The sequence below is a fragment of the Neofelis nebulosa genome, chromosome 3 (genome assembly GCF_028018385.1).
Source record: "Neofelis nebulosa isolate mNeoNeb1 chromosome 3, mNeoNeb1.pri, whole genome shotgun sequence".
Lineage (NCBI taxonomy): Eukaryota > Metazoa > Chordata > Mammalia > Carnivora > Felidae > Neofelis > Neofelis nebulosa.
In genome coordinates, this window is record NC_080784.1 from 21,104,729 (window position 1) to 22,225,822 (window position 1,121,094).

Consider the following 1,121,094-nt stretch of genomic DNA (forward strand, 5'->3'; position numbering starts at 1 on the left):
GCCTCAATTTCATACCTAACTTACATGATTGTCATAAGGGTTAAATTAGATAATGTTTGCACAGCATTCAGCCAGTGTAACCGAGCACTGAGGCTCCTGTAAATCGTTCTTATTAGAACTATATCTCCTTTCTAACATAAATTTTGTCCTCAAATATAGTACAATGCATTTAGAATGTTTACAGCCAGAAGAGAAACTTTCAAGGAAGAAGGCAGATCCCTTGTCTCAGAACTGAAGAGGAGTCAAAAGCCAAGATTTGACTATAGTTGGAAAGTTTTGCAGATCTCAAGTGAGGAGCACTTTCATCTAGTTCTTTTATTTCAGGGCACAGGAAATACCCTTACTGGAGTATTTTCAAGCTCTTTTTTTGCTGCCAAGAGGCAGAAACACAAACAATGAACTGCTTGTAATCCTTGCCTCAAGAGATCTGTGAACAAAATGAAGAAACAAAGAACTGGCAAGAAGGACTGTGCTGGACCAGTTCAATACTACACTTTTTTTGGACTGGGGAAAAAAAAGAGTAATTTCTTCCATGGGAACAGCCAGTGCATATTATTCTAGTGAAAGTACTTAAACACACAGAATAGAGACAGAACATAAAAAAAGAGCAAACTGTCTTAAGGAAAGAATGAACTCCTATGGGAAAAAGATGCCCTCATTTACTTTTCTACCAGGAGAGCAAAGATTAATGCTGAGAGAGAATCTCTAGCTCAGGGTCTGGCATGGAATAGGTAAGGAGGTCAATTAACATTTACTAGACGAGGAAGAGAAGAATCTTCTACACAACAACCGAACCTTCTTTCAGGAAAGACAAGTGTGTATTTGCTTTGATTTGCTCTTGGACGCATGACCCATTCAACTGCAGTCGCAAAGAGAGGAAGTTTGTTTATAGAAAGCTAATGCCAACATTTTAAACTATTTTCTCTATAAATATATATTTCAAAGCTTAAAATTTCATGGATAAGAAAATTATTTTCTCTTTTGAAATTACTCAACTTTGCATCTTTGCTGAATAATTCTTAAGACTGCTGATTATGTGAGAGATCAGCAGAGATGATGGTTACAAAGCGGATCAAATAGCTTTTGCTCCCTAAAACCAACCTAAACCTGGTGTTTGGGATGCATAACTGGCTCAGTAGGTTGAGCGTCAGACTCTTGATTTCGGCTCAGGTCATGATCCCAGGGTTATGGGATCAAGCCCCACATGGAGCCTGCTTAAGATTCTCTCTCTCCCTCTGCCCTTCTCCCCTGTTGATATGTGTGCTCTCTCTATCAAATCCAAAAAAAATTAAAAATTTAAAATTTAAACCTGGTGATAGTGATGGTCACTTTTATGTGTCATCCTGGCTACACAGTGGACCCAGATATTAGGTCAAACACCAGCCTGTCACTGTAAAGGTATTTTTTTAGATAAGATTAACATTAACATTAATCTGTAGACACTGAGCAACGCAGATTACGCTCCATAAATTTGGTGGGCATCAACCAATCAACTGAAGGCTGAAAAAAAAGACTGAGGCCTAAAGAAGAGGGAATTCTGCTTTTAGGCTACCTTTGCACTCAAGCTGTAACACGACTCTTCTCTGGGTCTCCAGCCTACCAGCCTATTCTTCAAATTTCAAACTTGCCACCCCCAATCACATAAGCCAATTACTTAAAATAAATAAATCCCTTTCTCTTTCATATATATATATATATGAAACAAATTATATAAAATTGAACAAATTACATATACATATATACATATCTACACACACATACATATACACGCACACATATAAATATACACATCCTATTGGTTCTGTTTCTCTTAAGAACCCTGACTTATACGACAACCTTGTGAGTTGGCTCTCTGAGCTACCTTCATCAGGGTAGCTCTGGCAATCTGGCCAGACATAGCTGATCTTGGCTGATCACTCACACAACTGCAGTCAGCTGAGTGGTTGGGTGGGGGCTGACTCAGGATGACTCATCTCTACTCCGCATGGGCTCTCATCCTCCAGCAGGCTACCTGGAGCTTATTCACATAGTGGCTGGGCAACCTTCCTAGAGAAAACAGAAGCATGCAAAGCCTCTGAAGGCCATAGCCTGGAACTTGCACAAGTCACTTCTGCTGCCTTGTGTTGTCCAAAGCGAATATAAGGTCAGACCAGATCCAGGAGCGAGCAAAGTATGCGCTACTTCCGGATGACAGGAAGTGGAAAGAGATCGTGGCAATTTGCAATCTACCACGCAGCTGAGTTGAAGCTCACAGAGTGTTAGTGGAGGGCAGACCACTGCTGCAGTGGTTAATTTGCCGGATAGAATATAAAAGGTGAATAAGATGTTATGCTTGACCTATCGGAGCTTACAATTAGTGAGAATGAGGGAGGGATAAGAATAACAACAATAATGGGAAACAGTGGTACATGCAATAAGTGAAGCCATGCAAGCCCTAAAATGGGAAATTCAAATTGGATCAAGTAGACAATAAGACTTCCTGGAAGACCTAACATTTGAAGGATTATAGTTAGAGAAGTCCATGATAAACTAATGTGTATGCCTGGAAGAATACCAAATTTTCATTTAGGTAATTAGGATACAAATACTTTTTTAAGATTATTTATTTTAAGAGACAGAGAGAGGGAGAGAGAGAGGGCCGGGGGGGGGGGGGGGGCGGGGGGAAAGAATCCCACGCAGGATCCCTACTGGCAGCACAGAGCCAGACACGGGGCTCAAACTCACAAACCGTGAGATCATGACCTGAGCCAAAGCCAAGAGTCGGATGCTTAACCCACTGAGCCAGCCAAGGTGGTGCCCCAGAAAATATTTTATTAGTAATTTTACATAGTGATGAATAGAGTTGGTCTTTGAGTTAAAAAGAACTCTGTTGGATGCTCGGCTTTGCCACTTACTAGCTAAGAGAAACTTGGGTAAATTATTTAACCTCTTCGTTACCTAAATTCTTATTGTAAGATGGAAACAAAAATAGTACCTGCGTATTAAGGTTGCTGTGTGTGTTAAGTGAAGTGTATGTAAAGTTTGACAACAGGGTCTGGAGCATAGTAAGTAAGCATGCAATATGTTATTGTTACACTTTTTCTTTTCAGCATTCATTATTGCTTATTTTGTTTTTTAAACTCCAAGAGAGATAATTATCAAAAACTCTTTTTAGTGTTAGAGTTACAAGAGTTAACTGCTTGAATAATTGTCTCTCTTGATCTTCAAAAACAAAAACAAAAACAAAACAAAAAACAAAAAACAAAAAAACAAAACAGAAAATCCTTTCTTGAAAGGAAGAGGTAGTCTATGGCTGCTGTCCAGGACAGCAGTGTTCAATGTGAGCTCCACCAGCCCGTGGATGTCCCCAGGATCCTTTCAGGGTTAAGCAAGTACTATTATTTCATACTTAGACATATTTGCTTTTTCCACTGTGTTGACACTTACACTGATGTTACAATAGTAATGACAGGTAAACTGCTGGGTAACTTAGCACAAATCAAGGCAGAGGCAGCAAACTCTGCTAATGATCACTGTATATTTCACCTGCAACCACTCATAATGGAAAATATGTTCAGTAGACTTAGGGATCACCTTAAAGCAGTAAGATACGTTATCGATTTCACCAGATTCTATCCTTGATGAAATGAGAAGCATACACAAAGCACTTTGGTTGTACGTTGAATTCAGATAGTTGCTTTGAAGAAAATTACTTGTGTGACTGTTTGAGTTGTGAACTTAGCTAGCCAGTTTTTTTCCAGGGAAACAATATTTGTAGTTGAAAGAATGGCAGACAAAGTGTGGTGGTTCAGACTTGGGCATTTCACATACATGTTCACAAAAATCCAATGAAGTGAGTCTGTAACTTCAAGGAAAGTGTTTATTGCCAACATTAAATTTCCAGTATGAAAACTTCCCAATACCTCAAGACTTTTTTTTTTTTTAATGTTTATTTACTTTTATTTTGAGAGAGAGAGAGAGAACAGGGGAAGGGGCAAAGAGAGAGGGAGACAGAATCCCAAGCAGGCTCCATACCATCCACACAGAGCCCAATGAAGGGCTTGAACCCAAAAACTGTGAGATCATGACCTTAGCCGAGACCAGGAGTTGGATGCTTAACCAACTGAGCCACCCAGGCACCCGCCCCTTGAGACTCTTCTAATGAGATAAGTGATGATAGAAATGAATATGATTTTGGAGTATTATATTTTAAAGTGGGACAATACTTGGGGGGTATGCATAAGTTATAAACCAATATTTTTGAGATGACCCATGTATAATATTACAAAATCATGCAAGTATGACAATTCCATTCAAAGTTCAAGCTAGAACGTAACAGCATGAAAGCTTATTGCTAAGTCTTCAGATTCCACATTGCAACTGACTTTTAAGAAGTTTCCACTAGCCAAGTTTTGGTAAACTATCAAAGAATAATGTCCAAAATTAGGTGAAAAGCTTATTGAACTACTCTTCTTTTTCTAATTGTATGTCTATATGTGGCCGAGTTTTCTCTCATACAACCAAAACCATTTATCACAACATACTGCATACAGAAACAGATAGGAGACCAGATGCCATCTGTTAATCAGACAGCAAAAAATTTTACAAAAATGTATAGAATAATTTCATTTTTCTCAATAATATTTTTTGTGTTTTGGAAAATATAGTTATTCTTATAAAAATATTATTTATTTCAAGGGTATTGGACTTACAACTTTTAATGAGTTATTAAATATTTTTAAAATTTCTCAGCCTAATTTCTAATATAGTGAATATAGATAGCTATAACCAATAAGTGCAAAAGCTCTTAAGGGTCCTCGACAATTTTAAGGTATGTAAAGGAATCCTGCAAACAACTTTGTCAACCATTGATTCACAAAACATGTCACTACCATCTAAAAGTAGTTACTATGGATTATAGCTTTCGTTGTCAGTCTCTGTCTACTAGAATACAAATTCTGTGAGGGCAAGGATTACTCTCTTTTGTATTGCAAACACCTAGAACGTTGTCCAACACATTGTAAGTGCTCCATGAACTCTTGATGAATATGTTAATTAATTAAGATGTCCATTGAGGTTTGTGTGCAAAGATATTTACTGCATTATTGCTTACAATAGCTTAAAACTGGGAAAATATAAGTATCTTTACCAATGGGAGACTGATTAATAAAATAAAGGTACCACAACACAATGGAAATTATGTGACCATTAGAATGTAAGTTATTCAGATAATCTAAGGCTATGAGAAAACATTCACAATATATTAAAAAGTTAAGAAAGTACCAGAAAAGTATATAGACAGTAACATGTTAACTTTATTAAGAAATAGTGATTATGTCCACCTAGTAAGGTTATAGTCATTTTTATTTTCTTCTCTATGTTTTCCACATTTTCTACAGGCATGTAAATAAAATTTTGAACTATCCACACACTCCCCAAACTTCTGAGTATTTTTCATCACACAGAATGAGGTAATAATAACATTTGGGCTAATAATGCGAGGTGATTTTATAAATATTAAATTGTACTCAATATCCTCTATTTATAAAGAAGGAAAATCTGTGTGATGGAAACATGGATTTGATTAGTCTTCATACTTTTCTGTACTTTTATCCCTAATTTCAGGAGGTGGGCAATGCAATTCTTAATGTTTTCCATTCAAACAAGTTAAAATTTTAAGAAGTTAAAGCTTTTTAAGGGGTAACTTTCAATTACCTGACAAAGTCATTTATATGTTCTTATATTGCTGGTTAAATGAAACATGATTGCACATATTACAGGGAGAAAGGGGTATTTATTTGACCTTTGGAAGTCTCACCAGTGCAATTTAACACTGTATGTTTCATACTGCTCAAGTTGATCATATAATTTAAAAAGCAGAACTATGAAAAATCAATCCTACCTTAGAATCAGTATATTGTATCAATTAGCATCAATGTATTATACATAATACCTAAAAGTTGTATGAGTATTTTAAGTCTTACAACAAGTTTCCAAAATACAGCATAAGGGAAACAGAGGCATGGAGAGTTTGCATGGCAGTTCAGGCTTACATAAGACAGCATGCCTAGGGTGACACATCCAACAGGAGACTTACAGAGATGGGGGTTGAGTCAAGGGTTCCTCTGAAGCCATTATGGCAGGTTCAGAACAATGTGACAACGTAATTAATTGTGTTTTTCTTCATCAATACGCTCTATCAACTACACTTTTTTAAACTTAGTGAGCAGTGACCAAATTTAAACTACCAGTTATAGGAATAGAAACAATATCCTCCCATTGATCCTCTAGTTTTCATTAAAGAAAGTTAACTTCATCTTGACTTCAGCATAGCTCTCATCAGACACATCTACCTCTGGGAGTTTTCTTGGGCTGCAGAGCCCAAATAGATATGCTCAGAAGCTTATCCCATAAATGGCACTAAACTCGAATGCGTACTGTTGATTTGATACGGTTGTTATATTCATTTTGACCGCCTGGCTCTTGTATCTCAGAGTCTGTGTGTCCTCGGGATATTATTCTATAAGGAAGTGCTTAAATTGAAGAAATACCAGGCTCATAATAAATAATCCAAAAAAAGTATGGCATGATGTTTATATTTGGCTCTGTCTGCTGAACATTAATTAATAGCCCTTTGGTCCTTTTGATTCATCACCTGAACATGTTTATTTAAATATAGTCCCTCCCCTCCTTCTTTCACCACCAGGAATCATTTCTTTCACTCTCTCCCACATGCATACTTTTATTCATTTTAATACAACAATTACAAAAAACTAGTCCTAACTCCTAGTCCATGCATGGTTATAGAAATACTAGATAGGCACACTGGTAAAATAGTAGATACAATATCTTTACATCTTTTTAAAGTACATTGATGAGCTGGCAAGAAAGTAAGAAATATTAAGAGTTATAAATCTAAGTCAAACCAGAGACCTGGAAAGTAAGCAGAGCACTACAACCAAGTTGTGACCATTGGACTTTTGCCAAACTCAATGAACCTTAGCTACAATTTTATAGCCTGGTAGGTAGTTGGGAAGAAAAAAAAAGACAAAGGCCAAGGCTGGCTCAAGAGCCCACCCAGCTGTTCAAAGAATAGGAATACTGAAGTTCAGAGAAAAGATTAATCAAAATAAGTGAAATGAAATGAAATGAAATAAAATAAAATAAAACAAAAACAGTGCCCCACATTTTCTATTTGGAACATTTCCCATTACGGAAGCCAAGGAAAAAACAGACATCTGACCTCTTTGCTCCCAGGAAGCTAGAGCAAAGGCATATAACCGAGGCTTGACCAATCAGAGCTCCTTCCCAGGTCTAGGATCTTAAGAAAGTGATATAAAGCTTGGACGATGGTAGAGATTCTGTCAAGCCATTGTAACAGCGACATTAAATAGAACAGCAGCATCAAGGAAGCAACTGTTCAGAGCTGCCTAGTTTCACTTGGTTTCTGCATATCTTGAGTATGGTTCTCAAGACTTGTAACTGATTCTTCTAAATATACTTCTAAAGAATATTACTTCTAATAAATTTATACTTAAATTTTTTTTCAACGTTTTTATTTATTTTTGGGACAGAGAGAGACAGAGCATGAACGGGGGAGGGGCAGAGAGAGAGGGAGACACAGAATCGGAAACAGGCTCCAGGCTCCGAGCCATCAGCCCAGAGCCTGACGCGGGGCTCGAACTCACGGACTGCGAGATCGTGACCTGGCTGAAGTCGGACGCTTAACCGACTGCGCCACCCAGGCGCCCCTAATAAATTTATACTTAAATTAGTCAGGCTTGATTTCTGACATTTGCAAATGAGCACTTCATTGAGACGTTCTTTGTCCAAACTCAGAAATTAATACCCAAGTCAGAGAATTCTATCTGGGTGAGAGGTCACTCAGGAAAGCCTAAATCTAAATGGAAGATGATAATCTGGAAGAAGGTTTTCTTCACAGTTACAGTTGCTGTAGATCAGAGATCTACCCAAGGTCCTCACTTCCATTATAACTCTATGACCTTGAAAGCTTTGGTTGTGATCCTAAACTTCCTGCTTTTTAGCTTCCTAAAGTCTCATCCATATGACTATGACTCATGACCATTCCAGTAAACTCTCTTGAATCTTCATGGTCCACTCACACCCTGACTAATTCACATCAAGAAGAATTATGACATTCATTTTACAAATCGTAAAACTCAAATTAGTTTAGTAGCTTGACAGAGTTATCAGTGAGGAACAAAAAGCCTGTATCCGAGTCTTTCACAGTGAGTGGTGCCTCATGATACTAATAGTCTGTTTCAATTTGTTTTCATAGAGGGGTTTTCATTCAGTTTTAAATACGTTCAGCACCTGTAATGATCCCAGCACTTTGCTATGTGTTCTAGTTAATATAAAGAAATGGTCTTCTATCAGGCAGGCCTGTATTAGGAATATCTTAATTTGAATGCTGTTTTATACAATCACTTTGTGTCAATTTGGACAGATTTCCTAACGCTTTAAGCCTCAATTCCCTTATCTACTGGGGGTGATATTCATTTGCCCTGTCTGCCTAATAGGGTTGCTATGAAGGTCAAATAGTAATTGCTGCCAATGAAACAATAAAATGTTCTTCTAAACACTTGGAAATGAGAAAATTAAGATCACTCTCCAAGAATATTGTATCCCTTATGTGTGGAATCTCACAAAGCTGAACTGGTAAAAACAGAGAATAAAATGGTGGTGACTGGGGGTGAGGGAATTGGAAAGATGTTGTTTATGGGTACAAACAGCCAGTAGATAGATGATAAATAAGTCCTGGAGTTCTCACATACAGCATATAAACTTCAAAGTTGGTATGACTTCATGGGTTTAGAGAGATTATTGATCTGGCAGTGATGGGAATAACCAAAGAGACCAGTGAAGAAATTGTTGTAAGAATCCAGTTGCAAAGTTATTCAGGACTTGACTAAAGCTGTTTGTTTTCTGCCCAGGGCTGCTTCTTTCTTCTGGGAATCAGGTATCACCTCATGTGGAGAACTATTTTTCCTGCCTCTCCATCCTGCACGCCTAGTCGAAGTTGTTTTAGTGGTACTCCATCCCTGGTTTCTGCCCATTGGTCAAGGGTTGGGCATATGATCCTGACCGAGGCATTCAGAGCCCGTCAGTGGGATTTTCCAAACGATTCCTACCTGAAAGTATAGCCAATCATCTTCTAGTATAGTGGAATGGGCAGCTTAATATATGGCAAAATGTTCTCAGTAATACTGCTGAATTCTAACCCTCCGTTATAAGAGCTGGGTTTGCTCCATTTGCTGTTTACTCCAGTTACTGTGCACATGATTACACAACTCCAACCTCCTTGCCTCATCCCAATGCAAGGAATACCAATAACTTCCAGTTCTCAACTGGCAGATCATAACTTGCAACCACTCATCCACACTCATTTGAGAGATCATAGTTCCAAATATTCCTTTCCAGTTTCAATTAAATCTACTACAAATTGATGTTTCATTATAAAATCTTTCCAGTGGCTAAATATTTTAATTATTACACCAAAGAAAAGTGAAGAGTAAGCCTGTTTTGACACCCTCAAATTCTTCCTTTTAATTCTATTTCTTACTTATTCACTACCACTCCCAAAGCCACAAACATCTTTCTTTGTATTCGTTCTAATGATGAGAGAAAGCTGTTCAGCAAATTTTCTCTTCCTGAACCACATTTGGAGAAAAACGTGGATAGAGATATTCCAAGGACTTTAAAATTCCAAGAGCCAGCATTCCACACAGGAAGTTCCTGAACCCGTTACAAGCTATGGCATGGATGCGTCTACTCATCACCTAGAAGAGTGTCTCACAAACATTTTGGACAAGAACACATTATACTCGAAAGTTAAGTACCTCAAAGAGATTTTGTTTACTTAATTTATACTTATTATATTTACCATATTAAAAATTAAAATTAAAAATTAAAGCTACGGGTGCCTGGATGGCTCAGTCAGTTGCGTGTTGGACTTTTGATTTCAGCTCAGGTCATGATAGTTGGGTCAAGCTCCATGTCCGTCCCCACAGTCACCATGGAGCCTGCGTAGGATCCTCTAACTCTCTCCCTTTGCCCCTCTTCCCTGCTTGTGCTCTCTCTCTCTCCAAAATAATAAAAATAAATAAATAAAACTAATAATTTTTGAAATATTTATTGTTTGTAACAATAATAAATTCATTACATATTAACATAACCAACATATTTTTATGAAAAATACCTTCCAAAACAAAAGGAGTGTAGTGAGAAGAGCCCATTATTTTCACATTTTTCACATTTTTAAATATCTTCCACAGCAGGAGACATCTAAACCCTCCTATCTGCTTCTCTATTCGGTCTGTTATAGTACCACTCCATTGTATACTTGGAAGAGAACCAGAGTAAAAAAGGCAAATAAACTTTATATATAATTGTGAAGATTTTGATTTGTTGGCTCCAATGAATGGGTCTCAAGAATTTCCAAGGTTCTTCAACTTTGAGAAGAGCCAACCAACAGTATGGGTGGACAACCCAAATGTCCCAGGCTTACAGCCTCTACTCAAGCATAACCAAATTCTAAAATAAGAAAGGTTTCCTTTCAGCTCAAATTCCTATCCATTACTTTAGCACTTCCAATACCGGGTATCCACCCGGTAGAAGATCCAAGGTCCTCATGCGATCTTCTGGTTGCCCAGAAATCCTTATCCCACTGTGACACCAAGGTGGGACTTCTCTTTCTGTAGCACCCCGTGTTCTTGACTTGCCAGTTTCTTGAAATCTAAATACATTCAATTCTCTGATTATTCCCTGAGGGTCCAAATAGGTAACATGCTAGTTTAATGAACCAAGTTGTTAATTAGTGGTAATCATATAAGGGCTTGGCCATCCTTCATACAAAACATAGTTAAACTCAGGGCTTCAGTGTCTTCAGCCAGAGAAGTTGCTTATATGTCAGTACATCTGGTGGGAGGGCTTTGGTGTCATTTTCCTCAGATTCCATCACCTCTTCTCCCTTTGCTTAGTACTGACCTTGCACACAAGTGTGCTATGAATATTGTCAGGTATATGTGTAAGGTATTTAAACAAATGCTTAGATTATTTTTGCATCCCTTTGTAAGTGCTCCTTTCAGTCATAGAAAGTAGACAAAACCTGGACAGAAAGCAAAAGATACCAGCTTTATAAAGCAGGAAACAACAAAAATACACATTCAGATGTAGGAAGAAACACTGCAGCTCTGACATATAGTGGCAAAGAATAAAAGTATCAGATACTTAAACACTTAGCAATTTTCAACTTAACCTTTTTTTTAAGAATAAAAATCAATAGCAGCTAAAAAAAAAATACTTACAATATAAGAGCTCTTAAGATTATAAGTAAGATACAACTACTGGTTTGGAGAATGTACCGCTCTGACATCTCATCTATCCAAAAAGAGGAGAAAATAGATCTGGGCTGGTTTCACTGAGTCACTTGAAACCCACAAAAAGATAAAATTGAGCTATTGACTTATGGTGTTAATGAGCATCAATTCACACATTGCCTCAAGATAATGAGACCACATTCTCAGGGTGTAGGATGGGTAATTAATGCTTCCAATTATCATGAATTTTCAGAGGAAACAGTGGTTAGGAACTGCCACAAGCTATTCTTTACAGTTTGGAGGAGCTGAGGGGGAAAACTTCTCAGAAAATTTTATATCACTTTCTATGCTGGAAGACACAAACCAAGCTATTCAGAAAGATATTTTTATTACCAGGAAAACAAAAATATTTTTTTCTAATGTACCAAACTCATAACATCTACTCAAGCATAACTAAAGGTTTCACAAACTCTCTAGTCCCACGTGGTGGGTCTGTTCTCCAGTAACTTGATCCATTTATATATAACTCCAGACTCTTTCCATGGATTGGCTTCTAATTTTGTAAAATCCAAATGTACAGCAATATGAAAATTCAGAACAGGCTCACAAGTTTTGCACTTCAGTTACTGAAAGGGATGTTGCCTTGTTAATCTCAAAGGATTGGCAGAGCAATTTTATCACATTTTCTGAAAAAATCTATACAGATTTAAGGTCGTGTTCTGGATTTAATTGAAGTAACCTTTTGTACAATCTAGCTTTAATGAAGTGCAATGAAGTTAAACTCCATGGGGGCCATTAATCTGAAACACTCCATTTAAAAACTACAAGGGGAGTTTTTAATAAACAGTGTGAACTAATGCCCATGTGGAAAGGTAATTGAGAGGGAACTGGTGTCTGGGCCAGATTGTTATTAAACCCTTATCACAGGTAAAGTTGAAACCCCCAATGGCAAGCTGCCCTGTGATTTATATTGCCCTTCTCATCCCAACTTTAAAGGAAAGGCTACGTTTAATAATGAAAAAATCCTGTGACTAAGCTATAAAATAACTGAGCAATTACTTAGAATAATTTATACAGTGCAATACACTGACCTTGCTTTAAGCATAAAATCTACAAAATAACTTTGGCAATAAAACTGTGAACTACTAAAAGGACTAAAGGTTTTAACCATTTTTATTGTGTGGCGCCTGGGGGGGAACATAAATACATATTACACTCTAATCACAGGGCTTAAGAAAATTCATAATTTTTTTCTCTTAAAACGGCTTTTCAGAGAAAAGTTTGCTCAATTTAGCCAATTGCAAATCAAGAATTCTGATGTCCTTGCTTTAAAAGGATTACATATAATTTCTATAATATTTTTTCTCCAGATGCGAATTCTGCTCAACTCTCTCTTTTAACTCCTAGCCATGATCCACGGAGGAAAACTGGCAATAGCTTTTCTGTATTACCTATTTAAATATTTACTCTTTCAAAATTAAAAAAAGAACACAACTGGGCTCTTTGCAATAGTAAGGATTGATGCGATCTCCCCATCCCATTGAAGCAAGGATGCTGCTATTTCTGGATAAAAAAATAATACTCCATCGCTTCTCGGCCTTTTGGCTAAGATCAAATGAAGAAAATAATACTCACCACTCAGCAATCCACAATGTTTCCACTCTCCACGGTGGCTTTCAACAACAAAGTTCAGCTTTTATTCCAAACTGGCATCAGAGCAGCACATAACCAACCATGACATATCACTCTACCTTCCTTCAATTTCTCAATCACTGTAGCTGAGCAAACACTTTTTCTTTGAATGCTTTGAATTCTTGAAATGATTCCATCTGATTGTCTTTCAATTGACTTCAAATTCCATGAAATCCAGTTGATTTCTGCAAGATTGGAATATTTGTACATCGAAACCCTCCAGAAACAAATTGTCCAAGCAGCATCTTCTTTTTGGAACACAAGAAGTCTGTATTCTTACCTTGTCTTACCCCCAGTAGAGTTAGCCAGTTTAGCTCCCAAATGAGAAAAAAGACACAATGTTTTCACTAGGGTGGCTTTATATAAACAGATGCTAACGAAAAAATCCTCCGTCAAAAATACTGCCTGAATATCCTACCTTTATTACCCCTTGAGCTACAGGTGTAAGACCACTAGTGCTTGAAAGCAAAAAGGCTTTAAGGTATAATGAATGCATTGAGCCATTTTTAGTTTTGGACAAACACCTAGTGAAGTAGTTAATCCATCATCTGGAGGGGCATTAAAAGAATGGGAAATATGATAGTGGCATAGGAAAATTTCTGAGAGTTCTAGCCCCAATGAGACCCTCCAGAAAATGAGTTCTGAGGACTCAGGGAGGCATGCACTCAACTCAGGTTATCTGAGATAGGGGACTAACTGGGGTTGCACATGGTCACAGAATAAAGGGTGGAATATTGAAAAAGAAAAAGAGAGAGAAGACAGTGCCAAGGTTCAGGGCAGGGTCCTGTTGTTGGAACCTTTGTCTTGTGCCCAGAAGGTAGGTTAAGCCTCAGTGAACAATACAGCTGTGAACAAATACCTGATTCTTCATGAACTGAAAGGCAGTGAAATCCTCAGATGAACCCCACATTCTCCAGGATAGAAAGGAGGCTTTCTGAGAGAAGATGTAGCCACCTCCTTTCAGGATTTGCAAACTGCCCTAGGAAAGAAACTAAGACTTCCACAGATCTAATTTCGTTCTCTTGCAAAACTCCACTAAAACATCACAACAGGGAATTTCCAGGGCTGAAACCTACAAGGATAGAGAGAATGGAAAAAGAAACCAGAGCTAGAAAGCAGAAAAACATGTGGTAATTGATTGGTGGACCAAAAAAGACAATTCCTCAGTAAGCAGTAAAAAAAAAAAAAAAAAAAAAAAAAAAAAAAAGCCAATAAACCATTTGATTAAAACTGCAATATCCTTGGGGCTCCTGGGTGGCTCAGTAAGTTAAGCACTCGACTTCAACTCAGGTCATGATTTCGTGGTTCATGGGTTCAAGCCCTGCATCAGGCTCTGTGCTGACAGCTCAGAGCCTGGAGCCTGCTTTAGATTCTCTGTCTCCCTCTCTCTCTCTGCCCCTCCCCCACTCTCTCTCTCTCTCTCAGTCTCTCTCTCTCAAAAATAAATATTTTTTTAAAAGGTTCTTAGCCTTAAAAAAAAGCTGCAATATTCTTAAAGTTCCAGGGAACCATATACCTCTGAAGTGGAGTGAAGGTGGAGGAAAGTTTGGAAGCCTATCTAAAAACAGACGGATGTCTACAGTCCCACTCATACAAGAAAATGGAAATTCAGTCTTTTGAGAAAACCAAATATACAAATGGGATAGTAGGGGGTTCAAGATGGCAGTATGGGAAGATCTTAAATTTACCTCCTCCCACAGACACAACAAATATATAGCTACATACAACAGTTTTCCTCTGAAAAGGACCTAAGAACTGGGTGAAAGTCCCTCCACAACAAAAGACAAAAGAGACTCATCAAGGAGGGTAGGAGAGGCAGAGATACAGCCTTGCCCAGGACTCTGCTCCAGATGTGGTGACCCCACAATTGGGAGGGATCTCAAAATACATAACTCTCCCTCAAGGAGCAAAGGGATTGTGCTCCAATAAGGCACCTCATGTTGGTGGCCAGCACTGAAAAGACAGGCACCCAATATCCCTGGTTTTGAAAAGCAGTGGGATTAAGACCAGGAGAATTACAGGGAATGAAGACCCCACTCTTAAAGGACTCAAGCACAAACCCATTCACCCTGAAATATAATGCAAAAACAACAGATTGAAAAGCACCCAGACCATAATCAAAGGAGACCCATTTACTTGTTTTAAAGTGGCTGCCAGAGGGAAGGGAACCTGCAGGGACTTTATATAGGGACAAAAATACTGGTAGACACCGTTTTTGCAATCTCATCCTAACTTGCTAGTGACAGAGCAAATGAGTGGCATTCTAGCAGGCTAGAGGGCAGGCATGCTCTGCACACCCCATACCATAACTGGGCTGGTTGAGCACTCTGCATTGTGCCAACCCTACATAGCACCCAAGCCACAGCCAGACCAGATGAGCACTCCAAGTCCCACCTACCCAGTATACTAGCTGCAGGGCTATCACAGCCTTGTGAACACATGAACCTAAAGGACTCTTATAGAATGCCTGGCTCTGGTGGCCAGGGATATTGTGCACACATAGAAGCTTCTACAGAAGACTGCTCCTTCAAGACTGAGGGAAGTAGCTGCTTCACCTAATACATTAGACAAACATAGAGAGACAGGCAAAATGAGGAGACAGAGGAATATGTTTCAAACCAAAGAATAGGCAAATCTCCAGAACACAAAACAAAACAAAAACCCTTAATGAAATGAGATAAGCAGCCAGCCAGCCTGATAAAGAGCTCAAAGTAATGGTCATAAAGATGTTCACTGATCTTGAAGAAGAATAGATGAACACAGCAAGAACTTCAACATAGGGGCAGGAAATATAACAAAGTACCAAACATAAATTATAATTGGACTGAAACATACACTAGAGGGGTTCAACAGCAGAATAGATGAATTAGAAGCACAAATCAGTGAGTTGGAAGACACAGCAATGGAAAACACTCAGAGTAGCAAAAGGAAAAAAAGAATTAAAAGAATTAAGAATACCTTAAGGGGCCTCTGGGACAAGCAAACTAACATTCACATTATAGTGGTCCTAAAAAGAGAGAGAGAGAGAGAGAGAGAGAGAGAGAAAGTCCAGAGAAGTTATTAGAAAAAAATAATGGCTAGTCCTTTCCCCAATCTGGAAAAGGAAACAAACATCTAGATCCAGGAATCCCAGAGAGTTCCACATAAGATGATCCCAAAGAGAAAGACACCGAAACACATTATAATTAAAATGGTAAGGGGCACCTGGGTGGCTCAGTCAGCTGAACGTCCAACTCTTGATTTTGGCTCAGGTCATGATCTCTGGGTCATGGGACCAAGCCCCAAATCATTCTCCACCGGGCATTGAGCCTGCTTAAGATTTTCTCTCTCTCCCTCTGCCCCTCTGCTCTGCTTCCTCTCTCTCTCTCTTTCTCTCTCTATCTCAAGTAAATAAATAAAACGGTAAATGTTAAAAATAAAATAAAATTATAGAAGTTAAAGGTAAAAAAAAATTTTAAGGCAGCAAGAGAAAAGCAACCTATTACATAAAAGGAAACCCTATGAGGCTATAGGCAGATTTCTCAGCAGAAACTTTACAGGCCAGAAAGGAGTGTCATGACTTATTTAAAGTGGTAAAAAACAAAACAAACAAACAAAAAAAACTATAAACCAAAGAATCTCTACTCAGCAAGGTTATCATTCATAATTGAAGTAGAGATTAAAAATTTTCCAGATAAGCAAAAGCTAAAATAGTTTATCACCGCTAAACCTAGAAATGTTAAAGGGACTTTTCTAAATTAAAAATAAAAGGTACTAACTAATAATAAGAAAACATATAAAAGTAAAAATCTCTCCAGAAAAGGTAGTAGATCAACAATTTAGCAAGCAAATATGGAAGGGTTAAAGACAAAAGTGGAAATTAATTAAAAATATAATAATTATAAAGGGATATATAAAATTAAAGGTGCAAACTGTGTCAGGGAGAAGTAAAAAATGTAAAGCTTTGGAATGTGTCCAAAATTAAGTTAATATCAAATTAAAAGAGACCATTGCATACATAAGATATTATATGTGAGCCTCATGGTAAGCACAAAAAAAAACACCTTATAGTAAATACACAAAAGAAAAATAAAAAGGAATCTAAAAGTAACACTAAAGAAAAAAACAATCAAACCACAAGGAAAGAGGCAAAGAGAGGAAGAAAGGAACAGAGAAGAACTACAAAATAGTCAGAAAACAATAAACAAAATGGCAGGAAGAACATATCTATCAAAAATTACTTTAAATGTAAATGTACTAAATGCTCCCATAAAAAGACATAGGATGGATGAATAGATTAAAAAAAAAAAAAACAAAACTGGGGCACCTGGGTGGCTCAGTCAGTTGAGTGTCCAACTTGGTTTTGGCTCAGGTCATAATCTCACAGTTCATGGGTTTAAGCCCTGCATACAGCTCTGCACTGTTGGTGCAGAGCCTGCTTTCTATTCTCTCTCTCTCTCTCTCTCTCTCTCTCTCTCTCTTCCCCACTCCCACTCATGCTCTGTCTCCCTCTCAAAATAAATACACTTTAAAAATAAATAAATAAATAAATAAATAAATAAATATTTTTTAAAAACTTACAATAGACTTACTTCAAACTTAAAGACATTCACAGACTGAATGTGAAGGAATGGAAAAGATATACAACACAAAGAAAAATGAAAATAAAGCTGGGATACCAATACTTATATCAAACACATTTTAAAACAAAAAATGTAACAGTGATAAAGGTGTCAATCCAACAAGTGGATATAACAATTGTAACATTTATGCATACAGCATGCAAGCAACTAAATATATAAAACAAATAATAAGAAAAATAAACAGAGAAATAGAAAGCAATACAATAATACTAGGGACTCCAATACCTGACTGACATCAATGGGTGGATCATCTAGAGAAAAATCAGTGAGGAAACATTGGCCTTAAAGAACACATTAAACCAATGGACTTAAGAGATACACACAGGACACTCCATCTGAAAACTGCAGAATACGTTCTTTTCAAGTGCACATGAAACATCCTCCAGGATAGATCATATGTTAGGCCACAAAACAGGTCTCAATAATTTAAAAATGATTGAAATCATATCAAGCATTTTTTCCACCCACAGTGATATGAAACTAAGAATAAACTACAAGAAGAAAACTGGAAAAAAATATCTGGAACAAACATCTGGAAACTAAACAACACATAATTAAATAACGAATGCATCAATGAAGAACTCAAAGAGAAAAACTAAAAAATACACTGAGACAAATGGAAATGGAAACAAAATGTTCCAAAATTGTTGCGATGCAGCAAAAACAGTTCTAAGAGCGAAGTTTATAGTAATAGAGGCTTACCTCAAGAAATAATACTGAATGGGAGATGATAGTTACAAATAATATATCTGATAAGGGATTGATATCCAATATATATAAAGAACTCAATAACACACACACACAAACAACCCAATTAAAAAGTGGGCAGAGGACATGAATAGACATTTTTCCAAAGAAAAGACATACAGATAGACAATAGGCACATGATACTCAACATCACTAATCATCAAGGAAATTCAAATTAAAACTGCAGTGCAATACTACCTCACGTCTGTCAGAATGACTAAAATGAAAGACAAGAAATAACAAGTCTTGATGAGGACACAGGGAAAAGGGAAACTTCACACACTGGTGGTAGAAATGTAAATTTGTACACCACTACGGAAAGCCTATGGAGATTCCTCAAAAATTAAAAAGAAGTACCGTACAATTGAGCAATTCCATTTCTGGGTATTTACCCAACAGAAAATGAAAACACTAATTCAAATAGTTATATGCACCCCTGTGTTTATCACAGCATTATCTTTAACAGCCAAGGTATGGAAGCAACCTAAGAATCTACTGACAGATGAATGGATAACAAAGATATTGTGTGTATGTATAGACAATGGAATATTACTCAGCCATAAAAAAGAACAAAATCTGGCTATTCACAACATGGATAGATCTATAGGGTATTACGCTAAGTGAAATAAGTCAGACAGAGAAAGACAAATACCATACCATTTCACTTATATGAGTAATCTAAAAAACAAAACAAACCAAAACAGAAACAGACTCAGCTAAGCTGGGTTCTCCTACACAAACCCAGTGTGTATGACTAAAATTCTTGGTCACCTAATCCTCTCCCTCACTTGTAGATACTCATTAACCTACCAACAAGGAGATCCACAGGACTTTGGACCTCAATTTATGAAGATGTCCTCATAATTTCATGCCACATTTCTCTATATTCAGTCCCCTCCCTCCTCTTGGACCAGCAGTTAGTTTTCGGCATTTTTCAGGGCCTTATTCTATTTAAGCACTTATAGTGAGCCTAGATTTTGAAGATACAAAGACATATGCTAATTGTTTAATTTGTACATTTGAACTACTCCAAGCTACGTTGACATACACTATGGAGAAAGAGCCCTCCTCACAGTCAGGATACATAATCATACTCAAGCCTGCAAGGAATCAGCACAGCTGTTCCCACCTTGTTCTATTATATAGGAACCCCACAGCAGGAGTAGTCTTTCAAATTCTATCTAATATTTTAATCCTCTGCCAGATTTTCAACCATGGGCATCTATTCATTTAACCCTTCTGGCAGAATCTCTTCCCCACCTCTCAAGATCTAGGTTGACAACTCATCAAAATATGAAGACAAAAACATGGTCCCAATCTAAGTAATTCCTCCATTACCACCCTATAATTTGTTTAATATGGCAACTGTAAAACATTAGAAAGGATATATTGTTTCAGTAGAACAATTAGAACTTAATACTTCCATGTTAAAGTTATTTATCACATAACACAACACCCAAGTCACATCACATAATTACAGCTCTTAGCAATACCGTGATTGATAGATCTCTCTCTTGTAGTCAACTTGAGAAAAATATGAGTAAATACAGGAAAATCTCTAAACATATCTTACAAGAGCTAAGAAAGTCCTCAGAGCCCAAGCTGATAAATGAAGAATCCTAGGAAAGTACTTGCATGTGGGGCATCAAATGAAACCATATAATTAATAGCTGTGCTCTTCCAGCTTTGGAAAATCAGACAAGATTGCCCTTTCCTTTATGCTTCTCTAGACTAAAATTAATGCTCAGATGTAGAAAACACAAACCACAACCAGTCAGTAGAAAGAGTGACATATAGGAAACTGGGTGCTAGCAAGATAGAAAGGAGAAGTGAGTTCAGCACTGAGTCTCCAGGAAGGACACCCAGAACACCCCTGCAGAGCTGGCCATCCACTGGGAGCAGCCCAATCAGGAAAGTTAGGGAATGAGGAAGCAAGTGCCATTCAATACTCATTGAAGCTAGTGATCAGACTCTCAAACACTGCTACAGAAAAACCTTCCCTCCACCACTGAGCTTCCCAGCAGGGTGACTATCTCCTTCCCATTCCTGCCTCCCAAACCTTACATGAGAAAACCCAATTGGCAAGGCCAATTTGCATCTAGGCTCCTAGGCAGAAAGACATCTGAAAAAAATGGAGTCTTGGGCTTTGCAGCTTCTGTAGTGCAGTAGAAGGAAGAAATGTGTGCTCAACCTTAATCTACCTCAGATTAGGTCATTAACCTAATCTATCTAATTTACCACATAGACCTGAAAACATTATTTTCCCAACAGCCTCAAAGTGTATTCAATACTCCACAAAGACTATCTTCCCTGTGCCAGCCTGAATGTAAAACTACACCCACAGCTGTAAACACAGCAAATATAAATAGCTAATACTAACATACACTTACTTCTGCTATTATTATTCCAATTTTAAAGTTGAAGAAACTAAGAAACAGAGAGGTGAAATAATGTGTCCCGGATGACACAGTTAGAAAGTTGTGGAGCACTTTGTCTCCACAATTTGTGATCTTAATCTCTATATACCATAAATGGAAACCACAGAAAAACCTTCACTCCAGACTTTCCGGACCAGAAGATGCATGAGGCAGGCCTAAGATGTTTACCCACAGCCAGGTATCCTCCCATTCAGATGTTCTGATAGCTCACTAAGCCCAGTACTTTAATCTCCTGCCTAAAGGGAACCTAGATAGAGGGAGAAGTAAGGGCTTCCTGCTACTGTCCTTCCTCCTGCTTCCCAGAAAGTGATGGACCACATAAAACAATGGGTTGCTAATAGAGAACATCAGTAGCTTGATGATCAGGGTGGACGGATTGCCAAAAGAGCACATGAGGACCTGGAGTATTAATTTCCTTGGAGGTATAGCCATCCACCATTGACCATCAGTGATCCACCATAAAGAAGGAGTCGGATACTTTTACAATGTTCAGATTCTGCTTTTATAAGACTGGCCCTTTAGGAAGCTCTACCATGAGGGATGGAGGAAGACATGAGCTGCCCATGTTTTGGGGGGCAACAAGAGCTCCAGTATGCCAGCAGAGAAAGATGCCTTACTTTTAGTCGACCTTGGACCTTACCATGACAGCCTGCCTCACAGCTGCACCAGCCTTAATCTCTGCCCATATTGGTCAGCCAAGGTCCCAAGCCCCTGGGCCACTCCTTAAATTTCTCTCCATCCAGCAATCTTGCCTTTCCAGATTCCTGCCATTATCAGACTCCACCTTGACAACAGTCTACTTAATTCATGTTCACCTTCTTGCCCTCCCAAACCTGCCACTGCCCCTCAAGGACAGGAAATAGATACATACTATAAAGTTTTCTCCTGCTTCACAATTTTTGGAGGATCCATCTCATGTAGCTTCCATAACACAAAGATAGGTATTGTACCTTTTTGTGAGCAAAGAAATAGAGTGCCCAAGAAAAATCTGGTCTTCCAGTGTTTGAGATAATTTTATTCAAAAAAATGTAACATTACAATTTCAGGATAAAAAGTGTTAAGACTTTTGAAAGGCTCATTGGCCATCAAATAGTCCTCATAAAACTGGCTATAGTATAAATTAATCAAAATTATATGTCTTTAATGTTCCTTAAAAATCCAGCATTTTACATTTTTTAGGGATCCATTGAAACTTCAGAGCCATCAGAGTCAGGGGAAGGAGAAATAACAAGGCAAAAGATGAAGGAGATAAGAATTTGGGGAGAAATGAAGGGTGTATTAGAAAAGGGGCAATTGATGGAGAGAGAATATAGGCAGAGAATGGAGCACGTGAAGGAGAAGATAAGAGGAAAATGGAAGAGAATATGAAGAGTCATGATGGTGGTAGAGGGCAATCAGAAGGGAATAAGCAACAAAAGACACTTGCTCACCAGCAAAACACATACACACATATGTTCACATACACACACACACACACACACACACACACACACACAAATACCATATTGCTCCTTTCCAAACTCATTTATGTGTTTCAGCCAGTGAATCATCATTGGGCAAATAAATATGATAGAAAAAACTAGCCTGGAATTCGGAAAACCACAATTCTAGCCTCGATTATGTGAATAGCTAGTTGTATGTGACTTTCAGCAACTTGCCTAATCTTTCTTCATTTAATCTCTATATGTAACGGTAGAGACCTAAACACTTCCAGACATGAGAGTACTGGGTCCCTGTGGAAAAAGAGAGCAAGAAAACACTGAAAGAGAAAAAATGAGAACCAAAGTATAAGAAATGAAGAATGGGGTTCATTTAATTGATTCAAAACCCTGGCCCAATGGAGCCCAATGGCTAGGGCATAAGAGATGTGGTCAACATTTCTGTTTCCATTGAGAGCAGTCAGGCTTGTGATCCAGGGAGATCAGCGTGAAAAGAGTACATGATACTCTTCCTCCAAAAGATGACTTCAAAAAAATTAAAGAAACAAGAGGTCGAGGACAGCCCTAAATACCTGTCTTTACCCCAAAGTCTTCTGAACAGCTTTCCTCATGCCCCTGAAGCCTTTTCTTCTGGCCTGCTAGCCAGGTTGGGCTGTTATTAGCAATTCCCTGCTATTATAGAGGTGATATTAGGTGATGATTGATGATTGTAATTATGATGGTGATGATTATGATAATAACGATGGCAATTATAACCAGTAACTATCATAAGTAGGAGAGAAAACAGAGTAAAAGTAAAGAGCATGAAAAGGAGAAAGTTGCAATGCACTAGTAGTTAGGCCAGTTGCCTTGTGTCTTGATTCTTTTAATAAATGTTTCTAGCATCCCTACCATCGACTGCGTTTGTATACAGTGCTATCAAGGCAAACATGATCTCCCTCCATCAGAGAGTTCACAGGGTAGGAATAATTACAAATAAGCTTGTGTCCTAATATATCACAATTAGTGCTATGATAAGGAAACACAAGTAGATAGACACAGCCAAATACAGATGGTCTGGAAGTCTTCACATTTGTATGTTGTAAATATAGGGAATATAGCGGTGGAGGTGGGATTCCCATTTACAGATTATCATGAAGAACAAGTCAGGAATGTTGACAGTACGGGCTCAGGTAGTGATGAACTGCCAAGGCTTAGTGGTTAATTAGGAGTGGAGAGCAAAGAGGAGGAAGAAATGAAGAATGAATTCCCAGACTATACACTGACCTACTGAGTGGATGGCAATTTCATTTACTGAGGTGGAGGACACAAGAAGCAGAACCAGTTTAGGATAATGAGTTCTACGTCACACGCCTGAGTTTTACATGCATATATGCCCCACCATAAATAAGCAGTGGGCAGGTGAAGATACAAGACACTGCAGGGGATGGGAAAAGAGATGCTTTTAGGAAAGTAGAGGATGTAGGGGCCACACTGAGGGCTCAGAAAAAAATCAGAGATCACGATAGTGGCCCCAATTGTTGCGGTGACACACATTATCTCTTCTAATACTTTTTCAAGTGTGTGTGGTATGTATCCTTATCCTCATTTTTCAGAGATGAAAAAGAAGGCTCTAAAATGTTATTTGCCTAAACTCTCAACTCTTGTCCAGGTTGACACTGAAACACCAATCTGAGTCCAAATCTTACATTCTGGCCATCACACAATGTTGTCCTCAGTAAAGTGTTCATTAAAAAAAATTTTAATGTTTATTTATTTTTGACAGAGAGAGTGGCGGGGAGAGGGGCAGAGAGAAAGGGAGACACAGAATTAAAGCAGGCTCCAGGATTCGAGCTATCAGCACAGAGATCGATGCAGGGCTTGAACCCACAAACCGCAAGATCATGACCTGAGCTGAAGTTGGATGCTTAATTGACTGAGCCACCCAGGCGCCCCAGTAAAGTCTTCATTTTTGTCCGTTCCCAGGGTAGTTGTTCTGAGTATACAAAAATAATGATCGTGAAATGTAGATCCCCCTCTCAAGAAAAATCAGGGTCTACTGGAAGGAGAGAGGCATAAAAGCCATTAAAATGGGATGTGCTAAAAATACAATATGATTAGTATAAACAGGGTAGATATAAAATCTACAGTAACACAGAGGAGGGGCAGTCAAGGGAGCAGAGAGAAAACTACACCTGCGTTGGAATATTTGAATTGACCTTAAAGAATGAATAATCCCCAAATACGGCTTGAATGATGATTTTTTTCCCCACATTTACAAATGAGGTGAAAAGGCTAAACTAATAAACCCTTGCCAACCAAACACATGTCTTTCCACTATAGTTCCCGATGCCTAATGTCAAGTGCAGTCCAGCTGGAGACCCATTTCAGTGCCTAACCCCATAGTTGTGGCTGCTTTGCTCATTTTGAGCAACATCATACACACATGTCATAAGTCAAACAGCTAATTTGCTAATGTCATTCTCTAACACTTCTGTTTATAACACATGCCTCTGTTAAAAAAAAAATTGTTGTTCTCCAGACAGTAGGAGCTATTCCTAGTAAGAACATCCTGATATCAATGGAACTTTTCCCCTGAACTTTCAATATCACCCTGTTAGAATAACCAGCTCTTGCTTCAGACTAAACTTCCCCCATGTTCCACATAAGTCTATTCATTACGTGTTAATGATTGTCGTTTATTATCCCTTTGTTCATTGCTAAAATTAGGAATAGCAAAGTAATAAGAATCTACTTGGAACATGCTCAAGAAATAAGTTCCACATCGTTTCAAGGTTCCTCTTCTGACTTTATTGTGCCTTTTAGGGATCATTTTTTTTCTTCTCTTTTATAGAAAAAGAAGTTGTCTCTGTGTTGACCAATCACTTACACACATGTATCCATCATTAAAATTTTTTTAATGTTTATTTATTTTTCAGAGACAGAAAGAGTGCAAGTGGGGAAAGGGAAGAGAGAGAGGGAGACACAGAATCTGAAGCAGCCCCCAGGCTCAGTGAGCTGTCAGCACAGAGCCTGAAGTAAGGCAGGAATCCACGAACTGTGAGATCATGACCTGAGCCGCAGTCAGGTGCTTAACCAACTGAGCCACCCAGGCGCCCCCCATCATATTAGATTAGAGAAGAATGACTGATTTAGAAGCATTTGTACTGTCAAATTCTATCGCTTTACAGTTTTGATGATAATTTGTGCATCACAGCCAGAATAATTTCCTATAGCACTATCTTCATATCACATTCCTGTTTAAGTGGTTCCCTATTCCTACCATATCTCATTGAAATTCTTCCCTGATTACTTTGATGGTACTATCCATCAATGTCTTGAACTTGTTTCTAATACACTTCACACAAACTCTCTGCTCCAAACAGTGGAATTTCCTTACTGAGCCCATCTTCTCTTCTTCACCTTACACCTGCACACACATGCCAAGCTCACTTCCAGCTCTCAACCTCATTCTTTCATGAAATCAGTGTTTATTAACTTTCTACTATGGGCCAGGCAAAGTGGAAGCCTTCCAGATAGAGGAGCCCTGCCCCTCAGTAGCTTACACTTCTAATAGAGGAGATGGGACATCCAGGTAAATAATTACCAGAGTACGACAGGCTCTCTAAAAAGGGTATAGGCAAAGCCTGTTTCAGGGTCCAAGTAGAGTTAATGCCTTGAATACCCTTCATCTTCCTGCCCCATTGCATTCCACTTTCAATATCTGGTTCAAGTTCTACCTCATTCATGAAGTTATCCTAAACCACATTTGTCTCCAGTATTCTCTCTCTTCTCCTAACTTAAATTATACTCCTAATCTACAATAAAGAAATCTAACTCTGAATGATAAAGTGTCTTACATTATCCTTATACTTTCATGTGAGTTGGCATCATCTCCCCCATTTATATTGTAAACTTCAAGGGCAAAGATAATGTCTTCCAGTTTCTTTGTTTATTTCACTATACCTAGTATAGCAGGTAATTATTAAAGACATTTATATTTTATTTAAGCTTGTAATATAATGCACTCATGTCATAAAGATTAGATTTCAATCATTTCTGGAAGAGTCATATGAAAACTTAATAAATGGACTGAAATAATATTTTAAACAGGAAAAAAAACTATAGTTCGCAGTCGGAAAATATAGGTCCTGTATGTGTGGTGAAAATAATCAATTGATTCGGTTATGATGTTTAAAGAATAATTATCTATGCCATTCATTCATTCAGTGATTGTGCACTGAGGACCTACTAAAGGCTAAATGCTGGTATTCCCTTCATGAAGTGAGTATGCTTTGAAGAGCTTCTGTTTGGGGAAGTGTCCGAGAGGGAGAAAATCCTGAACCTTGACTTTCAAGGGCTTCCTGATGCCATAGAACCATGGGATCACTCAGTTGGAGCCACAACCTGTAATAGGTCATTTTAAGAATTTCTAAATTAAGAGAAAGAGAGAGAGGGAGAGGGAGAGAGAGAGTGTGTGTGTGTGTGTGTAGTTCTGTGTAGTTTTGTCTCTGCTTGCTTACTAGGTCTTTGATATGTTCTGTAATGTGACTGCCTTCTGGTCAGCTGCAGCATGGACCAAAAATAGTAGGGTGGCTGCAGAAAGCACAAATTAAACCATGGTATATCACACGCTGTTACTGCCCAAGATTTTTCATGATTTTTCTCTAAAAAAAAAAAAATAATAAGACTTAGTGTTTCTGAACTACTTACGCCCATAGCATTTTATTCCAATTTGAGCATACAAATAGCTTATTGTGGTGCCTGCATTAGACAGCACCTCTTTAATAAGTAACACATAGCATTTCCAGATTAAGAATTGACACCTAAAACACCAAGAGAATGCACCAGACCCACCACCATGTTCTCTGTTTTCCTTTGACCTTTGAGGATTTATTTCTCTTGCAAGAAAGAAAGAAAGAAAGAAAGAAAGAAAGAAAGAAAGAAAGAAAGAAAGAAAGAAAGAAAGAAAGAAAGAAAGAAAGAAAGAAAGAAAGAAAGAAAGAAAAAATGATCTTTGTTTTCCACTTAATCCAAAATGCCAGAAAACTTCCAAGAAAAATTGCAAGGGAGGAAGGAAATTGGAGGTCTAGAGAGAAAGAACATAAACCTCCTTCCATCTTATAAAATCCCAGCACTCTGTTGCTCAAGAGAAAGTTGAAGCTAAAAAGCAATTGGAAAAAATTTGAAAATGACATAATTCCTTTATAGGCAGCCAGGTAAGATCTTACCCTAATACAGTCGCAGAGAATGCCATTGTTATTAAAGCAATACAAAAAAGTTTGACCCATGAAGTTCACTGTATGCAACATACTGCCAGCCAATGAGTGCTGGGCAGAACTTCCAGGTCCACACTGTCATGTTAACGGGTCAGATCTGCAGAGAAATCTTGACAAAGAATTTCATTGACCTCACAATACATTTTATGTTTCTCCTCCGAAATGTTTAATGTCTGCAATTACCTATCAGCCACCTGAGAGCTTCAGAACACTCTACAACTGCAGCCATCTGAAAAGGAAGAAAAGAAAACTGGGACTTTACTGTCCTCTGCTGGATACCTAGGCTAAGAATTATTTCTGCATTATCTTTAGAAGATTTTTGAGAAGTACTGTGAATAGTTCTATGTGGCTGGGGCACTTTCCTTAAAATGAGCAATCTTGAGCACACAATGCCTAATTCATGACATGTATGCATCACCCTTTTGACACATTGAATAATCCAGTGAACATTGAGCTACATCAAACCAAGTTACTGTTAAAATCAAGGAGTGGTTCTTAAAACATTTTAATTTTTCATCATAAGGAGTTCTTATATATTTAAGAAAATCTTTTGTCAAGGTGAAAGATGCCTATTGACATTTATTCACAGTATTGAATAATTACCACCACCATATGTCAAAAGGAATGGAAACACCAGCATGAACGCCAGGAATGTTAACACTTCTTTTTTACAGGTCAGCAACATTATACAAACCATTAAGGACATTTATGTATGTTTGTTGTTTACAGATTTAGGGCCGTTTTTGGTTTTGAAACTAAAACTTTCTTCAAATGTTGTCTTTATGCTTAAATTTCAATGGGGTTGAAAGACATTTCTGCAAAGAAGCCCTATAGAAGGCCAAGAGACACATGAAAAGATGCTCAATATCACTTATCAACAGGGAAACGCAAATCAAAACCACAATGAGAAAGCACCTCACATCTGGAAGAATGGCTAAAATCAAAAACACAAGAAACAGGGCCACCCGGGTGGTTCTGTCAGTTAAGTGTCTGATTCTTGAATTTGGTTTAAGTCATGATCTCAGGGTTCATGAGATCGAGCCCTGCGTCAGACTCTGTGCTGACAGGGTGGAATCTTCTTAGGATTCTCTCTCTCTCCCTCTCTCTCTCTCCACCCTTCCCCCACTAGCATGCATTCTTTCTCTCTCTCTCAAAATAACTAAAAAACTTGAAAGAGTCTCTTAAAACACACACACAAGAAACAGCAAGTCCTGGCGAGGATGTGGAGAAAAAGGAACCCTTATGCACCGTTGGTAGGAATGCAAACTAGTGCAGCCACTCTGGAAAATAGGATGGAGATTCCTGAAAATTTTCAAATAGAGTTACCACATGATTCAGCAATTCCACTACTGGGTATTTACTCAAAGCATATGAAAACACTAATTTGAATAGATACATGCACCCCTATGTTTATGCAGGATTTTTTACAATAGCTGAATTATTGGAGCAGCTCATATGCCATCAATAGATGAATGGCTAAAGAAGAAGTGATACAGATGTGGCATATATATATATATATATATATGAATATTATTCAGCCATAAAAAAGAATAATATCTTGCCATTTTCAGCAACACGGATGGAGCTAGAATCCATGTGACATAAGTGAAATAAGTCAATCAGAGAAAGACAAATACCATATGATTTCACTCATATGTGGAATTTAAGAAACAAAACAAATGAAGAAAAAAAGGGACAAACAAACAACAACAACAAAAAAGAACAACTCTTAACTATAGACTACTGATGATTACCTGAGGGGAGGGGGCAGGTGGGTGAAATAGAAGGAGATTAAGAGCACACTTACCATGATGAGGACTGAGCAATGTACAGAATTGCCAAATCACTATATTGTATACCTGAAACTAATATAACACTGTATGTTAAAAAAATTTTTTTTTAATTCAATGGGGTTAAATTATTTTGAAAACCATCTTGGGTCTGTGGTCATGGCTATACAATGACAATGGCCTAGACACCCAAAATGCAGCCCTGTGAAGACCTTCTATATTCAATAAACCGAAAAATCAGTGTATCCAATTTCCAGCCATAATAACATCACCATAAGGATGAGCCACTGATGTCTGTTTTCATCCAAGCCCAGCACATTTGGAAAATGAGGGAAACATTTACTGCGCCTCTTCTCTGCCCAAGTATTACCTCATGGAACCTCACAACAATACTATGAGGGGCACATTGCTGCACACATCTCGGAGCTGAGAGAATATCTCAAAGCACATATACAGAAAGGACTGTTGGCATTTGCCACTCTATCCTTCCAGATCAGGCTTCAGAGTCTGCCTTAGACCCTCTCTCAAAGAGACTTCTCTACACTCGGTGAAGAAAGGAAAGTCAAGGAGAAAATGTGCAGAGCTTCACCCTTGATGTTGCCACTGACTCACGCATAACCTGGAACAAATCATAACCTTTCCAGGCCTCAGTTTCTACACCTGTACAATGGAAACAGCCGCAGTCCCACACTTTTCTCACTTCACAGTCATCCACATGAAGTATTTTTACTAACAAATTTTTGGTACTCATAAGAATTTATTTCAATTAATATTTTCTTAAAGGGGCTGTTTAGGGCAAAGAGCTCTGATTCTGGAAGTAGACAGAGCTGGGGTATGTGTCCCTTGCCCACTAAATAACCCTGTGCAGCTCCAAGCCCCAGATTTCTGGGGCCAAAGAGAGCAGGACCCACCCTCTGCCGGTGTTGTTCTGAGGACCAAATTAGCGTGGTAAATGTTCAATAATTTCTATGTCCCCAGTCACCTTGAAATGTGATCAATGCTTCATCTATCTGAAATGCTTAAATTCAGGACTAGATTCTTCTCCGGGTCCCTTCCAGTCCTACACTTTTAAAACCATTTTTATGTAAACCTTTTCTAAGTGCTTAGGAAATGAGGGGAAATAAACAGGAGGCTACTTTCATGATCCCAGCATGGTTATAGGAGATGAAAGAAACTTTAAGAACACCTAGTTCAGTTTCCTTACTTTAGATATGAAAAGCCTCAGCCAAGTCTATTTGCCCCAAGAAAAAGCAAAGACTATAATCCCCAGGGGGCTCCAAAAGACATCATGAGGCTGCTCTCACCCAAACATGGCCAAATCTCTCAAGAGCACCCACTGCTGGACAGGCTGACTAATGACACAGGCTCGGTATATTGAGCCACCCCTCAAATCCCAAAAGGTAAGATGAAAATCAAGCACCAACTGATGAAAGAATTGCCTTAAATGGGCATCGTAAGAGATATATTTTTAACTGGATAGAAATAAGCCTGTGGTCTTAAACACAATTTTTTAAAAGCTTCAGGATTTATATTCTGTGTAAGGAATGTGAATACATTACCAAAAACTGTTGCCGAGCACATTAATGTAAAACTAACTAAATAAAACCATGAGGTCTGAAGGACAGAGAAGAATTGCCATTGGCACAAGTGAGAAAGTGATGATGTGTAACCACGAAATGCCCTGTCTCTTGGCTTATCCTTGGCTCTGTGTCCGCCATCTTTGGAATGCTGAAGTATTGTTCACCCAGTCACGTCATGCCTTGTAGAAGGCAGTCTCATTTTATTCTTTCCTGAATTCATTATAGTATTAAAAAATCCCTGCCTAAGATCTATAATGTAATATTACCACAGTTTAGTCCTTGCCAACATTCAGCATCTGAAGCACCCTGTCCCCCAGAATATATTACAAAGATATTTCACCGTAAACCTAGTTGTCTTTCAGAAACGAATACAAATAACACCTTGTTTGATCTAATTAGGCTGGAACGGAACTTTGATCTGTCTTCCATGTTTAATAATGGGTGACCTATTTTGTGTCGATTCTGCTTCCCTACCTTCTTCCCAGCAAACACCCCCTACTCCCCCAGATTTCACAGGCTTCCTCATTACTCTTTGTCGTGTGTGTGTTTGTTTTCTCAGGTGATTAGTTTAGTAGAATCCCTGCCTGGAGAATGATTTTGGATTTGCTAGTGCTGATTTATTTACTTGCCAATGCCACAGCAACAGCACCAGGCATTTGCATTAGCAAACAGAAATGATTACCATGACATCTTTGGTGTTGTACCTGCACATATATAAAATTATGAATGAAGACACATTGCCTTTCAAAGACTGAAAATATTTTTTTTTTTTTTGGAGCTTCTTGTGTCCATGTGCTCTTTTGAGCAAACGGTAATATAATATCTTTAGGAGTATTGACTTGTCAATATACCACTGTACAAACCCAGAATTTTCAAGTACTAACAAAACATATGTTAAAAAGAAATACTCTACCACAGAGAATAATACATAAACACAAATCTAAACTTTCCTTTTATCTACCTGAGTTAACATATATTTCAGGCATATCTCTTTTACATTATAAATCCAGAAGTCAATCCTGCTGGAGAAGTTCGTAAACATCCAGGGAACATTTCTGCATTACTTATAATTTAATAGCGTATGCATTTTTATATCTGTCTACATAGACAAAGGCTTATTTTCAAGCTTCTGGTAATTCCTAGAAGTAGGAAAATATGGGTGTGCCAATCCAGGACTTTTATAAAAAGAGACTTACAATGCCCCAGTGTCCTCAAGATCCACTCAAAAGACCACCTGAGAGAAGAGGTCCTTTTAATAAAATAGTCACTCAGCCCGTTGGATGGGATCCCAAGGAAGACCTTTCAAACATCAAATTACACTGTACAGCAAATTTGCAAAATTGGAATACATTTATATCTTGTATTCTCTCTTGGTAAAATAGAAAGGCAGGGAAATGGACTTTGACTACCCTTCAGTGGGAAAGAAAGCTATTCTTCTTCCTTCGCTTATTTTTAAATGCACTAAACTTTTACTGGTAATAGAAAACTGGAAATAGTCAGGGAAAGAAAGTCTAAAACGCAGAAGTGCATGAATCATTTTAAAATATTTTTTTCTGGAATTGTGAATGTTCCTTCCCTAAAAATTAAATTGAATTAACAAGGCACACTCTTTAAGGCTAATTAGACTCTGCTCTGTGTGTTTCTGAAACTCAGGTGGCTAGCACCAGCTGGGTAATTATGCTTTGGGTTATACAACAAGAGCCCAAAGATGTCTGCTTCGTAGGGTAAAGAGGAAACTTGAGAGATGAGCTGAAGCCTGAGAACCAGACATTTCCCTGAGGTTCAGCTCTAAAAACCAAGTTCTTTACCTGAAATATATCATATTGATTAACTGTTAACTGCTTTACAATTTTATATTATCTTAAAATAAATTATAATTTGAAAGATTTTCTTTTAGTTTAGTTAGCGATGGATACATATAGTTATTGGTCACCACTTATTCTCAACCCTAGTTTTGCTTCTCAGAATTTTCATAGCAATCTTTGGTATATTTAGTCATAATAAGCCACGTTGTCCTTTGATAGCAAATTAATCCCTGAAATCTCAGGGGCTTAACACAATAAAGATGTATTTCTCACTCAAGTTCAATATAGGTCGGTGGGACCTCTACTTGACCTAGTTAGGAAGCCAAGTGATAGACACTCACATCTCAACATGTGACCTCACTATCAAAACATGGGAAAAACAAACAAGAATCAGCCTATGCTTCATCTTGGAGCTCACATGAACAACTTGTACATTCAGCCTCAGCCAGTACAAATGACGTAGCTCCAATCTAACTAGAACAGAAGCGGTGAACTGTGAGTGAGAAAAAGGACATTCAAAGAGCTTTAAGTGTCTCTGGCATGCATGGAATCCTTTTCCCGAAGGTCAAAAACTCTCACACTATACTCACTCAAAATCAGGCTTGGTACACTCCAACTTTAGAGAGATCAGCCTCCCATGAAAACTCTTCATCCTTGTACCTGCCTCCTGGCTTTGCAATCAAAAGCCATTGATCAAATTGATTGTTGTTTTTCAAAGAACAGTCCAAAGTAACATTTGATTTCTCATTAAAGAGGCACTAATGAGAATAGAAAGAGCTCTTGCTTGGAATAAACAGAAGAATCTGAACCTAGCCTTAGCCTTTATTAGCTAAAATACTTCACCTTTCTGTACTTTTATTATTGCAGCTTGTTATGGGGATTGTCCCAACTAAATTATAACAAAATAAACATCCTAACCTATCTCAATACCTCCAATAACACCTAGCACAGCACCCTGCCCAGGTGTTCAGTTGATTTACAGCTACATCAGGAGTCCTTTTTTTCATGTTGGGTATATCACATATTCATTCTCATCAGGGAGAAAAGACCGCATCTGTCTGGCATTGACTTTCATATAAAACTGCAAGATGTAACCATATTTTTGACGTTGAGTTTCAGTATTTCTGATTCTGTCACGTGAACTTCTGGCTCAGGCAAACCCTGACTTAGATTAGGGCATGAGGCTTTGATTAGCATGTTGATCTGAAAGCTCTCCTACCTTAACACTCTCAGAGAATAACTTTGGGGTATTTGATCTTCTTCTTAAAAAGGAGACGGAGTGTTCCACTCATTTCACTTTACATATTCTCTCTTAAAAGCTAAACCAATCTTTATTTTCTTAGCTAATCACATCTAGCTTTCTCCATGTGGCTTTTAAACATGACTTAATCTGACCTCACCCTATTTCTCTAACCTCATGTGGAGTAAGGCTTGCAAAGACTACTATTAAGGAATAAAATGTTTTGGATTAAACATGCCTGTCCTCCAGAGGAAATAGTTTCAGGAAATTGTGAAGGTTTTAAAACATTGATGGGGCGCCTGGGTGGCTCAGTCGGTTAAGCGGCCGACTTCGGCTCAGGTCATGATCTCGCGGTCCGTGAGTTCAAGCCCCGCGTCGGGCTCTGTGCTGACAGCCCGGAGCCTGGAGCCTGTTTCAGATTCTGTGTCTCCCTCTCTCTGACCCTCCCCCGTTCATGCTCTGTCTCTCTCTGTCTCAAAAATAAAATAAATGTTAAAAAAAAAAATTTTTTTTAAACATTGATGACTTCACCCTCCTCCCCATCCAACCTTGAACCTGCATAGGTCTGTGACTCCTTAGACCAAAGGAGTATGGCAGAGGGACTCCGGATGGCTCTCAAGATGGATCATGAAAGGTAATGCAACTTCTGCTCATACACTGGAACATTCATGAGCCACCGTGGGAGAAGGGCAACTATCCTAAAGCCGTAAAGCTATATGGAAAGACCATATGGAGGAGGAAAACAAACCACATGGAAAGGCCACTTGCACAAGCTTCACTCAATAGCTCCAATCTTTGCATTGTCCCAGCCCTGGATCAGACGTGTGAATGAAGAAGTGTTCAGATGAGTCCATGCACCTGTCTTTTTAGTCTTCCCAGCTGAAGACCCATGTATCCTGAAATAGAGACAAGCTACCCTCACTCTCCAGTCTGAATGTTTAATCTAAGGAATCAATAAACATAATAAATGGTTACCTTAAGCCTCCAAGTTTGGAGATAATTTGTTATGCAGCACTAGTAACTAAATAAAGTCTATGCCTATAGCTCCTACATTAGTTTTCTAGGGATGCTGTAAAAAAACAGTACCACAAACTGGGTGGTTTAAATCCATGTCTCACAGTTCTAGAGGTTTAGAAGTCAAAGATCAAGGTATCAGCAGGGTTGTTTCCTTCTGAGTGTCAAGAAAGGATCTGTATCAGGCCTCTCACTTTGGCTTATAGCTGCCTGTCTCCTGCCTGTGCCTTTACATTATTCTTCCTCTGTGCCTGTCCTCACTCAAATCTTCCCTTTACATGAGGACATTAATCATATTGTGTTACGGTCCACCCTAATAAGCTCATCATAACATGATTACCTCTATAGACACCTGCCTCCAACTACAGTCACATTCTGAGGTAGAAGTTGAGATTTTAACTAATGAATTATTGAGATACATGATATTTCAACCCATGAGAGGCCCAAAGGCACGTTACATATGGCATTGTATATAAAGGCATCTACATACGGTATCTCTGAGGTAGTGAAAGAAATTACTTAAAAAGATCATTGGACAAAGTTCCTTCTTTTGATTATATATAAATATGGACATGCATATATAGTGTGTGTGTGTATAAGTGTTGAAACATGGATGCACCTTGAGGGCACAAAACTATGTAAAATAATGAGACAAAGAAAGAAAAATACTGTGCAATGTCACTTGTATGTGGAATATAATAAAGCCAAACTTACAGAGAAAGGGTAGAATGGTGGTTAGTAAAAGCTGAAAGGTAAGGGAAATGGGGAGATAGTGGTCAAAGGGTATACGCTTCCAGTTATAAGATTTATAAATTCTGGGGATCTAATGTACAGCAGGGTGACCATACGTAACAATAGTACATTGTATACTTGAAGTTTCTAAGAAAGTAGGTCTTAAATGTTCTTACAACACACACAGACACACACATACACACACAAACACAAATGGTAACTATGTGAGATGATAAAGGTGTTAACTAACCCTACTGTGGTAATCATTTCACAATATATACATGTATCAAATCATCACATTACACACCTTAAACTCAATGCTATATGTCAATTATATCTCAGGCAGTGGGGGGTGGGGGGAAAAGCAATCAAATTCAAACCCTAGAAATTAAAAACACAGGAATAAAGATGAGGAATACGTTGGACAGCTTTACCAAGACTCAACAAAAGGAAAAGGATCAGTGAACTTAAAGATAGGTCAACAGAAATTACCTAGGCCAAAACACAAAGAAAAAAAGAATGGGGACAGGTAGAGGAAGAAAAGAGCATCCAGCAACTGTGAGATATCAAATAATCTAATGTATGTACAACTGGAACCCCACAAGAAGAGAGAGAAAAAACAAGACAAAAGAAATATTTGAAAAAATGATAACCAAGAGTGTCACAAAATCACTGACAGCCCCTAACTCTCAGATCCAAGTAACTCAGAGAACACTAAGCAGGAATAAATAACAAAACACACACATGTGTTCGCACAAAGACATACACATCTAGGTGCTGCATATTCAAACTGCTAAAAACAAAACATGAATAGGAAATCCTCAAGACAGGAAAAAAAGGGAGAGATACTTTCTATTGGGAGACGACTCTCCATGTGTCTCTCACGTTTCTGAATGTCTCACAAAGGGAGGCACTGATTGCTTATTGTTACAGGCTATCTATACACATACAGTTGTGTATAAAACAGCTTAACAAGATAGAAGTACTGTCTCCCACCAGGTCAAAGAGCAGGTGTTCCTACAGTTGTAAAAGATACAGTGTCTCTCTCCAGGACAAAGGGCAGACATGCTTACTGCTCATTATAAAAGATTTGGTTCCCCTGCACTCAGGGTTCCTCTCCTATAACGCAATCTGGAACCATCTGCCTCCGCCTTGTAGGACTTGGGGGCAAGTGGAACTCATGCAAATATGCTGGTATTCATGCTGTTTTCTGTGCCATGAATAATAAAATTCTTTGTTTCTCACTCAGGAGTCTTTTATCTTCTGCCAGCTTCTATGAACATGTAGCAGGCTAAACTTTTAGCCTGCAAGTAGGGTAAAAACCTAGACCCTTTACAGTTCTCTATAGCAAGAAAAAATTATAGTAGACTTCCCATCAGAAAACATGCAACACAGAATACAATGGGGTAATATCTTAAAAGTACTGAAAGAAAAAGCTGTCAACCTAGTGCTCTGTTCTCTGTAAAGATGTCTTTCAAAAGATGAAGGAAAAATAAAGACTTTCTCAGACAAGCAAAAACTGAGAGAAGTCAATGCCAACAAATCTACACCATAAGAAATATTAAAAGTATTCTTCAGAAGGAAGGAATATGGTAGCAGACAGAAACTGTATTTACACAAAACCATACAGTATGTTCGAAATGGAATAAATAAATATTAGATCCCTTGGACACAGGTACTTGCCCAATCATCCTTAAATTTGCCATTTCCCTTGGAAAACTAAGTAGCCAATCACCCTAACGGGTATAGGGGGAAAGGATCAGTCCTACAATCATGTCAGGGAGCTCAGAAAAATGTACTCTAATGGTATTGAGGCCAACTGCATCCTACAACATTAGATGCCTTTACAATAGTACATGGAAGATTCAGAATTGAACTAATTCATATCTAGAGGTATTGACGAATACATCAGTTCCTGGGGCTACAGCTGCTGCATAAGGAATTCAGATTCTATCCGAGGACTTGAGCAACATTCCTCTGGCTGAAATATAGAAGAGGAGTAAAATGGGAAAGATAAAAAATTCATTTGGGGAACCTCAAATGCTTTATAGAAGCAAGAAGTGGACTTCACAAATGGGAAGTTTCACTTTGTTAGTTTGTATAGGTGGCAGCAACCTTGAGAGTTGAATATGTTCATTTGGACTGTGTACCATTGGGATTATGCTGATGTCTGGTGAGCTTGATTGGATATCACGTATATGGCTGCCATTTTGGAGTTCACCAATATCTAGTTCTACTTTTCTTTCTGGGCACATGGAAGACTATGTTTCCCAGACTCCTACAGTTACACAGAGTCACGCAGAACCTTCTAGCTAAAGAAATGGCAGCAGAAATGACATGTGTCACTTCCAGGCTGCAGCCATGAAAAACCTCTACATATCCCATTAGCTTCTTTTTGTCTCGATCCAAGAACGTGGCAGTCCTGTCTATGTGGCAGACAACAAGATTAAAGCAATCTGAGTTGCTGAGCCATCTCAAGGACCACAGCTGCCCTGGCAAGTTGCCTGGTCATATACATTTTTTGTGTGTCAATACACTGGGGAAAAAATAATATGGAAAATTAACAAATTTCTAAAATTTGCTTTTACCTGAACATCTCTCATATTTTCAGAATAGTTTCTTAGATGCAAAAGGAAAGAAAAGTAGAACGATTAAAAAAAAAAAACCTTGAGTAGAAATATTTTTGAATTCTTGTTCAGTTTTTTACTTCAAATATGTCAACAAGCATGAGGCCATCTTTGATTCTGATACAACTGGCACTGATAGCATTCATGAGTGTAGCTATGATACCAGGGACTAACCTGTATATCCTCCCTTGTTTTCCTGTGTCAGAACACAATACTGAAAGCAACATACCCAACATGATGAAAATTTCTCCAATTCACAATCAGTTGAAAATGCTATGGGCCCACTGCCAGATAGCATTCTTAAGCTGGATCTTTTTCTCAGCACCCTAAATTAACCAGCTGGAATTCGTTTTAAGTGCCAACCTACTCAGCCTTTCAAGAGGCAAAGTTTTTCTTTTAGTGGGAGATCTGCCTCTCATCATAGAGATGTAACAACACATTCCTGACTTCTCCCGAAAAGCAGACTTTTTTGAAACAATACGCTCAAAGGAAGGTAAAGACAGATCCCAGAGCACCTGTTTCAAGCAGGATATATGGACCCTGCACAGAGATCAAGGCAGGTTCCTGGAGCACTGACTGTCACCTCACGAAACTCTCAGCAGTAACAGCCAGGCCTGCCTGCCTCATAAGTAATTCTTCTGGGGCAAAATAAGTCAAGAGAGAAAGAGCTGTTGTGAATGAATAATTGAACTAATTAAATCTATTGATGAAGAAGCGCTCCCCGGTCCAGGAGCAAAACGCTTGGAACAATGTTTCAGAAATGAAGAAAGGCATATTCTTCCGATGTACCTCAAATTCTTATTTTGGAAAATACAATGCACTACTCTACAGGATTGTAATTCTGAAACACCCCACATTAAAAAGCAGGACAGAAGTCTCAAACACTTATTTCAAAAAGATTAAGTGATGTAAGCGAAGTTTTTCATTTATTTCTTCAAAAAACATTTACTGCACATCTATTTTATGCCACACTTTGAACTGAACTCATTTACACAGGGGATAATATTTTGAGATACCAATACTTTGTCCTCCCCGCCTTCTTCCCTTTCCCTCGTATAGCAGACTGAGTAACCCGTAGAATGTGGCTCCAGAGTCAAACTACCGTGGTGCATTCCATAGCTGTACCCTCACCAGCTCTGTGACTTCAACAAGTTAATCTCTTTGTGCCTAAATCTCCTCATCTATAAGCTGAGAGATGGCGAAAGAGTCAACACATGCAAAGTATTTAGAATAGTGTCCGTAGGATAATAGGGGCTCAGTATTACCCATTATTGTTGGCTATTTTTATTTCCTTACCCCAAATTCAAACTGGTAGCTATTCCTTGTCTCAGAAGTATATGGCAGAGAAGGTAGTATAAGGGTCCCAAAAAATCACCCTGAAGGCCCAAGCGGATCAGTGTCTCAGCATACCAGTGGGGAAGCTCTCCGTGCCTGGCTTGCTGGGTGGTCTGCCACCCTCCCGGGGGTGGTTTCTTCCCATAGCTCTGTCCCTGATCAGTACAGCAGCTCTAAACTTCTCTAGTGCAGCACGGCCTGCTCCTGATTTTTGTCAACCTGCTCTCAGAAAACCTTCCCTCGAGGGCACATCTTGTCATCTATGCCATCTCCTCTCTAGGCAACCAGAACCAGGACTCTAGTCCCCCTACGCTGTGAAGTGCTTGATGGCCTCAGATACTTCTGGTGTAGAGTAAGTCTTTGACCTGTTTCATAAAGAGTACAGTTTTGACCCATTTCCTGTAATGTCCCTGCAATGGACTAAATGTGTCTTCCCAAAATTCTTGTGTTGAAATCCTAACCCCCAAAGTGATACTAGGGGGTGGGGCCTTTGGGAGGTGATTAGGTCATGAGGGGGGAGCTGTAAGATGGGATTAGTGTCTTCATAAAAGAGATTCCAGAGGGCCCTTTCGCCCCTTCTGCCATGGGAGAACACAGTGAAAAGACTGCCTTCTATGAACCAGGAAGTGGGCCCTCACCCGACACTGGATCTGCTGTCACCTTGGTTTTGGACTTCCCAGTCTCCAGAACTGTGAAAAATAAATGTTTAAGCCACCCAGTCTCTAGTATTTTGTGATAGCATCCCGAGCAGACTAAGACACCAATATTAGCTTCTTTTCCATTAAAGGAAGTCCCTTCACCTCCCCGTAGTGTGCTAACGCCAGTTTGTACCGGCTGGGAGAGCAGACTGTGCTAATATCTTCCAAACTCTGTTTAGTAATGAGATGCTGGGAGCCTGGAAGTGGCCATAGTGGGCATACTTATTTAAACCTCAGAGATTATACAAATGCTGCACATCAGGACTTTTTCTTTTTCCAGACAGCTGGTTTACCAGCATACCACTGTCTTGCTCTCAGACCTACAGCCACAGAATTCCCCAGTCTTCCCTGCCTCACGTAGGCCTTAGTGTAGACCCTACCTGGGCCTCTTGTTTAGTAGGGAAGAAAGGTACAACAGTCTCCTCCTAAATTGGTCTCTCATGTAATTTCAGATTCTTCTCCGCACTGCTGCCAAAGTAATCTTTCTAAAACACAAATCTCATCTGATATGCAAAGTTTAAACTTTAACATGACATTCAAAGTCCTTCTAACCGGGCCCCAATTTTTCTTTTACCTGTCTTTATCTTAATATATATTCATGTCTCAGTTCCTTCCACTTTCCTCCGGATTCCAAATATCCTAAAGCACATATTATTCCGCAAAGGGTTCATGGACTTTTTGGCCCTCTATGTCTCTATCTATACTGTTGCCTTAGGCCAGAATATCCTCTTTGCTTGAATGCACCCTCTTCTCTGAAGCCTCCCTAGCAACAGTGGGCAGCATGATGATTTTGTGTGTTTTTTCTCATTCATTCCTGCTAAAGCCCTGGCTCTGTTCATTTTAGATGGCTGTACTTCTGTTTTAGTTTCCCTGCTAGATGTTGTGCTTCCAAAGGAGACAACTACGTGCCCCAAATTTGTATCTACTAGACAAAGAAAGTACCCAGCAAAATATTGGCTCAAAAATATTTTTGAATGAATTAATGAAGATCTAGAAGAGGCCCTGAAGGACAACAATGACAATAAAAGTTGATTGCCTTCTTCCCTTCCTGAACAATTCAGTCTAAAAGCCATTAGGTGGGGTTAGGCAAGAAAGGCCATTCATAAGGTGGGTGGGGATGCAGAGAAATGGCCCAGAGCAGCGTGCCAGAGGCAAGGGAAAGAGGGTATCCAGGAGTTAGGGCAGGGAAGGAAGCTGGTGCAGTGTTAGATTTCAAATGAGGTGAGAAGCAAGGGTATCCACACCGAGATGTGCTATAAGGCAAAAAGCCAACTTAACGGGGCTCCTCATAGGAGAAGCTAGGGGGAAAAAATGGAAAATCAAATAGATGACAGCAATAGATGATAGTCTGTTGAATAAAATAGAAAACTATAAATCCATACTGATATAAATAAATATATAAATTAATTGAAGTTCGATTAAGAATGTAATTGTTTTCACAGACTCAAAGTACCTCCCACAAAGTACTGGTTAATTACAAAGGAAAAATGAGTCACTTGAGGAGAAAAGACTAGCAGGCACTTATCTTAATCAAGTGCATAAACATTATCAGAAACATTACCAGAAATGGGACAAATGGAAATTGTGCACCATCTGATACAATGCAAAGAGAACAGTGTCCCTTGTGTGATATTTCTCCCAAAGATACATGTCTTGAATGTAATCATGGGGAAACATCACACAAATCTAAATTGATGGACATTCTACAAAATAACTGGCCTGTAATCTTCAAAGGTATCAATGATGAAGGTCAAGAAAAGAAGGCGGAACTTTTCCAGACTGAAAGAAGCAAAAAAACACGAGCACTAAAAATAACATGAGATTCTGAACTGGATCCTTTTCGTATAAAAAATAAGATTACCGGGACGATTAGCAAACTTAAATGGTGTCTGCGTGTTATATGGTAGTAATGTAGCCATGTTAATGTTCTGATTTTGATGGTTATATTGAGGACATGTAGGAAAATGCTCTTATTTTTTCCGAAATATACCATAGTGTGTTCAAAAGTGATAGGGCATCCAACCGGTAATTTACTCTCAAGAGAATCAGGAAAAAAAGTTCTTTGTATTGTGCTTGTAATTTTTCTGTAAGTTCTATAGTAAAAACAATAAAAACTGTGTTTATACATTCTTTCTTGCCGCTGACAATCCATCATTGCTAGAGAACCAGCCAGCCACATTGGTTGTGTGTGCACACTATGTGCACTGAGTATCAGAAAGAGGATGTTTTGATTTTCTTTCTCCTTTGGTATGATTGAAGTATATCATTAGCTGTAAAAATATATACATATACTTTTTATTTAATAGACACTTTTTAAATTTTTTTTAATGTTTCTTTATTTTTGAGAGAGAGAGAGAGAGAGAGAGACAGCACGAGGCGGGGGAGGGGCAGAGAGAAACGGAGACAGAGCCTAAAGCAGGCTCCAGGCTCTGAGCTGTTAGCACAGAGCCCAACATGGGGCTCGAACTCACGAACCATGAGACCATGACTTGAGCCAAAGTCAGCCGCTTAACTAAGACACCCAGGCACTCCAATGCTGTATTTTTTAAACTTTCTTACGCGAGTATTGAATTTTTCTAGTAAAGGAAAAAATAATTTGGTTTTGTTTCAGTGCTGTTTCTTCAAATACTGATGGTAGCTGTATTAAAGCCCTTGCTCTCTTGCTGTATCCTTATTTGCTTTCTGTGTTTTTGTACAACTGATAAAATTAGTTTAGTCGCTCTTGGCTTGTGTTGTTTTGAAATAGAAGTGGAATATATCAAAGCAGTCCACCACTAACATACACTCATACCCTCAGAGGGGTCAGATGCAGCTGAAATATCTGATGTTATCAGACATCAGGCAGGGACAGATGAGTTTTACCAGCTCGTTTGCCCAGCCAATCGCCTTCCTAGGAAACAACATGCCCACTTCTATTTTAATTGCTCTATTTCCTCGATTCTAAGATCATGGTTTTCTATTTTAACATTCTAAAATAAAGATTGATTTTGCAATCTATGTCCAAACAAATTTGCCATCTGCAAGGTACTAGTTATTGTTGTAACCAGTGTTATAACCAGTGTTGTAACTAGTGTTGTTAATTTATGTTGTAACTAGTGTTGCTAATTTGTTATGGTCTATATACATATGAACTTAGCCTGATCTCTTGGAATAGATGACAGAATTTTCAGAGCTAGGAAAAGTTATTGTGAATCCATGAAGGACTGCCTCTCAAAGTCTAAACATCTGCCAATCAGAAACATTGAGTTACTTACCTTTCAGAGACTTTTCAGAGACTCATAAATCAAATAAGGAAAAAGCAAAACAACAAATTTAGACATAGTATTCTTCAATGTGTCTCAAAGGTATAGTGGCAAGTCATTTCCCTCGTGCTAAGGAGGTCCAGAGCAGGAGTGTGGATTATAGGAAATCATCTGTCATTATTATATTATGCATCACTGTGGACACTAAAAATGATTCTGGAGAAACTTTAGACTTTGAATATGACAAAGGTTTAGAATCAAACTTCAGGGTACAAAATAAATTTGTATAAATAAACACATGTGATTGTCAGTTTTAAAAACTGTCTACATTTAATGCATTTTGATCTTATAAAAGCTGTATAGCTTATAAATGTTGGCGTCCTGGAACTGCTACAAAATAAAAACACCAGTTTGGTAGACAATTTCCACTGACTCAGTGACTACAGCAGCTAATTAATCGTTCTCTGTCTTGTATTGTGCGAATAGCTCAATGCAATCACTGGATGCATTTCTGTCAGTTCACACTTACCTTCTCTCTTCTGAATTTTTCTTTTCCACCTGTGGCAGCAGAAGACCAGGTAAGGTCCAAGAGCTAGTAATGCTCCGGACACAGACAGCACTCAATAAATATTTACTAATTATATGAATAAACAAGTTAACTGAGTTGAATCAGTTCATCCACATAAAAACAGAATGCACACTGATCCCTGAGAAAGTTAATACTAGCTCTGCCCTACGCTGCTTCTAACTTGAAAGATTTTCCAAGTCCCACTTTCATTTCTATTTATGTGACCTTTAAGCACCGTACTGTGGGACTTCTTGAAGCTCTTTGAAAAAAAAATGCATCTTACACATCCTATTCAACTACAAAAGAAACTTGCCAGTTAGAGGATTTTATTCTTCAAATAACAAAACACCTGTCTGTTTTGAAAGCTAACCTATAAACCTATTCCTTTTTAGATTATATTTCATTATACTGTTTTGATTAGAACTCTGTTTTACTATGCCCTAGGGTGCCAGTATGAAGAGTTAGGTTGAAATAAAATTCTGATTCATGTACTAATGAAAATCCTGACACTTCACTTCCAACATGACCTTTATCTTCACTCCAATGCTCTCATTCAAGGAGTTAAAAGCCATACCTCGCTCAGGGAATCCCTATGTTCCCTCTGTCTTCCCCCTTCTACTCTTCTTCAACAGCAAAGGTGCCCATGGCACACACTCACCACTTGCTAGTCTGCTTCTCCTGCTTTAGACTTCCTCTCTGACAAGTGTGACCAGCAGCTGAATCTAGCAAGAAAGGTTTAGGACTTTATTCGCTCCTGCTGATAAAATTGTATACACCTGAAAAAACAATGGTTTTGGACATGGTACACAAATGCAAAGTTCTTTAAAAAAAAACAACAACAAAAAAACTTCATTTGACCTGAGTCACTGGGCATTTTGAATACAGTCCTTGGGTTAGAAAAATACTAAGACCTAGACAGAACTCTTAGATGTTTATTTCATAGTAAAAATCATATAAAATCAATAAGCATTGAGAAACAATGGACTATCTAAAAAGGGGTTCATATCCAAAATATATAAAGAACCTACACAACTCAACACCAAAATAATAATAATAATAATAATAATAATAATAATCCAATTTAAAAATGGGCAGAGGGCCTGAATAGACATCTTTCCAAAGACATACATATGACAAATGGAAGCATGAAAAGATGCTCAACATCAATAATCATCAAAGAAATTCAAATCAAAACCACAATGAGATGTCACCTCATACTTGTCAGAATGGCTACAATCAAAAACACAAGAAATATGTGTTGGTAAGGAAGTGGAGTAAAAGGAACCCTCACAGACTATTGGGAGGAATGCAAAATTGGTGCAGCCACTGTGGAAAACAGTTTGAAGGCTCTTCAAAAAATTAAAAATAGAAATACCATATGATCCAGTAATTCCACCTCTGGGTATCTACCCAAAGAAAATAAAAAAAGACACTAATTCAAAAAGATTTATGCACTCCTATGTTTATTGTAGCATTATTTAAAATAGCCAAGCAACCCTAAGTGTCCACCGACAGAAAAATGGATAAAGAAGATGTGGTACACACACACACACACACACACACACACACACACACACACACTGGAATATTTCTCAACCAAAAAAAGAATGATATCTTGTCATTTGTGACAATATGGATGGGACTAGATGGTATGATGCTAAGTGAAATAAATTAGACAGAGAAAGACAGATACCATATGATTTCACTTACATGTGGAATCTGGAAAACAAAATAAATGAGTAAAAAAACAAACAAATAAAAAGCAGAAACAGACCCATAAATACACAAAACAAAATGCTGGTTGCCATCAGGGAGGCATGGAGGAGAGATAGGTAAAGAGGGTGAAGGGAGCTAAATGTCCATCAACTGATGAATGCATAAAGAAATTGTGGTTTATATACACAATGGAATACTACGTGGCAATGAGAAAGAATGAAATATGGCCTTTTGTAGCAACATGGATGGAACTGGAGACTGTTATGCTAAGTGAAATAAGTCACACAGAGAAAGACAGGCACCATATGTTTTCACTCTTATGTGGATCCTGAGAAACTTAACAGAAACCCATGGGGGAGGGGAAGGGAAAAAAGAAAGTTAGAGAGGGAGAGAGCCAAACCATAAGAGACTCTTAAAAACTGAGAACAAACTGAGGGTTGATGGGGTGTGGGAGGGAGGGGAAGGTGGGTGACAGCTATTGAGGAGGGCACCTTTTGGGATGAGCACTGGGTTTGTATGGAAACCAATCTGACAATAAATTTCATATTAAAAAGGGTGAAGGGAGGGAGGTACAGGTTTCCAGTTACATAATAACTTATGGGGATAAAAGCTACAGTATAAGGATTATAGTCAATGGTATTACAATAGCATTGTACATAGTATAATGTATAGACTTGTTAAATTACTGTGTTGTACACCTGAAACTGACATACAGTGTAACACTGTATGTCAACTATGTTTTACTTTAAAACAAAACATATCAGGGCACCTGGGTGGCTCAGTTGGGTAAGCGTCCAACTCTTGGTTTCTGCTTAGGTCATGATCTCGTGGTTCAAGCGTTCAAGCCCCACATTGCCCTGCATTGGGCTCCCTCTGACAATGTGGTGCCTGCTTAGGATTCTCTCTCTTTGCCCCTTGCCACTGCACACACACACATACTTCTCTCTCTTTCTCTCTGTCTCTCTCTCAAAATAAACTTAAAAAAAACACAAAATATGAGAAAGAAAAAGAATGTTAAATGAGCGAGGAAAAAAAAGAAACAAATTGAAACATCTATATTTTTATTTCAGTTTATTTTGGAGAGAGGGACAGAGGGAGAGACAGAGACAGAGAATCTTAAGCAGGTTCCACACTCAACATGGAGTCCAACTCAGGGCACGATCCCATGACCCTGGGATCATGACCTGAGCCAAAATCAAGAGTCAGACACCCAACCAAATGAGCCACCCAGGCGCCCCTAAGTACAATATTAAATTAAGAGGTGAAAAGAGCACAAGATATCTAATCAAAAGTTCTGTTCTTAAATTGCAGTAATGATTTCAGTTCAAGTTAACTAGCTGTGTACCTTTGGCAAGATATTTGATTTCTTAATCCATAAAATGGAGAAAATGTAATTATGTCTGTAATAATAATAACAATAATAACATAATTATTACACTTATCTTACAAAATTAAATGTTTGTGCAATAATTTGTAAATAAGTACTATATAAATGTTATTATCACGGTAACACTAAATAACACAATAAGAAATCATCATGTTTGCCAACCCCACAAATACACTGGTTTCTTCCCAGAATTCTACATACCAGGAAACTTTCCACAATATAATCTCCAGTGTCCACATTGCAGGATTATATTTCAGGGAATGCTTGTGGTCCAAGAAGAGATTCTCCTTAATAACAAATTAATCATTCTAGGAGGTAAGACACAGAGTACAACACAGTCATGTATAACACCATAATTAGGTTAGTTGAAACTGACCTATATCTAGTGCCATTACTTTGCTGGGTTGTGTTAGTATTGTCCCTAGTTCACTGTAAATTTTAAAACATGGGGAAGATAATACGCACGCACACAACTGTTGGGAGTTTAAACCAACAATATTGGCTATGAAGTGTGTTCTGATCCCCTCCATAGACCCAAAGGTAGACAGGAACACATACGTTTAATCCACATAATTTAAGACTAAGTTTGAGGGCTGTGTGGCCAAATTGTGAACTCCTAGTCCCCGGATGTGTTCAAGCAGAAACTGAATAATCCTCTGTAAGAAATATTATGGAAGAAGGTCCCATTTTCAGTCAGTCTCTATGAGTCAATGACTTAGCTGGTTTCATTGTTTTGTTTCACTATGCACTGTAACTAATAAATTGAGTAATAGCTATGTAAATTTAATTGAAAAATATTTCAAGATTCTTTCTCTCAGACCACATCTATTAGTATTTCCATCATCTAAATACAGGTTCTGCTTAAATATTCCCCCAAAAACAATAATTTTAAAATTTCATACCAAGCATTAAAATATGTAGGATGCAATCATTCTCATCCATTGCTAATAGAAATACTGTGGAGGGAAATTAGAAGCCCTAAAAAATAAGTATCCCTTTTGGCTCAGTAACTCCAGTAATTATTCTTCTAGAAATTTATTCTAGAAGTGGTCAAAGGCATGTACCAAGGTTCATATATAAATATACCTAATTAGAAGTTATAGATGCTAGTTAAAGAATTGAAATAACCTGGGGTGCCTGGGTGGCTCAGTCGGTTAAGTGTCAAATTCTTGATTTTGGTTCCAGTCATGATCTCATGGTCCTGAGATCCATGCTGGGTGTGGACCCTGCCTAAGATTCTCTCTCCCTCTGCCCTTTCCCTGCTGTCATTCGTGAGAGTTCTCTCTCTCTCTCTCTCAAAAAAAACAAATCATATTGTATTTTATAAAACCGTATTAATCAAAGGTAGTACTTATATTAAATTTTTAAAACAATTTTAAAATTAATATAGACAGTGCAATATTAAATGTATTTTATATAAATATATATATACATATATATATTTACATTTCTTTTTTTATGTGTATGCATACACATACACAGGCCAGAAGAAATATATCAAAATAAGAATGGTATTAGTTATCTCTGGGTAATAGAATTATGCATAATTTTTATTTTATTCCTCATGTTTCCTAGAGCTTTCCCATTCTTCTATAACAAACAAATAATACTCTGTAGTCAGGAAAATCATAAATTATATTTTCCTTTCAAAGTTCTTGGGGCGCCTGGGTGGCTCAGTCGGTTAAGCGTCCGACTTCGGCTCAGGTCACGATCTCGCGGTCCGTGAGTTCGAGCCCCGCGTCAGGCTCTGGGCTGATGGCTCAGAGCCTGGAGCCTGCTTCCGATTCTGTGTCTCCCTCTCTCTCTCTGCCCCTCCCCCGTTCATGCTCTGTCTCTCTCTGTCTCAAAAATAAATAAACGTTAAAAAAAAAATTTAAAAAAAAAACAAAAAAAAAAAAAACAAAGTTCTTTACATAAGCCCTTCTGAATCCCATAGCCATCATTCAATTCAATAAACATATTTTGAGGATGAAGTTGAGCTAGTTTTTAAAAGTATTCTTTTGCCATCTTGATCATTACCATCAAAAAAAGTTACAACTGATAATTTTTAAAACTTTTATTATATATTTTGATGAATGACTTAAAGGTAATTATTGCTAATGACAGTGTTGCTCTGTGTAATTTATACACACTCTTTAAAGATTCATGCCATATGACATAAAATAAGATATTTGATGTCTTGTTTCCCACTGTATTTTAGGTCTTATACATAATAGATACTCAGTATTAAAGAAAGAATGAAGGATGGGAGGGAGGGAGGAAGGAGTAAATGTCTTTCTTATTAAAATGGGTGTAATCCCCTCTTATACTATGTCTATGAAAAATTTCTTTTTGGCTTCTGTCATGTCAACTTATGTCATATTTTTCCAAAATGTAGCCCATAGAACAAGACAGAAACTGAGACTGGAATGGTCTTCTAAAGCCTCAGAATAAAGCAGTGACAGAGGAAGTTACCTCAAACACACTTGGCTCCATCACTAATCCTGTGTTAGATATGGAAATGGAGGCTATTTGTGGCATCCTGACTTTTCCCAGAACCATTTTGGGAAAAGGCAAGCACACAAGTAAGAATGTGGTTGAGTCCTTAGTTCTGAGGTTTCGTGTTGGGCGGCCCATTCTGTCCCACCGCCTGGCTTCCTGCATTTCTCCCGCTGTGTTCCTTGTCTCTATGTGCCAGGTGGCCTACCGCTGTTGCTGATGGAGTGGCAAGACTGGCAGTGTGTTCTGGAGAAACGAAATACCAAATCACACAGATTTAGTAAATATATGTGAAAGACCAAAGAAAAGTAGGGCAGAATTTGGTTTAGGCAGCCCTTTGTTAAATAAACTCAGTCAACTTTGTTTCAGACGATCACAAACAGAGTTGGAGGTTTTGGGGGAGTGAATACATTTTTTTTTTTTAAATCTCAGTAAAGTCATAAACTTTGTTGAAAAATTTAAGAAAGTAGGTGTTTTTTAAAATAACAATAGAATATCCATAAAAGTTCCATGACATTTCTTCAGAAATGCCCTATATTAAGTCTCACTACTGGGACCCAAGCTAAAAGCCATTGGCCAACCTCAATGGAAATAAAAGACTGACTCATAGTTTGGGGGAAATATACACCAGCAGTCAACACATTCTTCCCCAGTACGGTTTACCGGAGTGATCTGAACACTTTCTTTAAGAGGCAAGAAGGAACTTAGTACGTCATTCATTTTTTTAAGAAGAAGGGATGGTTTCTATCAGAGCTGATAGTAGTTAATGGGATGAATGAAGATAGCATAGAAAATAGGAAAAAACTGGCCTCCCAAATGCACCATTAAAAGTGAAAAGCCTCACTGTTATATACAATTGGTTTTGAAATTCTCATGACTGGAAGTCAGAAATGTTAGAAGTTAATATACCGTTCAGGGATAAAGTGCACTTCTGATGTTCAGAGAGGATGTTTTCAAGGTGAAACTGAAGCCTATAAACAAACAAAAAAGCCACATCAGCTGTATTAAAAATCTTATCCATATAAATTCTCCATTGCTCAAAATGTCAGACTGAAAGCAAAGCCACATGTTCCTTTGCTTCATTGCCTATAGTGGCAGCTTTTAAATCCCTGCCTTCCTAGGAAGTGACCTCATCAGAAAATCTTATAACACTGTCATGTGGGGAAATCCTCATAACATTTGGGTTAATGCGCTTACACTGTAGGAGAGGTATCCAAGAACATTTAATAATCACAAAGTCCTAAGGGGACTTGATGTTAGCTGGGTCATGGAAGGATTTCTCTCAGTGCACATCAGGGACATTTTGTGGCATAGTCCGTAGCAGGCCACGTGACTTCATAGTTAAAATATAGTGCTGAAAGTTACGAGAGTTTGGGGATCATATAGCAACTGAGCTATTGACCGACGAGCTGACCCTAGACAAGTCATGACCTTGTGGTACATCAGTCAGCTTAGCCGTAAAATTGGGCACAAAGGCTGGACTTTACCAAAACCAGATGTTGTTCTCCAGTTCTCTCTTCAAATAATATCTTTTTCTTCTAATGCGGCTGTCAAGTCTCAATTTTTTTCATATACGGAAAGGCAATGGTATATTATAGTCTACTCTCTCAGTAAGATTTGGACCAGACAGATAACGTCCAAGAATGATAGCTTGACCCAGTCCACACCCTAGTGCTCTCCTACCTGCCCAAGTTTATGTCTGTCAGAGAAGTTGCAATAGCCTGTACACACTCAGGACCTAGAGTCCTAAGTAAGTTATCATTAGAATCATTTCTTTGTATCCCTAAGAAAGTCCCTAGAAGGGATGTAAGTCACAGAAAAGCCACAAATGACAGTGTACAGACTTGCACTCCCCCTCCTTAGCTCACCACATAGATTCCAAGTTGTGGATCCATCACCAAGACAGGTGATAGATACCAGCTTCCTCCTCTTAAACACAACAGAACCTCTTTTGACTGACTTTCCTTTAATCCAACTCCCTTGATTAACCAATGTTTGCCATTTCCTCTGCAAAACGTGCTGAGCAATGCCAACTTCTGGTTACAGAAGTCTCTGGCATGCCTGTTCCCTTCCCCCATCCCAGATATTTTGGAGTTACCATGAGTCAGTTGAGTTTGTACCCAAACACTTTGTGCTAGCTGCAGGTACCTACAGTACCTGTTGAAATAGATCAGGACAAGAAATGCAAAAAGAGAATTATTGTTTCTATTAAAAATTGAGGTGACTGTTTTGGAATGGCTAAATAGGGATGAGACCATCCTAAATGCAATAAAGACCATCAGGATTCCAACCAGCCAATCAAACATTACAGAAAGGCCTTGGACCTACATCAAAAGATTGGCAAATATATGTGTATGCCTTTTAAGTGCAAATAATATATATGGGGGCGCCTGGGTGGCTCAGTCGGTTAAGCGTCCAACTCAGCTCAGGTCATGATCTCATGGTCCGTGAGTTCGAGCCCTGCATCAGGCTCTGTGCTGACAGCTCAGAGCCTGGAGCCTGCTTCAGATTCTGTGTCTCCCTCTCTCTCTGACCCTCCCCCGTTCATGCTCTGTCTCTCTCTGTCTCAAAAATAAATAAAACATTTAAAAAACATTTAAAAAACATTTAAAAAATATGTATGTATAGCATGTATTTATATGCATAAATATGTGTATGGAGATAGATACATTTTACGTCTCAAATAACTTTGACTATATTCATTAAGCAGTAAATGATCAATCCTAATCTTATCAGATAATTTCTGAAATGTTTTATTATTCTCCTGATTGGTATTGTCCAAACTGGTTGGAGGAGACGTCTGTTTTCTGACTTCCTTTCCATTCAAGTGTCACAAACGGCCAATGGCTCACGCAGATCTCATCTCGACGATGGAGTAAGCTTTTCAGGCATCAGAAGCACACCCCTCTTCACCAGAGCCAGATGGCAGGAAGACTTTCTGTGGGGCCCTACGCCAGGCAGAAGGCAACCCTACCATGGGGTGAAGCTTCATTTACTACAACAGCTCCCCTCTGCTCTACACTCATACTGCCCTGGCAAGTGGAAGCCAAACCCCAATCATGCCAGATTCCTGCTGCCGGGAAAGAAGTCACAGCGCATTCCAACTGGACCAACCACCCATAATCTCCCCTTCATAGACTCAAAGCAATCAAGGACCAACTGTAGCATTCAAAACTAGATAGCGGCGTCTCCTGTCCCTGGCAAATGGAACCATATATTTCATTAGAAAATGCACTTGATTCCAAAATCCAAGAGTTCTCCATCTGTACACTCCACCAGAAATATAAATAAACAAAAGAATCGTGCATTTTACTAATCTCTTTGAAAATTGTTGACTCTTGGCTACTGGTAGGTAAATGCTCCTTTTTTGTCAATAGTGGCAAAAAAAAAATAGTGGCAAAAAATGATGAGCAAAATTTTTGCACTGTAAAACTCAGACTGAACCATTTTTATTTTTTTTAATTTTTTTTCAACGTTTTTTATTTATTTTTGGGACAGAGAGAGACAGAGCATGAACGGGGGAGGGGCAGAGAGAGAGGGAGACACAGAATCGGAAGCAGGCTCCAGGCTTCGAGCCGTCAGCCCAGAGCCTGACGCGGGGCTCGAACTCACGGACAGCGAGATCGTGACCTGGCTGAAGTCGGACGCTTAACCGACTGCGCCACCCAGGCGCCCCTGAACCATTTTTAGAAAGAAAAAGATTGCCCGCTGATTCTGGTGATTCCTTGGGAACTTCTAAGGCAGTTAGACATGAGAAGTTAACAGTCACTCCCCACAGATGACCCAAGACAAAGGAATATTCTGGATAGCAACAAAAAACAAGGCACTTATGGGACAAAACTACACTGTTCATGGGCTCTTGCCACTGGCCTATAAAAATATAGAATGAGTGACAGCAGTACTGCCCTGATCTGACACTGTTATACTAGTTCCCGAGTGACATTAAAATGTCACTAAATGTGTTCCACTAAATGTGGAACTAAAGGAAAAAACACTTATTTGAAAAACATTGGCATTTACAGGTAGTAACATTTTTAGCAGCTCTTGGAGCACTTGATCGTGTGCCAGCTGCCTCAAGCAGCTTGCTGCACCATGGGAAAAACTAGACCCAGAGAGCCAAAGATACTGTAACAGAAGCCACAATGACATTACGGCTGAGATCCGCGGCAATACGGGGTGGTAGGAGTAATCCTACCTGAGAAACGACAGTCTCCTAGAAAATGCCTCATTTGTTTTTCTTTAGGCATCGTCACGGACTCTTTCTGGCTGTCTGAGGCGCAAATCTAGCCCAGGTCTTTCTTACGATGCAAGATCCTTTAACCAGAACCCACAGCAGTCACCCAGCAGACTTTTTCTCACAGTATGAAGCAATTAAAATGGACGTCAGCCATGTTCTTTACAGAGAAGAATTTGGTTTGATAAATTTGGCTATGTTCTGTATGAAATGAAGTACATCTTTTAAATTGTCTGGGAGTTTGATCTATTACAAATATGAGCAGGTTAAACTCTTTTGGCCTACAGTTAAAAAAGAAACAAAATAAAAAAACTCTCCAGAACTGGGATCTAGAGGTAGGGAATGTAAACTTCCTGCATAAATTGCATGGAGAGTTTGAGACTTCTGGGTCTCGAGTCTCAGCAAAAATAGTTCCACCAGGCTGAAATTCTGAATGCACCGAGATGCCTTATTCTAACACGGGCTGCCATTACAGTAGGTTAGTCAATATGCCTTAACCAGCCACCTTATCCCAAGAACCAATTCTATGTAGATTATCATTTGTACATTTGAAACCCCCAGGGATGGCTGGATAAGAGTACATCATTAGGCACTGCGCATACTAGTGAATATAGTTGGGACATTTGCTAAGCTTCTCAGCCTTGGTTTTCTCTATAGAACCAAAGAGCTTTGTTCTGTCAGAGAGCCTCACACTTTGCAGCGAATGAGAATCACCTGGCGAGTTTGATCTGCAGGCAGATGCAGTAGGTCTAGAATGAAACCCAGATCGCCTGTGCTTAACGAATCCTCCAGGGGGTTCTGACATTGATGGGCTGTAAACCACACCTGTTGAAACAGAACTAAAGGTTCCTGGGAACACCTGGGTTCTAAATAGCCACCATACTAGTCAGTCTCTAGCAAATGGAACAACTAAGGAAATATCTTCTTGCACCAGAGTAAACCAAGTTAAGGTGACAAATTTCCTCAAGAGTCCTTATTATCAGTGGTATCAATGTGATTATGGCATTATTCATTAAGCAGCTTCGGCACATTTGTACATGCAGACCATGAAGGTCACCTGGAACTACCCTTTAAATCTAGGGAAATAGAAGATACTTAGAGTCAATTATTTTCCAGAGCCAAATTTTATTAAAACAATTTATGGTACACACTTCACCCTCTATGTTTTATAAAATCCTTTCCATAGAAAAGATTAGGGACCAACCTACCACAGCATTGCCTACTGCCAGGAACTGCATTCTGTGCTATATTAAGTTCTACTCTTGATTGCCTCGTGCTATATTCAGCCACAAATTATATGTATATTATAGGACATTCAGATTGATATGAGCTCAGAAGGCACCTGTATGAAGCTATTCAAAAGAAGAAGAATAAGTTTTACTAGATGTGACAAACCTTATAAAAGTTAAATAATGTCACACTTTATAAGCATTTCTTTTAATACTTCTGAACACATGGAGGGCATTGAGGATGATATTTAATTTTTTCCATATGTGGATTTAATACCACACAAAAGTTTCAGTCCCAGATTGCTAATTTTCCACCATGTGGTAGCCATTTAGTTGAATTTTTTAAAACACTTACCAAATTACAGAGTAGAGTTTCAGAGGCAACAGCTATGAGTAGGTTTGGGGTATATGGTGTCCCTCTGGCTTAGTCCTGGGTCTCATGAAGAAGCAGTAAATCTTGACAGTATTTTTATGACAGCACTCACTGGTTTTTATAGGAATGAAATGTGAGTTTGCAAAACCACATGCTAATGTACTTCTAAAAATAGATTTGATTACTATGATTCCTTCCAATTCTGACCATTTTAGCCACCTACAGAAATATAGGCCAACATCTAAATTCAGCCCTTTTTGGAACATCAATGGATTACAAGGCCTTCAAAGAAATTCTTACCAGCAATTTGAAAGAGTGAGCTGAACCCACAGTCTTAATTGCTCATTCTTGAAAACTGACCTCATATATGTCATTTAACCTCTTCTGTTTTATGTATAAATATATATATATATATATATATATATGAACCTCTTCTATTATATATATATATATGAAGCAATATATATATCTGATATATATATATGAAGCAATATATATATATATCAGATATATATATATATATATATACTTAATCAAGATGATAATATTTTCCTTCATTTTAATGCCACAGAAAAGAGTTAGACAGTGAGGTTAAAGGAAAAACACCTCCCAATACCAGTCAAGGTTTATCTTCTATAACCAGAAACAGGGAACTTGGATCTTCTAGAGAAGGAAAGGCCAAGGGTCTATTTACTCATTTTTGTATTATTCTAAAACAGATTTGAGTAACTAAATCAACTTCATGAAGAAATTCCTAGAAAGAGACAAAACCCCAAAGCAGGGTGTGGAGGTCAGTAAGTGAAGACACAAATCATTCACTACCAGAGACACCATCTAATGTGATAAATGCACATGAAGGTACTGTGAAAACATTAAAGCTCCAGCCAAATGTTAGTGATTATGATTAACCCAGTGAGACTGACCAGAAACCTGGACCCACTAGTTAGAGCTTACATCTGGATTCTATGGTCAGAAACAAAGATACCACACTGTACTCCTATTTGATGATTCATGTCTATCTGGCCCAGAAGAAAAACTACCCTTTCAAAATCACCCACTCCTGGGGAAACATATTTTATCTCCCAGAACCAATTACAGTTAATTCTCCTGAGTTCAAATGGTTTGGGACCAAATCTATTTCACACATAAGTGAATACTCTGGACAACTTACCCAGGAAAACTCAAAATATATACTTGGGACTCTCTACGGAGCCTCATAACACAGCGTGGGCAACAGGCATAGCAATCCAATTTTCAGGCTTGCAAAATTAGTGAGAGCAGCCATAAGAGCAAGGTAAGGGGTGTAGAGGGGGTTGCCCAGTGAGAAAGCCTGCCTGCCAGGATTCTGGGATGATCTCAGTCACCCGTCCGCCACAGAGTATGTGATGGAATCAAACATCATATACTCTTCTGTTCAAAGAAAATGTAGCATCTCCATTCTCTATAACCAAGACTTTCTCTCAAACCTCCATTATACTAGGTTAGCAAACTCCTCGGTATTTCTCAAATTTCAATAAAGAATGCAGTCAAAATCTCATTAGCGCTTGGTAATATAGTTTGTGTTCTTAGAACACAGCAAATTTATTAATTATATCACATTTTTCACTGCAAGTGATAGTAATAAGAGACTGTACGGGAAAAAAAATAAAACCTCATCCTCAAGAGCAGATTTGGGGGGTTAATTATCTAGACAATGTCTTCAAATATGTACCTCATTAGGATACGGTCACCTCAATTTATGGATACTCTTGGTGTAACGCCGAAAATTAGTTATGTGTCTTTTGTAAACGTAGATAAACATCATTTTGGCCATAGCTCTTAACTAAAATTTGGAGTAAAAGGCCTTATAGTGGCGCCTGGGTGGCTCAGTCGGTTAAGCGTCCAACTCTTGATTTCAGCTCAGGTCATGATCTCATGGTTCATGAGTTCGAGCCCTGCAAGGGGCTCTGTGCTGAGTCTCTGTCTCTCTCTCTCTCCCTCTCTCTCTCAAAATAAATAAACTTAAAAAATAAATAATAATAAAAATAAATAAATCCAGTTTTATCCCACCAAAAATTACCCTCTTAACATACCTAGTGCTTATGTCTTTTTTATCTCTTACACCATTCCCCACTGAAAGAAACCAAGGCTCCTTAAAGAAATGGGTGATTTCAGAGCTAGAGTGGAGTGGATACAAGATGAGCCCAGAGCATCTTATTATGCAGGAAAGTAAGAAAGTGCTTTTAAAAAAATGATGGGGCCATCACAAGGACACAGGAAGCAGCTCCAGCAGGCCCAATCTGGGAACATTTACACACTAAAATAATCAAGGACAGTAATGAATTATAGACCATTGAAAACACAGAGTTAATGAGTCCAAACAAATAATAAAAAAATAAGTCAGTGGGGAGGAAACAGTGCTCTTGCTTATAGTAGAACGCTGAGTGTTGATTGGTAAATGTGGAGGAAGTGGTGAACATAGAAAATCATAATTTCACAGCCATCATATTAAGCTTTAGCTCAGACATACGTCACCGGTAGATGCTAAATCTCGGGGGAAAGTTTCATGAGCAATAGAATATTTTCTTGGTCTCCCCAGATAGCTTATTAGTTCCACATTGGGGCGGGGTGGGGGCAGTATGGGGATAAACAAAAGAATGCCTTGACCAGGTTATCAAAATTATCAATATCAAGGGTCAGATGGATATCCTGTGCCTCTGGAGAAGGGCACACATCACCTCTGGCCTGGAATTCATAACCTGAATGGAACCACGAGGAGCCATCAAACAAACCCAAAATGAGAAACATTCTCTTTTTTAAAAAAGGACTATATTCTTCAAAACGTCAATGTCATAACAGGCAAAAACAGGCTGTGGAAATGTTCCTCCCAGCTTAAAGGAGACTAAAGAGACATGACAATCTGTTCTTTTTTTTTTTTTTTTAATTTTTTTAACGTTTATTTTTGAGACAGAGAGAGACAGAGCATGAACGGGGGAGGGGCAGAGAGAGAGGGAGATGCAGAATCGGAAGCAGGCTCCAGGCTCTGAGCCATCAGCCCAGAGCCCGACGCGGGTCTCGGGCTCACGGACTGCTAGATCGTGACCTGAGCTGAAGTCGGAAGCTTAACAGACTGAGCCACCCAGGCGCCCCCGACAATCTGTTCTTAAATGGGATCCTGTACTGCAGGGGGAAGAGGGCTATGAAGGACATTACTGGGTCAACTGACAAAGTTGGAATATGAATAGCAGATTAGATAAAATTATTGTAGCACTATTAAATCTAGTAAAGTTGATAATTGTACTGTATTTAAAAGAATATCCTTATTCTTTAGAAGTACACACTGAAGATTTCAGGGCCATGATGCATGCAGTTTACTCTCAAATGGTATAACCCACACAAAAAAGAACTCTTTAAAAGGCCCACCTACACACAGAGAAGGGGGGAAGACAGAAAGCACATGGAACAAAATTAATAAAACAGGTAAATCTGGGTAAAGGGTATACTGCTGTCCTATTGACTATTCTTATTCTCCTCACATTGCTGTAGGTTTGAAAATTTTCAAATTAAAAGTTTTTAAAACTTCTCTCCTTCCTTTACATGGATTGTATACTCTGGTGGCTTTGTCATGACCTTCATTCTCAGGAAAAAAAAAAAAAAAATCAGACCACTTCATGGATAAAATAAACTTCATGATGTTTTTAGATAATCTTTAATAAGAAACAACAAAAACTAATAAAGTTACGGGAGGAATTAAACATTTGAAAAACCACAGATATACATCTAAACACAGGAGGCTTGATTTAATCATGGGTGGGGGGTGGGGGGTGGAAAAAAGCCAAAACATAATGGCAGAAGAGTTAAAACAACATAAACTTGGAAAACATAAAACTAATAGAACGCGTAAATGTGTAAATAGCTCTTGGACAAAGCTTGCATTTCTCTGCCATGTGGATTCGAACATAAAAGCACTGTATTCCTGCTTAATGATCAAGGTTCCTTTAGAAGTCTGTGACAAAATCCCATGAAGCTTTTTCAGATAAAAGTCAGCATTTCGCCCACTGTCACTGTCACAACCAAAATCATCTTCCAAGAACTGGGGAGGTGCCTCTCGCCAAGCAAAACTCTAACCCTATAACCTTACCCTCGAGGGCTTTCCCGGCACTGTATCTCCCATGAATTATCATCAGGCCAACTCACTCTAATCACCCATTAAAATGCAAAAATCTACTTTACTACAGTGTTAAGACTGTGGAGGCAGAAGTTCTCTGCAGGCAGGTCAACTGCAGATATACAGAATCCTTATCTGATCACATAACCTTTAATGGGATTCACTCTAACACTCAGGGCCATGCCCACCTACAGCAGCCCTTCTGAAAATGGAAGGTGCCCTTTGGGTAGAAGCAATGCTGCAGCACCCTTCACGATTCTGTAGGTTGTTGAGTTCGGCTGAGCGGTTTTTCCATTCCATGTGATAACAGCTGGGAGCCCCCTTGATCTGGGGCTCAGGGCTGGAATATTCAAAACGGCTCATTCGTATGGGTGGCGTTGGTACGGGCTACTGACTGTTGGCTCTTCTGGGGCATCTACCCCAGAGCATTTTATTTTCTTCCAAATGGCCTCTCCATACAGCTTGGGCTTCTCACAATATGGCAAGTGGTTTCCAAGAGTGAGAATTTCAAGAGCAAGCATGCTGTGGGTCAAAGTTTTTGCAAGGCCAGCTTGGCTTGAAGTGGAGGGGGGGAATACATTCTGCCTTCTGATGTGAAGAGTAGCGAGCACATCCAAAGGAAGGAGGAATGTCTCGGGACACGGGCCATCACACTGTCCAACCGATACCTGGCAGGCTGCCGACATCCGTTTCCTGGAATGCTCTGCCCCTTCTTGCTGGATTCACAGTGGAATCAGGTTCAGTCCAAACTCCAAATCACCTGATCCTTGAATTCATTTTTCTGGCGGTCCTGGAATTCTGCACCCGTAAATCCTGGAGAGTAGTGATGGTCTACTTAATCACATTTGAATACATGTTTTAAAAATAATTCTTTCCAGGGGCGCCCTGCTGGCTCAGTCGATAGAGCAGGCGACACTTGATCTTGGGGTCGTGAGTTGAAGCCTCGCGTTGGGCATGGAGGTTACTTGACAAATAAGTAAATAATTCTTTCTGAAAAGTGCTCTTTGAATCCATCACCCTTGCACAGTTTAGTTGTCCAAGTGCTAGTCTTAGCTTTCCCCTACGGTCGTCTCATCTGCCAGTCATTATAAATTAGCATGTCAAAAACTCACATTTATATGGCACAACATCACGTCCATAACATGATTTGTGCCTTCGGTGAAAGAGTTATACTTCAAAGGCAGACATCATTAGTAAATGGTGGAATTTCATTACACGGCTAAAAGTCCTTTTTGCCGGTAAAAATAAAACACTCACTAGCAATACTTCAGAGCTGGCCTTAACCTCTTATAAAATACAAACGATAAGGTAGAAAAGGAGGAAAATATGTTTCTAATCTGTGTTAAATCTATTCCCACTGTGAGTAAATCACTTTTCTTTAGATTTACAAGAGTTTCCCTATAAATGCATGACACTGCCTTTGAGTAATTGCCACCTAATAAATAGCTCTAACTTTCTCCATCCTTTATCAGTGAGGGACAAAACCTTCAGCAAAATGATTCATTTGTAGATGGTAGCCATTCTCAGCATGAATCTAGGAGGACACAGCTCGGTGCAAGGTCACAACTGAATCAGTGTGGCAGGGGCCCTACATAACAATGCTGTAAGAAAAAATGAAACCCTCTTATGAAGCAGTCTTTCCAGGAAAGGGGATTAGCTCCCACTATAGTCATGCCAGTCACTCAGAGTGCTCAGATGCTCCCAGAAAAAACTTGGTATCTAGGACTTTAAGCAACATCTGCTTGTGACCACCAGACACAACAAGCTGTAACAGATGATTTCAAAATTCTGGAGGTAAGAAGGTAATAGCAACTACAAATGGGATTTTTCTTGTCAAATGACTGAATGCAAAAAGTTACAGACAGTAATATTAGGGACAGGGAGAAATTAGAATTCATAGTTGCTCGAAGTTAGAAGACACAAGTGAAAGGATTGACATCGCTTTTCAGTTTTCAACAACATAACTGGACATTGCATATGTTACCATGTACTCTGTCTTGTTTAATTCTCGTGTTCTCACAGTCTTTCAAATAATACTGATGTTGGGTACTAATTTTGTTTTTAAAGCATTTTCACATTTTCCTCAAGCAGCCCTGAGGTGATATCAGGGAAGGGGTTATTCTTGTTGGAATCAGGCCTGCAACATTCCCTGACAGAACCACATCTAAGCAATTCAGCAACAAAGTGAATGATACACATACTGAGTTTGTTTTTCCACTGTTTAATTATACACAAACAATGCAAAACAAAACACAGTGCAAAAAAAAAAAACCATTTTGGAACAAATTAAAATATATTTGCTTCATGTGGACACTAAGAATCAGCCCCCCCTCCCATGTTGAAAGAAAATGTTTCCATTTAAGAATAGGTTTGAGGGGCACCTGGGTGGTTCAGTTGGTTAAGCACCTGACTTCAGGTCGTGATCTCGCAGTTTGTGGGTTCAAGCCCCGTGTCAGGCTCTGTGCAGACAGCTCAGAGCCTTGGGCCAGCTTCAGATTCTGTGTCTCCTTCTCTGTCTCTGCCCCTCCCCCACTCTCACTCTGTCTCTCTCTCTCTCAAAAATAAATAAACATTAAAAGAAAATTTAAGAATAGCTTTGATTTTTCTTTTTTTTTTTAAACTCTTTTTATTTTTTTTAACGTTTATTTTTGAGACAGAGAGAGACAGAGCATGAACGGGGGAGGGGCAGAGAGAGAGGGAGACACAGAATCAGAAGCAGGCTCTGGGCTCTGAGCCATCAGCCCAGAGCCCGACGCAGGGCTGGAACTCACGGAACGTGAGATCATGACCTGAGCTGAAGTTGGACGCTTAACCGACTGAGCCACCCAGGCGCCCCAGCTTTGATTTTTCAACAATGCAGGCGTTAGGGGTGCTGATCCCTGTGCAGTCAAAACTCTGAGTGTCACTTTTGTCTCCTCAGAACGTAACTACTAACGGCCTACTATGAGCGGAAGCTTACCGATAACATAAACAGTCACTTAACACATATTGTACATATTATATGTATTATATACTGTATTCTTACAATAAAGTAAGCTGGAGAAAAGAAAATGTTATTAAGAAAATCCTAAGGAAGAGAAAATACCTTTACAGTCTTATACTATGTTTCCTGAAAAAGGAGTCTACGTAAGTGCAGTTCAAACCCATGTTGTTCAAGAATCAACAGTAGTATCTTTTAAAATGAATATAACAATAATTGAAAGGTAAAAGATGTGATCATTACCGTTACAATCCTTTTGTGAGATAAAATGTCCTAATAGACATCAAGAAATAATTCATTGCCGGGGTGTCCGCCGTGTCTCAGTCATTTTATCAGCCGACTTTGGCTCAGGTCACGATCCCATGGTTCATGGGTTTGAGCCCCGCATCAGACTCTGTGCTGACAGTTCAGAACCTGGAGCCTGCTTCTGATTCTGTGTCTCCCTCTCTCTCTTCCCTCCCCCACTCACACTCTGTCTCTTTTTCAAAAATAAATAAACTTAAAAAAAAAAAAAAAAGGAAATAATTCATTGCCAAGAGAGAGACAAACCAAGAAACAGACTCTTAACTATAGACAACAAACGGATGGTTACCAGAGGGGAGGTAGGTGGAGGAAGGGTTAAATAGATGATGGGGATTCAGGAGTGCACTTGTGGTTGACGGGCAGCAGGTGATGTATGGAATTGTTGAAGCACTATATTGTACACCTGAAACTAATATAACACTGTTAACTATACTGGAATTAAAATTTTAAAAAAAGAAAGAATTCATTGCCCACCTCTCAGTGATAAGCAATTACATTTGGTGATAAGATTAAGTAAGGTGACTTAATCATTCATTTTATTAAAAATGCCAGCATCACAATCTGGATAATGTATTTTTAGAGGCAGATAATGCACTTTTAATTTCTTTTTTTTTTTTTTAACATTTATTTTTGAGAGAGAGACAGAGACAGAGACAGAGCATGAGCAGGGGGGGTGGGGGAAGAGAAAGAGGGAGACACAGAACCCAAAGCAGGCCCCAGGCTCCGAGTTGTCAGCACCAAACCCGACGCGGGGCTCGAACCCATGAGTCTTTGAACCCCGAGATCATGACCCGAGCCGAAGTCAGCCACTCAACTGACCGAGCCACCCCGATGCCCCTAATTTCTTTTTTTTTTTAATTTTTTTAAATGTTTTTATTTTTATTTTTGAGACAGAGAGAGACAGAGCATGAGCATGGGAGGGGCAGAGAGAGGGAGAGACACAGAATCCGAAGCAGGCTCCAGGCCCTGAGCTGTCAGCACTCAGCCCGACTTTGGGCTTGAAATCATGGACTGCGAGATGATGACCTGAGCTGAAGTCAGCCACTCAACTGACTGAGCCACCCAGATGCCCCTAATTTCTAATTTAATCTTTACAAAGAACACAGAGCCCTCTGGGGTGGGCAACTTGGATTTATACTAATGATCTGAAGAACAGCTGTCACCATCCAAATGAAGGCAAGCATAGAGAAGAAAAGGAGTCCAAGATTATCAGGAAAATGCATCTACAGGAGGCCAAAACTGATTGATTTTGCTTGAATCCAGGCAACCTAAATACACCAGCAGGATGCAAAACTGCTTTAAAATATGGTCTCGACGAAATGATCCAGGTTTGCCAGCAAGGTAGAAATGAATTCATCAGGTTTATGTTACACAAACCCCACAGTGTGAAAACAGAGCCAACCTTCTCCCGTTAACCTCCATAATTTCATGCACTTAACTTTGGTGTTTTCAAGCTCGACTTCTATAGCCTATAGCTAGGCATTTTACATTTTACTTGTCACTCCTTGTTCTTTAAAAGCAGGGAAGCAACTTTGCGAGAAATAGTAAAATTATGAGAATAAACTGGAAGAAATGTTTGGGATAAAATGCTGGTAACATTTAAAGCAAATTGCTCTGGTAGAAATTCAGCCCTGTAGCAGTGCCATCTCATAGATCACAGAGTAGATGGTCGGTGAAGTTGATGGGATATTGATTCCAACAGGAAAATAAAAGGCTATAAAACAAAAGATGATTAACGTGAAATCGTTGAGTGAAGGAAAGTCTTAATAGACTGGGAGTTGTTAAATAAAACAGAAGAGTGGGTAAAGGAACTGAGCTCTCAGATCACTTACAATGGAATTCCTTTTCATTACATATTAAAATTCTCCTGTGTGTTTTTACTTTCCTGGATATTATCAATCCATAGTCACCCAGTGAAAAACACCTGAAATTAACATGTGGAGGAAAAGTAACCAAATCTGGGACACATCATCAATCATAGAGAAGGCAATTGAGAAAGCAAAGGCAATTAGGGCCTTAAAAACCTATAAATGCTGTCAGAAAATAAAAGTTTTACTTTATTTCTTTCATTTCACAAAGTCCCACTAATGTTTAGCTCCTATACCATGTGCAACTTTTTTATAAGCATCGTTGCAATGCAGTTTTATGTGTTGATTTGTTGCTTAAAATATGCAGTACTCAGTGAACAGATATATTGCTAAAATATTCTTCAAGTATATTTCCAGAGCCAAGTAGTTTTTTCAGTCAAAGTCACACTACCAAGGAAACAAACTCCCCATTTCCTCTGCCTATCAAGACATACCACCACTGCAGTTCCTAAGATACAATTACCAAAGAAGCTTCCTTTGCTCAAAAAACTGGGCATCAGTGAAGCATTAATGCTTCTCTTCCATAAAAAAAGAGGTAGCTCTTCTGAATCAAAGTGAAAGGGATTAGGAAAGTAACTGGAGAATTTACTGTGTCCAGTCAACTACTGGGGATCAGTGGATAAAGGGGAAACTTTAGTTCTCCATGTGCCAACTTTCAAAAGCAGAAATGCTGATCTCCATTGAACAAATTCATATTCCTGCTTATGGGAGAACGCTTTCCAGAAGATCTCAAGGGCTCTGTGGTACATTCAGATAAAAAGTGAAAATATTAAAACAAGGTTTGCATCGAGGATTTTGCCTTGGTAGCTTCCACTGAACAATTGATAAAGGTTAACATAACCCCTGTAAAGCTTCTAACCATTTCCATACTTCACAAAATATCAATGACTGAAAACACTGTTTGATATGAGCGAGATTTGATGAAAAGCCTAATTATACAAGGCAAGTAGATCCAAGCACTCAGTACAAGTTGCCCCAAGGTTTCTCTTGTACCCATTTCATATGAGTTTCCCCTTGGCTACTGCGGAAATGGCTTGAGACAACAAACCCAACTCTTTGTACACAAAGAATTCGTTCTTCGTACACAAGTCTCTCTGATTTAATTTACAGCTCCCAGATTTAGCAAACAAAAATACAGGATGCCTGGATATATTTGAACCTTAAAAAATAAAGAATAATATTTGAGTATGAATATATCTCATGCAGCATTTGGTACATACTTATAAGTTTAAAAGTTATTCGTTGTTTACCTGATATTCAGATTTAACTGGGTGAATATTTTATCTAGAAAACTCATTCTATACTCTTTTACAATTGTATTTTACTGTATACATTGTATTTTAGAACATACACTGTCTTGAAAGGAAATAAGACAGCTGTCAGGGGTAGAAAAGTGGAAAACATCCCAATTTGTGAATGAGAAAATGTACATGAAAACCATCTATAAATTTATAAAGTGTAACACCGGTGGTTCTGAATGGGTATTGGCAGAGAAGAGAGAGGGAAGAATTAGAATCATTGGGTACTTCTCTCAGGTTGAAACCACAACACTGTATAATATTAGGTAGTACTTCCCCATTTTAAGTTTTAAATTAGAAGGCAGTGGTTATAAGTACACGCTCTGAGGTGAAAGTGACCTAAGTTTGAACCACAACTCTGCCACTTCCTCGATGTTTGATCTTAGACCAGATACAGAAACTCCCTAAGCCTCCCCTTTTTTATATTTAAAATGAAAGTGACAATACCCTCCTCATAAGGCAAGGGTAAGTATGAAAAGCAGTATAGCCTCTTTTTAAAGCGCTTAGAACATTACCTGACAGGCAGTAAGCCCTGTTAAGCGAACATTATTATTATTCTTATCATATTGTGCAAATTGTTTTTACCATACCCATTAGCCAAACATAAAGCTTCCTGGCAATAAGAGTCACAAAAGATCGCCTATACTGGGTCATCTGTGAATAGACTTTGCTGAGTTACCAATGAGAAGAGCCAGCAGTCACTTGTAATCTGCCGAGTATCTGCCTCTGTATGAGCTTTGAGTATGAAGGAAGTCAGGAGCCCAGGGAAAGTCAAGGTCCTCTTGAAACCATTTCGCCTTCTTTGCACTGACTCTTTTGAGAAGACCTCTGGGCTGAATTCGTTTCCCACTCCAATTCCTTTCCCACTCCAATGGACAATCCACTCTATGTGGTTTATATACACAATGGAATACTACTTGGCAATGAGAAAGAATGAAATCATGCCATTTGCAACAACATGGATGGCACTGGAGAGCATTATGCTGAGTGAAATAAGTCAGTCAGAGAAAGACAGATATCATATGTTTTCACTCATGTGGAATTTGAGAAGCTTAACAGAAGACCATAGAGGAAGGGAAGGGGAAAAAATAGTTTCAAATGGAGAGGGAAGCAAATCATAAGAGACTCTTAAAAACAGAGAACAAACTGAGGGTTGATGAGGGACCAGGGGAGAAGGTAAAACAGGTGATGGGCATTGAGGAGGGCACTCGTTGGGATGAGCACTGGGTGTTGTATGTAAGCAATGAGTCACAGGAATCTACTCCCGAAGCCAAGAGCACACTGTATACACTGTATGTTAGTTAACTTGACAATAAATGATATTTAAAAATTAATTAATGAATAAAGTAAAATAAAATTCCATTCTAGAATTTGCCCTGTGTGGTCAGAAATAAGGACTTCAGTGTGACATTCCTGCCGATTCGAAAATGGTTGCCTGCAGTCCGGTTCTGCTCTTGGAAGTCAACATTCCTCACACTTGATCTACCTGTCTCTTTTTCTCCACATAACAATAGAATTGGCCAAAGTGCCCTCCCTACCACAGCTCTGGAGCTGCATGATTGGGGAGAAGTCCCACTGCTCCAAGACATTCAGTCTGCACGGGCCAGCCTCTCTGATCATATACCCTGAAGGCTAACATTGCATTTTCAGGCTTATTGCCTTATTAGAAGAAACAGTACAGCTGCTTCCCTGAAAGAAATAATGGGAAAGCCCAATTTATAAAATGTGTTTCATTTCAAAGTCTGTGGCTTGTGGGCAACCAGGAGTTAGTAATAGCAGCTTGTAATGCAATTTCAAACTCACCCTGAATCTGGAGTCTCTCTTCAGGATTTCTACCTTTCTAGCATGCTTGAGGAAGTGAAGGACTGCCTGTAAAAGTCTTTGCTACCTACAGGGACAGCAGATGTCAGCACTGCTAGAATTGACACCTGCTGCGGGTGCTTTGCTCCCTGTTGCCCTGACACCACATGGATATTTTGCACCTGATCACTTTTAAACTTTTAATAGACACCTAGGATTACACTACTAAATAACAAGTAGATAAAGGTTCGGCCTCTTGAGTTTTCTTGCAGAAAGAGAAAATGATTTCCTAGGATTCAGGATTCTGTTTTTCAAAAGCACTCCCATCTGCCAAACTAATTAGCAGAGAACACCCCCATGTGGACCAGATGCACATCCTTTGTTTGCATAACATTCCTAAGATGTTCTTTCAGACAACGTGCTTTCCCCTGATGCTTGGCAGAGAAGGCAGTAAATAACTAGATGGTAGACAAGTCACATGCACAGCCAAGCGCCACGAGCCCTGTCATCCTACACGTTCCTCTTGAAAACACCCCCTCCCTACACCTTCCACTGGCCCCACATTCAATAGGGAAACAATGGAGATAGTAATTCTTTTTTTAAACTTCTCTAAAAAAATTTTTTCATGTTTATTATTTATTTTTGAGGGAGAGAGAGAGACAGAGCATGAGTGGGGGCGGGGCAGAGAGAGAACAGGAGACACAGAATCCGAAGCAGGCTCCAGGCTCGGAGCTGTCAGCACAGAGCCGGACATGGGGCTGGAACCCACGAACTGTGAGATCATGACCTGAGCCTAAGTCGGTCGCTTAGCTGACTGAGCCACCCAGGCGCCCCTGGAGATAGTAATTGTCATCCTCTCAATGATGTATATACCCTTGCCTTTACCCAGCAGCCCTGCACATAACATCTAGGGAACCAATCCATCCCTCCTCCAAGTACACAAAGTAAAAGGGGATAATAATGAATATATCCATTTTTAATTATTACTATTTAATAAATTTTGATGATATTCAAAATCAAGATAATGGCTCTGTCACACAAAAATAATTTCAGAATGTTCGGAGCACCTGGGTGGCTCAGTCAGTTAAGTGTCCAACTTTGGCTCAGGTCATGATCTCACAGTCTGTGAGTTCGAGCCCCGCATCGGGCTCTGGGCTGACAGCTCAGAGCCTGGAGCCTGCTTCGGATTCTGTGTCTCCCTCTCTCTCTGCCCCTCCCCTGCTCATCCTCTGTCCCTCTTTGTCTCACAATAAATAAAGACATTTAAAAAAATTAAAATAAAATAAAATAAAATAATTTCAGAATGCTGAGAAGCCAGTCAACAAATGTTGAGTTCCTAATCTCTGCCAGGCACAGTGGTAGGCAGTAGGTGTGAGCTATAAACAAGATGATCAGAATCCCTGCCCACATCAAGTGCACGGTCTACTTGTTGAGATTTCAGATTGTTTTAAAATGTGGAAACAAATTAGACTGCATGCAGGTTCCGTTATTTTTATGTAACTGAGATTCAAAACTGCATAATATATGAGAATATTTTCTTGTTATTTCCTTATATTTAGGTATTGTGCCTTTTAGATCCAGAACCAGAATATAAAACCACTTTTTCACCAGAGACGAGTAGTGAGCCACCCTAAATGTGACAGAATATCCCTGAAAATAAGCAGAGGTGACAAAGCAACTGTCCTTAATCTCTCTGATCAGAAATACAGGTCTGGCCAAAAAAAAAAAAAAAAAAAAAAGAAGAAGAAGTGATAGATTGTAAAATCTCCAGAAACAAAGTACACATCTAGGACAGCTTGTTAAAAATATAGACTTCGGAGTACTGTGATCTGTGATGTACTTTATGAGGCCAGCCCCAAAATAGAAATTTTAGACATGGCACAGATAGATATCATAGCTAACTATAATCATGTAACTACCAGTTCTTGGGGCTGTACATTTGATGGTATTAAAAGAAAAAAAAAAATATATATATATATATAGTCATCCAAAGACTATTGCAAAAAGGACGTTATCTGGAAGGTAGATACCTCAGAGCCTCCTCATAGCTGACTCATCTTCAAAGCCGATTGTCCATCCAGTTTACCAGCTTTTAGCACTGAAAGAAAGAAAGTGCTAACTGAAAGAAAGAAAGAAGGCTTCACCTGAGTTTATCAGTAATGAGCCGGTTATATCAGGCTATCAAAATGCAGGGATCTGGGTCACCACATTTAGCCTAGAAGAGAAAAGAGGGAACATGAGACCTAAAAGATAGACTTTGATTTTTATCCGACATTAACAACAATTAATCATTTATTCAGAAAAGATTTAAGCCCTGAGGACAGAGCACGCCCTGTGCTGGGCACTGGGAGAGCAGCCCCTGGCCGACCCAAGTGCTCAAGACCCCCGCCCTGCTCTGCACACCGACAACCACAGCAAGGGTTGGGATAGACAAGTATGAAAAAATCATAACTTGGTAGATCCAGTCAGTCAGAAAAATAGCTGTTCAGTATTGAGGCTGACTTAACACACCAGCACTGTGGGCAATTGCTAGATTCCTCCCTTCGCTGCTCACATGTTAGTGAGGGCCTACGAGGTGTCAGCCACATCCTAGATGGTATGATCTGAGGGGCGGCCTGAAACCGGTTAGCTTATAAATCCCAGGCCTAAGCCCGGTGCATGAAGGCATCTTGCCAAATTTCCTAACATTTGGCCTCCATTAGCCACCTCCAGCCACACACGCCAGCACTCATCCACCCAGCCACCTGCAAATCAGTAAAACGTTGTTCTCACTCAGTCCCCCTAAACCAGTTTAAAACCTTATACATTTGTCTCCAGCATCAGCCTTAATCAGATTGCCAAGTAGGCAACCTGGATTGTATTTTCCCCATATTTTCCTTTATCTGCTCACCTGCCCAGGCTCTGCCCCACCCTGCTGCTCCCATGCTGGCTGCCCAGGGCCTTGCGTGTCTACATTCCTTTTTTGGGAACCTCTTTCCCTCATTTCCCTTCCTCCTTTCATTCCGTCAGAAACCTGCCCAAGATAACACCTACTTCATGTAGATGAGATTAAAGAATTACGCTCAGCTTTTCCAGGTCCTGTATTTGCACTTGCCAAGCACGTTCTCAACGAGCAAACCTTATGCAGTGTTCTGTGGGGTGCTGCCTGCTTTAACACACCACAGGCAGGAAGAGTTTCCTTTGAGGACTAGAAAAGAAAGTAAGTTGGAACAGAGGCAGCAGGGTTAGCGGGGAGGGGCACTCATTCTGGAAGCAGGCGATTTGGGCCAGAATCTCTCCACCATTGCTTACTAATTTTGCCCGTTTAATTTTTCTTCTCTGTGAAGTGGTAACCATAACACCTAAGTCAGAAGGTTATCATAAATATTTAGCGAGCAAGTCAAAGACGAATACCTGTGATGTTACTTTTTTTTTCTAACATTTTTAAAGGTTTATTTATTTTTGAGAGAGAGAGAGCGTGAGTGGGGACAGGGAAGAGAGAGAGGGAGACCCAGAATCTGAAGCAGGGTCCAGGCTCTGAGCTGTCAGCACAGAACTCACCAACAGTGAGATCATGATGTGAGCCGAAGGTGGACGCTTAACCAACTGAGCCTCCCAGGCGCCCCATATGATTTTACTTTTATGTGAAATCTAAAAAACAAAACAAGCGAATGAAAAACAAAAGGCAGAATCAGATCTACAGATACTGAGAACCAGCTGATGATTGAGGGACATGCAGTGGGAAGCTGGGCAAAACGGGTGAGAGGGGGCGTGGGGGGCAGGCTTCTGGTTGTGAAATGAGCAAGGCACCGAGATGAAAAGCAGAGCGTAGGGAGTAAAGTCAGTGGTGTTGCAGTGGCACTGCATGGTGACAGATGGGAGCTATGCTTGTGGGGAGCACAGTATCACACACAGATGATCTGCAACTAGTCTAACACTGTGTCATCTATCCTCAAGTATAAGTAAATAAATATATAAATAAACGTGAGCAGATACGTATAAGATACGTATGCCTGGTGTGCAGGAAGAATGCAAGAAATGTCAGCTCTTATGCGACTATCAGCAAGATTCACTATATAATTTGTGGCACCCAGTGTAAATGAAAGTGCAGGGCCCTTGTTCAAAAATTAAAATTTCAACACATCGACAGCAAAACTTTAAATCAGGTGCGGAATCCTTCCAAGCATAGAACCCTTGCAAGTGGATAGGTCACACATCCACTAAGTCACTCCTGACTCTCGGGTCTAGGGCAAAACCGCATTGCTGATCCTTAGATCTAGGAACTTCTGTGGGTGACCATTGAGAAAAAACCCTAGAAACCCAAATTTCTTTGCCTTTGGGATAGGGGTTGCTGGCAAGAAAAATAGCTAGTACTCATCAAAAACACAAATAAAAGATCCTAATGCTAAAGAAAATTCCCCAAGTAGGTTTTGCAAATGGGAATCACTTGAACAACTTTATGATGAAAGATCTGGGACAAAAATATCTTCTGGGGGTGCCTGGGCAGCTCAGTCGGTTAAGCATCAGACTCTTGATTTAGGCTCAGGTCGTGATCTCACAGTTCGTGAACTAGAGCCCTGCATCAGGGATTCTCTCTCTTTCTCTCTCTCTTTCTCTCTCTGTCTCTCTCTCTCCCTCCCCAGATCACTCTTTGACAAAATAAATAAACTTAAACGAATCATAATCATTTCTTCTGATATTTCATGAAAGCGGTTGTTCAGTGGTAAAAATCCTATCATAAATCCAGATTGGTCATTCACTGTAAACCCCTGCAAACAAAAGTTTTGCTAAATACAAGGAACACTAGAACAACAAAGTTGGCTATAAGAAGTTTGAATTTCTTCGGAGAGTTTAAAAAACTGCAGCTCTTTAAATTCATTTATTTCTAAAGCCATATCCTTTGCTGTTTAATTTTGTGGTTTAAATTGCCTGTCAAACCATAAGAAAATAGGACCCGGATCCAGAGCTGAATAAACCAGTTTCAGTTTCACATGCAATTATAGTTTTTTAATCTTTTTCGCCAGTTCGTTTCCAACATCTTTTTACTTTATCACTTGTAATCAATTCTCCACAATTTACTACACAAATGTTATCAAACGCCTTCCATTTATTTTAAAGACCTAAATTCGAATGAAATAAGACTATACGATCCACGTAGATAGAACCCTTTACACACTCTCAGATCCATGGCCGTAAATCACAATATGACAGTATCTATCTGGGGGCTGACTCATTCTAACCAGTCCACTTTGTTTAGCACCAGATCGAAAAATCACCATAAATCGTATTCCTTTCTCCTTTTTTCTTCCACTTCACATCTCAGGGAAAACGTATTCATTTTCCAAACTCATCATTTCCAGCAGTGTTCATTTTCAACCTAATTTCCTGGCCAACCTATTCATTCAGATGCCTTTTCTGGAGGTGGTATTTGTCTGAATACCCTGCATTAGAGCCAGAAGTTTTTTTAGAGTTCTTCTCATCTGCTATATAACCTCTGAGAAAAGATTAATACATCCTTATATATTCCTAAATTCCAAATCTCTTTCTATTCCATAAGCTTAAAATCATATCAAAGTAATTTTAGATCACTGGAACTCTGGCTCTGTGCCATGCCCCATAACTCTCTCCTATTTTGGTTGACAATGACATATTAATTTTCAATCCCCAGAAATAAAAGTGGCATACTTAAAATTTTTTTTAATATGCCTTTTACAATTTCCAAAACTTCACTTTGAAAAATGTATTTCTGGAAAAAAATATATAAAATTTATATTTCAAAACAAACTCTTAATACAATTAGTACAAAACTTCAATGTCCCATGGTTTGGGAAAATCCTCCTAGCAAGCTACTTTTATCAGTAGACTATTTGAATTCATAATAGGAGGACCACACACACATTTAACTTCTTGGGAACTATTCCCTTGGATGTAGGAAAAGTAATAATTAGGAGACGGTTTTAAAATCTTCCACTGCAAAGTCCTTCTCTTTTCCACATAATTTTGAATGGTGGTGACAGAGGCGGGACTCTGGAGTCCATCAGGAGAATGGAGACTAGCCCATATTCATAATAATATCCGCTGCCTTCTTTCATGCAGTGGTATCACAATGGCTATGAGTGGATTTATATCCTTGATCTCCAGGCCACAACTCATGGCTGACTGAATGGTGGCCCAGAGCCAGGCAGCCACTGAAGAATACATAGCTTGGAGGAACACTGGCCAAGCAAGTCACTGAGGAACATTGACCCACAAATCTCCTCACTTTCCCAAATATACAACAGAAGAGAAAAGACAGTTTGGGGATTAGAGCTGGTGTATGAACATCTCCCACCACACCCTGGACTTTCTGTGAAAAGGGCTATGTCTGACTCACTCTTAGCTCCTAGCAGTTCCAGGCACGGGCTTTATCCCATAATGCAAGCTCCAGTGGATCAAAGTAGTCAAATAGGAAAAAGAATTGCTTCTAAAGTGACCAGTAGCTATGAAATGGTGGAGCATTCAAAGTTCAGACAGTTGTAGCCACAGGGGTGTTTAATCATCATATATGGGAAGTGCTGGAACATTTTCTGGTGGGGAAACCTTTTTTAGTTCAGCACTGACCTTGACCTCTGAACTTCTCCCTCTTATAAATAACCCATAGAGCTGTAGCAGACTCTCTCAGGCTGCTAGAGAGAACCAAGCAGACCCCCTTGGTCAAGATATTTTCAAGATAAAGTGGCCAGCTATATATTGTTTGACACATTAAGTGAAATCACCCTCCTTAGAAATATTTGATAAAATATACTGTGTATTGTTTTTACTTTTATGCTGAGCAAAAGAAACCTGACACAAATGAGTACTTAGTGCATGATTCTATTCATATGAAACTTGAGAACAAGTAGAGCTAATATATAGTGACAGAAGAATGACAGTGGTTGCCTGGGGCTGGGAGATGACTGGGGAGGGGACACACAGACAGGGGCTTAGAGGGAATTTTCTGGGGTAACAAAAGTCCTACATCTTGGTTATATTGCATACATTTATTGAAACACATCAAACTCTACCCCTAAAGTGTATGCCTTTCATTATATATAAATTACATCTTCATTAATTGATAAAAAGAAGCCATCTTTATTTAAATATGAACTCTGAGAGCTTTGAGAAAACCATCAAATCTCTACAATTGGTATCCAATGCTGGGAGACACATAGGTGAACAATCCTACATAGCTCCACAGGGCACAAACAGAGGTCATCCTATAACACATAATGTAGACAAACTCTCTTTGCCAGTTCTGGCTCTGATTTCCATGAATTTCAAAGACAGAGGAATTCAAAGTTACACCATATCTATAATGTAGAGTATATTTAGTTAGTTGATTTATTGGCTTATGTTTCCTATATATATATTTTTAAATATATATATATACAGTTTTCCTTATATATTTTAGGTTCATTTATTCTGGTTCAACTAATCCTTGTACTGCCTTTTAAAATATGGAGTAAGAACTTACTTTATGGATGTCAAGACTAGATGAACTCAACTGGCGATGGCAATAAGGCTCTGGCAGCCAGACTGCATAGATCTGACCATCAGGTTTCCTTAAACACTGGTGTCTCCAGAGGTCTTGCTCCTGTTGAGGGATGATGTACTTGACTTCCAGGACAAACCCAAAGTATCCTAAACCAAACTGCATGAACAGGACCCACTTGTCTGCAGGAAGAAAAAGGTTTTGTTTGTGGTTGTCTCTTTCTTTTAAATGGAACAAGTTAGTCCAAGCTACAGACCATTCTTCACTGATCATGGGGTACACGGCATCTTTCAGATGTAGCTCAGCGCAAAACCATTAAGCTGACTGATCATCCAAAGCCTTGGGTTCTAATGCTGGTGTCCCTTAACTAGAAGCATAGCTTCCAGCAAATCAAGGAACCTCTTTAGGCCTCATCTCTTAGATGAGGGGAAGGGATAAACAAAATATAAGCAAAGACCCATTCTAGCTCTAAAAGTCTGTGATTCTATATGTCAAAGCCACCAGAGCATTTCAGACATCATCTGGCCTCCTAAAGTTCTTACAGTTACAAAAAGGATCCAGTCCTGTTCAGGTCATATATGGACTCACAACAATGAAGTCCATATTCTTGAACCTCAACTGACCCCTGCATTAAGCAGGACACCTCTACAGAAAAAAACAACACACATCACACCTACCTAGATGGATAGGGATCTTCTGAATGGGTACCTTCCTCAACCATATACCACACTTATTAATAAACATTTGACATAAACCAGAAAAACGGGAGAGCTATATACCTCTACTGTTTTTCTATAGCACATTTTCACAATACAACCGAAACCATTGTCATCATTTCCACACTAAACGTAATTATCAATTGGGCTCAATGAAAATTTAGGTAACATTTCCAGAATTTGGAAAACATGTCATGCAACTGGACTACGCAGCCCCAGGTATAAGGGCCATCCACAATATTTCTTAAGAAATAGACCGAGGGGTCATTTCGTGAAGTGATATTTCTATACGTGGTGCGCCAATGCGGTTGCTGACAGAGTTTACTTATGAACTGAGGTTAGGGAGAGTAAGTTATAGTTGGAGCTCAGCGAAGTAGTTGTTACTTCAGTCATATTCCCTAAGAATTCCTTGGGTTCTAGGGCCACACCTAGAATATTTGTGACAAATTTTGTTTTATAGAATTGTGCCCTCCATAATTTAACTGTCTCAGGGCACAAGTACAGAGAAAACATGCAGGAAATATATATCATTTAAGAGGTGAGTTCACAGCCTGATCTAAGTAAGTTGGCCTTCTGCCAAAGCAAGGCAGGTGGAGAACTCCATGATGTGGGCCTCAGAGGCCACATTTCTACAAAGAATTTTGAGAATTTTTACCTAGAAAATCTTGAATCATCTTAAGTACTACCTGTAATTAAGCACACGTCTATATTGATTTTTTTAAAGAAAGTACATGTTTTATGCATCTTCAGTGATTGTTTCTGCTTAATACAGAACACTGAGTCTGAATACTGAACAACCTAGCTTACTTAGTACCCATGAGAAGCAGCTGGTAAAATACACTCATGGTAATAATATATGGCACTTCAAATATATTTCAAACTGTGAATTGAGTGAATAAAGAGTCGTTGCTCTTTTAATACTATGATATTTAAAATTAATCTGCCAGAATATCTACATAAGTAAAAATGATTGAAATAATTTGCCAAATACTCTGGTTTTAATAAAAAAAAATTGAAAAATGGGTATTTTTATCTTTGTGTCCATCCATTTAATTACAAGTCTTAAAATGTGCTTTCACTCATTCAAAAATATTTATTGCATATCCATCATTGTGCAGGTAGCTAGGGAAATAAAGAAGAGTAAAATGGATATGCTTGCTGCCTAATGGAGCATACACTCCAGTGGAGAAGACAGACATTTAAAAAAAACCTACAAATAGCATACACATTCTAGTCACAATCTGAGAAACACTGGGAAGAGAGGAAAGTGCATGAGAATATACAACTAAGAGACCTTAAGCAGATGGCTGATGGGGGGAAATATTATGGAAGGGGTCTTCAAGGAGTGACTTTTACCAGACATGAAGGATGAGTAGTAGTTACCCAAGCAAAACCTAGGTGAAAACAACTCCTGGGCGGAGAGATCAGCATATACAAAATCCCTGAGTCAGACAAGAGCTTGGCTTGTTCAAGGAACCATAACAAGGCCAGTGAAAGTAATGGAAGCAACGAGAAGCTGGAAAACTAAAGTGGGAAAGCTCACAAAGGTGTAACGGACCATATCAAGGATCTTTTATTTCACGCTAACTATAAGAGGAAGTATTTATTCTGCAATGTCAATGAGCCTGTGTCTAGGCCTTACCTCTGACAACACTTGTTTTCAGTTTTCTCTGCTGTACTAATTTTAACTGGTCCATCTGTTTACCAGTGTATTCGTTTCCCAGGGTGACCATAACTAACTACCATAGAGTGGGTTGTTTCACACAACAGAAATTTATTCTCTCACAGTTCTGGAAACCAGAAGTGTGAAATCAGGTTGACAGCATGGTTTGTTCCTAATGGGAGGCTCAAACAGAAAAACTGTTCTATGCCTTCTTCTAGCTTCTGGTGCTCCCCAGCAATCCTGGTCACTCCCTGGCTTGTGGCAACATAACCTCATTCATCACATGGCTGTTCCCTGGGCAGCTCTGTCTCTGTCTTCAAGTTTCCATCTTAGGAAGACACCAGTCTGTGGATGAGGAGGCACCTTAATCCAGTACGATCTCATTTTACTTTGTTGCATCTGCAAATTCACAGGGACCAGGGGATACAATCCAACCCACAACAGGAAGCTATTGAAGGATTTTTACTGGGGAAGTGACATGATCATATTTGCATGTTACCATCAACTTGCCCGCTGGAGGAAGAACGGATTGGAAAGAGGCTGTTGAAGGGAGAGACCAATTAAGAGGATATTGCATACTCCATTGTTGCTAATATAGTAGAAGAAATGTTCGGAAAATTTTATCATATAAACATATAGCAATACCAAAACAATAGTTAAAAATTATTTTAAATATATAACTGACATAGACATAATAATATAACTAACTTTAAAGGGAGGTAGGAATTTTTAGGGATCAAAAAAAAAAAAAGAAACAAGGACTGACATCCAGAGTGGTAAGCTGCCAGTACAGCAGTGGTGTGCTCAGGCTTTTGTGGCAACTCCTTGGCCTGGAGGGTTGAGCTTTATGTGCTGTATGGGGGTCAGGAGGCAAGGCTTGATGTCAACCTGAAGAGGGAGGTAAAATTAAGATCTATCAGTAAAGCCAGGGTCCACAGAGTTAATTTAAAAAACATGTCCCTCCACTGACAAAAAGAGATGATAAAGAAAAATGTCATTCTCAGTCTAGCATTAGGGAATGAATGAATGAATTAATTAATTAATTAATTAAAGTTTTCCATGACAATAACCACAAGGTTCCCATACTCAAAGTTTGGATCTAAAATGATACTACTTAGTAGGTCCAAGAAAACTCAAACAAGAAGCTATTTTTAGTTACCCTAGGTTGGTTATACCTTGGAAAGCCCAAGAGACACAAATACAAATTCTCTGCAGAAGGATGCACTTTCTTTTTTTTTTTTTTTTTTTTTTTTTAATTTTTTTTTTCAACGTTTTTTATTTTTATTTTTGGGACAGAGAGAGACATAGCATGAATGGGGGAGGGGCAGAGAGAGGGAGACACAGAATCGGAAACAGGCTCCAGGCTCTGAGCCATCAGCCCAGAGCCTGACGCTGGGCTCGAACTCACGGACCGCGAGATCGTGACCTGGCTGAAGTCGGACGCTTAACCGACTGCGCCACCCAGGCGCCCCAAGGATGCACTTTCAACATTAACTCATGCACCTCAATCTAAATGTCAAAAATTATATTTACGAGTTAGCAGAAACAACCAACAGCAGAATTAAACTACCCAGGACTTCAGTTATTAGAAATGTAGTATATAAAATAAATATTTTTAATTGTTCAAAAAAGACATTGAAATCATAAACTGGGAACAAAGTACTATTTTTAAAAAATCAAGATAATTTGAAAAAGAACCAAATAAAATCTCTCAAATGAAAAATGTAATCACTACAGTTAAGAATTCAGTAGATCAGAGGGGCGCCTGGGTGGCGCAGTCGGTTAAGCGGCCGACTTCAGCCAGGTCACGATCTCGCGGTCCGTGAGTTCCAGCCCCGCGTCGGGCTCTGTGCTGACAGCTCGGAGCCTGGAGCCTGTTTCCGATTCTGTGTCTCCCTCTCTCTCTGCCCCTCCCCCGTTCATGCTCTGTCTCTCTCTGTCCCAAAAATAAATTAAAAACGTTGAAAAAAAAAATTAAAAAAAAAAAAAAAGAATTCAGTAGATCAGATAAATAAACAATCATACAGAGCTGAGAACATAATGACTTTTAAAGCTGTTATTCAGAATAGAGCTCAGAGACATAATGAAATGCAAAATATGAAAGGGAAGTTAAATTACAAAAGAGCAACCTGCTAGGTATAACAAATGTCTGATTTATGACCCAAAGGGGGAGGAGTAGAGAAAATAAGACAAGCTAAACATTCCCAAGTAGAATAGGGAAAGAAAGAAAGAAAGAAAGAAAGAAAGAAAGAAAGAAAGAAAGAAAGAAAGAAAGAAAAATAAATCACATCTAGGCACACAGTGAAATTGCAAAGCACCAAAGAAAAGGAAAAATCTTAAAAATGGCCAGAGAAAACAGTTTACCCACAATGGAATAACAGTTATATGAAAAACAGATTTTTTCAAGAACAGCAGTGGATCTAGAACACAGTGGAACACTATTCTCAAATTGCTAAAAGCAAATAATGACCATCCCAAATTGTTTACTCAGCCAAATTATTGTTTTAACAATCAGGGCAAAACAAATGCATTTTGGGCAAACAAAAAAAATCTGTGCTTAACATAAGCAGACCCTCATTAAAGGAATTGCTAAAGAAAATACATTTGTAAGAAGTCAAAAAATTCCAGAGAAAAGGTCTGGGACGAAATAAGTGATGGTAAACAAAGGAACTGGTAAATATAAACAAACGTTGAATATATAAAATAATAATGGTGTAAATATATGAGAAAAGATGGAATCTATATAATGCACACAAATACTATGTAAAACAGTTGGAGGATGATCACAATTAGCATACTCCCATGCATTGCTAAGGAGAACAGAGATTAATTTCGGATTTTGTTAAGATTAAGAGCAACCATGCAATGAACAGAAAAGGGACCTATAGCTTCCAAATCAATTTAGGGAGAAGAAGATTTTTTTTTAAATCAAAATTCCATCCAAAAAAGTCAGAAAGAAAATAGTAAAACATAGTAAAAGAAGGAAAAATATAAAGCACAAAATCAGATGATGAAAATAAATCCAAGTATAAAAAAATCACATAAAACATAAATGGATTAAAATCACCAATTTAAAAACAGTATTTCAGATCTAATTTTTAATTCAGCTCTAAGTTACTTATAAAAGATGTATTTAAAACATACAAGTCCCTTCTCCCAAAAAAGCCACTAAATTAGATGGTGAAAGGCAGGAAAGGAAATGAGCTTTTGTCCAGTCCCTACCGTAACAGAGTGTCACATACATTTTTTGTCAGAGCGAGAATTTATTATTTCCATATTAGAGTGAGGAACTAGTGAAGTTAATTGACACACTTAGAGTCACACTTGACACTAGCTTGCAGAAAAAGAACTCTCAAACCCGATTCAGTCCATTAGCAAAGACTGGGCTCTAGCCAACACCAGCACTTTGCCATCTGAGATGAAAAGCTTTCTGACTTTCAGGTGGGGAAGGTGGTACTGGGCAAGTCCCCATGAAAAGCAAGTAACGGGCACCTGGGTGGCTCAGTCTGGTAAGTGGCGGACTTCAGCTCAGGTCATGATCTCAGGGTTTGTGAGTTTGAGCCCCTGCGTGAGGCTCTCCGCTGTCAGCACAGAGCCTGCTTTGGATCCTCTGTCCCCCTCTCACTCTTTCCTTCCCATGCCCTGTCAAAAATACATAAAACAAAGAAAGAAAGAAAGAAAGAAAGAAAGAAAGAAAGAAAGAAAGAAAGAAAGAAAGAAAGAAAGAAAGAAAGAAAGAAAGAAAGAAAGAAAGAAAGAAAGAAAGAAAGAAAGAAAGAAAGAGAAGTCCAGGAGTATGTCTTAAAAAAGAAGAAGACAAAGAAAATCAAGTAACAAGAGAAAAGAAAAGACAGCAAATCTCTACCAATTGTCCCATTAACTGGTTCTCAGGATATCTGGTTCTATCTTTGGGGCCATAAACCCACAGGCTACTGAATCCAGAAATTTTTTAACTGCAAATTCCTTTGTTTATTGTCCACCTATTCATTAATTATTGATTATTATAGTCTGTAATTTGAAGAATCTCAGATGTAATTTTTTTATCCTTTTTTTTTTTAGAAAGGTTTACATAAGAAGTCCAATGTGTTTGGTAAGAAATGGTCTAGCCCACTGGCTAGACCGGAATATAAAAACTAGACTGGAATATAAAAACTGTCCTGGAAAATTAGGAAGAAAGCACCTAATGCTTCTACAGAGAGCTCACCACGAAGGAGGAAAGGACACTTACCTCTCCCCCTCCCAATAAGCCATATTGTCTTTAATGGCCTTATATGTTAGCTACGTTTCTTCTAAAAATCACACACATGATGGGGCGGTAGGAACAAAGCCAGCAGGGAAAGAACCAGAACATAGCTTGATGCAGCTGGTATTCTAAATCTATAATATAAAAAGCTACACTCACATGCTGTTTCTGTTTCAGTAGGTGACACCTTGCATTTTTAACAAGGTTTAATTGGGGGGGGGGAATACAAATCATTAAGCTAATATAAATTTAATCTGTTATAAGAAAACATGTACAGTTTATTCCTGAATTTATAAAATTTTACCTTTTGTCTAAGTAGTTGGCTAGCTGTCCTTTGTCCTCTGTATATATGTATGTATATGTGTGCATGTGTCTGTGAGTATGTATATGAATAGAGAGAGATAGATATTTGGCATGATGTTCACCTTAAGATTATTATTTGGAAGTAGTAGGACTTTAGGTGAAAGTTGTTCTCTTCTGAACTTTTCTGTATTGCTTGAATTATTTGTTTACTTCTTTAATGTTTATTTATTATTTTTTTTAACGTTTATTTATTTTTGAGACAGAGAGAGACAGAGCATGAACGGGGGAGGGGCAGAGAGAGGGAGACACAGAATCGGAAGCAGGCTCCAGGCTCTGAGCCATCAGCCCAGAGCCTGACTCGGGGCTGGAACTCACAGACCGTGAGATCATGACCTGAGCCGAAGTCGGATGCTCAACCGACTGAGCCACCCAGGCGCCCCTATTTGTTTATTTTTGAGAGGGAGAAAAGAGAGCGTGAGCAGGGGAGGGACAGAGAGAGAGAGGGAGACACAGAATCCGAAGCAGTTTCCAAGCTGTCAACGCAGAGCCCAATGTGGGGCTTGAACCCATGGCAGTCAAGAGATCATGATCTGAACTAAGTCAGACACTAAACCGGCTGAGCCACCCAGGGGCCCCTGTATTGCTTGAAATCTTGCTAAAATCTTTTAAAAGTAATTCATGGCTATCGTAGAATATTTGGAAAATATTAAAAAGCATGAAAGAGAAAAATAAACAGCACTCCTAATTCTACCTCTGTTAACATTTGGTGTGTTTCCATCACAACTGATTTGAATATTTAATTTGGACTTCCGCTTTTTTACATGAAGTGTTTTTCTTGTGTTGTTAACTATTTTGGGGTGTTGAAGAGAGGATTCTATTCTGGTAGTTCATATTATAAAGAGATGATGGTCATCTGGACTGAGGTGATGAGCTGGAATGAAAATAAATGCAGAAATGTAAGAATTGTCTAGAAAAAAAAGTGACAGAACAAAGTGATGGATTTGGTGTGTAGTTTGAAACGACTTTCAAGTTCTGTGTTTTAGTTCCACGTACATCAAGGTCTCGCATAATTTTATGATAAATCAAGCAAAGAACACAAGTATAATAACAACATCAAAAGTACATGAAAATTTCTTACAAAGTCATAATTTGAAATGTTGAGCTCATGTGCCAGCATATTTACCTAACAAGTCAAAAGAGCAGGTTTATAGGAATTACACTTTCTAATAATTTTACCCAACAGTATGAATCGTTCCATTATGAGCATCAAGAGAAACAGTAGGATCAAAATGATACAAGAGAAAAAGTTTTGGCTCTTAACCAAAGAGTTCTATGTCATATTTCTCTCTTCAGTACATGACAGTGGAGTCTACTAAAAGTCTAAAACTAAAGCAAACTCCACTCCTCATGCTGCTTTCATAATTGTGTTTTGAGGGCCTTTGCTACATACTTGGAGTGCACCATATTTTCAAAGCTAACTGACTGATTTATGAAGAAACACACATGTGTTTTTTTGCTCCACAAAAGCAACCAAAAGCACATTTGGATAGTATTAAACTGGAAAGATAAAATATTGCACAGTTCTGAAGAATTAATTTTAAAATATTTCTTTAAGATAAACAGCATATCAACTCTATCTTAAATGTCATCACTTCGGATGACCAACTAAGCAGATTTACAGACAACTGCATGGCTGAAAAGGAATTATTTCAGTCTATCTGTCAAAAGCCATTATGTCGACACAAAGACATGAACATCATCTCCAGCCACTCTGTAGGCAGTGGAACCCCCACCAGTAACAGGGGAGAGGTACTCCATATCATGCAGAATTCTTCGATGTATTTTCTCATCTTAAAATTGGCTCAAAAATGACCTGTTACAGAGGGAAACAAAATCTTAATGATCACAAATAAGAAAGAAGGAACTGTCAGCATTTCATACTTCAGACTGTAATTCAGAGCTGTTATGCAATTCACATGTTGGTCTTACCAAAACTCTGCTCTTAGCTTTTCTTTACACATTTCAACATACCTTCACATAGTTTGAGTTTTTTATAATGAAATAAGAACTCTAAAATATAATCATTGGTTTCCATTAATATTTTATTGACCAACTCTACGGCATTCAAAAATTAATTTATGTAGGGGCGCGCCTGAGTGGCTCAGCTGGTTAAGCAGCTGACCTCGGCTCAGGTCATGATCTCAATGGTCAGTGAGTTCAAGCCCCTCGTCAGCCACTGTGCTGACAGCTCAGAGCCTGGAGCCTGCTTCGGATTCTGTCTCTTCTCTGCCCTTCCCCCACTCGCACTCTGTCTCTTTCTCTCTCAAAAATAAACAAACATTAAAAAAATAAAAAATAAAAAAAACAACAACTCTATGTAGGCATGCATGCAACGAGTCTGAGAAAACTTCTGCACCTGGCCAGCACTCTACCCAGCAAGCCCCGTGGCACTGTGCTGCCTGGCATTTCTCTGTAGGGTTGCTTCAGCCACTCCAAGACCTTTTGAATTCCCAGCTATGGCTCCTTGAAGAATTGCAGAGTTTGGCAATCTAGGCCACAGAGCTCTGCTCCCTTAGGTATGGAACCTGGAAGAAGGTGAGGCGAGCTGTCCTTAGGATGAGTGAATAAAGTCATCCTTGCAAACTCACTGACATTTTCTCCCCATGTAAAGGTCACTGGAGATCACGCTCCAAAAACCCCACATCCTACAGTTTTTCTTGAGGACTCATTCATTCATTCTACAAATATTTACTAAGGATCTGCTCTGCAGTACTAGGTATCAGGATAGAACAGTCAACTAAAGAACCCAAGATCCCTTTCCTCGTGGAAATCTACATTCCACATTTTGGAAGTCCTCTACAGCCAAAACGGATCCGTGCCTTCTTCTGCAGCATCCAAAGAGACACTTGCACCCTTTACAAGTGGTAGGCCCACAAGGGAAAACCAGAGCTCCTGGTCATAAATAATAACCAAAAACAAAGGCGAAAGCTGCTGAAAACTTAACTTCCTTCTCCAAAGCTAGATTTCTTTAGTTTTAGTACACATATAGGAGCACTTTTCTTAGGAAAACAAAAAAGATATCAGGGGAAGAATAATTTGAACCATTTGGAGCTAAGTGTAAACAATCTAGTACTTATGCTTAACTCTTCTGCTTCTTTTTTAAAAAAATTTTTTAACGTTCATTTTTGAGACAGAGAGACAGAGTGTGAACGGGGGAGGGGCAGAGAGAGAGGGAGACAGAATCCAAAGCAGGCTCCAGGTTCTGAGCCATCAGCACAGAGCCCAATGCAGGGCTCGAACTCACAATGTAGGGCTTGAACTCACAGACCGTGAGACCATGACCTGGTCCAAAGTCAGACGCTCAACCGACTGAGCCACCCAGGGGTCCCTTAATTCTTCTGCTTCTTAAGAGCAGTTACCTGTCTTCATTACCTTGGACAGAAAAAAAAAGAAAAAAGAAAAACGCTGCATCACAGATGTTGGGAAAATAAGTAATACAAGTAATAGAAAACCACAGTAATGTGAGGAATCGTTCTCAGAAAGACTTTAAATCCTCTCTCACCTTCCAGCACATGGGAGGCCTAGGGATCCTTAACAATATCTGAGAGAAGGATGGATAATATCTCTTAGCACCTTGACTCTCCCAGAAACTCAAGATAAAAGCTCCATGCTGGGGCTCCATCTTTCAGCGGTTTCTACTTATTTGTAAGAAAACAATGCATTCTTTCTCATGTAAAGAAAAAGCCTTGTATGCAAGATAAGTGAATTAATCTTGACATCTGATGAGGAATGGAAGCTTCAGAGGCAAATTTGAAAGAAAGAATATTTTATTTTATAAGCTTGATTTGAATCTAAGCCTTATATTCATGCTAAATCCAAGAATAAAGTTATTCAACCAAAACCTAGCAAGGGGGATCCCGATCAGTTTTGAGTTTTTTCCCAATTATAAGGCCCATCAGCAGAATAATAATAGGGGAAATTCTGTCATAGAACTGGATCTCACAAAACATAGAGATAAATACAAAAACTAAGAATTACAATTTATTCCAATTGTTTTTTTTAATCCCCTTCTCTTTTTTTAACACATCTAGCTGTCTATATTGTATATTCTCTCTCTCTAAAAGTGAGCCTTCCTTTTGTGATGTGATATCTGTAGCCCAAATATTTGTTATTTTTTTCTACACATGCAATGTATTATATATACTGTTTATTTTTGTTGTCCATAGACCTCAATAGGTCATTAAATTAAATTTTTAGATGACTCACTTGAGATTGCAGAGAAATCATTTTTCAATACAGAAGCAAGAAGGTTAAGGTCACTTTGCAATCTTGATCAAAAACAACATTCAGGACTGCCTGGGTGGCTTAGTCGGGTAAGTGTCTGACTCTTGGTTTCAGCCAAAACCATGATATCACGGTTTGGTTCCTGGGTTCGAGTCCTGCATCAGGTTCTGTGCTGACAGCATGGAGCCTGCCTGGGATTCTCTCTCTCTCCCTCTCTCTCTACCCCTGCCCCCCCAATAAATGAATAAATATTTTTTTAAAAGATATCAACATTCAGAAACAAGGTTGATTGAAGAAGCAACATGGATATTCAGTAACTTGACCATAACCCACAATCTGTGGGCCCAGACCAGAGCCTTTGGGTAATTTAAAGGGCCCTACGTAACTAGGATTTAATTCCTATTTGCCCAAGAGCCTAGAGGTTCATTCTCAAGAACGCATAACACCCTAAAGAATTCTCTGATTTCTGAACCTTGGCATTAAACTAAAAGTGAGCTGTGAGGAAGTACAGCATTTCTTGAGCACCCTGAGAGGAGAAATGGGAGAGCATAGCTTTCATATGCTAAAGGTCTCAGGAAGCACTTCTCAGCTCTTTCTGTGAACAAGGAAATCTCCCCAGAATGTCCAGCGCAAGAGTTCTCCCAAACTCTTTATCAACTCATTCTAGGAGTTCGCTGGATGCCTTCTGCTCAGTGTCATTAAGGCTTCCTCACACCTGGTGGCTCTGACCCACAAGGATTCAGGGTCACACACACCTACTAGATACTCCATTTGGGTGCACAGTCTAGGGTGCAGTCATCACCAGTCTCTCTCAATAAAATGGGTCAAGAGTAACAGATTTGTCCACCAGTAATTAAGTATAAGGAGCAAATAAAACATATGGAATAGAATCTTCTCATTGGGTTGAGAATACATATAATATTCCTTTTTAATCCCTTCATCATTGGAATATAGTAGGTATTCGGAAATATGTCCTGATTAACTGGTTGATAACCAGTGTATCAAATCATATGCATAACTGGCTTTTTGACAAACATAACCAAGTAAATGGGTATCATATATGCTTACCCCTTTGAGCTCTAAGCAGTTCTTGCTTTTTTTCAGAACCAATAAACGAACCACTCAAGAAAAGCAAATACATTGCTTTACAGCATTGTACAGAAAATACATTGCTTTACCCTTTGTTTTTGACCCAACAGAATATGATTTAATCTCATCTACCATTTTATTTACCAGATTTAACTTGATAGAGTTTGACTATTTTGCTAAAAACAAACACTTCCCTCCCTTGATGATATCCAAATCAATGTGCCATAGAGTCCAAAGACATTTTCAAAAGGAAAAATTTAGAGAACGCTTTGAGCTAAGAAAACATAGTTGGGTAAGTATGTGGCCCTCCAAGGTCACACGTGCGTGCACACACACACACACACACACACACATTCAAGTGGCAAACACCTAGAATGCTAAGATTAGTATTTGTACTATTTGACTTGTTACTTGATTTTATGTACTTAGGCTACATTCTGGATGTGTAGGGGAAGAACTCATCTTTTACATATTTTAAAACATACTGCATACAGATTCTGCTCTCTAAATAATCATGTAATTATGTCATAGTGCCTACTATTTCACAGTTTTCATTTAAAGTTTCACATATGAACATGCATATCCTTTAATTGGAACACCTGAGTGGCTCAGTCGATTGGGCGTCTGACTTCAGCTCAGGTCATTATTTTGCAGTTCATGGGTTCAAGCCCCGCATCGGGCTCTGTGCTGACAGCTCAGAGCCTAAAGCCTGCTTCGGATTCTGTGTTTTGCTCTCTCCCTGCCCCTCCCCTGCTCATGCTCTTTCTCTCTCTCTCACAAATAAATAAACATTAATTTTTTTTAAATTTATTGAAAGTACATCTTTATGCATTGTTTCCAAATAGCTTTTATTAATCTGAACCTTTTAAACTGAACTTCCTTTCAAGAAACTCTTGGGTTAAGATATCAATTTCCTTACAATCAAATTAGTTGGTTAAAATTTCCAGAGATGCTTTTCCTTTGCAACTATACTCTTATATCCTAATTTTTAAAGCAATTTGCTCTAATTTATTTTTGTTAGAAGCAAAAGTCATGATGATATAATATTGAGACCAGACAGACATTTCACTGCAAGTCTTTTTTAATTGAAAATTTTATTGAGATATTTATAGATTCATATGCATTTATAAGAAATAATAGAGATTCTTTGTATACTTTTCCCTATTTGTTCCAATAGCAACATTTTGCAAAATCACAAGACAATATCTCAACCAGTAAATTGACATTATATAATTATATAATTATATATAATTATATAATTCAATCATTTTATCCAGATTTTCCCATTATACATGTAGTCATTTGTGTATGTGCATTTATTTGATACAATTTTATCACTAGAGTAGGTTTACATACCCACCATCACAGTCTAGAAACTGAATAGTTTTACCACTATAAAAATTCCTTATAATTTATTATTTTTCATTTAGCAGGCAGCTACACTGTGGTGAAGTACACAATACACCAAAGTGTTGCCTGCCTTTCATGTGTTCAGTTATCACCCAAATGGGGTTTTTCACAATAAGTGTCCATTTTTCAATCCATTTCTCATGATCTGACATCTCAGAAGGATACAGATTACAACCGTAATTTTTTTTTAATCAAGACTTCTTCTCAGCAGACCATGCTGGCTGCACATCATTGTCAGAACAGAGAGAACAGGAACATTTTTTTAAACCTTATTTATTTATTTCGAGGGAGAGAGCAGAGGAAGGGCAGAGACAGAGGGGGGAGAGAGAGAGAGAGAGAGAGAGAGAGAGAGAGAGAGAGAGAGAGAGAGTCCCAAGCAGGCTCCAAGCTGCCAGCTCAGAGCCCGATGCGGGACTCAAACTTATGAACTTTCAGCCCATGACCTGAGCTGAGATCGAGGGTTGGTCGTTTAAACAACTGAGCCACCCAGGTGCCCCAAGAATAGGAACATTTCTAAGATGGCAAAAACCACCAAAGTCTCTTGACTGACGAATGTTAGAGTCCCCACAAAGTGGATTAACCACAATCCATACACTCTTTTGTTTTCTGCCCTGCTACCATGTCTCCTTCTCTTTGTTCTATACTCTGTGGTCTTCTATCCTGATCCTTATATTCTTTTAAGGAGATGTTGGCAAGTGAAAGAAGTCATTTTTTTTTTATTTTGAACTCCTAATATCAGAAGAATTTGAGGCCAACACCAGGAGTTGATACAGGGTAGAAGATACAGGTAACCCAAAAAAAAGAGTAGTAAAAAAGGAGAGTGGAAGGGGAATGCTGTCAGTAGCCATCCAAGTAATTGCACCTTCATGAAGCAAGGAATATTCTGGTAGAGCAGCAATTTTTAAAGAGAGAATATGCGGAAAATATCAGAACTGAGCATGTATATAAAATAAAACCTGAGACCACAAACAAGGATGTTCATGCACTGGTGCTAAGCAGAGTCTACATCTAAGATTCTCAAGCTAACACATCATAGACTGCTCCACTGCCACAGGCAAAGCTTGTCCAGAGAGCGAGCTGCATTGTCTCTGCACCAAGGGCATTCCTACAAGTTTAAAGGCCAGGATAGCCAGGTTGGATGGCTGCACCTCCTGGTTTATCTTAGCCAGTGCCCTTGGGAGGCAAAGCCATCTTTAAATGTTTCGTGATTGTATCACACTCCATTCCTGGGATCCACCAAAAGCACCAACCTAAAGGGCACTTCCTAAAATTCACTGGAGAGAGATACCCATTTCTCTGTAAGGGAAGGGGCTGGATGGCCACACCATAGAGTCTCTGACTTGGCCTCACAAGGGATGCAATGCTGGGACAGACAGCTCCTCTCTCTCAGTCATTAGAAACCACCCAAATGAAGTTTGCCCTCTGAAATATACATGGCTTAATTGCAATTTCAACTAATTATACCCCTCTGTATCTCCTTCATTCTGTTCACCAACTAGATAAATGTTACCAAGTACTTACAGTTGTGCTGTGAAGAGTAATCAATGGGTATTAGTCAATAGTATTCTTTCTATGGCTTCACATTGCCTTGCATTTATACATGCTTTTATCACATGTTTATGACAATTATATTGTGTACCATGTGTTTTCAGCACCCATTCTAAAAACTTCCCATGCTCTTCCTTTTCACTTTACAAATTAGGATTTTTTTTGTTTGTTTCTTGGGGTTTTTTTTTTGCCAAGAAATACAATTATTAGTCTATGCTAACTAACCCAAGTAAATTAGTACCCAATGCTGATTCACCCAACTTTTTTATTCCAGTTCCATAAGAACTGCTAACTGTTCCCCCCATAAAAATGTGTTTAGTATCAGTTCTCAAGAAGGTAGGTGGTTCTGCAATGAGCTCCTATGACACCTTGAACTTCCCAGATAATAGCGCTGATCATTCTGTACTGAAATCGTCTTTCCACTTGTCAGCTAACCCCAGTATAACATGTCTGCAGAGTGAGAAATGTGTCTATTTTATTCATCACTGCCATCCCACTGCTTAGAGTAAATATTCAGTTGTTCAATGAATGACCATACGGCCTTTATGCATGTCGTCTGGTTCAGACTACCGATACCAGTATGACTCGAACACAAAATTATCCCCCACCAGACTGTTGCAAAGGAGCTCACTAACCTAACACTTTCTGACCCATTTCAATATCCTTTTCCAGCTGCTGTTTTCTACTCCTTGGAAGCATAACAAATCAAAGGACCCCTCTTTTTCAGTAAATTCTAAAAACTAGTCACCTTACTAATCATGCCAGCTGAATCTTATTGAGCTCTTTGGATGTCGCTAATACTAATTCATAAAAGAAAAGGTCCCAAGTCCTGACTTTAACAAACAAAAGATCAAGGTCTTGTCTTTTTCAAATCACAAAATTGGGCTCCGTGTCTTCTGCCATGAGCATCTTGAAAGGGGTTCGAGGGGCTGAATGAAAGAAAACGAAAGGAAAGGTTAAGTAATGGCATAGTAAGTCTGTTTGGGGGTGGGGGAGAGTTTCTAATGCGGTAACACAGGGATTACTTTTGAACTGGCTTTCCCCATCCTAATTAATGGCTTCAGGGAGGAGAAACAAATAGCATCTTAATAACCTCGGCAGGCAAATGACAACATCCATCTGTGCGGCGGCGTTGTTAACATTCGGAGCTGAGAAATGAAACCAAGTAGTACAGTCAGATTAGAAATGGAGGTAGGCAATAAAAATAAGATCCAGCCTAGTAAGCTAATATCTCTGTAGGGAATCTTATAGAACACCTTTCTGTAATGGAAGGAAGGTCCTTGCAAAGGTATAATAGTAAAAGAGACACCGAACTGTTATAAGAAACTAAAACAAGATTTACTATGAGTGATGACAGCTTAGGAGAAAAAAAAAACAACACCAATGACTGAGGTGTGGGTAGTATAAACACAGGCATCTAGTCCCACTTAGCTAAAAGTGACATGATCATCTCAGAAAGGACCCAGTGAATCAGCATCACAGTACTATGCTGGTGAAAAAAGTCAGAAAAACTAAGTAAATTTAAGAGGGAGAAAATAATAGTTAAAAAACTCTAGGAATAATCTATATGAAAAGGTTTGAAAGGTCAGATCTGTGTTAAAGATCAGATTTCTCTCTCTGGAGAGATAGAACTATCTCCAGATGTCTATAGAGTGTACATATTTAAGAAAACATAAAAAAAACTTTTGGAATGCTATAGAAAATGTGAAAATAAAGAAATACAACGAAATTGAGGGAAAAATTATAATGTCTTTATTTGGATTTTATAGTAGTCTTTCAACAGACATCCAGCAAACTCCATCAGGGGCTATTGAGAGGATCATATGTTCTTGTCCTTTCTTTTATTGATGTGATGAATCACATTAATTGTTTTGCAGATATTGAACCAGCCCTGCATCCCAGGTATAAATCCCACTTGGTCGTGGTGAATAACTTTTTTAATGTATTGTTGGATCCAGTTGGCTAATATCTTGTTGAGGATTTTTGCATCCATGTTCATCAGGGAAATTGGTCTATAGTTCTCCTTTTTAGCGGGGTCTCTGTCTGGTTTTGGAATCAAGGTAATGCTGGCTTCATAGAAAAGAGTTTGAAAGTTTTCCTTCCATTTCTATTTTTTGGAACAACTTCAAGAAAATAGGTTGAACTCTTCCTTCAATGTTTGGTAGAATTCCCATGGAAAGCCATCTCTGGCCCTGGACTCTTGTTTTTTGGCAGATTTTTTATTACTAATTTGATTTCCTTACTAGTTATGGGTCTGTTCAAATTTTGTATTTCTTCCTGTTTCAGTTTTGGTAGTGTATATGTTTCTAGGAATTTGTCCATTTCTTCCAGCTTGCCCATTTCATTGGCATATAATTGCTCATAATATTCTCTTATTATTGTTTTTATTTCTGCTGTGTTGGTTGTGATCTCTCCTCTTTCATTCTTGATTTTATTTATTTGGGTCCTTTCCTTTTTCTTTTTGATCAAACTGGCTAGTGGTTTATCAATTTTGTTAATTCTTTCAAAGAACCAGCTTCTGGTTTCATTGACCTGTTCTACTGTTTTTTTGGTTTCAATGGCATTAATTTCTGCTCTGATCTTTATTATTTCCTGTCTTCTGCTGGTTTTGGGTTTTATTTGCTGTTCTTTTTCCAGCTCTTTCTGCCATAAGGTTAGGTTGTGTATCTGAGCTCTTTTTTCCTTCCTTAGGAAGGCCTGGATTGCTATATATTTTCTTCTTATGACCACCTTTGCTGCATCCCAGTGGTTTTGCGTTGTGGTGTTATCATTTTCATTGGCTTCCACATACTTTTTAATTTCCTCTTTAACTTCTTGGTTGGCCAATTCATTCTTCAGTAGGATGTTCTTTAGTCTCCAAGTATTTGTTACCTTTCCAATCTTTTTCATGTGGTTGATTTCGAGTTTCATAGCATTCTGGTCTGAAAATATACACGGTATGATCTTGATCTTTTTGTACTTGCTGAGGGCTGATTTTGTCCCAGAATGTGGTTTATTCTGGAGAATGTTCCATGTGCACTGGAGAAGAACATATATTCTGCTGCTTTAGGATGAAATGTTCTCAATATATCTGTTAAGTCCATCTAGTCCAGTGTGTCATTCAAAGCCATTGTTTCCTTGTTGATTTTTCAATTAGATGATCTGTCCATTGCTGTGAGTGGGGTGTTGAAGTCTCCTACTATTATGGTATTACTATCAATGAATTTCTTTATGTTTGTGATTAATTGATTTATATATTTGGGTGCTTCCACATTTGGCACATAAATGTTTACAATTGTTAGGTCTTCTTGATCTATAGACCACTTAATTATGATATAATGCCCTTCTTCATCTCTTGATACAGTCTTTATTTTAAAGTCTAGATTGTCTGATATAAGTATGGCTACTACGGCTTTCTTTTGTTGACCATTAGCATGATAGATGGTTCTCCATCCCCTTATTTTCAATCTGAAGGTGTCTTTAGGTCTAAAGTGGGTCTCTTGTAAACAGCATATAGATGGATTTTGTTTTATTATCCATTCTGTTACCCTATGTCTTTTGATTGGAGCATTGAGTCCATTGACCTTTAGAGTGAGTACTGAAAGATATGAATTTATTGTCATTATGTTGCTTGTAGAGTTGGAGTTTCTAGTGGTGTTCTCTGGTCCTTTCTAATCTTTGTTGCTTTTGGTATTTATTTATTGATTTTTCATCTTTTCTCCCCTCAGACAGTCCCCCTTAAAATTTCTTGCAGGGCTGGTTTAGTGGTCACAAACTCCTTTAATTTTTGTTTGTCTGGGAAACTTTTTATCTCTCCTTCTATTTTGAATGACAGCCTTGCTGGATAAAGAATTCTTGGCTGCATATTTTTCTGATTCAGCACATTGAACATGTCCTGCCACTCTTTTCTGGCCTGTGAAGTTTCTGTGGATAGGTCTGCTGCAAACCTGATTTGTCTTCCCTTGTAGGTTAAGGACTTTTTTTCCCTTGCTGCTTTCAAGATTCTCTCCTTGCCTGAGTATTTTGTGAATTTGACTATGATATGCCTTGTTGATGGTCAGTTTTTGTTGAATCTAATGGGGGTCCTCTGTGCTTCCTGGATTTTGATGTCTGTGTCTTTCCCCAGGTTAGGAAAGTTTTCCACTATGATTTGCTCACACAACCCTTCTACCCCTATTTCTCTTCCTCTTTGGGACCCCTATGATTCTGATGTTGCTCCTTTTTAATGAGTATGCTCTTTTGCCTTAATCTCCCTTTTTTTCTGCTTCATTATTCTCCATAAGTTTGTCCTCTGTATTGCTGATTCTCTGTTCTTCCCCTTCCATCCTTGCTGCCACAGCATCCATTTGAGATTGCAGCTCAGTTATAGCATGTTTTATTTCATTCTGACTAGCTTTTATTTCTTTACTTCTTTTATCTATGAAGAAAGGGATTCTAATCTATTTTCAACTCCAGCTAGTATTCTTATTATTTGATTCTAAATTCTGGTTCAGACATTTGTTTGTATCTGTGTTGGTTAAGTCCCTGGCTGTCGTTTCTTCCTGCTCTTTCTTTTGGAATGAATCCCTTTGTTTCACCATTTTGAAGGGAGAAAAGGAATTAATGAGGTAGAAAAAATTAAAATTAAAAAATATTAAAATTAAAAATATTAAAATTAAAAAATTAAAAACAAACACACACACACACACAAAATCGAATAAATGATGCTAGATCCTAGCATTTTGGTCTGGGTGTTGAAAGTGGCTTGATAGATTAGAGAAAAAAAGGGGAAAAAAAGAAAAAAAAAGAAACAAAGAAAAAGAAAAAGAAATCATTTGAAAATTTGAAAAAATGAATACACTGAAGTAGACTAAAATGAAATGATGGAAGTAAAATAGAATTTGAAATAATTTACATAAAAGTAAAAAAGATAGTAGAAAAAAGTAAAGAAAAATACTTTTAATAAAAATTGAAAGTAAAAATTAATTTTTTCTCTTTCTGTATTCAAGAAAAAGAAAAGAAATGAAAAAAAGAAAGAAAATTGAATAGCTGGGCCTATAGCTAACAGACTGAAATACAACTGAAATTACTTCGTTTTCCCCTAGAAGTCAAACTATAAAGTGCTTTATAGTCCATATACTAAGCAGGCGCTGAGACTTGTGTTCTTGAAGAGGGAGGTTGGCCCAGTTGGGCAGGGATTAGTCTAACGGCTCCATTCTCCACTAAATAGCGCTGCTACCCCACTGGGGTGGATTGTTGTGGCACTTGTAGGTGTGCATGCACAGGTGCGGGAGCAGTGAAAATGGCATCACCCAGCTACCCAGTCTCTAGTATCGGAAGTCTGTTCTCCCGGATCAACAATCGCACACCCATCCTTCGTCTTTGGCTCCCATCCACTCCCTGCTTCCGCACTGTCTGTGACCAAGCCCCAGGCAGCACCTCCCTCCAGAGTGTTGTCTCAGATGCTGCTGCCTTCCCCGGCACCCCACTTCTGAGGGACTGCGGCTTTGACCCACCCTGCCTCTCTGCAGAGGGTCTCACCAAGAAATGGCTGGGTGCCGGCCTCACCCAGGAATGTTTGCGGAATCGTGCTGCTGCCAATGCCCAGAGACTGTGGCCAGGTGCCAGCCCACTGCAAAAAAGTTCACGAGACAGCACAGCAGCAGCGCCTCAGGGTTTATGGAAAATCACAACACACGTCTGGCACCAGGCTTCACCCCCAATGACCTTGCTCCAGCATCAATGAATGTGGCCGTTCTCTGGGGTCTGCTGGGCCCAGGTGGCCTTACAGCCTCTACCAAACATCCTTCCAGCAGTGGAACTGCTTCTCCCCAGGTGGTCTGAGAAACTTCTGGACCCCACTCTGCTCCTAGGGATTTGCCTTTCCCACCAAAGCACCACCAGGTATCTAGCTACAGAGTTTCAGACTCTGCGCTCCCCCCGTTTACAGTCTTAATGGACTTTAAACCCTCTCCTTTCTCCTTTCTAGTTCCTTTCTAGCTCTCCTTTCTCCTTTTTAGTTCATTCCCTGTGGCTGTTTCCAATTTTCCACTTTCTCTCCAGCTGCTTTTGGGGAGGGGTGCTTTTCCCATATTCTCCCCCAAACCCCATCTCCATCCTCCCTCTGTACGCAAAAGCAGCTCCCTGCCCTCCACGGCTTCTCTAACCCCAAGTTCACCTCTCCACACTGCATACCTACTGAATTCTGTGGTTCACGATGTGCAGATCATTGTGTTAATCCTCAGATCAGTTTTCTAGGTGTGCAGGATGGTTTAGTGTTGGTCTGGCTATATTTCATGAATGAGAGACACACAAAAACCTTCCATGCTGTTCCACCATCTTGGCTCCTCCTCTCATCAGGAGCTAACTCTAAAATCTTGCATTACACATGATTTTGGGGTATTTTATGGCACAGAAGAAAGTTATGGATTTTTTTCTTCTTCATAAATAACTAAGGGAACCCACCCTTTCTTCTTGTACTAAACACCTGTGTTACACAACCTGTGTTGAAAGTGTTTAGAAAATACTTAAATTGCCATTCACACTCTTAAAATGGAATATAGAACACTTCTGTCCAAATATTTGTCACTTGGGACCTTTTCAAGTGAATACTTAGTTTGGTATTGATGTTAGGATATTCAACTTCCAGCAAGTCAGGGATTTGCTAAGTCAGATATAAAATATACTGTATAGAACAAATAAAACTCAGACTAGAGAAGCAAAGAGTACAGGTGATATGTTCCAGGTTTTTTCTTTAAATTATGCTTTACCCTAACTTTTTCAACGTTTTTTTTTTTTTTTTTTTTTTTTGGGACAGAGAGAGACAGAGCATGAACGGGGGAGGGGCAGAGAGAGAGGGAGACACAGAATCGGAAACAGGCTCCGAGCCATCAGCCCAGAGCCTGACACGGGGCTCGAACTCACGGACCGCGAGATCGTGACCTGGCTGAAGTCGGACGCTTAACCGACTGCGCCACCCAGGCGCCCCAACTTTTTAACCCAAAGCCATGTAATATGCAATATGGCCCTAATCTTTAATCACTTATATGCACTGAAGATATAACTAAAATCGATTCTACCAAACTAGGTTTAACTTATGTGTCAAAATCTCATTTTTGTATCTATTACAAGTATAGGATCTAGTCCCTACTGTGAAGACATTTGTAGTCTTCTGAGAAAGAGTGGACATGTACATAAAAATGAATCCACCAATATAAGGTAGAACACAATCATCAAATAATGGGTCAGAGACACAGTGAGTCATGAAGAGTCCAGAAACCAAGAGATGTGGGGGTATTAAGCTAGTCCAAAGATTGAGGGAAAACTTGCAGAAATGATTTGGGCCCCCTATTATTTGTTTGTTTCTCTTCTTTCAGAAATGAATATTCAGCACCTAGCCCACTAAAACAACCTTTAAAATAACTTAACTGGATGTGGTACATACACACACACACACACACACACACACATACATACACACAATGGAATATTACTTGGTGATCAAAAAGAATGAAATCTTGCCATTTGTAACAACATGGATGGAACTAGCATATATTATGCTAAGTGAAATAAGTCAGTCAGAGAAAGACAAATATCACATGATTTCACTCATATGCGGAATTTAAGAAACCAAACAGATGAACTTAAGGGAAGGGAAGCAAAAATAATATAAAAACAGAGAGGGAGAAAAACCATAAGAGACTCTTAAATACAAACATAGAGAACAAACTGAGGGTTGCTGGCGGGGTGCTGTGCAGGGGGAATGGACTAAATGTGTGATGAGCATTAAGGAGGACACTTGTTGGGATGAGCATTAGGTGTTATATGTAACTGATGAATCACTAAATTCTACTCCTGAAATCATTATTACACTATATGCTAACTAATTTGGATCTAAAATTTAAAAAAAAATAAAATAAGATAAAAATAAAATAAAATAAAAACTGTACCTCTGGAAAACACCTATCCATGCATCCAATACTTACCTTCATGCTTACTATATGCCAAGTACTATTTTTAAAACTGGAGATATGGCAATAAACAAAATTAAGTCCCTGATCTCATGGAGCTTACATAGGGGAGAGGTGAAGCAACCAGTGAGGAAGTTTTAAAATGTGCACAGAAAATAAGCTGGGTAGTAAGAATGCTATGAAGGAGAATAAAGTGATATAAGGGAATAGGTAATGATAGAAATGCCATTTTAAATGTAGTGGTCAGAAAGACTCCTCTATCATAGGGTAATATTAAGCAGCAGCTTGGATAAAGAGAGGAAGTAAGCCATGGTGATATCTCGTGGAAGAGCATTCCAGGCAAAGGGCACCACAAGTGCAAAGACCCTGAGGCAGAACACATATTCGTGGCATCTTTTAGGATGGCAATGAGAGAGGAGAACATGATTGGACTTGAGATCAAGGAAGTATCAGGGAACAAGATGATTGAAGGCCTAGCCAGCTGTGGCAAGACATTGGCTTTTACTTTGATCTGGAAAGCCACTGGAAGATTTTAAGCAGATGAGAAACATGATCTGTCTTATATTTTTAAAGGCTTTCTCTGGCTGCTCAGTAAAAAATAAAACACAGGGGGCGAGAATGATTAAATGAGAAACCAGTTAAGAAGCTGCTATAACAATCTAAGAAAACAATGATGTAAAATGCAGTACAGTGAACTCAATGAATGTGGTGAGAAGAAGATTCTGAATGTAGCTCAACAGTGTTTGTTGATTGGGGTGTAAGAAACAAAGAGGAGTCAGGGTGAATTTTCTGGCCTGGCAACAGGTACCCTGGAGCTGATATTTACTGAGTTGAGAAAGGTAGAGGGCAGAGCAGGTGCGGGGCCCAAGGTTAGGAGTGGAGGACCGAGAATTCTCTCATGGATATATGATGCCTGAGTTGTCTCTTAGTCTTCCAAGTGGTGATAATTAGCAGGCAGTTGGAGATATGAGTCTGGAGTTCATGGGAGCGGTCAGAGCTAGAGATCTCCATTTGTGAACCTCCAGCATAGAGACGATATAATGCCATTGGGCTGCATGATGGCAGCTAAGGGCTGAGACCTGTGATACTCCCATTCAAAGATGAATGAATTTTGAATCTATAGAAATGATGATATAGTAGTTAAACACTGAAACTCTGCTCTGTTCACAGTAAAACAAAATTGCTGTTTTACCAGGTCCCTGAATGGCATTTAAAGTTCAGAATTTTAGTGGGGATCATAAATATCCTAAGAAAGGTTAAAGCCTAAGCTTGCATTGCTGGCCAAGACTCTGCATTCCTTGACCCTCCCAATTAGGAAATAACAATAAAAATTTTAAAGAAAATTATTTATGGATCACTAAGTAATGTTGCAATACACTCAAAGGTAGTGCCTACTATATCACCATCATAAACCTAGAGCAACAAAATAGTTTGATTAGAAATACACTGTCACAGTGTGCTGTTTTGAAGGGGCACATGCACCCCAATGTTTATAGCAGCACTATTGACAACAAAGCATTGAAAGAGCCCAAATGTCCATCAATGGATGAATGGATAAAGAAGATGTGATATATATACATATATATACATACAATGGAGTACATATATATACATACATATATACATATACATACAATGGAGTATTACTCAGTAATCAGAAAGAATGAAATCTTGCCATTTGCAACTACATGAATGGAACTGGAGGGTATCATGCTAAGAAAATTAGTCAGTTAGAGAAAGACAAATATCATATAACTTCACTCATATGAGGAATTTAAGATACTAAACAGATGAACATAAGGGAAGGGAAGCAAAAATAATATAAAAACAGGGAGGGGGACAAAACATAAGAGACTCTTAAATATAGAGAATAAACAGAGGGTTGTGGGGTGGGGGGGTAGGCTGAATGGGTAAGGGACCTTAAGGAATCTACTCCTGAAACCATTGTTGCACTATATGCTAACTAACATGGATGTAAATTAAACAATTAATTAATTTAAAAATAAATAAATAAAATAAAATAAAAGAAATAAAAGAAATACACTGTCACTCTCAAGCCAAAAGCATTTTGTAGATACAGAGCCAGGAGCCTGGTCTGGGGAGGCTGAATAATAATTGAGAGTACAAGTAGATATGAAGCTTACAAACAACACAGCCAACCAGAATCAGGCAGGTAAGCCAGAGTCAGTACCAATGGCAGATCAAGCCAAGTAGACAAACAAAAGCCAGGAGTGTACAAATATCATAAAACACAACAGGTTTGGGGTCCAAAGTTCAACAAAACAACCAGGCACCAGTCAAACAATTAAAGTATAAACAAGGGGAAGTTGGTCAGGAGGTAGAGGGAAAGGCACAGAGGTCTGCAACAGGAAACAGGCTGGTGCAAGTTATTTGATTAGTTTGGAGAGTAAGGTGCTTTTCTGACGCTAAAATAATTGGGAGCCTAAACATGGAGGACTATCTAGATCATATTAAAAAGCTAGCATTTGAGGCATCTGGGTGGCTCAGTCAGTTAAGTGTCTCACTCTTGATTTCAGCTCAGGTCATGATCTCACGGTTCGTGAGATCAAATCCCGCATGAGGCTCTGCACTAATAGCATGGAGCCTGCTTGGAATTCTCTCTCCCTCCTTCTCTCTCTCTCTCTCTCTGCTCCTCCCTAGCTTGCTCTCTCTCTCTCTGTCTCTCTCAAATAAACTTAAAAAAAAAAACAACTAGCACTTGATTTTGTACGTGCTGGAGACCCATGCACAAGTTTCTTAGCAAGTGAGTGGCATCATCTGTCACATCACATTTCAGAAAAAATAAATATAAATTGGTGAGAGAGTCTCTCATAATAAATAATAAGGATCTAAATTACAGAGTGACCATAGATATGGAAAGAAAGTAGCCTTAAGAGAATTTTAGAAGGTGGAATAAACAGGAACTAGAAAGGAGAGATACAGGAGAGGAGATGGAGAACAGGAGACTTACAGCTTTCTGACCTGAACATCAAGGTGGAAATAGTAGGGACTATAGGGATAAAAGAAACTCTCTCAGGGGTGGGAGGAAGAAGGATGAATTGAGTTCCATTTTGGACAGACGGAGGAGGAGAAAATTCTGGTAATACATTTTGATTGTTTATACACACACACACAAAAAGAAAGAAAGAAAAGGGGAAAAATGAAGCTGAACATTATAGAAGTGACAAGAATATTTTATAATGTTGAGATATAGAAAACAGGCCCAAGAAGGATGCCTGGGTGGCTCAGTTGGTTGAGTGTCTGACTCTTGAGTTCAGCTCAGGTCATGGTCCCAGGGTCATGGGATCGAGCCCTGCACTGAGCATGGAACCTGCTTGAGGTTCTCTCTCTGTCTCTCTCTCTCTCAAATAAAAAATAATTTTAAAAAAATTTAAGAAAAGTAAAACAGGCCCAAAATAGCAAAACATTTCATGGTTCTCTTCTGGTTAACAAAAAAGAGTATTTTTCTGTTAAAGTTTGTGATACCCTATTGTTTCAATTAATAAAGGTAGGCAGGATGAATATGGATTTAAAAATACAAAAAAATTAAAAATTCAAAATAAATAAAAATACAAAAAAAAATTAGTTGCCTGTTTGGAAAAGGTGAGTCAGTATTTCCTATGTTCTTAAACCATCCTTCAAAATGATGGGCTATGACAGTAATGCAATCCTATTTATTTACACAGACTTTTCCTTGATAGAGTAAAAATTTACACAAAATCTTTTTTTTTAATTTTTTTTTCAACATTTTTTTATTTATTTTTGGGACAGAGAGAGACAGAGCATGAACGGGGGAGGGGCAGAGAGAGAGGGAGACACAGAATCGGAAACAGGCTCCAGGCTCCGAGCCATCAGCCCAGAGCCCGACGCGGGGCTCGAACTCACGGACCGCGAGATCGTGACCTGGCTGAAGTCGGACGCTTAACTGACTGCGCCACCCAGGCGCCCCAAAAAATTTACACAAAATCTTACATCACAAAGACACTAATACAGTCAATTGCTAATGTGCAGTATACTAAAAGTATAAATCAAGGGAATTTTTAAACTGGTCACGGTGTTTTAATGGAAAGGATTATTCCAAAATTCTTCTGCATGCTTTAGAATAATTTCACAATTAAAATCTCTGTACTTTCTAAAACCATCATCTAATATTTGATAAAGTATACCTATAATACTTACAATAACTTAACAGTTTGTAAAGCTTATAACAGTTTATAAAACACTTTCATTACTGTACCACATTTAAGAGAAGTCTGATTCATTCCACTCATGCATGTTAGAAAACAATAGCTTTGCAAGACTGTACTTGTTAGTGCAAATCACAAAGTTTAAACTATCCCTGACCCCTGCTGTAGGTGTCAGCCTGGGAATTGTTATTTGTTATCATTTGGTCTGTAAATAAATCACAGACGGCAGACCAGCGCCCCCAGGAAGCATTGGGGTAGCGTAAGGCTCCAATGCCAGAGGCGAACTGTTGTAACTTAGCTCAATCATGCATTTGTTATGAGGACTCTGACAAGCTTCAGCTCTACAAGTGAACTTGGCAACACAAAGAAATTCTGTGAAAAAATATTGCGCAATAAGGATCATTCCTCTCTTATTATCCTAAAAGAAAATGTGAGTTTCTTAAGAAATGATCTCTGAAGAGCAAATGAAATATAAATTCCAAACGATGGGAATGCAAGCTGGTGCAGCCACTCTGGAAAACAGTATGGAGGTTCCTCAAAAAACTAAAACTAGAACTACCCCACGACCCAGCAATTGCACTAGTAGGTATTTATCAAAGAGATACAGGTGTGCTGTTTCGAAGGGACACACGCACCCCCATGTTTATAGCACCACTATCAACAATAGCCAAAGTATGGAAAGAGCCCAAATGTCTGTCGATGGATGAATGGATAAAGAAGATGTGGTATATATAAACAATGGAGTATTACTCAGCAATCAAAAAGAATGAAATCTTGCCATTTGCAACTACGTGGATGGAACTGGAGGGTATTATGCTAAGTGAAATTAGTCAGTCAGAGAAAGACAAAAATCATATGGCCTCACTCATATGAGGACTTTAAGAGGCAAAACAGATGAACATAAGGGAAGGGAAACAAAAATAATATAAAAACAGGGAGGGGGACAAAACACAAGAGACTCATAAACATGGAGAACAAACTGAGGGTTGCTGGAGGGTGTGTGTGAGGGGGGATGGGCTAAATGGGTAAGGGGCATTAAGGAATCTACTCCTGAAATCATTGCTTCATTCTATGCTAACTAATTTGGATGTAAATTTAAAAAAATAAAAAATAAAATAAAAAAAAATCAAATGCACACACACACACACACACACACACACACACACACACACAAATTCCGAATGAGTGCCTAGGTAGAACACATAACTAACAAAATGCCTCATATAAAGGCCTCATAAAACCCGAGTTGAATTCTTCAGGCAAACTCGGATAGCACCTCCTCCATGACCCCTTCCCTGTTCCACCCACCAGGCACATTTGCTGACCATATCCCCTCTCCAGAGCACATGGTACTTTCTACATGGTATCTACACTTAGACTGTAACTGAATACCTACGGTCATGGACTTTACAACTCATTTTGTGACTCCCACTACAATTGTCCTGCATCAGGACACTAATAAATGTTGGTGGGACACTTTGAAGCCTCAGAAATCTAAGTAGTCATTCCAACATCACTAATCCTTTTTCAAAACATTTTGGAAGTTCTTTTGGAGCTATTTTTCATATTTTTAAAGTATTTCCAGTAATAGCATATCTTGCCCTTCAAGTTAGATCTTATTTTATTTTAGAAACTGTCAAAAGTCAAGCAAAATCAAGCCTGTAGCTCTATACTTTCTCTCTTCTTTCCTCCCTGATGCTAAAGAATGGTCCCTTTTCCTTCCCAGGGCAACCATTCCACAAATAAACGTGTTAAATGAATGAAAAAGTGAATAAGAGAAGTGGGAGATAAGAGTGCATAAGGGTATATTTGTTCAAAAGTCAGGGATGTGATTATCAAACTACTATAATCAGGTTCTATCCTAACCTTGGCAACCCACATCTTTGACAATGAAGAGGAAAGAGTACCAAGTCCCTACGTGCCCCCAGGTACACTAAAACTTTCCCATTTGCCCCAAGAAGATGCCTTTGCAGATGAGAAATGATGGTGCAGAGACCTGATCATAAATGTCAGAAAAACTTGAGTTGCCCATGAATTTGATCGAGACAGAAGAAATTAATCTAGGCTTAACAGGAAACAGAACTTACTGGACTCTTGACAAGCCAATAACTACCATCCATCTTTTATGTCTGCTACTACCTCAAGTTCCAAATAAGTCAGCACTAGAAACACCTTGAGCAAAGATCCCAGTCTAATGCTTAAGTGGCCTTCAAAAGAATCACTTCCCTGATCTGCCTCACTTCCCTCCTAGATTTCCAAGGGCCTCTGGCATCATGGATACCATTCCCTGGTTCCCTAACACCCATCTTGCTCATTATTTTCTAGTAAGCATCAAGCTTGATTGTGTGTCTAACCTTTGAGAGGTCAGACCTCATTGTAAGCCTTGATGAGAAATCAGGATCAGGGAAGAGAGAAGGAGGGATAGAATATACTACACTGGATTTATGTACATTAACACATGTAATCCACACAACAACCCTATAAAGTCTGTATTGTACCAGAAAACTCAGGCTTGGAGAGCTTAAATATCTTGTCTAAAACTTCACATCTCTACTGAGGGCAGAGCCTGTATTCTACACAGTTATGGGACTCTGAAGTCCATGTTAGTTCCACTATATGTGACCCTAAATGTAGCTTACACCAGTAAGATCAACTTCATCATAGGGCTTATCACTAGCTTTGAAGACCAATTCAGTAGAATTTTCAAAATGCTTTATGAGCAATTATAGTGTCATGAGAATAATTTGATAAATTTTCAGGGTCACTATTTGAGAGTCATTTGAGTTTCTTCTCTATATATGGAGTCTGAGTAAGGGAAAAAAAGATCTAAAAGGGTGGGGGCAGGGGTGCTAACAGGGCTGAACCTTACACATGTTGACCAGAACAGATAACGTTAGAATTTTATTTCTCTTTTTCCAGACAAATCCAATAAAGATGTCTGTATCTGTTATCTAAAATCACCTTGAAAGGTTTGCCCCCTCCCACCTTAAGTGACTTTGTACAGAGCACATAATTCAACTTTAGTTCTGACAGCAAAGTTATTTTCTTTCAATGTTTTTATAATATCATTCAAAGCAAGTTTTTTATTTTATCCTTGGCAACTATAAGCAGAATGTCAACAATGCTCAACGTATTAGCTATATTAAAGAGAAAACACAATGAAACTCTAAAGACCTTGATTATTGGGGCAATGAAAAATTCATGCCCTGCTCTAGTGGAGCAAAGCTTTGGCAGGGTTAGTAAGATGCCTTCAAAATATACCAATGAATTTTCCAACCTGCTGTTGCAGATAAATGTTTTTCATTTTTCTGTTTACCTGTGTTTGATAAGTTTACTGGATTGATTCCAGTTGTTTGCAACACCTTGAAGGCAAAGGGTGTTACAGCATCCAGGGTCCTCCTGACTCATTATTGCTTTTCTAAGGAAGGTTCTGGTCATAATACATCAGATAGCAACAGAAAATATCCCACTCTGTATCATATATTAACTCTGCTCTGGAATAAGTAAATATAACTACCAAAAATGCCCGATGAGAGAGGGGCCTGTGTGGCTCAGAGAGTTAAGCATCTGACTTTGGCTCAGGTCATGATCTCATGGTTCATGAGTTCAAGCCCCATGTCGGGTTCTGTGCTGACAGCTCAGAGCCAGGAGCCTGCTTCAGATTCTATGTCTCCCTCTCTCTCTCTGCCCCTTCCCTGCTCACACGCTGTCTCTCTTTCAAAAGTAAACATTTTTAAAAAAAATGAAAGGTATGAAATCAGAAAAGGAAATATGTGGCATTGGCATATTCAACAGCAAACACTAAGCAAACAGAGTAAAACAGTTACAGAACTATGAAGGGGGAAATGGTTCCTTTGCCTCAGGAGTTTAAAAACTAGAGTCAGAAACTAATATATAAATTCTGAGTGTATTCCAAATAAAGAGCAAAAACAAACATGAGAGAAAAGATGAGACACCAGAACTTGGAAAAATATTTCAAGGTGGACAAAGCAGTTCTGCCATGAGACATCTCTGGAGCTTTTCAGCTTCTTATACAGGCTCCAGTACATGGCCTTTTCCCCTCACTGGTGAGCCCTCCGTGTCATGTCATTTTCTTTTCCCAAACCCCTCCACCTAATTCATTCAAACAGAATATATAGAAAGCTCAATAGAATCCAGGTATTGTTTTAAGCAATGAAAATGCAGCAAAAATATAAAACAAAGTATTTAAGAATGTGTATAACAAAAATATTTACCCTCATTCAGATTACATTCTCATGGGGGAAGACAGACCATCAATAAAATAGCTATATAAACTATATCATATTCTAGAAGGTGGTAAGAGGTTTAGAGAAACAATAAGCTGGGAAGAAGGATAGGAAATGCTGGGAGTGAATAGGTACAAAGTCAAATAGAATGGTCAAGGAAGGTCAAGTAGGCAGAATGATGGCCCCGAAACATGGCTACATCCTTATATAACAAAAAGGGTGTTGCAGATGTGATTAACTTAAGGGTCGGGAGATGGGGAGATTATCATAGATTGTCTAGGTGGGTTCAGTTAAATCACAATGTCCTTATAAGGGAAAGAAATAGGTAGAAGATTCAGAGGCAGGAGATATGACACTAGAGGTTGGAGTGACAATTGCTGGCTAGAAGTGCCATGAGCCACGGAATATGAGCATCCTCTAGAAGCTGGAAAAGGTAAAGAAATGGATTCTCACTGAAAGAAAATGTGCGTTCTTTTAAGTCACTGAATTTGTGTTAACTGGTTAGAGCATTAATAAGAAACAAAAACAGAAAATCTCACTGAGAAGATGACTGAGGCAGACTCTGCAGATGTCTGGGGGAAGGAGGCAAACAGCAGAAAAATGCCCTCAGGAGAATCATGTCCAGCCATGTTCATGGAGCACAGCAACACTAGGAGTGGGGTGAACAGGAGGAGACAGGTCAAAGGGTGGGTTAGGTCAGCTCACTTAGGGCCTTATTGGCCAAAGCACTTGGGCTTATTCTGAGTGAGACAGGGAGTGTAGGGATGGCTATGAATATTTATAGAAATTCTGAATACTTACAAGAAGAATAAAAGTGACATGCTGGTAAACCAATGGGGGGGGGGGTGGATTTGTACAATTTGCTGACTCCTATGATGTAAATACTCTCACCATGCTTCTTTTCAAGCTACCAATAGTTATCAACTAGTAATCAAATATATAAGAAAGGACTCAATAAAAATCAGTGAGAAGATACCTGAGTTTGACAGATGCCAGATTCTAGACTCTAATTTTGCCTTACTTGCTCTGCCCAGTGATTAAATGATAATTTAAAAAGAAGCACTTGTACTCCCTTATCAGAACATTGCCACCAAATAAATAGAAGACATACTTTAACTATATATAGTCTTGTCTATTTTTCATTATGCTCAACAGAAACATTATCTGAGACTAGCTGCATGAAAGGAGATAGTGGGTAAAAAAAAGTTTAATATATATTGGATCAAAAGGAAAAAAGTAGAAGGAGAGGAAAGAAAGAAGGTTTGGCCAAGCCAATGAAGAAACTACACCTAGCAGGCCCCAGAGAAAAAGAAGTTCTGACATAAAAATATACAACCTTAGGGGCACCTGGGTGGCACAATCAATTGAGCATCCGACTCTTGATTTTGGCTCAGTTCCTGATCCCAGGGACAAGCCCCATGTTGGGCTCCATGCTGAGCATGGAACCTGCTTAGGATTCTCTCTCTGTCTCTTTGTCTCTCTCTCTCTCTCTCTCAAATAATAATTTTTAAAAGCATACAATCATAGTTTAAAGAGACTCCTTATTCTATGACTATATTTTACACAAGAGGAAAGTGGAATGTATGTCAAATGCTGTGGTGGCCTGAATAGAAATCATATGTAGGTTGTGTCCCAGGAAAACATGATCATGATGGCTCCTAGTGACATATTCATTATAGTCATCCTCCTTCTTTCTCTGGCATTGGGAGCCAATATGGTACAAATCATGATTCTTGAATTAATATAACTTAATACAGCTCAGCACCCTGACTTAAACCTTGCTTCTTCATTCAAGAGGTAGAAGGTAGATGATTAGAATTGAGGATAGCTCAGGACCCAGGACTTCAGGGGAAGCTGCAGGGGACAAAGGGGAGAATAGAAGCAATAAAGGAGAAGAAAGAACATAAAAACCATCAATTTCCCTCACTGCATCTGGCCCTTGGAGTTACGAGCCCAGAGGTCTTTTATAAGGTCTCGGAGTAGCTTCTGGCTCTCTTCATTACTCTTTCCCCACCATAGATTTAGTACAAATAAATAAATTTTTCACATACAGATGCATGAGTAGGTGGTAGGATTTTAGGGATCCTTCAACCAGTCTAAATTCTATTTTCTATGGAGTCATATGGATTAATAACCAGTGATCTTTGACATTTTTGGTAGCCTGCAGCAAAGTTTTAGTTACCTTGGTTTTCTCCTAGCTCCTAACTAAGGTTGAGTGTAGAGGGTTGAAGTGATAAAAGGAAGAAGCATTCCTGGATTTCATGTATGGACTTTTTAGGAGTTCTTCAGGCCTGAGTTGGGAACCAAGAGGGATCCTAGAATAGTGCTGAAAAGGACAGACTGAAAGCAGAGAGTGCCTGGGGAACACAAATGACCAGGCTCCACCCCAAATCAATCATTAAAGTGCATCTGATAGTGGAGCCCAAGCAATGTGTTTAACTGTATCACAAACAGCATAAAATTTACCATCTTAACCCTTTTTTAAGTGAACAACTCAGTGGCATAAGTACATTCACAATGCTGTGCAGCCATCACTGCCATCCAACTCTGGGACTTTTTTCCATCATCCCACACAGAAAAGTTCTGTACTGACTCAACAATAACTCCCCAGTCCCTCGTGACCTTTATCTTCTGTCTCTATGAATTTACCTATTATTGGCACTTCATGCAAGTGGAATCATATAATATTTGTCTTTTTGTGTCTGGCTTACATCACTTAGTACATATTGTCAAGGTTCATCTGTGTTGTAACAAGTATCAAAATATCATTCTTTTTGTGCATTCTCACCTCTGTTATTCAAGATAGTACTGGAAGTCCTACCAACAGCAATCAGAAAACAAAAAGAAGTGAAAGGCATCCAAATTGGCAAGGAAGAAGTAAAACTTTCGGTCTGTGCAGATGTCATGATATTCTCTACAGAAAACCTGAAAGACTCCACCAGAAAAATTACCAGAACTGATACACCAATTCAGTAAATTTGTGGGATACAAATTCAACATATAGAAATCTGTTTCATTTCTATACACCAGTAATGAAGCAGCAGAAAGAGAAATTAAGAATCGATCCCATTCACAAGTGCCCCCAAAACAATAAGATACATAGGAATAAACCTAACCCAAGAGGTGACAGACCTGTACTCTGAAAACTATAAAATACTGAGGAAAGGAACTGAAGACAACACAAAAAAATGGAAAGACACTTCATGCTGATGGGTTGGAAGAACAAGTTTGTTAAAATACTACCCGGGGCACCTCGGTGGCTCAGTCAATTGAGGGTTTGGCCCTTGATTTCTGCTCAGATCATGATCTCAAGGTTGTGGGATCGAATACCACATCAAGCTCTGTGCTGAGCATGGTACGAACTTGAGATTCTCTCTCTCTCTCCACCTACCCATCTCCCCTTCTCATGCTCTCTCTTCCTCTCTAAAATAAAATTTAAAAGAAATTAATGTCTACACTACCCAACGCAAACTACACATTTAATGCAACCCCTATCAAAATTAGCATTTTTCACCGAGCTAGAATAATCCTAAAATTCATATTGAACAACAAAAGACATTGAATTGCCAAAACAACCTTGAAAAAGAAAAGCAAAGATGGAGGCATCACAACTCTAGACTTCAAGTTATATTACAAAGCTGTAGTAACCAAGACAGTATGGTATGGCACAAAAATAGACACATAGATCAATAGAACAGAATAGAAAACCCAAAAATTAACCCACAACCAAATGGTTAATTAATCTTCAACAAAGCAGGAAAGAATATGCAATGAAAAAAAGAGTCTCTTCAAATGGTGTCGGGAAAACTGGTTAGCTACATGCAAAAGAATGAAATTGGACCACCTTCTTACACCATACATAAAAATAAATTCAAAATGGATGAAAGACCTAAATGTGAGACAGGAAATCATCAAAATACTAGATGAGAAGATAGTCACCTCTGCCGTAGGAACTTCTTTCTAGATATGTCTGCTGAGACAAGGGAAACAAAAAGAAAAATAAACTATTAGGACTATATCAAAATAAAAAGCTTCTGCACAGCAAAGGAAACAACTAAACTAAAAGGCAACCTATAGAATGGTAGAAGACACTTGCAAATGACATAGCTGATAAAGGGTTAATATCCAAAATACATAAAGAACTTGTAAAACTCAACACCCAAAGAATGAATAATCCAATTTAAAAATGGGCAGGACATGAATAAACATTTTTTTAACTTTTATTTATTTTTGAGAGAGACAGAGCATGAGCAAGGGAGGGGCAGAGAAAAAGGGAGACACAGAATCTGAAGCAGGCTCCAGGCTCTGAGCTGTCAGCGCAGAGCCCGATGCGGGGCTTGAACCCACAGACCGTGAGATCATGACCTGAGCCAAAGTCAGATGCTTAACCAACTGAACCACCCAGGCGCCCCATGAATAAATATTTTTATAAAGAATACATATGGATGGCCAACATACACATGAAAAGGTGCTCAACATCACTCAGCATCAGGGTAAGGCAAATCAAAACTACAATGAAGTATCACTTCACACATGTTAAAATGGCAAAAATCAACAACACAAGAAACGATAGGTATTGGTGAAGATGTGGAGAAAGGAGAACCCTGTTGCATTCTTGGTGGGAATGCAAACTGGTGCAGCCACTCTGGAAAACAGTATGGAGGTTCCTCAAAAAGTTAAAAATAGAACTACCCTACAACCCAGCAATTGCACTGCTAGGTATTTACTCAAAGAATAAAAATACTAATTCGGGGCGCCTGGGTGGCGCAGTCGGTTAAGCGTCCGACTTCAGCCAGGTCACGATCTCGCGGTCCGTGAGTTCGAGCCCCGCGTCAGGCTCTGGGCCGATGGCTCGGAGCCTGGAGCCTGTTTCCGATTCTGTGTCTCCCTCTCTCTCTGCCCCTCCCCCGTTCATGCTCTGTCTCTCTCTGTCCCAAAAATAAATAAAAAATGTTGAAAAAAAAAAAAAAAATTTAAAAAAAAAAAATACTAATTCAAAGGGATACATGCACCCTAATGTTTATAGCAGCAATATCTACAATAGCCAAAGTATGGAAACAGCCTAAGTCTACACTGACTGATAAATGGATAAAAAAGATGGTTTGTATAGAGAATGGAATATGACTCATCCATTAAAAAAAGAATGAAATCTTGCCATTTGCAACAACATGGATAGAACTAGAGAGTATAATGCTAAGTGAAATAAGTCAGTCAGAGAAAGACAAATGACATATGATTCCACTCATGTGGAATTTAAGAAACAAAACAAATCAGCAAAGGGATAAAAGAGAGAGAGAAGCAAGCCAAGAAGCAGACTCTTAACTCAGAGAACAAACTGATGGTTACCAGAGGGCAGGTAGGAGGGGATGGGTTAAATAGGTGATGGGGATTAAGCAGTGCACTTGTGATGAGCACCGGGTATTGTAGGAAAGTGTTGAAACACCATATTGTACACCTGAAACTAATATTACACTGTATCCTAACTGGAATTTAAATGAAAACTTAAAAAAAAGTTTCAGTCCTTTTTATGGGTGAATAATATTCCATTGTGTGTATACCATGTTTTGTTTATTCATCTATCCATCAATGGACTTTTGGGTTATTTCTACCTTTTGGCTATTGCGAATAACGCAGCTATGAACATGAGTATAAAGGTATTTGTTTGAATCCCTGCTTTCAATTCTTTTATGTATATATCCATTTATGAGTGGGATTGCTGAATCATATGGTAATTCTATGCTTAACTTTCTCAGTAACCAACATACTGTTTTCCACAGCCATTGCACCATTTTACATTCCCATCAGCCATGCACAAAGGTTCCAATTTCTCCACATCTTTGCTAACCCTTGTTGTTTTCCATTTTTTCAATGATAGCCATCCTAATGAGTATAAAATGTGTTTTTTAAATGCCACTACTGTGAGGCTAATGTGTAACCAAGGGGGGAAAAAAACATGGGTCTGAGACTCAATTTTTCATCTGCATAAAATGAAACAAACAAAATCCATCTTGAAGAGTTTATATGATGATTAAATGAGTGCCCAATAAAAGGCAAAGAACAAATGTTGTTCCCTCTCTCATCCCCTTAGATTTTTACTAAACTTCCTCCCTCAAAGTCCAGAAAAACTCTGTGAAGTTTTAAACCATGTAGATTTGACGTCGGGCTGATTTTAACCTCTGTTTACTTTATCTATAGATCTTGCAGCAGATGTCAAATGTGTCCTCTGTTACATCTAAATGGCACTACACCTGCACCCAGCTTCCCTCTCAAATTAAGTACTCATCAGCTCGATTATTAAATAAACAAGGAGCAGCTGTAATGCTCATGGAACCAGTGGGAATACACTTTAAAATTATAACTCTGCCATGAATGTGAGTTTACTGAATAACTCAAGTTGTCCAGCTAATTTAGTAGAATACTTTGGTACCGTAAAATCCCAACATACTTGGCAAATAGAGGCAAAAAAAATATTTGGCAAGTAAAGCCTATATGTATGACACCTTAGAAATACTTTCAGTGATAAGCGCTGAAGGTGTTTAAGAGTGTATTTTCTTTCATCTCTCAGTCACAACTGTGACTTAGTTCATTGGTTGCACATTCATTGCACATCCTCTGCAAAATGCTGAAGATCTGCAATAATGTTATGATTGGGCATCTGATAGAAAGCCTAGAGAACCACAAACCAGTCAGCTATTCAATATCCAAAATGTTTGCAACAAAACACTAGACAATTGACTTGCAACAAAGCTAAAATCAAACTACATTAAAGAATAGGTGTTCTAGCTGGACTTTCTACAATGCACTCCACAACCATGGGTCAATGAAATATTGGAAAACCCAAACCAATTGTGGCTCACCTGCTATGTGTTTATCCTATGATGTCACAATGTGGCAAACCAAAACAAAACAACTATATAAAGTGATTTTCGGGGTGAGGTCAAAAATTTGTTAACACAAAGAAAACCTCGTGCCATTTTCAATTTGCTCAAATTAAACAATTCACAGATTTTGCAGGCTCCTCTATATAAACCAAAACTTCCGTTAGGGTCAACCTTGGTAACGTTCAAAAGCAAACAGCTTCTGATCGGTACGCTTCACTTCCCTAGCCTCCCTCCCTTATCTTTCACTTCCTTTCCCTTCTGGGTGTCACAGACACTGTGAGTTAATACATTAGGTCACCTAATGTGTACTGGCCAGTTGGGGAAGTTCTCTCTAAGGAACTAACACTGGGGCACCTGGGTGGCTCAGTTGGTTAAGCATCTGACTCTTGATTTCAGCTCAGGTCATGATCTCATGGTTCAAGAGTTCGAGCCCCATGTCAGGCTCTGTGCTGACAGCGTGCAGCCTGCTTGAGATTCTCTCTCTCCCTCTCTCTCTGCCTCTCCCCTGCTCATGCTCGTTCTCTCTCAAAATAAAGAAGTAAATATTTAAGAAAGAACTAACACTTAGGGGGCTCCTGTGACTCAGTCAGTTAAGCATCTGACTCTGGATTTCAGCTCAGGTCATGATCTCACAGTCGTGAGATTGAACTCCACATCAGACTCTGTGCTGATAGCATGGAGCCTGCTTAGGATTCTCTCCCCCTCTCTCTGCCCCTCACCCATTCATGCTTTCTCTCTCTTTCAAAATAAATAAACATTAAAAAAAAAAAGCTAACACTTAGGCTGAAGTCTAAAGCAGAGCTTCTCAAACTTTACTGTGTATGTGAATCACCTGAGTACTATGTTTTAGTGCAGATTCTGATTCATCAGAGCTGGAGGGGGAGCCCGAGTCCTAACAAGCATCTCCATAGGGCCATGCTGCTGGCCTTGGACACCACTTAGGATATCAAGGACACAAGTAAATGCTAGCCAACGAAGGGAGAGTGAGTTTATCACAGCACAGGGAGCCCAGACAAGGCCAGCTCACGGATCTGAGAGCAATGTGACCGAGACAGACGAGCACTATTGTGAGAGGTGAGGCCGGTCAGTGTGTGAAGTGCCTACTGGGTACTAGGCACGGGGCTAGGCTCTGGGCAAACAGCAATAAATAAGGAAATCCTAGTCCCTGTACTGTTAGAGCTTGCAATCTAGCAGAATTACCTTGCGGGTGGGAAGCCACTAAAGATTTTTAAACAGAAGAGACATGATCTACTTGAAATCTTTAAGTGTCTGGATGCTCTGTGGGGAATGTAGTGGAGGGGCACAAAGCTGAAAAGAGGAGTTTATGTTTGCTGACCAAGTAGGAGGTGTCAACAGGGATGGCAGGAGATTACTTTAGGACGTGATTTTGAGGTAGAATAGCAAACAGTTATGGTGGAAGGGTGGCAGGAAGAAGGAAGCATCAAGGATTACTCCTCATTGCTGGCAGAAGCAGGTAGGTGATTTCTAGGAAGAATAAGACTGGAGAAGAAATAAACTAACAGGAAGGAATAGATACAGAAAGAGGCATAAGTTTGGGGGCAGAACTCAAGAGTTCTTAGTTATGAGATGCTTATAAAAATCCAAGTGGAAATTTTAAGAAAGGACTTGGACATAATGTTTGGCACTTAACCGGAGAGGTCTATAGGACAGATTTCTAATTCAGCATTTACAGTTTGGAGGCACAGAAGGAGGAGATGGGGGAAAGTCTGACTCAGCCAAAGAAAAGGAGCCAAGTATAGAGTAAAAAAGGCACCCCCCTCCCCAAAGAAGAGAGTTTAAAACTAGAAGACGACTGCTCTACTGAATGTTCCTGAGATCCCACAGAACTTAAAAACAGGAAGGCTATTGGTGACTTATGGACTCAATTGTGTTCCCCCAAAAATTCACATATTGATGTCCTAACCCCAGTACCAAAGAATGTGACTGTATTTCGAGACAGGGTCATTAAAGAGGTAATGAGGGTTAAATGAAGTCATGTAAATACATGAGAGACCCAACCTACAGACACCTTGATCTAGGACGTCTAGCCTCCAGAACTGTAAGAAAATAAATTTCTGTTGTTTAAGCCACCCAGTCTCTGGTATTTTGTTACAGCAGCCCAAGCAAACTAATTTAGTGACCTTAGCAAAAGTAGTTTGATGGACTTGGTGAAAGTGAAAGCCAAGTTGGTCTGGATAAAAGAGTGAAATGAAAATGAGGAAGGGGAGATAGCAAAAGTGGAATATTCTCGAGGAAACTTTGTCATAGAGGGAGAGGATAGATGGCTTGGCAGCTGGAAAGGCATGCAGAGTCGAAGGAAAGGTCTCTCTCCCAAGATAGAAGACACCATTTTTTAGATGAAGGATTTATCTACGACAGAAAACATGGGGACAGCAAAAGATTGAAGATGTGCACGAGAAGTGGAAAAGCAATGAGCAGAATCCCTGAAAAGCCAGGAAAAGAAGGCACCCAGAGATCTTCTAGAAAGCCTATAGAGGGATCTTTTACCTGACGAAGGATACTTTCTCCATGGCCCCAGGACTGCAGAAGCTTATAAATGGCAGGTGATGTTATATGTCATTACAGAGCTTTATGCCTTTCAATAAACTTGGCTGCATGTGATCTAAGACAGTCACTCTGTGAATTAAGTGGGGCAGACAAAGTTATCCACATCTTGCACATGAAGAAAGAAGGGGCAGAAAGAGGAAATGGCTCGCTTGAGGTCACACAGAGGGTTATTTACCCTGTCAGCTTTAGATCCCAGGGCTCCTGACATCATTTCATACCAGAAATGTAGACTGAATTAGAAACAATGTCAGTTATTATATTTTTAAATCTCAAAAATTAGAAAATTCTCGGTAAGATTTTTATTCATTAACAAAGTACAAATCAGGGGGTTAGCCCCTCAACATATTTTGTTACACAAATCACAAGACACAAGGGAGGTTCCCTTTTCCGCTTATTTGCAAGAATTGAATAGCTCTGGGTCAACCAGAGGAGACTCGAATAGAGGGAGATTATTTTGGAGGGAAGAAACTAAAGCTGGTGCAATAGGTGAGCAAAGTGCTAATTAAGTTAAAATGATGAAGTTAAAAATGAAAGGATTTCGTGTTCAGGAATTTGAGACCGGGGGGAGGGGGATACAAATGACACAGAATCAGAAGGAGGGGGGCAGGGAATATGGGAACCATCAATTAGAAAAGCTCTTCAAATTCAAATGGAGTATTAAAACCATGGAATCCCCAGGACTAAACCCCAACTGGGAAAAACTCTGAAGAAAATGATCTCCCACCCCCACGAGAGAGCAAACATGATTTAGGTAAAAAGCTTTGAGTTTTATGGCTGGGGAGGTAGCAATAAAGAAAATGAACTTCCTGCCAGCGATCCTTTTTCAAGCCCTGCCAACTCCTGTGTCTGGGGAAACTATAAAGAATATCCAGCCTCATGTTAAAAGAATTGCTGCAGATCTGCAGCTTACCTGCATTCAAGCGTCGGAACATCCGTGAGCCTCTTCCTAGCTCGGCCTGGAAGGGGTGGGCCCAGGAGACCCCGTGCTGTGCTTTACCTTCAGCTACACCGTCTATGTGTCAGCACAACCAGGGCCATGGGCAGTAGGTGCTAGAGAGATACAGATTGCTGAAGCAAACAGCTGATGAAAAGCAGAATCTTTTCTCTTTAGCACCAATACCAATGCCATGAAGCATGTTTCTTTTGGAGCTTTCCCAACCACTTCAAAAGCAAGCTTTCTTGTCTGGATCAAGAAAGCCAGGCAAATTGTCCCCAAGCACATAGCCACCAGCCAAGATATTGCTGAGGGAAGGCAGCTGGGGACCAAGACTCAGGCTACAGCGCAGTCCTTCTCAGTGCTCTGTTGAACTCCAACAGGCATGGGAAGCATTTGAAGAGAGCAGAGTTGATTTTTGTGATCTCTGGGTAACCCAAATGTGCCCCGTTCCCTAGACTTCTGGCACCACCCTTCCCCTGCCTGTGCCTGCTTCATGGGGGCCTGCCCGGCTCACCATCCCCAGATTTGTCTTTTTTCCCTGTCCCAACTGAACTGTGCCTGTTTCCCTTTGGACTTTACAACTAACTAACTGATCCGGTAAATCTGTTAAGTGAACTTTGGTTAGCTAGGATACAACAGGAAGTTACTCAAATAAGAGGGGTGAAAGCTATCAGCAGAAGGGAGAAGGGGAAGGGACAAAAGCAGGGAAGGAATGTGTTTTGTGTTGCAGAACCAACAGTTCTGGCCAAGGAAATGACCAGCTGGGTGTTTCACCTGATAGCCCCTTCTATGAGCCAGTTTGAGCTGGATGGGAGCTGACGACCTGCACAGAAGCCCCCCTGAATTGTCCTGAAGTTACCTTTAGCTCATTATAATACAAAGATCTCCTCCTATGGATGGGGTTTTCCATCATTTTTTGAGCATACTATGTATACACTGGCATGTTGACACACGAACATGCACAACTGAACCAGAAGTACCTAAATAACAGAGTATGTGTAAGTTCCTTAATGTATATGCAAGCTCCCTGCCTCCACCCCCTAATACACTGAATGAAAGCTTCCTGTACTGACCCCATGGGCACACCGTGCTTTGAAAGCTATCTTCCTGTCTCCTCAATTGTAACAAGTAATAAAAAGTCCTCCATCCAGCACTTCCTTGGGTTGTGTTCCAATGTGATGCACCCCAAGCAGCGAACCCACACCTTGAGTTCGGTTACACTCCTAATCATGGTTTCATGAACACTGAACATGGACAGGTTTGCTAACAATTACCAAACTCAACCCTGCCTTCTTCACATTGTACCAAGGCCTGTTTAGGTTGAACAAAACTCTGTTACCTAAGTATAAGACCTGAGTTGACTTTTTACCCCTCTCTTTCAGTCCTTTCTTTACTTTCTTTACTTTTTTTTTTTTAACTTTTCATAGAAATTATTTAATTTAACCCCCAAGGGAAACTTGTATGACATTTGAACTAATATGGAAAGTCAACAGGACAAAGAATTTGGAGACAGACTTTCAGGACCCCCCAAAGACATGAAATTTACCTACGAAACCCTCCCCTGTGCCTCTCGCAAGCTCCAAATCTCTAATTTCAGCCACCAAGTTTCACGTGGTAGTTCCTGTGAAATCTACAGTCGAAGATTAATTCCTGAAAACCAAGGGCTTTGAAGAATCAAAGAAAGAACTTTCTAGTGAAAAGATGGCATAAATATGGTGGTCCAGAGTTAGCCAGAAGTGCTGCAAACCTCAACACCATCTTTTGTTAGCTGCAGTGCTTAGTGTCTCTGAACCTAGATTTTGTCATCTCTAAAATGGATCTAGTAACATGTACCTCAGAGTATTATTGTGAGGGTCAAATGTAAACACACTCAAAATTACTTAATATGGCTAGCACTTAACATTCCATAAATATTAACAGGCTTCCAAGCTCCCATCTCCAAATAGTGGGATTTCTGGCAGACAAGAGAGGGTTCCCAGTGGTCCTCTAGGTGGTGGTCTAATTTACTGCTATCCAATCAGACCTAAACACCACTTTATGAAAGTCTAGAATTCGGTGGAAAGCAAAGGGGGAAATAATCAACATCCCTACAAGAAGATGGTAAAGGATTGACCTTCTTAATTCTTTCACCATACTTTTTTTCCTCAAACCTCCATTTAGATTTCAATTCCACCAAGGAAATGAAATTTGTTATCATGGAAGTGGTTAAGATGGCATTTGGCCAGGGAACAAATTTCCCCACCATGTCCCAAAGAAAGGTGTATAAATAACGCTTTATTACTCCCCAGAGACTTTCCCCAAACACAGAGAGAGGTCTAATGGGCTGAACTTAAGGCTGGAAGGACTCTGTTACTAACGTGGTCTAATGCCAAAATAGGCCAAAGACCTTCTCCCTCTACTCCTCCCCATGACCAAATGAACTCTTAGATCTGGCCACTCCACTCTGGTACAAGAAAGGACTAGAACACCTATCAGAGAGGAGGACAAGGAAGATGGCCACACAGAGACTGGTCTTGATAATGCCAGGGGAACCTGCCTAGGCTTTGGATTTTTGCTTGTTTGTTTGTTTGTTTGTTTGTTGTTTTCCTGGTTTTGATTGTGTGTTAGAAGGGAAAGCCTTCAGATGATGCTTTTGCATTGACAACCACAGAACTGGTTCTTCTCTCACCATGAATATTGAAGTTTGGAAAGACTTTCTTGTCTGCTTTATGGTGCCCTATTCACAGATTTAAAAAGCTGCTACCCAAAAAGACATAAGATTTCAAATGAAAAGATGTTAGCACTCTCAGGGACTTAAAAAGTATTGTAAGAGAATGGTAAGTAGGCTCTGGAATCAGACAGACTTGACTCAAATCCCAGCTATACCACTTATTAACTGTGCAAACTTGGGCAAGTCTCAAATTTAGTTCCTCTGCAGAAGTGGAACAGTGAGAGTGGCTGACAATAGGGTTTTGTGCAGCTCAAATTATATAATGTACATAAAGCACTTGGCATTAGCTTTGTTCATAAATTCGACTGTATGATTTCAAAGCACATGCTTTTACCAACAGTGTTATAAAGCCTCCTATAATAGATTAAGCTATTAGGAGGCTTGTGGATGTCATTCTGTAAAAATTCTGTGAATATAATAGGGTAAGAATAAACAAACCTTTAGAGGAAATAGTCCAGTGTGCCTTGTTTTTAACAAGTCCAGACAGACAATTTGGACAAGAACCAAGGCACAATTTTTTAAGTCTTTTTCTAGAAGCTAGGTTTTTATCCAAGGGACACTGGTTGTTACTAGATAAAGGTGCTAAGAACTGCATGTTTGCACCCTCCCCAGATTCATAGTGGGAAGCCCTATGGTGTTAGAGGCCATATTAGGAGGCTGGGCTTTGGGGAGGTAATTAGGTTTAGATGAGGTCCTGAGGTAGGGAATGTGTAGTGGGATTAGTGTTCTTATAGGAAAAGGAAGAGACCAGAGTCCTCTGAGCCAGGTGAGGACACAACAAGGTAGCTACCAGGAATCCTAGAAGCAAGTCTCACTAGATGCTGGATTTGCCTTGATCTTGGACTTCCCAGTCTCCAGGAATGACAGAAATACATGTTTATTGTTTAAGCCACTCAGTCCATGGTAATGCCCAAGGAGGCTAAGGTTTAAGGATTCTCTTTTTTTAGAAACCCAGTCTAGTGAGTCACCTGTCATCCTGATATGTGGTTTCCTCCCTCCTCTCTTGAAGTGGACACTCCAGAACTCTCATTCCACAGAGTCAAACCTCTAACCCACATCTGAAGAGTCTGTCTCTGCTCCTCTGGGGTGCTTCTGTCTAACATAGACAACCAAAGAATGTTTGTTAGGGAAAGGAAACATCTCCATGCTCCTCACCCCAGCATCCGTAGATAGCACCTCTAAGACTGCTTAACCACGCCCATCAGAATGAGATCGCAGAGTCACCAGAAAGTCCAGACTGTGGGTCAGCCCTGCCCTCAGGATGTACATAAGCACCGTGGTTAGCACTGAGCACTGAACATCTGGCCATAACCTCTGGCCAGTGAGTGGCCTCTCTCTTCCTGTTCTGATGCCAGTCAGCCTGATGCCCAGTCGGCCTTGGCCTTCACTGAGTTCCAGTCCTGCTGTGACTCCGTCAAAGTCAGAACATGATCTGCTAGCTCCCAATCCAGGGTTTCCCTTCAACTCCATCAGTACATATATTAAACAACTAGGCTTGCTTTATTTTCGTTTGCTCACTCTGCTACTTCTTAGAATTCTACATTTCGAGAACCCTGACCTCCCTACATTCCATAATCCTCTGGAAAGTGACACAGCAAACATGCTGCATTCACAGTGCAAACAGAAGCTGATTTCATTTTTCCATCATCTGAAAAGCACATAAGGTAATTTCTAAACCAGCAGTAAAATCTATTTATAAAGAAAGCTGATTTGTTTTCTGCACTTTCTAGCACAGAGGTTCAATTTATTTCCTTACCATAAAAAGAGCCATTACTTTTTTTAAACAATCATAGTTAGTGCATTTTAGAAATGTTTTAATTTCAAAAAAAAAAAATCAACTTGCAAATTACAGTGTAAATAGCTTTCTTAAAATGGTCCCATTTTAGACCCAGTTTGCTGATTGATGATTTTGCTATGCTTCAAGGCAGATGATTTCACAGTCATTGGGTATATAATATAATGATGTCTTTATAAGGCTGTTAGTATCACTAAAAACATAATAATTATAAATGAAATTATAAGGGAAAAAGGCATACCCTCACTCTAACAATGCTGAATTTGGGGCTAACTTATTGCTAAAATTTGTGTTTCTACAAGAAAAATCCTACACATTCTTTCTATGGGACAAACCTAATAGCACCCTGAAAACTAAATAACTATAAAACAGGAACTATGGCAATTTTTTAGAGTACCTTGGGTTCTTGGGATCTGCTGCCTTGTGTTACTGGAAAGGAAACAGCAGCCCCTTGTGGACAAATAAGAAAGTGAATACATTTTACTCCAGTAGTATCAGGTTGTATTTAAATTCCCATTTTTTACATGTGTGTAGTCCTTTCTCCAAGAGATGTAGGTCATATTTATATTTAAAGGGTAGCATAGCTTTGCTTATAGAGATTTATAAATGATCCTAAAATGTATCCAAGGGGACACATCACCTGAATGTAGCTACATGGACTGTCTAAATTCCAAATTTGGGAGGGGAAAAAACAATACAGATTTCTTTGAATATACCGAAACTTAGATGACAGGAAAGAAAGACTTTAATTACTCAGACTCAGTGATGCCTATTCCCACAATTCCTAGTTTATGGTAATATTATAATCTAAAAAGCAAATTCTAGCAACAACAGCACAAAAGGAAAGGGAAGGAAACGACAGCTGAAACTCCACCTGCACCCTCCTAAACGCCTCCTCCCCTCCCCCACCCCACAGTCAACAACAACAAAGCCCCCAACCTCCCCTTTACCCCTCATCTCCCCTCCCCTCTGTGCACATGCAGGCGGGGGAACACTGAGTGACTGGTCAGAACATTTGGAAGTTGCTTTCTAACCAAGGCATGAAAGAACGCTACCCTCCTGTCCAGTGGGAATTGCCCCTTACGTCATACCTTTAATAAGACATTCCCCTCAGCCTGACTAAACTTGAGACAGACTTCTTCCTGACACTAGGCCCCTGACCTCCCTTCTCTTAGAACGTTCACGTTAGAAAACTTGTCGCTATAAATTATTTCTGTCCTTTTGAGATATAAATCATTTTTAAAGCTTCCTGCCACTTTTACAACCCAGGAATGTCTTTCTCAAGGATCTGGGAGCCATTCCTTTGAAATCTAATCCTCACAGGAGTATTTCTATCTCCCAGTCTCTGTGGAGAGTATGAGTCTAACTTTGGAGGTGCCTTGATCCATGTTATAAAACTACCTCCTGTTATGGAGATACAAGAAAGCTTGTTTTTTCCTTTGGTTAAACTCAATTAGCAAACACAGATGGCCCATGATCTCCCTTGCACCCTACCTCTTAAAATCCCCCAAACCCTTTGTTCCAGTGAGATGGAATTCAGACTGGATTCTCATGTCTCTCCCTTACTGCAATAGCCTTGCATAAAGTCTTCCTTACTGGTTTAGCTTTGATGCCATATTTTCTTTGACACCTTCCACCCTCTCCAACTAAAATTTATAATCCAACCTTTATAGGATGCTATGCAACCAACCTTGACTCTTGAACATGCGAAAAGTATCTTTTAGGCTTTTAAAACCCAGATCAACCTCAGTAAGTTGTTTCTCAGAATTATCATCAGGTTATGGGTTTCAAGTTCTTATCTTGGAATTGATAAGAACACTGATTTTTAATAAGTTCCTACCTACTTTTAATTTCTGCTATCATACTCCTAATGCTTTCCATGGCAATGGATGCCTTTAGTTGAGCAACAGAAAAGTCAGAACAGAGCACAGAAAAAAATCTCACCAATATATTTCAAAAAGTTACCTTCATTTAATATGGAAAGCTTCACTTAACATTCTTAACATTCCTATGAGGTATATGCTATTATTATCCCTATTTTACAGGACGTTAAGATTTATAGTTTGTAAATAGCCAGGTTAAGGTCATGTAGCATGATACATATGGCAGGAACGCAAAGAAGCAGTTGCACTAGAAGTGGAGGAAGGAAAAGGGTTGATGGGATTTATCTAGGTTGGTTAGGAAAGGAAAAAAAAAACAAAACTAGGAGGAGCCATATTCTTGTTACAAAAAGGAACTGTCAGAATCCTGGGGACTCAAGAAGATAGAGGAGAAGGTGAATTGACAGTAAGAAAAGCAAGAGTGGAAAAGAACAGGGACATTAGAGACCTCAACATTGGAAGTAGGTTCCGGTTATAGAAGAGTTAAGTTTATAGCCAAGGGAGCGTGTGGTTCAATTGAAGAGGAAGTAAAAGTCAATGGAGGATTAAATTATAAAGCATAATACATTGCTCGACATATGGTAGATTCTCCAGAAATGTTAATAACCTTAAGAAAATCAGGAACTTCAAGTCTACTTACAGATAGTAAGCCATTTTCATCATATTCACATACATGGACATATTAGTATTCTAATGGGGGAAATCATTCAACAACTTTGATTACAGGCTATTAAAAGGATACCTCAGATCATGACTCGTTAACCACAATGTATTAGAATTGCCAGAGCAAAATATTATAGGGAAAAATTGTGAAAGATTTTCGAATGGACCAAAGAGATTAACCAGATGTCTTCGGGGGCAAACTCCACCTTGGATAGCAAAACCTTTAGGGCTGTCTGATTCTATGGGGTCCCTGAGCCTTTCTTGTGTTTGAGGTATTTGTAATTCTGTAAATTGCAGACCACTGATGGCAATATAAATGATTCTCTTTTTTTTAATGTCTATTTATTTATTTTCGAGAGAGAGAGAGAGAGAGTGAGAACACAGGCGAGGGAAGGGCAGAGAGAAAGAGGGAGACACAGAATCCAAAGCAGGCTATCATCTCTGAGCTATCAGCACAGAGCTTGATGTGGGCCTCGAACCCACAAACTGTGAGATCATGGCCTGAGGGAGAGTTGGACCCTCAACTGACTGAGCCACCCAGGTGTCCCGCAAGACAAATGATTCTTGTGTATAGACAAGAAAATGACTGACTTCTGATGGAAATATAATTACTTTTCTTCTTCCCTCCACCTTGCATCAGGAAGTCGGTTTTAACTCTATGGAAGCAAATCTATTTCAGTGTTCCTTACTGCATAGATATGTGTAGACTTTTGAATTCTCCATAGAACTCATTGTAACATCCTATTAGATTGTTCATTAATTACTGAGTTAAATAAAAACCTTTTACAAGTGTTGTTGTATGTATAAATATTTGTATACATAAATATACACAATTTTTATTATTCTTTTATTTTTTCTTTAGTATAAATGGCTGAATTTTATTTTTTTATTTTTTTAATATAATTTATTGTCAAATTGGTTTCCATACAACACCCAGTGCTCATTCCAACAAGTGCCCTCCTCAATGCCCATCACCCACTTTCCCCTCTCCCTCACCCCCATCAGTTTGTTCTCTGTATTTAAGAGTCTCTTATGGTTTGCCTCCCTCCCTCTCTGTTTGTAACTTTTTTTTGGCCCCTTCCCCTCCCCCATGGTCTTCTGTTAAGTTTCTCAAGATCCACATATGAGTGAAAACATATGACATCTGTCTTTCTCTGACTTATTTCACTTAGCATAATACCCTCCAGTTCCATCCACATTGCTGCTAATGGCCAGATTTCATTCCTTTTCATTGCCAAGTAGTATTTCATTGTATATATAAACCACATCTTCTTTTCCATTCGTCCGTTGATGGACATTTAGGCTCTTTCCATAATTTGCCTATTGTTGAAAGCACTGCTATAAACATTGAGGTGCATGTGCCCCTATTCATCAGCACTCCTGTATCCCTTGTATTACCCACTTTTAAACAATTGCTCTCATTTAAACAATGATTATCCTCTTTTAAACAACATTCCTTTAATGTTACTAAAAATGTAATTCCTGTTCCCCACTAGACCTATTGAATTAAAATCTCAGCCTTTAAACCCAAGAATGTGTATTGTTAGTAAGCTCTTCAAGAGATTTTAGGCATACTAAAGTTTGTTCACTGCTGAGGTCTATTAATATAATCCCTTAGGATCAAACAAATTTTATATTTATAAATCCATTCTCACTAAAGTAAATTTTTGGTGAGCAAAAAAATGGAAGAAACCCTTTTATTCAATAAGAGTGAGATCAGTAATGGGTAGCTTAATCAAACATTTCAGTTAAGAGGAGGAATCATTAAAAGTATTACATGTATACCTACAAAACTTATTTTTAACTTAAAAGCTACCTGTGTAAATAAATTTGCCAATATTTTGATACAGGTTCAAAGCTTTGTATAGATTCACTAGAGTTTCTTCTTCCAGAAACCATGCCAGTGATGCATTGTCCTTGCTTTCTAGCTTCACGTTCTATAAAGTGAAAACTGGGGCAAAGCAATCCAAGAACTGAGTCACAGATTTTACAGTTTTTTCCTATTTGTTTCCAGTTGTTTGCCTACAATTTAATCTAGCAGCAACTGTTTTATTGTCTCATCTTTCCAATGCATCCAGCTTATTTTTTAGAGAAACAACAGTACTCTTATTATATTCATTTTCTCACCTTATATACTATTTAATTAAATTATCTAATTATCTAATCATCTAATCATGGTAGCAGGAACAAATGACATAAATACATTTGCAACAAACACAACTGTGTTCTAGAAAATATACAAGGTGTATTATGGGAGCAGAAATATATGGGCATAAGAGATCAAAAAAATGAAGAGTACCTCAAGAGTTTTCAGCTTGCAGTGGACATTAGTTAGTACACTTTATAGGAATACCAGAGAACATTGGTTTGTTGGGTGAATCAGTTAGTGGAGCTCAACTAAAGGAGTACCTACTGTGTCCCAATTTTTGAAGGAGATACTCTAGGACAGGAAGTTGTTTGAAAATCTTTTTTAAAGAAAGCATATTTACTTAGTTACCTACTTTATTTTTAATTAATCAAAGATTTATAAGGCTATGCATTAGAGATTCTAATCAGTATGAGATAACCAACATTAATATACTCTGTTGACTTCATACTGAATAGAATTAAAGAAAATCATCCATATTTTAAAAATCTGTATAGCTTTATCTTTTATGAATGTATAATTTGTTGACATTCTAAAAATATTAAATACAACTTTTGGATATCGCCACACCTGACTTCCCATTCTTACATTAAAGGATTCCTTAGGAGTTTGGGAGATCATCCAGACAAACAATAAATATGGACACAATGGACTTGAACTACATTTCAGACCAACAGATATTCCATACATACTTTAGACTTAGTAGACATACACAGAACATCCATCCAACAGCAGCAGAATGTTTATTCTTTTCAAGCACACAGAACATTCTCCAGGACAGGTCAAAAGACAGCAAATTTTTTTTTCAACGTTTTTTATTTATTTTTGGGACAGAGAGAGACAGAGCATGAATGGGGGAGGGGCAGAGAGAGAGGGAGACACAGAATTGGAAACAGGCTCCAGGCTCCGAGCCATCAGCCCAGAGCCTGACGCGGGGCTCGAACTCATGGACCGTGAGATCGTGACCTGGCTGAAGTCGGACGCTTAACCGACTGTGCCACCCAGGCGCCCCAAGACATAGCAAATTTAAGAAGATTGAAATCAACTATCTTTTCTGACCAAAATGGTATTAAACTAGAAATAAATACAAGAAGAAATCTGAAAAATTCACAAACTTATGGAAATTAAGCAACACACTCTTAAATAACCAATGAGTCAAAGCAGAAATAAAAAGATAAATTGAAAATATCTTGAAGCAAACAAAAATGAAAATACAACATACCAAAACCTATGGAGGTAGCAAAAGCAGTTCTAAGAAGGAAGTTTATAGTGATAAACGCTTACATTAAGAAAAAAAGAAAAATCTCAAATAAAGATCCTAACTTTACATCTGAAGGAACTAGAAAAAGAAGAACAAATTAAGCCCAAAGTTTTCTGAAGGAAGAAAATTACAAAGATCAGACCAAAAATAAATGAAATACAGACCAGAGAAACATTAAAAAATAACAACAAAACTAAGATCTGGTTTTTTTTTAAAGATAAATAAAATTGACAAACCTTTAGACAGACTAATAAAGAGAAAGAGAAAATTCAAATAAATAAAATCATAAATTAAAGGGGAGACATTGCATCTGTTACCACAGAAACACAAAGGATCATAAAAATCACTGCAATTATATGCCAACAAATTGGATGACCTAGAAGAAATGACCAAATTCCCAAAAACATACAACCAACCAAGACTAAATCATGAAAAAATAGGAAACCTGAATAGTCCAATAATAAGATTCAATCAGTAATCAAAAATCTCCCAACAAAGAAAAGGCCAACACCAGATGGTTTCCCTGGTGAATTCTACCAGAAATTTAAATAACTAACACCAATCCTTGTCAAACTCTTACAAAGAAGAGGGGGGAATACTGCCAAAGTCATTTTGTGAGGCCACAATTACCCTGCATCAAAGTCAGATAAAGACACTACAAGAAAAGAAAACTATAGGCCAACATCTCTGATGAATACAGATACAAAATTCTTAACAAAATATTAGCAAACTGAATTCAACAATACATTAAGAGAATCATATGTCATGATCAAGTAAGATTTATCTCTGGCATGCAAGAATGTGTTAACATACACAAATCAATATATGTGATATACCACTTTAGTAGAATGAAAAATAAAAATCAAATAATCATGTAAGATGAAGAAAAAGCATTTGACAAAATACATCCTTTCATGACAAAAACTCTTGACAAATTAGCTATAGAAGGAATGTACCTCAGATAAATAAGCCCACAGTGAACATCAGTCACAAAGGTGAAGGTAGAGAGCTTTTCCTCTAAGACCAGGAACAAGATAAGGGCTCTCGCTCTTGCCACTGCTATTAAGCATACATAGTACTTGAAATCCTCACCAGAGCAATTAGACAAGAAAAAGAAATAAAAGGCATCTAAATCAGAAAGGAAGAAGGAAAACTGTCTTTGTTTGCAGATGACATCATCTTATATATAAAAAAGCCCTAAAGACTCCAGGTGGGGGAGTGGAAATGTTAGAATTAATCATTGAATCCAGTAAAGTTCCAGAATATAAAATCAACATACAGAAATCAGTTGCATTTCTATATACTAACAACAAAATACCTGAAAAAGAAATTTTTTAAAATCCCACTCACAATAGCATCAAAAACAATAAAATACTTTGGAATAAATTTAACCAAGGTGAAAGATCTATGTGTATACTGAAAACTACGAGACTTTGATGAAGGACATTGAAGAAGACACAAACAGGGGAGCCCGGGTGGCTCAGTTGGTTGATGATCCAACTCTTGATTTTGGCTCAGGTCATGATCTCATAGTAGTGGGATGGAGCCCTATGACAGACTCTGTGCTGAGTGTGGAGCCTGCTTGGGATTCTCTCTCTCTCTCTCTCTCTCTCTCTCTCTCTCTCTCTCTCTCCTTCTCTCTCTCTCTCTTTCTCAAAATAAATAAAAAAGCATTAAAAAAATTTTTTTTAATTTAAAAAGAAAACACAGGGCACTTGGGTGGCTCAGTCAGTTAAGTGCCTGACTCTTGATTTCAGCTCAGGTCATGATCTCATCGTTCATGAGATCAAGCCCCACGTCAAGCTCTGATCTGCACACTGATGATGCGGAGCCTGCTTAGGATCCTCTCGCTCCCTTTTTTTCTCTCTGTCTTTCCTCCTCTCACACTCTCTCTCTCAAAATAAATAAATAAACTTTTTAAATTAAAAAAAAATTTAATTAAAAAAAGAAGATACAAACAAATGGAAAGAAATCCTGTGTTCATGGAGCAGAAGAATTAATATTGTTAAATGTCTATACTACACCAAAGCCATCTATAGATTCCTTGCAATCTCTATCAAAATTCCAATAGCATTTTTCACAGAAATATTTTTAAAAATCCTAAAATTCATATGGAACAACAAAAGACCCCAAAGAGCCAAAGCAATCCTGAGAAAGGAATAAACCTGGAGATATCATACTTCTTCATTTCCAACTGTACTACAAAGCTATAGTAATCAAAACAATATGGTACTGGCATAAAAAAGATGTAGACCAATGGTACATAATTGAGAGCTCAGTAGGAAACCTTTGCATATACTATGGTCAACCAAAGTTTCGCAAGTGAGTCAAAAATATTCAGGATAAAAGGATAATCTCTCCAATTAATGATGCTGGGAAAACTGTATAATCAGATGCAGAAGAATGAAATTGGACCCCCATTTTATGTCATTCACAAAATCAACTTGAAAGAAATTAAAAAATTAAACATAAGACCCAAAGCCAAAAAACTTAGGGAAAACATAGTAAAAGCTCCTCAACATTGAGCTTGGTAATGACTTTTTGGATATGACATGACACCAAAAGCACAAGCAACAAAAGCAAAATAAATGGGTGAGATTATTTCAAACTAAACAGTTTGTGCACAGCAAAAGAAACAATCAACAAAATGAAAGGGCAATCTAAAGAGAGAAAGAAAAATATTTGTAAATTGTATATCTAATAAAAGGTTAATATCCAAATATATAAGGAACAAAATATATAAGGAACTCATAAAACTCAAAGCATGTAAAAAAATAAATAAAATCATATTAAGTGGGCAGAGAAACTAAATAGACATTTTTCCAAAGAAGACATACAGATGGCCAACCGGTACATGAAAAGATGCCCAACATGTCTAGCCATCAGGGAAATATAAATCGAAAGCATGAGATACCATTTCACACTTTTTAAATGGCTATTATCAAAAAGACAAAAAATAACAAGTGTTGGTGAGGAAGTAGAAGAAAGGAAACCCTTGTGCTCTGTTAGTGGGGATGTTTTCCACTATAGAAAACAGTATGGAAGTTCCTGAAAAAATTAAAAATAGAAGTACCATATGATCCAGCAATGCTGCTTCTGAGTATATATCCAAAGGCAATCAGTATCTCAGAGATATCTGCACTCCCATGATTCATAATAGCCGAGATATGGGAATAACCTAAGTGTCCATCTGTGGATGAATGGATAAATAAGATGTGATATATATACACACATACACAATGGAATATTTACACATACACAGTGGGATATTATTCAAGCCATGAGAAAGAAAGAAATCTCCCATCTCCAACAACATGGATGAGTCTTGAGGGCATTACGCTAAGTGAAGTAAGTTAGACAGAGAAGACAAATACTGTATCATCCAACTTATTTGTGTAATTTTTTTAAAAAAGCAAACTCGGGGCGCCTGGGTGGCTCAGTCGGTTAAGCGTCTGACTTCGGCTCAGGTCATGATCTCGCGGTCCGTGAGTTCAAGCCCCGCATCGGGCTCTGTGCTGACAGCTCGGAGCCTGGAGCCTGTTTCGGATTCTGTGTCTCCCTCTGACCCTGTCCCATTCATGCTCTGTCTCTCTCTGTCTCAAAAATAAATAAACGTTAAAAAAAATTTTTTTTTTAAATAAAAAAGCAAACTCATAGCAACAGCAGAATGGTGGTTATCAGGGGCTGGGAGAGTGAGGGAAATGGGGAGATGCTGGTCAAAGTGTACAAACTTCCAGTGATAAGATATTAATAAGTTCTGGGGATCTAATGTACGGCATGGTGATTATGGTCAACAATAGTGTATCATCTCCTTGCAAGTTACTAAGAAAGTATATCTTAAATGATCTCACTGCAAAAAACAAAAACAAAAAACGTAATTATGTGAGGTGTTGGAGGTCTTAACTAGTGATACTGTGGTAATAATTTATCAAAATATAAGTGTGTCAAACCAACAACTTAAACCTCTACAATGTTGTATGTCAACTGCATCTTAATAAAGTTGGATGGATAAATAAATAAATAAATAAATAAATAAATAGCAATGTTGCTGTGATGCTTTAATGAGAAACAAAAATAACAGAGACTTTGAGAATAGATTAACACCAACAAAAAAAGTCTTCAGGAGCCTCAGGATCTTAGATTGGAAGCCACTGCTCCATGTAAACAAATGAATAAACAGACAAATAAATGAAAGCCGGAGGGAAGAAGGATGAGCACATCTAAAAACTGTAAACTCATCAATGGAAGCATATCTTATTAAGCAATTTGTCAACTTTGGGGTGCCAGATCCAACAAGATACCAAAATGGATTCGTGGTGATACCACATTTAGTAAGATTTTATTATATCTCACTGACCATATTACCAACATCATCCTGAAATGTTCTGAAGGTCTGACTTAATTCTGTGAGCAATTCTCTTACCAGTCACCCTATACACTCCTTAATCTTAATAGAAGGAATGATGCTGGGAAGGAAAAAAATTACAGAAGAAAATTGTTTATTGTTGTTTTGGGCTCAGATGAGACAAAAGTAAACAATTATTTCTTAAAGGATTCTGAAAATCAGGATGTCAGAAAAAACTTAATATAACTACAGATGTAAATTGAATGGATGCTATTTCCTGGTAGCAGCAGGATGTATAACAACTATAGCTTTAATTTCATTAAATAGAGTGAAAAGTCACTATAGACTTGTAGCCATTATGGGCTACCTTCATGTAGTCTTTTTTTTCCTTCTCAGTAAAAAAACTTAGCTAATCCAATTTTAAAAACATAGTATTTTTTGTTTGGTTGGTTGGTTCTTTTTATCATTTTATTTACTTTTTAATTTACATCCAAGTTAGTTAGCATATACTGCAACAAGGATTTCAGGAGTATATTTCTTAATGCCCCTTACCCATTTAGCTCACCCCCCCCACAAGCCCTCCAGTAACCCTCAGTTTGTTCTCCATATTTATGAGTCTCTTCTGTTTTGTTCCCCTCCCTGTTTTTATATTATTTTTGCTTCCCTTCCCTTGTGTTCATCTGTTTTATATCTTAAAGTCCTCATATGAGTGAAGTCATACATTTGTCTTTCTCTGACTAATTTCACTTAGCATAATACCCTCTAGTTCCATCCACATAGTTGCAAATGGCAAGATTTCATTCTTCTTTGATTGCTGAGTAATACTCCACTGTGTGTGTGTATATGTGGGTGTGTTTATATATATATATATATATATATATATATATATATATATATATATATCCAAAGGCAAGGAAATTAGTATCTCAAAGAGATATCTGCACTCTCATGTCCATTGCAACATTATTCATAATAGCCAAGATATGGAAATAACCTAAGTGTCCATCTGTGGATGAATGGATAAATAAGATATATATACACACATACACAATGGAATATTTACACATACACAGTGGGATATTATTCAAGCCATGAGAAAGAAAGAAATCTCCCGTCTGCCGTCTGCAACAACATGGATGGGTCTTGAGGGCATATATATATACATATATGTATATATATATATATATATATGTCTATATATATATACATATATGTGTCTATATGTATATATGCCCATATATATATATACATATATATGTATATGTATATATATACATATATACATATACATACACACACATACATACCACATCTTCTTTATCCATCCATCCATCGATGGACATTTGGGCTCTTTCCATACTTTGGCTATTGTTGATAGTTTTAAAAACATAGTATTTGTAACAGTCCCATGGCTTTTGACATAATTAATGCCTATCAATTACAATAATCTCAGCTCTATTTCCTCCATTTTTCCTTCTGCATCATAAATACTTGCTGATTTTTTTTTGTATCAGATCTAAATGTTTCTCCTCTGGGCACCTGGTTAGCTGTCAGTTAAGCGCCGGACTCTCGGTTTTGGCTCAGGCCGTGACCTTGTGGTTTCATGAGTTCAAGCCCCACATTGGGCTCTTCACTGACAGTGAGAAGCCTGCTTGGGATTCTCTCTTTTTCCCTCTCTCTCTGCCCCTCTCCCACTTGTGCTGTCTCTCTCAAAAAACAATAAACTTAAAAAAATTTTTTTAATAAAAAATAAAAAATAAATGTTTCCCCTCTGTTTTTCTTTTAATCCAAACAACAGAACGGGATTTTAATGAAGTTAAAGGAACTGATCTGGACCCAATGCAGACTTTACTGCTCTCATGCCTATTTCACTATTAAATGTAATCTTTTGCCACCAGAAAACTGAGGAAGAAAGTACAGTATCCCTTGTCGAATGAATTGTTTTACCTTGCTTTTAAAAAATCAATGGAGTAGTTTATTCCTTCCAGAAAAATCAAGAGATAAAAACTTGGAAATGTGAAACATGTTGTTCGTTCTCTGCATAAGGACGCTAATAGAGCATAAATAACAACTTAAATTTTCATTTCAAATGAAAGATTGTTTTTAAGAGGAGAAGGGTTAGTAATTTGTTAAAAGCCTTCAATTTAAATTGCTGCAGCCACATACAAGGATTTTCATTCACTTAAAGCCTTTTACAAGAACACTTTAAAGCATAATTGGTTTCTCCCCTAAATCTAGTCCGAAGTCACCGTTTACAACTGAACATCAAAGAAGATTTCAGACATGATTCTGAAGCTCTTGCACTTTATAAAACGCTGTTTGCAACATTAGATTTCTAACATCTTGGCTTCCTGTTTTATCGCAGCAGTAGGCTGCATTTCTCTCCACCCCTACACACTCCTCTTCTCATTTAATATACAACTTGTCTGAGTATTCTTACCCATCTTTAATTATAAATATGACAGAAGTATAGAATACATATATGTATAGATATTTTATCTAGTCATATTTGCCTTTTAAAAAATATTTTATTTTTAGAAGGGATAGAAGTTTGGGAAACAGGCTTCTCCAGCTGCCAGCAATGAATACACAAAAGTAGGTCAGTGTTTCCCAATTTGCGTGACCATAAGAATCACTTTTGACATTTGTCAAAAAATAGGGGCGCCTGGGTGGCTCAGTCAACTGAATGTCCAACTTTGGCTCAGGTCATGATCTCACAGTTCATGAGTTTGAGCCCCGCGTCAGGCTCTGCGCTAACAGCCCAGAGCCTGGAGCCTGCTTTGGATTCTGTGTCTCCCTCTCTCTCTGCCCCTCTGCACTTGTGCTCTCTTTCTCTCTTAAATACTAAATAAACATAAAAAATAAATAAATATAAATACATGTTCCTGGATCCCAAGGGTGATCTTCTGAGTAAGAATCGCTAAGTGAAGGCCCTGGGAATCAGTATCTTAAACAAATATCTTCAGTGGTTCTTACCAGTGAAGTTTGGAAAATTGCACAAGGATCCCTGTCATTGAATAACCTTGAAAACCTGGAACTGGTACTGAAAAACACGTAAACAGAATTTCAAAATCCTCCCTGTGCTGAAAACAGTGTTTCTTCACACCTCCTCACCCTCCTCAACTCATCAAGAACCTAGAAGACTCACGTAACTCCTGAAAACCACTGACACCTGGGAGGAGCTGAAAATGACATTAATGAAGAAGAAAAGCAGCTGTTTAACTTAAAAACTGAGGATGAGAGTAGAAGAGTCATGAATTTATCTTGATTTTTGGGTAAAGTATTGTCTCAGGTTTCCACAAATGAAGTTGGTCTCATTTTCTTTTTCTGTAACTTTGTGCTGTACCTCTATGCATATATAGTGGCTGAGCAAGACCGAATGAAATCCAGAAGTGCAGAATGTACCATCCCTTACTTACCTCCTGTGCAGCCGAACAGTCAACAGCAAACTGCTCATACCTCCTCTCCACCTACTCTCTAGGTCAAGCCAACTTCCCTCTCCACTGCTCTGCTGAAAACGCTTCCCCACACATCACTTGTAGGTTAACTCAGGGGCCGTCCCTCCATCCTGCTCTCCTGAACAACTTCAATATTAAGTAATATTGTTCTTTCCGGAGTTTTTGATTTCTGTCATTTTACTGTAACCCTGTTATTTCCTTCTTTTTTATCTTCCTGTCTTCATTTTTCTTTCTCCCCCCTTGCTATATGGTTGTATGGCTCAGTTCCTGCTCTTCTGGTTTCTCCACGTTCATTCCCTCAGAACAGGCATCCATTCCATGCTCCCAACATTCCTGAGAATGCGATGACAACCACATAACAATAGCAGGCTGGTGACAGTCACAACTAGTATCTACTGAGTGCTTGTAACCACTCTACATGAATTACACCATCAAATCCTCATAACCTTCAGAGGTACTATTACTGACCCAAGTTTTAAGAGATGAGGAAATTGAGGTTTTGCCAAATGTCACTTAGAAAAGCCAACATGAGCACCCTCTTATCCTGTCTCTTCTGTTCATGGCTCTGGGAACTTTTTCATCACGACACAGATTGTTATGGTATAAGAAAAAGGGAAGTATTGTGAAAATATCGGAAAAGATGTGATAATAGTACATAAGGATACTAACCTACTACATTATTGGCTATGGTTTTGTTTTCTGAGTCAGGTAAGATGGACCCATCCTGAACCTATGGTGCCACCAGGAATCACGAGTTTAACTACGTCTCCTAAGATTTTGAAGCCAACTGGTGCCCTACATTATGTAAAGAGCCACAGCTCCAGTGAGAAGGGTTCGGTGTCACTTACACAACTCGTCACTGCTTTGAGCTGGTCTCAGCCTATCGACAACCAATGTTGTTTTGGAGCGGCCCTTGTGCTTTCTATTATGATTGCTAGATGCCCTTCAACAACAACAGGAAACTCTGAAAAAAAAAAAAAACTAGAAGTTTATTACTTATAAGACTGGAAATTACACAGCACATCTGGGGCCGCACATCTGGGGCCACACAGCGAGGTCCCACAGGGTAGGGGGAGTGGGGAAGGTGAGCACACACGTATGTGCAGGTCAAGGGATTCTGCTTTTATTGGACTCAGGGGTGGCAGGCTAGGGTTTTGTAGGCTCCCACTTTGTTGGAGAATTTAAAACCTAAGAGTTCAAATTTCAAGAGCAGGAAGAGAAAAGGCAAGTGGCCCAAGTGATCAGTTATTGAAATCAACCAAGATCACAAAGGAGTCTCAGTGGGGGGCTGTGGCATGGCTCTTTATCTGGTCTTGTGGCTGTCAATGTGTTTATGTGAGATAACTGTCTTTTCTCAGTTATTTGTATTACCAAAAAAAAAAAAAAAAAAAAAAAAGGCCAAGGCTCAGGGCTTGCACTACACATGCTGAGTGTTGCAGAATAACCATCCTGCGGTACTGCTCTATTCATCTCACCCCCTTTATTTAATCCCCCATGACTGCTTTCTGATTTCCTGCAAATTCTTTAGCTACAAAATGACCCCACTCTGCCCTCTCACTTCTGGCTCCCACCATGATACTCTGCAAGCCCCGTGCTCCGATCAACAAGGCCACTGACTGCTCCTTTCACAGCCCTGCACTATTCCAGCTCCATGCCTTTGTCCTTACTGTTGCCCCTATCAGACATGCCTATCCTCTCCCGTCTCCATCTGTTAAAATCTCACCCGCACTTCTCAGATGTCACTTTGACTATTAAGCTTCTTCTGATCCTTAGAACAAGATAGGAGCACCTAACTCCTGCAACATGTGGCCACTACATCCTGCTATAGTATTTTGTTTGTCTTTCTCAGGGCACTTGGATAGCTAATAATAGCTAACATTTGTGATGCATTTACTATTTTTATCTGGAACTTTGAAAAGGGTTTTACTGACTCTCTTAATCTTCATCATAATTCCAGCAGGTATCATCCCATTTTATAGCAGAAGAAATGGAGATATGTGGAAGTTAAATAACTTACCCAAAGTCTCATAGAAAGCCAGTTATGACTACCTGATCTGTCTGCCTCCAGAAGCTATACTACATGCTACACTGCTTCTTGTGGCATAGTATTTACTTCGATGAAGGCCCTGAAGATCAGGCCTTCCTCTGAAAGAAGGAAGAAATGCCTCAAATACACAGCCTAACCTTACAGGAAAAAGAACAGCAAATAAATCCCAAAACCAGCAGGAGAAGGGAAATAATAAAGATTAGAGCAGAAATCAATGATATTGAAATTAAAAAAAAAAAGAGTGATGAAACTAGGAGATGGTTTTTGAAAGAATTAACAAAATTGATAAACCCCTAGGCAGGTTTATCAAAAAGAAAAAGGAAAGGACCCAAATAAATAAAATCACGAATGAAAGAGGAGCGATCACGACAAACACTGCAGAAATACAAACACTATTAAGAGAATATTATGAGCAATGATATGCCAACAAACTGGGCAATCTAGAAGAAATGGATAAATTCCTAGAAACATATAAACCACCAAAACTGAAACGGAAAGAAATAGAAAATTTGAACACACCCATAACCAGTAAAGAAAATTGAATCAGTAATCAAAAGTCTCCCAACAAACACAAGTCCAGGGCCAGATGACCTCCCAGGGGAATTCTACTAAACATTTAAAAAAGAATTAACACATATTCTCTTGAAGCTGTTCCAAAAATTAGAAATGGAAGGAAAACTTCCAAACTCATTCTATGAGCCCAGTATTAGCTTGATTCCAAAACCAGACAAAGACCTTGCTAAAAAGGAGAACTACAGACCAATGTCCCTGATGAACATGGATGTAAAAATTCTCAAAATACTATCAAATCAAATCCCACCATACATTAAAAGAATTATTCACCACGATCAAGTGGGATTTATTCCTGGGATGCAGGGGTGCTTCAATAGCCGGAAATCAATCAACGTGACACATCACATTAATAAAAGAAAGTGTAAGAACCACATGATCCTCTCAACAGATGCAGAAAAAGCATTTGACAAAATACAGCATCTTTTCTTGATAAAAACCTTCAAGAAAGTAAGAACAGAAAGAGCAGACCTCGACATCATAAAGGCCATATATGAAACGCCCACAGCTAATATCATTCTCAATGGGAAAAAAACTGAGAACTTTACCGCTAAGGACAGGAACATGACAGAGATATTCACTTTCACCACTTTTGTTCAACATGGTACTGGAAGTTCTAGCCTCAGCAATCAGACAACACAAAGAAATAAAAGGCATCCAAATTGGCAAGGAAGAAGTCTTTGCAAACAACATGATACTCTACATGGAAAACCCAAAGGATTCCACCAAAAACCTACTAGAACTGATACATGAATTCAGCAAAGTCTCAGGATATAAAATCAGTGTACAGAAATCAGTTGCAATTTTACACACCGAAAATGAAGCAGAAGAAGGAGAGATCAAGGAATCGATCCCATTTACACTTGCACCAAAAACCATAAAATACCTAGGAATAAACCTAACCACAGAAGTAAAAGATCTGTAAACTGAAGACTATAGAAAGCAAATTAAACAAGTTGAAGAAGACTCAAAAAAATGGAAAAACATTCCATGCTCATGCATTGGAAGAACAAACGTTGTTAAAATGTCTATACTACCCAAAGCATTCTACATATTCAAAGCAATCCCTATCAAAATAATACCAGCATTCTTCCCAGAGCTAGAACAAACAATTCTAAAATTTGTATGGGATCCAGAAAAGACTCCCAAATATACAAAGTAGTGTTGAAAAAGAAAACCAAAGCTGAGGGATCACAATTATGGACTTCAAGATGTATTACAAAGCTGTAATCATCAAGACAGTCCAGTACTGGCACAAAAACACACATATAGGGGTGCCTGGGTAGTTCAGTCGGTTAACCATCAACGCTTGATTTCAGCTCAGGTCATGATCTCATGGTTCATGAGTTCAAGCCCCGTGTCAGGCTCCATGCTGAGACCACGGGGCCTGCTTGGGATTCTGTCTCCCTCTCACTCTTTGCCTCTCCCTCTCTCTCTCTCAAAATAAATAAACTTAAAAACAAACAAAGGAGGGGCGCCTGGGTGGGTCAGTCGGTTAAGCGACCGACTTTGGCTCAGGTCATGATCCCATGGTCCGTGGGTTTGAGCCCCACATCGGGCTCTGTGCTGACAGCTCAGAGCCTGGAGCCTGCTTCAGATTCTGTGTCTCCCTCTCTCTCTGACCGCCCCCCCCCCCGTTCATGCTCTGTCTCTCTCTGTCTCAAAAATAAATAAACATTAAAAAAAATTAAAAAAATAAAAAACAAACAAAGGAAAAAAAAAACCAGACACAGCGATCAATGGAAAAGATTAGACAACCCAGAATTAAACCCACAACTGTATGGTCAACTAATCTTTGACAAAACAGGAAAGAATATCCAATCTAAAACAGTCAGTCTCTCCAGCAAATGGTATTGGGAAAACTGGACAGCGACATGTAGAAGAATGAACCTGGACCACTTTCTTACACCATACACAAAAATAAACTCAAAATGGATGAAAGACCTAAATGTAAGACAGGAAGCCATCAAAATCCTAGAGAAGAGAACAGGCAACAACCTCTTTGAAAAAGCAAGCATGAACTATTGGGACCTCATCAAGGTAAAAAGCTTCTGCACAGCAAAGGAAACAATCAACAAAATTAAAAGGCAACTGATGGAATGGGAGAAGATATTTTCAAAGGATATATCGGATAAAGGGTTAGTATCCAAAATCTATAAAGAACCAAAAAACAAATAATCCAGTGAAGAAATGAGTAAAAGACATGGAAACTTCTCCAAAGACATCCAGGTGGCTAACACACACATGAAAAGATGCTCAACATCACTCATCATCAGGGGAATACAAATCAAAACCACAATGAGATATCACCTCACACCTGTCAGAATGGCTAAAATTAACAAACTCAGGAAACAACAAATGTTGGTGAGGACGCAGAGTAAAGGGAACACTTTGCACTGCTGGTGGGAAGGCAGACTGAAATGCAAACTGGTGTATCCATCTGGAAAACAGTTTGGAGGTGCCTCAAAACATTAAAATAGAGCTATCCTATGACCCGGCAATTGCACTATTAGGTATTTATCCAAAGCATACAAAAATGCTGACTCAAAGGGGCCCATGCACCCCAATATTTACAGCAGCACTATCAATAATAGCCAAATTATGGAAAAAGCCCAAATGTCCATCAATGGATGAATGGATAAAGAATATGTGGTATATATATATATATATATACAATGGAATATTACTCGGCAATCAGAAAGAATGAAGTCTTGCCTCTTGCAACAATGTGGCTAGAACTAGACTATATTATGCTACGCGAAATCAGTCAACCTAAGACAGATAAATATCATATATTTTTACTCATAGGTGGAATTTAAGAAACAAAGCAGATGAATATAGGGGAAGGGAAGGAAAAATAAGATAAAAACATAGAGGAAGGCAAACCATAAAAGTCTCTTAAATACAGTGAACAAACTGAGGGTTGCTGGAGGGGGTTTGGGTGGGGGGGGTGCTAAATGGGTGCTGGACATTAAGGAGGGCACTTGTTGGGATGAGCACTAGGTGTTATATATAAGTGATGAATCACTAAATTCTATTCCTGAAACCATGATTACGCTATATGTTAACTAACTTGGATTTAAATGTTAAAAAATCAAGTATGAATTATACATACTTAGATATATCACATAGACTATGATAACCCATAAGAATGTTGATATTTAGTCTAGTTATTAATCATCTTTAATAACTTGTTTAAGTGGGAAGTCGTTTCTGGCATATTGAAATTCAGTAACTCGATAAGAATTGTCTATCACATTTAGGTATACTGAGATAATTTTGCTAACTTCAGTTTATCACTATTTACTGATATAATTGAATAGTAAATAGTATCTAATTATGCATTTTTATAGGCACACTGTTTAAGTAATCTGTTACTAGCTAATAATTTTATTATGGAAACCAACTATCCAAACATTACAAACTATAAGATATAAAATTATAGATTTGACTTTGAAAAAAAAGATCAGGCCTTGAGTCGAAGCATCTTTTGTATTCTCTATCACCAAGCACACAGTGTCTTTGCATCGATGGCTGATATATAAATAAGAAATGGACCTCCAGTGGCCTCCATGATATGATATTCTTTACCCATCAAATTTTCTTCCTCCTGTTTTTCTACCACAACCCCTCCTGAGTAGTCAAGTCTAACTCCTAAATGCTCCACTCTCTTCATTATCCCACAGCTAAACTTCAGGCTTCAGAATCTTAACACGTTAACAGACATTTACACAGGGTCTACTCTGAAGCAGGCATTGGGAGGGGTATAGGTGAAACAAAGATGGATAAGCTACATATGTTCCTGCCCTGAAAAAGCATGCAATTAGCTTCAGAACGAGTAATGCAGGAGATCATTCAAAGATGGTTTTTGGGAGTGTTAATCTGAAAAGTAAAAGTGGATTTATTCAACAATAATTTATCCAAGAATTGTAATTTGGGGTACACAAGCTATGGCAAAACCATGGGCAAGTCCAACAAGCAGAGAAGAGGAACATTATTTTGTGCAGAAGGAGGAAGCTGGAAGGCATTGTTCTGAACAAAAGTCCATTGGGGGAAAAAAGCAGAAGTCCTGGTGATGATGGTTTCTAATGGGCTGAGTTGCAGGGATAGTGATATCTTGTAGGAGATGCAAAGTACATCTTTCCCTTGCTGGGGCCTATAAGTGGTGATCTTTCCTGCTGATGATTCTTCTTTTGGCTACTGTAATTGACAATTCTTCCTGTAATTGAAGTCGAGGGGTAAGGCTTCCCCTTCTAACTTGCTCTACTCTCCTCCTTTCTCCATTTTAGTGAGGCTTATCTTTATTAATATTCACAGGAACAAATAATGCCTGAGTTTGTCTTAAAGACTGAAAAACAAGGCCAAGGGAAGAGTGTGGGAAAAGAGGAAAGGGCAGCATTCGAAGCAAACAGAAGTAAACACAGAGCACTCAGACATTTCCAAGGATTTGCTGTAACCTGAACTAAAATGGCAAAAGGTTAAGTGGTGGGAAAAGAGGCCAGACTCAATAGTTTATTGAATGATTCCAGGATTTTCCCTCCCAAAGGTAATAGGCTGCCTTAAATAGATTTCAGATAGGAGAATAAGCAGCTTTTTCTCTAGAAAGATCATTCGGGTAGCATTATAGGAGATGGTTTGGAAGCGGGAGAAAATGCAATCAGAGAGGTGAACTATGGAACTGTCGAAGAGATTGGAGCAGGCAGGAGAACTAGTGACACTGAAAACATCTCAAAAGACCCACACTACACAGAAAGACTTCCCTGGTTCTGTTAGTTTTCAACGTCCACCTCCCACCCTACCTCCACCCACATTCCTACAGCGCTTGTGAAATCTGTGGCCCAAATTTATGTACGTGATTATCTTTTATTTTACTCCCTAGCTGTTTCCTGTACATTACTCAAGTCTCCCTAGTTAATACAAGAAGAGTTTATGGAATTGAAATGGCTTGTAAGTCGTCCAAGGCCCAATAATGCATTCTGCCGCGCCGGGTAGTCAGGCCCAGTTCATTGCTAGTAGAAGGAGGAGCACTGATTGAGTCATTTCACCCTCTTGCCCATCAAACTGTCGCCCACCCGGGTGACCTAGCAGGAGAAAACCACAAGAGGAGCTGAGGTGCCAACCACAGCTATTAGACCCTTTACGCCCACCAGAGGGCGCTCTCTCCTGGCGCTCTTGCTTCGAGAAGCCCCAAGCAAATGAACCCTGACGTATTTCGGCCCTCTGCTGTTGCCGTACTCCCAGAGAGTAAACAGGAAGTAGAATTCAATGGTCGGGTGAAAAACACCAAGGACCCAGAAGGGATTCACTCCCGCGGTAACTTGCGCTTTCCAGGGAGTCTGCCCTCTGTTTCTATTTTTGGCACTCCTGCGCGCGTGCCTACTCCAGTGGAGGTATTTTGTCCTGAGCCCGCTCTCACCTCTTTATACAGTGTCCCCAGAATCATGGCCGAATACTCCTATGTGAAGTCCACCAAACTTGTGCTCAAGGGAACCAAGGCTAAGAGGTAAGACCAAAGTTTGTGCGGGAGTTTGTGCGTACTCCGCCCTCCCCTCCCCCGCGAAGACTCTTGCGGAAGCCTTAAGAGAGCTGTTATTCATGCTCCCAGCCCCTGGGCCTGGCCCCTGGTGCCACATGGATTGATGCTGCGACTCCGTTCCTGGCACCTGGACGGACGCCGCCCCAGAGACGCGCCATGACTGTCGCGCCTTCAAAAGGGAGGAGACAGGAGAGCGAGACCCAGGAGCCACGAGTTTGGGTCCCTTGATAAGGTTCCCCTCCAGACCTCCGCATGATGGAGTCTTAGTCTTATGATGTAGGCCATAACAATGAATTCCTTTATTAAAAGCCATTATTTTCACTCTTGTCTTCCGCCTCCCCCAAAAGATTCTTAATTTTTTTTTAACGTTTATTTATCTTTGAGACAGAGAGAGACAGAGCATAAACAGGGGAGGGGCAGAGGGAGAGGGAGACACAGAATCCGAAACAGGCTCCAGGCTCTGAGCTATCAGCCCAGAGCCCGACGCAGGGCTCGAACTCACGGACCGTGAGATCGTCGCCCGGCGAAAAGTCGGCCGCCCAACCGACCAAGCCACCCAGGCGCCCAGATTCTTAATTAATTTAATACAATATGCAGATGTGCCTTTTGAGAGGGATATGGGCTCACATCTCGACTGCCACCAGTGGCGACTGCCACTGGTGACTGGCACCAGTTTTGCGATTTGTGGCAAGTTCGTTAACATTCTTGAACTTCCATTTACTCATTTATTAGGAAATATTAGTGGTACTATAAAAGAATTCTTAGGGTTAGATACCATGTACAGTAACTAGAGCCAAATGCAAGCAAAGGTTGTAGTGATTTATAATTAGTAGATTTTTAGGAAAAGGCATCTGCCCATTCCAATCTCCACCTCTCTTTATACCTGGCTGATTTGCTCAGGATTGATTATTCATACAAGCGTTAAGCATTTCATCCTGTCTCAGGGACAGTGTTTGGTACTTTTAGGTAAGATAAAAGTGTCAAGGAGCAAGCTGAAACCTCTGCCGTTGGGAACTCTGCCTCGGAGTCTGGAATCACAAAGAATTTATCCGGAATAAATCTGAAACTTGTACTCTCTGATTTTACAGGAGAGATGGGAGTTACCTTCTGAGAGTTTATGTTATGGTGAAAATACAAACAAGTGTATCTTATAATTATCACAACTCTATCTTAATTAACACACATACAGCACTTACTATGTGCCAAGAACTATTCTAAACACTTTGCTTATAACTTTTTTTTTAACCACCCCTGGATTTTTTTCTTTCTTATTACTGAGATATAATAGATATACCATAAAATTCACCTCTTAAAGTACAGTTTTGTGGTCTTCAGTGTGTTCACAAAGTTCACCACTATCAAGTCGCAGAACATTTTCATCATCTTAGAAGGAAACCCCATAATCACTAGCCGTCACTCTCCATTTCACTCTTCTCCTAATCTGCTTTCTGTCCATATCAGTTTGTCTGTTCAGAATATCTCATATAAATAGAGTCCTACAGTATGCGGCCTTTTGTATCTGACTTCATCCACATTGTAGCATGTATCACTACTCTTATTTTTATGGCTGAATAATATTCCACTGTATAGATACAACACATTTTGTTTATCTATTCAATAGTTGATGGACATTGGGTTGTTTCCACTTTTTGGCATTATGAATAATGCTGCTATGAATATTGTTATAAAATTTTCGTGTCGACATGTGTTTTCATTTCTCTTAGGTATATACCTAGGAGTAAATTGTTAGGTCATATGGTAACTCTGTATTTAACTTTTTGAAGAACCCCAAACTGTTTCCTAAAGTGGTTATACCATTTTACATTTTTACCAGCAATATATGAAGGTATGAGTTAACTCTCAGTCCTCACAGTAACCTTAAGAGCAGTTAAATTATTATCCTCATTTTATAGGTGAGAAACTGACAAGAGATTAAGTAGTTTTCCAAAAGTCAGAGAGCTCAGAAATGACAGTGTCAGGATTAAAAAGGCAGTCCGGCTCCAGAGTCTGTTCTCTTAACTATAACACAATACATACAGGATCAGAAGTGAGTTCTCAGGATTAGAAGTAAGAGGGTATATCAGTGTAGATAACTGTAAATCAATAACTCAAATCTATGGTCAGCTTAAAAGATTCCTCTAAGATTCCATTTTGTGATACTTAACATCAAATTCATATTTCTAAACTCATCTATATGAATTATCTCCTGCAGTAAGAAGAAAAAGAGCAAAGAGAAGAAGAGAAAAAGAGAAGAAGATGAAGAAACTCAGCTTGATATTGTTGGTAAGTTTACTTTTTAAAAATTTTTTACGTTTATATTTACTTTTGAGACAGAAAGAGACAGAGCATGAGTGGGGGAGGGGCAGAGAGAGGGAGACACAGAATCCCAAGCAGGCTCCAGGCTCTGAGCTACCAGCACAGAGCCTGACACGGGGCTTGAACCCATGACCACGAGATCATGACCTGAGCCGAAGACCGACGCTCAACTGACTGAGCCACCCAGGTCTCCCAGTTTTCTATACTTTACTCTGCAAAAAGTTAACACAGGTTGAGATGCCTTTAAAAATATTTTCTTAGGGACACCTGGGTGGCTCATTCAGTTGAGCATCCAACTCCGGCTCAGGTCACGATCTCTCAGTCTGGAAGTTCGAGCCCCGCATCGGGCTCTGTGCCGACAGCTCAGAGCCTGGAGCCTATTTCAGATGCTGTGTTGCCCTCTCTCTGACCCTCCCCCATTCATGCTCTGTCTCTCTCTCTGTCTCAACAAAATGGATAAACATTAAAAAAAAAAAAAAAAAAAATTTCTTAGTTAGGGATTAAATAGTATAAAGAAAGTCAAAAGAACTTATGACCTGTTTATAGTTTTCTTAAAGTGTTCAATATTATTTACAGTGTGGATCCCTTTTATTGTCTGCCACAGGAGATGTCACTGATCCCTTTTTTTCATCATCAGAACAAAACACAGAGAAAGGAAACGCAGCTCTCTGATTTAAAATACGATAATGCCATAATATCCTAGAGATTCTGAACATAATTTTAAAGACCTGCTATAAATATTATCTAATCAAATATATTTCACAAATTATTTTCTTTGAACGTCTATGCATTTTAATTGTAGAAGCCAGTGATATGCATGTCCCTAAAGGAACAGTAATGGATAGTAAAAGTGATTATTTTGTATACCCGGAAATGAATGAAAATCTTAATTGAACAGAACAGAGCATCTCAGTGGCCTGTAAATGGTACCAGAGATAGTAAATGGTACCAGAGATAAACTGACCCAAACACATTTAACCATCCTGTTTTCTATTCAGTCCTTCTATCCTTTCCACATCTATACTTTAAGGCAATTTTTTTCCTCTTTTAAAACTGGGCCAGTTGCATTTTGAAATTTCATAAATTATGGCTCCTTTACATTTTATATGAAATGGTATAAAGCTAATATTCTAGAAAATCTCACTTTATTTTGAAATAGCAAATCAACAATTCTCAAATTAGAGTAAATATTTTGGCTAGATATCTAGACATGGAGCTGCTATGTCAAAAGATAGGTGAATATTTAACTGTATAAGAAACCACCAAGAATTTCTGAAAGTGGTTGCACCATTTTATACCCCTCACCAAGAATTAATACAGTTCTGTTATCAGTCTTTGCTCCCAGTCTGTGGTTTGACTTTTAATTTGCTGAAATGGAATTTTTCTAAAAGCGAAAGTTAGAAATTTTTTTCAACTGTAATAAAATTCACACGTAACATTGTATTAGTGTTAGGTGTACAACATCATTATTTGATATATATATATACATATATATGTAAGTTTTTAGTTTTTATAAAACTTTATTACCTTTTATTTTTCTATTATGGCTACCACCTTATGTCTTCAGTCTAAGAAATTAACACTTACCCCAAAGTCATGAAGAAATTCTTATATATTTTCTTTAAAAATCTTCATAGTTTTAGCTTTTACATTAGATCTGTGATCTATTTCAAATTAACTTTTGGTATGGTGTAAGGAGTCAGGGTTCTTTTTTTTATGTTTGTTTATTTATTTTGAGGGGGGTGGTGCAGAGAGAGAGGAAGAGAAAGAAAATCCTAAGCAGGCTCCACACTCTCAGCACATTGCCAGACCTGGGGCTTGAACTCACAAACTGAGATCATGACCTGAGCTGAAATCAAGAATTGGATGCTGACTTAGCTGTGCCACCCAGGCACCCCAGAGGTTCTTTTTTCATTTTTTCATATTAATATCCAATTGTTCCAGCACCACTGTTGAACACTTTCCTTTTCCATTAAACTTCTTTGATATATTTGTCAAAAATCAGTTGACTTTATGTGTATTGACATATTTCTGTTCCATTGATTCGTCTGTTATTCTACTGCTACATTTGTCTTGATTACTGTCACTTCATAATGTTTTGAAATCAGGTGATGTCTTCAAGGTTTATCCGTATTGTAGCATGTGTCAGAATTTCCTTCATTTTTAAGAATGAATAATACTCCATTGTGCACATTGACCACATTTCGTTTATCCATTCATCTTTCAATGGACACATGGGTTGCTTCCACTTTTTGACTGTTGTGAATAATTCTGTGATGAATATGGCTGTACAGATACCTCTTCAAAGCAAAGCTTTCAATTCTTTTTTTTTTTTTTTTAATTTTTTTTTTTCAACGTTTTTTATTTATTTTTGGGACAGAGAGAGACAGAGCATGAACGGGGGAGGGGCAGAGAGAGAGAGGGAGACACAGAATCGGAAACAGGCTCCAGGCTCCGAGCCATCAGCCCAGAGCCTGACGCGGGGCTCGAACTCACGGACCGCGAGATCGTGACCTGGCTGAAGTCGGACGCTTAACCGACTGCGCCACCCAGGCGCCCCAAAAGCTTTCAATTCTTTTGGTCATATATCTGGAAGTGGAATTGCTGGATCATATGGTAGTTCCGTTTTCAGTTTTTTGAGGAAACTCCATACCGTTTGCATAGTGGTTGTACCATTTGACATTCCCACCGACAGTGCATGGGGGTTCCATTTTCTCCATATCCTCACCAACACTTATTATTTCTGGTTTCATGATAATACCCATCATAATGGGTATGAAATGGTATCTCATTATGGTTTCAGTTTGCATTTCCCTAGTGATTAGCAATATCAAGCAATTTTCATGTGCTCATTGGCCATTTGTATATCTTCTTTGGAGAAATATCTATTCAAGTCCTTTGCCCATTTTTTGAACTGAGTTTCAAGTGTTCTTTATATATTCTGGATATTAATCCCTTAATAGATATGTGATTTACAAATATTTTCTCCTATTCTGTGAGTTGTCTTTTTACTCTGTTGATAATGTCCTGTGGTGCACAAAAGATTTTCATTTTGATGAGTCTAATTTGTCTTTGTTTTCTTTTGTTGTTTGTGCCTTTGGTGTCCTATGAAAGAAATGATTGCCAAATCTAATATCATGAGGCTTCTACCATATGTTTTCTTTTAAGAGTTTTATAGTTTTAACTCATAAATTTAGGTCTTTGATCCATTTTGAATTAATTTGTATATATGACATTAGGTAAAGTCCAACTTCATATAAGTGAAAATTTTACTAATTTTTTATTGGTTACAAAAAGCCTTCCCTGTTTAGATGAATAGGAAATCTTGTGCAGTGTGATAAATTCAATTTTTAAAAACTTTGTTGTATGGAAATTTTCAAACTAATACGTAAGTAGAAAAAAATAATGAATTTCCCATGTGCCCATACCCCCGTCATTAGTAATGATCATTATTTTGACAGTCTTGTTTCATTTACATACTTTACCACTCTGAAATAATACCCTATACGCACTTCTTTCTGGAGAATTTTTATTTTATTTTATTTTGTTTTGTTTTGTTTTATTTTTTTAAATGTTTTATTTATTTATTTTGGGAGAGAGAGAGTACGCACGAGCAGAGGGAGGGGCAAAGAGAGGGAGAGAGTGAATCCCAAGCAGGCTGTACACTATCAGCGTGGAGCCTGACACAGGGCTCTGTCTCATGAACCATGAGATCATGACCTGAGCTGAAATTAAGAGTTGGACAACCAACTAACTAAACCATGCTGGCATCCCCTGGAGAATTTTAAAGTAAAACACAAGTATTATGTCATTCTATCCATGTATATACATAAATGTACATTGCTTATAAAGTCAGTCTCTCTCTTCTGTTTTGCTCTGCCTTTTAATACATAAGAGTATGTCATTATCAGACCTAACAAAATTAATAAGAATTCCTTAATGTCCATCTAATATCTTATTAATGACTGATACATTTCTTCTTTAGCTAAAGTACAATTTAGTTTCATACTCAACAGAGAAAATGTGAAAGCTTTTCCTCTAAGACCAGGGACAAGACAAGGATACCTACTCTTGCCGCTTGTATCCAACACAGTATTGGAAATCCTAGCCAAAGCAAGTAGGCAAAAAAGAAAAAAGAAAGAAAAAGCATCTAGATCAGAAAGGAAGAAATAAAACTGTCACTATAGACTGATGATATGATCTTATATATAGAAAACCCTAAAGACTCTACCAAAAAACTGTTAGAACTAATAAATGAATTCAGTAAAGTTGCAGGATACAAAATAAACATACAGAAATCTGTTGCATTTCTGTATGTTAATAATGAATTACCAGAAAGAGAAATTAATCCCATTTACAATTGCACCAAAAAGAATAAAATACCTAGGTATAAATTTAACCAAGGATGTGAAAGACCTGTACTTGAAAACTATGACAGTGATAAAAGAAATTGAAGAGAACAGATAAATGGAGAGATCCCATGCTCATGGATCGGAAGAATTAAACTGTTAAAAGCAATTACCCCAAGGCAATCTGCAAATTCACTGCAATCCCTATCAAATTTCCAGTGGCATTTTTCACAAATAATGAATAAACAATCCTAAAATTTGTATGAAACCACAAAGACCCCAGATAGCTAACAAGCTAGAGAAAGAATAAGGCTGGAGGAACCATACTTCCTGATTTCAAACTATTACAAAGCTGTACTAATCAAAAAGGTTGTGTATTAGCATAAAAACAGTACATAGATCAATAGAACAGAAAGAACAAAAAGCCCAGAAACAAACTCATACAATAAACATAGAAATGCATATATCTTTTTGAATTAGTGTTTTTGTTTTCTTTTTTCTTTTTTTTTTTTTTTCAACGTTTTTTATTTATTTTTGGGACAGAGAGAGACAGAGCATGAACGGGGGAGGGGCAGAGAGAGAGGGAGACACAGAATCGGAAGCAGGCTCCAGGCTCCGAGCCATCAGCCCAGAGCCCGACGCGGGGCTCGAACCCACGGACCGCGAGATCGTGACCTGGCCGAAGTCGGACGCTCAACCGACTGCGCCACCCAGGCGCCCCATGTTTTTGTTTTCTTTGAGTAAATACCCAGTAGTGGAATTCCTGGATGCCATGGTGATTGTATTTTTAAGTTTTTGAGGAAACCCCATACTCTTTTCCACAGTGGTTGCTCCACTTCGCATTCCCACCAACAATGCACAAGGGTTCATTTTTCTCCACGTCTTTGCCAACACTTGTTATTTCTCGTCTTTTTTAGTTTAGCCATTCTAACCAGTGTTAAAATCCTATCTCATTGTGGTTTTAATTTGCATTTCCCTCATGATTAGTGATGTTAAGCATTTTCTGCGTGTCTGTTGGCCATCTTTATGTCTTATTTGGAAAATTTTCTATTCAGGTCCTCTGCCTATTTTTTAATTGGATTATTTGGATTTTTTTGGTGTTCACTTGTGTAAGTTCTTTTTTTTTTTTTTAAATTTTTTTTTAAGGTTTATTTTTTATTTTTGAGACAGAGAGAGACAGAGCATGAACAGGGGAGGGTCAGAGAGAGAGGGAGACACAGAATCTGAAACAGGCTCCAGGCTCTGAGCCGTCAGCCCAGAGCCTGACGCGGGGCTAGAACTCACAGACCGCGAGATCATCACCTGAGCCGAAGTCAGATGCTTAACAGACTGAGCCACCCAGGTGCCCCCCCCCCTTTTTTTTTAAATCTTTTTAAGGTTTATTTTTTATTTTTTAGAGACAGAGCATGAATGGGGGAGGGTCAGAAAGAGAGGGAGACACAGAATCTGAAACAGGTTCCAGGCTCTGAGCTATCAGCACAGAGCCCGTTGTGTAAGTTCTTTATACAGTTTGGATATTAACCCCTTATTGGATGTATCACTTGCAACTAGCTTCCCCCATTGAGTAGATTGCCTTTTTTGTTTCATCGATGGTTTCCTTCACTGTGCAAAAGCTTTTCATTTTGGTGTAGTCTCAATAGTTTAATTGTGCTCTTGTTTCTTTTGCCAGAGGAGACATATCTAGAAAAATGTATCTATGACTGATGTCAAAGAATCGGGAGGGATGGATACTTGCCTATGTTTTCTTGTAGGAATTTTATGGATTCAGGTCTCACATTTAGGTCTTTATTTTGAATTTATTTTTGTATATGGTGTAAGAAAGAGGACCAGTTTCCCTAGTATCGTTTGTTGAAGGTTGTCTTCCCAATTCTATATTCTTGCCTTCTTTGTCATAAATTAATTTACCATAAGAGTGTGGCTTATTTCTGCACTCTATTTTGTTCCATTGATCTATGTGTCTGTTTTGATTCCAGTATCATGTTTTTATTACCACAGCTTTGTAATATATCTTAAAAGCTAGGAGTGTGATACCTCCAGCTTTGTTCTTCTTTTTCAAGATTGCTTTGGCTCTTCGGGATCTTTTGTGGTTCCATAAATTTTAGGATTATTCTAATTCTGTGAAAAATGTTAGTATTTTGATAGGGATTGCATTTATGTGCAGCATGGATAGGGGAATAGGTGAAAGAGAATTAAAAGTACACTTACCTTGGGGCACCTGGGTGGTTCAGTCGGTTGAGCGTCCAACTCTTGATTTCGGCTTAGGTCATGATCCCACAGTTTGTGAATTCGAGCCCCACGTTGGGCCTCTGTGTTGACGGTGTGGAGTCTGCTTTGGATTCTCTGCCTTCCTTTCTCTCTGCTCTCTCTCTCTCTGCTCATTTGTACTCTGTCTCTCAAAATAAATAAACATTAAAAAAATTTAAAAAAATAGTACACTTATCTTGAGCACTGAGAAATGTATAGAATTACTGAATTATTATAGTGTACATATGAAACTAATGTAACACTGTATATTAATTACACTTGAATTTTAAAATGAATAAAAAAAAGAAACCCATTTCTATTTGTATATCTAGTGTATATAGCTTCTCATTTTGTTTCTAATCTAAAATCTTGGTTAAGAATACTGTGCTAGACCATAAAAAAAAGAATGAAGTCTTGGCATTTGCAACGATGTGAATGGAGCTAGAGAGTATCATGTTAAGCCTAGTAAGTCAGAGAAAGACAGATACCATATGATTTCACTCATATGTGGAATTTAAGAAACAAAACAGATGAACACAGGGGAAAAAAGAGAAAGGGAGAAGCCAGAAAACAGACTCTTTAACTATAGAGGACAAACTGAGGGTTGCTGGAAGGGAGGTGGGTGGGGTCATGGTGACAGGTATTAAGGAGGGCAGTTGTTGTGATGAGCACTGGGTGTTGTATGTAAGTGATGAATCACTAATTTATACACCTGAAATGAAGATTACACTGTATGTTAACTAACTGGAATTTAAATAAAAACTTGAAAAAAAAAATACTGTGCTGGGAAGTCTTTCTGGAGGGTTACATAAGAAACAGGTTATAACAGTCATTGCCTCTGAAAAGTAATCATGGATGACTGGGGGATGGAATGAAAGAGACTGTTCTCTATCATTTTGTGTCTTCACATGCTCTGCTATTTTATGTTAGAAAAAAAATGTAATCTTCATTGTGGTGGTAGTCATATCTATACACATACATATATAAACACCCAGATGAGTATGTGTAAAACTGATGAAATCTGAATAAGGCTCATGGTTTGTATAAAGGGTAATCTCCTGGTTTTGATATTGTACTATATAGTCATGCAAGGTGTTACCACTGGGAGAATTGAATAAAGGGTATAGAGATTGTTCTGTATTGTTTCTTACAACTGCAAAGTCGAAAGTTTTAAAAAATAAGTTACAACAGCAAGAACAAATAACTTGTATCAAATCTAACAAATTTAAAATACTGATTTTACTTTTTAGGAATCTGGTGGACAGTAACAAACTTTGGTGAAATTTCAGGAACCATAGCAATTGAAATGGATAAAGGAACCTATATACACGCACTTGACAATGGACTTTTTACACTGGGAGCTCCACACAAAGAAGGTTTGTATCTGGTAGAAGCAATGAGAAGGAAAAGACCACTGACACTATATATTTTATGACATTCATTCACTTAGGCCAAATTCTAACTAATATCCAGTATATTCCAAAGAAACAAATCCATTGCATTTGACTTTTCACCTTTTTTCCTTCCTTAATATTTACCACATATTGACAGATCCTTCTTTTTTAGTTATAAGCATTTGAAAACATTCTATATGGTTCCAGAAGAGTATCTCTAGAAATTGAAAACAATATGAATAATTGAAATTGAAAGGGAAACCTGGTTGAGTCAAAGCTTTGATTCCTTTATTCTTTAGATCTCTTACCAAAACTAACCTGGAGCATTATTGACAACTTAAAGTTTTGTTATTCCTTCTAGCACATCAGAATAAGCACTAATGAGATATGAAGTAACTGAAGATAAAAAGCAGTATGTTTTGGTCTGAATGTCCATCCCTTGAATAAGTTAAAGCATTTACTTTTTTAAATATTAAGTGCTTATTTGTTTATGTACTGAGTGCATTTTATATATATATATATATTTTTTTAAGTTTATTTATTTTGAGAGAGAGAGAGAGAGAGCACACAAGCAGGGGAAGGGCAGAGAGAAAGAGAGACAGAATCCCAAGCAGGCTCCGCATCATCCACGCAGAGCCTGATGCGGGGCTCGAACTCACTAACTGCAAGATCATGACCTGAGCCGAGATCAAGAGCCAGACACTTTTTCTTTATTTATTTAGGAGCCAGACACTTAACCAACCATGCCACCCAGGCATCCCTGTACTGAGTGCATTTTAAAACACAAAAAGAAAATAACTTTTTTTAATGTTTATTTATTCTTAGAGAGAGCACGATGTGGGAGGTACAGAGAGAGAGGGAGACACAGAATCTGAAGCAGGCTCCAGGCTCTGAGCTGTCAGAGCCCAACACAGGGCTCAAACTCATGAACTGTGAGATTATGACCTGAACTGAAGTTGGATGCTTAACGCATTGAGCCACCCAGGTGCCCCAAAAAGAAAATATCTTATAAGCCTAAGCATCATGCTGACTTACCTATTCAGGATGTAAAACTAATATTGTAGTTATAAGGAGATAAAGTAGATCTTGATACTTTGAATTTGAATAGTATATTGTATCAAAATATCAAAATACTCTTAATTAATTTTAAGAGAAAATATTTTTTTTAAAGCTGAAGAATATCTTTACATGTATATTTGTAACAAATGTCAAATTATTTCAAAATGCTTTTTTCTCCATAGTTGATGAGGGCCCTAGTCCTCCAGAGCAGTTTACAGCTGTCAAATTATCTGATTCCAGGTAACTAAGTTGAACTATAATTAATAACCTTTTATTTTTTTCATTTTATTCACTGAAAAATTCCAATATATAGCTAATTAATTAAGTCAACTTAATTCCACAGAGTAATTTTGAGGTAAAAAACAAAACAATCTTTTTGAAGTGTATTTTGTGAAATTTTAAACTTAGAATATGTATATATCCCATATTTAGGTATTATTAAATTTCATTTGCAGTTACTGTGTCTTCGAAAGAGAATTAAAGCTCCAAATAAAAGCATACACGATGATTCCTAGCAATATATAATATTAGGCTAGAAAAAAATGAAGATTAATACTGTCACAGGCCAAATAAGATGTAGATTAGAAGAAAGATCATGTGAAGAAAACAGATATAAGACACAACGGAGTCTGATGTTGCTGTGATATGTAAACTCACTGGTCAGAAGTCAAAAGATAAACAGGAAGATAGAAGAAAGGAATATTGTTAAAACCAGTAGAGAATGTTACATAGTCATAAAGAGCAAAAGAATATTTTACACACTAGTTTTACAACCATTTAATAAGCTGACTTTTTATATTCTCACAGTGCAAAAGTACAGAATGATACTTTGGGTAGTACACGCAGAAATGCAATTTCAGTATTCTAATAATTAGCTGCATCAACATGATAATGATTCGTATTATATTAACTATAAGTGAATATAAAATCAATCCCTTGGCATCATAAAGGATTGGTAAACTAAGAAGTTAGAAACCATATTTTTTTCTTTAAAAAAATCACATTATTACTTCTATACTTTCTTTCAGTGGGAAATAAGTATGGTGGAAGAATAAAAGCAGAAGAATAATCAATAAACACTAACTTCTTTACAATTGGGGGAAAAAACATAAAAAGGGCAAACGAAAATATTTGCAATAACCTTAACAAGCAATGAATTTTTATTCTTCACATGTGTGTACAGGATTCATAATACTAAGGAAAAAAAATAGACCCCAACAGAAAAATGAACAAAAAGATAAAAACTAAAAAGGAAAGAAAAAGAAGTACAAATGTCACTTATAATGATTAAAATATAAAATAGGATACTATTTTTCCTATATCTTGTATTCCAGGTTTTTTAAAGTTATAACATTAAAAGATCTGTGGTAAAATAATACTCTCCTGTTTTGAGGTGAGAATGTTAAGTTGATAGAATTTTTTTTCTGGGAAGTGACTTGATAGCATGCAACGGGAGCTTTATAATTAGAATATAAAATTATGTCGAGAGAACTACACTCTCTGATATGGTAGTCACTAGGCACATATGCTTTTGATAATTTTCATTTTCAGATTTTTGGATTTTTCTGGAATTTTATTATACACACCCACATTTATTTTTATGTTCCATATTTAATTTTCTTTTTCTTAGTCTGTAACATTTCTTTTCTGTTAATCTAAAGAATTGCCCTGAAATCTGGCTATGGAAAATACCTTGGTATTAATTCAGATGGACTTGTTGTGGGGCGTTCGGATGCAATTGGACCAAGAGAACAATGGGAACCAGTCTTTCAAGATGTAAGTGCTATTGTTGTTTATAATAAAGCTTCTTGTCAAGGTAAGATACAGTCTTTAACAGTCAATGAGAGTATATATTCTAAAAAACAACAAAAAAAGAATAATAATATCATACATTAAATTGGAGAAAACCAATACGAACTCATAACCTTAAAAAGATGTCACAAAAAAAAAGATGTCAAAAATAGTACAACACAGCAAAAGAAATAATCAACAAAATGAAAAGACAACCTATAAAATGAGAAAATATATTTGCAAACTGTATTTCTGATAAGGGATTGATATCCAAAATATATTAAGAACTGATGTAACTCAATATCAAAAAAACAACCCAGTTTTAAAAAATAAGCAAAAGACCTGACTAGACTTTTTTTTCCCAAAAAAGAGATATGAAAAGCCAACAGGTATATGAAAAGATGCTCAACATCGCTAGTTGTTAGGGAAATGCGAACCAAAAGCACAGTAAGATGTCACTTCATGACCCTTAGCATGGCTATCTTCAAAAAGACGAGAGATAAACGCTTTTGAGGATGTGGAGAAAAGGGAACCTTTGTGCATTGTTGGTGGGATTGTAAACTAGTACAGCCAAATGGAAAACAGTGTGGAGGCTCCTCAAAAAATTAAAAATAGAATTACCACATGATCCAACAATCTCGTGTCTGAGAATATATCCAAAGGAAACAAAAAGACTAACTTGAAAAGGTATCTGCACCACCATGTTTATAGGGGTATTATTTACAAGAGCCAAGACATGGAGACAAGTTAGGCATCCACTGACAGATGAATGGATAAAGAAGTTGTGGTGTGTGTATATATATATATATATATATATATATATATATATATATATACATACATACATACATACACACACATATATACATACATATACACACAATGGAATAGTATTCAGCCATAAAAGATGAGTAAATCTTGCCATGTACAACAGCATGGGTGGACCTTGAGGACGTTATGCTAGGTGAAATAGACAGAGAAAGACAACTGTAGGATCTCCCTTACATGTGGGATCTTAATAATAATAATAATAATAATAATAAAATAAATAAATCACTTAAACTCAGAAAAAGACATTGGACTTGTGGTTACCAGAGTGAGAGGTGCTGGGAGCAAGAATTAGAGGAGGAAGGTGGCCAAAAGGTACAGACTTACAGTTAGAAGATAAATAAAATAAGTGCCAGGGATATAATGTGTAGCATGAGGACCACAGCTGACCTTGCTATATAATAAAGTGGAAAGTTAAGAGAGTAAATCCTGAGTTCTCATCATAAGGGGAAAAATTTTTTTTTCCATTTTATGCTTCCTTTTTATTGTAACTGCAGGAGATGATGGGTGGGTCTAACTAAACTTACTGAAATAATCATTTCACAATATGCGTAAGTCAAACCATTTTGCTGTGTACCTTAAACTTATACACAGTGATTTTGTCAGTTATATCTCAATAAAACTGGGGGGGAAATAGTGTAACGAAAATAGCAAAAATACTTTTGCCCACCATCATTTCTGTATACCCTTGGTGCCTGGATTCAGTTCTTATTTTTCATTAAAGATTCCGGATTTCTCAGAGGATAGCCCATTTTATGTCTTGGGGCAGGAAAATAGGATAGTTCAGGAATACCTTCTTAGGAGAAATTATGGATGCTTTCAAAAACATTAGAGACTGTGGTAAGAGAACAGTGGAGCAAGCTTATGGCCAGCTTGTGACAATCTGTGCATAAAATAGTAAATAGTGATAATAATGGTTCACTGAAATCAAATTAGTCTATAAACATCTGAGTTCATGGTAAAACTCAAAAGCAAATAGTGTACAAAAAGATAGTTTTAGTACAAAAGAAGGATGAAGATAATATATTAATTTTTATTGATCTTAGTAAATAGGCACTTAGCAGTGGAAGGATATTTTGTTAAGTCTATGTCTGTTTATTCAGAATACCTACGTTCCAAAGAAAAAAAATTATAAGTTCCTTTTCTGTTTGTGTAAGCAGTAAGGATTGAACAAAAATATACCAGAGCTAAAACAGTCTCCGAGCTAAAGGAGATACTGTATCAAGCTCTATACAGAGTTCTATATAGCTCTATATATTTAGATCCACACAGAGCTAAAAGGAGATACTGTATTGAGAAGACGAAGGATAGGTAGCCACCAGTAGAAGAGGAGTTTGGTAACTGCATAGAACCATTGGGAATAGACAATAACGAATTCAAAATAGGATCCCACGGTGTTTCTGTATGCCAAACATCCCCCCAAAAGAATTATTTAGACTCATTCCCTCATCCCGTAGGATAAAATCTCTGGGTCAGTAACTTTCAAACTTTCTTTGACCTCAGTCCAGTGAGAAAAACATTTTTACGTTGCAGCCCAGTACACACATTGTACTTAATGCCTATTTAATCTTCGTGTTGTGCACTTCAGTATTTTCTATTCTGTTGTACTTTTTTTGTGTCTTTTTTTTTTCTTTTTAAATACTGGGCAGGACCCACTAAATTGATTTCATGAACCACTTATGGGTTGCAACCCCTTCTAGGTGATCTTACCACTATAATAAGGTACTTTCAATACAAATTCTATCAACAGAAAAGACCAGTGTATCATCAGGCCAGCATGATGATAACCCAGATACTACCACTCATACAGAATGTTTGGGAAGTTCATTGCACTTTGTTTTGGGGAAAGACACTAACTTTTAATATTTAAATGAAAAAGACACATAAAAGTTCCTGATGGAACAAGGAAAACTTGATTGCTAAGAGGGATTCAGCTTTAAATTATGAGTTTAAATTACACTGGACGATACAGCCATACCCAGCACACCAAGCGTCGTCCAGACGGTAGAAAGCCCAGCCCTGGCCACCTTAATAAGAAAATCAATCACATCCACTGTTATTAGCCCTTTTGTAATTGAGTGTGATATAAAGTTATTCGTACATTTTGTAATGATTGTATTTGTAAATATTTTGTCCGTTTAAGGTACTCAAAGTTTTGCAAGTCATAATTAAGCCTTATATTTGTTAAGGAGATTTAATTAAATCTAGGTTTAGATACATGAGAAAATTCGTTTTCACATTTTGCCTTTTAGAATCTGTATAACACAGTGGGCATTGAACAACTGAAAAGAGTATGACAAGGCGCGTGGGTGGCTCAGTCGGTTAAGCGGCCAGCTTCGGCTTGGGTTATGATCTTGTATTTGAACCGCGCATGGGGCTGTCAGCACGGAGCCCACTTCAGATCCTCTGTCTTCTCTCTCTGCCCCTTTCCTGTTCATGCACTCCCTCTCTCTGTCTCTCTCAAAAATAAACATTAAAAAAAATAAAAAGAGTATGAATATTTCTGTCCACATAAAAAAAGTCCCTCAGACATTAATTCTTAACATTCTGAGCAGTAAATTCAAAGGCACCAAAAGTTAGCTTTTATTTTTATATTTTCTAATTATGAAGAAAATTTTACTTAAAACAGTACTATTTGAGTAAACTACTGTGAATTTTATAATTTGTATTGTTTTAAAAACTATTTTTCAAGCTGAACTAAATCATTTATATTCTCAATAGATCTTTGAGGCCAAAGGAAACAATTCTATTTCATCTTATTAACAGAATGAATATACTAAAAATGTTTATTGTGGTTATCTTTGAATAGTAAGATTATAGGTGATTTGGTTTTCTTTTCTGTATGTCTTTATTTTCTATGTTTTCTCCAAATTCTTTTTGCTGATTACTTTTAGACTTGGGGGTAAGAGTAGAATTTCATTCTCAAGATATAAGAATTATTTTGTAGGTATTCCTGTGACTTTTTTGTTTTGTTTTACAGGGGAAAATGGCCCTATTGGCCTCAAATAGCTGTTTTATTAGATGCAACGAAGCAGGTGATATAGAAGCGAAAAGTAAAACAGCAGGAGAAGAAGAAATGATAAAGGTAATCATGACTTTTTATACATTAATACATGTCACATATATATCTCTTTAAAATGTTGAATAGTCATTTGCCATCACTTTTATTTTTTTTTTTTTTTCAACGTTTTTTTATTTATTTTTGGGACAGAGAGAGACAGAGCATGAACGGGGGAGGGGCAGAGAGAGGGAGACACAGAATCGGAAACAGGCTCCAGGCTCCGAGCCATCAACCCAGAGCCTGACGCGGGGCTCGAACTCACAGACCGCGAGATCGTGACCTGGCTGAAGTCGGACGCTTAACCGACTGCGCCACCCAGGCGCCCCTTGCCATCACTTTTAAAGATGTAATGCATAGTTTTTTATACTATGATCCAAATAACCTTTATTTTTAATTACAAATCCCGTAACTGGTGGCTGGTTTGTACCATGTGGTAGAAAAATTACTCTGTATCTTACCCCCATGTATTAGTATTTTGCCACATGCTTTTTAGGCCTATATTTTCTTTTTAAAGCCTGAATTTTAAAATTTAGTTTTTTAAATAGGTACATTCACATGGTTCACAATTTTTATTTATTTTTTTTTTTAATTTTTTTTTAACGTTTATTTATTTCTGAGACAGAGAGACACAGAGCATGAACAGGGGAGGGTCAGAGAGAGGGAGACACAGAATCTGAAGCAGGCTCCAGGCTCTGAGCTGTCAGCGCAGAGCCCGACGCGGGGCTCGAACTCACGGACCGCGAGATCATGACCTGAGCCGAAGTCGGCCGCTTAACCGACTGAGCCACCCAGGCGCCCCTCACAATTTTTAAAATACAAACATATTAAGACATCACTGCTATCCGTCTGTACCTTCCAGAGTTTATAAAAATATGGATATGTTTATAATTTTCTACCTTTTTACACTAACGTTAGCCTCCAATACATACTCCTTTAGAACTTGAGTTTTTTCCTTAACATTGTCTCTTGCAAATTTTCCCTTATGATGTATAAAATTTTTTCTTGTTTTAAAAATTAATTAATTTTATTTATTATTATTGAGAAACAGAGTGTGAGTGGGGGAGGGGCAGAGAGCAAGGGAGACACAGAATCCAAAGCAGGCTCCAGAGCTCTGAGCTGTCAGCACAGAGCCCGACGCAGGGCTCAAACTCACAAACCATGAGCTCATGACTTGAGCTGAAGTCGGACGCTTAACTGACTGAGCCACCCAGGCACCCCTTCTCTTGCTTTTTTAACAACTACATGATATTCCATTTTAGGGATGTACCATAATTTATTTAATCAGTTCCTTATAAATGCAAATTTAGGTTCCCTCCAGTCTTTTGCTCCTTCACACAGTGCTGTAACACACATAACTTTGAATATTCATCCTTCTTTAGTTGTGCAAGTGTATCTGAGGACACATTCCCACAAGCAGAATTACAAGGTATATGAAAAGCGTTAGTCATAACACTTTGCAGTTACGTAAACAAAACAAAAACAAAGCAGAAGCAAGTAGCTGCAGGCACTCTGCTGAAGGTGGCACATGCATCATCTTGAATCTTCCTTGTGCTCCTGGGAGGTAGCTAGTCACCTTACCTCTGAGGGGATGGCCTGTAGCCCTCCTTATATCCTTACCTATTTTGATCAGTCACTTCATGAAAGTCACACAGCTAGCTACAATGAGACAGGATATGTACCCAGACCTAGCTGACTGGAAACTGACATTGCATACCACACCGCCTCTCCAGAAATAGGTCGTGAGAAAAATACTGGTGGATTTCTCACTTACCTAAAAGTATGATTTTTGAAGAGAAACGATGCAAATAAAATGCAGTAACTCTGCACTTCATGGAAAAAACAATACTGTGCCGTATTTGTCACTAATTACAACTGTTTCTAAATATCTAATTTTTTTTAGGTTTATTTTTGAGAGAGCATGAGTGGGGGAGGGGCAGAGAGAGCGGGAGACACAGAATGCAAAGCAGGTTCCAGGCTCTGAGCTGTCAGCACAGAGCCCACTGCGGGGTTTGAATTCACCAACTGTGGGATGATGACCTCATCCAAAGTCGTACACTTAACCAACTGAGCCACCCAGGAGCCCCAAAAACTGTTGTTAAATGAAGTACCTGTCATATTTCCCTGGGTTCATTTGGTTAGTCAAGTATCTAGAAGCCCTGAGCAGTGATAATCCAAAACTCTTCCCACCTTACATTTTATTTCGCAGGTTCTGCTAGTCTGTATCATCCATCCACCTTTGTAGCCTAACCTTATCGACCAGAGCACATTCCCTTCTGCCGAAAGTAGTATTGTAGTATTGTCACATGCACTGGCCAGTAATCTCCCCAGATCTGTAAAGACCCCACTAAGCAGACCTGTCACACACGTGGCATTGGTGCATGCTTTATTGGTCACTGCTTTCTAAGCAGTCTTGGAATTGGGCTCGGGGCCACAAAGCTCACTTCAGAGATGTAAATCCTTGGAGATAGAATCCCAGTCCTTCGGGTTGCAAATTGCCAATTCCAAGGGCCTGACTTCTGTCCCCTTCTTGCCCCATTCCGTAGATCCCACTTGCTGTATCAGTTTATGGCATGTGATAGTAAATATCTGTCACAATTGATGAGGACATAAGGAAGATTTAGAAGGAGTGTATTCCAATTAGGTAAAAATGAGTTGTGTAATGTTACAAATTTTAATGGATTTGTGAATAGCCTATGCAAAGTAAAGTAACTACTATCTTAAATTTTCAGTGTTATAAAATAAACACTACAGAATAATTTGAATATTTACTTTGGTGCCACCATTAAATTAAATTATTGCCTAAATGCTCAGCAGGATCTGATCTATAAAATGTTTTTCTAAATAAATTTCTCCGTGTCTGATGCAAGGGCTTTAGAGAAACATATAATAGCAATTATTTATATAAATCATATATATATATATATATATATATATATATATATATATATAAACATATATACAAACATATCTAGAACCTGTCTTTTTCTGAATCTAATTGCTAAGTTGATTGTTTTCTTCTTTTGCATAAAAAATCATCTAGAGGGTTCTTATGAAATAAGTGGGGAAGGGGAAGATCCATGTATAACCTGTTGAGTTCTCTCCATTGTCCAGATTAGATCCTGTGCTGAAAGAGAAACTAAGAAAAAAGATGATATTCCAGAAGAAGACAAAGGAAATGTTAAACAGTGTGAAATCAATTATGTGTACGTATTATTTTCCTTTTCGACCTTACAGATTAGACGGGTCCTTCTCAAGGCCTGAACGACACGAGGCATAACAGACTCTAGGACAAAGAACTAGGCTGAATGCTTTTCTTTTCTCAAAGCTTCAGTTTTCCTAATTATCCTGCTGGCTTTCAAAGCTAAAGTCACTTGGGTTAGTCTGTACTCCCTGTTCATTAACAGAATGACTATAGCTTATTAGTACATGATGCTGACCCAGTGTTCCAGAGCCAGCACTCGGGACCCCGGCCAACACCCCTCAGTGAAAGGGAGGCCTTGTAGTGCTGCGCAGGCCACTGCCCTCTGCGGGGAGGAGCGCTGAGGTCATCTCTGCAGCTGAAAAGCTGTATGTCATTAAAGAAATACAATTAATTTTTTTAAATAAATGAAAAACTTTTAAAATATTTGTAATTTCATGAGTAAACACATATGATCAAAGTTTGAGGTGATTTTCAAGAAAGGCATTTTCTTAACAGAAAGAAATTTCAGAGCTTCCAAGACCACAAACTTAAAATAAGTAAAGAAGACAGTAAAATTCTCAAAAAGGCCCGGAAGGATGGATTTTTACATGAAACACTTCTGGACAGGTAGGTATATTTTTACTTATTTCCAGCCATTTTCAGGATCCAGTAGAAATGGCTTATGTGTAACCAGTGTTCTTTTTCAGTTACTACAGTTCTTAAGTTTTCGTCTTTTAATTTGTGAACATGGTAATGTTACTTACAAAGGACATCATAAGTCTAGGAAAAGATTACCAATAAAGAATATCTAAAAATAGCCAGGTTTCAAAAACTTAACATATTTTGTGGTAAGAAATTCAGGTTTGACTGAAACTCCTTCATGAATTCATTTATCATCATCTTTTTATAACTATTAGAAAGAAGTAGTTAAATTTCAAAACTCAGTGGGTTCTAGTAGAGTAGTACAGCTTCCTAAAAATGAAGTAAAAATAAATCAGTTTAAAAATTATCAAGTATAAAATGAAATAAATGAAATGGAAGCACTTTTACCAAGTTGAATTTAGAAGTGTGCAGGATATTTATCAGAGCACATTATTAATATTTATCTATTGCTATTCCTTTTTAGGTAAGTAATATCCTAGATTTATAACATAAAAAAATGAGTAGAGAGGGTTGGCTGTACATTTAGAACTGTAAATCAAGTAAGCACCAGAAGGAAAGAGAATGTGGTAATCTGCCACTCCTTCAAGTCCTGTGTTGCAAAATTAGTCTTAAAACATCTCTTTACATTACTTGATAAAGATTTTGCTTCATCATATATTTCCTGTTAACTGAGTTGATCATGTTGTTATCTGAAGTTAGTAAGTGATGTAAGAATTTTTCCTGCTGAGAAAGCATGTATCTGGTTTTAAGAAATAAGAATAGGATGTAAAAAAACAATACCAGAATGTGGACACAAAAGACTTAAGGTCCGTGTGTTGTAACTTTTACCGCTTATGAAAATAGAAGATTGCCACCCTGTTAAATAGAAGTTTAGGGCATGCTTAAATTCAGAGGCAATTAAAATTCTATTATGGATTGAAAAAGCTCTTAGGCAACATTTCTTCAAGGTTAGGAAAGGCTTTCATAAGAACAGAATGCATTTAGTATGAAACCTAATATTGAAAAGTTAAATTTTAATTAAAATATTTTGATATAAGTGGGATGGTGATATAAAAACCAAATTGAGAACACAATTTGAGTTTGAGTATATATTTAGTAGCTGACTATATATGGAATGTTTTACATAATTTTTATCATTTGTCTTTGTTTAAACAGGAGAGCCAAATTGAAGGCTGATAGATACTGCAAATGACCAGAATTTTTGTTTCTGTCTCCCCCTATTGTTTTTTTCTGAATAAAATAATCAATGGAAGTGTTTTTACAGAGGTCTTGGGCTATTATGGAATTACTGCTGAAATCGTAGCTAGTTTAAATAAGATTAATCAAGTTTAATTGAGATCTTCATGGATGTACTTTTTAGTTAACTGCAGTGTTTCACGTGGAATTGAAACATTGAGTACATACTCAACATGCCACAGAATTTTTTTTCTTTTCTACATTTTCTGCCCTAAAGCATGAGGTGCTACTCTATGAACCTCATGTTTCCTGTGAAGCTTATGGAATGAATCTCTTACTGCTTTACAGTATTAGTTTATATTACTTACTTTCTACCACCAGTGCTTCATTGGTACCTTTAAAAGGAAGCTAGAAACTCCCAATCCAGTCAACAAGGCTTTGATTCTGCTTTCTAAATATTGCCCAAATCACACAAACCAAACAGATTATTAGACAGAGGAGTTGGGAAAAGAGAAAGAAATCAGGTATTAGGCAGTGAAATGGGAACAGGAAACATTACAAAAAAGCAAGTAGGCTCAGATTGGAGGATAAGAGTAAAATTGGGAAAATTCCCTACTTAGAACAGTTTACCCACAGTGCATCGGGTATTATGCTTGTGTCCTCACTTGTGGGATGGGATGGGATGGGAGCGGAGCTATTAAAGATATTCAGACACTACACATTGCTGATGTCTGCAGTGCTGAGACATCTTTATTCTTAGCCTCTTTCTGAATTCCTGAACACAGTATTCCAGATGTCCTCTAACTCTGTGAGTATTCCAAAATCCAGGTTGTGTATCAGATGCCTGGACTTCACCACTGGAAATTCTGCTTCAGAAGGACCAAGGTTGGCTGACGCATCTGTATGTTTTTAGGATTCCCCGTTGATAATACACAGCCAGGATTGAGACCTGACTTAAGCTGCCAAACCCTGTCTAGTTCTCAGCCTTTATCTTCCATCTGTCACCAGCTCTCGGGTAACACGGCTCCTCTACAGCAAGGAAGCTAAGCTACCAATATCAACCTTATAAAGGAGCTCTTGCTGTAGAACTAGCCCTAACTTGCCACTCCATTTCCAAGAGCTGGACATCCACCCATCTTGTGTTCTCCTTCTTCCTCTGATCTTTAGGTTGGGAACATCTCTTACTACTTGGGTCCCTCAAGGCAGTAGTTCTCAACAAGGGGTTATTTTGCCTCCCAGGGGACATTTTGCAGTGTCTGGAGACAATCTCAACTGAGAGAGGGGGTGCTACTGGCATCTAGAGGGCTAGAGACTAGGGATGCTGCTAACCATCTGACAATGAACAGGACAGCAGCCCCTACAACAAGGAATTTTCCAGCCAAGATGCTAACAGTGCCAGGGTTCTGACACCTGCCTCGGACTCAGTCTATTCCTTGCCTTTGCCAGCCCCCAACCCCTAGAAATAAGAATTGCATAGGGTACCTGCAGATTTCCAAGACCTACCCTTGCCTGCTTAGCAAGTCTAGAATTATATCCCAAAATTGACATTTTAACCAAAAGTCCAGGTAATTCTGAAGCAGGTGATCTGAACTACACTTTCAGAAACACTCACTCAAGAAATTAAAGTCTTGACTCCAATAGTGTCTTGGTACCTGAGACTGGATTCCCTGTCACCGTGCTCACCCTCATGCTTCCCCCAGTCCAGAGAGCAGAACCAGTTACAGGTCCTGGCAACTGGGAAGGAAGGTACAGGTTAAAAATATACACTGGCTGCCCTCATGGAGTTTATACGCTCCTGAAGGAGGACAGCGGTGATTCTCAGGCAACTGATACATGTTCTTTCCTATTTGTGTCATTGTATTATATTCATCTGCCCGTTACAGGGCTGAAGTCAATCTGGCAGAGTGGCAGGGGTCAAGAATAAATGCATCTAAATATTGTCATCTGCTCCACATTCAAAGTCAAGTGCACTGTAAAAATCAAGATGCGTTCTGGCCAAGCATTCCCCTGATTTATCAGCCTAGTAGCCTTATCAAAAAGGTTATATATAATAAAAAAATAAAAACATTGACCAAAGAAAAAGCTCCCCACATCCAATTTTTTTTTGACTGCTCACATTTAAGATTAGATTATTTCAATTTTTCTATCTTCAAGTTCACTGACTCACTTTTTTACCATCTCCAAATTGCTGTCACACACATCGGTTCAGGTCATGATCTCACTGTTCGTGGGTTCAAGCCCTGCATTGGGCTCTGTGCTTAATTCAGAAACTGGAGCCTACTTCGGATTTTGTGTCTCCCTTTCTCTCTGCCTCTCTCCTCTATCTCTCTCTATATATAAAATAAATAAAACATTTAAAAAATCCTTTTAAAAATATTTTTTCAGAGTGCATAGCCAGGACTTTTAAATTAAAATCTTCAGGTGTTCATTTCTCTTAGAGTGTTTCGCAAATCTAATGAGGTTTTGCAATCCTGTTCTGAGTGCTGCTAATAGAGCAAAAGGGGTGTAGCCCTACTTGTTAGTGTTTATTTTTCCATCATGCAATTTCCTAATTCTGGTCCTTAGATACTAAGTGGAACTGTAAGAAAAAAACAAAGCATACCTCTTTATTCCTTTAAAAAGTTGGAAACCTGAATAAAAGTAGATGCCATGGTAGGGAATCAAGTCATGACTTCTAACCTTAGTTCCCTAACTGCCACTGGACAAAATTAAGTTGTATGGCTACAGTCAATCACATAGGAGGGAAAAAAAAAAAAAAAAAAAAAAAAAAAGCAGTGCTTTAAGCTCCTAATGTCTTGTTTTTTCTTTTTCTGTATTATACTTTATGTTTGTATAAGTATTCATCCCTATTTTCTTATTCTGCTACTAAATATATCCCTCCAAGGGTTTTTTGTTCGTTTGCTTTTTAACTGATAGCAGAAAAACCCCAGGGATACACCTAGGTTCAGGAGAACTTAAAACTAAGGTAACAGTTTAGCAGCCAACCAGCATTCATTCAGTTTGGTTTCACCTGTATGTGTAAAATGACTTTCTGAAGTGTGGTGCTTATGTAGGAAAGACCAGTAGACTTGAGTCCAACCTAGGCTGTTCTACAGCACCTCGATCCTAAATGCTAGTTTAAATCAGCTTGCACACAGCAGTTTCATGTTGCTTAGGAAAATAATTTCCCCAACTGCCTACGCAAACAGAACATTCTGGCACGTTCCCTTGTTCTTCATTTTAAGTCCAGAAATCCTCTCCAGCAGGCCCTCTATGCATCCCAGCCCTGCTGCTTTTACCTCTCCACCTGTGACTACCAACTTTGTTTTCCCACATTCCTTTTACTCCGGTAGCTTCATTCCACACCATTGTGTGTGTCCTTTCCAGAATACAGGAAAATGGACAAAGACTTAAGCATTTAGTAGAAGGGTAAACCAAAGTTTCCACTTAATTCTCCCATGAAAATGCCCCTTCTGGTTTTTCCCAAGCTGAATTCAGCTTTCATTCCAGCGCACCCATAGTTGGAGAATCATATACCATGGCCCCAAGTATCAGTTTTGAAACTTCTCATTTCCCCACCATCAACTCAGGCTGTGAAGGGCTTACCATCCACACCCATTATCATTGCAGTTCCCCTCTGCTCTTAAGCGTCCGGACCCACCTGAAACCTGGCTCACAGTCTGTCTTCATGGGGTCTCCCATCTTGGTTTCACTGACTCCAGCATTCACGTTGCCACCTTTCTTTCATCTGCCTTAAAAATTCTGTCCTCTCGGCCCAGCTGATCTCTCACTCCACTTTAACTGCAGCCCAGCTGGGTTAAACATTGCGCTTTTGCTTCACTGTCTTCTGAGATTGGAAATCCTGATCTCTATCTCTGACCCTCCAAGAGCATCCCTTTACCCAGTGCACTTTTCATTTAAAATGTTTTGCAATATACTTTCTCAGTGCCATGCCCTCTGCTATTAATAGATTTAATTTTCTTTTCTTGAACTTAGTGTCTTATTTCTAAATCTAATTGTTTTCTTTTTAATACATTGTATTATTTAAGTTCCTGCATTCAAAGAACTATAAAGTGCCATTTTTCAACCCAATGCTAACATTTTTTTTTCTAACAAATATAATTATGTCTTAGAAATTTGAAATCTCGCCCAGTTCCTACTGTAATAAGGATCCAAAGTTTCCTCTTTAATATTAGAAAACTACTGACAAATTTGCCATATGGTGTAAATGCAATGAAAGATGAAACGTCCTCTTAACATGCCTACGAACACTCTCACTATTCTTTCTTCTCTTCCCCAGCCCCACTCTTGCAGCTCCTACCCAGGAGCCTAGGGGAGTGGTGCTCATCTACCTACCATTGAACTACACAGGGTCTGAAACTAATAAGTATTGAATGCACAGACTTCTTTCTTCCTTTCTCTTTCCCTTTCTCTTTCCTGGGATTTTTCATCTCCCTCATGTTAAACCCAAGAGAAGGGGAAGTGTTTCACCTTGATTTTACAAAACATGGGCTGCCACTTTCAGAAGTATGATAGCTGAGATACCATGAATGGCACTCCTTAGTAAAACAACTAATGCACTGGATAAAATATTTTTATGTATCTTTCTTTAAGTTTATATATTTTTGAGAGAGACCACAAGCAGAGGAGGGGCAGAGAGAGAGGGAGACACAGAATCCAAAGCAGGCTCCAGGCTCTGAGCTGTCAAGAAAGAGCCCAACGCAGGGTTCGAACCCACTAACTGTGAGATCATGACCTGAGCCGATGTTGGACACTCAACTGACTGAGCCACTCAGGGGCCGCTAAATATCTTTTTTTTTTTTAAACTTTTTTTTTTTAACGGTTATTTATTTTTGAGACAGAGAGAGAGAGACAGAGCATGAATGCGGGAGGGTCAGAGAGAGAGAGGGAGACACAGAATCTGAAACAGGCTCCAGGCTCTGAGCTGTCAGCACAGAGCCCGACGCGGGGCTCGAACTCACGGACGTGAGATCATGACCTGGGCCGAAGTCGGACGCTTGACCGACTGAGCCACCCAAGCTCCCCTAAATATCTTTTTAAACGTCACTCATCCATGTCAAAGAAAGGAATCTATAGATAATACCAAACAAAGAAAAAGCAGGAACATCAGAGAAGAATGTATACCAAGCCCACTCTGACCTGAAAGTTGTACCAATTCCTGGAGACGTTGAGCTTTTCCCTCGACAAGAGCCCAAGATATAGGATGTAGGTGCCTGTATTCATCCAAGAGGGAATCTATGACTACAAAGGACTGTACCTTCAAAGGTAACAGCCAATGAAAAATCTTATTGCACAAACAGGGGTACAAAGAAATGTTTTGTTTGGCACTGAGTAGAATGGAAGAAAAAGTGTCTTGAGATGTAACCATAAGCTGACTTCAGATGGGTCTGTGACTCTGAATCACACTACTACTTATTTTAAAAGAGAACAAAAGTCTCAAGGAGAGAATTCAATTTAAAATATTCAGTTGGTTCTGTTTTTCTGATCTTAAGTCGTACCAAAAAATTTTTTTCAAAGAAAATAAGCTCACAGTCAAAATTAAACATACACAGAGAAGCAAACTACCATTAGAGCCAAGAGAAACAAAAAGAACACTTAAAAATACCAAATGTAGAATATTAAATATACTTACATGTTTAAAAAAGTAAAACTCCCAAATATAAGTAGGAAATATGACATAATAAAAAGACTAAGCAGATATGAAAAAATAATAACATCAAAAAATAAAAAACAACTAAAAATTCAGCAATGCGTTAAACATCAAAGCCAGACAGAATCAACTAGGATATATCTGAATAATCGGCCCCAAGTACAGCTCACAGACAAGGACATGGCCTATATGATGAAGTAAAGATCAAGAGACACACAGAATATAATGAAAATGTCTAATATATGTCCAATTGAAGTATAAAAAGATGGTAACAGAATGGGAAAGAGGTAATAGAGATAATAACAGAATTTTCAGACACCAGATCTTGGAATCCCTGTGAATGATATTAACAAAGATACATGCTTAAACACATTGTGGTGAAACTGCAGAACTACACAGAAAAACGTTTTGTCTTAAAAACAGCTAGAAAGTAAGGAGTAATCACCCAAAAAGTATGGCCAATCAGCAGACTGCTGACTTCTCACCAGCAGATAGGAAGCCAAAAGACAGTGGAAGAGTATCTTCTGCTGAGACAAATAATTGTCAACCTAGAATGATATCCTTTATTAAATTATCTCAATAGTAAGGCTAAAAACCCTAAAGCAAAATAAAGACATTCTTGACATTCAAACAGAATTTATTACCAATAGATCACTATTAAAAGAAATTACAACAGAGAAAATCTAGGCATAAGAAAAATGATCCCAGAAGGAAGGTCAGAGATGTGAGACGAAATGATAAGCAAAGATATCAAAGATACGGGTGAGGCTAAGCAAAATGTATTAAAAACAATAATACTTAGAGACACCTGGATGGCACTCAGTCGGTTAAGCGTCCGACTCTTGATTTCAGTTCAGGTCATGGTCTTGATTTCGGCTAAGGGTGGTGAGATTGAGCCCAGTGTCAGTCTCATTAGTGCAGAGCCTGCTTGGGATTCTCTCTCTCTCTCTCTCTCTCTCTCTCTCTCTCTCTCTCTGCCCCTCCTTTGCTCTCCCTCTTTCAAAAATAAACATTTAAAAACATAATAATTTGTAGAAGGGATGTTAAAACTAAAAATTAGACAAAAATAGGATGTTATTGACAGGGAGGGGGGCACTGGACAAACTATTACAAGGTCTTAGATATGTTTAAGAGATGAAAAAAAAATGTTAACTTTATACTCTGTTAAGTAGGCAAATTAAAATACTTAGGGTCACCAGTGAAAGAAGAGGCAAAGAATATATATTCTCCAACAAAAAGGGGAAAAAATTAATCCAAAAGAAATTTAAAAAGGAAAAGAAGAATAGGAGAAATCACGTAATGTGTTACATTCACAATGAATGTAAATTTGCCAAGCACTCCAAAATTTTTCAAATGGATTTTTAAATGTCAAGCAAAAATTGCTTAAAGGGACATAAGAATTCATAAAATCAAATAATGGAAAAAAGATATTCTAACATTTTTGGCTGTGATAACTACAAATTCAAAAGAAATTACTATATAAATAAATCAGGTTACTATACAGTGATAAAGAGGCTTTTTACTTTGAAGATAAAATGGTTCTAAACTTATACACATCTAATAACAGCCTTAAAATCTATAAGCAAAACTTTGAGAACCACAAAGAGAAACTGGAAAATCTACTGTAGCATACCTCTCTAAATAATTAATAAATCAAGCAGACAAAACTCTGAGAATTGAATGGAATGATCATAAAGTGTGATCTATGGGATATGTAAATACCACTTTACATAACAGGATTCATACTCTTTCAGGGATTTAGAACATGCAAAAATTAGACTCATGCTTAGCCATAAAGTTGGCCTCCAAAAATAAAAAAAGGGGAACAAAGACCATATATTCTGTAAAATGCAGTGAATTATTTAGAACTACAACAAAAGATAATTTACAGAGTTAACTGATACCTAGTGAGGGATACCTCTTATCCACATGGAGTTGCCTCCGTTAGATTTTATAAGACTACTAATTTCTTTGCCATCTTCTAATACACTTACCATAAGAGAGATATATACCATACAGAGAAAAACAAAAAATGCAGAAACTATTCCTTCTTGGAATTTATTTCTAGAAATTAACACAGAGCTAAGGAAGATAGAATATTCAAGCACAAGTGGAGTGTTTTTAAAAGATAAATCTGGAAGCGCCAGGGTGGCTCAGCCAGTTAAACGTCCACCTTTGGCTCAGGTCATGATCTCATGGTTCATGAGGTCGAGCCCAGCATTGGGCTGTGTGCTGACAGCTCCAGAGCCTGGAGCCTGCTTTGAATTCTGTGTCTCCCTCTCTTTCTGACCCTGCCCTGCTAGTGCTCTGACTCTCTCTTGAAAATTAAAAAAAAAAAAAAAAAAAAAAAGAAAAGATCTAAGATTTTACATATTTGGAAAGTGTAAGACAATTCTTAGAAGGAGAAAATTGGTAATTTTGACCCAACATATAGATCTCGAACTTGGCTATACGGGTAGAAGTGGGCAGCATTAACTTATTTGTTTCCTATTTTACCACAAATGCATAAAAATCTCCTGACAATCTGGTACTTGTCTAGGGATCAATGTCTGGGAATTTCCAGTGTAGTACTCTTTTGAGGACTTTGACTACAAATGGAGGAGAGTGAGATTAGCACAGGATCCAAGGGAGACTTTATTCTTAACGTAGAGGAGATTTGAGTATGTTTAAATGCTAATGTCAAGAAGCCAAGAGAGAAGAAGTTGGAAATGCAAGAGAGAAGGCATAATTTATCGCATCATATTCCTAAAAAGGAAGTGAGAACTTAGAAGACAAGTAAAAAGATTGGACTTAAATAAGAGGGACAACCTTCCCACTGTGACAGAAGAGAAGCAGAAAGGTCGGGGATAGGTACAGACCTGTATGGAGATTTGGTGGCAGAGAAGTGAGGTCGTTCCCTTCTGAAATTTAGATTTTCATCATGAAGAAGATAAGGTAACCTAAGAATAATGGAAGAAATAGTAGATGATCAAAGTTTCAGGAAAAGGGTTTGAAAGAGTTGTTAAGGGAAAGATGAAGTACATGAGATCACAGACTTGCTATATAGCATTAGGGACTCAGAAGATTTGTATAGTGATTTTATAATGATACTTAATTGGTCAAGCAGAACTCAGCAGGCCTGGTGCGGATGCACAGCACAGATAGTTGTATTCATCCAGAGCTGGGGTTTTACGGGACAGGTAATGAAAGGACAAAAAGCAAAAACATCTCATATATTGGCAAGTGAGTAGTTGAAATGATGGACCATGGGCTCAAAGCTGGAGAGGATAGCAAGAAAGCAATAAGGCTGATGAAGGCAAAGACCATCAAGGAATGGGGGCAATTGAGTGAACCATCTAGAGAGCTGGGAGGTCAATCCAGGCTCTGGGTACAGCTGTTTGTGTATAAGATAAGTGTCTTCCATTGTAGTTCTTCCTTTTTATAGAATATATCAGAACTATGGGATGTACATATTGGTTTTGTGATCTGGCCTGGGAATTTAGTGTAGTGGTTAGGTGTACTTGGAATAGGAAAACCTAAGCACAGTTACTTATCCTAAGTCTCAGATTTCTCAACCATAAGATGGGAATAAATAATAACAGCACTTCCTTCATATCTGCATGGAAAATGCATATTGATTTCCAAATGCCCAACTTAAAAGCTTCTGGGGAAACAAATCCATTTGTAATTTGGTGATGCCTTACATTATTTTAGACACCACTTGGTATATGATATTAATGCAGTTCCTTTATTCAACAACTATTTGTTATAGAGTGTTATTATGTGTCAGACACTGTTCTAAGTGCTGAGACTAAGCAGTAAACAAAAGAAAATCCCTGCCCTCATGAGGCTTACATTCTGGCCAGGAGACAGAAACTAAACAAAAAGAAAATATGTGTAACAGCAGGTGGTGATGATGTTTGGAGTCAGGTTAAGTGGGAAAAAGGAGGGGGTGCCTGGTGGCTCAGTGGGTTAAGCATCGACTGGCTCAGGTCATGATCTCACAGTTAGTGAGTTCCAGCCCTGCGTCAGGCTCTGTGCTGTCAGCTCAGAGCCTGGAGCCTGCTTCAGATTCTGTCTCCCTCTCTCTCTGCCCTTCCCCTGCTCACACTCTGTCTCTCTCTCTCTCAAAATTAAATTTAAAAAAATTTAATTAAAAAAAAAGTGGGAAAAAGAATACCTGCGGATTCTTATACATGATGCTGTGGGAAGGCTTCCCTCATAAAGGACTATTTGAGCATTTGTGTGAACCACACAAGTATCTGGGAAAGAACACTCTACACAGAGGGAGAAGTTAGTACCAAGTTTCTCAAATGAAGCATACTTGACATGTTTAAAGTCTGTAAAGAAGACCAGTGTGGCTATAGCATCATGAGAAAAGGCAAAGCTGGAAGGACATGAGATCAGAGAAGTAGCAGGCTAGCCAGGGCCTAAGTGGCCTTGTGAGCCATGGTAAGAACACTGGCTGCCATTCTGAGTGAGGCAGGAAGTCACTGGAGGGTTTGGAGGAGAGGAGTGACACGATCTGATTCATGTGGAGATTACATGATGGGAAAAAGCGAACACTGATTACAAGGTTAAACGGTGATCCACACGAGAGTAACTAGGACCAAGACAGAAGTGGAACTGGTAAGAAGTGATCAGATTCTGCATATAATACATTTTGAAGGTAGACGCAATAGGATTCGCTGGTGTATGGGTGTATGGTAAGAAAGAGAAAAGTCAGGGGTGCCTGGGTGGCTCATTCGGTTGGGTGTCCAACTTTGGCTCAGGTCATGATCTCATGGTTCATGAGTTCAAGCCCTGCATCAGGCTCTCTGCTGTCAGCGCGGAACCCACTTCAGATCCTCTGTCTCCCTCTCTCTTCCCCTGCCCTGCTTGCACCGCGCACACTCTCTCTCTCTCAAACATTAAAAAAAAAGATTTTTTTTAAAGAGAAAAGTCAAAGGTTTGGTCCAGGCCAACTAGAAAATGGCATTGTCATTTACTGAGATAGGGACAGTGTGGATTAGGACAGAAAAAATAAAGAGTTCATTTTTTAAAAATATTTATTCATTTTTGAGAGAGGGGGAGTGTAAGCAGGGGAGGGGCAGAGAGAGAGGGAGACAGAGAATCCGAAGCAGACTCTGCGCTGTCATCCCAAAGCCTGACATGGGGCTCGAACCCACAAACCGTGAGATCATAACCTGAGCTGAAGTCTGATGTTCAACCGACTTAGCCACCAGGCACCCCACAAGTTCATTTTTAAACATGATAAGCTTAAGATACCTATTACATATACAAAGTAGATGATGTTGAAAAGACAGATGAGAGTTCATGGGATAGGTCTGAGCTTGTGATATAAATTAGAGAGTCATCAATAGAGAGAAGGCATCAATGTCATGAGATTGGATGAGATCATATAAAGAGTGAGCAGAGGAAAAGAAGGAAAGACATCTGAAGACAGCCCTGGGCCACCCCATATATAGAGGTCGAATGATGAGAAAAAACCAAGAGGATATTCAAGATCTTCTGAAGATCTTGTGCCAGTGAGGAAGAGTCAAAGACAGTGGTATTTTTAAGCAAAATGAAGTAAGTTTTCCAATGTCTCAGATACAAATGTGGAATTGGGTATCTGAGGTAAAATAGAGGTCAAGAACATTGCAAGGCAAGAGGTCAAGAAACCAGAATATTAAAAGAATTGTTTTTTGTGGATATTGCAGTCACTGAGAATATGGAAAATCAAATTAGAAAAAGTGACAGTGAGCCAGGTATGAAAAATCTCCAAGGGGTGAGGGGAAGCAGTGCCCACCAGAGGTCTACAGCTATCTAGTGTGATGGCACCAGCTTCCAAATCGAGTCAAATAATTGTGAGTATGTCGGGCGCTGGCAACATTAGCATGGCCATGTGAAAATGTTGACATTTAGCTACTTTTTAGCCTACAAAAATGGCAATTTCATACGGTTCAGTCTAGTAACTGAACATATATAAAATGTTTGAATTGTGGTTGGCTTCATAAGTTGATATGTATATATGTTAGTGCTATTTTCTTTTCCAGTTGTAGACCCCCTGAGATCAGGAATTTGTATTCTCCCACATAGCACTTAGGATTTGCTTGGTACTGTTAGTTGGTCATATAGTACATTTTATACGTAATTACTGTAATTGCTGTTGCTGACTCCTGTTGTCATTTCAGGGTGATGATCTTTCTCCTCACCTTCCAGGTGAAAATGTCTAGGAAATATACAAAGGCATTAAATGGAGATCAATATGAGCTTTATTGCTGAGTAAACTGGAATAGAGAAAACCCTTGGACCTAAGGCCGAGATGGGATCCCGAGTCTTTCTGTTCAGGAATGTATTTATGCACTCGGTCCCTGAACAGATGCAAACTGCTTCCCCAGTGGGTGCAGCCAGTTTCTACCATGAGGGGTGTAGACTGAAGGCAGCGAGAGGCTGGGCTGGGGGTAGCAGACACAAGGACTTGCAAAAGGCTCCAGTGCTTGACTACCTTCTCTCCACATCTCGCACAGCCAGCCCTTCATGATGCTTCCTTCAAAGTCTTCACAGCCATCATGTTAACACAGTATTTTTCACCTTTGCTGGACAAGTGCCAGTTCTGAAAGATGTGGTCAAAGGCAGCAACTAATTCCCCTCTACTCTTGTCCCCTGGGGCTTGCTGCAGTGAACGTACAGCTATGGGCAAGCAGATCCGAATGAGAGAGCCGGAGAGGCCAGGCCACATGTGCGCAGTGACCCTTCCAGCTCTTTACCCACTAGGTAAGCCACTCCTCTCTTAGGGAGATGTGCATGGAAGGAATTAGAGGGAAAGGTGGACATTTCCTCCCCAAAACATCTGATGGTACATCCAGGTGTTGTGAGGCCAGAGGTTATACAATTTGGATAATCCTCTTTAAGGAAAAGAATATAAAATTACAAGTGTGAAATTAAGTGAAAAGTCTGGAGGAGGACTGAACAAGTGAGTGAAGAAGGTCTTAAAACTTAAGCATTATATAGCTTTTACGATAAATCCTCCGCTCTTCAGAAGGTAGCAATACCGGGGCGCCTGGGTGGCTCAGTCGGTTAAGCGGCCGACTTCAGCTCAGGTCACGATCTCACGGTCCGTGAGTTCGAGCCCCGCGTTGGGCTCTGGGCTGATGGCTCAGAGCCTGGAGCCTGCTTCTGATTCTGTGTCTCCCTCTCTCTCTGCCCCTCCCCCGTTCATGCTCTGTCTCTCTCTGTCTCAAAAATAAATAAAACGTTAAAAAAAAAAAAAATTAAAAAAAAAAAAAGAAGGTAGCAATACCTATTTTAATATGTGCATCCATTAGGATGCTCTCAGATACAAACTCGCAAGCAAAACAACCTGAACTAGCTTAAATAATAAAGAAGAGTAGTGGCTCACATGAATGAAGAGTCCAGTTATTGTACAGGCTCCAAGGTTCGTTGATCTAGCAGCTTAGCAATGTCATCATGACCCAGTTTCTGTCCATCTCTCCTCTGTGCTGTCCACAGTATCTGTTCCTCCTTAGGCAGCTCCCTTGAAATGCACAGCATTTCAAAGGCATGCCAGTAGCAGTGAGGGCTACTAGCTTCCTTTTTCCTGTTAGAAGATAAAGGACAGTTGCCTCAATCATAGAGCAAAACCTTGAACTTCAAACCATGGCCTGTTGGATTCAAGAGTCTCCATGGTTAAAGCCAAAGCCAAGCACGGTGGCAAGAGAGACAGGGCAGGCAACCTCAATGTCAGGCCAACCAGGGGCCACCTCCAGGGAGTAGAAGGAGAAGGAGAAGGCTCATCCAAATCATGTGGCTGCTGCATCACGGAGGAGTGGAACTGAGGTCAGTGTAACATGTACAATACTAAACCAGAGATGAGTATGGAGAAATGATCTAAATGTACTGAAAGTTCTCCAGATACTCATTTGATTTACATTTTCCCCTCCATCATCATTTTTCCCTACCACAAGACTGAAAGCCCCAGGAAGGCAAGGGCTATTTTTTCACGAGTTATTCAGCACCTAGTGCTCAAAATGTATTGAGAGAATACATGAATTTACCACAAACCTAGGAGAAACAACATTTCTCCTAATGGCCAGAACATTAAATAGGTATCCATAAGGGTTTATGGCAAATGGAACTACATAAGAATATGAAGTCAGAACAAAAAAATGAGAGATTATTGGATTTGGGCTAAATTAAATACTTTTTGGGTCAGAATAATCAAAAAAAGTACAAATAGGACAAAAGGATTTTTTTAAAGTGGCTCTTCAAACTCTAACATGCCTGAGATATCAAAGATTCAATAAAATATAAAAAATATTTCCCAAACAGAAAGATAACTGCAAAGTGAAGGATAATTAAGATAATTATTTTATTTTGACACTATGTAAGTAAGGACAATTAGGTACAATGTGAGCACTGAATTCATGGTTGTGTAACACAATGCCTTAAGCTGAACGTAATGATTGAATATGTTTTCTTTTTTTTTTTTTATTTAAAAAAATTTTTTTGGGGGGCGCCTGGGTGGCTCAGTCGGTTAAGTGTCCGACTTCAGCTCAGGTCACGATCTCTTGGTCCGTGAGTAAATTTAAAAAAAAAATTTAAAAAAAAATTTTTTTTTTTTTAACGTTTATTTATTTTGGGGACAGAGACAGAGCATGAACGGGGGAGGAGCAGAGAGAGAGGGAGACACAGAATCGGAAGCAGGCTCCAGGCTCTGAGCCATCAGCCCAGAGCCCGACGCGGGGCTCGAACTCAAGGACCGCGAGATCGTGACCTGAGCTGAAGTCGGACGCTTAACCGACTGAGCCACCCAGGCGCCCCGAATATTTTTTCTATATACAAGTAAAACACAAAGCAAGTAGCTTTCTTGGTATGGTAAACCTACTGGAAGAGAAGAAATCAGGTAACAATTTTGCATGACCTCCGATTTTCCATTTTTTACATCTTTTATTCTCTAGAATCCTTCCTGAAAAGTAGACAGTAATCTAAGTTTGGAAACTCAGATTACCTTTTAAATATAGTAAGCCTTTTTTTTTTTTTTAATTAATTCAATGGTAAATACTTCTGGCAAGAGGTTTATTTTTCAAACTGAAACACTAGGCTAAGATAGACTTTAAATCAAGGCTCCACCTCAGAAACCTAGGAATGTTAGGAGGAGATTTGGAAAGGTCCACAGCTTGCCAAGTACTCATGCTATTCTGATAAACAATTTGATTACACTGACTCTTGCATACTAAACAGGTTATCCAAGTCTTAAATGTGATGCTTGTTGTGAAGACAGTATTTGAATCACTCTTCCCACTGACACACTTATTTGTACATTTAAATGTCATTTTCTGTGAATACATCAGTATGCTGCAAACCAAGGAAATTTTTTTCCTATGACTACACGCCTCACCTTGGCTTTTTGTATATTTATAGTACTTAAGAATGGAGTAGGAAAATATATATGCTGACACATAAATTGTGCTGACAGCTCAGAGCCTGAAGCCTGCTTCGGATTCTGTGTCTCCGTCTCTCTCTGCCCCTCCCCTGCTCACGCTCTCTCTCAAAAATAAACATTAAAAAAATTTTTTTTTTAAATGGAGGCACCTGGGTGGCTCAGTTGGTTAAGCAACTGACTCTTGATTCTGGCTCAGGTCATGATCTCATAGTTCATGAGATTGAGCCCCTCGTCAGGTAGGCTCTGTGTGACAGAGCGGAGCCTGCTTGGGATCCTCTCTCTCCCTCTCTCTCTCTGCCCTTTCCCCACTTGCATGTATGTATGCACTTTCTCTCTCTAAAATAAAAAATAAATGCATAAAATGGTATATTTTGGAAGAGTGAATTTAAATTTTTTAATTTGAAAACAATCAACAGTATATAAAAGCCCTTTGAAAGTTAAATGCAAAATTATACAAAAATTGTGCCTAAGAATATTATGCCAATTGACATATTTTTTTTTGCATAAAGAATCTGATTTTGCTAGACCACTTACCACCAATGAATATCCTCTCAGAGGAAAAAAATACATATCTGGTGACATGTTTAAAGTGCCCTCAGTGGCATTTAAAGTGAATGATCTTCAAACCAAATAGCTATTTATACACTAAAAGATGGGAATCCTCTCCTTCTACAGACTGATTTTAAGGTCCAAAATAATTCAATATATTTGAAGTCCTTTACAATGGCTGGTAACGGCCTGTGTAATCTGCCTTACTCTCCTTTTCAGAGATGTTATCTACTCTTTTCCCTCCCTTCCTTTTGCTCTAACTACACTGCCTTCCCTGCCTAGCCACAGATGCCAGGCATTCTCTTTTTAAGCCTTTGTCCCAGTTGCTCCCACTCTCTGGAAAATTCTTTCCTAGACATCCACCAGGATAACTCCCTCACCTCCAAATCTCTATTCAGACTTTACCTTCTCAATAATGCCTATTCTGTCCCTTTTATTTAACACTGATTCTTCCCACTTTTTTCTTTAATGTTTATTTATTTATTTTGAGGGGGGGAAGGCCACAGAGACAGGAGAGAGAATCCCAAGCAGGCACAGTGCTCCCAGCACCGAGCCTGATGTGGGGCTCGATCTCACAGACCATGAGATCATGACCTGAACCCAACCAAGAGTCAGACGCTTAACCAACTGAGCCACCCAGGTGCCCTTGACTCTCTTCACTCATGATCCCCCTTACTCTGCTTTTTCTCTACAACATTTATCACCTTCTAACATTCTATATGAACTTTCTTATGTATTGTATTTGTTGTCCATTTCTCATCTAGAATGTAAGCCTCATGAGGGAAGAACTTTCTTTTTTGTTACCTGCTTAACCCCAGTCAGTGTCTGGAGAAATGCTTGGTACATTGTAGGCTGATAGCAAATATTTCTTGAATTAACATTTCTATTATCTGCTTATTCACTGTTCAGTCAGGAACCCCTTTAATCATGTGATATGTTTCAAAAGTCAAACTTCCTCAAATGGAGTGTGAAAATGAACAAAGGAAATCTCACTTAAAATGGAGTTGGGAAGTCCTGAAGGGAGACTTCTCACACACTACCACTTCCCACCTTTTACAGACCCCAAGAGGAAAAAGCTTACCTGTACCTTCCACAATAGGAAGAAGCTTACTTTACTATCCCAGTAATAGAAAGGAAAATTTCTTACTATCCCCACAACTCAGACAATGAGTAGTGGCCACAACCGAACTCTTGCTCTCCTCCAATGGACTTTCGATTCAAATAGATTCCAACTGTCTCCTTTCCTCCATAAAAACAGTCCCCTCTTCTTTGTTCTCCCAACTTGCCTACGGTTTGCCATAGTTTCAGTGTCCCAAATTGCAATTACTCTGCCATTCCCAACAAACTTACTCTGCTGGTAAATTAACTGGGTATTTTAAGGCTGACAAGAAGATTCTCTACCCCAGCCCCCCGCCCCAAACATTAAATTCTCATTTCCCAATCTCCAAGTAAAAAGATTGATTTTTCTAAGGAAGGATTATAAATGGGTAAAATTATAATTTCTCACACACAAGAAAAAAATGAAGATTTTAGTGAAAGTATTCTAAGCTTCATTAAGCATTAAAACAATGCTAGTTAGGATATCCTAAAGACTCTACCAGAAAGTGCAATCCGGGTGGTAGGGGTTCCAGTCGCACTTTTTTTTTTTTTTTTTAATTTTTTTTTCAATGTTTTTTATTTATTTTTGGGACAGAGAGAGACAGAGCATGAACGGGGGAGGGGCAGAGAGAGAGGGAGACACAGAATCGGAAACAGGCTCCAGGCTCCGAGCCATCAGCCCGGAGCCCGACGCGGGGCTCGAACTCACGGACCGCGAGATCGTGACCTGGCTGAAGTCGGACGCTTAACCGACTGCGCCACCCAGGCGCACTTTTAAGTAACATCCAACAGGACAATCATGTCCATGGAAGGTATGAATGACAAGCAATTAACTGTTTTTCAGGTGCAGGCTAAACAACACGGAATACACCCCCTCCTCCCGGGTTTAGCTCAGTTCTGCCAGCCTAAAGGCTTTCACGAGTTAGATGAAAACTGCTGCTCAGTAGCTGAATACGTCAGTGAAGGAAGGTTTGCAATTCTACCTGATCATTCCACCTGTGTCTAAGCTCAAGTAACTGAAACCTAAATTCTGTGACTTGTCAGCTCTGCGGTGAAAGCTAAATGGGTAATTCCTAGTCCGGAGTGTCGGTGGGGATTAGACTCCCACCACCCCCCCTCCCTGCCCCTAACAACTGAGCCCGTCCAGTGACTCCACGGTCAGGATGAACAAACGCACTCACTTCGGGCCTGCTCTGCTCAGAGTGCAAAAATGAGTCGCAGTAGCGGGTTATGCCTCCGCGTTTTGAGACTCTTGTGAGTTGGGTCCGTTTCGTGAGCATTTGGTACCGGGTAGCCCGAATGAACAGCTCGTCCTGGGCCGTTTGGGGACATCGTACAGGTAGCACCAAGCTCGGAGTAGAGCGGGAGTTCCCGGCTTCTGTCGCCCCGCAGCCGGCAGCGGAGTGGGTCCCGAACTGCGCGCGGACCTCCATAGGGCGCGACCGGGTGAAAAGTTCCTGAGCCCCACCCACCGGGGGCGGGGCTCTGGCTGGGCCCAACCACTGCCCAGGAGACCGGGGGAGAGGCCCGACCAATATCGTGGTCCTCATGCGAGCTCTGACTCCCATCGCGAGGGCTCCCCGCTCCTCACTCCTTTCGGAAGGCTTCCTCTTCTTGCTACACCTGCCGCAACACAGAAAAGCCCCAGCCTCTCTTTTTGGCCCCATCTCGTCGCTCGCCGCGCCCCGTCTCGTTTGGTGCGGCCCCGTGCTCTGGTCACGCGGCGGCGGGGCGAGGTCTGCTTTCGAGTTCAGGTGGTACTTCTTGCAGCCTCGGCAGGCGTCTTTCAGAGCTGCCGGGACCATGCTGGGCTGGGGTCGCCTAACCTTCGTACTCTTGACCGTGGTTGCCACCTGCGCCGTGGCACAGAATGCGCCGCCGGTGAGTGAGCTCTAGGGGAGGGCGCGGAGAGGGGCATGCAGCGTGGAGGTGGCGCAGGTGCGGGTGTGGCTTGAGGAACACCTGGTGCGGGGCAGCATCTTTCCGGGGTCTACGGTATCCCGCTTGGCAGTGTGGGTGCAGAGTGGGCTGGTGAACCCTACCTCGGTTTGATTCCGTACAACTTTGGACAAGAAAACCTTTAAGGAAATCCTGGCCTCGGCGGAATGCTGGTTGTGATTTGCACGCCCCCCAAATTTGAGTGACTGCACTTGTTCTACCAGTTCCAGGCCTGCGCATCCTGCACTGCTAAGAGAAAAGTTCAGTCGACTTGTGTACATAACTCAATTAAGCGAGAGACTGCTTGATGACTGGGGCATTCTTTGCCAGGTGAAGAGGCGCTGAGGGAGAGATTGCCCCCGAGGCTCCTGAGATCCCTGGGAAAGGCCGAGGAGTCCACAATCAGGGCTGTGGGAGCTGCCCAGACTGGCCCCATGTGGCTGCTGTGGCCTTGACCCCCAGTCATGGGAACGCCTGTCCCGTGGCACTTTCCCCAGAAGGAAGTCAGGGGAACCCAGATTTGTTAACTGCAAGAGACACTGAGGGACCAGCCTGACTTACTTTACAGAGGAGGAAGTAAACCCAGTGGGAAAACGTTTAGCCAGAGGTTACACTATTGTTTAATGAAGTATGCCTAGATACTCAGGCCTCTTGACACCTAGTCTGGTGCTCTTTCATAATTCTCTTCTTTGGAAACAGTAAAACTCCATTTACAGAGTAAATGGACAGGCCAGCAGGTCAGATATAAAGGAACTTGGGTGCATCTGACCTGAGGTTAGATGAGGGTGGTCTTGAATAGCTTAGGATGTCAGCAGTGGGAACAAGATACGCATTCTCTCCTTTTACTCTTATTTTTCTGAGGAGAAATGATTTAAGAATAAAATCACGGTGGGATGTTATTCATTCATTAAAATTGATAGAACGTTAAGCAGAAGCAGAATAAAATAGTATGTCCAGTGATTTCAGTAACAGAAAAACACACAGTATATACATGTGGACAAGAACTGGAAGGGCATAAGAAGACATAAAATTAGGGTTGTTTTAGAGTGTGTAGGGAATTCCTTTGCTTTAAAGTGGTTGGGATTATGAGTATTTTAAAAGAGTTTAATACTTTGATACTCTTAAGTGCCTTCGGCTAAAGGCCAGCAGTAAACACATCTGTAGTTGAACAAATTAGGTTTATTACTCTTTACAGTGAAAAAGAACGCAAACTTTTGCCCTCTTGGTAGAAGGGCATTTGGCAAAACCTATTTCATAATCTGGACTTGGGTTGTGTAATTTGAGGGTGGGTCCAAGGAACAGGGGTTTGCTCTAGATCGGATATTTAAAAAAATTTTTTTTAATGTTTATTCATTGCTGAGAGAGAGAGAGAGAGAGAGAGACAGAGAGAGATCTTGAGTTGGGGAGGGGCTGAGAGAGAGGGAGACACAGAATCCAAAGTGGGCTCCAGGCTCTGAGCTGTCAGCACAGAGCCCTACGTAGGCCTGAACCTAGGAACCATGAGATCGTGACATGAGCCTAAGTCGGAAGCTCTTAACCAACTGAGCCACCCGGGCACTCCACGATTGGGTACTTTTAAAATTCTGTGACTGGGTAAAGAAGAAACTTTAATTTAGCAAGAGAAGGGGATGTTTGGTATTTTGTAGGTTGCACAATACCCTTGTTTTGTCTGTGCTTAAAACAGAAGTAGCCTTGCTTTGTTTCATTTTATCATGTCTCAGAGTAACCTTAACTGCAGTGGGTATTCCATGAGATTAGTTATATCCAACAGGCAAACAGAAGTGGCCTTCATGTAAGTACATACCAGTTTTTAATCATATTGGGGTCTAATTATGAACCTCTGAACAGTTTTAGATGTCAGGGGCTGCTTTTTCCCCCCTTTCAATACTTTATTTTTTTCAAGAAGGTTTTTATTTTATTTTAAAGTTTATGTGTTTATTTTTTAGTAATCTCCACATGCAATATGAGGCTCAAACTCATGATCCCGAGATCCAGGGTCGAATTTTGACTGAGCCAGCCAGGTGCCCCTCCAGCAAGAGCCTTGATGAAGCTGTCTTTAGAAGAATAGTAGTTCTTATCTAGGATAAGGGTTGTCAAAATCTTGTCTAGCTACTGATTTTAGTTTGGGAACCTGTTTTCACAAATCTTTAATGAAATGAGAAAAATGAGGGCATCAAACCAAAATTGTTCATTTAGAATGTTAGCTGCTATTCTGACTTTATGGCTTTTCAATTTTTGTTATTAGAGTGTTCTTTCTTCTGTGTGTGTGTGGGGGGGGGGGTTGTTTGTTTTTAACACCTCCACATAGAAGAATAAAAATTTGGACTCCCTTGTGCTGGGCCTCTCTTAATATTTTATTGATCTGAAAAATTCTGGCTGAAAGGACCTTTGGAACCTCATAGAAGTCTAGTGACCTCATTCCCTGATGAGAAGAAGCACTTTTTGAATCATACAATAAACTGTGCATAGCGACTTAGTAACAAAAGATATTTCAAAACTACTTTTGATAAATGTGAACAATGAAGACTGGCTTTAAGTTACAAACAAAATTATTGATTTGGAATGTCTGTGGGTTTTGTGTTTGAGGCTTTTCAGAGTATAGCATATTTTAAGGTCTTCCTGAGTCATTCTTAATTACTGACTTTATTAAAAGACCTACTAAAAGATGGTGGTGATGGGAATGGCACGAGAAATGTCTGAAGAGGGAGATGGAGACAGTGTCATTCAGGGCTCTGTGGCCTTGGGAAGAGTTTTTATTTTCTTTTTTTTTAAGTTTATTTATTGGGGGGGGGACTCAAGCGCTAGTGGGGGAGGGGCAGAGAGAGAAAGGGAGGGAGAGAGAGAGAATCCCAAGTAGGCTTCACGCTGTCAGTGCAGAGCCTGATGGGGGCTCAATCTCAGGAACTGTGATATCACCTGAGCTGATATCAAGAGCTAGTTGCTTAACCGACTGAGGCACCCAGGTGCCCCAAGTGTTTTCATTTTAAAAAGTCTGGGGGGGGGGGGCAGTGTGCCTGGGTGGCTCAGTCATTTGGGCATCCGACTCTTGATTTTGGCTCAAGTCATGATCTGAGTTGATGAAGTTCCTGGGATTGAGCCCAGAGTCAGGCTCTGTGCTGGCTGCTGGCAGCCTGCTTGGGAGTCTTGCTCTCCCTCTCTTTCTGCTCCTCCCCTGTTCTTATTCTCTCCCTCCCATTCTCTCTCTCTCTCTCTCCCTCTCTCTCTCTCTCTCTCTCTCTCTCTCTCAAAATAAATGAACTCTCAAAAAAATAAAAAGATAAGTCTGGGTTGGAAGTGAGCAGGGGTGGATATGAGGAGACTAGTCCAGGGGAGAACACAGGTGGAGGGTGACATACATGTGGAGGGTGGTGCAGTGGAGAGGGAGAGAAGTAGATGGTTCCAGAGAAAAGTAGGAGGTAGAATGAGCAGAAGGAATGATTGGATGAGGAGGAGGGACAAGCACGTTTCTCAAGTGCTCAATCGGCTGAATGGCGGCATCACTGCCAAGAAGCACAGGACGGGGAAAGCTGGGGTTGGAAGAATGAAGATTGGTTTTATTCTGGTTAGGTGGCATTTCCTGGGGCTCTAGGGTATCCAGCAGGCCTTTGGGACTGAAGCTCAGAAGAGGGAGATTGGGAGTCCCAGGCTTATCACTTGAAGCCTTAGGAGCAAGTGAATGTTGAGCAGAAAGGTGACACAGAAAAGAAGAGGACTAAGCAGGGGTCAGGGCACCTGCACACGTACATGTGTCAAGTAGAGAAGAGATGGCAAAGGTGAAGCAGCAGCCCCAGTGGGAAGATGAGTCTTGGGGAGGCTCAGAGGAGAGAGTGGATAGTGGTCTCCCTGTGCAGGATGCCACTGAGATGTCAGGTGTCCGTTATATTTGGCAGTTGGAGGACATTGGTCACTTGTCCTGAGCGGTGTTGGGAGCAGAAGATAGCTTGCCGTTGGGCTGAGGAGTGATGAGAAGGAAAGGAATCAGCATGGGAGAGATGACTGTTGTCAGTAATAAATGCGAGCAGATTCCGAAACTGTGTGAAAGTGAAACCCAATGGCCCAGTACTTAATTGCTGGATCAAATTTATTTATTTTTATTTTTTAATGTTTATTTATTTATTTTGAGAGAGAGAGAGAGGGAGAGGGAGAAGGAGAGGAAGGGACAGAGAGAGGTAGAGAGAGAGAATCGCAAACAGGCTCTGCACTGTGAGCATAGAGCCCAGTGTGGGACTCTATCCCACAAACTGTGAGATCATGACCTGAGCTAAATCAAGAGTCGGACCCTTAACCGACTGAGCCACCCAGGCGCCCCTAAATCAAGCTTCTTTTTATGCATGAACTTCTCGTATGATTAATAACATTGTTGACATGAGCTACTAGGTCAGCTTTTGGCAATGATTTTCACAAAGTTTCCACAAACCACATACACACCTTCTGGCCTGGCCAATATTACCGTACTGTGTCTGTGTTCCCCCAGTACGTCAAAGGAAGGAACACACAGGTGTAATCTGTTCCCTTAGCCAGCAAATACTGCATGCCTACTGTGTGCCAGATTCTGTTCCGGATGCTGGGAACGGGTTAATGATAGGTATAAGGATCCTAGCCCTCGTGGAAGGTTTATTCCCCTTCCTTTCACCTGAATATTCCTAGTTTAACAGAGTGCCATGCCATCAAAGGTGAGAAAACAAGTAAGTTTTGCTTGCCCATTTGAGTTTGTTACATATGCAAGAAGCATGCCTTACTCAGTAGGTAAGTGTCTGCTCTGTGGTACACAAGAGAACATTTTAAGAAACAAATCTTAGAAAATTGTTGTTGGTAAATTAAAGAATTAAAATTGTCTGGCTAGAATTGTTCGACTTCTTTTCTGATGGTGTGAACACTGGTGTGAGTTACATAATTTCTTCGAGTTACTCTTCATTGTCTTTTTCTGAGTATGTGAATAAGATATGTGCACGAGGACTTTCTGAACTTTTTTGTAGACTCTCAGAAGCACCCAGTTCGTGGACTGGTTCGTCTCGCTGATTCTGCAGGACTCAAATATTTTGAGGACCTGGATGAGTTAGGTCATTCCTTTTAGGCATGGAGCATTTGAGTTGCTAATGGAAGAATTTTCACTTTCTATGTTGTTTTCCTAAATAATAGTGTGTCCAGTAGCTCTGTAAGTTTTCTTTATGAGTGGGGAGGACATAAAGATTGTTTAATTTCAAAGAGGTTCAAGTTCCTATCAAATAACTAGAATAATCAGAGAATTCACTGACCCAGAAAGTGTTGACAAAACACTTTCCAGAGATTTCCACCATTTCCTCTGGTGCTGGGAAGCAAAAATGAGAGAGAGCAAGTGAGAGAGAGATTGAGATTCTAAGTTGGTTGTATTTTTTTCCCCTGTGGTAAAGTGCAGCACAATATGCCAGGCCAACCAAATAGCACCTCTACCTATCCCCTAGTTGTAATCTTTACCTGTCACCTATTTAAATATTTACCTACCTTGATAAGGATGTCTATTATTTAAACTATGTATAGTTAATTTTGGTGATAGTAAGAAACTTTATATAACAGATGAGATTATTGTAATTCCATTTCAAGTCTCTACATAGATTTTGAAGTGGTCTTTCCTTGTTGAAATCTCCCTTGAAGGTGAGGATACATCTGTCTCTACCCCCAAATCTAACCTTTTTGTTTAACATGACTTCGGTGTTAATACCTTCTGAGCACCTGAAATACTCTGGTCTTGAGCTGATGCGTTAAAAAATTTCATTCACATTTAACCTTACTCTTTCAGCCCGAGTTTATGTAGATGTCATGTCTGTACTTCATGTTTATTTTTTGCTGCCAGGATATCCTAATACAATGTTTTATTGGCCTCAAAGTCCCACATATATTATGGGGAGACTGCTCTCACCTCTGGGGCAGGTTGATTTCTCTCCTGGACTTGATAGAGCACTTTTAACTTTCCTCACATTGTCTCATAAGAAATATACCTTGTAGTTCGATTTTTTATATTGGCTTTTCCACCCAGCTCATGCAGATAGAATTATTAGGGAGAGATGAGCATTATTACATTGCACTACTTGCCGAGTTGATGCTAGTGATTGTTAAAAGCCCTGAAGGGAATTTAGATTGTTCACTATTAGGAATTAAATTGAGGCATTGGTTTTATTGCTATCTCTGTGGGAAACTATGTGAGAGAGAGCAGGGAGTGGGGGGCGGAAGCTGGGCCGGGGCTTTGGAGACTGGCTCTGTCTTCACCTGTGTAACCTTCCGTCACTGGTGGAGATGGGCCTTGCATCCAGAACATGAACCTAAAGTTCCTGATAACTTGAAATTCGGTAAAAGGGCTTACATTGGATTTTTATGAATCAAATCACATCTTAAACTAACCAAAAGTTGTGATATTTAGGAGAATCTTATGGTGAATAAGTTAGAATGAAGTAAGAGCTGCATTTCTAAAGTTAAGAATTACCCTTATGCAATGATATGTTTGGAAAATTCATAGTTGCACCTTAAGACTTTAGGTAGAGTGCTACTTTTTGGTGTCCTTTTCTGACTTTGCTAGAGAAGGACTGGTGAGTGACGTGCCCTCAGTGCAGTTATATATTGTTGTCATTGTTTGTAATTCCAGTTACTTAACACAGTATAATGTTAGTTTCAGGGTATAACACAGTGATTCAACACTTCCATACATCACCTGGTGCCCATCACGAGTGTCCTCCTTGATCCATCTCCCCTCCAGTAACCATCCATTTGCTCTCTATAACTAAGAATTTGTTTCTTGGTTTGACCCTTTCCCTTGTTTCTCCTTTGCTTGTTTGTTTTGTTCTTTAAATTCCACATATGAATGAAATCATATGGTATTTTGTTTTTCTCTGACTATGCTTAGCATTATACTCTAGCTTCCTTCATTCATGTCATTGCAAATGGCAAGAGTCTGTTCTTTTTATGGCTGAACAATATTCCATTACATATATATTACCACATCTTCATTTACCATTCATCTATTGATGGACCCTTGGGCTGCTTCCATGTCTTGGCTATTGTAAATAATGCTGCTGTAAACATTGGGGTGCATGTATCCCTTTGATTTAGTATTTTTGTTATCTGTGGGTAAATACCCAGTAGTGGAATTACTGGAGCATAGGGTAGTTCTATTTTCAACTTCTTGAGGAATCTCCATATTGTTTTCCAGAGTGGCTGCACCAGTATGCATTCCCACCAACAGTGCAGGAGAGTTCTTTTTTCTCTGCATCCTTGCCAGCACCGGTTGTTTCTTTGTTGTTGATTTTAACCATTCTGACAGGTGTGAGGTGATACCTCATTGTGGTTTTGATTTGCATTTCCCTGTTGATGAGTTATGTTGAACTTCTTGTCATGTATCTATTGGCCGTCTGGATATCATCTTAGAAGTGTCTGTTGACTTCTTCTGACCATCTCTTAATTAGATTATTTGTTTTTGGGTATTGAGTTGTATAAGCTATTTTTTGCATATGTCATTTGAAAATACTCCTATTCCAAAGGTTGCCTTTTAGTTTTGCTGATTGTTTCCTTCACTGTACAGACGCTTTTTATCTTGACGAGGTCCCAGTAGTTCATTTTTGTTTCCCTTGCCTCAGGAGACATGTCTAGTAAGAAGTTGCTGTGGTTGAGGTCAAAGAGATTGTTGCCTGTTTCCCCTCTAGGATTTTGATGATTTCTTTCCTGTCTTACATTTAGGTCTTTCATCCATTTTGAGTTTATTTTTGTGTATGGTGTAAGAAAGTGGTCCAGGTTCATTCTTGTGCATGTCGCTGTCCAGTTTTCCCAACACGATTTGCTGGAGAGACTTGTCTTTTTTACATTGGATATTCTTTCCTGCTTTGTCAAAGATTAGTTGACCATAGAGTTTTGGGTTTAATTCTGGGTTGTCTAATTTGTTCCATTGATCTATGTGTCTGTTTTTGTGCCAGTACCATACTGTCTTGATGATTATAGCTTTGTAGTACAGGCTAAAGTCCAGGATTGTATGCCTCCAGCTTTACTTTTCTTTTTCATGACTGCTTTAGCTATTCAGGGTCTTTCATAGCTCCATACAAATTTTAGAATCCTTTGTTCTAGTTCTGTGAAAAATACTGTTGCTATTTTGATAGGGATTTCATTAAGTGTGCAGATTGCTTTGAGTAGTATAGACCTTTTAACAGTATTTGTTCTTCCAATCCATAAGCATGTAATGTCTTTCCATTTCTTTGTATCCTCGTCAGTTTCTTTCATCAGTGTTTAATAGTTTTCAGAGTACATTAGTTTTAGTCCTAGGTATCTTATTATTTTGGGTGCACTTTTAAATGGGATTGTTTTCTTAGTTTTTCTTTTTGCTTCATTAGTGGAGTGTAGAAATGCAACAGATTTCTATAGATTGATTATGTATCCTGTGACTTTACTGAATTCATTTATCCATTCTAGCAGTTTTTTGGTGGAGTCTTTAGGGTTTTCTATATATAGTATCATGGCACCTGTACGTAGTGAAAGTTTTACTTTTTTTTTTTTTTTTTTTTTACCAATTTGGGTGCCTTTTTATTTTTCTTTTTGTTGTCTGACATTTGTGGCTGATACTGTGTTGAATAAATGTGGTGCTTGTCTCGTTCCTAACCTTAAGGGGAAAGCTATCAGTTTTTGCCCATTAAGGATGATGTTACCTGTGGGTTTTTCATATATAACCTTTATTATGTTGAGGTATGTTCCCTCTAAACCTATTTTGCTGAGGGTCTTTATCATGGATGGATGTTGTGCTTTGTCAAATGCTTTTCTTTGTCTATTGAAATAATCTTTTTCTCTTTCTCTTATTGATGTAATGTATCATATTGACTGATTCGTGAATATTGAACTATCCATTCAACACAGGAATAAATCCTACTTGATCATGGTGAATGATTTTTTTTTTTTAACGAATTGTCAGATCTAGCTTATGAGTATATTGTTGAGGATTTTTTGCATCTGTGTTCATCATGGATAGTGGCCTGTAAATTTTTTTTTGTGGTGTCTGGTTTTTTTTTTACATTTTTTTTTAATGTTTATTTATTTTTGAGAGAGACAGAGACAGAATGCGAGTGGATTAGGGGCAGAGAGAGAGGGAGACACAGAATCTGAAGCAGGCTCCAGGCTCTGAGCTGTCAGCACAGAGCCTGATGCGGGTCTCAAACTCATGAGCCGTGAGATCATGACCCCAGCCGAAGTCGGACGCTCAACCGACTGAGCCACCCAGGCGCCCCATCTGGTTTTGATACTAGGGTAATGCTGGCCTCTTAGAGTGAATTTGAAAGTTTTCCTTCCCCTTTTGTTTTGGTAGAATTCACCTGTGAAGCCTTCTGGCCCTGGACTTTTGGTGCTGTGAATTTTTTGATTACTGACTCAGTTTCTTTGCTGTCTGCTCAAATTTTCTGTTTCTTCGTATCTCAGTTTTGGTAGTTTGTATGTTTCTAAGAATTTATCCACTTTTTTCTAGGTTGTCCAGTTCGTTGGCATATAATTTTTCATAATATTCTTCTATAATTGTATTTCTGTGCCATTGGTTGTTATTTCTCTTATATCATTTGTGATTTTATTAATTTGAGTTATTTATCTATTTTTCTTAATAGGTCTGGTTAGAGGTTTGTCAATGTTATTGATTATTTCAAAGAAGTAGCTCCTGGTTTCATTGATCTGTTCTATTGTTTTGTTGTTGTTGTTGTTGTTTTATTTTGTTTTTTTAGTTTCTGTATCATTGATTTCTGCTCTAATCTTTATTATTTCCTTCCTTATGTTGATTTTTGGTTTTGTTTATTCTTTTTCTAGCTCCTTTAGGTGAAAGATTACATTGTTAGAGATTTTTCTTGTTCTTGAGGTAGGCCTGTATTCCTATAAACTTCCACTTAGAACCACTTTTGCTGCATCCCAGAGGTTTTGGACTAATGTGTTTTCATTTTCATTTGTTTCTATGTACATTTTTTTCTTCTTTTATTTCATGGCTGACACATTCATTGTTTAGTAGCATCTTATTTAACCTACATGTGTTTGTTGTGGTCTTTCTAGATTTTTTCTTATAGTTGACTACTAGATTCATAGTGTTGTGGTCAGAAAAGATGCATGATATGACCTCAATCTTTTTTAATTTGTTGAGGCTTGTTTTATGGGCTAAAATGTGATCTGTTCTGGAGAATGTTCCTTGTGCACTAGAAAAGAATACGTATTCTGCTGTTTTAGGATGGAATGTTCTGAATATATCTGTTAAATCCATCTCTTCTAGCGTGTCATTCAAAGCTGTTGTTTACTGGTTGATTTTCTGTTTACATGATCTGTCCCTTGACATAAATGGGGTGTTAAAGTCCCCTACTATTATTGTATTGCTATCGATTAGTTCCTTTACGTTTGTTATTAACTGTTTTATGTTTTTGGGTGCATAAATATGTATAATGTTATATCTTCTTGTTGGATTGTCTCCTTTATGATTATGTAGTGCCCTTCTTTGTCTCTTGTTACAGTCTTCTTTTAAAGTCTAATTTGTGGGGTGCCTGGGTGGCTCAGTCGGTCGGGCGACCGACTTCTGCTGCTCAGGTCATGATCTCACAGTTCGTGAGTTCAAGCCCCACATCAGGCTCTGTGCTGACAGCTCAGAGCCTGGAGCCTGCTTCTGATTCTGTCTCCCTCTCACTCTGCCCCTCCCCCACTCATGCTCTGTCTCTGTCTCAGAAATATTAAAAATAATTAAACAAATAAAATTAAAAAAAAATAAAGTCTAGGGGCGCCTGGGTGGCTCAGTCGGGTAAGCGTCCAACTTCGGCTCAGGTCATGATCTCGCAGTTCGTGAGTTCAAGACCCACATCGGGCTCTGTGCTGACAGCTCAGAGTCTGGAGCCTGTTTCTGATTCTGTGTCTCCCTCTCTCTCTGACCCTCCCCCGTTCATGCTCTGTCGCTCTCTGTCTCAAAAATAAATAAACGTTTAATTTTTTAAATAAAATAAAATAAAGTCTAGTTTGTCTGATATTAGTATTGCTATTCTGGCTTTCTTTTGACGTCCATTTGCATGATAGATATTTCTCCATGCCCTTTCTATTTTTAAAAAAATTTTATTTATTTTGAGAGAGAGAGAGAGAGATACAGAGCACAAGCAGGGGAGGGGCAGAGATAGAGAATCCCAAGCAGGCTCCATGCTGTCAAAGCAGAGCCTGACACAGGGCTTGATCCCATGAGCCATGAGATTGTGACCTGAACTGAAATCAAGAACCACTTAACCGACTTAGCCACCAGGTGCTCTTCCATGCCCTTACTTTCAATCTGTACTTGTCATTAAGTTTAAAATGAGTTTGTTGTAGCCAGTATATAGATGGATCTTGTTTCTTTATCCATTTTTATTCATTCCTGTTTTTTTATCTTGTTTTTTTAATCGTCCTCTGTCTTATAATTGAAGCATTTAATCTATTTACATTCAAAGTATTTGTTGATAATATGTATGTATTGTCATTTTATTATTTGTCTTGTGGTTGTTTCAGAAGATTTTCTCTGATCCTTTCTTTGTATTTCTGTCTTTCATGGTTTCCTGATTTTCTTAGTGGTATATTTGGATTTCTTTCTCCTTGTTCTTTGCACGTTTATTAGTGGGTTTTGATATATAATTACTGTTAGATTTGTATATAACCACATCTGAATATAGCAGTCTATATTAAATTGTCAGTCATTTGTGTTGGAACCCATTCCTTAATCCTCTCTAACCCATGTTTTAGATATATGTTATGTCTTATGTCCTTTTACTTTGTGAGTTCCTTGACTGATTTTTATACAGAAATATTACTTTTTACTGTTTTCATGTTTCCTACCTTTATACTGTCACTTTTGGTCTCTTCTGTCCACTCAAAGAGTCCCCTCTAATGTTTCTTGCAGGGCTGGCTTAATGGTCACGTATTCTTTGAGTTTTTGTTTGGGAAACACTTTTTACCTCTCCTCCTAGCTGAACGATACCCTTGCTGGTTAGAGTATTCTTGGCTGCAGATTTTTCCCATTCAGCACTTTGAATATATCCTGCCACTTCCTTCTTACTTGGAAAGTTTCTGCTGAAAAATCTCCTGCTAGCCTTATAGGTTTTCCTTTGTAAGTTACTGCCTTGTTTTATCTTAATGCTTTAAAATTGTTTTATCACTAAATTTTGCCAATTTAATTATAAATAGTCTTGGAACGGGTCTGCTTTTGTTGATTTAAAAAAAATTAATATTTATTTTTGAGAGAGAGAAGAGAGTGCAAGCAGGGGAAAGGCAGAGAGAGACACACACAGAATCCAAATCAGGCTGCAGACTCTGAGCTGTCAGCACAGAGCCTAAAGTGGGGCTCAAACTCATGAACTGTGAGAACATGATCTGAGCCGAAGTCAGACACTTAAGTGACTGAGCCACCCAGGTGCCCCTGCATTTGTTGATTTTGATAGGAGTTCTTTGTACCCCCTGGATCTAGACATCTGTTTCCTTCTCCAGATTAGGAAGTTTTTAGCTATTATTTCTTCAAGTCAGTTTTCTAGCCCCTTTTCTCACTCTTCTTCTTTTAGGAGTCCTATAACATGAATGTTATTACACTTGATGAAGTCACTGTGTTCCCTAAATCTTTTCTAGTGTTGCATAATTATTTTGTCTCTCTTTTGTTCATCTCGATTATTTTCCATTACTGTTTTCTAGATCACTAATTCATTCCTCTGCTTCTTCCATCCTGCTGTTCATTCAATTAACATGTCTCTCGTTTCATTTGCTATACCCTTTATCTCTGCTATATTATTCCTTATCTCTGTGTTAAGGGTCTCATTCATGTCTTTCACTCTTTTCTAAAGTCCAGTGAGTGTCCTGATGATTGTTACTTTAAATTCTCTATCAGGCATGTTACTTTATATGTGTTTCACTTAGATCTCCGGCTGAGGTCTTGTCCTTTTCTTTCATTTGGGATAAATTTCTCTGTCTTCCATTTTGTCCAAGTGTCTGTGCCTGTTGCTGTGTGTTAGGAAAGTCAGCTATATCCCCTATTCTTGAGGATAATGGCCTTATGAAGAAGAGGTCCTACAGTGCCCTGCCTTATGGTGTCCTCTGTTCTCCAGGGCCTGGTGCTTCCTGGAGTATCTCTAGTGTGTGCTGCCTATGCTCTGTTTCTGGTGTCCTGGACAGTTTATCTGTGAGACCAGTTGTCTACAGAGGCTCTCTTTGCCTGTCGTGGGCATTGTTTGGTCCCTGGTCTGAATGTCGCACATTTTGACTAGGTGTGCTCTGACCTGTGAAATGAGACCTTTTGCCACCCCTGCTGGAGCAGAAGCTCTGCAAAACTCCCACTTTGGAGACGCAGTGTGAGCAGGAGGTTGAGCCAGTGTTCTGGGGGAAGGGCTCCACTGTGTTGAGACTGAGGCAAGCTTATTAGGAGGGGCAGTTCCACTGGTGTGTGGGATCAAGGCTTGGTTTAAGCACCTTAGGCAGTAAGTGTGGGAGTGGTGCTCGTTCCTGCAGGTGGTCCTGTGCTTATGCTGAGGGTCAGGGAAGGGAATAGTGGCAGTCGATTCCTTTGTTCCTAGAGGGGTCTCTCTGTGAATGCTGTCTCTCTGGGACATCCTCCTACATGAGTGAATAATCCTCAAACTGTGTGCCCCAGGCACTCTTCACATCGCTATTTCTACACAGTTTCTGCAGATTGTTTACCTGCTTTCTGTCCAAGAGCAGCACAATGCCCTCTGGGGTGTATCCCAGCCAAGCCCACTGACCCTTAAAACTCCAGGCTTTAAGCCCCACTGCTTGCCAGAAGTAAAAAAATTTGGCCCCTCTTGCTTTCTAAGTCTATTGCTGTGGGGATTTTGTTTTGCCATGTGCTCCCCTGTGTGCTAGTTTGTCACTTGCCCTTCTCTATGACCTTGGCTCCCTCCCCACGGCAACAGCCACCATCTGTTTTTCTCCCATACTGCACATCTCTGTACTTCCTGCCTTCTTCAATGTGGCCTCTTCTCTACCTTTACTTGAGTAGTATTTTCTGCCACTTTTCATGTTGATTTCTGAGACATTTAGGATGATTTGATAGCTATCTAGTTGTGTTTGTGGGATGAGGAAAGCCTAGGGTCCTTCCACTCTGCCACCATCTTCCTGTGCTTGCTCTGTAAGTTATTATTTTAAAATAATTTTAGATAATGATCCTTTAAAACACTAAAAAACAATGTCAGAGACTCATTCTTTGAAAATATTCCACATCATGTAAATGAAATGACATTATTATTTTTTTAAGTATATTTATTTTGAGAGAGCAAGAGTGGAAGGGACAAAGAGAGAGAGAGATTGAATCCCAAGCAGGCTCCACATTGTCAGTGCAGAGCCCAATGTGGGGCTTGAACCCATGAACCATGAGATCATGACCTGAGCCAAAACCAAGGGTCAGACACTTAACCGTCTGAGCCACCCAGGCACCTCAGAATCATGTAATTTTGAATTTAATGTTTTAAAATTTCTACCAAAGCATATAGTCCAAGAAAATCAAATGATGTAGATAGGCTTATGATGAAAATCAACAGTCTTCTTGATTTTTTCCATTCCCTTCCCTAAGCAAACACTTTTAACTGTTAATACTCAGGTGACATTCAGCCAGAACCTATGTCTACTATCACACTAGTAGTTTGCAGCTGTCTTTTTTGATTAATTAATGCTTGTGTAATATTGGGGGCAAAAAGTTTTGAATCTCTCCTGATTATGAATATGACTTTGTTATGGTTGTGCTCAATTTGTCTCACTCAGCTTTAGACATTGTCTACTCTAATACTTCAGTGATGGATAAAAGTTTAGCTTACCTTCAACCATTTTCCATGCACCTTTCTTTTTTTTTTTTTAAGTTTTGATATATAACTGACATACCATACAATTCACCCCCTAAAAGTATATGATTTAATGGCTTCAGCATATTTACAGAATTGTGCAACTATCTCTCCAGATAGTTTTAGAACATTTTCATCATCCCTAAGGTAAGGAAACCTTATCCCTTAGCCCTGACCCTGAAACCTACCCCTCAGCCCTAGGCAACCACTTACATAATTTCTGTCCATAGATTTGCCCTTTCTTGACATTTATGTAAAGGGGGTCATAAAATATGTGGTCCTTTGTGACTCGCATCTTTCACTTAGCATAATGTTTTCAAGGTTCATTCACATTGTAGCATGTATCAATACTTCATTTCTGTTTATGAGTGAATAATTTCCATTGTATGGATATACTACATTTTGATCATCCATCCATCAGTTAATGGACATTTCGGTTGTTTCCATTTTGCCTGTTGTAATGCTGCTGTGAACATTTGTATTTGTGTATGGTTTTTTTGCATGTACACGTTTTCATATTTTTCACTTTATACATAGGAGCAGAATTAACTGGATCACATGATAACTATATGTTTAGCTGAGGAAGTGCCAGACGGTTTTCCAAAGCAGCTGCATTATTTTGCACTCCCACCAGCGCTGTATGAGGGTCCCAATTTGTCTACATCCATGCCAACACTTGTTTTATTAGTAGTAGTAGTATTGCTATCTTAGTGGATGTCAAGTGGTACCTCACTGTGGTTTTGATTTGCATTTCCCTACTGACTGTTGTTCCCTATTGACTATTACAATATTCCCTATTGTTTAGCATCTTTTCATGTGTTTGTTGACTTAGATTTTCTTTGGAGAAATGTCTCTTCAGATCTTTTGCCTATTTTTAATTAAGTTTTCTTTTTCTCACTAAGCTATAAGATATATATACATTTCTAAGTTTTGCCATTGGCATAAATGTGAGGGTTTATTTCTTGGACTCTGAATTCCCTTCCATTGATTTATCTGTCTTTATACTGATACTGCAATGTCTTGATTACTGTTGCTTTAACAGTGAATTTAAAATCAGGAAGTGCTAGTCCTCCATCTTGGTTCGTCTTTTTCAAGACTGTTATGGCTGTTATAGGTCCCTTGAATTTTCATATGAATTTTAGGATCACTTGCCTTCCTGCAAAGAAGCCAGCTGGGATTTTAATAGGTATTGTATCAAATCTGTGGATCTGTTTAAGGAGCATTGCCATCTTAACAATATTAAGTCTTCCAGTCTATAAACGTGTATGTCTTTCCATTTATTTAGGTCTTTAATTTCTTTTTACAATATTTTATAGTTTCCAGTATGCAAGTCTTGCACTTCTTTGGTTAAATTTACTGCTAAGTACTGTATTCTTTTTTATACTATTTTAAGTAGAACTGTTTTCCTAATTTCATTTTCAGTTTGTTCATTGCTGTTTATGGGATTAATTTTTGTCCATTGGTCTTATATACTTCAAACTTGCTGAATTAATTTATTATTTTTTTAAATTTTAGTGGATTCCTTAGGATTTCTATGGATTACATCATCTGAAAATGAGACCATTTTACTTCTTTTTCAGTGTGAATTCTTTTTATTTTCCTGCCTACTTGCTCTGGCTAGATACTCTAGCACAGTATTGAAGTGGTGCACATGGACATCCTTGACCCCTCTAACTTTTTTCTCCCTTCTTCAGTTCTATATACTTTTATTCTTGCATAGTAAACATTAATAACATAATTGTAACTGTAATTGAGTCATCCATTCTTTGTATATCTCCTTTTAAAAAATGGAAATAGTGGGGCGCCTGGGTGGCGCAGTCGGTTAAGCGTCCGACTTCAGCCAGGTCACGATCTCGCGGTCCGTGAGTTCGAGCCCCGCGTCAGGCTCTGGGCCGATGGCTCGGAGCCTGGAGCCTGTTTCCGATTCTGTGTCTCCCTCTCTCTCTGCCCCTCCCCCGTTCATGCTCTGTCTCTCTCTGTCCCAAAAATAAATAAAAAATGTTGAAAAAAAAAAAAATTAAAAAAAAAAAAAAAATGGAAATAGTAAACAGTTTAAAGAAGTATGACCTGTAAATATTGGTTATTGCCTAGTGTGCTGTAATTTCATTTCTTTCTCTATAATTTGGAAGCCAAAACTCTAATGGCACTGAAAGCGTATTCAACTATATTTTCTGCCAAATATTCATATTCATGCCACATTTTAGTTTGCTTCATGTTTATACCTTGGCATTCTTGTACAAATGTTTTCCCTTGGGGTTTCTCATTGTTTTCTTTTCATTTTTTGTCATTAGAAGAAGAAACCAAAGCTATGCCATCCTGACTGTAGTCTGTATATTGTTCAGCTTCTGACTTATTATCTCAGTATTTATTGTGTCTCTTCTTGAAACCTACTGAGTTTCTTTTTATAGGGACCATATTTTTCCAATGCTACAGTTTCTTCCTTTAGTTTCTAGTTGTTGTTTGTTTTTTGTTCTTAAATTCTATGCTTCTCTCCTATCCTCAAGTTCTTCCAGCCCTTAAACCATACAGTTTACTGTGTGGAGGCCCCCTTTCTAGCCACCTGTATCCTGGAGCCCTCCATCACCTTTACCACTCTGTAAGTTGGAGCCATTATTTTGAGATTCTGTTCCTTCTTTTACTTGGTTTACTTCCTTGTTTTCCTAGAATACGTCTTGAAGTAACTTAAGAAATAATGTGTGGGAGGTAAACTGAGTCCTTGCAATGACTTAAAATCAAAGATTTTATTTAAATATAAAAATTGATCATTGCTTGATGAACTGTAAAACTCTAGTTTGAAATTAATTCCTTCCCAAGGAAATAATGGCATAACTCTTTTCTAGCATTCATATAGCTGTTGAGAAGTCTGATGAGAGTGTTATTTTTATTCTTCTGTAGGACCCACACCCCAGTTTAGGTGTAGAGGTTTTTATGTTTTTTTGTCTTTATTCTTTATGTCTGAAATAGCACAGTAGTGTGTCTGACTGAAGGTTCTTTTTTTCACTTTTTGAGTAATCAGTAGGCGTTTTTATTTCAAAGACACATCTCCATTCAGCTCTAGAAAATTTTCTTACATAATTTCACTCATAATTTCCTCCCCTTTGTTTTCTGTGTTTTCTTTTTCTGGAAATCCTATTAATTAGTTGTTAGACCCCACATATTGATTTTATAAATATTTATCTTTTTTTTTCCTCCTGTGGTTTTATTTTATTATTTTATTTTTCCTGTATTTTCTGTATGATATTTTCTATATTCTAAGACAGATTTTCTCACCTTTACTTTCCTGTCTTTTTATTTCAGCAGTTACGCTTTTAATTACTTGGGTCACCTCTTTGTCATATCATTCTGCTCTTGTTTCATGGATATAACAATATAGTGACTTTCTCTTGAGGTGACTATTTGAGTAATCAGAATGTTGAAGCTGGTAATTATTTGATATTACTTTTTTTTTCTGTTCCTTAAATTGTGAATAATCAGAATATTGAAACTGGTAATTATTTGATATTATTTATTTTTTTCTGTTCCTTAAATTATTGGAGTATATTTTAGTTAGATTGTTTTTAATTTGTTTTCTTTGTGCCTAAATATTAGAATAGGAGGCTTTTAGGGGCACCTGAGTGGCTCAGTTGTTTAAGCACCTGACTTCAGCCCAGGTCATCATGTCACGGCTCATGAGTCTGAGCCCTGCTTCGGGCTCTGTGCTGACAGCTCTGAGCCTGGAGCCTGCTTCAGATTCTGTGTCTCCCTCTCTCACTGCCCCTTCCCTGCTCATGCTCTCTCTCTCCTTCAAAAACAAATAAACATGAAAAAAAAAAAAAAGAATAGGAGACCTTTACTCTCAGGCAGGAGTCATTCAACTTTTTTTTTGGTGCAGGGCCAGAAAGTAAATCTTTTAGGCATTTTGGGCCAAGAGACAAATCAAGGATATTATGTAGGTACTTACATGATTTCTATATTGCCACGAATTTTCTGTTGATGAAAATATATTAGCAAGTTAATACATTTTTTTGTAACATAGTCTACTAATGAGAAGAATTGAATTCTTATAGGATGGGCATTTTGCTTATTGGGATTCAGGATTAGTGTCCCACATTGATTGCAAATGTTTATATGTTATTCCTGCTCTGTATTGAGATTTTACTATATGTCATATTTGACAGTTTCTTTTGTATGGATGGGATGAATAATAGCTTCCCAAAGATGCCCAGGTCCTGAGAAGCTGTGAGTATGTGCTTTTTATGGCAAAGGGGCCTTTACAGATATGATTTAGTAAAGGAGCTTGAGATGAGGACATTATACTGGATTATTCAGAGGAGCCCAATATAATCACAGAGGTCCTTATAAGAGGGAGGCAGGAGGCCAGAGAAGAGAAAAGACGCTGTGCTGCTGGCTTTGAAGATGGAGGAAGGGACCATAAGTCAAAGAATGCAGGTGATCTCTAGAGGCTGGAAAAGTCAGGGAAACAGATTCTGCCTTAGAGTCCCGGAGGGAGCTCTGAGCTGCAGACCCATTTTAGACTTCGGACCTTCAGAGCTATAACATGATAAATTTGTGTTATATTAAGCTATTATGTTTGTGGCAATTTGTTACAGCAGCCATAGGAAAGCTAAATGCTGCCAAGTAGTGCATAAGTCCATTCATGTGTGATTTTAAGGACTCTGCATCTGGGGCACTTCTAATTAATTTTTGGTATGTAGGTAGTAAATGGAGGAGTGTTGGCTGATGAGACAAAGTAGAAGAAGCTGTTGTGAGAAAAGGAGAGCGCCAAGAGGCTCCTGGCTCAGAGTGGCAATTATTCTGGAGGGTCTTATAAAGATAATAAGGGGCGCCTGGGTGGCGCAGTCGGTTAAGCGTCCGACTTCAGCCAGGTCACGATCTCGCGGTCTGTGAGTTCAAGCCCCGCGTCGGGCTCTGGGCTGATGGCTCGGAGCCTGGAGCCTGTTTCCGATTCTGTGTCTCCCTCTCTCTCTGCTCCTCCCCCGTTCATGCTCTGTCTCTCTCTGTCCCAAAAATAAATAAAAAACGTTGAAAAAAAAAAATTTAAAGATAATAAAGGACGATGAAGGTAGAGTTAAATTGAGGGGTCGGTAAACAGGACATAACCGCCATCCTGACCACTGCATACAAAACCACATATGGCATTATCACTGGGCAGAAAACTAAACACACACAATCTCTCTCTCCATCTCCTTCTCTCTTTTTTTCCACACACACCACCGCAAAGGGTTTTCCTCTAAAGAAACAAAAAAGTGTAGGAAGAACAGAGGTAGCTAGTATAGGTGTTCACGCTTTACAGCAGTGGCTGGCAGACTGCAGCCAGCTGGCCCAATGCATCCTGCCCCCTGTTTTTTGTTTTTTTTTTTTTTTTTAAGCTAAGAATGGTTTTTACATTTCTGGAAAATTGGAAGGGGAAAATCAAAAGATTAATATTTTGTGACATGTGCAAATGATACGGAATTCACGTGTCAGTGCCCATAAACAGAGTTGTCCTGGAACATAGCCACACTTGTTTGTTTGCTTACTGTCTGTGGCTGCTTAGCATTACAACAGGTGAGTGGTCTAGCAGAGCCTGGGTACAGTGCACTTGGGGCTTTTCCCGGTTGCTTGGCACACTTCAGGTGACGTGCATGCACTTTGACTCAACAGCATTATAAGTGCCACATGTATCAATGCACCATGTTATTATTATTTTGTGTGTCTGTGTTTTATTTATTTTGAGAGGGAGAGAGAAAGAAAACCATCAGGGGAGGGGCAAAGAGAAAGAGAGAGAGAATCCTAAGCAGACTGGGGAGACGGAGGGAGGGAGGGACAGAAAGAGAGAGAGAGAGAGAGAGAGAGAGAGAGAGAGAGAAAATTCCAAGCAGACCCCATGCTGTCAGCACAAGCCTGATGCAGGGCTTGACCCCACTAACCGTGGGATCATGACCTAAGCCAAGATCAAGAGTCGGATTCTTAAATAAAATGAGCCACGCAGGTGCCCCATCGATGTGTTGTGTTATTTTAATCTTTAGGGAAAAAAAAGAAAGTTACCAATGCAAACCTATCATGTCGAAACAAGAAAAGTGGGCTTCAAATGTTGTGTCCTTGAAGCAGAGTAGAGAATGGGATTATCTTGTCACTCAACTAGATGACAGCACATCTAGAGTTGTGCTGAAGGAATAAAATATACATCAACTTGGCATGATTAAGCACTCATCACAGTATTCTTATAGGAAAAAATGATCAGAAAAACAAGACAATTTAAAGCAAAATATCTCATCACAGCAGAATTTATTTACAAATTTTAAAAAGCAAATGAGGCTGCAAAGTAGGTCTTTAAGTAGCTCATCTGTTATCAAAGCAACGAAAACTATTTCCCAATGGCAAGTTATTGAAATCACATTTGCTGCAGAAGAAATGCATCCTGAAAAAATTGTGTTGCACTATTAGCCTTTAGATGAGAACAGTTCTCCAGGACTTTGACAGAAACATCCATATCCATTAAAGAACAAGGCAAATTGGTTCCCAGTTGTTGATACTGACTAGTTATTGCTATTTATTAAAGCACCATTGCCAATTTGAAACTGAATTAACATCAGGGCATCACTTAGGTGTTAATGTTGTGTGTATAGAGTTTTGTTTTAGAATTTTTTTTTGCCTAAATAAATGTTATAAATTTATTTTTTATGTTAAAATTTTTTTTAATGTTTATTTATTTTTGAGAGAGAGACAGAGCATGAGTGGTGGAGGGGCAGAGAGAGAGGGAAACACAGAATCTGAAGCAGGCTCTAGGCTCCGAGCTGTCAGCACAGAGCATGATGCGGGGCTCGAACTCGCGGACCGTGAGATCATGACCTGAGCTGAAGTCAGATGCTTAACCGACTGAGCCACCCAGGCGCCCCAATAAATGTTATAAATTAAAGGAAAAATGAGTAGTCTGCATGGAACAATTATAGGCAAGGATGCTTTCAAAGAACTTGAGAACTTGGTAATTCAATAAGACCTGAAATGGAATCTGCTATTCTGTATAACAATTGACAATGGTAAAAATATGTGCAGAGGAGACAAAGCTTAGCTGGACAGATGTTCAAAGCGTGTGAAAATGCAAGCTGTTTCAAGCTTGTGATTATTAATTATATTACTGGTTGAAAGGTACTTTGTGGAAAATATTTGTATCTGTCATGTGCTAATGAAACCAGTAATATCAACTATGAACTTCTTTTGCTTTCATAGACTTAACATTATCATTTTTTTTAAATTTTTATAAGACATAGACGCTAAATGTCCAAACTACTGTATTAGTAGTAGTTAGATAGGTTAACAGCAGTGAAGTTGCGCTGCGGGCCAAAATTTTTCCGAACAAGAACCACTGTGAACCACTGTTACTGAACATTGAATGGCTTTGGACATTAGCTTTTGCCAACTTGATAATGAATTATCAAATTGCTATTATTTATTATCTAGTATATTATGCTGTAGTAATTTAGAAACAGTTTAAATTCTAATGATTGGATTAGCTTCTGATCATTTAATGCTCACTGCTGTTTCTTAGTGAATTCAGTCTAAAATTACAAGGCAAAACTTGAGCACTTTGATGAGAAACTTATACTGTAGTAAAGTTATTTAGAAAGTTAATGTTTGCATCACAGGTAATGTCAGGCTATATTATATACCTCCTTACTATAAAAAATTAGGACATTATGAAATGAATAAGCCATAGGGATGAAACGTACAACATAGGGAATATAGTTAGTGGTATTGTAATAGTTTGTATGGCGACAGATGGTAGCTTGTGGTGAGCATAGCACAGCGTATAGAATTGTGGGTTCACTATGTTGTACACCTGAAACTAATGTGACATTGTGTATCAACTATACTTCAATTAAAAAAAAAAGTTAAAATAAGATGTTAGATGTACATTCCTACACAAATTTGCTGCAGGTATATTTTCTGAGCTCATACTTTAGTTCTAGTAGTTCCCTTCCCTATTCCACCTCTTATTGTGGGTTTATACTTCTTTTTTTTTTTAATGTTTATTTTGAGAGGGGGAGAGGGGGAGAGGGGCAGAGAGAATCCCAAGTGGGCTCCATGCTGTCAGCACAGAGCCCACATGGGGCTCGATCCCACAAACTGTGAGATCATGACCTGAGCCAAAATTGAGTCAGACGCGTAACTGACTGAGCCACCTGGGCGCCCCTATGCTTCTTTATAACAAAAGTTATTTTACTTTTACAATATTGGGTCTGTGGAGAGAAGGAGATAAACATGCTTGCTATCTTGAATTAGTAATAAAAGAATCATAAATCCATGTGGACTTTTCTCATTTTATGTTAAGAGCTCCTTTTATTTTGCTACCGAGCTTAAAACACTTCTCCCTGAAACCATCTCACTCATTCATTCACTGAGTGGCCTCAGTGATAGGAGCCGTGTTCACCTCAAGGAGCACAGAATCTGGTCATGGAGAGAGGAAATGAGTAGTTACACTGCAGTGTATAACTACAGTAATGGAGCTGGGCTCGGTGCCATGGGGAAGGTAGAGGAGAGGATAGCTGTTTTCATGAGAAGTACAGGAAGACTTCACAAAACAGACAGCATTTGAACTGGATCTTAGAAATTAAAGCCCAGAGTTCACTAGGTGGAAAAAAAGGCATGTTAGGCAGCAGGAACAGCATGCTGGGACTGGGAAGGGTGAGCGATCAGAGGATGTGGTTGCATGTGACTCTACTCGGTGGGGGGAGTGGCAGGAAATGAAGCGGAGAAGGTAAATTATGGCCAGATTATGAAGGGCCTACACAGTGTGTCCTGAAAATCTGGTTTGCGATGCAAATCTCTATCACAGTGGAGTTAGCTCATAAATTCAAGCGATAGCATATTTTGTCAGGCAATTCACTGGTCCTCACAAGTCAGCCTATCAGACATGAACGTGTCCATCTACTTTTTACATTTCCTTTTTACTCAGTGTGTTTGCAACATAGAAGCCACATTACAGCACTAGTGCAAACTGAATTAAGACTGAAAATGTACTTGAGTTTGAGACTATAGAAATTTTCATGGGAGGAGAAGACTTTTAAGAGGTATTGAAACGATATAAAAGAGCAAACCATGCTTGTTTTTTGTCGCCATGACTTTTGACTGTTTTTCAAATTGCCTGTTCAATTTGTGACTTTCTGAAACTTAATTTTCTTTTTTTTTTAGTGGACAGAAGATTGCAGAAAATCAACCTATCCTCCTTCTGGACCAACGTGAGTAAATATCAAATGGTCAAAATGGACTTTGACCTTTAGGGAGATTTTTCTCTATGTAATTAATGATCTTATAAAAACGACAATAATGAACAAAAAATTAAGTGATGTCTTCTATCCTGAGGCCTTTATTTTTTCTGAGACAATTATTTTTTCAAGTTTGTGTATTACATATTTGCCTTTGACCCTGGACAAATATGGAAATACCCCATGATTAAAATGCCCATTTCTAGCCTGTCAAAATCAGAGGGAAAAAAATTTCCATTCTCCAGTAAATTCTGTCTACCACTAAGCATTTTCTCATCCCAACAAGTGCAGAGCTGAGGATGACTTTTTTGGTGCCTCAGTATGAACCACTGGATTATATTGGAAAAAGCATAGAGTCTTATATGTGAGACCTTCAAGAAATAAACCCTGGTATGATAATCAAAGCTGTCAAAGACAGCAGAGGATTCAAAAACATAAGGGAAGGAAGGGTCAGTGTCATATTTTAGTGCATTTAATGTTTATATTTTTAATCGAGGTGTATGGCCTTTTCAAATCTTTTGTGGCTAAATGAGCCTGTGAGAAAGACCCAAGAATAGCCCACCCACCCAGAGGGTACAGAATGTGGAAAAAAAGGGAAAGGTGTAGGGAAGGATAATCTTTTTGCCCTGTTTTCCTATTTTCTTTCTTTTTTTTTTTTTTTTAACGTTTATTGATTTTTGACAGATAGAGCATGAGTTGAGGAGGGGCAGAGAAGGAGAGAGAGACGCAGAATCCGAAGCAGGCCCCAGGCTCCTAGCTGTCAGCACAGAGCCTGATGCAGGGCTTGACTCACAGACCATGAGATCATGACCTGAGCCAAAGTCAGACGTTTAACTGACTAAGCCACCCAGGCGCCCCCTGTTTTCCTACTTTCTGAAAGTGGCCTACTGGGTGTGGGGGAAGGAAGAAAACAACTTGAACGTGTTAGAAATAAATCTGCCGTGGGCGCCTGGGTGGCTCAGTCGGTTAAGCATCTGACTGTGGCTCAGTTCATCTCACACTTTGTGGGTTTGAGTCCCATGAAGGGCTCTGTGCTGGTAGCTCAGAGCCTGGAGCCTGCTTCACATTCTGTGTCTCCCTCTCTCTCTGCCCCTCCCCTGCTCATGCTCTGTCTCTCTTTCTCCTTCAAAAATAAATAAACATTAAAAAAAAAATTGAAAGAAATAAATCTGCCAGTTATTTTACCAGCAAAAAGGAGTTTATTTGGGAACAACAGAGAATTGCAATCCTTTACAAGCAAGCTACAGCAAAACCATAGGCAAGCCTACAGAGCAAAAGAGGGGAACACTCTTTTATAGAGGAGAGCAGGGAGTGGCAGGTGGGGTTGGGGGGAGTTGGAAAGGCTGTTCAACCAAAAAAGGCCATTGGAGTAAATGGAGTTTGAAGTATATTGGCTTCTCATTGGCTGATATGGCAGTCCCTCATTGGCTGGGCTGTTGCCAGGGGAGGAAGAAAGGTTTTCTTTCTCCTGTGAGGTTAGTAAGTAGCACCTAAAATACTATCAACTTGCCAGGCTCCTTTCTTCCTGCTGGGTCTATAGTTGAGGAGAAGTGAGAGGGCAGGAGAGTTCCCCCAACTGCCTCCCGATTCCATTCTAAATGACATTTCCTTTTAGATCAGGTGCCCTAAGTATCAAACCTAAATTTGAGCAAACTGCTCCCCGCCCCCATCCCCACCCCACTTTGGAGACTTTATATCCCTTTAAGGCCACAAATTTTAACAGGTGGATGCTGTCTCCTGTGAAGAGGTTTGAGAAGGGGGTATAGAGAAGCAAATCATCTACATATTTTAACAAAGTAGAGCCTTCAGAAAACTTCCTATCATCCACGTCATCTTTTAAGGTTTGTGAAAAGTAAGAGGGACTCTGCAGAACCCTGGGGTATTTCTGTCCAGGTGTGCTGCTGTTCTTCCCAAGTGAGGGCAAAAAGATACTGGCTATTCCTACCAGCTAGAATGCAAAAATGCATGGCATCGTTAAATTGTGAAAAATTTGCTTTCACTAGGAATGGATATCAGTAGCATAGAAGGGTTGAGAACAACAAGATGCCGAGAGAAAACAATGGTATTTGTTGCTCTTAGGTCCTGGACAAACCTCCCTCCTTGGGTATTGGATTTTCTTACACATAAAATAGGAGTATTACAGGGAACTAGTGAAGCCGTGAGCCTTATAATCTATTAAGGGCTTGGTGCTTTGAGGGGCTTCTTCATTTACAGGCTACTGATTAATTCTGCAGAGAGGTTTTGAGGGATCTCTTTGAATCTTCATGGGGAGGTGCACTTGGGATTCTCCCCATATCAGTTAAGGGTTTTGCCCATTACGGGGATGGTAGGTAATCCGGTAGGAACAAATAATCAGGGTCCCTAGATGCAGCTATAGTCAGATATGGAGCAAATGAAAGATGTGGAAGTGTCATTGCATCCCCCTGGTTGGCTATTTTGATTACTGTTGTCCAATTCGAGAATTATTTCCCCTTTGGGGAGAGGGAGATTCTGGCATGCTAGTTCTGTGAGAAATCCAGGCCCAGTAAGTGAATAGAGGTAGAGGAACTAAGGAGAAAAGGGGCCTATTTCTCAAAGGGCCTAGACAAAAGGGAGTAGCGTCAGAGATGGGAACCTGTTGAGATTTATCAGAGACCCCCACCCCCCACTTGAACTGTTTTGGCGCTCTTGAGGCTGAGGCTGCTTTACAGCAGTGGCACTCAGCACCAAGAGTGTGGCTCTGGCGTCACTACAGACAGAGATTCGTTCCCAGTCTGGAAAGTGGTTTCTCCAGGCCAGTTAGGAGGGAGGATCGGGACAAACCCCTGTAGTCCCTCGGGGCCACATAATGGGGAATTAGGAGGACATTGGAAAGACTCCCTAGGGGGCTAACAGCGCTTGGAGAGCTTAAGTTTCTAACAGTCTTTTTTCTTTTTTTTTTTTTTTAACGTTTATTTTTGAGACAGAGAGAGACAGAGCATGAACAGGGGAGGGGCAGAGAGAGAGGGAGACACAGAATCTGAAGCAAGCTCCAGGCTCTGAGCTGTCAGCACAGAGCCCGACGCGGGGCTCAAACTCACGGACCGCGAGATCATGACCTGAGCCGAAGTTGGACGCTTAACCGACCAAGCCACCCAGGCGCCCCTCTAACAGTCTTTTTTCCAATGTTCTGACTCATTGCAATAACAGCAGAAACTAGGAGGTTTTTGGTTTTGTTTAGGAGCCTTCATTTGCCAAAATTGAAAATTGAGAATTTTAGCAGTCTTTTTTTTCAGGTGACCCACCTAGGATGCCAGTGACCTGGTTTGCCAAGTCCAATCGGGAGTGAACGTAGTTTTCCATTTCATCTTGGTCCTTTCAGCTAAAGAAGAAACATCCCACTTCAGGTCATTAATGAACATAGAGTTCAATGCTACCTGGGTGGATTCAGCATCTAGAGGAAAACCAGAATTTAAAAAAAAACAATTTGGAGTCGATATGCCTGGGTGGCTCAGTCCATTGAGTGTCCGACTTCTGCTCAGGTCATGATCTCACGATTCGTGAGTTCAGGCCCCAGGCCAGGCTCTGTGCTGACAGTGTGGAGCCTGGAGCCTGCTTTGGATTCTGTGTCTCCCCCTTTCTGCCCCTCCTCTGCTCGTACTGTGTCTCTCCCTCTCTCTCAAAAATAAATAAACGTTTAAAAAATAAAAAAAAAAAAAAAAAACAATTTAGAGTCTGTTATAGTAGCCATGAGGAGATTCATCAGGCTTTTGTGTGCAGGCCTGAATTTTTGTTCCCATCAACAGGCTTAGGAAAAGCTACTGTCATTGCTCAGTGCAGATTTCTTGCAAGTGTTCTAGCATCTTGCCAAAAGTTAGGAGTCTGTTTCTCTAAATATCCTCCGGGATGTTCCCAGTGGGCTAGTTTCATCCAGTGTGGCCTTCACAAATAAGCATGTGGACTAATGGATATGAATCTGAGAAACTAGATTGCTGAGTTTGAATAAGTAGGTTAAATTCAATAGCAAGCTTATGGGGATCGTCAGTCACTTTAGAAAAGTCTTTAAGTGTGGCTTACATAGTTCCCTTGGTGCTGGGAACATGAGAAACTTGGAGTTTCTGCAGATCCTCAGAGGAGTCCATTTTAAAGAGGCAGGATTCAGTAGGTTCAGGAGAGGAAGCAGGGAACATTTCAGGGGAAAAATGAGGTGTGGCAGTGAGAATAAAGGAAAGTGGCACCTGATGGGGGGCCTGACACCGGGTGGCTGCCTTGAGTCTGGAAACCAAGAAGGTAGGGGAGCAGAAAAAGAGGTCTCCGAAACCATTTTGACTTGGTTCGCTTGTTGCATCAGTTAATTTACTGATTATTACTAAGAGACGAATTCAGGATCCTGGTAAGGATTCAGAAGTCTCAGGGTACTACCTAAAATAGGCATCAGCCTGCTTAAGATTCTCTCTCTCCCTCTCTGCCCCTCTCCTATGCACGTGTGCTCTCTCACACTCTCTCATTCTCAAATAAATGGATAAAATAGGTATCCTATTTAGGTTTGTTTGTTTGTTTGTTTGTGTTTTTGGGAACTGTGCTCTCTAGCTTACTTTTGAGTAAAACAAGTTTGGGGAGATCAAAATTTCTCCTTGTTGGCCATTGAAATTCTAAATTCCTTTTGGTTAACTCGGTCCGTTTAGTCATAAATGTGCACGCGGATGGATCCACTTTAAAACATAAAGCAGCTGGAGTCCAAGTAGGGGCCAGGTACCCTCAAAGCATTTTGATGACTGGATTCCCATTTTTTAGATGTTTTTCTGTAAAGAGAAAAGTTCCTGAACACCACAGTTTGAACAGAACAGCCTGGTTCCAAAAGAATCAGACCGAAAGCCAGTATGTTTCCAGTAGGAACAGTCCAGTTCCAAACTGGAGTCAGACCAAAGGCTAGTGCATTTCCAGCAGGCATAGTGCAATCCCAAAATGAGTCGGGAGGAATGTCAACACAGACTGGTACAACTTAAACAGGGACAATTGGTTCTAAACAGGAGTTGGACTAAAGGTCATTACAGTTGTAACAGAAACAGTCCAATTCTGTAAAGGAGTCAACGAGTACTCTCATTTAAAAAAAAAAAAAAAAAAAAAAAGCAAGTCTTTAAGACAGATCCCAAATAAAGCCTGAAGAGCTCCGATACAGAGAGAGAGGAACTTGAATCCTGGAGAAATCTTACCCTCAAACCCCAGGATTGGCAAGAAAGCAGGGAGTCCAATGGACTCTGTGGGTATGGGCACCTGTTTGTTTCCTCACCAGCTTTGGCATTGTTGGGGGTTTTCTCTGGATTCCACTTCTGATCACCAGGTAATGTGACCCTTAAAAATAAATTTGCCTGTTGTTTTACCAGCGAATATGGGTTTATTCAGCAAAAGCAGAGAATTATAGTGAGGGACAAGCAAGCTGTGGCAAAACCATAGGCAAGTCTGCAGAACAAAGGACAGGAACACGCTTTTATAGAGGAAAAGGGGAAGTAGGGAAAGCTCTTATAAATAAAAAGTCTCCTGGAGCAAACTGGGAGTTGGAAGAATAGTGGCTTCTCATTGGCTGGGCTTTTGCCAGGGGAGCCTTTCCTCCCCTGCTGGGACTTGTTCCTTTCTTACTGCTAGGGCAGCAGTTGAGGAGGGGCAGTGGCACATCGTGAGAGCTCCCTGTCCACTGATTCCATTCTAAATGACATTTACCTTTATTCATTTTCAGAAACCAATAATAATAAGATGACAGTTTCAATTTTTTGTAGCACTCCAGTTATATATGTTGTACTGCACTTGCCTAAATTATGTATTCTAAATAGCCTCTATCCCAGATACAGACTCTAATAAACAAGATTCTTTTCATTTACTCACCTTTATGTCAAAAGAGGCAAATATATGGCAGGAAGTAATTTAGAAGTAATCAGTCTCTGGGGTGCCTGGGTGGCAGAATTGGTTAAGCATCTGACTCTTGGTTTCAGCTCAGGTCATGATCTCACGGTTCGTGGGTTCAAGCCCCACATCAGCCTCTGTGCTGACAGTGCGGAGCCTGCTTGGGATTCTCTCCATGCACCGCCCCCCCCCCCCCCCCCGCCCATCTCATGCTGTCTCTTTCTCTCTCAAAATAAATGAATAAACTTTAAAAAAAAAAAAAAAAAGTAATCAGTTTCCATGTTATTCTAAAGCCGTGAACATTCCAGCCCTCTGTCATGTGGCTTGCTCTCTGGAGGTCTTCCTTTGTGTCAACACTGGGACCATCTTGGTGTTCAGTGCCTTACTGAGTGCATGCATCTCGTGGCTGGTCTCACTGCTACAGTTCATTTCAACACGTAATGATTACCTTCCATGTTTAAGACTTTTTTCCTACTCCCTTTCATGTGTACCTTACAGGTGTCTATGAATTGGTTACCCTACAAACCTTCTCTGCTTGGGCTTTTAATTGGTTCTAGGTTGTTGGGTGTATGTATGTGTATACACGTGTACACATACATGTGTACAAAGCTCACATGTACAAACATTTTTCTCATATTTATGTATCTATACAATGTAAATATTTTTGCTCTGGTATTCCTCCTGGATTTCCCCCTGCCTCACTAGCCTGTTCTCCACATCAAATTCTTCCATTCTGCTCTGATCCTTTTCTCTGAACTATAAATGTGTCTTGGCATGTGAGAGGGGAGTGTGGTATTCACATACCTTTGAATGACAACACAATCCTCCTGTACTTTTTTTTGACCAAGTACATTGATTGCAGAGCTCTGCATGGGCATCTGTGAGCAAAGAGAGAAACACCTGTGTATCCAGCCTGACCTGTCAAATAAGTACTAGAGATCAAGGGACTGACAGCTGGAGCACCTCCAGAATCCATCCAGATCCCATTAGCATTTATTTTTTCTTCCTTCTAATTTGTGCATGCATATACTGTGTCACTTGGACTAGTTTCCGAGCCACCTGGGGAGCCAGGTGGGTTCAGGCACTTCTTAATAGTGACTGTGATGATCCGGGCACAGCAGTTACCAAGTCTCAAAGGTAATTTAATGATGTTTATTGTTTGTAGTCAAGTAGGAAAATATTCTCTAGTAATTACTCTTGATTGAATACCGGTACTGCTGAGTGTTTTTTATGTATTTCATGTAATCTTCACTGCCTTCATAAGGCAGATACTATTTATTTCTCTAGGAATTTGAGGTAGAGATGTCAAATGCTGAGATATTTTAGAAAACAATGTGAATTAAAATGTGGGATCATGGCTAAATTCTAGTTATTAAAATAATTTTGTTCAGTATAACAGAGGAATTTTCAAAGAATTCTGATTAGTGGAGGTATTATTATAGAGAGGTTTCTGGGGTCTCCCCATGCCCTGTTAATCTAATCATCTGCTGTAATGAGTTTATTTCCTCTACATTTCTTCTTTGCAGTCCTTGAGCCTAACCAACACTCTGAACTGGAAAAGAATCAGGAGATTAGGGTGGATATAGGTTTGGTGGCTCACACCAGGGCAATAAGGGATGGTGGCTATTTTTAGGCATAGTTCTAAGCTGATAAATCACCAAATGGCACACCTTTAGGGGCTATTTCAGTTTAGTAACAAGAGGTGGAAGATAATGTTTCAGCAGCTACAGAAAACAGTTGTAGAGTTCATCCACCAGAAATGTGGCCCAGCTCCATCGATAAGGGAGTGGATGTTGCAATGTCTTCATTGTAGAAATTGCTATATGTCAGTTGAAGAGTAGAAAATCAGGGAATACGTATGATGGAATAGTGCTAGGGTTTGGACTGACCACAGAAGCATGAGAAGAGAGGGAACATGGCAGGAAGAGTCACATGGCTGAGTGACTGGTGAAGGTTCTTGAAGCCAGTCATGGGAAGCTAATACATGTTGCCACTTCTGGGGGCTTAAAAGATGCCCTTACTGAAGCCAGTGCTAAAGACATGATTTGACACTAGTGTTAGACTGTCTAAGACAGAACTCTGAGACTGGGATACCAGTCGGAGAAGTGCCCAGAGCCTAGACTAAATCTTTGCAGAGATTTGGGAGGGGAAAAAAGCAGATATTTTCTTTTTTTTTTTTTTTTTTTTTAAATGTTTGTTTATTCTTGAGAAACAGAGACAGAGCATGAGCAGGGAAGGGACACAGAGAAAGGGAGACACAGAATCCGAAGCAGACTCTAGGTTCCTAGCTGTCAGCATGGGGCCTGATGTGGGCTCAAACTCGTCAACTGCGAGATCATGACCTGAGCTGAAGTCAGACGCTTAACCCACTGAGCCACCCAGGTGCCCCGAAGGCAGATATCTTCTAGCACTGATACATAGATTACATGAGGCTCTTGAGGCGACATTGATTCTTCACATGTCACCAATTCACCTTAACCTTTCAGAAGGTAGAACTCTAAGATTTCTGAAATCACATGTGATTGTGTATGCAACATAGGGCAGAAACACTAGGTGGGAAAATGAGCTTCTCTGCAAACTTTGGTTTGAGTGCTGTCGTCTGTATTGTTGTTAAGAATGTGCCTCTAACATATCCATCTAGATGTAACTATCCAACTCCCATCAAGAAACTGCTTTTGACGTTTCATGGTGATGCACCTCTCCTTTCAGCTATAGGGGTCCAGTTCCGTGGTATACCATAAATCTCGACTTACCGCCCTATAAAAGATGGCATGAATTGATGGCTGACAAGGCACCAGCGGTATGCTGACTGTTAAATCTTCTATTTGTGACTTTACTCAATATAATTGCATTTTTAAAACAGTTCGTGAAAGTACATACCAGGTATTTTAAAGATACGGTTTTGATACTTTCCTCCCATTAACAGTAACAGAAGAAAAGATGTCATTTTTCTGTAGCTTCCTGCTCTTTTTACTAGCCTTTGCCTTTTGTTTCTGTATCGTCTACATTCATCTTAATCATATGGCCTGTTAAAGATGTATTCTCTGTATATATTAGATTAAAATATTTTCAAATAGCACTGTGCCTTATGTATGAATAAATCAAAAGGTCTGTATCTGTTTTCATTTTACCATTATTAATCTTAAATGTCAACACTTTTTATGTCTATTAATTAAATTATTTATTTATTTTTCAGCTAAAGGTTATAATGAATTCCCTGAAGAATATGATAAATGCTTTTGTGCCAAGCGGAAAAATTATGCAGATAGTGGATCAAAAGTTGGTAAGAAATATTATTTCCCACAATAAATTTTAAACATACACACATCCCCATATACATGCAGAGTTCACACAAGGCTTTTGTATTTAAAGATGTAATTTGACAACCTCTTCTAAAGAGGTTGGATGAGTTTGCATTGACTCTAGACCACCTGTCACAACTTTAGAGGTACTTAAAATTCTGTGTTCTGGTAGTATTAGAGTAATAGGACACAAAATAGCATGGCAAATTGTGGCAGTTTACTGCCCCTTCATCTGTTTGTTTGTTTGTTTTTTTGAAGTATGGACTATTTTATACAACAATGGGCAAATGATGTTATTTCATCTGGGAGCATGTCATTTCTGTCCCCTCACACAGTGTGTTGACTCTTGAACTATACAGGTTTGAATTGGGAAGGTCCATTTATACCTGGATTTTTTTCAGTAAAGTACTGTAAATGTGTTTTCTCTTAACAATTTTTTTTAACTTTTTTTTTGTCAACATAGCTTTTTTATTGTAAGAATACAGTATAAAATACATATACAGAATACGTGTGAGTCAGTTGTTGATATTATCAACAAGGCTTTTGGTCAACAGTAAACTGTTAGTAGTTTTAGGGAAGTCAAACATTATACAGAGATTTTCAGCTGTATAGGGGGTGAGCTCCTAACCCCCACGTTGTTCAACATTGTTCAACAGTCAACTATACCTTTGCAAGTTTGCAAATTGGAAATTGGGGTTTTTTTTGTTTTTTTTAAGTACATTGCCTGCAATCCCAGGACACATTTCTCTACCTGTGTATGACCAGATGACATATTCAGCCCAGCTGCATACTTGATGAGGTCCCTCAGTGGCTGTGAAACTCACTTGGGTTGTGTGTTTCTTGTAGCTATGTATTCACCAAGTCGATTCATTTCCCTCCTGGTCATGCAGGACGACTCCATTTCTTCAGCTCCTTTTTAATTTAGGTAGAACCAATGGAAAATCTAGGTCCTGGCCCTTAGGGCCTCTGAGGGATCCTCATCGCCCTGTTTCAGTCACAGCTCTGGGACCCTCAAAGTTCCGCAGGGTACAAAGGACTGGGGAGGACCATAGGCCTAGGGCAGATGTTTTACCTCAGCACTTAGGACATTTGGGATTGGATAGTATTTTCCTGTAGAGGCTGTCTGCTCATTGTAGGATGTTTAGCAGCATCCCTGGCCTCTACCCACTGGGTGCATCCCTTCATTTGTGAGAACCACAGGTGTCTCTGGACATCACCAGATGTCCCCTGGGGGATGAACCACTCCTGGTTGAGCATCACTGTCCTAGAGGCTAGATGATCTAGGCATATAATCCCTGTGACCCTTGCACCTGCCAGCCACTACCCCTGTTACCCCTCATGCTTGTGCTCTCAGAGCTTTTAATTGAGGTATCCCATGGGGCACCTGGGTGGCTCAGTTGGTTGAGTGTCCGACTCAGTTAGTTTTTGGCTCCAGTCATGATCCCAGGGTCATGGGATCAAGCCCTGTGTTGGGTTCCAAGCTGAGTATGGTGTCTGCTTGAAATTCTCTCTCTCTCTCTCTCTCTCTCTCTCTTTCTCTCCCCCCCTCTCCCCCCCCTGCCACCCTTCTCCCCCTCTCTCTCTCTGCCCCTCTCCCCAGCTTGCGCTCTCTCAAAAAAAAAAAAACCAAAAAATGGTATCCTTCATGTTCATACTAATCAGACCTCCCCAAAATACAAAGGTTGGCAGGAACAGCAGATAAGAGGCTCCTGCTGTCCCCCCTCTACTCTCTGTGCCAGCAGTGAGGGCAGCTGGCCCAGGCTTTGCATTCAGACCATATTGGGGTTTTTCCCCCTTCAAACATTGGATTTTAAGGTTGGATCAGTCACCTAATAACTGTATCCTTCGACATGTTTCTTACATTGTGAAACATGAGAGTTCTCATCGGGAACAATGTAGTAGTAATAGATATTGTATATGGTGGTCGTGAGGATTAAATCACGCTGTGAATTTGAAGCACAGTGCCTGGATATAATAAGTGGTTAATAAATGTTCAACAAGTCCTCTTTGTATTCACAGGAACATCCCACTTGTGTAATGCTTTCAATTCCTAAAGGAAAAACGTATACTTAGTTAGGTAACATGACACATGAAGACCAAGCTGGTGACAAATAGGACTTGTAAAAGGTTTACACATTATTTTATTAACAGCAGGCTGTGAGCTTAAATTGTTATCTCCCTGATAGTGAATAGTTGCATGTGAGAATAAAATTGTATGTCCACAGGGAATTTGCCCCTTTGTCCCTTGTTTGCGCCCAGATCGTGGTCATGCACCGCGGCCCAAGAAGCCAGTAACGAAGACAGAAGGCTTGGTGAATGACTCAAAGACAGATTTGTTTTTAGGAGTGTGGGAAGGAAGTAGTAATGAGGGTGTAGTGCCAAGGTGAGAGGGCGGGTTTGGGCAGAGATAAGGGGTAGTTGTCATGTTCCTGTGTCGTGGGCCCTGTTAGCTTATCTGAGTGCAGTTATCTTTGCTCTCTGGAGAAGAGGTGAAATGTGAGGCAGGAAAAACAACCCTAGGTCTTTGGATCATACTGAGAACAGCTAAGTTTAAGGGAATAAAGGCAAGAGGTCAAGACTGAGGGCCCAGTATTGAGTCTTATGTAGAGTCTTTTAGAAATATGGGATGTAAAAGTGCCTTAAAAATAACTAATTATTTACTATGGAGGGGCATCCAGAACAAACTATATGTAAAACAAACAAACAAACAAACAAAACCACAAATCTCAAAACAACCCTTTAGGTCGAATGATTGGTAATTTATTTGTTTTCCAGCCTGGTCTACTTGGCAACTTTCCTGGTCCTTATGAGGAGGAAATGAAGGGGATTGCAGCAGTTACTGACATACCTTTAGGTAAAGTTCCCTTTGCAGCTTTTAAAAGATTTAATAAAACACTTTAAAATGTTTCTGTTGAGGTATTTTTCTATTGAGATACACTGCATAGATCTTAAGTATACAGCTCAGTAGAGTTTTTAATATGCATACCTGCATGTAATCACAACTCAGATCAAGATAGAGAAAACTCCAGATGTGCCTGGGTAGTTTAGGCGTCTGACTTCCACTCAGGTCATGATCTCACGGCTCATGAGGTTGAGCCCTGTGTCGGGCTCTGTGCTTACAGCTCAGATCCTGGAGTCTGCTTCGGATTCTGTGTCTCCTTCTCTCTCTGCCCCTCCCCTGCTCGTGCTCTGTCACTCAAAAATTAATAAACACTAAAAAAAAAAAAAAAAGGATACAGAAAATCTGAGCAATGCAGAATGTTCCATCATGCCGTCTCACAGACAGTACCGCATCCCCAGGTCACTGCTTATTCTGACTTCAGCATACAGTAGTTTTGCCCCTTTTTAAAAAATGTTTATTTTTATTTTTGAGAGAGAGAGAGAGACAGAGCACGAACAAGGGAGGGACAAAGAGAGAGGGAGACACAGAATCCAAAGCAGGCTCCAGGCTCCGAGCTGTCAGCACAGAGCCTGACACAGGGCCAAACCCATGAACCGTGAGATCATGACTTGAGCTGAAGTCAGACGCTTAACCCACTGAGCCACGCAGGTGCCCCAGTTCTGCCTCTTCTTGAACCTCCTAATTACAGTGTGATCTCTTGTGTCAGGTTTCTTGTACTTATCATTGTAGGTAGTATGCTGCTGTATAAGTAGTATGTTTGGGTGGTTTCTAGACTTGGGATATTAAGCATAAAGCAGTTAGGAACATTCTTGTATCTGTCTTTTGATGGACTTATGCCACTCACTTGTGTTGGATATATACTTGTTTATGGGGTAGCTGTATTTTAGCCTTGTAGATTCTGCTAACCAGTTTTCAAGGTAATTGTATCCACAGACAATCAGCATAGTACAAGAGTTTGTTTTCTCTACTTGATACTTCTCCACCTGCTAGCATCAATATTTTTCATTTGAGCCATTTTGTTGAGTGTGTAGAATCCCATTATTGTGTAATTTACTTTTTCCTGATGACTGTGAGATCGTACAGCTGTTGGTCTTTCCTTTCATTGGTGAGTGTTTTGTTTTTGCTTCTTTAAAAAAAATGGTTTAAAAAGGTAGTCTACCTGTCTCTCCTTCCTTCTCAAGGTAAAATGTTTGTTACAGTCTGGCCCATTTTTAACTGGCTTCAAAGAATTGTTTTAAGTTTTTATTTTAATTCCATTTAGTGTTTTATTAGTTTCAGGTGTACAATTTAGCGATTCAGTAATTCTATACATTGCTTAGTGCACATCACCTGTTTGACCCCCTCCCCCACCTCCCCTCCGGTAACCATCAGTTTGTTCTCTGTAGTTAAGAGTCGAGTTTTTGATTTGTCCCTCTCTCTCTGTTTTTTCCCCTTTGATTGTTTTGTTTCTTAAATTCCACATGTGAGTGAAATCATATGGTATTTGTCTTTCTCTGACTTATTTCACTTAGCATTATACTCTCTAGCTCCATCCATGTCATTGCAAATGGCAAGATTTCACACACACACACACACACACACACACACACACCACATCTTCTTTACCCATTCATGTCTTGATGGACACTTGGGCTGCTTCCATATTTTGGCTGTTGTAAATAATGCTGCTGTAAGCATAGGGGTGCATGTATCCCTTTGATGTAGTGTTTTTATATTCTTTGGATAAGTACCCAGTAGTGTGATTGCTAGATTGTAGGGCACTTCTATTTTTAACTCTTGGAGGAACCTCCATATTGTTTTCCATAGTGGCTGCACAAGTTTGCATTCCCAACATTGCAGGAGTGTTCTTTTCTTTCCACATCCTTGCCAACCCTGTTGTTTCTCGTGTTGTTTATTAAAATAAACCATTCTGACAGATGTGAGGTGATCTCACATTGTAGTGTTGATTTGCATTTCCCTGATGATGAGTGATGATGAGCATCTTTTCATGTGTCTCCTGGCCATCTGGATGTCTTCTTTAGAGAAATGTCTTTTTGTGTCTTCTGCCCATTTTTTAAACTGTATTATTTGGGTTTTTTGGGGGTGTTTGGTTGTGTAAGTTCTTTACATATTTTGGATATTAGCTGTTTATTAGATATGTCATTTGCAAATATCTTCTTCCATTCTGTAGGTTGCCTTCTTAATTTTGATGTAGTTCCAATAGTTTATTTTTGCTTTTGCTTCCCTTGCCTCAGGGGACCTATCTAGAGAAAAGTTGGGATGGCCGATGTCAAAAATTACTGCCTGTGTTCTTTTCTAGGGTTTTTATGGTTTCCTTTCTTATAGTTAGGTCTTTCACCCATTTTGAATTTATTTTTGTGTATGGTGTGAGAAAGTGGTCCAGTTTCATTCTTTTGTGTGTTGCTGTCCAGTTTTCCCAGCACCTTTTGTTGAAGACTGTCTTGTTCCCATTGGATGTTCTTTCTTGCTTTATTGAAGATTAATTGACCATGTAATTGTGGATTTATTTGTAGGCTTTCTATTCTGTTCTATCTGTGTGTCTATTTTGGGGCCAGTACTATACTGTCTTGATCACTAGAACTTTGTAACGTAACGTTAAGTCCAGAATTGTGATGCACCAGCTTTGCTTTTCTTTTTCATAATTGCTTCTGCTGTTCAGCATCTTTTGTGGCTCCATACAAATTTTAAGATTGTCTGTTGTAGTTCTGTGAAAACTTCTGATGTTGTTTTGATGGAGATTGCATTGAATGTGTAGATTGCTTTGGGTAGTATAAATGGTTTTAAGGAATTCTTTACATATTCTGTCTATAAGTCTGTTGTCAAATGCATTCTGAGTATCTTCTCCCAGTCTGTGGCTTGCATTTTTACTCTTTTACTGGTGTCTTTTAATAAGCAGAAGTTCTTAACTTTAATGAAGTCAGATTTAATTTGCTGAAAAAGACTTTTCCTGCAACGCTAATTTTATTTTTGAGCTACCAAAGTGTTAGAGTTGTTGTTTTAAGTAGACATTAGTACCTTGGTGTTACAAGAGGATGATTGAGAACTACTGCAAATCAATAGTATTTATCAACAAAAGTGGCTAGGATTTTTATTGCTTTTTGCTTCTTTAAAAAAATGATGTAAAAAGAAGGTCAACGTACTAGAAATATGTTCTCGCAGCTCATGTGAGAAACCAGTATTTAATTCCTTTATTATGTAAAGAATTCTAGCAAATAAATACCACATATAAATATCTGGAGAGAAAAATGAATTATAAAGATTAACAGATGATTTGTAATAAGAGAAAATGAGGGCAGAATCTTACCAAAATGGAAATAAACATTAGGTTAGGATGGGGAAAAAATGTTAAGCTTTACATGTTAACATAAAATGCGACAGAGATAAAATGTGCCGTATATCTTTAAATATTTAATTAAAATAATTGTTTTTGTTTGAGTATAGTTGATACACAATGTTACATTAGTTTCAGGGTTACAGCTAGTGATTCAGTACATCGCTCTATGCCCAGCACAAGTGTAGTCCCTCCGTTCAGCATACAGTGCTGTTACAGTACCACTGGCTATATTCTCCATGCTGTGCCTTTTATTCCCAGGATGTATACCTTTTAATTAAATGCTAAGTGTTAGTATTATACAGTTTTAGAAAATTATTCAAAAATTAAAATGTTTTAAAATGGATTTTCTTGGTAGCTCGGCACTAATTTTATAATTTTATTATTTTATTAATAGTTCCTCACCTTAGAAATATTTGTCACTTCTTAAAATATGAGCAAGGTGTGCTTGGGTGGCTCAGTCAGTTAAGTGTCCTACTTTGGCTCAGGTCATGATCTCACCGCGCATAGGTTCAAGCCCCAGTCGGGCTCTGTGCTGATCGTTCAGAGCCTGGACCCTGTTTCAGATTCTGTCTCCTTCTCTCTCTGCCCCTTCCCTTTTCATGCCCTTTCCATCTGTCTGTCTGTCTGTCTGTCTGTGTCTCTCTGTCTCTCTCAAAAATGAATAGATATTAATAAATATATTTATATTTAAATATTAAAAATATTTAATATTATAAATTATATTATTATAATTATATTTTATAATATATAATTATATATAATATAAGTGATATTATATTGATATATTAATGTTAATATTATATAAATATTATGTTATAAATATAATAAATATAATAAATAAATATGTGAGCAAAATAACATGTTCAGTATATAACCAAGAGCCAGATGTGTTAAGTCACCATACATTAGTGCCCTCAAACAAAAGTAAAATGAAGCACATTGATGAAAAATCTGGACATCGTATTGCAAAACAATTCCAACGTGCCCACATAGCTGACCCTTTGGGGGCTTGTTTTATCTTGTGTCTGTAGAGTACAGGCTGGTGAGATCCCACCACCTGACCAGCTCTTCAGGCATGCTCCAGCTGTCTGCAGGCACGTACAAAGCAAAAATTCGCACAGTGATGATTGTCAAACCTTTTCTTAAAAAATTTTCTAACAATGTCATGGTTCTGTGTATTGACCAAGAAATGTCCTATCTTTTCTCATAGGTGAGATTATTTCATTCAATGTCTTCTATGAAATTTTCACCATTTGTACTTCAGTAATAACAGAAGACAAACAAGGTAAATGTGTGCTGGGGGAGGGCGGGCAGTGCAAAGTACAAAGTAAAAGAAAATGTAAATGGAATTAGAACTTGTAATATCCATGCTTACTTTTCAAATTCAGTGTATGTTGCACATAGTTTTATAGATCTTAGCAAATTTTTAACGGTGAATTTAAAACTACCCTTATTTTGAGACCACTGTAATGCCTCTTAAAGTTTAATTCAGGTATGCAAAAAACTTAGAGGGAAGAAGTGTTTTGGGACCGTAAACATTCTTACCCTTCCTCCTAGTCTCCTTACACTCTTCGTCATGATTTGGTGTAAGTACTCACAGGGGTACTTCATTATCTTTATATATATGATCATCCGGCCTTCCCTCGAAGCCCGGGACAAACCTCGTCACATCATTTCACAGCCCAGGGACCTCAGTTTCTCATGTTTTTTTCTGGCCGGTACTCAGGATGCAAGGCACAGGATGATGTACCCTGACTCACTTTATTTTTGACCTCTACCTTGGGTAGAAAGTCTGCCGGTACTTGACCCTCGAGGTGTTCAGCTGTAGGTGACAATTCCTGACGGGAAGGATGGTGGCAGGTCACATGAGGTGAGGCTAGGACAGCTATGTCCAGGTAGCTGACACAGTGGACCGAAGAACGACTCCTCATCCTCCTCAGACACCCTAATTTTACCTGGAACCCTGTGCGCTCAGATGATTGTGAGGGGATCTGGTCAGTGTGGCAGGCACAGCCGTTTGATCTTGTTAAGGCTTATGATCCTAGGATGCTGCTTAATTCTTACTGTTGGACGGAATAGTCATATCAGTAAACTAGAGCTATGTGTCCAGCTTTTAGTTAGAACCAGTGATGCTGTCATAACTGCCATGACATGTGTCTTCTTTCTTTATATTAGGTCATCTACTACATGGGAGAAACTTGGATTTTGGAATATTTCTTGGGTAAGTAAAGGACGCAGTAGAACTCTTCTTCCGAAGAGTAGGTTGTATTCCATTGATGAAAAGTAAATCCCAAATCATGCCCAAAATAGGCCCAGAAGTGAAGATCCTGTTTCTTAGTTTTGAGACAAGACGGGCACACTATTTGGGTCTGTAATGGAGTTGCACCTAGTGAACACACATCTGAACACACATGTGGAGGATTGGAGGCCCCAGATGCACATCTGGTTTACTGCTCGGAAAGGAAGAACAGTATTGTATTTTATGTCTTCCTAACTTTCCTGAAAAAACTAGAACAGGGCTCTGTAATTAGAGACCTACATTTGAATCTGGGGTTTGCTATTTAATAGGCTGTGTTATGTTGGGTTATTTAACTTCTCTGAGCCTCAGTTTTCTCCTGTGGAAAATGGGGGATACAAGCACTCCTGTTGCAAAGTTGCAAAGTTGTGAGCACTCCTGTTGCAAAGCACTCCTGTTGCAAGGGGGGTCCCTCCTCCCCCCTTGAGGGACCAGGTAGGTGAAGACCTAATTTAGTGCCTGGCCATCGTCATCGTAATATTCACCCTTATTACCATCATTGTTCTTAAATATCACTGAAATTTGTCTTTTGTAGGTGGAACATAAATAATAATACCTGGGTCGTAACTGAGCAACTAAAACCTTTAACAGTGAATTTGGACTTCCAAAGAAACAATAAAACTGTCTTCAAGGCCTCAAGCTTTGCTGGCTATGTGGGCATGTTAACAGGATTCAAACCAGTAAGAAATCTACTGTTAAATAATTTTACAGGTAGCTCTGGGTCCTGCTTTTATTACTGCCTGTGAAAGGTGGGGTCTGAGGAAACGAGGACCTAGATAGAATATGAAGCCTCAGTTCATCCCTTTGTACTTCTTGTCACCATCATAGGTATGAAGTTGCATGGTGGGGAAGAGTAGAAAGGGAATGAAGGCTTGTCTCAGGGAGACTGTCAGGAGGAAGAAGCATGTGGCTGGATGGTGAGGACCGGGAACGTAATGTAAACCTGGCATCTGGTCCTTAGTCTGCCACTCAAACAAGTTAGGCATGAATTCTCTGATTTTGTTTTCCTTGTCAGGAAAGTGTGACCAATAATATTCCACCTACTCGTGTCACACGCTGCACGTGAAGACGCATTGAACTTAATAGAACGTGATGATACAGTTTTGACTCATCTTTGCATCCCCCCATCTCCCGTTCCAGGATTTGGTATACCAGTATAAAAAGAGGGGGCCTTAAACAGGACGGTTGAAGTTTCTGATCTCATTGCTTTGTCTTGTTTTCAGGGACTGTTTAGCCTTACGTTAAATGAACGTTTCGGTGTAAATGGTGGTTATATGGGTGAGTAGAGAGTTCTTAAATGGGAATTCCATAGGTGTTTTCAGAGGAAGGCTGAACTTTGTATTCTGGTTCACAGCCTAACCTAATTCCAGGCCTGTGACACTGTGTGTATTTGATTTCTTCCAGGTATCATAGAATGGATTTTGGGAAAGAAAGATGCCATGTGGATAGGGTTTATCACTAGATCAGTCTTGGAAAATAGCACAAGGTAATCTGATTGCTTTATTATCAAATTTAATATTTATTCATTTTAAAATTATTTTATTGTTTTTCTTGGAGATAATAAGCAACATAAAATATTCTGTTAGTTTCAGGTACAACGAAATGTTTTGGTATTTGGATATATTGTGAAATGATCTCCACAATCAGTGTAGCTAACATCCATCACCATATGTTGCTACAGAAATTGTTTTCTTTGTGTTGAGAACTTTTAAGATTTACTCTCTTAGCAGCTCTCGAACATACGATACAGTATTATTAACTGTCGTCACCATGTTATACATTACATCCCCAGGACTGACTTATTTTAGAACTGGAAGTTTGTACCTTTTGACCCCCATCACCCATTTTGCCCACCCTCTAGCAATGACCACTCTGTCCTCTGCATTTATGAGTTTAGTTTTCTTAGATTCTACATGTAAGTGATAGCATAAGGTATTTTGTCTTTCTCTGTCTCCTTTATTTCATGAGCATAATGCCCTTAAGGTCCATCCTTGTTGTCACAGACGGCAGGATTTCCTTCTTTTTTATGGCCGAGTAATAATCATTGTATGTACACACCACAACTTCTTTATCCATGCATCCCTCAGTGGTCACTTGGGTTGTGTCCATATCTTGGCTTTGGTAACTAATGCTGCAGTGAGCAGGGGGCTGCAGGTATCTTTTAAAGTTAGTGATTTTGTTTTCTTTGGATATATTACCAGAAGAGGAATGACTGAATCATATGGTACTTCCATTTTTATTTTTCTGAGGAACCTCCATACAGTTTTCCACAGTGGTTGTACCAATTGCATTCCCAACAGTGCTAAGTTCACTTTTCTCCACATCCTCACCAGTACTTATTTCTTACCGTTTTGGTAATAGCCATTCTATCAGGTGTGAGGTGATAACTCATTGTGGTTTTGATTTGCATTTGCCTAGTGAGTCCTGATGCTGAGCATAGTTTTCATGTACTTGTTGGCCATCTATCTGTGTATCGTCTTTGGAAAAATGCCCAGTCAGATCCTCTACCCATTTTTAAATCAATTTTTTTAAGCTATTGAGTTATATGAGTACGATATTGTGATTTTTTTTTTTTTTTAATAAGAGATAGATATTTGATCTGTTTTCATTTCTGGGTTCACAGCTCCCAAAATCCTTCAATTTCCTAAGTGTTGAGAGTGATCAAGGTGTCTTTTGTCATGTTAATGAGGCAACTTTTGGAAAGCACCAAAGGGTGGGGCCTGGTGGCCTGTGAAAGAAGCCATCCATTACAGGGTTCCAACTTTCAGGGCCACTGGACATCCGGGAAGGGTAGAGGGGCTGGAGGTAGAATCAGTTGCCACTGGGCAGTGATTTAATGAGTCATGCTGATGTAATGGAGCCTCCATAAAACCCCAAAAGGAAAGGGTTTGGAGAGCTTCTGGGTTGGTGAGCACAGAATTTTGGGGAGAGCGGCATACTCTGAGAGCATGGAAGCTCTGTGCCCTTCTCACCTGCCTTGCCCTCTTTATGTGGTTCTTGCCATCTCTTTATGTGGTTCTTGCCATCTCTTTATGTGGTTCTTGCTTCGTATCCTTTATCATATCCTTTAATAAACTGGTACACGTTTCCTTGAGTTCTATGAGCGACTGTAGGAAATTAATTGAAGCTAAAGAGGACCTTGTGGGAACCTCCAGTCTTAGCCAGTCAGCTAGAGGCACAGGTAATGCTTACAACTGGCTGGATGGGGCTTAGGACTGACCTCTGAAGTTAGGGATGGAGTACAGTCTTATAAGTTGAATCCTTAACAAGTGAATCCAATGTTATCTCTGTATAGATAGTATCAGAATTGAGTCGAATTCTTGGACACTTGAGGATGTCCAAGAATTTCTTGGTGTTAGGTACAGGGAACCACCCCATGATGTTAGAGTTGGGCCTAAGGATCATAAAAGAATGAGTTCTTTACGTATTTTGTATATTAACTCTTTATCAGATATAAAATTTGCAAATACTTTTGTCCTTTTCACTGGATTGCCTTTTCATTTTGTTGATGGTTTTCTTGCTGTACAGAAGCTTTTTAGTTTGATACAGGCCCACTTGTTTTTGTTGCCTTTGCTTTTTGTGTCAAATCCAAAAATTCATCACTAAGACTAATGTCATGGACTTTGTAGCCAAATTTTATTCTGGTTTTATGGCTTTAGGTCTTATGTTCAGTTCTTTAATCCATTTTGAGTTGTGTTTTGTGTATGGTGTAAGGTAGTCATCTAGTTTCATTCTTTTGCATGTTACTGTCCTTTCACAATTGTATATTATTTGCTCTGTTAATGTAAATTGACCATATATGCATGGATTTGTTTCTGGGCTCTCTGTTCTGTTGATCATCCTGTTTTGATTACTACAGCTTTAAAATATAGTTTGAATTCAGGAGGTGTAATGCCTCCAGCTTTGTTCTTTTTTCTCAAGATTGCTTTGGGTACTTGGGATTCTTATAGTTAAATTTTAGGATTATTTGTTCTGTGAAAAATGCTGTTGAAATTTCAACAGAGCTTGCACTGAATCTGTAGACTGCTTTGGATGGTGTGGACATTTTAAGAGTATTCTTCCAATCCGTGAGCATAGAATATCTTCCCATTTGTTTGTGTCTTTTTCCCTTTATTTTATCAGTGTCTTATAGTTTTCAGTATACAGGGCTTTCACCTCCTGGGTTAAGTTTCTTCCTAGACATTTTATTCTTTCTGTTGCACTTGTAAATGGGATCTTGTCCTTAATTTCTCTTTCTGGTAGTTCATTGTTAGTGTATAGAAATGCAACTGATTTTTGTATATTGATTTTGTATCCTGTAACTGTGCTGAGTTCATTTATTCTAACAGTTTTTTAGTGCAGTCTTTAGGGTTTTTGTGTAAAGTATCATATCATCTGTGAATAGTGACAGTTTTACTCCTTCCTTTCTGAATTAAATGCCTTTTATTTCTTCTCCTTGCCTAACTGCTCTGGTTGGGGCTACCAGTACTTGTGCTGAATAAAAATGGTGAGAGTAGACATCTTTGTCTTGTTCCTAATGTTAGAGGAGAAACTTTCAGCTTTTCACCATTGACTACGATGTTACTTGTGGGTTTGTCCTATGTGGCCTTTATTATGTTGAGGTATGTTCCCCCTAATACCCACCTTGTTGAGTTTTTATCATGAAAAGATGTTGAATTCTGTCAGGTGCTTCCCCTGAATCTGTTGAAATAATCACATGCTTTTTATCCTTCATTTTGTTATCGTGGTGAAACACATTGATGTGTTGATGTCGGTCCATTCTTGCACCCCTGTAATAAATACCATTTGAGTATAGTGTACGATCGTTTTAATGTATTGGCAGTTTATTTAAATTGCTCATATTAAAATAGAAAAATATTTTCTAGCTACATTGAATAATTATTTCAGAATTTCTTAGGTTAACTTTTGACATTCATAGGGAGTTCATGGTGTGTGTGTGTGTCTGTGTGTGTGTGTGTGTGTGTGCACGCGTGTTTAAAGCAAATGAGCTCATTTATTTAAAAAGTGCTAGGCATAGGGGCGCCTGGGTGGCTCAGTCAGTTGAGCGTCCGACTTCAGCTCAGGTCATGGTCTCACCGTTTATGGGTTCGAGCCCCGTGTTGGGCTCAGTGCTGACAGCTCAGAGCCTGAACCCTGCTCTAGATACTCTGTCTCCCTTTCTCTCTCTCTCTGACCCTTTCCCACTCATGCTTTGTCTCTCACTCTCTCAAAAATAAGTAAACATTAAAAAAAAAAAAAAGAAGAAGAAAATAAAAGAATCTGTTTCTCAGATACTTTTGTTTTCCCTTAGTTTGCACAACTAAATATTTTTCATTCCAAGTCCACTAAAAATGTTTACTCTTTTTTTTAAATGTTTCTATGTAGTTATGAAGAAGCCAAGAATATATTGACGAAAACTAAGATATTGGCCCCAGCATACTTTATCCTGGGAGGCAACAAGTCTGGGGAAGGTTGTGTGATTACGAGAGATAGAACACAATCTTTGGATGTATATGAGTAAGTACATTTGTTCAAACAAAATAAGTAGAAACTAAAGCATAGACTGACATATTTACAGGTTTAAGGCATGAAACCTAGTCAGACTCTCTGTTTGTATTTAGACTCAACCCCAAGCAGGATAGATGGTATGTGCTACAAACAAATTATGACCGTTGGAAAAGTCCTTTCTTTCTCGATGATCGCAGAACGCCTGCAAAGATGTGCCTAAACCGGACAACTCAAGAGGTACAGTCACAATGTCCTATGTAGAAATAAATGGTAACGTTTGAAGATTATCTTAGTTGTGGCATTTTTCTTTGGCCTTTGAGGAACTTATAAACTTCCTGTTATTCAGTATCTCTGGACAATCTGTACTGAGTTTTTGTTTCATTTTCAATTGAAAGAGCAAAATTTTACAGTACTTGCCTTTTTACTCTAATGTTGGGACACCACTCTGTAGCTGAATGACAAGAATTAAAGAGGGCAGGAGGAGAGAGAAAAAGTGACACATTAGAACCATTAACTCTTCTAACAGTGACCCCAAAGGAAATTCTTTTAGGGGTTTCTGGGAGGTTGACTGAAGAAAGCCTTTGTTTCTAATAGCCCATTGTGTGGATAACCCTCCTGACATCAGCATTTAACTTAATGAACAAAATTACTTTTGTGTTTTAGAATATCTCATTTGCGACCATATATGATGTCCTGTCAACAAAACCTGTCCTCAACAAGGTATTTTTAAAATATATATACTTATAATTTTTAATTTTAATAATTTTAATTGTAATTTCATATTTTTAAAACATGTATGTATATAATTTACTTTTAGGGAAATAACCTGGGCCTGTGTTTTTATCTCTCCCTGTTATCGTGGATCAGTCAGAGCTAGAACCCCCAAGTCATGTTCTGCTTAAGGTTGATTTTTAAAAATGTTTTTTGTGTGACTAAAACAGTCACTCCTGGGATATGACAAACCGATTAGTGTGGTTTGAGGTCCAGACTGATCAGAGTATGGTCTCTGGTTTTACCTCCATGACGTTTCAGTTATACAGCCTTTTACTAAAACTTCAACTTCTCCCTGTCAGAAATCTCACACTGTACACTACAATTAGCACCTAGAACTCAATGAAGTCTGAAGTCTGTTTTCAGATGGAGCTTCGTGCCTGAGTTTCCCCCGCTGTGTTAGAGATGCGTTAAGGAGAAGGACGGCCACAGCCGGGCTGTTTATCCTCCACGGAACCATCAGGCTCTGCGTGAGCTGAGGACGTGGGGTGTTACAGCACTGGTGGTGAAGCACCGTGCTACTCAGGAATCAGATCTTGTAAGGAATTAACGGGATTCTCTCCAGAGCCTGTTTATATTCATGACCTGGAGTAATGGTTCTATTGAAGTCAGTTGTTTCAATTATTATTGTTTTGCTGTGGCATTCTTAAATGGTGAGATGTAAATATTAACTTATTAACTATTTGGTTCTTTATTTTTGTATCTTTGTATACATACCGTTTATATACTGTTTTATACTAAGTGTATAGAAATGCTAATGTAAGTCAGGACGTCGTTGAATTGGAAACATTTTTCAAATAAAAGTCACTTTTCTTTCAGCTGACTGTATTCACCACCCTGATGGATGTTACCAAAGGTCAATACGAAACTTACCTGCGGGATTGCCCAGACCCTTGCATAGGTTGGTGAGCACACACCCGGCGTCTAGAATGCTGTGTGGCATGAAGGTGGCAACTCACCCGTGTCCAAGTAGTACGGCTGTCTGACCTCCTTCCAAGACTGAGACTCGGGGCAGTTTCTCTTTGGGGCATGAGTCCACAGACCATTTTTGCCCTAACAGTTGATTACTCTCATTTCCGGTTAACTTTGTTACAGAAACCAATCACCTAGAATTTGCGGTGTCACTCCACTTGGACGTTTGGGGACAGGGACCTCGTGGGGCCCACCTCCACAGAATAAAGCCAGAGTCCCGGTGGGCACTGACTCCGGCACATCTGTACACCATTCTGTCTTTCACTTTGATCCACGTATTGGTATGGTTTTCCGTACAGCAGTCTTTTCCTTCTGATTCTTTTCAAATTAACATACCATGGTCTTTGCTGTTTTTGACAGCAATGTGGAGGAGACAGACATCCACCTGTGTAGTTCTCTTAACAGGCAGTAGGACTGGAGCCTTTGACCCTGAATAGAAGTACTTTTTTTGGGTTCATGAAGTAATCCGTATGTGAAGGCAGCCTTTTGTACACAGAACTGAAACGCTCCCTTTTTCATGATTAGTCTACCTCCCAGTCACTCCAGGCATTTGTTAACTTCAAAAACTGAGTCCTAGGTTCTGTGAGTTAGTAGTAAACAGGTCAAAGCCTTGTGGAAATCGAGAGGTGAATCCATAAACTCTCACAAATGTTCACTTAATACATTTTTAGTTTGTCTTTCTGATCGTGTATTTCTTAAAAACCTTACTAAAAATGTCTTTCAGAAATCTGTTTATGAAAAGCGCTGACGGAACGTGTTAACCTTTCAAACTTTCACACAGTTAACTGTGAAGTGCATGCCAGTTGGGTGAGACTGTATCCACTTCATTTTGTGTAATGTCACTTGTATTCATGACGCTTAATAAACAGTCGTTGGAAATAGTGTTGGCAGACACGTGTGCCGACTCAGTGTGGACCTACGTGCTGGAGATCCAAGCTGAACATGCCTGAATTCAGTTACAAGGCTTGTGTAGGTGGGTTCTTCAACTTAAGACGCACTGGTCACTAGCTGACGTGACTAATCCTTTCATCTCAACCCAGTGTTGTCAACAGTGTGTAGGTGTCCAAAGGCTACTTTTCTCCCGGGAGGAGGAGGTGCTTCCACAAAACCGTAGGGATGCTCATGTTAGCTTAGTGAGGCTAGAGGAATTACAGGAGGATTTGTGTTAAACTTCCAATTCTGCCCCTGATAAAAATGAAATGAGGCAAACTTGGATTTTTTCCTGAAATAATAGCCATCCTTTTGATATGTATAATAAATAGGTGAGATGCTGTTTCAGACCCAACTTCCTCAGGACTCATCAGAGAATATGGAGGAAACAACTAGCATGGAGGTTTTAGGTAGCATTGTTTGGTGGCAACAAAGCAGTTATAAATTAGGATACGGAGCATAAGCCTATTTGTGTATGTCCTTGTGTCTACAGTGTAGAAGGATGACCGGGAGGGTGTTTACCAACATGCCGACAGTGGTTCCCACTGCTGGCTTAACTTGGAGAGGACACGTGAATGGGATGGCACGCACACCTGGTTTTCCTATACGTCGCTTTACCGTCCTTCACAGATAGTGTTTTCACAAAGAGGTCTGTGGCGACCCCGCGTCATTGACGAAGGTCTGTCGGTGCCATTTTCCAACAGCTTTTGGTCCCTTTGTGCTGTCACATTTTAATAATTTGTACAATATTTCAGACTTTTTCATTGTTATTGTATTTGATATGGTGATCCACCCACTGGCCATTCGCCCATCTCTCTCCCTGGGCCTCCCTATACCCCAGGACACAACAGTCTTGAAATTAGGCCACTTAGTAACTTGTTTATTACATTGATTTATTTTTGTGAGACAGATTGAGACAGAGCTTGAGCGGGGAAGGGGCAGAGAGGAGACACACAATCCAAAGCAGGCTCCAGGCTCTGACCAACTGTTCAGCGGCACAGAGCCCGACTCAGGGCTCGAACCCACGAACCATAAGATCATGACCTGAGCTGAAGTCAAGACACTTAACGGACTGAGCCACCCAGGCGCCCCAGCCCACTTACTAACTTTACAGTGGCTTCTAAGGGTTCCAATGCAAGGTAAACCATACATCTCTTTCTTTTTTCCTTGGAAAGTCTGTACCGCTTATAATCCCTAGTTCCCCACCACCCCCACCTTCTCTAGCAACCACAGGTTCTCTATATGTACAAATCTGGGGGGGCGGGGGTTGTTTTTTAGATTCCACGTATGAATGAAGTCACATGGTATTTATCTTTCTCTTATTCCACTTAGCAGAATACCCTCTAGGTTCATCCCTGTTGTTGTAAATGTTAAGATCTCATTCTTTTTTACAGCTGGGTAATACTCCGTTTTATATACATGCATACACCACATCTTCATTCATCTATCAATGGATACTTTGTTGTTTCCATATGTTAGCTTATTGTAAATGATACTGCAGTAAACATAGGGGTGCATGTATCTTTTTTAATTAGTGTTTTCTTTTTCTTTTTCTTTGGGTAAATAGCCAGTAGCAGAATTATTGGGTCATGTTTTAATTTTTCCAGTGTTTTCCACAGCGGGTACGCTAGTTTGCATTCTCAGCAGTGCGCGAGGGTTCCCTTTGCTACACATGGTTGCCAACACGTTACATCTTGCCTTTCTGATACTAGTCACTTTGACTAGTGTGAAGTGCTATCTCATTGTGGTTTTTATTTGCATTTCTGTCATTAGTGATGGTGAGCATCTGTATGTCTGTTTTGGAAAAATGTCTTTTCGGATCGTCTACACATTTTTAATCTTTTTTTTTGCTATTGGGTTTTAGGAATTCTACATATATTTTGGATATTAACTCTTTATTGGTTACGTCATTGACAAATCTCCCATTAAGTAGGTTGCTGTGTCTGTCACTTTAAATCAGAAGCTCACAATGACACAGCTCGCTGAGGAAGGCATGTAGAAAGCCAAGAAAGACTGAAAGCTGGCCCTCTTATGCCACATGGGCAGGCCAGGTGGCGAATGCAAGTAAGTTCTTGAGGGAAACTCAAAGTGGCATTCTGGTGAACACACGAATGATAAAGTGAGACAGCCTTATTGGTGATAGGGAGAAAGTAAGTTTGAGTGGTCTGGAAAGATCATCAGACCAACCACAGCATTCCCTTAAGCCAAAGCTTAATCTAGAGCCAGGCCCTAACTCTTTTCAATCCTGGGAAGGCTCAGAGAGGTGAGGAAGCCGCAACAGCAAAGTTGAGACCTGGCAGAGATTGGTTCATGCGATTTAAGGAAAGAAGCCTTCTTCATGATATACAAGTGCAGGATGAAGCAGCAAGTGCTGATGTAGAAGATGTAGCAAGTTATCCAGATAACTGACGCAGGTGTCTAAACAATATACATATATTTTTAATTGAGAGAGAATGTGCGAGTGGGCAAGAGGGGCAGAGGGAGAGAGGAAATCTTAAGGAGCCTGATGTGGGGCTTGATCCCACAACCCTGGGATCATGACCTGAGCGGAAATCAAGTCGCACACTCAACCGACTGAGCCACACAGGTGCCCCTAAACGACAAATTTTCAGTGCGGGTGAAGTAGCTTTCTTTTGGAAGAAGATGCCATCCAAGACATTCATAGCTAGAGAGAAGTCAATGCCTAGCTTCAGAGTTTCAAAGGACAGGCTGACTCTGTTAGGGGCTATCGAAGCTGGTGATTTTAAGTTGAAGCCAATGCCCACAGGCCATTCTGTAAACAAAGCACATCTGTTGGCAACACGGTTTACTATTTTAAGCCCACGGTGGACACCTAACAGCTCAGAAAAAAAATTTTCTTTCAAAATATTACTGCTCATTAACATTGTACCAAAGAACTCTGATGGCGACGTACAACATGATTTATGTTGTTTTCACGCGTGCTAATAACACAACATCCTTTCTGCACCCCATGTTTCAAGGTGTATTTTTGACTTTAGAATCTTACTTTTGAAAAAATACCTTTTGTACGGCTATAGCTGCCACAGAGTGATTCCTGAAGTGGATCTGGGCAACATAAACTAAACCTGGAAAGGATTCACCATTCTAGATGCCACGAAGAACATTTGTGATTCGTGGGGAGAGGTCAAAATCTCAACGTTAACAGGAGTTTAAAAGAAGTGGATGCCAACACTCAAGGACGACTATGAAGGTTCCAGACTTCAGTGGAGGGAGTAACTGCAGATGTGGTAGAAATAAAGAGAATTAGAATTAGCTTGATGATGTGACTGAACTGCTGCATTCTCATAACACTTGAATGGATGAGGGGTTGCTTCTTAGGGATGAGCACAGACAGTGGTTCCTGGAGAGACAGTCTACTCCTGGGGAAGATGCTGTGAAGACTGTTGAAATGACAAGAAAAGAATAAAACTTAGTAAAACAGCAGGAGGGCTTGAGAGGATTGACTCTAATTTTGGAAGAAATTCTACTACTGGGGAAATGCTATCAAACAGCATAGGGTGCTAGAGAGAAATCTGTGAAAGGAAGTCAAGACAATGGCAAACTTTAAGAAATTGCCACAGCCACCCCAGCCTTCAGCAGCCATGAACATTGAGGCAACGCCCTTTATCAGCAAAATGATTACAACTTGCTGAAAGCTCAGATGACGGTTAGCATTTTTTTGCACTAAGATACTTTCTAATTAAGGTATGAACTTTCAGATATAATGCCATTGCACAGGAAACAGGGTACAGTATAAACATAAACTTTTACATGCCCTGGAAAACCAAAAACATTTGACTCCCTTTATTGCAATACTTGCTTTATTGTACTGGTCTGGAACCAAACCTGTAATATCTCCAGTGGATGCCTGTATCATTTTTTTAAGTTTCTTTATTAAGAGAGAGAGAGAGAGAGAGAGAGAGAGAGAGAGAGAGAATGAATCCCGCAGAGCCCAATGTGGGGCTAAAACTTATGAACCGTGAGAACATGACCTGAGCCGAAACCAAGAGTCAGACACTTAACTGACTGAGCCACCTAAGGTGCCACCAATGTATGCCTGTATTACTTTTGCCCCATTGTAAAACTAAAAAATCATAACTTGAACCATCATTAAGTTGGGGACTGTCTATACACTAGGTATGTTAAGAGAGAACTCTAATTCAGGCTTGATAATGTGATTTGTTTTCAAAATATCCAAATCAAGAACTTTTTGTAAAACTGTTGGCCCAATTTGAATATGGGATAGCTCTGAATATGAAAATGTTCTCTATATACTATATAGAATAGATATAATTAAGAAATAGAGTATAGCTACAGTGTAAGAAAAATGGTCTCAACTGTAAGTCTCTGGCTAGTTGATACGTCACTCTTTTTCACGTTTTTTCCGTTTTGTTTTGACATTTAAAATTGCCAAATAAGCCATAACTCTGAAATAAATTCTAAAGCATAAGTGACTATGTCAGTTGAAATGAAAATGCAATTCAGGGCTGTATGGAGGATATACATTTATTAACAGTGAAAAAGCATTTACCCAAAGTGAATGTTACAAAATACAAAGAGTACCTGCACAGTCCAGTGGGCTCACTAGTTTAAGCATTATCTCAACCTGCACAGGATTCTGTCTCACTCATTTTGACCTTTCTCCCTCTTTTATCTGTAACCAGATTTTCAACTTAAAAATTAAGAAACAGGAATCCTGAATGCCTAACCTCTGAGCAGTAGTTACTAAGGAAAATGTAATACAAGTTATCTGATCTTAAGCCCCAAGTATTTTAAAACTGAATTATCTTCTAAAATAGAAAACAACAGACTAGGTTACAGCAGCTATAACACAAGTCAAATAAGTTAGATAAGGTCCACAGCTTCTAGAGTAATAACTAAGAAGTACAGTTCTTCCACCGTACCTATCTTTCATAGGCATGTAGAGAGAGACAGAGCTGTAACACGAAGGCTTGGCTTGTGTGCCAATATGAAATTCTCCCCTTTCCGTTCGGAGTCTACAAGACATATAAATATAGAACTTGAGTATCCATATAATCTATCGTTTTAGTTTCCCAGAAGTCAGGCCAACTGGGTAAGAATTCCTGATTCTGGAATGATAGTTCTCTGAATAGGTTTTTTTTTTTTCCCCCCTCTCTCTCTGGCATAGGTTTTATTAATGTCAGAGATCTACACCTCACATAATTTAATTAGTAATACAGTAAATGTCCTCAGAAATCCTCAGTTAACAGACTCCCTGATGAGCATTGTAATTTTACAATCAAGTATCAGGCAACTAAGAATTTTAAAGGAATACCAATGAAATGACTTTCTTATGGCATGTTTCAGTAAATTGTTATTAAGTTTTAAAGACTAATTGAAATTAAGTCTTCATATTTAATTCGAGAAACCTGTAAGGTTGGCTTGATAACAGGCTTGGTGAAGCCTCCCTCAGGTATAGGTCAAGTTTGCAATCTAAAGGTGATTCACCTTTAAAAACTGATTTACTTAGTGATGAAGAAATCTCATAGATGTATCTCAAAAGCCAAGTTTGTCTAAAGGCATACAGAGAGTTAACATTCTGCTACATAAAATTTAGTTCTGTAATCCCTACTTGAAGGGGTTTGGTTTTTCATTTAAAATTAATCATAATGTTAACTGTTTGTGCAGAAATACTCCCTAATTACATAAAACCTTTTTTTTTAGGCTGTGGCAACATAGATAGGAATTGAATTCTGGAAAATATTTATCTGATAAGTATGTAAGTTCACAGTACTAAGGACATGTGTTCTGAACTTAATCCAATTTGAACAGAATATTTATATTTTATAATAACGTCACCAATATCCTGGATACCTTTATAACTTGCCCTATTCTCGCACAGGAATAAGACAATGCAGGCATTTAAAAGAATATCAGACCCAACAGCAGCAACACTCATACTATCTGGAAGCCTGGCCTAATGGCTGCTCTTTATATTAACTAGTCTGTTTCTCTTCTCTAACTATCCTAACCATACAGAACAGTGACTTCCTGTTTAGAATTCAACATCATTTCCAAAAGAGATTACTTTACAGATAAGTCCAACTTTATTTAAAACTACATCTTAAATTTAACAATACTAAACATCACAATGGGAGAGGGAAAAAAAAAAAAAAAAAGACCAAAAAGAAAAAAAGAAAGAAAAGAAAAACAACCCTACAGTGTATCAAGGCTTGAATCTGTCCAGAATTCAGTTTCTGATGTTTTAAACTGCCACGGGCAGAAATCACACCTATCAAGAATGCAGTGTCAAACTAATTTACATTTTTATACAGATCAAAACAGACGTTTATTTAGTGCCATGTTCATGTATGCATTGACTATGTAAAGCAAGTTAGATGAGCCTCTGAAGACCTCTCATACACTTTGGGCTCCCACTGTTTCTGAAAAACAGAATGAATGTATTATAAATTACTGAATTAAGACATACTAGAATTTACTGTTCTCTTACATTAAAGTTATTACAAAAATACTAATGTAGTTTAAAAACAGGTGAGAGTTCGTTTGAGGACAGCAGACTGAGCAGATACTTCATTTCTCTTTAAAAAAACTCCACTAGGAAAAAAACGGTAAAACTGATGAAATCCTGACCAAGAAAAGTGGCTGTGAGGGAAAAGCAGGACAGGGGACAACAAGCCCCCTAAAAGCTAAAAGCAGGGGGTGGCGCAGTGTGGGGCGAGAAGGGCTCAGCCCAGACCCCCTGAGCAGGGGCAGCTTTGAAACTCCAACTAGCAGAACTGGGCTAAACCACTGGGAAATCAGTTAAAGGTTTGACATTTAGTATTTCTAGGGAAAACAAAAATAAAAAATCTTAATTAACTGGCTGATGAATGGACAGAGAACAAGAAAATCCTTTGATTTTGATGCAAGACACGTTCTCATCTGAGTGGCCCAGGGGCTGAGCCATTAGATCGACACAGAAAGAAATCTGGGATTACTACTGCCTGGCTCTGCAATGAGACATACTTACACAGAATGGTCTTCAGAAAAAGTATAGAAGTTTTAACTACTACAGTTATAAAAATAAAATGTGTTTGCTTTTATAACCTTAATGTAAGAAGAAGAGTAAAACTGAATAGAGAAAGCAGGAGGAAAAGGAGGCAGTGGCTGAGTAATGACCAAAGCTGATAGAACGAGCAACCAACCACATATACTTAAAATAACAAAGGTATCCTCAAACAGAAAAACCAAAAATAATAATCGTGAAAGGAGAGGTAGGTCCAAATACTCACTTTTGATAGGGAAGATAAGAGATGTCTGAATTTTTTAAATTAAGAAAAATTAAAACGATATTATTTAAAGATAAACAGTGTCTCATCCAAAAGAACTAAAAACCAGTAATTAAAACAAATGGGCTCCTCCAATTATCCTTAAGTCTTTTGTACCTTTCCTTCTTAAACAACATGCATCTATCACCTTGCTAAAATTCAAGATTTTAAAAATAGAAAATTATAATACCATTTTATACCTAATTTCTAAATTCAGCAGTGGACTAGACTTTTTACAGAATTATGCTTCCTTCCAATATTTGGCTTAAATCTTCCAAGTACTATGAATGGATGTGAAAAACAAAATGATGGTATCAAGAGTCACTAATTTTTCAATATGATTTCGTTGAAATTGGCAACTCTTACCAGGTTCTTTTAGTGTCTGAGAATTCCCAGCTAATTCTTCAGTCTGCATTTCACATAATATTTCACCAGATAAATGGTTTTTCTGTTCTTCCTCTACCATTTTCTTCCTTAGGTCTGCCTTTGGAATGAAAACAAAAAACAAAAACACCTCAAAATCAGTTTTCATCTCAGTAGTAGTATTTGTTATATGAAGACAAGTTTAATTAATCAACAAAAGCAAAATACCTCTGAATATATTGTCAGTTTAAGTGGTAAATCTTCAACTTTCACGAAGTCTTCTTCATCAGATTTTTGACTTATGTTACCAGACTCTGCTTCCTGTAAGATAAATTATATTTAATGAAGGCAATCCACTCTATCTCTGGATCTAAGCCTTTAAAGTCATCCATGCCAAGAGATAAAGTGGATTCTTAGACATAAGTACACATCAGTAATTCCATCCTGTTTGTTTTTGTCCTGCGTTCAACTCCATAAATAAAACAAAGCTGGCCTGCACAGGAAGGGCCATGCACTTGCAGCTGTGGACATACTACCGAGCACATCTGTCTCCATTTGATAAAACAAAGAGCCAGTTTATATAGGTTCAAAGGAAAAATAGCAGTTACACCGAAGGCTAAAATAATCAGAAGAAAAACTGTGGTTTCTTGATACGATTATGAAACGCATCAGAACTGGATCTAGCAGACTATCAGTAAACATTTATAGGCTTTCAATAGCAGCTCTGTGGAAGCTGAGAAACATGAGGTATGAATCTAATAACTCCCTTCTGTGATCTCTTCAGTGTTTCTTTGAAACCTGAAATCTTTTATTCCCCTAGTTTCCCTTTCTGATTTTTAACAATATCACTGTACCAATTACCCAAGTGGAAACCTTAAATTTTTCTTCTTCTTTCAACATTTCTCACCCATCTCTCCCTCATTGATCTCGAACTTGGTGTCTCTATGCATGGTAAGGGAGCTTCCTAACATCACCTCCTTGACAACAAATCTTATACAGTCATCAGATTCATCTTCAAAAAGCATGACTTTGGCCATTTGACTTTCTTGCACAAGAACCTTCAGTAGTGGCCCTGGCCTAAATTTCAAATTCAAGTCCCCTCTATAATCAAACATTAACTTAATTTCAATTGACTGCCTCCTATAGCAACTCTATGCACTCATCAAATTAGAGTAAGAATAAGTCTAACAGGTAACTTTCAGAGTTTAAAATAATTTTATGGTGTAAATTTTATGGTGGTAAAGCAATCAAGACAGTTAAGAAACTCTACTAATGTTTCGGGAATACTATAAGCTGAGAAATCATGAAATCATAATTGTAAATACATCTGTAAGAAGAAAGTTGATGTTAAAAGAAAAAAAGTGAAATACGTTCCTAAGGCCTAAAAGTACATTGTTATAAATCCCTTAATTTTTGCTGACAAGTTTATAAAACACAATCTGAGATCCAAAAAATAACCTACTTACTATAAAAATTAAATTGAAACAAAAATGTCCAAGGTAAAAACTCAACTTATACCCTAAGTATAGATTTGCTACCATATTTTTCTGTCATTTACTGTATAGAGATAAGGAGTCTACTGCTGTCAAACTGTGAACTTTCAGGTTTATCAAGGATTTATGAAATGCTCTAAAATAATTAAGATGTTAGACATGGATACTGTGAGAGATTAACGGTGACCCGCGTATCATCTGTCCAAATCTAAACTTGGAATGAACTCTGAAGACTGCCACCTAAAGCTCAAAATTATAAAAAAGAAGAGCTTTTAGGTTTTGAGACAATCATCTTAATTTACTATCACCCTTCTGTTCAAGTTTAAAATCAGTTTGAATACGAAAACCATCTTGGCAGTTAGTAGGCCTAAACACAAAGGAAAGTTCTGTGTACAGACTGTAAATGTTAACTTGGAAATGGAGAAATACACACAGAAATGAAATGTAAATGATACGTACATAGTCATTCACTAACACTGGAGATTCAGTGTCAGGACTTCCGGCCAAAGAGCTTTCAGGGGTTTCCTGGGCAGATTTAACTTCTTTGACTGCAGGCACCAAGGTGTCAATTTCAGGTAAAGGTAAAGGCAAAGGGTTAGGCTGTTTAGATGAATCAATGGTAGTAAGAGAGTCCTTTTGGATGGCGCTATTTAAAGGCTGCTCATTTTCCAAGATGTTGAGGTAACAGGGTTTCACAGGAGTGCTATCTTGGTCATCTGGCATCAAAAGAAAGTCTTAACATTAATGTAATGAAACAGCTATTAAATTTTACTATTATACCAAATAGGCAGTATATATGAATGAGTAATCAAGATATTTAAAACCCAAAAGAAGAGGCAGCTACAAATTTTCCTTATCAATGGTTCCTAAAATTAGTTCATCAGATTCATCTGGGGATGTTTTAAAAATTAGATTTCTGAAATCCACCCAATTTCTAATGAAGTAGGATATGCATAAATAATATCCAGGAATGGGCATTCTAAAAAATCCCCCACAATTATAGCTAAAGATGTCTTCTTTAAAGACTTTTTTCTGTGTGTTTATTTGTCAACTCTTATTTAACAAGTGTTTGCTGAAACAAAGCCCTCATGTTTTCTACAAAGGATTTAGGGGAAGGAAAAAAGACATATATCAGGTTCAAAACACCTTCCAAGTTACGTTAGGTAAGAATTTAGTTGGGTTTTTTTGTTTTTTGTTTTAGTTTTAAGCACATAAAGGGCACTTTAGATAATCTTAAAATTGAACACTTTAGATTTCTTGCCTTTACTAGTAGTGGGTTCTTGTTCTGATGGGACATTTTTGCTTTCTCCTGATTTTTCAAAGTCATGTTGTAGTACCTAGAAGGAAAAAGTGATGTCTTAATAGCAGGGCCTGAAATATATGGCCACTATATAGGAGATGGGTTACTACTGTAAGGTTTTTGTCCAACTTGAGACCTTCATACAAGGGTATTTAAAAATATCTTCTGAAAGCGTTTCAAGAAGGAGGCATAGTTGCCACTGTTAAGATGGCTAAGTAAAAAGGCTTCCCTTTCTTCTTAACCTCAAAATAATAGAGAACTAGAGTGTTATGGATTCCACTATTTATTTTTCAAATCAGACTGGATCATGAATCACACTAAAAGACATCCGCTTGTATGTAGATGTTCAGTGAATGGAAGAGGAAGTGAGCAGGAGGGAGAAAGATGAAGCAAAGTGCCTTCAGCAAGAAGAGAGAACAGTAACATTCACCTCATGCTTGGAAGTACCAGATTCTAGGAAGGAAGGAATACATTGTGGGTGAAAAGGGGGGTGCTGGTGGTTCTTTGAAACCGTTTAAAGAAGACGCAAATACCAGGTTCCCTCCCCAAACTCAAATAGAAAATGGGAGATTATATTTTGGGTAAAGGGAATTAGCCTCAGACCCGGGGCTGCCAGGGTGGGGTGCAGAAAGCACAAATGAGGACAGGATAAAATGTCACACTGAAAACAGAAGGATTCAGAAGTCTGTGCAGTGATGGGACACTGGGCATGGTCATTTCCACATCAAGCTCCAGAAGAGCGGCTGTCAAGGGGGTGTATCTACCTCCTCTCCGGCAGGAGGACAACGGATGACCCTTCTGGGGAGAAACTAAAACACCCCAAAGAAAATACCAATAGGTACTAACATTTGGGATTTTCTATCAAGAAGCTAACCATCTACCCAAATGCCCTCCCGTGAAGCCCAGAACAACCCCAATCTGCTTTATGCTGAGTCGTTTTTTAATATAAACACTAAAGGTACCACAGGCATTTGAAGAAAGCCTGCAGGTGAGTAAGAGAAGACAGTGCTTCCTTAAAGTAGCAGCATGCTATAAAAAAGTAATCAGAAAATAAAAGTATATAGAAATTAAAAATATGACATTCACATAAATATTAAGGTCAAAAAACCTCCCAGAAAGTAAAACAGAGTAAAGGGACAATATAAAGAAGAGAGGAGATTAGAAATTGGAAAATTAAACCAGGGGCACCTGGGTGGCTCAGTCAGTTGAGCATCTGACTTCAGCTCAGGTCATGATCTTACAGTTCCTGAGTTTGAGCCCTGCATCGGGCTCTGTACTGACCGCTCGGAGCCTAGAGCCTGCTTCAGATTCTGTGTCTCCCTCTCTCTCTGCCCCTTCCCTGCTCACAATCTGTCACTCTGTCTCTCTCTCTCTCTCTTTCAAAAATAAATAAAACATTAAAAAAAAAACCATGAGGGTCAATAATGTCTGACAATATTAATTCTAGGAGGAATGAAGAGAGAAAATGGTGGGGAAGAAATACAGAAAAAGAAAATTTACCAAAATGAAGGACATGATAATGATTGCTCACAGACCCCCTGAGTACCCAGTTTAGTGACCAAAAAAAGACCCACAACAATGTGCATCACTGTAAAACTTCAACACAAGTCCAGGGGAAGCTCCAGTGTAGGAAGGAAAAGATACAAAGAATCACAACTAAAAAAGGCACTCGCCTTCTCAAAAGCAGCAATGAAAACTGGAAGACGTTGGAAGACAGAGCAGTTATCTCTCAAAGATCTGAGGGCAATGATTTTTAACATGGAGGAATTTAAGATTTTCTTAGACATATAAATACAGCCTCAAAATATTTATCTTTTATGCACTTTCTCTGAGAGATACGTGAAATGTGCTCCACCAAAATGAGGTGAAGTGACAAGACTGAATTCTCAAAACAGATGTAATAAAGAATGACAAAGGGAATCCCCAGGCTGCTAGCTAGTGAGCATGTCTAATGAAGAGCCAACCCAAGATGGAGCAGGAAGAACAAAACTGACAGACTGGTTCATGTAGAAAATTGTACTGAGAAGTGTATACAGCTATTGGTGGGCAGAGCAAAGACTCGGGTATGTGGTCAAAGGAAATTAGGTCAAAAAAAAAAAAATTTGAGACAAGTATTAATTTCAGGTGAAAAAAATGTACAAGACTAAGCAATAAACAGTATTTGCTTAGTTCAGCAGTAATATTTATGCAGTTTGGTTACATCTACAGTTAAATGCAGATGTAAGCTAAAGACACAATTAAACAAGGAGGATGGCATTAATATAATTACATGAGGAATCATTAAGTGACCTAAAAGGCTTCACCTGCTATAACAGGAAGTCAACAGAGAATTTCTAATACATAAATAAATACAAACACATTATTCAGAAATAGAGTTAAAGAGCCAAAGAAATCATACAAAATACTGCCTGTGGAACAGGATGAGGTGGAGGCAAGAAATGGAATGATTTTATTTTGTCACATACGATTTCCATGTATGACTAGGAAATACATAAAGATAAATGAAAAATCTAGCTCTTCTGCAGTAATCTGTTTTTATGACCTTTTCCAAAAAAAAAAAAAAAAAAAAAAAGACTAAAGTGCTTTAAAAGTAAACATTGCTAAATACAAAATTAAACTAGGGTTTCATTTGGATTTCAATAAGGATAGTAAAGAGGTCTGTTTACTCACGAGAGTGAGAATAGGGAAGCTGTAAATTTTGACACCTTTAAAAAGGAGCTGCCTTCAGTACTTGAAGATGACTCGGGGAAGGTGTGTTAGTCCCAACCAGAATACCTGATCGTCGTGTTCAGTTTCTTCTGCAGTTTCAGTGCTGGCCTGAAGTGAAGTCTGAACATCTACAGGTCCCTCCTCAAATTCTTCTATCTCTTCATCTTCATTCTCATCTTCTCCACTTCCGTAATTCGTCAAAGCCTGAGTTTCAGCTTTGGATAAGTCTAAGTTGATTAACACACAGTTTCTAGTAAATTTCCATCACTAAATCGTAGTGTCAGCCACCACATATTGCATTCCTGCACCGCACAAGTCCTTTACAACTAGTATCTGAAACCTTCCAAACCATAAGCACTAGAATACTGTGGCACAGAAAGGGGAAGTAATTAGGCAGGGCCACACCAAAAAATCCAGAGTGGCTGACACCTACCTCTGTAGTCACTACACTCCCCCCAACTGTGTGAATAAATGACCTATAAAGAACTCGCATATACACCTAGTACGAGCCTTTCCACTTACTAATAGACACCGGACATTCTTCACTTTCTTCATCTTCCTCTTGTTCAGAAACATCAGATCTCACGTTTTTGGGACCGTCACCATCATACATCTCAGATGTTTGAGTCTGCTTAACTGTTTCGGTCTCATCCTTGTCCTAGTCACAAATAAACATAATTAATTCCTTAAGATACATTTTGAAAACGCATACAGTAAGTCTGCCAAAAAAAAATTAGTCATTATCTAATAAAAAATACAAAAAGTAATTGTTTTTAAAAGAAACTGAAGTTTTGTCAGAATCTCAAACGTTAAAAAGCTGTTAAAAGTTATTTAATCTTCTCTTTCAAAAGCACTGTCTTTAGGCACAAATTAATTAGCACATACTTTGTCTTCATCATCAATTTCTCCAGCAGGTGAGCCATGATCTCCTTCAAGAATCCTTTTGGCCTATAAGCAAGTTAAACAGAAATGAGGGGCAACCTTTCCGCATTATACTTGTATTTAGTAACTTTCACAAATCTGCAGTTTTTGATAAATAATCCAAAGCACTGAACGCTATCTTAGAAATGTAAATTCAACTCTTTCACTGAAATCTTTTAAATTAGCAAAACAAAACCAACACTGCCCACCTGACAACTCCCTGGATATATAACAGCATCTCAAATTTACTAAGTCTAAAACAAAACCTTGACTCACTCCCCAAACTGAAGCCTCCCAGTCTTTCCAGTCTCTGTAAATGGGCCTTCAACAAGTCAGACAACAGAAACCAGCATGTGCTGTACTTTTATTATCCATACCTACACCATTAAAACTCCTCACGGACTCAATCGTCAAAATGGATCTGTTGGTGCACACTCAAAGCTAAGTCACATCATTTCTTACCTGGACTACTATAGTGACCTTACAACAGTCTCCCTGCTTCTGTCTCTTCTCTCTTACAATTCCTATACAATGTGGTATCTAGACAAACCTTTTGAATTGCACAAGAGATTATGTCACTCCTCTATGTGAAAATTTCCCATGGGTTTCCATCATGCTTAGAATAAAATAAAAGAGAAGGTCCTTACCAGTTTGGCCTTACCTACCTAGGTGACTTCATCTACACTCTCACTTCATTTAATGGGTTCCTGCCACCCTAACCTTTTTCCTGTTCTCCAAACTGCTCAATCCTGCCTCAGCCTCTAAACTCACAGTTCTCTCTACCTGCAATGCTCTTCTTCCCTTTCATCTTCATTATAAACTCCTTGTCTTTCATGCCTCAGTTCATACACCCACTCAAACAGCCTCAAGAGACTGCCTATCTTAAAGCAGCCCTTCCAACCATTTCTTACGGGTTTTTTTCCTGTTTTACTTTCTTCAAGCTCTTAGCAATCAGTGGCTGAAATGATCTGAAACTGATCTATGTCTAGATTGAAAATATTATGAAAAGTGTGAAATAGATGACTTGACTCTATCTACTTTACACTGCAGGGAGAAGGGTTACCTCTTTCTGTTTTGGGTCCTGACCTGCTTTCCCTCTGGTGCTTAGAGGGCCAAGAGAAGGTAGGAGGTCTTGGTATGCCTCCAGTTGACGGGAAAAAAAACATCCAGTTTCATATGTGATCAAGGCAAATTTAATAGGGCATAAGAAGCTACAGAGATGTGCAACCAAAGTCCTAACTTGTAAACAAGACATGTGTGTCGGTTGGGGTGATCAATATTCCTGGGACATCTACTGGGGTGGGCAAGTGCTACAGCAGGCAGTTGGCTGGTTGAGGCCCGGATCCCAGTCCCCCTCTCTTCAGCAACTGACAATCATGTGAGTAATATATATGACAATTCCTGTCACCAATTTCTGTCTGTATTCCTGATCTTTTAGCCACTGCTATTACACTGAGATTCAGTATGTGGCTACCATATGTACTGATTTGTGTAATCTGATTAACTGCTATTACTTTGAAAATATGTTTCCTGAGGTCAAGTGTGATTTCAGATAATAATGATCAAGAACTATATTTATATGCTAATTATAACTACTCCTAAAGCTAAATCAAAGTGAATATCATTTACCTCTTTGGCATAAGACTGTATCACTCCGGCTGCTTCTATTTTCCTTTTGCATCTCTGTTTAACAGTTAAACTATTATTATCCAAATCTTGCATGAGCTTAAAGAAAGCCAATTCATTAAACAACACTTCAGATATTTCTACAAGAAGATCTTCTCCACAGTCTTTGAGTTTTCTGCCAGCAAATTTTGCCAGTGAATCCTATTCAAAGATAAACCAAGTAACTTTAAGATTACAGTAAACTTCAATTGTGGGTAGAGCAACACAGAGGATTAACAAGTTTAAATGATAAGACCCAGGGGAAAACAATTCTGTTACTTTTTAGTATGAAAAAAGTTAAAACTAAAGGCTAATATTACTAGGAAACAACAGTAATATTCTTTAGTGATATTAACCTAAGTAGGAATTGTGCTAGTTCTGCTTAAAGAGTATATAGAAGGAAAGGAAAAGGACATCAGGTCATCCATAGATTTACTCCCTACTTAGAACTGGTGGCCACTAGAGTTAAACAGGGAACTCTAACACCAAATGTTCCTACACGGTATCAGGGGTACATATTTACCACGGTGAGAAGCTGAGGTGCCCACTGAGGAAAACACACAGTCTTCCCTTTCTAATGTTAATATCAGAGTATTTTCCAAGTTTCCTCCTTTTATATGAGCCAGCATTCTTTTTTTCAAAGTCTGCTTATTTTGGGAGGGCCTGGGTGGCTCAGTCGGTTAAGGATCTGACTTCGGCTTAGGTCATGATCTCGCGGTTCGTGGGTTAGAGCCCTGCATCGGGCTCTGTGCTGACAGTGCAGAGCCTGGAGCCTGCTTCGGATTCTGTCTCCCTCTCTCTCTAACCCTCCCTCACTCAAAGTCTGTCTCTCTCAAAAATAAACATTAAAAAAAACTTTAAGTTTATTAATTTTTTATAGTCTTTTTTAAGTTTATTCATTTATTTGGGGGGGGGGGAGGGGATAGATACAGCGGGAAGGGGCAGAGGGAGGGAGAAGAGAGAGAATTCCCTTAGAGATGATTGGATCAAATTAAGACACACACCCTAACACAATTTTTTTCCCTAATACAATCATCCCCACCCAATGGATGCTGCTGGAATGGACATTTATTTGAATAAACTGCATATTGCCAGAAAATGGCCAAAAAAAAAAAAAAAAGTCTCAACTAGAGGGTATAGATTGTAAGTCATGTAAGTATCAACTCTTACCTGTAATATACTTCCAAGCTGTTTATGAAAGAACTTTACAAACTCTTTGCTCTCATCATTTTGCTGGGTAAGGGTCAAAACCATGCGTCTCACTGAAGTTAGAAGTTGAGAAGAGCATACTTCATCCATGTGCTCCTGAGAAAAATCCAAGCTGGTAAGGATATAAACTTACCTACTGGTTAAGAAATACTAATTCACGTGAGATTTTGTCTTGCATAGATGCTTCTCAATTTTCAGGTACACATTTTGAAATACTCATTCATAGAACAGCCAGACTCCCACACTATACATGTTAAGGGGTTTATACATTTTAACCAACCACAACAGGTAATAGCCAATAAAAGAAACTGGCTATTTTTCATCGCTTCCTTTCTTACACCTTACCTCACAGCTCACCTGCTACCCACTTGCTCCACGTGTTTTCTAACTCAGCTTTCTCAGTGTCGGCACTGTGGTCACTCTGTGCCCTGGAGGATGTCTAGTGGCACTCTGGCCTCTACCCACTAGAGGCTAGTACCTTTACCTTTCTAAGTCCTGGGAACTAATACTGTATGTAGACATTACAAAATGTTTTTAGGGTCAAAATCACCTCAGTTGAGAACCAATGTCCTAACTTCTGTAACAAGCCCTTTTGGGCAAGTTTCTTCTCCTTCATCTTCCTTGAGAAGCATGTGCAAGCACCTAATAATCCAAATCATGGTTCACTTTTGGAGGTGAGTCCCTATCACATCCACACCAAGTAACCTCAAGGTTCTAATCCCTCTTCTGCCACTAAACTCATTTAGGCAGGTCTTCTAACCTTTACTCAGCTAAGTTTCTGTTCTGGCTTTGTGTTTTTTGTTTTTTGTTTTTCTATAGAAGTGTGTAAAGTGAGGTGGCTAAACTAGATGATTTCTAAGCTTTCTTAAACTGAAGGATTCAAGGCCACTTTTGAAAAATTCACTGTGAGAGCAGGTGACTTAAAAAAAAAAAAAGGGATAACAGTCCCTTGTCTTCAAGGAATCAAATACCAGAAAAGTCAGATACATGAACGATCAATCACTACATGCTATGCACTGTCCAGTAGATCATACTTTTTAGCTGTAGGGGCTGTTTCTCTTTCATGACTGAGCACAATGGCCAGCTCACAGGAGACACTTATACTGGCTGATAAACAGATATCATAAAAGCAGCACACTAGGTTCTAGAAGGATTTGTAAAAGCGCATTAGAAACAACAACAATTATCTCTGAAAAAGACATTTCAGCCAAGCAGAAAAGACGGAAGGCGCTTTATATTTTTAATAGTGACAACCTGTACAAAGGGCTGATGCATGAAAAAGCAATGGCAGGAATAGGAAATTTTGAGCAATTTAAAGTGAGTGTACCAAATGGAGAATTGGGAGAGATGAAGTTGGGAAAGTATACCAGGTCCCTATATGAAATCTCTCAAAGGCTGGGGAGGGGGGAGTCTGCTTAGTAAACATTCATTTCTTGCCTATTATGACAGGCAGTCTAGGTAAAACACGAGCATCTGAATTAAGGTTATGCTACCGGAGAGAAGGAAGGAAAATCAGTTTTGGACTCGCTGGTGACAGAGGGTTAATAGGGTCAAGAAGTCTAGCTTAGGTGACTGGGTGTAATACTAACATTAACCAAGTTCTTATAATCCTACCGAAAAAGTCAAGATTTGTTGGCCTCAAAAACTTTTTGAAACACTAAACTAAGTGAATATTTATGAAAGGGTATCACTTAAATCACAAACAAAATGGTAAAAGCAATGAAATTTCCTGACTGCAGATGCCTGCATTCCCTAAGCATAAAACTAAATCATCCAGGCTTTTTAACCCTTAGAAAATAACTGTACATATTAAATATTACTACCAATGTACCTAATTTAATCAAGAAAGACATGTTTAAAAGTATGTTTTGTGTCACTCGTGATAAAACAAAAACGTAAAATAAAAAGGGCAACACTCATCTGTTTCAGATGAAAGCAAATAATCACTTAGTTTAAGTCAGTTCACCTGAAGGACAAGAATATATACACATTCTTACAATTTATAGGAATATCAATATTCTTTTTGGAGAGGTGAGTATATATAAATAACGGGAGATAAATTTATAGGATTGATGAAACTGATGTTTTTAGCTTTCTTAGGTCTACCTGTGTTTTCTGAATTTACTATAATAAAGTCTTTCTTAAGATTTAAAAAACAAAACAGAAAGTACTTGATTTAAGAAATTACTGCTTACCTTCAAAAAAGGAATGACTTCTTTCATAATGGCTTTAATTTGCCGGTCCAGCTGCTGAGTATCAATTCTAGGACATGGGACAGTAGAAACTTCGCTTACAGGTTGCTGTGAACTACGATTTTCAACAGGAGTTTCTATTTTTTAAAAAGAAAATGACTTATTAGCAAAAAAAAGCCTATGATATTATACATATGCATTTATTGAGAACCCTAAATATTAAAGTCTGATGATTTTATGGGAAAATAACACAAAGGAGTATCTATGTAGTTTTAGCACCCTTAATGAAAAGGGGGTGGTAAGAGGACTACTCTTATACGTCAGGCGGGGCTATGCGTTCTTTTCTGCACACATGAACTATAGGTTTCACTTCCAATCAACCGCGAACACACCTTGCAAGTTAGGAACGGCAGCAGCACCGTCCTCATCCTCAGCAATCCTGCAGGTGCATCTTGCGCTTGAGCTCCTCTCGGCTTCTGTCTTCATGCGCTCATATTCTCTCATTCTGGCTAATGCCTGATCCAAGTGAATCACAGTGTTCCCTGCACACGGAATGGAAATATTTCAAGAAAATATAAAAGCAAACTTTGTCACGTATTCCTCACAAAGTATTAATAAAAAACAAACGTCTGACCACAGGTAAGGAAACGTAGCTTCAACCAATTCTAGATACGGCACTAGCCGGGTAACAAGGCATGTGAGTCTCTTAGACTCTGAAGTCCATCCTGATTTCACTACATCACATTGCTTCACGTGAACAGTACAAAGCAAATACGTCCCAAATATCACTCAAATCCTGATGAAAATGATCCAACTGAACACAAGCAAATAAGGTCAGGAAAAGGCCCGAGAAAAAGATTTCCCAGTTTTCCTTTGTCTACTTCAGACAAAGCTAGCAGTGAAGGACTGTAAGAAAAAAATTAATAAATGAAACAAAACACTTGGTAACTCAGAAAGGGGGAATGACCTGAAGGGGAAAGCCTGGCCACACAGAGATTTTTTTCTATATTGGGACGAGTTCAGTTCAGACTCGACAGGTATTTACTCAGAAGGGAGCTAGGCTTAGAGTCCTTGATAGTCAAAATAAGGCAAGGAAGACTTACTGCTTTGGTAAAAGGTGCACATAAAATAAGGCAAGGTCTGGCCCTTTGCTTTGTAGGAGACCTTTGGAATCACCCAAATCTTTTCTCTTCATGTGAAAAAAACACTAGAATAATAGCACCTTATTTTATCAGCTAAATGCCCTGGAGGTCTGAAATGACTGAATCTCTGTTATCTCTTGGAAGGGAAACAATCAGGTACCTATACATTTTTCTTTTCTCTAGTCTCCTTTCCAAGTCTAAGACTCCAGATTTTCTTCTTACCTTTGAGTTCTACAACAACCTTCCATGCTTGCTTTACTAATGATGAAAAAAAAAAAATGCAATGTGTCATGCACATTGTGAGTTACCTGGGTTTCTCACTAAAGACTATTCATGCTAAGAGAGTTCTTATCTCAAATTATGAAGTTAACATTTTTACTGAAAATGTGACTGGATGAGGCTCTGATACCTCTCAATTTTTCCCATTTATTAACTAGGAAACCTTAAAGGATAACGTTTCCGTGAAGGGAAGGAAATTAACATTTCCTGAACTCCTATTACACATGCTAGAAAGTTGTCTGTATTTTTCACAAGACCATATAGCAAGGTAGGTTAAGACTCCCATTTCCTTAGGCTATGCAGTCAGATGATCAGATGATTTGCCAAAGGCTAAGGAATTAACAGGAGACTCTTGACTTTAGACTGATGGACAAACTTTTAACCGTGGTCTTTCTACCACAGCTTGCCTTTTTGGAACTCTGGTTCTTAGTGTAATTCAAAGACTGTATTAAAGTCATGTTCTAAGATTATAAAAAATTCTGCTTACCTAGATCATCTGTTGCAAATGGCTCAAAATTTGAAGATACAGACATGACGCTAGCATTATCAGCATCATTTTGCTCACTTATTTTATGTGTTTCTCTCTCAAAGTTCTTCTCAAAAGTTTCCTAAGTTATAGTTTAAAAAAACAAAAATCACTAATATTTCTTTAAAATTTTTATCATATCCAAAATTTAACAAAGAAACTAAGTGTTGGCATAAAACTATATACTTAAAATTGTGATATAACTAAAGTTATTAAAGGTTGAACACAGAGAACATTAAAATATTAAGTAACCTTGCAGAACATATGTCCTTGAGTAGATAAAAATTCACAGAGCCAGCTACTAATTTTAACTTGGAAAATTTAAACACTTCAAATGATTTCTACACCCTCAGGGAAATTCTCCCATCTCTAAACCCTAACAATACCTAGGACTTTACTATATATGGTTTTACCAGAAGAAAAACATGACAGCATCATTCACTTTAAATGCACTTTATTGAAATATAATTTACATACAACAATGTACTCGTTAAGTGTACAGTTGGATGAGTTCTAAAAATAACTTTATGTAACCACTTTCCCTAAAGATAAAGATCATTTCCACCAGCTCAAAAAGTTCCTTTGTCCCCTGTGCAATCAGTCTCCACTACACTCCACTGGTATGATTTCTATCACCAAATTAGTTTTGCTTGTTCTAGAACTTGACATATAAATGGAACCATTCAATATACACTCTACAGTGTCTGGCTTTTCTTTTGCTCCATAGGTTTCTGAAATTAATCCATGATGTCATATGTTTCAGAAGTTCATTATTTCTTAATGGCTGAACAGTATTCCAGCATAAGGATATACCATATTTTGTATATCCATTTATCTGTTGATGTTCATTTGAGGTTATCGTGACTAATGATGCTATCACCCTAAGAATACAAGTATTTTTGTGGACATATGTTTTCATTTCTCTTGGATGAATACCTAAGAAGAAAAACTGGTTGCATGCCATGTTTGTGTTTAGGTTTATAAGAAACCGCCAAACTGCTTTCCAAATGTTTGCACAATTTTACAATCCCATAAGTAGTGTGAAAGTTCCAACTGCTCTATATTCACACCAACACTTCTCATTGTCAACCTTTTTAATTTCAGCCTTTCTAGTGCATGTGAGGTAACACCTCATGTGGCTTTAACGTGGACACTGGCCATTTACAGATCCTCCTTCACGCAGTGCCTGTTCAAATCTTGCCCATATTTTACCGAGCTGTTGGTTTTACAAGGGAATTGTAAAAGTTCTTTATCGAGTCCGGATTTATTATTTATATAGTCATTGTCAGATATATGTACTTAAATTATTTTCTCCTAATGGTGTCTTTTGAAAGGCAGAATGATTTTATTTTTATGTTTATCAAATTTGTCCTTTACAGTTAATGCTTTGTGCACCCTAAGAAATCTTTGCTTATGTTCAATCATGAAGATTTTCTTTTAGAAGTCTTATAGTTTTGGCCTTCTCAGGATTTAATTTCAAAATAATTTTTGTGTATAGTGTGATTAAGGAGAGTCCCACATTCTAAAACCCACTTCACAATTGTGTTCTCTCTCCTATTAATCTTTAAAATTTTTCTCTTAAGTTATGAAATGAAACCTCTGTCTCTGATTATAGGAAATTCAGGCATTACAGAATTATGATTCAGGAAATGGAGTCATTTTGTTGCTCCTTCAATTAAGATTGGAAGGTAGAAGTGCTTTTGCCATTTTATGGCACCTGGAATAGAAGATACAAAGTGTTTCTTCCTCTTCCTAAACTTCAATTCTTCAACTCTCTTTTGACTTATAATTCCCAGATGCCTACTTTTACTTCTCTCTTTCCTGGGCATGAGAACTCTTACATACTCTGAAATATGTCTATACAAGCTCCATAAATGAAGCTCAAAAGACCTTGGCTTAGAAACTTGGAGAATGAGAGTCTGTATCTGTCCAATATGGAAACCACTAGCCATGTGGCTATTAAAATTTAGTTCCTCAGTCCTGTTACCCACATTTCAAGTGCTCGATAGCCCCATGTGGCTAATAGCTACCATATTAAACAATGCACATATAACACATTTCCATCATTGTACCAAGTTCCACTGGACAGCACTGCTCTAGATCTGTGGGCTGGAACACTGGATGTTGTGCTGCTACTGACTAAATAGCATTAACAAAGTGTGGATGTTAATAACATTAATGATGAAATGAAGTTTTGAATGAAAAATTAAAGAACAATTTAGTTATTTAAAAGTAATACTAAGTACAGTTCTTTGTGCCAAATCAATATGGTTATGGGTTGAATCTCTGCGTCGACCCCCCAAATCCATATGCTGAGGCCTTAACTCTCAATGTATTAGGAGGTGGACCTTTGGGAGGTAATCAAGGCTCAGATGAAGCAATGAGGGCGAAGCCCCCATGGTGGCATCAGTGCCCGTACAAGAGCCATCGGAGCCACATGTGGACACGTGGAAAAGGTGGTCATCTGCAAGCCAGGAAGAGGGCCCTCACTGAGTACCAAATTTGCTGGCACCATGATCTTGGAATTCCCAGGCTACAGAATTTATTTTTATAAATAAATTTTATGTGAGAAATAAATGTCTATTGTTTAAGCCACCCAGTCTACAGTACTTTGTTGTACCAGCCTGAACTAAGACACTTACTCAGGAAGCAGGTATCTTTAAATTTTATTTAACTTTAAAATCTTGTCAGGTTAAATTAACTTTATCATAAATCGTAGCTCAGTTTTCAACTTGCTACTGACGGTAAAGACCAATGTGCTCAAACATTTTAAAATAACGAAGTAATACCATGTATAAGAAATCTGGATAAAAAGGGAGGCAATGGGAGGTACAGGAGACAGAGACATCATTCATGCTCTCAGCAAGTTATTTCAGTAGCTAATAAACTTTAATGTAACTGTATATCTCCTACTTTTGTATACAGCTGGACCACTCTTCATTTTCCACAAAAAAAGAGTACATGATTTCCAAGTAGTTATAACAGCAATCCCAAGTAACAATTACTTACATTATGTATTTGACACTGTTAAGTGAATTAAAACCATGTACAAGTTTGTGTTCAGAGAGGTATAGGAGTTGGAGCCTAAGGTTTTAAGCAGAAAAGATGACTTGGGAAAGTACTGTTTCAAACATGAATGTAAATTAAAGAGCAAAAATTCAGAAAATGTCCTCAAAAGTTATAAGGAAATTAGTACATGTGAAGAAAAAACAAGAAATCTTTTGAGAAAATACTATCTTCTCAAAAGAACTTACAATGTTAAAATATCAACAATGGGCAGAAACACAGCAATACTGCTTCTGACTCTCTATAGCAGATACTTGCTGTTCAGTTATGGCACTCTTATCCGTGAATTTCCACATACTAGAACTGGCAGAAAAAAGAAATGTATTTGCTATCCCAGGACCACATATTACCTTTTATAACAGCATCAGGGTCCAAACCTTTTAGGTGATTTCCAAACCCCTAACACATCATCTCCTCACTATCCTAGTGGTTTGCCGTTCACTCATTCAATCACTTCTATGCTAGGTAGGGCCTACTTGAAGAACACCATTTACTGAAAATACACCATTTTCCTCACCACTCTTTTCCTTTTCCCAGTTGCTTTTACTTTATTCAAAATTTTCTTCAATAACTTGAGTACGTTAGCTTTTTTCCCTGGATAACTTTTTTTTGTCCAGGCTTCTCTCTTCTGACCCAAAGACCTGATTTGTCTTGTATTTATGTATTTAAGGGCTCTGTGATCTGACTGCAGTCTGGTTTACTGAATGTCTTGAATAAACACAAGACACTTTACTAAATATCTGTTATCAATCAATTCCTATGTTGGGCACCAGAGATATAAACACAGCTATTTTAAACCTTATAACGTATCATTTATAGATAATTTTGGGGATTTAACTGCTGACATATTTTAATTGAGTTGTATACCTCACCTCAAAATGATGTGTTTTACTCAGCTTTTTAAGAAAGCTAAAGACGCAATTATCAGGTATCTGCACAATTTATAACAACTTATTTAACTTTTGTTTACTGCATACTGAAATTATGTCTACATTAATCATGATCGGCTTACATCATCAGTGGTAGCAAGGCTTTCACTGGGGGTAAGTTCTGAGTTTGAGGCTATCCAAGTACCAGAATTCACTGACTTTACATTTTCCCCTTTTTCATGGTTCTCAGAAATATGTCTGGATACTATGTCCTAAATAAGGAAATAAAATAGTTACTTACGTACAACATTTAATTTTTTTTCACAAATTTAAAAGCAGAAGCAGATAGAATAACAAATGCAATTCTCCTCACCTGTTAATTATGAGGAAGAAATAACATTAAAGACAAAACACTAAAAAATTGCTCAGAAAACGACTTTTAGAAAAGCTATTTAAGCTATGCAAGAAGCTTTAAATAAAATGGTAAGGCAACACATGAAAAATGGATCATTATACATATGGAAGAAGATGTACTTCAGTCTAAGAAAGCAACCAGATATAATCATGAAGAGCAGTACCAGACAGGATAGGAAAAAGAATGTTAGGTACCACATACCTGCAATGCATATAAAGCCCTCTGTCTCAAATAGTCTGTATTAAGTAGCTGAAGCTCATGGAAGAGTTCAATAAGAAAATGTGGACGAGATTCATTTTGAGAAATTAATGTAGCTACTTCAGAATAAATGGTATCCCGCAAAGCTTCAAACATGGAAAAATCACTCCCAGTTTCTGGAAGATATAAAAGATCAGGAAGTTAATAGTGATGAAATACATTCCTGACCATTTCTACTGGGTTGTATCAGTACTCTCAGGTTTAAATTACTTAAAAATCAGAACATATTCAATTCTATTTCAGGGCTTTTAAAGTAGAAAAAGAATCTTAAAAACTACCAAGATAAAGATAATGTCAAAAATATCAAGATATATATTAGAAAAATACTTAAATGTATGGATAGTATTACCTAGCATTATTCAGACTGTACTTATTTCTCAAAAAAATGATCTGGATAATTTTACACATTTCATAGGAATAATCAATGGAACTCTTTCAGCACTCGAATGAAATAAACAGCAGATTAATTTTTTTTTTTTTTTTTGCTAATATGAACTTCGTTACAGAAAAGGAAATTTATTTAGTTATGGTTTAGAATAAACTAAATGCTGCCAATAAAAACTACTATTTTAAGGTCTATCTAGTTAGGTCTATCAGTTCTCAAATCTCACCTACCATTCTATACTGATGGAAAATTGAATTTGTAACTGCAACACAATATAGGTCAATTTTGCTAATGTCTTACTGACAAACTCAGCCTAAGCTGGACCAGGTATGACCCATTTCAAGTTTTCAGTTACACAGAATCTAGGCATCACTCTATTGTTTAGCAACAATTCTGCTATATGTATTTGTTGGTAACACAGAATTATTGCCCTTAAAGGAATACAGTCATACTTTTATTTTTAAGAGTGCAAATTAACAACTGTTCCTCTGGTGCCTGGATGGCTCAAGCTAGTTAAGCTTTTGGTTTCTGCTCAGGTCATGATCTCACAGTTCAGGAGTTTGAGCCCCATGTCAGGCTCCACACTGTCGGCATGGATTCACCTCTCCCTCTCTCACTGCCCCTCCCCTGCCCACTTTCTCTCTCAAAATAAATAAACTTAAAAAAAAATTTTTTTTAAACTGTTCCCATTTTCAGTTCTCTATTGAAAAAAAGCCTCAGGGCGCCTTGGTGGCTCAGTGGGTTGAGTGTCCGACTTTGGCTCAGGTCATGATCTCACAGCTCGTGGGTTTGAGCCCCGTGTCAGGCTCTGTGTTGACAGCTCAGAGCCTGGAGCGTGCTTTGGATTCTGTGTCTCCCTCACTCTCCGCCCCAACCCACTTGCATTCTGTCTCTGTCTCTCTCAAAAAATAAATAAACATTAAAAAAAAAAATTTTTTTTTTAAAAGTCTCTAGCTCTTCTAGCTATCAAACTCAGTACCCTTTCTAGAGCAATAGTAGAAACATGTGTAAATAGTCAGGTTCCACAAATATCAGTGACAAGATTCTAAAACAGAGAATTTAAAATGTTGAGTGTTTTGATATACTGTGGTTTTAAATAAATACACAAAGATCATAAAGATTTAATTCACTTTTTGCAAGAGAGGATAAGAATATGCAAAGCAAATGAGGCCTAATGAGAAAACCTCCTACTAACTTATGTCTTAAACCTTAACATCTTCAGGTCTCAATTTCTACAAGTATAAAATAATAATAATGAATACACAACTTCCCTATCCCTCAGACATTTTTAAGTATAAAATCAAAATAAAATAAAATAAAATAAAATAATAAAATACCAATGTTCTTTTACTAGTTTTAAAATGTCCACATGTGATATTTATTTTAAGTCTCTGTAAGAAATATCTAAAGGAAAAATCCAGATAAGAAAATAGATTTTAATACACAAACTTCCAATTTATGTACTACAGTTGGCCAGTTAATTCAGAAAATGTTTATTATTTCAAGATATAAAAACAAAGCGTATTCAATGACATCTGTCATACCTCTGTAGGTGATAAAATTTTCATTCTAAATTATATATCACTAAAGATTAAATTATTCACAAATAATGAATTATGCTGAACACATGCTCCACCCCCCTCTCCCGACTCTGGCCCTGCAACAGAGGTAGAAAGTTTTTGCCAGTTTCTCCTCCTGAACTAAAATGCATTTGTTTAAGCTAGAAAATCCTTGATTTCAATCAAGTTTCTCTGATTCCATCTTATTCTCATAGTTCTTTAGGAAGTATCACAGATATAAGTCAAGCTTAGTCTGTGCTAGATCCTTGTTTTTTCTTTAGATTCTCCTACAGATTCACAACTGACTTTTATTTTTCACTTATGTATAGTGTAGGGAACCATTAAAGAATATTTATAATTCTAAATCACACAGAACCATATTTAAAGAAAATATATAGGATAAAGATCAAAACAGCACTTTGGAATGTCTGTAATTTCCATGCCTTTTTATTTATCAAGGTCTTTGCATGTCATTGTTTTTGTTTAATGGTGTATTGGCTCATTTTTTAAATACAGATGTTGACTAGTGACGAAAAATAAGCAGGTACAGCAGAAGTCACACCTAATACTTAAACACTGTAAATCAAAGCTAGGAAAAAATAACGGTATTCTTGTTTCAAAAAATATTAATGCTTTTAAGCACTTAAGAAATACAAAATAAATAACTTCAAATAAAACACTAAATTATAAAAAGATTTTCTATTACCCTTATGAATGTGTTGGCTATGTTCTATACAGTAAATGAAAATGAAAACCAGAAAGGCAGCTAATTTTATCACCCAAGTAAAGAATTATAAATGAAAGCCTTCAGAATTTTATGAAGTCTCACTTTTACAAGGCAAATGACATATATACACTAAGCTAAATCTAAAAATAATCAGAGCAATAAAACTAAGGATATTTAGGACTAATGGAAAAAAATTAACACAAACTGGACACCAAAACTAAGCAGATTGTTACCTGGCGCTTCATTGCATGCATTTCTGTTAGACTGCTGTAGCACTCTCCTAGCATGTGCTGTAGGAAAGGGCAGACATAAGGATGAACATAAAATGTGTATGAATAGTAAAGACAGGGTCTATAATATGAGTAAGTGAATAAAAAAAAAAAAAAGCAAATTTCTTTAAAATTGTTTGCCTGAACTGAAATGTTATCACAAGATAAGGTTTTTACTTTGTTTTAAAATAATCTTATTAGGGAAAATACAAGAAGATTTGCTATAAACTTATATATAAACAATGTGACTGATGATGACTATCATAATACACTTCTGCCATTCACTCTCAGAAGCATACACATCAAGATCAAACTCCCCCAACTCCTTAGGGAGAGGACGGGACAATTAAATACTAGCAGTCCTATGTGCTACACTCTAGTAATCATGTATCAAAAAGCACTAGCACATGCTATAAAGAATTTCAGGGTAGTGACTAAAACAAAGTGTTTTCAGAGCATGAATATGCAAATACACACAGTGTATATTTACACAATTCAAGCATTTTTTAGTGCACCAAAATTCAATCCTTATATTTTTCTAACAGTAATAAGGTCTGAAGAACTATGGCCAAATATCCATTATTTAGGTAACTTAATAATCCAATTAAGTCTTTCAATTTAATGCCCTTCCCCAACCTCCACTCGTTTACTCTTTGAAGATACCACTATTTGATAAAGACAGTGAAAGGGGATAAAAGTTACAAAATTTTGGTAAAATGCTGGGGTCGTGTCAGTAGAATTGATAGTTTTGCCAAAAGGATCCTAGACTTAGCAGAAGACCAGGACTGAAATTTCCACTATGCAATCTCCTAGCAACAGGACCTTGAGGAAGTCAGTCAGTTCAAAACACAAACAAATGTGGTGTTTCTTTTCTGATTACAAAAGCAATAAATACTCATTATGAAAAGTTTAGAAAATACCGAAAAGTTTCAAAATGATAAAATCTCTATTAACATTTTGATGGATTTTCTTCCAGTCTTTTTTCATTGATATTTTTGCTAACAAACATAGTTGGAATCATACTGTTCAGACAACACTAACTACCAGTATTGTTTTCACTTTTTTTTTCCCCTTAGCATAGATAAGTACAATTACGGAGTTAAGGGCATGACTTTTGAAGCTTTCCAGAAAAACCGTACCAGTTTATGTTACCAGCTCTTTATGACACTGGGAAAAAGATAGGTCTCTCTGACCATGTTTCCTCAACTGCAAATGGAAATAAAACCAATTCACAGCATTATGAGGCTCAAATGAGATGAGTAATTTAATTTGTAAATAGTAGAGCACAATACAAATGGTAGCTGCTACTCCAGTTTTTCACCAAGGGTCCTACTGACACCTGAGAAGAGTCTATATTTACGGCCTCCCTCTTCATTTTTCTTTGAGATGTACTTGTTCTTTATAAATTGGGAAAGTACCAGTACTTAATGTAAAACAGTGACAAACACATACAACTCCATTCATTCATTCATTCATTCCTCCCTTCATTCAATCAACACTAAGCGCCTACCATGTGTCCAGTATCATGGAAACATTGAAGGTACCAAGGTGGAAAATATGAAAGGTATTACCTGCTGCCAAGGGACTCAAAAAGGTGACAGACACTTAAACAGGTAATTACTATAAAATGTGATACAGGCAACAGAAGAGATTTACACAGGCTACAACAGAAACGAAAAAGGAGAAAGGGAAACATATCTGAGCTTAGATCTGGATACAATTTCAGGGAAATTATGCAGAATTAACATTTTATTTAAGACTCCAGTAAAAAAAAAGGCTTACAAAGAGCAAAAAGGACTCAGGCAGAAAAGACACTTCCTGAGGTGAGAAATGGCATGATAACTATGGGCAAACTTCAGGTCAGTGCCTTGGAAAGAAGAGACAAGTTCAAGGCAGAGGGTGGGCAGAGAAGAGTCTAGAGATGCAAGAAAGAGCCAAATCTCCGCTGGACAGATGTTACATTAAAGCATTTGGACTTTCCCATTAAGTATGGTAAAGCCAAAGATTTTAAGCAAGGAATGATATGACTTTATATCGAATTATTATTCAGAGAAGGTTTTCAGAATTTCAAATCGGTTCCAAATTAATGTCAACTATACTTTTTGTTTAGAATTTTATCAAAATGTCGAAAGCTAGTATCGCAATAAAAATATTTCCAGTTTACATCTCTTGATATCAAAAATATATCTACTCTACTTATACAAAACCTTCCACATGATAGAAAATTCCAACAGACCACTTTTCAACTCTAAGATGAAGAAGTCCTTAGATTAAAGCAAACCAAAAAAGAACATACCTGAAGATATTTCTGTAGACCTACTATATTTTATTATTTTTTCCAGCTGCTCATGATTCTTTCTGCTGAATACTTTTGCTTGAACAGGCTCTTCAGTCTGGGCTGAATGTCTGTTCCTACTTTTGCAAGGTTCACATGTGCTAGACATACTGGCACTTTCATACCCTTGAGTAAAAAAAGTGACAACTGTTATCAGTTGCAACTAACTCAAACTGAAAGGGAAATTGATTTCCACAGTGAAATAGTACACGTAACCCAATTTAGAATATATGAAGGCCTGGTATAAATAGACATACAAAAGAGTAAAACAATGTCTTGCGATAACCTTTGGAAGCACAATAATATATTCTAAAACTTCATTGTCCTTTGATATTTAATGAGTACATCCCAACTCAAACTATATGGCAGGCCTTGTATGACCCAAATTCCCTACTAGACTCCAAGTTAACAATTTTTCAGTGTTAGGAAATACAAGAAAGAATCCTATCTAGTCCACATAAAATGTCCGTAACAGAGAGAAGAGTAATGGGCACTTGTCAAATATGTGTGCCTTCTTATAACTCGTGTGTAACAGGACTTGATTTAAAAGGTCTTACCCACCATAGGTTATCTATATATCCTACTAAATTTTCCTTGCTATATGGCACAAGATAGGACTTCAACTTTATTTTGTTCCACATGGATACTTGGCTATATCTACCCTCTTCCCAATGAAGTAAAACGCAAGCTTGGTCAATATATTAAATGTCCCTATTTATTAAGTTTTACTTCTGAGCATTATTTAAATGGCATACGTATTCCAATGCCATTTTCATTCTTTTAGCCACCAAAGTTTTACAGAATGCTTAAATACCTGGTAAGGCAAGTCCTACCTAGCTTCTCTTCTTTTCTTGGCTATTGTTAGACATTTGTCCTTCCATACAAGTGCTGACATTTTTTTTTCTAATTTCAAAAACAGTCCACAGTCCACGAGGATTCAAAATGGAATCACATTAAAAGCATTTCTTAACTTGAGGAGAACTGATATTTAATAATTTTACACATTCTCTTCTAAAAAGTTATGTTTGTTCCATCTTATTTCATGTTCTTCAAAAATATTTACATTTTTATAGATGTAGTACTTTCCTTGTTAAATTTATCCCTAAGGATTTACCCCCCTATAAATTTGGATACTACCACGGGAAGAGTATTTCCCCCCAACTTCCATTCTTCTGTTACTACAACAGCTAAAAATAGTTGCACACTTATTTTGTAACCAGCAACTCTACTAATTTATGTTGTTAACTTTAGTAGCTATTTTCCAGTGTCTCTTGGGCTCTCTCCGAAAAATATAAAATGTTTCCATTTATTTATTTATTTAATTTTTTTGTGATAATGTTTTCCAAACAATGCTAGACAATTACGACGGTGGAGAGGGAACCCCTGTTTAATTTCTAATTTTGATACAGATTATCTTTGGAGTATTTTCATTTACAATGATGTGACTGGCATTAGCTAACAGCCTTCATTATATCAAATATTAAATATCTGTCTTCTTAGGTGCATTTTACTTAAAAATTTTTACTAGGAATGACTTTGAAGTTTATCTAATCTACCACTATGATTATATGACTTCCGTCCTTCAATTTGTTGATATCAAAATTATGTTGACAGATTTCCTGATAATGAATCATGATTACATTTCTGTAATAAACCCTACTGACAACAGTCTAATATTTGTCGATTCATGGCAGATTAAATTTGCTAATATTTCACTTTTCAATTTACATTAGTAACTGAGATTGATCTGTTGTTTACTGAACTGTTACCTCTCCTTTTCACCTTTCCCTATATTAAAGGTGTCTAATCTGATTCATATGTTGTTCCTGTTGTTTTCGGCAGATAGGACACACCAATATCTTCTTTTCATCGTGACCAGTTTGAATACAGGACTCCCGAGCTGCAGTACTCTTCTGTCTGTGTATGGGCATTATTTCACTTTCTTCTACTTCTTGTGTTGTCTGATGTCAGTTTGGTTCTTTTTTATCGTACAGAACTTGTTCTTCCAGTCTGGAAGCTTAGAAGATGTTTACTTTTTCCTTGGGATTAAGGAATTTTATCAGAATATACATAGGGGTATGTGGATACCTTCCCCCTTGCCTCCCAGCTGGACAACAGTTAGCTGCATTTCTACTAAATTCAAGAGTAGAATTCAGTGATGCATCACTTACATATTAACACCCAATGCTCATCCCAACAAGTGCAGTCCTTAATGACCCTTGCCCATTTAGCCCATCCCCCCCACCCAACACCCCTCCAGCAACCCAGAGTTTGTTCTATTTAAGAGTCTTTTATGGTTTGTCCCCTCAATTTTCTAGGCCAATAATTTGGGACTTAATAGCAGTTACCCTCTTTTTTGAATAATCTAAACATTATATGTGAAAACCATTTTTTCTAGTTCTATAGAATTTATTAGTTTAATACACTTAAGTGTTTTTAGGATTTTGTTCAAGTGTGTATTTCCTTCAATAACTGTTTTTACTGGATTTTACCTGTTCTATCTAGTGTTCAGCTTCTGTGGCTTCTCTCTAGCTGCTGGTCCCTTTTGCATGCACTGTTAGGTTCACTGGATGTCAGGACTCCTATCTACCCTGAAGGCTGGACCCAACTGTGGGTAGCTTCACTGGCATGCAGACAGCAGTTGGAAGCCTCACTCCTACAGTGAGTGAAGCAACATTCTCACCAGCAAGTTGTCAGTCTCCCACCAAGACAGTAAGAGGAAGAAGCTTTTCTACTCAGTCTCCACAACTGAAAAGGCAATGCTCTCCCACAGGCAAGGTAGGGACAATGGCACCTACTTGTTCAGGGACACTCTTTCCCATTAGTACCTTGAAGTGGCAAAAGACTGCTATTCTTCGAAGGAAGGAGGGTGTAAGAATAGTACGAGGTGCACAGATGGCCATCCTCCAACCAAGTCTTCCCCGGGACTACAGAGCTCTGATCTTTGCCCCCAGCATTCTCAGAATGAGACAAGAGAGCCGAAAGCCTTGCTACTTACATGCTCCAGATCACAGTAGCTGCCCTGCTAATAACAAGTTAAGTCCCCCAAATACTGTCGATTTATTCTCTGTAACATCCATTGTGGAATTAACCTTCCCTTTTTATTTTTAAGGCCATCATTCAAGTTAGGACTTTATCATTTCATATTTGGGTTCCTAGTTTCTTCGTTGGTCTCTCAGACTATAAAGTCTAGCCACTCTCATTCAGTCTGCATGAAACTTACTGGAAAAAGAACCCTCTTGGTTATTTTTGACCTTCACATAAACAGATCCAGCAATAAGGGTATACGACTGACAAAAGGAAAAGGTAAAATGGAGAATTAAGGAAGACTACTGAGACTCCAGAGTTCCACTGGCTAGGCCAGCTAGTAGAATACCACCACCACCACATGTTCATTAGCATAAGGGATCTCCCAAGCCACCTCATCACTCTTTCCCTTGCCCACAATCTGTGTTACTCAGAACGAGTGGCGACACAGCTAGAAAAAACCCATACTTTTAGCTGTGTCTCCACTTTAGCGACACAGCTCAGCCATGGCACCCTGGAGACCTTGCACATATCCACAAAGGCGACACAGGTAAGGACTGAACTGCAGCTGAGTCTAAGTCTTGACAGAAGGCCTTATGATCCTCCTGGAGCACAGAATATGAGAACATGGGAGGCTTGTGAGGAACTACTATGTGGCCATTTTTTATTTGCCTCCCCCTACCCCCTCGTAAAGCTGTCATGAAAGTATTTTTTATCTCCTCCTGGGTTCTGATGAAATAGGAGACCTTTCTTTCTCAGGCTCTGGGGACACACTGCCAGACCATAAAGTGGAGTGTAGCTGCAGCATGGCACTGGCTCCTCAGTAACGGGTCCTACCACTCATGTTGCAACTGTCATCTGGCTTCTTCTGTTTCAGTGTCCCCTTGTGGCATGTAGAACAAAGAACACAGGGAGCTAGGACTCCCAGATGCTCTCATTTCTATGCCTATGTAAGTAATGAACTCTGTGACTCTAAAAAGGGTTGTTTCTTTGCTGGCCACATCTGTCAGGCCTTCCCCTTCCCAATGCTTGACATGCATTTCAACTCAGTCTTCATCAGTAAACAACAGGAGAGGGAAGAGAAGAAAAATGAAAAGACTCAGGGACAGTTATAGTACATTAACAGTTCAATCTGATTTTCCAAGAACGGGGAAGACCTAGACTATAGGATCCCACTGCTTTCTAACAGTATCAAAAGAGGGAATGGACCTGCTAGAGAGTAGCCAAATTACAGGTCTGATGCATCCGGCCAGGCAAGAAACATCCGGCACAGCAAGAAATGATGCTCAACTCAAAGTCTGAATTAGAATGGAAGTGTAAAGAAGATTGTCACTATCACTCAATTTGTACCACCTTACTTCACATGCAGTAATATGTACCTTTACCTGCTAAAGATGAAAATACATCACCATCATTGCAAACAAAGCTAACTGAAGATTTAGCATGCTACTGCTGAAAACTGTCCACAAGTGCAAAACACACGGGCAGTTCAGTCTAGTAAATCAGGGACAGTATAACCAGCTGTGCTCTCTCTCAAGACAGCAGCTTAAGTCCCACCACGCTGATTTATTTGTCATACCCTATTTCCTTCCCCAGTTCCTCTCATCTTTCCCTGCCTCATCCTGCCTCTAAACTTTTTTTTTTCATTGTTACTAGTTTGGAATGCCTTCCAATATTTCTCTTCATCTACCTACATTTAAGACAAGTAAATATTCTTTTTTCTAAGAAATCATGGCCATTCCTACCCCATAAAAGAGCACTGGTCTAGCTCAGTGCTTCTCAGACTTTAATGGACATATATTCACATTAAAACATCTGGAATCTTGGGGTGCCTTAATCAGTCGGTTAAGCATCCAACTTCGGCTCAGGTCATGATCTCATGGTTCATGGGTTCAGGCCCCACACTGGGCTCTGTGATGACAGCTCAGAGCCTGGAGTCTGCTTTGGATTCTGTGTCTCCCTCTCTCCATACCCCTCCCTGTTCACTTGCTCGCTCTCTCTCTCAAAAATAAATAAACATTAAAAAAATTAGAAAAACAAAACAAAACATCTGGAATCTTGCTAACATGCACACTGAAAAACAATGTATACTCATTCGGGTGGTACAAGGTTGGACCCAAGAGCGCATTTTTATAAGCTCCAAGATGATGTTGATGCTGCCTGTCCCTGGTTCACACTTTGAATAGCAAGGGTTTAGCTGACTAATTTGATTTTGCTCCCTATTAGTTTGACTCTACATGTATTAGATTCTGCTATCAAGTCTTTTATTTTTGTGTGTGTGCCTTAAAGTAGGGCTCTCACTGACAGATGGTTTTGAATGCTTGTCAAACAAACGTGTATGTATGTTTCTGGCAAGTATTTTTATACTTAGAAGAGACCACATAGATCAGAATGTCAATCTTTGCCTTGAAGCAAAAAAGCTGAATTGCATATTCATCATTCCTTAGAATATTATTCCTTAGAAGAATTATTCCTTAGAATAAAGGGGTTTCAAAAATAGAAATATACCAGCTATTTCTAGGCTTAGGTAGACATGGCCATTAGTTGGCTGAAGAGTCTCCTAAGAACCTGTTACTCAAAGTGAAGTCCACAAACCAAGATCGACAACAAATGGGAACTTGTTAGAAATACAGATCTTTGGGTCCCCACCCAGACAGAATCTATCTGCCTTTAAACAAGATTCCCAAGGGAGAAACAGTAAAGTTTAAGAAGCACTGCCCTAGCACACTCATATTAACCGGCTGAATGAGAAAACGCTAGAAAATAAATGTTCGTGTTTCTTCATTTGTTTGCATGACAGAAAGCATTTTTGTGGGAGCAAGGTGACGTTCACTGGGTCACCCAAGGGACCACTCCCTAAAAACGGCCACAGTTCATTATCTATCTACTTAAACACCCTCCAGTGGCACCAAGAGCCATCTTGGAGAAAGCAGAGTAGTTGGATTTCATTCATTTGAATCAGTGACTAATTTGCTACATAAAATCAGCTCCTCCCAAACCTATATAACTTTTCAAGGATGGTAATGTGTGTGCTGAGAAAAATATCATCCCTGTTCAAATTTGCTTGCTTCGCCATCAAATCAGACTCTTCAGATGGGAGTAGCGGTAGGAGGCAAGGACATGAAGGACAGATGATGAACTGAAATGAAATAAAGGAGCACCTATTCTTTCTTACATACATAGTTTTCATCAGAGTTCTCAAGTGTTTCATTAACCATAAGAGGCTACGAAGAATGCTGTGAATATCTACAAGTGGATTTTTACTACAGGGTTTCCTAGGACCTCCATATCTTTGCATGTATTGTGAGTTTCCAAGAGTTAGCTGTGCACAGTGATTTTTCAAACTTTTCTGATTATATGCATTCAATACATTGTTCTTAAGCACCAAATACTATCTCCCGAACCCAGAAGAACATCTCAGAGCCACAGCCAAAAAGCATCCCCTGAAAACTTGGAAGGAGCATCCTTTAATATTCCAGATTCTAGAGCTAGACTTGAGTAAAATTCTTAAAAAATCATAGAATATGTATTTTTTTAAAGAGGCACACAGTTAACACTATAAAAAGAACTTTAATTAGATACTCAATGGCCAAGATTCAATAAACCTAGGTAAATGTTTTACCTTATTAACTAAGGGTAATTTCCTAAAGGACTAACAGCAAACTTGTTTTAAAAGTGGTTTCATCTATGATATTCAAAGACTGCAATGTAGTTACAGGCCCAAAGTTCTTTAAATGAATCAATCAAGGATGTAACCAAAACATGCTGGATGTAGGATAAGGTGTATTATTAAAAAAGAGAAACATTAAAACTTGGGCATTTCGGCAACTTTTAGTAGGGCACGTCAGCAATTTTAATAACCTTCAAGATACGGACAATATCTTCAAAGCTCATAGTAACCATATACACAGGCAATATAAGAAGCTTTAGGAAGCACAAAAAAAGAATACCATGTCTTAAAACAGCTACAACATTCAACACTATTTCATAAATTTTATTTAAAAAATTTGTAAAAGTGACTAAAAATTACTTTACTCAAGTAGGTCTAGAATAGTTTATCCATTTAGCTATAATGAAATTAAGTATGTCAACATGCCAGAATAAAGTTATCAACATTTACACGGATCGATATTCAACAAATTTTAATACTTACCAATATTTTTAACTCTGCTTTTCAGCTGGGTAGAATGCCTTTTCTTATTCTTTGACTTGGGAGTTTTATCTTTAGACGCCAGGCTGGCCTGTGCAGATGCTTTTCTTGCCTTGAATGTTTTAGTTACTGTTGTTGGATCTACTGGATCAGGCATACTGCTAAAGCTTTCTAAAGACTCTTCATCAAACTGGCGTCTTCTCCGGCTGGTATCTAACTGATTTTTGCGATTACTATTTGTAGTTTTCTCTACAGGCACTGGAAATCCAGTCTTGATAAATGGTTTTTCTACTTCACCTTCCTGGTCATATAACCATGGTGTCCTACTGTTTTCCACCTCCTCTTCGGGCTGTTTTTGATTCCTTATCAATGAAAATAAGTTTTTATAGGTACAAAAGATTCCTATGTTTACTGGAAAACTGTAGATATAGTTTACTAGATTTAGGTAGATAAAAACATCAACAGGCTATAAAAACATTTTTACAGAAATAAACTAAATACGCAAGTATTATGAATGCTAATGTGCTAAATTACTTTGAACTTTAATGTTACATCCTTCTCATTAAACCATTTTCATTGTCAAAAGTTGCAAACAAAAGATCTAGCATTCATGAAGCAAAAGAGTGGGAAAGAAAAATAAAAAGGGCGCCTGGGTGGCTGAATTGGTTAAGCATCTGACTTCAGCTGAGATCATGATCTCAAGGTTTGTGAGTTCAAGTCCCACATCAGATGGACCGTCCCGCTTTGGGTGAGCACAAGTCCCGGAGGTCCCTTCAAGTGAGCCCCGCCCCTTTATTTCTCTCTCTCTCCCCTCCTCCCACCTCGCCCCTCATGGGATTCTCTCTTTCTCTCTCTCTCTCTCTCTCCCCACCCCTCATGGGATTCTCTCTTCTCTCTCTGCCCCTCGCTCACTTGTACCCTCTCTCTCAAAATCAGTAAATTAAAAATAAAAATAAAAATAAAAATAAAAATAAAAATGAAAATGAAAATGAAAATGAAAATAAAAAAAGGATGGGACATACAAGGAAAAACCAAAACACATGCAGGAACAGCTGAGAAAGAGCTGTGTGTAACAGAGGGTTTGGGAACACACAGATCTGTTGTCACCTAAAGCAGTTCAAAAAGAACTGGAATTTGGTGAAAACAATTGTCCATGCAACTGGTAATTTACTCCTCCACACATATAGTTTAGTTCTAATGGTGTACTAAACACTGACATCCTTTAATATATTAATAGGTATTCACTGATCATCTAAGTTTAAAAAAAATATGTATGTCTACAGGATTTCTCAGAAATTTTAACATGCCAATGTGCTTGATATTATAAATGTCTTAGAGGAAAACATAGTCAGCAAGATGTCCCAAACTTTTTATCATAGAACCTGACACGAACAGTGTTCTGAAGAATGTGATTTGGGAGACTGAACTATAGGATTCAACTCAAGACAAAAGTTAGCAAACCTATATTCTACAAGCCAAATTCAGCCTGCTGCCTGTTTTTGTATGGCCTGGGAGCTAAACTGATTCTTATATTCTTACATGGTTGAAAAAATATCAAGAGAAACAGTTTGTGACACAAATTGTATGAAATTCATATTTCAGCACCCACAAAGTGTTATTGGAGCACAGTCACTTGTTCATATTGTTTTTGGCTGCTTTTGTGCAAAAATGGCAGAAATAAATGGTTATGACAGGCACTATATGGTCTGTAGTATTTATTATCAAGCCCTTTACAGTAGGAAAAGTTTTCTGACCCAGCTCAGGACTACAATGTTTCATGTGACCTCTTGTTATCTCCAGCCATTTAATTCAGGGAACCTACCTAATAACAGTTGAGATTTTGGGGAGGTCTAATCTGAAGTAGGTCAAATATCTCAAGTAATACTAGATATCCAGATCCATCCTTTTTTACTATCAATTATGTACAAAATATGGATAGTAATGAAGTAAAGACCTTCCAATAGTAAAGCTATTCACTAAAGCTTTGAATAGTGAAAGATGGAATAGAATAGAAATGAATAGAAAGCTTTGAAAGCTTATGATGGAAATTCATTCAACCATCATTTCTGAATGGCAACTATGCCCTAAACACTGTTAGGCTCTGACGAGGGAGTATTTTAAAGAGCAATAAGGCGTTTAATGGAAAAAATGGTTAGCAAAGCTAAGAAAAAGTCAGGAAGGTCAACCATAGGATTCCCAGAGTCTAATAAACAGTTGAATTCTAAGAGTTTTTGTTTCATCACGTAAGAAAATCTATGATTTAATAATTAAAGTGTCAAAATGTTTATTTAAGAGCCCAAGACATGCCCAATCCATAACTAAAAAGTAATGTGAATTCTGTATTTGTAAAGGGCTAGGAAAGACAAAATCAAAGAGATACTTCTTACAGAAGAAATACTACAATGAACTGACCTCTAAGTTTTCATCCTTCTAAAAAGTATTTTCTGAAATAAATAAGAGTAACAATAAAAAGGCTATTTTTACCAGCTGGCCATCAAAACTGTTTTCCAGATTAACACACACATGAAAAAAAGCTATAAAAATATTAAATGATTAACCGGACTCAAACCAAGTAGTCTTTTATACTATATGAGTCAAAAGTTTTATTTGGGAAGACTATTCTATTAAAAAATATTAACAGTGAGAAAAAAATATATGTATAACACTGAGAAACACAAAAAGATATCCTGACTCTGACTGATACCATATTTCACTGATCTAATAGTACACTCCACATCACATTTAGATAGGCCTTAAGAATTTATTTTAATCAGGAGCTATGAATCAAGGAGCCATCACTTTACAACTATCGTCTAGAAGTTAATATTAGTTTCTAGCCCTAAAGTGAACTTAAAGACTGACAGCAAACCTGGGCAAAAGACACTGTATGGGTCACATCTTCTCCTTCCAAAATGAATTTCACGAGATACTCTGATCAAAACTGTGATACCAGGGTTAGCAGTAGGTGTATGCCCGAGAGGTACCTGATCAGATTATCAGTTTCACATTCCCAACGCTATCAAGCCGAACAACAGAAGCAGCCTGCCTAATTATGTTTTCAAATTATATATAATTAGATGTAATCACAAAAGTGACATTTAAGAATATAATGGATTATGTTCACAATTAAGTACCTTTGTTTTTCTGCTCCAATAGAAGAATTGCTTTCAAAAGGTTTTGGAAAAGCCATATATTCTGTTTTCCCTGAAGAATTCTGGGCTAATGGTTGCTGTTGTTCAGTGGGTGTCGAAATATTCTGAGAAAAGTCTCCAAAATTAGAAGGAAATAAAGGGCTGAAATTCATACCTAATAAATAAAAGCAATGGATAAGACAACAACAAAGTGCCTGAAGACCTAAATATAAAATTAAAAGACAGTTTTAATTAAATGTGCCACTCAAATCCACCAAAACAAAAAACTATTAAATACGTTAACATTCACTTGTTCAATCACTGTTGACATAGCTCAGTCCACTAGGTTTTCCACATTGGTAATACAAAAATGGATAATGATCCTCACCCTTCAGAGTTAAAAGTTAGATGTAACAGTACCTGACCTTTATCAAATGACCGGATACTGGACTCTACTGTAGGCATTTACCCGTCACTCTGTTTAATGCTCAAAACAACGCCATGACACGGGTATTGTATTAATTTTACCAGGGAGAAAATTGGCTCAGAGATTAAACAGCTAGTAAATGCAAGAGCAGTTCAGATCTCAGGTCTGCACAACTCCAAAGCTTTTATTCTTTCCACTCTAATTTAACTGGGAAAACAGATCAAAACTAACCCTTTACCATACAGTGCCATATCAGATGTATTTGAGGGGGCTACTAACAACTCGGGGAGAGAAAGTGGTGAGAAAAGTCTTCACAAAATTACTTTGTGAAGAATGAATGGTCTTCGCCCAGAGTTGACACTGGTATGAAGTATATTTCTGCAAAGGAATTACATGTGCAATTATTTATATTATGTTACTTAAAAATCTACTCAAAAAAACGTTTGTTGCCAATATTTATACCCAAGAACTAAAGTGCTTGTTAAATTTGTTAATGCCACTGCTTTTATAATCTTGCTAAGAAAATGCACTGCTCTTTTTACTTATTTATATTCACAGAGCCGTCCAGCTCTCCAAACCCTTTTCTCCTCCTATATTCCCTGGCAAACACCTTCAACTCCATTTCCTTCATGACACGCTACATCTAACTGATCACCTAATGTATTCTACCTCTAGAATTCTTCTGAATTGCTCCTAGTCCTGTACCCCTCCTGCCAATGCCTTGGACCAAGCCATCATTCCTTCTCTAATATTACTGCAGCAGCATTCAATTTTCTATTCACCAGCAATATTCTTAGCTCCTCTCCCAAAACTCTGCAACACTATCACTAGTATAATATTCCTAAAATAGAAATCTCATGCTAACCCCCTGCTCAAAATCCTTCAATGGCCCTTCGGGTTGGCCATGGAAAGTCTAAGCTTCTTTCCACAGTACAGAAGGCCTTTGCTGCTCTCCAGCCACATCAATTACTCTTCCCCTGTGATGGCCCTAAACACTAGCCAAACTTAATCACTTCTAAATTCCCCACATGATCTACTGTTTCATTGCTTCGTAACTCTTAAGTGTCACACTGATTAGAAAGCCTTTCCTCTCTCATCTCCCTGGAAATAAATTGTGTTCATTCTTTAAATAACATGCTTTCTGGAAGAAAAAAAAAAAAAAAAAAGAAACCTGCTGACAATTTTTTGCCCCAACAAAGAGCAGACCCCTCACCTCACTTGCATCACTGCTACAGCACCCACGGCATTGTGCTGAGCACCTGACACCCTGAGAGCTTCCTCACTAGACTCTAAATTTCTTTAAACATTAGTTCTACCCTTCTGAATCCCAGTCACTTATTTGGCATCTGAAACATAACGGGTACAGAAAAAAGGCCTGAATAAAAGCCTAAAATAAATAAATTAAATCTAAGCCTAAGCTAAGCTTCTGTCTAGGAGTGAATCTCCCTACCAAGACATGCAGCTCCTCTAGAAGGACGCTGCTTTAGTCATCTTTACTCCCCTCATGCTCTACGCGGTGCCTGGTGTGTTGCAGTCATGGGAGAGGATCATTCCCTTTCTCCTTGATAAATGGTTGCTGAATAATTCAAAGGTGTAAGACTAAGCAATCTTCATATGCAGTTTACTTAATTTCATTAGCAACCATTTTAAGTTTTTCACCATAAAGAATCAACACAGACGAGTCTGTAACTTTCTTTGCAACATCAGAAGGGACAGATAAAAATCCATGCAAGAGACAAAACAGTATTCCCGAGCACTTTGCATTTATTTTCAAGTTTTCAGTCACTTACCCGGTGCAAACGATGAAAAATTAGTAAACCCAGGTAGGTTAAACAGATTTACAGGCTGTGAGGGAAAGCTGAAAGGACAAAATAAACTGGGAGAAGAGGTGTGAGATGCACCACTGCTTCTTTCCTGGCTTCCGGGTTTTTCTGGGTGCTGAGTTTGTTGGCGCATAAGTTCATTTAGCATTTGTTTCAACCTGTAAATATTTAAGAAGCCAGTTAACTTCTAAGTCAGTTATATTATCTTCTGTTTAAAGTAGGTTTAAAGAAAATACATGTAAAAAGTGATTCAAAACATGCAGTAGAAATGGCCTGTTTTGAGAGTGACAGCAAACATCTGCTTGTCCTGCAGGCTTACTTCAGTAACTTGGCCTTTGGAACAAGAAGTGCACTTGTCACTTCGATCAGACAGTAAGCAGAACTCTAAGAAATTGACAGATTTTTGATGCTGGAAGCTTCACAGAGGTATAATTTACATAGCATATAACTCACCTAATAGAAGCATAAAGTTGAATCCTACAAATTTTTAAAACCAAAAGTCTATGGTATTAAAAGGGAACACTGGACAAGTCACTGTTTATAAAATCCTCAGGAACTGAAAATGTATGAGTATCCAATTTTGCTCCTGCCCTTTTCTCCCAGAAGATAACTAGAAAACCCCTGCTCAGTTTTAGCATTTTCCATACAGATCTACTGCTTCTAATCACAGATTACCTTTGCACGTTATTCTGTTGCCACGTCAGCTGAGTATAGCACTGGTTCAACTGGTGCATTATAAGGTGTACTTGCGGAGATGCAACATTGCTGGGCATGACACTGTAGGGACCCGTGAGAAGAGTTTGTAGCAGACAAGATAACGTCTGTGGAAAGAAAAAATGTCCTAACAGTTACTGATGACTTGAGAAAAAATGGGCAACGGTTTAGAAGCAAGGTATAAAAAATTTACTTTTGTAGTAAAACTTTACCTGCTGGTCTTGCATCAAAGTCTGACAAATATTGACACTGAAATCCAGTTGTTTCTTTAGCTGATTGATTTGTTCTTGCCATTGTTCTTTCTCCTCCACATAAGAGAGTTCCGACACCCAACGAAGGTTTTCTTGGCGCTGCATGCTGATATTCTGCTGTCTTGTCTTGGCTAAAGGACGATAATTTCCATCTGCTGAAAAAGGGCGACTGTTCTTCCACCTAACACAGATTTAAAGCATTAGGTCACCGTATGTAATTACTTGGTTTTTAAAATCTGGCAAAAAACTCCTGATACTGTGGTTCACAGAGCAGTATTTTCTTAAGATCCAAGTTTAAGTTCAAAGGACTCAAAAAGTATAGAAAATGAGGGGGAGGTTGAGGGAGGGAGAAAGGGAATGCCAGATTTCTAGCCTTGTGCAATTATCATTTGTAAGTTTTTTCCACTCTTTTTTTACTTAGGTTTTACACAGAAGTGTCCATAGAATCCTGTACTCTGCAAAATGAACATTTTATTACAAGCATGTTTCCACTCTTCATGCTTTAAACTTAGCCACATGACATTCCATCAAGTGGAACTACTTAACCATCTTTTATTCACGAAACATATTTTACTGTTAGAAATAACAATGTAATGGATATTTTGTTGACAGGCCTTTGTCACCATCGATAATTTTTAGTTTTGCTTAATTCCCCCAAACAGGAGCAAAGATCAAAGCTTATGAATCTTGATCCGGTCTAGTTGGGATCTACCTTGGCAAAACTCTCACGGTACAATAAAAAATGTATTTGGTCTTTATCCCAGGTGCCCGGCATAGAGCTCCCAAACCCTAGGCATCTCCTGAGAGGTAGAAGGTCTTTGCTACTCACTCAACCATAGCTAATGACTCTTGGCAGGCACTAGATAGTTTCATGATAAGGGCAAGTCACTAAAAAATCAACTAGGTGTTTACAGGGTTGGAACTTTCAGCCCCATCTTCAACTTCGAGAGACAGGAGGGGCTAAAGATTGAGTTTAATCAGCAATGGCCAATGATTTAATCGATTGTGCCTATGTGACGAAACTGCCACAAAAAACCCTTAACAGCTGCTTAGAAGAGCTTCTGGGCTGGTGAACATATTGAAGTGCTGGGAAGGTGGCGCACCCAGAGGACACGGAAGCTCTGACCCCATGCCCCACCCATTCCTTGCCCTCTTTCATTTGGCTTTTCCTGACTTGCACCGTTTATAACAGGCAAGTAAATGTGCTTTTCTGAGTTCATGAGTTGTTCCAGCAAATTGTGAAACTTAAATAGGGCTTGTGGGAACCCCCAAATTTTTAGCAAAGTCGGACAGAAGTGTGAGCACGTGGAGACTTGGGATTACAACTGGCATCTGAATGAGGGCAATCTTGTGGGACTGAGCCCTTGACTTGTGGCATCTGCCCTAATTCTAAGTAGTTAGTGTCAGAAATGAATTGAATTGTAAGAACACCACGCTGGTTCAGAGAATCATAGAAGCACTTAGTGTCACAAAGATGTGAAACATCAGGAATTAAGCCAAAAGTTAAAACGGTGAAACTAACCTATTCTTAGTTTCTTTTACATTATAAGAGTTTTGATTCACACTGTTAGGAGGATACACTGAAAAGTTATCATTGGAACTGGCTTCTTGCTCTTCTTCTTCCTCCTCTTCATCTGTCCGAACTATTCCTTCAGAAAGGTAACCGTCTTCATCTCCTTCTTCATCTAGTGCACACTGAGTAGAACCTCCCCAAGTTGCCACTGTTCTAGAGATTAAGACACAAAAAGTAAGAGATCATTCTAGGATTAGCTAAATACGTTACCATCGACTATGTGCCACACATTGTACCATGTGTGTACATATACATATGTACACTTATATATAAGCATAGATGTACTGATCTATACAATTTCACTTAATCATAGTAATAAAATGGATGGTACTCTTTCCACTGCTGTTATACAGAATATGTTTACTCTGCCTTCCACAACACAATCCTTCAAATAAATTAAAATAGTAATCATAACCTCCTGAACATTTTTCCTAAATGCCCTTCAATTTTTAACTTGTCCTTGAGTGACAGTTTTCTAGATCAGAGCTGTCCAAAAGAACTTTCGGCAATAGTAGTAATGATCTACGTACGTGGATCCAATACAGTAAACACTAGGTACACATGGCTAATGAGCATTTAAAATGTGGCTGGTGTGACTGTGAAAATGAGCTATTTTTTTTTTTAATTAAAAAAAATTTTTTTTAGGGGCGCCTGGGTGGCTCAGTCGGTTGAGCGTCCGACTTTGGCTCAGGTCATGATCTCGCGGTCTGTGAGTTCGAGCCCCAGGTCGGGCTCTGTGCTGACAGCTTGGAGCCTGGAGCCTGCTTCCGATTCTGTGTCTCCCTCTCTCTCTGCCCCTCCCCTGTTCATGCTCTGTCTCTCTCTGTGTCAAAAATAAATAAAAACGTTAAAAAAAAAAAAAAATTTTTTTTAAACATTTATTCATTTTTGAAAGACAGAGAGAGCACAAACAAGGGAGGGCTAGAGAGAGAGGGAGACAGAGAATCCGAAGCAGCTCCAGGCTCCAAGCTGTCAGTACAGAGCCTAACGCAGGGCTCGAACTCACAGACCGCGAGATCATGACCTGAGCCAAAGTTGGCCGCTTAACGGACTAAGCCACCCAGGCGCCCCTAATTTTTTTTAATTTTAATAGGTATAGGCAATGCAGCAGCTGCCATACTGGAAAGCACAACTCTATATGTACTTTTTAATTTAAGTTTACTTATTTAGTTAGAGACAGAGAGAGAGAGAGAGAGAGAGAGAGAGAGAGAGAGAGAGGGAAACGCACACAGGGGAGGGTCAGAGAGAGAGGGTGAGAGACAGAATTCCAAGCAGGCTCTGCATTGTCAGCACAGAGCCCCACACGGAGCTCGAACTCATGAATCATGAGATTATGACCTGAGTGGAGATCAAGAATCAGATGCTTAATCAACTGAGCCACTCAAGCGCCCTGGAAAGCACAATTCTAGAGCCGTGGTTCCCAAACCTAGATGCTGATCAAAACTATCTAATTTTTCTGAAGTTTAGATGTGTGTTACTCACTCAGAACAGAAAAAAAACACTGTAGGTATAATTTGATAAATAAAGTACAGTTTGGGACTTCAAAATAGGAAAAGTTCTTCTAAGAGGAAGAGAATAAGGTTTGATGCAATGTTCCAGAAATGCCATCTGAGGATATCAAAAGGTTAGGTCCCAACAAACTTGAATTTCAAAATGCTAGCTCTGAGGGGCACCTGGGTGGCTCAGTTGGTTAAGCATCTGACTCTTGGTTTCAGCTCTAGTCGTGATCTCATGGTTCCTGAGCTTGAGCTCCGTGTGGGGCTCCACTCTGTGCAGAGCCTTCTTGGAATTCTCTCTCTCCCTCTCTCTCTACCCAGCCCCTGCTCACTCTCAAAAAATATATATATATATATATGTATAATAATAAAATAAATTTAAAAATAAATAAATTTAAAAATACATAAATAGAAAATGTTGACTCTGAATACTCCTATATAGATAACTAACCAATCTTACAGATGGCCAATTTTTAAGAAATATTCTAAATATGGAGATTTCAAATGTAAACTCTAAAATCTAAATGTTTCATGTAATAAAACCTTTCCTAACTAATCATTAGGAAATTTACAGACAGGAGATTTTTAAGAAAAAAACATGCTCATTTCTGGCCTGATAGGTAAGTACTATAAAGTAACAAACATTTTGCTTTTTTAAGCTTAAAACATAACTAAGAAAATACGGCTTATATACTCAAGAAAATCTGTATCACCATTTGATCAAGTGCCTTAGTTATTAAAAAAAAAAAAAAAAAAGAGAGGTGATGCTATGAGAAGTTAGAACAGGAAACAGCTGGATTTAGTTAAATTGAACCACTAAGGTGATGCTCAAACACTAGCCTCCAGGAAACAGCAGATGTGTGCTGAGAGGGGAAATGAAGCTGCCCATCCTACATGCCTTAGGTAGGTAATGTTAAGAAAAAGACTGAAACATCGCTTACTTTTCCGTTCTACTCTGCTGAGGCGTACACAGGTTCTCAGATCCATCACTTCTCAATGAAATAGCCACTGGAGATGTAGTTTCAGCTAGACCTTGCCTCCTCTGATGTTCAGCCATCAGAGCTTCAAGCTGCTTTCTTCTCTGTCTTAGCTCTTCCCTTAACATCTCATGTCTTCGCATCTCTGACCACAGCTGTTATTTTAAGTCAGTCAAGTTAGTATAATATACTTGGATTTGTTTTAGCCTTAAAGAATGTAAGACAAAGAGTTCTGTTCTCCCTCTATCCTTTTTACACTAAGATATCCACAGTTAAAATAATATTTTTGTGGTAAGAAAAAACGAGGCAATCAATTCTTAATAAAAACAAGTAGTAGCCAAATTCACTGCGTCAACTATTTAGAGAAAGTTATGATGTTTTCTACAAATCACACACAAACAAAATGGAAAAGAATAGGTCTTTCTAACAGAAATGATTAGTGTTCATTGTAACTACCCCTTAAACACAATTCGGCCAAATATTTGCTAATAAAGAACAAGACTATTTTGAAAAGATCCCAACTTAATGACTTTGGGAAGGAAAAAAAACACTAAAAGACAAAACAGGCTGCATTTAAAAACATGTTCCACAGATACTCAGTTTTCCTTCTTTAAGACGTGATGTAAGACTCAGGAACAACAGTACAATATACAATACCTCATTATCTACTACTGAAGGATCTTCAGGCTCAAAACCAGATTTGCTTGTACTGGTTTCATTTCCATTAACAGCTGGGGTTGAAGTAACAGCTGGGATATATTTTTTTGTGGGACAATTACCCGCACTAGTGGCTGACAGCTAAAAAAGGATTAGTAAAAACTATTATGAGGAATTAAAGCAACTGTGTTAATTTCATAAAAGCAGTTATTTCACCATTTCACTGGGGCTCTAATTCTGTATTTAACTTGTCATTACCAGACCTCAATTGACATCTTGATCCAAAGAAAACCTGACATAAGAAAACAAAGATGAAAACACAGGATAAAGCTAAAGACTAGCAGCCAACTCTCAGGAACAACAGAGACAAGAAGGATAAAATGTTACCATGGAAAATTTCAAATACTCAACCCAACTCTGATATGCATCCCTCTGGATATTATTTAGACTATGGAGAAGGGAAAAAGGATTAGATAAGGTAGAAGAGGTTAGGAGAAACATAATTTGATGTGTTTCCCTTTCACTGAAAACAAAACCTGACTGAAGAATAAAGGTAACCAAAACATTTTAAGAAATATCTCAAAAAGAACTGGTGTTCCCTTCCTGTATCAACCTCATTCCCACTCCTGATTACGTGACATGGTCAAAGTTTGCTCATTCTCTGTTCTAGTTCAAAGATCCATACATACAGTACTATTTAATATGCAAACTACAGATAAAATATTTTAATTGATTTCCTTAGATAATCCATGATGGTTTAAGGGCCTTCTTATATAATTTTAGGCCAATACAAGATGGAAACGCTACTCCCTTAAAGGCAAAGCTCAAACCAGAATGTTTTAATATAATAGTTATTAATACTTATGTTCTGAATCTAAAGCTGTCTAGTCCAAGTGAAAAGATCAAAGTAACAAAGTCAATTCCTATATGCTATCTTTCACAGTGTAAATGTAGTTCCCTAACCTCTTTCATAAGTTCATCCATTTCATTAATCATAAAACTGATACAAACGTTATCACGTCAATACTAGAAAAAGAGTACTTTAAATGACATTAGGTTTTAAATATCTTTTTTTCAAACAAATGGGAAAAAAAAGTTCCTAATTACCTGTAGGTCAGGACATGCCTTTTGCAATGCTTGAATTTTCTCTTGAATCCCAATCAGCTTCCTTCTTTCTTCCTGCAAATGTTTGAGCTCTCTCTGTTGCTGCTGTAGTTTAGCCTCATAAAATTTCTCTCTATAATTAAATTAACATTATCATATTTGCAGACTCCAATAAATCTTATAACATTAAGCATGATCTAATACAGTAGCCATTCGAGTGTATATAAAAAGCACTCAATTTTTATTAAATGAAGGCCATGAGCTTAACATACCTTGCCTTTTCATTTATTCCAGCATCTTTCTGTGTTTTATTGGTATTTCCTCTAGTGTTATTTGCATTCTGTTTGTTGCCTTCTTCTGCTGGGTAGAAATCATCCAAATTTGAAGTATTGGCAGAGATAACCCCTTGATCTGTTGCATCATCATCCTAAAAAAAAAGAAAATAATTAAATTAAAATAATCTTGATATCTAAAGACATTGTCCAATGCATACCTTAAGTACCACTATTCCGTAAAATTTATGTAACATAAAAAGGAGTAGATTAATAAGTACATGATTTTTTGAGAGCACTGAAGTTCATCCTCTACCAATGGCAGGAAAAGAAGTACTAAGACAACAACAAAAAGGTACATTTATAATCTGAATTGCCAATTACCCAATAATGACAAATATTAAGTTGCCTTTTCTTATTTTGACCAGATACAGAGCTATCAAAGAAAAGCTTTGTAAAGAATATGAAAAAGATCAAAAACACACTATCGGATCTGGGAACTCTTGATATTAAATAATTTTTCTTAAAATGTAATTTTTACATTAACAATTTCAAATAATCAATGTCTACTGTCACTTGCTTAAAATTTCCTATTCTCTCACTTTAGTCTTCAGTTTGCCAAACCGGTGCCAATAGCTCATAATACAAAAACGAATGAGAATATCTCACATCTGTCCTAACTACTGGAAAAACAACTAAAGTTTTTACCTTCCTAATAGTAGGTCCACATCTACTGTTTACATTAATGTACTTATTAAGGTGCTGAGGTGGTTTCTGGGGAGTGAACTACTACATTTTCTTAAAAAACATTTAATTCTACATAATTTTATATTAACTCATGCTTTCTCTGAAGACCTCAACTGAAACTTTAACCTTTGGAAACATCGTTTTAATAAAACCTTAAAGAGTTAGTGGTGACTCTTGATTATAACACTGGTTAGCCAATTTTAAGTTTGTAAATGGGTATTATTTGGTCTTCTTATTTATCTAAAAACCTAATTCATTACTAGTATGGATAAGAAACTGCAAAGAAACTGAGTTCGGACACAAGAATAGAGAGGCTGCATGAGGCCTTTCCACATAATAAATAGAAAAATTAAAGTTCAAGAAAAAATACAAAACTGCCGTAAGTTATAGAAGGCCATGAGAGGGTGCCTGAACAACTGAATGATATCAACTCCAACACTAAAAGAAAGTAAATGACTCAAGAATTATTTCAAGAATTATTGTTTTGACACACAGTTCTTTCAGTCAAGCAGTATTTACCTGTACCATAGCAACAAGATCTTGTAACTGTCTAAGTTTCTGTTTTGCAGCCATAAGTCTATTGATCTTCTGTTCAAATTCAGCATCTTCTGGAGCCTCATCAACCAGACTGCTCCTATGACTAGTTAATGAAGCCCCACTGACTCCCTCATCTTCTGCTTCTTCCTCCTCTTCCTCATCATCTTCACCTTGTGCAACATGAATCCCCTGTTCTCCTTCTCTATTATAGTGACAATCTGTTGGAAGCATGTATAATTAAAATCAGTAATTTAACTTAAGAACAGTACTAATGAAATAAAATACACTTAGAAAAAACAGTATGTCAAAGTTATCATCAGTAGTCAATCATACCTAAAGAAGGAGGCATGTTTAGAGCCCTTATGTTGGTAGCAGATCTGTTGTTAATTTCACAATTAGAATTGCCTGATCTCCCCTCTCTATTATTAGAAACACACTGTGCATTAGAATTACTATTTACTTCATTCCAAGTGGCAGCTACTTGTGGATTTCTAAAAGAAAGAAAACAGCCTGATGTTATTTATTTAAATAAATAAATAAATAAATAAATAAATAAATAAATAAATTTTCCAAGTTTTAGAACTGCTGATAAAATAATTCCAAACTAAGATCATCACTGGCTATTATTCCATTTAAACTCATACTGTGAATAACTGGCTCTTGCATTTCATAAACTTCTATTAGGAAATTTAAAAAGAAAACATCCAGAAAATCAAAATTATACCTAAAAATAAAGAGGTAGGAAAATGTTAAGATACTTCTTATGGTTTACCTGCATTTGATCTCACAAACAGCAAATTTACTAAACTACTGTACTCCATGCTTCTCTATTTGTTTATCTTTACAGGGCAAGTAAGATTATACTGGCCAAAATAGTAGACTTAAGCAGACTTACAGGAGAAAAGCTTAAATAAAAAGCAAATAGCACTCTTTTGAGGGTTTTTTGTTGCATATCAGAAATATCCAAGTAGAAGGAACATGTTAGAAAAACAAAATTGTTACCGAAGGTTAGTAACAGGCTCAGAGTTTTCATGTTCAGAATCATACTCTGACTCTTCAGTTTCTTCATCTTTTGTGTTTTCATTTACAGCATCTGTCATCATATCTGATGTTTGTTCATAATAATGAACTAATTCTCTCAGTTCATTCAATCTCTTTCGAACTTCATTTAACTTCCTGATAAACAAAATATAAAATATATATACATATATATACATATATATATACAATAAAATACCCATTTCAGCAAAACAAAGCATGCAGTATTCTCATATACAAGCAGCCAATACAAACAAAATTTAGCCCTAGTCAAACATCCAGGGGGCGTGACTATAAAGAAATGAACTTAATTTCAAGGATACCTTTCTTACTCAATATCTCACCACTCTATTTTCTAATGTCACATTAGGGACAAAAGCTTTAAAACAAAAACTTTCAATGGGGCATCTGGGTGGCTCAGTCGGTTAAGCATCCAACTTCGGCTCAGGTCATGATTTCACAGTTGGGCGGGTTCGAGCCCCACGTCAGGCTCTGTGCTGACAGCTCAGAGCCTAGAGCCTGCTTCAGATTCTGTGTCTCCCTCTCTCTTTGCCCCTCCCTGACTCATGCTGTTTGTCTCTGTCTCAAAAATAAACAAACATTAAAAAAAATTTTTTTTCAAGTGTTCACTTGAAGCAGATTTGGTTTCTGAATCAATAGTGAAGTAGTAAGTATTCAATTCAAATACTACTTCTCAGCTGTCTCTCTCTGTCCCAAAAATAAATAAAAAAACGTTGAAAAAAAAATTTAAAAAAAAAAAAACAAATACTACTTCTCAGGCAAATCAGTGATGTAGGCATTACGAAGCATTTATAGAAGGCTCCTGATTTGAAACATACAGAGATCTATACAGTGTATAATAGGTTTACCCAAATTATTAAATTTGTAGAGTTTCCATTAAGTGCCAGAAACTAAGCCAATGTTTTTTAATGTGTAAAATACCTTTATGAATAGGTATATTATTATCCCTATTTTGCAGATGAAGAAACAGAGGCTTAATGAGTATTAAGTTATTTGTCCATGGTCACACAGCCTTCCTTGTGAGGTATAATTTCAAGGCTTTCTGATTCTAGAGCCTGAACTCTGAATTTAGAATCATTTGAATATTAAAACATTTTAATGTAATACCAGCTACTTCTAATCTTTTAGGTGGAAAATGGGAATGCATTAGCTCACAAAAATTATCTGTATTACAATGTCACATTTCTCTTGGACAACTCAAAGAATGCAGTATCACACACACAGTTTCTACCACCTCTTAACAATTCTAATTTATCATAATAAATAAATTCAGTTTTTCTAGAATTTTCAACAATTCAAGAAAAAAACCCATAATTTATCTCCATTATTCAATTCTAATCTATGTAAACAATGTTTGTAAAAATGTTTTACTGGAGTTTTTCGGTTGGATTCAGATGTCCTTCATTTTCACTCTCATTCTGAGCAGCTAGAGAAGCAACAGGATAAGGAACAGATGACGTGAGGCTACTGGCTTCTCCACTGACTGGTGCTAAGCCGGTGGGGGCAGAGGGAGCCACAGCTGTGCTTCTCTGATCCACACTTCTCTGTGGAGAAGCTGAGGAAGGCACAACTAACAAACAAAAGATCAGCTACCATAAATAAACAAATACGGCATCAAGTAACAGTTGGCTTACATATGAAAATAAAAAGTAAAATATCATTAACATCTTAAATTCTGCAGATTTCAATTTTAGGAACTTCAGGACAGAGCAGCCAGGCCACTTGTTCATTAACATGTTCCTAACCAAACACCACAAACTTAAAACAGCAAGAAAACAGTAAGGAAAGACAAGGTGGAAATCGACAAGAATTAGGATATTCCACTTTAAAAAGTAACCAGTATACTCTCCTGATAAACCGGATTCTAGGTTAAACTGACTGCAGTACCTTCATACCATGAAATACAGACCAGCAATAAAATTTTCTAATTAGATGATGGCTAACTTTCTATAGTCCTTGAACTATATGTTAATTACTTTTCTGTCCACCTGGACCAAAGATACCTTATGCCTTTAAGGGCAATGAATGAAGATTAAGAATCTTTGCACAGATCTATCTCCATCACTTCAAAACTATTGTCATTTATCTTTCTCACAGGGATGACCATCATTATTTGTTGCTCACATTATCAACTGCTACAGCTGGTTTCCAGCAGTCTCTTCGCTCTATTCCTTAACTGTTCTATCTTTTGCTGCTGCTTTCACAGTTTCCCAGTGTGAAAAAAAAATCACTTTTTAAGAGTCATCAGTAGGCAGAGTGCTACTTTTTTTATGTATATAAAACTGACTACAAGGCCTTGAGTACAACTTTCAAAGTTTAAATTTTTCTTAGTTGTGTTCATCTGTATAGGAAGGATAAGCATTGGGATTACATTATACTCTGGAAAAGGAGAGACCGGTAAAGGTTAGGGAAAAGAAAGGAGGATGTTTCAGGCAGAAATGCATGTGGCGGGGGGGGGGGGATGCACAGCAGACAAATAGGAGATGGGTAAAAAATAAGGAACAGGGACTCCAGAGATGTTTGTTCTATCCCTGTCTTTAGTAAAGAGCAGCAGGAATGCTGAATGATGACCAGCTGGTGTTGGTCCTACTAATAATCAGTTTCTCTTGCTAGAGCTCCTATTACTGACTGTTTTTAGGTAAGAGAAAGGGACCAGGCATGAGAAGGTGTCAAGACAGCAACTGAGGACTATTTGAGAGCGGCCGAGTAAGACATCTGTGGAGCAGAAAAGTGGTTCCCATAGTATAACTAGTTCAACTATGCTCTTCCTACTATACCCACCTAAGATGACTGTTTATATATTTCAAAAAAGTTACCAAGTTTTTATAGGTTATATAGCCTGTAAGTTATAAACTATGTAAGTTATACGTTTTCTGCACTAAACCCTATGTACTACATAAGTTTTTCGTGTCTCATTTTTTTGGTATACTTTCTAAATCTGTTTCGTAGTTTTTAAATCAAAGTACTAATTTGGATTAGTGTTCCTTCAAAGGAAAATGTGACTATGCTAAAAAATCCAGTATATGTCCAAGTATCTAATAGTTTACCTTCTCTTTTTGTTTCCCCCAAATCAAAATCCTACCAATTTTTCAAAGCCCAACTTTATTCTTTCCCTTTACTGAATTATAGAACACATCGACCATCTATCTTGTTATCATCACAGATTGCCTTGCAACTTAAAAACTTTCCCCATGCAAGTCCTATCTCCCCTCAAATACTGTCATTTTCTTGAGGAACTATGAGTACATTCGTTCACCAGGTATTTACTAAATAACTATCAGATGCCAGCACATACACTCATGAGTCTTCCACCTATCCTTGCTGAACCAGATTTACTTACATGATGAGTTGTTCAGATGCTGATCTCGAAGTGTATGAAGTTCTCCAAGCAGTTTGTCCATTTTTTGTTTCTTTTCCTGTAATACTCTCATTTTGCTAAAAAGCTGTACTTTCTCATCAGGTACGTGTTCTGAAACAGATGGATTCCTGCTCTGGGAAACCTCCCTAGTTAATGAAAGACTTTCTGCCTGTCTTCTATTGTCTGGAACAGTTGGAGGCTTATTTAAAAATAAAAAAGAAGAAGAAGAAGACCAAAGCAATTAAAGGTTTCATTCTCATTTTAAAAAAGCATAAACATTCTTTCTAAAAAGTGATAAATATTTGCCGAGATTGTGCTGGTGGGTAATTATATGCCTTTCCATACTATTTTCCCGATGTGCCACTGTAACATATATACGGTTTTATGGACACACATAACTAAATTAAGGCTAGAAATGTCATACGTTATATGAACTTACAAAAATCTCATTTTCTCTCTTGCCATCTTTTTAGAATCCCCATCATGAACTTTAATATCTGAACCTATCAGTTTTTCCTACCACTTCTTTCCACTAAGGCTTGGGAAATCATAAAATGAATAAGCCACCATTAAGCTTAAATTTTAACTTCTGCTACATTTGCATCAATTTTTTTAAGAGAAATATAAGATTACAGATATAGCTAAAGCTCTAGACATACCAACCCCCAATCTCATTACTCTCTCCAGACAGAAACACAATCTCGAATTAGGTTTCTACCTTCCTCACACATGTTTACGTTTTATTACACCTACAGAAAATATACATCCTTCATGCATTTTTACACCGCAGCCAAGTGGTACCCTTCTTAAACTCGCATTTTTCATTTATCAACTCTGGCTCATTTACTGTAACTGGTTATAGGATTTAACTCTATGCATATATTATAGTTTATTAATCCATTTTCATGTTTATGGACATTTAGATTGTTTCTAGTTTTTTGCTATTAACAAATCGTTGCCATGAACACTCTTATATATATCTGCTTGTGAACACATGAAGAATCTAAGATGGGGCACTGCAGGGTCACCAGAAAAATTGACTGCTCAATCATTCTTGAAAGTACTGGACCATATTCATTTATTGTCATCAGGTCAGCCGATAGGAGACACTTCGTCTTCATACTCAATTCCAGTGAAGAGGTAATATTAACTCACCCTTTCTTACTCAAGGCCCATAAACTGAAATGGTGTATTTATATCATTATTTACAAGTCATTAAATTATAACTTAATAACTCTGAAATTAAACTTAGGAACTTTCTTCAAAATTGTTAGTAAAGTATCATAAAGGCACAGATTCAGATATAACTTAAGTTTTAGCGGTTATGACCATAAGAATATCTGAGAGGAAAAAAGAACATATTATCTAGTAGCACAGAGGGAGAAAATTTCACTTATCACTACATTCAAGGCAGGTTTTCCTCTAATTTAGTGTTTCTCACAGTATAGCCCCCAGACTACCAGCAGTAGAATCACATGGTGGGAAAGCCCACCTCAAATGAATGAGTCATACACACTTTTGGAGGTGAGGGGAACCCAATGACTAGAAAACTACTTTTTTTTTTTTTTTTTTTTTAATAATCGTAACAGGTGAATTTACGCTCAGTGAAATTTGGGAACCACTAGTTTAATTAATGTAATTTTAAACTCAACTATACTAAAAAAATTAAGTTACCTGAGAATCACGAAGCTGATTATGAAAACGCTGAATTAAGTCATTCAATTCCTCGTTTAGTTCAGACGTGATACTAACTCCAGATAGGCTACCTGCTGTTTCTGTTACAACTGGAAAGAAAATTAACAACTATTCACTAAAGCAAATAAATTAAATTTTAATTTAATTTAAAATTTCAATTTGAGAAGCTAAATATAAATTCTGAGAGAAAAACAGGAATTAAAAAAAAATCTAACCTAATTTATAACTAGTTAACTCTCAGATTTATCTCCCAACCAATCATTTTAATAAAAATTTCCATCTAACCCGAAAACAAAAAGACCCAGAAAACTCCAGTATAGTGGTTCATCTTTTTCTACTCCATCATTCAAGGAGAAACACTGCTACATCCCAATTAAGAACAGTGACTCAAAGGAGTAGGGAGAGGACAGGCCAATCAGATTGGGATGGGGGACTGGCAGGGAAAGTGGTTAATCTGAAAAAGCACAGCTAATACAGTCAGGTCTCAATCCCTACCTCCCCAGACAGAATCAATGATCTAATACAGGGCTGGCAAACATTTCATAAAGATTCAGATGGCACATATGTTAGGCTTTGTGGAAATACAGTTTTTGTCTCAACTACACAATTCTGCCACTGCAGGGAAAAAACAACCACAGACAATAAATACATAAATAGACACAGATATGTTCCATGAAACTTTATTTTATAGAGTGGGTCAAATCCAGCTGGCCATAGCTTGCTGACCCGTGCGACAGAACAGGTAATTTACTGAAGTCGTTGCTTAGGACACAATTAACTGCAAGACCGTGGTTCTTACCTTCCCATGGCAATATTCCTGAGGCAGTATTCAGATGATAATTTCGATAACAGTCACTGTTCTACTACCAACCACTCCATGCTCATCCTCTCTAGCTCTAAGAGAGACACTGGCTATAAACTGTTTCTGTTCTAAAGGAAAATACTAGCTTTCTCAATGAGAAATTAGAATTTCAGGGTTAAATAGAATCCCAAGTATCTAGTGCAAACTCTATTTTGAAAACAATGAAATTACAGTATAGGTAACTGACACACACTCAACTAACACATACCCACTAGTTCAGTAAAGAACAATTCTTTCCCATAACAATTACTTTGACTTGCTCACATACCAGAAGATTAAATATTACCATTCTGGTTTTTCATACAAGAAGCAATGTTTAAAAATTACTAAAATTATTTTTGAAATAGTATGTAAAAAAAGTTTACTCTTAAACTCCTGTTCATTCTACTCCTGGTGCCTGCCTCATAGTACACTTTAAAGAAAAAGAAATAAGTTCATATATTCAGAAAAAGACCCCTGACCTAGAATTCAAGAGGTCTGATTTTACTAATATTCCATGTAAGTGTAAACAAGTCACAAACTCTGTTAGAGCCGCTTCTCTACAACATGAGCCTAAGAAATAAATGCTCTGGTGACTAACACACAATTTCGTGATAATTAAATGAGATGATGTGAATGTAACTATGTGAAAAAACATAAGTATCACAGGCAAGTCTCTGAAATCTAAAACTTGAAAAATATTTAAACTATTTAGAACATTAGTCATTAGCCTTTACCTGATATTAGTCATCGTTTAAATATTGTTTTATTCTAAATTATCTATTTCCTAAAATATGAATGTAAAAGCTAATGATACTCTGAACTTTACAAGAGAAAAATGGGTTCAAAATGCATATTAATTATTATATACTACACTACATATATGATACACAATTATGTAATTATTACAAAGGAGTAAGTTACTTTCGAGTCATGATGTTCCTTATGAAAATGCAAAATTAAATTATGTATAACAGTGATCAGAGGGCTCAGCCACTGGGCTAGGTATGGATAGCAGCATAAAATGAGTAATAACAGGATGACCTCAGTGAAGACCTAACATAGAAGAGCCCACAGGAAATAAATTATTAGACTGGGATGACAGACTAGAAAATATCCCTTAGTTTTACTGAGTTTTAACAGGTAACAAGTGGTTTTCAACATAATGAGAAACTCAAGAGGTTCGAAGATGATGAAACAAACTATAAAATTAGACTCCACACTAAAGAATTCAACACAATTTCCACCTAAATGATAGATACATGGCTGTGACAGAAGGGAAAATGAAAAAAACATTTCTGAGTCTCAGGAAGACTATACAGGATATAAATTCAGTAAAAAGGAACTAGTGCACACTACTGGGTATCTAACTGAAATAACAGAGCTACTGCTAACATCAGAAGCTAAAGAAGTTCTTCAGATTTATTCACTGCCTCACTTTTAGGGTTGTGACCTTTCCTAGGGAGACAAGAAAAGTATGGCAATCCCAGGTGAATAAAGGACAACAGGTGGAAAAAAAAAACAACCCATCAAGAGCCCTATTAGTGTGAGGTACAAAAACAGAACTGCAGCCTGTCCCTTTTACCTCTTGAGGGTGCTCTCTGATGAAAAGGAGAGCAGGCTGGCTGTGGGCCTGGTACAGTATGACGGCCAGGAGCTGTCCCTGCAGCCTTTTCTGCATAACCAGAGAAAGCACAGGACAGGGTAAGCCTCGTATGTAGGTTTATAGTCAACAATCAAGATCTGGTTATCTAATAACCAGCATCCACCTTGCAAGACCATTATTAACCGAGCCTTGCTTTTATCAACATGCTAGCCTGCAGCATACCAGAATCATCCATCACAGCGATAGCTTGCTCAGCTTTGTGCTGCAGAGCGAGAAGAGCGGCCTGTCGTCCCTGCAGGGCTCGCAGCTGCTCCTGCTGCTGTAACATCCTTTTTAATAAGTCATGCTGTTTCTTCAAATTTTCTATCTCTTCCATAGGTTCCTGCTGAGGATCTCTGGCCTGGAAAATAAGATCAACAATACTTATATCTGATTATTAAAATTCATGTTCCTGTTTCAACTACTAATGGCAAAGTACATACGTAGATGATAAATTAGTATTAAACACACAACCCTCGATACAGTTTTAGTAGACTTGAAGAAAAAGATGTAAGAAAAAAATGATGACACAGAGAGAGCCTGCCCTATTAAGAGTTAGGTAGTTAGGTAATTTCACAGTAGAAGAGCATAATCAATGGCTTGGCATGAAGAGGAATTAACCAAGGGGGAGAAAAAGGCGTACAAAAAAAGTTACAAAGAGCTAAACACACACACACACACACACACACACACACACACACACACACACACACGAGATCCAAGCCTTACAGAAAAGGAAGAACAAACAGATCATACCAGGTTAATTAATGCCCTAAAAAAAATATCCCTGCAGAAGATCAGGCTAAAAAAACATTCTGCCTCACTTCTGGAAGTGACGTTAAAAAACACTAATAAAACAAAAACAAACCCACTATTTTCTAACTGAGGACAGAAATTTTAGAAACACATTTTTTATTTGATAATCGGACGTGAAAGGATTTACTTGCATCTCATTTTATAAGCATAAAAATAAGACAGAATATTTTATATTTTGTATCAAAGATATTATGTTTTCTTTTAACATATGCTCATTTAGCAGAGTCTGAGAACATTAAATACTTTGAAATTCCCCCCAAATGCTACCATATTGCCTAAAAGTAGAGGAACAAAATTAAACGGGTGCCATTTATAAGAAATCACAAAATTTTTAAACATTAATCTTAAAACCACTGAAATGTAACCCAATAAGAAAAACTGAAAGTCAATTAAGCAAAGAGACCAATTTAAATACAACTTGGATAAAAAAAAAAAAAAGCCAAATTACATATGAAATGTATATATACCATATTGGTATTTTTCATCATTGATTTGTCTTTTTAAAAATCTTGTATTTTAAAAGTTTAATGATTTTACCTAATATTTACATAGAATATTTCTATTAGAAACATTTAGTCACTTTTAAACTTGCACTGCTACCAAATTTTGGTTGGAGTTATGTAGATTTTAAATGAATAATCCCCCCCCACTACCAAAGTTATTAAGGAAAATAAAGTTCAATAATTTCATTTGAAAGTAAAAATGCACTGATCTGCTTTCTCTATGTGATTCCTGTATAAATTACAGAAACACAGATGGCTCCAGAGAGATTCCCTTCTGAGTGACATCCCTTATCAATAACTATGCAAAACTCCTTTCTCTACCTCCCCGGGTAGAACTCATCAGTATTATGAATAACTTTTACACCGTGACTTGGCAAGCAATAAAACTATTAAGTGAATAAATAAGAACATGGCTATGAATTAAATACTCTGAAGAAAATAGAATCAAATAAGGAAGTAAAAAGACTATGGTTGGAATATTTGACGTACGTAACAGAGAAGCCAGGACAGCGAGTGCTGTCTCTATCCTGTGTTGAGTGACCAGACTTCATGAACATGGAAAAGAAATAACCTCTCTTGGACAAATCAGTACTTAAAGATTTTCTGTTGTCCTGAATTTCCTTTTTACATGAACTGTTTATTTAGTTCTCTCCTGACCTATACAAGTGGAGTTACGCTACTAACATTTACATTCATTCCTGTCATATACTCTGGTTTCTCTTCAGATCGTATAAATCTTTCGCCTTTTACATTCATTCCTGTCAAAATTTATCTTAGTTCTGGCTTATTTCAATTTGTGATCCTCTCATCCCTCAAAAATACTACTAAAGTATCTAAACTACTATATCTAAACTATTCACCCCTCAAGGTAACCTTAAAGCTATCTAAAGAGTTTACTAAATAACTTACATTCTGGGTTTTTCCCCTTTAAAAAGCAAACTTTTTAAAGGAACTTTAATCCTTGTTAGTCAGATTTATTTGCAAAACTCTGATACTAAAATTATAAAGAATCCTGAACTATTTATGAAAGTAAACACAATTACCTTCAGATTCTTCACTAATCCAAAATGATTTCCCAACAAGTTTTGAAATTAGTAGAGTTTTAATACTGTTTAATAAGTTCTGCATCCATATAAATAATATTCAAGCTAATACTCGGGAAATCTAAGCTGAAGGAAGCAGGTAGGAACCACGGTCAAACAATAAAGAAAGGGAAGGTAAGAAAATGGAAATGAAAACACCTAGGGATTAGAACATGCTAAGCAGATGCCAAAAGAGAATCCAAAAGGGAAGCGAAGAATACATTCACTCTTCTTTTTTTTTAAAAAAAAATTTTCTTTTTTTAACATTTATTTATTTTTGAGACAGAGAGAGACAGAGCATGAATGGGGGAGGGTCAGAGAGAAAGGGAGACACAGAATCCCAAACAGGCTCCAGGCTCTGAGCTGTCAGCACGGAACCTGATGCGGGGCTCGAACTCACAGACCGCGAGATCATGACCTGAGCCGAAGTCGGACGCTTAACTGACTGAGCCACCCAGGCGCCCCTACATTCACTCTTCAAACACATATTTTTACTTAAACTTTTTGAGTCACCTTCAACAAGTACATTTTTAGTTTACAGATAAAAAAAATAACTTAGGCATGAATTCCAAAGTTGCCTACAGGTAACAGTTCAATTTCAGAAAATTCTTTCTTTCCTCTAGTCAACTGAAGTTCCTCTAATAATTCATGGGTCCAAATATATTTTTATAGCTGAAAAGTACTTCAGATAATATGTCTCCAAGTTTTCTCATGTGAAAGCCCAGAGAAGATAAAGCTGTGGTTTATCCAATATCACAGTTAGGGCAAGTCAGGTTCCTAAGTTCTAGGATAGTGTTTTCCACCCCATACTGTCTGCCCCCAAATTATGTGTTTAGATAGTTTTTTTTTTGTTTGTTTGTTTTTTTTTTATTTTTATTTTTGGACAGAGAGAGACAGAGCATGAACAGGGGAGGGGCAGAGAGAGAGGGAGGCACAGAATCGGAAACAGGCTCCAGGCTCCGAGCCATCAGCCCAGAGCCTGACGCGGGGCTCGAACTCACGGACCGCGAGATCGTGACCTGGCTGAAGTCGGACGCTTAACCGACTGCGCCACCCAGGCGCCCCTAGATAGTTTTAAATACAAAAGTCTAAGGCACAGTGGTCAGAGGAAGCATAGTCTGGTTTGGGAGTCAAAGTTAGCCTACATGAAATATACCTAGAAATGATGAAAACAATAGCAGAAAAGAAGTAGATAGTATTTTTAAAAGCTTATAAAGTCTCTAAAAGCTGATAGTACGCAGCAAAGAGAAGTATGGGCAAATAGTGAGACATGGGTCTTACAGAAGGCTTCTTTTTAAAAATTATGCAAAGTGTCATCATATCTGTAAAATATCCCATAAAATGGATACTGTCCTTGTAAGCAGCTGGAGAATATCAACCATTTCCTATCCCACTGCAACTTACAATGATGCTTTAAGCTCTGAATTTCAGTTAAGAACTCCACTTTTTCCTACTCTTTTAAAAGAATATGACATCTTGTAAGGATGTTAAGTAGGAAATGAAGGTGAGGTGGGGAGAACACAATTCTGCACAGCAGAGGAGAAACCAAGTCAGTTGGTGAGAATTAGGGTTTTTTTCTAATAAAATATTACGAACAGAGTACTGATAGAACTACCGTAGGAAGGCCCTAAGTATCAAAAGATTAAAGAGAATCAAATTGGAATAAACTCCGACAGTTCAATAGAGAGTAATATTCACATATAATGACATTATTCAAAGGAACTAAAAACCAGAAAAATGGATTTTGAAAGTAAGTATTTTCTACTTCAGGAAAAAAAGAAAAACTGGCAGACAGCATGCTGTAACAACTATCAATTCCTAAGTTTTGTCACTACTCAGAAGACTTAAGAAAGGATTAAGTTCCAAAGAATATTTATTATGTCTCATACATTCTCTTCTCCAAAGGTATTAATTTTAAAACTAATCAACTACTGGGGCACCTGGGTGGCTCAGTTGGTTGAGTGTCCAGGGCCATGATCCCAAGGTCATGGGATCAAGCCCCACATTGAGCTCCATGCTGAGCGTGGAGCCTGCTTAAGATTCTCTCTCTCTCTCTCTCTCTCTCTCTCTCTCTCTCTCGCTCGCTCTGCCCCTCTCCCCCACGCATGTGTACTTGCTCTCTAAGAAAAAAAAATTAAATAAAATCTTAAAAAAAATAATCAGCTACTTAATTTATTGTTATATTGGGGCACCTTCTGCTTAACATTTTATAGTTAAAGATCATCCCAGCTGATTTCAAACTAAATCCTCAGATTATTGTGGGAGCCAGGAAAAAATATAAAAAACAAAATCAACTGCCAAAATACAAGTTTTGTCATTTTAAACAACCAGAAAAAGAAAATGTGCATAACAAAATAAAGACCAATCCTAGTTAATATAAGCTACTAATAAAACGTAAGAAACTAGTCTAATCTATACATAATTACTAAAATAGTATTTTACTCTTGCCAAATGGAAACAAGATTTTATAAATGCTCTTTTATTGAAAGTTGTTTTACATGGAACTACACAAGCAGTTGTTTTCTTAAACCTTTCCTGAGCACCTTTTTGCAAATCATGGAAAATTAAAAGAACATTTAGAGCAAACATTGGTGGAAAAAAACAGCAAAAACATAGTAAGTCAATTTTTTTTGCTTTTTCAAACTATGAAGTATTTTTCTTAAAAAAAAAAAAAAAAAAAGGAATGGAAGAGGTTTCCAACAAGAAAAATATAAACCAAATAAAAAAAAGCACTATAAAAATACTTCATTCTTAGAAAGACAGAAAATAGCTTACTCCATTTTCTTTTTCTTTAACGATTACAAGAATTAAAACTTAAAAGCACTACGTTCATCATGAATACAAATATCAGAAACAGCAACTAATGGTTAAGGTTTAAGAATGTTCTATCCTGAGTTCTCAAAGGCAAAAAAAAAAAAAAAAAAGAAAAAGAAAATGGATTAAGTTTCAAGTCTTTTGTTAATGCAAATTAAATACAGCTGCCACATATAATCCATGGAGAGGAGTAGAAGAAAACAGAAAAGAATAAAAACACTAAGGGACAACACTTTATCAAAGCAAATTACAGTATAATTAGCCATGTTAAGAACTTACATATTTAAGAGTAATAGCAACAAGAGAAAAGCAAACAAGGAAGAGGAAATGTGAACAAAAGAGGTGCTCATTTAGAGACTTCCCAAATTAATATTGTGAAATATACCTTTGAGGGAAATCCACGTTTTCGGCTATATTTCCTATCAGGCCTCAGTTCCCTGTCATTCTGAGGAGGTCTGTCACCTTTCCCTTTTGGACTTGTGGTAATGTCTGAAACCTGTTCTTGTGAAGCTGAATTCCCTAGTTTGTCCTCAATGCACGGCCGAATTCTCAGACTAAAAGATGCCTCCTTTATTAAATAGTGTAGCATATTAATTTCTTAACACAAACTCCTGTTTAACATACAAGCCAGCCTTGTCAATAAATACAAAAAATTTACCAGTCCATCTCTTTAAAAATCAACCCACCCTCCCCCAAGTGGCATAAACTTAGACTTCTAAATTTCTGCAGACTAAACTAATGCTTACTGTAATCAAGTGAATATCATATCCTAGGCAATTTCCCAACTATACAACAACTAAAGCACATTTTAACATTTATTCTGCTGTTATTAAGCAACTTTCATAATGTCATTTTATGTTTATGAAAGAATTCTCATCACAGTGAACATTACATATGCATATACAAATTAGAATAATCAATTATACCATCTCCTACTCCTCCCCAAGAGAATTCCTTTACCCACATTCCCCAACTCTTCCATTTCTGCTGAAATGAAATGTGAGGAAAAAATCATTCCTAGCACCTCTGTAAACAGAAAAACAATTTTCCCACAACACAATCTATTTTCAACAACTGTTTGGATCAAGCCCCCTGAGTATCTCCTGGTGAAAATACTGTAGGGAAAAAAATTCAAATTTCCTCTTCAAATTAGGAAGGGCAGGGAAGAGAAAGGAGGCAGTAAGAAATTATGCAGGTGATACTAACAGGAAACAAACCCTCAAATTCCTCATGCTGAATGGTATTTTGGAACATATCTCAGAAACAAAAGATAGACACACATGGTTATCCTTTCATAAGAAAAGCTTTACTTGTAATAGGTTTTCAAATTTACTAATGCATGGTGATAGGTCTGCCTGTTAAAATTAAAATGCTTAAAAGCAGGTTCCAAAGCCCACTACCTTCTATAAACTAAGTTCATTTCACAAAGTTTTCCTCCAAGTTCTGTAAATTCCTGATTATTTTTTCAAAAACCAGTATTCTGATAAATTTCATTTTGCAGAGTTACAAGAATAAATCATAATGTAAATGCTACTGCATCCCATTTCATTTCAGTGTTTCAGTCATCTAGTTTTACTACAGTTCAAAAACTATCCTAGGAATGAAAAATCCTAGTAGCCTTCAAATGAGTCCTAAATGGCAAAAGAACTTGGAGACTTTTCCAACAGACAATATACTTTGTAATGGTACTTTGTACTTCCAGCTCCTTTATCCACGATGAATTTTAACTTTCCCAATGCATCTTAAAGTGAGTAAAGCTGTGCTTAATGAAACCTATAGAAAAACCATGTTTCTGCAAGCCGATCAGAAATTACTAGATTTTCAAATCATCCATTAAAACATTTAATCTTAGTAAGAAAAACTTTTATATTTCCAGGTTTAAAAAGAATATATACAGCATTAACAACTTGAGAGTTTCTTCCCTGAAATATACTTTTCATTAAGGAATGCCTATGAAAAATATCATCTTGAAAAATGGGGGAAAAGCTTAAATCTTCATTTCCAGCACTTTTAATTACCAAAAAGCCGCTTACCGTGGTATCTGAAGCCTCAGACTGCACATCTATGTTTAGCGATGTGCTCTCAGCTACAGAACCAGATCCCACAGCTGAATCTATAGTCCGAACATCCTCCTCCTCATTTTCTCTAGCCTGAAATATTTTAGTGGTATAAATCATACAACTATTAAAAAGGGCAATAAAATGTTATAACGGATGGCATGATTTTTTGAAAACATATTAACTCCTCTGGGGTAGAGTCAGAATGCCATCAGCATATGTACACTAACATACCACAAAAATAACTCAATACGTTATTTAAAAGGTACAAAACTTACAAGGATTTTTTGGAGAAATTTCATATATGACTTTTCTTGTTCTTTAAGGTGATCTATCAGATGAGTAAGGCGCTCAACATTAGCAGATCTTTCATTTTTCTCTACAAGATCTTCCCGCATGGAACTAGCTTTAGTAATATAATCACGAATCTGAACAAGCCTGCTTACAATCTGCAGGGAAAACATTTGGAGGTAAAAAATAAACAAATAAAATAAACAAAAAGGCATGAAAATAAACAGTATGTAAAACTGACCATAAATTATTCCACACCAACAATTCTACACATTTCTTATTTCAAATACAATAACCAAAGATACTTCTAGCTTTATCATTTGAATTCATACATGCAAAAGATCTGAATCAAATTTAGAATTTAATCAAAACATAACTGGCAATACTAACAACTCTAATTATTGGGAATTAAAGATTTTCAAAACTTGTTTTAATTTACATTACTTGAAAAAATTTACTTCCAGAACTGCATGCCTTTAAACCATTACTAACGTAAATTTTTTCTAACGTTTATATAATATTTCCTTAGCAGTATTCTAAATACTTCTGAAAGTAGTTTTCAAAAGAAATATATCACCATTTAAAAAAATTCTAACAATCATCTATTAATCACATTGTTTCAAACTCCCCTTTACCAAAATTTGGCAACACAGCCTCTGGTGGATAAACAGAAGCCCTAATTTACCTAGATATGGCACTTCTACAATCATTATGGGTAAAAAGAAGTTTACACTAAATTGAATAAATCTGAAAGATTCATGAGGAGAATCACACAAGTACCCCACTAAAATTCCTATGTGCATAACTCAGTAAAACTGAATCTTACTATTTCTACTTTGAAGTTTATGAAAACAAAGCAAAAGAAACATTTTACCACCTGGCTGCTCTCCATTGCAGGCTCTCCTCTTCCATCTTCTTCAGAGACTTGACAGTTTTGCAAAAGGTCATTACTTAAAGCGGAGGCAAACAACTCTTTACATTGTGCTGATCCAATCACTTCTCTCTTTGGAGGACTTACAGCAGCCTCTTTACTCTTGTTAGTATTAATCTGCATCGGCAAAAAGTTGAAAGGCTTTCGGTTTTCACCAAGCTGACGTTTGTTGTTGGCAGCTGTTGCTCTACCTTGAGAATCACTTCCAATGCTTCTCTACGTATGAAAAAGAAAACAAACCCCACAAACATTAATTTTTCAATAAAATTTTTTTTCAAAAAACTCCAATGTTCTTAGTCAATTTCACCATCAGCTATTGATTCAGGAAGTATAGTTAAATATACTACTTTTGTACTAAGACACAGAAGAGATTCAAATCTACAAAATTCTTTTACTAAAATATCAAAATTTGATTAACTTGTCTTATTCCTCATTTTCTCAGACATAATTCAACTGATGAATATGAGCAAGATTAGTCTAAATGAAGTACTAGGACCACACACCATATTTATAACTCACATTGCTAATCAAACTTATTCACAGATTTTGTACGGGCTTTGGACCCAATGACTAAATCTTAATATAAACATCACCACAAAGATATGTTTAGATGAAGCACTGTCTGAAAAAGTACTCAGCTCAGTGCCTGCTAAATAGTAAATGTTCAAAAATTAGTATATAGATGACTAAATGATATGGGATCACCACCACCATCAACCCAGACTTGAATGTACCTTTATGTGTATTTGGTAAACTGTTGGCTTCTCTAAAGTACAGATGTGACCATAAAATGTTTGTCAAGAGTTCATTATCATTTCCATTTGCTTTTAGCTCCAAATTTCATTTCAGTAATTATAAGACCAACTACAGCTTTATTTTAAATTTGAGGTAATGTAAAACATTCCCTTATGCAGTGATAAATTGGATCTTCCCTTTTGCCATCTTATTCAGTTACTAACATGCAAAATTTAGTTCCAGAAGGAATTATTCACATTAGTCCCAGAGTATACGTAATAAAGTCACAAAAGACTTGTCCTTAGCAAGTTTAGAAATAAAGTCTTTGTTGCCCTCCAAAGAACCTAATACCAACGCCACTAATTAAAATTCTTTCCATATACACAGAAACTAAGAAAAAAGAAACCGCTCACTTCTTACTCTTAAGCTATTTAACTCATTCTAAAAATGTCTCATCATTATAACTGGATTTTTAAAATAATTCACAAACCTGATCTAAATCACTGAAGTTTATCCGCTGTTTGAGTTTCTCTAGTTCTGCCTGCTCTGGAACAGACATCTGAGTCACATATCTACTATGTGGAAACGTATGTGGAGTCTTTGTTCTTCGCCTTCCAACTCCTGGTGATGACTCCGGAGAAATATCATTAGTTACCCTTTTATCACTTTCTACACCAAACTTTTTCTTATTCTTTTCTGATGATCTATTTGCTTTCTTCTGTTGGCCACCCCAATCCTTTAAAAAAGTAAAGGCAAAAGTTAATCTGGCCTCTATCAAACCAGGAAAGTAATCTGATATGCTTAAAAAATTGGGGTCAGTCTTAAAGTTAAAAATGACAAAACATTTTTCACACAAACATACAGACTTAAGAGACCTTATTTATTTCTACTAATGCATTTTCTATTACATCTAGCCTAAGTTTCGCACATGGGCCTTCAGAAAAGAGATTACTTTCCTATCACAGATCTTTAACAAACATAAATCCCCAAACTCTAGTCAGTCTGGATACTTTCAAAACCATTTTTAAAAACTGGTTCCCTACTATTTATAAATTGGATAGTATAATAAATTATAGATACCTTTACTGACCTCCTTTAAAATCAATGTGTATGATAAGAAAACAGATCTGGAATCCACCTGGATTCTAAAGTAATTATTGTTGGGGCACCTGAGTGGCTCAGTGAGCTAAGCATCCAACTTACGATTTCGCCCCAGGTCACGATCTCACGGTTCGTGAATTCGAGCCCCGCATCGGGCTCCATGCTAACAGCACAGAATCTGCTTGGGATTCTCGCTCTCCTTCTCTTTCTGCCCCTCCCCTGTTTGCAAGCTCTCTCCCTCTCTCAAAATGAATAAATAAACTTAAAAATAATTAAGTAATTACCATTATCTGAAGAAAAGCTCCACTGTATGACCCTAAGCAATTTAACTTCCCATAGTCTCGGTTTCCTAATTTCTAAAATAGCGTCACCTTTAAAACATGATTAAAAACAACATTCATAAAACATCTAGCACAGTGGCTAGCATATAGTAAGCAATAAACATAACTATTGTTATGTTTTACAGGTAACAATGCACCACATGATAAGGCCTGACATGAAATGACAAATATGATTCACATTTTAATGGGAAAACATTTTTATTTACTTAGTTATACCAACATAACCTAAGTCATTCAACAAAAAGGTCTATAAATTCCTACCTTAGCCATACTGGAAGAACTGTCTAGTTTTACTACGGTAAACCCTTACGGGATATTCTCCTCATTTATAACACAACTCCCTTCTCTACGAACTGTCTCTCCACCCCAATCAATCCATGTGTGGGTGTTCTTGCCAACCTGTTGTTCTACTTACCCTACCCCTTCCTGGCCACAGATGACTGGAAAAGAGATGTATATCTAATCCAAATTGGGATGATCATACTTTAAAAATTTCAAATTGGAATTAAAAGATAACTAGTCAGTATATAATTGTAGCCATAAACGAAACTTTTGAATGAAGGGGCAACCACAGTACACATGAACCACAGAAGAGAGAAAACTGGTCTGCAAAAAGAACGTTGTGTTAAGCCAAGGAATTCAGAAGCAAATAGGGTGGTGAAAAAGCAATTCTTGACAACTTTCTAGTTCCTTTTCCTAGTCTCTTCCTAAAACCCAGCTATAGACCTCTAATTTGTTTAACTGGTTTTCCATAGAACATCTTTAAAACCTTATAATAAATTAATATCTATTAACTATAAACAAAAATGTCTTCAACTAATATGACAAATAGGCCAGGGTCATTTAATGTCTTGGCCAGCAAGAAAAAACTGTGTTTACAAAGAGTGTCAGTGAGTTATTTGGCTAAAGCAGGGGAAAGCTGAATTTTAACACTAGTAGTTAACGACACACCACTGATGAGAAGTTATCATACCATATTGTTAAGTCGGTCATCAACACCTTCAGTGCTCCAGTTTGCTACCTCCTGATCATTCATGCCTTCTTCAAAAGGACCTCCTCCTGTAGCCATCCTAGCTTTACCAATTAATTTTCTGCAAAACAAGTGAAAACTAATATTTTTAACACATAAAAACAAACTCTAACTTTTAAATCATCCCATGAGGTTAAGCGATGTAAAAGATCTCAGAAAAATTGATTTAATGAAATAGAAAGAGGTACTGTCAACCACGTACCATAAACAAATTGATTTAGCTGCCAGACACCTATTACAATTAACATGAGTTAAGTAGCTGTAGTGATGAGAAGGGGAAGGAAAACTTCAAAATATGCACCATGTGTCCTGGCCTGCATGCTTTCAGGCTACTTTAATTAACTAATTGAACACAGTTCTACAGAATAGAGCAATGAGGTAGGAAAAAGTTACTAAGGGCTAGAACCAAAACTGCTTGTAGGAAAAAAAAAAAAAAAAACTAGGGGCGCCTGGGTGGCTCAAGTCAGTTAAGGATCTGACTTTGGTTCAGGTCATGATCTTACCAGTTCATAGGTTTGAGTCCGGCATCAGGTTCTGTGCTGACAGCTCAGAGCCTGGAGCCTGCTTCAGATTCTGTGTCTCCCTCTCTCTGCCCCTCCCCCACTCGTGCTCTCTTTCAAAAATAAACAGAATAAATGTTTGCTCAAATCCTTTACTCCTTTAAAAAAAAAAAAAAAAAAAAGAAAGAAAGAAAAGAAAAAAAACTAATACTCCCAAAGACCTGGGTATTGGGTTTGTGTTCAAGTTTCAAAGAGGTTAGAAGTGCTCTGCATGAAACGTGGAGAAAGGTTTGTTTTTAATAGAAATGTTGGGGTAAGCAAGATAAAGAAAAGGCAGGGAGAGAAGAAGGCCAAGGTGGGTGGATGGCCATTAAAAGCCAAGAATACAGTGGCTTAAAACATTTAAGAAGAGTGATGCCAATTGCTTTACTTCAAATTTTATTTCTGCTACCTTAGTTCCCCCTAAATCTTGAATACTCTACCAAAGTCAAATTTTCCCCACTTAAAAAAAAAAAAAAATTGGGGATTATGTGACTATCAAGGAAGGTACTGAATTTCATACCTGGGTCAAAGAGATGAGAAACAAAAAGAACAATGGTGGAAGCAGACGTTCAGAAGCAGAGATGAATCAGGAGAAAACAAGATTTCTACATAACCTTGTGAAGGACTCTGGCTTTCCACCAAGTGTGGAACTTGCAGGTTGGAGAAGGACTGAGTAAAAGAGATGGGCAGATAACTTTACTTAGAATTCAAGGGGCAGAGAAAGGCATTAAACAGTAGGGTTATATTAGGTTTCTCACTTTACAAATAATAACAGTAACATTCAAAGGAATTAGATAATTTCACCAAGGTCACTCAGCTAAAAATGTCAAAAAGCAATACAAATCCAAGCTACATTGGCTGTAAGATCCTAACTTATCCCATTCACTAGAGCAAAGTATTAAAAGGATTATCATCCATGAGAAGTAGGAATTATATCGTAGACGTTTTATTGCTAGAGTATCTACTACAATAATATATTAACAGATTACAGAGAGGTTAAATTTTAGCATCTCAAAAAGTAGTGATAAAATTCAAACACTTAATTTGGAAAAATCTTAAAAATTACAAATACAAGGGTGCCTGGGTAGCTCAGTCAATTAAGCATCCGACTTCAGATTAGGTCATGATCTCACAGCTTGGGAGTTTGAGCCCTTTGGGCTCTGTGCTGACAGCTCAGAGCCTGGAGCCTACTTCAGATTCTGTGTCTCCCTCTCTCTTTGCCCCTCCTCCACTGATGCTGTCTCTCTCTCTCTCTCTCTCTCTCTCTCTCTCTCTCTCAAAAATAAACATTAAAAAAATTTTTTTAAACAGTACAAATAGAGTGACACTTTCTTATAGCTGTATATATTATACTGTTTGTGGGTTTTTTCAATGAGCATATATTACATTAATAATTTTCTTTCTTTTTTTTGGAATTTTTTAATGTTTTATTTTTATTTATTTTGAGAGAGAGAGAGAGGAAGTATGAGTCAAGGAGGGGCAGAGAGAGAGGGAGAGAGACTCCCAAGCAGGTTCCACACTATTAGGGTACAGCCTGATGCAAAGCTCAATCCCACAAATCATGAGATCATGACCTGAGCCAAAATTGAGATTCGGACACTTAACCAACTTAACCAATTATTAAAGCAGGCACCCTACCTTAATAATTATCTGAGGTGAAACAAGTATATGTTAAACCAACAGCCAACAATATTAAAATAAAACATGAAGGACATCCCTATAAAAAACAAGAATGACACATATCAGTTATTTAACATTGTTTTCAAAGTTCTACAAAGTGGAAAAATATGACGGTCGCCTGGGTAGCTCAGTCGGTTAAGCGTCCAACTCTTGATTTCAGCTCAAGTCATGACCTCAAGGCGTCAGGCTATATGCTGACAGCGAGGAACGTGCTTAAGATTCTCTCTCCCTCTCTGCCCCTACCCAGCTCATGTGTGCACATGTGCATGCTCTCTCAAAAATAAACGTTAAAAAAAAAAGGAAAAATATAAACAGAAATATTAACACTAAAAACAGAAAAGGTAGTGTTCTTAAAAATATGTATTAGAAAACCTAGAGGTTCAAAATATCACCAACAATCACAGAGAAAATATCCTGGAGAAAAATGATGCCACTGATTAACAGTGAACAAAAAGAAAACACCTAGGACTACATATAATTTCGCCCTATGTAAAGAAGCACCAGTAAACTCTGTAAGACAATAGAAAATTTAGTTAAGTACAAAAACAAACTATCTTCCCTAATGGGAAGACAAGTATTATAAACATCTCATTTTTTTAAAAAATATAGGCTTAATGAACTCCCAATGGGATTCTTCTTGGAATTTGACAAAACAAATATCTGAAAAATAAAAGTAGCAATAGAAGTTGGGAGAGCAGAAAACTAGCCCCAAGAGATATTCAATCATATTGAGTGCCTATATGAGTAAATTAGTATCAGCACCCCCCACCAAAATGCTGAAAAATACTCAATTAGAAAAATGTAATGAGGAAAATTAATTATAGCTAACATCCATTTTGCTTACTATATGGTAAGCACCATGCTAAGTATTTTATGAGCATTTTATCATTTAATCCTCATAAAAATACTACAATGTAAGATGATGTAGGATATTCCAACTGATGGGACAATCTGCTAATACTTTTGATAAACATAGAGATTTAACAGCATTTCTTAACCAGGATTCTTCATCTCAAACACAAAACACAGAAAAATTATTTAAGTGCCAATTCTCAATTCTCCCAAGGCTGGTACCTACCCAGTACCAGTCCAGACACAGAAGAAAAATAAATTCTCAGTAAACAATGGATGCCTTAGAGTTTAATTCTCTTACAAGTGAAAAAGGCTGCCTTATACCATAACACCAAGGCAGTATCTAAGTAGATTAAATATAGATCGGGAAGATAAAAATCAGACAGACAGACAAGCAAGAAAACAGGATGGGCTTTAAAAACTGAGTTCTTACAAATATGGACTGCAGAAATAAAAAAGGATTTTATTCACATAAAAGTAAATCCTAAATTTACACAGAATAAGTAGTAACTGACAAATTGGGGAAAAAATCTGAAAGAAGTATGAAATAAAATCAGTATCTTTACTATACAAAGAATTTATGGGGGAAAAAAACAAAATAAAAACATTAAATAAAAAACTCCAAGAAAAACAAGTATAAACAGGCAATCTAAAAAGAAGTCAGTAAACATAAAATGATAAAAATATTAATAATAAAGTCCAGCTGCAAATTAAAATAAGGGACTATTAAATTTGCTATATTACATGTATTTCCTTTGCTGTAATCTTCCAGCAAAGGGAAACTGGAATGCTCAGTCACTATGGTGACAGCGTAAACTGGCACAACCTTTCTGGCAAGCATTTTGGCAATACTATATCAAGAACTAAAACCGAGTTTTGACCCTGTAATTCTATCTCTCCACAGCTAATATAAGAAAACAAACTTAAATGTGGGGGGAGGGAGACTATAATGCAGGAATTGTTCATTATGCTATAATTGTGATAAAACTGAAAACTAAATGCTAAACAACAAGCTGGATGCTACTGGGCAAAAGTAGCCTTCAACCATGTAATTATGAAGGCTGAAAGATATTGCCTGTGTTTATAACATCATAGAGTAAAGAAGAGGAAAACAAGCAATATGCAAAAACTGCCTATAGATTTTAAAAGACTAAGGATACATATTAAAGTGCTTGCATGAAAGCAACTGTTGGGTGTGGGGGCAAGAATGTAATCATTTTTGCTCTCCTCTCATATATTTTCAGCAATACTTTATATTGTTTTTTATACTAGAAATTTATTTAAGAACTTTACAAAATAACTGATACCCATAGAGAGGTATGTTCAGCGAACTGACAATAAAATGAAACATTCCGCAACTGCTTTTTTCTAAATGTACCAATATAATTTATAACATTAAAGAATAAGAGCTCCAAAAACTACATATGCAGTAGAGATAATACCACCTTTAAAAATACAAGAACTTTAAAATTTAAATTACAATGCAAAGTTATTAAGGCTTTTAAGTAAAAACTCTTACATATCAATGTTTTCCTAAAATAGTGTATGCTGTGCTATTAGTAGAGTAATAAAGTTTATTTAAAGATAAATTAAAAATATATCTGGAAAGACAGTATTCTACATTTTATTTTTACATTATGATGAACTCCCCCTAAAATGAAAAGCTTCTTCTAAGGATCTATTTGTAGGTTAAATGACTTTGAACACTATTAACCTTCTAAAACAATTTAAAAACCATACATTAAAATCAGTTTGGGAAAAGTAGGTCAAATACTTTCTAAATCTTTTAAAACACCATTTACCAAATAAAGTCTATTAAATTTACAGAATAAACAACTTTGTCTACAGTTATGCGATAAAAACTCATGAGGAAAGAATATTTAATAACTTCATGATTCCAAGTGTACGTAAAAGGCACACTCCTATACAAGTATTACTATGAAGCTAAAGAAATAATTGCACGTAGATCAATTCTCAATATATTAACAGCTGATTTATCTAAGATGGTATCTCCCGCTATAAAATGTACAAAGTTGCAGGCAAGTATTTTCCTTCCTGCTAACCTCTCTGACCACATCAAAGTCATTTTTAGAAATAGATGCCTGCCGGGGCGCCTGGGTGGCGCAGTCGGTTAAGCGTCCGACTTCAGCCAGGTCACGATCTCGCGGTCTGTGAGTTTGAGCCCCACGTCAGGCTCTGGGCTGATGGCTCGGAGCCTGGAGCCTGTTTCCGATTCTGTGTGTCTCCCTCTCTCTCTGCCCCTTCCCCGTTCATGCTCTGTCTCTCTCTGTCCCAAAAATAAATAAAAAACGTTGAAAAAAAAAATTTAAAAAAAAAGAAATAGATGCCTGCCTTCTAAATTTTGTTCTGTAGATACATTAGGGGTTTTATATAGTTTTTATTATTTTAAACTACGAAATGGAAAGACTTCTAATCATCAAAATACTAGGTATGAAGACAAGACCAATTCAAGTAAGCTTCCAACGGCAGAATCAATAATAGGACTTCATGACTACTATGATGTGGAACATGAAGCAGTGAGAAAGCTATCAGAGACTGAGTCCTAGGTTTCTAGTTTGAACAACTGGGTGTATGAGGATACGTTTACAGCAACTAGAGAAAGGACAGGTTTTTGTTGAGAGAAGATGATAAATTCAGTTTTAGCAGTGCTGGGTTTGAGAAGAAATCTAGGCTGGAGACAGACTTGCAAGGCATCTAGTCAGAAAAATACTTGAAGTGGAACAGAAGGCTTGGGGAGAGGAAGAAAAGGAAGACACTTAAGACGGAGACTGTAGGGACACTGATATTTAAGAGACAGGGAGGAAAAGAACACTAAAAAGGTACAAAAAAACAGGAGGGAAACGAGCGTGTGTTAGAAAAGGGGAAAGTGTATAAAGAAGGAGAGTACTGGTAAGAATGCCAAATATTTGTCACGTTAAAAAAGTACTGAGAAGTGTCCACTTGGATTTAGCAACAAGGAGGTTACTGAAGACCTTAGAATGAGCAATTACAGCAGGGTGGTGAGGGTCAATCCCATAAATGGAATGCATCTATTGATGGGAAGGGACAAGGATAAAAGAGGTCATTAGGTAATTTTTTTCAAGGAAATCAGTCTTTGAAGGGAAGCAGGCAGAGATGGGCATGAAGAAAGTTCTGTTAAAAGCATGTTTAAAATTTGTTGGGCAAGAACTAGTAGAGGAAGATACTGAAGATGCAGAAAAGAAAGGACATAGTGGGTGGTCTCTGAAAAAGCAGGAGCAACTGGGACCCAGGTGTAAGAAAAATGATTAGCTTAAGACAGGCAGAAAACACCTCTTTTACTGAAACCAGAGGAAAGGAGGGAAAGAAGAAAGTAGATAGAGGCTGGTTAGCAGATCTGTTCGTAGGAAGAGGAGGGCATCTGTAAGTGATGTGAAGTAGAAAGGACTGAGCCTTAAATGTCAGGGTGAGAGGCAGGGTCTGAGAGATTTCAGAAGAATAAAGGAGAATGACTGTGGGCAGCACTAAGGACTCAGGTGAGAGCAGGCAACATTCACTGAGAGCACCTAGCTGCAGTGTGAATGTTTTCCCAGCTGTGCTCATCAGCCTTGGCCAAAATACTCCACTGAATCTATCCAAGGTAGGTTTTTGCCAGGCAGATTTCACAGAAAGACAATAAAACAGAAAAGGTGAAGAAGCCACTGGAAAACAATCAGTGCAAGGGATGGATGATGGTATGGGAAAAAGGGGGATAAAAGTAAAATTCTTCTACTTAAAAAAAAATTTTTTTTTTTAATGTTAATTTATTTTTGAGACAGAGACACAGAGAGACAGGGTCAGAGAGAGAGGGAGACACAGAATCCAAAGCAGGCTCCAGGCTCTGAGCTGTCAGCACAGAGCACCACACGGGGCTCAAACTCACAAACGGAAAGATCAGACCTGAGCCGAAGTGGGATGCTTGGCCGACTGAGCCACCCAGGTGCCCCTTTAATATTTAAAAAAAAAAAAAATTTTTTTTAATAAAATTCTTCTACTTTAAACAAGCACTTCCACCCATCCTATGACCTACTAAACTAAGTTGCAACGAATAAATTTCATTTAGCTATTTTTTGACATTTTGGTTATTTTTGCTAAGGTATCATTTGGACTATTTAGAGCTTTTTTGGCTCCCTTATCTTGCAAAGATATGAAATGCAAAAATATTATGGCAATTCATAAACTTTCAGTGACTGATCTTTTTGAAGAAAATCCTGTTGCAAGATTCTTAACTATACAAAATTATTTATATATACATATATATAATTACAGTATTAGTTACCACATAAATACCTATGACTGACCTAAGGTTAACCTTTGAAATAAGAATATAAAGAAGAAATTAATCAGCTGAAGAAAAAAAATTATTTTTCTAAAATCTTCAAATTCAGATATCATCTCTGACATAGCATTAAATCACTCCTAACCATCTCTGGAAATACCTTCTTGAAAACTGTAATTATTTTAGAAATATAGGAAGTACAGTTTTTTCTAAATATTTACTTGGAGTCACAAAATAACCAAAAGTGGTACTTTATATATTTGTACAAGTTTTTCTAAAGGTTGCATTATTTGGGGTATTTCTTTTACTAATTATAAAAATACCTGGTACACTGTTCTGAAAGTCTTCATACAGTGTCCAATTGTACTAAGCACTTTTAATGGAAACGGAGAAGAAAATGCTTAAGTATTTGGTATTATGTGTTGTTTAATCAGTTTCATTTGAGGAATTTCTCAATTTCTTCTCCATACTTAAGGTGGTCAAGTACCTAAAAAAAAAAAAAAAGAAAAAAAAAAATCACACAGGATCTTTTCCACAGCACTTTCAATTTGAGATTTTCTTAAAATTTCCATAATTTTCTAGAATTTAAAATATCTTCTGTAATTACCCTCTTCAAATTAAAAAAAAAAACTTAAGATATTGGGGGAAAGGGGATAAAAAGACTACAACAAAATATAACAATTTGAATCAACAAAAACTTTATTACACTTCACTATGTACTAGGTATTGCATCAAGTCTATTTTATGGTATAGTTGTTCTGCACAGAACATTTCACATCAACAAAATATACCCTTGCTCAGAGAACTGAGAACAGAGGTCAGTTAAATTCTGCTTGCTAAATCCTCTCCCTCCCTACAATTTATACTCAAAATCTATCACTTCCTTGTCATGGATTACATATAACACCCAAATAATCTGTAGGCCCTGCTACCACCATCAACCTGCAATCTCAGTCTTCACTGCCAACTCCATATTCACTGGTAACAGCTTTCTGTCATCCCTTTCCACTGGACCATTACAAACTCCCTACATCTTCCCTTTCTTCCCAAATAGTCCTACTTCTTCTGCTTCAACAAAATCCCAAGTCCCTCTAAAAGCACTATTTCCTTAGAAATCTTTCTAAAAGGAGTACTACTCTTCCTGGTCTTCCAGACTCATGAGGAAAGGATCACATTTGCAAACCATTCTTAATGCTTAACCTTCCTCTTTTGAACAAATTAGTCATCAAAAATATCACTCTCCCATACTTGGACACCACTTCCTATTGTCCTCCTCAAGACAATCTTGCACTTTTCTTGGTAACAAGTGGCTCATGGTTTCACTCTCCACCTCATTTCCTGCTTTCCTGATTTTTCTAAGACTGTGGCTTGAGACCCAACGTCCATCTCATCTTCTCTACTCCAATGCCTTTTTCACTCTGGACTGATAATTTGTTCAAGATCCTCAAGTTCTGAAATCCCTCCTTCTGATCCTGAATCCTTGCATTCTACTTCTCTCACTTGCCCGTTCCTGCAGAACCCGCTCTTAACCCTGCTGCAAACTTCCAGTCCCTTGGTCATTCTTCTAAGAATCCATTAACTTCTTGCTTCCTTACTCAACCCCAAACACAAACCCAAGTAACCCATTCCAAAAATGCCTTGCAAGGATCTTTGACTTCCTCACCTATTTGCCCATTCTATCAATTAGTGATAAAACCCAGTACCTGCTCTCTTTGTTTCTACTCATAAACTGTCTGACGGCAGGGAAAGTTATAAAATGGCTCTGGCTATGTCCACTATTAAGATACACTATATTACACTATACAAACACAAATGCACACTTTCAAAATGTAGGTTTACTCCATGAAATAAGGTACCTCGTCTGTTTCTCACTGCCATATCTCCGGTACTTTACTGTCATTAAGTCACACACTGTAGGCATTCAATTAAATTTGTAAGATGAATGTATTGCTATGTACTCTGTTGGCTTCTTAATGAATTCCCTAGTGCGATTATTCCAAACACTTTTTCTATTTTTCCCAAGTGTCAAATACACTTGTCTCCTTTACAAATGGCCCAATCCTCTAATGAGGAAACCAAAGGTCTTCTAACATGAGTTAACAGAATTGCCCTACATTTTTATTCCATCTTATCCATCTTCCCTAACATGTTAAAAAGAAAATTGTCTTATAACTGGTTTTATAGTTCTTTTTATTTACTAAATGCCTACTATATCACTCTAGTGTTAAAGAATAACACACTCACGGGACACCTGGGGTGGCTCAGTCGGTTGAGTGTCCGACTTTGACTCAGGTCATGATCTCGAGGTTCATGGGTTCAAGCCCCACGTCCAGCTCTGAGCTGACAGCCCAGAGCCCGGAGCCTGCTTCGGATTCTGTGTCTCCCTCTCTCTCTCTGCCCCTTCCCTGCTTGTCCTCTGTCTCTCTCTCTCTGTCTCTCTCAAAAAAAACATTAAAAAAATTTTTTAATTAAAAAAAAGAAATGCACACTCACATTTGACCTTTCCTGAGTTCAATTTTTCTTGTCCTATTAGTCTCCCAATTAACAAAAATACTGAGAATACTAATAAAGATACAAGTCAACTGCCAATCTGTATTTTCTCACTATAGTTGGTTTAGATCATAAGGGAGCTAAGGATGTATCTGCTTTCCTGGAAAGCAAGGATATATTCTATTTTGAAAATGGGTTGTCTTACAATTTCAACAATGGAATTAAATTCAGACTCTGACATTTTTCTTAAAAGGGCAATTATTTCTAAAATGCTTTTTAAGAAAAATTTCTTCTGACCCTCATCCTTTAGTCATTTAATTTCTAAACTGTCCTTAGGAAACAATTACTTAACTTTTCCTAAGTGAACTTTCATTGACTTTTTTTTTTTTTTTTTTTTTTTGCTGGTCAGAGAATATCTTTAAATAACCAGCATCTGACAATGCACTGAGCATAGAAACTAACATTTAAAGTACTTTTAGACCCCTAAAAAAAAAAAAAGAAAGCAAAACTTCAGCCAAGAGTAAATATCACAAGCCTAAATAAGTAGAGGAATTTGTGAATAAAAAATAGAAAATCAATTAATAGAAAAGTTATAGAAAATGACTTAAGATTAAGTGGATTTGGAAAGAGAGGCTATCCAATAGCTGTTACAGGACAAATTCAAACACAAATGGGCTGAAGAAATTCTGTGAAGACAAAGACATTTCAAAAGGCAGTGCTTCAACTATTTCACTATTTAGTAATTAGGAATAACATGGCTCTTTTCTGGCAAAAGTATGGAGGCAGACCAGAGTGGCATGCCAAAAAACAAGGCAAACAGGGCAGCAAACGCAGAATGTCTGTTTACTAAGTAGAGAGGAACCTCAACCATGCAGCAGTCTCCGCTATATAGTCTTCAACTATAACACAAAGGACGATAACCTACATAATTAGGTCAAATTACCTGTTTAAAACTAGTTTTAAAGCTCAGAAACGGCTCCTTCTCTGCTTCACACTTCAAAGCCGTTGCCTGCTTGTGATTTAAGACAAAAAAAGTCACTTTAGTAAATTCTTTACTTACACTATAAGGTACAGAATAACAAATACTATATTTATAGCCTAAAACATGTTTAGAAAAATGAACAGAAAAGGAAAAATCCAACTTAGCAATATTTTAGACTGGTTACCTTAATCCTCTTGGAAAACTATGATATACTTAAATGATTAAATCTTCCAAACAACAATGTGGTACATTAATATCTACTTTGGTACATAATGAAAATGATTACCCTAATTTTCATGTAAACATCCAAGCCAAAATCAAGTCATTAACTTTCTGCCATTGAAACTATTCTAGAGCTTTGCATTTCCAATGATGAAAAAAGGTTTACTTGAAAGCTAGCTACTTAAAAGAAAATAACCTTGTCACGATATACACACATGTTTACCTTCTGTTCAAAAACTCCTTATAATGGTTTCCAGGACTCTCACCGGGAAGGTGATAGGGAAAGAAAAGAGCAGGTGCACGCGAAGCTCTCTAACACCCACTCCGGTAACCAGAGAATACCAGAAGGCGGAGTCTGGAAAGCAGTTATGAGGCGGGGGTGATAGGGGCGCCCAGAAAGCCCGCTTCTTCCAGCGCCAAATTACGATCCGTTACTCATAAGGCACATGACACAGACCTCAAACCGGTGAAAAAAGGGGGGAAAATAATAAAGAAAAAAAAGGAAAAAATCAGAGAAGACGAGCTCCCGAGAAGTGAGCCGCAGGATGAAAAGTTTGGATGACCCGCCTCCCTAGCAGGGCCTACTATCCAATCCCCAAACACCATTTCTGCAAAGCAAGCAATGTTTCCCGAATCCCACTTGGCATTTAGTTTTCCCCATCTTAGGCCCTTTCTAACTGGACGTGCAGAAGGGAAACAATGCGGGGGGGGGGGGGGGGGGGGAGCTGCTAAATTAACATTCCTCTCACAAGTATAAACCACCTCTTTGCCAAAGTCAGGAAAGCCTCCCCACCCCACCCCTAGCCTTTTTGCTCTAAGAATACCCAAGACAGCAAAAATCCGCTGCTCAAAAATCCCAACCCGAAAATCGCGTCGCTCCGCACCTGGCCTTCGGCACCCAAAATTCTGGACACCGAGAGCGTCACACGATGGAATTTGGGAGTGGGGTGGGAGGGGGCGCAGCCACGTACACTAAGGCCACTAAGGCCCCTAGCTGTGGAGAACTCGAGCCCTGTCCCTGGCAACCAAACCACAGCCCCCGCTCCGCTTCCTCCACTTGCAAGGGACGTTCCGTAGCACACGAGACGCAGGGCGGCCCCCCTCTCCGGAGCCAGAAAAATGAGAGGGGCGCGGAGGCAAGAAGGGGGCTCGGCAGTCGCTAACGCGTCCCTAGGTGCTCACCCGGAGATCGCGGCGTTTGGTCCGGGGAAAGGGGCGTGAAGACCCAGGAACCCACAGAGAGGTGTGGGCCCGAGGCCAGGGCCTACAGGGTCAAGTGTCCCAGAGCCGTTGCTCTCCCGCCCCTGCGCCGCGCTGCCCTCGGTTGCCAAGGGCTGGGGACGCGCAGCATTACCTGTAAACGAAGCAGCCCCTCCTGCCAAGGGTGGAGTGGCGGCCAGGCCCTGCGACCCGCCACCGGCAGGGGTCCTCCCTCAGAGACCAGAGCAGGGAGCGCCCACAAGTTCCCTGGCTGCCTAGGGCCCAATGGCCGCCTTCTCTACCTCAGCTAGTCGGCGCCAACCGCCGCAGCCACCGCCATCTTAGGATCTCATTGTGGTGGGAGAAGAGGGGCGGGGGGACTGCAGAGGGGGCAACGCGCCGTGAGACTGCGCCGTCTCCTCGGCAACGGCCGCGCGGGGGCGAGAATTCGCCCGGGCGGGAGCCGCAGTGCGATCGACGCTCTAGGCTGGAGTCATGTGACCGCCGAAGTCTTTGGTGTCACCTCGGGCTCTTTAGCCTGGCGGTGACTATACGAACAACCAGAGACTACATATCCCAGAATACCAACTGGATCCTGGTTTATGAACCCCCCCCCCCCGCACCTCCTCCACGAGAGGGATAACTACAAATCCCGGCATGCTGTGAGATCCCGGCGCTGCTCTGTGATTGGGAGCCTCCGGGCCTGTGCGGAAGTAGATTGAGCCCCCCTCCCTTAGCTGGAAAACCGGAACCTCGTTCTGGTTTTTCATGTGAGTGCCTGCTCCGGACTCTAGCCAGAAAGAGGAGAAAAGACGAAAGTCGCTCCTCTGTTCCCTGTCCACCTACATCCGAGTTACTAAGAGATGGAAACAGAAGGGCCTTTACGATGTAGTCCTGATTTTACACGGTAGGCATTAATCATGGGAAGTTAATTGGCCAAACCACTTAACTGTATATAGCTAGTCAGCGGGAGAATCCTAAATGTTAGTAATGAACACCACCTTGGACTAATGTCCCAGTTTTTGCTTGGAAGAACCAGATGATTTCAATCAAAATTTAGTAGGAGGAAATTTCGCTTAAAACTAGTGTCTGAATTCTCTTTTTATTGATGCTCCTATGTCAACGGTACCTCTATCGAGAATGAATTGATAGGTTCTCCGTAAAAGTTCGTAATTCAACTGAGTGAATTCTGAGATCTAATTGGCTGAATTCAATTCATGAATTGAGCAGCATCCCATGTACCAAATAGAAAGGAGATCTATTGGAGCGGTAGAAAAGGAAAGTTTTTTTAAAGGCAGAAGGGGTGGAAAAAGGAAATTATTAGCAAAGAGTGCATTGTTTCTGGCAAGGTTGCCTTCCTATGTAGAATAGAAAGGCCTACCAGATGGATTACTAACCTGTTGACCAAGTAATTCCAGGTTGACTAGTTAAAGGTTACATTTCTGGGGTGTTGAAACTGCAGTCAGGTTAGGTATTAGGTCTTGGTTTTCCGATGTGGGGGTTGGCACTCATGATTCTATTGGGGGCCTGCTGTTTCCTTCTTAACATTCAACACATACACACGAAAAATGTGATGGTGACTTTTAAGGCCTTCAGTGCCCCTCTCTGAAAACTTAAAACACCTTCAGTTTTACTTGAGTGCAAGGGCATTCTATTTTTAGACAGTTTGTGAGATGGGTTTGTTTTAAGCAAAATAGAAGGAGAAGGAATAGACATTTAGGTTCCAACAAGTTGTTCTCATAACCAACAGAAATTGTTCAAAAGCCAATTAATAGAACCATATCTCAATACATAATTCAGTTAAATAAAGCTCTTCCTGAAACTATACCCAGGCTCAGTCTCATTGCTATGAGACTTTATTTGTCATATATGTTTTAATACATTCTGTGTGTCTAACATTGATAATTATTTAGGTAACACATAGTCCCTGCTCTTGAAGGGCTCATGTTTTAGTGAATGATGGAAAAATAGGATGTATAAATAAATTCTGTCTTGTAAGAATACAAAATGCTGTGGGCATCCAAAGGACAGCATGCCCTAGGCCCCATTTTAATTCCCCCACTCTAAGATCTTGGGCAAATTATTTATCCTTTCCTCAATTGCCCCATCTATAAAATGAAAGGGAGGCAGTCATGTTGCCTACCTTGTGGGGATTTTTTTTTTCAAGTAATGTTTATTTTGTACAAGGCCCAAGTGAAACATTTTCTCTGTTGTGATTTTTGTAATTTTCCCAACTATCCTGAAGAGATTGATTCTGCATTCTTTCCGTTTTACAAGCAAGAATTTAAGTAAATTACCAAAATTCTGACAGCTCCAAGTGGTAGAGCCTTGGTGAAAGTGAGGTCTACTGTACTCTTTGGAGGGATTTTTTGGTTAACTAAGAGAATGAGTGGAAAAAATTACTGGCACATGGTAAGGCTCCAAAACATTAGTTGTCATTATTATTATCACTATCATCATTTTGTTTTTATATATGTTTTTATTTTTAAATATGTAGAAGTTACTCTCATTAAAACCATTCAAATGAATTTAAAAGCATTACTGAAATCAACATTGTCATCATGCCTTTGAAATTTATGGTCGCTAAAAAATGTCAAAATACTATTATGCCTGTTTCGTGAGGGGAGTAGTCTGAGAAATTTTTGTGTTTAAAAAACACGCTCCGGGGCGCAGGTCATGATCTCGCGGTCTGTGGGTTTGAGCCCCGCATTGGGCTCTGTGCTGACAGCTCAGAGCCTGGAGCCTGCTTCGGATTTCTGTCTCCCTCTCTCTCTGCCCCTCCCCTGCTCATGCCCTGTCTCTCTCTCTGTCAAAAATAAATAAACATTAAAAAAACTTTTTTTAATAAAAAAATAAGAGACCCTCCAACTCAAATATGAGCATTACTGATCTTAGCAGAGAACAGAGGAAAGAAAAAAACCTGAAAAAGTATAAAATTATTCCAGACTTCCAAAAACTTAACATCTAATTCAGAAAATAAACCTAGTGCAAATGAATCGATTTAGTATCAGTAGTGTATGAATATGGCAAATAAATGATACAGACAGTAAGTGCTTTGGGAATTCAGAGAGATAATATTGATATATTGCTTCAAAGGTAATGATGGCTCCAGGATTTCTATGTAGAATGAAATTAGGGGCAACAGTCTGGGGGAAATGTAGATGGGGGACATGTGTGGCCTCTCAGAGATAACACATTGAAACTGTATCTCAGTTTCCCACATTTATGAACAACTTAATACACATATTAAACATGAGAGAGGGGGCGTAAGCGGAAAGGGGCACATTTCAACCACATAGTACAACCAGAATTAGTGATGCATAATGCAGAAACCAGCCTGGGTGAAGTAGAGGATTCTTACGGGTTGTGGAATGCAGAGGCAAGAGAGGATAGCCAAGACTGATGAACAGGTATCTGTATGTTTGCTACAGACCGTAGAAAATCTTAACTATCAATCTGAAGAGAATGAGCTTTGTTCTGTAGATAGTGTAAAATCTCAGTGAGGCTTTGGAAAAAACAATGATATAATGAGGTAGTTATTTAAAGAATTTAGTCTAGTGGCAATGTTTAGAACAGGCTAGAGGGAGGAGCAGAGCAACAGGCTCGCCGGGTGTTAACTGGCATGAAGTAATTAAGGCCTGGCCTAAGGTAGTAGCAAAATGAATCAAGTCAAGGAGTTGGATTCTGATGGCGAACTAAGTCAGTTGTCATGCTGTGTAAAATGGCATTTTTTTCTGTTTTTTTGATCTGCCATCTGACACTGACCAGGGGGTGCTTACAGTGTAACATTTTGTGCTATCTCATTTATCTCCTTAATGTGTTCAGTGTTCTCTATCCACAGATGGATTTACGTATGGTGAGAGCAAAAACCCTGCCTTTGGGAGTTCTTTATATCCCAAATGCCTTGCAGAGTTCATTTACTGTATTATGATATTCACTAATTTGGCCTTGGAAAAGAACTGTTTTCGCAGTACCTAATTTTAACCTGCAGGTGGTGATAGAACTTAAAGGAAAAAAATCTTTAGTGGCCACCCTTCTATTATACTGAATTTTATGATTCTTTTTATATGTGATTTTTTATACACCCAAAAGAATATATTACATTTATGTAAATTATAAAGTACAATAACAAAAGAAACACCCAAGAACCCACTACCTAACCTAAAACATAGAATATAATCAATCTATTTAAGGACCCCTGTGTTTTTCTCCAAACTCATTCCCCTTTGCAAACATAAATATTATTCTGTATGATCTTGGTGCTATCATTCCTTCATTTTTTCATATAGCTATATGTATATATCCCCAAATAATATATTGTTTAGTTTCACTGTTTTCAAACCTTATATAAATGGTATCATACTGAATATATTCTTGCTTGACTTGCTTTTTTGTTCGTTGTTTCTGAGATTCATCCATGTTGGTAAGTGGAAACACATCTTAAGAGCAGAATGTAAAATTAATTTTGGAATATTTCTAAGTTTGAACATAAATGATTTTATCTTTACTCTTCATACTAGATTTGTGGGTTCAATGGTTGAAGAAATTGTATAAACAAGGGATCACTTGAAGAACTGTGACCTAGTTCTTATACTTTTGGGCAAAATCTAAGCACTTTACTTCTCTCCCTGAATCCAGCCCAGAGTTTCTCAATCTTGACATGATTGACATTTGGGGCTGGATGATTCTTTGTTGTAGAAGGCTGTCCTGTGTTTTATATTTAGCTGCACACCTGACCTCCTCCCACTAGATGCCTGTAGCACCCTGCCTCCCCAATTGTGACAACCATCAGTGTCTTCTGAGATTGCCAAATACCCCCCACCCAAGGAGGGTAGAGCAGGGGGTGAGGGCAAAAGCTCTCCTGAGTGAGAAGCGCTGATCTAACCTTTGCATTGAGAAAAGCATGCTACTCAGGATTTTTCTTAGGTACCTCTCTTGCTCAAAAACCTAAACTTATGAATAATTAAATCAATTAATTACTATATATAATCGTATCAACTGATTATATCAAATCCACATACATAAGTAATGTTTCAAGGCTCTTCTTACTTTCCTCCATTCTCTCCCTATCTAATTACCATGCCATCTCTCATTACTGCCACTTCAGACTTTCTATGACTAGGTTCCAAATACCGAATTGCTGCTGTCCACATACAATGTTAGTGTTTACCCCAGTCTGAGCTGCCCTTTCCTCCATAACCAGTTTATGACCTCACTCATTCAATACATGTACCCTTGTATTTCAGACTATTCTGTCCATATTTGCTCTTCATCAGTCTTTACATGGCTCGGCTCTTGTAGAGTCTTAACCACGATACCCTGTTTCTTACATTTTTCTCTATATAGTTTTGAAAGGTCTATATATTTACCCCACTTGCGCTACTCAATGTAAACCTCATCAGAGCTACAATAGTGTAGTTCTGTGTGGAATGCTTGCTTCCCAGGACATATCACGTTGGGAGGGGGTCAAATAAAAGGATATAATAAAAAACAGGCCCCTGGGTGGCTCAGTAGGTTGAGCGCATCTATCATTTGACTTTAGATCATGATCTGACGGGATCAAGCCCTGCTTTGGGGATTCTGTCTGTCCCTCTCTCGCTGCCCCTCTCTCTCTCTCTCTCTCTCTCTCTCTCTCTCTGTCTCTCAAAAATAAATAAATAAATAAATAAATAAAGTTAAAAAATAATTTAAAAGTACAAAGAAAATAATCTATACCTTATTTCCTAGCCTCCTATCACCCCTACAGCATATAAGATTGAAAGTATTAAATGTATTTGGATAAATATTGTTAATTAAGGGGAAAAATCAGGCAATTAGGTGGGACAGTTCCCAAAATAAGGAAATATAGGCTGATAGAGATTTCCTAATGCAGATGAAGAATATTAGAAAAGTATGAAAATTAATCCTCAGCTTTTACTTTGAAAACCCTATTACTGAAAATACAATTATGTGAGGGGCACCTGGGTGATTCTAAGGTTAGGAAAAAAAAAATGACAAAACATATGTGAACCCAGATTAACCAGGAAAGAGGTTAGAGTTCTCTTTCTTTACCACCAGAATACCAAATAATTTTCAGGGTTAAAAACTGGGGGATATTGGGTGGCAGGATGGACAGTCCAACCTAGATAAGGAAAAATGTAAAATCCTGACAAGAGGTAGGGCAGAGATTGACAAACGTTTTCTGTAAAAGGCCAGATATTAAATACTTTAAGTATTGTGGGCCACACAGTCCCTGTTCCTACTACTTAGCTGTGTGATTGTAGGGTGAAAGCAGCCAGACAAAATATAATGGGTGAACGTAAATGTGTTGCAATAAAACATTATTTTAGGATACTGAAATTTAAATTGCATATGATTTTTCCATGTCACAAAATATTAATCATCTGATTTTTTTTTCAACCATTTAAAAATATTAAAACAGGGGCACCTGGGTGGCTCAATCAGTTAAGTGTCCTACTCTTGATTTTGGCTCTGGTCATGATCTCACAATTCAGGAGATCGAGCCCCGAGCCTGCTTGGAGTTCTCTCTCTCCCAATCTCTGCTCCTCCCCCACTTGGACTCTCTACCTCAAAATAAATAAACTTAAAAAACAATATTAAAACAGGCAGTGGGCCAATTTAACCCATGGGCCATAGTTTGCTGATGCCTGACACAGAGTACCCAACTTTTAAAATTTTTAGATGGTTAATGATAGATCCGAGAAGAAATTAGCAATGGAAGAAAATACATTTTCATTACTTTGCAGGATGGTCATTTTACAAAGAATCATTTGAACTAATGAGGAAGGGAGGATATAAAGCAAATGTAACTGAACATTTGTAGGTATTAGTTTATACTTTTTTCTTATATATTCTGTTTTCCCCTATCCTGGCTAGTTCCAGCCACATGTTGCCTCCACAAAGGATTGTCACAGCTGCAAATACCAGAAACAAAAGATACAAGTTTCAGACATAAGAAAAAAGATTAAAATTCGAGCGCTTTCCACCCCTCAATTTGCCTGAGTGGAAAAAGGAAGAACTGATGGGAAATTCAAAGAATTTTTTGCTTTGCCCTGCATCTCTGCAAAGGAAGAAGAGGAAGGTACAATCTGTGGGGATTGATGACCGACGACAGAGCCTGGAAGGCTCCATGGCTACAGCAGAGACAGATGGTTACAGTGGCACTCTGCAAAGCTCGCCCACCACAAGCCCTGGAAGTCACATGCAGCCCTGGGAGGAGAGATTGTGTGACATAATGGATCAGGAGTGAGATTAGGTCTCTCCAAGCCTATCAAATACAGTCTTGAAATTCATTTAGAAAAATAAACATGTAATCTCTTCAAGCCTATCAAATACAGTCTTGAAATCCAATTAGAAAAATAAACATGTAAGTTTGTGGCATAGAAAACATACCCACTTTACTTACCTAGTTCAAATGTCTGCTACCCGAGTGTCCCCAAGTCTTCAAAACTGCTGGAGTAACCATATCTCCGTCACATATACAGCAGGAAACCTAATCTCAATGCCGACATCTTTTAGAACGCTTGGAGCTAATGGCTTTTTGTTTGTTTGTTTTCCTATTATTTCCTGCTTCTGCTGAATTCTTGATTTCTTTTGAGTCTGGCTTCTTATGGCGGTTCTTTTTCTCCATCCCACATCATTTCCAAGGCAGAACACAACCTCTTTTGCTTTGTTTTCTCAAAATCCCATGGAAACAAGGCATCTCTGTGTGGTATAGTGCATTCCACTGAAAATTTGGAGTTAACGGTATAAGATAGGGGAGAAGGAAGAGAAATTTATACCACAGCTATTTGGACACCCCTGTTCTTTTTTAAAGATCTTTGGCCGTAGCCCAGAACTTCTCTCTGGCTGCCTTTTATCCAACTCCCTGTCATATTGACACACTCTTTCTTCATATCCTATTCCCCAGTCTTATCACTTCCCCCTCTTGACCTTTTTCCTTCTAGGTTACCCATGAAAACTCCAAATTCTTCACTAATTTTTCATGGACAGAACAATTTTGTTTTCTTGGTCTTGCCTCTGGCTTATCCCAGCTAGACCCACTATTAAAATGCTCTTCCTCTGCTGCACTGATATTAGTCTGACTCATTTCCTCAGCATGGAGCTCTGAGAGCGTTATGTCTTTGGATGCTAAAATCAATTGCATACTGTTCTTCATTATCCTGATTAGCAGAAATTGTAAGAAGAGACATCTGCCTTTCCCTGACATCTCCACCCCCAGCCATCAAGAATGGAGTGGTGGGTGGCTAAGTTAGTTCTCAGAGCCAGTCTTCAGTCCAAACCCATAGTGCAGAGAGGAACAGAGACCATGTCCAGTTTTACAGATTGATCGGTCCTGGTTTTCATTCTTGTTGCTCTTTGTTACACTGCACTCATCTTGTCATTCCCACATATCTGGGGCCACCATTATTCTCTGCGGTAGTGATTCTGCTTCTGGTCTCAGAAGCTTCCCATGGACTCTGTGTGTGTTCTGTGTGTGTGTGTGTGTGTGTGTGTGTGTGTGTGTGTGTGTTGGGTAGAGGAGTTGTAGGCACTGGGAAGATGTGGAGGCAAGGATTCTCCTTACATTGTTATGGTCCCGGTTAAGGTCACTGTTCCTCTCCGCCACCACCAGCTTGGGCTGTCGCTCTTTGTCTCTGATTAGCATAAATCCTTGCACATAAATTAGAAAAAAATCCTCATTTTCTAAGGTTGGGCAACTCCACTACCTCTGTGTAAAGCTAGTAAAGCACTATAGCAAGTGCATACGAGCATATCTCTAGGGCAAGACTACATCAGGTCAAATCCTGTTGTATGTGACCTTGAGCAAGTGGTTGCTCTCTTTATGTTTCATTTACCTCATTGACAAAATGGCAATAAAAATAATACATATCTCAAGGACTCTTATGAGGATTAAATGAGTAAATGCACAGAAAGTATTCAGATAGTACCTGGCTCGCAGTAAGTGATATATAAATGTTTATACTTACTAAGTTTACAACTAAGGCTTTGTGCTAATACTGACTTGGGCCTCCATGTTTTCAGAATCCCATCCTGCACTCCCATTTTAGCATAGATTTCAAAACATTCACACCATACTCAGTTGGCCGAGTCATGATGGCTTTAACCATATGGACTACATGACTATGTCAGGATGCCGACACTGAGGCTGGATCACCACAGGAAGGAAACTGGGTGTTGTCTTGTTGACTATGGAGCATCACCAAGACTTTTTAAGTAGACGAGTATTGTGGTCACACTTGTTTCTATAAAGATAACTTCTGTTGTTGTTGTTGTTGTTGTTGTTTATAGGATATGGTCTGCATGGGAAAGAAACTGGAAGTAGATTGATCAGGTAGAAAGTACCAGGAGATTATGCTAGGGTGATAAGGACATAAATTAAGGTGTCATTGGCCTGATGAAGAGAGGTTGGCATTTAGAAGGTACAATCAACAGGACTGGTTGGCAAAAGAAAGAAAGGATGAGAGACAGGAATGGTGTCTGATAATGCCAAGCTTTGAAACTGGGTAAGTGAATAAATACTGAGTCACCAACTCCTTATGTTCTCTCCAAGGAAAGAGGGGCAGGGAAGAGGAAGACACTGCAAAGAGTTTAGTTGAAAGCTAGGGGGCTACTGGACAAATACTTCTGGAGATACAGAGACAAGTAAGAGTTGGAGTTAAATATTTGGGAATTGCTAAACACTAACATTCTAGCAGAGGAAGAAGACTCCACGAAGGAAAGATGAACAACTTGGAGGACACCCAGAGAACTAACAGAGAGGCGTTTCATGAAAGTGTATGGAAGAATAAGTTTTGAGGAAGAAGGAACAGAGAATCAATGAGAAACTACTATGAGGAAATGTGTGGCCTTGTTACAAGCAGTTGCAGCCAAGTGAAGGGTCACATGTCACTGGCTTTGGCTGAGAAATTAATAGGAAGTGAGACCGTGGAGTCGTGAGTGTAGAGTAAGTGTAGATCGCCCTCGTTACAAAGCTTGGTTGAAGGGGAAAGAGAAATCAGAGGGTGGCTAGAAGCAGGAATAAGGCAAGTTTTCATTTCCTAGCGTTTAAAAGAATTAAGCTTATTTATAAGGTGAAAGAGGGACAAGACTCTGAAAGGAGAGGGTGACATTAAAAATGAGAAAGGGGAAGGTAATTAAAGAAATGCAATTCTTAGGGGCACCTGGGTGGCTCAGTTGGTTGAGTATCCGACTTCAGCTCAGGTCATGATGTTACAGTTCATGAGTTCGAGCCCTGCATCAGGCTTTCTGCTGTCAGCACAGAACCTGCTCTGGATCCTCTGTTCCCCTCTCTTTCTGCCCCTCCCCGACTCGTTCTCTCCACCCCCACAAATAAATAAACTTTTAAAAAATGCAGTTCTCAAGAAGAAATGAGGGGCTGGAAATCAGAGCCCAGGTGGAAAGAATAGACTAAAACAAGAGGGATCAATACTTCCAGAAGCAAATCCCCAGCAGTGGGAGTCTAGAATTGGTAGATACGTACCCCACGAGTCAAGAGGAGGAAATTCTGACGTGCCTCTCTCAGATGCCCCATTTGTCTAAGGCTGTAGCCCACTCACAAGGCGCTCCCTCCTCCCTGTTCCAATTCACTTCACTACTCCCTCACTTATGCTCTCTGGAATCACCGCTCAAATAAACTACTTGCATCCCAATCTTTGTGTCATGCTCTGCTTTTGGGGAACCCCAATTTCAATAGATTGTGAGTTAGAACATTATCCTGGGCTTTCTGATGCCAGGTGTGGGGCTTTTTTTTCAGCCAAATCATACTTTACCACTTTTGCTAACTTTTTTCCAAATGGAGTACATGCCATTGTCAAAATACAAGTTATTCATTTTGTTCCTAGGTCTGTTTCCATATCCGTCGTGCTATATCTTCAGATGAGGAATCTAGAATAAGAGCCTCCTGCATAGAGATCTGTGGAAGCAGCCGAAAGCTGTCAACATGTATCACTTGCCTTCACTTCCGTTGTTTCTGAATCTGACCCTTCATTTGGGGGGATCGATAATGTCCATGTCTACTCCTTCATCTACTCCTTTGTTTATATCTAAAGTTACATTTTCATCTACATATATGTTATGTAAAAATCTATATATATCTACATTTTAAAAAGTAGGTATCAGCCAGGGCGGGACAGGAAGTTGAGAGAGGAATAGGAACAAGGAGGTAATAATGTATCAGTTCTCTATTGGTTTCTGGCTGGCTAATTTAGGCAGAAATGAATTTATTGTAATTACTGGAGAATGTTGGACTTACAGAATCAGAAGTCATCTGTACTTCAGACTTCAGAATGAACAGGAATTAAGGGAATTATGGAGGGGTGCCTGGGTGGTTCAGTCGGTTAAGCATCTGACTTTGGCTCAGGTCATGATCTTGCCATTCGTGAGTTCGAGCCCCGCATCAGGCTCTGCGCTGTCAGCTCAGACCCTGGATCCTGCTTCAGATTCTGTGTCTCCCTCTCACTCTGCCCCTCCCTTGCTCATGCTCTATCTCTCTGTCTCTCAAAAATAAACATTTAAAAATTAAAAAAAAAAAAAAAGTTAACCATGGAAAGCCAAGCAAGTAGCGGAAAGCAAGGAGCAGAGCAGCCATGTCATAACCTGAAGGGTCTGGCCAGTATACTGCTTCTTCTGCTCTTTCTGGTATGAATGACCTTCCTTGTGTCTTTTCTTAAAGATGCAGATTCTCTGGAGAGAGCACTGAACTTGCTCATCTAACTTCCCACCAGCGCCCCTGATGGGGTGAGAAAAGACTTAGACCCTTCAGCTCCTGCCATGGAACTGCCAAATTATTTTCCCCAAAAGTTATGGAGAAGCCCCAACTAGAAATAGAACTGCTATTAGAAAGGAGGATCAGGGACGCCTGGGTGGCTCAGTCGGTTAAGCGTCCGACTTCAGCTCAGGTCATGATCTCACGGCTAGTGAGTTCGAGCCCCGCGTCGGGCTCTGTGCTGACAGCTCAGAGCCTGGAGCCTGTTTCAGATTCTGTGTCTCCCTCTCTCTCTGACCCTCCCCCGTTCATGCTCTGTCTCTCTTTGTCTCAAAAGTAAATAAACGTTAAAAAAAAAAATTTAAAAAAGGAAAGGAGGATCAGAAGCCAGGAGACAAAAGAATAGCAAATGTCAACTGCAAATCTCATCAGGTAACCAGACAGGGCTGTTGGCTGGGGCTGCCTACTGACAGCAGATGACTGGTCACTGAGAAGTGAATAACCATAAGAACGTTATAATCTAGAATGAGCAAGAATCCTTGGCTACAATATGTATAATATTTAAGGGACAAACTGAAAAATACAGGAATACATTGAAATAGGCTTTAGTAGTGGAATAAAATGATGTTAAAATTACCTTAGAACAGGAAAATAGTTATTAGCATTCTGCTGTGTTTGGAACTGCAGGTCAGAGTTGCCTATATGACGAATCCTACGAGAAAATCTTTCTGCAGGCTGAGTGAGCAGCATGGGCAAAGGCACAGAAACAGAAAGTACAGCTTGTGTTTGGGAAATGGCATGTATCCAGTTTGGCTGGGGTGCGGGGAACATGAGATGGTTCAGATCTTTTTGTGTGGGGGGGACTCAATTTCTTTTAGAAGCTGAACAAATCATTTTGAGACATTTACCTGCTTTGCAAACCGGTTTTTATTTCTCACTTAGCCTGCATGATTGAATAAATACTCAAAATCTGACACTGGATCTCACCAGTTGAAGTTCACGGCTCCTATTTTGGCCTCTTGTTCTCTTTTATTCTTTAGTAGTCACTCAAAATAATTACAAGACAACTGGCGTATTTGTACACCAGTGTTCATAGCAGCATTATTAACAGTAGCTAAAAGGTGGAAATAACTCAAATGTCCACTGATGGATGAACAGACGAAATGTGGCCTCTACATACAATGGAATGGTATTCATCCTAAAAAGAAAGGACATTCTGGCACATGCTACAGCTTGGATGAACCTGCAAGACGTTGTGCAAAGTAAAATTAGACGCAGAAGGGCACGTACAGAATGATTCCTCTTGTGTGAGGTACCTAGCACAGTCAAATTCATAGAGACAGAGAGTCGAATGAGGCTGCCAGTGTCCAGGGGAGGGAGGAACGGGAGTTAATATTTAATGGGGACAGATTTCCAGTTCAGGAAGGTGAAACAATTCTAGAGATGGACGGTGGTGATGGTTGTACAACAATGTAAGTGTACTAATGCCACCGACCTATACATTGAGAAACAGTTGAAGTGGAAAAAATGGTTAAAATGGTAAATTTTATGCTATGTATATTTTATCATGATTTGTTAAAAAGGCAAGAGTCTTTCTCACTGTGTCCCCAAGAAGACACAGCAATAGGCCCTCTTTAGGGCATCTGGACTCTGCTTTTCTCCCCAAAGCCAATGAATAATTCCTGTGATCGTGCCCACAGATGTACTGCAAATGGTGACAGTACAGATCCCTGCCCTTCATGGGAAGATTTGCTGTCCCATGGCTTGGTGTTGTACTCGGGGATCCTCTCAGACACCCACCTCCTTCCGAGGTCTCTCCCCCTCCTGGGGCAGCCCACACGTAATGGTCACTCCAGCGGGGGGGAAAGGCCCAACCATTTGGGCCCAAAGCAGGATACCTCTAATGGACCGTTGTCATTCTGATGGGCCATATTACCTCCACATAGGTTCTCCCTTTCGCCAGTCCTTTTCCCTTCCACTCCCTTCCACAGGGAGCGTTCACAGTCTCCTCATAAACACCCCTGGCACAAAACGCTCAGAGTCACATTCCTGGAGAACATTAACCTGAATGGGCAAATGAAGTTCCTCTGAAAACAGGAAGAGAAAAAGGTATACAAAGGAACAAGAATAATAGTGGATTTCCTGTTGGAAGCAATGTAAGTGTGGGAAAAGTGGAGGAACCAGAATGCTACATGCAACAAAACACCTTTCAGAATCTAAGGCAAAAATGTTTTCTTTTTTTTTTTAATTTTTTTTTTAACATTTATTTATTTTTGAGACAGAGAGAGACAGCATGAACGGGGGAGGGGCAGAGAGAGAGGGAGACACAGAATCGGAAGCAGGCTCCAGGCTCTAAGCCATCAGCCCAGAGCCTGACGCGGGACTCGAACTCACGGACTGCGAGATCGTGACCTGAGCTGAAGTCGGGCGCTTAACCAACTGAGCCACCCAGGGGCCCCAAAAATGTTTTCAAATAGCACAAAAACTAACAACAACAAAAAAATCGATCAGCAGCATGTCCACACTCCAGGAAAAGTCAGTATGAAAAAATTCATGAAACTATATGCTAATTATTTGTGCACTTTTTCGTTTTTTATGTTTTTTTTATTTTTTATTTTTTGCTTTGATGAATAGTTCATTAAAAGGAAAGAAAGAGTAGTTTACATTTGTTGTGCTATGAGTAAGGGTAGTTTTCTTCTCTACACAATCTTGTCCCTCAAGTCCTGGCTGGGGTGGTAACTCCCAGATGGCTTCATACTGATGATACCTCAGTATCCCTCTAATCAATCCAACTAGTTGTTTTAAAATTTTATCTAACTTTTCAAGTTTTTCTTCGTAGAGATGTCATGCTCCACAAGCTCTTTCCTCACCGATTAAAGCCAAGGTTACTGTTACATTTCTCTACTGGAATGTGAGATTCTTGTTCTGTTGAAAGTGTGAATGGGTTGAGCAGTGTTAGCAAGTGATTTTAGGAGCAGGGTGTTGTTTCCATCTATACTCACTGCTTTTCCATTCACAAATAATTGTAGATTATTAAAAATCATTTTCTTCCTTCCCTTATATAAAGCAATATCTTTTTTTTCAAAACTTTTAAATGTTTTTATTTATTTTTGAGAGAGAGACAGAGCGAGTAGGATAGAGGCAGAAAGAGAGAGAGAGGGAGTCACAGAATCTGAAACAGGCTCCAGGCTCTGAGCTGTCAATACAGAGCCTGACACGGAGCTCGAACTCACAAACTGTGAGATCATGACCTGACCCCAAGTCAGACGCTTAACTGACTGAGCCACCCAGGCGCCCTTATAAAGCAATATCTTTATAAAACTATTAATTATCTGTGTGTATATATTGCTGCCTCACCCTCAATCAAGGAAATTGCCGTCCTGATCTTGTTTCAAGATAGAAGGAGATTAAACTTTATTGCATTTCTTCTGTGTATTAGGCCCTACAGTAAGCACCGCATGTAAGTTACCAAGTTTGAAATCAAGTGTGAATATTTATACTTCATGCTACTACAGATATGGAATTTTATTGTTCCATGAATAATAAATATTCCTGAGTTTCTATTGTATAGTATGTGTATGCTGGATGCTGTGGGTATAGATATAAGAAAACAAGTCTGTAACCTCTCTTAGGAGAGAGAGTCCAGTATACAATATAGTGATGCACAATGTAAGACAAGAAAACACATAGGAAAACATGTAGTCAAGGTGGATGGGGTTGGGGAAAGGACAGGTCCCCAGGGGAGTCCTATTTCATTCAGAGAGGGTCCATAGAAATTCCTGGAATAGGCAAATAAAGGAGAGGACTGGAACATACATACACGCATTCATACAAATACACATATATATACATATATTTACTCTCAGTAATAGTAAAAGGACGCATCTAATGTGATTGATTCATTGGCGAAAATGGTCATGGTACATGAGATTTTAGGTTTGTCAGGCATCTTTATTGAATGAGACAATCTTCTACGAAACTGGGTAGATCCTCCTTTCCCTACTCCTCAAATTCCCTGATAGGGTAGTAGGAGAATGGTACACACTGGGAGCCTTCCTTATGTATAAAAGTTACCACAGTAATCATGTTTTGTGAGAATCTCTACCCCTGGATCTATCCTTTGTGGGCAAGAGAGCGAGGTGTGGCCCGGACGTGTGGGCGCCACATGTCTACATGCACACTGAAATGTAGATGACTGGGCTAATTGGATTCTCTCTCCTAGGGATGTAGAATTTGTACAGAAAGACACAGGGGCTAAATTTCTGACTGAAACTGAAACATTTTAAGGGCTGCCTGCTACGGAATAAATTGAAGAACTCCTCTTACTGGGGTTTTTATAGCTGTCCTAATTCTGCCTTCCCTTGGCATGTTTGTGGCAGTCTGTTATTGATTCTATTACTTACCTCAGCATCCCTCTAATAAATCCAATTATTTTTTTTTTATTCCAGATGGCTGGATGAAGCTCATTTCTTTAGCTTGCAAACAAAAACAAAAATTTTTTAAAAAGCCAATGTAAGTGAATTACTCTGAAATTGGCCCTTAATATTTCATAATCTTTGATTGCTGCAGCTAGGGACTAAGAGTCTACTCTAAAGGTTCTAGAATTTTCCCTCAATATCTCTAAAGGGGAAGCAGGAAAAAAACACCTCAATCTTGGAGAATCACTTGAGTATATACTCTTGTGTCATGCACATGTGAGTCAGGTCCCCATCCTTTGTTTTTTGATGTAGTCCTAGTTATCGGTAAAGTAATCAAAGCATAAATGTCAACTTTTTAAGTGTAAAATTTTTCAAGTTTAATATGCCAATTTCTGGTCTCAAACATACATGCCAAAGAATAAGTTCACTGTAATGTCATGTGTGAGCTAACCAAAAAATGAATCGGAGTGTGTGTGTAATTGTGCACAATGAAATTTTCTTTTTCCTCAGCAAATGTACAGTTATTTTGAAATCAAAGCAAGGAGCTGTATCTCAGCTCCTTGTATTTAAGTGGTCTTATTTTTTCTAAGAAATAAAAAATAATGAAGGATGAATAAAAAATAAGGACAAATTTTAAATTCAAGCATACAAATACACTTTTGTCAAATGTATATTTTTAAATTCTCTGCTAGTATTCAGAAATTTTGTCGGAATAGTTAACAACCCTGGGAATTCTACTTTAAGATGTGGTCATAAAAGTATGAATCATCATGTGTTTTCCAATTAGTTGGATAATGTTTTAATAGGAGGTTATATTTAAAGAACCTAAAACCTGGAGGGGAGAAAGCACACATGGAGAGTGGATTTACATGTATGAATAAAGAGATTTATAGCAAACTTATCAAAGAAAACAGAGAAGTCATACTGTGGAGGAGAATGAGGGAAGATCTTGCATTACTGCCCATCTCTTTTATGTGCAAAGGCATACTTTAAAATGTGATTTTACTTAACATGAACTTGCGATTTCTTTCTTCCCCTACGTATTTTTACACAATAGCTGAATTTCTTCTTCATGTGTTAAGTGTAAAAAATCTGTTTTCTATTAGAATTAAACATTTATTTGGGTGCAAGTTTTTTTTTTTGTTTTGTTTTTTTTTTAAATTTTTTTCAACGTTTTTTATTTATTTTTGGGACAGAGAGAGACAGAGCATGAACGGGGAAGGGGCAGAGAGAGAGGGAGACACACAGAATTGGAAACAGGCTCCAGGCTCCGAGCCATCAGCCCAGAGCCTGACGCGGGGCTCGAACTCACAGACCGCGAGATCGTGACCTGGCTGAAGTCGGACGCTTAACCGACTGCGCCACCCAGGCGCCCCATGGGTGCAAGTTTTTTTAATGGCATGTGATCTTGTGGGAAAATTCTTTAATAAGAAAAATGTAATTCTTCAGAGGCATAAAATATAAGCAATTCTGAAGTTCTTTCATACACATCGAAAGCAAAACATTCCTTAGCCCAAGGTCTTTCCATTCTTTGCAGGGAAAAAAAAAATTGAAGAAGAAAACATCTTCTGCACTTTGCTCTGTTAGGGAACCAATTTAAACTTGGTTAGATACCAGAGGGAAAAAATTTCAGATAGACAAGGATCCTCTGAAAAGAAGAATAGCGAATAAGCATTTCATTTCAACTGGTATGCAGGGGAGGATACTGTGCCATCTGAAGCTACACACTTGGGGCAACCTATCCAATTTCCACCAATACTACTTTTCACATGATTCATGTAGCAGGTGGAGGGAGTGAGCAGTCCAGATCTGAGCAAAAAATAAAACAGGATTCTGAGATTGAGTACTCTGGGAAAAACTGCATTTGGAAAATTCCTTCTCAGAGATTTGTTTTTCCTGTTTGGGATCCTGTATCAGTCAGAAAAGCAGAGCCTCTAGGACATATAAGGGATGACTTTATGCAATTGTGGGGACTGGTGAAGCAGTCTTTAAACAGTCCCTTTTCTTCACATATGATGCTGGAGCTCAAAGTATGCAGGGCAAGTAAGTGAGAAGGCTAGATGGCTGGCTGTAAGGGAAGCAGGAGGGTGGACTGAAATCTGTATCAGTTCTTGTTACCTCTGACCTTGGTGATGTGGGCCTGAACCCTTTATCATGAGCTGAATCCATGATCCAGGGCAAGGCAGAGCAGTTGTAGGCCTGACCAAAATCTTAGGCCAACAGGATGAGCCAACAGATAGACAACAGCACATGAAAGCCACAAAGATGGCTGCCTTGTTCCTGACCTCCAAATCTACCATAAGAATCTCAAGTGTGGTTGACCCTTGGGAAACAAGGGAAAGGGAATTCTGGGAAATGTAGTTTAGCCTAGCCAAGCAGACACATTACAACGCCCCCACTTTTTCTTGGTTGCTTTTCTTTGTCTTGCTCTTGATTGACATTTGCACTTATCTTTCTAGATCATGTTGTCAGAGTCTTTCTCAGAAAGACCACGTAAAGGTAATTTCTTTTTTAGTTTTTGCTTGTCTGAATTGTCTTTCTTCTATCGTCACACTTCATTGCTAACTTGGCTGTGTAGAGTCCTGATTTGGAAAATATAAATTCCCTCGGAGTTTTAAGGCATTCTTTCTGTGGAGAAGCATGATAGTAATCTGAGTTTCAGTTCTTTCTTTTTCTTTTTTTTTTTTTTTTTTGATGTTTATTTATTTTTGAGAGAGAAAAACAGAGTGTGAGCAGGGGAGGGGCAGAGAGAGAGAGGGAGACACAGAATCCGAAGCAGGCTCCAGGCTCTGAGCTGTCAGCACAGAGCACATTGTGGGGCTCAAACTCACAAACCACGAGATCATGACCTGAGCTGAAGTCAGACACTTAACCGACTGAGCCACCCAGGCACCCACTGAGTCTTGCTTCTTTTTAGGTGATTTCATTCCTTCTGGGAGCTTGCAACTTTTCACTATCACTGTTCAAAATTCCATCATGATAAGCCTGAGGAGTGGGTGGGTGTTTTTAGACTTTTTTTTTTTTTTTTAATTCATTGTGCTGGCACTGAATAGTCTCTTTCAACTTCATCTCTTTCATTGCTGGGAATTATTTTTTTATTGTTTCCTTGATAATTTGCTGTCCATTTTTTGCTGTGTGCTTTTTGAAAGTTCTATTTGACACATGCTTGACTCCCAAAATAAAACCTGATTTTCTTATCTTTTCCTACTTTTCATACCATTGTCTTTTTATTCCACTTTCTGGAAGGTTTCCTTGAATATATATTCTAATCCATCAGTTAAGTTTTTGGTTTTGGTTTTTAATTCTAACTATTTAATTTCTTTGCTATTCTTTCTGCTCTGGGCTAATTTTTTCCTTTAAAAAAACAGCATTTTCTTATTGTTCCTTACTTCTCAGATAATACTAAATATAGTTTGGGGGGTTGTCATGCAAACATTCCCCACCTTAACAAAATAAAACTTTTTGTTTACCCTACTTCCTCTTTTTTTTAATGTTCACTTATTTATTTATTTTTAATTTTTTGTTAATGCTTATTTTTGAGAGAGAAAGACAGAGAGAGAGAGGGCAGCGAGAGAGGAAGATACAGAATCCGAAGCAGGCTCCAGGCTCTGAGCTGTTATAGCACAGAACCTGATGCGAGGCTCAAACTCATGAACCAAGAGATCATGACCTGAGCTGAAGGTGTCCGCTCAAACAACTGAGCCACCCCGGCGCCCCTACCCCACTTCCTCTTATAGCAGTAATACCGCTATTGCTCAGTCCCCCTCATACCCTTTGCACTAGCTGGTCTCTGCCTGGACTCCTTTCTCCCTCCCCCTGCCCCCAGGTATCCCCATGCCTTACTTTTAAGACTTTGCTCAAATGCCATCTCAGTGGAGCCTTCTCTGACCCACTCTATTTAAATTTTCATCTTTTTCCCCCATCCACTCATTAGCCCTCTCCCTTGACTCATTTTTCTTCATAGAATATGATAGACACCACTTTCTAACATATCGTATAATCTATTTATTTTGTTAAATGTTTACTTCCCCGTCTTGGCTAGAATTTAAGCTCTATAAGGGCAAAGACTTGTCAGTTTTGTTCATTGCAGTTTCCCCAGCATCTAGAACACTGCCTGGCACATAGTGGACCCTCAGTATTCGGTGTTCCTTGGTTCCTTCTTCCCCCACCATTGATCTTAATGTCTGTTTTTCATATTGCAGAAATTAATTCTTCAAATGTCTGGTGATCCTTGGTTGTCTCTATGTGAAGCACCAAAAAAGTTTACTAAAAGCTAGCTTCATGTTTGTGGGTAGAGTTTGTGGACGATTGAGCTTTAATATATAATCTAGTGGTGAGCTAGCATATCTTTAGAAGGAACTACTATATTTTAGTATTATTAATTTTTTTTCTATGGGGCAATTCCATTTCTCTCAAGAAGAATTCTTGTCTCCTTCCAAGAAATATAAGGTGGTCTGACAGCAATATGGTTTGGAAAAGGTGGTTGGGCACACTCGTTCTATGCATGTTTTCATTTAATATCTCTATTTATGGCTCCTGCCTTTCAATGTTCCTGATATCCCCAAGTGAAACTTTCCAAATCAGATTTTTATAGGCATAAAAGATGGGCAAGTGGCAGATGGTAAGTAAATAAAGAGTTACATGGGATGGGTAAGGGCTACTGGGTCCAAATACACCTTTTATATTATTTCACCAATCCCTCCCCTGAGCCATTTTCAGTTTTTTACAGTTACCCTTGAATTTTGTGGTTCCTTTAAAACCTCTTCCGATAAGTTGTATCATTTCTGTTTACATTGCCATTGTAGGTTTATGCCTTTTTATCTTTTTGCTGTCAGTTTTGAAAGGGTTTGGGGAAAGAACACAGATAAAAGTGTGTGGTCAATCCACCATATTTAATAAGGTTTTGGTAACAATGTTTTGTTAGCTAGGGGCAGGTCCATATATATCTTTGGGAGAAAACTTTTCTTTTTCTTGGTGGGTGACACTTTAATGAGCTTTTATTATACAAAGTATAGCCCATATTATATTCTGAAAGGGAAACTGTTGATGTAAAAAGCAAAATTTCTCTACATAATCCTACAAATGGTTTTCTTCACTGTGATTATAGCTGTATCACTAATGCTTATGACTTGATTGGCTGGGAAGATATAATTTTTCCCCTTCCTATGAAGTAAGAGAAGAGTTAGGGGTAGGACATAGTCAAGGATACTTCTGCACATGGGAGGGTATATAGCCCCATCAACATGGCAGCAGTTTGGGTCCATGGATAAAATGAGAGAAGACTCATGGGGTATCTCTGGAGAAGAGAATACTCACAGTTAATATACCTGTTTACATTTTCCTTCTCTGCCTTGTAATTTCCTTCCATTATCCCCAAGCTTCAGAACGGTTTTGCAAACATCACAGCCTATGAAAAGCTTGTGTTGGGGTTTCAGAAAGGGGCTTATGTCCGAGTCTAGGTTAGATTAGGGAAAGAGAAAGTAGTTTTTCCCCACAGCCACTGCATCCATTTTGAAATCTCCCTGGTGGCAACAGCAGCATTTCAAGACACCACCATGGTCCCAGAACATTAGCCATTGGCCAGGAACAGAGCAACAATTTTTTTTTTTTTTTACATAATAATATGGGTTTCCCCTTATATAATGTTATGTGTCAATTTAAAACATCTAAAGCAAAGAGTTTTACTAAATAAAATAATAATATGGGTTTTCCAATGAGATAATTACAACAGCTTTGTCCTTGCCTGCCTAGAGCAGCAGAGGAGCTGTGAAGGGGTTCCTCATTTCATAGGACTCTATATCCAAGTTGACTCATCCATTGCATACATTTACACAACCTAGTTGACTCATTCATTACATACATTTATCCATGTTGCCTAGTTATCTGTGAACTCTCTTAACTTTGATATAAAACTTTAATCCTCATTATGCTCTAGGGAGGATCCTTGTAGATAATAACAAATGATCAAAAGAGAAGAATTTCAAAGTGGGAGTGGATTTGGGGGACTAGCTGATCTAATAGCTTTATTTTACAGATGAGAAAGTTGAGGTTCAGAGAGCCACGACAGAGCCTGAATATCAATGCAGTTCTTGCAATTTTCAGTAAATTGTTTTCACTCACTGACTATATCATTCATATGTCATGGCATGGATTAATTAATTCAGGAGCTATTTACTTAGCATCTATTAATTTAAGTTTTAACTAGTTACGTAGACAATAGAAATAAGGTGATTCTCTATAATATTGGTTTAGTTTTACTAATTTTAAAATGCTTTTGGAGGCACCTGGGTGGTTTGGTCAGTTAAGCTTCCACCTTCGGCTCAGGTCATGATCTCACGGTTCATGGTTTTGAGCCCCTCTCAGCTATCTGAGCCATCAGCTCAGAGCCTGGAGCCTGCTTCGGATTCTGTGTCACCCTCTCTCTCTGCCCCTCCCCTGCTCACACTCTATCTCAAAAATAAAGAAAACATTTAAAAATAAAACATAATAATATGCTTTTGTATAGAAATTTCTCAGACCTATGCTATGTGAGAACAAGTTTTGCCTTCTTTGAGAACTCTGCCTAAGATAATATCCAAACCAACATTTTAGGAAAGAGTTTCATTACCTCCCCCTGAGAAGGCTCTGTTAGTTGCCTGAATGAAGATAGTTCTTGATGACCTCTTTGCTTGATACAATATGCTCCATTTCTAAATATTTCAGTAAAAGGCACATTTTGAGTTCAAAATGTGATCATTGTACTCAGGATTTTAAAAGTCTCATAAAGGGTGCATGTCCCTGAATTGGGAGTTAAGGTTGGAAAATATAACCATCAGAAATATAGGCTGGTTGCATATGCTAAGGAATGTAAGATCAGTTGTCTGAGTCTAGTTCATAATGGGGCTGAGAACAGACATGTTTGCTGCTAGAGGCTTGAGCTGCCTGGAGATGGGAAGAGCTGGAATTAAACCTTCCCACTGGGACTGGGTCAGATATCAGATAATGGGCACGTGTCCAATCCAGCAGACACAATCCAGGGTCCAGAGGGGTTGGGTGACAATCATGCTATAACTGATGTATGAATTGAGAGTTCTCTGAATAAGATTTTCTGAAAGGAGGAGAGAACTTGTCGGTGCTCATCCAATTCTGTCCAGGAGCCAGAGCGACCTGATCTTGGTACAACTATACCTGTTGTCCAGTGGAAATATTCTCAGGCCACAGAAGAAAAGTCTATCTAATTACTTTACTTTGAAAAACAAAAAAGCCTATCCAATGCCCTTTATTCGTGTTCTTTGTGTATCCAAAATGCTTTTGACTTGCTCTCCAGAGTGATTCTGCCCACCCATGAGGAATTTTCCATGCAAATAACTGAATACATAATGTTACTAAGCAAGTCTCTTTTTCTAAATTAATGTATTAGCTTTTCTGTTTTATATATCTCTTGAGAAACTGCTGAGCATAAGTTAGTTGCCAAGAAGCTAATCACACTTAGGGTAAATGCATGAAATCCAACTTCTAGATAAGCTCATTTACGATGTAAGCCTTAATAACCTCACTATCTTTCAGTGAAGCTGCATTAAGGATTGTGCCTTAAAGTGTGCATCCCAATACTTCTGTTTCTGGTCTGTCTCCTCCAATGCTGAATGTAACCCACTCCTCTTAAATCATTTTCTCACACTTCTATCAGCCAACGATCTCAGGTCTCATTCTCATTTTATAGCTTTGGTACAATTGTGCAAGGTCACCGATTTGACCTTTCCTATTGACATTTCTTCCTGCATGTTCTAGCAATGCATCTGTGTATGAAAGGAATAATGTTGCCCCTAGCAAACTCAGTGTCTGGCATGCTTTCATACAACATTATCCCCAGATTCTGTCCTTAGTATCTAATTAGCTTTTTCCAGGTTTTTCCCGAGGCAATGAATCTGGCTAAGTCTTCAGAAGACAGCAGTATCTGTCTTTAATGGTGAAGAGCACAGATTCTCAGCGCGACTGACTTTGAATCCTGGCTCTACCTTGTGCTACCTATGTTACCTTGGGCAAATTACTTAAGCCTTTGTGCCTCGGTTTCTTCATTTGTCAAATGGCGATAGTAACAATGTCTGCTCATAGGACTGTTGCGGCTGAATGAGTTATGATATATTTACCATGTCTGGCACATAAGTGAGACTCATTGTCATGGTTATTCCTGCTTCTGAAGAAGGGAGCACAAGGTTAATTAAATGCCTGGCTGGGGAGAAGGCAAAAGGAATACAAGAAGGAAAAAATAGGTTTGCATTTCAAAATACTTCTTTTACCATTGAGGTAATTATCAAATCAGCCAAATAATCCCCATACTTTTGCTTTTAACATTTAATGTCAGCAACTTGAATTCTCTACAATTATGAATGTATAACTTCCACTTCTGTGGGCATGCATCACTTCATCAGGAGGGAAAACTTTTCCCTTCTTCCCCTCCATGTTCTTTGACTAGTCTAATAATTAAATTAACATAAGACAGATTAATAGGACAGGAACAAATTTTGTGCTTATGAAAGTCCCAAAGACAGAGACTCAAAAGGCAGTCAGACAGTTGAAACTCATATGCCAGGATGAGCTAAGGAGACTCTGGTAGAGGTTTGGGGCTTTACAAGGGAAGAAGAAAAAGTCACAGGAAGATGAGTAGAGCAAATGTTTGGTAAACAGATGTTTGCCAATGTCTTTCTGATAAAAGGTTATCTTTGGTAGTAACTCCTTCCTGGTACAGATTCTCTATTTAAATTCTTTTAAGCAGTAAAAGGGAAGGCAAACAGCTCTTCTAGAGTCTGCTGGGCTTGACTGTCTTCAGCTCGAAATAAGCCCCATGCCAAAGTGGCATATTTGAGGATCATGTATCCTGCTCCCCCCTCAACTTCAACCTAACTGGTTTTCTTTCCAGTGAGTCATCAGGATTAGCTTTTTCTAGATAAGCTTAAAATTTCTGAGTGAATGACAGGAAAATGTTCAAAGGACAGGTTAAACGTTGGTAAAACTTGACAGTAGCAAACAACCAAGAACAGAAAGAAAACACAACTTCCGCATTTTACTGGAATCTGAGTTAATAAATAGGGATCACAGAACAAATAGCAAACAACAGCTTGAGTTACATCAGAATGAAGAAAGAAATGATGAACCTGGATTTCCAGTCTGAAACCATTACTCAACCAGGGGAGCTCACAAGTTGCCTGCTACACGTTCAAAACTCCTCTAGAGTTTAAAACAACAGGAACAACTTGTTCAGATTTTAACTGATGTTTCCAGATAAATTTCACAATTTTGCACCTCAGGGAATTTTTTTTTTCTAATTAAGGAAATTTTTTTTAATGTTTATTCACTTTTTTGAGAGAGAGAGAGCATACGCGAGTGGGGAAAGGGCAGAGAGAGAGGGAGACACAGAATCCGAAGCAGGCTCCAGGCTCTGAGCTGTCAGCACAGAGCCCAATGTGGGGCTCAAACCCACAGACTTTGAGATCATGACCTGAGCTGAAGTCAGACACTTAACTGACTGAGCCACCCAGGCACCCCAAGAATTTTGCTTTCCTTAAAGATTAACTAAACTGACTATTTCATCTTGGCAATTATTAGCTTGCCACATTTTTTATAAGTAAGAGAAATTGGGCTTCTCTCCATATTGTAGTTGAAATGACATTTTAATCCATACCTTTATAGGTAAAACTTTTTTTATCATTAGTACTATAAAGCAAAGCTTCAACTGAACTTTGGTTTTCCTTCATCTACAGCTGAGCATTATCAAAGTTCAAGTACAAAAATTCTGTGCATGAGCACAAAAATAAGAGCTGGAAAAAAAAAAACAAAACCAGAGATGTATTTTCCTAATGATCTATTATTAGCTCTTTCATAAAAATTCTTACTAATAGGAGAAAAAAAGGAAAAGATCAGAATACTGCAATTTGTCATTGAATCTACTTTTTTAGCTTTCCTTCCAGTTAAACTGATTTCCTCATATATTTGTTCCCAGAGTAAAGCCAGAATCAACATTGTCCCTATTTCTAATCAAATAACAGAGAAGCAATTACAAAATCTGAATGCAGTTAGAGGATCCTGGGAGGCAGAGTGGCCGGATCTAGCCTGAGCTGTGTCTCTGACTCATTTTTGACTTCAGGCAAGGTATTTAACATCTCTGTATTTTTGACATAATTGTAATAATGCTAATTGACTTCATAGGTATGATATTAAGCATAACTCAAGAAACAACCGTGGGCTCTTAGGCCAGGTTAACTAGAGAGAAGCCTACCTTTGCAACTTGGAAAATAAATTTAGGATTATATCTCCTTTCCATTCCCAGCACATTTTGAATGAATTGGATGGGACTTTGATGTAAATAATAGAATTTGCAGTTTTTAATATGCAAGATGGAAAAGAAAATAGGTTATGTTACAATTTCCATTTCAGAAGTAAAATCTTCAGAAATGCTTTTATTTCTACCTTTTGGGAATCTAACTTATTTAGCTTTCTAAGGTTTTTACTGAGAGTAATTCTGAAGATAAATAACAAAGATATTGTTATGTTCCATTTTCAGAAAAAGGAAAAAAAAGTAGCCTAAAGGAGTCTCTAAGTCTGTGTTTATGGCTGAATTTTTTTTTTTTTAACGTTTATTTATTTTTGAGACAGAGAGAGACAGCGCGTGAACAGGGGAGGGGCAGAGAGAGAGGGAGACAGAGAATCCGAAACAGGCTCCAGGCTCTGAGCTGTCAGCACAGAGCCCGACGCGGGGCTCGAACTCACAGACCGCGAGATCATGACCTGAGCCGAAGTCAGACACTTAACCGACAGAGCCACCCAGGCGCCCCATATGGCTGAATTTTTAAGTAACTGTCTTCCATTAAGGGTGCAGTCCATTTGTGAATGCTAACTTACTAACCATGCTTCCTTCAATAGCTCTTTCTTCTTTTTATTTCTTTTATCTTGTATCCTTTCATTTAAAAAAAATACATTAATATGCACTTTTGTTTCATAATTTTGTTTATAAAAGTTATGTACCAGCTGTATAACTTTTCAGTTCCAAACTTAACATTTTTGCCTTTAAATTTAATCCACTGTCAACTAACTTAAAAAAAATTTTAGTGGGGAAGAAATTGGGCTTTAGAGATTTAGAATAATTTATATCAAATAACACAGTATGTCAAAGAAGAGCCATTTGATAACTATTTTAGTTTTATAAAACTTGAAAGTTTTGAAACAGCCCAAAGCAAACACATAAAAGAAATACAAATGTACAGTGAGGAATTAAATAATCTGATACAACTTTATCTTAAGCCAGATTTGTAAAATAATAATGGTTTACTCTATGAATTATAGAGACCAGACCTCCAAAGCATTTGAAATACCTAATACCTAAGCATTTCTTCAACATTGTGGAATATGTTTACTATTACAGCGAGGGTACTGAGGAATTTTAGATGACTTGGCATATTGAATTATTCTAAATATGATCAAATTAATATAACGACTTTAAAAAATATGTTTGGGACACCAGTCAGTTCAGCATTTGACTCTTGATTTTGGTTCAGGTCATGATCCCAGTTCGTGGGATCAAGCCCTGCATTGGGCTCTGCACGGGGCGTGGAGCCTGCTTGGGATTTTCTCTCTCTCTCTCTCTCTCTCTCCCTTGGCCTCTCCCCTGCTTGCACGTGTGTGTGCCCTCTCTTTCTCTCTCTCTCTCTTTCTCAAAAAAAAAAAAAAAAACACACAAACCTTTACATATTTATGACTCTGCAAATGATTACAGAAATTTCCATCATGTGGAAGGGTACTTGTTTACTTTTTAAAACTTGAAATTTATGACAAGTTTAAAAATTAAGTGATTAACCGTAAAGGTACAAATGAGGTTTTAAAGAAAAGAGCAGCATAGCTGTTGTAATTCTGCCTGATATTTATTACCAATTGAAAAATATGAGTCAAACTAATAACTTTTTATGAGATAGGTATGATAGTAGCTTTAGCTTATTAAGATAGTCAAATTTTAAATACATCAAGCTTTAAGTTTTCAGTTATTTATTTTTTCTTGGGATTTTATAAATTCAAATATCTCTTTTTAAAACAATATAAGCTAGCACACACCCCAATGTCATATTTGCAAATCAAACAAACTTTACAAAAGCCAAAGAACATTATGAAACGTTCCTAATCACCACTAAAAGACAGGAGACAGCAGAGGGAATCTGATAGGGACTGCTAACAAATTCAACTAACAAAAAGAATTCGGTGTCTAATAAGAAACCGTAAGATTACAATGACAGACGCTGGGAAGTTCTAAAATTCTAACTTCAGTTCATAACTTTCCTTCTATTGATTCAACAGATATTTTGTTGAATACCTGAACCGAGTTGAATTGTGTCCCACCAAGGGATACGTTCAGTCCTAACTCCCATTACCTGTGAAGGTAATAGGGTCTTTGTAGATGAAAAAAGTTAGGACAAGGTCATATTGGATTAGGATGAGCCCTAATCCAATGGGCTGGTGTCCTTATGTGGAGACGGAAATTTCGATACAGGGACACACAGAGGGAAGACAGCCATGTGAAAGTGGAAGCAGAGGTGAGTGTTGCTACCACAAGTCAAGGAATGCCAAGGATTTCTGGCAACCACCAGAAGCTAGAAGAGGCAAGGCAGCACTCTTTCCTCAAGACTTTCAGAGGAAGCATGGCCATATTGACACTTTAATTTCACACCTGTACCCTCCAGAAATGTGACAGAATAAACTTCTGTTGCTTTAAGCCACCGGCTATATGATAATTTGCCCCAGCAGCCCTACGAAACTAATTCAGTACCTATCTACCCGGCACTGGGACATAGCAGAAACAAACAAGATCAAGTTCTCCATTTCATGGCACTTACATTGTAGATAGCAGTTGGGAGGGGGAGGGGACAGGCTATAAACATATGTGTAATATTTCATTGTATCTGAATATATAATTTCAATTTCCTTAGTGTCTAGCCGCTCCTTTCTTAATACATTAGGTTGAACTATAACAAAAATGGTATACGTTTGAATATTTTTGACCTACAACAATGGCAATTTCATATACTTCAAATTAATACACATAACACATCTCTATGAATCTGACCATTCTAGGTACTTCCCATGAGGGAACCATACAACATTTGTCCTTTTGTGTCCGGCTTATTTCACTTGTCATAAGGTGCTCAAGGTTAATATTGTGTATATTATCTCATTCTGATTACCCACTCATCTGTGGATGGACATTTGGATTGTTCACACCATCTTTTGGCTGTTGTGAATAATGCTGTTATAAACATTGTTGTGCAAATAACTGTCCATATGCCTACTTTCAATTATATCTGTTTTTTACAGTGTGAACTTTTAATTTTTTTCTTAATACTAGAATTTTAAAATCACAGTTTTATCACAGTTTTACATAGTGCTAAACAATATGTTAACTGAGAGAATAAACAATAGTATTGAAGTCTAAATATAATTGCCTTTTCTATTTTGCAAAAAGATAGGTAGAAGTTGGGCAATGTAGCAGAAAACAATGGCCTTGAAGTGTTTCTGATTAAAGTAGGGAAATACTACATATATTTTATAAACAAAGACAAGCTCAAGTCTTTTATAGAGAGCTTTTCCTTCCTGATGATCTTTAGAGAACACCACTCACCATCTCAGCTTTTCTTAGGAAAGATCAGTCTTGTTTCCAGTGAAATACTATAAATAATTATTGAAATTTACTACAGACAACAGTAGACACATTGACAACCTATACTGTTTTCCAATATGATTTATGGAGAGGAGTCATTGAAAGTAATTAGATTCTTTCTCTTTGTTTTCTCCCATTTTTTTTCTTTCATTCTGATGGAGGAAAACAAGAAACATATTTTAGATATTGTTATATTTTATTAGGACTTAGTTGCATATAATTATGTTTAAATGAACAAAAGTATACCATGGACATGGAAATCTTTAAGAAAATAAATCTTACTGTAACAGTGTTTGATTACTATGCCTAATATGAAAGATGGATGGGAATGCAAGCCGGTGCAGCCACTCTGGAAAACAGTATGGAGGTTTCTCAAAAAACTAAAAATAGAACTACCCTACGACCTAGCAATTGCACTACTAGGCATTTATCCGTGGGATACAGGTGTGCCGTTTCGAAGGGACACATGCACCCCCATGTTTATAGCAGCACTATCAACAATAGCCAAAGTATGGAAAGAGCCCAAATGTCCATCGATGGATGAATGGATAAAGAAGATATATATCTCCTATATATATACATATATATATATATTGGAGTATTACTCGGCAATCAAAAAGAATTAAATCTTGCCATTTGCAACTACGTGGATGGAGCTGGAGGGTATTATGCTAAGTGAAATTAGTCAGTCAGAGAAAGACAAACATCATATGACTTCACTCATATGAGGACTTTAAGAGACAAAACACATGAACATAAGGGAAGGGAAACAAAAATAATATAAAACAGGGAGGGGGACAAAACAGAAGAGACTCCTAAATATGGAGAACAAACTGAGGGTTACTGGAGGGGTTGTGGGAGGGGTGATGGGCTAAATGGGTAAGGGACACTAAGGAATCTACTCCTGAAATCATGGTTGCACTATATGCTAACTAATTTGGATATAAATTTAAAAAAATAAAAAATTAAATTAAAAACAAAAGTTGGAAATATCTTCATACCTAAACATATACGATGCATCTAAAGCAAATTATTATGGGGCAGCTGGATGACTCCGTCCACTAAGTGTCCAACTTCGGCTCAGGTCATGATTTCATGGTCTGGTCCGTGAGTTTGAGCCCTGCGTTGGGCTCCGTGCTAACAGCTCAGAGCCTAGAGCCTGCTTCGGATTCTGTGTGTCCCTCTCTCCCTGCCCCTCCTCAGCTTGCACTCTGTCTCTCTCTCTCTCTCATTCTCAAAAATAAATAAACAGTAAGAAAAGAATTTTAATTGTTATAATTGCAGTAAGAATTTGTTCTTCTACAGACTTTTTTTTTTTTAACAAACAGACTCTTGACAGATGGACCAATGGTAATGACAGATTCTCCCAGGAACTCCTGGACAAAAGAAACATGAAACTACCCCTCAATGGGAATGAAAATGTGTTTGTTTATAACATCACCTGCCCTTGGTTAGGGTATTCATTTCTACCCAAAATTTTCCTTACGTTGTAAATATCTCAGTATCTGCATGCATAGTTGAGGACACTACTATATTGTAACTAAGGCGTTTTAGTGTAGTTGGTGTTAACTTCTTAAAAAAAAAAAATGATCGTGTTTTTTATGGCAATTGTAAAAGTTACCTAGAAAATTTTTAAAGTGTAATTCCAAGATGATTTTAATCAATTAGAAAATATTAATTGATAGCAAACCTATTCATCGTCTCAATTTGCTCATACTTCTCTTTCTTGGCAAGTCTCTTCTCACTTCTGAAACAGACAGAGGGTGTTTCTTTACAGTGGGAACAATTTTAAGTGTCATTATTAAACTTAATTTTCGGTGTATTTTAATATAAGCTAATATTTTAGATGTAATTCAATATATTTAATATAAGCTAAATATAAGAGCTTAGAGTACATAGCCCCTGGCATAAAGCAGGCACCCAATACATGCTTGAATATTAAATGGTTACTAGGCAAACAGAGTAATGTATCAATTTTTCTCAACAATATTGCTATAAATTATATTCTATTAATGTGTAAAAGTATGACCTACTGAAAAAAATGCATCTACAAATGCTTATTAGAGCTTTTCTGTAGTGATATCACAGATGTTCTTGGGTTTTGTCTGACTTCTTTGGCCATTTAGCCTTGTAATTTACTCAGCACTGCACTTCTTTCTTCATTGTAAACATTGTAATGTTTACTTTGTTTACAATGTTAGATGATAAGGTTAAGTTAAAACAGGCAAGTTATACATCTTCAGGGTAAATTAATTGCCATTGTATGGATTTCTGCCCAGTGTTATCATATGGAACATTTGGTATTCAAGTGCTTCTCTTTAGACTGTTAAGCAAATACAGATATAGAAAGAAACTTAATATATGCCTCCCTTCAGAGAGAACTACTTTAAAAGAAATAAGCAAAATATTGTGTCTGTACCTTTCCTGGGTACATGAATGAGGCTTGACAACCCGTGGGCTTCTTTGGAGAATGATGAGCTGAGGACAAGGCTCTTTTGTTGGAGAATCGCCCTACATTAGCCTCTGATGATCTTTTCTGTGAGCCTGTTCATTCCTCTGGAGAGAAATCTCATGGTCTCTGGGCTGGAAAGTAGTGGGAGGAGTAGAGAGAGGGCTGCCTGGCTGCCAGGACAAATGGATCCTGGTGGTGTATGGAGAGGTACCTCAACCTGTGGAACAAACTACTCTCCCCTGACCTCCACTGTGCCTGTGGTCATGTTACCTGGAGCCTCTCTGGTTCAACTTCAGTGAACAGTGAGTCTTGCTCAGTATGGTACTGGCACAAGAACAGCCACAGAGATCAAAGGAACAGAACCCACAACCCAGAAATTGATCCACAAACATATGGCCAACTTATCTTTGACAAAGCAGGAAAGAATATCCAATGGAATAAAGACAGTCTCTTCAGCAGATGGTGTTGGGAAAACTGGACAGTGCCATGCAGAATAATGAACCTGGACCATTTCCTTACACCATACACAAAAATCAACTCAAAATGGATGAAAGACCTAAACATAAGGCAGGAAGCCATCAAAATCATAGAGGAGAAAGCAAGCAACAACCTCTTTGACCTCGGCCACAGCAACTTTTTACTAGACATGACTTCTAAGGCAAGGGAAACAAAAGCAAACATGAACTACTGGGACCGCATCAAAATAAAAATCTTCTGCACTGCAAAGGAAACAATCAGCAAAACTAAAAGGCAACCAACGGAATGGGAGAAGATATTTTCAAATGACATAACAGAAAAGGGGTTGGTATCCAAAATCTATAAAGAACTTCTCAAACTCAACACCCCAAAACCAAGTAATCCAGTGAAGAAATGGGCAGAAGACATGAATAGACACTTTTCCAAAGAAGACATCCAGATGGCTGACAGATGAAAAGATGCTCCACATCACTCATCATCAGGGAAATACAAATCAAAACCACCATGAGGTACCACCTCACACCTGTCAGAATGGCTAACATTAACAACTCAGGCAACAACAGATGTTGGTGAGGATGCAGAGAAAGAGGAACCTTTTGCATTGCTGGTGGGAATGCAAATTGGTGCAGCCGTTCTGGAAAACAGTATGGAGGTTCCTCAAAAAATTAAAAATAGAACTAGCCTATGACCCAGCAATTGCACTACTAGTATTCATCCAAAGGATACAAGTGTGCTGTTTCAAAGGGGCACATGCACCCCCAATATTTATAGCAGCACGAACAACAATACCAAAGTATTGAAAAAGCCCAAATATCCATCGATGGATGAATGGATAAAGGAGATATGGTATATGTATACAACGGGGTATTACTCCACGATGAAAAAGAATGAAATCTTGCTATTTGCAACTTGGATGGAATTAGATTGTTATCACGCTAGGTGAAATAAGTCAGTCAGAGAAAGGTAAATATATGATTTCACTCATATGTGGAATATATGAAACACAACAGATGAACATAGAGGAAGGGAAGCAAAAATATAAAAATAGGGCGACAAACCATAAGAGACTCTTAAAATACAGAGAACAAACCAAGGGTGCTGGTGGGGTGTTGAGTGGGGGAAAGGGCTAAATGGGTGAGAGGCATTAAGGAGGGTACTTGTGTTAAGCACTGGGTATTATATGTAGGTGATGAATCACTAAATTCTATTCCTGAAATCATTATTGCACTATATGTTAACTCACTTGGATTTAGAGTAAAACAACAACAACAAAAAGTAAGTCCTGTTGTCTGGCGGGGTGGGAGAAGCAGTATTCATGCACTGTTCAGGGTTTAGGTGAGGATGTGAATGCCAGGCCATCACCTCCACCCTGCCTTCCAAGCTGGCTGGTGCCTTCAGCCCTGCACCGGGGTGGGGCGCGGCAGGGCTGCTTAGCTTGCTATTTGTGACAGTCCCCACTGCTGCTGCTTGTTCCTCAGTTTGAGCAGTGCTGCCAGCTCCCCCTTACGCTTTGTACAACCTAAAACATGATGACATTGCACGCCAGGTGTTTTCTCTGCCCCCTTTCTCTTCGACCTTGTCAATTCATGTCTTTGCCATTTTTCTTTAGTCCTTTCCTAGCGGGGTATTGCGGGAAAGGAAATATAAATTCATGTGTTCAATCCAACCAAAACTCTCTCCTTTTTTTTTAAATTTATTTTCTTTTATTTTAGAGAGAAAGAGCACAAGTGGGGGAGAGCGGCAGACAGAGAAAAAGAGAGGATCTAAGCGGGTTCCATGCCGAGCATGGAGCCCAACATGGGGGCTCCATTCCATGACCCTGGGATCACAACTAAGCCGAAACCAAGAGTTGGACGCTCAAATGACTGAGCCACGCAGGCGCCTCAAAAATCTCTAACTTCTTCCTAACATTTACTTTCAAAAATACACTCAGCCCATTGTTCTCCCCTTGACCAGGATAAATATAGAGGAGGAAGGAGGAAGTATTGTCACTGCAAACAGACTAGTTTTACAGCAAGGAAAGCACATTTTCATCTCCGAGAAAGATTTTTCCTTCCTGGGGAAAATCTTTGTCAGAGACAACTACAAATTTACAGGGATCTCAGTAATAAGTTAGATGCTGGGTATACAACCATTAGCAAGGTGGGGCTTTTGCCTTCAAAAATCTTATTCTAAGCAGTTTTTCTAACTAGACATGTGAAAAACTGACCAAATGATAATCCTATCACTTGGCACAGTGCCTGGAACACAGCAGGCATGCAAACAGTGTTTACTGAGTGGATAAATGCTATTTTGGTCTGTAAATATAGTGGGGGGGGGTCACAGAGAGGGAAGTAATTAATTTTGTCTTGAGGGGTAGTCTGGGAAAGTTCAGAGTTTTTTTTTATATTGAATTACATACAGTTTCACGTATGCTTAATTTATATTGTCCTTAATTTCCCTTTTAATAGGTATTTTTCATTTCTTGCGTGAAACGTTGCCTCACTGAGGCTGCTGTGTTTATTCTTTCACAGTATGCAGCACAGAATGGAGCAGAGAGACAGCTGATAATGAATAAACATTTGCAAACACTACCATTCCCTTGGATTGCCTCTGCTTCAGGCCAGCTGCCCCCTCTCCTCCAGATTAACCTAACGTTCCTTTGGAAAAGTACGTGACTCAGGAACAAATAAATCACAGCCATGTTCAGGAGAGAGTCTGATGTTAACTGGAGAAGGCAAAGGGGGAGGGACTCCCGTTAGTCCATGCAGCCTGCTTCCCTGTGTATCGCAGGCATACGTGGATAACGAGGAAGGCTGTGTGGAGTTCAGGTTAAGGACTTGGGCTGTCAAGGTGGAAAGCCCTCAGCTCAGTTGCTGCATGTTCCATAAAGTGGCTGTGTGATCTTAGGGAAGTGACTTAACCTCTCTGAGCCATTCATTTGTATGACGGAGATAATGGTACTTGCCGTATGGAGTTATATGAGAATTGAAGAAGATGCTTATAAAATACACAGCGCATTTCTACATTCATACTAGAGCAAATGTCAGCCAGAAGTAAAATTATACAATTCAGTCTAGCAGACTATTACTCTCTGCAATGCACAAATTTCATGCTGTCTAAAAATTCACACTCTAGGGGCCCCTGAGTGGCTCAGGTGGCTAAGTGTCCGTCTGACTCTTGCTTTTGGCTCTGGTGATGATCTCACAGTATGTGAGATTGAGCCCCACATCGACTCTGCACTGACAGCTCAGAGCCTGGAGCCTGCTTCGGATTCTGTGACTCTCTCTCTCTCTCTCTCTCTCTCTCTCTCTCTCTGCCCCTCCCCCATTCACACTCTGTCTCTATCTCTCAAATATAAATAAACATTAAAAAATGTATAAAAATAATCTCAAGAAGTGGTAAAGTGAGTTTTCCTCTACAACTTGAAACAGAGCTGAAAGTCTATTATCTTGATAGCTTGCCTGTACATTAAGACATCAACTAAAACAATGTATATCACCTCTTTAAGTTGTATTTTTTCCCTTTCTTCTCTGAATACATATAAGCAGTCTTCCATATACAAAATAAGTGACTGTTCATTAGGCACGTATCCTATGCCAGCGTATCTAAAAATATTATGTCAAAGTTGCCCCAGTCTTGTCTGGTAGAAATTATGATTTCCATTTTACAAATCAGGAGCATTTTAGTAGGTTGCCTGGGGTCCCACAATGAGGAAGTGACTCAGCCAAAATATGGACCCAGGCCCTCATGTTTACAGAGCCTATGCCTTTTCTGCACAAGAGGCTCATTAACATTAGGACCCTCAAAGAGAGTCAGAGTCCCTTCTCTATTTCTTTCTTTTTTTCTTCTAATATTTATTTATTTTTGAGAGATAGAGCACGAGTCGGGGACGGGCAGAGAGAGAGGGAAACACAGAATCTGAAGCAGGCTCCAGGCTCTGAGCTGTCCGCACAGAGCCCCATGCAGGGCTCAAACCCATGAACCATGAGATCATGACCTGAGCCAAAGTCGGACGCTTAACCAATGGAGCCATCCAGGCGCCCCTTCTCTGTTCCTGAAGTTGAACAGGTTCGATCCTATTTGAGGTCACAGAGAGCATCATTCTGTGTGAGGGAGGCATGGGGAAGTCCAGGAGAATTTCCTTCAAGACTCTTAGATTAGAGACGGCGTGGCACCAGCATCCTGGATCGCCTCTGGTCTGAATGCAACTCTGGTCTCATGAAAAACTCACAGTAAATAAGTTAATGAAATTTCTTTTATTATTGCAGTCGTTTCGATGGAGAAAATGGCAAAGATGTTCAGTTTTCTGCTTGTCACCACTGCTCTGGTAATGGGCAGGAATTGCTGGGTAAGCTCATTTACTGATGTTTCTAGAATGCCTGCTCTGACCTGGATTTTCTCTTATTTTGCAGAAAACCAATAGTAATTTGTCACTGAAAAAAATTAACTAAGGGGGGGAAAATGAAAAGGGTTTGTGGAAGCACCTGCCACGTAATAGGCACTTACCAAGTACTTTCAAATTTTTTCTTAAAGTCAAAACCAGTATTTGCCATAAACAAGTAAAATCTTTTTGGAGTTACTGGGGTTACTTGGGTAGTTAATGTTAGAAGTTTAAAACTATCCATAGTAATTAAATTTGACCCGTGGCTTTCCCAAAGTTGAGCCTTCCAATACTGAACACTGTTAGTATAAACTAAACTATCTGACAGTAATTACAATGAACTCATGCCTTCCTCCACTCATAAGTAAAAGGGAGGAAACATTCATTTACTCGACATTCTGGGAGAGAGAAAACTCGTAAATGTTAAATAAACTCACTCAGACCATGTGTGTAGGCTCATGAAGATAGAAGATACTTGCCTTGTACTTTTAAATTGCATGCTGCACTGTACTTAACAATATCACAGCCAATTTCCACCTATCGGAAAGCAGCACAGGATTCCAGATACCATCCAGTGTTCTTGCTGTTTAGTTTTTAGACTGGTGGGAGTCAGGGAGCTAAGTAAGTAATTCTTTCAGAGTGGCTAAATCAAGGAGTGTTGAGGAGAGAGTACCACAAGCAAATAAGAAATGGTCCTAGAGCAATAGCTAGGAGACATTCAGTGACTTAGACTTGAAACTGGGAGAAGACCTGTACCAACAATTCTCCATACTCTTGCTGTGTGACTTCCAGTTTTGAGGTTGAATCTCTGTATTTCCAGTATAGGCCTTCATAGGAAGGGAATGTACCTCTTTGTCCCAAATAGAGTGTCCAGCTGTGCTATTCTGACCAGCTAGCAGAGTGCCTGGAACATGGTGGGTCCTCCTAATTACGGAAGGGCATAAGGCAGTACATAAAGTCAGGAACCGAGAGGCAATTGTAAATTGGGAAATATATCTGATGGCTGTCTTAGGCAATAACGTATATAAAGGTAGTAGTGTAAGGTAATTACACATGAAAATTCATAATTTCTCAAAAGTAAACATTTACACTCTTCGCAGGAGATCATGACATAAGTTGCAAATGGAGATGTCAAGGTAAGAGTGGAAAATGGGAAAAAAATTGTTTTTTGTCCTTTTCTCCCCACTATACCTCTAGTAACTCTTCCAGCCTTGAGTATCCAAGAGCCTTTATTGCAGCTTCTTGGCCTCGGTACCTCTTCCAGGAGACCCACCTATGCAGCTCACCTTCCCAATTAATCCCCACCACCACCACCCCCCACCACCCACAACATTTGCTTTCTCTTTGGAGCATTCTCAGATGCCAGTTTAGAAAGGAGCTGATTAATTCATGCACAGGCAATATTCTTGAGGTTTTTGCCCTTAGATAGGTTTTGCCTATCTCTAAGAAGATAAATGACTTAACTGGAAAACTCAGGCTCCTCCCATCCCTGTCTGAAATAATTGAAAGAAAAACAAAAAAGCAAAAGTTAAAGTGTCTTCAGTAGAATTTCCAGTCACAGGTAAATGGGTGACACACTCAGGGATATGAGGGTCCAAATTAGTATCCTCTTATAAAGGTGACCACGTGTCATCAGATTATAAGTATTCAATTAAATTTTTAAAACATTAATACCAAAAGGTCATTCAAAAGCCCTGTTTATTTTAGAGACTGACACACTAGCAATGCACAACGATGCTGTCAAGAAAGCATTTTTGCTTTCTTGTCATGTAGAAACTGAGAGCAGGGATCTCGAACTGGATTTGAATCCTGATCCCTCCTACCCACTGGAACTTCCTGGGCAAGTTTCCTCACCAGGATGGAGCCAATTCCTCCCTCCTGGAATCATTATGAGGATAAAATAAGATGAGTCTAAAGCTCTTTGTGTAGTCATTCAGATTAATTCATATTAATATATAATTTCTAGCTCAAGCACTTTACTATAGTCATAATTACATATTCTTCATATAACAAATAGTATCAAATAGCATCAGTTTCATACCATGTTCTGGTTAGAATAATATTCTGAAATGGGAGCTGGGGACAAAGTTGAATCACTAATTTGTCCAACTTGTTAGGCATTTATTTCCCAGTGAGAATGAGATTCACATTCCTTTGCAGGCTCTAGAGAACTGTCTCCAGGAGCAAGCACGACTCAGAGCCCAGGTGCACCTGCTCGAGACCCGGGTCAAACAGCAACAGGTCAAGATCACCCGGCTTTTGCATGAGAACGAAATCCAGTTCCTCGATAAAGGAGAGGAGAATATTGTCATTGACCTTGGAGGCAAAAGGCAATATGCCGGTCAGAACTTATTTTTCTTAAGTGTTTCAGTAACTTATGACCCACACCCCTGTGCAATGGTGGTGCTCATTATTTGGTCACTTCAGGTTTTGCTAAAGAGATTTTCCTATTCTAATAACAAGCAGCATGAACATTATACCAAATGTGAATTTGGTATAAATTTAAATAATTTTTTTAAATTTTTTTAAAATGTTTTTATTTATATTTGAGACAGAGCATGAGCGGGGAAGGGGCAGAGAGAGAGGGAGACACAGAATCTGAAGCAGGCTTTAGGCTCTGAGCTGTCAGCACAGAGCCCGACGCGGGGCTCGAACTCACACACTGTGAGATCGTGACCTGAGCTGAAGTCGACGCTTAACCGACTGAGCCACCCAGGCACCCCGGTATAAATTTAATTTTATCCTTTTCTCTCTCTTATCTCTGAGGGGATATTTAATGTCAATGCTAAATATCTTAGAATTTCTGTAGTTTAAAGAGAGATCAAAGACAAGAGATTGTTTACATATGGTGTGCAAATGACATATCTGAAAAATTTTACAGTTTTGTTTTTGTGTAGCATTTCTCGTTACATTTATACAGTTTTCCCTTCCGAGTCCCTTATGTGCCTTAGGGTAGTAAATGAGGTAATAGAATAAAAGGGCAGAGAAAGAAAAAGGGATCACAATTATTTAGGGAAATACAAGGGTTGTTTTTATGTGCATATTTTACGGTTTGATAATTTTCCTTTCAATTAGGTCATTGTTTCCACCCAGAAACTTAATGATCTTAAACTGTCAACACATTCACTGCACATATCGTTATTCTTTATAGAGAACTATTCATTTGCCTTCCTCCAGGCATCTTTTAAAGTAAACAAACCATAGTTGTCAGTAAGGAGGATGCCATTTACAGCACTTTGTTTATACGTCTGCTCTAGCTACTGGGATGATGTATTATAATTTCTTTGTTCATGAGTCTATCCTGATCAATTGAGCAGGCACCTCATTAGGAATGATGTCTCATCATTCTTTCTTCCCTGTTGCCCATTAGAGTACCTGGAAAATAACAGAGCCTCACATTTATGAATGAAAGCAAGGTAGTACAGAAAGATAGGAATAGCTAAATAAGCAAATATAAGTTGGAAAATATATCTGACTGTAATTGAAAAACTACAGAGGCTAAAGAGATTCCAGGCTGACAGAATAAAGACATCTTTATTTTGTGTTTCTAAATATACTCATCAGTGAAGCATATAAGAATTATGAGAATTTTAGAAACTATGCTTCAATGAAATGTTCCCTTTTTCTTTCTTTACCAAGAACCTAATCCCTTTCTGGTCAGACATTTGCCCAGGGCTCCTGACACTCTGTTGTCCAGTCACTTGATCCCTTACCCTTGATTCTTGGAATCCAACTGCTTTTCCCCCTTTCCGGATCAGACAGAGGCCTGTGGTAGAGGGAATGGATGTAGGGTGATGATGGCTCGTGGCTCGGCGGCATGGAACAAAAAGGAACCAAAGACAGCTCGGATAAAAATAGGCTTGGGAAACAAAGAGACTGTCTGAAGCAATCTCAGGGCAAAGAACAGGAACTAGAACCTCAGAAGACAGCAGTGAAAGAAGGCTCAGGAGAGCAATTGAACAAGAAGTACAATCAGTTGACATTCCTTGAAGACGGTGATTCTCAGCCAGGTCTACAGATTGAATCACCTGGTGACTGTTAAAATGCTGATGCCTATGAAGAACTGTGGAGGGTCTGAGGTTTTACTCCATTTGCAACCTAAAGAGTTAGCCTGCTTTGGTTTCACGGGTGTTGGCAGAAGATAAGAGACTCCTGGGTCCGAGACAAGAACTTCATGTTTGTACCAATATCCCTTGATTGCAAATACTAAGGAAGCAATGTGGAGAATGTGCAGGCAGTGGGCTGTGTCCAGGTGAGGAACCCTGAGTTTAGTAAATCTCAATCTTTTATAATGGGTTACAAGCAAATCTGCCCAGTCTTTTCTCCTTTGCAAGAGAGTTATTTCTATGAAAGTGGGCAGAAACTAACCTGCCATCTGCTCTAGAGGGAGACACTGTCTCTATCTTATAAGGCTGTTTATTATACAAAGATCCCTGAAAAAATAGTCCAGAACATATACTCTGCTTGCAAAATATGCAGGAAGGCAATTGACCCATGGGACACTGTCTACAAATAGTGTCCAGGTTCCACTCCAGACCAATTAAATGAGAATCCCTACAAGACTGCAAAGGATTTGTGCTTCTGCTGATGGGTGTGGATGAGATTGTTCAAGACCAGAATCAGGTCAGGCTTCTCCCCACATTTCTTCCCACAGGCTGAGGAGGACCGAGATTTCCTGGGGCCACCTAGTATAGAAGGCTTTACTTCTTTTCAGATAGGAGGTAAGGCATTGTAGCAATTGAATACCCTTTTCATTCGACGAATGTTGAGGCCTAATTGTAATGTGGTCATTTATCCACTCAGCAGGTTTCAGCTACCTATCCTGAGACTGTGGAAAATGTAAGAAACAGATGTCAGGGTTGGATCTCACTGGATTAATCAGGCCAATCATTGTTGATAACAAGGTTGATTCAGAGAAGGGAGTAACCAGAATGGCCAAAAAGCCATTTGACTGATGACTTTGTCTTATGGACTGAGTTGTGTGCACCCCCCATATGAGCTTCATATGTTGAAGCTCTAACCCCCAATGTCTATAATATGATTGTATTTGGAGATGGCCTTAAAAGAAGAGATTAAGTTAGAATGAGGCCATTAGAATGGGCCCTAGTTCAGTCTGACTGGTGTCCTTATAAGAAGAGATGACGGCGGCACTGATGCACAGAGGAAAGATGATACGAGGCTACAGCAAGAAGGCAGCCATCTGTAAGCCAAGGACAGAGGGTTCAGAAGAAACCAACGCTACTGGCACCTCATGTGATTCCAAAAGTAGGTACACAGCTGGTCACAAGGACAAGGAACTGATGGATGCAAGAGAAGCACCATTATTCCAAATTCCAAACTAAGCCCCAAACCCAGGAACTCTGAACAGGATGTGAACACAGATTCAAGTGTTCAATAATGGCAGGAGGCAGGTGATTGGATGTTTGTTACTAGGACTGTGTATGAGAAAACTCAGTCGTGGGAAGGCTCAGGCTTAGGAGCTGAAACTCCAATCCCTGTGTCAAGAAATGACAAGAAGTGGGAGACAAGAAGTCACCAAGGAGTAAGGCAGGAATCAGTTACTAGAAAATGAAAATACCAAGATCAGAGGAGGCCTGACTGTATAAACAGGAATTGGATGGAAGAGTCATATGGTCAGGGTCTATACAAACCATTGTAGGGTGTGTGTGTGTGTGTGTGTGTGTGTGTGTGTGTGTGTGTGTCTGTCTTGTAACATTATAGCACATGAAATAAGATAGATGATAGACATTTTCTGGTTTGGGATATAACAGCTAAAAAAAAAAAAAATCCAGGGGGGCACCTGGGGGGCTCAGTCAGTTGAATATCTGACTCTTGATTTTGGCTCAGGTCATGATCTCACAGTTGTGGGATCGAGCCCTGCATTGGGTTCAGCGTTGGTAGGAGCCTGCTTAAGATTGTCTCTCATGCTCTCTTTCTACCCCCCTCCCCCACCTCAAAAAAACCCCCCAGAAGTTAGTAGAACTATGTAATATTATTCATATATGATGAATACAGTATGAAATATATAGTTTAATTGTACTTTATTTTGTAGCATATAGACAAATAGTACTAAAGAGCCTGCCAAAGGCAAACCCTTGATAAATATATAATAACCATAAATTCCAAAAAGTATATATTTAACATAATATATAATATTGTATAAAATATATAAGAACTTGCTACCAAAGTTTATATTTTTGGTCTCCTTAAATTAAAAATATCAAATGTTCATTGGGGTTCCTGGGTGGCTCAGTCAGTTAACTGTCTGACTTTTGATTTTGACTCAGGTCATAACCTCACAGTTCGTGAGTTCAAGCCCCACATCAGGCTCCACCCTGACAGTATGGAGCCTGCTTGGTATTTTCTCTCTCCCCCTCTTTCCCTGCCCCTCCCCTGCTTGTGTGTGTTATCTCTCTATCTTAAAATAAACAAATACACTTAAAAAAATTAAATATTCGTGTACACCATCTGTAGAAATATAAATTTCTTTTTTCTTATTTACAAGTTACTATTTTATTACTAATTTGTTTTCTGAATTCTAATTCATCTCATGGTCAAAAACACCTAATTGCTTATAACCTAGCAATTTGTGCAGATAATGCACAAATCATGCGATTTTATACAACATATAATTAAATGTATCTTATTTTGAAGTTTTTGGCTGCTATTAAATTATGTACTTAAATTAAAAGATACCAAATTCACATTAATTGGTGATAATTACCACAGCCCATGGCATCACATCTGTTCAGCCAACAAGACCACTGGTTTAGCCAGATCCCCTCCTGCAAGGCCTTCAATCTTTACAAGACAGTCACTTGAGGCATGTGTAGTGATTAAGGTGTTGCCTCTGAAGCCTGGTTTGAAAGTCCAGCTGCCCATCTTGGTAGCTGTAGCCTTTGGGCAAGTTACCTAATCTTTATATCCTTCATTTTCCTCATCTGTAAAATGGGAATGATAAGAATGGTTCTTTGTCGTAAAGATTCAGAGTTAACACATGTAACATGATTACAGTAGCATTTCATACAAAAGAGGTGCTCAGTGAATGTCAGCTATCTATCCACATTGTTATATACTCTCTCCCTTGTTTTCAGAGGAGAGAGCCTACCCACCCTACCCTTCAAGAATCCTGCCCTCTCCAAGGAACCAGCATCCTTTCTTCTTGTTTCCTTTCTAATGTCACGGGGCAGGTGGGGATAAAGAATGGCTACAGCACGGCTAGTTCTAGCATTTCCCTGCATGCCTTTGGGGGCAGCTGAGCTCATGCTGGCCTTTCTTTGAATTTAGAATGTGGGGTACTTAGTGCCTTCTGACTTCAGCTTTGAGCTCAGCCACCATTGTGGGACAAAAGGGAAAAGTCCATTTGGCAAGCTGTCGTGTCACTTTGTGAAGCTTAAACATTCAGAAGCCTTCCAACATGGCTTGCTTTCTGCATGATCAGAGAAAGCATTCACCTCTTCCAGTTTAGCACAGTGTTTGTCAGAGGGCAGGAAACCCTGGCCTCACTCTAGTATTATGTAAGCATCCAAAAATCCCCCTCTTTTTTTTTTTTTTTTTTTTTAAGTCCCAGGACCATGGAGCTTTCTGATCCTGCCCTTGCCTGCATATTATCTGGGGAGTTGAGTGGGTCAAAACATTTTGAAAATCATAGTTTCAAATATCTAGTTAATGTTTTATACCCTACATTGTTTGAACTTCCTGCTGTGGAGGTGCAAGTCCCATTTTCACATTTCCCCAAGGCAGCCTCCTTATTTCTAACTTCTTTCATATGAGCAATTTTGCTACTCATGCTTCTTTGAGGTTTTTTAATTTGTTGGGTATTTTTTGGTTTTGATTTTTTTTTTTTAAGTTGAAAGCTTTGCTCTGGATCTTAAGTTATGTTTGGATTTTTCCTCTGGGAAGAAGGACACATTTTTAAAAACACAAACTTGCAGTTGGCATAAAATAGAAACAAATAGAAACATTGGCTCCACATGCTATATTCACAAAGTTTTCCAGAGGCAAATGCTATAGCTAATCATTTCCATATTTGCCTGGAAAACAGCCTGAATCTTTGGAGTCTTTACTATTCAGATCTTTGGTAGGAGATTACATGTAAGCAAAGAGCTCTATCCTTAACAGGGTTAAAATCTGCTTACTTTAATGAAAAGTGTTGTACAATCTACTTGACCACAGAATGTAAGCTTTTGAGCAACATTGAACTAATTTTAGGTGATGTTTTTCTTCTTGTTTAATTGCCAGAAAAGGACCTCTTTCTCTCTCTTTCTCTTTTTTTTTTAAGAATCCAACACGCACAAAGAATGTGCTTCTGAATCTCAGATATAAATATACGAATATAGCCTAAATCATCACAAAGATGAACATCTCACCACAGCAGTAGTATATGATTGGTCTTAACCTGGTGAGGGCTTCAGAAAGTGACAAAGCGTTAGGGGCGCCTGGGTGGTGCAGTCGGTTAAGCATCCGACTTCAGCCAGGTCACGATCTCGCGGTCCGTGAGTTCGAGCCCCGCATCAGGCTCTGGGCTGACGGCTCGGAGCCTGGAGCCTGTTTCTGATTCTGTGTCTCCCTCTCTCTGCCCCTCCCCCGTTCATGCTCTGTCTCTCTCTGTCCCAAAAATAAATAAATAAAAAAAAAGTTGAAAGAAAAAAAAAATTAAAAAAAAAAAGAAAGTGACAAAGCGTCTTTATTTTCTTGTCTAATTCCTACCGCCCATTCCATCTTTTTGGCATGCAGTATATCTCACTTGTAACAAAATGGAGTTGTGACAATTTGGCATCAAAACAACGAAAAAGAAGAAAGAACTTTAAAATATGCTAGCAGAATGGAATTATCCAATCAGGAAAAGAAAAGAAAAGAAAAGGTTGTTTTTTTAAAGGAAGGAAATTAACAAAATGCTAAGGGTAAAATGTGAAAGTCAGCTATAATTTAAGTTATAGTGTTTTTACTCAAAACTCTGCAACTAAGTATTCTTGAGACGATCTCTTGACGGTGGCCACCTACTTCAATCACCCCTTACACAGCTTCCTGGATGTTGAACCTGTAGTGAGGTCCATACTGCCAAATTCTCTAAAAGTGTGTACAAATCAGCCTAGATGAGACCCAGTGGATGTTAATTTATTCTACCTTCAAGTCGTTTAAGAAATAGATACTACTTTTTGGCGACAGACTGGTAGGTATGTTTGCTTCAAAGGTCAAAGAAATATCCTGGCAAAAAGAATGTGGGGATAAAAGGAATAGCAGAAGCTTGCGATTTTTAGCAAAAGCACCTAAGAATGCATGGACTGTTGGAAATTTCAGTGGGCTAGTAAAAAATCTGCTGAAACTGGGAAGTTATAAGAATCTGACAAGAAGATTACTATTTTGAATTCATCTCCAATGTTCAGGATGATTTATAATGCTGTAAGTCAAGATAACCCGTATTACATTATTTGCTCGAGGTTCTATTTCTACTTTAATTTAGCTTCATAGGAGAGATAAGTTCTCTTATTCTGTCAGATAAGGCTATAAGTTCCACTTAAATATGCTATGATCGATTGAACATATATAATTTTTTAAGTGTTTACACAAAAATCAGAAATGAGAAACCAAATCCCTGTTTTATTTCTTTTTTATTTTCATGATCATGTCAAGGAGATAAAATTAAATACTAGAAAAGGAAATAAGACTTTCCTAATATCTACTGGAAGATATACAAGATGCAATTTTAAAAAGCTGATTATCTACACCATGTGTTTATCTATCTCCATTGGTATTGAGTAATCTTATCCAGAGGCTCCTATGGGGGAAAAAAGGCATATAACTAATGTTACATTACCTTGTTTTGCAAACAGACTGTTCGGAGATTTTTAATGATGGGTATAAGCGCAGTGGATTTTACAAAATCAAACCTCTCCAGAGCCCAACAGAATTCTCTGTTTACTGTGACATGTCTGATGGAGGAGGATGGACTGTAATTCAGAGACGATCTGATGGCAGTGAGAACTTTAACAGGTGTGCTAATTATGATGCAAGGATTTATTTGGAGTAGCATGTGTGAGATTTGTAACAAGTAAAGCGTTTTTATTATATCCTGAGGTCTATAATTAGAATTTCACTCTTTCCAAATAAGAATACTGAAAGTGCATTTGCTAATCAAAAAAAAATATTGGGGGGGGCGGTAATTGGGGAGGGTGGTGGGCACCTTAGTTACTACTGCAAACGTCCTTTTGGGTTCTGCTAAAATCAGCTTTCATTTCAAATTTTTTAGAGGCTGGAATGACTATGAAAATGGCTTTGGAAATTTTGTTCAAGAAAATGGTGAATATTGGCTGGGTAATAAAAATATTCACTTATTGACCACACAAGGTAAGGTTTGTCTGATATCAAATTCACTTGAAGTATAGTTAAAACACACACACACACACACACACACACACACACATACACACACACACACTAAAGGGGCACCTGGGTGGCTCAGTCAGTTGAGCTTCAGACTTTGACTCAGGTCATGATTTCATGGTTCGTGGGTTTGAACCCCACTTTATGCTTTGTACTGTGACAGCTCAGAGCCTGGAGCCTGCTTCAGATTCTCTGTCTCCCTCTGTCTCTGCCCTTCCCTACCCCCATCCCCTCCTCTCTCAAAAATAAATAAGCATTAAAAATAAAAATAAAAAACACGTTAAAATGTTTTCTACTAAACCATAGGCAATGGAATGAATTCAGTAAGTGCTGTGTTTTGCAGATGCCAATGATCCCTTTCGAGCAACAATCCCCTTTATAAAATGTGGCCACTTAAAACTGGGACTAGAGGCAATGAAACTAGATGTGGGCTGAGGTGGGAGAGTTCTCATCTATTTATTTTCAATTTATGGAAAGGAAATGTAGTGTCCTAATCCTTCTTTTTTTAATGCCTCAAATTCCTCAAAATAGCCATACTGGGTCAACTATCTATTGCCATAATAAGTGTGTAACAAGCTACTTCAAGATTTACTGGCTTAAAGCCACACTCTTGTATTATTCCTCACAAATCTACAAGTTGGCTGAGCGGTTTTGCTCATCAGGTCTGTGTTCTGCTGATCTTGGCTGGGCTTGCTCATGGGTGTGTGACCAGCTTCCGGGTCTGCTGGGAATTTAAGGGGGAAAGAAGTAGACTCAGTGGAAGGAGTTAAAAGTCGCATTGCAAACGTTGAGGCAAAGAATTGGGCACTTGGGGCTGTTTTATACAAATACCCTAATAAATATCCTGTCTCCATCCCCATCAACTTTTAATTTGAAAAATTTCAAAGATACAGCAAAACGGAAAGAAGATTCAACCTACCACCTGGATTCTACACTACCATTTGCTGGTTTTTTTTAAATTGTTTTCATTACATACCTATCCATCCATCAAGCCATTTTATTTTATTTTATTGATATATTTCAAATTGCAGACATCTATACATTTCCTGCTATGTACCAGTGCATGTGTGTCTTCTCCTAGAGTTCAGTATTTGTCTAAAATATCATTTGATGAATTTTCTCAGCTTCTCTTTGCCATGTTCATTTACTCCAACTCATTGCCTTCCTTGCCTCAATTGTAAGTCTGAGATTGTAGTCAGCCCCATTCGGGTCTGATTTAGAATGTTTCATAAAAGGCAATTGTATTGCTTAACAAAGCATGCTATATCACACTGGCAATGCATTAAACATAAAAGCAAGGGTTTGCTTGTTTCATTCAAGTTAGGGAAAGTGACTGGTGTTTTTATATCCACAATTCATAAGTATAATTATAGGGATATAATTATAATTATAGGGATCTTTGAGACACTATAGAAGATGAATAATCCTAGAACCCTGCTTGTCCTTCTTGTGATCAATGCTATCTAAATTTATATAAGATTTCCCTTCCCTCAGTGTATTTATTTTATTTTATTTTGAGTATTTTATGATATACATAACATTTATCATAGTGCCTTTTTTGCACATTAATATTTATCGGGTTTCCTATCGAAACTATGAAAACTCCACAAAGTAACCCTTAGCTCCTTGCAAATATACAAAGTTCAAATTAGTTGTTAAATTATTATTAAATGCTCATTCACCCAGATGCACTTTGCCAACACATCTGCTTCCCTTTCGTGTTTTAATGGGTACCCGGGCTGCTACTGTCATGACAGCAAAAATGTATTTATCAGTTCTAGGTTTCACAACCACATATCACATCATCCCAAGGAAAAGCATGCCTTTGTCCCTGCATTCTTTAATTGTGAGCGCACCTAAGGCTAGTGAATTTCCCCTGAAAATAGCTTTATCTCCATTACATAAATTTTGACTGCAAGTGTTTGCAATAATATTAATTTAGGAATGGTCTATAATGGCCTTTTTATTTATTTATTGTCCATAAAGATATTTAGATGGTTACCTGAAACATTGAGACTGACTTTATAGCTCTTCCATAATGCAAGGTATTTAACTTAGCCTGCCATACTGTTCTCATCCACTTCACAGTCTTGGCTCACATAACCATTACTGCCCTTCCATCAGATTAGAGGGGCCTCTTCCAAAATTCCACCTTAGAAAGCTCCATGGGGGGCAGGGCCTGTGGTACTAAAGCACCAAGGTCACTGGAAACCTACACTCCTCCCACACTCAGTAAGGGGCAAGCTGGCATTTCCTGCCCAAACAACCCTGAGCTTGTTTCCAAAACCTGTTCATGCCACTTCTTCATCTAGCCCCCTTGAGAAGATGGTGTTACTGGTGTGCACATCGCTGAGCCTGAGGGGAGGTAAAGCAACAACTTTTAGTGTGGGTGTAAACAGAGCTTGGATGTGCAGCCTAGAAAGTGCACGAACGTGGTCGAGGCCCTTTTTGTGTGCATGACGGAGACAGAGATAGGGATAGGAAGAGAGGAGGCCGACCACAGACAAGACCTGGATGATGGGGCCAGAGGGTCTCTCTCCCTGGGCCTCCATGTTCTGGCTTGGATCCCAAGGAGACTAAGACCGTAAGTTCAAACCTGATCTTCTAGGTCATTGTGAAATTTTATTTATCGAAGTAGGAGGATAGAACATATATTATCTAACAGTTTGTTTGACTTATAATTTTCTGGTTCCTGACTCTTCAAAAAAAGAGAAAGAGTAATAACTGTGATTCACAAATGATGGGACAATGGAGAAAAGAAGATGGCTTGACGCGACCAACTAGTTATTATTTACTTTTAAGATTAACATTCTTACTGAAAGTAAGAAAAAGAAGATAAATGTTTAAACTTCTTAAAACTTCTCTTCTTTCATTGTTAGGCTTCTTAATCCTAATTAATCCTTAATCCTTAAGCTAAATAATAACTTAGTTTCTGTTGTTCTTTGTCAAGTGAATTGTACTAGACTTGACCTATGATAAATCTAGTAGAAATTTTCCACCTTCAATATTATGTTCCTAGCTCTTTTCAAGCAAAATACACAATGAAATGTTCATGTTGTAAATACAATAGAGCCACTGTTTATTCTTTGAAAACGGAATGATAGCAGAAGGAAACAGTTTAAGTAAAATAGAGCTATGAATTATTTTTAAAATTCAATAAATCAATGTCATCTCACACCTCAAAAATATCCTATTAATTCTTGTTGTTTTTTTTTTCAGGAGACTACACTTTAAAAATTGACCTTGCAGATTTTGAAAAAAATAGCCGTTATGCACAGTATAAACTTTTTAAAGTTGGAGATGAAAAGGTAGTAAAATTTTCAAATAAGTAACATTATGAATTAATGTATAAAATATAAACCCTGAAGTCAGTGGAAACAAAAATACATGGTAGAACCTGTCTTTTGTTTATTAAATAAACATATTATTAACTAACATTAATTATTAAATTATCATATTACAGTGACAACTGATAGTGGAACTTGCCTCTTTGTCTTTAGAATTCCTATGAGTTGAATATCGGCGAATATTCTGGAACAGCTGGAGACTCCCTTACAGGGAATTTTAATCCTGAGGTACAATGGTGGGCTAGTCACCAAAGAATGAAATTCAGCACACGGGACAGAGATAATGACAACTACGAAGGGAATTGTGCAGAAGAAGATCAGTCTGGCTGGTGGTTTAACAGGTTTGACATTTTATAAACACTATTGTAATGGCGTTGATGATATCTCACTGGTGGGCATTAATTATAACATGAGGTAATGTTGTCTTCTTTGTAGTACTGGTATTATTATGTAATCACACTTACTAGAATTCTTCAGTGATGAAGTATTTTTGAGGATTTGTTCATTGTGTGCATTAATAAAGCTTGAAAGGTGTTACAGAAATAAATCAAATTACTACTTCTGCAAAGATTGTTTGCAACCTGAACTATGGGTGAGTTATCATAAATAGTTGGCCACAGATTGACATGAAAGAATAGGGAGCATTTATCATAAGAGAAATATTTTCAGTGTTCTAATAACCAGTTTGGTCTTTACCTTCTCTTATCACGTGATGGCCATGTTATTTTTGTAAATTTTTCGATGTAATACTACTTTTAAATCACAGTGACTTCCACTGAGCTCCTCTCAGTGCAGAAACTTCCTCTACAGTATTCCTGACACTTAATTCTACCCTCTGGTTGAATACTTCAGTGTTACTTTATCAGCTAGCTCACTCTGGGTTTTTTTATTGTACTAAGTTTTTCCTTTTATTCATCTGAATTCTGCCTTCTTATACTTCACCAGATTTTCTTCTCAGTAGTTAAAGAGCAATTGTAATTCCTTTTCAACATAGTGCTGCAGGCAGTGGATGAGAAGACATTTATTGTATTCCTCAATATTTTCTCTCCTCTAGGCCAGATGTGCTTGACTCATTGAACTGTTCTCCACCCAAGATGGTTTCCAGACAGCTCCCTTTGTTGTAATTACAAAGTTTAGGCAAGAATGGAAACTTCATACAGTCTCCCTTAAAAATAACCTGATGCGTCTGCTGTCTGCAAAGCAGATGTGCCCCAACTGTTAGGCAGTGCATGAGTTTTGAACGTCTTCTTTTCTTGTTAGAAAACAAACACTACTTCAAAATGTCTGGACATTTAAATTTTCCATTATAGAATCTTTAGTGAGTATTCCTGGAGTGTCAGATTTTCCAAATTATTGAAGACTATTCATTTAAGTTCCAAGTCCAAATTTTAACCTTTTTTTTTTCTTACATAAGTACTTACAAAGCATTTTAGAATCCTGTCTTATGAAGTAGAGGTATATCAGGCATATGTTAACTTTCCTGAAAATCATGGGAGTCCTCCCTGTGAGCATTTGGTGATTGCAGGGTGCTGGTTTTAGAGTTGTAGATTCTGCGGGGATACAGCTAGTTGTGGGTAGTGTGGTGGGTCAAGTTGAAACTCAGTGGTTGTAAAATCATTATTTTCTCTGGATTTTGCTTTTGTTTTTTACTCTGTGTCACTTTATAAAATTTTGGTCGCTTGTAAAGGAACTAGAGCACATACATCAGTGAAAGAGAACAGAGAAACAAAGGTATCATCCCTACTTAACAAACCAAAGGTGATGATAGTCTTTTCCCTAGTGGTTTTCTTGTTCTTTTAAAAGGCCATCTTTGTCACTCTCTCTTCCTCCTCCTTTTACTTCCCCTGTCCTTCTAAGTTAGCATTATGTAAAAATTATCAGCATTATATAAAACTGACACATAATTCACTAAGTTGCAAGCATCCCTTAATGTTTGATTTTGAACAGAAGTGCATATACAGAAAAAACAATCATATCAGTCCATATTACCATGTACCTACCTAGTTGACTTGGCTTGGATTGCGTCTAAATGACAACTGGCACACATATTAACACAGGCAAATAAATAATTTACTTGAGTTTCGATATCGGGGTTCAGAGATGACAAAGAAAGGTAGCTACTGAGCTGGAGCTGCCTAAGAACTCATCATTATCCGTGAAGTCAAATGAGATGATATGTCTGTAGAGGTGGAAAATCAGTAAAGTTAGAGAAAAAGTCAATTGTTCCAGAAGCTTGGTGCTACGTCTACAGGTCTCCTTTTCTTGTAGTTTAATCCTATCATTTTCTTCCTCCTTATCCTTTTTTTTTTTTTTTTAATCCTATAGTTCTTCTAACTTACATGAAATGTTGGCACTTCATAATTATTACTCACTTACAAAACGTTCTTTCTCCACATGGCAAACCGGTCACTGAGTGTTGATGTGTTCTCCGCTCTGCATTTGCAAATGCATTCACCAACAGAGCCCCAACCATCTCCCAGTGTGGTTGCAAGTCCTGTTCCAGAAACTGAAAGATGCTGGACAATTGGTCTCAGAATAGCTAAGATGTGGGGCACCTGGCTGGCTTAGTCAGTTAGAGCATGTGACTTTTAATCTCAGGGTCGTGAGTTTGAGCCTCACATTGGGTGTGGAGCCTACTTTAAAAAATAAAAAGAGGGGTGCCTGGGTGGCTCTGTTGGTTAAGCGTCCAACTCTTGATTTTGGCTTCGGTCATGATCTCGTGGTGTGTGAGCTCAAGCCCTACATCAGGCTCAGTGCTGACAGCACAGATGTCTCTAGGAAAACAGAGATGGGCCAAAATATATATTCCAGAGGCTAAGTTTAGAGTATTTTCTTTTCTAACATTACCTTTCAGGTAGTTTTAAAAACACAGTAGGCTTTGACATTTGCAGAATCAGCATACATAGTTTCAGATTTAAATTAGGAGATTGTCAGGATGGTCGGCAGGAGCAAATCACTAAGCTGGTAAGTGGACCAAGCCAACCATTCAGCATCTATGGGTAAATTATATGCTTTTTTGATTTAATAGTTTGGGTACTTTCCATAGAGTTTTCAGAACCGTCCCTTGCAAATGTTCTCCTTATATCCTAATGTCTGCCATCTTTTCGTTGGTTAATCAATAAAGAAATAAGTAGTGACTCATTGCTAACAGTACACAGAAAATTATCACATACGCCTAGCTATCCATATCAGGGACAAAATTTACAGATTTTAAAGGAGGAAGTGCGACATTTTTAAAATGTATGATGAGCTAACCCACTTATCTAGATTGGAAAAATAGAGGCTAAAAAATTAACTCCGCAACTTGGACAAATGATTATGGGTCAATTTCTGGGAAAACTTTAAGTGGTGGTTTAGGTTTTGTTTGCTCACCCTTGAGGTTAAAATAATGGATATGTTGGCAATTTTTAAAAGAGGGGGGAGGGAGTCTGCAGCACGAAAGCTAAATCTTGGCAGCGGAAAGGTGAACTCGTAAGTGCAAATTATCCAGGGAAGCTGGTTACTCGGCGCCATGCCACACCCTGTTTCCTTAAATCATACCACTCTTGCAAAGGCCAAAGGTTACAAGGTCATGTTTTCGTTTGCTTGCTTTTTTGTTTAAAAGCTATTAAGACCAGAAATGCTTCTTTTACAGTACACGACAGGTGACCTGGGCTATATCCTGAGTTTTGTTAGGGCACACAAACCCATCAGTTAAACCCATCTGCCGTAGAAATCTCCCGCCTTCTGGAAACTAATAAACATTCCCTCGTTGGGGCGCCTGGGTGGCTCAGTCTGTTGAGCATCTGACTTTGGCCCAGGCCATGATCTTGTTCGGGTTCGTGAGTTTGGGCCCGCATCGCGCTCACTGCTGCCGACACAGAGCCCGCTTGGGGTCTCGTGTTCCCCTCTCTCTCTGGCCCTCACTTGCGCGCTCTCTCTCTCTCTCTCTCTCTCTCTCGAAAACAAATAAAACCTTAAAACTACATAAATAGATAGATACTCCCTTGTCTGAAAAATGGCAGAAATCATAGTCAAACGCTTTTATCAAAAAGGCTTAGGAAGGAGCTTTCTAGTCTGATTGTTTTCTGTTTATTTTCTCTTCCCACTAGGTGTCACTCTGCAAACCTGAATGGCTTGTACCACAAGGGCTCCTACGCTGCTAAAACAGACAATGGGGTTGTGTGGCACACCTGGCATGGATGGTGGTATTCTCTCAAGTCTGTGGTTATGAAAATTAGGCCACATGATTTTATTCCAAATATTGTTTGATTTTCCCTGTTGGGCTTTCTTTCTGCAATTCGTCTCGCTTTAAAGTGCTTTGAAAAATTGGACCTCTGAACGTATACATACACACGTAGATGGCAACTGTTACGTGTGCTACTTTTCATTCCTACTGACCTTTATTACTTATTGCGCTTTCAGCACAGCAAATACGTGAGTCCTTCAAATAAATACAGATTATTGAATTCCTGCATGCAGAAGTTTACGATAAGTGCTTACGCTAAACAAAAAATACAACAGTGCAGAAAACGTACCATGTTTAGGCAATAACACGAGCATAAGTACATAATAAATTAAGTATGAACGCCGTTGAAAAACACATGAAAAAAACAATAAAAAATTAGGACGTGAACTCAAGTCTCTGCTACCGAGCTGGAACTCGGATACACAATTTAGGATCTCAATCGCTATATGACAGTATCCTGTATTTTTAAGCTGTTGGTATAGGTTAAACACTTCTTTCAGAAGCCACATTTTAATTCTTATACCAATCCTGTGAGGTATTATCATCCCCTTGTAACACACCTGGAAGTTTGTGGCTCTTGAGATTTTGTGACTGCTCAAAGTTACAAAGCTAATACGTACAAGGACTCAAATTCGAATTCAGATACCAATTCCGATATGAAATCCAATGTTTTGCTACCATGCTAGGGCTTTTTTTTTTTTTTTAAATGTTTACTTATTTTTGAGAGAGTGTGAACGGGGGAAGGGCAGAGAGAGAGGGAGACACAGAATCCGAAGCAGGCTCCAGGCTCTGAGCTGTCAGCACAGAGCCCGCCACGGGGCTTGAACTCACAAACTGTGAGATCATGACCTGAGCTGAAGCTGGACGCTCAACCGACTGAGCCACCTGGGTGCCCCTACCATGCTACAGCTTCTTGTGGATAGAACTTGAATAGGTGAGATGGAGGGAGAGAACATTTCAAGTGAGAGTAAAAGTAAGAGTTAAGGCAAGATATTCTAAAAAATATTCGAGTACCAACTATCAGGCACAGAGGATATAGTTCAAGCCCAAATGAAGCTCTTTCTTTTTTTATAAAGACATGCACTAAACATATAATCAAAACAATATAATTTTAAAATCTGATAAGCATGAGGGAAAAATATGTTCCTGGGGAATGTATAGCAGGGACCTGACCTGCCTTGGGGGAAGGGAATCAAAAACCTTCCTGGAAGAACTTTTTGAGCTGAGATTTTTTAACTGGTGTAGGTGGGAGATCTTTGTAAACCTTTGTGTAAAGTATGCAAAGTAGGAAAGTGCAAAGAAACAAAAAACGGGTTAGAGAAGCAATATAGCATAGGGATCCTTAAGTCCTTAAACCAAGAATTCTGCCACTGGATAGCTGTGTGAACTTGGATAGGCTACTGAATTTCTCTGAGCCTCAGCTGTCTTATCTGTAAAATGATTATGAGAGTACCTGCCTCACAGGGTTAGGCTGAGGATTACACAAGCATTTCAAATGATGCCTTGTGCAGAGTAAGCAATGAATAAGAACTGTGTGATTATTAGTGAAGTAGGCATTAAGGGATAATACTAACAGATGTCTTGAAATAATAGGTCACATAAAGATGTTAAAGTTAGTTGTGCTTTATCCTCTAAGCACTGCTTCCGAAGCAAGGCTTCTCAATATTTAATACCACACAAATTACCTGGGGTCTTGTTTAAATATAGATTTCAATTTGGGACTGGGCCCCAAGGTTTTTGTTTGTAAACAAGTTTCCAGATGATACAGATGTTGCTGGTCTAGGGATCACACTTTGAAAGCAACAATGTAGGAAACTGAGTTCTATGGGATGGCAACAATACAGGAAACAAAAGGGCTTCTTGCTCAAATGAGTTTGGGAGATGACCACAGATGATCTGTGCAAAATTAAACAGATTTCTTCTTTTTTAAAATGTTTACTTATTTTTGAGAGAGAGAGAGAATGGAGAACAAGTGAGGGAGGGGCAGGGAGAGAGGGAGACAGAATCCAAAGCAGGCCCATGCACTGGCAAGGTCAGCACAAAGCCCAAAGTGGGGCTTGACCTTACGACCTGAGCTGAAGGCGGACACTCAACGATCTGAGCCACCTAAGCACCCCGATTTCTTCTTTTTAGTATTCTATTGTGCATTCCGAAGTTCTAAGAGGGACATATGGTATGTTGCACTTTTATATCTAGTTAGGAGGATGGTCAGCTGCCAGGTGTAAATCACCTGATTACTCCAGTCCGAACAAATAGAGATTTGTGCATCTTAAGAACTCAGAAGGCAGAACGTCACCGGCCTACGTGCAGTGTGAGAGCTGCTATCTCTGCAATTCACTTTGCTTCTCGCTGCTTCAAGTCCATGTCAAAAACAGGAAGAAGAGTGAAGGGTCAACAGACTTCAATTTATACCGTGTTGGTCAGAATTGTGTTACATGGTCACTCCATCTGGAAGTAAGATCACGAAAGAGAATGTTGAAGTTTACAGTCTTTAGAACATGCAGGCAAGAGAAGTATCTGCCAGGGCCCCTGGCTGTTCATTTTTTAATGCAGTCTCGTGGGAACGGTGTTCCATGTGCCACACTTTGGGAAGGTATAAATATGGGGCACCAGTGACAATTTTAAATATGGGTATTATTTGCTCAAGTAGTAGCCTGAAGAATTCACACAATTAGGAGATCAAAAGAAGAAAAGCTTTTAAAGGAGGGGGGAAAAACCCTAAACGATTCCACAGAGAAGTGGGAGAGGAGCAAAACACGTAAATTACATAAATCTCAGGATAATAGTTTTTCAATGCAGAAGGAATAAAAAAAAATGTTAAGGCCATAAAAAGATGAAAAAGAAAGCATTCTAATGAAAGACCACTGGATTTAGTGATAATGTTGTGTGTGTGTGTGTGTGTGTTTAATTTCAATGGACTGCGGGGAGAATAGCCAGAGGCCCAAAAATAAAAGCAGTTAGAGAAAATAGGTCATTTGAGGAGTTTAGATATAAATGAACTAGCTTAGATAGAAACTGGACTAGTTTACCTGAAGCCAAGAGATGAGGAAGATCTCAGTCGCATTTCACCACTAAAGAGTTATTTATTAGGCTCCATTACTTTTCAAAATGCAAATATGCTTTTAGAGGCCCCTGGCTGGCTCAGTCCGTAGAGCACGTGACTCTTGATCTTGGGGTTGTGAGTTCGAGCCCCATGTTGGGTACAGAGATTTTTTTAAAATAAAGTAAAATAATAAAATGCAAATATGCTTTTAATTTATATCAGCTGATTACATGTTAGGGCCAGTAAACTCAGGAGTGCTTTTTGTTTTTGTTTTTAAATAGTGCAAAGGATAGAGAAATGCATCAAGGCTGATTGCCTGACCTGGCCAGAAGGGCTTTCTACCAAGAGACAAAAAGCATTTTTTAGAAAGGAGAGGGGCTATGTTCCTGAAACATCAAAGTATCAACTTCACAAGTCTGTCCAAGACCTACAGTTTCAGAAAGGCTATGAATCGTAAAATCAAGATCCATCCATATAGCCCACAATCTATCTTTTGGCCAGCATAAGATAAGCTGGGAAGAAAGACAAGTCAACAAATAGGAATTACACTGAGTGAGAAGCAAGACGGCTTTGTGCTTAGCTATTGCCCAGACTGTTAGGAATTTAAATTTTATCTTTGCCATTTTTTTTTACAGCTCTGTGCTGAGTATTTTCATCTCTAAAATATGAATAATAGGGGTGCCTGGGTGGCTCAGTTGGCTGAGCATCCGACTTCAGCTCAGGTCATGATCTCATGGTCTGGGGTTCGAGCCCTTCAACTAGCTGGCTGCTGTCAGCACAGAGCCCACTTGGGATCTTCTGTCCCTCTCTCTCTTTCCCTACCCCGCTCATTCTCGCTCTCTCTCAAAAATAAATAAACTTAAAAAAAAGTCTTAAATGCTATTAATAATGTAGCTATCCCACAGTAATGTTGGGAGGATTAAGTGAGATAATACTGTGCGTGGCATTACAGTAGAGCCCCTTCTCCACGGTTTCCGCAGCTTCAGTCACCTGTGGTCAACCGTGTTCTGGAAGCAATGATCCTCCTCCTGAAGTATCCTCAGATCACTAGCAGCCTAATAGCCCACAACACCTGTGTCAGTCACCTCCCTTCCTCTCCTCATGTAGACATTTTATAATGTCATGGCATCTCATGAAGAAGTCAGAGTACAGTGCAGTAAGGTATTTTGAGAGAGCGAGAGAGACCACATTCACGTAACTTTTATTAAAGTATATTGTTGTAATGGTTCTGTGTTGCTAATAATTGTTATTAGGCTCCTACCGCGCCTAATTTACAAATTAAACTTTATCATAGATATGTACGTACAGGAAAAAACAGGACACATAGGGCTGGGAACTATCCAGTTTCAGGCATCCAATAAGGGTCTTGGAACATACACATACCCTGGAGATAAGGGGGAGAAAAAAGTACGAAGTGCTCTGTTAACATTGACTATGACGATGATGATGCTGGTGGTGGTGGTAATGCTCATGAAAAAGAGGAAGGTAAAAAAGGAATATTGTAGTGGTGAATTGGACTGCTGTGTGACCTTCCCCAAGGGCTGGAGGTGTGAGGAGAGGAGATGGTCAGAGGTTCTCCAGAGAAGATAACATAGAAAATGAATTACAGCTCTGGATAAACTGTATCTTCTTACGAGCCCAGTAGTCCAGTTTCTTAATATTACTAAGATTTAAAATCCTCCAAAATCAAATAAGTCAGTCAGAGAAAGGCAGATATCACATGTTTTTACTCTTATGTGGAACTTGAGAAACTTAACCGAAGACCATGGGGGAAGGGAAGGGGGGAAAAATAGTTTCACACAGAGAGGGGGGCCAACTTATAAGAGACTCTTAAATACAGAGAACAAATTGAGGGTTGATGGGGGGGGGCGGTGGGAGGGCAAGGAAAACAGGTGATGGGCATTGAGGAGGGCACTTGTTGGGATGAGCACTGGGTGTTGTATGTAAGCAATGAATCATGGGAGTCTACCCCTGAAACCAAGAGCACACTATATACACTGAATGTTAGCTAACTTGACAATAAAGTATATTGAAAAATAAATAGAATCGGGGCGCCTGGGTGGCTCAGTCAGTTAAGCGTCCGACTTCAGCTCAGGTCACAATCTCGCGGTCCGTGAGTTCGAGCCCCGCGTCGGGCTCTGGGCTGATGGCTCAGAGCCTGGAGCCTGCTTCAGATTGTATGTCTCCCTCTCCCTCTGCCCCTCCCCCGTTCATGCTCTGTCTCTCTCTGTCTCAAAAATAAAAAAACGTTAAAAAAAATTAAAAAAAAAAAGAAAAATAAATAGAATCAAATCAAATCAAATCCTCAAAAATTAGAGGTTGAAACCTGTTGTAGACATTGACTGCTTTCATGGTCTCTAGAATGGACCCAGGGGAGATTTACGTTTTGACAATGTGACTCAGGCTCCTTGCAGGGAACGCAGAGGTTTTTCCCTTTCTTCTTTCATTCAACACAGCTCAGGGTTTTTTGTTTTTTGTTTTGTTTTGTTTTTTTCTATTTTATATATTTAGGTTCCATATAATACTTCGTGATTTTTTTGTTTGGTTGAAAAAACAAAGAAGAAAGCTATTCATCTCTAAAAGGAGGTTTGGACTTCTCCCTTCATTTTATAGATGAAGAAATTTTCTGCGTTTTTCTGATGACAGGTATTTCTGGGAAGGACTTTGTTACTTCCCTGACTCAGAAGAATTCACAAGCACCGTAAAGCCATGGCTGTACTCTGTGTTCTCACGGACGCTGGCCCTTCACTTAGAATACTGCCTTAAAAAGCATCTACACCCAGTACAGACTATGCTCTGGGGTGGGCAAGTCTAAGACAAGCTGCAACCTTTCAAAGAGGATAAAAGAAGGAATTAGGCCTTCAGTCATAACAAGCCAACCCCGTCTCAGGGAGAAAATGACATAGGGTATTGTCTCCCTAACTTAACTCCTGGGGTGTTGGCATTGTTTGCAGTTTCTAGGCCTTTCTAATTATAGATGTACTATGTAATATTGCCTCCACCTGCACCTATAACACTAACAATGTTCAGCACTTAACAGTATCAAAGACTTTCCCAGCTTGAACTAATTAATTCACACAATTCCAACCATCTGGGACAGATAGTATTATTACCCAGGTTTTACAGACACAGAAAACTTCAAAAGAGGTTTCTCCAAGGTCACATAGCAATTGGAATGGGCCAGGAGCATATTTTAGAGGTACTAGGTTTTTACATTCATTAGAAGGCGACAACATTGCACAGTTCGGATTTAGGGGTAATTTGATTTTTTTTTTTTCCTTCAGTGTGCTAAACAGATACTGCTTTGTTGGATACTAGCTCTCTCTGTGGTTCCTTTTGTAGCTTGTATCCCGCATGGAATGATTATACCCTTAGGAATTATCATACACGTCAAAATTCTTGGGAGTAGCAGGTAGTTTGGAGCTCTGAAAGGTAGCTAACATAAGCCAGCTGCTTTAACTCTCTTACTTTCTTCCTCTATTACACCTGCAGTATCTCTTTTCAGGTAAGTGATATTAGAACACAGAGCTCTTGAAATGTAAAATGAAACCCCAGAAAAAGTCGGTTATAAAGGCTTCTCTGTCCTCTCCTGGTAGCCAACCAACTAATTCAGATTCTTAGGAACTCACATATTCCTCAAAGAAGGTCCTTCAGAGAGAATACCAGCTAAAAAGCTAAAGACTAAAATCACTAGTTTTTAGAAAGATTAAAATAGCCCAGGTTTCCCTAGTTTTGAGAAAGTTAAATTTGAAACAACACGGGGAAACTCATCGGTGGAAAATCACCATGATGCCCTTGCAGTTTTGGGGCTGGTCTAATAGTTGTGGTTTGAAAGAGTATCATATCTTCCTGTATTTACTCACGGTGAAGTGGAAGGAAATCATATACTTGAAAATATAAATAAATAGTCAAAAGCTGAGAGACTTTTATAGAGGCAATGATTATGCAAGGTAAGCAATGTCAAATTAAAGTGGTATGTTCATAAGAGTTCCATGCTGTCTCGGACCAGTAGGACCAGAAGAGAAATTGTTCTGGAAGCTTTCAGGGTATGTAAGGAATTTGGTGAATATGGTTAAGAACTTTTTCTAAGTAGGGATCTTTTGAAACCCAGGGTTAAAGAACATCTGCATATGGTTTGTATATGATGAGTCAGCATGTAGTAGGATGTTCACAGAGGAACTTGGAATTTGGAAGGGCAGTGTGTTTTACGCTCAAGGCTGTTTTCAATATCAAGTTGTAGGTCTGGGCCACTTAATTTTTTTTTTAAGTTTATTTATTTATTTTGAAGGGGGGGCAGAGAGAGAGAGGGAGAGAGAGAGAGAATCCCGGGCAAGCTCTGAGCTGTCAGCAAGGAGCCCGACGCAGGGCTCAGCTCACGAACTGCGAGATCATGACCTGGGCCGAAATCAAGAGTGGGTTGCTTAACCGACGGAGCCACCCAGGCGCCCCAGGGCCACTTAATTTTTTAAAAGCTCCATAAATAGACCTGACTCACTCCAAACTTTCAAGATCCTTGGTGTCATTCCTCAATACTCTTCTCTGTTCAGAGAAGTAGAGCAGTTTGATGTACTGCTTTCAGTTCAAGGATGATTTTCCAGGATGAACATAACTGTGAGAAAAGCGCATGTGAGAAGTTCAGGTTCACGTTCTCCACAGTTGTCTGAAACAGAGTAAGAACACAGTATGCGGTGGTGATTACACTATGCACCTGGCTCTCAGGTGTGCTTCCCAAAGTCTTGACCAACTCCGGGGGGTCGGGTGCCCGAGGCAGGATGCTAAGACGGCTGGTAAACCCTCCATGCTCATTCCTCCACCTCGCAAGCCTGGATCGGACTTGCCAAGGGGCCACGGAGGCCAGCTGCTCCTCTCGTGGTTTTATAACTTAACAAAATACGAATCCCTGGAGCTCACTGATCACTTTAGTTTTTCGTAGGAAAACATTCACACCACGTTTCTTTATACCATCTTTGCCATCATCCAAAACTTCCTGAAAGAGCCTATTTAGAGACTCAAACTTTTCCATGCTGGAGGCTGGCCCAGAGGGAATTTTTTTTTTTTTTTTTTTTTTTTTTTTAAGTGTGGAGCAGTCTGGCCATTTTCAGTTACTCTTTTTTTCCTATATCCATAAATAAAACCTGCCAAAACACAGTCTTCCATGCCAAGACGTGAAGAATACTTTCCGGGCTAGACAGTGCTTTAAAAGACAGCAATTTAAATATTTTAAAATAAATATTTATTCATTTTACCTAAAAAACATTTTGTTAAAATTTCCTGAAGTACCAGAAGGAAAACAGAAGGAGCCTTCTTCAGCATTAGGAGGGGATTGTGCACACTGGGTGATGGAGAAAGTTTCCAGCAGCGACAGGATCTGAGGGCACTCTTGTTAGCTTGTTTTTAGCGCTGGTGTTTACTGGCAGGAAAGGGGGTGCCAGACCTGAGACTCTTCACAGAACTCAGGTTCTGTCATCTTGGTAAGACACTGTGACCACTGTCTCCAGAGCCGAGTACAGTTGAGGCCTCTTCTCCCTGCCTGCACAAAGTGGGCTCGAGCAGACACTGCCTCTAATGGCCCACAGACAGCTTTGTGGGTCTGTGCCTACTGCCTCCTGGGTGGGATCACACCAGCTTTGTTTACCCTGCAAAGTCACAGTGGCAAAAGCTGCCACCCAGAGTCGATGTTCTTCACAGATCAAATTCTAGGAGAATCCAAGCTTTTTCCTCTCCTGCCTCTGGCTCTTCCTCTGTAAGGGGACAGCCTGGTGAACTCCCTAGACATTGGCCCAGGCCTTCACATTCCACATTTTCTGCCACAGCTGCTCAGTCTTTGGGAAGGCTCCATGCCTGGGCATGGGGAGAAGTTCACTCACTAGGAGCTGGTGTCAGGGACTTAGTCCCTCCGGTAGTTTCTCTCTTGTACCTTCTCAGGTGCTGATTCACCGGTTCCTCCTTAGGTAATAATAAGGAAGGGCAGGAATGTCTTCCCTTCCTTCTCAGGTAATGGAAATGCCCTCCGAGCAACAGCTTTATTTATTTTGGTTCTAACTTTTTTGTCGGTAATTTCTGGACAGAAAGGAAGGAAGGGAGCCGTGTCTGGATGCACCCCGCAAATCACATCACAGACATGGACACCTCCTTTTTCAGTGTTCCATATCACCTCTGCACACCAGAGCTCAATGTCAAAAGACCTTGTTTCAATATTTTCTATCCATTATCCTTTTGAAGTTTTGCTATCAAAGCTAAGCTGGAAATTGAATATCAAGTTTATTAAATCGAGTAGAACTTAAGGTCTTATGATAGCTGTTCCTCTGTGTTCAGTTACAGCAGTTGTTACCAAAGGTTATGTATGAACCAGATAAGATAAGATAAGATAAGATAAGATAAGATAAGATAAGATAAGAAAAAGTAGGAAATACCTATAAAAGCACAAACAACGTAAATACAACACACATAGAAATAATCTTCTAGGCATTTAGTTTAAGGTCAGATTCATTACAGTCTCTTGAAAGGCATGCTTGTTCTCTAAATAAGTTTTCTTGGTCCAGGCTGTTGGATGCCCTTTAACTGCCAAGGCGGCAAAATTCCCTGAAGGTTTCCAGCATCAGGTTTCCCTGGCACAGGTCCATTCAGTCTTCCAAAGCTGATTACTTTGCCATGGTGGATACTGACTGTCCGCTGTAAGCCATCCACACTCTTTACATAATGTTTCCAATGGTTGTACAGTTGGATGGACACATACACAGGGCATACACTTGACTAAACATTTGGGTTTAATAATCCCTTATCCTGATGCTGATTAGATCCAAGTTCTACAACCCTTCAGCTGGATGGTTTGGTATAAGCAGGCCACTAGGAAGAAGATGGGCGTATTCATCTCTGTGGGCCTCTTCTATCAAAATTTTCATGTGACATTATGGTACAGTAATGATTGTTAACAATAGTTACCTTTAAAGAGAAGTATAAAGGGGGCGCCTGGGTGGCTCAGTTGGTTGAGCGGCCGACTTCGGCTCAGGTCATGATCTCGAGGTCTGTGAGTTCGAGCCCCACGTCGGACTCTGTGCTGACAGCTCAGAGCCTGGAGCCTGGATCCTGGAGCCTGCCTCTGTTTCTGTGTCTCCCTCTCTCTCTGCCCCTCCCCCATTCACGCTCTGTCTCTCTCTGCCTTTCAAAAATGAATAAATGTTAAAAAAAATTAGAAAAAAAATAAATTTTTTAAAGAGCAGTATAAAGGATTAATTAAACATATATTTGATAAATGTGTTTTGAGTAACAGATATATTATTAGTTACCACAACAAAATAATGAAAAATTAACCTATGCAGAGTTCATAGTTGAGTGCAATAACACAATAAAATAATTAGAATAAATTAGAATCAAAACACAATAAAATAATTAGACTGCCTTTGCACTTTGTCTTACAATAACAGTCTGTACAACATGCTATGGAACTTGCAAAGAATGAGCTACAAATCAGATCTGTATTGGGACCGTGAGTTGGATGGAATTAATACGCTGTTATTCACAAAGATTATGTAGCTACCAAAAATAAGCTAATATGATCGTGGGTCCATTAATAGGAGTATAAGTATAATATTTAGAATCAGAATAGTAGATATAGGTAGTGACACCTTTGGACTCAGCCAACTATATATGGAATATTGAGTTCAATTTGCTGCCGAAATTAAAAGGATAAATTAAAATAAGATTAAAATAAAATAAACCGTAAGCTGATTCAGAAGAAACTATCCACAGTGGACAAGATGAGTAATATATCGCTCAACTCGTATATCCAGAGAACTCTAGGAGAAGCATGTCAGTAGTCAGCAAATATCTGAAGAAGTTTTATGAAAAGATGTGTTATATTGTATATTTTATACAAGACCTCAAGAGTAAATTAAATAACTTCATTAAAATACATGAGGGATGGAAACTGAAAATATGCTAATTTTGGCTAAACTTAGAGTACCCCAGAATCAGAGCTATATAAAAGATAAAATAATCTGCCTCTTGACTTCATAAGATTATCATCATGGGGTTTACTTAATTGAGGCTAGACCTTTTGCAGAGAATATTGCAAATGCAGCGAAACATTAGTTGGGAAGTTAAACCAAGTGACCTTTTTGGTCTCTCCCAAATCTTAGATTTTGTGATTTGGAGTTGTGCTTTTAATAATACACATTATTTCTAAGACATAACAAAGTAGATGAGTGTTCTTTTCATCTGTGCCTTTTGATTGTCTTATGACCAATGCATGACAGAAGTGGGTGATAAATGAATCACTTAGCAAGCGACAGTCTTAACGTACTGTATATACCAAGGTTTTGGTTGTTAATAAGGTCATTCTCTAGCACCCAGAGAATCTTATGATTCAAAACTGTGGGGGGGAAATGTACACCAAGATACAAACAAATGAAGTCAGCATGTTGATATAGAGCAAAGGCTAAGTCAAGGCTGAGAGAGAAACAGCACCAAGAGGGGAAAATCAGGGCAAAAGGCATAAGAGAATCCTTCAGCAAGAACAGGAATACAGCTGACACTTGACAGGGTATTTACCAAGTGCCAGATGCTGTTCTTGGTGTTTCATTTCTGCTTACACATCGATCCTCCAAAAACCTATCAATGGAGATTTATAATTATCATCCCCTTTTGATGAATGAAGAAACATACGCATAGAGAGGTTAAGTAATAATGCCTCAGACCACACAGCTGGTAGGCAATGAACTGGGATTTGAACCCAAGCATCCCTGCTCTGGAGTTCGCACACATAACACCTATATAAAGTCTCCAAGCTGAGGAGAAAGAAATAGATCATAGAGGAAGAAAGAAGCAAGGGCAAACATAAAAAAACAAAAACAAAAACAAAATCCCACAAAGCTAAGGAAAAATGAACTAGCAATTCCAATTCTTTAGCTTCTACCTAAAAAAGAAAGGTAAATAACCATTATACAGGAATGTTTTATTTAAAACTGGAAAAAAAAAAAAGAGGGAAGATTTTCTGGGGCTCCTGCGTGGCTCAGTCTGTTGAGCGTCCGACTTCAGCTCAGGTCATGATATCACTTTGTGAATTCGAGCCCCGCATCGGACTCTGGGCTGACAGCTTGGAGCCTGCAGCCTGCTTTGGATTCTGTGTCTTCCTCTCTCTCTGCCCCTCCCCTGCTCATACTCTGCCTCTCTGTGTCTCTCAAAAATAAATAAATGTTAAAAAAATTTTTTTTCTAAAAGGGAAGATTTTTATAATAAAATTCTAATTCTTCTATGTTAGAATTATTTTAACAAAGTCATTTTTAAATGTTTAGCCCCTTGTCAACTGTGACTCATGCATCTGACCTAATGCCCCAATGATTTAAGCCTGAAAGGATTCCCTTTGCAATTATCTACAGGAACAAAGGGAAGGAAGCACCTCTTTGAATCATCGTCTCTGTACCAAAGCCCAAACTCAGCCAGAATGAATGAAACTTCAGGCACCCTCAGATGCAGAGCAATTAGAAAAGATTATGTCTTTCATATGGCTGGTGGTGGGGAGCAGTAGAAGAAATGTAAAATATCAAAATGGTATGCCACCCTGTAAGCCTTGATCAGCACCTGCCCGCCATGGGACAAAAGAACATAATGTTCAGTCCTTTCTCTGGATCCTGGATATTTCCCTCCCACAAATTTGATATAGTCAGTGTTGAGTGGGAAAAGAGCTTACAAAAATTCTTCACCATTTCTAATGTGCTGGCCTTGCAAAACTTTTTTCTTTCTTTATTTTTTAAAACGTTTATTCATTTTTTTGAGAGCCAGAGAGTGAGCGAGCAGAGGAGGGGCATAGAGAGACACACACACACAGAATCCGAAGCAGACTCCAAGCTCTGAGCTGTCAGCATAGAGCCTGATGTGGGGCTTGAACCCACGAACTGTGAGATCATGAACTGAGGCCAAGTCAGCCGCTTAACTGACTGAGTCACCCAGGCATCCTGGCCTTGCAAACACTTTAAGCCATGCTGCTATGCAGATATTTTAGCTTCTCCCTTCTACCTACCTGGCAGGATATATCCTTGAACCTGAGGGTCAGATCTGACTGAATTCTATCTTTACTAAGTTAGTTTTACAGAATGCAGCATGGTATACCAACATGTTAACATTCATAGAGACATCACACAAATTTTACTTTGGTGGATGTAAACTTTCAAGCAATTTCTAAAAGTTTGTTAGTTGAAATCTTATGGGACCGTAACAAAACCCCACCTAGAGCCACTGCAACAATAAACAAATGAAGTCCGAAGTAAAAATTCAATTGTCACCTGCTAATTTGAGTCCAAATGTCCAGTCTGTGTTACATTATGAGTGAAGAGGGCAGAGGGATGGGAAGGGAGAGAGGTGGCCCACAGGGAAGTCTATGAAATATCTAAAGGCATCTTGGGGCCTTAAGCATGTGTCATTTATTTATACAACTTGTATTTTAGAATGTAGAAAACCATAAAATCTGCCTGAAAACTCTGAATAAGAGTCAAAGCTAAGAATTTGTGGTCAGTGGGGGCGCCATGTGGGAGAAGAGGGTGGGAAAGATTCCATTCCCTCCTCCTCCAGATTCTGAGTCACCAGTTTAAAGCAATTAGAAGCAAGCATTACTCAACAGAAAGCATTGTGCATTAGGTATTCAATATTCTCCCCAAACACTCCCCTGGCACATGCTCACAATACTAAGGCTAAAGTGTACCATTACCATGTCACTTCCATAGTTTGCAAAGTCAGTTGTGGATCCTTCTGACTAGATTCATATTCAATACTTTTTCATTCTTTTCATCCTTCCAGAGCTAGAAATTATTTAGCATGGAAATATATATTTCATAACATTAACCAGAGAGATTGGTTTTGTTTTCCTTTTTTTGAGGTGGAACATATATACAGTTAAATGTATACACTTTCACTGTGCAGCTTGGTGAATTTTCATTTGTATTCATGTGTGTAACAACCACCCAAATCAAGATACAATGTATTCCAGCACCCAAAAGCTCCGTTACGCCCCTTCCAATTACCACTCCCCAACCTCCAACATTCAACACAGTCCCTATTCTAACCTCTATCACCATAGTTTTGCTTATTCGTGAACATATAAAGTTGTGTGTATATATATATATATATATATATATATATATAAATATATATATAAATATATATATAAATATATAAACATGTATGTATGTGTATGTATACAAATAAATAGACATACATACATCTATAGAGACAAACAATAGAGTAGGTATTTTTATGTCTGGCTATTTACAGTCAACATTTTGTCAGTGAGATTTACCCAATTTGTTCCATGCAAAGGTAGTCCTTTACTTTTTATTGCTTGTAGTATATTCCATTATATGAAGATACCACAACTTACATATCTATTCTGTCGGTGAGCATTCGGTTTGTTTTCAGGTTTGGGTTTATTATGAATATATCTGCTATGAATATTCTTGGGACATTGCTGGGTATGCCTTTTAGGGAGCAAAAACATGAATTTCTCTTCTGTGTGTACCTAGCGGATAAGGTGGGCATATGTTTTGCTGTAGTAAATCCTGACAATTTTTCAAAGTTGCATTTCTATTTAAATCTCCATCAGCCATGTATGAGCTTTCTACCTGCTCCATATTGTCACCAGGAGTTGGTATCATCAGATATTTTGTTTTGTTTTTGTTTCTTTTAAACATTGGACATTCTGTTGGGTATGTAGTGGTGTCTCAATCCAGTCTTAATAGGGAGTATTCTGGTGACTAAGAGGCTGATTTGCCTATTCAAGTGTTTTTCTCATTTTAAGGTTCAGATGTTTATCTTTCTCCTAAAGACTTTCTATATATACTCTAGCTATAAGATCTTTGTTGTATGTAAGGTCAGCAAATATTTCCTCCCAATTTATAACTTGACTTCTCACTCTCTTAGTGGTATTTCTTGATGAATAGTTCTTGAAGCAAACAAGTGAAAATCTTACCAATCTTGTTTTTGTGGTTAGTGTTTCTTATGACTAATTTAAGAAATTTTGCCTATAGCGAGAGGATGATGAATTTCTGATTAAGTACAAGAGATATAAAGGAGTATCCTATCATTCTGAAGTTATAGTGCTTCATTGTTTAGTGGTTATATTCTAAATTATAATAATTTATATGGAAAAATAAATGAGCTAACCAAGTATTTCCTTTGATTTTAGTTAGCTAAATGTTTAGAAATTATCTGACATTAAGGCCCCAGTGGCTCAGTTGGTTGAGTGTCCAACTTCAGCTCAGGTTGTGATCTCAAGGTTCTTGAGTTCCAGTCCCACATTGGGCTTGGTTGCTGTCAGCATGTCAGCATAGAGCCTGCTTCAGATACTCTGTCACCCTCTCTCTCTGCCCCTCACTCACTCATGCTCTCTCTCTCTCTCTCAAAAAAAATAATAAAACATTAAAAAAAGAAAGACATTATCTGACATTATTGAAAGTCACTTCCATGTCTATGCCAAAAAGATAAGAGATAACAAGTGTAGGTGAGGATTTGGAGAAGAGGGGGTCCTCGTGCACTGTTGATGGGAATATAAACTGTCTCACCGTCTGTAGAAAACAGTATGGACAGTCCTCAAAAAATAAAAAAAAAATAGAACTACCATATGATCACACATTTCCACTTCTGGGTGTTTATCTAAAGAAAATGAAAACACTAATTCGAAAAGATATATGCACACCAATGTCAATTGCAGCATTATTTATTATAGTCAAGATATAGAAGCAACCTAAGTGTCCAATGATGAATGAATGGATAAGGAAAATGTGGCATGTATATACCATGGAATATTATTCAGCCATAAAAAGCGAAGGAAATTTTGCCATTTGCAGCAGCACGGATGGAACTTGAGGGCATCATCCGAGATGAAAGACGTCAGATGGAGAAAGAAAAATACTATATGATTTCACTTACATGTAGAATCTATAAAACAAAACAAAAACCTGAGCACATAGCACAGAGAACAGATTGGCAGTTTTCAGAGGCAGAATGTGGTGGGTAGAGGATGGGAGGAGAAAATGGGTTAAGGAGATCAAAGGACACAGATTTTAGTTATAAAATAAATAAGGCATGAGGATATAACGTACAGCATGGTCACTGTAGTTATAATACTGTGTTGCATGTTTGAAAGTTGCTGAGAGTAAATCTTAAAAGCTCTCATCACAAGAAAAAAATGTGTAACTGTGTCTGGTGATAGATGTTAACTAATTGATGGCAATCATCTTACAACACATACAAATATTAAACCATTAATGTTGCTTTACACGTGAATCTAATATAATGTTTTGTGTCAATTATGCCTCAATTGAGAAATGTTCAGAAAAAAAAAAAAAAAGTTTACCAGAAGCTAGAAAAGAGTGTGATACCCAACATACAGAAATTGCCTGGATTCAATAGCCTTCTATACCATGGTCTTAATGATACAGTATTATATCGTGTGCGCACACGCAAAATAATATATTACAAATCAACTATGCACATGTGTTTTCCTTACCTTTATAATAAATTATATCAGGGGAATTTATTAAAAAATTAAAAGAACAGAAGGCTGTTTATACATCAGGCTTGGAGAAGTTTCTAAACCTCTCTGGGCTTCAGTTCCCTCTCTGGGAAAGGGGATGACAATAATACATATCTCATAAGATAGTTATGAAGAGTGAATGAATGAATGCACGTAAAGCACTTAGTATGTGTCCAGTATATAGTAGACATAATTATGACCATCATGGAACACCAAACTTGGGGTAGTTATCACTTTACCCAGTTTTAGATGAGGAAATGCCATGAGAGATGTTAAGGTTACATGACCTTAGCAGTAAAACTGGTCTGTAAGCCCCCCTTTGTATTTCATGGGCTTTTGATTCACCACGTGAAAATTGTAAATTGTTTATTGTACACTGAGCACTGACAGATCTGAATTTGGGTAAAAATTAATGAGAAGTAAATACAAGGGATACCAAAACTTGTCAGGAAATAATTTGGATTATACTTTCGATGCAATTCAGTGTTAGGGAAACATTTAAATGAATCATCATACAGGGGCTGTCCTTTGCTTAACCGGATGAAGCATCTTCCATGTCAGTGCATGAGTCGTAACGAGTAGCTGAGTGCTGGGCATGGTGTTGATTTATGGCTCACTGAGAAGATCTCAGAGGAGCTATTTGCCTAGACATGCTATCTTTAGATCCTGCTACATTTGAGACTTATAACATTTTGCTAATGTTTTCCATGGTCTGATTTCCAACTCATTGCACACTTTTACTTCTCCTTTGGAGTGTGAAGAGGTGTTCTCCAGCACAGCAATGAGGTGACTCATTGCTGATGGGACTGATGGGACAGTGATTCTCAAAGTGCGGTCCCCAGACCCAGCAGCAGTGTCCCCTAGGAACTCGTGTGAAATGCAGATTCTTAGCTAGCTTACCATCTAACTATGCGAGGTAAGTTGGCTTATTTATTCATACATTGAACATCGAATCTCCAGAAACCACGTCAAAAGTAACCGTTTTATTTGCAGCCGCTTCATTTCATTTGTTAATCTGCTTTTTGGGCGACATAACTGGTACACACCAAATTTTTTTTAAAAATGCAAAAGAGCGCACAAAGAAATCTCTCCCCTTTACTTTTGTGTCCTAGAGATGAATCATGATGAAGTTTATTTTGTATCTTTCCAGGGTTATTTAAACATACACTAGCAAATACACTACTATGTATTTAAACATACACTTGCTTTCTTTTCTACACAAAGTGTAGCATGTTCTATACTATGTGTCCAAATGTGGCCATCGTTAATAGCGCTCAATGCACACAGTTTCAACATTAAGTTTTGTGCTCTTTTTCCTGTGTTGTAAAAGAAGGTATGCTTTATAGAAACTTCTTAAAATAGGGATTGATTTTGCATTTGGATGCTTCCATTAAACAAATTCTGATGCTGTACACTAACAGTATGTTTTCTTTTTACTTGATTTTCAGATATCCCATTTAAATGATCAACTGTGTAGAATTATCACCATTACCAGGTATGATTTCCTGTACATCATGCCCAGAAAGCTCAGCCTTCTACAAATGTCAAGGTTTCATCATACAGAACTGATTTGATTTGATCAGGTTAAGATTTGAACCATGTGTTATTCATTCCATGATGCTGGAGTTTATTCCAAATTATGCTGGAGACCACTTGCTTTTAACTTCCTATTAAGAAGTATATTGGAACTCCATTTTGAATGTACTTTTATCCTGCTCTCCCATACCTGGCATAATGCCAATTCATTTTTTACTAAAAAATGCAACCATACTCTCCTTTATTCTTTTAGCAATATTGCAATCATGACATTTGATCTCTGCAAGCGATTATCTGGTCTCTTCATTTCTCCTTTTAATATTCTTAAAGGAGTTGAAACATTTAAAATAGCCCTCTGGTCGGCACCAAAACGTTCCCAGCTGTCTCAAAATATGAACCAAATTATTCCAAGGGACTTATCTCTTTAAAATAAAGCCCACAGGAATGGTTCTAAATTCCCGAACTTTGAATTCAAGGTCTGCAATAGTCTGCCTTTCCAGAGATATCTCCCCTAACTGAGCTCTCAGCTCAATAAAGATTATGTTCTTTTTAGATTCCTGAGGTTTTTTTTTTTTAAGTTTATTTATTTATTTTGAGAGAGAGAGAGGGCTCGTCAGCAGTGGGAGGGGAGGGGGAAGAATCCTATGTGGGCTCAGGATAGTATGAAGCCCAACCGGGGTTCAGTCTCGAACCGGGATCATGACCTGCACTGAAATCAAGAGTCAGATAGTTAACTGACTGAGCCACCCAGGTGCCCCTAGTTTCCTGAGTTTTGGTGGTGTATTTCTCTTTCCCTGGCTTCATGAAGGCCATTCCCCATGCCTGTCTGTCGACCCATATTTCAAGGCTCCACCATATGACTGAAATGCCCCTGGATTCCTAACAATACTACTGTTTATTTGTAAGTGGGTATATTTTATCTTATTGAACTTTTTTAAATGTTTATTTATTTATTTTGAGAGAGAGAGAGAGAGAGTGCATACAGGAGAGGGGCAGAGAGAGAGGGAGAGAGAGAATCCCAAGCAGGCTCCTCACGGCACAGAGCCCAGCATGGGGGCTCAATCCCCTGAGTCGCGGGATCATGACCTGAGCTGAAATCAAGAGCTGGACACTTAACCAACTGAGCCACCCAGGCACCCCTCTTATTGAGCTTTATAACCACCTTCTGAGATAAAAGTTGTGAGCATCCTTACCCCTGTTCCCAAAGAGGAAATAGAGGCCTAAAGGGCCTAATCCTTCTTCTGGACTCTTCTGTGTTGACAAGCTGCCCCACACACTCGGCATTCACTCTACACTACTTCATAATATTATCTTTGTACATGCATATGACTTGTCATCACAGCTCAGTTCCCTTAAAAGCACACACTTTATCTGACTGTCCTTGGGTTCTCCTCCTGTGACGTGAACACAGTAATTATGAGTTGTTCAACTTGTTAGAATCAAAGAGTCATAACGCTTTGAGCAAAAAGGGAGCTTTCCAGATCGTTTAATGAATACTTGTGTTTCTCAACAGATGTGAGCTTTGCACAGCCCTGAAGGTGAAAGGTACAATGCCACTCATTTTTGCTAAAAAATTTGATATTAAAATTACATTAGATTTTAAATAAATGCTGACATACAATGGTATGGAATGTAACATTTAAATAAGTTTGAAGATGAAACATGAAACTTCAAAGAAACTCCAGAGAAATATCAGAACTATAACTGGCTGCTCCAGGCTACCCAGACTTCCAGGAGGTAAATATTTTTTTCTCCTCTGCAGTTGGTGCTATTTCTATTGAAAAAGTTGAGAGGGGCGCCTGGGTGGCTCAGTGGGTTAAACGTCTGACTTCTGCTCAGGTCATGATCTCACCGTTCGTGACAGCTCAGAGCCTGGAGCCTGCTTCAGATTCTGTGTCTCCCTCTTTCTCTGCCCCTGCCCTGCTCATGTTCATGCTCTGTCTCTTAAAAAGTGAATAAACATTAAAAAAAATACATAAAAAATTTAAAAATAAGAAGAATAAAAGAAAAGTTGAGAAACGTAAAATGCAATGCTAATTGAAGCCCGGACAGGATAAGCAAATTGCCCCAAATCACACTTAACTCAACCAATATGGAGTCAGCATCTGCAGCTCACTGTGCAAACATGGGGGCTAAAATAATGAACAAAACAGATGCAGACATCAACCTTATAAAGTTTGTATGCAAGCGGGGGTGAAGGGAAGAGAGAGTCATTAAATTAATATTCAACGTGTAACCGTTTTAACCAGCTGCTCTTTTGGTTAGTGCAGCAGAACATATTAAGTAAAAACAACTCAAATCTTTATTGCAGTCTTTCCAGGAAATACACAAGGGAGAATCCATTATTATTGCACAAGAAAATCTCTTTAGCATCTTTTCCTGTACCTTGCATTTTCAATATGGCCTTCAGCAGCAAGTCACTGGCGAAAAAATGAACTTTCCCAGTTTTCTTCCTGGCCTTCAGCCTGAAGAGCCCCTAGCACTCAGACCTCCCACCCCCCCTCTTTTCCCATCTAGTCTACCCTCAAAAATGAAGCTAGCTTCTTATAAGAGATTTCGGTGGTTGGGGTGGTGGAAAGAAAATGTGAGCTCTCATGAATTGATTTTTGTACCTGTCACGTTTTTAATCCACACAGCATGGTAGATGTAAAAGTGCAAAGTACTGGACCTCGCCTGGGGAATTAGGGTCGACTTCTCTGGGAAAGGGACCTATTAAACTGAGCTCAGACTGTTAAATAAGTAGTAATCAAGAAAAGGAGGTAAGAACATTGCAGACTGAGGGATCACAGTCAATGAGATTTCATGGTGGGAAAAGCATGGAGACAATAAAGGTCATAGCGACTAGAATGCGTAAGAAGATGAGGGGAAGAATCTAGAGATGGAGAAAAAGTCCAGTTATCCAGGGCCTTGTGGACCATGTTTAGGATTTGGTCCCTTTCTCTGAGAGCAGTGAGAAGTTCTCAAAAGGAAGCAGGACAGTAATGGGATCAGATTTGCATTCTTTTTAAAAACATTTTTTAAGTTTATTTATTTATTTTGAGAGAGAGAGAAAGAGAGAGAGTGCTTGCATGCGTGAGCGAGAGAGGGGTAGAGAGAGAGAGGGAGAGAATCCCAAGCAGGCTCTGAGCTGTCAGTGCAGAGCCCAACATGGGGCTCAATCTCACAAACTGGGAGATCATGACTTGAGCTGAAATCAAGGGTCAGATGCTTAACCAGCTGAGCCACCCAGGAGCCCCTGGGATCAGATTTGCATTCTGATGCAAAAAATTGAGGGAGACTAAAGATTTGGGAGATTTTCAGGAACTTCTAAGTAGACTTACGTTGAGATGATGCCAGAGGAGATGAAAAGAATAGTAGAAATTCAGAAGCTATGTGGGAAGAAATGGTAAGGACTTTGTGTTGACTGGAAATGGGTGCTGAAGGAGAGAGACATCAAGGATCACTTCGAAGCTTCTGGCTCGAGCAACTGGATGGATGATAATAATAGACGTTGACATGGGAAATGCTTGAAGAAGAACAGATTTTGTGGAGAAATTTTGAAGGTCAAAATGGCTTGATGAGACAGAAAAAAAAGTAGTGATTTTGCTCCAGCAGGTCATGAAGCTTCAGAATTTCTCACTTATTCTTGCTTGGCTTGCTCTGATCCTTTTATCTCATCAGTCACCACTTAAGAAACGCATACAAAGCACTGTGAGTTTACTCGGCTATTTTATTCTTTGCTCTGGAAGAACGATATACACATAGTATCACTCAGTATAGTAAAATTGGTAAGAAGCAGGTTTCGTTGTAAATTTTGTATGTTGTGCTGTCAAATGTAAGCATAAATATGATCTATATTCACAAAAGGAGTAGATAATAAGAGATGTTGGGTCATCTATCACTGTATAACAAATAACTCCAAAACTTAGTAGCTTAAAACAGCTGTATTATTTTGTCACTATTTTTCATGATCCTGGGGCTGACTGGATGAATGTACTTATTCTTTAAAGCTTCCTTAGTCATATGTCTGGCTGGTGATACTGAGCTTTTGATTGGAATGCTCACGTAAGACAACATGTTAGCCTTTCCATGTGGCTAAGCTTCCTCACGGTGTGGGAGTTGGGTTCTAAGAGTGATCATCCCAAGAGAACTATGCAGAAGCTGTATTGATCTTTATGACCCAACCTCAGAAGTCACGTAGCAAAACTGCTGTATTCACAGGCCTGCCTGGACTCAAGGTAAGGGAATACAGTTCCCACCTCTCACTAGGAAGAGTGAAAACTTCACACTTTCAGATGAGCGGGTAGGGTGGGAGATTATTTCGTAGCCATCATGAGATATACAGTCTGCCATGAGAGAAAAATGCAGATGGAAACAGCCTCTTCTCTACTGGTCAATATCTACCACAGAGCTTGGCACTGAGTAAGTATTTGTTCAATGAATGAACAGGTAATTAGAGTAAGCTTTACCATGTTCCAAAGCTGATTCATGTTTATTATTTTTCACAATAAGCTACTCTTTATTGAGAATCTTTCTGCGGTATAGAGAGAACTGAATTAAAGAAAAAAAACTTAAAACTGAATAATATTATACAATTATAAGTTTAGCTTTGACATTTTTTTCTCAAAGATTCTAATTTATATGATGTAATTCCTAAATTATTATAATTCCAAATATTTCATTTAGTTTTCTGGTGGACAGAGACTGAGTAGGTAAAACAGTCCGTGTTTTAAGGCTTAATAATGGCCCTCCATATCTTAGTGTTCAGAACCTGTGAATTTACCTTACAGGGCACAAGGGACTTTGCAGGTGCGATCAAGGTAAGGATTTGGGGAAAAGGAGATTATCTTGAACTATCCAAGTAGGCCCTAATGCAATCTCAAGTGTCCTACAAGAGGGAAGCAGAGGGATAGTGGGCAACAATATAGGAAAAGCCAAGGCCATTGAAGTCGGAGTGATGGAGCTAAGGAGAGCCTGTGGCCCCCCAAAGTAGAAGAGGCCTGAAAGACAATCTCCCCACAGGCTCCAGCCTCACTACACCTTGACACCAGCCCCTTAAGACTTCTTTTGCACTTTCGACCTCCAGACTGTTAGAGAATAAATTTGTGTTGTTGTAAGCCATGAAGTTTGTGGGAATTCATCATAGCAAAAGCAGAAAATGAATACAGTCGATAAAACTAATGAGATGGAAGAAAAACAGTTTCCATTTCAAATAATTCAAACCTATGTGTTCTTATACTGACATAAATAGGAGATTCATACGGTAGATTAAAATGCTAAATTAAGATTATACATATTAAAATGAGCATGTGTGGCTGTAAAACCCTATGCAATCTCTGTTAAAGATTTCTCTTTTGAGGCAGGCAGGATAGTAATTAACCTTCACCTTTTCAAGTTATACATCCCTGCCTTTAAAATCTTAGTTGAAGTTTTAGTAAAATCTTGTCTATGTTCCAGCCCTAAAACTAAGATACATGGGCCAAGAGTTACATAAATTTAGATGACCCTGTTTGCGTAATGTTTTATTTTGATGTAATTTCAAACTTATAGAATGGTTGCAAGAATAATACAAGAAACTTCTGTAACCCTTCACTCATATACAGTACTTCCATTTTGCCCCATTTGCACACACACATTCTCTTTTTACACACACACACACACACACACACACACACACGAATTTTTGAACCATTTGAGAGAGTTGGCAACATTTTTCTCCTTTACCCTCAAATACTCATGTGTATTTCCTAAGATTACAGACACTCTCTTTTGCAAGCACAGTAAAAATTTCAAAATAAAGAAATAAAACTTTTATAAAATGTTATCTAACCCCAAACCTACATTCAAATTTTGTCAGTTACCCCCAAAGTATTCTTTTGTAGCTATGTGTTCTCCCAGTCAAGCATCCAATCCAGTAACACCTGCTGTGTTCAGATGTCATAGCTTTGAGACTTCTTTCCCGTGGAACCGTTATTCAGTCTTTCTTTGTCTTCCCTGACCATGGCACTTTTGAAAAACGCAGTCCAGTTATTGTATACAGTTATCCCTTGGTTTGGGTTTGTCTGAGGTTTCTTTCTAGCTCAGGTTTGCATGTGTCCTAGTTCAGGATGCACAACACAAAGTGCCTCAAGAAGTGTATCTCAGGGCATCAGATCAGGAGTCACTTGATGTCAGTTGGTCTCAATGTTGATGATGATCATTTTGATTACCTGGTTCGAGTGATGTAGCGGAGGTTTCTCCATGGGCGAGTTACTATTGTTTTTCCCCTTAAATGAATTAGAGGAAGTTAGGGGGAGAAATTTGGTAACTCTGTAAACATCCTCTCCTTTCCATTCCATGACTCATGGCATGATGATTTTCTAATTCCACCATTCCCTCAGTACTTTTCAGTCAGCATAGTAGAAAGCTTTCCTTCCTTTCTCCCTTCCTTCCTTCCTTCCTTCCTTCCTTTTTCCCTTCCTTCCTTCCTTCGTTCCTCCCTTTTCCCTTCCTTCCTTCCTTTTTCCCTTCCTCCCTGTCTTTCTTCTTTTTCTTTCTTTCTTTCTTTCTTTCTTTCTTTCTTTCTTTCTTTCTTTCTTTCTTTTGTATCAGTATTGACTCATAACTTTTAACTTTATTCACTAGGTTATAATCCATTACTATCATTGTATTAATGCTCAATTTGTTCCAGTGTTGGTCAGTGGGAGTTACTTCAAGACAAATTCTAAGTCCTTTTGACTTGTGTTCATCTTATTTTGAGCCTATCCTTACAGAGCTAATAAAATGTTCCTGATGCATCTTGCCTTTTTCTTGCTCCAGTTTTGCAATCAGCATTTCTCCAAGGAATTCAGATTCTATTTAATGGAGAAAAGGTCATTGGAGACAATGATTTGGGTAACAGTTGTGCTCTTTGCTAGAAGCTCTTCTGGGCCCTGTGAGCTACCGTATCTAGGAAATGATACACACATGTACACACACAAATACACACAGCTAGATCTATTTCCACATCTGTAACTACTACTATCCATATCTATAGCTTGGTCAGTTTGGGCTGCTCTAACAAATAACCATCTTAGACTGGGTGGCTCCAACAACAAGTATTTATTTCTCACAGTTCCAAAGGCTGGAACCAGAGTGGTCAGGTTTTTGGTGAGAACCCTCATCCCGCTTTACAGACACCTGTCTTCTTATTGTGTCCTCACATGGTGAAAAGACAGGTAGCTGGCTCTCTGGCTTCTTGTTATACGAGCACTAATCTCACTCATGAGGACTCCAACTTTATGACCTAATCACCCCCAAAATCTCCACCCCCAAATATCATCACATCAAGATTGGAGTTTCAACAATGAATTTTAGGGACACAGTCCATTATAACGTAGCAATATATATCTAGATATTAAAAATCACAAATTAATATTTGCATTTCCAATTCCAATCCAGTACCACAGGATACAGTTCATTCTTCCCCCTTTTCAATATTTCTAACTCCCTTCACAGAAAATGAGAAACCTGATTTTCATTATCCTCAATATATTTGCACACTCGCTCAATTCTAGAATACACAGTGTAGTCTCAGAATTGCTAATCCACTGAGAAAAGCAAACCTACTAGGGCTAATATATTTACACACTCACTCAATTCTAGAATACACAGTGTAGTCTCAGAATTGCTAATCCACTGAGAAAAGCAAACCTACTAGGGTTAATATTTGTTTTGGGTCCTTTGTCTTTGAGGTAAAATTTAAATACCATGAAATGCACACATCTTCAGTAAACTGTCTTAATCAGTTAGGGCTATTATAACAAAGTGTCATAAACTGAGTGGATCATAAACAATAGAAACTTGTTTTTCACAGTTCTGGAGGCTGGAAATCCAAGATTAGAGTCCTAGCATGGTCAAGTTCTGGCAAGTACTCTCTGGGGTCTCTTTGATAAGGGCACTAATCCCATTTACGAAGGCTTCACTCTCATGACCTAATTACTTCCCAAATGTTCCACCTCTTATAGTATCACATTGGGGGTTGGAATTTCAACATAAAAGTTTGGGGGGAACACAAACATTCTTTCCATAGCATATACAATTTGATGAGTTTGGACAAATGTATACTCCCATATAATCCACACTTCTATCAAAATTTAGAACATTTTTTTCACTCCATAAAGTTCCCTTTATACCTCTTCCTAATTATCACCTCACCAGTGACAAATGTTCTTCTAGTTTTTTTATCCTAGATTTTTTTTTGACCAGAGATTTTCAGCATAGATTTTTTTTTTAACCTATTCAGGAAATTCACAAAAGTATCATACAGTTCAGCAATACCATTTCTGGGTATTTACCCAAAAATAACAAAAACACCAATTTGCAAAGACAGAGCTACTCCTATGTGCATTGCAGCATTATTTATTATAGCCAAGATATGGAAGTAACCTAAGTGTCTATTGATAGATGAATAGATAAGGAAAATGTGGTATAGACAGAGAGATAGAAAGATAGATACACAGATGTATATACACACATGTAGATGTATATATACTCAATATATGTGTATATGTACACACATATACACACATACACACACGTAATAAAATATTGCTTGGCCATAACAAAGAATAAAATCTTGTCATTTGTGACAACATGGATGGACCTAGAAGGTATTAAACTAAGTGAAATAAGTCAGACAAGAAAAGACAAATCAAACATGATTTTACTTATATGTGGAATCTAAAACAAACAAACAAACAAGGGTAAACAGAAACAGACTCATAAATACAGAGAACAAACTGATGGTTGCTAGTGGGGAGGAGAAGAAGGGATGGGTGAAATAGGTGAAGGTCATTAAGAGGTACAAACTTTCCGTTATCAAATAAATAAGTTGTGGTGATGCAATGCACAGCATAGGAAATATAATCAATAATATTGTAATGGCTTTGTATAGTGACTGATAACTACCCTTGTCACGGTGAGCATTTTGCAATGTGTATACATGTTGAATCACTATTCTGTACACCTAAAACTAATATAATATTTTATGTCAACTCTACTTCAGTTAAAAAAAAAAACAACAAGTAAGTGGGATCATACAGTGTTACTCCTTGTGTCTAGGTTCTTTCTTTCGTTGAGCATGATGTCCAAGATTCATCTATGGTTTTGGGTGTTTCCTTTCTGGATAATTTTCCAGTGTTTGAATATACCACAATTTTCTTATCCATTCATCTGTTAATGAGCATTTGGGTTGTTTTCAGTTTTTGATGGCTTGAATGCTCTTGTTCATGCCTTTCTGTGGATGTATGTTTTCATTCTTCTTTGGTAAATACTTAGGAGTACAGTTTGTGAGCCATAGGGTAGATGTATTTTTAACTTGATAAGAAATTGCCAAATCTTTTGTGAAAGTGGTTGTACCATTTTGCAAGTTATGGAGTCCTACCACATCTTGGCCAATATTTGGTATTTTCAATACTTTAAATTTTAGCCATTGTAGTTGGGTATGGAGTGATATGTCATTGTAGTTTTTTAAAATTGTATTTTAATTCCAGTACAGTTAACATACAAGGCCATATTAGTTTCAGGTGTACAATATAGTGATTTAACAATTCTATATATTACTCAATGCTCATCATGATCAGGGTACTCTTAATCCCCTTCACCTAATTTCACCCATCCCCCACCCACTGGTAACTAATAGTTTGTTCTTTATAATTTAGAGTTTGTTTCTTGGACTCTCTCTCTCTCTCTTTTCCTTTTCTCATTTATCATTGCAGTTTTAATTTACATTTCTCTGATAACTAACAATATTGAGCACTTTATTCTGTCCTTATTGGACATTCATAAAACTTCCTTTGTCATGTGTCTCTTAAAGTTTTTTATTCACTTTCTTTTTGGATTTGTGTCTTTTTTGTTACTGAGTTGTAGTGGTCATTTTAAAATTCTGAATACAAGTCTTTTGTCAGGTATATGTTTACATACACTTCCCAGTCTGTGGTTTCCTATTCATTTACTTTCCTTTTTAAAATTTTTTAAATGTTTATTTATTTTTGAGAGACAGACAGACAGAACATGAGCTAGGAATGGGCCGAGAGAGAAGGAGACACAGAATCTGAAGCAGGATCCAGGCTCTGAGCTAATAGCTCAGAGCCTGATGCAGGACTCAAACCCAGAGCCTGATGCAGGACTCGAACCCACGAACCCTGAGATCATGACCTGAGCTGAAGTAGGACACTTAACCAACTGAGTCACCTGGGGAACCCCTATTGCAACTTTTAAGGGAAGTGTAGTGATAGAGGAAAAGGCAGGGTACTTCACAGGTACTTGCAATTTTAGATCACAACCAGAGTAAGAAAATTAGTGTATGGGGTCTAAATAATAAAATCACTGGTTAAAAGAACAGTGAAGTAGGAGAAAATCTTTGATATGAATTTCAAATAGTTACTACCTATTAGAAGTTTTAAGACAGAAACTACATTTTGTACATTATGTCATACTTTATACAGTGGATTTTTAAAGAGTATCTGTGTGTGGTAAAGCACACAGAAAACATAATATTCATTTAATAAATATTTTGGCATTAGCTATGATAAAAGAATAGGAGATACCTTAAACTTATATAATATGATATGTCAATTATATCCCCATAAACTGGAAAAAGGAAAGTGATTATTACATGTGTATCCATATATTTCTTTTCCATAATAATAGTTGGCCTTTCTTAAATATTTACCACAACAAATATTTTAATATTCTCATAGAGTTCAGTTGCAGCTCAGTATCACTTGAAGTCTTCATTAATAATGAGACTACAGACTAGATAGAAAGATCTAAGTTCTAATATTCCATTTTTGAAGCAAGAAGAAAGAAAAATATTTGCCAGTCATGGAGTAAACCTAAGTATCTTTCAAAACTATTGAACCTACTGAAAGCTTTTCCTAAGGACATCCCAGGATCGATATAAAAGGCACTGCAGAAAATGAATATTTAATGATCGGCAAGCCAATATGTTTAATGCAAAGAACAATGGCTTGGGAAAGTAGACAGAAGGATTTTGTTACATTGGAGGATCAAATGAATTCCAATTAGTCTAATGATGAAACCTTTTAAGTCTTTGCTTTATGACTGTTGTCCTGAAATTCCAGTCATGGGTTTATTATAGATCCTATTTTCACAGTCCTCTGAACTTCACCACAAACACGCAAATAATACAAACTTATTATCCACAATGGGTCCGTGAACCTAAGATTAAATTTAACTTTATTATTATTATTATTGGCTTATTATTTTTACCTTGGGTACAAAACAGAAGACATATCAACAGCCTACAATTTTTTTAAAAAGTGTTTCAAGGATCTCCCAGCTTCCAGTTCACCTTGGTCTCTGAATGAAAGATAAGGGATAATTTGATCAAGCAGCAACAAAGAAGTCTGACAGGTCAGGCTGACCTGGAAACAGTTAACCTACCGAAGTCTTGAAATCAATGTAACTGGGAAAATTTCCCCTCTTCGAAGCAATGATTTGTTAGTCCATTTCCTTAGAGATAAAATGGCCAGTCCTATTATGTCATGTGGATTTTTTTCTGGAGATTCTAACTTTTTTTTCAGAGAGAGTGCTTGATTTCCTCAAAGTTATAGGATTATTGGGGCCCAGGGGGTGTGGTGTGTCTATGCCAATTGATGAGTCAGGGACTAAGGAGGGAGAGGACACCACGTGTACCTGTGCATGCGCTTGTGTGTGCGTGTGTACTGGGGGATATTGCTATGAAGAAGGCTCTCTTTTGCATCCCAGAGTATGTTTACTATATGACTTTTTTTTAATGTTTATTTATTTCTGAGACAGAGAGAGACAGAGCATGAGTGGAGGAGGGGAGAGAGAGAGAGGGAGACACAGAATCCAAAGCAGGCTCCAGGCTCTGAGCTGTCAGCACAGAGCCCAACGCAGGGCTTGAACTCACGATCTGTGAGATCATGACCTGAGCTGAAGTCAGACACCCAACCAACTGAGCCACCCAGGTGCCCCTACTATAGTACTATTATTTTAATCTCCCTAAATAAGCTTTTTGGGGGTATGGTTCTACTTTATTCTTTCGAATTCTATATTCAACAATTCTTTGTTTTTACTTCTTAGAATGCTCTTGAGATTTTTGTTTTTTTTTTACTTTTTTTCACACTAGAGAAATGAATAAGAATATTGAAAAGCGATATAAGGCCCCCAAAATTTGGGACCAAGTTAAAGCAACCAGCAAATGGAATTCATCTAAACGATTCTTAAGGCACTGTTAACTTTGGAACAATTAAGCTAAGCTTTGTAACCTAGAGTAATTTATTTGACTACTCTTCACCTCAATTCCTTTATCTATAATATAGAGCTTAAAAATAGTACCCAGCACATTGGGTATTACAAAGACCAAATCAAATTAATAGATGTAAAAACACTTAGAACAATGCCTATCAAATAGCAAGTGTTCTATAAATGTCACATATCCTTATTGTAACTATTTGAATTTTCTTTTAAAAAAACATAAGGAACAATGTTATGCCATTTATATCAGTCAAAATCTTTTTCTGATGTAGATCAATTTTATTTCTATATTTCTATATAATTTTGTACCATGATCATGGGTTCAAGTTCTTTTATTTTACTTTATTTCATACAAACATGATCTTGCACCTTCCAGTGAATTACACCTTCCAGTTACTTGTCATTTTAATTTGTATATGGTAATATATGATGGTTTTACTTATTTAAATATTTTTCGGCATTTGAACTAATGCTAATTTTCTCCATTATAGGTAATGCTGCATTGAAAATTTTGATATTAGTTTTCCTCCCTCCGAGAGAGGGAATGGGTAATGGGTCAAAGAACATGTAATAGGTTACCCTGAAGGAAGATATAGTCATTTAATATTTCTACCATTAATATATGAAGTATACCTTCTGCCTCTCCCCAAAGACTTGTTAAGGTTGGGTTTTATAATTTTTTAATTTTTTTCTTTAGTATATAAGGGAGACTTCAAATTGGCTAGGTTTGCCTTTTTCTTTTTCATTTTTAATACAACTGGGAATTTTTTTTTTAAACGTGATGATTTAGTTTATATTTTCTTGAATGTAAACTTTGTGAGCATTCATCAAGTGGAAAGTGGTTATTGGCTTACATAATCATTGATTTTTCTCATATTTTCTTGGGAGAAATCTATTACCAGGTTATGTTTGTAATATATATATTCCATATTAGAAATTTTCCTTTATAATATTTTTATTTTTTATTTTGCTGCATGAAAATTAAAAGTTTCAAAAGCATGTTCAATGACTCCATCATACTCCTGGTAACAACCTTCATTTCTCCAGTGATCAGAAGTGTATGTTCTCGCCACATCTGAGAAAAATAACTACTCTTCAGTTTCTAAAAAATTCTTTTACTCTTTGGTGCAGCTGGAATTTATTGTAGTATTTGAGTCTCATGTGTTTATGTATCTAAGTTGATTCCTTCCAACTTGCTAGCGAACTATTTGGAAGTCAATGTAGTAAGTGGTTATCATTTGCCGTATGTTTGCTTTGTCTCCGTTCTGGGTCAGTTTCATATTTCAAACTATGATAACTCAATTCCATATGATTTTGATCATTGTGGCAGTGTATTCTATTTTCCAAATATGCTAGACTGAATCCATCTTTATTATCTATGAACATGCTTTGATACTGTCTTCCATTGATTTTTCACTGCTAATTCTCAGTGGTATTGTAGTTGTACTGCACAAATCTATATATATTAAAATAAAAAATACATTGGTGTCTTTACTTAGTTTCTCTAAATAAACATATGGCATAGTTCTTTAGTTATGTTTTTAAGTTTTTTCCATTAGGATTTATTAATTTAAAAAAATACCCTGTGTTTCAAATTAAATTTATTCCAAGGTATTGAATGCATTTGTTGATATGGCAGATTCTGTTTTCTAGTTGTGTGTAAAAACTAGTTTTTATTTGATTCCATTGAAATTGTCTGTATTCAACCATGTAACATGCAAAGTCAGATCTGTTCACACTCTCTGTGTTGTGATAGTGAGGACAAGATTACCTCATTATATGTCTGAGTATATTGACTCTAGTGTTCCTTTGTTGAGAGATTTTTAACAGCAGACTGTACAGTTGTTCCTGGCCTTTTTCATTGAAAAATTACCATTAGAGGGGCGTCTGGGTGGCTCAGTCAGTTAAGTGTCCAACTTTGGCTCAGGTCATGAAATCGCACTCTGAGTTCGAGCCCCACGTCAGGCCTTGTGCTGACAGAGAGCCTGGAGCCTGCTCCTGATTCTGTGTCTCCCTCTCTCTCTGCCTCTCTCCCCACTCCCGCAAAATAAATAAACAAATAAAAAAACTAAAAATTATCATTAGAGTTAAAGTTGTGTATTGTTTTTGAGCTATACATTTGGGACTGAAGCACAAAACACATATCTAGGAAGAGTTATAAAGGTGCAGTTGTTTGGTGCTTGGAGGTTAGACTGACCTGGTTTCTAACGTATCCTGTATTTATTAGCTGTGCAACATCGGGCATTTTTATAACCAGATTAGGTTTCAATGTTATCATTTATTAAATGGGTATTAAAATACCTATTTAATAATCTAATTAAAAATGGGCAGAATATATGAAGAGATGTTTTCCAAAGAAGACATCCAGATGGTCAATGGATACATGAAAAGATGCTCAACATCACTGATCATCAGGGAAATACAAATCAAAACCACAATGAGATACCACCTCACACCTGTCAGAATGGCTAAAATCAACAACACAAGATACAAGAGGTGTTTATGAGGGTGTGGAGAAGGGGGAACCTTCCTGCACTGTAGGTGGGAATGCAAATTGGTGCAACCAATCTTGAAAACAGTGTGGAGATTCCTCAAAGAGTTAAAAATAGAACTACCCTATAATCCAGCAATTGCACTAGTAAGTATTTCCCAAAGAATACAAAAATATTAATTCAAAGGTATCCATGCACCCCAATGTTTATGGCAGCATTATCTACAATATCCAAATTATGGAAACATGCCTAGTGTCCATTGACTGATGAAAGGATAAAGAAGATATACACACACACACATACAAGAGATGAAATGTTGCCATTTGCGATGACATGGATGGAGCTAGAGTATTATACTAAGTGAAATAGGTCATCAGGGAAAGACAAATATATGATTTCACTCATTTGTGGAATTTAAGAAACAAAACAAATGAGCAAAGTAAAAAAGAGAGAGAGAGAGACAAACCAAGAAACAGACTCATAACTATACGAAACAAACTGACAGGGCAGGTTGTCGGGGATGGGTGAAATATGGGGGAAGGGGATTAAGGAGGTCACTTGCGATGAGCACCAGGTGATGTATGGAAGTGTTGAATCACTATATTGTACACTTGAAATTAATATCAGACTGTATGTTAACAAATGGAATTTAAATGGAATTTAATTTTAATTTTAATTTAATTTAATTTTCAATGGAACTTAAAAACTTTTTAAAACTTCTACTTAATAGGGTTGTTATGAGTAGTGAAAAATAAACATATGTAACGTGTAAACTGCCTAAATAGTCCATGGTACACCATCAAGGTTTGGTATTATTATTTTTATCATGACCTTAATTAATCTTAGTCACTCAGAATTTTAATGAAGGAATTCTAAATCCATGCTACCTATCAAGTCATCATTTCCTGCTGTTTAAATTAGTACATTCTCTCCTGTTTCTATATCTATTGAATTATCTGCTTTGATAGTAGTATCTTTATTATTACTCCTTTATACTCCTTTTACATTTCATTAAATATATTTTTCCTATCCTTTTTATTTTTACCTATGTGATCCTTTGTACTTTAATCATTTTGATAACCTTACTTCAAGGGTCCAACCGCACGACTTAGTTTCTACAAAAACACAAGGACTTCATGAGGTCCTCTAATGCTGGAGCAGTTCTCTGTATTCCGTTGCACTGAGTCAATTCCTATTCCTTCACAAAGTTTAAATTTTCTCACAATTCCAAGTGAAAAGAGCATAGGACTTATGAAGACCTGGATTTAGGTCCTATTCCAAAAAAGTTGTGGTGATCATCAGATTAACTCAAATGAAATAACGAGTATGGAAACTACTAGCAAAATATGTAGCTCATAATAGTCCTCAAAGGAAAGCTGTTTGCGGGGGCCCCTGGGTGGCTCAGTCAGTTAAGCATCTGACTCTTGATTTCGGCTCAGGTCTTGATCTCACAATTTGTGAGTTTGAGACCTGGATTGGGATTGGGGTTCTGCTTGGGATTCCCTCCTGTGTGCTCTCACGTGTTCTCTGTCTCTCTCTCTACATAAATAAATTAAAAAAAAAAAAAAGCTGTTTCCCTTCTGCTTTTATCCTTTTCTTTCTCTATGGCTTCCTTTCAGCATCCACGGGGGCTTCTACAAATCTGCCTAAACAATTTATTCTCTATGCTGACAAGAAAGCCCACCATACAGGTCTCGAGGCAATGAAAATCTTCCATTTGAGAGTCATTTGTGCCTGGAAGATGAGAGGTCATCATTTCCGAACATAAAAGCAGACAGAGGAATAAGGACAGTAAAATCAAAACCCATGGGCAACATCCATAACAAAACTAGAGGATAGAGTATGTGCATGAAGCTCCAAACACTGTAATTGAGGAAAGTTAAGGACAGCTACAAGAGCTGGTGGTATCAGCAGCTGTATAGTAGAACGCAAAAGGAAGCAATGAGGTATTGATAGATCTGAGAATCTCGAGATAGCCAATAAACATTCACGCAAAGGCTTGGAGGTTCATTTTGAGAATAGCGGGTGAAACCGGAAGAAGTTTTGCGTATGACAAGGGCAGGGGGTGCAAAGTGTCTGGAGGAGCACGATGAATGATCAGAGCTAATTAGCCAAATTTCCACTCCAGGGCAAGCACTACACAGAGGAGAAACTCCTGGGATACTAATGCTAATTGAGTCGAACAGGGACAATAGAGACAAAGGAAGGAAGAGGGTCCACATGAAAGTGAGGAAGAACAGAGTCAAAAGATCTCAAAGTAAGCTGCTGTATTTTTAAGCACTACACAAAAACAACTATTTCAGCATTAACTAAAAGACATTTCAAAAATCTGGGGCACCTGAGTGGCTCAGTCGGTTGAGCGTCCGACTTCAGCTCAGGTCATGATCTCACAGTCCGTGAGTTCCAGCCCCGCGTCAGGATCTGTGCTGACAGCTCAGAGCTTGGAGCCTGCTTCCCATTCTGTGTCTCCCTCTCTCTCTCACGCTATGTCTTTCTGTCTCTCTCAAAAATAAACATTAAAAAATAAATAAATAAATAAATACATAAATAAATAAATAAAAGACATTTAAAAAATCATAAAAGATATGAGGCAGCACAAAAACGAGAATTAGAAAATCTCAGAAATGAGATGCTAGAATCAAGGGACAAGTCAAAAGTAGAAATAAAATCAATTCAGAAGCGAAGACTACACTAAAAGAATACACAAGAATAAACACAAGAATAAATAAAAACAGGAGATATGCCTTAAGAAAATAGAAAATAAGGGGCGCCTGGGTGGCTCAGTCACTTAAGCATCTGACTTCGGCTCAGGTCATGATCTCACAAACCCTGAGTTCAAGAGCCTGCTTCAGATCTTCTTCTCTTTCTCTCTCTCTCTCAAATAAGTAAACATTTTTTAAAAATCAAAAGAAAATAGAAAATAAAAGAGAAAAAATTAAAAGAAAAAAATGAAGGAAAAATATTAAAAGGGTTTGAGGAAAAAGTCAGAGATGGGCAAAGAAGATATAACTTATGTTTAATGGGAGTCCCTAAAAAAGAAACTAAAGCAAGGAACAGAATAGCTATCAAAAAGACCCTTGGGGTGCCTGGCTGGTGCAGTCGGTTAAATATCTGACTCTTGGTCTCTGCTCTTGTCATGATCTCAAGATTCATGGATTTGAGCCCCACAATAGGCTCTGTGGTGATGTTTCAGAGCCTGCTTGGGATTCTGTCCCTCCTCTCTGCTCTTCTCCTGTTTGGGCTCTTACTCTCAAAATAAATAAATTTTAAAAATTTGAAACAAAACAAAAAACAAACAAACAAACAAAACAACACAACAACTTCCCTAATTCCCATAACCAAGGACACTTTCCTAAAATGAAAAAAAAAAAAATTGAAACTTTGACACCATCGAAAAGTTACACTAAACATTTATAAAAACTGACCCAGAACTAACAATATCAATGCATATTATAATTAAACTATATTTTAAAAGGAAAAAAAATTATTGTGGACATGTAGGCAAAAAAGTCCATTTGTAAGGGAAAAAATTCAGATTTGCTATCAAACTTTTTGACAGTAATGATTTAGACAGAACAAAATGAACTAATACATTTAAGATAAAGAAAATATGAGTTGAGGGCTTTCGAGGGTAAAGGCTGCATTCAAAATGTTATTGCTGTGCAAAAACTCAGGGATACAGTTCCCATGAGCACTTGCTGAGGAATCTACTTGAGAACAAGCCTTGGACAACCATAACGATGAGACATATAGACATACGACTTACAGGTAAGCATTAAACACACACATACACATAGGTATATACAGGTGTGTGTGTGTGTGTGTGTGTGGTAGTACATTTGGACTAAATAAGGATGTGAGAAAGTGCAATCTGTGATGGAAATACACTCGAAAATGTAGAAAAATACATTTAAAACGTGGAAAAATAATAGGGGTAACAAACCCAAAAAATATTAGTTGTTTTTAGTAACCTTACTGGAAATGGTATTAATGGTGTTATATTCTGGGGCCTTGTGTGAGTATACTGTGTGATTAAGCAAATTAATAACTGAATAACATTATAATTCTCTCACCTCTTTGTCCTTGGAAACCAAGATTCTCTGTGGGGAAAAATTATATATTGTCTAGGTATAGACATACACAATAGATGACAGGTACAGATATAGAATATTGCCTAACTCTGTCCCTGAAATAGTGACTAACCTAAAATCAATGAAATTCTTTAATACCCAGATTGTGATCTAGGAATACCTTTTACCACTGAAAGAAACCGGCTTCTTAGAGAAATGGCTTACTCCAAGTCTGGGTCAGTAAATGTACAAGATCTTCCTGGAAAATAATATCGTATCAGATAGCGAGGAAGTTCTTAAAGGTTACTAATATTATTATGTGATAAGGCCTTAGGCACCAACGTAAAGAAACTCCCAAAGGCCAAAAATGAGAAAATTTGATAACTATAGTGGTTTGAAATACATGATTTCATAATTGAAACAAAAAACAGTGACCCATTAATTAGTTACCTTTATAGGATTCCAGGAAAACAACTCATTATTTTATTAAAACTGGGAAACATAGGGAAAGAATCAAGTATTTTTCCTCTTTCCAGGACTATGAACTATTCCATTGGGTAATTATATAATACAGAAGGGCATATTTCTTTTTATAGAAATATTCCAGCAAATAGGTGAAGAAAGAATGACTGAATTATTAACATCATTCTTTTGCAAACTGTAATGAAATCATGAATGTAGGCATTAAGCATAGATGACTGCTAACATCATAAAAAGTGAGTCCATCAGACATTTTGTACCTCCTGGTGAAAGAACATGATACCATCAATGAGGTATTCTTTCCCCAACTAAAATCAAACCTGAATTTTATCAAGCCTGTAGGCCCAACCACCAGCTAAAGGAACAAGGAAGTGCAATCAGCAAAATTCAGACAGTGAGAAACTCTACTGATCAAATGATTCCATTTCTTCAACAAATCTACTGCCAAGAGAACTGGGTGGGGGGTGGAGGGGTGGTGCAGAGAGAGGGAGAGAGAGAAAGAGGGAAGGAGAACATAGAGATTAAAATAAATATTAACAAATAGGAAAACTAAGGTATAGTGTTTAGGAATGGATACATGGATGACAAAATTATGAGGAAAAGCAAGAAATTGATTACCACAGAAGTCAGAATGGGCTGAAGGAGGAGTAATCATCAGGAGGGAGGCAACATTCTATTTATTTCTTGACTGAGGTGGCATCAGAATGTGTATTTTATAATATTTATTAAAAAACTTTTTTTTAACGTTTATCATTGAGAGACAGAGAGATACAGAGCATGAGCAGGGGAAGGGTAGAGAGAGGGGAGACACAGAATCTGAAGTAGCCTCCAGGCTCTGAGCTGTCAGCACAGAGCCTGATGTGGGGCTTGAACTCACGAACTGTGAGATCATGACCTGAGCTGAAGTCGGTCGCCTAACCAACTGAGCCACCCAGACGCCCCATACTTTATAATATTTATTAAGTTATGAGTTTGTTTCATATGGTTTTCTGTGTCTGTGTTCTATTTTACATTGAAGGTAAGGTATAATAAGAAATATATGTATTGGTCTTTGACCCCAGTTCCCGGCACAACGCTCCTAAAACCCTTTGAATTTCCCAAATGATAGGAGTTATCTTTTGTCACTCATAAGATGCCCCTTTTGAGCACACCACAGTTTTTTCTAATAAAGTCACTTAGGATGGGACCCTTAGATAGCCTCAGGATAGGGCTGGTCACCAGAAAGACCAGGTGATTAGAGGATTGAAACTTTCAGCCCCAGCCTCCAACCTCTGGGAAGGGAATGGCATGTGTGGCAGATTAATCTCTGAAAAATTCTGAACCACAAGCTTTGGTTAACTTCCACGTTGGTGAATGCCTCCATGGCAAACCCTAGTTCCATGGGGGACAGAAACCCCTGTAGTCTGGACCCTTCCAGACCTCACTCTGCGTATCTCTTCATGTGGTTGTTCTCCCGGGTCCTTTATATCTTTTCTAATAAACCAATACATATAAGTAAATGTTTCTCTGAGTTCTGTGAGCCTCTCTACAAATTGATCCAACCCGAGGAGGACGTCATGGGGATCTCCAACATTTATGCATTTTGTCAGAAGCACAGTGACAGCCTAGACTTGAAATTGGCATCTGAAGCGGATGTAGTCCTGTGAGACTGAGCCCTTAGCCTATGGGATCTGATGCTAAGAACTGAGTTAAATTTGTAGGGCACCCAGTCTGTACTCGTGGAAAATTGTATTGCTTGTGCTGGGAAAAACACACTGGAGAAAGTTGAAAAAAAATCAGCCATATCTTTCTGGACACGAGGTTTGAACTAGTTAAATTAATATTTGAAGTCTTATTTCCAGGTACATGCTTCTATTAAAATAGAAGCCTGCTGAAGTTTACTTAGAATGCCAAACTGTTAAAATAGGTAACTCTAGGTATTTACACTAAAAGTGGTATTTTTGACTTCCAATTTTTTAGCAATGGAAAATTCTTCTGCACTAAAGACCATGGAGAGAAATGGGATTTCTTGGTACCCAAGACTATCTGGAGGGTATGGGAAGAAAATATGAGACCTTCTATTTAGCTACCTGTCTGTCCATCTATATTTTTAATCTTATTCTTTTCTATTTTTGTGTATAGTTTATTGTGTACATATTAGTATTCTAGTGCCATATATAATTTATAAATAAGTGAATATTGGGCATGGATGCTCAATTTTTTCTTATAGATAAGGAAGTACAAGAGGAATGGTTTAGAGACCACTGGCCTACTCCCTTGAACATTTTGGGCACGAAAAAGAGGCTGAAATGAGGAAGGATGGCAGGTCTTAGTACGCTGGACGGAATGATATTTTGCGAATGCAAACCCTTCCGTAGCCTCAAGTTCATAGGCCAGTGGGAAGGGAAATGAGTGTTATTAGGAATTCCAAAGATGAGCTCATATACAAATCATAAATACATGGATAATATCATATTTCATCCTCACAACCCCGTGAGATCTAAAGAAATAATTTTATAAAAGAGAAACAGAGATCAGACAAGTCAGATCAAGTAAAGCATATCTAGGTGTCAAAACTAAATCTTCTAACTCCAATTGGTGTCCTCAATTCTGTACTGATAATAGTATTTTTTTTATTGTTTGTAGTAGACATATCCTCCTATTTAAGATTTGTGAACAATAATTTTTTTCCTGAGAAACAACAAATAACTATTAGTTGTGGGTTTCTAGAGCAGATAATCAAATTATAAATTAGTGGGGATTAACCATAATTTTGTAGGTACTCAAAAAGAGATCAGAAGTGTACTTATCCAGAACAGATAAATCTTTGGTTGTGTTAAATTACTGTCCTGGATCAGCAACCTGACTTGTCAGTGTTCTAGATACCCCAAAGTCAGATTGTCTTACTTGCTGATAACTAATCAGGCCTTGACTTACAACGTTGGAACACTGCAGTATGTTTCAGGCAAACGTAGTATTACCCTACTCACTGGCTGGAAAGAATAACGATGATAATACTTTCATTGGCTCTTTTCTGAATTGCCAGCCCATGTTTATATTTAGAAGAGTGATTATATTTTGAGGAACGCTTGTCTAACAGCACGAGAGCTAAATGCTGTTGTTCATTTAGTTTATGACTCTTCCTACGTCATTATGATTTGCAAACATTTGCTAGAATTTACAGCACGGAGCCCATTGGACTGCATACCATTTGCAAGGGGGAAGATCGCAGAGTCAAGTATGGATTGGCAACTATGAATCAAGACCAAAAATTGCAAAAGGAATGCATAAAGAGCCAACCAGTGGACCAGGCCTGGAGGCTGGTCACAATGCAGCAACACTGAACCCATTAGGCCTCAGGGATCAGTTGGCAGGGCCTAAAGGGGATGGGGGCAAATTGGAAAGCTGCCCCCAGCTCCCTAAGGGCTTACATTTGGCCAAGAGAACAAGCCAGAGGCATACATTAAAAGCAAATTCAAAAAGTCTAGGTAAACTGGGATAGTGCCAAAGGTATGAGACTTCAAAGCCACAGACTTGTTATTACGTTTGTCACGAAGCAATAAATAGTTTGAAATTGAAAATACATCCCCTTTTTAAGGGAAGACTCCATCTTACTGGAGCAAGTATTAACCAATTCCAAGTGTGACACAGTTATGATTCATTGTCAAGAGTAGATTACACACACCAGTAGTTTCTTGAGTCATGACATTTTAAGCACTCAAAGTAAACATTTTCAAAGTGGTTGCATAACAAACTGGTGGTGCTATATTTTTCTTAATTTCTTCCTAATATGCAGAGGTCAAAAGCAGAATGGCAGGACAAGTTGTTTGTGTGTGAGCTAAGATAATTTTGGCATCATGCTGTAAGGATGGCTCCTTCTACAGAGTCTATAAAAGGAATAGAAGGATTGTGGAAGATGCCTTCCAAGATATGGGAGGATGATAGAGTTTCTCAGATGCTCTCAGGTCATTCTGAAGGGAGGAAACCGTATTTCCTTATTGCTACTGCTCTGAACTTGCCACAAGAAAGTTCTTTCTTGCGATAGATACTTGATTTACAAATCTGCAGCCTTCTACACAAGAACATTCCTACCCTGATAGTTACCCTTCTGGAATATTGATAGGAGAGTCTACTTAAGTCTCCAAGTCCACTGGGAAGCGGGATGGATAATGAGAAACCCGGGAGTTATTTGTGAATAAATCAAGACCACTGACTGGTCTCATACTGCTTTCTTGCAATCATTGCTACAGCTAGTTAGTGTGTGTATTTGACCATGCATGTCTCACCATCTCGGGACACAGGACTTAAATGTCATGTGGCTATTTGCAATATACATTTTCTGTCAACAGAAATAGGAAAAAGGTCATCCACAGGGTCAGAAAATTCCAGTATTCTGGGTCTTTGTTACTTCTACAGTTCTTCAGCACCTATCAAATGGTTGGCTGACTACAAAATTTCTGGAATGCGTTTAAAGCAACTGCGTCTCACTCTGAGGCAAAGGATCTGTGGGCATGTTAGAATTTTACCATGAGTTTGACTTTCAGAAGGATATATGAAAAAACTGCTATACACACACATATCTATTTACAATCAGTCCTTGCTGTTATAAGGCTTGATTGACATTGGCCTAGTCCCTGAGTGGGTAAATCATCTTGAGATAAATTTTATGATAATACTTCGTTTTTTTTTTTTTTTCAAAGCCGCTATGTAAAATAACCACATGAAGTTTCTTACCATATTATATATATTGGTGTTTTCTATTTGGGAAATGTTGATCTGAAACAGGAGTGAAAAATTTTTCTTTTTGAAATTAGTGCTAAGAAGAGCTTTGCTTCCCTTGAAGAACTCTCAGCCTCTTCTGAAAACAGCAATTATGTAACTGGTTGGGGCACTTGGCTACCAGGAAGCTCAGTGGCTTACTTTGGTTACTCATTTGTATGTTTACTCTTACCTGTAAGTTTTGCCTTGGATCCTATTTTATACTTCTAAACATCTATTTATTTTTTTTTATTTACTGTGACTATCTTTTAGAGTTATTCAAACCCCTCATTCAATGTAGTGGAGATATAAGTAAATATAAATAAGTAACGAATTTTTAAAAAGCAATCAAGTTTGGGAATAAAATGACTCCATGACTTTCTCACCACTTAAATCAGTGTATTGTAGTTTCCATTTTGGGAATTGAGCCTGAAATTCTTTTTTTCATTTCTGATTGAACGCAACTTCGAGAAAATTAGCTGAAAACTACTCCAGGGAGATGTCAATGTTAATAAAATTCTAACGAATTTGCTGAGTCATCATTTCACCATAATCACAGAATGTTAGAATTTTATGTACCGAATACTTCCTTTCTAGATAAACTAGAGAAGAAATGGTTTGAAAGCATCAATTAGGCATTCTTCTTTCCCCCTCCTCCTCCCCACCAACACATGTGATATTTGACAATTTATTTTACCTGTAAGTGAAATTAGTAGGGAAAGAATTTTAGTCATTCTTGATGTCAAAACCTCAAGCAGTGAAAAGTTCTTAGATATTGGAATGGGTATCATTATTTACATGGTTCAAAATCCAAAAAATACAAAATTATATCTAGTGAAAAGTTTCTTGTCAAATTCTGCCCTCCAGATGCCAAGGTCCCTTCCCAAGATACAGCCAATATTATCAGTTTCTGACATATCTTTTCAGAAATATCTTACGCTTATACAAATTTATGTATATATGCTTACATACAAGAGTGTATAATTGCCCTTTTTTTTTAATTTTTAAAATTTGTTTGAGAGAGAGAGAGTGGGCAAGTGGGGGAGAAGGAGATAGGGCGGAAAAGAGAGAGAGAGAGAGAGAGAGAGAGAGAGAGAGAGAGAGAGAGAGAGAGAGAATCCCAAGCAGGTTCCGTGGTCAGTACAGAGCCCGACTCCAGGCTCCATCGATGATGCTGGGATCATGACCTGAGCTAAAATCAAGAGTCGGATGCTCAACTGACTGAGCCACCCAGGTGCCCCTAATTCCTCCTTTTTTTTTTTTTTAATATGGATTAATATTCTTATAGTTGAAAAAAGTTTTTTTTAACGTTTATTTATTTTTGAGACAGAGCGAGACAGAGCACGAATGGGGGGAGGGTCAGAGAAAGAGGGAGACACAGAATCTGAAACAGGCTCCAGGCTCTGGGCTGTCAGCACACAGCCCAACGCGGGGCTCGAACTCACAGACCGTGAGATCATGACCTGAGCCGAAGTCGGACGCTCAACCATCTAAGCCACCCAGGCACCCCAATCCCTCCCTTTTAAAAGAAAATGTAGCATACTATAATTGTTTTGAATTTTTAAAAAATTGTGCACATAAAGCGTCTGGGATAACATCGTAAAAAAGTACAAAGATGGGGCGCCTGGGTGGCGCAGTCGGTTAAGCGTCCGACTTCAGCCAGGTCACGATCTCACGGTCCGTGAGTTCGAGCCCCGCGTCAGGCTCTGGGCTGATGGCTCGGAGCCTGGAGCCTGTTTCCGATTCTGTGTCTCCCTCTCTCTCTGCCCATCCCCCGTTCATGCTGTGTCTCTCTCTGTCCAAAAATAAATAAAAAACGTTGAAAAAAAAAAAATTAAAAAAAAAAAAAAAAAAGTACAAAGAGCTTTTACTTTTTTAAAGTTTTTTTAATTACTAGAACATAGAGCAGTGCTTATTAACATTGCCATGTAACACACTTGTTTATTTCTTTAAAAAAAATTTTTTTTTTCAACATTTTAAAATTTATTTTTGGGACAGAGAGAGACAGAGCATGAACGGGGGAGGGGCAGAGAGAGGGAGACACAGAATCGGAAACAGGCTCCAGGCTCCGAGCCATCAGCCCAGAGCCTGACGCGGGGCTCGAACTCACGGACCGCGAGATCGTGACCTGGCTGAAGTCGGACGCTTAACCGACTGCGCCACCCAGGCGCCCCTTAAAAAAATTTGTTTAATGTTTACTTATTTTTGAGAGAGACAGAGTGCAAGAGAGGGAGACACAGAATCTGAAGCTGTTAGCACAGAGTCCGACACAGGGCTTGAACTCACAAACCGCGAGATCATGACCTGAGCCAAAGTCTAACAGACACTTTACCCACTGAGCCCCTCAGGTGCCCCACACATTTATTTAAATTAAAATTTTATTTTAGTTTTTTCCCCCATTCTTCGTCATTCTTTTTCCTCATTGTCATCAAATGGACAAGCTTATACACATCTACCATTTCTTGTGTATTGAAAGATGAATTATGTTTAGACTTACCGCCTCAAAGGACATGTGCACTTACGGTTTCGTTACGTAGTATGAATTGCTCTCAATGGAGGTCATTTCAATTTACATGCACATCAGCATTGTCACTGCCTGTTTCTCCAAATTTTTGCTAACACGCAGTGGTTATCAAACTTTTCAATCTTTGCAGTTCTGATAAATGAAAAAGTGTTTTTTCTATGTAGTTTCAATTTGCATTTTTCTAGTACAGAAAAAAATTCTGGTAACTTTTTTTTTTTTCTTAAGGACAAAGGACCCCTAAGTTGTGTGGAGTTATTATCTGACCCTTAACAGGTTCCTGGAGTCTGGAGCAGGTTAACACTGGAGTTCAGAGATCAAGAATATGGCAACATGCCCAGAGCCAACATGGAAAGAAAAGTCAGCAGGCCCCACTTCAAGCATATTTGCCTTGACAGAGTCCCTGATGATGTCCCTAGAAGGTAACTTCTGTTTTTATGTGCATGCAATTAGAAGCAAAGACTCAGATTTCCCAATGACCACAGAAGTTGCTTCTAATTACTTAGGTGAGGGGTGTTTTTTTTCTCTTTCCTTTCCTGCAATTTATCCCTCAGAAAAATGAAGTAAAACAGGTTCTATATTTACAGATATAACTAAGTCACACAATAGAACTATGGGGGGTTGGACCAAATCACCTGGGTCACATGAGGGTTATAAAGATTAAATGATATGTTTAACACTAGGACTATTTTGTTGAGGAAGGAGGCATGTTGCTAATTAGCATAATTGCCCCCTCACTTGCAGGAACTATGTCAGTGGGTTTGTTTTTGGGTTTTGGTTTTAGTGCTTTTGCATAAGGGAGAATCATTCATTGGTGTTTAAAGCTGTATCTGCTTAAAAATAATCGTATGCCTTTTCCTAAAGTCCTAGATACGTTCCATGTCTGTCCTTGAAATAAGTACTTCAAAAGCAAGCAAGAATTGTCACACAGTAGAATAAAAAGACTAGGTCATGACTTAGGCCGGATGCCTTTGCACTTACCTCTGGCTAGCTGTGTGACCTCAGTAAGTCACTTGAGCTTTCTTCAACTGAAAAATGGAGATAATAAACTGATCTATTTACTTGGGTCTTATTGAGGAAATATTGGGACATTGTACATATGAAAAGTCTGCAACTATAAATGACAATACATCTGTTAGCTGATCTAATGTTGATAGTATAGAAAACTTAAACACAGTATCCTCAGATTAATTCTCTGAAAAGACTTATTTCTCTTAAAAAGCCTTTAGCAAGTCCAAACCAGTTAATTATTACTATTGTTTTAATTTTGGTCTCCTGCACCTGGGTGGCTCAGTCAGTTAAGCCACCCACTCTTGGTTTCAGCTCAGGTTAGGATTTGAGGGTTAGTGAAATAGAGCCCCGTTTATGGCTCCACACTGACAGCACAGAGCCTGCTTGGGATTCTCTCTCTCCCTGTCTCTGCCCCTCCCCTGCTCACTCACGTGCTCTCTCGCTCTCAAAATAACTAAACTTAAAGAAAAAAAAAAGATATTTAAGATTTTGATCTCAGGTTGTCTGACATTTAACAGTTAAAAATATGCCAATAGAATAAAACATTTTATGAACGTAATGGACAGCTATGGATGAAATTCGTTCAGTTTAGCAAAGAAGGACCTCATTTGTGTTTAGAGAAAAGTGGGTCGGCCTCGTTTATCCCCTGGTGTTGTATTCTGTACACGTTTTATTCTAAGATCTAACAGCAGGAGCTCATTTCTTTAACCTTTACTAGGTGTTTGCTAGTAAACGTCTTAGTAGGACGAAGCTAAAACAGACCAGGAGTCTGACACTCTGAAGAGACCATCAGTGCTCGTTCCTAGCACACCTCCGCCCCGACCCTTCTGCGACCTCCCCACTCCCTCCCCCCACCCCCGGCCCGCCCTCGCTGCAATGCCCCACGGCTAGCTGGAAACCAGAGAGCTCGCACGGATAAGCGAGGGGGCAAGAGCCGGGAGTAGGCAGAACTCCAGTCGCCCGCGGGGACCTGCGTGATCTGGGGACGCGCGGCTCAGGCAGGTGCGCGGTCAGCAGCCCGGGGCGCCGCGTCGCACGTGGCAACAGGTGCAGCGCGGTCCCGGGCAGACGCCCGGGTCTGGGGCGCGTCGGCATTTAGCCCGGGAGCTTGCGGGGCTTCGGGACTGGGACGCGGGAGCGCAAGAGGGGGCAGCGAAGCGGCTGGCCGAGCCCGCCAACCTGCGAGCGGAGCAGAGTCGAGCGCAGCCGAGCGGAGCCGAGCGGAGCGCGGCTGGGGCCGCCCTGGCCTGCGTGCCGAGGTACAGCCACTAGCGACTTGCAAGTGTCTCGGGGCACAGCCCCCCCTTGGTCGCCGCCTGCCCTTTGTCTCCAGCTGCAAGGCGCAGGCTGGGGCCGCCTGGAAGGGGAGGCTGCGGGCCCGGGGGTGGGGGGGCAGAGGCGGCGGCGCTTTTCTATTTACAAGTTTCCCGAACTCCCCGCCCTTGCTCCACCCCCAGCGGCTCGGGAGGCGGGGAGGCTGGGACGCCCCGGACTCCGGGTTCCCGCCCGGCTGCTGCAGCCTCCGCTGGCCTGCGGGGGTGGGGTGAGGGCCTGGCCGTGTGTCCCCAGGTGCGCACGCTGCCCGCCGGGCACTGATTGCGCCGCGGGCCTCCGGGGTGGGCCTGGAGCTCCTCCGCCGGGGGTCCGGAGGGCGCCCGGGCTTGCAGTCCTGGTTTCCCCCGTCCTGCGTCTCGGCTCCCGGAGGAGGAGGAGGGAGGAGCTGCGGGTAAGCGCGGAGTTGAGGCGATTCCCGCAGCACGGCCTGTCCGAGGTGGAGATCTCAGGCGAGGGTGGCGAGGGGACCTCCAGGACGCGACCGTCACAGGGTGACGGGACTAGCTTTGAGGGAGGGGGCGGGTATTCCCGGGGCTTGGGTGGGGGCAAAGTTGGGGAGAAGCGGGGAGGCACCCGCAGTGGAGCGGAGGCTCTGCGGGGAGCGGGTCTCACGTGGGGTCAGCTCAGCTGGTGCGGCGGGGACGGATGCGGATCTCCGTAGCTGTCACCTTCAAAGTGACCCGAGGGGTTTCCAGTAGACTCAGCCTGACAGGCATCTGCTCAGCCGGAAGCCACCCACCAGACACCTGACCCGCGGGGCCGGCAGTCCTGGCCTCGCGCGGTGCGGTTCGCTCGGGCCCATTCTCAGCTAAAGCACCCGGGGCTGAAAATGTGGCGTTCCTGAGGTTTGCTGCAACTCCCCAGGCCCTCCGTCCCGAGCCTGCCTACTTCCTGCAGCTCACTTGCGCTTTCCTAGCTCTCTAGAAAAATCCGTTCCAAAGTAAGGTCACCTGATTGACGACTAATGTGTTTTCTTACCTTACATCCTCTTCTCCGTTTTCAAGACGTACTCTTTGCTGCTAAGTTATTTGTTGCCTTTGACTTGGAATAACTTATTTTGGACTAAGAATAGGAGAGATTAATTTTCACGTAATTTTTCACATACTCTGTTAACTACAACGGAGTATTCAGCAGTGGGTGTGTAAGAAAGGAAATCCAGTGTGTTTGTTTGAATAAAATCAAAGTCTTAGGCAGAACGGGGGAGGGGTGTAACAGGCAGCGTTCAGGTTTTGCCAGGTGAAGGGATTTCAATCTCCATCCCACTAAATCCTTAGCCCTGGGGGTGGAGGGTGGGGTGCAGGTGTTAGGAGTGGAGGGAAGGAGGGCGGCAATCTGGGAGGGAGGGGAATAAAAAGGAAATGAGTCGCTGCTTCCTGGGAACCTATGACCTCCTTAAGGAGTCTAGATAACACCCTGATAACTGTGTGTGGTTAACCTGAAGAAGAACTGAAGCGCTTGGAAATGCAATAAGGTAGACCAACTAGTTTGTCAGGGATCATTGGGCCAGGAAATGATGGACAATTTAAATTGAAACAGTGATGCCCTCCCTATTTGTATAGTGCTTTGCAATGTATAAAATGCATTTATTGGTATTTATCTTTTTCTTTATCGTTCTTTTTCTTGATATTTTTCTTAAATGCAGCATTCCATAAAGAAATTATACAAAGAAACGATTGGAACTACTTATCCTTAGAAATAAAAACATCGTAGAAATTGAGTTTAAGATATATTTAACTCGTGCCAACTTTTCCACTTCTTAAAACTGTCTTTATGTGGAGAAAATAGTGCTTGGAGAAGAGCTGAGCCTTTCCATTCTGTATCAGTAATACATGGTTGCAATTTGGGATTATTTCATAGGGTTATAAAATTCCGGCTAGATTTTTTTGTTGGTATTTCAGTTACTAGTCTTAAGCACTTAGAAAGCATGTCCCATGTACCCTTAATTCTGAGTAAGGTTCTTTTTACATCTGTTAGAACAACCTCTATGTCCTGGAGTAGAGACCATTGCAAACCAGATTGTGTTTGTTGATAAGAGATAGTTGTGCATTGTACATACCATTAGGAACAACATTCCTCAAAATGGCTTTGTTCCAATTTCAAAAGTAATCCTTGCTGTAAAAAAAAAAAAAAAAAGGTAGATTCAGAAAAAGTATAAGTGTTAAATAATTCCACCACCCAAATATAATCACAATGTTTTCTTCATGCTTGTTAACACATAACATAAATAGGTTTATTTTTTATAATTACATTTATACACGTACAGATTGCATGCTGATTTTTTTTCCTGCGTAACTTAGGAAAAAGCTCACCTATCATTACAGTTCTGCAAGAGTTTTATTTTAGTGGCTACATAATGTTACATTATATAGAGGTAACATGGTTGTTTATAAGCTGAACTTTTATTTCCAGTTACTGTTAAATATATACTGTTGCAACAAATATCCTTTATAAAACCTTATCTACAGGGCATATTTCCTTAGGATGGAGTCCTTGAAATACAGTTGATGGCTCAAAGATCTCTGGAGACAGATGGACCATTTGCTTTGCAAAAAATGTTTTACATAAGTATGATCCCACTAGCACTCTGAGAGTCCTTGTGTTACTATAATGTTGTAATATGGGGGATCACTCTTAAAAGGAAAAATAATTCCTTTTATTAAAAAATTTTTTTTAATGTTTATTTTTTGAAGGAGAGAGAGAGAGAGAGCATGAGCCTGTAAGGGGCAGAGAGAGAAAGGGAAAAACAGAATCTGAAGCAGGCTCCAGGCTCTGAGCTGTCAGCACAGAGCCTGATGAGGGCCGGAACTCACTGTGAGATCATGACCTAAGCTGGAAGTCAGACGCCTAAATGACTGAGCCACCCAGGCACCCTGGAAAAATAATTCTTCTAGCTCTATAAGTGAACAGTGCTTTCTTTATATCTAAATTTCCATTTCTTTTATTACAAATTATGTATACCAAAAAAAATTAAGTTATTTTTAATTTTTATTCCTTTTTAATTGAATGTAGGACCACATTTTTTTCTATTGGGGTATTAATACCTTTCTATTCATAAGAACTTTTATGGATTGATAATCTTTCACCTTTCATGTTGCATATCTTTCTTCCCCATTATGTCTTGGCCTTATAAAGACCAGTAGTACATGTTTATAGTGGTTTTGACTTAGAGATGTTCTAGATTTTAATGTAGCCAAGTCTGTTGACTTTCTCAAAAACATAATCAACACTTTTGAATCCTAGCTTAAATACATGACCATGGCAGAAGATGACTTTTAAAAGAACCCCCTGCCCCCCATGTACCCTTAATTTTGAGTAAGGTTCTTTTCAGATCCATTAGAACAACCTCTGTGTACTGGAGTAGAGACCATTGCCAACCAGATTGTGTTTGTTGATAAGTAATAGTTGTGCATTGTGTATACCATTAGGAACAACATTCCTCAAAATCAGAACAGAAAGTTTGGAATTACAGGGAACAAAAATGTTTGAGGTATGTTGTTCTGTGATAATGTCAACTAGGCTCACCATCCATCTAGTTTTACTCATTTGTAGTAGTAGTATTTTGCTGTTCAATGATTGTTATAGTTCCATACTGAATTGGTGATGAGTCTTGATATCCAGACAGATGTATATGTAGTTTAAAAGTTGTCCCAAATTTCCAATATTATTGATAGATGAAACTATTGAAAGAGGGGAAAAAAACCTCCTGACTTCCCAGACTTGAGTTCTCTTTCCATACTATGGAAGCTTAAGTACACCCTGAGAACTTTTAGAAGCCTCGTTGAGGGTGCTCTCCATGTCTGAGGACCCACAAATAAACCACTGGACCATACATCAGCCAGGAAGGTGAGGTTGGTGTGCTGTGTGTGTGTGAGGGCACTTAAAAATGCACCCCAACTTTCTCTACAGGCAGGTGAGCCTACCACGAGGTGACCTCCCCCATTGGCCTGGCAGGGACTTAGACAGCAGTGACTGTGGCCTTTAGAGAGGTGAGGAGAGACTGAGGGTGAGTGACTGTGGGCTGTAGTTGAAGGACTAGGTCATAAGGCGTATGACTTCACCAGCCTGAAATTTGGTTCGGAAAAGCCAGCTTTACGCATGGTTCCCCAAACTTGACTTAGGGAAATCTGTTATAACCAAGTCACTAAGTTTGACTGGCCAACGACTTCTTCTAAAGATGTATTTTTCTAGGGGCGCCTGGGTGGCTCAGTCAGTTAAGCATCTCACTTTGGCTCAGGTCTCGCAGTTCGTGGGTTTGAGCCCCGCGTCGGGCTCTGTGTTGACAGCTCAGAGCCTGGAGCCTGCTTCGGATTCTGTGTCTCCCTCTCTCTCTGCCCTTCCCCCACTCTCTCTCTCTCTCTCTCTCTTTCAAAAATGTTAAAAAAATTTTTTTTAAGATGTATTTTTCTAAATCAAGTTTCTACAAGATTGCTGAAATGACCACAGTATTATTTGAAATCAGTTCTAACTCTTCTATGTGGGCAGTTATCCAGGATATTAATGCATGATTTTTTTTGTTCATTTGGCTCCAGATGAAAAAGATTTTTCCATTTTGGGGATGACAGATTTGAGGGCTAATCTTTACTCTGTAGACAAATACAGTAAAACTTCACTTTCATACACAGCAAGGTATTTTGCAATTGGTGATTGCCCTGACGTATCATGTTGACACAATCAAGGAAGAAAGGGTTTGCACAACAAATACAGAGTAGTAAGCCAGTTTGAATCTAGAGGTGTTTTACTTAAGTAAATAGCTTTCAAGCCCTTCAGAATTCCATTTTTGCATCTCTATCTTTGATTCCCAAACAGCCTCATTTATTTAAAAAAAAATTTTTTTATGTTTATTTCTGAGACAGAGACAGAGCATGAGTGGGGGAGGGGCAGAGAGGGAGGGAGACAGAGAATCTGAAGCAGGCTCCAGGTTCTGAGCTGTCAGCACAGAGCCTGACGGGGGCTCGAACTCACAAACCGTGAGATCATGACCTGAGCCAAAGTTGGTTGCTCAACTGACTGAGCCACCCAGGTGCCCCACCTCATTTATTCATTAAAGCTAATAGGTTGGGGGTGCCTGGATGGCTCCTTTAAGCATCCGACTTCACCTCAGGTCAAGATCTCATGGTTAATGAGTTTGCGCCCCGTGTTGGGCTTTGTGCTGACAGCTCAGAGCCTGGAGCCTGCTTAGGATTCTGCATCTCTCTCTCTCCATCTCTCTCTCTCTCTCTCTCTCTCTCTCTCTCTCTCTCTCTTTGCCCCTTCCCCTCTCATGCTCTGTCTCTCTCTCTCTCAAAAATAAACATTTTAAAAAAACTGAAAAAGCTAGTAGGTTTTCCTTAGCCTGCAGTTTATGCCCAATATTGAAGAGAAAATATTTCAAGATAAACTGTATTTAGGTCTTGCTAATAGTCGTATATCTAAGTTCATGAATGTTCTGTGTATGTATTACTTGCATGAGTAAAAGTAAGAAAAATCACTAATCCTACCACTATTCTAACATAGAAGTTTTATTTCATTTTGAAGTTGTAAAACTAAAGATCGTTTTAAAGTCCCTTAAAGTTTGTCTTGAGGAGACATGTTTACTTGTTAGTAGGGTTGACTCGGTTCTTTTTGAGCATTGAAAGGTCATGTGAAGGTAGTACATAAGTTTCTCAAAGTAGCTGCAAAGGGCAAAGTGGTCACTGGGAAATTAACTTCCAGGTAGTGTAGTTTCCCCGAAATTGTACCCCTTTCTTGTTGCAGTAAGAGTTGTGCTAAGTGGAAGGGGAGGTCTGGCCAGCTTGGCACTGTGTGTGCACAGGAAGAAAAAGCAGAACAAAACAGACTAAGAATGTGTCAGTCTTAAAGGTAAGGTGCCATGGAGAGAGGGGTTTAAAGCCATCAAATTCTGTATTTTCACTCTGTAAAAATTTTTTTGGTGTTTGTTTTGAGACACACACACACACACACACACACACACACACACACACACGGCACGAGCGAGCGAAAGGCAGAGAGAGAGAGGGAGACACAGAATTCGAGGAAGGCTCCAGGCTCCGAGCTGTTGGCACAGAGCCCAATGCGGGGTTCATACTCACGACCTGCGAGATCATGACCTGAGCTGAAGTTGGACGCCTAACTGGCTGAGCCACCCAGGTGCCCCTTTGCTCTATTAAATACGTGTAAATGTTTGCACCTTCTCAACGTATAGTCATTGCAAAGAAAATTAATGTTTATGTTCTTGAGCCAATCAACCACGATTCCCCTGATCTTCTACAATTAACTAAAACATTTAGGGACATTTGTGCCCTAAATTGGCATTGAGAAAGCAGTTGTTAAGAGTAGGAAGGAGAGATGTAAAAATATATTCTTGTTTAAGCATAAAGCTTATATAATTTTGGCTTATATAACACTGGCAGTGTTCATTACGTCTTGACTGTGGGGTTACTTCTACACTTTTTTTTGCATTGAAAACTTGGTAACATTGGGGTGCCTGAGTGGCTCAGTCAGTTGGGTGTCCGACTTTGGCTCAGGTCATGATCTCGCGGTTCATGAGTTGGAGCCCTGCATTGACTCTGTGCTGACAGCTCAGAGCCTGGAGCCTGCTTCAGGTTGTGTGTCCCCCTTTCTGCCCCTCCCCCAGTCATGCTCTGTCTCGCTCTTTTAAAAATAAACATTAAAAAAAAAATTGAAAAACCTGGTAATATTTATGTGGGTATTATTTACATATATACCAATATTGAAGAAAATGTCACTATTTCTTCACCTTATTTCAGATAAACAGTTCATTTGTGTTTAGAAGTATTGAGTGACAAATGAAAAATTCTCTTAAGTTTGTGTCTTAAGATGGTTTTCATGATTGTTAATAATTGACATCAAGTTAAAACTGCATGTTCTCTTTTTTTTTTTTTTAAAGTTTATGTTTGAGAGAGGCAGAGAGTGGGAGAGAGAGAATTCCAGCTAACAGTGTGGAGCCTGTTGTGGGGCTCAAGCCCATCAACTATGAGATCATGACCGGAGATGAAATCCAGTCAGATGCTTAACTGACTAAGCCACCTAGGCACCCCTAAAACTGCATCTTCTTTTAAAACAAAACTCACTTGGTAAGCTGCATGGAACAAAAATAGAAGCTTGTATAGATATAAGCCATGTAAGAGCAGACCTTCAAAAATGATCTCCTCCCCCTTTCCACCCTGTCAAGTCAGTTGAGTTGTATTTGCCAGAATAAGTGCCAGTTAAAACACCTTGTGCTATGAAAAGCCTGGGTTTTAGTTCTCTAGTAAACTGCTATACTGTAGTCCTCTTATTCTAGGCAAACTAGGGAATTGAACTCTATGTGCGCATTTCTACTAATCTAACTCAATAGATTATAATTCAGGCAAGGGTCCCAGAATTCCTACTTGTTGGTGATAGAGTCAGAAGGATTGGAGAAATGAGAAATGGGTGAAAAAGCATACATTTTTCTATCTGCAAGAAAAACGCACTTGTTTTATTAGATCTTCAGTCTGGACTCCATATGTAGAACCCATTTATGTGGAGTGTTATATAGTTAGAATTATGTTTTCATGTTAAATGGTAAATACAAGGCACAAGTAAGAATCCTTGCTGTTAAACTGTGTGGCAAGCCTCAGACTATGTATTGAGCACTCCCTGTGGTCCAGATGTTGGTTGTGCAAGGTAGAAGGGCACAGACGTGGAAAAAAGAATTGGCTCCCATTCTCAGAGGAGTCAGCAGAAAAGCCTCAACCGTTGTGAAAAGTGCAGTACTGAAAATGTTAGTGTCGAGGGTCCTAGAAATATCCTTCCCAGATCGTTAACATTGTGCCATATGTTGAGAATTCTACTTGCTACCTTGAGCAAATTTTGGTAAAGCTAAGTCTGTTTTCACATTTTTGGTTACCTACAGGCTCTTCCTCCTTAATGGTGGATCGTGATTACTCTCAGAATTGTTGAGAAGCAGGATGCTTAGCAGTGCTGTCTAGTTTCACTTACTTGCTCTGGATAATCTTTTTAGTGACCTCTTCCAATGTATTTTTGTTGAAACTTGTAAGCTTCTTGAGGACAGGGTCTAAACCTGATGACATCGGGCGTATTTTGCACTTTGGTAATGATTTGCACCAGATGTAGCCTGGAACAAATCATCTAGAGACTAATGGCATGGGAGTTTGAAATTCTTTCTTGCATCAGTCACAGCTACTAGAAGGTCTTTTAAGCCAGAGATAATAATTTACGTACTGCTTTTCTAGACTTTCCTCTTTGTCCTGTCCCTCACCCCCTGTGATAGACCTGGCAAACCTAGAGAGGCAGCCTCTCTGGTGGCCCTGTGTCCTTCTGAAAGCTGGTAGGAGTTAGGACAAGGTATGAGGTTCCTATTTCTTTGGAGTTACAGTTCTGTTTCATAATAAAGTGCCAGTCTCAGAACATCTGGCAAACTCATGTGCAAATACTTGTACCGAATTAATTCCACTTGTGATAATTGATTACATTCTCCATTGGTGCAGACCATCACAGGCTAACCATTTCTCATACAGACGGGCTGTTTCTTGTTTCCAGAAATATGTATTTACGTTTTCTTTTTGTTTTTAATTTTTAAAATGTTTTTATTTATTTTTGAGACAGAGAGAGACAGAGCATGAGCAGAGGAGGGGCAGGGAGAGAGAGGGAGACACAGAATCTGAAGCAGGCTCCAGGCTCTGAGCTATCAGCACAGAGCCTGATGTGGGGCTTGAACTCACAGACTGTGAGATCATGACCTGAGCCGAAGTCAGGCGCTAAATGGACTGAGCCACCCAGGCACCCCTGTATTTACATTTTAAAAAGCAATTCAGATGAATTTTCAGTCTGGGATTGTTCTTTCTCTCCTTGGACTTCGTAAGATTTATTTCAGAGCAGTTTTGCATTTCTCTAAAACTTTTTGATGGCCCACAAAACTTGCTGGTTATTGAATTTGACTTTGTGCTCTTTAATAGTTGACTTTTTAATTTAAGACTTAAAAACTTCTGATCGTGCTTTATGGAGCTATTAATGGCAGCTGTGTGGAGGAATTTACCAATTCATTTTACTTCCAGCATAAGAGGGGTGGTCTAGTCAATAAAATGGGAATGGAGATAAGAAAAATGCTGCATTTCTCTTTTCAGGAAAAACTTTAAATGATTTTATATTTGGAGCATGACTTTGGTGTCAGAAAATGGTTAGCACTTATTATGCTGAACCCTTAAAATTTGAAATGTACACAATCACATGAAAATTATTTTCTGGTTAAGTGATATAAGTATAAGCCTCCAGGACAAGGTATTGTTTTTTTTTTTTTTATCTTGTTTTTATTAAGATTGGAATAATGGAGGTATTTCAACATTTAGCTGGATTTTACTCACCCTGATGTCCAGTTTGAAACTTTGGACACATACTTTGTTGTAGAATTGGAAAAAATGTTACTGATGTCCAGTACATTGGGTACAGGAGTTTAATGAGGAGTGTACAGACTTCAGAATTTGACCAAGCTGGGTTCATGTCTGAGATCTTCTGTGTTAGCTACGTGGATTCGGTAAGTTACTTTCTTTTGCACCATTACCCCATGAGGACAGTGGGGATAATACCTGCCACCTGGGGTTATTCTACCACAGTGCCAAATATATGTCATCTCTTCTGATTCATGGCTAGGAAGTTTCATTTAATTTCCTCACCCGAACTTTGGTAGGGTGGTTGCTTGGGTCTGTGGATGCTGCTCTCTTTTGGGAATTCAATTCCAGGTACAAGAGCATGATCACTTTTCCTTAAAAAAGAATTGGTTTATACCAGTAACAGTTGAGTGTATTTATTCTTTGACTCCAGCTTCATCACCTCTTGATTTTCTTCGGAGTTTGAGTTTAGTGAGTTCCTGATAATTTTTTAGGATAATTTGTTACATTTGAGCTGTGGTTTTGTTGTTGCTTTTTGTTTTTGAATTTTATTGATGTATTTTGATAGCAAGAAAGGGTGCACAAACAGGGGAGTAACAGAGAGAGAGCGGGAGAGAGAGAATCCCAAGCAGGCTCCATGATATCAGTGCAGAGCCCAATGCAGGGCTCGAACTCACAAACCACGAGATCATGACCTGAGCGGAAATCAACAGTTGGACGCCCATCTGACTAAGCTCCCTGGGTGCCCCATTGAGCTGTGTTTTTTTAATCAAAGCAAAAGGAAATGAAAATCCAGGATTGCCACTTACACACACACACACACACACACACACACACACACACACACACAGACACATAAACACATGCTCCACACAAATATGGTTAAAATCAAAGTGAAACAATAACTCTGTATGTTTTTGGATAGTACCTTGGAAATGGGACATTAAGGACCTTTTCACTCACTTAACACACCATCCCTTGTAAGGTGGACAGCACAGGTTGGGAGAGGTCTATTTTATACATGAGGAAATTGACTGGAACTATTTGCATAAATGTTTTATATTATGACAAGTAAGTTAGAGACCCAGGACTAGGACCCAGGCCTTCTCTCCTGGTCTATTCCATGCTCCCAGTATCATGCTGTTCCTTGACTACTTCTAAAGCCATAAAAAGTAATGACTGTTGCTAGGATTGTCTCCATATTGGTGAAGTGGGACCAAAAGCATCCTAGTTTGAGAGTGTAACATTTCAGATGACATTGCTTAGAATTATGGCTTGTTATTTTTCCATCTTCTAACTGTAGAACATAAACCAGAATGTTAAATCCTGTAAGCCACTAAGATCAGTACCACAAATGGAAAGTTGATAGTTGCAGATCATTACAATGGTCTGTTAAATTTCTGTGACATTTTACAGTTTTTATACTGCTTTATTCAAAAAGAACCAAAGAAAATTCTAACAAAACAGTACTCTGAATCATTTGATTGTACAGTAGTACATTGTAAAATGTACCCATTTTACAGATAGCTATCCAAGGCCATATATGTTGAATAGGAGCTAATACTTGTTTTTCTGAAACACATTTTTCCATAAATATCTTGAATCCTTTTTCCTTATTTGAAACTACATGGAGGCAGGTAATTCTTGGGCAGGTGGAGTTAATCCCAGGTAGAAATTTAACTAGAAGGTGAGGCCTGGGGTCCATCAGAACTGGGAAGAGACTGTCCCGTAAAACCACAGTTACACCCTGAGTGTCAGTCATGGTTTCTAGCCCTAAAGGTCAATAGTTCTGTATTACCAAAATGACTTCTAAGGAATACATGGTATGAGGTCCTGACAAGTAGGCCATTTTAGAGGGGTCAGCTCTTTCTTCCTTGGAGCTGCTCCTATGGTTACATCTGTACATATACTGACCTTCTGTTAAGGAACTCTTACTTGCCAGGGGGAGAGCCTGCCTTAGGTAATCATTTTCCACGTAAAAGGTACAGGAAGTTGATGTTTAACGAAGGTTGGGAGGTATGATGTGAGGTGCCAACTTGCCTAACTCCGCACACGGCATTTTTCAGTTGGACTTGGCAGAATTCAAATGGAAAATTGTTTCCTTTTAGTCAAGTGGACTTTGAAGAGATAGGGCAGCTGTCTGAACTGTTCTACACAAGGAGCTGGTCATGGGCATTTAACACTTTCCAGGAAAGAATTAAGTTTAGCTTAAAACAATGCCCAAGGGATACAGGAGTACTGATGCATAGGGGCACTTGTACCCCAATGTTTATAGCAGCACTCTCAATAATAGCCAAATTATGGAAAGAGCCTAAATGTCCATCAACTGATGAATGGATAAAGAAATTGTGGTTTATATACACAATGGAGTACTACGTGGCAATGAGAAAGAATGAAATAGGGCCCTTTGTAGCAACATGGATGGAACTGGAGAGTGTGATGCTAAGTGAAATAAGCCATACAGAGAAAGACAGATACCATATGTTTTCACTCTTAGGTGGATCCTGAGAAACTTAACAGAAACCCATGGGGGAGGGGAAGGAAAAAAAAAAAAAAAAAAGAGGTTAGACTGGGAGAGAGCCAAAGCATAAGAGACTCTTAAAAACTGAGAACTGAGGGTTGATGGGGGGTGGGAGGGAGGGAAGGGTGGGTGATGGGTATTGAAGAAGGCATCTTTGGGGATGAGCACTGGGTGTTGTATGGAAAGCAATTTGACAATAAATTTCATATATTAAAAATAAATAAATAAATAAATAAAACAATGCCCTGTGTACTCAGTCTAACCCCATTTCCATACAACAGTTTGTACTGCCTTTGGGGTAATTCCTTTAACCAGCTATGTATGCGTTAGAAAAAAAAGAATGCAGAGTCTTTACATCAGGTTACTCTTCAGCCAGTAGTCCGGTCCTTGACGATGTTCCGTGACAGGCACGGTGTGTACATGGTGGCGTGGTTTCAGTGGCTTACTTTTCTAGAGACAGCTCTTTATGGGCTCAGTAGTGTCCTGTAACTTAGTCTTACTGTCCTGACTCTCCTACGTCTTACTGATTCTCATGAAAAAACTTACTTGATTATGGAATTCATAATTTCTACAAGAGTAAGAGTTTAATTTTCTTCCCGTCTCCATCAGGAGTACTTAGAATAGTGCTTTTATTAAGTGGCTTATAAAAGCATTGATGGGGTGCCTGGTGGCTCAGGTGGTTAAGCATCTGACTTCAGCTCAGGTCATGTTTTCGCAGTTCATGAGTTCAGGCCCTGTGTCAGCCTCTGTACTGACAACTCAGAGCCTGGAGTCTGCTTTGTAATCTGTGTCTCCCTCTCTGCCCCTCCCATGTTCACCCTCTGTTCCCTCTCTCTCTCTCTCTAAATAAACATTAAAAAATTAAAAAAAAAAAAAAGCGTTGAAGGAATGCTGACCAAGATAAGGTATTATTTTAGGTTCTCCGAGGTCTCTTGGTTTGAGACTGTAGGTCCCTGGTATGTGGTCCTTAAATTGATTTTCAAAGTGACAGTTTGGGTCTGTGGCTGTAGTACCCTACAGGGTCATGGGCAAAGACCTAGTCCTCTAGGGGGGCTTAGGTGCATATATGCAAGAGCAAATAGTCAAATGTAAAACTGCATAAGTAGGGCAGGTTTGATGTCCTTGAGATCAGACAAAAATAGTAGTTGGTGTAGTCAACACGCAAGATTTTCAGTAGGATTAGTTGGAAAATAGATTATAAAACAAGAACCAGGAAAACCTCTTAAGGTTCCAAGATGAGTTAATAGATGTGTTCTGGAATATACATACTGCTATTTACTGGCCACGTGATAGGTAAAAGGAAATCTTAATCGATATAAAATGAAGTACCATGAAATACAGCTAGGTTAAGTGTGCAACTATGAGTGTTGACATATAATCGCTATCTGTGTGACCATCACAGCTATCAAGATCTAGAACATGTTCATCTCCCCAGAAAGTTGCCTTGACTGAACAAGTTGCTAAGGTTTGGTCATCAGTGATGATGACGATAATAATAAAGCTTGTTTCACAAGGTTGTTGCCAGTATAACAGTAGTAAGTAAGGACTGTATGTGTTAGAAAGTTTCCAAAAAATTTCATTTACCTCTTAAAACAATCCTAAGAAATGGGTTGTTACTATTGCATCAGTTTTTAGAGGAGGAAAGTGAGGCCAAGATTATTTTTGCCTTTATGAGCAAGGTGGGTGACCAGTAACCGCGTACATGAGGGAGCTCTCCACGAGTAACGCATGCCCTCCAAGTCTAGGCAGTTACATGGAGCTGGTGTGTGCCTAGCAAATGTTACTTGACCTGGGTTAACTGTCAGAAGGAAGGTGCAAGGAGACTGAGAAGACCTATTGGAACTGGGTTTTAATGTCCATTGTTATTTATTAACTCTGTTTCTTGGGCAACATAGTCAGCTTCTGGAAAGATCTGCAAAAGGGGAAGAGATGTGGGAAGAAGGGGTCTGTCATGGGACCTGTGTCTCCCATGGGGCTATCAACTGGGAGGATGACATGAGAACCCTTTGAGAACTTTGAAGTGCTGTGTGTGGACATTCTTATCTCTATGGAAGAGGTGGCTGCCTGCTCCCCCATCCTGGCCTCATGGACTTGGCACCATGGGCAGATGAGGAGGAACTGACAATGTGTCAGAGAGATCATCCTCACTTGACAGTTTTGATGGGCTGAACACGGTTTTACCCAGCTTTTTCTCACATATCTCTTGATTTGACATTCAAAGCCTCAGATAGTTTTTCAGCTATTATGTCAGCCATACTCGATGACATTTTAAGTGTCCTTAGGAGCAAAATGAAGACTGGCTTTCTCATGGCGCCCCTCCAGATTTTTGGAGGGGAAATATTACTAGTTGGTAAAACCTGAAAGGCTCAGAAACGCCAACCCGCCTGTTCATTGTCCTCCCTCCAAACTTGATCAACTTTAGGGAGCTACACTTAACTGTTCTCCCCATATCTGCACCAGCGGAGTCCGTCCTCTGGATTTCCTTAGTCTGCATTCCAGGTCTGCTTCAGCAGATTCTGTAATGACTTACTGGTGCTTTCCTGTCTTAACTGCACTATTGGCTCTTACAAGGCTCCTTAAAGACAGGGACTATCTTCACCATTGTGTCCCTAGCAGAGCAGATGGCAAGTAGTAGGCAAATAATCAGCATTTGTTGAATGAATGGAAGCTCTTGTAGTAAAAGGTCACTTTCCAGCTGGGATATGGAAATTGGCAGCAATGGTGCGTGAAGTAACCGACCCCCACTTTGCTTCTCTGGCACTGGTCTAGTACTGTTGTAGGGGATTCCTCCTCTTTTTTTTTTTTTTTTTTAAATTTTTTTTTTTAACGTTTATTTATTTTTGAGACAGAGAGAGACAGAGCATGAATGGGGGAGGGTCTGAGAGAGGGAGACACAGAATCTGAAACAGGCTCCAGGCTCTGAGCTGTCAGCACAGAGGCGGACCCGGGGCTCGAACTCACGGACCGCGAGATCGTGACCTGAGCCGAAGTCGGCCGCTTAACCGACTGAGCCACCCAGGCGCCCCGGGGATTCCTCCTCTTGTAGCTAATTGGAGGTTCTGAATATAAAAAAGGTACATGAGAACTATCTCATGCTTGGAAGTCTTTATTGTTAAGAGAATAGTGGTAAGAAAATGGGTAAGGTTCGGATAGCTAACTACAACATCTTACGTTTATGGAACTGTAGGGCTAGAGTCTTTCTAAACTGCAAATCTGGATTAAGGTCAATCACACTGCCATTTTAAGTATAAAAGCTAAATTAGAAAGTTATCCCATAGGAGACATTGTTTAACTTCTTTTTTATTTTTTAATGTTTTTGTTTATATTAGAAATAGAGACAGAGTGCAAGTGGGGTAGGGGCAGAGAGGGAGGGAGACAGAATCTGAAGCAGGCTCCAGGCTCTGAGCTGCCAGCACAGAGTCCAGCACGGGGCTTGAACCCATGAACTGTGAGATCATGACCTGAGCTGAAGTCGGACGCTCCACTGCCTAAGCCATTAGGCACCCCATTTTGTTTAACTACTGATGAAAATGCTTTACCCAGGGTTTGAAATCTTTTGGAGAAAAGCATAAGTAGATCCTGAAATTTCTTGACTTTAAAAAATTGGGCTGTTGAATTCCACACATATGATTTGGGTGGGCATGGGTAGAACATTTCTCTCCCGTTTCTAACTTGAAATCTTCGTTGCATTCATATGTGCCTTTAAACTGTGGGCCAGCCCGTCATGCCATCAGGACCCACACATCTGTGCAGATGAGAGCACAGAGATGAGGTCCTGGCTTTGGTCACTTTGAGATTGGTTGGCTGTAAGTGAGCTCCAGATTGCCATTTCGAATGGAGTCCTTGGGGTGACTGGCTGGCTCAGTCAGTTAAGCATCCGAGTCTGGATTTTGGCTCAGGTCATGATCTCATGGTTTATGGGTTCAAGCTCCGAGTCAGGCTCTGTGCTGACAGTGTAGGGCCTGCTTGGAATTCTCTCTCTGTTCCTTTCTTTCTCTGTCTCTCAAAATAAATAAATAAATTAAAAAAAAAATATTAGCCTTAGAAATATAAAGCTAAACAAAGCCCAATTTGTGAATTTCTAAATTTTTTTTTAATGTTTATTTATTTAATTTTGAGAGAGAGAGCACGCAAGCAGGGGAGAGGCAGAGATAGAGAAACCCAAGCAGGCTCCTCACTGTCAGCGCAGAGCTGGATGCAGGGCTTGAACTCACAAGTTATGAGATCATGACCTGAGCTGAAATCAAGAGTTGGATGCTTAACCGACTTAAACACCTGGGGGCCCCTCTAAATTCTTTTAACACAACAATATGTATGGTTGCTCTTTTTTTAAAATTGAATTTTTTTTTTTTTTTTTTAAATTTTAGAGTGGGAGTGTGTAAGTGGGGGAAAGAGGGAGAGGGAGATAGAATCTTAAGTAGGATCGACACTATTCCTCCAAGTCTATTGAGGACAGATTTTAAGATTCCCTAGGCTTCCTCTCCCTACACTCCCTTCTGAGAAAAAAAGTAGCCAGTTTGGGAGCAGTGAGATTTTATTCTGCTTATGAGGGTGAGGGAGGGGCTTGGCTGGGTTTCTTGCTTCCTGAGTTCCATGGTGTATTTCTTTATTCTCCTGGCCCACACTCATATTCAGCCATCCTCCACCCCCAAATGGATAGAGGATACAATATCTGACAGAGAGGTGTGCTCCCTTTCAGGGCCAAAGGCTCCCAAGAAGCAGATGTCCCCACCAGGACCAGTGAGGGAATCTTTACTCCTCGGCTCCCCTTTTGAGTAAGGCTGGTCTTCTCAAATACTCAAGCCACTGTGTTGTCCTTAATGTTTTCATGAGATTTTCATTTAATGTTCTCAATAGAAATCTGGAGAGCAAACATGCTTGATACTGTGACCTTGTGGGTTCCCAAAAGATGTACAGGTCCTTACAAAATCCAAGTTGGGGATAAATGAGATGCAGATGTGACGTGATGCCCTTGGAAGAAAGATACAAGATGAAATTTCGAATTTCAGTTGCCACATATTCAAGCTTAGTTTCAGTTCTTAGACTTCATTTTACTCGTGAGCTGGAAAAACCAACCACTCGGCTTGAAATTTGTGTTACTATAGTTGTCTTTAATAGAGGTGTAGCCGTGATGGTGTAGAGTTTTAACATCGGATATATTTAGTGTTTCTGGCAGGCCTGTACCAATTATAGACGTTCTAGTATATGGTTATATTTATAAATAGCACAAGGAGATACTTAACTTTTAGCACACTATCTGGGTATATTATTCTTTTATTGAAAGGTGACTAAAATTTCCTCTGTGTATTTTTATCAATACCTTCATCTTTCCAGGGTTGTTAACAAATCTGAAATATCAGTGTTGCTACTGGACATGACATTTCAGGGGCAAAAAAAATCTCAATGCTGAATTGCTTTAAATTTTCCAGCATATCAACTAAAACTCATTAAAGTGGGAAATCTTAGCTTTGATCTTTTCTTTCTTTCTTTCTTTCTTTCTTTCTTTCTTTCTTTCTTTCTTTCTTTTCTTTCTTTTCTTTCTTTTCTTTCTTTTCTTTCTTTTCTTTCTTTTCTTTCTTTTCTTTCTTTTCTTTTTCTTTCTTTTCTTTCTTTTCTTTCTTTTCTTTCTTTTCTTTCTTTTCTTTCTTTTCTTTCTTTTCTTTCTTTTCTTTCTTTTCTTTCTTTTCTTTCTTTTCTTTCTTTTCTTTCTTTTCTTTCTTTTCTTTCTTTTCTTCCTTTCTTCCTTTCTTCCTTTCTTCCTTTCTTCCTTTCTTCCTTTCTTCCTTTCTTCCTTTCTTCCTTTCTTCCTTTCTTCCTTTCTTCCTTTCTTCCTTTCTTTCTTTCTTTCTTTTCTTTTCTTTTCTTTTCTTTCTTTCTTTCTTTCTTTCTTTCTTTCTTTCTTTCTTTCTTTCTTTCTTTCTCTCTCTCTCTCTCTCTCTCTCTCTCTCTCTCTCTCTCTCTCTCTCTCTCTCTCTCTCTTCCTGGTGAAATTGCGGGTACTATGAGTTGTGCATCTGGAATAGGAGCCCAGCCTCGGCAGGACCAACTGAGGGCAGTGGGTGGGTTGGGCTGCAAAGGTCCACGACCCCGCTGTGCTTGAGAGGGCATTCCCCTCTGTAGCCCTTGGGAGAGTCTTGCAGTGGAGGGTTGCTGATCCCACCGGGACTTGGCTGGGTTTTCTGAAGGGTTTCTCACTGCCTCCTGATTACCTATGGCCAAGTTAGGAACCAGAGAGGGGCGGCTGGCCTAAAAATAGTCACAGCATGGCAGGAGGATACGGATGGCATGGAGCCACTGCTGCCTTCCTGCTGCCAGAAGATGATTCCATAAGGAGACAGTCAAATGGGGAGGGTGTGTGTCTGAAGACAGGTGTGAAAAGTGTAGAGGGGAGGGAATGTTTTCTTCCTGGCTTCTGTTAGGGGGAGATAAAAGTTGTAGAGACTGACTTTTAAAAACCGTTAGATACAGTAAAAGCAAGATTTGGGAGGTTATTCTTTTTATGAGGCTGGGATATATTTCTAAATATTTCTAGTTTGTAAGGAAACCTTTTGTATTTCATGTTGGTCACAGATTGTTGACAAATGGAAACAGTGATGCGCCTTGTTTCCTAAAGAGCCTGAGAACACAAAGTGAATCATTGTTTGAAAACTTGAGGCTGACAGGTCATTTAAACAAAGACCTATACATTTTTTTTTTATTCAAGTGTAGTTGATGCACAGTATTAGTTTCAGATGTACAGCAGTGATTCAACATTTATGTATATTGCAAAGCGATCACAATGACTCTAACATCTGTTCCTCTACAAAGTTGTTGCAATATTAAATATATTCCCTATGTTGTTCATTGCATCCTGTGTCATCTTTCACAACAGGGAGTTTGTGCCTTTTAACCCTTCTCCCCTGTTTGGCCCATCTCCCTACCTTGCTCCCCTCTGGCAATCACCAGTTTGTTTTCTGTATTTATGATTCTGTTGCGCTTTGTTTTTGTTTTTTAGATTACACATATACGTGAAGTCATGATACTTGTTTTACCCTGGCTTATTTCACTTAGTATAACACCCTCTAGGTTCATCTATATTGTTGCAAAGAGCAAGACTTCATTTTTTTTTTTTTTTTTTTTTTGAGAGGGAGCATACTGAAGTGGGGGAGGGGCAGAGGGAGAGAGAATCTTCAGCAGGCTCCAAGCCCAGGATGCCCGACTTGGTGCCCAGTCTCACAACTGTGAGAGCATGACCTGAGCTGAAATCAAGAGTCAGATGCGTAACCGACTGAGCTACCGAGGAACCCCTCATTCTTTTTTTTATGGCTAAGTAACAGTCTATCATATATATGCCACGTCCTCTTTATCTTTTTGTCTATTGGTGGACACTTGGGTTGCTTCTTTATCTTGGCTATTGTGAATAATGCTGCAGTAAATATAGGGGCGCATATAGCTTTTCAAATTGGTGTTGTTTCTTTGGATAAATACCCTGAAGTGGAATTTCTGGATTATATGGTAGTTCTAGTTTTAATTTTTAGAGGAACCACCATACTGTTTTCCGCAGTGGCTGCACTGTTTTGCATTCCCACCAACAGTGCAGGAGGGTTCTTTTTTCTTTACATTCTTACTGATGCTGCTTAAATTTTCTTAAGTAAATTTTCTTAAGTAAATTTTCTTAAGTAAATTTTCTTAAATACTCACTATTCTGACAGATGTGAGGCGATATTTTGTTGTGGTTTTGATCTGCATTTTCCTAATGAGGATTGATGCTGAGCATCTTTTCGTGTGTCTTTTGGCCATCTGTATGTCTGCTTTGAAAAAATGCCTACTCAGGTCCTCTGCCCATTGTTTAATCAGATTGTTTGGTCTTTTGGTGCTAAATTGTAGGAGTTCGTTAATATTTTGGATATTAATGTGTATATCTTCTGTCATTCAATAGGTTGCCTTTTCATTTTGTTGGTGGTTTCTTTTGCTGTGCAAAAGCTTTTTAATTTGATGTGGTCACACTTGTTTTTCAGTAATCAAAGAGATTGCTGCCTATGTTTTCTTCTAGGATTTTTACAGGTTCAGGTCTTAGGTTAGGTCTTTAATCTGTTTTGGGTTTATTTTTTTGCATGGTGTATGAAAGTGGCCCAGTTTCATCCTTTTAGCCTTTTCCCAGCACTGATGTGGTAATGAAGTGTTGGGGTTCAGAGCCAATAGCCAAGAGGAATTCTTGAGATGTCTTTGGTGCAGAAAGGGGGTTTTATTAAAGCATGGTGATAGGACCTGTGGGCAGAAAGAGCTGTACTGGGATTGTGACTGGGTGACTGATTTAAATGTATATACCTTCAAGTTGGGAAGGGGTTAGAGATAGCATAAGCCTCCAAGGTGTTTTGGAAACAAGGTTTCCAGGATCCTGGGGGGGGGGGCGGGTAACTGTTGTTAGGAAAAGGTCATTTATTACTGTCTAGTAAAAACTTGGTCATGAGACCCTTCCTATGTATATCAATGGGCCATAAGCTTGGCATATGATTGACGACATGTACCTTGGGGGGTAGACATAGAAGAAATTTCCAAACGAATTTTTATGTGTTAAAGTAGACTAACAGGATCCTGGCAGTTTGGGATAATGTTAAACTAGTACTGCCTTTTGCCTCTAGCAAAGTGTCATCATCAAGGCACCTGGGCTCCCAGAGGAGGACGGTCACTCTGCCTGTCTCAAGGACTCGTCAATGGGCTGTAGGCAGTAGGGAAATTTAACTTTTTCTTTTGCCTTAGTTTCCCACATCCAGCACCATTTTGGAGACTTTTTCCCATTGTATGTTCTTGCCTTTGTTTGTCATAGATTAATTAATCATGTAAGTGTGCGTTTATTTCTGGGCACTCTAAACTATTCCACTGTGTATGCACGTGTGCACGTGCGTGGTAATAACCTATTGTTTTGATTACTGTAGCTTTGTAATTTAGTTTGAAATTTGGGCATGTTATACCTTCAGCTTTGTTGTCTTTCATGATTGCTTTGGCTATTTGGGGTCTTTGGTGGTTCAATATAAGTTTGAGGATTATTTCTAGTTCTGGAGAAAATGCCATTGGTATTTTAATAGGGATTGCGTGGAATCTGTGGATTGCTTTGGGTAGTGTGGTCATTTTAACAATAGTCTTCCAACTCATAAGCTTGGCCTATCTTTCCATTTATTTGTGTCAACTTCAATTTCTTTTATTCATGTCTTATTTCAGAGTGTAGGTCTTTCACCTCCTTCATTCAACTTACTGGTAAGTATTCTTTTTTATGCATTTGTGGACCTTTTAAACAGAAGTTTCTAAGAAGACTATTTAACATACTAACAACTCTTTGGATATATTTGATATACATTTTATGTTGAAGCCATACTGGCTAGAAGAACTTCAGTCTGAAAGTGATAGTCTTTTCAGAATGGTAGCTGTTTGCTGACTGGGTATAATGTATTCAAAACTTAGTATTTATTTTCCAGTCTCCTTTTCTTTTTAAGGTGAAACCAGAAGTTTAAAATATCTGTGGTCAAAAGACCAAAGGCTTTGTTTTCCATCCCAGTCTCCAGGGTGATTGTGGAGGTCTGATGAGATGAGAAGTAGAGAGTATTTAGTTGGAACACAATTGATTTATGAATGGATGGTTATTGATTTTTTTTTTTTTTTTAAGGGATTCTTTCACTGCATCTCAGTGTTGACTATTAAGTTTAAGCAGTATTTTCTGTTTCTGAGGAACAGGGAGAACTTTCTTGACTTTGAAGATATTTCTTGTTACCTCTGTTGCAAAGGCTAATGTGTTGCTAATTGTTTTATGTCAGTGGTTCTGTTTGTTAAGTGTCACGACAGCCCACAGAGGGCTTGGAGAGATTTGCAATGAGCTGAGTTACAATGCAGAGAGCCTGTTTCTGTTGATTTGTGGAGATTGTATTCTAAAGAATCAAGAGGCTAATGATTTACTGGGTCCTTCAGGAGAGGAAATTGGTGTCTTGGACCTGGAGTAATCGTGAACCTGAGAATTGTTGTTCTTGGAATATATTTTGAAGGGAGAGCCTATTTGACTTGCTGATGAGGAGAATCAGGGCTGACTGCTAGGTTTTTGATGGGATGAGCTTGGCTGCATAGACGGATCTTTTACTGAGAATAAGGAACACTGGAACGAGAAGGAATTGGTGTGAGTCTAGAAGCCTGGAGTTCGTAAAAAAAAATTTTTTTTAATTTATTTATTCTTTTTGTTTGTTTGTTTGTTTTTTTAATGTTTTTTATTTATTTTTGGGACAGAGAGAGACAGAGCATGAACGGGGGAGGGGCAGAGAGAGAGGGAGACACAGAATCGGAAACAGGCTCCAGGCTCCGAGCCATCAGCCCAGAGCCTGACGCGGGGCTCGAACTCACGGACCGCGAGATCGTGACCTGGCTGAAGTCGGACGCTTAACCGACTGCGCCACCCAGGCGCCCCTAAATTTATTTATTCTTGAGAGACAGAGCATGAGTAGGAGAGGGGTAGAGAGAGAGGAAGATACAGAATCTGAAGCAGGCTCCAGGCTTTGAGCTGTCAGCACAGAGCCTGACACAGGGTCGAACCCATGAACTGGAGATCATGACCTGAGCCCAAGTTGGATGCTTAACTGACTGAGCCACCCAGGAGCCCCAAAGTTTTTTTAGATGCAGGAAGTTTGAGATGTCAGTTAGATAAACAGGTGCAAATGTTGAATTAACGGTTGGGTATTCAGATGTGGAGCTTTGGAGAAAGATCCAGGCTAGAGAGAGAGATGCTAGTCGGACTTGCCATCAAACAAAATGCACGTATTTTTTGAATGTTTATTTATTTTTGAAGGAAAGAGACAGAGCATGAGCAGGGGAGGAGCAAAGAGAAAGGGAAACAAAGAATCCAAAGTGGGCTCCAGGCTCTGAGGTGTCAGCACCGAGCCTGATGCGGGGCTGAACCCAAAAACCGCGAGATCATGATCTGAGCCAGAGTCAGACACTGAACTGACTGAGGCACCCAGGAATCCCCAGAATGCATGTATTTATTCATTTTATTTTATTTCTTTGAAGCTGTCTTTAAATTCTTTATTTTTCAAAATTTTTATGTAAATTCTGGTTAACATATAGTGTAATATTGGGGAGTAGAATTTGGTGATTCATCACTTAGATATAACACCCAGTGCTCATCCCAACAAGTACACTCCTTAATGCCCAGCACCCATTTAGCCCATCCCCCACTCACTTCCTCTCCAGAACCCTCAGTTTGTTCTCTGTAGTTAAGAGTCTCTTAAGGTTTGCCTCCCTCTCTTTCCCCCTACTCCTTCCTCTATTTTCATCAAACAGAATAGATTTAAAGCAAAATGATGAGTGTAGGAAGAGAAGAGAGTGAGGGGCTGAGCCATGAATTACCCTCCACATTTGAAGGTTGGTCAGAGAAGCCAGCAAGGGCATTTGCCAAGGAGCAGCCTGTGAATTTAGGAGGAGAAAATTAGGGTAGTGCCTCTGACGCCAAGTAAAGGAGGTGTCTTGGAGCTTGAAACCTACAGTGTGAAGAGTTGTGTTTGCCAGGCAGGGAACCCTTTTGTTCACTTCTTAGTAAATGTATGTTTAATGATTTAGAATCTTGATAAGCTTGAGGAAACCATGGTAAATTCAGCCAAAATTAAGAACAAGTACAATACAGCTCTTTAAAACACCAGAACAGGAGATTTAATTACCCGTAGGCAATCTCATTTGAGGGAACTGTATATACATTGTGCTAATCACTTTTGAAATTTCGACAGTGGATGGAAGAACCGTAGTACTCTTTGAGGGCCCCCCAGATCCGCAACATTTCTTTATATCTGGCCAGTGCCCACAGTGCTGTTTTAAGAGCTTCATTGACCCGGGTGCTTCTTTAGGAGGCCCCATTCTACGTCCTGTCAAAATATTAACATAACCACACTTAATGTATTTAAACAGTTGAGTTGCTATTGAGTGGTTGTTAACTGTCTAAAATCTTTCTATTCTTGAGGCGCCTGAGTGGCTCCGTTGGTTAAACATCCGACTTCGGCTCAGGTCACGATCTCACGGTCCGTGAGTTCGAGCCCCGCGTCGGGCTCTGGGCTGACGGCTCGGAGCCTGGAGCCTGCTTCAGATTCTGTCTCCCTCTCTCTCTCTGCCCCTCCCCTGCTTGCACTCTGTCTCTCTCTCAAAAATAAACATTAAAATCCTCTTATTGTTCTCCTTTTAGCTGCTACTTATTTCTCAGGTCTCAGATAAACATGTGACTTGCTCGGAGACCTTCATTTGCTAATAGCAACCAGAGTGCCTGTGCTTTTTTCTTCATTGACTATAATTTCTTTAGATATTTTGTCTATTTTGTTCACTCTATAGTAACACCTGGCTGAGTGTTGGGCATGTGTGGGCACCTGATAAATTTGAATGAATGTTATCCACAAATAGAAAACAGATGCCTCAGTAGCTTTTGTCTGGTTTCCCAGCTTGGTATCTGGTTTTTTGTTTTTTGTTTTTTTCATTTTTTCTGTTAAGTACGTTCCATCCCCAACATGGGACTCAAACTCATGACCCTGACATCAAGAGTCACAGGCTCTACCAGCTGAGTCAGACATGTGCCCCATAGCATCTTTATTTACAAATAGAGAGTTTTTTAATCAAATTGTTTGAGGTATAATTGACATACAGCAAAATTGCCTTTTTAGGTAGGTAGTTTATTGAACTTTGATGAATGTATCGTCAGCCACAGTATAAAAACAGAAATTGCCATCATGCTGTTTCCTTGTGTCCTGTTCAGCCCTCTCCCCTTACTTCCTGGCCAACACTTCTTGGTTTTGCCCTTCCAGATATTTATGTGAAGAGAATTGCATGCCTATTGTGTCTGGCATCTTTTACTTACAGCGATATGTCAAACATACAGGCTGTTGTAGGTATCAACCGTCTACCTTTTTATCGCCTAGTGGTATTTCATTGTACGGATGTCCTTTGGTTTTTTGTTTATTGTTTTTTTTTTTTTTTTTTTAAATTTTTTTTTTAACGTTTATTTATTTTTGAGACAGAGAGAGACAGAGCATGAACAGGGGAGGGGCAGAGAGAGAGGGAGACACAGAATCTGAAACAGGCTCCAGGCTCTGAGCTGTCAGCACAGAGCCTGACGCGGGGCTCGAACTCACGGACCGCGAGATCGTGACCTGAGCCGAAGTCGGCCGCTTAACCGACTGAGCCACCCAGGCGCCCCTGTTTATTGTTTTTTTTATTCAACCATCAGTGATGGACATTTATGTTATTTCCATATATGGATTTTGGTGATGATTAGATTTTTTTTTCCAGGTTTTAATTAGTAGATAAATTTAAACAGCATCAGTGACCCACAGCCACAGACCCTTATTCGTGTCTACTGTTTGCATTTTCCTGTGTTCTTTTTCTATGTGTCTTACATGATTATAATCCTAAAACACACAAACATTTTTCCTAGTTTTATAAACTGCATTTTTAAAAAAATGGTTGTATTTCATTTCATCATACTATAGTTTTCTACTCAGTCCCTTGATGGAATTTGTATTGTTCCTAAGTCATCACAGTTGTAGAAAATATGCTAACTATCATCTAAAGTTTTCCTATGATAACTTCTTGGCAAGAGTTAAAGATTCTAATGCAAAGTAATAGAAATCAATTCAGTTAACTGGGGCAAAAATAACGGATAGGTGTTTAAAAGGATATGTAATATTCCTCAGACGTCAATGTCAAGGAAGTTGTCAGGAACCAAGTTAGGTCAATCATTCTTCCTCATTGTTCATTTCTGCTTCACTCATGACTTGGGTAGTGTTCTCTCTGTAGAGACTTGTTTCATCTGTTTCTGGGTGCATGGCAGAAAGAGGCTAATTCCACGGGGCTGGGATTTATGTTTTCCAGTTCTAGGGACTTCAACAGACCCACTATGCCTGACAAGCTATTTCACACCCAAATGCTGGGGGAGCGGCCATCTGACCCCATTTGAGGTAGCTGTCCACAGAAGGACAATTCACCATTTTTCACCATTTTCCATTTTACCCACCTCAGTGAGTAAAAAGGAGGTACTTTCAGAGAAAGGGGGTTGTTGTAAAGTAAGCCCACATGCAAGGATTCCCATTTATTTTTTTAAATTTATTTTTTTTAATGTTTGTTTATTTTTGAGAGAGAGATGGAGTGAGAGCAGGGGAGGGGCAGAGAGAGAGAAAGGGAGACACAGAATCTGAAGCAAGCTCTAGACTCTTAGCTGTCAGCACAGAGCCTGATGTGGGGCTCGAACTCATGAACCAGGAGATCGTGACCTGAGCCAGAGTTGGACACTTAACCCACTGAGCCACCCAGCCTTGCCAAAAGTTCCTGTTTAAGATTATAGAAGATCCATTTTTATGACTGCTCAAATTGCTTTGCGAAAGAATGATTACAGTGAGGTCTCAGGAAGGAGTTGGGAGTATCCCATGTAGCTATTTTTTTTTATATTTGTATTTGGATATTAAAAGTTTAGGTACCTGCTTGGGCAGCTCATATGCTAAGATTAGAAAGATAGATCAGTGAGGGTCCTGCCCAAGGATGGCATGCAGCTTCACGAAGCATTCTGTATTTTTCATAAAATAAGTCCTAGGATGTGTGTACAGCATTATGCCTATAATTAATTATACTGTATTGCATGTCAAAAGTTGCTTGAAGAGTAGATTTTAAAAGTCCTCATCCCTCTTTCTCTCTCTCTCTCTCTCTCTCTCTCTCTCTCTCTCTCTCTCACACACACACACACTCACACACACTCATACACACACTCACACACACGTAGTTGTTTATCACTTCTTGGTTTTGATCCATCCCTGTGAGTGATGTTTAATGACTAGCTAAGAAAGTCTGATTTATAGTCAACATTTATTGAATGCTTGCTTTATGTTAAGCGTTGTGTCCGAGACTTCTGTAAATACAAGGACAGCTCTTATTCTTGGATCCATGCAGTCAAGTTGAGATTTACTTTGCCCTGGAGAAGGAGTTTCTCATTAAGTGGGCCTTGAGTGGGAATGTTTCATATACAGGTAGTAGTATCAGCCTTTGGAAATATTATCAACACTGGTGCTAAATGGTTTGGAGGGCCCAGCGGGAACCTAAGCCCCTTGATTTGACTATGGAATGCCTGTTTTGTGTTCACTGTGACTTTGGGCCCATCGCTAGTGTCCCACAGGCTGGCCAGGCTGCTTTACCTGGAGTCTCTTGGACCTGCCCAGTGTCTATTGGCCATGGGTCCCAATGGTCACCCTCGTTTCCCCTTCTGAATTTTAAACAACTTCATCTAAAAATCTTTGTTAGCAAATGTACTCTGGTTGCTATCATAATCTGACCCTTCTCTGAAATAATTTATTTCATGACTTTTTTAGTTGCTATGATGAGAATTTAAATGGAGATTTGAACGGTGAAACTTGCTGAGTTAGCATACCTATTCACATGTATAAATGGATTGTTTCTGTGTGACAGTTTAACTCCGAAGAGCTTCTCTGTGGCTGCTCTGTAGTGCCACAGTGGTCAGTATGATGGTGCGTGCTGTTGCGTAGACCCTTCCATTTGTTGGTTTAACATTGGAGATAGCAGATGGTCACGGGGAGCCCAAAGTTCCAAGGTGAGCAATATAGTATTTTCGCCCTGTTCTGTAGATTAGGAAAGTTGAGGTTCCAGTCATGCTATGCTGTCAAGTCTGGCTCTTGTAGTTCATGATTTGCTTTGGTTTGTTTGTGGTAAAATATACATGACGTAGAATTTACCATTTTAACCATTTTTAGGTATACAGATCAGTGGCATTAACTATACCCATAATGTCATAACCATCACCACTGTCTAGTTCCAGAATTTTCCATCAGTGCACACAAAACTTTTGAACTCCTGAAAAAGTAATTCGCCATTCAACTTTCCCACCAGCTCCCTGGTAACCTCTATCCTACTCTGTATGAATTGGCCTATTTTGGTACCTGATGTAACAGGACTCGTACCATATTTGTCCTTTTGGTCTGCTTTATTTCATTTAGCATGTTATCAAGGTTCATCCACTTGTAGCATGTATCAGAATTTCCTTCCTTTTTATGGCTGAATAATATTCCATTGTATTGATGTCCTACGTCTTGTTTCTCCACTCATTAGTCGCTAGATACTTGGATTCCTTACCTTGTGTTGGTTATGAATAATGCTGCAGCGAACATGGGTATAGAATTATCTGTTCACGTTCCTGCTTTTAATCCTTTTGGGTGTATACCTAGGAGTGGAATACAAGATCTTACATAGTTCTATGTTAAACTTCTTGAGGAGCCACCAGATTGTTTTCCACAGCTGCTGCATCATTTTACATTCTGAGTATGAATTCGAGAGGGTTCCAATTTATTCACGTCCTCACTAACATTTTGATAATAGCCATGCTAATGGGTGTGAAATGGTATCCCATGGTTTTGGTTTCATTTTCCAGAAGACTTTGGATGTTGAGCATCTTTTCACACACACTTGTTGGCCATCGGTATGTGTTCTTAGGAGAAATGTCTCTTCAAGTCCTTTTTTCACATGGCGTCAACCTTTTGAATTAAATTTTCTGTTCCTTGGTTTCACTTCATAGTCCTACAAGCTTTCTTTTATGTATGTATTAAGAAAGTTAGATTGAAATTGGGGAAATTTTTACTCTTGGATCCCGGCATGTCATGGAGTAAATAGAAATAAGTTTCTCAACCTAAGTTAACTTTTCAAATCAAGTAGGAGAAAGGAGGGAAAAGTTATGAGTGTGTTGCACATGCCTAGGAAATTGGAAGAATGATATAGTTTATAGCAGGTAATTTCTCTTAAGAACATATTTTTTTTGGTAGGTTTAATCTCTTTTTGATTCTCTTACATGGATTAAGTAGTTTTCTTCTATAATACATAATTCCTATGCCACTACTTTTTCAAAGACCTGTGTTGACTTTTTTAAACGTTTATTTGATTTATAAGAGAGAGTGAGCATGCACGAGCACACACATGAATGGGGGAGGGGCAGAGAGAGAGGGAGACAGAGGATCCAAAGCAGCCCAGTGCAGGCCTGAAACCCACAAACTGTGAAATCATGACCTCAGCCAAAGTCAGATGCTTAACTGCCTGAGCCACCCAGGCGCCCCTGACCTGTGTTGATTTTTTCTTTCTTTCTATCCCTTTGATTATTTGGATGATTGACAAGTAGTTGTACAGTTTCAGAAACAGAAAGAACTGTTCTAGTTATTTACTCTGTTGAGAAATCCAAAATGTTTTTAATTCGCGCCTAGATTATCTTAATCATAGAGGGAACCTAGGTTATAAAAAAATGTTGAACATAGGGTGTTTAGTTTGGGGCCTAGGTTCTCTCTGTAGAAAAATGTAATCTGCTTTGAGACCCAGCAGAGTACTGAATGTCCTGGTTCCTAATCTTAATTGACATCAGTGATGGTAGCCACAGTGCTTTCCTGTTATGACATCAGTACAGATGAAACTGGCCTCAGGACCAGATAACTTTGTTTTAGCAGATGCACATGGGAGTCATAATTATGAATCACTTTATCTCTTTTGCGGTGTAGTCAGTGGGAGATAAAGAACAAGAAGGATTTGGGTTTGGATAATGCAAGTGAAATATTTACTCGTGTTTTCGTCTGTAGCTTTGGGGCACCGACTATTTGTTACATTGGTGTAGGACATCTACAAAGGTTTGTTTGCTTTACAAGTTGTGTTCTGTAGATTGGTCTCTAGTTTGTGAAGGTTTTCCTTTTAGAATATTTGATGTTCTTGGAGCAGGATTATTCTGTCACTCAATGTCATTTCCCCCTAAGGTTAGTTGAATTCATAGTGTTAAAGTGGATAAAAATTTGGTCATATCCTAAATGCACCATTAAGTTTTTGTGGGTTTTTTGACCCATTCTTTTATGAGGCAAGATGGTGGTCAGCCAGAGTGGGTAAAGATATGTGTTCTAGTCTGGTTCTGTCTCTAAGTAGTTGTATGAACTTGGAAGTCCTCAGGGCTGCTACACTTCACAATACTACGGACACTGTTACCATCCTCTTTGATGTAAATGGTACCCCTGGATTTCTTTTCTATAGAATGTGGTGTGAATGGTGACCCCTTGATTCAGGCAACTGAGGCACTACTAGAAATCCTAACTTAATCCCTAGACCACAGTTTTCTCACCTGCAGAATAAGGTTGGGTGAAATAAACTCATGTGCTCTGAGCACTGGAAGATGCATCCCTCATCGGTGTTAGCCCCTCTCCTAAGAATGGGCCCTGTTTACAGGATAATTATAAAATTAATTTTGTTAACAAAAGTAGTGTTTTATTTTAAGAGAATTCATGGAACCGTTAATCATACCATGTTGAGTTAGAACAAAATTCCAAATCAGCTTCAGGAAATAACCCGCTTGTAAGTTGGGGACTGTCTGTTCTGTGCTGGCAGTATAGCTCCAGGTTGTATAGCAGAGGTGCGTGGGGTGGAAGGGGGACACGAGTGTTGGGGGCTGCGGAGGGGGGCAGAGGATGGGCTTCAGCGTGAGCAGGTTTGCACCCAAGCCCTACTGGTGTCATGTTTGGCTTCATGTGTAGACTGCCTGCCTGCAAGACTTCTTGGCGTGCATTTCGGTATCCGAATCGGACAGCCTGTTGTTGGATTTTGAAAGGCATTTATTTTAGGGTCCGTATTGACTATTTGGTGAAGTAACAGGTTCAGTGACAGTATTGTAGAGAGCAGTTAGGCTGGTCCAAGATTCTGATTAAATGATTTCTAAATCTTTACGTTTTAGTTTCTGTGAATGAAATGTTGATCAAAAAAATACAGTCTGCAAAGAATGTGTTTTATTCCATTGGAGCATAAATATTTTTAATGTTTTGGTATTTAGAAGATTCCAAAGATGATGATAAATATTTAAATAATTTTGAAGCAAATTTACATATATGTCCCTTACACATATATTATTTGATAATCTCTGAGCACTCAGAATTTCCTGAGTTTAAAGGCTATGAAAATTTTAAGAATTTTTATTACAGGAAGTCAGTGTAGGAAGTGAAAAATCAAATTGTATGTAGATGAATAAAGATTGTACCTTGAATCTGAGTTCCTACAGTGATAAAGATACATTCTTACCATCTTTCCTTTAAAACTTTTTTTTTTTATTCAAGTCACTAGAATATTCTGGATTCTTTAATTAAGAAGCAGTCACCCAGCAATAGTGAATGCTGATTTAATCTGACAAGCAAAAGTCCCTCCTATTTGCAGAGATGGTCCGGATAGACCAGTGAATTGCTTGCTTATAGAACTTTGCATTTTTGTTTTCAGTCTTACTGTAAGTGATGTACAATAGAACCAAGAATTTTCCCCCTTTAAGCCTTAGACAAATCTGTAATGTTTTGTTGGCAAAGAGTCCAAGGAAAATTCTTTAGTTTGGGGAGAAAAAAAGGCTTTGCACTCAGCCGTGTTACTGCTGCAAGACCGAGCTGGTCTTTGAATAACCATGGTCTTCTGAGAGGCTTCATTCAATGGTCTGGTGTTTGGATTTCTTTTTAGTCTGGCTGCAGTTTCTGCTCTATGAAAAAGATAGTTTCTTACGTACAACTACAAGCTCTTTGATTCTGGAAAAATAAGTTCACAGCTGTTGGTTTTGATGTTCTGAGAAATGTAGGTAAATTACCTGGATATAACTGGTTTAGGGCATTTAAATTATGCAAAAACTGCAGAATGAAGTTTGAGAAACCACACTTAAATTTTTTTTTTTTTAATGTTTACTTTAGAGAGACAGAGCGCCCACGAGCGCTTGAGTGGGGGAGGAGCAGAGAGAGAGGGAGACACAGAATCCGAAACGGGCTCCAGGCTCTGAGCTGTCAGCCCAGAGCCCGATGTGGGACTCGAATTCTGGAATGATGAGATCATGACTTGATCCGAAGTCGGACGCTTATACAACTGAGCCACCCAGGAGTCCTGAAGCAACACTTTTTTAATGAACTGCTTTTAAAATATTACCTAGCTTTCATCTCCTTACATTTTGTGGTGTTTACCATATTAAAATATCCCCACTTCAGGAGACATTTGAGAATGTGTAAAAGTGCAAAGATTGTTATGAACAAATGTGGAGTACAGCCTTACCTATTTTTTGGACAGGAAAGAAATGTGGTGTTTTTGTGCTTAGGTTGTCAAATACTGAAACTCTTAAGCAATGTGTAAAAAATTTTGTATGTTGTTAAAACAGACGATGGTCATTTTATGGTTACATTTGCAGTAGCAATGGAGTGTGGTAGGAAATTACATTTAGCTTTAGTTTACTATGTTGTCTGAAATATCTAGAGTGTTTCTTTGGTTATAGCTCCCAGGCAGAGGAAGGGGATCATCATACGAAAAAAGAGTAAGCAGATGAGGCAGAATGGACTAGAACTACTTGAGTCCTTAAAATGCTCTGAGTAGGTTTAACCTGGTAATGTGACTTTCATGCTATCTTAGCAACAAGATAGCAGCGTTGGGGGGGGACACACAACTTTGTTATTTATGCTGTCTTATGATGTGTTTCAAGAATACAGGGTGTCCTGAAACATAGTTATTTGTAAAAGGGAAATGTGGAAGCACTTAGTAAAATTACTGATGAAGTTTGCAGGAAGGCGGGTTTAAGAGTTTGTGAATATGTGGGGCCGTCCACATGCTGGTTTTGAGGTTTTAGGAAAATCTTAAGCCAGAAAATCTTGGAATAAGAAGTATGTTTTTGGACTAAAGTCCAGGAATCAGCATTTTTGAACCTTAGCAGGTCACTTAATTGGTTTTGTGTTGAATCTTCAAGTAGATTCTAGATAAGTGCTTTTCTGCAGTGGTGCTGACCTTGCCATATTAGTTAGATCATGCTGTCTCTACCCTGAAAGGCTTTTAATTGCATGGTGTGAATCATCTATGACTGACTGTACATGTTTGACAGAATAAGTCTGTTTTGAAATGCCAGTTCTCATAAAAATGCAACCATAGACTTAAACTTTATTTACCCACAGGTTTTAAACAGAGTTTAATTGTTTGATCTTTATTCGTATAAAAATAGTTATTTTCTCTTGGAGGATACATTTTTGCAGTGTTTTTTAAATTTTTTTTTTAACGTTTATTTATTTTTGAGACAGAGAGAGACGCAGCATGAATGGGGGAGGGGCAGAGAGAGAGGGAGACACAGAATTGGAAGCAAGCTCCAGGCTCCGAGCCATCAGCCCAGAGCCTGACGCGGGGCTCGAACTCGCGGACCGCGAGATCGTGACCTGGCTGAAGTGGGCCGCTTAACCGACTGCGCCACCCAGGCGCCCCAGCAGTGTGCTTTCTATCACTTTTGAGTGCTTTGCTATGCCAGCTGTCCAGCACCACTCTGTTACCTGCTGCTGGTCTTCTAACTGGAGTGATTTTGTTTTGTTTGGTTGTTGGAGGTGACCTCTACCTAGTTTCAGGATAGTTGGGGACACTCGATTATTCCTAGAAAAATACTCTGATTAGTGAAATGCAGGGCCTCAAAGATATTTTAAATACAAACCTCATGTGCTTTTGAGGGTGGATGAGGAAGGAGAGTGATAAATTTTTGTTGATCATTTTAATTGTTTTGCCATGGCATAAACAAAAGAGGTTATAGATAGAGTATGTAGTTAAATATTATTTTCACTTAAAAACCCTTAGGTCTGTGTGTTTTAGAAAAAGGTGAATTGCTTTCCTTGGATGATTAAACTAAATAGTATCTGTCTCTGTGCTTAATATTTTAACCTAGATCTCTTATTTGTTCTTGGAACTTTGCCTTTATTGTTGCTTGGAATGGGTTGAAGAAAAAGCTTTTTAGCACCTTTTAAATTATAAACTAAAGAAGAAAAGAATATAACGCTCTTGAAATTTATACTAAAAGCTTAAATCCCTTTTGTGTGTACCTAATGTGTGATTACTTATGCAGCTTTCTTACAAGGTTTGTTGTAGTTTCCATCTTAAAATACTAACGTAAGTGAAATAGTCTTTTGAAAAGTAGTGTTTGATGTAACACTCGTGTGTTGGGCACTTACTGTGTGCCAAGTTTTTCGCTGCTCTGTACAGATAACACAGAGATGAGCCTTTAAGCTTTGTCTGGCATTTCCTGGCCTACCATCGCTGTGTTAGTTCAGATCCATCCCAGTAATTTCCTGCCCTTGGTCTTTCCTCACTGGGACACCTTCCACACTTCAGCCAAACCAGAGCATTAGTATCTGTTTTAACTGCCTTGGCAGACCCATGTTGTTCCCAGAATAGAATCCAGACTCTTGAGCTTACCCGACTGCTGCCCTTGATCCCTCCCGTAGCCACTTGGAGCTTCTTACTCTTTGCCATCATTGCACTCATTTCAAACATCAGAGCAAGTATGATTCCTTCTGACTGAATTGCCTGTCTTTCCATGTCTCCTTATTTCCTCCTGAGTTCGTTTGGCAAACGTAAATCTCCTCTTAATTGTGGTCTGTTGGTTACCTCTGTTGTATATTGATCTCTGTAGTGAAAGACTTCCTTATCTCATTGCCAAGTCTCCCTGAATACACAAATGTTCCTAATCCTGTCTACAACAGCCCTACAACCTAACTGTGCTCTAGCACATGGTAGATGTCAAACGCACGTTTCTTACAGTATCCCTGATTGTATTCATTTTATAATCTGAACAGTGCACAATTTTTGATGGAGTGAAAACTTTAGGCCAAGATCCAACAGCACAAGGGCCATTAATCACCTGTAAGAAGTGAATCATTCAAGGAGTTTTATTCATTGATTAGCAAAACCAGACTTAACATGAGCTTGATCGACGATCTTTATGAAAACAAACTAAATTTTTCTGTTACCAGAATGGTTCAGAGTGATCCATGAGCTTTACTTCAGGTCTACAAGCCCACCACCATGGTTGTCATAACTGTTGGCATCTATGGCTTGACTATGAAAGGACCATCTCTCTCGGAGATCTTGTCCCCTAAATCTAGCCAGGTACTTTCAGAATATGGAACTGAGTTGTAAATAGGTCATCATGGAGATCTCAGTACAAACCTCACTTCGCAGTGGAGAGCAGTGATCTATGCCGTAGGGCATTGGTGAGTGTGGTAGAGATGGCCATTTCTCCCTCGATCCCTATTTTTTACCCTCTTTCATGTTTAAGAATCATTAGCTGGGAACAGGCAGCTCATAGTGGTATCCGTGTCCCAGCCTGCCTTGTAAATAAGTGTGGCCGTGTGGTTAGGCTATGGACCCTGGAGTTGTGTGCTGTTACTGAGGTAGCTTCCATGCTTGTTGTCTTTGCACCCTTCTTCCACCCTGCTCAGCAGTAGCACAGAGGGTGCTATTTTGGGCCATAGGTTGAGGTCATGCACAGCAGAGGAATGAGAAAGGTGGAGTCAGGGTTTCTGACAGCTGGGTCACTTAATCCTGGACAACCTCTGCAGACTTGTGCATGAGACAGAAATAAAGTTTGGTCTTGAGCCACTTATTTGAGGTTTTTGTCTCCTGTGGCTAGACTTTGAGTTCCAAATACTATAGTATGTTTTATGACTTTGGACATGGAGTGTCTAGACCAGGGAAGGAGGAACTCCTAGAAACAAGGTACATTCTCTGGAGTGGTCAGAGATTTGGTTGATTATGGTCTCAAAGGATTTATTGTTGGATCAGTGTTAAGATTTCATAGATCATTTTTTTTTTTTTAATTTTTTTTTTTCAACGTTTTTTATTTATTTTTTGGGACAGAGAGAGACAGAGCATGAATGGGGGAGGGTCAGAGAGAGAGGGAGACACAGAATCGGAAACAGGCTCCAGGCTCCGAGCCGTCAGCCCAGAGCCCGACGCGGGGCTCGAACTCACGGACCGCGAGATCGTGACCTGGCTGAAGTCGGACGTTTAACCGACTGCGCCACCCAGGCGCCCCCATAGATCATTTTTAAGTCTTCTTCTAACCTGAGAGTCAAGGACTTTGAAGTGTTGAGCTTAGTTTTGATGAATTACCATATTCCATCATTTCTAAAACACACATTTTTACACTTGGATGCTTCAGATATCAGGATGTGTTTTTACAAGACAGGCCTCTTAGCTTTGGCATGTAATCACAGCTGAATTTGACATTTGTCCTGATGGTCCATAGGCATTTCCCACAGTGGCTAGCATTAGCAGGAGGGAAATGTTGAAGCATGAATACTGGCTTCAAACGGGCAGGTTCCAGTAGTCATCCAGGATGTATAGTATGGAGCAGTAGTTGAAGAAGTCACTAGTTCCAGGTTCAGAAAATGGCCACTTTGCAGCTCAAGTTTGCAGTTTCTTCATGGAACCCAGTTGGTGGTCTCTCCTGGCTTTTTCTAAGGCTCAGGCCAAGAACAGCTAAGCTATTTAGGGTCTAAAGAGGACTGAGATAGTAGCCTGATTGGGTAAGATGATTCTTTGTGGAAGGAGGACACCAGATAGACAGTAAAGGTTTGAAATAATCCTCTTCAATACTTCTTGAGTTTGTGTTATATGCTCAGAGTTAAGACAAGTAGTTCTAGAAAGATTACATAAAAGAACAGCCTAACCTTTATTCTCAGAGGCACTTTCCCTCTCCCCTATCTCTTGTACTTACTTCCTTACTTTAAATAAAAATATGACTGCAAATATTGTCTCTGGACCCAAGTAGTATACTATACTAAATTTTTTGTACAACTTTTTTTTACCTACATACTTTGTTTTCTTTGACTGTCTGGCAGAAATAGCTTACATCCTCAAAAGTCACCCTGAGATTTCTCTCAGTTCAGTTTTTCAGTTGTTAAAACTTGCCAACGTTTGCTAGTTCTGTGTTGTCCCCGGAGACCTCCTTATGGGACTTCTGACTTCCTGCTGCCGAATGGGCTGCTTGCCATCCAGGTGTGGGATGCTGGGTCAGACAGGTGTTGGCTGAGGATTCCTTTTTTCCCCTGTCCTCTGGGATGACACTCTGACCGGGTTTAATTCCTGTTTCCTGGATGACATTCCTACTGGGCTTACCTCCTCATTTTGCTGGCCTTCATTCTTGTAGATTGCTGAGAAAGCACGTAAGAGGTAAGTTGGAGGCTTTCTTTGTCTAAAAATCACCTTATCAACCAGTACTCGTGTCTGATTTATGGTTTGGCAAGATTGGAATTCCAGTATGAAAATACTTTTCTCTCAGAAATTTGAGGATACTGCTCTGTTGTCTTCTGGCTTTCAATATTGTGGCACAGTCTGTCCTTCTGATATCTGGCCTTCTGTTGGTCCCTTTTTTTTTCATCTCCCCCCACCTCCGGAAGGTTTTTAGTGTAGTAGTTAAAAGATGAGCACAAGACCAGACTTCCCAGTTTGTCACCTCCTAGCTACGTGACTATGACAAATTATCAAACTCCTTTGCCTAAGGTTGTCATGCGTACAGTGCAGAGAAGGACTTCATGCCTCTTGACAGTTGTTGATGGATTATATGAGAATTCATGTAAAGCACTTAGAAAAGCTTTTTGTGCCTAAGTTACATATTGGCTGCAATTAGTTATAATCTAGCTATTGTAAAATATTACTGTGATAAACAGCGGTCAGACCTTGTTCATTTACTGTGGAGAACAAACAATGGATTTCTTCAGTCTGGAGACTTTGTCCTTCAGCTCAAGGAAGACTTCTTGCCTTGCTTCTTTATTTCTTACCACAAATTTTTTTCTCTTTTCCTCTTTCTGATAATGCTATCAGTTGAATGCTGGATCTCTTGGATGAAGCCTTAATTTAAAAAAGAAAAGAAAAAATAAAAGAAAGCCTTTCTCCTTTTTCACTTTGTGTGTATCTTTTGTTTAAATTTTGGGGCTAGTTCTTAAACTGTGTCTTCTGAAAGTTTTAATTATATATTTAATTATTTCACGTTAACTTCTGAGAGCATTCTGATTTTCTGCTTCTATTACTTAAATCATCCTGTTTTTCCATGAATATGATACATTTTTTCAAGATATTAATGACAGATTGTCTAATTTTTCTTACCGGCATTCCCTCAATTTTCAGAGAATTTTTTCCTTGTTTATTTTTTCATATCAAAGAATGCCTTCCAATATTAGGTTGATGCTTGCTTCCTTTTTAAGATTGAGTTCTCTGGACTCAATTTAGTTTCTGCCAAGAACGATCCTCTGATATTTTGCCTGTGGGCTATCAGCCTGATTATAAGCTTACTGTGGAGCAGAGCACAGGAAGTGTGCTGGAAGTCCCATAGTTGAGATTGCAGAAGAATTCACTGTTTCCCTGCTTGCACCCCTATGCCTCACCCTCAGTGTCCCCTGGGTTTAGTAACTGTAACTTTGGAATGTCTAATCAATTCTAAGATTATACAGCTATTTACTGAGTGGGGGTAGTTGTCTGAATGTACAGGGTACGGGTAGGTACTTTGGGGAAGGGATGTCCAGTGGATCCTTCGAGAAGATGACAGGGCATCTCCCTACCATGAGGCCCTGACTCTCTCCACCTTCTCTTGTTTTTGTGTCCAGCTCCTGGGTCATTCTGGGGTTCTGCAGGGTGTTAAACCTTGCGTCTTGTGGTATATTCTCTATGAGCTTGTTTGACTTCTCTCTGTTCTAGTAAGTCATCCCTGCCTTCCAGTTTTGAGGTTTGTGATTAAAGTGTCCTATATTATTGAAGTTTTTTGCTACCTAATTTTTTTCTATGCAAGAAAACCAATATTTAAATGGATTAGAATGACTTCAAGTTAGGAAGCATGAGTATACTTGCAGCATGTTGCTTTGTCTTTGTGGAAAGGTGACCTCTGTGTTCTATAAGTATAGCGAAAGGTATTACTGTCTGTTTCTAGTTACAGAATGAAACACTCGTGGAAGTGCTGTTTTGTTCAGAACATTTTTATCCTGACTTTCGGTATCACTTGTGTGTGACTGTGTATGTGCTCTGCATTTGCTAAAGGACCTCTCAAGGTTAAATTTGGCATTTGAATTCTTCACAGCAGTTGGTGAGTTTTTAACGAAAAGACCTTGTTGCAACTTTGAGCCTAAGTGGGAATCTGTTGTGATTTTTACTGTCAAACTTACACCAATTGAAATTCTAAACTGGAGCATTAAAATGTATTCTTGCAAACATAATAAATCTTAAGGACCCAGGTCATTGACTGATTTTCCTGGACCCCATGGAAAATCTGGACATCCGTGATTAGCTTAGACCAGTTGGCATTAGTCCCTGAGCCAGGATGGTGTCTCTTCTTCAATTACACACATGGGGTGTATGGACACCTGTATGAACTCCGGTTTCAACTGTCAGCAGGGAAGAGAGGGATTAGTAATAGGTAACTACCTACTAGAGGCTGCTGTAAGATTCGAAGTTCTAGGACTTGGGAGCCCCGGGAAGGCTGTGGCCGCAGGAAGAAGCTGCATGGAGGGACGGGGCCTGTTGGTGGGCTTTGCATGGGTGAGAGTGATACATGTTCCAATTTCTGCCGTGTGTTTAATCAAGGAAGGCAAATGCTTGCATAGCGGGTGTCCTGGCGTGTGCCACCCTGAAGACATGCAATTACATACCACTTGATAAGTTTCTGATCTTGTCCTTAAAATTTCCAATAGTGATGAGATTTTGCTAATAAAATGTGCTTTTAGTTTTATGGTCTTGGGCATCTGTTCCAAACCGGTTGACAACAGTTCCCTGAGAGGGCACCTAGTGTCTTTCTCAATTGCCGCTGAAGTCAAAGTGAGGCTTTTTTTCACAAAGGCCAGAACAAAGATCTTTCAACTTTATGATGACTTTATCCTATGATAACTTAGGAGAGTTGATGCAGAGACTTTGTGACAACCAGGAACCAGTTCTTGGTGATATTTTTCATGGGGGTCACTAAGTAATTTAGGAGTCTTGTGGTAACTGATTTTGTGACTGGGCATCTTTATCAAGGTAGATATTAACTGCCTGTACCCAGAGAGTTGGGACTATCCTGTCTTTGCACTAATTAACTTTGCTGAGTCCAGAAATAAAATGAGATAAAAGGAAAAAAATATATATATACTTTTAAAGTTTAAGGGAGGGAACATGTGCACACGCATGCCTGTGTGCTGAAGAGGGGTAGAGAGAGAGGGAGAGAGAGAATCCCAAGCAGGCTCTGAGTTCCCAACACAGAGCCCTACAGGGCGCTCAAACCTATGGACTGTGAGATTATGACTTGAGCCGAAATCACGAGTCAGATGCTTACCTGACAAAGCCTCCCAGGCACCCCAAAAGAAATAGATTTTTTTAATGAAGGTATAGTGCAGGTGACAGCTAGTGCTTTAGAGAAAGAATTAGTACAGAGGTCAGCATACTTATGGCCTGAGGGCCAAATCTGGCCCATGCCTGTTTTTGTTTTGTTTTGTTTTTTAAGTTGTTTATTGGGACATGTCCACACCCATTCCCTTACTGATGGTCTGGGGCTGCTTTTTTTCCATGAAACCTGAGTTGAATAAATGCAACGGAGACAGTATGAAGCATAAAGCCTAACATACTTGCTGTTGGGCCCTTCGTGAAAGTAGTTTGCCAGCCCTTGGACTAGATTAACATATGAAGATTTGGAAGCAGCAAACTTAGGATTTAGAGGAAAAAAAATGGAGCAAGGAGGTTCTTCAGGGTATAGGAGACACATTATGAATTACTGTTTGGGTATCATTTTCTTCCATACCTTCATTTGCTTCCCCACCTCCATTATTTCTTTAATTTAATTTTATTTTTTAAAGGAGAAAAGGGGTCCGTTATGAAGGCTGTTAAGAGCTAAAAGTCCATTAGAGTAAACTAGGAGTTCAAAGTGTGGTGGCTTGTCATTGGCTGGGCTGTTCCCCGGGGGGACCTGGGGAAAGCATCTCTTCTGCTGGCTGGAACAGTAGAGTAGTACAGCTTGGAGAGTCAAGTCCACCTCTTTCTGTAGGGTTTATGGGGTAGGGTGTGAGAGCTCCCCCTGCTGAAACCTCCTGACTTCATTGTAGTGAGATTTCCCGTTACTGATTTCCACACCTGAAGTAGAAATAAATTCTTCTCATACTACCTTAATGCTTTGCACAGATATTTGCAGTTCTCCCACTCTTGGACAAGTGGTAAGGTTGCACTTTCCCACTTTGCTGAGATTGAGTGTTGTCCTGTGGCCAACTTCAGTGAAATGTGAGCGGAAGTAATGTGTGTCACTTCTCGGCAGGAGCTTTAAGTGCAGTGGGCCCTTGGCTGTGGTCCTTTCCCAGTGTCTGGAGATTATGGAAGTTTTTCTTGAGATGAAGCCTCCATCATCCTGAGTCCCTAGTTGATCAGGGGTATGAGCAGGGCTCCCTGCCAAAACCCTTGGACATTTGCCTTAAGCCACTGAAGTTCCGGGTGGTTTTTGTACGGAGCCTATCCTGAGGGGTAGAGGGCAAGTGTTCATGTTTCAAGGTTTTCACCCCTCTAGATTTTGAAGTTCCACACTAACATTATGTTCATAATAAAAAGGTAAGTCTCTTTCTCTTATTTCTAATGGTGCTAAGTATTTCAATTGTTAGTTGCTACCTATGTAGGCTTCTCCCAAGATAAAGATACTTCGGTATTTATATTAAGATTTTCAGGGGCACCTGGGTGGCTCAGTTGGTTAAAGCGACTGACCTGGGCTTAGGTCATGGTCTCACGGTCCATGAGTTCAAGCTCCGTGTCAGGCTCTGCGCTGACAGCTCAGAGCCTGGAGCCTGCTTCAGATTCTGTGTCTCCCTCTCTCTCTGCCCCTCCCCGACTCGCACCTCTGTCTCTCTCTCTGAAAAGTAAATAAATATTAAAAATATATAAATTAAAAAAAATTTTTTTCACCTCAGTTTTTTCCCCACTGATACTCATCTTTGAAATGAGGACTGTTTTAACCTTTTCTGCCTTTACAAGTGGTGACAGAGAACTTGGAGGGAATCTAAACCTTCTTGTCACTGTCTGTATACCTGGGGTATACAGGGGTGTGTGAGGGGAGCAAGGATGGAGATCTTCTCACCATCTGGGCAACATAGAGCAAGAAATCACTTTATCGAAGTGGTTGGGTGAAGAGTAATTACTCTTCCCACTTGGTCGATGAGAGGAGAAAAGATTTATCTAGGGGCTGTGGCTACAGTCAGGAATATGTGTGTCTGAACTTTAGGGCCCCATGTGCAGTGCTGGCTGTATTTCCCATAATTCTGGGGGATATAACCATACTCCTGGGCAATGGCCATGTTCCCTTATGGGTTAAAATGTCATGTATAGGCTCTCTGGGAACCTCATAATTGTTTAAATGTGTGTGTGTGTGTGTGTGTGTGTGTGTGTGTGTGTGTGTGTGTTTTAAATAATGGAAACTGTGTTCTGAATTCCAAACAACCAATTCATGAAAGGACTTGAACAATGCACTGATTTTCCTTGAAGGGAGTTGTGGTAGTTTGTAACCAAGCACTACAGAACAGGTGGCCTAAAGCAACAAAGATTTATTCTCACGGTTCTGAAGGCTAGAAGTCTAAAATCAAGGTGTCAGCAGGCGGGGCTCCCTCTGAAGCCTCTCGGGGAGGATGCTTCTTTGCCTCTTCCTGCTCTGCTTGTTCACTGGCTTGTCTGCACAACTCCAGTCCCTGCCTCTGCCTTCCCATGGCCGCCATTTTGTGTGTCTGTGCCTTTGGATGGCATTATTCTGTTCATTCTCTTTTATAAGGACTCTATGTAGTCAGATTAAGGCCCACCCCAGTGACCTAATCTTAACCTGATTACCTCAGCAAAGACCTTATTTCCAAAAACAAGTCACACTCATAAATAGTAGGGGTAGGATATCAAGATGTCTTTTTGTGAGAAACTGTTCAGCCCATAACCGGCATTGAAAAATGTCTCTGCTCCAGCATGCTGTTTTAAGTTCATCTTGCTTCTCAGGAGGAAAATAAGCTCCTTAATTAATTAATTAACTCATTAATTAATTAATGAGAGAGGCAGAGAGATAGAAAGAATCTCAAGCAGGCTCTTGGGCTTGTTCCCGCCGCTCTGGGATCATGACCTGAGCCAAAACCAAGAGTCTCACGTTCAAATGACTGAGCCAGCAAGGTGTTCCAATCATGATTTTTAAAAAGTGGACTAACTCAGTAATGATAACAAAATGATTCAATGATGGGCAAAGGACATGAATAGACATTTCTCTAAGAAGATAAATGGCCATTAAGTATATGAAAAGATGCTCAGCATCAGGAGTACTTAAGCAAATGTAAATCAAAACCACAAGGAGAGGGCACCTGGGTGTCTCAGTGGGTTGAGCGTCTGACTCTTCAATTTGGTTCCAGCCATGATCCCAGGGTTGTGTTTGAGTCCTGCGTTGAGCGCCACTCTGAGTGTGGAATCTGCTTAAGATTCCCCCCTCTCTCTCTCTTTCTCTCTGCCCCTCTCCCCTGCTTGCCTGCTCTCTCTCTCTCATTCTAAACACACACACACACACACACACACACACACACACACACACACACACACACACACATTAGGATGGCTCTTATATTAAAAAAAAAAAGCAAGTGTTGGTGAAAGTGCAAATAAACTAGAACTCTGCATTGCTGGTGAGGACATACGGTGGTACAGATGGTGGGGAGAACAGTCTTGATTCCTCAAAAAATTAAACATAGAATTACCATATGATCTAGCAGTTCCACTTCGAGTATATACCCAAAAGAATTGTGAACAGGGTCTTGGAGATACCCATACATGATGTTTATGGCATCATTACTCACAGTAGCCAAAGGGTGGAAGTAATCCAAGTGTCAGTGGATGAATGGATGAACAAAATGTGGTATATACTTACAATGACACATATTCAGCCTTGAAAAGGAAAGAAATAGTGACACATGCTGCAACATGGGTGAATCTTAGGTTAAGTGAAATGAGACAGCCACAAAAGGACAAAACGTTGCATGATTCCTCATAGGAGGTACCTAGAGTAGTCAGACTCATGGAAACAACAGTAGAATGGTGGTGGGTAGGAATTAAGGAAGCGTAAACAAAAATGTATAGTATTCACTGACCAGTCTCATAAGTAATACCCCTCTTCCTAATCTGGATTCTGGACCAGTGGAGAACTATGACACAGTAAGGTATCCAGCCTTTGAACAAATCAACTCATTTCTGTTGAAGGATATTTGGTAGGTGATGGCTTAGTGTGAGACACCAAGGAGCTCCCTATCAGCACACCTTGGAATTTGGTCCTTTGAGTTACCACAGGGTTGTTCTCTGAACTGCAGAGTGCTCCTGTGCTCCCCACGGGTGGACTCATCCCCAAGAAGACAGTGGGAGGAGCTCAGCCAAGCTTGCTCTGTTTATTCCTCCCAAATTTTCTAGTCTGATGTGTTACTGCCCTTCTCCAGGCAGGATGAAAACAAAGGGTCAGATCAAAGCAAAGAAGGATACATTGAGCTCCCCCATTAAAAAAAAGCTTCGGGCACAGGGGAAGAAGTATTCACTTGCAACATCCCTACTTCTTGTTCTCTCAACAAATCACACTTGCAGTTTAGCCCATGGTTAACCAGTGACTTGCTCATTGTCAAGAATTTGCTCCCCAGTGACACCACTGTCCCTTTGGGTGCTCTTCTAGTACTTCTGATGGGCAGTTGAGAGTTTGAAGGCTCTGGCAGTTAATTACATAAATTCCAAGGCCATTCTGTGCCCAAAACTTAATTTACTTTCCTCTTTTCAACTGCAAATGACAAACAGACATGTTGTCTTGCGTAGAGGTGTGTAGTGAGATCAGGTGACAAAGTTAAGGTGCCAGTAACATAGTGATGCCTAAGTTTGAATATAAACTTCTACTGTCACATTCCCAGGGAAAAATTATTTGCAGCATTGTCTAACTTTGCAAATTCAAGTCCATATATGTTCAAAATAAAATTCTCTTGGCCCTTTCATAATTCATTACTTCAACAAATGTTTATTGAAAACACTCTGGGTACTCTTCCAGTCGTTGGGGATATTTTGGTGCATAAAACAGACCCCCCCCAAAAAAAAAAAAAAATCCTGCCCTGCTAGAGCTTATGTTCTGGAGACTTTGAGAAAGAAAAAAAAACCAAACAAACCCTAGAATTAAATTCCAATAAGCATATCTTACCAGGTCCCTGTCAAGCTAGAGTATTTTTTTTTTTTATTTAAAGAAAAAAAAAATTTTGAGAGAACACATGCGTGAGGGAGGGGCAGAAAGAGAGGGAGACAGAGGCTCTGAAGCAGGCTCTGCACTGAGAGCTCAGAGCCCAATGTGGAGCTCGAACTCACAAAACACGAGATCATGACCTGAGCCGGAATCAAGAGTTGGACCCTCAACCTACTGAGCCACCCAGACAGGCTAAGGCGTTCTTGGAACATAGGTGGGGTTCTAATTCTTCCGGCAGCCATAGTGCAGGCTGCTTCACAGGAAAGGCTGTCTTTATGTGGTCCCTGAAGTTGTGCTAGTTCTCAGCCCCCACTGTGTGAGGGGGCACACGGGTGATCACAGAACTGTGTCCCCTGCTGCACTATTCCCCCAAACCACTGCATTTTGAAAACGACCCAATCCCCTAGTCCTGAAGGAGTAAAGCAGGGAAGAATTAAATTCTTAGAACGTAGTGTCTAGTGTTTCTGAAGACCATTGTGCTGCAGCAGGCGGGCCCCCGCCCAGTGACAAACCTGTCACTCGTTGAGGAGCAGGCCATTTTCAGGATTTTGTCATAAGAGCTACGCCTCTTGCTCTGGATGTACTTCAGTCTAGGGAACCTGACTCCTGGGGAAGATGTATCTCTAATATTTCACCATCCAGCCAAGTGCTAACTGGGAACGCTTTGTTGTCTTGGGGTATGATTGTATGTGTACGTGCACGTGGTGTTGGGATTCTTGAGTTGTTGGAAAAAACACATGGATTCCAGCTTATCCCGTCCATCACTACCTTCTTGTCCACAAATAGAGTGGAAATGGGCTGACTTAGGAGCCTAGCACCGCCTATCAGACCCATTAGTAATCATTTAAAGTTGGGCACGTTCTAGTTTTATGGAAGGCACACAGAAATCTGCTTTGCCCTTTTAATTTTTTTTTTTTTAAACGTTTTTTATTTATTTTTGGGACAGAGAGACAGAGCATGAACGGGGGAGGGGCAGAGAGAGAGGGAGACACAGAATCGGAAACAGGCTCCAGGCTCCGAGCCATCAGCCCAGAGCCTGACGCGGGGCTCGAACTCACGGACCGCGAGATCGTGACCCGGCTGAAGTCGGACACTTAACCGACTGCGCCACCCAGGCGCCCCTGCTTTGCCCTTTTAAAGCAATAAATACTGTGTCAGCCACTAAATGTCAAAAAAGGCCTATGAAGATGTTGTTCGCTACAGTGCAGTTGTGTCTCCCGGGTGCCGGCCAGCCAGCTCTCTGCTGTCCGGCTAGACTCAGGTGGAGCTTCTGCTGTCGGCCCACACCTGCCAGGGATGGTTCAAGGTGCATCTGGGTGGCCTGCCCAGAAAGGCTGCCTGTTAGAAGCCTTTGCTGGTGCCAAGGCCTAAACTGGCTTTGTTTTAGATGTGCAGTCCACACCTTGTCTTCAAGTTACGGCCTTGTGCAGTTCTCCTTCCGTGGAAATGCCCGCTTGCCTGTGGACAGAGTTGCCATGAGCTGGAGTTACCTACTTAGGTCAGAAGAATGTGTGGTCTCAAGCTTCGAGTTTGTTGCCTGGTCTATGCTATTTAAAACCAGCATCATAGGGGCGCCTGGGTGGCTCAGTTGGTTAAGTGTCTGACTTCGGCTCAGGTCACGATCTCACGGTCCGTGAGTTCGAGCCCCGCGTCGGGCTCTGGGCTGATGGCTCGGAGCCTGGAGCCTGTTTCCGATTCTGTGTCTCCCTCTCTCTCTGCCCCTCCCCCCGTTCATGCTCTGTCTCTCTCAAAAATAAATAAACGTTAAAAAAAAAACAAAACAGCATCATAAACGAAAAAGTGAGCTGGATTACAGGATGGAGGCTGCAAACCACCAACTTGTAAAAAACTTCTGACCTGGGCTTTGAACCAAAGTGTCGTCTACCTCGCTCACGGCAGAAGCTCAGGTTACTCTGTGTGTGTTTTGCTCCTGCAAACATGGCTCCTTGTCGATTTCTCATGGTTTGTTGCTTTGTAGGGTATTTTTACAGTTTTGACAGGACCCGTTAAAGAATAAAGGAGTGACTGAACCGTTCGTTAAAATATATTCTCCTGAAATGGTGAGAAGCCACTGCCCCAAACCCCACATGCTTCCTTGGGTTGCTGCACCACGGCAGTCCTTTTTGGGTGATTCTGTGGACCTCCCCCACGATCCCACACCGAAGGGGAAATGCCTGGCTCACTAGGGCTCTGGCCTCCTGGACTATGTTCCAGAGCTGTGGTCAGCACATGTTCAGGTTTGGTCTTTCACTTTTAGGAGTGGTGTCCGTGCCTTTTTCCTCCTCTTGTTTATGAACCTTTGAAAAATAGCACATACGTTATTACGGATGACATTATAGATGAATTACAATTGCAGATTATATAATTAGAGAATCTTAGCCATAATTATAGATGAGTTATCGACGAGAAGTAGTTTGATGGACAGAGCTACGTTTGAGAGACAGACTTAGCCATCACCTCAGCGCAGAAAGAGGGCAGGCCTTACCTACAGCTTTCCACCGTAGGGACAGGGCTTGCTACCGCTGGAGGAGACCAGGGTTTATGCTCGGTGGGCAGTAGGGCTGGGAGTAGGTAAGATGAGTGAGGCCTTGGCCTGAAGTTGAGAATGTAAGGGGTGCCAAGAAACCTTCAGTGAACAAGATAAATAATATTTTTGTATTAAAAAAATTTTTTTTTAGATTGACTTATTTTTGAGAGATAGAGACAGAACACAAGTAGGGGAGGGGCAGAGAGAGGAGGAGACACAGAATCTGAAGCAGGTTCCAGCTGTCAGCACAGAGCCTGACGTGGGGCTTGAACCCACAGACCGTGAGATCATGACCTGAGCCAAAGTCGGATGCCCAACCGACTGAGCCACCCAGGCGCCCTAAGATAAATAATATTTAACATGTTATTATCAACAATCAGAATTGATGTAAAAAAAATCCATACTGAGCAAAATATAAAAAAATACCTTAGAGATAAGATTGGTATTCCTGACTTTGCCCTTTGCCTCAGGCTCCAGTATGGCTCCATTGCCCAGGGTTACTGATCCTGTCTTCAATTTAGTGCCTGAGGCGAATGCCACTCAACTCACCCTTGTCCTTGACCCATCACTTCTTCCCAGATTTACAGAATCCCTTAATCACTTTATTTCTTCTGGGCCAAGGGAGTAAAAAAGAACAGGGGCAGAAACATTACACTGACTGAACTCCCTCCACCTGGAAGGAACAAACTCAAGTGGATTTAGAAGAAACATTCTCCAGGATTGTAAAAATTTCCAATTTGCTCTGGACGGGAGTATTCACTCGGAGAGGAAAGTACAGAAGCAGGCATTCAGAGGTAAGGAAAGTGTACCTCCAGTTAGAGTAAGTTTTACAGTTGGATGTGGTAGCTTTGCTCTGCCAGTCCACTCATTGTATTGATCACCTCGACTAGACGGGCATTCTTAAAGCTCTCTGCGACATGTTGGTTGCTCCAGGCATGGTCCGTGGACTGAGAGCTTCCGCAGCACCACGGAGATGGAGACAAACCCAGACCTACTGAATCGGTCTGCAGTTTTCCCCCAAATGCCCAGTCGCATGTACAGTCCAGCCCTCTTGTGGCACTTCCATAGCCTTCATTTTTGAAATCCGTTAGGCCAACATTAGCTTCCCTCCTGTTGAAGTGGCTTCACTGGAAATCATGATGCTCTTGAGAAACTATTAAGTACGCTTGTTCTTGGCTCGGGGGCGGGGGGGGGGGGGGTAAGATGTGCTTTACTACACTCTGCTGGAGGATGTCGAGTTTGTCAAAAGGTAGGTTGCAGGAGCTAATTTAAGCATTTTAGCTAGAACTGTGAAAAACAGGAATAGAGCGAGGGTTAGGGGTAAAGCCTTTAGCACCTTGAATGGTTTCGACAGAAGGTAGAGATTCGTGACTACGTCAGTAACACGTGCTGATGATTTTTTGTTCAACTTCTTTACACTTTAGAACAAGATTGATAGCTCAGATATTAGACATATGTCTTCTTTTTTGTTCTAAAATAAGTGGAAGACCAGGTAATATTTTGGGTTTTGAAGCATAGAGAGCTTGAGTGGTATGATTTGTGAGTTCATAAAAACTTGAAGAAGCATTGACAAGATTCTGCGATTTGAAAGGTGTAAATTATAATTGTTTGTATTCAAATCTTAAAACTGGCACACCATATGTACACATAAATAAGGAGTAAAGTTAAAGTTCTTTGTGGATATAAAGTAATGAAAATAGTTTTCACAGGTATGTGGGTTCTGGAAATACTTTATAATTGCCAGATGAGGGAGCAAATTTATCTGTGTTAATAGTTCAAATTACTGGGTTGGACATGACAGGTAACACGAAGATGTAGAAGACACCTGATGTATAAGCACCTACTGAGTTCATAGCTGAGTCAGCAAGTAAGGCACACCACTCCTCAATAACCTGGTAGTAATATTCTAGAAAGCACTTTGACCAAGGCATGTAGTTTATGTCCTAGAGGTGGTTTCCTCACTTGTAAAATGAGGACATTTGAATTAGATCTTACAGGTGCCCTCTAGTATTGGGGCTCCTGGGTGGCTCAGTGGGTTAAGTATCTGACTCTGAATTTCAGCTCAGGTCATGATTTCATGGTTTGTGAGATCGAGCCCTGCATCAGGCTCCATGCTGACAGCACGGAGCCTTCTTGGGGTTCCCTTTCTCTCTCTCTCTTTCTCTCTCTCTCTCTCTCTCCATAAATAAACTTTTAAAAAAATGCCCTCTAGAATTAATATAAGGATAGCAAATTCATTTATAACATAAGGACTTAATATGACACAACTTTTTAGGTGTATCTATTCACTGTAATAAATACGGGAATTTCTGCTTTTGGAGAATAAACAATCATCCTTAAGCTACAGTTTAGAAGGTAATCTCATTTTTTCCCAAACTATTGAAATACCTCAAATCTTGCACAAGTAGTTCTTTTCACTGACCATTTCTTTTGGTACATATTAGTTGTTAACCTTACAAATGATTAGAAAGATGTGTATTTTGGTAACTTTTCAAGAGGAGCTAGCCTTTCATATTCTCAAATCTTAACAAGTAGGGAATTTGTTTGCTCTCATTTAAAATGTTCTGTGAAAAAGATGTCATCATGGCACTCTTAAAAAGGAAACTTGCTCATTCTACTTTGTTCTGGTAGATCAGACTGCTGAAAGACAACTTGAGAAATGAACCCTTTGAGAATCATTGATTCCAACATTTTTGCCTTTTTTTAAACTTTTGATTTTGCTTTAATAAAAAGTATTGTCCAAACAGTAACTTTGAAGGTGTCACAAATGACATTGCAATTATAGAAATGCAAAGACATTACTTCCTGGGTCAGGTCAAATCTCAGCATCCTGTCCAAGAACACGAGTACAGCATGTGGTAGAAATTTAGGTACTGCTCTTCCAGTGGGAGAGGGATAATATTGGCCACCAGACAAAGAGGCTGACTTTTAACTTGTTTGACAAAATTCCTGAGGGAGTTCTGGTCACCCGTTTCCTGACCATGGCTGTATATTCATCATGATGACTTGAAGCTGTTGTTGCCTTTTTTAGTTTTTAGAAAATTTTCATATTAGAGAGCACGAGCAGGGAAGGGAGGCAGAGAGAATGAGAGACAATCTTAAGCAGGCTCTGTGCTGAGCACGGAGTCCGATGCGGGGCTCGATCCCATGCTGCTACGATCATGACCTGAGCTGAAATGAGGAATCGGACCCATAATGGACTGAGCCACCCAGTGCTCCACAGCTGTCATTTTTGGTAGTGAATGTTGATCTTCCAACTCACCCTGGAACTGATGATCTAAACTTGAGAATTTTTTAGTATCTGAACCATTATACCATGATTTTTTTTTAGTCTTAGCTGCAAAGGTAGAAAACACTTCTGTAAATTTATTTCCTATTAAAACTCTCCTGAAGTATTTCTTCTTAGTGCATTTTTCTGTGAGTTTTTTTTTTAAAGCTTTGCTTACCAAGTATGGAATTTGTATTTTGTGAATTAAAAAAAAAAAAGGTAAACCCAATTATACTAAGCAGTCATGTGAAAGTTGGGATGGTTGATGGGTTCTTCACTTTTTCATTACTCTTCGTAAACTACTGACTTGTCAGTCTAAAACATTTAAACTTGAGTGGAATTCCACAACAATTAAAAATGTTTTTATATTATAATGACCTGCAAAAAATACTTGAGAAAAATGCTGAATAAAATGCATAAACTTTAAAAGTAAAACTCAGGTCTTATATATATAAGACAGACATATTAACATTTATAAAGAATTACCCCCCTTTCACCTAACAATTTGGCAGACATATCAAAAGCCATAAAAACAAATCCTAATCTTTGGCTCAGTAATGCTTTTATTTCTAGGAAATTTTTCCAAAGGAAATAATCACAGGTAGTCAATGATTACAAAAATGTTTAGTGTTACTTATAAAGGAGAAAAACTAGAAACAACCTAAATGTAGAATGTCTGTATCTTATTATATGTTTGTATTCTATTATTCATTTGCCTTAAAAATAACTTGAAATGCCTTGACTTTATTCCATTTTAATCAGGGTTTTGTTTTTAAATCATTTTTTTAAATGTACATTGGAAGAAGGAACTCAGGAAGTAAAACTCCTTAATTAAATCTAATGACTGTGTTTATATAGACAAATGACTTCTGTGATTTACGTTAAAAGCTTCTGTTTACAGTGCTCATATTTGTTTATACCAGAATCTCTTAAATACTGACCTTTATGGAAACAGACAGATGTAATATGTTTACTGATTTTTGACTTTCCACTCCACACACGTAAGTCTAAAAAATGAATAAATATGCTTCTTGATTTAAATATGTAGCTTGAACATGTTTTATACCCCAGGATTAAAAAAAATTGTGCCTCAGCAAAGCTTTTTTTAAGGTGCTAGTCAAAACAACTATCACTTCAGTGATTTCTTTATTGACTTAAGAACTATAGTGGGAGAATAATAAGTAATTTATATTTTCCATCAGTGTAAAAACTCATACAGGCCTTATTTTAGGATTCAGAATCTTTTTTTTGAACGAGTGTGTGTGTGTATGTGCGTGTGCGCACACATGCCCAGTGCTCGTATGTGCACACGTGCGTGCTATTGAGAGAAACATTGCAGCCTTTCTTCTCCACCTGCGCCCCCCACCCCCCAGTAACGGCTGATTTCAGGATGCATGGCCAGAAACAGAGCACTGTTCACGAAGATACTGATCCTTTCACTTGTGCCATGGTTCCTGTTCGCCTGGTTGTATTTAGGTCACTGAAGTTTGATTACAGAGAGAGGATTACAAAATAGAAAAATGAGATCTCTTAATTGACAAATTTACAGGTTACAGAATGCCATTGTCCCCCCTCATGTATAATTTATATCTTTAGGACAGAGCCATGACATCTGATTGACATTTAACCGGGATTAGAAACTCAAATCAGTTGAAAAGTATATCTTGTGTGACTTATTTGAAGTCCTCCCTTGAGCTTTTGGGCCTTTTTTAAGCACTTCAGTTTGACCAAAAGCATAATCAAATTTTAGTTATTTGCAAGCATAATCAAATTTTAGTTATTTGCAAAAATCCTTGGATTTGAAAGCTTTAATGGGTGGTTTTTAATGATTTTTTTTTTTTTAGCGTGCGACTGAGTAGTTGTCAGTGTGTTTATGGTATTGCGCAGTCATCACCATAATCTTTAGAACATTTTCATAACTCTCAAAAGAAACACCACCCCAATCAGCAGTCTCTGCTCATTCCCTTCCCTCTTACCCTTTCTCAGCTCTGGAGAATCACTGATCTACTTTGTCTCTATAGATTGGCCTATTCTGGACGTTTCATGTAAAGACAACACATAATGAGTAATCTTCAGTGACTGGCTTTTTCCACTTAGTATAATATTTTTAAGCTGTAACGCTGTATGTATTCATGTTGTAGATGTATCTATACTCCATTTTCTTCTGTTGCTCATTGTTTATTCTGTTGTATGGGTATATAGCTTTTTAAAATTTATTTACCAGTTAATGGACATAGGCTTCCACTTGGCTATTATGACTAATGCTTTTATTAATCGTGTATATTTGCACAAATGTTTGTGTAGACATATGTTTTCATTTCTCTTTAGTAGATACTTAAGAGTAGAATTGCTGTGTTATACAGTTTACCATTTTTAGGGACTTCTAAGAGTATACCACTTTATTAAGAGCCAACAGTGTTTTTTCACCTTTGAAATATGTTGAGATACGGAATGAAAGCAAGGAAAAGAGAAATGCCGATGCCCTAAATCCTCATTGATCTTTAGTTTATTTGCTGTGTTTGCCACGTCTGTCTGGTAATCACTCTCCACACAAACACTAAGGGGCCTTCTGAAACTGAAAAGGGCATTATTACTGATGATGTTGGGGCAGCAGGAATGAGTTGGAACCGTCCTCAGCAAATTAGGACCGATGGTTAACCAACAAGGAAGGGCTACTAGGTTTTGCTTCCTTCCCTCTTCTGAGAAATAAGAACCAATGAAAATAGGGCGGAGGCATCTGAGAAGTGAAGTCAGTCACAGGGGAAATTTTAGCACTGTCTCTGTCTTCTGCCCTAGTCTCTCAAATAAAAAAGCACTTTTGAAAAGATGTGAAACTTGAGCTACTTTACCCCTGTCTGCAGGTTGAGGTTCCAAATGTAAGAATAAAGTGGTTGAAACAAATGAAGTGGTGGCTTGTTAATTTTTCTAATACTTTCCTGAACTGATCACTTTATTTCTTCCAGGGAACAGCACATCATTACAACCTGAAAGCATCTTAGAAGCTTTCGACTGTGCTAAAAAACCTAGGAGATAGACAATTTTTCCTTTCCTTTCATTTGAAAGGATTGAAAGAAGAAAGAAGATGGCATAGGCTTAAAGTTGATATTCAGGATGAATGATGATAATTCAGATGAGAAGACAGAAGATGAACGGCTATCCTTACTTCTCAGTGGTAAAAATGGAAATACCTGTGCATACAACCAAAACTCCCCACATACACAAAACTCCTCAGCCAATAGTGTGAGTTGGAACTCTGCGAACCCGGATGACATGGTGGTTGATTATGAAACCAGCTCTGCCGTGGACATTGATGAAAACAATACTTTAACTCCTCAGTGTGTAGAAGTGCTTCATCACCAAAAGTCGTCAAGTGAGTTGATTAGGAAGGAGGTGTTAGACACCCACAAAGCCTCCACACGTCAGTCTTGTGTGCACGTTGTGAATACAGAGGAGCCAAAGTACCCGTCTAACCGTTGTCATTCCCTGGAATCATTACGGGACCAGAGTGCTGAGACATCGCTGCCTTTGGTGTGGAAACCCAACGATGATGATTTGAACTGTCCACATTGTCTTACTGCCTTGGAGCCAAACCAGACATTTGACATGACAGTGGATGATGTTGACTGCACCTTCGTAACATGTCATGCCATTGGGAAGAGTCAGTCTTTGCATACCACTGGAAATCTGCAGCCGACCGGCATGAGGAGTGGAAACCCATCTTTATCCTGTTCTACATCTCCCTGTTCTGATAAGATACATGTGAGAGAATTGAATTATGATCAAGACAGCTTTGAAAACCCTCAAGCCACAGCAGCAGAGGCCCAAGATACAACGTACATAGCATTTCCTAATGTGATGCAAACTGGTATTGTTGTTCCAGATCTTGGCATTCAGTGTCAGTATTCCACAGGACAGATCACCAGTGACTACACAGATGGGTCACAGCAAGGATTAGTTGGAGAAAAAGAGATACAAGCTCCAACACCAGTTTCTGAGGGCATGGATGTTCCCAATGGGGCTGTATTACAAGAGTTCTTTTGTTTATCGAAAGATGAACCAAATAGTGAGACACATTCACAGGCCTCATATGGGCAAAAGGAAATGGGCCAAAATCTCAGAGAAACAGTGTCCAATTGTCTTATAGATGATGAATGCCCTTTACTGGTGCCAGCTTTTGATAAAAGTGAAGCCCAAGTACTGAACCCAGAACATGAAGTCACGGTGGCTGGAGATGCACACAATGCCTCTCATGAAAAGGATTTGGAAACCCAAAATCGTACCGTAGAATTGATACTGACTAGCCCACTGGGACAGAAGATGGCTTCGTCAGTTGAACTGAGTTGGGATGCAAATGATATGGTCATTAACACAAATAATACAGTTTGCATGTCAACACCAGTCCTAGAACCCCCAAATACAACCTTTTCTATTTCACCTATTGAAGTGGGAGAGAAATGTAGTAAAGTGGAGAAGAGTCATCAAGAACTTAGAAATGTACCAAGCTTGAAGGGGGCACCTGTGAACACGTGTAAACCTAATCTAGGAAAATTGACAACTAAAATGAATACTCCAATAGGCAGCAAAGTTAGAAAAACCGAAATTATAAGTTACCCAAGACCAAACTTCAAGAATGTCAAAGCAAAAGTTATGTCTAGACCAGTGTTGCAGCCCAAAGACCCTGTTGCATCAAAGGTCACACCCAGATCTCAGCTAACCGTTGCCTCATCACCCTTATCCGTGTCTTCCTCAAGACAGTGGACAGCTTTGAGCAAAACACCAAGGTCTGACTTGAATGCAGATACAAAAGCAGAAATCCTAATTAACAAGACACACAAGCAGCAATTTAATAAACTCATTACTAGCCAGGCTGTGCATGTTACAACTCATTCTAAAAATGCTTCACACAAGGTTCCAAGAACAACATCTGCCATGAAATCGAATCAGGAAGATGTTGACAAAGCAAGTTCTAATTCAGCATATGAGACTGGGTCCGTGGCTACCTTCTTTCAGAAGATGAAAGGCATACTCCCTGTTAAAATGGAAAGCACAGAATGCTTGGAAATAACATACACTTCTGACATCGATGGGATTAGCCCTGAAAAGAAGGGTGAAAAAGAAAATGGGACACCTATGGAAAAACAAGAGCTAAAAAAGGAAATTATGAATGAGACCTTTGAATATGGTTGTCTGTTTTTGGTAAGTCAGATTTTTGCCTACTTCAGAGAAGGGTTGGAGGGAGCAGAGTATGTATTAGCAACTGGTCTTCACAAATAGTCAATAATATTGCCAAACTAGGTGTGCAAGTTTGCTTTCAGGTTAATATTTTATTCAGTAATTGTTTGTCATCTTAGTTATATACTTCAGAGTGTTAATTGGCTACAAGATGGGGAAAGTGCATATGGGGAAAAAATTGTCAAGTACAGTATTTTGTATTGAGTGGCAATGTTCCTTTTAATGAGGGGAAAGAGAAAGCTTCTTTTATATTTTGGTGTAATTAGTTATTGGAAGTTAAATATCTGATTATATTTCGTATCTCAGGGGGAAAAAAAAGAGATTTGTTTATGAACTTTAAAATGTGTTGGGCCACATTTAAGAAATGGCTGGGGAGAGCTGGTAAATAGTCTCAACATAAAAATAACTCCTGGTCTCTTGTGGAGGAAGCTGCCCCGGGAAGGGGAGTCGTCTCCTGTGAACCCGGTGGGGGGGTGGGGGTCGGGATTCTGCCTCTGATCAGCTAATGTGATCTGAAAGGATTGGACTAGGCGATGTCTGAGGTCTCTTGCAGCCCTAACCTGATGATTCCTGGCACATTAAGATAAACCCCTTTTATTCATGTACAGTGAAAAAGCAGTCTGTTGTCTGTAACACCTGTCACATATTTGATGTGTGTGTAGGGGGGCGGAGGAGACAGGATAGTCTCATTCAAACAGAAAATTCACAGGTGGATTAAAGATGATTTTTCTTTAAACATACCTGTATCTTTGTCAGTAACATGAAGAAACTAGTTTTCTGAGTTTTAAAAACATTTGTCCGGCCATTCTTGGGCTTTGTGTACTCGTCTTCAGTCCTGTTTTTCGCAGAAGGGACTTACATGTATTTTTGGCCCCATGTCGACCTTTCTTGGACTCCTGTCCCCCGGGTTAGGAATGGAGCGGGGTGCCAGGTAGGAAGGCAGATGTGAGGCATCTGTGTTCTGTGTGGAGGGCTCAGGTTGGAGAGGAACGAAGCTCGTAAGGTGTAGTGAAGTGTTCAAGGTCAGTTTCAGAAGTGTTTTCAGGATGCATAGGGAATTGTTAGGTCCTTTTAGGAAGTAAGTTAGGAAAGACCAGATATTCTTGAGCTATATCAGTTTAGGGATGTTTTGGATTTTGTGACTTTTGGGGAAGAATGGTACACCTTAACGATGTCTAAATTAATGCGATTGTCTATTTTAAAACTCCGATTTTTAAGTTCTTTTCAAGTCAAACGTAGGAAACTTGTTTTATGTCATTTGTATTTTGATATTTTGCCAAATCGAACTATAACCTCTGGTAATTCTAGTCAACGTTCTAAGTTTGGTGTTTATAGCTATACATGAAAAAAAACAATACATTTATTCCTCCTTGATTTATGGGAGGCTTTCATTATGTATCTACACCCAACTGAAAGTCTCTCTAAAAAACATTTGGCTTGACTATAAATTGGTTGTCTGATTGTGAAATTAAAAGCTTTTCTGTGTGCACTGAGTAAATCTTAGGCTTCGTTCTGTACATGGGAAGCAGAAAGCTGTTTTTCAGGTTCATGATGTGATACTGAAGTAAGATGTTAGAAACATCAGGTTGACATGGATCCTGGCACATCTTGGGGAAGAAGCACTTTTTTTTTTCTGGAAAAAACCCAGCCAACCTCATTCTTTACCCATGTCTTAAATGCAGTTCCCTCCTAATAGCACTGTTTTGCCTTGGACATGTTTGCACGTATCATGGGGAAGGGACAGGCCACAGGCTCTGTTCTTACTGTAGAGAACCGAATGAGTGGCCACTTGCTTCATGTTGACTCAAACTGCCATGTTTCTTGGTCACTTAAACAGGATCCAAAGGTTGTAAATCTTCCCTAGATCTATGAGGGGACAGTGCTGGAAGGGTGTTAGTTTTCAGTGTGCTCTGGCGGTCTTGGGCTAAATTAGGCCTTGAGTTTACCAAATTCTTAGGTTGCCTCCAATCTCACAGCTGTTGAGTCAGTGTCTATCTGAAACTTCAGAAACATTCTTGTTTGGAAGAAGGAATTTGATTTTAATTTGATACTGGTTGCATGTAGCTACCCATTACAAAGGTTATGTATTGGTGATTGTGTGTTAGATAAAGGAGGTGGTGAATTACTTGAAAGGAATTGGTATTTTTTGATAGCTCCTCTGAACCGCTTTGCTCAGCAGGTTTTGTATATTATTATTCTGTCATTAAATTTTCCCAGTAATATATACATCATCATTCACTCTTTCCAGTAACAGTGGGCCAGTTGTCAGCCACATTTAAAGGCTTCAGAGACATTATTTAAAACACACAGAGCTGGTAAGAACTAAAATCTAGATTCAGACTCAGGGCTCATGACTGGAATCCTGACCCTTTCTGCTTCATACACCACAGGGTTTCAAAATTTGGCAGAATATAGGCTAGCAAGGCAGAGTAAATTTGATGTAACCAGCTTACAAAAGTGAATCTTTAACAAAAGTGTGGTTTACTTTTTAAAAGGTTTTCTCTGGGGGATTATCTTAACCAGCTTCATGTAGAAGTAGATGTTTGTAGTTTGTGGACATTGACCTGCTCTTGGGGGCCGATTTTATGTAATGTTCTTAGGATATTACACTATTGGTTTTTTTAGTCAACCCTGTGATACTTTAATTTTTTAATTTTAATTCCAGTATACTTAACACACAATGTTAGTTTCAGTTGTACAATACAGTGGTTCAACAATTCTGTACATTACTCAGTGCTCATTGTGATAAGTTTACTCTTCATTCCCTTCACCCATTCCCTGACTCACCTCCCCTCTGGTAACCACCAATTCTTTGTAGTTAAGAATCTGTTTTTTGGTTTATCTCTCTCTGTTTTCCCTTTGCTCATTTGTTTTGTTTCTTCTTCTTCCTCCTTTTTTTTTTTTTTTTTTTTTTTTTTTTTTTTTTTAGTGTTTATTTTTGAGAGAGAGCGAGAGAGAGAGTGCAAGTGGAGGAGGGACGGAGAGACAGGGGAGAGAGAATCCCACAGTAGGCTCTGTGTTAGCAGCCTCCAGAGCCCCACAGAGCCTGCCATGGGGCTCCATCTCAGGAACCCTGAGATAATGGCCTGAGCCAAAATCAAGAGTTGGACGCTTAACCAACTGAGCCACCCAGGCACCTTGGCACCTCTGTTTTGTTTCTTAAATTCCACATACGAGTAAAATCATATAGTATTTGTCTTTCTCTTATTGACTTATTTCACTTAGCATTATACTCTCTAGTCTATTCATGTTGTTGCAAATGGCAAGATCTCATTTTGTTTATGGTTGAATACTATTCCATTGTGTATACACACACGTATACACACACACATTTTCTTTATCCATTCATTGATTGATGGACACTTGGGATACTTCCTTAATTTGGTTATTGTATTATTGTAGATAGTGCTGCAATAAACATAAAGGTGTGTGTGTCTCTTTGAATTAGTGTTCTTGTACTTTTTGGGTAAATACCCAGTAGTGCGATTACTGGATTGCAGGGTAGCTCCATTTTCAACTTCTTTGAGGAATCTCCATTGTGTTTTCCACAGTGGCTGCACCAGTTTGGGTTCCCACCAGCAGTGCACAAGGGTTCCTTTTTCTTTGCATTCACACCAACACTTGTTACTTCTTGTGTTGTTGATTTTAGCCATTCTGACAGATGTTAGATAATATCTTAATGTGGTTTTGATTTGCATTACCCTGATGATAAGTGATATTTTCATGTATCTGCTGGCCATCTGGATGTCTTTTTTGTGTCTGTTCATGTGTTCTGCCCATTTTTGAATTGGATTATTTGTTTTTTTGGTGTTGAGTTGTATAAGTTCTTCATATATTTTGCATACTAACCCTTTATTAGGTATGTTATTTGCAAATGTCTTCTTTCATTCCTTATGTTGCCTTTTAGTTTTGTGATTGTTTCCTTTGCTGTGCAGAAGCTTTTTGTTTTGATGTAGACCCAGTGGTTTATTTTTGTTTTTATTTTCCTTGCCTTAAGAGACATATCTAGAAAAATGTTGCTAACTGCTGATGTCCGAGATATTTCTGCCTGTGCTCTCTTCTGGGATTTTTATGGTTTCAGGTATCACATCTAGGTCTTTAATTCATTCTGAATATATTTTTGTGTATGGCGAAAGAAAGTGGTCTAGTTTTGTGCTTGCATAGGCTGTCCAGTTTTCCCAACGCCATTTATTGAAGAGATTGTCTTTTCTCATTGTATATTCATTCCTTCTTTGTTGAAGTTTATTGACCATATAATTGTGGGTTTATTTTGGAGCTGTCTTATTGTGTTCTGTTCTCTGGGTGTCTGTTTTGGTGCCAGTAACATACTGTTTTGGTGACTAATAGCTTTGTAATATAACTTGAAGTCTGGAATTATAATACTTCCAGTTTTGTTTTTTTGTTTCACAGTCGCTTTTGGTATTTGGGGTCTTTTTTGGTTCCATACAAATATTACAATTCTTTTGTTCTAGTTCTGTAAAAAAAAAAATGCTCTTAGTATTTTGATAGAGATTTCATTAAATGTGTAGATTGCTTTGGGCAGTATAGACATTTTAATATTTTTTCTTATCTATGAGCATGGAATGTCTTTCCCTTTCTTTGTGTCTTCTTCAATTTCTTTCATCAGTGTTTTCAGATAGAGGTCTTTCCCCTCTTGGGTTAGGTTTAATGCTAGATAGATTATTATCTTTGGTGCAATTGTAGATGGGGTTCTTTCCTTAATTTCTATTTCTTCTGCTTTATTATTAGTGTATAGAAATGAAACAGACTTCATAGGGTGCCTGGATGGCTCAGTCGATTAAGCAGCTGACTCTTGATTTCGGCTCAGGTCATGATTTCATGGTTTGTGTGATCTATCTCCCTCTCTCTCTTCCTTGCTTGCGCTCTCTCAGAATAAATAAACTTAAAAAAAAATGTAACCGATTTCTGTACATTTTTTTTTTTTTTGTATCTTGCAACTTTACTGAATTCATTTATCAGTTCTAGTAGTTTTTGATGGGGTCTTTAGAGTTTTCTGTATATAGTGTCATATCATCTGCATATAGTGAAAGTTTTACTTCTTCCTTACCAGTTTGGATACCTTTTATTTCTTGTCTGATTGTTTTCACTAGGACTTCCAGTACTGTGTTGACTAAAACTGATGAGGGTGGACATCCTTGTCTTGTTCCTCACCTTAGGCAAAAAGCTCTGTTTTTCCCCATTGAGTATGATGTTAGCTGTGGGTTTTTTATATATGCCCTTTATTATGTTGACAATGTTGCCTCCAAACCTACTTTGCGGAGGGTTTTTTTTTTTTTTTAATTGTAAATGGCTATTGTACTTTGTCAGATGCTTTTTCTGCCTCTATTGAAATGATTTGGTTTTTATCCTATTTCTTATTTTTTTCCCTCTCTCTTCTTGATGTGATGTATCGTGTTGATTTGTGAATATCGAATCCCCCTTGAATCCCACCAATAAACCCCACTTGATCTTGGTGATTAATTTTTTTTTTTCAACGTTTTTTTTTTATTTATTTTTGGGACAGAGAGAGACAGAGCATGAACGGGGGAGGGGCAGAGAGAGAGGGAGACACAGAATCGGAAACAGGCTCCAGGCTCCGAGCCATCAGCCCAGAGCCTGACGCGGGGCTCGAACTCACGGACCGCGAGATCGTGACCTGGCTGAAGTCGGACGCTTAACCGACTGCGCCACCCAGGCGCCCCTAATTTTTAATGTATTATTGGATTTGGCTTGTCAGTATTTTGTTGAGGATTTTTGCATCTATATTCATCAGAGATATTGGCCTATTCTCTTTTTTTTGGAGTGTCTTTATCTGGTTTTGGTGTTGGGGTAATGCTGGCCTCACAGACTGAATTTAGAAGTTTTCCTTCCTCTATTTTTGGAATGGTTTGAGAAGAATAGGTATTAACTCTTCCTTAAATGTTTCATAGAATTCACTTTTGAAGCTATCTGGTCCTGGACTTTGTTTGTTGGGAGTTTTTTGATTACTGATTCAATTTCATTGCGTGTCATTGGTCTTTTCAAATTTTCTATTTGCTCCTGCCTCAGTTTTGGTAGGTTTTATGTTTCTAGAAATTTATCCATCTCATCTAGGTTGTCCAAATTATTGGCAGGTAGTTTTTTATAATATTCTCTTAGAGTTGTTTGTATTTCTGTGGTGTTGGTTGTTATTTCTTCTCTTTCCTTGGTAATTTTGTTTATTTGACTCTTCTTTTTTGATGAGTCTGGCTAGAGGTTTATCAGTTTTGTTGATCTTTTTAAAGAAACAGCTCCTGGTTTCATTGATGTATGTTTGTTGTTTCTGTTGTTGTTTTTGTTGTTCTTTCTGTATCTTTCATTTATGCTCTAATCTTTATTTCTTTACTTTTGCTGTTTTGGGTTTTGTTTGTCATTCTTTTTCTAGCTCTTATAGATACAAGGTTAGGTTGTTAGCTTGCAATTTTTCTTCTTCATTAGGCCTGTATTGCTGTAAACTTCCCTCTTAGAACAGCTCTTGTTGCATCTCAAAGATTTGGGGCCATTGTATGTTTTCATTTTCATTTGTTTCCATTTAATTTTTTAATTTCTTCTTTGATTTCTTGGTTGACCCATTCATTGTTTAATAGCGTGTGTTTTAACCTCCATGCATTTGTGCTCTTTGCAGATTTTTTCTTGGGATTTTGAGTGTCAGAGCATTGTGGTCAGACAAGATGCATGATATGACTTTGATCTTTTTGAATTTGTTGAGACTTGTTTTGTGGGCTAATGTGATCTATTTTGGAGTGCATTAGAAAGTTTGTGTATTTTGCTGTTTCAGGATAGAATGTTCTGAATATATCTGTTAAATCCTTCTGTTCCACCATGTCATTCAAAACCATTGTTTCCTTGTTGATTTTCTGTTTGGATGATCTGTCATGTAAGTGGTGTGTTAAAGTCCTCCACCATTACTTGTTTTAGTATCAATTAGTTCCTTTGTTACTGTTTTATGAATTTGGGTGTTCATGTTGGGTGCATAAATATTTATAATTGTTACATCTTCTTGTTGGATTGTCCCCTTTATTATCACTTCTTTGTTATTGTGTTTTAAAATCTATTTTTTCCGGGGTGCCTGGGTGGCTCAGTCGGTTAAGCGTCCGACTTCAGCTCAGGTCACGATCTCACGGTCTGTGAGTTCGAGCCCCGCGTCGGGCTCTGGGCTGATGGCCCAGAGCCTGGAGCCTGCTTCCGATTCTGTGTCTCCCTCTCTCTCTGCCCCTCCCCTGTTCATGCTCTGTCTCTCACTGTCTCAAAAATAAAAATAAACGTTAAAAATAAAATAAAATAAAATCTATTTTTTCCAATGAAATACACTACTCTCCTTCTTGGTCTCTTGTTAGTCTTTGTTTTAAGTCTGTTTTGTCCAATGAAAAATGCTACTCTGGCTTTCATTTGACAGCCATTTGCATAGTAAAGGTTTCTCTGTCCCCTCAATTTCAATCTGCATGTATCTTTAGGTATGAAATGAGTCTTTTGTAGACGGCACATGGATGGATATTGTTTTTGTAATCTATTCTGTACCCCATGGCTTTGGGTTGGAGAGTTTAGTCTAGTTACATTCCAATTACATTCAAAATAATTATTGATAGGTGTGTATTTATTGCTATTTTGTTACTTGTTTTGTGGTTTTTGTAGTTTTCTCTGATCTTTCTCTTGCTCTCTTTCACAATTTGATGGTTTTGTTGGATTTAAAAAATTTTTTTGAATGTTTATTTGTTTTTGAGAGACAGAGCATGAGTTGGGGAGGGGCAGAAAGAGAGGGAGACACAGAACCTGAAGCAGATTCCTGGCTCTGAGCTGTCAGCCGAGAGCCCAATGTGGGGCTCGAACTCAGAAGCCATGAGATCATGACCTGAGCTAAAGTTGGATGTTTAACTGACTGAGCTGCCCATGTGCCCTGATTTGACAGTTTTCTTGAGTGAGATACTTAGATTCATTTCTCTTTTTTTCTTTGCATATCTGATCATTGTTGTTGTTGTTGTTTTTTGGTTAACATTAGGTTTTTTGTGTAACATCTGCATATGGTAGCCTATATGAAGTTGATGGTCGCTTAACTTTGAACCTATTCTTTACTCTTCGCACCAACCCCCCAGCACATATTAGTTATATGGTGTCATATTTTACATTGTTTCATTTTGTGAATTCCTTGTTTGTTTTTTACCGAAATACTCACTTTTACTTATTTTATGTTTTATCCTTTTCACAGTCTCACTTATGATCTTTCTTTTCCATGCAAATAGTCCCGTTTTGTATTTCTCATAAAGGCTGGTTTAGTGGTCATGAACTTGTTTCGTTTTTGTCTGAGAAATTCTTTATCTCTCCTTCTATTCTGAATGATAGCTTTGCTGGATAGAGCATTCTTGACTGCATATTTTGCCCTTTTAGCACTTTGAATGTATCATGCTACTCTCTTCTGGCCTGCCAAGTTTTTGCTGAAATATCCACCGATACCCTCATGGGATTTCTCTGCTCTGGTATGTAGTTGTATTTTATCTCGTTGCTTTCAACATTCTTTATCACTACTCTTTTCCATTTTAATTCCTATGTGTCTTGGTATGGACTTCCTTGGGTTGATTTTTTATTTATTTTTTATTTTATTTTTATTATTATTATTTTTTTTTGTGGGGATCTCTGTGCCTGCTAGATCTGGGTATCTGTTTCCTTCCCCAGAATAAGGAACTTTGCATCTATTATTTCTTCAAATAAATTTTCTGCCCCCTTTTCTCTCTCTTCTTCTGGAATCCTTATATTGTGAATATTATTACACTTGTTGGAGTCACTGAGTACCCTAAGTCTATTGTCAGTTTGCATAATTCTTTTTTCTCTCACTTGTTCAGCTTGATTACTTTCCATCACTCTGTCTTCCAGGTTGTTGATTCATTCCTCTGCTTCTTCTAGCCTGCTAGTTATTCCACAAGTTTGTTTTTAATTGCAATTATTGTATTCTTCATCTTTGATAGGTTCTTTTTTTCTCTGTGTTAAGGGTCTCCCTGATGCCTTCCATTGTTTTTTCAGGTACAGGGAGTATCTTCATAATCATTACTTTAAATTTTTTTTTTTCCCAATATATGAAATTTATTGTCACATTGGTTTCCATACAACACCCAGTGCTCATCCCAAAAGGTGCCCTCCTCAATACCTATCCCCCACCCTCCCCTCCCTCCCACCCCCCATCAACCCTCAGTTTGTTCTCAGTTTTTAACAGTCTCTTATGCTTTGGCTCTCTCCCACTCTAACCTCTTTTTTTTTTTTTTTCCTTCCCCTCCCCCATGGGTTTCTGTTAAGTTTCTCAGGATCCACATAAGAGTGAAACCATATGGTATCTGTCTTTCTCTGTATGGCTTATTTCACTTAGCATCACACTCTCCAGTTCCATCCACGTTGCTACAAAAGGCCATATTTCATTCTTTCTCATTGCCACGTAGTATTCCATTGTGTATACAACCCACAATTTCTTTATCCATTCATCAGTTGATGGACATTTAGGCTCTACTTTAAATTTTCTATCAGGCATATTATCTCTGTTTCACTTAGGTCTCTCTTCTTCTGTCCTATTCTTTCATGTGGGACATATTCCTCTGTCTCCTCATTTCACCTAACTCTGTGTTTGTTTCTCTATGTTAAGAAAGTCGGCTATGTCTATTGCTCTTGAAAGTAGTGGGCAGGGCCCACACTTTTAACAAGGTGGTGTAGATCCTCTTTACAGGAGACTTCACCACTGCCTCCAAGACCAGGCCAGCCTGAGTTTCTACTGCACATGCATTAGGGACAGGGTGCCACAAGCTGTTCCCACAGGTCCCCTTCCACTGGGGTTGTGTAGCCACTATGGAGACCAGCGGCTGGCTGAGGCAGTTCTGGGAAGCATGATGATGGGATCTTGGTGTCACAAGCTGTGGATGCCAGTCCTTCTCCTCAGGGGACACTTAGTCACTTTGGAGACTGAGGCAGGCCCGGGTTGCTCCATGAAGCGCCTCTGGGTGGGGGTGTAGTTTTAACAAGGCGCATACATCCTCCTAGGGAAGTCAGAGATGCAATGGTGGCAGGGTTTCCCTGGGTCTTCTGGGGCGGGAAATCCACAGCATCAGGACTGAGGCAAGCCCAGCAGGAGGGGGCAGAGCATGGTGTAAGCAAGTAAGGTAGTGAGTGCTGGCTGTTTCCTGCAGTTGGCCATGTGATTATTTTGGGGGTGGGGGAGGGAAAAGCTACCTGCCAGCTCCTTTGTCCCTTGAAAAGTCCCTCAGGGAACTCTGAGATTAGTAACTAACTTTCCCTCCTGTGTACCCCAGGCATTTTTGAAATTGCTGCTTCTAAGCCCTATGTCCTTGGGCTTTTTGTTGTGTTATCTCTTTAAGGTTAAGGACTGAGCTTCCTATTGCCCTCTAGGCTCTCCCTCAGCACAGAGCCTGCTGATTTTTAAAGTTCTAGGCTTTAAGTCCTGCTAGTTTTAAGAAGTGGGAAATTCTGCCCTTTTGATTTCCAAAGCCAAATGCATATGGGATTAGTTTTCCCCATGCAGACTTCCTCGTGTGATAGTCTATTTCTTGCCCCTCTCCTTGCCTATAGCTCCCTCCCTCCCAAATCCAGACCATTGGTGTTTAGCTCTCTGCTGGTCCTACACTCTATAATGTGACCTCTTCTCCACATTTGGTTGTGAAGTTTGTTGTGCTAGTCTTGGGGTCATTTTCTGGGTTATTTGCACTGAAAATATGAGTGTTATCTAGTAGTAGTCTTTTTTTTAAATTTAATTCATTTTTTAAATTTACATCCAAGTTAGTTAGTATATAGTGCAACAATGATTTCAGGAGTAGATGAATGCCCCTTACCCATTTAGCCCATCCCCCCTGCCACAACCCCTCTAGTAACACTCTGTTCTCCATATTTAAGAGTCTCTTATGTTTTGTTCCCCTCCCTGTTTTTATATTATTTTTGCTTCCCTTCCTAGTGTTCATCTGTTCTGTGTCTTAAAGTCCTCATATGAGTGAAGTTGTAGGATATTTGTCTTTCTCTGACTAATTTCACTTGGCATAATACCCTCTAGTTCTGTCTATGTAGTTGTGAATGGCAAGATTTCATCCTTTTTGATTGCTGAGTAATACTCTGTTGTGTGTGTGTGTGTGTGTGTGTGTATGTGTGTGTACACACACACATACCACATCTTCTTTTTCCATTCATCCATCGATGGACATTTGGGCTCTTTCCATATTTTGGCTATTGTTGATAGTGCTGCTATAAACATTGGGGTGCATGTGTCCCTTTGAAACAGAATACCTGTATCCCTTGGATAAATACCTAGTAGTGCAGTTGCTGCGTTGTAGGGTAGTTCTATTTTTACTTTTTTGAGGAACCTCCATACTGTATTCCAGAGTGGCTGCACCAGTTTGCATTCCCACGAGCAGTGCAAAAGAGATCCCCTTTCTCCACATTCTCGCCAACGTCTGTTGTTGCCTGAGTTGTTCATGTTAGCCATTCTGACGGGTGTGAGGTGGTATCTCATTGTGGTTTTGATTTGTATTTCCCGGATGATGAGTGATGTTGAACATTTTTTCATGTGTCGGTTGGCCATCTGGATGTCTTCTTTGCAGAAATGTCTATTCATGTCTTTTGCCCATTTCTTCACTGGATTATTTGTTTTTTTTTGGGTGTTGAGTTTGGTAAGTTCCTTATAGCTTTTGGATACTAAACCTTTATCGGATTTGTCATTTGCAAATATCTTCTCCCATTCCATTGGTTGCCCTTTAGTTTCACTGATTGTTTCCTTTGCTGTGCAGAAGTTTATTTTGATGAGGCCCAATAGTTCATTTTTGCTTTTGTTTCCCTTGCCTCCGGAGCTGTGTTGAGTTAGAAGTTGCTGCAGCTAAGATCAAAAGAGGTTTTTGCCTGCTTTCTCCTCGAGGATTTTGATGGCTTCCTGTCTTACCTTTAGATCTTTCGTCCATTTTGAGTTTATTTTTGTGTATGGTGTAAGAAAGTGGTCCAGGTTCATTTTTCTGCATGCTACTGTCCAGTTTTCCCAGCACCACTTGCTGAAGAGACTTTATTCCATTGGATATTCTTTCCTGCTTTGTCAAAGATTAATTGGCCATACATTTGTGGGTCCATTTCTGCGTTCTCTGTTCTGTTCCGTTGATCTGAGTGTCTGTTCTTGTGCCAGTACCATACTGTCTTGATGATTACGGCTTTGTAATACAGCTTGAAGTCCATCTAGTAATATTCTTGGGACAACATGAGTTTAGGTTCCTGCTCCGCATCTTCCCTGGAAGTCTTGCCCAATTAAACTTTGGATTCACCCAGTGTATGATTTCAACTGTAGGTAGCATGGGGCTTTACATATCTGTATTGGAAATTAATCTACTTATGACTTACTTACGCAAGGAAAGAAAGGTACGAGTGGGGAAAACACAGCATAGATGTTAGAAGTATGGATCTTAGAGTTAGATACACTTTCAGATTAGCTCCATCATTCATTGGCAGAATGACATTGGGCCAATTACCTAGTCTCTACAAGGCTCAGTTTTTGTAATGTAAAGGGAGAATACAAAATATAACTTACGGTGTTGGAATTTTTCCTTGAATGAAGCTCAGAGTGTCACCTCCTCTATGTAGAATGGGAATATTTATTGGTTGCCTACTGTATACTATGTATGATCGTGATTGTTGGGATATAGGAAAGAAAGCTACACCTTTGGCCAAACCTAGTGTCTGGTATGGTAGGTGATATTAGAAGATAAAGGGGACTAAAAGGGGTTGTTAAATACTCGTTGGGAGTATGTATCAGCTGTTGTGCTGCTTGGGCGGTGGGATGGGGTGGTGGCCTTGAAGAGGGCTGTCAAGGAAGGCTTCTAAGGGAGCTAGTTTAGTCACTTTGAATCAGAAAAGTATTCTGGGTGGAGGAAATAACACATACAAAGAGGAAGAAACACGAAAAGATATTCTCATTTAGGGGATTCCAGGTAGTGACTGTGATGGGAGGTGGGGTTGCAGAAATGTGAACAGTAAGGAATAAGCTGATGAAGCCACCAGGGGTTGCCAGATCCAGAAGGGCTCACTGTGCCTTGCTGTTAAGAGTTGACTTTATCTGGAAGACAGAGGTGAGCTACCTAACCCAGTTTGGCCTTTGAGGAGATTACCTTAGCAGTGGAGTGGAACACAAATTGGAAGCTGGTGAGACCAGAAATCCTAAGGATGTACTTTCAGTAATCCTGGGAAGAAATGATGCAGGCCTTTGCTAAGATGGATGGGAAAGGGAAAGAAGGCTATTGAGAGTTGAAGAAGTAAACAAGGAAGCACCTAGAAATAGCTTTCATTGTTTATGTTGGGCTCCTGGGTATGTTGTGATGACTATGGAAAGAAGTAAGTTTTGAGATGGTTGGGTGAAACTAGTTTAATGTTAGAAACTGCTTCGTATTCTTCTGTAAAATGTAAACATTTGTTACCTTTTATGATAAAGGTAACAACTTCTAGGGTTATGAAGATTAAAGGGGTTGAAACATGGATTTTGAGCTTAAAGTATTATTCTGTAGGGGCTATATGTTGATCCATAAAAATGACAATGATATGATTACTGTTGGCATTGCTAGGAGGAGGTGCCTGAAGTGTGCTAAGTGGGTAGGTAAAGAAAGAAGCTAAATACAGGAGAAAGGCAGGAGAGTGCTGGCTAGGACATATGGACTTCACATACAACAGGGTGTAGGTGCTGGTTGAAACAGCGGACAAGGTCACTTAAGGAGAGCATATGGCAAGGAAAGAACAGGGTCAAGTGTGGGACCCTCGGGACAACTAGCATTGAAAGGTGTACAGAAGAACAGGATCCGGAGGAGGAATAACCAGACAGATAGAAGGAAAACCAGGAGAGTGTTCTGTTAGAGAAACTGAAGAAAGATGGCGTCCTCAGCATCAGATGCTATAGAAAGGCCTCAGGGAACAGACTGAGAGCTGCAGCTTGACTTCAGCTTGTGGCCCTGGGCATCTTGGGAATAGTTCCGCTGTTGGGCATAAAAGATCACAATGGATTGAAGAGCAAACTATGAAGAGGTTTAATTCCTTCATTCTAAAAATGAAAATTAAATAACCCTGTGGCATATCTGCTTAGAAAGAAATTGTCGTTTTGACATAGTGCCACGGGAAATGGTATGAGGAAGGTATAATCTGGACTAAAGTCTTAACTATTTTTTCACAGGGTTCTGCTTCAAAAACTGCAGTCACCTCAGGTAGGAATATTTCCAAGCCTGACTCCTCCAATTTGAGGAAAACACCTGGTTCAAAAGCCAAAGTGGGGCCTTCTGTTTCCTGTTTGAGGCGGAATAGTGACAGTAGAAATCTCAATTCTGACCGGGCCTTATCTCCTCAGAGGATCAGGCGTGTGTCCAGTTCTGGTAAGAATAAAATAAATCAGTTGTGCCTTACAGCAGTTTACAGATAATTTAAATGTAAAATTAGGCATGTCAGAAAGCAGAAAGACAGGTTTTGGTTATAACACCAACACATTCTGTCACCAAAACATTGAGCCTTTAGTGGACCAGGGAAGGTAGAAAAAGAACTCATAGACACAGCTCTTCTCTTTGAGCAGTGTAAGGGCTAGTTGGAGAAAGATAGAGGTGTGTAAGCCATCTTCTAAGTTATTCAGAGGAATCGTAAATAAATACACAATTGGGTGCTTGTTATATAATTTCAGAATTAGAAAAATTTTTTAATAAATGATTAAGTGTTTAATAGTACTTACGTGTTACACACTAAACTGATGGTTGGCCCTCACCATACGAAAAGAGATGAGTTTTTTCTTGAATTTTACTGAAAGATGTATTAAAATTTTTCAGGGATAGGAGAGTGACTAAAAAGTTAAAACTTTTCTGAAATGAACTTTTATGTTGGTTTATATTTTAGAAGTAGTAGGGTTTAAAAAATTTTTTTTATTTATCTTTGAGAGAGAGCACCAGTAGAAGAGGGGCAGAGAGAGGGAGACACAGAAGCTGAGGCAGGCTTCAGGCTCTGAGCTGTCAGCACAGAGCCCGACGCAGGGCTCGAACTCATGAACAGTGAGATCATGACCTGAGCCGAAGTCAGATGCTCAACCGACTGAGCTACCCAGGCGCCCCAGAAGTAGTAGATTTAAAGTCATGATAGGTTTATGAAATTTGAGTGCTGTAAGAGTAGCTGTTAAGTGTCTTACTAAAAATTTGGCTGATGGTAGAGATTTCTCTGGGTTACAGTTCAGAACAGGAAATGGAAAAGTCAGCCTATTTCGTAGAGACTAAGACCGAAGCACTGCTAGCCATTCCAGTTGACTGAGAACACTGCAGGGAACACCCTTTATTTTAACAGGTCCAACCTGGAGCAAATTAAAGGCATGTCCAAAGGATTTAGAAGTAAGTTCCTGTATAAAAATAGTGTCTACTGTTGAATGGTCTGGGGAGGGGGGTGGGTGGAAAAAGTACCTCTAGAGTGATGTGTCAACACGTGTGAGAACATTTTGCAGAAACTAACAAAACCAAACACAACACGGGATCTCTTTCCTTCTTGACACCTTGGTAGTTTTAGGTTTTATTTTCCAATCCTATCGTAAAGCCTCTTGTGTGAGAAGTGTATAATGAGCCTAAGTGTCTTAAGGATGATTTATTTAGATTCAGGCCTAGCCTCAAGGTCTTGAGGTTCTGAGGACCAAACTCAGGAAGAAGTATGGATGGAGAAAGAGAGATCTGAAGCACGTTTTCATTCCCAGCCCTAGAGGAGCTGAGCGGGAAGAAAAAATTCACTTGAAGTCTTCTTCACTGGGGAGAGAAACAGAAGAGGAGCAATGATCCTGATTGGGGATGTTGCCACACTTGGGGAGGTGAGGCATAAGTGAGATCAAAGCTTTAGTTCTTACCGGTGATGCCAGATAAGGGTCATGGGAGTTGGCAGATGCTGGGGAGCTCCCTTGTCGTCTGGATGTTAGGAGAACTTGTGGCTCGGTGGCACTAGAGAGCCATGGGCACTGGCAGCATGGCCTGTAGTTACGGGCCCTGTGTTCTCATACTGCTCTGGCACCAGTGAGCTGCCCAAGCGAGTCGTGTACCCACCCTGGACTTCAGCTTTGCATTGCGAAATGTGAGGGTTTCAGAATGTGAGGCCCTGTCATCTTTGACAGTCCTTGCCTTTCCAGGGGCAGTTTGGAGCTCCCCTAGCTCTCTGAGCAGCGGAGGCTCCTAGTATGATTCTCTGGACCACATGATGCTCAAAACCCAGAAAACCAGAAGTGCACATACTTGTAAGAGAGTAAGCCAAGGCCTAGGATAAACAGTAGTCCCCAGCTATTTGTGGTTTCACCTTCAGTGATTTCAGTTAGCAGTAGTCAACCGCAGTGCACAAGTAGGTATTGTTAGAATGCCAGTAGGAGCCTGACCCCAAATCATAATGCCTGCGTCATTCGTCCCACTACATCCCATCCGGTAGGCATTTTATCTTCTCACATGATCACAGGAAGAAGAGTGAAGATATTTGGAGAGAGAGCACATTCACATAACTTTTATCATAGTATATTGTTATAATTGTTTTATTATTAATCTCTTTCTGCACCTCATTTGTAATTTAAACTTTATCATAGGTATGTACATAGAGGAAGAAACCAGTATACGTTGGGTTTGGGTCTGTCCATAGTTATAGGCATCCATTGGAGGTCTTGAAACACCCCTGTGTGTGGTAGGATGAGGTTCGAGGGAACTACTGTATTCTGAAAAATGGGATACTTTTATGTAAGTGATAAGTTTCAAAAGAGAGTTCAGCACTTTTTAAGTCCCTTTACTGTATACTATATAATTTCATGCCGTACGAGAAAAGTAGGTCTGTGTACTCGTAATGAAAAGACAAGTTTATTGAGGTTTTATTAACCCGTATAAAGACACTTGATAACTAAAAAGTCACATACTCGAAGTTTTCAACCTGAGTTACAAACTAAGTTTTCATTTACCTGGTGGTTTTCTGTACAGAAATGGGGGCAAAAATCATGTAATTAGAAACCTCATGCATTTGCATTTGATTTTATATTTTAACTGTTGGAAGACTAATGTGATTATGCTGTACTTAAAAACAAAACAAAACAGCAACTAGCTTGTTTGGATGCTCACAATACATCGAGAGGTGTTTGTTGTGGGGGACAGGAAACTTAATCCCCACAGAGTTAAAGTAGATCAGAAAATCAAGGAGCAAAAACAATGTGCCTTTAGATCATTGAGAGAGCATTGCCATTTATTGTACAATGCAGTGTTTGTGTAGTAGACAATTGAAACCAAATGGACATCCTCTGTACTGTGTATACAAAGTTACTCTACTGAAAGGTAAGCAGCAGGAATGTTCCAGCAGACTGGGGCTTTCAATAAATCCTTTCAGAGAACTAAGTAGAAAACCAGACCTGGAATTGAAGTAGCCATTTTCTTGAAGCTTTAAACTGAGGAGGAGAAAGAATTGTAATTAAAGCCAATGAAGCTCTTCCATTTTACTTGTCAGAATCTAGAAATTGTAATGTATGACATGGAAACTATAGCTAACACTGCTGTATGATATATATGAAAGTTAAGAGTAAATCTGAACAATTTTCATCACAAGGAAAATATATATATTTTTTGCTTTTTATTGTGTCTATATGAGCTGATGGCTGCTAATTAAATTTTCTGAGGTCATTACTGCACAGTGTATATAAGTCAAGCCATTAGACTCTACACCTTAGACTTACAAGTGATGTATGCCAATTAGATCTCAAAAAAAGTAGAAGAATAATTTTAAAAATCTGGAGATTGGTATGAGACCAGATTGTGAGTGATAACAAACCAAATTCAAATTTTCTTTGTGTAGATTATGTGTATGTTTTAACCACTCCAATTAAATGAGATTGTGAGGAAAACTATCATAATAATAATTATAATGCTGATGATAGCACCTCACACTTACAAAATGCTTACCAAGTTCCGGGCTCTGTCTTGATCATTTCATTTATAAGTGCATTTAATCCTCCGAATAGTTTTGTGAGGCTTCGCCTCATTGTACGAATTGAAGGAAATCGCACACAGAAGTCAAATAATTTGTCAGCATCATGCAGCTAGAAAGTGGCAGAAGTAAGATTCAAACCAGACAGTAGGACTCTGGAGCCCATGCTCTTAACCTTCACGTTATCAGTCTAGAGAACTATTCTTGGGTGGAACGACGAGTTTTGGGGGAAAAACACAAAAACAAAACCAAAAAACCTCTCAAGCTCAGCTGAATGGTGTAAAAACTTGGCAATTCTCTCTTCAGGCCCTTGGCTTAGAGTTCTCTGTCATTTTACCCTAATTTAAATGATGTTATGTGGTTATTAGAAATTAATGCTGCTGAATAAATAACTACATAGTTAAATATTTCATGATTGATCCAGGCATCTTCGGAGACCCATCTGCCACCCTCTTCTGAAGGCATTGCCAGTGTCGACCGGGTTTTAGGTTATAAATGTGTGTGTCCCTTGATACAAACATGTAATAATCCTTGCAGGGACTAGCTTGAGCCGGGTAGGATTACGGAAGTAGGCCACTCCCTGCCTTGTGGATCTGGTAACCTACCTGGGGACAGCAAATGCGTGCTGATGACGCCACAAGCAGCACGAAAGGGTGTATAAAGGGTGTGGAAAAGGCCTCTGAGTGCTTTTAGGACTTTGTGAAAAAGAAGAATGTCCAGGGGCTTGGTCTGATTACACCAGAGCCTGAAGAAGGGCCTCATGAAAGAAACAGTCTTTAGTTTTTTTTCTGGACAAAGAGAAATAACATTTTAAAAGGGTAAACCTTTGTTTTAATTCAGTTTATTGTGGGTTAATAAAATAAATTGCTCTCAGACCAGGAGTACATCCCAAACTTGTCACGACTTGCCTGGCATTACAGGCTTCTGTGCTTTCTTGCTAAGGTGTTTTTTTTCTTAGTTGTCTTTTGTAAACTAATTTTGTCTGTTGAGGGTCAAAGGGAATTTAAGATCTTTTCAGTGTACTTCTATATCATTTCAGTCTTCTCTAGGTGAGAGTTTGAGAGAACTAGCTTGCAAAATTATGAGAAAGATACTTGGATAAATTATTACAAACCAGAAAGTATCACGTAATAACTTATTCTAAAAGCTAACTTTAACCTATTGCCTACAGATGTTTCTATATGTACATATAATTAAAATACTTTTTAAAGAAAGTGTCTCAGGGTTTTTTGTTTGTTTTTTCATAAAAATGACAGTCGTAGTGATGTTTTTGAGCACCAGAGACCTGTCATGCTGTCTTCTAAGCTTTCTAAATGGCTACTTTGATTTATTCTTACAACTCATGAGATACAGATAATGTCTAATTTCATTTATTCTTACAACTCATGAGGTATAGATAGTATAGCTATCCCAATTCTGTAGATAAGGAATTGGAAGTTTTGAAACCTTAAGTAACTTGCACAAAGTTAGAGTTAATAAGTGGCAGACACAGGGGACAGACCCTGCGGTGTTGTGCTGTGCCCTGAACCTCTCTGACATATACCCCGTTGTCCGACACACTGACTTGCTCATTTAATGAGTGTCGATTGAGTGCCTGCTTGTGCTGGGGATGCAGAAATGCACAAAAGAGATAAATTCTTGCCTTGCAGAGCTTAAATTCTAGTCAGGTGAGTTGAAAAATTCAGTAAATAAGATGTTGAGAATGTACGATGATAGGTGCTGAGAAGAAAAGGCAGTGAAGGGCGTGGCATCTTAGTATCAGGCAGTTGAGAAAGGCCACACTGAGCAGGGGACAAATGAGCCAGTATCTGAAGGTCCAGGAGGAGAGAGACCTTGGGATATCAGATGAAAGGCCTTCGCCGGGCAGAGGGAACAGCAGGTGGAAAGGTGGAGGGGAGGCGGTAGGGGGGTGCTTGAGGGACAGGGAGCTGCCCAGCATGTGTGGTGGGAGCCAGGGAGGACGGATGAGGCCAACCAGGTAGGGTTTTACAGGGAGACCAGTGTCTTCTCTTTTATTCCTTCCTGACATTATGAATTCTTGATTGTTTTACGGGCCTTCCATTCAATTCTTCTCCCTTGGCAAGTAATTCTGGAGAAGATTGCTTTATAGAATGACCTATAAGTGAGGCTTAATATGTCACTAAGCAGTTTCTGTTGCTTTATGAATTGGAGAAAAGTTTTGAGAGCCTGCTGTGTGCTGGGCTGTCTACTGGATTCGGAGACTACAAACGTGATTGATAGGCCCTTTTAACAATCTCATTGGTTAGAGGGTGAGGTGAAAAGAGGTGTTGAAGCATATGATTTCAATGCAAACTCCTCATTCTTCAAACTGCAGCTGATCTGTCCTGGCCTCTGTGATACTTGGCCTTTATTATGCTACTATAATCATTTTCATACATGTCTGTCTCCTAATTGTGAGGCCCGTAAGGAGAGTCCATGTCCTAGTTGTTTTTTGTTTGTTTATTCATCTTGGAGAGAGAAACAAACCACGTGAAGGGGAGGGGCAGAGAGGGAGACACAGAATCCAAAGCAGGCTCCAGGCTCTGAGCTATCAGCACAGAGCCTGACACGGGGCTCAAACTCATGAACCATGAGATCATGACTTGAGCCAAAGTTGGATATTGAACCGAACTGAGCCACCCAGGTGCCCCGTGTTTATTATTATTTTAAAGAATTCTTAATTTTTTTTCAAATGTTTTTTTTTTAAACTTATTTTTGAGAAAGAGAGTGAGCACAAGCGGGGAAGGGGTAGAGAGAGAGGGGAAGGGGCAGAGGATCCAAAGTGGGCTCTGCGCTGACAGCAGCCAGCCTAATATGGGGCTCAAACTCACAAACTGCAAGACCATGGACCAAGCCAAAGTTGGACGCCACCCAGGTGCCCCCAGGTGTAAGTTATTTTTATATTTTTCATTGCTCAGCACAGTGTACCTATTATACAACACATATTTAAAAATGTTGTCTGGCCTTATTTGAATGGAAACTTATGTGAAGCACTGTGTCCACAGTGAAGGGAACACCACTAACTTGGCCGAAGGGCAGATTGGAGAATAGTGATGACATTTGAACTGGCCTTGGAATGTGCCTGTAGAAGTTTTCCAGGCATGGAAAGTTGCTGGTATTCCCAAGGGTGGGAATACCCTGTGGTATTGCAAGTGGAGCCCTATGAAAGGGTATGATGTGTTTGGAAACATTGAGGGTAGGATCCACATGTCTGGAGTCGATTGAGTGTTGAGGTTAAGTGATGGTGTCCCGAGGATGTTTGAGGCAGGTCACTTCTCTCATCGTTGAGACACAAACTTACAAGAGTTGTACCAGTGTGTGGGAATAAGAAACAGTGAAAATGCTAAAAACGTTTTGGACAAAGGGGGTCTGGTAAACTTCCTTTGGGGAAGAGTCTCTTGTGTCTCTGCCACTTTCTTGTTGGGTGACCAAGAAGCGAGATAGGGAACAGAGTAGCAAGAAGTGGTTAACAGGAGGACAGTGATGGGTTTAGTTCGGACCATGCTGAATTTGAAGAGATCAAGAAGCACCTCAAAGGGCGTAGGGATGTTGGAAGGTTAAAACAGTGCAAATGTGTAGTAGAGGGTAAGGAAACCTATGGGAAAAGAGCCGATAAAGGTAAGAACATCAGTAATGGCTGACAGTCAGATGATGAAAGCATCAGAATGCATCCAGAGCACCCGTAACTAAGCCTTAGAAATAAAGGGAAGGCAGCAGTGTGTAGGGATAGACACAATTGGAGATTAAGTAGGGAATTTTAAGAGTCAAGTGTCAGAGTAGTAGCCGTGGGTGATGGGCTGGACAGCTTCCCCCCCCCCCCCCCACTTTTTTTTTTTTTTTTTTTTGGCAGCTCACTTTTATGAGGTGAGGGGATTTCTTTGACGTGAGTTTGTGCAAATTCTGTTGAGTTGCTTATTTTTGTAACCTTAGAACAGGAAATAAGATGATCTTCAGTTTTGTGTCTCAGTGACCTCATGGCTCAAAGTAATTCTCCTGTGAACCTTGGCTTCTAATGAGCCTGGATGCTCACCACGTGCCTTTTTCCATCGTGGTTAGGAGCTCTGTGCCGGCTGAGTTCAGTCACCTCACCACCAGATAAATACATTTGTTGACGGACCTGTGAAGACCCTTGTTCATCTTCTTTGTACGGTAGCTGGGGAAGGGACACGACCCTTCTTAGTCTTGAATTTATTACACCTTCAGTTGCAGGACACATGTTCCTAGGCCTGTGACTACGGGAGTTATTTTTGTTTAATCCCCATGTGAAGCAGCAGAAATCTTGTAAACACACTTGCAGAGGCAGGTACTGACAGTATTACCACGAGCCCTGTGCTTCTGAGCAATTCAAGTCCTCGTGAGAACCTTGCTTTGTGGCAAGTTCTTGTTTCCCTGTCAGATGACCACCCTCTTAATATCTGTTGTGTTTTTGTTGTGACTCACCTGTACTCCCATGACTATATTTTTGAGTTCACTCTGGAGCAAATAGTGATGGCTACATGGAGTGGTTTGTGTCGTACTAATAGAACACTGCCTTGACTAACTCAAGAATATGGACTATTAAAGTCACATTTTGCAATATATAAATGTAGAGGGCTACTGAAATTTTGTGTTCCGGAAGATAATTCATTCACTTGACCCTTTGGAAGTATACACTGTGCAAGCTGTACTGCAGACCCAGAGCAGTTATGGGATAAGAAAGACCTGGTGCTTGCCTTCAAGCTATTACCAGTCAAGTAGGGGAGGTGGTGGGTTTGTCCCTCATCACATCTGTCCTTAGGATATTTTAAAGTAAAACGAAAGCTGTAGGATTTCAGAAGAGGATACGATTAACAGTACCAAACTTTGCTGAAACTCTTTTTTGCTGTAATCTAGGTAATTCTATACTGTGATCGAGGTACACCTTTGCAAATGTGTGTGTCAGTCTTGGTTTGCTATTGATGCTTTGTTTGATGTTTGCCATCGAGACCTTGGAAATACAATAAGGAGGCTACATCTGGATTGAGGTAATTTTTAGGACTTAGCTAGTATACTAGGGAGTAGAAATGATAGGACAGGCAGCTAGGGTTCAGAGTGTGGAATGTAGTGATTGTGGACCGAGTCAGTAAAGATAAACGGGAATACAGAGAAGGGAAGTTGGGCAATTAGGACACGATACACTGGTGTTCAGGCAGTCAGCAGGCAGAAGAGGTCCAGACAGAGCCCAGGTCTGTGCGTGCCAGGAAAGGAAAGGAAGAAGCATTGTAAACCGTATCTCTCGTGCATCTTGGATTTAACCAGTGCATTTGGATAGCTCGTCAGTTTTCCACTGCCTTTTTCCCAGTAGGCTATTTTAAAATTATATCACTTTTTGGGGCACCTGGGTGGCTCAGGTGGTTGAGCAACTGACTTCGGCTTAGATTGTGATCTCCTGGTTCAGGAGTTTGAGCCCCGCATCGGGCTCTGTGCTGACAGCTCGGAGCTTGGAGCCTGCTTCGGATTCTGTGTCTCTCTCCCTCTGTCGTTACCCTGCTCACGCCCTCTCTCTCAGAAATGAATAAATGTTAAAATAAATAAATAAACAAGAAGTAAAACACTTGTAGTGAAAAGTGGGGAGGAGAGAAAAATCACCCTTAATCTCATTAATGCCAGATAGGTTTTAACGTCATAATTGATAACTATTCAATGCCTTTTCTTTTGACATATTCTCATGTGCACGTGGTAACATACATTTCATAGGTGCAAGCAATTCCTACTGTTTCAGAAATCCTCTACCTAACAGTCAGTAGGCACTTGCTTAGTTAATTGAATTTTCTTTTTCACTTAAAAGGTATAGTGCCTATTTCCTTAGCTTCTTAAATTCTTACTCTTTAATAACATGATTTTAAACGGCCTTATAATACTGCATCGATGGAACGTGCTGCAATATATTTCTTCAGACTTTGAACATGACGTTGTTTCAGGGTTTTTGTTCTGTTTTTTTAGTGAATGAAACGATTTCACGCTGAAGAACTTTATACATAGTAAGAGAGCTAGTCAGATAAATTCCTTGGATGCATTCCTTTAGATGGAATCACAGGGTGTGAGCACTTTAAGACTTTGGTTGCACGTTGCCAAATTGCCCTTCAGAAACAGCCTACAAGTCGGTGCTCCCTCTCTGAGTACGTAAGAGCATTTTCCGACACTCTTGCCAGTATTTTGACATTTCTAACACGATTTCTAAATATTTACTCTTTCAGAAAGTGCAAACGGTATCTTATTTTAATTGGCATAAACTTGGCACTGAAATATTTATTGAATAAATGTAGATTCAGTGATCAAAGTGCTGAGGTACAGAAGTGAATACAGGATCGAAACATGCCCTCCTTGAAGTTACATGCTGGTGGGAGAGATGGGTAATATGTAAATAAAAGTAGATAGGATGCTTGATAATGTAAAGTGCTAAAGGGGGAGGGGAAATACTAATGCAGAGAAGGGGAATATGAAATGGCGGGTGTTACTTTTGTGTGAGAGAGAAAGAAATGTTGGTTAGTGTGACCAGGGAGAGGTGGCTTTTGAGTAAAGGCCAGGGGGTGTCAGTCCTAGGAGTATCTGGAGGAAAACCGTGCTAGTCAGAGTGAACAGTAAGTGGAGACACTGAGGTGGCTCTAATGTGCTCTGGGAAAGCAAGGGAAGAAGGAAGGAAAAGTTGAAACAGAAGTGAAACAGGTAGTGGAGAACCAGATGTGGAAGGTGTTAAAAATCCTAAGGATTTTGGCTTTTAACCAAAGTGACTTAATTTTTTTAAAATTTTTAATGAATTTTGTTTAAGTTTATTTATTTACTTAGAGAGAGAGAAAGAGACAGAGAGAGAGTCCCAAGCAGGCTCTGCACTGTTAGTGCAAGCCCAATGTGAGGCTCAAACTTCCGAAACGGGAGCTCACGACCTGAGCCAAAATTGAGAGTTGGATGCTCAACTGATGAAGCCACTGAGGCACCCCCAAAGCGACTTAAATTTTGATAAGATCACTCTGATACCTGTGTAGAGAGTATATAGAATGGGGGTGACGGCTGCATCCAGAGATCAGTGAGGAGGTATCGCTACAGTCATGGCAGGAGATTATGGCTTCTTGGACCATGGTCATGGCAGTGAGGGCTGGTCAGATTCTAGATGAGCATGTTGAAAGTGAAGCTGACAGCATTTGCTTAGAGGAGGTGAGAGCGAAAGAGTGGAGTCAGGTGACTGCACATGTTTTGGGTGTGAACCATGGGGAAGGATAATGGTGCCATCCGCTGAGATGGAGATGGGTGATGGGGGCACAGATGTTGGTAGATAGTTATCAGGAATTCAGCTCTGGAGATACTAAGTTGAGATGAATAATCTGTAAGTGAAGATGTTGAAAGAAAAGTGGGATACTTGAGTCTAGAGTGCATGGATTTCTGGTCTAGGGATATAAATTTGGGATTCATCAACATGTAGATGGTATTTAAAGCCACTAGACTGGGGCGCCTGGGTGGCGCAGTCGGTTAAGCGTCCGACTTCAGCCAGGTCACGATCTCGCGGTCCGTGAGTTCGAGCCCCGCATCAGGCTCTGGGCTGACGGCTCGGAGCCTGGAGCCTGTTTCTGATTCTGTGTCTCCCTCTCTCTCTGCCCCTCCCCCGTTCATGCTCTGTCTCTCTCTGTCCAAAAATAAATAAAAAACGTTGAAAAAAAAAAAAAAAATTTAAAGCCACTAGACTGGATTGGATCACCAAGATGGTAAGTGTGGAAGAGAATAATAGGTCAAGGGCACTACTGGGAAGCTCCCTGGAGTACTCCAAAGTACCTCTGGGGCATTCTTACATTTTAAAGGGCTAGGGAGATAAGGAGGAATTAGAGAGGAGACCAAGAAGAAACAGCCAGAAAGGTAGGAGAGAAGTCAGTCAGGAGTGGCGTTCCAGAAGCCAAGTAAAGCAAACTGTTCAAAAAGGAAGGAAGAATCAACTGCCATCAGATGCTGAGAGAGAGAGAGAGCATGGTAGTTAGAATACCATCTGGTTTAAACCCGAGGTTGTGTGTTTATTTAACAGGAAGTCTAGATGTAGGTAGGTCTACGTTTGGTGGCTTGGTAAGGTCCTCTTTGTGTCTTTCTACTCTTCCTGACTCAACATGTTGTTCTGTCAGGGACTTTTCAGTTAAAATATGGTGGCCAAGAGTTCCAAGTATCTAGTCGTCTTGCTGCTGTATAAAAAGGCTGAAAGTGAAGGATGGCATCCTGGAGTAGAGACTTACTCCCCACATGCGTGTCTACCTCCATCAGGGAGGAAAAGTCCTACTCAGCGCCTTACACCCCCTCCCCCACCCCCCTAGCACTCCTGTCTTGAAGTCTTACTGGCACAGACTGAGTTGCATGGTCACCCTAACCTCAAGAAAGATTAGGAACGCAAGTATTAGGCTGTTTAAGCCTTTGTTCAGCATGTGAGCGATGGAATCAGGGATTATGGATGACGGGGAGCCAGGAAAGACGCTAGACACATTAAGTTTCAGCAGTTTTAAAAATTGTATTGTTGATTTTTATTTACTGTTAGAACTTGTGCTCTCTTATATTTTGAGGCAAATGATTCTTCGTTGACTGGATGTTGTTCATTGTTACTGTCCTGTGTTTTATTATTTGCCTTTTTATTTCGTATATGGTGCCTTTTAAATTCTTGCATTTTTAATATGGTCAAATACATCTTTTCCTTTAATTTTTCCTAAGTTTTTATGCTTAACTTGGCCTTCTCTACCGTGATCAAAGAGATTAATCCGTATTTAGTTATGGTTAATTTGTCTGGTTTTGTTCTAAATCCTTTATAATCCAATTTTATTTTAATATTTTTTTCATGTTCATGTGCATGTATGTTGAGACCAGTGGCTAATATTTAGCTATCGTGTAATAAGTGTTAGGTATTGTTCTAAGCATTTTAGAAATAAAAACTTACAAGGCACCTGGGTGGCTCAGTCGGTTAAGTGTCCGACTCTTGACTTCGGCTCAGGTCATGAGCTCATGGTTCACGAGTTTGAGCCCCATGTCAGGGCCTTCCCTGACAGTGTGAAGCCTGCTTGGGATTCTCTGTCTCTGCCCATCCCGTGCGCGCACTGTCTCTCTCTCAGAAGAAATAAACATTGAAAAATAAATAAATAAAAATAAAAACTTACTTAACCTTTAAAAGAATCTATGAAGTAAGTACCCCTGTTAATATGAGAAATCCAAGCTCAGAGAGGTTAAGTAACCTGTTCACAGCCAGCATGTCCTGGAGCTGGGCTCAAACCCTAAGCAGTCTGGCTCTGGATTGTCAACGTTTAACCCCTACGTCATACATGCAGCTTTTCAGATTTTAATTTTTTTAAGGCCAGTTATTTTAACACCACAAAGAAATGCTTTCACTTATCTGAAAAATCTCTCCCTCCTATTCTGAATTGTTATTTTTCTGGGGTTTATACACCAGTTTATTCATCTGTAAATATAGTTTTATGCCAATAATAGACTATTTTTCTATTTTCTAATATCTTACAGTAACTAGTAGCACACCTTCCTTTCACTTTTTCTGTGATAAAGTCTGTTACATTAAATTTACCATTCGAACCATTTTTAAGTGTGCGGTTCAGTGGCATTAAATCAGTTCACTTGGTTGTATGATAATTACACCATCCCGGCTCCAGAACTTTTTACCTTCCCCAGCTGAACCTCTTTATCCATGAAACACTAACCACCTCTGTCCATCCCCCAGAATGGGGACCACCATGCTGGTGTCTGTCTTGGAATTTGACTATTCTAGGTCCCTCTTGGAGTTTGATTCCTCTAGCTAAGAGGAATCATGCAGTGTTTGTACGTTTATGAGCAGCTTATTGCACTTGGCATAACGTCTTCATGTTTCATCCATGTTGCAGCCTGTGTCAGAATTTCTTTCCTTCTCAAGGCTGAATAATACTTCATAGCATGGCCACATTTTATCCATTCATCTGCCAGTGGATCCCTTGGGTTGCTTCTACCTTTTGTTTATTGTGAGTAACTTTCTGGACATGGGTGTATGAAGACCTCTTGAACATCCTCCTTTCATTTATTTTGGGTGGGTGCCCCGAATGCCAGTTACGTTTTTAATTCGGGGGGAACAGCCAGACCATTTTCCACAGCAGCCGTGCCCTTTTACTTTTCTACCAGCAACGCACGGGATTCCAATTTCTTCACATCATAGCCACCGCTTGTTGTTTTCTGTTTTGCTTTTATAATAACGGTTCTAATAGGTGTGATGTGTCTCATTGTGGTTTTGATTTGCATGTCTCTAATGACTAATGATGTTGAGCACCTTTTCATGTGTTGCTGTGACCATTTTATATTTTCTTTGGAGAAAGGTCTATTGCAGTACATTAACATCTACGTTCATATTGATGGGAAAATTTGGTCCTTTTGGGTTCAGTTAAAACGAACCTGCAGACACAGATTTGAATAGAATTTATTTCTCCTATAACTTATTTTTTTTTTATCCCTTTGAGTAGACTTGCTCTAGTTTTGTAATAATTCCCAGCTACCGTAGATAATGAATGCAAAGATCACTTTCTCTACGTAGTTGTGCTAAAAGAACCCAAGTTATAATTATAGCTATAGACACATTCCCATGTTTTGTATTTTAACTATGTCTCTTTCTTTGGCATTTTCTCTCCCTGACTAGTAGTTAATGAGCCTGCCTTTATTGATGTCTATTGTGTTTTATAAAATACAATAATTTATATTTTAAGCTGTATGTATTAATGGGTAGTTTGTATTTTCCAGAATGACCTCCATAGTTGTGTCATTGTCTTGTGAAACTTCCCACGTCCTCTAGCACTGACAAGTGCACTAGCTTCCTAAGTTCTCTGATTTCAAACTCATCCTGCTAGGTGGTTATGCAGCTGCCACCACTTGATCAAGTTCCAGGTCAAATGCCAAGAAGCTGCAGTAGCCCACCCCCCTGCCCCCACTTCCCACCAAACCCTGCCCGTAATAGATGAGGTCTCTAAAGCTCTTAGCCTGGCATGTAATGCCATCCTTAACAGTAAGCTGTCCATCTCTCCAGCCTCATTTTCTTTTTCTTCCCCATGATGTCTGTGCACCTAGTAAGCCATGCAAACCACAATCCTATTAGGAAAATTTTAACCACATACAATGTATTTTCTAATATTCCTAATGACTACTTAAAACATCTGGGTTGCCTGGGTGGCTCAGTCAGTTAAGCCTCTGACTTCGGCTCAGGTCATGATCTTGTGGTCCTTGAGTTTGGGCCCCACATCAGGCTCTGTGCTGACAGCTCAGAGCCTGAAGCCTGCTTCGGATTCTGTGTCCCCCTTTCTCTCTGCCTCTTCCCCACTCATACTCTGTCTCTCAAAAATGAATAAATGTTAACAAAAAAAAAAATCTGGTGGTAACTTCCATAGTAAGCTGTCAAGTGTTTCTATCACCCTGTACATGTGTGCTCTGCGATCACCTTACTTTGCAGTTACCTCAGTATGTGGGCAAGTAAATAGTTGAGTAACACAACCTCTCCTGTGAATCCACTGTCCAGATTTTTATTAAGATGATCTATGTCTTCTAATATAGGTAATATAGTAGTTAAGGCTTTGCTTTTTGTTTTTTTGTCAACTCATTGAGACATCTTCAGAACCTTTAAATTTCATCAAATGTAGTGAACAGCAAGACATTTTTTTTCCATGCTGAATAATCTCGTGAAAAACACATTAACGCTGAATTCATTCTAGTCTGGCTGAGAATTCAGAGAGGAGAACTTGCTTTGACGGGTAGATGTTTCTGTGGCCTGGGAAACTGCTCTCATTACTTTGAAGGTGTTTTGCGAGTAGTGTGGGACCCACCTTCTTTCTCAGGCCTTTCCTTAGGGAACAGAGGAAGTCAGATTGGAGCTGAGAGATTACACTGCATACCTGTGAATGCCCTGGGAGCTTTCTCCTGGACAATGAGTCATTTAATATAAGTGTCAGAACAAAGGAGTACCATTCAGGAGTTTATTCTTTGGTATTAATTTCCAGTCCTAGGAACACACCATTATGGAATCATGAAGAAGTTTCCAGTACCACAGTTCTGTGTTTTCATCACAGCCTTATAAAAGCATCAACTAAGCCATTGATTGCTTTGTTGTTTTTTTCTTAGTAAATTTTAAAAGATTTAAAGAATACCTATTGCTTGCAGAGGCACAGGAATCAAAATGATTAGAATCTACTTTCTTTAATGGTTGATCCAATTTATCTTTCCTTGGTTTCTGTATGTTTTGAGCATCTTTTGTCTGGTTAAATATTTGGCTCCACTGACTTTAATAATACTAGTTTTTATGATAAAATATGCTTATCATAAAAAAATTCGCCTGAAGTAATAATAAGCATATAAAGTATGAAGGGAAAACTGCCCATTTCTGCTTCTTTCCTTCTTTTTCCCCTCTATCCCACTGTGCTATATATTTTATAATAGTCTCATAAAATTCTGGAATTTTTCAATATGTAGGTTAGTATAAGCTTAAAAATAGGGTATTATTAATGTTTTTTTTTTCACTTAATCATTCTATTGGATTATTAGTTTTACAAGGCACTGCTTAATGATGTTCTGTTGTTAAATACAGTACATTTAATCAGATTTTCCAAGGTGGGTATCTAAGTAAACTGCTTGTTGATGAAGCTATATTTCAAATCCAATAGACGCTCTGTGTTACTAAGGCTAAGTGCAGATGCTATTCCCTCCATGTTTCCCCTAGCCAAAAGATGGTAGTAATTACAAGGTCAAAAGAAAACTGTCATCTCTATGTAAGATTGTGCTAACAGTGTGAGCTTAAAATAAACCATGGAGGTCAGTAATATGTCTGTAGGTAGACCTTAAATCTTTATGATTTACATCTGAGATAAGTTAGATGCTGTGCAGTGAATGGGTAAATACCACCTCCTGGAACTAAAGAGCAGTCCTGTAAGGATTTCATTAGTTAAGAATTTGGTGCTCAGGTTAGTCTCTCAGCCCAATATTTCCATGTCTTCCCTTTAATATTGGTTATGATGTGTGTGTGTGTGTGTTGTGTGTGTGTGTGTGTGTGTGTTACTGCTTCTTTTTAAGAAGTCCAATTACAGATACTTTAGATCAACTTTGCTCTTAAGATAAACATTAGGACCATTGGTGAAATAGTTAAATTCCTTTGTTTTATCCCCACTTTGTTACCATTGTATTTGGGGAGCCCCCTCCTAGAAGAAGGAGCTCAATCTGACCTCCAGCCTGGTGCTTATTTCTTTAACCATGATGCTTGTGTTCTTTGACACGGTAGAGGGAACCCTGGGCTGGTGGTAAGTTACCTGCCTTCCAGGACTCACTGTCGCTGCTTAAATGTGACCGAGTAAGCCATTTGACTACCCGAGTAGTATTTTCATCTGTGAACTGGGAACAGTAACGGCAATGCTCTGTTAGGATGATTATGAGTTCCAAACGGCTAATCCTTTGGTAAAGGACGCTTTGTTCAGGACCCTTAATGCCCATTAGACAGACTAAGGGTAGAATGGGCAAGACCTTTGCTAGGGTTGCAGGTTGTCATTAGGCGGAGTGGGTGAGGCTAGGTAGGAGGGACCATGAGCCTCGTGAATGGGATAGGACAGGTCATGGGAATCACAGACTAGCCGGGGAACCTTGCTTCTGGTGCCAGGCTGCATGTTGGAATCAGAAAGGGTACAGGTCGGTAGTAATTCTGAGCCACGCTGAAAAATGTCTGTGAACTCAGGATGCCATCAGAAACAATGCTATGGAACATCCTTTCTGAAAAACAAGTTGATTTTCCAAACCTGTTGAGCCTGGACTGCACTGTGGCTGGAGCCCAGAAATTTTCATCTGTCACTTGCTCAACCTTGCTCATTGTTTGTGATGAGGAGGACTCATCAAATGTTTGTGCTGTGATTTAGTAAATTCATATTCTAAAAATCTGTTCTTTCTGTACCTCCAGAGGCAAGTAAAACTGGTAGGTAAATGTAAATTTAAAAATCACATGAATGTTTGAATATCTATAACTTGCTAATTATTATAAGGACTATAAAAATGTTTCCTTTTATATAGTTAACAGACTGAAGAATCTGTTAATATATACAAAGGACAAATAAACTGGTAAAAATTAAGTGTTTAATGTTTTAGTGTAGACGAGAGAAGGCATGATCAAAATTTATTTACTCTTGGCCTTTGACATTTTTTTTTTTTTTTTTTGAGAGACCATGTGCAGGGGAGGGGGAGTAGGAAAGAGAGAATCTTAAGCAGGCTGTATGCCCATCTCATGACTGATTGTGAGATCATAACCTGAACTGAGATCAAGAGTAGGACCCTTAACCAACTGAGCCACCCAAACACCCCTGAAAAAAGTTTGGTAGGTATTCTGGTCAGTACAATCCTACATTTATTTTTTTTCCAGCTTGATTGAGTTATAATCGATAAGTAAACTTGTAAGCTCTTAAAATTGTACGTTGTGGTGATGTGATTTGATAAACATTGTAGAAGGATTTTCAGTATGGAGTTAATTAACATATCCCTCATGTCAGATATTTCTCTTTTTTTGGTGAGGACATTGCAGTTCTACTGTTAGCAAACAGTATTCCAATGATATAATTCAGTGTTCCCAACTAGAGTCACCACTGTACGTTAGATCCCCTGTCCTCATTCTTCTTACAGCTGGAAGTTTTCCCCCTTCCACCAACCTCTCCTTATTTCCCACACCTTACTCTTGGCCCCCAAATAAAAATTCATTCAGCAAATATTTATTAAATTGCACTCCATGCTAGACACGTTGCTAGGTCCTGAGGGAGGGATCAGGTACCATTCCTGTTCTCAGGGACCTTGGAAAGTAGTCTGAGAGCCCTAGTGAAACAGATCCTGGGGCGGAAGCCAGTGTCGGTATGGTAACAGAAGATGTGGCCCATGGCACACGCAGGACGGTGATCTGGCAGGAAAGGCTTTACAAAGCTCCGACTCTCAACAGCGCTTGTCATACATTTGTGTATTTTAACACATCTTTGTATAATGGAGGTTGTGATTTGGTGTCTGAGTGGCAAGGATTTAAAGGTCAACTTTGTAGTCACCAGGCAAGATAGAGGACTACAAAGGAAAGGAGGCTAATTCGTTCACCACGATGGACATAAACAGAAGAAGAGAGTAAGAAGGCCTGGAGAAGTAAAAGTGTGTGTGTGTGTGTGTGTGTGTGTGTGTGTGTGTGTGTGTGTGTGTTTAGGTACAGGGATGGGGGCATGGCAAAGCACAATGGGGGACAAGTTTGTTGGAATCAACCGTAAGACTGCCGCATAGGTCTTTATTAAGAGAATTAAAAATAAGGTCATCCTATAGGTAATGAGGAGTCACAAATTGTAGATTTGATTATGACCTCTTTTCGTGTTCAGGAGTTCAACATGATGGAGTTGGAAAGGACAAAAGGACAGGACTTTAGGAACCTATACAGTTGTTACAGCAAAATAGGAGGGAGGCAGTGAGGATTTGTAGGATTTGGATTGAGAGGAAGAAGACCTCTTTGAAAAGAAGTGATGTGCCTCATGAATTAGAATAGTACCTCCCAGTGGAGCCCCTGTGTGGCTCAGTCATTTGAGCACCTGACTCTTGGTTTTGGCTCAGGTCATGACCTTGGATCTGTGGGATCAAACCCCGCATCTGTGCTGAACACAGAGCCTGTTTAAGATAGTCTCTCTCTCTCTCCATCTCTCTCTCCTCCCCCTCCTCTATTTCTGCCCCCTCTTCCCTGCTCATGCACTCACGCACACTATCTAAAAAGAAAAAAAAGTAGATTCTGGTGACGGAGAGAAAACTACATTAATTGTAGCAGAGGACCACAACAAATGTAAAAGAATAGTGCGTGAAGATTAGTAACGGGAAACCTGGCTAACATGGAATCAGGAGGCTCAGCAGGGGGAGCTCTCATGCCTCACCACCACTTTTTAAGCAGCAATCCCAGCAAAAGAGACTAAACTTGCAAGTGGATACTACTTCATTATCTCAGCTGGAGGAAGGAAGGCTCCCGCCCCTCTCCCCGCAGCAACAGCCCAGCCAATGAGGGCCAGTCACAACTCAGCCAGTGAGAAGCCACTCTACTCCCAGCTCCCAGTTTACTCCATGGAACCTCTCATTTATGACGGCCTTCCCAAATTCTCACCGTCCTCTATAGAAGAGCATGCCTCTCCTATGTTCCACAGACTTCCTTGTGGCTTGGCCGTAGCTTGCAGGTCTCAAATTGCAATTCTCTGCCATTCCCAAATAAACTCATCTTTTGCTAATAAAATAAGTGACATTTTGATTTTTACGGTTAACAAGTGCAAGGATGAAGCTGGAGATAGGAGGGCTTTAATGTGAGTGACTTTAAATGACAGATCTCCTTTTTCTCTATGAAAATGAAATCTTAACGAGCAATAAAGCAGTGGGCATTATTTCCCAGACATACTGTCTCACTCACTGTGGTGCTGTTAGGAATACATGACATGGCCGTTTTTACGTAAGGTCTTTTTCAGCTCTGCATGTTTTTGTTAGGTAATACTACTACCATTGAGAGTCTTCATGCTAGATTATATGGGGATCTGGGGGAAAAAGAACAATCCCAATGCTTTGAGCCTGGGAAAAAGGAAAATGGAAGTTACAGTTAGTCTAAGTAGGGAGGAGGGTATCTAAATGTCCAGATTGAAACATTCAGTAAGGAATTTAAAATGCAAGTGGTATTGGAATTTAGAAAGAGGAGAGGCTGCAGGTGGGAACCTGGGATCCATCCACACAGGCAACAGTTAGAGTAAAGTAAACGAAGAAGACTGAGAGGTGGGTTCGATGAGAGTTGTAAAGATTGAACTTAGGAAATGCCCATAAACCGGTAGCAGGTATGAATATCAGGATAGTGTGGTCTCATATATGCCAGAGAATATGAAGCATACATATTTCATTCATAAGTGGAAACACTTTTGCTGAAAGAAAGAGAAGTTTGGAGTGAAGACCCCTTAAGTTTGGCAAATAAGCAGTAAAAATGGAGATGAAGAAAAGAATAACAGCACCCCCTGGTGGTAGGCATTAGGCATTTTTTAAATAATTTTTTTTCCATCCTCAAATTGAAGTTTTCTTTGTGTTTTGGTTTTAAAATTTTCATCTGTTTTTTAATACAGTAGCCTAGTGGTGAATGGGTGAATTTGTTTAATTTCTAATCAGCGGAATGGGCGGAGGTCATAGCTTTGATTTCAACGTTGCCAAAAGCTCATGAGTCACATGGCTCTTTAGGTGGGTCTCCACAGAAGACCTGCGTTAATTACTTCAGGTTATACAGTTAGAGCTACCCTTCACAGGTCCCAATGGCCTCATCATTGCCTCTAAATTAAGAAAAATAAAAAGTCAAGTCTATGGGAAGATTTCATGATTCTGAATATTTGGTTTGTGTTTTAACCCAGTAATTAGTACAGGAATTTAAGTTTATAAGCTTAAGTCTTTTGGGGTGCCTGGATGGCTCAGTCGGTTAAGTGCCTGACTTTGGCTCAGGTCAAGATCTCACAGCCCGTGAGTTCGAGCCTCACATTGGGTTCTGTGCTGACGGCCCAGAGCCTGCAGCCTGCTTCAGATTCTGTGTCTCTTCTCTCTGCCCCTCCCCTTGCCCCACTCACACTCTGTCTCTCTCTCTCAAAAAAAAAAAAAAAAAAAAAAATTATTAAAAAAAAACTGTCAAGATGAATAGTAGTAGAAACTCTTTTTTTTTTTTTTTTTTAATCCCAAGGAAAACCTACATCCTTAAAAAAAGCACAGCCGTCTTGGGTGAATTTGCGTAGACCACTTCCTAAATCCAAAGCCTCTTTGAAAAGTTCTGCGCGGAGGGGGACAGGAAGCGCGTCCTCTGTTGCCAGCACCCACAGTGATCTGAGCACTTACAGCAGTAACTGTAAGTTGGTTTGACACCAGACTTCACGGGTCATTGAAACCATAGTCACCAGGAAAAACTAACGTGCTACAAATAATTATCAGAATTTTGATCTTGCAATTGAGAGGAAATGTCAATACTGCTTCTCCTTTGGAACTTCCCGAAAAGTTTGGCAGGAAGAGCAAATTCTTTAAATGACCTTCTTTTCTGATGCACATGCTATGAAACACTGAAATATTTGTGTTGAAGCCACCCGTTTTTTTTGTTTTTGTTTTTGTTTTTTTGCAAGGGGGATGCTAAAGTGTATCATCTGAACCAGTAGTGTTTTTCGGTTTAAGGAATGAGAGCGATATAAGGGCTGTTGGAACCCAACTGGAAATCAGAATAAGGAGAACTTGTTTGATTTCTTTGTAAAAGACTGGATTTTGCAGATGTATGTTTTATAATCTTGTATTTTGCATGCTAGCGTCCATGAACTATGACGGGTGTAACTTCAAGCCTAATTTTAAGTAACGTAAACTCAGAATATTTCTCAAGTTGTCAGGGTGAATTCTTTTCTCCGTGTATAAAATGGGTGAATCAATTGAGCCCTCTTTTTCATTCAAAGGATGTACTTGGTCTTGGTATTTGCTCTCTTTTTGAATTTCTTTACAAAATAATGCGCGGATTTATTACTTTGAACAATTGTGCAGTGTCTGCTGTGCACGGGCACCACAATAGATGCAGCAAGGGATACGGAATGCGAAAGAAATGGTCCTTCTCTAGAAGGTAGTTGAAGAGAATAGTTAACCCGGACGACTAGAATACCAGAGGTAATAGGATGATTTCGTGTGAGGTGGGGAGGAGGGCAGCTCCCTCTGCTTCAAGGACAAAGTGGAGTCCTAGTTCCTGAACCTTCTGCGTGCGGCACGGTTATACGGTTCCCATGCGTTCTCTCTCTCTCTTTTTTTTTTTCTTACTCAAATAAGTTGTGCCACCACCCCGATTGTATACATGAGGTAGTTGAGGCTCAGAGAGGTTGTCGCTGGTCCAAGGGCCCTCGGCCAGCTCGTGACAGGACTCAGGATGTGAATGCGTGGAGGAGAAGGCGCCGAATTAATGAGCGTATTTCTGAGAGGTCACTGAGCAGCACCGGCTTGTCTCACATGACAGTAAGTGGCTGTGTGCGACCACGCCGGGGCTATTAAAACGTGTTCCTTAAAAAATGAAAAAGGAGTAGTATCTGCTTAGTGTTTCGCTTTTAAAGCTCTGGCGTAGAAGAAAGAGGAAAGGTTTGCGTGGAACCAGTGACTGTCTGCATTTGAAAAGGTAATTCACGCGTGTATTGTCTTCAGGTGCTTGGCTTGCAGCTTTCTCTGTGGGCAGTGTGACCTTTCCAAGCAGCCTGCCAGAGCAGACTCTTCAGCGTGCCCCTGGAGGGCCGGCAGCAGTGGAATTTGTGACCCTCGGAAGCAGACGTGTCCTGTCGTGCCGCCATCCAGCGTTTGCCATTGACAGCCATGTTGACTTGGCCACTCTTTCAGTACTGTGGCCGACTCTCCGAAGGAGGTTGTAAAATGCTTTTGTCCGTTCCTTTTTGTCCCGTCACAAAGGAGTTTGCCATGTACCCACGGAGCCTGTCTAGTGGCGATGCGTCCCCGTTGCAGATTAAGCATTCAGATCAATGAGTCTTTCTTAGTTTGATTTGCTAGGCGGTTTAATCTGTTTTGTGTCGTGCCTCGGAGCTTACGGATTTCCCCCCCTGCGTTCTAATTCAGTAAGAGCCAGCATGAGGGGTAGGAGAGTGAACATGGCTGCGGTTCCTGCTTAAGATTGCTTTGATCTTTTTAAATGACTGTACCAGGAGGATTTCGCAGTTGTACAGAGACGGAGATTTCTTCAAAAATATTTATCAATTCTACACTCACCCCACCGGCTGGTTCAGAGAGGCACTATGATGCTACCTTACTGACATTGCTGGTCCTGGGATCCTACAGCCTTTGTATAGTTCCTTTGTTAGCCACGCTTACTGGGAAAAGAAGTAGGTCGACGATTTCTGGTTTGATTCTTCTCTTTGTAAGCATGCTTAAGTTGTATTCAATAAATTGATTTAGCATCTCCTGATTGTTACTTTTGCACCTGGTGATTTGTTAATAGTAATCTGTCTTCGGCATGTTTATGTTTAATTTGTGAATGGTTGTAAGTAGAAACGGTTGTGTTATCTATTTTCTGTGTTTTCAGACTGTTAATCTAATTCAGTGGCATTGTTGACATTCTGGGCACATGAAATTACCTTATTATTAAAGACAGTTTGGCTTTATTTGTGATTAAATAACAAATAGTTTTGTGTATGTAGCTTAGAGTTGTATGAATACAGAAAAACATTTTCCTAGAATGAAAACATTATATCTTTGATTATGTTTTTTCTCATATTATATGCAAAGATATTAAAGATGTGTGCCTTTTAAAGGCCTATGAAAAAATCATTTTGGACTGAAAATTTTCTGTTTCTGATAATAATGGGTCATGTGAGAATTTAATCTTTTGATCAATGTTTTGATTCATACTGGGTTAAGCATTTAAACCCCTTTAAAGAATGTGTTCTTGCTTTGCTCGTTTCTTTGTGATATGATTCTGTTAGTGGTATCACTTAAGAACTTTGGAGATTGCATAGTGCTCTTGTAAAATTACCTGGTTCTTGGTAGTTTGGTATCCTTTAGAAATAACATTGAGTTATAAAACAAAGGACTAAATCAAGCTATGATAAGCTAATACAGTTCTCTTACTTGGAGGTTTTAGCTGGTTCTTTCTGTGTGTCCTTCTAAGCACAGAAAATTTAAAAGTGATATTAGCCCGAAATATTGCACAATGGTTTCTGTACCAAATATGCTCATTTGTAGAGTTTAAATACAAGCTCTTTCAGACTCCACTAAAATCCAGTTGTTAAGATCATTGGATAAGAATACCTACTGTAGGTCTTGAATAGATTTGAAGGTTTGAGGGCCATTGTGTAAGTGTAGAAGGAAGTCTTTAGAGAGCATATAATTTTGCTCCTTTAGCGAGTGTGAAATCCAACGGCTTCCTTCTTCCGGGTTGGCCACAAAAAAAAAAAAAAAATGTGTATTTTTGAGAGACAGATGGTAAGGTGGGAAATGTAAGAGATGCACACCAAAGCTGTTGGTACTCTTTTAGAAGTAGGAGAACAGGAAGGTAGCTAAAGAAACAGAGTATTCTTGACTTTTCACCTGCATGGCCAGTCCCGACTCAGCTGAGACATAGAAAAGGGCGTTTACCTCAGTCTCCTCCTAGTTTTCCTTACTTGCGGGAAGCTGGATGATCTTCTACCCTCCTAGCCCCAGGATTCTCACCTGATGAATGGGAGGGCAGTGCCCCATCATCTTCAGAACCTTTGCAGCAACAAATGTTTCTTCCACTTGGATTTTCTTCACTATAGTAAGATGGTGTCTAATAGTCTGGAAGGTGGGTGTTTGAGTTGTTGAAGTGATCAAGTTGATAGAAAAATTCCTCTTATTTACCCACAGTCCGAGGGCAAAGGAGTATTGTCTCACCTGCCAACACTGGTCAGTGGGTCAGATGTATCTGGAATAGAGTGTTGAAAGGGTTTGAGGCTGCATCCGGGTTCGGAGCCAGTTTGTGTCTGACTAGTGACGTCTGCTGCAGGTGAGGAAGGGTTGGAGGCAGTCCTGTATTATAGGTTTAATACTTATGCACATCTGAATGGACTGTGTAATAAGCAAATACTATTATCTAGACTGGCATTAATTTTGTTTTCATTCTTTGAGTGTTTTTCTGGGGTATATATGAGACATTCTTGTTATTACACAGTTGAGTAACTTGGCTTTTGGAATCTGAAAGCGTAGACTTCGGTAGCGCCTTGATTTCAAGCCAGGTGGGCAGATGGTCTGGCATAGTGGGTAGCGTTAGACAGATTGACAAAAATATTCAAGAAAGAAGCAGAATGTTGGCTCTGTGCGTATACATAATTCAGTAAACAAAACCAAAAACTGATGTTAACCAGATGCCAGAATGTAGTACGAAATTTTGGTTTGCAAGTAAGTCTGGAACAGTGAAAAGCCCTTCTGGGATAAGAAAAGAAGGTCTTCTGTCTAGGTTTCTCTGAGAATCTCTTCACTTTCTCTTGAGACTCTGTTATCTCTCTTACTCTCATTTATTCCATTTGAATCCCATTTTGATCATGAGGAAATGAAACTAAGGATTCCAGAGAATCTATCATTCTGGCATAATTGAGGCTGCTAGGACCAAGGATCACCACAGAACAAGGGCAATTCTAAGTTGTTATTACAGCTGCTGGGAGCTGGGCAACCGTGTGATATCATGTATTGACTCGACAGACTGTCACTGAGAGGTCGTGGCCCCTGCAGCACCATGTAGACGAGAATTCTGAGGATGACTGTGGCTTCAGTAGGACTATAATAGAAAAACCTATCTAGAAAGTCCTTCCCTCCTGCAGAGGGAAAAGCCACTCCTGCCTCCTATGTGTCTCCTTGACTCTCACACTGCTCCCCCACTCACAACATTTCACTTCCTCCAACTAGACGTGTAGCAGTTTTTACCACAACAATCAATTCCCTGACACGCCAGGTGGGTCGTCTGCAAAGTCCTGACCCTGTCTACCTGAGACAGCCTCAGATTCCACGTTAAGGGCTCAGTTTTGCAAGGCCGTCCTCCCCCTTGGAGATGCCACTTGTAAGTCCGGGTTGTCACCTGTGCTGCTTACTACCCAGGTGTACTTGGGAGGTTTCAACGACTCCTGTCTTGGGTCTGATAAATTGGCTAGAGCAGCTTACAGAACTCAAGTAAGCATTTACTTACATTCGTCAATTTACTATAAAAGGATATAACAAAGAATGCAGACGAACATTTGGGTGGGATTGATGTGTAGGGCAAGGTACATGAAACAGGTGAGGAACGTGTATCCCCTTTCGAGGCTGCTACTCTCCCAGCTGCTGCGTGTGTCCACCAACTCACGCTCTCCCAACTCCATAGTTGGGGACTTTTATGGAGACTTCATGTCATAGGCATGATTGATCATTAAGTGGATTTTTAGTGCTTTTCGCTTCTTAAGAAAATGAAGGGCAGGGACCGAATAGTCTAAGATTCTAATCATGACCTGGTCTTGCTAGTGACCAGCCCCCATCCAGCAACTCGCATAGAGTCACCTCATTAGACCAAAAGATACTCCTTGTCACCTAAGAAATTATAAGGATGTCAAGGAGATCTGTGCGAGGAATTGGGGGCAGAGACCCAATATATATTTTCTGTTATCTCACAGGTACTGAGTACCAAGTTCATGTTTATTTAGTGAGGGTCCTGTGAGGGCATATGTACTCTTTCCAAACATGATTTTCAAACCCACTCATTATACATAGATGAAAGGAGGCAGGCAAGGCAGGGGCCGAGTCAGGACCAGAACTCGGTTATCATAGATTCTCTTCCATTACTTGAAACTATGATATTAACATTTTGCAACTTTTGCCACCAAGTGTTTATCATTTGGGTGTGATAGCTCTGGACAGGGGAAAACTGAGATACCTTCAGGATACCCAACCAGCTTCCTTGTTAGGAACTGAAAATAGAGGACAGGAGAAATACTTTTAGGACATCATGCCTCATAGACAAGTACATCCTTCAAGTTGGGGTTTACTAGAAAGCAGCGCACCAGCTGGAAAGTATTTAGGGAATTGAAAGATGTGTAATTGTTGGTCATAAAAGTGTGTGCAGCCCAGCCCAGCTTGTGTCTGCTATTACTGAACCGGGAAAAAGTGAAGGCAGGCCATGTGTATATAGATCGTCAGAAAGAGTGTGTGTGTGTGTGTGTGTGTGTGTGTGTGTGTGTGTGCGCGCGCGCGCGCGCACGCACGCACGCACACATGTGTAAGTGTATGTGCGTAAATGACTGTACCTAGTCAAACTCAGATATTGTATCCTTCTATAGGAATTTTGACCCTCCCATGTTAGAAATTTGATGATAGATCTGATGCTAGACCTGGTGTTTATGCTGAGCCTGAAGCTTGGTGCTTTGTTTCCAGGACCACACCTCCTGTCTGTGTGTGACAGGGAGCCAAGGGACAGGACTATTGTGCCTCATGAGAAATTCATCTTGTGCTTTAGTGAGAAATCCTTTTATCTGTTTTTTGGAAACTGAAAGTCTTTGTGTTTAAATCTTAGAAACGAAAAGTATGAATAAATCTAGGATCATACGATGTTCTATTGGGTCTGTAAATTAAACTCAACTTTTCACAATCTGAATAGGTGACTTATTTTTTCTGCCGACTATAATTTTCAAAATGTTTCAAGAAAAGTAAGGCTAAAATCAAATTGTTATAATACATGGTCAAGAGTTCAATAACGTCATTTACTTCCTTCCGGGATTTTGATCTAGCAAAAGCTGAAATGCTAATTGAAGGCCAGTATCCATTTTATGTGAAAATCTAAAAGATATGCTCTATGAAATTTTGCTTATGTTATCTTAAGACTATGAAGTTCTGTCCCACGTCCTTTAAAAATTTATGTTGAATTTTATAATAGCAGTATCTTCAGTATCGTCGTTTACATTAGCTCCTTGTAATTTTCAGTTTCAGAAAGACCAAGTCTTTAGGTTCTGAGGAAAGAGAAGTAAAAAGAAGGATAGGAAATTGACAGAAACCTCTCAGTAGGAGGGGAAGACTCTGTGTTGATTTGACCTAATATTGGAAATGTTATATGAACACAGGAAGAATGAACAGATGGCTCATTGTAGCATGACTTGACATACATCAGGGAGGAATAACAGCATGTCTTTATGGGTTTAGTTGTGACATCTATAAACACTGTTGTAGGAGTTGGGATAATTTAGCCTAGTGAAAAGTGTCTGTCTTCAAATTTATAACATAGTCGTAAATAAGGTAGAATCTGACCCTTTTCTAATGTGGGGTGAAGAAAGGAATCCAGGTTGGTAATAAAGAAATTTATGATTAAGTGTTGAGTGTTAGAGCAGAACTGGATGCCCAGGACTAGGGGTTGCACGTCAGTTAAGAAACAAACAAAAAATCCAGGGGCAGGGAAATGAAGTTTGAGAACCAAATAGTGAATGAATGCACCTGTAGATTGCCGCTCTGGCCCGGTAAGGCTGTGGTGATATAAAAACGCCAGTGGTTTCTATGGTTAGCAAGGGGACCAGGATAAAAAGATTAACTTTTATGGGAAAAGAGGACCAGAAAACTTTGCAAGCATGTTTGTTTGTTTGGTTGTTTTTTTTCTTGGATGTGGAGAGAAAATGACAAAGTGCTGGGTTTATATTCTTGAATGCTGTGTAACATGGTAATTAATCTCTTAGGGAAAGCAAAATAGTACTGTTAAAAATCCTTATGGGAGCTAAGCTTCTGGACAGTGCACTTTTTCAAAGATGACTCAATTGTGGACGCATGTGGATTTAGAATGGTGTTTTAAGGAAACACTGATTTCCGCATCCCCCCCGCCCCCCGCCACAGCTCATTACTGTTGCTTCCTTTATTTTTTTTTTTTAAATACCACTTAATGAGATTTGAAACCATTTTTTATTTGTCTTTATCTGTACATGCTGGTACTATTCTCCACACTTTTACTGTGAGGTTTTTGACACTGTTAAAACATAGACTCCCCTGCCCAAAACACTGCAATAAATAATGGTAATGATGTTGTATTCCTAAAGTAACCACAAAGTCCACTCGTGTATCATTAGCAGAAGAACACTATTTCACGGGACTTCATTATGGATCAAGTTATATTGTGAGTGAACATATAATGTGAAAATACATTCTCACTTGGAGTTCACAGGGCAGGAATCAAGCCACGTTCCTTTCTTTTTCTTCTGCCCTTTCCCTGCCCCAAGTACAAATACAAATCTTAAGGATTCTATAGAGGATTTGGTTTCCCTTTATAATCCAACGGGAAGCCATAAATGAGACGTGGAGTTGGACCATTTTGGAAGACCCCCTAAGCAACTGTGAAAGATACTTAGTGTTTGTTTTGATACTTACTTTTTGATGCTAAAGAGCTTTAGTCATTACTGGGCAAAAGCAGAAATAAGACTCAGCAAGGCATCTATTTAAGTCTTTGTTATCATTGTTTCTCCATGCTTTCAAATGGTGATTCTGATGGAAAACCAAGTTGTAAAGTACCATTTTTATTTTTTAAAGTTGTATTCTTTATTCTGAAGTGTCACTGTCCCTTGATGTGCTAAGTTTGCCTTTTACCTTTAGTGTCCCAATGAAGAACCAGAGGCAAAATTAGAGACCACAGCAAAATGGAAGGTGCTCTTTCCAAGGATTCATGGGAATATTACACCTAAAGCATAGTATTTGCTCATGTAATTTTTCCCTCTACCTTTTACCCTGACACATTCCCTGGGAAATGTTGTAGGTCTAATTCTGTGGCAGCCCCCTTGGCCTCGTGAACTGTGGTAGTGGACCCAGAATTAGACCACAGCCTAAACAGCATCAGTTAGCATCATAGTGTCTCCAAGAGTTCTCCGTCTAGTCATTCTTTTAGTGCCTGGAAACAATTTTTTGGTTTTTTTTTTTTTTTAATGTTTATTTATTTTTGAGAGAGAGACAGAGCATGAGAGGCAGAGGGGCAGAGAGAGAAGGAGTCACAGAATCTGAAGCGGGCTCCGGGCTCTGAGCTGTCAGCACAAAGCCCGACACGGGGCTTGAACTCACGGACTGTGAGATCATGACCTGAGCTGAAGTCAGACACTTAACCCACTGAGCCACCCAGGCACCCCCCCCCCCGCCTTTTTTTTTTCCTGAGAGAAATCCTCTGTGAGTAGAGAGGAAAGATGTACATGTCAGTTAAAGATGTTTTTCATTATTTAGGTGGGACTTACTTTTGTGTTTTAGCTTTAGGACTCAGGTACCTTGTTCCAGGGCAAATGAGGGAGTTTTACCTCCTGGATATAGTAAGGAAGGATCTGGACCAGCTCTCATCCTTGTTACTGTCATGGAGTTTGTACATCGTTGTTCTCACATTTCAACACAGCGGGCTGCCATTGTTTATTATGATTAGATTATTGGCACATCTGCCTTGTCCCCGTGGAGATGGATGCTCTTCATCGCTGCACCTTAGGCGTGTTTGTTACACGGCATGGACGGCCGTATGATTTGTCTTCCAGCTTTGATTTGGGATGAAAACTTGACTGGAGAAGACACATAAACTTGGATTATGCCAGGATGCGTGGTCACGTTGGTTATGGCATTAGCTTCATATTGCTAATGTACAGTAAGAACTGGCATATTGTGGGGTGTTTAGTGAGCACTTGTTGATTCAAGGGGAAAGGAACAGATTGTGGAAAATCGATGCTGTATTTATCTATAAACTAAAATGTACGCTTCTGTATTACAGCTGGGAATGCCACTGTCATCAAGTATGAGGAAAAACCTCCCAAACCAGCATTTCAGAATGGTTCCTCAGGATCCTTATATTTGAAGCCTTTGGGACCCAGAGCTCATGCACACTTACTAAAAACTCCTCCAAAAGGTATGTTCCTCACTGCAGAGAAAACTGGGAGAGAAAATATTTAAGTCCTTACCTGGTAGAAAGTTAAAATTTGGCAACTAGGCTCATGGCATAGTGAACCGTTGTTTACGAACATTCTCTCCGAAAAAGGACACATAATACATTTTAACACCAAGGAGGTCAGTCTTCTTCACAGAGTCAGTAGGTTCTCTAGTTAAAACTTGATACATAGAAATCAGGAGACAGAACACAGGTATAAGGTGAAGATAATTAAGACTTCCAGAGTTAAATTATTCTAAGATAGTGATCTGGAACAATGAGATAGAAATGCACAATTTACTTCCCACCTTTGTTCCAAACTATTGTTTTCTTTCCCCCTGTTCTTTCTCTTCTCCTTCTTTGTATTACTCAGTTAGTGATTGCCGTGGCTACGAAGAATAACTCTCGGGTTTACAAAATATATGGTATATACTTAATACGGAGTGTTTTCATGAAGCTTTATCACCAGGTCTGAAGTGGGTCTGAAGCACAGTAGAAGGTGGGTTAGTGCTTAGTGAACTGAAAGATTTCTTACCTGAAAGAAATAGGAATGAGAAACTTGATCTGTAATCTCTGATCCATATTAGAGGTGGCGGTTGTTAGGTTTTTTTACAAAACTATTTTATTTACACTACTGGTAGCTGGGATCTACTCTAGTTACTATGGGATATAATCATTTTATCAATGACAGGAAAAAAGATCTTCCAGTGTTTCAGTTTTCACCGAATGCAATTGCTTAGTTACAGAGCAAGAGGCAATTAATAATGATGGGGGAGGGGAACTAAAAATATGTGTGTACATTACCTCAATCCTGGGTTAAGATCTATCTAACAAATTTTCTTGATTTTTATTAGTCATAAAAACAAAGGACAAATAGATTGTAAATGTTTTCTTTATAGACAATTTCAATTAGAAAATAATAGTTGAATGAAAGCAATACTGTGGTTTGTGTAAGTGAACAGGTAAGGGAGGCAAGAGAAGTAGTCAAAACTGGACACATACACATAACATATTGCCAAGTATAACCAAAGAATATCTGCCTTGAGGACACCATTTACAGGCAGTAATTATACTTTGGCACAGGTCAACTTTTATCTTAGATTCAAGGCAAGTATAAGTCAGTAGTTACGATTATAAGATACAGTCATGAGCCTCTTTTTTTGAACCCGTAAGAATCAGGCTTTTGATTTGCTAATCTCTCTACTTTTTTTTCTGAGAGAGAGAGCGAGCCAGTGGGGTAGAGCAGCCGAGGGAGAGAAAGAGAATCTTAAGCAGGCTCCACGCTCAGTGCAGAGTCTGACATGGGACACAGTCCCAAAATTCTGGGATCATAACCTGAGCTGAAATCAAGAGGTGGACACTCAAACTGACTGAGTCACTCAGGTGCCCCTAATTCCTTTCCTTTTTTTTTTTTTTTTTTTAAATGTTTGTTTATTTTTGAGAGAGAGACAGAGCATGAGCAGGGGAGGGGCAGAGAGAGGGAGACACAACCCCAAGCAGGCTCCTGGCTCTGAGCTGTCACCCAAGAGCCTGACATGGGGCTCGAACCCACAAACCGTGAGATTATGACCTGAGCCAAAGTCAGACACTTCACCGACTGAGCCTCCCTGGCGCCCCTTTATCCCTCTTCTTTTAACAATGACTGAAAGTGGCAGTAGCCACAGTGCCACACACTCACATGTTAAAGTGTCAGGGAAAACCAGGAACGCACAGGGTCCTCCTTTATTCCATCAACCACAAACAGCTGTTGCATTTCCTCCATTTTTTTTCTCCGTAACGGTTTTGGTTTTGGTTTTGGTTTTGGTGTTGGTGTTGGTGTTGGTGTTGGTGTTGGTGTTGGTGTTGGTGTTGGTGTTGGTTTTGGTTTTGGTTTCAAGAAAACTCAGGGCATAATGTGTACACTCTCAGGGCACCTGGGTGGCTCAGTTGGTTAAGTAACAGATTCTTGATTTCGGCTCAGGTCATGATCTCATGGTTTGCAGGGTCCCAGCCCTGTGTCACACCCTGCACTGTTGTTAGGGAACCTGCTCAGGATTTTTTCTTTCTCTCCCTCTCTCCTCCTCTCCCTCCCTCCCTCCCTCCCTCCCTCCCTCCCTCCCTCCCTCCCTCCTTCCTTCTCTCTCTTTGTCTCTGTCTCTCTCTGTCTCTGTCTCTCCCCCGCTTTCTCTCTGCCCCACCCCCTTTGTCTCTCTCTCTCTCTCAAAATAAATAAGTAAACATAAAAATAATGTGTATACTTGACTGTGTCTTGCTTTTTATTAATTTAGTGGCATATCATAAGAGCGTCTTCATTTTAAATGGCTATTAAATAGTCTATTTTCCAATTCTATACTTGTGGAAAATTTCTGGCTTATGACTATGGCATGTGGTACTGAGGTGAGCGGACATTTTTGAATGTGAACATTCATCACTTCAGATTCTAATGACTTCTATGAGATATCCCTGAAAGAGGAGTTGCTGGTTAAACTGTATGAATCGTGTTGAAATTGTTAATATGTGACTCAGTACTTTTCCAGAAAGGTGTTGGTCTCTTACCACAGTGTGAGAGTGTCCATTGCTCATCCTTTTCCATATTTTGTGTGTAAGTGCGTAAAGAATCCTGTAGTAACTTGAGGTTCATCACCTAGTGAACGTTTATCAATGCTTTCTCTTTTCTACACTATTGAAGAGAAAATAGGCATAAATATGGGGAAGGAGATTCTCCAGTGTGCCAGCAAGTTCTTATCTGTCCATGGTCTTAAATAAGTTTCTAATGCATCAGACGACCCCTTGCCGGATGGCATTCTGGCTGGAATGACATCACTGTGGGAATTTGCGGTTTTTATTGATGATGATAAATCCCCAGCATCTGAAACATACACCAGTAACTTAAAAGAGGTGTCACATGTCAAAATTGGATACTAAATAACTTCCAGAGAATTGGAACTTGATGATTCCACCGATAACTATACAGAATAGGGAACTCCAATGTTCTAAAACGTCTCACTATTGAATTTGCAAGCTTTTGTATCACACAGTTTTTACTTAAGTGGGAATGAGTGATTTTCATTAATAATGGCCACAAATTTTAAGAGGTGACAGTGTGAAATTCCGCAGATAGAATGTGGCAGCTATTGTAGTAATTTGTAGGTGATGACGCTCTAGAAATGACAATCTCTGGTCAAGTGGAAGCACTTTCTAGTTTTCTTCTAGTGACTGATCTTTGTAGCTCTGTACTTGTTACCATCATTTGTATTTTTTTATAAGCTTAATAACGTATAGTTAAATTAGCCAATTTTACGAATTTACAATTTTACAAATAAAATTGTAGTATATTTGGTGATTTGATATACATACACATGGCGGAAGGACCGCCTCGGTTGTGTTTCATATTGTGTCAGCTTGGAGAAAAAGCTTCAGTATTTTTTTTCTTCATAGCTAAACAGCAAGTGGGCTGGATTTAATGCCTGGCAGTTTTAGAAATCACACACTCTTGGCTGTCTGTCATAACGCCCTGCCCTTTTTGCTGTGTCAGCAGTGGAATAGCATGAAGTGTGTAATATGTGTGTAAATTCAGCACTGTTAACATTCGCATTGCAGCTGTTCTTGACTGAAAAAAATACTCTAGATTTCCTATCATATTTAACTTGTGACCGTGAATTCATATCACCTTTAAGCTATCATTCTGTTATTTGGAAAATCATTAAAATTTTTTTTTTAATGTTTATTTATTTTTGAGAGACAGGGAGTGAGTGGAAGAGAGGCAAAGAGCAAGGGAGACACAGAACCTGAAGCAGGCTCCAGGCTCTGAGCTGTCGGCACAGAGCCTGATGTAGGGCTCGAACCCACAACCATGAGATCATGACCTGAACCAAAGTCGGCTGCTTAACCAACTGAGCCACCCAGGCACCCCTCAGAAATCATTTTATACCTAGAAGATACTTGATAGAGTTGACTCTATTTCACTGGTATTTCCCATATGGGACCTAAAATTTAGATAATGAACTGCTTTTCAAAATACCTTTTTTTTTGTTTAGAAAATATTCTTTGTTTTGTTTTTGTTTTTGAAAATATTTTTAGGGGCGCCTGGATGGTTCAGTTGGTTAAATGTCCAACTTAGGCTCAGGTCATGATCCCTTGGTTCGTGCATTTGAGCCCCACGTCGGGCTCTGTGCTGACAGCTCAGAGGCTGGAGCCTGCTTCGGATTCTGTGTCTCCCTCTCTCTCTGACCCTCCCCTGCTTGCATGCTGTCTCTCTCAATAATAAATAAACATTAAAAAAAGTTTTTTTAAAAAATAAAAATTTTTAAAATAGCTAATTTTTGTGTGATATTTCATTCAAAACATGAGTATTTTACAAATATTTCTTTAATTTTTTAGGTCCCTCAAGAAAAAATCTGTTTACGGCTTTTAATGTGGGTAAGTGGCAACTTTAAATATGGAGAGAGAAAAAAAGTATCTTTTTGTAAAGTCATGTTATCGTTGAAAGCATTTAAATGTACTTACAATGATTTTTCACTATTTTGCTTAAAATGGAATTCAGGTTTGTGGCATAAACTCAACTGATTATGGCTGGGACCGGCATAGGTTAAAACTTGATCAGCATGATTGACAAGCTATCTGATCCCAAAGGATGTTTTATTAATAATCGATAATTTTAGTTTTTTAAAAATGATTTTTTCAAAATGTGATCTGAAGTGGAGAGCATACTTTTTCTACAATAAATGTTCTTTTAAAATCGGGTAGTCTTTCATCGCTAAATCTCCACATCAGGTTTTAATACCTTTTAACGATTCAGCAGTTTAACATTTTTCTGTTCTTTTTTACACTTCTACGGAACATACTTGGATCTGTCTCTAAGACAGCTTGCAGCCTCACCCATTTGAACCACAACTGGGAATCTCAAAGTTTTGTCTCTTGAGAAGCCATAAAGATTCATAAAGTGTATTCACTGCAGTTCCCGTATTTAATGTATAGCCAGTCAGGTCCCCATGTTGTCACCTGCATCCTCTTATTAAATATCCAGTTATAAGACAGGTACGTAGCTTCTACATGCAGCGAAGATTACAATGGCAATTTACAAGGGAGAAAAGTATCCTAGCACATTGACTACAGTTTATCATGCTTGTGACAGTGTTGAGTGCTAAGAATATAGTGGTGAGCCAGAAACGAACAAGGGCCTTCTCTTCAGGAAATTAGGCAGGAGGTATGAATTTGGGATGCCCTGTATTTAGATAGTAATTAAAGAAAATAGGGTGGATAACGTAATACAGGTAATAAAGAATATCCTCACTGTTTCCAAGTTGTGCCCAGTTTCTCAGCTTAATAAGGCAGGGCGTGTGAGGGAATTATATCACAATTGTTAACCTTTTCTAAGTTCTTAAAGCTAGAGAAGACTCAACCATCCAAAGTGACTGAAATTCTAAAGTTCCCCGGTCACCTGGGTTTTAATATATTTTTACCAAATCTTTTCTGATTTAAAAACAACAACAAAAACTATTTTATACACTTGGAGATTTTTATTTTCTTTTGCTTTAAGTTTTTAGCACATCCTGGTATTTGGGAGGAAAAGAGAGCTAATATGCTGTAGAATGACTTTATGTTAAATATCAGATAGCCTTTGGGGTGCCTGGGTGGCTCAGTTGGTTAAACATCCAACTTCGGCTCAGGTCATGATCTCACAGTTCGCGAGTTCAAGCCCCATGTCAGATTCTGCGCTGACAGTTCATAGCCTGGAGGCTTCTTCCAATTCTGTGTCTCCCACTCTCTCTGCTCTTTCCCTGCTCACATTCTGTCTCTCTGTCTCTCAAGAATAAACAAACATTAAAAAATTAAAAAAAAAATCAGATTGCCTTTAATAGGAAGCTAGATGGTGTGATAACTCTGTTTAACTGAGAAACTTCCAGAACGTTTTCCAAAGTGCAGCATTTTATATGTCCACCACAGTGTATGAAGGGTCTAGTGTCTTCACATTGTTGCCAACACTGGCTTTTATCTTTCTTTATGATAGCCATTTTAATGAGTATGAAATGGTATCTCACTGTGGTTTTGATTTGCATTTCCCTGATGGATAATGATGTTGAGCATCTTTTCATTCTCTTTTATGGCTAATAGTCCACTGTGTGTGTGTGTGTGTGTGTGTGTGTGTGTGTGTGTGTGTTTACTTGCAAGATATATATATCTATGGTAATACATATACATATATACATATATATGTATAACTTATTCTTTATTCATTTATTGATGGGCATTTAAGTTACTTCCATACTTGGCTGTTGCAAATAATGCTTCAGTGAACCTAGGGGTACGTAAATCTATTCACATTAGCATTTTCAGGGTGCCTGAGTGGCTCAGTCAGTTGTGTCTATTTCTTGGTATTAGCCCAGATCTTGATATCAGGGTTGTAAGTTCATGCTCCGCGTTGGGCTGCATACTGGCCGAATGTGCTGGGTTTGGTTGTTAAAAAACAAACAAACAAACAAAAATACAAACAAAAGCAAATTAGTGTTTTCATGTTCTTGAGATAAATATCCAGAGGTGTAATTGCCAGATTATATGGTATTTCTATTTTTAATTTGCTGAAGAAACACCCTGCTCCTTTCCATAGTGGCGGCACCTGCTTACATTCCCACCAATGGTGCATGACGGTTTCCTTACATCCTCACCAATGCTTGTTATTTCTTGTCTTTTTGGTAATAGCCATTCTGATGGGTATAGAGCAGTATCTCATAGAGGTTATGATGTGCATTTCCCTGATGAATAGTGACATTGAGCATCTTTTCACGTATCTGTTATCCATCAATATGTCTTTGCAAAAATGTCTATTCAGTTCCTCTGCCCACTTTTTATTTGGACTCTTATTTGATTTGGTTGTGTTTCATTTTTGGTGTTGAATTATAAAACTTCATGTATTTTGGATATTAACCCCTTATTGGATATATCATTTGCAAATCTTTTCTTCCATTTAGTAGTTGCCTTTTCATGTCTTAATGGTTTCCTTTGCAGTGCAAAAGCTTTTTAGTTTCATACAGTCCTGTTTGTTTTTTCTTTTATTGTCCTTTGTTGATGAGACAGATCAAAAAAAAAATATATTGGCAAGACTGATGTCAAAGTTTACTGCCTATCTTTTAGTTTTATGGTTTCGGGTCTTACATTTAGCTCTTCAATCCATTTCAAGTTTATTTTAGTGTATGGTGTAAAAAAGGGGTACAGTTTTATTTTTTTGCAAGTAGCTTCCGGTTTCCCCAACACCATTTATTGAAGAGACTGTCTTTCCCTCACTCTATCTTCTTGCCTCTTTTGTCATAGGTGAATTGACCTATATGCTTGGGTTTAGTTACGGGTTTTCTGTTCTGTTGTATTGGTTTATGTATCTATTTTTTCAGTACTACACTATTTTGATTACTACAGCTTTGTAGTATAGTTTGAAATCTGGGAGTGTGATACACCCAGCTGTGTTCTTCTTTCTCAAGATTATTTTGGCTATTTGGGGTCTGTTGTGGTTCCACACAAATTTTCAGATTATTTGTTCTAGTACTGTGGAAAATGTTATTGGCATTTTCATAGGGATTGCATTGAATCTGTAGGTTACTCTGGGTGGTGTGGACAGAGTACAGGTTTTTGCTGCATCCTGTGGGTTCTGGAATGTTTTTCTGTTTTCATTTGTCTCAAGGTATTTTTTTTATTTTCTCTTTGAGTTTTTCACTGATCTGTTGTTTAGTAACATGTTGTTTATCCTCCATATGTTTGTATCTTTTCCAGTTTTTTTTCTAATTTTTATTCTAGTTTCATACCATTTTGTTTGGAAAAGATTCTTGAAATGATTTCAGTCTTCTTAAATTTATTGAGACTTGTTTTGTGACTTGTGCTCTCTCCTAGAGAATGTTCCGTGCGTTGTTGAAAAATTATGTATTTTTCTGGTAGTGGAGGGAATGTTCTGTTTATAGCTGTTCATTCCATCCGGCTTAGTGTGTCATTTCAGGCTACTATTTCCCTATTGATTTTTTTCTGAATGCTGTCTACTTATGTAAGTGGAGTGTTAACGTCCCCTGCTCTTATACTGTTGGCAATTTCTTCCTTTATGTCTGTTAATACTGGCTTTATCTATTTAGGTACTCCTATGTTGGGTGCATAGATGCTTATAATTGTTAAATTGTTTTTGTTAGGTTGAACCCTTTATTGTTATGTAATTCCCTTCTTTGTTAGTCTTTCTTATAAAGTCTGCTTTGTCTGATAGAAGTATTGTTGACCGTTTTCTTTTTGTTTCTATTTGTGTGGCTTATTTTTTTCCCATCCTTTCACTTTTAGTCTGTGTGTCTTTACATCTAAAGGGAATCTCTTGTAGGCAATATATAGATGGGTCTTGTTTTTTCATCCTTTCAGCCAGTCTATGTCTTTTGATTTGAGCATTTAGTCCATTTACATTTAATCATTGAGAAGTATGAATTTATTACAATTTTGTTTTCTGGTTGTTTTTGTAGTTCTATTTCCTTCTACTTCTCTTGCTCTCTTCCCTGTGTCTTGATGATTTTCTTTAGTGTTATGTTTGGATTCTTTTCTCTGTTTTTTTGGTGTATCTCTTATAGGTCTTTGGTTTGTGGTTACCATGAGATTTACATATAACACCCTATATATATAGCACTCTGTATTAAATTGGTGGTTACTTAAAGCACTACATTTCTACTCCCTCTCTCACAATGTTTGATGTACTTGATGTCATATTTTACATCTTTTCATTTTGGTATGCCTTAACTAACTATTGTAGATACAATTGATTTCACTGCCTTTGTCTTTTCATCTTTACACTATTTTTATAAGTGGTTGGCCCATTATTTTTACTATATGTTTGCTTTTACCACTGAGATTTTTTTTTCTTTCATTGATTTCTTCTGGTTATGGCCTTTTCTGCTTAAAGAAATCTAACATTTCTTGTAAGGCCAGTTTCATGGCGATGAACTTCTTTGACTTTTGTTTGGGAAACTTTTTATCTCTCTTTCAACTCTGAATGATAATCTTGCTGGGGAGAAGTCTTCTGGTTGTAGGTTTTTTTCCTTTCAGACTTTGAATATAGCATGCCACTCCTTTCTAGCCTGCAGTTTCTGCTGAAAAGTCAGCTGATAACCTAATAATAGTTCCCTTACATGTAACTAATTGCTTTTCTTTTGCTGCTTTTAAGATTCCTTATCTTTTATTATTATCTTTTTAAGATTTTAAGTAATCTCTACACCCATTGTGGGACTTGAACCCACAATCCCGAGATTAAGAGTTGCATGCTGTACCCACTGAGCCAGCCAGGCACCCCTCCTTATCTTTCATTTTTGACATTTTAATTATTAATGTGTTTTGTTGTTGACCTCTTTGGAGTCATCTTGTATGGGGCTTTCTGTGCTTTCTGAACCTGGATGTTTGCTTCCTTCCCGAGGTTAGGAAAGTCTTGAGCCATGATATCTTCAAGTATATTTTCTGTCCCTGTCTCTGCCTCTTCTCCTTCTGGAACCCCAGAATACAAATATTAGTATCCTTGATGTTATCTCAGAAGATTCACTAAGTATCCTCATTAAAATCTTTTTTTCTTTTTTGCTGTTGAGCTTGGATCATTTCCACTACTTTGTCTTCCAGATTACTGATCTATTTTTCTGCATTGTCTAATCTGCTGATTCTCTCCAGTGTATTTTTCATTTCTGTTATTGCATTCCTAGCTAGGATTGTTATTTTCAATGTAATCTATCTCTTTATTGAAGTTCTCACTCTTTTCCTTTATACTTCTCTTGCATTAGATGAGTTTATTTATAACCATTATTTTGATCCCTTTATCAGGTGGCTTATCTTTGTTTCATTTAGTTCTTTTTCTAAGATTTTGTCTTGTTCTTGTGTTTGGAACATATTCCTGTCTCCTCATTTTGCCTGACTCTGTATGTTTGTTTCCATGTTGTGGGGCCCAGAAGCCCACCCCACCACCACCACCCCCCCCGCCCTGGTCATCAAAATGAAGCATTCCATGGTGCTTCCTTTTTTGGGCTGCGTATTCATTCCTCTTTCATTGGATCCTTGCTTTTGTGGACACACTGGTGTGTGGGGCTAGTCCTCCCCCAATTCCTGGAAGGATCTGCTTTGGAAGGGTACCATTCTGCCTGAGGCTGCCTGTTGCATGTTGCAGATAGAAGCTCCTTGGGTGTTGGGTAGTGGCGGGGGGAGGTGGGGAGACTGGTCCCAACTAGGGCCTCCTGCTGGGTGAGATGGGGCTGGAGCCACTTTGGAGATGTGTTGAAGAGGGCACATCCACAGGGGAGTACTGAGGCAGGGCAGGTGGTGCTAGTGATGTAGAGGACGAATGTCAGAAGTGGAGTCCACCAGTGTTGGGCCAGCTAGGCAGGAGGGCAGAAAAATGGCACTCACTGGCACTTCCATCCTGGAGAAAGTTCCTATAATCCCTGCCTCCTCAGCACATGTCTTAAACTTAGCAAATGTCTTTCATTTAAAGCCCAGGTGCTTTTCAAACTGCTCCTGCTTTGCTGTGTCTCAGAGCCACTAAGTTTGTGCACAGGCCTTTTAAGAAAGGGGTAGTGGTTTTCTGTAGTGCTCCAGCTCTCCTAGAGTTGAAGTCCCATTGATTTTCAAACACAGATGTTATAGGGACTCTATAACAAGGCCCTTAGGGTGAAGGTGCCCCATGTGGGGCTTGAACCAACCCTTGCTCCTCAAGGAGGATCTCTGGGCCTGTGACAGAGTTCCTGCTTGTGTGCTGCTGTGCTGGAGGTATGGGTCCCATGCATATTGTGTCTCTGCCCCTCTACCCTTCTTGATGTTGCTTTTCCTTTTATCTGTGGCTGCAGAAGAGCTGTTCTGCTAGTCTTGAGGGCATCCTCAGAGAGTTACTATATATAGAGTTGAAGCCTTGCTGTGTCTAGGGGAGGAGGAGGTAAGCTCAGGGTCCCCCTCCTCGGCCACCTTGATCTTCTCTCTACTTCTGATGCTCCGTGTGGAAGCCATTGCTCGATGCAGGCTCACGAGGATTTATGCGTGTGTTTTCTTAGAAGATTTTTATACATTCAGCTCTTAGGCTTAGGTCTGTGATCCATTCATTTTTTTTCAATGAAATACAGGGTCCAATCTCATTCTTTTCCGTGTAGATATCCAGTAGTACCAGCACCATTTGTCGAAAACAGTAATGTTTCCGTCATTGAAATGTCTTGGCACCTTTGTTAAAAATAGTTGCCTGTAAATGTGAGGATTTATTTCTGGACTCACAAATCCGTTCTGTGGATCTGTGTGTCTCTTTGCTAAAATGACACTGTTGATCACTGTGGTATAATAAGCCTTGACATCAGGAAGTGTGAGGTTTTTTTAACTTGTTCTTTTTGAAGATCTTTTCGGTATTCTGGGTCCCTTGAATTTCCATATGAACCTTTGGGTCTGTGTCAATTTCTGTAAAGAAGTAAGCTGGGGTTTTGATAGAGCTTGCATTAAAATTAAATTGATCTATAGATCAATTTGTGGAGTACTGCCATTTTTACAATATCAAGTATTTTGGTCCATGAATATGGGAGGTCTTGCCTTTTAGTTAGATCTTCTTCAGTTTCAACAATTTTTGTGGTTTTCACAATGCAGGTTTTTCAGGTTTGTTTTGGCCAGTAGTTGTGTGTGATTTTTTTGTGCTTTGGAAGGTGCCATTGATATTGGTCACAGAAAAAGAGCTGGTTAAATAAATCTAATATGCCTATCTTAATCTGAATTAAATGTGAAATATGGAAAGTCATTCCTCATTCATGTCTCAAGTCTATAACCATGTAAACTTATAAATTATTAACTTATAAATGATATTTTTCTGTTAGGCATACTATATCCCCTTTGCACAATAAACTATTAGCATTAGACATTTTTCCTTTTCACAATGTTGTACTGGCATCGTGCCTTATTTCCAAACCACATCACTGACCCTTGATGTATCAGTGGCCCTTGACAAGTAAGGTTATCAGGATGGCGAATTAACTCCTGATTAAATGAGAAAAGAAGTGGAAAGTGTGAATCATGAAACTAACCTGGTATTATGATGAGCCCACTGAGAAGAAGTCATTGTGTTCGCTTTTGTAGGAACAGCTTTGGTGTTAAGAAGTGGTGTCCAAACAGCCGATGACTTTGGTGGCTCATGTCACCTCTGAGACTAGTTTTCTGTGTAATTAAAATGATCGACCACTAAGGTTTCTAGCTGCTATAATATGCTCTGACTGCAGAGAGCCTTGACTTCCTTCATATTCTACTTGCAAATGGTCTTTTAGATGATACAGAAGACATTGTTTCACATACAAACACGTTCCTCCAAGCATTAAATTTTAAATAATTGTACTGTCGTTTTGAGATAGTTTTTATCTTTTAAACAACAAATAGTGGTGAAGAGTAAGCTGACTGTTGCTTCATTTAATTATAGCAGTTGGCTAAATTCTAAAAAGTTTAGCCTGTAGAAGTTTAAAAATCACCCCTTACTGGTTTTTTTATTTGTGGTTTTAAATAAAATCCAGCTAAGTTTATGTCCTGTCTTAGTGCTTCTTAACATGAGTAATCACTTCTAATGACTACTACATTCAGCATGTGCAGCGACTTTTAACTCTTCCTCTTAAATATGTGGGGTACCTCTGTATCATATACGTAAATGATTCTATGACGGGCAGTTCTCACTGTGAAAGTTGGGGGAAGTTTCTTGTGACAGATTCTTAAAAGTAGCTTAAGTAAATCAAAACCTGGGCATATTGGTAGTCACTTCGCTCAGATAACGGAATTGCTTTCCAGAAGTTCCATATCCCTTTATACCATGACTGCAACGTAAGAATGTTGGCTTCACCATGCTCCAGTCAACATTGGGTATTATTTTTAAATTGAGGCTAATGTCATAGTTGAAAAGTATATGTCACTGTTTTTAGTTTAACTGTTAATCAGTTACTTCAAAGACCCTTTCATTGTCTCATAATACAATAAAGAGGAGCAGAGAGAGAATATACTTTACAGGCATTGAATATTGGTTTCAATCTTGGTCTTGACACTTTCTGCTTGTGTCCTGACCTTAGGCTGGTTACTAAGCCTCTCCAGGTCTCAAATTTCTCATTTGGAATTATGGAATGTTATGGGAATGCTTCCCAGGATAGGAGTAATTTTGACTTCATAGAACGGTTGTATAAAAAGCTCTCAAACGATTTCTTCCTCTGCTGCTCAGGATGGTGACGATGATAATCTTTTTCCTTGTTCTTAGAATTCTAGGGGCTTATTCTGAGTTCTTTTGCAGGATGCGGAATTATTTTAAATCCTTAAAGCAAGCAGGAAAAACGACTTAAAGGCAAGAACCATTCTTATGGGGTCTAGCCGCTGCAATGTATTTAAAGAGTTTAGCCAGCAGTGATTCTAAATAAAACTTGGTTTACTGTTGATTAGGAAGATGTCACACATAGCACATACTAGAATTACCTTGCTTCTACCACACATTAAAGCTGTTTTGGATACCACAGCATGAGAGATGTTTTTATCCAGCCGCCTGATTGTTTTACACAAGATCATCAGGCTCAGGTGCCATGGTGTCTGCCTTGGAGGTCAGAAAATGCACTGCTTCCTGCATAGTCATTTACTAAATCCAGCACAAGAGGAGAGGGTTGCTTTTGTTCCCCTTATTTCCAAGACTGCTAAACAGTTGAGAGTTGAAGACCTGCTCTGATGAGGCAATACTGGCGTGGCCAGGGTTTCCTCTGGTGAGAACAGGGATGAGTCTTTCTTTCCTTGTTGGTTTAGGATTATAACTTTTCTGCTACTTAAAAGGGAGATGCTAATTTGATAATGTGATAGAATTAGTGTTCCACATCAGGGAAATGTATAGATTATTTAGTACGTCTTGTTGGGACAAAGGCTATCTTTTCAGCCGGAGTTAGGCTCCTATTTCACACGCTACAGGCCAATCTGTTCCCTACCGATCGAAGTTTTAAACAAAAAGTAGAATGATCAGAGCACTAAGAATGCAGACTTGGATGGAAAAGGGCCTTTTCCAGGAACATTAGTACAAAAGAAAAGACTAATAATTAGGACAACAAAAGTTTTAGACTTCCCTTTTGTCAAAAACATTATAAACATGGTGATGGATGTTAAGCATAAGTAGACTTACTATGGTGATTATTTTTCAGTCTATACCAGTATTGAATCATGTTGTTACACCTGAAACTGATTTGTTCTTTGTCAAAAATTATAAACAATACAAATAGCAAACAACAAGCCAGGATGATGTATGTAACACGTAACATGTACAGATCTTCCACATCAGCACGTAAAGATGAGCCTTCAGGAGAAGAGTGAAATGGTCAGACATGAAAGAAAAAAATAGGAAGTTGTAGGAAACGTGAAAGAGAGTACAAATTGCTAATCAAAATATGTGCTGTCAGTACTTGTTTGTTTTTAACAGCAATACCTGGTGTTGGTGAGTAAGGGACACGTGCCACATACATACTACTGAGGGTGTGTAAATTCTCACAGCCTTTCTGGAGGCACCGTGGGGCCATGGAACAGGAGTCTTCTACCCGGGCATTCCATTTATGCGAGTTGTTTAAAGGGAAAAAAAATCGACTTATGTGTTTATTGCCTTTCACAATTGTTTAGGAGGGAAAATTGGAAACAGCCTGAATGATTTAAACGACACCTGTGTTTTAAATTAAACCACCTGTGTAAATTATGTTTGCCGACATTTTAATGACATTTGCAAAGCCATTAAAAAGCAACCAAGAGGGGCGCCTGGGTGGCTTGGTCGGTTAAGCGTCCGACTTCGGCTCAGGTCATGATCTCACGGTCTGTGAGTTCGAGCCCCGCGTCGGGCTCTGTGCTGACAGCTCAGAGCCTGGAGCCTGTTTCGGATTCTGTGTCTCCCTCTCTCTCTGCTCCTCCCCTGTTCATGCTCTGTCTCTCTCTGTCTCAAAAATAAAATAAACGTTTAAAAAAAAAAAAAAAAGCAACCAAGAGGGTTAGTTGATGCCTTGGAAAAATACGTGGGAAGTTTTTAAGTTTACTAAATTTATTAAGCTTGTATTAAGTGTAAAAATCGGTTACAGAGCATTATGATGTAAAAGTAATTTAACTTCTTTTTTAAAAATATTCTATGGGTTTTGTTTTTTAAAACATTTTACATAGATAATATCACTTTCATTTTTGGGAGACCAAAGAAATAAAAGACAACATCACTGATCTTGGAGAGCTTATAATCTTACGGGGTTGGGGGGGGGGGGGATGTGTGAAGGATGCAATTTTTTCTAATTGTTTTATGTGAATCTTAAGATAATTTCTCACAATATAGGCATTCTTCTTCCTATTGAGGAAGAGGACATTATGGAAAGATTGGACCCTGAGTTGAACTTTCTACAACTGGAACAGAGATTTGAACATAAGACAGTAAAGATTGTGAAGCATAAAAATGAAGAAAATGTGGGAATAGTGTTGTGTTAGGGAAAGTAAGGAGATAAACATTCAGATGCATACAGTTGGTGTTAGAGTTCTATAAGAGGTTGGATAGAGATGCTTGAATCCCTGGTTTAAATATTCATTTTCTGCAGATTCTTTATGATCATTAACAGTAAACCTATCAGTCCCAGTGTGGTTGCATTTCCTAGCACTTAAGCAGCCCTGCACGGTGTATGCTTGAATCCTATCTAGTCATAATGTCAGTGTTATTTTTATTTTTTTAATCGATTATTTTTCAAAATTTACATCCAAGTTAGTTAACATGTAATGTAGTAATGATTTCAGGAGTAGAATCCGGCAATTCATCCCTACGTAGAATACCTGGTGCTCACCCCAGCAAGTGTCCTCCCTAATGCCCCTTGTCCATTTAGCTCATCCCCCTAGCCACAGCCTCTCCAGCAACCCTCAGTTTGTTCTCTGTATTTAAGAGTCCCTTATGTTTTGTCCTCTTTCCTGTTTTTATGTTATTTTTTATTCCTTACTCTATGTTCATCTGTTTTTTATCTTAAATTCCATATGAGTGAAATCATATGATATTTGTCTTTCTCTAATTTAGCTTAGCATAATATGCTCCAGTTCCGTACACGTTGTTGTAAATGGCATGATTTCATTCTTTTTGATTGCTGAGTAATACTCCATTGTATGTATATACACCACATCTTCTTTATCCATTCATCCGTCAGTGGACATTTGGGCTCTTTCCATACGTTGGCTGTTGTTGATAGTGCTGCTATAAACATTGGGGTGCACAGGCCCCTTCAAAACAGCACACCTGTATCCCTTGGATAAATGCCTAGTAGTGCAATTGCTGGGTCGTAGGGTAGTTCTATTTTTAGTTTTTTGAGGAACCTCCATACTGTTTTCCGGAGTGGCTGCTCCAGCTTGCATTCCCACCAGCAGTGCAAAAGAGATCCTCTCTCTCCGCATCCTCGCCAACATCTGTTGTTGCCTGACTTGTTAACGTTAGCCATTCTGACAGGTGTGAGGTGGTATCTCTTGGTGGTTTTGATTTGTATTTCCCTGATGATGAGTGATGTGGAGCATTTTTTCATGTGTCGGTTGGCCATCTGGATGCCTTCTTTGGAGAAGTGTCTATTCGTGTCTTTTGCCCATTGCTTCACTGGATTATTTGTTTTTTGGGTGTTGAGTTTGATAAGTTATTTATAGATTTTGGACACTAACCCTTTATCTGATAGTTAATTTGCAAATACCTTCTCCAATCCCATTGGTTGCCTTTTAGTTTTGATGGTTGTTTCCTTTGCCGGTAATTTTACTCTTCTTTAAATCGGGTCTGATTAAACACACACGCGTGCGCGCACGCACGCACTTTCACAGGCTGCAGTGGAATCTGTGGTTCTTGTTTGAATGTACTGTAATACTATAGCGTATTCATCTGCCAAATACTTACATCATCCATATCACATCTTTGTTTTTAAACCTTGCTACAGACTTTCCGCAGTTTTTTAATGGTTTGTCATTATTTGTGTCATTAATGGAAACTCAGCTGATTCTGTAGGCTTTTTACACAATTATTTTATAGAATTACTATAATTTTATAGAATTAATAGAATTATCACTTTAACTTAAAAGTCTGTTTTGTTTTTTGGCTCTGTGATCTTTTTTTTTAATAGGAAAATACAGAAACCTATGGCAAAAACGTTGAAAATCCTGCCTACTCCAACTCAGAGCATTGGTGACATTTCTGTATACTTCCTTCAATATTTTTTATTCTTTAAGTTGAGATCCTACTACAGAAAATTTTAAATCATGGTTTTGTTTTTCCACTTGAAATCCTAACACAAGATTTTCTGCCCTTCATAAAAACTCGTCTTACTCCTAATTTTTAGTAACATTGTTCTTAGGTATCAAAAGTTTCTTAAATTTTTCCTTGCTGTCTAAAGATCCTTGGTGATCTTTAGATATTCTCTTCAGTTAGGAATTTGTGTAATAACAAAGATGGGCACTTGCCTTTAGATACGTCTCCTATACTTAGCGTTAACTTCAGAAACTACAGCTAATGTACGAGTGTTAATGGCTGGTCAAATAAGTAATCAAAGAATCTTTTTGAGCCAATTTTTAAAATCTGTGCTTCCCTATCCACCCCTCCCCAAAGTATAAATGTTCTAAAAATAGTTGTAATCCCACAATAAACACTCATTCAGTTATTTAAAAGGGTGAATACAGGGGCACCTTGGTGGCTCACTTAAGCCACCGACCCTTTCAGCTCAGATCATGATCCTGCAGTCGTCACTCCAGGCTGACAGAGCAGAGCCTGCTTGGCATTCTCTCTCTCCCTCCGCCCCTCCCCTGCGTGCATGTGCACTTGTTCTCTCTCTTTCTCTCTCTCAAAATAAATAAACTTAAAAAACTTACAAAAAATAAATAAAAGAATGAAAACCTATGAAGTGTTTAGGGGAGTCCCTGGCACACAGATAGTTTAGAGTTGGCCATTAACTATTAATGAAAAGGCTGCCCCACTACTTTGGCGCCCTTGTGTTAGATTGCCACTAGGGGGCAGACCATGTTGGGAAAGAAGTGAAAACCCAGCTGGAGCTGCAGTGCACCTTCTTGTGTATATGTGCGTGTGTACCTGACTGCACAAGTAAGAACCACTCTTTCCACCTTGACTTTCTGACTAGCACTTCTGCTTTTCATTCTTGGAGTTCCTTGTTCTGATTTTTAAAAAGATCATTAGCGAACTTGACTATGCAGGATAGCTTAGTGCAAAGAAAAATGTTAATGAATACGATGAATTGGTAGCATGTTGCTAATTTCTTTTTGTGGATCGTCTAGGCTAAAAGATTTCCCTTTAAACCAGGGTAACTTAGAGTTTACTGTTACTTAGCAAGCGAGAAAAACTCTGAATAAAAAAACTGCATGACATCCATAATGGGGTGCTACCAGATCTGTTTGTCATGCCAATATTTAATTTTATTCTATTCATGATTTTAATACTGATTAATATTTTAGTTGTTACAGGTTTCTTGGGAGGAGGTGGGTGGGATGTGGTTATGGAATATTAATGTATAGAATCTGGCAAAAGGGTGATTGTTCAGTAATGAACTGTGGTAAAGCCAAAAGGTGTGTAGCTTTTCTTTATTAATTCCTTGGTTATTTGTGCTTCCCTTGCCATGGGTACAATGTGTTTTCAGGACCCATCCTGTGCTTGTTAACAAGTTGTATCTTTCCCACAGCTAACCCTTGACAGGTAATTGAGTTTGTATTGACAGCCTCTCAGATGGCAGGCTGCAGGAAAGAGGAAAGAGGGAGAGGGAATTACTCAGTTTTTGGGTTTTTTTTTTCCTCTCAGTGTCCTTCCCTCTTCATAGCCTAAATTCTCTGTAGGTTTTCTAAAACAGTAGCTGTTCCCTGCATATTTTGATAGCACTTAATAGGGCTATTTAGAGCTAACAATTTCCACATTTATTTCTATTACTAAGTCTTGTTTTCTTGGGGTATCTTGGAAACAAGCATAGATCATTTTTTTACATTGTTTTCTTAATTTAATTAAAAAGTGTTAAATGTTGGGTTATTCCTGGTTATTAATGGCATTACCTTTAAGTGAGCATGATGCCTGTGTACTTTTCTTACAACCATACGTTCATGTACTTTTAGTTTTTGTCATCATATTTTAGTGTACTTTTATAAACTACCAAAATAAACATTGAACAGATCCCAGTAAAACAGATCCTAATTTGTGCACAGTCCCAAACATTACTCTGAGATGCCACTTGATTTTCCGTAAATGAAACTTGTAAATCAGTGAATGCCATCATCAGAATGTGGCCCAATTAATTTTATGCCTCTAGAACAACATTTTTGTTGGTTATTAGTGACGTCCCCAGAACATGACTATTAAGGTTTAACCTTTTATCAATCTGTCATTAATGGAAGTTTTATTAATTGTAACTGGGAACACTTACTACTTGAAGCCATTTTAAAAAAGTGTACCCAAGGTATTGGGTTTATAAACAGATTTACATACAAAATACTTGAAAAAAAATGCCCACTGTTATTAGTGTAAATGTAATTTAAAAATTTTTAATCAATATAGAAGAGTGTAACGAAATCTTAATTTTCTCCTTATTCCCAAATAAACATTAGGTACTCAAAGTAGTTAATTTACCTCACCAATCTCTCAAGTAGTTAGAGAATCCGTGACATTATTGGTTGTTATATAAAGCTCCTAAGACCACCCACTTTCTCCTCCCCTTTACCATCCCTGATGAAAACCATAACAAGCCCTTAAGCATGTACAGTGTGATGTAATTGAGAGGCTGCTTGCTGCTGGATCCACTAAGAGGAGATTTTATTCAGAGGAAGAGTATTGTTTGGACAACATCTGGAAGTGAAAACAGAAGCCAGGAACCCTTGGAGAGCTCGGGGTTTTTTTGTTGTTTTTTTTTCTTTTGTGTATGTGCAGTGGAATGACATTTGCTATGTAGGCATGTTTTCTCCTGCTGTTATTTCTTGGCTTTGAAGAGTACCGAGTTTAAAAAGACAGTATGTGACCGTGCCTGGAAGCTGTTTCTTCTGCGAAATCTTTTCACCTTCTCTGAAGACATGTTGTTGTCTCCCAAATTCTCCTTATCCACCATTCACGTACGACTGACTGCCAAAGGGTTGCTTCGAAATCTTCGACTTCCTTCAGGGTTTAGGAAAAGCACTGTTATTTTCCACACAGGTTTGTCTTGCATACATCTCTGTTTAGCGTTGCATGGGGGACATCTTGATTAACTTGCAGCTGCTTATCAGAAATTTTCTAAGGAGATACAGTAATTGCAGAAAGAAAGCTCTAATGAGAGCGCGAGGCTTACTTTGTAAAAATAAGCATTTGGCTCTTAACGTTTCAACACATGAGCATATGATACTTCTACTGAGTATAAGCAGATGTGTTTTTGTTTTGTTTATCGAAAGCAGAATTGTTGCCTTGAAACTCCCCTAGCTCTTTTCTGACACTAACCAAACCTGTGAAAATCAGCACCTGTTAAATTTTGTTGTACTTCAGGTGATTTTGGAAAGAGCAGATAGGTAAATTGTGATTTTTCTTATTCTTTTTTTTTTTTTTTTTTTTTAATTTTTTTTTTTTCCAACGTTTTTTATTTATTTTTGGGACAGAGAGAGACAGAGCATGAACGGGGGAGGGGCAGAGAGAGAGGGAGACACAGAATGGGAAACAGGCTCCAGGCTCCGAGCCATCAGCCCAGAGCCTGACGCGGGGCTCGAACTCACGGACCGCGAGATCGTGACCTGGCTGAAGTCGGACGCTTAACCGACTGCGCCACCCAGGCGCCCCTTTGATTTTTCTTATTCTTAAAAAAGGAGATGAAATGAGACGGTTTTCTGTAGTTTTTCGGGATGTATTTTCTCACCGAGATTATGATAGGTTAATTTAATATGTTAAAAGATGTCTAAATTTGAAATATTGCTGAAAATAAAACATCCTAGTAGTTGTGGAGAAGGTAGTAAGGGAGCCACAAAACAAACTGAGTTTTCCTAGCTTCACAGGGAAAATGTTTGCAATCAAAGAAACCGCCTTTGATATTTATGCTTGTATCTGCTTTTTACTCTCTGTGCCTAAAATGGAGATAAATGCAGTGGATACCTTACGCATGTGTAAACCTGCATGCTCGCTTTTAGGGGATTCGATTAATTGCCTCCCATTGCTACCTCTTGTTCTAGATGGTAATGGCAACTATGGTGAATTATATTGAAGTTATGCTATAAAAACAGGTGTATTGTATTTGATTCTGGCTGGTTAGTGTTAACTGTAATAGGATGGATTGAGTATATACACAGATTGTTTTTTCTTGTTTGATATTCATGTCAGCCCCGATGTGTCTTGTTTTTCATCTCCGTCCCCAGTGATGTTTTTTTTCAGCTGACTGTTTTTAGTTTCCCAGGGGCATCTCCCTTCCCTGAGGGTGTCTCTCATTTTGTCCGGCACCTTCTCCTCATGTTTCATAACTCCCCTTGACCTCTCACTTAAGTCTGCCGACCTTTCCCTCCATCTGAGCTGGCTGCTGAAGGTAAATGCAATGTTGGGAGGCAAATAGTGTTGCTCTCTCTCCCAGCCGAAATGACAATGTGAATTTTTCAACCTTTAAAAAAAAGAAATAAAAAAGGTGAGAAATGAAAGAGTGCCTTGTACTTGCAGATAATTTGTATGATCTAAAATAGCTCCAACTAGCTATAAACTTTTAAAGAAAATAATCTTTGCTCCAAGTTAAAGAGAAAATCAAACTGTACAGAAGTTATACAATTCAAAGTTTGCCTCTGTCTTGTCAGGACTCCCTCTACTCATGGGTGCTTGTATAGCCTTCCAGTAACTCGCTAATCCTGTGTGAGCCTATATAGATTTTTATAGACTCTTGTCATATAGAAATGGAAGCATACACACACGTACTCTCTCTCTCTCTCTCTCTAATATAGCTTGCTTTTTAAAGTTAACGTATCTTAGATTTTCATGTTGACACATGTTTATCTACCTCTGCTTTTTAATAGTCATGGAAGCCATGATCTATTGAACCAGTCTTCTGTAAGCGAACGTTTTAGGTTGTTTATTGTACTGCTGTGAAGCAGATAGACTTCCAAGGCAGCTTAAGCAAAAGACCGAAGGCTTTTATTATCAGAGTTTGACTAACAGTTGCTATTTTAGGTACCTTTTATTATCTGAATTTCTGTAAAACTACTTTCAAACATTCATTTGGCTAAAGTGAAATTTTTAGAGGGTGCGTGCACTTAGAGGTGGTCTAGCCTACCTTCTTTTACACCAGAAGTCAGAGGCCCAGAGAAGTGTATTGTCTTGCTCAAGGACACACAGTAGTGGAAATGTGAGGAAAACCTGGGACCTCTGTTCAGAACACTTGACTTACAGGTTTTCCTGGCTGTGACTTGTGCTATAATTCTGTTAGATCTGTTGAATAGCAGTGATGAAAAAAAGAGTTTTGTGTGTGGGAAGCATTTTAAAATTATGTAAAGAATAGAATTCTTCTGACCGCCAGTGAGAATCTTTTGTGAGCTGATCCCATGTTACATAACTTTAAGGGCCAAGAGATCTTTGAGTGAAATGGATATTGACGTCCGGCATTTATTCTTACCCAAAAGGGCTGTAAGCAGTACCTTGTGTTTATATTCTTAATGAAGTAAGTGGTGTTGGCGTTCTTTGCCAAAATGGCACTGGAGCTGACCTGGATTCCAAGAGCCTGGGGAGGTGTAGCCTTGGTTCTGCTGGTAACCAAGGGAATGACCTTGATCACTTAATCATACAAGAGCTACAAAATAAAAGAATCAGATGAGAGGATTTCTGAGATATCTTTAACCTCAAAAGCTATGAATTTTCTGACTATAGATTAAAAAACCCTGGATGTATTTCACCTGAAAATTCACCTTATCAAATCTAATGATCTCTTTATCACCCAAACTCAGTTAATACTGGTGATTTATTTATCTTCATGACGCACGTTTTTCCTTTATCCTGTCATGTAACCCCAGTTACATTTGAAATCATTGTTCTTCCTCATGTATTCGCAACTAATTGGTTGTAAGAATCTAAGACCTTGTTCTCTGAAATCTCTGTATGTTTTTATCCTCTGCCGCTACTCTAGTTGTCTTTCTTATATGTGGAAGCATTTGAAATTGCTCTTCTTAGAAGTAAAAAACAACCAAATATTGACAGTTACGTATGTTTGGTCTATTTGAAGGATTTCATAGTTGGTCTTTGCTACCAGACTTCCCCCTGTTTCCATAAGCAATCAAACTTTTTTTTTAAGGTTAGCTCTACATGTGACTCCTGATGTTGGAGTTGTGAGTTTGAACCCCATGTTGGACGGAGAGAGGACTTAAATAAATAAAAGACTTAAAAAAAAAATGTTTAAAGTACGCTCTATACCCATACTGGGGCTTGAAGTCAATACCCTGAGACCAGGGTCGCAAGCTTTGCCAGCCAGGACCCCCCTTTCTCCTCTTTGCCAACTGTCTTTCACGTTGCAAGATTGATTCATTCACTTCGTGAGTACTTACTAGACACATACTATGTGGCAGGTTCAATACTAGATGCTGAAAATATAACCAGGAAGCAGTCACACATGCTCCTGCCTTTGCACAGCCTATTATTAAACAGAATATCAAGTAATCCTGGTCAGGCATGGACTAAGTGCCCAGGCAGCTCCTAGTGGGTAAAGCAGCTTTGAGGGCTTCCAGAAGAAGTGCCAATTAATCTGGGATCTCAGGGTATCTGGAGTTAGCCCAGAAACAGAAAGTTTTCCAGGCAGAGAAAACAGCATGTGAAAGCCTGGAGTGGAGGGAGAGGATGGTTCCTTCAAGGAAACAAAAACATTTTAATGTGTCTGAGTGTAGAATGTGGATAGAGAGGTGCCAGCAAGAGGGGCAGTGATCAGCGGGACCCAGGTAAACCAGGCCCTTTCACTGGATCTTTACAGAAGGACACTGTGCACTCCGGAATGTTGTGATTGTGTGGCACGCATTGAGGGAGCGTGTTACCAGAGTCAGGATGTCATGTTCTCTGCGAATAGGGGCAAGAAATGGAAGTGTGTGTTTGTCAGAGTTCTAAGTGACGTTGCAGGATGTCTAGCATGGATGAAGAGCTCGGCGTCAGGGAAATGCTTTTCCTCTAAGTCTGGAAGTGATTTCACTGACAGTCTGGCAGTAGTCTCTCTTGCCAAAATAGCTCTACTTCAGAATTTTGCCTCTGCATGTTAGTTCTAATTTTATAATGAGTCAGTAGAGGGAAAAGAATTTTCTTAGTAGAAATATTCCTTACCACCAGTTTTATTAGAATTCAGTTTTTCTTTGAAGTTGATAGCTGTATTCATTATTATGAAAAGTCCGATTTTGAACCTCAGAGGGTTAGTATTCCTTTTGATTGAAGTGAAAGCAATCCACTGCGCTTAGAATTATTTTTGCTGAGCCAGTGATATCAAAAGCAATTATTATAGCCAAGGGGAGAAATGTACTGCATAGATATTGAGGACAGGCGGAAGTATTATTAATAGGACAAAATATTTCATTTACTTAAAACCACAGTAAAGAGAACCATTTTGACTAGAGAGTAAGAGCGAGAGGCAGAATATGAAAACATCTAATTAGAACAAAAGTCATCAAATTATGTTTGGTATTCGTTTTTGAGAATGTCGAGAAGACCTGCTTTTAGCGGCAGTTAAGACAGCTTTGACTATGAAGCAACTTACTTGTCTCACCTAAAAAGCTGTTCTGACGTTCAGTAGCTCAGCTCTGTCAGGATCAACACCTTTTCTATTTTCTTAGCTTCCGGAACATGCCTCTTGCCTCTTGCACTCATGATCACTGCTCCAGGAAGGAAAAATAAAATAATGAAGCGGTGGTGACAAATCACTCAGGCTTCCATCTCATTGGCTAAGTGTCATTCACATGGCTGGCTACCTGCAAGGGAGGCTGGGAAATTGAGTGCCTGACTTCCCCAGGCTCTAGAGCCTGCAGGGGTAAGGGGGGTTGCAGCCTTTTTATAGTATCTGACCCAGAGAAGGTCAAACTGTTAATTCTCAAAAGCTGATGCTGGCTGCTTATAAATAAGGGGAGTGGATCTTTTTTATAATTAAAAAAAATTTTTTTTAATGTTTATTTTTGAGAGAGACAGAGACAGAATGCGAGTGGGTTACAGGTAGAGAGAGAGGGAGGCACAGAATCTGAAACAGGCTCCAGGCTCCGAGCTGTCAGCATAGAGCCAGACGCGGGGCTCGAACTCACCAGCCGTGAGATCATGACCTGAGCCGAAGTCAGCCGCTCAACCGACTGAGCCACCCAGGCTCCCCTATAATTTTTTTTTTATAATGTTCATTTTTGAGAGAGAGAGAGAGAGAGAGAGAGAGAGAGAGTGAATGAGCGTGAGTGGGGCAGGAGCAGAGAGAGGCAGGGACACAGAATCCGAAGCAGGCTCCAGGCTCTGAACTGTGAGTACAGAGCCCAATGCGGGGCTCGAACTCATGGACTGTGAGATCATGACCTGAGACAAAGTCGGACGCTTAATCGACAGAGCCACCCAAGCACCCCAAGGGGAGTGGGTTATTTAACAAGTCTATTCTCGCAACATCTTGTTATTTTTTTTTCTCTCTTATGATACGAATGGCTTTGGGTAATGATTACCTATTTTGTAATTATTTCAGTTAAACACTTTGAAGTCACTTTGGACACAGATTAATATTTGATTTCTATCTTAAATGAAGTAATTTTCAGTTTTAAAAGAATATGTGGAGGAAGAATGTCTCAACTTGACATATGGCTTTTATATATTTTAAATGTGTTCTCTCACTCAAAAAAATAAAGATTAAACAATTTTTTTTTTTAATGGGGGGTGGTGCCTGGGTGGCTCAGTCTGTTGAGCATCTGACTTGGGCTCAGATCATGATCTCGCGGTTCATAAGTTGGGGCCCGCATTGGGCTCTGTGCTGACAGCTCAGAGCCTGAAGTTTGCTGCAGATTCTGTGTCTCCCTCTATTGCTTCCCCCACCCACCCCTCTCTCTCTCTCTCTCTCTCAAAAAAATAGGTAAAAATTAAAAAATTTTTTTAAATGTGTCAACAAAAGTTTAATATTGTTATCAGTACATTTGTGGTAGGTATTGCCAAGTTGATGCTAAATAAACTTGAATTTCTCTCGTGATTCTCTCTCAGACTACAAAATACAGAAGTTGATGGCACCATTTTAAAAAGCTTCTATTAAAAAACAGGTGCGTTAGAACTTACGTGTAAAAAGTTAAAAGATTCAGTCATTTGTAGAATACAGATCTGACAGGGACCAAGTTCAAGAATAACATGAGAGATGTAACCTGTCACCATCCCTTTGTTACTGTACCGTGAATACACATTCTTCTCTTTGGTTTCCTTGAAAGGAGTCTTGAAGGTTTTGCTGGCTTCCTACCACACTGATGAGCATTTCCTGAGAACTGATGTTGTGAATGGTATTATGCTAAAAACATTCTGTCATAGATCGATACTGAGCTCATCTAGCTATGGCGGTCTTAGAGCCACAGCTTTGCTAGGGCACGCTGGTAGGGACTTGGTGGATGTATATTTTATCCCTTTCCTGGTGCTCTGTGAAAAGGCCTATCCAATTTGCTCATACACAGTGCGAACAAAAGTATAGCAAAAGACCCTTGTTCCCTACTTAAATTGAAATAAAAATTGAGTTGTTTCCTCTACTAAAATTCGTGTTTTTGATGAAACTTTTAGATGATTACAATAAATATATTTTCATTCAGTATCTTCAGAATTGTTAATGTTACAGGACTAAAATCGTATCACTTAGAAATCTTTTGCTGTGTTCCATGTTTATAGTATGCTCTTTCAGTCCTGCAGTTCATAAACTTAACATTTTCAGCTGAACTTCTAGATTATTTAAAGAACCAACAAACTGAGGGAGGTAATATCTTCTTAAAAGTATTTCTAAAAGGGGGCACCTGGGTGGCTCAGTCTGTTAAGCTTCTGACTTTTGATTTTGGCTCAGGGAATGGTCTCACAGTTTCCAAGATCAAGCCAAGCGCCATGTTGGGCTCTGCACTGATAGCCTAGCCTGCTAGGGTTTCTCTCTCTCCCCCACCCTTCTCTGCCCCTCCCCAGCTCCTGTTCTCTTTTACTCTCTCTCAAAAATAAATAAACTTAAAAAAAAAAAAAAAGTATTTCTGATGTAATGAATTTTTTTCTTTGTAGTCCATTTTAAGAACATGAGAAATCTGCTTATTTCCTGCCAGCTACATGGGAAATAGTTAAGGTCAAGTTTGGGTTATTTTTTTGTTTGTTTGTTTTTGTTTTTTTTTTTCCTTAGGAAAAATTGTGTAAGCATAATTAATCTGAAATAGGAGTTTTTAATAGGAATATACATTCCATTCTATAACCTACTTTAAAAGTTATAAAAGTGAAACCCTTTTATTTGTAATACAAGCCATTGTGACAAATTCTGATGATATAGTAATGTAAATTTTTAATGCTTAGGCGCCTTAAAGTCTTAACCCTCCACCTCAAAGAGAGTCAGCTTGGGTAATTTTAAAAGTCTAAACACTGCTTTGCTGAGCTTGAAATGTTCCATGTAAATAAATGCCATAGCTACCTAGAATAGAAAAAATTGCATGTAGTTTCGAAACTGTGATAACTATTCATTCTTTTAGTAAAAATAAATAACAAAAGGAACACAAAAAGGTTATAATAAGTTTAAGGTAATAATTGATGACATGGATGACAATTAAAAAAAAAATCTCTTGTAAGATTATACAGATTACCATGGCTTTACTGTTCACTGGGTACAACCAGGAAGGGTGGGTGGGTTAGTACACTCATGTTGAGGGCAGCATTCAGGACAGGAGCAGATACAGAGCTGATGGCTCCTTGGGAAAATGACATGGCGGACAATTGAATTTGGAAAGTGTTACAAAGCAGGTGAGTTTAGAATCGACCCTTTCTGGAGAATGAAGAGCAGAGCGTCAGAGAATGTCTTTCCGCCTTCTTCACTGTGTCCCACACCAGACTCCTCCCCTCCCTCTGCCCTTACTCTCCTTCCCAGGCACAAATCGACTCCTCTTGTGTTACTTCCTAGCTGCAAGCTTGTGGCTCTTCCTGGTCTCCCCTTGACCCACCTGGTCCACTAAGTCCCCCCCGCTGTTCTGCCTTATAAACACACGCATCCTTTTCTGCCTGTTCTCACTACCCCTGGCCCTTCCTGGGCCTTCGTCCTGACCCCCCTGTGTATCTCTACTATCTTTCATAGTGCCCCCAGACCCCCCACTCGGTGTCGTCCTCAGCCACCTATATGGTCAAACCTTGTGTGGCGTGGATGCTGTCACCCTGTTTCTGCTTCAGCCACCTCTTTGTACTCGAACTTCAGGAATATCTGGGGCCACCCACACCCCTGCGCCTCTGCTGGCCTTTTCTGCTTATCTGTCTGCCAGATGTGCAAATGCCCATGCAAACTCTGCCTCCTGAACCCTGCCCTGACTGCTCCAGATCTAGGTGTTTCTCCACCTGGACTCTTCCCACACACCCCACGTAACTCTGTTATCTAATTATCAAATTATTCTGTCATTGTGGATGGCGTCTCTCCCTTTGATTAATGAAAGTTCCTTACGGGACCTTTTCAGGGACCAGTTTGTTAGAAGCACATCCAATTGGCACTTAATGAAGAGTAGTCATGGGGGTGATCATTTAGAACTGGATACTCCCTCTTATGAGAACACGTATTTCCCGATAGTTCTCATTTAATGCTTTGTTTCCATGAGATATCCCAGGGTAAGGACCCATCATCCAACGCTGAGGAAACAGACTAAAGGCCTCCATGTAGAGATAAGTGTCACTTTTAAGGGTTTGGTGTGCTGGGTCAGATTAAGGCAAAAAGAAGGGAATCGGTTGTCTGTCCAGGCTGCTGGTGGAGATTGAGGGGGCCCTCACTAGCACATTAGTTCATTACCTATCTTTTATTATCTCACAGACCTTAGTTTACAATGCAGACAGGTGGATACTATAAGAGCTGAACAGGAAGAAATGAATGCTAGAGAGACATGATTTAGCTGACATTCCAGGCGTCTTCGTGCATCTGTGTGCAACACTACCTTCCTCTGTGCCTCCCGTCTCCCCCGCCAGACAGCAGGACTGATGCTCCCGCCACACGGCAAAGTCATCGTGGTAGATTTTGATAAGTATTTGGTGAGTGGATGACTAGGTCAATAGGTACACAAAAAATTAGGCAACGTTATTTATTAAACACAGTGTATATAGTTTCGCATTTGCCAAGGCAAACTCTTCCAGTAGGTCTTGTCTCTTACTGGATTTTAATATTTGGAGAGCCAGCACATTCAGTAAATGGCTTGTTTGGCCTTAAGATGCACGTGTCTCCGGCATGTAGTGGGTTCATCCATGTCTTAATGGTTAATTTTTTCTCAAAAACCTTGTTTTGTCTTGACGTGGGGGTCTATATGCCTGAGTGACAAGAGCCTGGAAAGGGGGCCTATTCCTCTTTACCTAACCACTTTCTTCAAGAAGATGATAAATAAGTTGATTAGGCTAGTTTGAAATTTTATTAAGTGGAGGGTTTGGAGAATAATGAACAAATACACCAAACAGTGTTATCCAGTTGGTTTTCAAGTGAGCACATGTCTTTGATTCATGACTTCTGTTTTCCCCAGTGGAGGTTTCAATTTCATCAGAGTGAGTCCCAGGAAGGTTGGATCAGACACAATATTGGTAATTATCTTGTTGACAGACTTCTGAATCTGTATAGAAGGTAACATGTGATTTTAAGGTTTCTGATTAAGTTGATTCTTTGAAATCACGTCTTATTAATAGGCATAATGAATTTATGTGTTTAAATACAGCTACATTATCAAAATGGTAACATGTTAATAAAGGGGACACAAAGGCAAATTTGGTTCATATTTTAATTTCCTATAAATCATGACTCCTGTAAGGTTTAAGGGAAACTCTGTTTTAGTATATTGAAGGACCTTATTTATGAGTATTAGGGCTTTGAGCATCACTTTTTTTTTTTTTTTTTCCTTTTTTTGTATCATCTCTGATCTCAAACTGGGCCAGGAGTGAGGAGGGGGAAAGATGCTCAAATTAGGTCATCAGCTACCACGTGGCACGATTTTGCCCTTCGGGAGCACAGTATATGGAGCAGAAGATTGAGGTCACAACTTGATTTTCCACTTCTAGGTGCAGGGCATTGTAGTTGCTTATTTGCTCTTATGTTAAATTTGAAGATATGTACTCTTAGAAGAATTAACATGTCAACGTTCTCCTTCCTCCTTTAATGCAAATCTATTTTGAGTTGTCACATACAATGAAACCTGTGTTATTAAATTCCTGTCTATATTCCTCAAGGAAGAAATGTGGATTAATTATGTTTTTTGATCGCTAAGTGTTAATGATTTAAGTGTTCAGAATTCACTTTAGTCATGTTTAGAAAATAATTACTTTTTAATTTTGAATAGGTGTTATGTTTACCCCATGGTTCAAAAACATAAAAAACATACTAGAACACTTTGTGTCTTTCTGGTTTCTATCCCCTTTACTGAAAAGGGAGACACTGTTGGGGTGCCTGGGTGGCTCAGTTGGTTGGGCGTCTGACTCGGCTCAGGTCATGATCTTACACTCTGTGAGTTCAAGCCCTATGTCCTGCTCTGTGCTGACAGCTCAGAACCTGGATTCCGTTTAGGATTCTGTGTCTCCCTCTCTGTCTGCCCCTCCCCTGCTTGTCCTCTGTCTCTCTCTCAAAAATAGATAAACATTAAAAAAATTAAGAAAAGTAAAGAAAAAGAAAGCCTGAGAGAAAAAGCAGCTGTCATGTGGACAGCTGGGTTTTACCGAAGCACAGGTGCTGTCCCTCCCCTACTTGCCTTGTTAACACCTTAACACTGCAGCCACAGGTGAACCAGTGACCAGGCAAAGCATAAATGAAAAGCAGCTAAGTGCCAAGAGATATGCCTGACTGGCGTGTAGTCAGGCTTGGGCAGTGAATGTTTTCCAGGGTGTACCTTATAGCTTACATATAGCTGCCATATCTGAAAAAAATAAGAGTTTGTTTTGGGGTGGGTGTGCAATGGGTGAAAGAGGTCAAAAGGTACGAACTTTGAGTTATAAAAAGGTCATGGGGATGTAATGTACAGTATGGGACTAGAGTAGATATACTGTATTGCATATTTGAAACTGTTAAGAGGGATCTTTAAAGGTCTCATTACAAGAAAAAAATTTTTGTAGCTATGTATGGGAACAGATGTTAACTAGACTATTATGGTGATCATTTCCCGGTATATACAAATAGTGAATCATCATGCTGCACATCTGAAACTAATATTAGGTTAAATGTCAGTTATGCTTCAAAAAAATGAGGAGGAACTACATTTCAGATGGTAAAAAGTATTTTAATTGAAAAAGAGAAAAGAATGTCTTAGGAATTTGAAGCCACTGTGGCTTAAGAAAAGCCTTTAACCAAAATTTATCAAATTAAATAGAATCTAGTAAAAATCATAATGGTTTCAGAGGCTTAATATAGAGTCAGCAAACCCAACTTGTGTTTTTTAAACACTTCGAAAACCAGTATTGACAGATTCTTAATATGATAGAGATGTATTATTTTATTTTTTTTAAAATTTTTTTCAACATTTTTTATTTTATTTTTGGGACAGAGAGAGACAGAGCATGAACGGGGGAGGGTCAGAGAGAGAGGGAGACACAGAATCGGAAACAGGCTCCAGGCTCCGAGCCATCAGCCCAGAGCCTGACGCGGGGCTCGAACTCACGGACCGCGAGATCGTGACCTGGCTGAAGTCGGACGCTTAACCGACTGCGCCACCCAGGCGCCCCGAGATGTATTATTTTAAAATCTATGGACATTGAGAAACAGTTCAAGCAAGAAAGAAATAAGGCTATCTCCCTCTTTTTTTAAATTTTTTTAAAGTTTATTTATTTTCAGAGAGAGAGAGAGAGGGTTAAAGCAAGGGATGAGGAGAGAGAGAGGGAGGGAGGGAGGGAGAGAATCCCAAACTAACAGTGCAGAGCCCGATGCGGGGCTGGCTCGAACTCATGAACCATGAGATCATGACCTGAGCCGAAACCAAGAGTCCAATGCTTAACCGACTTAGCCTCCCAGGGCACCCCTCTCCCCCTTTTTAAAATGTTAGAAATGGAGTTAACCATTTAGTAAGAAAAAACGATTAATATCAAGTAATTTATCCAAACAATATTGCTAGCAAATATTTTAACTACAGTAACATTTTAAAATATTGATAATACCGAAAAAAAAAGTTTACGAAGCCAGACATATTACTAGATATTGCCTGACTTTGATATAAGAGATAATTTGAAGGAAAATATAAAATTTGGTGCTACAAAAAGAGTACATGTATTCTGAACCCGAAGGGGGAAAACCAATGCTTAATAAATTAATTTAAATTTATCTCCTTATGAAATAACTTACTAGAACCTGACCAGTAAAACTCATCGGAAAGTCTCAGTAGGCAAGAATTTTAAAGAATGTTTTCTTCAAAAATGTTAATATAAAATACTTACATCTCAAATTTTGCAAATAATTATAGCCTAACAGTTTTAAAACTCTGATACTGTGTTAAGTAATAAAATTGATCAGCATAGAAATTCTAGAAAAAGAATCAAACATGGTTAAGGGATTCAAGAAATGATAAACTGAATGTAGTATATCAATAATTAAATGAATTACATAAATATTAGTAGGACATACAGCAGTGTCAGGAGAATGAATTTATATCTGCATATGTTGCACTGAATTCTAATTGGTCAAAGAGTTAAAAGATGTTTTTTTGCTGTTCTGTTCGTATAAAATTATAGGAAACTATATAAAATGCAGATGTTTACCTACATGTAGGTTTACTGAAATGAAGAATTACCAAATAAGGGGCTTGATATATTTAAGTGATATTTTATTATGATTATTGCATAAATGATTATTTTTAATTAGATATTACGTCTCCTCCCCGTCTCTACTTTCCAGGATGGGTGGGAACAGTAGACACTGGGTGTCGGAGGCCTAGGTTCTGGCTTTGGATCTGTCCCATAGAAGCCCTCTGAGCCTGGACAAGGCCCTTCCCACCCTGGAACTTCGCCTTCCCTATGGAGAGTTACTAAGGGGAAGAAAGAGGGAAAGTGAGAACACTGACTGAGCAGTAAAACACTATGTAATTATTATTTTATGTGAAGAGTAGAACTCCTAAGAACATTTTAGGAAATGACAAAAAATAAAGGAATGCTAACTTCAGACACTTTGACAAACTGTAAAATATTTAGATTATTTTTCATTAAAATATGACTCTTAAAAGCTCTCCCTATGGAACTTGAATATTATGACAAGGAACTTGGTTGCTTTCTTCCTCTGCTTTGATAGTGGCAGTTAGTAATCATTAACAGCTACTTAGCACTAAGAAAGACTATGGGCAAATACTTGACCCTTTAAGTGTTTTTAAAACACAAAAGATATTTTAGTCATTTTAGAACAGTGAATTATCAAGTATTAATACAAATATGAGTCATTTAGCCATAGAAAGCATCAAAGAAAATGAGAACCTCTTTTCGCCTTTTTTTTTTTTTTTTTTAATTTAAGGAATATTTTGAGTGTATTTTGTAATTGGTTCTTGGAGCATGAATAGTCAAGTTTGTTTATTTTTTTCCCCAAGAAATTACTTTAGTTTCCCTCCCCCTGAAAAATTAGAAGAAGTAATTCCCATCTATAAAATTTCCTTAGGTTTGTTACCACAGAATGTGAACGCCATCAGGAATACCTCTGAGAACAGGGAAGCTTTTTTTGTTTGTTTCTTGTATCTTTTTTTCAGATTTAGTTTTGCTTTGATTACTTGGCCTACTTATTTCAAGAAGCTAAGCAGCTTGTTGTGTGTTCTTCCAGTTCTGTTGGAGATTTAAAGTGATGGAGATATTTGGAACGGTTCCAAAACTGAGCAGTTTTTCATTTAAAATAGAGTAATTCCCAGGACACCCGTGGCACAGAAAGTGAATAATCACTTAGCACAGCATCTTAGTTGGATTTGGAGTATTAGCATGAGCTTTAAAAAAATAGAATGCGTAGGCCATTATTACTACTTGGAGAGGGGAAAAACAATAAAGCTTGTGTTTGATAGAAAACATAGTCGAGAGTATAGTACTTTTAGCAGTGAACTTAAGGGACAAAATGTGAGTAGGTGTTCAATATGTGTAATGATTTATTAGAGATGAGGAAATGACTCATCTGCAGTATAAATCTTTGTAATGACCAGGCCATCAGCAGGAAAGGATGCGAGATTTGTAGAAAATGTGGAGGAGGAGGGAGAGGTGTGGAAAGTCCAATCGCTTGTGTTTTTCTTTGAGCATATGTGATCAGAATATAGACTCAGGGAACTTGTCACAGGATACTGTGCCAATTTACCTAAAAAAATTAGAAACTGTGATATCTACATTATTTTGCACGCGATTTTCATGTGTCTGGATTGCTAAATCTATTTGTTTCACGTACATGAACAAATGGTTCTCTGCCCCATGTAAATCTTTTAAGTCAGGGCTAGAGACATGGTCTGTGTTTGTGCATTCCAAACATCTAGATATGTGATTAATTTCTGTTCTGAGCCATATGCTTTCCTTATGTAAATAGAACTTAAGTGCATTTCTGTGGCTTATTTCGTTGTTTTTGAACCCAGATGGTAGTGATTATAAAACTAAAAATCACGTATCTTCCTATGTATACTCATTTCTTTTACAGTTGAAAAGGGCAGGCAGAAGAATCCCAGAAGTTTGTGTATCCAGACACAGACGTCTCCAGATGTGCTATCTTCTGAAAAAACACTTGAGTTGGCTCATTATAAAACAACATGTGAAAACCAAAGTGGATTTATCCTGCAGCTCAAGCAGCTTCTTTCCTGTGGTAATACCAAGTTTGAGGCATTGACAGTTGTGATTCAGCACCTACTCTCTGAGGTAAGGCTGTGTACCCTCTAAACAGTCTTTGTCCCTGAGGTGAGGCATGGGGGAGGGGGCGGCGTTCATGCTCTTGCCTTGTGAACGCTTTTCAGTTAATGCATGATGAGATCGGATATAATTCATCCGATTATGCTTTTGTCAACTCGCTTGATACCTGAGTCTCTCTCTCTAGAAATTTGGGATGGAAACACTTCTACGACTTTCTTTTCTCTTTCAAAATCACTCAGACTGACAATGGCAAAAGATAATTGCTTGTTGTACTTGTATACACGTCTAACCAATATTAGCCTTAACATTTTTTCACTCAATTTTTTGTCTAACTGAATGTAGCTCTTCATATCACCTTTAGTTGAATGCTTTGAAAAATGAGATTGGTTATATTTATGGGTCAAGGAACACTTCCAAGGTAACTCCCAGTATGGGTCTGGGGACTTTGCAGAATTTCCATCCATTCCTAAAATGGATTGTGGTACAACAGATGCGAAACAGATTTTCTTTGCTTACTTAGTCTTCTCTGACATTCTACAAGGGTGTTCGTTCAGGGACGAGTTAAAATGCATTGAGAAGCCAAACTTCTATGAATGTATGCTACTGGTATACCACCAAAAACTGCGATTATCTGAGCGGAAACACTGGGATGAAATTATACTTGAGCTGTTTAGATAATTTTTTTAATCACCGTCTTAAAAGATGCACATCCATAACATCTCAAGAAGAAAACTGTTCAGTTTGCTTGTAGTTCAGCTCTGCTCTGTAGTTCAGTTTGCTCTGTAGTTCAGTTTGTGCAACAAACCTGTGTTCATTTTCTACAGAGGCTACTGTGATATGGTTGCCTGTCTGGGGCAGGGGAGACAGAGGTGAATGAGACTTGGTCTCTGTCTTTGCAAGTAACCAAGCTAATAGACAGTTGGGATCAATATTTGAACATTTTACAGCTTTGTCCAAATACATCTTTTTGAGAGCAAGATAGACACATATACCTAGTTTTAAAAATTGTAGGGGTATATGGTACTTCTGTTGCTCTTTAATATGTAAGGAGGGAATTGGAAAGCTGGCTTATATTATCAAGTAGGTAAAATTGGAGACCACGTAAGATCAAATGCAGGAAACAGTTAGTCTCTTTTGTGATAAACCAATAAATTTGTTTTACTGCAGCTAGCCTAACCGGCCCCATGTTCAATTCCTTTCTCTCTCACTGGAATGAGTCATTAAGTCCTGTGAGCCCTCATCCTACAGTGGTGCCCCCCCCTCCACCATCCCCTCTTTTCCATTCCTACTGTTGCCAACCTTGTTCAGACTCTAGAGAACTGTCCATTTGATTGTGATAACTACTTCTTAACTAGATTTTAGGCCTGCGCTCCCTTCACTCGCTTATCCCAAGCACTGCCGACAGATTCATCTTTCCAAAGCATTCCACTCTACTGACTAAAACCTTTGTCTACAGCTTACCTGTCCTATATGGTAGCTATTGTCTTTATGAAGCTTTTGGACACTTGAAGTGCAGTAAGACTAACTTAAGATATGTGGTTAAGCATTAAACTACACATGAATTTTGAAGACAGTATGAAAAAAATGTAAGATATCGTGTGAATAATTTTTCTGTTGACTATATGCCAACATGATAATATGTTGGGTATACTGACTTAAAATATATTAAAATTTAATCTTCAGTTTTAGGAAATTAAAATAATATACATGGCTCACATTATACGTCCTCTGGAAAACTCTGGGGTATAACTTGGAATATAAGATTCTATAATTTGGCATGAGCTGCTCTTTTTAGCCTCACCTCACTGCCTGTCGGCTCTAGCTGTATAATTAGTGAGGTAGAGAAAAAGCAAGAGGGATATAACATTCCTTGAATATTTACTAAGTTCTAGACATTCGTAACTTATCACATCTTGTCCAAAAACACAAATTGGAATTTACTAGTAAGGAAACTGAGGCATGGAGCTATAAAGTAACTCATCTATCAGCAGACAGCTAATTTTAGAGGAAGACCCGGACTTGAACCTAGGTCTAGGACGTTAGGAACTTAAAATCATCTATGAATGTCTCAACTTTCCTATTCTTTGTTCACATGCTATTTATTACTGGGCCACTGCCCTTCTTTCTAATATCTACATGTTCACATCTTATAGCAGCATCATACCACTATCTACATTTAATTTACATGGATTCACTATACAAACAACAAGTAGAAAATGCAAATTAAATAGATAGGCAGTCCTGCCTTTCATGCCCCTCCATGAGGAGAGGCCCAGAAGTGGATGTGAGATGAATTATGGAGTCTGCTCTTCCTTTGGTTCCTAAATCACTCACGGGGGCATGAACCTCCCACGGTCCATGTGATCCTGCTGTTTCAAGGTAATTTTTCCCCATACAGCCTTGCTCGTAAACACAAACCAAACTCTTTATCACATGCTCAGTTGGAGGAGGAGTAGATCGAACATTAGAAGAAAAACCTCACTTATTTGGATAAACTGACAAATGTTTGGTCAGTCTATAACAGGACAAACTCTTAATGAGTTTCAGGGATACTTTTACTGTATGTGAATTTCATATTGCACCTAATTTAGGTTTTAATGCCAATGTAATTGTGACTCCACTGGATTTTTTATAATTCGGGTCAAAAACTCCCTCTTTTATTTCCTGATCCTTCTGGCTCTATGTTCTCTGTACCTTCTGGATTCTAGGCACACTTCTATTTCTCTGTCACTCTTTACCTTGTATTACAAATAATTATTTGCACTCGTTTAGGCTTTTTAAGACCAGAAGCTCACTGAAAGTAGGGTCTGTGTCTAGTTCCTTCTTGGGAAATGACCCTAGTACTTATGGCCGGACTTTATATAACAGATGTACAGTGTATACCTGAACAAACAAATGGATGAATAGACAGGATGGAATCCCAAATGTAAGATGAACATATAAAGTCTTGATGCAAAAGTTCTTTGCTCTTTATAATCAATCAGCAAATATTTACTGATTGCCTAATGTGTGCAGGACACTATTATAAAACAGTTAGGACAGGCATAAACAGGGGAAAAGTTAAGTAATTCTTCAGAACAATTTCCCTCTTAACCCTTTGGTTCTCTCCCACCCACTATACGAGTGATTGATGGATTGAGATGTGGATAAGCAGATGTAGATTGTAGGTATAGACTGATCTGTATATACATATATATCTTATTGCTGAGTTTTTCCCAAGTGGCTTTAGAGCATTAGAGTATGGATAAAAATGATTGATTATAGGGAATCCTAGAACTATCACTTACCCTTTGGTTGCAAGCCTGTTTAATAACTATAATTTTCCCATTCTAGTGGCAGAAATAATTCATTACATGGAAGTTCTGATAAGTGCCTCATGAATCTGGAAACTAATATCACACTTTCTGTTTCCCAGAGGACACATTGTTGATGGTTTCAGTTTATTCCAATTCCAGGTCTATCCTTGGATGGTTGAGCAGTGTTCTGTGCAGACAGCCAAAGTGAAATCCAGCCTAAAGTAGCACCCAAACAAGGTGAATTTTGAATGACACTAGCAGGCTACTATAGGTAAAAAAGTCTCAGGGCAAAAAAACAAGTGGACATGATTCATTGTGTGAGTGGTGGGGAGGAGGTGGGAGAGGGTACCCGTCTGAGCGATCTGACATGGCTCTTTTCTACAAAATCCCCTGTGCTGGTGGTGCTCTTCAATAGCTAGCAAATTCAGGCCCACTGATGGGATGGCAGCCAGAGACTAAGTGCCTGTGTTTCAGGGACCCCTAATTAAATTATAGTGAATCCATTTTTTTTCCCTTGGAGCACTTCATATATTAATAAGTGCATAGAAAAGCAGATTTCCATCCAGATTCCTACCTCCTGCTTTTTTTCCCCCCACATTGTGTAGAATTCTGCATGTTAAAATAAAAAGAGAATTAAATAAACTTGTTATCTTGACTATAAAGAGTTTATCATCTAAGACAGAAGCACTGATAGAGGAGCCGTTGAATAAAAAGAAACAAGCAATCAGCAGCTGAGTGACAAAATGCATTTTCATCATCTACAAGTAAAGGATAGATCTCTTAAAGGGCAAGCTCCCAGAGAGAGTCAGGCAGAAAGTGACACAATGGTGTGGGCACTGCGATTTGCATGTCATATAGGATCACATATAAAGCCCTTAGTTTTTCCTTTATCTTCTGCCGCTTCCCCCCAGATGAGGTCATCTGTCTTGAATGGTAACTGAAGAGAGTTGGGCCCGGCCATTTTAGTTCTATCCAGGTCCCAATCTTGAAGGCAAGAACCATGTCTTAAATTTCTTGCATACTTTTCCCCAGCGTCTGAAATGGTGCTTTGTTAATTGGCAGAGTAATAATTTGCCAATCAATTCAGAAAGATAAATGTCATCTCCAGGTTTTGGGGAAAAGGAGATGGTACCTATGATTGACATTGAACATTCCCTTCAGGGTTATGTAATGGGTCAGGTCAGTTTGTTCTTGTGGAGATGGGACATGGGTAGCAAGTGTGATTTGTACAGAACAGGAATTGGGAGCCTAAACAGGAGCTGGATGATGGAGATTCTTGGACCTAGGGTGAATTTTATTTTTCATGGACTAAATGGAATAGTTTTGGGAGATAAGGGCATCTGTGTATACAAAGACCATAGGGCAGTAATCAAGCAACCCCCTGCAAGGTCCTGTGGAGGGATGCTTTCACTAGAATAGGAATGAATTTCTGGAGATCAGGACTGGAGTGGAGGTTGCACTAGTAGAAAAAGTGTGATAGAGTCAAGGCTCATGAGGAAGAATGGACTGACTTTGGAACAACCCATTTAGACAAAAGAGAGACAAAGATGACCTCACGGCTTTCCTGTCACCGTTGACTCAGACTGACAGAGATTGGAAGCTGACAGTGGCTTCTGGGACTGGAAGGTGGGATGCAGTAGAGTTGGGGGAAATGTTCACATGAACTGAAATCCCTTGTCCCCAAAACCTCTTTAGTAAGCTGAGAGATCATGCGGTAGGTGTTCGTGCCAGGATGTAAACGTTTTCATAAAATGACTTATGGAAATTACATATCAACTTAATTTTTCAGTTAAGTGATTTTTAATTGCTTGTGGGTATCTAGTAAAGCTGTCTTCTGGTGTTTTTGACAATTGCATGGCAAAACTTGCTGGTATTGACTTGAAATAGATCACTAAGCAAACAAAATTAAGGCCTAAATTTATGAGATTAAGAAAGGCATGTATTACATCTATTTCCATTCGCTTTTCTTTCAATTTTATCCAGGTTGATTTTTCCTGAGACTTTAATTTCTACATTAGAACACTCATTACTTGTTCATTTTTTAAAACCTGAACTCACAGATTTGTTTTGTTGTTGTTATTTTTTTAATTAAAAAAATATATATTTATTTATTGTTGAGAGCATGAGCAGGGGGGGGGCAGAGAGAGGGAGACAAAATCTGAACCAGGCTCCAGACTCTGAGCTGTCAGCACAGAGCCTGATGCAGGGCTCGAACCCATGAACTTCGAGATCGTGACCTGAGCCAAAGTCGGATGCTTAACCGGCTGAGCCACCCAGGCGCCCCTGGACTCACGGATTTGTAATTTCAGAACAATTTAATACTGCACTTTAAAAAATCAAGCATTGAGAATACCATTAATGGCAAAGTGTACTCAAGGAGAAAGTGTTTCTTAAATTCCAGTCACTGTTAACTACCCATGTGACAGTGTTAGCATGCTGTTGTTAACTTCCTTAGCTCTTTAGTGAGAGACCACTACAAAGTAACAAGTACAAGTTACAGAAGATACCTGATCTCCCACTCTCCAATCAGCACTGCACACTTTAACTTTAAACACCGCTAGACCGTGTTCTAAGCATTCAGATTAAATTTTGCAGCAAACACCATTCGTCTTACTATGTCATTATGAATTGTAAGTCACAAAACACACACTTGGATTGTTCTTTGCCTCGTTCACAGGCTCCTTTAGTATACAGGTTTTGGAGAACACGTTTCTCTTTTCTATTAGTAAGTGTGATCATCTAACGACCTCAATTAGAGAGGGAACTAAAAAGGTTCACAAATCTAAAAATAACTCCATTATCCAGGCAGAGAAGGTCAGTTTTTCTTTGCACTGTACCAGCTGATATTTAAGTAAGTGGCCATCGATCAGTCTAATGTCTGGCTCTCGTTTTTCATAAATGAAGGGCTGTGGCTTTAAGTAATCGCGGGCTGTTTGTGCCAAAGGCAGAAGCTGCAGCAATCAGCTTCTGAGAGGAGAGAGGCGTACGGTAACCTGCAGGATGTGAAGTAAGGCTAACCAAGGACCAATCATGCTCCTCCCGGTAGAGCTTTGAATGTAGGCAGACCCGGCTGGTGGGTGGCGTGGCCACCTGTGCACTTCTTGGACGGTGCGGGGCGGGGGGGTGGGGTGGGGTGGGGACAGGTGCAGACAGAAGCTGGAAAATGGGCTGCTCCAGCAGCAAAATGTGTCTCTATCCTCCCTGTGCAGCAACAAGGGTAATTAGTATTTGCTTATAGTGCGTTTCTGGAAGAATGTCAGGGACTGAGGCAGAGCTTGTCTGGAATTAGGGGGGAATGCTTGGAATGACGAGCAACTCTTGCCTGCAAAAGACTGGGTCTCATGATCTCTGCAATACTGTGATCAAGATGCGGCAGGAGCTCCGTCTCGGGTGATCCTAGTGAGGGCATTTTCAGAGAGCTCTGAATTCTGCCTTTTCCTTAGTTATGCCCTGGTGGTAGGGAATCAACCTTTTAAGAAACTGTGTCTATCGCTATGTGTGTGTGTGTGTGTGTGTGTGTGTGTGTGTGTGTGTGTGTGTGTGTGTGATTGCTTTGAGTTGCTGGTAACTTGGAAATAGTTCTTTTTTTACGGAATTAATAATAGCTTTTTTGATACGGAAACAGTTGGTGATATTCTTTGATTTCATTTCTCTTAACATCTCCTTACAGTTATAGCTGATCCCAAATATAATAATCCTTAGAAAACAATGTGGGGCTGGGTAAAATTAGTTTAATTTTGTCTTTTTTTTTTAAGGATTCTTTTTCACTGTGGCTTCTTCCTTTTAGGACTGACATTGTAACAAAACTTTTTTATTTGCAAATCTAGGACAAAGTGCATATAAGTGCGTATGTTTAGAACATTAAATATTTATCTTAAACTGATTAGTGCTTTATTGCCCTTGGAGGAGAATGCATTAAGTCTTAAGTATGCATTTGCTGAAAGGTTCTATGGATTAGCAATGAAGCATGGCTCAAAGTAAATATTTTTAAAAGAACCATGCCAGTGAGTGTCTCCAATGATGGTTTGACGAGAACCTGAAAAAATAAAGATTTTTGAAACATGAATTTCCTTAACAACTAAGGGACATCTGTGTTTTTTTCACAACACAAACTGTTTAGCTTAAATGATTCATATCTTGGCTTCTCGATTCTGAGTCTCATTTTCCTGGTGATAACAAATGTGTGCCTTTACTGAAAAGGACCCTCCTGAAAACGTGAGTAACTTGATGTGTGTTTTCCACAGCGGGAGGAAGCGCTGAAACAACACAAAACCCTATCCCAAGAACTTGTTAACCTTCGAGGAGAGCTAGGTAAGAGCTTTTTTTCCTTTGTGTGTGTGTGTGTGTGTTGTTTTGTTTTTTTCCCCGTAAGTTTGACAGGATGAGGGGACAACTGGCAAATTCGGTTCTCCCATCTGCATTATGGCTGGAGTTGCACGCTGGCAGTTGTTAGCTGTCCCACTCTGGTATCTGTGCAAACACTTAATATCAACATTTCTTTTGAATCTTGGCAGCTTGACCTCAAGTTCACAGAATTCCTGGCACTGATCTGACTAAGCCTAGCAGAGCTTTTGATGACCAAAACATTTCTCTTCCTGAAGACAAGGACAGAGCGAGTTTTGTAATTGTGTGGGTTCCTCTTAAATAATTCTGTCATTTTTTTTCCCCGAACCTCTTTCCATATTAAAAAGTGGTGAGAAAATTCCCTCTCTGATAATAGTAATTACATTACGCTTTCCTTGGGGCAGTTTGCGAGGAGGAAGTATGTAAAGAGAAGGATGCTGTGCATCCCGGATAGCCTGTCTGAAGAAAGCACGCTCTGTGCTAATGTTACAATTTGAACAGGGCTGATGGTGAAGGACCCAGTTCTACCAGGAGCCATGTGCCCCTGAAGTCTGTAACACCCACCATCCAGTGCCGCTGTTTGTAGGCTGAGCTGAGTTTTAGTTGTTGACTCTCCTGGAAGGGTCTTCAGGGTTCATGCAACAGAGACCGTCTTGCCTTCCCTACCTCAGCTACTGTGTTGGAGTGAACCATCTGTCTTGGGATGCCCCTGTCTGCCATGGGCCCCTCAGCCCTAGAGAATCAGCTTCCTGCTTGAGCTTCAGCCCAGTTTGGAGTTATCCATTAAAAGGCTGAATTCCTTCCCCTTAGCGATTTCCTGTGTATGTTCACAGCCTCCTCCTAAAGTGTGAGTAGGTATGTGTATAAATAATGCAAAGGCAACAGCCAGAGACGAAAATTGTGTTCATCCAGTTCTAGGAGAAACCTGTCTTTAGACAAGACCGGAATTTCAACATTGTCAATATAATTGGCTGGACTTAATTTTTTTTTTTTTTCTCTGCCACCCCCCAACCCTGGGCAAAGATTAAATAGCAGTGAATGTGGGGCCAAGGCTTGTCTCTGTGTTCCTTTTCTGTTTTCACCTCCCAACGGGAGGCAACCACAAACTGCTGACTACCCCTCCAGATTCTTAATACCTAGCTGAGACATCATTTTCTCCTGACCTTATTTGAGGCGATGGAAATGAGGAACTCTTTATAGAAAAGTAATTTTAAAACAGATGGAACTTCAGGACCCCAAAGAGTTGAAAATTCTAGGCAAACCGTTCAAGGAAACCACAGCTGAGAAACAGGCCTCCTGGCGTTAGCATTTGAGGCTTTCTGTCCTGTTACTTAACTAGACAGCTGCCCTTTTGATTACCCAGATGACCAACTTAATTTGCTTTTGTGTGTGCCTTAAATAAGGTAATGGATATAGAATGAGCAGGTCAGGAAAGAGGCCTTTTTGTGTGTGTTTCAGAGTTCATTATGACCCAGTGGAGGTGGAGACGAGCCTCCCTGATGGTTCACGTTTCGGCCTCTCCAAGATGGGGCCGAAACGCCAGCGGAACACTGTTCTCATTCATGCTGCTTGAATAGGGGATCCTCTTCTTACCTTTTAGTGGATAGCACAATTAAATGATTTAAAGTGGGACCCGGGTCCTCAGCACCTCCACTGGGTACGTAGCCTGACAGGAAATAGCTGTCACAGTTTGTACCCGTTCTCAACTTTCCGTCTGTGATAAGGAGAGTGTGCCCTGGTGTGCTTTCACCACTGCTGTCCACGCGTCCGGATGCAGTGGTTGGCCTGTCCATAGCGTCCGGTCACCCAGGTGGGAGTTGGGTGGGACTTGGGTTAACACGGCCATAGGGGACTCTCGTCAGGGTAATGCGATGACATTAGGAACGGTTTTCAATGGAAGGGACAATTGGAAATGTGTCAGTGCTCCCGTTGAATGAGGTAGAACTTCTCAAATAACTATGTAAAGCCTTTTGGGAATGGTCTCAGTTCTTTGAGGGGAGAGAAGAGAAAGCATTACGTAGTTCTTCTGATGGAAACAGTCCAGGAAGAATTCTCCAGAAGCTGCCAGTGGGATTGTCTGTAGCACGGACTAAGATGAAAGACAACAGGTTACATAGCAAAGTTCGAAATGCGATTTTAAAATTTGAGGCAGTACTATAGAATGGTTAGACTGTGTGGTCACAATAACCAGGTCCAGACCTTTCGTAGCTGGGTGACCTAGGGCAAGTCACATTACAGGTCTTGAGTCCCAATTTCATTATCTATCACATGTACTAATAATTGTCTGCTCAAGGATAGTCATGAGGAGTACCTGAAGTAACTCACTGTAGAGTGCGTTGCACCCAATGTTAACTACTATTAAATAGTTACTATTAATTAAGCTAACATGTCTCCATTTTATAGCTGTGTAATAGTCACATTTGCTGTTTTGTGGGGGTATCAACCACACTGTAGGAAGGAATTGTAATTAGACTATATTACTAGAAACCCCTCAGGATGGGTTGTTTTTTTGTCTTCAGACTCAAATGCCAATGAGACGTGATTGATCCCCTCCTGACACGGTCCAAGTGCTTGCAAAGTGGAGGCCATAGTCTAGCCTTTTGTCCGTGGATTCCTAACTAGAAGTTGCCTAGCTTCTTTGAGTCCAGTTTCCTCACTGGGGGTATGAAGTTAATCCGTATTTTTCTGGGTTGTCGCGGAGCTTGAGTAAAATAGTAATATGTATGAAGCAACTGGCCATGGTACCTGGTCCACCACAGGCACCTCAAGAGAGCCTTACTACCACCACCATCATCCAGGAATCCACCATTTCTCTCCAAAATATGGGGGGCTGTTGGATCCACTCTCTAATTGGGTAATGTTTCTTTATCTTCTCTATGAAAATTAAGGCAAGTTTCCCAAACTAAGAACTGCAGAATATAAAAGACAATTCAGACTCAGGAGCACCGAAACCCAAGTAGAGTCTGTGATAGTGACCTTCAGAATCTAACTGCCTCCAACCCTCCCCTCCATTGACTAACTTCCCTGTTGTCTCAGTCGTCACCCTGACCAGTGTCCTGTGCTGCCAAGTTAACCCAACTTCCCTCAGAACAAAACCATGAGGCTCCCCTCCTTCCACTGAGTCCTCGATAGTTCACAATCATGTACTTACTATAATCTTGTGTTTCCTTATTGTCTCCAGATAGTAAAAAAAAAAAAAAAAATTTTTTCCAGAGAGTAAATTTCTTTCAGAGATTCTTTCCTACTCCCTATGGGGAAAAAAATACATGTTCTCCATTTTCACAAGTAATTGGTAAATATTTATGGGTATTTGAGGGTTTTTAAATTTCTTTTTATTTAAGAATAGTGTGCAAAAAGTTAAAACTGTGAAGTGAGGGCAAAATAGCCCATATTCCACTAGGAGACTTTACTTTTGCATATTTCCTGTGTCTTTGTGTATATGAGAGTAGACAATTTCATATCTTGACTTTTTTTTATTAAGGTATCACTTACCTACAATGGAATGCTTGTTGACAAACACATATACTCATGTAACTTACAGCTTTATCAAGATATTAAAGCTCACTATCCTCCCAGAAAATGCCTTCATTCTCCTCTCTGGCAGATGATACCCCTCTTCTCCAGAAGCAAACAATGATCTGATTTTTATCATGTAGATGAGTTTCTTGTATTCTAGAATTTCATATAGATAGAAACATACATCATATTCTTTTTGTGTCTGGCTTTTTTTTTTCCACACAGCAACATGATTTTGAGATTCGTCCATGATATTTTATGTGTATTTTTCTCTTTTTAGCTTGTGTCAAGCACTTTTCCATATTGCCTCATACTCTTCATTATGGTCATGCTGAATGATTTGGGAAAGTTCTGTTGAGTGGAGATAGCTTAATTTCACTTACCCCTATAGTGTTTAGTATAGTGAGGGTTTCCTTGTCGGCTGTCATCCCATTCATTCCCGTGGTTTCATCTACAACCTGGAGGGTGATGATGCACAGAGCTAGTTTTCGAGTTCTCTCCTTCCGAGGCTGCAGATGTATTTTGCCCGGTGAAGAGCTGCCTCCAGGAAAGCCAGTCTGGTGTAATCAGGCCTTTCTGTTTCCCCAGTCCTTTGCTTCCTTGAACTCTCTGCCATGTCTCCTCATTCAGACCTATTCCTCAAAGTCTGCTTATCATCTTCTGAAGTGGCATCATTCTTCAGTTACCACCTAAGCTAATGACAGGTCTCACATGCTTTGTCCTCCTCTCTCCTCCTCATCCTTCTGGCTCCTGCTGTTCTAATTTAAGCCCCATAATTTCTCCCCTCAAATACATGTCAATGGTCATCCAACAGGCCACCTTGCTCCAGGCCCACTTCTCTCCAGACTATATTAAAATAAGTCTCACATCTGTCCTCAACCGGACATTTTTAACAAATATAAATGACTTCATTTGGGCTTTGGGGAAAAGTCCAAATAGACTGTATTCACCATGTATGATTTGACCAGAACCTTCCAGCCCAACTTCATGATATCGGGATGCTCGTTTGCCTTTCTTCACACCTTCTTTCCCCTCCCCATGCCTTAGACACGGGTCCGTTCATACCCCTTTGGCCCTCTTTGGCACACGTTATCCCCTCTGCTTGAAATGTGCTGTCCCTTTTTCACCGCCTTTCTATTGTTTGCCTCTTAAACACCTCACTAGCTAAAACCTAGCTAAGTCCTAGCTAAAAGACCTTATCTTCATTTGAGTTTTAGTTAATCTTTCAAGAAAAGTTAATTGTGCCTTCTGTGTCCTTCAAGATACTTTGTTATTGTAGTTATTTGTTTCTAGACCTCTTCTCACATTCTAGAACCATGAGCCTTTCAAAGGCAGTATCTCCTTTACCTTTGTAGCTCAACGAGCTAAGATCTTGTGCCCGGCACTTAGTATTTCAGTGAATGAATGATTTTTATATTGAAGGTGGTAACTAGAGAAACTTGGTTTATCTGTATAATACCTAATATTCAATGGTTTTTGTATACAAATGTTTTCCTATAAACCTTTTAAAAATAACAAGTATGTTTTTAGAAATGAATAATAAACAAGGTGAGCTATAATTCTCTTGGGAACATTTAAAAAAAATTTTAATGTTTATTTATTTTAGAGACAGAGTGCAAGCAGGGGAGGGGCAGAGAGAGAGGGAGGCACAGAATCTGAAGCAGGCCTCAGGCTCTGAGCCGTCAGCACAGAGCCGGATGCAGGGCTCGCACCCACGAACCGTGAGATCATGACCTGAGCCGAAGTCGGATGCTCAACCGACTGAGACACCCAGGCGCCCCTCTTGGGAACATTTTATAATTATGTCTGATAATCCCAGTTAGATCATTTTGAAAGTGTCAGCCCTTGAAATAGATTACAGTTCAATTTAATGGTCAGTGTCCACAACAAATATTCGGCCTCTGAGATAGGGAATAAACCTGTCACTCTAATTTTTTTTTTTTTTTTTTTTAAGAATCATGTTGGATCAAAACTGCCATAATAGAGAGCCATAATGGGGCACCTGGGTGGCTCAGTCGTTTAAGCGTCCGACTTCGGCCCAGGTCATGATCTCACAGTTCATGGGTTCGAGCCCCACGTAAGGCTCTGTGCTAACAGCCTGGAGCCTGCTTCAAATTATGTCTCCCTCTCTCTCTGCCCCCCCCCCCCAACTCTCACTCTGTCGCTGTCTCTTTCAAAAATAAATAAACATTAAAAAAATAGAGAACCAGGGGTGCCTGGGTGGCTCAGTCAGTTAAGCGGCCGACTTCGGCTCAGGTCATGATCTCACGGTCCGTGGGTTCGAGCTCCTCGTCAGGCTCTGTGCTGAAAGCTCAGAGCCTGGAGCCTGTTTCAGATTCTGTGTCTCCCTCTCTCTGACCCTCCCCCATTCATGCTCTGTCTCTCTCTGTCTCAAAAATAAATAAATGTTAAAAAAAAAAAATAGAGAACCATAATTATGGTCTTTGGGGGTTTCTATTATTTTTTGTTAATATTAATCATTAGAATCACATTTTTATCTAAATTAATGGAGGAAAGGTATTTTAGCTGTCAAAATTAATATCTAATGTACATCTTTTTTAGACACCTTCCATCTATTTTTATTTAAGTTTTTTTTAAATCCTACTGAGACTTAAGTATTTGGTCAAATGAACTAGATGTCAAAAACTTGGGGCACTTGGGTGGCTCAGTTGGTTAAGTGTCTGATTCTTGATTTCTGCTCGTGTCATGATCCCACATACCATAAGATCAGGCCTGTATCGGGCTCTGTGCTGACAGAGCAGATCCTGCTTGGGATTCTTTCTCTCCCTCTCTCTCTGCGCCTCCCTGCCTGCTGTCTCTCAAAATAAATAAACGTTAAAAAAAATAAAAACAAAAACTTGAAATGCCTTTATTCACAGACATTCATATAAACTTAGTATTGTTTGTAATGCGTTGTTCAGGTAATGTGCATCTTTTTTATAGATCTGTCCTGGTTGTTTCTATATAATGACACAAGTGGGATTTGAACCCTTAATTCACTAAGAATTGCAGTAATTCCCATAATTACAAAAGACTAGTTGATTTTTTTTCCTCTGTGTATAAAAATTATGCACTGGGTATGGTGGTAACATTACTGAGTGCCAGCTCTTTCCTGACAGCAGTATTCAGCTCTTAGTCTACTGGTTAGTATTTTATTAAAAGAAAGGAAAGGGAAGGGAGGGAGGAAGGAAGGAAAAGAAACTGAGGCTTAAAAGTGAAGTAACCTTCCTGAGGTCAAGCAGCTAGAGAGCAAAGCGCCTGGCTGAGAACCTAGCATGGTTAGACTAGCAAACTCCTGCTCATCATAACAGGGAAAACCATGATGAAATATTTCAAAGGTTGGAAAATCATGTGATATAGACACTCCTTTGCATTGGTAATGACTTTTGGAATCTTTTTATATGAGTCAAGAGTTCAAGAAACACTGTTAGGTTAAAATAGGTTTTGCTATTATCAGTTAGGGAAAAGTGACTTAGCCTTGCCAAAAGCAAGGTATAAATTGTCTAATCAACACTCAACTGGTGTCTGTGAACTTGAGGCCACCAGACACCTTGGTGCATGTGTTAATTCTTTCATTAGTTTGATCTACAGTTGTGGTTTAACAGGCTGTGTATTTCAAGTCATTTGAAAAACTCTTTACAGTTAGGTCACTTTGGAGTTGCACAATTCCAGAAGTGATTTTTGAAGTGGGATTTATGAAGAAAAACTATTAACGTAATGAAAACTAATAGTATACCAAAAGAGAATTCTTTCTCTCACTGAGTTGATTGAAGATGGTTTTGACCACCTCAGACTTAGCCCATTTTTCCCTATCCACGTCTGCCCATCCTAAATTCAGACTTTGGCTGGCTATGTCTATAAGTAAAAGGTTATGTACTGTCACCTGTATAGACGCGCAACATAACCGGGGGTATCAGTTTTGAAAGCCTGTGTTCCTTGTCCTAGCTTGTCCTTGTCCAGTTTTGATATGTTCAGTGTTGACTAATTTCATGACATTTGTCCAGAATGGTGGTTCTCAGACTTCACTGTGTAATGAAATAGACTGGGTTAAAATGCTGATTCACAGTTCTGACTCAGGTGGCTTGGGAATGGAGCCCAGAAATCCACTTTTTTTTTTTTTAAGTTTGTTTATTTAGACACAGAGCGAGCTTGCATGTGTGTCCATGGGGGAGGGGCAGAGAGAGAGAGAGAGAGAGAGAGAGAGAGAGGGAATTCCAAGCGGGCTCCACACTGTCAGTGCAGGGCCCGACGCAGGACTCAATGCCACCAATAGAAGATCAGGACTTGAGTGGAAATCAAGTCAGACGCTTAACTGACGGAACCACCCAGGCACCCCCAGCAACCCACTTTCAATGACCATTCAGGTGATTATCATGTAGGTGCTCCCTGGACTACACTTAGACACCATGACGGTTGTCCAGAATGTTGTTTCTTTTACAGAAAGTCTGTAAGAATCAGGTAAGCACAGTGAGCGAATAAACAGTAATGGCAAATAGTGCCAACTGAATAGAGCCCGTTCTTGTTTGTACGTAGGCTTCCAAATGTTAGGAATGCCATCAACTTTACCTGCCCTTTTGAACCTCGTACTCTAAAAATGAAACATGAGGGACGTTTAACATTCCATTTATTACTTTGGTCTCAGTGTGATTTCTTTAAAGTCCTGCCTGATTTTTCTCAGGCCCGAAGCTTAGAACATGATGCCAATTATTCCGCCAGGCTTGCATCTCCGATCCACTTTCGTGCCTAAATGTTTTCGTTGGTCCACGGAATGTTGCTGTTGTGATTATGAGAACATCTGTTTTGCAGCATGTTGTTGGCCAGTGAGTAAGTTGAAAAACAGCAAAGCCTTTTCAGACTTGTGTTGGCAGGGAGAACCACAGGCCCCATGGAGACCCAGCTGGCACCTGTGTGCTCACGTTGGCTGGTGGGGCCAGATCATCATCCCCCGTTTGCGTAAGGTTTTGTCAGGACTAATCAGTGTAGAGAAAAGTTGGGTTGTTTTTGTTTTTTGTTTTTTTTCCTTCTAACTTGCCTTATCTTGAAGTCTTTCTAGCTTCCACAAGAGAAAGAAGCCCTAATACTCTCAGGCATCCATTGTATGTATGAATTAAATTCTCTCTTCTGCCTCTCAGGTTGAGGAAATAGCCACAGAGATCAGGTTCTGGGTTCTGTGCTGCAGAACCTGAATTGAAAATGTTGAGTGGATTGAGTTCTGGACCCAACTTTGCTACTTCAGTTCCCATTCCAGTAAAATGAGGTTTAAGATGATACCTATTTTATTAACTCAAAACACTATCATATTACATGAGAGAATAGATATGAGAGCATTTTGTAGAAGTACGAAACTGGGGGCGCCTGGGTGGCTCGGTCGGTTAAGCATCCGACTTCAGCTCAGGTCACGATCTCGCGGGCCGTGGGTTCGAGCCCCGCGTCGGGCTCTGGGCTGATTGATGGCTCAGAGCCTGGAGCCTGCTTCCGATTCTGTGTCTCCCTCTCTCTCTGCCCCTCCCCCGTTCATGCTGTGTCTCTCTCTGTCTCAAAAATAAATAAACGTTATGGGGCGCCTCGGTGGCTCAGTCGGTTAAGCGTCCGACTTCAGCCAGGTCACGATCTCGCAGTCCGTGAGTTTGAGCCCCACGTCGGGCTCTGGGCTGATTGATGGCTCAGAGCCTGGAGCCTGTTTCCGATTCTGTGTCTCCCTCTCTCTCTGCCCCTCCCCCGCTCATGCTCTGTCTCTCTCTGTCTCAAAAATAAATAAAACGTTAAAAAAAAAAAAAAAAAAAGAAGTATGAAACTGACCTTTAAATGTAAGATGGTATTATTTATGGGATAATTGAGGGTGCAGGCATTTTTTTTGTAAAAGTAGATTCCTAATAAGTTATGATTAGGGAGTGGCTTTGAAACCAGTTCATGTTGATTCATGTAACTCCCAAGAGCGATCAGAAAGCCCTTCATAGCTCATTATGAAATTTGGAAAAAGACTGTTGTGTATCACATGACTGCCACATTTCTTGGTCATATGAAAAAGTAGTACGTCTTGGCAAGTAAAACTCGGACGTCTTCTGAGGAGATGATCATTCCACGGAGAGTTTGTGAAGATGTGCTCTACGAAATCCTCACCAAATGCTATGGTTAGCCGATCAGGTGGTGTTTATTCCTGCCTTGCAACACCAGGAAATTGAGATGTGGAAAGTTAGACTTTCCCGTTGTTGGACAGTCTGAGTACTTAGCCTTTCGTTGTTTGTAGGCTGCTGCCCTTCCCCCAAGTAGAAAGTTACTTTTTAAAAATGGCTTATTGATTACCTTATTCACTTAAATTACTATCTCCAATTTTAAACAGACCCTGGTTTCAGAGAGTAACCTACGTAGCCCATCAGTCACTCTGGCAGCATGTCCTGACCGGATTTCTCTTCCATAGAGTAAGAAAAATATTATGAAGTGATTATGCTGCTATGATAGAAGATAGTGTTCCCATTCACGGTTCTGGGGCTGGGTCATAGGAGTAGTAAGATAAGCTATAGATTGGTTTCCCCCTTACTTTGATACACAGGTGGGAGCATATTTTACATGCACGTTGCTTTTCCACTCAACATTCTTAAAGATCGATACACAAAGAACTTTATCAGTCTTTTTAAATAGCTGTTGAATGATCTTATTCCATCACATAGATACACCACAAATAATTTAATGTGTTCCTTCTTGGTGGACATTAGGTTGTTTCTGATGTTTTGCTGTTACAGAAATGCTCCAGTGGATAACCTCAAATGTCCTTCATTTTACACGTGTGGGAATATACCTGTAAGATAAATTCTTACTGGTGGAATTGCTGGGTCAATGGACTATACAGAGAAAACATGACAAACCAAAATTGAGGGTCATTTTAAAAATACCTGACTCTTGAAAATTGTCAAGATTATGGGGGGCAGGAGGGGGAAGAAAGACCCATTCACAGACCAGAGAAAACTCAGGAAACATGACAACTAAATGCAATGTCATATCTTGCATAGGGTGCTGGAACAGAAAAAAAAGGGGCAAAGTATGGAGTTTAGTTCATAATACTATACCAATGTTGGTTTCTTAGTTTTGTCAAGGTCCCTTGGTAATGTGTAGTATTAATGTTAGGGGAAAAGGGATGAGAGGTATCTGGAAACTGTTCTCTCTTTGCAGCTTCTCTGAAGAGCCAAAGTTTTTCTAGGGGCACCTGGGTGGCTCCATCAGACAAGTGTCCAACTTCGGCTCAGGTCATGGTCTCACGATTCATGGGTTAGAGCCCCTCGTCAGACTCTGGGATGACAGCCTGGAGCCTGTTTTGGATTCTGTGTTTCCCGCTTTCTCTGCCCCTCCCCCACTCTGTCTTTCTCTTTCTCTCAAAAGCAAATAAAACATTAGAATTTTTTTTTAATTATCCTAAATTTTTTTCTTAGAAAAAAAAAAGCATAGTGAAAAAACCTGGTGAAATCCAAAAGTCTATAGCACACTTACTAGTATTGTTCCAGTGTCAAAACCTTAATTGTGACTAATGTCCCGTGATTATGTAAAATGCTAACAATTGGGGCAGCTAGATGGAAAGGGTACAGGAACTCTGTGTACTATCTATGTACCTTTTCTGTAAAATTATTCCACAATTACAAGTTGTTGGTTTTTTTTTTTTTTAAAGCAAGTATATTTCAGGGCACCTGGGTTGCTCAGTCAATTGAGCCTCTGACTTCGGCTCAGGTCATAATCTCGCGGTCTGTGAGATCGAGCCCCGTGTCGGGCTCTATGCTGACAGCTCAGAGCCTGGAGCCCGTTTCGGATTCTGTGTCTCCCCCTCTCTCTGCCCCTCCCCCACTCATGCTCTGTCTCTCCCTCTCTCTCAAAAATAAATAAAACATTAAAAAAAAAAGCTTTAAAAGCAAGTATATTTTCCCTGAGAAGTATGTTGAAAAAAGAGTGAAGGTGTCCAGCACTGAAAAGCAGGTGTCTGATTCCCCAGGTGGCCAGAGGCGGAGGTTGGGGGGGGGGGGGACCTAAAGCAGGCAAGAAACGTAGGACGCAGACATCTTGATCCCCCCACAGCTGGTGCAGAGAAGGGTTGGCCCCCACGGCACGCCTGCCAGAAGCACCTAGAGAAAGTATGTGTGTACAGTGGGGAATGAAGTCGTCTTATTTTCCTGTTAATCTTTTCTTTCTGTCACAATCTCTGATGTGGCATCATGAAAGTGTGTGTGACTTCCATGTGACCTTACCTCCTCCCCTTTATTTTTCCTTTTCTTCTTTATACTTGATGTCCAATTTAGATAAAATCACCTACAAGTTGGGAAAGTCCTATTACATCCAGTGCCAAGAACAAGAGAACTATGATACCCTATCCTGTGGGTCTGTGTGTGTAGCTTTGAATGCTACACAAGGCTGCTTTTTAACTGTCACATTCTGTCGTGGAACCACAAGCCTGTCTCTGACGATTCTTCAAACACATTTGAACGGGTGGTCTTTTGTAAGGCGGGTAAGGATAACAGCAACATTTATTGCACGCTGACTCTGGTCAGCCACTGGGTCAGGGGCTTCGTGTGTGTTATTTTATTTAATCCTGCAGGGAAGCTACCAATATTAGCTCCATTTAAAAAAAAAAAAAATGAGGAAATGAAGGTTTAGAAAGCTTAAATAATTTGCTCAAATCATGTGGCAGGTAAATGGTGTGACTGAGAATTGGACCTAATTATTCTAGCTCTGTTCTATGAAGACTTTTATTTATGTTCCTGAGAGTTAAAATATTTGGGGTTGTCTCGTGATGAACCGTGCTACCCAGATCCAAAAATGAAGGAGTCATGAAGAATATGACCAAGTTAGGGCCATGGTTGTGTGATGCTTTTCTCTGTAAACATGCATTTATCAGTCACCGAAGGGAAACTGATGTCTACGAGATGGAGAGAATACAGGTCTAGCCTACCCCCTTAGAAGAGGTCCCCAGGACAAATTAGGTAATAGCTGCACGTGTGGTTCTCGGGGATAAGGACTAGAGGACCCTGGATGAATCCAGCTCTCCTTTTCAGAGATTATAATTCAGAGCCTTTTCCAGAGGTCATCCAAATAAGTTATATGAAAAGGAGAAAATTCAGGCATTTGTCCATTTTTCTGAAATGTTTTTTTTTTTCCTTGCTCAGTTCTATATGCTTGAAGCATGTTGTGTTCCTGTTCTGTCATTGGCCGAGAATTCTGCATGGGCATAGTTTGTCCCGGGGTAAAAAGGTCTGCCTCTAACACGGCCTGTGGCTTTAGGGCTGGTCTTGTAAATGAGTTGGTTTCTTTCTTTCCTAATTCTGCACACTCATGCTGAGGCGGACACTGGAGATAACTTTTGCAGCGTCCCAGTGCGTGTACAAAAGTTATGGGTGTCCAGCTCTTGCACGGGCAGTGGCCTCTCGGCACCCTTAGTCACAGACCTGCTTTTACCAGTCGCCTGATGGAAGGATTAAGACACCAGGACAGAAAGATTCCTTTGTACTGTATGGATTTTGTATTTGTGCAACAACTTCTTGAAAACAGTGTCAGCTTGCACTGAAAAACCCCTTGCTCACTTGCTGGAAATTCTGAAAGATCCCCTGTTTTATTTTGACTTTGCTGGGTGCCTGCTTCACTGTCTGAAAGGGAGTGGCTTTCCCGAGAGTAAGCGAGGACAAGACCGGGCTGAGATGGCCTTAAGGAGCTCTCCTAAACTGTCATCAGCACAAGGAAGGGGCCATGACTGAAGCCCCAGGTGACCTCCTGCACTCCCCCCACTGTGTGTGTCTGGTGGAGAGGGAGCGCTCAGAACCCTTGATGCATTGGTTACATGGGTGTCCTTAAAAAGTGTTCCAAGAGTCTTTGTGCCAAATACATTTTTCCTTCAGGAGCCCAGGCCAATTAGTTCAAAGTAAAGCTGTTGGTGTGAGGGATGATTTCAGTCCAGCTGTTGTCTGCCCGGCACGCCAGGCCGGTAGCAGAGCAAAGGTCTGTGCACAGCTGTGGGCTGATGTCACTGCCTGGGGTTGAGCCCAAGCTTGGGATGGTTGTACTAAGGGCGGTAAACCCTTCTCTCCCTGTTCTGACCTACCCCTTGCCTCCCCTCTGCCTTCCCTTCCCCTCGCTCACAGTGGCAAACAAAATTAAACACTTACAAGCTTTTCCTCTTCTGTTATTTCTTTTCTTTTCTCTCTCTCTTTTTTTTTTTTTCAACGTTTTTTATTTATTTTTGGGACAGACAGAGACAGAGCACGAACGGGGGAGGGGCAGAGAGAGAGGGAGACACAGAATCGGAAACAGGCTCCAGGCTCTGAGCCATCAGCCCAGAGCCTGACGCGGGGCTCAAACTCACGGACAGCGAGATCGTGACCTGGCTGAAGTCGGACGCTTAACCGACTGCGCCACCCAGGCGCCCCTCTTTTTTTTTTTTTTAAACAGGAAACACCCTGTCCGGTGGCTAACGTGAGAGGATTTCCAGATATCCTATTTGATTTTAAACCCAGATGTACTGTAGATATACGTTCAAACTGACCGTTGTTTCATTACAAACAAATGTGTTAAAATTGGGTGGGTGTAGCATACTATTAACTTCATATAGATGATCTTCTAGTTTCTGGTTCACTTAGACATTTCTGTCTTTGATATGAGCATTCAGATGGTCTGCAATCATACTATTACTTGTTTTTTGTTTTGTTTTGTTTTTTTTTGGCTGATCTCTGAAATTCCAAGAGAATTAAGTAAAAACGACATGAAACCAATAAGAAAGCTATTGGACATCTTCATTGAGTGCTTGCAAAATATTTTTCTGTCATCTACTTTCATAGAGTGTTATAATGTAGATTCCTACAAGGAAGCTTGTGGGGCCATCATTTTGTTTGTGTACTTGGGAAGGTTAGTGGAAGCTAATGTTGTGTATACCTGTTTGACTAACATTTGCCTTCTTGAATCATTTTTTTCCCCTCCTTTGGTAAATAATTAGTACAATAAAAAGGAAAAGTGAAGAGTGTTATGTAACCATCAACATCACCATTATCTTTTACTCTTTTAAAGGAAAAATAATAACTTCCAAAATTTAGTTCCAAGGGACTGAATTGTCAGTCTGTACTGCATTTGATGACCCCGATAATCTGGCCTCCATCTACCTCTTTGGGTCTTATCTCCAGTTGTTATGCTTTATGAACGTTCTAGTCCCCAAGGCATGTCGTGCAGTCTCCCACCTTTGTTCATGGTAGAATAGTTTTCACCCTCAGTATCAGGATGGCATTTATGTCACGTGGCTCAATTAAAAAAAAAAAAAAAAAAAACCAGATCAGAACCAGTGAGCTGCCATTTCACGCCCATTAGAATGGCTTATAAAAAATAATACAAGAAAAGAAAACAATTTTTGGTGAAAGTGTGGAGGAATTGGAACCATTGTGTACTGCGGGTGGGAATGAAAAATGGTATAGCTGTCATGGAAAACAGGACGGTGTTTGCTCAGATAATAACAGAATTACCATATGACCCAGCAAGTCCACTTCCAGGAATATACTCAAAAGAACTAAGACAGGGACCTGGACAGATGTCTCTGCACCCATGTTTATAACAGCGTTCCCAACAGCCCACAGGTGGAAGTAACCCAAGTGTCCTTTGACAGATGAATGGATACACAAATGTGGTCTATATGCACAATGGACTATTATCCAGTTTTCAAAAGGAAGGGAATTCTGAAACATACCACAACATACATATGACCCTTGAAGACATGCTGCTGAGTGAAATGAGCCTGGCACAAAAGGACAGGTTCTGTATGATTCCATTTATCTGAGGTACTGATGTTACTTACCTACATTTTACCACAACTTAAAAAAATTTAAGACCCCAACTTCCACACCATCATAGCTGGGTGTAAACCACTGTGAGCGCCATTTATTGGACCCTTAGGTACTTCCCTGTATTGTTTCTCAGAAGTGTATATCTTCTCCATTAGACAATGAGCCTCCCAAGGAGAGGCTCCATGTTGTTTCTCTCCAGTCTCTGGCACAAAAGACAGCCGGGTGGGGTGGGGGAGAAGCACAGGCTTTGGATGTAGACAATCAGTATCCAAACTGCTTACAACAGTCCAGTCTCCTGCCACTTATTTAGCTGTGTGCTTATAGGCAAATTGTGTACCCCCTGTGTTGACTTCCTTATTCATTTTGTAAAAAGGTTCTCACAGGACTTCTGGGAGAGGTAGACAAGATAACGTGTGAGGAGCGCCATTCACTGAGTAGTAGTTTTTATTTTTTTTATGTTCCTTTCCCCTTCAGTAAGTATTTATGGATTTATTTGAATTTTAATGGTTCTCTTTAGAAGAAGCTATTCTTGTCATTATTCAATATGGTCCATTTTGCCTCTGAAAGAATACTAATAGGAGACAAGTGACTAATATTTCTACCACTACATGGCATGTTCCTAAGAAACCATGAAGACAAGTCTACCTCCTTGCTGGAAATTCATCCCAGGAGCCAGCCAGTTCCACATTACTTAGCTAGAATTATCATTAAACTAAACTGTCCTTTCTCTGCCCTAAAACGATCTTATTTCTTCCACAATTCCAGAAATCTATATTGCTTGCCAAAAGGGAGGTAAGGATTAACAACAGATGTACCAGTACTCTGTATTAGTCCATGGGTGCTTTAGGATATTGAGAACACGAATTCTGACAGAGTAGCACTGGTTTCACCTGTATTGAATGTCAGTGAAGGAAGGTTAAAAAAGTCCAGAGTCAAACTTCTGACAAATGATCGAGATCTTCCAAGATTTATTACAGTCTGGTTGTATTATAGGCCTTTATGTGCAAATCTGAAAATTTTTCGTTAACGATTATGTGTTTTCAGTAGTGGTGGTTGAAGAAGTAAGATGCTCCGATTTCAAATTCTGTTTTTCAGATAACTTTGCCTTTTAAAAATATCAACCTGTGTATATCAACAATATAAACGATATATTTATATGATAGCTTTTAAAATGTGTTTTTCCTGAAGTTTTTATGCCCTGGTCATTTGTGTTCAACATATTCTAATACTTTGTTTTCATCACTGTACTTTTGAAATCAGCTCAAATTAAGTGGAAGATTAAAATCCGTTTATTTCTTCTCTTTGGTCTTCGCTGTTCCTCTGTGTCTTAGCGTCTCCCTACTGGCTGGCCAACCTTAGAGACGCCTCAGCCAATCAGAGCCTCCTCTCCTTATGGCCCCCGCACTGATTGGGCAACATACAAAAGGGTGATCCTCCCTTGGAAACCTGGTTCTCAAGTACTTCTGTTACTTCTTGCTAGATGATTGTGTGGGGCTTTTTTTGTTTGTTTTCATTTTGTTTGGTTTTGGGGGTGGGGGTTGCCAGCGACCATTTGCTCTTGTTCTTACTGTTCACTTCTATACTATTACCTTTGAAAGTCTGGTCAAGAGAGAACCGAGTACTGTGAGTACTGTGTTAATGTTTCCAGAGTCCTCACACCTGTGCTTGAATGTTAGGATTTTAGGACATTTAGCAGTTTAAATATCTTTTCCCTTTTTCATCTCTTTTCAGTCACTGCTTCATCGACCTGTGAGAAATTAGAAAAAGCCAGAAATGAGTTGCAAATAGCTTATGAAGGATTTGTGCAGAAGCTGAACCAGCAGCACCAGACCGATCTAACAGAGCTAGAGAATCGGCTTAAAGAATTTTACACCGGGGAGTGTGAAAAGCTCCAGAACATTTACATTGAAGAAGCGGAGAAGTACAAAAACCAACTGCAAGAGCAGGTCTGTGCTTTTGGAGCCTGAGCGTGTTCTCCATCGTGGCTGTTTATTTGAATTCTGATTGTTGTTTGATGATGAATTTCCTTTGAACTTCCCTTTGTTTATTTAAATAAGTGAAAGGGGGTTTTTCAATTATTTTTTTCCTTATGATCAAAGCAATATTGGGTGAAAGAAAGGAAGACAAAAGAAAGAAAAGTAAAAACAAAAAAGCAAAAAAGCCACCCTTTACCCTACTACCTGGAAGTAATCCCTTTGCATTCTGATGTTATACTGCAAAAAAATTATTGTGAATTTTTTATTTTTTAAAATGGCATTGAATAACCCATATTTTTCACATATCCTTGTATCATGAACTTGTCTTCAATTTCCTTGCTCCCCTTTAAAATCAGTTTTTCCTTTAGCAAATATTTACCGAATGCCTACGCCGGGCATGTGCTAGGGACTGAGGATATATAAAGGCCGATATGACAGGCGTGGATCTTATGTGGTCCTATCACTGTGAAATATATCCTCATTCCTTATGATGGACTTGGCCATTTCCATCCATGAACCCTGGAGAACTCGTGTGCTTGGACTCCCCCCTGGGGTGGGGTTGGGGGGGTGGGGCGTGGGTAAAAACAGAGTGGAGAATTGGGAGTGGCAGACCCAAGTCCCCAAGTCGGGTGGTTCTTTTCATGTGTTGGGCAGCCCTGTAACTTGAATGCAAGCTTATGAGTCAAATCTCCTAACATTGCTGCTTACTATTCAACTTAAGACTTTTAACTTTACTGGTAAAGTATTGTTTGGGTTTGTTTTTTTTCTTCTAGTTTGACAACTTAAATGTTGCCCATGAAACCTCGAAGCTGGAAATTGAAGCTAGCCACTCAGAGAAAATTGAATTGCTAAAGAAAGCCTATGAAACCTCCCTTTCAGGCAAGAATGCTTTAAAAAAAAAAAAAATAGAATCAGGTCTAATGGAACAGCATGATATGTTTTAAAACGGAAATGATTCATAAACTTCCTTTCCAGAGAATACCCTGTGGTATTCAGTGTGGAGTGTTTTTGCTTTCTTTTTGCATTGTTCATTGTTAGCAGATGCCCTTTTCCCCTTCGGATGCAAATAATAGTTTGTCACAGATGCCAGCCTTTGAAGAAATAGGATGGATTTTAAAGAATGTAAAGGCCTTTTTGGTAGTAATTGTTCTTTACCAGTTGAGGTCCTGGGAAGTTAAAAGTGTTCGTTTACATCCTGGCCACAATAAAGGATCCATGCTGAGCACCCTCGCTCACCAACTCAAGTTGTACAAGGATGCTGTGAAATGCAGATGGCACTTTTTGAATCAAGAAAGAATTTGTTATACTTGTTTCATCATGAGCGGAAGGGTTGAAGTGGAAGGAGAAGAAGGAGCCATTGCTTCCAGAACACAGAAGACCGCAGAAGTTGTGGCACTTAGCTCCATGCTTCCCACAGAGAAGCATGTGGGCAAGGGGTTGGAACTGGCTGGGTGACCTTTGGCAGAGGCTTTTCTCGTCAGAAAAATAGTTGTCCTGTGAAGTTAGAGAACATATAAAAGTGGCCCAGGGTAGACATTTAGTAAATGTTGTTGTTCTTCCTTCATGCTAGAAATGGTTTTAATTTTTTTTTTAATGTTTATTTTTGAGGGAGAGAGACAGACAGACAGAGTGTGAGTAGGGGAGGGGCAGAGAGAGAAGGAGATGGAATCTGAAGCAGGCTCCAGGCTCTGAGTTGTCAGCACAGAGCCCGATGCGGGGCTTGAACTCGTGAACCGCGAGATCGTGATCTGAGCTGAAGTTGGACACTCAACCGACTGAGCCACCCAGGTGCCTCTGAAATGGGTTTAGTTTTAGACTTCTGTTTGGGTCATGAAGAGCAAATGGAAAAGTGCAGAGAAATTCCAGAGCAGGAGTGTGCAGGCCAATGTTTGAGGTCCTCCCCTGAGAAGGATGCTCTGTGTTTCCTAAGCCCTCTGGGCTTCTGTGGGCCTCCATGCTCTCCGTCATAAAATGGAAATATATCTGCCCTACTTCCCTCATAGGGCTAATCTGAGAACAGATGGTTTAATTTGTATAATAACATCTTATAGATATAAAGTAACATAGTCATACTGCTTCTTAATTAACTCTTACATCTACGTGCTTTAACAACTGTAGAAAACAGTGATCTTACATGATGTCATTGCCTCCAAAAAATTACTTCTTTCCAGAAATCAAGAAAAGCCATGAAATAGAAAAGAAATCCCTCGAGGATATGCTTTTTGAGAAGCAGGAATCATTAGAGGTGAGTAAATCTCACTTAGCCCCGCCCCCCAAAAGTGTCCTCATTCTTGAGGTTCCTGTGGTTTGGGTAATGTTTCTGTGTACATTTGCTGTGTTTCTGGTGTCTGCTTGTTAACTTGTGTTCCACATTTCATTGTTTGTTTTAGAAACAAATCAGTGATCTGAAGAGTGAAAATGATGCTTTAAATGAAAAGTTGAAATCAGAAGAACAAAAAAGAATATCAAGAGAGAAAGCAAATTTAGTAAGTTGTGTGTGCTTCTCCATCACTCCTGAGTTTCCTTCTGCTCAGCTGCCTTTTAGGGTCCAGTCAGTGTTCAGCAGCTAGAGAAATAATAGGGGTTTGGAATCCTTCTCCAAATTGCAGAGTGATTTTTAAACTGGCTTGTTTCTTGGTGTCCTTTTAGAAATTCTAAGAACTACATACAGGTCAAGCCCAGTAGATTGCAAGCAGTCTAGGCTAATAACTGTGGGAAGACAGGAAAGTTGTCAGCGTCAGGGTTTCATGTGAGGACTACCCTTTGTTTGTTTGTTTGTTTGTTTGTTTTTAAACTAACTGGTAGCCTGAGATATAATCGACATACCACGACATTCACCCTTTTTTTTTTTTTATATTTTTGAGAGACAGAGTGGGGGAGGGGCAGAGAGAGAGAGAGAGAGAGAGAGACACAAGATCCGAAGCAGGCTCCAAGCTCTGAGCTGTCAACACAGAGCCTGATACGGAGTTCAGACCCATGAACCATGAGATCATGATGTGAGCCGAAGTCAGCGCTCAACCGACTGAGCCACCCAGGTGCCCCCTTTAAAAAAAAAAAAAAAAAAAAAAAAAAAAAAAAAATTTTAACACCCTTTTCAACGTACAGTTCAGTGATTTGCAAGTTGTGCATTGGTCACCATTATCTAATTACAGAACATTTTGTCACCTCAAAAAGAAACCCTGTGCCCGTTCGCAGTCATTTCACCTTCCTCCCTCCACCCCCGAAACCCCCCAGCCCTAGGGAAACCCCAGACTTCTTTCTGTCTCCATGGAGTTTCCTACTCTGGAGGTTCATATAACTGGAATCGTGTTCTGTGTGGCCTTTTGTGTCTGGCTTCTTTCGCTCAGCTTATGTTGTCAAGGTTGATGCATATTGTAATCATATAGGCATTTCATCCTTTGCCTTGTTATGTCTCAGCAGTGGGTCATAGGGGTAATCCTCCCTTTCGAAAAGTACAGATTTATCTTGTAAGCTCAGCTTTCTCTTGGAACTTGTATCCCTACTCCCCTGCCCCCATCCTACTTTTGAGAATTTTAAAAATGTTTCCTGTTTCTGTCTTCGGTGCCACCGTTTTCATTCCATACACGTGTGCATGGGGCTGCAGGAAAAGTTATTTCCCACTTAGAATCTGCCGGCTCAGGAAGCACACGTGTGTGGGTCTCTCAGTGAACTCTTTTGCTGATGTCTCTGGGTACCCTCTTAGACATTTGAATGCAATTAGATGAGGTCATATTCAATGCAACTTCAAAGCTATTTATTCTGGAAGATTCTTGGACAAAGCAACGATTTAAAACAAAACAAAACAAAAAATCTAGACTTAAATGCAGGCTGTAAACCTTACACAGGGTTCCAGGAGCAGATTTTTAAAGAGCTTCCTGGAAGTGCAGCAGCTTTTGAAAACTAATGGAAGCGGATTGAGGAAAGCAGGGTTATCTCCTGCCTCCCCGCTGTGTGATTGCACCTGCTGTTGTGGGAGAGCACATTTGAGAAAGGGACAGGCGGGCAGAGAAGTGGGAGCAGGGCTCTGGATGCTCTAATTTTTAAAAATCGACAAAGTAGGGACATCTGGGTGGCTCACCAAGCATCTGACTCTTGATTTCAGCTCAGGTCATGATCTTCTGGTTGGTGAGTTCAAGCCCCACATCAGGCTCTGTACTGACAGCACAGAACCTGCTTGGGATACTCTCTGTGTCTCTTGCTCTGCCTCTTCCCCGATCATGCTCTTTTTTTCTTTTTCAAAATAAAGAAACATAAAAAAATAAATTAAAAAATGACAGAGTAAATTACACTGTTTCCTTTTAACAAAAGATAGGATTTTCTATCTTCAGGGCAAAAAAAAAAAAAAAAAAAAAAAAAACAAAACACCTCATATGTAAAAGGATGACAGTGCATGAGACTTAGGAAATTTTGGAAAGAGCTCTAGTGATACAGACCTGGGTGTGATCCCTGCCCCGGGAACTTTTTGGCTCTGGCACATTCCCAGAACGGGTTGCCTGGGTTGTGGAACTCACAGTCTCCTGTGTAGTGAAGTGTTTGAATAGGTAATCCCTGAAGATTCATTACCTGATCTTCCCTAAGGATTGGTCCAGAGCATTAACCACTGCCCAGAAGGATAGTTTGGATGATCGACACCACTGATGCTTGTCTAAGAAAGCCCCTCATTCAACATGTGATCAGTAGATCTTGCGCTGTTTGTTCGTATCAGACATTTTGGATGGTTCACTTGGATGTCCAGAAATAAAGCAAGGAGCAAGGATTCCACCTTAGTGGTGTGGTCTAAGAGAACATCTCCCCTTTTTTACCTCGGACAGCATTTTATTTTATTTATTTTTTAAAGTTTATTTATTTATTTTGAGAGAGAGAGGGAGGGAGAGAGAGAAAGCAGGGGAGGGGCAGAGAGAGGGGGAGAGAGGAAGAATTCCAAGCAGGCTCCACACTGTCAGCGACAAGCCCAATTCAGGACTCGAACTCACGAACCGTGAGACCATGATCTGAGCCAAAGTCAGACACTCAATCAACTGAGCCACCCGTCTTGGACAGCGTTTTAATGGTGCATATTAAAATAGAGAAAAAGTGTAAAAGAGAAGTATGGCCAGGCGGGTATAATCCCATCATAATAAAAATCCAAAAGACTCAGAACATTATGGTTATTTTGTCGTTTTCCAGAGAGCACTATAAATATACTGCCTTTTTATTCCTGATCAGTTGACTAACTTTGTTGAGAGAACAGCTGTTGCCTTTTTTCCCTCCAAACACCAGGGAAAGGGCTTGTAATGGCCTCATCCCTATTGACAGTTGTTTTGTATTCGAAGCAATGTTTTTTTTTTTCCTCTTCCAGTAAAATATTTTTCAATCTTAAGTTCCTGATAAATGAATTCTTGATAAATGAGTGAGATTTTCAAAGGTGAAATGTTTTCTTATGTTCTTAGAACCGAAGACTTTGGGCTTGTAGTTCTCTTAACTTTTCTTTTGACCTTTCTGTGAAGCAGCTGTAAGAAGGTAGAAATCTCTTGCTACCTGTTTGCTCAGGTTCTAAATCTCATCAAAGACTGGGTTAAGACTTTGAACACCTTGTGTTATGTGATGAGTCAAAGCTGTGCTCTGCTGTGTCTATTCCAGAAGAACCCTCAGATCATGTACCTGGAGCAAGAGTTAGAAAGCCTGAAAGCCGTGCTGGAGATCAAGAATGAAAAACTGCATCAGCAGGACGTCAAGTTAATGAAAATGGAGAAACTGGTATGTTTCTTTCAGAGTTTGACCCAATAGAACAATGTCTGTGGAATAGGAACTGGGCTCTGAACTACAACTGTGGAGTGGTTTTAAGTGCTACTTACAGATACTTGGAAATGTGCACAAGGTAAAAGAAGGTACATTTCCTTCTGTGTGTTTGCTCCAGGCTTATGTATTGCTTCCTTTTGGAACTTTTTTTTTTTGCAAGGAACATGTAAAATAGAATTTGGGTCCTTGGAAAAAGCACAACAAACAAATTAGGCTTCCATTTCAAGTGGTCTGTGAATCTTAACCCACCTAAGAAGAATTTTAAAATATCGTAAAATCAATACTTTAATAATCACCAACTCTGAGCTGGTGTCCTATACCCGAAACAGATGACTATGTAAGTTAATCACATTAGGGCAATTCAGTTTGCTATCTCGATTCTTCATCTTTGTCGTGAATTAGAATGTGATAAAAGAGCTGTGCTCTAATGACATTAACTTGGTTGGACAAATGCAAGCCTTATGAAAAATATGAATGAAGCTTCTTAGCTTGTGGCCTCTAGGACAGAGCCCTTATGTTAGCCAGTGACGAGTCCATAGCCACGAGGCCGTGTGTGAGCAGTGTGCCCAGCCCTGGAGCTCAGTGGCTGGTGGCCGGGAGTCTCACCAAGGGGGCAGGGTTTGGCAAGGCAGCTTACGTGGTCCCAGCCATTGTGTACTTTGCTCTTGACTATCCCAGCTGCCTCACTGTGCTTGTCCCTTGTCCCCTAGTTATGAGTGACTCATTGTTGACTGAGTGAGTGCCCAAACCGGCTCTGGACAGTAGGGAGCCTAGAGGTCACTCTTTGTTTGCTTTTTTGTTCATTTGGGTTTTGGTGTTTGGTTCAGTTTTCTTATAGAGACATCATTACATCTCTATTGAGGGAGTTGAGGGCAGAGCCCCTGTCTGGATCTAGGGGCATTTTGAATTGCTGGACAGTTTTGTTTTATGTTTTTTAAATTTTTCTTTCTTTTTTCCCTTCCCTTCTTTCCTTCCTTTCCTTTCCTTCCATTCCTTCCTTTTATGGATTTTAAAAATTTTTAATGTTTAGTTCTGAGAGAGAGTGTGAGCAGGGGAAGGGCAGAGAGAGAGGGAGACAGAATCCAAAGCAGACTCCAGGCTCTGAGCTGTCAGCACAGAGCCCGATGTGGGGCTCGAACTTACTGACTGGGAGATCATGACCTGAGCTGAAGTCAGACGCTTAACCGACTGAGCCACCCAGGTGTCTCAAGGTTGCTTTTTTGTTTTTTTGGTTTTTTTAAAGGAAGGAAAAAAGATCTCTTAGGGATTATTAACAAGGCTAACCTAGTATTTATACCAGTTCCTGCCAAGGGTCACCCTGTTGTGTCAAGCCTGATAACTCAGCTAATCTGGCAGTCATCGATGGTTCAGATAACCCTGTTAATAATTTGTTGCCCCATATGCTACCATGCATCAGAACTTGTCAAAATACCATATACATGAAAAACAGCCTCTACTGTCAAATTACCAGCACATTTTAATTTTTGTTGAGCCATAAATATTTTTGTTTCTTGCCATGCACAAGAGGGATCATGGTATTAGTTAGCATTGCCTACACATATGCAGAAGAATGAGTTAATAGAACAAGTAAACCCAGGGTTACTTTATTTACAGGCATACCTCAAAGATAGCGTGGGTTCAGTTTCAGACCACCACAATGCCAGTATTGCAATAAAGTGACTCAATTGAACTTTTTGGTTTCCTGGTGCATAGAAAAGTCTATTCATGTGCAATAGTGTTGTATCTTAAAAAAAAAAAAAAAAAAAAAGAAGTGCACAGACCTTAATTAAAAACATGCTAACCATTTAAGCCTCCAGTGAGTTGTAATCACAGGTCACCATAGCAAATGTGATAATATTGAAAAAGTTAGAAATATTCCCAGAATTACCAAAATGTGACACAGAGACATTAAAACGAGTAAACGCTGTTGGACAAATGGCACCAATAGACTTGCTTGACACCGGTCGCCACACACCTTCAATTTGTATTTAAAAAAAAAAACAACAACACAGTTTCTGCAAAGCACAAGGAAGTGAAATACAATAAAATGAGGTATGTTTGTAAGCTCCAAACCTCTGTAGAAAATAAGACTCTCAGAAAACAAGGAGGCTTTGTCAGTAGGAAAGCTTCAGTATGAGAACAATTTCTGCCAGTGGTTAGCTGTGTGACGTCCCCATGGCTAGTTTCCTCCCATTCATTCATTCATTCATTCATTCATTTATTTATTACATGAAATTTATTGTCAAATTGGTTTCCATACAACACCCAATGTTCATCCCAACAGGGTGCCCTCCCCAATACCCATCACCCACCCTCCCCTCCCTCCCACCCCCCCATCAACCCTCAGTTTGTTCTCAGTTTTTAAGAGTCTCTTATGTTTTGGCTCCCTCCCTCTCTAAGCTGTTTTTTGTCCCCCCCTCCCCCTCCCGCATGGTCTTCTGTTAAGTTTCTCAGGATCCACATAAGAGTGAAAACATATGGTATCTGTCTTTCTCTGTATGACTTATTTCACTTAGCATCACACTCTCCAAACCCTCTCCTTTAAAATGAGGGAATTGGGGTGCCTGAATGGCTCAGATGGTTAAGCATCCAACTTTGGCTCAGGTCATGATCTCATGGTTCATGAGTTGGAGACCTGCGTCTGTGCTGACAGCTCAGAGCCTGAAGCCTGCTTCCCATTCTGTGTCTCCCTCTCTCTCAGCCCCTCTCTTGCTTGTGCTCTCTCACTAAAAAATAAACACTAAAAACAAATTTTAAAATAAATAAAATGAGGAATTGGATGCGATCGTCTCATCAGGCCAGTCATGGCCCAATCTCTAATTCGAGATTTCCCCACCTCATGTTTTATCTTGAATTCCTTTATAATTACTGGAAATTCCAAGGTTCTCTTTTTCTTAAAAGAATCTAGTCTCTTTTTTTTTTTTGGAAATTCCACCTGACTGGCTTGTCCTCACTGTTGATCTGGGTAATAGGAAACGTTAAGGACAATAGGACTCCCAACCAAGAAGTCATAATCAGAGTAGATTAGTCATGTACTACAAAGACAGGGGTTAGAATTAATTCTGACAGACCTGTGATGTCACCTCCTAAGCAAGTAATCAAATCTTACCTTTAGAAAGTAAATGGGATGTGATCAGCTCATCATCACGTTAAGTGATTAAATGGCTTCTGGGATTTTATGCTTTAATATCTCCACTGATCAATTCCTTTTCCTTGAAAGTTTAGCCCGGGCCAGGCCAGCAGGAGAACAAAATATCTCCAACTGAACTGAGGAGGGAGGCTTTCTCTAGTGTCCCTTCTCTCAACTGATGCTCTACAGAGCCTTGTGACTTACAGAGGTAAATGCCAGAGAGAGATTGGAAACCACATTTAAGGCCGTAGTAAACACTGCCAAGAATTGTGAACTGTAGTCTTACTAGGAGTTTGCATCGAACATGGGGATTTTTTGTCTTCTCCTGAATTGGCTGTAGGAAACTGTAGTGCCCTTGATAGACCCAGGCAGGCTGGCTGCTGTTTTCATTTCACCACCTGGAAACTTATGAAAGAGGCACAGCCCCCAGTGTTGCCCAGGGCAGGGCACCAATTCTCAGGGCGGGGGGCAATTCTAAAAACAGTATGACCTAGGACAAACCACTTACCCACGGGTCTGTCAGTTTTCACGCGGCCTAGCTTAATTTTTTAAAAATACATATCCAGATGCTTTGTGTTGGCTGCCTTAGAATCTATTCACGGCATGTCAGCGTACAGATATGTTAGTAGATCTTCAAATTTACCTTAATGAAATCTCTCCAAGTGTGCTGGTGTCTGGAACGTGCCTCAGGGAATGAGGGGCTTTATTTTTAATGTAAAAATGTTGGCATTCTCGTTTACACCAAGGTGGACAACAACACAGCGTTGGTTGACAAACTGAAGCGATTCCAGCAGGAGAATGAGGAATTGAAAGCTCGGATGGACAAGCACATGGCAATTTCAAGGTAAAAATGGCCCTACTTACTGTTCCTGAGCTCCCACATCCAGTGTTACGTTCTTACCGCACTCCACCCATGTACCTCTGGAAATGGGGTTGAAGTGTGTGGTTAAACAGGTACTGATTTCCATGTGGAAAATAGGATTGGAGCCATGCATGCTTTTACCACAGTGGTGTGGACCGAATGGCTTGTCCCCTAAATAGGCAAGCGGTCCCCGAGACCCTTGGCTTATTGACTCTGAGAATGCTATCAGAGAAGGAGCATCCAAGAGTAGCTAGCAAACAGCCCCAAACAGAAGACAGTCCTAAGACATGGAGAAAGTTGTGGGAGGGTCACACTCTCCCGACTATCAACTCGCCCCCAAACGTGCTCTTCCTTTGGCTCACGTGCCCAGCGTTTCTCCACCAGCCAAAGCCCCCACATCTTGCAGCTCTGTGCAGGATTCCCTTTTGTTCCAAAGGGATTGTTTTGGGGGCTCAAATGGTAAGAATTTTTTCAGGGCACCTGGGTGGCTCAGTCGGTTGAGTGTCTGACTTCGGCTCAGGCCACGCTCTCGTGGTTTGTGAGTTCAAGCCCCACATCAGGCTCTGCACTGACAGCATGGAGCCTGCTTGGGATTCTCTCTCTCCCTCTCTTTGTGCCCCTCCCCCACTTGTATTCTCTCTCTCAAAAATAAACGTTTTTTTTTTAAATAGTAGGAATTTTTTCAAGTTACTTTTAACTTAGATTCACGTGGTTTGTGGCTCTTTTTTTGTCTTCAAGGCAACTTTCCACTGAGCAGGCAGTTCTGCAGGAGTCCCTGGAGAAGGAGTCCAAAGTCAACAAGAGACTGTCCATGGAGAACGAGGAGCTGCTGTGGAAGCTGCACAACGGGGACCTGTGCAGCCCTAAGAGGTCCCCCACGTCCGCCGCCGTCCCCTTCCAGCCACCGAGGAACTCCGGCTCCTGCCCCAGCCCCAGCATCTCACCCAGATGACGCCTTCTGGAAGCTGGGAGACTGTCGGAAAGCATCTGTAACAGGTGTGCGGGACTGACCCTAACCACGCTCGACGGAGTGAGAGCTACAGTAGCGGACGTGTAGTAACCACGCTGGAACTGGAGAGTCGCCGCCCCCGAGGCTCCTTCTGAGACTGGAACACTCTGGAGGAAGACTTGGACCCCGTCCAAGAGCCCCCTGGCCAAAGACCTCAGAACGGATCCGCATGGACGGACGCTGTTGCACAAAGCACTTAAAGAACAAGAGGGTCTTGTTTGTTGCCTTTTTCACCTAAGCATAAGGCGGAAAGAAAACTCTCAGGGGCCTGTTAAGATAAAGATGTATAACCTTTATAATGTTCTTCACCGCGGACACCTTCTTGGGATTTGTGTTTTGGTCTGACTGGGGATGTGTGAGTGGAAGGGATGCGGCAGACTGTCCCGTGTCTGATGCCGCCTCCTTCGCTGTGTCCTGAAAGGCAGGTGCCACACACAGCTGGGTATGTACTAACCGAATGCTAGTCCGTGTATGCACTTCCGCAAAAGCCATAGAGGGAGGAGCAGTAGTTGCTTGAATTAAGACTCTCTACCACCAACTTGGCTCAGCCCTTGACAGAGGGGAGCGGTAATGACACGACGAGCTGGGACTCGTCCACGTCCGTACAGCTCTCTGTCCTTCTGCGATAACTTGCTGGCAGTCTCTCAGTGTTCAGCCACGTCAGTTCAAACTAGCTAGATTTTTTTCTGTAGGTTTTTAACTTCCCTCTGTAAACCTAACATTATACTACAATCTATTTTCTCAGGCTATGAGCAAATATAAGACCCTAATTTTTCTAAAAATCTGTATAAAGGAAAGGGGCAGGACCAGTGGGTTTGCTTCTGCCTTATTTTTACCTTGACCTGACCTATCCCCACAGATTGTTGGCTCTCCCGTTGTCTTCATTTCTGCCCTCTTCCTCTTCTCCACACACACCCTCCCCCCCCTCCCCGACTCCCCACCCCTCACCAGAGCCACAAAAGCAAACCTTCTACCTCCTACCTACTCTTCTCTGGGACAAGGAATAGGTTTTCCAGAGCCAGCTCATCATCAAGGTGCCAAAACCACTTTCCAAACAAACCAAGGCCTGGATGTGACAGTAAAAATGTTGGGAAACCCTAAAGAGAATGAAGAATAAGGCATTAGCTAGTAGAACAGAGTAAGGTAGGATTCAGTGCTTATGGCTAAGTAGGAGCAGCTGGTGTAGGGCAATGATGCACTTAATGCATTCTGGAAAGATAGTGCTAAGCTTCTGTGTCCTCTTGGAGGAATCCTTCTCTGTCCTTGAGGTAGCAGAATGGTCAGTCAGTGGGTGGAAGATGTGATGTGTACGACGCCCTCCAAGCTGCAATTCAATTTCTCTTCAAAACTTATTACCTCTCCCAATTCTGATACTTTGGGGGGAAGTAGAAGGAAGAACTGTGGCTTTATCTCCCTGTCCCTGCATGTCAGTATTTACTAACCCGCGTTGCTGACGTCCAGTGGCTGTACAAGTAACTCCTGTAGTGTAAGAACAGATTCAGGATACTAGAGGTGGATATTTGAGTCGTCATCTACATGGACGCTACATAGCAAGCTGATATTCACGATGCATGCTTGTTTTTATTAGTGATTGTGTCTGAAGCCCTTAACCTCCAACAGTGTATTATGTATGTTACCTTCCGTGTTTGCCTCTGATAAATGGGAATTTAGGCTCACTGCCACCTCCGGGAATAGCTCTCTGCTTGCCCTTCTGCGTTGTTTTCAATGCCATTAGCCAAAGTTGGGTTTGCCATCCATCTCCTAGGCATGGTAACTCTTGTGCTGTTCCCTGCTATCCTCCATACCATTTAGGTGTCTGGGGAAATCAATCTTACACAATTAATACAAAATGTCTTCAGAGAATGGGAGACAATAGGAGAGAAGATAGGAAACAGAACTTTAAGATTTTTTTTTTTTTTTCAAACCAAATGTTTCTCATGTAGGACGGAAAACGTTGGCACGTCATAAAAATAAGGATGTGTAAACCGTAGTTGTGCTCAGTTTGTAGTGATGGGAAGTGTATTTTACTTTGATCAAATAAATAATGCTGGAATATTCAACATAAGGATTGCGACGTCTGACCTCCACCCTCCGAAGCGTCACCCGGTTTTCAGCCCTTCTCAAGGTACCAGTGACCGTTCGTCTCCTCTTCAGCTGTGTCCCCAGGGGTTTCCAGTGCAACCACCCAGTTGGTCATGGGCTGAAATCTGGCTCACAGAGCTAGACTCACAGGTAAGCTTCTCTGAATTCCCAGCTATGGGTACTGGAGAAACTCCAACTGATTTTAACAATTTCTGTTGTATCAGGTAAGAAAATGAGAACAGCTACAGTGCAAGTATTTTTGGAGGTAGTAAAAAAGCCTAAATGAAGCTGAATCTTCCTTGAATCAGAAATCTATATGGAAAGTTAAAGTTGTAAAAACACATGTTTGGTTCTTACTGAATGACTCATCGAGAGCTAGTACTTTGGAGTGCAGCAGCCTAAAAAAGGGCAAGTTTGCCTCAGTTTTTGATACCTTCACATCATTTTGAATATATAGTTGAACCACATATCACTTAATTTTCAGATCTCCTGTGTTATGGAATAGAATCTTTGGTATTGACCCAAGCATTGCCCCCAACAAATCCTTCAACCAAAAAACCGAACACTTAGCCTATTTTGTACCAAAACCTGCCCATTGACTAGAAATGAGTATACAAAGTTAACATCTATGCTTTTTTATTATAAAAAGTAGAAATGCAGATACATAGGTAAGCAATCAAAATACATGCTTTCTGTCAGAGGAGTTAACACTATTAGACCGAATGACTTCCTTTGAGTTTGGACGTCTGGGTCTGACCCTCAGGGCAGGGGGCGGGGTTTGGCACTGAATGGCAGCCTCCGGCAAAGCATGAGTCACCAGAACCCCAAAGCCGGCCATGCGCACAAATGAACTTGCCCTCAATTCATTATACTTCATTTTCCAAGTCAGGAAAACTCAACAGTGGTCGCTACTGTCGTCTCCCCTTGGAGATTCCGAGCAGTGCAAATGTAATACCCTACATCAGTGGTTGCAACGTCTTCAACTGTCAGGATGCTCTGGGAGATCCTTGTGGTGTGCCCCAGTCCTCTGTGGATCAGCCGCCAAGTGTCTTGAATCGTCACAGGCCTTTCATCCTGTTGAACAACACCCCTAAGTGCTGCAGCACAAACAATAGGCTGCTGTAAACAGGTCCCATTCACCCCACACCACTTGGGGGGGGGGGGGGGGTTCTTGCCCAAACACCTAAAAGACTATTTGGTACATAAAGCACAGGGGAGCTTTTACAGTATATGCAAACATTACACTGTTTGGAATGCTCGTTTTGCTCCTCAGTTTCCACTTAAATTATTTTGGAACCCCAAAAACATAGAACTAGTACTAGGCAAGAAACATGGATAAAAATTTCTGCTGCTCCCCCCTTCACATTGCCCACTCAATAGTTCTGGGACTATAGAATTTAAAGCCAGATGGGGCACCTGGGTGGCTCAGTCGGTTAAGCGTCCGACTTCAGCTCAGGTCACGATCTCACAGTCTGTGAGTTCGAGTCCCACATGGGGCTCTGTGCTGACGACTCAGAGCCTGGAGCCTGCTTCAGATGCTGTCTCCCTCTCTGCCCCTCCCCTGCTCATGCTCGGTCTCTCTCTGTCTCAAAGAAGAACAAAAACGTTAAAAAAGTTTTTTTTAATAAAAATTTAAAAAAAAGAATTTCAAGCCAGAAAAGCCTGACACACTCACTGTGTAAGTAAGTAAGAGCTCCCCATTGTTCAGATTTGGTGAAGGGAGAAGCCAGGCCAAAGGACTCCAGTGGGAGCAAAGTTGTACCAAGAATGGATAACACGATGCCCTGGATGATCTAACTCCCTATTTCTAGAAAGTGAGATGGTCACTTTGGAGAGGCTGCACCCAACTATGGTGAGCCGAATGTTGTGTGTTTTGGATTTGCTGAACAGGATTGTAATATCACCAGTATTAATAAATACACTTTCTGCTCATTAAAAAAAAAAAACAAAACCCAAAACACACTTCCATTGAAAATCATGGATGTCTTCAAAGTGTGACCACACTTTTTAAAAACAAGTACCTACTACCAGGAAAATATTTTTTCTCCAGGGAAACTTCTTTTCCACCAATCACAGCCCCTGAGCCAGAAGTGTATTGGCTACTGAGTATGTCTTAGGAGGCCAAATCTTCTCTGGCAACGAAAGGATTATTCCATGTTGGTAGCAAAGCTGTTTATTTTAGCAAGCAAAATGGGCACAGAGGCTAAATGTGCGGGAGTTGCTCTTATGGAAAGTCTATTTTAAAATTATCTCTGGCCTCAAGGCACCTTTTTGCCAGGGCCTAGGTTTATATGCCCACTTGGTGGATGCGCTCACCACAGGGCATAGCTCGTATAGGGAGCACACTCTGAGGGAGACGAGTTGGCCTCCAATTGACCCAGAAATGGGGGTGGAGAAAGAGGGAGCCCCCCTCCTTTCTCTTTCAGGCTCCGTCCCTGCTTAAGGGTTATGAAGAAAAATAACATATAAAGATAACATTAGGCACTGAACTGCCTAATGGAACCCACTTTTTTTTTTCCTGTCCTTTAAAAGAGCCACTTGTAAATATTACTGGAACAGCTTAGAAAACAAGTAAAACCTGGCCCCTGATACAGTTTCACACACTTCTCACAGTCATTATGATCTCTTCACCTGGGGGTGGGGTTGGAGGACAAAACTAAATTTACTGAGCTGGCTGAGAAGGGGCACAGCCCTTACCTTCTGTCCTGGATAGATCCACCTGAATTCCACCTCGACATCAGGTTCCCCCAGGACGGTACAGAGGACGCTGATGTCATCCCCGCTCCTCACTTTGTTTGAGGATGCCAAGATGGTTGTTGACGGAGGGCCTCTGGGAACTGGAAGGAAACAGGAGACAGGGAAAGTGAGACAGAATCCACGAGTATGATGTTGAAGACAAACCTCGAGGCATACTCTGTTCTTGGAACTGAGCTGTAACATGTCTGCCTTCCTTCCAGCTTCCCAGCCGGCTTCAGGCCTAGACTATCCCATCACTTCTGCTTTCCGGTGAAGCCTCCTCTCCACACTGGCAGTCCAGAATGGGGTGCTCATCCAGAACCCCCAGGCCCAGCCATTACATTTATGTTAAAGGAGGCGGCTAAAAGTTGTGGGAATAAGAAGGGGAATAAAAAAGTTGAGGGAGAAGAAGGTGCTTGGGGACAGAGTGAGCAGAACATAGAGAAGGCTGGCGGGAAGGAGGGCGGCTGAAAGAGTGAAAAGGACCAGACGGGTGTGTGGCTGTCCATCCTCAGAAGGAAAAGGAGCAAGTCTGAATCTAACGAAAAAGGATGTTTGGAGGAAAGGTACAACTACTGGCATCTGCTTGCTTTACTTGACAGCATTTTAGAAACATTGGGGTCAGTTCACTTAAATAATTTTGATGGCGGCCTTGAGCAAGCCAATGGGCTAGGAGCAGGGGCTACAGCAGCGAACAGCACAGACATGCTCTCTGAGCCCTTGGGGACCTCTCTTCATGGTCTGAAGGAGGCAGACAGGAAACAATTGGATAGTTAATGTTCAACTTGGGTTGTACTATGAAGAAGACCAGCATGTTCTGCAAGTTCAGAGTAGCCTGAAAAGCAAGAATGGCTTCCTTGAGGGAACAATGTTTGAACTAAAACCTGAAGGGTGAGCTTGCCAGGCATGGAGGGAGAAGCAGGAAGTCACCTGGAGAATCACTGTGTGAGCTTCGGCTGTGAGGTAGACCAAGGCCAGGCAGGCTGTGGAGCAGGGCAGAGGGCCGAGGGCACCTCAGCCCACATGGAAGATTCTGACTAGAGTTCTAAGAAAAGTGGGAACCCAGGGGTACCTGGGTGGCTCACTCAGTTAAGCGTCAAACTTCGGCTCAGGTCATGACCTCACGGTTCGTGAGTTCGAGCCCAGCGTCAGGTTCTGTGCTGAGAGCTCAGAGCCTGCTTCGGATTCTGTGTCTCCCTCTCTCTCTCTGCCCCTCTGCCCCTCCCCTGCTTGTACTGTTTCTCTCTCTGTCTCAAAAATAAACATTAAAATGATCACATTAAAAACAGTTCAATGTTTAATGGAGAGATTTGAGCATACTTCAATCCCTTCAAGCAGTGGGGAGTTAGGCCAATCGGAAGAGACTGAATTTACACATCCATGGGATTTTCCAGGAGCCCTCGGCACGGAGAAAGGGTACAAGTAGGTGCTCTAGGGAGGTATTTCCCTGGACAGTGGGAGGACAACAGGCGGGCAAAGAGTTGAGGGCACGGGCGGAGAGCATAGCCACGTCGAGTCCTGGACCCCACGCAGGGTGGGTGGGGAGGGCAGGAGAGCAGAGGGGAATGCAGGGGTGGACGGCAAAGAAGAGGACAGACACACAGGAGTCAATGAACACTGAGCAACAATCTGGGCAAGGATGAGGTCATTCATCAAGTTGGTGTCTGACTCAGTGAGTGATTCTCAAGTCGGAGCAGGTGTAGCTGTGGGCAGGCTGAAGGTGCGGCTGAGGGAGGGAGGGGTGCCTGAGGTGGAGGGTCGAGGCAGTCAGTGAACCAGGTGGATGAGCTCCAAGTGGATGTCGACGTCACCCAGTGACAAGGAGGACAATGAGCAAATGAGGGGAATGAATGGAAAGGAGAAGAAAAAGCTGCTGGAGCCACAAGACTCGGGGGAGCAGAGGTTCCTAACAGCAAATGAGAGAACGAGGGTGAGGAAGGGGGAACAGACACAAGAAGAGCTTGACCTTGAGTTGGCGAGGGATGGTGCCCTCAGGAGACCACAGATTTGGGTCACAACAAAGAGGATGCTCTCATCACAGAAGATGTTCTAAGAGGCTGGAAGAACTGGAGAATTGCTGACGCATATCACAGAGATAGTACTAGAGTGAGCAATGGGTGAAGGGAGTCAAGGGGTGTTAGCTCAGGGTCATAGGCAGTTCTAGAAATGGCAGTGCAGTAGAGGAGCCTTTAAGAACAGCATTCTGTGCCTCCTGATTTCCATCCATAGTTTGCAAGAGCAGTGCCTGAGACGGGCCAGCTGGAAGAGACTGAAGTCTAGGCGCTCGCCGGGGCAGGCTTACCTTCCACATACAGTAGCTGGTACTTGACTGAGATCTGAGACTTGCCCCCAGCCTCCGCCTTGCAGTAGACCACCCCCTGGTGGTCGGAATGAGGTTGCAGATACACAAAGCCCCTCTTCATGTCGTAAACAACGTCTGTCCCGTTGGCTGGGATTTCCTTGGCAGGGAACTCCCTGTGGAGGGTGACTCTGGCCGACAGGACAGTCACTCGACAAGGAACCACAGCCTGCCTGTCCGGGTTCAGGTAGACAACATCAAAGTAACTGGGAGAAGGTACAAAGAGTTCTCCTTTCTCTGCGAAGGGAAAGACAGAGGTTTGTTTTTTCTGGAGAAACAAGGTAAGAGCGCTTGAAGAATGTTTACATTCTACGGGCACAGAGAGGGGACTGGCAATATACTCAGATACTGAGTCTTTACGCATAGAAAAAGCTACTCTTCGATGCTTTTCCTTTTTTGTAAAAAAAGATTTTACTTCCCATCTCCTTAAAGGCAACAAAAAGGTATTAGTGGGAGCCCAAATCAGGCCCATGAATTACCCCAATAAGGAAGCAGGGAAGGAGACGGGTTTCCTTAGGTTAAGAGCAGTTTTAAAACCTGTGAGCAGGGGCACCTGAGTGGCTCAGTCACCTGAGCCTCCGACTTCGGCTCAGGTCAGCGATCGCACGGGTTCCTGAGTTCAAGCCCCGCGGCAGCACCATCGGGGCTCAGTGCTTGCAGCACGGACCCTGCTTTGGATCCTCTGTCCCCCTCACTCTGCCCCTCCCTGGCTTGCTCTCTCAAAAACAAATCAACATTTAAAAAAAAAAAAAAACAAACAAAACCTTGTGAACAATCTGCTGTGTCTCTGGAGAAGCCCCAAAGCCTGTACTCAGTCACTGGAACAGTTCTCCAGCACAGCAGAACCTCTGGGAGGCCCGGGTCACTGAGGGCACTTGGTACCCTCACCTGTCCTTACAGCCCAGAGGACGGCGTTCCTGCCACAGCTAATAGAGAATTAAGGAAGGACAGATGAGGGGCCCAGTGGCCTCAGGTTCTGAATTCTGCTTGTCTAACTCTGGGCTGGGGAATTCAGTCTGTTTCTTATATCCTCCAGTTTCCCCTGAAATCATTATCCCTATACCTTAAGTTCTAGATGATGGCACTGGCTCTTACAGAAGTGAGAGAAACGAGGACTGGGTTGCCCACACATTCATTCCTCAGGATGCTCAAGGGACTGTGGGCTAGAGGATTTTTTTTTAATTTTCTTTTGGCATGGCACGTTGAATCCTCTGTGTTCTGGATGCTAGTGTGAGGGAATGCTACAGGAATTGCTAAGAGAAATCTTTGAACTTGAGCATAGCCCCAACATTTAATTGTTTCCTATGTTTTTCCCACAACGTTCCTGATACAAATCATTATTCCTGGCTTTTTCCTTCACTAGCCCTCTTTGTGCCACATTCATGTGATGTTTTAGGTTGGTGACCTATTCTCAGACACAACATCAAATGTCTCCGTGGGCCAAGATTTCTTTGGCTGGGAATGCCAAGTTCACTGACATGGAGGTCCTTCCCCGGCTCTGAGATCAAGGAGTATGCCATGGCTCACTGAACCTCCATCTTTTGTAAGGCTTTCTATCAGGCTGGGTGATGTGCACCACATTCATGATAGATTGACTTTCAGGCTTAGTTAAAGGGCACCTTGGTCAATGTTGTTTCTAACACCCATGTGTTCACACAGAGTAAGTCTATGTGGCCTGGGATGGGTCAACTTAATCTCTGTTTCCACATCCCCATTTGGAGAGAACACAATCTCTAGGACTAAGGATAGCTTTTGAGCAAAAGCCCTTCAGGAATTTCTGATTCTAAGATTCAGAAGTAACTTTTGTTTTGTTTTACAGAGGAAACTGAACCAATAAACAAAACCAGTAGATTAAGTGAACAATCCAAATTCTAGAACACAAAAATGTGGTCTTACTTCTTGTTACTGTAAAACAATCTTTGAAAGAAGTGACCTCACCAGTTGCTTTAACCAACAGAAAGAAAAGAAATTCGTAGTTAGCAGATTCCATCTACCAACAACAAAAAACTTTACTGAAGTTCATTTAAAAAAATTTAGAGTACACATGCCTCCTGCAAACATGTTTGTATTCAAGTCAATGCTAAGCGTTACTTTAAGAAAACTAAGCACATGGAAATTTAGATTTCAAAAAAAAAAAAATCAAATAGGCTACAAAGTCCAAATTTCAACAAACCCCATATTTAGTAAAATGCTCATTAATGTGGTTTCACTACATATGATCATTGGAGCCCAAGCCTTTCGCCATGAGAAAGCTCTACCGCCAGTAATGTTCTCTTCCTTGATCTGGATGGTAGTTACATATGTGCATTCATTTGAGGTTAATTTATTGAGCTGTATACTTATGACTTGTGTAGTTTTCTTTGTATATATTATACTTCAATAAAAAGAAAAACCTTCTGAGAGCCTCTCGGATAAAGAGTCATTATAATATGTGGCAGTTGCTTAATCAAAAACCGCGCAAATTAACAACAGTCAAAAAGAGGCTTCGCGGTGTTTGCAACCAAACTCTGGGAAACCTACAAACATAATGAATGCCAGACATTTCTCTATGTGGGCCGTGGGGAAGCATATGTTCTGAAAGAATCGGAGCCAGGAGCAGGAGGCTCAGCTTCCGAAACAGCTCATCTTGGTTTTGCAAACCCACCCATGCCTGAAGAGACAAATGCTAAACCCTGTACTGAAAATCCAACTGGCCTCTTGGCTTGCTATTGAGAAAAGAGAAAATGATACAACACATTAGGTCATGCCCCTTTTTGATCCAAGTTTCTTCACAATTGAAGTAAATAGTTTGGTAAATATTTTAGCCTTCCTTTGATTCCCTAAAGAGCTGCCCATAAATTAAGAACGAGGACCTAGCTCCAAAACTCAAAGAGAGCCCTTTAACCCTCATGGGGCATTCGGCTCAAGGGAAGTCTTCAGTTCAAACTTTCAATTCAAAATCCAATCTTTTAGAAGGACGTGATAGTGCTAATCATGGCAAAGAATCTTGAATCCGCAGTGTGAAATAGGGTATCAGTCCTTGTCCAGAAAAACAGGCTCTAAAGGCACATGAGCAAGTCTGTGCAACACATTCCAGAATGAGGATCAGAAGGGATTACCTATGAACAACTGTTAGCCATTCGCCTGACAACACCAGTGATGCTAGCTAGTGTGTTTCTGCCTGTCTATCAATCTACCCACCACCTTGTCCTAGAAACAGATTAGGGCAGTAAGAACATTAGATCCCAGGTCAGAAGAACAGGGGCTGACTCTTTACTCCCCGTTACCAGTCATGGAACCCTGACCAAGTCACCTTGCCCTTCAAGGTCTCAGCATCAGCATCATTATTTCTCAAACAGAGATGGTCAAGTAGCTTCTACTTAGTTCCTAGGGGTGTGGTAAAAATGAAACGAGATACATGTGACTCCAACATGGTAGAGTGCTCTGCTGACGCATCTTCTGGCTGGAGAGGAGCTGTGTGGGGGGGAGGGGGAGAAACATTTGAGATTTTGCTAGCATTCATTGATGGCCAGCGCAGAAGATCATTTGGGTCCTAGGCCTAAGTCACTGTAGGTCCGAAAGGCGGAGGGAGTCAGGATGTAGACAGCGCTCATGAGAGCCCCTGCCTGGACACGAAGCAAGCACTGTGCATTTTTAGGCCCTTCACTCAGCGCCGGGATCGGGGCTGGAGCCACAAGGCCCACAGGCTTTGGGAATCGTGCCCCCAAAACTTCAGCTCACAGTACGCTAAGAACAAATACAAGGAGGCCTTTAGCGAAGCATCGTACGGCCATGGAGGCTCTAGAGAGCTCATCATGGACCCTGGAGGGCACAGTGACTACACGTGCACAGCAATGCTGCCCAGTAGAGCTTTTTGTAATGACGGACGTGGTCCCTGTCTGCAACGTCCAGGAGAGCCACGAGCCGCATGTGGCAATGGACCACGTGAAACAGGGCGAGTGGCCCTCAGAAAGTGAGTTTTAAGGGGTTTAATTTTAAGCCATTTTCACTTAAAGGTAAATAGTCACACATGCCTAGTGGCTGCCATATTGGCCAACGTAGGTACAGACTCAGGAATCAGCCCGGGTTCGAATCCTAGTACCACCACTTACCTGTGTGACCCTAAGGAGGTATTTCATTTCGCTAAAACTCCACTTCCCAACGAACACAAGAGAAATGACAGCAGTGCTTCCCCTGGAGGGTCGCTGGGGAGACTTACACGAAATAACGGACATAAACTGACAGAGCCTGGCACACAGGGAGCGCTCTGATCGTCACTATTAGGTACTCGGCACCCCGTTGGAACCTGTACCTCTGGGCCAAGTCCGGAATACCGAAGCGTCCCACCGACACGCCCAACGGTTTACCTGTAAAAAAGATGTAGGTGGAGCCGGTTTTGGTCTCGTCCTTCCTGCAGACGTAGCCCTGGCAGAGCTGTCCCCAGCAGCTAAACTCGCCCGTGTCCGCGGCCGTGGAGTTGACCAGAGTCAGCTGGCCATAGCGCTCGTGCTGCCTCACGCTGTCAATGGAAGCGAAGCCAGCTCACGCGGGGGCGCCCCCAGCAGGTGCTCTCCCCTCTGCTGTTCCCCACCGCAAATCCCCCTGGCTCTGCGGGCTGGCCTCTCTCAAGCGGCACAAACTAGTAACAGCATGTTTGTGTGTGGAAGGGTAGGGGGCGGTCAGAGAGAGAAACTTCTAAAAGGAAGACATGTCGTTTACATTTTTTAACGAGAGGGGATTCTCTTCCACCTCAGCGCCGGAGCTTCCCTAAGTAAAATCACTGGTCCATTAGCAACGCAGCCACAGAAAGGCAGCCGAAGAGCCTTTGCTCCTAATGAATGCACTTAAAGAGCAGTCAACATGAATGGAAGCACACACCGTGGGCCACTGTGAAAATCTCTTGGATCAACAAAGAGAAGGTTCTGAACATAAGCTTGGGATCTTTGAGATGCCACATTTCATAATAAAAATGCAAACTTTTAGGGGCGCCTGGGTGGCGCAGTTGGTTAAGCGTCCGACTTCAGCCAGGTCACGATCTCGCGGTCCGTGAGTTCGAGCCCCGCGTCAGGCTCTGGGCTGATGGCTCGGAGCCTGGAGCCTGTTTCCGATTCTGTGTCTCCCTCTCTCTCTGCCCCTCCCCCGTTCATGCTCTGTCTCTCTCTGTCCCAAAAAAAATAAATAAAAAACGTTGAAAAATTAAAAAAAAAAAAATGCAAACTTTCAGGGCTCCTGGGTGGCTCGGTCACTTAAGCGTCTGACTTTGGCTTAGGTCATGATCTCACGGTTCATGGGTTGGAAACCCGTGTTGGGCTCTGTGCTGACAGCTCAGAGCCTGGAGCCTGCTTCGAATTCTGTGTCTCCCTCTCTCTCTCTGCCCCTCTCCCCCACTCTCCCTCTCTCTCCCCAAAATAAATAAACATTAAAAAATAAATAAATAAAAACTTTAGGGGAAAAATGCTTGGTTGCTAAGATTTACTAAGCCCCCGTTATGCAGCCCACCTCTGGTACAGTGCTTAGAACGTTTGAGCATTTAACTTTCCTCTGACCTCACACTATTATTTCTACTTATATTTTCTCATTTTGCATCTCTTGCATTTTTAGCTTGTTCATGTGAATATATTTGCAAACTGCTTCAGTTCCTTCTGGAATAAGGAGAGACATAAATATTAATATTGAACTCTATCACTAGCTGACGGTAATGGTGATTCAGTGTATTATGTTGCGACAGGAATCCAGATGTATCATCAACGGGAGACATACTCCCCTGTGGCTTATGAGCCTCTGCACGTGGGCATGCCAAAATAAATGGTTTTAATCCAAGGATGCATCTCAAATAGCCAAATGGCTCACCCCTCTGAGATCCACATACTTTTGCGACGTAGCTGAAACTCTCCTGTTGTGCTTTGCAACGCCGTCAGTGAGGTAGCCACACTAAATTTAGCACACAACCAATGTCTGGTTGGTTGTTCCTAAACACAGCCCTGTTCTGGTTCACTGCTGAATAGCTGCTTTCCCCACCAGGGCCTCTGTACTCCCACACCATCAACTACCTCCTTTCAAGGGAACGGAAATCTCTCCCCCTTCAGGAAGCTTTTAATTAGAATCAGCTCTCGCTTTCTCCTAGTGACGTAATTAGCCCCCTTGTTCTCTATCCCTCGGATACCCATGGCTTCCTGTTATTACAATGGATGGCAAAAACTCTGAGGGCGGGGACTGGGCCATATTTGTTTTATATTCCCTCAGCAACAAATCTGTGCACAGTACACAGTAAAAATTCCCTAGAAATGAGTGGAGTGAAATTGAATTGAACCACAGGGTTGGAAGTGGAAGGAACCTTAAAGAGAAGACACCCAACCAGTGATGTGTGGGAAAAAAAGAAAAAGGCATCCAGCTCTCAACACTGCAGATGAAGAAGCTGAGTCTCAGAAAGAAGTGACTTCCCTGAGACCCACAGCTAGTGGACGCTGAGCCAATTACTTAAGTGAGTGAAGTATGTACGCATCAGAGAAGCAAACACATGTAAAGTTCTGCATGCCATAACAAATTCATTGCATTCTTCTAATGGTAGCTTAATTGCGCATAATTGCAGAATTACTAGTAGTAATTATTGTGAATACCACTACAACAATGACACATAATACATACCCCACAGCGGAGATAGCACAGCAAATAAAAAACAGTGGACCTCAAGGACATTACAGTCCAGGTAGGCAGTTAAAACTAATATACACGAAAGGATCAGAGAATAAGTAAACAAGGACAATAGGAGTTCTGAAAAGGGATTTATCCCTGTGGGTTGAAGAGGCTGAAGGCAGCTTTGGGGAGGAAGTGAGACACGCCGGACCTTTAAAGGCGGGGGTGGAGAGGCAGGGGCAGTGAGCTCACTTGCTCAGGAAACTACAGTCCCGGGAGGGCTGGGACCAACCTGGTCTGCTCCTCTTACTGCACCCCCACGGCCTGAGTGCGTGGTGGGTGGAAGGCACTCAATACCGATTTGAGGATTTAACGTATTCCCCACAGAGGACACAGAGGGAGGGGGTTGGGAGTCACAGGGCATTTGGTTGAGAACAGGCAGCAGGGACCACCCTCAGGTGTGGAGGTGGGGAGTGACGGCACCTTAGCCAGGGCATGAGGTGGGCGAGGGAGAGGCAGGAGGAAGAGGGGGAGAGTGAGAGCCTGTTCCTGTGATGAATGGCGCGGCCAGTGCTGGGGCTGGGCCGGGTGCTGGCAGGGGAACAGAAGCAAATTTAAGGCATGTTTTTCTGGGGGACATTTATGACAGACTGGGTATAAGAGGTGGAAGAAAGAGATATATCAGTAATGACCACTCAATTTGTATTTCTATGTGTTAGAAAGACTGGGGCTTTAACCAACCGAGACGGAATCACTGAGAAGAGAAAGGAGACTAGGGCAGGCAAAATAATAGAGCCACCATTGAAGACTTTGAATTTGTGATGAAATGTGGGTCACCGAAGTGTGGATGCCAGTTCATGTGGCACTTGGAAACACAGGCTGAGGCACAGAGGAGATAAAACAGCACTAGATTTGCATTTGGGGGAGTCATCTACAAAGGAGTAAGAGGAGAAGCTAAAAGAAAGAATGAACTCAACAAGGGAAAGCACAGAGAAGAGGAGAAGTTTGAGGACAAAATCTAGAGCCAAACTAGAGTCCACCAGGGCAAGAAAAGGTAGATAGAGGACAGAAGAATCAGGAAAAGGTATCATCAAAAAGGAAGCTTCAAGAAACGGATGCTCGAAAGCATCAGATACCTTTAAAAGAGATTCCTGCCCCTCCCCCCCCACACACACTTCATTTGGTAGAATGAAAGTTTTTGGCAATGACCAAATAGGTAATTTCAATTGTGAGGATACAGCCGGCTTTCAGCAGATAAAAAAATAGAAAGGTGGAAAGAAAATGGAGGTGGATGTCTTCCTAGGTGTACCAAAATATCTGAGCACATTCCCTATAGAGCTCAGAACTGGGGTACAAAATCAGCATTTAATTGATCAACGTATCAAGCACCTTCCGTGGACCCAACGTTTGCTAACATCGTAGTGATAGAAAGTATTACATGCCATTCCTACTAGGAAAATAATTGGGCACAAAGAAATTTAGCACTTGGGAATAACCCTACTACCATGAAATCTGCATGCTGTATCTTTAGCAGGATTGGGGGTGGAAGGAAGGAAATGCACTGGAAAACATTTCTGGAGTTTTCCACCCCCTCTTGTATGCAAACAATATAAAACAGGAAACAAATTATTTAGTAGGATTACAGTTTAAATGCCTGGATTTAAAATGTCCATTTCTTCTAATGGTCTCACATAGTCCCAGCAGCGGTTTCCCCAAAGGGGTGGACTATGACCTAAGGCCTCTGGGGGCAGAGTCTGCAGGATGAAGTGGAGACAAGGACTCAATGAGCCCTGCAAAGCCCTGGGAGGCCCTTCATCCAAGTACTCTCCCCTTTTCTTGTAACACTTTACAAATCCCCAGAACAGTGGACGGTGTAAAGTTTGAGTGGAGCAAAAAGGTGCTGTGACCAAGTGCCCCCCCAAAATATATTTAAGATTAAGTAGAATTTACACTAATTGGCTCAGCTTAGGTCTTTCTCTTCCAAACATGCACTTCCAGACCTGACCCACAGTGAGCTCAGTGAAGGACAAGTCAACGTTTCAAAGAGTATTCAAAATTTAGAACTATGTATGTGTGTGCATCATGTGTGTATGTCTTCCGGGGAGGTCCCGTGGCCTTTACACACAGTCCATTCCCATCAGTGGAGGCTTGAAGTTTCGAGCATGTTGCCCATCCTACTCTCTTCTGGAGGGGTAGATAGGGACGCTATATCATGGGATGGCATAGAGGAGGAGGTTGACAGCTCTCAAACTTAGGGACCACTGTTGATCTCACCTGGGGCAGTGACCAGGTAAGGGTGGTAGGGTCTATGCTCCTATCCTTTCCCTAGACCCTACAAGCCAAGGGCAGGAGGTAAGCCCTCGATTACAAAATAACTAGTCACTGGTCCCATAAATACTTAATGAGCAGAAGTTCAATGGGAGATTCTGAAGTGCACAGTAAGAGACACAATGATACTTAAGTAGTGTGCTTCTCTCAAGTTCCCTCTATACAAAATGCCATGGGCAGGCCAAGGAGGGTAACCAGCAAAGCTTCAGGGCTGAGAGAATCTTAGGGGAAGAGAAGGACTTTCACATGCACAAAATAGGGGGCATGCATTCCAAAGGAATGAGAACCCCTGAAAAGAGACAAAAGGCAGTTTGGTGCCTGGCAAAGACATCTTTGACTGGAACGCAGGTGGGCAGAGGTCTATGGTGACAGGCAGCAGTCATGGGAGGCATAAGATCTTGGACTTTGGAGACACATTGACAGGATTCAAACCCTAACTCCACCATGACCTTGAGACTCCTTAGCTAGAAGACTTGGAGCTCATGCCTTCTACATTCTGGCTACACCTACTTCCTCAGACTTGAATTAACAGCAACAACAGCTAACGCTTGGGAGTGCAGGCTTTGCACTAAGCCTTTTGGATAAGTTCAAGACTTAGAACAGTGCGTGGCACAGAGTAAGTGCTTCAGACATTTTGTATATAGCTATTATGCTGGTCCTCTGCTTTTTGTGACCACATTAGGAGGGAGGTACTATTTTTCCTCTTTTACTGATGAGGACACTGAAACTTAGAGAAGTACCTTGTCCAAAGTCTTCCAACTGGGAACAGTAGAGCTTCTGATCCTAGTGTCACAAAGACTCAGCTTACAAATGTTCATAAATGAAAACGGCATGGATTTCCATCCTACTGAAATGAAGTCAAGGAATTTTGACTAAGAGATGATGCCTCTAACTAACCTGCAAATCCTGCTAAATGTGGACACACACATACACACACACATACCCCACAATCAAAAACATGCAAGATCTGATTTAATTAGCTGAGTAATATTTGTGATAGCCTATTTTCTATTTCGACAGCAAGTTAACAGTTCAATAAGTAAGTGGAGTATCTGGGTGGCTCAGTTGGTTGAGCAACTGAATGCTTGATTTTGGCTCAGGTCATGATCTTACGGTTCGTGAGCCCCACCCTCACTTGCATTTTCTCTCAAAATAAATAAATAAAAATGAAAAAAAATCAGTGAGTAATTAAACGGAACAAGAGCAGGAAAACAACTAGTTATTAAACATCTAGTCTGTAATGGAAAGAACCTAAGGTACACATGACTTTTTCTCAATCCCACGAGACGGAGATGGTCAAATAATACTGGCTAAAACTTAAGTAACGCTTAATATGTGTTAAGCACTGTTTTAATCCCTTTATAGATTTTGACTAATTTCATCCTCATAAAATCTTTATGAAACAGATGTTATTATCCTCCCCAAGTTGCAGGTGGGTAAACTAAGACCGGAGAAGCTAGCTAACTTTCCCATGTAAGTGTTGGAACCACAGGAGAAGAATTTGAAGGTTAAGTAATGTTCCCCGGGCCACTCAACTGTATGATCCCAGATATTGTGCACGGGAGACCGTGTTGCCTGTGTTGACATAAAAGAGAAGCATAAGGAGCGAGAGAAAAAAGATGCAATCCCAAATCCTCCTTATTCAACATGCACTTCGAAAATTAATTATTTAGTTTCTACCACAGGCAAGGTGCTATGCCAAGCATCAAAGGAGATCAAGATTCATGTGTATTTGCTTGTTCATGTTTCAAGTGTTTGTACAGGGCCTTGTGTTTAAGCTTCTTTTTAAGAATGTGTCAGAAAATAACGGCTCCATGATATGCTGGGAATAGAGCCATATCAACAAAGTACAAACCCTGGGAAACAGACAGCTGGTAAAACATATCAAAGTTTCACAGTTTATGATATAAAAGAAAAAGATGATGAAAAGAAATATGTATGAGAAGCTAGTAGAGAACCAAATATGCAAAATGAGAAACAAAATGAATACAGTTTCAGTATCAGAAACTAAGCTGAAAGGTCCCTCCCTCTCTCTCTGCTTTCTTCCTTCCCTCCCACCCTCCCTCCCTCCATCCCCCTCGTGTATGTTTGAGGACTATCCAAGGACCTCCTCAAAATGCTTGCAATATAACTCCAGTATTTCTATCCCAACAACAGGTTATGTTAATGTCTGTGAATGTGACTCAGGACTTTTCTACTACAACGACTTATGCCAGATTCTTCTGTATTCTTAAAAAGAAGTCAGAGGATGGGATCAAGTTGACAGAGAAGAAAAACCCTGAGCTCACCTCTTCTCACAGACACAACAAAACAACTACTTAAGAACAATTCTCTCCGGGAACAACTTGGAGACCAGCAGAGCAGCTCCAAAACAACCACAGATATAAAGAAAAAGGCACATTAAGAGGAGGAGAAGGGTCAAAGACACCATACAGTGAGGGCTCACACCCCTGGCACAGAGAGGAGGTAATCCCTGAGCACTGAGGGGTTCACATCAGCTACCTCAGCGCTGGGGACCTGCAACAGGAAGACAAAACCCAGGAATGTCTTGCTTTGAAAACCAAGGTTTCACCTCAAGAAAGCCAGAGACAATAGGAAGTCAAAACTCTACTTTTCAAGGGCTTGAACACAAGTTACTCACACCGAGACCTAGCACAGAGGCAGCAGTTTGAACAGTGCCTGGGCCATATGTGAAAGAGATTTATTGACTAATTTTAAGGCATGGACTGTAGGAGCAGGGATCTGTAGGGATGTTCTTTAAGAGGGGAAGGCTGGTAAGGTCATTTTATTTACTCTCCCTCTATCTAGCTGGGCCAACACTGGTGGGTGCCACCTCTGACACATTCCATCTACCTTGCCAGCCCACTCACCCCACCTCCACATTACCCTGTGGACCCACCTGACCAGTAGCTGACCCACCAAAATGGCTGTCACTCTGCCTCACCCAGGAGGTGGCCTCAGCTAGGACTGGTATCCCCAACGCAACTCCCGCTATGCCTACCACACTTGGTGAGTAGCCTTGGCTTGGACCGTTGCCCCTCAGAGTGAATCACAGCGCAGGGCCTGGGTGGCTCAGTCGGTTAAACGTCTGACTTTGGCTCAGGTCCTGATCTCGCTGTTCATCAGTTCAAGCCCCACATAGGGCTCTGTGCTGACAGCTTGGAGTCTGAAGCCTGCTTCAGATTCTGTGTCTCTTTCTCTCTCTGCCCTTCCCCAACTCGCACTCTGTCTCTCAAAAACAAATAAACATTAAGAAAAAATTTTGGGGGGGGTGCACGTGGGTGGCTCAGTTAAGCATCTGACTTCAGCTCAGGTCATGATCTCGCGGTTTGTGAGTTCGAGCCCCACGTCGGGTTCTGTGCTGACAGCTCGGAGCCTGGAGCCTGCTTCAGATTCTGTGTCTCCCTCTGTCTCTGCCCCCCCACCCCCACCCCTGCTCATGCTCATGCTCTGTCTCTCAAAAATGAATAAATGTAAAAAAAAAAAAAATTACAAAAAATTTAAGTGAATCACACCACGAGGAGGGGGGACCTGCCACACATACCAGTAGAACCACAAAAGTCGAAACTAGTCCTTACAACTCTGTTCACCAGCAGCCCTGCAGCAGCTATAGCCCAGCCACAAGAAGGTGCCTACAGATCACACAGGGGTCACCCCTGGAGTGCCTGGTTCTGGTGGCTCTTGGGGGGATTGTTCTTCTGGGACCCAGAGGACACCTACTATTTAAGGCCATTCCTTCAAGACTGAGAGACATAGCTGATCTACGTAATACATAGAAACAAACAGAGAGTCAGACAAAATGAGGAGACGGAGGAATAGGACAAAACCTCAGGAAAAGAACAAAATGAAGTAGAGATAAGCAATCTCTAAGAATTCAAAGTAATGGTCATAAAGGTGCTAACTGGGCTCAGAAAAATAATAAATGAACAGTGAGAATGTCAACAAATAAAAATAAAATATTAAAAAGAACTAATCAGAACTGAAGGCTACAATAAATGAAATTTCAAAAATACACCAGAGATGGCACACCTGGGTGGCTCAGTTAGGTGAGCATCTGACTTCGGCTCAGGTCATGACTTCACTGTTCGTGAGTTCAAGCCTCATGTCAGGGTCTGTGCTAACAGCTCAGAGCCTGGACCCTGCTTCCGATTCTCTGTCTTCCTCTCTCTCTGCCTCTCCCCCATTCGTTCTCTCTCTCTCTCTCTCTCTCTCTCTCTCTCTCAAAAATAAATAAACATTAAAAAAAATTTTTTTTAAATACACTGGAGAGAATCAACATCAGATTAGAGGATGCAGAAGAACAAACCCGTGATCTGGAAGACAGAGGAGTGGAAACCATCCAAATGAAAGAGAGAAAAAATTTTAATAAAGATAGTTTAAAAGATCTCTAGACAACATTAAGCATAAAACATTAACGTTATAGGTATCCCAGAAAGGAGAACAGAGAGAAAGGGACAGAACACTTTTGTGAAGAAATAATAGCTGAAAACTTCTCTAACTTGGGAAGGAAAACAGACATACAGGTCCAGGAATCAGAGTCCCAAACAAGATGAACCCAATGAGCTTCACATGAAGACATATTGTAATTAAACTGTAAAAAATTAATTATAAAGAGAGAATCTTAAAAGCAGCAACAAAAAAGCAACTAATGACATACAAGTTACATACATCAGCTGACTTTTCAGCAGAAACGTTGCAGGCCATGAGGAAAAGACATATATTCAGGGTGCTGAAGAAAAGGCCTACAATCAAGAACAATCTTCCCACCAAGACCTACTCAGAATTGGAGGCGTAAAGAGTTCCCCAGACAAACAAAACTTAAAGGAGTTCATTAGCACTAAACAGGTCTTACAAGAAACGTTAAAAGGATCTCTTTAAGCAGAAAAGAAAAAGTCGTAACTACAAGTAAGAAAATTGTAACAGAAAAAAAATATTAATGGTAAAAGTAAACACACAGTAAAAGCAGTGGATCAACCACCTGTAAAGCTAGTGTGAGGGTTAAAAGGCAAAAGTAGTAAAACGAATCAGACCTAGAATAATTGGCTAAGGAGTACACAAAAATACATAAAATATGATGTCAAAAACATAAAATGTGGCAAGGGAAAATAAAATGTAATGCTTTTAGAATGTGTCCAAACTTAAGTGACCATCAACTTAAAGGAGACTACTGTATACTTAGGTTTGTCATACACAAACCTCATGATAACTGCGAACCAAAAACCTACAAGAAATTTAAAGAGAGAGCGAGAGAGAGAGAGAAAGGAAGCCAAACATTACACTAATTAAAATCATCAAAACACAAGGGAAGGAACCAAGGAAAAAAAAAAAAAAAAAAAAGACACAGCGACAGACTACAAAAACAACCGGAAAATAGAATGGCAATAAGCACATACCTCTCAATAATGACTTTAAATGTTACTGTACTAAATGCTCCAATCAAAACTCAAAGGGTGAGTGAACGGATAGAAAAACAAGATCCTCTATATGCTGCCTACAAGAGACTCACTTCGGACCTAAAAGCACATACAGACTGAAAATGAAGAGATGAAAAAAAGACATTCCATGAAAATGGAAATGAAAAGAAGGCTGGCATAGCAACACTTACGTCAGACTTTAAAACAAAGACTATAACAAAATACATAGAAGGGGCATTACTTAATGGTAAATGGATCACTCCACCGAGAGGATATGACTGTATTTATCTATGCACCCAACACAGGAGCATCTGAACATGCAAAGCAAATATTAACAGATATAAAGGGAGAAATTGACAGTAATACAATAACATTAAGTGACTTTAACATTCCATTTACATCAATGGATAGATTATCCAGACAGAACATCAATAAGGAAACAGTGTCCTTAAATGAAACTTTAGACTACATAAACTTAATAGAGATATACATAACAGTTCAAAAAAAACCAAAAGAAAACAGCAGAATGCACATTTTTTTCAATTGCCCAGGGAACATTCTCCAGATTAGATGATATTTTTGCAACAAAACAAGTCTCAATAAATTTAAGAAGATTGAAATCATATTAAGCATCTTTCCAAACACAACAATATGAAACTAGAAATTTTCACAAGAAAAAACCTGGAAAAAACACAAATGAGGCTGAACAACACACTCCTAAATAATCTGGGTCAATGAATAAATTCTAGAGTATGTTTAAAAATACCTTGAGACAAATTAAAATGGAAACACAATGTTCCATTATCAATGGGACTCGGCAAAAGCAGTTCTAAGAGGGCAGTGATACAGACTATCTCAAGAAACAAGAAAGATCTCAAAGAAACAATCTAACCATACATTCAAAGTAACTAGGAAAAGCATAACAAACAAAACCCAAAGTAGTAGAAGGAAGGAAATAACAAAGAGGAGAATAAAAATAAATAAATTATAGGGGCGCCTGGGTGGCTCAGTCGGTTGGGCGTCCGACTTCGGCCCAGGTCACGATCTCGCGCTCCGTGGGTTCGAGCCCCGCGTCGGGCTCTGTGCTGACAGTTCACAGCCTGGAGCCTGTTTCGGATTCTGTGTCTCCCTCTCTCTCTCTGACCCTCCCCCGTTCATGCTCTGTCTCTCCCTGTCTCAAAAATAAATAAACGTTAAAAAAAAATTTTTTTTAAATAAATAAATAAATAAATAAATAAATAAATAAAACACACACAAATAAAAAAATAAAAAAAAGATCAATGAAAGTAGGAGCTGTTTCTTGGAAAAGAGAAAAATGATAAACCTCTAGCCAGGCTCATTAAGAAGAAAAGAGAGAGGGCCCAGAAAAATAAAATCAGAAATAAAAGAGGAGAAATTACAACTACATAAATACAAAAGACTGAAATGAACAACATACACCAACAACTTGAGCAATCTAGAAGAAAGGAATAAATTCTTAGAAACATACAGTCTTCCAAGACTGAATCAGGAAGAAATAAAATATCTGAACAGAATAATCACTGGTAATACTATTAAATCCGTAATCCAAAACCTCCCAACAAAGTCCAAGACCAGACGGCTTCACAGGTAAATTCTACCAAATATTTAAAGAAGAGTTCATAGTATACTTCTCAAACTATTCCAAAAAATGGAGGAGGAAGGAATGCTTCCAAATTCATTCGACAAGGCCAGCATTACCCTGAAAGCAAAACCAGACAAAGACACTATAAAAAAAAAAAAAAGAAAAGAAAATTATGTGCCAATATCTCTGATGAACACAGCTGCAAAAATCCTCAACAAAGCATTAGCAGGCCAAATTCAAAAATACTTTAAAAGAATAATACACCATGGGAATGCAAGCTGGTGCAGCCACTCTGGAAAACAGTATGGAGGTTCCTCAAAAAACTAAAAATAGAACTACCCTACGACCCAGCAATTGCACCATTAGGCATTTATCCAAGGGATACAGGCATGCTGTTTCGAAGGGACATATGCACCCCAATGTTTATAGCAGCACTATCAACAATAGCCAAAGTATGGAAAGAGCCCAAATGTCCATAAATGGATGAATGGAAAAGGAAGATGTGGTATATATATACAATGGAGTATTACTCAGCAATCAAAAAGAATGATATCTTGCCATTTGCAACCACGTGGATGGAACTGGAGGGTATTATGCTAAGCAAAATTAGTCAGAGAAAGACAAACATCATATGACTTCATTCATATGAAGACTTTAAGAGACAAAACAGATAAACATAAGGGAAGGGAAGCAAAAATAATATAAAAACAGGGAGGGGGACAAAACACAAGAGACTCTTAAATATGGAGAACAAACAGGGTTATGGAGGGGTTGTGGGGGGGTGGGCTAAATGGGTAAGGGACATTAAGGAATCTACTTCTGAAATCATTGTTGCACTGTATGATAACTAATTTGGATGTAAATTTAAAAAAATAAAATTAAATATTTGTTTTAAAAAAAGAATAATACACCAATAAACAACTCCACCTGTAGGGATAAGTTACGGTTACCTATATGTTTATTGCAGCAATGACTCAGATGGGAAAGTGACAAATAACATAAAATTCCAACAATAGAGATTTAGTTAAACATACTGTGGTATTATAGTAACAGAAAAATATTCATGATATGTCAAGGAAAAAATTAACCATACAACAGTATATACATTTTTACACAATTATTTTAAATATAAAAGTAAAACTGGAACTTACATTTCAAAGGGCTCAAAAAGGAACAAAGTACAAAGCCAGTAGAAGGAAGTAAATAAAAGATTACAGAAGAAATAAATAGAAACTAAAAACCAATAGAACAGATTGATGAAACTAGAAGCTGGTTCTTTGAAAAGATCAACAAGATTGAGAAACTTTTAGCCAGACTCATCAAGAAAAAAAAAGAGAGGACTCAAAATCAGAAATGAAAGAGGAGAAGTAACAACCAAGGCACCGGAAATACAAAGGATTATAAGAATATTATGAAAAATTATATGCCAACAAATTGGACAACCTTGAAAAAATGGGTACGTTCCTAGAAACATGTAACTTTCTAAAACTAAAGCTGAAAGAAATAGAAAATTTTAACAGACCAATCACCCACAATGAAACTGAATCAGTAATCAAAAAACTTCTAACAAAGTCCAGGACCAGAGGCCTTCACAGTTAGATTCAACCTAACATTTAAATTAGAGATTGGGGCGCCTGGGTGGCTCAGTCGGTTAAGCGGCCGACTTCGGCTCAGGTCATGATCTCGCGGTCCGTGAGTTCGAGCCCCGCGTCGGGCTCTGTGCGGACAGCTCAGAGCCTGGAGCCTGTTTCAGATTCTGTGTCTCCCTCTCTCTCTGCCCCTCCCCGTTCATGCTCTGTCTCTCTCTGTCTCAAAAATAAATAAACGTTAAAAAAAAATAAATTAGAGATTAATACCTAGTCTTCTCAAATTATTTCAAAAACTACAAGAGGAAAGAAAGCTTCCAAGGTCATTCTGTGAGGTTAGCATTACCCTGATACCAAAACCAGGCAAAGATACTACAAAAAAAAAGAAAACCAAAGGCCAATATCTCTGATGAACATCAATGCAAAAATCCTCAACAAAATATTAGCAAACCAAAACCAATAACACATTAAAAAAATCATCCACCATGGTCAAGTGGGATTTATTCTTGGGATGCAAGGGTGATTGAATATATGCAAATCAATCAACCTTAAACATCACATCAACACAAGAAGGGATAAAAAACTAGATCATCTCGGGGTGCCTGGGTGGCTCAGTTGGTTAAACATCTAACTTCGGCTCAGGTCATGATCTCACAGTCTGTGAGTTTGAGCCCCACATGAGGCACTGTGCTGACAGCTCAGAGCCTTGGAGCCTGCTTTGTCTCTCCCTCTCTCTCTGCTCCTCCCCTGGCTTGTGCTCTCTCCCTCTCTCTCTCTCTCTGTGTATCTCTCTCTCTCAAAAATAAATAAACACTAAAAAAAAAAACCTTGATCATCTCAACAGATGCAGAAAAAGCAACTGACAAAGTACAACATCCACTTGTGATAAAAACTCTCAACAAAGTAGGTTTAGAGGGAAGATATCTTTAGAGGGAACATATCTCAGCATAATAAAGGCCATATATGACAAACCCACAGCAAAGATCATACTGAATGGTGAAAAACTGAGAATGTTTCCCTAAGATCAAGAACAAGACCAGGATGTCTACTGTCACCACTTATATTCAACATAGTACTGGAAGTCCTGGCCACAGCAAACAGATGAGAGAAAGAAATAAAAGGCATCCAACCTGAGAAGGGAGAATTAAAACTTTTACTCTTTGGAGACAACATGATCTTATATATAGAAAACCCTAAAAACTGTACACACACACATAAAACTACTAGAAAAGTAAAGTCACAAGATAGAAAATATACAGAAGTCTGTTGCATTTCTCTGCACTAATAATGAAGCTACAGAAAGAGAAATTAGGAAAACAATCCCATTTACAACTGCACCAAAAATAATAAAATACCTAGGACTAAACCTAACCAAGGAAGTGAGAGACCCGTACTTCCAAAATTATAGAACACTGATGAAGGAAACTGAAGATGGGCAAACAAATGGAAAGATATTCCATCCTCACGAATTGAAACAAGCAATACTGTCAAAATGTCCATATCGCTCAAAGCAATCTACAGTTTAACGCAATCCCTATGAGAAGAGTGACAGCATTTTTTTTTAAGAACTAGAGCAAACATTCACAAAATTGTACAGAACCCTAGAAGACCCCAAATAACCAAAGTGATCTTGAGAAAGAACAAAGCTGGAGGTATCACAATCCAGATTCCAAGATATACTATGTAGCTATAATAACCCAAACAGTATGGAACTGGCACAAAAATAGACATATAGGTCTTTGGAACAGAATAGAGAGCCCAGAAAGAAACCCACACCTATATGGTCAATTGATCTGTGACAAAGGAGGAAAGAATGTACATTGGGTAACAAACAGTGTCTTCAATAAGTGGTGTACTGGAAAGGCTGACGGCATCATGCAAAAGGATGAAACTGGACCACTTTCTTACACTATGCACAAAACTAAACTCAAAATGGATGAAAGACCTAAATGTGAAGCCTGAAACCATAAAACTCCTGGAAGAAAACATAGACAGTAATTTCTTCTATGTCATCGGCTATAAAAACATTTCTCTAGATATGTCTCCTCAGAACACAAAAGCAAAAATAAACCACTGGGACTACACCAAAATAACCATCAACAAAACAAGGCAATGACAACCAACTGAATAAAAGAAGATATTTGCAAATGGTGTATCTGATAAGAAATTAACATCCAAAATATATAAAGACCTTATACAACTCAACAACAACAAAATAATAATAATCTGACTAAAAAATGGGCAGATGACCTAAACAGACATTTCTCCAAGGAAGACATACAGATAGCCAGTCGACACATGAAAAGAGGCTCATCTTTTGGGTATTTACCCAAAGAAAACCAAAAACTAATTCAAAAAGATACATGCTTCCCTGTGTTTATTGCAGCCTATTTACAATTGCTAAGATATGGAAACAACCCAAGTGTTTTATCAAGAGACAAATGAATAAAGAAGATGTGGTATATATAAATGCAATGGAGTATTACCCAGCTTTAAAAAAGAATGGTATCTTGGGCACCTGGGTGGCTCACTCAGTTGAGCGTCCAACTTCGGCTCAGGTCATGATCTCACAGTTCATGGGTCCGAGCCCTGCATCGGGCTCTGTGGTGACAGCTCAGAGCCCGGAGCCTGCTTCGGGTTGTGTGTCTCTCCCTCTCTCTGCCTCTCCCCTGTTCACACTCTGTTTCTCTCTCTCAAAAATAAATAAATATTTAAAAAAAAAAGAATTATACCTTGCCATTTGTAACATGATTGGACCTAGAGGGTATAATGCTAAGTGAAATAAGTCAGAGAAAGACAAATACCATATGATTTCACTCATATGTGGAATTTAAGAAAGAAAACAAACAAGCAAAGGGGAAAAAGAGAGAGAAACAAACCAGGAAACAGGCTCTTAACTATAGAGAACAAACAGATGGTTACCAGAGGGGAGGTAGGTGTGGAGACAGGTGAAATAGTCAAGGGGCAAGAGTACACTTATCATGAGCACTAAGTAATACACAGAATTAGCGAATAATTATATCGCACATCTGAAACTAATGTAACAATGTATGTTAATTATACTTTAACAAAAATAAAGCTAAAACTGGAAGATTCTAGGGGCGCCTGGGTGGCTTAGTTGGTTAAACATCTGACTTCGGCTCAGGTCATGATCTTGCAGTTCATGGGTTCGAGCCCCGCGTCGGGCTCTGTGCTGACAGCTCAGAGCCTGGAGCCTGCTTCCGATTCTGGGTCTCCCTCTCTCTCCGCCCCTCCCCTGCTCATGGTTTGTCTCTCTCTGTCTCAAAAATAAACAAACATTAAAAAAAATTTTTTAAAAACTGGAAGATTCTATGCTATGGTGTTAACAGTGTATCTTGAATTTTTAGTGATCTCTTTAATTATCTATAGTGTCCAACTTTCTAAATTGTATAAGTATTTATTATTCTGTAATAAAGAAATGAAAACTATAATAAAAGCAAGTCAGGTTAAATCACTTAAAAAACTTTAGAACAGATACTCTACAAATGTGTGGTTGTGGATGGCTTGTTTGTAGCTTAAAAATCTGGAGGTGAAGTTTTTTGTTTGTGTTTTTTCTTTATCATGTTTGCCTTCTTAGCATGTGGATTCCAAAAGACAGGAGAGGTAGAAATTCATTTGGAGGCCCCCCCAAATCCAGCATATTACTTTGCTCTGATTAAGACAAACACTGAATTAGAGGATAAAAATAACTGAGGGCAGTGTGACTTTGTTCTCAAATCTGCCCTACTCCTCTTGTACATGTAATCAATCTGTCCAGGCTATAACACCTCTCTGGAGCTTAACCCTGGTTTTCCAGGCTCCCAGATATCATTCAGCCTCACCTCTCACCTGGTTCCCACTCTTGGTTGTTCTGTCTGTCTGTCTGTCTGTCTCTCTCTCTCTGTCTCTCTCTCTCTCTCTCTGTCTCTGTCTCTCTCTCTCTCTCTCTCTCTCTCTCTCTCTATATATATATATATATATATATATTTTTTTTTTTTTTTTTTTTTTTTTTTTAATGCAGGCACAACTCCATCTGTCTCCCAGGTTGAATCTTGGTATCAGCCTCAACTTTCCATCTTGTTTCCATTCCTTACACTTTATCAACCAACAAATTGACTCTTCTAGAAAAATTTCTCCTCTATCCCATCATTTACCCAGCTCTCAACACAACCAAATTCCTCACCAACCCCAAACACACTGTTTTTTTTTTCCATCCCAATTTTCCAACAATCTCTTTCCCTCTGAAAGCCTCTCTTATTTTCCATCAGGTCTAAATCTGGTTGTTCTTCAGAGTTGCTTCATTAGAAAGATCATTTATGTTCAGTGACATTTGTACAATTGTTGTGCTAATAAGAGACAGGCCCAAAACGGAGTCACTTATGTTAAGTCCCACCAAGACTTAATGCTTAACCTAATAGCAATTTCAGCCTCTTCTAGGAGTGGGATTTTAAACCTATCAGTCTGGAATTTCCTGATCAGCACAATGAGGTCATCTGTATGATAAGACCTCCAGCCATTCCACCTGAGAAAAGACCACATCCTAAACAATCCTGTCTCTTCTTTTGCTAATAACTTCCCCGTCCTGCCTCATTTCTACTTATACAATCCTTCCATTTTGTGTAACTCCTGGAAGCCTCTCCTATTTGTTACATGAGAAGCTTCCTGATTCATGAACCTTTAGAACTTTACATTTACTTGGCTGAATTTTTGTTCTTTAACAGATTTGGTGGTAGCAGGAGAACTGCCAGAGATTTCTAACAGCTTTGGGGACAACAAGAAACATAGGCATGGTGGCCGCGAACACTTTGAGTTCTCTTTCTCACCCTTTCTGAGGGCTGTGGGTAAGTTTCTCTTGGTTTTGAGTTCCAGTCACTTTGCATCCAGCTCCTGATCTAATTGGCTTTCCACAGTTCCCTCCTTGATTGGAAACCCTAGCCCTTGGTTCTACCTCTAGATTATACACTGAGAATTACTGGGGCTGGCTGGAGTTCTTCCATTTCTTTGTAATCAGTCCACAGTCCCCCATTTTAGATTCTGCTGGTTCAATCCTTCCCCCAATCCCCAGATTCCACATAGTCAACTACAGATGGACTAGACCCAACCTAAATACTAGACTGGGTCTAGGCTCAGACTGAGTCCAACTTAAAAACCAAACTGGAAGGGGGCGCCTGGGTGGCGCAGTCGGTTAAGCGTCCGACTTCAGCCAGGTCACGATCTCGCGGTCCGTGAGTTTGAGCCCCGCGTCAGGCTCTGGGCTGATGGCTCAGAGCCTGGAGCCTGTTTCCGATTCTGTGTCTCCCTCTCTCTCTGCCCCTCCCCCATTCATGCTATGTCTCTCTCTGTCCCAAAAATAAATAAAAAACGTTGAAAAAAAAATTAAAAAAAAAAAAAAAAACCAAACTGGAGGATATCTGGATGGTTCAGTTAGTTAAATGTCTGATTCTTGATTTCAGCTCAGGTCATGATCCCAGACTCATGAAATCGAGCCCTGTATCAGGCTCTGTGCTGGGCATCGAGTCTACTTAACTTAAGGTTAAGGTTTTCTCTCTCCCTTAAGGTTTCTTTCTCCCTTAAGAAAACATAAGCTTTTCTCTCTCCCTCTCTCTCTTCCCCTCCCCACCTCAAAAAAAATTTTTTAATTTTCAATTTTAAAATAAAAAAAATAAAATAAAAAGCAAACTGGGTCCAGAATTGGACAGAATTTTGGCAGAACTGGGTCATGTGGAAGGCCTTCCTTAGGTAAATATTACATAAGTGCTAGCTGCTAAATGGAAATATCAGAAGTCAACAAAGCTGCCAACATTGGTGGGCACAGGTCAGTCAAGCATTTAAAGGTTGTTGGAGCACAGGTACCTCAAGAAGATTCCCAAGATAAAATCTCTTAGGTGTTAGTTTGTCTCTGGAAACTCAAAGACCTAGCTAAAAGAAATGGAATCCTTCATGTACAATGAGTTCTGAGCATACCACCTTCTGGCATACTTACTATTTTATGTTTAAGAACTATAGTCCTGGGGGTGCCTGGGTGGCTTGGTTGGCCAAGCCACAGACTCTTTCAGCTCAGGTCATGATCCCATGGTTCATGAGACTGAGCCCCACGCTGGGCTCTGCGCTGACAGCTCAGAGCCTGCTTGGGATCCTCTCTGCCCCTCCCCACCCCCACCCAAAACAAATAAATAAACGTTAAAAAAAAACAAACAAATAAACAAAAACAAGAACTATAGCCCTGGAAGCTGCAGTTATCTAGCAAAATGGCAAATTTTTACTAAAACTAATCTAGAATTGCAATGGCCTTTATGGGGAACATTCCAGTTACATGTGCACTCGAGAACACGGCATGCCAAGCTGAACAAACAGAATGGGGCGCCTACTTTAATTGGTGTGCTTCCAAAAGTTTTCAAAATAACTTCATTAGAAGACCCATTACAAAGGCTAATGAAAAATTAAAGACTCAAGAGGTACCTAAAACAAAAGATGATAGGACACATGTGACTCCTACTCACTCTCCCTTAGCTTTTTCACCGGAGTACTTATGTTTTACTCCTTCTTTGTCTGAACTGCCTTTTCACTCTGAAGAGACGCTGAGACAGTTACCTTTTAAAACAAAACAAATTGAGGTTGCAAACAAACCTCCTTAGGTATCCTTTGTTCCTGGGTCAAAGACTGAATTAAGTTACAGAATTTCCTAAGCCTACAGAGGAATCCCAAAAATTTTTTGAAGAAGTTAGAGTCATTATTGGGGTCTATGTCCCAGGGTGCCAGATCTTTATCAGCTTGTACACGTGTAGCTAGGACCCGTTAAGACCCAAGCTACATGTTAGGAAGCAAGGTGGCAAAACCCTGAGGATGATATCTGAGAACATGATTCTTCAACATCTCGGGGACCAGAAAAAGCTCATAAAACAGCACCAGAACATTTATAAGCCATTCTTAGAGTCTTCATTGCCTGCACAGATTGGTCTAATACATTGACATGCAAACAAAAGGAGATAAACCTGTGGCATACTGTAAAGCCCATTTAGAAGTCCTTTTTCCATGCCATTCAGGGTTCCATATGATAAATAAATTCACCCAGCCTGCTCCAAAATGGCAGCAAGTAAGACAGGAGGCCACTGCCTGACTGAACTTGCATCTAAGCTAAGCATTTTGAAAGGACCCTAGAACAAGATTACAAGCAAAAATCCCCCAGGCCATTAGATTGACAGCCACAAGAACTCCAAGGCCAGAGACCCACAACAATACCTGGGTCTCTCACATTGCACCCAGTTAGGAGTCCATCAAAACACTGGGCCAAAGATTGATGCCCCCACCATGATCCACTGGAACACTGAAAAAGAGACTGTCCTTAATAGTCGTATGCAAATTCTTCTCGAATGCCCTCACACCTACTTCTAAAGGAGGGTTCCCATATAAAACCTTCCACAGTTGATGGAACTCAGGAATTGCTAGCAAACTATTACTAATGATTCCCTTAAACAGCCATGGGGAAACTAAAATTAAAACCAGTGGGAAAATCTGCCAAATGTCAGTTGATACTGGAGCTAAGCTTTCTACTTTAACCGCCACACTGATAGGACAACAGATCCCTCAAAGGACAACAAAAAGGGGTTTCCGTAGTGGAGGTATCTCATGAAGTTCAGAGAGAACTTTTATCTCAACCGGTACAGATGACTCTGGGACCTGTGACTGAAAAATATCCCTTTTTACTATGTGATACAATTCCAACCAGTCGGTTAGGTAGAGAACTTCTTTCTAAATTAAGACAGCTAATATGGTTTATATCCAATGAAGACCTCACCTTAGAATTTCCTGACCAACCTGAACTTTCGTTTTCCACATTCTACCCTTGATATAAAAGAGGAAGAAATCCAACAAAAGTCCTCTAATTTATTTGAGGTGCTCGAAAATCTGTGGGCCATTTCTAATATGGACAATGGAAGAATAAAAAGTGCAGAATCTATAAAGATTCAGATGGATATAACTAAACCTCTCCCTAACGTACCTCTATATCCATTAAAGTCTAAGGCCATACAAAACCTCACACGCACAGAAGACAACTTAACCCAGGGGCTAATCATTCCCTGTACTAGTCCCTGCAATAGGCAGATCTTGCCAGCCCAGAATCCTAATGGGTGGGGAGGGTAATTTGTCCAGGATTTGAGAGCTATTAATAAAATGGGTATTCTCCCAATTGTTCCAAACCCCAACAGCCTGCTGCCACATTCCACCAGAGTTAAAGTGGTTCACTTTCAGGGCGCCTGGGTGGCTCAGTTGGTTAAGTGTCTGGCTTCGGCTCAGGTCAAGATCTCACAGTTTGTGGGTTCGAGCCCTGCATTGGGCTCTGTGGTGACAGCTCGGAGCCTAGAGCCTGCTTCAGATTCTGGGTCTCCCTCTCTCTCTCTGCTCTTCTCCCGCTCATGCTCTGTCTCTCTCCCCTTCAAAAATAAATAAACACTAAAAAAAAAAAGTTTCACTATTGCAGACATTTGTAACGTCTTTTTCCGCATCCCTGTAGATGCCAAAAGCTAGTATCTGTTTGCCTTTATTTGGAACAATAGACAATATGCCTGGACAGTCATGCCTCAAGTGTTCCATGATGCCCCTTCTTATTTTCTCAAGTACTTAGCCAGAATTTAAGCCCACTTGATTCCCTGGGAAATTGACCCTTTTACAACATGGAGATGACCTTTGGCTATGCTCAGTTACCAAAGAGGCATCCTTAAAAGATTGCATTTATTTGCTGCAATAGTTAGCTGAAAGGAATACAACACCCCTAAGGAAAAATTACAATTTTCTCCACACACTGTTCATTACCTCAGTCATGATCAAAGTGCCGAAGGAATTCAGCTGTCTCCAGAGAGAATTAAGCTAATCCAGGCATTTCCTAGACCCACAGCCAAGCAACAGCTTCATGGATTTCTGGGCCTGGCTGGTTATTGCAGATTATGGGTTCCTAATTTTTTCTCTATTAGCTTCTCCACTCTATGAATTTACTAAAATTTCCACTGCTGAATCCCTTCCTTGAGAAGACAATCATGAACAGGCTTTTATGAGGCTAAAACAAGCACTGTAAGAACCACCTGCCTTGGGGCTCACTATTCAAAAGCTTTCACTTTATTTGGGCAGGAGAGGGATAATCAGGCCCTGGGAGTGCTCTCACAAGAATATGGTGATAAACATAGGCCTACCGCCTATGCTGGCACACAACCCAATTAAGTTGTTGCATGCCTATCCCTGTTGTCTTAAGGCTATATAGGCACAGCTGCAAAGTTAGTGGAGGACTCAGAAGATTTGACCCCAGGAAGTGATGCCTATTTGCAAACTCCACATGCTGTCCAAAGTCTTAACTCTGAATTGATTCAATATTTCTCTGTAAGTAGGTCCCTCTGCTTTCACACCTACTCTAGGTGTTGCACATCCTTAACCCTGCTAGGTTACTACCTATTCTTGATGAAGGCAAGCCCCGTGACTGACTACAAGTAACAATGTCCCATTTTGTGACTGCTTATTTATGAGATACAGCTCTAATTCTGGTCTAATCTTGTTTGTTGCAAGATTGGAATGAAAAAGGGAATTTTCAAGCTGGTTATGCATTACAACCCAACGTGACCTACCCAAAAGGAGAAATAAATCTACAAGCTAAAACCACCCAACAAGCAGGGTTCCATGTTCTTACCCAAGCATGCTGATTATTGGAAGGACAGACTGTTAATATTTACAGTGAGAGCCTATATGCCTTTGGGGTTGTTCATCAGGTGGAGATGTTATAGCAACAAAGGGGTTTTCTTACATTTTCCCTAGGACCCCAAAGATGAGCAATAAGTAAATAATCTTCGTACTTTCTGAAATCGTTGTCATCAAAATTGAGCCTCATGCTAAAAGGACTGAACCTTAGTATCAGGGAAGTTCCCTAGCTGATTTTCATGCAAAGACAGCACCAACAGAATCTCTAAAGATTGTATAGCACATGTAGATCAAGTCCATTCTGCCTTTGCAAACAATGACCCTCCATTGCTGAGTTTTGCCTTCCTGATATCCTTGTCACATGCCAACAGTCTGCTCCTAAACCAAAGAAATTAAAATGGGTCAACAATAACTGTTAAATAAATGACCAGGTGGACTATGGGAAACCCAAGATGGTTGCTTGGTACTTCCCGGCTCCCTGGCAAGCCCCATTTTTCAGTTTCTGCATTTCTTCACTCACCAGAGTACATAGAAGATGACTCAAATTATGAATCGACACTAGTATGGAGATGTCTATAAAATTACGACAACACTCTGCCAGCATTATCTGACCTGAAAGGTCCATGATCCTGGAAAAACTATTTTTCCCTATAGAGGCTTCAGACTTCCTCCCTTTGTGTCCTCTGATAGCTTCAACTGGACTTCATTCAATTGACACTTAGTATGGCTTGTCAATATGTTGTTATCGTAGGTGTGTTTTCCAGATGGATTGAAGCCTTCCACTGCTGCAAAACTGATGCCCTCACAATAGTAAAGAAACTATTCGAAAATGTGTTTTCCACTTAGGGTATACTTTCCACAACCTCCAGTAATCGAGGCACCCACTTTATTGGGCAAATCATACCAGCCTGAAGCAAAACCTTGTAAACTTCTTAGAATTATCATTGTCTCTATAATCCTCTTGGAAGTATCACTGTCTCTATAATCTTCAATCATCAGGCAAGGTCAAGAGAACTAATGGGATTCTCAAACTTGAAGTTTCTAAACTTTCCAAAACACTAGACTCCCCTGACTTATGGTATTGTCTTTGGTCTTGCTGACAATTCAAAGAACATCCTCTGGAAATATAAGCTCACTCCATACAAGATAGTCATGAGCAGACCAACATCTAGTGGTTTATAATTTCTGGTCCCTTGTTCTCTCACACTAGTATGACCAGCTACTGTAAGTCTTTAATGTGTCATGTTCAAGCTTATCATCAACACATTTAAAGAAACGTTCCTGGATCCCAATTCAGAGGATCCTGTTGGGCACAGTCTAGAGCCTGATGACTGGGTATTCTGGAAGTGTTAGCAGAGGAAGACAGTCTTTGAGCTTTGTTGAAAGTGACATTATCAAGTGCTCCTGACCACTAAACTGCTGAAAAATGAGAAGGCAACTGAGCCTCGGATTCACATCTTACAGCTAAAGAAGGCTCCAGCTGTTATTGGCCCTGTACAGACATTATGAATCAAACTGACAAGGAAGAGAAGTAACTGACATCGAAGTAGACTACATCCACCCAAGACACCAATCAAGACTTCATACTTTAACTAAACAAGAAACCTTTCTCCTTTTTCTTTTCTTTACTCTCGCATTGGCCTAGAAAGATAATGCCCTCATCTGTATCTCCCAGGCCACTCCTAAAAGGGTAATCTTTCAGATGGCTAAATCTGTCAGGGTGTAGGAGATCCCCTGATCCTCCCTATGACCACTTTCTCTATTCCCAATGTCACTGTAAACTACAATTGACCACCTTAGCAATATGTACCAAATCAGACACATTTGAACATGTGAATCTTAGTACATTTGTACCTCCACATTCCCATGATTATCCAAATCAGATTTGCCCCCAATGATTAGGAGATCTTACTAGCCCATCTTTGTGAACACATAGGATGCCCTTTTATTTCAGGATAGGAGATTGTCTTCTATCTGTCTCTTCTATCATATTCACTAAAAACTTAATTGACCCCTGGTCTAGGAATAAGTACAAATGAGAATATGATTAGAAATCTCTCCTTAAGTCTTGGAGACACTTCAGATTCCATTGCCAAGACACTAACGACCCAGCAAAGATCCTTACACTCTCTAGCCAAAGTCATCCTTTTTTTTTTTTTAATGTATATTTAGTTTTGAGAGAGAGAGTGTGAGTGGGGCAAGTGTAGAGAGAGAGGGGGACAGAGAATCTGAAGCGGGCTCTACCCTGACAGCAGAGAGCCCCATGTGGGGCTCAAACTCACGAACCATGAGATCATGACCTGAGCCGAAGTCAGATGCTTAACTGACTAAACCACCCAGGCACCACTGGCCAAAGTTATTCTTGGTAACATAATTATCGTTCAGATGAGCAATAAGGTGTCTGTGCTGTGGCCAACAGCACCTGCAGTACCTAGATTAACATTTCTGGGGAAGCTGAAACTCAGTTACGTATGGTCACTGGGCAAGCTACAAGCCTTGAAAGGGGGACTCCTTTTACAGGAGTCTCTCTTTGGTTTGGGTCTTGGGGACCAAGACTCCAAAGTGCACTCCAAACATTTTTGGAAATTATCCTTCTTACACTTATTATAAGAATCTCTGACACACTGTAGTCTCTTGGAGGCTTTGAATGCATGTTTGCAGTCACTAACCACCAAGCAAATGTCTCCCTGAAACTGGAATGTCAAAAAAGAAACGAAGAAAATGACTGACTAAAAAACTGTGAGCCTGAAGTCATGACCTGTGAATACCACAGTGATTCAGCAAAAAACAGGATCAAGGAAAGTTTTGAGAACTACAAATTGGTCGCTGTGAGTGGTGCTGGTGCCTTAAATCTTTACCACGTCTCTCAGGCTGAGTTCAATCAAAAGGGGGTAAATGTTAAAAAGAAACAATAGGCTCAAAATGGAGTCACTTATGTTAGGTCCCACCAAGACTTAATACCTAACCTAACTGCAGTTTTAGCCTCTTCTCCGGAGTGGAATTTTAAACCAGTGAATCTGGAATTTTCTGATAGGCACTAGAAAGGTCATCTGTATGATAAGACCTTCTGCCATTCCCCCTAAAGGAAAGTGACCTAGTCTAAAACAATTCTTTTCTTTTGCTAATAACTTCCTTGTCCCATCCCATTTCTGCCTATAAAGGCTGCCTGAAGTTTTGTTCTTTAATAGTTGGTTAAGAGCATGCATTCAGGAGTCATATTCCTTTGTTCAACTCCTGTCTCCACCACTTACTACTGGCTCTGTTAGATTAGACAGTTAGGCTTCAACAGGATACCTGCAGGTCAGCAAAGAGGAAATCATGGTCATCTATCCACAAGGTCAGAGGCCTGTCCTCACAGCACTCCACAAGAAGCCAGATGGAACCAGAAAGGCCCAAGATGGCAGATGCCATGACAGAAAACGCCCAACCAAATTAGGAAGAAAATTAGGAAGAAGCAAAAATCCTGCTTCCCAGCCCCAAGTAATAAATATTTTGCCCCCTAGTTAACAACTGCTGATAAAAGATAGAAACCCAAACCCTGGACGCGCAGTGCTCTCTCTCTTGAGCTGGCCTGCTCTCATATCTTGAGCATGCTTTTCACTTTAATAAATTTTCCCATTTGTGTTATTCAATTGCTATGCTACATGTCTGTCCTTGAATTTACTCTTGTGACAAGACCAAGAAGCTTTGGCACTTGTCTGGGTCTGGCTGGGTCAAGCCTCAACCCCCGCGATGTCCCCAGTTACCCGACAACAGTTCAGTGACCATGAACAAGTTATCTAATCTTGCCGTACTCAGTTTCCTCATCTGAGACATGGAGATAATAACAGTCTCTAGGGTTATGAGAATTAAATTAGTAAATGTACAAGGTACCAGAAGGATGCTAGCACAGCATAATCGCTCACAAATGTTAGATGCTATTGGTATGGCCCAGTACACACTGATCTAAGCTTCTCACACCCTACACTGAATGCCTTTATCACGTAATGCTTTGCAGTTTGTAACTTTGAACTCCCTATTATATTTTGCTAGTGAAATGATCCCTTCCCAAACAGAAACCTTGTCTTATGCTTGTCTATACCACAGCCTTCTGCTTGGCATAATGCTATGTGGACAAGAGTCATAGGTGACTGTACAGAAGAGAAGAGAATTCAGTGAGTGAAATGGAGTTGAAGGTTCATACTCACTGGCCCCATGCCATCTAACTTGAATTAAGTACAAGTTCTAAGAGTTATTTTTGAACTTGAAGGGACTTTAGAAATCATCTGCTTGGGATATAAAATCAGTGCACAGAAATCCGTTGCATTCCTATACACAAACAATGAAGCAAAAGAAAGAGAAATCAAGGAATTGACTCATTTACAATTGCATCAAAACCCATAAAATACCTAGGAATAAATCTAAACAAAGAGGTGAAAAATCTATACATTGAAAACTATAGAAAGCTTATGAAAGAAATTGAAAAAGACACCAAAAAATGGAAAAATATTCCAAGCTCCTGGACAGGAAGAACAAATATTGTTAAAATGCCAATATTACCCAAAGCAATCTACATATTCAATGCGATCCCTATCAAAATAACACCAGCATTCTTCACAGAGCTAGAACAAACAATCCTAAATTTGTATGGAACCAGAAAAGACCCCAAATAGCGAAAGCGATCTTGAAAAAGAAAACCAAAGCAGGAGGCATCACAATCCCGGACTTCGAGCTGTATTACAAAGCTGTAATCATCAAGACAGTTATGGTACTAGCACAAGAACACTCAGATCAATGGAACAGAATAGAGAATTCAGAAATGGACCCACAAACGTATGGCCAACTCATCTTTGACAAAGCAGGAAAGAATATCCAGTGGAATAAAGACAGTCTCTTCAGCAAGTGTGCTGGGAAAACTGGACAGTAACATGCAGGAAAACGAACCTGGACCACTTTCTTATACCATACACAAAAATAAACTCAAAATGGATGAAAGACCTCAATGTAAGACAGGAAGCCATCAAAATCCTCGAGGAGAAAGCAGGCAAAAATCTCTTTGACCTTGACCGCAGCAACTTCTTACTCAACATGTCTCCAGAGGCAAGGGAAACAAAAGCGAACATGAACTATTGGGATCTCATCAAAATAAAAAGCTTCTGCACAGAGAAGGAAACAATCAGCAAAACTAAAAGGCAACAGACAGAATGGGAGAAGATATTTGCAAACAACATATCAGATAAAGGGTTAGCATCCAAAATCTATAAAGAACTTACCAAACTCAACACCCAAAAAACCAATAATCCAGTGAAGAAATGGGCAAAAGACATGAATAGACACTTCTCCAAAGAAGACATCCAGATGGCCAACCGACACATGAAAAAAATGCTCAACATTACTCATCATCCGGGAAATACAAATCAAAACCACAATGAGATACCACCTGACGCCTGTCAGAATGGCTAACATTGACAACTCAGGCAACAGCAGATGTTGGCGAGGATGCGGAGAAAGGATCTCTTTTGCATTGCTGGTGGGAATGCAAGCTGGTGCAGCCACTCTGGAAAACAGTATGGAAGTTCCTCAAAAAATTAAAAATAGAACTACCCTATGACCCAGCAATTGTACTATTAGGTATTTCTCCAAGGGATACAGTTGTGCTGTTTCAAAGGGATACATGCACCCCATGTTTATAGCAGCACTATCAACAATAGCCAAAGTATGGAAAGAGCCCAAATGTCCATCGATGGATGAATGGAGAAAGAAGATGTGGTATATATATAGAATGGAGTATTATTTGGCAATCAAAAAGAATGAATTCTTGCTATTTGCAACTCTGTGGATGGAACTAAAGGGTATCATCCGAGTGACATTAGTCAGTCAGAGAAAGACAAATTTCATATGACTTCACTCATATGAGGACTTTAAGATACAAAACAGATGAACATAAAGGAAGGGAAGCAAAAATAATATAAAAACAGGGAGGGGGACAAAACATAAGAGACTCATAAATATGGAGAACAAACAGAGGGTTGCTAGAGGGGTTGTGCGGGGGGGGGTGCTAAATGGATAAGGGGCATTAAGGAATCTACTCCTGAAATCATTGTTGCACTATATGCTAACTAACTTAGATGTAAATTAAAAAAAGAAAGAAAGCTTAAATCCCTTGTTCAAGGTCACAGAGCTAGTTAGAGAACATGTCAGAATATGAAACCAATCTGTCTAATCCTAACTACAGTGTTATTTCCTGAATAATTCTCATTTAATCAAAATAAAAGTGTTTCAACAACAACAACAAAACAAAAACGAAAACGAAATCATCTGCTTGGATCCCTCATTTTACAGAGATCAAGTGACTCACCCAAGGTCACACAGCCAGTTAGAGTCAGAGCTGGGAACAGAATCCCTTGGCATGCTTCCCACTGTGCACTAGAAAGGAAACCTGTGTCTATTATTTCTAATACATAACCAAGGGCTGACCAAATGTGTGACTGAGAGGAAGTTTACGGGTGATGGTAAGAGAGAAACTTAGCAGATGTGCACTCCCCGTGGAGAAGCGCATAGAAATAAAAAATCAATGTCATGTGATTCAGACCAGGTCATCTCTCAGACTTGGCAACCATAGGATTCTGAGGGACAGGGGTCATTCATGTTAACAATTCACATTACTGCCTTTCTGGCAATTCTAATTATACTAGGGAGAGCAAGCCCATGAGCACTTCTCTGAGTAACATGAAGAAAAGATCCCCCAGCTCTGCTCAGCTGAATCCTCAAGGCCACATCTTCAGGGGAGAACAGACCCTGGAAGAGGAGCTGGCAGAAGACAATGGAGCCAGCCTCCACCAGCCTTGCGAGGAAAACAAGCTGTGGTTACTAATCCTCTGGCCTACGGCCACAGCGAGCGTATTATGGTCAAGTTATAATAGTGAATGCAGCACCCACGGGCCAGGCTCCGTTCACACCCTCCGCAAGGAACGCTCAGCAGAGAGAGATCCACACAACCTCCCACCTTGCTAACACTTCAAGGTGCCCACTGACACTAATGCCACTTGGATGATAAATCTGAACAAGCCTGAAGAAGCAGATTGCCTTCTTGAGACCAGAAGGGCTCTGGGAATTAGACTCAAGCCGCATTTACTTTTACTAAAAGCTGCACTGACTTGAGACACCCCTTCACCTCTGTGGGTCGAATCTATTCATTTATAAAATGTAGGGTCCCGGCCGAATCAGTGGTTCCCGAAGCTGATGGCACAGGCTTATCCCTTGGGAGGTTTTACACATTTCTTTCCCCGTCCCTCCATCTTATGCTTAAGGCCAGTCTCTTGCAATCAAATAATCAATCCCTCAATGAATTGATCTTCTTCTCTAGCCCTTGCTGATAGCTATCTTCTCCCCTTCCCATCAGCCCCCACTCACTCACCCTGGACCACCAGGTGTCCATAGGTGCTCTGTGATTATATACGGTACGTATGTCATTTATTCCACTAGTTCAAAAACTGCTGTGGTCTGGACCGCTTCTGTTTTGTTTTCGCATATGCCTTCCTGACATAGTGAACTGTCTCTCTATATAAAATAGGCTACCGGTAATTCTGTCTGACATGCACTCTGCTCAGCCGAACACCTATTAGTCTCAAGCTGTGACACAGTTGCCCTGGTCACCCCTCCTGCTTGTATACATATGGTTGTGGCCCCCTGCCCCTTCCCCCAGGATGGCCACCAGCTGATAGCATATCTTGTACCATTTCATGAGCCACCTATGTAAACAAATGTATGAGGGCATATTCTCTCATATCAGTTTTGGTTGGTACATAGGATCCCATGTCTTGCTTTGTCCCAGCTACCATGTCAAGTTCATAAAGTAAAGCAAGGTTCTAAGGGGCAAGTGTGAGCTTGTGCCATATGAGCTCTCCTTTGAGGCAAGTGAGGCATTGATGGAACCTGGCTACTAAGAGGTAGGGCGAGGTTGGGATTAAGGCATTATTCAGTAGGATCTGAAAGGCAGAATCCAGGGCAAAGTCAAGGTCAAGCCCAAAAGACAACCTGAACAAAGGGTGTATGCACAGTCAAACAAGGAGAGGGAATAGAATCCCAAGACCCCAGGACAGAAGGAATGTTTGGGAATGTAGGATGATGGGAGGTGACAGCCAAGGTTCTGGGTAGATTCCCTAGGGCAGTGACTTTACCCCTGCCCACCTGCAGCCGGCTGCCATGGTAGGGGAGATTGCTGTGAAGGGAAGCAGAGCCCAGAACCTGGAGACAAAGCTCTAAAATCTGTTTAGCTGGTTTTTATAATGTGCCATTCTATACAGTTATACACAAGCAAACATAAAAATTCCCATTTTAGGGGCACCTGGGTGGCTCTGTTGGTTCAGCTCAGGTCATGATCTCACAGTTCGTGGGTTCGTGCCCCACATCAGGCTCTGTGCTGACAGCTTAGAGCCTGGAGCCTGCTTTGGATTCTGTGTCTCCCTCTCTCTCTGTCCCTCCCTCACTCACGCGCTCTCTCTCTCTCTCTCTCTCAAAAATAAAATAAACACTAAAAAAAATTCCCACTTTATAGCTTATCCCTTAGTCCTCTTTTCTTGCTTCCTCTTCCGACATACCTTTCAAAATGGTCTTATTTACATTTTGCGTATTTAAATATTTGTCAGAAGATGATGAGGCTATGTTAGCATTTTCATTTTTGCACATTAAATCTCGTATCTCACACACATACACATCTTTTTTTATGGTGGGTTTACATATTTTTTAAAGCAGGGTTTTGTTTGTAAAATACAGGCAATCACCTAATGTTATCCTATAAATAATGTCCCATTTTACGATAGTCTCCAAAATTATCATCACGTATAGTGCTGTGATATTCCTTTAGTGTCTTTGGTTTGATGCATTAATTTGACTTTATTGTCATCTTACTATATTTTAATGCTGTGCAATACATCTGGGATCACAGAACCCAACCTTCAGGAGGCTCAAGCAATGAAATGTTTTGGTTAATAATTCTTTTTAAACAAGAACAAGAAACATTTTTCTGCTTTATTTATAAATTAGCCTCCAAGCCTAGTTCACTTTTCCTTTCACACAAGGCTGTGTAATGCACGCCAACCCATTTCCCTGCCTAGTAGACTGGAGGTTCCTGGATCTTCAAGTATTCAGGACCCCGAGTCTGACTATCAGTAAGCACTCCACCGCATCACAGACATCTAGAGTTGGCACAAGACTGAGCTATATGCCCACAACAATTTAAAAAAAAAAAACACTCCTGAAACAACTGGCTGTTTTCCTGTGATTTACCTCTTTGGGTGCAGTCTTCTGAACAAAAATAGCTCATCTTTACTGATTCAAGCTTTACTTGCATGACTTCATTGTATCCCAACGGCCCCACATTGTGGCTGCTTCTATGATTGCCCTCCCCCACCCATGTCCTGACAGGAACAGAGCTGTTTTTCTGCAACGTGAACATTGTCAGGACATCTAGTACACCCGGGGAAGTCTTGTATCCTGTCACTGCCCCACCCCCGCCCCATCCATCCCTGGGGGGATGTTGGAAGGCCTGGCACCGGTACCACGGAGTCTGGGAAGAGAGAGCTGTACCTTTAGGGGTGGATAAGCTATTTACTTTTCATTCAGCTGTGTTTGGGGGTAGAAATCCACTTGAAGGCAAGTATTGGAGTTCGGCTGTTCCCACCGCACATGGGACCCAAACAGCACTCCTAGGTAAGTCCAAAAGCCAAAGGAGGGTGCCAGAATTTTCGTGAAACCTCATCATTTGTTCTGCTCCAAAAATAAGGCAAAATGAGCTTCAAAGGAAATTGAGCTTGAATTAAAAAGAAACGTGCACAGCCATATGAAAGCACTTGCTGCCTCTGAACTGTGTATTTGAACATGGTTAAGACGGTCAATTTCACAACTATGTTTATTTGACCGACAGAAAATAAACTGAAGGGGGAAAAAAAGACATCTGGCTCAGTACAACACCACAATATGATTCACAATATTTACCAAAATCTGTGCCGATTCTCTCTCAACAGTGGGATTCTTCTGTTCATCAACACTTCTTAACATCCTTCTCTCCTTTTAAAATGTCCTCCAGACCACACTCCTTCGTGAGGCTGGAAAGGATTAGGTTGGCCGGGCGCCAGCTGTCTGCTTCTTCGGCCACCCTCCCTTTGTGTTGTTGGTGGGTGGAGTGAGCCCCGTGAGAACAGATGCCCTCCCCTCTCTCTGGAAGCTATTTATTGTTTTCATAGGAACCAGCCACCAAAGAGATCGCCTGTGCCCCACCCACTCCTCCGAACTTCAAGTTCTTGACTGGAAAATGCTAACATCCGACCAGACACACAGAAACGTCCTGAAAGACAATGCCTGGGCCCTGATTTTCTAGGAGGGTCAGGGTTTTTTTATGATCAGATCAGCCCAGCTTGTTTTCACGGCTGTGACGATGTTAACAAGCCAGCTTTAATCTACAACATCTGCCTGTTCTTACCCAACATCGATTTATAATTTAAACCATCATCTGGGCCCCCTATCTTAAGTTTCTTATTTTCTTCCCTGGCTCACCACTGTGCCAAGATTCCCCCTGCTCTAAACTCTGAAAGTCTATTATGAAAGTCTATTTGATTGCCCAATAGAGGATGATCAGATGATCCAAAATATTCTTATATTAACGTTTTTTATATTATCAATAGAATAAAAGCATTTTTTTTTTTTAATTTGCAAAGAAACATTAGGTCCAAGAATGTCTGTAGACCTCAGTTTGTGGAGAATGGGTGAGGTGCACGGAGGAAGAGCGGGTAAACCTGTGACTGGGAACTGACCTTGTCTTTCTCCCAAAGGCAGTGAGAAGTAATAACCCTCACGCTGTGGTGCTCAGAACCCTCTGTACTTTCTCTGTGTATTGATTAGTGAAGGCTTTAGGTCAACAACTCGCCAGGCCCTTCCATTTCACTCTAAGTGCCTCAGCACAGCGACAAGGCCCTCTGTGGGCCAACTCCTGCTTACCTTCCAGCATCATCTCTCCTTGGTCACCTTCTTTCTCCTCCCAGGCCTGGAGCCACCCTGTCTTCCCAACACCCTCAATGCCCCAGGCGCTATACTCTCTCAGCTCTAGGCAGCTCCCCCTACTGTTCTCTCCCGGAATTTCCTTACATTCTTTCCCATCCCCTTCTGCACCTGGTCAACTCTCAGGCTTCAGGTATTCCCTTGAGTTTTCTCCTCTCTGACCCTGTGCTTCCGCTAAAAAGGCACTCACGCGGTGATGTATTAAAATTGCTTGCTTAGGTGCACCTGGGTGGCTCAGTTAGTTAAGCGTCCGACTTTGGCTCAGGTCATGATCTCACGGTCTGTGAGTTAGAGCCCTGCATCGGGCTCTGTGCTGACAGCTGGGAGCCTGGAGCCTGCTTCGGATTCTGTGTCTCCCTCTCTCTCTGCCCCTCCCCCATTCACACTGGTCTCTGTCTCTCAAAAAAGGAATAAATGTTAAAAAAAATTTTTTTTATTTGCTTGTTTAATAGTGTCTTTCCCTAGGATTAAAAGCTCTACAGTGCAGATGTTGCGTCTATCCTGGTCATCATTGTATCTCCAGCATCTACCTAGCACAGGACCATGAACATCATAGATGCTAAAGCAATAATAATAATAATAATAATAATAATAATAATAATAAATATATTATATATTACATACATATAAATATATATTATAGAATAAATAATAAAAATAAATAATATTATTTATTATTATATATTATTATTGAGGGAAAAGAAGAACAAACAAAATTAAGGGAGGGTTGCCCTGGAAAGATGGACAAACAGTGGGAAAGCAGGAGGGGTGATGGGCAAAGGAATCATGAAACAGAACATTCCAGGGCACCTGGGTGACCTGGTAGGTTAACCCTCAGACTTCAGCTCAGGTCATGGTCTCGTGGTTCGTTAGTTCAAGCTCTGCGTCGGGCTCTATGCTGACAGCTCAGAGCCTGCAGCCTACTTCAGATACTGTCTCCCTCTCTGTCTCTCTCTCTCTCTCTCTCTCTCTCTCTCTCTCTCTCTCTCCCTCTCAAAAATAAATAGACATTAAAAACAAAAAATGAAATAGAACACTCAATAAATAATAACAAATATACTCAGAAAAATATCCTTGCTGTTTCTGATCTCAAAAGAGTGGAGATCGGGGCGCCTGGGTGGCGCAGTCGGTTGAGCGTCCGACTTCAGCCAGGTCACGATCTCGCGGTCCGTGAGTTCGAGCCCCGCGTCAGGCTCTGGGCTGATGGCTCGGAGCCTGGAGCCTGTTTCCGATTCTGTGTCTCCCTCTCTCTCTGCCCCTCCCCCATTCATGCTCTGTCTCTCTCTGTCCCAAAAAAAAAAAAAAAAAGAGTGGAGATCTATGTGATCTGGGATGGACTAAATCTGAAATTACAATCTGAATCCATTTCAGCACCTAAACATACAGAATCTTCAGCACATTACTGTTAGCCTCCGAAGGACCACCTAAGCCATTCAAGTGCCCAGTGCTCTGAGAAGACTCAGCCCGACCAGTGAATTTATCCCGGAGGGGCACAGGAACTAACAAATGCCCACCCCTTTTTTATCTGTGTGTTTTGGGAAACTGAATTCTAGACTGCTGAAAATAGAACTTGAAACTCACCACCGAGTATTCTAAGAGAAGGAGAGAACTATCAGCACAAGGGTGTAATTATTTTACCCAACCGGTCCTCCTTTGAAAGGTTTGTTTTACTGGCGAAAGGATTAGAAGCGTAACACGGCTGAAACCTGCCATCTAGTGGGCCTTCTAATCACATGGGTTCCCCAACGCGAATGGAGCAGGCATAAGGGGAGACCCGGAAGAAACCCTAGACAGCATCATCTAGGGTCATCCCTGGCAGTGGTCAACGTCCACTTGCAGGATGAGGGGCCATTGAGGGACTTCTTTCAAAGCAGCAAGTGTAATGTTTTCCCTTTCTGATGTCCACGAAGCTAACCGAAATCGATGTGAAATTTCAATTAGGTTCAATTCAAAGCAGTCCTAGCAAGAAATCAGTGCCCCCTCTGGAAAAGCGTACAACTTTTATTCCTGTGATGAGTCTTAACTTTAGAAATCAGATTTGTAAGTCAAGTACTCAAAAAGCTAAAGAAAAAAAAAGTCAACATCAAATCTCTCTTCCCTGAAGCCACTACCTCCAGGAGGACGAGAGTGCTCTTTGGTGTAAGTGTGTCCCATCAGACACACGTCAGAGCACCTGGGCAGAACCACAGCTCTGTGTTGGGGACCAAGAGGCCAGGGTCTAAGGCTCACACTGCCCCTCACCTGCTGTCACTCCGGACCAGCCATCTACCTTCTAGGATGCTCAGTTTCTTCATTTGTTAAGAAGAAGGCACTGGAGCATAATGGCTGCTAAGGTTACTGAGGTCCTTTCGTCTCTCAAGTTCCATGACCTTGTTCCTGGAGTCGCAGTTCTCATGAGTCCAGGGGCCTGACTTCTGACCCACTCTGTGCTCAGTGCCCAGTGCCACACTCACACTCAGACACTGAAGGAGGGTCTGTGTGTACTGGGCGCTGTGCTGGGTCCTAGGAAAACACTGAGGAATAAACAGACACATCTCTGCCAAGCCTTTAGCTGAGTGAGGGACATGAACACAACATAATGACTGAGGTGATTGTTCTGTTGCTGCTGAGGGCTTCAGTGAGGGTGTATAACTGGGCCTAGTAAGGGCAGGGACCGAGAGGACCTGACAGGCCTGGGTCTGAAGATTCGACCGGAGGTCTTGGAATATGTACATGACAGGCAGGAGGACCCAAATGGGCAAAGACCCAGGCAAGAAGAAAGAAGATTGGCACTTCTGGGCATCAGAAAGGGTCCAAAGAACCTGGAGTGTGAAGAACAAGAGACTGAAGTGAAACGAAACAGGAGAGAAAGACAGAGGTCACCTTATGCATGGCCTTGTGGGCCATATCAGAAGTTTCAACTTAATTCTAAGAGCAACAGAATTGCTCTAATGAAGGGCTTAAAGCAGGAATGTGACAGAACCAGATGTGCTTCTTTGAAAGGTCTGACTGCTGTGTGGAAGACTGAGGTCAGGTTCAAGATTGGGTACAGAAAAGCTAGGTTACGGGATTATGCTGTAGTCCACGCAAAGACTGGAGTCATTGCCGCCATGGTGGAAAGAAGAAATAACTAAAAGTTATCAAGAAATAACTAAATAGCAGCGTCATTGGGGCATCCAATAGTAGTTGATTGGATGTGGAAATGAAAGGGAAGTGTCCAAGGTGATTCCCGGCCTTTGATCAAGGGCAAGTGGGCAGAATTAGTGCCATTCACTGAACTGAAGGATACAGGAGGATGACCAGGTGTGGAGAAGGCTTATGAGCTCAGTTTTAGATGACTACGTTTAGAGAAAGGCTCAGGCACTTGAGCAGGCCGCTGGAGAGTCGTATCTGGTGCTCAGCAGAAACAGTTAGGTGTGCCATATGATCGAAGGAAGGCATTTGGCAGCATGTAACGAGAAGAGAAGAAGACACAGAACCAACATTTAATGTCTGGGGGAGTAGGTGAGCAGAGCTGGTAAAAAAAACTTCAAGGAGGGGCCCGCGAGGCAGGAAGAAAACTGGCAGAAAATGGTGCTGTGGAAGCCAAGCGTGTTCCCTTCTGCTGAATGGACCAGTGGAGCAGGTCACACAAGGATTGACAAGAAAGCTCTGGATTTTGTGACCTTGACGTTGGTGATTAAATGTCTGTGGAGTAGTGGTGCAGGAGTCAGGTGGAGTAGGTGGAGGGTAAATAGGAGAGGACAGAGGAGACAATCAGTGAGGAGAGAGAGACTCCTCCAAGGAGCTTGACTGTGAAGGTGAGAGAGGAAGGTGGCTGGAAGGCACTTGGGGGCCAAGGCAGGATTTCTTAATATGGAGAAGGCTTATGGAGAGGACCCCACGGGGAAGGGGAGCTTGAAGATGCCCAACAGAGAGGCAATAACTGATATCTCAAGGCACCTGAGAAAGCATGCAAGGGTGAGATCCGGGTACAGGCACAGTGTGGTCTCAGGAGGGAGGGAGAATCCTTCCTCCACTCTAACTGTAAGAACAGAGAAGGAAGAGATGCGCTAAGATGAAGTCAAGGCAACTCAAAGGCTCCGATTTCTCAATAAATTGAGAATTTCATTAGCTCAAAGTGAGAGAGATGGAAAAGATCAGAGGTTTAGGAAGAGAGTAAAAGTGAGCTTTCTGAGAAATCTCTCCAGCTTTGCCAGATACAAGTGACGTGACCACAATCTAATTGCACCCATCTGGCCGCTGTATGGGTTCCTCCAACAGTGCTCAGTGGCTAAGTGTGGGCAAGAAGAAGTGGGAGAACAGGTTCATTTGGGGTTGGAAATTTCCAAGAAGGAATGAAGGAAAAACAGAGGGCGACATAACTTACTTAGGATGGATTCAAAAGTTTGGTGGAGGGGTCCCTGGGGGGCTCCGTTGGTTGAGCGTCTGACCTCGGCTCGGGTCATGATCTCACAGTTCGTGAGTTCGAGCCCCGCGCTGGGCTCTGTGCTGACAGCTCAGGGCCTGGAGCCTGCTTCAGATTCTGTGTCTCCCTCTCTCTCTGCCTCTCCCCCGCTTGTGCTCTGTCTCTCTCTCTCTCAAAAATAAATAAAATGTGAAAAAATTTAAAAAAGTTTGGTAGAAAGAACAAACTCTGGAGTCTAATGAGCACAGAAGGAGACAAGATGGATAAAGAGGGGAAGTTGCTGGGGAGGGGGTGTCAGCTGACGAAATGGCTCCATGAGATGAAGTAACAAAAGGCTGAGATAGTGGGGATGGGTCCAAGGTGGCACGGGACCCTCGATATAAAATTCATCCATATTTTGTCATCACCCTCCACCCCATATATACAGTGCACATGTCGGTACTAAGTGTATTTATCTTTGAATGTTGAATGAACAGATGCATGATGAAGAACTGGCTTCCGATACGATCACTAATCCCCTGGGGAAACCATCGACTGTTTCCTGAGTTTTGTTGTGTGCCAGGCACTGTTCAAGGTGCTAGGAATCTGATGATGAACCAAACAAACGTGGTATTTGCCAGCAAAGGGCTTAGATTTTCATGGGGGAAGATGGACACAGGCCCCAGATTACAAAGATTGATTAAGTAAGTGAAAAAGGAAAGATGTGTGCAGTCTTTTGTGGATCTTCTGTATTAAAAGTCACATTGGCTGTGCATAGTTCCCTGATTTATCTGAGTCTTGGTCGCAATTAACTTTCCCAAAAGATCACTTGATTATTGTGCTTGAGAAATATACACTGCTTAGTAATGATTAGTTGCAATTCATTGAACATTTACTAGGGGCCAGGTTGTGCTTACAATAGATAATATAATCTCCATAATCCAGGTGAGGAAAGTGGGTTCTAGGCAAATGACTGAGCAAAGATCACTTTGCTGGTTCGGGGCGCCTGGGTGGCTCAGTCAGTTGAACTTCTGAATCTTGATCTCATAGTTCGTGAGATCAAGTCCCAGTTGGGCTCTGTGCTGACAGCACAGAGCCATCTTGGGATTCTCTCTCTCTCTCTCTCTCTCTCTCAAAATAAATAAACTTAAAAAAAAAAAGATCACTTTTCTGGTTATTAGTAAAGGCAAGATTCCAATCTAGCTGTGCCTCAGCCTGACTTCTCTGTTCTATAACCCATTCCCTCTTCTGGTCAGGAGATTAAATTTGGACAAATGTGGTAGCATTGTGGACTTTGTTCCAGACAGCTACCAAAATTCCTTAAAATGACCAGGCTTTGTTGGAGGCACATCTGGGGAGCTTCCAAACCCAAAGCTGTCAGAATACTGGAAAGAACTCATTCCACAGGAAAAGAAAACACAGGATGAATACTTCCCCTCTATCCAAAGGTACCACGTCCCGGGAAAGACGTCAAGAATCAATTTGTTGAATCTCTGGTGTCAAATAAATCATGATTTTGTTGTTGTTGTTTGATATAGAGTCATGACTAGATGTTTTTCACATTTTTCACATTTTTTAAATAAAGTCCTTGGGGGCCTACATCTGTCTTTACTTTCTTATAAAGCCCTGACTGGGCTTTGAATGAATACACTTTAATGTTAAGAAGTCAAAATTGGCTTTTTCAGCTTTTTGATGTTTCTCTTCAATTCAGATTCATGTTCGCTTTACTTGGAGTCCTCAGGATATTTTCAAACATATCGTGGCTAATACAACTTTGAAAATACATCTAGAAAATACTAAATCTTCAGGGGCCAAATCATCTAGGTTTAAAACACTTAGTGTAAGTCCAAGATTAACTGTTCAGAATAATTTAAAATAGCTAAATTCTGGTGGTAAACAACATGTATTACATTTTTGTTTAATTTTCCCTTGGAAAATTAAGTCATTTAAAAGGTATATCGTTGTAAATCTGTCCAGATGTGTTCCAAGCAGGGGATGCACACACACAATTTAAGTGTGGACATGAAAACAGGAAAAACCATCTGATTGTTTCACCCCCAGCTCTTCATCCAACCTAATAGCCCTCAAGAAAAACTTTACACTATTACATCCCATGAACCCAGAAGAGTATCTTCAGAATAAAATGTGGAAAAGTCTTAATACAAGAGGTTAGACAGCTGGGGAAATAGTAATTGTATGTATTTTAATTTATTTATTCTGCAAGGTGTACGTGTGTAAGAAGGGAAGAAGATTGGCTAGTCATTCAACAGCGAAATCAAAATACCAAGGACTCAGTTAAGCCCCTTGAAAAGCAGAGATAAAAAAAAAAAAGGGATTCATGGTGTGCCTAGGTGGTTCAGTTGTGTGCGTGGACTTCGGCTCAGGTCATGATCTCCCCGTTGGTGGGACTGAGTCCCATGTTGGGCTCTGTGCTGATAGTTCAGAGCCGGTTCTGCTTCGGATTCTGTGTCTCCCTCCCTCTCTGCCTGTCTCCCCCCAACCCCCACCCCCCACGCCGCTCGAGCTCTCTCTTTCTCTCCCTCAAAAATAAACATTAAAAAAATTTTTTTTTAATTAGAGAAAATTAAAAGACAACAAAAAAAAGGAGTCCTAAGTATGAACACTGCTCAAAGAGGATGTACCCTCGGCCATGGGGAAGTGTACCCCTGGAGGCAGGACACAGCCTTTCCAGACAAAGTGACAGCAAGGCTGAAGTCAGCCAGGTGCAGAGGGGACCCCCGAGGGAGCCCAGGCCAGTGAAAGCAGCAATACTAATCTAGAGATTCCAAGTTCAAAGAGGTTCTCATCCCTCAGGGGAAGATGTTAGACTTGACCCTAGTGGAGACCCACCCGGTAAGCAGGGGAGTGACGTGATCAGGTCGCATTTTTAAGACCTCAATCCAGTGAGAAGGAGCCCGGGAGGACATCTGGGTGTGGTTCTTGCCATGGTTCAAGACCGGGGGTGAGGGGCAACACTGGCTGGGGCTGGGTCGGACTGAGAGGATGTGGGTGTTTGGGAGGAGCGGGGGATGGGGGGAGGCCAGGACAATCCCCAGGCTAGTGTCTGAGCGGGTGAGCCGGTAGGGATGTCCTAGAGGGAGGGGAAGATGTGTGGGGCGAGTCTGTGCTGAAAATGAGCCTGTCAGGAACACGAGGAGTTTCTGATGCCTGAGATGCTCATTTCTCCATTTGAGTCATCCCAAACAAGCGATATCCTGCCTTTCCCTTTCCTAAATCATATGAAGAAAACGCTGGAAAGAATCTTAGAAATCATGCAATCCCATCCCCTTTATTTTGCACATGAAGAAATGGAGATGCAGGGGTTTGGGGGGACCCCTCTCCCAAATATGCACCGGATCCCCAGCCCCGGAGGCCCCAGGCTCCTCCCAGGACTCACTGAATTGTGCTCCATGTTTTTGCTCTTTAACACTTTTCCTAAGCATCATCTTAACCACTTGTCTGGACAAGAAATCCAGGCTCCTGAAGGTTCTGATTCAAACATGAGAAATCTTTGGCCTGTCACCAATTGAAGAAGCCCTGGATATAAAACTCATATGCTCAGTAAAAACAAACCAGAAGCAGTTGAAAAGTTCAAAACCAGTTTAGGTTGGCATCGCCTCAAGTTGTTCACAGGCATCTCCAATTAGGGCATTTCAGTTTTCACTATAATTACATAAAAATGACAGAAAGCAGTGACCGGGCTCGTTATTTTTACTATATGAATTCTTAAATATCTCTATGCATCACAGTTTCAATCACTGGTCACGTGGCTTCCTATAAAATTTCACTGTTTTAACTCACGTGGATAGGATTTGCAGTACTTTTTTAAAGATTTTTTTCAATTTTTATTTATTTTGAAAAAGAGAGAGAGAGAAAGGGGGGGAGGGCAGGGAGGAGCAGAGAGACAGAGAGGAGAAAGAATCCCAAGCAGGTTCCGAGTTGCCAGCGCAGGGCCTGACGTGGGGCCTGATCTCATGAACTGTGAGATCAAGACCTGAGCAGAAATTAAGAGTCCCCCGCTTAGCTGACTGAGTCACCTTGGGGCCTTGGATGTGCAATAATTTTCAAAAACTGGACAAAGAAATAAAATCTACAGCATTTGCTTATTGAGCTTTCATTTTTTTATAAGCTATTAGGGCGAAATCGTATATGTCAGAAACAATGCCGCGCTTAACAAAGGAAGGACCCTTGACCCAACGCAAGTAAAACAATAAATAAATAAATGCTCACCTGAGACGGGAGTCCTTAAAGGTGTCGAGATAGGGAGGATAACTCCATCCAATTTTGTTCCCTTTACACCGAAGCTCGAGGGTTTGCCCTGCTGTCAGACTCAGGGTAGCTGCAGGTTTCTGGAAGCGGCCTTTCTCCAGCATCTGGATCATTATTGACTGCGTCTTTGGTGTGCCATCAGCTACGTCCCTGTCCTTTACTTTAGCAATTCTGGGTTTCACCTTCTTGTTGGTGGGCTTGATTCTGTTCTCTCCCGGCTCCTTTGGACGCTTGTTCTTCAGAGGCTGTTGGCCAGCGACTAGTACAAACGTGAGGAAAGAACAACGCACTCAAACCCGAAGGATTCAACACCTACAACGGGTAACTTTGGGGCACCACTCTCCTTCATCAAAATAATTTTCAGGAATAGCCATTATCTCAGTTCACTCGTTAGTTGCAAAACAACGAGTAACTGAAAGGGAATGTATGTTAATTTCAGAGATTTTATTCAAGGCGCGCCTGGGTGGCTCAGTCAGTTAGGCGTCCAGTTTCAGCTCAGGTCATGATCTCACGGTTGGCAAGTTTGAGCCCCACATCGGGCTGTGTGCTGACAAGTTCAGAGCCTGGAGCCTGCTTTGGGTTCTGTGTCTCCCCCTCTTTCTGCCCCCACCCCACTCACGCTCTCTCTTTCAAAAATAAATAAACAGTAAAAAAAATAAAGAAAAGATTTTGTTCAAATTCAGTGAAATATTGCACTTGTGAACTAAAATTTGCACTTACCAAACAAAAAGACCATTGCCTGTAGTTCACTCTGTGTCACAGTCTCTAAGGGGCCACAGAGAATGTCAGCATCAGAGTCACTTGATTCAAGGGCTGTTTCCGGTCCTTGGGGTCTCAGGGTGACCATTGTTCATTCTGAACTTACTGTTTAAGTTTATTTATTTTGAGAGAGTGAGAGTGTGAGAGCAGGGGAGGGGCAGAGAGAGAGGAAGAGAGAGAGAATCCCAAGCAGGCTCCACACTGTCAGTGCAGAGCCTGATATGGGGCTCAAACTGACCAACTGTGAGATCATGATCTGAGCTGTAATCAGGAGTCAGACGCTTAACTGAGCCACCCAGGGGCCCCTGAATTTGCTGTTCAAATGCAGGAATATGTACCCTTCAGGGAGTACAGACACACTGAGTGGAAGCACACTCAGATTTCAAGCCACTACGAACTTTCTCTCAACTGAGCGTGCACAGTGCAGTCTGTGTGTATCAGGGTAGACGGTGTCCACACAGCGTGCAAAGTTGAGGAAGGAATAAGCACTACACCTGTGCTCATTTAAAGCTTCCATAGGAGCTCTTAAGAGCTCAAGGGTAACTGTAGCATTGGTTTAGAACTCAGTCAACAAAATATTTCGGGGAGGAAGGATTATTTTATCACCAGCATTGTTGACAATTGCAGGCCAAAGGTGATAATAAAAAGCTGACCTACTGTGAGTCCATTTTAGTCCTGTTTTTCCTTTCTCTACAGACAATTCACCCCTTCCTGCCTGCACCCTTGGAAGACTGCTCCCCCTCGCCTGCCCTTGAGATAGATGCCTCCGGGCCCCAGAAACCCCCCATATCCCACATGCCTGCCCAGCCGTGCGCCTGTGTGCACCCAGCGAGGACGAGAAGACTGTGCCTTTTCAGTTTGTCTATTTGCATGAGCTCAAAGGCAACCTCACTATATGCCCACAGAATTGCAAAATGTCCTGGGTCCTGAGAAGTCATTTAGGTAAAATTCCTTTGTTATAGATTTAAAAATTTAAGAAGACCCTTAAATGTTAAGTAAGTTGTACACAGCTGGTTAGTGGCAGAATGTGAGTAGAATTCACGTCTTCTGACTCATTCCAAGGGCGTGTTTTGCTGTACGGACATAAATATCCTGCATATATTTTGAATAAATGACTCCAAAAATCTCGGCCGAGTGAGGAAATTGCAGGGCATTTGTATAAAATGGGGAAAAGTGATTAATCAGGAGAAAAATCTTCCCTTTCTTGATGGATGCATTTATTTATCTAATATTACCCTGGCATATGTACTTAAGACTTGGGGTGGTCAAGGGCGCCTGGATGGCTCAGTCGGTTAAGCATCCCACTTCAGCTCAGGTCATGATCTTGTCATCAGTGAGTTCGAGCCCGCGTCGGGCTCTGGGCTGATGGCTCAGAGCCTGGAGTCTGCTTCGGATTCTGCGTCTCCCTCTCTCTGCCCCTCCCCCACTCAACGCTCTGTCTCTGTCTCTCAAAAATGAATAAATGTTAAAAAAAAAAAAAAAAGACCTCAGGTGGTCAAAAGTACCACGTCACTGCAAGTGGGATCAAGAGATGGCAAAAGATAAGTGTTGTAAGCACTTATACCAGAGGCCAGGCAGGTGACAAAACAGGGTGAGCTACATGGTCCTGGTGAAGCCATGCCCCTAAGGGATGCCGCTTCTGCTTTGGCAGACCCTGTCTTTAAAAAAAAATTTTTTTTAATGTTTATTTAATTTTGAGAGAGAGAGAGTGTGTGTGTGAGCGAGCAGGAGTGGGGGAGGGGCAAAGGGAGAGGGAGACACAGAATCCAAAGCAGGCTCCAGGCCTGGAGTTGTCAGCACAGAGTCCGATGCGGGACTCGAACTCACGAACAGCAAGATAATGACCTGAGCCGAAGTCAGCCACTTAACCAACTGAGGTGGCCCCGGCAGACCCCTGTCTTAAGGAAGTACATGCTCACAGTTGCTGGGTCTAAGGCCCCCAGAAGATGGCAAAAAGGCAGATCTCCTCTGATGTATAAATATCAGAAACCCCATTTTTAGAAACTTCAGGTTTGAATCTCTGAGGTTAGAATCTAGGTAGTAATTTACCTCGGAGGGGTGGGGTGACCAGGAGGGGACATGAGGGGCATTTCCAGAAACATCCTCTCTCGATCTGGGCTAGTTACATGCATGTGTGCAATCTGTGAGCATTTCACGGAGCCATACTCTTATGTACTAAAAATTCACCTGATTTGGACACTGTGTAATGATAAACTTGGTTTCCTTTGCATGTTACCCTTTGCCCTTTGAAACAGGAGCCATTCAGACTCCACTTTTAGTTCAGCTGAGCCCAGACCCTGGAACCAATCCCACTCTGAACTTAGTATCAATCAACATCAACTGCTGCCTTCTTTGGGCTTATATGCCTTGCTCCCTGGGCCCTGCTCTTTTCCATGACTTCGGGTCCAGTTGAGAGCCCTCTTTCTTTCCCGAGGCCTGTGTCATGGGCCCTGCTGAACTTCCTCCATCCTTCTAGGGAGCAGAGTTGTGTTCTTGAGCATCAGTCCCAAGATGAGTCCCCATCACCTGCTGTTGAACCTGCTGTTTGCCAAGACTTCCCCTGGTCCTGCATGTTTGGTTTATTTACCTCCTAAAGTTCTAATGACAGAGGGGGATGGGCAGTGGCATAAATGCACATATTTCCCCAACCTTCCAGAAGGAGAGGCACCATAACCATCGAGAACATGTCAGATCAACGCGAGTATGCTAATCCAGCAACATCGGTTGTGAACATAAGCCTCAGTTTTGGGATAGAGTAAAAGTTACAGCACTTTACTTAAGGTAGAAGATTAAAGTCTACCATTATGATGTCCATCCATGCCCCGCGGCATTTTCATCACACTGTGTCTATGGGACTCAAGGACTTTTGGGTTGAAGTCTTATGTGATGTGTTTTCTTTATCATGTAACAGGAATTCAAGCTATCAGAAATGACCACAACTGTCTGCAAGTTTTATGGAATTTAGATAACAGTGTTACTCACATGACTTCTAAGCTCTCAGATCCTATGGGACTCTGCTACTTAGGAACATTAGATTACCTACTTATGGAGAGTATGCATCCAAATAGGTGGCATTATCCCTGCGGAGTACTTTGACTGGTTTACCGAACAGACCCACCAATTGATCTAACTGTAACTGCTTGACCATGGAACTGGTCCATAGTTTGATAGCAATGACACTAAGTTACAGGAGCCACTTACAGCCACACAGACACCCAGACAGATCTGGGATTGAATCATTACCAAATTCTATGTCTAACTTCTTAAAGAATATGACTTTTCTGTATAACTATGTCTAAAAAAGGTCTTCAAAATTTATATGATAGCTGAGAGCCCATTACCATTTCATGTTTGAGACTATTATATAGTAGTATTTTTATAGAGAAATAAGTGGTAAAATACACAAACTATTAAATATCATTATTGACTTCAGATTTTAGCTGCCACTTACTAGCAGTGGGACATTGGGAAGTTACCTATTCTCTCCCTGTCTCTGCTCATCTGCAAATTGAGAATTATATGGTGATAATGATTATCTCATCGACTGCTATAGGGATTAAATAAGTTAATACATTTAAAATGCTGAGAGTAGTGTCTGACCCATAGTAAGTGCTAGCTACTTGCTGTTTTGATTGTCTTGTGATAACATCTCGTGGTGATCTCCATGATAAACTTGTGATGGAAGCAAAGCAATTATTCTTCTTCCTAATTTACAGGTGAAAAAAACTAAGATCATAGATGCCAAGTAGCTCATCCCAGGTCACTAAGAAGCTAATGAAAAAACAGACCCTTGGATAAAAGGTCTAGACTCTTCTCAGTTCATGCTATTGTCTTTTGATTCACTTAAAAGATTAGCATATTGTAACAGTTTCTTTTCTTCTTCCCTTTCCCCCCTCACAAATCTCATGCATAGCACCATTGTCCAAGTGGTTTCTTTGTGTGATATGCCCCAGGCTTTGGCAAGAAGTTCCAAATCAAACAGAATGTGATGCCAAGGAGAAGGGTACAAGCTTCCTGGAATGGCTGGTTATGCTTTTCCAAGGCATACATTAGAATCCCGAAGCGAGGAGACACTGGTCAAAAGCCTGTCTCCAAAATAAATGAGTAAATGTTACAAAGCAAGAAGTAAGCAGGACAAAGGACTATAATTCTGCATCACCAACTGAGGGTTGCGATCAAACGTTTAATAAAGGTGACCTGACTATTAACCTCTCCAATTCTATAGAATAGAATTATGTTGGAGGAGTTACAAAATAAAATTAAAAAAAATCAGTAGCAGGATCACTGACAGCTGCTCAGATGAAGACTTGGTATGAACACAGTCATTAACATAAAGATCTGTAGCTGTTTACCTTTTTCTCCTCATGGACAGGTAAGGGGAAAGGTCTCACTTGAAGGTAGCATGAAAATAAGCACACTAGAACTTTGCTGAGTAGCTCAGGGGTTCCCCAGCAAGTTATATAAACTGATGAAAATGTCCTACTCTAATGTTTTGATTCTTCATGAAACACCCCACAAGGATACATACACCTCCCCAAGGACAAAGCTGAGGTGGGAAACCAATGATACTTGGGAGATGAAAATAGAAAGCTAAGAGCCTTTTCTTTCCCTACTCTACCCCTTCTTTTTTCAAGAACCCCACTCCAAAATACCCTCCTACCATTTCTTAAAGTAGCATTTTCTTAAAAGAGCAATTTCTTTTTTTTTTTTTTTTTTTTTTTTTTAAATTTTTTTTTTTTTTTTTAACGTTTATTTATTTTTGAGACAGAGAGAGACAGAGCATGAACGGGGGAGGGTCTGAGAGAGAGGGAGACACAGAATCGGAAACAGGCTCCAGGCTCCGAGCCATCAGCCCAGAGCCTGACGCGGGGCTCGAACTCACGGACCGCGAGATCGTGACCTGGCTGAAGTCGGACGCTTAACCGACTGCGCCACCCAGGCGCCCCTAAAAGAGCAATTTCTAAGAACAAATACTTCTATTCCAGGATGAGGCTCTTACTTTGTCAGCTCCTGCCCGACTGTACCAGGTAAGTGGCCTCTCCAAAGTGGCTCCCACATGACCAGCCTCAACCAAAAGTATGCCACGGCAGTTGTGGTCCAGCCACAGCAGTTGTGGTCCAGCCACAGCAGGAAGGCCCATGTAGCCCATGTGGGGTGATCCTGGAATGTCTGCTTCTGGTGACCAAGAAGGATTGCACTTCTGGGCCCTAGAAGACACCATTTACATGACACCAGTTCTTCAAGACTGGGAGATGTAGTTAACCTACCTAAAACACAGAAACAAACACAGAGAGTCAGAGCATGAGGAGACAGAGGAATATGTTGCAAACAAAAGAACAGGGCAAAACCTTAGATGGAACTAAACAAAATGGGAATATAAGCAATCTATCTGATAAAGAGGTCAAAGTCATGGTCTTAAGGTGCTCACTGGACTTGGGAAAAGAATAGCTGAACACAGTGGGCTCTTCAACAAAGAGAAAGAAAATATTAAAAAGAGCCAATCAGAGATGAAGAATACAATAACTGAATAAAAAATACACTAAAGGGGATCAATGGCAGATTAGAAAATGCAGAAAAAAATGGATCAGCAATCTGGAAGACAGGGTACTGGAAATCACACACACATATATGCATGCATGCATGTGCACAAACACACACACACACACACACACACAAAAGATTTTTTAAAAATGAGAGTAGCGTAAGGAACCTCTAGGACAACATTAAGCGTACTAACATTTACATTATAGAGGTGCCAAAAGGCAAAAAGAGAAAAGGACAGAGCATTTATTTAAAAAATAATAACTGAAAACATTTCTAACGTGGGGAAGGAAACAGACATCCAAGTCCAAGAAGTACAGAGAGCCCTGACCAAGACGAACCCAAAGATGTCTACACAAAAACACATTAAAACTGAAAGTCAAAAATTGAAGATAAAGAGAGAATCTTAAAAGAAGCAAGAGAAAAGCAACTAGTTGTGTACAAGGGAACACCAAAAGACTATCTACTTGTTTTTGAACAGAAACTTCACAGGCTACAGCAGGGGGGGGCGCGGTTATAATATATTCCAAGTACTGCAGGATAAAAAACAACAATCTATACTCTAACCTGCAAGATTATCACTCAAAGTTGAAGAAGAGATAAAGACTTTCCCAGACAAACAAGAGTTCAAAGAGTTCATCACCTCTAAACTGACTTTACAGGAAATGTTAAAGGGACCTCCTTAAGATGAAAAGGCCATAACTGGAAGAAAATTATGAAAGAAAAAATCTCCCTGGGAAAAAGCAAACATACAGTGAAAGGGATGGATCCACTGCTTATAAGCCAGTGAGAAGGTTAAAGACAAAAGTAGTGGGGCGCCTGGGTAGCTCATTTGGTTAAGTGTGTAACACTTGATTTCGGTTTCAGTCGTGAGCTCACGGTTGTGAGACTGAGCCCCATGTTGGGCCCCACGCTGAGTGTGAAACCTGCTTAAGATTCTCTCCTTCCCTCCCTCTCTGCCACTCCCCCCCCACTCTCTCTCTCTCTCAAAAGACAGAAGTAGTAAAATCAACTATATTTACAATAATTACTTAAAGGATGCACACAAAAAAATAATGTAGTAAGACATCACGTACATAAAACATGGGGAAGATAAAAATGTAGTACCGTGCTTTTAGCATGTGTTCAGACGTAAGCAACCATTAACTTAAAAATCAATTGCTATACACATAGGGTGGTATATATATATATATATATATATAGAGAGAGAGAGAGAGAGAGAGAGAGACCTCATGGTAACCAGAAACTGAAAACATGTAATAATTATACTAAAAAAACCCCAGATTTCTAAACATAGAACTAAAGAAAGTCATCATAAGGGAAAAGGGCAAAGGAAGACAGGAACAGAGAGAACTATAATGTTTATTTATCTTGAGAGAGAGAGCGTGTGAGCAAGTGGGGGAGGGGCAGAGAGAGAGAGAGAGAGAGAATCCCAATCAGGCTCTGTTCGCTCAGCACAGAGCCCAGCATGGGACTTAAACTCAAGAACCGGGAGATCATGACCTGAGCCGAAACCAAGAGTCAGACGCCGAACCAACTGAGACACTCAGGCACTCCAGGAACAGAGAAAGCTATAAAAGTGACCAGAACACAATGAACAAAATGGCAATAAGCACGTATCTGTCAATAATCACTTTAATGTTGATAAATGCTCCAATTAAAACACATAGGGTAAGTGAATACACAAAAAATAAACAAGACCCATCTTTATGCTGACTGTAAGAGATTCAGTTCAGAGCTAAAGACACAAACAGACTGAAAGTAAGGGATGGAAAATGATTATCCATGCTAATGGAAATTTTTAAAAAAGGAAAGAAAAAGAAAGAAAAAAAAGAAAAGAAAAGGAAAAAAAATCTGGGGTAGCAAAACTTCTATCAGACAAAAGAGACTTTAAAACAAAAACTGTAAAAAGAGACAAAGAAGCATATTCTATAATGATAAAAGCATCAATCCAGCTGGAGGATATAGAAATTGTAAAGACCCAGGCACCCAACATGGAGGCACTAAATACAAAAGCAAATTTTAACAGACCTCGAGGGAGAATTTTGCAGTAATACAGTGAGAGTAGGGGACTAACATGCCCACTTGTTATCAATGGATAGACCATCCACACAGAAAACCGAAAGGAAACAGTGGCTGTAAGCAATACATTAGACAGACAGGCTTCACAGATATATTCAGAACATTCCATCCCCAGACAACAGAATACACATTCTTTACGAGGGCGCATGGAACATCCACCAGGACAGATCACATGTTAGGCCACAAAACAAGTCTCAGTGAATTTAGGAAGACTGAAATCATACCAAACATTGTTTCTGACCACAACAGTATGACACTAGAAATCAATTATGATGGGAAAAAAAGCTAGAAAAAACACAAGCATATGGAGGCGAAACAAAATGCCACTAAACAACTGATTAGTTGATAAAGAAATCGAAGAAATAAAAAATACCTGGAGACAAATGAAAATCAAAGCATAATGTTCCAAAATCTATGGGATGCAGCAAAAACAGTTCTAAGAGGAAGTTTATAGAGATGTAGGTCTAACTCAAGAAACAAGAGAAGCTTCAAATCTAACCTTATACCTAAAGGAGTTGTGGGGGGCAGGGGGTTAGAGGGGGGAAGGCCCAAAGTTAGCAGAATGGAGGAGATCATAAAGACCACAGTAGAAATAAATGAAATCGATACTTTGAAGAAAATACAAAAGATCAATGAAACTAAAAGCTGGTTCTTTGAAAAGAGAAAGAAAATTGAACAAACCTTCATCCAGACAAATTAAAAAAAAAAAAAAGAGGTTCGAATAAAGAAAATGAGAATGAAAGAGAAGTTACAACTGACACCACACATATACAGTCGTAAGAGACGACTATGAGAAATGACAAATTGTACTACCTAGAAGAAACAGATACATTTCTAGAAACATAAAACCTTCTAAAATTGAATCAGGAAGAAATAGAAAATCTGAACAGACTAATTACTGGTAATTAAATCGAATCAGTAATCAAAAAAATCCCAACAAACAAAGTCCAGAACCAGATGGCTTCACTGGTAAATTCTACCAAAAATTTAAAGAAGTAATACCTAACTTTCATAAACTATTCCAAAATATTTAAGAAGAAATGCTTCCAAATTCATTCTATGAGGTAACTATTACCCTGATACCAAAACCAGACAAAGATGTATGAATAAAGAAAATTAAAGGCTAATATCCCTCATGAACATGGTTGTAAAAATCCTCAACAAAATAATAGCAAACCACATTCAACAATACATTAAAAGGATTATACACAATGATCCAGTAGGATTTATTCCAGGGAATCAAGGATGTGTCAATATCTGCAAATCAATCAACATGATGCACCACATTGACAAAATGAAGGATAAAAAACCATATGATCATCTCAATGGATGCAGATAAACATTTGACAAAATTCAACATCTGTTCATGACAAAAACTCTCAATAAAATAGGTATAGAAGAAACATACCTCAACATAATAAATCCCATATATGAAAAACCCACGGCTAACATCATACTCAGTGGTGAAAAGCTGCAAGCTTTTCTTCTAAGAGCAGGAACACAACTGGGGTATTATTCTCACCATTTTTATTCAAACCATTACAGGGAGCTCTAGCCACAGCAATCAGATATGAAAAATGAATAAAAGTTATCCAAATTCATAAGGAAGAAGTAAAATCGTCCTTATTTATAGATGACATGATATTATATATATAGAAAATCCTAAACACTCCACCAAAAAACTACTAGAATTGATAAATGAATTGAGTAATGTTGCAGGATACAATGTTAATATACAGAAATCTGTTGTGTGTCTATAACACTAATAATAAACTAACTGAAAGTAATTCAGACAACAGTCTCATGTATCATTGCTTCAACAAGAATAAAATACCTTGGGGCGCCTGGGTGGCGCAGTCGGTTAAGCGTCCGACTTCAACCAGGTCACGATCTCGCGGTCCGTGAGTTCGAGCCCCGCGTCAGGCTCTGGGCTGATGGCTCAGAGCCTGGAGCCTGTTTCCGATTCTGTGTCTCCCTCTCTCTCTGCCCCTCCCCCGTTCATGCTCTGTCTCTCTCTGTCCCAAAATTAATTAAAAACGTTGAAAAAAAATTAAAAAAAAAAAAAGAATAAAATACCTAGGACTAAATTTAACCAGGAAGATGAAAGACTTGCTCTAAAAACTGTAAGACATTGATGAAAGAAAATGAAAACGACACCAAAATATGGAAAGATATACCATGTTCATGATTACAAAAATTAATATTAAAATGTACATACTATCCAAAGGCAGAGCCTGTTTCCGATTCTGTGTCTCCCTCTCTCTCTGCCCCTCCCCCGTTCATGCTCTGTCTCTCTCTGTCCCAAAAATAAATAAAAAACGTTGAAAAAAAAAATTAAAAAAAAAAAAGATATCATGCTCCCAGATTTCAACTTGTACTACAAAGCTACAGTAATCAAAATAGTGTGGTACAAAAACAGACACACAGATCATTGGAACAGAATAGAGAATCCAGCAATAAACCCACCCTTATATGGTCAATTAATCTATGACAAAGGGACTAAGAATACACAATGGGGAGAAGATTATCTCTTCAATAAATGCTGCTGGGAAAACCAGAGAGCTACATGAAAAGAATAAAACTGGACCACTGTCTCACACCATATACAAAAATCAAATCAATATATAAATCACTACATAAAATCAAAATGGATGAAAGGCTTAAATGTAAGGCTTGAAACCATAAAACTCATAAAAGAAAACATAGGCAGTAAATTCTTAAACATCAGTCTCAGCAATATTTTTTTGGATCTGTCTCTGTAAGGCAAAGCCAACAGAAGAAAAAATAAACAACTGAGCATATCAAACCAAAAAGGTTTGCACAGCAAAGGAAACCATCAACCAAAGGAAAAGTCAACCTGCTGAATAAGAGAAGATATTTGTAAATGATATATCTGATAAGGGATTAATATCCAAAATATATAAAGAAGTCATACAACTCAACACCAAAAAGAAGTCTGATTTAAAAATGGGCAGAGGACCTGAAGAGACATTTTTCCAAAGATGACATACAGATCACCAAAAGACACATGAGAAGGTGTTCAATATCACTAAACATCAGGTTAATGCCAGTCAAAACCACAATGAGATAACGCCTCACACCTGTCAGAATAGCTAAAATCAACAACACAAGAAAGAACAGGTATTGGAGAGGATGTGGAGAAAAAGGAACCCTCATGGATTGTGGGGAATAAGCTTGAGTTTGCACTGATGAGTTAACAAGGCATAAAAAATTAGAAAGTCATAGGATGTACACACCCAAGTTTGGGTAAACAACATTAGGTAAATAAGATTAGGTAAACAGGGCAAAGGCCTCCAGTACAGGAAAAAGGTGTAGGAATAGGGAATCTCAGAATGAAAACATCCAAGATGAGGCAAACAAGATTAGGTATTCAGGGTGGAAATGCTCTCCAACTTAGTGCAATAGTAGAAAGCTGATTTCACAGGAAGGACGGACCAAAATAGGTAAACACGGCTATAGACCACAGCAGGGCAAAGTTGCCCAGAGTGGAGCTAATTAGCAAAAGAAAGGTACCTTGCTGACCCTGAGACAGCGTGTGCTGTCTTTCCTGTCCCCCTAGTCCAGTTTAGGTAAACAGAGGTGGCTCCTCATGTGTGATGTAAACAACCTTCCTCCCAGCTCTACGATTCTGTTTTGTATTGACCCAAACCCCTAACACCACATATCTCCAAAACCCCCTTTTCTCCACTCCATGAGTTAATGTTCATTGTTTCATTGTCTCTCTGTGCATGCCCATCATACTTGTAAGCCTTCGATCCTAATAAAAAAGGAGCAAGGACCCTTACTCTTGTCTCCTCCCAGACATTAGCCTCTCTCGCATTTTCAGTCCTGTGTCCTGCTCTCTTGATGGACAAGAGAGAACTTCAGACCCAGAGTCTAGGACAGTGGATTACTGATGGGAATGTAAATTTGTGCAGCCACTATTGAAAACATTATGAAGTTTCCTCAAAATATTAAAAATAGAGGGCACCTGGGTGGCTCAGTCAGTTAACCTGTTGGCTCTTGGTCTCAGCTCAGGTCATGATCTCACATTTCATGAGTTCAAGCCCCACATCAGGCTCTCTGCTGACACCATGGAGCCTGATTGAGAGTCTCTCTCCCCTTCTCTCTGCCCCTCCCATGCTCACTCTCTCTCTCTCTCTCTCTCTCTCTCTCTCTCTCTCAAAATAAATAAATTTTAAAAACTGTTTTATTTTTTATTTATTATTTTTAATATGAAATTTATTGTCAGATTGGTTTCCATACAACACCCAGTGCTCATCCCAACAGCTGCCTTCCTCAATGCCCATCACCCACTTTCCCCTCCCTCCCACCCCCCCATCAACCCTCAGTTTATTCTGTTTTTTAAGAGTCTCTTATAGCTTACCTCCCTCCCTCTCTAACTTTTTTTTCCCGTCCCCCATGGTCTTCTGTTAAGTTTCTCAGGATCCACATAAGAGTGAAACCATATGGTATCTGTCTTTCTCTGTATGTATTATTTCACTTAGCATAACACTCTCCAGTTCCATCCACGTTGCTACAAAAGGCCATATTTCATTCTTTCTCATTGCCAAGTAGTATTACATTATGCATATAAACCACAATTTCTTTATCCATTCATCAGTTGATGGACATTTAGGTTCTTTCCATAATTTGGCTATTGTTGAGAGTGCTGCTATAAACATTGGGGTATACGTGCCCCTATGTATCAGCACTCCTGTATCCCTTGGGTAAATTCCTAGCAGTGCTATTGCTGGGTCATAGGGTAGATCTATTTTTAATTTTTTGAGGAACCTCCACACTGTTTTCCAGAATGGCTGCACCAGTTTTCATTCCCACCAACAGTGCAAGAAGGTTCTCGTTTTTCCACATCCTCTCCAGCATCTATAGTCTCCTGATTTGTTCATTTTAGCCACTCTTACTGGTGCAAGGTGATATCTGAGTGTGGTTTTGATTTGTATTTCCCTGATGAGGAGTGACATTGAGCATCTTTTCATGTGCCTGTTGGCCATCTGGATGTCTTCTTTAGAGAAGTGTCTATTCATGTTTTCTGCCTATTTCTTCACTGGATTGTTTTTCGGGTGTGGAGTTTGGTGAGTTCTTTATAGATTTTGGATACTAGCCCTTTGTCTGATATGTCATTTGCAAATATCTTTTCCCATTCTGTTGGTTGCCTTTTAGTTTTGTTGATTGTTTCCTTTGCATTGCAGAAGCTTTTTATCTTCATGAGGTCCCAATAGAAAGCTTATGAAGGAAATCGAAGAAGATACATAGAAATGGAAAAACATTCCGTGCTCATGGATTGGAAGAATAAATATTGTTAAAATGTCAATACTAACCAAAGCAATCTACACATTCAATGCAATCCCAATCAAAATTGCACCAGCATTCTTCTCAAAGCTAGAACAAGCAATCCTAAAATTGGTATGGAACCACTAAAGACCCTGAATAGCCAAAGTAATATTGAAGAAGAAGACCAAAGCAGGAGGCATCACAATCCCAGACTTTAGCCTCTACTACAAAGCTGTAATCATCAAGACAGCATGGTATTGGCACAAAAACAGACACATAGGCCAATGGAGTAGAATAGAGACTCCAGAATTGAGCCTACAAAAGTATGGCCAACTAATCTTTGACAAAGCAGGAGAGAGTATCCAATGGAAAAAAGACAGTGTCTTTAACAAATGGTGCTGGGAGAACTCGACAGCAACATGCAGAATAATGAAACTAGACCACTTTCTCACACCATTCACAAAAATAAACTCAAAATGGATAAAGCACCTGAATGTGAGACATGAAACCATCAAAACCCTAGAGGAGAAATCAGGAAAAAAAACCCTCTGACCTCAGTTGCAGCAATTTCTTACTTGGCACATCTCCAAAGGCAAGGGAATTAAAAACACAAAATTGTTTTAAAGAAACAGAAATATCACATAATACAGCAACTCCACTTCTGGGTATTTATCTGAAGAAAATTAAAACACTAATTATAAAATATACATACACTTCTACATTCATTGCAGCATTATTTAGAATAGCCAAGCTATGAAAACAACCTAAATGTCCTTTGGTAGATGAGTGGATAAAGACGTGTCATGTATCAGTAGAATGGTACTCAGCCACAAAAAAATGAAATTATGCCACTGTGACAACATGGATGGACCTAGAGGGTATTATGCTAAGTGAAATAAGTCAGAGTTAGACAAATACTGTATGATTTCACTTATATATGGAATCTAGAAAACAAATAAACAAACAGAAGAGAAGCAGATTCATAGATACAGGGAAACAGCCTACAGGTTACCAGAGTGGGGGAAAACAGGTAACATAGGTGAAGGGAATATGTGGTACAAACTTCCAGTAGTAAAGTAAGTCACAGGTATTTAAAGTACAGCATAGAGAATGTAGTCAATAATATGTAATGACTTTGTAAGGTGACAGAGGGTAACTACAGTTATGGTGGTGGGCATTCATAATGGATATAAATGTTGAATCACTATGTTGTACACATGAAATTAATGGAATACTGTCTGTTAATTATACTTCAATAATAATGCCAAAAAGACCTTACTTTGAAATATTAGAGTATCCATTAGAACAGGGTTGATTGCTCTCTTTTAATTTTGCTTTGAAATATAATTGACATGTAATGTTAGTTTCAGGTGTACAACATAATGACTCGATATTGGTAAGTATTGCGAAATGATCACTCTCTTCTTGAAGCACTCAGTTTGCCTGGCTCCTAAAACAGGGCGCTGAATTGGTTTTGTTTTCTTTGTTTTTTTGTACGGCACTGACAACTTCTCAGTCTGTTTGGCGGCCCTTCCTCGTCTCTTTTCCTGCCTGACCTGGGTCCCAAGGGCTTAATCCTTGCAGTTCATCTCAATCGCTTATGACATTCAATTTCTAAGTGGCCTCACACAGCCTCCTGGGTCCTAGCAGCATTTATATGCTGAGAGGTGCCTTGTCCCATCCTGACTTTGCCTCTACACTCCAGATCTGAATAGTCTGTCGCTGACTCAGCACCGCCACTTGGAAAGCTAGGAGGCATCTCAAATTGAACGTGTTCAAACTGACCTCTGGATGCCTCTTCAGTCTGGCTCCTTCCCTGGTGTCCCTTTACCAGTATATGACAACTCTATTCACCCAGTTGCTCAGGATAAAAACCTCAGAGTCACACATGGTTCTTGTCTTTTTCTCCCAGGCCACATCAAATCCAGCAGCAAATCCTCTCAGCTTAATAGAACTCGAGCCCACTAGGGAGAAGCACCTACATCCACTGCGGCCATGCTGGACCAAGCCACTTTGCACGTAGACTACTAAAACTGCTCCCTATGTAGGCTCCCAGCTTCCACCCTAGCCCTCCTACCTTTGAAAACATCAGTTGGATCATGGGCACTACTCTAGTCAAGACCCTCCAATGACCTCCATCTTAGATAAAGCCGTAAGTCTTCCTGTGCCTATTAGCTTTTGCCATTTCCTGTCTCCTCCCTAACGGTCCTTTGGCCACACTGACCACAGGGACACCTGGCAGCCTCTCTGCCCCGTGCCCTTGGCCCTTGCAGCTCTTCTTTTGGACACCTGCAGCATGGACTTCCTCTCTCCAGAAAGGCCTCTGACTCTACTGTCCAAACCATGCTCTGACTCCCCTCCATGGTCCTTCCATCCTCTCACCCCATGCTGCATGTTAAATGTGCCCCGCAAAAAGGCACACTGAAGTCGTAACCCCTTGTACCAATGAGTGTGACCTTATTTGGAAATAGGATCTTGGCAGTGGTAACCAAGTTGAGATGATGTCATTAGGGTGGGCTCCGATCCAATATGCTGGTGTCCTTACAAGAAGAGACACACACAGGAAAATGCCATGTGAAGTCAAAGACACACGGGAGACCAGGTGACCATAGAGGCAGCAACTGGGGTGACGCAGGTGCAAGCCTGCGGGCACCAGGGATAGACAGCCACCAGCAAAAGCCAGGAAGAGGCAGGGAGACCAGAGTCGCAGAGACAGAAGGTTCCTGAGGACAGAACTGGGCAGGAGAAACTTCTGTTGCCCTAAGCCACACCACCTGGCTTGTGGTATTTTGTCACAGCAGCCCTAGGAGACTAATACGTCCTGATTATTGATTCTTTGTGCCGCTTATCACTTCCTGAAATTTTATCTTTTCTTGTTTACCCACTTTCGGTCCTTCCATTAGATTATGGGCACCACAAAGGAAGGGGCTGTACAACCTTGTCTGGAGAAAGCCATCAACCCTCAGGACTCGCCACTGGGCTGGCACACTGCCCCACCTCCCCATTGCCATCAAACTTCTCTCTTTTTTGGCTCTAAGGATCAGAGATTATTTTGTAGGCCCAACAGATGAGCCAACACCCTGCATGCTTAGAAACATTATGTAATCTCATGGATGATGAGAATGTTTACAATTCTTTTTTCATTATATGGATTTGTGAACTAATATTTACACTCCTTTTCCCAGGAATACATTGAGGCATAAAAATGGTACAGAGTCCTGGTTGAAGAATCATCAGCGGCGTCTCCCTCCTGACCTCCTTAGACATATGGCTACATTGCCCTCACATCATAAAAAATCTCTGCAGGCCTCCCAGACAGAGAACCTTTTCATAGGACACAAAATAAACCCACGTTAGACCAAAGATCACACTAGCATTGACCAAAGGTCTGGGGTAAATTCAACAAAACAGTGACAAATCCATTTTTATGGATTTGCTCTTGACCTTGGATAAAAAAATATTTATGTAAACAATGAAAAGCTGGCTAAGTGCTTGCGATTTTATACTTTATATAAAAATAGCACTATATGGGGCGCCTGGGTGGCTCAGTCGGTTAGGCGTCCAACTCCTGGTTTCCGCTCAGGTTATGATCTCACAGTTTATGAATTTGAGACTTGCATCGGGCTCCAAGCTGACAGTGTGGAGCCTGCTTGGAATTCTCTCTCTCTCCCTTCTCTCTGCCCCCTCCCCGACTTGCTCTCTCTGCCTCTCTCAAAATAAAGAAATAAACTTAAAAATAAATAAAAAATGGCACCATATGAAGACACACAGTCGGATTCTGTATCTCCCTCTCTCTCTGCCCCTCCCCTGCCCATGCTGTCTCTGTCTCTCTCAAAAATAAATAAACATTTTTTTAAAAACTTAAAAAAAAAAAGAAGATCTTTCCTAGAAGTGATAGGAAAAGCAAAAGGCAGTGAGGTAAGCTGTATCACGGGCCTCGTGTCCGCGGCGCGTGCTTTGGGATGGCCCAGGATGCAGCAGATCCCAACCCACCCATGAGAGATTGTCCCTGGAAGGGTTTCTGTATGTGCCTCTCTCACTGGCCTGTTCCTGGCCCAGCCAGCCCCGTGATAACTCAAAACAGGGGAAAAGAAAAAGACATTCTTAATAGGTTTAGGAAAACGGTTACATGATTTAGTGAAGCAGATTTACTTTTCTAATTATGTATTTAATATTTTATTGATAACCAGTATATCCTTTGAAAAACAAAGCTCCAGTACTACGACACCTGAAACGTGTCCGTTATTTTCTATGAAATATTCACTTTGTGCTCAACTCTCCCTGTCTCATAAATGTTTACTGAGTCACATTTAACTTAAACAGATGCTAATTGATTCAGGCAGATGCTTGCAATCATTCTCCTGGTCTGCACACATACTGGCTGGGAGCGGTCAGGGAGGGAGTGGCGGGGCGGGGGGGGGGGGGTGGGGGGGCTGCCTCCTGGGCCCCGGAGGCGGGCATCTTGGGTGAACGGTACAACCACGTGAGCGGGCTGTTTGAAATTATTTTGTCTGGCTCCCTACTGCCCTATTCCAAAAACAACACCAGATTCTGCATCTCTGTCCCTTCAGCAACCACATAGAGGGACCTGCCAGGGGCATTTTAATAGTGCATTTTAGAACATGAACCCATGCCGGCTCCTCCCCGGGCAAAGCGGGCGGGTTGCTCCTGGAGCAGAAGCACTTGCAGACACTGTATCCCGCGAGTCTCTAGGCCGGAGGGTCCTCTCCTCAGCTGCCAGCCCCACAACCATGTTGGACTTTGCAAACTAGAATTTTGGAGGGCGGGGGGGGGGGCGGGAAATGCTTCTAGTTTCACAGGCAATAAAGGAACTGGTCAGGACGGAGTAGTGGTTAAGACGTGAGCCAGGTTGAGATAGCGCCAGAGTGAGATTGCATAACAGCAAAAGCTGCTTTCAAGCAAAACTAAGTAAAAATCGGGGCTTGTAGCTGAGGAATTCCAAAGGTGCCAGGATACCAGGATGGACTCAGGTGCCAAATGTACTGTATAGATAAATAAGACTATTTGAATAAATAATGGAGCCAGCCAAACAAATGCTAAAGTCATATATATAGATATAAGAAGAACAACACACACACACACACACACACTGACCCTGTGGTTGTGAATCTAAGCAACAGGGTGGGCCCAGATAGGCGCACACGAATATCCAGTCTAAGCCATAGGTAGATCTTGCAGGATTCAAGCCCACAGTGGTGTAGGAAACAAATCCAGGACTTCGGCTGGGAGGAGGAGGACACTTCAAAGTTTGGCAAAGAATCAGCAAATGCCTTGCTGAGGTGGCCCGCGCCCTCGGAAGCCGAGACCCTGGGTGAACGCGTGCGCGGAGGTGGGAGCGATCCAGTGCTCCCTCGCCACCTCCCAGAACGACACGTCGACACCGGGGGCTGGACCAGACGCTGGCAGGGGATGCTCGGTTCGCCCTCCCAGGCGCTGGGCGGTCCTGGTGGGGATCTGAAGGGCTGGGGTAGTTACCACTATCCCAGGGGAGCGCAGGGAGGGTGGGGTGGTGGAGAGAGGGAGGTAAAATAGGGCAGGTGTCCCGGGGCAGATCCAAGGCTGAGCCTCGGAAGGTCAGAAGTTCTAGAAAGAGCTGGCTGGAGGAGAGTGGGCCGAGGGAGGATATGGGTTGGGGGTCCCCGCCCAGGGTCACTCACCATCCTCTAGCGCTTCGTGCACGAGCAGAAGACCAAGCAGCAGCCAAACCTTCATCTTCTGGGCAAGGGACGCGGGGAGAGGTGCCGGGAAGGCGGTCGGAGGAGCACCCGACAGAACAGGGCTAGGGCAGGGGCGCAGGGGGAGGCGGCTGGCGAGGGGCGTGTCGGGGCGGGCGTCTGGGACGCCACAGCTGGAGGATTCGGTTTCCTGAGGTGGAACCCAGTTTGGGGGAGAAGTTTGGTTTTTTCCTCGTAATTCTGTGTAATGTGACCTCTCCTGCCCCCTGGCGGAGCAGTGGAGAGAGGCGCTTTCTCGTGCGCTGAGAGCAAGGGCTAAGGGCCAGCTGTCAATTACCAAAACCTTAACTGGAATTTCTCCACCTGGGCTTTTGACCAAGTTTACCAACTTCAGCCAGGCCCAGTGTGATCCTGCAGGTACGGATGGGGTCACATTGAACCATAATTGTCCAAACGTCACCATCACTCTCTCTACCTGCTCAGGCAGAGCCTTAATGCTCTGTCAAAAGTGCTCTCTAAATACTTCTGTTTATTGCCAGGTCTCCACTTGTGCTAACAAGAGCATTACCCTCAGCTTTTTTTTGCTGTTCCTCTGTGGCCAGAGATGGGCTCTGTACCCAGCCCTCTTTCAGCTGGTTATCGTCTTCTCCCCTGCAGTTGAGATGTTAGAACCCCATTTGGGGCTCCCAAATGGGGAAGCTGGCCTTCCATCAAAGGGAGCCACAGCAGACCAGCTCCTTCCTTAATATCCCAGCAGAGATTGTGGAGAAATGACTGGATCCTTTTATTCACAAGTCCCGTTGCACAACACTCAGGTGTCCAGGATAGACTGTGCCAGAAAACAGTTCTAAGTAACAGCATCAGCACCCCTGGCCCCCCAACACATACATACACATCTTTCCCTCTGAGTCAAAATCAGCACTCTGGGCTTCTTTTAAATGTAGTATCTATATTCTCCTAGAAGGCTCCTTAGTTCTAGCAAATTCTTCCCTAGCCCTTTTAGGTTAGGAAACCCAGAGAGGTTAAATTGTGCTCCATGGACCCTTCTGTATGCTCATTATGAAGCATGCTGAGGAGGTGATTAAAATGTAAAGGAAAAAGTATTGGGGCACCTGGGTGGCTTAGTCAGTTAAGTGTCCAACTTCGGCTCAGGGCATGATCTCACAGTTCGTGGGTTTGAGCCTCGTGTCCCACTCTGTGCAGACAGCTCGGAGCCTGGAGCCTGCTTCGGATTCTGTCTCCCTCTCTCTGCCTCTCCCTTGCTTGTGCTCTCTCTCTCTCTCTCTCTCAAAAATAAACAAATAAACTTTAAAAAGAAAGGAAAAAATATTGCAAACCAAAATATAATTCAATGCTAAATGGTGTAACAGATACTATTAATAGTGGGGAAGTTCAGAGGAGTGGGAAATCCCAGGGGTAGGGCTTGAGTTTGGAGACCACAGGAGGGAGGGGAGGGGGCAGGAGTGCATCGGCCCTGATTCCTTGGCCAGTGCTCAGGAGAGCACCAGCCAAGGCACAAAGTATAGACCTGGCCCGGTAGTGTGGGCTGGCCAGGCTGGAAGGGTAGCTTGGCTGAAGGAGTAGAGTGGGAAGGAGACTGAAGCAAGAGTCTTGGGCTGTGGAAGGTGGGCTGTGGTGGGGTGGAGGATATGGACGTTCATATGCCCCTCTGCAGAGAGGGTCATCGGTTACGAGCTTATAGATTCATATGATGAAAGCAGCTCGCAGGTGCAGGCGAGGTGAGGAACAGGTTTTCCCCAGGGGAGGAGCAGGGTCTGGGCTTCCAGCCCACTTTGTTCAAACAGTACTATTAAAGTGAGCTTGATTCGGGGCGCCTGGGTGGCTTGGTCGGTTAAGCGTCCGACTTCAGCTCAGGTCACGATCTCGCGGTCCGTGAGTTCGAGCCCCGCGTCGGGGTCTGGGCTGATGGCTCGGAGCCTGGAGCCTGCTTCCGATTCTGTGTCTCCCTCTCTCTCTCTGCCCGTCCCCCGTTCATGCTCTGTCTCTGTCTCAAAAATAAATAAACGTTAAATAAAAAATTTAAAGTGAGCTTGATTCAAAATAGCAGGAAGGGGACTTCTCCTCCAACACTCAAGGGAAAAAGTTTAGCACAAACTAGTGCTTATCAGCCACTTCACGCCTGGGGACCCAAGAATTCCATCTGCCATCACCTGCTTCCCTTGGTGCCACTCTGGTGCCAGCTTTGCTATTCCCTGAGTGCAGTGGAGAGAACGGTTTCCTGGGAATACGGGAGACCAAGGTTCGGGGCCTGACATTGCCACTAGCTCTCAACTCCTCCCTCAACTCCCTTAACCTCTCTCGAGTGGGGCTCTCTCCTTGGTAGAGGGAGGGGGCTGGAGGATTATTTCAGTATGTGTTTACTATGTGTTTCTTGTTGTGAAGGTGGAGACATCCTTGCTGTTTTTATGGAGTGGACACTAGTCTGAAGGCAAGCATCCGAACTGCCGTAACAGGAGGCGTCTCATTCTGGGGAGCACTCAGGAGTAGACCGAGTCTGCCTGGGCTGCCTGCTCTGGGATCTTCTTTCATCTTGACTCCACGAAGTTGACAACTTCGCTCTTGCCCTGTGTTGGAGCCTGGGTTCCGTCTACAGCTCCCCTCCCCCACTCCACACACTCATCCAGACCCTGCCTGGTCTGCCTGTTGACAGCATCAAGGCCACCCCTCTTTACACATCATCCCTCGCCTCACTGTCCTGGCCACATCCACCTAGTTGGTCTCCCTGCCCCTCTGTCTTGCACCCCAATCCATCCTTTCCTCAGCGATCACATCTATCTGTGAATAATACTCTAAAAATCTAACCCAACTGAAACCTTTCAAAGGCCCTCCGACAAGGCTGAGACTCCCAAGTTCACGGCCCTGCTGGCCTCTCCAGCTGTTTCACTTGGTGCCACTCCCTGTCCTGCCCTCCAAACTAACAGCACACTGCCCTTGCCCACCCCTCAGCCATCATGAGGGTCCTCTGCTCCTGTGGCTCCCTCTGCCCCAAGTAGCCCCTTCCCCTGTTTTACCACCTGCCCAGCATCTCACCACACCCCAATCCCTGGCCTCACTTCCCCTCTAAGACTTGGTTCAGACCTTGCCTTCTCCCAGCTGGTCTGAGCACTTCTCTGGCAATAAAAGCTTCCATCATAGCACTGAGAACAAAAGGCAGATTTTAGCTGTGAATCTGGTTACGCTTCTTTCTCCTGCGCTATTCTATGAGTTCAAGGGCAGGAAGTGCGTCTTGCTAAATGTTGTATCCCACCACCAGGTTCTGGAAAATAACAATTATTTGTTAGGAACTGTCTGTGTTCCAGGCAGTGTGTTTCTCATTGATCTAATCAACAAGCCTATAAGGTAGGCTGTGCTGTCAGTATCATCCCCGTTTTATGGATGAGGGTGCCCGAAGTTAAACTTGTAGCTGAGTTATAATCCAGGCTTTGTCTGACTCCCAAATCTGTGGGTCTAACCCCTCACTCTATTGGTTAAAATGAGCTGTTGAAATCGGTATGAATAAAAGCTCTCAAACAGGGGCCTTCCTGACCTGTAAACTGGAGACACCACTAAGTTGTCCGTCTTAAGCTCCTGAGACTGGAGGCAAATGTTGTGCAAGATGGCAAGGCAACCAGTTGAACAGAACTGCACAGAGACAGAAAACCCACACTCTTCTCCTTTGCAGGAGCCTGAAGAGTGGCTGGCTGCCGTTAAAGCAGCCATCAGAAGACAAAGCTAAAATGTTAATGAACTGTTATAAAGCCAAACGTAGAGGGGAATGAAAGCTGAGGGTCCCCGGGAGCCTCAGACGCGAGTAAAGTCTAGAATCACGCAGGAGCTCTTCCCATCAGCCTCTGCCGGCTGCTCACGATGAAGAGACAAAATGGCACCACATGGGAAGAAGATTGGCTTTAATGAAGAGCTGCACTCAGCTGCTCCACCTGTGTTTTCTTTTATTTCAAGACCTTTTTTGTTTTCAAAATTACTCAATTAACCCACTTAAAAATATTTTAAACATCCACAGAATTATATAGAACAGAAAACGATAAGAAACATTAAAAACACCTTTTCACGTCCCCTCCCCTTCCTACTGGCTATAAAATACTGCATAGGAAAGATGCACCAGAGCTTACTTGTTCTGTCGATAGCTAGTTCGGTTGTTTCAAACACTGTCTTACAAAAAATACTGCAGTAACTATTGTGATCCAAATATCCTGATGCTCATGAATATTCTATAAGATAGATACCTAGATATTAAGTTGTTTAGCCAAAGGTCATGATATTTAACACTTTTGGTGAACCCTGCCAATTCAAAAAACTCTCCCTATTTACAACCAATTCCACTTTCCTTGGGATTACCACCCTCACCAGGACTGCATACAGTCATGCTATTCAATTTTTACAGCCTGTGGGTGGGAGAGGGGAGTCTCATTGTGCTCTTTTTTTTTCTCTTTTTTTTCAGTTTTATTTACTTGAGAGGCAAAGGAAGCCAGCAGGGGAGGGGCATAAAGAGAGAGGGAGAGAGAGAATCCCAAGCAGGCTCAGCACTGTCAGCTCGGAGCCCAGAGAGGTGCTCAAACTCACGAACTGCGAGATCATGACCTGAACTGAAATCAGGAGTCTGGCGCTTAACCCACTGAGCCACCCAGGTGCCCTTCACCATATATGCTCTTTTAATTCCCATTCCTTTTGTTACTATCAAGAATGAGCGTGTTACCGTGTTTTTATTTGCCAATTTTTGAAAATTGAGTTATTTTTATTACCATCTTACCATAGTAGGATCTTAACATATTCTGGCTACTAAGCTCTTGGGTGTTACACATATTGCAGACATTGTCTTCTAATCCTTTGCTGGTGCTTTAGTTTTGCTAATGGTGCCTTTCTTCAAACAATTACAATCAATGTTTAAGCAATTACATTTTCAGGAACTTCTTTCATGGCTTCTGGGCTTTACATTTTTTTTTAATGTTTATTTATCTTGGGGAGACAGAGAGACAGAGTGCAAGCTGGGGAGGGGCAGAGAGAGTGGGAGACACAGAATCTGAAGCTGGCTTCAGGCTCCGAGCTGTCAGCACAGGGCCCGATGTGGGGCTGGAACCCACGAAGCGCAGGATCATGACCTGGGCTGAAGTCGGATGTTTAACCAACTGAGCCACCCATGCATGTGCCCCTATGGCTTCTGGGTTTTATATCTCCTTAGGTAGGTCTTCTCTGCCTCCAATTATCCAACTATTTTATATTTTCATCTACAACTTTCATGATTTGTTGTGATGTTTGGTCTTTGAACCCATCTATATATTTTTTTTCTTTTTTTAGCATCACAAGTTAGGAATCTAATTTTATGTGTTTCCATTTGGATGGTCAATGTCACACTATCATTTGTTAAAAGGTTGGTCCTTTTTCCATCTTTTTGAATCGACTTCTAGTGTGTGTTAAATCACACATGTATATGGGTCTGTTCTGTACTGCTTTAGTCTATTGATTTCTTTATACCTGTAGAAATATTAGACTGCATTAATTGGGACTGATTTATAGTATGTTTTGTCACTTGTTTGGACCCCCATCATTGTTCTATTAATTATCATTGTACATTTTCTCTTCCAGGCGAAGTTGGGAATCAGCTTGTCGATCTCCATAAAAATTTTATTGTGTTTTGATGATGATTGCATTGAATTTATGTTTGGGGGCAGAATGGTCATATTTACAACATTGAATCTTCCCATCCAGGAATGTGATAATGTAATATAGCTTTCAACTTATTCAAGTCTACTTTTATGTCCCCATTATATTTTATAATTGTTTAATGCTGGTATTAGGACAATAATTTTAGAATTCTGCATTATCAGGTATATTTTGTATCAAATACTCTTTAGCTAAGTGTTGGCTACATAAGTGTGTGTGTGAGAGAGTGTGTGTGTATATAATTACATAGCTAAACACTAAAATGGTTATGTTCACATAGTTATCGTTTTCCATGTAAGTCTTGCTTAATACCAAGCAATAATAATATACAAGGCTTATTTCTTATTTTTGCTTTCTTATTTGCTTTGCTATTATGCATGACTTTCCTCAAGTACATTGCCAAATAATTAACCGGTACATCAAAAATAATTTTGGAATGCTGCTTTCCCAGCATTTTTTTATCGCATACACTTCAGATAAATTTAGGTATCTCAGTTTATCTGAGGTCCGTGTTATGGGCTGAACTGTGCTCTTTCCTCCTTCCAAATTTTATTTTTTTAAAAAAAATTTTTTTTTTCAACGTTTTTTATTTATTTTTGGGACAGAGAGAGACAGAGCATGAACGGGGGAGGGGCAGAGAGAGAGGGAGACACAGAATCGGAAACAGGCTCCAGGCTCTGAGCCATCAGCCCAGAGCCTGACGCGGGGCTCGAACTCACGGACCGCGAGATCGTGACCTGGTTGAAGTCGGACGCTTAACCGACTGCGCCACCCAGGCGCCCCATCCTCCTTCCAAATTTTAAATGTTGAAGTCCTAACCTCCAGCACTTTAGAATGTGACTTTATTTGGAAATAGGGTCTTTAAAGAGGTAATTAAATTAAAATGCGGCCATTAAAGTGGGTCCTAAACCAGTATCCCTGACACTCTCAAGGAGTAAACCTAGACAGAGATACAGGTACAGAGGGAAGGCCAGGTGAAGATACAAGACAGCCATCTACAAGCCAAGCACAGACGCTCAGAGGAAACCAATCCTGCCCACGCCTTCATCTCAGACTTCCAGCTTCCAGAGCTGTGAGAACACACTTCTGTGGTTTAAGCCGTGAGTCTGTGATACCTCATTATGGCAGCGCTAGGGAGCAAATAGTCTATTAGGATGGGAGCAAAAGTTACAAGAAATACAGGGGCTTTTCCAAGACATGTAGCTGCTTAATCATAGGCTTATTATCCTTGAATGAGGCAATCTCAAGAAGACTGAATTTGTAAAATAAAACGGCCAAAGTTGTATTTTGTATGGGTTGTATTTCACTGTAAAAACCCATTTTCTTCTTCTCTAGGGTGAGAAAGAATTTTATTTCTAGAATCTCTGTTTGCTTTGGTCTTTGTGCATTCTTTCTCCGAATAATTGCTGGAATATCGGCCAATTAAAATAAGCATTTATGGACAGCTCCAAGTCAAATACAACTTGAAGCCTGGTTTCCTAAGGCATGATTGATTTTTGTGTGTTTGTATGTGGTCACCTTAATGGACCCTCTTATTAGTCCAAATGGTTTTCTACTGAGCTCTTGGGTTTTTGGATCAATGATCATATTACCTGCAACACCCACTCTTTCTTTCTTTATTAGCTGCTGCCTGTCTGTTGCTTCCACCTTGCTGGTACAGCGGCCTTTAGTGTTTGTAATCCACTGACCCCCAACCTCACGAAGCACAGAGCGGCTCAGGGATGGAACAAATCAGGGACTCCAAGCCTTCCCCGAACCATCAGCTACTTCCTGATGTGGGAAGAGAGGAGGCTGAAAACACGGCAGTGGCCTTTTAACAACAGTGTCTGGGGAACCAGTGTCACCTGTGGGAGGAGACAGCATTACCAGAGCAATTGTGCATCACTGCTTTTCTCTGATGAGCTGGGGCCTCAGCCACCAGCACTGGCTTAACAAATGAAGACCTGAAGGGAAAAGAGGAGTAGCAGAAGGGAGAAGCAAAAATCGGGAAATGGAAGAGAGAAGCGAGTGGGAGGCTGTACCTGGAGACATAGGGCTAGAGAAGCATATTTCTTTCAGTCGTCTTTACAAGCACAATTGGTACACAATGTGTGTCTCATGGCCGATGAGACACAGTGTCAGCAATCCCTTCAGGTTACCAAGGGCCAGACTGAAAGGTCAGCACTTCCATTACGATTTCCTTGTTTGTGAGTGATTGTGTAGGTCGCATTTGCATTATAAATTAATGATCATTTTCTAGGACTCCTTTGTGCTGAAAAAATCTCTGTTCCCTTTTTTCTGTCCCCTTAAAGGGCCTATATTTTGGGCATCTGCTCCCCACCCCCCAAAACAGGACATTTCTCTCCTCTAACTGGTCTTCACTAACTATGGAAATACAACCAAGATGAATATATATTTTTAAATTAATGTTTCAAGGTTTTAGTAGGAGCTAACGTTAAGGGTTTTAAATACAGCTCTGAAAATTTAATAGAATGCCAATTGTGGATCCCAGAAGCTGGTAGTACTTTCCTACTCCAGGATATAGCATGCTGTAAAGATGTGTTGCCAGTCTGTCGGTCACATGAGCCTGTAAGTGGCTAGGGGAAGAGGGGCAACTCTGAGCTGTGGTGGAAGGGACTTGAAACCCCCATTCTCTCCGTCCTTTTTATTTATTTAATGGTAAACTCTCAACTATCCTTGCTTACTTGCTCTAAATGCTGACCTTTCCAAAGTGTCTTCTGTTATTTACAACTTGGTGCCAAGTCAATGTTTCAGTCCAAGAACAGTGGCATTTTAAGTCTCATTCCTACCAGGGCAGTGAAACCCTTGGCCCTTGCTTGAAGAAATGGCAGGCATCAGTGCACAGATAGGGGAAGACTGGGGAGACCTGGAGACTCAGTGATTGGGGAGCCCAGAAATGAATCACAACAATGGTATGGTACTTGTGGGTTAAGGGACTCAGGGCCCAGAAACAAGCTTGTTCCCCAGCATCATGGAGATACAGGCCCACCTTGGGCTGTAGAGTACTCCTGGGCAGAATAGCTGATCTTGTTTTCCTCTTCATGGTGGCTGCTCCATTTTTAGGAGAGAGCAAGGATTCTTTACTCAGCTTTGACTAGAAAAGTTCAAGTAAGTAAATCAGTATGGAGCTGAGTTTCTTTCTGGAAAGTTTCATCTCTTTTTTGACCTACTCTCAACAAGCTGAGATAATGTGATAATAGGTTATTTTTGTATGTCTTTGGGATTTTTTTTTGGAGATATTTTATGGGATGAAATGAATCATTTTTTCCACAGAGATAGGGATTTCTCAGTACAATCTCTTAGCAATCCATGGGCTTTGGGCCCTTTACCTGAAAAGGAAGACTACCCGTGGCCTTCTTTAAAGAACGCAAAGGAGATGGCATTCTTACCGCCAAGGGTTCCTGGCTGGACCCACAGCCCAGACACAGTTCCTGGCGGATTACTGCCTGCATGTGACCATATGGTACCAGGGCAGATGTGGGTCATCAAAACCTAGTAACAATCCTAATAGCCAACAATTAGATAAATTAGGTTTTAGGCTTCTACTTGGCAAATACTTTGCTGTTTCAGCTTGGTTTTCCATGCTGGCTAAAGTGACAAATACTGTTTTCTTTCTTCAATATGGCGTTCCCTCCAATTTAGTAAAATCAGTGGGAATTAAGTATATACACAAAGACATTTCAAAATTAATTAATTCAAGAGATTTGCAATTTTAAATAACTTTGAGCCATGTCCAGAACGCTCTTTGAATCCTTTCTCCCAGAGGGTTGAAGTTGGTAAGAATGCTTTACTATATTGTAAAAAATTTGTTAGTTGTACATAACTGATTGCCAATTATTAAAGGCTATGATCTGCTGAGGAGAACATTGAGAAAGGAGTTTCTTACAGATAAAAGCAATGAAAAGACCGGCAGTTGAAGTGGTAAGATCTCAGCTCTTTGGTCCTGGGACGGCATGCTTTAGGACCCAGTGCTATTTTTTAGAACGTGCCAGGAGGACTGAGGCTTTGTGAAAACATGTCTTTTATCTTACATGACTGGGTAGTCCTCAGGCTGCCAGGTGAGTATTCTTGACAATAAAATCATTTCAATTTAGATTACACCATATTTCTGAGTTTTAAAAGTTCCCAAATTAAAAAAAAAAGGTTACATCAGATGAGTGTGTGACATGTATGCTTTTGGGGTGTGTGACACATATGCATATTATATTATCATAAGTCATATTACAATTTATTTAAAAAGTACATGGTCACATTAGAAAGCATATTTTACAGTGGTAAAGCAGCAATAGTTTTTATTTATTACACTTCTAAAACATAATCTAATGTTATAAGTAAAAAGGAACTCTGATTATCATTTAAAACATTTAAATTTGAAATTACCTACTCAACAGAAAGTCTTTACATTCAGATCAGACAAGTCCTGTGAACCTGTTGGTTTTTTACAGACATAGAATTTCTGTAGGGTTTTGGGCCCTATCAACAGTTTCTGTTAAGTACAATGACAACAAAATAGAGCAATAAAACAATGGGGCAGCCTAGTGGACACCAAAGACGAAAGGCCCCCTACCCGGGCCTGGGCCAGTGAAACCCACCCTGTTGGAAGTACCAGCTGAGCCTGGGCCCATGCACTTTCCACCTCAAGGCTGTCCGTGCAGTACGGGGACTGTAGTGGGCCCGACCCCATGGGACCAGTTTCAGGAAGCAGCCATCCTTCCTATGAGTCACAGACCTTCCTTAGTCCCTATCATTTACGTGATGTGTTGATGGGATATTTGGACCCCACACTCCTTACTTTCATGTGAAGGCTTTCACTTCGTATCCCACCCTATCATCCCAAGACCCCACCCAACAAGGCTAGCTCTAGATGCTTACGCTCTACGGGCTGCCTGACTCTAGATCCAGCCCAGGCTCCTGGTCATGATCCCCATGGGGCACCAGTGGTCAGCAAAGGGTCTTTAGGGCCAGATAATGGCAGCGGCTTCAGCCAGGGTGAAGAAAAGCTAAGTACTACTCTCAACAAGGCTGTCACGAGACTCGAGCCATCACAAGACACGTCTGAAATCAGTGAGACTAAACTGTGTACATACAAACAATAATGAATGTTACAAAAACCAACAACCACAAAAACAGAGCAGGCCTCTCAAAATCCAGAAACCAGAAATCCATTTAAAAATGTTTAAATATAATTATACAAAGAGAAAAAAAAAAATCTCAGCTAAACAACAAAGCTAAGCAACCTTATCTGCAAATCTACATGACTGAAAAATGACCTGTGCTGGCATTATTTACTACTTGAACTTTGGTACTTTTTTCCCCTTGATATTTTAGGACATGTCAGAGACTGTAAGCAGAAAATGTACAGAGAAGGCAGTATTTTGGCACTAGCAAAAAAAAAAAAAAAAGTTAATCCCCTCTCCCCGCCCCCCCCCCTTCACACTAATCATGTGGATTTTAATACGCTGTGATATACACTCTAAACCCAATCCTTTAAAATGCTGTGCAAACTGTAGTTTGTGTGTTAAGTAGCAGTTGCTTGAAGGGCATCAGGAGGAAATCAGGCAGCCACATCACGAGGCAGAGTTGGAATCTTGGCACGTTATCACGTGGTTTGTCATCTCAGAATATGCCCTGATTTACAAAGAAGGAAGAGTAATATACTCCTCTGGCATTATCAGTATTGCAGGGCAATAAACCTCCTCATTCCCCCTGCTAAGCATTCCCATTAATTTAGAAAATAACTCAGTAAATACAGACTCTGATTCAAAATATGGTTAACAACCACCAGGACTTAGCAAATAAGCTGGCTAGTTTCTAAAATTAAAAAAAAAAAGTTTAAAATCCTTTATTCGTAAAATTGAAAGACAGGCTTTTGGATTTTAAAGGAAAATAATTCTCAAACAGATACTTTCTATTAACTATGGATGGTAACAGTAAAGTTTTACATATATCAAGGTTAGTTTTTCCTCTAATGTATATATCCCAAAAGATGTTTTTGGTCTTAGGAAGTTTTCTTGATGTTTATCTCTGGGGAAAATGTGGGTAAGCAATAATCTGTATCTCGGTATTGATCAAAAGTTCTAACATAAGTTTTCTCATAAATAGGTTTTAAACTTGGATTTGTATAGCTACCTTTTTAAATAGAGGGTAGGCATATTGCCTTTATATGGTTATTCATAAGTCATCTTTTCCCTTTTCTCAAGAGCTTAAAATAATGGTGTTATTATAAGTTTCTCACTGAAAATGTTAAGACAGCATATTTCCTAGTGCAGGAAAGAAAAGTAATTTAAACTGTTTTTACTCAGTCACAATTAAGAGATTGTGTGGTATGTATTTTTTCATTCCTGGAGAGGAGTTTGTGTAAGTGTGACTGACTACTAGTCAAATCTATATAAAACATTTTGGTAATCCTAAGAAAGTAAAAGCAATATTTTGTTCTTAAGGTTATGAATTCAGATGTAGATACGGGAGGCTGGTAAAAGAGCCAGGAGTACGGGCTTTTACTAATAAACACAGAGCAAGACAGAGATGTCAGAAAAGGGGCCACAGAAACAAGTAAACAGAAATACCCTAATAGCTCCTACCCCTACTCCATTTCAGATTATAAAGCACCTGTTATAATAGAGTTTACTGATTCCATATTACATTATAAATATATCTTTCTTAAAGAATCTATAGAAAATATCATACATATAAAATTGCTGTATATTGCAAAATAGTTTAAAACCTAAAAATTTTGTATAAGCATACCTATCAATATAAAACATTATTTTTTCTCCACATCAATTGGGTTTTTTTTTTAAATCCATATAATGGTATTGTTTCCAAAGCCCATCATAAACCCAACCGACTTATACACTATTTGAGATACACAGACATATACATATATATATACACACACTCATACAGGGATATGACTCATACATATTTGAGTCTTCACAGAAAAAAAGCACAGTCACCGACGAAGCATCTTTTCATAGATACTTGTGTTTGCAAAGTGTTTTAATGTGGAAAAATAATTTTTAACTAAATTCTCCTAATTGAACACAGTGGGCATAATAGTTTTAGCTGCCTATCACATTCTAAATAAATTTCTTTTGTTACAGTAAAAGACCTAAATATTTATGTAGGAAATTCCTTATGTTCCCTGTGTTAAGGGCCTATTCTAGATTGATTATAGAATAAAAGGGTGTTCTCAGTGTATTACTCTAACAGCAAGGACTTGTGATCATACCTAAAGTCCTTACAGAAATATTTCACCCCTTGCCTATCCAACTCTTCCTCTCTAGAAAAACATGCTTAAAAGAGAATTCTGGGCTTCAGATTTTACCCTGTGCAGCCTGGAAACTGTGGAATGTCAGGACTGAATTCTAGGTCAGGGATGCTTCAACAATAGCAGCCAGAAACCCAGGCTTTCTACCTGTTTACCTCATATTTACTCACAATAAACTCTTGGTTCAACAAAACAATCACAACTTGCTTTTTAATGGTATCAGTGAAATTAACTAATCTCTTGGAAGTGCTGTCAGAAAACTAATGTTTTCCTTGCCTTTCGATTAAGCTGGTCAACTGGTGTGCTTGATAACATTTATCCTGGGAATGTAACCCATATATATAAGTTTTTAGCCTCTAGCCTCACCTAGTAAACCATGTAATTATTTGTAAGAAAAACAATTCATTAGAAGCAAAGCACACTGCAGATAAACAGTCCACTACTAGAGAACGCTATCCAGTAAAATATAGTAATTAGAGAATCTCATATGTAAAAACAAATCATTTACTTATATAAATGTTACTGTGTTTATATAGCTTTAATTTAATTAGGTTACATTTTTTCAGTTGGAGGTTTTAAAAATCACGTATTTAACTAAAATATTTTATTCCCCAAACACTGTTGGGGAATTTTTATTAATAGATTTAGTGTGGTCAATTAAAAATAAATGAGATAAAAAGTGCCAAACAATTTATGGGATTGGGGGAAGAAAAACATCCTTCAATGTTTCCAAATGAAACAACAAAGGCAAATTAGATCCAAACCCCTCAAACTCGGTCAAATGCAATTTAATATCTGAATAGGCACTTTAAACTCAAAGCAGGGCAATTTTTTCTTCTCGTATTCCTTCAGTTCTCCTCTTTGGCACGTAATAAAGACATAATTTGCTACTGTAGCCCCTCATGTCTAGAACAAGACAAAATAATAGAAACAAAGGAGTGAAATCTGTACCTGAGGAGGTTTAGAAAAACTGAACTGTGATTAGTTATTAAGTAATAGAAAAAAGTATGAATCGTTCTACCAACTGTGTGACCTAGAAGATTCTACTGGCTTATTTTAAGTGACTTTAAAAACAAGGATGCTTAGTGTCTACTTTTCCAAGCTTATGTCTAACTCTGATTTTCAAATATACCCTCGTCACTGCCACTCACGCAAGCTTTCCAGCCATGGGGACCAGCTTCACTTTCTAGCATAAAGGGCCCCATGTAGATCACACATACTGCTCTCAAATCCCTGACTGGACTGAGGGATATACAGCACTCACAGGAGGTGAAGTCTTCATATGTAAAGAGCACATCTCTTAAAAAAGACAGCGGTTGAAAGAGGCCCCATTGGGTGACACGGAACACCACTTTTGCCCCATGTGGTATATCGCAGGTACAAATCCCCGTGGCGGTTGAAGTTTGGGCAAAGTGCCATCCTTCATAGAATAAAAATCTCTACTAAACCCACTGCTGGCATTTATAAGTTATAGAAAAGGCTCATTTCTTATCCCCTCCTCTTGCTCCTGACCAATGACAGACACCAAGATGGGTAAGTGCATTTTTAGCATGTTCTAATTGACATTAATGACACCTAATAAGGAAAAGCAACAGGTATTTCCCCAAACGCACCAGGCACATACAAAACACTTCTATTCAGTGATTGCCTCCATTTCAGCATGTGCTATAAGCCACCAATTAATGACAACACCGGAAAAATGTAATATGGTAGTAGTAAAACACAACCAACTTTCCACATTCATATACCCCAACACACACACACACACACACACACACACACACACACACACACATGCTCCTGCTATTTGGGGGGTATTCGCCACTGAGGAGAGGGCTTGGGAGGTCTCCCCAGGTACATAATTCACCATCTGAGGAGGTGCTGTTCAGGTAAGCATAAGTTAGGGTGAACTATGTTTGCAGCAAACCCACAGCAACCTAGTGCGATGCTGACACCCTGTCATGGTTTACTCCACGGAGGATAGGTATGTTAAGACTGTGGCCCAACTCAGCTCCTTAAGCGTTAGCATTCGCTTGTCTTTTCGTGGAATATGAAAGGCAAACTCAGGTTTCTTTGGTGATGGTCATTGGCTTGAATGGCAGATTTTTCTTCTGTTGTTGCATGAATGTTGTCTGAGTAAGTCTCTTCTTCATCTTCTTCGTCTCTTGGATTACCCTCCAGGCTGTGTCTAATGCCATAAGCGAAGTAGATCAGGAAACCTTTTGGAGGGAAAAGAAAAAAAAAAATCAATGTTTTAAGTATATCAGAAAATGACAGTTTGAACATGGGAAATTTAATATAGAACTTAATAGAGTTTTCTGCCTTCTCTTTCTGGTCTATTTTAGAACACAAGGCAAGAGGATTCCCGTGCAGAAGGTCCCTGATGGATGCTTTCTCAGCACAATGTGTTTGTCCATTGTTAACACCCAATCTTTACAGAACTTATGTTTCTCTCAATAAGTGTTTTCAGACATCTAGGTCAAAAAAAATACACTGATTTTCTCAAAACTCAATACTAAACTCTAAACAAAAGGATATGGGGGGGGGGTAAGATCTCAAATGACATCCCAAACACAAGTGGTGGGGTGTCAGACTCACAGTGAGATATTTTGGAAAGCATGCCCTATGTAAACAAAGGGGGCATGTGTAAACATGTTACTGTCACCAGGAGAGGCCAAACAATCATGTACAAAGCAACTAGTTATTAACAGCTACGCTGGCTGGGAATTAGAAGCAAAGGTTTTAAGTATCCCCACTAGATAGTTTATTACTTACATGTAGGCATTTTGCTTTGAGTTATATATTTAAACATTGGTTGAGAGTTTGGGGTTGATGTGAAATGCATTATAATCTTCCCATCTAGGGGCGCCTGGGTGGCTCAGTCGATTAAGCGTCCGACTTCAGCTCAGGTCGATCTCGCGGTCCGTGAGTTCGAGTCCCGCATCGGGCTCTGGGCTGACGGCTCGGAGCCTGGAGCCTGCTTCCGATTCTGTGTCTCCCTCTCTGTCTGCCCCTCCCCCGTTCATGCTCTGTCTCTCTCTGTCTCAAAAATAACTAAACGTTAAAAAATAAAAAAATTAAAAAAAAATCATCTTCCCATCTAAAATAACAGGAAGCAGGCTACCAATTAGCATTTTGGCAGGTATGTTGACGAATGATTCTACTTCCTCTCATACCTCAATGGTTTAAAGACCCAGCCCTCCCTGTCCTCACATAAAGGTACTATGATCACCATTTTATTTTTTATTTATTTATTTATTTATTTATTTATTTATTTATTTATTTATTTTATGATCACCATTTTACAAAGAAACGGGCACAAAAGCAGAGAGGGAACTCGGCCTCGGCCACACAGTGAATAAATGGCAGATGTAGATTCAAACACAGAGAATCTGGCTCCATAGTCGATGCTCTTAACTAAGATCAAGTACATTAAACTAGAGTGGACTATGTTTGAGGAAAGAAGCAAGGGCTCATGGAAAGGTAGGAAGCATGCTGAAGTTCTCTGCCAGATTTCAAAGAGATTCTTCTGGGCTCAGAGGAAGGGAGAGAGTTCTAGAGTCCTGTGCCCTGGGGGTTTTGGGCTCCGCTCCCTGGCACCATGTACACAGGACCCCAAAGGAACGGCTGTGTTGCTACATCCCTGAGGGTGGGGCTGACCGGCAGGGGATTCCTGTCAGGATCCTGGTCCTGAAGCAACAGAAGCACCTACCAGAAGTGGCCACAGTGATAGGAAGAGAGGACAAGCTGGTTGTAACCTGTGTGAATGGATAACCTGTGACCCGAGGCACCAGCACCCCCATTCCCTGGCACAGTGTGAGGTCCCCAAAGTATGGGCAAAGCCCTAGTGTGGGTGTGGGGAGATGAGCAAAACTGACAGAGGTCAGATCTCCCATCAACTCAAGTGGGTTGGTGGCTTGAAACTGAAATGAAGTTAATTTCTAGCCAAAGCAAACAATTACATACACAAGAGTGAATCAGGTTCATTCTTGCTAAGCCAATGGGAAGACTGACAAAAAACACACACTCTTCAACCACTCGGCAACCCAAACAATGCAGATTTAGCTCTTGTTTCTCTCTGCTTCACCTTACAGACATTTCTCCTCACATTTTCTTTAAAAATGTTTATCTGTGTTTGACAGAGACAGCGGCACCAGGAGCAGAGAGAGGGAAGGAGACAGAGGATCTGAAGAGGGCTCTGTGCTGAATGCACCCAGCCAGATGTGGGGCTCGAACTTGCCAACTGTGAGATCACGACCTGAGCAGGAGTCGGTCGGTCGACTGATTGAGCCATCCAGGCGCCCCTCTCCTCACATTTTTAAGACAAGTGCTCAGGGCTTTAGTCACAACAAATGCAAACTTTTATTTTATAACTCAATTTTTCACATAGGAAAGAAACCATAATGAAAAACAGTATAGTATAGATATAAATAAGCATACTGATGTCATTTAATGCTAAATCCCAAGGTTCAAACAGTAAGAACTTTAGATAACAGAAATTTCTTGCTATCAGCTCACTCAAAATGTCTTCAGGGGCACCTGGGTGGCTCGGTCGGTTAAGCATCTGACTTTAGCTCAGGTCATGATCTCACAGTTTGTTGGTTCAAGCCCTGCCTCAGGCTCTGTGCTGACAGCGTGAAGCCTGGAGCCTGCTTTGAGTTCTGTGTCTTCTCTCTGCCCCCTCTCACTCACGCTCTCTCTCAAAAATAAATAAACATTTAAAAAAATTAAAAAACAAAACAAAACAAAACCCCAAATATCTTCAGAACTCTACTGATATACACTGACAAGAACGGGCTTTGGAATCAAAGTCTTACACTGCCATTCACAAATTTGATCCCTGGACTTTTTGGGGCTTCTTTTTTTTCTCACCCATTAATTGGAGAAAGCAGAATTTACAGATTCTACAGGGTTACTGGGAAAATGTAATTTCAAAAAAAAGGGGGGCGCCTGGGTGGCTCAGTCGGTTGAGTGTCCGACTTCGGCTCAGGTCATGATCTCATAGCTCATGAGCTCGAGCCCCACATCGGGCTCTGTGCTTACAGCTCAGAGCCTGGAGCCTGCTTCGGATTCTGTGTCTCCCTCTCTCTCTGCCCCTAACCCACTCGCGTTCTGTCTCTGTCTCTCCCAAAAATAAAAATAAACATTAAAAAAAAAAAATTAAAAAAAAAGGTATCTGAAAATATTTGGAAAAGTAAGCATGCTGATGATCTAAAATTGGGAAAGGAAGAAACTGAATAACAAACAAACAAACAAACAACAAAACCCTTTATTTCCAGGAAGGGGGAGGGGATGAATTTGTCTAATCACAGAGCATGAAAACTGGAGAAACAGAGCCAAGGTTCAGAAAGCTAAAACATTAAAAGACCTACCAAGTGCCATCCAAATGCTAAATCGGATCCATGTGTCTGCACTCAATTGGACCATCAAGTAAATGTTCACCAGGATGCTGAAGGCTGGCAAGAATGGTAAGAATGGAACCTAAGGGGGAAAAATATCTTCTTAAGTAGACTCAGATTTGGAAAGCACATTCCCCAAACTGTGTCAACACTAACTTGACATGTGTACTTTCACACTGTGTCAATAAGCTTGTATTCTTACAAAAAGAACAACCTGGAGAAAAATCATTCCTGTAGAGTATACTAAAAGCAACGTCCCATTTTACACTATTTACATGCAGCCCAAAGCAACAGGGATTTATCCAGCCTGCTAACATCTACATCATCACCAAGATGCAATGGGTTTTAGGGTTTGGTTCAGTTTAGGGTTTACTGGTTTAGTTCAGATATCAGCAGGCATGCCTCTGGAAGTCTGGATACATTTGGCATCTCAGAGGGATCCTTCCAGGAAGCTCTCTTCAAGCCCAAACCTGCTCTTAGTTCAAATCCAACAGGACAATTACAGCAGAAGGGCTTTTAGTGGGAATAATCTTCTTGAGAGAGTACCGAATCTCTAAAATAAAATTTCTTTATTCCTTGATTCCATAGATTACTTGACAAGAAATCTGTTTACTATCATACATAATAATGTGATAGGAGCATATTCAGGGTTTTGAAAAGCCACGTAGGGAGAATACTTATGACAAAAGTATCATCTCCAAGAATCGTGACACTCTAGTTCCCTGGTTAACTTCATCAGAAGTGACTTTTTTTAAACTTATAAAACTAACCCATAAGAGAAAATGTGCGAAATATTTAGGATCTCTAATTTCACAATTCGTACCATGAAGGCTACTTTTTGCTGATTCTGGGGCTGCCTCCAAATGGTGAGCACGACGACGATGCAGAGAACGAGGAAGAGCACAAGGAGAGCGAGACTCCACACCTCCAGCCGGGCAATAGCGTGGACTCCGTAAGTGGTCAGGATGCTCAGACCCAGAACCAGAAATGCTGTAAAGATGACACGTATGGAAAACAAAATCAGCACGCGCACGTCACTCATTCCCTCAGCTCAAGCCGTCTATTTTGATAAGATATCAAGTTCTTTCCGGATCTACTTTGCCAAATACTAAGATTCTTCATTTCCATTAGGGGAAGACATGGCTGATCCCACTGACTTAACCTCCACTCGCTTCCTCCTGACGGTCTCCTCCTCCCCTCCTGGGACTACCATCTTGCTCCCCCTCCCCATGCGTCCTCTGGGTCCCCCTTCGTGACATCCTCTGACTGTATCACATGGGTTGATGGGATGCTGTCTGGGCTGGAGATTTCTCTGTTCTCAAATGGGAGATGGCAGGTCTGTCCACTGTCCACGGTTGTAAACAGTGATTGTTAATGCAAACAAATAATACATGATCTGTGTCTTTTCCCCCTATTTCAGAAGGTGATGTCACCACGCGCCCACCCTATCTCTGACCATCACGTCCCTCCTCTGTGCTCTGGAGAAGTCTGTACTTCCCTCAGCTTGCCACCAATAATCCTGTTCCTTTCAGCCCCCCGAGAGCAGGGGCCATTCTTCCTGCTGTCCCAGGTGCCCAGCAGAGCTCTTGGCACGTTGCCAGTGCTTGGTAAATGTTGCTGAAAATGTCACCCATGACATAACGGCGGGTGAGCAAACAAGACTTTCTCTACTGCGTCCCAGTGTGTTATTGGCAGGTGTTCCTGGGACCCCCGGACGGCCACTGAGATGTACCAGCTTTGTACAGCTGCCACTCACACCCTAGGGAATGTCTTCCTTTCTTCTTCAATTACATGATAAATCTATCCCACTAATACATGCTCTCAACTACCAGTGATCCATTGGGCAGAACCTTCAGGGCTCAGGGCAGCGGCAAACTTAGTCTAAGGCAAGGTAAGGCCTTTTGTCCGCGTCCACATACCCGCTCCAGCTACACACCCCTGGGGGCCTGTGCTCTGTGCGCGGCACGGCGGACTTACCGAGGAAGCCCACCAGAAAGCTCACGAGAGAAGATGACTGTTGCGTAGGCAGAGCTGAGGGGCTGAAGAGAATCCGCAGGCTGAAACCCTGCCCCTGCAGCATGGTGACTTGGGACTCGCTTTTCGAGGCCGCGCTGGCACATGATCCCAGCGCTTCTTTTTCAGGACAGCATTTGGGCTGCTCGTAAGATAAGCCGGGCTGGTACCTGTTGCCAAATAAACGTCCGTGTCTTCATTCTCCAACAGACACTTGGCCCAAATGAAACGAACACCGTAAACTCTAAGTGAGACCCCTTGCAGGGTCCCAGCTTGTGCAGTAAACTGACACTTTTCATGACTCCGCCCCAGAGCATGCTGAGCCAGGCCACAAACCTGCTCAATAAAACATCTGCAGCAACTCTGAATTTCCTCTGACAGCCGTTTCATTACAAAGTGACACAGTAGATGCGGAAGAGAGTTACATTTTCCAAGGGAGGCGACTGTGACTAGAGGAGGATTATCCTGAAAATATCTGGGTCCAAAGGAAATGCGTTTCAAGAAAACAGCACAGAAACTCTGCTTAAGCGTCAGCTGCAGAGGGACATCCAGTCTTCAGGTTGGCATTCAACTGCCGCTGGCCATCTGCCTCTCTGGCCTCATCTTCCTCAACCTTCCTCTCCCAGTCCTCCAGTTTAATCCAGATGAGCTCCGCCCGCCATGCTTCCCAACCTCATGTATGCCAAGTCTCTTGATCAATTTATCCCCTTCCTCTCCAGCCTGCGTCAGGATACCAGCCTACTTCACCTCCTAGGATCTGCCCCTGTCTCCTCAGTGTGGTCTCCTTCCCTCTGAGCAGCCTTTCCTTAAATGCAAAAGTAACATTTGACCTCAATCTAAAGAAGAAATATGCTCACTGAGGGAAAAAATTCACAAAATACACAGAAGAGAATCAAAACCACCCAGTGTTTTGAGGCAATTTCAGCCAAACAGAAATGCATATATATGACATGCATTAAAGAGATCATAAAAGATGCATTAAAGTGAAATCGTAAAAATGATTTCTTCATGTAAATCTATGGTATTATTTAAATAAATTCAGATGTTAATACAGCTTTGCTGAATCAGATACATTTATCCATATAATTATCATATTATTTGCTGTAGAAGAAAAAGCGTTTACCTCTTTTGTAGAAGAAAAAGGGTATCCTCATTTGTTTCACCGTTCTGCTATTGATATGCAAGTCAGTTTAATTTTTTTCACTTTTGCAAATTGCCTTTTTCATAAACATCCTTTATAAATCTATATAGATATCTTTCTCTATATTTATCTAAATCTGTGTGTGCCTCTTTGATTAAAATCTTTATTATAAAATCTTAGCAGCTGAAATACTGGGACAAAAGATAGAATATTTTTAAGTGTTTTTATACATTATAAGAACTTGTGGTTCATATAGATTAGGCCAACTTACTGCTAATTATCAACTGTGTTTAATTCTTTGCTAAGTAAGGACCGGGGCGCCTGGGTGGCTCAGCCGGCTAAGCATCCGACTTTGGCTTAGGTCATGATCTCGCGGTTTGTGGGTTTGAGCCCCTTGTCGGGCTCTGTGCTGACAGCCTGCAGCCTGAGGCCTGCTTCGGATTCCGTATCTCCCTCTCTTTCTGCCCACCCCCCACTGGTGCTCTCTCGATCTCTCTCAAAAATAAACATTAATTCTTTGCTAAGGACTAAGTATGTTTATTATACTTTATAGTGATGTTTTTCTGCCCATGACCTCTTGCCTCGTGAGACCAGTAGCTCCTCGAGAGCAAGGATGGTGAGTCCTGATTTTCTTTATTCCCTGGGCTCCATGTGACATGCAGCATTCGGGACCAATGAGGACACTCACCTGAGGATGAGAACACATGCTGCAACCAGAGAGTAGGCCAGAAGAGTGCCAATGGACATCATGTCCACAAGGGCCTTCAGGTCAAAAAGAAATGCCATCACAGCTATTGGGGAGAGAGCAGAATGGTAAAGAAAATGGCCTCTCATGTAACTCCATACAGTTGATAACTTTCAGGTCAGGGACAGTTGTCATTTTATGGTTCCAGGACCAATGATAAATCAAACAAACTATAGAACATATATTTCTCTCAGTTAAAAAGGTGTTCCTTAGGTCATACAAACTGCTGGTGAAACTTCCAAACCCCTTAGCTATCTATCAAGTATAAAACACATCTACTTTGATTATTTAAAAAATATTGGCCTCATTGGGTGTTGTACGGAAACCAATTGGACAGTAAATTTCATATATTAAAAAATAAAAAAAAAATAAATAAATTAAAAAAGATAAAAAATAAAAAATATTGGCCTGACAAAGAGTGAAGGTATCATATGACAGAACACTCTCCTTTGATGTTTCAAAAGAAAAACATTGCTCAGAAATAGGAACTAGCTCTTGTGAAACAACCATTAAAAAATTGAAATGGAAGAACTTTCATTACAGAAATTCCACGATCATTTGCATTTCCGTCTGCATCCTGAATTATGCATATATGAAAGAAAGTAATTTCCAATTAAATTACATTCTGGTATAGGTGAAATTCCATGCTGGTTAAAACTCCTCACTCTGAGAAGATGGGACTACATTTGAGGGATGAATCTATGTCCTACACTCAGATTGCAGTAATGTTATGAGGCAAAATATACTTTCTAGCTGGATAGTTAACTTGCACTTGGCAATTTTTTTCTCCATTGAAACATCAAATACCGACAATACTAACTTGACTTGACCGCGTAGTTGTCTCTATCATTGTTAAGTAGAAACACCACATTCTATTCCCATGGTTTCCCAGACGTCTCTTAGCAAGCTTTATATCTCTATGATCTCACTTTATCTTTAATCCAATAATCCTATGAGACAGGGGAATTATATAGGCTTAACTATATGCAGTGGCCAGAATCTGACTGGTTTTGACCTCCCAACCAGCAATTTCACATGGTTTGACCTGATAAGATAATGATCCTCATTTTATAGACAGGCTAATTTGGCAAGGTTATAACTGGTGGCAATAGAATTCCATGTAAACCCTACTTCTACCCTGCTTCCTCATGTTCCTTCCATGATACATCATTTCCTTAATGCACCTCATGCCTTACTTTGAAAACCTGCCGTTGCTAGTATACTTACATATTAGATTATTACAGTTTCAGTATGTTTTGTAAGAATTACAAATAGCAAAATAAGTAGCTAAGAAAGAGGAAGATGATTAATTATCCAGATAAGCTCTCCAATCTAAGCTAAAAACAAGCACAGTAAGGTGTGGGAGTAGAATAACAAAAATATAGGATTTCAGAACGTTTAAAAAAAAGCCTTCTGCTCTAATTATCTTCTTTTGTTATTAATGTCAATATGTTATACTGCCAAATTAAATTCCTTCTGAAGAAAGAAGGATATATTTTGTAAAACTCTGAATACAAAATAAAGTATTACTGGGCAAGATTTCACTGGGAAACAATAAACATTTTTATGGAATAAATAAAATGTATGATCCTTTGTCAAGATTTATAAATACTTTTCACTAGCATAATGTACTGTTTAGTAACAAAATGGGCTATAGATCATCCAGTGCAACCTTCATTTTATGGGGGCAGAAATCTAAGCCCCCATTAAGAAAATAAGTGACTTGGCCTTCCAATGTATGTCTAATAAAGTGCCAAATTTATTAAAAAACATTTACAATGTGAAGTTGTTTAGGCAAATATTTTCTGACTCTGAAAAAATACTATTTCATGCATAATTTAAGCATTAGCATTCTGTAATTTCCCCCCAATTCAGAGCCTCAATCAAGTTATCGGTTTTGATTTGAATTTTTACTACTAAAACAGCTTTATAAAGCTTGCTGAAGTCTCTCTCTTGCTTCCTAGAACAGGACCTTTAAGGCCGTTCTCTCAGTCTGTATGAATCTCCTTGAAAATTTCTTCATGGAATAAATAAGAATCTGGCCAACGGCATTTTACAGAGATATTATGACATCCCCAAAGATAGGCATCTGCAAGTTTTTTTTTCAATATGAGTTAAACACCAAAACAGTTGAAAGCAAAAATAGAGTCCAAATGGGGTTTAAGAGGAAACAGTTGTTAGTAAGTCTTAGAGAACCATGGTGGTCCAGGCAGTGCAGATATCCCCACTTTGAGGGTGGGTATTTACCACAGCAAGTATAAATTACCCTGACATTTCTTATATTTAATTAAAAATGAGTAAAAATACGGTGAAGACCCATTATAACCCTTTGCACATTTGTTAGGTGCCCCAAAAATTAAAATAATGAAATGGTAAAAAATCCCCAAGGGTCAGTTAAGAATGAATTTCAGTAGACCACCACCACCACAATTTTCAGATCTCAATGTTCATAACCTAATTGATCAGTGATTTTTTTTTTTTTTCTTAACTTACATGCACAGCAAGCAGACCCTCTTTATAAGTCCATGCATGCGCATAAAACGTTTAAGGCCAATGCTGAAGAATCCTATGTTTGAAAAGCTTACCAGAAATGACCCCTGCCGTCAACGTGGCGGCAACTGGTGACTGCCTCTTACTCACTCTGCCAAGAAATCTAAACAGTAAACCGTCTCGGGCCATGGCAAATAGAATTCGGGGTAAAGGAAACATAGAGCCCAGAAGACTAGAACAGAAAAATTCATAATCCGCATGTGAGTTATTGTGAAGTATTACTCTAGACAGGCATACACAGGTAAAGACCGGACACACTAAAATGCAGAACCTAGGCCAAAAAAAACCCAGAAAAACAAACCCAAAAAAAACATCAAAAAAGGAAACATTCACAAAAAAAGTTACTGACCTTTATTTAGATCAAAACAGAAAACTACCTAACTGCATTTCTCTTCAGAATCCTTGATGAAAAAAAAGATCCCCCTTTTCTTAACAAAAGTCAACTCTCTCTCACCTGCCACCGCACCCGATGATAAAGTAGCAATTACTGGCGTCTTCGTTTTGGAATTGATTTGAGCTAGACATTTGAAAAGCAACCCATCCTCCGCCATAGCATAGATTACCCGCGGCATTGGGAAAATGGATCCAAGAAGACTGAATAAAAAGCAAACACATGCAGGATGGCAAATACATTCATGCAAGATGACATCTCAGAACTGAAATTAAGCAACTCCTATAAAACTCAGCATCACAACCATGATTATGACGTCTTGTTATTTTTAAATGTGTTATGATTGGGCATTTAAAAATACTTGCCAATATTTACCATTGTGTTATGTTATTATTATTATTCTGTTATAGATATTTGCCCCGCACACTCACCACACTAAGAACAATAGTGCAAGTAATTTGTGCATGCCCGCAATTATTACTGAATTAAAACTAAGTAATTAAGACTTAAGAAAACCAAAACCAATCATAGCATTAAGACGTTTTTAGTGGCAATAACTCAGAAAACAAAATTTCTAAAAGGATATGAAATTAGAGATTAAGTAATTTGAATTCATAGTATAGTCACTTCATTTATTCAATGATTATGTACTTCTTGTATTTATTTTACCATTATTTTTCCTCATACTGCTTGGTATTTGATCATATTAGTAATAATACCCAGCATCACAAGATAATCAAGAGAGAAAGGGTAAAAAAAAACACAAAAATACACCAACTTACTGTAAATTTAGTACACAGAAGTAGCCACGATTAAAAGTCAGGAACAGCAAAATTTTAAGAAAATGCTCTTTGCTTTAGATGTTTCAAATTTCTTGTGTGTTTACTGGCTGCACGAATCCATACATGACTTAGTTATAAAAAAAAATAACCATTTGAAAGAAAATATGTAAAATATTTTGTTTTAAATATTCATTTTATCTTTTGACAAAGCTGGGCTGACTTGGCCATGGATAAATCTTTGTCTATCTTCTAAGACCATGATGGCATGATGTCTTCATAGTTCAGATTTTTTCAAACTATTCAGAATAAACCTCAACATTAGCAGATGGCTGAGAAACCAATGGGGGCAATTTCTACTTGTTACTAAATATTGTCCTGAATAGAAAATAAATAGGATTTTTTGAGAGCGATGAAAAGCTAGGCTGATGAATTATATGAAGAGATTTTTTTTCTAATTTGGACTTTTAACAACTTATTTTCACTTAAAAAAATTAGTAATCAGGCAAAGAGATTAATTTTCTCTTTGTAAGAATTTTATACAGTATCCCATGATATAAACTAGAATGAAATATCTTATAATCACATGTTAATTTGAAACGTGAATAGCTCAGGGAGCCTGAGAAATGGATTCTCAAGTACGAAAACAAGTAGCCCCTGAAAATTCTGGGCAGTTGAGATTCAACTACCTTTTTCTTTCCACATAGACATTATATGAACTTTCAGCATTAATTTCAAAACAGTAATTTCTATTTCTAGACCAAGTTCACTCCGATCAGTACTAAGAGAAAGTCTCAGTGTTTCACAGTAAAAAGCATATTGCATTGGACAATGTCACAGCATACAGCTCCCAGTCACAGAGACTTGATATTATTTTAAAAGTCGACAGAGAACATCAAGTCTGCACACCAGGTCTCAGTGGTCTGTAACACTACAAGTAATACCGAAGCCAGCAGGGAAACATGCTGGTATAAATGTCCTAGGGTTTTATAATATACACACATATGAATACGTGTGGCATACATGTGTGTGTATGTGTCCATGTGTATCAATGCCGTATACATTTCTACTGAAGCTTGGACCACCATTATCTTGAAAAACTGACTTTTAACTGATGGGTGAAAAACGTTTTGTCACTTAAGACTTTCATATGGAAGTTCTGGTCAAACTATTCAGAGAATATGTAGTTGCATAACATATACCTTATACTAGGAGTATTTTTAAAACCTACTGAAGCAATTCTTTAAACAATGACTCCTCTGCAGTAACACCCACAGCCCCTGCCTCACAGGCAATGCAATATACCTTGTTGACAAAGCACAGAGGGAGCCCGCTGCAACAACGTATTTGGCAGGACCCCATCCAACATATTCAAATGCTACTGGAAGAGGGCTTTTCTCATCCAGGAGGTAGTATGGCATCATAAGTGTTAAAGCTGCAGAGACCCCAAAATAGGCCATAAAGCAAACAAGCAAAGAAGTCACAATTCCAATAGGAATCGCTTTCTGAGGATTCCGGACTTCTTCACCTAAGGAGATATAAACAAAATATTTGCATATTTACTAAAACGTTAATAGATAAAACACGGATTCTTCTTCTCCTTCATGGTAATTTCAGTCTGCTTTTGTCCCTTCTGTTTTCTTAGCTTGATCCATCTATTCTACATGAAATTTTCTCTCTTCTTAAGCATACTCTGGGGCATCTGGGTGGCTCAGTAGGTTAAGCGTCTGACTTCAGCTCAGGTCATGATCTCACAGTTTGTGAGTTCGAGCCCCGCGTTGGACTCTGTGCTGACAGCTCAGAGCCTGGAGCCTGCTTCGGAATCTGTGTCTCCCCCTCTCTCTGCTCCGTCCCTGCTCATGCGCTGTGTCTCTCTGTCTCTCAACAGCAAATAAATGTTAAAAAAAAAAAAATTTAAGCGTACTGTTATTACACAAAATTCCAATTCCCAGAGGCAAGAAGAGAAAGCAAGATATCATGCAGGTCAGTTTCCCATTTCTAGAAAGAAAACATGGTATACCAGCATATTAAATTTTTTGGGATAGCATAGCAGTCTTAATCATTTGGAAAATGACTCATGCACAGAAATTAAATGACTGCCATGGCATTCTGTGGGCCCTTACATAGGAAGGCTTCCATAAATATGAAGGTAAACTTTTTCTACCCAGTGTGCCAATTTATATTAAGCTCCAGTTTCAATAACAACAAAAATAGTGCTTTGAATCTTTCTAGTAAGAGTTGGCATTTGCAATGCCTCAAAATGGTCAATCACACGGCCATACAGTAATCTGAACCCAGAAGAAGCACGTAAGAGAGTGATTCTGACATGATGGCTTTGTTGCATAAGATAAAGAGAAAAGAATTACCACAATATATTTTATCTTACTAAAAAGGAGACAACTTAAGAGCATGGTCATCATTTGTTACTCATTGTGATAGTACTGAAGGTTACTTCCAGGCTGAAGGTTAAGGACAGTAATTATGACTAACATTTATAAAATATTTGACAGCTTGCAAAGTATTTTTCAAGTGTATTATATTAAAAAAAAATTTTTTTTAATGTTTATTGAGAGAGACAGAGTGTGAGAGGGGGAAGGGCAGAGAGAGAGAGGGAGACACAGAATCCGAAGTAGGCTCCAGGCTCCAAGCTGTCAACACAGAACACGATGTGGGGCTCAAACTCACAGACTGTGAGATCATGACCTGAGCTGAAGTCGGACGCTTAACCGACTGAGCCACCCAGATGCCCCTCATGTGTATTATATCGTAAGTAACCTTCATAACATGAGGGGTTAACATGAGGGATAGGTACTGGCTCTCCCAATTTTACCAAAGTGGAAACCAAGGCTCAGAGCATTTTACTAAGTTTCTTTTTTATCACATACAGTAGGCACCACAGCTGGGTCCAGAACCAGCCCTGATTACCCCAAATCTCACTCTTTCCTTGACCTTCTGCTGCCACCCATGGGTACTTGTGTACAACAAGGAACACCTTTCCTTCCACAGAGAACCAAGATTCTTCCCTTACCAGTTGTTGCAATGCAGTCAAATCCCACGAAGGCATAGAAGCAGGTGGCAGCCCCAGCCAAAGTCCCTGCAAAGCCATACGGCATAAAGCCACCAGCCCCATAGATACTTGTTCCATTTTCAGAAGGCAGCTCTCTAAGGCGGAAAACAAGCACAAGGGAAAGTTATTTTCATAGAAAACTTCTTCTAGTGATTTGTCTCAAACTACCTCTTTGGAAAGCTATTGTGTTCACCAGCTCTTTGAAACTTACATATATAAAATTAAGAGTAAATCCTACTTTTCTCACCCTGTCCTAGAGAATGTAGTGGTGTTTCCAACAATGGCATCCTCCTGGGTTGCTAACACTCATCTGGAGGCTGATCAATAGCATAAGCACAAAGTCCAGATCCACTCTGGCTGGAACTCACAGCCAGGCAGGATTGTGAGAGCAGAGACGCTATATATGGCCCATGCCTTGAAACAAAGACATGACACTTCCTCTTCTCATGGATAGTTGGGCAGGCTGCACACTTAAAAATTTTCCTAATAAGGCATTTGAAAAGGTGATCAAATTCTCTAGGTTTGATTACTAATATTGAAGTTGAGTATTTTATTACATGGTAAAAATTGTATAAAACCAGGGGCACCTGGATGACCCAGTTGGTTAAGCATCTGACACTCAGTTTAGATTCGGGTCATGATCTCACAACTTGTGAGTTGGAGCTCTGCATCAGGCTCCTTGCTGACAGCCTGGGATTCTCTGTCTCCCTCTTTTTCTACCCCTCCCCCACTCATACTCTCTAAAAAATAAATAAACATTTTTTCAAAATTGTATAAAACCAGAGGATATTAATTTTTTGCCTCAAAATAATGACTATAAACAACATACATAAAGAAAACCATGTAGTTACACCTCACTTCATGTAACAGATATTTCTGTAACCTTATTTTATTTACACATAGGAATATTAATATAAATCTTGGGCTGAAACCTTCTGTATATAATTATTACAAATTCAATTTTTGAGCCTATCAGGTTTAAAGTAAAATGCACAGACAATTCTGCTTTTGCAACCAACAACATTTTCCAAAAATCAAGGCCTGAAAAGTACTACAAGGCTGCAAGAATGCAACGAAACCAGTGTTCCCCAACGGAAGCACTAAGGAATTCAAGTCTCCAGAACACCCATTGTTTGTAAAAGGGGGCAAACCTTTGTGGGGAAGGAGCATCCTTCCTCCAGTTAGGATCTCACTTCGCTCTACTCCTATACCAACCGCAGAGCTTGAAGCTGAGAAGGAGCCGCTGCAGGCCTTCCCAACGGCTGCTCAATAGTGAGCACACGTATGCATTTGTGTGGGGGTGGGGGGACACTGAGAAGAAGGGTCTCGGAAGAGAACAGACCCTCAGAAATCTCTCCTAAGCACAAAAATTGAGAACCACTGTTGGTAAAGGAAAATGTAACATAAGACAAAAGCAGGAAAATTGGCGGGGGTGGGGGGGGGGGTGGAGAAAGCACTCAAAATAAGAAGGGAAAAACCCAAATATTATACCTGGCACTTGATGATATATTTTTGAGAAACTCTTCACTAATCTTCCAGTTTGCCACATTGCCTTTCACAAACCCAGCAACCATAACAAAAAGAAGGACCAGGATGTTAATAGCTGTGAAGATTTTATTCACCCAAGCTGATTCTTTCACTCCAAAAGATAAAAGACCTACGGAAAAAGAAAGGGTATTTTAATTTTTACCCAAGTTTTAGCAAAAGCAATGGCATTTTGAGGCTGTTACACGGTTTAGGATATTATTTCACCAGGATTCATATATTTAACTTCCATTTATCCCTTTCTATCGCCCGTTTTGACTCATTTAACTGTGTAACAATGTCTCCTAAACACAACCAACTTGGTTTTAGAAGACCGGCTGTGCTCATAGCCAGGAGACGCCACACTTCAAGAAATCAATAGGTCTAGTGACTTTGGCTATTATTACCAATAGATAGACAGAGGTAAAGTAACTGAATTTCAATGAAATGCTCGCCTAAAAAAGCCATCTCAACATACATACAACAAATAATACATACAACAAAATAATTCTTCAACTGTTACACCAAAAGGATATTTTTAAAAGTCGATTCTCATTTTAATAGCTTTATTTTATATTCTTACTGTAAAAGTAATCAATTTCCTATTCAAGTAATTTGAAGATACAGAAAAAATATGAAGGAAATAAAGATCAAGTATAATCTCTTCTCCAGAATTCTGGGCGTGAGCACGTATGCATGCACACACACACATTTTCATATTGACAAACAGAGAACCTCATTTTTAACAGCCACATACTCTTCCACAATATGAAGACACTATAATCCCTTATTTATAGACTGACAGGTAGCTCTTAGTTTCTTACAACTATAAATAGTACTGACATCACATCATCATCCTTTTATAAATATCTTTGTACATTTTCTAATTATTCCTTTATAATAATGTTATATAAGGTAATACCACATCAAAGGTATGTCCTTTCATACAAGGCTTTCGGTTTGCATTATCAGAAATATTCTCCAGAAAGTGTGGCCCAATTGAAGCTGCCCATTTTTTCTATTAGGTTATTCTATTTATATCAATTTGTTAGATTTATTTATATGCAAGGAGCTGTCTTCCTGTCATGTATTGCATGTTTTTCCCAGTTTATCATTTACTTTTATTCTTAGTGCTGATTATATATACATATGTGAAAGTTTTAGAACATAAATTTTTCCTCTTTAGTTTCTCTACCTTTAGAAAGAGTCTCCCCAATGTTAACCCCAAACGTTTACCTTTGTTTCCTTCTATCATGACTGTATTTATCATATTTTTATTTTTAATCCATCTTATGTTAACATACGAATAATGGACCAAAGAAAGCTTACTTGTTCCTACTAGGGAGAGGATGGTGATGAAGGGATTATGTCACGTAACTACTTGCTTCTTCCACAAATCCATACCACCCAAGATCGAATAAGCAAAATTACCCAAGTAAAGAAGAGGGAGGCTGGGTTTCATTCTGCTACCTATATAATTCCCAGAATTTTATGATAATGTAACTATAATGAAAAAAAGGGAACTGCATGAATGGTATAATTATTGGCTCTTTCACACTAGAAACCTGTATACACCTACACTCTTTGGAAATACACTCTATACGCTGCACCCCTATCCATTTAGAAAAAAATAAAGCCACTGTCATGTTTCATTAGAGTTTCCCAATACCCCTTGTGCATGCTCTATCCTGAGATCCCTACTTCCTGCCAATAGATTAGAGACCAATGAATATCTCCTCTAAATACTGTATACACTTACTTCCCTGTGTCTTTAGTAAAGCAAAAGCTTCAGCTGACAAGACATCTGGTATTACAATATGAATCGAAACTTATATTCAGAGGTTCTGATCTTCAGATATTCTAAGGACAAAGTTATCATGTGAGCTTAGCCTATATATAAAGTAAAAACATACTGGTCAACGACACAGGACAATGATACAGGCCAAGGCCTGAGTCCTGCCATGGACTTTCATGATTCTAACCTTGTCACAGCTACATGCTTCTCATCGCTTAGAGATTAAAGCTGAATACGTTAAGATCATTGAAACCATCCCTAAATAAAATATGATGTAACTAATTTAATGTTAGCTAGGCTATTTAGAAACCAAAACAAATGAAATCTCTCACCTGTTGAGAACAATTGTTGCAATTTTTCTTGACATTACAGGTAAAATGTCAAATAGTTTTGAGCTATAAATTTTGTTCATGTCCTTAACCCTACATAAAATATTTAATAAATGACTAACTTTTTTAAAGATACAATTTTTTTTAATTGTATAATTGTATAAGTAAAACGTTCATTATAAAAAGATATTTCTGTCACACCTTTGTAAGCATGGGAGAGAGTAGATGGAGAGAAGGTTGGACAGGAAAATAAGGGGCAGCTATCCAGGGTACATCAGGTAGGAAGTGAGAACATAGATTTTATTCTTAGTAAAATCCTTGATTGGTTTAAGCAGGAGTGCAAGTGAGGATGACAGTCGAAATAGAAAATGTTCAAATAATCAAAACAAATATAATGTGGCAACAGGGATTAAGTATGCCTACAAAATAAAACTGCCTGCCATCTAAGTGCTTCCTATGAACCAGGCAAGAAGTCTGTACAAGACAGACACTGATATCCCCATTTTATGGATGAACAAACTGAGTCACAGAAAGATTATGTCATTCAATGGTCCAAAGATAGTGAGTGCCAAAGTAGGACTGAAAATCTGGTTGTTCTGATTCTAATTCCTGTGCCTTTCTAAATCACTATGCTACATGACTGATAAACATTGGAAAATTCTAGCCTCGAGTATGTTTGGCCACATAATATCTGTATTAAAAAATGACAGGTGGTTTGAATATGCTTCTTTTTCAGCTAGATACCTACATTACATAGATGAAGGCATGAATAGACAGAAATTCTTCTAGAAACCGTATGTTTGCCAATATGCTTATTGCAGCCAACAAGATAAAATAATGCCAAAAAGTGTACATTCCTCCTTATTGAAACTTCATCCCTGCAAATCTCCAATTGCTACTATAATGATGTGTCTTATCCTATTCTTCAGTGCATTCCAAGTACCATTTACTTAGAAGTGCTATTTCTCCCCTTCCACACAATTTGGATTTCTTTTTAAAACATGTCTGTCACATAAGAAAAAATGTGATTCTAGCCAGTGATGAGGCCCATGGGTACCCAACAGTAACCTAAACACATAAATATGCCATCTCATCTTGGGAACTCAGGCCCGAAATCCAGTGGTAACTTATTTTGCCGGGATGATTAGTCTGGCTCATCTCAGGGAGGAGTGTGATTGGTCTTCTTACCTGCTAGAAGTAATATAAGACACACAGCAAAAAAGTCAGGATACTCTGCAAGGCCGGTATAATTCATTTTGAAGTAGGTCCTGAAAAACTGACCAATCTGTTTGCTGAGAAGTTCATCAAAGGTGCCACTCCATGCTCTTGCAACACTTGATGTACCTTCCCAAAATAAAGAACATATGGAGAATACGAGGTCACTGGGAGAAGATTAACATAACACCATTCGCTACTCTATTCTAGGAGGAACGTGGGTTAGTTCAGACAGAACTCAAAGTTTTAATCACATATAAAATTACCCTGATAATTTTATATAGAATATACATATTATTACATATAACATATATATATATGTATATATATATAATAATTTTATAATTATACATTGGTAACCAAATGCTCAAGTATATAACTGTGGAATCAGCTAACTTTATTTGCATTAAAGAACTATGGTTATTTATTCTATTTTATTTTATTTTATTTTATTTTATTTTATTTTAGAGAGAGGGCAAGAGTGGGAGAGAGGGACACAGGGAGAGAGAGAGAGCAAGAATCCCAAGCAAGCTCCATACTCAGCACAGAGCCTGATGCGGGGCTCCATCCCATGACCTTGGGATCATGACCTGAGCTGAAATCGAGTCAGGCGCTCAACCAACTGAGCTAGGCACCCCATGGAACCATAGTTTTTCAGAAAGCAGGTTTCCAAACCCACTAAGAAGCATATTCAGAGATGAAGCAGAATCATTGGATTTTGCAATTAGGGAGACATTTTAGAGGTGAGATAAATGGGACATACAGGGATCAAGTGAGTCACTCACGATCACATGGTCACTAACTAATGAAGACCTACAAAGATAGGCCAAGGCCTCCACCTCAGTGCTATTTCTACCATTTCACAAAATTAGATTGATTTTTTTTTGAAACGTACCTATCACATAAGATAAAATGAGATTCCAGCCAGTGATGAATGCCCACAGCTCTCCAACAGTGACATATGTGTATAAATACGCAGACCCAGTCTTGGGAACTCGGGCCCCAAATTCAGCATAGCAAAGGCCTGCCATCACGGAAGCAAGGGCAGCAATGAGGAAGGACACCACGATGCTGGGACCAGAATCTGCTTTGGCCACCTCCCCAGCCAGGACGTAAACCCCAGCACCAAGAGTGCTTCCAACCCCCAGGGCGATGAGGTCCATGGTGGATAAACAGCGGCATAATTTGGAATCTTCTAGACTGTCCAGAGTGACGATTTTTCTCCGGATCAGACATCGGGCAAAAGACAGCACGGCTCTGCAGGGAATCATTCTGAAGAAAGTAGCCTGAGGAAGAGAAGAGAGGAGGTTAGAGGTGGAGCTGGAATCATCATCCCTCCAACTATTGGCCTAGCTTCTCAACACAATTATGGCACCACGTCATTTTTGTTTCTGTTTGACTTTTACTAGAAACACAGCCTACAGCAATCAGAAAGAGGGCTGAAAAAGTCAAAGATGTGAATTTCTTAGAGTCCACTAATACACGGCCTTTTCTAAGAGACTACAACAAATGGCTTATCTGGGGAACACAGGAATAGAAGCTTTGGGTGGTTAAACAGATTTGCCATTTTTGTTCATTTGTGCTGCTACAATTTTTAAAGATATGCTGATAGAAATCTCTTCCGGGACAAGGCTCCTTTGTCCTCACTACAAGCAAGGAGATGAATTACCTCATCTTTCTTTTCTTCAATCATTCATTCAACTCATGTTTTTTATGCCTTATTGAATGCTAGGGATTGTGCTAAGAAACAGAGCACCTGGGTGGCTCAGTTGGTTAAGCATCTGACTCTTGATCTTGGCTCAGGTCATGATCTCACAGTCTGTGAGTTCGAGTCCTCTGTCAGGCTCTGCACTGACCCGCTTGGGATTCTCTTCCCCTCTCTATGCGTCTCCCTTCCATGAATGCATGCACACATTTTCTCTCAAAATAAATAAATAAACTTAAAAAAAAAAAAAAAGAAACATGTCTAGAATGGGGTGGTATGTATTCACAGTCTCCAATTTTATGGGGTTTGAAGTCTACTTATTGTCTAAAAGCTGGTAAAAAAAACACTTATTGTCTAAAAGCTGGTAAAAAAAACACCATTATTACGTATTTTACAGCTTTATCAAATACATGTGAGCTCTGTTTTCATTTCAGTCTCTTTTAATGTGAAGCCATTTGAACATTTTAGAATAAAAAAAATTCCTCCCCAAACACACTTGAATTTATCTAAATAAAATTGCTATTCAGTGATAGTTTGAGTATGAATTTGTAGTAAAATATACACGCTCATTTACAATGACTTGAGATTTCTAAATAAATAAATAAATAAGCCCAAAGTCCATGCCAAATATGCTGTGTTCTTTTTACAATGGTACGAATAAGGTAGACAGAAAGACTTACTCCCCATACTCTATAGGCCCAAACAACCTAACACCGCAAAAAATTATCAGGCTATAAAATAAAGTATGGATCTTAGTAAGGAAAAAAAATGTATACATATTACAGTAAAAAGTCTGAAGTAAAATATACCAAAATATTAACCATGATGATCTCTGGGTGGAAGCTAATTTCTACTTCCACGTATTTCATAGAATATGTATTATATTGCTAATGTATATTTCTAAATTATCTCTAGTAGACATATACATCTTATATGCAAAATACATATTAAAATTAAAAAGCCGTACATGGCCTTGTCTACAGAGACATATAACTCAGCAGACTAGGAAATAACTAAGGAACGGGGAATATAATAGCATATGCAGCTTATCAGTCAGCAAAATTAAATGTATTTAACTTTCAGAAGTTCCAAGTCCTGTTCGCCACTTCTGCACAATGATGCAGAGATTGCGTGCAGCCTCCTTCAATCGCATTCTATTATCAATTATCTAAACTCATGAGATCACAGCTTTGCCACCTTCTCTGAAGAACCCAGAGCTTTCTATCTTATAAAATAAACCCTTGAACATTTCTCAACCTTCATATCTATAAAAGACAGCTATTATTAAAATTATGTAAAAACAATAAATAAGATGAACATTCTATGTTAAATGTAAACGACTTGGTGCTCGGAAGAGACACAGACATTTCTGGGATATGAATCATCCAGTTTTACACTAAACCTAGCAGACAAAGCTCACTCCCTGAACAGAATTCATGTATCAATGTAAGTGCAAGTCCTTGATTTCAAGAACAGCTAGTTCAAAGAAGGTAGAGAAAAACCCTGCAGAAATAGTAAAATGAGTGAAAAGTTCCTTGACAGTGAAAATAAACATTTTTTAAATGTTTATTTATTTATTTACTTATTGAGAGAGAGAGAGAGAGAGAGAGAGAGAGAGAGAGAGAGGAAGGGAATGAGGGAATGAGAGGGAATTCCAAGCAGGCTCTGTGCTGATAGCAGGAGCCTAACGCAGGGCTCGATAGTACAGACTGTGAGATCATGACCTGAGCCAAGATCAAGAGTCGGATGCTTAACTGACTGAGCCACCCAGGTGCCCCTAAAGTTTTACGTATCAGTACTGTCCACACCCCCTGACCTAGTGCCCAGCACGGCCCTTCACAAATACTTGTTGAAAAAATCTGCAAATACATGTGACCTCTCCAATGTTGCCAACATATTCTAGCTTCCAAAGTCAAAACCGAATACTTCTATAAATCAAATGTGTATCAGTTTCTACCCCTACCTAGCCCTAAGTAGCTATTTCTCAGATAACACAGCTAGAAGATAAGGTAAGAAAGTGATCTGCTTAAAAAAGAATCAAGACTTGAAAAGGTGAAGTTATATAAAAGGCCAAGTGAGAGGAAGTGAAGGGGTTTACTACACTCGCCTTCCATAACACCGAAGTGTTTTTACACAGAGATGTGCAAAGAGCAAGGAGTAGGGATCACTGCCAGTTGAAAAGTGCTCAGCAATGAAGAAGAACGGAGTTAAAAATTTTTTTAATGTTTATTTATTTTTGAGAGAGTGAGAGAGAGACAGAGCAGAAGCAGGAGAGGGGCAGGGAGAGAGAGACACAGAATCCAAAGCAGGCTCCATCCACGCTCTAAGCTGTCAGCATAGAGCCCAATGTGGGACTTGAACTCAAGAACCCTGAGATCATAACCTGAGCCAAAGTCAGACACTTTACAAACTGAGCCACCCAGGCGCGCAAATCCACTGAATTTTAGTAATGATTTAAGATCATGTGAAAATGGGACACGTCGCCTACGACTTTAGGAAACAAGTGACAGGCAAAATGAGGCTTATCTGTTCCTCACTGAACTAAGTGAAACACTCTTGATAAAATACTGGATTAACCCCAGTTTTCATGAATAAAAGAAGCAAATTCTGCAACTATTGCAACTATTTCTATTTAAAGGGAAAGTGTCTACAAGGAAGCAAAGCAAACTAAAAAGAAAGTTGCGGGATTCTGGGTGGGCTCTTATTTTTTTAATTCTTTTTTTCTGGTAATAGAGTAACAATGTTCTTTGTGAAATTTCTAAAAAAATAAAAAGACAAAAAACAAAAAACCACACACACAGAAAATGCAGCATAAAAATTAAAGGGGCTAAGCAAGCCAACCAATACTACAAACCTCTCTGAAATGTTAAAAACAGCAAAAACTCTTATTAACATTTATCCAAAATGAATACATGAGTGACCGTCATCTTGTCAACAGAAAAGTGAATTTCATTTCCTCCAGATTACATAGGAAGCAAAATGGTTTTGCAGAAATGTATAGTTTTAATCAGGTAAGATCTACTACCTCTTTTGTATTAAAAATGGAAAGTATTTTCTCTGTTGCCCTGAGGAAATAAGACCAAGCGGCCATTTGCCAAGCATTCATTTGCTTTGAGTAACAGAAACACATACGTCAGAAACTCTTCTCAGAACCAACAGATTACACAATGTCCCTCACAAACAATCTCAACTACGCACACCTATCTGATAAAACACTGATTGCAGACGCTATGACACAAAACCAATTTTGCAGAAATATAATGGGATGAGAGAAAAGCAATGTAAAAACATACGGGGTCCGTTTAATGAACCATTATTCAACAAACATGTATTCAATCCTGTGGATTTTAGTCAATAAAGAAAAAAGAACTGTGCTTTTGTAAAGTAGGTTTTTGTGGAGACCACCTAATACATGGAAGTAGAATAGTAACAGGGGAATAAGAAAAATAAAAGACATTTGTGCTTTCTATCAGTGATATAATTTGGTATTTACATAGTTTTTATAATTTTTCCTTTTAAAACATTTAAAAAAGATATGCTCCTGGGGCGCCTGGGTGGCTCAGTTGGTTGAGCGTCCGACTTCAGCTCAGGTCATGATCTCATAGTTCGTGAGTTCCAGCCCCAGCATGGGCTTTTGTGCTGACAGCTCGGAGCCTGGAGCCTGCTTCAGATTCTGTGTCTCCCTCTCTCTCTGCCCCTCCCCTGCTCACGCTCTCTCTCTGTCTCAAAAATAAATAAATAAATAAATAAATAAATAAATAAATAAATAAACCCATAAAAAAAAAGATATGCTCCTTATGTGAGATAGGATAACTTTATCATACTTCTCCAAGTGATTTTGTTTGCTGAAAAAAAATCCACTCATACCTCTCTCCTTTGAGTCAGGTCTGTATCCACTGTCCTTGCCTAGGCTCCTGTGTGCTGTCTCATCCACACACACAACTATGCAGGGAGAATATGCAGGGATTTTGAAGGTGGTTCTATTGGTCTAGGGTGCACAGACAGTTTTTCCAAGAGCAGACAACAATCCACACCATCATATCCACTGTCAGCTATTGCTGTTGTGACCAAGGACTGGTATTTAAAACCAAACCTCCAGAAATGTAGTAAAGGATGACCATCTAGACTTTTGGGAGAGGCCCACACAACACTGATTACCTCATGGCCTTAGCCTTAGAATATAAAAGCTCCAATCAACATTCCCAAAGTCACAAATGATTCTGGTAATAGCAGAAACAGATACGTATCTTTCTTCAACAGTTATTTTACTAATTGCTAAGATAGCAGCCTCTCTATTGAGGAGGGAAAATCAACACACCTTAGCTTAGATCTGAAAATGCTATTAGCCAACAGAGGCCTAGAAGGGATTTTCGACAGACTCTGCAACAGAGAAGTCTCTGAATACATTTAATGAGACTAATGCTACAATTAGATCGTCCTCAGCCCCCTGCCCCAACCCTGAAGTATAACTGTTTCAAGACACTCTAACTCTGTGAAGGAGCCCTATTGATTCTTGCCAGAAAACTAAAGTACTTCCTCAGCAGCTGGGAATCACCTCCTTCTCAAACTTTTCCAATCCAGATTGCAAACGACAGTACAGAATTTTAGGTCAAGTAAATTCTTAGCTCCGATGATAGGACACTACCATAGAGCAGACTTTCAACTAACCGCAGAAAGCTTCCAGAATCTGCTACGTACAGTCAAAAGTCAATCAAAACTCTGATGTAGTGTTTAGTGTCATAGAAATGGATCTTTCCCCTCCTTCCCTAAATAAAGTGAAATTTCAAACTTAATACTCTGTGCCAGTGTCACAGGCCCTGACAATAAATCTTACAGGAAAAAGCAGCTGCAGCAAGACAGAGGGGTGGGCCTTCCAACAAATCCTCAACAAATTAGCTGGTCAGAATTGTAACCAATTCTTCCTGCCTCATTTGAGTTGCTAGTTTCATGGTGAAACAATCTGTACTTTCTGTTTCTGGACTGACAGGGGGAAAGGAATTAAACCACACAGAATTGGGATCCCTGCCCCACTCTGTTTTTCTCTCGTCTGACGTAGGCCTCTGGGGTTTGCAATCTCCAAGTTCAGCATCAAATACAGTTCTAAAAGTTTAAATTTCAAAACCTTATTTTCAAATTATATTGTAGGTTAAATAATTTAGTGAAAAGGAGAAAAGGGATATGGACATAATACCATGAGATTATTGACTTTTTTTTTCACTTTTCACTTACTTTTAAGAGATTAATTTCTCAAACAATACATCAAAAGTATAGTGCAGGATAAAAGACAAAAACAACAAACGTTTTCATTCAAACTCAAAACTTTTCTTTTTTCTGGAAAACAAAAGTACTTTTTCATATATATTTCACTTATATTTTGTTCCAAAGCTTATCTTTCCTTCAAAGCAAGTTTTCTGAACAAATTTCTCAAAAGTTCCTCCAAAGCTTTCTGCAGCTAGGTGAATGCAAATGTAGAAATAAATAGAAATCGATGACTCAATTCAGGCCAACACAAAGTCAATAACCATTGTAGCAATCACATTTGTATTTTGGGCCCTTTTATACGAAATCAGTACAAGGATGGTAAACTATTTCAAAATTTCTGACACAAAATCCAGAGACAAGCATTTTTTCTAAGGACGTGCAACAAACAAACAGCTGATAGAGTTTGCAAAGGTACTTGGCTGATGCTTTAAAATGTGAACCCATTTAGGGGCGCCTGGATGGCCCAGTGGGTGAAGTGTCTGCCTTTGGCTCAGATCATGATCTCATAGCTCGTGGGTTCGAGCACCGTATCAGGCTCTCTGCTGTCAGTGCAGAGCCTGCTTCAGATGCTCTGTCCCCTCCTGTCTCTCCCTCCCCAGCTCCTGCTCTCTGTCTCTCTCAAAAAATAAATAAACAGGGGCGCTTGGGTGGCTCAGTCAGTTGAGCGTCCAACTCTTGGTTTCAGCTGAGGTCATGATCTCACAGTTCGTGAGTTCGAGCCCCATGTTGGGCTCCACACTGACAGTGCAAAGTGTGCTTGGGATTCTCTCTCTCTCTCTCTCTCTCTCTCTGCCCCTGCCCCACTTGCTCTGTCTCTCTCAAAATAAACAAGTAAACTTAAAAATTTTTTTTAAATAAACATTTAAAAAATAAAAATAAAATGTGAACCCATTTAGCTTTATTTAGCAAAGGCAAAAATACAGGACTAAGGCATCCTCAGCTGCCTCATTTAGATAGATGCAGAGCAATTAAAAAAAACATTAAGTTTTCAATTTTTCAACTTAATTTTCAATTAAGTTTCAATTTTTAGGGTTGGAGAAGAAAGGAAGAAAAAAAAAGGAAGAAAGAAAGAAAGAAAGAAAGAAAGAAAGAAAGAAAGAAAGAGAGAGAGAAAGAAAGAAAGAAAGAAAGAAGGAAAAGAAACCAGAGCCCCCAGTACCTTGGTAATCGGAGTATCTGCCCAGTCAGCGCCCCACTTTCACGCTCAAGGATCTTGGTGGCATCTTCGGCACAGACAGAACCCCGTTCCCGTTAGGTTTTAGCGATCTCTGGCTAATAAATCACTCTGAATGCCAGAGGGTGCCACCTGTTCCCTCTCCCCTGGCAGCTACCGAGGGAGGTGTCCTCTGCTGGGCCCAGTCACCCTATACCTGCCACATCCAACATCAGGAGAGGCCCTTTCCAAAGCGAGGTCCCAACTCCGGAAGTGCTATGCTAATAAAACCGGCTAAGATTCATTAAGCATTTCCATTGTGCCCGGTATTGATCTAAGCCCTTTTAGTCTACTCCTTCAAGACTCTTCCCAGTATCCATATGAGATCTAGACTGCTATGAATTTCATGGCATACCTGAAGGCACTGAGACAGAGAAAGTCAAGGCAATATTACAGACACCGCTTTTTACAAGGCAGAAAAAAAATCTGTTCTTCTTGGTCGTACCTCCAACCAATGGGGACTCCTATAACACTATTACTCCAATGCCCCTCGCAGTTTGAATGGTCTCTGTTCCTTGAAACCAGAAGCTACTAAAGAAAATTAAGGTGCTATCAGCAGGGCCTACTCTACTGGGTTCCACTTGCAATCTCAATCCTTCGAGACTGCTGCTACTTCTTGACATTTCTGGTGTATTTCCTGATAATTCCTCTTCTTACCAAGAGCAGGTATCTTCATGGAATTAACTTGAATTTGTTTAGATATTTTTTCTAATAAGGCACTCATTGAGTTTAACATGCATTAAGGCCTTTCCTTTATTTTTTATTATTTTTTTTAATTTTTTTTTAACGTTTATTTATTTTTGGGACAGAGAGAGACAGAGCATGAATGGGGGAGGGTCACAGAGAGAGGGAGACACAGAATCTGAAACAGGCTCCAGGCTCTGAGCTGTCAGCACAGAGCCCGACGCGGGGCTCGAACTCACGGACCGCGAGATCATGACCTGAGCCGAAGTCGGATGCTTAACCGTCCGAGCCACCCAGGCGCCCCAAGGCCTTTCCTTTATACCCACCTACATATATATATACCCTCTACCTGAAAGACACAGCTTTTAATTTTTTTTAATTAAAAAAATTTTAACATATTTTTTAAATGTTATTTATTTTTGAGAGAGAGGGAGACAGAGTGAGAATAGGGTAGGGGCAGAGAGAAAGGGACACACAGAATTTGAAGCAGGCTCCAGGCTCTGAGATGTCAGCACAGAGCCTGATGCGGGGCTCAAACTCATGGAACTGTGAGATCATGACCTGAGCTGAAGTCGGATGCTTAATGGACTGAGCCATCCAGGCGCCCCAAGACACAGCTTTTTATAAGGCAGAAAAAAACTTTTTCTTCTTGGACATACATACATCCAATCTGGGCTCCAGATAACATTATTTCTTTAATGCACCCTACATGTAGTCAAGATCCCAGGAATAGCAAACAAGGGTTCTACAGTAATTACTAAAGACATTTAAAACCTTTTTACACCAATGAATTACATTGACGAATCAACTGTTCACTTAATGAAAGGAGGGATAGCTAAGGAAGCACAGGAAGTATTTTACAACATTGGAGAAGGTTAAGAGTTTGCTGAGTCAGAGAGGGATGAACTGGTTTTGGCCATCTGCATGTGCCGTGGGAAGGAGTCCGGGAGGGGAGGGGCTGGGATTATGGTGTTTTGCGTGGAGGGAATGGCAAGTAACAGAAAGTGGCTTTATATACCAAGAGCTTAGAGGCTTGAGGAGAAACTAGAGGGAAGCACGATAAACAGAGGGGTCCCCGGGTCATGCAAAAAGCTTGGACTTCATCCTGAGAGCTGTAGGGAATCACTGATGGACTTTAAGCCAGATCTACAACTTGACAACTATCGTTCTGACTGTATCGTAACACAGGATAGAATGACTATATTATAATACGGGAAGGGAAGGGATGAGAAAGATCAAGACTGGGGTTATGAAGAAAGGAAATCGGGCTTCTGGAATAATCAAGACACAAGGACTAAGACCTGCTCTCGAGTGAAGGCAGTGGGGTGAAAAGGAATGGATGGACCACTGAGCTGCTCAGGAGGTGAAGGATACAGAAACTGATGACTGTGGAATTCAGGCCCAGGGCTTCTAGATGGTTTGTGTGTCCTTCACATAAGGAATGAGAGAGAGACAAGGGTGCCTGGGTGGCTCAGTCACTCAGTGTCTCTTTTTTTTTTTTTACTTTTTTTTAATGTTTATTTATTTTTAAGAGAGAGAGACAGAGTGTGAGATGGGGAGGGAGACACAGAATCTGAAACAGGCTGCAGACTCTGAACTGTCAGCACTGGGCCCGATGCGGGGCTCGAACCCACAAACTGTGAGATCATGACCTGAGCTGAAGTCGGCCGCTTAACCGACTGAGCCATCCAGGCACCCCTCAGCGTCTAACTCTTGATTTCAGCTCAGGTCATGATCTCACACTTTGCGAGTTTGAGCCCCACCACTGGGCTGTGTGCTGGCAGTGTGGAGCCTGCTTGGGATTTTCTTTCTCCCTCTCTCTCTGCTCCTCCTCCATTCTCTCTCTCTCTCAAACTAAATAAATACACATTTAAAAAAATTTAAAAAAAGAATAAGAAAAGGCGGTTCTTTTTGACCACCCTGATTTTAAGGTATGTACAGGACTGTCATGTGGTCTCAACAAAGCTCAAGAGAGCACAGAAGGCAGGAGATATGAGAATTATCAGCACAGAGATGATCATTAAATGGACAGTGTCACCCAGTAACAAGACTGTACACGAGAAGGGAAGTGAACAAAACACCAAAGATCCATACATCTAAGGAATGGGAAGGAGGGGTGGGGGAGCAGGAGGAGGAGGGGGATAACAACAACAACAACAACAACAACCACCACCACCACCACCACCACCCATGGAGGGGTGAGAAGAAGAGGCAAGAGTGGTAGAAGGAACCAGCGGTTCTGACCCAAAAAGGGAGTGAGGCTTTGAGGAAGCAAACAGTACTCAACCGGGTCGGACAGTGCTTGAAAAGAAGGCAAGAAGCATGATGTGGGTATGTAGTAACGAGCAGATCTTTGGTGACCCTGACAACGGAAGTACCTGTGGCTTGGTGGGGGTATAAGCCGGGTACACTGGGCTGAGAAATGATGAGAGGTGAGGCAATGAAACAAGTTCAGGTGGCTTTTTCAGCAAATGACATGAGAGGCCATGGAGTCGAGGGGGGACTCTGGATAAAGGAGGAATTTACTGCGTTTAGACACTGAGAGGAAAGTGTTGGGAGAGAGAGAGAGAGAGAGAGAGAGAGAGAGAGAGAGAGAGATAAAACATAGAGAAGGGAGAATGGATAAAGAAGGTTCTTGAGATGTGGAAGACTGACATCCGGAGCTGGGATGAAGCGTCAGGTAGAAGAAATGGCACATACACCCTAAGAGTCCAGGGGGACAGGGCAGGGCAGGGGCAGACAGGCTGTAGGCCAGATGGTAACTGCTGAGCTTTCTATTGAGAACTCCTAAAATCCTTCCTGTATGTGGCATATGCAGTTGGCCCTTGAACTGCGCAGGCCCACTTACACACACATTTTCAGTAAATACCACACAGCACTACAAACGTATTTTCTCTCCCTTAGGATTTCTTAGTAACATTTTCCTTTCTCTAGCTTACTTTAAAGTAAGAATGTTGTATATGATAGTTACAATACACAAACCATGTGTTCACTGTTTATATTACCTATAAGGCTTCTGGTCAACAGTAGCCTATTAGTAGTTAAAGTTTGGGGAGAGTCAAAAGTTATACTTGGACTTTTGACTATGAGAAAGGTTGGTGCCCCTGTCCACCATGTTGTTCAAGGGGCAATTGTAATTTATAAATAATAAAAGGGAATGAACAAATAATGTCAGAATGACTTCAGTAAAACTTTGTGCATGGATGTTTCTTTGTTTTGTTTTGTTTTAATCATCGAAAACTTGTACTCTCATTCTAAACTTAAAAAAAAAATAAATGCATAGTAACTTCAAGTATGTGCTTCTAGACTATAGTCAAAACTTCCATGTCGAGTTCTTTACATTCTCAGAAAACAAACAGTAATATTTGGCACAGTCATTTCATGGAACAAGGTATTCTAAATAAATGGGCTTTCTAGATAACTGAAGTTTATTTTTAATTTTTTTAAATTTACATCCAAATTAGTTAGCATATAGTGCAACAATGATTTCAGGAGTAGATTCCTTAGTGCCCCTTACTCATTTAGCCCATCACCCCTACCACAACCCCTCCAGCCACCCTCAGTTTGTTCTCCATATTTATGAGTCTCTTCTGTTTTGTCCCCCTCCCTGTTTTTATATTATTTTTGTTTCCCTTCCCTTATGTTCATCTGTTTTGTCCCTTAAAGTCCTCATATGAGTGAAGTCATATGATTTTTGTCTTTTTCTGACTAATTTCACTTAGCATAATACCCTCCAGTTCCATCCACGTAGTTGCAAATGGCAAGATTTCATTCTTTTTGATTGCCGAGTAATACTCCAATATATATATATATACATATATACACACACACACACACACACACATATATATATATATATATACACATATATATATATATATGTATATGCACACATATATATATATAGGAGATATACATCTTCTTTATCCATTCATCCATCGATGGACATTTGGGCTCTTTCCATACTTTGGCTATTGTTGATAGTGCTGCTATAAACATGGGGGTGCACATGTCCCTTCGAAACAGCACACCTGTGTCCCTTGGATAAATGCTAGTAGTACAATTGTGGGATCGTAGGGTAGTTCTATTTTTAATTTTTTGAGGAACCTCCATACTGTTTTCCAGAGTGGCTGTACCTGTTGGCATTCCCACAAACAGCATAAGATGGTTCCCCTTTCTCAGCATCCTTGCCATTCTCTTTCTAAACAGAGCCAAAGTATCCCTCTCAAGTCACCACCCTACACCCTACACCCTCCCCCAAAAGCTAACTAATTTAATTCATTGTTAGAATTCAGTCACTTTTGTTTCAGTGCTAAGCAAAATTCCTTCTATCAAACTGTGGCAGGAAAGGAGTTCAAGCGGAATTCAGATTCATTTTGAGTTCAAGTTCACAAAATTTGGATGGATACTATGCCCAGTGTATTCATGGTTTATGGTTTCACTGGAAAGTCCTTTCTTAAAATTTTGTCATTTTGTTTGAATAACTATATTTTCAATTTTGCAAAGCATGTTCTGATTTGGTACTTCTTAAAATACAGAAACAATGTGTCTCCAGAGATTTTTATCATTAGCATCTTGGCAGATTGTGGAAATACCACTATTGGCTGAGACAGGTTTGAAGTTCATGCTGGCTTCAAATAAATCTGAATAAAACATCTCTATTCTGTGCTCAGGGAAAGTAATTACAGCAGTGCCAGTTCTTCATTATCATAATTCAGAGCCTACGATTTAAGCTCAGAAGATGAAAACAAAGAAGTTTAAAACTAAAATAACTTGAAATAATGTTCCTAACACTGAGGTCTGACATTCTTGTCACATTCATATTCCACTTATTAATATGCCATGACTGCAAATAATTTCTCCAACTTAAATTTTCACCAAACTTTTTCTTAATTTTTGGAATATTATTGCATAGACTGAATTCAACCTATTGATTGCTAAATGAACTTTCAATTTCTCTAAAAGATTAACTCTTGGAATTTCAAAAAGAGGGGTACCCGGGTGACTCAGTCAGTTGAACATCCAGCTCTTGATTCTGGCCCAGGTAATGATCCCAGGGTCGTGAGATGAAGCCCTGAGTTTGCCTCTATGCTGAGCAGGGAGAGATTCTCTCTCACTCTTCCCCTTTGCTCCTTTCCCACTCATGCTTTCTCTCTAAAATAAAAATAAACAAACAAATAAATAAAAGGAAAAAAAAGACAAAAGGAAACAGTCTAAATGCAACTTATATATTTATATTACATACATGTATATTTGTATATTATAAAAATATGTATCTTCTTTATCCATTCATCAATCAATGGACACTTACAAAGGAATATTACTCAGCCATCAAAAAGAATGAACTCTTTCCATTTGTAATGATGTGGATAGAGCTAGAGAGTATTACGCTAAGCGTAATAAGTCAGAGAAATATCATGTGATTTCACTCATAAGTGTAATTTAAGAAACGAAACCAACCCTTTACTCAAAGGGAAAAAAAGAGAGAAAGGCAAATCAAAAAACGGACTCTTACCTATAGGGAACACACTGATGGTTACCAGAGGGAAGGTGGGTGGGGGATGGGGGAAATAGGTGATAGGGATTAAGGAGTGCACTGTCATGATGAACACCGGGTGATGGCTGGAAGTGTTGAATCACAATATTGTACACCTAAAACTAATATTATACTGTATGCTAACTAACTGGAATCTAAATAAAAACTTAAAAATAAATGAATAAATGCAATTTCTAAAGAAAAGTCCAAGTGGCAAGGAGATACAGGCAGAGGAAGAAAGACAAAAATAAATGGCTGTTACCATATAGTATGCTTGTGGGTAAGGGAAGTCCAGAGTAACTGTGGGACATACAAGGTGTCTGGGGGGGTTGGGGGGGGAGCAGCCTGTTCAGACTCAGGTTGGTGCTGGGGTCTTTAGAGAAAGTACTCCTGGGGGGGGAGGAGCCATGACTAATCTGAATACCTTATGCATTCTTCCACTCCAGAAGTCATTGAAAGAAAAAAAAAAAAAAGAAAGAAAAAGAAAAAAGCCTAATACTGTTTAACTGGTCCTCAGAACAAAGCAGCATCCATAATCTTTAAAAACTAATTTTGAAATTCTGGCAATTAATATAATCAACCACTTCTAAAAATCACTTTAAAGTTCAACCTTTCCTCATTCTTACTTTATTTGAAAATTTCCTTTTCTGGAAAAAGATCCTGAATTTCATATAAATACTTAATAACAACTGAAGTTATTTCCCTAATAAATAGTAGCAAATCCTTAAAATAATTATATATCTGTAAATTCTTAATCAGAAGTTCCTGGAAACATCTATTTTGATCTTAAATTCTAATAGCAGTGGCCTAAGTAACACTACAATTTAAAAGTCAGATTATCATCACATCATCTTCTAAAAATTCTATGGGGTAATGGCTGATCAGTAACAGTTCCCTAAACAAATCAATTATTTAAATAATGTGTGAAGAGTGGGCTCTACAAGGAAACAGGATTTATAAAAACAGAATAGAGCATTATAAGACCTGCCAATTAAGCAGAAATTTAAAATATATGAACACATATATGTACTACTCACACAGTTTCTCAAACTTCTTTTTAAAAACACTCATTTGGGGGCACCTGGGTGGTTCAGTCAGTTAAGCGTCTGGCTTCGGCTCAGGCTATAATCTCCCAGTTTGTGAGTTCAAGCCCTGGGTCAGGCTCTCTGCTGACAGCATGGAGCCTGCCTGGGATCCTGTCTCCCTCGCTCTCTGCCCCTCCCCCACTCACATTCTCTCTCAAAAATAAAAGTAAACATTAAAAACATTTTTTAAGTAAAAACACTCACTTTGTATCACCCCAAAATAAAACTATTATCTTGGCCTTCTTGCCTCTATATTGCTTCCGTATTACAATGTAGCAATGGTACACCTGGAGTAGGGAAACAAGAATGTAACAGGAAGATAAATAAACTCCCTTCATCCTCATACTACTGCTGCTTCTTTGCAAAGAGCTGTTTCGGCAGTTCTTAGCACCAACATGCAGACAGAGAAGTATCAAACGCGGGGCTGTGAATTCCAGCTAAGTCCAGCAGACCAGCACTGTTATTTCCCAGCCCTGACGTTAAATGGTCCCTGCAAGAGGAACCAACTATGAAACCATGCTGTGCAGAGATCTGAAAAGAATTATTTTGGTCAAAGAGAGTTTAATGTCTGTCATTTTAAAACATGCCTGGAAATGCTTCTAAATATCAGCATACTCAAAAATAACAGAGGATGATGAAATGCATAGAATGAGCTGAACGTCAATGCTTTGGATCTATTATTGACTTACTTGGATCTAATCTGCCTCCTGCCATTTCTCCAGCAACCCCAGCACCGCAGCCTGGACTTCCACAACCACCCCATCTGCCATGGGGCTCAGCCTGCGCTCTTCCTAAGCTTCCATTTTGCTACTCTCCACATGAATGCTGTAGTTCAGGAGCTTCCTTTTGACTCAAAGAAGTAAAAAAACACACACCACACACTTAAAGAAATTAAAGCCAAAAAGCCAGGCTGATTTATATAACAAAGGGCTGGGGGTGGGGTGCATTTGGGGGAAGTGCTGGTGTGGAATAAGAGCTCTGTCTCCTTCAGTAGATACAAGCCAAAGTCCAAGTTCCTTCTAGGTACACTTTTGGCAGTGTTTCTTTGAATGTGGCCTCCCCGCAAGGGACTGGGTGCCATGGCACCTGGGTAGTACTAACTTTTACTTACACTGTGCATCCTCCTGGTTCTTCCTTCCCCAATGAACGTACAACTGTTTGCTTGGTGTAAAAAAGGATGTACACATTTACATACCATCACTTATAAATAGGAATTATTTGGCTTAACACAAATGACTGGCAACTGATCCCTGGGAACGAATCTGATAGAACAAGCCACATAAGGACAGCTGAGAGAACATGAGGAAAAGGAAAGAGGTATTTGTACCAAGGACGGGAGGGGAAGGACACCCACCACAATCACAGCAGAGTGTCGCGAAAGACCAGCACACTGAAATAATTCCGCAAAGATTTTTTGAATGGAGATATGATTGACAGACCACATTGTATTACAAAGGCTTTTTAAAGAATTCAGTTGTTTCATAATCCCCCATGGACATTTAATCTTAAAACCTTTCTAATGCTCTTACATTTTAATTATAAAGTATGGGTAAATGTATTTTAGAAATCTCAAGGGCACATTTGAAAACCTACCAGATACTTCTCATGGGGGACCTTGGAGAACATCATTCTCCACCTTACCTTCACTGCAGAACACCTTTCAGAGCTGATGGATGGCCAAGGCACAGAAAGGACTCATTCTCCAGGCATCCCCCTGTTCTTTCCCATGTGGCTCCGTGTGGCTCTGACTTCTAGAAGCTTTCCGGTAGCTCCTGCCAATCAGTCTAAGTCTGCCCCAAGAACAACTACAGAAAAGTCTTCTCACCCAAATAATTCCAAATGGCTGCCATCCCAAGATTTCTCTCCTCTAGGGTAAATACGTGACTTCAAAGCACAACTACAGGGGGCCTGGGTGGCTCAGTTGGTTAGGCGTCTGACTTCAGCCTAGGTCATGCTCTCACAGTTACTGAGTTCGAGCCCTGTGCCGAGCTCTGTGCTGACAGGCCTGGAGCCTGCTTCAGATTCTGTGACTCCCTCTCTCTCTGCCCCTCCCCCACTTGCATTGTCTCTCCCTCTCTCCTCTCTCTCTCTCTCTCTCTCAAAAATAAATAAAACATTTTTTAAAAGTTTTTTAAAAAACAAGCAAAGTACAACTACTACACTTTGAAAAGCACTAACTTAAAAAATGACACTCTGAACAAAACAAAGCACTCCAGATGTGGTCAAACAAGTACAGTCTCGTGTGCCTATTATCTTCTTCCATCCTGTGTACTTCTATTAATCTTTTTTGGTTTTGTTTGTTTTTAGTAGCCACCCCAAGCCACCTCAACACTGTGTACAAAGCTCTGCTGGATCTGGCTCTGGGCTATCTCCTTAGCTCATCTTCTGCCTTCCCCTCATACCCTTGAGCTACACTGGGTTTCCTTGTAACTTTCTCGGAACTCCAAGCCTCTGCCTGCCTCCAGGCTTTCAGCACAGTTGTTTCTTCTTCCTGGAAAGAGACTCCTCCTCTTTGCCTGGACAGCTCCCAATCATCCTGGATGGCCTCCCCCAAGCTAACCGAGCTCGTGTTGTTCTCATGGCACTGTATTTTAAAGGGACTTCTTGGGGCGCCTGGGTGGCGCAGTCGGTTAAGCGTCCGACTTCAGCCAGGTCACGATCTCGCGGTCCGTGAGTTCGAGCCCCGCGTCAGGCTCTGGGCTGATGGCTCGGAGCCTGGAGCCTGTTTCCAATTCTGTGTCTCCCTCTCTCTCTGCCCCTCCCCCGTTCATGCTCTGTCTCTCTCTGTCCCAAAAATAAATAAAAAACGTTGAAAAAAAAATTAAAAAAAAAAATAAAGGCACTTCTTCCTATCAGAATTACAGTCAACCACTTGGACGAATAGTTTTTAATCCTTGTTATGGGTGGAACGGTGTTCCCCCAAAAGATATGTTGAAGTCCTAAAGCCTGGTTCCTTATTTGGAAACAGGTCTTTGCAGGTATGATCAAGTGAAGATGAGGTCACTAGGGTGAGCCCTAATCCACTACGATTGGTGCGCTTACAAGAGGAAAATGTCATGTGATGACGCACAGAGGGAGAATGCCATGTGATGACAGAGGCAGAAGTTACAGTGACACAGTTGCAAGCCAAGGAGCCCCAAAGCCTCACGGCCACCACCAGAAGCCAGAGCGGCAAGGAGGGACTCTCCCCTACAGGTTTCAAGAGGATCATGGCCCTACCGCCACCTTGATTTGGGACCTCTAGTTTCCAGAACTGTGAGACAATCAATTTCTGGTCTTTTTAAGCCGCCCAGTTTGTGGTACTTTTTTATGGCACCCCTAGGAAATTAACGTACTCCTTTAGACTAGAAGCTTCTTGAAAGCAAGGTCTCTATTTTATTCACTTGTATTCCCCATGTACTTAGCGATATGGATAGGGGCACAATAAACATTTGTTCACTGAATGAATGAATCAGACTTGATTTGCAGTCAACTACAACCCTAGGTTTCTTTTCTCAAAGATATCAACAGATTGGTTGTTTAGATTAGATTTTGTTTCAGTGATTATTTTAAAAGTCAAATTCAGAATTCTAAGTTTCATATTATTCAGGATTATGTTGTATTATAAATCTACCAATCAATATACTAAGTACTGTACCTATCTTTATGTCGCTGCAAATTTAATAAGCATGTGTTCCATTTTAATCCAAGGATAAATGATTAGAACTGTTAAACCTGATGGGGTCAAGGGCAGAGTACCATGGCCTGCCACAAAGAACACCCCTCCAAGCTGGTATCGACCCATTAGTCAACACTCTGGGTATATCATGCAACCAACCAGGAAACCACATTTCTCTCCAGCTCATCCCAAGGTTATCACAACACATAACGTGGAATGCTTTCTGAAATCCTAATACTTTATGTTTAAACTCCTAAATCCACCAGCCTAACAGCCATGTAAAAGTAGAACACAGAGTTTGTTAGGCATAACTTGTCCTTGGTGAACTCATGCCTTTTAGAAATCAGTCACTTCTTTTCCCACTACATGCCAAAAACTGCTAAGATTTTGCTGGTGAACTGTATCCAGCTCCCTCGTCTGTGGTTTCCAAGATCTACACTGGCCTCAATTTTGAAAAAATGGTACTGGATCTTTCCTTTTTCTGCCCCTTTTCTTGTACTTCAGGGCACCTCCAAGATTATAGATGGTCACTCCACACTCGTATCTACAAATTATTATTATTATTATTTTTTTTTTTAATTTTTTTTTTTTTAATTTATTTTTGGGACAGAGAGAGGCAGAGCATGAATGGGGGAGGGGCAGAGAGAGAGGGAGACACAGAATCGGAAACAGGCTCCAGGCTCCGAGCCATCAGCCCAGAGCCCGACGCGGGGCTCGAACTCACAGACCGCGAGATCGTGACCTGGCTGAAGTCGGACGCTTAACCGACTGCGCCACCCAGGCGCCCCTACAAATTATTTTAATATCACGAGGCATAATTCATCCAGGCCTACAGTTGGGAACTAGCTTAAAGCAGCTAGGATCCCCCTCAACAATTTGGGCTTTGGCTTTCAGTTATTTGTTCTGTCCTTCTGTTTAGATGACCACCCTTCTAGTAAAGACAAAAGCCAAACAGGAATAGCTGATCATTTAGGGAATGTTCTAAGGTACAATCAAATGACCTCCTTGTCACCAAAAGACTAACATTTTATGAATATGACCAAAAAGTATAGTTTGTGCAAATTCTTTGAACCTTCTAAACTTCCATACTCACTCTCCCTATGTGGTTTATCTTATGTCAACAAAGACCAAGTTTGTTTAAGAATCTTTCACAGGAAGGTTTCAACAAATCCTGCTCGCGGGAATGTCCTTGTTTGCAAGCAACAAAACAAAGTTTCATCATCTGTGGCTCTAGCATCATCGAGTTGTTTAATGTACTCTGAGCACGAGCCCACACGCACCCAGTCATCACCAGGGAGGCACAAAGAATTCTACTGTGATCCTTTGAATCACAGCTCATTGTCAAATTAAAACCCAGGCAAACAAATCCTTCCGGTTTATCACTTGTGCCTCCCTCAGAACTTGTCAGTCCTAACAGTTCACACATCCGAACCCCTAGCTGTGGTCCTTTTTCCAGGACATTTTTCTGTGAGTGTAAAGATAATTTATTGAGGAATATGAAAAAAATGCAATACTAATAATTACAACTATGATTTTTGGCCACTTTCTTGTTTCATATTCTAAAGCTCGTTTTTTTTTTTCCCCTTACGACTTCTAAACAATTCCTTTTTTATTCCAATAGAGAAATGCTCATAACCAAAATATCCTTTCTAATGGGGCATACAAAGAGCCTTGCACATCTAAGATACTCAGTGAAGGATACTACTGAACTTAAAGAGTCAAGGCAAACTTCTCTGTTGGGCTGAAAGGCTAACTCCAACACAAATACAGCAAAAATCTAAGGGGAAAATGTGGCAAATGGCTCCATGTTAGATTCCACCTTCACCTAGACACAAGGATACAGAGTCTACCTCTGACTCATTCTTGATTCTTGCCCCAATCAATAATTGTTGGTTAATTTCTCTAGTTCCAAAAGTTAAAGGGCTATCATTACACAGAAAGTAAGTAAAGAGAAACTAGTCATCTATGCCAAGAACTTGTTCCTAAGAGCATATTGTGCCTCTGAATTTTTCCCTAATCCAAACAACATAGAAAAAAAAAATCAGTTAGATGTGAAAGTCACAACTACGTACATAAATGCATACACATTTTAGCCAATTATTTTACTTATTCCAGGCATTGAGCAGGAAGGGGGGGAAAGGTGGGCAAAGCGCTTTTGTTTGTCCCTTTACAATGGCAATAACAAGAAAACGGTAATTACTGCCATCCTTCCAGGCTTCCAACAAAAATTTAAGATGGCTCTCATGCAAAATTAAACACCTCTAGAAAATTCTAATGAGTATCAGCTGTAATTATAACATTACCACACTCATTTGAACCTATAGTTAAGTGATAAAAGCAGATTCCTAAAAGCAACCCAGTGTTGGAAAGCTTGAGAGGGTTTTAGAGGCAGATAGATGGGTGTTTACCTGTCAGTCCTCATTTTCTCATTCTCATTAGATAGTTCTGAGGGTCAAATGAGATAAATACATGTGAAGTGTCCACTACAGAGCAGATACTCAATGGAAGATAGTAGCTGTTAACTTATTTATTATAATATAAACCGAAGACATGTGTTTGACATTCGCATCTTGGAGCACCAAATACAATCCATTTATAAAAGCCACTTATTTTTATTTCAAAAGATTTATAGATGGGGAGAAATTAAGATTCAGAATGAAATAGCCTGCTAGTCTAGTACTCTAACTTTTCAAGATGAAAACTGAGGCCAGGGACAGACAGCCAAGGAGGCTGGCTCCCCACTCCCGCCATGCTGGGCTGATGATGGCATACGGCTTACTGCTGTATTCTGTCTCTCATCACCCTCAACCAAACGTGGCACCTTGCAATGCTCGGACAGGAAAGGACTTACTTCCTAAGTAAGTGGCTGATGCTGTACCTCTGCTCAGTGGTTCTCCAGTTGCTCCCGGAAGGCATTTTAGGGGAACCCCAGTAAGACCAAAGGGGTAGGCTCCCTTTCCCTCCTTGTCCCCATCCCACCCTTGCCCCTCAAGAGAGTTCATATAAACAAGTCTACTCCTCCTTAACCAAATTGTAAAGGTAGAGATATTTTTTTTTCAACGTTTTTTTTTTTAATTTTTTTTTTATTTTTGGGACAGAGAGAGACAGAGCATGAACGGGGGAGGGGCAGAGAGAGAGGGAGACACAGAATCGGAAACAGGCTCCAGGCTCTGAGCCATCAGCCCAGAGCCTGACGCGGGGCTCGAACTCACGGACCGCGAGATCGTGACCTGGCTGAAGTCGGACGCTTAACCGACTGCGCCACCCAGGCACCCCGAGGTAGAGATATTTTAAGGAGAGGGAAAAAAAATCCTTGATTGGTGTTCGAGAAGCACAAGTTCTCTCTCTTAACATAAAATTCCCTTGCACTCACACGTGAACATTCTGAGATCAGTCACTTGAAGGCTCTACAACACAATCTTCTAAGGATCAGGAGACCTGAAAATCAGAGTTAAGTCTTGTAGGTAGAAGGATAACTTGTACATATTGTAACTGCTTATTGAAAATTATAAAATCTGCCTCTACTATTAATTCTTAGCAAGTACATGAGGATTTCTGTTTCCAAAAGTAGACGAGGCTGCATACTCCGAAGCACTATTCTACAAAAAAACCACTCACTCCTGGATAAATGCTAACATAATCCTGGATAAATGACAACACAGTATGGTGGGGCTCAGCAGAAAATGGAACTTTCCCCAAGGTAAAGAGACAGACTGAGAGACAGAGGATAAACATCCACGAGAAAGATGAAAGCAGAAAGGTGGGTGGTTAAGTTTATATGAAGGGAATGAATGCCTATGCAAGTACAAAGCCTCAGTCCCTCCTCAAGACGAGGCAGCTGAAATCAGGGCTATTATTCTAAGACAGGACAAAGGGGGTTAGATTAGCCCAGTAGCAGTTTTGTGCACCTTCTAAAACCGTCTCCCAGCTTATTTGTATATAGAAGTACAAATCCTGTCCCCATAGGAAAGCCCATCCCACTGAGGCCTTCAGGACCCCCAGTAAATAAATTTAACGAAGGAGTTCACAATAAAAATTTCCATTTATCTAAGAAATGCAAAACATGAGAGAAAATATAGAACACACATAAAACACAAAATAAGATGACAGAAACACGTCTAAAAGTTCACTCATTAAATATGATTGACTCATTTTCCAGTTAAAAGTCACAGTATCAGATAGGGTTTTTTTAAATTCCAGTTATTACTGTTATTACAAAGAAATATCAAGTCAAGGGCCGCCTGCCTGGGTGGCTCAGTCGGTTGAGTGTCCGACTTCGGCCCAGGTCATGACCTTGTGGTTCACGAGTTCTGTGCTGACAGCTCAAGAGCCTGAAGCCTACTTCAGATTCCCTCTCTCTCTGTCCCTTCCCCCCGCTCATTCTCTGTCTCTCTCTCTCAAAAATTTAATAAAAACATTGGGAAAAAGTTAAAAAAAAAAAGAGAGAAAAGAAATATCAAGTCAAAAGAACCTGGAAATGCTGGAAATAGAGAAAAAAACAACCAGACAAATTCCCATACTAAATGAACAGATGCAGAAAAACCAAGTAAATAAATACTAATAAAAAACAAAGCTGAGGTAGTTATATTAACATAAAATACAATAGACATTAAGACTAAAAACCTTATTAAGTCCATAATGTGAATATATGCAACTTATTAGGGGGAAATTATTCTAGATTTGTATGCACTAATAAGATAACCTCAAAATACATGAAGCAAAATTTGAAAGAACTATGGAAAAAAACTGACAGATGCATGCCCATAGTAGGAGATTTCAACCACTTCCTTCAATTGTTGATGTTAAACAAAGAAAAAATTATCAATGCTACAGGCAATTTGAATGTCACAGTTGATTTGACTTAGTTCACTTGCAATCAATAATTAGAATCTGCCGTATGTCAGTCACCATTCTAGGTAATAGAAACAGAGCAGTGAACAAAACACAGTCCTTACCCCCACAGAAATCACATTCTAGAGGATGAGACAATAAACACTACGGAAATAAATGTAGAGCATTAACACGCACAGAAACCTGCTTCTAGCAATTATAGAATCCATACGCTTTGCAAGCCCATGAGAAACACACATAAAAATGGATATAACTTTAGACCATTTAAAATAAATCTCAATAAACTTCAAAGGAAGCCAAATCATATGAATCCGACCACAATGTAGATCGGTCAATTAGATCAATCACAAATCCATTTTATCAATCACAAATCCATTTTATAATCCAAAGTTTTGGACGTTTTGGAAGTTTATGAGCATGCTCAAGAAATTCAGAATAACTTGATAGCTTTCAGAGAACTGCAGGTTTAGAAAAATCTTCCAAGTTTTAAATGTCTCACTTTTATGAAAAGAACTACATATAAGCAACTCTAGTATAGCTGGGCTGAATTGTCTAATATATTTATCCCAGAGCTTAACAGTTCCTTCTAGTCTTTTTTTTTTCTTTTTTTTTTTTAATTTTTTTTTTTAACGTTTATTTATTTTTGAGACAGAGAGAGACAGAGCATGAACAGGGGAGGGGCAGAGAGAGGGGGAGACACAGAATCTGAAACAGGCTCCAGGCTCTGAGCTGTCAGCACAGAGCCCGACGCGGGGCTCGAACTCACGGACCGTGAGATCATGACCTGAGCCGAAGTCAGACGCTTAACCGACCAAGCCACCCAGGCGCCCCTAGTCTTTTTTTAAAAACTGTTCACTATTTAAAAAATTATCCTATACTGAAAATTTAAACCTCTTTTGCATATCTTCATTTCAACTTAGTTACCCCAATCTCTATTCACCAGGATTTAGGTTCAGCTCTCAGTGACAGAAAACCCCAGATAACAGTGGCCTGAACCAGAGGCTCATTTTGCTGTCGTGGAAAGTCTAGAGGCCATGTGCTGGGGCTCCACTGGACGAAGGGCACAGGCTTCTTCTATCTTGTTCTCCTGCCCATTCTCAATATACAGCATTCACTTCATGGTCTAAAGGAGATCTTCAAACTTCAGCCCCAGATCTGCCTCCCAATCAGTGAGAAGTAGGAAGCAGGAAGGTGTCTCAGTTTGGGCTGCTAAAACAAAACCACCATAGACAGGGTGGCTTAAACAACAAATGAGACTGGGAAGTCCAAGATCAAGGCATCAGCAGATTCAGTGTCTGGTGAGAGCCCGCTTCCTGGTTCATAAATGGCCATCTTCTGGCTGTGTCTTCATGTGGCACAAGAGCTCTCAGGGGTCTCTTTTATAAGGACACTAATTCCATTCAGGAAGGACCCAACCTCATGACCTAATCATACCCAAAGGCCCCACTTCCTAACATCCTCACCCTGAGGTTAGGTTCTCAACATACGAACTGCAGGGGGACACTTTTAATCCATAACAGAAGGGGTGAATATACTAAAAAAGATACTTCCCAAAAGTCACAAGACACTTTTCCTTACTTGGCATTAGCAGAATTAGTCCAATGCTTCAAGGGAGGCTGAGAGCCTTGTCTTTATTTCAGGTGTTTAAGTATATACCCAGGTAAAAACTGGGAAGATGTGGAGGAAAAACAGCACTCTCTATTAGATCATCTGAGAAAATGTGATTAAATATAGTTAAGAACACAACAGAGGAACATAGGGGAAGGGATGGAAAAATAACAAAAACTGAGAGGGAGGCAAACCATAAGAGACTCTTAAATACAGAGAACAAACTGAAGGCTTCTGGAAGGGAGGTGGGTGGGAGGATGGGCTAAATGGGTGACAGGCATTAGGGAGGGCACTTGTTGGGATGAGCACTGGGTGTTGTATGTAAGTGATGAATCACTGGGTTCTACTCCTGAAACCAATACTACTCTGTATGTTAACTAACTTGAATCAAAAAAGAAAAGAAAGAAAGAAAGAATCCTGGCCACTCTCCTGTCAGCAGTTTACCAGGGTGGTGCAGGTGAGTGTGTGGCACGCTCAGGTCTCCGGACACACACTCAGCTTCGCTGGGGCCAGGAGGGTTTTCAGTCTTTGGGGTCTCAAGTACAGTCTGGATCATTCCTGTCCTCTTGCCTATAAGAGGTGGTGTTGCTGCAGCCATCTGTATTTACTCTGATATTCTGTAGCTTTGGTTAAAGAAATTTAAAAGAAATTCCAAATACAATTTCCTGGGCATGACCTACTGCGTCACATTTCCCTAAGGAAGCTGCTTGACAGAAAACTTTCAAGTGGGAAATGAAAGCATTAAGAAACTTGCCTCCACATTTGGGTTTGATTTCTTCCTTTTATAACCCGGGGCTGCATGCTAACAATGTATCATTCTAGGCACCCATGCAAGGAAAGAGTTGGGTTTTCTTCAAGGCTTTGCCTTGGATTTTCCTCCTGAGCCAAGTGTATCCCAGCACCCCATGCTAATGAGGGACCTGTTGCCAGTAAGCTGAAAAGAGGTCACAGCCCAGAGCCACTTCTTCCAGTGAAGCGCCCCTCTCTGGGGCTCCTGGCATCACCTCTGGGCTGGGTCCTGCCATGGCTGTCTGTACAACAAGGTCTGGCCCAGGAGCAGGAGACCCTCAATGGATGGCAATCCTGTACGCATAAGACAGTACAACTGTCCCACTGTAATTCCTTAGCCAAGAAGTTCACACGCGCTAACAAGACAGAAACAGTGTGCCTAGAATTAACTAGCAAGGACCTATCAGAACCCTGCCAAGTGAACCTGATGTAAATTCTTCCAGTCCTACACTGTCCCCTTCCCACCAATCACAAAGAACAAACACAGGCCATCTTTTCTTTCTGTGCGTGGGAAAAACACAGCTACAAGTATGCCAAACATTGCCTAAATTCTGTGAGGCTTTCCCTCCATTTTTCTGAAATGTAAACATGTCTTTTGACCTCCGTCTATCAAAATACACAACATCATATTTTAAATATACTTTTCCTAGAAGACAAGTACCCTAAAAAGGCTCAAGGACTATAAAAAAGACTAACAGGAAACAAAGATGTAGTTACCTCACATAGACACATATATATTAGCCTAAATAATAATATCAACAGATCAGTGACAGTAAATATCATTATGGTCCTATGTTTTCTTTCAAAATCAAATCGCATCTAATCCTGACATAGATTCACAAAGGTCACTTTAGCTTGAGGTTAAAATTTTAAGTGACTTGAGGGGTGCGTGGGTGGCTCAGTCAGTTAAGCATCCAATTTCAGCTCAGGTCATGATCTCAAGGTTGGTGGGTTCAAGCCCCACGTCGGGCTCTGTGCTGACAGCTCAGAGCCTGGAGCCTGCTTCCGATTCTGTGTTTTCCGCTCTCTCTGCCCCTCACCTACCCGCGCTCTGTCTTTGTCTCTCTCTCTCTCTCTCTCAAAAATAAAATTAAAAAAAAATTTAAGTGACTTTAAAGCAGGTAACAATTTATTTGCTTTTAAGATACTTAACATTTTATATCACAGGTCTCTGGTCACAAATAATTCTGGGATATAAAATAAACATGCTATTCTATTTAAAAAGACATCCTCTTTCTTTAAAGACTTGGGAATTTGTAAATATGAAAATACGAACACTACTGTTCATGGGGCCTTCCCAATTAGGCTCAGTGACCTCAATTTAAAGTGTCAGTGAACACTGTTCTTATTGCTATAGTCTTAGTTCATCCCATGGTCCTTGCTTCACAATTCAGACACCACCGCCCATCAAAATACAAGCTCCTTATCTCATCATTCAAAGTCAAAATTGTGAACCCAATCTATATTTCTAGCCTTATCCTACTTATGATTAAACAGCTAATACAAGTAAAGGCTTAAAACAGTACCTGGCACATAGTACAAACTTAGTAAGTGTGAGGTATTACTATTATTCCTTTTCTTTCCCTCTTCCTCTCCCCTCTTCCCAATTCCCTCCTTTTCCACCTTACCTCAGTCAAGGTGAATTATGTGCTATTTTACCGATAGGTCCTATACTTTTCACAGTCCTTTGCTCATGCTGTTTCTGTACCAAAAATGTCTTCTTAACCTCATCTCCACTATTGGATAGCCTTTCTGGGTATCTTCCTCTTTCTAGGTCATTTTCAAATCCTATCTTCTTCATGAAACTTCCTCTTGATCCCCTCAAGTGGAAGTGATCTCTCTTTGAAGAGCCCTTAATTTCCTGTTGACACCTCTCTGGATACGGTATTCATCACCTGTACCCTGGACTAGAGTCCCATATGTATCTGGCTTATCACCCTGTCCTCAAAACATACACATTGTATCAACCTGCTGGGCAGAAACTGTGTTCTATGTATCTTCATATAATCCCTTTGGAATTTACCACACATCCCCTGAATTGAAAAAGATACTAAAATATTTTTAATTGTTTACAATTTTCTTTAAAAAAATTTTAACTATCTCTGTGTTGAAGAAGTACCGACATTTTTATTATAGCCAAAAATATGTTTCTCATATATCTCTAAACTTGATAGGAGTCTACTCTGAAATATTTCATGGAACATATGCCATAGTAAGAAATTTTCCACCTTCGGTGATTCTTCCCTAAAACACATTTGCTATCTGTTACACATAACTTGTTTTAAGATTTAAAACATCTGTCACTCATCAAAGTTTCAAAATGGCTCCAAATCTAAAATCAATGCCAAATAGTATTCAAATTAATATAGTTTTAATATATGTGTTTTACTATGGTCATCACTAATAATTTTTTTTTTTTTGGTGACTAATAATTCCTTCTTACAGAATACTCTTAATTTCCCCAATTCATTGTTGAGGAATACGATGTTTCATTCTATGAAATCGGTAGACAACGATGGCAGACTGGATCCATTAACAGGATTCATAGAAGCAGCAGCAGAGTATTCCTCTTGGGTCAGTCTGGAAGGCTTTATGGAGAGGACAAAGTAGAGAATACTTTAAGCAATCAGAAAGAGTCAGCTTGGCAAGCTGAAAATGAACATTTGTTGGAGGAACCTGGCCACTCTCTCAGAAGACCTGGAGAAACTCTCATCTTCTGTATCTAAGTGACTCTGAAGTGAATGAAGAAAATAAGAGGCTGTAGCTGGGGAAAAAGAGAAAGATTCTAAAGGGTTTGAAGCAAAACTTAGGGAGCCACCAAGCAATTGGCAACAAGCACCATGCCCTTAGTGGAGGCTGACCTGGAGGCACAGAGCTGGAACGAACAGGATTTTGAGCAAGCAGCTTGCTATTATCCTGGGAAAAGAAAATGGCAGCAAGAATATGAACAGGGCTTAATGAAAAGTCAATCATCAATTTAAAATTTAAGAAGGGTCCTGGTAAGTTCCTGGAATGAGACATGTTCACAACGTGTATACAAATATATCACCTCTATGACTCACTTTTGCTGCTAGCACTGGGGCTCACATTTATCAAGGGCACTCTTGGTTTCAGGGGCTGGCTAAGTGCATCAAATTTGGTGGCCCACCCAAATTGCCCAAGATTCCTATGAGGTAGGTACTCTTACTATCCTTACTTTACAGATGAGAAAACCAAAGCTCCAAGAGGTACACTAGCTAGTACCTATCAAAGTCAGGACACAAAATCAAGTCTGCCTGGCTCCCTATAATAAGATATAACATAAGCATCAGCTTTTCAGAAGCAATGTCACAGTCTCACAATTTTAAAACAACAACAAAAAACTACTACTTTTTTTCTCTCTTTGCTAATGGTTTTCTTGGTTTTCTTTCATTACAGTCACTGAAGCTTTGGGTTGGACTGCACCATCTAAAAAGACAAGCATGAAATTTACATTTCTTTCAGAGCTCAAAGTTTCCCACGACAAGGGCTGCGCTGAGGAAACAGTGGTCTGATGAGCGAAGTGTTAACTGCCACATGCCAGAATGAAACACAGGCAGTTCTCGGCCAATAAATAGTCCAGTTATGAAGTCCACATTCTAAACTGAGCAGAAATACGATCCAGAGTGTGCCTTACGGAAAGAAACTTGTTGCCACAGCCTGCTTAAAAGCCAATGTTAGCTAATGGTTACATCATCTAGCTCAATATAGCACGCTCAGGAGCAGCTCAGAATTGATGGGGTTGCAGGACACTGTTTCTTTACTTTTGGATATTGTGTGGGAGGGGAAAGGAAGAAAAAGGAATAAATATTTGAGACTATTGACTAGAGAGAAAAAAGAAAAACAATTCAAAGGGGGTTCCATTTAACCACAGGCTTTGAGATATGAAAATAAAAAGTATCAGTTGGGGTCATTCTCAGCTCTCCCATTATGTTCTGGGCGCTCGACATACATTCCTTTATTTAATCCTTACAATCACCTCGGGGCAAACACCATCTCATCTTCAGATGGTGCAACTGCTGCCCAGAGATGTTGTGAGACTTGCTTAAGATCTCAGAGCTATAGGGGCCCCTGGGTGGCTCAGCTGGTTAAGCATTCGACTCGTGAGTTCAGCTCAGGTCAAGATCTCACTGTTGATGAGATCGAGCCCCGCGTTGTGCTCTGTGCTGACCGTGTGGAGCCTGCTTGGGATTCTCCTTCTCCCTCTCTCTCTGCCCCTTCCCTGTGTGCCCACACATGCACTCTCTCTTTCAAAATAAATAAATGTTAAAAATTTAAAAAAATGGGGGGTGCATGGGTGGCTCAGTCAGTGAAGTCAGGCTCTGTGCTGACAGCTCAGAGCCTGGAGCCTGCTTCAGATTCTGTCTCCCTCTCTGACCCTCCCCTGCTCATTCTCTCTCTCTTTCTCTCTCTCTGTCTCTCTGTCTCTCTCTCTCTCTCAAAAATAAATAAAACATTAAAATTTTTTTTAATTAAAAAAAAGATCTGAGAGCAAGATTTGAATCTGAGGATGTGTAGCTCCAATATCCATGCCCATTCCTCTAAGTCACATAACCTAGAAGCAAAGAACAACGTAGAATTCCAGCTCTTCCCAGGCTTTTGGCAGCCCACCCAACACTCAAATGATGAAAGACGATTTGAAGAGTATCATTAAGATGTTACCAAAAACGGGGACACCTGGGAGGCTCAGCTGGTTGAGCATCCGACTTCAGCTCAGGCCATGATCTTGTGGTCCATGAGTTCAAGCCCCACATCAGGCTCTGTGCTGACAGCTCAGAGCCTTGGGGCCTGCTTCAGATTCTGTGTCTGCCTCTCTCTGTGCCCTTCCCCTGCTCGTGCTCTGTCTCTCAAAAGGAAATAAACATTTAAAAAATTAAAAAAAAAAAAACGATGTTACCAAAAATGTAACTGGAACACTTTGGGGTTTAAAAACCTTACTTCCAATAGAGTTTCACCCTTCAAATTCGTGAACCACTACCACCTATGACTGAAAGCGTAATCGTTATTAAAATATAAGTGATGAAGGAAAAACATTAAGAGCATCATAATTTATGTCTACATTAAAATTTTAACATATATTAAAACTCATTTCTTCTAGCTAAAAAAAACCCCAATGATCTAATAGAAGAAAGCTTCCTGCAATTGAAAAACATGAAGGCTTTTACTGCTTTTACTAAAATACACAACATTTCTGAAACATTATACTCATTTTATAATTTACCTAGTTCATTCCTTATCCATGTTTTGGGTTCTGAAATATCTCATATTCTCAATTCTCCCCATATTTCTAAATTCAAAACATTGATTCAGAACAAATGAAGTCTTTAGGTTCTGCAAATCACATCTTTCATGTTTCCATTTTGCTTAGATTTTATTCCAAATGGCCTCTGATAACATCAGGCACCTCTCCCTTTTTTTCTGTGGCCTTGTTTTGTGCCTGGGAATAAACTGATAGAATTCAGTAAAAGTCAACATTATTTTTTTAATCCATAAAAGCAATTTGTCTGAAGGGATGAAAAGGGGGAAGTGAGCAGAGATGTGAGATACGTATTTGATATACCGTTTGGAGTTTTATAGAGAATTCCCACTTAACTCCTGAATGGCACAAAGCCCGCTGTTCTAACCCTTCAGTCTCCTGTTTCAAACTCCTCTTGGGTGTTGGCTGTGCAGGAAGGGGCCTCAGCTTCAGTGTAAACCCTCACGATGCACAAGCTTCACAAGGGCAGAGATTCCATTCGATGGCTTTGTTCACTGGTGTTTTCCAAGTCCCCAGAGAGTGCCTGGCACACAGCAGGCACTCAAACAGTGCCCGAATGGATGACTGCTTGGCTGTATGTGGCCACCATCTTTTTCTTCAATGTTGACCAAGTATGTCCAGTAAGGAACAACCTGGATAGGTTGAGGAGTCTGGAAACCATGTCAGCACTTAAACAATTAGAGCAGTAGCAGGTGTTTGGGTATAAAAAGCAGGGGTGTGGCTGGAGCCTAGGAAGAACCCTGCTCTGAGCCTAGCCTGTAAGACTGAGAGTTATTGGCCATGTATCTGGGCAAGTTGCTGGAGTCTCCATCTTTCCACCTTTGAAATAGAACTACTACAAGCATTAAATAAACAAGAAAGGTGTCTGGCAAAAGCAAAACACTTATGAAAAACAAATTGGTATTATTTATACATTCTTGCTTCTTTTCACTCTTGGGAGAAGAAAAATACTTAGAGACGGTAACTTTCTTCAAATATGTGAATGGCAACATATAAGAAGACAGTAACACTAGCCATGTTATACTAGGAGGCAAAACTCCAAATAAAGGCCATAATACAAAAAGAGTAAAATATTGACGCAATAAAATAAACACCTCCCCAGTAAAGAGTGTTTCTGCCCAAAGAAGCTGCCCACCAATAAAGGTGTCAGATTTCTGTCATTATTTTAAACAGAGGACAGGTGATTCAGAAATCTGCAGAACTGGGTTTAGTTAAAAGGGTTTTAGCTAAGGTAACTACCAACTCAGATTCTCTGATTTAATGATATTTTTCTGTGGCTGAAAAGGTATATTTTTCGTGATTCTCTGCATATATATAAACCAGCAGTCAGATTACACCAAAGTCTATATTGCCAAAAAATCTCCCACCCCAATCAATATCCTTATCTTTACCCTTCTCAAGAAAGTGGCAGTCTCTATCTTTGTAAGACCACAGTGACGAGAAAATAAAAAAACCCCACCAGGTATGGCTTATTACACTGATGACTTTGGGAAGTGTCAAAGGGTATTACACCATTACATTTCTGTTATTCAGATTAAATAAATACTGACTTGGTAAACTTTCTTAAGTTTAAAGCTTCACCTGCCTTTAATGGCAACTCTACCAATGTACCTTCAAAAACCAATGTGCTAGGGGCCCCTGGGTGGCTCGGTCGGTTAAGCGTCCGACTTCAGCTCAGGTCACGATCTCGCGGTCCGTGAGTTCGAGCCCCGCGTCAGGCTCTGGGCTGATGGCTCAGAGCCTGGAGCCTGCTTCCGATTCTGTGTCTGCCCCTCCCCCGTTCATGCTCTGTCTCTCTGTCTCAAAAATAAACGTAAAAAAAAAAAAAATTAAAAAAAAAAAACCAATGTGCTACAAGACCAGGGGGGAAAAAAACAGCTCTTACTCTCTTAACCCAGACTATGATAATACTCAACACTGGGAATATTCAGATCGCACACTAACAGGAGATTGTCTTTCTCATTTCAGTAAAATTTATCGGACCCTCTCCTGCCTGTATCCTTATTACTGTCATGCTTCTAAGACTTAAGGTAGTTGTGATCCATCAATTTGAAAAAGTAGAATCTTCTGGAAGATGAGGTTTTAAGTGATCATTTTCACAAGACAACACTTTTGGCTGAAACAAAGGATAGTGAAGCTAGCCTAAAAGGTGAATACGGAAGCTGAGAAACAGGAAAAAGTCATTCCATCCAGGCAAGACTGAGCTTTGTTCCCACTCAGAATAGCTTTCAGAGAAGAGGGAAATCTAGGAAATTTAAAAGTTTAAGTTATTTCAGAATTAAATGCAAGGAGTCAACTGCCATCAACTGCAGCTACAGATCTCCCAGCTTCATCCCTTCTGTGTGCATTTTTAAGGGAAAAGATATTTGGAAGTGCTTTATATAGAGCGTGTTCTGACATACTTAAAGAGAGATGGAATAAAAATAGGGTTTTTTCCTGGGCTGCATTCTCAAGTCACATCTACTCTTTCCACAGTTTCCAGGGCTCTGCTGACTCTATCAGCCACTCCTCCCACCTCCCAAACTATGCTTCAGTGCACGTGGTACTTTTAAAAGTTTGCTTTCTAGTTCACCACACGCCTGTTTCATTCGTTTGCATTACATACCTGGACCCAGGGAATTGGGACCGAATCAGTGGGAAGCCTCACGAACGTGGAGGGGGCTTTGACGCCCAAGCAATCCTGTAAGAGTGGAGTGTGTACCTTATTCACATGCTATTTGTGTGTTGAGACAAGCTCAGGGCTTTCGTTACTGACAGATGCTATTATACAAAAGGCAACTTATGTATATCTTTTGCCTGTTGTATACAAAAGGCAACTTACCCTGAGAATAAATGAACTTTTAAATCTTAGAAAAACAACAAGGCAATGTTTCAAACTTCTTTTGGTGTGAAGGAAAGTAAAACATTTGATTTTATATTTATTTAGTTTAGAGAAAATTTGTAATTATAAAAGCACTCTAACACCTACTGGGATGATTATTAATTTAAAAAAATAAAACAGAAAATACTAAGTGTTGGCAAGGATGTAGAGAGACTGGAAATCTTGTGCACTATTGGTGGGAATGTAAAATGGTGCAACCACTATGGAAAACAGTATAGCGATTCTTTTTAAAAAATTTTTTAAACATTTATTCATTTTTGAGAAGAAAGAGAGAGAGAGGGAGAGCGAGAGAGGGGGAAGGACAGAGACAGATGGAGACACATCTGAAGCAGGCTCCAGGCTCTGAGCTGTAGGCACAGAGCCCAGCATGGGACTAGAACCCACGAACCACGAGATCCATGACGTAAGCTGAAGTTGGACACTTAACCAACTGAGCTACCGATGCATCCCTATACTGATTCTTTAAAAAAATTAAAATAACCATATGATTCAGCAATTCCATTTTTGGGTATATATTCAAAATAACTGTAAACAGGGACTCAAAAAGATATTTGCACACGCATGTTTACAGCAGCATTATTCACAATACCTAAAGGTGGAAGCAATCTAAGTATTCTCTGACAAATGAATGGATACACAAAATGTGGTCTATACACACACTGGAATATTATTCAGCCCTAAGCAACAGGATATTCAGGGCGCCTGGGTGGCTTAGTCAATTAAGTGTCTGATTCTTGATTTCATCTCAGGTCATGATTTCACAGTTTGTGAGTTCGAGCCCTATGTGGGGTTCTGTACTGACAGTGCGGAGCCTGCTTGGGATTCTCGGTTTCCCCCTCTCTCAAAAGTAAATAAACGTTAAAACAAAAAAACAAAACCAGGCTATTCTGACACATGTTACAGCATGAATGAACCTTGAGGGCATTACACTAAGTGAAATAAGCCAGTCACAAAAAGATAAATACTGTTGAATTGCACTTATATAAAGTATCCAGAGTAGTCAAATCCATAGAATGATTGCCTGGGGTTGAGAGGAGAGAGAAAAAGGGAGTTGTCCTCTGGGTACAGAATTTAGTTTTAAAAAATGAAAAAGTTCTAGAGGTTGGTTACACAACTAAGCAAACTAACACTACTGAAATGTACACTTAAAAACGGTTAAGACAGGTGGGGTGCCTGGGTGGCTCACTCACTTGGTTAAGTGCCCGACTCTTGGCTTCAGTTCAGGTCATGACTTCCCAGTTTGTGAGTTTGAGTCCCATGTCAGGCTCCCATGGTGATGGTATGGAGCCTGCTTAGGATTCTCTCCCTCTCCCTCTCTCTCTCTCTGCCCCCCTCCTGCTCATGCATTTTCTCTCTCTAAAAATAAACAAATAAATGTTAAGACTTTAATTTAAAAAAATGGCAAGGCAGTATATTTTATGCTATGTTTATTTCAACATAATTAAAAAAATTTTTTGTAGAAAAAAGGACTTTAAGAGTGTTGAGAAAGGCTATTTTTATTTACTCCAGAACCACCTGGGGTTCTATTTTTTAATGATAGATATTGGATTGTACTCTAGGGCTTAGGAAAAGAGCCATGTCGTTTGTTACTCTGTTCTGGGTATAGAGACACCAATAAGTCTGACTTAGAGTATAAATTCTAAGAGCTCAAAGAATATATCCTTTTTAAAATTTGTGTGTGTATCTAAGTACACAGAAAAGTTCTGCGTTTAGTGGGCATTCCAGAACTACTGAGTGGCTATATGTTTTTAAAGGAGAAAAATGAAATTATAAAATAGCTTAAAGTTTATCTTTGGGCCAATGAGCCAAAGATTTTATTTCCTTAAAGAATGGCATATAATGCCGTGCAATTATTGGTTCCATAGTCACAGTTTGCCAAGAGGTGGCTTGTGAAGAAACATAAACTCTGGTGGCCCTAGTATGGGTTCAAACCCTCTAAATTCTAGCTTTCAGAGTCTAAGTTGTAAATGGGAAATTATTTCTTCTTTTTTTTTTTTTTTTTAATTTATTGTCAAATTGGTTTCCATACAACACCCAGTGCTCATCCCAAAAGGTGCCCTTCTCAATACCCATCACCCACTCTCGCCTCCCTCCCACCGCCCATCAACCCTCAGTTTGTTCTCAGTTTTTAAGAGTCTCTTATGCTTTGGCTCTCTCCCACTCTAACCTCTTTTTTTTTTTTCCTTCCCCTCCCCCATGGGTTTCTGTTACGTTTCTCAGGATCCACATAAGAGTGAAACCATATGGTATCTGTCTTTCTCTGTATGGCTTACTTCACTTAGCATCACACTCTCCACTTCCATCCACGTTGCTACAAAAGGCCGTATTTCATTTCTTCTCATTGTCACGTAGTACTCCATTGTGCATATAAACCACAATTTCTTTATCCATTCATCAGTTGATGGACATTTAGGCTCTTTCCATAATTTGGCTATTGTTGAGAGTGCTGCTATAAACATTGGGGTACAAGTGCCCCTGTGCATCAGTACTCCTTTATCCCTTGGGTAAATTCCTAGCAGTGCTATTGCTGGGTCATAGGGTAGGTCTATTTTTCATTTTTTGAGGAACCTCCACACCGCTTTCCAGAGCGGCTGCACCAATTTGCATTCCCACCAACAGTGCAAGAGGGTTCCTGTTTCTCCACATCCTCTCCAGCATCTATAGTCTCCTGATTTCTTCATTTTGGCCACTCTGACTGGCGTGAGGTGATATCTGAGTGTGGTTTTGATTTGTATTTCAATGGGAAATTCCTTCAATGATGGGTTGCTGTTTGGGCTTTGTACAACCTCCAATTTAGTACCATATAACAGCAAGTCCTTATAAAATGGTTATTATCCTTGAAAAGCCTGATCTAAAATATGTTCTGCCAGTAGATGTCTTTTAAATGCAATAATTTAAAAATATATAATAATTAATGCTTTAAAGACAAATATTACTCGAATAGAAATCTAATTCACTGAATTCTATCCTGTGAGTAATTTCTATAATAACAAATGTCATAACAGGATTTCAAAAAGCAGTAACTATATTACTCTAATTCAAGCCATAAACTAGCTCCATTTAAAAGTTACTTGGAAAAAGCCATAACTAAAAGCGATGACTCATAGAGGGGCTGACTCCTTGAGAAAATGCATTGGCCTTTTTTTTTTTTTTTTTTAGAGTAACTACAAGGGCCTCTTCCACACAAAGTTAATGTGATGCTATAAGTGAAGCAGATTTTTCTTAAAAAGTTACTACAGAAGTACCTCTCTACATCCACTGTCGATTTTTATACTCTGAAAAGGTTGCCCATTATCCTGAAGTTAGCATTTAGAGTCAGGCTTGAGGGAAAGGGAGTATACGAAGAGAATGAGGGAGTGGAGGGAAAGCAGATGCTGACACCAGCTTCTCCACTCACCAGCATGCTCCCCAGAGCCTCTGCCAAGTACCCGTTAACAATGTTCTTCAAGGCTGACCTCATCCAAAGGAGAAAATACACCCCACGCGCCAAGGACAGCAGACAGTTAAGGATGACACCAGAGCATGGTTCACAGAAGAGCTCAGTCTTGACAGTGGAGTCTCTGGTGAGCAGTGGGCTCAGGTTTATCTAGACAGTTTGCCCCCTCACACTTCCAACTAGAAGAATGATAAGGGAGGAGCAAGAGGAGGGAGGAGGAGGAGGAGGCAGAAGAAAGGGGGACCAGGGGATGAGGAGGAGGAAGAAAAGGACAAAGGGACCAAGAGGAGGAGGGGGAGGAGGAGGGGGGAGGCAGAGGCAGGTGGAGGAGGACTAAGAAGAGGACAGGAGACTAAATGAGGTAGGAGGGAAGAGAGGACACCCATAGCCCGCTGAAAATGCTTCCTTGATTATAAGCTGAATTACCTGAAATGGCCACCAGTTGCCACTGTCCACCACCCCCCACCCCGCGCATCCCAGCCACATAGTAGGTCTCTTACGTCTGAGTGCATCATACCTGACATGGTCACAAAAGACATCAGGAGGCTCTTGATGGGAGCCTAGGGAATAATAGGAAAACCTAGGGAATAATAAAAGGGAACTTGCTATTTTACTTCTAGAGCAGGAAAGGAGCTTAAGGGATCTTCTGATGTCCTAAGCCCTTCTTTTCCTAAGCACTGAAACAGAGTTGGAACAATCAGAGTTGGAACAATTAGTGTTGGGAATTAAGAAGTTAAGGAGAAAATGCTGATTTTTCTACAACTATAGATATCACCAACATTTTATTGTTTTCAAATATAAACTATTATCGTTAATGTTACTAGTTAGGAAATGTTGACTTTTCTGCAGATGTGTCTGCACACATACAACCTCCAGCTCACTCTTACACAATACATACACCTGTGAGGAATGGTGAGGCATGATTCTGTTTGGGATGAAATGTACAGGTGTCTTGTGAGCCTAGAATCTCATGATTTATTAAAACTAGGAATGCTGTATATTATGCTTCAGAAAATAATCTCAGTGCAAGTTCTGTGGAAGTGAACCCCAGAGAAAAATTATTTTCTCTGCCTTCAAACACTATTCTACATATATCATTTTCTGGGGGGCGGAAAAAAAAATAAGGATCCTTGCATTCTTTTCTCACCTTTTATCTCAACGGAAATTACACTTGGTTCAAATCTTCCTTTTCTTCCACTTCTTGAAAACAGCCTGAACTCTGATTCATGCATACAAAGTTAGAAGTGAAAATATGTAGTTCAACTTTACCGATTCCCCTGTCTGCTACGTAATGCGTTAAAATTATGTGAGATGGAGGGCGCCTGAGGGGCGCCTGACTTCAGCTCAGGTCATGATCTCACAGCTCCTGAGTTTGAGCCTCGGATCGGGCTCTGTGCTGACAGCGCCCAGCCTGGAACCTGCTTCGGATTCTGCGTCTCCCTCTCTCGCTGCCCCTCCCCCGCTCATGCCCTGTCTCTCAAAAAATGAATAAACGTTAAAAAAGTTAAAAAGAAAACCTGTGAGATGAAGTAAAGTTCTCAACTGAGCTTTCAATTACCAACTGCAGGTGTGTCTGCAGCTCCTGGTTGGTCAAGTGACCTCCCGGCAGCCACGTCATCCTGCCTGCCTCACGCCTCCGTCACCTCCACCTTTTGACGCCACACAAGAGTTAAGCGACAACTAAGAACAGGCTGGTGGATCGACAGAAAGTCAAACATTAGACAGCAACTGCACTAAATAATTTCAAGACTGGGGGATTAGAGAGGTACGATGGGGTTCCCCAGGCTTTGTTTCAGGTTTAAAATCCTTACAAAAATTAAGTCACTACAATTTCTTAAATTTATTTATTTATTTTTTAACATTTATTCACTTCTGAGACAGAAGGAGACAGAGCATGAACGGGGGAGGGTCAGAGAGAGAGGGAGACACAGAATCTGAAGCAGGCTCCAGGCTCTGAGCTGTCAGAACACAGCCCGACGTGGGGCTCGAACCCATGAGCCATGAGATCATGTCCTGAGCTGAAATTGGACACCGAGGATCCCCTGGAAGGAACAGTCATTGTTTAAATGATTGCCTCTAGTTGTTCTGATCTTCCAATGGCAGCAGGTGGTGGGGCGGAGCTATGAGAACTGTCCCCTTCCTGTTACCACACCTTCCAGCTCCTGGGGCGTGGTGAGCAATGCCACAGCAGCCCGGAGGGGACACAACCCACAGACGTGCTCTCTGACTGTTGCGCTGAGGTGCTCAGGACTGGCCTGTGTGTTTTGTTTTGTTTTTAACGTTTATTCATTTTTGAGAGGCAGAGAGAGAGCACGAATGGGGGAGGGGCAGAGACAGAAGGAGACAGAATCCGAAGCGGGCTCCAGGCTCCGAGCTGTCAGCACAGAGACCGACGCAGAGCTCGAACCCACAAACTAAGAGATCATGACCTGAGCAGAAGTCAGACGCTTAACCGGCTGAGCCACCCAGGCATCCTGATACTGTACAACTTTTAAAGTGGCAATGCCAGGTCGTTTGTCCTTCACATTTATCTGGCACTCTGTAGCAGAAAAGATCAGAATAACACAAATATGCTATTCATTATTCAGAAGGTCCATACAACCCATTTCAGTGAGATAAAATGCACCATCAACAGAAATTTTATGCAAAGTCTGCTCTTTGTTTGGTTCACTGAACTAAGTGCAAACCATCTGTTACCTACGATAATCAGAAAAAGTAAAAAATCGAGCCTTTTTTTTTCCTCTAGATAGCACAATAGCACTCCAAACAGAACTTATTTACTTAAAAGCACCACTTAGGAGGTTTAAATCCTAATGACTTTAGATAGCTTAGAACCCATATTAAAGTCATTTTATTTTTAGGTTAAGATTACATTTTTCCTTTTTTGGGGGGTGGGTGGGGGGTAAAAACAAGGCATTTAAAAAAATAGTTCACATCCTAAGAATGCCACTACATGAAAATATCTTATTCAAATATTCTAATTTCTAAGAAATTTTAAAATCTAAAAACCTAGGTTAAAAACTGTACTTTGATTCCCCGTTTATAAACTTCCTACCACCTAAGTAATATATTACAAGTGATTATGATTTACTTTCACAAAAGCAGAATAGCCTGATATAAATCCGTGCTTTTGCTATGTCGAAATCTGGAAATCAAGTCTTCACTCTGCCCCTAGCTGTCTAACCTCAGAGAAGTTACACCTCTTAATATCTCAGTTTCTTATCCTATAAAAAGAGAGCCCTAAATTGTCAATCTTAGGAGCTTACCTCCTCGTCTTCCAAACCTGTCTAGCACTGTGCTTGGCCGGCACATACACAGTGCCAGGAGCTCAGAAATGGTCCACAGCCAGGGAGGCAGGAAGCGAACACTTCAAAGCTTCACAAATCGCCCATGAGACAGTTTTCAATGCACTGTTAAGTGTAGGGTTTGGCATGGAAAAACCAGTTATCACAACAGTATCTCCCCATTTTCATAGCGGCAGAACCAAATTTCTGGGATACGAAGCCTTATGCCTGTGTTACCATCTAACCAAAAAAAAAAAAAAAAGTGATTTTGTTTTAAATAAACTGTTTCAGGAGAGTTTAAAACAGGCACCAGCCCAAGATATGTTTTCAAAACTCTAGTACTACACATTTTATCGACACCCACTATTGCTTCTCAATGGCATGGAAATGTGCTTTGTGTTCTTTTCTTGATGAATACTGCATACAAAAGTCCTACGCCACCTACACAACCACTATGTCACAAACGTAATGCATTTAAAGAGGGCTCTTTGCAACAAAACAGTGCAAATCTTAACCACTTATAAAGCAAGTTTTGCAAAAGACAAGCATGTCAGTGGAGAAATCCACTTCAAAATTCTTCACTCTTGGGGCACCTGGGTGGCTCAGTCAGTTAAGCATCCGACTTTGGCCCAGGTCATGATCCCACACTTCGTGGGTTCGAGCCCCTTGTGCAGCTCTGTGCTGACAGCTCAGAGCTCAGAGCTTGGAGCCTGGAGTCTGCTTCATGTTCTGTGTCTCCCTCTCTCTCTGCCCCTCCCCTGCCTGCACTCTCTGTTTCCCAAAAATAAATCTTAAAAAAAAAATTAAAATTCTTCACTCTGCCTGTTTTTCATTAGGCACATTATTAAGCATCTGCAGTGATGCAGTCACTCTTCAGTTCTGCATGACGTCTTTAGTTCCATCACACTGAAGTGTATTAACTTCCAGAGATTTCTAGAATATCCACATCAGACTGACACTGAGCCATACGGCTGAATTTCAAATGCCATTCCAAAGATGCTCCAATTTTAGAGAAGAAAAGAGGGCACTGACTATTCTTATCTCTTATGTTTTTCTTCCCATTTATATATATATATATTTACAACTATTCAATTAAAGTGATCTCAGCTATGCTTAGAATCAAATTTATTTCCTGGTCCATATGTAGACATAGAAATCTGGGAATATGGAAGAGAGAAAGATGGTGATTCTGGAAACAACGTAAGTCCAAAGTGTTCCTTTGATGTCAGGCCACTGCTTCCCTGGGCATCATGGTGTTACTGTCACAGCTTTCAGCTCAGCCCCCACAGCCACACCTACCTCTGAGCCAGATCTCAGCCCCTCCGTGGGCCACGAGCAGCTTTACATCAGCAAGAAGAAAGGATGTCGGACCCACGAAAGACCCATCCGGCCCCCAGACGGTCTCTCCTAAGATACCCTTCCCAGGAGTTGAAAGGGCTTTCTGAATTGCAGGGGCCTCATTCTGGGTTCCTAATCACTGAATTCAGGGCAGCTTTTACCACCAGATATATTACAGAAAACTACTGGGGCATTTGTATTTTTCATGCATATGTGTGTTTCTTCTTCCTTCTATGAAAATATAATCAGAATGGACAGAAGAAGGAGGCGCTCCTCTATCAAAAAACTGTTAAGTACCATTAGTTCAAATACAGTTGATGCAAATTATAGGAAACTTGTCATGAAACTTTTCATTAGAAAAAACAGTAAGTTGGGGCAGGCACCTGGGTGACTCAGTTGGTTAAGTGTCTGACTTCGGCTCAGGTCATGATCTCATGGTTCATGAGTTCAAGCCCTGCCTTGGGCTCTGCACTCAAGGTGTAGAGCTTGTTTGGGATTGTCTCCTCTCTCTCTGCCCCTCCCTGACTTGCACTTTCTTTCTCTCTGAAAATAACAAGAAAAACAAAGCAAGGAAAAGAGAAAAGAGAAAAGAAAAGACAGGGCGGGGTGCCTGGGTAGTGCAGTTGGTTAAGTGTCCAACTTCAGCTCAGGTCATGGTCTCAGAGTTCGTGGGTCCCAGCCCCACGTCGGGCTCTGTGCCAACAGCTTGGAGCCTGGAGCCTGCTTCGGATTCCGTGTCTCCCTCTCGCTCTCTGCCCCTCCCCCACGCGTGCTCGCTCTCTCTCTCTCTCAAAAATAAACAAAAAAATTAATTTCTCCCATTTGATTCACTTGTCCAATCTTTTAAGAGTTGGACAGTTAAATTTCAGAGACTGCTCAAACAGCATGGACCGCGAGGATTTCATTAATATATCAACATGGTTCTATAACCTTCCCCTCCGAAACTGTTCATGTAAATTTGTAATATAGATTGAGCAGCCAAAGAGAAGAGGATTTGGTAGGGAAGTAACTCTCAACACCATCAAATTCCACAGAGATTAAACCATGACCCACCAGGGTGGAGATTCACTACACGTCACACCCTTCACACAGCACAGAGTGGGTGTTCAATCTTTACTGCATGCCGGAACTCGCGAAGAAACTCACTAAGGACCTGGCCAAGAACCTTGGCAGTGCTGTTTGTTTCACGTGGTGAACAAAATGAACTCTCAGTAGGTTTTGGACTTGGAGAGGAAGTTTCTTATTTTTCTGTCAACTCTTTCATATAGAAGTCTAGATGAGTGCAAAATGTCACATGTAAGAATTAAAACAGCAACTTCATTTTGCTTGATTAAACACAGCCAATCTGAAGTCATTTTGTTGCATTGACTGGCCTGGACAAAAGAGTTAAATTCCTAACATGGCCAAGATAACTCCAGAGTGTTAATGAGCCCTCAGCATGGAGTATCAAAGCTCATCCCTGGCTCCTTCTAGGTCTCCAAGAAACATCTCCTAAATGATTGCTCAAATAACAACTGAATTAAAGAAACAGAATTGAAACTTGCTGTTGGATTCAAACAGAAATATAAAATTGTGTTGTTTAATATGATCATTAAAAGCAGAGAAAAGGTCACGCAGACTAGCCTGAATTTACCGGACAAAGAATTTTCCCAGAGGAATTCATACCTAAATTTGATACAAACTATCAGTGAAGTTTTCATTCAGATTTTTATCAAGTTGCAAACATCTTGTAGACCATGAAGGCTATGCAAAATATTAAGTATTCTTTGCTTCAGGAGACCAGGAACATCATGGGAGTGAACACTGAGTGAATTTCAGGAGGAAAAAAAAGTCACTCTAAAGAAAACTGTCTTTCTGAATGAAAGGGGAAAACTTCATTTAATACAAATGTTTTCTACTTGAAGGAAAAACACAAAGACATTTGTAAAGATTTTTATTTGTTGATTTATTTAGGAGAAATTTATTTAAAGTTTTGTTTATTCATGTATTATTCTAAAATAATAATACATTGAATATCCATACCCCATCCAACCCAAGAACTTGGAAATAATACTTATTGGTCAAACATGAGCCAATCAGCAATGACATGACACCAGTGTGCTGCAAACAACTAGGATTAATGGAATTTTGAGCACCTAAGGTCCATCAAACAAAAACATTGTGAAGCGATTTTTATCTAGTAGAAATGGAAAGATTTGTCTAGTAAACTAAAGATGCAAATTAATTACCTGTCCTTCCCACCTCCATCCCCCTCTCAGGAGGATTTTTTTTTTTTTTTTTTAATGGTATTTTCACAAGAACCTGAAACCTGGAAGGTGGAGCTCTGGCACCAGCTCCCTGTCTACATGGAGACCTTCCTTGTACCACCTTAAAGCCTGACTTAGGACTGAAGACAGGAGCTGTCTGACAGGAGCTGAAGACTATAGTAAATATAGTTTCAGTTATATAGTCTCTTGTAAAACATGTCCCCCACCCCCCACCCCGAGGGGCGCCTGGGTGGCTCAGCTGGTTAAGCATCCAACTCTTGATTTCTGTTCAGGTTATGATCCCATGGTTTGTGAGATGGAGTCCCACATTGGGCTCTGTGCTGATAGCGTGGAGCCTGCTTGGGATTCTCTCTCTCTGCTCCTCCCGCACTCATACACTTCCTCTCACTCTCTCAAAATAAATAAACTTAAAAAAAAACAAACAGCATTTTTTTCTTCTACTAGGTCAATGGTAGACACTAAACTAAATGTGCTTTCTTCTAACAAAACAACCCTTCCCTCTCTAATGTGGGATAGACAAGTATCTCTTCAGCTATCAGCATTTCTAATCAGTCCTTTGTCCATCCCAAGCTGAAAGTAAAGATTGCAACCAACGCTAAAGTGTAGACAGAGTCCGCTTTCTTGATCTGCAGTGGGTGTTCTGTGGGAGAAGCAATAATGGGAAAATGGATGAAGACCTCTTTCCATTCTAGACAAGGCCCTTTATGGATTTCAAACTCATTAAGTTTGTGTAAATATACCTCCTTGCTTAATGGAACAACCCAACTGTTAAAGAAAGAAATTAAAATAATCTCATTCTCTTAATTTAATAATTTAATAATGTGGGGCACCTGGGTGGCTCAGTTGGTTGAGTGTCTGACTTCAGCTCAGGTCATGATCTCACAGGCTGTAAGTAAGTTCGAGCCCTGGGTCAGGCTCTGTGCTGACAGCTCAGAGCCTGGAACCTGCTTCAGATTCTGTCTCCGTGTCTCTCTCTGCCCCTGCCCCACTCATACTCTGTCTCTCTCCTTCAAAAATAAATAAACATTTTTAAAAAATTTAATAATGGCTTTATTCTTCAAAACTTCCATCTAGGGGCGCCTGGATGGCTCAGTTGGTTAAACATCCGACTTCGGCTCAGGTCATGATCTCACAGTTCGTGAGTTCGAGCCCTGCATCATGCTCTGTGCTGACAGCTCAGAGCCTGGAGCCTGCTTCAAATTCTGTGTCTGCCTCTCTCTCTCTGCTCCTCCCCCACTCATGCTCTGGCTCTGTCTCTCTGTCTCTCTCTCTCTCCTTCAAAAATGAATAAAAACATTTTTAAAAAATTTTAAAAAACGATTTCCATCTAAAATATAATCTCCTAATGCATTTTAACTCTTCTTCTAAACATTTCAGAATAGTTTGAATTTGCAATTAAATGTAATTTTCTAGAGGTCCCTGAGTAGCTCCATTAGTTGAGCGCTGGACTCTTGATTTCAGCTCTGGTCACGATTCCAGTATTGTGGGATCGAGCTCCATAGCGGGCTCCATCCTCTCTCTCCCTCTGCCCCTGCCCTGAATGCTAGTATGTGCTCTCTCTCTCATATATATATACATATATATATATATATATATATATATATACACACATACACACACATATATATACATATATATATATATATATATAACATAATTTTCTAGAGGTCTGGGGTAATAAATGATACACAATTTTGCCAAATTAATAGTAAGTATTATTATTGCCCTCCCAAATGCATATTTTGGTGAATAACTGCCCAGCCAGAACTCAAGTCCAAGTGACTCAAGTTTTACCAAAAAGCAACTAGAGGAAAAGAAAGAGTAGTTTTAGCAGCAGTAATAGTAACTATAATGATGACAATACCTAAATTGGTTGGGCATTTTGTCTATGTCAGAAACACAACACATTTTTTTTTTAAAGTAAAGTTTGGAATAGATTGTTATCTCTCTTCCCTATACCTCCAGCTTTTTTTTGCCACCCGGATGACAGCTTTATCATTGTTCTTCCATTGCATGTTTCCTCGTTAACCCCTCCACTGGGTGGTCAATGCCCAGAGAACAGGAAACAAGTTACTTATTTTTTGCTTCTCTACAGACTCGAGATCTGGGCAGTAAATATATACAACACATATTTCTCCAAAATGGATTAACTAACCGCTGTTCATCTATTTGGAAGACTCCAAATAGAGTTATCTCATAGGATATTCTTAGAAGCAAAGTTACAAAGTCTCATTTCCTATTCCAGGAATCCTAATGGATCAAAACAGTATTAAGTAACTTGGATGCACATACAATTGCTAAATACTCTAAGTTTTGCAGATGAGTTGTGGTAAATTCTGCCTACTAGTTTCACAAAAATCAAACCCAGTTGTTTCCACCAAATGCATAACTGCTTTTGGAACCCAGACAGCATGAACAGGGAGAAGGGTGGAAGATAAGTCACGTGCTTCAGGAAATACACTCTGCATATGATACAGAGAGGACTTCTTACTCCCACCACTCCAATATTTTTAAAGTTCTAGAGATTTTAGTGTGACTTTTTAAAGTTTATTTTTATTTACTTTGAGAGACAGAGAGAGCACACAGGTGCACGCCCATGCAAGGGAGAGGGAAAGGGAAAGAGAATCCCAAGCAGGCTCCACGCTATTAGTGCTGAGCCCAATGCGGGGCTTGATCTCACCAACTTCAAGGTCATGACCTGGGCGGAAATGAAGAGCCAGACGCTCAACTGACTGAGCCAACCAGATGCCCCTTAGTGTGCTTTTTAAAGTAGAAATTGAATTGCATTCTGAAAATTTGTCCTGAGTTCATATTTGGGCATAAAAAAATAAGACTGAACATGCAAAAAGACCCCATTTTTTCCTTAAGGTTCAATCTACAGACTACTTAATTCCACTACCACTGATTCCACTGGTGACTCTCATCATTATCATCATCTACCAATATGGCAGCTAGATACCCACAGCCAAGGCAAGAAAAGATCCTAACTAACCAATCTTTATTCTTCTAATGATCAAAGTACCAACTTCTATAACATCTTTTACATAGAAGTAAAATAAAGAAGCTTTAAGGTGTACTGTCTTGATTTTCTGAAGAGACAAGCATTTGTTTTTAAGCAGAACAGATCCACTTATCTTAAAATCTTAACTAAAAAAAGGGGGGGGCAAAAGAAGTATCAAATGAGAGACTCTTAATTACAGTATCATTCAGCATCCTTAATGACATGGAGTTCCATCCACCATGATCACTAGGTTCACTAGGAAGTAGGCTTTGAAGGCAATAAACAGCATTGTATTACATATAATTGTATAAAGACCTAGGGAGGCTTCCTGAAGCCAGATTGGGTGAAGGAAAGAAAAGAATTTTCCCCAGAACTGTGGGAAAAACTAGCAAGAATCAACAAGGGAAATAAAAATTCTTTGCTGTGTATTGTTCACAAAATATTCCAAAAATGAATACAACATAGGACTTTTTTTTTTAACTCCTGGAAGAAAGGTTAAGGAACGTTCTTATACCATCTGCCTCACTGCAGAATCCCAGATTGGCTCACATTCTGAAGAGAGGTACTAATATGCAGCACCGGAAATGAATGGGTGGGTATGGATTTTATTTTTATTTTATTTCTTGAAGAGGGATGGAGAGAGGCATAATATTAAATTTATGACATCTGCAGAATGAAATCATCACATAGGACACTGTAGCCTGATGATTCCATCTTAGATGTAAGAAACCCCAAGTTTTATAACCACGTATGTCCATACACACCCAGAAAAACAGATCTTCAATAATGTATGTCCATACATACCCATGGACTTCTCTGAACAGAGATTCCAAAGTAAAAGTCTGAATAGGAACAGAAGAAATGCAACCCACATATTTAAATCCAGCATTTTAAATAAAAACCACTTTACCTCAAATCTTAAAGTCAATACAACTTGTACTTATCAATGAGAAGGTTAACTAATGACAGCAGAGGGCTTCCCTACAAACATGCAAAGTTTGAGTCCATAAGTACAAAGAAAACAATAGTACACTGTTTGCTTCCAGAGATTAATATTATGTTTATTAAGTTGGACATGAAAAATTAATAGATCAATCACGCTCTGATTATCTTAACTAAGTTACTGAGAACCTGGTCAACTATTTAGAGCCTGCTGAGAATGAACCCCTAGCTGTTGGTTTGGTTTTATCAAAGGCATCTCCAACACTGCCACAGCCATGGACAACAATTCTAAAACAATAGCCAAAAAGGCAAGTAAGAGACTATATGAGAAGAACCAAGACAAATTTGTTACTACCAATAAAACAAAAACGCCAAGCACAGGTACTTTTGATGATGAAATAGAAAGCAGCATCATTTTCATGTATTAGAGAGCGTGTTCCTTACTTGCTTTCTGGTATAGACAGTACCCAAGTCATCTGTTTATAGGTATTGTTACTTCGTATAAAATTACAACAAAAAAACCTACTCATAAATCCATCGATGAAAGGTTTCCTTACTGTAAAACTAACTGAAAAATCCTTCCAAAACTGGAGCTACACATAATTTTTGGTTGTCCAGTGTCTGGAACAGAATAGGGATTTTCAGTGAAGGAAACTTAATGAAGGAATATACAGTCAAAGACATAAATAGCACCCTTTCTCAAATTATTGAAATCAGCGGCATCCATTCAACAATGACATATTGAGCATGTGTCACGTGCAGACATTGTTAGGCAGTAGAATGAAAAGTTATTGCAACAGGTGACGATGAAAAGAATGATCTCATTAGTGTTTTTTTTTTTTAACGTTTATTCATTTTTGAGACAGAGAGAGACAGAGCATGAATGGGGGAAGGTCAGAGAGAGAGGGAGACACAGAATCTCAAACAGGCTCCAGGCTCTGAGCTGTCAGCACAGAGCCCGACGCAGGGCTCGAACTCACGGACCGCGAGATCATGACCTGAGCCGGAGTCAGACGCCCAACCAACTGAGCCACCCAGGTGCCCCAAGTTTTTTTTTTAATCAAGGCTTTATCAGTATGTTTTTGAATACTCAGATTAAAGGTGTAGTATGGGTTAACCACGCAGATTTTGCAAACCATTTAGATGAGTGGTCTCACGTAAGTGAAATCTTACCGTTAAATGAGTTTTTCAGTACTAGTTGGATGACAAAACATTCAAATGAAGCATACAGTACTAAGCATGTGAATGTTGAGAAATAGATTCAACTGAAAATTCGGCTTTTGTTTTAAATGCTTAACATCCAGTAAGTGGCTTCTAAGAAGCCAGTCCTTAAGAATCAATGTGTTCATATCATGTTTGGGAAAATAATAAAACACACAGCAAGGTAGGATGTTTTCAATATTCTGTTCTGAAAGTTGGTCACTGAAGGGCATCAAAATAAAACTAGCAGATGGCCCTGAACACTTAAAAAAAATACTTATATAGGTATATAGGTAAAGGTATATGGAATAGCAAACAAATAAAACAGAAGAGAAGACAGAAACTAGGCTAAGTAGAGAAGCCACCAAAGAAAAATGATGAGAGAAAGCCCATTTGAAAAGTGGACTGAAAGAAGAAGAAATGGCCATGAATGAGGGCCCAGGTCTGGCCAGAAGAGCCAAGAGAAGCAATGACAACTTCAGCAAGGAAGCATGAGAAGACAACAGAAGGTGGGCCATGTAGAATGGAGCCTAGGCACTCCCACTCCGCAAAGGGGAGCCAGCTTCCGGTGGAAAGCAAGAACTTTAAAATTCTTCAGGTGCATATGTCCAAAACCCAAAAATAGATGAGAATATGAGATGGAAAATGTTAGAGTATTCTGTCTTTTCAACCTTGTTTCCACTCCCAGCCTCCATGCTCTTTTACAGACTCTAAGTCCAGTGATAATGCTTAGAGACTTTGGAATCCAAAGGACTTTGCTAACGATGTGCTGAAGAGGCCGAGGATTCTGCAAACTGAATCCCAGGAGATACCAGACAGAGTTTTATTCGGGTCTCCAAGGCCACATCACACCCTTAAAGATTAAAATGCTTTAAGGTAAATGACATTCCCCAATCAAGGCATGATGTGGAAACAACTGAGAGGCAAGGGAGAAAGGTGAAAAAATCCTAATAAACAATGTGGCCTCTCAGCATTAACACAGAGCAGCCAAGTAGAAACTCTGTAGTAAAGCAAAATATTAAGAAAATGCATATGCTGTTCTGCACTAAAACAGTTCATATCAAGCGTCAGTGCAACTAAAAGAAAAAAAGGGTTTAATAGTACAAAGGGAAAAAGCAAGATAAGAAAGCATATAAAACTATTATTATCCTGTCCACCCCTTAGACAAAAGAGCGCAAACACAAATACTTGTGATTTCCTGGGGAGATAATTATTATTAAGGCTCAGTGGAGAAAGAGGTGACTGAGGTTTTGCAAGAGTGCCAAAGTATCAAGTCAGAGGTCACATACGCACTTACTTGATACGCCAGGCCCCCGCCAACGTTCAGAACGCTCCTAAAATCTGACGATCCTCCCTCATTCAAAGATGAATGTTTCTGTACTTGCGACTAGATAAATCTTATTACCAGTCCTAAGAGTCCCCTGAACGCTTTTGCAGGCAGTTCTGCATGAATACTTCAAAGTCTCAACAGGTTGGACCTTTTTACTCCCGAAATCTGGGCACTGTTTCCACTTACAAAGACTTACAGGACTCCATGAGAGTACTTTTAAGGCCCTTTAAGATACCGTCTTTGAACACGTTGCCCCATCGTCTGGATATACGTGTTGGAAAGTTCTCCGCTGGAAGGGTATTGTGAGGCGATGGGCTAGGTGACTGCATCAAGAACGGCATTTCGAGTTCAAAGCTGAAGACTCCAGGCAGTAGGCTTTAAGAGTATAGCCCGTCCCTGACGGGCTTAAAACGGCACCCCTTTACTTTCAAACACACACCGCGGCGGGCCCTTTTACCTGTCCTACCCGTCCCGGTCAGGTCTAGGACGTGAAAGGCTTCCAGGGCTCCAAGCGCTGTTCTATATTTAAATCAAAACTCTCTGGAAGGCGACTTCGGGGACCCCTCAGTGTGCCCTCCCGGAGACGGGTGCCCAGGGCCCCTCTCCTCCCCGCCCCGGACAAGAGTGCCTCAAGGGCCCCCGCAGGGTCTCCGTGCCGGCCGTCCCCAGCCCCCGCGACCCGCGCAGTCCCCGCGGACCCCGACGCCTCGCGGCACACGCGACCGCGCGGGGTTGGCCAGGGCGAGGCGCAGCCCCCAGGGACGAGGGTCTGCGGCGGCAGCCCCCTCCCGCGGCCTCGGGGTTCTTCATCTCCGGGTCCCAGCGGCGCGGCCTCGGGGCCCTCGGCGCCCCAGCCCGGCCCTTCCCGTCCGGCCCCGGAGCCCAGGCCGCCCCTCGCCTGCGGTCCCTCCGCGCGACCGGACCCTTGGCAACTTACTGGGGCGGTGCTAGGGTCGCGCCGAGGGGGCGGTGGTGGGCGAGCGGCTCCGGGAGGCTGGAAGGAGCGGCCGCCGCCTCGCTGGTCCGCGCGGAGAGGAGCGCCCCGGGCCGCTGCGCTGCAGAAGGCGGGCTGGGCACGTGGGCGCCCCTCTGTGTAGCCGTGCGGGGGGCGGGGCGCGGGGCAGGGCGGGGCCGCCTCCCCCGCGCCGGCCGCCCCCCGTCCCGGCCGCGCGGGCCAATCCCCGGGGTAGGCGGCGTCCGGCCGCAGCGCCGCGGGGGCGCTCTGCAGCCCCGAGCCCGGGCACCGCGGCCGTGCGCTCCCTCGGGCTCCGCCCGCTGGGCGCGGGGCGTGCGGCCGGCTCCAGGGGCGTCGGGTCTGGGAAGCAAGGTTTGGCTCCAGGGAAGAGTGAATTCCTGCCTCCCTCGGGGGACCCAACCTCCGGGGCGTTGCCAAAGCTCTAAGGGGAATTCTTCCAAGTGGGGTTTTTGTCCCCCTGTTTACTTGTCCTGCAGAGAAGAATTTGTAAATAAGAGTAATCATAACATGCTAATGATAATGATAAATAGAAGCCCAGACGGGTATGCTTTGTCCAACAGTACTACTTCACCAGTAAAAAGCATGAAAGTTTCTAAAAATGTGCAGCTCCTATTCTGAAAATTCCAGTAATGTGAATAGGCTGTCATGACACTTTGAGGGTGGGCAATAAGAAAAGGATACTTGCTTTTTCCAAAAAAGAGCAGAAGTTACACAATCAAGGTTTCTCATACTGCGCTATTGTTTACTTTAGGAGTCTCTGATAAGATTGAAGTCACAATGTGAAACTGTTGGTTTTAACCCAAAAGGGGACAAAACGTGGGCCTGAAGTCAGCAGTGAGTATATGTTATTATTTCTGTTTGAGAGCAAGATCCACCGTATTTTGTTTGACGTGATGGTAAACATCCTTTTTATTCACCTAATAATACTATTAACTTTGGCGAAGTGCCAGGTTCATATTGATGCATTACACATATTTTTAATGTGATGTTCTAAATCATTCTTAACTTCTTTAAGACGGCCGTGTGTTACCAACAGAATCTCATTAAAGATTTGGGGCTTCACTCCAAAAAATGCTACATGCACAAAAGCTCAGTGACTATTTCCATTGTTGAGCAACTCAGGAAGCCAGGCAACAGAGCCCATTGAAGAGCTAGAAGGTCCAAAGTGAACCATGGCTGCAAGGATATTTGTTTTCTGTTCTGTTAAATGTCCTAAGTAAGAGTTTTTAATCAATATAAACTTAGTTTTACAGTATAAAACAGATTTCTCCGGCAAATAATCATTAGTGATATAGAAGGAAGAGATACGTGGTGAATCTGACACAAATTTACTCATCCCATGAGGGTTGGGAGGCATTGCACCAAGGGGTGAAGAAGACTTAAGAGAGTATGTCTAATTTCTAAGGGCAAGGGATCTGATATAAAATTTTCTGCCCCGTTTTCTTAAAAACAATAAATAAGGGTTGCTATTTTAAATTTAAGAGATTATTTTCCTACACATTTTTATCTAAACACCCTGAAGGGACAGTCTGTGATGAGGTTGCATGACAATGATTTGAGGTAAACTAATCTACCTGACATTTAAAAACTGCCAATTTAGTCAGAATACCAATCTTTGAGTTTATCTAGTAATCTGACTATCTGATTTTGGTGCTTCCTGAAACACGAACACATTGTGTGCATATGTATGAATAATAAGCTGTTTCATCTCTAAGCAAAAATGAGCAAGTCATTTCTAAGAAGCACAATGTTTGATAGCTCTCTTGACGCACTAGAGTTCGACTTAGGTATTCCTTTTCCTGTCTGAAGTTATTGATTAACTATTTATCTCACATCTCATTTTTGGTTACTTCTCAACTTTTAAAATGTGTTCAGATGAAGAAAGAATAGAACAGTCGCACATCTATTATTTTGAGTCTTTAAGAAGGACTATGAGAGACAAGGGAAACAGAAGAGTTAGAAACAAAACATTTGAAATGGGTGAAGCTATTTTGACTTCATCTGCGTTTCCATTTGCACTACTCTGTTCCTGCTACCCAGAATGGAATTTGCATCTTCTTCCCCCTTGAATACTGCTTTCACCCACCTCCTTCTACCTCATCCTGTCTGGAGTCCACACTTTTCACTTTCATCCGTCTACCTTCCTCCTTAGGAATGAAACAGAAAATCCAGCTTAGTCATTTTCAGCAGCAGGAGTGATCTAGGTTGTTGTCTTCCAAAGATTTCAGAAACATTTGTGCATATCGGAACTGCTAAGTTTTATGAAATTGCAGGGGATTTCAAGGGACTTTTGTGGCTCAATAAGTTCCACACCCTTTACTCCTACACTTGCCAAATACAACCAAAGTAAATTTCATGTCCGTGAATGAGGGACTTACTTGCAACTACCAAGACCTGAGTTGATTCTTGTAAGTTCTAATTTGACTCCATTATCTGGAAGCTAGTTGAACTAAGACAAAAAGCTAAGATCCCCACTTTTTTTTTTTTTTTTTTTTTAGATCTTTGGATACTGGACACTGTTATAATTGAATTGGCTTGAAAGACAAAAAGGATTGGATCTGAGTTTCAGGCTGCTAGGGTTTCCAGGACTTTTCAGGCTAGTGTTGTTCTCCGTTCCCCTTTCAAAAACGTGTCAAAACTTAAAGGCAATTTTCCACTGGATACGTTCCATGTTTGCCCATCCCTGAAGATAAGCAATAAAATATTGAAAAAATGATTGGAAAAAACCCACAGTAAATCCTTAAAAATTATCTTTTAAATTTGTATTTTTCTGCTTGTCTTTTAACTAAGACCAAATAATGGTTTCGCAACAGTTTTTCAGTCCTGTGCTGCTCTCCCTATGAATTTCCCTGCATCCTGTCACTTGGCTTGTTTCTGGGGTTTCTTTACATTGGCCATTAATCAAGAATCACCCAGAGCTCCACCCGCTCTGTGCTGGTCTCTGTTTCCTTCTGCCAGGATTCCTGCTGGGACTGTATCTGCTGGAAAAAGTCAGCTTTCTCAATCCAAACGTCTTCAGTCGGCCTATTGGTCTAAGGATTGAAAACCAGGAGTTTGGAAGAGAGCTCAGCTAATGTAAATCCTCTTTGTTCCTTCAGCCTTGAACAAGATTCTAATTGCTTCAGAGATGGCTTCCTAAGAACGTCCAATGGACTTTTCTCTGTTCTTATTCTGCCTCAAATTCTCTCCTGCTTGCTGTCCCTGTTTTGAAATGGTCTCCCCCACCCTCTTGACTTCTGTGATCTCTTGATTTTTTTCCTACCATTCTTATGACTTTTTGTCCTGCTTGCTAATTATGGAACTCTTAAGATTAAATTTTTGAATCACTCTTGTCTCTATCTGCCTTCACAATCGTAAGATCCTAAGTCGCAACCAACTTAATGGCCTTGATCCGAAAAGCTACTTTACTAAGCCTCATCTTTCATCCTTGCTCCAAACTGTGTCTCTGGTGAGATGAATTTCCCAGCGCCTGAAATTATATGGTTGAAAACAAATCCCTTTCTTTCTTGCACTTGTCTCCTTCTCTGACTTCCATCTTACCATTCTCCTGGTACTCTAGGCTTAATACCTTGAGTTATTATTTACTTGTTTCTCTCCTTTATTTTTGTTCTGTCATCCACAAAGTTCTGCTACTATTCCTCTGTTGGTTTATTCTTTATAACGGAAACACTCCTTTCTTTTGACTTCTATGAATTTGTATCCTTAATCTCTATCTCCATCATGTTAAGAAATACTATTGTAGTCTTTTTAAAAACTTTTTATTGATGATAAAACCAAACTAAACTCTTCTGTCATGGAAGTCTCCATCAACTGCTTCAATACATTTCCTCAAATTATCATTCAGATCTGTGCTCTCTGATATGGTAGCCATTGGCCACATGTAGCTCTTGAGCCCTTGATTTGTGACTAGTCCAGACTGAGATGTGCTGAAGAGTGAACTACATACCGAATTTCAAAGACTTAGGACAATCAAAATAATGTAAAACTGTCTCATTAAGAGTTTCTTCCCATTGATTACATGTTGAAATAATGTTTGGGAGATCCTGGGCTAAGTAATGTATATTATTAAAATTATTTTTACCTGCTTCTTTTGAGTTTTTTTTTTTTTTTTTTTTTTTTGTCAACACGACTGCTAGAAAATTTTAAATTACAAACGTGGCTCATCTTATGTTTCTATTGGACAGTGCTGTTTTAGATAATCGGCAAGCCAATTCTGGGCTGGACACTGTGAAACAGATCAGAGGCAATTTTTAATAAGGAAAGAAAAGTTCAGACAGCCCACCTTTCACAACCCAGCTGAAGAGAGAAGACATTGATACAACCAGAAGGCAGACACCAAATGAGGCAAGAGGATTCCCCTTGTGGGAGCTTAGAGGAGAGAATTGGTCAGAAATACCTTTTCTGAAGAAGCAGAATTTCAAAAGATCCTTTCAGGGTAAATAGTATTTCTTTTCTGCAGCTGTACAAGCAAGAGGAAGGCATTCGGAGAGAGAGGAGGTAGAAAGCACCAAGTAGGCCTGGGGTAAAATTCATCGACCGATTTGTCTGGAATGAGCACTGTGCCCTGAAAGGGACTCAGGTCCACACAATCTCCTGTGCCTCGATGCACTCAATCACCTCCAGAATGACTTCTGCCTGCTTTCCATCAACTTCTGTCCTACTGCTTCCTTCCAGACTGTACCATACTCCGGACTTGAAGCTAGAAACTAAAAGTATATGCACGTTGCCAGCCAGATCTTTACCCTGCTTCTGACCAAGCTTCTGGAACGTGTGCTTCAAATGCATGCTCCTGGACAATGACACAGCATGGTGTTTTCACTGAGGAAACATTCTCCTCAACCAGGTAATCCTTTGAATGGAGAGTCCCACCCATGTAAAGAACAGTGCTCAGTGTTTATTTAAATTGCCACCTACCTAGGTTAACCAACCATTCTGATTTGCCTGGGATTTTTCCAGTTTCAGCACTAAAAGTCCTAGACCTCAGGAAACCCTCTAGTTCCAGAGAAACTGAGATGGTCGGTCCACCTCACCTACTCTGCCATATTCCAGGCTCTGACTTTGTTTCTCATTTCTAGTCCCTGGCCTCCTGCTAATTTGCTTTCTCTGGCCACACCAGTGCTGACTTGACAACATTTTTTCTTAACCTCGGTTTTGTGATTTCTGTGGGGGAGAGAGAGGGTCACCATTCTTCCTATTAAATTCATTCATCTTCCATTTTAAAAACATGTCACTGCATAGTGTAAGGAGGAAAGGCGTTATAGACTCAATCAAATCAGGGGAGATATTTCAGTTCCAAAAAGTGGGAACAGAAGTCCTACATGCAACAAGACTCATCTCGTCATTGGAACCTAATTATCTATGTCAGTTCCATGTCCTCCTGGGACCACTTCCTGCACCTCTGAAGCCATGCTTCTCATGTAAGTCCTTTTCTTCTTCTCAAGGGCTATCAGCTAAGGGACAGCATCAGAATGAAGTGAAAAACCCCTAGATAAGAAATTCAGAAAAGCAGGTTCAATTCTAAGTTGTGGCAGCAAAAGGGTTACGTGGTTCAGAAACTTCTAAGTCCAAAGGAATGAAGCCACGATGATGAAAAGGGTAGGCCGTGGGTTTGAACTTTTAAGATACTGAACTGACCACCCATGTCACAGATTCATAAAACTAGCTGTATTAGAAACAGCCACCCCAGGGGCGCCTGGGCAGCTCAGTCGGTTAAGTGTCCAGCTTCGGCTCAGGTCATGATCTCATGGTTTGTGAGTTCGAGTCCTGAGTCGGGCTCTGAGCTGACAGCTCAGAGCCTGGAGCCTACTTCAGATTGTGTCTTCTCCTCTCTCTCCCCCTCCCCTGCTCATGCTCTGTGTCTCTCTGTCTCTCAATAATAAATAAACGTTAAAAAAAATTTAAAAAAATAAAATAAAATAAACACTAAAAAAAAATTTAGAATCACCTACCCCAAAGTGCTAGCATCAGTCTGAAAAAATATCTAAATTCCAATTTCTACTTAGCAACAACTTCTTGCACAGGGCTGTGAATTCTAAGTTGCAAAACTTAAGTCTCAAAATATTCATGTGGAAAATGTTACTGTCTAGCACCTTCCAGAGCTTCTCGGTAGCCTTGTCAAAAAATTAAATTCTTTGAGGGGCACCTGGATAGCTCAGTCGGCAAAGGGTCCTACTCTTGATTTCAGCTCAGGTCAAGATCTCACAGTTTGTGAGATCCAGCCCCGAGTCTGCCTCCGTGCTGGCACGGAGCCTGCTTGGGATTCTCTCTCCCTCTGCTCTCTCTCTTTCTCTCTATTTCTCTCAATAAATAAATAAACCTAAAAAAAAATTTAAATTCTTTGAGATCAAACAATGCAAAGTAAATGAGCCTCTGGTGGTAGAGGGAAGGATGGACAGTTGGCTCCCTGCAAAGCATGACTTTGATGTGTTTGACTGTCTGGCTTAGATTCACAAGATCCACTCCTTAAAAAGCTCCATGAGTTGGTAATGTGTCCTGAGACCTCAGGGGCTACGTGCCTCAGAGAGGATATTTCAAAAGATCCCACCCGTTTTGCTTTTATATTTGGATTGGCATGAATTGATGCCTCTTGGCTCATTAGTCTTTTTTCCCCCTTTTGTGTCCCAGACAGGGAGGCAAAGTCTGCTTTAACGATGAGCAGTCTGGTCCACCACACTTCTTCATAACAAGTCAATGCTGGCTCACTCAGGGAGGGCTAGAACACCTGGGATTCTCCCTTAATTATACGGGAGAGTCGGAGCTGCTGACTCTCAGTGGCTTGTCCCCTAATCTCAACTATCAAATCAGACCACACTGTGCAGAGCAACTGTGCATTTTTTTCCAGATGCTTAAGAGGAAACCTGACCTTTTGTGATTTTGCATGGAACTGGAGGGAGAATTCCCTCTCTCTCTCTCTCTTTTTTTTTGGTTTATTTTGAGAGAGAGAGAGAGAGAGAGTGTGAGTGTGCACGTGAGCGGGAGAGGGGCAGAGAGAGAGAGAGAGAGAGAGAGTGAGGGAGAGAGAGAATCCCAAGCACATTCCACACTGTCAGTGCAGAGGCCAATGCAGGGCTTGACCTCATGAACCGTGAGATCATGACCTGAGCCAAAATCAAGAGCCTGATGCTTAACTGACTGAGCCACCCAGGTGCTCCAAGAGAACTCTTATATAACCAGGCTAAACCTGAATAGGATTCTGGCCTAATCTGGAAAGCACTCCAGTTCTGCTTAGGTTAATTTTTATCCTTCCCCAAATTTAGTCCTGTGGCAAAAGATCATGAAATAAAAGGATACAATTGAGGGGCACCTGGATGGCTCAGTTGGTTAAGCGTCCAACTTCAGCTCAGGTCATGATCTCACAGTTTGTCGGTTGGAGCCCCGCGTCAGGCTCTGTGCTGACAACTCAGAGCCTGGAGCCTGTTTCGGATTCTGTGTCTCCCCCACTCTCTGCCCCTCCCCTGCTTATGCTCTGCCTCTCTCTCTCTCTCTCTGTCTCTCAAAAAACTAAACATTTCAAAAAATCTACCTCGTAATTCTTAGGTTATACATGTAAAGCATGTAATGTAGCATTATCTTTAACATTACATGGAGACAAATAAAATAGGGTTTTAGAAACTGACCTTTTAAACCAAATTAATCTGTCCAAATAAGCCCTTCAGCAATGGTTCCATCTTTGGCACCATTTTCCATTGTCAGCAGCAGTGACTGCACAGCATGACCCGTGACTCCATGGACTGGCCAAAAGGACTTCCGCATGCTGGTCATGCTTCACCCCCTTCTTCTTTTTTTAAATTGAAGTATAACTGACAGACGACATTGTATTAGTTTCATGTGTATGACATAGCGATTCAACATTTGTCTCCACTGCAAAATGCTCACCACGATAAGTCTAGTTACCACCTGCCACCGTACAAAGGTACAAAATTCTTTTTCTTGCGAAGGGCAGTCTTGAGATTGACCTTCTCAGCGTCTTTCAAGTTTACAATACAGTATTATTCCTGACTCTTTGCACCATCTGTGTGTTACATCCCCATGACTGATGTATTTTATAAGTGGACGTTTGTACCTCTTGATCCCCACTGCTTCCCCTTCTCCTGGCCCTGTGTAGACCTTCTTACTAGTCTTCTCACAATGTGGAGCACCTTCGTGAAAAAGCAGCTAGCAGAAGAAAAATAGGAGAGAAGAAAAAAATCTTGAAATGACAACATTTTAATTTTAAGCTTTAAGTATATCAGAGCGTCTGCTGGTATGTAATAGTTTCTGAAAGGACACAAAGAGATGTCTGTATTTTGTTAATATGTGCATGTAAGTATGGCTCTCGAAAAAATCTACGGGGCCCCCAGTTCTATGGAGCCTTCCAGGGAGGCCAGGCAGCTAACACCAAAATGTGAATCCAGATGGGCATCGGACCATAATGAGGTTGGGGAGGAAGACGAGGGAACTAATAAAGCATTCCAATACAAAAATTCAAGAACACTGAGCCGGATAGCAAGACACAAATATAGCCTGAATCATACCTCAGGGCTGCAAATTTTCAACGTCTGCTCTAAGGTTTACTTATATAATCAAGAAGACAATTGAAATCGCTGACCAAAATTATTTTTTAAACCCCATTCGCTACAGGCTTAGTGGATATTTAGTATTCTGTAATATTCTAATACGGTTTTCAATTGAAGGTACTGTTTTAGTTGTTGATTTTTAGATGAATACAAGGTTTAGTATAAATTTCTTTCAGAAAGTTACATAACATTTCCCATGAGAAACTCCACTCGTTCATGTGGGAAACTTACAACAGAGTTTTTTAGCAGTAAGATTGTGCATGATCATCAGAACAGCAAAGTGATCTTTTTTAACCGAGTGCATATTCTAATCCGCCTCTATGAATTATGTGAATAAAATCTTTGAAGTATTGTTGAGGAGGTCATCTTGGCTAAATTGAACTTGACAGAGCCCCTTTATCTAGTTCCAATGTGATTATACTTTGAGGCACATATAGAATCATAGAGAATACTGGTTTAAAATATGATTCAGTGAGTACATTCCGGCATCAGATAAAGCAACTCAGGACAATGAAAAGAGCACTGAATAAAAGGAAATTTGACATCAATAATTTAACATTAACTTTGGGGGGCAGGGGTGTTCAACTTGACAAACTGTTTCACATCATTTTATATTTAAGTAATTTGGCAGTAATATCTAAAAGAGGAAGCATTCCTGTTACAACTACATGTTGTATAGTTGTAAACCCACCCAACGTGTTATATGTTGTAGACCCACAAGGTGCCATTCACGTGGACAACAATGTAAAAGCCATCCCTCTATTTGGAGTACAATTTACTCAGCCACAGAAGCCTCATTGATGGATGATTCAGGAGCTAAGTAAGCTCTTCTGCATAGGTACAGCAGAACAGAAATCTGTCCATTTAAGTACCCAAATTTAAAGTGCCCATATGTGGTGTATGTACATATAATATATTTTTAATGGAGTTTTTAAATTAGTGTAAAATTCCCTGGAACCTTAAAGAGACTATGCAGAAGGAATTATCTTATACCTTTGGGTCAGGCTTAGGAGCATATCAATAATTAGAGTACTGTTTTATCATATATATTATCCCACTGGTTATTGAAGTGTGCATGGTTGATGACATCTTCAACAGTGTTTTAAGGAATGTTGTTGACATGTCTTTAGAGAAAAGACATTTTTAAGAAACATATTTTTAATAAAGAAAGACTAATCTCAAATTTATCAGTTCTATCAGTTTTTCATTACGAACTTTTTCTTTGGTCGAATTACAGTTATACTGAATACCGTTAATTAAAAAATAACGTGGGGGTGCCTGGGTAGCTTAGTTGGTTAAGCGTCTGACTCTTAATTTTGGCTCAGGTTGTGATCTCAAGGTGGTGAGATCAAGCCCTGGGTTGGGCTTCCCGGCTGGGCATGGAGCCTGCTTGAGATTCCTTTCCCTCTCCCTCAACCCCTCCCATGTGTGAGTATGTACATTCTCTCTCAAAAAATAAGCAAATAAAAACATTACTGACTTAAAAAAATTACATGTACACCATGATCCTAGTGTTTTTTTTGTTTGTTTACTTGTTTTGATTTTTTTCCTCTTTCCCTTCCTTTTTTCTTTCAGCAGAGAGAGATGGCTGGAAGTTACTTACTTTTGACTATTTAATTTTGGCTATTTTATTTCTGGGTGATAGGAATTTGGGGATTTTAATTTTCTTTAGATTTTACTTGAATTTTTATAATTAACACATTTTTACATGATAAAATCAGGAAAAGTATTGGGAAAAATAATGTAATTAAGCTTAATTGCCATTATTTGTCTTTAATTATGTCATAGCTTCTGTACTGATCTAAGATCAAGACATTTTTAATCCAATCCTGATTTTTTAAAAAAATTTTTTAACTTTTATTTATTTTTGAGAGGCAGAGAGAGGCAGAGCATGATCGAGGGAGGAGCAGAGAGAGAGGGAGACACAGAATCCGAAGCAGGCTCCAGGCTCTTAGCTGTCGGCACAGAGCCCTACGCAGGGCTCAAACCCATGAACTGTGAGATCATGACCTGAGCTGAAGTCGGACGCTTAACCGACTGAGCCACCCAGGTGCCCCAATCGTGATTATTGAACCAACCTAATTTCTAGAAGCCAAGTGGTCCAGGCACAATTTTATATTCATTTTTTAGTAGTTCCTTTTTAGCTTTTGGGTTTTAATTAACTGAGATGAATCTCTTCAGCCCAAAGAAATGAAAAAGACTTCTTATTATCCAGTTCTGGTTGAAATCTGTCACTCCTCTGTGGCTGAACTCATTGTTTCAGCCCCTGAAATCTATAGATATGATTAGAGCTTATCGAATTAACAAACCAGAGCCAACGTGACCCTGTGACAGAGTGATCCTCCAGAAGCCGCAGGAAACAGAGTGGTTAACCCCCCATGTAGTAATTGAAATGGAACTGGACAAAAATCAAAACCATATAAAGGAAAAAGGCAGTTTTAGGGTAAATATGAGCTCAAATGTCAGACATTAAAGTTCTATATCCCATGAAATGTAATGTCCTAAATTACATTCCTTGCTAATAAATAGGCAGCAAAAAGCAAGAATCTAGAAAGTCCACACAACTAAAATACCATTTTACTCGAAATATAATACCTGCCTCAGCTACAACTGCAAGTTCCCCCTAGTTCAGGTGAGGTTCAATTCAGCCGCAGAATTCACACATCAGAGCGTACAAGGACTCATGTCTATTAAAAACAGCCATATGTTGGGGCGCCTGGGTGGCGCAGTCGGTTAAGCGTCCGACTTCAGCCAGGTCACGATCTCGCGGTCCGTGAGTTCGAGCCCCGCGTCAGGCTCTGGGCTGATGGCTCGGAGCCTGGAGCCTGTTTCCGATTCTGTGTCTCCCTCTCTCTCTGCCCCTCCCCCGTTCATGCTCTGTCTCTCTCTGTCCCAAAAATAAATAAAAAATGTTGAAAAAAAAAAAATTAAAAAAAAAAAAAAAAAAACAGCCATATGCCTCGAATTCTGCTGCCGCTGTGGCAGGGTAACAGATAGTAAGTGGGATTTTTCTTGTTGTCTCAGAATTGCTGTTAAAGCCAAGCCCGCGGCAAACAGGGGCTGAGTATCCTACATTCTAAGTTCAGAGACACCAGCAGTTGGGGCCTGGGTGAGAGATGTGGGCTTTGGCAGGATGTGACATTCATGGAAACAAGTGATTCCCAACCTTCTCTAGAGCCAAGGATGGGGATGACCCAGGAAAATCATTTCTAAAGATGGGAAGGAGAGATTAGCATGGAAGCTTGCTATTTAACATATATTGGGTCAACAAACTGGGCGACCTGATTGGCTGCTGGCGTAAGAGAATAAAGAGATAATGTTGGTGTGGGGCTGAGACGCTCAGGGAGCTAAAATCCCACCAGAAACCATACTGAGTTCTTGGTTTAAGAAGAGGACAGAGCTTGGGGCGCCTGGGTGGCGCAGTCGGTTAAGCGTCCGACTTCAGCCAGGTCACGATCTCGCGCTCCGTGAGTTCGAGCCCCGCGTCAGGCTCTGGGCTGATGGCTCGGAGCCTGGAGCCTGCTTCCGATTCTGTGTCTCCCTCTCTCTCTGCCCCTCCCCCGTTCATGCTCTGTCTCTCTCTGTCCCAAAAATAAATAAAAAATGTTGAAAAAAAAAATTTAAAAAAAAAAAAAAAAGAAGAGGACAGAGCTTGACCTTCATGTGCCCACTGACCAGAGAACAGCATTGCAGGGTAGATTGTCGGCATTGCCAGGACCGTGGCAGTGTTGGGGACAAGGAGGTGGACACATTAGAGCAACTTGATACGAGGTTACCAGCTGGCTGGAAGTTATGACCAGCTCTTGAAAGGGGCTACCAATGACTAAGGAAGTTTCTCCAAAGTGATCTGTCTTCAACTATTCCCACCAAGACAGTGAACTAGAGTGGCAGTTGAAATGGTCTACAGAAAGGGACCGTATCCCTGCAGATTATAGTAATGAAATGTCTGTCTGTCTCTGATTCTCCAAAGTCAGAAGTCCATCTTGTGCCTCCCTCTGTTCCCTAGACTGGCTCCTCTGTTGGGGTGAAGAGAGGTGGCTAGCTTTTAAATAGATATGAGATTAAAGTTTTGAAATGAACTGGATGGGACTTTTGGCCGAGATGCTCAAAATTGTTGGTCATTATGGGAGTGCAAATTAAAACCAAAATGAGATACCAATACATTCCTATCAGAATGACTAAAATCAAAAATATTGACTATTTCACACATTAGCTTGGAGGACTTGGAGGCACTGGAACTCTCAACCCTTTTGATAGGATTATACAAATATGTTGGAAAACAATTTGGCAGTTTTTAAAAAACACATTAAGCTAATACCTATAATATGACCCAGCCTTTCCTCAATTAGGTATTTATCTAAAATTTTAAAAGCAAAGGTGCAATGAAAAATTAATAAAATAAAATAAAATTAAATTAAATTAAATTAAACTAAATTTAAAAAGGGGCGCCTGGGTGGCTCAGTCAACTGAGCGTCTGAGTCTTGATTTCAGCACAGGTCATGATTCCAGTGTCGTGGGGTCAGCTTTGAATTGGGCTCTGTGCTGAGGGTGAAGCCTGCTTAAGATGCTCTCTCTCTCTCCCTTTGCTCCTCTCCCCTGCTCATGCTCTCTCTGTGTCTCTTTAAAATAAAATAAAATAAAATAAAATAAAATAATAAATAAAAGCACAGGTGCCCATATAAAAACTTGTACACAAATTTTCACAGCAGCTTTATTTGTAATAACCCCAAACTGGAAACAACGCAAATGTCCGTCAACATACAAACGGATATACAAATTGTGGTATAACCATATAATTGAATACAACGAGTCAAGAAAAAGAGATGAACTATCGGTACACACAACAACATGGATAAACCTCAAAATATTTGGGCTGAGAGTAAGAAACCAGAGAACAAAATGACTGCATGCTGTTTAAGGGAAGGAGGGGTTAGGAAGGGGTAGGAGAGAGAGTTTCCGAGGGGCAAGAGGGAACTTTGCAGAGTGATGGTTGTATTCACTACCTTGACCTTGGGGACAGTTTCACAGATGCTTATATGTGTCAGAACGTATTGAATTGTACCCCTGAAACATGTGCAACCCATTCTATGCCAATAACACCTCAATAAAGCAGAAAAAAATAAAGAACTGTATATAGCTATAGGAGCTAAAATGAGACTTATCTAATAATCAAAGGTATTGGAAAGTTATGGAATTGGCCTGAGAGAGAATTGAGTCCTCCTCAGACAGAAATGGGGTAGGTTAGGGGCGCCTGGGTGGCGCAGTCGGTTAAGCGTCCGACTTCAGCCAGGTCACGATCTCACGGTCCGTGAGTTCGAGCCCCGCGTCAGGCTCTGGGCTGATGGCTCGGAGCCTGGAGCCTGTTTCTGATTCTGTGTCTCCCTCTCTCTCTGCCCCTCCCCTGTTCATGCTCTGTCTCTCTCTGTCCCAAAAATAAATAAAAAACGTTGAAAAAAAAATTTAAAAAAAAAAAAAAAAAAAAAAGAAATGGGGTAGGTTAACAAACACAGTTGGGGGGACTACTATTCTTAATAGTCTAGTGAGCTGAAATTTTGCAATACACATTGGTTACAAAGCTAGCCATTCATTTGCAGTCACCAAATGCTACAACCAACCGAAAAGCCCCACTACCCTATGGTATCTTCATAACCCTACGTTAGTTCTGCTAGTTCATTTTCAAGGTCTCTTGGCCAGTGTGTCATGTGCTCAGGCTCAGGAATTAATCTCATTTATTTTCCCTCAGGGTTCTGAGACACTCAAGAAATAGACACCAATAGAAATTGGGGTCAAAATATTATCTTTGATTCATTATAACTGAATTGGTGAATTAACTTGGACCTAAGGTTCTACACCTCCACTTTTGGTTTGAATTTATTTTACCAGAACCTGGACAGCTTAATTTCCCCCTCATTTTTTTCAGTACTGCTCCCCACCACCAAGGCTGAGACAACTGTAGTAGATTCACATAAAGAAACAGGTGCAGAGAAAAAGAGAAAGATTCTGTCTGTTCAGGTACTAATACGGCACTGGGATGAGCTACTTGAGAAAATGTTTGGAATTATAGAATGAGTCAAATGTCATTATAAGCATCAAGCTGGCTGCTGTCCCCTGTAAATAAATAAGTGGATTGGCATTCAGATGCCATGTTTTTTGTTTTGTTTTGATTTTTAATTTGCTTCACACATCGCTAACATCAGCACTAATCTCAGTACATGTTTTTTCAGCTGATATCTAGTTTATTAAATATCCTTTAATTGAAATCTATCTCCTTTGCGGTGCCTGAATGGCTCAGTTAGTTAAGAACCCAACTCTTGATTTCGGCTCAGGTCGTGATCCCACAGTTCATGAGCCCCGCATTGGGCTCTGTGCTGACATTATGGAGCCTGCCTGGAATTCTCTCTGCCCCCACCTCTCTCTGCCCCTCCTCTGCTCACTCTCTCTCTCTCTCTCTCTCAAAATAAACATTTAAAAAATAAAATAAAATGAAATGTGTCTTCCCCCATAACAAAGTTGTCTAATACATTTCTTTCACATATATTTCAAGAACTTCACCATAATTATTGAAGTATGAAGCAAAATATGACAGATAGGAAGACATGCACAAGATTTGCTCTTTCATTAAAACACACTGATGCAAAAGTGTTGTGTCCCTGGCCCATTTAATTTAGGGAGATTCAACCTTATTACAGACAGAAAGTGAGAGAGAGGGGAACAATTCAATTAGCAAGTTCCACTAAGTATGACTCTGTGGTTTAAAGGTACATATATTTTGTATACTATGGTCTCTAAATGCAATCTGTCCAACTCATGCAGTGCCAACCAAAAAGGAGTAATCTGTCCCAGTGTTGGAGGAAAAACTGGTCTTGTAATGAGTAAGAGATTATTTGTCTCTTGTGTGGTGACCGATGACATCCCAACATCACCATCGCAAGAGATTTTCAAGGGGAATGCTATTGCTTTGTCTTTTGTGCTACCTATTAACCCAAACCCCTAGATAAGACAGTGTCTTTGTAATATTTGCCATTCACCAGTGGTATTTAGTAAAGAGATTTGGGGAGGAGATAATTCTATTTTCTCTCAGCATAATATTTGCCTTCAACTTCGTAGCTGGTTTGCCAAGCTTTATTGACTCATATGTGAGGCTTACCTATTTTTTGTCTCTTCTACAAAGTACAATTTCGAATATCTTTGTATTTTGTTCTCTTCTCCATCTTTAGCAACAAAACTAATCAATTTTATACTAGAAGGTATTATTTTGTACTCGTTCTGGAAATAGGTTCACCAGAGGGGTCATTGAACTTTTTGTTTTAAGGATATGAGAGCTTCCATGGCTTTTTGCCATTCTGACAAAGTTTTATAACAAACAGTGACCTGGGGACTATGGGTGGCAGGGTTGAACAGTGTAATAAGAAAGTTTTCAGATATTCCCAGGATCCTTCTCCTTTTTTTTTTGTAAGATTCTTCTTATTTACTTCTATACAAAATCATCTTTCAGATTCATTTGTCCCAACTCATGCAACGAATATTCTATATTCATGCTGATGTGCTGTGTTCTCTATTTGCAGTTATGACTTTACTTGGAATTAGATGTTTAAAATATTATTTATTTATTTTTAAATGTTTATTTATTTTTGAGAGAGAGAGAGAGAGAGATTAAGAGAGAGCATAAGCAAGGGAGGGGCAGAGAGACAGGGAGACACAGAATCCGAAGCAGGCTGCAGGCTCTGAGCCATCAGCACAGAGCCTGATGCAGGGCTCGAACCCCTGAACCCTGAGATCATGACCTGAGTTGGATGCTTAACAGACTGAGCCACCCAGGTGCCCCAAAATATTTATTTTTAATAATTACTCTTGGGCTGTCAATCTATTTTTGATTGATTAAACTAATAACATAACTTTAGATTAACTAACATAAAGAATTTATACCTTTACACTTGTACTTCTCCTCACACTTGAGGTTATTTTTGTCACAATTTGCATGCTTTTTTTATTGTGTAACTACTAACAGAATATTGTAGTACCATTGTTTTTCTACATTCTTTTTTTTCTTTTTAGTTTTAAACTAGAGTTGTAAGTGAATTATGTACACCGTTACCTTATTGCAGAATCTATGATTATCCATTTACCATTACCAGTGAGATTTACACTACCTTATTGTGTTTTTATTATGTTAATTAGCATTATTTTACTTCCACTCAAAGAACTCCCTTTAGCATTTCTTGTAAGGCAGTTCTAGTGGTAATGAACTACCTCAGCTTTTGTTTGCTCGGGAAAGTCGGTATCCCTCCTTCATTTCTGAAGGACAGCTTTTCTGGGTATCAGATTTGGTTGATTGTTATTTTCCTTCAATATTTTGAATATGAAGTTCCATTTTATCCTGGCCTGAAAAGTTTCTGTTGAGAAATCTGCCAGTTGTCTTATGGAGTTCCTTTGCATATAACTTCTCTCTTTTATCTGCTGCTCTTACAATTCTTTCTTTGTCTTTGACTTTTGACAATTTAAGTATAATGTGTCTCAGTGTAGCTCCATCTGGGTTCTCAGTGTAGCTCCATTGAAATAAGTTCAATTTCAACTTATTTGAAATCCTCTGGGCCTCATGGATCTGGATGTATACTTCTCCCCCAGGTTTTGGAAGCTGTCAACCATTATTGCTTTAAATACACTTCCCATCCCCTTCTCTTCTGGAATTCCCGTAATATAAATACTGTTTCTTTTCTCTTCATTGTGTCCTATAATCCCCACAGGCCTTCTTCATTCTTCATTATTTTTTCTTTTTGCTCCTCTGACTGGATTACACCTTGCGTCCTCAACTCCAAGTTGCTGGTTCTTTCTTCTGCATGATTGAGTCTACTTTTGAAATGCTGTACTGAATTCTTCAGTTATTTTCCAACACCAAGATTTCTGTTTTTCTTTGTTTCTTTTTTTTTATGGTTGCTATTTCCTTGTCAAACTTCTTTTGTTCATACTTTGTTTTCTTAATTTTGTTTAGTTATCTGTCCGTGTTTTCTTGTAGTTCACAAAACTTCTTTGAGAGCATTATTCTGAATTCTTTGTCTGATAGTTCATAAATTCCCACTTTTTAGGGTCAGTAATTGGAACTTCATTATTTCATTTGGTGGGTACATATTTATCTGATTCGTGTGTGTGTGTGTGTGTGTGTGTGTTCCTTAATTCCTTATATTGATATATACACATTTGGGTAATGGGACTCCTCTTCCATACTTCACAGGTTTGCTTTAGCAGAGACCATTCTTCACCACTCAGCTTAGTTTGGATTTCTGGGTGTGTCTACTGGTAATGTCCTTGGGCATATGGAACTACTATTATGGTCTGTTTTTGTGCAAGACAATTGTTTGAGCTCTGAGGACAGGAATGAGTGGGGGTCGGAGGGATGCCACTGGCTAAGAATACTTGCCTAGGATTGCTAGCTTGATTCCTTACCCAAGTGAGCAGAAAGATGGGCTCCATGGTTGGTTGGATTCTCTGGTTAGGCTTATTATATTGTTCAGGACTAGATGAAACTATACATTAGCTTCCTTGCCTGGGCAGGGCAACAGGACAGGACTCAGGGCCTGTACAACTCATTTTTTGGGGACCTGAATCAGACCAGAGTGTGCACTGAATTCCCTAGTCAGGTGAGGCCACTGGTTTCGCTCTGCAGATGGGGGAAGCCATGCAATATACTCTCCGTTCAAATGTTGCTGCACATAGGGCTGTTGAATTGGCTACACAGCTGCCCCTGTGCTCTGGTTATTTTCCCTTGTGGGAGAAGCTAAAGGCTATCTTCAGTAATTCGAATGTCTATGGATTAGATTCCCTGCCCATACACAGTGGGGAGGCAGCTCTAAACCTAGTAAAGCTCTTTGTTGTCTTTTCTCAAGCCAACCTGAACCCCAAGTTCCCTGGCCAAACAAGGCCACTGACTTTGCTCTGTAAACTCTCAGCTCTGCCTGCTTTTCTTGAGCCTTGAATGCTGCTGAGCTGCACAGCTTCTAAGAGTTGTCACCAACCCCTCTGGTCAGAAAGGACCAGAAGACATTCTCCACAGTCGGTGGGGCTGTGACTTCACTTCTTGCCTGGGCATGGGAAAACCTGGCTGTAAGGACAGCAGAATTCCTTGTTTGAAAATTTGAACCAGGTAGATATGCGCTTTGCCAAGTTCCCTGGTCAGATTGAACCTCTGATTCAGTTGTGCAAAGGAACAAAGCTGCTGGTTGGGATCATTACCTGAGCACTGCAGGTATGAACTCCATCTGCCAAGATCCTTGTGCTGGTTGTTACAAGACCCTCCCTCCTTCTTCTTCACAGTCAGATTTTCATTGGTTGAAATCCCAGGTTTCTCTGCAATCCCCATGGTGTGAGATCAGAGTAGGGGCTCCCACAAAGTGACCCACAATACTGGAGAGGGCTGGTGGTAGCCCTTGGGTGTTCTTTTCCTACTGTGGGAACCAGAGGCTCAGGAGAGACCTTTCCATGAGACTGGCCTGGGGAAAGGACAATGCTGGCACATTTAGCTGCTTCTCTTTATAATGCAGTCTGTCTTGGTCTCTGGGGGCCAGGAGGTGTTTGGCCTCACCCCTATGTTCTAGGATTCAGTGGTGATCCATTCCTGAATAATTGTTGGTTGTTCTTCTTGTGAGGGAGAGCAAAGTCGGGAATGACCTGTGTTGTCCTTGGTGTCTTCACTACCAAGACTGATTATAAAAAGAAATCCAATCATCAAAGAAAAGCCCCTCCACACACATTTTTCTCTGGTGTCTACTCTTCCATGAACTTCCCTGATAATAGAAAAGTGAAATGTGTAACATTTTCAATACTCTAACAAGTATGTGCCTATGTGAGCAGGGGAGTGGATATCACCAAGCTTGGATTAGGTAACTTCTTAAGATTATTCTTTATGCTTTGGTTCACTACTACCTCCAAGAAAATGAAGCAAGTTGCAACCCAAGGTGTCGTAGGGTAGTGGAGAACCTGGATTTGTATTCTTGCTGTTTGGTGTTCTTTCTGTCCATTGGTAAAGCACGCTGTTGTTATAGAACCTTTGAAAGCTAGAGCTATGGGGAGCGGGGGCAGCGGGAGGGGCTCTGGCTTAACCCTCTGCAGCTATTTCATTTGTCACAAAAGAAAATAGAAACATGGATAATTTAAATTTCCTTTCCCAAGGCTATAAGCCTAGTTAGTAGAGGAAGGTAGAGGGGAAAAAACCCCAAAGTGGATGTTATGGTTTTTCTGCTATCTTGTTGCTTCTCAAAGTATCGTTTTACTTCTCAAAGCAAGTTCCATGACATTGCCTCTATGTAAGGTAGGGCGGTTCTCTGGAATTTCCCCAGTCCACTGGATATCTTGACTCCAGGGAAGAATGTAAATGGCAGGGGAGATGCACCACCAACGCATCACCGCTCTTGTAATGAAGATGATAGGTGTCCTGTGGGTCAAGGTTGAAGCAGTTGGCAGGAGAGTGGTTCCTGCCTCCAACATGCTTCAGCACTAGACAAATATGGGATTTCAATACTTAGGACAACTTGTCCTTTAACCTTGTGATTTCAAACAGAGATGTGAGTGGAAATGTAGGTGGAGAGACAATGAGACAATGACTAGGCATTTGTCAAAACCATTTGTCAACTAGTTGAAATGTGCCACAAGCCCGTACAAATACAAAAAGCAAAGTACCTGGGGTAAGTAATTATAAAAATACTAATTTTCGAACATTGCTTTATCCATCTCTAATGTATTGCTTGATTTTTCTCATCAAGAATTAAAGCTATGTCTTTTTTAATGGTCAGGAGAGGTTAGGGTAGGTCTCTACAGTTAGGTGAGGTTAAAAAGAGAACATTATACAAAAGGCAAAGCTTTAAACACAACTTAGGGAAAAATAGAGTAAGGCTAAATAATTTTATTTTCCCATCTGGCAGCCCTGTGATTAGTGATAGCAAGGGGTGTGTGGAGGGGGTGTGTGGAGGGGTGTAGCTGGGGAGCTGCAATCACTGCTTTCTATCTGGTGTTGACGTAGGTGTCAAAAACCAGCTGACAAGCTTGATGTTGGGCAATTCTTGTGATAACTTAGTTCAAGCTTCTGCTCTTAGGCAAACACAGTGAAAAACAGACTGTAAATGTCCACCCGCTGGAAGTTCCAGACACTAATCGGATTTTGCTGCATGTATGGTATACATTTCATCTCAGCTGACGGTTAGGCTGGGGCGGTGCAAGGCAACATGTGCCTTCTTATTCAGAAACCCGCCAGTGACAAAGTCCTTGCTTTGTACCACGCACTGTAGTTTTGTTTTGTTTTTTTTAAATTTTTTTAACGTTAATTTATTTTTGAGACAAGAGAGAGACAGAGCATGAACAGGGGAGGGGCAGAGAGAGAGGGAGACACAGAATCTGAAACAGGCTCCAGGCTCTGAGCCATCAGCACAGAGCCCGACGCGGGGCTCGAAATCACGGACCGGTGAGATCATGACCTGAGCCGAATAGGGACGCTTAACCGACGGAGCCACCCAGGCGTCCCCCATGCACTGTAGTTTAATGTGATTATGAAAACACAGGTTGGGCTAACATGAAACAATGATTTTAGGGAAATATATCACAGTGGTAACCTGATTTTGTGAGCGTAAAAGGGAATATTATGACACCTCTGCAGGGGTTTGAATATAAAAATGATGCCTAATCTGCTGTGACCGTAGAGTTCGCTATAAAAAAATCATTTCAAGAATATGCCTTTACATTTCTCTGGAAAAAAGTAGACCTTTCTAAAAATGGCAGAGAATACATACATAGACAATTTCTTTTCCTTTGGGGTACACATAAACTTTTGCTTAATAAAAAAATAAAAGATAATCCAGTGTGATTCTGAAGTATAACTGATAATATGTCTGGCACTTAAAAAAGTAAACTTTGTAATAAAGGAAGAAGTTGTTACTGGGGTTTTGAGTTTCTTTGTCAATAATCATGAAGTCTTATAATGCTTAGAAAATTCTTTAAGGCAATTGCATTGGTCGCTATATGGTTCACAGAGAAATATGGGGCTTAAAAAAAAAACCAAAACACCGTACAAGCAGATAAAACTTACAGAGTCTAGTTTCCAAGAGCTTTCAGTTGAAAATAATAATCAAATCAACATGTAGGGAAAAAAAATTCAAATATGAAACATTACAGCAAAATACAGATAATATAGCAAGATCCACATTCCTGAACCTCCTTCTTTCAAACACAATAGTTGACTTTATATAAATAATTGTTTTCCAGGGCACCTGGGTGGCTCAGTTGGTGACGTGTCCAGCTCTTGGTTTCGGCTTAGGTCATGATCTCACAGTTGGTGAGTTCGAGCCCCGCATTAGGCTCTGTGCTGACAGCACAGAGCCTGCTTGGGATTTTCATTCTTCCTCTCTCTCTGCCCCTCCACTGCTCTCTGTCAAAATAAATAAGTAAACTTATACAATTTTTAAAGAATAAATAAATAATTTTTTCCCCTCATATCGGCTCATTAACTCCTAAAGGAAAGAAATACAGTTAACTTCACATCCACTTAAATGAGTAAATTTGAACACAGGACTTTTTTTTTTCCTTTTTAGTTTCATGTTTTTAATAGAAATCCATAAGCAATACAATGGTGATCCATAAAGCCTAAAATTAAAAAAAAAAAGAGCTATTCTCAGATGAGACATTAAAATGAGGAAAAGTAAAATTCAACCGTGTGCCAAGTTTTGACTAGAATCCATTAAAGGATACAAATGAAAAGGATTTCACTGAGTCTGCTTGAGGAAAACACTGCACCATGCTTTTCCCAGAGCATATGTTTTGACAACCACTGTTCTACTTGATTTTTAGGCTTATATGTATTTCAAAGCAAATGAAATCCGTATGTTTCTGATACATTGACACTCAACTCATCAAAATGTGCTTGTGCGAGCTTCTTGAAGTCTGAGCAGCTTCTAAACCATGCTTATCCTTGTGAAATAAAACTCAAAGGCAAAATTGGATTGCATTTAACTGTATAATTATTTTTAAACCATCTCAGGAATTTTGCTGAACTCATGTGGCTTAATACACATTATTATGCTATCTTTTGGAAATAGGCAAGCGGTATAAAATGTTTAGCCAAATAAAGCCTCACTATCCCTTCTGCCCACTGCCTTTTTGCTTGCATTATTTTGAAAGGGAAACAGAAAGAATTTGGCCTGCAAAGAGAAATCTGTTCTCTCCTCAAGCAACGTAAAATATTCCTTTGCTTTCCTCTCTAATTCTTCATGTAAGCAATAATGCTTGTCAGCTGTGGAGTCAGGTAATTCTCATTTCTTGTTCTTCACTGGACTTCTGTTCAGGGAATTTTGGTTAGAATTTGATTATGGTTTATAATAACTTAAAGTGTTAGTGCCACGAAGCTGGAAACCAGTGACTGTGTTCTTCAGCCTTGGTTCCTACATCCACACAAAAGACTATTAGTTGAAGGAATGAGTATGTCTGGTTTTGTCAAGGTGACTGGCATCCTGCTTTTGGTTCTTTGGTCTTGGATAGAGTACAAGTGGCCCTATATTTATTTATAGTAAGCATGCTTCAGAGATAATGTAAAGACATAACGGTAACTCTGATCCTGGGTTTTGCTGAAGATTTAAAACACTCCAACTACTCAGATCATTACATCATCAAAAATTCCCCAAGCAGCCTTTCAAATCTGAAGTGATATAATCAAAATGAGATTAAGGAGAGTTACAAAAAAAAAAAAGGAAAAAATCCATAAGATATCTTCACTCTGGCGTCAGTGACTTTCCATGCTACCCCAAGAGAGAAGTTTTTCTCCCAAGACAGTGCTTGTAGGGCTGGGGGTTTCTCTGCCATGTCTTCACCCACCTGGGGGTGCCTGGAGTTCGGCCCTAGTTTGGTCCCTTTCCTCCATTAAACTTATTCCATACATGGCCCCACCATTATCTTCCAGTGCCGTCTAAAGGCAATTTTGCCATTAAATTCTCTCCTCTCAGCAGGGCTTAAGGTGCCTGCGAGATGTAGACAAAAACAAAGTATTTACGGTCAGACAGATCTGGATTCCCAAAGAAACTGTAACCGTGGGGAAATAGTTCAACCTCTTGGAACTTAAATTCGGTTATTTCAAATGCAATTATAATAACCAGCTTGAGGACTCTAATGAAAATTATATAAGAAAATATGCACAGTGCCTAGCACATAATGGACTTTCAAAATATTAGGTTTTTTCCCTGTCTATTCCAACACTCAAAAGAGCATCACAACCACCTATACCTGCGTATTTATGATTTCAGGGCATTCTTGTCAGGTACCAACTACGAGCTGGGCAGTCTGTCGGGTCACTTGAACCCTGGAGTGCAGGTAAGGGACGTGACCGTGTTCTCTTGGGGTTTCCAACTGAGTGAGAGAGAAACATTAAAACCTCACACAAATGAATGTGTATTTACAAATTACACCACATTGTGAAGGAACAGTAGATATCTGTAAGCACCGTTACCAGACATACCTCCTGGTCAGCTGGCTTGTTTCCAGGCAAATATCAGGATTCATAACACCCAATGCATTTTCATGGTCCTAGCTGCAGCCACATGCGATGCTTTCAAGTCCTATTCGATTTTTATGAAGTAGGGAGGGGTAAATACTTGTGTTTACAGGGCACCTGGGTGTCTCAGTCGGTTGAGCGTCCGACTTCGGCTCAGGTCATGATCTCGCAGTTTGTGAGTTCGGGCCCCGTGTCAGGCTCTGTGCTGACAGCTCAGGGCCTGGAGCCTGCTTCGGGTTCTGTGTCTCCCTCTCTCTCTGCCCCTCCCCTGCTCATACTCTGCCACTCTCTGTCTCTCAAAAATAAATAAATGTTTAAAAAAAGTTTTAAATCCTTGTGTTTATAAGACATGTATGAACACATGCAAACAATATAGAGACTATCATCATTTATTATAAACTGCCAAATTACTAATAGATTTGTGCCTAGAAGACTACATGATGGATACGCTTGCCCTAAGGATATCCTATATTGCCCAAAAAGGCAGTGTTTTGTTTTTTTTTTTAGTTTTATTGAGATATACTCTATATACAAAAAGTGCATGTATTTAATGTATACGTGTTGATGAGTTTGGACATACGCACACACCTGTGATACCATCATCCCAAGTAAAGTAATAATCATAGGCATGATCACCAAAAGATTTCCTGTGCCCCTTTGCTTTTGTGTGTGTGTGATAAGAGCATTTAACATAAGATCTATCTTCTTAACAAATTTTTAAGTGCACAACACTGTACCGTTAACCGTAGGCACTATGTTGTATAGCAGATCTCTAGAATTTACTCATCTCTTTTAACCGTAACTTTATACTCATCGAACAACTTCCCATCCCACCCCGACCCACCCCAATTGTCTGGCAACCACCATTCTATTCTTCTGTTCTCTGCTTCTATGAGTTTGACTCTTTGGATACCTCCTATAAGTGGCATTATACAGTATTGGTCCTCTTATGACTTATTTCTCTTAGCTTGATGTCCTCTCTGTTGTTGAAAATGGTAGGATTTTTTTTAAGGCTGAATAATATTTTATTGTGTGTGTATACACAATACACACAAGACATTGATCTGTCAATAGACTTTCAGGTTGTTTTCATATTTTGTTAGTGTAAATAATGCTGCAATGAATATGGGGATGTAGACACCTCTTCAAGAGAGTTATTTCATCTCCTTCGGATGTATATTCCGAAGTGGGGTTGCTGGATCGTACAGTATTTCGATCCATACAGAGGTTGGGGAACCTCTGTACTGTTTTCCATAATGGCTCCACCAATTTACTTCCTACCAACTGTGTACAATGGCCCTTTTCAATTTTGTTGACAGCAATTGAGAATTCAGAAATAATGCAATGAGTGATGAAGAGGGGCCCAGACCAGCTCACATGCCATAGATTACCCATAGCATAGCTAAATCATTATTGTTATTAGTGCTAAGTTGAGTTCTGGGTTGCGTGAAATAGAAAATAGAAAACAGAGAATATCTTCCTCCTGATGTAAGGCTGATATACGCCAAATTTGAAAGTAGGCAAGTGTGATCTGGGCTCTTTCTTGTCCTTCCTACCTATTCCCACCAAACACCCAGAGCCATAATGTTATCCAGGAGCTATGCAGTTGGGTCTGCTCAAAGTGATAAATGTATCACTTGGCAGGTGGCAGATTTTCTCTGTTTGTTTTGAGTATGAAAAGGTAACATTATATTTAAAAAACATTGAAAACGCAGAAAAGCAAAAACAATCCCAAGTTTTCATCATACCAACACACGTATTCTTACTTATTTTTGTTCCCTCCTTTTTGCATAAATGTAATCCAAACTATTTGGCATCCTGATTTTGTCCTTTTTATTTTGCTACTTTGTGTTTTTAACCATCACATTGAATTACAGCTGGTGTTTCACTGGATAGATGCATGTCGTATATCAGTAATCCTCCCGCTGATACTTGAAAGTTATATTGCATCCAATTTTTTTTTGTTACTACAAATAACACTATGAAACATTTCTTCCTGTTTATACTTTTCTCTTATTAAGGATGCTCTCTCTAGAGGTCCCAAAACGGAGACTTCTAGGTAAAAGTTTGGAAAAAAATGTGTGCCAAGTGGTTTTTCCCCAAAGACTATCTCTTTGAAGTGCCCTTAGAAAGGTGTGACAGCACCAGCTACACTTATTTCTTGCCCATCTCGTCTACCACCTTGTTTTACAAAACCTTTTTATTTTGAAATATTTATAGCTTCACAGACATCTGTAAGGAAATGTGAGGAGAGGTCCTGTGCAACCTTCACCCTGCCTCTTCCAATGTAACGTCATGAATAAGTATAGCAAGTTTTTATAGAAGTATAATATCCAAACCAGGAAATTGACATTGGTACAATCACAGAGCATTGTGTGTGTGTGTGTGTGTGTGTGTGTGTGTAGCTTGGTGCAATTTTTAAACATTATTTTAGAGAGAGAGCGTGCACGAGGAGAGGAGGGGCAGAAGGAAAGGAGAGAATCCTAGGCAGGGTCCATACTCAGCGTGGAATGAGCCCAACTCAGGGCTCAGTCCCACAACTCTGAGATCATGACCTGAGTTGAAATCAAGAGACAGACACCCAATGGTCTAAGCCACCTGGACGCCCCACTCTGTGCAATTTTATCACACATGTAGCTTCATGCAACCAGCATCACAATTATGATACGATACTGTCACAGCAAGACTCCTCCCTACCACCCTCTTATACCCACACCCACCTCTCCTCCCCACCCCTAACCTATGGTGACTACTTATCTGTTCTCCATCTGTATAATTATATTGTTTCACAAATGTCACATAAATGGAGTCTTGTAATATGTATTCTTAAGAGGTTTTTTCATTCTTCACAGTTTCCTTGAAGTTCATCCAAGTTGCTGCATGTATCAATAGTTTGTACCTTTTATTGCTGAGTAGTATTCAATGGTATGCATATACTATTTGTTTGTTTAGCTATTTACTCAGTAAAGCACATTTGTTTAATGGCTAGCTTTTGACAATTATGAATAGAGCTACTTATGTACAAGTTCTTCAAGCAAATGTTTTCATTTCTTGGGAATAAATGCTAGCAAGTGCAATCGCTGGGTTGTAGGGTAATTGCATGATTAATTTTATGAAACACTGCCAACTGTTTTCCAAAGTGGCTGTGGCATTTAACATTTCCATCAGCAATGAATGAGTGATGAGTTTCTCTGCATCCTTGCCAGCATTTCCTGCTATCATCAATTTTTTTATGTTTGCCTTTCTGATAGTTACGTAGTGATATCTCATTATGGTTTTAATTTGCATTTCTCTGCTGGGTAATGATATTGAACATCTTTTCATGTGCTTATTAGATGTCTATTCATGTCTTTTTCCCATTTTCTGACTGAATGTTTTTAATGTTCAGTTTTGAGAGCTTTTTATGTATTATGTGTATAAGACTTTTATGGGATGAGTGATTACCAAATATTTTCTCCAAGTTAGTAGCTTTTATTTTTCATCTTTTTAACAAGGTCTTTCATAGAGGCAAAGTTTGTATTTTGATGAGGTCCAATTTATCAATTTCCCTTTAATGAATATGCATTTATCGTCAAGTCCAGAACTCTTTGTCTAGTCCTCATTCCCAAAGACTGTCTCCTTTTTTTTCTAGAAGTTTTATTGTTTTATATCTTATTTAACTCCATGATCCATATTGAATTAAATTTTTGCATAAGGTGTGAGGTTTAGATTATAGATTTTTGGGGGTTGTTTTGTTTTTCATGTTTTGTTTTAGATACCCAACTGTTCTAGCACCATTTATCGGAAAGGCTATATCTTCTTCATTGAATTGCTTTTGCTCCTGTGTAAAAAATAAGTTGAATCCATATTTGTGTGGATCTATATCTGGGTCTCTATTTTGTTCCACTTATCTGTGTGTCTATCTCTCTGCCACTACCACAGTCTTGGTTTACTGTAGTTCTGTAGTAAGCCTTAATCTTGAGAACAGTGATTCTTCCCAATGTATTCTTTCTCAAAATTGTTTTGGCTATTCTAGGGTTTTTTCTTTTTCTGTATAAATTTTAGAATAAGTTTGTCTATGTCAACAAGAAAACTTGCTGAGATTTTGATAAGAATTTTGCTAAACTTATAGATCAATGTGGAGAGAACTGACATCTTTATTATGTGTAGTCCTCCAATCCATGAACCTGGTATGTCTTTCCAATTATTGAAATCTTCTTTGATTTCTTTAATCAATGTTTTGTAATTTTCATTAACTAGATCTAGTACCTGCTTTGTTAGGTTTATACATGAGTATTTCATTTTCCTTGTAAATGGTATTGCATTTTTAAATTTGGTTTTCATGTGTTCATTGTCAGTATGTAGATTTAATTTCTGTGTGTTGATTTGCATCATATGACCTTACTGAGCTCACTTTTAAAATCTAGGAGATTTTTTTGAAGATTATTTCATCTCACTGTCTGTAATAGAGACAGTTTTATTACTTCCTTTTTAAACTGCATGCCTTTTATTTCTCTTATTTGCCTTGTTATTATGGCTACAACTTCCAGTAAAACATTGAATAGCAATGGTAAGGGTGTGCTTCCTTGCCTTATTCCTGATGATCTTATAGGGAAAGCAATCATTGTTTCATCATTAAATCTGATGTTAGCTATAGGTTTTTTGCAGATGCTCTTTATGAGGTTGAGAAAATTTCCTTTGACTCTCATTATACTGAGGGTTTATTTTTTTTTATCATGCATTATTGTTGAATTTTATCAAATGCTTTTCTCATATCAATTGATATGATCATATGATTTTTCTTCTTTATCCTGTTGATATGGTTGGTGGGTTACACTGATTAATTTTTGAATATTGAACCATCTTTCTACACCTGCAATTAATTCTACTTAGTCCTGGTGTATTATTCTTTTTATACATTATTGGATTACTAGACTATTCTTGGGGATTTTTGCATCTAAATTCACAAGAACTATTGGTCTGTAGTTTTTTCTGTGTGTTCTTGTTGTCTGGTTTTGGTATCAGGGTTATAATAGCCTTGTAAAATAAATTGGGAAGTATTCCCTTCTCTCTCTGAAAGGCCTTATATAAAACTGGTATTAATTATTTGAACGTTCGGTACAATTTTCCAGTGAAAACATGTGGGCCTAGATAGTTCTTTCTCAGAAGTTTTAAAATTACAAATTTAATTTCTTGAATACTTATGGAGTTATTTAAGTTATCTATTTCATCTTGTCTGAATGTCAGTAGTTTGTGAAGTGCAGGAAATAAGGGAAGGAGAAAGTATCGGGGTAAAAGCAATACTACCAGTGTTAAGCAAGCTGTATCTGGAAGCCAGCCCCAAACTAACTTCCCGACAGATACCTCTTGTTACTCTTCTCATGAACAGAGATTCCAAACTCACAGATTTTCCAAAGGATCCATTTTTGGTATTTTTTTTTCAAGATGGCACATACCCAGAGTGGGTCACTGTGGCATAGCTGTCAGTCTGTATCTGTCGCTCAGAAGTCAGTACCTACTTTTACAGTTATAATGTGTGGTGATATAGGCTCACGACCAGTTTCAGAGCAGTGCCCACTCTGAGGTATGTGTGAACTTAGTCACGTACAGGGTGGTGACCGAAGACGCAAGCATCTGCCACACGATGAACTAAGCTGGAGCAACCCCAGATGCCTCCGAAACAAATACGTGCCTTAAAAGCCAACGCGGGGAGGGCACCTGGGTGGCTCAGTCGGTTGAGTGTCCGACTTCGGCTCAGGTCATGATCTCACAGTCTGTGAGTTCAAGCCCCGCATTGGGCTCTGTGCTGATGGCTCAGAGCCTGGAGCCTGCTTCCGATTCTGTGTCTCACCTCTTTCTCTGCCCCTTCCCTGCTCATGCTCTGTCTCTCTCTGTCTCAAAAATAAATAAAAACATTTAAAAAAAAAATAAAAAAATAAATTAAAAAAAAAAAAAAAAAAGCCAACGCGGGGAAATATGCTCCTTAATTTCAATCTGAGAATATTGGTTACAAAAAGAAAAAGAAAGGCTGAAATGTGTTTCTCAGGGAGATTGGTCTCGACGTTAATGAAACCGTTGTTGACTACCAGGAGTAGCAGGTCTACATTCACCTCCTCCTCTCCGCCGTGGCCGAGCCTGGTGGCCAAGAGTTTCCTAGCACCACGCCCTTGGAACCCTGGCTGGAGGCTGTTCCAGTGTCTCCAGCCGGTACGGGATCCATATTCTATAAACGGAGTTGGGTCACCCAAACCTTTGGCTGTTTAACCAGATTATTTGGCAAGGTTGCTACTGGCTTGCTCACAAAGAATTCTGGTTTTGGCCACAGCATACCTGTTGACTTAGAATGGTATTTTTGGGTTATTATGTTTTCATTTTTATCTGTTGTTAACAAATATTCACTGCATGGGTATACCCTCTGCAGAAATAGATCTGAACATCTACATCCACAAGGAATCAATTTTGTTAAGCCTGCTGGAAGAACACGAGACTTGAAGACGTCAACCAAATCTCCAGGCCTGGGTATGAGTGGTCATTAGACCATCAAATAATCAAGGACCCCAGCTGGTCACAAATACCAGCCAGGGACATCCAAAAGTTATCCTGACACATATTAAAAGAATACGCCCGTTGCTAATCCCATTCTTGGCCTGAATGCCTTTAAGAATAGAATCTAATTTCACAGGTCACCATAATGGAGATTGTTTTGTTTTGTTTTGTTTTGTTTTGTTTTGTGTTTGAAGAATAAGACACTGACGAGTACTATATCTTCAAACTACACAACTATGCATATTGTAGGATTCGATCCTATAACATTGCACATTATAAGGATCCGGTCATCCTATGAAAATTTTCAGCCTCCTAAAACAGTTCTATTCACCTTTCTGCTGTTGTAGTTAAGATCATGAAGGAATAAAAATACTTAAATCAGAGATCCACTTCTAACATTTGTATCCAGACAGTCTTTTGTTCTTTCCTGGACAGATTATTTTGGCGTTGCTTTATAAAATGAAAGTGAAAACATATGTCGTTTAGCTTTATGAACACATCTCACTACCAAGGAAGCTTGCAACAATATCTTAAAGCATTCACAAGGTATAGGAGGGAGGACATGAAAAGTTGAATTTACTTCATGTATGATCTTGTAGGGTGTGACCACTGGAAAGAGGTATTGTGGACAAAAACCCCGTATTAGAGCGGCTCATGCTTACAACTGCAAGGGAAGTGTTCCTAATTTCTTCTCTGAAAACACGCAGCTTGTTTCGAGTTATCATTCTTCACTGCACTTCGAACTCCCTGACCGTTTTCCAAGTCTGCTCTTCTGTTCGTATTATTTTGTCTTTCTGTTCCATTCTGAGGGACAATACGATCTGGAGTGGAAAGATGCCTCCAATTTCCCGAGATGGGAGAATATCCCAAGGACAAAGGTTGTCCCAGTACCACCCCGTAAGTCAGTGTTTCCTAAACTTCTCTGAGGATAAGAATGACCAAGGCACGTGTTTAAAACACTAATTCCCAATCTGTGCCTTTGAAGAGTCTAATTCAATAGGCTTAGAGTTGGACCCAGGCATCTTTCATTCTAACAGGTTACTAGGATATGGTTGTCATCAGGACAGCTTGGGAAATGTTGAATTAAAGGAGGTTTTCTCACACTGTGATTCAAGAATGACCTTTAAAGGATCAGAGTGCCTGAAAGAGACTGTGAAAGTTGAATTGTGCCCCGCCAAGGAGTCAGGAGCCGGGGCTGACATTCCACCAGCACTCCTGGCTAGGATGTGCTCACCGGCAGGAGTGTGAGGGACGTAAGACAGGAGAGCTCTTTAACTTGGTCCACTCACAGGAGGCACTTTTTTTCTAACTGATACCACATTGCGTATGTGCTAGCAGCTGGCCCATAAGAGAATGGCCTAGAATGCTGGTTACATATACAGATTTCTGGACTGTTGCCTCAAATCTATTGAAAGAGGATCTCTCGATTGGGTTGTATTTCAAATGAGCTCCACCGCTGTGACTCTAATACGTGTAAAATTGGGAGAACCACCAACAGCTTAGATCCCAACCCCTTCCACGGCAATCTCTCTGATAGATGAGGTTCTGTATTCTTTGGATCTCTCATCTTTGAGGACTAAGATCAGAAGCTGCAGGTGACACTAGACAGAAATTAACAAGTCTTTTGGGACTCTAGTGCTCTCACAGCACAACTTGAAAAACCAGAGTTCATAGGTCCTCGGTTCCTTGAGCCCAAAGGCACTTCACCAGTTCCTAGTATCTTTGGATCCAGAGCCTAGTTACAATAAACACAGCACACCCAAATTGTGACTCTTACCGGATTTCAACCTACACCATCCTGACCTGCACTGCCGCATTAACCAGGTACCTATGTCGCCCTCATTCTCCTCTTAGTTTCCACACTTCTATTCCTCACGTTCCAGTGGGACTGCAACTCATTTCAAAGTTTGTCCCTATTCTCTATACATCTTGTAAGGTTCTTGAACCCGACCTCCTCTGATAGTTCATTTCATTCCTACCACATTGCCTCCCAATCACTGATTCTCTCTGAAGCCCTTTCTCCTCACCCCGCTCCCTTCTCACCACCCAACTGGCTGTGATCCACCCACAGGGCTCAGCCTCATGTAAAGTTGGGACCGGGGATGGTGGCTCAGGACACACTGGGTTTCCTTCCTGCGGGACAGAACAAATGCTCCTTTGAATACAACCTATGCAGCAGTGCAGGGGCTGCCTGGGTCCAGATATCTGAGAGCAAATGCTAGTGAATTGGTTTTTATTTACCTTCTCATTTAGTTCTGTGATTTGGCTATTGTTGCGTTAATTTAGTCCAACACATTTCATAAGGCGGTCTCTGATGTAAAGCCTGGTGAAATGAGACACAGGAGAAGGAGTAAAATTGAGAATCACCACAAAACTTAGGCAACTCTCCCAGGACTTACTTATAACCAGAAATTTGTACTTTTTGTTCACATTCACCCAATTCCCCTATCTCCTAACCCCCCACCTCTGCTAACCACAAATCTGATCTCTTTTTCTGCAAGTTTGGTGTTTTGTTTTTGGTTTCGGTTTTGTTTTTTAAGATTCCACATAGAAGTAAGACAATATAGTATTTGTCTTTCTCTGGCTAACTGTGTCATTTAGCATAATGCCCTCAAGATCCATTTATAGTTAACACTTCTATATAGGGTATTTGAAAATTGCTAAGAGACTAGATCCTAAAATTTGTCATAACAAGGAAAATAAACTTTTCGTAACTATACAAGGTGATGGATTTTGCTACCCAAACTTATAGTAATCATTTCATAACATATGTATATCATTATGCTATACACCTTAAACTTTTAAGTGGCATTAAAATTATATTGCAATATATTGCAATTATATTGCAATAAAACTGAGAAAAAACTTCACATCACTTCATATTTGTCTGTAAACTACACATAGTGATTTAAACACTGCCGATGACGTAGTATTATATATCAAAAATCCTAAACATGCCACCAAAAAACTATTAGAACTGATAAGTGAATTCAGTAGGGTCTCACGATACAAACTATGAAAAAATCTGTTTCATTTGTATATAATAAACATGAAGTAGCAGAAAGAGAAACTAAGAAAAACAATCCCATTTTCAATTGCATCACAAGAGTAAAATACTTAGGAATAAACTTAGCCAAGGAGGTGAAAGACCTATACTCTGAAATCTATAAAACTTGGATGAAAGAAACTGAACATGACAGAACCAAATGGAAAGATTCTATGGCCATGGATTGGAAGAATTGATATTGTTAAAATGCCCATATAATCCAAAGCAATCTACAGATTTAGTGCTAGCTTACCAAAATACCAACCGCATTTTCCACAGCACTAGAACAAATAATTCTAAAATTTGTAGGGAACTTTAAAAGACCCTGAAGAACTAAAGCAATCTTGAAAAAGAAGAGCAAAGCTGGAAGTATCACAATCCCAGACGTCAAGACACACTACAAAGTTGTAGTAGTCAAAACAGTATGGTACCGGCACACAAATAGACACACAGATCGATAGAACAGCATAGAGAGTCCGGAAATAAGCCCGTGGCTTATATGGTCAGTTAATCTATGACAAAGGAGGCAAGAATATGCAATGGCAAAAAGACAGTCCCTTCTACAAAAGGTGTTGAGAAAACCGGACAGCTACATGCAGAAGAATGAAACTGGATGACTTTCTGACACCATACACAAAACTAAACTCAAAATGGATTCAAGACTTAAGTGGGAGACCCGAAACCATAAAACTCCCAGCAGAAAACCCGGGCAGTCATTTCTTTGACACTGGCCATAGAAACATTTTTCTGGATATGTCTCCTCAGGCAAGAGAAATAAAAATATAATTAAACTATTGGGACCAGACCAAAAAAAAACAAAAACAAAAACAAAAACAAAAACTTCTGCTTCCTTCTTTCTGGGAGTGTTTTCTAATCTTAGAATTTCCTTTTGAATCTATACCTGAATTTTTCTTCTGATCCCTGTCTTCCAAAGCAGAGGACATCTATAAGTGCTACTAAGTCCAGGGGCACCTGGGTGGCTCAGTCGGTTAAGCGGCCGACTTCAGCTCAGGTCACGATCTCGCGGTCTGTGAGTTCGAGCCCCGCGTCGGGCTCTGTGCTGACAGCTCAGGGCCTGGAGCCTGTTTCAGATTCTGTGTCTCCCTCTCTCTCTGACCCTCCCCCGTTCATGCTCTGTCTCTTTCTGTCTCAAAAATAAATAAGTGTTTAAAAAAAAAATTAAATGCTACCAAGTCCACCCGCTTGGAGACACAGTGAGGGATGGCTTTTCTATGCTCAGATTCCTTCTCTGTACCCATCACTGCTGCAGGCTCCTCTCGGTCCAGATTTCACATGATTCTATTAGACATGTCTGGAAAGGAAGACATTTCCCTTACGAAAGAATTGCTCTTTAATGTGGTTTTGCTAAGCTTCGTGTAATGAGAGTCATAAATAACATCATAGGAGATGAAAAATAATCTTTAATCTTTTAATTTATTACTGAAAATTTTTATTGATGTATAGTTGACATACAATATTATATTAGTTTCAGCCGCACATCATAGCGATTCAATGTTTATATATATTACAAAGGGATCACCGCAAGAAATCTAGCTGCCATCTGTCACCACATAAAGTTGTTAATGCTTATTAACTATATTCCCTAGGCTGTACATTATATCTTCGTGTCTCATTTATTTTATAGCTGGGAGTTTGTACTTTTTAATCTTCTCCCTTCTTCACCCATCCCCCTACCCCCTTCCCTTCTGGCAACTACCAGATTGTTCTCTGTATCTATGAGTCTTCTTCTGTTTTGTTTTGTTTGTTTATTTTGTTTTATAATATTATTAAATAGCTTTCCAAGGGGCAAAAGAGCCCCGATTTTCAGAAATTGTTTGCTGGGAGACAAAAAAACACAGCTGCAATCAACTGGTTTGTTCTAAAAGCTATTATCTTGTCACGAGGCTGGAATGAGCTATGATTTGTAATTAGCGTATGGTCAGTAGAAAATGATCATTTCTGAGAGGGGAAAGGATATACATTTTGTTTATTGTTATTAACGAGGTGCACTGTTTTCTCCGGCAATACAAAGTGAGGTTTTAGTCTCATAAAGCAATTTTCCCTCTTGAAGTTGCCCTTACAAAACTGTGTGATGGGTGGCTGACTACTGATCCCACCTAACAACTTAACTGGGCTTGAACCATCCTTTGCCAACGCTACTCAGTGATGTCAAGTATCTTGAGACACAAGTGTCTTAAAAAGTGATGCACTTTCTGCGGCCTTGGGTACAGAAATCAGTGAGTGAAAGTAAGGTCTTAGATTTAAAGTGAGTCTCCCCTTGGGACCACCTGAAACTAGTAAGGTTCTACACGTGCTTTGGTGACCAACTCATGTGGCGGGAATGATGCACCAGCTCAAGTGGTAACGTCACAGAGGAAGCGGAAGGGGACAGACTCCGGCAAATTGCCAAATGCCATTCTGTCACCTAGCACTGTTTTTCTGCCTGCCCCTCTTTTGTTTGTATTTAAAGCTCCTGAGAGAGGGGCACCTCGGTGCCTCAGTCACTTAAGCAGCCAACTTTTAATTCCACCTCAGGTCATGATCTCACAGTTCTATGAGTTCAATCCCCACGTCAGGCTCCGCTGTCAGCGTGGAGCCTGCTTGGGATTCTGTATCCCTCTCTCTCTGTCCCTCCCCCGCCCCCACTCTCTGTCTCTCAAAAATAAATAAAAAAACTTAAAAAAAATAAAGCTGTTGAAAGAACACTGGATTTAAAAAGACTTCCTCTTTTATTTGCAAGACCACACAGAAAAAATGTAAAATCTGTTTACTTACTCAGAGAATCTGGGAAATATTTAATTGCTATCCCACTCTGTAGTAGCTTGGATTATGGGGTTGGTGGTGGGGGGACTGTCGAGCAGCGGAGGGCCAGGGAGTAGATGGGCTTGCATAGGGCACGCCTCTGGGTGTTTTCACTCAGCCCTGTTCTGTCTTGAAGAGAAAATAAATCAGTGCTCTAATATTACAAGTGATTTCCAAAAGAGCATGCATAATATGTGAAAACTAGGATTTACGTTTTGAAAGCTTTAGAAAGTGATCTTTAGAAGTGAAAGATTTAGAAAGTGAGTTTCTTTGTTGGTTTTGGAGAGGGTGAGGAGATAGATGGGAGTGTTGTGGTTAAGGATTTTGCCAAGGTAACAGGTAGTTTGGGATTCCCCCACCCCCACCCCTGCCACGCACAGTTTTAAGTTCCACGTATGAAGACATACGGCCTCAAATCTTAGTGGGTGGGGTTGGGAGGAGGGATGAAATAATGGTGAGTCACTGGTTAGCGTCAATGAGATAGCAATGCAAAGTTTGTAATAAGCTCGTAAATGTCTGGAATCCCCCAAACCTGCCTGGCTTGGTCGCAAGAAAGACTCGTGAGATTTTTCAGTTACTTCCTGCTCTAATCAGGACGTGTATGTATAAATATGTTTTACCAGTGTGTCTTCACCTTCATTCAGGTGAAATGGGATGTGTAGGTATGATTGGGTTGCAGAATGAGACAACATCGATGATTATTTCCATAGCGTCCATCATAAGCCTTCAGTAGTCAGTAAGATCTATCTGGTAATTTGGTTAAAATGTAATTTGAATAGAGTTCTCTCTGTCACCGTATGTATGTATTTATGTGTTTACTTATAAAAAATTAAGAAGAGGGCAAAACATTCTGGTGTCCAGAGATAAGGTCATAAAAATAAAAATTCTGTAATCTTTTCGTGTTTCAGGGAGAAAAAATGTGGTAGCATATTTAAAGAGACTTGATTTTACCTTTAGTAAAACTCCCCATAGGAAATGATAAGACACATTTTAAAGACTTCTTTCTGCGTTTCTAAAAAACAAATACAGTAATTGGCTTAATGAAGGGAAAAACAGATAAGAATAACATTTAGAATGCCCGTATTTTTCTCTGGGGAGCCACTATTTGGTACTATGAAGAGTTGCAAACATTAATATTTTCAGTTTCCAGGGAAAGTTTGAAACTTATACCAAAAGTTTCAAAGTCTAACTTCTGAGCCCTAAGCCTTTGCCAATATACAACATTTATTTTTGGCTCCGTGTGTCCGTACAGAGTTTCGTTATACCAAACTTTATGTAGCATTTGATTTTTAGCCAAAAGTTTTGTCCAGCACTCCTAAATGAGCTCCCCCTTCAGACAGGTTAGTGGTCTTTGCATAGGAACTGAAACGTTCGCACCAGTTTGGCTCATGTGAAATAAACATAGAAAACCACTGATGGCAATGGAGAAAATACACAGGAACCAGGTCTAGGGATTGTGTTACAGGGGCAATGATTCATCAGTAAGGCAGTCAGAGCTCCCAGAGAAAATAATTTCCATTTTACCACTGAACTGGAAGATAGAGATAGAACTAAATTTAAAAATTAAGTTTTAAAATGTTGACGTCTTACATTTGGTAATATTTTAGGAATATTTGTTATCTTAAACTGTATCCTTCCTAGTTCCTAAAATACTTGGATGGAGGAGATCTTACCAATGAGGGAAAACTCCCCAGGGCTAAACATGAGGATCAGAGGTTACTTGATTATGAAGCCTAATCCCATCTAGTTAATAAAGGACAAAGACATTCCTTACAAGAAAAGGCAAAAATAATGAAACTCTAATTTTATTTTGTTTTAAATTTGCTGAGTCTGGTGATCAAATTTTTCTAAGGTGAAGCCTGAATGACCCTACACACCTTGAATTTAATGAATGGTAGGTTGTGGTTATTCATTTATTCAAACACATATCAAGGAATTTGAAAACAAGCAACCATGCTAATTCAGTGTATTATCCAGACAGTGTGGGGCTCAAAATTATTATGCAAGTAATAATTTCAATTTAGAAAAGAAACAGATCTGAGAATGTGCAATCAATGTACTAGAGCCGAGGAGAACCGTATGCAAGCTCCAGCCAATCATTAGTCATCAGTTATCTGCTTATGTGGTAAGTGCTGTGCTAGGCAATGGATATATAAAAATGAAGAATTAAAACTGAGTCACACACAGTCCAGTGAGTGGCTGGATATGAAACACATTATTGTAATATACCATGATAGAGCTATCAACCGGGTACTCTAAGAAGACACGGGGTCAGGGCTTCGTTCAGAGACCTGGGAACGGCTCCATAGTTGAGGCAACTTTTGAGTTAAGTCTTGGAGTATGAGCAGGCACGTTCCTGATAAAGGAGGGGCGGTCATTCCAGGCAAGGGAACTGCCTGTGCCAACATATGGAACCCTAAGATCACCAGATCTTTTAAAAATGCTTAACGTTTCTAGAGTATAGTTAGCTTATAGGTGAGTACAGGGTGGGAGATGGGGTATGTGGGTAGATTCTCCCATTATTTTCTTGCCTTATTCTTGTCTGTTCATTCAGTTTATAAAATTAGCCTCGATGATCTCTAAGTTTCAAAATTCTACAATCCTATGAAAGGGAAAAAATCTGTTTTTAGTTGGAAGAAAAGAGCTCTTTGGGGTGAACAAGGGTGTGGGATTGTTTCCATGAAAATGAGGATTTGCAGCTGCCTCACACAAGCTACATTAACAGTAAAAAAAATAAAGAGAGAGAGAGAGAGAACTTTTTTTCTTCTATTATTAGTATGTTTTGACATGTGCCTCTAGCACTATTTGGAAGGAAAATGACAATTTTTCCTCCAATACTAGATATGTTTCTTTTCATTTTCTTTTATTAGACTCCCTCAGTGAAAGGAAAGTTTTTATCCTGGTCTCATTTTTGGATAGAAAGTGTGCATTTTAAAACCAGGCAATCTACCTCTAAGAACCAATTTGTTGTCCATTTATCTATTTATTTAAAAAAATGTTTTAATGTTTATTTATTTCTGAGACAGAGAGAGACAGAGCATGAGTAGGGAAGGGGGAGAGAGAGAGGGAGACACAGAATCCAAAGCAGGCTCCAGGCTCCTAGCTGTCAGCACTGAGCCCGATGCGTGGCTCGAACTCACGAACTGTGAGATCAGGACCTGAGCCGGAGTCGGTCGCTCAACCAACTGGGCCACCCAAGCGCCCCATCTATTTATTTATTTTAAAGTTTATATTTTGAGAGAGAGAGAAAGCATGAGCAGGGAAAGGGAGAGAGAGACAGAGACAGAGAGAGACAGAGAGAGAATCCTACTTGGGGCTCGAACTCACGAACCGTGAGCTCATGACCCGAGCCAAAACCAAGAGTCTTAACCCACTGAGGCACCCAGGTGCCCCACCAATCTGTTGTCTTTTATAGATTGTTACATATGCATGAAACTCAGAGTCCAAGTTCTGAGTGGAGCTGCCCTGTAACAAAGTTCTTCTCAGAAACCAAAGTGAACCTCAAGTTATTGGGATGAGAGGAATGGCATGTAAAACTGATGTCCTGCTAATGAGCAAAACAAAAACAAAGAGAAAACGGAAACTGTTCCCCACATAGCACATGATTTCAAAAATGTAGAAGCTGGAAAAATAAAACATGAAGTGGCTTATGAAAGACAAAAACACTTGGGATATTTTTTAACACATTGTACTGAAAATTACTTTGAACACTCACATTCAGGGAGAATGACGGAGTCTGTTGATCATTTAAATAATTAAACTTTAACTCAAAACCACAGAGACTGGAGCTAAACTTTAAACTCTAAAAGCAGACAGCTACTTTTTCAGATGATATTTCTTTAGAGTGTAGTTTTACAAGGAGTTAAAATCAGAATGAAACAATTATCTGATTTTTAAAAACTTGGATCTTAGCTAATTTATTTTAGTCTCCAAATTCCTAAAGAGTGCTTGACATGTTTTGCTTCTTCGAGATCAGTAAAGACCACTGGTTGCTCTGACACAAGAAACACCCTTGCACTCTATCTTTAATGGAAAAACAAGCTCTCAGATCAGAAATCTTTGCATTTCCCTATTCCCTGACTTTCAAAAGCAGCCCGCTACACCTTCATCCATCCAAAGCTTAGCCACCCTTTATGATCAAATTCAAACCATCTTCTCTGTAAAATGTCCACTTGACCATGTCTGCTTGAATAATTGCTTTCCGCTCAGAAATTCTTCAGTAACTATTACCCATCATTTAAGTGGCAGTAAGTCCCATGTTAGCTTTTTTATTATTATCCTGGAATCTGTACTGTTGACTTTCAGTATGAGCAGGTGTTTGTGTCTAGTCTCCTCAACAAGGTCATTGCTCCTTAAAGACAGAGACCTTTTCTTCTTGGTGCTTTTACAGAGTTTGCTCCAGTAAATATTTGGTGATTTGAATAATTGATTAATTCAACAAACATTTACCAGGCAACTACCATGAAATGAACTAACATAGACCCTGTGTCTTTTTCTAGGTTTGTCCTGAAGGCTCGTGGTAAACCCAAATGTAAAAATGTAAAAATCAGTTAAACGTAAAAATCTTCATCCTCTGTAGCTAAGTTGCTTATTTTTATAAGTTAGTGATTTAAGAATTTTTATTTATCAAATAGAAGGAGAAGAAGAAAAAGGGGGGAGAAGTTGAAATTTTTATAGGCTTAAAAATCTAAATGTTTATATTTTCCATCTCTTCAACAGCATTACTACTGTATGATAGATTTGTGTGGCTAATAATGTGAAGACAAAGGGAGATATATTATTGCTCTGAACTCATGGCCCAGGGACTCCCCATAGCTCACATGAACCAAATGTGAGCCTCCGTCTGAAAAAAATCTAGTGATTTATGTGACGTCAATATGTCAATATTCCTAATAGCAAGACGACCTAATCAACAGCTCAGTAGAAACGATAGGTCATGGGAATTTGAGTTAGATCACCTGATTTTAAATCTAGCTATATTATTTAGTTAAGTTACCCAGCTTCAATTCTTGGAAAGCTGAGATCATTATTGTGATGATAATTATAATAATGTCTGTCTTCAGAGTGTTGGTATACAAAATAAAGGAGTACTACAAAGTACCATACTTTGTATACAAAACTGTAAAGTACTTTTGGTTATGATTATAGAGATGTCATGTTGGCCCATCCACAGTTCATTCAATAAATATTAATTAACATCATGAACCAGTGATCACTTGTCTTCCCATTACCTATGTTGAAACTCAACTAATCATGGCAATTAAATGGCAATATTACCACATAATTTTTTTATTCCCTTTTAGATGAGTGCTTTTTAAAAGCTGTGCAGAGGGGAGTTCTAGCTTTTCATTTCTGCTATTTTAAGTAAGGTAGTAAGTATTTAACCATGGACTTAGTTTCTGTATAATTGATTTCAAACATCAGGATAAAATATACTGCAAAAAACTCATTATAAACAGAGGACATTTACTATATTTTAAAAAAATAAGAGTGTTTAGGGCCACCGGGTGGCTCAGTCAGTTAAGCATCTGACTTGTTTCAACTCAAGTCATGATCTCATAGTTTTGTGAGTTTGAGCCCCACGTTGGGCTCTGCACTGAGTGTGCGGAGCCTGCTTGGGATTCTCTCTCTCTTTCCCTCTGTCTATGCCCCTCCTCTGCTCACACTGTCTCTGTCTCAAAATAAATAAACTTTAAAAAAAATAAGAGTTTTTAAATGTCTGTAAGTTATGGTATAAGAGGTTGAGGTACCCAGTCTCTTTTGATTATTAAAAGACATTAAAATTTTTTTTTAAATTAAAGGAATTAATTAAATTATTCCTTAATTAAATTAGGAATTTTAAAAAAAAGAATTTTTTTTTATCTGGTAATGACAGGCTAGACACAAAAAAGAACTGAAACTAAACATTATGCCCCAGTTGGTAAATTTATTTCTTGCCAGAGTGGAAATTAGAAATTCTGAAACTACTTTACACACATACAGGGATGAACAAATAAGTAAATAAATTGCAGATAGTGGGAGCTTATATTTCTCACTGTCAAATAAGAAGTTAAAAAAAGTAAGAAGAGAAATTAAAATGAACCCTGTGGTTCTGAATTTGAGTCAGAGATATCAGTATGAATTCATGTTTATTTTAATATATATGCAAATAGAACTAAAAGTAGTTTTAGATATGTGTGTATATGTAAATTAGTACACATCCATATATTGGCTCAGCAACTGTAACACCCTAATAGCAATAAGCACACTCAGTCCCAAGATTTTGGTTTCTAAATATCATTCTTCAATAAAACAAAGCAGGGCTCCTTAGAGAAATGGTTTACTCTAGGGCTGGCACAAGGAAAAACACAAGATGAGCCCGGACCATCTCATAGTGCCAGAGAGTAAGGAAATGCTAAGGAAGAAGGACCAAGTGGAAAAGGAAAAGAAGGAAAAGAAGAGGAAAAAGAGAAGGGGACAAATCAAAGGACATAGGAGCCTACCTGAAAGAATTCTCTATGGACAAAGCTGGAATGCTTTGAACAAATAAAGACAGTATTGGGTTATAAAATGTATTGATTAATTTATCTGGTATAAATGATTAAATATATAAATGAATGAATAAATGAGAAGGGGCAAATCTTCCTTATATAGGAATGCCAAATAATATATGTAGCTATTCCTCTCTCTAGAAGGTAGAGCTTAATTCCCATACCTTTGAATGTGGGATGGATTTATTGACTTATTACCAAAAAATAAAGAATGGAAAGGGGAAAATAGTAACTTTATGGAAGAGAAACTTGGTAGACATCTCAACCAAGTGATCAAGGTTAAACTCACCATGTGGATATAACCCATCTCCTGATAATGATTTGAACAGAACAGTGCCTCACCTATGTGCTATTTTTACCAAAAACCTATAACCCCAGTGTGATCATGAAAAAAAAAACCAAAAAACAAAACAAAGCAAAAACCCCAAAACATGGGACTACCCCAAAATGAGATAAAGTCTACAAAATATCTGACTTACCCTCTTCAGAAGTGTCAAGGTCATGAAAAACAAGGAAAAAATGTTATAGACTAGAGGAGAGTTTAAGGAGATGTGACAATTAAATGCAATTTGGTTTCTTGAAACAGGAAAAAAAGACATTTTGTTTTAAAAAAATGAAATCGAAATAAAGTCTGTAGTTTAGATAATAGCATTATTTCTTCAAATGTACATTGTTACATAATTTGTTAACCTTAGGAGAAACTGGGGGGCACCTGGGTAGAAGGTTACCTTTCAACATTGTCTTGATCACTGGCCTAGCATAGCTCACCAAGTGCTCTCCAAGTGCAGCTGTGTTATGCATGCCTGGTTGGAGCCCAAGTAATTTGCTCCTGATCACTGCTGCTGGGACCACAGATACACAGTGGCCCTTTCAACTGCCACCAGGGCCAGCACAACTATCACACTGAATTTTTTTTAAGTTTATTTATTTATTTTGAGAGGGGTAGTGCAGGGTAGAGAGAGAGAGAATCCCAGGCAGGCTCCGTGTTGTCAGTGTGGAGCCTGACTCGGGGCTTGAACTCATGAACCATGAGATCACGCCCTGAGCCGAAACCAAGAGTTGGCCACTTAACTGACTGAGCCACCCAGGTGGCCCAAACGTTTTTTTAAAAATTGAGATATAATTGACATATAACATTGTGTAAGTTTAATGTATGCAATATGCTCATTTGACACGTCTATGTATTGTAACAGGATTTCCACGGTAGCCTTAGCTAAAACCTCTGTCACATTAATTATCATTTCTTTGTGGTGAGAACAATTAAGATCTAGTCTCTTATGGGGCGCTTGGGTGACTCAGTCGGTTAAGTGTCCGATCAGGTCATGATCTCACGGTTCATGAGTTCGAGCCCTGCCTCAGGCTCCTGCTACAGCTCAGACAGAGCCTGGAGCCTGTTTCAGATTCTGTGTCTCCCTCTCTCTCTGCCCCTCCCCCCTTGCACTCAGTCTCTCTCTCTCTCTCTCTCTCTCTCTCTCTCTCTCTCAAATAAACATTAAAAAAAATTTAAGATCTAGTCTCTTAGCGGCTTTGAAGTTTCTAATAACAGTATTGTTGATTCTAACACTTTGACTGTCTTGTTGAAATTGGTGGGCACGTAAAAATCAGGCCTAGAGCATACACCTGGATTTCCGAGGCCCTCTTGGTTCTTCTCGGTTTCTCAGGAAACAGAGAACAAGGATCTGTGCATTGTGGCTTTTTCATTCCCCAGTACAGAGTTTTGTGGTTGCCTTCCCACAAGGTAGAAGGAAGAGCAGAGCAAACACACACTTTGTCAGATAGTCCCCTCTGCTGTGTGCATGGGCAGGCGGGGGGCCAACCCCAAGGGGACTCCAACAAGTGTTGCTGAGGCGCCTTTTCATTGGCAGCTCTGTGCCTGTGCTTTCCCCATCCTGGTAATCCAAGCTACGAGGCCCATGTTCTTTTATATCAGCTTTTCCCTAGGATCGCAATGGCTCTGGCTCACACAAGCCTTCTGAGTCCCCAGAGACAAGGCCTTTGCACCCTTCACCAAGAGCACTCTGGACAGCACCGGGTGACACTGAATGACGTCGGATCGTTTGTTCACGCGGTGATCCTTTCACCGATCTTACTGTACAGTTTCACTTTGTCAGCTATAGCCTTCAAAGTGTGTCAATGTTCTTACAAAACGACTGCTTAGAGCTCCTCCAAAAATAATTTTTTATTTCAAATCATAGGACGTGGAAATAATTCAGATTGCCTTAATTGAATACATTGCAACCATTAAAAATCCTTTTGTATAATAGCTTCACTGAGGTATAATTGACACGCACTGCTCCCATGTTTCAAATATACAATTTGATAGATTTTCATATACGTGAAACCACCACAATCAAGATACTGAATTACCACCAAAAATTGCCTGTGCCCTTTGTGATCCTTCTCTCCTCTCTCCACACTTTCCAAATAATCTCCTCCTCCCAACCCCCAGGCAACCACTGATCTGCTTTCTGTCATTATAAATTAGTTTGTATTTCCTAGAATTTTTTTTTATAAATAGAATTATACAGTATGTCTGTGTGTGGACGGGGATTGGGGTGGATGTCTGGCTTCTTTTATTCAGCCTAAGTATTTGACATTTGTCTATGTTGTGCGAGTTAATAGCTCTATTGTTTTTCAGTTGCTAAGGATTATTCATCAGATGGAGATGCCAGAATTTATATATCCAATTACCTGGTAATGAACATTTGCATTGTTTCGAGTTTGGGAATATCACAAAGAAGTGCGGTGTGAGCATTTTCATGTACACGTCTTTGTGTGGACACACACTTTTGTTTCTTTAGGTTAAATACCTACGAATGGAGTGCCTGACAGAGTATGTATGTGTTTAACTATTTGAGCCACTGCCAAACTGTTTTCCAAAGTGTTTTCACCATTTCTCCTTCTCCCCAGCCATGTACGAGAGTTCCAGTTGTTCAACAACTTTGCCGACACGCGGTAGAATTAATCTTTAAAATTGTAGCCATTCTTAAAGGTGTGAGATGGTGTCTCATTATGGCTTAACTTGCATTTCTCTGTTGACTGATCACATTGAGCATATTGTCATGTGCTTATTTGCCTTCCAAAGGTTCTGTGGTGAAACTGCTTAAATTTTTTGCCCATTTTTAATTTTTAAATTTTTTCCAGCTTTATTAAAATATAATTGACATCTAACGTTGTGTGAGTTTAAGGTGTATGCCATGTGATGATTTGATACACGGGCATACTGTGAAGTGTTTATTTCCCACAATGAGGCTACTTAATACATTCTTCAAGTCACGTAATTACCATTTTATTGTGTTGTTACAGTGAGAACATTAAAACGCTACTCTCACAGCAACTTTCAATTATACAATACGGTATTGTTTACTTAGACCCCTGCCTCCCAACTTAGAACTGAAAGTTTGTACCTTTTATTTTTTTATTAAAAAAAATTTTTTTAATGTTTTATTTTTGAGAGAGAGAGAGAGAAAGAGACAGAGTGCAAGCTGGGGAGGAACACAGAGAGAGGGAGACACGGAATCCAAAGCAGGCTCCAGGCTCTGAGCTGTCAGCACAGAGCCTGACACGGGGCTCGAACTCACAAACCATGGGATCATGACCTGAGCCAAAGTCAGAAGCTCAACCGACTGAGCCACCCAGGCGCCCCTATACTCTTTTTTAATTTTTTTTTTTTTTTTTTTTTGACAGAGAGAGAGGGAGAGTGCATGCACATGGGGAAGGGTCAGGAAGAGAAGAAGAGAGAGAATCCCAAGCAGGCTCCATGCTGTTGTTGCAGAGCCCAATGTGGGGCTCGATTGCACAAACCATGAGATCCTGACCTGAGCCGAAATCAAGAGTGTGATGCTTAACTGACTGAGCCACCCAAGTGCCCCTGAAAATTTGTACTCTTTGACCAACATCTCCCCATTTCCCTTACCCACAGCCCCTGGCAATCACCATCCTACTCTCTGTTTTGATGAGTTCCATGTTTTTAGATCACACGGTATTTGTCTTCCTCTGTCTGACTTATTTCACTGAGCATAATACCCTCAAGGTCCATCTATGTTGTCACAAATGGCAGGATTGCCTTCCTTTTTTGTGGCCGAATAATGTTCCATTGCATATTTATATATACATATATAAATATATAATATTATATATATTCATAATATATAATACATTCATATTCATATATTTATATCCATATTCATATATTTTTATAATATAAACTTATATATTATATATTTATATGTTTAATATATAATATATAATTTTATATATATTCACCTGTTGATGGACACTTTAGTTGTTTCTGTGTTTTATTTGCCTCTTTTTAAAAAAAGCATGGTTTATTTTCATATTACTGAGTTTTGAGAGTGCTTTACATACAAGTTCTGGATGCAAGTTAGGTATGTGACATGTAAACATTTCTTTCAGTCAATGGCTTGCCTTTTCATTCTCTTAAGATGTCTTTCAAAGCAGAAGTTTCTTGATTTTGAGAAAGCCCAATTTATGATTTTTTTTAATGGATTGTGTTTTTTGCTGTTATATGTAAGAAAACTTCGCTGAGCCCAAAGATTTTCTCCCATGTTTTCTTTTTGAAGCTTTATAGTTTTAGGTTTTATATTTAGGTCTATGATTCATTTTGAGTTGAACGGTGTGAAGTAGGATCACACATTTGTTTTATTTGTTTTTGTTTTTGGGTTTTTGTGGGTGTTTTTGCACATGGATATCCAATTATCCTAGCACCTTTTGTTGAAAAGACTATTCTTTCTCCACTGAATTGCTTTTGTACTTTTGTTGAAAGTTAATTGAGCATGTATATGTGGGTTTATTTCTGGACTCTGAATTTTGTTTACTCTATTTGTCTTTTCTTAAGCCAATACCACCACATTGTCTTGATTACTATAGTTTCATGATTTTCAAGTTTAGATACTGTGAGTCCTCCAAATTCGTCCTTAGTTTTGACAATGCTAGGTCTTTTGCATTTGATCTATAAACTCAGGTTTTCAATTATACAAAAACAACCTACTGGAATTTTTGTTAACTTGCTGGAATTTCGACTGTGATTGCACTGAATCTATAAGTAAATTTGGGAACAACATAGTAATAATATTGAGTGCTCCAAAACACGAAGACTGTATTCTTCTCCATTTATTTAGGTCTTCCTTAATTTCTCTCAGCAAGGTTTGCACTTTGCAGAGTTAGGGGTTATACTTTTTGTTTGTTTATTTATTTATTTATTTATTTATTTATTTATTTTTGGTTAGATTTATCCTTATTTCACATTTTTTAATTTTATTGTAAATGGCATTATTTTTAATTTGCAACTATTAGTTGTTGGCATATAGAAATATAATTAGTTTTTGTAGTGACCTTGCATCCTGTAAGCTTGTTAGTTCTAATAGCTTTTTTGTAGATTCCATGGATTTTTCTGTGTATAGAATCGTGTTGGTAGCAAATAGAGACAGATTTACTTCTTCCTTTTCAATCTTTAATTTCTTGTCCTTGCCTTATTGCACTGGCTGGGACCTCTAGTACAGTGCTGAGTAACAGTGGTGAGAGTGGTCATCCTTGACTTCTTCTGACCATAAGGAGAAAATTTCTGCTTTCATCACCAAGTATGATGTTAGCTGTAGTTTTTCTGTAAATGCTCTTTACCACGTAGAAGTTCCCCTCTGTTCTTAGTTTGGTAAGAGTATTGTTCTATTAATCAGATATGGATGCCAGATTTTGCCAAATGATTTTTCTTCACCTGGGGAGGCTGGGGAGTTGATTTTTGATTGTTAAATCAACCTAATTACCCGGTATAAACAAGGGTTTTTAAAACAGAGAAATGTATCAAATTGGATTTGAGTTTAATTTACTTGACTAAGTGATAGTAGCACAGTTTATTAACACATGAAAGATTAGTTGTTTTTCTAGTGATGATTACTTTCAGTAAGTCTCAAAAATTATTGATTTTTTAGAGCGAAATAATCTTAAGACATAAAATTTGGAATGATAATTGGCTTGCCAAGGTTAAATGCAATGTGTTCTTTGCTTCAGTCTTCTTAGAAATGAGAAAATATCTGAAGTGCCTACTTTTCGTGAGCTTTTAGGCATTTCCAACCACATAAGTTTTCAGTGTAGGGCAAAGTATTTTGTGTGGTTCTACCTGTTTACACAATTCTCTTTCTCCCACTCTATTTTGTGAGAACATTGGCTGGGAACTAGTGTAAATCAACTCCCCTTTGGAGGCATTTTCCCCAAAGGAGGTGGCAGGAACACTGCTTTGGGTGACCCTGGTAGTCCACAGTGGGGACATAAAAGGATCGAGCAGTAACACCACCCATTAGCTACTGCTTCCCGAGAGATGTACAGGAAATGTTCATGATCAAATTTCAGTTGAAACTCAGGGCAGGAAATGACTATTCTCATCAAAGGGGAATTAAAAGATTCCCTCAGGCCTCAGGAGGCACAGTGAGGAGGATTGTAGTACTGAGCAAGTTGCCAAAGTGAGAAGTCAGATAATGAGCTCTTGAGTTGGAGAGACAGAGCCAATCAGCCATCAGCCATTTTATTAAGCAGTAAATCAGGAGAAGTAGACTGGAAGGAATCCAAGCACTCAGAAGAAATGGAATGATCAAGACGTCAAGGACATTAAGCAAGCACATAAGCAAAGACTAGGAATTTTTGCAAACAGTCTCTATTAGTATAGGATCTGGGGACTGGGAGACCGGGGTCTGAGCTATGTCTCCTTTCATTTTCTTTTTAAGCCTCGATCAGTTCTCTTATCTGCATTACAATAAGGTGAGGTACAAAATGGAACCTAACTCTAAGTGACTTCTAAAGTCAGAGTCTGTTCAGTGAAAAGGTGCTTCGAGTTGTTGAAGACTTAACTGGTTGGTATATGGTGAGAGTCCAAACTGGAGAGTGCTGATTGGCTCAGCAGGTTACAGAAACTGAACTTGGAATTCTCAAGGCAATCTTGGTGGAAAGGCACAGAGAAGCGCATGTTAGCAGAGAAACTCCCGAGAGGAGGAGGACCGGGTGAAGGGCCAGTGAGAAACCCCCCATGTTGAGTGTAACAGCACTTCAAGAGCAGGAATGACAAATGTTTTACATAAAAATTTTACAGATTTCCCCCATATATTGCACAGGTATGCAAAACTGTAACTTTCTTCATTTCTTTATAATTAAACTAAAGTTTTAGTCCCCCCCCTTTTTTTTTTAAGTTTGTTTGTTTTGAGAGAGAGAGACCATGAGCATTGGGTGGGGAAGGAGTGGGGATCAGGGAGGAGGGGGGAGCTGGGGGATTTGGGGAGGGGCAGTGAGAAAGGAAGAGAGAGAGAATCCCAAGCAGACTCCACGATGTCAGCTCAGAGCCCTATGCAGGGCTTGACCTCGCAAACCATGAGATCATGACCTGAGCTGAAATCGAGAGTCAGACCTTGACGATCGAGCCACCCAGGCAACCCGTTGAGTCCCCCTTCTAATGGGCGGTGACAAGAGTAATCTTGATTCAAGGTTAGCACGGATACTTGAGGTTTGAAACTCTGTAGATTATGGCTGCCTTTTCAATCATTCTCATTCTCCCTCAACCCCCTCCTCCGTTCTGCCCAGGAGGTGACATAAGTCCCAGAAAGTAGGGAATTTAACTATCATCCAGGTCAGGGGAAGAGAGTGCCTGGTACTCCATCATCCTGTGTCAATCTCTGGAGGCCGCTGAGATGTGACTAATCCCGCTAGCCTCTGGATGTGTGTCCTGTTGCATGTGCCGAAGGAAACAGCATCCTCCCCGTCACACCTCTGATTATCTGCTCACTGCAGGTCACACTGGGTCCTGATAATTGGGGCATGGATTCTAGTTCCCTCCATGTCCCCTGGTCTGGGTGCCGTCAGCATCCCCCTGTCAGGACCACAGTAACTTTCTGCTGCTCTTCCTGTATCACCCTGAGGATGCATGAGGTGGTCCTGGAACCAGAGGTCTGGGCGTATCTGTCAGATTTTCGTGGCACCAGGATGGGTGCAGGGTTCCTTGGAGTGGCTGACAGCCTTCCCAGGCTAGGCTCTGAGAAGGAAGGCCTGGGTGCTCTCCTGCTTTGGGTCCCCTAAACCTATCCTGGATTTCCAGTCGCCTCCTGTACCTAGACTCAACCTAGGCCAGGAGGAGAGCCAGGGGCCAGAGACACTTACAAACTCCCTCTCTTCTCTCTTGCTTTCTCTCCTCTTTGAAGTTCTTTCCTCCAGCCAAGAAAATTCTTTTCATCCTCTTCTTGTGTGGCTGCAAATGGGCTCTTCATCTTTCTTGTTTGTTTGTTGTTTGAGAATAAACGTGGTATCTTCTTCCTTCAGACTTTGACTCTTGATAATTAAAGCTGAAGTTTCGGAGTTCAGAAAAAAAAATTTTTTTTTAGGTTTGTGGCTCTCAGCTCAACTTTCTGCCCCTCAAAGACTTTTCAGTTCTGGTTTATATCTGACCTCTTAAGTGTAAATCAAAGATGTTATAGTTCGCTTGAGTAGTGGGTGGGAAGATAATGTAAAAGGAAACGTAAGGAGAAAGAACTTCAATTACTATTTCAAATATTACTCACGACACTAACATGCGTTTTCAGATTGGTAGTACTGTTGGGTGACGTGACATAAGTAACCCAAAAAATCCTTAAAAATTATCAGTATTATATATATATATATATATATATATATATATATATATATGTGTGTGTGTGTGTGTGTGAGTGTGTGTGTTTATATATATATATGTGTGTGTATATATATATATATATATTCTCAAATATTTGATTTGGTTGTTTCAGGTAGAAATACAGTAAAAAAGATGAGCTGTAAGTCTAACATGACATACCATGGAAGAGAGGCAACGGGATTCCAGAGCTTGTGTTGACTTTCCTTCTCATCTAAACATCTGCATAAATTTGGATTTTCATGAGGTATGGCCTGTGGATGCAAGCTACTTTTATCTCTGAGAGTGAGTATAACCCCACTGACATCTGGGATAAAGAGGAAATGGTCAATACATGTCAGTTAATTGTAGTGGTAGTAAAAGTTGAAACTGTGGTGGTAGGTATGTTCTTGAACAAGCAGACAATTTTACCAACCATCTGGGGAGAGAACATGAGACAAGACCAGCACAGGGGGCATCCCATTAACAACACTTGTTTAGAGCCCTAAGTGAGAGAAACTGAGACTGATATCCTAACCCACCTTGTATCTTCTGTACATCATTATCTATAATATAAAATGGTGCTCCACCAGACCTCAAAATGGTAATCAATCAATGTCTGGTTGCTGACCTTGCAAGCAGATGATGTCTCTAGAGCATCTGTTTACTTGAGATGCTGTAATTGAGTACTTTTGGTTTATCTGAAAGAGAATGGGATAAGTGTATTAGGGTTCTCCTGAGAAATAGAACCAATAGGAGATATATACTAGGTATATATATAGGAGGGATTATAGGAAATATATAGATGTATATCTTATAATCATATTATCCTACGTATATTCTATATATCTATATTATATCTATAAATCTATATCTTTACCTATACCTATCTACTCTTTGTATTTAAGTCTAGTGCTAAATATTTATTTTAAGGAATTGGCTTATGTGATGGTTGCACTGGCAAGGTCAAAATCCGCAGGGCACCCTGGCAGGCTGTAAATTCCAGCAGGAGTTGATGTTGCTGCATTCGAGTCCAAAGGCAGTCTGGAGGCAGAATCCGTTCCTCTTTGGGGACACTAGTCTTTTCTCCTGAGGCCTTCAACTGATTGGATGAAGCCCGCCCACGTTATCTGCTTTAATCAAAGACTACTGATTTCAATGTTAATAACATCTAAAATACCTTCACGGCAACATCTTAGACTGGTTTTTGACCCCAAAACTGGGCACCTTAGCCTCGTGAACACACAAAATTAACTTCCAAAATTAGGAGTTTTGCTGTTATCTTCTGTAGAGACAAGGACAGTGGAGAGCATAACTGCCTAGAGGTTGCTCCCTGTCTGGTTTGAGCGCCAGTGTAAAGATGGGTGAGCCCCAAACTAAAGGAGTTTCATGAGAAATTCGGTGGACTCTGGGCTCAAGCAGAGCTGCTTTGCTGCTCGGAAAAGTGTGACCCAGCGCTGAGGAGAGAGGTGCCCTCTCTACCCTCTGTGGGAAACCTAGCATGGCTCTGAGCCGTGAAAACGGTCAGCCTGGAAGTGCCAGGAAACAAGTCTCTCAGCGTGGATGTTAATCTCCTTACTGAAGGCTTCAAGAGCAGTGGACGAGGTACCCTCAGCTGGGGTTTTCATGACAGAGCCTGGAGACGAGCTTGAGGAGAACAGGTGTTCCTCGACATACCTGAGCAAGCCTCTAGGAATGCCTTCACATGCCTGAGGGGAACATTCTGGAGACAGGAATTTCTGTTGAGCAAGTGGAGACAACAAGCCACTAGAAGTCAAATCCACAGGCTAGGAAGACCCAGAGACTTCTTGGTTATACTCTTATTACTTTAGAGACTGTGAATTCAATTAGTCTCAGTACAAATTCTGAAGATTTCGTAAGGATTCTTACAGGTATTGTCATTTATATCTACCTACAGACTGTTTGAAGTCTACCTAATTATTAAAGATTAGACTGTGGCTCAGGCTGAGCAAAACCAGCTCCGTTCAGGGTATACTGTGTAGAAATATAAATGAGTGTGTTAACCTTGCACAAAATCTGGGTTTTGGTCAGATTGATAGAGTCGTCTGAAGGTCAGCTGACTTAGTTTAATTGATTTAAAATAGTAACCTAGCTAGTTTGGTGAACTAGAGCATAAGATACGAGGGGCACCTGGGTGGCTCAGTTGGTTAATGTCCGACTCTCTCTCTCTCTCTCAAAATAATTAAATAAAATGTTAAAAAAATAGCATAAGATATGGGGTAAGATAATTATGAATTCAAATTATGGTACCACTTTGATGCCTTTATGACTTGGATTCGTTGTTTAGTGTTTAAGTTTTGCTTCTTCCTCTCCTCACAGGGCTGTTATGAGCTCTTACATATACAAAGGACTCAATAAACAGTAGTTGCTAATCTTATTACTATTTCATCTATTACCAATTCCATTTTTCCCCTTAAACGGTAGTTGACATCTATGAAAGTAACTGTGAAGTCTCTACCGTGGTTCTTAACCTGGCTGGGCCTTTGGAACCAGAGGGCATTTGTGGATGCTGTGGGGAAGTGACTATTTTTTTTAACGTTTATTTATTATTGAGAGACAGAGAGAGACAGACATGAGTGGGGGAGGGGCAGAGAGAGAGGGAGACACAGAATCTGAAGCAGGCTCCAGGCTCTGAGCTGTCAGCACAGAGCCCGATGTGGGGCTCGAACTCATGAACCGCGAGATCATGACCTGAGCCCAAGTCGGCCGCCCAACAGACTGAGCCACCCAGGTACCCTGTGACTATTTTCTCTTGTCACAGTGACTGGGGAGTTCTTCTGGCATTTAGTGTCCAGAGATCAAGGACAGTAAATATCCTGCAATTTGTGGGTCAGTCTTGCACTCTGCATTAATTTTCCCACCCCAAAAACCATTAGTGAGAAATGCACCGTGCCTCTCAACACAGTGACATAAAGAAAAACTAAATTAATCAAAAATAATTAACACAAAGCATTGGTGTGATTATTGGGTTTAGAGTTTCCAATGATAAATGAAAGTTGTTGGGTTTTTTTTTTCTTTTTTAAGCTGAAAAAGATTAAAATAAAGTGATTTTCCTGGGTAGTGCCTCCCATTATGTCACGGGAGAAACAATTTGAGGAAAGGATTCATCTCAGCTGCATTGTATACACTTCACTACAATCTGGTTTGTAGGAAGTGACCCTTTCAGCACAGTGAACACTGTGCGTGCATGCATGTGTGTGTGTGTATGTGTGTGTGCATGCATTTTTATAGCTTTTGTTTAGAGGGGTAAATTTATGTTGAAGGATTGTTCACTCTCCACAGTATTCTAACTAAAACTTTGATACTAATTTTTTTTTCAGAAAAGTACACTTTGTTACTCGAAGGAGTAAAGGTAAGACCTTGACTTATAAATAACCTACATGACTTTAAAACAACCTGCACTTTTATGTATTCCAATATGATGACCCCAGTTTGCAGACTCTGAACTTCTACTTATCACCTGGTGAATACACATTCAGAGGTATCTCCTGCTGATGTATTGGCCAGTCAACATACCCTTTACTTATTTGTTTAAAAGAATTTTTTTTAATGTTTATTTATTTTTGAGAGAGAGAGAGAGAGAGAGAGAGAGTGAGAGAGAGAGAACGAGCTGGGGAAGAGCAGGGAGAGGGAGACAGAATCCAAAGCAGGCTCCAGGCTCTGAGCTGTCAGCACAGAGCCTGACGCGGGGCTCGAACCCACAAACTGTGAGATCATGACCTGTGCCAAAGTCGGACACTTGACTGACTGAGCCACCCAGGGGCCCTTCAACACAGGACTTTAAACTAAGCTGCTTTCGTGTTTGTTTGTTTGTCTGTCTTCAGAAATGTTCATAAAACTCTGAATTGATTGCTTTATTATATCTTGTCATTGTTTTAAATAATTAGTAACAGAAAAGCGATAGTAGCAATATGACAATTGTAGCAGCTGCAAATAATTAGCTGTGACCAGGGGTTTAGCTTCAGTTGTAAGCAAGTGCTTTTGAACTAAGTCTGTCAGGTATGTATTAACTTCCGAGGGAAATTTAAAGAAGTGTACAAACTACTAGAAATGGATTGTGGAAGCTCATTGCTGATAATTGAAGTGTACTCATGTTGGCAGTTGAACAATCTTGAAAATGAAGGGTTGGGAATTAACACTGCAAACACTCCAGAGATCCTAAGGCGCAGGAAAGCTCCCAGCCCACCGACAGTGATAAGGATTGCTGCGGCTTCCTCTTCCAAAGCCCAAGGGCATCAGGTGTTCAATTTTCACTCAATAAATATTTTAATGCAGTCAAGGAGTGCTGTCGCATTCTCCTGCTGGATCCTAAGCAATTTGTTTTTCTAGCCAGAGTCTCCTCCTAACATTAAAGCAAATTGCTTTGTTTCATGTCAATAACACCTCAAGTACCCTAAGCAAATTGAGACATGAAACTACTTTAGAAAAATATTTTTTGGTGTTTCGGGTATGCATTATGTATCCTGCAAAGAGACAGATAGTATCAACTTAACACCGCTAGTGGGAATTTTGTGATATTTTTAGGCTTTCTAGTAATGGAAGCTCTATTGTTAGTCTGTTGAGTCTACTGTCCTCCCTTGGTTTTCAGGGCTCCTGGACATACAAAGGTGGGTCATTGAATATAAGATCATGGGGAATCATTGTTGAGCTATGCCTACCACTCCCTCCTCTCTTTTGCTCTTTAATTCAAAGCTTTTAGAGTTTAATTTTTTTTAATGTTTATTTATTTTTGAGAAAGAGGGAGAGAGTGAGCGGGGGAGGGACAGAGAGAGAGAGGGAGACACAGAATCTGAAGCAAGCTCCAGGCTCTGAGCTGCCATCACAGAACCCAACATGGGGCTCGAACTCACAAACCCTGAGATCATGACCTGAGCTGAAGTCAGATGCTTAAACGACTAAGCCACCCAGATGCCCCGACAAAACTTTTAGAGCTTAAACAATGCTTCCAAAGCTGGACCAGGATAATGATATTGTCCGTTAATATAGAATAAGATCAGTTTTTCTCAATTTTCAAAAAAGACATTAACAGAATTATCTCTATTTTCCCCCTACACGTTTTCTTAAAGTCTTTTCTGTTTACTGTTCCCAAGACCAAAATGAATAAACAATTGCTAATAGATGTTACGGTAAGATTCAGGAGCAGTCGATGAAATGGATCATTGATTGACACATTATTGCAATTGAGATATTATATTCTACGTATGACTGCAAAAACAGCCACATGGTTATGGTTATGTAATCTTATATCCTGGTAGAATATTGCCTCATAGTTTGCAAGACCATAGAATCTCTAGATATCCTTTAACCTAGCAAGCTAAACAGCAAAGAGTTGAGATAATTGATCCTCAAGAGAGATGTCACCACCGCTGGCACCCCTGTTGCTCAAGGCTGCCAGCCACTACTATTCCAAGGCTTGTGGAAATGCCTCCTTGTGCCTCTAAGGTGGAGGGAGGTGTGTTTCTAAAATGCACAGTCAAGCCAATCCCTTTGCATTTTAACGTAGACATAATGTTATAAATAGAAGTTCAATACAATGTAAATAGTAGCACAATTTTTTTTTTAATTTTTTTTTCAACGTTTTTAATTTATTTTTGGGACAGAGAGAGACAGAGCATGAACGGGGGAGGGGCAGAGAGAGAGGGAGACACAGAATCGGAAACAGGCTCCAGGCTCCGAGCCATCAGCCCAGAGCCTGACGCGGGGCTCGAACTCACGGACCGCAAGATCGTGACCTGGCTGAAGTCGGACGCTTAACCGACTGCGCCACCCAGGCGCCCCAATAGTAGCACAATTAATAGCACTGTTTGCGTCACCTCCTAAGGAATGGCCCAGAAATTGAGTCATTATTTGTGAAGACTGAGCACTAACCAACCTGCTTCCAACGTGACTCCTGGGCTAGAATTCATTCATAAATTAGTGATTATCCAAGGTGACTCACTGCAAAATGGTAGAATGACTAGGGACAGAACCCTGACAATAAACTTGATCTGTTCTACCTGAAAATAATGGGATTCCTACTCTATGCTGTGCTTAAGCTGTTTTGTGCAGTGGCGAGAGTCAATGATGACTGCCAGATCTAAATGCAAACATCGGTGGTTCTCAGCAAGTTAGGTCCAGATCAAACCCATGTTAGTTCACCATTTTGAATGAATCTTGTTCACTGCTTTTGTTTACAAAACTATTCTCTCTGCCAAAGAAGAGAAGAATTTTCTTGCAGAGCCGTCATTCAAAATTACTCATTATCTCCACAAGAAACCCCAGTGCAACCCAAGAACAATTCCTACATTTGTTTATTAGAAATCTCAAATTGTCCCGGCTAGGAGATCCACATTCACATACATTTTGCCAACATTTAGCATCTGTATCTAAATAAAAAGAAGAGGGAGATTAAGGTAAATTTTATTAATTATGTAAGTTCTATGGCCCAAATACCAAAGATGCATTTCAGATTTTTACTAAAAGTTAAAGATCAATTAAGTAATTTTTAAAGAACATTAGCTTTAAAGCACCATGAAACGTTCCACCAAACCTGACTGTACTTCATAGAAAGATCTTTGGTTTGGGGGTTTTTGTTGTTGCTGTTGTTGTTGTTTGTTTGTTTTGTTTTGTTTTGTTTTGTTTGTGGTTGTAAAAACAGCACCGCCAAGATCCTGACAACTCAATAGGGGAGCGCCCTCCTCTTTTCTTTTTCCAACTATTGTTTTACATTTGGGATATTTGCTTTTATTGTTTCCTCATGGAGAATAAGCCTGCTTTTATCCTTAAAAAAGGGTTACGTCTCAGAAAGATTATTTTTGAATTGAAACTTTAGGAAGTGAATACTTAGAAGATCTCTCAACTCTTCAGTATCCAACTTACGTTTTGCTTTAAAAAAACACACACACACAAAAGCTAATCTCCACAAAAATAGTTGCTTTGAATCATGGCACTATGTCGTGATTATTGATTATGACTTGCTTTGAATTGAGATGGCCTTTAAAATATCATGTCCTTTACATTATTAAAATATGCCCTGTGAATGTTTGTAAAATATTTTTTAAAAATTGAAATCACCCAAAAACCTACGACCTGGTTGTAATTGCTATACCGGTACATTTCTGTCTTCTATTTTCTTTCTCTTTACTTGCACACATATGTACATATGCACACATGGCTTTTGAAATACAATTCAGGTCACACTGTATATACAGTTTTTTATCTGTTTTGGGGCTTACAATTTTGCCATAAGTATTTTTCTATGTCATTAAGTATTCTTTGAAAAAAAATTCACAGCTCATATAGTATTTTACATATGACCACATATTTTATTTAATAATTGTCTTTTTTTTTTTGGTATTTGTTGTTTCTAATGTTTCCACTAATCAAAATGTGACCAGGAATACTGGATGGATTAGAACTGGAATGCAGATGATTCCAGATTGTTAGGTTAGGCAAATCCTATCCCTTAGGGGTCCATTGGAATATGATTATTTCCACAGGAACTGAAGAAATTCCTGAATTTATAAAAACTTGAACGTTGGGCAGGTATTTGCTAACGTCTGATGCATTAGGGAAGCCTGTGATGCAGGCTGGGTACCAACCTATCTGCCAAGTGCACCCGAATGAATGCACAACTGAACATGGGATGAAAAAGCATATCCCCAGACTGCATGTAAAATGGTTGGGGTCTTTGCTAGTTAATTCCTGGATGATGTGAGTCTTGGCTGCATCTTCTGGTGCTTTTTACCTTTGGACAAAGCAGTGTCACTGAGGAAACGTGCCAGGGAATCCCTGAGTTCCAGACATACTCCTCGGTGCCTACCAGTACAGCAGCAACCCTGGGTCCCTCTGGATAATTAGGGTCGATCTCCATGGCTAGCTAAGTATCTCTTTCTGGGGTGCTTTTGATTTAATGGCATGAGGAGTATCAGAGCAATCCCCATTTCTGATTCAACAGGACTCCTGTTGTGTTCCCCCAGTGGAAGCATTTCTAACTTAGTTTTTATAGCCTCTACACCAAAAAGTCCAAAACTGTAGGGTCACGGAGCAAAAAATAGTAAGTGTTTGAGTAGGTTTAATAATAAGTGCTATTCCCATTTCCACCCCTGGTTTCTTTGACTCATATATTCTACCTGTAGGAAAAAACTTGTAATATTGGAAACTCATTCAGAGCATACGCTCCATCTTGTAGGACATCACCTACTCTTTGAAGGTGTTTATCTCTTAGTTGGTGTTATAAGAGTCTTTAACGGGTCATTCCATGAGTTTATGAGGCCAGCGGCTTCTGAGGGAATGGACACATAGCAAGATCAATAAACACTGTGGATATTTGCCCATTTCTTTGCCTATTTTTGTGTAACACACTTTTCTTTCTTTCCTTCCTTCTTTTCTTTTTTTTAATTTTTATTTTTTTGCTACAAAGAGATATTTTGTGGGATACTGTGATGGTGAATGAATAGGAAATAAGTCCAATGACAAGGTGCTGATAGAGGTATTGTGGGCAGGAAAGACAACTCCATATTTAAAAAAAATTAACGTTTATTTATTATTGAAAGACAGACATAGAACGTGAGCAGAGGAGGCACAGAGAGAGGGGGAGACACAGAATCTGAAGCAGGCTCCAGGCTCTGAGCTGTCAGCACAGAGCCCGATGCAGGGCATGAATCCACAAACCATGAGATCATGACCTGAGCTGAAGTCAGACGCTTAACTGACTGAGCCACCCAGGCTCCCCAAGACAACTCCATATTTAAACTAAGCGTTTATTCTATTGAGGGAAAATATCTGCTCCTTCCATGGTGGAAGGGGTTCAGTATAATCAACCTAGCACAGGTGGCTGGCTGTCACCAGGGGTGGTTTTGTACAGAATAGGGGGAAGCAGCCTTCCTCTCTGCTGTGGGAAGACTGGGCACCCAGAAATGGTGGTACTCAAATCAGACTCAGTGAGGGAGGGCCACATGGCTGAGTTCACACAGAACCTTTATTCCTACCACTGTGGCTGCTCACACATGAGCCCACTAAGGATGCTCTGCAGAGGCTGGAAAAGTCTCGAGTGACTGATAACAATAAAATGGATTATTTGCCCATATATTATTGAGAATGTTGCAGTGTCAATGGATCAGATGTCCTATAGTATTTACATAGGATACTAACATTTTCATACTGTAGGCTCATCCTGAGAGATCAGTCTGGAAATATTTTCCTTAGCTCTCATTGCCCAACTCCAGTTTTTTTCCTTCCAAGTTCCTGACACTTGAACAAACTCGTGGTCCCATGCTTTAAATTGGCATAGATCTGCACACCTGGCCATCTGTCCTTCAAGGCATGTGGAGTTCCCAGAAAAACTACGCAGAGCTCTGCTCATAGGGACAAGTGCCCTTCCTTCCATCCTTTGTGGCCACTTGGACGAAGCTGCAAGGCTGTGACATTCCACTCCCAGCTGGTACGAGATTACTGTGAAGAACCACCTATAAACCAGACTAGCATTTTTCTTTGTGAGCTGCTTGCATCAAATGCCCCATGAAGTCCTAAGTGTCGACTGAGGGAGAGAAGCATGGGGGTCTGAGCCGCTTTCTCACGTAACGCACTTGTCCTTTCAGGACAGGCTCTGGTAGCATCTCCTAGGTCCCACTTTCTCCTGATTCTTGAATATTGCTAACATGGCGGCACGATGGATCAGGTACAATTCAATTCATATACCACTTCTGCATCTTTTAAAAATTAGCATGAAGGACCACCTCGCAACAACTAGGATGGCTACTATTAAAAAAAAAAAAAAGTAAAATACTGGAAATAACAAGCTGGCAAAGATGTGGAGAAAGTGAGACCCTTGTGCACTGTTGGTGGCAATGTAGACTGGTGCAGCCACTGTGAAGAATAGTACGGAGGCTCCGCGAAATATCCAAGTTTGAATTAGCATATGGCCCAGCAATGCTGCTTCTACGCATACATTCTAAAGGACAGAAATCAGAGTCTCCAAAAATATGTGTGTGTGTGTACATCCATATTCATGGTAGCATTATTCACAACAGCCAAATGGCGGAAGCCACACAACTGTCCGCTGATGGACGCTTGGAGAAGTAAAATGTGGTATCTACGTACAAAGGAATTTTATTCAGCTTTTTTTTTTTTAAACATTTATTTATTTTTGAAGGAGAGAGAGACAGAGCATGAACGGGGGAGGGTCAGAGAGAGGGAGACACAGAATCTGAAACAGGCTCCAGGCTCCGAGCTGTCAGCACAGAGCCAGACGCGGGGCTCGAACTCACGGACCGCGAGATCATGACCTGAGCCGAAGCTGGCCGCTTAACCGACTGAGCCACCCAGGCGCCCCTATTCAGCTTTCAAAAGGAATGTATTTCTGGGGCACCTGGGTGGCTCAGTTGGTTAAGTGTCCAACTTCGGCTCAGGTCATGATTTCACAGTCCACGAGTTTGAGCCCCCCGTCAAGCTCTGTGCTGACAGCTTGCAGCCTGGAGCCTGCTTTGGATTCTGTGTCTCCCTCTCTCTCTGCCCCTCCCGTACTTACTGATCCTCTGTCTCTGTCTCTGTGTCTCTCTCTCTCTCAAAAATAAATAAACATTAAAAATTAAAAAAAAAAAAAAAGGAATGTAGTTCTGACACCTGCTGCAACACAGATTACTCTTGCAGGGATTATGCTAAGGGAAATGAGCCAGTCACAAAAAGGCAACTCCTGCAGGATTTTACTTAAATGAATTACCTAGAGTTGGCAAATTCAGAGATCCAGAGAGTAAAATGGTGGTTTCTAGATGCTGGGGGGAGGGGAAAAGAGGAAGTTACTGTTGTATGGGCGCACTACTGTTTTAGTTTCACGGGTTGAAGAGTTCTAGAAACGGATAGTAGTGATGGTTGTATACCAGTGTGAATGTCCTCAACACCACTGAAGCGTACACGAAAAAAAAAATGGTTAAGATGGTAAATTTTGTGTTATGTGTATTTTACCAAGATTAAAAATAAATGAAAACTTTTAAAAATCAGCACAAAGGCACTGTGGGGCTTGTGGTGGGCTATGCCAGGAACCAGGCATGATTCTTCAACTGCAGCTTGCCAGAGGCTCCTTACCACATTCCTATCTGCTGCAGATACCTTGAGCGTATTTGGATCTGCTGGGGCCAAAAGGCCCCCTGTGTAGACCTGTTTGCACCACAACCCAAACCAGTTGGGAGAGCCTTGTCTTGCTCCAGGCCCCACTCAGAGCTGGCGGCTCAGTACTAGGTTAGAGCAGTGGTAGGGGTTCCAAGTGAAGCAACATGCCTTTCCCATTGGAGAAGCTATTTCACCTTCTGGCAAGTTGAAGCTGTGTCCCAGACTACTGCATATCTCTGGCAACTTCACTGACATGGCGGCCCATTCTGGATTTTCCCAGAATGCATTGCTTGCCCTCTGACACGTGTGCCTTGCTTGGGCATCTTGGGTACCTGCTACTTTCTGCTTACCAGACCCCAATTTTTTTTTTTAATGTTTATTTATTTTGAGGAGAGAGACAGAGCGTGAGCAGGGGAGGGGCAGAGAGAGAGAGGGAGACACAGAATCTGAAGCAGGCTCTAGGCTCTGAGCTGTCATGACATGCCAGAGCCTGACATGGGGCTTGAACTCAGGAACTGCGAGACCATGACCTGAGGTGAAGTCAGACGCTTAACTGACTGAGCCACCCAGGTGCCCCTCTGCTTATCAGATCTAATCAGCATGATGTTATCAGCGTAGGGGGCCGGCGTGGGATTCCCGGGACAGCGGACAGATCAAGGTCCCCCGTGGACAAGCAGTAACAAAGAAGCACAGAAATGCGCTTCCAGATGGACACAAACTGCTTATGATCATCTCTGCCTAGTGGCATGAAAAGACAGGAGTTATTTTGGAAGAACTGTACCTGGAGGAAATACTGAAGTGAATTTTGAAATGAACCTAAGAATTTGACGGGAACACACAGTAGGAGCAAAGACATGAGGGTAAGATAAGCCGATGCAAGATACAGAAAGTGATTGGGTGACTGACTGACCCAAAAAAACCCTATGTGGAGCACCTACTAAGTGCCAGTGGACTCGCTTGGCTCAGTTTGTACGAGAGAACGGTAGGACGTGGTCAGGCCTGAAATGACAGGATGAGGAAACGGTACTTGATTCAGAAGGCCGTTGTCAATCGCTTGAAGCCTTGAAGGTCCGTCCACTGGAGAGGGCCATGATCGAAGCGGCTTTTTACGAAGACACATCAGGCAGCATGCAGAGGCTGCGGTTCCAGCCAGGATGAAGCAGTGTGGACTTGAACTAGAATAACGACTGGAAAAGGGAGGGGGCGGGACCAGCTGAGGAAATGCTTGCGGAGGAGGGAATCTACGTATGTCTGGATAAGGGCGGCAGCAAGAGGCATAAGCCAAAAACAACTCCCAGCTTTTGAGCTCCAGGGACTGGGACCAACAGGCGAAATAATGAGGTCAAGAGGAGGATGTGGTGTTAGGGAGAAGCTGGTATCACGAGACTGAAGCATCTTGAGGGCAGGGGCGGTGGCTGCTTCACAGTACTTTATCCCCAGTACTTGGCACAAGGCGAGTGAGCACTCAGTAAGTATTTGCCACAAAATATGTTCAATTCTCCCTCTCACTGAATTGTCACATACACCCTAAGAAGGGGGTGTAATTTTCTCTAATTTTTTTTTTTGCTGTCAATTATTGTTGTTTTTATTTTGAGAGAGAGAGAATGCAAGCAGGGGAGAGGAGGAGCAGAGGGAGGGAGAATCCGAAGCAGGCTCCATGCTCAGCACAGAGCCCGACACGGGACTTGATCGCACGACCCTGAGATTCATGACCTGAGCTGAAATCAAGAGTTGGATGTCGAGTTGACTGAACCACCCAGGCACCTCTATCAAATTTTTTTTTTTTTTATTTAAACCACTGAAGGCATATAAAAATGTAGGAAGTAATATAATAAACATCCATACAGAGAGAGATCTACGCAGCTTGAGAAACAAAATAACACAGGTTTTATCATTTATGCCCATCTTACAGCTGAGAAGCCTGAGGCTCAGAGTGATCAGAAAACTGGCTCAAGGTCACATAGCCAATACATGCCAGAGCTGTGATATGAAAATAGGCCAGTCTGCCTCCAGCGCCCATGTTCTTTTTTAAAAAAAAATTTTTAAGTTTATTTATCCTGAGAGAGACAGAGACGGCGTGAGTGGGGGAGGGGCAGAGGAAGAGGGGGAGAGAGAGAATCCCAAGCAGGCTCTGCACTACGAGCTCTCGAACCATGAGATCGTGACCTGAGCTGAAATTACAAGTCAGATGCTTAACCAACTGAGCCACCCAGGAGCCCCTCCAGTGCCCGTGTTCTTAACCACATCTAGTTTATGCCATCGATGAAACTCCGAGTGGGGGCATCTTGCAGGTGGATGGAAATATAACACACGAAGCGGAGAGAGAAATGAGGGCGAAACGTATTGATGTGGAGATTCTCTGCATCAAAGTGCCAGTTGAAGGGATGGCAGTGGAAAGACAATGAAGAGTGGACTGAGGACAGACCTGGGTTTGAGCAATGCACCTTCGTGGAGAGAGAACAAAATGTAATCGCCTATTTTAGAACCTGTTCACAGAGTAAGTGCTGTTTTTAGCTGTTCTAGAGTTTCCCTTTTGTTCCTAGAAAAAGGGCAAAGCTGCCTGTGATCCATGGAGCGCTTCCTCTCCATAACTGGCTTAGGGCTACGCCAAAGGAGCCTTCGATATTTTGCATCATCAAGTTTATAAAAATCCTGAAGGTGAGGATATTATTTCTTTTCCAGGCAGAATCCCCAGTGCAGCTTTGCCTGTCATATTGAGTATCTAAATGCATTTCTATCTGAGACGAGACTTTTCAGAAAAAGCTGCCCAACTCCACACATAGCACAGACCACAGAGGTTTAAGAGTGCTGAATAGGATTGCATTGAGTTTGTAATCATTAGCAATCCTACCCCTGAGGAAACATTTTTTCGTCTTCGCTGCCAGATCAGAAGTTTTAGTTGCCTCAGGAGAAATGTAAGTATGCCGGAAAAAAGTCTTACAACTATTTGATAAGTATCCACATCTCCTCAGGCCACTGAAGATCACAGGATTTTGGGAAAGTTCCCAGTTAATGTCAAGTTTTTGTTTAAAAATTTCTACAGCAATATTATTTAACAACTCAAATATCTATGTGATAAAAATTTCTTAAGATGGTCTCCAGAAATTTGGTGATATACGATAAAGTACTTTAGGTCTCGCTTATGACAAACCTTTTAGGGCTCCTTAAAGACACTATCGATCCCCTTTAAAGTTATCAGAAACACAGAAAGTGCAGACAGATTACCTTGACTCTCTCCTGGATGTCCGTTCTCTGTAAATTCAGGATAGGCTAGTCCAGGTACAAAACTTAAACCATTAAATTTCAGTGGCTTCAAGCAACCATAAAAACGTGTTCTTTTCACTTTAAAGACTCTGCTGTGACTCTTCAGGGTGACTGCTTTCCCACTGATGACTCTGGCAAAGGGTCTATTTCTTTCTTCCTTTATTTCAAGCCAATGCTGCATAGTTTTGGGTCACAGTCACATCACACATTTAGAGTGAATTTACTGTCATTATTTTCTCTATAATCTCAAGATACGATCCCCAAATATCAAGACAGGGAAGAGGAAGCTGAAAGGCCACCCAGGTTGTGCAGAGCTTTGGTTCCAAAATGGTACATGGCACTTCTCACAATCCACTGGACAGAAATGGCCCTGGGACCTGGGTGGCTCAGTTGGTTAGGCATCTGACTCTTGGTTTGAGGTCAGGTTTGAGCCCTGCCTTGGACTCTGTGCTGATAGTGGGGAGCCTGCTTGGGATTTTCTCTCTCCCACTCTGTCCCTCCCCTGCTTGTCCATGCTCTCTCTCTCTCTCTCTCTCTCCCTCCCCTGCTTGTCCATGCTCGCGCTCTCTCTCTCTCTCTCTCTCTCTCTCAAAATAAATAAACTTAGGGGCACCTGGGTGGCTCAGTCAGTTAAGCCTATGACTCTTGATTTTGACTTAAGTCATGATCTCACAGTTCATGAGATCAAGCCCCACACTGGGATTCTCTCTCTCTCTCTTCTTCTCTCTGCCTCTCCCCAGTTTGTACTCTCTCTCTCTCTCTCAAAAATAAATAAATGAACTTAAAAAAAGTCCACACGGCCCCACCCAACAGTAACAGTGTTGAAAAGTAAAGTCTCCTGTGTGCCCGTGAAGAATGGGAGAATTAAATAGTGAGGAGTACAGTCATATCTACCACTTTTACAAGGTGAAAACCACTGAAATGTGAGACACTGATCATAAAATAAGGACAACTATGTTGTGCCTTGGCAAGGGAAGAAGTGGTTTCATGAATATGAAGGGAACTAGATCTTAACCCTATTATCTGATGTTTTTCTTGATGATGAAAATAGTTATGGTGAGGGGCTCCTGGGTGGCTCAGTTGGTTAAGTGTTCAACTTTGGCTCAGGTCATGGTATCACAGGTCATGATCTCACAGTTCGTGAGTTTGAGCCCCGCATCGGGCTCTGTGGTGACAGCTCGGAGCCTGGAACCTGCTTTCGATTCTGTGTCTCCCTCTCTCTCTGCCCCTCCCCTGCTTGCACTCTGTCTCTCTCTCTCTCTCAAAAATAAATAAACATTAAAAAAATTAAAAAGAAAAAAGAAAATAATTTTTGTGAAATACACTTCTTTTCCATCAAGGATTCACAAATACTAGAGAAAAATAGCCATTTTCCAACCTGTTGGGCAAAGGCTGATGTCATGCAGATCTAGGTGTACATCCATCTGTAAATCATGTAGTGTGTTAAGAGTGAGGATTTTTTTCTCTTCTTCTCACTTCTGGGTTCTGGGGCCAGATGGAGAGAGTTCTGTTCCATGAAGACTCACAGATGCGGCATCCATTGAAATTTCCCGGGGTTCGTTCTAGGCCCACCAAATATCAAACTTCAAGAACTAAGTGTGTGATTCTGACTGTACCCATTATTTTCTGTATAATCAGTACGGAAAATGCAGAAAGTGAATCGGTCTCCTTGAGGCGTCTTACGGCGTTTCCACCTGCTCTGGTGCCATCGTCCTTGATCTGCTTTTCATTTCCTTGGCATTGTCTGCATCGCTGTTACGGAACTTGGCATCTTTCTCTTCTAAATCTCCCTTCAGTCTCCCAGTATCTGCCACAGTGGCTTGTGCATGACCATCGGTTAATTAATGTGTTTCTTTTTTTTTTTTAAGTTTTTATTTTATGCTCACCATGACAAGGGCAGTCCTTAATCCCCATCACCTATTTTACTCCCCCCCCCCCACCCCGCCCCATCATCACCCCTCTGGTGACCATCAATTTGTTCTCTGTAGTTAAGAGTCTGTGTCTTGGTTTGTCTCTCACTTTCTTCCTTTCCGTGTTTGTTTTGTTTCTTTAATTCCACATATGAGTGAAATCATGTGGTATTTGTCTTTTTCCGAATGACTTATTTCACTTAGGATACGCTCTAGCTCCATCCATGTCATTGCAATTAATGTCAATGTTTCTTAAGTAAACAAGTGGCTAGTTTCTCTTTTTGTCCCACTTAGGATCAACAAAGTTAGCATTTCGGTGATGTACTCCTCATTCCCTCACTTCACTGCCCTCCAACTCCTGCTGCTTTGTTCAATCTTTTCTGCCCCACTGAGTGGTGGTACAGAGAAGCAGTGAAACTTGGGGTCAACGTTGTGTGTGATCTAATAGTCTGAATTGTGACTGGGGCTGAGGGAAAAGTGGGGGAGGGTTCCTCAGAGAATCATTAGACCAAACTAAAATGTTTATTTATAGATATTTCTTTCCGCACTGTTATTTTATTTATAAATATTTATAAATATAAATTTATAAATTTATTAAGTTAACATAGCTTGTTCTATGTGAATTTACCCCGATAATTTGAATTTTTTTATTTTTAAACATTTTTTTAATTTATTATTTTGAGAGAGAGACAGAGACAGAGAGAGCATGAGCGGGGGAGGGGTAGAGAGAGAGGGAGTCACAGACTGTGAAGCAGGCTCCAGCCTCTGAGCTGTCAGGATAGACCCCAGTGCAGGCCTCGAGCTCATGGACCGCGAGATCATGACCTGAGCTGAAGTTGGACACTTGACTGAGCCACCCAGGTGCCCCTTGATTATAATTTTTGACTCACTTTAACCTAATGCTGATTTCATAGGTATCATACGGGAAGATGTATTTTTAAACGAATCTGGATTTTTTTTCTTAAAATTAGGCTATTTATATCGTTCAGATTTATGGCTTCACATGTACCAATTAGTGTTGAGGATGCTTAAAAAAAACTATGCAAATATGAAGACGAGTCGTATGCGAAAATTACTCACCAAGTAAACTCTTGATCTGCCCACCAGTAGGAGGGACAGAAGAGCCCTGAAATCATACAATTCCAAGATTATTATCTTATTCAGAATGCAAACCCCAAAGTGAATATAAGAAGCCTAGTACTTACGGAATTTAGAGATGGAACCCCCTTTAAGGTCATCTAGGCAGGTAACTTTCATTTTACAAATGAGGAGATTGAGGCCAGTGTGTGAGTTGTGAAGATAGTGCTCCTGATTCTGTGCCTGGTGTTCTTTAGTAAGGTAGAAATTATACCCTGGGTCAGTTTTGTCATATGCAATCATCAGTTTATCCTTCTTGTCCTAATTGTCTCCCAGAGCAGTAGGAGACTGAAATGCTAGAAGATACATGAAAAAGATCTGGACACTTTAAAATAAATGTAACACTGTGTGGTTTAAACATTTATTTGGACAGCTGCAATGTGCCTACCATGCATTGAACAAAAAGAGCTAAAACACAGAATCTCTACAGTTAAAGACGATTAGAAAGAGAGATGAATAAAAGCTAGGAAAAAATTTGAATAGATATTACTCTTTTAAAAAATGTTTATTTAAGTAATGTCTACATCCAACATGGGGCTCGGGCTCACGACCCCAAGATCAAGATCTTCCGACTGAGCCAGCCAGACTCCCTGAATAGATATTATTTTAAGAACTCTGTACAGTTCTGTGAAGTTTTAGCTATGGTGGGCAGTTGTGCACTTAGGGTTGCAAGAAAAAAGGTTGCGGGGGGGGGGGTTGCATTTCTTCTCTAGCCTTTCCCAATAGCTGAATACTAACAATAGCAACAACAACTCTTAATGTCGTAAATGGAAAAATGATACCTTATAATGGGTGTTTTGTATCTTTACCTTCCAGTTCAGTTAGAGCTAAGTGAAGACGGCAAATGAGCACCCAACACGGTGCCAAGGGAAAGCATCTCTTCCAACAGTAAAGTGGCAGGTTGATGTGAGATGCCTGACTTAATAGAACACCACCTAAGGCTCTAACACTGTTGCGTTTATGTCCACCCTTACTCCCAACGCTATGCCAGCTGCTCACGTGCTCAAACATACAGGCAGCCCACCAGGCCATCCTGGACCTGGAATGCAAGCGGCAGCCTTTTTTCTGCCCCACCCTGAAGTCCTACCTATCCTGGGACGCCCTGGAAGGAAGCCCGATCAATGGGCGGCGCAGAGCTGCGCGTACTCCCCAGCTCTCCTCCAAGAGGCCACACCCAACACAAGGCCCCCATTGTGTCTTGGGGAACAGTAGCCTCACAGTACTCCGGCCGCCCCTCTTACAGAGAAGCGAGCGGCTCTTGACGACCCCAGCCAAGAGCGGGCTTGGGCGGCCGCGCGCAGGGCAGGTGGCAGGAGCGCAGAGGCGCGCGCGCGCTTTAGGGCCGCGCTGGCGCCCCGGGGCCCGCACGCCGGCCTCGCGCGGGCGCCGCCGCACCTGGAGGCGGAGCCAAGCCCCGCGGCCCGCCTGCTCCAGCGCGCGAAGCCCCCTCCCCGCGTCCTTCCCGCCGCGCTGCAGACGCGCGCAGGTGCGTGAGGCCGCGCCCGCCCCGGACCCTGTGGAAGTGGGCCCGCCATGGAGCACATCCGCACGCCCAAGGTTGGTGGCACGGGCGCGGGCGGAAGAGGGAGAGCGGGAGCTGGAGGAGGGATGCTGAGCGGCCGGGAGGCCCGGCTTTCCTGCGGGGCGCTGGCCGAGCCAGCAGCGCGAGCGAGGGAGGAGGCAGCGCTCCAGCATCTCTCGGTTCGCTGTGAGGCTGGGCTTTCTCTTGCTGCCTTACAGGCCTAGCTTTGGCTGCTGCTGGATCTAACCTCTTGTCCTTGAGAGTGCGCATTGCACATAGGGGTGGACGGGAGGGAACCCCGGTTGTCCGTTGAGTAATGGGGCTGCTGATCCGCTGATAAACGCTCCCTTCTAGCCTGGCACTAGGTTGCTGCTGCTCCCCACCCCTTTCGCGCGCCCCCAAATTTTCTCCTGCCTGCTCTGGGCCGTTGAAAGAGAAACAAGCCTTCCTGAGGACAGGTGCCAGCAAACGAGTTCTGTGCAGGTGGATTGAAGGCACTCTGGAAGCTTGTTGAATCTAAGCGTTCAGACCCACCCAGCTCGCCCTTCCGCTTCCCCATCCTCAGGCTATCAGCTGCAGTGGACTTTACACGGAGCAGATGATCCGTATTCGCTGTGGGGGGAATGTTACTACCGGTCCTTCCATCTTCTTGCCTTTTCCGCCAGTTTGGTTCCTTGAGGAGAAGGGTGCAGCTTACAGATTCGTCCACCGGTGTGTTTGAAACAGCGCCAGCTTTTGCCACTCAACAAAAGCGCCTCGTCCCTGGCCATTCCAGATGAATAACCCTGGAATCGTTGACCGCTGCACCAAACTTTCCCACTTGCAGTTGCACTACTAATATAATTTAGGGTGAAGACGATGATCGACTTTCCCGTCTGATGAAAACTCTAAACTAGTGAAAGAATATATTTCACAAGCTAGTTGGCTATCTCTCGTTACCACCACCACAGCGTCCTTGGATTTCCAGGATGATCTCACCCCAAAATCTAGGCCCTTGACAGAGTTAAGGCAAAGCTGGGTCTGTGTGGTCAGAACTTAGGCGGCTCCAGGGGTCCCACTCATTTCCCCCCCCCCCCCCCCCCCCCGCAAAGGGGTGAGGGAGGGGTGGGCATAGCTTTGTTACAAGTCCAGTAAGAACTCATTCCTAAATTCTAGGATGGTTTTTTAAGTACCTCTTTGTAGAAGCAGCTTTATGATGATCTCATGTCAGTAGAAGAATAAATCTTTTTTAGTTTGCTAGATAGTGTCCGTTCCAATAGTAAATTTAGGTTGTATTGATTTTGCACTGTGGCATTAAATTGTTGCTTGACTATTGGGAACTTGTAAACATAGAAGAGAGTGCCATAAACCACAAGGTTGGTGGCTCAAAGCTTTCAGGATTTAAGTGGTGCTAAATAATTTATTCCGGAATGACCAATTTAACTCATGGAGTCCTTCTCTCCTTGCCAAGGGCATCTTTTCTTTGTCATGATGAAGGGGGCCCTGTATAAAAATGATGTCTGATGTGAATGTCAAGAGTGATAGAGTGACATGGTACTAGAGACCATGAATTTGAGGAGTAAAGAGCTTTTCTAATCTATATTCAAGCTGTGTCCAAAGCCATGTGTGTAAACCTGAGCAGCAAGCGATATTCTACTTATTCTTAAAACTGGTGCTCATAACCACTTCTAAGCAGTGCAGTGCCTCAAACCAAAAGTCCCCTTCTGTCAAAAATGGGGGGGACATGGAGAAATGTCTGAAATGTCATTGGACTGAGGTCATTGACGTTTAGGATAGTGCAGGTGGAAAGAATTAAATACAGAGATTGGGTGGATCAGGTTCGTTTACTCATTCATTTCATTTCACAAGCACTTGAGAACCTTTCATGTTTGAGGCTGAAGCGTCAGGGAGCGCGAAGCATCAGGGAACTCCTGTTTGGACGGGGAGGCATTTGCACATGTGGACAGAGATATATACAAGAGATAGTGGCAGGGAGAGGATGGACGGAGGATCAGCTCTACCGTAAGGGGTGAGGGAAGCCTTCTTAAAGAAGAGTGGAGTCTTTCTTTGTTTTTGGGAAGGAGAGAGAGAACGTGTACAAGCAGGGGAGGGGCCGAGAGAGAGGGGGACCGAGGATCTGAAGCGGGCTCTGTCCTGACAGCAGAGAGCTCAATGTGGGGCTCGGACTCACGCCATGAGATCATGACCGAAGACAAAGTCGGATGCTCAACCGACTGAGCCACCCAGGCGCCCCGAGAAGAGCGGACTCTTAACATGTAAGGAGTCAAGGAGGACCAGGGGCACTTGAAACAGCTGTCATGCAATTGTGTCAATGTGATGTGTTGTAAGATATCGTTACAACCTCAAAGAAGCTGAAACCTTCAGAATGATGAAGACGAAAACGATGAAATGGTTCCTTAACAGCATCTCTTTTTCTATTTTGCATTTTTAAGCGCCAAACTGATTTTCACAGTATAAATGAAAAATAATAGGACAAGACTACTTACAGAGTATGTGTTTCAAAGTCTATAACTAGTGATAGTTATATTCATCTTATTACTTGCTTCTGGTATGCTCTGGGAGAGCTGAATAGGTAGATTGCCTTAGATTTCATGATTCATGTTTCGAGCTATAAGGATATAAGGATATTCACAAATTTAGTGTATCTGACCCACGGTGGGTTTGAAGCGATATTTACCAGGTAGGTAGCAGGTTTTTATTTTAAGAGGAAAAGAAATACATGTATGTGTATACATGTGTGTATATACATGTACAGTTGCTTTGCTACTACAATGAAAGTCATTCATTTTTTATAAACTGTATGATACCCATCACAGCCCCTGTGTTCTGCTTCAGTCTCTGGAGTGCAGTTTAAGGAGACAGATGTACATGAATAATCTGGAATACTTTGCACATATTTCTTTCTGTGTGTGTGTGTGCGTGTTTAACTGAAGCCTTTAACAGAGCATATGTTAAGCAGGGTGTTTCTCTCCCATAATGGTTCCTTTGTAGAAAAAAAAAAATGTTTCAAGGACAAGCTAATTTGCAGGTGGGTCAAAGTGTGGACACCAAACCTTATCTGTACTCATCACAGTGAACTTCTGGGTTTCTACTTCACTGTCTGGATTTCTTCACCACTCTCAGAGCTTGCTAGTAAGAAAATATCCTGCAAGAAAGTTAGGGATAATTTGGGTTCAGTTCTATGAAGAGGCTTCAGGAATCCTGGACATAGCTTGAAGTGTTTTGTAGGATTTCGTTTGGTATTGGATTGAAGCCAGTGTGTCTAGAATCCTGGCTAAGTAATCTCTAATTTTTATGCTTTTGTCTTTCTGGAAGACATTTTTTTTTTCCATGTCAGTAGATTTTAGGTGTAAAATAAAATATGTGATGACCTCCCAAACTGCAAAACTGACCCTGAAAATGTCTTCTCTTTCCACCTCATTTCCCTAGTTTGAACCATTACTGGAACGGCTTCCTAACTGGTCTCTTACTATCCTGTTTGCTCTTCTCTATCTCCTTCTCCACAGAGGAAGCCTGGTGATGCTTTTATGGCACAAATTGATCATGTTACTTACCCACTGAAATTCTTGGGTAGCTTCCCTTTGTACCCAGTATATAAAGGGAGAATACTCAGAGTGGCTGGTAAGGTCCTTTGTAGACTGATCCCTAGTAACTTCCCCAGCCTCATTCTGTGATAGTCACTTTCTTATTCACTACCCTGCAGTCACAACCAACCTTAGTGGGTTTCTCAAATGTGAGCTCTTTTCTGCCTCGGGACTTTTGCACTGCTTTTCTGTCTGGGGTATACACTTAAAAAAAAACATTTATTTATTTTTGAGAGACAGATAAAGGCAGAGTATGAGCAGGGGAGGAGCAGAGAGAGAGGGAGACACAGAATTCGAAGCAGGCTCCAGGCTCTGAGCTGTCAGCACAGAGCCTGACGCAGGGCTCAAACTCACAAACCGTGAGATCATGACCTGAACCGAAGTTGGATGCTCAACTGACCGAGCCACCCAGGCACCCCTGGGAGGATACACTTTTTAAATTAAAATTTTTTTTTTTTTATTTCAGAGAGAGAGGTTGGAAAGAGAAAGAGTGAGTGCATACACACATCATTGGTAGAGGGGCAGAGGGAGTGAGAGAGAATCTCAAGCAGGCTCCACGCTTACTGTGGAGCCCGATGCAGGGCTCAATCCCACGACCCTGGGATCATGACCTGAGCTGAAATCAAGAGTCCTCACGAGACCCTCAACTGACTGAGCTACCCAGGTGCCCATAGGGGATACTCTTATTCTTACTCTTCACCTGGGTAGAACTCATCTTTCTTTTTTTTTAAAGTTTATTTATTTATTTTAGGAGGGGGAGAGAGAATCCCAAGCAGTCTCTGTGCTGTCCTCACAGAGCCCGATGTGGGGCATGATCCCACAAACCGTGAGATCATGAGCTGAGCCAAATCCAAGAGTTGGATGCTTAACTGACTGAGCCTCCCAGGTTCCCCTAAAACTCATCTTTCTAGTTTCAGGCTAAATAGAATGTCCTCAGGGAGGTTGTTGCCCAGTACCTTCTCGAAGTCAGGCTTGCTTGTTAGAGTGTATAACCAAACACAGTATTTCACCTTATGCTCCCTGTTTTAAGTTTTAGGTTTATTTGAGTGTTTAATGTCAAGCTCCTCTAGACATTGTTTAATATGTGGACTAGCAGCCCCATGAAGGTGAGGATCATGTCTTGTTCACCCCTGGATCCACGGCACCTAACACAGTTCCTGGCCCCAGTTAAGCACATAGTAAATAAGTTGATAACTGAATAATAGGAGGAGTAACTTTTGGTTTCAGCTCTTCAGTTTTTAGTGTTTGCTTTAGTGATCCAGGCCTCGTGGGTTGTACCCATGACGAGGTACAGTATTAGATGTAATAGTGTTTGGTACTTGTAGATGTCGGTGTATTGTTATACACACTCACACACACATATATATACACACATATAAATGATAGTATTTTTTGATTATATGTAGTTTTAATGAGAGAATCCAAATGACATGAAATTCACCATTTCAGTCATTTAAAATTTTTTTTTTTAGTCTTTATCTATTTTTGAGAGAGAGAGCACAAGCAGGAGAGGAACAGAGAGAGAAGGAGACAAAAATATCTGAAGCAGGCTTCAGGCTCTGAACAGTGAGCACAGAGCCCGATGCGGGGCTTGAACTCACGAACTGTGAGATCATGACCTGAAGTCAAGCGCTTAACCGACTGAACCACTTAGGGCCCCACCATTTTGGTCATTTTAAAGTGTACAAATGTTTGTCACTGCATTTACAATATTGTGCAACTATCACCGTTACCTAATTCAGAGCACTTTCATCATCCCCAAAAGAAACCGAGCACCTGTAGGTATTTAGTCGTTAGTCCCCCAAGCCAACCACTAATCTACTTTTTGTCTCTATTAGATTTGCTTATTCTGGACATTGCATATAAATGGGGTAAATATAAGACGTGGCCTTTTGTGACTTCTTTCATTTAGCATAATTTTTTCCTATGTTCATTCAAGTCATAGCATGTTATTGATACTTCATTCCCTTTTATTGTAGAATAATATTCCATTATGTGGATATACCACATGCTGTTTATCCAGTCTCCAACTTACGGGCATTTGTTTCTGCTTTGTTGATTATTATGAATAGTGCTGCTATGAACATTCCTATACTTTTTTTTTTTTTGTATATGAAAATAAGTTTTTAAAAAAAATTTGGGAATTGTTGACTCACAACGTTGCATTAGTTTCAGGTGTACAACTTAGTGATTTGACTAGTTTATATGTTATGGTAATGTGTATTGGCAAGTGTAGCTCCCATCTGTCCTGTAACTGCTCTTGCAGTATCATTGACTGTATTCTTTCTGCTCTGCTTTTAATCCCATGACTTGCTTATTCCATAACTAGAGGCCTGAATCTCCCTCTGCCCTTTACCCATTTTGCCCAACCCTTCACCTCCTGAAAATAAGTTTTTAATTCTCTTGAGTGTATCTCTAGAAGTAGAAATACTGGGTCATAGAGTAATTCTATATTACTTTTTGAAGAAATTATGTTTACATCTTATGTATTCCTCTCCTGTGATTCCAACAAGACAGAATGAACTTCAGTAGTAAACAGAACCTAGATACTTTGGAAACAGCTGTTTAGACAGTGCAAATAGATAGGTTTGCATCAAAAAAGAATATAGATTTTAATTGTCACACATTTAAACAGTTTCTTAGAGAAACAACATCGTGAGCATGAAATTATATTTCTATCATTCCAATTCCAATTTGTGATAGTATACCCTTTTTACATAAAGTGTGCTTTTTCTCTCTTACTGAACTTTTTGCCCAGTGTTATCTTAGTGCATATATCTTATAATCAGAACTCACTCACCTACATATTGTTTTAATGAATGTGTATTACTCATTTGACTATAGCTTGCCTAACCTGTTTCCACTATTAGGGATTTGGATTTTAAGCCCTTATGAAAATCCCTGGTTTAATTTTCTTTATAGTGCCCAGAATAGAATGTCTTAAAGTAGGAACAATCCTATAAGGGTATTACATGATATCTCTCAGTATTTGAAAGATTCTTATATGGCCCAGCGTTTAGGCAAATTCTTTATAGTTTCAGCAGAAACAAAGGGTAGAGATGGCAGAGGAGAAGGTCTTGCTGGATATAGAGAAGTTGTTTCCCACAATTATTCCTGTTTGTACACAAGAAATTAGTTCATCTCTTCAAGGAAAAGAGGGATCTATACAAAGGACTCTTGGCAGTGAAGATACAGAGATATTTCAGGCATCTGGGAAGAGAATCCTGTTTTTGTTTTTTTTTTTTTAATTATTGAAAGTATAGTTGACATACAGCATTATCAGTTTCAAGCGTGTAACATACTGATCCAACATTTATATACATTATGAAGTGATTACCATGATAAGGCTAGTCACCATCTGTCACCCTACAAATTATTACAATGTTATTGACTGTTCCCTATACTGTACTTTATATCCCTGTGAATTTTTGGTATCTGGAAGTTTGTACCTCTTAAACAGCTTCACCTACTTTGCCCATCCACCATTCCTCCCCTCTGGCAACCACTCATAATTCTGAGTATGTTTGGGTATGTTTATGCTTTGTTTTATTTGTTTGATTTTTAAGATTCCACATATAAGCAAAATCATATGGTGTTTGTTTTTCTTTGTCTGACTTATTTCACTTAGCAAAATACCATACATCTAGGTCCATCCATGTAGTCGCAAATGGCAAGACTTCATTCATTTTTATGACTGGGTGATATTCCATTGTATAAACATACCAAATATTCTTTATCCATTCATCTATTGATGGATTCTCAGATTGCTTCCATATCTTAGTCATTGTAAATAATACTGTAATGAACAGAGGGACACATCTGTCTTTTGGGATTGGCATTTTTATTTCCTTTGGGTAAATACGCAGTGGTGGAATTACTGGGTAATATGGTAATTCTATTTTTAATTTAAAAAAAATTAACGTTTACTTATTTGGGGGGGAGGGAAGGCAGAGAGAGAGAGAGGGAGACACAGAATCTGAAACAGGCTCCAAGCTCTAAGCTGTCAGCCCAGAGCCCGAATTGTGAGACCATGACCTGAGCTGAAGTTGGACGCTTAACCAACTGAGCCAGCCAGGTGCCCCCTCGTTTAATTTTTATTTTATTTTATTTTTTAAATTTACATCCAAATTAGTTAGCATATAGTGCAACAATGATTTCAGGAGTAGATTTCCTTAGTGCCCCTTACCCATTTAGCCCATCCCCCCTCCCACAACCCCTCCAGTAACCCTCTGTTTGTTCTCCATATTTAAGAGTCTCTTATGTTTTGTCCCCCTCGCTGTTTTTATATTATTTTTGTTTCCCTTCCTTGTGTTCATCTGTTTTGTCTCTTAAAGTCCTTATATGAGTGAAGTCATTTGATATTTGTCTTTCTCTGACTAATTTCGCTTAGCATAATACCCTCCAGTTCTATCCACGTAGTTGCAAATGGCAAGATTTCATTCTTTTTGATTGCCAAGTAATACTCCATTGTATATATATACCACCTCTTTTTTATCCATTCATCCATCGATGGACATTTGGGCTCTTTGCATACTTTGGCTATTGTTGATAGTGCTGCTATAAACATGGGGGTTCATGTGTCCCTTTGAAACAGCACATCTGTATCCCCTGGATAAATGCCTAGTAGTGCAATTGCTGGGTCGGAGGGTAGTTCTATTTTTAATTTTTTGAGGAACCTCCATACTGGTTTCCAGAGTGGCTGCACCAGCTTGCATTCCCACCAACAATGCAAAAGAGATCCTCTTTCTCGGCATCCTCGCCAACATCTGTTGTTGCCTGAGTTGTGAATGTTAGCCATTCTGACAGGTGTAAGGTGGTATCTCATTGTGGTTTTGATTTGTATTTCCCTGATGATGAGTGATGTGGAGCATTTTTTCATGTGTCAGTTGGCCTTCTGGATGTCTTCTTTGGAGAAGTGTCTATTCATGTCTTTTGCCCATTACTTCACTGGATGATTTGTTTTTTGGGTGTTGAATTTGATAAGTTCTTCATAGATTTTGGATGCTAACCCTTGATCTGATACGTCATTTGCAAATATCTTCTCCCATTCTGTCGGTTGCCTTTTAGTTTTGCTGATTGTTTCCTTCTCTGTGCAGAAGCTTTTTATTTTGATGAGGTCCCAGTAGTTCATTTTTGCTTTTGTTTCCCTTGCCTCTGGAGACATGTTGAGTAAGAAGTTGCTGCGGGCAAGATCAAAGAGGTTTTTGCCTGCTTTTGTCTCAAGGATTTTGATAGCTTCCTGTCTTACATTGAGGTCTTTCATCCATTTTGAGTTTATTTTTGTGTATGGTGTAAGAAAGTGGTCTAGGTTCATTCTTCTGCATGTCCCTGTCCAGTTTTCCCAGCACCATTTGCTAAAGAGACTGTCTTTATTCCATTGGATATTCTTTCCTGCTTTATCAAAGGTTAGTTGGCCATATGTTTGTGGGTCCATTTCTGGGTTCTCTGTTCAGTTCCATTGATCTGAGTGTCTTCTTGTGCCAGTACCATACTGTCTTGATGATTACAGCTTTGTAGTATAGCTTGAAGTCCAGGATTGTGATGCCTCCTGCTTTGGTTTTCTTTTTCAAGATTGCTTTGGCTATTTGGGGTCTTTTCTGGTTCCATACAAATTTTAGGATTATTTATGCTAGCTCTGTGAAGAATGCTGGTATTATTTTGATAGGGATCCCTAGTTTAATTTTTTGAAGATCCTCATTTTCCATAGTGCCTACACCAGTTTACATTCCCACAGACACTACATGAGGGTTTCCATTTCTGCACATTCTTGCCAACATTTGTCATTTCTTGTCTCTTTTTTTATATTAGCCACTCTGACAGGTTTGGGGTGATCTCTCATTATGGTATTGATTATCCTTTCCCTGATAATTAGTGATGTTGAGCATCTTTTCATGTGTCTGTTGGCCATTTGTATGTCTTTTTTGGAAAATGTCTGTTCAGGTCCTCTGCCCATTTTTTAATTGGATTGTTGCGGGGTTTTTTAATGTCAAGTTGAATGAGTTCTGTATATATTTTGTGTATTCGTCCCTTATCAGATATATCATTTGCAAATATCTTCTCCCATTTAGTAGGTGGCCTTTTTGTTTTGTTGATGGTTTCCTTTCCTGTGAAAAAGCTTTTAAGTTTGGTGTAGTCCTATTTATTTTTGATTTTTTTTTATCCTTTTCTGTGGAGATACAAAAAATATTTCTTAGACTGATCATTGAGTTTACTGCCTGTATTATACTTTATGAGTTTTATGTTTTCAGATCTTATATTGAAGTCTTTAATGCATATTGAGTTTATTTTAGTATATGATGTAAGAAAGTGGTCCAGTTTCTTGCATATATGTGTGGGTTTATTTCTGGACACTGTTCTGTTCCGTTGATCTGTGTGTCTGTTTTAGTGCCAGTACCATACTGCTTTGATTACTGTATGTTTGTCGGTTAGTTTGAAATCTGGGAGCATGATAGCTCTAGTTTTGTTCTTAAGATTGCTTTGGGTATTTGGGATCTGTTGTGGTTTCATACAAATTTTAGGTTTACTTATTCTAGTTCTGTGAGAAATGCCATTGGTATTTTAATAGGGATTGTATTGAATCTGTAGATTGCTTTAGGTGATATGGACATTTTAATGATATTGATTCTTCTCGTCCATGAGCACAGTAACACTTTCCATTTATTTGTGTTGTCTTCAGTTTCTTTCATCCATGCCTTCTCATTTTCAGAGCGTAGGTTTTAAAAAAATTTTTTAATGTTCATTTATTTTTGAGAGAGAGAGAGAGAGAGAGAGAGAGAACGAGCATGATTGGGGGAGGGGCAGAGAGAGGGGGAGACACAGAATCTGAAGCAGGCTCCAGGCTCCAAGCTGTCAGCACAGAGCCTGATGCTGGGCTCAAACTCACAAACCTTGAGATCATGACCTGAGCCGAAGTTGGATGCTTACAACTGACTGACAGGTGCCCCCAGAGCGTAGGTTTTTAAATGCCTTGGTTATATTTATTCCTAGGTATACATTCTTTTTGATGGAATTGTAAATGGGATTGTTTACTTAATTTCTCTTTCTGATAGATACTTTGTTGCTAGTGTAAAGATTTATTAGCAACAGAATAATTTCTGGGTATTAATTTTGTATTCTGCAAATTTACTGATTAGTTCTAATAGTTTTTTTGGTGGGGTCTTTAGAGTTTTCTATATTATGTCATATGCAAATAGTGACACTTTTATTTCCTCCTTACCAACTTGGATGCCTCATTTCTTTAGCTTGTGTGATTGCTGTGGTCACTTGTTCCTGATCTTAGGAGAAAAGCTTTCAGCTTTCCACTGTTGAGTGGGTTTGTTACATATGGTGTTTGTTATGTTGAGGAATGTTTTCTCTATACCCACTTTGTTGAGAGTTTTTATCATAAATGGATGTTGAATTTTGCCAAATGTTTTTTGTTTTTGCATCTACTGAGATGGTCATATGATTTTAATCCTTCTTTTTGTTAATGTAGTATATCACATTGATTGATTTGTGCATATTGAACCATTCTTTCAGAATCCCATTTGATTTTGGTATACGATCCTTTTAATGTATTGTTGACTTTGGTAATATTTTCTTGAGGATTTTTGTGTTTGTGTTCATCAGGAATATTGGCCTGTACTTTTATTTTTTTGTAGTGTCTTTGTCTGGATTTTGTATCAGGGTAATGCTGGTCTCACAGACTGAATTTGGAAGTGTTTCTTTCTGTTGTATTTGTTTGGGACTAGTTTGAAAAGGACAGGTGTTACCTCTCCTTTAATATTTGTTAGAATTAACTTGTAAGTCCATATGGACTTTTGTTGATTGGGGTTTTTTTGATTACCTATTCAATTAAAAATTTTTTAAGTGTTTATTTTTGAGAGAGAGAGCATGCATGGTCTTCTAGTTACACATTGTGAATGGGGGAGGGGTAGAGGAGGGGGGGTGTGGCAAAGGATCCAACGCTGGCTTAGTGCTGACAGCAGAGAATCCAGTGCAGGGCTTGAATGGGGGAACCGTGAGATCATGGCCAGAACTCAAGTCGGAAGCTTAACGGACTGAGCCACCCAGGTGCATCTACCTATTCAATTTTGGTCTGTTCAGATTTTCTCTTTCTTCCTGATTTAGTTTGGAAGATTGTGTGTTTCTAGGAATTTACCCATTTCTTTTAGTTTCATCCATTTTTTTTCTATGTCCAATTTGTTGGCGTATAATTGTTCATGGTGGCCTCGTCTAATCCTTGGTATTTATATGGTGTCGGTTATAGCTTCTCTTTCATTTCTGATTTCATTTATTTGGGCCCTCTCCGTGTTTTTCTTCTTCAATCCGCCTGAAGGTTTTTCAGTTGTGTTATCTTTTCAAAGAACCAGCTCTTAGTTTTGTTGATCTTTTCTATTGTTTTTAAAGTCTGTGTTTCATTTATTTCCCTTCTCATTTTTATTACTTCCTTCCTTTTGCTAACTTTGGGCTTTTTCTTTTTATAGTCCATTGGGTGGAAGTTAGATTGCTTATTTGAGACTTTTCTCATTTCTCGAGGTAGGCCTGTATCACTATCAACTTCCGTCTTAGAAATGCTTTTGCTGCATCCCATAGATTTTGGACCATTGTTTTTCCATTCTCATTTGTCTCAAGGTATTTCTGGATTTCCTCTTTGATCTCGTTGACTCAGTGGTTGTTCAGTAGTAGCGTGTTGTTTGGCCTCTATGTATTTGTGGGTTTTTTTCTAGTTTTTTTTTTCTTACAATTAATTTCTAGGTTCATATTGCTGTGGTTGGGAAAAAAATGCTTGATTTCAATCTTCTTAAATTTATTTATTTATTTATTTATTTTAATGTTTATTTATTTTTGAGAGAGAGAGAGAGTGTGTGAGCGGAGGAGGGTTGAAGAGAGAGGGAGACACAGAATCCAAAGCAGGCTCCAGGCTCTGAGCTGTCAGCACAGAGGCCAACGTGGAGCTCAAACCCTTGAACTGTGAGATCATGACCTGAGTGGAAGTTGGATGCTCAACCGACTGAGCCACCCAGGTGCCCTCAGTCTTTTTAAGTTTACTGACAGTTGTTTTGTGGTCTAACATGGGATCTGTTCTAGAGAGTGTTACATGTGCACTTCAAAGGAATGTGTATTTTGCTGTGTTTGAATGGTATATTTTGTATATATAAATCCATCTTGTCAATTACATCATTTACGGAGTCTGTTTCCTTATTGTTTTTCTCTCTGGTTGATCTATCCATTAATGTAAGATGAAGTGTTAAAGCCTACAATATTATTGTATTGCTGTCACTTTCTCCCTCTATATCTGTTACTGTTTGCTTTACATATGTAGGTGGTTCTTTGTTGGGTGCATAGATACTTGGAATTGTTAAATCCTCTTGTTGGAGGGATCCCTTTATCATTTTGTAATGCCCTTCTTTGTCTCTTGTTACAGTCTTTGTTTTTAAGTCTGTTTTGTCTCATACAAGTGTTGCTACTCAGGTTTCTTTTCATTCCATTTGCGTAGGATGTCTTTTTCCATCCATTCACTTTCAATCTGTGTGTGTCTTTAGGTCTGAAGTGAGTCTCTTGGAGGCAGCATATATATGTATCTTGTTTTTTTTTAATCCATTCAGCCAGTATGTGTCTTTTGTTGGAGCATTTAGTCCATTTACATTTAACAAATAGTAAGTATTATTATTTTCTAAATGTTTATTTATTTACTTTGAGAGAGAGAGTACGTGTGCACATGTGAACCAGGGAGGGTCAGAGGGAGAGGGAGAGAGAATCCCAAGCAGGGTCCACACTGTCAGTGCAGACCCTTACCTGGGGCTTGAACTCATGAACCATGAGATCATGACCTGAGTTGAAATCAAGAGTTGGATGCTCAACCAACTGAGCCATCTGGGCACCCTACATTTAAAATAATTATTGAGGGGCACCTGGGTGGCTCAGTTGGTTAAGTGTCCAACTCTTGGTTTCAGCTTGGGTCATGATCTCATGGTTCGTGGGTTCATGCCCCACATTGGGCTCTGTGCTGACAGCGCAGAACCTGTATGGAATTCTCTCTCTCTCTCTGCCCCTCCCTGCTCATGGTCTCTCTCAAAATAAATAAATAAACATTTAAAAAATTAAAGATAATTATTGATAGGTATGTGTTGATTGCTATTTTTTAGCTATTTTCTGGTGAGTTTTGTAGTTCTCCTTTGTTCTAGAATCATGTTTGAATTTCTTCTAAGCCAAGTGACCAACTACCCCAATCATACTCCTTATGCAAGGAATTCACTGTGTCCCTTGGCAGTCCATAATTACCATGGACAGCTCTAATCATTAAGAAGTTGTCTTTACATTTAGGAAAAATCTGTTTCACTTCAGTTTTTAGTAATTAGGTTGAGCTCTGTCCCTTGGGATATTGCCCAGTACTTCAACCCGCCTTCCAGAAAATGGCCCTTCAGGTATTTCATTTGATGCTATCTCCCTAATGCTTCCCTCCTACCTAAGTAGTTAGCTTAGCACCACCTATCCTGGCAACCAACCAGTGGCTTCATTTACATCCCTTTACCATCTTGGTTACTTTACTCAGTGCATTACAAACACATGATTATTTCAGGTTTTGTTAAATTGGGAGAGAGTAAAATTTAATAACTATTTTTATACATTTTTTAAAAGCTTATTTATTTTGAGAGAAACAGAGCGTGAGCAGGAGAGAGGCAGAGAAAGACAAGTGAGAGTGAATCCCAAGCAGGCTTCAAGCTCAGCACAGAGACTGATGCGGGCTAGATCTCACAACCATGAGACTGTGACCTGAGCCGAAATCAAGAGTTAGATGCTTAACCAACTGAGCCACCTAGGCATCTCTAATGACTATTTTTAAATTGTGTATACCATAGGGCCACATCTCAGTGGCCTTTCAGTAAACTGACTGGAAGAGAACCCTTAAGTTAACTCTACACATTGTGTTGTGAAGTCAAGCCTGCCTTGCCTTTTCCTTGAATGATACTCTTACCCTCCTCTTTGTTGAATATAGTATCATTGAATTTGGTTTATTGCTTAATCCCTTACTCTGTCTTTTGGTCCTGATACACTTCCACTTTTCTTCTCAGTTTGGTACCACTGGCGTTTTAACAAGCTCACTCTATTAGCTCATCCATGCTCTCATCGAGAAAAAACCAGATTAGGTGGATGTGACTTCCTCGTAACTAAAGCCAGTTTCCCCCATCTCCCAGGATCTCAATCCCAATAGTAGATTAACTTGCTCTTTCAGTTTGGTGCCATCTACCATTTGAGAAACTTGTCCTTCATCACTTCTAATAGCTTATCAAAGAACAATGAAGTAGTCTGTGATGATGACTGAGTGAATCCACAGTGTTCCTGCTGATGGATGGTTTCCTTTTCTAGGTTCATACAAAATCCCATTAAAGAAGCAATTTTAGAGTCTTGCTTTGAATTTATGTCAAACTCACCAACTTATAACTACAGAATTCCATCTCCCCTATTTGAAAATGGTGATCTGATTTGCAAGTGTTCTCTGTGACAGAGATCAATAGATTCATGAGAAGCTTCTTTCTCTGTCATTCACTAGCATGATACCGTCAGCACTGAATGTTATCTCTTCTTTCATTTTCATTTAACAAATAATTTTCAGGTTATAAAAGTATTACGTTTGATTATATATTAGAACCAATATTAGAATTGACCTAGAAATTAACCACTGTTAAAATTTGAGTGTATTTCCTCCTGCCAGTTTTTCCTTTGCATGAATTCTCAACTTTTTTGTTTGTGTGGAAATTAAGGATCACCCAGTTCAATTTTGTAGTATGCTTCTTTTACTATATTTTACAGCGTATCAGAGAACATAAGAATCCATATTCATTCATTCAGTGTTTATATATAAATGCAAGTACCTACTAGGTAACTTTCTAATTAGAGGGGTACAGACTGTGTGTGCATGTGTATGTGTGTGTGTGATGGAGAAAATGAGATCAAGAAAAATAGTGAAGGGGGAGAGGGTTGTTAGTTTGAGTGAGTTAGGATTGTTATTTTGTACATGATAGTAACATGGCCTTCCTGATAAAATGAGATCAGAACAGAGAGCTAAGAAAGTGAGGAAGGAAGCCATCTACATGTGTAAGGAAAGCAGAGGGAACATTCTGGTGCAGAGGGAACATTCTGGTGCAAAGGTCCTGAAGTAGGACTATGCTTGGAATCTTCAATGCGTAGCAGAGAGACAGGATAGTCAAAGGCATGGAGTGGGGTAGTGGGAGATGAGGTTTGACGAGGAGCAATGCAGTGAATGTGCAGACCCTTACTCTGGGTGTGAGAAGATCCAAGGGAAGGATCCCAGCTTTGACTTCCATTTGGCAGGGCTCGGGCATAAGTAAAGTGGGCGGAGGTGGGAGGGTAAGCGAAGATGGCAAGAGGGGACTGGGGTGGGGGGGTAGCAGTGGAGTGAGAATAAACTGGATATAATAATTTAAGAGTCGCGTGGTGAGAGGATTTACTGATGGAGTAGACCAGAGAGCAGAGGAAAAGAGGAGGCGAGGATAATACCAAGGCTGTTGGCCCCGGCACTAAAAACATGGATTGCCGAGATCGGAAGAGGTACAGGAGGAAAACTGGAGATAGAGCGAGAGGGAATCCAGAGGTCAGCTGTGGACATGTTGAGTTTGAGACTTCTGGGAGGCACACAGGGGATTTCCATACTAAAACCCGGGTACTCCCTTCAAAAACTACAGAATGACAACACAAGAGTGACATACTTTTTATAGGTATTTTATACTTTTTATACTCTTTCTTTTTTACTGTATATATTTTATAAAGGTCTCAAAATCTTTATGAAAGTAATCTGATGAAATGAATTCAGTCGTTATATACACATTCTGAACTTTTTCTCATAAAGCATATGTTTGTGTGTTAGGTCTTAGCTCCCTCTGGATTTCATTGTTTTTTTAAGAACTATTTAATGTTGAGTATTCTATCATATACCATCAACATAAATAACATATTTCTTCGGGGGTGCCTGGGTGGCTCAGTTGGTTGAGCATCTGACTTCGGCTGAAGTCATGATCTCATGGTCTGTGAGTTCAAGCCCTGCATCGGGCTCTGTGCTGACAGCTCATGACAGCTCAGAGTCTGGAGCCTGTTTCAGATTCTGTGTCTCCTTGTCTCCGTCCCTCCCCTGCCCTCACTCTCTCACTCTCTCTGTCTCAAAAATGAGTAACTGTTAAAAAAACTAAAAATGTTTAAATAGTTCAATCTTTCTTTTTGACTGACTTCGCCAATCACCCATCAAGATGGATGGTAAACAAACGCATTTCTTAGCACGAGAGGAGTGTACTATTTAAAGGTATGCTCGACGCTTCTTTTCTAATAGGAAAGATCGTGTTTTGCTTCACTTCCTCTGGTTCATATATTTGCATCCATTTTAAACAAATACATTTATAACTTAATAAAAAAACAAACAACTCAATTAAATAGTAGGTGAATAGATGTTTGAATAGACGTTTCTCAAAGAAGTTTCTTATTTATCAATAAGCACATGAACAGATGCCCAACATCACTGACCATTAGGTATATGCAAATCAGAAGACAGTAGGATACTTCGTAGCCGTTAGAATGGCTGTTGTAAAAATAATGAAGATAACAAGTGTTGGCAAGGATGTGGAGAAATTGGAACCCTTGTGCATGGCTGGAGGGAATGTATAATGGTGCAGCTGCTGTGGAAAACAATTTGGTGGTTCCTCAAAAAGTTAAACATAGACTTACCATGTCACCCATCAATTCCACTTTTAGCTGTATACCTAAAAGAATTAAAAACAGGAAAATAAACAGATAGTTGTATGCCATGATCATAGATACATTAATCACAATAGCCAAAGAGGAGAAACGATCCATGTGTTCAGTAACCGATGAATGGGTGAACAGATTACGGAATATACATAGGATGGACTATTATTCGCCATAAAAGAGAATGAAGTTCTGATGCATTTTGTAAAATGGATGAACATGAACTCTTGAGATGTTTTGCTGAGTGAAATAAGGCAGACAGAAAAGGGGAAAATATTGTATGATTCCATTTATATGAGGTATCTGGAATGAGAAAATTCTTAGAGACAGAAGTAAAATATAAGTTCCCAGGGTCCAGAAGTCAGGGAAAGTGAGTTACCGCTTAATACTTACAGAGTTTCTGTTTCAGGTGATAAAAAAGTGTGGTAATAGAGGTGATGGTTATATACCTAGAATGTACTTAATACCACCAGATGGCACGCTTAAAAAATGGCTGACATGGGGGCACCTGGGTGGCTCAGTCAGTTAAGTGTCCGACTTTGGCTCAGGTCGTGATCTTGCAGTTTCTGAATTCGAGCCCCGCGTCAGGCTCTGTGCTGACAGCTCAGAGCCTGGACCCTGCTTCGGATTCTGTGTCTCCCCCCTCTCTGCCCCTCCCATGCTCATGTTCTGTCTCTCTCTGTCTCTTAATAGTAAATAAATGTAAAAAAAAATTTAAAAAGATGGCTGATATGGTAAATTGTAGGTTATGTGGTTTCGCCGCAATAAAGAAGAAAGCAAACAAATTCATTGCCTGCCACATACCCTGTGCATTTGTGAACTGAGTACTTGTTAACTGAGTGATTGTGGAATGAATGAAGGAAGGCGGGAAGGAATTCCCTCTCTACTTAATTTGGCAAGTGTACGTCAACTATTAGCATGATAGTGGGAGGCAGCATGGCTCTCAAGTCAAGTGCCCACAGTTTTAATTCTTATTCTGCCACTTACTTATTGATACATCTTTTTTTTTTTTTTTTCAGTTTTGGCATACGTTTAAAGATGAGAAAGAATTCACATTCACATAATTCAGTCTTTCAAAATGTACAGTCCAGTGCACTTTGTTGCCTTTGTGTAATATTTTTACTGTCTAATTTTGCAACATTTCTATCACCTCCAAGAGAAACTTCATACCCATTAGCCGTCTGTGCCCATATATCTGCATACACTCCTGGCATCCACAAATCTGCTTTCTGTCCCCGCACGTTTACCTTTGCTGGACATTTTATATAAATGGACTCAGACAGTATGTGGTCCATTGTGACCGGCTTCATTCACTTCGTATATCATTTTCAAGTTTCCCCTGTGTTGTAGCCCATACCTGTATTCCCTTCCTTTTTGTTGCTGGATGATATTCCATTGTATGGAAACACCAACACCCACATTTCTTTATCCATCAGTTGACAGATATTTGGGTTGTTTCCATTTTTTGATTTTTTGGTGAATAAAGCCTCTATGAACAGTCATGTACAAGTGTTTTATGTGAACATATGTTCCGTTCTCCTATCTACCCAGGATTGGAATATTGGGGTCATATGGTAACTATGTGTTTGATCTTTTGAGAAACTAACAAATTGTTTTCCAAAGAGGCCATTTTAGAGTCCCAACAGCAACGTGTGAAGGTTCTGATTTCTCCATGTTCTGGTCAACACTAGTTATTACTGTCTGTCTTTTTGATTGTAACTATCCTAATGGGTGTGAAGTGATATCTCCTTGTGATGGTTTTTCATTTCCCTGATGGCAAATGATGTTGAACACCTTTTTGTGTGCTTATGGGCTATTTGTGTATCTTCTTTGGAGAGATCTCTATTCAGACCCTTTGCTTTTTTTTTTTTAATAGCCTTTTTATTTCTTATTTGTTATTTTTTAAAAATTTATTTATTTATTTTTGGGAAAGAGAGAGAGAGAGCAGGACAGGGGTAGAGAGAGAGGGAGAGAGAGAATCCCAAGCAGGCTCTGTATTGTCAGCCCATAGCCCGACATGGGTTTCGAACTCATGAACTTTGAGATCATGGCCTGAGCTGAAGTTGGACGCTTAACCAACTGAGCCACCCAGGTACCTCAGCCTCTTTGGTTTTTAAAGCAGTTTTAGGTTCACAGCAGTATTGAGCAAAAGGTATAGATTTCCGTATACTTCCTGCCCTGACACATACATACTTTTCCCCATTGTTGACATCTGAGTCAGAGTGGTCCATTTGTCACTACTGATGAATGTATACTGACACATCATTATCACCCAGAGCACGTGGTTTACATTAGGGTTCATTCTTGCTGTTGTACATTTTATGGGTTTGAACAAACTTATAGTGACATGTATCCATCAGTATAGTATCATATGGAGTGGTTTCACTGCCCTGAAAATCCTCTGTGTTCCATTTGTTTGTCCGTCTGTCCACACCCTCAGCTCTGGCAACCTCTGATCTTTCTAGTGTCTACAGAGTTTTGCCTTTTCTAGAATATCATCTAGTTGGAATCATACAGTACGTCGCCTTTTCCGATTGGCTTCTTTCACTCAGTAATATACGTTTAGGTTTCCACCATATCTTGTCATCACTTGATAACTCATTTCTTTTTAATGCTGAATGATACTCTTTTGTCTGGGTATACCACATTTTATTTACCCATCCACCGCCTGAAGGTCATCTTGGTTGCTCCCAAGTTTCGGCAATTGTGAATAAAGCTGTTATAAACATCCCCGTAATGTGTTTTTGTGTGGATGTGAGTTTTCACCTTCTTTGGGTAAATGCTAAGGAGCACATTTGCTGGATTATGTGGTAAGGTTATGTGTAGTTTTGTAAGAAACCAACAAACTGTCTTCCAAACTCCCACCAGCAGTGAATGTGAACTTCTGTTGTTCCACATCCTCATCAGCATTTGGTGTTGTCAGGGGCTTATTTGCCATCTGTGTATGTTTGGTGAGGTGTCTCTTAAGGTCTTTGGCCCATTTTTTTTTTTTTTAACCAGGTTGTCTTTTTATCAGAAACGTCTTTGGCAAATATTTTTCCCCAGTCTGTAGCTTTTCTTCTCATTTTCTTGACAGTGTCTTCCACACAGATTTTTGTTGTTGTTGTTGTTGTTATTGTTTTTTAAGTTTATTTATTTATTTTGAGAGAGACAAACAGCATGAGTTGGAGAGGGACAGAGAAAGAGGAAAGCCGAGAATCCCAAGCAGGCTCTGCATTGTCAGCATGGAGCCTGACGCGGGGCTGGAACCCAATAAACTGCGAGATCATGACCTGAGCAGAAACCAAGAGTAGGACACTTAACTGACTGAGCCACCCAGGCGCCCCTCCCCCTTTTCTTTTAATTTTAGAGAGAGAGAGAGTGAGAGAGAGACAATCTTAAGCAGGTTCCACACTCAGCACGGAGTCTAACATAGGGCTTGATCCCATGACCCTGGGATCGTGACCTGAGCTGAAATCAAGAGCCGGACACTTAACCAACTGAGCCATGTAGGCAAATTAATTAATTAATAGATCATACCTTTGGTGTTGTATTTAAAAAGTCATTTCCAAAACCTAGGTCATTGAGATTTTCTCCTATGTTATGTCCTAAGCCTTTTGTTCATTTTAAATTGGGTTATCTATCTTTTGATCGTTGAGTTGTTAAGCCTTTATATGTTCTGGATATCAGAACTTTATGTATTCTAGACACCAGTTCCTTTTTTTTTTTTTAATGTTTATTTATTTTTGAGAGAGAGAGAGAGAGAGAGAGAGACAGAGTGTGAGCAGGGCAGGGGCAGAGAAAGAGGGAGACAGAATCCGAAGCAGGCTCCAGGCTCTGAGCTGTCAGCATGGAGCCGGACACGGGGCTCGAACCCATGAACTGTGAGATCATGACCTAAGCTAAAGTCAGATGCTTAACTGACTGAGCCACTCAGGCGCCCCCACCAGATATATGAGTAGAAAATGTTTGCTCCTGTTCTATGGCTTGTTTTTTTTCACTTTCATATTCTTTGAAGTGCAAACATTTCTAATTTTGATTAAGCACAGTTTACCTATTTTTCTTTGGTTGTTTATACTTTAGGTGGCTTATCTAAGAAGCCATTGCCTAATCTGTGGTCACAAAGATTTATACTGTTCGGGCCTTTGATCCATTTTGAGTTAATTTTTGTGTTTGGTGTGAATTAGAGGTCCAAATTCATTCTTTTCTCATTGAATTCCAGCTGTCCCAGCATCATTTATTGAAAAGTCTTTTCTTGTCTTGACACCCTTGTGGGAAATCAGTTCACTATTGAACTGATTTTGCATAGGCCATAGATACATGGGTTTCTTACTAGACATGCAGTTGTATTCCTTTGATCTCCATATTCAGCCTCAACTAGTATTACAGAATCTTGACTTGTACCTAGGTATATGTTCTTAAATGAGTCATCTGAGGTCTCTCAAAGCCTTGATTTCTTCATCTGGAACCAGTTAGGAGACTGAACCAGAGAATACATTTAAGGTGCTTAGTAACTTGGCATTCAGTACATTTCAGCTGTTTTTATTACTTTTATCATCATCTTTATTGCACAAAGAGGTGGCCACAGGTTTGTATGCTGAAATGGCTTCTATCAAATTTGATAATAAAAAACATTTTCTTAATCCAAACATGTCATTTGACTTACTCACTCACTTCCCCTCTGCACAATGGGTTACATTGTTTCCTCTGAAGGCACTCTACAAAGAATGCCTTCCTGTAACCCTACTGTACTTCACACCCATACTTGAGAGCATATTTTCCTTTTATAAAAACATTAATTTAGCGAACATGGATGAATATGGAATCACGTGGATTTTAGGAAAGATGTCAAGCTTTGTTCACCTTTGCAGTGGCCTGTGTCCTTCTTCACAAAGCCTCAGTGACATCACCCTGGATTGCTGAGGGAGAATCTTTTTGGAGTGGATGTGTGCAGAAGAAACTGAGAGACACGCTTTGATTTTTTTTTTTTTTTAAGTAGCTGAAAGTAACATGGTAACCTTAAAGTTTTCAAAAGGGATATAATGAAGGCATTATATACTTTGAAACTTTGGAAATCTTGTGAGGAATGGTAGACTTGAAACTGTAACCTTTTATGTATGTCCGTTTTATTTATTTATTAGTAAATCTCAGTATTTGCCCTTGAACTTTCGTCTTTAACTGGTTCTGTTCGGTTGTCATTTCTGTCATATCTCTGCCAGAAAACCAGTGTCTGGAATGTTTATTTTCACAGAACAGATGTACATATATTTTCTCATCCTTATTTAAAGCTTATTTTTATTGGCTTTTCCAGTCTGAACAGGACAAGCTGTGAAGTATGCATGAAATTAAACTCTTTGACCAAACACTCAGGATTCCGTGACTTTGTCCCGTGTGATGGTTCAGTTTTGTATTCCTGTGTTGCACTTAGAGAGAGTCCAAGGCAGCTCATTTTGTAGCATATTTCTTAAGCCAGAAACAGTCTAAGCTATTTTTTTTAGTGCCCTTTCCCCTGGTGGACAGCTAGTTGAAGCCTTTGGGAGTAAAAGTACTTCCCAGGACATAAACCCAACCCTTCCTCCCACAGCCATTTAAAATAGTTTAAAAATAACCCCCACTTAAAGTTTTGTGGCGGGCTATGACAACTTTATAAAAATTGAATGTTTACTTTTCTCTTCTTTTTCGTTTGTTAAAATACTGCTTATCACAGATTCCCGGAGAAATGAAATTATTGCCAAGCTATGAAAGAAACTTTCATTCCCTGGGGCATGTAGCAAAGTCAAAGTTATTTAGAATGTTCCAGGTACATTTACACAGTTAACTTGCACATTGAAGTGAACTGTTCGCCAGTTTGGGGAGTGGTGGTTTGAAGAAAGGGCTTCTGCCTTCTTGAGCTAAGTGGATAGATTCAAAGACATCATTCTTGCATTTATTCATTCACTTGTATGCTCATCAAGTATTCCTTGAGTGCGTCCTATATGCCAGGTATGGTTTTAGGCCCTGGGAATCCAATGATGGACTAGACAGACAGGGTCCCTAATTTTGTGGAACTTACATTGCAGGAAAGAACTAAATAAAAGATACTCTTTAAATACATGTAGATATTCATATAATCGCTGTAAGCCAAGACCTTAGAAAATCTTCCATTTTTAGATTTATTTACCAAATCCTGTAAACCTCCCAGTTGTTTCCCACCCCACTCAGAGGGAAAGCCAGAGTCTTCACATTGTTCTGGAAGGTGCTACAGATCACCCTGGCTCCCTGGGGCACCTCGTCTCCTGCTCCTCTGGTCCCAATACCAACTCCTTGTAGACACTTGGACATGTCCAGACTGTTCTAGCTCACGGCCTTTCATTTGTTGTTCCTTTTGCCTGAAATGCTCTTTTCCTGGATTTCCTTATGGCCGGTCCTCTTACTTACTTTGGTTCTCTACTGAAATATCCCATCATTTTATTACAGGGGACTTTCCTGGGCTTGCTGATGCCTGTCTATACCCAACTGCTTATCCAGCTTGACTTTGCTCCCCAGAATCTTCTGCTGTGCATGTATATATTTATTTTACTTCTTGCCTATTCCTGCTCGCTCGTCCACAAACAGAACACGGGCTCCGTGTGAGCGGTGGCTTTGTTTTGTCCATGACTGCATCCACAGTGCTGAGAGCACTCTCTTCCTAGTGGGGAGTCAAGTTGCACAGTGAATACTCTTCCAATGAATGGGTCACAGGAATGGTTTAAAGTGATGTTGCGTCCATGCTTCACTATCTTTCAGCAGCCTAGCGTCCTACTATTTTTGTCCTTATTTCTTACACAATTATGCCAATATTTAATTAATTCAAAAATACTTCATGAGAAAATAGAAGAATGGCTTCCAATAAACATGTTCTACCTGGGCTTGGTCTCAACCTCACAGCTTTGAATTTTGCAAGGAAAACCAGCTTTGAAGTTGACATTGTAACTTTAGTCCCAAGGATTTTCACAAAGCATGTTATAAATAACAGCAAGAAAAAAGAATCATGCACAGTGACTCAAAGTTCAGCCGTGCAGCATACCCATAAACTGACAGGACATTGTTATCTTCTTTAGTCCCGCTCGACAAATAAGACTGTTTATGAAGAGCTATGTATTCCTATCCAGCAGTCACATAAGGAACGTGTGACCTAAAGCAAAGATGAACTTTCTTTTTTTTTTTTTAATTTTTTTTTTAATGTTTATTTATTTTTTTGAGACAGAGAGAGACAGAGCATGAACGGGGGAGGGTCAGAGAGAGAGGGAGACACAGAATCTGAAACAGGCTCCAGGCTCTGAGCCGTCAGCACAGAGCCCGACGTGGGGCTCGAACTCACGGACCGTGAGATCATGACCCGAGCCGAAGTCGGACGCCCAACCGACTGAGCCACCCAGGTGCCCCTGAACTAACTTTCTTAAAACTTGCCAGATTCTACACCAATGGGTAATCTGTGTCCTATATGAAGACTAATGGACTTAAAAAAAATCTATCTAGTTTAATGGCATAGTTTTTCTTTTTACATGCTGGCTTGTGTTTACAGCAGCTCTTAAAGACTGATTTTTCAACTACAGCTGAATACTATATCCCAGCTGCGGGAAAAAGTAAAAAGTCTTAGTTCTAAGTTAGTTACAGGGCACTTTGTTTTCACTTTTGCCAACAAAGTTTGGGATTTTTTTTCCCCCTCAATGTCTGTTCTTGTTTTATACTTGCAACATCTTCCACAACTGAATATTCCTTACCTTCTTGTCTGAAAATTCAGATTCACTATTTAGCATTCCTAGTTAATCAGACCTGATTTTACCTACAAGCCCTCCAGTACTTTGTTTTACCATAATGTTGTGAATTTTGTGTCACCAGACCGATATTTTGGCACATACCTGGGCTAGGCATCAGGATGGAAAGGTGAAAGGGGCATAATGTCTGTCCTTAGGGCCCCACAGTCGAGGGGTGTTACGTTCCTCTGACATCACTGCAGTGGTCTCTCATTTCAGGAAGCCAGTAAGCCACTGACTGTGTCTCCTTCTCTCTTCCCACGGTTCTATTGTAGCATTGTTCATGGTGCTGCAGAGAATAGTGGGGATAAGGGATATGTATTCTCAGCAGCAGTGCAGTGGTCTGGTGCAAACAGCACGTAATAAGGCAGCACAAGGTAAAGGGGAAATAAATAGCAATGGCTGCAGGGGCCACAGCAATCCACGGGACAGAGAATGGTTGCTGTGGAGTGGGATGGTCGAGGAAAGGTGGTGGTGAGGAGGCAGGTCTTGGGTGTTCAGCTGGAAGGGCCATGCTGTGCTGAGTGAGTGGGTCCTCACTGCCCTTGGTGGCCTCCGAGCTCATGGTGACAGGGTGGCAGTACAGCCTTTCTCCCTAGGCTCAGAAGAGCCCACCACATCTTCGTGTCTGCAGGGTTCTCTGCTTACACTTACTTCCCAGAATGGCGGTGATGGCCTCCAGAGGGCTGTGCTGTAGGAGGAGTAGGAGAAGAATGTGGTGTGGATTATGGAGTCTGTCCTTGGGGGCTGGGAGCCCTGGGTGAGGCATGGGAACGTGTAAATGAGCTGGAACCTGGCCTTGCCCTGGGCGGATGGCTGTACCCCTCTGTCCTCTGGCACTGACACTTGCCAGAAGATGGTGGGAGGGGTGTATACGACTTGGTTCTGTCCAAGCCCGGCTCTCTCCTCTCTTTGGACCAGCAGTAAGTTCCAATTGGCACAACGTGCCCTAGGAAAAATGTTTTCCCATAGTTCCCAAAGAGCTATATAAGTAGACAGCCTTGTGCTTTGCTAAGAGTGCCTTTGTCCAAAAGATGTCAACTGCAGAATCATTTTAGAATTTTAGAAATCTTTTTGGAGGAAAATCATCAAACTAAGCCTTTGACTTTCTATAATGCTTCAAGGTCAATAGCAAGGTCTTAGTCTCCCAAGACTGTTTTATTATTTTTTTTTAAATGATTATTGTTTTTAAATAATCTTTAATGGATCACTCCATACATTTGTTCTTTGAGTTACAATGGGCCTCACATCTGTTCTCCATTTATTTTCCTCATATTTCTGCCTCTTTTTCTCTTATTTGAGCTTGTTGAAAATGGTATTTTTGGTTGGGGTTATTTTAAGGTGGTGTTGAAATAAATCCTGGGACTGTCCTCTTGTTCAACAGCACATGTTCTTTTAAGCCTACACATCCAGGGTCATCCTACCAAAATAAATTATATGGACCCTGTACAAAACTCTCAAGTGCCTGACTTTTTATTTATGAGAATTGGCTGCTGGCATAACGTTTGTAGTTTCCCCTGAGCAAAAATGGCCTCTGCTTTTTCCAAGAATTTCTAGCACTCAGTTCTTAAGTAGCTGTGGCTCTGTGTCACTAACTATTTTGGCTTTAGTATCGCTTTTCGGGGAATTTTTAAAGTTTAGTGAAATGGCAGCCAGATCTACTGTTGTAACAATTGTATAGGTACATGGAACTCAACAACCTGCCCATTTATAGGCATTCAAGGCTATCTGAAATCATCAAGATGTTTCCTCTACCTTGACCTCAGCTGGGTAAAAATATCCTTATCTTGACTGACTTTTTTTCTTCTAAAAGCATTTTTTGAAAATCTTATGTTTTTTCCCCAGACTGTAGCATTATTTGTTGGAATTATTTGGAGATTTGTAGGTGGCTCAAAAATCTGTAGAAATATGTCCATCAAGTACCCAATTTCCCATGTGGACAAAGGACTTAAATTCTCCAGCAAATTGGGGAAATATGTAGATACTTCACTTTGGAAGCTGACACACTGAATAAATATCTTTCTAACATGCATATAATTCCAGAATTTTTATTAATTTTCAGTGTCCTTCTGTGCAACTACCGTAACAAAAGAGTCTGGGTGGACACATCTATCCTTTTCCCCCTTACTTTTGGACATTAGATCAAGATGTCTAGGATGAACTTTTCTACCAATATCTACCCATGGGTCTGTCTAAACCCCTTGGATTATGAGTCTCTTTCAAAGTGGTTTTTCTTCTTTTCAAATTGGAACTCTCTTCAGTTAGCCTGGTTGAAATTGGCTCTGCCTAGAGAGAAGTTGCTACCTGGGGAGGGAGGTTGAAGATGTGAGCCACACAGGCTAGGTGGTAGAGGAAGAAATTTGAGGAAGAATTACCTTTACATGCATAGACTCTAGTAGGTCAGTGTATCTTTGGAGAATAATCAATGGCATCTGTCATATGATACCAGCAGTGGTTTGGGGTATTAAAAAGGGAACCTGCTTTAAAGAAGGGGCCAGGCTGTGGAAGGTTTTGCCCAGCAGCAGTGGGGAGCTCCTGCGGTTTTGAATATGGGGTGACATGAAAGAGTGTGCAGTAGGATGACTGCTTGGGTGACAGTCCTGGCAACAGGTCGTGTGGTGGACATGTGCTGGCCTTGGCTGGTCACCATCAGTTCTCACCTCTCCCTCTCAGGGCCATGCCTACTCTTTTGTCAGTCCCTGTGTTTGTGGTGTGGCTTGTACCTCAAATCCAGCCAAAATCATGTTATTACAGAGCTTAAGGACCCAGTGAAAGGCAGTGAGTCTTTGTTAGGGTCTTTGGTGCTTTTTCTCACTGGTCATGGGTGTGGTGGGAGGTGGGGTTGGATCTCTGGAGCCCCCGTGAGCAGAGAGCCAAGAGCCCACAGAGGGGGACCACTGAGAGATGAGGACGAGGGGCTGGGTGTCTTGAACCCCTGGCCAGTGTGAAGCCAGCCTCACCACAGATACTTATGGATGCACACTTAAGTCAGATTTCTTTTGGCTTAAGCAATATGAGGTTGAGATTTTTCTCTCTTGGTTGTCGAAGATTCCTGACAGAGGTGAAGTCATATAATCTGCAGGCAGTGTTACTAATTAGATATCCTTTGGTAAATAGTCTGGGTGCTTGGTGCAGTGTAGATGCTCAACAAGTTAATAACAATTAAAAGGGCGTAATTAAATTAAAAGCTGATGGATGGCAGCTGTCTAATATTCATGGGGTTCTTTCATAGGAACCTCGCCTTGTGTTGTATCTGACTATATTAACTCTGTTTTAAGAAACCATTCAGCTTCACAGCAGGACACATTTTTAGGCAGCTTGGAAATAGGATTATTTTTATGCAGTCTCAACGTGTGTATCCCCCCAGTATTTGCCTCTGTGTTATATAAAAGATAACGGGTTTTATGAAGGGCAGAATGTACAACTATGTCTTCTGCTTACATGTCATATATTTTCTTGGACTGTGCTTTGTGATTTTTTGCTCTTAGTTTTTCTCCAATATCTGACCTCTGAATAAAATGGTCCTGGGAAAAGACTTTCGTTGGTTTTATAGTTTTAAACAGATTAAATCTGTCTTTGGGGAGAAGGATTAGTGTTCGTGATTTTTCTATCAAATGGCTGGATTAGAAAACTCCTAAAGCTTCGTGACTATCCCTTGTTATTTATTTAAACAACTTATCGCTTCTCGGCCTTTTGGCTAAGATCAAGTGTATTTAAACAACTTTATGTCAGTAGGGAAAAAAAGTGCTTTGTATTTTATTTTTTTGCAAACAAGTTTCTTAGGTGATATTTTACAATAGGATTTAATTTTTCCAGGTGTATGAGATAGAATTGACATACAACATTGTATTAGCTTCAGATGTACAATATCGTGATTCGATACGTGTTCATATTGCAAAATGATTATCACAACAGGTCTAGTTAACATCTACCCCCTCATATAGTTACAATTTTTTCTTCTTGTGATGAGAACTTTTAAGATCTACTCTCACAGCAAATTTCAAATAGAGCATTAGAAGTGCTTCTTTTTAAGGTGGAAAAATTGAATGCTTTTTCTTCTGTTTTAAGAGATTATAGCAACTCTAAATGGTCCAAAGAATGTTTTATTGCTTCACTTTTTCTTCTCTGTCAAGGTACTTGGCAACTCTAACCATGCCGTCCACCTTTCTTGTGTATTCTGTCGCTACCACTACTTTAACCGGGGAAATGAAGTTGCAGACATGAGGTGAACATTCAGTGGGAGCAAGAATGACATCTCCAAAGTCTCTCTTATGGATTTGTTTATCCCTTACTGTTTATTAATAACCTCTGAGGTATACACTTTTTTTCTTCTTCCCTCACACATGTACCTACTTATGGGTGGGTTCATTCATTATCCTGGAGCTCTGGCTTCAAACTTAAAACATCTTACTTGGCAACACAGGGAGATAGACCATAAATAAAACCATTGAAATTTTCTAATAGGGTGGACATTTCCATAATTAATGCGTGGCTGGCTGGAAGAAGTAGAACTTGCTTTCTCAAATGGTTCTGATGCCGCAGGACATCATTACTCCTTAGCACCCGAAGTATGCCAATACTCACTTCAAGACTTTGTCCGGCTAGTCCTGGGACCCCTTGGGGAACCAGGTTTTCCAAGCTGTAATGACCATAGGACCACGGTTGGTTGGCTCCTCCAGACGAGATGGAGTGAACAGGCAGCCTTAAAATGGCCAACCGAGCTGCTCTCCATCGAAAATGCTTCAGCTTTATTGAGAGCTTTTTACTTATTAACTCTGTAACTCTCTAATTAAAATTTTAGGGAAAATGGAGGATAGGCTTTGGGCCATGATGCCTTTCCTTAATGTACAATATTAGGGCTGGGCCGAAGAGGTATAGTACAGGAGAGGCCTAGGGAAGTGGACGTGGGGGTCACATACTGTTGGTTTAAAATCTGGCTCTGCCGCTCTCCAGCTCTGAGTCCATGGGCAGTTGCTTTACCCTTCACGTGCTTCTGTTTTATCATTTTTAGATGGGATAACCATGTCTCCCTTTCAGTTAGGGTTAGAAATAGCATATGCACCGCACTTAGCACAATATCTGGCACCTGCTAATTGCTCATTAAATTGTAGTGTTGCTGTTATTATTATTACCCTTCCTCCTTTCACTCCCTCTGCTCAAGGGATAAGTTGAAAGGAATCTTCTATAATTGTGCTTCCTTCTTTATTGGTTCTTCTGGAACAGTAGCCCTGCGTTGGCCTGATTGTGATTCTCAGCAGTTAGTGAGTGGGGAAGCAAGGGAGTAGGCACTGCTTAAAGCTGGGGCAACCTCTGTGCCCAGGACTGTGGATGCCCGGGGGTGGCTCCCCAACCCGGGAGCTTCCATGTCTCAGCAGTGGGACTCTGGCCACCACTCCTAGTCACTGTGCTAATCACTGCACAATGTGATAGACCTCCATTAACTATTGTGTATTTCACACTGAAGTAATAGTGCACATTTTTGTGTTGTACATCTTCACAGTTTGTGGCTCATATGGCATGTTGCTTACAGTGGATGAACCCTTTAGGAAAGATGAATTCTGCCTTGACTCTTAGCTTAGTAAGGCCTCAAGTTTGGTCTCTGCACAAGTCCGCCTTGTCATCTGGCTACTTTCTGACCAGTGATGTGGGAATTTGACGGGTGGGTAATTAGAAGCCAGCTTGGTCTGTATGCTGCGTAGCCTGAATGTCACCATTAAAGATTGTAAAAAATGGGTGGCTAGATCGAAAGATTTTAAAATATTATGTTTTCGGAAATTAGGTTGGCATACTGTTGTAAAGATACATTTTACATAACGTTTTCTTTCACTTTATCTTAAAGGATTTTATGAGCATTACAATTAAATATAATAGTTTAACAAAGATGCAATCTGATGTCACCTGTTAAAGAATGGCCACTAAAGTACTTTCTTTTAAACACTACAGTAAGAGAGGCACCTGGATGGTTCAGTGGTGAAGCGTCTGACTTTGGCTCAGGTCATGATCTCGTGGTTGGTGATCTTGAGCCCTGGGTCGGGCTCTGTACTGACAGCTCAGAGCTAGAGCCTGCTTTGGAATCAGTGTCTCCCTCTCTCTCTGTCCCTCTGCTGCTCACACTGTCTCTCTTTTTTTCTCAAAAATAAATAAACATTAAAAAAAGATTTAAACACTACGGTAAGATACTTCATTCATTCAGACTTAAAACCAAATGATACTGAATTATCAGAGGTAGAAATAACCCAGGAAACCTTACCAAGTCCTCCAAGCTTCCCAGGCAGCCAGGTGCTAAGACCCCAAAAAGAGGAAAGGGGAGATTCTCCAGGAGCCTGGAGACCGGAAAAGAGCCTGTTGGGGCCCCGGCAGCTGCTCCCCCAGGCTAGCGGGCACTGCGCCTGGGCTTGGTGCGTTCACCTCTCTCCTTTGGGCCCCAGACTTTGGGTGTTGGTGCCGAGCTGGTGCTTTTTTCCCCTTAGGAAATCACAAGAGTTTTGTTGGCCAGCCATGTGACTGGCTGAATTTCTGGAGAATTTAATATTGTGTCATTATTTTATATATTTTCTCAGTCCCTGTTTCGTGTGCTTTCCGGCCTGTCTGTAAAGTAGCAGTACCGCTGAGTTATCACAGCAGCCTGTTCGAGAAAGACACCACACGCTCTGTGGGTCCCTTATAGAAGTCAGAACTCAGAGACGGGCGGTAAACTGCCTGTGCCCAGCAGTTCAGTTCCCAAACCAGAACGAGCACCAGAGCCCAGGCCTCCTGACTCGCAAATACTTTTTCATGTTGGTAGAGCTAGAAAATGTCATGATACCAAATTTAGCACGACAAACTATTTATCTAGCTGCTTTTCTTAGATTAGAACATAAACTTGTCCTAGGTTTTGGCTACTGCAGGCATTTAGATTTCTCCCTGTTCAGCAACCTCTGGGTCTCTTCCCCCAAGCGATTGGCAGTGACCTTCAGCCTAATTCATGTGGTCTTTGGCCCAAGCAAAGCTGGTGGCTGGTGCCATTTGCCTTTCTTTTGTCTTTAAATAAAAGGTCATCCTACCCTGCACCGTGGACTTCTTGTCCTGCAGAGCAACTTTACTTTTGCGGATAGTCTGATACGATTCTGGGAATCCAGAATGTTCCACAGTGCAATATTCGACCTGCATGGGAGAAGGGAAAAGCTCGTATTCTATCAAAATTGAAATTAGATGGTGTGATGGAGACTTGCTGAAGAGAGGCTCCGCGTCTCAGCGATTTACAAGGTCCCCCGGATCCCCAGGCGGCGAGGGAAGGACCGAGTCAGACGTGTGTTCTGCATCCGGGTGTCCTGTTTCGGACCTGGCACTGACGACGTGGTAGGGCCCAGGGTTGTCACTGAAGCTGTTCAGCCTTGGCCTAGAAAAACTGATGAAATCTTTTTTCCTCCCTCAATCTAAAGCCAGCAGAGCAGGGATGGGAATGAAAAGGCCGTTAAACTGGGGCACAGTCTCTTCCATTGAGCCTGTAAGGACAGACAAAGGCTCACTCTTACTCACCGTTTTGTTCTTCTTACGGCTGAACCTGGTTCTACACACAGGCATGTTGTTGGATGGGATTGGATGTTCTGTAGCCTGTCTTGTATTCGTCCTGAAAACGCGGAAAACCTCCTCAGGCCCACGTTGGGACCCTTGTATTCCCTGCACACGGTGTCCGTCTTTGGGTTTATCTCAAAGAATATGCTGATTCACAAGAATATTCTTGTGAATATGGTTTTATAGTTTAATTTTGTCTTAAAGCCCTCAATTTTCAGATACTAATTTTCATGTATAAAATTGGTTAAAATAATCGTGTATCGATTATCCAACATATATTAATTTTGAAGAGCAGGACTAAAATGATCTCAGAGGCATTCACTGGTGCCCACAGCCTCGATGAACAATGAACTTGGGCTCTGGCTCGGCAGATCGCCTGAGTGGCCTGGGGAAACTGGTCCCCAGTAACTGTGAACTGGGGATTATGTAAGGACCTAACCCATGGGGTTACTGTGGGGATTAACTGAAGTCATTTCTGCAAAGGGACAGCCCAATTCATGGCAATAGAGTAAGTACTCTAAAAATATTTATTATTTTTATTATTATTATTTTGGTAATTTTTGACATAAACCAAATGACAGCTGAGATTGGCCTGATCCATGAACTATCGGGAAGGCTATTTTGAACACTCCCATTCTTTTCCCTTCGGAAGTCCAAAACTCTCCCTGGAATTTCTGCCAATTCCCATGGAGGTTTGCATTTCCACAGTCCCCTCCGGCCCCCACTCCCTGCTCCCACCGAGGGAGTCAGGGCCGAGGTTGTCTCAGCGTCGGCTCATGCGTCTGTGCTCCCTGCCCCTGCTGCGCAGAATTACAACCTGCCCCAGGTCTAGCTACACAGCCCCCGCCCAGCCCACCAACACATCATGGTGCATAGCAACGCTCCTGAAGATCTGGGGCAAAGGCGAGGTTCAGGAAAGCAAAAGACTGAGATGAGACTTTTCTTTCCTGTCCCTGCGATTATTTCTTCTGGCCCTTCACTACCTAATCAAATAATGCTTAAAATGAGGTATAAATATTGTCTAAAATACACTGAAAGATTAAAAGTGCTTGTGTTTGGATTATGGGACTATGGGTGATTTTCTTCCCTTCCTTCTATACTTCTGAATCTTTGAACATTATGTAAATAAGTGCATGTTTCATAATTTTTTAAAAAAAGACCATTTTTAAAAGCTCAGGGAGAATCCTTTGTAGGATTGGGGAAGACTTCAGTATTAGCAGGATAAATGAATCCTTGCCCAATGAGCCTCATCTTCTTTTTCTGATCCTTTAAAATGTGTTTCTCGTGGGGTGCCTGGGTGGATCAGTCAGTTAAGCATCTGACTCTGCATTTCAGCTCAGGTCACGGTCTCACAGTTTCTGAGTTTGAGCCCTGTGTCAGACTTTGCACTGATAGTGCGGAGCCTGCTTGGAATTCATTCATTTATTCATTCATTCATTCTCTCTCTCAAAATAAATAACTAAAATAAACGTAAAAAAAAATGTATTTCTCTCAAGTTCTCAACTCCTCTCAAGTTCTCTCAACCCCTAATGGGAGTTGTTGATATTTCCTGTGTGTATCACAACTCCAGATCCCCCCTCTTTGGCAACACAACAAGATTCTTTCTTTAACATGTCTTGACATGCCGGTTGCTTCTGGAAGGCTCCTCCTGTGCTTTGGAGGATGGCGTCCCAGTGGTCAGGCTATCCCGCTGTGCCTTCTGCCTGGTCCCATCCTTCCTTCTACAAGGAGGAGAGTGTCTACTTTCTCAACTACTGTGGAGTTCACTCCTCCTGCTGCTGTGTTACGGCTCCCAGATCTCCGTGCTCCCAGGACCACGCCTGCTCAGGTTACCAGCGTCTTCCACGTTACTGAGCCCATTGGGCATTTTACACGTCTTGCCTTACTTGATGTCTCAGCCGCCCTGGGAATGGACACTTCCCTTCTCTTAAACCATTTCCGCTGCACGTTTCCATGACAGCACGATCTCCTGACTTTCCTCCTCCGTCTGGATTCCTGTCTAGTTTGTTTTTCTGATTCATCGCCTTGTATCAGAACTTTAAAGGTTGGATTTCCTCAGATTTCTTCTTTTCTCACTCTGCATGTTCTCCTGGGTAACCTCTTTGGGTCTCATGGTTTCAAGCATCACTTATGTGTCAGTGACCACAAACTTAACTGCACTTCAGCAAATCCAAGACATTAGAGATGACAAAATGCACCAAGATGTTGTATCTCAAAAAGAAAGGCAGAAGCACTGTCACTTAAAATGACACAATGGCTTCTTACCCATTAACCGTAAGACATATTCCGTTTTCAGAAATGTCAGAATGCGAAAAATGCACACCCAAGGATTAATGATACACTGTCAGATGTTTTGCATAGATGAACTACTGTTCACAGAGCATGAATACCTAGTGTCTCTTAAACATGGTGTTCCTGGGAGCACACAAATGAATTGTAACAACTTTGTCCAGAGAAGCTGGTAGTCTCCTGAGTCCTGTCGGTCCAGACACGAAATAGGCCTTATTACCATACAGCTTATAACATGTCTAAATAAGATAGAATTAACTTAGCTGAACAGTGGGGCAGAGTTATTGAACCAGTGGGTTGTCAGGATGGTGCCCAAACTCTTAAGATTTGTTTCATTTAATCTACAGTTGACTGACTCTAGAGTTCCAGTCAAGAATGTTCTGGCTATCTTAGCATAAACCATGTGATGGCCCCCTGAGCAGTGCCCTCCCCATCACAGAATTTCTCAGACAACTGAATTTTAATTTTTATTGCTCATTTATTTTGTTGTTACAGATCACTGGGAAATTAGGCTCATCTTGTTTCCTTCATTGTTTTTTTTTTGTTTGTTTCTTTTTTTCTCCTTGTACTTGGAAATTACTTTTAACAGTGATGGGACCTTTAAGAACTGTTGCCAAATTTTGAAATGTAATTTTCCTGCAACAGCAGCCAAAGTTAACAAAAAGACACAGAAAAAATCTCATTAAGTATTCTAATCTGCCACCATCTGTCAACCTCATTCTGTTTCACCGAGGTTTTCTAAAAATAATCTAAGTGGTATAGCTTCCTTCACTTCTATGGAGAGAATAATCCATACTAAATATTTTTGCCTCAAAATATTATCCTATGTTCCACATGATCATCCCAATAAAGTTTTGTCTCCTTAGTCTGAAGGGCAGGGAAAATTATTTACATTCCGTATTTAGATACTGCTAACTGATGTGTAACCCCTGAACCTCCACTTAATTTAGGTACTTATATTTTAGCATGCAAATCAGTATTTTCCCATAGAAGTGTTCCAAAAATAATAAATCCCCTTGCTTTTCTTCTCCCACAACTCTCTTCCATAAGATACTTCTTGTAGTTAGTTCAGAATAGAGCCTTTAACGACAACAGTTTAAATAAAATAATCTGATCTTGTGGGAGTTGAAAAATAATCTCCTTAAATACTCCTGGGCCAAAGAAGCAATAAAAAAAATGCAGTTTTAGACTCTTCTGGAAAGGAAGAAGAATACTACTACAAATAAAACTCATAAGGTGCAGCCAAAGATTTACTTGGAGGGAAATGATTGGACTTAAAGGCTTGTTATTAAATAAAAAAAATGACAATCAATGAGTGGACTCTTAAACCTGAGAGTTTAGAAATGAACAAAGAAACAAAGCCACGTGATATACCAAGGAAAGCTGCAATATTACTAACAAAGGAGCAGAAATTAAACAGAAAAAAGTTATTAAATCTATAAATCCAAGACCTGTTACTTTGAAGAAAACCCTTTGCCTATCTAATAACAAGAAAGTAAAAACAATTCACAATTTAGGAATGAAAGGGTAAAGAGGGAGGGATTCATCCGTAGGTAGGAATTAAAAGATTATGAGAATTTGGCAACCGCAATTAGAAGATAACTTGTAAAGAAAATAGATGTCAAAATGAGATTTAGTAAAAAATGGTAACACTGAGGGGTACCTGGCTGGCTTAGTTGGTGGAGCATGTGAGTCTTGATCTTAGGATTGTGAATTTAAGCTCTACATTGGGTGTAGAGATTACTTAAAAAAAAAAAAAAATCTTTAAAAAGGTAACGTTGAGTCGATACATAACCACATAAGAAATTGAAAGAATAATTAAAGAATTATTTATGTATAAAGAAGTGCCTGTATTTGCTTCAAAAAATGATTAGTAAGTTGTTGTGTATTAGTCTTCCAGATTAATGAGTGTCATCATAACCATGATGAATTCACCTGATAAAAGTAGAACAAATAGGCTGGTACGTGTCAATCTCCCTTAAAAGCACAGATGCAAAGACATAACAGAAAACAAAACGGTTATAGGTGGTAAAATATAAGAAAAGTTAAAACACCATTTCTAAGAATCCAAGACTTCTTTAAAGATTAAGAAATGTATTGCTATTATTGGTTATATAGGACTAAAGTAAAAACAAAATAATCATCCAAATACGTATTTAGAAAGCATACTGTTCATTCCTGATGTTCAGAAATCAAAATGCTTAGTCAACTAAGAATAGGTCGCTTCCACAATGTGATAAAACAAATCATCAAACTCAGTGGTGAAATATTGGAAGTGTTTCCATTAAAAACAGAGGAGTACGTGAAAAGATGCTCAACATCATTAATCGTCAGGGAAATGCAAATCAAAATCACAATGAGATGCTTTCTTTTACCTACTAGGATGGATGTAGTAAAAAAGAAAGATTATAAAAAGTGTTGTCGAAGATGTGGAAAAGTTGGAACCTTTGTACATTGGTAGTAGGAATGTAAAATGGTACACCTGCTTTTTTTTTTATTTTTATTTTTTTATTTTTTAATATATGAAATTTACTGTCAAATTGGTTTCCATACAACACCCAGTGCTCATCCCAAAAGGTGCCCTCCTCAATACCCATCACCCACCCTGCCCTCCCTCCCACCCCCATCAACCCTCAGTTTGTTCTCAGTTTTTAACAGTCTCTTATGCTTTGGCTCTCTCCCACTCTAACCTCTTTTTTTTTTTTTTTTTTTCCTTCCCCTCCCCCATGGGTTTCTGTTACGTTTCTCAGGATCCACATAAGAGTGAAACCATATGGTATCTGTCTTTCTCTGTATGGCTTATTTCACTTAGCATCACACTCTCCAGTTCCATCCACGTTGCTACAAAAGGCCATATTTCATTTTTTCTCATTGCCACGTAGTATTCCATTGTGTATATAAACCACAATTTCTTTATCCATTCATCAGTTGATGGACATTTAGGCTCTTTCCATAATTTGGCTATTGTTGAGAGTGCTGCTATAAACATTGGGGTACAAGTGCCCCTATGCATCAGTACTCCTGTATCCCTTGGATAAATTCCTAGCAGTGCTATTGCTGGGTCATAGGGTAGGTCTATTTTTAATTTTCTGAGGAACCTCCACACCGCTTTCCAGAGCGGCTGCACCAATTTGCATTCCCACCAACAGTGCAAGAGGGTTCCCGTTTCTCCACATCCTCTCCAGCATCTACAGTCTCCTGATTTCTTCATTTTGGCCACTCTGACTGGCGTGAGGTGGTATCTGAGTGTGGTTTTGATTTGTATTTCCCTGATAAGGAGCGACGTTGAACATCTTTTCATGTGCCTGTTGGCCATCCGGATGTCTTCTTTAGAGAAGTGTCTATTCATGTTTTCTGCCCATTTCTTCACTGGGTTATTTGTTTTTCAGGTGTGGAGTTTGATGAGCTCTTTATAGATTTTGGATACTAGCCCTTTGTCCGATGTGTCATTTGCAAATATCTTTTCCCATTCCGTTGGTTGCCTTTTAGTTTTGTTGGTTGTTTCCTTTGCTGTGCAGAAGCTTTTTATCTTCATAAGGTCCCAGTAATTCACTTTTGCTTTTAATTCCCTTGCCTTTGGGGATGTGCCGAGTAAGAGATTGCTACGGCTGAGGTCAGAGAGGTCTTTTCCTGCTTTCTCCTCTAAGGTTTTGATGGTTTCCTGTCTCACATTCAGGTCCTTTATCCATTTTGAGTTTATTTTTGTGAATGGTGTGAGAAAGTGGTCTAGTTTCAACCTTCTGCATGTTGCTGTCCAGTTCTCCCAGCACCATTTGTTAAAGAGACTGTCTTTTCTCCATTGGATGTTCTTTCCTGCTTTGTCAAAGATGAGTTGGCCATACGTTTGTGGGTCTAGTTCTGGGGTTTCTATTCTATTCCATTGGTCTATGTGTCTGTTTTTATGCCAATACCATGCTGTCTTGATGATGACAGCTTTGTAGTAGAGGCTAAAGTCTGGGATTGTGATGCCTCCTGCTTTGGTCTTCTTCTTCAAAATGACTTTGGCTATTCGGGGCCTTTTGTGGTTCCATATGAACTTTAGGATTGCTTGTTCTAGTTTCGAGAAGAATGCTGGTGCAATTTTGATTGGGATTGCATTGAATGTGTAGATAGCTTTGGGTAGTATTGACATTTTGACAATATTTATTCTTCCAATCCATGAGCAGGGAATGTCTTTCCATTTCTTTATATCTTCTTCAATTACCTGCATAAGCTTTCTATAGTTTTCAGCATACAGATCTTTTACATCTTTGGTTAGATTTATTCCTAGGTATTTTATGCTTCTTGGTGCAATTGTGAATGGGATCAGTTTCTTTATTTGTCTTTCTGTTGCTTCATTGTTAGTGTATAAGAATGCAACTGATTTCTGTACATTGATTTTGTATCCTGCAACTTTGCTGAATTCATGTATCAGTTCTAGCAGACTTTTGGTGGAGTCTATCGGATTTTCCATGTATAATATCATGTCATCTGCAAAAAGCGAAAGCTTGACTTCATCTTTGCCAATTTTGATGCCTTTGATTTCCTTTTGTTGTCTGATTGCTGATGCTAGAACTTCCAGCACTATATTAAACAACAGCGGTGAGAGTGGGCATCCCTGTCGTGTTCCTGATCTCAGGGAAAAAGCTCTCAGTTTTTCCCCGTTGAGGATGATGTTAGCTGTGGGCTTTTCATAAATGGCTTTTATGATCTTTAAGTATGTTCCTTCTATCCCGACTTTCTCCAGGTTTTTTATTAAGAAAGGGTGCTGGATTTTGTCAAAGGCCTTTTCTGCATCGATTGACAGGATCATATGGTTCTTCTCTTTTTTTTTTGTTAATGTGATGTATCACGTTGATCGATTTGCGAATGTTGAACCAGCCCTGCATCCCAGGAATGAATCCCACTTGATCATGGTGAATAATTCTTTTTCTATGCTGTTGAATTTGATTTGCTAGTATCTTATTGAGAATTTTTGCATCCATATTCATCAGGGATATTGGCCTGTAGTTCTCTTTTTTTACTGGGTCTCTGTCTGGTTTAGGAATCAAAGTAATACTGGCTTCATAGAATGAGTCTGGAAGTTTTCCTTCCCTTTCTATTTCTTGGAATAGCTTGAGAAGGATAGGTATTATCTCTGCTTTAAACGTCTGGTAGAACTCCCCTGGGAAGCCATCTGGTCCTGGACTCTTATTTGTTGGGAGATTTTGGATAACCGATTCAATTTCTTCACTGGTTATGGGTCTGTTCAAGCTTTCTATTTCCTCCTGATTGAGTTTTGGAAGAGTGTGGGTGTTTAGGAATTTGTCCGTTTCTTCCAGGTTGTCCAATTTGTTGGCATATAATTTTTCATAGTATTCCCTGATAATTGTTTGTATCTCTGAGGGATTAGTTGTAATAATTCCATTTTCATTCATGATTTTATCTATTTGGGTCATCTCCCTTTTCTTTTTGAGAAGCCTGGCTAGAGGTTTGTCAATTTTGTTTATTTTTTCAAAAAACCAACTCTTGGTTTCGTTGATCTGCTCTACAGTTTTTTAGATTCTATATTGTTTATTTCTGCTCTGATCTTTATTATTTCTCTTCTTCTGCTGGGTTTAGGCTGCCTTTGCTGTTCTGCTTCTATTTCCTTTAGGTGTGCTGTTAGATTTTGTATTTGGGATTTTTCTTGTTTCTTGTGATAGGCCTGGATTGCAATGTATTTTCCTCTCAGGACTGCCTTCGCTGCGTCCCAAAGTGTTTGGATTGTTGTATTTTCATTTTCGTTTGTTTCCATATATTTTTAAATTTCTTTTTGAATTGCCTGGTTGACCCACTCATTCGTTAGTAGGGTGTTCTTTAACCTCCATGCTTTTGGAGGTTTTCCAGACTTTTTCCTGTGGTTGATTTCAAGTTTCATAGCATTGTGGTCTGAAAGTGTGCATGGTATGATCTCAATTCTTTTATTCTTATGAAGGGCTGTTTTGTGACCCAGTATATGATCTATCTTGGAGAATGTTCCATGTGCACTCGAGAAGAAAGTATATTGTGTTGCTTTGGGATGCAGAGTTCTAAATATATCTGTCAAGTCCATCTGATCCAATGTATCATTCAGGGCCCTTGTTTCTTTATTGACCGTGTGTCTAGATGATCTATTCATTTCTGTAAGTGGGGTGTTAAAGTCCCCTGTAATGACCACATTCTTATCAATAAGGTTGCTTATGTTTATGAGTAATTGTTTTATATATCTGGGGGCTCTGGTATTTGGCACATAGACATTTATAATTGTTAGCTCTTCCTGATGGATAGACCCTGTAATTATTATATAGTGCCCTTCTTCATCTCTTGTTACAGCCTTTAATTTAAAGTCTAGTTTGTCTGATATAAGTATGGCTACTCCAGCTTTCTCTTGGCTTCCAGTAGCATGATAAATAGTTCTCCATCCCCTCACTCTCAATCTAAAGGTGTCCTCAGATCTAAAATGAGTCTCTTGTAGACAGCAAATAGATGGGTCTTGTTTTTTTATCCATTCTGATACCCTATGTCTTTTGGTTGGCGCATTTAATCCATTTACATTCAGTGTTACTATAGAAAGATACGGGTTTAGAGTCATTGTGATGTCTATATGTTTTATGCTTGTAGTGATGTCTCTGGTACTTTGTCTCACAGGATCCCCCTTAGGATCTCTTGTAGGGCTGGTTTCGTGGTGACAAATTCCTTCAGTTTTTGTTTGTTTGGGAAGATCTTTATCTCTCCTTCTATTCTAAATGACAGACTTGCTGGATAAAGGATTCTCGGCTGCATATTTTTTCTGTTTAGCACACTGAAGATATCGTGCCAAGCCTTTCCGGCCTGCCAAATTTCAAAGGAGAGATCAGGCACGAGTCTTATAGGTCTCCCTTTATATGTGAGGGCACGTTTATCCCTTGCTGCTTTCAGAATTTTCTCTTTGTCCTTGTATTTTGCCAGTTTCACTATGATATGTCGTGCAGAAGATTGATTCAAGTTTCGTCTGAAGGGAGTTCTCTGTGCCTCTTGGATTTCAATGCCTTTTTCCTTCCCCAGTTCAGGGAAGTTCTCAACTATAATTTCTTCAAGTACCCCTTCAGCACCTTTCCCTCTCTCTTCCTCCTCTGGGATACCAATTATGCGTATATTATTTCTTTTTAGTGTATCACTTAGTTCTCTAATTTTCCCCTCATACTCCTGGATTTTTTTATCTCTCTTTCTTTCAGCTTCCTCTTTCTCCATAACTTTATCTTCTAGTTCACCTATTCTCTCCTCTGCCTCTTCAATCCGAGCCGTCGTGGTTTCCATTTTGTTTTGCATTTCGTTTAAAGCGTTTTTCAGCTCCTCGTGACTGTTCCTTAGTCCCTTGATCTCTGTGGCAAGAGATTCTCTGCTGTCCTGTATACTGTTTTCAAGCCCAGCGATTAATTTTATGACTATTCTTCTAAATTCACTTTCTGTTATATTATTTAAATCCTTTTTGATCAGTTCATTAGCTGTTGTTATTTCCTGGAGATTCTTCTGAGGGGAATTCTTCCTTTTGGTCATTTTGGATAGTCCCTGGAGTGGTGAGGACCTGCAGGGCACTTCCCCCGTGCTGTGGTGTATAACTGGAGTTGTTGGGGGGGGCCGCAGTCCAACCTGATGTCTGCCCCCAGCCCACCGCTGGGGCCACAGTCAGACTGGTGTGTGCCTTCTCTTCCCCTCTCCTAGGGGCGGGATTCCCTGTGGGGTGGCGTGGCCCGTCTGGGCTACCTGCACACTGCCAGGCTTGTGGTGCTGGGGATCTGGCGTATTAGCTGGGGTGGGTAGGCAAGGTGCACGGGGGCAGGAGGGGCAGGCTTAGCTCGCTTCTCCTTAGGTGATCCACTTCAGAAGGGGCCCTGTGGCAGCGGGAGGGAGTCAGATCCGCTGCCGGAGGTTTGGCTCCGCAGAAGCACAGAGTTGGGTGTTTGCGCGGAGCGAGCAAGTTCCCTGGCGGGAACTGGTTCTCTTTGGGATTTTGGCTGGGGGATGGGCGGGGGAGATGGCGCTGGCGAGCGCCTTTGTTCCCCGCCAAGCTGAGCTCTGCCGTCCGGGGGCTCAGCAGCTCTCCCTCCCTTTGTCCTCCAGCCTTCCCGCTTTCCGAGCAGAGCTGTTAACTTCTGACCTCCCAGACGCTAAGTCGCGCTTGCTGTGGGAACACAGTCCGTCCGGCCCCTCCGCTTTTGCCAGCCAGACTCGGGGGCTCCGCTTGGCCGGCGAGCCGCCCCTCCGCCCCGGCTCCCTCCCGCCAGTCCGTGGAGCGCGCACCGCCTCGCCGCCCTTCCTACCCTCTTCCGTGGGCCTCTCGTCTGCACTTGGCTCCGGAGACTCCGTTCTGCTAAACCTCTGGCGGTTTTCTGGGTTCTTTAGGCAGGTGTAGGTGGAATCTAAGTGATCGGCAGGACGCGCGGTGAGCCCAGCGTCCTCCTATGCCGCCATCTTCCAGAACTCCTCGGTACACCTGCTTTGGACAATAATGTGCGAGTTCCTCAAAATGTTAAGCAGAGTTGCCGTATGACATAGTAATTCCATTCCTAGGTGTGTGTGTATTGTGTGTGTGTGTGTGTACCTGTGTGTACCTGTGTGTACCCAAGAGAAATGAAAATGAATTTCCTCACAAAAGCTTGTACAAGAATGTTCAAAGGAGCACTATTCATAATAACCAAAAGGTAGAAACAACCCAAATGTCCGTCAACTGACAAGTGGAGAGATATAAATGTGACATATCCATATCTATATAATGAAATATTATTTGGCAATAAAAGGAAATGAAGTGCTGATATATTCTACATGGATCAACTTGGATTGAAACATGGATTGAAAACATGATGCTAAGTGAAGGAAACCAATCACAAAATACAACATACTGTAGGGTTCTCTTTATATGCACTGTCCAGAATAGGCAAATCCCTGGAGATGGAAAGTAGGTTGATGGTTGGGGAAGAAATGAAGAGTGGCTGCTAGTGGGTACAGCGTTTCTCTTTGGGTGATGAAAATGTTTTAAAATTGATTGTGGTAATGGTTGCGTAAGGCTGTGAATATATTACAAACCACTGACCAGCACACTTTCAGTAGGTGAATTATATGGAATGTGAATTAAATCTCAATAAAGATGTTACTAAAAAAAAAAAAAAGAAATGAAAACATGAGTGACTATTGTCACTGCTATTTAGTATTAGTCGAAGTTTCTGGTTAATGCCATGAAACAAGGAAAGGAAAAGATGTATGAATATCAGAAAAGAAGAAACAAATTATTACCAGAAAAGATTCCTGTCTACCAAGGAGCATCCAAGAGACTTCACTGAAAAAAAATGACTAGAAGCAGTAAAAGAATTGGGTAAAGAGGAAATTGTAAAACACACAAATAAAAATTAGGCTGTAGGCTACTGTCCTTATTAATGTAAACAATTTTTATGAATACATAAGAAACGATGATCACTTAGTAGGAAAGTAAACCAATGATATGAAGACCATTTACAAAAGAGATACAATGAGGAATAACCAAGTGGAAGAATGTGGAACATATCAGGGGTGCCTGGATGGCTCAGTCAGCTGAGCATACCGATTCTTGGGTTCGTCTCCGGTCATGATCTCACAATTCGTGGGTTTGAGCCCCCCATTGGACTCTGTGCTGACTGCGTGGAGCCTGCTTGGGATTCTCTCTGCCCCCATCCCCCGCTCCTTCCAGCTTGTGCTGTCTCTCTCTCAAAATAAATAAATTAATTAAAAAAAAAAAAAAGAAAAGGGGCGCCTGGGTGGCTCAGTCGGTTAAGTGTCCGACTTCGGCTCAGGTCACGATCTCACTGTCTGTGGGTTCGAGCCCCACATCGGGCTCTGTGCTGACTGCTCAGAGCCTGGAGCCTGTTTCAGATTCTGTGTCTCCCTCTCTCTCTGACCCTCCCCCGTTCATGCTCTGTCTCTCTCTGTCCCAAAAATAAATAAATGTTAAAAAAAAAAAAAATTAAAAAAAAAAAAAAGAATGTGGAGCATATCAGTAACAGAGTAACAGAAGAAATACTTTTTACAACTATGAGCTGGTCGGTTAAGACCCTGTTGTTGAACTAGCATCTTTAACATCCATAGGCCTTCACAAGGCCTCAGGACTCATGCCACCACCTCTGGCTAAATCGTATGAATAAAAGAATATTTTAAATACCTCATTCTTTATTTAAGAATGAAAACTGGGAAGAAGTAGGGTAGGAAGGCTGGTTTGGTTCCAGGGCTCAGAGAAGAGTGGGGCAATGGAGCGTCTCGAGTGCTGTTTGACTTGGGTGTCCTGAGGAGTGATTGTTAGGTCTGGTACCCCCCTAGGTCTAGGTCTTCCCTGGAGCAGCTGGGAAGCTCTGTGCTCCCCAAATACAGCAGGGCCCTGGCGTCCATTTTAGACTGAAGACTGGAGCCAATATGATTTACTAGTTCCTGAAGCTGCCTCACAGAATCGAGTAACCATCCTGACTTGGGGGGTGAGAGCTGAGCCAGTGTCTGTAGAAGGTTGATCCTGGGAAGTAGTAAGTGGCATTGCCAAGCTGCCATCATTACAGGAATGTGCATCAGGTGGTTGTGGTGTCTATGCTTGTTAGTCATAGTTCCTTCAGGTTTTATTGCCCTGTAGAGGTTGTCTTAGAATTTCCATTCTATTTCATGCTGGAATGATCCCACTGCACATATCCTTGAAGCTGCTCTGCTTATGAGAGGTATACTTGATAAAAATTGTTTCCAGAAATCTTTAACCATTCGAAGGTCGGTGGTAAAACTTCCATTTATTAGAGACATTTTATTATAAATGAAAGTGAGCATCTTAATTTGATAGGTGTTCTTTGTAAACATGCAGCACATTCCTTGGATACTTTTTGCTCCCATATGTGATTTTCTTGCTAGTTTATGTGGAAGCAAACTGCTTTGAGGCCATTTCTACTATGGAGAAATACATAGGGAAATACATTACTGTCCTTTTAATAAGCATAATTCATACATGGTTATTGTAAAAATCAGAACTTTGATGCATACACATCCTGCTTTAAATTAGAATTATATACTGAATTAAAAATGCTGACTTACTTAAAATACGGAAAGGGTATTCTTAAAGAACAGGTCTATAAATCTGTGGTACATTTAAAATTATATTTTAAGTAATTGGTGAATTTTAATCTTTTGATATACAGAAACATGTCTGAGGTCTAAGTAAAGGGGGAAAGTTCTCAAAATTATATTTTGGATTAAACACAGGATTACCTACTTACTATTAATCTTGATGAATAGTGTTTTGCTTTATTATAACTCTGTCAAAATGATTTCTCTAGGTCGAAAATGTCCGCTTGGTAGATCGAATATCTTCTAAAAAAGCAGCCCTAGGTACTTTGTATTTGACGGCTACTCATGTAATATTCGTGGAAAATGCACCTGACACCAGAAAAGAAACATGGGTATGCAGTCTTTATTTTTGGCTTTACGTGTTTTCTATTGTTTAATGTAACAAGTTTGATCCTCCATTCTTTTGTTTGGCCTCAGGGTGAGGTGGGTGGGCTTTTGGCCTTGGGTGTTCAGAGAACTGTTTTTGGAAGGTCAGCTTTGCTTTTTTCTGCACAGAGTCGAATCCACTTGATCTACTTATTCATTGTAAACACTAATTATTTGAACGTCATCAAAGACAGAAATAGCCAGAGATATAAATGCTTCATGTCACAGCTGTTAAGTAGACATTCGAGAATAATCACTGCCAGATACAACATTTATGTAGTGCTTTATTTGCAATACATTTTATCTGTAGGTTCCAGTTGTGCAGGCCGTTTAGTCATTTTATTATATTGTCTCCACTTTTCTGATAATTCAAAAGAGAAGAAAAGAAAAGCTAGGGAAGAGTCCTCTTGGCAGGTATTTCTGCTACTTAATAATGAGACCGTTCGATACCTCTTATTTTATATAACCACCCGACCAGGACATTATGACTGGAACCAGAATCCCTGAATTGTAGATTTTTCCCTGTTCTGTATTGCATAGATGTTGCATTTTGAGCAGAAGGGGGCAGGCATTACTTAGCGGGGAAGAATGATGGCGGATCCTAACTACACTTGTGAACGCAGTATAATGTGTAGAGCTGACGAGTCGCTATATTATACCCCTGGAACTAATGTAACAGTGTGTGTGTCAGCTGTACTCGAACAACAACAACAAAAAGTTACGAATGCTGCCATTGAGGGTGGGACAAAGACCCCCTCCCGGCAAAACACCAGAGAGATGTACTTCAGCATGATTTTCTTTAACATAAATCTCTTCTGCAGCCTACTTGGCCACCGGCAGCTTAGAAAACAACAGTCTCAAGTTGCTATTGAACTTGAGCATTCCATGTGGAATTTAGGAGCATGGTGGCACCTCCCAGCGGGGCCATCTCTAACTTCTGTCGATTGCAAGGTTTATTTTACTAACTTCTCATGACCTTATTTAATTTTAGCTGGTAAGTGCATTCAGCATTTGACCACCACAGTGTTCCCTTACCTGGTCTTGTACAAAATTATATGCTGAGTACTTTGCTCCAAATACTTAGCCCGGATAGCAGAAGGCTTGGTAATGAAAAAAAATGATAGGTTTAGACCGATCTTTCCCAGAGCATCTCAGTTTTGTCATCTGAGTGCAGGTGTTGAGCTAGATAAAGACTGGGGAGTGGCTCTTGTCTGTGTGCCTCAGAGATCTGTGTTATTTCTTGCTCATTTTTCACTTACTTGTGCTTAGCTTATCCACATAACTTTTGGTCGTAGATTCTTCACAGTCAGATTTCCACCATTGAAAAACAGGCAACAGCCGCTACTGGGTGCCCTCTGCTGATTCGCTGCAAGAACTTTCAGCTGTTACAGCTCATCATACCGCAGGAAAGAGACTGCCATGATGTGTACATCTCTCTCATACGCCTTGCTCGGCCAGGTAGGGCGGAGGACCTCTGCGTGTCATATGTGCACACTCTCAAGTTCACAAATCATGTTCAAGAAATACATATAAAAACAGGGAGGGGGACAAAACAGAAGAGACTCTTAAATATGGAGAACAAACAGAAGGTTACTGGAGGGGTTGTGGGAGGGGGGATGGGCTAAATGGGTAAGGGGCATCGAGGAATCTACTCCTGAAATCGTTGTTGCACTATATGATAACTACCTTGAATGTAAATTAAAAAATATAAATTAAATAAAAAAAAATAAAAAGAATTATGGTGTTGTAGGAATTATATGTTATCCCAGTCCTCAGATGAGGCCAAGAATTCTGAATGATTCGCTGCCTTTTAGGGGTTCCCCCTGAGTTGTTTACTATATGAACGTCTTTCATTATTGTCAGTATTCACTTTATCTTGGCAGAAGGGTTAGAGCATGTTTTCCCTTTGGAGTGAAATCATCTTAGAATGATGCTCTTCCCATACTATGATGATCAAGCCACCTTGCTTAAAGCCTAAGGTAAACTGACACATTGTTTTGTATGGAAAGCATTGATGTCAAACAGTTCCAGTGCACTTTCCCCTCTTGGGGCTTTCAAGGTTTGGTTTCTTTTTTTTTTTTTTTTTTAAGTTTATTTATTTATTTTGAGAGGGAGAGAGAGCAGCGTAAGGGCAGAGACAGAGAGAGACAGAGACAGAGAGAGAAAATCCTAAGCAGGCTCCATGCTGTTAGCACAGAGCCCGATCCAAGGCTTGAACTCACGAACTGTGAGATAATGATGGGAGCCAAAACCAAGAGTCGGACGCTTAACTGACTGAGCCATCCAGGCACCCCTCAAGGTTTGGTTTCTATTGCTTCTTGATGGTGATGTATGTTTCCCAAGGTTGGTATAACTGGACCTTTGTTAACATCAGTTATATTCACCATGTGGATATGTTGGTTCTCTTAAACGAAACCTCCTTAAGTGTTGTGGGCAGAACATTTAGTTGATTTGAAACATAGGTGCTGTTAGTTACTCTCTTGTTCAGTCTCTCAGTTTGAGGTCTTCACACTTACGGCTTACTGTGCACTTCTCTAGAAGGGTCTCTTGTCTCTCTACGTGGCATGTATGGGTTGTGCTGTTCTTTTGCCTACAAGAAATAGACGTCTGAGTTTCCCGGGAGAATTCAGTAAAAGTAAATCTTTTATAGAAGAGCAGTGTTCGTGGTAGGGTCACACCAAAGTCACTGATGAGGGAGATGGGATCTGTGTTTACAGTTCCTTTGCTAAATGCTTTTTGATTCAGGGCAAGAGGTTTGATCGTCAATACTGCAAGAGGTCTGGCTGGGTCCTCCGTTTCTGATAATGTGACCGTATCATTTGCAGATAATGGAGAACTAAAGCTGTCTAATGAAAATGATGCCAGGGAGCTGTCAAAATCTGATCATTTTGCCTCAACTTCGCTCCCCTTTCAAGGCAGCTGGTTGAGGCTCTTTGATCCCCATGTGCTGCAGAGAACTGCAGAGTTAGCCAGAAAAGCAGTTGAACTTTTTAGAGGGTACACTATAATTGGAACAGAAGTTCTGGGAAGATGTATGTGAGGTTGCGTGCAGCAGGGATTGTGAGGAGAATTGTGTGCCAGCAATTTCTGTGTCACTGATTAATGGGTGTACTGGATAATACTTGTGCTCTGACCGGATTAATGGGATTTAGGAAGAGCCCAGAGAACTGGGAAAGAGCTGAGTGGCTGGAAGGGCAGATGACAGGGCTCTGGCCGGTGATGACAGCGAGCGCCAGGACTCTCACTGTGAGGGCCCCCAGGGAGGAAGACCTCTGCGTGCCTCACTTTTTAAAACACACATCCTTTCTTAAAGGTGGCGTTTGGGAGTTAGGTGTTAGACACAGCCAGAGAGCAAGAAAGGAAATGATAGTAGTTAATTGAATTAAACCCATTACCTTAGAAGATTTTTAAAAAGCCATCAGCATTTTGAAACGCTGGAATTAGAGATGCCAGTTTACATAAAACATAGTACTTTAATAAGTGTGGGAAGGTGAAATAGAACCCAGAGAGTTTCACAGTTTAATGTGAGAGGCAGGGCTAAAATTAGGACACGTTACAGCCTTTAACCTTGGAAGCAGGCTTTCGGATCTGGGCGGAGGTAGGGAAAGGTGGGGGGGGGGGTCCCAGCTAGGAGTAGGGGTGGCTTATCAGAGCCATGTCAGGATCCTTTACAAAATACACCTTCCCCCTCCTCTAGGTATATCAGAATGGGTGTGTGTGGGGGTGGGGTGGGGTGTGGTATACTTTGAATCCTAGTAGCACGGTGTAGCTCTCTTTGGTTACTCTGGTTAGTCACCAACACAAATCACCTATTTCCAGCTACCCTTATGGACACACAACTAAACTACAAGGTCCTGTAAAGAACTTTTTTTTTTTTTTTTTTTTTTTACAAAAGAAGAAATGTTTCAGAGTCCATTTAAGTCAAGTCCTATGATAGAGATATTTTCAGAGCTCATGAGATCCTCTCCTCACTGAATTAGGATTTCTGGGATAAGGGTACATCAAACTACTAAAAATCTAGTGAGCTTTTACTGGTTTGTCTTTTGTGTGAATTCAGATTGGTAAGAATGAAAAATTAATGTAGCCAAATTCAGTAAGCTCTTTAATTCTGAATAAAGAACAATTTAGGTTAAAGTAAAGGTTTGACCCAATGAAAAATAGATCCAGTGTACCAATAAGGATATATATTTTTCAGATGAAAAGACCCCTGTTTCTCAGCTTCCATTTTTCCCATGTGCCTTCTTCTCTCCTCCAATTTGTTTATGCTGTTTATTTTTGTATCAATTAGTGTTGGTTGGTCCCTTAACATTTGAACCATCTTCTTTGTTTATTTTACCATTTTTTCTAAACTACAGTGTTTTTTTTCCAGTTCATCTTAGTCCCCAATTCTTTTGCACATTTATTATGATTTAAAAAAATCTCATGACTGACATCATCTTATTTGCTCAGTTTATTTTTATTTAAATATTTTTAATATTTATTATTTATTTTTGAGAGAGAGAGTATGAGCAGGGAAGGCACAGAGAGAGAGAGAGAGAGAGAGAGAGAGAGAGAGAGAGAGAGAGAGACATAGAATCTGAAGCAGGCTCCAGACTCTTGAGCTGTCAGCACAGAGCCTTAGGTGAGGCTCGAACTCATGAGTTGTGAGATCATGCCCAGAGCCAAAGTTAGACACTTAACCTACTGAGCCACCCAGGTGCCCCTCATTTGCTTAATTTAACTTTTTATGTCCTAGTCTAAGTCACTGCTGTTATGCAGTATCTGCGGTTGTAATATTCTTTTTATTGACGACACTTATCTCTGAGTCTAGAAGTTCTTTTCCACTAAGAGCCTCCATAGCCCTGGTGGTTAATTCAAACACTTGTTGGTTGAAAATAGACAGCAGACATCTTTTTCCTCCTCCTCCTCCTCCTCCCCCTTCCCCTCTTTCTCCCCCTTTCTCCCCCTTTTCTTCCTCCTCCTCCTCCTCTTCTTCTTCCTCCTCCTCCTCGTCTTCCTCCTCCTCATTTTTTTTTTTTTTTTTGAGAGAGAGAAAGAGAGCTGAGGTTGGGCAGAGAGAGAGAGAGAGGGAGAGGGAGAATCCCAAGCCTGGCACAGAGCCTGATGCAGAGCTCGAACCCACGAATGGTGAGATCATAACCTGAGCTGAAATCAAGAGTCTGACAGACTGAGCCACCAGGCACCTCTTCCTTATTTTTCTTCTAAAGCTGTGAAGTCCAGTAGTAGCTGTGTTCTTTCCTGACCCCACTTGAAATGGTTTTTCAACTCCATGTAGGTCCTTGAATGAAGCAGAAGGCTGGGGGGCAGGCTAGCTTTCAACTGTTACTTTTGGTTCTGATAAACCCCACAGTGTGTGTCCTCCTGATGACTGTAACTTTCCCCTTCCCAGACCCATCTCCGCACTCTGCTAATGCCCATTCGTGTTTGTTTTTTCCTTTCAATTTTTAAAAAATTTGCAAAAGGGAAGCAGTCAGTAACATAATTGTATTACTCAGGTTTTACATGGGTTGTTGCAAGTTTTCTTTTTCTTTTTAAAGTATTTTTATTATAATATTAAGTTACATTTTGTTTCTCCCAATTAGTCTATCATGATACTTCCCTCATTTTTTTCCCCTAAATATTCTGTTTTCATAACCATTTAGCCTGATACCTGGGCAACAAACTAGGTTGTTTTTCTTCCTTTTCTAATTGCTTTGTCTTACCCACAGCTGCCTTATCTGCTCGAGTGAACACCCTTTCCTTTTTTATGGAAGAGAAGGAGCAGAGGTGGGGTGCAGAGACTGGGCCATTTGTGGGCTTGGTGGTTCCAAGTTGAAAGTTGCCACTTGGTGGCGTAAATCTTCCCCAGGGAGTAGGAAGAGGGCTTACCTAAGAGCTGAAGGCGTCAATGAGAGCAATAGGTATGGAACCGAGAGCAGAGACGAGTGCTTCCCTGTGTTAAGGGGCACGTGATGAACAGCTGTGCTCAAACAACACAGAGTCAGTCAAAACCTGCATCTTGTTCGCTACCTGCCAAGTCCTGAAACACCAATTTGGTTTTCCTAGAAACATGACCAAGATGCTATCCATTATTATTTTTGTAAGTTTATTTATTTATTTTGAGAGAGAGACTGCAGGAGGGGCAGAGAGTGGGAGAGAGAGACAGAGAGAGAGAGACAGAGAGAGAGAGAATCCCAAGCAGGCTCCACACTGTCAGCACAGAGCCCGATGTGGGGCTTGAACTCACGAACTGTGAGATCATGACCTGAGCCGAAAGCAAGAGTCGGATGCTTAAGTGACTGAGCCATCCAGGTGCCCCGATGCTACTCATTCTTAATTTAATGTAGTACTTTAGAAATTGTCCTTTTTCTTTCTGAATAGATAGAAAAACCTTCAAATCTGCCTTTGCCTAGCATTTGTAAGATTTAAGTAGGTCAATAAAGTACATGCTCGAATGATTTCTACATAATTTTTTCTGAAATTTTTTCTTTTGCTTGGAGGTGCACATTCAGTGCAAAGACATGTGGGGTATTTGCTTCTTACGGGAGCAGCTGTAGGGGAGAGGCCTTCAGTGCACCTGGCTTAGAAACCTGCTGTCACTAGCAGCAGAAGACCTTTTATGTTGGATGTGTCGGCTCAGACCTTATGGTGTAAGAAGCCAGTGGAGTATCACATGTCTGTTTTAAGAGACGAAGGTGAGAAATGAGGGATCTGACTTTTCCAAAGCAGGTATGTTCTTTCAGTTCACATTCTGTAAAGACTAGAGATTTCTGTAGCCCTACTTTTGTTTTTAGCTCGCCTACTTGCTGATGACTGAATTCTGCTAGGTAGGGGTGCCTGGGTGGCTCAGTCAGTTAAGTGTCTGACTCTTGGTTTCCGTTCAGGTCATGATCTCACACGTTTGTGAGTTTCAGCCTGGTGTCGGGTTCCGCACTGACATTGTGGACCCTGCTTGGGATTCTCTCTCTCGTCCCCTCTCTCTGCCCCTCTCTTGCTTTCTCTCAAAAACGAATAAATAAACTTAAAAAGAATTCTGCTACGTATTTTGCAGAAGATGGAGGTGAGTGGAACAGATCGTTGTGAATGGGAACTATTCAGTAAAGTTTGCATCTGTGTTAATGGTACTTTATAACTTCTCAGAGCCGGCAGGCCTCAGCTGAAGGCTTCACCTGGGCTGGCCTTTGTGTGAGAAGCTTGCCTACATTAATAAGACTGAGTTTGGGTTGACAAAAATGTGGGTTTCTTTGCCCTCGTGAAGAATTTTAACTTACATTGGGCTGGAGGTATGAGTGATCACCCTTTTGCTTAAAAAAATAACACAAAACATTTCACAGTTTTAGTGGTAACCCATTCTAATGTCTCCCAGTTCAGAATTCACGAATGATCTTGTTCACGTCTGCCTTAAGTTATTCCTGCTTTCTGTACCGTGTCTCTGCCTCCTCCCAATGACAGCAGGCATGAGCCCATACATAGAAAACTCTCTGTCCTCCACTGGTTTTCTTCTTCTACCTTTGCACCTATCTGTAACTACTTAACGAAGGGCACTTAGCTTCCATTACTAACCCTGTCTTCATAAGTTCTGCTTTCACCGAGGGAACCGAGGCTTTCTCAAGAGATTCTGTTGCCCTCTTAAACAAATTGCATTTGCGGTTAACATTATGATATCAGAGGCCTGAGTCATGAAAATGGTACTGAGAGATGGAAAAGATGTGTCAGTGTCGAGCCATTGGTTCCCAGAAATGGATCTCAATTTTTTGTGCTGTCTGCTCAATAAGCTAAGATTACAAGAACCAGTTCCTACTGAGAGCATCTCTTCTGTGTTTGTACAGATAGCTGTAGGTGTGTATTTTCTTATTGATTGAAATCATCCATATTCTAAAGTTTGAAGTTTAGAATACATGATATCAAGAGAAACTGAACTAGAACATAGTTTATCTTACAGGTACACTCTAGTTGTTTGCTTTTTTTTTTTTACAAGAAAGACTACATGTCTAATGAAAAATATGACCCTTATCTTTCTTCTTTCATGTAGATGAGTCATTTCAATGGTAATCACAAGCCTGAAACTGAGTTTAGATCTTAGGCTGCCTGTGTGTTGCTGTGGCCTTTTGCTGGTGGTGAGGTCCTTGACTGGGTCTCCAGACACATGTTGAAGAGCAGTTAAATTATCCATATCTGAATGTCATCAACAGATTAGGGAATAAATGAGGGGACCTCAGAAAACTGTGAGGAGAAAAAAAGCTATTGGAAAAAAAGAGGAAGGTTAAGAGGATGGAACAAGGAAAGAAAAGACACAAAAGTGGTCCGTCTGGGGAGAAGAGAGAAGGATCTGCCTTAGACGAGCATTGCGTGTGCTTTGGAGAATGCACTCTACAGCCAGGTTGCCTAATTTCAATCCAGAGTCCCCATTTATTAGCTCTGTGGCCCTGGGGATGTTCCTTAACCACTTTTTGCCTCAGATTTCTCATCTGGAAAATGAGGCCCATCGTAGGTTAATACATTTGTTAAGAACAGAATCTGGAATGAAATACGGGTTTAGTGAGTATCAGCCATGATTTCTCTTTACTAGCGATGTGTGGATCTGCACTATCCAGTATGGTAGCCAGCACCTGCATGTGGCCGGTGAGCACTTGACATGGAGCTAGCATGGAATTTCAAAGACGTTGTGAAGCAAGATATATATAATATTAATAAGTTCTATATTACGCACATATCGAAATAATATTTGCATATATTGGGTTACCAATAAAATATATTAGTAAAATTAATTTCATTGTTTCTTTTTAGTTTTTTAATGTGGTTTCAAGGGCATTTTAAGTGACATATGTGGCTTGCATTACATTTCTGTTGATTAGCACTGGCCTAAATGCTTCTTTCAACAGGGCGAGACTGGAGCAAGAAAATCAAATTTTAGCTTTAAATGGGGAAGGCTGTGGAGCTTGGGCTCACAAGCAGAAAGGGTGTTACATAAAGACAAAGACATCCTTGCAGAATTGAAAGGAGAGTTTCGTCGTACATCCTTAAATTTGCCCTTCATGACCAGGGTGCCTGACACTATGAATTGATTTTTTTATTAATCCTATGAATTTTGTATGAGCACTGTAATTATGACATTGATGTGTTTGCTAAAAGTTCAGATGTTTTCCGGGCAAACACTTAAATACATTACACAGCCTTTCTTTAAATTTTTTTTAATGTTTATTTTTGAGAGAGAAAGAGAGTGTGTGGGAGCACGAGTGGGGGAGGGGCAGAGAGAGAAGAAGACACAGAATCTGAATCAGACTCCAGGTTCTGAACTGTCAGCACAGAGTCCGATGTGGGGCTTGAACCCACGAACTGTGAGATCATGACCTGAGCCTAAGTCAGACACTTAACTGACTGAGCCTCCCAGGTGCCCCTACATCCCACAGCCTTTCAATTGCTGTTTCTTTTTTGAATATTGTGAGCATCAAAATATGGCAGTGGTCCGGGCCCTCTCTCTACTTCTGAGAAGCCGTCCCAAATCCAAGCTCGATATACATAAACAAACTGAGTTCTTGATGTCTAATGATACATACATTCTTAATTAATTTTTAAGTTCCATTTCTTGTATGGTCTGGAGAATATGTTTGCCTTCCAAAGAAACTTTAAAGAAAGCACACAATGGAGAAGTCCTTGTTTCTGAAAGGAAAGAAGCGTTTGCAAAGTTGAGTTGGTTTGTCCCAAGGTCTTCATGGTGTTGTCGGGAGGAGGTGGGCGTACCTACCCAGAGAGGGTGTCCCAAGGGACCAGGAGCCGGACTGGCTTCTTGATGTACTCTAGCCCAGACAGACTGCTTCTGGGGAGATTTGGTTCTAGTTTTGGCTTAGCTTGATTTGGCTGTATTCTCCCTTTTCTTGCAGTGAAATATGAGGAGTTATACTGCTTTTCATTCAACCCCAAGCTGGATAAAGAAGAAAGAGAACAGGGCTGGATGCTGATCGATCTGAGCGAAGAATACAAGCGAATGGGCCTCCCTAATAATTATTGGCAGCTCAGCGATGTGAATAGAGACTACCGAGTGAGTGCAGGCATCTAGTGAAATCTAGATGCTTAATCCAAGTGAACTCCTGATTCCCGTGGCTTAGCATGACTGACTTAATCTCCTTTAATTTCTTAGCTCTTTGTAGATATAGATCTGTAGATTTGCAAGTCTCCCCTGGTTATTACCAGCTACATTTCCTACCTGCACCGGAATCAAAAAGTTTGGAAACTTAGAGACCTCCCCCACCCCCCGACACACAAACCCTTCCCCTAATGTTTGAGGAAATGGAAACTCAGAGAAGTCCAGTGGCCTCATGGCCAGCCAGTGGGTGGGAGAGCAGGCCAGGGCCAAGTTCTCCTGTCAGCTCTTTTTATAGTGTGGTGAGTGATTAGTGGGGAAGTCACAGAGACTCTGATGGCAGTCTGGCACCAGCTCCTCTCTGTACTCACTGAACTCCTGATTGGTACACAAGGTCACCAAGAGGCTTCCCTAGAGAAATGTGGCGAGATGTGTCTACGTTTACAGAAAGGCCTATGGAGAGGAAAGGAGGCAGAAGGGGCAGAACCAATGCTGTATTGTCCCTAATGATGGGCTTACAAATCAGTGTTGGTTTCCCTATGACGTTTTTAAATATTTTAAGTAATAAAAGTAGCATAAGAATGTTGCAGAGAATTTATAAAAGAAAAAAGAACATTGCCCTCACATTCTTTTGTTAGGTTTTAAAATTTTACTTCAGATTTTTTCTCATCTGCATAATTTAATGTCTTTTCTTATATAAGTAATGCATTGAATAATTTAAAATTGGAAAATACATAGGAAAAGGAACTGTTCGAATGTATGTAATGCAAATGGAATCATACAACACATGCCTTGTGTTCTGCTTTTCCTCACACATCATATTGCATTTTCCTGTCAATAAATATATTTTATATAATTTAAAAACATCGTATAACAATTGTGTAGTATGACTGTCATATTCTGTCTACCTAATCTCCAATTTTTAGACATTCAGATTGTTATTATTTTTCACTATTTAAAAAAAATTTTTTTTAATGTTTACTTATTTTTGAGACAGAGAGAGACAGAGCATGAGCAGGGGAGGGTCAGAGAGAGAGGGAGACACAGAATCTGAAACGGGCTCCAGGCCCTGAGCTGTCAGCACAGAGCCCGACGCAGGGCTCGAATTCACGGACCGTGAGATCATGACCTGAGCCGAAGTCGGCCGCTTAACCGACTGAGCCACCCAGGCGCCCCTATTTTTCACTATTTTAAATAACATAGTGAGAACATCCTGGTAGCTATATCTTTGCCCATGTTAAAATTCCTTTTAAAGACAGATTCCTAAAGGTCAAATTTCTGTGTCAAAAACTTTACACAAATTTTTGTACACATTGTCAGCAAGAACTGCAGATTTATATAAATTCTCAGCAGCTGTGTATGAGAAGGCTTGATTTCTTGTGCCGTCACAGGGAAAGAGTTTCGTTCTTAAACAATTTTCTTGACAATTTGATAGTGGGACAAGCAATTTCTCAATTTAACTGACATGCTTTGATTTCTTGATTGTAGATTTGTATATGCTTCTTGGCCATTTACACCTTATCTCCTGTTAATTGGTTACATTTTTAAAAATTTTTTATTGAAGCATCGTTGACATACAGTGTTATACTAGTTTTTGGTGTGCAGCATAGTCATTTGGCTATTGTACACATTATGTGATGTCCAGCCTGGTAAGTATAGTCACCGCACATCATTACCACAGTATTGTTGACTATATTCCCTTTGCTGCACTTTTCATCTCTGTGACTTATTTATTTTATAGCCGGAAATTTGTTCCTCTTAATCCCTTTCACCTATTTCTCCCATCCTTCCACCTCTCCCCTCTGGAAACCACCAGCTTGCTCTCTGTATTTATGAGTCTATTTCTGTTTTTTGTTTGTTTCTATGTGTGTGTTGATTCGTTTTGTTTTTTATGTTCCACATATAAGTGAAATAATGTGGTATTTGTCCTTCCCTATGTGACTTGTGTTTTACTTAGCAAAATGCCCTCTGGGTTCATTTATGTCACAAATGGCAAGATCGCATTCATTTTTATGGCTGAATAATATTCCTCTGTGTGTGTGTGTGTGTGTGTGTGTGTGTGTGTATACACACACACCACATTTATTCTATTCATTTATCTATTGATGGACGCAAATTGCTTCCATATCTTGGCCATTGTAAGTGATGCTATAATGAACAGAAGGATGTATATGTATTTTTGAATTAGTGTTTTTGTTCTCTTTGGGTAATACTCAGCAGTAGGATTGCTGGGTCGTATGGTATTTCTATTTTTAATTTTTTAAGAAACTTGCATACTGTTTTCCACAGTGGCTGCAACAATTTACATTTTCACCAACAGTGCACGAAAGTTCCCTTTTCTCTACATCCTTGCCAACACTTGTTATTTTTTGTCTTCTTGATACTAACCATACTGACTGGTGTGAGATGATACCGTTGTGGTTTTGAGCTGCATTTTCTTGATGATTAGTGATGTTGAGCATCCTTTCATGTGTCTCCTGGCCATCTGTGTGTCTTCTTTGGAAAAAAATAGCTATTTAGGTCCTATGCCCATTTTTTTTTCCTGGGATTATTTTGATTTTTTGGTGTTGAGTTGGGTAAATTTTTTACATATTTGGGGTATTAACCTCTTATCATGTATATTATTTGCAAATATCTTCTCCCATTGTTTGTTTTATTGGTGGTTTCCTTTGCTGTGGAGAAGCTTTTTATTTTAGTATAGTTCCAATAGTTTATTATATAAATATAGTAATAATTAGCTATATATATATTTGATTGCTAGCCATAGTAGTAAAAACAGTATGGTCCTGGGACAAAAACAGACACATAGATGAATGCTCTTAAACCTCTCTAAAGGGGCGCCTGGGTGGCGCAGTCGGTTAAGCGTCCGGCTTCAGCCAGGTCACGATCTCGCGGTCCGTGAGTTCGAGCCCCGCGTCAGGCTCTGGGCCGATGGCTCGGAGCCTGGAGCCTGTTTCCGATTCTGTGTCTCCCTCTCTCTCTGCCCCTCCCCCGTTCATGCTCTGTCTCTCTCTGTCCCAAAAATAAATAAAAAACGTTGAAAAAAAAAAAATTTAAAAAAACAAAACAAAACAAAAAAAAAACCTCTCTAAAGTGCCCTCCGGATCACCCTCTGCTCCGGTGCCACTGACTGCAGTCTGGTGTTATCCTTCCCTTGTTTGTGTATAATGTGTCTACATTTGTAAGTAGTGATATGTGGTATTATTTTGTGTGTTTTTAATGCTTTCTACACATGGTATTGTGCTGAATGTCGTTTACTGAAACTTGATATTTCACTCAGCATTGTATTTGTGAGATTCATTTCATTTAATAAACACATCTATAATAGTTACCACATGCCACTGTTCTAAAAAGCCTGACAATGTTAGCAGTACCATGTGGTAGGTGTTGTTAGTATCCCTGCGTTGCAGATGTAGAAACTCAGGCATAGCCCAGTTAAGTAACTGCCCAAGACCCAGAGAAGTTCAGAAACTGTTGATACCTTTAGCTCTCATTCATTCATTTTTCACCATTGTATCATATTATATTTTACAGCTATACCAGAGTTCTAAAAGTTATTCTTATCCTTGTCTCCTTCTCTCTCTTTCTCTTTTTGTTTATCATCACAAAGCTGTTAACTGGCTAATACATGACTCATGGTTGAGCGTTTCCATCTAGGAGTAGAATTTCTGAGTTAGAGGGTATGTGGATTTTAACATTACTAGATATTGCCAAATTCTTTCCCAAAGTGTGTACGTGGACTTAACAGACCTGATAGCAAGATATACAAGTTCTCACTACTCCACAGACTCACCAACAGTTGGCATTGACATTATTTGGTGATACACCTACTCATTGATCTAGCAGTATTACTTTTGGGAATTTATTGTAAAGAGTTGATAGCATACACACATGATGTACATGGTGATTTATTGAGGCATTGTTTGTAACAGCATATCTTAGAAGAAACTAAAATTTCTTAATAGAGGACCAGTTAAATAATTTTTGCTCTATCCATATAATTAAATTAGTATGTAACCATTAAAAAATGTGGAAGATATTCATGTACTAATAAGGAAAGATTATTAAAGTATATTGTCAGTTTCAAAAAAGCAAGGCAGAGAAGCACCTGGCTGGCTCAGTCAGTGGAGTGTGTGACTCTTAATCCTGGGGTTATAACTTCAAGGCCCACATTGGGTGTAGAGATTACTTAAAAAATAAAATCTTTTTAAAAAAGCATTAAATATAGTGTGACATCTGTTATCTGAAAAAGAGGGAGAAAAATAAGAATATATATTTGTATGTATGCAGTTGCCCCAGAATGATAACCTGGAGAATAGGTGGGAATGGGGTGAACAGAACACAAGGATATGCACCTTTTTTGTATTGTTTCATGTTTTTAACCATGTGAAATTATTAATCAAAAAATTAAATTAAAAAAATGCCAGTGTTATTGGTGTGAAGTTGATATCAGTGTGGTTTTACTTCCATCTTCCACATCACTGACAAGTTTGACCTTATATTTATTGGCAGTTCACGTTGGCTCTCTATGACTTGCCTGTTTGTTATTTTTGATCCTTTTTCTCCATAAGATTATTTGTCTTTTTCTTATTGAAAAGACGTATGTTAACATTTATAGCTGTTACAAATATCTCCTCTCAGGAGACATTTACATACTATTCCTGGGGAATCATTGGGTCCTCAGAAGTTTTGAATTGTCAGTGTTTACTATTTTGTTTCATGTTTCAGCATATTGTTGTTGTTGTGTGTTTTTTTTTTTTTTTAAATCCTGGCCTACTTGCTAAACTCTATCCCAGTTTGATCCTGTATAATATCCATAATTACATTTATATTAATTATGGTTATTACGGTTTTCTAGTAAATTTTGATGTGTAGAGGTCAGTTCCTTCCACATAATTCTTCTGATGTCATGAATTTATAGATTATTTGGGATAGAATGGATACGTGATACTGAATTTTCTCCATAATGACATTTAAATCTAACAACCATAATCTTACACCGTGAGTAGACATTTGGGGCTTCTTTGTCTCCATCGTTATGAAATATGTGACGATGGATTTTTAGCCTTGAAATGAAAGGGAGGAAAATCCAAGTTTAGTAAAGAAAATTGGGTCCCTTTTGACATTTTTCAAAAATATGACACACCCTTGAGTGAGGAAGAAAATGAATCTAGGCTGCATCTTGTGGAATAATATTTGCTTGGAGACACAAGTTCTTCCTATTTTTGAAGAGATTTCCTTCTAGAACTAGTAGCACAAACATGACTCATATTTAGTCACTTATGTCCTACATGTGGAGACTGCAAAACATGAGTTAGTCAGCATTTCTTTTCAAAAGTAACATGCAGCAAACCCAAACTAACAACCGAAGGATTGTGTTGAAGCAGAAAAGGTGAAAACCTAGGGGATTGTCTGATTTTACTAATATGATGGAAATAGTGAGAAAGACGATGTGCCCTTCTCTATTACCAACTTAGAAATATAATAAAAGTTGCTTCAAAAACTTTCTGACTCACAGCCCATTGAGAAAGTTGTGGCATCATGCATTACTTTGTTTTCACCTCATAGTTGAGAAAATTTGGGGCTTCTTTGTCTCCATCGTTTTGCAAGAGTTATGTCTTTCTTCTTAGAAAGAAACAGGTTCAGAACCTGTGCTGCCCTTTTCTGTGTGTGTGATGTTTTGAGACTAATTACCACCACCACCACCATCATCCTCATCATCAACTCTGTCATCGTTCCTATGAGTCCTCTTTATAAGACTTGCCTGTGATAGTCTAACTCTCAAAGTGAAGATTTCCCTTTGTACGTAACTCCTGAAATTGTCTTTCTTAAATAAAAGAATTATCGTTCACTACTTAGGTTAAAAGTTTCACCTGTTTCTCTTGGAATAAAATTTAAAATAGAGTAGGAGCCAGTAATTTGCAATCTTGTCGATTTCCATTTTCTACAGCTATATTTTGTGTGCTACATTTTTTTTTATTATATTTATATGTAAATTGTTTTAGGCAACTCACACCCTCCTTCTCCCCTAATATTATATCATAAATTCCTTGAAATAAATTTTAGATACTAAATGTTTAAGAAGAAAGCTGTCTATATAGATACAAGGCTCTGGCAACTAACTCTCCAAAGTGCTCAGCTGAGTGGTTCTCCATAGATACAGAGGTCTAATCAAGACATCTCGGATGGCATCTCAGGTGGATACTACCTTGCAATGGTAAATGAGTTGACTGCAAGATTATAACTGGGTCAAAAGAGATCAACTTTCCTGGGAATGAGAAGTCCTTGAAGCCAGTAGCTCTTTTGTTATTCATTACTGCCCCAGCACCTAACATAATGCCTGGCACGTATTAAGTATTCAGTAGACAACAATATCATACTAAAATCATCAACAACATTGTACTATAATCATCAAACTTGCTGAGTAAGAGACTAGAACTTAATAATCCCAACCACTGAAAAGAAATGATATTCACGTAACGTGATAGAGGTGCTGATTATCACTACAGTGGCAGTCATATTACTGTATATAAATGTATCAAATTAACATGTGTACACCTTAAATTACACAATGGTATATGTCAAATATATATATTTTTAAACTAGTTGAATGAGTGAAACAATTATCCAAAGAGATTTTCTGGGCAAGGCTAAAAAACCAAGATAGGCAGGCACTCTTGGCAGGCTAATTTATTTAGTGGAGGACAAAGAAAATCATTTCCTTATTAATAAAAAAAAAGTACGCAGAAATGATTTTAACTTATTCTGCCTTCATTGGCTTAAGCAGCTAATGTAAAGAAAGAAAAGTCAGAAGAAAAGCTTTTTGTACTTTTCTGAACTCCCATTCTCTCTGAATTTTCCTACATAATTTTCCAAACCAGACAACATTTGGGGACGTGCATTGATTAGTTTCAGAATTTGGTAGCCTAAATTGCACCATGCTGTGCATTATTCATTGTCAGAATTTTTACTATGACTGCGTGAGCTTATTGCAAAAATGAGAGTGGTCAGTGCTATCCATGACTGTTTTTTAAATTTCTCCGTGAAAGTGCCATCTGCTTTCATGAACGCAGGGTGGATTCACTTTTTTTTCCAGCTTGATTAAGAATTTGTATCTTGAAACCTGAGCTAATAGACACCATGAGTCTGACTTTTTTCCGAAGGTATTTTAGCTTCTCTTAGAGCTCCCCATGCAAGAGCTTATCAGAATGTCCATATTTCAGTTCTTAACCTTGAACTCTTTTTCACCTTGACTCAGTACTCTGGGGGAAGCAGGAGCCCCTGTAAATGGCATTGGTGTGTCCCTAGAGGGGAGGCCATGACCACCACCGACTGGGTTGAGGTGTTAAGCTCTTGGTGTTTGCTCATGCTAACCAAAATGTCTACGTTGCCTTCACTGTGGAGAGGGAGGGCCCAGGTCTTCTTAAAGGGGAGGAAAGTTTTTCCTGCTCTTCTGGTGAAGAAAGAGGACCCGGAGTGGATAGCAAATGGTCAGGTCCCTAAGTAGATTGGGTCCAGGAGTATTAAGGACAGTGAGTTCTGGGTGTTTATCTCTCCTTTGGTCCTACACCAGGTATGGTGCACATAAAGGCTCCAGCGTGACACAAGCTGGGCATCCTTTGGCTGTGGGAGGCCACAAGAGGACCTGACAGGAGCTCCACGGTTCCTAGCTCACCTCTTTGTTACTCAGAAAACCTGTGTGTAATAGGCATGTTGAGAAATCTCACCTATTACTTCCTTATTTAATTTAATCATAACTTTGCAATTCCTTAGTGTTGTATAGTGAAGAAAGTAGGTGATTCCCGCCTTACTGAAAACCTCCCAATTTCCTATTTAAAACTTATTTTAAGGAAATGTTGTAAGTCTGGTACAACGATTACATGTCTCTTGAACTTCAAGCTAGCGGGTGTGTCCTGTCTAGTGACATTCTAGCCGACTGACTGAAGAGAGGTGCAGATGCCAGATTTGCATGGGGAGGAGGGTGTAGTGTCCTGTGGTAGTAATTCCAGTAAGAACCCTCTGCGTCCAGCTAGGTTGGACCATCTATTCTTGGGGCAAGATTTTCCTCCAGAGTATCAGTGTTCCCGGTACGGGATTTCCTCCGGAGTGTCAGTGCTGGAGCCTTGAAGTCTCTGAAGTCTTTAATAATCTTCCCTGAAATGTCTTTGGCTCAATGGTGAAATTACACTTGGAGTCTGAGAATGTCACTTTTGTGGTCCTTTTATCTCCTGCTCACTGTCGTGCACCAGTCTGGTAACAAAGACAGTGGAGGCAGGTCGGGGTGGGGAGGTACCATCACAGGACGATTTTCATGAGCTGTGGAGAGGAGGCTTGGCTCTTGCTTGGGGTGGGTTTCTGTTGCCTTCAGTTCCATCTTTGTAGAGGAGTGAGTGTGGGCTGGAGGTAGACCGAGGACAGGCAGCTAATGCATTTCCCTGTTGTTACTGCTCCTTGAGGACTCTTGAAATGGCCAAGAAGAAGGTGCTTGACTTCTGGAAAATAGCAGCCACTTTGGCAAAATCCAGGGAAATGCCATCTAGGCGATCTTCACATTGAAAAAAGATCGACTGGCTGATGTCAAAGCGAAATACATACTGAGCCACACGTCAGCGATTACTGTTGCTACCTCTAACATTTTTGTTAGGCCTAGTGGTTTATAAAGTGCTTTGTCGTGGGTGTTACCTGAGTTGATCCTTACATCGACCTGTCGGGTATTATTTCTGTGTGTCATCAGTTTCAGAGGTCAGTGTAGTTTGACATTCCTGAAGGTCATGAAATTGGCAAGTTGCAGCTACGTTCTGAAATGCTGATTCTGACTGAATCACGAGATCATTCCAAGGCTCCAGAGTTTACACTGTGGGAATCACCACTAGTGATGGGCAGAAAGAATAAAATCATTTCTTACCATCTGTAAAATCAACATGTAAGAAACAGAAATAAAGCTGTTAAATTGTGTGGTACCAAGTCAGATCTAGAGAGTTACCCGAGCTGGAAGTGCAGGGAGGAAATTTCTTGAAGGAGGTGGAGTTGGGTTGTCCCTCGAGAATGGAGGAGATTTGGGAAAACCCAACGGAAGAAGTTTCTAGGGAGGGCACTGGCTGGACTGCTTTCTTGGAGGCAGGAGTGCACATGTTGTGTGCTGGGGACAGAGAAATGGCCCCGGGGGCTCACCCCTGGTGCTTGCCTCCCACTGTCAGGCTATCTTTCACTCAAAACAGGTAGCGAAATTGTTTTCAGCTACCAGGATGCCGAATTATAACTTGTCCCTTCTTGAGGTGAGAAATGCCCACCTGTTCCGAACTGTCTTGCTGCTCGCAGTGCCCGTAGACAGAACGGGCAGTGCACAAGGACAGGTTGCTAAAGAGTGTTTGCTTCTCTTTGTGAGGATTTCATGGAATCACCAGCTCTTCATTTCTCTGAAGTAGCTGTTGGTAACTCGGTTAAGAAAATGTATACGCGCAATGTATAAGTATGCTGAATGGAATTTCTTGTGGCAGTTCACAAAGCATTACTGGATTGCCTAAAAATTCCCCTTGTGTTTTCCGTGACAGGTTTGTGATTCTTACCCTACTGAACTGTATGTTCCCAAATCGGCCACAGCACACATCATCGTGGGGAGTTCCAAATTCCGGAGCAGACGGCGATTTCCTGCCCTTTCTTACTACTATAGAGATAACCACGTAAGTCTCAAGGCATGCTTTTGTTTTATGCTTTGCTTTTCTTGTTTTATCATAAACAGGCACTCTCTAGCAGTGTTCTGCTGTGTGCGTGTGTGTTTGGGTTCTTAAAGGGATGTGGATATTGCTGTATGTGGCATGACACAACACAACTATGCTTGAACTCTTACCTTATGTAGAAGTCGACCTTTCATGTTTATTTGATAATGAAGTAATGGGGATACAGTCAGAAAACAGTTAGATGTAATCATTCAAGTGAGTTCCTATCCTTTTTTTTTTAATTAAAAAAATTTTTTTGTTAATGTTTTTATTTATTTTTGAGACAGAGAGAGACAGAGCTTGAGCAGGGGAGGGGCAGAGAGAGAGAGGGAGGCACAGAATCTGAAGCAGGCTCCAGGCTCTGAGCTGTCAACACAGAGCCCGATGTGGGGCTTGAACTCAGACCACAAGATCATGACCTGAGCCGAAGTCGGATGCTCAACCAACTGAGCCACCCAGGTGCCCCAACCTGTCCTTTTCTAAGTGGTCACCTCGGACAGCTCTGTGCTTATTCCAACAGTGCTGGAGATCCTTCGAAACACCTGCTTTGGAAAAGCTCCCGGAATCCATGGCACCTTCTTTTTTTAATGGCACACTTTTTTGAGTGTCCTCTGCATAAGATATCTTTGTTTATGGAGAATGGGTTTTATTTTTTAAATATTGTTTATAAAAGCTAGGATTTGATTTGTCTGCAGCTAACAGAGACTCTAAGTAAACACTGCATTAAACAAGATAGAACTTTTTTTTCCTCTCACATAACACTCCAGAGGTGGGCAGTCCAGGCCTGGAATCCTGTTCTCCACTACTCAGCCCGCAGGGACCCAAGCTCCTTGGCACCCTTCTGGTCTGCCTTTCCGAGTCTTTGGCGCAAATTGAGGGACATAGTAGATGACTTAGTAGCAGCCATCACTTCCGCACAGCAGCAGGTGGAGGAGGGCTAATGAGCCCTCACAGCTTTCTGAGGAAGCCTCCGGAAACTGCCATGAGACTTCTGCTCACAGAAGTGATGAACTGCACAGGGCAGGCAAGAAAATGCAGTCTTAAGGGTAACCGTGGAAACAGCTAAAACTTGTGGTTCCATTTCTGTGAAGGACAGGAAAACAAAAACAGGAGTCCACAATGGCCCTTGCCATACATTTCAGGAATTACTTGACCTTAGCCAGGTGAAAGTTTGGTTTTCAAGCTAGACGTTATAGTTGTCGATTGAAAGCCAAGTTAATAGCCATAAATAATTGTAACAGATGTCTGTGAGTGTGTATGCACATGCATGTACCGATGGGCAGGGGGGTCGGGTAGGGGCTGTGTCTGATTCTAGAAGGAGGTTTCCAAAAATACCGTGAACAATGCCATCTTCTTCAGGGTAAGCATACAGCCTTCTGTGTCGCCTGCTTTGGAGGAAAATATTCATTTAGCAGTATAATTTCCATTAATTGGAAGGATATAAATAGTCTTATTTTTCGTTAAACTCACTGCTCTGAAATGGGGTCTAAAAAAGGCAAGGATAGTATTAATGTTCTGTATTACTTGACTCCAACTATATTTAAGCCTACACAGAACTGGAACAGGTACTGAAAATCAAATAAAGATAGGAATTTCTTTAAAAAAAAAAAAACCATGATGGAATGAATAGGGAATTTCATGACATTGTATTTGAAATTAGGATACCAGTAGCATTGGCACTTTTTGGAGCATCCATTCGTAAAGAAGTAAGAGAGGGAGGATCTTTTATTCTTTTATTGTTGTTTAGAGGTAAAGGTGGGCTGGGTATTTAAAAAGTGAGCCCGGGGGCGCCTGGGTGGCTCAATGGGTTGAGCGTCCGACTTCGGCTCAGGTCATGATCTCATGGTTCATGAGTTCAAGTCCTGTGTTGGGCTCTGTGCTGACAGCTCAGAGCCTAGAGCCAGCTTCAGATTCTGTGTCTCCCCCTCTCTCTGCCCCTCCCCCACTCACTCTGTCTCTCTCAAAAAGAAATAAAAACATTTAAAAAATTTAAAGTGAGCATAGTATCCATCCTACTGCCTTTCCTTCTGTTTTGATATTCTTGAGAAAAGGATTTCTTTTTTTTTTTTTTTTTGGTCACTGTGAGTATTGCAAAGGGCAAGTGTGTGCTGTCTCAGAATGGGTTAGAAGTTTTAGCAATTAGAGCTCAGAGGCCAGCCTCTTCACCTGCTGACCTCAGATTCTCATTGTTCCATTGCTGCTCTTGTGTGCCATTCGTTCTTTGATCTCCAGGCTTGAAAATGAATCATAACAGCCATCAGTTATAGTTTAAAATAATTGATTTCTTGTATTTAGAACTTCAAGGAAGACAATACTTCATGTTTTAGCTCTTCTTACAAAGTAAGGAACAGAGATGCGTTTCTTTTTTTTATATAAGTTTTTTTGTTTACTTTTGAGAGAGAGAGAGAGAGGGACAGAGAGCGCACAAGCATGGAGGAGGGGCAGAGATGGAGACAAAATCCTAAGCAGGCTCTGCGCTGTCAGCGTAAAGCCCGATGTGGGGCTTGAACCCATGAGCCGTGACATCATGACCTGAGCCGAAGTCCAATCTTCAGCTGACCGAGCCACCCAGGCACCCCACAGAGATGTGTTTCTAAGCGTTGTTGATGAGCTGGTTTCTGCAGGGAAATACTTAGTGTGCCCTTACATGCATACCCACTCTCCCACCCCCATGAATTAACTCTCTGCTGCAGGTAGCATTATGATCCATTTTGTTTCTTATAACATTTGGGTTTTAATATCAAAGTTAACTGTGTAAATCCTTCTGATGCAACCAGGGATTTTTATAAAGGGAAATATGATCGGGGTGGATTTCTGTGGTTAAATGGAAGATGTTTGAGATAACAAAGCAGCAGTTCGTGCTGTTGTTGCTTAGGAAAACTCATACCTAAACCAGGCAGTCTTCCATGCAAAGTAAACAGATAGAAATCTTGTAAATGGTGTAAATGTGCTGATCTTTCTTTCTTCCCTTTTGTGGTTTCAGACTTTATAGACTTAAGAATATGTATTCCTGGGGTGCCTGAGTGGCTTAGTTGGTTAAGTGCTGACTTCGGCTCAGGTCATGATCTCACGGTTCATGGGTTCGAGCCCTGTGTCAGGCTCTCTGCTGATAGCTCAAAGCCTGGAGCCTGCTTTGGATTTTTTGTTTCCCTCTTTCTCTCCCCCTACCCTGCTTGCTCTCTTTCTCTGTTGCTCAAAAATGAATAAACATTAAAAAAAAATATGTATTCCTACCCCAATAAAACTTATGCTTGTGAATAAGAATATCGTATTCTTTAAACTACTGTTTCCCACATATCCTTTTGTTACCAAAGAGACACTTCTGATGGAGAGGTGGCTTGGCAAATGTGGGGTGTGGGACCCGAAAGTTAGGTTAAGAGAAGCTTGGAGTGCACATCATTGCATGAACTAGAAGTCCTGTGGAGAATCCTTTGATAGAAATGCCTCTGCTGAGGGTACATAATTCCTTTTGCATCAGTTTTTATCATATGTGGTGTTAAAATCATATCCTATTCACTTGTTGGTGAGATTAGGACTCCTGCCCTAGGGCTCCAGAGAAGGACATGACACCCGACACTGGACAAATGAAGTTGTCAGCAGTGTATTTGTTGTGCACACTCACTTCCCAGGAGGGGAGGACATGGCTGCCATACAGGCCATGCAGGGCTGCACTCAGGAATAGAGGGAACCAGCAGGGATTGTGGGAGTCGGGCTTTGTAGTACCAAGAGGGTGAGGTGACCTCAGGTTCCTGCGAGGATGTGATTGGCTTGGTTAATTCCATGGGCTGCCAGGTACCTGAAACCCTCAGCTCAGACTTGAGCAGGAACTACATCTGGTCCATAGGGAGAATTGTCCAGCCAGGGAGCTTTGTCCATAGGAGCAGATGTAAAGGGGAGCTGGCCCTCCCAATTTTACCAGATGTCACAGGCAGTGCAGAATAATACTTTTAGGCCTTGAACTGCATATGGGTTATATAAAGCCATCCAGACTCCCTTTGGGTATCAAACTATTAACAGCTTTGTACATAACAATTAGAGATGTATAAATTATAAATGTCACTTACGTTCAGAAGCCTGTGCCTGTTTGTTATTTACCAGCCCTTAGAATTGCTATGTCCTTTGTTCTTTCTTATTAAATGTTTTAATTATTTTTAAGAAAGCAGTTGTGCTTTAAATTGTGACTAAGGTGGTCTCCTAATTTCACAGCACAGATCTCTGGGAAGCTCTGCAAGATTCCCAAAGAGGTGATTTCCCGTAAGAAAAATACAGACCGTCTTTCCTCCTTTTATAACTAATAGTTCTTGAAACTCACTATGTCTTAGGCACAGTTCTAAGAATGTTATATACTTCATCACACTCTGTAGTTTTTCTGTTATTTTCCTCATATTATAGATGAGAAAACCCAGGTTCAAAGACAATAGGTCAGTTAGCCAAGATCAGATAGTGAGTGAGAGCAAACCATGGATTAAAAGCCAGACCTTCCTGAATGCTGCATCTTAATTCTCTATCATGCTTCCTGACTTATGATTTTGTCATGCTATATTATTTTGGCTAAGAATCCCAGATCAGAAAATATTATGCCTGGATGCAGTGTCTGGCTTCCCTAATTATTAGCTATAATTAGCCCTAATTATTGACAGTAAGCCTTGGTTGCCTCATTTATAAAATGGAGCAAGTCATAGATGTTATTGCATATGGTAGTTGAGAAGATAAAAATATGACAAAGGCTTTGTGATAGTGCTGCCATATAGCACACATTCAGAAAATGTTGGATATTTTAATTATTAGTAGCATTGTAAATGAGGGGCTCATGACAGTTTACCATGGAAGAGCTTTACCTCTGCTCTCAGATGGGTGACATCAGTAAGAAAGGCCACCAGCGAATGGTAATAGTCTGTCACCAGTGTGACTGTCTGGGGTGTGGACAGGGCGAACAGAAGCACTGTAAGACTACTTACTGTGCCACACAAAATTGGTGACTGTATGTTCCCTCTGACGCGGGGAGGAACTCTGTGTGGAGCATGTCTATGGGTTATTAAGAAAATATAACTATGAAATATTAAAGTACAGTTGGTTTAGTGGGTTTAATATATCTGGTTTAATTTATTGGCCACATTTCATGGTGTAACTCTGCTCTGACTTAACCCTTCACTTAAAACTAGCAGCTGTTAGCCTGCAGGTCATTGTCATTCCCTGGTTTCATTTCACAATGGAAGTCCCACTTGCTCAGTGAGCGTAGGTGTGGTATGTGCGTTCTCACCAGCTAAATGTGTCTCCTTCCCCTCTAACTCTTCTGATAGTCGAAGAAATTGCCTGGTGGTAGCTGCCTTCACTAGTACTTCTTTAACCCAGATGAAGCTCTAAATCGAATTGTTCTCTTACCCGCCAGAATTCCCTCAGGGCAGCAGGGCAAGCCCTGACCCCCCAAAGAGCAGAAGAAATAGAAAGAACCCCCGGGTAAAGCCCCAAGAAAGCCCTCTGTGGCCCTTATCTTTCTATCCATCGGATGTTGCTTGTCTTTTGTCACCCAGCCCGCCTTTGGTCCCTGCCCTGCTTCACCTCTCTCCCGGACCAAGCCCTTGCCGGCCATCCCCATCCGTGTTCAGGCCCTCCGTCCCTCTCTTCTCCAGCTGCAGGTGCACTTCTGCCAACAGCTCAAGAGTTGTGCAACTCTGGAGAAGCTCTGCCGCCCCTTTGCTTTGCTTGCCACTGTCCCATGCCCTTCGCTCCTGAATTCTGAACCTGGCTGCTGGGCTCAGAGTTCTTCACCCACCTCGGTGATTGCCCCTTGCTGTCACAGACTGCAACTGGAACTCTCTGGCAGTTGTCCGGTTATGTGTCTGGCTGTGGTGTGGTTCTCGGTCTTGTCAGCAGGTCCTCAGCTGTAATGGTGTAGGTGGTGTAAATGGTGTAGATGGTGTAGGTGGCGTAGATGGTGTAGGTAGTGTAGATGGTGTTGATGGTGTAGGTGGTGTAGGTGGTGTTGATGGTGTAGGTGGTGGTGATGGTGTAGGTGGTGTTGATGGTGTAGGTGGTGGTGATGGTGTAGGTGGTGTGGTGTAGATGGTGTAGGTGGTGTTGATGGTGTAGGTGGTGTTGATGGTGTAGGTGGTGTTGATGGTGTAGGTGGTGGTGATGGTGTAGGTGGTGGTGATGGTGTAGGTGGTGGTGATGGTGTAGGTGGTGGTGATGGTGTAGGTGGTGGTGATGGTGTAGGTGGTGTGGTGTAGATGGTGTAGGTGGTGTTGATGGTGTAGGTGGTGTTGATGGTGTAGGTGGTGTTGATGGTGTAGGTGGTGGTGATGGTGTAGGTGGTGTGGTGTAGATGGTGTAGGTGGTGGTGATGGTGTAGGTGGTGTGGTGTAGATGGTGTAGGTGGTGTAGATGGTGTAGGTGGTTTTGATGGTGTAGGTGGTGTTGATGGTGTAGGTGGTGGTGATGGTGTAGGTGGTGTGGTGTAGATGGTGTAGGTGGTGGTGATGGTGTAGGTGGTGTTGATGGTGTAGGTGGTGGTGATGGTGTAGGTGGTGTGGTGTAGATGGTGTAGGTGGTGGTGATGGTGTAGGTGGTGTGGTGTAGATGGTGTAGGTGGTGGTGATGGTGTAGGTGGTGTTGATGGTGTAGGTGGTGGTGATGGTGTAGGTGGTGTGGTGTAGATGGTGTAGGTGGTGGTGATGGTGTAGGTGGTGTGGTGTAGATGGTGTAGGTGGTGTAAATGGTGTAGGTGGTGGTGATGGTGTAGGTGGTGTGGTGTAGATGGTGTAGGTGGCGTAGATGGTGTAGGTAGTGTAGATGGTGTTGATGGTGTAGGTGGTGTAGGTGGTGTTGATGGTGTAGGTGGTGGTGATGGTGTAGGTGGTGGTGATGGTGTAGGTGGTGGTGATGGTGTAGGTGGTGGTGGTGGTGTAGGTGGTGTGGTGTAGATGGTGTAGGTGGTGGTGATGGTGTAGGTGGTGTGGTGTAGATGGTGTAGGTGGTGGTGATGGTGTAGGTGGTGTGGTGTAGATGGTGTAGGTGGTGTTGATGGTGTAGGTGGTGTTGATGGTGTAGGTGGTGTTGATGGTGTAGGTGGTGGTGATGGTGTAGGTGGTGTGGTGAAGATGGTGTAGGTGGTGGTGATGGTGTAGGTGGTGGTGATGGTGTAGGTGGTGTGGTGTAGATGGTGTAGGTGGTGTTGATGGTGTAGGTGGTGTGGTGTAGATGGTGTAGGTGGTGTTGATGGTGTAGGTGGTAGTGATGGTGTAGGTGGTGGTGATGGTATAGGTGGTGTGGTGTAGATGGTGTAGGTGGTGGTGGTGGTGTAGGTGGTGAGGTGTAGATGGTGTAGGTGGTGGTGATGGTGTAGGTGGTGTGGTGTAGATGGTGTAGGTGGTGGTGATGGTGTAGGTGGTGTGGTGTAGATGGTGTAGGTGGTGTTGATGGTGTAGGTGGTGGTGGTGGTGTAGGTGGTGTGGTGTAGATGGTGTAGGTGGTGGTGATGGTGTAGGTGGTGTTGATGGTGTAGGTGGTGGTGATGGTGTAGGTGGTGGTGATGGTGTAGGTGGTGTGGTGTAGATGGTGTAGGTGGTGGTGATGGTGTAGGTGGTGGTGATGGTGTAGGTGGTGGTGATGGTGTAGGTGGTGTGGTGTAGATGGTGTAGGTGGTGGTGATGGTGTAGGTGGTGTGGTGTAGATGGTGTAGGTGGTGTTGATGGTGTAGGTGGTGTTGATGGTGTAGGTGGTGGTGATGGTGTAGGTGGTGGTGATGGTGTAAGTGGTGTGGTGTAGATGGTGTAGGTGGTGGTGATGGTGTAGGTGGTGTTGATGGTGTAGGTGGTGGTGATGGTGTAGATGGTGTAGGTGGTGGTGATGGTGTAGGTGGTGTGGTGTAGATGGTGTAGGTGGTGGTGATGGTGTAGGTGGTGTTGATGGTGTAGGTGGTGGTGATGGTGTAGGTGGTGTGGTGTAGATGGTGTAGGTGGTGGTGATGGTGTAGGTGGTGTAGGTGGTGTAAATGGTGTAGGTGGTGGTGATGGTGTAGGTGGTGTGGTGTAGATGGTGTAGGTGGCGTAGATGGTGTAGGTAGTGTAGATGGTGTTGATGGTGTAGGTGGTGTAGATGGTGTAGGTGGTATAGGTGGTGTTGATGGTGTAGGTGGTGTAGGTGGTGTTGATGGTGTAGGTGGTGTTGATGGTGCAGGTGGTGTAGATGGTGTAGGTAGTGAGAAACATTCCCGCCTTCTCCAATGAGGACCACCAAAGCTTCCTGGTCTTCCTGGGAAACCCAAACCCTCACTGAGTGTTCCTGGGTTGAATGTTAGGGACACGTAGGCTGTGCTTGGACTCAGAGCTGGGTTGTCCCTTCAGGGGTAGAGACTTGAGTGCAGGTGCCCCGAGTGGACTCTGCCATGACTCTCTTTGGTGAGTTTCCCCTGCTTAGCCTGCCCGCCTGGAGCTAGAGGGTTCTCTTCCTCCCTGACCACCATGCCCTCCATCCTCTTACCCAGTGGGCTCGCAGCCTCAGTGTAGGTTCTTGGAGAGTCATTCCTTTATTTTAAATGTTAACATCTAAGTCCGCAAAAAATACTTTGCCACAGAAGCATAAGTTTTATAGCTACGAGGTCGTATCCGTGCTCACCTAATAATGCAGGGAAAGTTTTGTGCTGTTGTCTATGTTGTCTGGTGATACGGTTTACTCTGTCAGAATCACAGAATTGGGAAATTGTAGAATAGAATGCAGGCCGATTCCAGAGAAGCCCCCTGCTTCTCTCACACCGGGGCCATCGGGGTGTATGCCTTCTGACCTTAGGTGCCCGAGCTACCAGCTGCCTGGGCTTTCCTCATAGTGAAAACGTTCCCATTTAGCATTAGAGTTGGGTTTTGGTATCTGTTTCTAAATGAGCTGATAAAAAATTTGGAAAGCATTACAAAATAACTTGTTTTTAACTAGTCTTGCTATTAGCAAGTATCCTGTAAATTTTAGGAGAATAGTTATTTATTTTGTATTTCTACCTTCAAGAAAATAATACCTGTGGAAAGGAAAATAAGCTATTTATTTATTTTTAATTTTTTTTAACGTTCATTCATTTTTGAGAGACAGAGAGAGAGATAGAATATGAGCAGGGGAGGGGCAGAGAGAGGGAGACACAGAATCTGAAGCAGGCTCCAGGCTCCGAGCTGTCAGCACAGAGCCCGACACAGGGCTCAAACCCACGAACCGTGAGCTCATGACCTGAACCAAAGTTGGACGTTTACCTGTCTGAGGCACCCAGGCACCCTGAAAGTAGGCTACTTAGATGGCTTTACATTTCATCAGTTAGGTCCTATCTCAACATCCATGCACACTCCTAATTTCTTACACCGAGAAACTTTGCACTGTTTGCCCTTGTTGTGGTTTCTTTGGCCTGCATTAAAAAGAAACCAAGCTGGATTTTTGGAAGGCATTCAGACACTTCTACAAGCTGGCGTGGGGTGTAAGTGAGCCCGGGGCTCGTGGTTGGGGACACAGTCTGCAGCTGTCCGTGGGAACAGTGGCGCGCTTTCTGATGCTGTGGCCGCGGCCTCTCCCCTCAGGCCTCCATCTGTCGGAGCAGCCAGCCTCTGTCCGGCTTCAGTGCCCGCTGCCTGGAGGACGAGCAGATGCTTCAGGCCATCAGGAAAGCCAATCCAGGAAGTGACTTCATTTACGTCGTGGACACTCGGCCCAAAGTAAGTGTCGCTGTTCCGTCCCGATGCATGTCTTTGCAGCTCTGAAGCCTGAAACTGGAGACGAGGCAGAGCCAAGGAAATGGACGGCCGTCCCCCACTGAGGGCGCTTCATCTGCAAAGGGGCTGTTCCTCTTTGGCCACCCCACTCGGCCCCGTGTTTCTTCCTGGGTGAGTGTTTTTCCGCCTGTGAGTTTCCTCATCACGTCAGGTACTTTTGATAGTTCCCCTGCTGCTAGGAGTGTGTTGGGTATACAGTATACACAACACATGAGTGTGGTTTAATTTTGGAGCTTGCTCTCCTAAATACACCAAATTATTATTATTAAAAAAATTTTTTTTAATGTTTTTTTTTTTTAATTTTTAAAATTTATTTTGAGAGAGAGAGAGAGTGCACAGGCACGGGAGGGGTAGGGAGAGAGGGAGACACAGAATCCAAAGCAGGCTCCAGGCTCCGTGCTGTCAGCACAGAGCCTGACGCGGGGCTTGAACCCACAAGCCGTGAGATCATGACCTGAGCTGAAGTCAGACGCTCAACTGACTGAGCCACCCAGGCGCCCCAATGTTTATTATTATTATCTTTTTTTGAGAGAGAGGGAGGGGCAGAGAGAGAGGGGCACAGAGGATCCCAAGTGGGCTCCACACTGACAGCAGAAAGCCTGATGTGGGGCTTGAACTCCTGAACCAAAATGGGAGATCATGACCTGAGCCGAAGTCGGATGCTTAACTGAGCCACCCAGGCACCCCTACCAAATTATTTTTTTCACTTGTTTCTAAAATGACCTTTTTTTCTCTGACAATGAATTACTGTGGCTCTCCCACAGTTCGATTTTTGTGAGGTGTTCAGCTGTACTATTTCAGATTCACCTTGCAGCAATCTGTATCTGTGACTTGGAAAGATTTACAGTATATAATGTCAAGTGAATGAAAAAGTCACAAAATAATATGCATGCTCTTTTGTTCATGTAAAAGAAATTACAGGTTTATGAAAATAGAAAGAGATCTGGAAGGATATGTGGCAACCTGTTAAAATTCCATAGAGAAGGGTGGATTTGGGGAGGTAGAGAACTTTCTACATGTCTCTTATTTGTAAATATTATTTAAGTATGCATGTATTCATATACCAATTTTATAATTTAATCAGATGGTCAACAAGAAATCTAGTGGTTGAGGGATAAGCCAAGTCCATCTTGCAGAGTATCTCGATACCACACAGGTGTCCTTTTGTTTTTTTTCTTTAGGCCTGTTGGCATTAAGTCCAATTTAATTTCCAATTTCATGGCCTAGACCCATTTCTTTGTAAACTAGTCAACAACAGGAGTCCTCAGTGGGATGTGCCAGTGAATATATGGAAACAAAATCACCTACAACTACATGGAACATATAGGACAAAATGAGATGACCAAACAAAATGGCCTTAATCAACATATTTGTCATTATAACTTCTTGCCAGTAATGAAAATGTACATGTGCCTATGCCTGAGGAGAGAGTAGTACATGTGGCCCATGCTCCACATGGGTGTGGAAAGGTGTTCAAGATCTAGTATGCAACAAGAGTGAGATACACAAATATGTATGATGTCATCCCATTTATGTAATAATAATTGTAAACATTGTATATTATTCTATACATTGAAAAAATGTGAGGGTATGTATGCCAAGCCATTAACAATGGTTTTTCCTGTGGGGAAAGAGGAGGGTTTTCAGAACTTTTTTACCTCATAAATGATAGTTTGAAGATTGTTGTCATCATGAAAAGGTTAAAAGACCATAAGGACCTTAAATGTTAAACATAGCTACCATATGAGTCAACAGTTCTACTCCTAACTTGAGAGAAATGAAAACACATGTCCACCAAAAACTTACCTGTGAATATTTCTTGATTAATAATAGCTTAAAAGTAGAAACAACCTGGGGCACCTGGATGGCTCTGTTGGTTGAGTGTCCAACTCTTGATTTCGTCTCATGTCATGATCTCGCAGTTCATGAGTTCAAGCCCCGAGTCAGGCTCTGTGCTGACAGTGCAGAGCCTGCTTGGGATTCTCTCTCTCTCTCATCCCTTCCTGGCTCTCTCTCAAAATAAGTAAATAAATAAAAATAGTAGAAACAACCATGTGTCCATCAACTGAGAATGAGTTAATAAAATGTAGTATATCCATTCAAGGCAATATTATTGGCTATAAAAAGGAATGAAGTACTGATACGTACCACAATGTAGATGAACCTTGAAACTATTACATGAAGTGAAAGAAGTCAGGCACAGAGGATCACACATTGTGTGATTCCATTTATATGAAATTTTCAGAATAGACAGATCCATAGATACAGAAGGTAGGCTGGTGGTTTCCTTGGGCTAGAAGGATGGGAGGAAATGGGGGGGGAACATGGGTAGAGGGTTTCATTTTGGGGTGATTAAAATGTTCTAAAATTAGATTGTAGTGCCAGTTACACAATGGATATATTACACAAGTGGATGGATTGTATGGTCTGTGAATTCTGTGTCAGTGAAGCTATTTTTAAAAGGAACACAAGGACACAAGAAACATTAGAACAGGAAGCAGGAAACAGCCCAAATGATGGACAGCCCAAATCCATTGTATACACTGATAGGTAACTATCGACATAGCCTATACTCGTGGGCTGTGTGAGAATTGAGAATTGGGTATTATCCATTATGTAGGCACTCAGAGCCTGGCAATTTTCAATGCTTCTCTGAGCCTCGGTTCATCAAATATTGTGATTCATGGCCTGGTTCACTTAATTGGATGGTTTCCTAGTGTAAGATCAGTGCCCTACTCATACCCTCAACCTTTGAACAGTCCCGTGCTCCTGACCCAAGTGCAGTAGTGGGATAGTTGTGGGCCAGGCCACGGGGATGGAGTCCCTTTCAGATGCCAGATCAGCAAATCAATTGTGGAGATCAATGATAAAATGCATGTTACAGCTGTATCACATTATAGCAGATTATATGTAAAGGATTCCCTTCCTTTTAGGTAATGTGAAAACGAAATACCCTGGTAAGAACTTCAAACTGGAAAAAAAAAAAAAAAAAGGCTGCTCTGCTTGAAGATTTTCACTTGAAAGATACCAGAAAACCTCTGACTTTACTGTTCTCTTTCCATTTGTGCTTTTTTCTCGGGCTTATCACAGTACAGCCCCTCCCTTCTTACCTTGACTGCATTCTGTCCTCTTTATTGCACGTTTTGCGCGTAAGAAAAGCCTCGTGGTCAGAGAGGAATTAAAGAATGCCTGCATCTTAGGTAAATGTACTGAAGATGAGATACACAAGGAGAGGACAGGGGCTTTCCTGGGTTGGGACGCCTTTCTCCTGTCCCGTTTTCCCAGGTTTAAATAAAGCCAAACAGATTCACCTACTGATGGCAGGGCCAGTGAACCAAGTGTGCACTGTGCTATGTAAACCTCCTGGGAAATGTGGCAGCTGTTGAGCCTGGCATATTCCGGATTTAAAATGAATTAATCCAGAGGATTTGATTTGAAGGGTATATTTAGCACTAAGCGTGTTTACTCTTGGTGATAAGAAGTTCAGTGCCGATCCATTAAAGAAAATTGGCGTGTCATACAAGTGCCCTGTTCTTGTATTTGCTCACGCATACACACACTTCACATGAGTTTTAAACTGTTTGCTTAGAGCTTTCATTCTTCCAAAGAACACGTCTGTTGGTTTTTGTTCCAGAGTGTCAGGCTTCCTTGGTAGCCAGGAGATGGAGTCCCTGTTTGCTCTAGGTGGTGGGCAGGGGGAAATGGAGCTCTCAGGTTTAACTAAAAAGAGAGAGGAACAGGAGGCAACCCCAACCATTCCTGTCCTCAGTGAGGCTAGCCCCACATGCTGCCTCTTGAGGTGAAAGCCTTCTGAATTGCTTGTTGACATTAAAAACATGGGAGGCAGAAGCAGTGAGGTCCTCAGTATGTTTGAATATCTGCCCCCCCCCCCCAATATATGAGGCCAAATCTTACTGCTGGGATTTGGTGCATTAAGCTGATATGAAATAATGTGGATGCAATCAATAGAAGTTGAATTACAAAATGGGAGGTAATTAATTTTATCTCAGCCTTGTTCATGACTTCTCCTTGCTTTATTCTGGGTCTTGGCTGGGCTTGTAAAGATGCCAGGCACCACTTTGTCGTTTAATTCTTACAATAGTCCTGAAAATTGGGACGTGTTTTTCTTTTTATGGCTAGGGCTTGGATTTAGAGAGGTAAAATAATTTGCCCAAGGTTGCACAGGTCAGAGCAGAGCCCACATTCAAATCCAGGCCTATCCGATGCCAAAGCCCAGGCTCCTTCCACTTGACCATGGAGCTGTTCACAGAAGTCAGAGCCCTGTGTGCACGTGAGGCTCAGGAGGGTTGCCACCTCCGAGCACACACCCACTGAAGAGGGAGACGGGGGCTGAAGAACCAACCACAAGCTTAGCCCAAATCAGGGCCAGGGCCAGAGGAGCCAGAAGGGCTCTGAGCTGTGCTCTGATGCCTGCACCTTGGCAGGAAGTGCCGCGCGGTACAGAGAAGGGGTGAGGAAAGGCAGCCACCTGCCTCTGCGAATGCTCAGCTTTTTGTCCTTGCTCCTTCTCCAAAGACAGCTTTATGGTTATGGCTTCTAATGGCACTCTGTAAGCAGTTTTGTAATTGCATTACAGAATGTTGGATATTTTTGTGTTTCTCTGGGATCAGTAATTATGTGGTTCTTACTTAGCAAATCCTGTGAGCGGGGGGAGCTGAGAGAACCCATCGTAAAGACGGAGGTGCCTGAAAGAGGAGAATCTAGGATTTCCTTTTTTAGCAGGATGTGGGCCATCCTTGCCGATGGCCACTATGGCGGAGAGCAGGGGGAAAGGGAATTGGAGAGACAGCAGTATTCAGAGGCAGTGGAATGTCTTCATGCCTTCTCTTTGGTAGTGCAAGGACAGAGGAGTTTCCCTGTGGGTCTAGTGGGCACGGAGGAAGCAAGTGCCCAGGAGCCATCTTGCTAGTGTCCCTCCAAAGACTCCCTCCCGAAGTTACCAGCTGCAAGTGACTGCAGGGTGTTTGCTGGAGAGTGAAGTTGAGGGGGTTAGAAGAAGTTCAAGCCTGAGGGATCTCCCATGTCAGTGACTTGTGTACCTCATATGTCCAAGAGCCCACATGTGTGCCCCAGGGGTTGCACCATTTGCACTCTTTCACCGAGAGGGCAGGGATGGCCCATAAGTGTTGCCAGTCAAGTAGTGACCTCAGTGGAGAGAGAACTGCATTCTTGCCAGCTTTATGAAGAGATGGTTATCACTTTTCTTATCCCTCCTCTGTACTACCTCCCCACTCTCCCAAAACAGTACCTAGAAGAGGAAGGAGAAGCAAGGAGAGAAGACCCCTCACCAGTCCTCACAGCCTGTAACGAGAGAAAGATGAGTTTGCATCATATATGGCGTTGGAATTGTAAATGGAGCCGGATGGTGATTTCCTCTCTGAGTGTAATCCAAAATCTAGTCATTCTGCCTGAGATATCCTGAGGGTAGGAAAGGAAGATTTGACGGGCACAGTTGTAGACAGCAGTTGCAGGAAATAAAGCCTTTTCATGTTTTTACCTGTGTATGCCCCAAGGTAAGGTTCTTCATTTCATCAGTCCTGGAGGGAGGGATAGGATCGTCACGTGACGCTCGCTGCATGTGGCCCGGTCCTCCTCTGGCCAAGATAGCTTGTTTCCATTTCCCAACCATGTCAGCTTGGGCCCTGTCACTATTCAGGTACGGAATGTACTGTGCTGAAATTTGAGACTTGTGAGGCTAAGATAGTTGTAGTCTTCTGAGTGACCAGGCTGACCATTGAGTTGATATCAAGATCATCGTTGGCTAAGTTCTCATGGTTTTGGTGTGTCTGATTGATTGATTGATTGATTAAAGGTCAGAGGAAGATCTGATTCTATTTCTTAGCATTCTTGGCCTGTTCACCCCTCCACTTCGTTCTCATATTCAGTCCTTTGGCCAGTCAGCCGGTCAGTAAATCTTCACTGAGTCCTGTTCTGTGCCAGGTGGAGGGATATGGCTGCAAACCTGCCCTGCAAGCTCGTCGTGGAGCCTGTGTCCTCTGCCCCAGTCCAGTGGATCTTCTCTGCCATCAACACTAAATCTTCAAATTTTCAAATCTTCTTGGAATCCTCAGTTGCTCTCCACTGTCATGCGTAAAGTCTGACCTTCTGAATCAGGCCTTTTTGTAGAGGATTCTGGCTAATTTTTAGCCTCGTCTCTGGCTACTGCCACCATCTGTGAACCGTCTACTCCACTGGCACTGGTCGGCTCTGTGATGATCTGTTCCTTGATTTTGTCTCTCACCTCTTCATCTGCAGTGCCCTCCCCTCGGTCTCTATCCTTCCAGATGATTACGTCTATCTCAAGGCTTTTTGCTTTCATGGAACGTGACCCCCAATCCCCTAGGCTCCACGGGGCTGTTCCCGATTCAAACTCCTGCCACTGTCACAGCCTGTGCCCAGTCCTGGCTGGTAGAGGCCATTATTATTTGGTGCTATGTATTTTCCCTTCCACACTCAGAAGCTTATGGTGGTAGGAATGGCTTCTTACTCAACTTTCTATTCTGTTTATCATCTGGCACACAGTAGGTGTTCGTAAGAGTTTGTTGGAAAATGAGTGGAGTTCTTTTTGTTTCATTTAATGAGCTTTTTTGCATCCAAAGATGCAGATTATCAAATAGTGGAGTGATCTTGGGTTAGAAAACAGGGTATTTTTTTTTCAGCCCTACTTGTCATTTGCCTGTTGTGTTCCTCAAGCATAAATTGAAAGTGGAGTGCAGTTACCTCTAATGTTTTATTTCTTTGAGAATTTTTTGGAGCTGAGATGAATTGCTTTTCCTTCGATCATGAGATGGAGTTCTCAGCCAAAGGCACAGGGGACAAATTAAACTTAGTCTGATATTGTTTTGTTTATACAAGGGACACTCTATCTGGAAATTTATAATATAGGTCCAGGGGGCCTGGGTGGCTCAGTCGGTTAAGCGTCCGATTTCGGCTCAGGTCATGATCTCGCGGTCTGTGAGTTCAAGCCCCGCATCGGGCTCTGTGCTGACAGCTCAGAGCCTGAAGCCGGTTTCAGATTCTGTGTCTCCCTCTTTCTGTCTCCTCTCCCGCTCATGCTCTGTCTCTCTCTTCTCAAAAATAAATAAACGTTAAAAAAAATTTATAATATAGGTCCAGGATAGCTTCTTGAATTTGTATTAATTCTAAAACTGTATTTCCTGCTTTGAGGGTTCAGCATTTGCCACGTTATCCTGATAGGTTCTGTGACATATGTGGAAACCTTGAAAAATTACACTTTGGATGATAGATTAAATATTGCCATCTTCTGTTCATTATGAGAAGTACCATTGACTTTCAAGAAGACATCTTGTGTGGCTCCTTTGCTTGGAAAGACTACCAGTAAATTATCCCAGGTCACAGGCATTCCACTGTTTAAAAATGTGAACACAGAATTCTAATTATACATCAAAATAATAATAATAATAATAGTATTTTGAGTTTTATTTATTACACTGTTTAAAAAGAGTATCTCTGCAGTATGTGGTAAATAGGCTTAACTTGAATTATTCAAGAAACAGAAAAAATATAAGGTTGGTGTAGCATAAGGATACTTGCAAGTCTCCTATTGTTTCCTTTGATGAAGCTTGTTGTAAAGGATTGGCCAACAGCTTTGGAAAATAATTATACAAAGCAGTGATATTTTGTAACAGTGGGTTTCAAAAGAATAATGCTTATAAATCATTTTAGAAAAAAGTTTCCCCTTAAAATAAAACTTTTAAGGGATAAACATACGTTGTCTTCAAAGTAACATATTTTTTTCTTGATGAAGGCCAAACCCTTTGTTCTGATAGCATGCCCAGGAGAAGGGTGACGGTAACTGGAAACAGTGTCATGAAGGGCTGATGTGCCCCAGCTGATGTGACAGGACAATCATGGGCAGGACTGTTATGGAGAAGTGAGGTGTCTGCCAGCCCGGGCTCTAAGTACCACTGGCTTGTCCTCTGCAGTTTTCTTTCTCGCTGCTAATATGTGTTATGTCTATAATTTAAATTAGAAACCTAATATACTGTGTTTGTAACAAGGACACAAAAGCATCTAAAATAGTATTGATCGTGTCCCCTGACACTTGCCACCTGTCTCTTTGTTCTGCCTGCTGCCAGGTTGGTATAGTTGTTCATTCATTTTAATCTGCTTAATCAAACGTGCATAAACGTGAATACATAGCTATCATTTGTTTTACAAGGAATGAGATATTTGTATGAACATTATTCTTTAGGTTATGCTTGTCACTTAACATGTCATGGCCAGTTCAAATCAGTGTACATGTCTCTCTGTCTCTCTCTCTATATGTAAAATCCATATCTTTCTTTTTGTTTGTGTAGAAGTTCAGGGTGTGAACATAGTATAATTTGTCTCCTCATTAGCCTATTGGGATATGCATAGATTTTCAGGTTTTTACTGTTACAAAGTTTTAATACACATTCTTGGACACCTGTCTTTATGTGCTGGTAGTTTTAATTGTGTATGATTCTTACAAGTAAAGATCTGGGTCAAAGAATATTTATGTTTTTAACTTAGCTTTTTGGAAAGTATTTGTTAATATTCCCCTGGTAACTCACTGTCAGCCTAAAAACTGATATATATATATATATATATATATATATATATATATATATATATATATATATATATATATATATATATATATATATTTTCTGGTGGTGAGTTCCTGGTGGCAGTTTTCTGCCTGGGATAACCCACCTGCCTTTTGTGGACAGAAGAGGAACATGGTCAGTGAATACTGTTTCCTAGGATGTGACTACCTGCTTAGCCAAACAGCAAGGATAGAACATTAACAGTAATACGTCCGTCCATTCCGGAAACGTATGTATTTTCCAGCTAAGGCAGGGCTTGCCCCCTGCTTGGTTTGAGTTACGCAGGATAAGGGCAGAAGTTTGCGTTTAATAAATGTCTTCAAAGTCCATTGTCTTTAACCTGATTCGCACTGGGAAACCTCCACTTCACATCTACAAAATTATGGTAATGAAAGTGGTCCCCAAACCCTCTTAGCAGGTGTCTAGTGCCTGGAGGAAACGGCTCTGGAGAGAGGGCTGCATCCCCTCGCTTTAGTCCGTGATTCCTGTTCAAGGTTTAACTGGGGGATTCTTGGAGGCAGATTAGAAACCCGCCATCATTCCTATAGGATAATGTGTTTATCGGCAGTATAATCCTGGAAGATACGATTTAGCCCACAGAGCTTTGTACTCCAGCTGTATCTGCTGAGATTCTTTTGCCGACCTACAGGTTATGCTGTTTGGTTAAGTCAGGGCGACTCGGCTCTTTCACAGAATTGCATATCCGGCCTCTCTCACGGAACTGTAAGAGGCATCTCCAGAAGGGATGTGCAGAATGCTTTCCAGCCAAGAAAACGTTTCCCCACGTCAACAAACGTATAAGCTCAGCATGCGTGCCTGAGCAGCTCAGCACACTATTCCCCTGATTTCAAACATGTTGTGTTTCTGCACATCATTTTGAACTGCTTTCATGGCTGTCGGGGAAATGTGCGGGTTGTGTTATGTCCTGAATGCCATCGGTGACCCTTCTGTTTTGCTGACCACCGCAGCTCAATGCAATGGCAAATCGTGCCGCAGGGAAGGGCTATGAGAACGAAGATAACTACTCCAATATCAAGTTTCAGTTCATCGGGATAGAGAACATCCACGTCATGAGGAACAGTCTGCAAAAAATGCTGGAAGGTAAGCATTTCCTTAGGCACAGCAGTAAAGAAAAAATGCAGCGAAACGTTTTCATGTCAAGTGGAATAAGAGAGCCTTTTGCTTTTTGAGTTGTTACAGTGATGCTGTTTACATAGGTGGGGTAAGTTGAGACAAATGTCATATTGCAGTGACTCCTTAAACATTCAAGCCTTTCCCTTATTTTTTGTTAAGTGTCATGGTGAAATGGTTTTATTTTTAAAATTTATTTTATTTATTTATTTTTTTGGGGGGGAAAGTCCGGGGCTCTTCTGTGCTTACGGTCTAAAGATAAAAGTGCACGGGAGTATTTTTTCTCTCCCTCATGATATTAGTTTGACCCACATTCAAGGCCATTTAGAGATAAGGCAGCCCTACATTTAGATCGATAGCCAGGTCTGTTCGTGTGTGGAGATGAGGTGTATACAATGAATCCGAGGGGCCGAACGGCCATGGGAAGGGAACGTGTTGGAGGAGCGGATACAGCGGCAAGCACTGCACTGCGCCTGCGCCTAGACCGCCGCCGCACCGCCCTGCGTCTCCCCTCCCCCTCCACCCCAGCACCTTGCACAGCAGGACACATACACACAGGCTTATGGAGACAGGAAGTTACAAAGATGGATTATGCAGTGTAGAGCCACCATTCTTGTGGCCAAACCAGCCATAAGCTGATTAGCAGAAATTCTGCATTTCAAGCAAAACCAGTCTCATTTACTGTGAAGGCGCCGTCCACCGCCTCTGGCTCTAGCGGGAACTGAGCAAGGAGGATGCAAGACCCTTGGCTTTGCACCTTGGGGTCCTGGAAAGACTGCGAACCGCTGTGCTTGCACTCTGAGGCCCTGGAAAGGTGGAACTGAGTGGGAGAAAAGTGGGCTGTCAGAATAGGAAATGGAGGGTGGAAGGAAGGGGACAAAGGAAGTGCTTTTCCTTTTTCTAGGGGTACACATTTGCTCTCAGTTAGTATGCAGTTCTCTGCCTCATGAGAAGGACGGGGTAGTGAGAACCTTGCTGGGTGGGGCAGGAGGGACTTGAGCGGCACATTCCTGATTTCCATTCTCTTTCCTCAATTTGCTGGGTCAGCTCAGTCACTGTGAAACTTGCACATATCAGTTGCCTTCACTGGGCCCTGTTACCTGCTATAGAATGAGAGGCCCATTTCTATGGGCCCTTCAAGCCCTATGGGTCTATGACTATAATTTGATGCCCCTGGTTGCAAATATCTTAACCTTGGGCATTTGAGTGGTTAGAAGAAAGCTCATCCTGCATCTGAAAAAACCCACCACAGCCCCAGAGAATCTCTTTCTTATTTCCTCATGAAAGTCACCTTGTCTCAGGCCACAGTGACATCCCTGGGGCATGACTGAACTTTCGGAGATAATCATGGGCAGTTTGGCTGTCCCTGCTATTAGCTGTGCTTTTTAGGTGTCGAAAAATTTGACTAGCTTTGTGCTGTTATTAAAGGCATAGGCTAACTTTAGTATGAAGACTTTAGTGTGAAGTTCATTATCAGATTCATTAAAAAAACAGTATTTTTCATGCAGTAATTTCATAAGCTGACTTTTGAGAATGTACATTTTCTTCTATGCAGAAAGGAGCTCTTAAGAGTTTTTATAACCTTTCACTTGGACTTTAGGTTTCGAATTAGCATTATTTGGTTTCTCATTAGGAACTGTTGCTCCTGCCCTTATACCTGTGGTCTGCCTTCCTTCCTCTAAAGGGCAAGCAAACCGACAGGGCCCTGGAGGGCGGTCTCTGTTATAAGAGGGACCACAGTAGTTCGACAGCACTTTTTCAGCTCTCTGTCAGCACAGTAAGCAAGGACAACCTTCTGGATGACTTTCAGGGAACTTGACCAATGTTTGACTATCTGTTTTTACCAAGTAAATTATAAACCAATTGTGGAGGCTCAGCTGATGAAGTGATGCAACCAGACCCACCTTCTAAGGCTTTTTCTGTTTCCAGCAGCTGTCCTTGGCGTCAAAGAGATCGGAACGTTTGTGCTGCTGGTCATTTGGTAGGAAGAGGGATAGTGCATTTTATTCATGGTTGTTATTTTCTTTTGAGTTTTTTTTTTTTTACCACTGTTAATTAATATCAGAATAGATTCTGAATAATGGAAAAGGAAAAAAAATGTTTGCATTCTAGCTGCTCTGTGAGCAAGGGCTGTGAGATATTTCATTAGAAACTGAAATTTAGGACCAGGTTCACATCTGGTGTAGGTCCATTTATAGAGCTCATTTAATTTTAACTTTGATTTCTAAGTTCTAAACCAGACTTATTTTGCAGTATTCATATCTCCCAATGAGATAGTAATGATACCTTCCAGTTATGAAGGACTTTTGTAATTTCTTGTTTTCTACAGTGCCTTCCCTTTGGATGATTGGGATAATGTTTTTCCCTCAAATAATAAAAGGATGCCCTATATTTTCTTTTTTTTATTATTTAAAATTTTTTTAATGTTTGTTTATTTTTGAGAGAGAGAGTGAGTGGGGAGGGGCAGAGAGAGAGGGAGACACAGAATCCAAAGCTGGCTCCAGGCTCTGAGCTGTCAGCACAGAGCCCGACGTGGGGCTCAAATCCCCGAACCGCGAGATCGTGACCTGAGCCAAAGTAGGAAGCTCAACCGACTGAACCTCCCAGATGCCTGTATTTTCTTTTTTCTTTTTAATTGGAATAGTCAATAAAAAGCCCACATGTCTGTGCCATGTGGACCTCTACACACGCTCTTCACAATATGGCAGGTTATTTTTTCAAGGCGTGCCTCTCTCCAATTCTAGAGTCTGGTATATTACATTTAAAACATTTTTACATTACATATTTAATTTGAAAGTTTTTAAGAACACGCGCTTCCCAGGATCACATAACGAAGCAGGATTTGTGCCTAGTACTTTCCATCACCTTAGAGCGATCCTCATTGATTTGTGGGTCTAGCATCAGACAAGCTCCCAGATAACCACCACACATGGTAATGATGTTATAACATTGATAGAGTGCTTACTATGTAGTGGACACTGTTTTGATTTCTCAGATGTATTTATTCAAGTAGTCCTCACGCACCCTTGTGGCTATTCTTAATATCCCTGTTTGACGGATGAGGAGGTTGAGGTGCACAGGCTGAGAAACTCATGTGCGCTCACAACAGTAGGTGGTAGAACCAAGATTTTCCCCTGATTAGTAGGAATCCAGATGCCACGCTCTTCAGCCCCTGGCTTTATGGCCTTTCTAGGTAGCAGGTTGGGTAGAAAGTGCCCTGGCCACGCGTCTGAAGAACTGGTACTGGGTTCTGTTTTTAGTCCCTGAATAAACTTGAACAAACCTCATTTCCTGTACTTATAAAACAATGTGAACAATGCATCATCCCTAACTTACAGATTTACTGAAAAGATTCCTGGCAAACCATTAAGTGCTTTCCCGTGTTTGGTGTATTATGCTTTCTCATGGGAAGCAGTACTGAGCTTGAAGTATGTTATGAATCAAATGGGTAGGTTAATGGGCTACGGATTAATTCAGCCAGCCACACAAATACTTGATAGGTCCCAGGCCTTTCTATGGGTTACTTTTCTCACTTTCTTTATTCAGGAGACATGGAGTGAGCACAATTTTAGAGGCATGGAGGTGCTTGCCTTATGATAGGGTCTGTGTCCACTCAGCAAAAGTTCATCAACAATAATTTAATAAACCACCTGTCAGGTCTTGTGGATGTTTTCTCAGCAAATTTATTTAACAGAGATACAGATCTCAGCCCAATGGCAGGTCAGATGGGAATGGGTCCAGAGCACGGGGAAAGGGCCCAGCATCCATTCTGTGATTTGGACAATACTACAGTGAAGGGCTGTTTGAACAGGGCCAGAGTCAATTCAATTTAAAAGCTTGAAATCTTTGTAGCAGGACCCACAGTGTAATCACTTTTGTCATTTCCCCCGGAATTGTGGGCATTGACAGTGGAGAAAGTTTTGTGGCAAAATGAGGTGGCCCCAGAGATCGCATCTGATCTGTGCTTCTGTGTGAAGGTTCTGAGCCCAACTATTCAGAACTTTCATTAGGTGTTGAATGGATGGTTGAAAGCAGAGAATTTTGAGTACGTCATGGGAGGCAGTGGGTATTATGGTCATGTGACTTCCTGCTCTGGTCTCCCTGCCAGGTCGCCCTGGGCACATCAAGGTCTAGAAGGGAGCAATCCCTAATGCACCCAGCTCCAATTCCATGAAATATTTCTCTCTGCTCACAGTAAAGGTTGTGGCTATCGGTTCAAATGTCCCTTTTGTTTGATACTTTCTTCTTCATCTCATACCTTTATGAGGTGATAACTAATTCACCCTGATAGAAATGGAGCAGTTTAACTCTTTATAGGCATACAAATTTAAATTTTAAATGAAAATTAAAGTTTAAGTTTAAAATTTAAAGTTTTTCACTTTGAAGCATTTCCTATTACATTGCCTACAAGTTTATGAAGTTCTCTCAGATACGAGCTAATAAAAGGCTATAAATGTTAAAATTTTTTCAGTTCTCTATGTTTCGACTTTTTACCATTATTAACTTCCTCAATTACTAACCCGTTAGATGAGACAGCCAACCAGACCTGCCTGGAAATCACCATTTAGCCATAAGGTATGGGTTTCCACACAGAAAACCGAATTTCCCATTCACATGGAATTAGATGGCTTTACATTTATCTAAGGCTTTTCAAAAAGTGCTCCGCATGACCAACAGAGCTGTCCTGTCAGGCTTTACTTGTCACCAGTTCATGGTCACTTGGAGGAAAGAAATAGATCAAGAGCATGTACCTTGCTCTCTGTGGTGTTGTCAAAGGATGTAAAATGTGGCTGATAGGGTGCTGGGTGGTATCAGCTAATCTGGACGATAATATCCTAAGCCCTAAGGCATGGAGGAAAGAACGTGCCTTCCCGGGGGGGGGGGGGGGTATGTGCTGTGGACTGGACTCCAGGTCAATTATTTACTGGCTGTGTGACCGTGGATGATGACTGAGTAAACTTCTTTAAGCCACCTTTCCAGTCTGAAAATTGGGAGTACATCATACCCTGTAGGGTAGATAATGTAGGCACAGCACCAGGCACAATACCTGCATATTGTAAGTACGAAGAAGTAGGTGCTACCGTAGTGATCTCAGACGTTCGTCTGTACCTCAGATGGTTATTGAGAGTTTTCTACATGCTGGGCATTGGATAGAAAAATGCTTCATTCATTAATGCCAAACGAAGTACTGATTTTGATGCAGGGTAAATATCATGGGCAGGGAGAAACGATGCTTACTTGTTACTGAGGGCTATCCCTAGGTAAGTCAGGGGGTTGAATGTTTTACCTGGACGTCAAAGCCAAAGACTTCATGTCTAGGTGACATTGTCAAGGAGAAGGCAAGAGGCAACACAGTGACTGAAGGAGAGAATAGTGGCTGTTTTAATCCTAATTGGGTTTTATCGTGACATTCACGGACACAATTCAGAGATTAATTTCACCCTCAAATTACTGTTGGATACTTCGTTAATCATGATGGCTAGGTTTTGGATAACTAGGACATTTACACAAGGAATGCTGGTAGAAGACGGTGCCTCCCATGCAACTAAAGATAGACATGACTAATTTTAGTGACACGGCGAGCTTTTTTCCACAGGGCTGTCGTTGGAATTTGGCAATTCAGGAGTTCCTTGCCAGGGCCGGTAAGGTGTGAGATTTGGTGAGAATGTTGGTCCTGGCGGCTGTGTCAGTGGGTGTGATGAGAGTGGAATGGGTCCCCGCCCACTACATCCTCTGCAGCATATGCTGCTTCGTTCACCACCTCACGTATGTGCTGCCCCCACCTTGATCTTCAAGATTCCTGGGCCTGCTCTCCAGCGCCAACCGCTGACATTGTACATCCCCCCTGACCTCCCGGCCTCTCACCATTTTCTCCCAGTCTAGACTTCTCTATTTCCACTTGCTTTAAGCTTCCTATTTAGACGCTGAGCCTTACCTTCAGTTACGCTCCTGTTCATCCTGGCTCAGTTTGCTTACTGACCTAATTATCGTCTATTTGTAGTGGGGAGAAAACACGGAAATTGGAGTCAAGGGAACGCGATTCCCATCACAGCGTACTTACTGTGCTGATAGTGTGTGGACCTGGTCCTCTTCTAGAAGCTGAGATAATTAGCCCTGTTGCAGGTGGGAGGTTGTGTCAGTTCGTGGAGCGAAAACTACCAAGCCCCAAGCCTTCCATATGGTAGATATGGAATATAAACGGGCACGTGTGTTTTTGTATTTATTTGCTGCAAATTGTGTTCTTAGACACGGAATTCACTTGCAGAGCTAATAAATGCTGAGGGTATTTTTTTGTGAACCTGCTGCTCAGTTTCCTTTAGGCCAGTGGTAATTAGTGTTACTGGAATGTGTGTGTGTGCATACATGGATTTATACACCCATTCATGTTTATTAGTAGCTGGACCCACACACAGACTCACTCACATGTCTGCCCGTGGATACTGTTTTCTCTGCTACTAATTCAGGCAGTGCTAACAGGTATACGGAATTTAGGCTTGACTGTGCCTTACCAATTTCTCTCATCATCCAACCCTTTAAAAGAAAACAAGGCTATATACAAACATGGCTTCCGTGGTGTTATTGTAAAGTGGTTCCAGAAAACAGCATCATGCACAAGGCTGGAGTCATTTTAGAGAATAGTCACTAATCTTGTTGGTGTCCTGTAGAGAAGCCAATATACAGAGGTGTCCAGTTAGTGTAAAGTTCTCTATAAAGAGAACCCGTGTTGCTTGGCCTGGATAGGGAGGAGCATAGCACTAACACTCATAAATGGGATACAATTTGTGCAGAGCTCAGAAGTTATTCTGTGTCACCATGGTGGGCTCTAAGTAAAAGGCATACTATATATAAAACAGGCATAAGCAAACACTTCCCTCTCAGAGGCCATCGTTGAGTCCTCTTTGAATGGTTTCACCTGCTAGGATTTTCCGTGAAGGCAGAGGACTACTGTTTTGCCAGTTCGTTGAAGATCATTTCAGTGGGCTTGGCTTTTTGACTCTAAAACGGGAAAGGGACAAATCAAACATCAGCAGAACTCGGGTGGCTGTGAGGCTGGTAATTAAGGGAAGGCCATGTACACTTTGACGTTAGATCTTAGGAGACAAAAAAGACCAACATCCCAAAGGGTTCAAATGGAGATTGTCTTTGCATCTTCGCGGATCCCACCCAATAACCATATATGAAAAAATGAGATTGGTGTTAGGAAATATCTAAGGAAGATTGTCTAAGGCTTATTTTCTCCCAAGCAAATTTCTTATTTCCAGGCCCTATAGTTATATATCTCTTCTTTTTTTAAGTGTTGTTTTTATATGTTGATGGGATATAGATGCCCTGTTATGTAAAACAAATACTGTTAGACCTGGGCATTAAACTCCTGGTAAGTAAGTACAATTCTCTGTAATCTGTGGCATATGCCTCTGATGTCAGCTGCAGTGAACTTCGTTCAGCCAAATGGTTTGTAAATATTGGTTTGGGTTTGGCAACAAGAGTGAACAAATCGGTATTTCTGTCTTATCCTGAGTTTATCCAAACAAACCCGCCAGTTTTAGATTTAAAAATGCAGGCACTGATTGTCTTATTCTCAAGTGTTCCCCCATCTGTCCGTGTGTATTAATCATCTGCAGAGCTGATGGCATTGACCCCGCCACTCGGCCTTTGGTGGGAGAACATTCCCGGGGCTTACCTTCTTTGAGAACCTGCTTGAGGTTATTTTATTTAGCGTGTGCAGTTTTTAACGTTCCTGAGAACAGAAATGTTAGACCAGGAGCCGTGCTCAGCGTGGGAAGGAAGGAGCTGGCCTGGCAGGAGATAGAGCAGCTTGTGCCCTTGCTGAGTGAGCTAAATGGAGAAGGAAGCACTGGAACATTGTCTCTGGCAGTCCCTTGTAGGGACTTGTTTCTGTGAGCTGTCTGTTCCTCTCTTGCTTTTGGCACAGACCATCTCCAGGTTAGCTGGAAAGCCTGGTGTCTTTATTTTTAAACTTGCTGTCATTTCCATGCCTTGTGGGAAGAGAAGGTGAAAAGGATTATTTGTTCTTGGGCTGAGCCTCAGGGTTTGGACGCCAAGATATCCCTCATGCTCCCTGGACTTTCTGAAATAAATGGGAATGCCAACTAGCCCTAAGCCCTACTACGATAACAACCAGAACATTTGGCCTATTTAGTGAAAAGAAAAAAACACAAACGTTTGCAAGGTAATGTTATCTTGTGGAAGATTTAAAGGACAGTGGAGTCCTGAGACTCTACGTGGTGGAATGTGTGTATTTTAGGATTAAGTTGAACACTTTGGGTCATGGCCTGAGGTTAAACAGAGAGACCAAACAGCAGGCGCCCTGGGAGTGGGGAGAGGTCCCAGAGAGTGCTGGAATTTTGCTTCCCACCGGGCTGGGTGCACTGGCACAGGCGAGCCTGCCCCCTGCAGGAACCGAGTGGTACTGCTGGGCAGGGTCACGGGGGAGGGAAGGCAGGGTGTGCTCAGTTTTAACGAGAGGCTGGCCCTCTGCCTTTGCATTAGATTCTGCAACCTGTCTTCACACTGGCTGCACACACCTGAGCTCCCGGGAAGATTTATGAGGTGCACCCTGGCTAGCTTGCCTTACGGCGTTGACTTTGATGTGCTCTCCTCCTAAAACTGCCCCATGTGCCTTGGAAGGCTCCTTGGCCCAGGCTTGAAGCCATCTGCCCTTTGCCACCTCCCTTCCTAATTGCCCTTTTGCCAACTTTATAAAAGAAAAACACACCCTTGATCACATCCTCATTCTTACTCTGATGTATTATTCCAGGGTGCGTGAGAGAATCCATAATTTAAAACATTATTGCAGGGATACATGTGCAAAAACGGTTGGAGACTGCTAATCAAGTTCATCTTCCTTGAGCACTCTAAGTCCCTGCGTCCCAGACAAATAGAATGAAAGGCACAGGTGTGGACATTTGTAATTTTATGTTTTCTAGGGCTGCATTAAAAAAAGTGAAAAGAAATGGATTTTTATAATACGTTTGTATTTAACTCAGTATATCCAAAATGTTATCATTTCAACATGTAATCATTACAAAAACTATTAGCGAGATATTTTTTATTTCTTTTTCATACTAAGTGTTTGACATTCAGGACGTACCTTGCACTCATAGGCTATCTCAGTCCAGGCTTGCCACATTTCAGATATTCAGTAGCCACATGTGACTAGCGTCTACACTGTACTGGATGGTATGATTCTAAGTGATAAAGTGTATCACCTCTGAGTTGATAGTATGTGGGAGCCAAGGAGCATTTAGAGTGGTTCATGTTTGAATTACAAAAAATAATACAACTGAGGTCGATAGACATTGCTTAAGAGCATGGACTTTGGAGCCAAATTGAATCCCAGCCTACACTGCTTATCAGCTGGTGACCTTGGACAAGTTACTTAACCTCTCTTTGCATTGGTTTCCACTTTTATAAAATAAAGATAGTAATAGTACCTTCTTCATATGATTATTATGAGAATTAACAAGCTATTGAATATAAAGCACCTGAAGAATGTCTGGCATCTTAAAACTTACTTAAGTTTTGCTCTTATTATTAATAGTAATGGTACTAGTTTTAGTGAAACCTAAGGTAGCTGTGGTGTGGTGGCAGAAACTCTAGGCTTGTCACAAGACTTGTGTTCTTCTCCCATTGATCACTTTGTGTTTTAACCTTTCTTATTTAAAAAAAAATTTTTTTAATATATACTTATTTTTGAGAGAGAGGAAGACAGAGCATGTGCAGGGGAGGGGCAGAGAGAGAGGGAGACACAGAATCCGAAGCAGGCTCCAGGCTCCAAGCTGTCAGCACAGAGCCAGATGCGGGGCTCGAACTCACAAACGTTGAGATCTTGACCTGAGTCGAAGTCAGAGTGTTCTAACCTTTCACAGCCTCAGCTTTGAGATTTGGGTTTGAATGAGTCTGTACCTCCTGCCTGTCAGGACCCCAGGCTGGATGAACAGACAATAAAGCATATATCATAGCTCCTGGCATAGTTTATACGTATGATCTCTTTGCACCCTTCAGGTAACTCTCTGAGGAGGGTGTTTTATCCCCATTGCACACTTGAGCAAATCAAGGCTCGGTACCTAGCCCCAGGTTGCATTGTTGGACAGAGCTGGAATTTAATGTTAGGTTTGACTCTGAAGCCTGGGGCATTGGACAGTACCACATGCTGTTGCCCACGCACACATCGTGATTATTACTAAAATGTACAGGTTAGTTCACATACAACCAAAGTCTAAGTGAAACCTGGAGGCCTTCCCATTTCCCCCAGATGTCAGATTAAGCTAATATGAAATACCGTCTCATAAGAACATCTAGAAATGCCAGATAAATATAGCAACCATTTACTTAAATGAGTAACTGAACTTGTAAGAAAGAAGAGGAATAAGCCATCAGGTAGTCAAGACCACAGTGAGAGACCACCGCACATCCACTAGGGAGGCTGTAATCAAAAAGACAAGTGATTACAAGTGTTGATGAGGATGTGGGGACATCAGAACCGTCTTCACAGCAGGTGGGGATGTAACACAGTGCAGCTGCTGTGGAAAATAGTTCTTCTGGCATTTTCTCAAGTGGTTAAACCTGGAGTTATGGTGTGACCCAGCAAGTCCACTCCTCTGTATGTTTTCACGAGAGGTGAAACATAGTTCACATGAAACTTGTACATGAATATTCATAGAAGCATTGTTCATAATAGCCCAGAAGTGGAAATAACCCAAATGTCCATCAGCTGATGAGTGGATCAGAAAATGTAGTGTATCCATCTAGTGACATATTTGGCCTTAAAAAGGAATGAAGTACTTATGTGCTACAACTTGTATGAACCTTGGAAACATTATACTCCGGAAGAAGCCACTCACAATGAGCCACATATTGTATGATCCTGTTTATATGAAGTATCTGGAATACGCAAATCTATACAGAAAGACAGTAGATTAGCGGTTTTCTAGGGCTGGGGGAAGGGGAAATGCGGGTGACTGCTAATGGGTAGGGGGATTCTTTTAGGGGTGATGAAAACATTCTGGAATTGATTATGGTGATGGATACACAACTCTGTGAATAACTAAAAGTCATCATACACTTTGAGTGAGTGAATTTTAAGTCAAATTCGATTACAAAACTGTTAGAAAAGAGAGAAGAAGAAATTTCCAGGTGCCAGAAGGAAAGGGTGGGGGTGGGGAGAGCGATCCGTTTTACATGTTGTGGGAGCCTTCCTTCCTCCTACTCCAGTTCAAATACGTAAAACCTCGGATCGTGAGCCTGTTCTGCCAGTGTTCCAGAAGACAAGCAAACATTTTAATTTGATAAACGAGCGATGTCTTGTGGTACGCATCTTACGTGATGCCGAATGTCACAGGATAACCACTGAGCCAGTGGTTCTTGAAATTCATTTTGATAGATGACTGTTTCAGGTTACCTGTTTCTGGAACAAATTATGCTCGCAAACCAAGGCTTTACTGTGCATTAAACTCAGCCCCAGATTACTGTTCTGCTATATCATATAATTGGGGGGTGTTAATCCTGTATCTTGTTTATCTCTTTGCTTTTACCTGAGAACACTGTTCCTTGGTGTATTGTTATTTTTTATTGTATACTCATTTTCAGTGAAGATTTTCTGTGGGATTCCATAAAATTATGGAAGTGTTGCTCCTGAACAGTTTTTTGGTTTGCTTCTGCCACTTATCGTAAGACTCCAGCCCAAATATGAAAATTTATTAACTAGGGGATCCTGCATATAAGGAAAAGATCATTTTAGATCCTAGACTTGTATGGGATTAGACCTAGGGTTTCAACATCTCAGGACAACAATTTTTTTTTTCCCCTTGGGTAAATTTTTATTTTCCTCATGTCAAGTCCAGGCATCCTGGTCATCACCCTGAGTCCACAAGTGGATTATTTTTAATGGCTCAGTTTGATACAGGGAATCTCAGTCCCAACCCCTGCCTCACACAGACCCAGAACTCGATCATGCCTCTGTGCCAGTTATACTTAGCATACTGATGCATATAGTCACCCATTTTCCCCCAACCTCCACTAAAATGATAAGGAAATGGTAAAAAAAAAAAAAAAAAAAGGCAAAGACATGAACGAGTGGGACAGTGGGAGAATGGGAGACGAGGTGCCAGCAACAAAAATTGCAACACTAGAAAATGGGTGGATGAATAATGACTGACTGGTTAACTGACTAGAGAAAGGCTGAAATTTATGGTGGGAGTGGTGAGAAACACTGAAGCAAGCCACACAGCCCCGCGGACCCTCAGAAAGCTCCGGAATGAGGCATCAGGTTCCTCTGAATGTCTGTCCTTAGACACCAGCCTCCTCCCTCACCTGCCCATTGAAGGCTCTTCCCTCACCTCCACAAGGGAAGATTAGTGATGAACTTTCTGGAAAGGTTGACTAGAGAGACTCTGGGCTCATGGACAGCAGGCATAGCTGGAAGAAGGGGCAGGGAATAGCAGGCCAAAGAAGGGGGATTAAGTAAATGTCTGTGTATGGAAGAAGACCCATGCTTCTCCTCACTGCTCTGCTCTGAGGACACTGGCATCCAGTCTTATGGAGTTGCTCAGGTATTTGAAAGTCCTTTCCTGGGGCCTGCAGCCATTCCAAGAGAAAGGACTTGCTGGTCCTGAAGTTTGGGGGCTTAGACGGCCAGATCTCACACGGCAAAGCCCTGAAACTAAGAGGTCTGTTCATACACCCAGCACATCCAGTCACCTGTTAGTGCCCTGTGCTTACGTATGAATGGACAGAGATCACGGGGCACTTGAGGAAAGCCCACCATGGAAGACAGAGACAACACACGTGCTCGCACACACATACATGCGCAAGCAAGGGAGCAAACAGAATGAACCTAGAAAAACCAGATTCATCCTGAGAGTAGAAGCAATGAAAACAAATAAACTGCCACTTATCCCCATAGAGAAATAGCACTGGCCGACCCGAAAGCATCGGCCAGCACAGCTGTTGGCTAGTATGGGAGAGAGGGATTCTCCTGCCCTGCTGCTGAGGATGCAGACTGCAGAAGCCCCTGTGGAGAGCGGTCTGGGGATATGTGGTAGGACCCTATGACCCAGCCCGTTTCACTTATTGACATGCATGTACAGGGAGATTTTTCACAGGGAGACTGTAGTCAGATATCTTTTGAGGCACTGTTTGTAAATACTGAAAAGGAGGAAACAACTCACTAGTAAGAGTAGGGGAATGGATACATAATCCAAGACGTAGTCATAGAGTAGAATATTATATATACTTGTCAAATGAGTAAAATCTACCTACATAATATGGATGTCTAAAAAATAAAATTTTGGATAAAAAAATCAAGTTGCAAAAGGCTTAGAAGTGTGAGAATAATTAATAGTCATGAGGGCTAACATATAAAACAACATATGAAATAACTCTTTGATACAGGGGCTATTATCCCCACTTTACAGCTGAGAAGACTGAGGCACAGAGAGGCTATGGAAGGTGTCCAAGATCACACAGCTAGTAAGTAAGTCGTGAAGGAGCGTCAACCTGCCTGGCGGTGTTCACAGACTTAAGACGGAAAAGCAGGATGACATAGGAACATGGGACTTTATTTGTAACTTTTTTTTTTTTTTTCCAAGAAAGGGCTGAAATAACTGTGGCCAGTTTGAGTGTCTGCTACATCACTTAAAAATCTTTCATACGTTGGGGCGCCTGGGTGGCTCAGTTGGTTGGACATCCACCTCTTGATTTTGGCATGATCTCACGGTTTGTGGGATCGAGCCCCGCGTCAGGTTCTGTGCTGGTGGTGCAAAGCCCACGTGGGATTCTCTTTCCTTTCTCTTTCTCTCAGAATAAATAAACACACATTTAAAGAATCAATCTTAAAAAAATGAAATCTTTCATATGTTCAGATATCTCATAACTTAACACACGGTAGTGGTTAAGGACACCATAGCCTTGGAAACAGCCTGTGAGGAGTGCCCAGGGCCCCGGGGCTGCCCCACAGGGCTATGACTTCTGTGCATCGGTCTGTGTATTTTCACTGAGCTCCAGCAGAGTACCTTTTCCTGTGCTGATTTGCACGTGCTTTCTCCCTGCTACTGGTAGCGTGCTCTCCTGCAGGTAGGTGACATGAGTGGCCGGGGATGGCACTGTAACCTCTGACAAACGGACAGCGCTTAGAGTCAGAGCGATGCCAGAGAGAACGCCGTTCGCCGGCTGCGTGTTAGGACGCCGGAGCAGTCTTCCCGCTCAGGAGTTTGGAATTTTGCCTAACCGTGTTGATAATTATAAAGGTTTTTTTAAGTAGGGCCTTTTGCTAGGAATTTTGGTGTTATCGTTGCTGTCATTTGTTACTCAGAATTGGAGTACGTGTGTGTGTGTGTGTGTGTTTTAATGTGGCTGTCAAATTGCAGGAAACGAGAGAGTGAACCATCTGTTCCATAGCATATTGGAGGAAAGGCCAGTCGATAAATTAAATATTGTAGTTAGTCGTTGTCTGTATTCCAAGTATGTAATACTTTTGAAGAGTTAACGAAGTTGAATGTGGGAGGTTAGAGCTGGAAGGACACTTAGATATAATGCAATACACCTTCCCTATTTTAAACATGAAGAAATAGAGCCTCAAAAAGTGGAAATGACTCGTGCAGGACCATATAGCCACTTCCTGACAGCACAGCGGGGGGTGGAGGAGGGCGCGCAGAAGGGCCCTCTGCTCCCTGCATGTGTCACTGCATCACGGAGTACAAAAAAATAGGCAAACAAATGTAAATCTATGGGACATGACGTGTCGTTGGTTGATTTATAGGATTCCTCAAAACTGCTTCCTGGGTATAAAACACACAAACTTTGGAATGTAATTATTTCTGATCCATAGAACACTAGCTCTAAAGCTTTTTCATGCTTTGTGTTAACTAAATGGTAACCTCTAGAGGTGAAATTGCTTGTGATATTATAGAAGTGTTGACATGCCTGCCTTAGTTGTGTAAATATAGATAGCAAGATGATTCTAGCTTATCTTTATTTTCAGTCAAGGGAAAACCCCTAACTTGATGTTGGAGAAGCAGGTGAGAAGGACAGGTTCTCATTTTTTTAAAATTTCTTTTTTATTATTTATTTTTTAAGAGACAGGGGCAAGTGGGGGGGGTGGTGGGAGGGGCAGAGAGAGGGAGACACAGAATCCGAAGCAGGCTCCAGAGCTCTGAGCTGTCAGCACAGAGCCCGACGCGGGGCTCAAACCCACAAACCTTGAGATCATGACCTGAGCTGAAGTCGGATGCCTAACCACTGAGCCACCCAGGTGCCCACAGGGCTTCAACTCACGCCCCTGAGATCACAACCTGAGCTAAGATCAAGAGTGAGATGCTCATCCGACTGAGCCACTCAGTTGCCCCAGGCCTTACTCCCAGTGGGTGGGGGTTGCTGGCAAGAAGAGTTGGAACATTTCTTTTGAAGATGTTTAGGATAGTTCTGTTTTGTGTTTTCACAAAACCCAAGTGGTTGGGTGCTGCAGAGTTCTAGCTGGGCGGGTGCTGGGGGGCGTTATAAGAACTTTCCCGTGTAGTGTGTGCATTCATGTACTCCTTAGTGCCCCAGGGCGAGTATTTTAAATCCGTCTTCTCTGCTGGACATTCTACTGTGGTAACAATGATTTTCATTAAAATTAGGGTTTAAACTTTACAAATGGAATACTTCTGAAATGCGGCATCCCTGATGACGGGAGAAAGTAGTAAGAGCCTTGCCTGAAGTGGTTCGGTAGAATCCATTTTATTAAGTATGGGCATTTTTCTCGACTTAATTTCTTGCAGAAAATACTACAGTGAAGGAATCATTAACCAACTACCTGCAAATATGATCAGATGTAAACTATGAAATTGCCTTTATTTTGCTTTCATAACATTTATCTTGCAGTGTGCGAACTTAAATCTCCCTCGATGAGTGACTTTCTGTGGGGACTGGAGAACTCTGGCTGGTTAAGGCACATTAAGGCCATCATGGATGCAGGAATCTTCATTGCAAAGGTGGGTGAGAAGGGCAGAGCAGCCAGCGGACTGGTACTCTGACTTCAGAACAGGGATCCTGCCTGCTTCCTCCCCATCTGCTGTGGCCGCCACGCTAAGCTGTGCCTCGCCGAGTGGGGAGCTGGCTTTGCAGGCCACAGTTTGCCCTCTTAGGATGTGCAAAAGAGAGGACAGTCTCGGTCTTTCCCTTTTGGGAAAAGGACTGAGGCCGGCAACAGCTGAAGAATTCGAGTACGGGAAAAGTCTTAAGGAACCCAGAGGGGAGGGAGGATGGCTTCTGGGCGTGTGATGGGAAGGAAAAGTTTTGGTCACCAGCACCAAGCCAGCCCTTACGCTCCCCTAACTGGATGGGGCATGAGCACTAAATTAATGAGCCGTTTTCGGTTATGTGGGTTTTTTTTTTTTTTCTTTTTCTTTCTGTAGGTATAAAAGCAAACCTAGTTCTGATGGGACATTTTTCCTTTTTGTCCCCATTCTTCCTGACTCTTTGCCCATCCCGTGTGTTTCAGGCAGTCTCAGAGGAAGGGGTGAGTGTGCTGGTTCACTGTTCTGATGGCTGGGACAGGACCGCCCAGGTGTGCTCGGTGGCCAGCCTCCTGCTCGATCCGCATTACCGGACTCTGAAGGGCTTCATGGTGAGTGTAACCCGCCTCGCGTCCCACGCAGGCCCTTGAACAGAGTGGACAACTTGCGGCAAATTTGTTTCCCTCTTGTTCTTTTTCTCTCAGTCCGTCAGCAAGATTAAGAGGCAAAATGTGGAAAATGGTCTCGGAGTAAAGAAGGGAACTGAATTTCTGGGATGTTGGGACCCATTCGATTTGGCACTATTAAATGTGAATTTGGGGGCGAGTACACAAGATATTCAGTAGTTTGCAAAGTAGTGAGTTTTACATCCTCTTTGCTCATAACTATTTCAAGTTTGAGGGAACACGTGAACATGTAATAACAGGAAATGCTTTTCAGAAAAAAATACTCGGAGCAAACATTTTCTGTATCGTGCACGCAAAAGGTCCTTGAGAGGAAAAACCGTTTTCGTTGACTGCTTTTATGTTTTAGATAGTCCTTCACAATTCTGGAATATTGAGAATTTCAGTGTTTTTGTGTCCTTTGTTGAAAGTATGAAGTCCACCCTTTCCTAGATTTCCACCATTTAGGTGTGTGTCACAGCGTGGCCTGTCACGTCCAAGTGCAGAATGTTGGTGTAGTTGCCTGGAGTGGTGACGCTCTGGTCGAGGTGGAACCCTTGTCTTCAAATGACGGCAGGGGCTTCCTAGTGACTGGCAGATTGCTTGGCTCTTGCCTCTTGAGCCATTTAATAAAAAGTGCTCCAGTGGATCCTGAACCCATGCTGGGGCGAGATGCCGACAGGAGCTGAACGTGTTGCTTCTACTGCTAGATTCCCTTCATCGAGTACTGTCCCCCGGCACTCGGGGGGCAGGAGGGAAGAGGCAGAGGCAGGTTTTTGTGATGGCTGTCTCTCTCTTCTGTTTTTGAAAGTGTCTGAGAACTTCCAGTGACCTGTGATAGCATTGAGACTTCAGTGATACTCCTGCTTCAGACCCCTCCCCTGGACAGAGGTTAGGATTCCTTCATTTCCATTTGGACAGCCGAGGGTTTCGGGGTCACACGCTATTTCATGCCACCCTCCGCCACTGACTCCTTTTGATTCTGCCCCATTAAATTTATGCGGCGTCAAGGGCAAACTTCAGCCACTCCATATTGTTTTCAAGGGACATCTCTGGCCATTTTAGAGCATTGGTGATAGTGACAGGATTGCTCCCTATTATTAATTTTTTTTTTAAATTCAGACAACTGGAGATTATACACTCATGTTACCTCAAATCCAAAGCAGGGCTGAACTCCTCTATTATGTCCCAGACTCCCATCATTTTACAGTTTTTCCGATGTGTAATAAAGATCACAGGAAAATATTCCCAACGGTTTCTTGTAAGGACGTTGGTATTTGATATAACTGAAGACATAATGGTCAAGAGACAGGCTTTGGTGTAGAAAGGGCGAGGTTATGAGTTAGCATCAACCACTTCCTACTAGCCTGATCTTAGGAGTATTTAACTTCTTTCAGTTCTCCCTTCTGAAAAATGGGTGATTATACTTGTCCCACAATGAAAAGAGATTATACGTGAAGTAATGTGAACAGTGGTTTATAGGAAGCACCCACTGGTGCTGTTACCCCCTTTTCAAATATCCATTCCCATTTATTTTTCCTGTGGATGACCTTCACCTTTGCCCTTCTGCTGTGCATATGCGTCTCTACATTGGTGGATAAGGAGTGCTTATTCATTTGCAGGTTACCTGAGGATAGTCACTACTCCAAGAACCTTTGAATCCTTCAGCATTGTTGGTTGGGGTCTCTTATTTTTCCTTGTTTGCTTCTCTCCGTGATACTTATATTCTTTTTTGTGTAGGTATTAATTGAAAAGGACTGGATTTCCTTTGGTCATAAATTTAATCACAGGTAAAAAAAAAAAATCAAAACCTTAAAAATCTGTTTTGATGTTTAGGATAGAAAGATCTATTTCTGGAGTTTTCAATTGAGTGAGGGGGAAAATAGCCTTATTTTTAAAGTTTGTGGATTTTATTCAAAAAGCTAAAATTTTGTTGTATATATCGTATCACAGATAAATGAAGTTCTGAGCACTCTCAGTATTTATTTGTTGGGCAGAACTAAACTAATGTTAAATTGTTCCAGAAAAGACAGAAATACTTCTTTATTCATTGGCCTAGAAAGGATGAGCTCTCCCTTCCTCCTACCACATACGTTTGATTTATTAAACTATTCCATTTTCGAAGTGCACACACTTTCTGAGCTGGAAGATGAGAAATGTCTGTGGAACAGTCTCTCTTTGACCTTTCACACTGGGAACGAACTTGGGCTTGTCCTGGGTATTTGTGTCACAGGTGAAGTATGTCCCAGATGTCTGAGGAGAGGGAACATAGCCCAGTTTTGGAGCGAGACAGATCCAGCCCCAAACCCAGGCTGTGGCATTTATGAGCTGTGTGGCGTGGTCCTTAGTGTGGGGTCTCCCATCTGCAAAATGGGGATTCACTCCCTGTTCCATAGGGTTATAGCAAGGCTTTTTAAAAAGTGTATGTAACTCGTCTAGCTCCTTGCCTCGCTATATAACTAACCTTTCAGTAAACAGAAGCTGTTGTTTCTAGAGCCACCAGCGTCCTTTTGGTCAGTGTTGATGATGCCGGACACGTGTTCTGGTGTTTAATCTCTGAACGGTGAATGTTGTAGCTGGTGTAATCTAGTCTTATGGTGCTAAGAGTTAAATTTTAGGCAACATGGTAATAGTGAGTTAGGTATTTGACATACACTTTTGTTTCAATGTGTTTTCCTAAAGTAAATTCTAACTTCATGGAACTGCCCATATTTAATGTTCTCATTTTTACATTTAGCATTAATCATTCATTCTGTGGTTTTCTGGAACTCTTTTTTTTTTGTAATTATTTTTCCAGGAAAGCACAATGAATCTGTTTTACAAAAGAGAATATTAAAGCCCCCAAACATTTGACGTTTTTTTTTAAGTAGGCACCAAGCCCAATATGGGGCTTGAACTCATGACCCTGATTAAGATCACATGCTCTACAGAGTCAGCCAGGTACCCATTAAGTAACCTTTTTAAGATCACATTGTTATTTTCAGTTTTGGGGTTCTATCTTCTAGGCAGTTAGCATCTTCCAGACAGAGGATATGGACAGAAAGAAGGTGGAGATGGCTGAAGACTATCAGGAAAGAATATTTAGCGCTCCTCACCCCTACGCCTTTTTAATGCTTATTTATTCTTGAGAGAGAGAGAACACAAGCAGGAGAGGGGCAGAGAGAGATAGGGAGACACAGAATCCGAAGCAGGCTCCAGGCTCTGAGCTGTCAGCACAGAGCCCCAGGGAGGGCTCAAGCTCGAGAACTGTGAGATCATGACCTGAGCCTAAGCAGAACACCCAACCGAAGCCACCCAGGCGCCCCTAGGTAACCCTTTATAAAGCTACCAAGTTGAGCGGAATTAAAACTTTTGAGAAGTTTCCAGATAATTTCTAATGTTTTCACTCTTGGAAAAACTCCTAAACTGATTATCTTTGCTCATTTCTATTCCTAAAGTTGGTTATCCATTGCTGAGAAGATGAGGTTCTATATTATTTTGTATTTGATGGCACCCAAATCATCCTTTTGAACTGTAAGATTCACATAATAGTGTAAAGGACTAGGCAGTCTTCATTTAAAGGTCAGTATAAATGTGAGGGAGGAGATTGTGATGTATTCTTGGAAAACCAAGATGGGAGATCTGAAGGCAGATGGGAATCTGGCCACACGGAAATAACTTTGTGATAGGTTTTGACATTGCTCTAGAAATACCCTGAGATACTTGGGAAGCCACAGTTTTTTCAAGTTGTCTTTCTTCCTCTTCCTTTCCCAACAAAACAGTGCAAAAGTGAAAAACTCTGTAAAGTTGCTTAGACATTTCTTCCCACACTCCCACAAGTCACTGATTAAAATGAAGTCCAAGATTTACTTCAGAAGTCCTGATGTACTTTTAAATCTTGAATGAAAGAATGCTCTTCTGCCGTGGAAAGTTCCCTTGAATTTGATCTCTTGCATTATGTCCCTTCTCTACCCAAGACCTTCAATACAAAGTTTCTCCTGAAATTGGAATTTGTTTTTTTCCATTTCTGTGCTCCAGGTCTGTAAGGTTTATTTAGAAACTGAGGTTTATTTTGTGATTGTTTTTGCATTTATAGCCTTCTCATTCCACAAACCCAACTTCGTTTTATAGATACGGCAATCTAGATGGTGATCCAAAAGAAATCTCTCCAGTTATCGATCAGTTCATCGAATGTGTCTGGCAGTTAATGGAACAATTTCCCTGTGCCTTTGAGTTCAATGAGAGATTTCTGATTCACATTCAACATCACATTTATTCCTGCCAGTTTGGAAACTTCCTGTGTAACAGCCAGAAGGAGCGACAAGAACTCAAGTGAGTGCTTTGCTGTTTAATTTTTATCTAAGGATTTTGTGACTGAGAATTTCAGATGGCCTTTTAAAATTCCGAAGACTGTTGTAGCTACATATCTGTACTGACAGATTAAGGTTACTTTCCTTCTGACACCACTTCATACCTGGTTTGGTATCAGCACCCGACAAAGTGAGGTACGAGCTTACACACCCCAGTGACAGCCACGGACAGGGCCATAGACCTGACACGAATACTGAAAGGAAACTTCCTGGAGTCAGAGGAAGTGATTTTTGAGCTTAAAAGGAAACAGACATCTGCAGTGGACATACTCTCATAAGAAGAGGTGCAAATCTAACTGGGAAAGAAGCAGATTTGAAACCCAAGTCATTCTTTCATTAAGATTAAAACTGTACTGCTTTTATCGAGAAGGAAGTCAATGAAATGTAGCATTTAAAATAAATTACAAAGTCAAAAGCTTAACAGCAGAGTGCTTTATGAACTGCAGTGACAGAAGAGTTTTGAAATTTTCATAAGATAAAATGATGTTAACTGTAGTGTACATAGTAATAATCTGATTTAATTTTGGAAATGATCAAGTAAAATCGACTCCACTGGTTTTATGCTGTCTGAACAGACCATATGACATTCACTTTTTCTCGTGAATACTGGGTGGTTTTTCTCTCGGGAGCTTCAAGTGTGATTCCTGATTAAATGGTAATGATTTCAACGTAGCAGAGGGCATCCTTCAAGCTCACCTGTTTTCCTAGACGAGTTTGTGGTTTGCTGCGACGGACCAGCCAATTTGATGGTGTCTGCTTGGGTGTGAATCCTGGCTATTCCACTCACTAGCTATGGGACTTTGAGAAACTGCCTAATCTCTCTTAACCTCAGTTTCCTCATCTGTACAATGGACAGATCTCATAGGAGTTCAGTGAGGACCGAATGAGAGAAAACAGGTGAAGCATTTAAATAGTACCTGGCAAATAATACAGCGTCAATGACTATTTGCAGAAGAATCCCCTCCCTCCAATTACATAGCAGTTTTATTTTACACTCAGAGGAATTAAACATCTTGTCCAGGCCAGTACAGGTAGCAGAGAAGTTGAGACTGTTACGGTGCTCTCCTGCTGACTCATGAAGACACACACTCAGATTGTCAATTTCCCTGCTACAGGACAGGGACGCTGGATATGCATGTAACAATTAGTGGTCCCTTTCCAGCTTTGACAAGTACACATCTACGATTTCTATAAACCAAGACAGATAATTTTCAGGCTTATTTTCTTTATAACAGAATTCAAGAAAGAACATACTCTTTATGGGCTCACCTGTGGAAGAATCGGGCCGACTACATGAATCCTCTATTTAGAGACGATCACAGCCAGACCAGGGGAACCCTTCGTCTCCCCACAACGCCGTGCAACTTCCTGTACAAGTATGTAACCCTCTAGGACCTTACTAGGTATGGTTATGAACTTAGATTCTGCCACTGTTTAATATTTGGAGGCCAAAGCATATGAAACACTGAGCTTCAAGGCTTTTTTTTTTGGACATAAAACACACCAAAGAAGGATGCTTGTTAAGTATCTGATCTAATATTCTTGCCAGTGTCTCCTCTCCCTCTTCTTTCCCTCTAAATATGGAACTGTCTTTAGAAGTTGGTGTTTTATAATAATGATGCTTGCAAAGTATAAGTTCCAGTATTACTTAAAAGCAAAAAGCAGGGAGGGAAGAAGAAAGGAAGCAAGAAGGGACAGAGGAAAGGAAGGATGGATGGAATAAACCAAGTGCCTTGTAAGTCAGATGTGGAATCACAAGTTTAGGTGGTGACCATGACTTACCTTCTTTCTCTGCTGAATTTCCTCCTACTCCAAGTATTTCCTTGTGGAAGTCAGTTATTTTAAGGCTGTCTATATTGGGATGGGGAGAGGAGGGTGGCATCCTATATACTCTATTCGAGCTGCATGTTTTACATTTTAGCCTTTGGCTTCTTCTCCGTATGGAAGTTTTATGATGCGGGAGGATGTCTCAGAGGGCAGCAAAAAAGACAAATACACAGAATCAACTGAGAAACCACATTCCTTCTCCCTGCTCACCCCCAACATACTTAGTGGCTTTTCTTCCTCTACAGTGTTTTTCCTCCCTCAATTTGTGTTTGTTCTGAATTATCTTAATTATTTTGCCAGAATTCTGAAAAAATGTTAATTCTGCCACACTAAAAAGAAAAAAAAAAGTCTCCATGGTTTGTGTAAAATAGCAGCCTTGAGAGCTGCTGAGACACATAATGCTCCTAATTCGTTAGTAATAGCCAGTCAAGTATGTCATTGGGGGTCAAGCACTGTTCTAGGCAGTGCTAGGTTTCATGGAGAAAACCACGAATGGCACTAAGTCCCTGCCCTCAAAGTGCTTTTCTAAGTAGAATGTGGATCTGCAGACATCCTTGTGATGATACTGTCTCTTCTCATCTGCATTCCAGTATGCTTTGTTGTATAGCATTAAAACAAAAAAAAAAAAAGATTTGATGCAAACGGAAATATCAATTTTTGGTGGTTGTGATAAAAACAAGCCCAAACCTTCAAATTTAGAAGGTTCCCTTTGCAGCTGAGAGATTCTAAATGAGAGTATAAGCACTAATTTTCCAAGCTTATGTGAAAACTAAGAGCCATTTTCTTAAATAAGAATATAACGTGTGCTACTTCTATTTAAGAAAGATCTGGGCCTTCTTATTCAGGACCACAGGTACAAGCAGACTCATGATGAATTTACCTTCCCAAGCGAAAGAAAGTACCAGCACGAAATCATTACCTTATGTAACGTGCTTCGTTATTATTAGGACTCTGGGCCTCTGGCATGAAAGAAAGATACCTTAAGAAGACTCGAGAGCGTGATTTACAGACTGGGAGATGGTGGCATCGTAAAGCTCTGCTGTCTCTTCCAGGTTTTGGAGTGGGATGTACAACCGCTTTGAAAAGGGGCTGCAGCCCCGACAGTCTGTTACCGATTACCTCATGGCGGTGAAGGAGGAAACCCAGCAGCTGGAGGAAGAACGAGAGGCCCTAGAAGAAGTGAGACACACTTCCTGTTCACCTACTTTCTGTGCTTATTTCCTGACAAACACTGTTCCGTGAAGGCCTTTTGTGACTCGGGGTTCGTGAAATGAGGCAACGTAGCCATTTTACATTTTAGCCGAGTGGATAACCTGAAGCAGACGGCCACCGGGTGAGCGCCCAGGTAGCCGAAGCCCAGACCTCGGCACTCAGCACATTTCAGGCGTCTGGCTGGGGGCTCACTTACAGGGTTTGCTGAACTAGTCGCCTATCCCCACCATAGGTCACATTTTATCTTGTTACTGTTATTTGAGAGAACCAAAAGGAATCTTCCTGGAGAGTACGTGAAAAAGGTGGGATTCAAAGTGAAGAGAACAAAATCTGACTTTGCACTTTTATGTGCTTGTAAAAATTTGTTTTTTTTGGTAAATTTATTATTACTTTAAATAATATTATTATATTAGCCTATACATGATAACAGCCGAGGCCGAGTTACCAACAGCCTAGTTTTTGGCTTTTATAATTTCCCAATAATTGGACAGGACGGTTATAATGTACATATTTTTGCTGATTTTATAACTTTGCTTCCAGTGATACCACTGGATTTATTTAGCGGTTTATTTTATTTAGCAGTTTATTTAGCGGTTCCCTAAAACCGCATGGCTTCTTTGCTTCACTCTGCTTCACTCACCTTGTTAACTCTCCAAGGCATCATCATGTCTTTCACTTGCTCGAGAATTGGCAACCGATTGCTGTTGTCTGGACCTGAATTCTAAATTGAGACTAAAGGCTTAAATAGGATGAAAAGGCTTCTGTGCCCCCTTGAGATCTTACATACTACAGATAAAAGTATTAGGATGAAGGCCGGGAAAATGTCAATAAACTAAGATTTCCCATCATAGTGCATAAAACAGTACTATGACGTGAAAAGAACTTCCAGATTTTTACCTTTAGTTTGATAAATTTCTAAATGGAAGTCGGCGAAATATCACAAGATGAGTTCCAACAAAGTCTACTTCCTTTACCTGATGGGTAGTCATCTGGAGGTCGCCCCTAAAAGGGTGGCCTGGGGGACATGTATGATGGTTCAGGGACCCCACCAATAAGATAGTCATTTGGAGGTAGCTGGTGAGGCAGACTCCTCTGATGCTCCCATAACATTCCTAGGAAACATCGCCTTTCAAGATCTAAGTAGAAGATCTTAGGTCTAGGGTTGTACACTCAAGTACATACAGGAGCCAGATGGATAAAACACATTCAGCAAGTTAAACTACTGGTTTTGAGAAATTTTGAAGGCAAGCATAAATCTTACTCTATTATAAATCTGCAAGGGTTCAACAAATCCTCTTGAGACCTATGTGGAGAGCTCTACGTTAATTTTACACGATTGGAGAACAGTTTTTGACTCCGTGTATCAAAACCACCACCTCACAAAAACCCTAATGCCAGGGCTCTTAAGCCTAGAGATTCTGATGGAGAATCTTTAGAGTGCCACAGTGATTGACTGTGACTTGCCACCAGGGCGAGAGAGACCTTGAATTAAATAGCACACAGAGAAGTGAAATGATGCACAGCTTAGGTTTTTAGAATTCTGGAGCACTGGTAAAACTTCTATGAGTTTTGCCATTTTCAAGTCCACACATGTCTTTACTCAGCCAGTTTTATTTACTCTTCCTAAAGATACCCAAGCTTTAGGAAAGGCTAACGATTCTCCTGGTCTGTTCCAATAATCTTTTTGTTAAAATACTAAAAATGAAGGAAAAAAACTACTTAGAAAATCTGAAAACACCTTAATTAAAAGCCTTTGGCTCTTTTCCCTTATAACAAAGTCAAAACCCTTTAGCCTGGCATTTAAGATTTTCCCACAATTTGGCCTAATCAACCCTTTCAGCTTTATTCTCTACTATTCCCCTTGCTCAAATTCAACTGCTCTCTGCTTCTTGTACACAATGACATCTTCCTACTTTGGTGGTTTTCTTCTCACTGTCCCTCCTGCCATAAATGCTCTAACCATCACCAGCACCTGAGTTTAATTCTTTCAGAGTCCTATTAAAACACTCCATTCCTGAAGCTTACTTGGATCTCTTCCCTCTCGCTATCCCACCTGCCCTCTTAAATAATTTTTATCTCTTCCAAATTCTTACATCACCTGAACTCTGCCTCCATAACCCAAGTTCTTTATGGCTGGATCTGTATCTATCTCAATTACTCATACTGCCCACTACAGTGCTCTTTGCACATAACAACTTAAGATGAATGCTTTTAAATGAATATGTAATACTTGATCTTATAACACCCCTCCTTGTTGACACCAAAGGATGAAATCTGGTAAAATGTATTTTGAACAACCCAAATGTCCATCAGCCGATGAAGAGATAAAATGTGGATATTCATGCAATGGAGTATCATTCAGCCATGTGAAGGAACGAAGTACTGATACGTGCTACAGTGGGGATGAACCCCGAGAACATGAACTAAGGGAAAGAAGCCAGACACATGTTATATGTGTTGTATGATTCCATTTATATGAAATGTCCAGATGAGGCAAATCCATAGAGATAGAAAGTAGCTTAGTGGCAGCCAGAGCTGTGGGAGGCTGAATGGGGAGTGACTGCTAATGGTTATGGGGTTTTCTTCGAGGATGATGAAAATATTTTGGAATTAGGTAGTAGTGAGTTGTTGTATAACCTTGCAAACATACTAAAACCACCGAACTGTATACTTTAGAAGGAGGTGTTTTATGGTTAAGTGATGTTTCTTAATTAAAAAAATTAGATAATAAACACCTCATTCCTGATGTTTTAAAAATGCACTTTGAGTTTATAGGATGAAAATCATCATGTAAAACATTACAGGTCTAGAAAGGATGACTACTGATTGCCAGGTGCTTTACCTATATTATTTTTTTCTTTTTTTGCATTTTATAGAAAACCTATAGTAAAGCTGGTATTTACCTTCATTTAATTCAAGATGAAGAAACCAAGTCTCACATAATCTATTTTGTCCGAGGTCATAAAGTCTAGCTTTGAACCCAAGTCCATTTAAATCCCATGTTCTTAAGATTATACCCAGGTGGAAAGTAATAAATACTAAATTATTTATGATTTTTCCCTAAAAAACCTTTTTTTTTTTTTTTTTTTTTAGAGGCTGGAAAAAATTCAGAAAGTCCAGTTAAATCACACTAAAGTGAAGGCTAAGCAAAGTGAACCCAGCAAACACTCAGGGTTTTCTACCTCAGACAACAGCACAGCCAACACTCCCCAGGATTACAGTGGAAACATGAAATCCTTTCCATCCAGGAGTCCTTCACAAGGTGATGAAGATTCTGCTCTCATTCTAACCCAAGACAATTTGAAAAGCTCAGATCCGGATCTGTCGGCCAACAGCGATCAAGAGTCCGGGGTGGAGGACTTGAGCTGTCGGTCCCCAAGCGGTGGGGAGTGTGCACCAAGCGAAGACAGTGGCAAGGACCGTGATTCTGACGAAGCTGTGTTTCTCACTGCCTGAAGTTTCTCTGTGGAGTTCCAAAATAAAGGACACACAAGAGACACTTTCCAAAAAGAAGGGAGCAGTGCAATTCAAAATAAAAAATCATTCAAGAAATGGTACATGTCTTTGAGAATTATAAAACGTAGCAATGGAAAGGGAAAAAAAAGTCCAGCTTTTACTTTCTTTAGATGCTGAAGAACAGGAAGTAACCATTTCTTTTACCAACCATATATAAGGAAAAGTTATTCCCCATTTTTAGTTCTGGATTCTGAAAGTTTTGTTTACTACATAGTGCTGACCTCTTCTATCACCTGAGTTATTGGCACAGATCTTCCTTTCACAGCATGCATCTGCTCAGAGTGCCGACCCCTTCTCCCCCACCTGCTGTTCTCAGCCCTCACCCTTATTTCACTTCCAGATACGTATTTTGTTTTCGAAATCCCTTGACATTGCCTTCCTCCCTCTGTTATTGGTATTTCTAGTAAGGGAGCACCCGGCAGAAACATACCCCTTGTGGTTAGCAGATGTCTCTGTAACTGACGAGGTCTGTAATTGCTTGAGCTTTTCAGGTTTCATGATCACTTTAACTTTTCTTTAGATAATATATTTTGAATTGTTATAATAATCTTGTTGCCTTTTCCTGCAATCTCATCATTTAAAAATTGCTGAAACTTATAACTCACTTTCTCTAACGGGTCTAATACCTAATAAAATAGAAATAACATTTACTCTTTGGTTCTTAAATAAGAATTCAGATCACATTAAATATAACATTTTAAACTGTAAATGTTATAAAACGTAACATTTTAAAACAACAACCTTTTATTACTACTCCGGAGACTGCGTTACCACCACCATGACTCCTGAAGTGTAACAAAGTTAGTAGTGTAATATTTTGATAAGGAAAAATACCAGTTAAAAACTAGAGAATCTGGTGGTCCTATTTAACAAATAGAAAAAGTTTTGTCACTGATCACTTTAGACACTGTGTACCTGGTTAATATGATTTAACAGTAACGACTGCTGAAAGTTCTGAAAAGTTTGTTTTGCTAAAACGCACACTCGAAGCAGAATCATTCTCCTGTCTTTTGGTAACAAATGGGACTTTACTGGGTTATAAATGTTTGATCTGAAGAAACTCGGCGGAGAAAGTTTGGACGGAGATAACAAACATTTACGACTGTGTGGTTTTTAATTATTAGTACATTCTATAATGTAAAGGGATTACTTTTACAGTCTACATCAATATTTTGAAATCTGCTAATAGGGTAACGTATTAAAAATTTTGCTGAAATGGGAACAAGGTAAGAGAGGGGAGGGGAGTAACATCACCAAGATGGTAACATAGGTAGTTCTTGAGTATACTCCCCTTCACAAGGCAACTAACAACTGTTCCTGGATAGGACACCAATGAAAGGATCCTAGAGCTCAGGAGTGAGGCTAAGGCACCCCACAGCACAAGAGAGACCAAGATGGACTGCACTGGAAGGGTAAGAGGAACAGCTACATGCTGACCACGTTGCCCCTCCCCCACGCTGGCTCAGCACTACGTGGAGACTTCTCCCCTAAGCCTCCGGTTCCTCTGGTGGGGAGAGCCCATGGGTGATATCCAGCCCCCCCGCCTACCTAATGTTGTACTTAGTTGGAGCCCATACTCTGGTTTCACTCCACAAGGACTTCGGGGAAAGCTGTGGGGCTCAACCTCTAGGAGCCTGAGACGGAGAAGTGGGGAGGGGCTTCCAACAACCAGCGCTTGGGTCTTGGAAGACGGCGTTCCTATGAGCACAGGCCAAGCAGCAGTCCCATCCAGCGTGTACGCTCATCTGCAAGCCAGGTCAGTGGCACAGTCTGACCGGGGAATTTGGCAAGGTTCAGGCCTGCCAAATTTGGGTCCCCAAAGAAGGAGTTCTGGCCTTGCTGCCTGCTCTGCCCATGCCCTGGCAGAAGAGCTGAGCCACAGCTACCCCTGCTGCAGAGCACGGCCCCCAGTCCCTCCTCATCAGAAAATCTAGTCAGGAAAATTTGGGAGTCGCCTCAAGCGGGCCCTTCCAGTTTTGCTCCAGCAGGAACCAGAGACATAGCCCTCTCCAGCCCCTGTGCCTACAGAATGTGACCCCCTGCCCCTTCTGACAGGAAGGGCTCACCAGAATACCTGGAAGCTATGTGGCCCAGCAGCCTTAAGCCAAGAAGCAGGTGGGCAGAACTGACGCCACCCAAAGCAAATCCAGTGGTTCTGTCTGGCCAGGGGGCTCGAGGCATGGGTTGACTGGAGTCCAGAAGAAAGCACTGACGGCTTTTGAGCTGCTTTTCCTGCTGCACCCAACCAGGGAAAGTAATTCGTAGCCTACTTATTGCTGAATTCAGCCTTCAACCCAGCCACACAGGGGACCTTACCAGCGCACACAGGGAAATGTATAGCTCATCCAACGGCCCCATTTACAGTGTCACTTGATGGAGTATAGCTCTGGGCTTTCCACATCTCTAGAGCAAAACCAGTGGCCTCATCTGACCAGGATGTTAAGTGCCCACTCTTTCCTGAATCAGGTCCCCGAACAAGCTGTGCAGGCCCCGGGTCCTATCCAGCCGCCCTGCAAGGGCAGAGAAGCTAGTTCATAGACTGAACGAAGGCCAACGTAGTACCCAGTCCCAGCCTTCGAGTAAGCCTGACCAGAGATTTCAGGAAATCACGAAGATCATCCCACAGCTTCCCTTGAGGAGGGAACCGAGCCAGCAGTGTTATCTAGCTATTCTTGGCCAGTGCCATACCCCTTACCTCAGAGCATTAACAGCTGCTTGCCTAAAATAGACTCTACTAGTAGGCCCCACCTACCCAAGGATGTTACCAGCAGACATGTCCAGAAACCCACACTAAGCTGACTGGTGAAGAAATGTCTCTGCCAAATCAAACATGCTAAGTCTGAAAGAGGAGACCACTTAAAGAAAGGCACAGAGACCAACATAGAGAATCAAAGATCTTGAAAAATCAGGTAAGTATGACATACCAACAGAAATGAATGACGCTCTAGTAACTGACCCAAAAGAAATGGAGACCTGTGAGCTGTCAAAGAATTCAGAATAATTGTCATAAAGTTTAGTGAGCTATAAGAACACACAGACCACTAAATAAAGTTATGAAAACAATACATGAACAAGAAGTTCAACAAAGTAGAAATCATCCCCAAACCAAACAAACAAAAAAACCCACAAGCCCCAAAATCAGAGCTGAAAAAAATAACTGAAGAATTCAATAAAGGGTTTTAAAAGCAGACTCAACCATGCAGAACACTGCAGTGAACTGGGAAAAAAACAAAAAACCACCATTGAAATTAGAGGAGCAAAAAGAATGAAAGAAAGTGAAAAGAGGCTACAGGAATTACTGGACACAATGAAAGCAAATAATATTTGCATTAGGGGAATTCTAGAAGGAGAAAAAGAAACCACAGAAAGTATATTTAAAGCAATAATGGCTGAAAACTTCCCAAACCTGGGGAGGGAAACAGACCTCCAAAACTTCCCAAACCTGGGGAGGGAAAAAGAGGCCCAAAGGACCCCAAACAGGGGGAACCCAAATAGGGCTAAATCAAGACACTTCACAATTAAATGGCAAAAATCAAAGACAGACCATGAATTTTGAAAGCAATAAGAGAAAACAGAGGGAAAATAAAAGGGAATTCCAAATAAGGCTGGGCCCCTCAACAGAAACTTTTCAGGACAGAAAACAATGGGAAGACATATTCAAAATACAGGGAGGAAAAAAAGAAAAACCCAAAGTTTCAATCAATTCTATGCCTGGCAAAGCTGTCCTTCAAAAATAAAGGAAGGATAGACTTTCTCAGACAAACAAAAGCTGAGGGAGTTCATTACCACTATACCTACCTTAAAAGAAATGCTAAAGGGAGTTCTTTGAGTGAAAATAAAAGATCACTAGTTAACAGCATAGAAACATAAGGCAGTGTACAACTCACTAGTATTGATAGTTAAAAATGGATTCTGTAATAGGATAGTGGTGGTGTGTAAGTCATAAGACTAGTTTAAATGTTAAAAACAAATACAGTAAAAGTAACCATATCTTCAATAGTCTTATTAATTACACAATAAGAAAATATGTAAATTGCAACATTAAGTAAAATGTGAGAAGTATAAAGCTTAGTAGTTCAATTAAAGTTGCTATTAGTTTAGAACAGAGTGCTAAATTTTAAAACATCTTATGTAAGCCTCAAGGTAACTACAGGGAAAAACCTGTAGTAATTACACAAAAGATGACAAGTCAAAGCATATTGATAAGGACATCAAACCACAAAGACAACAGGATAAGAAACAAGGAACAATGGATCCATAAAACAAACCACAAAACAACAAAAAGGCAACAGTAAATCCTTATCAACAATTACTTTAAATGTCAACAGATTAAATTCCCCAATATAAAGACACAGAAAGGCTAAGTGGATTAAAATAACAAGACCCAACAATATCCTGTCCTACCAGAGACCCACCTCAGACTCAAAGGCAAACAGACTGAGAGTGAAGCAAAGGCATTTTAAGCAATTGGTAACCAAAAGAAAAAAAAAAAAAAAAAAAAAGGGCAGGGGAAGCTATACTTGTATCAGACAAAACAGACTTTAAAAATTATGAGACAAAAGGTTACTGGTAAATGGGTCTATACATCAAGATAACCTAACAACTGTAAATATTTATATACCCAGTGTTACAATCAGAGCACATAAAAGCATAAAGCAAAAATGAACAGACCTAAAAGAAATAAGCAACAACACAGTAATAGATGGGGTCTTTAATACACCACTCAACAATGGGTAGATCATGCAGACAGCAAATCAGTAAGGAAAACGCTGATATGAACAGCCTATAGACAAAATGGGACATAAGAGTAATAATATACAGAACATTCTATCTGAACAGCAGAATATATTCTTCCCATGTGTAAATGGAACATTTTTCTAGGATATGTTAGGACATATGTTAGGACAAAAAATAATTCTTAGCAAATTTAAGAACAACGAAATCATACCAGATAACTATAATGAGACGAAAACTGCAGGATAAAATGGCAATTAAACAACACTCTCCTGAACAACCAATGGAGCAAAGAGGAAATGGGAAATAACTATCTTGAGACAAATGACAATGGAAACACACATACCAAAACTTATGAGAGGTAGTAAAAGCAGTTTCAAGAGGGAAGCTCATAGCAATAAACCTCCCAGATAAATAAGAAGCAGAAAAAGAGTAACAAAATGAACCCCAAGTTAGAATAAGGAAAAAGTAAAGATTACAGCAGAAATAAATGAAGGATAGAACAGAAATACAGTAGAAAACATTAACCAAACGAAGAGGTAGTTCTTTGAAAATATAAAATTGGCAAAACTATTAGATAAATCGAAAAAAAAGAGGAACCAAATAAAAAAACTATGAATCAAACAAGGAGATATTACAACGGCTGCTACAGGAATACAATCATAAAAGGCTACTATGACCAATTACATGCCAACAAATAGGAAAACCTAGAAGAAATGTAAAAATTCTTGGAAGCATATAATCTACTGAGACTGAATCAAGAAGAAACGGTCTGAATTACACCATTTACTAGTATAAGATTTAATCAATAATTAAAACTCTTCCAACAAAGAAAATTCCAAGACTAAATGTCTTTGCTAGTAAATTTTACCAAATATTTAAAATAAAATTAACACTGATCCCTCTGAAATTCTTCCAAAAAAAAAAAAAAAATCAAAGAGGAGGGGCACTCACAAACTCCTTTTACAAGCCAACATCACCAATAACCAAAGCCAGAAAAAGACACTACCAGAAAAGAAAAACTATGAACCAATATCCCTGGTAATACAGATGCAAAAATTCTCAACAGAACACTGCAAACTGAATTCCGCTCATGAAAGGATCATTTACAACGATCCTGGGATGCAAAGATGGCTCAACATGTGCCAATCAATGAGATACAGGACATTAACAGAATGAAAGAAAAAAATATCATGTGATCATTGCAATAGATGCAGAAAAAGCATTTGAAAAAGATGCAACATCCTTTTATGATAAAAACTCTTTAACAATTATGTATAGAAGGAATGAACCCCACCATAGTAAAGCCTATATATTATAAACCTACATCTAATATAATATTCAATGGTGAAAGGTTGAAAGCTTTTCCTTTAAGAGAGGGAACATGACAGGGGTGCCCACTCTCACCATTCATATTCACCACTGTACTGGAAGTCCTTACAGAGCAATCAGGCAAGAAAGAAATAAAAAGCATCAGAAATAAAAAGAAATAAAATTGTCTCTATTTGTAGTAACAAGATTTTATAAACAGAAAATCCTAAAGACTCTACCAAAAAACTGTTAGATCAATGAATTCAGTACAGTTGCAGGATATTAACTTAACATTAAATTAACCATAAGAAATGACCTGAAAAAGAAATAAACAACATCATCCCACTTACAATAGCACCAAAATACTGAGGAACAAATTTAACCAAGGAAGTAAAAGATCTCTACTCTGAAAACTGTAATACATTGATGAAAGAAATTGAAGAAGATACAAATAAGTGGAAAGGTATCCTGTGTTCCTGGACTGGAAGAATTGTTAAAATGTCCATACTACCTAATGCAATCTGTAGGTCCAATATAGTATCTATCACAATTCCAATGGCATGTTTCTAGAGAAGTAGAAAAAAATCCTAAAATTTATATGGAACAACAAAATACTCTGAACAGCCAAAGAAATCCTAAGAGGAAAAAACTGGTAGGCATCAAACTTCCTAATTTCAAGCTAAACTATAAAGCTATAGTAATCAAAACAGTATGGTACTGTCACAAAAGCAGACAGATCAAATGAACAGAACTGAGAGCTCAGAGATAAATCTGGGCTTGTAAGGTCAACTAATATTTGGCAAGGGAGCCAAGAATACTCAATGGAGAAAAGACAGTCTCTTCAATGAATGGTGCTGGGAAAACTGGATATTCACATGTTAAAGAATGAAACTATACATCTATCTTATACTATTTATAAAAATTAACTCAAAATGGATAAAAGGCTTAAACTTACGACTGAAACGCCTATAAATAAACAAAGGAAGAAAGCACCTTGACATGGGTCTTGGCCATGATTTTTTTTGGATGTCACACCTAAAGCACAAAAAAAAAAAAAAAAAAAAAAAAAAAAAGTAAACAACTGGGATTACATCAAACTAAAAAGCTTTTGTACAGCAAAAGAAACAACAAAGTGAAAAGATAACCTATGAAAAGGGAAAAAAATATTTGCAAGCCATGTATCTGAAAAGGAGTTAATATCCAAAAAATACAAAGAACTTATGAAAACTCAACAGCAAAAATAAAAATAATCCAATTTCAAAATGGGCAAAAGACTTGACTAGACATTTCCCCAAAGAAGACAAATGAAAGGCAGCACATACACAAAATGATGCCAATCAAAATCACTGACATATCACCCTAGGCCTGTTAAGGTGGCAATCCTCAACAAGACAGGATATAACAAATGCTGGTAAGGATGTGGACAAAAGGCAACACTTGTGTACGGTTGGTACAACTCCAAACTGGCACGACCACTATGGAAAATAATACGGAGGATCCTCAAAATATTACAGTAGAATTACCACACCCACCAACACACCAGCAGCAGTTATAGGCCAGGAGTCACCCCTGCCAACCAGTGATCCCACAGGACTTGTGGTCGGCCCTTGCAACCACTCAGGCTAGGGGCCATCTTTGCCTACCACTGTGCCCACAGCAGTCATGGACCTACCACAACAAGAGGGAGCATGCAGCCCACAAAGGTGGCACCCTTAGAGCACCTGGCTCTGGTGGCCAATGGAGACCACACTTCTGAGCCCTACAGGATATCCCCAACAAAAAGCTACTTTCTTAAGACAGACCTACGTGAACTGCCTAATATGTACAAAGAAACAAAGAGAGGCAAAATGAGGAGACAGGAGAGTATGTTCCAAAAGAAAAACCAGGAAAAGCCTCAGAAAAAGAACAAAACAAAATGGAGATGGTTAATCTAACTGATAAAGAGTTCCAAGTAATGGTCATAAAGATGCTTACCAACCTTGGAAGAAGAATGGACGCCAAGGTAAAAATTGCAGCAAAGAGATAGAAAATAGAAGAAAGCACCAATCTGAATTGAAGAGCAAAATAACAGAAATGAAAACTACACTCAAGGGAATAAACAGATGAGATGATAAAGAAGAATGGATCCACAATCTGGAAGACAAGGTGATGTGGAAACTACACAAATTGAACAACAACAACAAAAAGATAGTTTAAGGGATCTCTGGAGAAAACATCAAGAATACCAATAATCGTGTCATAGGGGTCCCAGAAGGAAAAGAGAAAAGAGCAGAAAATTAATGTGAAGAAATAATAGCTGAAAACTTCTCTAACCTGGGAAAGGAAACAATACACAGGTCCAGGAAGCACAAGTCCCAAACAAGAGAAACCCAAAGAGATCCACACCAAGATACATTATAATTAAAAGGTCAAAAATTAAAGAGAGAATCTTAAAAGCAGCAAGAGAAAAGCAATTCATTATACACAAAGGAACCCCTATCACTACAGAACTATCAGCTGATTTTTCAAAAGAAACATTGCAGGCCAGAGAAAGTGTCACAATCTATTCAAAGTGCTGGGAAAAAACAGAACCAAACCAAACCAAACAAAAAACCCCCAAAACAAAAAACAAACCTGCAACCAAGAATACTCTACCTGGCAAGGTTACCATTCAGAATTGAAGGGAAAATAAAGTGTTTCCTGGACAAGAAAAAACTAAAGGAATTCATCACTACTGAACAGCTTTGCAAGAAATATTATAAGGACTCTTTACACAGAAAAGCCCAGAAATGAGAAAATATATGATAGAAAAAAAAAATCTCATTGATAAAAGCAAACATAGTAAGGGTAATGGGTCAACCAGTTATAAAGATAGTATGAAGATTAAAAGACAAAAGAAGCAAAATTAATTATATCTACAATAATCATTTAAGGGATTCACAAAATAAAAAGATGTAAAGTATGGCATCAAAAACAAAACATGGGGCAGGGGAGTAAAAATGTATTGTTTTTAGAATGTGTTCCAACTTAAGCAACCATCAACTTAAAAAAGACTGCTATATACATAGGCTGTTATATATGAACCTTCTGGTAACAATAAACAAAAACCTTAAAATAGATAATAGTAAAGGAAAAGGAATCCAAGGGTAACAGTAAAGAAAGTCATCAACACAATGGAAGAGAGGAAAAGAAGAATGGAATAGAGAATATAAAACAATCGGAAAAAAAATTAAGAAAAGGCAATAAATTGATACCTATCAGTAATTACTACAATTTTTTTTAATGTTTATTTAGTTTTGAGAGACAGAGAGACAGCATGAGCAGGAGAGGGGCAGAGAGAAAGGGAGAGACAGAATCTGAAGCAGGCTCCAGGTTCTGAGCTGTCAGCACAGAGCCTGACACAGGGCTTGAACTTATGAACCATGAGATGACCTGAGCCGAAGTCGAACGCTTAACCGAGTAATTACTATAATTGTGAATGAACTAAATGCTCCTATCAAAAGACAAAGCATGGCTGAATGGATTAAAAAAACAAGATGCTGGGGCGCCTGGGTGGCTCAGTCGGGTAAGCGTCCGACTTCAGCTCAGGTCACGATCTCATGGTCCGTGAGTTCGAGCCCTGCGTCGGGCTCTGGGCTGATCATGGCCCAGAGCCTGGAGCCTGCTTCCGATTCTGTGTCTCCCTCTCTCTCTGACCCTCCCCCGTTCATGCTCTGTCTCTCTCTGTCTCAAAAATAAATAAACGTTCAAAAACAAAAAAACAAAAAAAAACAAAAAAACACAAGATGCTGCCTAAAAGAGATTCACTTCCAATGAAAAGACACACACAGACTGAATGTGAAGGGAGAAAAGAGATATTCCATGAAAATGGACTAAAGCTGGAATAGCAGTATTTATATCTGACAAAGTAAACTTTAAAACAAAGGCTATTATAACAAGAAACAAAGAAGGGCATTAAATAATAATAAAAGGATCAATCAAACAAACAAGAAGCTGTAACACTTACACATATTTATGCACCCAACCTTGGAGCACCTAAATACTAAGAGACACAAAGAGAGAAACTGACAGTAATATAATAATAGTAATGGACTTTAATGGATCTTCCAGACAGAAAGTTATTAAGAAAACATCCTTAAAAGACACACCAAATGGACTCAGCAGATATATACACAACGGGCTACCCAAAACAAGATTATGCATTCTTCTTAGGTGCACATGCAACATTCTCCAAGATGAATCACATGTTAGGCCACAAAACAAGTCTCCATAAATTTAAGAAGACTGAAATCATATGAAGCATCTTTTCCAACCACAAAAGTATGAAACTAGAAATCAATTACAAGAAGAAAATGAAAAAACACAAACACATGGAGAATAAACATGCTACTAAATAACCAACGGGTCAATGAAGACATCAGTAAGGAAAATAAAAATACCTCGAGACAAATGAAAATGAAAATACAACATCCCAAAATCTGAGACAAAGCAAAAGCAGTTCTAATGGCAAGTTTACAGTAATACAGTCCTACCTCAAGAAACAAGGAAAATCTCAAATAAACAATCTAATCTTATATCTCAAGAAACTAGAAGAACAGCAAAACCCACAGTTAATAGAAGGAAGGAAATAAAGATCAGAGTAGATATAAATGAAACAGAGACAAACCAAAACAAATAAAAAGGATCAATGGTCCTTTGGAAAGATAAACTGCAAAAACTTTGGTAAGACTCATCAAGAAGAGAAGAGACAGGGCCCAGTAAATAAAATCAAGAATGAAAGAGAAGTATAAGAGACTACTAATGAATAGTTACATATCAAAAAACTGGAAGACCTAGAAAAAATGGATAAATTCCTAGGAATATACAATCTCAGACTAAACCCAAAAGAAACAGAAAATCTGAACAGACCAATTAATTACTAGTAATGAAACTGAATCAGTACTTAACAAATTCCCAACAAAGAAAAGTCCAAAACCAAATGGCTTCACTTGTGAATTGCCTCAAATATTTAGAGTTAATACCTATCCTCAAACTATTTCAAAAAAAATGAAGATGAATAAATGGTTCCTAAATAATTCTACAGGCTAGTATTACCCTGATACCTAAACTAGGGTATTGGCCAAAAAAATTATAGGCCAATATCCCTGATGAACATAGATGCAAATATTTGCAACAATATATTAGCAAACTGAATTCAACAATACATTTAAAGAATTATTCATCATGATCAAGTGGAACTTATTCTGAGGATGCTTGGATGGTTAAATATTTGCAAATCAGTTAACGTGATAAACCACATCAATAAAACAAAGGATAATGATCATATGATCATCTCAATAGATGTATAAAAAATTCAACATTCATTCATGATAAAAAGTCTCAACAAAGTGGGTATAGTGGGAATATACCTCAACATAATAAAGGCCACATATGATAAACTCATAGTTAACATCATACTCAACAGTGAAAAGCTCTTATAGGAGTGGGAACAAGACAAAAATGACCATTATCAATCAGCACTTTTACTTAACATAGTATTGGAAGAACTAGCTACAGCAATTAGGCAAGAAAAAGAAAAGGTATCCAAATTAAAAAGAAGTAAAATTGTCACTATTTGCAGATGACATACTATATACAAAAAACCCTAAAACCTCCACCAAAAAATATTAGAATAAAGGAATTCAGTAAAGTTGCAGGATACAAAATCAATGCATTGAAATTTTTTGCATTTCTATATGCTAATAACTTACTTATCAGAAAGAGAAAATAAGAAAACAATCCCAATGACAATTATACTAGAAAGAATAAAATATTTAGGAATAAATATTACCAAGGAGGTGAGAGACTGCTATACAGAAAACTGTAACACATTGATGCAAGAAACTGAAGATGACACAAGTAAATGGGAAAACATACCATGCTCATGGACTAAATGAATTAATGTTAAAATGTCTATACTACACCAAGCAACACACAGAATCAATGGCAATCCTTATCAAAATAACAGTGGCATTTTCCACAAAACTAGAAATAAAATTTGTATGGAATCACAAGAGACCCTGAATAGTCAAAGTAATCTTGAGACAGAACAAAGCTGGAGGGATCACGTTCCCAAGTATCAAACTACACTACAAAGCTACAGTAATAAAAACAGCATGGTAATGGCACAACAATAGACACAAAGATTAATGGAGCAGAACAGAGAGCCCAGAAATGCATTCACAATTATATGGTCAACTGATCTTTGACAAAGTTGGCAAGAACATACACTGGGGACAAACAGTCTATTTAATAAATGGTGATGAGAAAACTGGACCACTTTCTTTTACCATACACAAGAATAAAATCAAAACATAGTAAAGACATTTGAATGCACAATATCCACAAAACTAGGAGAAAACAATATGCTCTTTGATACTGGTTTTAGCAATATTTTGGATCCATCTCTTTCAATAAAGACAGCGTAAGCAAAAATAAACAGGACTACATCACACTAAAAAGCTTTTGCACAGGAAAGGAAACCATCAACAGAACAAAAAGGCAACCTACTGGGGCACCTGGGTGGCTAAGTTGGTTGGGCATCAGACTTTGGCTCAGGTCATGACCTCACGGTCCATGAGTTCGAGCCCCGCAACGGGCTCTGTGCTGATAGCTCAGAGCCTGGAGCCTGCTTCAGGTTCTGTGTCTCCCTCTCTCTCTGCCCCTCCCCACTCATGCTGTTTCTCTCTCTCTCTCAAAAATAAATAAATATAAAATTTTTTTTTTTTAAAAAGGCAACCTAACTGAATGGGATAAAATATTTGCAAATGACATATCTGATTAAGGGTTAATATCCAAAATATAGAAAAAATTCTTCCAACTCAGTATCAACAAATATACAATTTTGATTAAAAATGGGAAGAGGACATGAATAGACATTTTTCCAAAGAAGACACAGAGATGGTTAACAGGCATATGAAAATATCTAAACACCAAGAGACTATGGTGAAATGCAAATCAAGACCACAATGAAATATCACTTCTTATCTGTCAGAGAGGCTATTATCAAAAAGACAAACATGTTGGTGAAAATGTGGAGAAAAGGGAACCCTGATGAATAGTTGGTGGGAATGTAGATTGGTGAGCCATTATGGAAAACAGTATGTTGTTTACTCAAAAAATTAAAAATGGAACTACCAGAAGATGCAGCCATTCCACTTTTAGGTATTTATCTGAAGGAAACAAAAACACTAATTGGAAAAGACATGCACTCCCATGTTCACTGAAGCATGATTTATATTAGCAAAGATACTGAAGCAACCTTAATATGCACAATATATGGATTGAAGAAGTGGTATTTATGTGCATGCGTGTGTGTATTATGTGTGCATATATCTATATACACACACAGCAGAATATTATACAGCCATAAAAGACTGAGATCTTGTCATTTGTGACAACTAGGATAGACCTAGAGGGTATTATCCTAAATGAAGTAAGTCAGAGAAAAACTAATACTCTATGAATTCAGTTATGTGTGTAATCTGAATAGGAAAACAAATGAGCAAACAAAACAACACAGGAATAGACTCATAGATATTGATGGTTGTAGAGAAGGGGGAAGCAGATAGATGAAATAGCTGAAGGGGATTAAGAGGTACAATCTTCCAATTATAAGACAAGGGATGTAATGTACAGCACAGGGAATACAGTCAGTAATACTGTAACAACTTTGTATAATGACAGACGGTAATGAGACTTACTGTAGTGATCACATCATAAGGTATATAAATATGAAATCACCATGTACACCTGAAACTCAACAATACTGCCTGTCGATTATCATCAACTAACATAAGTACAAACTGTCCTTGAAAAAAAAAATGAACTAGCATATGATCCAGCAATTCACTTTCTGGAAACAGATCCAAAGGAAACAAAAACACGTAACTCTAAAAGGTATCTGCGTCCCCATGTTCACAGCAGCATTATTTACAATAGCCAAGACATGGAAATAACCTAACTGTCCAATGATGGATGAAGAAGGTGAGTATATATACACAATGGAGTATTATTCAGCAATAAAGAACAAATCCTGCCACTTGTGAAAACATGGATGGACCTTGAAGGCATTACTATGCTAAGTGTAATAAGTTAGAGAAAAGCAAATATTGTATGATCTCTCTCATATGTGTAATCTAAAACAAAAAACAAAACAACTCATTGAAAAAGAGATCAGATTTATGGTTACCAAAGGTGAGGGTGTGGGAAGGGGACTGGCAAAAGGTGGTGGAAAGGTACAACCTTCCAGTTACAAGATGAAGAAGTACTAGGGATGTAACACACAGCGTAACGAGTATAGCTAACACTGCTGCATGATATATATTAAGACAGTTAATCCTTAACAACTCTCATCACAAGGACAAATTTTGCTTTTTTGCTTTTTTAGTGTAACTACTGTAGATGAGATGATGGATGCCAAGTAAACTTATTGTAATCATTTCACAATGTATATAGGTCAAACCATTATGCTATATATCTTAAACTTACACAGCCATGTACGTCAACTTCATCCCAATAAAACAGAAAACAGAGAAAGGGCAAGAAAGCTACATTGCTGAAATCTCTAACATGAAAGGTTTGGAGGCGATATAGCAATATATTTAAATAAAATAATACAGTATTCAGTTGACCCTTGAACAACATTAGTTTAAACTGCACAGTTTCGGGGTGCCTGGGTGGCTCAGTCGGTTAAGCGTCCGACTTCAGCTCCAGTCACGATCTCGCGGTCCGTGGGTTCGAGCCCTGCGTCGGCTCTGTGCTGACAGCTTGGAGCCTGGAGCCTGCTTCCGATTCTGTGTCTCCCTCTCTCTCTGCCTCTCCCCCACTTGGGCTCGGTCTCTCTCTCACTTTGTCTCTCAAAAATAAACAAAAAAAAAGTTTTAAACTGCAAAGTTCCACATATATGTGGAATTTATTTCTATGAATACAGTACAGTGGGGTAAATGTATTTTCTTTATGATTTTAACATTTTCTTTTCTCTAACTTACTTTATTCTAGGAATACAGTATATAATATGTGTAACATACAAAATATGTGGTTATCTATGTTATCAATAAGGCTTCTAGTCAACAGTAGGCGACTGACAGGTAAGTTTTTGAAGAGTCAAAACCTGTACGTGGATTTTTCTGCAGGAAGTGGGCACCCTTAACCTCCACATTGTTCAAAGGTCAACTGTAATTATTTATGTATTAATCATTTAAAAACAAAACTTTAATACATTAGGGACTTGTAATATAAAAGTACTGTTAATGTAAATAAAACACGTATAATTCCTTAAGAATATAAAATGTGAGCATGCTCTGAGGAATATTTGTTCATTTTCTGCAACTTACTGTATGTAGTAAGAATACTGTGTTAATGATACTTAGGATATACTTGTAATGGATCTTGCATTTTTATAACACAACTCACTACATGCCATTCTTGTAGTTATCAACTCTTAGAAACTTCTTTGCCTAATATCGAGGATGAGATTTTAATTTCTTCTGTTTGGCAGTTTATATCTACAAAAATACAGAAATAAAAATTAAAAAAAATTTTTATTAATGTTTCTATTTTTAAGAGAGAGTGAGTGAGCAGGGGAAGGGCAGAGAGAGAGGGAGACACAGAATCCGAAGCAGGCTCCAGGCTCTGAGCCGTCAGCACAGAGCCTGACACGGAGCTCGAACTCACGGACCGTGAGATCATGACCTGAGCCGAAGATGGATGCTCAACCGACTGAGCCACCCAGGTGCCCCCAGCAATAAAAAAAAAATTTTTAGAAATGAGTAAATAGGGGGCATCTGGGTGGCTCAGTCAGTTAAGTGCCTATTTCAGCTCAGGTCATGATCTCGCGGTTTGCCCCACATCAGGCTCTGCGCTAATGGCATGGAGTCTGCTTGGGTTCTCCCTCTCCCTCTCTCTCTGCCCCTTTGCTGCTTTCTCTCTCTCTCAAAATAAATAAACTAAAAAAAATTAACAAATTAGAATAAGTACACAAAACTATACATTTATTTTAAAATACAAATAGTATGTGATATTTTAAAGTGTCTTTAATGTGATGCCTTTCACATCAGACACAAACTTTTTTCAACCTCCCCATTTTACAAGATACTGTAATTTACACAATATGTTCATTTAGACTACTTATTAGAAGTTAATCTAACACTAGTATTTATACAAAAGGTTACATTTATTGCATATTAAAAGTTTATTATGCTTTCACAGGGTCTTGAAAGAGTATGGCTAATCCAAGACTAAAATCGCTAATGCTGGAGAGGATGTGGAGAAACGGGAACCTTCTTGCACTGTTGGTGGGAATGCAAATTGGTGCAGCCGCTCTGGAAAGCAGTGTGGAGGTTCCTCAGAAAATTAAAAATAGACCTACCCTATGACCCAGCAATAGCACTGCTAGGAATTTACCCAAGGGATACAGGAGTACTGATGCATAGGGGCACTTGTACTCCAATGTTTATAGCAGCACTCTCAACAATAGCCAAATTATGGAAAGAGCCTAAATGTCCATCAATTGATGAATGGATAAAGAAATTGTGGTTTATATGCACAATGGAATACTACGTGGCAATGAGAAAAAATGAAATATGGCCTTTTGTAGCAACGTGGATGGAACTGGAGAGTGTGATGCTAAGTGAAGTAAGCCATACAGAGAAAGACAGATACCATATGGTTTCACTCTTATGTGGATCCTGAGAAAAGTAACAGAAACCCATGGGGGAGGGGAAGGAAAAACAAAAAAGAGGTTAGAGTGGGAAAGAGCCAAAGCATAAGAGACTGTTAAAAACTGAGAGCAAACTGAGGGTTGATGGGGGGTGGGAGGGAGGGCAGGGTGGGTGATGGGTATTGAGGAGGGCACCTTTTGGGATGAGCACTGGGTGTTGTATGGAAACCAATTTGACAGTAAATTTCATATATTAAAAAATAAAAAAAATAAAAAAATAAAATAAAATCGCTAATAGCATAATTTCATTAAAAAAAATTTTTTTTTAACGTTTATTCATTTTTGAGAGACAAAGAGAGACAGAGCATGAATGGGGAAGGGGCAGAGAGAGGGAGACACAGAATCTGAAACAGACTCCAGGCTCTGAGCTGTCAGCACAGAGCCCGACACGGGGCTTGAACTCACGGACCGCGAGATCCTGACCTGAGCTAAATTCGGACACTCAACTGACTGAGCCACCCAGGCACCGCTAGCATAATTTCATTTTAAATCAAACATGAAGAGTTTTATTTAGGGCAACTGGTTTAAAGCACAGGTAATAAACCAATGTAAAACTGACTCAAAGCAGATTACTTCCCAACTAGTAATATTCAGAGCTCAAGTGACTTGTTATTTAGTGATATTCAAGAAAATTTAACGATATGAAGTAGGTAAGAACTCTGATCACAATTTAGCAATCAACAGAGGAACTTTTTTTAGAATAAAGGTAGGTGAAGACAAGGGAAACCTTGGCATATGATTTTATCTTTTAAGACCAGTTTACATTCTTGCCCTAAAAATGAATTCCAATTTTCATTGAAATTCCTTCAATTTAAGCATATGTAACTTGTGATCAAACTTACCTGTTAAACAACCTCTACTCCAATATAAATGTCCTAGTCTAGTTTATTCCTAGAACATCTTCCAATTTGGAGACAGGTATATATTTTTTTTAAATTTTTTTTTTTAACGTTTATTCATTTTTGAGACAGAGAGAGATAGAACATGAACGGGGGGAGGTGCAGAGACAGAGGGAGACACAGAATCAGAAGCAGGCTCCAGGCTCCGAGCCATCAGCCCAGAGCCCGACGCGGGGCTCGAACTCACGGACCGCGAGATCGTGACTTGAGTTGAAGTCAGACACTTAACCGACTGAGACACCCAGGCGCCCCGGAGACAGGTATCTTTACTGTACATCCTATTTATTTAGAAAACTTTCTTCTCTTTTGAGATATCAGTGTTTAAATTTCTACCCATGACAAACCTCTACTCTGAATAACATTCAGAGTAATAATATTCTGAATTTAATATTTAACATTAATATTAAATATTTAATATTCTGAATTTAATATTCTGAATAATATTCAGAATAATATTCAGATTTCCATCTGGTCTTCTATTATATGTTAAAGTAAAACCAGAAACTGCTTTGGCAGCCATTTTCCCCCCCTGTTATGACTTCTCCAGATGACCAATTTTTAGAAGAAAACAACATGGCCATAAAATTACCCCCAAAATCACTTACTTTCCATTGCAAAAGAAAACCAAAGTTCAGAGAATTATTCAAATGCAGACTTTCTTCTATCTTGGACAACTTACACAACCTATATCTGAACTAAAATGTCTGTTGGTTAAATGCAGATATTCACCATCAAACTTTTTTGTAATGACTAGGTTGTAAGGAGGCTGTCTAATTTTGGAAGGAGAAAGCAAGCTATGTTAACTGGTAGAGAATGAAACTAGGCATTTTGGCTTAAAGAGTAAGAAACACTGAGATGAATTATGTAATTATGTAGAAGAAATTTACTGTATAAGAAAACTTATGTTTTTTGTTTGTTTTTGTTTTGTTGTTGTCTCTGTGGAGGGGAAAGGAGATGAGCACCCAAGCACCTAAACCATGTTTGAGTGGCTGTTTTATAGTATTTCCACAGGGACTTTTTTTGAATAGATGTTTAAGTACATTGGTAGATCAAATGGACTGATGTCCCTTCAGAATGACTGTGGTCTGCGGGTCTCTTGCTATGGGTTCTACAGTTTCTAAGAAAGCTACCCGATGGTCTGCAAAAGACAATTATGTCCTCCAGTGCAGTGACTGCTGGGACAACTGGAAGTTCTGCTGGTCTGTGTGTAAGGAAAGGTTTCTAAATACCCAGAAGGCTGCCACAAATTTAAGACACTTACCTGAGTTCTTTCGTCTACAAATCCTTAAAAATAATGTCTGGTCATTTTGAAGATTAAACAGCATGCCCTTACAGCGCCAGTGAGACAGGCAATTAATGAAAGTTAATTTATTTATTCCAATTATATATTTATAGTCCATATGAATACTTGCTTTTCCATAAACACAGACTAAGAATTAAGTATTTGTCAAGTCTAAGAAAATAATTTTATTCTTCCTAAAGTTCTATTGCCAGAACATGTAGAGAAAGAAAAAGAATGAAGAAAAAAACACTGTACCAAATGCTGGCATTTGGAATGACAATACATACTGGGATGAAATTTAAATGAAAATATGTGTTAGGTTGTTTTGTGATTTAGATACCCTTACCAAAGCCTCAGATACATATAGTTCCAGATTTTCTCCTTTATTAGCTTTCACAGCTACCTATAAAATGTGTTCCTTCTATAACATTGTATAGAAGCAAACTGCTGAACGTAGCACAATTTAAAAAGAATTTTCAATAAAATTAAATAAAAACTAGATTGCCTAAAAGTTAAATATTAATTTTATTACTAAAGCTGTTCTCTATGAAAAGCTAACTCACAGTAAAGACCAAAAGAATTCATTGACTTCTGTGTCTAGAATTACTACTTATTAACAAAAAGATTGTTTTTAACATTAGGAATTTAGAAAGTATATTATTATCCAATCACAAACCTATTAGTTACTTATATAAAAACATTATTATGAAAGGTTGTTGGACTAGATGAAGTGGAAGGCAATCTTTTTCTATTAGGTAAAATATATATTTACTTGTATTGCTTCTTAAATGTATCTTTAATTTTAAAAATTAAATCATGTATGAGCAGCTGATGTATTCTTTTCATTTAGTGTTATTAAAAGTTACCTTTTTGAGACGGCACATTTGTAGGCATGGTGTTTCCTGACATTATGAATATTTAAAAACAAATGTTTTTTGAAAATTTATCATCTGGAAAGAAGGAAAAATAAGGCTTTCTACAGTTGAAAATAGTAATTTTTCAAAAAGGTTGACAGGAAAAATATCTAAACAAACCATTCTTGATAAAGAAAGGAGGCAGTTTCAAATTAAAAACATAAATTTAAATGAGACAATTTTTATAAAATATTGATACTAGCTAAAATCACATGCATAGGTACTTAATAACAGAGGACCAGCAGTGAAACTTAAATATGATAGGATTTATCAACAATAAATAAACATTTATAGTGCAAATCGTGCAGAAAAATTTCTCAAAGCAAAGACCATAGCAATCATCCTAATCTGTACAAAATCAGTCTCAGTTCTGTATACAATCTATACAGGGTATCTATGAATTCAGTCACTGTGATGAAATACCAATTTGCAAATCATACATATTAATTTACTTATTAGTCTTGTGTCATTTCTGTCTTGGTAGGTTTTCAGGAAAATCTGAAAAGAAAAGAACATAGAAAACCCTAAGATTTAACTTAAGAGGATAAATTCTCATCTCTTGATATTCTCTTCCAATTCAGACATGTCTATAAGAAGATAACTGGACTATGAGGGAAAAGAGGTGGGGAAAGGATTCTAGCATGTTCATATAAACAATTACTCGGTGCCCACTCTCTTCTTAAACTGTGATATGAAAAATCAACCCCTCCCCAAGGGAGTGACAGTATGATTTAAAAAACAAGATATAAAACAAGTCAATGTTGGCACTAACGTTACGTACAACTAGATGAAGAGAAGGGGCAGATGAGTTTGAGGTGGAGAGAAGAAATTCCTGCCATTTCCCTCGCTATAAATGCTCCCAGGGAGGTTCCCATGCTCCCTTCTCAGAGTGCACTGCTTCAGCCCACCTGAATGAGCACAGGACCACAGACATGATGCTAATCTGCTGGCCAAGCTGCTGCCGGGTCAGCCTCTTTGCTGTGGATTTGTAGTGAAACCCCGGTTAGTCGCCATGAGCTACTTGAACCATCCTAATATGGTCAGGCCTGTGGGCAGCAATGGTGGAGCATGTCTAAGTGTCACAAAGAAAGGCTCTCTGAAGAGCAAGGTGGGGGAAGCACATGAGAGTGAGAGACAGAAAAGAACAGAGATGCGAAAATGAGAAACAAGCAGCCTTGGCAAGGGTGTGAGAAGAAGCCTTTGGTTATTACAGCCTCCTGCCCCGTTTTCAAGCTCAGCATCTGAGCTGTCCTTTCCTACATTTTGGCTCTACAAACTATCTCTGCATTGTTCAATAACACAAGCTCTTACTCAAATTTGGTGGGGCGGGCAATAGTTTTTACAACCGAATCACTCCTAAAACTAGATAGATGGAGAGGAAAAGGAAGAGAGTGTTGGGGCTGAACAAAGACACAGTAATAAGAGAAAGAACATCAAATGGAGAACATATGGGGAAAATGGAAAATTAAAGTGGGTGCTCTCGAATATATGCCAGATTATAGAGGGCTTAAAACCAGAGAGAAATTTAATAGTGATACTGCCATTGCTAAGTTCTAGAGCAGAGAAATTATACCATTGGCTGGTTTAATTTACCATCTGTCAGTGCTCTATAGGAAGGGGAAAGCCTCAATTCAGGGGACTGGCAAAACATTTACTGGAATAATCCTGGTGTGAGATGGAAAAGAGACAGACTGGAAGTTCATCTAAAAGGAAGAAATGACAAAGGAGACTAGTGAGAAATGTCAACTAAGTGATACGGTTTACTCCACGTACCAGCTAAGAGAAAGGTACTAATCATAGATATTTATAATTCTACATACACAGCTGTCAAACACTAAAAAACAAACAAACAAACAAACAAAAAAAACAAAAAAGAAATTCATTTAAGGCAACAGCACAGTGACAAAATATCCAAAAGATTTCTATTGGTTAAATGCTTATGTATATAAAATTATACATAATGTATAACACAGAGCATTTTATATGTTGCATGTAACACAAAAGCTAAGACAGAACTCAACAGGCACTGGTAAGAATACTTCAATTAAAGAATACTCAAACTTTCTGGAAAACAATTTACCTATAGTGGAGCATGGAATTGGCTGTGCGTTGTTATTGCTTGTTGAAGTTTCTCTTCCTTGGCTCTTCTACAGTGGCAAATCTAGAAGATTTAAAGTACCAGTCACTTCTCCAATGATTTACTTACTGCTTCCTACATTAGGACAGAATTCATATAAGTACCCTTTAACTTGTTGACATTTTTTACTTTTGAATGTTTAAGGTAGCTCAGAATTTAAAAGCCATCACCCCACAAACATTGAATTGTATTTGGAAGATAACCTTTGCCTGTAAACTTCCAGAATGTAAAATAAACCTCTTTATATCAATTCTCTGATTATGTAATTTCAAATATCTGTGTTTTAAAAATATAAAAATCCTACTGTTGTTAATCAGGAAGATTAATAAAAACTTCAAGGTACAGTTATATAATATCAACGAAGAATAAACTAGAAATCAATGCCTCGCAAGTGCTATAACCATAGTTTTTAATGTGCCTAAACTTCAATTTTCTCTGATGGAAAATGGGGATAACAAAATCTGGCCACGTTCCTTAAAAGGATATGCATATATATCATACACATTTTATAAAGTTTATTAAGAAAAGGTTACTTTTAAAATGTGATGTTTCAGAGAAATTAGGTAAATATTTAGAACTTTATCGAAAGGCAAGATACTGTTAAATAGACTTTCTTGATCTTTCTTTAAATGTAATGAAAATCAGAACAGAAAAGAAACTATTCCAGAATGTTCTCAATAACATTTACAAGTTTTAAAATAACTAAGTATACATTATTCCCTTTTGAAACAACTTGTTGAACATAAGTAGGTGCACAGCCTACAACCATTGACTAGACTTTAGCTGATATAGTAGCTTTAGAACAAAATCATAGTAAGATGCTGCTATCATTCTTAAAGAACAGAGGTTCTTTCGTCTCTTCTCATGGCACTCAAAACTCCAGCTCAGTACTGCGCTAACGTTTGCTCATGAATACAGTTAAGTAATTGGATATTACACTGTCCCTTGTCCTCAACTGAAGAGTATTACATACTGTTCTCTTTTCCATGAAGCTACTGAGAAAATCATCTATTTCGGTTTTTCCCTCTAAGAAATCTTCAGCAATATTATCAGATTCTTCCTCAGCTTCATGAGCAGCTACTTTCAATCTTGCCTGCAAGGCACTCGCACTACAGCTCTGAAAAAGAAAATCAAGCGCTCAGTTTATTTACGCCGCTCAGAAAAATGAGACCGGGGAAGGGAGGAGCAATTCATTGTACGCCTTATGTTGAGTCTTTTTGAGGAAATCTGCTACCACCCAAGTCAGCTTTTGGAGATAAGGGTAGATACCTACCACAAAAAAAACCAATCCAAAGCTGCAAGCCAGTAAATGAGGGAAACTGGGCCAATCAATGTCTTCTGGGGATTTAGGGATTAGGTCATTGCGGTAGGCACCCTCTAAGAGGACACCTAATTATCCCCAGCTCCTGGTGTTGCTGCCCTTGTGTAAATCACCTTCACTTGAGGGTGGGCTGCACACAGGGACACACTTCTAATGAATATGGCGAAAGCGATGGGAATAAATTCAACCGAAAAGGCACAAGACCTGCACAAACACTGCTGAAAAAACTGAAGAAGTCATGAATAAGCAGAAAGACATCTCGGGTGCATGGACTGGAAGACTTAATACTGTTAAGATGACAATACTACCCAAAGTGTTCTACACAGTCAATGTGATTCCTATCAAAATCTCCATGGCATTTTGGCAGAAAAAGAAAAACCCATGCTAAAATTCATCAGAATCTCAAGTGACCCCAAATAGCCAAAACAATCTTGAAAAGGAAGAATAAAGATGCATATTTGCTGACTTCAAAACTTATTACAAAGTGACAGCAATCAAAACAGCGCTGTACTGACCTAAGAGACATGTAGACAAATGAAAGATCAAGCCCCAAGATATACCCTCACATACATGGTCAAATGTTTTCAAAAAGTGTGCCAAGACCATTCAGTGGGGGCAAAGACAGTTTTGGACAAATAGTGCAGGGACAACTGGATCTTCACATGCCAGATGAAGGTGGACCCTTATTTTACCTCACATATAAAAGTTAACTCAAAAAAAATTAAAGTGGACTGAAGACCTAATTGCCAGAAATAAGACTATTTTTAATAACAATCATGCTAGTGGGTATAAGGTGGCAACCCACTGTGATACATCACGTACACGAATGAACCATTTTCTTATCACCCTTGCCAACACTGGTCATCTATCTTTGCAAGTCTGGCTCACATGGATGATGTAAAATTTGATTATTTTTATCACTGACAGGCTGAATGTCTTTTCAAACGTTTCCATTTATTTATTCATTGAATATTTATCGAGTATCTACTATGTGCCAAGCACCGGACCCGGTACTGGGTATATGGGGGAATACAATACGGCATGTTTCTGCGCTCATTGCAACAACGGTCTAATGAAATGATTTGTACGCTTTAGAGTGAGAAGACTGACTCATCGTCCCCAAAGACTCTGAGTGAGCACATCGAGACACAAGCGTAGGAATCAAGGTTGTATTTTTTAAGTGTTTCAACAATCATTTCAAGCAATTATAAGTGGCACAGAAGACAGAGTATACCTGTAGGCTTATTGGACATTCATATTTCTTTTTGAGTTTCTTGTTCTTTCCTTTGCCTATTTGTCAGGACTCTTTACGGGCCACTGGCATTCGTACGTGCTACATATGCTACAAATATTTGTTTCCTTTTCTTTTAATTTTGATATTATAATCTTCAGTATATGCATGTTTTAAACTTATAGACAGATAAACAAAATTAATTTTTTTTATGCTTCTGCCTCATGTATGATACTTGGAAAGCATTTTCCCACCATAATCTCATAATTACCTTTCATAATTCTGGAATATTTTAAGTGTGTATGGTATGATACAGGGATCTTCTTTCTAAATGGACTGCCAATTAAATAATTTATTAAACTCTCAATTTTTTCTAACCCATTACTCATATACACAAGTCTATTTCTGAATTGCACAGTCCGCTCCATAAAACTATTTTTCTCTTCCTACAAAAATAATCTTTTAAATTATGAGGTTTTATAGTGTTATTCTAACACCTGGAAAGCGGGGGGTGGTTTCTTTCCCCATTGATTATTTTTGTTCAAGCTCTTCCTGACCACTTTTAACCATTTAGTTTTTCAGATGAACTTTAGAATAATCAAACTGAAGAAAACAAAACAAAACAAAACAAAACAAAAAACAACTCGGGATTTTGACTAGAAGTACATTAGAGGCACCTGGTGGCTCAGTCGGCTAAACATGTGACTCTTGGATTTTGGCTCAGGTCTTGATGTCGTGGGTTGTGAGTTTGAGCCTGACATCAGGCTCTGCACTGAGAATGCAGAGCCTATTTGGGATTCTCTGTCTCCCTGTCTCTGCCTCTTCCCCACTCGTGCTCCCTCTCTCAAAATAAATACATAAAATAAAACTTGAAAAAGAAGTAAATTAAATTTTTTGGGGTGCCTGGTTGGCTCAGTCCATGCTGAGCATGGAGCCTACTTAAGATTTCTTTCCCTCTGCCCCTCTCCCCTGCTCACGCACTCTCTCTATAATAAAATTTTTTTTAAAGTAAATTTTTAAGTTATTTTGAGAAGAATGAAATCTTTATAATAGTGGATTCACTCCATGAATATTCTAGGTTGCTCCATTTACTCAAGTGTTCTTTTTTATCATTCAGTAAAGTTTCCTAACTTCCTTCACCGGGTTCAGTTCTAGGTATTTTACAGTTCTGTTGCTATTGTAAATGAGTTTTTTTCTCTACCTCACTTTGCATTAGTAGCTGCTGGAATTTCGGGGGAAACTTTCTCAATATGCTAGGATTTTTGCTTATTTGATTTTTGCTTGTTTTTGGTAAACAACTATTTTATTTTTTCTTTTATATTGTACCTCCTTTTTCTTGTCTTGTTGCAGTGGCCTGAACCTTTCCAGCATTGCTAAACAGGAGTTATATTGGGGCATCACTGTCTTATTCCTAATGTTAAGGGGATCTTGAAAATGTTTAGCAATTCACATTTTTGCTGTTGGTTTCTAATATTCTTTATCAAGTTAAGGAATTAATTTCTATTCTTAGTTTACTAAAAATTTATAAAGAATCATAGGAATATTGTGAAAAGCTTATTCAGTATCTACTAAACTCTAATGTGCATCCAAGAGTATTTCATTGGATTCTCTCAGATTTTCTGGTTAAGAGGGAGGACAGTTTACATTTGATTCCTGACTCTGACACTTTCTATTTATATGACATCAGGGAAGTTATTTAATATCCCTGTGCCTCAGAATGCTTATCTGTACTATGAAAAAGTAGTACCAACGCCTACCTCCTAGGATTTTGAGGGAACAATGGGCAATATATGAAAAGAACATAGTGCAGTGTAAGTTGAATTTTATAAATGCTTCAAGTAATTTTATAAAGTGATTTTTATTTTTTATTTAATTGGATTTCTAGCAAAGAGTCTACTATTTGTGGTGAATTAAACTTTATAATTTCATGTCTTTCCGTTTGCTAAGTTTTCATTTAAGGTATCTGTACATAAGCTTAAAAGTGAGACCAAAGTTCAAGTTTTTTGTTGTTAGATTTTATTATAGAAGGTAAACTGGCATTATAATAACATTCCCAGAAAAGTTATTTATGGGGCTTTTTGTATTTTTCTGCTTTGGGACCAAATATGCTCTTGCATCAGAACAAATCATTTATAATGCCCCATAACTGAGAGCTATTCATCTCACTTAAAGGTATCAAACCTTATAAAGAAAGTCACCTAATAAATGCTTTCTGATAATGAAAGTAAGAATGTGGCTCATGCATATTGAGATTAAAAATTCCTATGGGGTTCCTGGGTGGCTCAGTTAGTTTAGTGTCTGAATCTTGATTTAGGCTCAGGTCATGATCCCAGGATCATGGGATCAAGCCCCATATTGGGCTCTTTGCTGAGCATGGAACTTAAGATATTCTCTTTCTTTCTCTCTCTCTCTCTCTCTCTCTCCCCCTCCCTCCCTCCCTCTCTCCCCCCTTCCCCCCCCCCCCCGCCTCTCCCCAGTCTTGCACTCTCTCCCTTAAATAAATTCATTAAATGTAAAAATAAAATCTTATGGTAAAGGAAAAGAGCTAAACATCTTACCTCACTAAGTTCATGCTGCCTTTGCATCTTCTTTTCAAAAGTAGATTTCAGTTGTGTAAGCAACTCATACTAAAAGATTTTAAAAAAATGTTATTTGATTATATTTTTAAGTTGTATGAATTTCTTTAAAATGGTAACTAACTCACCTTATCTAAAACAATTTGCCTTTTGGCTTCCAAGCTGGGCTCCAAAAGAAGATTTTTTCCTGTAAGATAAATTTCTGGTTTATTTCTAGGTTAAAGATCATATTTTTCTCAGACAATTTAAGAAGTAAGGAAAGACATACTTGCTAGCTCTTCAATACTTTTTACTAAGTCATCCTTGTCGGTAATGATCTGTTTTAGTTGAGGCAAAGTCACAAATTGTTCCAGTAATATCTCCTCTTGTTCATTCATATCTGTAAGCTGTGATACACTGGCAACACAACAGAAAAGTTCATGAGTGTCAGTCATCTTGTTTTCTCCGTGATGACATATATTCACAATTTTTCCATTTTATTCAGTTGACAGGGCTCTAAATAATTTCTGAACTATCAGTTTTTATATATGTGTGTAAGAATGCAAATTATGACCTTAAAAGCAAATAAAGTATCAACCAACCACAATGGAACACAAATTAGTCCAAGTGTAGCATCCAATCATGACAGGAGAGTAGGGTTCATGAATAGTCACAACAAGTTAACTTCTCTGTACCTGTTTAGCTAAAAGGTGTGGGGTTATCATAATAAAAGATGGGTATTTGCATATGTGTGTGTACAGATTCATAAAATATTTAAAGAAAAGCAATCATGGTGGACTAACCAAAAGTCAATATCCATAGGGTGAAAGCGGGAACTGGATGGGTGGATAGGAATGGAAGCTAAACCTTTATTAGTTTTGACTAAAACTTTATTAGTTTGACTACAAGGATTAGTTTAAACCTTGATTAGTTTTGATTAGTTTTGATCCATATTAAAGCATTATATAATTTAAAAAAATAAATTAAAAGAAGTCTATAAAATTCAGAGTAAATAGAAATAAATGAAACTGGCTTTTTTCTAAGTTACATACCATCCAGAGAAGTATTATTCAGAGACTTTAAAAAATAGTATTAGGCTGTACATTTCAGCCACAAAAGAAATACAAAAACACAAAAGTATAAAAAACAAACTCTTATCCTGAATTCAAGAATCACACTAATAATATTGGTACTGTAGTTTTGAAAAAGAACAAGTGCCTTTCAGAGAAAGGACTTTAGGCCTGAGAAAATAAATTTCATGATGATCCCATGGCATCTTTGTTTTGTCAGAAAGGACACAGAAGCCAATGTCAACAATTTGCTAGTGACGAAAGACAGAATGTTTAAGTATCAAAAAGAATAATGACTGCAATAGACTGAAACATATCAAATACAGTTTTAAAAAAATCTACGAATTCTTAGTAGAAAGTAGATTCTACTTTAAATTCTTAGTAGAAAGAACTACTTTCTGAAAGAAGAGAAACAAATACAGAAACAAACCAAAACCTTTGCGTATCAGAAAGTTGGCAGCTTGTGTGTGCATCAACTCAATATTCTGAAAATTGATAAAAAACCAAATAAGCATTGGTCTTTCTGTTCCTATATGAAGTGTATTTAAATACAACTAAATAGTTGATTAAGAAAGTTCATCTTCCTGGGGCTCCTGGGTGGCTCAGTCGGTTAAGCGTCCGACTTTAGCTCAGGTCTTGATGTTGTGGTTCATGGGTTCGAGTCCTGCGTCGGGCTCTGTGCTGACAGCTCAGAGCCTAGAGCCTGTTTCGGATTCTGTGTCTCCCTCTCTCCCTGCCCCTACCCTGCTCACGCTCTCTGTCTCAAAAATAAATAAACATTAAAAAAAAAAAAAAAAGTTTTTAAAGAAAGTTCATCTTCCAGAATTCTGGCCTTTTCTGGAAGTAGAAAATCACATTTGCAACCTTTAACAAAATAACGGAGAGCTAATAATTTAGATGTTTCAACCTGTCTCAGTCTTAATGTCACTAAAAATAGGGCAACCAGACATCATCATTGCCTTATATAAATGATATAAAAGGAAGTATGTACTAATTATGATACAAGTATTCTTGCCAAAAGAACTGAACCTAAATCTTTTTTTTTTTCACCACTGAGGTATAAGTGGCATATAACATTGTATATGGTTAAGGTGTACAGCTCAATAATTTGATAAAACTGAACCTAAGTCTAATTAAAACTCTATATCTAGCTACCAAATAGGGAAATAGGGAAATAGAAGAACATCTTCACTGGTACTACAACGATGCAATTAGGCAAAAACAGGATATAGGAAATTCTATAAGCCAAATAACCAATTTCTTCAACAAATATATAATAACATGACATGTATATAACTTATATTACCACATATATGGATTTACATGTGTGTGTGTATGTGTGTATATATGTGTATATATATGTATGTATACATATGTACATACATATATATATATACACACACTTACATATATACTGATAAAAATGGGGGGAAATGGTTCACAACTAAAAGAAACATAATAAATATGGTAATCAAATATAATAGGTAAACCTTGTTTTGATCCTGATTCACCTAAACTACCAATGAAGAGATTTAATTATTAAGATCCTGGGGTAATGAGATACTATTAAAGAATTATCATTAATTTTGTTAAGTATGATGCTATTGGGGTTATGGTAAACACAAAGTCCTTACCTGGTAGAGAAATTTAGTATAAAGAATTGAGTAAAAATGCTATGTTTGGGATCTGGTTTAAAATAATTCTGACCCATACCCACACTTCCCAAAAAGGGCTACAAGGGTATACGATGCAAGACAAGCAAAGAGGTTCACCTTTTTGTATTTGTGACATTTTCATAATAATTTTTTTTAAAAGAAGAAAAAAAAGAATCCTTTATAACATGGGAAGAATAACAGTACCTATTTTATGGGGTTGCTGCAAACATTACAGTGCTTAGAAAACCTTAACATGTACGTAATCTAATATAAATCTTCACTATTATCAGCAGAAAATAATAAATCACTACTTCCTAAAAATGACTGAAACACTGAGTCAATTATGGTAAACATTTTTTTTTTTTTTTACTGTAGGATTTCTCATGGGTATCTGGCTGTACATCCCTGGTAGGAGATATCCCAAAGACAAAAAGAACTACAAAAACAGATTTTTAATTACATTCAGAAGCATTAGTAATAACAGCCTTATGCGTATTATAAATCTTCAATGCGGTATAAAGGATGTAACGTTTCCCAAAGTTGAGTGGCCACAAAACAATTTTTCATGAAGTGTCTGAGAGAAGCAGTGTTCCATGAAAAATAGGACCTTAAACTTGAATACTACAAATTTATTTCCCATCAATTTGAATACAATTTGGCTTGTAAAAACACTGTGCTATTACTTTATGAGAACAATATGTTTCTCTATGTACAAAGTTCTACTTACAAAAGGAACAGTGAGAAGGTCTAAAATAGGCCAAGAAATATTTGAAATCGCTGGAGATAATGCACTGAGAAATAATTTTCACAATAACATAAGCCACAAAAGAGAAAGGACATTGTTATCCTGGAAACTATTATATCATTCCCAGTATCTAGAAAAATCCCTGGGTACATAGTCAATAAATTCAAACTACAAGACATAAAAGTGATTTATAAAACTGTCCCACTAAGACAACCACAATACAGAAATAGTGAAGATAAAAACAACCCAAAAAACCCTTTTTCTTTAACATGGATATGACCATGATGATCTGGTCAAATAGACAATGAATACTAACGTCACTCTCCCAAGATTTTTACCTTAGTTCTGAGAGTTCTGGAAATGCATCAGGGACGTCCGGCATCTTGTAACCAAAACCATTTTGGCTTATCTAAAGAGAGTTTGAAATGGTATTAAACTTTAGCCATCTTTTTTGACTGCTCCTATTTACTTATAAATGTAATTTTTAATGGATCACATCTTACAATTATCACCTTCATCTTCTCATCTTTGCACTTTACATTGTCCTTACTTTCCCCCCCCCTTTTTTTTTTTTTTAAAGTTTATTTATTTTGAGAGAGAGAAAGAATGTGGGCAGAGGGGAGCAAGAGGCAGAGAGAGAGAGGGCGCACGAGAGAATCCTAAGCAGGCTCTGCTCTGTCAGCACAGAGCCTGATGCAGAGCTTGAATTCATGAACTGGGAGATCATGACCTGAGCCAAAGCTGGACCTTTAACCGACTGAGTCACCCACGTGCCCTCCCCTTCTTTCTTTATTTTCTTATTTTTCAGCATACCTTGTATATATAGGGTTAATTTTTTTTTCTTTCGTGGGATCATGTGAGTAGCTCTTTCCTGGGCAAGTATATGACTGCTAAATAAAACTTTTAACTGTATCTGTAACAAGTGCAGAGAATTATCTGTGGATTTCATTGCTACATAAGAATACATTTGTCTCATCTGAAAGACACTGAATATAAACAAAATTTAGTAAATTGGCAAAAGTCTAAATAGTTGCATAACTAAGTTCCACAAGACAGTAGGGGAGATAATAGGCAATCCGTTGTTTAAATTAAAACAACTTTTTAAAATTGAGGATCCTTGGAAAGTTCTCTTGTAATTTTGTTAATACTAATTATAATAATTTTCATGATATTCATAATACTTGTTCCTAATATTCATTAATATAATGATGAAAGGTATCAGAAAAACAAAGTCCACTTGGGTCTATATTCTTAATTATTTACAAACACCACAACTAGTACAGTTGAATAAGGTTCTACAATATTTGAGTATTACTATGGGCGAGACTCACTGAAGGTTAAAATGAAGGTTTTTAAATCATTTTATATGTTTTATTCACATAATCTCTCAATAACATCCCACATGGTAACAGGTACCACTTAATTTTTTTTTTTTAATGTTTATTTAGTTTTGAGAGAGACAGAGACAGAATGCACGTGGGTCAGGGGCAGAGAGAGAGGGAGAGAGAATCCGAAGCAGGCTCCAGGCTCCGAGCTGTCAGCACAGAGCCCAGCGCGGGGCTCGAACTCACGAGCTGCGAGATCATGACCTGAGCCGAAGTCGGACGTTCAACTCACCAAGCCACCCAGGCGCTCCCAGTTACCACTTAATTTAAGAACAATTTTTTTAAACCAGTGAGACACTTGAAGCCCTTAGCAAGGTAGAGAGCAGACCCTCCACAGTCTGAGACCTACTTCTCTTTCATGATCACTTCTCGTGCCTTCATGTCTATTTCCTCTGTGACAGCTAGAGAGATCTATTAAATGCAGTTTCACAAGAATGCAATTTGGTTTATGCCTCCAAGACTTTGTCAATACTAGTGCCTTTTCACAGAAAACTTTACATAACCCCTCTCGTTCTGACAAATTCATTACCATCTGTCAAAATCTGGCCTCAAACATAAACAAATACATTCACTTATCTGCCCCATTTTAATTGAGCACCTACTCTGTGTATCAGGGGTGGTTTGAGGCACTAAGGACAAAGTGGTGAAAAAGCAGAAACACATTTCTTATAAAAGCATCGCTTCTAGTTCTACCTCAGTTTCTAGGAGTACTGTATCTTCACCGTAATTCCAAACTACCTCTTCTACTCTACTCGAAGTTTCATATTTGCAATTATTTGATAATTTGCTGGTCACTTCTGAGTTTGTTACTTGAGCTGAAAATGCGATGTAATCTTTTTATCTTTTGTGCTTTACTTAGTGGCTGCCACAAGAAGGCATATGATAAATATTTGTTGACTGGACAATCTCAAGGATACAAAACGTCTAGAAAACTGAAGATACCCACCGGTGCTGAAGTGTCTGTTGTGGGAACAGGTAATGGCAGATTTGAAAGGACGCCAAAAGAAGGAGCAGCGGGTTTGGCTGTTGTGTAACTTGTTGTTGAAGAAGAAATAGTGTCAGCAACAGACAAAGAAGTGATAGTCCTGTTAGCTTCTTGTGGCGGATATGGAGGAAGAAATGGAAAACCCTGAGATGCGTAAGGAGGCATCCCACTTGGATTACTGTATAGGCTAAAAAGAAAGACAGAAAAAACATTAGATTAGACATTAGGGGTAAACCTATAAAACTATTCCCACATGGTTCTAAATAACAATGGCCATGCAACAGAGATAGAATCTTGTTACTATAATCATATAACTGACTTAAAATATTATATAAACTGATAAAATATGACGCCACCCCAATAAATGTGGTTTCCATGAAAAAGCACAATGTTTTAGAAAACATAATATTCAACCAGTCAGAGAAGAAGTGAACAGACAGGCTCTTTTTGAGTTTTGAGCATTCTGTTAGCATTAATCACTATCTTCATAAGAAGAATGGAGGACGTTTAACCCAGAAAACGTATTCAAGACAGGTTGCTTGGATCGTAGCTCTCATTTTATCTGGAAAAATATGACTGCTTTTCTAAAAGATTTCAAAGGAAAATAGTTAAGTGCAGAGAAGAACTGCTAAAAACAAATATACAACATAACTCATTTTATTCCGCTTCACAGATACTGTATCTTTTAAAAAACAGTGTTTACGACAACCATGCATCGAAGTAAGTCTAGTGGCACTATTTTCCTAACAGCATCTGCTCATTTCATACGTTGGCATCACATTGTCATAATCCTTGCAATATTTCAAACTTTTTCATTATTATTTTTGTTATGGTGATCTGTGATCAGTGATCTTTGATGTTACTATGGTAACTGTCTTGGGGTGCCATGAAGTGCACCCGTATAAGACAATGAACTTAACTGATAAATGTGTGTGCTCTGACTGTGCCACTGGCAGGCTGGTCCCCATCTGTGTCCCTCTTCCCTGAGATGTAATATTGAAATTAGGCCAATTAATAATCCTACAATGGCCTCTTAAGTGTTCAAATGAGAGCCACAGGTCTTTTACTTTAAATCAAAACCTAGAAATGATTGAGCTTGGTGAGGAAAGTGTATCAAAAGCCAAGACAGGCAAAAAGCTAGGCCTCTTGGGCCAAACAGCCAAGTTGTGAATGGAAAGGAAAGGTTCTTGACAGAAATTAAAAGTCCTATTCCAGTGACACACGAATGAAAAGAAAATGAAACAGACTTAATGCAGATGTGGAGAAAATGTTAATGGTTTATACAGAAGGTCAAACCAGCCGTAACATTCCGTTAAGCCAAAGCCTAACCCAGAGGAAGGCCCTAATGCTCTTCGGTTCTACAAAGGCTGAGAGAGGTGAGGAAACTGGATTAGAAAAGTGGGAACTCGGCAGATTTTGGATCGTGAGGTTTAAGGAAAGAAGCCTTCTTCGTAACACAGAAATGCAGGGTGAAGCAGGAAGTGCTGATGTAGAAGCTGCAGCAAGTTCCTGAGAAGATGGAAAATAACTAATACAGGTGGCTACACCAAAGAATGGATTTTCAATGCAGACAAAACAGCTTTCTGTTGGAAGAAAATGCCATCTACAACCTTCTAAGGTAGAGAAAAGAAGTTGAAGTTGATGCCTGGCTTCAAAGGTCCAAAGGACAAGTTGACTCTCCTGTTGGCGGCTAATGCAGCAGGTGATTTTAAACCACCATTCAAAAAAAAATCCTAAGGCCTTTTAACAATTAGGTGAACTCTAGATAGAGAGTTAAGATGGAAGAGTTGTATGGAGACTTTGAGCTTGTCTCATCCCTGAAACACAGATCAGCATCAAACAATTTTGAACACCTAGGAAAATGATCTGAGGATTAATCCAACAATCTGTGTAATGTGAGCCAGAGAACTTGGCAGGTACATGGTACAGAGAGGTGAATTGGGGGAGAGAAAAACCATGGAGCCATACAGGGTAGGGAACCATATTCGTGCAGAGAGGACAGAGAGACAAAGAGAAAGAAGAGTGCAGCGCGCTGAAATGAAGGAAGAAAACAGCTGGAGAGAAAGAGAGAAAGAGTGAAAGCACTCATAGGGACTGCACAAGAAACCTGTTCCTCAAAGCCACTGACGGGGAGAAAGGAGAGGCTTACAATAGGGCCAGGATTCTAGAAACAGTGGAGCACAGAGTCTGAAGTTTCGGAGCTCAGGGCCTGGAGGTGCTCTGGTGAGGAAGCAGGACCAATCCCCAGGAGCAGGCAGTGGGGTCTGAGGGTTCCGTGTGCCACACAGGGAGAAGCAGTTGCCCTACCTACAATGAACTGCATACTGCCATACGTTTTCGCCGAGGGCAAAAGTCCCAGCAGACCCCAGAGTGCTGCCACATTTACTGATATTGGAACAGAGATGCCAGAGTGCAGCAAAACCTGGCACCAGCTGTGTGTTGTGATTTACCGTAAACTCTGAGCCTCTGCCACTGCGTGATCGGGCAAATATTTTCTGGGACAAGATGGCACCTGGCCATTGCTTGATGAGACCCTTCCCCCAGAGAATCAGCATGGGTCCAAGTAGGGAGGGTCTCTGAAGTGTGGGTTTTGAAATGCAGTCCCATGTGAGATAAAACTCTAGAAGGAGACAGCTTGGACACAGACAGGGTAAAGGCGGGGAGTGGACGGAAACCTGAGGCAAAGGAGCGGTGCTTGAATGTGTGTCTGTAAGGGCACAAAATGCCCATGCCAGAGACCAAAGAGCTGGGTGAAGCCATTTCCACCTTTAGTGCACATGTATACACACTTATGAGCTGAGCAGTGCCACCAAATGGACAATGGAGCCGTTACACCAAACCCCACCCACTTGTAGTCTCCAGGCACATGCCCCAGAAGAGCAGCACAAATCCCTTCAAACTGCTTGGTCTACTGTTCCTTTTCTTTGCTTCTGTTTTTGCCTCTGTTGTTTTCTTTTTTCTTTCATTTTTTTCTCTTTCACGGGTAAAAAGAGTTCTATTTTCTCTTGAAAATTTTTATATTACTTTATTTTATTCCATTTTAATATTTAAAAAATTTTTTAAACTTTTTTTTCCTTTCTCTTTTTTCTCTTTTCTATCAAGCTTCTTTCAAAAAACAGAATGAAACGTACATGGCATTGGCTTCCTTTATTTGATTTTGTTTTGTTAAGATTTTTTTAATTTTTACTTTTTATTTTATTGTTTTTCTTCTCCTAAAATGGCAAGACAGAGGAATTCACCCCAAAATAAAGAACAGGAAGAAATGATGGCCAGGGATTTAATCAACACAGATGTAAGTAAGATGTCTGAACTAGAATTTTAAACCATGATTATACGAACACTAGCTGGGGTTGACAAAAGTATAGAAGACACCAGAGAATCCCTTTCTGAAAAAAATAAAAGAACAAAACTCTAGTCAGGGAAAATTAAAAATGCTAAAACCGAAATGAAATATTGAATGGATGCTGTGATATACGAAGCAGAGCAGTGAATCAGTGATACAGAAGATAAAATTACAGAAAACAATGAGGCAAAAAAGAGGGAAAATGGGCAAAATATCGTAACATAAAACTTAGAGAACTCGACGACTTATTAAAAAGGAATAACGTTTATATCATAGGAGTCCCAGAAGATGAAGAGAGAGAGAAAAAGGAGCAGAAGATATATGTGAGCAAACTAGAGTGGAAAACTTTCCCAATCTAATAAAGGGCACAGACCTCAAATTCCAAGAAGAACAGAGAACTCCCATTAGATTCAACAAGAATTGACCATCAACAAGGCATATTGTAGTGACATTTACAAAATACTTAACAATTTAAATGCATATTATTTATTTTTCTTGTCTGATTGCTGTGGCTAGCGTTTCCAATACTATGTTTATTAAATAAAATTAGCGACAGGACATCCTTGTTTTGTTCCTCATTTTAAGGGAAAAGCTCTCAGTTTTTCACTACCGAGTATGCTATTAGTTGTGGGCTTTTCATATATGGCCTTTATATTTCGTGGTATGTTCTCTCTAAATCTACTTTGTTTAGAATTTGTTTATCATGTATGGATGTTGTGCTTTGTCAAATTATTTTTCTATACCTACTGAAATGATCATATCATTTTTTATCCTTCCTCTCAGTGCTATGATGTACCATATTGGTGGAGTTTTAAATATTGAACCACCCTTCCATCCCAGGAATAATACCACTTGATCGTGGTGAATGATTTTTTAATGTATTGTTGGATTTGGTTAGCTAGTAGCATTTTATTAAGGATTTTTGCATCTATGTTCTTCAGAGGTTAGTTCACTTTTTTTGTGGTGTCTTTTTTCTGGTTTTCTGATCAGCCTAATGCTGCCTCAGAGAATAAATTTGGAAGTTTTCCTTCCTTATGTATTTTGTGGAATAGTTTGAGAAGAATAGTTATTAACTCTTCTTTAAATGTTTTGTAGAATTTGCCTGTGAAGTCAACTGGTCCTAGATTTTTGTTATGTTGAGTTTTTTGATTACTGATTCAATTTCCTTGCTAGTAATTCATCTGTTCAAATTGTCTGTCTCTTCCTGTTTCAGTTTTTGTAGGTTATATGTTTCTAGGAATTCATCCATTTCTTCTAGGTTGTCCCAATTTGTTGGCAAATAATTTTTCATAATATTCTCTTACAATTGTTTGTATTTCACTCATTTGTTATTTTGTTTATTTGGGTTCTTTCTCTTTTTTTTGATGAGTCTGGCAAGAGGTTTATCAATTTTATTGATTTTTTCCAAAGACCCAGCTCTTGGTCCTGGTTTCATTGATCTTTTCTACTGTTTTTTTGTTTGTTTTAGTTTCTGTATTATTCACTTCTGTGCTAATCTTTATTATTTACTTCTTTCTTCTGGTTTTGGGTTTACTTAATTCTTTTTTTTTTTTTTAGCTTCATTAAATATAATGTTGTTTGAGATTTTTCTTCCTTCTTGTGGCAATCTGTACTGCTATAATCTTCGCTCTTAGAACCACTTTTGCTGCATCCCGAAGACTTTGCATCATTATGTTTTCATTTTCATTTGTTTCTATGTAATTTTTAATTTCTTCTTTGATTTCTTATTTGACCCATTCATTGTTTAGTAGCATGTTATTTAACTTCCATGTATTTGTACTTTTTCCAGACCTTTTTTTTGCAGTTGACTTCTAGTTTCACAGCATTGTGGTCTGAAAAGAGGCATGTTATCAGTTCAATCTTTTCAAATTTGTTGAGACTTGTTTTGTGGTCTAATATGTGTTCTAGTCTAGAGAATGTTTCATGTGTACTTGAAAATAATATGTATTTTCCTGCTTTAGGATGCAATGTATCTATCTGTTAAATTCATCTGGCATAGTGTGTCATTCAAAGCCACAGTTTCTTTGATTTTCTATGGATGATATGTCCATTGATTTTAGTGGGGTGTTAAGTCCCCCACTATTACTGTACTAGTATCATTTAGTTCCTTTTTGTTTGTTGTTAACTGTTATGATTTGGGTGCTTCCATGTTGGGTCCATAAACATTTATAACTGTTATATCCTCTTGTTGGGAAGTCCCCTTTATTATGATATAGGACCTTCTTTATCTCTTGTTACAGTCTTTGTTTTAATGTCTATTTTGTCCAATATAAGTATTGCTACTCCAGCTTTCTTGTGACCTCCATTTGCAAGATAAATGTTTCTCCAACCCCTCACTTTCAATCTGTTGGTGTCTTTAAATTACTTTTTTAATGTTTATTTTTGAGACAGAGAGAGACAGAGTATGAATGGGGGAGGGTCAGAGAGAGGGAGACACAGAATCCAAAGCAGGCTCCAGGCTCTGAGCTGTCAGCACAGAGCCCGATGCGGGGCTTGAACTCACGGACCGTGAGATCATGACCTGAGCTGAGGTCAGACGCTTAACCAACTGAGCCACCGAGACACCCTTGTTGGTGTCTTCAGGGCTGAAATGAGACTCTTAGAGGCAGCAGATACATGAGTCTTGTGTTTTTATCCATTCTTGTCAGCCTATGTTTCTTGGGGTAGTTAGTCCATTTACATTCAAAGTAAGTGTCAATTGTATATGTATTTATTGCTATTCTGTTACTTGTTTTGTAGTAGTGTCTATTGTTTTTCTCTAATCCTTTCTTGTCTTGCTGTTTCCTGGTTTGCTGGGTTTTTGTTTTTGTTTTTTTTTTGTGATATGCTTGGATTCCTTTCTCCTTATTCTTTGCTCACTACTTCTTTTTAATATTTATTTTGAGATAGGGTTGAGGGATAGAGAGAGAGAGAATCCCAAGCATGCTCCATGCTGTCAGCTTGAGGCCCAATACAAGGCTCAATCCCACCTACCAACAGATCACGACCTGAGCCAAAATCAAGAGTTGGAAGCTTAACAGACTGAGCCATCCAGGCACCCCATCTATTACTGGTTCTTAATTTGTGGTTATACAAAGCATAGGTTTAAAGGACATCTTCTGGATATAGGAGTCTGTATTAAGTTGATGGTTGCTGATGTTTGAACCCACTTACTCCTCTCCCCCACGTTTTAGGTATATGGTATCATATTTTACATCCTTTTGTGATCCCTTGACTGATTTTTACAAATATACTTATTTTTCGTATTTGTAGTCTTTCTTTTCCACTCAGAGGGTTCCTTTTAATATTTTTTGTAGGGCTGGTTGAATAGTCATGAATTACTTTCGTTCTTGTTTGTTTGAGAAACTATTTCTCCTACTATACTGAATGATAGACTTGCTGGATAAAGTATTCATTCCTGCAGATTTTTCCCTTTCAGCACTTTGAATATATCATGCTGCTCCCTCTGGCCTACAAGGTTTCTGCTGAAAAATCCACTGATACCCTTATGGGTTTTCCTTAGTATGCAACTGTCTTCTTTTCTTTTGTTGCTTTTAACATTATTATCTCTTTCTCACTACTTTCTGCCATTTTAATTACTATGTCTTGGTATGGATCTCCTTGAGTTGATTTTTAGAGGGGATCTCTATGCTTCCTGGGTCTGGAAGTCTGTTTCCTTCTGCAGATTAGGGAAGTTTTCAGCTATTATTTCTTCAAATAAATTTTGTCTCCCCCCCCCACCTTTTCTTCTGGAATCTCTACAACGTGAATATTCTTATACTTGACAGTCATTGAGTTCCCTAAGAGTAGTCCCAATTTGCATCAATTTTTTTTCTTTCATTTGTTCAGCTTGGTTACTTTCCATTACTCTTTCTTCTAGATCATTAATTTGTTCTTCTGCTTCATCTATCGCGTTATATATTCCAATAAGTCCATTTTTAATTTCACTTATTGTGTTCATCTCTCAGTGGTTCTTTTTTATCTCTTTGTTAAGGGTCTGATGTCCTCTACTCTTCTCAAGGCCAGCAAGTATCTTCACGATCAATACTTCAAATTCTCTAACATGCCTACTACTCATATCTGTTTTACTTAGGTTTCCTGCTGTGGTTTGGTCTTGTTCTTTCATTTGGGACATATTTCTCTGTCTCCTCATTTTGTCTAACTCTCCGTGTGCTAGGAAGGCCAGCTACATCCACGAGATCCTGCAGTGTCTTGCAGTGCAGTGCAGTGCCTCCTGTTCCTCAGGACCTGGCACTCGGGTGGGGGGAGGTGGGGAGGGGGGAGGGGGGAGGGGGGAGGGGAAGGCGGGGCGTGCCTCTGTGTGTTGTGTGTGCCCCGTTGTGTTCCTGCAACTTTTCCCTTCAGTCCAGTTTTCTGCAGTGGCTTTCTTGGTCTGCTGTGGGTAGTGTTTGGTCTCAGGGGAGTGAAGTGCACTGGTCTGCCTGCTAAATAAGACCTGGAGCCTCTGCTGTGGGGACTGAGATGGCCTAAGTGGACCTGCATAGAGTGCTTGGGCAGGGCAGGCACTTTTAACATGTTTTGCTTTAGGCTTTTGCAGCAAATGCCTTAGGCTTTTGTGTATTGGGGTGCTGGCAAGGGCTGTGCAGGTCTTCTGGGGGAGGGAACTCACAGTGCTGGGGACTGAAGCAAGTGTGACTGGTGAGGGCATATCCAATGAAGCGTGGGGCGGCAGGCCCTGGCATAAGCAAGTTACATAGCAAGTGTTGGTGCCACACTGGTTCCCACAGCTGTGTTTAAGCTGAGGGGACGGGCAGAGAAAAGACATGTGCTAGCTCCTTTTTTCCTAAGTGGGGCGGGGGTGGGGGGTCCTGAGATCCCTGTTTCTCTGGACAAACTCTGTGATGAGTAAATCACTCTACCTTCTGTGTGCCCCAGGCATTTTTCAAATTGCTGAATCTGTGCTGTTTCTGTTCAGGATGTTTGGAGTGTTGCCTCTTTAAAGGCCGGAACTCAGCTTCCTAAGGACCTCTGGGTTCTCCCAGAACAGAGCACAGATTTTTACAATACCAGGCTTTATGTCCCACTGGTTGTAAGGGACTGCATACATTTTTGCATATAGGAGAGAAGTAAATTCTTGTTGCCAGAAGAACTGTGGCATTTTGTATTTTCAAAACATCTACAGATAGATTTCTTGACCTTTGCCACTCTATCAAGAGATGAGAGTCTAGTCCCCTCCCCTTTGAACCTGGATGGGACTTTGTGACTGACTTTAACTGCCAGATGTGAAAATTAAGTGAGCCTTCAGAGTATTTCAATCCCTGGATTTGCAACCACAACAGTTAATGCAAAAGATGAAACAAAGACGAGCTGTCTCTAGTAGTCTCTAATCAAACTGCAGATTCACAAGGAAAATACATGTTGTCAAGGTTTGATGATGTGTAAAAACGATTTGAAAGGTATTTTTCAAAGCTGCTGAAAGATGTGGAAAATTAAAAAGATAAAATAACCAATGGAAACACAGAATTATCATCTCCAAAAAAAAAGCAAAAAGTTGTATCATAAAAGAAATGTAATCATGACCAAGTACATGACTTAGCAACAGGGAATATTTCCAGAATCAAATTAATTAAAATATCAAACATGAAATTTAAGTAAAAATCATGACCTCAATCACTGAGAGACTGGAAGGAAAGCGTTTGTGAAAGATAAAGTCTCATCAATCATAACAGAAGGCTGATACACCTAAAATGAGAGAATTAAGAGATGTATGTTTATATTATATTTACATTATTCAGAAAGATGAAGGTAAATATTAGAGAAGCAGCTAAAAGAAGAAAACGCAGCTGCCTCTCAAAAGTATAAATTTGTCTGTGTGAAGGTGGGAATGTGGAAAAAAAGAGAACTGCCTTTTAACATCATTTGAAATTTTAAACTGTATTATGTGCACTCCGATAAAAATAAGTAAAAATAAATATATACATATAGGTTTTTTGTTACAAATATACTTACTATGAAAATGCTGTTGAAGAAGGAGCTAAAACTGGAGGATTCTTCCAAAACTCATCCAACAGACTCTGAATAATTTTTCCAAGATCTGAATGCATCGTAAACTGAAAGTAACAGTATACAGGAAGATTAAAATCACTTTCAGAATAAGTCTTATTAGGATAATGTCATCCTAAAACTTAATCTTAAATCCCCTTCTGCAAGTCAGGAAGTAAATGAAAAACAAAGGATATTGTGTCAAATGACCATATGAGCAATCTACAACTTCTAATATTTTCCTATACACTCGATACCATAAATCAGGTTAAAAATCTATTTAACCAATAATGGAGCTAAAATATTTCCACACTTTTAAAAATAATTTTAAGGTTCAATGATAAATTCTGAGAGTACGTATAAGTTACAGTTCCTCACATTAATCAATTATTTATGTATCCTAAGAACTTGGAGGCATATTTGAATTTTATCCCCTCCTGACAACTATGGAAGATCTACTATGAACCAAAGTTCTAAGATCAACAGGTCCTCATCACAGAAAAACAAATAACTTTCAAATCAATATTATCTATTAGATATAGTGACTTTTTTTTTCTCGGAATTGTACTGATTCCAAATGAGATTTTAAATGCATTTTAGATTTCTGAATATACAGCAGAAAAGTAATACACCTGTTATACTACTCTGAAATAAATTATACTGTATACATACGTTGTTTACTAATGGAGAGGTAACATAGACTCCTTGTTTATCCATTAAGTGATGTCGTATTGGTGGATAAACACTGATCACTGGTTTTTCCTGAGGAAACTGTGGAGGGAGCAATCTGTTCAATGTAGAACAGATGAAAAACAAAAAGACAAGGGTTATGTTATATAGTCATTAATGCTAAAACAAAGTTAGTTAAAAGCAAATTAAATTTTCATACTTTAATTTGGATTAATTATTCACAGTAAGTGCTCTCTTATGGTTGTTGATTGAAAATATACAAAAGGATCTACTTTGGCAACAGTATCATAAAGTAATTCAATATAGTAAAACCTTCTTAATGTGGAATATGGATACCCTGAGTTATAGAATATTCTTTACACCAAGTCAATTAATTGCTTTCAAACACAATAAACCAAGCTACGTAAAATCTCAGATAAAAGTCAGATCAGGCTATTTGTACGAGGTGAACCACAGTAACCCAGTCTGGCTATCAGCTGGACCACAGTTTCTGTCCATATAATTTCCTCGTGGTTTTCCTACTTTTGAAATACTGCCAAGAATTATTTCACCATCTACTGAATTTTTAAAGAGTGAATAGATAAAAGCCAAAGTACTACAATTAAAACACTGTAGCTATCATCATGCCTTGGTTCTATAAAGTTCTCTTCTAATTGTCCCCATTAACACATCTCTCCCAAGTCTGAGGTCAATCACATGGTTTCAAGTAAAGAACAGTAAACTCTCAATACAAAAAAAAAAAAAAAAAAAAAAAAAAAAAAAAAAGGTGAAAATCTCAACCTTTCTGAACTACCACAAATTTAAAATCAGAGATCGAAGTCTTAAAAAATGGGATTTTACTGGATATGGATACTGATTTCCAAACCTCTCAAAGAAGAATATGTCCCTTTAAACGGTCTCTCTGTTCGCCTGCTGGCTCAGATAACTATTTATTTTACAGCACTGTCAAAAAGAAAACTGGGTCCTTTTTGGCTTTTCCTACTAAAGCATATGGGGGACAAAACTACTTCATTTATATAAAGACGTTAAAGTAGTTTGGTAAAAAAGGCAATGAATGGTCTTTGAAGCACAACCAATCTGGGTCTGTAATCCTGACTATGCTGTTCACTACCTATGTGTCTGTAATTTGCCCAATTTGCAGGACTGTTGTGAGGATTCAAAAAGCTCCTCTATATCAAGATAAGCCAGCATCATGCTTGGGACTGTTATACGTTCACACTTTCATTCACTTATTCAACTAGGATTTCACAAGGCCTTTTCTGTGCTGGCATTGTGCTAGACGGTGAGAATATGAAGATGAATAAGCCATGCTTCTTGTCTTCCAGTTAAGTGCTTCTTACCCACAAACACCTGCTCCAGCACCCAGCCCCCTACTGCAATCTGAGAAAGTAGTAACTTAATACTTTCATGCTGAAGACTAATAACTGCACTTATGGTTAAATGGGGAATTCAGCAATCATCCTGTCCAATCTTTTCTCTCACGAAGAAAATTTTTAACTTGATTTTTTTTCTTTAATCAGCAGATCAAATTGAGCCTTGAACTTTTCTGGCTGATGTAGTGTATCTGTTGCTGAAAACTAGACTATTTTAACTTGTTTTTGATATAAAGCTGAATAGATCTCTAATGGTTTTCGATACACAATCCCCTTGATTGTCCTTATCATTCTTTCTTTCAGCCTACCTCCAGCTAAAACTTTAGTGCAAATCAATAAAAATAATTATAGTACTAAAGATCATTACATCTTTTCATTGCATTTCTTTCTTCTTGTATAGTTTTTTCTTACAGCAATATCATTATAATGATGTCTTTAAAAAATTTTTGTTTCACGAAATTGCATTAACTTTTTTAGAAGTTACAGTTACTAGAAAGGGAAAGGTTTAAGCAAGTTTACTTTAAGCAATTTACGTCTAATAACTAAGAAACAAAATAATGAAAAGACTTTTAAACGCACTATTACATAAAAATATAGGATACAATTCTACTCACATATTAATGTTAATTGTCAGGTTGTTTACGGTGAATGGCAACCTGTATTCCACATCTTTCTGTATTTCAGCTATACTGTAAGAGAAAATTTGAGAAAAAAGTTTACCTGAAGTTACAAAACCATTAATGTTAAAAAGAATTTTATATGTTTTTAGAGCCTACTAAAACTATCAATTTTAATCACAGAATCTAGACAGCCAATATAACTCGCATCTTAAGGGAACAATTATCATAGAAAGATTTATCAAGTAAGCAGGCAAAATATTCTGAAATATCCAAGTGTGTGTGGATACAGTGCAGATAGATGTTGAGGCAAAATAGCAGAGAAAAACTCCTATTAATACTAGATTGATTTACTATAATTTTATCTAATTCATCATTACTATAAGCAACTGTTATCCTCTGGTTAACACAGGTCAACAAGACATCTGGGTTCTGATCGTAACTCTGCCACTATTCAGCTATATAGACAGCTAGGGAAGTCTGGGTCTTAATATCTTAAACTTAAGTCTAGATAAGATGTCTCCTACAGTCTTATGACAGACTGCTGGCCATTTTCCTCCCGTTCTTCCTAAGTAAGAGAAGTCTAATTTTATTTTGAGTAGCAACATTCTAGCCTTTTTTGGCAGCTAGTTGTTGGTACAGACTTAACCTCCAAGATAGACATAGGGAGGTCTTAGGGTCAAACTACTAGGAAAGCATCTAAAAGAGGGGACAAAAAAAATGAGTAAGAGTCTATTTGCCCTTCCTGCCTGGACCTGATAGCTGCACTTCCAACAGCCATATTGGACCATGAGTGACCATGAGAATGGAAGTCATACACTAGGGAGAGCTGAGCAGAAACAAAGAAGTAGCTTGAGTCTTTAATGACTACAGTATTGTCAACTGAATTTCTTTTTTGTGAGAGGAAAAAGTTTTATCTTGTGTAAGTCAGTATTTTGGGAGTTTCTGCTGGTAGCAGCAGAACAGAACTGCCAACTAATATAATTTCCTTACACTTTAATGCTCTATACTTAGAATTAATCTATTATTAATTGTAGGGACACATTATTACAACTACAATCTAGCAACCAAATCTTTTGGAAGCTCACTTCAAGCCCTAATGAACATTCATAGTATTTCCAAAGGGAAAAATGTGAAGTAGTACTAATAAGTTAAAGTTAGGAAGAATCTTAATATTCAAAAAGGCATGAAACTTTTCCAAGCATTAATGCTGCTAAAAGATCTAGCATTTACGTAATAATTTACTTTTTGTTCTTTTGATTGCTTCAACTAAAGCTCTGTACTCTGACATCCTATGGAATGGGGTTAGAATTGAGAAGAAGAAACAGCTGAGAAGAGACTCAAAAAGATATTCAGTATTAGGACTTAAACAGTGTTAGACAGGTTTTTCTTTGGGGTTCACGTTTGGACACTATGATACTGACAACCTCCTCAGTTGTAGGAAAACCGTATAATCAATTAAATGACTTCAGTTTTCTATTCCTCTATATTATTTTAAGACCCGAAGGTGTAACTGCTTCAAGGGAATGCTGGTCACAAAAGCATCCATCAGTTTTAAGCTAAGTAGAGCATCTTCATGGTTAAAAGCATGACCTCCAAAGTGAGACTTCCTGGGTTCAAATTCTCCCTCTAAACCATTTACTTGTGTGACTATATGCAAACTACTTATCTCTCAAATGGAAAACAGGGATGTTTAAAGTACCTATCTACCGAAAACATTTGTTAGATTAAACGAGAGAATACACGTAAAGCCCTCCACAAAATACCGTAATTGTTCAATACATGTTAACTATTATTAACTATGCGTTTTGAACATGCATCACAGTTGCAGCCTGTCTACATTTATAGTACCGAAGTTTTAAGTCAGTTTTTCAGTGTATTTTTATAGAAAGTAAATTAATTTGATTAAAATAATTTTCACTTAATTCAATGGCTTAGAAGTGTTCAATGCATTGTCCTGATGATTAAAGTGTTGACATTATTATTAAGTTTTGGCAAATTTCCTTCACAAATGAGGTATAATAGATAACTGAAAGCAATACTCGTAATATTAGTGAAAGCTGAACTATGAGTAAACAAATTCCAACACAAGTTAGTCATGGTAATTGTTGGAGTTCAGGACATACTACTTCAGCATCTTGATTATTTTCAGCCAAAGGAGTTTGAGAAAATATGAGAAGCAGGAATGTTACTCTAACCTCCTCCCTGCCCCATCCTTCTTCCTTGAAACATCATAAGTTTCCTCATATGACATATGCCCTTCTTATATCAAGAGGAAAGGAACATCCTTACCTCCAAAGACAAAGGGACACCAAGAAGAATAGAAACAAAGAAGCCTGGCGAAGCTGGCCCCCACCTTGTGTACTACAATTACCTCGTATTCTTTAACCCATCATATTCCTCCATTACTGTGCACCCTTAATCAAACCTAGCATAAAATACTCAGGTCTAACTATTTCTTTGGGTCTTCACTTCCTTTTTAAGTTTTCCATCTCATGTAAAACTTCTATTAAATAAGCTTATATACTTTTCTCCTGTTAATCTGTCAGTTTAATTTTCAGACCCAGCCAGATATCCTGAGAGAGTTGAGGACACCATTTTCCTCCCCTGCACTAGCTACATTAGACAATATGGCAAATATCTGTTTACTTAAGTAAAAGAAGAATCATTCCCTGAATATTCACAAATGTGATTTTTGAAGTTTTTGCTATTTTAAATAACTTTTAAAAAACTTATTTTTAAAATGATTCACTTTCATTGGGAAAAAACAAAAAGAACAAAAAAATCAATCCACTAACACATTGGTATATAACCTAATCTTTCTATATTCAGAGCCTTATGTAAAATGCAACTGTACTGTCTACACAATTTGTAACTTGCTCTTCTTGAATCAATAAATGCTATTTTACATTGTCTTTTTTTAAATGGCTGTATAATGTTTTACTATCGTGTTTAATCTACTTTTTATCAATTATTGAGATTGTTTCTAGGTTTTACTATTATAAATCACACTTTGATAAACATTCTTTGCAGCCTTATCTTTCAGCTAACAGGTAGTAGCATTCTGGATATAAACACACACACATATTTTAAAGTAATACTGTAATCACACTACAAGAGCAAATTTGAATGACCTTCCATTAATATTTTCATGTTCTAGGTTCTCTCAGACAAGTGAAGTACTGTGGTTTTCAAACTGAAACAACAAAGAACTCTGCTAGAATGTATGATCAAGTGGCATCCTCATTTTTTTGATAGTCCCTAAAACTATAAACAAATAGACCTTGAAATGCAATATAGGCACCAGTTATGGTAAAAAGATTCCTTTACAAAACGATCATTTATCTCTGACTGTATTTTGGACTTTATATTTTGTGTACAGTTGGACTTCGTAAGACTTAGTTCAGTCGAACAGCTACCATATAGCCGCCATCTTGCAAAGAAACAAATACAGAAATATGTGTGGTCTTTGAAGGGGCGCACAGCATGAAGAAAAAATCGAGGGACTAAAAAAGGCCAGTTCAAGCATGCATGTCCCAGAGTTGAGTAAATCAAGAAACGTTTACAAGTGAACCTTGCAAATAAAGGATGCAGATGCTTAAAGATGGTAGAGATTAGACAACTTCCCTTTCCCACCTAAATTTCTAGACAATATCACAGAAGACTTTAAAAAAAACCCCAAAGCTGTAACAGTGCTTTGCAAAGAGTAAGCAGAGAACAAATTCTGAGGAATCCCTAAAAGATAAAAAGATGGGATTAGATTTAAGGAAAAGGGTGATAATAGGGAAAAAGGCAAGAAAAAGTTAGTATATACAGGAACTAATGACAACCCCCCAAAATAAGACCAATGCAAAGCAGGAGTAGTCTGAAGGTCCTGCAAGCCCTTGAAGAAAGTCAATGCAAACCCAGAGTGTGGAGGGCAGGGCAGAAACATTTCCCAGGGTAATGAATGGGAAGGTGTGTGGAACAGAAGGTAGGACAGATCACTCTCTTTTCCCTGCTTGTTCCAACCAACAGTCAGTCATCTCTGTATCTAGAACAACACGGTGAGGCAGCAGTGCCTTAGGAAGGTGCTGACTTCCACGTAGCCTCCGACGCCCAAAGACAAATATCAGCTTGTCTCATCTTGGAGCAAATCATTCTTTTTTTATTCATCATCAGAGGCAGGCTATCATAAACAGAGTTCAATATCTACCAACAAGTCAACAAGAAATCTCCAATACAGAAATGAACACTTCAAAAGAGGCCTGAACAAAACAAAACCATGCAAGGCAGGCACCAAACTCAACAAGCCCAAAATACAAAAACTTAAGGAAACAGAGTTAATTGAGCAAACAGAAGACTCTAAATTTCTGTAATTAATATTCTTAAAGTAACAAAAGAAAACAACACTTGCATTCACATACACACAACACAGCTGACATGAAAATGAAAAATTAAGAAACTGAAAATTTAAAATAAATAGCTCAAATAAATGGTTCGGCGCTCTGTTTGGAAAATGTTTCATACTACCTTCTCGTCTTGGAGAATACTGACACGTTTTTAGCATATTAAAGGCTTTGGGAAATTCTAAAGCACTCGATTTTGTTTTCTCAGTCTGTTTGACACGGAGCATGTATTTCACAGTACTCTTTGAACAGTGTTCTGTGGAACACAGGATAATTAAACAGAGGTGCAAAGAGCTAGAGGAACACAGAAGAAAGCACCTAACCTAAACAAGGGTAGGGGTGGTAGGGTCTTCAGGAAAATAATATAATATCTGAACTACAGTTAAAAGTCAAGTAAGAGTTAACACCTAGGAAAGAGAATCAGGGAAACAAAGTGGACACTCTACACAGAAGAAACACCACGGGAAAAACTTCAGGTGTGAAATAACAACGGGGCTCTAAGTATTCACATCCTTTGCCATTGAAAATCTCACACCCCCGCGGTCTCATTAAAAAGAAAAAGAGAGGCCCAAAATACAGACACTTAGGCTAAGTCACCACACTAGGTCTTAATACCTAACCTGACTGTAGCCTCAACCTCCTCAGAAATTTGTCTTAACCAGTCAGGAATTTTCTGAACAGCACTAAATGAGATTATCTGTCACATGGGCCCCCTCTATCACTTCCAAGATGAGGTAATCCACCTAATTAGACCCCCTACTCTTAACCCCAAGGAAAGGTGACCTTACCTGGTACAATCCTTTTCTTTTATTTTGCTAATAACTTCTTTGCTCCACCACCCTTCCTATAAAAACTTTCCATCTTGTACAACTACCTGGAGCTCCCCTTATTTGCTGGATGGGATACTGCCCAATTCATGTATCATCTAATGAAGCCAACTGCATCTTCAAAATTTACTTGGTTTTGTCTTTTAACAGATTGGGTGGCAGCAACAGGATCCAAAGAAGGGAATTTCCAAGGACAATTGGAAATAAAAAGAAACACAGGCGTGACACTTCAAGGACCTTTGGTGAGCTCCTCTCTCTTTGAGCTCCACCTTCTTTGCATTTGAATTTGGATCTAATTGGTTTCCAGTACAGAGTTAATGAGTCAGTCTGCACAGACAAGAGGCTCTCACAGAACTCCAGTCCTTTGCTTGGTTCAGTCTACAATTTCATATTGAAATCCCTTTCCCAGTTCCAGTCTACAGTCCCCACTGACTGGCGTTTGCTGGGTTTGGTACTTTCCCCAATTCTAACCCACAGTCTCCATTTACTAGCATCTGCTAGTCAGCTTACGGTGGCAACTGGTGGTGGCCACTGGCTGGGGTTGGTGGCCACTGGCTGGATCTGACTTAAGAGCCAGGCTGGGCCTGATGTGAGCTGGACTAGGTCCAGTGTGAGGCCTCTGGTGTTGTTTTAAATAATGGCTGATAAGAAAGTCTCAGAAGCCAGAAATAAGGCTGCAAACATTGGTGGCCATGGGTCAAGCATTTAAATTCAAAGGCTATTAGAGCACTCACCACCTCAAGAAGACTTCTGATATAGAATAAGTTGGTCACATTAATGGGTTAGAACTGACACTAGGTCACCCACCAACCTGAAGGCAATTTCTATGCAATGAAGTAAAACACCGCACAATTCCCAACTCCATGTCATGTCTCTCTTAGGTATTAGTTTGACTTCGAGAAATCCAGAGGCTTAGCTAAAAAGTGGGATCTTTTATATGTAGAGTTGACCAGGCCACATTCTGGCATACACCTGCTTACTGTAGGTCTAAAAACTATAGTCCCAGAAATTGCCAATATTTAGTCAAATAGCAAGATCTTACTAAAACCAACCTAGAATTACAATGGCCATTAAGGTAAATACTCCAATTAGAGAAATAATTTAAGAAATGTTCTTGGGGCGCCTGGGTGGCTCAGTCGGTTAAGCATCTGACTTCGGCTCAGGTCATAATCTTGCGGTCTGTGAGTTCGAGCCCCCCGTTGGGCTCTGTGCTGACAGCTCAGAGCCTGGAGCCTGTTTCAGATTTTGTGTCTCCCTCTTTCTCCCCCCTCCCCCGTTCATGCTCTCTCTCTCTCTCTCTTCTCAAAAGTAAATAAATAAATAAATAAATAAACTTAAAAAAAATTAAAAAAAAAGTGTTCTTGAAGAACACTTGAAAGTATTCTCAAACAGAACGGGATACCTATTTTAATTGGTAGGCAGAAGCCTTCAAAAGGTTTCAAAATTCCAAAAGTTTCATTGATTCACTGTAAAAGGACAATGAAAAAGAAAGGCACCTAAAACAAAAGACTAACATGTAAGACTGACATTACTTCCTATGGTCCTCCTCTCTCCTTTATTTGAGTACTCTTTCTAGGAATCCTCTATCTGAATTGCCTTTCCATTCTGAAGAGACTATTGGTTACTTTTTAAGATAAAGACCATCCCAGGATGCAGGCAACCCCTACAGTTAACTAAGGGTCATAGTTAAGTAATTTCTTAAACCCATAGAGGATTCTCAAAAAGTTTTGTAAATAAATTATGTCCTGATCCCAGTAGAGAGGGAAAAAAAAAAAAAATCCCTTTCCTTTCCAAATCTAGAACAATTGGTTATTGATCCTTGTTCTCCCAGGGATGGCTACTGCCTTCTTGATGGTCTCATTTTATATCCTAAGAATTTGGCTTGGCTTTCAGCCTGTCTGGGACATGCAGGTTCTAGATCTTACAAAGACAGTATCTTTTGTGCCCTTTTTGAGGATGCGGCTAGGATCAATGAGGTTGTTTAAAACTGCCACAAATGTTAACTGTATGTCTTGGCTGAGACTTGACAAGATACTTGAAAGGATTTCCTAACTCTATGATCAGAAATCTGTCCAAATTAGAAGCTGGTATTCAGAACCTGAGAAGAATTTTTTTTTTTTTTTTTAGGACTTCTCTAAGCTAAATGCACCCAGAGCAGGAAAAAACACTCAAACATAAGGGGATGAGTATGAGTATCCTTTGATATCATTTCGGTGGCAACTTAACTCTTTGAGGAATTAAAAACAGCTACACTTGTTTTAAATATATGTTATCACCTAATACCTGTTGGAACAGCTAAAATCAAAGACAAGAAATAACAAGTACTGGTAAGGATGTGGTGAAAAAGGAACCTTCACGCACTGTTGATGGGAACGTAAACTGGTGCAGCCACGGTGGGTATGGAGGTTCCCCCCAAAAAGTAAAAACAGGAATACCATTTGATCCAATAACTCCACTACTGGGTACTCATCCAAAGAAAACAAACACTAATTTGAAAAGACATGCACCCCTGTTTACTGAAGCATTATTTATAGTAGCCAAAATATGGAAGCAATCTTAGTGTCCACTGACAAAAGAATGGATAAGGAAGTTATGGTATATGTATACAAGGGAATATCAGTCAGCCATAAAAAAAAAAAAAAAAAAAAAAAGAGACCTTGCCATCTGAGACAACATGGATGAATCAAGAGGTTATTATGGTAAATGAAGTAAGTCAGGTTGAGAAAGTTAAGTATCGTATGATTTCATTCATATGTGGAATCTAAAAAACAAATGATTAAAAAAAAAAAAGCAGAATCAAACCTTTAAATACTCAGAAATGATGGTTGCCAGATGGAGGGAGGCTGGGAGAATGGGTAATATGCATGAAGAGGAGTGGAAGGCTTCCAGTTTTGGAATGACTAAGTCGTGAGAATAAGAGGCACAGCACAGGGAATATTGTCAATAATATTATAATAGTGTTTTATGGGGACAGATGGTAGCTACACTTGTGGGGAGCACAGCATAAGGTATAGAGAAGCCGAATCGTCATGCTGTAGACCTGAAATTAATGTAACATTGTGTGTCGACTATACTCAAAAAACTTCTTTCAAGTGTAAGAATTCAAACTTTCATACTATATTAAAATTCAGCCCTAAAATTAAAAGATAATAAAGAAAAGACTGAGCTGCAGCTTTTTTTTTTTTATATGTAGTGAATTTTGTTTCTGCACTTATATTCATGGCAACAATTTAAAGCTATAAGCTATGAGGTCTGCGTGTTTATGTGTCTCTTTCTATAGAGAGAACTTGTAGTAAATGTGTGGTATTTTCTATCTCCAGTTGGTGTTCTTAAAATTAATTTGTAAATCTAGTTGGCTTAAAGATCTACTTAATTGGTTTAGGGAAAATTAAGTGCTTATCTAATTAAATTCTCAGAAATATAAGAGAAACACCCAAATGTTTTTGAAGTTCTAGGATAATCTTCTACTAAATTAAAGCTAGTTTAAATTCATCAGTTTAATTAAAACAGGCATATCTTTAGAGTTATCAACATTGAATACAATGAAGATAAACATTTTATTCTACCTGAATTACTAGTTTATTACAGCTGTTGTAATTTGTCAGCAAAAATAACTTAGAATGATGGCTCATTGTGTCTAACGTCTCAAAGTTTTGTGGGTAATCTAAACTTGATTGCTGGAGCAAATGATTTAGATGTAAGTGGCATAAGAGCTTACATATAAAATAATTATATTTTATGGTAATGTGCTTAAAAAATTTTTCCAAATCTCTCTAGCTGGAAATTTTAGGAGTCTTGCTAAATTAAATTAAATGATGGAATGTACTGAATATTTACATTATTTCCCAGTAAGATAAAATACTGTTATTGAACATAGGCTTACCTACTTTTGGCTTATTACAGAAAAACTAAAAGATATTTAGTTTTGTTAATTCTTCATTGGAAAACTGAAAAAAGCACATACTTCTAGAAATTATGAAATGTATTCATAATTTGTTCATCTAAAAAATGCTGGTATGATAGTTCAAAATTCCTTCTTAGTTTTGACTAGAAATTAAGATTTCTAAGGGTTAAGAATTCTATTTACCGTTATTAAAGCTACTAGAAATAAGGGAAACATCTTTGTATGTAAACAAAGTAAAATGGTTAAGAGAACGTTTAAGAAACGGAGATGCATTTTTTTGTTGAGGGAAAAGAAAGTAATTTTGTACTAAAGAGTTGGTTCTTTAAATTTTTTTTTTTTTAATCTTTATTTATTTTTGGGAGAGAGAGAGACAGAGAGCGAGTAGGGGAGGAACAGAGAGAGAGGGAGACACAGAATCTGAAGCAGGTTCCAGGCTCCAAGCTGTCAGCAAAGAGCCTGATGCGGGGCTCGAACCCACGAACCGTGAGACCATGACCTGAGCTGAAGTTGAACCCCCAACCGACTGAGCCACCCAGGGGCCCCAAGAGTTGGTTATTTAAAGAGAAAGAACAGGACAAAATCGGAATGTGAAAAACAGAAAACTTATAAAGCTTGTGAAAAAGGAATTTTTGGAAAGGAACTTTATGAGTGGTCAGGCCTAAGATTAAAATGAGTTAAGTTTTGATAGCAATAGTAGGCTGATACAAAATTAGAATTTGATTTTCTCTGTTAAAAGAACAAAGGTTTTTTTTGTTTTTGTTTTTGTTTTTTTTTGGACTTCCAGTCTGCTTTTGATAACAGATTGTGAACATTTCTTTACCTTCTGAGTATTAAGTCTCATAATGATCTGTGATCCTATTTAGGCAAACTTTAAAACCCTTTTTTGATATTTTGACAAAGTTCCCAAAACCAAATTCTAAATGAAGGCTTTTTTGACATGTAAGAAATTTTGGAGTTCTTCCAGAAGTGTTCTTTAACGAACACTCCAAAAAACTGATTAAACTAATTAGATTTCTTTGATATATTAAGTTACGTGGGAAGCATTATCAAGTAAGAATACCATGTCTTCTTTATATTGTATTTGTAAGATTGTGGCATGTGTGCATGAAGTTCATTTTGCTTCTATAAAAACTGGCCCCCACATGGCCAGATTTTTGCCATCCTAATGACCTTGTAACATGGCAAAAGTCTGCTCCTGAATCAGAGAAATTAAGATGGGTCAACAATGGCTGTAAGATAAGTCAATAGATGGGGCTATAGGAAACCAAAGTTGGCTGCTTGGTAATTCCCAGCTCTCAGGCAAATCCCATTTTTTGGTTTTTACATTCCTTTACACACTAAAGTACATTTAAGGTGACTGCAATTATGAATCAACACTGGGAGGGAGACTTCTACTTGTCAGGTCCATAATCCTGGAAAAACAATTTTTGTCCCAAAAGGCCTCAGACCTCCTCTCTCCGGACCCTTTGAATACCTGCAAACTGATGTCATTCAACTGCCTCTTAGTGTGGGCTATCAATATGTTGTTATTGCACATGTTTTCTGGACGGTTTGAAGCCTTTCCCTGTTGCAAGGCTAATGCCCCCAGAGCGGCAAGGAAAAAAGAATATATTTCCCAGATAGGCTATACCTTCCACAATATCCAGTCAGTGATCAAGGCACCCATTTCACTCGACAAATTATACAAGCCTTCATGAAAAGTCTGCAAACTTCTTGGAATTTTCACTATCTCTATCACCTTCAATAAGGCAAGGTCAAAAGAACTAATGAGATGCTTAAATTTAAAATTTCCAAACTTGAAACTACTGGACTTCCCTAAGGTACTGCCTTTGATCCTGTGGGCTATTCACAGTATCCCATCTGGAAAACAAACTCACTCCACATGAGACAGTCACTGGTAGACCAATGCCTACTGGTATACAACATTCTGTTGATCCCTTGTCTCATGTTAGTATAACCGACTACTGTAAACCTCGAATGTCTTACGCTCAACCTATCATTAACACGTTAAAAAATCTTTTCCAGATCCCAATTCAATGGATCCTATCCTAAAAGCATGGTGACTGAGTATTCTGAAAACAACATCAGAGGAAGGTAGCACTTAAGCCTTATTGGAAGGATCCTTACTAAATGCTCCTGACCAATGCTCCAAAACTAAAAGATGCTGGAGACCTCAGAATCAAATTAACAAGAAAGCAGCTGACACTGAGGGAGACCGCTTCTGCCCAAGGCAACATACCAAAACTTACATACTTTAAACATGAAACCATGAAACCCTTTCTCCTTTTCATTTCCTTTATTCTGGCATTTGCCTGCAAAGATAACACCCTCATCTGTATCTGCCTGGTCACTACTAATGGGGGTAAACCTCTGAAATTTATAGCAAACTTTTATTTCAGGCTAGGAGAAAATGTAACTGTGCCCCTAACTTTTCACAATCAAAATAATACATTTCATTGGTTGACTCCCCTGAATTTACACTGTTGAGTTAGAAAGGACCTACCAGGAGGCTTTCATGATTCAATGTTCACTCCTTTTGGCAGGTCCCTACCACCCTGGCTAGGGATAAATGTAAATGAGATTATGATCAGGAGCTTCCTAATTCCTGAAATTGCAGAATCCACTGCTAAAGCAATAGCTGTCCAGTAAAAATCCTTGCATTCTCCAGCCAAAGTTCTTCCCCCCCCACCCCCAGAGTTCTTAACAATAGGATATCCCATGATTATCTTTTAGCTGAGTATGGAGGTTATCTGCTGTGGCCAACTTCACCTGCTGTAGGTGGATTAGTACTCCTGGGAAAGTTGAAAATTATATAAAATCACTGAGCAAACCACTTGTCCTAAAAAGGGAGATTCCTTCAACAGGGTCTTTCTTCTTATTATTTGTTTTTGTTTTGTTTACTTATTTTTTGAGAGAGAGAGAGAGAGAGAGAGAGAGAAAGAAAGAGAAAAAGCATGCTCGTGAGCAAGCTGGGGAGGGGCAGAGAGAGAGGGAGACACAGAATCCTTAACAGGCTCCAGGCTCTGAGCTGTCAGCACAAAGCCCAATGTGGGGCTCAAACCCATGAATCGTGAGGTCACAACCTGAGCTGAAATCAGAAGCTTAACCTACTGAGCCACCTAGGTGCCCCCAACATGGTCTTTCTTTGATTGGTTTGGGTTTTGGGGAACATGGCTTCAAAGTGTAATCCAAACACTGGGAACTATCCTGTTTACAGTTATTATAAAAATCTCTCTGGTGAACTGTATCTTCTCAAAAGCTTTAAATGCATGTTTGCGGTTGCTAAGTACCAAGTAGATGATCTCCTTGAGACTGGAACCTTGGAGAAGTGAAGAGAAAGACCCTGTGCCCTGTTAATACTCTAGGCAAATAGTCAGGAATCCCTGGAAAAACAATGATGAGACATAGCTTTGGAGACAAAAGAAAAGTCATTTTAGGCCCCCACCTCTTTTCCTGACCTGTACACCATCAACTAGCTCTACTTGCCCAAGGAGCACTTCTTGCAGAACTTCCTAGAAGGCATTTGGATTGCAAAGGAATGCAAAAAACCTCAGTAGTTAAGGATTTTAAGGAAAGAAAAGCGAATGCAAAAAGCAACATTCTCTACCAGGGAGGAAATAGCTTAACCAGATCAGAGACAATAAATCAACCTCCCAGTGTTGGTTTAAAAGTACAAAAAAAAGTTGACTGAAGGCACATTCTTTCTTGAGTCTTCTTCGTTTGTTTGTTTTTTTTTTTTTTTTTGCAGGATTTAAAGCTTATTTATTTACTGAGAGAGAGAGAGAGAGAGAGAGAGAGAGAGAGAGAGAGAGAGAATGGGGTGGACAAGGGGAGGGAGAGAAAGAGAGAATCCCAAGCAGGCTCTTTGGGGCTTGATCTCATGAACTGTAAGATCGTTACCTGATCCGCAATCAAGAGTCGACCGCTTAACTGACTGAGCCACCCAGGTGCCCCTTTTTTGCAGTGTTTTACCTCCGCGTTGAGCACGGGGACAGCAGACTAACTTGGAGCCAGAGAATTAATGATGCTGACCCTTGCTGGTCCTTGTAACTTCAATCAACTTGGCCTCTGTCAACTTAGGGTGACTTTTGCCAATTCTGTACTGAACTCTCCTTTGATAGGCTCCTCCACCAATACGCATGCACCCTTAGCTTAAAACTTTCTTAATTTTGTTGTTCAGACAGACACTGCTTTGGGAAATATCTCCAGTGTTTTCCTTATTTGTTGCAAATAAAATTCTTCCTTTTCCACTCTTTCAGGTGGTTCTATCTTTTTACGACACCCAAGAGGTGAGTTCAGTTTCAGGTTACAGTATCAAGGTGTTAAGCAAAAAAGCCAAGACCTGTGGATGTCACAAGAAGGAACAACAAAAACTTCTTGAACTTCAGAGCCACAGCTGAGAGAGGCACTAATGCCTTAAATTTTGACCACAACTCCTGGTTAAGCTGAGAATTTGATCAAAAAGGGAATGATTGTTAAAGTAATCTACCTAATAAAACTCCTTGCCCTTCCACCTAAGGGAAGGTGACCTTACCTGAAACAGTCCTTTTCTTTTGCTACTAACTTACTTGCCCCACTCTCCTTCGTATAAAAACCTTCCATTTTGTACAACTCCTTGGAGCTCCCCTCTACTTACTTGCTAGATAGGATAGTACCCAATTCATGAATTAAATAAAGCCAAATAGATCTTCAAATTTAACTCAGTTGATTTTTGTTTTTTAACAATCTGTTGACACTTTCCATCAGTCACATCACCATCTTCTGTGAAAACTAGGCATTAAGCTAAGGAGGTTGGGCTTTTCTGGGCAAGAATCAGGAAACTACTGAAAGGAATATACGGTCAAATTTGAATTTTAGAAAGGTTATTCTTGTGGCCATGTAGAAGAAAAAAATTAAAACTGAAATCAGAAAAATAGTTAGAACCCAGTGTAGTAGGGATGGACTGAGTGATGGATAACCAGGTTTCTGACTTAGGGAGCAGACAGTAGACAGCTTGGAAGGAGTTCAGGGGGAGAAAGGGAAGAGTGGATGTGGCTGGATTTAACTAGCAATAGGGAAAAAACTGTATGCTTAATTTTTTAAAACAGGTATGGACTGATGCTACTAAGGGGAAAATTAACTAGAGGCAGTACTTGAGCTGTCACGATCCACTTAGGAAATATTTTCTTAAATAGTATTATGATGCATTATGTCATATACTCTGCAACTGTAATTTTTAATTACTGGTTATAAATGGACTATGTCAGATAATATATCAAATTAAGATTCATTTAATTATGGGACTATTTGCCATACATCACTTTAAAGTTCATTGTAAGAGCTCAATGTTTCTTTATGGAGTCACAGAGTTCACATTTTATAGACCTCTGCAGCTTCCATAGGCTAAGGCATAGCAAATTCTTGTAGGATTTTTTATTGTAACAAGTTATTAAGGTGATTTTCTTCCATAAGAAGTTTTAATCTCAAGTACTTACAAAAGATAAAGTACCATCGCTTGTAGTACAATAGGGAGTAACTGTAACCCGGGAAATGGAGACAGGAAAGCCCAGGGAAGGAGGCACCTACTCCCCAGGTCAAAGCAAATGTTGCTATATGGAAGAACTATTGTCAGATCTTCCAGATCTCTTTATTTTAAAAGAAAAGTTGGAGGGGGAAGGGGCTATATAGCAAATCTCTAAATCTGCTACTCAATTTTGTCATGAGTCTAAAAGTGCTGTATAAATAATGTCTTTTTTTTTTTTGAAAGTTGAAAATTTGGGTATTTGAATAAAAAAATCTCAAATTATACATGCCAGCAATGGACCCATATTTTAAAAAATACGTAATATTGAAACAGATTAAAAACACATACACATACCCTTTCATTATAGATTTGTTGTGTTACCAAGTTCATGCAGGAGTCCTTCTGAGCCAACACTTAAATCCATAGAAAAAAATTATGGAATTTAGGTTTACTCAGAAACCTATGAGGTTAGAGGAGAAAGTCTTATTAACTGTGAGCAAGGGGTTAAACTTAACAGTTATAGGGTAGAAAACTATACAGTAGGAGACTCTCCAAGGAAGTTATAAGGCTAAAGGTTTGGGCAATCAGAATAATGGTATCCAGGGATTGGCAGCCAAAGAAAATTTCAAAATAATTTTCAAAGACTATATAGATTGGCACCATTATTTTTAAGAAACAAAAATAAAATCATTGTCATTTACACAGTACCTACTAGTTTCCTTACATGTGATCTATCTAAAATCCTTCAAAACAGGTACATTTCATTTGTGAGGAAACTATCCAAAACGGACTTGCTTACTGAATGGCAAGTCAGAAGTATTCCTGACAGAGGCAAATGAGTTATAGGTGGGCTTGTGAAGGATTCACAAACAATAAGCTGGCAAGACGCATACAGGCTAAGAAGCAAAGGTTCCATGCATACTGATTCTATGCGGTAGAAAGCAGGAATGTAATTCGCCATAGGCTCACATTGTACCAGGTACTCTAATAAATGTTCATATAAAACACTGAAATATTAACACTCTTTCATTCATGACAGGAATCACAATTCCTGATTTTACAGATGGGAACTGGAGGCTCAGAGAAGTTGAGTAACTGGCCAAAAGGTCACATTGCCATTGGGTGTTAGAGCCAAACTGGAATCCAGGTCAGTTTGATGACAAAGCTTTCATTCACCTAAGTCAGGCTGCTTTTTCCAATGTCAATGACTTTTGCGTACTTCCATTTATGTTGCTCAAATTCATTTTGTCTTTTATCTCTAAGACAGTGGTCGTATCCAGGAACCTGAGGAACCAACACAGACTTTCACAGCTGGGCAGGGCAGTAAGAGATCAGGCAGTTAATCCTCTTACTTCAGGGGTCCCTAAGGCCTATTAAGGTTACACGAGCATCCAGTGTTGCAATGCTGTTAATGATCTATCAGTGACTCCTAACTGCTGGTTCAGAGCCTCTTTCATTAAGACTATTCATCATAATATAGGGAAAAAGAAAAAAAGCAATTCTGACAAACGTAATAACTCCCAATTAGATTTTCTTATTTAATATAAAATAAAAACAGCACCAGAATTACCATGTTATTATTAAATGAATGCACAAGTCTTTTACTTGAGACCTGATATCCCTAACTAAAAGGTAATAAAAAAAGATTACTATTTGTATAACTTTGAAATTACATAGTTAATTACCATTTCCAACACCCCTCCAAATTATTGTTTTAGAGCTAAAGAAAGAAAATAGCTAATTAACTTAAATATTGTTAAGAGAGGAGAAACCAGGATAGTTAGAATAGTTAACTGTTAAGACCATCAGTTTTCAGTATGTTCTGATTGTAGTACAATGCAGGGAAAGAATTAACAGCTTCACTCTTGAAGCATCTTTAAATATTGGGATTAGAGAGTATCACTTGGGATAGTTTCAATTTCAAGTCCTGTAATTGAAAACCCAGGTTGAAAGGGGCTTAAACAGTAAGGGATCATTAATCCTGAAGAAGAGTAAGTCCAGAGTCATCAAACGTTCCAAAATTGGTTAATTCAGCATCACAGTATTATTATCATGAACATTCCATCTTTCTACTCTACCATATTCAGTAGTTAGCCTGCCTTTCGTGATCCAAGCAGTTCCAGATGTCCCATGAAGAGAAGAATTTCCTTTTAGACATCTCTATTACTCAGAAAATGTTTTGAGCAGCTCCCCAGCCGACTTCTCCAACTCCCGTGGAGCGAGATTAGGTCAAGAGTCCTGCTTCCACAATAACTTGCAGGGTAAATGATTGGCTTAAACAGTCATTATTTGTCTCCTGGAGTTGAAAGAGCACAGCCTCCCTTAAGTATGTGATCCTGCAGACTGGGAAAGCAGATTAAAACTGTTGTTCTTTCAATAAGCAGAGGGGGGTGGATTAGGGTGGGAAACCAAAAGTTTCCTTCAGAGTGTGCTTCTTTAGGAAGTAGAAGAAACAACAGAATTAATTCTACTCCTGCCCACAAAGATAGGAATGTTAGTGGTAAAATGAATACTGTGATCACTGTTATTCAGAAGGTGGAATCTATTACTTGAGCCTAGCCTACATAACTTCCAGTTTCCATTTTCATACCAGACAAGTATGTTATTATGCTTTGGTTAAAACTTTTGTTTGTCATCTATGACAGTTTCCCATTTGCCCTGACTTACCAGTAAGATTAACATGAGGAAATACACATAAAATGCAGCTAAACTTTAGGAGAGGCCTGAGAAAGATGAGGTAAAAATTTCCTCAAGTACCTAAAAAAGGAGTTTACATTCATTTAAGGAAGGGAATCAAACAGACTATTCCCTGAAATGGAATTTTTTTAATTGTAAGGAGTTAAAAAAGAAGGTAAGAGTTGGAAGGTGTAAGAAAGAACGGGGTTACCGAGGAGGGCAGAAGCTGAATACTTTCCTCGCTAGGAAAGAGCTGCTGACCTTACATCTGAAGAAGGGATAGAGTACGAAACATTAGGGAAGTGGGCCTAATCTCGCGTGCAACGAGATATTGATATTCGTAATTTAGGAAGCTTTTGTGTTACTCGTTAAAATATCATCTGAAATACTCTTTCAACTTTTGCAGAGGGCACCTTCAGATTAACCAATCACAGTGTCTTACTGAACAAAAATCTTTATAAGTTGTAGTATTGAATTTGGCTACTGAAGCGACATACTGTCATATACTGCATAGACAGATCATTTTCACCAACTAGCTTTAAAATGTATGTCATGAGTTCAAATGGCAGATTTAACAAGAACAGATGGATGACACTTTTTTCTGGCACTGTACTATTCTCTGAAAACTGGAAATACGTGACCTAATCGTCCCCAGAATTATCCAAGTATAGTTTATAAATGTGAAATATTTCAATAAAACGAAACTACAAGTATTTTTATAAAAGAACTTAAAAGCTTAAGCCAATTCCAGAACTCCTTAGATTAGCAAATCTTATTTTAGAATGTCACCTTATTTGGGAGACCAAAAAAACCCACAAGAAACTTCAGATCAGTTACTTCCCTTATTTACTGCCCTTAGCAGCGAGAGGCTTTAGAGCATTTTAAAAAGTCAACGCCAACCTCAAAGAATAAAAATTTGCCAGCAGTGAGAATATTCAACGGTATCTATTAAAGACTTTAAAGTAATTAATTCCAAGGTGTGGTTCTACTATTTTAGCAACAGTAGTACTGGTTCAGTATATAAACAGTCTTCCAATGTGATACTAAGAAGACAAGCTTTAGTTATGTTCCTTCAAAATGAGTCAACTTATTTTATAAGCATATCTTGTAACAGTAGCTCTTACAGGTTAAGACAGAACACGAAAATAAGGCTGATTTGAAAAAAAAATTAAGACTGATTTTTAAGAACTCTATGACAAAGCCACCACTCAAACAAATGGCATGACACTCTCTTCTGTTCAATACCGTATATTTTCACCTTTCGTTCCAATTTTAGTATATGTGCTGCCGAAGCGAGCACTATTTTCACCTTTCGAAAGTTCTCAACAAGCAGAACAATTGAGACAAAGAACTGAGAAACATCTGAAGTTCAATCAGCAATAGCCCTTAATTTAGCCATACTAGTTTTGCTGTGAATTTTTCTTTTAACAACATATTTAATTTAAAACTACTCTACACTGTAACTTCCTTGCTTGGGAAAAATTATTAAAGTGACAGAAAAAAATGGCCCTTAAGAGCTCATTCGACAGGAATTAATTTTATGGCCTCATATATTTTTTAAATGCATGAAAAGTCCATTTAAAGAAGACTTGGGTTTGACTGATGTTGGCATCTTTACATTAAAAGACATGTTGTGACATTGTTCAGTAACGAAACTTGCACAATTCATATAAAGAGGCAGTTCCAAATTTTGTAATCCATTAGAGGTCACAAACATTTGCAAAAGGCTGAAGTTTACAGTAAAAAACCTCTGAAATAATTTGAATTGCAATATATTTCTAACCTGACCATGCTGAAATGACAAACTCATAAGAAGACAGCAAATTAACATGAATAGAAGGCAATTCCTGAGTGTGGGAGCAAGAATAATAAAGTGACAGATGGAGACTGGAAGTTTGTCAAATTGGGGGAGGCTGTGGGAAGAGGGTAAATCTTAACGACTTAGGACGATCGAGTTTGTCATTCCCAGCCGAAAAGAACTCACTAAAACCTTTGGTTTCTCTTTCCTTTTGTTACTTTTTTTTTTTTTCCTCCAAAAACTTTTACACTCTGTGAAACCTGGAGATTACTCTTCTTTTTAGCCAAGTAGAGTACTTTGACAATTCTGCCAACGTGGCAATCAGGTGGGCAAGGGGAAAGGCTAGTGAGGAAGCAAAGAAAGGGATATTGGATACAGAACATAAGACAGATTACAACCAGCAGTGATGTGTCAGGAGGGATGAGTAAGTCGGAATTGGAAGGGCTGAGCCGTGGTGAGGCAAGAGAGAGCAAGAAAGGGTCCAGAAGGAAATCCTGAACATGGGTCAGGGATAGGAGAGCAAGGGGGTGACTCAGGACAAAGGGGAATAGGTCAAAAGGAGGCAGCTGGCGGGCAGTAGGCCTGAGAAGCTGTGAGTGTGGCGAGGACCAGCCCACCCTCCCGCCCTACTTTCTCCTCCGGTCGGCGAGGCAGCGACCAGTCACCTGGAGTGTGAATTCCGGAGGGACTCTATGAGGCGCTGCTTCTGCTGCTGGAGGCTGGTGAGGCCACCGGGGGACCCGGCTGCGGAGGAGGAAGCGCTCTTGGTCAGGGGAAAGAGCCAGCTCATCCTCCACGGGTCCCCGGGCCCCAGGCCCTAGACGGCTCTGGCCTGCTTCTCCCAGCTGCTCAACCCGGCGGTTCCCCAGCGGCAGGAGGAGCAGTCCGAGACGCCCGAGTCCCAAGTACCGGGCGGCCGCGTCTTCTCCTAAGCAAGCCAGCTGAGGGGTCCTTGCGTCCTGGGCGAACCACTATGACTGTGGGCAGCTAGAGGAAAGTAGCCGCGCGGGACAAGCAGCGCTACCTTCACGGTCCAGACACCCAAACCAATCAGCCCGGCAGCCCGACCGCTCGGTCCTCCACCACCCCTGCTTCCGTCACCAGCGTGCTCCGCCCCCTTTGCGTGGCGCGTCATCACCTAGCGCCCCCGCCAGGACGTGCGAGAAGCGACGGCGCAGCACGGAGCGACGCAGCCCCGGCTCCCCTTTCCCCCTTGCTGGGCGCGAGGTGTCTATGGGGCACCCGCTGCTGCCGCCGCTACCGCCACCTCCACCGCCGCTGGTTGCTGTCTCTATGGCGAGGAGGAGGAGGAGGAGCGCGAGCTCAGCGACACAAGTAGATCTTGCGTCTGCTGGGGGGAGGGGCGGATTGGGGAAATCGAGAGGGGGCGGGAACGATGAACCGGAGAGGGTGAGAGATGGCGCCAGCTGGAACGCGGCAGGCGAAGGAAAGAGCTAGGCGGCGGGTGGAAGGGGGCAGGGTAACGGACTGAGGGTATGTCAAGGGGGTGGCGCGAGGTGATGACGTAAAGGCTTTGTACCTGGGGCTTCGACGCTGTTGGACGGAAATTGGGAGTGGAGGGCGGTGGCCTAGATCCTCAGCTCCTCGTATTTCTTCTCGCAACAGTTCTCTGGAGTCAGTCTGGCTCCAGTAAATGGTTATCAAGCACCTTCACACTGGCCCTCTGCCAGGGAAGAGAGTTATCTATGACTTGAATGCCTCTGTGCTGTTCTCTCGTTTCTTTGGGAGGCTGCAGTACGGAGATTCTATCCAGTAATGAGAAGGCCTCTGGTGCCTCCTCGGGGCTTCTGGAATTGTTGTAGAGAGAGAGAGAGAGAGGTGGAGAAAGCATTGTTAAGCCACAGGGTCTTGCTGAAGTGTGTGTGTGTGTGTGTGTGTGTGTGTGTGTGTGGCTGGCTGGGTGGGTGTGTGTGTTTAGCGGAGGGGGAGGGTAATATAGGAGCGGGGGGTTCCCTGGATCTTTAGTTTCTGTTCTTGCAGCAGTCCAGGTTACATTTGTGACTGAAGTGTTGGCGGGGGTGGGAGGGGGCGATCATAATTCCCTTTCTTACCCTTGTTTGTTAGGATTTTTCAAACTACTGTGAAAAAATTAAGGAGCATTTGTAATTTTCCTGTCCCCAAATCAAAATGTTGGTCTGTACTCTATCATTATGTACTGTGATACTGTGTTTATGGACCAAAAACGTGAGATGTGTGTTTGGTAACCAGGGGGAAAAATGCTGTGGTTTTAGGAAATTAGAAACAATTTGAAATGCATATTCTCTATTGGTCCCTCTCTTTTTCCTTCCTGCAGTTATGGACATTCAAATAGTTTCTGTGGCTGTTAGTTATTTTTCAGATAGATTTTGTTTTCGTTGTTGTTGGTTTACTAAAAAGTCCCTTCCAATCTGACTTGAATAAATGCCAGTAAAGTAGATTTTGTAATCAAATCAGATTTTGAATGTTCTATTAGTAAAAGCAAACACTACAGTTTTCCTAGTGACATCTGATCTTGTCACATGTGTATCAGTATTTAGCTTTTCATTTTTTATCTGGAAATGGATGTCTTTATAAAATTTTATCCAGGGAGTGAGTTGAATTCAAAGCCGTCTTCAATTAATGGAAAGTTTTTTAAAATGACTAGTATGTAGACATAAAAAAATACTGTTTTTACTTAACATTGATATTAGAACCAGAAAACCTATGTTGTGGTTCTTTTTTCCTTACCGATTAGTTATGTGCTTTTAGACAAGTCACTTCCCAAACTGATTTACATATGAGTCAAAGACTTCGAATAAATAATCTTTTAGATTTGTATCAACTCAATTAGTCTGTGATTCAGATTTCTGATATTGCTGGTTTTTATTTTGGTTTTTATTTTGACAGGTACAAAAATAAAGGATACAGTATTTTATGAAACAAACAAATCTTCAATCAAGTATAACATTTTGATGCTTGGCATCTAGACTTCTTGTGTCCTCACTATGCCAGCAGCAACTGTAGATCATAGCCAAAGAATTTGTGAAGTTTGGGCTTGCAACCTGGATGAAGAGATGAAGAAAATTCGTCAAGTTATCCGAAAATACAATTATGTTGCTATGGTAGGCCTATGATCAAATCCTTAAAATGTTTCTTATAAGAGGGGAAGAGGGTTTTGAAAAGTCTTGAATTCAACCCATCTGGTTGGTTTTTTTTTTTAGGGCTTAATTTAATTATAAAAAGAAATTTTGTCAATTTCGTCCAGCCAGAGATCACCTGGAACACATCTGCAATGGGACAAATTGGGTTTATTACTCATTGCAGTGAGGGAAAATGCATACCACTGGAACCATGGGACATTTGAGTAAGAGTGTTAGAAAAGACTTATAGGATTTGGGCTTGTGTCAGGTGGCTTTAAGGATTAAGGAAGCAGGGCCTTGCTCTGAATTGGATGCTGTTGGGAAGCTGGGATAATTTTGTGACAGGGTATCTTAATAAGGCCAAACTAGAATGAGAGAAGACTAGACTGAGACTAAAGCTATAAAGAAGCAGCGGTTACTTATATTAGCCAAGGTAGAAGGATGTTTGATCAGTTTTGTGGTTTGGACAATGTTTATGTTTTTGTCTGTGTTCAGTCATGATTAGAGTGGTCTTGCCTGGTGTTAAAGTGTGAAACTGTTTATATTCAGCAGAACAGTAGAACCTAGCTGTGAGTGCCAGTTCAGCTCCTAGCAACACTAAAGCTAACTGATAATACCAGATGAGCACCGCACTCAAAAGCTTGGGAGCTCCTGCATGTCTTTCTGAAAAAAAAAAAAAAAGATCTCCCAGTGAAATATTATTGACCTGTGGTTTTTTCTTGTTCTTGTTGTTTGAATCATCATTGGAGTTGCATGAACACACTGTGCTGTTAAGCATCTCTGCTTTTGCACTTATTATTCAATCTACCTAGATCGTCTATTCAGTTAGTTTTGCTGCTTTACTACTGTATCTTGTCCATATGTTAGTTATTGTACTGTTTTCTAGATTGTAAGTTCTGTGAACAATGGGTTATTCTCTTAGTCATCCTCACAACACACACAGCATAACACATAGCGTCCAGTAAAGTGGTTGTTGAGTTGGACTAAATTTAGAGAGGTTTTAATTTCTTTATTGTTTCTTAGGGACTTGATATTCAGATTTTTTCTTAGGTTTTCAGTTTGAGTTTTAAAACTAAAGTGATGTATGATAGTATCCTCTTTTCAATATTTTTAATGCAAATAAATAAATGCGTTTGTGTGTGTAGGGGCAGGTTGACTGGTAAAAAAACCAAATATTTGAGTGAACACATAACCTATTTAATAAAGGTGTATTTACCCATAATTAGAAATGGTTTTTTTTTTTTAACTCCCACAAAATAAAGACATGATAACATTCTACAAGAATAAGTGGCTATCATGCAGTTTTTGATGACATGCTTTCCCTAGAGTATAAAGACGGGAGTACTGTCTTAGCCCAAGAAGTGACAGGGTTTTGGTGTTTAGACAGACCTTGTCTGAGAGAAACAATTGGAGAGTGTGATGAATTTTCCATTTTTATTAACCAGTTCTTCATTGATTTTAATGCTAGCATTCTGCGGGCATAGTTTCACATACTCCTTGAAAAATATGAATGTATGATTTTTCCCTTTTCCTTGGGAATAGAGTACTTGGTTGCGTTTAGCATTCATATCTTATACGTAGTAATTTTTTATGGATGTGATATTTAATATTAAAAAAAGCCATTAAATTTGTAGAGTTTTATGGTTTTAAAAAGTAACAGTTTTCATAGTTAAAAGGTAATTTGTAATTGAATATGAACGTATAGAATATTCTCTAGAATGGGATTCTTTGACTTGTACCAAAAATGATTTATTCTAACAATCTGTGGATTGTGGTTTTGACCATTTAGTAAATAATGAATCTTAAAACTATTTTACAGGATACCGAGTTTCCAGGTGTGGTTGCAAGACCTATTGGAGAATTCAGGAGCAATGCTGACTATCAGTACCAACTATTGCGATGTAATGTAGACTTGTTAAAGATAATTCAGCTAGGACTGACATTTATGAATGAGCAAGGAGAATACCCTCCAGGAACTTCAACTTGGCAGTTTAATTTTAAATTTAATTTGACGTAAGTGGGAAATAAATATAACCCAAACGTTTTTTAGCTTAATTGTAGAAACTGATTTCCCTCATGTATGGTGAATGAAATGCTAACTGAATTTGGCTCAGTTATCCTATAAATATTTAAAGCTTAAAATTCAAAAGATTAGATTTCTTATGGGACAAAAAAATTAGGATACAGGAGACTTAATATTCAAATACTTTGAATTATAGAGATGTTATTTGAAAAGTATGACTACCACTTTTTTTGAAATTTGGAAAACCTTGGGTATTGAACATACTTCTTGATAGAAAAAATAACGTTGCATTAGTTTTACTTTTAAACTTTGTGCGCAGTTTGAAATGTATATCTTTGTTGTAGTGGTTATCCCTGTGAAGAGATTTTTATTACAGTCAAACTCCAGTTTATGAATTGATTACATGTTAAAAGTAGTAAGACATTTCTTGGAAACTTGGGTACATTTTCCGGTGAAATCAGTGTTATATAATATAGTCCCAGATCAGCCCAAAAAAAACCTCTTGTAGCTTACCTATTGGAGAGAGAAAGGTATCCTTGAACTTGGTATTTCTTTCAGAAACAGTTCAGAATCTGCAGTATTCTGAATCTAGAATCTGAATTCTGACTCAAGACTTAGGTTAAAACCCAGTTTCCTTACTTGTAGTACTTCTGTATCATTTGTAAGAGTAGTCTTGATAGCTTAGGGAAGTTTAGAGTGGTGTTTGGTGACGGCAGATTGTTTACAAACTTAGTGTGAGGTGGGGAAATGTTTAATAGGTTCTTACTAAGTTACGATACTCTAGTATATCCTTCTGTTTGACAGCTTGTACTTGTGTAATATGATCTTATATCTGGTTTAAAAAATAGTAAAAGAAGCTGTGGGACATTTAATGGTAGTGCCAGTGTAAGAACCTCCCGTTGTCTGTACAATAATCTGATAGTTAGCATATCAGATCTAAAAAGCAGGGCTGGTGATTTTAGAGAGTAGGGTCAGTGGTATACTGTGACTTCTAATTACATAATGTTTAGCCTCACTCTTTGTTTTACTTTGTTGGATTTCATAATGTATGCCAGAACCTTCTCAAGGGTAAAAAGTACTCCTGTCTATTCAAACTGGTAATAATCTTTTATAAGTACTACAAAAGATAACTGTTTTTAAAATTAGTTCTTAGCCATTTCATTTGTTCCATGTTACTTTTTCCCCAAGCTGATCATTAGGACATTGTTTTTTAACTAAGTTATTGTTGTGATGCAAATACATGAGTAGGAAGTAACCCTTCCCTGTCTTAATTTTGGTAAAATTGACATTTTCCTTTTTTAGAAACATCTTTGTCATAATAACAACTGTCTTATTGCAATCTTTGAAGGACTTTTTTTCTTATACAGAGAGGGCTGCTTGTTATCAAATTTATACTAATTTATTCCATTTATACTAATGTTAATGTCTGAAAAGTTGAAGGAGAAGAATATAGTGAATCATGTTATTTAAGTAGAACCGATTAATTGGAAGGTAAACCTGGGACTACCTAATGTGGAGATAGAGTACCATGAATAGAATCTTGGATATTTTAAAGAAAGATGAAAATTGACTTTTTTTATTGAGTGCCTAGATGTGTCAGCTGTGCTAGGCATCAGGGATATAGTGTTGAGGAAAGTTGCTCGGGGTCTTTATAACTTAGCGTTCCTGTAACTTGGCTGTCTGCTCTCCACCTGCCAAAGTCTGAGAGTCAGAATTGTTAGATAATGATCAGTGTATGGGAATTCTCTCCAAACTGAATTTGGAGTTGATACGTAGAATGACAAATGAAATGAGATACTGACGAGCTGTGCAGAAGCAAAGCTCTCTCAAAGGAGATGGGAACGAATTTCTAAAAAGTCATCAATTTGATGGTTATGGTAATTCTTGGTATTTGAGAGAATCATTTTAATAGTGTAGTAGAGGTTATAGGAGATTGTGGGTTCAGTGGTAACAGAAAGGAAGGTGATAATTCATTTAAGGAAAGTGGCAGTGAAAAGGACAAATAGAGACCACCGTAAGTAGACAGGACAGCAGAATCAAACAGGGTGGTTTTGATTTTGTTTGACAGATAGTGCACAGGCATTTGAAGGCTAAAGAGCAGTTGTCAGGTGTGGACATGCAGGCTCTTCCTAGTGTCTTTCAGGTAGCCTTTGCAGATTTTTAGAGCGTATTATGTGTTCTTGGTTACTAAACTTAAATATTAAGTCTAGTAACCCTCTGTGTACTTGTGACAATCTGTATTCTAGTTTGCCTTTGCTCGTTTTAGTGTAAGCTTAAATATTAAAGTATGCATGTTTTAAAATGTAAAATACATGTTGAACCAGGAATGATTGAGGTTGGAAGGCATTTCCAAATTGAATCTTTAATCTGCTGTGTTTAAAATTGTGAATTTGTGTAGTAGGTTAAGTTTATACTTGTAGGTATGTCAAAAAAGTAGGGGTACCTGGTTTGCTCAGTCAGTAGAGGATGTGCCTCTTGATCTCGGAGTCATGAGTTCAAGCCCCACGTTGAGCATGGAGCCTGCTTTGAAAAAATGGTGAAAAGATACATATTTATTGAATTTAACATACCTAGTTAAGTTAGTTTCTGTTTTTAGGATATTATTTGAGATGAGTAGCCTTGTATCTGCTTTTTGGGAAAACCTTTTTTAGAGATTGGTACATGACTTTTCATTCCTGTTCAGTTATTAAAACTGGCTATTTTGCCACCTTAAACTTTGATAGTGTTAGGAGAAATGACATTACTGTTCATTGTTGTTCTGAACAGACTGCTGTAATCAGTAAGCCAACCCTGCACCTGCAGCAGTTCTTACAGTTTTGACTAGACTGTATTTTAACTACTTTCTTGAGATTTGCATATTTTAATATTTTTCTACGCTTACTGGGATTTTTGAGGGTGGGGAATGATTTCAAAACTTGAAATGGATACTGTGGGAAAGGGACAGTCTGTGGGAAAGGGACAGCCTGTTGATTTGGAGAATTGAGTTGTAGCAATTATGAAGCTTCCCTTACCAACAAGAAATTTTCTTCATCCTATTTAGAGATTTATTAGTCTACCTGTATGGAACTTCCAGCTTTCTCTCTAATGAGTTGGGCATTATAAAACATAAAATAGGTTCCAAATTTTAAAATACTTATCCAAAGAAATTAAATGACACTACATTAACTTAATCTGAATTATGTGAATTATACAGAAAAAAAGAGATGATTTTGGTTGATTATAATTTGCTAAAGCATGCCTCTCCTTGCAAGCGTCAGAGGTTGATGAGTGGGATGTTAGTTGTTTAGAGTACGTATATTTATTTTTTAGGATTTTTTTTTTATTTACTTATTCTGAGAGCACACATGCGAGTGCAGGGAGGGGCAGAGAGAGAGGATCCCAAGCAGGCTCCGTGCTGTCAGCACAGAGCCCGACTTAGGGCTCAGTCCCATGAACCATGAGATCGTGACTTGAGCTGAAACCAAGAGTTGGATTCGTAACTGAGGGAGCCACCAAGGCTCCACAAGGTACACATTTTTAGTGTAATAAGGCCAATAATATCTGCTGTTTAATGAAAAAACTTTGTGGTAGATTTATTCAGATAGAAATTTTGACATAAAGTGATGATTGCGGTTCCCCTCTTTTTTAAATGTTTCAGTGACTACTTTTGCTATTTTTTAAAAATGTTTATATTAAGGTATAGTTCACATACAATGATATACTGATTGCAGGTGCATAATGTAGTGATTTGACAATTCTGTCACCACAATAAGTGTAGTTACCATGTCATCTGTACACATTTTGTTGTGTTATTTTTCAAAGGCATTTAGAAGCAAACTGATTTCTACAGAATAGACCATAAGAATACTTTTCACCTAAGTGTAATGTTTTGTGTGTTTTTTTTGGGGGGGGGGTTAATTAGTTTTCTTAAAGCTTTTAATAAAGTGATAGAAACCAGTATTCTTGCAACTAAAAAATAAATAAAAATTTAGTGGGCATTGCACAAGATACTTTTCATGTATTTTCCGAAACCCGTACCTTTGTTTTGATCCTTTAACATTTTGGATACGTATGTGTTCGTACTTAGAAATTAGAGATTTCTTCTTGGCTTAAGTAAAATCTTGAAGGATTGGTTTATGTTTAGATTTCCTGGCTTGATTTTTGGAAGGTAATTTTCTAGGATTAAGATTGTTAGAAGAAATTATTGCTGTTACAGCAAAGCCTTTCATTTTAAATCTTTTACTGGTTGTTGGAGCCGTTTGAATGGCTCATCATTAGTGAGGGAAGGGATCTCCTTTTTCTTGCCGTTGGAATGTAGTTTTAACTTAGCCACATCAGATATTTTCCTCTTGGTCTCCTTTCTGGTGCTGCTGGGAGCATGGGAGATGGATACAGGCTGTCACCCCTGTGGCTACAGCTCCATCTGGCAGCAATAAAAAAGGCTGCTGAGACTGAAAGCCCCTGAAAAGAACATGTCTTTTACTTTGAGTGGTAGCCCCTGGTGAGTAGAAGACCTTTTTTTTCAAACTCAGTTAAATTTATTTAACTTGTGAAAGGCTAGTGAAATTGAGCTGTAGTGAAGATTAAAATCTCCCCCTTGGACTGTTTCTGAATGAGGCTTTACTGAATACTTTTCTAAAATAATAATCTTCACATTTAAATTGTATTTTCCTTCATACCTGTGAAGCACTGGAATAATTGGACCCAAGCCAATCTTCTATTTTGTTCTTTCTGGCCCCATAGCTGTTGGATGTAAGTGGGAGAAAACCAGTTTGTTTGAAGAATGGCACTTTTGAAGGTTGTCTTTCTTTTTCTCCTGCCAGGGAGGACATGTATGCCCAGGACTCTATAGAGCTACTAACAACATCTGGCATCCAGTTTAAGAAACATGAGGAGGAAGGAATTGAGACCCAGTACTTCGCAGAACTTCTTATGACATCGGGAGTCGTCCTCTGCGAAGGGGTCAAATGGTTATCATTTCATAGGTAAAAAGATTGCACTGAAAATGGCATTTGTGCTTGCGTTTATTTCCTGGCTGCTTCACACCTGGTGTGGGTCACTGTTTCAGCAATTTCAGGCTTAATACCACAAGGAGTTGGCTGCCACATAGCAGTCTCCTCTTTTAAGAAGCTAATGTCGGTCTCCTTAAGGTTTAATGTAAAGATACGTGATTCGTTTTTGCCTATGAGAGCGACGGTATGGCATAGTGGGAAGAGTAAGGCTGGAAAAGTAAATCTTGGTTTAAATCCAGCAGTGCCATTTGGAATCAGTGTTACCAAGAGTTATTTAACACTTCTGAGCCTTAGAATGAAACCATTCCTGGGGCGCCTGGGTGGCTCAGTTGGTTGAGCATCCGATTTCGGCTCAGGTCATCTCATGGCTCGTGGGTTCGAGCCCCACATCGGGCTCTGTGCTGACAGCTTCGGATTCTGTATCTCCCTCTCTCTCCCTGCCCCTTCCCCTGCTCACGCGCTGTCTCTCTCCTCAGAAGCAAATAAACATTAAAAAAAATTAAAGAACAAAACCACTTGTTAAAAAAATATTTAATGCTTACCAGACCAGTGCCAAGCACAGTGATGTAAAATTCTAGGAATTAAGCTGTGAATAAAACAGACCAAAATCCTCATCCTCGTGAAGTTTATATTCTGATGGGAGTTGGCAATTTTTTAAAATGAAGAAATTTATATTGTGGTTTGTTAGATGTTAATAAGTGCTATGAAGAAAAAAGCGAAGAGAATGCTAGGGGTGGGTGGGTGTGGTGGATTTTAATTTTTTTTTCAAATAGAGTGATCAGTAAGACATCACCTAGATAAATATCTTGTTTTAATGATCAATAATAACATATTTTGAGCATCTGGTAAAAAGCTTTGCACACAGTAAATTCTCAATAAATGGTCATTTTTAATTCTTTGTTATTATAAAACTGGATCGTTGAAGAGAATTTCTAGGAAGGGAATTAGTTCATTTTGTACAAACAGACTTCCAGATAAGACAAAGAGTTTTCCTATCTGGGTGAACTAAATTAAACTGGAAGCCAGGGAGTAAAAGTGGCCTTGGGAATGATTTTCTTTGACTTTAGCTAGGTCTTTAAAAAGGATTGTATTATACAGACATTAATATTCTTACATTGGGTTCATTTCACACATATTTTTAAAAAGTCAGAGTCTCCTGTGTGCTTTAGAATTTCTAGCTCTGGTTTGTGTGGAATGACTTTGGTGAAGGAGTATTCATATTGTAAACTCTGCTATAGTACTAAGCAGTAATTTTTGAGTTGGGGGTATTGAACATGCCATTTCTCACCTGTTCTCTCTTCTCCATTTGAGCCTCTACCTCGGGAGACCAGACCCAAGTCTTTGTTAATTTGAGGAATGTTTTCTCAGTTCTTTTTTTTTTTTTTTTACTTTTATGGTCATGACTAGAAAGCATCATCATGTCCTTTGGCTGTATATGATCTATTCTTTGATTCAAAAAGTACTCTGAGAAAATACTGTGTGTTACGCAGTAGGCATATTGAAATGAACAAAACCAGAAAGGGTTCATGTCTTCTTAGAGTGTGGAGTCTAAATTAGACTCTGGTATTTGTCAAGATTTTATTCTAAATGTCATTAACTGTTTTCTTCACATTCTAGCCTGTTTCTAGGAGATAAAGACTAGTTTAAGAAATTTATAAATTCCAAATTTTAATATAATCTATTACTAGCAGTAAACGCTGTATTGACTTATATTTAGTTAGATAGCAGTTACCTCCTTGCCAATTACCAGAAATGTAAAGGTTTCTGCTGTTGGTATTCATTAGTGGTCTTCAATGGTAAAACTTCCTTCTTTTAAAATTAGAAATAATTCTGAACATTAAATAGAAATTTTGTTTGTATCCCCCCACAAGATATGTTAATAGCATCTCTCATCAAATATTTACTGAGTTCCAACTATGTGAAATAAAAGATTTTTTAAAGATATATTTTAAAATGTGATTCCTACCAGACTAGTGGAAAACACAATACATGTATTTTAAAGGGTAGTACAAGAAAACAATCTGTATAAGAAATCACAGGGAGCTAGTCTCTTCAGGGAAGGCATCCTATAAGAGGTCCTTGAAGAAAAGGTAGACAGGCTAAAAAGGGTGTGTAATTGTGGCACAGGAATGTGGGGAGATACAAAGCCGTGGAAAAAGTTAAACAGTTGAGATAGGATATCTTGATTGAAAATGTGGGAGTTGGTATTTTATTCTTTGGATAACAGTTCTCAGTGTTTACTACTTTTACTTCTTCCATCTGCAGCATTTCCCTTATTTTATCTTGAGTCATAATGAGATACGAACAGAATTTTGAGGGAAGAGGATGATTGATGAAGTCACTTAAGGAAATAAGATATTTCATTAGGGAATTACTCTTTGGATTTTTAAGTGTATGACCTCTTTATGTAAAATACGGGAAGATTTGTAATCTTTTTGCCAGTTCTACCTTTTGACCTTTTTAGCCAGGTTTCCATTCATCTTTGTTTTTCCACTTCCATAGTTACTTAAATTTTTTTGAGACATCCATGGGTGGTTTGATACCCTTCTAAAAGAATTCTCCTTTCAGAGGTCATCAGATTGTAATCTAGTGACTGCAGGCCCGGGATGCTAGTATAGATCTGTGTATTGATATCTCTGAATGAAAGTGACATGTTCTTATTACTGTTGGTAAGATGATGGTATTTTCCTATTACCATTATAAACGTATCTGTTATTCTTGTGTGCATTTTTTTTATTTTTTTGGTTGATTCCTTTTTTGACTACAGTTGGGACTCACTTAAAATTTGTATTGGGAAAAAAAATTATTTTTCTTCATCTCTGGTATTTACGTGCCTCTGTTCTGTATTTAACCCTTTTGTAGTGGTTATGACTTTGGCTATTTAATCAAAATCCTGACCAACTCTAACTTGCCTGAAGAAGAACTTGACTTCTTTGAGATCCTTCGATTATTTTTTCCTGTCATATATGATGTGAAGTACCTCATGAAGAGCTGCAAAAATCTCAAAGTAAGGTTTCAAGTGGCTTTACCGGTAACGCACACACGATTTAGACCGAGTGACCGATAAATGAGATCCTAGCCTGGGATGTTTTTAGCCATATTTTAAGTTTTGAAGTGCAATTACATTATCTTGTCATTTGATTCTATTTGTTGCATAAATAATTCATAAGAAATCCCTTTTCAGAGCTTCAGTATAGGGGCAGAATAAGTTTTCAACAAAATTCAAACCAAGAGTCAGATTTTCATCATTGCCAGATTGAAAATCCTAACCTACATGAAAATGTGAGGGCTAGTGAGTTCTCATGCACAAAGATGCAAGTTCTTACTGCCCAACGTGCACATAATCTATCCATGCCAGGTTAATCTGAGGTGGCCATCAACATGCACCTGTAAATGTGACAGAGTTTTCCCTTCAGCTCGGAGAGAAATTATTTTGTTGCGTCTCGTCATAGGATCATGTTCCTAGGATTACTTTATGTGGCTAAAAAGGTCGCTTTTTTTGTTGTTTGTTTTTCCTGGCCCAAAAGATGTTAAGTTGTTAGTGGTAAGTGCTAGTAAATGTGTAGGTCCTGTCTAGACAGTAGCTTACATCCTGACCCTGCTGAACGTGTGTGTAATAATTTGTTACTTGTGAATAACTTCTTCCCAAAGGAGCATTTCTTTAAGAAGTAGAAGTAGAAGTTCCTTCCGTTTGGGAATGAACTTCATTTTGGGAATGGGCTTTATTTTTTTTCAGGGGTGTTTGTATTTAAGCTGCAACTGAAAAGCACATTTCGGTAAAGTGGTGGCTTTGTAGAACCTACGTGAAGGCTGATCACATTTTCTTACCAGGTTTTTAGAAGTGCAAATAAAGTTACACTTTGAGGAGATGGTAAAAACTTTCAGAGCTTTACTTTTAGCCAGGAAGAAATAAGTTAGGAGCTGAGTAAGGAAACTTTGCTTTTGACAAGTGAACTCAAAATCAGAAGAAAAGTAGCCTTTTGGCCAAAGTTTGCTTCCTTTTTTACAGAATATGGCCTATAACTGAGGACATTTTTAAGGAAGGTTCCTTCATGTTTGTAGCACCCAAGAGCAGCAGAATTCTGTGCAGTTTCAAGAGACTTGTAGCTGTGACTCTAGTGAAGTTGCAGCAGGATAGCCTTATTGCTGTAGGAGCTCAGTCCACCCCCGAAAGTTGCTGAGAATCCATGGCCTCATGGCCATGTTCATTAATCTGGCTCTGGAAATGCTTTTTAAATGTTCATTAATCTGGCTCTGGAAATGCTTTTTAAAATTTGACGTATCTCTACAATGACACTTTTCAGGAACAGAATGAAATTATTGCTCACTGTGTGTACGATATTGGAAAAGTTCTGCACATAGCGGATAATTCTGAATATGCCCTACGTGAGCTGCTGTATTAAATTTAGGTTAACGACAAAGGTGCTTTTTGACCTACGGTCAGCCTTGCTGAATGACCCTATTCTGTTGCCCTTCTAAGCAGCTGCTAATGATACCTAATCCTCATGTTATTTTTAGCACAGAAGCAAGTCCCGTCTGTGCACGGCACTGTTTCACGCTGTGAAACAGAGGAGGGTTAGTAGGAATTTGTGCTGCTTTTGTTGTCTGACCCGATCTTTCTTTCATTACTCTCCTCCTACTCTCCCCCCATTATTCTGCTTCCCTCTCTTCCTTCCTCCGTGCTTTTTCTCTTTTATTCTTTTTTCTCTTCCTTCTTTTCACTCTTTCTTTTTTAAGCCTGGCAATATTATCATAAGCAGATATTTAGCAGACCCTTCGAAGGACATATAACTGCATGCTCTTCTTTTTCACAGAACCGTAATTAAGCACTTAGTGAATTTTTAAGGATTTGGCTAGTTATAATAGCTTTGTTTTCTACAAATTATTTAGATGAAACTATTTAGAGATGGGTAAGAAGCTTAAGAGAATTTGATAGGAGCTGCCGATGGTCAGTTTTCTATTGATGGATGGATTGACTGTGCAGGTACTTAATAAATGTCCCCCAGTATACCTGTTCCCTTGTATAGGATCTTCTCCCCCCATAGTTTCAGCAAAGTTACTTGCCTGTCACATGACTTAAAGCATATGATGAAGATAAATTTTCCCAATTAGGATCTCATTTTCTACTAAATCAGAAGTTTCCCCCATACTCAATGAATAATTTGTAATTCACAGTCTCTTTTTTCTAATCTTCATGAGGTCCATCTTTACATGCTAAAGTCCATTCCTATTTTGGTCAGTGTCTAAGTGATGTAATGTGTGAATTTGGGTATTGTACGGTTTCTGTTTTGACAGACAAGTTTTCTTTCTTCTAGGGTGGTTTACAGGAAGTTGCTGAACAGTTAGAGCTGGAACGGATAGGACCACAGCATCAAGCAGGATCTGATTCATTGCTCACAGGAATGGCCTTTTTCAAAATGAGAGAAGTATGAAGACATCAGTGCCTTTTTCTCAGTTGGTTGTTAGGTTGAGAACATTAAAAATCTTATGGCCAAAGTTTTTGGGCAATAAGTGTTATTAAATGAAGATACAATTAGAGGTACCATGGAAGTTGTGTCCACCACGCTTGAATGAAAGTATTCAAAAATAAGTCCTCTTGAAATGTAGTTCAGAATGAAATGAAAACAGATGAGTTCTTCATAGACTGGAAAATGAAACAATTTAAACTACTTTAGGAGTCATGTAGGTCCAACTATACTATTTCTTAGATGAGAAAACTGAAGCTAGAGGCTAGTAACTTTTGTCCAGAGTCTCACACACAATACTAGTGGGCAAACTCCAGCATTCTTTCTGTAGACCACGTCAGTGCTGCTCTGCCGAGTCCAGGAGTCTATTCATTAGGTTTCCCCAGCATTGTCTTGTCCAGTAAAACACCATTTGCTTATGCCCTTTTTCAGCACTTGGAGGATTTATAGGGTAGTGCTTATATAGTGCTTTTAGTAGACTGAGTCTGACAAGAGGTTCTGAATTCTCAAGTGGTTGAGTAAATCTGAAGTAGTTGTAGAATCAAAAATTGTAATTGAGCAGAGCCCTAGAAGTGGCAACAGACAGACCAAAGCTAGGTATGGAAGAGTGGGATTGAATGAACCCAAGTCTACTCCTAGCTTATGTAATGAAGTGATCTACGCAGGTATACCTCACTGTAAATTAAATGCAAAGAAAAGAAAGTTTTCCTCTTTGCAAAATAGAACTGTAGAATTCTTTTGAGTCTATCTTCTTAGACACTAAAGAATTGACTAAGAACTATCTGGAAATTTAAAACTTTTGTAGTAATGTGTTAATAATAGCATAATAGTTGTTTGCCAAGTATTGACTCAGAAGTGATTTGGAATGTCTATTCGTGACAAGTAAATACTTTGTTTTGTACTTCTGCCCAGTGCTACATTAGGGAATTAAAACAACCTTTTGGATTTTCAGCTTCGCATTTTAGAAATACCTTAATGGTTCAGTGAATGGTGGATTCTCTGCTACTAATTTGTTATCCTTATTTTTCTTGGCTTCTTCAAGAATAGTAACCTAGTGTGAATGTTCAGATTTTTACCGTCCAAAACATGTTTAGGGTTTGATTGTTTTCAGCCAACTCAGCCTTGTATGTAGACAAGGCTACTTGCCTGATGCCTAAACTTTTTCTCCTATCATTGGCTATATTCATTCATTTTCACTGTTAAATTGTTGAATGGAATAAAAATGCCTGCCGTTTTCCCGTGATGACAAATTCTCATTAAATTGGTCTAAATGTTAATAGGAAAGACACACATTTGATACATGTCTTTGTAATCTTTTTCTTTGGTTTCTTTTGAGCTCCGTACTTCTTGAGAACATTAGTCTTACTCATTGAATTTGAAATGTGTGGCCTCAAAGGAGCACCATAGGAAAGAGCTATCATTTTAGTTAATGAACAGTCAGTACTTACATTGCTGAAATATAAGTTACCAGTGGTACCTTTTGGTTAAAATTATCTTTTTTTTTTTTTTCCCCCAAAATTCCTTTTTAGATGTTCTTTGAAGATCATATTGATGATGCCAAATATTGTGGTCATTTGTATGGCCTTGGTTCTGGTTCATCCTATGTACAGAATGGCACAGGGAATGCATATGAAGAGGAAGCCAACAAGCAGTCATGACATGAAATAGTCCTTTTATTTTTATTTGAGCTACACACAAGCTTGGATATAGGTTTTATCTCTGGTTGAATCCCTTGAACGATAGATGATACTATTTTTTTTTTCTTTCATAGCCCATTTTATTTTCTGCCTTCCAGTACTAGTATGACCATTCCTATCTCAGATCTTAATAACTAGAAAAGCATTCAGGTTAAATTTGGCCTTAATATACTTGTTAGCAGGCATGTGTGACAGAGAGTGGGGAAAGCTGCATCATATTGAGTATTTTGATAAACTTTACCTGCTTGGGCTTGGTTTGTTTTTCCCCCTTCGTAAATTAACTAGCACTGACTGTAATTTATTTCCCTGTTTCATGTCTCCCTTCCATTCTACAGGAGTTTTAGCTATTTTGAGATTGTGGACCATCAATTTTGCACTTTAGAGAGTGATTCTGACTCAAATCCTCTGTTTTATCAGAAATTTTGGCTTTTCTTGCTCTTAGCTGGAAAAATGACCATCTGCCAATCTTATACAGTATTTACTTGTTTTTGACCCATGGAAATAGCACACGCATTGTGCAAACGGTTGATTCAGCAAGACTACAAAAAAAAAAAAAAAAAAAAAGACAAAAAAACTACTGAGGAGCTTAGTAACTGCTGTTTCTGTACGTAGTGTTTCATCTTCCAAGCACATCTAGTGTCTGTCAGTGTCTCATTGGCATGTGTAGGCTGCTCTGACCGAAGAATTTTTCAAACCAGCTTTACACCCTTCAGGAACAATCCCTTGTGATTGGATATTTAGTGTCTGCCAGGAAACTGGTATCCAAGATATTGAAGCTGCAATTATTTTATGATAGCACACTTCCCTTTGATCTGCTTCTTTTTATTCTGTCACTGTTTACCCTGTTTTTAATTTTTAAAAAGTTGTATAGCCATGCTTAACGACACTCTTACTTTGTTGATTCCACAAATCAGTTTCTTTAAAGTCCAAAGATAGCAAGTCTTTAGGTATATTTTGTACCAGATTAAATTAGAAGAAGAAAAAATTGTGCTTTCATAGTTGTTACAAAGATGAATAATGCAGAGATTTGGTGCACAACAACAAAATACAAAAATATATTCTATATATAAAGTCATATATATACATACATACATACGTACATATATATATATGTACGTATGTATGTATGTATGTATATATATGGCTATATATAGCTAATAAAATGACCTGAGGAGTGTAATGCTTGTTTATTTTTTTGTGTATATCTTTGCAATCTATTTTATATATATTGACAAGAGAGACTGTGAAATATTTAGCCATGCAGAATATGTGACCAGACCAGAGCATGTGTAGGAAGACATTTTGGTAATCATTAACTCTGCCCTGAAATGATAGACTACAAGTTACGATGTGTGTTATCTACATTTCAATCAGTAATACTAGCAAATCTCCACATGTTAGCCACATTGGTTTGTTTCCTTTGTACATTCTTTATTCATGATATTAAAATGCTGTAACTGGGTGGTCCTTTTTAAACAAAACGTTATTTGCAAAACAGAGGGTATTATTTGTTTTTAAAGCTTTTGTAAATAAAGGCTTCGGAAATGTTTTCTTATATATGTTGATGACTGGTGATTTTCAAAAATATTTGCGGGATCTTTTTTTTTTTTTTTTTTTTTTGAGCAACTGAACAGAACTCAGTAACTTCTTTATAGCTAATTATCAGTCTCTTACTTGAGCCTTCTGCAGTGCAACACTGTTGGCTTATTCTTTACGAATACCTCAACTAGATGTTAAAATTCGTATTTATCTCCTTTCCAAGAATGCATTTACTCTTATTCTGAAAGAGTACATTCGGTATGATTTACTGTGGCTTCTTTTTAAAGCTGACACAATATAGCCGATAATCTGATTGGTTTCCTCTTATTTTGATCTTCACCTCTTTAAAAAAAATAGGAATTACAAAGATTCCCTTTTGAAGAGCCACATAGTTGCTGAATTTCAGAGTCTGTGTCAATTTTGTTTATTGTCTCTTAAGAGGCAATGATATTTTATAACTTCTGTAAGAGGAACATTATGATCTTTACTAAATCTAGCTTTTGGATATAAGATGTTTGGCTGATAGTTTTGTAACTTTCCTGAGCTGTTCATTCTAGATTCCCCATTGTGTTAAATTCTGTTGGGGCAGGTCAGCAAACTGTGGCCTGCAGGCCCAAACCAGCCTGCTGCCTGTGTTTCTATGGCCAGTGAGACGGGAGTGGTTTTTACAGTCTTAAAATGGTCGGAAAAAAATCAAAAGATTAATACTTACTGACCTGTGGAAATTACATGAAGTTCAAATTTTAGTGTCCACAGATAGTTTTATCAGAATGCAGCCAGACTCCTCGCTTCCGCACTGCCTATGGCTACTTGTGCGCTACAGTGGGAAGGCTGAGTAGCTGCTACAGAAACCGCTTATGGCATTCTCATCGTTTCACATTCCTTCTTGGTAAGCGGATGGAGATCCGATGTGCCTTGTGTATCTGTACAACAACAGTTTATTATTTCCTCTCTTACCCGTTCATATCCGTCAGGTCACAACAAGAAAATTGCACTTTGCATGATGTGCCTAGAAGGCACACTGGAGTGTGGATTATTTTACCTCATTATATGGGAAAATACTGTTTATTATGCAACGACACTGTAACTATGCTAAAAAATACAATATATGTTGACAAAACCACACCAAGTACTCATCACAACATACCCAACTACTGGGGAAGCAACAATTAGAAATTGTAAAATGGAATAGTTCATCACATCATGATTTCTTCACAAAAGTAAGAAATGAAAATGAGGCTATACCCAAAGTATGTTTATGACTGGCCCGGTTGTTAGTCAAGCAAAGCTATTATTTTTTGAAGGCAGTAGCCCAAAGAAATGTGTCTAGAGAAAATTCACAGACTTAGCCTTTTGGGAAAAACAGCTGGATGAAAAGCGAGGACACCAGGCACAACATCAACAGTTATAAAATGACAAATGATTTTGATATTTTTCTTCGGCTCTTGGGTCAGATGTTCCAGTACTTCACCGGCTATTATTCTTCATTTGAGAAATCAATGCTAAGTTTCATGTGACCAAAAAATTTGTTTCTTTTAGTAGCCTGTGTGGAAATACAGGTGAGACTGTTTTCAAGGAAGTTGGGAAACCACTAAGTTGGTGCCACCTGAAATTTAAGATGTGACAGTAACTGTGAAATACGTAAAAATCTGCAGGAAACAGGAAAAGGTTTAGTTGGTCAAACTTGAGACCCTGTGAGAAAACGTAAAGCATTGTGGTTTGCCAGGCACCCATTTCACTTCTGTCATGCGCCTTTGTTTCCTTTTCTTCTAAACAAGAATAAACACTGTTAGGTGGTGTCTCAGACCAGCGCAAAGACCCTGTGGAAAGTAAACTAAAAAATCATAGTTGAGCTATACGTATGTAGAGAGACTCTCCTCCAGGTGATTATAGCCATTCTAGGGTTCATCCATATCCTCTCCTTGCCTCAGTAAATGTTTGAAAGAATTTTAAAACACATATGCATGTTACACTAAGATGAGTGTGTCATTAAAGTTGATTTTCTCTAATAATCACCTTTCACAATAAATGTTTGGTTAAGTCATTTAAGATGCTTTTAATACCAGACCTTAGGGGGCTCTCCTTCCTGACAGAAAAAGACAGGAACTCGACCTGTGACAACAGCCTCGCTTTCATAGTTGAATAAAAAACAGAAGAACTGAAACTTTCTGTGACAACAGTTTTAATTCAGCATCAACAGAATTCTTTGTAGCATTATTTTTTTTCTCATTTTAATGAAGCACCTTTATCTGTCAAACAAGAACTATTAAGCATTAACAAATTCAGGTCAGGAGAGCTCCTGGAAAACCTTCCCTGGAAGATGCAACACAAATGATAGTTTTTAATAAATCATAAAATAGTCCCGTCCTTTCCGAGTACCGAGGAGCTCCTTCACACAGCACAAGCCAGAGCTTAAAATCACTTATCAAGAGGCCCCCTTTGGTTTCCCTGGTACTCAGAAATAAGTCCACTCAAAAGATGAATCATCTTAACAGACATTTTCCCCCCACCTGTAAGCTGACAAATACGAAATACTGGTTGCAAACAAGAACATCAAAGATCTCTCTGGGCATGGTCCCCGGTTTTGTTTTCGCTCTCACGTTCCTGCCATGAGAAAAAGCTGCAAGCGATCTGCAGTTGTCTTTTGCCCAAATGGTCACATTTGAATTTTTTGTTGGTGTAAGAACAATTAAAGGATGAGCTCTTAGTGACCTGGAGTGTATTATGGTAAGACATCCGTGTATGTACATCCTCTTTTTTTTGAGGATGGAAATACACTGAACATTACACCGGGGGACAGATGTATTTCAAAGGAGGGGAAATCTGCTGGTTTATAATAGAAGGGAGTAACAATTTTTTCACAGGTTGTTTCCTTGAAGCATGAATCACACGATGACTACCTTCATTTTTTAAGAACATGTTTTATAAATCCTGCGATTTCTCTAGAGAGGGTAGTTTTTGTCAAACATATGTCGTGTTTCCCGTACTTAACTGTTGAATGCACCGTACTCAAGTTTTACAGTCTGTTTCTAATTGTCCTCAGAATCATTTTACTAAGAGATCATGATCTCATCCTGTCATCCACCTCTCCTCAAAAAGAGCTTTGTTATGGCCAGGTTGTAGACCAATTTTGTCTGTAATAGCTCTGGTAGACCATTAGGAAAAGTGTATCTTGAAAGCAATTTCGATTGTCAATGCAAAGGCAAATTCATATAGACCGCTAATAATGGTGATCAACCAGACTTTATTATGGTAGAACAGGAGGGAATTCATGGATAAGCACTGCCTTGAATGGCTCATCGTTGTATTTAGATGCAACAAAGTTTTATCTTTAAAAAACAAACCCTCTTTGCTGCACAATGGCAAATAGTTAACTGAAGTATATGAAGTATTTGCACAATATTTAAAAAAATTCTTAAAAATTTTCTCTCTATGGTAGAATTTCTAAAAACAGGAAAAAATCAAAATTATCAGTTAAGTGGACTATCAGGACAGTGGAAGTATAAGTGTCTTCAAGTTTCAGTTGAGCAATTAAATTTTTTAAAGCAAAATGTTTAAAATGTTTTTAAGATACATTTTATAAATATGTACAAAAATGCAGGTCTATCTGATGCTTTATTCACTCAGGTAAACTTTATACTGCATATCTAATGAGATATGCCATCATCTCTAAAAATTCTAACCACCTAGATTAAAAACAAAACCCTTGAAAGATTATTCACTGTATGAAAACAAAAAGGGAACCACTGCAACTTAATGGAAAAAAATTTATTCGTAAAAATTTTTTTCGAATGATTCTACTGTGTATCAACTCATCATGTATATCAATAATTACACAAAAGACCTAAAGGGGGAAAATTTAACAGTACTCTCGCAAGGGAAAGAATAAAAACCCCACTTTTTTTCTTAGCTTCTATTTTGACAAGAAGGAACACCTCACAAAATCCTGTCCACAAAAATGGCTATAGTACTGTGCTTTGAAAAAACCTGGCTGCATATATTTCGTAATACATCACGTGATGCTGTTGCCCTTAAGACTCGTAGCAGTAGCTATAGGTTCCAACCTGGCACTTCAGGTAATAAAAAATGATGACCAAAAAATGCTTTAAAAGTAACAAGTAAAAATGCATCATATCTTCTGAGATTTCCTGAAACGGATTGTCAGATCAAAGTCTTCAGGTTTAAAAAAAAAAAAAAATCGGAAAGAGTATCCCTGTATCTTTAAATGGACTTGGCTGACATTGGTTCTTTCATAAAACTCATTAAAATGTAAGCTTTATATTTTTAGAAAGAACAAGTAACTGCAAGGATCTTTCTACTCCATTATCCTCCAGTCTTCTGGTCTCTTCAGTGTTGCATTTTTGTCTAACTCAGATTTTGAAAAGTGTAATACCATTGTTTCTTTGATTAAATACTGGTTCCTTAACTGTGCACGTTTTAAAAGATAATCTGCTTTAAATTCTCAAAATCAGTACCAAAAACTGTTTAAGCTTATTCTAATCTCTAACATTTACAAAACTTACACTCCACTCAAAAAAAGAATAAAACTTTTTCAAATAGTGCGTACAAGGCACAAGAGCTTCCTAGTATATTTACCGAAGCCGAACGTTTTGGCATTAACAAACACACCACATTAGTTTACCTTAAACTCAATTTCCAAACAGCACGCCATTTAGTTCAGGTTGAACTAAATTTCTGAAAGTATAGGATTTGTTTTCATGATTTGCATAATTTAGTCTTAAGTATTTGAAGAACTATAAAGTTCAACTATAAAGTGTCATACTTTTGATGAGAGGGGACACAGAAAAAATATAGATACCAATGGAGGATTAATCTATTGGCCCATTGGCGATGCTTAACAAATTCAATATGTTTGCTCTGTTCAGTAGAACAAATAACCTGAAAAACAGATTTTCAAAAAAGCCATACTGGCAAAAGAACATCATAAACCAATCATAATTGTTTTTGTATAGATATTCCCCCGGTTTAAGAAGATTGGGAGAGATGAAAAATATATCTTGGATGTAATAGAAATGTATTAGTTGTGACAAAACATTTGCTAGCTAGTTGCTTATCAGTGAGCTCAGTCTTCAATCAATGATCACACTTCTTTTCCAGCAGGGAACAAAGGCTAGAATTAAAGTCTGGCAAAAAATGATGGCAGTTTTCAAGTGTGGGCCAATTAAAATTTGCAATGAATTCATAGTCATTAGAGTTCACTCAGTCTGGGGCCAGATTTACAGCAGAGGGAAGAAGCAAGTCTGACAGGCTCCCTCCACCTCACAGGTAACTAACAGGTTTTATGAATAAAGCTCTCATTATACTGTAATTTGAAATCTTTTAAACTTCAGTATCTTAATAGTCTCAATTTTCTGAATCAGGAAAATCAGATGATTAATGGGCTTTTTATGTGTATACATTGTACAACCCAAATATTTGGGTGAAAATAAGCCCACGAATTTATTCCAAGTTTTTATGGTAGAAGATATTTTTGTCCTTGATTCATAAACCATAATTACTTTTAATATTTAACAGGAATTTGTGTTAGTTGAAACAATCTCTATACTGGTTTTTTTTAAAAAAATGTGTTATATTTTAAGCAACGGCTTGGAGAGAACTAACCAATTCATATTCTGCATATCCAGCCAAGAAGAAATGGGAACCAGGGGCCCGTGGTGCCTTCCTGTGGGAAGCCTCTGCCATCCACCTGCAGCACTGATACCTTGAAATGAAACAGAAATCATGAAATTATTGTGTTAACTATAAAAAAAAACAAAAACAAAAACAATTCATTCAATGTTTGTTGAGTAACATTCCTTGCTCAGAATTCCATGTTTTCTGTGCTGGAAAGCTCAGATGTGTTCTTGAATTCAGACCTCTACATCCGTCCTTCTCAAGCTATAATATGCATATACAAGGCCAGAGGATCTTGTTAAAATGCAGAAAATGCAGATTCTGATTCAGTAGGTCCAGGGTAAGGTTTGGGGCCCCAATGCCAGCGGCAGGACTGCTAGTTCTTCATTTGTCTGAAGCCAGGAGGAGTTTAGAAGTGCCAGCTAAGCTGGATGGGGATGTAGGAAAATCATTTTGAAACTTCATGTGCATAGAAGCACAGCATTTTTTTTTAAGTTTATTTATATTTGAGGTAGAGAGCGAGCAAGCGAGTGGGGGAGGGGCAGAGAGAGAGAGAGAGAGAGAGAGAAAGAGAGAGAGAGAGAGAGAGAAAGGATCTCAAGCAGGCTCCACCCTGTCAGCAGGGTGCCCAATGCAGGGCTTGAAACCACGACATGTGAGATCATAACCTGAGCTGAGATCAAGAGTCAGATGCTTCACTGCACCTGAAGCACAGCATTTTTTCTTTGTATAAGAGGGAAGGTTGAAAAGGCTAAATTTACTTACACATCAGTGCTACTATGGGCCTAGGGACATAACGATCTGCAAAGTGTGAACTAATAAATATTTTATAAAAAGCCCACAAATAATTTATTAATGTACTTCAAAAAGAGAAGAGATGAAAATATCATTCAGAATATAATGAAATTAAGCCTATCAATATCATGTGCGCTGAACAAATTGCAAGTCTGAGATGTAAAGCAGGAAAAACTATTTTTAAATATTTTAAAAACAATTTGGCATATTAGCTACTTTGGGAAAATTCAATTTCTAAAGACACATTTAAATGTCCCTGGTTATGTCAATATATAGAACATTTAACACATATGACCTCACAAACAAATGGTAATTAGAACTAATGGTTCAAAATACTGAAAAAACATCCTGTGAAACTTTATATGCTTTACAGAACTAGTATAATATTTTATTTGTAGTATTACTTAGTAATTCAATTATTGTATATTCAGTTACATTTTAAGAATTCCCTCTAGAGAGGCACCTGGGTGGCTCAGTTGGTTAAGCATCTGACTTTGGCTCACATCATGATCTCACAGCTCATGAGTTTAAGCCCTGTGTCGGGCTCTGTGCTGACAACTCAAAGCCTGGAGCCTGCTTTGGATGATGTGTCTCCCTCTCTCTGTGCCTGTTCCCCATTCACGCTCTGTCTCTATCTCTCTCAAAAATAAACATTAAAAAAAATTCAAAAAGAATTGCTTTCAGAAATTTAATATTGTCTTTTTGCCATTTAACCAAGTTAAGATGAAATTTTCACTATCCTAACCATAGTTATGATTAATCTGATCTACTCTAAGATCATCCACAGTCATCCAAAACCAAAACATTAGTCAACTGGCAAATTCCCAGATCAGTTTTTTGCTGTTAGTACATAGCTACTTATCAAAACCAAAACCAAAGAAAGAAACAGATTTAAAAAAAAAAGAAAGAAAGAAAACAGATTTAGAGGATTAAGATGGGTTAAAAACCAAAGAAAACAACCCAGATATCCATGAAATATTTTGACACAAATGATTTTGTGTTTTAGATTCCATTCTCTTGATTGTTTTTAGACTTCAGGATTCTAGATTGCAGTTTTATAAATAGAGATTTGTCTTGATAACCTTACTGTTCAACTCTATACTGTGTTTATTATAACAGCACATACAATTTTTTATTTTGTTTAGATGATTATGGCTTTGTTCCAAAGCTGCTCTTTATTGTATTAATTGCAGGCTGGCTTACAAAGAAATTACCTTTTAAAGAAACTGATTTAGAACAACAGGTTTAAAAAAAATTATGGTTTAAAGAAAATGATTTGGAACACTTATTGATTTAAGGGTAACGCATGCCATGGCGTGCTACTGTAACCCAAAACTGGGATGCTAGAGGTTTGCACTAACAAGATATAATTGTCTTGTACTAAGACCCAGTGGGATTCTACTGACAGATGGTCAAGGATATAACTGCTGTAATCTGGAAGGATAGAAGAAAATAAAAAACTCCAGGATCCTATCATCTGACAAGATAAGTGTCAAGTAAAGTTCAATATTTTAGGAGTAATCCTTGCCATTTAGTGCATTGCTATAAAAATGAATTTCATTCATCAACTTACTCCAATTATTTGTCAAGTTACCCTACATACAGGCTAATACCAAAGCTAGGTCCACCTGCACAGGTGTCCAACATGATACATGATGGGATCCTCAGGGTTAATTAAAACATCTTCAAATTTCAATCACTCAAAAATAAATAATAACATTTATGGGAACTATTTGCCCTAAGAGAACTGGAAAATTGTTAAAAATACAAAGCATAACAATTAAGAAAAAAACGTATCTTACTTTCATAAAGTATGAATTTATTTTGTTTGAAGAGTTAAGTCTCATTCTCCATGGTTAATGCAGGATTGCTCATACCTTCAAGAAAGAACATAAATTAGCATTTTGTTTTGGGGGGGGCGTTGCTTTTGAATAAATAGAGACTAGTTTTTTCATCCCTGATTCCCTCCATATGCTTCCAAAGGTGCCTTGCATGCAGTACAGGTTTGTAAGATGATCATACAGAAACACACACACACACACACACACACACACACACACACACACACACACACGATACAGTGTTGACCGCCCAGAGTGTCACAAAAATAGCACTTTAATGTTTATTTATTTTTGAGACAGAGACAGAGCATGAATGGGGGAGGGACAGAGAGAGAGAGGGAGACACAGAATCGGAAGCAGGCTCCAGGGTCCGAGCTGTCAGCACAGAGCTGATGCGGGGCTCGAACTCACAGACTGTGAGATCATGACCTGAGCCAAAGTCAGATGCTTACCTGACTGAGCCACTCAGAGGCCCCACAAAAATAGCACTTTAAAAAGAGATATACACCTGAGGAAGTGGGCGGGGGGGGGGGTGGGTGGGCAGGAACAAAACATCAAAGATAACATTGGATTGGGCACTTCTCACGTCATCTTAAAGTACTCTTCCTAATTCTACGTTTACCTACTACATCCTGCTGAAACTCATCTTGGAGCCCTCCCTCACCTCATCCTTCTCACATTTCTTTTCCTTCTTTTACATCATCCTTTAGACTTTAAATACTCATCCATCCAAGTAACAGAAAATTAATCTAACATGCCAAATAAGTAACAGCATATAAAAAGGAAGAAATCCTTCTATGTTAATGCAGAACTGTACGAGGAAACATGAATTCCTTCTGAAAGAAAGGGAGCTCTTTGTCTTTCCACCCCCCAAAAATTGACCCCCGACTATACATCACTTCTTTGCCTCCAAGAAAACTGAGGGATTCACAGGGCTAACAGGTGTCATCAATTTTTGTTTAGGCAATATCTAGCCCTTCCCACAGACTGGAAAATGGAATGGCCGGTTTGAAGGTGGGAGAAAGACAAAACCAGGAATACTCAAAGGATGGGGATCTTTATCTATTCCTTAAGCACAAAACTCTTTAAAGAAAGCCTATATTTTAGCAGAATATGACTGATTGTATATTAAATAATGACCTTAGAATTTTTAGCTAGCACTGTCATGTTTTACGATCACTAAATCCCAAAGAGATTTCAAATAAAACAACAAACACTTTAAAGTGAAGTGAGCCAGGGTGCCTGGATGGCTCAGTTGGTTAAGCATCCGACTTCAGTTCAGGTCATGCATGATCTCACGGTTTGTGGGTTCGAGCCCCACGTCGGGCTGTGTTCTGACAGCTCAGAGCCTGGAGCCTGCTTCGGATTCTAGGTCTCCCTCTCTCTCTGCCCCTCCCCCACTTGTGCTCTGTCTCTGTCTCTCGAAAATGAATAAACGTTAAAAAAAAGTAAAAAAATAAAATAAAGTGAAGTGAGCCAAAGTCTGGCAGCACTAGGAGAGAGTTTGAAGAAAGGACTAGAAATGAAGGAGAAGATTTTCTGGCTAATGGTGCTTTCATCATGCATGTATGATTTTATAGTCGATTATAAGGGACACCACACGCATCCATATATGCTGGCATGCATGATCACATGCTTTGGTTAATCCTCACCAACCCTGAGAAATAAGTAGCATTTTAGGAAAAGAAAGCTAAGTCTAAAAGAGATTAGGTAACTACAAATCTCACACCCCAATCAGGTGTCAAAATTGAGATCTGAAATCAGGTCTAACTTCAAACCCTTTGCTGATAAACTATACTAACTGATGCAGTCACAGATTAAAATCAACAGCAATACAATAGAAATGTGAGTGGGATTTGAAGAAATAACAGCTGAAGTTACGGCAATCACGCAGTCACTTTACTCTGACATTCTGAAACTGGATAGAAATCTTAGAGTAAAAGAATCACATTAAGATCTTTTTCACTGGATGTTTTTCAATCTGTTGCCTGAGTCGATTACTTTTTCCATTAAACATTTACATTTTGAGTATACTTACATCATTTTATTTAATAGGCAATAGTTAATATTTGGTTCTTACACTGGGATAAAGGCAATGTAGATCTTTCACAAAATGATCTTCTTCAGCTAACATTAGACATTAACCAAAGGCCTTTACAAAAAAAAAGTTCCTGAAAATTAATTCTAAATTTACAGTGGGAATCCAACTTCAAAATTTTGTAGGTTATATGATGGGATTGTTTTCACTACCTTCACCTTTTGTTAAAGGTGAATAAGCACCTTAATTAAATAAAACAGTCAAACCAGGACACCCTTACCAGCTTTGCCTTTTCCTGGGTTTGCAGTGTTCTCAGTCCAAGACTGGGAATCCGTGAGAAGGTGACTCTGGGACTCTCTCAAGGGCTTTGCAGGGAACTGATGGTTTTCAGGACTGAATAAGAATAATCATCATCATAATCATCATGTTAATTCTTGATCACGTTATGTTGAGTGTTTCTCAAAGTACAGAATCCAAACAACTTCCCAAGGGAATTTGGGGAACAGGGAATAAGGCATTAAATGGCACTGACTCGCAATGAGAAAACCGTTCTCCCTTCCATTGTCTCGTCATTCTTCCGAATATAACAAGGTGACAGTCCTTGACTTTGGCGTCTCCATCTTTGACAGAACAGGCCTCCGCCTCTGACTTTAGCAGGTGAGGGATTCTAGTTAGAATTTAATAGTGTTTAATTATCAATTTTATTTTTTAAAGTTGTATTCTATTTATGGCAATTTATCGCAGTTTTCATTTATGACAGTGAGGTACTGTTTGATTTAAAAATAAGCTTCAGTGCCAATTTAAATAAATATGTTAAATAAAAATATTAGTTTTATGTGGTATGTGGATATGGAAAACATAGATAAGAAGGTGATAGCAGAAATAAAAGTTGGAGAAAAATTGGCCTAGTGTTTCTAAAGTGGCCTAACTAGTCTTAAACAAAGAATTCTCTATCTTCCTCTCTTAAACTGAAACAACAAATTTAAGTGCTATCTTGCAAAAATGTTGGAAACATCTGACAACATCAGGTTTTACAAACGTTGTTTAATTTGGAGAATGAAGAGTCTTCAAAGAATTTAAGTTTTAAAATTTAAGTACACATGCTACATATCAATCTATTGGGTGGCATGAAAAAATAAAAATTAAAAAATAACATTTCACTCAGAAAAAAATATTGGCATAAAAACTATATAAGTGTAGTTTTAGAACACCCTGAAATAGTAATTATAATCATGTTCAGAAAAAAAAGTTCAATTTCTTCCAAGAATAATTTCACATATGTGAGTTGACTATACTATATTTTTTAAAGGATATGCTTTTGCTCCTTAATAATTACCTCATATCTAAAACTGGAGAATATTTTAATTTTGTGCAGCTTTAACATCCCTTTATTAAAATTTTGGAGATAAATCTTTAAAAATAAAGAGCATGTCTCCTATTTATATGAAAAAAACCCCAAATAACTCTTGTATTCTAATTTTTATTATTCTTCAGGAAAGGGACCATACACCTGGTTTAGCATAGTAACCAGGTCCTGGTTTAGGGAATCCTTGCAGATTCATTACTGCCAAGAAGACTAACAAATGGCAAGGAAGGATCCATTCATTCAACTGTATTCAATGAGTACCTATTACATCAAGGAATAAAGTCTTTGATCGCACAGAAATTTCACTGTAACTGAGGAAGAATAATAATAAATAAGCAAATATGTAATAAGTCAGGTGACAGGAAGACCTGACAACAGAAAAAGAGAGAGTAAGGGGAAGCGAGGGAGCAGGTCCCTATCTTACAAAGGGTTTTCAAAGATAGCCTGTATTGTGAAGTTACACCTGAGCTGGAAGTGAATTAAGAAAAGGTCGAAGAGCATTCAGATAGCTGGAAAAAAAAATGGGTAGGAAGAGGAATTGGCAAGTACAAAGACAATAAATAAGGACATGCCAGGTACATTTGGGGACCAGCAAGATCTGTGTGTCTGAGGACCGTGAGGGATGAGAAGGTGGTAAGGGATGACATTAGAGAGCTACTGGGGCCAGATTAGACAGGACAAGGTAAGGACACTAATTTGATTTATGCTGATTAAGATGGGAAGCCAAGGGAGGGTTTTGAGCACAGGAGTGACACAATCTGATTCTTAATGGAGAGTAGACTGAAGCAGGGCAAAAATGGAACCAGAAAGACCAGCAAGGAAGATGTGGAAGTAATCCATGTGAGAAATGATGCCTTGGACCGGAAAGCAGTCTGAGGGTGACAAAAAGTACTCGGATTATTGGCATATTTTGAAGGGGCCTCTGACAGGATGTGCAAATGGAATAAATACAAGGTAACGAAAGAGGAGTCTAGAATGATGCATGGTTTCTGGCCTGAGCACCTGGGAGAAGGGGGTCACGTATACTGACATCCAGAAGGATGGAGGAGAATCAGATTTAAGCCGAAGGGTGTTGATGGTTGGAAATCAAGATATCCGCTTTGCACCTGTTCAGTGGGAGATGACTTTTAGACATTGAAGTGGGAATGTTCAGTAGACAGTCAGACATAAAACCCTGCAGTAGAGGAGAGACAGCCACTTGCCATAACAATTTTATATGGGCTCATCAAGGAGGAATTATAGAATTACATAAAAGACAATTTAGCTGTCAAAATCCAATCCCAAAATTTAAAGGAAAAGGAAGTCGATAGTGGTTACTTGACCCCTTCAAGATCACCTAGCAGGGCAAAAGTGCCAGAATTAGGATTTCTCCGAGGGCCTTTGGTACACTTAGTAGAAGGAGAGATACCATCTCTGAAAACCAAATCTTCTTGAACTACAAAAAACCACTTAAAGGGTAAAAAACGTTATTGAAAACTACTAAACTTTATAAAAGCTTGAAAACATTCTAAATAATCTATTAAAGTGATATTTTTCCGCATGAAGATACAAGGAAAATCGTTAAGATATAACTCTGTTAAATTTCCAAGCCCAAACTCAAAGGGGACATCCCACTAAGACTCCGGTGCCTTTGAATGTCCCCGGGAAACACATCAGAACGGCCTCCTCATTAACTTGTTCAGTCTCCTGTGTCCAAGGTCACGCTGGGGATGGGGTGGCAAACAGGTTTCATCTCGTGACAATTTAAAATGGCTTTGGAATGGCTACTGCCTTGAGGGTCACTGCCTCAAGAAGAATTGTGGGGTCATGACAGGCTCCACCAGAGGCCGTGCTGTGATCAATAAGAAATGGAGACAGCAGGAGCGGAGGTACAGGTGTTATGTACGTGGCATTCCAGCAAAGAAGAAACTCTCTAAAATTTAAGAATATTACAGTTATGCTCTTGCTATTGGCTTCCCCTTAAAAATTAGAGGTATGGCCATATTCAAATAAATCTGTCTTAAAGATGTGAAAGTTAGTGTTTTAAACTTAAAAATTCATACATAGCATTTAACAGGTTTAAGTAGTTTTGCCTTTTGCCAGTTAATTGCAAAGTTAGAATCAAATTTCAAGGTCTTCCTCAAATTCTTGACAAAGCAAGGGCAAAAGTCTCCAAACACTAAATTTCTAGGGCCCCTTGCCTTTCCCTTCCACTGAAATGGCCCAGATAATATTTACTGGTCTTTAATAAGCATTAGGAAATGTGGTGCACTAGCAAGCAGGTGTCTGGGATTCCATTTGATCTCCAAAAACCTAATCCAAGGAAGTGCTTCTTATCTCTTTATAATGTTATAGGTACCACAGAAAGGACCTGGGGGGTCCGAGGGCACGTTTCCTGTCTGCTCACCTGATCACTAGGGGAGCTAATTTGGACTTATATGCTCTTCTTTTAAGCACTACGTTTTAAAAATCGTAATATACTTCAGTCAAGCAGCATGTATGGAGAATTAACACCTGTTTATCCAGAGTAATAACAGAGTTTGACAAGTATAATTAAAGCTCCCTATGTACCCCTCCCCAGTCATACTTTCCTATCTCCCTCATTCCAAGCAGGAACCATTGTGGTCAAGTATCCTAGGTTTTTAATTTTTTTTCCCCAAGAAATATATAGCCCAAGGACACAGGAGGAGAACATATATTATTTGAAAGTAAAATAGAAAAAAAATATGGGATTACGTTTTCGATGTTGAGTTCATTCCTGCAGGAGTAGATGGTTGTTCAGGATCCTGATTAACAAGGCAAGTTGGAAAGGAGCAGCCATCACCTAGACTAGAATCAAAACGAAAACTTACAACTGAGCGGTAAAAAAGGCCATAGTGTGAAACCATTACAATGTGATGTTTGCCAGCGGAACACAGTTATGCTACGGACAAAACGGGTCTATCAGACACTGGCTTCAATACAGCATGTTAAGGGAGAGGCTGAGTTAACTGACTTCCACACTGATATAAGGGTGAACCACGAAATAATTCTTCTCACAAAAACAGGAATTCCCATGCAGAATTATAGTTCTTCTGTTGGGTTGCTTTCATTGGTTTAAAACCCGAATACTTTCACAACAAACTACCTTGAAAAAACGGGTAGCAGCCAGTACTTCTTCTCATCACCAAAAACTTGTCGCATGTTTTTACTGAAACCCAAGCTGAATCCATTCTTATCTGTTCCGTGTCGAAATACAGGACTTCTAAACGCCTCTGCCAAAAAATGGGAGAACAATCACATGAGTAACACATCTAGTAACCCCCACATGTATAAACCACTGGACTAAATGAGGGAACTCTAAAAATCAATGGCTAGCCCCCTGTGAACGCACAACTCGCGTACCTATCAAAAGCTCTGCCACATAGATTGCCTATTCTGTTTTAGAGGATGTGATTGCATTCATTTTCATTTTTAAAGAATCCTTCTATTATTATTAGCAGCACATGTGCATTGCAAAAGAAAATCAGAAAACACAAATAAGCAAATTAAAACTTTATAAATTCTGGATCTTTTTTAGATAGATGTGTGGACGGATAGATTTGAGGATCAGCTTCGCCATTTCTGCAAGAAAGGCCACTGAAATTGTAATAGGGATTACACTGACTCTGTAAATCACTTTGGGTCATACTTAAAAATATTAAGTCTTCCCATATATGAACACGGGAAATCTTACCATCTATCTGCGTCTTTAATTTCTTTCAGGCAAGCTTGGTAGTTTTCAGTGTACCACTGCTGTACCTCCTTGGTTACACTTATTCCTAGTTATTTTATTATTCTCATGCTTCTGTAAATGGAATTGTTTCTTTAATTTCTTTTTGGATGGTTCTTTGCTCGTGTACAGAAATACAACTGATTTTTCTGCATAGTGATGTTGTGTCATGCAACTATTAGCTCTAATAGTTTTTATCGTGGATTCTTTAAGTTGTTTTTTTTTTTTTTTAATATAGAAGATCATGTCATCCACGAAGAAAGATGGTTTTACTTCTTCCTTTCCTATCTGGATGGCTTTATTTCTTTTTCTTGACTAATTTTTCTGGCTAGATTAAACACCACTAGGGAAAGTGGCCAATCTTGTTTTGTTTCTAGTCTTAGGGGAAAAGTTTTTATATTCACCATTGAGTATGATATTAGCTACAGATTTCTCATTAATGCACTTTATCATTTGGGGCTTGAGGAAGCCCCTTGTGCTGAAGAAATTCTCGTTTGCCTCTAATTTGTTAAGTGTTTTTACCTTGAAAGGGTGTTGGATTTTGCCAAATACTTTCTCTGCATTAGCTGAGTTGATCATGTGGTTTATTTTCCCTTCATTCTATTATCGTGGTATATTACCATTGATTGATTTTTGCATATTGAAACACCTTTGCATTCTTAGGATAAATCTTTCTTGGCCACCATACATAATCCTTTTAATAAGCTGCTGGATTTGGTTTATTTTATTGAGGATTTTTGTATCTATATTCATAAGGGATACTGGGCTGTAGTTTTCTTGGATGTCTTTGTCTGGCTTTGGTATTAGGATAATCCTGGCCTCACAGAATGAGTTACAAAGTGCTATCCTATCTTCTAATTTCTGGCAGAGTTTGAGAAAAATTGATGTTATTTTTATTTATTTATTTATTTATTTATTTATTTATTTATTTATTTATTTTAATGTTTGGGAGAATTCACCAGTGAAGGCATATGGTCCTGGGCTTTTCTTTGTTGGGAGGTTTTTGATTACCAATTCAATCCCTTTACTTGTTACAGGTCTGTTCAGGTTTTATATTTCTTCTTGAGTCAAATTAGTAGTTTGTATGTTTCTAGAAATTTGTCCATTTCATCTGGGCTACCTAATTTTTTGGTGTTCAGGGTATTCACTTATAACCCTTTTTATTTCCGTAAATTCAGTAGTAATATCCCCACTTTCATTACCGATTTTCATTAAGTCTTCTCTGTTTTCTCTTTCTCGCTAATAACTTGTAAAATTTGTTCATATTTTCAAAGACCCAGTTATTGATTTCACTGGACTTCTATGTTTTAAATTCTCGATTTCTGTTGTCTCCTTTCTAATCTTTATTATTTCCTACCATTTGCTGGCTTTGGGTTTCCTTTGCTCTTCTTTTGGTACTTCCTTAAGATTTAAAGTAACTGATTTGCGATATTTCTTTTTTAATGGAATCATTTATAGCTAGCTGTGGATTTCCCATTAAGTACTGTTTTAGCTGCATCCCACCTCTGTAGGGCTTTTGAACATACCGTTTCCTCTGCCTGAGATGTTACGGCTCTTACCATGACGGACTTCATAGGTTATATACTTGTTGCTTTGATAAGCCCTTCCCTGGCCACTCTAAGTAGGTTCCCTTCCATCATCCCAGTCCTCGATTCATACCTCAGCATCCTGTTTGTTTCCTATATAACACTTGACATTTTGTAATTACTTTTATGTTTGGTTACAGATTTTCTGTGCCCCCCATAGACTATTTTGCCCTTGCTCACCACTGTATATACACAATGCTTTACACACAATGGACAGTCAATAAATATACAGAACGAGTGCATTTGTAGGTGGCTAAGTGACCCTCTCACACAACAGGGTAGGAAATAAAAATGATTTTTACCACGTCAGGACAGGTTGGCATTTAATCATATGGCAACTTTTGATGCGTTTAAAGTTCTGTTAACTACAATTGAATACTCACCTAATGTAGATTTATTTTTGCTGACTAGCCAACAATGATAGCCAAACAGAGAAGACAAGCTGACAGAAAACATAGCTGCGGCAAAGAATAAAAACATAATATGGAACTTGGCTTGAGTATCGGGTAGGCCATTCTATAAAGAAAGGAAGAAAATAAAATGTTTTGTCAAAGGGATATGTATTCCCCTACATTTGTAAGTAAGATTTTTTTTCTGCTCTATTTTTTTAAAATTTAGATATGGAGAAAGATACATGGCTTTCTGTTAAAATGTTGAGGAAAAATATGTCATAAGATTAAAAAATGTTTGCTATTAATTTATATAGATATTAAAAAGATATTAAACTTGGGATATTTGTTTTTCATAACTGATTCATAGAAAAGTTGTGATACCATATGTGTAAACTATAACACTAGGAAGCACGATAAAAGGAACTATAAAATATAGTTTTTAATTTACTTCTCAAAAATGTTTTGTTAACATACTACAGCTTTACAAATGTTTAAATAGTTTTATTATAAAGCCTGAAAATGAAGGTTAACTGGCACAATTACTATTCTTATCGGTGTTTTACATTACTACAAACAACAGCATCCACTACAAGAACACATACATTGACACGTCCACAGTAAGGCTTCGAGCCATTTTGAGGAACAGCATCACAGAAAAGATCAACACTAGTGCATAACACTGACCTAAAACAAGCCTTACGATATGCATGTGATTGAACAGGCCATCTCAAAGCAAAACCAGTTTGTCTCTCATTTTATTTATCGTCCACTCTGGAAGGCCAGGCTTGGGCTATGGAAACTGAGTGAAACACCAGATCTGCTAGGAGACGTCCCCTTCTGATGGAAGGTCATACTGTCTCAATATCATATATTAGCATAGGTCACCGGATCTCACTGACAGCTTTGACAGCAGAGTCCTCAGAGTAAAAACTGGTCATTCCATATATATATGTATATATGTATGTGTGTGTGTGTGTGTGTATATATATACATATATATATATACATATATATATGTATATATATATATGTATGTGTATATATATATGTACATGTGTGTATATATATATGTATACATACATATATGTATATGTGCATGTATACATATATACATATATATACACACATATACATATATATATATATATATATATATATCCACATACACATATATATATATGGAATGACCAGTATACGGATGTATATATGTATATATATGTATGTATATATATGTGTGTGTGTATATATATGTATACATATGTATATATACATATACGTGTATATATATGTATATATGTATATATATATGTGTGTGTGTATATATATATATATGTGTATATATATATATATACATATATATATATATATATAGAATATGGTTTGCAGCTAAAACCATCCATAGGAATGAGAAGCAGTGAGGTATTATCTCTCAGACATTCATTCGAGGCTATTCTTCAAGCTGGACATTGGAGTATTCTTGCATGCTAGGAGCATGTCCATATATATGCCTGTGCATTCCTAGTGCTTAGGGATGCAGCTGGCACATGGAGGCATTCAATAAACCTTTAAAAGCAAATGAGCTACTTAAAGCCTAATCAAGCAATACCTAATAAAATTTCAGGATATTCTAGACATAACACTTTTAAAAAATAATCTTTACATATGTAAAGAAAACATTTCAATTTTTTTAAATACCAAAAAAAAAAATCTTCTAACAGAGTCAGTTCTCATTATTCACTGTGGTTATGTTCTATAATGGTGCCATGAACACTAAATTTGTGGCTATGGATCCAATGCCAAAGGCAAAATAAAGGGTTAGGTTCCTGCGAGCCTCTGGTCACCATATTCTCAGCAAGTGATCAATACACAACCTCGTTTGATGTGTGTTTCTGCTTAAAGACACCTTGCTGACATCTTATTTAGTACATATTGTTGATTCACAGCCAACAACAGCGTAAGTCATGCCTGAAGGAAACTTCTCTAACACATGTATTTTCTCCATAAGGCACATTCTAGTCTTCTTTTGCTTAGAAACACCAGACAGCAAGCACTTCGGCACTACATTTGAAATAGCAAAATCACCAACAAAAAGTACAAAGTGCAAAAAATGTGACACTAATCAGAATGAAAAGCATACTTGTTTACAGTAAGGGGGAACAAGAAGGCCAAACAAGAAGGCAGCATGTTGCCTTGTTTGATCTCAACTGGGAATGTGCACACGGGACGAGTCAAATTTTTCCCACTCTCAGCATGTCTGCAAATGACCACAAAAGCTCTGCGAGTACTGACTTTGGGATTACAGATAAATTTTAGCAAGCAGAAGAATTCACAAATACAGAATCTGTGAGCAATGAGGATTGACTATACAGAAATGAACTCTGTTTTATGAAATCTGTGTCTGAAATAACTTGATTACTGAAAATCTATTATGTACTTTTATATACCACAAAAAGACACCAAGGTATTGACTTACTGTCCAAAATTTGATAAAATACTGTAAATCTGTAGCAGCAATAAAAAGGCAGTACAGCAGAGAATAAGCCAAGAAAAGGAGGAAAAATTTATAATTTGAAAATCCAACACAATTGTTCACCCTGTTAAGAAAACAAAAACAACAGTTTCAGTCAGTTGTGCACGTTCAACCTAGGTATACATATGCTCATCCTGAACACAGTATTTGGTTTCCTGTCATTTAAAATTCATTGGCATTTCTTTAAGCATGACTCGTAAGATTTCTTTCCACATACAACCATTAAAAAATCCATTTCACAAAAGAATTTGTTTAGATTTTTTGCTTTAATCAATCATGGACCGATAGCTGTGTATCGTGTCCATTTATGCAAATAAGCACATGCCTAAAAACACAGAGCTGGGGAGAAACCGAATGAAGTCAGGCAGACAAGAGGAACATGCTATGTTCTTTTTCTTTCTTACCTTTGGATTTAATTTCTAACTATGATTAAGTAACTTCAAATCTTTCAGGTTTTCCCGAATTAGATGAAATATCTTCACAAACTGCTTGCATGCCATCAGCACACCACTGAAGTAAACAGATTATCAAGCGGAGGTTTAAGAAAAGAAATAGGATTGAGAACCAAACTGCGGGGATCATAACGTAAAACTGCCACTTGACAATTATGTGGCCCTGGCCAAGTGGAATAGTCTGCGAGACTTTCATTTTCCTTATCTGCAAGATAAACATTCCGGAGGTGGGCTTTATAGCCTTTGATTCCAAACATGGAGATTGATAATTCTCAGTTCTCACGCTAAAGTATATTTGGGAGGAGGGGTAAGAATTCAAACTATTATATATCAATAAACATAAATACAAATACAACTCATACTTCATAGCCACACTCTTCTATCAATTTTTCTTATTTTTTTATTATTATTTTTTTTAATTTTCAGGCGCCTGGGTGGCTCAGTCAGTTAAGCGTCTGATTCTTGGTTTCGGCTCAGGCCCTGATCTCACAGTTTCTTGACTTGAAGCCCTGCATCAGGCTCTGTGCTGATAGGGCAGGGCCAGTTTAGGAGGCTCTCTCTCTCCCTCCCTCTCTCTCTGCCCCTCCCCTACTGGCGCTGTCTGTTTCTCTCAAAATAAATAAATAAACTTAAAAAATTTGTTTTATTTTCTTTTTGATAAAGACAGGGAACTACAGGATGATCTCGTTGTAAACGTGACACAACCCCTAAGTGGAAATGGCTGGCATCTTCAATGGGTGAGTTAACTTTGTTAACTGGTACAATAAACCCAGTGCAAAGAACATACATGTATTGTTTCCCGGCCTCAAATGTCTTTTGCTTACTCTAATGTTAGCAAAGTGACCTCATTCTCTGTTGACTTTGCTAACAAACTAAGGCATTTTTCTTTTTAGATTTTTAAAGTAGAAGTGTACATATGAAAAATGTTTACCCAATTATACAAGATAAATAAGCCCCAGAGGTGTGTGGTGAACACTGTACCTATAGCTAACAACACTGTAGTGTGAACTTAAGAATTTGTTAAAAGAGGGGCGCCTGGGGGCGCCTGGGTGGCGCAGTCGGTTAAGCGTCCGACTTCAGCCAGGTCACGATCTCGCGGTCCGTGAGTTCGAGCCCCGCGTCAGGCTCTGGGCTGATGGCTCGGAGCCTGGAGCCTGTTTCCGATTCTGTGTCTCCCTCTCTCTCTGCCCCTCCCCCGTTCATGCTCTGTCTCTCTCTGTCCCAAAAATAAATTAAAAAATGTTAAAAAAAAAAAAAAAATTAAAAAAAAAAAAAAAAAAAAAAAAAAGAGGGGCGCCTGGGTGGCTCGGTCGGTTAAGCGTCCGACTTCAGCTCAGGTCATGATCTCACAGTTCGTGAGTTCGAGCCCCGCGTCGGGCTCTGTGCTGACAGCTCAGAGCCTGGAGCCTGTTTCAGATTCTGTGTCTCCCTCTCTCTCTGCCCCTCTCCTGTTCATGCTCTGTGTCTCTCTCTGTCTCAAAAATAAATAAACGTTAAAAAAAAAAAAATTTAAAAAAAAAATAATTTGTTAAAAGGGTAAGTGTTGTGTAAGTGTTCTTACAATTAAAAAAACTTTAATTAAAAAAAAGTAAAAAGGTAAGCCTTTATCTGGCTTATGAATAAATGGAAAATTTGGGGGGGGGGGAAGAAAAATGTTTATACATCTACCTCAAAAACCATAAGGTAAAGGGAACGGCATTAGAGTTAGTAATTCTGGAACATAAAGGTATTGTATATTGCAAATAAGTAATAAAGAAGGCAAAACTTGTGGGTGCACATTGTATGAAAACAGTTATGATTCTAGTGTGAGTGTAAACCAATTGCTGAGATTGCCTTTTGTGACATCTGAATGAAACAATGGCAAGAAATAATATTGCAGAGAGTTCCAAACAAGCCTACTGTAATTGCATTCTGTCTCCAAAGGATGCAGGATAATCCCTTAGCTTCCTTGTGTTGGTTTCTAGAGGAGAGAATGGTTACATGGAAGCTGGGGTGCCTTAATACTCTGGACAATGGGGGCAAAGACAATGACTCTTTTGTGGACCAGGGGAAGATAAGAAGGGATAGGAAAGATTGTTTCTCTTCCTATGAGAATGTAAGAAGCAGGTTTGGTATTAAATGGTACATAGCATTTTTATGAAAAGTAGAAGATTTTATAACATTGAATTTAACTTACTTTGACTTCTACTTAGGAGCATGATGTAATGTAACCTTAACTGTCACTTAGGAAACAGAAGAGAAAGTCAGTAAATAAAAACCAAGTATTTTAGAATTTGATATGTACTTTACACTTGAAGAAATATAGTAATAAAATGTCTCTTCATAACAGACAGCTTTGATGAAATGTTTTAACTCTCCACTCCTTTGTAGACTCAATTTGAAAAGGAAGAGAACATAACTGGACAGCAACAGGCAGAAGAATGAAACTAAACCACTTTCTCACACCATTCACAAAAATAAACTCAAAATGGATGAAGGACCTGAATGTGAGAAGGAAACTATCAAAACCCTAGAGGAAAGAGCAGGAGAAAACCTCTCTGACCTCAGCCGTAGCAATTTCTTACTCGACACATCTCCAAAGGCAAGGGAATTAAAAGCAAAAATGAACTATTGGGCCCTCATCAAGATAAAAAGCTTCTGCACAGCAAAGGAAACAATCAACAAAACTAAAAGGCAACCGACTGAATGGGAAAAGATATTTGCAAATGACATAGTGTGTAAAGGACTAGTATCCAAAATCTATAAAGAACTCACCAAACTCTACACCCGAAAAACAAATAATCCAGCGAGGAAATGGGCAGAAGACATGAATAGACACTTCCCTAAAGAAGACATCCAGATGGCCAACTGACACATGAAAAAATGTTCAATATCACTTCTCATCAGGGAAATACAAATCAAAACCACACTGAGATACCACCTCACACCGGTCAGAGTGGCCAAAATGAACAAATCAGGAGACTATAGATGTTGGAGAGGATGTGGAGAAACGGGAACCCTCTTGCACTGTTGGTGGGAATGCAAACTGGTGCAGCCACTCTGGAAAACAGTGTGGAGGTTCCTCAAAAAATTAAACATAGATCTACCCTATGAGCCATCAGTAGCACTGCTAGGAATTTACCCAAGGGATACAGGAGTGCTGATGCATAGGGGCATTTGTGCCCCAATGTTTATAACAGCTCTTTCAACAATAGCCAAATTATGGAAAGAGCCTAAGTGTCCAACAACTGGTGAATGGATAAAGAAATTGTGGTTTATATACACAATGGAATACTACTTGGCAATGAGAAAGAATGAAATATGGCCTTTTGTAGCAACGTGGAGGGAAATGGAGGGTATTATGCTAAGTGAAATAAGTCAGGCAGAGAAAGACAGATACCATATGTTTTCATTCATACGTGGATCCTGAGAAACTTAACGGAAGACCATGGGGGAGGGGGAGGGGGAAAAAAGTTACAGAGAGGGAGGGAGCCAAACCATAAGAGACTTGGATACTGAGAACAAACTGAGGGTTGATGGGAGGTGGGAGGGAGGGGAGGGTGGGTGATGGGCATTGAGGAGGGCACCTGTTGGCATGAGCACTGGGTTTGTATGGAAGCCAATTTGACAATAAATTATATTTAATAAAAAAAATTAAAAAGAAGAGAATGTATTCTGTGTCTGAATGATTTTGTATAGAGAAATAAAACATGATTGTGGTAAATATCCTTTGTGTGTTGTTTAAAATTCAGTGCAAACAGCTGTTGGCTTTGATTCAGAAAAAAGGCTTTCTGATTCTAAATTGGAAAAAGAACATAATATAGAAAAAAGAAAAAGGAAAGAACGTGGCCTTTGGAGTCCAACAATCTTGCCATGGGACTTTAAGCCCACTCTTTAACTTTTCTGAGCCCCACTTACCCCTCCTCTTTAAAATGGGATAAATAATTTCTTTACAAAATTTTTTTTTAAAGAAAGAGAGCAAGCAAGTGGGGGAGACGAATGGGAGCGGGGGGCGCGGGGTGGGAGGGAGAATCTTAAGCAGGCTCCACACTCAGCGCAAAGCCTAACATGGGGCTTGATCCCATGACCCTGAGATTAAGACCTGAACTGAAATTAAGAGTTGGACACTCAGCCAACTAAGCCACCCAGGTTCCCAGGGACAAATAATTTCTATAATTTCTGTGATTGTTACAAGAATTACAGATTATATATGTGTGTGTGTGTGTGTGTGTGTGTGTGTGTGTGTGTGTACAGTCTCTAGCACATTATAGGTGCTCAACAAAATGAAGCTAAAATTATCGAATTTAATTAGCGTTACCTAATCTTTGGCAAGCATGTCAAAACGGATCATTAAGAAAATTAACATTAATGAAAATTTTATATTAAAAGAAAAAACAGTTCTGGGGTGCCTGGGTGGCTCATTCGGTTGGGCATCCGACTTTGGCCCAGGTCATGATTTCGCAGTTTGTGGGTTCGAGCCCCGTGTCAGGCTCTGTGCTAACAGCTCAGAGCCTGGAGCCTGCTTCTGATTCTGCGTCTCCCTCTCTCTCTGTCCCCTCCCACACTCATGCTCTGTCTGTCTCTCTCTCAAAAATAAATAAACATTAAAAAAATTTTTTAAAAGAAAAAACACTTCTGACTACAAGATCCATCACTGTTTTAGTTAAAACAGAAGTGTGATGTTGAACTCCAGCACGCTTATGGGTAATCTCAACCGGCCACAGCAGAGAAGCTGAAATCATTGACGACAAACAAGCATAGTTTTCTGATTTTTCAGATGCTCAAAGTTGACAGTTACTGCACTTCAAAATTATATACAAGACCTGCCTAATAAGAGTTTGGAACATCCTGAAGATCTTTTAATGAATGACTGTTGTATTCCCAAAATGACTATAAAAAAAGGTTATTTATATACGGATAGGGAAAATTTTCCAGGATATATTAAGTGGAGAGAAAAAAAAAAGGCCCAAACCCAGTCCTTAATGGAACCACTTGTGTGAAAACAATGTGTAAAATATTTTTACGTGTGTACAAAAACACGTAACGCACCCACCTCCACATTTGTTTCAGAAATGTGCACGTGACGTTTAGCAACACGTTCTTGTAAGCAGGAGCAGAAAGGGGGAGAGGGCACTGAGAAGAACACTTATACTTTTTTTTAATTTTTAAATTGAGTACCATGAGTATGTATGTATCACCTATAAATTTTTTAATTTAATTTTTTTAAACGTTTTTCTTTATTTTTGAGACAGAGAGAGACAGACCATGAGCAGGATAGAGGCAGAGAGAGAGAGGGAGACACAGAATCGGAAGCAGGCTCCAGGCTCTGAGCTGTCAGCACAGAGCCTGACACGGGGCTCGAACTCACAGACCATGAGATCATGACCTGAGCCCAAGTAGGATGCTCAACCGACTGAGCCACCCAGGCCCACCCCCCCAACCCCTCCACCGCCCCTCGCCCCGAGGGAATCTTAAGCAGCTGCAGCGTCCCTCCTCAATGTGGAGCCTGACATGGGGCTCGATCCCACAACCCTGAGATCATAATCTAAGCCTAAATCTCAACTCAAATGGTTGTTTAAGCTTGGTTAAATAAAAACAGCTTACATAATGGAATATCATACAACCAGTAAAAAAAGAACCAGACAGCTCCATATATATCAGTAGGTCCAGAGAGTATTTTTTTTTAATGTTTATTTATTTTTGAGAGAGAGAGAGAGAGAGAGAGAGAATGAGTAGGGGAAGGACAGAGAGAGAGGGAGACACAGAATCGGAAGCAGGCTCCAGGCTCTGAGCTGTCAGCACACGAGCCCGACGTGGGGCTCGAACTCACAGACTGTGAGATCATGACCTGAGCCCAAGTAGGACGCTCAACCGACTGAGCCACCCAGGCGCCCCTAAATTTTTTAATTTAAAATTTTAATTTGAAATTTAAAATACATAAATGAAATGACTGCTCCATGCAGCTGGCACCAGACAAATACTAGGCCGCTGGCACTCATCCCTTCACAAACCGACCTGGCTACTGCTTGTTGCAAGGGTGGGCCCAGAGCTGAGGCAGTGGCTGTGACAACGGTGGCTATCACAGGAGACACAACAGCCCAGAGAAGCAATGACACAAAAGTTGACAGGTACTGCGGCCGGTTCATTCAACAGCTTCCACGTGGCCATGAAGAGTGAGCATGATAACCTGGAGGTACAGCTACACAATCCGAGCCCGCTTTTAAACCCTCCAGAGTCCTTTGCACTGATGGCTCAGAGCCTGCTTGTGATTCTCTCTCTCTCTCTCTCTCTCTCTCTCTCTCTCTCTGCCCCTCCACTGCTCGTTCTCTCTCTCTCTCTCTCAAAATAAATAAACTTTTTAAAAAAGATAGTTTAAAACCTCCAGAGCTTTAGATCTGTTCCCCTTCACTTATTTAACAAGATCTGTCAAAATGTGGAAGATTGTCAGATTGTGCTAGAAGCCTCTTACAAAGCCAAATTAATTGCAGATTTAGAAAAAGTTGCTATCGTTGCAAATTATTATTTCCTATTTTTGTGCTGTAGTGAGGATAGCAAGAGCACGGTAAGATTTATAGGTGTGCAAAGCTTGGGATTAATACGGATTGTTTCCACCTTTCCATCCATGACCATCACAATCTCCTATTACTTTAGGTCAGAAAAATCAAAGTCAACTCTAGGTCCCTGAGTTCTTGCCCACCCTGCTAAGTTTTCCCTAGAATACATAGCTATTCAGAAAAGAGGGGTGTCTCAGTATGGGCTCCCCTGAGAGCAGCCCCTGGACAAGAACCTGGATACAGTGTATTTGAAACAAGGAAGGGAGAAAAGCCAAGGCAGCATGTGTTGATGGCCAGGCCCTTGCTGGTTGAGGGTGGCCTGTGGGTGCATGAAAGGCCTGGCACTTGGGGACTGTCCAGCTTAGCAGCCGAATCAACCCCCTCAGGTGGAAAAGAGCCCTCAGGCGGAGAAGAAAAGAAATTGTGGTGCTTGAGGCAGGGAGCTGCCACGGGCAGGGGAACTATTCAGGTGCAGTGAACCCACAGACAGGTTGTGGGGATGTGGTGAGGAACTGACAACATGACCTACTAGAGGGATCAACAGAGGAATGTAAGGAAGATTAAGAAAACTTACAATTGAGGATATGTGGGGGGCGGGGGGGGGGGCTACTTGCTGAGAAAGAGAATACAATGAATGAAAGAATGAGGAAAGCAAAAGAATGGCTACAAATGAACATTAATATCAGGGGAGGCTATTTATTGAGATCTTTCCTTGAGAAGAACATTATTCTCACAGGCATTAACTTGCCTTAACATTTGAAAGAAGAAACCCTAGGTGGAGAAAAGGAAGAGGTATCTAGAGAGAGAAAGTACCATGAACCTGACATTTCCCAGAGAGAAAGTACCGTGAACCTGACATTTCCCTATGATTTCCCGCAGCTGAGAGAATCATTCCTTGAATGTTTCTACCAACACCTGACAAACATTGGTGAGCACGTCTACCTTTCTCTGGGGGTCACCCCTGAAAGAAGACAAGGCTTGTACAGTAATCATGCCTCGTGTCCAAATCCAAGCCACTGGTAACCTCAGTGTAGCTGTCACAGGTATGTGCACCTTGAGAAGAAAAATTACAGAGAGGGGTAGAAAAAAATCAACCCTCATTACTTAATTAGACCTTTCAAATAACCCTTTGTTCAGCTGCCTGATCTAAAGTTATTTTCTAAAATATTAATGCGTTCTAAGTAGAAACACTTGTTTACTTTAAAAAAAATTTTAACGTTTATTTTTGAGAGGGGGAGAGAGAGAGAGAGAACGAGAGAAAGCAACTGGGGGACAGAGGATCTGAAGTGGGCTGTGCCCTGAGAGCAGAATCCGATGTCGGGCTCAAACGCGTGGACCGTGGGCTCAAGACCTGAGCCGAAGTCAGACATTTAACCGACTGAGCCACACAGGTGTCCCTGGAAACCCATATGTGTATATTTGTGTATTTGCTATTCTACTCCTCAATGTCAAGTTCTAGTTAAAATAAATTGTTAAAGTTTTAGATGAATTAATTCATTATTCAAAACTTCCAGTGAAGTATTGTGTATAATTTATGAATACATTTTGGTGTAGTTTCTGGGAAGTGTTTCAGGATCTCTGTATTTAGGCATGTGCATACAAAGAAAACCATTTGTTCTAAGCAAATATGACTAACTTTTATACTGTTTACCTACTAGTTTTGAAGTTATTTCATGGAAATTCTTCCGAATAAAAAAAGCTCCCTTGAGCTAATTTAACAAATACTAGAAACTAAATCTGAAAGTACCTCCTGGGTCAGCTAAGGCAAGATTTATAAGAAGATTTAAACAGATTCAATTTATTAAGTTGTAAGGGACAGAAACCTATTTGAATACAGATCTATACTCACCAAGGGCAATGATGATCCATCTTCAAAATACATCTAAAAAAACACACACACAAAACTTAACACCATAAAATTTTAGCCCCATTAAAGTATAAAAAGCAAATATAAAAGTCATATAAAAAAGAGTTGTGGCAAGTAAAATACTGCAAAATTGCTTACTTATCTAAAAGTTGAATAATAGAGAAAGTCTTCAGCTCAAATAAACATGACAGCCAATTTTAATTATGATATAATTATAGAACTTTAAAAATATACACGCTTTAAAATACAAATAAAATACCTCATTTTTTTCAAACAATGCAATATGTTAACACACAAGTATCTTAGGTTAAAGAAAGTGCAAAATGTCAACAGGTTTACAGAAAGTCTGGATGAACCTTTTCCTTTAATGTCAATCTTTAAGATAAGGAGCACTGTCCCTGTGGTGTAGTAAGAATCTATAATATCTAATTGTCATGAAGTCAAATGAGCTATCTCTATAAAGACAAAAAAGAGTCACAGAAGCATTTGTTAAACAGAACTAGCCAAGTCTGAGCTGTCAAAACTCGTGTACTTAACTCACATCCATGTGAATCCGGGGGGGGGGGGGCGGGGAGGGACAATTAAGTGAGTGTGGCCCTAGCCACACTCACATTAATGCAAGTGATTATACTGGTTCTATTTCCTAAATAAATCAGAAGCACAATTAAAGAAATGATCTGGAAAACAGTGAGGAAAGAAACAGTATTAATTAAGAGGAACACCACATGTAGACATTTCAGAAGTAAAAGGTTTTCTTACTTGTCACAGACAGAACAGTGATGGCAGCGGTCTGGTTTTATGAGTTGGCATCTATCACAATATCGGATTGCTAGGGACAAAAAGTTCCACTTAGTCTTAGATTTAACACTGAATTGAATATACAATTAAACAGCTCTTATCTATCCAAATTTAACTTCTAAAAAGCATAGTGAATTTGAATTTGGTAAAAATGAGATGTTCTCTTGTGTAAATACAAAAATAGGATGACTTGCTTATAGCCCCAGTTTTCTTTCTTTCTTTTATTCTTTCCTTATTCTTTGCTCCCTCCCTTCCTTCCTCCCTGCCTCTCTTCCTACCTTTCTTTTAAAAGTAATTTCTACACCCAATGTGGGGCCTGAACTCACAACCCCGAGATCAAGAATTGCACTGTCCACCGACTAAGCCAGTCAGCTGCCCCCGGCCTCAGTTTTCAAAAGAGATTTCTCAAGAATACAGAATCTTTGGGGGGAATTTTTCGAAGACTTTCACAATTGCTAGTAATGATAGGAAAGCTCACAAAGGGTGCAAAAATATGTCCATTTCTATCCAAGTAAACAGAGTACATCCCACAGGTAAATCAACTTATTTCCTGTACCCCACCAGGATAAGTACGAGAGGATACAACCACATTTTAGTTTTATGAGAAACACATTTTAGAAATATGTGAATAAACTCTATTAGTTGTTCAAATTGTTCACTGTTGTGAGATACAAGATTAGAAGTGAGTACTAGAAGAAGTACTTCCAATTCAGAATTTTAATTCTTGTAATAGAAGTCCTGATCCTTTCTTCTCTAATATACACATATCAAAGACAATGATGAATGTCTGATCTGGATATGCTATTTCAGTACACAGACATCTTACAAGATGCAAGCAGTCTACCAAAATTACAGGAAGACAGTTATTAAGTGGGTCACAGGATCAGTAAAACCAAATTAATGCATTTAAAATTTGGAAAAAGTCCTTGCAACAAATAATTACCACTGTTATATTCGTTAATGTGATCTCTGAAACAGGAAACAGTTGCTATAAACTAAGATTAAGATGAGGCTTTTTTCTTCTTTATTATTATTATTTTTTAATGTTTATTTTTTGAGAGAGAGAGAGAGAGAGAGAGAGAGAGAGAGAGAGAGAGAGCGCGCGCTCAAGCGGGGAGGGGAAGAGAGAGAGGGAGACACAGAATCCGAAGCAGGCTCCAGGCTCCGAACTGTCAGCACAGAGCCCGATGCGGGGCTCGAACCCACGATCTGTGAGATCATGACCTGAGCTGAAGTTGAATGCTTAACTGACTAAGCCACCCAGGCGCCCCAGATGAGGTTTTTTCAACAAGGCCTATTTGGAATTGTTTTCAATACTGAAATAAGTTCTCAGTCATCCCCTTACAACTCTTTTTTTCAGACACCACAGAGATTAATGGCATGGTAGCCTCAGCTCCTAAATGAAGAAGTCTCACAGCAACATACTAGGGAAAGCTACATAGTATCACTGGCTCATGCAAAGCATTGCAGTGGAAGGCAGTATTATCCAGCAGAAATATAATGTGACCCACATGTATATTTTTAGATTCTCTGGGAGCTATGTTAAAAGACATGAAAATATGGGGCGCCTGGGTGGCTCAGCTGGGTGAGCGTCCAACTCTTGATTTCAGCTCAGGTCATGATCCCAGTGTTGTGGGATCAAGCCCCGCATCGGGCTCCATGCTGAGTATGGAGCCTGCTTGAGACTCTCTCTTTCTCTCCCTATGCGCCTCTGCCTGGTTCTCACTATCTCTCTAATCTCTCTAAAATTTTACAAACACATAAAAAGAAACAGGGAAATTAATTCTAATAAAATACATTATTTTACCTAATATATCAAAAATATTATCTCAACATATAATTAATACACAAATTTAATCACATATTTTACATTTTTTAATGCCAAGTTTATATTTTTTACACTTATAGTTGAATTTCAAGTGGTAAGTTTGGGGGACAATGCTAGGTTCTCTCCAGATGGTGATTATCTCTATTTTAAAGTATGCTGGGGGGAAAAAAAAAACAAAACTCTCAAATCAAAGTGGGTAAATAATTCATAGGAAATCAAAACAATGTAGAAATAAGATTTTTGTTTATAATCTTTCATAAACATAAATTTAGTCTTTAAATTAAAAAAAACCCCACAATCCCATTTAAAATTGCACCAAAAATAATAAGATACCTAGGAACAAACCTAACCAAAGAGGTGAAAGACCCATATTCTGAAAACTATGAAACACTGATTAAAGAAACTGAAGATGACACAAAGAAATGGAAAGACATTCCAGGCTCATGGATTAGAACAAATACTATTAAAATACCTATACTACCCCATGCAATCTACACACCCAATGCAATCCCTATCAAAATACCAAGAGCATTTTTCACAGAACTAGAACAAACAATCCTAAAATGTGTATGGAACCACAAAAGACACCAAATAGCCAAAACAAAGCTGGAGGCACCACAATTTCGGACTTCACATTACATTACAAAGATGCGGTGATCAAAACAGTATGGTATCAGCACAAAAATACACACACAGATCAATAGAATAGAATGGAAAACCCACAATTATTTGATCAATTAATTTATGACAAAGGACGCAAAAAATATGCAATGGGAAAAAGACAGTCTCTTTAACAAATGGTGTTGGGAAAAGTGGACAGCTATGTGCAAAAGAATGCAACTGGACCACTTTCTTACACCATACACAAAAATAAATTCAAAATGTATTAAAGATCTAAATGTGAGAACTGAAACCATAAAAATCCTAGAAGAGAGCATAGGCAGTGATTTCTCTGACATCAGCCATAGCATTTTTTTTCTAGATAGGTCCTCTGAGGCAAGGGAAACAAAGGCAAAAATAAACTATTGGGATGACATCAAAATAAAAAGTTTCTGCACAGCAAAGGAAACAATCAGTAAAACTAAGAAGCAATCTGTGGAATGGGAGAAGATATTTGCAAATGACATATCCAGTAAAGGGTTAGTATTCAAATTATACAAATCAACACCCAAAAAACAAATAATCCAAATTAAAAATGGGCAAAAGACATGAACAGACATTTTTCCAAAGAAGACATCCTGACGGTCAACAGACACATAAAAAGATGCTCATCATCACTTACCATCAGGGAAATGCAAATCAAATTACAATGAGATATCACCTCACACCTGTCAGAATGACTAAAATCAACAACACAAGAAACAACAGGAGTTGGTGAGGATGTGGAGAAAAAGGAACCCTCTTGCACTGTTGGTGGGAATGCAAACTGGTGCAGCTACTGTGGAAAACAGTATGGAGGTTCCTCAAAAAGTCAAAAATAGAACTACCCCTACCATCCAGCAATCGCACTACTATTTACCCAAAGAATACAAAAACACTAATTCAAAGGGATACATGCACCCCTATGTTTACAGCAGTGTTATTTACAATAGCCAAGATCTGGAAGCAGCCCAAGTGTCCGTCACTGATGAATGGATAAAGAAGATGTGGTACATATATGCAATGGGATATTATTCAGCCATAAAAAAGAATGAAATATTGCCGTTTGCAATGACATGGATGGAGCTAGAGAGTATAATGCTAAGTGAAATAAATCAGTCAGAGAAAGACAAATACCATACAATTTCACTCATATGCGGAATTCAAGAAACAAAACAAATGAGCAAAGGGGAAAAAAGAGACAAAGACAAACCAAGAAACAGACTCTACTATAGAGAACAAACTAATGTTTACCAGAGCCGGGGGGGGGGGGGGGGGGGGGCGTGTTAACCGGCAAGGGGATTAAGGAAGGCACTTGCCATGATGAGGACTAGGTGATTCTTAAAATAAAAACTTAAAAAAAAAAATTCCATGTGCTACATTACATTCAACTAAAATTATCCTGCTATAATTTAAAATGAACTATCTGATTATTATTTAAAAACTGTTAACAGTCAGGAAGAATTTTAACTGTCTTGTTTGAATTTTTTCAGAGTTTATTCTTATATTACTTTACTTATGTAATTTAAAACCTTTTTGGGTAACGTTGAAAAACAATGTTATCAACATCTGTGTGCAAAAAGATAAGCTCCATCACCTCTAGGTGTTACCTTCTTACGTCAAAATCTACAAAAAAATTTTTTTGTAGGAAAAGATCAAGGGCAAGAGAGAGCTGAAAAAGCAAAGAGTCCTCACTTAATGAGCATAGAAAAATATCTACAATAAAGTTTGGTGATCCCTGTAAGAAAACAGAAGATGGTGGGATCAGAAGAAAGCACAGAACAAACAGGTGACATCAACAGTCCTGTTAATACCCTGCTTTACTACGCCCCACATTCCAGTCTGTATGTAGGTGAATTTTTCTCTGTGTAGGGCAGCTTAATCTAGGCAGCTGGCCTTTTTCTCTCTGGGGTTTGGAGGAAGTACTATGGATTTAGAAGGGATACTAAACTCCTTAATTATATTACTATCACTTTCTTCAATTCTCTCTGAAATACAAAGTGCATGAACACTGCATCTTTCAGGTGCTTTAGTCAATTTCTCAGGGGGAAGAAGGAAGTTATCCAAAGAACCCAAGGGTCTTTGCTGGGGGTGAGGAAGGAAGGACCCCCCACCCCCACATCCTGCCTTGGTGGTAGTGTGGTGGCTCCTCTGAACATCCATTCCGCAGTGTGTTTTCCTTTACATTCTATACATTCCAGAGGGGGATCAATCACACTGACATAATCTATTTATTATACTTAGCATAATTTAACTTGGTGACTCTAGTCAGTTAATATTGATTTTAGCACGCATCCCAAATTTTTGCACTGAAAATATAAACAAAGATTACATTAGGAGATCCAGATTGTATTCTGCACTGTGACAAATATTAAGAACCGTAAGTTCATCTCAGGATAAAGGTATCCAATACTTCAGAGGGATAAGAGACTTAACATTATATAAACAACACGAGGAGATGACTTATAAATCCAAAGTGTAGTTATTACTAATGGAAATTAATACTTTGTTAAAGTAGGACCTACGCTTCCTCCCTTTCTCTTGACCCAGTGTTTCAAGGGGTACCGTAGAAAGCACTGCCCTAGGAATGTGGAGACTAGATTTCTGCACCCTAAACTGTCACTGTCATTAACCAGTTTTGAAAACTGGTGCAGTAATCTATTTTTAGAGGGCTTAAATTGAGTATTTGCTTAGGCTTATGTCATGTCAATATACATAAACATACATAAGCACATCTCTGTGGAATAGAACAAGTGGCATTAATATTAAACCAATGAATTACCACTTGCCCAGGGAAAACAAACAGAAAAAAATTGCAAGACTTTGACTTAGACTTAGTTATGATTCTCAGGTGAGTTAGAAACAAACATAAATAATATAAAAATATTGATGAGATGGTTTACATTCTCGTTTTCATACTAAGCCTCTGAAACCAGTTGTGTATTTTATACCTAAAGCACAACTCAATTTGGAGGGGTCACATTTTTTGTAAAGTTTATTTATTTATTTTGAGAAAGAGAGAGAGCATAAGTGGGGGAGGAACAGAGAGAGAGAGAGAGAGAGAGAGGCAGAGATAGAATCCCAAGCTGCTCCATGCTCTCAGTGCAGAGCCTGACTTGGGGCTCCATCTCATGACCCTGAGATCATGACCTGACCTGAAATTAAGAGTCAGAAGCTTAACCGATTGAGCCACCCAGATGCCCCAGGAGTTGCCACATTTTAAGTGCTCAACAGCCATATGGGGCTAGTGGCTACCAAAGTGGGTGGCACAGGCCTAAACTCACAAAATTTCTAGGTGAGTCTTGGTGGGGAAGTATCAATAGTCATGTGTGTTCATTTTTAAGACAATTCTTTAATCAGATTGCTACTAAACTACCTAAAAGATCTGACCCAGGTAAATGAGATTTATTAACTGAAATGCATTTGTTATAGCAGCACTATCAACAATAGCCAAAGTATGGAAAGAGCCCAAATGTCCATCGATGGATGAATGGATAAAGAAGATGTGGTATAAATAAATGGAGTTATTACTCGGCAATCAAGAAGAATGAAATCTTGCAACTACGAATGAAATTTGCAACTACGTGGATGGAACTGGAGGGTATTATGCTAAGTGAAATTAGAGAAAGACAAAAATCATATGACTTCACTCATATGAGGACTTTAAGAGACAAAACAGATGAATACAAGGGAAGGGAAACAAAAATAATATAAAAACAGGGAGGGGGACAAAACAGAAGAGACTCCTAAATATGAAAAACAAACTGAGGGTTACTGGAGGGGTTGTGGGAGGGGGGATGGGCTAAATGGGTAAGGGGCACTAAGGAATCTACTCCTGAAATCATTGTTGCACTATATGCTAACTAATTTGGATGTAAATTTAAAAAAATAAAAAGAAAATTAAAAAAAAGGAAAGAAAATTACCATACATTTTAAATATAAAGAAATTGTATCAATCCCTTAAGTTTTATATACTTTATACAATTACTTCTTTACATTTATGTAAAATTGTCAATGTTATGTTCATTATAGATATTGCTCCCTTAAATTAAATAATAGGAAAAGCCTATAATTAAAACTTTAAAAAAATTAGGGGTGCTTGGGTGGCTCAGTCAGTTAAGTATCCGACACTTTACAGCAGCTCAGGTCATGATCTTGTGGTTTGTGAGTTCAAGCTCTGGGTCAGGCTCTGAGCTGACAACACAGAGCCTGCTTGGGATTCTCTCTCTCCCTCTCTCTCTGCACCTTTCCCACTCATGTGCATCAAAATAAAAAAAAAAAACATTAAAAAAAATCTTTAGTCCATTAAGCGTCTGACTTCAGCTCAGGTCATGACCTTGGGCTCTGTGCTGACAGCTCGGAGCCTGGAGCCTGCTTCAGATTCTGTGTCTCCCTCTCTCTCTGCCCCCCTCCCACTCACACTCTCTCTTTCTCTCTCTCAAAAATAAGCATTAAAATTTTTTTTAAAAAATTTAAAAAATAAATCCAACTACAAATTAGTAAGTACTTCAGCAGTTCTAACATCTCCACTGAGTCCCAACTAAGTGACTAGAGAAGTCACGAGGGAAGTGAGGTCAGTGCTGATGTGTTTGAGATCTTTGTGCCACACACCGTTACTCACGTGTCTGTTTTAAATTTTTTTTTTTTTCAACGTTTTTTATTTATTTTTGGGACAGAGAGAGACAGAGCATGAACGGGGGAGGGGCAGAGAGAGAGGGAGACACAGAAGCGGAAACAGACTCCAGGCTCCGAGCCATCAGCCCAGAGCCTGACGCGGGGCTCGAACTCACGGACCGCGAGATCGTGACCCGGCTGAAGTCGGACGCTTAACCGACTGCGCCACCCAGGCGCCCCACGTGTCTGTTTTATAGAATCGTATAGGAAAGACTGAATAACCACCCAAGACATAACACAATCTATTTCAATGAGTGTTCGACAGTTTCAAGTATATAAATATGCTGAGGGTCACCACAAGAATCGTGCCAAAGCACTCATTATCATGTACCTCCAGACATGGTCCTGGTATAGATGGGGAGATCTTTGGCTGCTCGCCGAAGAACTTCCTGATGGGCTTCTCCTCTTGGCTCTCTCTCCAACAATTCTTTCTCCGCATAAGAGAGATGGAACTGTGGAAAAAATTTACATTTCAGTCAATGTTCTCAAGAAATACCATATTGGCCCGAAAAGTTATTTATAAAATATTAATCAGATCTATTATATATACTGAGAGTGATGACAGAGTTTGAATCTGGGCATGTCTGTTAACCTAGTGGATCATTAGTTGATGCATCTAGAAAAAGGGAATAATAATACCTACTTCCTCAGATGTTCATGAAACTCAAGAGGCATAAAGTACGTAAAATTGTCTTGTAGAGTTCCGCTCCACTATTAGTTATACTAATAAATGAAATGACAAAATAAACAAATTTGGCTCATTGGGTAAGTTTTTCAAGCGGATATTATTAGGAATAAAAATAGAAACAAAACTATCAAGCATTTTTTCTTATCTAAGTGAATTTTAACTTGAGGATAATCATGACATGAATTTCCTAGCACTCAAAAGAACTAATCATTAATTTTACTTCTTACACTGCCAATTTGGTCCACCCAATTAAAAAAATCCTTATTTGAGAAAAATCAAATTTGTTTGGGCTATACACACACAAAGAAAACCCCAATCTCTCTCTCTCTCTCTCTCTCACACACACACACACACACACACACACACACACACACACACAAAACCAGTTGTAGAAGTCTATAAAGGTTTAAATGTGTTCCAGGAGGTATGTACAAGGATATTCATAGCATCGTGGTTTGAAATGTAAAAAATTAAACCCAACCCAAATGTCCATCAAAAGGATAATGGATAAATAAATTGGAGTATGATATATCCACATAACTGAATCCTATGATGCACTGTATAATTAATGAACTTGAGCTGTGTTCAGCTCTCTGTGTTCAGCTCCACAAAGAATCTCAACATACTGTGGGACAACAAATCATTTTATAGCACATAGTATGATTCCATTCATACAAAGTTTTTAAAACCAGAAAGCTATACACTATCCACATATACATACACATATATACATATATATGAATTATAAAGAAAAACAAGAGAATAACTAACATAAAACTTCAAGATAGTAGCTACTTCTTGAGGAATGCAGGGAAATACAATGCGGAAGAGTACACAAGAAATGCTGAAAATATAAATGTTTTCTCTGATACTTGGGTGACTGTTTAGGTCTTTTCATTTTTCTATTCTTTATTTTGTTATTATTATTATTATTATTATTATTATTATTATTATTAGAGAGAATGTGCAAGTGTGAGCAGGGAAGGGGAAGAGGGAGGGAGAGAATCTTCAGCAGGGTCCACGCTCAGTGCACAACCTGAGGTGGGGTTCAGTCATATTAGCCTGGGATCATGACCTGAGCCGAAATCAAGAGTCAGATGCTCAACCAAATGAGCCACCCAGGTGCCCCTTATTATTCTTTAAACTATGCATTACAAATGCTTTTTCTGTATGTAGGCCATGTTTTTCCATTTTTTTTCTAAGTTTTAAAAGTAATCTAAGTAGGTCAATGAAGGAAAGAAAAACAATTTGTTGAAAATGAGGTGATGATATTTGAGCCGAATTCTTTGTCTTTGGAGAAATAAAAGTATTTGTTTAGAGGTTGACAATTCTAACGAGGTTATTTTAAAAAGAAAAATAAATCTCCAGCTTCCAAATGTAAATAAGTTTTGGGGCACCTGGATGGCTCATTCAGTTCAGTGCCAGACTTCAGCTCAGGTCATGATCTCATGGTTTGTGAGTTTGAGCCCCGCATCAGGCTCTGTGCTGATGGCTCAGAGCCTGGAGCCTGCTTTAGATTCTCTGCCCCTCTCTTGCTCATTCTCTGTCTTCCTCTCTCTCAAAAAATGAATACACATTAAAAGAAAAAATGTAAATAAGTTTTAAGGTACCATAAGATTCCCATATGCATGACACATAGTTAAATATAACTGTAAAATTTCAGACCCATTAAGGTAAAGAAACTAAAAAGAAGTTTTCTATAAGTAGAAATTTACATAATACAAATTATTCTAAATTAGCATATTAAATTTACTGGCATTAAATCAGTAGGTAGGTTATAGTTAGGTCTTTAAGAGTTTCTAAGGTAATTTAAAAAAGTATTCTCTACGTTAAATATTCCTCCTGTTATAAATTCACAGCATTTACTTACCTCTCAATTCATTTCATAGTTTTTCAAATTACACTTCAACCAGTCCTTTCTCAAATGAATACAAATAACAAATAAATGAAGGTCGCATTTGTGAAGGCATAGTGTGTTCTTTCTATCAGTTGCTCTCCACTTGCTACCTTAAATCTTACCTTAAATCTTAGTTTAAAAACCTGAAACATATTCACACAAGTATTCTGATTGGTTGAATATATAAATGAGGGTGGTGAGTGGCTGTGAGCAGTGTCATTTCCAGCCTGGCAAAGAAGGATGCTGCAGACTGATCCCAGAGGCTGGGGCAGGAGAAACAGCAGATTAAATATCTTGGAATCAAAAAAAGTTCGGGAACCACATTTCCAGGAGGTAGACGACTATCTCCCAATTGGATAATAGATTCCTAGAATTCATTCCATTGTTTCAAAGTTACTCTAAAAAAGAACTTTGAGGGGCGCCTGGGTGGCGCAGTCGGTTAAGTGTCCGACTTCAGCCAGGTCACGATCTCGCGGTCCGTGAGTTCGAGCCCCGCGTCGGGCTCTGGGCTGATGGCTCGGAGCCTGGAGCCTGTTTCCGATTCTGTGTCTCCCTCTCTCTCTGCCCCTCCCCCGTTCATGCTCTGTCTCTCTCTGTCCCAAAAATAAATAAAAAACGTTGAAAAAAAAATTAAAAAAAAAAAAAAAACTTTGATAGAAGGCTGATACAATGAGAATATTGTAACTCTTCAGGTCGTATTTAAATCTAAGAGCTGACAAAGAAAAATTCAAATTGTTTACTGATCCATCATATGCGGTTGTATTGGTTTATCAGGGGATTTGCCAGATTTTCTGACTTATTTAATAATTCTAATGTTTTTATTTAATGGTTCAACAGTGTGCATCATGCACCCGTTGATATTATCTTAACATTTAAAATGTTCTGTTCATTGTTTTGAAAGAAAAGAAAAATAAGGACCTGAAGGAAAATGGTCTCAATAGAACTACACATCTTGTTTGGAAACATTTAATTGGTATAAAGGGTATAACAGCCAATGATGTCATAATGCTGTAACAGTCAAGAAAAAGAAAGGGTCATTGTAAAAATGTCTATTAACTTTGCACATGCAGATTCCTCTCTCTAGAATGCTAGTCCTCGCACTGTATAGATGGCTCCTTCTCACTTTGCAGATTTTAGCTTAAATGCCATCTTCTCAAAGAACTTCCAAGATTCCTTTACTGGGTAGGTACCCTGAAAATTCTGTCCCTTCCCCCGTCATACTCTTCCCTAGGTCCATACAGTCCTTCTTTGTATTATGCACCACAATTTAAAATTATTTTGTTTGTTCATTGGTCCATTGTCTAACTCTCCCACAAACATGTAATCCCACACGGGCAGGGATCAAATCCTAGCATAGATTCAGCATTCTCTTAGGATTGTGAAATGGACAAAGGAACACATATCAGTAGGCCTGGGTCAGATCACTGACTATCAAGGAAAAACTTGTTTTATTTTTAATTTTTAAAAATTGTTTTTATTTATTTTTGAGAGAGAAAGGGACAGAGCGTGAGTGGGGGAGGGGCAGGGAGAGAGAGAGGGAGACACCGAATCTGAAACAGGCTCCAGGCTCTGAGCTGTCAGCACAGAGCCCAACACGGGGCTTGAACTCGTGAATGGCGAGATCATGACCTGAGCCGAAGTTGGATGCTTAACTGACTGAGCCACCCAGGCGCTCCAGGAAAAACTTATTTTATATCTCAGTCCCCAACATTCCATTCTCAGAATCCCACCATTTAGGCAGATATATCTCCCCTCTGTGTTTCTAAAATTAATTTAAAACCTAGCACTGAAAATCAGTTTAGTAAAGACTTAATAGTCAAAAGGATTAAACCATCAACATTTTACCACATTTTCTTATGGAGTTCTCTGGATCCTTTTTACCTTAGAGGAAAATTCCAGTCAGTGACAGAACTGAAAGACTCTTTAGTATGTTTAGTGCTTTTATTAATAAGTAAACAACACATTGCATCAGGTCCAGAAAACCAAATGCAGGTTGGCAGAATTCTGACTCGTGTCATATGGATTCCAAATATCTAATTCTACTTTGGAATGCACCAAATACACAGTCCTTTCCACTAGAACACTTTTTATTTTTTAGACTTTATTTTTAAGTAATCTCTCTACCCAACGTGGGGCTCAAACTCACAACCCAGAGATCAAGAGTCACATGCTGTTCCCACTGAGCCAGCCAGGTGCCCCTCCCCCAGAGGGGCACTTGTACGTGCACAGGTATGTCACAGATTTGAAGAAAGATGACGTTTGTTGAGAGCTGATGGAATGAAGATCTCCCAGGGTGGAACAGATAACATCGCTGACCTGCCACCAGTCTGAAGGGTATGGCAGTCCTCTGACCAGTTAATGCACGCTGTTTTGTTTGGTTTAAATAGTTTTATCCATTTTAAAACATTTTAGATTTATAGAAAATTTGAAAAAATATGATACAGTTCCCATATAGCTTCTCACCCAACTGTCCACATCATTAACATCATGTATTAGTACATCAATGAATCGATACTGATAACATTATTAACTTAAGCCTATAGTTTATTCAGATTTCCTTAGGTTTTACTGAATATCTTTTTCCGTTTCAGGATCCCATCCAGAATACCACAGTCCAGGTTAAAGAAGAGTACGATTTTTAAAGGATATACAAATTAAGAAAAAACGTGAAATCTAATAACCAATAGAAAACTCATGGAATGCATTTCCTTTCTTGCTAGCTATTTTTCACTTAGGACAAAAATGAACATGTAATCTCACCAGTATCTAAAATGTACAAATTGAAACATAGAATTTAATTGAGGACCAGCAGCTTTCTCAATGACAACAGGCAATGCCAAAGGTCTGATTGAACTGGTGGCACTTTATGTTGCTACCATTCTTTTTTCAAACAATGTGGCAAGTAACTTAAATTTCCTTGGTCTAGGCATGTGACTTTTGAGAATTTATATTAAGGAAATAATCCAAAATATAGGTAAAACGTGTATACACAATATGGGCAACCAAGTTAACAAAATTATTTATAATATGAAAAGTTGGGATCAGCCTAAAATTCCAAGCTGGGATGTGACAGAGTAAACTTTTATGCATTTCAGTGAGAATATTATGCCATGATTAAAAATCACAATAAACCAATGATGGACAATTATGTGGGGGGAAAAAACTGGAATCTGTGCACGCTGAATACAAGTAGGAAAAATAACTTGAAGGAAATTCAGCCTGTAAGTTGGGTAAATTAGCATGATTTTTTTCCCTTCTCTTTTTGCCCAGTCTCCATTTTCACAGTGTATGGTTTTCTTACTTTTATGGGAGAAAATCTTATAAATTGAAAAATGATTAGCAATTTAACAATCCTGTTATATAAAAAGGTAAATTTTAGTTCCAGATTTCTCCTGATTCTCTCAAAAGTAACAAGAAAATATTAACATGATTTTCTTATTACCTCTTTCCCTGCTATTTTAGTCCCATTTTTTCAAAGATTTTTAGCAGCTGAGAGCACTCTATTGTCAATTTAAGCCGAGGACCCCTCATTTTACAAGTGGGAGTGTCTCTGGCTGCTGATCAATTAAAAGATTAGGGTGAGATCTTCCACTTTATTAATGGAATAACTCAAGATTCTTTGTCAGCAAGCGAGGGCTCTTTCTTTCATAAAACAGTGGTCTCCAAACTCTTCTGATCATGGACCCATCAGTAAAACAATAATTTGAGACTGACATGCATTTTTATTTGTATTTACTAATAAATATATTATATATGAAACCTTATACGTGAAACTTTATATGCATTTATATATATTTTATACTTTATATATATTTCTATGCCTTCTATTGTAACTTTTAAAAAAAGAAACATTAAAAGAATAACATGTAAATGGAAGTGCTGCTATTTTTTCTCCATGTGCCAAGCGATATCCTGGCTACACCCACCCACTGTGGTGTCCACTCTCCATGCTAGAGCGTGGTATACTGCCAAGAGTGTGGGCTTAATGGTCAGAAGAACTTGGCTTTAGGGGCGCCTGGGTGGCTCAGTGGGTTGAGCAGTTGAGCCTCCGACTTCAGCTCAGGTCCTGATCTCATGGTTCCTGAGTTCAAGCCCCGCCCTGCATCAGGCTCTCTGATGGCAGCTCAGATCCCGGAGCCTGCTTCGGATTCTGGGTCTCCCTCTCTCCCTGCCCCTCCCCTGCTCACACTCTGTCTCCGTCACTCTCTCTCAAAAATAAACAGATGTTAAAAATATTTAAAAAAAAAAAAAAAGAAAGAAAGAAAAAGGGGAACTTTGCTTTGAATGTTAGTTCTGTCACATGCTAGTTCTTGATGCCCTGGAGTAATTAGCTAATGTTCAGAACCTACTGCTCCATTTGTAAAATGGTAATAAATAGTATCTATGTCACACAGTTGTAGGACTCGAATAAAGTGAATGTTTTTTTTTGTGGAAAAATCATCCAACAAATCATGGGACAGCTGTAAATTCACTGTCCTCAATCTCGACTGCTCCCTCAATACTGTGACATTTCTTTTCTTTTTTTTATAAAATTTTTTACCTTTATTTATTTTTGATAGACAGAGAAAGACAGAGCACTAGTCAGGGAGGGATAGAGAGAGAGAGACACAGAATCCGAAGCAGGCTCCAGGCTCTGAGCTGTCAGCGCAGAGCCTGACGTGGGGCTCGAACTCACAAACCGTGAGATCATGACCTGAGCTGAAGTCAGATGCTTAACTGACTGAGCCACTCAGCCACCCCTTATTTTATTTTATTTATTTTATTTCATTTATTTATTTTTTAATACTGTGACATTTCTTCCGTGTTTCATCATTTTATTTTCCTCACTCTCTCCAACCACTATTTCAAACCTCTGCTTTCCCACACCTCAATTAACCTGCCTCCCTCTCATTCTTAGCTGATGATCTCGCATATAATTTTTTTTAATGTTTATTCCTTTTTGAGACAGACAGCGCATGAGCAGGAGAAGGGCAGAGAGAGAGGGAGACACAGAATCTGAAACAGGCTCCAGGCTCTGAGCTGTCAGCAGAGAGCCCGACACGGAGCTCGAACCCACGAACTGTGAGATCACGACCTGAGCTGAAGTCGGACGCTTAACTGACTAAGCCACCCAGGTGCCCCAATCTCACATACAATTTTAGGGAGAAATTAGAAGGTACTTCAACTTCCACCAAGGCTATAAACACAACCTGCATCTCTACACATAACTACTTGTCTATATCAAATCATTTAGCAAATATTTATTGAATACCTTTAATGGGTCAGACACTGCTCTAGGTATTGGTGATGGGTCAGTGAACAAAACAGGTAAAGTTCATGCCGTTGCAGAGCTTACGTTCTAGGAATGATATAAAATGAATATGGAACGAGTTACAGAATGATATGCTATGGAGAAAAATATAGCAAGGTTAAGGGTTATAGGGCATTCCAGGAATAGTTTACCCATTTTATACAGAGTGATCATGGAAAGCCTCAAAGATAAGGTATCACTGGAGCAGAGACGAAGTAAATAAGGGACTTGGTCACACAGTTGTCTGTGGGAAGAATGTTCCAGGTCAAGAGAAAATAATCAGGTTTTGAGACCCCTGAGGGAAAAAACATGCTTAGCATATTGATGGAACAATATGCAAGGAAACTAATGTGACTAAGGCAGCACTGAAGAAGGTCAGAGAGGTGGTGTGGGGCCAGACCTTGTGCAGCCTTTTAAACTACAGTAGAGAATTATGTTTTTACTGTGAGTGAGCTCGGGTATAAAAGGGATGTGCTAAGCAGAAGAATGATATGATCTGCTTTCTATTTTGAAAGGATCACTGTGGGTACTTGATGAAAATATACAGAAAGAGGAAATTGGTTGAAGGGTTACTGCCACATACAGGCATGGGATGTTGGTGGCGGGGACCAGGGGTGAAAGTAGCAGTTGGGGAGGGCGGGGAATGAGCTCCCGCGGTGCGTGCTTTGAGGGTATGCTTACAGACTCTGCTCAACGGGACGGGACGGGATGTGCGGTCTGAGAGCAGAGGAGTTGCCACGGATGCCTCCCAGGGGTTTAAATGGAATTGCCATTACTGAGCTGGGAAAACTTTAAGAACAGGAAGATTCAGAGAGTGGGTGGGAAATCAGAAGTTTCATTCCAGGTACTTTGAATTTAAAATTTCTATTAGATGCCAAATACATAGCTGGAAATGAGTCTGGAATCCAGAAGAAAGGACCAGGCTAAGGATATTGGTGTGTTTTTTTTTTTTTTTTTTAGTATTTATTTATTCTTTTTTTTTTTTTAATTTTTTTTTCAACGTTTTTTATTTATTTTTGGGACAGAGAGAGACAGAGCATGAACGGGGGAGGGGCAGAGAGAGAGGGAGACACAGAACCGGAAACAGGTTCCAGGCTCCGAGCCGTCAGCCCAGAGCCTGACGCGGGGCTCGAACTCACGGACCGCGAGATCGTGACCTGGCTGAAGTCGGACGCTTAACCGACTGCGCCACCCAGGCGCCCCCGTTTGTTTACTTTTTGAGAGAGAGACAGAGCATGAACGGAGGAGGGGCAGAGAGAGAGGGAGACACAGAATCGGAAACAGGCTCCAGGCTCCGAGCCATCAGCCCAGAGCCTGACGCGGGGCTCGAACCCACGGACCGCGAGATCGTGACCTGGCTGAAGTCGGACGCTTAACCGACTGCGCCACCCAGGCGCCCCTATTTATTCTTGAGAGAGAGAGGGAGAGACAGAAAATATTAATTTGAAAGCTGTTGCAATGAGATGATACATAAAGTCATAATGTAGATAAATAAGAGAAGTCCAGGGATTGATCTCTGGAACAATCCAATGCTTTAAAGTTCAGGAGATAATGAGAAATCAGCAATGGAGACCAAGATGGAGCTGCCACCATGAATAAAAATGGAATTATTTGGATGAGAAAGTAAGTAAAAATATTCTGGAAAGAAAATAATGGCATGGTATATACAGGAAAATACATGTAATTAAAAACCACTAGAATATAAAGTGGGAAGCCAGAAATTTAGACAAGACTCATGTGTTGCCAAATGAGGGAGACCGGCCTCTGGCCTGTGGGACACGTAGAATAACTGAATACATAGAAGACATAGAATCGAAGACTTAAAGTTGATTTTAGACCTCCAGCTTCAGGGTGAAGGATGGATTTTTACAGCGCTCTGGGAAGGGAGTGTAGGCAAGAATGTAAACAGTGAAACCCTATAGGAGACTGCAATGTCTCAAACAAAAGAGATGATTGAGATCCTGAATTAGGGTAATGATAAGAAAGAAGGAAAGAAAGAAAGAAAGAAAGAAAGAAAGAAAGAAAGAAAGAAAGAAAGAAAGAAAGAAAGAAAGAAAGAAAGAAAGAAAGAGTGAGAGAGAGAGAGAAAGAAAGAAAGAAGGAAGGAAGGAAGGAAGGAAGGAAGGAAGGAAAGAAAGAAAGAAAGAAAGAAAGAAAGAAAGAAAGAAAGAAAGAAAGAAAGAAAGAAGGAAAGAAAATAAGAGAAACAAAAGAAAAAGGGGTTGGAACCAAAAAAGAAAAATTAGGAAGTAAAAACATCAGCAGGATTTAGATACTGAGGGAGGGCCAAGGAAGCCAGAGAACTCTGGCAAGGCTGCCAAGCTTCCAGAAAGGTGGAGAGTTGGAAGGCTGAGCTGGATGGCAGTGGCATTAACCAGTAAAAGAAACAGATGAGTCATGGTCTGGGAAGGGAGAAGGGGGTGACTTCAGCTTTTGATGTGCTGCATTTGAAGTGTCAGTGGATTAAGGAGCCATGTTTGGCAGGGAGATATGTAAGTTTGCAACAGGAGAGGTCAGAGCTGGAAGGAGATTTGGGAATTGTCAATACAGAGGTTATAGATAAAGAACCAGAAAGGATAAGATCATCCAGGACAGGAGTCAGCATTCTCCTTCAAACCTACAACTAAGGCCAGGATGGCAGTAAGAGAGATAACAGGAAAGAAGCAACCATGGCAGGGGGGAAGGAAAAAGGGGTAGGAAACAAAAATAGGTAGAGAGTAGAAGAAAAAAAAGGCTGTATGTACAGCATTTTAGGCCAACCATACCATTAGTTCTGTGCAAATACCTGTGGTTTTATTTTTAATATCCTTTCCCAGGTCATACAGCATTTTTACCAGCCTTCTGACCACAGTTGCATTTCAAACAGATTACTTCCGGGAACAATTTGCAACAATGCCTAGACCTATCTTTTTTTTTTTTTTTTTTTTTTTTAAACCTGGCCAACTAAAACCACAACATTATTGCCGGAACAAAGTTTATTTCAGTTCAACAAACATGTACTGACTAAGTGCCAACGGTATAGAGATAAGTAAGGCATAGTCCTCTGCACCCAACTTTTAACCAGGGTGAAAGACTTAGAAACAAATACTTAGTCAGAATGATCTTTTCACAATATAAATTTGACCCTATCAATCTACTTAAAATCTTCCGTAGCTGAGACTGCTATTTTTCCCCCAATGTCCACAATTTCCTTCTTCTGACATGGTTAATATGGTTAACATGGCCACTGAGAATAAAGACTAGATTCCTAACCTTCTGTGCAAGTAAATGTGGCCATGTAACTAAGTTCTAAACTAAGTGGAAATGGCATCGCAACTTCCAGAAAACATCGTTAAAGGGAAGGACGCTTACTTCTACTCCTCTATCCTACTTTTTTTGACCTGCTGTCTGGAAGGTAGACATGATGGCTGGAACTGGAGCACCCATCTTAGGCCAAGAGGTGATGTTGGAAACGGAGGATACACAATAAGCTGTGGACTGGCTACAGACTTTGAATATAGAGAGGATTAGTTACATTGTTATTTTGTTATTGTTTCTGGCGGCGAACAGCCAATTAATATACTGTTAGTGTGATAATTATAATATAGCTATGTCCACCTTCAGCTCTATCCATTCATTCATCCACCCTGCTGTCTGACTCTTAAGTAGAAATGGAACACACCACAGAATTAGGATCAGAAATATAATACTATCCCAGTGCAAAAATAATATTTACAAAGTGAAAATTCAAGTATTTACCAACAGACACATTAATGTAAACAAAGCAATACGCTCACTAAGTGCAACATTAACAAAAAGACATAAAGTTCATTCTTCAGACATCAGTATTGTTGATTTCCAACTTCAAGATAACTTTACTAATATTTTAACTTACTTCTTTTGAAGGATTCATTGGTAATGTAAAGATAGTTTTCCAATATGACCAGACGAACATTGCAAAAAGTAGATGATAAGCAATCAGGCACACAACTAAAATGAGAAAAACATAATTATCATTAAAATATGCAAATACACATTAAAATCATAGTATTCACAAAAGATCTGCTTGTTCTAAATGAACCAAATTCTTCAATAACTTAATTATTTCATATCCCATGATCAGAAAGCTCTCATCTGTAGACACCCCCAATCTATTAGCCAAATGGCTAGAGAGACCTTTCCTATATTATAAAAGTCAGGCAGCTGTGCCTTCAACTTTAAATAATAAACACAGCATTAAAAAAATGTTAAAACTTCAGGCTTAAAGAACTTCACGGACGAAGAATAGCAAAACCAGTTCCTATTTGAGGAGGTATTTGCTAATTTGGCTTCGATGTAGTCAAATCTGTTGGCACCGATTGTTCTAATAACTATATATTTAAACAGAGACCATCTGGACAAAGAGAGATTTCCTCCAACAGGAGTTCAAGTGTCTTGTTTATCACATGGGACAACTTTTAAGAAAAGTATACTTTGTTCAAGCAATGTATATAAACACACTTTGTATGGTGTTTTAGTTGTGAAATACTGTATTAGGCAAGCACAAAATATTCTGTATGTGGTGATAATGAACAATTCTGGAAAATACACTAATATATAAATAAATTCTATAAGATACAGTTGAATAAAATGTTAGTTTAAAATACAGCATGCTTGGTATTTTAAGCTGTATGACAATTTCTTAAAGCATGATGATACGCACAGAATCATTTAAAAATTCAGTAATCCAATGAGGCACTTAAATCAGTGTGAAATGGCTGCAGCTAATGATATTTTCCATGAACTATATGGATGACTCAGGAATGGGGTAATACTCTGAGTTGAAACAGGAGATTGTTGATATTCCTGTATTTTGAAGCCACCAAGAATCTTTGGCACAATGGCTACCATTTCAAGGGAGAGGTCTTTGCCAAACGTCTAACAGAGTTCAGTCTGGGGACTGAGAGAAGTCTTTAACCCCACCATGACTCCACATTCTCAAAGTATAATTTATTAATTCCAACCAACTCTACAGGAATACTATTTTTAAAAAACTACTTTTACAATTTCACATCTAAAACAGTAACAAAACATATCTTACCTTGTTCTCCGACGTTTTCCATGGACACTATAGAAATAAGCAGAAGACAGAGATTAGTAGATTACGACATTTACGGCAAACAACAGAGCCTGACGGAGACACAGGTCACTTGAGTAGGTTAATAATTTGGCTCCCCTTCAAACCAACATCGTTAAATATTTGTTCAATTTTATTTAGAGGAGAGGTGACTACTGCTGGGGGACAGGGTGGAGAAGGAAGGCTGGTATTGTTGGTATTTCAGCCCTGACGCCACACAGAAAACAACCCATCAGGCGTCTCCTTGTGGGTCTCATTCCTATATCAATTACTTTCTTAGCCTTCCTCCCGAATCAGGGTTCAGATAAAAGCAGTGTTCTCCATGTGAGGACGTTTTCAGAGGCAAGTATTGTTCTTTACAAGTTGGCAACTGCCTTCAGATAACTCTCCAGGAGACTAAAATGTTGGATCCATGGCACACGCTCTGGTCAAATTTCTAGAAGTGCAAATTCTTATGCCCAATGGCTAATGGCTCCCTAGTGTACAATGAGAGATGCAGGGAATGTGCCTGAGAGACTGTCATCTTTGAGGGGCTTATAAATACCCCAAGGTAGATGAGGTCGCTAGATTAGGGACCGTTCAGCTGAAATGAGCTGGGACAAGAAACAGTATCTAGAAATAACCCGGGCACTTGTCCTACCTCCTATATTGTGTGTTTGTTTTGTTTCCCATTTGGTCTTCCTCCATTTGTACTAAAGTCCATTTTGGAGGTTTTGGCCTATCTCAAAGTTGGAAGTTGTAGCCAGGAAAGATTTGGTATTTCCTGGAATTTAATTTCATTGCCTTAAGAAGCACTGGAACCAGAGTGTAATGTTGTGAAAGATTTTTAAGATTATCTGATCCAACAAACATCCTTCCCAAGAGAGCTACTGAATGTCAGTTTAGGGTTTCTAGAGGCAGCAGGAGCCCATGGTTTTGGAATAAGTCCATTCCATTATTGGACTGCTCTAAAGAATGATTACAGCATTATAGTGCGCTGAAATTAGTCTCTTTGTGGCTTCTTCCTATGGTATCCAGGCTTCTAACATGTAGCATTAAACAGAAAATCTAAATGACAGACCTTCACGTATTTAAAGTTATTGAGTCTCCGTGAAATCTTCTCTTTTAGTCCAAATATTACATGACTTCCAGCTCTCTCGCCAACCTTGATGTGGCTCCTTTAAATACAGTACTTCTTTGATTCTCAATTTTCTTTAACATTTTTTTAATGTTTTTTAAAATTTATTTTGAGAGACAGAGAGAGAGAACACACGCATGTGAGCAGGGGAGGGGCAGAGAGACAGGGAGAGAGAGAATCCCCAGCAGGATCTGTGGTGACAGCACAGAGCCAATGCAAGGCTTGATCTCACCAAGTGTGAGATCATGACTTGGGCCGAAATCAAGAGTCAGATGCTTAACCACTTGAGCCACTGAGGTGCCCCTCCTTTAACATTTCTGATGCCCAGAATGGGACAGGCAGACAAGATGGTGACCATGCGAACACCTTCAATATTATCACTATGGGTCACAATTTTAATTTTCACTTCAAAACTTTATTTGCCTAATTTCATCTTGCATTAGCCTAATTACTTTCTGGTCTGTACCCTACAGTGGTAATATTTTGCTTTAGAGATTTCTAACTTTCCAATATCCCTAGGAATTTAAACCTCTTCCCCAACTAACTGCGGTACAACTAGGCAACAAGGACTCCGACTTGTTGAAAAAGCCTAAGGAATCCCCACACTTTCTTGGCACTGATGGCATACAGGAAGAGAGCAAGTGAGGATGGTAAATTATCATCCGAGTTATCAAAGATGTTCCTGTTTGCCGCGAGCACAATGATGGCCTGCAAGGATTCCATCTTGGAGTCTGGAACCAGCCTGGACACCGCAAGGCTGGCGGACTGGGTCACCAGTTCTGTTTTCCAGATGCCCTGTCCTCCTAGCACTCCCCTCCCTCATTACTCATTCCTCTAAGAAATGGAATGAGGTGTCCGAGAAAAGGCTGAGTGGTCAGTTACCAGTTCAGAATTACTAAGAGTGAGACTTTCTGTTGCAGTATTATCTTTAAAAAAACTCTTGGGTAAAAATAAAACGTAAAATCCAGGTTGAAGATTGAGACTATGGGCCAAAGCAATAACCCCTAATGCACAAAAGGGTAACAAACTGCTTCTTGATTCAAACCTGGCTTGAATAAACATTCTTAAAAATGTATGCTAAAAAAAAAAATGCATACCCTCCCTTATCTCTTTTGCATGCATTATCAAGCAATCATTTAATACAGGGGTCAGTAAACTACAGTCCTGTTCCAAATACAGCCAGCCCCCTATTTCTGCAGACAAGTTTTTACTGGAACACAGACACACCCATTTGCTTACGTGGCTATTTTTGTGTTATAATGGCAGAGTTGGGTAGGTGTGACAGGGACAGTATGGCCGTATTTCCTAAAATATTTACTGTCCAATCCTCTATAGAAAAAGTTTTCCAACCCCTGTATATTAGAATTCTTCAGAGAAACACAACCAACACACCCACACACACACACAACAACACCCCCCCCCCACACACACACACACACACAGTGAGAGGAAGAAAAGGGACTGACTGAATTTAAGGAACTGGCTCACATGATTATAGGTATTGACAAGTCTGAAATCTGAAGAGCAGGACAGCAAGCAGAAAACCCAGGAAAAAGTTAATGCTGCAGTCTTGGGTCCAAGGCAACCTCAAGGCAGAATCTTTCTTCGGGGAACCTCAATCTTTTCTTTTAAGGTCTTCAACTGATTAGAAAAAGTCCACCCACATTATGGAAGGTAATGTGCTTTACTTAAAGTCTATTGATTTAATGGGGCGCCTGGGTGGCTCAGTCGGTTAAGCGTCCGACTTCAGCTCCAGTCACGATCTCGCGGTCCGTGGGTTCGAGCCCTGCGTCGGGCTCTGGGCTGACAGCTCAGGGCCTGGAGCCTGCTTCCGATTCTGTGTCTCCCTCTCTCTCTGCCCCTGCCCCGTTCATGCTCTGTCTCTCTCTGTCTCAAAAATAAATAAAAAACGTTAAAAAAAATAAAAAAAAATAAAGTCTATTGATTTAAATGTTATTAATCACATCTAAAAAATACCTTCATAGAAACATCTAGACTGCTGTTGAACTAAACAACTGGCCATCATAGCCTACCCAGGTTGACACAAAATTCATCATCACACCCTGATGTTATAATTGAGTCTTATTCCAGAAATCTACTAAGAATATATGTGTTGATCTTTTATATCATTTCTCAAGTGGTTACTATTTATTATATGATTATTATTTATTATAAAGCAATAAGTCAGAACTACATATAGCAACATAACTATGTACCTCCTAGAGAGAAACTAATAATAAAATCCCTTTTCATACTTTAAAAACCCAGCTACAAATAATCCCATCCAAATTAAGTTTACTTATACATCCTTATGATTGTTTAGGATGCTATCAAATCCTATTCTCTAAACAGCTCTAAAAATATTAGAGCAGATTTCGTCTCAATTGATTTAAATTCAATCTTGATTTAAAGCAGGGAACCATGTGATTCCTTTGGTGATTATACATTAAGAGTTGGTTATCAAGAAGCATATCTATTGATAAGAAGCTGCTGTTCACTTAAATCTAGTTCGACTTTCAGTCATAAGTACCTCCAAAATCCAAAACTTCAGATACTAAAATACGCCTTCATAGTAGGAAAAAAAAAAAAAAAGTACTTTCCCCCTTACATTAGCAAAGAACAGTTATGTAATTGTTGCTAGAACAATTTGGTTTTTAGGTACTTTCACTGCAGATGTATGCTGCTGTGATCTTTCTATTTCTTAGTCTGAAGTTTATTTGTCTTGCCTTCAAATTCAAACTCTCTTTTTTGGAGGAATAACTTACCTACACTGCATATACACAGTAACTTTTCTATATAAATCCACAGCACTATTTCCAAATTCAGTTCAACACAGATACATCTCAGACCCATATATGCAGTCTAACAATGAAGGATGCCAACCAAAACTAAAAATCTGGTTCTAATGAATGAACTGTAAGAACAACTTTATAGCCAAGCTCTATTTTTATTTTATTTTATTTTTTTTTTGGCGGGGGCAGGGGCAGGGGGAGCTTATCTTTAACTCATTTATTGAAAAACATCCACTAACTACTCTATGCTTATACTATTGGGGATAAAATAGAAAATGTGATTCCATCCCTGTGCTCAAAGAACTTAAAGTTTATGAGATCATTTTAATTGAAAGTTAAAACTAACTGAAAAAACAAGGAAAGTTTTTAAGGCATTGTGAATTAAGTCATCGAAGCAGTTGAAATCAAAAATAGTAGTAGCAATACAAATATGCTTTACTATCTCCTGTCTGAACCAAGTCTCTCCTTTGACCTCATATCTCGGGCAGCTATCCCATTTTTCCGGACTTTTCACAAGAAAACTTATTTAAAATTTTTTTTTTTTAATGTTATTTATTTTTGAGAGAGAGAGAGAGAGAGAGAGAGAATGGGAGAGGGGCAGAGAGAGACGGACACACAATCAGAAGCAGGCCCAGGCTTTGCACTGACAGCAGAGAGATCGACGCGGGGCTCGAACTCACAGACCACAAGATCAGAACCTGAGCTAAAGTCGGATGCTTAACTGACTGAGCCACCCAGGTGCCCCACAAGAAAACTTATGTTAGCGATCATCCCAATGCACTGTCTCTACCCCCTCTAACTTCCTGTTAGTTCCTGAACCAACTCCAGCTGGCTTTTCAGCCCCGTATTCTACTGCTATCACTCCTGTTCAGGTCACCATAGCCCTCCCTTGCTGCTAATTCTCAATACTCAAGTTACTCTAGCAGAACTAATTATGCTCTTTTTGTTTGCCAAATTGACAGTGAATTCTCCGACTAAACTGGCCGGTGGGAACCCCTTGACGTGGGATCCTTTGTTCCTTCAGCTACTTTCCAAGAAGATCTAGCTTATTGTTCAGGTTATTACAGATCAGAATGTGGGTGGTAGGAGGTACATGACAGATCATTCCTGTGAATACTAGCGACACTGCTACCAGACCAGCTTAATGACAGACCTAAGAAAATACAGTATTCCGATCAATACTTCCAGCTGAATTCCAACTGCATTCCTTTCTTCCTAACAAATGTGTTCTAATTAATTTCTTTATACCAGATCTACTTACATTTTACGTCTTTATTAAACTGTGTCTTTCCTTTGTTATCCTCAGATGTCAGTGTGATTTTATTGACAACTGCAGTCCATGCCTTCCAAGCTGACCTCATCTCATGCCTCCTCCCCTTCTTGGGCAGAAGGCTTCAGCCACTCCAGGCTGTCTTGCTTCTTGAAAGTGCTAACATCGTCCCCTCTCTAGATCCTCTGCACTTGCATTTAACTGGTTGGTAGGAGACCTGGACTCTGGTCCAATCTTCCTAATATGTGTGGCTTTGATCACGATATTCAGCTGATCTGTGCTTTGATTTTGTTGTTTAAACAAAAACTTGTATTTTACCTGGACAGTTCCTCTGGCTCTAAAATTAACCTCAGTCCTACGCTGTCTGATGTATTCTGACTTTTAAAAGACAAGGAGAGGGGCGCCTGGGTGGCGCAGTCGGTTAAGCGTCCGACTTCAGCCAGGTCACGATCTCGCGGTCCGTGAGTTCGAGCCCCGCGTCAGGCTCTGGGCTGATGGCTCAGAGCCTGGAGCCTGTTTCCGATTCTGTGTCTCCTTCTCTCTCTGCCCCTTCCCCGTTCATGCTCTGTCTCTCTCTGTCCCAAAAATAAATAAAAAACGTTGAAAAAAAAAAAGACAAGGAGAAAAGTCACTCTTCAAATAAATTTATCAGTGGGTTTATAGGAACTGTTTTGTCAAGGACAGAGTGGTAGCTTCAGAACAGAAACGAAGAGAAAGGATAAGGCCTCATAAGGCAGAACTTCCCAACACATGGCTTCCAACTGGGCTCCAGACTAACATCCTAACAGCCCTAACCACAAACATCATGCCAGGCAGTCTGCGGTCCTCCCTGGATCCCCACACAATTCCTTAAAAACTCATTTTATAATAGGAAAGCCATCATCTCTTTTAAAATGGAAACTGATAACGTCATCTCACTAAAAACCCTCCCATGGCTTTGCACTGAATTTACAATAAAGTCCAATCTCCTTTACATAGGCCTCCATGGTCGACCATGATCTATCTGGCTCCTACTTACGTCCCCAAGACCACTTCTCACTCATCCTGCTGCGCACTAAGCTACAAACAGGCTGGCCTTCTCTTCCTAGAACATACTAAACCTTACTGTCTTTACCCTGTCTGCAAGGCTCTTCCCCAGCTCCATTGTTGGCTAGCTCTTTATCATCCTTCAAATTATGATTTCCATGTCAGTTTCTCACAGGGGCCCTCCTGTCCAGTTCACCCCTGCGATCATCACATATACTGTTTCTTTCTTAGCACTTAGTGCAATCTGTTAGAGGTTTCTTTCCCATGTCTCTCACTGAGGTTTGAGTCCTGGCTCTGCCCCCTGTTTGAGGTTTTATCTTGGCCAAGTTACTTAGCCACTCTGAGCTTTATCTCAATATTTATCCCACTGGGCTGTTTTATGAATTAAACTACATGAGGTACATAAAAGCACCCAGAATAGAACCTGGTGTTAAATAGCAGGGCTCGATAAATGTGAGCTGGATATGGAACATAAGTATCACAAAAGAGGGAAGTGCCAGGAGTATGCGTTCCCCAAAGTTTGGTGTTAACTGCCTTATAAACAACCTGGAGTAACAAGTACACACTGCATTTTTAGCTTGCAGGAATGCCACAAATTTCTGGAGGATGCAATGAGAAGTTGAGGGAAAGAAGTTGCTGGAAGAGTTTTTCAGTGCGAATAAGCAGAAGAATGCAGGTGAATTACAGTGGGGGCAAATTAATATGAGAAAAACTAAATCGACTGTTTGTTAATTTTTGTGTGTGAGAGAGAAAGAGTGCAAGTGGGGGGTGGGGGAAGGGGCGGAGACAGAGAGGGAGACCCGGGATCTGAAGCAGGCTCCAGGCTCTGAGCTGTCAGCACAGAGCCCGACAAGGGGCTTGAACCCAAGAACCATGAGATCATGACCTGAGCAGAAGTCAGACGCTCAACCGACTGAGCCACCCAGGGGCCCCTAAACAAGTGATTCTTTAAACTATATTTTCTTTTCCTGCTCCTTCCAGAGCTCCTTTCTTGCCAATTTGTCCCCACCTGCACCCCGCCCCCACGCCCACCATGCCCTGTCCAGGTTCTGAGAGAGCCTGACACACATCAGAATCTCTGTATCAGGACTGGAGCTGCATCACTGTGGGGAAAGTCAGCCTTCCCAGGTGGTTTAATGCATTCCTCCTGCCTCTAACCCAGAATTTATTTCTAACAAACTATACTGAGCTAAACCATGTGCTAGAAATTACCAAAACAACCACGCAAGACTGGAAAACCTTTCCCAGAAAATGGCACAATGCAACCTCAAAGACAAAAGATGAACCAGAGTCAGCCAGACAATATAAACCACGAGACAGGAAGTCTCTACCTTAAAAATAGGATACAGTCCAAAAGGTTATGCAAGGCATTTGTCATCTGGGTGGTGAGGCTTCCGTATTAGCCATCAAAAGCTTTTCTAATGCATAACCCACCTGCAACTATATTGCAAAATTATAAATGAACAATGTTACAAAAAATTAGAAATTCTGTGGAGAGAAGCCTTTTGAACTGCAACAACCACACTCACTTCCTTTCCACAACTATAGACAACAGCCAGGAGTCCTGGATTAGCTGGTTTGGGAAAGTACCACACACTGAGAGGCTTCAACACCAGAGAACTGTTTTCTCAGTTCTGGAGACTAAAAGTCCAAGATCAAGGTGTTAGAAGGATTGGTTTCTCCATAGGCCTCTTTCCTTGGCTTGCAGATGACCATCTTCTCTCTGTATTTCACATCATGTTAACCTCTGTACATCTCTATAACCAAATTTCCTCTTCCTAGGACACCAGTCGGATTAGGACCCACCCCAGTTAACTTAAGTATTTTAACCGAATTATTTCTTTAAAGGCTCCATCTCCAAATACTGTCATATTCTGAAATCTTGCAGGTTAGAATTTTAAGCTATGGGTTGTGGGGAGACACAATACAGCCCCTAACACTCTCCGAATAAGACTGAAGTTCAAGCAGGGTGAAGTCTGGTGAGAGTGAGAGGGCATCAGCGGGCTGGTGAGGGGCAGGAGTCCAATGTCAAGGGGTGAGAAGAAACTAAAGGAAGGGACAGTATGCTGAATGCTTACTGTATGCTGGGGATTGTACTAATATTTTTTAAATGTTTCTCTCATTTAAGCCTTATAGCATCTGTCAGGGAGGTATTATTATAATTTTAAAAGTCAGGAAGATAGTCTTACAGAGGTAAAATAACTTTTCTAATGTTATTCAAGTCATAACATATGGAGCTAGGATCTAAATATAAGTCTGCCTGACTCCAAAATTCTTTCAAGGATTCCACGTGGCCTCCTGGGCTCTGATCACACACCCCCTGGGCTTCTCTGTCCAGGACAGCCGTTCCTCCTTCGTCGCTCTCACATCCTACTGGCCGGCTTAATACCATGTGGCTACCTGTCACTTCTGATTCGGGACGCACTGGAGAGCAGGGTTTAAAATGTCCTCTTTGTCACCCTTCTTCCAGCAACTAACTTAAACACAACCTAGAACCAGATCGTTTTACAAACTTTGGACACAAATAACTTAAATATTTGGTCATATTTCAGGGTAGTAGTTGGACCTTGGCTTTCCTGAGTTCTCAATTCAGGAACTGGGGAGGACACTGAACCTCGGGCCCCTAGGACAGGAGTGAGACAGCGATGCAGGAAAGATTAGGAGATGGAACAGGGGTTTGCTGATCCCTCGTCAGCAGTAGCGGGAAAGAAAGATCATTTTTGAGGTCAGCACTCCCCAGCGCACACACCCCTATGGTACGTCTCCCACTTGTAGAAACTGGCCATGAAGACAGACACAACTTTCATCTCTCCTGAAATGGTAATTTGTATTTCTTACACAACAAAATCCTCCCAGTTAGAAGTATTTTTCTCTCTCTCAAGAATCTATTTTAGCAACTTGACCATATCACTGCTCCAGATAGCTAAGAAGCTCTAATCTACAGAAACAGTATAAAATGCAACTTACCCAACTGAAAGCTGGGAACACGCACTTGAATCATTAAGAATGTGTAGGTCTTTCAATACCTCAATTTTTAAAGGGAAGTCCCATGATTTTAACTTTGTCCCATGATTATGGCCCTGAAAAACTTACTGCCACTTTCCCCTTGGCGAAGAGGAGGGCAACTCCTAAATCACGGACTGTACTAAGCAGTGCAGTTAAATAAGGAAATCTGATCTCAGGGTTGGTCCCTTGATCTTTGTGTCCTCCTTTCAAGGCTTACTCAATGGAATCCTATAATCCCCAGTCTCAAATTAAAATAGAAGAGATTCCCCGTGCCAGCAAGTTGTGCAGATCTCAGTGCACACAGAGTTACTCATCCTGTTAGAGAGAATCGTATGGGCCCTCCCTCTTCCACACATGGCCATAATCACCTCAAATACCTACAGTGCCTGGGTCTTTTCAAGACCAACTGCCTCTCTTTCCAATTCCAGATGCCCTTGTTTGGGTTGGGCCTGGCAGGCATGGCTGATTCCTGTGAACCACGCAAGGCTCTAGGAGACACCACACCCCCTGCAAAGTCCCACCTGGTTCCCGCATAAGGGTTGTCCACTATGAGGAAGACAGTCAAATAGGGATTTCAGATCCTGAAAACGTTTCCTACACTGGTCAGAAACAAGGTTGTCAAGTTGGAGGGGCGTTCATGATTATACTGTCCAACGTGAACTATCACCTTTCCTACACGTTTATATACATATTTATTTATGGGTAGCAAGCAAAAATGCCACTTGCGGTGTGGTTATTTCGGCACTTAAAAATGCGTATGATAATACAGAGATAATTGTTGTAGTATATCTTTAATGTCATTAGGTCAATCTCATGATCTGGTAGAATCATCACAGAGGACAATACTGAGAGTGTTTTGTCTTCACTACCAACCATAAGCTGTCTTGATTAAGTAGAAAAATTAATGCTTATTTGCTTCTACAAGGAAACGGGCAACCTTCTAAAACCTCCTGCAGTTAGCAACTACATGTCGAGTACTAAATGACCAGGGTACCTATTACACAGTGCATTAATACGTTTAAAAATTGAACAAATATTTCTACGCTTGTGTAAATTCTTTGGCATTTATGCAGTACTCCAGAGGAAGGAACCGTAGAAAGCTGTGATTCCAACCTTTGTGTCTACGAGGCTCATCAGAATAGAATTCACAGCAGCACCCCTGAAGGGAGAAATCAAAAGATTTAAAACAACATCAGCACCAGCAATAATTCCTGCAGTATTGCACTGGGTCACAATGTCTATTCGCACACGCAAGGGTATCAAAGGGGGACTCATCCTTCAGTACTGAGTCACTGGGAAGCACTATTTTCTCTTGTAACTTCACGGCCACATATTCACATAGTAAACCCACACACACAATCTTTCTTTGATCTCAGCTTGAATTAGTACTTCCCTTCTTACTTGCAAGCAGCCATCCCTTTGCCCTAGACTGCAATTACTCACACGGCACCAGCAGTCTCCACCTGACAGTAACTGCAGCAATGTATATTCAGTTGCAGCAAATTTGATACAATTTGACATAATCATAAACTGGCAGTCCGCAGATGAAAAATCTTCACTGCCTCTGCTGTATGATCCATTATATTACAATAGTGCAATAGTATACAAATACCGCCAATCATATGGCAGACATATTCATTCATTCATGTACGTAGGAAGTTCTAAAATTTGTGTACAGAATTGAGTAAGACAGTCATCAATATTTGGACTGAGTCTCTTCCTTGCTCATTGTGTGAGCTGCATCCTGTTTCCTGCCTGGATCTCTCCCCAGTTGTACGTACTGATTTTTGCTTCTGTTTGTAAACCATTTTCACTTACCCTAGACCTGCAGGCAATACCGATTCGTGAATTGTGTAGTCCCTGTATGGTGGGTAAGGATCTAGTTCATGATTAGTACCGTAGGTTACTGAAGCATTCATAGAAACAGGTAAGTTTCCCCCACTTCTCCCCGCCAACTCATGTTACCAAGTGTATATACCATTTACACTTGTGAACTTGTTGCTTTTTAAAAAGATAAAATTTCTACCAGTTAGCATTAATGTTCTGGCTACTCAAAAACTGTTGGTGAATTTTAGGCTATGTACAGTGGGCCAGCAGCTCTCAACATCTCTGCCTTGGGCGGACCTGATGGCCAGCATTTCATGAGGGACACACTCTCCAGGAATGAAGGCTGCCTCATGGGCAAAACGGGATTATTCACAATTCCCAGACCACCAACTTTCCTGCTGGGCCATAAGGACAAGGCAGTTAAAAACTGTTACAGTGACATTGGTATGGACCTCACAGACACCTCTGGAGACTTTCAAATCTGGATGTTTACAAGGGCATACATATACAGGCTTCTCTGGAATCACACTTTCATAAAAAATCACCTGCTAGGAAAACTGTATGCTGATCCTCAAAAAACAAACAAACAAACAAAAATTAAACTACCATATAATCCAACATTACATTTCTGGGTGTATACCCAGAAGAATTGATCTCAGGGACTTGAACAGGTATTCACTTGCACACCCATGTTCAAAGCAGCATTGTTCAGAATAGCCGCAAGGTGGAAACAACCTAAATATTCATCAACCAATGAATGGATAAATAAAACGTGGTCTATACATACAATGCAATATTACTGATCCTTAAAGAGGAATGAAATCCTGACACACGCTGCGACACGGATGAACCTTGAAGACATTATGCTTAAGTGAAATAAACAGACACGAAAGAACAAATACATGATCCCACTTGTGTAAGTTACCTAGAAGAGTCAAATTCATAGAGACAAAAAGTAGAATGATGGTTGCCAGGAGCCAAGGGGAGAATGGGGACTTATTGCTTCATGGAGACAGAGTTTCAGTTGGAGAAGATGAAAAAAATGCTGGAGATGGATGGTGATGGCGGCCCAGTCATGTGCATGCACTGAATGCCACTGAACAGCACACTTAAAACTGTTAAAATGGCAGATGGCGGGGCGCCTGGGTGGCTCAGTCGGTTAAGCGTCCGACTTCGGCTCAGGTCATGATCTCACGGCTCGTGAGTTCGAGCCCCACGTCGGGCTCTGTGCTGACAGCTCAGAGCCTGGAGTCTGCTCCGGATTCTGTGTCTCCTTCTCTCTCTGCCCCTCTCCTGCTCATGCTCTCTCTCTCTCAAAAATAAACAAACATTTAAAAAAATTTAAAAAACAAATAAAATAAAATTGCAGATGGCTACAAAAGTACATTTATTATGTTATAAATATTTATTTAACATATATATATTTAAAAAAATTTTTTAAGCTTATTTATTTATAAGAGCAGGGGAGGGGCTGAGAGAGAGAGAGAGAGAGAGAGAAAGAGAGAGAATCCCAAGCAGACGAGGGGTTCAATCTCACAAACTGTGAGATCATGACCTGAGCCAAGATCAAACTGGACTCAACCTACCAGCCACCCAGGAGCTCCTGAGTCATATATATTTTACCACAATAAAAAGTTTTAAAAAATCACTTGCTCTAGAGCCTATACTCAAACTGAGAAATTAAGGTAATATCCAACTCGAGCTAAAGTTTTCTTTCTCACGTCTGGCTGTTTCCACAATTAAGGGTTTTTGTTCTTTAATCTTTTCAGAAAAAGGAACCTCAGAAGTGGTAAACAGAGAAAAAACTCTGCTGAGACGTAGATGTCTGGCTAGGCATTTCCAGTGAAATGCTTCATTCATGAGCCTTCCCAGATTCTCAGTGCTTGGGATTCAAAAGAATGTCTGGGCAAAACTACAAATTCCACTCCTTCCTGACCTTCTCAGTCAATAGGAGGTGGATGAAACTGAATGGAAATCCAAGGACCTCAAGGGGCTTGGACATCCACTTCATACACATATCGGTCTTGGACTGTTAGCCTTAACTCAAAGTTAAATTAGGTGCAGCATACTCTGTTCAACAAGGAGGGGCGCAGGGAAAGGGGAGTTGAAACATTTAGAAGATCTTCCTTTTTTTAATCTAAGAGGGATAAAAAAAAATGTCAGCATGTCACGGGGAGATTTCAGTCATCTGAAAACTATTAAAACAGTCTGAGTGCTTCGAGCAAAATGCATTTCACTTTTCAGTGATTATTTTAACTAGTGCTAATATTTCATATGTTCTAAATTATTTCTAATTGCTCTTTTAAATTTTCAAATGGATTCTACAATTAGTTTTATCAAAATTCTTATTACAGATGATTATACTTCAATATCCAGAAAGGGGGGAAAAAAGGTATTTGATTGTTGAATTTGTTTTTTATTAATTTTTTTTTTCAACGTTTTTTATTTATTTTTGGGACAGAGAGAGACATAGCATGAACGGGGGAGGGGCAGAGAGAGAGGGAGACACAGAATCGGAAACAGGCTCCAGGCTCCGAGCCATCAGCCCAGAGCCTGACGCGGGGCTCGAACTCACGGACCGCGAGATCGTGACCTGGCTGAAGTCGGACACTTAACCGACTGCGCCACCCAGGCGCCCCTTGATTGTTGAATTTGTGTCTTAGTTTGCTAGGGATGCCGTAACAAAGCGCTGCTGACTGGGTGGCCTAAACAATAAAACATTTATTTTCTCAAAGTGCTGGAAGCCAGAAATCTGAGATCAAGATGTCGGCAGGCTGGGTCTCCTCCGAGGCCTGGCTCCTTGGCTTGTACACAGCCATCTTCTCCCTGCATCTTCACATGGTCTTTCCTGTGTACCTGTGTCCAAACTTCCTCCAACGAGTATGAGAACTCATCCTAATGACCTAATTTTAACTTAACTACGTCTTTAAAGGCTCTCTCTCCAAACAAAGTCAGATTCTGAGTTCCAGAGGGTTAGGGTTTCAACATGAATTCGGGGGGAGTGAGGGAGGGAATTCAGCCCATAACTGGAAACCATAAAAATATTACAAAGCTGTTTATGAACATCTGAGTGATCAAATAATAAAAAGGTAAAAGAGATAATACTCTCATAAAGGATTCACGTTCTTTGATGCCTAAAATGTCTACCGGGCTCACAAAAGGCTCAAATAAACACGTTTAATTTGTCTCCTTTCATTTAAGCAAAAGTAAGTATCGAATACTATTGTCTACAATCCTCTGTGTCAGGGAGACATTGTTAGGGTGCTCATTAAATTTTCTGTGGATTATCTACATATAATAAGAAAGTTCAGCTTGCCTAATAGAGTAAAGCCTTCTTAAAATTTGGATTGAATAATTTCAGATTTCCCAGCAATCCACACCCTGGTATATAGGTTTCTTTTTGATAAACTTTTAAAATTTGGGGTCTTCAGAGTAGAGTCAGTAATAAATTCAAAATAAAAAGTCAATATCCACATTATTAAATTCTCAGTTCTTATTTTCTGTGACATGTATTTGTTGATTCCTACCTACTCTCTAAGACCCCTTTCCCCCTTCCTCACCTCCCTTCCCCCCTCCCTCAAGCTTCTCCTTCTCAGTCTTCTTTGCTGGGTCCTAGTCATCTCTTGAACTCTCAATGTTTTGTCTCTACTCACTTTCCATTTATTACCCCAGGTGGGACAAATGTATCCAGTGTTAACTCTTCGAATCCATTTATATGCTGAAGATTCCCAAATGTATTCCTCCAGTCCAGACTTTCTCCTAAATGCCAAAGTCACAAATCCAAATGCTCACTCCACATCTCTATTTCAATGTTAACATACTCACCACTGGTCTAAGATCACCTCCTTCTACCTGCAATTTTTCCATCTCAGCTGACTGCCATCCTTGAGGGTGTTTAGCCCCAAAACACTGGAATCCTATTTACTCTTTTTTTCCCACAACTCAGGTAAATAGGTCTGGAAATTCTGTGGTTACTACTTTGAAAATACATCCACTACCCCCATTATGGTCTGACATACTATTTTTTCTCACCTGGACTGATGAAGTAGTCTACTTGTTACACAGCAGTAGGAACGATCTTTAAACATAAGTCAGAGTACGTCACTGTAGTACTCAACATCCTGCAATGGATCACTTCTCTCACCCCAAAATCTTCCCAGTGGTCTACGGGGCTTTATATAATCTCTGCCTTTTCCACACCCCTTCGACCTTGTCACCTATGTCTCTTGCCCCATTCCCTCCTCTCCAGGCAAAATGATCTCCTTATTCCTCCTCTAACTGCTTGCAGACTCCTGTCTTAGGACTTTCAGCTGGACTGTTCCATCTCCCTGTGATGCATTTCTTCCTCACACCAGCATGGTTCAATCCCTCAGCATCTCTAAGGTTATTGCTCAAATTTCATGAGCGCCCTTCCCCCCACTGCTACCATATTTAAAATGTGAATCTTCCACTGGCATTCCCAATCCTCTTTGCCTTGCTTTTTGTCATGACACTTAGGTCATAGAAGCTACTTATTTAGGTTTCTTATTTGTTCTCCCTACCCCTGCAACTAGAATGTTAACTTTTAGAGCAGCAAATATTTTTGAATGAATGAATAAATTAAAAGGGCATTCTTTAAATCATGGATGGTTGAAACGTACTCAATTCTTGGATTTGGCAATTATTTGTTAAATGCACGTTTGGGGGGGCCTATAATGAATCCTTACTCCTTACCCCCTTCCAACTGACATCCTGCTCTCAGTTCTTAGCTTTTAGTATGTCCTAGTCCTGGAATAGGTGACATTTCATTAAAAATATGCTATGATCCAAGCCTGATTAAGGCAAACCGGTGTCTCTCCTTCACCCCTGCACATTCACTGACCTCCCTAGAGATGCCCTGGATAATCATTGGTCGTAGTTAAGTACATAAATCTCTTACTGTCTTTCTTCCTAAAACATGTCATATGGACTTGCCTACTTAGAAACAAATTCGATCACAGATTAGCCCCTGAAGTTTGGAGCAGGCTTATGACTTCCAGTTCGCAGCTCATAATAGAAATCTCTTACCTTGTCTGTAAGTGGTATCAGGTGTCTCTCATGACACCTTGACGTCAGCTGTTTTGCGGCAGGCTGCTTTTCCCATTTGTACCCCCAAAGTGAATAACATGTGCGGTAGAGAGACTATATTTTAAGGCACACCATCTTTCATATCCCTGCAAATTTGGTGAGAAGCCACACTTCAGATTCATCTACCTACAACTTTGAGATGACTCTTGGGCCCCCAAAAAGATCAGGGACAGACTCCTGTCTGAATTTCAAGACACCTCATTTGAAACACACCCTTCAAATATGGTGAAAATCCAATGTTTACATAATGCAACTAACACAGAGGCAGAAACTTGATTTTTTTTCTCTCTATAAGAAAATACATAACCATGACAAAGCATTTCAGTCTTCCACATTTCACTGAATTATAATCCAATAAGCCTATAAAGTTCTTGGAAATACATGAACTGCTTTTTACAAGGATTATATCTATCATAAGATGATCATGAAAACAAAGTGCCTTAAGACTGCTGTATTCTTAGGATATTGGTTTTAAAGGACATTTAAAGAACAAGTTTTTTTTTTGTTTACTGGTGTTTATTTTGCTGATGCACTCCTCTGCTCCTGTAGGGTGGCAATGCTTGTGGATAAATCCAGAGAGGTCAAATTAAGTATAACAGGAATGCTTAATTTACACTTCACAGGAGGGGAAATTTCGGGATGCCGCAGAGAAATACTGACAAAGAAATAAAACTCAATCATCTATAAAAGCCCTTCTCTGTCATTTGCATTTTTAAAATGTAATCACCAACATGTCTAAAATGAACTGCCATCAAGTACGCATTTCAGAGTGCAGAGAAGCGCTAAATGATAAATGCGGCATGTAGTTTTCGCTGAAGAGTGCCTCCAAATAAAAATGGATTTTGTAACATTTCTGGCACTAATATTGATAATTGAATTTAAAAGTCGCAGTCAGATGAAAAGTCAAGTGAGGGGAAATGCTACGCAAACGCTTCACAATGTGACATAATTCTGAAAGGAACAATTTCAAGCAATCGTGGTTTGTTACTTTACTGCTACCACATGCTTTTTAAGAAATCAGGTCACCTACCTCCTCCCTGCTGCCCTCGCCCCACCCCCTGCCCTGCAAATTCCACCTTTTTGCACTCTCAGCTTTGACTGAGATAAAAATTAAGATCTTGCGATAAATTACCCTTAAGGGAATTGAAAGATATCTCAACGATTTTCTAACGAACTATGAAAGAAATTAATTCAATTATGTCCTACTTTTATTATTAGTTCCCTGTGGTACCTCTAAGTGGTAATATAAAATCATCGGGTTCCACATCATATTGAGACTGTCTTTCCAAACAATCTTTCTTTGGAAAACTGTTTTCCCAACAGAGAACATTAAGGATCTCTGCCATGTTCTAATATATCATTCTGCAAGTTAGTATTTCTACAGTCATGACAAACAGTGCTGGGGTCTCAGGGGACTCATGAACTCACCGCTTCCTAGAGAAAAGGAGGCTGAGGGATGTGATACAGCCATCAAAATACATGAAAACAGCACTATAAATTATAAAATGTAAGTCATGCTTCCATCACGAAAAAGCACAAATTTCCCATCAAGACAAAAAGTAAAAGCAAACAAAAACATTCATGAGAATTTTCTCACTGAGAACTCATCCACGTTCATTTCTGGGGTATGTGACTTTTTTTTTTTTTTTTTTTTTTGGTCTTCCTGGCACTTCTTCCTACCATGGAAGCCAGAAAGATCAAACACCTGCTCTTGCTGAACCCTGCTGCCCGGGACACGGGCACAACAACCTCAGAGCGGCCAGCCGATGCTCCTGGAATCATCTTTACAGAGTCCTAGGGAGTGGTGGTGGTAGTTCCTGCACTCCTTGAGGGCCGCCACCAGGACGGTGGCTCCCACAAAAGGCCATTCCTCTGGTACAATGTCAGCTTCGCTTCACCCACCTGTTCTTGGGTTTTGCCTATTTTCTAAGCTAGTTTCTACAGTCTTTCCATCAATGGAAAGGAGTTGTTTTCAGGAAGTTCTCTGCTTCCTCAGGTTCATCCACCACATCACAAGCCCTGAGCTGGGAGCACAGTAAAAGCTGCCCAGGCATCAGGTAGGAAAGGACGGAGCTGAGAGAGCCACATAGTTCATAGCAGGAGCAGGAACTGCTGGTCGTAATTCTACTCCGAGATATTTACATGCGGTCAGATTCATAATATAATTAGAAATTCATTACTACTGAATGCTCTCCATCAGCTCTTTTTTTTACCTACTTTATTGATTATTCGTTCATGCTGGCCCAGCAACCAATTCGTAGGCTCATAGGAGCAGGGAATTTTGTTTTCCATTTCTGCGTTCCTACCTCTTGGCTAGGGGAGTGGCATTCTGAAAGGGAATAGCCCCTCTCCTTCTGCCCAAGCCAGACAGAAGGGTTCAGCGTTCCCCACCCCTGCCCCGAGGTACTTTTTTTCCTAGCTATTAGGAAAAGATCTCCATTAAGTTTTCCTCTAAATCACCTCCGCAGGGGAAAGGGCCTGGCACATAACACGATTCAATAATGCTTTTGAATGAACCCTACTCAAGCCCCTCTGAGGCTGACTTCTTTCTAATGTTGCGGAAATGTTCCATCCCTAGAGACGATTAATTGCCATGATTTAAGAAAGCATCCCTTTAGCTTTTGTTTAATTACTGGAAACACTGGAGCACGTATTTAATTTAACGGCATGGGTGACATTCTCAGTAAGCACTCAACAGTAAACTTTCTACAACAAGCCTTAGTTTAAATTGACTTTTTACTGCTGAATCCTATTCTTTGACTCATTTACATTATGCAATTGTGTGTTTATACATTAAAAATGGATAGAATAAGACTTATTAAAAATCACAAAGAGATCAATTCATCCAACAATTATGGAGCACCTCTACATGCTAATCACCGCGATGACTGTTGTCTCTATCATACAAGACAAGTTCTCTCTAACAAGATTTAATAGCAAGCAGTAATGCTGCGTCACCGAATACATCAAAAGAAAAAGAATTTTCTGACACACTAAATGGAACCAAGAAGGCATTAAGCAGAGTCTTCTTTTCTCCTACCTTCCCAGGGACCATTTATATGAAAGTCAAATGGTAGCACCGATCAAGAATTTGGAACATACACATTTGATTTTAGATTTGAAGAAATGTTGAGTTTTTAATCCCTCTTTCCTATAATTTAAAATCTTCAAATGATTTGAGACGCCCAAGAAGTCACACACCTGATATTACTGCGTCATTATTGTCAATGAGAAATAGTTTCTGAGTGATTTATACATTAAATATTTACATCAGTTTTCTACAGATGTACCCTCTGTGTCCTTTAAAGCTATTTTAGTAATTATAGATGGTAACACTTGTATTCACAAGATCATCTACCTGTAGTTTTTTCAAAAAAAAAGCTTTAGTGTTCTGTAATTTTTTTCAAATGATAGTTTACCAAAAACAAGACCACACTTCTATCTCTGTGTGGCTCAAATTCAACTCATGATGGAAGGTAATTTAGAGCCCCATTCAGTCTCCATCCTTGAGCTTGCAACGACCTCGAATTAATGGTCGACCATAGCTTAAGAGTATCCAAGTATTAGATTTTATATATTCTCTCCTTAAGGATGTTTGTTTAAAAGAAGGAAAACATGATTGTGTATCTCTCACACTGATCTCTAAGTATGCAGACTAATTCATCTGATTCTTGGACATCTTCAATAATCACTGTGGAATATAAGAGAATGCAATCATTTCTGAGGATTGCTTATTAATCAAGACTTGCAAAACAGTGAGTAAGCCCCCAATATTCTAATGGGCTCACTTCTTAACAAACTCCAGACTAAGCAATCTCCTGCCTAAGGGCCAAGTCTAGCCAGCCAACTATTTTTGTAAACAAACTTTCATTGCAACAGTCATACCCACTTGTGAAGGTATTGTCTGAGGCTGCCTTTTTGCTGCAACAGCAGAGTTGAGCAGTTGTAACTATCTGGCCCAAACTATACATCATTCTAAAGATCTGAAACCATTTTGTAAAGGCTGTTGGCTCACTTTTCAGCTGTGTTAACTCTTATTAAACGACAACAAAGTTTAACAGAGTTGCTAAATAACTCTAGAGAGATCTGGTGGGGGGTTTGAAGGGAAAGCGAGACATTTTAACATTTGTACCAGGGCGGCTGAAGTCACAGCTGACACCTTCATTGGTTAATTTGGAGAAAGGACACAGAGCTCCAACATTTACCTTCACCTACAGATGCCGGAGGGAGGGGGTTGGCCTAGATAATCTCTAAGCTATTCAAGCTTCATGATTGCTTCAAATGACTTAAGTAAAGCCATAAGCAAACTCAGAACCAAGAGTACACAACTGAATAATAAATGTTTCATGGCACCTGCCTGAAGTGACAGCAGGGAAGTAATACATTTTAGAAAAATGGAAACCAGGATGGCTAAAAGAGGGTATGTGGAAGTTTCTCGTACTCTTCCTGAAGCTTTTCTGTAAGTTTGCAATTGTAACAGAAAGGTATAAAGATAGTTAAAACCAATTTTGCATGTTTGCACTTAAAAGGGAAAATTTCTGTTACCCTCCTCAACAAGCGAAGTTAACACAATAACTGCCATAATGGTTTTGTAAAACATACAAAGCATGTCCGGTACGTCCATGGAACCACGCAGGGCTGAGGCTGCGGACCACCCTTATTCCAATTCTGCATCCTAAATTGTACCCTTGGTACCTGTCTTACTTTATGGAAGATGAGCTAACTAAAACCAAAGGGATCAAAATACAGAATAGACACAAAAGAAGCCGAGGTGGAGAGAACAGTAGGAAAGAGAGGGAAGGAAAGAGGAAGCAATACTGTGAATAAAAGATCCTAGTTAATCAACAAACTATATCAACACGTTCCGACTGTTCACAAGTATTAGCAGACCTCTTTGATGTTTTCTTTGGCAGAATAGGAAGGAAACTTACTGAGAACCCTTGACTCATACAATATAAATACATCCTACGTATTTTATATGTGCATATTCCAAGAAGAGATAGGACTTTAATTTTATAAAATACAAACATCACGCTAACTGAACAAGTGCCTAGAGAGCCACACACATTCACATTGTTAAATATAGAAACTAACTGTAATGAGAATCATTATCTCCGGTTTCCAAGGATACCAAGATAAGCACTACTCCTAAATTGCAGTTCATTCAGCAAAGGGCACAGAGTAATTTATATTCAGGGTCATCCTCAGCTGACAGCAGATGTAAAAGGGGGACTAGGGTAAATCACCCGGTTTATATTATTCTATTCTGTTGCCTACTCCGGTTTCCAGTTACCACCACCCTCTGGTCCCAACCCTGGCCAATGTTTTCTAGGTGAAATTTGGAAAATCTGATTGTAAATATCAACTTCCCACAGGAGAAGAACCCACAAAGGGCAGGGCAGTCTGAGATGTGATTAATGCGGGGAGGGGGGGGGGGGGTGGGTGAGGAAGGCTGGAATTCCCACTTGCTTTGTTTATGGAAAGGAGAGGAGGCTGGTTTTGTGTGTCTGTCTCACCAGTCGCCACCCCTCCCAGTGCCTCTAAAGGAACTGTACAGTTAATTTCAACTTCCCACTCAACCAAGGCTGTCTATCCAAGCTATTAGAGCTTACCACTCCTAAACTGCCATAGTTTCTAGAAGGAAATTCACCTTCAATTTGTTCTGTCTTCTAGACTCCACAATGTAGACTTTCCTATGATTACTATTTTTGTTTCTATAGTAACAAAAATATAAAAACTACTTTCTGACAACCTCAGAGATATGGCCTCGGCATCATTTATTTGTTTATTCAAGACCATTTATTGATTGCTTTCAACATGACAGGCATCGTACTCGGGCAGACAGGCAGTGACAAGAGATGATAGGAAACTTCACTTTGGATCACCTGGGAAATAATAACAGGCCATGTCATGTAGGCAGTTTAAAAAGAGGGATTCTCCCTCTTAGTCAAATTTTCACTTACTACAATGGTGATATAGATTTCATGGACATTTTAGATTTATCTTAAACTATCAGAAAGTATATATAGGGGCGCCTGGGTGGCGCAGTCGGTTGGGCGTCCGACTTCAGCCAGGTCACGATCTCGCGGTCCGTGAGTTCGAGCCCCGCGTCAGGCTCTGGGCTGATGGCTCGGAGCCTGGAGCCTGTTTCCGATTCTGTGTCTCCCTCTCTCTCTGCCCCTCCCCCGTTCATGCTCTGTCTCTCTCTGTCCCAAAAATAAATAAAAAAAAACGTTGAAAAAAAAAAAAAAAAAAAAAAAAAAGAAAGTATATATAAAAATCTGATCCCAATGTAACTATGATTTTTTCATCTATTCTTCCCCTATTACCTATCTATCCAATACGGTAAGACTTCCCACATAGCACTTGAGCCAGGATGGAGGTAGCTGCAAGCAGAGAAAAGGTCTGCCTGCCTTCAAAGGCTTCCTGCTGATGGATAGGACACAATGGATCAGGCTAAGCTTCTTAGCTTAATGTGATGATGGAGGGAAATAAGCGCCTGTTTTTTGTTGCTGTTGTTTCTTACATGTTTATTTATTTTTGAAGGAGAGGGAGACAGAGCATGAGCAGGAGAGGGGCAGAGAGAGAGGGAGACACAGAATTCGAAGCAGGCTCCAGGCTCTGAGCTGTCAGCACAGAGCCCAATGTGGGGCTCCAACCCACAAACTGGGAGATCATGATCTGAGCCAAAGTTAGACACTAAACCAACTGAGCCACCCCGGACCCTCCTTTAAAAAAACAAACTTTTTTTTACTACTCAACCCTTTTAAAAAAAAGATTCACTGCTTTTGTACTGAAATCATTTTCACACTCAATACATAATAGTATCACATTTAAAAACTATACGAAATGGGCAGTTAGTCTCAATTCTCTTAAAAGTTGTGTCGGTCATTATTTTGGTATACTATCGTGACACCTATTTCTTACAAGGAGCAACATTTTGAGGTAAGATGGCTTCAGACAAGATTCTATGAGTCTTGAAAGTTCTGAAATGCTTTAAGTTGATAAGGTCGAATTAAACAGGCTACTATTTAACCTTTCTCCTTGTCCCACCAGAAGCTAGAGCTCTGTATGGCAAAAACGTAGGCACTTTCTCTGGTGAAACGACAAACACAAAAAAGCATTCACAAGTCCCCGGCAGAAAGGTCATCCTCTTTTCTTTTCTGACAGCACAGACCAGCTTTCACAAACCTCTGAAGGCAGAAGCCTGCTCACGGCTATGACTGTAACGTCTAAACTACGGTCTTGCGTATTGCACACGTCTTGGAGAATACTTTCTGATGGCTCGCCCGCCTTCAGCCTCCTGAGGACTAGAAAGTGTACAACTGGCAATCCCCAAATGATAAAAGCAAAAACAAACGACAAAAACAAACACCCAAAAGCCCCTGAGAGCTGTCACAATTTTTTTTTTTTTTAGTGGATTAAGGACAACCAGGAAAGGACAGCTCTGACACCCGAGGCCGAGGCCACCACCCCCCGCTTGGGTCTGGCGCAGCCCGAATCCTGGGCCCAGCCTGGAGCCCTCCAGCCTCCAGCGCAGCCTCCGCGGGCCTCACCTCTCGGCGGAGGCTGCTGGCAGCGGGCACCGCGGTTCTCCCCGGTTCGGTCCCGCCGAGGTAGGGGGGTGTGGCTGGGGTGGCCGCGGCTAGCGGAAGGCGGAGGGGCGGCTCGGCTGCGTACTCGGCGGAGTAGAGGTGACACCGTAACCGGAGTTGTAAGGGGGAGGCGAGGGGAGCGGAGCGAGGCTGCCCGGACGCCGGCTTCGGCCGCCGCGGCAGCGCCGGGGTGGGGGACGCGGGGGCGCACGGGGGTCTCGGGGTGCGGAGAGTGTCAGCGCCGCTGGGTGCGTCGGGGTCCCGGCGTCCCGGGACGGTCGAGGTGGCCGCGTTGCGGACGGAGGGCGCGCGGGGAGGCCGCCCACAGGTCGGCGCCCTCCCTCCGGGGACCCGCGGGGTGGGCCGGGGGCCGCGGGGGTCCGTGCGGGCGCGGCGCGCACTCACCTATGCACAGCTGGATGGCGTAGGCGTAGTAGGACCAGCCGAGCAGCAGGCTGATGAACACCACCGGGATCCAGTAGAGCACCCGCCGGCACCGCCGCCTGACGCTGCCCGGGCCCGAGGGCGCCATCTTCCAGCCGCATCCACCTGCCCAGCTCCGCCGCCGCCGCCGCCCGCGGGCCTGGCTCCGGGGCGGGCTGGCCGCGCCCCGCGCTCCCGGCGGGACGGGCCCGGGGGCGGCGGCCGGTTGCGCTGCGGCCACTGCCGCCGCCGTGGCGCTAAGTCCCCATCCCGCAGCCCCGAGCCAGCGCCGCGGACTCCCGGCTCCTCAGCCCGGGTGGAGGCGGAGGCAGCGAGAGGAGGGCGAGGAGGAGGAGGAGGAGGAGGAGGAGGTGGAGGAGGAGGAGGAGGGGCGGGGGGGAGGGCGAGGAGGGGGAGGATCGGAAGGAGGAGGCGGGAGTCTCCGCCCCGCCCCCGCCCGTCCCCGCCCCTCCGTTCCCCGGCTGCCTCCTCCCGCCGGGCCCGCTGCGCCCTCGGGCGGCCACCCCTGCGCCCCGGGGCCCCTCGCGGCCCCGCGCCCCCTCGCCGCTGCCCCCCCCCCCCACCAGGGGCGCCCGCGGTGGGAGTGAAGGAGCCCATCTCGGCCCTCCCGCCTCCCCCTTGGAGCCTGGCTTCGGGGTAGAGAGGAGGAGGCAGGCGCCACGGCTCTGGTCGGCGGCACTGGCTGCGGGCGTCGGGCGAGGGGCGAGGGAGCCCCCCCCCCCCCAGCCCCCGCTCGCGCCCGCAACTCGGGGCCCCGTCCGGGAGCTGCAGCCGCCACACTTCGCGCAGACACGCGCGCGGGGGAGGGGAGGGTGACAGAACCGACCCGGGAAGCTGGCCTTGGGCGCACGGGACCCCTCACCTGCCGAGGCAGGTAGGGAGCCAGTGGCCCACCCGGATAGACGCGCCACTAGAAAGCCTTCAGGCGCTGAGGCAAGGGACCCTCCCGGGCGTGGAAAATTCTCGCTTCAACTTGTGGGTCCAGGTAAACAGGCAGAGGGCAGCAAGGGCGGGGCCGATTGTCCAGACCTGCTGAATTGTCGTTTTGGGGGGCGACGAAGCCTACTTTGCTACACGGTTTTGGGGGGACGAAGGGGGGCCGCGTGCACCCCTCGGAAGGGTTGCGGGGCTGTCTGCTGGCGTGCAAGGGGACCGTGGAATGAGGAAGAAGCCCTGTGGTTGTGCATCCAGAGATCACCGGAGTTAGAATCACGGATGACTTGCTCTGGGAATCTGAACTCTTTTGTCACGTTACTTAGTGATTATGCATCACCATGCCCACCGCCGCCTGACACCGGAGTCCCGGGGTCCTTCCGTGGACTCTTTTCTCCCCCAGCCCATTCTTCACTACCATGCGTTCTTTTGTGGCGGCAATTCTAAATTTAGCATGTAGCTGGGTCTGGAGTGGTTGCTGAAAATCGTGGAGGGAATTCTAAAGGCAGTGAGACCAAAGCCCTAAAACACGAATGCTTTTGAGATTGTTTGCTTTTTAGCCTTCCTCTGATTCTGAACGCACCGATTCCAAAGGGAGACACCTCAATAAATGTACTGCATCTGAATTATATACATAATGACCATGTCTAGTGTGCACAATTTTACTTAACATTAAAGAATGTATGTATTTAGGCCACACAGCAACCATATGGAATGAGAAAAAAAAAAAAGGTTCTGAATGGCATAAATTCAGTCAAAGAAATTTCAGCAGTTCTGCCTTTGCGATTATTTTTCTGTTGATTAAAAAAGCAAGCTACTCTCTCCTGAAATAGCTACTATATCACACACACACACACACACACACACACACACACACATCTCTTCACACTTCTATTCAAAAATGCAGAGAAAACGCCAGTCAAGTTTCTGTGGGATTTTAAATAATTGAAATGAGAACATTTCTGTCCCAGTGAATCATTTTATTTTGGTGCAGCACCTAATACCCTTTATTCGGTACCCTGTAGGGTAGATTAGTATGAAAACATAACTTCCCTGGAATCTTTAACTTTTCCCATGAATAGCAACCCTATGCTCCCACCAGAAGAATCTAAAGACAAAAAATAAAAGTCCCTACCAGTGAAGTGAGTAGCCGCGTTTGGACAGCGAGACGGTAAAAACGGACTCAACAGCCGCCGCCCCCGCCTGCCGTCCTCCCTGATTGCCTGCGTGTGTCGCATTAGCAGCAGCGTGCTGAGGGCCAATTTTAAAGCCGTTTGCCTCATTATTAATGTCAAAGACTCCTTCGTGGACTCCACCCCACCAAGACTAGCAAATCTGTGATGGAAGAAGGTCACCGATGATTCCTAAGGAATGAAATGCAAAGTCACATTTCCCATACGGGAGCAGTAGAATAAAGTACAAATTGAACCTGATTAGGTAGTAGATGCTGTTCCTCTCCTAATCGTTTTACCAGGGTCTGGAGGTCCAAAATGGAATAGGATCACACAGTTGACATATCTTTTATCCCTTTGGAAGAATGTGTAGGTGTAACATCTTTGAAGGAGCCTACATTGTTACTACGTATCTAAAATGTTAAGTGTTCTCATTTGTAATAAATATTTGCGGAATAATCCCAACCTACTTTTAGCCATTTTAAGAATACTACTATTACTGGGTTCTTCAAGGATATCACTCTTATCTTAAAAAAAAAAAAAAAAAAAAAAAGAATGTAGCCCAGGAATAATCATCTCCAAAGTCACACGATGACAAGACTTATCTCTGCCTAGGCTCTAATTAGGCAGGCATAAGCATGCATTCACAAACGTAAGCTTTTGGGTTGAGTACCCAATCTCTGGATGTTAGGATCTAGTAAGAGTGGAAGTGAAGCTTTAATTTCAGAATAGAGAGGCTTTGATTTTTTTTTTTTTTTGCCTTATTTAAGGCTGTGCATCAACAGGAAGACAATTTGAAGGTCATAGACAATTAAGAAACTTCACTAGAGACTCTTTCACTAGAAGTACAGAAGGTTCAACTCACAAATTTTAGATATTCCATCATTACATCAAATAGTGAATTTCATGTGATAATTTTGATAAAACTGCTGTGGCCATTTATAAAAAAGAGAGTCAGCTACAGCTAAAGAAGGAGAGGGCAACACTAACGGAAAGGGAATGGCCAGGCAAGCAGGAAGCCAAAGGGGGCACACAAGAAGAAGAGAAAGTCTTCCTTTCCAGGCCCAGCCAGACCCTGAGAACGCTAATTCCATCCTTACCAGGCCTCTGCCTAGATGCTCTGCCCACTCAGTAGTTTATGAAAGTCATTCACCTCCAAAATTTCAAAATCTCTATTATCAGACCCTGTTCCCACACAGGAAACTTGATTTTCCTCTTCTGTCTCCAGTCAAGTACTTTGAACCACTCCCCCGGATTCTGTAGTCCCCAGTCTCAAATCTATTTTACTATCATTGTTAAGACTCCAAATCTTCCTCCTTCTTCCAGAGCCAGATTAAAATGTCCACTTGCTTCCTTTCAGAGTGTGAATCAAGAATAACGTGGCAACCAAGCCTGGGGAGCCATGGACCCATCCTGAGTCTTGGGCCACCATTCATGCTGTCTATCCTCTACCACCCTTAAGTCATCTTTTGAGCAAAACCACGCACCAGAAACGTTATTAGGTCACTGGCTTGATAGTTTCTCTTTGCTTCCAGAAGTGTTCTAGGAGGGAAACATTGCATCTTTGAAGTGTAAAGTCGATTTTATTACTCTCAGGTGTGTGAGAAATGGATTGTATTGATATTGCTATTAGGATATGGTCCGTGATAAATACTGCCTCCGAAATTTACAAGGACAGAAAGGAAGGAAGTTGAGATCTGGATGCATTCCTTTACTTAGGATTTTTTCCCCCATCCTTCTTAGAGCGGTCAGCAAAAATATTGATGATCCTTTTTCATTACTTTCTTAAACTAAACTTAAATCCTTTTGTAAGTTATCAGTCCGTGACATCAGTGACGCTAGTGTTCATTAGCACTTTTATAATAGTGGCCAAGATACTCCCCGTGGGAGAATGGTAGCCTGCCCAAACCACATGTTGTTTCCGGACACAGGTAAAATAAAAGCCATTTTAGAAAGGGAACCTGGCTCAGGGAATGCGGTTACAAAGTAGTGCCAAGAGACACTTTGGCTCCCAGAGATCGACAGTTTGCAGTTAGCACGAAATGGAATGGAATATGATGAAAGATAACTGCAAAGGCTTAAGAAATAGGTGGTTGATTGGGTCAACACATTGAGGAAACTGTGAAGCGGGAAAAACTGGCAAACTTGGCCTTTCAAGCGCTCTAGGATCTCTATGGTGGTATTCACCTATCTCACCACTAGATGGCAGGCGCACACCAAGGCGGTATTCACCTGTCTCACCACTAGATGGCAGGCGCACACCAAGCCGTGCGGCTCAGAATTTTTCAGATTTCAATAGCAGCGACCCTTAGCTTCACCAAGGCAATTATCAATTACGAATTTAACTTCAGTGCACAATTGTAACTAATTATAATTATATTTTAATTCCACAATGTATGTGATACTTTGGTGGCTAATGATTAATTACTAAAAAAACAATATTTGGAAAATTGAAAAGAAGTAAGAGAACATTTTTCTGTATAGCGAAGTCATTTTGATCATGCTTACTTACACTTCTTTACAGTTTGTGCTAGGGTTAATTTTTTTTTAGAAATAGATCAAAAGTTTTCACCTAAGTGAATGCTGGGGCCTACACTAACTTCCCTCCCTTGCCCCCAAATGGGAAGAAGGCAGTGTCTGTGAATCCAAAAGGTAGGCAGACATTTACACCTCATGGGCTGGCAGCATCTTTAAGGAGTGACACAAAGACAAAGCTTCAATTAGACATTACTTGATGTGGCCATTGTGGAGTTGAAAGGTCAGTGGCTAGCAGACCAAGGGCAACAGAATCCCGCATTGTGCTGGCAAGTGTCCAGTGCCATCAGGGCAAGTAATGGCATCCTCCGCAGACTGTTCTTGATGGCAGGATCTTGGCCACGCATCAGATTCTTTGCTAACTCAAGCTTCATTCTTCAGGCTTCCTGTTGATTCTGCGGGGGGTGGGGGGGTCCGTAGACACGCAAAAACATTTTCGTGTGTGTGTGAGTCAACTGGCACTGACTTGTGTTTGCAACCAGGAGTGTTGACGGGATCAGTTTTAATTTTATTCTGTATCCTGTTTCTTAAAGGATCAGTTTCAGCTCATGGACGCTGAGGCACTATGAGAAATTAGGGATACAGGAAGTGGGGACAGAGGAACCTCCTTGGTGCCTTTCAAGTCATAGTGGCTAGACCTGCACTGTCCAATAAGTAGCTGCTAGCCATATGTAGCTCTTCAAACTTAAATTAATTTAAATAAAATAAAAATTAAAAATTCTATTTTCTCAGTCATAGTAGCCACGTTTCAAGTGCCCGCAGTCATTTCTATCTAGCAGCAACTGTACTGGACAGTGAAGGTCTAGAACATTTCCTTCATCAAAGGAAGTTCCACTGGATATAACTGACTAGACATTTTATCTTGTCTGAATATTCATGAGTCGGGCTTTAGATTTATAAATGCAGCAAACAAAAAAGTTCCCTCTCTAATTAAAGAAACAAAAAAATGAAGGGTAGCAAAAAGTTGAAAACATTTTTAGGCTCACAATATTAGGAGCTTTCTTTCTTTTTAAAAAAAATTCTTTTAGTGTTTATTTTTAGAGAGAGAGAGAGAGAGAGACCATGCACAAGTGGGGGAAGGGCAGAGAGAGAGGGAGACACAGAATCCAAAGCAGGCTCTAGGCTCCGAGCTGTCAACACAGAGCCCGAGGTGGGGCTGGAACCCAGGAGCTGGGAGATCATGACCTGAGCTGAAGTCGGATGCTTAATTAACCAACTGAGCCATCCAGGCACCCCTAGGAGCTTTCTTTCTTTGAAGATGTAAGTTTAAAGATAAGGAGCCAGAAGGATCATAACAGAGGGGGAAGAGGTAACACTAGATATTCTTCAATCTGAAGCTTGTATACAAATGATTGCTTTCAAAAGATACGCAGGGAGAAACTTATCAGAATACTGTACTCAAATTCCTATACAAAAAACTGAATCTTGGATTTAGCTTTTCAGCCAAGGGTGCTTGAAGATATAGCTTCCACACTAAGGAAAACTCCAACCTGTCTGTCTTCATCCACTGGGCATCAGGACCCTTTGTCTTTTGTTGGTTGAGCAGATAATCATTGGGTTGCTCAAAGAATTGCCTATATTCAGCTCTGTCTTTGTCAAGCTGTAGGGAAGATTTAATGTGTCTTGCCCAGTGGTCTGTACAAACCCACATTAGCTCTGGTTCAAGACACCCTCTTCTCCATAAATAAATAAGTAAATAAATAAATATTAATTTAAAAAATATTTAATGTTTACTATTGAGAAGCATTTTTAGGTGTTGTGCAAAGACTTTAAATGTAACTTGAAGATCAAGCTCGGAGTGTGGTTTCTAATTGTGGAAAGGAAAAAAATTAACCAGGTTTTTTTTGGGCTATGAAAAGAACAGGGAAAACGACTAATAAATATTTAATGATGACATTTAACAAAAAAAGGCATGTTGGCTCAGATTTGTAGTAGAAAAATTTTGATCATCAGGGGTTCTTCCAACAGCTAGAATTTATCCAGTGTAAATTATGCTTTATGCCTCAGGATCTTTGAGTCTACAATTATTTCAAGGATACTTAGACACTCCATATTCTGAATTTCTTTGGATTATTTCACTGGTTGATAACACTTTTCTCTGTTTGCTCACATGTCAGTCTCTTTGATAACGGATCATGCTATGAAATGCTAGCTTCGTGGTGGAATATCAATGACTTTTATATCTGGAATATGAAGTGATGTAAGTTTTTGTTCCTCAAACACTCAAAATAGTGGTTGAGGGTTCAAAGTCCAAATGATCAGAGATCTTGGATTTTATGCTTTGAGCCAAATAATAAGCTAGGATAACAAATGTTCATTCTTTTAAGCATTCCCTTGAATATTTTTAATGGATAGAAATATTTTTAATAGATAGATAAGTTAAATTGGACTTTATTTATATATGATGTGATAATGAAACTTTTCCAGTGGTAAAGATAGTGACCTATAGGAATTTATAATTATTCTTTAATTAGAAGCATCTCAGATACAATAAACTACACATATTTGAATACAGATTCCAGTGACTTAAACTAATGTTATAAACATCAATTTTCCATTATTTTGTTAAATATAGCAAGCACTTCCTCCAACACTGGAATAAAATATCTGGTTTGGCTGAAAGTACTAATTAATTTTCTTTATAAAAAGGTCAGTTATAACTACAACCCTTAGAAAATAGCTGGAGTTTCCGATATGTTTACAAAATTTAAATATCATGAAACTGTTGAAGCTGCTTAAATATCAGCCGTGAACTTTTCAAAATTCATGTAGTGTATTATTTAACAAATGTTTATTGATTGCCTACTGTATGCTCAGGTACTGGGGATATTTAAACTAAATAACATGGTCTCTAGCTTCAAGGAGCTTATGGGTTAATGTTTATTTTTGAGAGACAGAGAGCGAGCATGAGTGAGGGAGGGGCAGAGAAAGAGGGGACACAGAATCTGAAGCACGTTCCAGGCTCTGAGCTGTCAGCACAGAGCCTGATGCGAGGCTCAAACACAAGGACTGCAAGATTATGACCTGAGCCAAAGTCGGACGCTCAACCAACTGAGCCACCCAGGTGCCCCTTGGAGCTTATGGACCAATGTGAGACCAATGTAAAAGTACTTTCAATAATGATCTAACTGTACATTTAGTACTGGGCCAAGCACATCGTGCCTGGAATGTGCCTAGAAGAGTAACAAAAACGGAATTTGTGCTAAAGTGGAAAGGATAAGGAAGAGTTTGCATCACGGAGAAATGAAGGGATGGTTTTCTCGCACAGGGAATGCCTTCTTCTCTTGAGAGGCCTATTTTGGGAACTAGAAAGGAAGGGAATAGATTAGTCATGATCCAGCCAGAAAAGCAAAACCCACACCAGGTAGTTCAGTGGGAGGAACTTAATATGGGAAATTAAATTTAAAAAATGTTAGAAGATTGAAAGAGCAACCATGGTGAAGTGAGACAAACACAAGACTGGCAACCGCAGGAGGTCACTTGCTCCCCAGACCAAGGGGAAGGTGGTGGTGCTACGGCCCACGATGATGGGTCGCCTGGTAAATACCGGGGGCCACTGAGGTGATGTAGCCACTGCTGGGGGCACAGTGGAGGGAGGGAGAAGAGAGAGAGAGAATGAGGGGGAGAGAGAAACACGAAATTTAGTTACAAGCCAGATGGCAAGGGAGCCTGGAGAACCTTGGTTTGCAGAACAGTGCCCTGAGCATAAAGCAAAACAGAAGAAGGATGAGGAATAATCTAAGACCAGACAGGCCACTGACCAACAGAAGGGAGCTTAGAGTAGAGGAACAGTCAAAGATAAAGTAGGTGTCAGCTCATTAAGACAAAAGAAAAAGAGGGCACCCGGCGGGGGGGAGGTGGCTAAATTGCTTGAGCGTCCGACTTGGGTTCAATCGTGATCCCATGGTGTGTGAGTTTGAGTCCTGCACCAGGCTCACTGCTGTCACCCTGTCAGCTTCAGATCCTCTGTCCCCCTCTGTTTCTTCCCCTCCCCAGCTTGTGCTCTCTGTCTCTCTCTCTCTCAAAAAATAAATAAAACATTAAAAAAAAGAAAAGAAAAAGATATTGGGATGCTTGGATGGCTCAGTCAGTTGAGTGTCCAACTCTTGATTTCGGCTCAGGTCAGGATCCCAGGGTCATGGGACTGAGCCCCGTGTTGGGCTCCATTCTGAGTGAGGAGCCTGCTTAAGATTTTCTCTTTCTCTCTCCCTCTGCCCCTCTCTCCTGCTTACACACACACACACACACACACACACACACACCTTTCTCTGTCAAATTAAAAAAAAAAAAAAAAGGTCTTGTATGCTATTCAGAATTTGAATTTTTCCTAATAGCCACTAGAGAGCTTTCGAATAATTTAAAGCAAGAGAACAAACTCTGGGTATGAATTCGAGTTCTGCCACTTACTAGCTCTTTGATAGGAGAACAAGATGCTTAATTTACATTAGAGACATAATTCTGAAAGCACTGTAGGGGATAAAGTGGAAAGACAGAAAAGAAAAGATTAGAAACCCTTGTTCTCGACCCCTTGCAAGAAAATAAAATCCTGACCTGGGACCATGGCAAAGGGGATGGAGAGGAGGGGAAAGAGTCTAGGAAAAGCCAGAGGGATCTGAATAGGAAAGAGCAGATTTCCTAGATTTTGGAGTCTGCAGAAAGGAAATCTGGGAGAAGGCCCAAGGGATGGACAGGTTCATAACCCCCACTAGGCTCATCATACACCATAGCAGGGCCCGAATCCATTTTTGAACTTCCGAGATCTTGATTTTCAGAATCCCTCTTCATGACCTCCAGTCTCCACTCGACTGCAGTCACTGAGGAAGAAAATGGCTCTGGCTGCCTCCACTGCCATTCACCGTGACTTCTGAGAAGATGTTGTTTCTAAGTAACGTGCATAAAAGATCACAGAGTTAGAAAGGTGGAAATGGTTACTTCTTTCTCCTTTGGAGATGCCGACACATCACCACTCCACGTAGGTAACTTAGGGCATCTGTGAGGTTTTCTTTGGAGATTTTATCTGAGTTACACCTTCGTGTATAACGCTTCACACTCTGGTCCGGTTTGGTGTCGTTTAGGTTTGCTGCTCACTCAGTGTTAGGGGTGCAGCTTTGAAAAGTCACTTCCTTGTCCTCTGTGTTTTCGATGAAAAAGCAGAAGCAGTAAAGAGATCAGACAACTTGCCCAAGGTCATGCTGTGCTATCCGAGAACCTGAGTCAAGGACCCAGGCCGCCTGACTCCCAGCCTGCTGTTGTTTGCTGTCCGCTGCGAGTATAGAGTATAAAGGAACCGCCTTGGTGTCTTTAAAACTCCACACGTCGCTAGTTTAATTTAAGAAGCGAAGCCCCGGAAGTTAAAGGTCACAGGGGAACCAGTAAAATGCCATTGCTAGATTCTATTTAAAGAATATTAAATATGCCTGGGATAGGAAATATAGTCAGGTAGAAGATCTAACCTAGCAAAAGTGGAAGAATCACTTAGGGGCTGAGATGCTGTTGGCATTTTGGGCAAGACAGTTTATTCATTGCGCGGGGCTGTTCTGAGCACTGCGGCTCATTCAGCATCCCTGGTCCCATTGCTCCCTAAATGCCAGAACCAACGCTCCTAGACATTCTGACGAAACCATCCTCTCCCTGGAGACACTACCACCTTCAAGACAACCACCATTAGACTAAAGAATAGTACAGAAGCTTCTATCTTTATTTTTTATGTTTATTATTTATTTTTTCAGAGAGGGAGAGACAGAGACAGAGTGTGAGCAGAGGAGGGGCAGAGAGAGAGGGAGACACAGCATCTGAAGCAGGCTCCAGGCTCTGAGCTGTCAGCACAGAGCCCGACGTGGGGCTCGAACTCATGGCCCATAAGACCATGACGTGAGCCTCCATCTTGACCGACTGAGCCACCCAGGCACCCCCAGAAGTTCCTATCTTAAACAGATAGTGGAATGTAGGATTACTTTACCATAATGTCCATTTGCATAGAAAAAGAGTACATTTATGTTAAACTATATAATGAAATATCCTCATTTGGAAGAACGTTAAGTTTATTTCCAGAGACATCGAAGAAAAGATGAAGTTTTATCATGTTTGCATTGCATGAGTGTGGTCATATCTCAGGCCAGATATTAGAAATATAACGGAAGTACCTGGGTTAAAGAGTTCCGTTAGCTTCAGGCGGTTGCTCCAAAAAATCTGGGTGCGAATTCCGGTTTTGCCACTTACTAGCTGTTTGATCTTAAGCAAGTTACTGAAATTCTTCGACCTTTCTTAAGGATATTTCTTGTTTTCTCAACAAAAAAGATGGAAAAGCAACACGTGAAAGTCCTTTAATAAATCCAGTCATTCATCCACTCATTAAAGTTTGATGAGTTCCTGAGTTTGAGGTATTGTGATAGGTGATGATACATGGTGAGCCAAAAAACCACACCAAACACAACAAAGAACCTGCCTTAATGAAGTTTATAATACAGCTAAAGAAAATGTCCACGTTTGCAGCTGCTTTTTGAATGGGGATAACTTTATTTAGGAGGTTCACTGGTGTGTACATCATCAAAAATATCCCGCTGGTTTGTATACTGTGTAAACGCACATAAAACCTGTTCAAGACATGTACTTCCAGATTCAAGAATTGATTTGGATGCCATGACCTACGATGTGGGCCGTCTGTTTGTGTCCAGAAGTGAAACTATTCATAACCCGTGTGGTATCTGGACATGTTCATTTGAACAATTGGATGTCATAATGTATATTCCTCAAACTTCGAAGTCCATTTTTAGTATAAAAGCATAAATTTTACGCAAGATCTTTGGGATCTTCCCACCAAAGCAGGGCATCGTCCAGCTACTTTAAATAATCTCCCATGCCGGGTATTTCCATTTGCCCTTTCAGTTCCATTCTCTACCCTTCTTTGTGTTATGGGTGGCTCACCTTTTAAGATTTATAATCAAGGGACTCCTTCAAACTCTGGATTCTTGTTGGCTCAATCAGTCAGAGGCAGGCAGGTGATGGAGAGGGCCAGAGAATAAAGGGGATGCGGGTTAGTATTTGCTTCACTTCCCAGATGTATGAAGATCACAGCTTCTGTGACTAAAGCTACCCCCACTCTTTGTCTCATCAGACCTGGGGCAGGGCTAGTACCCAACTCCCTGGGGTGCTCGACTGTACTCTGTTGTTTTCTTTTAGTAGATTCTTCTCAGTTACCACTCTTGAGTATGTTCTCTTCCCTACCTCTTCCACCACTGATATGACCCTTTGCAAGACTGTCTATGAATCTCAGTGGTCTATTTTTTGCTGCATAAAAAAAGGACACAAATGCCCACTGAATTCTCACTTAGAAAGTCAGTATTATGTTTAATTGCCTCTTGCAAAATAAAAAATCATAGACTTAGACATTACCGAAAAATACGTAACAGAAAATTTGGAGACAGAGAAAGACAGAAATCTCCCATGATATCACCAACTACCACGACCATTATTGTTATTTTAGCATGTTCTCATCCGGTCTCTCTTTGGTGCATATTTTTCCAACATACAATTTTGTGTTCTTTCATAAATTTATCACAAGTATTTTTCATATTACTCCATGGCCTTCAGAATGATTTTAAACAGTTCTGCAGTATTCTATTCTGTAGAAATACTATAATTCATCAAAGCATTCCTCTGTTGCTGAACATTTAGGTATGTTTTCTAAGTTCTCACTGGTATAACATAACATAAAGCTTACCCAGCTCACACACTATTTCCCTTATATTTTGTTATTTTCTTTGGATAGATTCCCAGAGATGAAATGAAATGAAAAAGTCAACTTTGAAAAATTATGCAGCTGTAGTAACTTTAAATATGTCCACAAATTCTTTGATATTCCTCCCTTCAGGAAGTGGAAGCTAATTCTCCTCTTGAGTATAGACTGGACTCACTTATAACGAATAGAATAAAGCAGAATTGATGGTAGAAAACTTCAAAACCTAGGTAAAAAAGTCACCATGACGTTCTCCTCTCTCTCAGATCAGCCCTATGGAGAGACCCATGTAGCAGGGGACAAAGCCTCCATTGAACAGCCATGAGAGAGAGCCTTCTTGGAAGCGGCTACTCTGGCTTCAGCCATGCCCACAGTGTCTCAGCAGATGTCCAAGGTAGAGAAGGTCTTATCTCCAAGACATTCATGAGTATGGCATTTGAATAGAGAGAAGCCAATAAGATACATAGGAGAGCCACAACGTTTTAAAGAGAAATCTACTCATAGAAACACTACTGGAGACAGAGATAGTAGTAGTGCAAAGGGTCCTTTGGACTTCCAAATTGCTTTAAGTTGGACACCTTGGAGGAAATCACATAGCTGCACATGTATATTACACTCCGAGGGATGACTAAGATGACAGAACCAAGAGCCCAGAGAGCAGCCCAGGGCTGTAGAGAAATTATTCCTGGGCAGGAAGAAGACTGAATCTTAATGAAGGACCTTCCAGCCTTTCAGCAAGGCTACAAACCACTGACTCCTTTATTCTTCCCAGCTTCCCCCCTTTTAAGCAAGAATGTCTTGTTTAAATGGTTATCCTGTCTCTGTTCCACCATTGTATACTGGGTGTGTGTGTGTGTGTGTGTGTGTGTGTGTGTGTGGCAGGGGCAGGTAACTTGTCTCTGTTCTTCACACATCTTCAGGTTGAGAGAAGCTCTACTGAAGGACTGTACCCAAGGAGCCTCATCCATACCAGAAACTAATTTAGATGATGAGATTCTGGAGTTTGAGCTGACGCACTAGATTTTGTGGACCTTATGAAGAGTGCGTATATTTTACATGTAGGAAGAATGTAAGTAATTTGTGGACAGAGGATGGACTGTGGTATTTTTAAATGTATCCCCTCAAGAGGTAGAGTCCAATCCCCCCCCCCTTCATGCGAGTGTCCATGGACTTAATGACTCCTTTCTAATGACTAGAATAAAGTAGAAGTGAGAGAGGGAAACTTGTACAACTAGGTTGTGCAAGCCCCTGTGCCTCTTTCTCGGTTATTCTGGGAGAAGTTAGCTGCCGTGGCATGAGCAGCTGAATGGAGTGGTCCACGTGGCAAGAAACAAGAGTCCTCCAAGAGAGCCATGTGCGTGAGCTTTCCTGGAAGTCAATCCTCCAGTTGCAGTCATGCCTTCAGATGACTAGTCCTAGCTCACAGCTTGATTGCAACCTTGTGAGAGACCCTGGGGCTGGATCACCCAGCTAAGCTGCTCCCGAATCTCCCACTCTCAGGAACTGTGTGAGATATTAAATGTTTTCTTAGGATTCTGCACTTTGGGTACTGTGCCTGGCAGCAATAGATAACTAATATAGCACAAGGGGAAATATTCTTTTGTAGCATTTGTCAAATAAGTTCAAATATGAGGCACTTAGCGAACTTCCCAATCTCAGATAATCATGGCAAATTATTGCCCCTTGAGGTACAGGGAAAAAGCCAGTGAGACACAGAGGGAAAGTAAAGAGGAAGATAAAAGAAGAGAGGACTAAAAGAAGGAATAAAAGAAAAAATAGCAAGAGAAGGACACAGGAAAGGTGTCCATATTTCCTAGTTTACTCAGGACAGTCCCAGTTTGTAGTGTTGTCCTAATACAATTATAACTAGAATCTCCTTTCACTTTCAAGGGTCTTGGTTTGAAGGATAAATTATATGACTCTAGCTAGAGGCCAATATTTCAGTCTTCCATTCTCACTGTTTTTTTGCCTTAATATTCTATCTGTTTCCCATGGCTTCCCATGTTGCCCCAGCCTCTTTCCAGTCTGTTCTGATACTAGCCCAGAGTCCTAACTTTCCCACCAAACCACAGCCTGTCACTGGCACCAGCTCCAGGAGTTAGAGGTCACCTCTGTCCACTCCCTCGTGTTCTTTCATCACAGTAAGCAGTTTGTCACAGCAGCAAAGAGATCAGTGTAGGAACTAGACAAGGGTCTGGATCTTGGTTGTATACCTGCTGGGGGAATTACTTAACTTCTTTAAGCCTCAGATATAAGCTTCAAAATAGAATATTATCTACTATCTTATAGGGATGTGGAAGATGTTAATGGGATTGTGTACATAATGTGCTTAGCACAGTGCCTGACATATATATGCTGGGCACTGTACCTTTAAGCATTTTATATGCATAATATATTTGACGAATATATGTTAGTTATAATCTTAACTTACTGTCACAGAAAACAAAGTCATCTCATTGAGGCTGAAGCACCTTAGGTGTCGGGACATGTATTTTACTGGGGAACCCTCAAGTACATGAGTACTTGTATTTATTAGTTTTAATGTTAGAAGGCAGAGACATGGTTAGGAAATGTGTTTAGGAGTAAAGTAAAAGTCAGGCAAAGACTATATTTGCTTTTCAGGCTTGATATGTTTTACTTTGCTCATTCATTCATTCATTCATACATTTATCCACTTGTTCTTTCAACAAAGATATATTAGTTATCTACCAGATCACACGCACGATGCTAACCACAGGATTGAGCAATGCTTTGCAACAAGAATAAAGCTGTATTCCCACTTCTTCCAGGAAAACATTACATTTAAAAAAGGTGTTATGTGGGAATATGAGTGACTAGTGATCTGAAGCCAAATTAAAAAATATATACACACACACACACACACGTATGTTTTTCAGGGTGACTAGATTTTATTTTAAATTAGTTTTGAGCAATAGAAGCAATTTGCTGCTATAAAAAGGAATGGGTTTTAGCTTTTGACTTGATTTTTTTTTAAACTAAGAGTGGGAAAATGCAAATTATGTGAATATATAATTCGGAATCCTGGTGATGGGAGCAGAAGGAGCTGACAGGAAGACAGAATTCTTTTTTTTTTTTTTTTGCCATAGGCAATCCTTTTCTCTGTTTTTAGGAAAAAAGAAAACTAGTAGACAGAAATAGTCCTAGGCACATGGATTATATATTTCATATGCATAGCATAAAATATTCAGTAAAGTTAAGTAGGTGTCTGAAAACCAAGAAACTTTCAATACATGAAGGTGACGACAACAATTAAAGTAGGATGCCTTCAACCTATATGGTAGGTTTAAGGCATTTGGCAATATCACTTTGTTTTCATTTTTAAAAATATATTTTCTTTTCACTATTTTTAATTCCCTTTGATAATGAGCACCGCTTTATACTTTTCAATAGCCCATGGATTTTTACCTCTGTGTTCATCTTCAAGGTCAAGTTTATGAACATGCTACAAATAAGCTAACTGTAAACGAGTTAGGGATGTTTTTTAGGAGTAACAATAACCAAAATTTATTAAGTGTTTGTTAAATTCAAAGCCGTACAGGCCATTTCCCCTCTAATTCTCACAACAGCCATGGGACTCCGCCGCTGTCATTGTCTTATCCCACATGTGAAAAAGGCATGGAAAGTGGAAGAACCTTGCTTGACTACAAAGGTAGGTGGTGACAGAGTCAGGATTTGAACCTGGGAGTCTGGCTCGAGACCCATGCTTAACCACACTATTTTGAATGGATGGGCTAAATGTTTTTCACCTGTTTATGGATATTTCCCAATTAGTCTCTTTTGAAAACGTTATATCTTCTTGGGTTCTCTTTTAAGTCCTTGCCCTTGTCTCTGTTCTATCCAAGGATCATTTAACCTGATAAATATGCAAGTCCGCACCTGTCTGCATGATGCACTGACTCATTCATTTAGCTGAAAGGTAGAAGCCAAATTGGTTTTTAAAAATACATAGGAATCTAATTGAAAAATTTCATGAATCACCTTAATGAGAAACCAGTAGCAGAATCTCAAGTACAGAGAGCCTCAGACAATTGCCTTTTAAAAGCCCTGGTCAACTATACATATTCATCTTGAATGAAAATGCCTCTCTAGCAAGACATTGCATGGCAGTAGTAATTACTGAAGTTTAGGATGTGAAAACCATCTCAAGTGACTTAAATTATTGTTCCTTATTCTTCTGTGTTTGAACATCATGATGTGTCTCCTTAGTATTGAATAGTGAGGTGGCCAGTATTCTTTCCAGCACTGGGTAAATTAAAGACAAACAAAGTTGATAACATCTCGCTCTTATTTGTTCTTTATAAATTTACATTCTGCCGGATTTATAAGCTTCACTTTGTACCTTTTTCTTGAAGTGTATGTATTTATTTTGAGGGGGGGGGGTGCGGAAGAGGCAGAGAGAGAGGGAGAGAGAATCCCCAGCGGGCTCCCATGAACTGTGAGATCATGACCTGAGCCGAAATCAAGAGTAGGTCACTTGACCGACTAAGCCACCCAGGCGCTCCGACTTTGTACCTTTTGAGAACGCAGCCATTTGGAATTTGGTTGTTAAGGAGAGTCCCTAAGTTGTGTTGCTGAAATGTGAGGAATCCCTTCAGACGGTTCGCCGCAGCTCGCTGGGTGTCACTTCTCCCAGAGCGTAACACCCCGTGTTGCCCAACGCTGTGAGGGCATAAGCAGGCCGCTTATCATCCTGATGGCTTTTCTCCTGCCCTTTTTTCCTCATGGAAAGTCATTTTTCCCATTGGAATTTTGAGACAATCAATATCCACTTGCAAATAGCATAAACTATTTCTTTTTCTTCATTTGTTTCTTACCACCCTATATCCCACCAAACCCACAGATGCCTTTGCACACTGGCCCAAATTTCCACAAACCAGGGCAAGAATGGCTGCATAAATTTTGGACCCTTCTGCAAAATGAAAATGCAGAGCTTTTTGTTCAAAAAAAAAAAAAAATCCAGGAAAAAACTAAGGTAAAGCCTAAGTTTTTTTTCTTCCATGCTCTCTCTTGCTCAACTTGTCGTGATGTTTTCTGTGTGCTATTTCTGTCACGTCCAGTAAATAAAAATTAATAATGTTAAATTATTAACGTGGCTTTCACCGTTCTTCATATTCTGCAATGCCAGTTGTGAATGCAGCTATCAGAGCATTTAATGACCATGTGGAAACATCAAAATTACATAATTCCTATTTCATGGGACCCCTTCCACTTGGCCAGAAGAGGCATATCCAAGTTACTCAGGAAGGTTGAGGAGGAAGAGAGAGTTCATCCAGCACAAAGCAGGCTGAGGTAGACTCCTTCAGGCATCGAGACACTTGCAAGGTGAGCGTGGGCCTTCACGGGTGCCCTGAGACCTTCTCCCATGACTCCGGATGCACTTGCATTTGTCCAGGCCTGACGGCTGCCGGTCCCCTCTCGTGCCAGCTGCTGGACTGATGCGTCTCCACGCTTAGGTGGAGAGCACCCTGGCGAAGTCCAGACAGACGTCTCCGCTTTCCACAGGCCTGATACTTCAACCCGTGTGGATAGGCAACCCCCCAGGGGACTGCAGGCTCTGAGTTAGAAAACTGTAAGTACTTAGAGGAGGATTGGGTCAAAGGCTCGTCTCCACTGAGCTGTGGCCTCTGGCTGCCTGCCGGCTCCTGATGTCTCGTGGCACTGCCAGTTAGGGCAGGATGTCCCCCACCATCCTATGCCCCAAGGTTTTGCTGGATGCGGATGCCCCTCCCCATTTCTACCCGTACCTTCACCCTTGTCCCTGCCAGGGGGCTGGAGGTTAGGCAAACACTTGGGCAACGGTGGGGAGGGTGCGGCCGGGCAAGGCGGAAGATAGCCAAGAGCCCACCGTGGGGAGGCGGGGAGGAGGTGGGAAGGAGAACTGTGTGAGCGGAGGCTCCAAGCCCCCTGGGCAATCTCCGTTGTCTCAATAATTTCACCTATAAATCAAACATTCAAAGATAACATTATTAAGAATTCGAAGGTGGTGACCACAGAGCGTTAGACCTCAAATGTCCTGGGCTTTGTGCGGGGACACTGATCACATGACCATGAAATCAGTCCTGCTCAGGAATGTTATGAGGGAGTTAGTTGACCCACAAGGAGGTAGGAGTCAACAAACAACATAGTCTTAAAATGGAATAAAGAGAAAATAGCTTTCTGTTGTTCCTTCCCATGATTCGTACACGAAAAGTCTTAAATACCTATTTTATGTTCTTTAAGAAAATTTGACAAACCTCCCACTGACGCATATAAAAAAATCGACAGGAAATACAACTTTCCCCATTCAAACCATATTCAGTGTTCTTGGTTAATAGCAATAACAATGGTACTACTAGCTGAACATATCTAGGAGACATTGTGCTAATTAAGCACTATGTAGTTCTTAATTTTTAGTTCTATAAATTTACTTTATCGAAGTTATCTCATCTAATCCGTGTAACATGGGGCAGATACAATTTTTAGCCCCAATTTGGAGATGAGGATCTTGATGTAGGAAAGTCAGCCTGTCTAAGGCCAGGATCCAAAAAGAATGCTCTACTATGATCAGACTCTATTACAGTAATGTAGGATAATTCAATACTTAGAAGCCTATAAAGCAGATATGGCTCATATGGAGGTCAAATTCAAAAACTGTGCAATCTTCGCTGGAAGCTGACAAGGGATTCGAGACGATTCAATGCTCATTCCTTTTTCCAGGCTCTTTTAAATCCAGGAAACAAAGGATACTTTGTTAACAAGATAAAGTATTTGTGTCCAATCAACAGGAAAATATTATGCTTCATTGAAAACATTAGAGATAACCTTATTAAACGAGAACTCAAGATTTCTGCTGTCACAATTAGTATTTTACATCATTCTGGAAGCTATAATCGGTGCAGTAATACAGGAAATAGATATTAGAGCAATAATACAGGAATGGGCAAAGACACATTTACCATCATTTGCATATGATATGATTTACCACCAGAAAACTCAAAAGAGTCAACAGAAAAAGATGTCAGAACTACTAAGAGTTTAGTTAAGTAGCTGGAGAAATCAATTGTTGTTCTATATACCGACAATAATCAGACAGAAAAGCCAACGGGAAAAATTCCCATTTTTAACAGCAACAAGTATGGAATATCTAGAAAAGACCTTCTTAGATGTAGTATGACTTAGATAATGAAAGCCATACATTTTGAGGATACACTACTGAGATAATTGTTCCTGGATAGGATAAAAATACTATAAAGGTGGTGTGGTGGTTATTTCGCGTCAACTTGACTGAGCCATGGAGTACCCAGATATTTTGTTAAACATCACTCTGGGTGTTCCTGTGAGGGTGTTTTGGATGAGATTAACATTTAAGCTGGTAGACTAAGTAAAGCAGATTGCCCTCTCTAATGTGGTGGGCCTCATCCAGTCCATTGAAGCCTTGACTAGAACAAAGGAATGCCTTCCTAGAGTAAGAGAGGATTCTTCCTGCCTTACTGCCTTTGAACTGAAACATTGGCTCTCGAGCCTGTCAGCCTCAGGACTGGAACTAAACCATCAGTATCCTTAGTTCTCAGGACTCAAGATTCAGATTGGGACTAGACCGTCAGCTGTCCTGGGTCTCAGCTTGCTGACTCACCCTGCAGATCTTGGGACTTGTCAGTCTCTGTAATCTGGTAGGCCAGTTCCTTCTAGTAAATCTCTCTCTGTATACATGTACATCCTATTGGTTCTGTTTCTGTGGAGAATCTAATACAGTGTCCATTCTTTTGAAATTAATTTATCATTTTAAAGTGATTCCAGTAATCACTTGGGAGGAGATATGGTAAGATGATTATAAAGTTCATCTGAAAGTATAAACATGTAAGAACAGTTAAGAGGGGCGCCTGAGTGCTCAGTCTAAGGTTAAGTGTCTAACTTCAGCTCGGGTCATGATCTCACCTCCGTGGGTTCGAGCCCCCAGCATCAGACTCTGTGCTGACAGCTCAGAGCCTAGAGCCTGCTTCACATTTTGTGTCTCCCTCTCTCTCTGCCCCTCCCCTGCTCACGCTCTCCCTCTCCCTCTCTCTCTCTTTCTCTCTCAAAAATAAAAATAAACATTAAAAAAAAAGAATAGTTAAGAAAGTTTATGAAAAGAAGAATTTAAGTGTTGTTGTTGTAGGGGGATGTAGACTAGTCTTATGGAATATGAAAACATAAAGCTACAATAATTTAAAAAATGTGGTTACAAGGATAGACCATCCAAAGGAAGAGAATAGTATCTTAAAACTGATTCAGGTATATAAAAATATTTAAAATATAATTTGCTTTACATTATGTGGCAAAAAGAATTATTCTGTAAATAGTGCTGGATAAATTGGCTAGATATTTGCAGGGAAATATAGGGTTAGGTCCTCACTTTTTTTTTTTTTTTTACCATTTCACAAAATTAATCCTAGTGAATTTTTTAGTTAAATGCAAAGAAAATACAAACTATAAAAATATATGACAGAGTAGTTACCAAATTGGAAGAAGAATTTCTAAGCTTAAAAGCAATGGAAGAAATGGGATATTTAAAAAAATCACATTCAAATACATAAAAATGAGAACCTTTGAGATTATATATATGTATATCCCCAACAATACACTGGAAGGTTATTCACAACTTATATGAAAAAAGGGCTATATTTTTATACACAAAGAAATCAAATGAAGAGAGATTTAAGGAACTAAGACCTGGGGGCACCTGTCCAGCTCAGTCAGTTGAGTGTCGACTTCGGCTCAGGTCATGATCTCGCTGTTTGTGAGTTCCAGCCCGTGTAGGGCTCGCTGCTGTTGGTGCAGACCCTTCTTCATAGCCTCTGTCCCCTCCCCCTCTCTGCCCCTCCCCTGCTTGTGCCCTCTATCAAAAAAGTAAATAAACATTAAAAAAATATTTTAAAAACCCTAAGCCCTCAATATTTGTGACAAAGAACATGAGCCGACAATGTGTAAATGATAACAATGTCAATGGTGAGCAAACGGTGCCAAAACAAAGGGATTTCTCGCTTCTGGTAGTGGTGGGACAACGTGATCAGACTAACTCTCCCAGAGAGAATAATTCCATGGTACTCACTCCTGCCACAGCTAGAGCATTTGGGTTCAGGAATCCAGGGGCAGAAGTGAGAATGGCTCCTGTCATTATTATACCTACTACCCACTTAGAGAGTATTTTGCTTCTCATTCCGGCATCTTTGAGCTCTGCTGGTCTGGAGACCTTAGTCCTTAGAAGGAACATGGTTCCACCAGGGGACATAAAAATGCTTCCATTATTGGAGAAAGAAGAGATTGCCATCTGGCTACTGTGGACTCCCATGCCACTGAACCAGCAGGCAGAAAGATGGGTTGTTCTAGGTGGAGTGATTAGTCCCTATTACCAAGAAGAAACTGGGTTCTGCTACCCAGTAGAGGCAAGAAGGACTGTGTATGGAACCCAGGATATATTGTGGGGTTTCTTAGGACTCCATACCCAGTAGGAAGGAAGGGTTAACAGAAAACTAAAGGGACACACACACAAAAAATAGACCTACCCTATGACCCAGCAACAGCACTGCTAGGAATTTACCCAAGGGATACAGGAGTGCTGGTGCATAGGGGCACTTGTACCCCAATGTTTATAGCGGCACTTTCAACAAAAGCCAAATTATGGAAAGAGCCTAAATGTCCATCAACCGACGAATGGGTAAAGAGGATGTAGTTTATATATACAATGGAATACTACTTGGCAATGAGAAGGAATGAAATCCTGCCATTTGCAGCAATGTGGATGGAACTGGAAGGTATTATGCTAAGTGAAATAAGTCAGAGAAAGACAGCATGTTTTCACTCATATGTGGATCCAGAGAAACTTAACGGAAGACCATGGGGGAGGGGAAGGGGAAAAAAAGGCAAACCGTAAGAGACTCTTAAAAACTGAGAATAAACTGAGCGTTGATGGGAGGTGGGAGGGGGGAAAGTGGGTGATGGGCATTGAGGAGGGCACCTGTTGGGATGAGCACTGGGTGTTGTATGGAAACCAATTTGACAGTAAATTTCATGTTAAAAAAAAAAAAGAGCAGATAGTGGAAGAAGTCATCGATCACAATTAGGACCTTGTGACCAGTTATAGAAATGACTGTAGTTGCTTTTCATATTTTCCTTTTGCTTCTTACAGGTGTGTGCTTATGGGTACATGTCAACAATATTCCTCTTCTCTTTCCTTTCCATTAAAAATGTTTCTATACAGATTGTTAGAGCTTAATTTTATAGTTTAGTCATTAGGCAACAGAATACTCAGTGGAACTGGCATGGATTTTGAGGGGTAATTGATAACAGCCACAGTGGTGTATCGAGGGATTGTTGGGCTCATAATTGAGTTGTTTCACTTGCATATGGCGTTCCAGAGTGTGTAGAGGTTACATATGAAAGCTGAGTGTCAAAGGGGTGGATTATGCTTTTATCAGTTAATTTCCTTTTAGCTCCCAATTCCCCCCTTTTGCCTGCTCTGTAATAAAGATGTGCTTTGTAAATGTTTCTGATTTGCCAGCCAGCTTGGTGTTAAACCTTGTCAGTTACAGGGTTCTGGAAGGACACCGGAGGAGGAAGGGATTTTCTCCTCCTGGCATGGCCCAGTCTCTAGGCTCCCAGGCTCCACCTGTTCCCTGTGTGGTCTTTCCAGTGCTAAGTTCCTGCGGGATACGACCTCCTCTAGGATTTGGTGACCGCCTGCCTCCCCCACTGCTCAATTCAGGCAACTGTGGTATATCTGGGATCCCGATAGCGATAGCGTGGGACCGGGCCCTGACCCCGATCACTTCTCCCACATCCTGTCTTCGGCCGGGAGATCCCAGGGCAACCTTGGAAGTGCGCCAGACTTGGGCAGAAGGCTCCTGCTTCTGGCTGTGCCCAGCCACCTGCAGCCCTGGCCGGCACCTGATGAGCCCCAGGGCTCACCGCGGACGCTGTGATGACCGAGGGCTCGACTGCTCTGTGGACCGTCCTCTCCGGTACCCCAGACTTCCAGCAAGTCTCACTTAGGAGGCACCTCAGCATCTTCACCAATCTGGTGATTCAAAGCTGTGCCCTTTTCAAAGTCTGTTTCTTTAAACCCTTTAGCATATTTATAAGCGCTCTTAAACTTTCTATCTGCTGATTGAAGCATCTGAGCCACCACTGGGTCCGTTTCTAGGGTCCATTTTACCTCTGGCCAAGGGTCACATTTTCCTGCTTAGGGTATAGAATACTTTTGTTTGGGCAGGTGGTCACTATACTGGCAGATCAGCTTGTGCCTATTGTGGATTAATTTTCGGTTTTATTAGGATGGGTTTAGAATTGCTTTTAGAGTAGAGTTACTCTCTTTTCTCAAGTTTATTTATTTATTTTGAGAGAGAGAGAGAGAGAGAGGGTATAAGCCAGGTGGGGGGCGGGGGGGAGACAGGGAGAGAGAATCCCAAGCAGGCTCCACGCTGTCAGCACAGAGTCTGATGTGGGGCTGGAACTCACAGACCGTGAGATCATCACCCGAGCCAAGGTTGGACGCTTCACGGACTGAGCCACTCAGGCGCCCCCAGAGAAGTCTTACTCTTAAGGCATGTCTTTCATCGAATTGTTGGGTTGCTCCCTAAGGTCTTCACATCCTGCTGGTTTGAACTCTGATGCCCCCGGCGCAGTGTGACCCCCAGTAGTGGCCTTCTGCCATGCAGCCTCGTGGAGTCTAGCCCTGCGTATGTGCGGCACGATAGAAGGATAGAAGGATAACTCAGCCATGGCTGGACCCCAAACTCTAAATTGAGGTTTTGAGTCCAGCAATTAAATATTTCTAGAAATTCTATCTGGCAAGTATATCTGTTTAATCCCAATGTTTTGTGTTGTTGTGAAACTCATTTTGGTGACTTCAGCTTGTTTCCTAAGGAGCCCTGGTGCGTTCTGGGTTCAGTTCCAACGTTTGATTTGTTGGGGTCTAATTTGCAGTCTCTGTTGCTTCTCACAGTGGCTGGCCATGTCTGGGTTTGCCTGCCTTTAAGAGGTTATGACTGTAACCCAGGAGAGTCCTGTTGGTTTCTTCTTTCAGCCGGTGTGTGTCCCTGGGTGGGTACAGGGGTCTCAGGACCCTTCAGGGCCTGCCTGAAGGTTTTAGCCCAGAGGAGGGGGCCTTGGATTCAGGTTCTCCTCCTGCCTGCTGTTCCAAGGTTCCATATGCTCACCTGCTGGCAGTACAGAACTCTGGCCTCAGGCCAATCCTGCCCCTTCACAAAGCCTGCAGGCTCCCTCCTCTTCAGGTTCCAGGCACCTGCGAAGTCTGCTGCCCTGGCTGGTTGTTCCTGGTTGTCACCTATGTTCTGGGTTATTTCGAATTCTTCACTCTGGCTACTTGAGGGGCAGGTCTTGGAGTTCTAAAAATTTATGTTTACCTTTTTTTTTTTTTTTGAAGGGAAAAATCCCTGGAGATGAGAAATGCTTGTGCGTGTTGTAACTGGTGGTCTAGCTATTGTGGAAGAGACATTTACCTCTGACCTTTTGGGGAACAAAAATACACGTATTAATTTTATAATCGGGAGAAGAACAAAGTCAACAGCTATCTGTATCTGAATTAGTAATGTACATATTTATGCGGTAAATAATCACTATGAGAAATTATTGGTATAACCTGTTTTGCATTCTCGGGTTGCCTAATTTATTTCTCGAGTCCAAACACTGGCTAAAGGATACTTTCGGCAGACTGAATCTTTGTAAGTTTTAGAAAAACACATTTAAGTTGACAAATGAAGACTGACATTTTGCTATGCTTTAATAGGCTGAACACCAAGCAAATCTTTTTCCTTTACTTGTTCATTTTGCAATAAGTCTGGACATCACCTTCTCCTCTTTCTTAAATTTGCTTACTTAGCAGGGCACAATGCAGTTTTGATGTACAATCTGATTTCAAAAGAATCTTTGAGACAGCTAATCTGTACACTCACTGTAATAAAATATTACAGCACAAACGGTATATAAGATACTCACTTTCTTGAGAACCTCTTAGCACCAACGAGCAATGACATTAAAAAAGTATAGATTTTCAGAGTGTTGTGTATGGTTTTTTTTTTTTTTTTGGTAGATTTTCCAGCTTGAATCTTTAACTCTTATAGCACCCAGAGCTTGCAGAGTAAAGCATTCTATGCCACAGACTGGAAGTATCTTTATTCATTGCCTTCCATTCCTAAACTCATTTTATCTCCGTTTAAAATCTGCTAGTAGACTGATCTTACTTTCAAGCTGCTCGCTTCATCCTTGAAAATACACGATAGAAAATGTCATACTGAATTAGACTAAGAGCCAAGTTCAGTTCTTGGTCTCTTATGGCAAACATCACTAAAATATGTTTTGTGAGAGAGCATGGCTGCGATCTTCGACTTTTTAGGTCTACTGACTGATTTCCACGGTCGGCCCTTATCAACGAGTCCCTTTCCCATTCCCACCATCCAAGCTGAAATCATGCGATGTTCCATAAATTCACAATCATCATTATACTCTCATTTTTCTTACAACCATCTCTGTCTACTTCAAGAAGTAACTTACCTACCTCTGGATTTGGTGAATAAATCCCCCCCAAATCCTGACCTTCATGGTTTATTCCGACTTTTTCTGGACTGAGAACCTAAGTTTTAAAAAATGTGCTTTTCTTGACAAAATAAACAAAAACATGGTAGAAACACCGAAACAGTCCAATAACAACTCATTAAATATATGAGCGTATGGTCCCCTTCATTTAATAGATCTGTGGCCCCATCCTCACAGGTGACCATTGTTCAGTTCTGTATGGGGACTTCCTGATATATTCTAAGTATGGAGGTTAAATATATTCTTTTGGACACACCTTTCCCCCACTCCTTCTTGAAACTGTATAAAATGGCAGAGAAGCATAGCTTTCTTTCTCAAGGACAAGAGAGTACAGGCACACAATTTTCAAATCTCGGAAACAGATGGTAATTAACTTCTGGACCAAAGAGAACTTAAAAGATTGCAACATAGAGACCCCTGAAAGAGTCAGGTTGACACTGCAGAGTTCCAGAAAGGCTTCAGAATGGAAGGATCCAGAAACCTCTGAAGCTGGCACTGTAAATGGGATTGACTGCAATTCTGTTTATAAAGCATTTTGATCTCAAGCTCCCTCCTGTACCAATCCCCTCTCCCCTCACACACCAGGAGAAACCTCTTCAGAGGTCAAACCATGGGTATTCCATGTGCAGAGAGACGAGTACATTTGAAGGAAAGGGTATTAAATAAAGCACTCCTTCCTTTACACAACTCAGAACAAAAGAGCAGCTAGGCTTTGCACTGACAGGCAGAAGAAATTGGACCAGAGAGAAAGACCCATCAATACTCTAGTCAAGGTCATACGAAGTGACTCAGCCAGAAAAGCAGTGAGACTCACCAGTCAAAAGTTAATTCCATATACACAGAGCTTGTAATTTGTTTTAAAATATGAACATATAGCAAAAGATGACCAGATATTTGAGAAAAGCCCCACCTATGAGACACCCAAAACACAAACAGAAAAAAAAAAGAGTCAATGAAGAGAAGGAAATTTAAAAGAAACGAAAATAATCAGAGAGGATAAATGCTACTAAATAAACAAAGTAAGAACAGGAGGTAAATTTGAAGAACAAGTTTAAAAAATAGGACGGAATAAGTAAAAAGCTCAAGAGAATGGACAGTAAGGAGGTTCTCAAAAAATCTCAAGAAATCTTTTAAAAGGTGACAATAGAAAGATAAAAAGATTAACAGTAAGAAGGAGTAAAGGAAAATTACAGACAGAATGTAGGGGACTGAGTATCAAATAACAGAAATTCCAGAGAGACTGGACAGAGAAAATAAGGAGGGGACAAAGTTCTCGAAGAAATTATTGCTTTGTTATTATTTTTGCAGAACTGAATTAAGATTTTAGATTGAAAGAACTGTGGAGTGCCCAGCACATCAGTGAGCAATGATCTTTACCAAGTTAGATCAGTGTGAAATTTCAGAACAGTGGGGACAAAAAGATTCTATTAACTTCGAGAGGGGGGAGGGGGAAGAGAGAGAGAAAAGACCAAACAGGTCAGGAATCAGAATGATATGTGATTTCCTGAGAAAATTATTGCAAGTTGGAGGACAATAGGGCAATGCTTTCAGTGTTCTCAGGGAAAAGATGTGCCACCCTAGATTCCTATCCCTGGACGACTTGTCATCACGCAGGAGGTAGAGTAAACGCATTTTTAGGCATACGAGATCTCAAACATTTATCGTGCAGCCTTTCTCAGGAAGTAATGGAGGATTGTGTTCCACTCCAAAATATGAAGATTAAAGGAAGGCCAGGGATATGGAGAAGGTAAAATAGAATCTTCGAGACAGAGAAGGGAAATCCTAAAATGTTCTGCATCAGGACTGGAAACAACCACTGTGGAAGGAACAGTAAGATGGGGAGTCCCAGGAGGCATTTCTAACATTATAATTAAGAACTTACATATTACCTGATGTGTTGCAACGTATTAACAATATATGTTTATTCTGGAGAGGAGTATGGGCATGATTAATGATGGGTCGGCACATGAGAAGTATATAAAAAATGAAGCAAACTGAAAAGGAGAAAATTTTAACTCTATGGAAAGTAAGAAGATGTAGAAGAAAGGAAATATAATAATTGATGATGATGTA

At 39.8% G+C, this 1,121,094-nt stretch overlaps 11 protein-coding genes and 5 long non-coding RNA genes across 64 annotated transcripts; 8 read left to right on the plus strand and 8 right to left on the minus strand.

The window, feature by feature from the left end:
• Positions 1-143,506: 143,506 nt before the first annotated feature.
• Positions 143,507-166,014, plus strand: FRG1 (FSHD region gene 1). Of its 2 annotated transcripts, XM_058720038.1 has the most exons (10): positions 143,547-143,639; positions 143,755-143,829; positions 146,075-146,145; positions 154,022-154,147; positions 155,407-155,464; positions 156,886-157,000; positions 160,824-160,928; positions 164,016-164,107; positions 164,602-164,712; positions 165,904-166,014. In XM_058720038.1, the coding sequence occupies exons 2-10, from the start codon at positions 143,768-143,770 to the stop codon at positions 165,938-165,940; spliced, it is 777 nt and encodes a 258-aa protein (XP_058576021.1). In that variant the 5' UTR covers positions 143,547-143,639; positions 143,755-143,767; the 3' UTR covers positions 165,941-166,014. The 2 variants fall into 2 exon arrangements, with proteins under 2 accessions (XP_058576019.1, XP_058576021.1); XM_058720036.1 differs by having other exon boundaries at positions 143,507-143,829.
• An 18,307-nt stretch (positions 166,015-184,321) lies between these two features.
• On the plus strand, positions 184,322-234,425 carry ASAH1 (N-acylsphingosine amidohydrolase 1). Its single transcript, XM_058720066.1, has 14 exons — positions 184,322-184,508; positions 208,550-208,596; positions 217,189-217,279; positions 217,676-217,762; positions 220,557-220,635; positions 225,228-225,302; positions 226,193-226,238; positions 226,849-226,993; positions 227,537-227,591; positions 227,718-227,799; positions 231,678-231,809; positions 231,914-232,037; positions 232,464-232,520; positions 233,391-234,425. Exons 1-14 carry the CDS (start codon positions 184,431-184,433, stop codon positions 233,478-233,480), a joined length of 1,188 nt encoding a protein of 395 aa, XP_058576049.1. The 5' UTR covers positions 184,322-184,430; the 3' UTR covers positions 233,481-234,425.
• A 907-nt stretch (positions 234,426-235,332) lies between these two features.
• On the minus strand, positions 235,333-319,345 carry PCM1 (pericentriolar material 1). 25 transcript variants are annotated; one of them, XM_058720044.1, is made up of 45 exons: positions 319,049-319,345; positions 317,434-317,502; positions 314,324-314,487; positions 307,692-307,840; positions 306,573-306,690; positions 304,648-304,893; positions 303,369-303,638; positions 302,479-302,649; positions 302,177-302,293; positions 300,529-300,711; positions 295,112-295,289; positions 294,869-294,958; positions 292,422-292,531; positions 290,730-290,946; positions 288,761-288,959; positions 287,333-287,506; positions 286,664-286,821; positions 286,313-286,548; positions 285,047-285,201; positions 284,778-284,907; positions 283,671-283,811; positions 282,978-283,168; positions 280,490-280,693; positions 278,929-279,148; positions 278,678-278,823; positions 277,970-278,160; positions 275,756-275,927; positions 272,625-272,983; positions 265,406-265,570; positions 263,074-263,130; positions 260,113-260,285; positions 259,640-259,768; positions 255,523-255,643; positions 254,007-254,156; positions 253,618-253,751; positions 251,384-251,518; positions 250,178-250,375; positions 248,513-248,575; positions 248,150-248,285; positions 247,694-247,854; positions 244,880-244,955; positions 244,078-244,334; positions 242,354-242,446; positions 242,129-242,246; positions 235,333-237,874 (listed from the first exon to the last, which is right to left on the minus strand). In XM_058720044.1, exons 5-45 carry the CDS (start codon positions 306,666-306,668, stop codon positions 237,777-237,779), a joined length of 6,618 nt encoding a protein of 2,205 aa, XP_058576027.1. In that variant the 5' UTR covers positions 306,669-306,690; positions 307,692-307,840; positions 314,324-314,487; positions 317,434-317,502; positions 319,049-319,345; the 3' UTR covers positions 235,333-237,776. The 25 variants fall into 25 exon arrangements, with proteins under 25 accessions (XP_058576027.1, XP_058576025.1, XP_058576023.1 ...); XM_058720042.1 differs by lacking the exon at positions 307,692-307,840 and adding an exon at positions 317,918-318,151 and having other exon boundaries at positions 317,434-317,499; positions 319,049-319,344; XM_058720040.1 differs by lacking the exon at positions 307,692-307,840 and adding an exon at positions 317,918-318,151 and having other exon boundaries at positions 319,049-319,344.
• Positions 319,346-319,646: 301 nt separating this feature from the next.
• Positions 319,647-374,164, plus strand: FGL1 (fibrinogen like 1). 3 transcript variants are annotated; one of them, XM_058720070.1, is made up of 8 exons: positions 319,647-319,801; positions 355,874-355,953; positions 358,147-358,327; positions 365,820-365,979; positions 366,236-366,333; positions 369,589-369,677; positions 369,870-370,057; positions 373,808-374,164. In XM_058720070.1, exons 2-8 carry the CDS (start codon positions 355,882-355,884, stop codon positions 373,965-373,967), a joined length of 948 nt encoding a protein of 315 aa, XP_058576053.1. In that variant the 5' UTR covers positions 319,647-319,801; positions 355,874-355,881; the 3' UTR covers positions 373,968-374,164. The 3 variants fall into 3 exon arrangements, with proteins under 3 accessions (XP_058576053.1, XP_058576051.1, XP_058576050.1); XM_058720068.1 differs by lacking the exon at positions 319,647-319,801 and adding an exon at positions 345,009-345,144; XM_058720067.1 differs by lacking the exon at positions 319,647-319,801 and adding an exon at positions 354,147-354,272.
• Positions 374,165-380,990: 6,826 nt separating this feature from the next.
• LOC131506449 (uncharacterized) lies at positions 380,991-420,978 on the minus strand. Its single transcript, XR_009258945.1, has 3 exons — positions 420,782-420,978; positions 419,573-419,619; positions 380,991-381,647 (listed from the first exon to the last, which is right to left on the minus strand). It is a non-coding gene; the product is annotated as an uncharacterized LOC131506449 (long non-coding RNA).
• On the plus strand, positions 420,529-594,940 carry MTUS1 (microtubule associated scaffold protein 1). 9 transcript variants are annotated; one of them, XM_058720071.1, is made up of 15 exons: positions 420,535-420,861; positions 474,622-476,854; positions 491,082-491,277; positions 512,577-512,738; positions 522,099-522,233; positions 526,611-526,649; positions 556,964-557,178; positions 564,710-564,776; positions 581,852-582,066; positions 582,870-582,975; positions 584,268-584,341; positions 584,487-584,582; positions 587,716-587,832; positions 591,751-591,848; positions 592,605-594,940. In XM_058720071.1, the coding sequence occupies exons 2-15, from the start codon at positions 474,770-474,772 to the stop codon at positions 592,816-592,818; spliced, it is 3,819 nt and encodes a 1,272-aa protein (XP_058576054.1). In that variant the 5' UTR covers positions 420,535-420,861; positions 474,622-474,769; the 3' UTR covers positions 592,819-594,940. The 9 variants fall into 9 exon arrangements, with proteins under 9 accessions (XP_058576056.1, XP_058576054.1, XP_058576057.1 ...); XM_058720072.1 differs by lacking the exon at positions 420,535-420,861 and adding an exon at positions 421,223-421,328; XM_058720073.1 differs by lacking the exon at positions 584,487-584,582 and having other exon boundaries at positions 420,529-420,861.
• Positions 542,243-551,350, minus strand: LOC131506446 (uncharacterized). Of its 4 annotated transcripts, none has more exons than XR_009258942.1 (5): positions 550,512-551,350; positions 546,926-547,031; positions 544,830-544,981; positions 543,707-543,808; positions 542,243-542,352 (listed from the first exon to the last, which is right to left on the minus strand). It is a non-coding gene; the product is annotated as an uncharacterized LOC131506446 (long non-coding RNA). The 4 variants fall into 4 exon arrangements; XR_009258943.1 differs by lacking the exon at positions 544,830-544,981 and adding an exon at positions 549,709-549,805 and having other exon boundaries at positions 551,247-551,348; XR_009258940.1 differs by lacking the exon at positions 544,830-544,981 and having other exon boundaries at positions 550,512-551,346.
• Positions 594,941-595,576: 636 nt separating the features above from the next.
• On the minus strand, positions 595,577-666,551 carry PDGFRL (platelet derived growth factor receptor like). The gene is made up of 6 exons (XM_058720085.1): positions 666,298-666,551; positions 646,907-647,204; positions 604,399-604,550; positions 599,996-600,289; positions 597,655-597,794; positions 595,577-596,031 (listed from the first exon to the last, which is right to left on the minus strand). Exons 1-6 carry the CDS (start codon positions 666,350-666,352, stop codon positions 595,843-595,845), a joined length of 1,128 nt encoding a protein of 375 aa, XP_058576068.1. The 5' UTR covers positions 666,353-666,551; the 3' UTR covers positions 595,577-595,842.
• Positions 630,127-637,843, minus strand: LOC131506450 (uncharacterized). The gene is made up of 3 exons (XR_009258946.1): positions 637,252-637,843; positions 633,614-633,681; positions 630,127-630,570 (listed from the first exon to the last, which is right to left on the minus strand). It is a non-coding gene; the product is annotated as an uncharacterized LOC131506450 (long non-coding RNA).
• A 9,655-nt stretch (positions 666,552-676,206) lies between the features above and the next one.
• On the minus strand, positions 676,207-752,621 carry SLC7A2 (solute carrier family 7 member 2). 4 transcript variants are annotated; one of them, XM_058720082.1, is made up of 13 exons: positions 752,495-752,607; positions 708,838-708,923; positions 701,108-701,498; positions 700,186-700,341; positions 696,841-697,006; positions 695,311-695,444; positions 693,588-693,810; positions 691,567-691,706; positions 688,506-688,608; positions 686,641-686,846; positions 685,487-685,653; positions 684,637-684,745; positions 676,207-681,483 (listed from the first exon to the last, which is right to left on the minus strand). In XM_058720082.1, the coding sequence occupies exons 3-13, from the start codon at positions 701,481-701,483 to the stop codon at positions 681,287-681,289; spliced, it is 1,977 nt and encodes a 658-aa protein (XP_058576065.1). In that variant the 5' UTR covers positions 701,484-701,498; positions 708,838-708,923; positions 752,495-752,607; the 3' UTR covers positions 676,207-681,286. The 4 variants fall into 4 exon arrangements, with proteins under 4 accessions (XP_058576065.1, XP_058576064.1, XP_058576067.1 ...); XM_058720081.1 differs by lacking the exon at positions 708,838-708,923 and having other exon boundaries at positions 752,495-752,621; XM_058720084.1 differs by lacking the exons at positions 691,567-691,706; positions 708,838-708,923 and adding an exon at positions 691,148-691,284 and having other exon boundaries at positions 752,495-752,620.
• Positions 752,622-752,730: 109 nt separating this feature from the next.
• On the plus strand, positions 752,731-775,210 carry LOC131506447 (uncharacterized). The gene is made up of 4 exons (XR_009258944.1): positions 752,731-752,884; positions 753,285-753,367; positions 757,208-757,376; positions 774,334-775,210. It is a non-coding gene; the product is annotated as an uncharacterized LOC131506447 (long non-coding RNA).
• Positions 775,211-804,418: 29,208 nt separating this feature from the next.
• MTMR7 (myotubularin related protein 7) lies at positions 804,419-936,954 on the plus strand. 2 transcript variants are annotated; one of them, XM_058720086.1, is made up of 15 exons: positions 804,419-804,458; positions 807,494-807,525; positions 869,301-869,423; positions 870,753-870,915; positions 879,318-879,475; positions 889,069-889,197; positions 898,785-898,919; positions 908,560-908,692; positions 924,605-924,714; positions 925,224-925,349; positions 927,141-927,190; positions 929,511-929,711; positions 930,985-931,125; positions 932,629-932,755; positions 935,882-936,954. In XM_058720086.1, the coding sequence occupies exons 1-15, from the start codon at positions 804,434-804,436 to the stop codon at positions 936,242-936,244; spliced, it is 2,016 nt and encodes a 671-aa protein (XP_058576069.1). In that variant the 5' UTR covers positions 804,419-804,433; the 3' UTR covers positions 936,245-936,954. The 2 variants fall into 2 exon arrangements, with proteins under 2 accessions (XP_058576069.1, XP_058576070.1); XM_058720087.1 differs by lacking the exons at positions 804,419-804,458; positions 807,494-807,525 and adding an exon at positions 822,975-823,126.
• Positions 936,955-955,339: 18,385 nt separating this feature from the next.
• Positions 955,340-1,001,446, minus strand: VPS37A (VPS37A subunit of ESCRT-I). 2 transcript variants are annotated; one of them, XM_058720089.1, is made up of 12 exons: positions 1,001,033-1,001,446; positions 981,269-981,343; positions 979,264-979,378; positions 978,559-978,659; positions 969,228-969,453; positions 967,235-967,305; positions 963,716-963,843; positions 963,576-963,634; positions 963,430-963,498; positions 959,293-959,436; positions 958,263-958,343; positions 955,340-956,680 (listed from the first exon to the last, which is right to left on the minus strand). In XM_058720089.1, the coding sequence occupies exons 1-11, from the start codon at positions 1,001,155-1,001,157 to the stop codon at positions 958,263-958,265; spliced, it is 1,194 nt and encodes a 397-aa protein (XP_058576072.1). In that variant the 5' UTR covers positions 1,001,158-1,001,446; the 3' UTR covers positions 955,340-956,680. The 2 variants fall into 2 exon arrangements, with proteins under 2 accessions (XP_058576072.1, XP_058576073.1); XM_058720090.1 differs by lacking the exon at positions 1,001,033-1,001,446 and adding an exon at positions 996,248-996,267.
• Positions 1,001,447-1,001,543: 97 nt separating this feature from the next.
• On the plus strand, positions 1,001,544-1,019,219 carry CNOT7 (CCR4-NOT transcription complex subunit 7). Of its 5 annotated transcripts, none has more exons than XM_058720093.1 (7): positions 1,001,548-1,001,702; positions 1,003,254-1,003,468; positions 1,005,306-1,005,499; positions 1,010,312-1,010,473; positions 1,013,363-1,013,507; positions 1,015,816-1,015,926; positions 1,017,495-1,019,219. In XM_058720093.1, the coding sequence occupies exons 2-7, from the start codon at positions 1,003,352-1,003,354 to the stop codon at positions 1,017,621-1,017,623; spliced, it is 858 nt and encodes a 285-aa protein (XP_058576076.1). In that variant the 5' UTR covers positions 1,001,548-1,001,702; positions 1,003,254-1,003,351; the 3' UTR covers positions 1,017,624-1,019,219. The 5 variants fall into 5 exon arrangements, with proteins under 5 accessions (XP_058576078.1, XP_058576076.1, XP_058576077.1 ...); XM_058720094.1 differs by lacking the exon at positions 1,001,548-1,001,702 and adding an exon at positions 1,001,982-1,002,002; XM_058720095.1 differs by lacking the exon at positions 1,010,312-1,010,473 and having other exon boundaries at positions 1,001,544-1,001,702.
• A 3,729-nt stretch (positions 1,019,220-1,022,948) lies between these two features.
• On the minus strand, positions 1,022,949-1,093,264 carry ZDHHC2 (zinc finger DHHC-type palmitoyltransferase 2). Of its 2 annotated transcripts, none has more exons than XM_058720091.1 (13): positions 1,093,018-1,093,264; positions 1,068,838-1,068,864; positions 1,067,653-1,067,747; positions 1,056,235-1,056,355; positions 1,048,724-1,048,793; positions 1,047,947-1,047,979; positions 1,039,056-1,039,176; positions 1,036,575-1,036,707; positions 1,033,982-1,034,108; positions 1,033,591-1,033,683; positions 1,029,790-1,029,902; positions 1,027,433-1,027,507; positions 1,022,949-1,024,923 (listed from the first exon to the last, which is right to left on the minus strand). In XM_058720091.1, the coding sequence occupies exons 1-12, from the start codon at positions 1,093,142-1,093,144 to the stop codon at positions 1,027,467-1,027,469; spliced, it is 1,101 nt and encodes a 366-aa protein (XP_058576074.1). In that variant the 5' UTR covers positions 1,093,145-1,093,264; the 3' UTR covers positions 1,022,949-1,024,923; positions 1,027,433-1,027,466. The 2 variants fall into 2 exon arrangements, with proteins under 2 accessions (XP_058576074.1, XP_058576075.1); XM_058720092.1 differs by lacking the exon at positions 1,093,018-1,093,264 and adding an exon at positions 1,078,046-1,078,187.
• Positions 1,093,265-1,096,678: 3,414 nt separating this feature from the next.
• LOC131506456 (uncharacterized) lies at positions 1,096,679-1,110,400 on the plus strand. The gene is made up of 5 exons (XR_009258947.1): positions 1,096,679-1,096,757; positions 1,105,698-1,105,825; positions 1,106,352-1,106,500; positions 1,109,019-1,109,101; positions 1,110,293-1,110,400. It is a non-coding gene; the product is annotated as an uncharacterized LOC131506456 (long non-coding RNA).
• The last annotated feature ends 10,694 nt before the right edge of the window (positions 1,110,401-1,121,094 follow it).

Coding starts and splice junctions, on each gene's coding strand:
- FGL1 (XM_058720067.1), top strand. CDS start 354,173: ATGAATAAACATTTGCAAACACTACCATTCCCTTGGATTGCCTCTGCT. Junction 355,954..358,146: donor TAATGGGCAGGAATTGCTGG/GTAAGCTCATTT, acceptor ATTCCTTTGCAG/GCTCTAGAGAACTGTCTCCA. Junction 365,980..366,235: donor GGCAGTGAGAACTTTAACAG/GTGTGCTAATTA, acceptor CAAATTTTTTAG/AGGCTGGAATGACTATGAAA.
- SLC7A2 (XM_058720081.1), bottom strand. CDS start 701,483: ATGATTCCCTGCAGAGCCGTGCTGTCTTTTGCCCGATGTCTGATCCGG. Junction 697,007..700,185: donor TCTTATATTACTTCTAGCAG/GTAAGAAGACCA, acceptor CTTTTTCCGTAG/GTCTTTTATCTTTTGGAGTG. Junction 688,609..691,566: donor ATCATCGGGTGCGGTGGCAG/GTGAGAGAGAGT, acceptor TCTCCCCAATAG/CTGTGATGGCATTTCTTTTT.
- ZDHHC2 (XM_058720091.1), bottom strand. CDS start 1,093,144: ATGGCGCCCTCGGGCCCGGGCAGCGTCAGGCGGCGGTGCCGGCGGGTG. Junction 1,039,177..1,047,946: donor ATGGATCATCATTGCCCTTG/GTGAGTATAGAT, acceptor TTTTCTTAACAG/GGTGAACAATTGTGTTGGAT. Junction 1,034,109..1,036,574: donor CAAAAATAAATCTACATTAG/GTGAGTATTCAA, acceptor ATTTTTTGGCAG/AGGCGTTTAGAAGTCCTGTA.
- CNOT7 (XM_058720093.1), top strand. CDS start 1,003,352: ATGCCAGCAGCAACTGTAGATCATAGCCAAAGAATTTGTGAAGTTTGG. Junction 1,003,469..1,005,305: donor AATACAATTATGTTGCTATG/GTAGGCCTATGA, acceptor ACTATTTTACAG/GATACCGAGTTTCCAGGTGT. Junction 1,013,508..1,015,815: donor AGAGCTGCAAAAATCTCAAA/GTAAGGTTTCAA, acceptor TCTTTCTTCTAG/GGTGGTTTACAGGAAGTTGC.
- PCM1 (XM_058720047.1), bottom strand. CDS start 306,668: ATGGCTACAGGAGGAGGTCCTTTTGAAGAAGGCATGAATGATCAGGAG. Junction 303,639..304,647: donor ACTTCAGTGATTTAGATCAG/GTTTGTGAATTA, acceptor TTTCATACGTAG/AGAAGCATTGGAAGTGATTC. Junction 295,290..300,528: donor AACGTGGATTTCCCTCAAAG/GTATATTTCACA, acceptor CTTATTTTCCAG/GCCAGAGATCCTCAGCAGGA.
- ASAH1 (XM_058720066.1), top strand. CDS start 184,431: ATGCTGGGCTGGGGTCGCCTAACCTTCGTACTCTTGACCGTGGTTGCC. Junction 220,636..225,227: donor AGTTACTGACATACCTTTAG/GTAAAGTTCCCT, acceptor CTTTTCTCATAG/GTGAGATTATTTCATTCAAT. Junction 232,038..232,463: donor TAAACCGGACAACTCAAGAG/GTACAGTCACAA, acceptor TTTGTGTTTTAG/AATATCTCATTTGCGACCAT.
- PDGFRL (XM_058720085.1), bottom strand. CDS start 666,352: ATGAAGGTTTGGCTGCTGCTTGGTCTTCTGCTCGTGCACGAAGCGCTA. Junction 600,290..604,398: donor CACCTACATCTTTTTTACAG/GTAAACCGTTGG, acceptor TTCCCTTCGCAG/AGAAAGGAGAACTCTTTGTA. Junction 596,032..597,654: donor GGATCTATCCAGGACAGAAG/GTAAGGGCTGTG, acceptor GTTGTTCAACAG/GATGAAAGGCCTGTGACGAT.
- FRG1 (XM_058720036.1), top strand. CDS start 143,522: ATGAACCCTGACGTATTTCGGCCCTCTGCTGTTGCCGTACTCCCAGAG. Junction 157,001..160,823: donor GGGAACCAGTCTTTCAAGAT/GTAAGTGCTATT, acceptor TTTGTTTTACAG/GGGAAAATGGCCCTATTGGC. Junction 164,108..164,601: donor CAGTGTGAAATCAATTATGT/GTACGTATTATT, acceptor TTTTCTTAACAG/AAAGAAATTTCAGAGCTTCC.
- MTMR7 (XM_058720086.1), top strand. CDS start 804,434: ATGCAAGCTACTTTTATCTCTGAGA. Junction 924,715..925,223: donor CAGGAATCTTCATTGCAAAG/GTGGGTGAGAAG, acceptor CGTGTGTTTCAG/GCAGTCTCAGAGGAAGGGGT. Junction 925,350..927,140: donor GGACTCTGAAGGGCTTCATG/GTGAGTGTAACC, acceptor TTTTTTGTGTAG/GTATTAATTGAAAAGGACTG.
- MTUS1 (XM_058720071.1), top strand. CDS start 474,770: ATGAATGATGATAATTCAGATGAGAAGACAGAAGATGAACGGCTATCC. Junction 512,739..522,098: donor GAGCACTTACAGCAGTAACT/GTAAGTTGGTTT, acceptor TCTGTATTACAG/CTGGGAATGCCACTGTCATC. Junction 584,342..584,486: donor AGAAGCAGGAATCATTAGAG/GTGAGTAAATCT, acceptor TGTTTGTTTTAG/AAACAAATCAGTGATCTGAA.
- VPS37A (XM_058720089.1), bottom strand. CDS start 1,001,157: ATGAGCTGGCTCTTTCCCCTGACCAAGAGCGCTTCCTCCTCCGCAGCC. Junction 969,454..978,558: donor TCTTCAACAGCATTTTCATA/GTAAGTATATTT, acceptor CTTTCTTTTTAG/CCTATACAGTAATCCAAGTG. Junction 963,499..963,575: donor GGCAAATTGTTTTAGATAAG/GTGAGTTAGTTA, acceptor AAAATCTTTTAG/TATGAGTTGCTTACACAACT.